We start from the raw sequence: 968,647 nt of genomic DNA on the forward strand, positions 1-968,647 counted from the left end.
TTGAATATATTTTCCTATGCTATACAGTAGGACCTTGCTGTTTATTTTACATATTTTAGTTTGCATCTGCTAATCCCAAAGTCCTAATTTATCCTTCGCCCACCTTCTTTCTTCTTCAGTAACCTTAGATTTGTTTCCTGTGTCTGTGAATCTGTTTCTGTTTTGTAAATAAGTTCATTTGTATCATATTTTAGATTCTGTTTGGCTAAATAGTGACTTCTAATATTAAGAGACCACCCTGGAAGAGTTGTTTCTTTTTCTAAGTTTGACTACCTTCATTTCATATCCACTATGCCCTGTTTACAGGGAGCTCAACCTTATGCTCGGTGGCAACCTAGAGAGGTGGGATGGGGTGGGAGGTAGGAGAGAATTTCAAGAGGGAGGGGACGGATGTATACCTTTGTCTGATTCATGTTGATGTATGGCAGAAACCGATACAACTTTGTAAAGCAATTATCCTCCAATTAAAAATAAATAAATAAATCTTGTTTGACCTTGACTAACACTATTTTTGTGAGGCCCAAATACCTGAGTATCTTTATAAAGCTTGTTAAGCTGAAAAACACATGGGGCTAAGTGACATGGATTAGACAAGAGGGGACAGGAAAAAAAAGGGGAAAAAAAGGCAAGAAAAAAAAGAAAAAGGAAAGAAAACAAGAAAGAGGAGAAAGAAGTGCAAATCGATTAAAAATCGAGGAATAAAGGAATGACATCAGCAAGCTGGCAGTATTGGAAGTTCTGGCCATCAGACCCCTGAGGAAACAGGTGACCTGCTGGATAGCAGAGCGCCAGGTGGGGAGAAGCAGAGAGAAGCTGTCAGTGCTCGCTGCAGCACTGTTTACAATAGTCAAGACGTGGAAGTAGCCTAAATGTCCATCGGCAGGGGAGTGGATAAAGATATGGTACGTATGCACAATGGAATATTACTCAGCTGGTAAAAAGAATGAGATGATGCCATTTGCAGCAACATGGATGGATTTAGGACACTCTCTAATATCACACTGTGTTAAGTAAGTCAGACAGAGAAGGAAAAGTATCTCATGACATCCCTTAAATGTGGAATCTAAAAAGAAGCGATACAAATGAACTTATAGAATGGAGACTCACAGACTTAGAGAACGGTTGCCGGGGGTGGGGAGAAAGGATGGGGGGAAGGGATAGTTAGGGAGAGTGGGATCAACATGTACACACAGATATATTTAAAATGGATAACCCACAAAGCTCTACTGTACAGCACCGGGAACTCTGCTCAATGTTCTGTGGCAGTCTGGATGGGAGGGGAGTTGGGGGAGATTAGATGCATGTATATGCCTGACTGAGTCCCTTTGCTGTTCACTTGAATCTATTACAATATTGTTAATCAACTATACCCCAATACAAAGTAAAATGTCTTTTAAAAAAGAGAAAAGAAAATGGCTGGAGGTAATTCTATTAAATATAACCAGGTCTGTTGAAAATGTACTATGTCTGGCACTGTCTAAATACATAACTTGTATGGACACATTTAATACTCATCAGAACCATGAGGGAAAAGCTATTATTATTCCAGTATTGTGGTAGGAAACTCCGAGAGGCTCAGAGAGGTTAGATGATGTATTTTAGGCCACACAGCAGTTTCATAGGTGACTCAAGCAGTAAAGAATCTGTCTGCCAACACAGGAGATGTGGGCAAGAGACTCAGGATCAATCCCTGGGTTGGGAAGATTCCTGGAGGAGGAAATGACAACCCATTCTTACCTAGACAGTTCTATGGACAGAGAAACCTGGTGGGCCACAGTCCATGGGGTTGCAAAGAGTTGGACATGACTTTGAGACTGAACACACACCCACATAGAGGCTACATAGCCCTGAGAGAGCAGAACAAGAATCTAATCCAGGCACTTTGTCTAGAGACCAGGCTCCTAATTAGTATTCCATAGGTGAGCTGTTTGGAGTCTGAGATTGTATTTGGGCTGTCCATGGAAGAGCAGTGAAATTACAGAGATCAACTTCAGTAATAAGAGCAACATTTTAGTTTTCATTTCCTTCATTGACAGAAAAATAGCTGGAGGATTCAGGGAGAAAAAAAAAAGCATGAAATGAAAATACCAAAGAACTTTTTGGTCTGATAGTATCTTACATTTGTACATAACATTTTGTACTTTGCAAAGCGTTTTCAGGGGTACTGTCTCATTGATTTTGCAAAATGACTTGGCAAGACAAGTATTATTGTCCCCACTTTACACAGATGAGGAAATGGAAGCCTGGAAAGATTAAGTGATCTCCAAGCCCAGATAGCTTATAAAATAGAGATTCAACTCTTCAGACTTCTTTCCACTAAGGATTAATTACCAGGGGGAAAATTGTGAAGAATGAAATATATTCTAATCTCTGTTGAAATAGTTCATTACAGAGAGTTTTCTTCTTGCTGAAATCACTTTCAAATGGCTGCTGTGTCGAGTGCACTTTATTACTGGAAATTGTAATAAGCCAAAATAATGAAAAATTGCAATTGTATAAGAAGGAAGCTCGTGGATCAGAGACAGAATTTAATTCAATTTGTTAATCAGAAAAGCCATCTGGATATTGGTGTTTGTTATTTTACTTCTTTTCCGGGCAGCTTTTGCTAAATTGACTTAATTTTTTGATTAAAAAGTTTTAAAACACTTTAAAATTAATTTTTATTGGAGTATAGTTGCTTTACAATGTTGTGATAATTCCTGCGGTAAAGCAAACTGAATCAGCCATACAGATACATATATTCCCTCCCTTTTGGGTTTCCTTCCCATTCAGGTCACCACAGGACATTAAGTAGATTTCCCTGTGCCATGTGGTAGGTTCTCATTAGTTATCTATGTTATACCTAGTATCAATAGTGTGTCAATGTCAATATCCCAATTCCTTCCCTCCCCGTTGCCCCTTGATATCCATACATATGTTCTGCTAAACTGACTTTAAACAGTGGTCTCCCAGTATGTTTTGTTCTTGAGCCAGCGCTTAATAAACTGTATTTGGGATTGGGCTTTGGTTTTGAATTTTAAAGAGGCAGAGAAGGGGAGGCGAAAGGGTGACTCATTTTCCAGAATTATACATGTTGAAGAGAGCAGCCTAAAGGAGTGTACCATTCCTGACATTTGCAGCGAGCACCGAAGGAAAGGATGCTTGGTGAGTACCAGCCAGCATGACCACTCTCACTTCCCTTGACTAGAGACAGGCTCTTTTTGATCTCCATTTCTGCAGAGGTTACACTTTTGTGGCCCTCAGACTCTCAACAAGCATGTCTAGAAACAGTATTGAGACTGAAATTTGGTATTTGTTTTCCTGAGAGCCCTACAAAATAGGACACAATTAAGCGATGCTGCAAAATTGAAGATGACAAGGTGGTGAAATTACTATCATGTTTTTTCCTCCGTCAACATGAAGCTGAACTAGCAACCTTGAATCAGAAGTACAGAATGGTTAAGTGCAGAGGATCTGAGAAAGCTGAGGAAGACAGTAACTAATTAAAGAATGTGCTCTGTGTGGAGCTGGGACTAGAGTGGGAAAGGAGAGAGACACAGCCCTCATCCACAAGATGAGGTGGATCATCCTCATCCCAGTTTAATGGGAAAGATTTCCAATAGTCAGTCACGGATGTGAGAGTTGGACTATAAAGAAGGCTGAGTGTCGAAAAACTGATGCTTTTGAAATGTGGTGCTGGAGAAGACTCTTGAGAGTCCCTTGGACTGCAAGGAGATCCAACCAGTCCATCCTAAAGGAAATCAACCTTGAATATTCATTGAAAGGACTGAAGCTGAAGCTGAAGATTCAATGCTTTGGCCACCTGATGGGAAGAGCTGACTCACTGGATAAGACCCTGATGCTGGGAAAGATTGAGGATGGGAGGAGAAGGGGATGACAGAGGATGAGATGATTGGATGGCATCACTGACTCAGTGGCCAGAGTTTGAGCAAACTCTGGGAGATAGTGATGGACAGGGAAGCCTGGCGTGCTGCAGTCCATGGGATCTCAAAGAGCTGGACGTGACTTAGCAACTGAACAACAATACAGTTATACGAGGAAGTGCCTGTTAAGTATACCAACCACCGCTTCTCTTGCCTTATCATTGTCCCTCTCGTTGACCCGTCAAGTGACTGGAGAGCCCTCAATGTATAAGCTGGGGAACATGACCTTAAGTTAAAAGCTCAGTATTACATGTGCCTTGACGTGTGGGAAAACCTTGAATGGTTTAAGTTTCCCTACTCTGCTCCTGAGGATGGGGTCCCCCAGCAAACAACTTCACTCATCGAGGGTACTAGGCACAGGGCCGTTCACCCCTGAAGAGTGGGTTTCTAACTGCCCCTGGAATTATTCAAACAGGCCAATCACATCCTCCCACCAGGAACCAAGGGTCATCCACTCCCTTGTTACTGCAAAACCTGCCTCTGCCAGCCTGTGGTTGACCACCCTATTCCAGAGCACACCTCCCACCCCACCAGGTGGCCCTGCATGGCAGGGTGTCCTTTTGTCCTGGGCTGGGAGTCCCTGTGACTCATAACCCCTGTTAGTTCTGCCCAGCTGGGGTGCTGCAGGTTGGACTGAAATCTCAGGGTGAGAATCCCTCCCTCACCAATGGAGTCAAGAGATGGCCATCAAAACAAAGGTACTTGGACACTGAGTTCCAACTTGGTTTCTTATTATCCATCCACTAACTGCGGGAAGTTGAGCAGTGAAATGGTTGATATGAACGTTAACTACTCTTTTTTTAAAGATATGTTGCAATGTTAATTTTTTAAGTTTAACTTTCGTATTGGAGTACAGTTGATTAGGGCTTCCCAGGATGCGCTAGTGGTAAAGAATCCACCTGCCACTGCAGAAGACATAAGAGATGCACGTTCAATCCCTGGGTCGGGAAGATCCCTTGGAGAAGCGCATGGCAACCCACTCCAGTATTCTTGCCTGGAGAATCCTATGGACAGAGGAGCCTGGCAGGCTATAGTTTCAAGTCCACAGGGTTGCAAAGAATCAGACATGACTGAAGCGACTTAGTATGCACACATATTTGATTAGCAATGTTGTGTTAGTTTCAGGTATACAGAAAAGTGATTCAGTTACACATATATCTATTTTTTTTAATTCTTTTTCCATTAAGGTTAGTACAGAGTATTGAGCAGAGTTCCCTGTGCTATACAGTAAGTCCTTGTTGGTTATTTGTTTATTTTCTTTTTTTTTTTTTGCTTGTTTTTTTTTTTAATTTTTATTTTTTTCTAATTTTATTTTATTTTTAAACTTTACATAATTGTATTAGTTTTGCCAAATATCAAACTGAATCGGTTATTTGTTTAAAATATAGCAGTGTGTACACGTCGACTACTCCTTAAAGTAGTTGACAACAAACTCGCAAAGATGGACACTAAATGCTGCTGTACACCTTCCCTCAAAGCCTTATCTTCATGGACTCAGAAATAGCTCAACCATGGTGAAACTGTTTTTGTCGATTAGCGTTATCAGTCTGAGCTATAAACTGATAGAAGAATTTGGAGACGTTAAAGAGGCAGAGATTGAAATTTCATACTGTTAGGTTCCAATGTTTGGCTTACTTGGGAGGTTCAGTTTTTCATCTGTCGATTTTCAATCATCACCTTGATTTAACAAGTCTTGCAGAAAATTATTCATCTTTGTGTGAGAACTCTATTGAGGATGGTTGACACATGCTTGTAAAGCATATCAGCATAAAAATGAGGTGGCTCATGCATGTAGCAATACTCCAACTTGTTTTCTTGAAGCAATACTTCTCTGACTAAGGAGAGACTCATCACTTTACCATCTCATCTTAATTAACTCATATTTTCATTTCAGTTAAAAGCAAACAAATCACAATCTGGCCACCCTGGGAATGGATGTGTCTCAAATAAGATGCTTGCAGGGTTTGTCTGGCGACGTGCCAAGACACTGTTGACAATGGCGATGTGAAATTAACCAGGACAATCATTACTGCATGACATGAAGAATTGGAATAAAAGTACGGAATCAGATGGCAAAGGAACCCAAACAGCCACACTGTGTCACTGAGTAGAGTTGGAAGCGGTGAATCATAAATTTCAACCCCGTGGTTACCCTAGAGCAGTGAGCAGTGATGAAGTTTATCACAGAGATGTCACTAAGATGACCTCTTGATCTGAATCTCACCTTCTGAGTCCAGGCAGTGTGAAATTCTACTTGGAAAGAGTAACTTTCTATCCTTGCCTGGCATCTTTAATTTTGGTTATATAAGCTGGCTATTTTGGGGGCTTTTTTTAAACAAACTTATTTTATTGAAGTATATTTCATTTACAATGTTGTGCTCATTTCTACTGCACAGCTGATTCAGTTATATCTACCTTTTTCCCCCCCATTTTCTTTTCCATTGTGGTCTATCACAGGATACTGAGTACATTTCCCTGGATGGCTATACTATTGAGTGAGTAGATGGGGAGATAATAAAGGAAAGGGGATTCTCACCAGGGGTGGAAAGGGAGGGACAGCGAAATTGAGACTGATGTGTATACACTATTGATACTTCGTATAAAATAGATAACTTATGAGAAGCTGCTGTAGAGCTCAGGGAACCCTACTCGGTGTCCTCTGGAGACATAGATGGGAAGGGAATCCGAGAAAGAGGGGATATGTGTGTGCACGTGGCTGATTCACTATGTGGCACAATAGAAACCAAGACTAAGTAGAATTGTGGAAAACTAAGTAGAATCTACAAAACTAAACAGACTTGCAAAGCAATTCTACTCCAATAGAAATCAGTTTTAAAAAAGAAATGAAAGTGGGCTTTCAAAGGGATAAACATGAGATGTGGATGGCAAGGAAGCTCTAACGTCAAATTTTACTCACGTCAATAGTCTGAAGACACCTCAGGTGACGGAATGGCGAGAGAAAAGGCATTCTGAAACTTGATAGGACGTGACAGTTACAGCCAACACAGATGGAGAGTCTGCTGAGGGGCTGGAGTGTAGTAGATGCGGGTATATATCAGAGCCATGGGGTTCTTGAACGTGACTGTACAATGGCATCCGCCAGGCAACTTAGCAGAGAATACTGAGACCTGAGTGGCCCCCACAGATTTTGATCGTATTGGTCGAGGGTGAGGTTTGAGCATCTGGGTTTTTCAAAGCTTCCCAGGTGACACAAAATTACCAACAAGTTTGAGAAACACTCAATTTAATTCTTCCTGCACCTTAGAAACTAGGTATTATAATCCAAATTTATATAGTGGCATGGGTTTCCCAGGTGGCGCTAGTGGTAAAGAATCCGCCTGCCAGTGCAGAAGACTTGGGCTGGATTCCTGGGTCAGAAAGAGCCCCTGGAGAAGGGAATAGCAACCGGCTCCAACGTCTTGGCCTGGAGAATCCCATGGACAGAGGAACCTGGTGGGCTACAGTCCAGGGGGTCGCAAAGAGATGGACATGACTTCGTGACAGATAATGGCGCAAGTAAGATTCAGGAATCTTATTATACAAAGTCACGCAGCCAGTAAGTGTCAAAGCAAGGGCTAGAATGCTGTTCAGCTCAAATCCAGGGTTTGGGCTTTTCCACAGGCTGATATGCAGTCTGATGGCTTCTTTTGAAGAGCAGGGCGGGAAGGGTAAATGAGAGTTGAAGATGGACCTTAGTTATTCATTATTCATCCTTTATACTAGAAATGGAGTGTGCATGCGAAAACTGGGACTTCAGAAGCTTAAAAAAAGGCTGCTAACATTTTACAGTCCCATTTCCCAAGTTAAACTGATTTTCTATATTTAGAGACGTTTGAGCTGAGGTTGGTTCTCAGAGCTCCTTGACTGAAAGAAAAGAAAGGTTATCTTGGAATTATGCTTCAAAGATTGAAATTGGTTTTCTTCTGTTTTATGAATGAATGGCAATGAATATATTTGGCATTTTATAATTTTTCTTACCACTCTTATTATCTTCTTTCTAGCTCACTTTTCAAATGACAGAGTGATTTATTGACTGTCTTGCCGATGTTCCATTTCAGTGAACAAATGGTGAATACAAAAATCTGCTGCTTGACCTCACACTGACTCAGATATTTAAAAGCTTCATTTGATTAAAAAGAACTCATGGAAATGGAGGCCAGTACATGTTAGATTATAATAAAATTCAGGAAATTCCAAGACTTGTTCTTTTAAAAATCAGTGGGGTCCAAATTACATTCTCTTTTAGTGTGACCAGAGGCTGGGTTTGCTTTTTATTTGTAAATTACATGCTTTTGGGCCACGTTTGTCTGCCTGCCATTGATTTCAGTCCTCTTCACCCAGTGAAACCAAAACGAATTAGCACAGTGCAAGAAACACTCTCAGTAAACACATCTACTCTTCTTGCTGAAATCCAGAACAGGTCACATGTAGGGGGACTTGAATGTATAAAAACAAGCATATATTGGGAAAAGGAGCTCCAAAGCCAAATTAAATTTCTATATTCTTTTAGGAATTATTTAGTCATGAAAGGTCTGATAATTACTTACAAAAACAAAAGAGTAGAAATAGCCCAACGAAGAAAAAGAAAGTGAAGTCACTCAGTCATGTCCACCTCTTTGTGACCCCATGGCCTGCAGCCTGCCAGGGTCCTCTGTCCATAGGATTCTCCAGGCAAGAATATTGGAGTGAGTTGCCATTTCCTTCTCCATGGGATCTTCCTGACCCAGAGATCAAACCTGGGTCTCCTGCACTGCAGGCAGATTCTTTACTCTCTGCGCCACCAGGAAAGCCCAGAAATATCCCAAATGATCCTCAAAAGAGGACAAGCAGAAAAAATTATGAGAAATCCTTACGCAGCCTGCATTGTGTTAAAGGTTTTAGCTGTGATAATGGGATTGTCTCTCACCATCTGCCTGAGTTTTCCCACGTCCACTCATGTCCATTGCATTGGTGATGCCATCTGACCATCTCATCCTCTGTCACCATCTTCTCCTTGCCCTGGGGAGGGACAGGGAAGCCTGGTGTGTGGCAGTCCGTGGGGTTGTGAAGAGTTGGACAGGACTTGGTGACTGAACAATGAATGGTATTGTGCTTATGGGAGGGAAATTTATTGTCTGAAAATATTAGTAATAAATATTAAATGATTTAGTGTTGAAATGACATCACATCAGTGGCATTAAAATCTTTTAGCTAAAACAAAACAACATCCCATTTCAAAACAAGAACAAGACACAACAAACAAAAGAATCTCAAAGAGGATAAACTAATTATGACAAAAATTTTGATAAATTTTTAACTCTGAGTGGTGCATCTATGGGAGTTTATTATGCTGTTCTCTCTACTTTTAGGTAGGTTTGAAAATATTCAGAATAGAAATATTCAAGCACTGGTAGACTCAGCCTCCTGCCACTTGGTGAGGGATATATAACTAAGAGCTTACATTCTTGTCTGTGTTTCAGTATCCTTATGCAACAAAAAGGATTGTTATAGACACGGAAATAGGCCACTTAATATAGCATCCAGGTTTGGCTAACTCCATGTGCATGGAAATATCCCCTAGCTCAGGATAAGTAACTGTGACCTCATCCAAAAGTTGGGCTACAAACCCCATAAATGGAGAGTGTTCTAGTTCACACTAGAACACTTGGTGTTGATCTTGGTGAACATCACTTACAGCCTTCCCCACTTAAAGTCACTGTTTAACTGACATGACTCAGTTTGCATGAGCTGGGATTCTAGCAATACGAGTTCTCATTATTTTAATGCTCTGAGTAAGGTTGGAAAAAAGACTTTCATATATCTGAAAGCTGCCCAAAAGGGCTTTTTCCAGGGGTGGTCTTTGGTAAAACTTGAAAGACAGTACTTCCTAATTTGCCCCTGGAAACATTTCATCCCCAAGTTGATTCCTACGGAACCCTTTCCACACTGAATCCTCGTACTTATTTTCTTGTTCTGCCTCTTCCTGTGCAGGGCTCAGTGTGCATTTTGGGGGACCCAGGTGGGGTGCTTGGTTTGTGGAATGCCATGGTCCCAAGCCACTCAGCACTTGGTTCCATTCTTCCCTCTCCTTGCTTGCCTTTATCCTATAAATCTAAGACCTGCTTTTAATTGGGATACCAGGGTGTGAAATAAGTGTGACTTGGGGGGAATGGAATTTGAGTCCTAAATTACACTGAAAGTGAAAAGTGTTAGTGGCTCAGTCATGTTCAACTCTATGTTGAACTGCAGCCCACCAGGCTCCTCTGTCCTTGGAATTCTCCAGGCAAGAATACTGGAGTGGATTGCCATTCCCTTCTCCAGGGGATCTTCACGACCTGGATATCAAACTCAAATCTGACATGTTGCAGGCACATTCTTTATCATCTGAACTACTAGGGAAGCCAAATTAAACTGGGGGCACTGAAAAGGAGTTAAAATGTCCCAGGCAGGTGGTACCTCCTCTGACCCCCAGCAGAGACAAACACAGATCCTTCTACAAGGAAACTACCCTAAATTATGGCCTCTGTTTCCCCCACAGATTAAGATCAAAAAAAAAAAAAAAAAAAGAAAAAAAAAATCATTAAATCTACAAGGAGATAAATCACCATGAATGAAATTTAACAGAAGAAAACAAAATTGAGTTAGGGCTCCAACATTTCAGATTTTGGCATCATCAGATACAGAGTATCAGTATCAATTTAGAAGCTGTTTAACAAAGTAAAAGGGAAATTTTTAAAAAATTTGGAAGAGATTCTCCCAAATGACCAGTAATACATCAATGTGACATAATCAAGCTAATGAAAAATGACCAGTAATATATAAACATGATAGTATAACATGAGCAAGTTGGATTAATCTCACAAACAGAGTGCAATGGAGCAGGCGTACCATGGACACCAGTTTGGCTATTTCTTCTAAAGCCATGCATGTGCTTACAATGCAGCCTAACAATTGCACTCTTGGGCATTACTCCAGAGAAACGAAAACCTGTTCACACAAAACATTTGTTTGGATGTTTATAGTAGCTTTATTCATTATTATGAATAAAGTTATGAGCCCCACACCAAAAACAACTAAAATGTCCTTCAAAGGGTAAATGGTTAAACATATGTATACTCATATCACAGATACTTCTCAGCAATAAAAAGGAAGAAATTGTTGATACATTCAATAATTTGTTTGGAGCTTAAGGAAATTATGTTGCATCAAATAACCAACCCCTAAAGCTTCCATGGTGTATGACTGCATTCAGGTAACTTTCGATTATAATTTTATATGATTGATTTATTTTTGTCTGCGTTGGGCCTTCATTGCTCTGAGAGGGTTAGTTGTGATGAGTGGGGGTCTACTCTCTAGCTGTGGTGCTCGGGCTTCTCACTGTGGCGGCTTCTCTTGTTGCGGAGATGGGCTCCAGGCACGTGGGCTTCAGAAGTTGCAGCTGTGAGCTCAGTCGTTGCGGCTCCCAGGCTCCAGAGCGCAGGCTCAGCAGTTGTGGTGATGGGGTAGCTGCTCTGCAGTACGTGGGATCTTCCTGGACCAGTAGTAGAAACTCATGTCTCCTGCATTGTCAGGTGGATTCTTTCCCGCTGAACCACCATTAAGCCCTCAGATAACATTTCTGGCATGATAACATTAGAGAGACCAGATAAGCTGACGCCAGGAGTTAGAGAGGGATTGGAGATTCGGGAGAAACGGACGCTGTTGCAGCTGTAAAACGATAGAGGAGGGGTTCTTGAATGGATAGAATTGTGTCTTGACTATGATGGTGACCCATACGGACCACGTAAACATTACAAACCAATAAGATGTCAGCTCAGCAGAAAACTTAGCAACCCATATTGACAGACAGTGTACAGAAAAGAAAATACAAATGTCCGATAAACTTATGGAACGATTCTCAATTTTATCAGTAATCAGAAGATGCCAATTAAGACAAAAATGCAATGCCATTTTATATCACTAGATTGGAAAAAGCAAAGAAACCTGTTACTATGTGTTAGCATGTGGAGTAATGGGCAATTTTTTACACACTGCTGAGGAAATGGCAACCCACTCCAGCATTCTTGCCAGATAATCCCCCAGACAGAGAAGCCTGGAGGGCTACAGTCCATAGCATCACAGAAGGGTCAGACACAGTGACTGAGCATGCGCGCACTGATATAAAAATGTAAATTACTACAGTCACTTAGGAATGCAATTAGGTACTATCTGATTCCATCAAATATTCACAAAACCTGTGTGATAGCAATTCCACTCTTAGAATATGGTCTAAAGACATTCTCGTGTGTCAAAATTCTCTTTACAGCTTTATTTGCAATATCAAAAATTGAAGTCTATATAAATGGTCATGGGTAAGCGGAAAGTTTGGTGTTTCTTAAAAAAACTGTACATACTCTTAGCATATGACTCATCAATCACTGTCCTTGGTATTTACTCAAAAGATTTGAAAACTTACATCCACACAAAAACCTGCACATATATTTATAGTAGCTTTGTTCATAATCTCCCAAACTTGGAAGTAACCAAGCATCCCTCAATAGGTGAACGGATAAATAAATGGTTGTACCATTGTCTGGTAATAGAATATTATTCAACATTAAATAATACCAAATTATGAAAATACATGGAGGAAACAGACATAAATTTGTATTACTAAGTGAGAGGAGCCAGTTTGAAATAGTCCCTATTCTATGATTCCAATCATGGAAACAGTTCTGGCCATCTGATGCGAAGAGCCAGAACTCTTTTAGAGTTAGAAAAGACCCTGATGCTGGGAAAGATTGAAGGCAGGAGGAGAAGGGGGTGAGAGAGGATGAGACGGTTGGGTGGCATCACCGACTCACTGAGTTTGAGTAAACCCCAGCAGTTGGTGATGGACAGGGAGGCCTGGGGTGCTGCAGTCCAAGGGGCTGCAAAGAGTCACGACTGAGTGACTGAACAACAACAATGGAAACAGTGAAAAGATCAGCAATCTCTAGGTTGATGGGAGGGATAAACAGGGGTGTCAAAAGGCTTTTTTAGGGCAATGAACTACTCTGTATGATACTACAGTGGTGGGTACATATCATTACACTTGTCAAAACTCATAGACTGTGCACCACCAAGAATGGACCTTAATGTAAACAGTGGACTTAGGGCAGTAATGACGTGTCCGTGCGGGTTTATGGATTATAACAAATGTCAAGGTGCTGTCAGTAGGGAAGGCTGTGCATGAAGCAGGAACAAGGCAGGTATATGGGAACTTTGTAGCATTCACTCCATTTTGCTGAGAACCTAAAACTGCTCTAAAAAGTAAAGTAGTAATAACTATCAATGTTAATTTCCTGATTGAACTGTGGTTATGTAAGAGAATGTCCTTATTTATAGGAAATAAACCCTAATATATACAGCAGTCATAGGACATCGGGTCAACAACCCCCTCCCAAATACTACAGGAAAAAAAAATTGTACTTTTTCTTTGAGAATGTTTCAAAATTAAAAACTAAATTAATGAAGCTGATCCTTATCAGCGTTCTTAATGGGAAATTTCAGGGTTTTTTTTTTTTTTTTCTACTCTTCTTATTTCCCTAAGTTAGAAGTATATAGGCTTCTAGCCATTCTGAAAGAAAAGAAAATTTCCTTGGGGCCCCGGGGGAGCAATTATTCTCAATCTGTTGTTCACTCCCTCGGGCCATGTTTTCCTCAGGGCTGACTCAGGCTGCTGACCCAGTGAGTGAGAGTCTCCCCCAGGAGACAACTTATACAAGGCCATCTGTCCAGGTGCACATTTTTTTTTAAAGGTTTCCATTTCTGGAATACAGAATTCCATGTTCTGGAATACAGGGCTGTCAGACAGAGACATGGGGCATTTTGGGCCATTCCCAGGCAGGTATCGTGACAGAGGGTCTCATACACCATGATTCCCCAGCAACACAATTTCAACCTTTCCCTACCACCCTCCCTGCTTGAGAGACTTCCCTGTCTGTACCGCGTTTTGCCCTCCACCAGCCCAATTCAGACAACCCCACCCTCCTAACTCGTGAGACCCCTGTGTTCTCACCACTGCTCTTAGCTGTAAGGTTTGAAAGGTCTCTGAAGGGAATTGTAGGGGGGATTGACTAAGCTCTCCTCTGTTGGTCTTGTGTTGGCACCCACTGAAACGAGAAATGATTGGTTCAGAGAATCCCAATGCCTATTCTTACAGATTTTTTTCTTTGTTGTTGTTATTCACTCGGTGAGTCGTGGCCAACTCTTTGTGACCCCGTGGAAGGCAGCCCCCCAGGCTCCTCTGTCCGTGGGATTTCCCAGGCAAACATACTGCGGTGGGCGGCCATGGCCTCCTCCAGGGGGATCTTCCTGACCTAGGCATCAAACCTTCATCTCCTGCAGTGGAAGGCAGGTTCTTTACCACTGAGCCACCTGTAATGCCAAAGGTATGAGTAGGGAAGGACATTATGGTGGAAACAGGTGGGGGGTCCCCAGCTGGATTTAACTTCCCATGGTTCCGGTGGGAGGTGCTAAGTTGTCATTTGGCCTGGTCTGTTGAAAAACAATTCACACAGTAGAATTAACTGAATAACACCAGCCACTGCTTCCTGTGTTTCAAACACCTGCTTTCTCAGCTAAATAATCCTTGGTTACTGTCCTTAGAACCCTCACTAGAACTTCCCAGCCTGGGCAGCTCCTGAAAGTTTCTTCACTTGGTTCATCAAGTGAATTAATCCCTACTCCATGTTTCTTTAATGTCAACTTCTCTGCGACTCAATAAGACCCAAGTTCTTTTACCAAGTACAATATTACTTAGTCTCTTTAGTAGTTCAAGTCTTTCAAATTGTTCCCTGGTAACGAAATAGGAATGTGTTTTTGCTTGGGAGAACATGAAGATTTATAGTCATTTGAGATATTGGGTTACTCTTATTTTCATTCAATACAGTATTCATCACTCTTGGTCATTAGAACATAATATTTCTCCCCAAGAAAGTCAATACCTGTATATGCCTGTGAACATGAAGTGCTGTTAGACTCTAAGCTGATTCAAGAAGACAACAGAGTGACTAAGCAAGGGGATTTTGCCTCTTATTTGAAAATCTCCTACTTGTAGAAATTTGTGACTTATGAGTCAAGCTGACAAGGCTTATTAATCTCTCTGGTAGTGAGGTAATTGTAGTAAAGAGTACCCTGGTTAGAGCTTTGCAGAGGGGTATTTGGATTCAAGGGTAGGGCAAAATCAAAGGAAACAAAACAAAACATTAAACTCTTTCAGATATATGCAATGAAATCCATTTTGTTAAGAACAAGAAGCATGAAAGCATCCGCCCCCTACCCCCCACCCTGGTCTCTACCACCCCTTCTGTTCTTCTGATGCTGGTGAGTGGCTCACCAAATACATTGCCCAGGCAACGCCATTCCTCATCTGTTCAATGTCTGTTGCACACCAGGCCCATGCCAGATATTCTGCCGAATGGACACATGAAGAAAACAGTTTCTTTTTTTTTTAACTTATTTATTTATTTTTTAATACCAAAACCATTTTGTGTTGGGCTATAGCCAATTAACAACGTTGTGCTGGTTTCAGGCGAATGGTGAAGGGACTCAGCCAGACACATACATGTGTCCATCCTCCCCCAACCTCCCCCCATCCAGGTTGGCACATAACACTGAGAAGCGTTCCATGTGCTATACAATAGGTTTTTGTTGGTTATCCATTTTAAATATAGCAGTGTGGACATGATCTGCCCTAAGTCCTTAACCATCCCTTCAACATGGCAACCATGGGTTTGGAAAACAGTTTCTTTAGATGGGGAGTTTATGATCTCCTGGGTGAGTCAGACCTGTACAAAGGAGGTAAGATAGACCACGTAAGTGTGTCTGCTTCCACCTCGAGGAAAAGGCTCGTCATGGGGTCTCACCTGGTTGAGGGGTCTGGGCCTACTGGGGCTGCTGAAAGTGGAGCAGGAGGGGGGCTGAGGGCTGGTGAAAACAGCTGCAGCCAGAGATGGGAGCGGGCCTCTTCATGGGAGGTAAAATCAGAGGCTAACTGGCAGATGCTGGAATATGATAGGATGTAGCAGGGAGAAGCAGGAATCAGTATGGAGGGCATGATTAGGCTTCGGTAGAGAGGTTTCAATTTTTTATTCACTTGATTTTGTTTTACTTTTTTTTTAAAGATTTTTTTTTATGTGGATCATTTTTCCTCTTCAGTGTTCCACTGAAAGTATATGTACAGACAAGATAGGATGCTGCTTCCTTCAAGACCTTCCCTGAAGGCAAATGGGAATTTTATTGTGGATTAAGGCTTCCCCCGTGGCTCAGATGGTAAAGAATCTGCCTGCAATGCAGGAGACCTGGATTTGATCCCTGGGTTGGGAAGAGCCCCTGGAGAAGGGAATGGCAACCCACTCCAGTATTCTTGCTTGGGAAGTCCCATAAACAGAGGAGCCCGGCGGGCTACTGCCCATGGGGTTGTAGATGAGTCAGAGATGACTGAGCAACTAACATTTTCACTTTCAAGGATGTTAAGGCATTCATTACTGTCATTCCTTACAGATGATGCTATTCAAAACCTTTCCAAACCCATCAACTCATGTAACAACACTTGGAGATAGTTTGGCTCATGTGCCCACCACACTTTACTCATTAGAAAAAAAAAAAAAAAAGGACACAAAAAGATTAAGAAGATACAGCAAGTCATCAGACCCATGACAAAAGCAGGCCTTCTGTAGACCATTCTGACAATATTGCTTCTGCTTTATGTTTTGGTGTTTTGGCCTTGAGACGTGGGATCTTAGCTTCTCCATCAGGGGTGGAACCTGCACGCTCTGCACTGGAAGGTGAAGTCTTAACCACTGGACGGCCTGGGAAGTCTCTGCTGTACTTTTTAATTGAAACAGAACATACACAGATAAGGGTAAACACACAGACCATAAAGTATACTTCGGTGAGTTACCATGTCACCATGAGCAAGCTCAGACAGTGGAGCATTCCCAGCACTTTGTAAGCACCCTCTCTGTCTGTCACCTGGGTCTGCAGGGGCTTGTGGGGCTGAGCTGGGGAGAAAGGGGTTCAGACAGTGGGAAGCCCTGAGGCAGAGAGATTGTGCAGCTTGGTGAAAAAGCAACCCACTATCCTGAGTGGAATTCAAAGTACACACTCATAAGCTACATGAAACTTGCAGCAGTTTCCCCCAATATTCTTTTCCACCCTCTGCAGCCTGTTCCCTGTCTTGGGATGTCCTGCCAAGGGTCACCTTGTGGACGAAAGCTCAGGTCATGTCCTTGGAGCCCTGGGTGTGTCCATGGGATCAGCTGGACCATTCCACAGGAGCCTGTGGTTTGGTAATGTTTTGTGACTTTCAGTGTATAAGTCTTTGACCCTCTTGGTTACTTTTATAACTAGATATCTTATTCCTTTGGATATGATTGCTACTGGAATTGTTTTCTTCACTCATTCATTGCAGCTGATCCCCTTGGCTTTCGAGTCTCTTGAGGGCTTTCGAGTCTCTTGAGGGCTCTGCTCAATTTTGAGACTCTCATCTGCAACTTCCAGAACTGTCAGATGCTCTCTAGGAGAACTGGTCCAAACGCTGGTATGAACTCTTTGGACTTTCCTCATCTCCTGGATATTGACCTCACAATTATACCCTTAGGTGATAGAAAACTTGTTGTTAAGTTTTAATAGGATGCAAGCCCCATAGTGTTTGGTTAAGTCAAGTGGAGTACAACATACAAGGTCAGTCAGAAATAATATGTTAAGGGCACACAAGTGAGAAAGCTGAGGCAGATAGACTTGCAATTGACCTTGACTTTTTCTCTCTCTGTTATGTCTCTACATGGTATGACTCATAGTTCATTGAGTTAGACCTGTATATTGTTACCCTGCTTATTTAACTTATATGCAGAGTACATCATGTGAAATGCTGGGCTGGATGAAACACAAGCTGGAATCAAGATCACCAGGAGAAATATCAATAACCTCAGACACGCAGATGACACCACTCTTATGGCAGAAAGTGAAGAGGAACTAAAGAGCCTCTTGATGAAAGTGAAAGAGGAGAGTGAAAAAGTTGGCTTAGAGCTCAACATTCAGAAAACTAAGATCATGTCATCTGGTCCCATCATTTCATGGGAAATAGATGGGGAAACAGTGACAGACTTCATTTTCTTGGGCTCCAAAATCACTGCAAATGGTAACTGTAGCCATGAAATTAAAAGACGCTTACTCCTTGGAAGAAAACCTATGACCAACCTAGACAGCTTATTAAAAAGCAGAGACATTACTTTGCCAACAAAGGTCCATCTAGTCAAACCTATGGTTTTTCCAGTAATCATGTAAGGATGTCAGAGTTAGACTATAAAGAAAGCTGAGTGCCAAAGAATTTACAGTTTTGAACTGTGGTGTTGGAGAAGACTCTTGAGAGTCCTTTGGACTGCAAGGAGATCCAACCAGTCCATCCTAAAGGAAATCAGTCCTGAATATTCTTCGGAAGGATTGATGCTAAAGCTGTAACTCCAATACTTTGGCCACCTGATGTGAAGAACTGACTTATTGGAAAAGACCCTGATGCTGGGAAAGATTGAAGGCAGGAGAAGTGAATGACAGAGAATGAGATGGTTGGATGGCATGAATGACTGGATGGACATGAGTTTGAGTAAACTCTGGGAATTGGTGATGGACAGGGAAGCCTGGCGTGCTGCAGTCCTTGGGGTTGCAAAGAGTCAGACACTACTGAGCAACTGAACTGAACTGATTATGTCTCATTGACAAGCTGACGATTAAGTCAGTTTTGTTACCTGAATCGAAATGATGGTAAGTACCATATAATGTTGTTTTGTAGATTATTGGAGATAAATTGAATCAAGCTCTTTATAACTGGTAACTCTCATTCCTAATTACCATGTTAGAGAAGGAAAGCAATGTGAGAATGGCTGATAAAACTCTGAGAAAGGTCATTTGATGTAATTTGGTGAATATCCTTTGTTATCCTATAAGTATACCAATCTATCTTAAAGAATTTAACATTCATCAAATTAACCGAAGACTTTCAGAGGACATCAGTCCTGGGTGTTCATTAGAAGGACTGATGCTGAAGCTGGAACTCCAGTACTTTGGCCACCTCATGCGAAGAGTTGACTCATTGGAAAAGACTCTCATGCTGGGAGGGATTGGGGGAAGGAGGAGAAGGGGACGACAGAGGATGAGATGGCTGGATGGCATCACTGAGTCGATGGACATGAGTTTGAGTGAACTCCGGGAGTTGGTGATGGACAGGGAGGCCTGGTGTGCTGTGATTCATGGGGTTGCAAAGAGTCGGACACGACTGAGCGACTGAATTGAACTGAACTGAACTGGATTGAGTGTTAAATTAGGAACAGTCATCAGATATGCAGACATCTAAATGATCTATAAACAGCAACAGAATTTTTAAAAAGGTAATGGAAGAAAAACTAAAGAGAAATATTAGCAGTTGAACATATAAATGTGGATTTAGGTCTTAATTATAATTAAGATTTTTGAAATGTCCTGTAGATAAGCTATAAATTGATGCATTAGAAATTAAGAAATAAGTAGGCCAACTGGGGACCACCCTAAACAATAAGAGGTAGGGATATGTTTAAAAACATTCTAGGAACTTCCTGGAGAGTCAGTCCAGGGGCTCAGACTCCACCTTCCAATGCAGGGGGCACGAGTTCCATCCTCGGTCTAGGAACTAAGATCCCACATGCTGTGTGGTATGGCAAAAAAAAAAAAAAATTTTTTTAAACCAAAAAATTCTATTATGAGGCTGCATTGATAAAGTCTATGGTTCAAAAAGTGATGCTTTTATTTACATCCTGCTTCTGTGAATTTCCCCTTCCCTAGACTTTGCCGGCTGTTACAGACAAGTCTGTCATTTACTGTGAGAGGAAAAGAGAGACTAGATGGATTTGCTTGTATCCATCACGACTGGTGAAAAACAACTTTTGCTGTCTTAATAGTGAGTTATTATCCATGCTTTCTTACATGAAGGATAACACTTCAATTTTTTCATTAGTTCTGCTACAAACCTCTTGAACAACCATTGATATGATTAAGTGATTTTCTGACAATTTGGGCCAACAAAATAATGAGAGCATATGCCTCTGAATTATTTGTTGATTAAAAATCTGACGTAACTTATTGGAAAGAAAATGAAGAAAGTCTTAAAAAAACTTTATCATTGAAGTTTCAAAACCATTTTAAAACACCAGGGCAGCATTTTCCAAATTTATTTGAGATTTTGGTTGTTCTCCTGAGAAAAATGAAGTCGCTCAGTCGTGTCCTACTCTTAGCGACCCCATGGACTACAGCCTATCAGGCTCCTCCATCCATGGGATTTTCCAGGCAAGAGTACTGGAGTGGGGTACCATTGCCTTCTCCGTCTCCTGAGAAAATAATGGTCAAATTTGGCCAGAGACATGGTCATAACTACGATCAAATGAATTTCAGAAACTTGGGGAATGCAACCAAGGTAATCTGATTTCTTTAGCTGAGAACAATTCGAAATCTGTAATGTGATAATGCCTGCTGTGAATCTCCAGAGGGATGAAAACTGGGCTAGAGTTATCGAGTATCAATTCTCAGGATCACAGAGAATATTTCTCAACCTCTTTTCTGTGGAACATTTAGGAGGAGAGAAAGTTGTTAGTAATTACATGCTAATGGAATCACTTAAAAAATGTTGTCCTCCGTGTTCTGGCAACAGATATTTTCATTCAGCTTACTTTTATTTGCACGACTCAGTGTTTTCTTGAAAACTTACATCTCAGGATCAGTACAGTAAGAATTTGGTATCAGTGGATGATGAAATAATATCTTGATTCATCCAGGCTGCTATAAAAAGTACCACAGACTGGCTGACTTATATAACAGAAATTGGTTTCTCCTTGTTCTAGAGGCTGGGAAGGCCAAGTGCAAGGTGTTGGCTGATTCCTTTCCTAATAACTCTCTTCCTGGCTTGTGAATTTTGGGTGGGCACAATTCAGTCCCTAATAAATGATATGCCAAAAAGAAAGTCTTTATAGTTAGTATATTAGTTATGACTTCTGCCAGCAAGTGCCCCAAATCAACTTGAACCATAGTAAGGAAGAAAGATGGGGTTTGTTACAATAATAACAAAGGTATCATCTAGACCCAAGGGTAAGAATGCAGTTGCACATTAGGAAGATCTAGAATAATGCTGTCCAATAGAAATATCACATGAACCACAAATGTAGGACAGGTGGTAATTTTAATCTAACAGCCACATGAAAAAAAAAGAAATGGATGAATTTAATTTTAGTAATATATTTTACTTAACCAAATCTATGAAAAATGTTTTAATTTTGTAATCAGCACAGGAATATTAAGATATTTTGTATTCTTTTTTTGGGGGGTACTAAAGCAAGGAGATCCAACCAGTCCATTCTGAAGGAGATCAGCCCTGGGATTTCTTTGAAAGGAATGATGCTAAAGCTGAAACTCCAGTACTTTGGCCACCTCATGTGAAGAGTTGACTCATTGGAAAAGACCCTGATGCTGGGAGGGATTGGGGGCAGGAGGAGAAGGGGACGACAGAGGATGAGATGGCTGGATGGCATCACTGACTCGATGGACGTGAATCTCAGTGAACTCCAGGAGTTGGTGGTGGACAGGGATGCCTGGCATGCTGTGATTCGTGGGGTCGCAAAGAGTCGGACATGACTGAGTGACTGAACTGAACTGAACTGAAAGCTTTGAAATCTCAAGTGTATTTTACACTGATAGTACATCTTAATTCAAAGTAGTCACATTCCAAGTGCTCACAAGCCCTATAAGGCTGGTGGCTACCATATTGGGCCATGTGAGTCCAGAGCAAAGAATGACAAGGGTTTAGGGAACCCACACAGTTCTCTCTCAGTATTCAAATTTCAGAGCAATTTATTTTGGTGGAACCATTTTAAAATTTTGTTTAAAATCTGTTGAAGAGACGAGTGTCACACAAAATTTAAAAATAAACTCATCTATGTGTTTGTTATTTTCAGGAGTTGTATTTCTGAAAGTTTGAAAAGTAAAAACATAAAAAAAGATGCATCAGGCAAACATTAGACAGAAACAGACTCAAACACCAAATGAAACAGATTTTAAGAAATAAAGAGGTGCCCAGTATAATGATAACATTTTCAGTTCACCAAAAAGGTATAGCCGTCCCAAACTATAGCCATAATACAGCCTCAACATACATCGAGTGGAAATGAGGAGGACCAAGAAATTCACAAGACAATTGCTTTTGATAGACTATTTTAAATGCTTCTCATTGATAGATGAAGAAAAATAAATGATTGGGATATAGAATATTTAAAAAATGCAATCAGTGAACAATCTTATCCAATGGACATATGTAGAACTCTGTGCTGAACAACTAGAGAATGCATATTTTTTTCAAACACACACAGCACGTTTATAAAAAGGAACTTCATACCACACCGTACACAAGGTATCAATATAGCTTAAGAAGGATTATTATACAGAATATGTCCTCTTACTCCAGTGAAATTCAATAAAAAATAAGAAATAAAAATAACTAAAAAGCACTGTGTAGCTGAAAATATAAATGTGCCTATTAAATAACAAATTCTCCCACAAGACACATTAATGGAAATGTGAAATCACTTACAAGTGATAATAGCTATCCTATGCTAAGTCACTTCAGTCGTGTCCGACTCTGTGCGACCCCATAGACGGCAGCCCACCAGGCTCCCCTGTCCCTGGGATTCTCCAGGCAAGAACACTGGAGTGGACTGCCATTTCCTTCTCCAATGCATGAAAGTGAAAAGTGAAAGTGAAGTTGCTCAGTTGTGTCTGACTCTTAGCGACCCCATGGATTGCAGCCTAACAGGCTCCTCCGTCCATGGGATTTTCCAAGCAAGAGTACTGGAGTGGAGTGCCATTGCCTTCTCTGATAATAGCTATACAACACATAAATGGGAAATAGATGGGGAAACAGTGGAAATGGTGTCAGACTTTATTTTTTGGGGGCTCCAAAATCACTGCAGATGGTGACTGCAGCCATGAAATTAAAAGACGCTTACTCCTTGAAAGGAAAGTTATGACCAACCTAGATAGCATATTCAAAAGCAGAGACATTACTTTGCCAACAAAGGTCCGTCTAGTCAAGGCTATGGTTTTTCCAGTGGTCATGTATGGATGTGAGAGTTGGACTGTGAAGAAAGCTGAGCACCAAAGAATTGATGCTTTTGAACTGTGGTGTTGGAGAAGACTCCTAAAGAGTCCCTTGGACTGCAAGGAGATCCAACCAGTCCATTCTGAAGGAGATCAGCCCTGGGATTTCTTTGGAAGGAATGATGCTAAAGCTGAAACTCCAGTACTTTGGCCACCTCATGCGAAGAGTTGACTCATTGGAAAAGACTCTGATGCTGGGAGGGATTGGGGGAAGGAGGAGAAGGGGACGACAGAGGATGAGATGGCTGGATGGCATCACTGACTCGATGGACGTGAGTCTGAGTGAACACCGGGAGTTGGTGATGGACAGGGAGGCCTGGTGTGCTGCAATTCATGGGGTCGCAAAGAGTGGGACATGACTGAGCGACTGAACTGAACTGAACTGAACATATAAAAAGTCGTGTGATACAGTTGACACCATACTTAATAGGAAATGCATATCCTTAAATTTTAATACACATAAGGAAGAAAGGATGAACATCAATAAGGTCCAATTTATGAAGTAACAAAAGAGCACCAGAAAATAATTCAATTACGGTTTCTATTTCCTTTTTCACATCAGTTTGCCACTTAGCATCGTTGATTCTACTTTCCAAACACCTTTAAATCCATCTTTCCTCCTCTTTTCCCCACACCCTTGTATAGGTTTAACTTTTCTCATTTCTTTCTCATTTCACTGATTCCTAACAATATTCTCTGTCAGTCCTCTTCTCTCTATTCCATTCATTTCCTTGGCTGAATTTATTCCTAAGTATTTTATTTTTTTCTGATGCTATTATAGATTAGACTTTTGTCTTTATTTCTTTTTCAGATACTTCATTGTTCGTGTAAAGAAACACAACTGATTTTTGTATGTTGATTTTGTATCCTGACACTACTGAATTCATCTAGTAGTTGTAACAGTTTGGGGTATATATCCAGATATAAGACTGCTCAATCATATGGTAGTTCTATTACTGTTTTGAGGAATATTGTTTTCCATAGTGCCTGCACGATTTTATATTCCCACCTATAATGGATTCCAATCTCTCCCCATTCTTGACAACATCTGTTGTTTCCTGTTTTGTTTTTTTTTTTTTTAGTAATAGCCATCCTAATGGATGGGTGGGAGGTGATTAATTAGGTATATTTTTAAACACCTAACGTTCAACAGACCTCAGTCAATATTAAACTTCCATTGACTTTTAAATCAATATCTTCTTTTTTCACTCAATGTTTTATTTATTTTTAATTAGAGGATGCTTGCTCTACAACATCGTGTTGGTCTCTGCCACACATCAGCATGATCAGCCTCAGGTCTATCTACGTCCTGTGTGGCTCAGCTGGTAAAGAATCCGCCTGCTATGAGGGAGAGCTGGGTTCAGTCCCTGGGTTGGGGAGATCCCCTGGAGAAGAGAAAGGCTACCCACTCCAGTATTCTGGCCTGGAGAATTCCATGGACTGTATAGTCCATGGGGTTGCAAAGAGTCGGACACAACCGAGCAACTTTCACTTCACTCACCCTTGAACCTCCCTTCCACCCCCCCACCCCATCCCACCCCTTCAGGTTATCACAGAGCACCGGATTTTAGTCCCAGCATTATGTAGAGAATTTCCACTGGCTATCCGATTTTACATATGGTAATGTGTATGTTTCAGTGAACCTATCTGCAGGGCAGCAGTGGAGACACGGACGTAGGGAGCAGACTTGTGGACATAGGTGGGGAATGAGAGGGTGGGACGAGCTGAGAGAGTAGCATTGAGTAAAATCAATTATCTTCTTAAAGCATCACACAGGGAGAAGACCAGTCTTAGGGGCCGCTAGTCTACTAAGGCTGGGATGCAGGGACCACATCCAAGCCTTTGTCTAGTGCAGTGCCTAGCAGAGGTCCTGACTTGAAAGAGAACTCCGGACACATTTGTTGAATGAATGAATGGTGTGTTTTTATGACAATGAGCTTAGAAACGAATGATGTGCTGCTTATTATCATTGGCGGATGCCAGTGTCAAATGCGTGACCACTGGCAAGCCTGGGGATCATGGGATCCTGTTTCTCTTAAGCAGCACATTGGAGGCGGTTGACGGCTCTCCTTGTTGGTTGCCGTCACTTGGTCTTCAGAGTCAATGAATAACAAAGAGTTGACCTTCCATGCGTTCCCTGAATGCCCAACTCTTTGACATTCTAAAGTAGAGTGAAGAACATTTGGGGCACATGGCTCTTCACCTACTGGGTATGTGGTCTTTAAGAATAATCTCTTCCCTATAATGCCCTCATGTGTAAAATGGAATCATGATACCTGCACCAGGAGACTGTTAAGAATTTTAATGAGATAATATATGAAATGGTGCAATGCATATGTATGTAGGCATTATTGCATTGAGTTAGCCCAAAAAATTAGTTTGGGAAAATCTAAATGTACTTTTTGGCCAATCCAATAAATCTATTTTAATTAATTACAGTTTTGCTTTTATGTGTGATTGTTTCTAATTGATAGGAAGGTCCTTGCATTAAAATCTATGAATAAATTATAGAAAAACTCCTAAGATTTCTTTGGAGACTCACATGATATTTTCTTTCAATTATCTCATTAGAAATTACTTTGATCAGAGGATAAAAATCTAACACTAATGTGCTATTTTTTGATCAACACTTCACCAACTGAAGTTGGTGGGCTGAGAATTCTAGGGTTCAGGTGAAGAGGTGACTTAAGCAGTAAATGTCTGATCTCCTCATTTTAAATGTCCTTGGTCACTACGATGGAGTTGCCCTGTACTTCCCTCAACTTTAATCAGCATTCTTATGTTAGCTAACAAAGTCATCAGTGAGCATTCCCTTGAAAGTTCTAGAAGCAGTGAGAAGAAATCAAATTTTGCTGGTGGGCACTTCAAAATTCAAAGATAGTTCTTTGTTCACTACGTATCTCATGATTTAAAATCCGAATCTCATCAACTGTGGTATATTCAATACGTTTTCCACAAGATTAACCACAGGTTAGATAAGTGTTATAAAATTGTGTAACAGGTTAACAAAAGTAAGTACATATTTTTTTTTCCCACCTAGAATGGCACCGTCCAATAGAGATTTCTGCATTGAAGGAAATGTTCTATAATTCTGCCCTGAGAGAATTCATGGGGCCTTCCAGGTGGCTCAGTGGTAACGAATCCATCTGCCAATGCAGGAGATGCAAGAAACGTGGATATGGTCCCTGGGTTGGGAAGACCCTCTGGAGCAGGAAATGACACCACTCCAGTATTCTTGCCTGGGCAATCCGTGGACAGAGGAGCCTGGCTACAGTCCACTGGGTAGCAAAGAGTCAGATGCGACTTAGCAACTGAGCACCCACAATAGAGTGGACAGTAGACTGGACACCAGTTGCACATGGCTATTGAGCACTTGAAGTGTGGCTGGTGTCAAGTTTTTAATTTTATTTAATTTTAATTAATGAAAATTGAAAACTTAAGCAGCCACATGTGGCTAATGTCTACCACATGGACAAATGAACACTACAGAGTATCACGTCTTTAGGAAAATGAGAGATATGAGATATCCTCGAAAATGCATCTAGACTGGGTAAACGTCCCTGCAACCCCTCCCTCTGTCTTGTGTGGTGTCAGTTTTAGTTTCTATGTAATGAAGGAAAAATGTTATTCTAAACCAAAAGTGACTGCTTTTATAATGGCTGTTGTGGAAGAATAATGCATTTTAGAGGGAAAATGTGCTTCCCTATTGCTCTTCACCTTTCGTAAAGATGGGAGAAAAAGAGATACAAATAGAAGACTAAAATTTCAAAGCTTTGGTCGTTCCTCTGTATTGCTACTGGATGAGACCCAGGTTATAAAGCTGTTCCTTTGAACCAAAACATTAACAACATTTGCGTGCACGGCTAGTTGTCACAGTCGTGTCCGACTCTTTGTGACCCTATGGACCATGGCCTGCCAGGCTCCTCTGTCCATGGGATTCCCCAGGCAAGAAGACTGGAGTGGGTGCCATTTCCTTTTCCAGGGGATCTTCCTGACCCAGGGATCAAACCCAAGTCTCCTGCTTGGCAGGAGGATTCTTTACCAACTGAGTCACCTGGAAAGCCCCAAGTAACCGCCACATATCAAAACTGCATAAGGAGTGAAGATATTAAATATGCTGTGTTAACTTACTGCCTTTCCGCCTTTTGAGAGCAATGGAATTGCGGCTTTAGTTCGTGGTGAAGGAGTTCCTATTAACCGCATGTGCTATTTCAACTAAGCTTTTCAAAAGCCTTGGATTTATTGTTTATAATCAACAGTTCTGATTTACATTTACAGTGATCTCCTGAGTACACTTCAGTAGCCAAGTTTATACTTCAGGCAAAAAGCAAGATTTCTTTTGATGTAGAAATGTATGCAATTAGGAATACAAACCAAGATAAAACCTCTGAGCCCTCCAGGTGACTGGTGGTGTGTGAGAGGAGCTATGATGCATTTGCAAAAAACCTAGAAGAGTCTTTTCTGGAAAACACCAAAAGATAAACAAACAAAGAAACCCACAGTCTTTCCTGGAAGTGAGAGGATAGAATTAGAAACGTAGGGTTTCTTTTGGCCCTGAAATTCTTTGATTTCTGCAAATCCTATACCTCTTTTCTTTTTTTAAAAAAACGTATCCTCCTTTGAATCTAGCCAGTGGAGTTCCATTCCCCTTGCCCTCCCCTTTCTGCCGTGAAATTCTGAGAGTTACAGACTGTTTCACCACTTTTGTTCACTTACTCGCTCTGGAGCAAGTGACTCTGAAAACACGGGTTGTCATACATGAAGTGTCAGTGCGCAGGCAACGTTTTCTTTGCCGAGCTCCTCATAATGTGTGCTTCGAAAACACACACACTCAAGGGCTCTTGGCTGTGGCCATCTGTCAGGTTTGAAGGCTGGATTTCAACGTGCTGGTGCCTGGACTCACGCACATTCTGTCCTGTCTTTTGCAAGTCCTCCCACAGCAAAGAATCTTCCTCTCGGAATTTAGAAAGAAGTCCAAGTCTTTGGTGCTTCTGTTCCACCTCCTGCTGTCTGCTGGGCTGGGCAGGGGAGGGCATGGATCCTTCTGTGAGTATACCCTTTCGCATCCCGAACGCTGGAGGTCTTTTCAGACAATGAATGGGCTGAGCTCAAGACGACATTTGACTGGAGGAAGGACTGGACCTTTCTGCCCTAGGTGAGCTACTCTCTCTTTTGAGGTTCCTGAATGAACCATATGCAGAGAATCTTGGCGGAACAATAGGAGCCCTGAATCCCTGTGTACGAACCCCTCAGGGTTGCCTGGAGGGGGTGACAACCCTTTTTGTTTGGGCTACTCATGAAAGCGAAAGTGTTAGTCGCTCAGTCCTGTCCGACTCTGTAGCCTGCCAGGCTCCTCTGTCCGTGGGATTCTCCAGGCACGAATACTGGAGTGGTTACTCTCTCCATACATCTCACCCTCTCCTCCCTTCTCCCCGTGTCCATAAGTCTGTTCTCTATGTCTGTTTCTCCATTCCTGCCTTGCAAATAAATTCTTCAGTACCATCTTATATGTAAAATGGAAAGCCAGCGGGAATTGGCTGTAGGCCTCAGGGAACTCAAACAGGGGCTCTGTATCAACATAGAGGGGTGGGGAGGGAGGAGAGAGGGAGGTTCAAAAGGGAGGGGACCTATGCACATCTATGGCTGATTCATGCAGAAAACAACAGAATTCTATAAAGCAATTACCCTTCAATTAAAAAAACAAATTAATTAAAAAAAAAAAAAGAATCCTGGCGTGGGTTGCCCCTTCCTCCTCCAGGGGATCAGAGAGTCACTAGTCATTGATGTCAGAGAGAAAACCAGAAGCCTCATGTCCTCTGCTGTCCCCGTAGCCCTGCTGCCACATGGTGTCACTGTTGAAACACAGGCCGGCCAGCTGCCCCAGAGCTATCTCCTTTGTCCCCAGAACTGGGCCAGGGCCCCCCAACCTCGGTGTCCCCTCCCTAAATGGTCTGGTGGCCTGGAAGTCTAACGTCATCTCTGGCTGCTGTCTGGCGCTGCTCCCCAACTCAGACACTTCTTTCCACAGGCGGAGTCACCATCATTGATTCCATGTTCCTCCACAACACGCAGGTGCTTTCGCTACCTGTCTCAGGTGTGCAAATGGAGCCCACAGACTCTTGGACCTTCCAGACCAGTGACCTAGGTTCAGCTTCACTCATGGCTCACACAGCTTCTTGAGTTTAGACATGTAGCGGAGGTGAGCTGATAAAAATAGGTCTACCCATTTTTACCCCTCCCATCAGCCAAGAAAAAAACAACTCCTGTTTTGATTTTGGGTGATGCTGAGAGGGATTGGGGGCAGGAGGAGAAGGGGACGACAGAGGATGAGATGGCTGGATGGCATCACTGACCCGATGGACGTGAGTCTGAATGAACTCCAGGAGTTTGTGATGGACAGGGAGGCCTGGCGTGCTGTGATTCATGGGGTTGCAAAGAGTCGGACACAACTGAGCGACTGAACTAAACTGAACTGAGGGGAGCCTGTTTACTCAACTAGAAGGAGGGAGGGTGGAGAGTGTTCTTTCTACCCTATATGCTCAGTTCAGTTCAGTTCAGTTGCTCAGTCGTGTCTGACTCTTTGCAACCCCACGGACTGCAGCATGCCAGGCCTTCCCGTCCATCACCATCTCCCGGAGTTTACCCAAACTCTATATGCTCAGAGGAGAAGGAAATGGCAACCCACTCCAGTTTCTTGCCTGGAGAATTCCATGGACAGAGGAGCCCGGCAGGCTACAGTCTATGGGGTCGCAAGAGTCAGACACGACTGAGTGACTAAGCACATATGCTCAGAAGGGGCGTAAATGCTTTTACACTTTTAACCTCCAAGTTTTTCTCTTAGAGAAAGGAAAAAGATTCCTTTTCTATCTCAAAAGCCCAGGGCTTCTTTTGGGTAATCATTTTTCTTTCAGAGAGAAGGAGCTGATATTTCAGAGGTGGAAAAGAAAAGCACCTTGACTCTATGGGTATCCCCAAACTCGGGGGAAAGGGGAAGGTGGGCGTGGCTTTATTGTGGGCGGGACACACGTGTTCTGACACATTGCTCTGTGGTCCAGGCTCAGGGAAATGCTGGTGAACAAACCTGAACACTAAGCCCAGGTCCTGCCACTGGGCCACCTGGGTCCTGACACCTCAACCACAGCTTTCAAAGGACCTGATGGGCCTGAGCCTGTAGCTGGTGACAGCTGGGGTTTTGCTGACATGCGGGAGGGCCAGTTGGAAGTCCTAAATGAGATGGAAATGTCCATTTCCTTTCTGAGGAGTGGACATTTGGGGAGAATTCTTTGGGACAAAAACGGACGTTTGGGGAGAACTCTTTAGAACAAAAATGGACTAAAGGAAATCAACCCTGAATATTCAGTGGAAGGACTGATGCTGAGGCTGAAGCTCTAATACTTTGGCCACCTGATGGGAAGAACCGACTCATTGGAGAAGACCCTGATGCTGGGAAAGATCAAGGGAAGGATGAGAAGGTGATGGCAGAGGATGAGATGATTGGATGGCATCATCCACTCAGTGGACATGAGTTTGAGCAAACTCTGAGAGATGGTGAAGGACAGGGAAGCTTGGCATGCTGCAGTCCATGCGATCGCAAACAGACACAACTGAGCGACTGAACAACAACTTTGGGACACGCAGGGTATTCAGTTTCTTTGACTATCCGAGAGAGAGCGGGGAGAACCCTCAAGGGTTAAGATTGACTTCATGTCAATCTGGTGTTTGGGTGCTGAGCCATATTAAATTGAGCTGGGAGACATTCAAGTAATGTGAGATTGCATCCGCGTGCAGAGCAGATGCAGTAGAATCACCCACATGCATACAACCCCCAATCTAGATTCAAGCCTTCCCCCTGCCTGATTGGTTTCACCATCTCTGGGAACCGGAGTCCCATCCTTTCAATCTCAGCATCTCTGAGTCTCAAGGGTGGAAGAAACCTTTTCTCCTCTCTCAGATCAGCTTCACTTTCTGTCTTCTGAGTGGGAGATATTTTCTTCAGAAGAAATAGAGACCGGGTAATGTACATTAAGCGAGTTCTATCATAGTTTTACTACATATATCTCTTGTACGCAGGTCATACTGTGTGGGTACGTGACCATTCCTGTGGAGCAGCAGCCCAGCAATAAGCCTCTACTCAATACGTTTCCCTTGAGCCACTGGCAGGCTGTTAATAGCATCTGTCCCAGAAATCGTTTGGAAATAGTCACTGGTCAGGGCCCAAGAGGGGGTGCCAGGCACTTTCCTAAGCTCTCAGTTGGTGACCTCTCCAACCCCACGCTTCATTCCCAAACTAGTATTTCTTTCCCCTTTCCTCTGGCCATCTGAGAGTGTTTCTCTTTACCCTTCATGGATCTAATTCCTGCAGTAGACTGGCTGAAAAAACGTCCCTGGTTCCTTCCCTATTTACATCACAGTCACTCTGTAACAAACTCAAATGCTTTCATTGACCTTGTCCTGTACATTACAGATAGATTCCCTGTTCAGTCCACATTCCCTCTGACTTGAACTCTGTTTCCCTCGGAACCGAGGTTTGGATTTGGGATCTGTCTGGATTTATTGGACTTTGGACCTGGTTTCCGATGTTCAGATCATTCAGGCAAACACCACGGCTTCCCTTATTTCGTTGTATTCATCCTTCTGATCTTTTGATGGTGACCTTCCTGCCTCTGTTCCCAATGTGCAACATGGTGACCACCTTCGTGGGGGCTAGCGTAACCACTCCCCTCGCTGGTTGCTAAAGACTCAGCACGTTTAGGATGCTGTATGAGAGGAACCATCGAACAATGTTTAGACCCCAAGCAGTAAAGGGCTCCTCTCATCATAGGAGCTCTAAGATCTTTAACATCCTCACAGCATGGAGAATGTCTCTGCTGGACCAAAAGAGGGCAGAAAAGAGATCCCTGTTTTAAACTGTGAGTGTTCAGATACAGGGGAGACGTGCAGTCCTGTCACGGGTGACACTCATGGAGGCAAAAAAAAAAAAAAAAATGCAGATATCCTGGGGCAGGTCAACCTGGGAACAAGGAATACACCGAGGAGGGTATAGACTCGTTCCGCCCAGAGCTTGCTACCTCCATGTGTCATTACTAATTCAGAGTGAGTGATTAATATGTGGAGTACACAACATGCCATTCTCAACAGATCCTTGTGGCTTCTTAGTGAAATTCCTATCTCCCATCAAAATGAGGGAGACCAGTCCCATCACCCTACCTTCAGGAGCTAGCTGCCTGTGAGACTTCCTCTCCTGGATTACGCCGTCTCTCTTTCTGAGCCTTCAACCTTTGCTCTATCTTAATACCTTTCCCATCAGCCTTTAAACACATCCCAGTCCCTTCCATCTTAAAAAAGCTTTCTATGACTCGCCCCCTAATCTCTGCATTTGGAGAGCAGTGCTCCTTATCTGTAGCTAAACACTAACCAAAGGCTACAGGAATGGCTTTGCCCTGTTTCCTGACTGAACAAAACGAAACAAAACTGCTATGACCCGAGTTGCCAATTGCAGTCTGTGAGGTGGGCATGTGTGCTCAGTCATGTGCGATCCTTTACGACTCCAGGGACTGTTCATGGAACTCTCTAGGCAAGAATGCTGGGGGGGCGTTGCCATTTCTTTCTCCACGGGATCTTCCTGGCCCAGGGATCTTAACCTGTGTCTCCTGCACTGGCAGGTGGATTCTTTACCGCTGAGCCACCAGGGAAGCCCCCCTCATAACCTCATCTAAACCTGTTTATTTCCCAAAGGCTCTGCCTCCGTGTACCATCAGATTAGGGGTTAGGACTTCAACCTGAATTTTGGAAGGACACATTTAACCCATAACATTCTGCTCCTGGGCCCCAAAATTCACATTCTCCTCTCATGTGAAATATATTAATTCCTTCCAAATAGCTCCAAAGTCTTAATCCCTTCCAGCACCAATTCTAAAGTCTAAAGCCCCAAGTCTAAATATGATCTCAGTCAGAAATGGGTGAGACTTGAAGAATGATTCATTCCTAGGAAAATTCCTCTCCAGCTGTGAACCTGTGAACCCAGGTAATTCATGTACTTCCTGGTGGGACAGGCATGGGATGGACATTCCCATTCCAAACAGGAGAAATTGGGATGAGAAAAAAGGTGATGTGTCCCCAGAAAATACCATTTGCTAAATACCGTTGGCTCTTAAGTCTCAAGAAGTATCCTCTCTGGTTCAGTGTTCTGTTTTCCAGACCCCCTGAGGCGGAGGTCCTGCCTCTGCTGCTCTGCAGGGCTAGCGTCCTGTTCCCAAGGCTCCAGGTGACCACCATCTTGCCTGTTGAAACCGAGATGATGGCCTCACTCTTTGAAGCAGAAGAGACAGCCCTGGTGACTTCTGAACTGCCTTCTGTGTCATTCTTGCCTTGTCATGAAGAACAGGGTACACCCGCACCTCAACAGATCAATACAGGATGGAAGAAATGTGACATCTTCCTTTATTTGTCCCATCTTCCCCTCCATCCTCAAATGCTGTGGGTATTTTTATTTTTATTTTTGCCATTCTTCCCACTTGTGGCCTCTAACAGATGTCTGGCAGGTTTTTGAGGACATTGTTCCCAATTGGAGGCATTGTTTTTCTCTCTCACACACCACAAGGTTCCAAGACACTTGGTGGGGTAGGCGTCCTCCTTAATTCTCATCACCCCTTCTGGACTATCAGTCTTTTTTGGTCTTTTCCTCCCTCCCTCCCAGCCTCCCTCTTTCCTCTCCTTCTCTTCCCTCTCCTTCCTTCCTTCGTTTTAAACTTCATGCTCACACCATTGGATCCTATCGTGGTATCAGAGATTCAGCAAGGAAACAGATGGCACCTCAGAGTAGGAAAATTCAAATAGGATTTTAAAAAAGGGAGCCTCTACAAAGATACAAATAGGGTGTAGAGAAGCCACATGGAATAGCACAGGAATGGGGCAGAAACCGGGAGCTAGTAACCCTGGTTGCCTCAAGGGAGGCAGGAGGGAACTGTTATCAAAACCCAGGACGAGAGACTCACGTAGGGTTGGCTGCCTTGAGCTACTAGTGACCTTCAGCTGAGGGGCACAGTCAGCCTGGTGCCCCCTGGGGGAGAAGTACTCAGGCCTCCCCGCCGCCAGTCTCCTGAGAGGGCTCTCCAATGGTGGAACAAGAAACCAGAGGGCAAGGGGACCCGTGAGGACTTCCCACACAGGAGTCTCAGCGTTACAAAGATGGCAGCCAGCGTAGTCACTCTTTTCTCTCCGTCACTGCTTCATCCACTTCATCCACGGCTTCTGTGCTTCATTCCCCAAATCCTTCTGGCTCCAGCCTTCCCCTTCTCCCTGACTCACACCGTCCTTCCCAGGGATTTCACCATTCCGGGGCATGTTCCATCTGGGATGCCAGCCTCTTGGTTCCTTGGCCCCTATTTCCACAGTCGTCCTCTCCTCCTCCCCCCAGCCCCTCAGCCTTCCACTCTCACAGTCCAACCTGAAACTTGTCCTGTGGATAAACTGTACCATCTTCGAAATCTTCAACTTACCCCAGTTCTTTGACCATCTCCTTTCCTCGCTCACGGGCTTAAATAATTTCACGGCAAAAACTCTCATCAGTGAATGCTCTGCAGTTAACCTACCCTAGCACTTTCTCACCATCTCACACCCTTGCCCCACAGACATGCACACGTGTCTTCACCTTCTTCCTCCGCAACGCCGAGTCCTTGACGTATCATTATTGCGTCATTGTCACTCTCCTGCCGTCTCCTTTACCTTCTTCTCTTTTCTTCTGTCATTTTTGCCTGGTCAAACCCCGGTCTCTGATGACTCAACCACCCGACCATGACTTCCGTGCTTACACACAGACAGATGAATGCTTCAGGAGGAGAGGAATGCAGACAGGCAGCCTAGCTTTCCTTTAAATAAATCATCTCAAACTCCAAGAGGGCACCCAGCCCTGCCTGACAACTCGATTGGATTTGTCTTATAAGTTTCTCACTCTCTATTTTTTGTCCCATTTCCGTTCTCCGCTAACTACTCCATCCCTCTACTTTCATCCCTACTCCTAACTTTGAGTCTTCTTTCACTTAAACATTGAAGTCATCAGCTAAGAATTTCATCTGTTCACTTCCAAGTCTAGAAACCTACCAGCATCAAAACCCACATATTTCTTCCCTCCAGAGGGTGGGAGAGCATTTTCTAAAAATTCAATGTGTCCCAAACTTCATTTAGGTTCTGCATCATCTCTTTTTTTAAATTAATTTTTATTGGTGTACAGTTGCTTTACAATGTTGCGTTAGTTTCTGCTGTAGAGCAGAATGAATCAGCCATACACATATATCCCCTTGTTTTTTTGGATTTCCTCCCCATTTAGGTCACCACAGAGCACTCAATAGGATTCCCTGGGCATTCTCATTAGTTGTCTGTTTTATGTACATGGTAAGTCGAGCTGAGCGCCAAAGAATTGATACTTTTGAACTGTGGTGTTGGAGAAGGCTCTTGAGAGTCCCTTGGACTGCAAGGAGATCCAACCAGTCCATTCTGAAGGAGATCAGCCCTGGGATTTCTTTGGAAGGAATGATGCTAAAGCTGAAACTCCAGTACTTTGGCCACCTCATGCGAAGAGTTGACTCATTGGAAAAGACTCTGATGCTGGGAGGGATTGGGGGCAGGAGGAGAAGGGGAGGACAGAGGATGAGATGGCTGGATGGCATCGCTGACTTGATGGACGTGAGTCTCAGTGAACTCCGGGAGTTGGCAATGTAAACAGGGAGGCCTGGTGTGCTGCGATTCATGGTGTCGCAGAGAGTCGGACACGATTGAGCAACTGAACTGAACTGAACTGAAGTCGTGTCCAACTCTTTGTGACCCTATGGACTGCAGCCCGCCAGGCTCCTTTGTCTGTGGGATTCTCCAGGCAAGAATACTGGAGTGGATCTCCATGCCCTCCTCCAGGGGATCTTCCAAACCCAGGGACAGAACCCGCCTCACTTACGTCTCCTGTGTTTGCAGGCAGGTTATTTACCCCTAGCGCCACCTGGGAAGCGCAGCGTGTGTGTGTTAATCTCAATCTCCCAATGTATCCCACCACCCTCTTTCTCCCCTTGGCGTCCATATGTTTGTTCTCTGTCTGTGTTTCTACTTCTGTTTTGCAAATAAGGCCATCTATACCATTTTTCTAGATGTCACACTAATATATGGTTAATCATGGTTAATATACGGTTAACTCTTTTAGCTTTCTCACACTCTATGATGAATTCTCCACGCTCAGACTGTAACCTCTCTCTTTTTCAGCTGGACCTTGCCCCCAGGAATACGACCACTCTGCAGCGCCTCCCACGAGAGGGGACTCGAGTCACTCTTCTGACTTCCCTTCCTTCCACGTCACTTGGTTTCTCTATTCGCCTCTTTTGTCTTGTCTCGTTACACTTCACCTGCTGATTTCCTTCTCCCTGTTTGGCAGCTTTTCCTCCAGCTCCTCTCCTGCAACCTCCTCCAGCAAGCGAGTGCCTTAAAGGGCAGGAGAGTCCTTACTTGTGGAGGGAGACAGCTGGGGCTGGGACTGGACATACTGGGGGCTACTCTGGGTCTGGTTTGCTTCTTTTCCTGGATCTGTGAAGTGGATGCAATACTGTGCACCTCATAATAATTCACAAAGCTGTATCAATCAAGTTCAGTTCAGTCGCTCAGTCATGTCCGACTCTTTGCCACCCCATGAATTGCAGCACGCCAGGCCTCCCTGTCCATCACCAACTCCCAGAGTTCACTAAGACTCACGTTCATCGAGTCAGTGATGCCATCCAGCCATCTCATCCTCTGTCTTTCCCTTCTCCTCCTGCCCCCAATCCCTCCCAGCATCAGAGTCTTTTCCAGTGAGTCAACTCTTCGAATGAGGTGGCCAAAGTACTGGAGTTTCAGCTTTAGCATCATTCCTTCCAAAGAAATCCCAGGGCTGATCTCCTTCAGAATGGACTGGTTGGATCTCCTTGCAGTCCAAGGGACTCTCAAGAGTCTTCTCCAACACCACAGCTCAAAAGCATCAATTCTTCGGTGCCCAGCTTTCTTCACAGTCCAACTCTCACATCTATACGTGACTACTGGAAAAACCATAGTCTTGAGTAGACGGACCTTTGTTGGCAAAGTAATGTCTCTGCTTTTCAATATGCTATCTAGGTTGGTCATAACTTTCCTTTCAAGGAGTAAGCGTCTTTTAATTTCATGGCTGCAGTCACCATCAATCAAGTAAGTAGCATTAAAAACATACATGAAGTTGCTCATAATTTCCTCTTCCTCCCCTTTAAATATCTGCACTATCAGTAGTGATAGTCCCTTTCTTCATGCCTAACGTGTGTGTGTGTGTGTGTGTGTGTGAGTGTGTATGTGTGCTTTCCTCATATATTTTTTTGGGAGGCAGCCGCTCTCAGTTTTGCAAGTTTTTCAAGGCTTTGTTGATCTTCTTTATTTTAATATTCATTTTGCTGATTTCTTTTTTTCCTTCCCATTATTTGGGCAATTTGCTCTTCGTTCACTAAATTTTTGTGGTTGACTGTTTGCTTATTAAAATTTCAGCCTTCCTTCTTTTCCAAGATAAATGTTATATCTAGTCTTCAATTACTATTAGCTGAAGTAAATTTTATTCCCTATTTTTCTACTTTCTCATGGAGACACTCACTGTATTTTCCAGGTACTGACAACATTTGTTTTCTTGATGATCTGATAGTCTTCTTATTTACTGTGATAAAATATTTCTAATTCATAATGTTTTCCTTTTTCCCAAGCTCCCCCAAAACTCAAATTTGAAACATAGGCATATTGATCAGATTGATCCTTGGTTGACTTTATACTTATTTTATAGTTCTATATTCTTGCAAGTATCTTGTAATAGGTTGATTTTGTTCCATGCAATGGAGAAAGAGACACAAATAACTCTCAAAAAACACAGGGCACACACAGAAATGGAGAGTCTATTTTATCACAGGGAGCAGGCTTCCAGATCACACAAATTAGTGGGGCATGTAAAATACAGCTCAGAAAAATTTACTGGTCCTTGATAATGTTCCACACATTACTCAGTATCTTGTTTATTTGAATAACTCCCCAACTGCACCTGTTTCCTCATCATTTTTTAAGAGAAAATAAGAAAGTTTCTGATGATGCTTTCTTCATCTTTGTATTACCTAAAGAAATGACTCAGTAGTTAAAACAATTATTGCCCAACACTTCTACAATTCATCGTCTTATTTTATCCCTAAAGTTAGTTCAGTACCAGCCTCTGTGTCTTCAGTTCTTTCCTTGGTTCCAATTACTTTGTAAATGTCTAATTGCCTCTGTTGTTGTTCAGACACTAGGTCACCTCTGACTCTTTACGATCCTGTGGACTGTAGCCCCGCCAGGCTCCTCTGTTTATGGGATTTCCCAGGCAAGAATACTGGAGTGGGTTGCCATTTCCTTCTCCACTAATTGCTTCTGTTACATCCTTAATGTAATATAGAGTGGTGTCTCCTTCCTGAATCAAACACTAACTGTGACAATCTTTGTCTCCTGAGAGTTCAAACATAATCTTTACTTTTATGTTTATTTAAAAGCCATAATGGAAATCTATTCTCTTGTCTGCCATGATCAGCACCATCCTATTTTATCCACGTGGTTTGAGTTGAGTGCTACCGTGTTATTATACCCTCCACATCCACGATCACTTTCAATTTGCCCAGAGGTGATCAACTGACTCAAGCTGCATCAGTCAGAACATTTCCCTAGAATTTCTAAACTTGGGTCTGGAGGACAAGTTTCAAACCTTCACTGCTCCAGAAACCTTGGGACTTCAGGAATCATTTTTTCCTGAATTGGTAGAGGAAGACCCTCTGATAGAATGAATCTGACCTGATTTTCCTTTCAGCCTTGAGAATCAGTGAAATTTTTGCTCTTCTTGAAGTTAATGGTGTCAATAGTTAACGTGTTTCTGTCACTTGCAACCAAAAACCCTTTAAAAAAATATTTCAGACCATGTGAAACTGCTCAGTTGTGATGGCTAGTCTGTAATCAGCCAATATTGATGCTAGGCTGTTAGGGAAAGTTTATAAAGTCATAGAGATTACCAAAAAATGGCCAATAGAGAAGTAAGAACTACTATTTTCCATAGTAATCAGAAAAAAAATAGATTCACACTCCTTAGTGCTTCCTCCATGTAATCTTTGTTGATAAACACTTATGATTAAAGTTGGTAATATTTAGATAGTTAATATATAAAAAAACGTGAAAGCATTGATCAGTCGTGTCCAGCTCTTTGCGATGCCATGGACTGTAGCCCACCAGGCTCCTCTGTTTATGGAATTCTCCAGGCAAGAACACTGGAGTGGGTTGTCATTCTGTTCTCCAGGTGATCTTCCCAGCCCAGGATATGAACCTGCATCTCCTGCACTGCAGGCAGATTCTTTACCATCTGAAGTAAATTCACATTGTAAGTTACTCTTACTACTCCAATCACACGACAATGATGACTATGCTATAAAAACCAGAAGCCAAAGTTACATATCTGGGTCAAAAATCAAGATTGCTATTTTCAGGAACCAGAAATAGAATAAAAATTTGAGGGTTTGGTTCTTGAGGGGTAATGGGATCTGGAGGCCAGGAGCTGGAATGGGACTCCCTGTCTTGTAAAGGACTCAGACATCATTGTTCTCGCTATCCCCAGGGACGTGGGAAGTTATGAACTTAGGAAAATAGATGATAAAGGTCAGGTGGCATGATCAAGTACTCCCTTGGGAACTGGATGCAGTGTCCTGAGTACTACTAGAGCTTGTGAATACCAGCAATGCCATCAATCCTGGTATGAACTGTGATCCTGAGAAGTGCAGGATGGAGGCACCATTAGAGCAGAGTGAAAGGAACAGGAAGGAGGAGAACAAAAATATAGACAGAAATCTTCCTGCTCACCACCTAAAAGCCAAAATTCCAACATGCATTTGAATCATGTGCTAAGGAATGCCACTAAGAATATGAACCATTGGAATGCAAATTCAATCCATATTACATCTACTTTCTAGAACCATCTGAGACTTTAATGCATGCTAAGATGCTTGAGCAGAGAAACAAAAACACAGTACATGTCAACCATAAGCCAGAAATCATGGACCCAAGACACAAAGGAACAGGAATCGATATTTCTGTGTTAGAATTTCCAGGAAAAGAGAATGGAGAGGATGCTGCTGCTGCTGCTGCTAAGTCGCTTCAGTCGTGTCCGACTCTGTGTGACCCCATAGACGGCAGCCCACCAGGCTCCCCCGTCCCTGGGACTCTCCAGGCAAGAACACTGGAGTGGGTTGCCATTTCCTTCTCCAATGCATGAAAGTGAAAAGTGAAAGTGAAGTCGCTCAGTTGTCCGACTTTTAGCGACCCCACGGACTGCAGCCTACCAGGCTCCTCCATCCATGGGATTTTCCAGGAGAGTACTGGAGTGGGGTGCCACTGCCTTCTCCGATGGAAAGGATGGCAAGGAATAAATATCTGAAGAGGTGATGATCGAGAATTTTGGACTTGAAGAGTCTCCACCATATAGAATGCAGGCTCAGGAAAGATAAATCCACTCATAAGCACACCATGGGAAAACTGCAGATCACCGAAGAGAAAGAGGAAAATCTCAAGAATTACCCAAGAATAAAAATTTACCATGTGTCAGGCCCTATGGAAGGCTCAACACACCATATTCTGAGAATACAACACTTCTAAGTGAGAATAATTATAAAAAGAAAATACAAGAATAAAAGAACAATTTAAAAGATAGAAATTACTGTAGATGTATAATTAAAAGACAGGACTTGGAAGTTACTGTGAAGAATAGCTTAAAATGAAAATACACATTATGATTTCACAAATCAACCCAATTTTAACTACACAAGTATAATATTGGGGAGTGAGAAGAGTTAAGGAAGTCTTCTGTTCATGGCTTTCTGGTTAACTTGCTCATTTTCCATAATTCCAATGTGGATGGGGATGGTGGACAGGAGGTAAGAGGAGGTGTTGGCCTTGCAAAAGTGATATAATGGCATTTACTCAGCCCGGTTTTACAGAAGTGCTCCAAACCTAGACCACGTGTTCAGGTCCCTAAAGCCAGTGTTTTTAAAGAAACACCTGCAAAATCTCCCTTTGTAGGTAGCACCATGTTTCTCTATTCTTTTTTAAATATGACAAAAATGAATGGTCAATTTAGGAAAAGTTAAGTTCACAGAGTTGTGTATATGTGTGTGTTCATGCAAGTTTCATATTAGAGAGAGAGAGGGATAGGAGAGGGCAGAGAGAGACAGAGAGAGAAAATTAAGGCCGATGGTCTGAATTTTCAAACTTTCAATGGCTGGTCTCACAGAGACAAAGCTGAAATTCTCTAGAGACTTAGATTTTTGAATACTCCTAGAACCTGGCCAAATTTCTCATGAATTGGCTGGCTAAATGCCAGAGTTAAAAATCAGTAAGCATGCATGATATAGATTTGCAAATATTTTTTAAATAAATAGAACTAGTAATCCTCAAATACATTAGATTCAGGCCACCAGTCCACTCTGCTTTTGGTTGAATACCGTTCTGACTTTTGTATGTTTGAGATAAATATTCATCAGCTGCAGAAATTGACATTTAATATGTTGGAGAGATGTGGTAGGGCTTCCCAGGTGGCATGGTGGTAAAGAATCTGCCTGCCAATGCAGGAGACACAGGGGATGTGAATTCCATCCCTGGATTGGGAAGATTCCCCTGAAGAAGGAAATGCAACCCACTCCAGTATTCTTGCCTGAAAAATCCTACAGAGAGAGGGGCCTGGTGGGCTACAGTCCATGGGGTCACAAAACAGCTGGACATGACGGAACCACTATCAGCAGGAGCAGAGAAGTGGTGAGAAGGGACTCTGGTACAAAGATATTTGTTCAAAGCTCAGGTTTCAAGGAATGACAAATGATTTGTTTAGAATATCACCAGACACATTATTCTCTGTGCACACCAATTAGAAAAAGGTAGAAAATAAGGCACAATTTATCTGAATTTCATACTTCGGATTGAATTCAAAACTTACCATTTCTTTTGAATCTAAGTCTGTCTTCTTTGATCAGCTTTATGTGTCTGCTGCTGCTGCTGATAAGCTGCTTCAGTCGTGTCCGACTCTGTGCGACCCCAGAGACGGCAGCCCACGAGGCTCCCCCGTCCCTGGGATTCTCCAGGCAAGAACACTGGAGTGGGTTGCCATTTCCTTCTCCAATGTATGAAAGTGAAAAGTGAAAGTGAAGTCGCTCAGTCATGTCCGACTCCTAGCGACCCCATGGACTGCAGCCCACCAGGCCCCTCCATCCATGGGATTTTCCAGGCAAGAGTACTGGAGTGGGTTGCCATTGCCTTCTCCGACCCTCCCTTCTCTAGAGGTGGGTCCCCCTGGTGTCATGGATACTTAACAAGTGTCTCTTTGGTCTGGTGGATATGTTGGCAGGAAGGCCAGGCGTTCAGAGATCTGTGCAAGTCAGAAAAAAGTCCCTTCTGTATGGACCAATCAGAAAAAAGGCACCCTTTTTAGGTTGACCAGTCAGAAAAAGCATACCATCTAGTCTGACCAATTAGAAAAAGGCATCACGTTTGGAGGACAAATGAGAAAAAGGCAGCCTCTCAGGGTGAACTAATCAGAAGATGTCCTTGGCTAATGTCTTGAGTCCCGGCTTGACAAATGGAACCCAGCTTGCCTTTTAGTCCTGACTCACAACCGCCTTGGTTAGCTGCCTTTGAGTTTCCAGTGTTCAAAAATTAAATGACAATATTTTGCTGCAAGCAGTGGTCTTTTCCTCTGTGTTGTAGGAAATGAAATGAAAACATGATAGGATTTTCTTTTTTTGATTTTGTTTTTTCTCCCAGATTTGACTTGAGATTTTGCTTCTTGACTTGAGATTTTGAACACTGTTGCTAATGTTCACACTGTTATAAAGATGTTATGTCTATTATCAGAAAAACATGTTTAGTAACTTGAAGTTTACTGTAACACTATTTCATATGGCTCTGCATTCAATATCATACTTCCTGGTCTATTACCTAAGCATATTTGAAAATCTTACTTAAAAGTGTTGCCTTAATGGAATAATATCAGATTCAATTTACTAATGGAAATTTACACACATCCAAACACTTGGGAATGCCTATTTAAAACGTAAATTAATTTAAAAAGTTAAAAACAAATGAACAAGAATATGCTAATGTGTAGCAGAGCTTGAGAAATATCTGCTAAGAGAAAGTGGTTAATATTGAAATTACAATATGATTTTTATTCTGATTTTATCCTAATTGTAAATTCCTTAAATATAATCTGAAATACTGGCCATGATGTGCTTGACTAATTACTTACGTACTGTTCATTACAATGTTTATTTACAAAAAACAAAGTCAATGTTAAGTAGTAATTATCTTGAGCCTTTATACATGTGTGTGCATTCTATTATTTATCTCATTCAAACAAGTGATAAAGTAAAATGCATTGTTGTCCAGAGACCAACAATACATTAAATCAAGTCAGTGTTCAAACACAGTATTTTAAACATTTTTCACACCTTCTTGGACAGGAATTCAATTATGTGCACTTATTTTTACAATATTGTAAATGTTCATGAAGCTGTTGGTTGACATGAACAAAGAAATGGGACTTTTTTCCCCATCATCTTCAGAATCTAAGTTTATGTGGAAATTCAGGACACAAACTATTAGCTAGACATACATTTAAGATTATTAGGGTACCATATAAAGTGAGTTAAATAGCCTTAATTTTTGACCTCTGGAAATTTATGATCCAATAGACTTCTGCCATTTATTTTTTGGAATGTAAATTCTCTCTGAGTGGGCATTTTTCTTCATTGACTTTGTAACCAAAATGTTAGAATATATGACACATTTTTTTTTTTTTTTGAATTGCATGAATGACACATGTTAATTTAAGGACAGGAAATTTTTGTTTGTGGGAAAAATAATTCCATACACATAAGAAAATTCACATTTTCTTATATGAGCATTGAATTTGATTTTTTAAACCACTTTTTTGAGGAAATATGAGAGATAAGCCCAACCAAGTCATTTTCAAATATTCAATTCAGAGTAAAATGTGCTATGGAGTCAACTTGATTTTCTCTAAAAAGTAGCCTGTTGGGTTGGGTGCTCAGCAAACATTTATGGGAGGAAATATGTTTACATGTTTAAGAGTGTGTAATAAAACACATATATATATTGGGTTGAAGGTTGTATTATAACACTGGATTTTGGGGTATTATTGTTTACCATCACAAGGTCTAAGGGAATTCTTTATCAATAAGGTATCAAGTTTCTGGAATCTATGGGCTTCCCTGATGGCTCAGTGATAAAGAATCTGTCTGCCAATGCAGGAGACCAGGGTTCAATCCTTGGGTCAGGAAGATTCCTCTTGAGAAGGGAATGGCAATCTGCTCCAGTACTTTTGCTTGGGAAATCCCATGGACAGAAGAGTCTAGAGGTCTACAGTTCAACATAATTTAGCAACTAAAACTAAGCAAGGACAGCAACAACTGGAATCTAGGCAGAGAGAACAATGTGTCCATCTGAGATCAAGCAGGAAAACTGAAGCCATCTGATATATTCCACTTACAAAGTGTTTTCATGTGGGAACTGGGGACTTAAAACTAATGGAAAAGCTGAGAATGAGGCACTTTCCTCTTCTCTTCAGGCTCGTATTCAATACTGTTAACCTTGTTCTGCAATTATTCTCACTTTATAAAGTGAACGCTGGTCCAGGGCAAATAATATTCTAAATTTTGAAATAGTACAGATCTCTGCCCAAATTGAGAAAGTTTAGTGGATAAATTTCTCCTACCAGTGTAAAATGATATCTTCAAAGTGGTCTTATTCAATGGTGATAGCGAGTAAGGGCCAGCTTCCAGGTGCAGGCAAGGTAGTTCCCCCTTGCATGCATGCTAAGTCACTTCAGTCATGTCTGACTCTTTGCAATCCTCAGAACATCTCAAATCATGGATGACAATATCTTTCAACTGAGGCCATACTTTCACAGAATATGGTGCAACAAAATTCGGGGTTAATGGGAGAAAGTAGAGTGCTGTTTGAAGTAGTTGTATAGTTACCACTGGTTTGATATGGTTTTAGTAATGATATTTAATTCACATTGAATTTAAATCACACTGTTGTTGTTATTCAGTGGCTAAGTCATGTCTGAATCTTTCCGACCCCATGGACTGCAGCACTCCAGGCTTCCCTGTCCTTCACTATCTCCTGGAGTTTGTTCAAACTCATGTCCATTGAATCAGTGATGCCATCCAACCACCTCATCCTCTGTCACCCCTTTCTCCTCCTGCCCTCAATCTTTCCCAGCATCAGGGTCTTTTCCAATGAGTCGGCTCTTCACATCAGGTGGCCAAAGTATTGGAACTTCAGCTTCAGTGTCAGTCCTTCCAATGAATATTCAGGAGTGATCTCCTTTAGGATTGACTGGTATGAGTCCCTTGCAGTCAAAGGGACTCTCAAGAGTCTTCTCCAAACCATAGTTTGAAAGCATCAATTCTTCAGCGCTCAGCCTTCTTTATGGTCCAACTCTCACATCCATATATGACTACTGGAAAAAACCATAGCTTTGACTATATGAACCTTGGTTGGCAAAGTGATGTCTGTACTTTTAATATGTTGTCTAGGTTTGTCATAAATCACATTAAAGAAGGTTTAACATGTGTATCAATGGAAAGCATGAGTTATGAATGTCTAGAGATCTTGATACAATGGGCCATGCTGTGCAGGTTCTCAAATTGTTTAGGATCCATTCCACTTGTATAAGGTTAATTCCTATCTGCCTCAGAGGATGGGAAGAAGGGCCCTCTGGACTCTTCCTAAGCTGTACAGGACACTAGGGCTTTACTGTCATGCATATCCCTGGTGGCTCAGATGGTAAAGAATCTGCCTGCAATGCAGGAGTCCTGGATTTGATCCCTGGGTCAGGAAGATACCATTGAGAAGGGAATGGCAAACCACCCCAGTATCCTTGCATGGAGAATTCCAAGGACAAAGGCTACAGTCTATGGGTTCGCAGAGTCAGATACAACTGAGTGACTAACACACACACAACAACATATCTGTATGGTGGATATGAATTTGGGCAAACTCAGGGAGATAGAGAAGGACAGAGGAGCCTGGCGTGCTGCAGTCTATGGAGTCTCAAAGAGTTGGACACAACTTAGTGACTGAACAACAAATATATATATTGGCTGAGATAAAGTTCCTTTAGGTAAGAAATGAATCCTCATAGCATTTTGCCAAGAGAAGATCGTATTACTGAGGATTCAGAGGGTTTCACCTGCTTTGGCCTGTATCTCTTGGCAAGTTCCTCACTGTTTTATAATTAAAGTTGCCAACATAATAGGAATAAAGAGGAAGATTTTTTTCTTATATTATTTTTATAGTATGGAGGGCATCTTAAGACATGATAATTAATTCTCCCCCTTCACTCCACTTTGAAGTTCAGATTCAATATAGAAATATGGCCACATGAGTTAGAAAGATGGCTTTAGATATATTAGCTTTGATTGCTGATAAGGTTTGTGTTGGGGAATGAAATTTAACCTGGGGACAAGAGTTGGTTTCTCTAACTGCTTCCTCCACATCTGAGCGTTGCAGTGACCACTCAAGGCAGAGTTTGAATCTGGAGAGTAGACACTTTCCCCCAGAAACCCTGCCTTCCCTCTGCAAGCCTGGTCATGCTTTGAGTTTCCACAGAGAAAGAAGATTCTAGTACAAGTAGTTTCTTTAGGAACAAATGTAGCAGATGAGGGACCGTGGATCACGGCTCCATGGGGAAGGGGAGAAGGCCAGTCGTCTGTTAAGCCAACTATCCTGGTGGCAGACTGTGTCTTCCTCCCACAGGAAAACTCTGGGAAAGAAGGATAAGCACATGCTTTATCATTATCCCTCCCAAGGGGTCCGGGAGCTGGGTGTTGAGTCGTGGAGAAACTCTCCTAGGGTATGCTACTTCTGGGATTGCCTAGGCAGAGGGGACTTATGTGGTTTGGACAAAATTCCTTAGGTTTAGAGATGGAGATGCTGGTAAATGAGAGCCATCTGGAGCACACTGATGTGGAAGGGCGAAAGGAGTCTGCTCCAAGTCCCCTTAAAGAGTTCAGAGAGAGATTGGTCTCCAGGCCCACTTCTAGAAGATGGACTATGGGCTTCCAGGCTGGTCCAGTGCTTCCTGAGCAGAGAAAGTGAAGCAGAGGGGTCTGAAAGCTTTCTGAAGGCCAGCAGATCCAAAGAGAGAGAGAGCAAGAGACGGGGACAGAGAACCCTGGGCTGCTCAAGTCGTTCCATCTTCACTGAGAAGCTGGGAGGTGGCAGAGAGAAGGACTGCAGTTCCTTTTCCAGACTGTTTGCTCCAGGAGAGATGACCAGAGGTATCTATTCTATGAGTCAATGGAGGAATATGGGGAAAAGAAGAAAGAGTTACTAATGGAGTAGTTAGTTCAGTGATGTGAAGAAGAGAGTTATTCTTTAAAAAGCGATAATAATTATAAGAGAAAGAATGATTGAGAAATAATTGATAAGAGAAAGAATGAGTGTGCAAATCACAAAATGCATCATGCTTTCCAAAAAAAGGTTTGCAAAGTAAATATAGACACTGAGGGCCTTGGCTACACACAGGTCTTCTTTTTCTGACCAACTCGTCTTCCAATCGCTTTGCCCTCTGTCTTTCTTCTCCTTTACTGTCGTGGTCATAAGGTCTAAACTGTCATAGGTTGCATCTGACTGGCAGGGAGCAGGGCAGAGGAGGCAAGGGGAGGCAAGATCTAACAATAAGACATTTGCACTGGTGGTGAGGGTAAGCAAGAATGGCTTGTAAGAAACATCTAAGAGATATGTAGGTGCTACAGTGATTGGAAAGAAGAGTGGCAGCCTGAATTAATCCATAGATTATATGTGATGTACTTGTGCTCTTTGTCTTTTTAAAAAAATTTGTTCCTGGGCTGTGCCACACGGCATGCAGAATCCTAGTTCCCTGACCAGGGATCAAACCTGGGTGCCCCCTGCATTGGAAGTGCAAAGTAGTCAGGGAAGTGCCTATCCTTTTAATATAAGTTCAGTTCAGTTCAGTCGCTCAGTCATGTCCAACTCTTTGCAACCCCATGGACTTCAGCACACCAGGCCTCCCTGTCCATCACCAACTCCCAGAGTTTACTCAAAGTCATGCCCATTGAGTTGCTGATGCCATCCAACCATCTCATCCTCTGTTGTCCCCTTCTCCTCCTGCCTTCTATCTTTCCCAGCATCACGGTCTTTTCAAATGAGTCAGCTCTTCGAAGCAGGTGGCCAAAGTATTGGCATTTCAGCTTCAGCATCAGTCCTTCCAATGAATATTCAGGACTGATTTCCTTTAGGATGGACTGGTTGGATCTCCTTGCAGTCCAAGGGACTCTCAAGAGTCTTCTCCAACACCACAGTTCAAAAACATCAATTCTTTGGTGCTCAGCTTTAATATAAGTAAATAACCCAAATAGATAGGTGTATTGCTATTCACATCAGGCCAGTCCATAAGATAGTAGAGAGGATAAGCTGCTGGAACAAAATCACACAAAAATACAGTGGCTCAAAAAATAAGTTTCTTTTTCTGTCACTGATCTGAACAGAGGCAGGAGGGTAATCCTGGAAAAGTGTGGCTGCTCTGTCCAAGGTCCTTCTATATTGTTATTTCATTCCTGGTGTGTGTTCCTATCTCTGTTCTCAAAGCCGCTCACACCATTGCTTTCTGCTCACAGGAAAGAAAAGAGAGACGTGGAAAACAAGCAACTTCCTTTGGCGAGTGTGGCTAGGAAGTTGAATGTGGCACTTTTGCTCACATCTCATTGGTCAGAATCTAGTCACATGACCTTGCCTAACTGCAAAGGAGCTGGGAATTATATTCTCTATTTGAATACCCATGTTCCCTCCCCAAAGTGTGGTGGGGTTGGGGTTTTATAGCTAAAAGGAAGAATGAAGTAGAAGAGTAACTGGAACAATTATAAAAAGATAGTTACAAAGATTTTTGATAACTAATCTCATGAAAGTTTATAGAATCTATATTAAGATTAAAATATATATTTTATTGTGTTCTGGTCATTATACTTACTTTTAGGTTTGCTTACTATAATATGCTGAACGTGAAATTAATTCTTGAGTGAGCCTGATTATAAGAACTGGGTTTATTTTACTTGAGCTTTGTGATAACAGTCTTTTTTTTTCTATTTGTATATACTAAAGGTTTTCCTGACAGTTTTACAGTTACTATGAAATTTCCCTTATTTTCTTTAGCTCTAAAGCTTACATTTACTTTCTAATAGCTACTATTTTTGTCATCTAATATTGATTTGAATGTAGCATGGCAAAGGGTAAGTAAATATTTTGATGTCTTCCAAAACAAAACTTAAATAAGGGTCTGAACTCAGGTGAGTGTGAGTATCTTTGGATCATCTCTAAGCTGGAGGCAAACCACCCTTGGTTTTCTTTATTGCATAACTGGAAATCTGGTTTAGTTTCATGAATTAGCATGCACCATGGAGTCTGGAAAACAAAGAGGAACTAAAGAGCCTCTTGATTAAAGTGAAAGAGGAGAGTGAAAAAGCTAACTTAAAACTCAACATTCAAAAAACTAAGTCATGGCATCTGGTCCTACCATTTAATGGCAACTAGATGGGGAAACAATGGAAACAGTGACAGACTTTATCTTCTTGGGCTCCAAAACCAATGCAGATGATGACTGCAGCCATGAAATTAAAAGATGCTTCTTGGAAGAAATGCTATGACCAACCAAGATAGCATATTAAAAAGCAGAGACATTACTTTACTGACAAAGGTCTATATAGCCAAAGCTATGGTTTTTCTAGTAGTCATGTATGGATGTGAGAGTTGGACCATAAAGGAGGCTGAGTGCTGAAGAATTGATGCTTTTGAACTGTGGTGTTGGAGAAGACTCTTGAGAGTCCCTTGGACTGCAAGGAGATCCAACCAGTCCATCCTAAAGGAAATCAGTCCTGAATATTCATTGTAAGGATTGATGCTGAAGCTGAAGCACCAATACTTTGGCCACCTGCTGTGAAGAACTGACTCATTTGAAAAGACCGTGATGCTGGGAAAGATTGAAGGCAGGAAGAGAAGGGGTCGACAGAGGATGAGATAGTTGGATGGCATCACCAACTTGATGGACATGAGTTTGAGCAAGCTCTGGGAGTTGGTGATGGACAGGGAAGCCTGGCGTGCTGCAGCCAGTTACTTCTGTTACTTCTACAGTTACTTCTACAGTTACTTTCACAGCATAAATGCTCAATAAATATTAGTTGAATAATTATATAGGGTTCCTCAAAGCTTGTTAGAAATTGCAACTCCCTTTGACCAAAGGTGACCTGGATTAATGTTATGACATCTTTTTCAGGCAAAAGTATTTGGTATTTTTTGTTTGTTTAATAATGAGATTGCATGTGTGTACTCAGTTGTTTAAATTGTTTCAGACTCTTTATGACCCTTTGGACCACAGCCTGACAGGCTTCTCTGTCCATGGGATTCTCCAGGCAATAATACTGGAGTGGGTTGCCATTTCCTTCTTCAGGGGATCCTCCTGACCCAGGGATCAAACCTGAGTCTCTTATGTCTCCTGCATTGGCAAGTGGGTTCTTTATGACTAGTGCCACTTGGGAAGCCCTAATAATGTGATTAATAGCCTATATAATGTAAATGAATAATGTGTTGGTAAATATAGAAAAAAAAACCATAGAAATTTCATTCAGTGTAAGAAAAGATTTCTCCTTGCTTTAAACAGCAAAATAAAGGAGAAGCAACCAACACGGTGCCTGGCATAATAGATTCTCAGTAAATAGTAGTCACAATTAATCACCTTTTATGTTGCTCCTTCGGTCACAGGACAAAGAATTAATACATTTTCCACCAGTACAAGACAAACCATAACTTTCTGGCAGTCATTCAATCATTCTCTATGTTAATAGGGATCAAGTTCACTGTCACAAAATGTAGAAGAGATTCTCATTTGGAGAGGCAAGAAGAGCTGCTTTGAGAAACACTCTCTCCACACAAATAGCATATGAGAAGATGCAAACAGGGCCCCAGATTTTACTCTAATTGTGGGATACCCCAGGGAACTCCGCAAGCTTTTACAGAAACTTTGAGCTGTGTGAGTTCAGAAGACCTTGATGAGGACTATTTTTTATTCAGCTGTGCACCTGGCCTATGTCCAGTGGTAATACATTGGGACATTCTGGAACCCCTGACAGGACACATTATAAAAGCAGCATGTGCTGTGTGACCCTGATTGATTGATATCAGAAATTCTGTCCTAATTATTTGGCCATGCTGTCTCATTTTCCCTCTTTCAAAAAAAGAACTCCACTATTCAGTTTTTTTTCAGGCTGCTTATAAGTCATTTGGCATTATATTCATAGACTTTTATATATTCTCTCTTTCCTTGCTTTCTCCAACTTTGTTTAAGCAAATTCTTTAAACTGTATGACATGATTCCTTAAGTATGTTGAGGACATCAGCATTTAACTTTCAAGCTTCTTAACTTAAAATTTGCTGGAGTTAAATTCCTCTTCTACCATGTTTAAAAATCAACTGACATTTCCCGAAAGGGTTATGGATACTGGATACAAATTTGACACCTCAAAACTCTTCTTACATATTAGAAAACACTAGCATGGAAAGTTGTTTATTATTTTAGTAACTGATAAGTAAGCAGTTAAATTTTTTTAAAATCAGTTTCTATTTGTCTTCAACAACATAAATCTACATCTATTTGTTTATAAGATAGCTTGATATCCCATGCAGAAGAGGTAATAGTTTAAATTTTTTGAAATTAAGACAGAGCTTAATAAGCTGGCATAACTTTAAGTCCTTTGCCTAACAACAGTGAAAGTGGTGAATTTTACTTTTTGAAAATGCTCAGCACACAAATATGAAATGTTAACATTTATTAATTCTGATTAAGAAGTACACTGGAATTTGTTATATGATTCTTAGTAACAGTTTGTATTATCTTGTATATTTTCCTCAAATGAGATAAAATAAATAAAAAACGCTGCCCTAAATCTTTTCATTTTTCTGGGAAATTAGGAAACTGGGTTACATCTTGATAAAAGAAAAAAAATTTGCCATTTTGTTAGGTTAAATGGTGGTGGCAGGTGACAAATTTGTAGACAAGTGTAGATAACAGAATAAGGATGAATTTAATGTTAGTTCAATTAATGAGTGCAGAAAAAAAAGCAATGAATTAGTGTGTGAATCAAGCAGAGTGCTTTCTGTACCAAAAAAAGTATTTGAAGATCATGGGTTGTCTAGAAAAGGCATAAATATTCCCATTTACATATGACCCTCCTCAACAAAGTATAGCTCCTCACTCTGATCTTAGTGATTGCTCTTTTAACAGGCAGTATCTGCAAGTACATATTTGTCATATGTCTAGTTTATATTTTTCCAACAGCTCTTCAAGTAGGATTCAAATAAGAACTAAAGGAACTTGAGTTTTCCTTAAGGGTTTAGATGCTTTCCAGGCTGTTTTTGGAGAGTGTAAGGTTCAACTAATGTTGGCCGAGTGGTACTAAACTGCTGTTTCCGCTTAAACCCCTGCCTCCGGTCCATCCCATGTATTTTTGAAGGTTTGCTAATTACCATCAATTCTCCTTTTCAGAATTCACTTTGAAAGAGAAGGCTCTGTTAGCTGGCTCCGGAGGGCAAGCAGCAAGCCTCATCAGGCCGGGAGAGGAGGGAGGGGGTCGAACGGTGGGGCTGGGGCTGAGTGCCGGTGGTGGGGTGTGGGGGGTACTTCGAGAGGGGAACCGGCGGGGAGACTGCAGTGATACTGCCCTCCCCGGGCGGGTGCAAGCATCTCACTGGTGACGGGTCTGAAAGCACGTGGCTACGTCATGGAAAGCCAGTCTTTTCAATGCAAACTTCAACTCCTCCTCCCTTTAATGCCTGTAACTCACATCCGAGGCTGGGCGAGGAATCCGGAGGGGAGATTTTCCCCATGCTCACCGTTGTTGGAAACCGGCGGAGCGCGAGCCAGGAGCCAGGGGGTCCGTGGCGCTGTCTACCTACTACGACCAGCCTGCCCAGGCACCTCGATTTGCATCTTTTCTTCGTGGTGATTGAGAACTGCAGGTTTAATCCGATCCCACTGAGCACCGGCGATTGATTATTTAAAAAAAAAAAAATCGACACAGAAGGGAGGCTGTGTCTTCGGCTGTCAGACTCGGAGGTGGTATCAGTGTGTGTGTGTGCTGGTGGTGGTTTTTTCTTTTCCTTTTCCTTTTTTTCTTTTTTTTCTTTTTTCTTTCTTTCTTTCCTTTTTCTTTTTTTTAAATCTTCTCTCCTAGGGACAACACAATGGCAGTCTTCTCTCAGTGAGACGAATCCTGCTCAGCCTCCTGCAGACTCACTCATCCTCATAGCGATCAAGTAAAAAGGCTATGGTTTTCTCTTCGGGGATCTTTTGTGCATTCCTGTTCTCCTTGATTAACTCTGCTCTCAGTTGGGATTTCTTTGCTTTTTTGTTTGTCTTCACGCTGAAAAAGGATTTTTTGGCCAACCCTTTGGTAATAATCCAGTGGTGATCAAGGGGGATAAAATCGTTCACCCTGGCCGAAAAAAAACAATCACTGAGAAGTCTCAAAGAAATACACCACGTGAGGGGAAAAAACTGGGAGAAGATCCGGAATATCATCGTTTTTCCTATGGTAAAACCGGTGCCCCTCTTCAGGAGAACTGATTTCAAATTATTATTATGCAACCACAAGGATCTCTTCTTTCTCAGGGTGTCTAAGCTGCTGGATTGCTTTTCGCCCAAATCAATGTGGTTTCTTTGGAACATTTTCAGCAAAGGAACGCATATGCTGCAGTGTCTTTGTGGCAAGAGTCTTAAGAAAAACAAGAACCCAACTGGTAAGCAAAACATGCATCATGTTATGTTTTTCCTCCTAATAACCTGTCTGTTGCTCACTGAGCTAGATCTGCAGTTCTGCTATGCAGGAAGGCAGGGGAGACAGCAAAGGACCAGGACAGTGTAGTGTATAGAGCTATTGCATGGATAAACAAGGAACAGCTGGATCCGCGTCTCTGAGCCCCCAAACCCGTGTCAGCATCCCTTGGCTGTGACACAATCCGTCACTTGGAGGGAGGAGGAAACTTTTTTAATTAATGTATCTGGTTGCCGATGTTTGGTGAAGTATTGAAGGGTTTATGGCTTAAGGTTTGGCCCGAGGCAGCTGAAGCTTCGTTCGTTGCCAGGAAAAAGAAGCCGAGAGCTTCGCCGACTCGTGCTGCAGGCTTCGGGGAGACCTAGCTCGGCTCCGAGAACCTGTTCGAGACTTTCTGATTAGCTTGCACAATATCCGCCACCCCATCACCTTTACCAGAGTAGAAGGGGCTCCCCCTCCCTCGCGGCCCCCGCCTCCCGCCCCCGTCTAGCTCGCCGTGCGGGAGTTTTAACTCCTTCTCCCGTTTTCTGCCTCCGACACCTCCTGTCACTAGGGACACTTGAGCGGGGCTCCTGTCGGGAGGGAACCCCACACCGAGCCGACGAGCCCGGTCTCTCCCTGTAATAAAGCAGTCTCCTCGCCCCGTGTCTGTGTCCCCCGGGTGGGATGCGCCTGCCCCGGGTCCCTGCTTCAGCCTCGCGGCGATCGTGCGCCCCCTTTCCAAAAGGCTCCAGCCGGGACACTTGCAGTACGTTACATAAGAAATGCAAATGCAGGTGATTCGGGGGAGTCGGGTCCCCGGGGCTCACTTCCCGGGATCTCAGTCTGAGGCGTTTGGGGGCGGCCGCGGACCTGTGGGCGAGCCGCCCTGGGGAGGCCATGCCGGAGGACTGCGTGGTGGTGGCGGCGGCGCGCGGGCGCGGCGGGTCCGAGAGCGCGAGCGCTGAAGGCGGTGGGGCGGGGGGAGCGCGGTGTCCCCCGGTTCGGCCCAGGTCGGGGAGGGACCCGGGGGCGGGAGGCCGGTGTTTGTGTCTGGGAGCCGTGTTGGGGCGGGGGCGGGGCCCTGGCCGTCCTGCCGCGGCAGCCCGGGGCGCCCGGGGCTCCTGACGCCGGCACTGCGGTGTAGTAGATCATGGCTTCCCGCGGGTACCCTGACACTGCGAGCTCCGCCGGGGCGCGCTGGCTCCCGGAGCCCCGCCGGCCAGGCGGCGAGTGGCGGCCGCCTCCCTGCCTCCGGTGCTGGAAGATGCAGCGTAGCTGGGCGGCGCGAGAAGAGGGGGAGGGGGAGGAGGGGGAGGAGGGAGTAGAAGGGGAGGAGGGAGGGGAGGAGGGGTGGGGAGGTGGGAGGAGGGGTGGGAGGTGGGAGGAGGGGTGGGGAGGTGGGAGGAGGGGTGGGGAGGTGGGAGGAAGGCTGGGTGGGCGAAGATGGAGGGGTGGATGCGGAGGCTGGGTCCCCCTTGTTGCCCTCTGTGCTGCTGGTCCAGAGGGCAGGTGCTCGGATGCGGGGAGGACGCCTGGCAGTTGCCTTCTGCCGGGACCTTTGGGTGGCAGTTGAGAGAAGCTCTGGGCGGCGGGTGCTGCAGTGGCTCCCTGCCTCCGACCTGGAGTTCTCAGCTCCCTGCTCTGTTTAGCTTGACCGGCTTTCTCTCCGTCCCCCTCTCCTCTTTCTCCACCACCCGCTCCATGCCCTGTCCTTCCACCCTCCTCTCTCTTAACTCCTCAGTATTTAGCAACTCTGAGATGGTACCACCATCCTGAGCATCACCCAAGGAGAAAGCAGTGTGGTCACCTCCCCAGCCGCATTTCCAATTGGGCGCTGAGCTGTGGGTACCCCGACCAAGCCGGCATCAGGCCCAACACTTGCTGATGGCCTGGTCATACCCAAATCTGCAACACTACCCTCTCCCAAGTTCACGCCAAGACCCTTGAGGCAAGGGTTACTCCCTCACACAGTCAAATCAGTGGTCTGTAAACCCTTGTGTCCAGTGAAAAGATTTATCTCCCTCTGAGAAAGGAATACTGTAAAAGCATTTCTTTGGACTTGGCCGTTTGTTATAGAGATCTAGAATCTGTCTCTCCATAGTGCTGAGTGGGCAGCAGGGAACAGTAAGTTTCCTTACTGCCTTTTATAAATTTTTATTTTTATTTTTTGGTAAACAGTTTTACTGGAAACACTAATTTTCACCCATACACGATTCAAGATCTTTTCATTACACCTCTCCCACCCCACCCACTTTCATCTCTCTGGAATAAAGTAGATTTTTTTTTTTTTTCTTTGCTTCAGAGGCGTTTTGGAAGGTGTCAAATAAAAGATGTTATTTTTAGAGTAATTTATTTTGCAGCTTATGAATGCTAAAGTACTTGGGTGTGAGTTGATGGGTTAACTCCAACTGCGTCTAACAATGCCTCAACTACTTGAATAGGATAGTTTAAGTCTTAGAATGTCAGGGGTGAGAGCGCCAACCTGGGAGTTGCAGCATTTTGTAAATCGTTTTAAAAATGGGACTTTGATGTGTCACTCTATTTGTCTACCTTCTAAAGTTTTGCCTTCCTAGATGGAATCAAACCCTTGCCTAGCCATTCACTTTCAGGACGGTAGCTGGTAAATTCTCTTTTCCTTCTGCTATTAACACGAGGCCTAAAATGGTTCTGATCCCAAGATAGCAGTATAACTAAGAAGTTAATTGGGTAATTAAAATAAAACAAAGACTAAAACCTTCTTAACTGTTAAAAACCAAAAAGAACAGATTGACTACTACCTATTATATTATCTTACATCTCAAATGAGGACAATTAACTGGTTTCAAACTAAGAAGCTTAGCAGAATACCTCCAAGTACCAGTACTAGGATCACAAATTTGCTGTCAAGACTTGTTATTAGAGGAATCTTTTTCTTTCTAATTTTTCCAAGTTATAAAGTAATTTACTGCTTATTCCCAGTGCTTTATCAACAAGTACAGAGTTTGCTCTGGGGTTCCTGAGAGAAATGTCAGAGTACTGCTATATAACCAGGTTGGTGTGGACATAAGCAAATAATAGAGTCATAGACTTAAGGGCGTTTTATTCACCTACCCAAAAGTCACTGACTAGTGTTTAAATAAGAAGTGATAATTAAATAGGTTTTTACTGGTGGTTGTTTTTTATATAAAACTTAAATGGAGGAGAGCATGAAGAATGCATTTGTACAATATATGCTTTTTAAATTAAATTGCAATAGCTTGGATATTGGATAGAAAGTAAATTTACTGTCTACATAAAGACGTCCAATATCTCACAATATAGCTATTATCAGACACACACAGTCACACACACGTGGGTGTGCATGCCTCTGCTTAAATGTCCTACTTTCTCCTATTTTCCTAGGAGAGGAATAGCTATATGTTTAGAATAGATGTTACCTGCTTCAACTTTCACTGCATGAGTCATGCAAAGTGACTGTATTTTAGGCAGATCATTAAGTAGGGAATACTGAGTCCAAGGCACTTTTTTTGCCTGGAGGAGGGCTTGATCTGTTTATTTAAACTCGTACTGATAGTTTGGACTGACCAATGTGTATCCCAGGCCAGTTTGGGAAATAATCTAGGTCACTAAACTTTGACCGATGGCTGCTAAGGAAATCAATACAGTTGGAAAAAAGAAGTCCACAATAAAGAGAAATAGGAAGGTCATGTCATGGATGTCTATTCAGATACATACTGTCCACCAGGCAAAGGAAGCCACAGATGTGCAAATATAGTAAATCCCCTACCTACGAATGACTTCCAAGAATTTGTTCGTAAGTCCAATTTGTTCGTAAGTCTGACAAAGTTAGCCTAGGTACTCAAGAACACAATCAGCTATATAGTATTGTCTGTAATAGGTTTATAGTACTTTTCACAGAAATAATACATAAAAAACAAAGTACAGTACAACAGCTGGCACACAGGAGCTGGCATTGCGTGAATGAACAGGTAAGAAGAATTACTGATATGAGAAGGGAGAGGAGGCGGGAGATGGTAGAGCTGAAGGATTTTCAGCCATAGGAGACAGAGTGTGCAGTGAGCACATGTGCTCAGTTGCTGAGTCGTTTCCAACTCTTTGAGACCCCAGAGAGGAGACAGAGGGCGAGCTGCAACTGCACAGACAGGTTCTGGTTCCTTGCTGGATTCAATTCTGCCAACCCTCTTAGAAAAATGATCCAGTGATGTCTGGGTACAACCTGGGCTTGAAATAAAGATACTGTACTATTGTGCTCTGTACAGTACTGTATAGTTAAGTACACAAAACGCAAACAATTGTAGAGGGTGCATGCACATGACTATCTCCACCAGACACACGAACAAACATGACTGGACATGGGAATGGATCTTAGAAAGTTTGCAACATGAAGGGTCATATACAGGGGACTTATGTATAGCTACTCCCACACACAAATTTCCATGGCTTGGTGGATTTTGGAAAGCACAGATTTTAAGAAAAATTTGTAACTAGAGGTAATTTTATCAGGGACCAGTGCTAGCAGCAAGGAGGGTATGAAGCGGGTGCCCTAGATTTAGTTCTGCAAAGCGCATTTAGAAAATTGACAAACTCGTGGCCTTGAGTTTCCTCTTCAAAACTCACTCTCTCTGCTATGTAACTTTGAGATGAAACAAGCAGGGCTTGGTAGAAGTCATTGTCACTTTCTATTTCCTCCTTTTTAAGGGTGTCTTCCAGCTTTGCTTTTGCCATTTACTAAGCTGTTTTAGGTGCCAAAAACATCTGGTGTGCCACTGTTACTCATGTAAATATATGCTAGTCTTTTAAAGCTAATTGCTTTACATCTGGGGAGGTCATGCCTTTGGGAAGTGAGAAAATAAGAAGAGGGAGAAGAAAAAAAGAGTGAGCATTTTTCACTTCTTCTCCTGCACCTGCCGACTCATCCTAGGTTCCTGTAGAGCTGGGTGAGCCACTAATGGGCCATAACCTCTGCATTTCTAAACACAGAGCAGATATAGTATGGAGACAGCAGATTCAGACTGCATGGCTGGAACACCAAACAGATGTCAGGCCCTTCTCCTTCTCATATGCTTGCCTTCAGAGTGGGATTCCATGGATTGGGTTGCCCAAAAATTTCATTTGGGTTTTTTTTTTGGTAGGATCTTATGGAAAAACTTCAAACTTTTTGGCCAACCCAATAACACCAGTTGACCTTGGGCTCCATCCAGGAAGCTTTAGTTACTGAAGTAGCAAAATGAGTTTTGCAGGCAGTGGCACTTCATGAACCAACGATTCAATGTTTGTTAGGCTTCCAAGTATTGACTTGTTGGGAGTGTTGTGTTTTTGCATTATGTTTGCTTTAATTTCTATCCAAGTTAACAAGTGTGAAACCAAACGCATGATCATCTGAACTTGGTTTTAACAATGGAGCTCACTTTAGCTGTACCTATATCCAGCCTGTTCTCAACACAGGCAGCATCCATAACCAAGCACATTCCCTCAAACGATGCACTGCTCTCAGAAGGTGTGAAAGCTGATTCTATATTTCACATTTCCCACACGGAACCACTCCTTTAAAAACGTTCAAACCCAGTCTTCCATATTTTAGCAACACAAACATTGAGGACTTTTGTGAAGCATTTTTATAAATGTGGTAACAAGGACAATCACTGAAGTTTTTGCTCCTTTGTACATTCTGGCATCATAACTCACTCAATTGACTCATAAGCTTTCTTTAAATATGTAGATGTCTCAAAATGGAAGCATTTATTCAAAATAGTTTCTTATGCCTTAAGGGGAAACAGTCGGGATGTTTAAACAGTATATTTGAAGCTCTTCTATTAAGTTTTAAATGAGACATTGCATTGTGTCTATATTCTTAAAACCTTTGAGCCCAACTTAGTACTACCTACAGGAGGGACAGTGGGTCAGGGAAATACCTACTGACATGTCTAGCTGCCTAATGCCATAGTCTGTGCTGTGTTTCTTGGGGTTTTAGATTGTGTACCATGTGCTATATTTAGTTATAAGAGTTGAACCTGAGGACAGAAAGGCAGGGAATTGCCTCAAGATTTCTCAGTTCCTTTGTGTGCCTCCAGAAAGGCACTTTTCTGCTGTTCTGCTTTTGAAGACCAGGTATGTCTTGATGTTTTCCCTGTATAGTTCTGTAGTTGGTACAAACTCATTTTTTTTTTTTTTTTTTTTCGCTTTGGCCAGAAGTAAAAGGAAGAATGATGAAGGGTAGAGAAGTTTAACGGAGGAATTCTTAGGGTCTTCCTAAACATGAAAGCAAAAAGGAGGTATGCTGCAGACAAGTTTTACAGGGAACCTTTAAGTTTTTATCTAACCTACTAACACCATCGAAGAAAGTCACCTAACAACTGTCAAGCACTACTGCCTTTATCATTGTTCCCTGACAAAAACTCGTTGTGACAGATCACAGGTTTTCAATACATTTTAAATGAATAGTGAAAAACAGGGTTCCTTGAGAAAGTGAACTGTGGGACTGTAACTGCCAGTATCATACAATTTACTTGGTTAAGTTCACTTGATGCTTACTTCTTTCCAAAAGTGCCAACCAAGAATTTGGCCTCTAAATGATAAAACAAGGAAGGAAAAAGCTGTTAGTGGCTTTCTGACCCTTCATCCCAGGGCATCCTGAAACATGGTTTGCAATATTCCCTGGGGCCCACATTTTCTCATGCCCTTATGCTAAATCTCAAAACTTCAGACCTTCCTTAAACACATAAGCCCAAGAGCTAAGTCCTGAACATTCACTGGAAGGACTGATGCTGAAGCTGAAACTCCAATACTTTGGCCATTTGATGCGAAGAACTGACTCTTTGGAAAAGATCCCGATGCTGGGAAAGATTGAGGGCAGGAGGAGATGGGGACGACAGAGGATGGATGGTTGGATGGCATCACGGACTCAATGGACATGAGTGTGAGTAGACACCGGGAGCTGGTGATGGACAGGGAGGCTTGGCATGCTGCAGTCCATGGGGTCGCAAAGAGTTGGACACGAACTGAACTGAGCGACTGAACTGAATTGACGGGCATACACCGGTTCTGACCCGCTCAGCCTTTAAATAACAAGTGTTAGGGCACCCTTTGGTTCCCTCTGTAGAAGCCCGCTTCATTTTCTTTTCTAAGCTTTAATATGCTCCTTAAAGAGCAAAGCATTCGGCAAAACAGTTGAGTGAATTTGAATCCTCTTTTTCATTTCCGAGGTTCCTCTGAAGACGGCACTCTCCCATGCGGCACGTTTTTGTTCTTGAGGGGACAGCCCCTAAACCAGCAGCCTCGAGTTTCACTTGCTGGGAAAGGAGGCGCCCCTACCCGGTTCGCTCTTTCCCGTTTTTTAAGCCGTCATCTGCAAACTCCTGTTTTCCCCACAACCACACTCAGCTACTCGGCTTCCGCCCCCCGGAGCCACCATCAAAGGCACGACTGGGCCGAGCTCCCGCCTCCAGAGCAGCGAGTGGACCCCAAGAGTTCTCTGCCACCGCCAACCCGGCCACCTCAGCCTCCAGGAGACGAGCCCCTTGGGTATCTGGCCGGACCGGGGTCGGAGTCGGCCTCATGGAACCCTGGAGAGAGTGGAGGGGCAGGCAGGCGACGCGTGGCCTTAGTCCACCACGACCCGCGGGCAGCCAGAGCCCTGGGGGCCGGCCACAGCGCGCGCGCTTCCTCAGAGCGCCCAGGGCTCGGCTACGCAATGCGGTGGAAGCGGCCCGTCCGAGCCGCCGTACCGCGAGACGTTTCCGTTGCCACAGAGATGACCTCCGACCCTGGGGCGTCTCTGGGGGGAGGAGGGCTTGGCGGCCGGCGCAGCCGTTGCTATGGAAACCACGTGGCCGGAAGCGGCGGTGCGGGCGATACTGGACGCGCGTGCCAGACCGGCAGCCTGACGCCGGCGCGTGTCTTTGCGGGATACCCCAGGATTGGCTACCACGCGCGCGTCCCCGTGCGCCCCCGGAGCCGGAGGACGGCGAGGGAGTGTGGTCCCGGCGCACAGGTGGCCGCCTTCACCCGAGGCGCCCGGGCGTTCAGAGGAAAAGGGGCTGGGCGGCAGGAAGGAGCTAACTTGCTGGCTGAGGCGCCCAAGTTCAGGAGTGGGAGAGGATGAGCCCAGTCCCCACTCGACACGGGCAGACCCGCTGGCTCCCTTAGTTCTCCCGTCCTCAGTCTCCTCACCTGCAGTGTATGCTGTTGTTGAGTCGCTCAGTCGGGTCAACTCTTTGCAGCCCCATGGACTGCAGCACATCAGGCTTCCCTGTCCTTCCTTCACCATCTCCCAGACTTTACTGAAACTCTTGTCCATTAAGTCCGTGAGGCCATCCAGCCATCTCATCCTCTGTCACGCCCCAACCTCCTCCTGCCTCTAATCTTTCCCAGCATCAGGATCTTTTACAGTGAGTTGGCTCTTTGCATCAGGTGGCCAAAGGATTGGCGCTTCAGGGTCAGTGCTTTCAATGAATATCCAATGAATATTGCCCCTGCAATCCTTGGGCACTGATTAAAATAGTCTCAAGTCAGTTGCAGTTCTCACACGCCAAGCCTCTTGTCATTTTTCCACCCAATCTGGATTCTGAATGAACTTTACCCTCTTCCTCCTGTCTCTCCTGGTCTATGTTGAGTATATTTTAAGTTGTAGTTTAAATTTGAGATCAGAGATGGAAGGCCACCTTCAGGCTCATGATTGACCTTTTAGAGGTGTGGCGGCTCCCTCATGTTGGAAGAGCCGGTTTTGAGTTGTAGAGATAGCGCGTCTCCCAGCTTTGATATTTGGAAGAAGAAAAGCTTTGTACTTCACTGGTGACACCACCAAGAGCTCTTTTTGCATCTTACAGAGTTGTGTGGTTGGTGCTCAAACAGACGGCATTCCTTTATATCTATTGTATTCCCCAGATGTCTTTTCCTTCAGTCTCAACATTTTTTGGAGAGGACTTGGCCTACGTTGTCTTGTTTTTCCTTCTGTTATTCTGAACTATTGGGAAAAATCTCAAGCATTTTCAAATCTTAAAACACACACACACACACACACACACACACAAAACTTCACTGTAAATTTAAAAGTTGAATAAGACTATTTTGAGGGTATGATAAGGCAGGCTCCCCGCTTTATAAAAGAACGCTAGACCCAAATTATGTTTCTGGCAGGTGGAGTAGGTTAAGGTTCCCTGCTCAGATGGCTTTACACTTTTAAAAGACATTTGTTGGCCTAGTTTCCAGTCTTTTAACCTTTTTTCTCCCATCTTATGATAATACCCTCCTTGAAGTTTGCTTTTCAAAGAAATGGTCATCAGTTCCTCAAGAAAACTGGGTAGACTATTTATATCTCAAGACACAGGGAAAGAATGTAAGATCCTTCAAGAAGGACTTTTGTTTCCTAAATCCAGGATTTTGTAATACCTACCAGTGTAGGGGAGATGTGGGGATAGCTAAAACGGATAGGTGGACTTTGAATTGCTTCATGGGCTGCATTTCTGTTCTTTTAAGAACTCAGTTTCTGAAACAAGGAATAGTTTTGAATTCCTCAAAGAATTGTGTTACAACTTTTATGACATCAAAGAGCTGATCACTCATTGGACTACGTTATCTTCTGTTTGCTGCTTTGGAGCCGGGAGAAGCTCTTCAACTAACATGGAAATAAAAAGATTTCTGTGTACTAGACTTAGAGCTGTCTGTTTCAGAAGATCTTTCTTTCCTTCTGAGTTCATAGTTTCACTTAGCTTAGGGGTAGTGGTAGTAGTAGCAGTAGTGTGTGTGTGTGCACGCGCACATGCGCGTGCAAGCCCATGTTCGGTTATGTCTGACTCTTTGCGACTCCATGGACTGTAGCCCACCTGCCAGGCTTCTCTGTCCATGGAATTTTCCAGGCACAAATACTGGAGTGGGTTGCCATTTCCTCCTCCAAGTGATCTTCTGGACCCAGGGATCAAATCCACGTCTCCTGAGTCTCCTTCATTGGCAGGCAGATTCTTTACCCTTGAGCCACCTGGGAAGCCTAACTTGGGGGAGGAGTCCTTGAAAAAGTTCTTATCAGGCTCTGAATGTCAGATTTCAGTCTGGCCCACTTCTCACTGTAGAGCTATTTTAAATAAAAAAAAAGATTTTTTCTAATATCTTGTCAGGTTTCAGTTGAGACAAATGGTAAATATTCCTGGCAGTAATGAAAAACTTGTTGGATTCTAAGAAGTGTCCCCAAAGAATGTGCAAAAGGTCCCACCCTCCCAAGATCCGGAGCCACATCCAAAGACAGCCAAAGAAAGCCTCGGTCATCAGGACATTAACTGAAGTGGAGTTAATGGAGTTGCACCTGGAGTGGAGTTGCACATGGAGTGCAACCTACATTTCTGTCCGGCCATGTTTTGAGGACCCTCAGTCTGATGGTTCCCAGGCTGAGTTCTCGGAACCTGAAATGAGACAAACAAGAAGCCAATAGCTGTTGCTGGAAGAGAAGGGATCAATAACCAGTGGGGCTTGGAGAGGAAGAAACTGTGAGATTTTCTCTTCCTTTCTCAACCGGGCACTGAGATCCAGGAGAACTGAGTGTGGTAAGAATTCTTCGGCAGTCTTACCAGTTTTGTCAGGCTCCAGAACAAGTGGGGTTTAAAGCAGAGTGTAAGTCTGGTATCTATGAATTTGTCGAGGTTGTTCATTAATTTTAACTTGAGTTTCCCACAGGCTGCTCAAGGGAATAACTAGTATCGGTTTACTGGTTTCCTGGAGAAGCCCTTGGAGTCCTGTTAGTTCCGAGAGGGGCCCATTTGGGGGCCATCTTTCAAGGGTATGTGTGGGGGCATGTGTAAGGTCACTAATTTGTTTTGTTTATGGTTTTGTCGTTTCTTCAGAGTGGAGAGGCAATTCAGATAGAGGATGGGTAGACGGTGAGGACTGACGTGGAGGATAGAGGGGAGTAAAGGGTCTTACAGTCTTCTGTTTTACGTACCTCTTGTGTCCTTAGATTTTCATTAGCCATTTTCAGTGAATCTTTCAATTAAGCTATTTTGGACTCTTGACAATTTTGGAAATACTGTGGAAAAATCTTTGTGTGGAGCTGGGTTGAAGGTAAGAACTGCCAGAGAGGAAGCGGGGAAGTCGAAAATAAGGCAGACACAGGGGCTGGAGAGTAAGTGGAGTCCATGTAATCTCCGTGGCCAGTTTGAATTTGGGAAGGGACAAGAGGGAGGAATCTAGGATGTTCTGACCAAGGTTTAAATGGTTTGGACGATTCCTTTTGATTCTGAGCTACTGACCATTTGCCAATAAAACACCCCTGTCTCCTTGAAACACAGAGCAAAACTTGCCTCTCTCCAGACTGTTTACATTCAAGAGGCTGTGGTAACTTTCAATGGCAAGTAGGAAACTTTGACAAGTTTTCCCATCTAGATCATAGTTTGAATGGGCAGTTCTTGGGAGAGTTGCTCTGGGTTAAAGAGTTCATTTTCTTGACTCCAAAGTCCATAGGGATGAAAAAATAATGCCTTACAATAAAGATAAGTCAAAGGTTTTTTTTTTGTTTGTTTTTTCAAAGATGTTATACAGTTCTTTGTTGATAGTTGATGCTTTTGTGCACAATACTTTGTTCCATTTGGGGAGTCAAATAATAGTTAAAAGCCAATTTCCCAGATTATTCAGGTCTGGCAAGAAAAAGGAAGTGTGAACTTCACTGAATATACATACATAGGTTTGTGCACCTGCATCTTGGATAGAAATGTAGTTGTAATTAAAATGTCTGTTTTTGCCCCATAACATAATTGTGTTGTCTGCACAATTAGAGTGGATCAGTGAAGTGTGTGGTAGCCTCTACTGAAATGCTGCCTCTTTCTTAGATAAAGTGTAGTTTGAGAGGGATTGTAATCTCTGATTTTCCCACTTCCTGTGTGGAGCACATGACAGACTTTAAAAAAAGAAGACGTGAGTGGATTTTTTACCAGCTGGGCCATCAGGGCAGCTCCGAAAATGAGAAGGCTCTAAGGCTAAAACAGTTGTAGGGTTTTTGTTTTTTTCTTAAATAGCCACTTATTTGAAAGTCTGAAACTCATCTTTCTTGGTTGTGTTTCTGTTGTAATCCAGGTGTTACCATTTGAAAGCAAAGAAAGGGCTTTGTTTGCCTGGAGGCCTGAGTCACTTTCTAAATTAAACAGGCAGTAGTTACCAATGGCTCTGCCTCAACATTTTCCTGGGGGAGGGGGCGGCTTGAAAACAGTTGACCCAGTCTGCTCTTTCCTCCTTTATTATCCAATGACTTGTTTCCTAGAAATTCACTTTTTCCATCATCTTAATTAGCTTTTCTTTTACATTTAAACTTCCCACCCAAATGCCAGTTAAGTGGCGCAAAATCCCTCATATATCAGACATGTAATAATAAATATAAAATATTGGAAATACTTCTTAATAGAATGGCTTCTAAATGTTAGAAATACCTTCATGATATAGCAACACATTAAAAAATAAATTTTAAAACAGAAATTTGTGGGATCATGATTGTTTACTTATTTTACCTTTCCTAATTATATTTCTTTTAAATTTTTATTTTTTATCATTTTTTAGTTGGAATTATATTTCCTTTAAAGGTCTTGGGAATGATCTTAAACCACACCGTGCAGAGGGGTTTCTGGCCCCCCATGGCGCATGGCCCTTTTCCTGGAAAGGTGCTGAACGTGCTCTCCTCTGCAGAGCCGAGCCCTGGCCGCTCTGTCCCCGTCGCTTCAGTAATCTGCTTTTCCATCACCAAGGATCCCGCCCGTTCTCCCAGTATCTGTACCCTCATACCCGAGATTTTTTCCTCACATCTTTCTTTCCTTTACTTGTGTCTTTCAAAAGGTTGGTCGTCAATTTAACTCTTCAGGCAAGGTTGGGATTAGTATATTATACAACTGGCTTTTCAACTTTGACGTATATTACCATAAGGGGGAAAAAGGGCAAAAAATATCAACAGTACAGTTGTCAGACAGTAAATGAGACACATCAGTCTGAACTTGAGATATTTTTCCAAAGTAGCACTTGTTTGACTATAATGTTTTTCTTTCTGGGCTTCAAATAACATGTTAGAAAAAACTGTGATGTGTATCTGTGGCTTTAATGGATTATATACTTAAACAATTTGGGAGTATTATTATCATCAATATAATTATTACACCTAATATTTCCAACAATGATAGTCTATACTTACTAGATTTTTAAAAACATATTACTCTTTTATTTTAACTGATATATCCTGAATTACTCTGAATCCTGTATTAGTATTTGTGCTCTCTGTAATAATAAAAATAATCTTTATAGGGTGCATTCTCTGTACTAGATATTTTATTTATATTACCTAATTTAGTCCTCAGAACCATAGGTAGGAACTTTTCTTACATTTATCTGATAAAGGGTGAAGATCAGGCATGAAGAGTTTAAGGAATTTATCTGATGCTACTCAGCTAGCTGGAGAAGGCAATGGCACTCCACTCCAGTACTCTTGCTGGAAAATCCCATGGATGGAGGAGTCTGGTGGCCTGCAGTCCATGGGGTCGCTAAGAGTCGGACACGACTGAACGACTTCACTTTCACTTTTCACTTTCATGCATTGGAGAAGGAAACGGCAACCCACTCCAGTGTTCTTGCCTGGAGAGTCCCAGGGACGGGGAGCCTGGTGGGCTGCCGTCTATGGGGTCGCACAGAGTCAGTCACAACTGAAGAGACTTAGCAGCAGCAGCAGCGCTCAGCTAGCAGTTGAAACACAAGCAGTCTTTCTCTAGAGGTGTCGTCTTAAATCCTTATATTGCAGCTACCGATTAAAGGCAGGTTCAAAGGGTATACATGAGAGTGGCTGGTATTGTCTCCGTGTCTCTGTGAATCATTCTATCTTGAAACTAAAGGGGAATGCAACATATTCAGTGTTTGGATATTTAGAATTTGTAGTGCTTTTTTTTTTTAATTGAGCATAATTTACATACATTAAAATGCACAGCTCTTTACAGTAGAGTTTGATATCTTTGACTATTGTGTGTATTTTTGTGCCAACCACCCTACTGAAGATCTAGAGTGTTCTCATCACCCCAGAAACCTCATTCTCTATTCCCACCCATGCCTCCTGTGAGAGGCAGCCCGATCTACTCTCTCTGACTTTACCTTAGCCTAGAGCCTCAGATGGCTTCCCTCGGTGGTTCAGTGGGTAAAGAACCTGCCTGCCGATGCAGGAGATATAAGAGATAGGAGTTAACGATCGCTGGATCGGGAAGATCCCCTGGAGAAGGAAATGGCAACCCACTCCAGTATTCTTGTCTGGAAAAGTCTATGGACAGAGGAGCCTGGTGGGCTACAGTCCATGGGGTCCCAAAGACTCGGAAACGATTGAGTGGGCATGTGCACGCGCACACACACACACACACACACACAGCCTCAGGTGATCAAATCCTGGAATCCTCGTGCCCTTGAGCCTGTGCTTTTCACTTGTTGACTTTGAGATTTGCCTGTACCATAGCATGTGAGATGTGTAGACCTCAATGTGGTAACTTCTGTTTTCTTTTGTAAACTAAAAACTCCTAACTGAACACACTTACTTTTGGCTAACATCCAGCAGTTGTCCGAAACTACAAAGGGTTCTCCAGCTGACCCCACATGCAGGCTAACAAGCTGGTCCTCCCCTGTTACAGGGATGCTGGTTGAGGACAGAGGCTCCTGGGTCAGAGATGAAGGACTGGATTACTCAGGACACGGGCTTCCCAGCTGGCTCAGTGGCAAAGAATCTGCCTGTCAATGCAGGAGATGTGGGTTCCATCCCCGAGTCAGGAAGATCCCCTGGAGAAGGAAGTGGCAACCCATTCCAGGAACCTTGCCTGGAAAGTCCCATGGACAGAGGAGCCTGGTGGGCTACAATCCATGGGGTCACAAAGAGTCAGACATGGCTTACCAGCTAAACAACAGCAACAACTTAGGGTCAACGGGCTTCAGGTTCTTGTTTCCTGAGTCCTCATGTCTGCCAGGGGGCAGTGCTGAGTGGCCAAGGTGGGCACCTGCACACAGTGGGTTGGTGTCAGAGCTGAGGACCTCTGAGTTTAGGAAATCTGCCTTCTTTTAAGGAGCTTCTTGAAAAAATGCCCAGTCTTTGCCCATCAGGGAACCATGGTCTTTATTATCCTGAATGGAAAACAAATCCACCCTCTAACCTGGAAGCTAAGCACCAAAGAATTGATGCTTTTGAACTGTGGTGTGGGGGAAGTCTCTTGAGAGTCCCTTGAACTGCAAATAGATCACACCAGTCAATCCTAAAGCAAATCAACCCTGAATGTTCATTGGAAGGACTGGTGCTGAAGCTGAAGCTCTAATGCTTTAACAACCTGATGTGAAGAGTCAACTCATTGGAAAAGACCCTGATGATGGGAAAGATTGAGGACAGAAGGGGAGAGGGTGACAGAGGATGAGATGGTTGGATGGCATCACGGAGTCAGTGGACATGAGTTTGAGCAAACTCTGGGAGATAGTGAATGACATAGAAGCCTGACGTGCTGAGGTCCATAGGGTCACAAAGAGTTGGGCACGACTGAGCGACTGAACAGCAGCAACCTGGAAGCAGTCTTTAGATGCCAAGGTCGCTCTGCAATGCAAACATCCTCCTGAAGACAGTCTAAGGCAGAAGCTCTTTTGCAGACAGGGCAGAAATCCCCTGGGTAAGTTGTCCTTTAAGTCTGTTTCCACACAGCAACCTTGTCTTTCCTCTCTGGTGTCTTCAGGGCTGTCGTTCTGAAGATGCACTTAATGTAGAGAAACATCTTATTTGGAAATTATGGAAAAGATGATCCTGAGGTTTTGAGAAGACAGATACTATACAATCTATCTGGGTAAACCTATCAGCATTTATTTATTTATTTTTGTAAAGTGACATTTGTTGCTGTAAAAAGTAATTTATGTCATTATTTATTTTGGATCCAAGAGACCTTTAGTTGCCTTGGAGCAGAAATTTTTTAGCATCTTACTGAGCTATAATTTATATACAAAAAACCTTGAATGTTTAATGTGTATGATTTGATGAGTTTGGACATATGAATACACTTTGGTGCTCTCACCACAAAGATGAGATATTTATTACCTATCCATCACCTCCAAAATTTTCCTTGAGTCTCCATCTTCCTTTTGGCATTTATACAATAACTGTATGGGGTAAGTTCCATGTTGGTTACTGGGAGAGATTTAAAACACTCTGTAAAGATTTGGTCTTTGGCCCCAACGTACTGAAGCTCAACATATAGAGAACACTGGTAATGAGATATGAAAGGCCCACGGGAAGGCTGTAGGAGACCCATGGAAGGATGAGCCGGGAAGAAAGGGAAATCTCGTTGAGAAGTGTGACCTGAGCTGACTTTTAAATGCGTGTGTCTTTTGGCAGGAGAGATGAGTATATTCTTGGCAAGGGGAGTATAGTGTGAGTGCAAGTCAGAGGCTGAGCAAAAGGTTCATATTTGGGGACTTTGGGTAATGTTAAGGGACTCTTTTTACTTTGGAGGATGAGAAGAATCATAATTTGGAGTCCAGAAGCCTGGCAGAGGAGCTAAACTGGATGTGGTAACAGTTAGTGAACTAGAGAATGTTTCTGGAATGGGAAGACTGAACAACTTGGTTTGTAGCACTTAAGGTCCATGGGGCAGCAGCGAACTTCCCAGCAAGATGATGTTTCCGGTGAAATATCACCAGACTGAAAATGTCACAGGCTATTGAGCTACAGGGAACTTTTCAGCAACGTGAGCCACAACTTCTTATACAAGAATCCTAATACATTGCTCTGGCTATGCTTTGGAGTAACCCCTGATGACTGTTGCTTAGTGGACAGATGCATTAAGGAAACAGTTTGCTAAAAGCACAAGTCTTGGAAACGTATTTTGCTTTTCTTCTCCTTTCTTTTATAAAATTTGAATTGTGTTTGGGGAGGGGGTGAATATCTATTTCTTGGTTATCTTAATGCTTCAGAATGTCACAAAATATATAAAATGATATTTTAAGCGTGATCACTTGTTAAAACAAGAGCACAGATTTAGTTATTAATGACCATTTAAACTTTACAAATACATACCTAGTAATGCCTTATAATAAGCAATTTCAATTTCTTCGATTTAGAACTAGCATCCTTCTTAGAGATCCTAGGTTATAAGTTTATAAAATGGGTATTTACAGGGCCACAGCATAATTCATATAAGAAGGGGAAGGGGTTCATTTTAAAAAGGTGGTGATAACAGTTGTAGACACACTGTGGTAGGAGCAAATTGGCAGCAAAACCCTGAATTCTGTCATTTCAGTGGGAAGTGAGTGAGTAAATGATTAAACTTTTGTGGGTTTTTTTTTGGTGCCAATTAGGGTAAAGGCAGTAGACAACTGTACAATACAAAAAAAGGTCGGTCTGACTAGTGCAGAGTTAAGGAAAGGCTCTGAATGTTGTTGCATTAACATAGTCTTGAGTAAAAAAATAAACTGCCATATAAAGATGCCACAGTCCAGGCCATGTCCTAAGGACTGGCACAGTTACACTTGCACTTCCTCGCCCAGTGTCTTTGCTGCCCGCTATCATGTCTGTGAAAGCCTCCAGGGAAGGAAAGGAGGGTCATCAGCTCTTTTTGTGAATCGTAGTCTTGCTCTCTTACATTTATTGCCCAGAGCAGAAGCAGTTACCTCTGTGAATCTTAGTAACAGTTTTTGCTTGACTATGCTTTTCTTTCACTGTTACAGGTTTTGTTTTTGTTTTTTTAACTTTAAAAAAAAAATTTATTGAGCATCTGCTATGGGCCAGGGTCTGTGTTAGCTGCTGAGGATACAGGTAAGCAAATGCCTGTCTCCCAGAACTGACACGTCTGTGTGTGTGTTAGTCGCTCAGTTGTGTCTGAGTCTTCATGACCCCATGGAATGTAGCCCTCCAGGCTCCTCTATCCATGGAACTCTCCAGGCAAGAATACTGGAGTGGGTGGCCATTTCCTTCTCCAGGGGATCTTCCTGACCCAGGGATCGAATCCAGGTCTCCTGCATTGCAGGTGCATTCTTTACCATCTGAGCCACCAGGGAAGCTCCCACTGTTACAGTTTTAACAGAAGATGGAACTTTGACCCTTTCTTTCTTGTATTCTATAAAATTTATAATTGGTAGAAATACTTTTAAATATTATTGTATGTTTTATGAGGAGCTCTTCTTTCTCTCTTCACTTTAGAATTACTAGAAAATTAAGGAAAATGATAGATGTTGGTACTGCTAACAAGTATGGCAAAACAGGTACAGAGTACTTAAAAAATTGCCTAAAAGTAATTTCAGGTAATATACATTATATTTATTTCCTAACTGTCATATTATTACATCTTGGTAAAATATCCATATTTTAAGTTGCTGAATAGTGAAATACTCTTTCAGCTAAATTTTGGTTTGGATTTTTCCAACTTGAGGGACAAACGCTAAGCATGTTAAATGTATTTATGGACTTGGAAGTATGTTAGACATGACTAAATTCTGGATGCTTGTGTGCTCACCTAATCTATAGACGGACGGAATCTTTCATCTAAGACAGCCACTGGGCAAGGGTTTGTGTTAACAGCAATTTGAAGGCAGAAATGAGTAGCTTGGAAGTGGGATCAATGCAAAAATAATGAATAAGTTACATATTTTGGGTTTTTAAACTTGTGATTTTGAAATTAAAAACCAGAATATTTTATACCCACACCAGTCCATTTCATGGCTTTCAAATAGTTTTTGTTGAGATCATTTTTACTTAAAATTAGATGCCAATTGAAATTAGATTGCCAAAAGAATCTTGAGAAGAACAGCAAAGGTGGAGGCAACATGCTCCCTGATTTCAAGCTCTATTACAAAGCTGTAGCAATTAAAACAGTGTGGTACTGGCATACATGCACACACATAGGTCAGTGGGACAGAATACAGAGCCGGGAAACGAACCCATGCCGTATGGTCAATTCATTTACATCAAAGGAGCCAAGAATAGACAATGGGGAAAGGACAGTCTCCTCAATAAATGGGAAAATTGGACAGGCACATGCAAAAGAATAAAGCTGGACCACTGTATTATATCATACACTAAAAATTAACTACAAATGGATTAAAGACTGGAATGTGAGACCTGAAACCTTTAAACTCTTAGAAGAAAACATAGACAGCAAGCTTCCTGACATAGGTCTCCGTGATGATTTTTTGAATCTGACATCAAAAGCAAAAGCAGTAAAAGCAAAAATAGACAAGTGTGAACACATCAAACTGAAAAGCTTCTGCTCAGCAATGTCTACTGAATGGAAGAAAATATTTGCAAATCATATATTCGATAAGGACTAATCCCCAAAGTATATAAAGAACTCATGCAACTCAATAACAAAACAAATGATCTGATTAAAAAATGAGCAGAGGATGTGAATATACCTATTCTCACGTCAAGACGTACAGATGGACAATAGGTATGTGAGAAGATACTCAAAGTCACTAATTGTCAGAGAAATGTAAATCAGAATTGCAATAAGGTTATCACCTCACACCTTTTATAATATCTGTTATCAAAAAGATAAGAAATAACAAGCAGTAGGGACGATGTGGAGAAAAGGGAGACCTTGAGCCCTGTCAGTGGGAATGTAAATTGGTGCAGTCACTCTGGAAATCGATGGAGGTTCCTCAGAAAATCTAAACTAGAACTACCATCTGATCCAGCACTTCCATTTCTGGGTATCTATCTGAAGAAAATGCTAACTAAAGACATTGCACCCTCATAATTATTGCAGCACTAGCCAAGATATGAAGCAGCCTAAATATCCATCAATAGTTGGATGGATAAGAAAGATGTGGTATGTGTATATATATATATATATATGGAGTGGGAGGAATGAGTGAATTCTTTTTTATTACTTAATAAAGTTAAAAGAATTCTCTTTTGCACTACCAAGTGCTCAAGCTACAGTAGTCAAAGAATCCATAGACCTTCAACTCATAGCTCAGCTGTCTCCATTTCGCATCTGGTTTCTTGATGTATTACCCACTACCATCCAGGACTACCTGCCTTTCTTCTTCATTCATGCCAACATCCACCTGCTGTTCTATTGCCCTGAAACTTCAGTCATTTTCCAGTTACTTGAACCGAAAGACATCCTACACACATAGGGTCCATGTGTGTAGGTTATCACCGTCACCACCAAAATAAGGAAGTAATGGTAAATTAGAATGAGGAAATCTACCACTAATACGTCCTTATTTTAAAGGTCCTGGCTCAAACCCACTGCAGGCTCATGGGCCATGATGAGCACTAACAAACGATATGGTTCAACGTGTCTGCAATGGCATCTATGTCTGAACATCTACTTTGGAGCAGTGCTCTACCTACCTGACCACACCAACCAGTGTTAAGTTTACCTAGCACCATCCTTGTCACAGTTCAGCTGAGACATGAAGAAACAGATACAAGGCAAAGTCCTTCAGGGTGGCAGGTTCGTGGATCAAGAAATAGTCCTGGGTACACGTACAGATCCTATTGCTGTCTCTCCGGTCACAGCAGGGGCCTAGAAGGAAGTCTCTTCCTCTCTGTTAAGCACTGAGCCCCACGGGACCTACCAGGGAAACCTTTCTGCTGTGCTGGTTCCTCTTATCAAGTGATGTAAAACTTGGAAACTAGTCTCATTAAATGCCTTTAGAAGCAAGAAAAAAAGAGAGAAGTAAAATTAGATGCTTAGGTGTGCAGCTTAGGATGGATAGGTTTAACAGGACATTTTAAAGTGTGTCTACTTCCTGTATCAGGCTTATTAGTCAGGCAGGCACCTTGGCATTGGTAATTACGGGTTAGTACAATCTAGCTATGGGCCAGTGCAGGAGACGTGGGTTCGATCCCTGGATTGGGAAGATCCCCTGGAGAAGGAAAGGGCAACCCACTCCAGTATTCTTGTCTGGAAGATCCCATGGACAGGGGAACCTGGAGAGCTAGAGTCCACAGGGTTGCAAGAGTCAGACAGGACTTAGTGACTAAACGACCACCACCACAATCTAACTAGCACTTTAAACTTCTCTCAAATAAGTAGGTCACCTTGGTAACTTAGAAGTTCACTCTGTTACCTCCAAATATCTGGTATCTTAGTCTTCATACAGGGAGAGGAGAGGGTTGGAAGGTCAGATACAGATGGAAGAGTTGCTGGGGATGGTCTGCCCGGGGCTAAAGAGGCAACATTGACAGAGGTGATGCGGAGACAGTGGAAACAGTGTCAGGCTTCATTTGTTTAGGCTCCAAAATCACTGCAGATGGTGACTGCAGCCATGAAATTAAAAGACGCTTACTCCTTGGAAGGAAAGTTATGACCAACCTAGATAGCATATTGAAAAGCAGAGACGTTACTTTGCCAACAAAGGTCTGTCTAGTCAAGGCTATGGTTTTTCCAGTAGTCATGTTTGGACGTGAGAGTTGGACTGTGAAGAAAGCTGAGCGTCGAAGAATTGGTGCTTTTGAACTGTGGTGTTGGAGAAGACTCTTGAGAGTCCCTTGGACTGCAAGGAGATCCAACCAGTCCATTCTGAAGGAGCTCAGTCCTGGGTGTTCATTGGAAGGACTGATGCTGAAGCTGAAACTCCAATACTTTGGCCACCTGATGTGAAGAGCTGACTCATTGGAAAAGACCCTGATGCTGGGAGGGATTGAGGGCAGGAGGAGAAGGGGACGACAGAGGATGAGATGGCTGGATGGCATCACTGAGTCGATGGACATGAGTTTGAGTGAACTCCGGGAGTTGGTGATGGGCAGGGAGGCCTGGCGTGCTGTGATTCATGGGGTTGCAGAGTCAGACACAACTGAGCGACTGAACTGAACTGAACTGAACTGAAACTCTATCATAAACTCATGTATCTTCCTTCCCCTTTGCCCTTTGCTCTCTCATTTCTTTTTCCTTTTACCACTGCCACTTATGTCATGAGATTCTGCTTGTTGGACCAAATGAAGGATGGATTTGGAGTATTCTAAGTGGAATGGAGGAGTCCATAGCTGTCCTTAGGTAGCATTTCATGATAAATTTGGTACATGTTCAAGTTGAAAAATGCAGTGAAAGTAGCAATAACTGTAAAATAGGTTATGACTGGAAACTGGTTTATTGCTCCACAAAACCGACTGGCAATGCCCTTGGGGTCTTTGTGCATTTTTTTTTTTTTTTGTACTTTTAAGTTTATTTACTTGGCTATCATGGGCATGCTTATCTAATGCCTACCTTTACTGTAGTTTAGCTTATAAGCACTTAAAAAATTAATACCCTTGTAAAACTTACAAGGACTTTAAGGAAATTAATACCATTGTGAAAATAAAACAGACTATTCATAGGTATATGGAAAGAGCAATTTTTATATATTTATCTCTGATTAAAATAGTTCTCTGACTTATTGATGTTTATCTAAAATGTTCAAAGCACAGTCATTTCATTAATATACTGACAATAATAAAACTGTATTTATATTTACTTTGCCTACTTAGCTTTAATATTAATGCCATGAGGCTCAGAATTCACTGAGATATAAATTATACTTTTATTTAAACTTATTCCGATTCACTTCTTAAATATCTCAGTTCAGTTCAGTTGCTCAGTCGTGTCCGACTCTTTGCGACCCCATGGACTGCAGCATGCCAGGCCTCCTTATCTATCACCAACTCCTGGAGTTTACCCAAACTCATGTCCATCGAGTCAGTGATGCCATCCAATCATCTCATCCTCTGTCGTCCCCTTCTCCTCCTGCCCTCAATCTTTCCCAGCATCAGGGTCTTTTCCAATGAGTCAGCTCTTCACATCAGGTGGCCAAAGTATTGGAGTTTCAGCTTCAACGTCCGTCCTTCCAATGAATATCCACGATGATCTCCTTTAGGATGGACTGGTTGGATCTCTTTGCAGTCAAAGGGACTCTCAAGAGTCTTCTCCAACACCACAGTTCAAAAGCATCAATTCTTCGGCGCTCCACTTTCTTTACAGTCCAACTCTCAAATTCATACATGACTACTGGAAAAACCATAGCCTTGACTAGATGGAACTTTGTTGGCAAAGTAATGTCTCTGCTTTTCAATATGCTGTCTAGGTTGGTCATAGCTTTTCTTCCAAGGAGTAAGCACCTTTTAGTCTCATGGCTGCAGTTACCATCTGCAGTGATTTTGAAGTCCCCTGAAAAAGTCAGCCACTGTTTCCACTGTTTCCCCATCTATTTGCCATGAAGTGATGGGGCTGGATGCCATGATCTTCGTCTTCTGAATGTTGAGCTTTAAGCCAACTTTTTCACTCTCCTCTTTCACTTTCATCAAGAGACTTTTTAGTTCCTGTTCACTTTCTGCCATAAGGGTGGTGTCATCTGCATATCTGAGGTTATTGATATTTTTCCCAGCAAACTGGATTTCAGTGTGTGCTTCATCCAGCCCAGCATTTCTCATGATGTACTCTGCATATAAGTTAAATAAGCAGGGTGACAATATACAGCCTTGACATACTCCTTTTCCTATTTGGAACCAGTCTGTTGTTCCATGTCCAGTTCTAACTATTGCTTCCTGACCTGCATACAGATTTTTCAAGAAATATCTCATGTAAAACTTAAATATTCCGTGATAAGAATGTCATCTGAAGTTGTAGGAGAACAACCCCTCCTGTTATACCTTAATATATATTGAGGTATATTAAGCTTTGTTTAAAAAAATCACCATATTTTCCAGTTGGGTAAAGATGATAAAGAATCTGCCTGCAATGCAGGAGACCTGGATTTGATCCCTGGGTCAGGAAGATGCCCTGGAGGAGGAAATGGCAACCCAATCCAGTATTCTTGCCTGGAGAATCCCATGGACAGAGAAACCTGGAGGGCTAGAGTTCATGGGGCCAAAAAGAGTCGGACACGACTGAGGTACTAACACTTTCACTTTTCAAAGCCCTGTCACTATAAATGCGCAGAGACTTTCCTAAAGTAGGTGGACAGTCTCAGGGCCAGTCATCTGTGGAAAAGTTCAGACATGAACCTGAACCCTAAGAGTGGGAGTTAACCACCTAGGAAAAGAAACGTCATACTCTCCCAACTTCTCCTGGGTTTGAGTATTAGGCTGCTAGATGTTAGTAGGTATTTTGGCAGGTTGGAGGCTGAGTAGGGAGCCATCCATGTACTGAACTGCAAGCTGAAAATGGCTAAACTGTATGCTAGACTGTCCAGTTCCATGGCATTCTATGTTGATTTCTTTGTGTTCTTTCCAAGTATTTAATTCCCTTATACTTAAGTATTGCAGCCTTCCCTTGGCTGTGCATGGGGAATTAAGAGAAGGCTTGAACCAGAGCAGTAAATTCAGAGCAGTGCCACTATTCTCTGTCTTTCAGGCATCACTAGTGGGACACACACAGGGGAGGTGCATCTCAGGATACATGACCAAAGCTCCAAAAGGCCCGGCTTGAAAACTGAAAGATCATGGTTTTTATTTGCTTAAAAATAAAAGCTTTTTTTTTTTTTAATGACATCAAAGATATTTTATTTGTAATTACATCATCAGGGAAGAGTGCAGTTATGAGGTGATTTTTACTTCCCTTTCCTAACTTGCTTACGTGGGCCTCTAAGCTTTAAGAACCAGGTGTACATATATCCCCTCCCTCTTGGGCCTCCCTCCTGTCTCCCTCCCCACCCGGGATATATGCACACCTATGGCTGATTCATGTTGAGGTTTGACAGAAAGCAACAAAAGTCTGTAAAGCAATTACCCTTCAATTAAAAAATAAATAAATTAAAAAAACAAAAAAGAACAAGGTGGAGGGACTTCCCTGGTGATCTAGTAGTTCAGAATCTGCCTTGTAATGCAGGGGATGTGGGTTCGATTGGTGGTCATCGGGGAACTAAGATCCCACATGCTGAGGGGCAGGTAAGCCCTCACTGCAACTTACAGAGCCCTTTCTCTGCAATTAGAGAGTCTGTGTGCTGCGACAAAAGATCCCACACGCCACAACCCAGACCCAGCACAGCCAAGTAAAATGCTGAAGGAAGGGAACAAGGTGGAATTATTAACAGCATGCTGGCATCCTTTTGCCTTAATCTGTGTGCACATTTAACATCCGGAAACATACAGTAAAGGCTTACCCATTGAATTCTGTACATATGTGTATGTGTGCATATACATGGGTGTGTATCTAGCTCCACATTCCCTCAGGATACACACGATACATGTGATACATACAAATGAATCAAATATAGGACTACGTCTTGGCTATTTCCTTATGTCCAGTGAGAAACTTACTACTTCCTGATGCCTGGTGGCTTTGCTGAATGAATGTGTTCAGAATAGGTTTGATTTACTTGAAAATAATATTTTTCTTAATATTTTTAATTTTAGATATCTCCAATTTAAAACTGGGGAATCGAGCTCTGAGTACAAATAACCACTTTCACAGAGGTTTTTGATGCTATTATTATCATGTTAAAAAATGAAATGTTTAAAAATCTGAATTTTGATTTGTGTATTTCCCTAAGTCCCTGGTGGCTCAGATGGTAAAGCGTCTGCCTACAATGTGGGAGACCCGGATTCAATCCCTTGGTTGGGAAGATCCCCTGGAGAAGGAAATGGCAACCTACTCCAGGACTCTTGCTTGGAAAATCCCATGGACAGAGGAGCCTGGTGAGCTACAGTCCATGGGTCACAGAGAGTTGGACACGACTGAGCGAATTTACTTCACTTCTTTAACAGGAATCATAGAAAACTCTCCATCTTTAATGTCGTCCTCTACATGAAGGATCTTCTCTATCTTCTTTTGGCTTGTGCTTGCCAAGATGTCCCCAGCCCTATTGCTTGAGATGGCCAGTTCTGTGACCCCTGTCTAAAGGCCACTCAGAGCCTCTGTGTCCTTATTGTCTTCTTTGACAACTCCTATTAATAGTTGTGTATCTAAAAAACAATTTTGGTTGCTGTTTTTTTTTTTTTTTACTGTGTGAACTTTGGAGTTAAGATTGGAATCCTACCTGTAATTCCTCTCTAGCTCAGAGTTGTTTCTGTTTATTGGGCGTATTTTGCTTTTGGTAGTAGAGAGAGCATACTTCCTTTGAATGTCTGTAGTGACTGAAGGAGAACATGTAAGTAAAGTGCCTGCGGAAACACCCAGCATGTGGACATTTATTTATCAGCCCCTTCCTTCACATTTCCTTTCCAGAAACAATTTTAGTTTTCTTTCCGACATTTTCCAGTGGGTGATCAATGCTAAAATTATTATTATTATCAATTGATATAATTTTAAAGCTTTACCTATAATTAATACTTTTATTGTTGTTTAGTTCCTCAGTTGTGTCTGACTCTTTACGACCTTATGGACTGTAACCTGCCAGGCTTCTCTGTCCATAGGATTCCCCAGGCAAGAATACTGAAGTGGGTAGCTGTTCCCTTCTCCAGGGGATCTTCCCAACCCAGGGATCGAACTGCATCTCTTATGTCTCCTGCATTGGCAGGTGGATTCTTTACTGCTGAGTCACCAGCAAAACCCTAAGAATTTACTTATGTATCCTATAGTATTAACTAAAATGCCCCAGTAAAGGCTGAATGGAGTCAGATTGAGAGGCCTGGTATTGGGTTGGTCAAAAGGTTTGTTTGGGTAAAAAGTGAAAGTGAAGTTGCTCAGTCATGTCCAATTCTTAGCGACCCCATGGACTGCAGCCTACCAGGCTCCTCCGTCCATGGATTTTCCAGGCAAGAGTACTAGAGTGGGGTGCCACTGCCTTCTCCGATAAGATGTTACAGAAAAACCTAAAGGAACTTCCTGGCCAACCCCGATAGAAGCCATGTTTTCCCTGAGTCCCTTGTTGTACTTTATGGGCCTAACCAGTTCTTTACTCACAAGCCTTCAGGGCCAAAGGAGACTGGAACATTTTGTGTTTTGCTTGAAGTGGGACTGGCTGCAAAGAAACAGTTTTGAAGTTCATATATTGTTCTGAAGCTAAAGAACATTGTCACACATACCTGCTAGAATATTACAATATTATCTGCTTTTCCTGTATATCTTGTTGAGTTGAGCCTTAATCATCTACATATGCCAAAATGAATATTAAAATATTTAATAGGCTTTTCTGATTAGTATATTTTATGTTATTTTTATTATTATCTTCCTCAATTGCTAATATCTAATAATAATTACCTCACGATTTTGAGGTAAACTTTATAGGTTATTCTCACTGAGGATTTCTACCTTAGTTATAAATGAAGTTATAAACCAGTCAATCTTAAAGGAAATCAACCCTGAATATTCATTAGAAGGACTGATGATGAAGCTGAAGCTCCAATACTTTGGCCACCTGATGCAAAGAACTGACTCATTGGAAAATAGCCCGATGCTGGGAAAGATTGAAGGCAAAAGGAGAAAGGGATGGCAGAGGGTGAGATGGTTAGATAGCATCACTGACTCAATAGCCGTGAATTCAAGCAACTCTGGGAAGTGGTGAAGGACAGGGAAGCCTGGAGTGCTGCAGACCTTGGGGTCGCAGTATCACACACAGTGTGGCAACTAAATAACAGCAACCTAAGAAAGCACATTTTAAAGCAAACTTTTTCTATCATTCATTGCCCAACTTACTATTTTTTTTTTTACTTCTTTGAATTTAAAAATCTCATTTGCAACTTTGAACTCTGTTTTGCTCCTGGGCTTTTCTTTCTTTTCCTTCCTTTCCAAACCCCATCTCCCCCCTCACACTGTGTATTTAAGTCTGAGTTTTGCTACTAGCCTTGCTGCTCACACCCTGAAAACTGTAAATAGCTTATCCTGCCAATTTTGTATTATCCGTGAAAACTGTAGCCCGTTTCTTTGTTTCTACCTGGCTACTTCAGGCTCTATCACTCATTTATTTTCTTCAGGAAAAAAAATAACCTGATATTTAAAGTCTAGCTTGAATTTGCCTCTTTCAAGAGCCTTGTAGGAACTGCTAGGCTTGTAAATGAGACTTCTGATCTGTTGGGAGGAAGCTTGGACCCCAAGAGCACACTTCCCACCCTAGGACCCAGGTGACCGGGGCTGTTTCTAACACCAGGCACCACTGGATTTGTGGTGATTACTTATTATCAATAGGTGGGCTGCTGCTGCTAAGTCACTTCAGTTGCCTCCGACTCTGTGCAACCCCATAGATGGCAGCCCACCAGGCTCCCCCATCCCTGGGGGATTCTCCAGGCAAGAACCCTGGAGTGGGTTGCCATTTCCTTCTCCAAAGCGTGAAAGTGAGAAGTGAAAGTGAAGTCGCTCAGTCGTGTCCGACTCTCAGTGACCCCATGGACTGCAGCCTACCAGCAGGCTTCTCCATCCATGGGATTTTCCAGGCAAGAGTACTGGAGTGGGGTGCCATTGCCTTCTCAGTACATGGGAGTGACCCCAAATAACTGACTCTCTTTTTCTTGACAGTACCACTGGACAATACATAATTTTCATGTGCTAGGAAAAGATAGCTTAGGGAACCTAGCAAGTGACCCACTCCAGTATTCTTGCCTGGAGAATCCCATGGACAGAGGAGCCTAGTGGGCTACAGCAACTCTTTGGGACCCCATAGACTGTAGCCCACCAGGCCCCTCTGTCCACGGGATTCTCCAGTCAACAATACTGGAATGCGTTGCCGTGCCCTCCTCCAGGGCATCTTCCTGACCCCAGGGAGTGAACCTGCATCACCTGCAGTTCCTGAATTGCAGGCAAATTCTTTACTGCTGAGCCATCAGGGAAGCCCAAGTGAAGTTGACCTGATTCAAAATGTCAATCAACCAATCATTAAATTGTTTCCTATTGTATATTTAATATGACACCAGAAGCAATGAGGTTTCACTAAAAGTTACTTGATGTGTCATTTGATATACACTTTATTTAGAATTATGTGTTAGTGGAAGTTCTTTCTGGAAGAGGCTGTGCAGGAGGAACGTATAACTTTAAGAACACTGTAGACTGTAGTTATGCATATCTACTCAGAAGACGGGGCTGGGGTACAGAAAGACATGCTGGCTTCCATATGTGGCTGGTAAATGAAAATTTAGGAATGAATGAAGGACGGAGGAGAGAAGGCATGGAAGGAGAAGACAGCCCAGGACAGGGTCCTCACAGACTCCAACGCTTAATAAAATAATAAGCCAGCCAGGCATCTTTATTGAAAGCAGAATTAGCTGGCTTACTCCTTAGAATCCGAAAATCAATGTAATAAATGGACTCTAGAATCTACAGCTTCTGAATTAATAGGTTTCTTTTTTCCTTTCACTTAGCTTTGAACTCAATAAAGGAGGAGGATACATTAGGACACACTGTTCTTTTGCTTATGATGTTCTGTTTTATGTATACAGTTTTTAATCTGTTGATCTTTTTTAAGAAGCGGGATTGAAAAATTATATTAAAAAAGGAGGCAGAGGACTTTTATTGACACTTTATCTGCTGAGTTGAGGTTGGGTTTTCTTAAACTAAGAAGCAGTTATCTTGTCTGGAAAGGAATTCAGGTGAGTGTTTTTCGTTTCTGAAATCTGGAGGACACAGTCTTAAAATAGAAACTATAGTTCATGTTTCCAAATATAGCTTCCCATGTAAATAGTCTTAACATCCAAAGGTTGGGTCTTTATTTTATTTAGAAGGTAGATTTTATATGATACGCTTGATTCTTTAAAAACAATAGATTAAACTTTACTAAGTCTTCTATATTGTTGTCATGAAAGAATTATAGTTTGTGCCAAAGAGCTGAGTTTCTAGTCATTAGTTTACCCCCAAGTCTTATCTCTTCAGCTAAAGCATTTTATTATCTGGATCGCACTGTCTGAGGGCTCGGATTCAAGCACAGCAGTGACTGGTACCCAGGCTGAATCAGGGATACGGAACACAGCTTCCTCCTGCTGACTGCCAGGCTCCTGCCTCTAGCTCGACCCTGCGTCTGGTGGTGAAGATTAACAGGAACACACATGAACGTGGATTTCGTTTCTGGGGTGTGACTGTGGCAGCGGGGGTGCTACTTTTTATCAGAGCGAGTGACCTTTCCAGCACCCTCTGCAGCTCCAGTTCTGTTAGGTGGAGTCAGCCAGAGGCGACTGGCTGGTTATTATGATAGGTAGGGCTTCCCTGGCGGCTCAGATGGAGAGAGTTCACTTGCAACGCAGGAGACCGGGTTTGATCCCTGGGTCAGGAAGATCCCCTGGAGAAGGGAACAGCAACCCACTCCAGTATTCTTGCCTGAAGAATCCCACCGACAGAAGAGCCTGGCGGGCTATAATCCATGGGGTCGCATAGAGTTAGTTGGACACAAGAGAGCGACTAATACACGCACATGATAGATTTAGTCCATGTCTTCCTTTGACTCCAGCTCTGCCTCTCTGAATTCTTGTTTGTGGAAGTTTAGTTTTCTGAAATAGAGTTCAGCAAATGTCGGCTAGCTGATGTTCTCTCATATCTCAAGTATTCTTTTTTATTTCCTCTTGAATATTTATTTCATTTATTTATTTGGCTGCACTGGGTCTTGGTTGTGGCATCTAGTTCCCCGACCCGGGATTGAACCTGGGCCCCTGCATTGGGCGCACGGAGTCTTAGCCACTGGACCACCAGGGAAGTCCCTCAAGTGTTCTTTCTTTTTTAAAATTTAATTTATTTCTTTCTTTTTGGCTGTGCCGGGCCTCCTCTAGTTGCGGCACACGGGCTTCTCACTGTAGTGGCTTCTCTTGTCGCCTGCGGGCTCTAGGTGCTCAGGCCTCAGTAGTGACGGCACGTAGGCTCAGTAGTGTGGCTCCTGGGTTCTGGAGCACAGGCTCAGTAGTTGTGGCTCCTGGGTTCTGGAGCACAGGCTCAGTAGTTGTGGCGCATGGGCTTGGTTGCCCCCCAGCATGTCGGGTTTTCCTGGATCAGGGATTAAACCTGTGTCTCCTGCATTGGCAGGTGGATTCTTTACACTGAGCCTCCAGGGAAGCCCTCAAGTATTCTTCATCCTGTGGGATCAGCATGGTTCACTAGCAAGGTGGCTGTTTTTAGGCAATTGTTTCAAGTTATTCGGAATTTGGTTAAATTGCATAAACCAACAATATATCTGCGTCACTCTAGAAAATTTCACTTTAGCCCTTGGTTAAAAAAAAAAATCTCTAGAAGGTTTTGCTTAATAGAATTTCTTCGGTAGATGTTTAGGGAGGTATATGTACATGTTGGTATACCTAAAGGCTGACCTACAACTTCTACATTTTCCTTTGATATATATTCCCCTTTAGTAAAACATATAAGGTATGGATTTTGCACCATGGCTTACGAAAATAAGATAACATACTTCTGCCTGCATCAGTCTTTTCTTCACCAACTGGGTGTACTCTCTTAAATGGACTATCACGCACTTAAACTTCAAAGTTATCACCTTAGTTTTGTATTGCAGCCATTCATGCCCGTTAAATTGTCAGTTCCAGTGAGATCTGAGACTCCAGTGAGACCAATAACTTGTTATTGAATGTTCAGTGCCCAGAGGAGTGTTTTGCAGATAATCGATCCTCAGTAGATATTTCCTCATTGAGTTGATTGAATTATTCACTTTTAATATCTCTTCAATTGGTGATCTGCAGAAGATAGGATACTACAAGAAGGAGGTGTAAGGAATAGTAGCGGCCTCTTTGTACTTGGAAGCTACACCCAGGAAACAATATCACTGCAACAGTTTATTCTGAATTTGCACATCCAGAGAAACTTCAGGTCTAATCTAGTACCATGTTGTAGCATGGATCATATCCACAATCAGACTTACCGGAGACATAATGAACAGACTTTTGGACACAGTGTGGGAAGGAAAGGGTGGGATGATTTGAGAGAGTAGCATTTGAGACATATGCATTACCATGTATAAAACAGATAGCCAGTGAGAATTTGCCGTATGACACAGGGAGCTCAAACCCAGTGCTCTGTGACAACCTAGCGTGGTGGGATGTGGGTGGGAGGCGGGAGGGAGGGGACCTATATATATACCTATGGCTGATTTATGACAGAAACCAACACAATATTGTAATTATCCTCCAATTAAAAAAACCATTTGGACTCTCAGGGTTGGAAGGGTCCTGAAATGGCACCTGTTCCAACCTTCCATCCAGTGCCTGAGTTCCTTCTGTGGCAGTGGTGTCCACCTTGGCCATCAATTTGAGTGACTTGAGCTTCAAAAGCCCTGAGGTAAAAAAAACAAACCTGTTTTCATGCTTCGTCTACTCCAGCTTTATAAGCATCTCTGTGGGTGGGACCTGGGCCTCCATCTTGGAAAAAACTCCTTGGGTGGTTGCAGTGTGCATTCCAGGTTCAGAACCATGGTTCTGGAAACTCAGTATCAAGTATCTTCCCTGTCTGATCGAACTCCTCTGGTGATGAGCGCCTCACTATCCAACTTCATCTTGTGTTTATTCCATTTATTCCAATAGTGACTTAATTATGAATGTTTAAATTATATACTAGTTAAATTACATAACATAAATCAAGCGTCCCAATTAAATACTGAGCTGTTGATAAACAACACTAAAGAGAGAGTGAGATTTAAATTCGAGTTATCCTCTTTGAAGTAGTACTGCTGCACTTTTGAATGACTTCCAAAAGGCTGATCATAAAGAACCACTTTACTCATTTTCAAATTCTACTTTAGCAGTAATCAAGTTACTTGGTGTGACTCAGATGAACAGTCTGCTCTTAGAGTATTAGGATCATTTCACTTTCCTGTACCTGGGAAAACAGAGAAGAAATGGGCAGATTGCTTTTGTATTCACCTGCCTGCACCCTTTAGGGAGACCCTTTTGGAAAAGTGCTGGTTTCTTAGGACTGCAACGTACCATCTAGGAAACTTGAGGTATACCGGAAGGTGAGCTTTTGTACAGCTCTTTGATTTGGGAGGAGAATTTTTAGAGAAGGCTGTATGTGACCACACACAGATACCTACACGCCTGCATTCGTGCCTAGGAACTTATCTGTCCTGAGACTGCTTATCTGTATGTCAACTCACTTGAGCACTTTTGCATTCCCTTTGAACCTTTAAAAGAATCTACGTGCTAAAAGTCAGTATGTAACATCATTACTAAGTATTCATGTAGCTCTGGAGTCAGACAAACCTGGATTTGAGTCTTATCTCCACATCTCCTCATTGTTATTCTTGTTCCATCGCTAAGTCCTGTCTGACGCTTTGCCATGGATGGCAGCAAGTCAGAAGTCCCTGTCCTTCACTCTCTCCTGGAGTTTGCTCCAACTCATGTTCATTGAGTTGGCAATACCATCTCATCCTTTGTCACCCTCTTCTTTTGCGTTCAATCTTCCCCAGCATCAGGGTCTTTTCCAATGCATCAGGTCTTCGCATCAGGTGGTCAAAGTATTGGAGCTTCAGCTTCAGCATCAGTCTTTCCAATAATGTTCAAGGTTGACTTCCTTTAGGTTTGGTTTGATCTCCTTGCAGTCCAAGGGACTCTGAAGAGTCTTCTCCAACACCACAGTTCAAAAGTATCCTAAGGCAAAAATTATCATTGTATCTCAGTCTCATATCTCTGTTTGTAAAGTAGAGATAATGACACATATCTTACAGGGGTGTGGTGAGGACTGATAGTAATAATGCATATAAAGTCTCACCATAGCCCCTGGGTTTTAGGGGCTATTAACTTAAAATAGTTAAGTAGTTTGCATTGAAACTGGGGTTTTCAAGGATGAATAAAAGTTTGTTGGAGAAGAGGAGAGTTAAGGCCATTTTAAGGAGAGAGAGAAAAGACAAAACCCTCCAACAGAGCAGCCTATGGATCACCTGGCAGAACTCTTTGTAAGAAGACATGGTGTGGGGAGTGCTCTGGACACAGTGAACCCTGCGGAACTGGTGATCAGATTTAAGGATAGGCAAGAGCTGCAGTCTATGGGATTGCAAAGAGTTGGACACAACTGAAAGACTGAACTGAACTGAACTGAAGATGGGTCCATGATGAGTGTTTTATATCCGGTTATGAGTTTTGATTTTATAAAGTTTTGAGTCCGTGAGACCTACTTGTGTTTTAGGAATGTACCTGGAATATAGAAATCCAGGTGGCTAGTCGTTGTTGCAAGTTTATGGCCGATAACTCGATGACAGGAATACAGTAATTATAGCAGGAGTTAAGAGATTTGAATGAGTTTTCTGGCTGGTTTTGCTTTTTGTATGAGGGAAGAGTTTTGAACATAAAAGAAAGGGTTAAGTTTTTTTTGGTGTGTGTGTGTGTGTGTGTGGTTTTCCCAAGGCCTAAAGGTCATTAGTGGCAGGGACCCACTTCTAACACTTGTTTGGTACCCACAGTGCATCAAACCATACTCAATAAATAACTACATTTGAGTGAGAAACATAAAATTATAAGATCTGGAGTATTTGTATATGTATGCTTTATTATTTTGATAAATCTATGGGATATTACAAGAATAATCCTGGATGCATAGTGGAAAATTCACTCTTCACCACCTTTGGTTAAATAAAATAATCCGGGTATCTGATAACATAGCGATCTCATTAAAATTAATCTTTGTATTTAATAATGTGTTCTCTCTTCTGATTGTTACCATTTCCTTTAAAATGTAATTGTCTATAATCCTTTTAATTTGGGGTGTCAATAGAATTGTTCTTCCCATTTTGCAGCTGAAGAATTCTGCTAGGGCAGTTTGAGACAGACCAAATCCTGAACTTGGAATTCTCAGTGGTAGTTCTGTAGCTCAAAGCTTCAGTCATAAATCCTGAGACCAGGAAACAACAAGCAGTGATGCTAATAGAAAGGCTTTCATGTTCCAAGAAGTGTACTACCTCATACAAAAAATAGCCAATGCACTATTTAAATATTATTACATGGGAATTTTTTATTTTCCTGGATGATTCCCCCCCCACTCCCACCCCCCCTTTTTGAGGCCATCTAATGCTATTGGCTTGTAAATGTAGGTTCACGTGGGTGCATTCGGGGACACACACCAGTTGAGGAGGTCCTGAGCGAGGTTCTCAAACACCCAGACTGTAAGGTGGCAACGCTTAACCTCGAACAGGTAAAGAGCCACTTCCGACTCCATGGATTCAGGAGAGAGTGTGACCTTATGATATCCCATTCGGTAAGGTCTGCAGCAAGATCCTGTATCACCATGACTCAGCATCGATTCTGCTGAGAATCTACTCACCCATCGATTCTGCAGCCAGGGGAACACACCAAGGAGCAGAGCTGACCCGTCAGATGGCGGTTGGTGAGACAGGGCACCTGGATCCCCGTCAGCGCATCTCAGGCCCTGTACCTCTGACGACGGGACGGAAGAAAGCAGGATGCTCCGGGGCGGTTTCCGGTCCAGCTTCCGCAGACGGGAGGGCGGGCAGCCGCTGTGTGCTGGGCTCCTTTCTCTGTGCTGCGGCACTGTGGTGGCCACCACTGGGGCCTTCCAGGGAAGGACAGTGACAGAAGAAGACCCAGGTGGCCGGAGCCTCCGTGAGGCTGAAAACCCAAATTCCACCGACCCCGTGCTCTAGGGTCTGGCTGTGTGACCCGGATGTGTGACACGTGGGCCAGTGGTCCCATGATTTAGGTCACAGAGACACACGTGATCGTTCCCTCAGCGAGGTGACCGATGAGTTGACTAGTCTGTTGACTGGGAGCTCACGGTACATCCTGATAAACTCTCTCGGGGACAAATCCTCTGAAACGGCGTGATGTCTGTGGTGATGGCTGGATTCTCTTAAAGAAAAGTCTTCTCCTAATTGACTCTTTCTGCTATTCATTTAGGGGTCTTCCTCGGTGCCTCAGTGGTGAAGAATACGCCTGCGACACAGGAGTTGCAGGAGATGCAGGTTCAAACCCTGGGTGGGAAGATCCCCTGGAGGAGGGCATGGCAACCCACTCCAGTATTCTTGCCTGGAGAATCCCACGGACACAGGAGCCTGGTGGGCTACAGTTTATGGGTTCACAAAGAGTGCGACATGACTGAAGCGACTTGTCATGCACACATGCCTAATTCATTTAGGTCCAGAGGATCCAGTTATACCTTAGCTTTTTATGTTACTGAGTCAAGGGGTGAGGCAGGTCTAGTTACTTCTTACATAGCTCTCTTGTTGGGACAAAGGCCCTGAAAGATGGCATCTGTGGGCCTTTAATATCAACATTAACGAGCAGGTGAATTGTATTTTCTTTACGTGTGAGGAAATAGTGACTTCTGTAGAGTAACTCTAAAATGCAGTCATTGCATTCTTGTCAGGACTGATAAATCTCTAAAACTGTTACCAATTCTGTCATGTACATTATGTCTTAATATGCTCCCAGATAATTCTTGTCCCACAGAAACTGTGAGATGGTAAATATTTGCTTCTGTTTCAAGTTGATAAGTTGTGGGGTGATTTGTTATGCAAAAAGAGAAGATAGCAATACATGGGAATTCTGTATTTTCCTGGGTGGTTTTTTTCTTTCCCTTTGAGGCCATCTAATGCTATTGGATTTCTTCCTTTGTGTTTTTCCTTCAACTCTAGAATTCTTGCTTATGACAGTGAGTTTTAAAACTAACTGAATTGTAAAGTGGTACTTTTCATAGTGATTGTCACACAATAGTGCATAAGGAAGTTGTAGTCACATCTAGTAGTTCCAAGCAAATTTGGTGTAAAGGTCTGTACTAAAAAATGATATACTAGGCTTGTGCAGAAGAGAATTTTTGTAACCTATTTCCCAACAAATGTGTGTTTTTCCTCTTTAAGATATTATGTGTTTGAGATTATTTTATGTTTTAAATCACATTGTGAAGTTTGGAGAGAGAACAAGCTTGGACATTTTTTATGAAGAGTTTATTGTAGGGAGGAAGACAGAATATAGAAGTGACTGCTGGCTTCTTGGCAGGGAGGGGTATTTTCAGTGTTTTAGTCAGTGCTGTACTGCCCAGGCAGAATGTGGGCAGAGTTTATAAAAGGCAGAATCCTGCAGTGGCGGGCACACATGTGAGGCTTGTGTGACTGGCACCACCCATGAGCCAGAATGCTCACCAAATCCACACGTGGATCACAGATTCCATCGCTTCCCTAATGCCATGACTCGTCACTTTCATGTGATGGTATGTTGTTGATACTTAGACTATTAATCAAGGAGCATGTGATATTTATAAATCTAATTATTTTCAGAAATATGATAATCCAGAACACCAGTATGACATTGATTAATATCTAGTACCTTTATGTTTTTTAATCACTCATATTTTACTCTTGAAAGTTGTACAGTCTTTCAGAAATGGGCCTGTCAACTGGGGATCCTGGCGTTTCCTAGGGTTCCAGGGGAAGGAAGGTTAAGATGAGTCAGCGCCTACCAGAGTCTGTGAAGACCCGTAAGCCAACAGGATGCTATACTTCTGCATCACATCTTCCTAATATCTGTTTCAAAATCTTTGTTCTATTGAGTGAGAAGAAACTTCCTCAATGAAAGCTGATTCATTGCCTATTTGCGCCCATTTCTCCCCACCTCCCCATCAGCAAATTCTCTTTCTCTCTCTCTATGCTCTAAATTCTCTATCTTGGCTAACTTTATGCCACTGTAGAAGTGATTAGTAAGAACATCATTTAGATCAAACAATAATTCATTTTGGAAACATGACTGTCTCATAGCAACAAACAAAGGCAGAGAGATAAATGAATATATATCGTATTCACATATAAAATTTTGTATGTTTACATACACAAATGTAGATATAGACGTTATATATGTATGTGTGTGTGTGTGTGTATATGTGTGTGCTTAGTCGATCAGTGGTGTCTGACTCTTTGTGACCCCATGGACTGTAGCCCAGTAGGCTCCTCTCTCCATGGGATTCTCCAGACAAGAATACTGGAGTGGGTTGCCATTTCTTTCTCTAGTTATATATGTATATTTATGTTTACTTACTCATATGTAACAATGCATATGTATAACAACTGGGAAGCAGAGATTGGGGTTCAGGCATAAGGACCTGACCAAGGTGAGTGAGTAGATGAGAGACAAAAACAGACTCAAAGATGACTCCAAGGTTTCTAATTAAAAGACATACTTTAACCTCATGCTGCTGCTGCTAAGTCACTTCAGTTGTGTCCGACTCTATGCGACCCCATAGACGGCAGCCCACCAGGCTCCAGAATCCCTGGGATTCTCCAGGCAAGAATGCTGGAGTGGGTTGCCATTTCCTTCTCCAATGCATGAAAGTGAAAAGTGAAACTGAAGTTGCTCAGTTGTGTCCTACTCTTTGTGATCCCATGGACTGCAGCCTACCAGTCTCCTCCGTCCTTGGGATTTTCCAGCAAGAGTACTGGAGTGGGCTGCCATTGCCTTTAACCTCATAGGGATATATAATTACAAAATTTTGATTTTTATGGATAGAACCCAGAGGTGTGGTGATGGCAGGAATTACTGTCCTGTGAATGAGAAAATAGAGACTTGAAGAATTTTAATTGACTTGCTTAAAGTCTTATAGTCAATAAGGAACAAAACTGAAAGTTGAACTGGGGGTTCTGTCTTCAGATCTGCTTAGAACTTTCCATTCCCAGAGATTCCTCAGTCCAGTCCTTGGATAGTTCTCTGGGGACCCGTAAGGTGATAAAATGTTGTATGCTTGAGCATAGTCTGAATTTCCTCACCGGGGGACTCAGACTTGGAGATTCTCAAAGGGGTCATGTCTCAAAAGAACTTAAGAACTTGGTTTCTCCTTGGTTACTGTCTGGCCCATGTGACTGAAAGGATGATTAGGTAGGAAGGGCAGCCCTACCTAGTAACTGGATTGTGGAAAAGCCCCCTCCCAGAAGGGAGGTGCCTCATGGTGAGAAGACTCCTGAGTATGGGATGAACCTGGAGCCTGTTATACAGAATGGAGTAAGTCAGAAAGAGAAAAACGAATACTATATACTAACATGAAATCTAGAAAGATGGTATTGAGGAATCTATTTGCAGGTAGGAATAGAAGCGCAGACACAGAGAACAGACTGTGGATGCAGCAGGGAAAGGAGAGGGCGGGGCGAGTGGAGAGAGTAGCATGGAAACATGTACATCACTATGTGTGAAGGAGACAGCCAGTGGGAATCTGCTACATGACACAGGGAGCTCAACCCGGTGTTCTGGGACAACCCAGAGGGATGGGAGGGAGGTTCAAGAGGGAGGGGCCGTATGTATACCTGTGGCTGATTTGTGTTGATGTATGGCAGAAGCCAACACAATACTGTAAAGCATTTATCTTCCAAATAAAAAGAGGGAAAAAAAAAGAGCAAGACTGTGGAATTCAGTGAATTTTTAAAGGAAATTTTTTACCTGGGAAGGAGCTGGCTCTGGATCCCAGTTGGGGAAACAGGTTGGACTCAAGAGCTTAGGTCTCAGATTTCGTGACTCTGCGAAAGGGTTAGAGCTCACCCATATACGTGTGGGGTTTCTAGTCCCTTCTGGCCTTCCTCCCACAGACAGTAGGTTCTTCACTCTGCTGTGGGCTGATGACCAACCGCAGAGGAACTGGGCTCTCCCAGAGGAACTGGGAGACTGGTTTCTGACCACTGTCAGCGGGGTGCTGTGGACAGTTTCAGTGAGGGCGCTGTGGGTGCCTTTTGGTAAAACAAGCTTAAATTTTGTTATCAAGAGCCATTCTCTGCCATTTTATAATCTAACATCCAATAGGTCTGTTGAAAAGGGGATGACAGAGGATGAGATGGCTGGATGGCATCACCGATTCGATGTACGTGAGTTTGAGTGAACTCAGGGAGTTGGTGATGGACAGGGAGGCCTGGCGTGCTGCGATTCATGGGGTCGCAAAGAGTCGGACACGACTGAGCGACTTCACTGAACTGAACTGATACTCTATGAGTGGAATACTTGTTAGTATCCACTTAATACTAGTTAAGTGGAAGTGGCTCTATATGAAAATGTCTATGGAGAAGTTCTCTAATTGCCACAATTCTTTCCCCCCTCCTCAGCAGTAGTAAACAGGAAACATTCTTAAGCAGAAAACAGGGAAGAACTAAAGTGGTGAGGCTGGAGTCTGAGACTGCATGGACGAACATAGCCTGCAGACGAGGACTTGGTAGGAGTTACTGTGGACACGCTAGCAAGTTTCTGAAATTGAACTGTGTCCGCTGTGAGGTTTTGGCTTTTATAAAAACTTGGAAACCATCAGAACAAATCGACATGAAAGTCATGTCAGAGTAAAGCATTGCTGATGGCTCACAACCTCAAGCGTGGCCCCCGAAGCGTTTTGCAACACAACAGTTCTTGATCCTTTGAGTGTTTACTGAGGAGATCAATGTTGGCACATCAGTATGAATGTGCACATTTGTGCTGTTGGCAACTAGTTTAAAAAGCTTAGAGCAAAGTCCTGTGGCACTCACAGCATCTTCTCTCTAGAAAAAAGGTAGCAATAACAATTACCTTCAGACCCACCTCCATGAACCAGGGTATCCAAATGATCTCCAGTGGTCTGGCTCATCCTCTCTCTCAGGTAGAGACCAGAAACTTGAAAGTGTTGGGGCTAAGATTTTTTCAAGTGCAGTTAAATCACAGTTAAAGACTTTTCTTCCAGACAAGATCGTATGAAAAATTCAAATGTCTCCCTGTTTAATGTTAAATATGAGGGTAAAGAATCTTGGCTATAAATTGGCAGGGATGGATAGAGAGAAACTCATTCAAGCTACTCAAAATGGCAATAAGACAAAGGGCTTCCCACAGCTGTCATAAAACCGTTGATAGAGACATCATATTTAAAAAATAAAATGTTATTTATTTTCTTCAGTTCAAGGAAATGCCTTTTGTTTTTCCTTTCAGAATAACAATAAACATTCATCTTTATGGCAGTCTCATGCCTTGGGAAAAGGAGTCTTTTGTCACAGAATTTACTTGAAGTCTCTATGAGCACAGAGTGTTCTAATCCAGCTTGTACGGAATGTACATTTTTATAGTTCTTTACAGTTTACAAAGCTCTTTGAACATTTATTATCTCACTGAATAGGCTGGAGTCCTATTTCTGATTTCCCAGCTGATCTACCATGTGAAAAGCAGAAACTGCGAAACCTCTCCCAGATTCACTTTTTTTTTTGCAAAATTAGGAAATTAGTGCCATCCTAAATGACTGGGCTTTTTTTCAAATAGATTAATAAGAGTGTGTTTTCTCTATAAATAAGTTAACAACCACAATACCTGAAGATCAGAATCAACTGATCTAAATGTTAAGTTGAGTTAACTATTTAATTTGAGTTTTGGAGTGCATTAATTTTACAAATTAATGATTAGAAGAGCTTGGTGCAGAATTATATATCAGTATCACTGGTATTTCAATGTTTTTCTTTCATGTGTATACATCTCTTAAAATAACCAAGTATTATTGTGTTTCATGTGATAACTCACTCTTTAGTAGAATCAAAAGCTATGCCTAAATGGTTTCAGTTCAGTTCAGTCACTCAGTTGTGTCCGACTCTTTATGACTCCATGAACTGCAGCATGCCAGGCCTCCTTGTCCATCACCAACTCCTGGAGTCCGCCCAAACCCATGTCCATCAAGTTAGTGATGCCATCCAACCATCTCATCCTCTGTCGTCCCCTTCTCCTCCTGCCCTCAATCTTTCCCAGCATCAGGGTCTTTTCAAATGAGTCAGCTCTTTGCATCACGTGGCCAAAGTATTGGAGTTTCAGCTTCATCAGTCCTTCCAATGAACACCCAGGACTGATCTCCTTTAGGATGGACTGGTTGGATCTCCTTGCAGTCCAAGGGACTCTCAAGAATCTTCTCCAACACCACAGTTCAAAAGCATCAATTCTTTGGTGCTCAGCTTTCTTCACAGTCCAACTCTCACATCCATACATGACCACTGGAAAAACCATAGCCTTGATTAGACAGACCTTTGTTGGCAAAGTAATATCTCTGCTTTTTAATATGCTGTCCAGGTTGGTCATAACTTTCCTTCCAAGGAGTAAGCATCTTTTAATTTCATGGCTGCAATTTCATGGCTGCAATCACCAACTGCAGTGATTTTGGAGCCCAGAAGAATAAAGTCAGCCACTGTTTCCACTGTTTCCCCATGTATTTCCCATGAAGTGATAGGACCAGATGCCATGATCTTAGTTTTCTGAATGATGAGCTTTAAGTCACCTTTTTCACTCTCCTCTTTCACTTTTATCAAGAGGCTTTTTAGTTCCTCTTCACTTTCTGCCATAAGGGTGGTGTCATCTGCATATCTGAGGTTATTGATATTTCTCCTGGCAATCTTGATTCCAACTTGTGCTTCTTCCAGCCCAGCGTTTCTCATGATGTACTCTGCATATAAGTTAAATAAGCAGGGTGACAATATACAGCCTTGACATATTCCTTTTCCTATTTGGAACCAGTCTGTTGTTCTATGTCCAGTTCTAACTGTTGCTTCCTGACCTACATAGGCTTGTTATTGATAATTAATTTTTTCTCATGGAAGGTAAATCTTTTTCTTTTTCAGTACCTCAAAAAAGTAATCTTTTCCACTTGGATTTAGTTAGCATGTCTTTTTTATTCTTCATAATATGACTAAAGATAACTCAGTATTATTTTAATCAGGTTTTAAAATTTTTTGCTGCAATATATTTATTTAAAGCTTGAATTCTTTTTCCTGTATTTGTATGGACTTCGCAAATAAGTGTCAAAATGAAATCCTTCTTATTTGTTTTGGCAGTAAATTAAATAGTGGTATGGGTAGTGTTGGGGAGCGGGAGATCTCCTCACCCACTCCTCTTGAGTTCTTATGCCTAAAATGGAAGCAAGACAGGTTAACAGAGGAAAAAGAAACAAGTTTAACTGGTTAGCATGGAGTTTCTCAGAAATAGGACAAAAAAGAGGCTAGTGCAAGCAATTTTTATGTTTTTTAGACAAAGAAACAATAAATTTGAGAGGAATTGACAGGACAAAGAAACTTAGGTTGGGTGCTTAATTATTAAGGAGTTTAGGCAAAGTTTGGGTAGTAAATTAATAAAGAAGTGACAAGTTTATTTATATAGGCTTCTCAGGCCTGGAACTCTCTCTTTCCTTCTACCTTCAGGTGCAGGGACTGGTCCCTTCCCATGGGAGATTTATTTCCTGCTTTCAGAGAGACAAAGGAGGGTCAAAGTGTACCTCTTGAATTGGCTGTTTCTTAAGTAACCTTAATTCAAAATAATCAATATTCTGTTGAAGCATATCTTGGAGTGGCCTGCCCTGGGCCCCCTTCCCCACAAACTCATAATTTGGTAGGGAAGAAAGATACAAGTGTATTTATTGACCATACAAGTACTAAATTAAGAAAGTAGTATTGTACATAGCTGTAGAACCTTTGATTTTGTCTGGAGGCGAGATTAAGTTGCCCCCATAGCAGTCTGATCATATTGCCATTATCCTGTTGATAATGTTTTACTCTGATGAGTAAAGTTTCCATTTCATCTGCTAAATATTTAACCACTTTGGGCAGAAGCACTCTTATTTATGTCACTATCTCTAGTCCTTTACTTTGCTTTATGCTCATTAAATATTTATTGAGCTCATTTTGGTGGGCAGAAGAGCCCAGAAAGGAGAGAGCACTTAGCAAATGAGATCACACCCAACGTGGGCCTTGAAGAGTGATGAGGCTGAGAAAGGACAGAGTAGAGGTGAGAAGGGAAGTTCCAGTACAGCGAAAATCAGGAAAGAACAAGAGTTTTTGAAGTGTTTGGAAAATGGCAACAGAGTGTGAGGATTGGCTGGAAATGCAGATGGAATTGTAAACCCAGGCCATAATTTGAAGGGCCTGGACTCCCATGGTAATTAATTTAGAATCTTCTTGAGAACACTCAGATCCCATTGGTTTATGGGAGTAATGAGGAAGCTGCCCAGAAACAATGACACTAGAAGGAAGGCCATGACGATAGTCTAAGGAAGAGAAGATGGCGTCCTGAACTAAGATGGCGGCCTTGAGAGTGGAGAGGAGGATGTAAATTCAAGAGATAAGCCTGGTGGAGCCTGGGTTCCTGACGCCATGATACTGCTGTATCAGCCCTGGATTGAACTGTTATTTAAATTTAAAAAATTCTGTCCTGTTTGCGCTAATGCTTCTCTTGGGCCATAGATAATTACAGGATGACAGCTGGGCATTTTGAAGTGCTGTTGATGAGGATGTTTACATTTTACTGTGAGACTACTCTGATTTGACTGTCTTGAAATGAGGGGCTCTGAAAAGAGCGTATCAGTTAACACTGCACTATTTTACAGTTCACTCCTTAAATTTATTATCAAGACACTGAGATATTATTTGTTCTGGAATTTTGATGCGGAGGTCTTAACCCACCCCCTCCTTGTCTCCATTACAAATTCTATGAATCAGAAAGTCATATGTGGCGGATTCATTTTGATATTTGGCAAAACTAACACAATTATGTAAAGTTTAAAAATAAAGTAAAATTAAAAAAAAAAAAAGAAAGTGATAGCATTTGACTAGGAGATATTGTAGAATTACCTTCAAACGAGGCAGCAATCTGCTCTCTTCTCTGCTTTGTAGTTTATGCCCTAGATGCGGAGACCCTACGTCCTGGCGTTCATGGCCTGTTTTCTGCATCACTTATTCAACAGATCGGCTCTGTGCACCATCAGAATGAATGTATCTGCTGCTGATGCAGTTGTGTGTGTGGGTATTTTGCAACATTTAGGGTGAATGTACAGTGGGAACTGGCTTGGCTAAGACAGGAGAACATGAAGAATAGTGTTTCAAAGGAGAGCAAAGTCCACCGAAGGCAACTTGAGACAGGTGTGAATGATTAGCTAGGGGGAGTGGTCATTTTCCTCCTTGACATCGACTTCCAAAGATGATTGCCCTCTTATTTGCAGTTTTTCTCAATTTACTGCGGAGATACTACCTATGATTTACATAAACTTAAAGTGAGAACTTATTTTCATCTTGTATTACCTCTTGAGGTTTTAAGCTCATTAAGTAACTAGCACTGTGTGGAATACCATTTTGGCTTAAAATAATGTACCTAGTTTTAAAGGATGAGGAAAAGCTCCATGGTTCCTTTTTAACCTGTTCCATCTCATTCATGACATTCAACATTTTCAATCAAGATATTTCCATCTAGGCTAAAAGATATTTCCATCTAGGGTTTATCTGCTGCAGAGAACTGCAAGTAGTGTACATTTTGGGGCAAGTAGTTTAATTATTTTATAGGTTAGTTTTCAAAATTGGAGGATTTCCCAATAATGTCTTCTTGTAATTGTATCCACATGTGGTTCATAAATTTGAAATCAAGAATATGATGCACCATGGTTTTAAAAATCACCACAAGCTGACAAAAGACATAATCTGGATCCCCCCTTCAAAGCAGGTTTTTATACCCGTGCACCCCCTTTAGGGTGTATGTTAAGATACTGCTTTTTGTGGTATTAATTATTGCCAAGTAAAAGCAAAGTTAGGATGGCTGAAGGTGAAAATGGATAATCAATTCATTCTTCAAAGGTTTTATAGCAGTTTCTAATCTTTATAGCTTTTCAGCTTTGTTTTAAAATCATCCTCATACTTTGGGTTGAAATAACATTTTTATTGAAAATCCAGTCTACTCACTCTATGTATATTCTGTATACTATAACGTTTTCTTTCATTGTATTTTAGGTACCCAGAAAAAGTTGTAAATGTGGAAAAGTAAATCTTTCTCCCTGAGGATTGCTTGTTTTTTAATATAAAGTTAATTTTGGTTAATTTCTTTTCTAAACCGCTGTAAGTAGTTTCACAATGGAATTCTATTTAGAATTTCAGAAAGTTAGCACATAAAGGACTTGAGTTTTTTTTTTTTTAACTTTATATAATTCAAAAGTTTACTGTACAAGGAGAATTTTGCTGAGATATGAAGGGCTAAAAATGAAACTTTATTTGGAAAAGCAGCTTGTACCTTTACTTAAACCACTGTACATTTTCAGATGCACTAACTTCAAAATTCCTTGTATCCATTTTTCTTTAGGGAATCTGAGTGATAGAAGAGCTGCCTTTTAGTTGGTATTGGGGAAAAAAATGTAAAAGTGAAAACTAGCAAGATGTATAGAATGCAGGAGTCCATGGTATTTGGATTAAATCACCAAAATGTGGAAAGAACTTTATATCTTAAAAGTGAGACTATGGAGAGGAATATTAAGATGCAATAATAGTTTTTTTTTTTTTTTTTTTGCTCTTCTGCTGTATGTGAAAGCATGTTTTTGTATTATGCCTGGCATTTATTAGGTGGTTATAAATTTTATCTGAATTGATGAATGAAAATTTTTCTAGGGTTTAACTGGTATTCATTGTAGAATTGTATCTCAGGTAAACATCTACAACATTTGAAAAAGGAAATTTTGTCATGTGAGTCCTTCTTTTCCATGCCTTCATTGTGGAGCTCTAATTTATGTTAAGAAAGGTATTTTTGTGGTGATGAAGAGAATGGATTTGTGTCATGGAGGTAAAAACAAACATGCACCAAAACATGCCTATCATACTTTCAAGTAGAGAGTTAAGAACACACGTGAGCAAGCGTGCACACACACAGATACCGTGTTAGCATGTAAATGCTCAAATCATAAGCTGAACTGGGCCCCGACAGCTCATGTGCTCTCTTGACCGCAGCCCTGGAACTTCTGATAGCATCAGACAATCAGGCCTCCTAACAAAACAGTGTATGGTTAAAGCCTGTCTGTAAGGAAACCTCATACATTCACTAGGATACCCACTTGATATTAGAAAATCCTTCTAATTTTGGTGATGTGTCTACTGAGTATCAAAAATGAATTTAAAACAAATCTCAGTAAAGACCATAGACAGTCATGATGCAGGAATTCTTTGTTTCATATAATTGATGTACTACTGAACATGTATCAGTTGGATATATTTTTGTTATTGATTCATATTTCAACTGTTTTTTGGGAAATCACTATTTAGAAGAAACCAAAAGTTTTAAAAACTAAATGATCATTTTTCAAAGGCAAACAACTCTCTTTTATTGTATAAAGTTCAAGTTTTGCCCATTAGAAATAAGATTTTCCTGATATGAGGTCTTCTATCAAAATGGAAATAATAGTGTTGCAGTTGGTGAAAATCTTTCCATTCTAACGTCCCTGCTTATACAGTACTTTGGCATGTAATCATTTAACTATTTATTTATGCCTATTTAACTATTATTTATTTATGTATGTACATCTAGCTCTAGAGAATAGTAAGTCAGACCTTGAGGGCTTATACCCAGTTCTGTCTGAGCTTAACTGGTTGGAGACGTTTAGAAGGTGGCACAACGAGTGAGCCCTGTTTTAATACCTTCTCTGCCACCTACCTCTCCCACCATCACCCCTTCTTCCGACCACTTACTGGTGTAGACACAAGAACACTGTCTCCAAGGGACATGCGTTGAATACGTATTATGTTTGTCTGAGGCACTGTTCTAAGAGCTTTTTCTGCACTTAGTCATTTAAACTTCATAATATCCCTGTTAATACCCCTAATTACAGATAGTGAAATAAGGCACAGAGAAGCAGTTTTCTGAGTTGCCCAGCTAATGACATATGGCTTCAGGATTCAGTTTTAAGCAGTGTGTAGAGCAGGCTGTTTTAACTGCTACGTCGAGTTGCCTTCTTTAAAGGGAGGATAAACATTCCAGAATTCAACAGTGTCTTCTTTTCTTTCTGGACCTTGACTTTGCTGCCAGTGGCCTTCTCTGTATCATGTTGGCAGCTCCCTCCTGCAGGCAATGGCCCTCTCCGCAACCTCCGCACCCCCCACTGCAGAAGGGCCGGGTGGGTGTGTGCAGGCGCGCCTCCACCCTTCGTGGAGGTCTTCCAAGCACGCTGTGGACGACGTGTCCACAGGCACGACGCACATGGTGTGCTGGGGGCTGGAGGCCTCCGTGGTGCGTGAGGAATCGACCCTGAGGAAGGGCCGGCACACATTAAAAATCTTTTTAGTGAGGTATAGTTGATTTTCAAAGTTGTGTTCATTTCAGGTGTGCAGCAAAGTGACTCAGTTATGCACATGTATATATCCACTCCTTTTAAGATTCTTTTCCCATATAGGTGATTATAGACTGTTGAGTAGAGTTTTCCACGCCATGTACTAATTCCTTATTAGTTTTCTATTTTAAGGACACTTCTTTTTAAGAAAACATTATAATGAAAGTAGTCCATGTTGAAAAATATCCAAACTTGTTAAAATGAAACAACTCAGGTTTTATGATGTCAAAATGAATGTTGATTATTGCTTTTTTTTGTCTTTCTTTTCTTTTTTTTTTTTTAGCACTTCAGAAGTAGTACCTTTTAACAGTTTAAAATGAAACTTTCCAGATATTTAATAAGTACCCATAAAAATGAATCTACTTCTCTTTTTATGTATAGTTTATAATGAACATATACATATTTGCATTTTATAGAATAAAATTATACTTTGCATATATATTGTTCTTTTTCTTTTTTCACTTAATAAATTCTTTCAATTTCAGAAATCCAAGTCAGCATATTGAGAATTGGTTTATCTTAAAAAATATTTGCTGAATGTCCTATTATATGGATCTATTTACCACAAATAAAATGAATAGCATTTAAAGTAGTAAAATTATTTGTGTAACCAATCTCCGACTAATGGAAATTGAGTTCTGTCCCAGTTGTGTGATTCAGTGAGTGAGCTGACAGGCGGATGTTGGTCCTGAGGGTGAAGGGACCTGATCTTGGCTTCAGTTGCTGAGTCTAGTGCGTTTCTTGCCTCTTGGATATTTATCCATCTAGCAGATTTTCAAGGTTTCTCATTAATAATGACACATTTTTTAAAAATTTTATTTTATTTTTAAACTTTACATAATTGTATTAGTTTTGCCAAATATCAAAATGAATCCATCACAGGTATACATGTGCTCTCCATCCTGAACCCTCCTCCCTCCTCCCTCCCCATACCATCCCTCTGGGTCGTCCCAGTGCACTAGCCCTAAGCATCCAGTATCGTGCATTGAGCCTGGACTGGCATCTCGTTTCATACATGATATTTTACATGTTTCAATGCCATTCTCCCAAATCTTCCCACCCTCTCCCTCTCCCACAGAGTCCATAAGACTGTTCCATACATCAGTGTCTCTTTTGCTGTCTCATACACAGGGTTATTGTTATCATCTTTCTAAATTCCATATATATGCATTAGTATACTGTATTGGTGTTTTTCCTTCTGGCTTACTTCGCTCTGTATAATAGGCTCCAGTTTCATCCACCTCATTAGAACTGATTCAAATAAATTCTTTTTAATGGCTAATACTCCATTGTGTATATACACCACAGCTTTCTTATCCATTCATCTGCTGATGGACATCTAGGTTGCTTCCATGTCCTGGCTATTATAAACAGTGCTGCGATGAACATTGGGGTACACGTGTCTCTTTCCCTTCTGGTTTCCTCAGTGTGTATGCCCAGCAGTGGGATTGCTGTATCATAAGGCAGTTTTATTTCCAGTTTTTTAAGGAATCTCCACACTGTTCTCCATAGTGGCTGCACTAGTTTGCATTCCCACCAACAGTGTAAGAGGGTTCCCTTTTCTCCACACCCTCTCCAACATTTATTATTTGTAGACTTTTGGATTGCAGCCATTCTGACTGGTGTGAAATGGTACCTCATAATGACACATTTTATGTGACACACAGCCCTGTGGAAGCTTAAGGAACTCTCCCTGTTTGACTCATTAAGGCTCAATGTCCTTTTGTCAGGCAAGACATAGGTATTAGCTTTCTGAATATTGTATTTTTAAAGATCAGGCAAATACGAGGGTTTCAAACCTAAAGTTCTAGGTTTCTATCCAACTGCTTCAGTTATTCTTGTCCTGGAAGGAACTCCTCCGTCTCACTGAAAGTTGCAGGGTTGGGTCTAAAAAGGCTCCACTTGTAGTCAGGAGCAGAGTTGTATTAAGGAAGAGGTGTATTTCTGGGTCTGGTTTTACCTTCACCTGAGATGGAGGAGGTGTTTCAATGGCTTCCCAGGAGGTCTCCTTCAGAGTCTTCTTCCTCTGTTGAAATATTATCACTTTCTTCTCCCGTTCTCTACTTAAAAATCTAGTATGACCTCACTTCAGGCAGTAAGACTGTTTTGTGAAAAGTTCCAAAAATAGTTATCCTGAGCAAGTGATTTCTAAGTGGCAATAAAGTTGATGTCCGTGAGGGATGGGAACACTGTGCTAACTCAGCTGTTGCCTGCTCTCTCTGCAAAGTGGAATGAGATGAAACAAAAATCTTAGGACCGAATTAGTCTTTAGTTCAGTTCAGTTCAGTCACTCAGTCATGTCTGACTCTTTGAGACCCCATGAATCACAGCATGCCAGGCCTCCCTGTCCATCACCAACTCCCAAGAGTTTAATTAAACTCATGTCCATCGAGTCGGTGATGCCATCCAGCCATCTCATCCTCTGTCGTCCCCTTCTCCTCCTGCCCCCAATCCCTCCCAGTATCAGGGTCTTTTCCAGTGAGTCAACTCTTCACATGAGGTGGCCAAAGTACTAGAGTTTGAGCTTTAGCATCAGTCCCTCCAATGAACACCCAGGACTGTTCTCCTTTAGAATGGACTGGTTGGATCTCTTTGCAGTCCAAGGGACTCTCAAGAGTCTTCTCCAACACCACAGTTCAAAAGCATCAACTCTTTGGCACTCAGCTATCTTCACAGTCCAACTCTCACATCCATACATGACCACAGGAAAAACCATAGCCTTGACTAGACAGACCTTTGTTGGCAAAGTAACGTCTCTGCTTTTGAATATGCTATCTAGGTTGGCCATAACTTTCCTTCCAAGGAGTAAGCGTCTTTTAATTTCATGGCTGCAGTCACCATCTGCAGTGATTTTGGAACCTCCCAAAATAAACTCTGATACTGTTTCCACTGTTTCCCCATCTATTTCCCATGAAGTGATGGGACCAGATGCCATGATCTTCGTTTTCTGAATGTTGAGATTTAAGCCAACTTTTTCACTCTCCTCTTTCACTTTCATCAAGAGGCTCTTTAGGACAATTTATTATTGCATTTTGTTGAATTGGTATGAGCATTCTCTGTAATTTTTATAAAAATTATAAGGAAGAGTTATAAATATATTCACATCCATTTTATTTGAAATGTACTGCATAAGATTTTCCGATGCTGAAGGTGTAAATTACAATAGAGAATATTCTGTCGATAAATAATTTTGTGACATTAGAGAGTAGAACTACTTAAAATTCTATTCCTTCTATAGCACATGCAGGTTTGTCTAAATTTGGGAGGATGTGGAAATTGTGTTAACTCAGGTACTAGGATTTCACACATTCACACTTTCTGTCTCACACAAGAGGGGCTCTTTAAATTTGCTTTAAGCAGGTATTCCCACTGTATCAAAATTCTCAGTTTCAGCCAGTGGTGTATACAGTTGACCCTAGAACAACATGGGTTTGAACTCTGCAGGTCACTAACAGTTGGGTTTTTTTCAGTAGTAAATACCGAAGTAGGGCAGGTTCTGTGGTTGATTGATTCCTAGGTTGGAAGTTCACTACTGGGAGTGATCCTGATATTTAGCTGGTTTTTGAGGCCGTAGAAGTTGACAAGCCCACCAGGGAAAACACTCCAGATGAGAAGAAAAGGAATCTTAAGTAACACCAACATTGAACACCTGGATAGGGAAGGAGTCAGCAAAGATCTTTAGAAAGAATACATGGAAAGACACAGAAAAAGCAGTAGTTTATTAGCAATGTAAATGTATTATTGCTCATGCTTTCATGGGCTGTGTCTGATATTTGTTCATGTGAGTTAAATATGCCTTCTTACTAGGTATACTGGTTTTATTTTTATTTATTTTCTGATTTCACGGCACAGCTCTTGGGATCTTAGTTCCCCAACCAGGGTTTGAACCGGCATCTGTGGCAATGAAAGCACTGAATCTCAGCCACTGGCCACCAGGAAATTCTGCTTTTATTTTTAGATATAGTAGTTTTTGATTCCTTGTGAACTAGACATGGAACTGCAATTATTTCTGACAGTACACGTTAGGATTTGGACCATACTTTCATGTGGAGGAGGACAAAAGTAAATCTAAACTCTTCTGGTCCAGGACACCTTTCTTCCAGGACAGTGGGAGTGGTGGGAATTAGAGCAATCAATTATAAGAGAGAATATTTTGAGAGGGAAACGTTTATCTTCTAAAAACACAATGTTCTTTTCCATAACTGTATCTTAAAAGATGACCTAGATTATGTGATCACTGATAGTTAACAGTGGACTTGTCCTAATGTATGAGTAAATGTAGACCATTTTTATGAGCTATTAAAACAACTTGTTTCCTTGGTAGTTAAAAGTGTCCCCATATTCTCATCTGTGAGTCATCCGTTATTTTCTATAGAACCCTATTGGTGTTCCGTAGTTATTTTAATTGTCAGGTTAAATTACTGGACTAAAGTGTTGGAGATGTATGTATATACAATTTGACCCTGGAATAGCACAGGAATTGGGGTGCCAACTCTCCCTGCAATTGAAAATCACAGTACACTTTATAGTCAGCCCCCTGTACCCCAGCTTCCACCATATTCTGGGTTCTTTATCCACACGTTCAACCAACCACAGTGCCATTGAATTTACTGTTGAAAAAACACCCATTGTAGTGGAGCTGTGCAGTCCATACCTGTGTTATTCAGGGGTCAGCTTATATAGACGTAGATAATCTGATTGCTCGAGTATTTTATAGTGGCAAAAGCTATGAACTTGTAGCTTTCAACAAATTTGTCTCAATAACACATTGTAGTATTTGGCAACATCCTTAGCCGTATTCACACATCATGGGGTGTGTCCCCCTTACAAAAATCTCTGATTTAAACGTATGCTTGCAGGTACATTACAGCGTGAGTTTTCCTCATGGAAATAACACTCTGAGTGGGCCTTGGTTTCAAGCCTTGCCCACTCAAGCGCTTTGAAATGTGTCCAGAAATTCTTTGAAACTTCCTTAAAATGTTGGAACCTAACCCCTCTCCCTTCAATGTGATCTGGTTTTAATGACTTACTCCTAAGGCACAGGGGAGAAAAATGGAAATGACTGAGTGTTACTTCAGACCAGGTTAGAAAAGGTAGCCCGATTTCTTTTTTTCCGGATTACTTGCCTCTAAACACCCAGGCAGCCTCTGGAAAGGCCCACATGGTGGGTCATTCCTCCACATGGTGAGGAATGGAGGCTTCCCGCTGACAGCCTCTGAGTGTGCCATCTTGGAAGCGGACCTCCCAGTTCCCATCAAGTCTCGAGAAGACAGCAGTCCTCCTTGTGGATAACTTGAGTGAAACCGAGAGACCCTGAGCCAGGACCTCCTAGCTGAGCAGCTGCTGGACTCCTGACTCACAGAAACCATCAGATAATGAACGTTTGTTGTTTTTGGCCACTGAATTTTCTAATAGTTTGTTACACATAACTAATAGACTCATCAAAATCTTTTTTTAATAAGCTGAAATACTCTGAAGGTTTCCCGTGATATATTATTTAAAAATATGATTTCTAAGCAAAGTAGACATTATAGAATTGAATTAAGAATATGATTTGAATAACTTTGGTGGGGAGAAGCAAATCTAATTAGAGAAAAATGAGAAAGGAGTTGGGACATTTTTGCTTTAAGATTCTGAAGGGGAATTTTGGGGACTTCCAGAAGCTCTTTAAGAGTTTTAAATTGCATATAATTGTATTATACTTAAGGGCTTCCCTCATGGCTCAGACAGTAAAGAATCTGCCTGCAACACAGGAGACCTGGGTTTGATCCCTGGGTTGGGAAGATACCCTAGAGAAGGGGATGGCTCTCCACTTCGGTATTCTTGTCTGGAGAATTCTATGGATAGAGGAGCCTGGCAGGCTGCAGTCCATGGGTTTGCAAAGAGTTGGACATGACTGAGAGACTGCCACTTGTGCTTACAGCTGTACTTTCCAAAATTTTATTATAATCATGGGGTGTTTTGGATTTGCATAGTGCAGGATTATAATGAGAGATTGAGGAGTGAGAGAAGAATGGTGTTCCTTGGGCAAGAGTTGGAAGAGGGTGTTGAAGAGAAGAATGAGAAGGAAGAGGGAGTCACATGGCAGAGAGTGAGGGGAAGTGGAAGAACGGGAAACACAGTGAACGTAAGTGTATTTGAACAAGAACAAGGTGATCCTGCTGCAGATGCACATGTGTGCTTAGTCACTCAGTCATGTCCGACTCTTTGCGACCCCATGGACTGTAGCCCGCCAGACTCCTCTGTCCATGGGATTCTCCAGGCAGGAATACTGGAGTGGGTTGCTATGCCCTCCCCTCAGGGCATCTTCCCAACCCAGGGATCAAACCCAGGTCTCCCGCACTGCAGGCAGATTCTTTACCTTCTGAGCCACCAAGAAAACCCAAGAATACTGGAGTGGATAGCCTATCCATTATCCAGGGGAACTTCCCGACCCAGGAATCTGAACCGGGGTCTCCTGCATTGCAGGCGGATTCTTTACCAGCTGAGCCACCAGGGTGCTGCATCACTGCTGCAGTTACTTCCCCTCTAATTCGAGGGGAACTTGCTGCTCCCTGAGACAAATTAAGCTGGACTGACCCTGAGTTTAAGGTGGTGAGAGGGAGGCAGTGGCCACTGACCATTTGTATACAGAAACCTTGCTTATGAAATCTGGTGGATCTCCCACCCCTCTGACTTCAGTGCAAACTTCATCATTCCTACCCGACTTCCTGTGAATTCCCATGTCATTGCTTTATACCTGAATACCTGGATTGTTGTCAGTAAATTCTTGTCAACTGGCTGACTCTCTGCTTGTGTCCTGTAGAAAGGCCAGCATGACTTTCGCCACATACAAGAGAGGCCTTTCTTTCCCAATAAGTTCTGCAGTTTGCCAAGGCAGATGTGGAACCATGTGATACAGGAAATAGAACTTACTCAAAACGAGAGATGTCAGAATTTCTTCCCCCGGCTGGAAATGTGGAGAGAAGAATCTGTCTTGCTCCAAGTGAGGTCAAAGGATAATTTCTGTCATGCCCGAAGCTGCTTTCTTGAAGCCCTTTGGAGAAGTGCATTTTTTATAGATACTTCAGGTGGCATTTGGGGGCAGTCTCTGTGCCCAGATGGAAATGACTGCTGACAAGTTAATTTTCCTATCACACAGGGCTTTGGTAAATACATATTAACTCATTGCTGATGAATATTTTCACAAGCATGAGTTTGTAACAGGTCACCCATAGTCCATATTCATTCTGTTCCCTTTTCAGATTTGTATTGGAAAACAGCGTGTCAGAGTTCAGAACACACAGGTCTCCCTAGAATCGCTTAGTAGTCACTCTGAAGGAGAAAAACAGTCCATCACTTCTATGGACCTGATGATACATGGAAGCACTGTTTTTAAAATATTTTATAGGTTTACTGCACTGAAATTTCCGATGGAGTACTCAGAATTTGTCCTAATTTAACCTAAACCCATGGGTTCATAACACATTATATGGCAACCCACTCCAGTATTCCTGCCTGGGAAGTCCTGTAGATAGAGGAGACTGGAGGGCTACTGTCCGTGGGGTTGCAAAGAGTCGGACATGACTTAGCAACGGAACAACAACAAACAAGGAACCAAACGTGTGCAGGGTTTTTACCTTTATTCCTGGAAAAAACATCAACTCTCAGCTTCTTGGCTTTGAGATTTCTGTTGATAAAAAGAAAAAAAAAATTAAAACTGTTTATGTAGATAGACATTTTGTATTATCTTTGTGGAATGAAAATTCACAGATTTGTACGGCTCCCCACCAAGTGGCATCGTGATGGAAACTATCTTTCTGTATTTATACAACATGTTCAAGTCAGGAAAGACGAAGTGCTGGAAACATGACTTCAATTCTCTTTGAGGATTTTTCAATGGTAGATTGAACACTGACATGGAGGGTGTAGCTGAGAGGGTTGTGTTACCTGAGAAAAGTCATATATAATTAAGATGAGGGAATGGAAGGCAGATCATGGAAAAGCTTGTGTATAAAGGGAAAATTGACTGAATCAGTGGAACCGTGTTTCACAAGTTTGCAGTTCAGTTCTGTCACTCAGTCGTGTCCGACTCTTTGCAACCCCATGGACTGCAGCACGCCAGGCTTCCCTGTCCATCACCAACTCCCAGAGCCTACTCAAACTCATGTTCATTGCATCGGTGATGCCATCCAAGCATCTCATCCTCTCTTGTCCCCTTTTCCTCCTGCCTTCAATCTTTCCCGGCATCAGGGTCTTTTCCAATGAGTCTGTTCTAGTGGAACTAATTTGGGTTGGGGGAATGGAAGGGCCAATAGATGACGTTTGGTGTGAATTTAGTTCCCAGGGCAACTGATCAGCATCAGTTTCTCAACAGCAGCTCTAAGGACACTTATTTGCCAAGGGGAGCTGTTTTGTGTGTTGTAATGTGTTTGGCAGCACCCCTGGCCTTTACCCAATAGATGATGGTAGTACCATTCCATTTCCCCAGTTTTGACAACCAAAATTGCCCCTCGCGTTGCCATATATTCTCTGAGAAGCAACATGGCCCAAGTTGAGGACCACTGGTCTAGATAAACCCTGTGGGAAGCTTTGAATTAGGATAGCAACCTGTGTTCAAGGCTTCAGTAAGAGGAGTTTGTTGAGGAAGAAGTACCTTTTCACTAAAGCGATGTCAAATGCCCTTTGACCAAAGAAGCCACCTATAAACCCAACTTCCCAGGTAACTACCTGGTAACTATAGTACCTTCATAGCTATTAGCTTTCAGAGTAGTGGTTCCCAGATTTGAGTGTGCATGAGAATCACCTAGAGAATTTATTAAATCTCATATTGCTGGGCCCCTGGAGTTGCTATTTCAATAGATCCAAGGGCCCGAGAGAGATTTTACATTTCTAACGAGTTCCCAGATGACAGTATTGTATCACAGAGACCACATTTTGAGAACCAATTTCCTATAATACACTACTGTGCCATTGTCTGGCGTTAGCTCTTTCTTGATTACCTTTATGATTTCCTTCAAGCTCAGGCTTGCTACCTTCAGATTCTCTTGTTCACCATTTGCTCTTTCTCATCTTTGCATTGTTTACTTCCCACGGTTCTTAATTCTGTCTTCCTTGATTCACATTCTGCACTGAAGGATGAAGGGAAAATGTCTCCTCTTTCCTTTACTTCTCTCACTGGGCATGTTTTTCCCTTCGCTTCAAATCTGAACGAGACTCAATTTCCCTCATGCTACCTCCTGTACCATCCCCAAGGTTGCCCATCTTTCGGGACATCTGTGCTGTAAGAATGTGTTATGAAGATACACCACAGTTGTCAAAAATCTGGAGTCACTCAGGATTTGATACGCTGTTTTGACTGTAGTAACACATTTTAAGGAAATATCTGACTTTTAGATCCTTTTCTAAGCTGTAAGTGATTTCTTGGAACTCATCTTTCTACAAGGGACATTTGAATTATTTTGCATAAATGTATAATTTTACACCTACCCACATCAAAGCTCATCTGTGAATTTCCTGCCCACTCACACAGCCTCATGAGATATCCCTATCAGATTGCATTTTATTACCCAGGAAAGATTACTTAGGGTCATAGGCATTCTCAGAGATACCACCACATCCTGTTCTCTCTTAGTCGTTAGAATGCTTTGTATGTTTTAATAGGTATAGATTGGTCCTCAGAAGACCATCATTGTTTATATTTTGACAAATGCATTCCCTTTGCTGCATGTTGATATCAAACTCACTGACCATGGGAAATAGCATGACACGATTCTGTAAGAGAGGATATAGAATGTCCCTCTTCCCTTCTGTGTGCTTAGCTGAGATCCCTGTGATAAAAGAGACCAACAAGAGAAAACAAGCAATCGTATTTGTGTGTGTTTGTGTCAGGGAAAATGAATAACTCCCAGACGTGGATCAGAATCCAGACTTAAAAACCATCTTAATAGGCAAAGGGGGGAAGGGATGTAGGCCTTTGAGGAGAGATTAAATGGTTTTTAGGAAAGACAAATGGGTCCTAAGAAGACTCTATGGAGGAGCAGATGGGTGACAGAGTTTGGCTGAGTGTAGTGTTGACCTCTGGTCTTCTCTTTGGTGGGAAGGGCCAGTCCTCTCTGGTTGGTGTAACTCTGGGGGGAGTTCCAAGCTCCTTTTGAAAAATCTGTCTTGAAGCTGAATCAGATAAGAGGAGTTCAGAGAAAACGTCTCTCTGCATTTGCTGCCTATAAGTTCAAAATAATAATTGAAGGCGGCATGTTTTGGGATGGCATATTCTGCTACCTTCACTCTTACTCCAGTTTGGGGTCAAGGTAGACTGTTTCCTCTAGCACCATCTGGTTTCTTGGGCCTGATTCTACTTACTAGCTGACTCCAGTAAGTCATCGTGAATTGATAGTCTTGTCTCTCTGGATCTTCCAGTATGCTCATTTTAGGTGTGCTTCATGGCAGGGGGCACTCCTGAAGTGGCTCCATGGGAAAGAATCTGCCTGCCAATGCAGGAGACACAGGAGACGGGGGTTTGGTCTCTGGGTCAGGAAGATCCCCTGGAGTGGAAATGGCAACCCGCTGCAGTATTCTTGCCTGGAAATCCCATGGACAGAGGAGCCTGGCAGGCTACAGTCCATGGGTTTGCCAAGAGTCGGACACGACTGAGCACTACTGCACATACTTTTTCTGTACTATAGATTCTTTGCACACTCAGAACCTGGCATACAGTGAGTGCTCAAACATTATTCAAGTGGGCTAAACTGACAGATATTCTGTACCAAATAGGATATGAGAATAAATCCAAATCAATTTGTTAACAAATGCCCTTGGTCTGTATTCTATTTAGAAAGAAATTTAGTTTGATTTTTGAAAATTCAGTTTTCAAATGATTACTCTCTTAATAGCCACTGTTTGTATTGTTACACATCAAATTAGTGTTTTGCCCAAGTGGACAAACCATGAGGATTTTTTATCCAGAAGCAGCATGTTATGTATCAATAGTTAATGGATTTAGTAAGGTTCTTTAAGGAAGCAGTTCTATTTTCATTCAGGTTCCCTAAGTGGTTGGAGAAATCTTTACCAAAAATTGCAGCATTTTGACAATATCTATCTTTTTAAAACATCCTAACATCCAAGTGATTTGATTAATTTAGTTTTTAATAGGTATGAGGGAATTTTAAAATATTATAACCACAGGATAATTTATTCATGGAGGATCATTTTGTATGTGATAAATCTCATTCCTCCTTTTCTGGCAGAAGTATAAAAAAGTGGATTGCAGCTGCTAACTTAATAATTTTCCTGATAACTAAGAATGAAACAGATCTCACTGTAAATTATATAATCAGCTTAAAAAGCACTCCATATTCATTCTGTGACAGAGTATGAAACACACAAGGCAGAGAATATGGTTATTAGAATTTCTTCCCTGCAAAACTTAGTGATGTTACATTCAATAGTACAGTCAGAGAAAGATCGGGTTAGAGTGCTCAGCCGCTCAAGGAATGTACCTGAATGTCAGCCTTAAGTAGCTTTTCTTTTTCCAGCTAAGGAAATCTAACAGGATATTAAAAATGTGTTTAGATTCTGCCCTGCTTCTTAACGAGGCAATATGAGAAGATGAGAGCTATGTTTAGTAGAAGGTTTGACCCATAGAATTTGCAGAAAGGGGTCACTTAAATTTAGTTTGAAAGCCAACACTCCGGCATGTGACTCTGTCACACCCCTCCAATCCATTCTTCATGCAGTTATCTTTCTAAAGGCACATCTGATTATGCTATTCGTCTGTTGCAAGCCCTTTAGTGGGAGAATTTTTACTCATTAGGTTGGCCGACTAGGTCCTCCGTAAGAGGGTCTTGAAAATAACTGCCCTTGAAATCGTGCCTGAACTCTAAGAAGCAACTCCCAGTATGCAGAACGCCTCAGCCATCGACTACTTTATTTTTATTATTATTATTATAATGCTACCATCTCTGTCAGCCTGGAATGGGCACTCTCTGTCCATTCCCCCAGGGGAATTGATCACCCCTGTCTCTGCACCCAGGGCTTCCCAGGTGTGCTAGTGGTAACTAGCCTGCCAACACAGGAGGCATTAAGAGATGCAGGTTCGATCCCAGGGTTGGGAGGATCCCCTGGAGGAGGGCATGGCAACCCACTCCAGTATTCTTGCCTGGAGAATCCCATGGACAGAGGAGCCTGGCGGGGGCAGGGCTCCAGTCTGTGGGTTGCACAGAGTTGGACACGACTGAAGCGACTTAGCGTGCCTGCACACACTTCTGCACCTGTAAGTTACCTCCACACCCCTCTCCTTTCACCACTCTTAACATTCTGTGTATGCAGTTACCCTTCTCTCTTAGACTCTAAGTTTTTTATTATCTCTGCATGGCACTTGGTTGACTATATTTATGAATGGATTCACACATACCTGAATGTGCTTGCTCTCTCTTGAAAACAATATCCTTCGTGGGAGTTTTGCCAACAGTTTCAAAATAAATGGTCTCCAGCTTGGGGTGTTTTCCTGAGCTCTTATTATTATACTTACTGATTTTGTTTTCAAGTTGTAGCTTAAAACATTGGCGATCAGTCGCTTTGGTTTATAATTTTGAATTACATATTCAAATACTTAGGCTCCTACAAGAAGAAATGCTTTCAGCTACGAGAACCAGAAGAGTCGGCAAAATGCTCAATTTTGACCTTTTTTCCCCCATAGAAATGTGTCTTCCAAAGTCTGCCCATTGATCCACTTTGCCCTCCACTGGTGTCCTGGATGGGTTTAGGATATTCTGGAGAGCAAACATGGGAAAGGCATCACCATCTGTAGCTGGATTCCTAAACATTTGGAGCGATTTCTATGTTGTTTTGTTCCTGGAGCTGTCAGTAATCCTGGCTGCTGGATTGCTGTTATGTCTGAGTTATTTTAATTCTATAAAGTCAGAGATGATCATGTCGGGTATTATACACAGTTACAGAATTAGTCGCTGCTGTTGTCTGTGGGCTTAAAAGTAAATTCTGAAGAAGACAACATCTCTGTGTAGAGTAACAGAGCGTTGGGTTGGTTTTGTCGGTCTTTTATTTTTAAAGTGGAGAAGGCTGAAGTCTAGAATCTGAAGTGATTATCTAGGATTTCATGGCAAATTCAGAGAAGCAATAAGCCCTATGCAAAGTATGTCTGAAATGCCTCCCCTGCGTATGGATTTGCACATCATTTCAGTGGCAGTGTTGGGTAGACAATATTCAGGAGGTACCAGGGGTGGAGCTGGGAGTCACTCTGTAGCTTGCTTTCCAGTGATTTTTTTCACTGTCTCCTTGTAGAAGACTGCAACGTGAATAATTAGTCCTCAACATGTGGAGCACAAAGCTGCTTTGTCAGTACTGGCCTTATCAAAGTGGCTGTGCACTCTTAGGTGATAACCTGCGTGGGTGCGTGCTAAGTGACTTCAGTCGTGTGGACTCTGTGACCCCGTGGACTGTAGCCCGCCAGGCTTCTCTGTTCATCGGGTTCTCCCGGCAAGAATACTGGAGTGGGTCGCCATGCTGTCCTCCAGGGGATCTTCCTGACCCAGGGATCGAACCCGCATCTCCTGCATCCACTCCTGCAGGTGGATTCTTTACCACTGAGCTACTGAGGAAGTATCCAAAATGCTGATTTACAAAATGTGGAACTTCCCTGGTGGTCTAGTGGTTAACACTTTGCCCTTCTAATATAGAGGGCACAGGTCATGGAACTAAGATGCCATATGCTGCATGGTGCAGTCAAAAGAAAAAAGCTGATTTTCTACTTGAATTAGCCAACTTTGGTGAGTGAAGATCTCAAATTATAATTACTCCTCCTAACCACTGTACTTGTTACTTCCCTGTGGCTTGCGAGACTCCATGTTGAGCAGGGTCAGTTCAGGTGGCCTCGTGAAGCTACAGGCAAGCTAATAAGAGAGGTGAGGAAGGGAGAACAGCCCCAGAGGAAAATGCACGCGGTCTGGGGAGTCCTTTATAAATCCATCTCCACACCCTTCCCTGCCTGGCACCTGACCGGGGCTCTTCCTTAATAGGTCAACTATTGTGGCTAGGTGGCTTTAATCATTTTGCAATTTCAAGTTAAAAAGGAAAAGTAATGCCAGAGCTTTGTGTCAGCTTTCCGCCTTTATTCATAGTAAGAGAACATAAAAAGTTCTTGACAAAATGCCCTGTCTTGGAAACCTTGCAGGAAGGTAGCCCTTTCAGTCATAAAAATATTTCAAATAGCAGCTTTGTCAGCCTTCTTGCTTTGAGCTGATAACAGGGACAGTGGGTGGGTTGGGGGAGGGGAAAGAACAGCCTTTAATTAAACATCAGGAGTGCTTTAAAGGGAGGAACTCCATGTTGTCTGGTATCCTTTAAAGCCCACAATTGTGCTAAACACATAGTCTGTACCTTAAGGAGGTCGCTGAAGGAGTAAATGGGTGTATTGGATGGATGATGGATGGGTAGATGGATGCGGATATTTTACATCCACTTTGTGTCATTTTGAATGACATAGGAGCTCTAAAATATTAATACATTTGTCTCCTCACAATGCAATACTTTTTCTTCCTGTTTAGATAAAAGAACCATCCTCTTATTTTTCTTTAGTCTCATATGAAAAAAAAAAGCCTTCTTTGTAAAGCTGTCCACTTTTGGTGGGGGGATTATTTCCCATCTTACTTCCTTGGGGCTCAACCCCTTAATCATCTCTCTTGCTTTCCTAATGTCTGTACATTTGGAAGGCCTCAACTCCGCCACACCATTTTCTCTTGTCTGACACTCAGCTCTTTAAAGGGATGGTGGGTACCTGCTGCTTTCCCTCTCAGTTACTTCTTAATTCCTGTGTGCCTGAGTGCTAAGTCGCTCAGCTGTGACTCCATGGACAGTAGCCTGCCAGGCTCCTCTGTCCATGGGATTCTTCAGGCAAGAATACTGGAGTGGGTTGCCATGCCCTCCTGCAGGGGATCTTCCCGACCCAGGGATCGAAACTGAGTCTCTTATGTCTCATGCGTAGGCAGGTGTGTTCTTTACCACTGAGCCACCTGGGAAGCCCCTTAATTCCTGCAAGTGGGCTCAAACTCTTTGAGGATGAATATCCCCACATAGGCTTTCCAGCTTGCCCAGTGGTAAAGAATCTGCCTGCCAATGTAGGAGACACAGAAGATGCAGGAGATGTGGGTTCTGTCCCTGGGTAGGGAAGATCCCCCTGGAGAATGAAATAGCAATGCACTCCAGTATTCTTGCCCAGAAAATCCCCTGGACAAAGGAGCCTGGTGGGCTACAGTTCATGAGGTTACAAAAGAGTGGGACGTGACTGAGCGACTGAGCGTGCACGCACACATCCATCCTCACATGGAAGACGGAAGCTGTAATGCTCCCTGACAAGGTGGTTTTTAAAATTCGGTTACTGTGTGCTTGCTCATAATTGATAAATGGTTTCTCTAATTATGATGGTTTGGGTGGACAATTCTCCCAAACAAAAGTCTTCTGTAGTCCCCGGCTTGGAGAGGCTTTCTTCTCCTCCATCCTTTTTTTCTTAATTTTGCCTCCAGGTTGGGAAGATCCCCTGGAGGAGGGCATGGCAACCCACTCCAGTATTTTTGCCTGGAGAATCCTCATGGACAGAGGAGCTTGGTGGGCTACAGCCCGTGGGGCCACAAAGAGTCTGACATGACTGAGTGACTAAGCACAGCTCCAACCGCACCTCCTCCGTCAAGCTTCTCATTGGTTATTCAACTTTACTCCTGTTTCTACTTGATGTTTATTTGCTTATTTAGTTTTCTTACAACAATCACATAAGGCAAAGTAATAGCTTATATTTTACTTTAACAAAATCTCAATATCTAATTCAGTGCCAAGCACATATTAGGTAACTAATGCACACTTCTAAATTGACTAAACGATTATAGAAATATGAGGGAGTCGCTCTTTTGAGTAAATCTGGTTGCTAATTTATTAAGGACTCTAAATGTCCACAAAAGTACATTCATCATGGTAATTTAATTGATTACCTTTTCCTCTTGTAGAAACTTTAGCTATTACAGTAAGAATTTTCCTTGCATCTTTATTACTGTCTTCTAGATCCATATATCGATTTCAAGGTTGGTTTGTTGGACGCTTTACCATATTCCTTTTCATCATAGTTGTGAGTTATTATTTCAGAATTAGGAGAGCATGATCGATAGACAAAAGGAGTGATGAGATACCAGAGAATCTCTGATTGTGAACTAAAAGGACATCTTGGGATGCACAACAAAGAATTCGTGGTAAAAGTCTTACCTACCTTGTGGACCATCTAGAAATGATTAACACTCTTCTTTGGAGTGTGTGTGTGTGTTTTGCACCAGGGGCCTTCCCTGGTGGCTCAGTGGTAAAGAATCTGCCCGCAATTCAGGAGACATGGGTTTGATCCCTGGGTTGGGAAGATCCCCTGGAGAAGGGAATGGCAACCCACTCCAGTATCCTTGCCTGGAGAATCCTATGGACATAGGAGCCTGGTGGGCTACATTCCATGGGGTCGCAAAGAGTCGGGCACAACTGAGCTATTAACACTTACTTACTAAGGATGAGAGGGAAAGGATTGATAATAATCCTAGATTTAACTAGAAAGAGAATCAATGTTTTAACTTCTTGTTATTATTATGCTTCTTTCTTTTAGTTCTCTCAAAGAAAAGTACTTTTTGATGTGAAATACAATTGCTTCCAATTCCAAACTACATGATTCCCCTCTAAGAGATTTGCCAAAATTGGTGGGGGGAGGGGGGAAAGGCAGGGGAAGGGGCAGTTTTAATCTAAAAACAAGACAACTGAAAAGAAATTCAGGGTCACACTTCATTGGGCAGAATTGCAATTGAACTGAATTTGGTTGATGTTTTTGTAAGTCTGCCAAAAATATGAAGATATTAAGCATTACTTTATTATTATTTTTAAGTTAGCTGAACTTATCAAAGTGCCTTTGAAAATCTATTAACCTTTTATCCAAACCCAAGTAGACAACTTCCTCCTTCAGTGTGTCATTAACCTCCACTCTCACCTCCAGTTCCTTCTACCAAACTAGTAAAAATGAAAAATGCCTGTGACAGATGCCCAGCACACTTCATATGACATGTTCCTTCCTTATTCTTGTTTGCTATGAGCTATGTAGTCCATGCTATCATTTTGGAAATTTATTTAACCTCTTTATACGTGGGACCTTCTCTCTCTCAAATCTCATATCATTCCTAACTATGGTGATTCCTTGAGAAAGGAGGAACATGTGACATGGCATGTTTATTAAAGACTTGTCTAAAACTGTCTTTATTTTATCCTCATGCTGAACTGGTCATTTTGCCAGGTTTAGACTTTTAGATGAAAATTACTTTTCACTAGAATTTTGAAGGCATCATTCTCTTTTTTTTTTTTTTCTAGATTCTAGTGTTACTAATTGGAGAAGGCGATGGCACCCCACTCCAGTACTCTCGAATGGAAAATCCCAAGGATGGAGGAGCCTGGTAGGCTCCAGTCCATGGGGTCACTAAGAGTTGGGCATGACTGAGTGCCTTCACTTTCACTTTTCACTTTCATGCATTGGAGAAGGAAATGGCAACCCACTCCAGTGTTCTTGCCTGGAGAATCCCAGGGACAGAGGAGCCTAGTGGGCTGCTGTCTATGGGGTCACAGAGTCGGACACGACTGAAGCGACTTAGCAGCAGCAGTAGCAGTAGCAGCAGTGTTAATAATGGGAATCTGATAACCACTTTTTCCTAATTCTTAGTATGTGACCTTCTCTCTCACTTCATTCCCTAGAATTTCTAACTATATGGGGTGGACCTTTATTGATTGGGCTCGACATTCTCAAGGACTTTTCAATTTGGACACCCACATCAGTCTGTTCTGAAAAATACTCTTTATTTTTTATAATTTCTATATAGACTGATCTTTCCTGCTGAAATTTCTATCAGTTAGATTTTGGACCATGTGGATTTTCTAAACTAGTCCTTTTGTCGTTGTTTATTTCCCTTTCTTTGACATTTTGTTCCTCTTTGGGACTTAATTCCTTGCTTTCATCTTCCTATTCTTTTATTGAATTTAAATTTTGTTTTTACTTTTATACTTTTAATTTCAGAGAACTCTTATTTTTGGTATTTTTAATTATCCTTTGTATGACATTTTGTTCTTAATTTGTGGATGCAATGTCTTTTATCTATGATGCTATCATTGTCAATTATTTGAAATTTTCATTTCTTTTCTTTTCTTTTTTCCCATTTCATTCTCTTTCAGTTGGAGGCTTTTCTCAAGGATTTGGTAATTCTTGCTTTTCTACCCATCTTCATGCTCAGAAGCTTTGTGAGAAAGTTGGGTTCGTTCACTCTTCAGTCTTCTGTGACCAGCCAGGTCATTCTTGCCTGAGAATCCCTAGAAGTCAGTCTAAATACATTTTTTCCCCATTTCTCTAGAGCAAAATCCTCTGGTCTCCTCTGAAGGAAGCATAAGCCTGGCTGTTGACACCCTAGAGCTGGGTGGAAAGGAGAGATGGGTGTATTGGTATCTCCCCTCTCCCCACTCTCCATGATATCCTTGAGTCTTAATATTATCAGGCTCAATTTCTCTGTAGAATACTTCTCAACACTCCTATGGGAATGAGGGATGAGTAATCTCATAATAACTGCATTGGAGATGGGGATCCTGGAAAATTAGTACTCCTTCTAGGCTCTCAAAATAGTCTCATTAATATTTTCAAGCTTCTTAGTCCAATATACTCTTCCCTTACATTGTACCTGTACCTCCAACTCCTAAGCATTCTCAGATTCTGAAGGGCAAACTGAAGTGCATCTCGCTGGTATCCTCCTTTGATAGGGCACCTTCCTTATTTCTACTAACATTTTTGGCTCTATCTCATTTCTTGGTGGGAACTGGGTTTGGTGTATGTCTGCTAAAATTACTAAATCATAAAAAAAAGGTTGGCCTTTTTGAGAGGACTTACATTATGCATGGAATATATTGCTATATAGATATAGAGATAACTTAACTAAAAGTAGTTTAGAAAGTCCACATGGTCCAAAATCTAACCAGCACAAATTTCAGCAGGAAGCCTCCCACAAAGTAAGAATCGAGTGCTGTCGTTGTGGTACTGTAGTGTAACTGTGATGATGCTGTTTGCTCTCTCTGCATTTACTTCCTAGAGTGGGCTGTGTAAAACAGGGAGCCTAACTGGAAATGCAGGTATATAAATTGAGAGACCTAAAATATTGATATGTGGTCATGAATTATTTTCCTGTACTGAGATATGGGAAGGCCCCTGAAGGAATGGGTTGTGGATGAGTGTTGATGGGAAAGTAGGTTTAGAGGTGGAAGGGGCTGCAGAAGAGAAAAAGGACATGGATCTAACATTGTGGCTTCTAGTCAGACAGGTAGCCTTGATGTCGGTATGAGTTGAAAACAGGTGCTTTCTTGGGGGCAGAGGTGTCACCAACACAATTACCAAAATGGCCCTAGATTCCAGAATTTTCCTTGTTATCATAGTGGATTCATTTGGAAAATCCAGGGCAGCCTTCACATGATTACCTCAATGATAACTGAAATGCATAGCACCTTTTAGAGTACAAAAAGCAAAATTCAAAATGTCTCAGAAAGCTAAATTATTTCCAAAATGGTTTATAACATATGTGAAACGTGGTTAGAATTCTAATCACGGAAATCTTATACTAATGCATTCTTTTCTCCGAACCGCATCTGTGTTGATTGGCGGTTCTTCATAATAGATCATGAATCTTGGCGCAACAGGGCTATGTTGAAGCGACAGAGGACATCTCATTTGGTTTCATTTCACTGAGTGGAGCTACATGACTCTGCTGTTTCTGAAGAGTGGCCATCATCTGTATGCTTTGCTGCAGACAGCCTTTCTGGCTGCAGTCATCTAGGGGATCTGAGAGCTGAGTTTGAAGGCGCAGTAACGCACCATCAGGCAGGCACTGAGCAGGATGTCCTCTTAGGCGGGTTTCATTTTGTAGGTTGTGTGCAACACACATTTCTATCGATTCACTGGGTTTACCTGCCTACGTGTCTGGAAGATAGGACTGAGCCAGGGATGTTCAAATCGACTTAACGTTCATTTAGGCCAATCGACTTAGAAATAACTATTTCAGCCCAAGTCCAGCAGAGTGGGTGGGTGGGTGGCTCGGACTGGGTCTTCTGGTCTACCTCACAGTCCTCCAGAGCAGGGTGGGAGCGCACCCCTTTAGACATCCTCTTTTTGTGTGTGTTTGGAGAGGCTGGGACCTGAACAGATGGCCTCGATCTGGGCTCCCATGACTACCAGGCATGCCAAGCAGGCAGATGAGTGATCTGGCTTGTTCCTTCTCTCTTAAATAGCTGTCAGCCAGAGAGAAGTGGTGAAAATAAATCAATGGCTCCCTCCTCCAGACCCGGCATGTACCTTTCAGTCATCAAAAATGAGAAACATCCTGTGGTGGCTGTTGGGTGAATTTCTCTGATAGAAAGAGCCCTTCACACACCGGAGATGAACAAAACAAATGGCCAACTTGTGCCTCTGAAGGGAGTTTTTTTTGTCGGAACCGAAGGTTGGCACCAAATGGGCAGCAGCAGGTTTGGAAGGAGTGTTGTTTGCTCACTGCCAGCGGCTGTGTGTCCTTTGTGAGCAGTGTTTTTGGTGACTGGTTGGTGACTGTTCACATCCCCCATCCTCAGAACACAGGACATCACACACAGGAATCACGCTGAATCTCTCTGGCAGAGCCTTTGTGTTCCCACTGTACTGAAGGCTGAGGGGCCTCGTCTGAGGTCACGTGTATATTTCTGACATCTTGCTGAGTCCCAAGGACACTGTCTGGCAAGAGACTCAGTTTAAGTAAGACCAATGCCACAAGCTTTAACTCTACTTTATTCTTTGGTATTCACAAGTGGACCCTGAGCCAGCCAACATTTTGGAGTCACCTGTCACAGAAAAATTTGGCTCTGGATCAGGAGAGTGTAGAATCTTTATTTTTTAAGATTTAAAGTATGATTAAATTGCTAATCATTAGTGTATTAACAAGTTGACCTTGTATTAGACTGTGTTATGACCCAGTTTCCCTTTATTTGGAAAAGATGCGCCCCCTCCCCCACCTTGCTTGTAAACCTATGAATCATATTCTCCCAAATGCAAACTGATTTTCTAGTTGTAAATCATAAACGTTGATGTGTTTTCAAACAATAAACATTTCACATATGCACATATGTGAGAGCTCTGTTGGCTTAAGGTAGAAGGGAAGTTTTACTTTTGGGAATGAATCATACACATATATATGTATATATATGTATGAGGCTTTTCAATTTTGAAAGCTTCATCTGGCCTGTGGGTGGCATGTTGGATATCCCGACTTACTTAGTGTGGTATGATAATCTTGTTCCCAAGTTTTACATAGCTTGACACATAGAACTGGTAATGTTTCTAGAAATACCATAAATAGAAATAGCTTCATAAGACCTTTACTTTGTGATCTGCTTCAAGTTGTGTCACTAGTTAGCTTAGAAGCATTGTGAGACAGTCAGGTCAGAGCATTAAAAGTGGGACTTCTGGTCTTCTTTCGATTTGGCTTCTAACTGAACTATTTCTTGAAAAATAGCACTTATCATGTCTCTTCACTGATGCTTAAAATATATATATGCAAAATAAAGCTGTCCAACTTGCAAGGCTTTGGAGGGGGTTCCTTATAAATGTGAAGATAGATATAAAAATTATTAATGACTGAAATACTTAAAACTGTCAGGAAGGATGGCAACGTTTCAACCAGCCCTCTAGAGGAGACAGGTCTGCTGCGAGTTAGTCATCCTCTGTGGATGATGTATTTCAGGACAGTCTGCAAAGCAGTTGAATTTTTTAAAAAAGATGTTGGTAAAGCTCTCTCTGGAGAAGTCATGGATTGCAGCCTTAAATTCTGGGAAAATGGAATCTTCCCTCAGCTTTACAAATGTGGCAGAAGGGATCCTCATTATTTTGCATTTTTGGATTCTCTTTAATGTTTCACACACATGTAGAGTCAATAAAATCTGTGATAATTAAAAATTATATCTTAAAGATATATTTCAAAATATTAACATATAATGGCATCTTATAATAATGACTATTTTACTTCATTTGCTTCACTTATGCATTTTCTCTGGGGAAGTGGGCAGTCAGCTACTGATTGTTTCATTCTCACCCTTGTGTTCAAATGTATGAAATAGAATGTTACCTTTAGGCCCCTGTGTTCCAGGGAAGCACCATGAGTCTTACCACAAAAACACTTCAAACTTAAAGCTTCTCTTCTTTTCCCTACCCTTCCAACTTACAGTCAACCACCTAACAAGCCCTCAGATTAGTGGAAAATATTGACTGTGATGTGAGTATGAAGTCGAGAAAAATGAGACCAAAGAGGTGAAATAACTCATCTCTCTCATAATTCAGAGCTTGCACAAAGATGTCTGGTGCTGGGTGCTGCGCTGGTTGCTATTTCTGTGCCCTTTTTCTTCTATGATGGTGCCTGCCTGTCTCTGCTGTGGGGGATTTGTTCAAGGGACATTACTTTTCTTTTCACGAGAAGTGTTTTCTTACTGCCCATTCCAGAGGAGGACTGTCCAATTCCAAAGCCTTACTCTTAATCACTATGCTACGGTTTTCCCCAAACCACTCAATCATTGACCACGTTTTTTTTTAATTGGCATATTACTCTTTTGGATGCCAGGAGAATGGAAAATAAAATATACAAATAATCTTGATCTCATGCAAATGTCATTCTTATAGGCAAGAAAGTAAGTGAAGAAATGGGTAAAATGTATAGGATGTCATACAGAAATGGGAGCTCTGGAGAACAATAAAGCAGAGAAAGGAGTAGGGAGAGTTGAGCAAGGGTGCTGGGCTTGCAGCTTTGAGTAAGGTGGTCAGGGAGGCCTTGCTGAGAAGGTCACACTGGAACAAAGTCATGAGCAAAATGCATAATTGCAGTGAGATTGAAACATATTGGAAAGGGCTCAAGAGAAACTGGGGAGAGAGACAGGAGCTGGAGAGAGAAAGAAGAAAGATAACTCTGAAGTCATGTATCAAAAACTGATCCTGGATCAGAGAGTATGGGATCTTTTAGTTTTTAAAGGTTTAAGGTTTCATTGCATGGTTATATGCTAAATGCTAAGGGTCTAGTGGAGATGGAAAATTGATCGATGATGCATGAGAGGGACATGAGAGGGACATGAGAGTCGTACCAGAATACTCCAGAGCAGGTGAGATGGAGGGGACCCAGTGCAGGAGTGGAGGGGTGGATCTTCTGGGCATGGATCCTGGTTCATAAAGGTAGGAGAGATGGCAGAGGGAAGGTGAACAGTGCTGGTGGGTGGGGAGATGAACCTGTGGGAGTTGAGGGCATCCTCTTCAGATTGCTCCTATTTTCTCATTGATAAAGCAAAATCAGACCTCAGACTGAAGGAGCAGATGAGGGGAAGCTGTGTTGGAAATCTGAGGAAGGAACAGCACAGAATTTTCCACTGGAAGAGTAACAGAATGGCTGGGACATATCTGCACAGTTTCATGGTCTGCCAGCATTAAGGGTCCACTTGGGGTTAGTGGCCATGTGTTCAGATTGAGAATCTTCAATGTGACTGTGGGCTCAGTTTCTGAGGAGCGAGCATGCTTCCCAAACCAGGTCGGGATGCACAGAGGAGGTGGAAAGGGTTTACAGAAGAGCATGATGAGGAAATAATAACTGAAATTTAAACTGGAAAGGCAGGAAGTGAGGCCGTGGAGGTTGAGGAACATGGACACATGAACACGTGATGAGATCCATGGATATGAGCCCTGGAAGGGCCCAAGAGCAAGGGACTGAGGTGGAAACAGGGGGGCAGGTCTGACAGTGCAGTGCTTGGTAACGAGCTCCTCTTGGTGGATGAAGTCTTCTTGGTTACAACCACAGGTCTGAGCAGCTGAGGAGGGGCGGAGGACTAGACCGTCGGAAGGGAGGGGCAGTATCTGAAAGATCCTGGTTAACTGGAAAGGGAAATCACCAAGCATTGTTTCGGGGTTCTTCTAGAGATGGGTGATGAGCTGAAATGAACGAGGTCCGGCAGGGGAGTGGTCACAGCCAGAGGTCAGCAGTGGCTGCGGGAAGGAGGAGGTCATGGATAGGTTTGAAGGGAGAAAAGCCTGATCAGAGTAAGCACTGCTCGCCAGTAGGACGGAGGGGCCATGTGTTTTTCGGGAGCGGGGAGCGCAGGGGGGATCTCCTGGTGAGCAGAAGGAGGAAACCAACCTTGCATCACCCTGGTGGTGTGGAAGAGAAGGCAGCCTCCTCTCACAGGGCTGAGAAGAAGCTGATTCTCGGGGGAGAACCGTGTCTTGGCAAGAAGCTGGAGGAGGGAGTCAGAGGGGGTGGGGCAAGGCAGACCTGCGCTGGTGATGCTGAGCTATGGTGGACACAGGGTAAGAACTCGAAGCGTTGGGCACGGGGCACAGGGCCAGCGAAGAGGATGTCGGGAACTGGACTGGATGGCAGACAGAGAAGGAATGAACCAGAATGTCTGGGCTACTTAAAAGGGCAAAATCAAGTGAGCCCTGCTGGTGGCTGGGCAGAGAGTGGTGCTGAGACTGGAGAAGAGAAAGAGAGGTTGATCAAGAGCATATGGGGGTCTTGCGATCCTCCTCTTCCTGAAAATGATGGTGTAGAGTGTAAGTTTCACTTTGAGCACCAGGATGTCTGGAAGGCTCTTCTGATTCCTAGAACGCGAGCAGTGTTAGGGCACAGGCTTGTTTCCTACTAGATATTTATGCTGAGGAACTCATTTTCTTCTTCATCTGTGAGAACACTCAGCCGTGGAACTGCAGATTTTCCCCCGTTAGCCATCCATGCCACTGCTCCTGCATCCTGTTTCCACCACGTGCCAGACACGGCTGTTTGTGCTTCAAGTATGCGGGGAGGTGGGAGGTCCATGGATGGAGAGAGTCCTTCTTTGAGGAGTTTGGACAAGTGTACTGACAGGTAGCAAGAGAAAACTAACATATATACGGGGGGATGGAGGAGATAGGGACATGTTTAAAAGTCAGTTATCCTAGAAATGGAAATGACATAACATTCTATCTAGAGGACACATTTCACCCATTTTCATCAGATTATTAACAGAATTTTACAGCCCCCCTGCCAAGAACTTGATTTCTGGGAAGTTATGTAGTTCTTAGCACAATATTTATATATATAGTATGTGCTCAAATATCTTTGATCAATAATTGAATGGGTAGATGGATAAATAATACATGCACTTATGGAGGACTTTAGCCTTCCAGATGATTGACTTGAATTAGTTGTAAGCCTTGCTTGTTTATGTTAAAACTCAAGGACAAAGTGAAGCAGTTGGACTGCATTGCCTTGAAGCTCAGACGGGAGAATGGAGGCGAGGAGACCGTCTGTGCTCTCACTGGAGACAATAGAAAAACAAAAGCTCATGAAATGCAGCCCCCTCTCTTCCTATTTTCCCCAGGAAGGAGAAGAGGAGTGAGTCCTCCTGGGTCACAGATTCTGAGGTCACATTCTAGTATTTGCTCGAAGTCTTTTATGTTGATCTCTCCATTTCCCTTAATGCTATCTTTTGCCTATGACTTTTTTTTTTTTTTTTTTTAAGAAATGAGTCCAATCTGTATCTCTTCTGTTTTGAGGCTATTAATACAGTTGTCTTCTATCAGATAAAAGAGATTTACAGAAGTGATTTGGCCACCTGAACGTATTTATTTGAATGAAAAGAATTATCTGGAGTTGTAGGTACCTTTCAGTCACTTAATGGCTACTTTGCTCTGCATTGTAGATTGAAACAAGAGCTCACATGAGATAGCCATAATTATCACTGGTGATTTTTAAGTGATTTCTTGTTGTTCTGTGCTGGTTCCCCTCCTCCCCCTGCCCTACTCCTCCCAAGTCGTCTGAACTGTTGGATCCTAACAGATGTATCACAGGGCAGCCAAACGTGAGGGACTGCATGTATGATTTTTTACAAATTATCATTAATGGTACTGAAAGCAAAGAAATAGGTGTTGATATAGTTTGTGCAATTTTGGAGGACCAGAGAGCCATTCCTAGGTGGATGTGATAACCTGACATTCTTCTACTTTATTTAGATGAAGAACATGGAGATATAAGCCCAGTTGCTGGAAGCTAATTATTCATTTAACTTTTTTTTTTTTTTTTCAATTTGGGCCTTTGGATTTTTGCTGGGTTTCTCCTTTACTAGATTGAACTATTATTCCGGTCTAATACATGAGCTGGACAGAACCTTCTCTGTAAGTCCGCCTTCTGTGGAGGAATAAGTGGAACTATTGCCTTGACTTTTTGTTCTGTTCATTTTCAATCGTTTATCTATTTTGGTCTTTTATGGACTTTCTTTTTCAGCCACAAGCTCCGGGACACTGAGATTCATTTCCTCACATGCATTTTTGGGAGTCCTTTTCTTTTTTTCCCCTTTTAAATTTATTTTAAAATGTAGGATTTAAGATATCAGATTTTAAAAGGCTTTATAATCATTCTGAGCCATTTTCTTGTATGCCTGTTCCTCCTGTTACCCCACCCTATTTCCTAAGCGACATGATAATAGATGAGTACTTTTTCCTCCTGAGCGTGTTGAGGAAATGGTGCTAAATACGCTGTCCCTTGTCTGTTTACTAGGTATTAATTTGTCTCAGGAAAATAATTCACAAGGCTAAGGAAATCTTAAGAAGGGAGTCAGCATTCTTCTTCTGGTTTTCATTTATTTAAATTGAACTTAGACTATAGGATAATTCTCTACTTAGTTTGACCTAATTATATCACCAGTTTGATTTGGCATTGTGCTGTTTGTGCCTTTTAGCATATTAAGCAACATTTTTGAAAAAAGAAATTGGCTGCCATGTTTTCAGCAGAGAAATTTACTTTCTCTAGTCATTTGCATTTGATATTTGGTGATTGTTCTTAGGCTTTGGGGGCTTATCCTTTACATTTTGCGATTAGTTTGTTATTTGAGGTTATGATTTAAAACTTGAATTAACATCAGAATGATTATGATTCATCTCACATTTCAACTCCATAAATAATAGGGAGTATAAGTTTTCCTTTCTCTCAAGAACACTCAAATCATATGCACAGGGACTGATTTTTTTGTTTTTAAGCATCAAAAGCAAACTGTGTCTATTGGACGGGCTTCCTAGGTAGCGCTAATGGTAAAGAACCTGCCTGGCCATGCAGGAGATGCAAGAGATGCGTGTTCGATCCCTGGGTGGGGAAGATCCCCTGGAGGAGGGCATGGCAACCCACTCCAGTACTCTTGCCTGCAGAATCTCCATGAACAGAGGAGCCCAGCGGGCTACAGTCCATGGGGTCTCAAAGAGTCAGACACGACTGAAACAGCTTAGCACGCGTATGTCCATCTGAACAAGTGTGAAAAAAAAATCACATTTTAAGTTTATTGAACACTTTTTCTTTGTTTATATTAGGCACTGTTTATATACACTTAGGGTATATCAGTGAAAAGATGGATAAAAACAAAGCAGAACAAAATCTGTGCCTTCATTGAGCTTATATTCCATTGAAGACGTAGAGGGTGACCAAGGGACTAGACAAAATAAAAAGCAAGCGTCGTGGTATATTGGGTGATAGAGGATGGTAGCGTTATGAAAAAATGCTATCAGGTAGGTAGGATTAGGAATGCTGGGGTGGGGGTGAGGTTGCACATTTGAATTTTAAATAGCAAGGTAAGGGCAGGTCTCTTCAAGGAGATGAGGGCATTAACCATGACGCTATCTGGAAAAACAGAGTTCCAGGCAGAGGGAAAGACCCGGGAATGTCTACTGCACGTTGAGATCATACCAAGGTGGCCAGAAGGGCTGGGTGATCGGAACCCGATGGGATGTGAAGGAGACAAGACCGGAGGGAGATATTCATCAGAGGGGATGGTCCTTCTGGGATGGCCCACGGTGCTGTTGGAAGGACCGGGGCTATTCTTTCTAGTAAACAAAAGAGAAAGATAATCTCATAGTAGCATTTTTCTAAAAGCTTCCTTTTCCTTTTGTTGATAGCCTTAATCTGATTGAATACTCTCCACTCCTTTTTAAAATTCTTTGGAAAAAAGAGTAATGCCAGGTATAATTAAAAAACCTGTCCAATCTTTTCATCTTTCCTTGGCATCCTTTCTTCTTTGTTTCTGTAGGGTGATATTTGAGAGCTGTTTGTGGAAATCTTGCCCCATCTCTTTAGGCTCCTTTCATTTCCTTTGAGCATTTTCTCTTTGATGTACTATGATTTCAAAAATACCTTCCTTTTTTAAAAAAAAGTCTTATGACTGCACTGTGTGTGTTTATGATATTGAGTTGAGAATCACAGTAAAGTTTTAAAAAATTTGCCTTTAATGTTTCTAAAATTATTAGCAGAAATAACAACAGATATCAGTTAATGGTTAGCAGAGAATGTGGGAAAAAACTGTGAGTTTTAATGAACTGCTTAAATGTGTTAATATTTGTAATGCGGCTTAGAACACAGAATTTCGCATATGAAAGTGTAGTGTCTGTCTTTAATAAAGGAAAGAAAGAACTGTAAATGGGCAAGTGACTTCACCTCATTTAACCTCAGTACCTCACAAGTAAAAGAGGGTTCATACGTGGGTTTTTTTGCAGTTGGTTTCATAACCATCAGTGCCTCACATGATGTCTGGTGCCCAGTAAGAACAAAAACCCTGTTACCCAACATTCACTGAGGGTCGCTCTGTTGCAGTCTGAATGTAAAGGCTTTGCAGCCAGGGTCACTGCACCCAGGCTGTGCACCTCCACAAGGGAAGACACCTCATCTGTATGGTTTGGTGTTTGTTGTAAATGGTGGAGCCGGACTTTGGACCCGGGCGGAGCCCAAGCTCTCGTGGACACCAGAAGGCTCTTGTAAGTGTGTGTATTGGGCAAGAGAGAGCTCAACTCTCCCTCCATTCTTTAGAGTCTGCAGCCCTTCCTTTCCACTTTGATCATAGAATGGGATCATGTAATAGGCACACTGAGTTTCATAGCTGCGATTATTGTCCTTGGATACAAAATTACTGTCACGTCTCGATGTCTGTCTGTCTTCCCCCTATAACGTCAGCCAAGGTGGATGTGGCAACGCCTCCAAACACGTGCGTGTGCTCACAAACAGCAGCACAGGCTCAGAACACACACACGCACGCTGCACACTGGGACCCTTGGAGCAGTCCTAGGCTTCACAACTCTTAGGTTTCCTTGAGCAGTACTTTAGCTGCAGTGAAATAATCACTGATCTGGACTAAATTTGTTTCCTTAATCATTGTATGTAACAAACTGGAGAGCAGCAAGTGAAACTCAGAACCTGGGTTTAAATCCCCACCCCCCAGATAATATGATGCTGGGAAAGATTGAGGGCAAGAGGAGAAGGGGGAGACAGAGGCTGAGATGGTTGGATGGCATCACTGACTCAGTGGACATGAGTTTGAGCAAACTCTGGGAGATAATGGAGGACAGGGAAGTCTGGCATGCTCAGACATGACTTAGCAACTGAACAACAATGTCAACAGGTAATATGTTTTATTGCTACTAGGAAGTTAATTTTACTACAATCTTTTTTCCCTCAATGACTGATTATTGGTTATTGTAGGTCACATATCTTTTTAAATTCTCAAAAGGTAAAGAGAATCAAGGGGAGTGTGATTAGACTTTATAGGTTATATTCACAAAGGAGCCAGTAAAGTTTTTTAAAATAAAACATTTTTGCTAAATTTAATCTGGATTGCTATATAAATAATGTGATTTCAATCTGACTCAGAGATAGGGTTTTATTCTTACCAATGTCATATCAATACCTTTTGAATATCATCAGGTTTTGTGTTTTTTTGTTAGATAACTCAAAAGAAAATTATGAATCAGACTCTTTAATGGTACTCAGTTAGCTTGCTTCATTGATGATAAAGACAGGAAACAAAATACAAAGGAGCAGGTTAATGAGCTACAGAAAAAGTGGTCTTATAAATCCATAGGTACATGTGATCCTGCCTTTGAAGACTCAGAATTCCAAGTATTCTTAGAGAAATTTGTGACTAATGCAGCTTAAAAGTTCTCAAACTGACATGTAGCAATTTTTTCTCAGTATTTCTTATATACTGAAGTGTGTCGAATGCTGACACAGTATTAATTACAATTACAATAACTCATAAATTGACATTGCGGGAACTTTTTTTAATCTTACACTTGGGCAGAAGGAAAAAAAAAATCATTGGAATCAATGCTAACCAAATTTGTGTTATAAGCAGAAACCACAGACCTTCCATTTCTCCTTTGTGCTATTTTCCAGTTTAAGAAATGCTGGCATAAGTATCAGTTTTTGAGAAAAGCAAGGGCTGGAGAGGTCAAAATAGAACATTTCTCTAGTTTTTATTTTGTTGTTTTTAGTATCACGTAGTGAATTTTATTTCCTTTCCTTCTTTTCTTTCTCTTTTTTCGATTTGAAGATAAGCTGGGAAGAGGTAGAGATTAGACATAAAGGGAACAAATGTATATTTCTTAAAAGATGGGTGAGACTAGAACACGTTACATTATCTGTTTTAGGAATGATCTATACACATTTTAATATGAAGCAATAAACAATGATCTTTTGAAATTTTAAAAATTCTATGTGGGCTTTTGTGTCATGTTATTTTGCAAAGCTAATAACTATGATTTGGGGAATTCCCTGGTGGTTCAGTGGCTAGGCCTCCTTGCTTGCACTGCTGTGGGCCAGGTTTGATCCCTGGTCTGGGAACTAAGATCCCACAAGCCGTGTGACACAGCTAAAAAAAAAAATAGATGGTTTTACCACAGGGAAACCATGTAGTAGGCAGGGAAGGAAATATTGAACCAAATCTTTGTTTATCAACATGAGAAGACTTATCATTCTAAGCAAAGTTTGGGATAATTTTTTTAAGAGTGTGTGCACTGCTATAGAGAGTCCAGTGGGTAGTTCTTGAAGTTCTTCATGTTCATCAGGGCCCACGACTCACCAGCATTAAGTCAGGACAGTTATGGGATCCCCGAAACCGCCAGGACCCATTGTGTATCGGCATCATGACAGACAGGCCTAATCGGTCTTCCCCACTTGTAATAAATATGTCCCTGTTCTCCACACCAGGGGATGTTTTATTGATTTCCTCCATTACCACGGTGAGGTCTCCGTCTTGGTGGTAAAGCTCGTTTCAGGAAATTACAGTTTAAACTGCAAGCATTAAGCCATTCAGTTAACCGCTCAAGGTGTTCACGGCAGGACTCTGTGCATCTCGGTGTGATGTTTAGAAGCGATATGTAGGTGTGTTTAGGAAAGTATTGCTTCCTCTCTCCCTAGAAGGCATCTCTCCAGCCCATTAGCTTTTCATTCCTGTGGATGCTAGAGGGGAAAGCGCTCGGAGAGCCCACCTGTGTCCAGAGCTCTGTCCTCCGCCTGGTCCTTGTGTTCCTGGGCTCAGTCTCACCTGAGCCAGGCTGTGTCTGAGTCAGACTACTCTTGGCCTGGGTCTGCCTGAGGGAATTTGGTCTGTTCTGGTGTAGTCTGGGCTGAAAAGATTTTTAGAAATTAAAGGTCATTTTGAACTTCTGGGTTTGAAGACAGTCGAAATGTAAGGTGGGGAGAGGGGTGCAAATTAATCCAAATCAATTAATAAGGAGGAGCCATGATTTGCTTTATTAGTTATAGAATCAAAAGCTACTGGAAAGTTACTGGTTATGAACCAGATGTGGGATCTAATTTCATTGTATTTAGTGTGCCCTGTTCAAATTTAGAATACTCGTTGAGGCCCAAGCAAAATTAATGAAATACAAGCACATTTTGGCAGTAGTCCAAATGTTCAGTTGTCTTCACCTATAAAAATCTCATGCACACATATACTTGTAAAAATAAAGTATGGAAAAGTCTAATAAGAATTGACCAAAAATTTCCATTAACGAGCACTTCAATATTTACTACTAAATGAAAATGTGTATCTATAATGACTCTGAGAGGTATTCCATTTCAAATTCATTTAAAAATTATACTCTGGGTAGTTGTTAAATACTTTTTTTTTATACTATGGTACTTTGAAAATTGAGAATTCATTATATGGCAACTCCTTGTTAACCAAGATATCATACCATGCATACCATCTCATTCATCTATATTATGGAAATTAAAATAATCAGTATAATTTGAATTTCTAGCTATATATATATATATATACACACACACACACAGACACACACACACACAGACTTCCCTGGTGGCTTGGTGGTAAAGAATCCACCTGCTAATGCAGGAGATACAGGTTCAATTCCTGGGTCAGGAAGATCCCCTGGAGAAGGAAAAGTTGAAGGGGGCAGAAGAGGATGAGGTGGTTAGATAGCATCACCGACATGAGTTTGAGCAAACTGCAGGAGATAGTGAAGGACAGGGGAGCTTGGTGTGCTGCAGTCCATGGGGTCTCAAAGAGTTGGACATGGCTTAATGACTGAACAAGCTACACACACACACCCACCCACCCACACACACATATAGTCATTTTACTGATGAGAAAATGCAATCCATAGGAATGAAGGAGTTTTTCCAAAACCATACAGCTGCTTGGCAGCCAAGGAGAAGTTGTAGTCTTGCCATGTACCTTACAGACTGGTGTCTCTGCCTCTGCAGAATGTCAAGCAGACATTAGACAATTGAATGCTTTTTGAACAGCCTCAAGTTTTTCTGTGTTTGAACTGCACCAGCCACCTGGGCTGGTTACAAGTTGAGCCTGTGTTCTCGCTTCCGAGAACAGCCATATTGGCTCCACAGGGAGTCTCGTTTATATGTCGAGATGGCCAAGAGTTTAGTGGGGGGAGCAAAGGGCACAGGAAATGAGGCCTCATTCCCTAAGGGGTTCATCAGAAACACACACCATGGCCTCCTCGTATCTCATGTGGCCGTTTTCCAGGTTTCAGACCCATTCGACGGGCCATGGTTCCGCAGGTGTGGGGCGCGTGAGTGACAAGACAGATGCGGTCAGCATGCTTCCTCGTGTTCCCAGGCTTGTCCTAACCCGTCCCCTTTCAAAGAGCACCTGTTCCAAGTGGGGGCACCTCCTTGATTCAGCCTTTTGTGATGAATGAGCAGACCCTATTCCTTCCCTCTCAGATTGCATGAGGGGATTAGTCTCTAAAAGGAGGGAATGGCGTGGAAAGGCTAAGCATAAACATGAAGAGAAACTTGCCCCCGGATAACCCCAGTCCTACAGCAAAGGTCCAGGAGGAGATTACATGGCGGCTCCAGGCCAGCATCGACTGAATCCACGTGGGGAAGGGTCCCCCACGTCTCCATCTAGACCACAAGTTCGCCTGAAACTTTCCCCACATGCTTCTTATCTTCCCTTCCTCAACCTGCGAGACTCACGAGTGTTGTCCTTCTCGTGGTTCATAAGCCGCTTTCACATCAGCTCTTTCATTTCGTGCTCACAGACTGGGCAGTAGAAATCATTATTTCCCCTTTTCACCAGTGTCAAGACTGGAACCCAAGTTCTGGATTCCCGAATAACACCCAAACTATTACTCTTTGCAGTACCTACAGCTGCTTTGGGAGGACACACACACACACACACACATGCACACAGGCATATGCATGCATTTTGCATTAGACACCATACAGATGTGTATCTGTCCACGATACACTTTTGTAGGTAGTTTCAGGAAAAGCAGCTACAATTTGCTTGGTAAACGTGAAATCTATTTGGGGATATTAGCAAAGTGGCTTTCATCAGTGTCTCTCTCTGTACACATACACATGCACACACACACACACACACACAGTGCTTAGCACATGTATATTTATGTCTATATGTCAATCACCATCCTTAGCTGACATCTCCCGTTTCCATGGCTCAGCAGTCATGGGCATCAGCTTGTAGAACCCACTGCTTCAGAGCTGATGGGAGGACACAGGCAACGTGTCACTCTGGCTTGAGTGCCTGGAAAGCTCCCGTGAACTCAGAAAGACTTTCCTGACAAGGCTCGCATTTAAGTAGCACGTGAAGGTGATCACTGACACCAGCTTGGACTTGGCTCCCCGCCCTCCCCAGAACCCTGCCCTGGGGCAAGTCCCAGAGACTGAGTGATGACACCATGGATCCAGAGGTGGAAGGTGGGCTCCTCCAGGACCAGGTTCTCAGGTTTCCTTTTCAGTATCCAGAGCCTGAATGGTCCTGAGAAGGGCATCCAAGCACCGGAGTGGAGAGAGGGGCACACTCCTGGGTCCATGCTCGCGATTTCCCACCTTCCACGGGTGTGATTAGATACATCATGGTGAATCTATATGTAGTGCACCATTTTCATAAGTAATTAATTAAACTATAGTTAGTTCTCCCTGGTCTCCTCTTCTTAAAAATCAAATCACTCAAAAACTCTTATCTGACACTAAAATCTTTTTTTTTATAAGTACCTATGATATTTGGAAGGCTAAGACTGCCTGCTATTTATAGGACTCCAACTTCAGAGCCTTCTGTTGTGATCAGACAGCTCAGAGGGCCTCACTTTTTCAGGCAACAGTCTCAGAATCTTTTTCACAGCAGCAGCTTCTCTCCAGAGTGTACAGAGTTCAATAGGATCAGGAAAACCACATCACCCCAGACCAGATGAGTGACCCTCAGCAAGGGCTGTGCAAACACCCGCTCATTTATTTAGTCCTCGTGTTGAATGCCAACCTGCTGTGGGCCAGCTGCTGTGTCAGCTGATGCACAGACAGTGATCAGTACCACCCCTGGGTCACGGGTAGCACTGTATTCCCTTCAAATTCACATGTTGATGCTTAATCCCACCCTGAGAACCCCAGGATGAGAAATTATGTGGAAACAGGGTCACTACAGCTGTAATTAGCTACGATGAGGTCACACTGCAGTAGGGTGGGCCTTTAATCCACCAGGACTGGTGTCCTCATGCAGAGGGGGACATTTGGACACAGACATGCCCACAGGCAGATGCCACATGAAAATGAAGGCATATATCAGACTGGGGTGATGCTACTACAAGCCAAGGAATGCCAAAGACGGCCAGTCACCCCCAGAAGCAAAAGGAGAAGCACGCAATAGATTCTTCTTCATAACCCACAGAAGGAACCGACCCTGCAGCAGTCACCTTGATCTTGGACTTTGGCCTCCAGACTGTGAGACAATACGTTCCTGTTGGTGAAGTACCACCCCCTCTCCTCCCCGGCCCCACTTTGTGATACATTGTTATGGCAGTCCCAGGAGCCTAATACAGCTGTGAACCCAGGTGGGGTTGGATAGGACATTCTGGGGCTTCCAAGGTGGTGCTAGTGGTAAAGAACATGCCTGGCAATACAGGAGATGCCAGAGGCGAAGGTTCAATCCCTGGCCTGGGCAGATCTCCTGGAGGGCATGGCAACCCACTCCAGGATGCTTCCCTGGAGAATCCCATGGACAGAGGAGCCTGGTGGGTTATGGTCCATAGGGTTGCAAAGAGTTGTACACGACTGAAGTGACTTAGCACGCAGGCAGGACCTTCTGAGGTTTGGTCAGCTCACACAGCATCTAGGGAGCTCCTTCTGTGGACAGAGTCTCAACTGAATCTTCCAGTGGTTAACATCTTCCTCACCTCTGTGCCTTGAATGTCCTATGGCCATGCTGACCTGTTTATCTTCTCAGTCTTCAAGGGGACTGGAGGGACTCAAGGTGGCTGGAGCCTCCAGCCGCTCCCAGTTACGGAGAATGCCATATGCTGTTATCAGTTTTTATGTGTGGCACGAGGGGAAAATAATGAGTAAACTCTAACCTAAGCAACCCCGAAGAAGAAATAAAGTATGGCATTAGGGTCAGTTTTGATTTCCAAAGATGTAGAGTGAAGGCCAATGCCCGTGATAGCTTCAAACTTTCACCTTGTGGGAGTTTATGATATTGCAGTTTTTGTAGGAGGCTAGACTGGGGCAGGGGAGGGTTTATCTGGGTTGAGGAAATATTCTGTAAATAGGATGATTTATTGGAGGGACCTGGCAGGAACTAAGCAAGGGTTTCCTCTTGATCAAACTGGTTTCCTCTTGATCAAACTCCACCAGCTGCCCCTCAGGCAGAGTGTGAGAGCCTGAGAGTGGGTCAGAGATCTGGGGCGGGCAGAGGGCCAGTCAGACAGGTCTTGGTGTTCTGGGCTGGTCAGACGGGGCCAGATGCTTCCTCCCCAGTGGGGAACGAGGACGGAGGTCAAGCGAGGCTCTCATGCCTCTTGTGCTTGCTCCAGCCTCCGAGCACCCCGAGAATGTGGTCCTACATTTGGGGAAGGGTGTAAAACAAACGAGGTTTTGAAACCAGCACATCTCCAATCCAGAGAGCAATAAAGATTCTCACTCCTATTGAGTAAAATGCATCCTTACCACAGGTAGATATACTGACCTTAGTGAGGTGTCCTCTTTCCACCATGTGTCTGAAGAGTTAAATGACTGCCTGAACTGAATGAACAAACGTGGCATGACCCACAAAAGCAACAGAAAGCAGCCGTACTGTTGCAGCTGCTGCTGCTGCTATGTCCTTTCAGTCATGTCCGACCCTGTGCGACTCCACAGACGGCAGCCCACCAGGCTCTCCCATCCCTGGGATTCTCCAGGCAAGAACACTGGAGTGGGCTGCCATTTCCTTCTCCAATGCATGAAAGTGAAAAGTGAAAGTGAAGTCGCTCAGTTGTGTCCGACTCTTAGAGACCCCATGGACTGCAGCCTACCAGGCTCCTCTGTCCATGGGATTTTCCAGCAAGAGTACTGGAGTGGGGTGCCATTGCCTTCTCCGATATTGTTGCAGTTCAGTTCAGTTAGTTCAGTCGCTTAGTCGTGTCCGACTCTTTGCGACCCCATGAATCGCAGCACGCCAGGCTTCCCTGTCCATCACCAACTCCCGGAGTTCACTCAGACTCATGTCCATCGAGTCAGTGATGCCATCCAGCCATCTCATCCTCTGTCGTCCCCTTCGCCTCCTGCCCCCAATCCCTCCCAGCATCAGAGTCTTTTCCAATGAGTCAACTCTTCGCATGAGGTGGCCAAAGTACTGGAGTTTCAGCTTTAGCATCATTCCTTCCAAAGAAATCCCAGGGCTGATCTCCTTCAGAATGGACTGGTTGGATCTCCTTGCAGTCCAAGGGACTCTCAAGACTCTTCTCCAACACCACATTTCAAAAGCATCAATTCTTCGGCACTCAGCTTTCTTCACAGTCCAACTCTCACATCCATACATGACCACTGGAAAAACCATAGCCTTGATTAGACGGACCTTTGTTGGCAAAGTAATGTCTTTGCTTTTCAATATACTGTCTAGGTTGGTCATAACTTTCCTTCCAAGGAGTAAGCATCTTTTAATTTCATGGCTGCAGTCACCATCTGCAGTGATTTTGGAACCCCCCCAAAATAAACTCTGACACTGTTTCCACTGTTTCCCCATCTATTTCCCATGAAGTGATGGGACCAGATGCCATGATCTTCATTTTCTGAATGTTGAGCTTTAAGCCAACTTTTCACTCACCTCTTTCACTTTCAGAGAAGAAGCCAATTCTGACACCCTGTTGTAACTGTTGCTTCAACTTGCATTTCGTTACTTTTGTTATTATAATCATACAGAATGGCCCAGCAGAGAACCCTGCCCCTCTGCCTGATTTAAAGTAAAAGTGCCTTTGTTCAGACCCCTGTCCACCTGCTAATGGAAGGCGGGAAGGAATTTACACATCCCCTGCCTGAGGCTTGCCATTCTAGGAGATGTCTGCAGGATTAATGGCCTTTTTACTTTGCTTCCTCAACTCCCCCCTCCCCCCAATCCCTTATCTATAAGAGTCTGAAATCCAGACTCCAATAAGATGGTTATTTTAAGGCGCTAGCCTGCCATCTTCTCTGTCAGCCGGCTTCTTTCCTGCCTCAAATCCTCATCTCGGATTTATTGGCCTGTCATGTGGCAAGCAGAACGAGCTTGGACTCAGTAACAGTACAACCTAAGGAAGTGTGATGCTATGACCCACTGTGGGCAGGCACGTGCCTGTCACACCTCAGTCATCCCGGAGGAAGTCAATGTCTAATGGTGATGATCACAAGAGATACTCTGAGTGAGGATTATGTTATTTTTACTGTAATCTTTCATATGTCTCAGAGCTTTTAGGATCAGCTTTATAAAAAAGCATTTAAAATTAAAATTCTGATTCTTAAAGAGGTCTACTTGGGATATCTGAACAAAAAAAAAATCAAGTTCTATAATATTATGGCTGAGAAACAAGGTGTCAACTTTTGTAACATTTTATATGCAAACACACACACAGAGTTCAAGAGCGCTAGTTCATGCAATCTGTAAATACAGTTTGTTTAGATTTTCCTTCAGTTCAGTTCAGTCCCTCAGTTGTGTCTGACTCTGTGATCCCATGGACTGCAGCACACAAGGCTTCCCTGTCCATCGCTGACTCCCAGAGCTTGCTCAAACTCATGTCCATCGAGTTGGTGATGCCCTTCAACCATCCCATCCTCAGCCTTCCTCCAAGTTTTATGTGTTCAACTTGCATGGCACATGGCCTTTTCTTTTGAATGTTCAGTCCTTGACGTGCTTGTGGGCGTCTATTCCCCTCTCACACTCAAGAAAACCTACTGGGCACGCAGCTGACAGTAATGATGTTGGGGAGTTAATTCTGAATCTGCTTTAATTTATCGAAAATATATTGCTTTAAAATATAATATTTTAGCTATTATGGGTAGGATTACTTTTGACAGACCCACAACTGATTGTAACATAATAGGATGTCATTGCAACTTGGTTGACTACGGTAGCTGAAAAGTGAGGAATTTAGGATTTAAGAGTGTTGCATTTTCTCCAGGCACAAAGCTCAACCTGCTTTCAACTTCTGGTGTACTACCCCCACCCTGGGATTAATATCAGACTCCGTACAGTCTTCTGGTTTAGACCTTTATGTCCTGGCAGGGCATACTTCCCCTTAACTAGATGGCACTGGCCAAATGCTTATTCTTCCCTGAACAATGCAGCTATGGGACCACGCAGTATGCACTTCAGATCGGATCAGATCAGATCAGTCGCTCAGTCGTGTCCAACTCTTTGCGACCTCATGAATCGCAGCACGCCAGGCCTCCCTGTCCATCACCAACTCCTGGAGTTCACTGAGACTCAGGTCCATCCAGTCAGTGATGCCATCCAGCCATCTCATCCTCTGTCGTCCCCTTCTCCTCCTGCCCCCAATCCCTCCCAGCATCAGGGTCTTTTCCAATGAGTCAACTCTTCGCATGAGGTGGCCAAAGTATGCACTTACTATGCATCAAAGTAGTTATGTCGTTTCTACTTGTTCACAGCGCTGTTATACTCATGAAAGAGTGTAATGTAATATACATTTTTTTTTAATATCCTGGGATATTGTAAAGGGGAGTAATTGGCTATAAAGGCAAGAAGAAGGAATTAAGGCTTTAATAAATCTGTGTTAGAGTCACTGCCTTGCTGTGTTTGAGGTCTTACCTAGTTTATTTCAGGCCTGGGGTTCTCCCTAAGGTACACAGGACTCAAGCTAATATATTTTAGAGGCATGCTATTTGGGACAGAAATTTCCAACTCTGATTTTGTGATATGATAGGGGATCCTCAGCGATTTTAGGGAGGATGACAAAATATCTCAAAAGGAAATGCATTTCGTATTTACTTTAGCAAACTGATATATGCCTTTGAGTCCGCTTTCTTGAAGCTGTGGGGTCTGAGCCGGACTGTGCTGAGTACCTGGTGTTTAAAGAAGAAAGGGTCACAGTGCCAGCCCTCAGGGAGCTTAGTCAAGTAGAACAGACCTGCAAAGGAGGCGGTGGCACGTTCCAGGTGTGGCTTGCAGGAGGGAGTGCATGGACGTCATCGTCCTTGAACTGGACTTCAGTTCTGGCCTTCTCTGCCCAGTCAGGATGGAGTCTACAAGGCACCTTGGCAGTGGGCCTCACGTGTGTGGACATGTGGCTGACTTTTAGAGCAATGTGTGTTTCTTTGTGAAAAGGTAATGACATTTCGTAAAAGGAGAGAATAGCAGGCTTCATAATACCTTTTCTTTACCACTGATTTCTTTGACCTATTTATTAGGGAAAGCATGTGGGTGTATGTATGTGTGTGTATATATATGTGTTTATAAAAATACAATATTATTTGGATATTATGTTATATTAACATAAGTATTATATATATATGAATAATTTTGAAGCTAAAGCAGATAGAAGTGAGATAAATAACACATTCTACCTGGTTCCTAATAGGATGAACCCTCCTGGCAGATATGGTCAAGCGCTTGGTTTGGAGCCTAGTGGGAAATGTCTAACAGTCGAAATACAGGAGAGGATTTCCTTTCTGAGAGAAGAAATGAACTTTCAGATTAAAAGCTGCCACTCTCGTCTTGAACATTTCTGAAATAGCAGTTGGCATTTCTTTACTTGCCTGTCTATCCACCTGTTTATTCGCCCCGTATTTCGTGAATGCTTAGCTTGAACACTTGCTTTGTGAGTTCCTGTGATGATGAGATGAGACTGCCAACTCTCATGGGGAAGGGAATGCTTTCTCACTAGTTGTTCAATCCTTGTACCTGGTACAACACATGGAAAACTCAAGATACGCTTGGTTGGTTGAAGTGACCTGTACGAGAAAACGTATGGACTTGGCCCCTTCACTTCAGGAAGTGGATGTGGCACTTGAGGACACAGTCATCAGAAACTAGTATGGTGGTGTTCAGTTGTTCAGTTGTGTCCAACTTTTTGTGACGCCGTGGACTGCAGCATGCCAGGCTTCCCTGTCTTTCATTATCTCCCAGGGAGTTTGCTCAAATTCAAGTCCATTGAGTCGGTGATGCCATCCAACTGTCTTATCCTCTGTCGCCCCCATCTCTTTCTCCCTTCTATCTTTCCCAGCATCAAGGTCTTTTCCAATGAGTTGGCTCTGGAGCTTCAGCATCAGTCCTTCCAATGAATATTCAGGTTGATTTCCTTTAGGATGGTTGGCTTAACCTCCTTGCCATCCAAGGGATTCTCAAGAGTCTTCTCCAACACCACTATTCAAAAGCATCCGTTCTTCAGCACTCAGCCTTCTTTATGGTCCAACTCTCACATTCTAACATGACTACTGGAAAAACCATAGCTTTGAATACACGGACCCTTGTCAGCAAAGTGATGTCTCTGCTTTTTAATATTTTGTCTAGGTTTGCCATAGCTTTCCTTCCAAGGAGCAAGTGTCTTTTAATTTCATGACTGCAGTAACCGTCTGCAGTGATTTTGGAGCCCAAGAAAATAAAATCTGTCAGTGTTTCCACTTTTCCCTCATCTATTTGCCATAAAGGGATGGGGCTTCAGTAAAGGGTAAGTGCATATGAGAGCTGCTTTGGAAAATCTGTGGAAAGAACAATCATTCCATTTGACTAAGACATGATGGTACCTACATGGAGATGTTGGTAACTTTATTGATAACTTCATTTTGTGTGATCACCTGTCAGGGAAACCACAATGCTGCTAATTGCTTTGGCACAAGATAGATTTTCTATTTTAACAAGCAGCAGCAGAAATCTCACTCTTCCCCCGCCCCCACTGACATCTCAGCTTATGAGCCACCATTTCTTTTCAATATGTAATACCTCGTGACTGTGGCTTGTGTGGCACAAGGGGCATTTTCTTAGCTGCAGGGAACATCTTGGTGTGTGTCTGTTGGCTGTGTCTTTCTGCCTCAAGCTGGCAGAGCTCTTACCTCATTGCTGCCTTTCCTGTGAGTGATGATGAAAAACAGGTGTGGTGGTTTCAAAGTAGAGAATTGCTATTCAATAAGTCCTTGTTGTTTAACTATGGACTTTTAAAACTTACTTTATTTCTTTGTCTTAAACAGCCATGCGTTATTTTGTGGAGGGATTTGTTATTTTGTTTTTGGGTCATGTTGTTACTCTCCAATTTGGACTGTTGAAATCGTACGGACTAATGAATGATTAGAGGCAATTTTCCATAGAATTTAAGGTTGTGGTGAATATCTTCTTTAACTAAAAGAAAATAAAAATGTCTCTTTGGGTTGAGCTTTTCTGGTGGTTCAGATGGTAGAGAATCTGCCTGCAATGCGGGAGACCTGAGTTCGATCCCTGGGTTGGGAAGATCCCCTGGAGAAGGGAATGGCTACCCACTCCAGTGTTCTGGCCTGGAGAATCCCATGAGCAGAAGAGCCTTCTGGGTCATGGGGTCGCAGAGTTGGACACGACTGAGTGACTTTCAGTTTCACTTGGGTTGAAGGTGGAAATATACCTTTCAAATATAATTGTTTTATTAATCTAAAAATAAATTAGGACTTCCCTGGTCGTCCAGTGTTTAAGACTCTATACTTCCACTGCAGGGGACATGGATTCAATCCTGGTAGGGGAACTAAGACCCTCTAAAGGATACTGTGCGGTGTGGCCAAAAAAATAAATAAATCCAAGAAATAAAAGTGTTTTGACTCCTCCTTCCCTTTGCCTTTTTGAGGTAACTCCCAAAGAATCTCTTGTTTGGTCCTCTCACAACAAAGCCCACACTAAACTTCTCACTATTTCCTGTAAAATCCAGGCTCTTCCCTGTGAGTGGCATACCCTTCCTGCAGCTCTGATGATAAACTCTTATTCCTCTTTCATGATTAAGCTCAAATGCTACCATCTATAGTGTTCTGACACTCAGTCAACCCCATGGAGCCTAGCCCACCAGGCTCCTCTGTCCATGGGGTTTCCTAGGCAAGAATACTGGAGCAGGTTGCCATTTCCTTCTGCAGGGGATCTTCCCAACCCAGGGATAGAACCTTTGTCTCAGGCATTGCAGGCAGATTCTTTACCAACTGAGCCTGCCCTGTTACCTTCTAGTTCTCAGACAATTTGAGTTCTCTGATTCTGCTGTAATTTATAAAAAAGACCAAGCACTTTGGTGTAATTTGACTATTTATACACCAGCCTTCACTGCCTGTGAGTTCTTTCAAATTCAAGACAGTCTTATGCTGAGTTGTACCTTCAAGGCAGAGCGCTCTGTTCACAGTTCAGGTTTAATACATCCTTAAACTTCCTGTTGGTTAGATCAACAGGAACCTTGCTATGGAGCCTTGCTTGGAGCTTCCTTTACCCCTGCAGCACTGTAACGCTCTCAATGTTCTAAGTGGGCTCCAGTGTCCTTGAACTAAATGTAAACTTGCTCCAGGGGCTATGGCCCAGGCAGAGGCAGGCGGGTGTGCGTGGCGTCATACAGAGCACACGTGCTTACGTCACGCGGGCCCGCGTCCCATGGAGGAGGAGAGGGTGCTTACATCACACGGGCCCGCGTCCCACGGAGGAGGAGCCGCAACTCCGCTGTCTTTCTTGGGTTTGGTCTCCTCTCCCCACCTACTTCCTTCTCACACAGCCTGGGGGAGCCGTGGCCAGAGGGCTGGTTCCTTTGTTTTTCCCTCTCTCTGTGTCTGAGGACAGGATTGGGACCAAAATAATTGGCAGTAGCTTTCTGCTGTAGGCCGCTTTCTGACTTGTGCCCTAAAAAAGGAAAATACACCTCCTTCAAGTATAAACAGCCGCTGTGAGAGTGCTCCTCGGGCTGGCGCCGAGTGTCTTTATCAGTTCAAGGTTTCCAGGAAGTGGTTGGAACACCAAAATAGTACTGGGATGAAGAGGGAAATGACATGATGCTGGCAGCAAGTGTCTGTGGAAAACACGTCTTTTGGTAGATTTGATTGTGATGGAATATACAGACATTTCCCACCTTTTGGTCCAAATTCCATGTCATGCATGGAATGCCTCATGTGCATGAGTCATGCACATCTTATGGACATAAAGATATTTTTCAGTGTCCTGGGATAACCCTTCAATTTCCACATTCAATTCACCCATGAATGTTAGCCTCCAAGGTCTGTTGTGAGACTTGAATGAGACTCTGTCCATGGAGCCTCTTAGGAAACAGAACATCAGTCGTGTCCAGATGTAGGTGCTACTGTCAGTTCTCTCCCAGTTCAGACCTTTTCTTCCCTACTTTCATCCAAAGGAACAAGTCAGACTTACCTTTCTCCTAGGCTTTGAGCGTTGTTCATCATGTCACACGATGGAAACACGAGGAGTGTTGATACTAAAGGGGACAATGGTAGTTCCGTAAATCTCTGGCAACCTCAAAGAGAATGGAGCCCTTTATTTAGCAGAGGGGGAACTGAAACTCAGAGTTTTTCAGGAAAAGCCAGGGTCCTTGGCAGCACAGCTAAACTGCAACTCGGGTCCCTTGGTTCTTAAATTCAAATTTACTGACCCATAAGTATGAAGTAGAGTACAGTGTAGTTGATACTTTGGAAAATGGGAACGACAATCTCCCTCTCTCCTTTTTTTTCCCCATGAAAGATCCCCACTGTGAGCTATAGTAAACAAGTGTTGGAAAATATGAGTCCCTAATAATATTCAAATACTCGTTTCTGTCTGGTTTGGATATGAAAGAAACATTTAAGTGCATCAGTATGTTTTCTACTTACATTCTTATGCTTTATTTGGTAGATGCTGTGATATGTCTTCTGTATTTCCAAGGAGTAGGAAGAGAAGGGGGCAACGTGATCTGTTCTCAAATGTGATCACAGATATCAGAGGTTGAAGCATAGCCTCTGCAGTTGTGCTTTAGAATAGCTCAGTTCTTTGTCATTTTAAATATCCTGTGTTATACACCTTAAAAAAAGGTATTTTCCTTCATGCATGTGTGTTAAGTAGCATCAGTAACGTCTGACTCTTTGTTACCCTGTTGACTGTAGCCAGCCAGGCTCCTCTGTCCATGGGATTCTCCAGGCATGAATACTGGAGTGGGTTTCCATGCCCTCCTCCAGGGGATCTTCCTGACACAAGGATGGAACCTGTGTCTCTTGTGTCTCCTTCATTGGCAGGTGGGTTCTTTACCGCCGTACCACCTGGCGCTGACCCTTAATCTCCTCAACTTACCCCTCCCCCCTCCCTTCTCCTTTCTACAGTTTTCTTTTTGGTTATTGCTAATATGACAGTACTTCTGAGTAGTGATGGTAGTGTTTTTCCATACTTGCATCCTGTCCCCAATTCACAAGGTGACTTTTAAATCAGCCCAGTTCAGCTATGGGAAAGTCTGGATGCTTGCCAGCAGGAGCATTGGAGCTCAAATTAAAGACACTCATCTTTTCTGGGGAAAATCATTGATAAAACTTAGTTTTGCTTTGAAAGCTTCACACAGAAAAACATGTTTCTTCAGCACTGATCTGATAATTGCACCTGGTAGATCATAAAGCTCAACCCTCCAGGGCCCAGAAACCAGGGCAAGAGAGACTCCTAATGCAATGTGATCTGTTCATGACCTTCTTAGAAAAGAAGAGCTCAGTTCTCCCTGAGGAACACACTTTCAAATGCAGCTCTCCTCACACCCTTCAGAAATAACCTCTTCTCCTGGACCACGCCGGGTGTAATGAATGGAAGGACACTGAATGGAGATACAGTCAGAGCCTCGAGCCTATTTAAATGGCTGACCAGACCTTTCCGAAGTGTGTGTGTGTGTGTGTGTGTGTAAATGAACGGACATGGGCCATATGGGACACAGCTGGTAATATCAGCAGAGGTAATGCTGGCACGGTAGAAGGACACAAGCTTGAATTAGGTCATGCCCTGGATGCAGTTCTGAGCTCCTGAAGATGAGACCCTGGCCGTCACTTCCCACCCCCAAGGGAGAACAATCTGGCCTGGCACCTGGCCCCAAATGATGGGTTAACTCTGGAGAGAAGGAAAGTCAGAGCTGGCGGAGGCCAGGCTTCCCTCCCCGAGAGCTCAGGGCTTGTCACTCCACAGACACAGGAAGACGGCGTTGTACGGCAGCTGGATAAAAAAAAAAAAATCAGAAAGAAAGGAGGTTTTGTTCCTTGCTTTCCTCTGTCCCCTGTGGGCACGAATCCTGAGGACAGACGCAACAGAGATACACATGAAGTGCAGTTGACATTCAAGAGAAAAGGCTCTATTCTCTTAATAGTTTAAAAAACTAACTCTCTTTTAATATTTATCAGCTTCATTCATTCCATATACTCTTCAAGGTCATTTCTATTTTTTAAATTTTAGGATTCTGTCTGCCAGGATTCCTCACTTTAAGTAGTTAATAACCAAATAAAGAGTAGGGGAAAAAAATCCCCCAAAGACTCTCAAGTAAGGAAAGTGGGGAAGGGGAAGGATGTATGAGAGAGACAGAGACAGAGAATGTGTGTGTTTCACCTTAACAAGATTAAAGGGGGCAAGAATAAAGGGCATTTCCCCTTCTTTCCATCATTTGGACTTGTTAAAGCCCTTCCAAGGTTTTCCCAATAAAAGCTGATGTCAGAATCATGGAGCTAGAAAGAAAGTCCTTATTTTCGAGGGAAACAAAATGAGCCCTAAATTAAATCATTTTCTAATTGGCAGTGAAGGGATGACTTAGGGTCACGTCATCGTGGGCAGTGAGCACCTTGACTATCTTGTGAGTGAGATCTATGCGTGGGTGAAAAATGAAAGGTCATGGAGAACTTATCAGTGGTTTCCACCAAATATTAAATTAAAATTTAACTGATTCAAGAGTAACTGAGATTCGCAGACTAAACCAAATGCATGATGAGGATCTGGAGAGGACCTGACATCTTATGCACAGCAGAGCAGGGAATTGAAAGATTGTTACCATTTAATTCTGTAGAATTTTTGTTCGCATCCCTTTAGTGGATGACCATGGAGCATTGTTTGCAGTTTTGCAACAGACGACAGCCGTTTTGGCCTCCTGTTTGCTGAACACTTCAGTGCCCTTCTGCCATTTACTCTTGAATTTACTTTGCTATGTTCTGTGCCCAAACTGGAAGATCCTTCTGAGCAAGAAAAGGCACTCGTAGGCACCAAAAAGCAACTTTCTTCATCCTTTCTTTCGTTCCCAGCAGGATCCGGACCGAATATACTTTCCTGCCTGGTACTGCAGAGTTGGGTGTAAAGCTGCCTTAACAAGGAAGTCAGAGTTCAGGCTTCTAGTCCTTTCCACTGGTTCAATGAGCGCCTTTACCTGCCTGGTGAAAGCGTCCCAGTCGGGAAGAGCTCCCAGGCCTCCTTTGTGCTCGCAGGAAAGCGTGTGGTGTGCGCAGGCGTACTGCACGTTCCTTGGCTTTGGCGCAGTGCAGCGAAACTGGGTAAGAGCCTCGTGTTGACGCCTGCCCAGCCTCCGTGCTCCACTGAGAGTGGGAAGCCTCCCTCACTTCTGTGCGAGGGATTGAGTGTGTGTGTGCAGTATATGCATGTATGCATTTGTGTGGGCTCGTGTTTACTTTTCTTTAGATCCCATTAACCAAGTGTCAAGTACATCTGCCATTACTTACTTAGCAAGGTTACTATTTCTGGTGTCCCAGTTTTATTCAAGGCTTGGAAAATTCAGTACATTTTTGCTGATACTTTGGAATGCTCTTTTCCCTGGGTCTTTATATATATGTGTATATATATATATATATGCATTGTGTCACATGCATGCTCAGTCATGTCCAATTCTTTTGCAATCTTATGGATGATAACCCACAAGTCTCCTACATCCATGGAATTGTCTAGGCAAGAATAGTGGAGTTGGTTGCCATTGCCTCCTCCAGGGGATCTTCCTCATCCAGGAATGGAACCCACAGCTCCAGCGGCTCCTGAATTGGCAGGTGAATAAAGTCTTACTAATTCATGTATGAGTGGCTCTGGGGTTTGGGTATTTACCATCTTCTGTCCCTGACACCACTCCATGTACCAAGCCCCACCTCAGTCCTGCTGTCTTGCACGTTGTCTGAATCTAGACATTCTAATTGTGCAAGGACAGAAGTCAGCACTAGGAAGAGATTTGCTGTTTTGTAGACCAATCTTTTTGTTTTACAAATGAAGACATGGAAATGCACAAATGAAATGACTTGTTCAAAGTCATTCGGGTAAGTCTACTGACCTTTAGTCTAATTTATTTTTTCTGAAAGAGTTGTATTGAATTTTTCTAGATGATGCAGAGGTTGAATTTCCCCCTGTGTGTCCTGTAAGTTTCTTTAGTGCCATGGCTGTTATCCCACAGATCACTGAAGCTCTTTTAACTTCTCTTGAGAGTTGTAAGTTTGGAATCAATATACTCAGGTAAATTATATGTAACTGGATGTTCCTTAATGATCATCATACTGATTTGCATCAGTTATTGTTCAGATGCTCAGTCGTGTCTGACTCTTTGCCAACACATGGACTGCAACACGCCAGGCTTCCCTGTCCTTCAGTATCTCCCAGAGTTTGTTCAAGCTCATGTCCATTGAGTTGATGATGCCATCCAACCATCTCATCTTCTCTGCCCCCTTCTCCTCCTGCCCTTCATCTTTCCCAGCATCGGAGTCTTTTTCAGTGAGTTGGCTTGTCACATCAGATGGCCAAAGTATTGAAGCTTCAGCATCAGTCCTTCCAATGAATATTCAGGACTAATTTCCTTTAGGATTGACTGGTTGGATCTCCTTGCAGTCCAAGGGACTCTCAGGAGTCTTCTCCAACACCACAATCAATTCTGTGGCACTCAACCTTCTTTATGGTCCAACTCTCACATCCATACACGACCACAGGAAAAACCATAGCTTTGATTATATGGCCCTTTGTTGGTATTCAGTAAATGTTGAATCAGTTTTGTAATCAGGATGAGATGAAAAGTGGGAAGGTGTCTAAAGCTTGTTGTTGTTGTTGTTAAATACAAATATTACCAATTGTTGACTTGGCATCGGTAAAATCCTCCCTCTGCCAACAGAGAAGATCTCCAGTGTCCTTTGGGAGAGAGCTGGCATGATTCAAGCATTTGGAAAGCTTTTAACTAAAATGCTCCTCTGGCAACTGTCCAGGAGAAGACCTCCTCAAGTAGCTGTACATTTATGCCACTGGCCAAGCCCAACTGGGCTTCTCTAGATAGCTGAATGGGTAAGAGGGTCTGTTCTGGGGTCAGTTCCAACCTGAGCTGTTTGTTTGTTGTAAGACACTGAGTGAATTTCCAAGGTCCCTTATGTGTGAAATAGGTGCCCTGGGGCTGTCGTGTGCAAAAGCATGGAAGAGCTTGGCCTTGAACCTGGAACACTTTATGCTCCTCAGAAGGGCTTGTGTCTGTCGGAGTGCTGCTGTGGGGATTCAGTGGTTTCTATCTGTGTGACCTTGGTACATTCCTTACATTCTTTGTATCTCAGTTACCTCATCTGTAAAATGGGGACAATACTGGAATTCGAGTCATAAAGTGGTTGTGAAGATTAAATGAATCAATATGTGTAAAGTGCTCTGGACAATGCCTCTCACTGACTAACTTAAAAAAAAATCAGCAATTACTATTGCTATGTACAGCCATTAATGCAAAACCTACTCAGTGATGTTTACTCATTAAATAGTAGCCTTTCTTATTATTTATTCTTTGCTCCCTTTTAGAAGAAATGATCCATAAAAATAAGTGGTATCACTGACAGCTTTTCTGGATCTTAAACAGTGGTCTTTGTTTTTTTTTTTTTTGGCCAAGACATGCAGCATGTGGGATCTTAGTGCCCCAGCCAGAGATCAGACCTGTGTGAGTGTCTGTGTGTCTCTGTGTGTGTGCACACACTTAGTCACTCAGTTGTGTCTGACTCTTTGTGACATGATGGACTGTAGCCCACCAAGCTCCTCTGTCCATGGAATTTCCCAGGCAAGAATACTGGAGTAGGTAACCATTTCCTTCTCCAGAGGATCTTCTCAACCCAGGGATCAAGCCCCTGTCTCCTGCATTGGCAGGGGGATTTTATACCACTAGCACCATCTGGGAGGGGCTGCCCAGTGGTAAAGTGGTAAGAAACCCACCTGCCAGTGCAGGAGATGCAAGAGATTTGGGTTCGATCCCTGGGTCAGGAAGATCTCCTTAAGGAGGGTATGGCAACCCACTCTAGTATCCTTGCCTGGAAAGTCCCATGGACAGAGGAGCCTGGCAGGCTACAGTCCAGCAGGTCACAAAGAGTCAGATATGACTGAGCAACTAAACACACACACAAACACAATCAAAACTTTGAGTTTTATAAAAAGATGCCCCTTATTTCATCTCTCATATTCCTCATGTATTTTGAATGTTGAGTTATATTTATCTACAATTTTTCTTGTTACAGGGCTCATGACATTCTAGGTTTACTTATAAATGGATTTTGAATGCACATTTTCTTAGCTATCTTTGGCTGCATAATAAATTGCCCTAAATCACAGTGGCTTCAAAGAAGAAGAAACATTTTGTCTCTCACCCAGTTTGTCAAGGAGAGGAGTTGAGGGGTAGTTCTAGCTCAGGGTCTTTCACAGAGTTGCGTTTAAGATGTTGGCTGAGGACTCAGTCATCTGAAGGCTGACCAGCGTGGAGAATCCTCTTCTTGGTTGGCTCACGTATGTGGATAGCAACTTGGTGCTGGCTGTTGGCTGGAGGCCTCAGTTCCATCCTATCTGTACTTCTTCCTGGGGCTGCTGTAGTGTCCTCCAGGCGTGATCGCTGACTTCCTCCAGAGCGAATGGGCCAAGAGTGCAAGGAAGACCCCACAAGGTCTTTAGGACCTAGCCTTAGCCACACAGATCTTTCCTGTTCCATGTCAGAGGGGGCTATAAAAACTGAATGCAAGATATGAGAAGCACTGGAGTCCTGTGACAGCAGGCTATCACACACCTGTTCCTCTTCCTTTTTCCTTAAGCCTGTCTGGCTGTGTAACTGCTGATGCTGCCTACTTAGAAAATATGATTTAAATTTACTTAAGCTTGACTGGAGCTTCCCAGGTGGCTCAGTAGGAGACACAGGAGACTGGGTTTGATCCCTTGGTCAGGAGGATCTCCTGGAGGAGGGCATGGCAACCCACTCCAGTATTCTTGCCTGGAGAATCCCATGGACAGAGGAACCTGGGGGGCTATGGTCCATGGGGTCTCAGAGTTGAACATGACTGAAGTAACTGAGCACGTGTGCATGCAGGCACAGGCTTGACTAGAGAACCCGTGTCTGGTAAGCCTCAGGAGCTAGAACATAAGATAACAGTGTTGGAAATGGGAGGGTTGGATTCAGAATCAGTAGCTGCAGGATTCTGGGTCAGGAAGACAAATGCAGAGAAGAGAAGATGTCTAACCAAGCACATTTCAGGGCAGCTACCCTCCTTGATTAGGAGGATTTGTGGGGTTACGTAGGAAGACAGGACTATGGAGAGTGGGTCCCAGAGAGCTGGGCAAGAGGCACCCCTAGCTGTTTATCCTCAGAGAGGATGTTTCATCGAATGGGTTTTTCTGATGTGTGCCTGTGGGGATGCTGAATTGGGGTCAGCATCACCCTGGCAAGTAATCAAGTCTTAACAACCTGAACCTTAGCATCCACAGAGAGCAGGTAGCTTTGGGGAACAAAACTGAAGATATGAAAAGTCCACACTTACAGTGGTGGTATCCATTTAGCAAGACAGTGACGTTACACCAGATCTCTGCTGCAGAATGTTGCGTCTAGAAATCTACATGGCTTTAACAAAATTTGCCATTGTGGTTTATTACAGGATATTGAATATATTTCCCTGTGCTCTACAGTAGATTTCTTGTTGTTTGTCTATTTTATACATAGTACTTTGTATCTGCTAGTCCCATCCTCCTAATTTAACCCTCCCACACCCCTTCCCGCTTTGGTTACCATGAATTTGTTTTTACGTAGCTTTGTGAATCTGTTAAGTTACCATTTAGTATTGTACCTACTGTGTGTGGAGTTTAATTTTTTGATCACTAACTGCTGATGTGTACTGAGTGCTCACTGCACACTAAGGTTACTCTCAAGGTTCATCCCAGCGACACAGCTGAGAGATGTGTGGAGTTGACAGGAAAACAATGGACTGTGGAGAGAAGCAGCTGGCAGTATCAGCCTCAAGCCCACTGCCCGGTGGCCCTGGGAGGTGAGTGGGTTATCTGACTTCCCCCAGCTATAATTTCTTCATCTGTACAATTAGGGATCAGCAAGTGCTTACCTCAGAGTTTGTTGTGAAGGTTTAGAAAGACAAAACGTGCAGAGCACTCAGTGCGCCTGATAGGGAGCACTCAGTAAGTGTTATGTCAGTATTCATAGAAACGTCCCTTCTCCAACTGCAGTTAATTCCTTTATTCAACAATTACTTTCTGATTTCTTTTTATCTGCCAGGCATATTTTTGGGTTTTGGGAAACAGACTTGAATAAAGTATCCAGGATCCCTGTCCTCATGGTGTGGTATTGATAGCGATAAAGCAAGCCACGGAGCATAAAGTGTGTAAGATAATGATACATAAAAACACGAAACAGAGAAGGATGAGAGCAAGTGCTGAATTTTGGAGGCAGATGCTATTTTATAGAGGATCATCAAGGAAATACTCAACGACATATGTGCAGAGAACTGGAAGAAGTGAAGAAAAGAGTTACAAAGGTACCTGGGAAGACCTTCTGGGCAAAGGGAACAGTGGGTGCAAAGGTCCTGAGGGGTGGCACGAGACCTCGTGGACTGTAGCCCACCAGGCTCCTCTGTCCATGGGACTTCTCAGGCTATAAAGACTGGAGTGGGTTGCCATTTCCTTCTCCAGGGGATCTTCCTGACCCAGGGATCAAACCCATGTCTCCTGTGTTGGCAGGTGGATTCTTTACCACTGAGCCACCTGAGAAGCCTTGATGGAATGCTTGGCACGCTGATAAATGCCAAGGAGTCCACCTCAAGTGGAGCAGAGGGGGTAGGGGGTGGTAGCAGATGGCATCAGAGAGGCAGTGGGTATTCAGGTCATTGAGGGTTCTGAAAGTCATAGTGAAGAGTTTGTCTTTAACTACTAGAGGGATAGGAAGACCCTGAAGAATTTCAAACAAAGGAGTAACGTGATGTGACTTACATTTTATAGGGACCACTCTAGCTACTGTGTTGGAATCAACTGCAGGGGCGACAGTTAAAAGAAACTGTTGAAATGATTCAGGAACAAAAGAGTGGCTGCTCGAACCAGGCAGATTTCAGTGGAGGGAAAAGAGGTCAGACTCTGGACAGACTCTAGATCAAAAGGAGAGTTGACAGGAGTCAAGGAGAACTCCAGGATTTGGAGGATGAGCAAGTGGACAGATGGGGTTGCTTGTGGGGATGGGAAGTTTGTGGGAGGATGTCTGGGAGCCAGGATCAAGAGTCTGGGTTAAGATGTGCTAGGTTTCAGAAGTTTCTTAGAGACACTTCAGTGGTGATAGTCAATAGAATTGGATCTCTAAGTCTGGAATTCAGGGGATAGGGTGGGGACTGCAGACTTCCATTTGGGAGTTGTGGGTAATTGATTGAATCCACAGCTGAGGAATCAGTGTAGATGGGGAAGAGGAGTGGTGTGATGATGAACTGAAGTCTACAGAACATACAGGAACCCCTGATACGAAGGAGGGCTAGGAAAGCAGGCTTCCTGATACCACGTGAAAGAAAGAGAGATCAATTATATTCATTGCTGCTGATACAGCAAATGAGATGAGGACAGAGGATTAGCCAACAACATGGCAAACTAGGCGTTCCATTTGACCTTCTGGAGAAAACAATGAAAAAAGCTGGATATTGTATTTTTAAAACTTTTTTTTCCCAATTCTCCACGAACTCGCAAGGAAGCAAAGAATCCTTAGGGAGAGAACCTCTTGCCATAGCAGTGCTCTTGGACAGGCAGTGTGAGGAGGGTCTGCTCCCCAGGTGGAGGGGGCTTCATATCAGAGTCTGGACGTGTCAAGAAAAGCCACAGGAAGGGACACAGCCTGCCTGGGGGCACGTGTGGGCGGTTGGAGGATCATGGGGGGAACGTGTGGAAGCAGGGGAGAGTGCTGGAGTTTAGAAGAAAAAGGAAATATCAAATAATTTCCTTGGGATATTGTAGGCTTGCCTTCCATTACAAACCACTCAGTAGAGATTAGCAGTCATGATTTAAAAAAATTTTTTTTGTTTATTTATTTTTGGCTGTGCTGGGTCTTCATTGCTGTTCATGCTTTCTCTAGTTGCAGTGAGCAGGGGCTGCCCCCTAGTTGTGGTGTGTGGGGTGCTCCCTAGTTGTGTGTGGGGTGCTCCCTTGTGGTGTGGGGGTGCTCCATCGTGGTGTGGGGGTGCTCCTGAGTTGTGTGAGGGTGCTCCCTAGTTGTGGTGTGTGGGTGCTTCCTAGTTGTGTGTGGGGGTTCTCCCTCGTGGTGTGGGGGTGCTCCCTTGTGGTGTGGGAGTGCTCCCTAGTTGTGTGTGGGTGCTCCCTCGTGGTGTGTGTGGGTGCTCCCTCGTGGTGTGTGTGGGTGCTCCCTCGTGGTGTGTGTGGGTGCTCCCTCGTGGTGTGTGTGTGGTGCTCCCTCGTTGTGGTGTGTGTGGTGCTCCCTAGTTGTGGTGTGTGGGGTGCTCCCTAGTTGTGGTGTGTGGCTGTTCCCTAGTTGTGTGTGGGGTGCTCCCTAGTTGTGTGTGGGTGCTCCCTAGTTGTGTGTGGGTGCTCCCTAGTTGTGGTGTGTGGGTGCTCCCTAGTTGTGGTGTGTGAGTGCTCCCTAGTTGTGTGTGGGGTGCTCCCTCATGGTGTGTGGCTGTTCCCTAGTTGTGGTGTGTGGGTGCTCCCTAGTTGTGGTGTGGGGGTGCTTCCTAGTTGTGGTGTGTGGGTGCTCCCTAGTTGTGCTGTCGGGGCTTCTCATTGCAGGGCTTCTCTTCTTGCAGAGCATGGGCTCCAGGGCGCAGAGGCTTCAGTAGCTGTGACATGGGGGCTCAGTAGTTGCGGCCACCCGGCTCTAGAGCACAGGCTCTTGGCCATGGTGCAGGGGCTCAGCTGCTCTGCCGTGTGTGGGATCCTCCCAGATCAGGAATTGGACCCGTGTCTCCGGCACCGGCAGGCAGATTCTTCCTCACGGAGCCACCAGGGAAGCTCTAGCAGTTGTGATTTTAAGGAGAGTGCCAGGGAAGCTGGGTGGTTTTCTCCAGTCCTGTTCAGCTGCTTGGCACAGTGTGGACCAGGGTTTGACTGGTAGGTCAAAGTGAGGAGGGTGGGGTGGGGGTGGTAATCATGATGCCCTGTGCAATCCACATGGGTAAGGCAAGGTGAGAGGGCCGAGGAGGGCCAGGAAAGCTTAGCAATCAGAGCCATCTGTATTTCCATCTTGCCATTGATTATCAATAATTTGTCTCTACGTTCTCAGTTGCTTATAAGCCCGTGTCTCACTCTTTGATGTTCCCAACATGGTCTGTGGCAGTTTTTTTCTCCCAAGTAGGAAATTCATAACTGTCACTTGGATTGTGCTTTCATATTTTTCTTAGTCTTATACATCAGTCACATTATGTGAAATTTTATTGAAAACACTTTAAAAAAGTCAGCTCCAAAAAAAGTCAGCTCCATATAAATATGTATAAAGAACTATTCTGCACCAAAATGCTACTTTTGATTGTGTATCGGAACAGATGAGGTAGACTGAGCTTTTGACGATATGGTCAATTTTGTCAATTAAGTAGATGGAGAAAAAGAAATATTTCAGTAAAGCATTTGGCTTGAACTATTTGAATTGACCTGTGTACATTTAATCAAATTGACCTAACTCTTGCCAATTTTCCGTTTTATTTTGAGGAAAGTCTAGAAGATAATAAAAAAGGCAACCATCTTTTTTTTTCTTTTGAAAATAATATTTTTATAATGATTATAAATTAAAAATTTTATTAAAGCTAGGTAGCTGTGTGTGTGTTGTGTGTGTGTGTGTGTGTGTGTGTGTGTGTGTGCGTGTGTTGATAGGGGGTTGATGGGGCCAGGAAGAGAACATGGAATACAAAAAAAGTTAGGTCAGAGGTCAATGGTTGGCAAAGGGTTTCTAAAAGTAGTCCTCTTGTGTGTGCCTGCCTTATATTAAAGATGAACAGCCACAAGTATACTTTTGAAGTTAGCAATGTGTGACTTTCATCAACAAGTGTGTTTTGTGTATCTTCTTGCGCGTGATGCTGTGCTAGGTGTTGGGGCCACAGTAATTAAAACAGATGAACAGCAAGATAAGATTCATACTATCATGGGGTTCAAAATCCAATGGGGCTATAAGTTAGAATCCTTGTGGAGACAGAGTGGGAAAATTTGGATAACTGACGAAATGTGGGGGGTTAGGAAGAGAGGGTTGTAGCCGATCACACAGAAGTTCAATCCTGAGAAGATGGTGGTGTAACTTATGTTGAGAGGACTGTAGTGTCTGGGAAACACGCTGACTCTGATGATGCAAGGTTAGCTAGAAGGTCCACACGGACTTGTGGATGGAAATGTCCGGTGGGAATTATATGAGAAGGCAGAACACACACGAATGGAACTGCTGCGGTTTCTGGGCGGAGGGAAGGGAAGATATGAGAAACGGTGCGAGTGATGAGTTCTGAGCCAGGCTGTAAAGAGAAGAATGCTGATTGTTCCTACCTCCATTAACACAATCAGTGCTGGTATACTGTGTGTAATCTTCGTTTTTGAATGTGAGGTTTGTATTTTTCCCACACAGTAGATTTGAAATTACATGGGAATGTACCAGGAAATAGCAGTAGGTTCTAAAGGTAGAAGAACTAGCCCTAATAATATCAGTTAAGTCAAATTTCATTTCAAACACTGGAAAGATGAAATATATATACAAACAGAAGTTTGCCCAGGACTAAGATGAACAAGCTTTCAAAGTGTCACTGCATTTCGGTATTTGGTTTATGTATTTGCTTTTCTCCCTGTCGTCCCTAAAATATTACTGGGGGATACTCACGTTTTGTTAGCCAAGTTGATGTACTCTCAAAATCTGACCTTGCTCAGACCTAGGGAATGTGTGCTATGCAGCTCAGACCGTCCTGTTTGCCTCTTTCCTTTTTATGTGGCACTTTTAGTGTCAAGGTTAATTCTTGTGGAAAGCATGCACACATGCTAGTCACTCCAGTCGTGTCCGACTCTTTGCGACCCTATGGGCTGTAGCCCGCCAGGCTCCTCTGTCCATGAGATTCTCCAGGCAAGAATGCTGGAGTGGGTTCCATGCTCTCCTCCAGGGGGACTTCCTGAACCAGAGCTTGAACCCGCATCTCTTACGAATCCTGCATTGGCAGGCGGGTTCTTTACCACTAGCACCGCCTGGGAAGCCTGTGTGGAGCACGGGAGGGGAAAAAAGAGGAAGCTTTTCCTTCCGGAGACTTTGCTCCTGGACATCCCGTCTTCACTCACTTCCCACCTTTCTTTCTCACCTCCCACCCTCCATCGTCTCCTCCCCTGAGCTGGGGGAGATGAGGGGGTGTCTGAGGGGTGCGGGTTGTGGGTAGAAGCCCGCAGCCCCAACAATCCTCTCCCTGTTTGATTTTCCTCTTGGTCTCCTGCCTACTCGCATTTCTGGTAATAGTCTGCTCATAATGGAACCGTCGTAAGTGCATCCAAGCCTAAGTGCAGGCTGCAAAGCCTCACCTTTAAACTTTCATCTTGCTTACTCTGGGGAAGCATGATGCTGGACCCTCTGTACTGCTTTATGTTCTCGGTGGATAGCTGATATCCGTTTCAGCTCTCTGTTTGTCTCCCAAGTGTGTTTTTAATAAATGCCCTATTTAAAAAATTATTCCTCCAAAGCGTATCCCACACAAAAACCACACTAATTTTCCAAGGACCCTTTTTTTTTGAGGGTGAACAGCTGAATTTGTAAATAACCATTTAATTCCATTTGTTGTATCCTTAGGGCATTTTGCAGTTCATTTTGCTTAGAAAATTCTAACAGTTTGTTACACTTCAGCTTTGATCAGAGTGAGTTTACTAGCAATGGAGAAAGAAACAGCTTTGTCACCATCATCAAGAAAGAGAGATTCTCTTGGGAAGGGTAAAGTATGTCTTCGTGATCTTGCTTTCAGTGTGATCGAAGAAACAAATTCATATCCGGTGTCATTGTCTTGCATTTATTCAGTTTTCATCCTTTCTCCTACTTAGAGTTCTTCAAAAAGAGACTCACTTCATTTTGAGGAAATGATACTGTTTCCCCAGACACTGAATCTAAAACAGACAGACAGACAAACATTTTTGCATTCCTTTGTTCTCAGGGATTTCTCCTCCCCGTCACGGGATGCTTTACAGTTGTTCATCTAAGAAGGAAACTTTTGGTCCTTAGGAATTTGAAAAGATGCATTTATTTCTTATGAGCAGCACAGAACAATTAGGCAATTGCTCTTGTATCTAGAGTCCACTGGTGGGAAAAGGTGACAGAATTGCATGGAGGGGCTCATTATAAAACAGTGCAGAATAAAAACATGAATTTACCAGTAAAATGAAAAGCAGCCAAAAATGGACTATAAATTATTGCATGAAAAATGAAAATAAAAATCATCTCCAATATATAGAATGCCTTGGTTAGTTATTTGGGATCAGTGGTAATTGGTTCATTGAAAAGATAATGAAAAAGCAGTAAAGCAGGGATATTATTAAAAAGGATACACATGTCTTAAGCAGTTTATTTTATATTAAATATATAAATGTGCACTCAACAGTCCTTTGAGATAGCACCATGGCGTTTTCTTTGATTGTGGTTGAAATGACTTGGATTCCCGCAGAAATAACACCCACAATCTATGATTTCTAATTTTGGTGTCTTTAAGTAGAGCAAAATTTGAAGGATGTGAACAATCTGAGTACAGAACTCTCCCTGACTTTCATGACTTTTTCTCCCGATCTTTTATGGTACAAAAATATATATCTTCAAAGGAGTATTTTTAGCTATTTGCCTTTATCAAGTTTTTTCAAACCATTCAGTCTATTTTTTTTTCAAAGAAATAACGACTCTTTTGAAATTATACTTGTGATTTCAAACTAATTAAATTACATAATTAAAATAACAAGTACATCTGGTATAAACAAGATTGGGGGCATGTGTTAGTAGGAACAGAGCCCCACTGCAAGGACGGTCTATGAGGGCAGCCCAGCCATGTGGTCAGATTCCCCTGGGATCCATCACGTTCCTCTTCTGTGAAACAGAAGAAATAAACAATAGTTGGTTAATTCAGTTATTTAGATCCATTGTTGTTGTTGTTGCTAAGTCATGTCAAACTCTTTGTGACCCCATGGATTGCAGCACGCCAGGCTTCCCAGTCTTTCACCATCTCCTAGAGTTTGCTCACACTAAAGTCCATTGAGTCGGTGATACCATCCAACCATTTCATCCTCCGTTGCCCCCTTCTCCTCCTGCCCTCAATCTTGCCCAGCATCAGGGTCTTTGCCAGTGAATTGGATCTTTGCATCAGGTGGCCAGAGTATTAGAGCTTCAGCTTTAGTGTCAGTCTTTCTAATGAATATTCAGGATTGATTTCCTTTAGGATTGAGTGGTTTGATCTCCTTGCTGTTTAAAGGACTCTCAAGAGTCTTCCCCAACACCACAATTTGAAAGCATTAATTCTTTGGCACTCAGCCTTCTCTATGGTCCAGCTCTTACATCGCACATGACTACTGGAAAAAGCATAGCTTTGACCGTACAGACCTTTGGGGGCAAAGTGATGTCTCCACTGTCTTTGGATCCATAGATATCAGTAAAATAAAAGGAATGAATTGCAAAAATGTATTTAGTAGTTTTAAAAATATATTGCCCTATTTTATTTATTTATTTTTCTTTTATTTTTTACCTTTTGGCCTCACGGCATGTAGGATCTTAGTTCCTCGACCAGGAATCAGATCTACACCCTCTGCAGTGGAACCACTGGACTGCCAGAAAAGTCCCAACTTTTTTTATTTTTTATTTTTAAGAAAACTTTTGTTTCAGAAGTTTTAGGTTTACAGAAGAGCTTCAAAGATAGTAGCACATAGAGTTCTCATGTACCCTACACCCAGTTTTCTCCTACTTAGCATCCTAGCGTGGTACATGTGTTACAATGAATGAACTCATATTGATGCATTGTTATTAATGCAAGTTTTTCCGGTGGCATTAGTGGTAAAGAACCCGCCTGCCAATGCAGGAGACAGAAGAGACAGAATTCCATCCATCAGTTGGGAAGATCATCTGGAGGAGGTCATGGCAACCCAGTCAAGTATTCTTGCCCAGAGAATCCCATAGACAGAGGAGGCTGGCGGGCTATAGTCCATAGGGTTGCAAAAAAGTCGGACACAACTGAAGTGACTTGGCACTCATACTCAAGATTTCATCCAGTTCAGTTCAGTCGCTCAGTCGTGTCCGACTCTATGCGACCCCATGAATCGCAGCACGCCAGGCCTCCCTGTCCATCACCAGCTCCTGGAGTTCACTCAAACTCATGTCCATCGAGTCAGTGATGCCATCCAGCCATTTCATCCTCTGTTGTCCCCTTCTCCTCCTGCCCCCAATCCCTTCCAGCATCAGGGTCTTTTCCAATGAGTCAACTCTTTGCATGATTTCATTAGTTTTTACTTAACGTTGTTTTTCTGTCTGGGGTTTCGTCCAGGATACCTCATGACATTGAATGGTTATGTCTCCTTAGGCTTCCCTGGGCGGTGACTGTTTTGCAAACTTTCCCTGTTTTTGATGGCCTTGACACCTTTGGGGAGCAGTGGTCAAGTGTTTTGTTCCTCAGTTTGGATTTTCCTGACCTTTTCCTCACATGTAGCTTGGGCTTACGGGTTTTATGGGGAGGATCCCAGAGGTAAAGTGCCCAGTCTCATCACTTCATACGCAGGGGCACTTGTCAATACAATCAATCTGACTTATCACTGTTGACGCTGACCTTGATCCCCTGGCTCAGGTCGTGCCGTCAAGTATCTCCTCTGCTGCATTTGCGTGACTTTGATTCTCGCAGATTTTCATTTTAATTTTGTGTGATTTTGATTTTTGGTGGGCAGTTCTTTCAACTGTGTTGTCTTCATGGTAGAATTAGCTCCTGTGGCCTCTTTGTGAGGGTTTTGTCAATAGCTGAAAGAAACGCACTTAATGTCGTCTTAGCCCTCCTACTGAACTCCAGTTTTGCTGTCTTGTCTCATGTTTCTTGAGCTCTAGTATCTAACTGAAGGAAACACAGTCTCCAAAGATGGTTTTTTTGGGCAATGATTTGGAAAGAAAAGAGAACACTGAGGCTGCACATTTGTGCTTCTGCACTATGGTTCAGAATTTCAAGAACCAGCATGGTACTGTGAACACAGCTTTGGGAGGGAAATCCTGAGACCTGGGTTTTACAGCTTCCTCTGGCTCTTCTAATTCTAGGATTTAAAAATCTTAACCTTTGACTTCGCGTTGCCTGGGAGAATTTGAGGGGACAGTTATAATTGCCTTCCTTATCTTTAGGAAGGTGGTTTTAGGGATTCCATGCATACTAATTGTGCAAATGCATTATAAACCACACAGTGCTGAAAAGTCACAGGAAAAGAAAGAATGGGAATCTGCTAAAGGGAAGGAAAAGTTTACAGGAGCCCTTTCTGCCTACACTGCTGTTAGGAATCACTGTGCAGGGTGTGGAGAAGATCCCTGCTGTTAAAAAATAAAAAAAAGTGGACCCAAGGGACAGAGAAGATAGTGACTTTATCCACAGTGCTGAGAACATCTCCAGGCCTAAAGTTTGGATGACAACTATTCTTCAGCGGCATCAGAACTGTGAGAAGTGCAGTTAGTTGTTGAATGAAAGTCTGATAATAATAATCATGGTAATTGAGAATCCACCACAGAAATGGAAGCTGGACAACAGAACTTGAAAGGTTTTTCTTATTTTAAAATCCCACTGATGATGTGGCTGGATCTAGAGTCTGTCATACAGTGTGAAGTAAGTCAGAAAGAGAAAAACAAATATCATATATTAACACACATGTATGGAATCTGGAAATACGGTACAGATGAGCCTGTTGCAGGGCAGGGCTAGAGACGCAGACGTAGAGAACCAAGTGGACACAGAGCGGGAAGGGGAGGCAGGGAAGGACTGAATGTACACACGACCACGTGTGCAACAGAGAACTAGTGGGAACCTGCTGTGCCGCACGGAGCTCAGCTCGGTGCTCTGTGATGGCAAACAGGTGGACTGGCGAGTGTGGCAGGGAGTTTCCAGAGGGAGGGGGCATATGTCTAGGTATCGCTGGTTCACTTTGTTGTACAGCAGAAACTAACACAACATTGTAAAGCAGTTATACTAAGAAAAAAAAATGCATGGATGGCCAACTTGCAATAATCAAGCCAATTACTTAAGTTGGAGTAATCCATAGACCAATGGGGAAAACAAATAAAAAGGAGTATTTTAAAACATTTTGAGTAATAGGCATTCACGTCTAAATAGCATCAGCTTTCAAGAGGAGCACGTTAACAGAGAGCTGACTGTGAGCCAAATACTGTTCCCATCACCACCCTAACTCCGTAGTGCTCCTGGCAACCTGATGAGGTAGATGGGGAAAGCAAGGCACGGAGAGAGGGGATGATTTGATGGGGGTCGTGTAGCTGGTTTTGGGGAGCCAGGACTTGTACAGGGGCCATTGAACTACAAATATTAAAATTGAAATTGGAAAGCTGTCACTAATAGACTCAGGGGACAAAATAGCTCCTTTGGCAACTGGGAAAAGAAATTTAGAAAGGAAGAGGGGCTAACAAATTCAGAACCAGTATCTACTCAAATGTTCAAAGACAAAGGACAGTGTACAAGACAAGAGAATGCCTCAGTGTGAAAGGAAACATCATGGAAATTAATGTTGGGAATGTATTTGCTTTTGATCTTAGATAATTGATGGCTAATATTTAAACATTTTTTAGATAAGGCCATTCTAAAGTTAGGACTTCCCTGGTGGCTCAGACAGTAAAGCATCTGCCTACAATGCGGGAGATCCGGGTTCAATCCCTGGGTCGGGAAGATCCTCTGGAGAAGGAAATGGCAACCCACTCCAGTGCTCTTGCCTGGAAAATCCCATGGACGGAGAAGCCTGGTAGGCTACAGTCCATGGTCGCAAAGAGTCGGACACGACTGAGCAACTTCACTATTCTAAAATTATCCTAATCACATTCAGGATATATATATATATATAGATATAGATATAGATATATAGATAGATTTTTTTTTTTTAAGTCTGACTCTGAAGGACCAATGGGATACAAAGGTTAAGTAGTGGAGGAAAGGGCTATTCTTAAGAAAATTAATTTTTAAGTATTAATAGGAAAAGCATGTGATCACATTGGGTAAATAAACTCTCATTGGCTTTAGTACTTTAGTTGGACCAGATCATTCATAAATTTATGCTCTAAGGTTTTGATTAAAGAAACCACTCGTGTTACAACAACATAAGAATCATGTGTCCCATTGGTCAGTAATGCTTTTTCCCGGTATGGTAGATGTTGTTCATTTGTTTATTTCATACTTCAGGTTTCTACTTCTGCCTTTCCCTCCCTGAATGCTCACGAAACTACCACACCTATGACAGGTTGCGTGATTACTTCCCCCCCTCTGTGTGTTCAATTTGTGTATTATTGTATCATATGACATCTTGAATCAAGCACTGCTAGTACCAAGCTGTTATCAGCAGCTGATGCCAGAAATATTCATTTATAACACTTCTCAGCATGCAAGTGAGAGCCCTTCAAATCACAGCCGCCTAATTTCCAGTCATTGTTCTTTTCTTCTTTGCATATTATACGGCAAAAAGAATGCAAAACCAGGGGAGATTTATTAGAAAATAATGCCTTGGGAAAATGTTGTAAAACATTCGAGTCCTTGTTCGTGAAGGTCGTGAGACTTGTGCTGCTTTAGAGGCACTGTCTTGGAGGCCTGTTCTCCTTCCTTTCTTTTTTCCCCAAAGGTTTTCAAGTGGCGGTTTTTTTTTTTTGCAGTCTTTGATTACATTAAAGTGCAAACCATTTACATGTCTGGAAGTAAGCAACACCCTCAGCAGAGAACCAGGAAATGAGGCGTGGAGCCAACCTTTGCCCCGGATGTGGTCCCTGTGTGTTAACACGTGGGTCAGGACCATCAGGGGGAACCAAGGCAATGGAAGAGTCAGAAGGCTTTCTTCTCTAAAGAAGGGCCGTTAAAAAACAAAGTCAATAAGTAAGGTTTGTCACTTCCTCGTATGGGGAGTGCTGAGCCTGCAGCTCTCAGTGGATTTCTTATACATGAATTCATTTTGCAAAGTCAATGCTGAGACTTGGTGGCCAACTGATAAGACACTGGAGGCTGCCATGGTGGAGAAGAGAGGGCCTTCAGTGGCTTTCCAGACACCTGACCTCCGTCTGTCACCGTTTTCTGGAGAAAGAACCTCGGAGCCTACTGACTGGTGGGTGAAGGGGATACCAGAGGTGGAAACGTGGGCTTGGCGAGGGGACAGCAATCTGTGGACGCTGTCTTCCTGCTGCCTGAAAAACTTGGGGTTCATCACTTTCCCTCCCACCTTCACTGACTCCAGAGAGACTGAGCAGAGGGCTGTGGAAGAGGACGAGGGGAGTTTTCATGTCATCTGGATGAATAGGTATCAAGTGCTCTGCAAATCCCTGGTTCCTGCACAGTCTCCAGCAGAGCGGGCCCAGAGCCACCCCCGCCCGTGGAAGGAATCCAGGCCTGTTGCTGGGGTCTACTGCGTTCAGAAGAGATGCCCAAACTGCCTCTTGGCTCTCAGTGCTGTCTTCTGCTCTGCTGTTTTTTCCATAGATTGACTCCATATTTTTTTGTTTTTCTTTAATTTTTATTTTATTTATCTGTCTTCCCTGGGCTTTGCTGCAGCATGTAGAATCTAGTTATCTGACCAGGGATCGAACCTGGGAGCCCTACACTGGGAGCCTTATCCACCAGACCACCTGGGAAGCTCCCTGACTCCAGATTTTTCAAAATGTATTCATGTATAGATGCTTCATATTTTGTTGCATCTCAGGCTCAGTGTTTTAGGTGAAGTGATTTCTTCTGTCTGGTTTTGTTAACTTTTGGCTTGGAAATTACCAAGTCTTACCAAAGCCTTAAAGAAAAAGCTAAGAATTCATGTTTGCTGAGCACTTAGTAAGTGTCTGATAGAGTAAATACTTTATATATGTGAAAGCCCAGAACAAGCTGATGTGCTGTCTTAAAAAAAAAATAATAATCTCTTATCTGTGGAAACAGGTAAGAGGACTTCCCTGGTGGCTCAGATTGTAAAGAATCTGCCTGCAATGCAGGAGACCCAGGTTCAGTCCCTGAGTCTGGAAGATCCCCTGGAAAAGGGAATGGCAACCCACTCCAGTATTCTTGCCTGGATGATTCCATGGACAGAGGAACCTGGAGGGCTACAGTCCCTGGGGTCGCAAAGAGTCGGACACAACTGAGTGACTAACACTTAACGTCTGTGGAAACGGTGTAGGATACTGATTTCACGTTTTCCTATTGCATTTGAAATTCTGGCAGATAATAACATGAAAGACTTACCCTCAAGAAGTGACACACTTAAATCTCCCGCTTTGAAAATGCTCAGAAATTTCCATATTTATTTGCTCTGCAGTGTATATATTATGAAATATTTGACAGATAAGACTTGACTTCTAGTAAACCCCATGAGTTTTTGCCACTTCATTTAAATTTGTAAAAGGAGCCCTTTTATTAATAACTGTAACAAAGCCCCCAGAAAGTTAGGCTTTCGTAAGTGGAATATGATCAAGCCATTTTCAAAAACTTCTCGGCACGTTTCAAGTTGTGACGACAGACTTCCAAATGGGAAGGCTAGTTCAGGGTTGACCACTGATTCACGTTAGAGAATTAAGTGCATGCCAGGAGAAGGGATTTGCACCGGGTCTGGTTAGCGGCCCTCCTGCAGCTGTTGCGATTGGGCCGAAGGGCACCCGAGTCACCAGCCAGGCTGGCTCTAACTCAGGCAAGTGGAGAGTCAGCATTGGGGTGCTGAGTCATTGCAGCGATGGGAGCTTTTCTCTCCTCTTGTAGGCACTTCCACATTGTGTGTGGAGAGAAGGCTGGATGGGCATCATATGGGCAAGCAGGAGGGGTGGCTTGGGGTCTTCCAGTCCTGTTCCTGGTGGTCAGAACCAGAGCAGGGAAGGCCACCTGTTGAATCCATCCAGGTGCACTGTGGCTGCTGGTTTCTGAGCTCTGTCTTCTTTGCCAGCCTCATTCTTAGGACCCCGCCTTATTCAGATTAAGTCCTTGACATTCTTGCTCAGTTTCTTGCCTAGGAGAAATTTCTGACATTCTTGCCCAAGAGTGCTTGAGAGCATGGAGGACCCTTAGCTCGGTGGATAATTACTTGGTTCTAAAACACTTGATCCCTCCATCTATTATATGTTTGTGAATTTATTTCCTTTGGTGGATAGATAAAAATTCTTCAGACAGGGAAGAGGTGAGCTCCGCCAGGCTTCTGTTAGTACCACCGTGAAATCTTCCCTACTGTTTTCCCCTCCCAAGCCTTCTGAGCACACTAGCAAGTTCTCCTCTCTGTGCTCCACTGAGGTCTCTAAATATAGTTTCCCTGCTCTAAAGGCAAGGATCAAGTCCAGTGTATAAAATGCCCAGGGTGATATTTGAAATCTGTCAGTTTCAAAAGAAGAAAATGCTTAATTTTAACATTTAAATGATCGTTTACATAGGAATGAAGATAATGTTATTTTGCGTTATTTGATAATTAAATTACTCTTTAGCAAAAGCATCTTTTTAATGGGCTTCCCTGGTGGTTCAGATGGAAAAGAATCCACCTGCAATGCAGGAGGCTCAAGAGACATGGGTCCGATCCTTGAGTTGGGAGGATCCCCTGGAGAAGGGCAATGGCAGCCCACTCCAGTATTCTTGCCTGGAGAATCCCCATGGACAGAGGATCCTGGCAGGCTGCAGTCCATGGGGTTGCAGAGAGTTGGACATGACTGAGTGACTAAGCATGCATGCATGTTTTTAATACTTTCAGAGTCATGTACAGTAAAACATGCTGCTTACTAAAAAAATTGCAATTGCTCAATATTAATGTGCTCTTTATTTTGATTATTACATTTCTTTGTGAAAGTGATACAAAGTGGAAAAGAATAATGTTATTTTTCAAAATGTGAGTGGTTATATAACTTTGATTTCTGCAACATTCTATGTTCTTCTGAGGGAAACTAATACACTATATAGGTTTGCATGGGTGCGTAGAGCAGGTTTCACTAAGATAGGGTGGTCCTCTGCTGCTGATTCGTCCTCTCTAGGGCTCAGTGGCCCCAGCGAGGACTGGTGTTGACTGCGTAGGATGAAAACTATGTGATTTAAAGGTAGGATGTGGAGGGACAAGGCAGTAAGACCGCTAGGCAAGGGTGACAGCGGCCTTAGACCCACGTAGGATTGTCCCCATCACTCACTCTAGAGAGAAGTTCAAGGCTACAGCCAAGTCCTGTGTATGCAGAGAGACCCAATGCCACACTGAGGCTGGGCTCAGGCACAGTACTAGAATTTAATGGAGAGATTTGTAGTTGGCACCAGCATGAAGTAGATCAAGTCCAAGAGCCTAAGATGGGTGGTTCCTCTGAACCTCAGAGGTGAGTGACTACTACATTGAGAGGCTGGCCTGGACGGGGAACGGCTGTGACAGTTAATAATGTTCTGCATGGCTAATCACCATTCCATTTACTTAACCAAGCTTTATTTTGATGACTCAGTCAGTCCCTTTCTAAATATCTTCAACTTAATGGAAATTGATGCTTTCAAACTGTGGTGCTGGAGAAGACTCTTGAAAGTCCCTTGGACGGCAAGGAGATCAAAACAGTCCATCCTAAAGGAAATCAGTCCTGAATATTCACTGGAATATTGGAATATACTGAAGTATATTGGAATATACTAAAGCTGAAGCTCCAGTATTTTGGCCATCTGATGCAAAGAGCCAACTTGTTGGAAAAGACACTGATGCTGGGCAGGGTGACCAGGGGGTGACAGAGGATGAGATGATTGGATGGCATCATAGAATCAATGGACATGAATTTGAGCAAACTCCAGGAGATAATGGAGGACAGGGAAGCCTCGCATGCTGCAGTCTATGGGGTCGCAAAGAATCAGACATGACTTAGTGACTGAACAACATCAATGGAAATGACTTACCTTTGTAAGGGTCCCATATTTTGGCCTCACTAGAGTCTTGATAGAGAGAGAGGGTGAAAAAGGTTCCAACACAGTCTCTCATCATAAATAAATTAATCATGGTGTTGTGAGAACCATAAATTATTCAGTGTGAATCATTTAATAAGCATGTATTGAGTACCCTGTTTTCAGATTATGATGGCCAGCCTGAGCAATTAGACAGCTTTTGGTCCATGAAGCCCAAGATATTTAGTATCTGACTCTTTGACAAAGAAACTTGTCGTTGGGTTTTCTAGTGGGATAGAAAGACATTCATCAGATTATCACATCAATGCATGGGGTCCGTGCTGGACAGGAAAGGTGTATAAATCTATGAACTTGTATAATGGACCTAGAGATGTAACCATAGTAAAGCAGACAAGCAGTGGCCTTAATACCTTCATCGTGTTTAATTCTTTGCAGGGCTCACAAGGGACCACACTCAAGGAGTGATAAACAAATTGTAATTGGTAACATGATTCGAGTAATACTAAGTGTTTAGGGATTTCTGACTGAATCCCTTCCAATCTGGTGCTGATGGTTTGTAAGGCAAAAGGGCCAGAAATAAGTTTAATGTGTGTGTGCTCAGTCGCTTAGTTATGTCTGACTTTTTGCGGCCCCATGGACTGACTGTAGCCTGCCAGGCTCCTCTGTCCATGGGATTTCCCAGGCAAGAATATACTGGAGTGGGTTGCCATTTCCTACTTCGAGGGAATCTTTGGACCCAAAGATGAAGCCCACGTCTCTTGAGTCTCCTGCGTTGACAGGTGGATTCTTTACCGCTAGTGCCACGTGGGAAGCCCAATAAGTTTAATAACAGCCTCTAATTCCCAGGCCTTCATTTCTTACCCTTGGCACTTAACCAGCACTGGAAAAGGAAACTGATAAATTCACAGTAGATTGAGAAAAATGTGAAAAGATAGACACTTTTAAAAATGAGAAAAGACAGCACCTCTTCAGGTACATGAAGTGATAGAAATATATTGTTCTCTATAAATGAGTGAAAGGTGCTTATCTTTGTGTTGCTGGTGGTTTAGTCACTAAATCGTGTTGGACTCCTGCAACGCCATGGACTTTAGCCCACCAGGCTCCCCTGTCCATGGGATTTCCCAGACAAGGATCCTGGAGTGGGCTGGCATTTCTTTCTCTAGTGGATCTTTCCAACTCAGGGATCGAACCCACGTCTCCTGCACTGCAGGTAGATTCTTTACTGACTGAGTGGGGTGACTATTTAAAGTTTATGAGAATAATGCTTTTCTTCTGAAGGATTCAGAGTACTTTTGTTTTAATTCCCTTAATAGTATTATAGAAGAGTACACAACACAAACCTAAATAAATATCTTAGTCTGCATTTAGAATGAATGTAAAGCTGAATCAATTTTAATTCAGCTTTGAACTTTGAATTGGTTTTCCTGTTATTTACTAAGAATTTGGGGACAAGTGAGAGTAAGGCGGTTCCTCCAATTTTGGCAGATGGTTTTCATGAGTCTGCAATAGGCTTTGGTTTGCAGGCATCTTTGAACACAAACCACCTTATCAGTCTTTTCTGATCACAACAGAGAGAAATAAAAAACTTGATAAAGTAAACTCATTGTTTCAAAGTGGTATTGATATAAAAGGAAATTGCCAGGGTAATGTAGAAAAGGTTTTGAATTATTAGATTCTTGGATTCAACTTCAAAGATTACTTTATTCTCCGAAGCAATTTTTTGTCATCCGTCTTCAAAAGATTTTATTTCATCTGTGTGGCTTTAAGAGATTCTCATTTATTCTTTAATCAAACAATTATCAAGTGCCCACAGCATGCCAGGCATTGTGCCTGAAGTGCAGGAAATAGCAGGGTGACTAAAGCGAGTTCAAAGCCTGCTCACGTGGGGCAAAGACAAAGGTGAAAGTGGAACTCCAGTGGCTGAGGATTAATCCACCCAAAGAGAAATTTTTGTAATGGGTGGGCTTCCCCAGTGGCTCAGTGGGTAGAGAATCTTTTGCAATCCTCCTGCAATGAAGGAGACACAGGTTTGATCCCTGGTTTGGGAAGATCCCCTGGAGAAAGAAATGGCAACCTGCTCCAGAATTCTTGCCTGGAGAAATCCATGAACAGAGGAGCCTGGTGGGCTACAGTCCTTGGGGTCACAAAAAGCTGGACATGGCTGAGCAGCTAAGCACACAGCATAGCACACAAGTGGTTTACTGGGGGAAGTGAAACAAGTAATACTTTGCATACTAATAATTTTATGTCTATTATTTTAAAAATTTCATTTGATGTTGTTTCCTATGTCTTCTAGGGCCATTTATGTTCAGTTCAGTTCAGTTCAGTCGCTTAGTCGTGTCCGACTCTGCAACCCCTTGAATTGCAGCATGCCAGGCCTCCCTGTCCATCACCAACTCCTGGAGTTCACCCAAACTCATGTCCATCGAGTCAGTGATGCCCTCCAGCCATCTCATTCTCTGTTGCCCCCTTTTCCTCCTGCCCTCAATCCCTCCCAGCATCAGGGTCTTTACCAATGAGTCAGCTCTTCGCCTGAGGTGGCCAAAGTATTGGAATTTCAGCTTTAGCATCAGTCCTTCCAATGAATATCCAGGACTGATCTCCTTTAGAATGGACTGATTGGATCTCCTTGCAGTCCAAGGGACTCTCAAGAGTCTTCTCCAACACCACAGTTTAAAAGCATCAATTCTTCGGCGCTCAGCTTTCTTCACAGTCCAACTCTCACATCCATACATGACCACAGGAAAAACCATAGCCTTGACTAGACGGACATTTGTTGGCAAAGTAATATCTCTGCTTTTGAATATGCCATCTAGGTTGGTCATAACTTTCCTTCCAAGGAGTAAGCGTCTTTTAATTTCATGGCTGCAAGTCACCATCTGCAGTGATTTTGGAGCCCCCCAAAATAAAGTCTGACACTGTTTCCACTGTTTCCCCATCTATTTCCCATGAAGTGATGGGACCAGATGCCATGATCTTCATTTTCTGAATGTTGAGATTTAAGCCAACTTTTTCACTCTCCTCTTTCACTTTCATCAAGAGGCTTTTTAGTTCCTCTTCAATTTCCTGCCATAAGGGTGGTGTCATCTGCATAGCTGAGGTTATTGATATTTCTCCCGGCAATCTTGATTCCAGCTTGTGCTTCTTCAAGCCCAGCGTTTCTCATGATGTACTCTGCATAGAAGTTAAATAAGCAGGGTGACAATATACAACCCTGACGTACTCCTTTTCCTATTTGGAACCAGTCTGTTGTTCAATGTCCAGTTCTAACTGTTGCTTCCTGACCTGCATACAGGTTTCTCAAGAGGCAGGTTAGGTGGTCTGGGATTCCCATCTCTTTCAGAATTTTCCATAGTTTTTTGTGATCCACACAGTCAAAGGCTTTGGCATAGTCAATAAAGCAGAAGTAGATGTTTTTCTGGAACTCTCTTGCTTTTTCCATGATCCAGCAGATGTTAGCAATTTGATCTCTGGTTCCTGTGCCTTTTCTAAAACCAGCTTGAACATCTGGAAGTTCATGGTTCACGTATTGCTGAAGCCTGGCTTGGAGAATTTTGAGCATTACTTTACTAGCATGTGAGATGAGTGCAATTGTGTGGTAGTTTGAGCATTCTCTGGCATTGCCTTTCTTTGAGATTGGAATGAAAACTGACCTTTTCCAGACCTGTGGCCACTGCTGAGTTTTCCAAATTTGCTGGCATATTGAATGCATCATTTTCACAGCATCATGTTTCAGGATTTGAAATAGCTCAACTGGAATTCCATCACCTCCACTAGCTTTGTTCATAGTGATGCTTTCTAAGGCCCACTTGACTTCACATTCTAGGATGTCTTGCTCTAGGTGAGCGATCACACCATCGTGATTATCTTGGTTGTGAAGGTCTTTTTTGTACAGTTCTTCTGTGTGTTCTTGCCACCTCTTCTTAATATCTTCTGCTTCTGTTAGGTCCATACCATTTCTGTCCTTTATCGAGCCCATCTTTGCATGAAATGTTCCCTTGGGATCTCTAATTTTCTTGAAGAGATCTCTAATCTTTCCCATTCTGTTGTTTTCCTCTGTTTCTTTGCATTGATCGCTAAGACCCAGAAAATTTTAACAAACATTCAGTATTAGATATTTAGTCAGATGAAATATTTTCTTGTTACAGAGATATAAGTTATATGATCTGCTCTAGAGTTCTGGTCTGAAATTTAAATAAATACTAGTAGAAAACATTTGTGAGGGAGGGGCCATATATACATAATTTTTTTCCATAAAAATTACTATAAAAGATTTGCATGTCTAACTTTTAAAATGGGCTTCCCTGGTGGCTCAGATGGTAAAGAATCTGCTTGCCATGCGGGAAACCTGGGTTCGATCCCTGAGTTGGGAAGATTCCTTGGAGGAGGGCATGGCAGCCCACTCCAGTATTCTTGCCTGGGAAATCCCATGGATAGAGGAGCCTGGTAGGCTACAGTCCATGGGGTCCCAAAGAGTCAGACACGACTGATCTACTAAACACACACACACCTTTTAAAATAGAGATGTTAATAGTTGTCATATCCCAGATAATGTTATAAACCAAGGATCCATCATATTTAACTTCAAACTCTTAGCCTAATACCAGACAGGACACATACACATGTGCTGCATGCATATGCAACGTTTTCACAAAGGTCCGAACAAAAGCGAAATATACTTATGAGAGGAACTTGGTAACCTTGACTCAGAAGCCTTCTTCTTGATTGCTATTCCTGTGAAAGCTCAAATTTCTCAACTGTGTTTCGAAAAGGAGGAGAACTCCTCAGGTCCAGAAGGTATGCCATGCATCCTCACTTGAAGGAAGGAAGAAAAATGTGTGCCTTCTCTCGAAACGAATCCCAGAGGTTGTGTTCATAGTGTGGCTTTTATGGAATTACACAAAGTACCTTAGGCTCATTTTATTAAATACCATTTATTTAAAAACAGCTGCTAGATTGTGTTCATAATCGTTTTTTCATAACACTGCAAATGGTTTCTGACTCAGTAGAGGAGTAATTAACCAATAAAGATTCATTGAGCGCTTGTTGAGCTCCACAAGCGGATGGCCTAGTGGAAGAAGTAGGCTAGCACGTAAATTATGGTATTCATTAGCGTCTTCATTGAACGAATGTCCATTAGGCATTTGTACGAGCAAATCACGCCAGCGAGCATCATGAGCCATGAGAGACAAGTGATGCTGCCCTCCGTGGTCTTTGGCCACAGAGGTTAAGATGTTATACAGAAACCAAAACGTTTCAGCGAACGGATGACTGATGACAGATACTGTGGCTCGTTAAGCCTTTAAAAGGAAAAGGCCAGGAAGAAGGGGAGCTTGACCAGCTCCTCTGTGATGGGGAAGCTTTGAGAGGCAGGACATTTCTTTCAAGGAAAGGTGGGTGAGTAGTGGTAGGCAGAATGGCATGAGCAGAGATGGTGCCGGGGAGTCAGTGCAGGGAATCTTCAGGCTAGACGATGTGGGCAAACCTGGTAAAGCATCAGTGATTGCCTTGGATTCTGGGCGCTTACAGAAAACATCTGTCGATTAGGTCACTCAACTCCATCTGTAGGGTCGGACCTGCCCTACACAATGAGACCAATTTTGCCCTCAGTCAGAGTGTGTTCTGAGAACCAAGGATTCAGGTCGCTTTCCTTCCTTCTGCAGCCGTGTCGCTGTGAACCCCGTTCCGGGATGAACATGCTCTCCTCGGTGCTTGTTACCTACCCTGCCTTGTATCACAGTTCTGCCGTGGCTCCTCTGTTTGTCTTGAAGTGTCTGCGTTGGCTTCATGCTGTGTGCAACTGGCTGTTGTTACCCTGGGCAAATTGCTTACCCTTTCTTTTCCTCCATTTTATCATTTGTAAACTGGGATAAAAATAGTTGCTACCTCATTGGAACTTCTGCACTGAGAACATTTAGAACAGTGCCTGGAACTTACTAAGCGCGATAAAAGCACAAAAAAACTATCCAAGTGTTACTTGGGCTTGTTTACAAAGATCTGGCTTGTCCATTCCCCGACTAAATACACATCTAAAAGAGTGGAGAGTTTGTGAAGAAAGTCACCAGCAATGCTGGAATGTGGTGTACTCTCGAAGCATCTAGGAAGAAAACAGAGAAAAACTCAGGGCCAAGATCAGGTGGTGTTAATTCTTGGTGTACCTTCCGGGTTATTAGGAACTGGGTTTCTTTTTGATGTGATAAAAGTGTCAGCTAGCATTTATCCCACCCATCCTTTGTTCATTCTCTTTCTATAAATGTATGTATGTAAATAACTCCAAGGAGGTTATTTTTCTAGACTTTTTATCTTTAGAAAAGAGCTACCATGCATATATTTCATATAACACACCCAAATGCAGTGTGAAAGTTCTTAACGAAGCAGTGACACACAGCCCTTGAAGCTGTGTTCACAACCAAAAGCGTAGTTTTAATCTGCATGCCGAGGACATTCTTCAGATCACCAGAGGGGTTATTATGGAGTTATGAATCTTTCCTTTGCTCTATGAAAAATTTCATCTGCCGTCAGGAAGGTACAAGTCTGCAGTAATTTTTAAGTGAATAAAAATGTTTAATTTTATGGTCCTGCAAGATTTCTTTTTTCTTTCTTTTATGCCTTTGGTGATTCTCATTGCCTTTTTGCAAAATATGTGATTTATACAGTTCAGACAGAGTGGTCACACACACATACACACAGATAGCTAAAGACCTATAAACATTGTTTGCGATAGAAACTGTGGTTCTGTTGATTATTTAGGGTCTTCCACACTCAGCAGTTAGTAAGAAATATTGTTCAAAATTTTAAGTAGAATTGCTTGCATTTAAACCACGAATAAGCACCTGGGTTTAAAATCTCCATTGAAAGGCTCTAGTTTTATGTTTCTATTATTTTATAGTAGATGCACAAACTCACACAGGGTCCTATACTTGTAATCAGTGTGCATATCTGCATCTAATTTTAAAAACATTCACAGTAAAATTAACGTAGAAACTTAATTTCTTAGAATTTCAAAGCAGGAAAATACCGTACAGAGTCTCTGGTCTAATTCCATTTTTAAAATAAGAAATTGTAGTGAGAGCTGGATGCACTGTTTATTCTGATTGTTCATGTTATGAAAGGTAAGAAGTTAGCCAAAGTATAGAATTGCTAAAGAGGTTCTTTTTTTTTCTCCCTTAGGGTTGTGCCATATTTATCCTTAGTAAGTTCTTCCTTTATCTAGAACCTCAATTATTTCCTTAAACCACAAATTTTATTGAGGATTTGCATTCTATAGACTCCTTCAGGGAGGTGATGAGTAGATCAAAACGGTCTTAGAAAGTTTTGTGAATGTTCTTTGTAAAAGAGTTAAGATTTGGTGGGCTACCAGAAATATACTTGTGTGTGTTCAAGAGCTGTTTCCTAGAGTTTGAGAGGCTACAGGACATCATCTTGTGTCCAAGTACTGCTCTGTCGTTGAGAAAGGACAAAGCACAGGTTGACTCCAGCGTTTCCTGAAGTTCCCATGCCAGGATTGTTTCTGCAACACCTCTTTACCCTTCACAGTTTTTTGGTCATAGAAACAGAATATTAAAGATCATCTAGTTACACCCATTTTTAGCATGTAAAATTGTTCTGGTGTTTTATATGTATTATTATTCTATGTAAACCATTTAAACAATACTGCAGTGTGCATTTATTATCTTCAATTTACAGCGGAAAAAAAATGAGACTTGAGAATGTTTACTGACCCACCCAAGGTGACACTGTCAGTGAGTAACATTCTTGAAATTAAGGATTAGGTAATAAAAGTGATGACTTAATGTCCCTTAATGTCTCCCTATGAACTTGTATATTAGAGAAACATAATTCTGTTACATCTTTTCATTGTAGAATGGTTGAACTGAACGATGAGTTCCGAAAACTATTTCAATGTACATCTTTGAAAAAACTTTTATTTCAAAAGAATGGCTAGAATGTGGGAAAATAAGCTGATGGCAAGCTGCTGCTTTCAGTTGAACTTTTGGATAATGCCCGTGAACGCTTTCTTCTAGTTTGCTTAATATGCGTCCCCTGTAATTTCATTCACATTCGTCAAGTCTCTCGTTCACATTGATGAGTCTCTCGTCCCCGCGTGGGGTTTATGGATGTTGTAGCAGAGATGGCTAGTTCTTCTCGTCTCTCCATGCTCCTCCTCTTTTATAGCAATAGACATTCTAGCTAAGCACTTGGTCATGTCTTTAAAGACTATCTCCCGGCCTCCTTTGCAGGCAGTTGTGCTCACGTGATCAAGTCATACCCAACAGGATAGGGGTGAAAATAGTGTGAACAATTTCCAGGGAATTGCTTAAAATAGAAGATGTAGTGTGTTCACCTTTCTTTTCTCCATTGAATGGAATATGAATGTGAGTAGGAACTGGTGGAGTCATCGTAGAATATGAAGCAGTGCCTGTTGACGACCCCTGGGCAGCATTGTAGAAGGAGCCTGGCCCCTCTCATCTTGGAACCACCAGATCTGCTTTGCACTGACTGCTTCTCTGGCTCAGAGAAAGAGATTAACTTCTATCTTATTGCAGCCACTGCACACGTTTGTATTGACAAATTGTCCCCTAACTTTTTCGGATATTAATAAGTAGGACTTGAAAGAGAAATATCCAAAGACAAAAATTTACCTAAAGCTAGAAAGCGTTTTTAGTTGTAGGACTTTTCAGAGCTCTTATTGGATGAGTGTTAGGGGTGAATCTCTAAGAGGGGATATGCATCACTTCTAATTATGAAGATCATTTTTGAGTGGGGAATCCTATGGACTTATGTGTGTGGACTGCATTTTGAGACCTGCAACTTTAGAAAGCTCTTTGTAGCTAAGCTTAAGATAAACGTTGAAGGTGGTACATTGAGGGTAGAAATAGGCACAAGGAAGTGTTGGCCTGGGGAGCCATTCAATCAGCATACCACTAGGGAATATTAATTGTTGTGGAGAAAGAAACATTCTTTTAGAAAGAAAAATAAATAAGTTATTATTATAAGCACTCAGATAACTATGATGTTAAGACAGAATGAAATGATGTCTAAATAAGACGTGGCTGGTGTTGCTTATGTGATACCTATAAGGAGATAGGCTTATGAGCAGGAGCAAGACTGATATCCCTGATGTCCTCTGAATTTATATATGTGGAACTTATTGGTCATTATATGGCTAGAAAAAGGTACAGTGCTCACAGTGCAAATGTGTGATTCTGTTTCTTTGGTGTAGTTGGGAGAGGTACATGGTGGACAAAGGGTAGATCCTGGCAAGGTCATCCCTTGTGGCCTCCACTTGTTGGGGCATACAGACAGTGAGATGCTTGGTGAGATATCTGGGTGGATGTGTGCAGCATGCTTTCAGGAGTAGAGGTTTAAGGCTGGAGATGAGAAGTCTTAGAGAAGTTGATTTGGGAGTCATTTTCAGTGACAGTCGAAGCACAGAATGTATGTGGAATTAAAAGACAAAACCCAGGATAGGATTTGGGAAACAGACCATTTAAGGCACTGGTGGAGGAAGGAGAGCAGTAGAATGACTGAGGAATTTGGATCAAGATAATAATGGGACAATGTGCTAAAAAGCAGAGACATCACTTTGCAAACAAAGGTCTGTAAAGTCAAACCTATGGCTTTTCCAATAGTCATGTACAAATGTGAGAGTTGGACCGTAAAGAAGGTTGAGTTTCAAAGAATTGATGCTTTCCAATTATGGTGCTGGAGAAGACTCTTGAGAGTCCCTTGTGCTTCAAGGAGATCAAACCAGTCCACTCTAAAGGAAATCAATCCTGAATATTCAATGGAAGGACTGATGCTGAAGTTCTAAAACTTTGGCCACCTGATGCAAGAGCCAACTCATTGGAAAAGACCCTGATACTGGGAAAGATTGAAGGCAGGAAGAGAAGGGGGAGGAAGGGGATGAGATAGTTTGATAGCATCACCGACTCAAAGAACATGAATCTGAGCAAACTCTGGGAGATAATGAGGGACAGGGGAGCCTGGTGTGCTGCACTCCATGGGCCACAGTCGGATAAGACTTAGCGACTGAACAACAATAATAATGGGATGAATAAGAAAAACAGAATCAGGGATTCCAACAAGGGCAGATTGTTAGTTGGGATCATCAGGAGGTTGTCAGTGACCATGGTAGGGTTGTTCTGGTGGGAGGGGTGGGGATTTGGTTGCTCTGCTTTGAGAAAAGAATGGCTGTGAGAGGAAGAGGAAAGGAGGCCAGAATGTGCTAGAAGGTAGACAGGACACATGTTACTTTGCTGGTCTGCTGAGCAGATTTTTCATGGGGAGGGTCGCTCTTGCTTCCTCTTCACTGGACATTCTAGGGTCATAAAAGCTTCAAGAACCGCAGCAGTACAGGCCATTGGGTGGCCTTCCTGTCTTCTGAGCACGCTCAGAGCCTGCATCCAGGTAACTCGGTCCTGATGCTACTTGATAACCTGTAAAAGGAATGGCCTTTCATCAAAACAATGACTTGATTTCATTTAGAATGCAATTAAAATTATTTTTATTACCTTTGTGAAAATATCACTCTTCAAAGAGCTCAAGCATTTGGAAAACAAATAGAAATCCAAAGCAGAAGTAGATGAAATCCGAACTCACTTCCCCAAGCACCTGGGAACGCACTTCTTGATTCTGTCCCTTTTGTGCCTGTTGACCAGAGATTGCTTCTCTTCACGAACGGCACCCTGGTGTTACGTCCCTTTGAAATTTACAGAGTTGATTCAAACTCCCAAGTCCACTTTCTGCAGGAAGCTCAACAACCTCCTGACAATTTCTGTTTTTTCCCTGGGGCTCACGTTCTTATTTCCACCCCAGAGCTGTTTTTGTGTTTCTGCTGACTCTAAATCTCACTTTTATCTCAGCTCCTGGAGCCACTCGTATTTCTCTGTCCATGTATTCTCAAAAGTGAAGCCAAACCCACCATTCAAGGAAGGGATTGGTATGTAATGGCTTTACTAAAGGTTTGCAGTAATTAAGCCCGTTTACCCCAAAGAACCAGACTCTGACTCGGTTAATAACTCAATGCCTTGCCTTCCCTGCCATTTGGAATTTTTTTAACCGACCTCCTTTTTTGCCTGATCAGACCTTCTGTTAAGTTACTGTCTCTTACCCTATTCATGGCTCAGCGGGTAAAAAAAAATCTGCCTGCAGTGCAGGAGACACAGGAGGCTAGGGTTTGACCCCTGGGTCAAGAAGATGCCCTGGAGAAGGGAATGGCTACCTACTCCAGCATTCTGGCCTGAAAAATCCCATGGACAGAGGAGCCTGGCAGGCTACAGTTCCTGGGGTTGCAAAGAGTCGGACACGACTGAGTGACTAACACACACACACACACACACACACACACACACACACACACGCCCCATTCACTCTCACTGATGACTGGTCTTCTTGCCTCTCTAGATGCCTCCTCCACCCTCCAAATTCTGTTAACATTTCACGGAGCAGTCAAGCTATCACTTGCTTTTGCTGTTTTCACATAAAGCATTCCCCTTGGGTCACACTTGCCTGCTTAAAGCAGTCTGTCTAGGTATTTTTCCTAAGCAAAGACAGTTCCTTCCTTTAGGAGAACTCTGGTGCCAGCTGTTAAAATGACATTTTTTTTTTCAACCTGCTACATAATTTTAAAAAGATAAATATGTTATTTATTCTTCAGTGGCTGATGTGTCTGGATACTGCTGAAATAATTGCCTATTTTCCCTGCAGCATGTCTACATAGGGACTGTTATTTGAACAGAGTGAATGAACGAAATAATAATAATAATTTAATACGTACAGACCTGCATCCACAATATACTCAAATGATGCTGGTAATTGTTATTTGCCATCTGGAGAACTTCCTCCCTGATATATTAAGTCATTACACTCGAGGCCTGGGCCCTGGGCTCCGTGTCTACAAGTCACTCTGTTTCCAGTAAGATTATAAACTCTGGAGATAGAAACTCCAGCAATCAGCATAAATTCAGGAGCAGACTCTGAAGGCATCCTGTGCATTTAGTAGGAGAAAGGATGGCTGGATATTTTCCAGGGAAAAGCCCAAAGGATTTCAAACGGAGTTCCTAAAGGATCTTTATTCCAAAGAAGATGTTAATAGTTATATTATAAAAGGTTAGACTTTTAAGCTATGTTGTTTCTGAGAAGGGTTTTATTTTTATTTATGTGCTTTTTTTTAGAAACAAATGTAATTTATTTATTTTAATTGGAGGCTAATTACTTCACAATATTGTGGTGGTTTTTGCCATACGTCTCCATGAATTTTTTGAGGGAAGCCAGCCAGGGGAGAGAAAACAATGACATAATGCATTCGCCTTGGTGCCAGTGGCTGTGTGACAGTTTTTTATTTCATTCTCACAGTAACTCTGCAAGAGAAGGTGTTAACATCCCTATTTTCAGATTAGAAAGGGGGCACTTAGGGAGGTGAGTACCTCTCCTATGGCTGCGTCTAGAAGAAAAGAGTAGGGTTAGGATTTGACTCAGGGCCAACTCACCACCATAGTTCAGTATATGGAAATCACAGTTCTCCACTTCTCACCTCTTGAACTTATGACTTTGTATTCCTATTCTTTCTCTCAAAAAATTGTGAGCATGACACTGTGTAATTCTACAAGAGGAGGAGTAAGACACATGTCATTTGTGGGGAGGCTAGAGCTGTTTCAGCAAAGGAGTTGAGTCACTGGGTCTGCTTTCCTTTGTATGTTTTTTTTTTTTTTTTTCCTAAAACTGCTCCTTATCCAAATACATTAACATTCCTGTTTGAAAGTGATGTTTTTAAAAATGCAGAAAATATTAAAATAGCATGCTTAATAAACCCACGAACTCGTTCTTTAGGGAGGTAGTATAACTGACCCGATTCAGAGCCAGGCTCAAGGATTCTGGGTTTGAACACTTGATCCATTCTGTGTCAGCCCTGTGGCCTTAGAGAGAAATTAGAGCATTTTCTCCGTAGCTTAGTTTCCTTTCCTCCTTAAAGATGATAAAAGGTAAGAATGATCTTGTAGTGCTGGTAAAGTTTAAGATGTGCAAACATATAGAAAGTCCTTGAAAGAGTGTTGGTACATAGTAAGGGATCAATAAGTTTGTTAGCACTGTAAGTTGATGAGGAATGATAAAGACATTCATAAAGGGCTTCCTAGCTAGGGCTCGTGGTAAAGAATCTTCCTGCCAATGCAGGAGACATCTTGGGAAGATCTTCTGGAGTCAGAAATGGCACTGCACTCCAGTATTCTTGCCTGGAGAATCCCACAGGCAGAGGAACCTGGAGGCCTCAGTCCATGGGGCTTCAAAGAGTCGGACAGGACTGAGCAACTGAGCACATGTGAAGTGAAGTGAAAGTCACTCAGTCGTGTCCGACTCTTTGTGACCCCATGGATTTCTCCATGGGATTCTCCAGGCCAGAAGACTGGAGTGGGTAGCCTTTCCCTTCTCCAGGGGATCTTCCCAACCCAGGGATTGAACCCAGGTCTCCTGCATTGCAGGCGGATTCTTTACCAGCTGAGCCACAGGGGAAGCCCTATGTAGCTCACAGTTATTAAGAAGAAAACTCCAGCAACTGAATTCATTAAATATAACATGTACATTTAAAAAAAATATTTATTTTTAATTGGAGGATAATTGCTTCACAATTTTGTGTTGGCTTCTGCCATACATCAACATGAGTCAGTCAAAAGTTTACATGTGTCCCTCGCTCTTGAACCTCCCTCCCCTTTCCCACCCCTTCCTCTCTCCTAGGTGATCACAGAGGCCCGGTTTGAGTTCCCTGAGTCATACAGCAAGTTCCCATTGGTTATCTACTTCACACATGGTGGTGCATATGCTTCCATATAACATGTACACTTTGTTAAGCTAGTGCTAGTTGTAGTGTTCTTTTGATAGCCCAGGGGTAGAAATAACCTGAACCTCCAACAATAGAGAAATGGGCTTCCCTGGTGGCTCAGAGTTTAAAGCACCTACCTCCAATGTGGGAGACCCGGGTTCGATCCCTGAGTCGGGAAGATCCCCTGGAGAAGGAAATGGTAACCCACTCCAGTATTCTTGCCTGGAGATCCCATGGACAGAGGAGCCTGGCAGGCTACAGTCCATGGGGTTGCAAAGAATCAGACATGACTAAGCGACTTCACTTCACTTCACTTCCAACAGTAGAGAAATAGTTAAACATATAAGCTTATATACAATAAAGAAAGAAAGAAAGATAGTTCTAAGTTGTGCCCGACTTTGGTGACTATGGACTGTAGCCTTCAAGGCTCCTCTGTCCATGAGGTCTTTCCAAGCAAGAATACTGGAGTGGGTTGCCATTTCCTTCTCCCGGAGACCTTCCTGACCCAGGAATTGAACCCAGGTCTCCAGCATTGCAGGCAGGTTCTTTACTGACTGAGCTCTGTGGCATACAACAGTGGTAACTACCAAAATATCGTGCTTTCCACATAAATGTACTACATGGAAAAGGATTAAGACATTGTAGTTAATTAATCTACATCTATTTATCTATCTACATACACATGTAAAGGACTGGAAGGAAATACAACGGTATGTGAGAAACAGTAATCTTTCAATAAGTGATTACCGGTGATTTCCCCTCTCCATTTTCCTTCCACAAGTTCCCAATACTTTGTAGTCATACAATGCCACTGAAATAGAATAAAATAAAAATGAACCTAGGTGGTATATAAGCCATAAAATATATACTCTATATAAAGTATCATCAGAAAGCATCATCTTTCTTTCCTAGACACTGTGCAAAGCCCCTGAAGGAGGGTCTTCAGACCCGCCCTGTGTTTATCTGTGGCCTCACAGTGGGCGCCGTCATCATACCTGGAGCAGATGGCACCACACTGGTTAAATGTGATTCCCTCTTTACAGTCATTTTCTTTCAATCATTCAGCTTAAAAGTAAATGAATGAACATCATGAGAGCAGCGGGGAAGAATTTTGCAGAGTGGTTCATACCTTGGAGCTTAATGAAAAAATTTTTTGTACCTAGAATATATGTAGAGTGAAGATTTTAGGGGTTACATGTCTAAAATCCTGCGTTTGAGAGTATCTTGATTTTGTTTTCCAAAGAGTGATACATTTTGAACCTATGCTCAGCCACCCCCTGTTTCACCTACCCAGTCTGCTGATTAAATGCATTAGTTTATAAAAGAATGACTTTAGGAATGGCTCAGAGCTGATGTCAAAATATATTGCTATTTTGTTCACTCTTATCTTAGAAGCTACCCTTCTAGAAATTTAAGTGTGTCCACTGCTCATTCTCCAATGGGCAAACTTTTGAGCCTTGGGAGATAGCTATAGTTAGCTCCATCTTTCTTCTCCAACCATTTCACCCTCCAAGACTCTGTTTCTTCATCTGTGAAAAAAGGGACTCTTTAGACCCTTAGCCTGTGACCAGGGAGCCTCTTTTAATGGGCTCAGACGTTAGTAGGATATCAAAGAGACTTAAGCATTATTCATGTTATTTCTCAAGAGTTCAGTTGTGGAAACTGGTAGGAGAGCCCTTTAAGCAAAACAATGGGTGGGTTCCCATCTTGACTACAGTTCTTAAAGGGGCTCTTCAAAGACCGAATACCCACCAGTAGTGGGAAAAGGGTGTTCAGCATTCGGCTCTTTCCCCCTCCCCTTGGTGAGATCCAGTCCACGACTGAGGATTTGCTCCTTCCCTGCACGGGATGCTCTCCAGCAGGATAATAGAAGGCGACAGAGCAGAGCCTGGGGCTGGTCTCTGCCTGGACCACTTCCCGCTCCCTCTCCCTGGGGATGGAAGAGAAAGCCTGCAGCTACAAGAGGGCTGATGAGTTATGATTACGAGGAACCTTCTACATAATCCCAGTTTGCATGGCAGGGAACCAACACAAAGAGTGTGTACTGGCTGGAGGGTCTCAAGGCCACAGGGCATTCTGCGTAGGATGGGGACAGACTGACAGTGAAAGTTGATGCTAGGACTGTCTCTCCTAGAAGACCGTTAGTGTGGCTTTTCTAAATTCTGAAAATCAGCTTAAGCACAACTTGGGAATTAAACAGGAATGCATACATTTAAAGCAAAGCGACACTGCCGTTGTTTAAAATAGGAATGTAAAGTCAATAATGATTCCTAAAATAGATTTTCTTGACAGTCATTCTAAAATAGAACTTCATCAACCACAAACCCTGTTGTCTAGCATCTGTTTAAAAATAAGGTTGATAAAATTGGCCATATTCTGGTAATGTGGCAGTTGATAAAATTAAAAGCTACAGAAATACCTGAACAGATAAAATAATTAAAGTGAAAAAAAAAGTCAGGCCAAGTGTTAGCCCTTGCATCATCTTTCTAGGTTGACATGCTTTAGCAAGCGTCGTGGCTTCATTATCTGTGCTCTTTGGCCTCCACTAATTTGAAAAGGACGCTCACCAGCACAGCCCCCAGAAACACGCCACCAAATTAGTCAAAGTCACCTTCTTCCATTGTTAATGGCAACTCTAAGACCTTGCCACCTCGAATTCTTTGCATCATTTACTGTCACCTTTAAAATGTCATGTTCACAGCTAAGCGCATCATTCATGTCTTTGCAGTTGCTTATGTAAGATACTGCCTGAATAGAAAAAAGTTCTCTGAAAAATTAAAGGTCAGATGCATACATCCCTTTGTAGTGTTTCGAAAAGAAGACTACGTATGCTATGACAGTTCTGTGTTTTTTAGGCAACTTGAATACTGCACCCAAGGCTTTACAACTCTTCTTAAAAGGAAAAAGAATTCTTTGAACTGGCAGTGAACAGTCTTTTCGGAGCTGCACAGTTTTTGTTTGATGGCATGCAGTGAATGCAATAAACTGTAAGAAAGACTCCATCGTCTAAACATGTCTGTAGTTTGGAGAAGATTCTAAGTGATCTTTGCCTATGTGCTTCTGATATAGCAATCATAAAATAATTATATACAGTATTATATATGTGTATGTTTCCAAACTGTGGTTTGCTTAGTTGCTCAGTCATGTCCGACTCTGTGACCCAGTGCAGCGCAGCCCACTGGGCTCCTCTGTCCATGGGATTCCCCAGGCAAGAAGACTGGAGTGGGTTGCCATACCCTCCTCCAGGGCATCTTCCCAACCCAGGGCTCGAACCTAGGTCTCCTGGGTCGCAGGAGGAATCTTTATCATCTGAGGCAGACAGAAATTTCCAGAAAACCTTAATTAGTCTAAGTCAGAAGTTAAAGCTAAAAGCACGATTATTGAGACCTCAATCATGCAACGGCGTTAACTTCTATCATCCCATGCAGTCCTCCTCAGGACAATGTGTTACTAGCCAAAATCTCAGATTGGGTAATTTGCAGAAAACCATTCCATCAGTGCATGAGTCATGGTCATTTCATATCCCACAGTGCTTCTTAATAATAGTATGTCCATTCCACGTTCATATCGGTAAGTCATATGAATAGTAGTGATATTTGCACAGTAGTAAGATGCTCACCCAAGAAGTGTGTGATTCAAGTTTTGTTCATTTCGCTGCTTATTGCTCTTAAAGCCAGCTTGGGAAGGTGTTGCTTTTATGCATGACCAATCAGCCATCAGCCATCTCATCTGTCAACATTCCTATCACAGTCGAGTTCATTAGTGTCTGTGTTAGATTGAGACGGATACACACCAGGGATCCTATCTGTCCAGTTCATTTTGCACAGTGGATTTACATCACTTGAAAGTTAATATACAAAAAAATCACTTTAAATAATTGTTCCTTTTTCGCTAGGCTTGGGAAGATTTTAGAGGGTGTTGTGTTAGACGCAGAAGAGTTTATTGGGCTAATTAGGCAGAGGTGGACACTGGGAAGAGAAATCGCCTATGAGGTTCTGGAATTTGGACTCATGTCATGGGACAGGACTTCAGAAGTATCATATTTGTGCTGACATCTAGGAGTTCGTCAGTCACAGAAGCCTGAGACCCAAGTTCTGGGTCTGCTGTTCTTTGCAAGGAGCCCTGTGAGGCCCTGGGATGATGGCCGGGTTATTTCCCAGGGGAGGGCCTGTCCGTCTGAGAGGTCAGCTCATTAGTCTCAAATTCATTTTTACCTCCTTTACTTTCTGAATATTCCCAACGTTATTTTTAATTTGAGGATTAGTAGAGGGATCGCTCCAGTTTTAATGAAAACTTTTCACAGATTGTAAAAAATGAGACCGTAATAACTCCTAGTCCAAACATCATGATTTTAATTCTTCATTGGACAGTGTGCTTTTAATCTGTTAAAAATACCAAAGACAAATCATTTATAATTTTAGAGTGAAAAAAAAAAAGAGAGATGTCAAGGGCCAGAGGAGCTACTTGTGCATGTGTTACAGAGAAGCCACATCACAGAGAAAGCAGTCAACCTGTGTCATTTAATGTGAAGGCAGAAGGACGTGCCTGCAAGTGCTCGGGAGAAAACGCTTCAAATATATGCTGAGATTCTCTTACAGGCAACATAAAATCTTGTTCACATAAAATCAGCATACATTTACTTCTTGTGGATTTCACACATATTTATGAGTTGAATGCTGTCATTACCATTATGTGAATAATTTATTAAATAATGATGAGTGAAAACAAAGCAAAATGTCTGCATTGGGAATAAAATATATAGGCATGTTTCCTGAACTTCGTAGCTGAGGATCAAAGATGAGATACGCCAAATCAGACAGAACCAGGATATGGTTTAAAGCAGTGGTTTTCCACGTTTCCTCCACCTTCAGCTCCTTTTAGTGTGAGTGTGTGAGTGTGTGTGTGTGTACTGAAAAGGATATTAAAGCTTGACTTGTACAAAATGAAAGGTGAATATTTTTAAGATGAATAAAGCATTTCCCGTGACCTAGGAATATGGATTGACTATATGCAAACATAAAAAATCACTATTCTTTGTGCATTAAATTTCAGGTGTTTTAAATCAGTACAGGCAAAATATTGTTACTAAAATGAAGAGATTAAGAATGAAGAATGTAACTTTTTTGTTGTTACCCCTTTCTTTCTTATCACAAAATTTAACTCTAGGCCAATGCAATGTTTGATTTCATCATGTGGTATAAATGAGCAAATGCCTTTGATCTGTCTGGTGGTCAGTTCAGTTCAGTTCAGTTGCTCAGTTATGTCCAACTCTTTGCGACCCCATGAATCGCAGCACGCCAGGCCTCCCTGTCCATCACAAACTCCCGGAGTTCACTCAGACTCACGTCCATCAAGTCAGTGATGCCATCCAGCCATCTCATCCTCTGTCGTCCCCTTCTCCTCCTGCCCCCAATCCCTCCCAGCGTCAGAGTCTTTTCCACTGAGTCAACTCTTCGCATGAGGTGGCCAAAGTACTGGAGTTTCAGCTTTAGCATCATTCCTTCCAAAGAAATCCCAGGGCTGATCTCCTTCAGAATGGACTGGTTGGATCTCCTTGCAGTCCAAGGGACTCCCAAGAGTCTTCTCCAACACCACAGTTCAAAAGCATCAATTCTTCAGCGCTCAGCTTTCTTCACAGTCCAACTCTCACATCCATACGTGACCACTGGAAAAACCATAGCCTTGACTAGATGGACCTTTGTAGGCAAAGTAACGTCTCTGCTTTTCAATATGCTATCTAGATTGGTCATAACTTTCCTTCCAAGAAGTAAGCATCTTTTAATTTCATGGCTGCAGTCACCATCTGTAGTGATTTTGGAGCCCAAAAATAAAGTCTGCCACTGTTTCCACTGTTTCCCCATCTATTTCCCATGAAGTGATGGGACCGGATGCCATGATCTTCATTTTCTGAATGTTGAGCTTTAAGCCAACTTTTTCACTCTCCACTTTCACTTTCATCAAGAGGCTTTTGAGTTCCTCTTCACTTTCTGCCATAAGGGTGGTGTCATCTGCATATCTGAGGTGATTGATATTTCTCCTGGCAATCTTGATTCCAGCTTGTGCTTCTTCCAGCCCAGTGTTTCTCATGATGTACTCTGCATAGAAGTTAAATAAGCAGGGTGACAATATACAGCCTTGACGTACTCCTTTTCCTATTTGGAACCAGTCTGTTGTTCCATGTCCAGTTCTAACTGTTGCTTCCTGACCTGCATATAGGTTCCTCAAGAGGCAGGTCAGGTGGTCTGGTATTCCCATCTCTTTCAGAGTTTTCCACCGTTTATTGTGATCCACGCAGTCAAAGGCTTTGGCATAGTCAATAAAGCAGAAATAGATGTTTTTCTGGAACTCTCTTGCTTTTTCCATGATCCAGTGGATGTTGGCAATTTGATCTCTGGTTCCTGTGCCTTTTCTAAAACCAGCTTGAACATCAGGAAGTTCACGGTTCATGTATTGCTGAAGCCTGGCTTGGAGAACTTTGAGCATTACTTTACTAGCGTGTGAGATGAGTGCAATTGTGCAGTACTTTGAGCATTCTTTGGCATTGCCTTTCTTTGAGATTGGAATGAAAACTGACCTTTTCCAGACCTGTGGCCACTGCTGAGATTTCCAAATTTGCTGGCATATTGAATGCAGCACTTTCACAGCACCATCTTTCAGGATTTGAAATAGCTCAACTGGAATTCCATCACCTCCACTAGCTTTGTTTGTAGTGATGCTTTCTAAGGCCCACTTGACTTCCCATTCCAGGATGTCTGGCTCTAGGTGAGTGATCACACCATCTTGATTATCTTGGTCATGAAGATTTTTTTTGTACAGTTCTTCTGTGTATTCTTGCCACCTCTTCTTAATATCTTCTGCTTCTGTTAGGTCCATACCATTTCTGTCCTTTATCGAGCCCATCTTTGCATGAAATGTTCCCTTGGTATCTCTAATTTTCTTGAAGAGATATCTAGTCTTTCCCATTCTGTTGTTTTCCTCTACTTCTTTGCATTGATCCCTGAGGAAGGCTTTCTTATCTCTTCTTGCTATTCTTTGAAACTCTGCATTCAGATGTTTATATCTTTCCTTTTCTCCTTTGCTTTTCGCTTCTCTTCTTTTCACAGCTATTTGTGAGGCCTCCTCAGACAGCCATTTTGCTTTTTTGCATTTCTTTTCCATGGGGATAGTCTTGATCCCTGTCTCCTGTACAATGTCACGAACCTCTGTCCATAGTTTGTCAGGCACTCTATCTATCAGATCTAGGGCCTTAAATCTATTTCTCACTTCCACTGTATAATCATAAGGGATTTGATTTAGGTCATACCTGAATGGTCTAGTGGTTTTCCCTACTTTCTTCGATTTAAGTCTGAATTTGGCAATAAGGAGATCAGGATCTGAGCCACAGTCAGCTCCTGGTCTTGTTTTTGTTGACTGTATAGAGCGTCTCCATCTTTGGCTGCAAAGAATATAATCAATCTGATTTCAGTGTTGACCATCTGGTGATGTCCATGTGTAGAGTCTTCTCTTGTGTTGTTGGAAGAGGGTGTTTGCTATGACCAGTGCATTTTCTTGGCAAAACTCTATTCGTCTTTGCCCTGCTTCATTCCATATTCCAAGGCCAGATTTGCCTGTTACTCCAGGTGTTTCTTGACTTCCTCCTTTTGCATTCCAATCCCCTATAATGAAAAGGACATCTTTTTGGGGTGTTAGTTCTAAAAGGTCTTGTAGGTCTTCATAGAACCGTTCAACTTCAGCTTCTTCAGCGTTGCTGGTTGGGGCATAGAGTTGGATTGCTGTGATAGTGAATGGTTTGCCTCGGAAACGATCAGAGATCCTTCTGTCGTTTTTGAGATTGCATCCAAGTACTGCATTTTGGACTCTCTTGTTTACCATGATGGCTACTCCATTTCTTCTAAGGGATTCCTGCCCGCAGTAGTAGATATAATGGTCATTTGAGTTAAATTCACCCATTCCAGTCCATTTTAGTTCGCTGATTCCTAGAATGTTGACGTTCACTCTTGCCATCACCTGTTTGACCACTTCCAATTTGCCTTCATTCATGGATCTGACATTCCAGGTTCCTATGCAATATTGCTCTTTACAGCATCGGACCTTGCTTCTATCACCAATCACATTCACACCTGGGTATTGTGTTTGCTTGGCTCCATCCCTTCATTCTTTCTGGAGTTATTTCATATTCTGGAGAAGGGAATGGCAAACCACTTCAGTATTCTTGCCTTAAGAACCTCATGAAAAGTATGAAAAGGCAAAATGATAGGATACTGAAAGAGGAACTCCCCAGGTCAGTAGGTGCCCAATATGCTACTGGAGATCAGTGGAGAAATAACTCCAGAAAGAATGAAGGGATGGAGCCAAAGCAAAAACAATACCCAGTTGTGGATGTGACTGGTGACAGAAGCAAGATCTGATGCTGTAAAGAGCAATATTGCATAGGAACCTGGAATTCTGGTGGTAGGTCACTCTAAATCTCATGAAAGACACAGCTGAACAGGTGGTACATCTTCGGATTTCCTCTTGGTGAGGGCTGTGCACAGAGAAGGAAATTACCTGTTGTGGATTAATTCTGTCTCATGCTGCTATTTCTTCTTCTCTCAAATTCTATTTCCTAGGAACACCATTAGCTGACGGATCAGTGGTTTGCTATTAGTAACCAGGTTAGGTGCATCTTTTAGTGTCCCTGTCCAAAAGTTCCTCAGCAGGGTTTGAACCACACCATATGTCCAGTGTTGCTGCTCTTTCGTCAAGAGAATTCAGTGCAGCTGGGTCCCATGCATTGCCCTCAGCTAAAGAGAGAGAAAATCTTTGCCTTTTCCTGAGGGTAGGCGTTGGATTTAGCTCTCCTGTCACTGCTTTTTGTTTATCTCCTGACAGGTCTTAACATATGATTTCAATCTGCTTTATTTTTAAAAGTGTTCTTCTTTCAACTCATCAGATACGGTTTTTAATGAATTCAAAATAGATTTAAAACGAGGAGATAAAAATCTTTCTGATGATTTTGCCATCATTGGAACCTTGGGCTTCTAAACAGGCGCTGTTGTTGTTCAATCGTTAAGTCTTGTCTGACTCTTTGCGACCTCACGGGGTTCCAGCGAGCCAGGCTTCCCTGTCCTTCACTGTCTCCTGGAGTTTACTCAGACTCATGTCCATTGACGGAGAAGGCGATGGCACCCCACTCCAGTACTCTTGCCTGGAAAATCCCGTGGACTGAGGAGCCTGGTAGGCTGCAGTCCATGGGGTTGCTGAGAGTCGGACACAACTGTGCGACTTACCTTTCACTTTTCACTTTCATCCATTGGAGAAGGAAATGGCAACCCACTCCAGTTTTCTTGCCTGGAGAATCCCAGGGACAGGGGAGCCTGGTGGGCTGCCGTCTATGGGGTCACACAGAGTCAGACACGACTGAAGTGACTTAGCAGCAGCATGTCCATTGAGTCAGTGATGCCATCCAACCATCTCATCCTCTGTGGCCCCCTTCTCCTAGGTGGTAAAGTATAACAAGGGTTTCGATGGTGGCTCAGTTGGTAAAGAGTCTGCCTGCAGCGCAGGAGACCTGGGTTCAATTTCTGGGTCAGGAAGATCCCCTGGAGAAGGAAATGGCACCCACTCCAGGATTCTTGCCTGGAGAATCCCATGGACAGAGGAGGCTGGTGGGCTACAGTCCTTGGAGTTGCAAAGAGGAGGACATGACTGAGTGACTAGCACTTTCACTCTCCAAAGTATAAAAATCTAAAGCTTATCTAACTGACACCTCTACCTTCTTGGTGACCTGTTAAACCCATCTTGTTATAGAAGCAATTAAACTGGATATGGTGTGTTTTTCCCTGTATATTTTAGTGACCTAATGGTTAATGCTAGAAATTTCCAGATGGCCTTGGTAATTTTTATTTGTTTTTAATCTAAATGGTTTAAATTATAAAATTAGCATGTTCATTATAAAAGGTTGATACAATGGGTCAGAAACGAAGACTAAAATTCTTCTCCTTTTTCCATTTTTCACTTCATTAGAACTTCTACTGAGATTTCTTATAGAGTTGTATTTATAATTTTAGGCATTTTTCTGTATAAATAACATTACATGTGTATATGATGTAGTATTATTTATCTTACTTTTTTAAAAAGACTTTTTATTTTTTGAACACTTATAGGCACAGCAAAATTAAGCTGCAGGTAGCGAGATTTCGCATATACTCCCTGCCCCCAGAAATGCATAACCTCCTCCATTATCAACATCCTCTGCTGCAGTGGTACATATGTTATAACTGATGAGCCCACGCTAACACATCATAATCACTCAAAGTGCGTAATTCACATTACCGCTTCCAGCTGGTGTTGTACATTCTGTGGGTTTGGACAAGGTTGTGATGATACGGATCCACCATTACATTATTCAACAGAATCGTTGGCAGTGAAACTGTATTACTTTTATTTATAATATCTACCTATCTTGTTTTCAGACAAATGAGATCTTTATTCTGCAGTGTTCTCTTTTCACTTAATCATGCAAATCTTCCCATTTGCCATTTTTCAATCTTTTTTAAACTGTTTTCACAGTTGCACATTACATCTTTGCATGGGTTGTTGTGAATTACTCCACTAGCCCTTGAGGAATGAGTCAGTAGCGGCTCCTGCAATGCCCTCACCTACATTGGCTGATGGGGTTGCAGTAAACAGCACAGCTCAAACTTCTGTCCTCAGGGTGCACAGAGTTTGTGCTCATAGTGTAGACACTTATATCACTTTCAATTTTTCACTCTTGCAACATTTTCCTCCCTTTTCATTTATTTAGTTTTAATTGGAGGATAATTGTTTTACAATGTTGTGTAGGTTTCTGCAACGTTTTTCTTTTTAAAAATTGATTTTGTTCGATTTACATTTATTGTTTTCATGAGTTCCCTTCTGATCTATTTTCAGTTGACTGTATTCTTTTTCGTCCTTTTGGGTGAGTAAAAAATTCCGGCTGAACTAACTCCAGTCTCCTCTCAACTCTTCCTCGTCCCACCCAGAAGACTGATCTTGACCTTTGACCAATGGGGAGCATTAGCAAGCAACTAGCAGGAAGTGAGGTTGGGGACTTCTTCCTCATACTGTCATCTGAAGGGTCACTGTGGGCCACTGAGTCCCTTGACCAAAGTTCACAGCTCCTGTAAGGGGGGGGTGGTCCTCCGGCTCCCAGGCTTGAATAATCACTTGCTGCTTACCCCTTTGGCTCAGATATGGTTGGAACCCCCTGGCCCCCATCTTAAGTTCAGGGTCCTTTTGCAATCCCTTGCAGTTTCTATATGCTCTGCCCAGTCTCTTACATACAATTCCTCTATAAACCCACTTCTCCAATTATCCAGTTGAAGCCTTCTTCTTTCTGCTGAAAGCCTGAATGATGCCATGGTAGGCCCTTGGACTCACTTGGCATATATAAGTATTTTTATAGTCTCTGGAATTCCCCTAGAACAAACACAGATGGCCTGGTGGCCATACAGCTCAATCGGCTGAAATGGAGAGGACATTTATTTTTGGCCAACTTTCATGCTTTAAATGGAAGCCTACATAATATTACTTCACCAAGTTGGAGAACAGCAAGTATGCCTCAATGTCATTAGTAGATGCTAATTTTAGGGAAAGAGGGGAAAGGATGCAAACTGGGGTTTTTTTTTTTGCTATTTTTTAAAAATTTATTTTTAAATTGGAGGATAATTTCTTTACAATGTTGTGTTGGTTTCTGCCCTAAATCAAGATGAATCAGCCATAGGTATGCATATGTCTCATCCCTCCTGAACTTCCCTTCCACCTCCCACTCCATCCCACCCCTCTAGGTTATCACAGAACACCATGTGGAGCTCCCTGGTCATTTAACAAATTCCCACTGGCTATCTGTTTTGCATATGGTAATGTGTATGTTGCAGTGCTACTCTCTCGTTCCGTCTCTCCCTCTCCTTCCCCTACTGTGTCTGCATCCCTGCTGCTGCCCTGCAAATAAGTTCATCAGTACCATTTTTCTAGATTCCATACAAGTGAGTAAGTAAGTAAGTGTTGGTCGCTCAGTCGTGCCTGACTCTTTGCGACCCCATGGACTGCAGCCCACCAGGCTCCTGTGTCCATGAGATTTTCCAGGCAAGGATACTAGAGTGGGTTGCCATTTCCTTCTCCAGGGGATCTTCCCAACCCAGGGAACGAACCCGGGTCTCCTGCACTGCAGGCAGATTCTTTACCGACTGAGCTACAATACATAATACCTGTTTCTCTCTTTCTTACTTACTTCGCTCTATGTAACAGACTTTTGGTTCATCTACCTCACTAGAACTGACTCAAATTCATTTTTTTTTATGGCTGAGTACAAACCATTTTTGAGCATGGATTTTTTTTTTAAGAGAAGGAGATAGGCAGTCCTATCTTTATTTAATACAGATGTATTTGTTAATAAAATCAATTTTCCTCTAAAAAAAAAAAGCGTTAGCCTATCAGTATGATGTAAGATACTTCTACATCTTCTTCATCAGAGGATAGTCTACTGAGCAGAAACACTATAACCACTTCCGTTTTAATTTTTTTACAAATCATTTTTTGTTGGAGTATAGTTGATTAACAATGTTGTGTTAGTTTCAGGTATACAGCAAAGTGAATCAGTAATACGTATACATATATCCACTCTGTTTTAGATTCTCTTCCCATATATGTCGTTACAGAGTATAGAGATGAGTTCCCTGTCCTCTATAGTACGTCCTTATTAGTTACCTATTTGAACTGAACTGAGTGTGTGTATGTCAGTCTCAATCCCCCAATGTATCCCCCCCCACCACCCCCCACCGCCCCAGCATTGATTTTGTATTAGTGTCAGTGCTCAACATCTTATTATACTATGGAACCCAAGTAAGACTCTCCAAAGAAATGTATCTTTTCCTCCCCTTTATAGATGAGTGTCATGAAGGTTCAGTTCAGTTCACTTCGGTTGCTCAGTCACGTCCGACTCTTTGCAACCCCATGAACCACAGCATGCTAGGCCTCCCTATCCATCACCAACTCCCGGAGTTCACTCAGACTCACGTCCATCGAGTCAGTGATGCCATCGAACCATCTCATCCTCTGTCATCCCCTTCTCCTCCCTCCTTCAATCTTTCCCAGCATCAGGGACTTTTCAAATGAGTCAGTTCTTCGCATCAGGTGGCCAAAGTTTTGGAGTTTCAGCTTCAGCATCAGTCCTTCCAAAGAATATTCAGGACAGATTTCCTTTAGGGTGGACTGGTTGGATCTCCTTGCAGTCCAAGGGACTCTCAAGTCTTCTCCAGCACCACAGTTCAAAAGCATCAATTCTTCAGTGCTCAGCTTTCATTATAGTCCAACTCTCACATCATACATGACCACTGGAAAAACCATAGCTTTGACTAGATGGACCTTTGTTGGCAAAGTGATGTCTCTGCTTTTTAATATACTGTCTAGGTTGCTCATAACTTTTCTTCCAAGGAGTAAGTGTCTTTTAATTTCATGGTTTTAGTCACCATCTGCAGTGATTTTGGAGCCCCCCAAAATAAAGTCTGTCCCTGTTTCCACTGTTTCCCCATCTATTTGCCATGAAGTGATGGGACCAGATGCCATGATCTTAGGTTTCTGAATGTTGAGTCTTAAGCCAGCTTTTTCACTCTCCTCTTTCACTTTTATCAAGAGGCTCTTTAGTTCTTCGCTTTCTGCCATAACGGTGGTGTCATCTGCATATCTGAAGTTATTGATATTTTTCCTGGCAGTCTTGATTCCAGCTTGTGCTTCATCCAGCCCAGCATTTCTCATGATGTATTCTGCATATAAGTTAAATAAGCAGAGTGACAATATATAGCCTTGACGTAATCCTTTCCTGATTTAGAACCAGTCTGTTGTTCCATGTCCAGTTCTAACTGTTGCTTCCTGACCTGCATACAGATTTCTCAGGACACAGGTCAGGTGGTCTTGTATTCCCATCTCTTTAAGAATTTTCCACAGTTTGTTGTGATCCACACAGTCAAAGGCTTTGGTATAGTCAATAAAGCAGAAGTAGATATTTTTCTGGAACTCTCTTGCTTTTTTGATGAGCCAATGGATATTGGCAGTTTGATCTCTGAAGGTTAGACTGTCATGAAAGTTAGACTGTCTTAAATTGCCCAGTGTCCCAAGAATGGTAAATGGTAGAGCTATGATGCAAACTCTATCTACTCCATCAAACTTGGGTCCCAAACCAGCTAACCTCAGAAGTATATAGGGAGCTCTTTGAAAAATCCAGATTGCTGGGACTACCCCAGAGTAGCTGAAAAAATGTCTCTCTAGAAGGGTGCCACCTGTGGATTTCTTTTTATTAGCCCCACCCATCCCTACCTGGTGATTCCGATCATGTCAGACTTGGAAACACTGAGTTTAAGCTTCTGATGCGTTCTGGTCGTAAATGGACTTCCCAGATGGTGCCAGTGGTAAAAAGTCCTCCTGCCAATGCAGGAGACCTGGGTTCAGATGCTGGGTAGGGAAGATCCCCTGGAGGAGGAAATGGCAACCCACCCCAGTGTTTGTGCCTGGGAAATCCTATGGACAAGAGGAGCTCTTAATTGACAGAATTACCTTTTCTGATTCTTGGACTTTCTGCTATTACCTGAAACAGGGCCTTGTGCCAGAGTTTAAGTCATTAAACTGTGTAACAGTGTTTACTGTGGCTTTCCTTCTAGGCTGCTTTTTTTTTTTTTTAATCTGAATTTTAATAATAGTTCATGAATTAAAGCCAACTTTATGTCCTGAAGCGCTGTGCTAGAGATATTTTATCTTTACTAATATTTAGTATCTAAAAACAGAATATTATTCCAGGGTCCATGAAAACATATTGGATCTAAACTATCAACACTGATAAAGTACAAAACAAGCTGTTAGGTATATGATTTAATAAAAGTTGGCATAAAATGAGAGTATTGGCATTTATTAATCTCATAAACCCTAATATTCACGCATAACAGATATTATCTTCACTGTATCTCTGAAGTTTTTTGAAGAGTGAAGAATACATGATAGTGTATAAACCCTTAATACTTAGGGGCGAATTTTTGTTATATTCTGAAATCCTAATACCATGTAATTTTTCACTGCCTATGTTATAGTTCCTTACCTTTAAAATGAAAGGTCTTCTTTCCTTAACGCCAAAAAACTATTTATCAAATCTCTTTTTAAAAAAAATGAATCGCTGATTCCTAAGAGGATATGTAATGAAAATGTCAATTAAATATGGGTAAAAATGAACTATTTTGGAGGGGATCCCTAGAAAGTCTAAATACCGTGTGAAAATGTGTTGCTTCTGTGTGTGTACTGCCTACCATGTGCCTACATCTTCTGTTTAGTTCAGTTCAGTTCAGTCGCTCAGTCGTGTCCGACCCTTTGTGATCCTATGAATCACAGCATGCCAGGCCTCCCTGTCCATCACCAACTCCCAGAGTTCACTCAGACTCATGTCCATTGAGTCAGTGGTGCCATCCAGCCATCTCATCCTCTGTTGTCCCCTTCTCCTCCTGCCCCCAATCCCTCCCAGCATCAGAGTCTTCCAATGAGTAAACTCTTCGAAAGAGCTGGCCAAAGTACTGGAGTTTCAGCTTTAGCATCATTCCTTCCAAAGAAATCCCAGGGCTGATCTCCTTCAGAATGGACTGGTTGGATCTCCTTGCAGTCCAAGGGACTCTCAAGAATCTTCTCCAACACCACAGTTCAAAAACATAAATTTTTTGGTGCTCAGCTTTCTTCACAGTCCAACTCTCGCATCCATACATGACAACAGGAAAAACCATAGCCTTGACTAGACGGACCTTTGTTGGCAAAGTAATGTCTCTTCTTTTGAATATGCTATCTAGGTTGGTCATAACTTTCCTTCCAAGAACTAAGCGTCTTTTAATTTCATGACTGCAGTCACCATCTGCAGTGATTTTGGATCCCCCAAAAATAAAGTCTGACACTGTTTCCACTGTTTCCTCATCTATTTCCCATGAAGTGATGGGACCGGATGCCATGATCTTCATTTTCTGAATGTTGAGCTTTAAGCCAACTTTTTCACTCTCCACTTTCACTTTCATCAAGAGGCTTTTGAGTTCCTCTTCACTTTCTGCCATAAGGGTGGTGTCATCTGCATATCTGAGGTTATTGACATTTCTCCTGGCAATCTTGATTCCAGCTTGTGCTTCTTCCAGCCCAGTGTTTCTCATGATGTACTCTGCATAGAAGTTAAATAAGCAAGGTGACAATATACAGCCTTGACGTACTCCTTTTCCTATTTGGAACCAGTCTGTTGTTCCATGTCCAGTTCTAACTGTTGCTTCCTGACCTGCATACAGGTTTCTTAAGAGGCAGGTCAGGTGGTCTGGGATTCCCATCTCTTTCAGAATTTTCCACAGTTTTTTGTGATCCACACAGTCAAAGGCTTTGGCATAGTCAATAAAGCAGAAATAGATGTTTTTCTGGAACTCTCTTGCTTTTTCCATGATCCAGCAGATGTTGGCAATTTGATCTCTGGTTCCTCTGCCTTTTCTAAAACCAGCTTGAACATCAGGAAGTTCACGGTTCACGTATTGCTGAAGCCTGGCTTGGAGAACTTTGAGCATTACTTTACTAGCGTGTGAGATGAGTGCAATTGTGCAGTACTTTGAGCATTCTTTGGCATTGCCTTTCTTTGGGGTTGGAATGAAAACTGACCTTTTCCAGTCCTGTGGCCACTGCTGAGTTTTCCAAATTTGCTTGCATATAGAGTGCAACACTTTCACAGCATTGTCTTTCAGGATTTGAAATAGCTCAACTGAAATTCCGTCACCTCCACTAGCTTTGTTTGTAGTGATGCTTTCTAAGGCCCACTTGACTTCCCATTCCAGGATGTCTGGCTCTAGGTGAGTGGTCACACCATTGTGATTATCTCTGTCGTGAAGATCTTTTTTGTACAGTTCTTCTGTGTATTCTTGCCACCTCTTCTTAATATCTTCTGCTTCTGTTAGGTCCATACCATTTCTGTCCTTTATCGAGCCCATCTTTGCATGAAATGTTCCCTTGGTATCTCTAATTTCCTTGAAGAGATCTCTAATCTTTCCCATTCTGTTGTTTTCCTCTATTTCTTTGCAGTGATCCCTGAGGAAGGCTTTCTTATCTCTTCTTGCTATTCTTTGGAACTCTGCATTCAGATGTTTATATCTTTCCTTTTCTCCTTTGCTTTTCGCTTCTCTTCTTTTCACAGCTATTTGTAAGGCCTCCTCAGACAGCCATTTTGCTTTTTTGCATTTCTTTTCTATGAGAATGGTCTTGATCCCTGTCTCCTGTACAATGTCACGAACCTCATTCCATAGTTCATCAGGCACTTTATCTATCAGATCTAGGCCCTTAAATCTATTTCTCACTTCCACTGTATAATCATCAGGGATTTGATTTAGGTCATACCTGAATGGTCGAGTGGTTTTCCCTACTTTCTTCAATTTAAGTCTGAATTTGGCAATAAGGAGTTCATGATCTGAGCCACAGTCAGCTCCTGGTCTTGTTTTTGCTGACTGTAAATTTTGGCTGTAATTTGCTAAACTTTGGCTACAATTGGCTATGTGTCTTAGTTTCTCAGCCGCTTAGTTGTACTGCCTACCACGTGCCTACCTCTTAGTAAGTGCTAAACTTTGGCTATAATTTGCTAAACTTTGGCTATGATTGGCTGTGTGTGGTTAGTTGCTCAGTTGCAACTCTATGGACTACAGTCCTTCAGGATCCTCTGTCCATGGGATTGTCCTGGCAAGAATATTGGAGTGGGTTGCCGTTTCCACCTTTTGGGGATCTTCTGGACCCACGGATTGAACCCATCTCCTGCATTGACTGGTGGGTTCTTAACCACTGAGCCACCTGAGAAGCTCTATAACTGGCTATATTAGATCACTGTTACATGATTTGGGCTTCCCTGTTGGCTCAGATGGTAAAGAATCTGCCTGCATTGTAGGAGACCTGGGTTTGATCCCTAGGTTGGGAAGATGCCCTGGAAGAGGGCATGCCAACCCACTCCAGTATTCTTGCCTGGAAAATCCCCATGAACAGCGGAGCCTGGCAGGCTATGGTCCTGGGGTTGCAAAGAGTCAGACACAACTGAGTGACTTTCACTTATTACATGATGTAATAAATGCAGTCGAGGTTTTCTTAGAACTGCTGCTGCTGCTGAGTTGCTTCAGTCATGTCTGACTCTGTGTGATCCCATAGGCAGCAGCCCACCAGTCTCCCCCATCCCTGGGATTCTCCAGGCAAGAACACTAGAGTTGGTTGCCATTTCCTTCTCCAATGCATGAAACTGAAATGTGAAAGTCAAGTCGCTCAGTTGTGTCCGACTCTTAGTGACCCCATGGACTGCAGCCTACCAGGGTCCTCCGTCCATGGGATTTTCCAGCAAGAGTACTGGAGTGGGGTGCCATTGCCTTCTACGTTTATATAAAAAACTGGCCCAAGTACTCTTCTTTGCTAGGAATTTTAGAAAGACCACCCAAAATAAACAACTGCCTATTTAGGAATCAGTAATGCTGAAAGAATCTCAGCAGTGGGGACTGATTGTAGCATCATTTTCCCTAATTATAGTTCCTCACAGGGACAATATCAGCCTGGAATACAAAGTAAAACTTTTTGCCTTTCATCACTGGCAATGGAGGTTCAAGCAATAATTGGTAGAAAATTAACCATTTTGAAGTTTTGTTTCCACTTTAGATGGTAAGTTATTGCTTCTGAAAAGTTTTAGATCATTTAACCTAAGTATTTAATTTAAAATGTTTATTTCTGATGTATGAACCTTAAAGTGTTCTGTCTTGAGCATTAAATATATTAAAAACAGTGCAGGTTATTTATTGCACTCTCCATGAAGGGCAGTTCTCCCCAACTACGTCATACTGAAGATCAGCCTGTGCTTTGTAATATTCAAATCCTTTGTCCAGTGAAATTTACCCAGTCCTCCGCTGATGCTGTGCTGATACTGTGATGCTGATACTGGGCTTCCCAGGTGGTGTTGGTGGAAAAGAGTCTGTATGCCAATGCACAAGAAGGAAGAGACATGTTTTTGATCCCTGGGTCTGGAAGATCCCTGGAGGAGGGCATGGCAACCCACTCCGGTATTCTTGCCTGGAGAATCCCATGGACAGAGGAGCCTGGTTCGGGGCTACAGTCCATGGGGTCATAAAGAGTCAGACATGACTGAAGCGACTTAGCATACACAGCTGATATGGGCTGAATGCATGAGCCTGCGTTTTATGCATCCGAACCCCATGGACTGAGCTAAGACACCACCCCACCCTGCCAGCCCCAGCTCCTGGTACCACTCTCTAATGAAGCCATTTATGTCATCTGTGAGTCATCTTGGATGATGAGATCTCAGAGCCTATGAGCAGAAAGACTCCTCCATCTACTCAGCCCAGCCCAACCTGTTGGTTACCCACCATTTGTACGGTAATAATCTCCCCTTTATTTGAAATTCAAGAAAAGAAAATCATTTTGTCTCTAAAGTGTTATGAAAATCCCTGAAAATAGACTAAGGGTAATTCAAATTCTAGGAATACACTTTCAGATTTCTTTCTGCATGATGTATTTATAGAAAATTCTGGACTTCCAAAGCTGATAGCCACCCTTGTTAGTTGGGAACCAGTTAGTCATTATTTTTGAGGCCTGCTGCCATCTTTACTTTCCCAGTTTGGAAGAAAGCGGGTAGGGTAACAGGTTATTTTGGAATATGCAAGACATACTCTGATGAGCTATAATTACAGAGTGCCATCTTGGGAACTGCTATTCGATTGCTGGTTCCAGCTAATTTATTATTCTCTAAAGATGCTACATTCATATTGGTTTTCATTTACTTTTGTTTTTTTTCTCATTTCTTTATAACTGAGAGCACAGTGATTGGTTTAAATAGTGCAAAGATTTTTCTCTACAACCTGCAGCCAAGACTGATTTAAAACTTGCTATACCAGCCAAGAAGCTAAGGGTAATGCTCCTTAAATGTTACTCAAAATCCTGTAATTGCCTCTTATAGAACTTCTGCTTTGTTCTTGGTGCTTAGTTGAAGTAGGACAGCCCCGATGGATCTTACCAGGTACCCTCAGCCCTTTCCATTTTCCCTAGATGCTGGTCTAAGGGAGAGACCACTGGAGGGTGTAGCCATTTCCTTCTCCAGGGAATCTTCCTGACCCAGGAATCAAACCCGGGTCTCCTGAATTGCAGGCAGATTATTTATGGTCTGAGTCACCAGGGAAGCCCACACTAAAATTACATGCATTTTATTTCTAAAGCAGTCTAAATTATCCATTCCCCCCCCCCAGGTACTTTAAGTGTCTCCTAGGAATGGTTCAGGGCAGTGTACTGGAGAGAGACAGGGAAAGTTACAATGCAGGCACCATGGGAGCCCCAGGAGGGGCCGCTCCCTTCTCTGCAGGAGTTAGGAAGGGCTTCCTGGGGAAGTAACTTCTCTGCTGAGCCATGAGGTGAAAGAAATGGCATTCAGACAAGGGGCACAGGGCAGGGAGCCCCGGAAGCAGAGGGGTCCCACGTCTAACCCCAGGAGATGAGAAAGGACAGGCTGGCCTTGGGACACTGCAAGGGGCTGTGTAGGATCCGACCTCTTTACAGAATGGCTTAGAAGATGGCCGGCTGTTTTCCTGTCAAGCCTGGTGTCCATTCTATTTCTTGGCTCTTTTGGGGCAATGGACACTCGTTCTGCGATGGAGGGGAAAACATGGTTATCTTCAGTATGTTGTGGTGAATCGGAGAAGAGAAGCAACTGCAGGCTTGCAGAGGAAATGAAAACAGAGCAGTACTCGGATCCTCCCCTTGGAACTGTCCAGAAAGAGAATGCGGAGTAGCTCCAGACAGCCTGCAGACTGGCACGCGGCCACCACGGCGCGTGCAGGGTATCGCTTTGCTCTTCGCTGGCTCAGTCTTCACTGGGTGTGAAAACAAACTTCCTGGTTTCCAGAACGTGTGCCAGGGTTACCACAGTCATGGGGGACCCAATGTATCTGTACTTGAGACTGAGTTTTTACTGAAGATATAAACAGCTGAGGAGTTGAGTATCATTTATGTATATACAAGGTAATTAGGCTTCAACTGATGTCTTTAAAAATTTGCTTAAAATTATTCTCACGTCCTCCTTCCTCTCTTCTCCTGTTTCCTCCTCTACCCTCCTCTCTTGTTCACTTCTTTCTGCTTCATCTGCCTTCTCTTTCTCCTCCCTTTTCTCTTTTTCCTCCTTCCCTCCCTCCCTCCCTTCTCTCTCTCTGCATTAAACATGAAGGGCTTCTCTGGTGATGCCCTCCGTCTTACCAAATCTGCCAGTTACAGATCCCTTGAAAAGCTGTCGGGCAGAGTTAACCTTGTAGGAAAGGTGACAGGCCGCTCGCGCCGCTCAAAACCACTATGAAGGCACCGGTTACTTCATACTTTGCAAAGAAAAAAGTGTTCCTGATGCTTTTTTGTTTGTTTGTTTCAGGGCAAAGACATAAAGCGCTGGGGTGTGTGAGAGATACCCCTGGAATCAGAAGGAGGCTCTTAGTCCTGGCCCCTGTCACAAACCAGCTGTATGGAATCAGGCATTAACTGCTTTAGCTATAAAATATAATATTCGACTATAGAAGATATTCAGTGCTTTTCTCCTAGTATTCTGTCATTCAGATTTCCTTCCTTCACTTGTTCACTCATAGAGCAAACATTTGTGGGAGAACCTAGAAGGTTTGGGGAGCTGTTTTAGGGCTGAGGGTTATGAAGGCAGAAGAGTTTTACCTTCAAAGAGCTGTGTGGGAGGAGGGCTTCCCTGAGAGTGATGAACCCAAAGCAAATATACATTGATAAGGGGAGGGTATATGTGCCGTGAGAGAGGTGTTCACAAGTTGCAAAAGAACAAAGATGATTTTAGCTGATGGAGACTGGAGCTCTGGTGCTGTGGTCAGGGACATTTTTTTTTTTTTTTAATAAAGGATCGGATGCTAGATTAGCCTGTGACTGTGTCTAGGTGGAGGTGGGAGATCTTGCTGACAAAGAGGAGGTCGGTGCCCTCAGGCGCTATGGGCACTCAGTCTGTCTGCAGTGGCTGTGTGCGCTGATCAGGGCTGGGCTGAATCTGGGCAGCCAGGCTGCGATTAGATACCCATGTGTTGGCTTTTTTTTTTTTTTCTTGTGTGGCAGAAGTTTTATTACAGTGCAAAGGGACAGAAAAAGCTTCTGACAGAGACATCAGAAGCGGGTGGAGAGTGCCCACTCCCTAGTCTTTGGCAAGGAAATGATATACTTTTTAAGTTAGTTCTTACAATACATCAAAAGAACATCTCAAGTTTGTGAAAATTTTACCAGACCCACACCCATAATTTAGGTTTTAGGATAACAGGATTAGAACTTAACAACAGAAAGATCCTACCAGACCCACTCCCATAATTTACATTCTAAAATATCAGGATTAGTCAGAAGGTTTTCAGGAAGGAGAAACTGTCCTCAAGCAGGATACATTGTTGTTATATAATCCCTCGTGAAGTGAAGTGAAGTGAAGTGAAGTGAAGTGAAGTCGCTCAGTCGTGTCCGACTCTGCAACCCCATCGACTGTAGCCCACCAGGCTCCTCCGTCCATGGGATTCTCCAGGCAAGAATACTGGAGTGGGTTGCCATTTCCTTCTCCAGGGGATCTTCTCGACCCAGGGATTGAACTCAGGTCTCCCACATTGCAGGCAGATGCTTTAACCTCTGAGCCACCAACTGAGTTGTTTGTTGTATAATCATCAGTTCTGGACTTAAAGAAAAAAATCATTTAATGTGACTAAGACTAGGGAGTGTAGAGAGGAAAAAAAAGTGTTGGCTTTGGGTCTGTCATGCTTTCGATCTTATCTGGAGAGTGGTGGTGGTGGGGGCCACTAGAATGTTCTCAAAAATTCAGGATGATCTCTTTGTGCCTTGGAAGCAACATTTATAAAAGGAGCGGCTGAATGAAGAGACTGGTTTCTAACTTTTTCAGATCATGTTCTGTTTGGAGAACATTAAAATTACCTGCAGAACAATGCATCCACAGGTAAATCTACATCTCTATAGTTACAGCAGGCGGAGAGACCCCCTGAAGAACAACCAGGATCAGAGTGGATAACACACTAACACTGTGTATTTGTTCTTATTAGCTTTACATCCTTGCGATTTGTCCCAAAGCTGTTTAACTAATCCTGAAATTTTCACGTTATCGTTCATATCCTACATTCAGTAAATGAAACCAAGAGTACATCTCGTGCGTGTTCAAGTGGGGTCCCTCTGACATGATCCATGGCATCAACTAGGTGGAATAAATAATTCACAGAGACAGCTGTCACTCTGGGGGCTCAGAGCTCCTGGAGTCATCAGAGTGCTACCATACCCTGCCACATTCTCCCCATATGCTCCCAGTCCTCAGACTGAAGGTATAGGAGGACAGGGGATGGCCATTGAAATAGGGATTTGGCAAGTGATGGGCAAGCTGTTACGGTCCGAGGTGGGCAGGCCAGTGTTTAGACCTAAGGAGGGAGCAAAGTAACTGAGCAGTGTGAGGGCATGAAGAAAAAAGTCAGCAGACCAGGCAATCAGGGGCGGGGAGAGGCAAGTGGGATCCATGTCTGCCCCACTTCCGGCTGCCCCCTCTGGGGTGGGTCCAGGAGCGATGGATTAGCACCCCTGCCCCATGCAGGGACCGAGGTCCCGGCTGCACCCCCAGAAGTAGGCAAAACTCTGAGGATCTGGAGCAGGACTGTGCTGTGCCCTGTGCTTAGCCGTGTCTGACTCTTCTCGATCCCACAGACTGTAGCCCGCCAGACTCCTCTGTCCATGGGGATTCTCCCAGCAAGAATACTGGAGTGGGTTGCTGTGCCCTTCTCCAGGGGATCTTCCCAACCCAGGGATTGAACTCAGGTCTCCTGCATTGCAGGTGGATTCTTTACTGACTGAGCCACCAGGGAAGCCCCAAAATACCTGGGGTGGGTAGCCTATCCCTTCTCCAGGGGATCTTCCTGACCTAGAAATCAAACCAGGGTCTCCTGCATTGCAGGCATATTCATTACCAGCTGAGCTATCGGGAAAGCCCAGGACAGGCCCTCTGTTAACTCAGCTTGAAGAGCTGGGCGGAAGGGAAGGAAGGAGACTAAAGTTGGTCTCCTCAGAAACACTGCACACCAGCAACCTTGTCAGCATCCTTTATTTCTTGCTGCAGCTCTGTCCTTTCCTCGTGGGCTGGTGGAAGCAACTGTGAAAACTGAAAGTAGAGGTGGAAAAAATACACATTTGTCACAAGATAAATGGACTTTTATCACATGGACTTTATTCATTAGAAATGTACATGCACGTGAAGAGGAAACAGAAAAAACCAAGATGCCATCCAAACCATCAGTAGACTGTTGAAATCATTTGTGTCTAATAACTATCGAAAGAATCTACTTCCAGAAAAATAGTATTCTGAAGACTTATTCTTGGGTGTAATGAGTTTTCTTCTGGTGATGGGTATCTTTTTCTAATGAGTAACTTGTATATATTCACCATTATTTACTCTAATGCCACTGTCATCAGAAAAATGTCAGTTTAAGCCAGCCAACACTTAATTTTGCAATAATCTTACTGTTTCTATTATGCCAATTATTATGATTACTATGCAGGCCAGACCTCCCTTTTCCTTACCTACCAGGAAATGAATTTGAAACAAACTACTCAGTTTAGATAGAAGGATGTTAATCTCATTTAAAAAGTGAAGGCAAATGAATGTTATTTCACAGGGGAAAATACCATTTTTCTTTTCGACAGATTTTTGGTTCATTTTTACTGTTTTATTCCAAGCTGCTGCTAAGTCGCTTCAGTCATGTCTGACTCTGTGTGACCCCTGAGATGGCAGCCCACCAGGCTCCCCCGTCCCTGGGATTCTCTAGGCAAGAACACTGGAGTGGGTTGCCATTTCCTTCTCCAATGCATGAAAGTGAAAAGTGAAAGTGAAGTCGCTCAGTCGTGTCCAACTCTGTGCGACCCCGTAGACAGCAGCCTACCAGGCTCTTCTGTCCATGGGATTTTCCAGGCAAGAGTACTGGAGTGAGGTGCCATTGCCTTCTCCCTTATTCCAAGCTACTGAAATTTAATTTATGGCACAAATTTAAAGTTAAACAATGTTCTGTGTAAACTGATTTTATTGTATTTTCAGCAGTGTCTTAATTTTAAATCAAGAAATGCCACCCACTTGCTAAGCTTACCTTATGCTTTAGCATGAGCAATTGCTAGTAGGTGATATATTAGTTTAGACTACATCTTACAGAGAAAGTAAGTTTTGCTTAAGGTGTGGAAAATTCTAGAAGATGTATTAACTCTTTAGAGTAATTCAGTAGTTTCCAGGAGAAGGCAATGGCACCCCACTCCAGTACTCTTTCCTGGAAAATCCCATGGATGGAGAAGCCTGGTGGGCTGCAGTCCATGGGGTCTCTAAGAGTCAGACATGACTGAGCGACTTCACTTTCACTTTTCACTTTCATGCATTGGAGAAGGAAATGGCAACCCACTCCAGGGTTCTTGCCTGGAGAATCCCAGGGATGGGGGAGCCTGGTGGGCTGCCGTCTATGGGGTCAGACACGACTGAATCGACTTAGCAGCAGCAGCAGCAATAGTTTCCAAGAAAACTTTTGGAAACATTCCAATAAAATTTGATGAGTTTCTGGGTGCCCTCTTTTGTTTTTCCTATGGTTACTCTTAAAAGACCTTGTGGATGTGTGTGATCATCTGGGTTCTTAACCTTCTTTTCATTCCCCCCTCCCCCTTCCATCAACTATACCATCCTTTTATAATTCTTAAATTAAAATACCGCTCAGTAATAATTTGGAGTTTGGTTGGGTGCTGCACCCAAACTGAGTTCCCAGGTGGCAATCAAATGGTCTCAGAGCCTTATCCAATCAGTAGAAGTATTTTATTAAAATTGTCAGCTTCACATTTCATCTCCTAAAACTTACGTTCTCTACCAGTCTGTCCCACATCAAGTATGCCTTGTAGATGTCCTGACATGGGAAAGCTTAGAGGAAGCTTGCGCTGATGTACTAAGAGCTAGATGAGTTTACATAGTCACAAGATTAGCCTTTCAGAAGCTAGGTGGTAACAGTTGTTTTTCTCTCTGCAGACTTGTGGTTTTAACCCAAGTAGACACATTCTACATCAAGGAGTAATAGCCTTTGATATCCCAGCAGAAGTTTCTGAGACAGAGGAAAGGCTCTGTTTCTGTCTTTTTTTCTTTTTTCCCTCTAATTGCCCACCAGAAGCAGAATTCCTTGATGAGATAATTACTTACTTACACCTTATCCAGGAAATTACATTACTTTGTAATCTTGCCTCATTTACAAGCCAGGGTAAATCTTCCATCACAAGCCTTTCTGATGATGGCTCTGTCTATGGGTTAGGAAGACACCTGACTGTACCTGACCGCCTGTTTTCTTGCCTGTTTTAGAATTCTAATTTACTTCGTTAAATGGATTACTGTCCTTCCAACTCTGCTTTATTTCCTGTTCTTTGTTATGTGTGTGGGTATCTGTGTTGTGTTTAATTGACTGAATGTAGCTCAGTAAAATTTCCCTATCACTGTATTTAATACCCCAAAATGGTTGTGCTGTGTGCTGTACTTAGTAGCTCAATCGTGTCCAATTCTTTGTGACCCCATGTACTGCAGCCCACCAGGCTCCTCTGTCCATGGGGATTCTCCAGTCAAGAATACTGGAGTGGGTTGCCATGCCCTCCTTCAGGGAATCTTCCCCACCCAGGCATCGAACCCAGGCCTCCCACATTGCAGGCAGATGCACTGACTGAGTCACCAAAGGTGGTTGGACATTCATATTTGCTCTCGGTCCTGGGTTTTTCATTCAGTCCCTTTAAAGCTCCAATTTTGCTCAACTTTGATCAGAATAAATGGCCAGAGGAGTTACAAATTACAGGAGAATCATTTGCCTTCTCAGGAAGGCAGCAATTACAGAGGAATTCTGAGGTGGCCTCCACTGTCTTTCTGATTGACAAGGACGGTGTGGTTCAGTTTTAATTGATAGAAACAGCCCTGAGAACAAGGAACAGAACAAAAGGGGTTAGAATTTGAATTTTTCTTCCAAAGCAATAACCATCAGGTAGATTTACATGGAACTATCTCAGATGATCAATGATTTTAGAGGTGTCACCCAGCTATTTGGTGAAACAGTCAGTTAATCATGGATTGTAAAAGAAAGCAAGTTGGTAAGTAGCATGCAGTCTCTACTACATTTTCTCTGGGACTTCAGCTGCACCAGTAGGCCTCAGCTAGGAGTCATTTTGCTCTGCAGGGCACATTTGACAACTTTTGAGACACTTTAAGTTGTCGTAATTGAGGGCAAGCGCTCCAGGCATCTATCTAGTGGGTAGGGGTCAGGGTGCTGATCAGTGCACCTGGGAACTCCCCCCGCCCAGAGAATCATCTGGCCCCCAGTATCAGTAGTGCTGCATTGAGAAACCCTGAGCTTTACCAACAAAACTATGATGCAGATTAGATACTTAGGTAAAGCCATGCTCACCAGATTTGAAGGGAACTGGTATGTGTTGACTGTACAATTCATTCCCCAAATCGAGACACTTTGAGAGTGAAATGAAGGCTTTTATTAACTATTCCAGGACAGTAAACAAAAAATGGGATGTATATATCACCCTCTGACGCTGAAGCTGAAGCTGATGGTTAGATAGCATCAGTGACTCAATGGACATGACTTTGAGCAAACTCTGGGAGATTGTGAAGGACAGGGAAGACTGGCATGCTGCAATCCATGGGGTTGAAAAGAGTCGGACATGACTTAGCCACGGAACAACAACAACCATGGCTTGGGTGTTCTGGTGAGCAGCCGACAGCCAAGAGCCATCCGGGAGCCCAGCCAGAGTTGCCACATTAAAATAAAAGATGCTCCGAGTGCTTTTATCATTTGGAGCGTACAAGGCTTTTAGGAGGTCTGTGCAAGGAACTGGGGGCAGAGACCAACGCATATTTTCTATTATCTCCTGCCTGCTCTCACTCTCCTCAGTGCCACCTACCTCTGGCAAATGGCTGATTTATTTTTTTCTATTTGATTTTATATGTGCATAACGCTTTTCCTAGTTCCCGTCTTTCCTTCCCAACACGATCCGGACAGATTGGATTAGCTTCATAGATATATATTTTGGGATATTTAGGTGTCTGGGGTCAGTAATGAGTGATGACTGGGCCAGTGCAGTATTAGGTTGACTTAATTTTATCCATTTGTGGGTTACAGCTTGTGTAGGCTGAGAGGCAGAAGAACAAGGGGAATGAGTTTTGTGGGTGGGTATGTTTCAGTTCTAATTTATCAGTGATATTTCGATAACGGTGCACCGTTACCAATAAAGGAAATCTTGTTTGGTGGTTAAAAGAGGCTTGGCAGAAGGACAGAATTGGCCGGATTATTTGGAGGATGCTGGAAGAGAAAGCTGAAACGCCTGAAGGCGAGTGGCACCTCATGCAGGCTGAAGCACCAGGGCTTTGGGGGTGACCAGCCCTGCAGCCTATAGTGACCCTGCCTGCAGGGTGCTCCTGGGAGCTTTAGTCAAGGTACCCGCTCTGGTAGGGCAGGCCTGGGGGTGCGGAGCTTGGCTGGCAAAGTCCCGCAGGCTCGTGACTGCATGCCTGGCACCCCCACTGGATTTTAGCCACGCTCACCTCTGTCCTTGGTCCTGAATGCTGTGCACAAGTTGTTCACTGTAGGCAGCAGCCCTGAGGACTACGGAAATACTGTTTCATCATGAAATCCCACCTCCTGACATTTTAAAAGATTGAATCCAGAAAAGAATAAAACAAAATCAACACTCCAACTGGTAAGGTTCTTGGGGGACCTGAAAAGAAAAGCTTTTTACAAAGGCCAGGCTCTTAGAGCTCTCACTCAGAGCCTGCCAACTATGACTGACAGCTGACAGATGGGTTGTAAGAGAGGCAACAGAAGGAAATTTACAACAGGCACCCAAGCCACCAAAAGTCACCATCCCAGAGGGAACCTAGTGCCCCCACCCACATAGTCTCCAAGGGCCCAGACCCTCTACCAAATGAGTAATGACTCTAGGTAACTTTCCTGTTTATAACAGCCACCCCGAGTAATAAGATGTTGTTTTTGGAGGCTTTATTTTTAATAGCTTGACATTTTAAATGTTAAAATGTATAGGACTGAGCTCCAGTTATCATGGAAATTCACTTATGTAGGGTGATTAATTTCTCGATGAGGTTAGTTAGAGAACTGCAAAGTAAAGTTACTGTAACAATTATTTTGTCATAACGATTTGTAAATAAGGGAATAACATTGTACAGCTCATTCTTTAGAAGGAGCCATTAAACAATGAAATATTCCAAAAATATTTTGAAGGTAGAGATTCTGTAATATGCTAAATGTCTAGAATGATGTTTGTAAAACTGAAAACTAAAACTAAAAAATTCAATGAAATATTAGATTATGGGGATGTTAATTGGAGTTCTCTGAAAAAAATACCCCTTGGATAAATACATTTGGGGAACATGAAGATTAATGAAGTAAACACACTTCTCCATTGCAGCATTTTTCAGGAGTTTCAACATGGTAAAGTGCATTAATATAATATGCAACCTGTGTCACGCTCATGCATAAACTCATGACTGAAACTTAACTCCACTCTGCCTGCTGTTGGTTACACGTTGGGTGGAGGTCTCCTTGCCTGAGATGTGGATGATACCATGATGTTTGATCACTCTCAGGTGATTAACGTTCCTTTTGCTATGAAAACAGGCCATTCAAAAAGCATATGCACAACATAATGGGAGTAATTATGGCTCTAAACAGGTACATTAGCTCGCTCTTGGACTTCTCCCAGGTCAGGTGTGGTTCAGTTGGACGCTTTTGTCCCAGGAAGTGGTGACTGATGCCTCCTTGCTTGGCTCCTCCCCTTGGCAGCTGCCACTTAAGTCCCTGGGCATCCCTGGTGGCTCAGTAGTTGAGAATCTACCTGCCAAGCTGGAGATGCAGGTTCAATCCCTGGGTCAGGAAGATGCCCTGGAGGAGGGCATGGCAACCCACTCCAGGACTCTTGCCTGGAGAATCCCACGGACAGAGGAGCCTGGCGGGCTACCAGTCCATGGGGTCGCACAGAGCTGGACATGACTGAGCAACAACTACTTAGTTCCCTGGCAGGCTGGAAATTCAGGAAAAGGGGTGCAGTGGGTGTGGCCCAGCTCTGCCAGTTCTCCCTGGTCTCCACCCCGGGTCACGCTCATCCTTCTCTCCAGGTGGTGCTTTTATAGGCTTCCCCTCCTGCACTTACACTGACACAGAGCACATGCCTCTTCCTACCTGCAGGTGGTCTCCTCCCAGTCCCTGGACCATGATGGTCCCCACTCTGTTCTGCCAGTCTCCTCTTCTGCCAGGAGGTTTACAGGAACAGGCCAAGGCCGACTCTCCATCCTGCCTGGCTCCTGCCTGGTCTGCGAGCACTCAGGCATCCCTGCCTGGAGGCTCCTGGGTGCTCGAATCACCCTGGGTCTGCCTTCGATGGGGAGGATGGTCAGTTCTCTTAGCTCATCCACAGTCATGGGTCCTGGGATCCAGTTCAGGTTTCTCATGAGGAGGAGACAGGAGATGTGCTGTGGCGCTCTAACACTGAAGAAATCCTCTTTGGATCTCTATCTCTCCAAGGAGTTCAAGAGACATGAAAGAGCTTCCCCAGCCATTCTCTTCCGAAATCCTGCTTAAGAATTGGGGGCCAGGGTAGGGGGCTCTCTCATCCTCTTCCTCCCTTGGCTGTGTGAACACCTCCAGCTTGGCAACTCGCTTGAAATGGACTCAGACAAAGTCCTGTATAACACCTGATGTCATTCTTTTCTTTTTTTACCGTGGAAGATACCCCCTAACACACATACACACACACATACACAGACACACACAGATGCACACACAGACACACACACACACTGTTCTCAGTACTGTTCTGTACCCTTCTGAGTACTTGGTGATATTTCCCACTTGGCCTCCATTCTCCGCTGTCTGTCTTACCCTTGATCTTCAGCTCTTGTCACCATCATCCTGCACAGCTGCCATCTGCAAGATCACCACTGTTTCTGGCTGGGCAATCCATTTGTCTTGCTCCAGGTCTCATGCTCTCTGACTGGCTCAGAATTTTCTCATTCCATGAAGGAAATGGCAACCCACTCCAGTTTTCTTGCCTGGAAAATCCCATGGACAGAAGAGCCTGATAGGCAATAGTCCATGGGGTTGCAAAGAGTCAGACACAACTGAGCGACTTCACTTTCTTTCTTTTATGCTAAATAGCAGTCTACTGTCAGGGTTCTCTTTACCTTTGTAAACATTCCTCCCCCACTGTCTCTTTTTCCCTTGCTCCCAAGGAAGGGATAATATGAAGATAAACTCTCAGTCCATTGCTAGTAATTCCCCTTCTTGAAGATCTTACTCACTGAGAGTGTGCTCAGTCACTCAGTTGTGTCCAACTCTGTGGGACCCCATGGACCGTAGCCCACCAGGCTCCTCTGTCCATGGGATTCTCCAGGCAAGAATACTAGAGTGGGTTGCCATGCCCTCCTCCAGGGGATCTTCCCAACCTGGGGATCAAACTCACATCTCTTGCATCTCCTGCATTGGCAGGTGTGTTCTTTACCACCAGTACCACCCGGGAAGCCCACGCACTCTAATCAATGCTCTAAAATCTCCAGCTTCAGGCCTTGACCCGCCTTCTGGCCTCCGTCTCCACAGCTCCTGCCCTCCGTGTCCCAGGGGCAGTGCAGAGGTGTGCTGATCCTTGAACTCTTCCCTAGAGCTCAGCTCTTTTTCTTGGGATGCTCCCTCCTGGCCTGTCCCTGTTGGAGCAATGTCATCATTTCCTCTGCACCATCCAGGCTCCAAAGCTTGCTGTTTAGATGCCACCTGCTCCTTTGTTTTCTATGTGATCAGCCACCAATCTCAACAGGTCTTTCCTTTAATGCTGCTCTCTCTTTTCTCCCCACTACTCATCTTGTTCAGTCTTTTTTTTTTTTTTTTAATATCACGAGACACTGGTCTGCACATTTTTCTTCTATTTTATCTTTTTACTGGCAGATAATTGCTTGACACTGCCATACGTCAGTGAGAATCAGTCATGATTATATGTATGGCCCTTCCCTCTTTGGCCTCTCTCCCCCAACCACTCCCGCCCTCTAAGTTGTTACAGAGTGGCAGATGGAGTTCCCTGTGTTACATAGCGGCTTCACTCTAGTTACCTATTTTACACGCGACAGTGTATATATATGTCAATGCTACTTTCTCAGTGTGTCCCAGTCCCTCCTTCCCTCGCTATGTCCACAAGTCCATTCTCTCTGTCTGCACCTCTATTTCTTCTCTGGAAATAGAGTGATCTGTACTATTTTTCTAGATTCCATACATATGCCTTAATATATGACATTTGTTCTTCTCTTTCTGACCTACTCCACTCTGTGCTACAGGCTCTAGGTTCATCCCCCTCACTAAAACTGACTCAGATTCTTTCCTTTTATGGCTGCATAATATTCCATTGGGTATATGTCTCACAGCTTCTTTATCCATTCATCTGTCGATGGACATGTAGCTGCACATTTTTTCTTGGCTTCCATTGTTTTTGCACACAATTTGTTTTGTATGTTTCACCTGAAACCACTCTGAAACACAGCTTTGATTATATTAATTCTTAGTTCAAAATAAGCTCACAATTTCCTGACAAATTAAGTTCACATCTAATCTGGAATCCAAAGCTTTGTGTATTTGGCCTCAACCTTCCTCTGTCAATCTAGCCTCGGTTGAGTCCTCTACATAAGCCCTGGGTGTGAGTCACATTGGCCTGTATGTTTATTTATTTATTTAACTGAAGGTTAATTGCTTTACAGAATTTTGTTGTTTTCTGGGAAACCTCAACATGCATGATTTTATACTGAATTTATTGTTTGTTTCCCAACCCTCTCCTCTTGTTTGAGCCTTGCAAATCTTAAAGAGTATATATGTTCCATAAACTTCTGTGACAATACACGTCTATATTTTCTCATTTTATTTGTTCCCTGATTTTACTTGAGTTGGTAAAGAAGTACATGTTAATAATTTCTAAGTGTCTAGAAGGCAGAGACTTCTACTTCTTTATACCTCCCATAATGCTGAAGCTGTAGTACTTTGGCTACTTGATGTGAAGAGCTGACTCACTGGAAAAGACCCTGATGCTGGGAAAGATTGAGGGCAAGAGGAGAAGGGGGCAACAGAGGATGAGTTGGTTGGATGGCATAACTGACGCAGTGGACATGAGTTTGAGCCAACTCCAGGAGATGGTGAAGGACACGGAAGACTGGTGTGCTGCAGTCCATGGGGTCACAAAGAGTCAGACACTTAGCAATTGAAAAACAGCAACAACAATGCTGAATACAGTCCACCTGCAAATGGAGCACATAGACCTGAACACGGACTGATTGAAACATAGGAGTGTCATAAATTGTCGAACAAACTTGGAAATGACAGTTCCTCACTTTCCCCTATCTATAACTGTGATTTGTCTTTTCCTGTGTCCAGATTTGCTTTGGCTTTTCTGCCAGGGCCAACGCCATCTCTTTCAAGTACCTTTGCACAGTGTGGATTAACATGTGTTTGCCAACTCATCTTGATTTTAAAACGTTGACACAGTTGCATTTGTGAGAGCATTGTTTGCTTTCCTTTGTTAGTTCAACATTTGAGGACTGATGTTTGAAAATCTTAACAACGCTGCCATAACTGCAAGGTAGCGTAACAGTTTTAACTGTGGATGGTTCTTTGCCTTTTTCAATTCTCACTTTTAGTGTGAGCATCATTAACTTTTTTTGGGGGAGGACATGTAGCAAAAGTAGTAGTTTAGAGATTAAGAAGAGATGAATTCTGAAAATAAATCTCTCTTTAGCCTACTGAATATTTTGGCCAAGCTACCTCACCTTTCTGTGCTTCAATTATTTTCTAAGACAAAAGCGATAATGTCCATCTGTTACATAATTTGTTTTGAAAGACAAAGGAATAAAACAAAATATTTATGTTTTACACACTATGTTCCGGAGAAGGCAGTGGCACCCCACTCCAGTACTCTTGCCTGGAAAACCCCATGGACGGAGGAGCCTGGTGGGCTGCAGTCCATGGCGTCGAGAAGAGTTGGACACGACTGAGCGACTTCACTTTCACTTTTCACTTTCATGCATTGGAGAAGGAAATGGCAACCCACTCCAATGTTCTTGCCTGGAGAATCCCAGGGACTGGGGAGTCTGGTGGGCTGCCGTCTATGGGGTCGCACAGAGTCGGACATGACTGAAGCAACTTAGCAGCAGCAGCAGCACACACTATATTCAATTGCATGTGAAGTTTTTTAAGAAGTAAGTAGGAAAGATGATGACATACTGTTTCAATTGATTGTAAGCTGATAAATTAATGTTTTCCTTACTACACATTTAAACTTTATACAATAGATCTCTTGCACACATAGGTTTGTCCCTGAATATTGAACAGAAACCAAATGTGGCCATCAAATGACACTTTAAATCCATATCTCAAATCTCATATTTCTTTTCTGAGAATGAAAGAGGTTCCTAATCCTAACACATGCAGTTATATTTATTAAATGAGATAATGCTGTTAGGTGTTCATGTAGTCTAGCGAATAGGTTTTCAATAGGTTGTCAGTGAACCTACAATCAGTAGGTTGTCAATAAACCTTAGCTATTACTATCATTTTATACAAATCAGTTTTCATGAGGGCCTTGTAGCAGTAAAAGCTAGAAAAATCTGTATCAAAATATATATTAATGATAGTTGAGTTAGCAATTATGGGAGTTTTTTTTTATAATTTTGTGATGTTATTACTTATTTAATTCAGTTCTTCATTTAGTAGCCATTCTACTGAATGCCTACTATATGCCAGGCATTCAGATTTTGATGAATCCTTGCCATCCAACTATTGATAAAACTGACATGATCCCTTCCCTGGTGAAACTAAGTCTGCATTTTGTAAAGAATCACCTGAAATACTTTAAAGAAAGTTCCAATAATTGTTCTCTAAGTTTTCTGGATGATTCTTTTTCAGATTTCTATTCTGTTGTGCCCTGAACACTAAACACAAGATCTCCCCTCTTAATGTATTTTTAAGTATAAAATACTTATTGTTGACTATGAGGACCGTGTTGTGGAGCAGATCTCTAGAGCTTATTCTTCTTGCTAATTAACAGGCATACAGTTTCATGTAAGCAAGATGATTATGTTCTAACAGATTATAAGAGAAGAGTTTACCTTTACATATTGCTGTAAGGTTGACAAGACATGCCTACTTGACTCTTTTTGGAGCAGTTCTTAGAGTAACCTTTAAGAGAGGTGGTTCAGGTAGCATCATGTCTACTTTTAGATGTGATTTAATAACTCACCCAAGCTTAGGCAGCCAGTAGAAGGCATTAGTGATCATTTAGAGAAGACACACACACACACACATGTACACACGTACACACACACACATGCATGCAAGGCTGATTTCTCTACTAGTTGGAATTTCCGCAGAGAAGATGAAATAAGTATCTCTGCTGCCATTTGCTAAGCAGGGGGCAACAGCTTTCCTTTTCTTTCCTTGACATTGATTAGAAACAGTTGGTAGTTTCTACATTTTATATAATAGGAGCAGATTGGTGGGTCTTCTTCCACAATTTTGAAGGGCTATCATTGTGAAATTGTTTCATTGCCTGCTTCAGATACATTGAATCTTTTTTGCCTTGTGTACTTAAGTGTGTTCACAGAAACATATAAGTTTCTTCCTTGAAAAGAGTCCGAGGATATTCACAATAAGGGAATGGTACACTTGGAGAATAGACCCCTTCTCTGAGGCACATTTCATTGTTATTTTCAGTGCTCTTTATTTGAGAAGAAAATATACTTGCTTCACAGACCAGCTGAACCCAAGCAATCAATGAGTAACCACGTGACACCCTAATCTGTAGCTGGTTTAAAGGATTCAGAGTGTTGCATGCCACAGCTTGAACAGTCTAAAAGGACTCAGGATAATTTATACGGATTCATCTGATAGTTTTACAGTCAACCATCTCATCTGTAGTTTAGCGTGAGGGTTCGATAGTGTAATTTTATTGATGGCTCAATTTTAAGGCTCAATAATGTAATTTTGAAGGAGAATTTTTATTTCACTTAAAGTGCCATGTTTGGGTTTCTCTTTTCCGTTTTTTAAGCCCACCCTATGGTGCATGTGAATTGGTCAAAGAGCAGAATTCTGAGAAAACAGAGAGGATGTAGGTGCTGCCTAGAGAGAGCCATTGCCTCCCTCTTCCTGTGCATTGGAAAGAAGGAAGTCACCTCACACCCATCCAGCAAGTCACGCTTTTTCAGTTAAAGAACAACTCAGGACCAAGTACAGAACCCAAAATGCAGACAGATTCTGAGCCAGTGCAGATCTGCATCGCTGCACAAATTACATGGAAATTCCATCCCCGCATAATAAGTACCAGCTTAGCTTTTACAGAATACACGAAGGATGCAAGCCTCCTTAGCAGTGCTCTTGTTAAACACTTAGAATTTAAAGAAAACTTTGAAGCACTGAAGCAATTTCACAATGATAGCCCTTCAAAATTGTGGAAGAAGACCCACCAATCTGCTCCTATTATATAAAATGTAGATAAAAGATGACCACCTCCTAAATATAATGATGTGGGGCTTCTAGAAGTAAGAAAATTTCTCAGTGCAGAAAGTATGGGATAAGATCCAGGAGAGGCACGCAAAGGCATCCACTGCATCTAGACAATCCCAAAAGAGGAAAAGAGAATGGATTTGAAAGAGGTCTCATCAACATGGTTGTTGAAGAATTTTATTATTTCAGTGAGACGTGCTGTTCTTTACAGCTTTGTTTGTAAATATGCTTATTAATGAAAGGACTACTGGTAGTAGCTACACTCTTGCTGCAGCTTACTATTTGCCATTTCCTGACTAGACATTTATTGTAACATCACTTGCTGGATTGTCTTATCCCCATATTACATGTATTTCATTACATTACATCACACCGAGACTCAGAGAAATTAACTAACAGGCCTAGTATTTGTGCAGTCTTGTATTGAAACAGTGGTTTGCCTGCTTTCTTTCCATTTTTCCACACTGATACCCCCAACTTATGTCACAGAAATAATTAGAAGTTGGCCCTTTTCCTTCCTTAATTCCATGGACAGAAGAGTCTGGTGGTCTATAGTCCCTAGGGTTACAAAGAGTTGTACATGACTAAGCACAAACACACACACAACCTCCTTAATTAGTTTTAGTTAAATAATTCAACTAGTTGTTGTTATAAATGTCAGTCCTAGACAATTATTTTTCACCAGTGACTTGGATTTATAAAACTTAGATCATATATTTTGGATTTTAAAACTTTTCTGACTTGCTGGAAGTCCATACCAAAATGTAGTTTCTGCTGGAAAAGTAAATGCAGAATTTGGTTGAACAATTGGTTTCTTTTTCATTTATTAAGGTAATGATTAAGCTGCTATGACAGATCCCCCCCTTTTTTTCTGTCACTTAAAGAAGATAGAGCTTTATTTTTTCTTATGTAATAGCCTAACCAGTTCAATTTGACAGCTTAGCTCTGCTTTGAGAGGTCATTCAGAGACCCAGGTTCTTTTCACATTGTTGCTCTGTGTCCTCTGGGCTTTGTCCTCATCTTCGTGGCTGTAGCTGAGTCACTGTTAAATATATCCCTGTTCTAGCTTGTAAGAAATGGGAGAAAGAATGGTAGAGTGCATGACCAACTTCAATGACCAAGAATCCCTTCTGCAGACAGGAACTTAGTCACAACATGTCAAAGAGCCAAGGAGGCTGGGAAATATAGTCTCTAGCTGTATAACCCTCTGCTCTAGGGCAAGAGTGAAAGGGAAAGTGAAGATCGCTCGGTTGTGTCCAACTCTTTGCAACCCCATACAGTCCATGGAATTCTCCAGGCCAGAACACTGGAGGGGGTAGCCTTTCTCTTCTCCAGGGGATCTTCCCAACCCAGGAATCGAACTGGGGTCTCCTGCATTGCAGGCAGATTCTTTACCAACTGAGAAGTGATTTGGAGGGAAACCTAACAGTCTGCCACACACTGGATGGAATTGTACTCTAAAGAGATAGGATTGGTTGAATGAATAGTTTCCAAGCAAAACACTGAGAGGATAAAGGTTAAATAGGCAAAGTGGATATTTACACCTCCCTGTCACTTCATGGTACGTCCAGGGCTTGGCTCTGCCTTTTTTTTTTTTTTTCAAAATTACAGATTCACATATATTTAGATATTTAATACATTTTCCAGTAGTCATGTATGGATGTGAGAGTTGGACCATAGAGAAGGCTGAGTGCCGAAGAATTGATGCTTTTGAACTGTGGTGTTGAAGACTCTTAAGAGTCCCTTGGACTGCAAGGAGATCCAACCAGTCAATCCTAAAGGAGATCAATCCTGAATATTCATTGGAAGGACTGGTGCTGAAGCTGAAGTTCCAATAACTTTAGCTGCCTGATGCAAAGGGCCATCTCATTAGAAAAAACCCTGATGCTGGGAAAGATTGGAGGCAGGAGGAGAAGGGGATGACAGAGGATGAGATGGTTGGATGGCATCACTGACTCAATGGACATGAGTTTGAGCAAACTCCAGGAGATTGTGAAGGACCGGGAAGCCTGGCATGCTGCAGTCCATGGGGTTGCAAAGAGTCAGACACTACTGAGAGATTGAACCAATTTAAATATAAAATTTAAGTATTTCACTTCCATGTAATGTTTTTTTTTTTCTATTTCCTGAGAAATACTAGAGAAAGAAGAGGTGTGGGGAGGACTGGTTAGGACCTCTGTGGGCTCAAAACTTAATTCTGCAGTTTACAAATCTGCGTGCTTCTTATTTTATTTCAGTCTCCAAAACTAGGTTATTCTGATCATGCCCATTGTACACATGCTTTAGATTTGAGATTCAGGCCAGTGAATGGAAGGAGCAGGGGTTTGGTTTCCTGTCACCAGAAGCCAGCGTATCTCTCATTTCCCACTCTGGGGTCTTAGAACCTGAAGAGAGCATTTAGTTTATTTTCCATTTTCAGGCTGCCAGGAGCAAAGATTCTTTAAATCTTATATACAAAGCAAGCAAAACTTGCAGGGCTTGTAGAAAATCACTTCCTAACTAAAAATAAGACTTCCTGGCAGGAGCTGTTTATTGGATCAGAGCTTTAGGGCTTCTCATTGGCAGAACCTTGTCTCCCGTGGTTCATCTAGCCTCATTGTGCTCTGAACAAATACTTTCCCTCTTCATTAAGTGGATTGTTCTGTAGGTAATGGGAGGACAGGTTGGCTGCTACTCATGGAAAGGATTTTTTTAATAATGGAAAAAAATAGACTATCTCTATATTGACTTTCTTGAGCTGAAATTAGCAAAAGCAGGTGGACAAATGATATTTTCTCCATCATGTAACTGCAGCAGGAGTCTGAGCTGCTTTTGTTAGTTGTCCCAGTTCCTTTTGACGGATCCTCAGCAAGGAAATCTGCATCTTTTGACTCGATTGTTGTTTCTTCTAAAGAGTCTTTTTTTATGGCGGGGAAAGAATCTGGCTGCCATGTTTGGCTGCATGGATGATATAGGGTGTGCTTCTCAGGTGGCACTAGTGGTAAAGAATCTACCTGCCAATTCAGGAGATGCAAGAGACGCAGGTTCAATCCCTGGGTTGGGAAGATCCCCTGGAGTAGTAAATGGCAACCAGCTCCAGTATTCTTGCCTGGAAAATTCCATGGACAGAGGAGCCTGGAGGGTTATATTCCATGGGGTCACAAAGCGTTGGACACGACTGTGTGACTGAGCATGCACACATGGGTGGTATAGGGTACAATCCAGGACAGCCCTGGGAGAGTGAAGTATCGTGATTCCTGTGACTTCCTGTGGACTGGGGTAGAGGAACACAGAATCTGAAATTATGCCTCCTTTTTGAGGAGTAGCTCACGCATGTGTAGTCTGTCCTCTCTCTGCATGGGGCGAGGCGTGGGGGAAAGCACTGTGTTACCTGAGAGATAGAGTCTTCCAGAAGGACGTGTAAAAGAGTCCCTTCCTCTGCAACCCTCCAATCGCAGCCCTCCAGTCACAGCACTCCAACCACAACCCTCCAACCGCAGCCCTCCAACTGCTGCCCTCCAACCGCTGCTGCCCTCCAACCGCAGCCCTCCAACCACAGCCCCACAGCCCTCCTATCACAGCCCTCCAACCATAGCCCTCCAACCACAGACCTCCAACCACATCCCTCCTATCACAGCCCTCCAACCATAGCCCTCCAATCACAACCTTCCAACCACAGCCCTACAACCACAGGCTATTACACAATCTGATGGGAAGTAGAGAATCCAATTATTTTAATTTATATTCTCCTGATTACTGGTGAGACTGAAAATCTTTCCTCATGTTCACTGGAACTTGGCATTTCCTTTTTCCCCTGGGAATAATCTTTTCAGAACCCGTGTCCATTTTTATTGAGGAAGGAAATGGCAACCTACTCCAGTATTCTAGCTTGGAGAATCCCATGGACAGAGGAGCCTGGCGGGCTACATTTCAGGGGGTCTTAGAGAGTCAGTCGCAACGTAACAACTGAGCACACATGTCTATTTTTATACGTCGCTCACCTTTCTGTTGGGATTTGTGGAAATGCTTTTCCTGTTACACACCTTGGCCATGTCACTACTATGTATTCGAGAAAATTTCCCCGGGAAGAGGGTAAAAGTCGTTCTCGTGTGTGGTTTCTCCCAATGCTACTTCTTTCCCCAATTGATGTTTGATTCTTCAGTCTTTTTGGAATTTACAGACATTATTCTGGGGTATAGCTAACCTTCCCTTCTTCTGCTTCCTCAATAGCAACACTCCAGAATGGTCCCTGCAGCAGCACTTGAAGAGTGGTCCCTAGACGGGGAGATCTGGGGCTGCGGCTGCAGACTCGACAGTTGTGCGTTTTCTCTGATGCTGCTCAGTGCAGGAAGGGGAAGAGGGCAAAACACAGAAAATTGGCCTGTTATTTTTAAAAGAGGCAAATATCCACTCTCAACTTTGCTGAAAAAACTGATTTTAGTTGCGCAGTGTGGCAGGGAAGGTAGGAAGGGAGAGCGTGCTTTTCAAGTGAAGACAAGTCCTTCAAGTTATGTAACCTGTGAGGGGAGGAAGCATGATTTCATGGAGCAGGGAGACGCAGAGATACCAGAATGCCTGCATTTGGTTGGCCATATGCTTTCTCTTCTGTCTTGGATTAAGATCGCTATACATAGAAATATTTTATCTGTAACCTCCGAGAGCTGGTTTGTAATCTTGCTGAGAGTTAGGCATGTTATCTGTAAGAGGGATTTTCTTCCTCACAATGATGATAAAAAAAATAATAATGCAGGAGCAAGGGGACAACCAGCGTTCCTGGTAACATCCCTGAGACAGGCTGTGATGTGAAGTGAGAAATGCATGCTGTTAAAGCTCCACTGTGAAACAGCACAACTGGGAAGGGTTCTTCGGGAGAAAAAGAGGCTTTGCCTGATTAGAGTGAAATACTAATATGCCTTTTGCATTTTCCTGATAAGATTAAATTCTAGAGTTTTCAATCCTAATGCTGTGCTTTTGGAAGATTTTCTTGATTCCACTGACATTTTAGGAGGTGTATTTCCTTATTTATTTATTGGATTATTGTTGATTTACAATAGTGTGTTAGTTTCAGGAATACAGCACAGTAACTCAGTTATATGTCTGTCTATCTATATCTATTCTTTGTCAGATTCTTTTCCCTTAAAGTTTATTACAAAATGTCGAGTATAGTTCCTTGTTCTATACAGTAGGTTAAAGGTGTGTTGCCTTCAACTTTATGTTGGAGGAGAGGGGTTTCTTTTGCTCCGAGATATCCTATTCTAAGTGGGTGAAGAATCAAAACTAATTAAAGAAAATGCTAGAGGGACTGCAGTAAGAAAAGTAAATCCTAAATTACAGAACATAGTAAAACTGTGTCCAGATTTTCTTGGTCACGGGGGCTCCACTGGTTTGGAGGAGTTCCAGAAACCATATAAATCCCTTTTCGATAAGAAGCTTGTTTCATATCTTTACCTTTTTTTTTGTTTGTTTGTTTTTTCAGCATGTAGGTGATCACTGTGTCAGATGGACAGCTAATGCTCTAAGTGTAGACACCCGATTTAGCAGTTCAGTCAACCTCATTCAAACCCCGAAGCAGAAAATTGATCATAGCCTTCCCCAAGCCTTGCTCTTCTGTGTGGTCCTTGGACCAGCAGCAGCAGCAGCACCCCGGAGCTTGCTAGGAGGGCCCCCACCCAGACCTTGTGAATCAGAACCTGCGTTTCTTTAAAGGATATTAACGTTTGAGAATCACTGTTCTGTAGCACCGATCAACTAAACATCACTTGGATCTTATTATCTTTAACTCTTTTGCAAAATAGTACATCAGATATTTCTTTGAACGGAAGAAATAGCCTAGCTTGGCCAGAGTATGATGAGAAGGAAAAAAATCTACTTTAAACGGGAAATGGAAATTTATTCAGTGCAATAGCTCCCTTAGGGCTTTGCAGTCTGGCAGACCGGGGCTGGAATCCTGGTTTTGTGATTTACCAGCTTCCTTACCAGAAAATCATTGCACAAGTTCTCTACTCTCAGCTGAAATGCAGCATGCTGACCCTCAGTTCCACTGTACTTGTGCTGTGTTTTCCACTATGTCAGGCTGATAAGCAAAATAGTTCAGGGGCCGCATAATTATATTCAGTCAGGTCATTCATTTCAATGACTTAATTTCATTCTTTATGTACTGCCTCTCTAAAGGCAGAAACATAAACCATACACACAGACATATAAATGAGTTAGAGGTAAGGGGACATCTGTATTTAAACTATTGGGTTATTTTAATAGTTTAATTTACATTACTAAATTTCCAATTAAATATTCTCCCAGTTTTCTATAAAAACGAATCAATGACCCTGACTCTCTCATCCTTGTCTCTTTCTAACCTGACTCCCTGGCTGTAACAATATGAGGACATTTCTAATGAAGATATGATGCTCTGACTCACTGACAAATTTACACGTTTTACATTAGTAGGAACTATGTCCATAAATATATCTTAAAGGCAAAGGGAGTTTCAGCTTCTCTCTGAAATACTGTCTGACTTAGATATGACATATGGAAATGAATTTTCACTGAAAAAGACAGTGCCAGGCATGCTGATGGAATGTGTATCTTTTGTAATTTAGAAAAGTGTGATAGAAAGAAAGTATCTCTATGACTTAAGTGGAGGTAGAAAGACAGGATATATACAAGACAGTACATAAGATGGAAAAGTTCATTGTATTCTATACATTTTTAATGTTCTCTGGAAAACTGCCTGCAACCTGTTTTATCTTGCATTGTGGCATCCGATTAATCTTTGTCTCATTCTCTTAAAATGTCACCTTTTATTTTCTTGTTAAATAGTCTCTTCAGTATATTTCAGAATATTTTGACTTGGTGCAGTTTTCACAATACAAATATCTTATGTCCCAATTATTTCATTTAGTAAACATGTCAATTTAGTCAAGAGACAAATTTAATGATGAAAAAGAAAATGTTGCCCATTATGTGCAAGTTGAGCACATAAATGGTAATTAATGAGGTTTGCGGGGGTATAAAGAGCTGCATAATTAAATACAAGTAGATTTTAAAAACATGATTTTTTAGGTATATGCATCCCTAATATCAGTTCAGAGTGGATGCCAACCTTGATTTCTCTAGATATGTGGTTCAAAAATCTGCATATGAATCTATTATAAATTAACAACCAACAAAGGTCTGTCTAGTCAAACAAAGCTATGATTTTTCCAGTAGTCATGTATGGATGTGAGAGTTGAACTTAAAGCTGAACACCGAAAAATTGATGCTTTTGAACTGTGGTTTTGGAGAAGACTCCTGAGAGTCCCTTGAACTGCAAGGAGATCCAGCCAGTCCATCCTAAAGGAAATCAGTCCTGGGTGTACATTGGAAGGACTGATGCTAAAGCTGAAACTCCAATACTTTGACCACCTGATGCAAAGAACTAACTCATTTGAAAAGACCCTGATGCTGGGGAAGATTGAGGGCAGGAGGAGAAGGGGATGCCAGAGGATGAGATGGTTGGATGACATCACCAACTAGATGAACGTGAGTTTGAGTAAGCTATGGGAGCTGGTGATGGACAGGGAGGCCTGGCGTGCTGCAGTCCATGGGGTCGCAAAGAGTTGGACATGACTGAGTGACTGAACTAAACTGAACTGATTATAAATCAAATCACTGTTATTGAATTCAACATTTTACTTTTAAGACATTTGTTATTTTAGATTTGTAATTATTGTTTGTTAATTTGCAGATTAGAGTTTTGTTAGTTCTGTACTATGAAACTTCTACTGTGAAAGCCTGAAGATAATGTTTAAGATGTATTTAATTTATGGCTTAGGTAACTTGAACATTATTTATAACATTAAAAAAAATATTTTTTTTCTTGATTGGCATTGGGTTTGGAACGCTTTCTTTCTGTGGGGAAAAAGGTTCCCAGGTGGTTTAGAAGCTAGGTGCAAACACTGGTTCTGCTGAAATACAGTTTGTGTCAGCTGTTGTCCCTCCCTTTAAGTATTCGTTGTGACATTTACTACTTCTTAGAGGACGGCAGAGCAGGGCGTCTGCTGCAGTAGCTGAGGATGGGTCACTATTCCCTTGACTGCTTCTCTTGCATGTCTCTCCAGGGCTTTTCCAGAGCTGGAGAAAGGCATGTGGGATCTAAGCCCCTCGCAGGAACCCAGGTCTGCCTGTGTCGGGAGTTCGTCCCGTGTTTTTTTTTTTTTTTTTTTTTTTTCTGATGTGCACAGATAAAGAACAGAGTGAGTCTCTAGGGTTGCCGATTGCGGGGGAATAAGTGTGGGAAGGTCTCAGGCGAGCAAATGGGCATGAGATGAAGCTGGCAGAAAAGTTTCCATGTTCGTAATGGATGGAGCCCATAGCAGGAAGGGAGCAGCGGCAGTCCCCCTTCCTCCAGCCCTAGACTGGGAGGAGGCCTGCAGGCCAGGTCAGGAGGGAGATGCCCAGTCACGGAGCAAACCCGGGAGCCCGATTCCAGGCCCCCGGTCCCCTGCTCCTGGCTCTGCGGTATCCCCGGCCCTGTGTCCTGGTGCCCCTCCCCGCCCCCGCATCTTTCCAGGAGTGGTGGGACCCTCTGAGCACTCGGCTCCCACCCACCAGCCCAGTTTTTTCTTGGTCTCTCTGATGGACTTGGGTCAGCAGAGAGGAGGGGATCTCCATGGCCAGCTCCAGATGGGAGCTGCACAGACGGGCTCCACAGCCTGTGAATTTAGCCTCACTGATTTAATGGACATGACTTTGAGCAAACTCTGGGAGATAGTGAGGGCTTCCCTGATAGCTTAGTTGTTAAAGAATCCCCTTGCAATGCAGGAGACCTGGGTTCCATTCCTGGGTTGAGAAGATCCCCTGGAGAAGGGATAAGCTACCCACTCCAGTATTCCTGGGCTTCCCTTGTGGCTCAGCTGGTTAAAAATCCACCTGCAATCCGGGAGACCTGGGTTTGATCTCTGGGTTGGGAAGATGCCCTGGAGAAGGGAAAGGCTACCCATTCCAATATTCGGGCTTGGAGAATTCCATAGTTGGTGTCTCAAAGGGTCAGACGTGCCTAGTGACTGAACAGCACTGATAGCTGAACAAGAAAATGCTCATACCTTTTGTCTTTCCAATTTTTTTGCTGAGCATACAACCTCTGAAGCCAGGGACATTTTAAACTCTTAATCACAGCCTTTCTTGCTTAGAGGGTGAACAGCCCTGGGCTAAGGCCAGTGACATGGTCGTGGGGTACATGCTGATGGAGGAGGGCAGGCACCATCCAGAAAAGAGGCTATTCTTTCCACCTCCTGGGATAGCTTTAAAGTTCTTTTAAAAAATATTAATAAATTTATTTATTGTTAATTGGAGGATAATTGCTTTACAATATTGTGTTGGTTTTTCCCGTACACTGACATGAATCAGCCACAGGTATATATACATATACGCCCTCCCTCTGGAAATTCCCTCCCACCTCCCTCCCCACCCCACCCCTCTAGGTTGTCACAGAGCACCAGGTTTGAGCTCCCCGAGTCATACAGTAAATTCCCATGATAGCTTTAAAGTTCTGAGCGTACTGGTGACATCCCAGGACCATGTACTTTGTTGTATTTTTGCCACGAATTGTTACTCCTTTTAACTAATAGGGTCAGGCTTTTATACAGTCAGTACAAGGATGGGCAAAGATATTGTTTACCGGGACAGTTCTCGGTCTAACTGTTCGTTTGGTGGGCCAGCACCCATGGGTTATTTACTGTGTGCAGAATTCTTTCCTGAGGCTCTTGAAGCTTTTCCTTTCTGGAGAAGCCTGTAATTTTCAGACTTCTATGACCTGGTGATCCCAAAGATTAAAGACAGGGATCCTCTATCAATACATCTCCCAAAGAGATACACTTTTCTCTAGAAAGTGTGTTTCACCAGCTAAGAACTAAGGGCTCAGGAGATCAGAAAAATAAATGAATGTTCTTCCTTGATTCAGGTCCCTGATGATCCTAAATTTGGAAAGGAGACCAGCTGAAAAAAATTACTATATATCTTTATAGATCCTTAGGGCTGTCCTTCTTAAAGGGCACACAAATCTTGAGTCATTTATGTTAAACAAGGTCTGGGGGAGGTCTTAGATTCTTCACATCTGAGAATTTCTCCTGTGGATGCTGTTGGCCTATAGACCAAACTTTGGGTGACAATGACATGGAGAGTTTACAGTGAATAATTTTATTGGGTTATATTGCTAGCTCAGTGGAGATTAGATTTTTGAATTATTCATGGATTTTAATTTATTCATTTGTAAAACTTTAATGACATGCTGGAATTCTAATGTAGTCTACATAATTAATCTTATTATTTGGCATGATTAAACATTGCAGAAAAATATAAATAAATCTTCAAATATAATTTCCAAAGGAATAAATGCTGCCAAACGATTTTTTGGTTTTGGATTTCTGTTTCAGAAATTCAGGGGAAATATATGCCATAGAATTGGTCAGTAAAACAAATTTATGAATCAGATGATTATCAAAAGATACACTGCCTTGACCAGATGAAAAAGCCTGCTCTCTGAAGATCTTTCAGTATATGTGTGGACGGTGTCTGCTATGAGTAATCTTAGCCAGAAATACATAGTAAACAGAATTCATGCTCCTCTGAGAAGCAAAAGTTTTGACTTCTCCCACTCAGTGTTTTAAAGCTTTCCTAACTCTTAGAGTCTTTCCTGCATACTGTTTGACTACAGTAAATGTGATTCCCAATCCCACTGTACACCACTGGGAAGGTGTCAAACCTTTAACTTCTATAAGCTCAGATACGTTGTTTTTATTCAGTCCCTAAGTCGTGTCTGACTCTTTGAGACCCCATGGACTGCAGCATGCTGGTCCTCCCTGTCCCTCACCATCTCCCAGAGTTTGCTCAAGTTCATGTCCATTGAGTCGGTGATGCCATCCAACCATCTCATCCTCTGTCATCCCCTTCTCCTGCTCCCCTCAATCTTTCCCAGCATCAGGGTCTCTTCCAATGAGTGGGCTCTGTGCATCAGATGGCCAAAGTATTGGAACTTCAGCTTTTGCATCAGATATAATTTATGAATAATATGCATTTATAATGTGTCTGACATACATATGTGTGTATATAGCAATAAATAACTTCAGAGAATAATTGTGAACCTTTGAAGATGATTAATATACGTAGCCATTTCAGAAAAAAAGTTGAATATCACCTAGTGTTTTCTTCCTTTAATTCTCAGATTTTTAGTTGTGTTGAGCTACCCATAACATAAAATGTGCCATCTGAGCCATTTTTATGTGTGGTGTCCCAGGATTAACCTCAGTCACATTGTGTGCATCCATCAACACCACTGTCCACTATCCATTTCCAGACCTCTTTCCATCTTGCAGACAGAAGCTCTGTCCTCATTAAACAACTCCCCATTTCCCCTCCTCCTAGCCCCGGTCACTGCTGCTCTACCTTCTGTCTCTGTGAATTTGATTCTTCCAGGTACCTAGTGGAAAATTATCTACTATTTTGTAGTCAAATATGGAAGTATAGTCTAATGGTTGCAGCTGTTTAAAAACATAAACCAGGAAACCAGTCAGAAGTACATTTAAGTCAGCATGATGCAAAGGCAAGCTTGCAAGAGCCCAGTTTCTCAAGGACTTCCTTCTTTTGTGTGTTTACACCATTGAGCATGAGTTTCTTAGGTGGTATTATTGGTAAAGAATCCGCCTGTAATGCAGGAGACCCGGGTTCAACCCCTGGGTTGGGAGAATCCCTTGGGGTCTCAAAGAATAGTATACGACTGAGCAACTAACACTTTGACCTTCACCACTGAGTATAGGGTTGCTAGACTTTCTACTAAATCATGGAGGCAGAATGAGATCAGAGAAGACTCTCACGTCTGACTGTCCTTTCAGCTAAGAGGAGCTCGGATATATTTCATTGACAGTCTTGGGGGGCTGAACCAGGGATGATCTTCCAAGTTCATCCTTTGCTCAGGAATCTGAGCTCTTCCTTTGGCTGGCCTCTGTTGTAGTACTGTGAGTACAGCTGCAGAAAGAGGGTTCCTGCCTCCTGGAGCTTTCACTTGATTGGGGGAAGCTAGACAAAAAAGTAAGCTCAATATGAAAATGATATTACATATTCAGCGGGGAGGAATGCTTTGTTAAGATATGAGGCAGGAAAGGAGACGGGAGAGTGTAAGGTAGGATCAGGAAAGGTGGAACTCAGAGGGAGGGAGACATGGGCTGTGTGCGTGTCTCCCACAGACGGGAAACCCAGCGTGGGAGTCGCCTGGTACAATTGAGGAACAGAAAGGATGGGGTTGTGGCCAGAGTTGGGAGCGAGGGGGAGACTGGGATGTGATGAGGCTGGAGAGCTAGCAGAAGACCGGAGCAGAGGAGACCTTGTAGTCAATGATACGGACTTTGACTATTGCTCGGAACGAGATGGGGGCCTCTAAAGGGCTTTTAGCTGGAGCAGTGACTTGATATGACATGTTTTGGAAGAGGCACTCTGACTGTGAAGGGGTTGTGAGCAGAAGTAAGAATGATGGTAAAGAGAGTGTTGTGCAAATGCAATTGATTTATATTGAGTAGCTTGGACCAAGATGGTCGCGATAGAGGTAGCCAACCATGGTTTGAAGGTGGAAACAACAGGATTTGCCTAAAGATGAGAAGGCTGAGTTTGCAGTGTTTGACCTGAGAACCTGGAAGGGTGGAGCTGTCACACTCTCAGGTAAGAAACTTCGGGAGAGCTGGCACAAGAGGGGATGTGCAGAGTTTGTTTGAAATGGTTGACCTCTTAGATGTCCAGGTAGAGATAGGGGGCTGGGAGTTGGCCCCGAGAATGAGTGTGGTGCCTTCAGGAGAAGAACCACTGTCATACTGTTTGCAGATGGGGAAACAGAGCTAGGTGCTGCTTAGGTAATTTACCCAGAGACTTACAGCCAGAAGGAAATGGAGATGGGAATCTGAATTCTGTCTGTCCTCTTACCCTCCCTGGATGGAGGGTATCTTACTACTCGCTTATTCTTTAATAGGTTCTCTTGAGTATGAAATAGCCATTGGACAGATCCTAGGGGGGAGAAGGACCTTTCTTTGCTGGATTTTCAGTTAGTGAATACTTAAGAAACAACATAACTCTAAAGCAGCATAATTAGAGTATCCAGGTTATAAATTTTCAACATTGCATCTTACAGTTCTTTACGTCTATCTACGGTGTTGCCTCCCCTACCAACCCCAACTCTGCCTTCTGCTCTGGCTTTAAATTCGTGCCTCTCATTTCTAAATATTTCTAGTTCATCCTTGTAACCAGCTCACCTCTTGACACTGCTGTTCATGAAGGATATTTTTCTAGGTTCACGGTGGGCCAGAAAGGCAGGGAAGATTACTTTTAAAAGAAATAAACATAAAAATGCAAAGTAGGGTGCTTATTTTATGTGCCTGTGATAAGCTGTTGATTTGCAATCTGCCACTTTGCCCCCATCGATTTACAATGGAAGACTTTTAAAGAATGATTCATATATTCCACAACATATTAAACCAGTTTCTGAGACAGGGAGAAAGAAAAAAAATGCATTTGGTGGCAACTTGGTTCACCAGGTTGGCAGACATCAAAATATACTATTTCAAAAGAAAAGAAGAAGGAGAATAATTTAGGGGAAAGAATATATTTTAGGTTAATATACTCAAGGTCAGATTCTAACCAGTTAATTCCTCTAAGACCTTGAATAAGTCACTTTAACTCTTAAAGTTTCTTTCTTCACCAGGTGAAGAGGGATACCTCTTCACCCCCATGGGGTTGGAATATTAGTGAGATATTTATAAAGTCTGGCTTTACTCTGGCCATTAGCAACCACACATGTAGGTGTGGGAAGGGTAGGGCCTATTCTATTACACTGTGACCACATCCTGAGGAGCCCTGAGTTGGGATAAAGAAAGAGATTCCAGAAAAGGAGCCTGAGAAGGAACCACTGGAAACAGAGGAGGAAAACTGGAGGAGTGGAGTCTCCCAAGCCGAGTGGGCAGGGTGTTTTCAGGAAAAGAGAGTCGCAGGTCAGTAGATGGTGACTGTGCCATCATCACCACTGTGCCTTCTTTTGCACCCACCATTACCAGTAGCAAGAGGTAATGAGGGGAAAGAGTAGCAGGCACGAGCACAAAGTACCACTTCTTGGCCTCTTTACATCATCATTGGTCTCACTTTATCTGTGAAGTGGGGATGGAGTCCTTCCTAAGCCATTAGCTTATCCTGGGGATGAAGTTGTAAAAGTCAGGTGGGCTTCCTTTGTGGCTCAGGTGGTAAAGAATTCACCTGCAATGTGGGAGACCTGGGTTCCATCCCTGGGTTGAGAAGATTCCGCTGGAGAAGGAAAGGCTCCCCACTCCAGTATTCTGGCCTGGAGAATTGCATGGACTGTATAGTCCATGGGGTTGCAAAGAGTCAGACACGACTTTCACTTCGGACTTCCCTGCACGAGAGCCCCGTGAATTGTCAGTGCTGAAGAGGCACTAGTTGCTAATACTGTTGGTGGTGGTGTGATCCAAATGAAATTAGCAAAATATAACTAGATATCACTGTGTAAGAGTTTTTGTCTTTAACAAAGAACCTCCCGGGAGTGAGAACGTCCAAGAAGCACCTGCTCCTCAATCTTCCAGGCTGCAGGACTGGTCAGACTGGGCCAGCTCTCACCTGGGCTCAACAACCATTCAAGGTGACCAAGAGGAGTCAGGGTAGGAAACAGGGACTCGAGCAGGGAGTCAGCAAAGGAAAGAAGTTCAAAGCCAGTAGTCTTGAGAGTATTATTTTTAAATCAACCCCAAATGCATGTTCTTAAAAAGACACTTAATGACCGAGGGGGCGGTTTTATATTTTAATATTCAGCTTGCAGACGACAAAGGTGTGCTATGTTTAGAAGGCAGCAGAGTCGAGCTGTTAAGAGCACACTTTTGGAGCCAGTAAAACCCACGATAAGAATCCCAGCGCTAGGACATATTTACTGTGTGAGCTTTCTTTACTTGTCTAAGCATCAGTTTTCTTATCTGTCAAATGGGAGATATAAGAGCTAACTCCCTGGGTTATTTAAGGATGAAATTGTGTAATATTAGAAAAAAACTTTGCAGAGGGCCTGGGGCATGGGAAAGGATCAATAGGAAAAATATCAGCCAGATATTGTAGGATGATAGAATGTGATAGATGGATAGATTAATAGATAAATCCTGTTTTCAATCCTAGGAAAAATAGATATTAAGTATTAATTCTAATCTTAACATTCCTTAATCACATAAGTTATTCAGTTAATACTCTGAGAAAGCTAAACCACCATTGGTGTCAGAAAGGAAGATATTGAGACTTTGAGTGGCTTAGAATTCTATTTATTTCATCTTCACCGTTTCTTAAGTGGCACGCCCGCCACATGTTAATGAATCTTAATTTTTAGGTTCGCCTACATTTGTGTTGGTAAAGAAGTAGAACTGTCCAACATTCCTGAGAATGTAATAGGATATAGGTAATGTCATTTTCCATGAAAAAAAATCTTGGGAATAGGAAACTCTGCTGTGAGGAAGCAGCAAAGAAAGTATGTTTCCATTTAGTCATTTTACAGTTAATAAACATGAAGGGAAATGTTGGTCAACATCAACTCTCAACAAGGAAAGCTGGCTCTTACTTAGTCAGCAATGGAGGGTGTCATATGTGAGCTTCCCTTTGTGAGCGTATTTCAAATAAATCTGGAAGTGTCTGTGAGTCAAAGATGTGGTGCGTGCAATATATGATGTGAAACAAAGACGCGTGGTCTACGTAGCTCTGCAGACAAGTTGCCAGATGTTGTGTATGCTTGATTGAAAGACACCCAAGACAAGGAAGCACCCACCTGCTACTCTCAGCACACCATGGGGAGAGTCCTGGACTTTCACAACCCTCTCATTGACGACTCTTTTCTTTTTTTATTTTGATACTTAATGTTTCTCTGTTACTTGTATCTGTTATTCTAGGCGGTAGTAAGTCTTTCTGGGAAGGAAAAATCTAAATAATATAACTTAGTAAATAAAAAAAGCTTAGTAAAACTTTTGAGTTAGAAGCAGATCTATGCCTGATATCAGATAGTTTTTTATAAATAAATACATTTAAAAAGGTTTGAATTCTGACTAGTCAAACAAATGAAAGTGCTTAGTTGCTCAGTCGTGTCGGACTCTTTGCAACCCCGTGGACTGTGGCCCACCAGACTCTTCATGGGATTGTCCAGGCAAAAATACTGGCGTGGGTTGCCATGCCCTCCTCCAGGGAATTGTCCCGACTCAGGGATCGAACCCAGGTCTCCCACAGTGTAGACCAATTCTTTACCATCTGAGCCACCAGGGAAGCCAGTGAATGGCAGGATGTTATTTTCAAGGAAAATACTATTTACCTTATTACATAAATGTGAATTTCTTTAATATCCCTCCAAGAAGCAGTCTGGTTTGTAAAACAGCAGGAGAAAACCAAAGGGAAGATAGATTTTGCTGATCAGAAAGTAAAAACAAAAAATTATAAGCTTTTTGAATTTTGTCCTTTAGTCTGTAACTTGCTCTTATCTTTAGTATGGCCTCAGAGAGACTAATATCATCTATTAGAGGTGATTGGGAAAGTGTCAAGTGAAGGGCAAGTCTAAATTAGTTAATAGTAGCACAGGTTTAGTAGCAGAAATAAAGCTCATGTTTTGAACTGACAGAGAAATATGCAGTTTACATTAATAGAAAACTGTCTCTTTTGGAGACTGTAAAATAAAGGGCTGGATATTATGGGCTGGCCCAGGATGGAGGCATTAGTTACTGAACTTAGGATTGTAACACTGAAGAGACGTATACTGTAGTCTTGGAACATCCGAGGAAGCCAGGGTTGCAGGAAGATGCTCTGAGATGGAAGGGCTTGTTCATGGGTTGAGGCAGGCTTTCGGAGTCAAGAAGGAAGGCAGATTGAGAGAGTGCAAAGTGTGCTACCACTTTGGGAATTGGGAGGGGGAATTTGGACTTGGGAGCTGGAAGAGATTTGGAACATTTCTGTGCAGAGAGGAATCAATCAGAGTGAAATGTTTTTTTTTCTGTTCAGCATGAAGTGCCAAGTTGCAGCTCTGAAGCGCCAATGTCAACGAGAACATGTTGAAATTTCTTTTTTCCTTTTCTTTGTGGATGCTGGGAGAAGAGAAAGCAATGGAAGCTATAAATGATTGATTATCAGTCTCTGAAGACACAGAACTGCATAAAAATAGTCACTAGAAGATGGAGGATGTGCCAAGATTGAGCTAAAACCTTTCCTTTTCAAAGCATCATTTAGGATCGCCATAATCATTGATCATTAAAATTGTCCTTACTCAAAGGGATAAAACTTAAGTTTGTGTTTGCGTAAGTTGAATCATGTCTTGTATTTGATAGATATATTGCATATATGTGTTTGTATGTTAGATGCTCAGTCATGTCTGACTCTTTGTGACCCCATGGACTATAGCCTGCCAGGCTCCTCTGTCCATGGAGTTCTCCGGCCAAGAATACTGGAGTGGGTAGCCATTCTCTTCTCCAGGCTGATAATTCTGGTCCCTTTCTGGATCTCCAGTAGCCATAAAAATTGTCGCGCTGGCATTGATGGTCTCTTATCACCATGCATTGCCCTCTGCCCCCAGCCATATACCCGTATCTGTATCTAGTCACTAATGTCTACACTGAGTCACCAACCACACGTTCTAACAAAGGGTCTTACCTGCACCCTTATTCCCCCTCATAGCGGATTTTGGTAAATGTGCAAATGTGTGTGGTTTTACCATTTTTCTAGGCTGATTTTTCTCTAGATAATTTGAAACCTATATTTGGAACTGTAGGAAATGAGGTTTTAAAGTGAAAACTAGCATATTCTAGGATAGTTTAACTGACCCAGATAGGATTCCAATAGATGATGAAAGATGGCTAATGAAAGCTGAGTGCTAAGAAGCCCCCTCAAATATCCTTTAAATCTATTCCCTCCGTTTTTCTCCTGTGTAGCATTTTATGCTGCCTTAATGGAGAAATTGTGCCTAAACTGTGGTATTCAGTCGGTACCCTTAAGAGGGCTGTGTTCCTTTCCGATCTGTGTTTCCAGAAGGGCATAGATTTGAGGAGTATTTGGGAGAATGACCAAGACGTTCTTTGATGCAGAGATCACATACCGCAAGGACCACTCAAGGAAAACGGGACCCTTACCTTGAGGAAGAAATGTCCTGAATGAGACAAACTTGCTGACTTGCATTTCAAACGAACATCCTCTAGGCATAGTAGAACAAGCTATTCAGTCTTTCTCTCCATGAAGGGTTAGAACCGTTAGGCAGGAGGCATACGGAGAGGGATTTCAGCTCAGATGAGAATTCTCTGACAACCAGGGCCGTTCCTCTCTGTAACAACCAGAGCTGTCTCAGGAAGTCATGGCTACTAAAGGAATTCAGGCTGGGGCTGGCAAACCACTGGTCAGAATTTCTTGGGTGGGTGTGTGTGAGCTAAGTTGCTTCAGTCGTGTCTGATTCTGTGTGACCCTGTGGACTGTAACCCACCAGACTCCTCTGTCTATCGAATCTCCAGGCAGGAATACTAGAGTGGGTTGCCATGCCCTTCTCCAGGGGATCTTCCCCACCCAGGAATCAAACCTTCATCTCTTATCACTCCTGCATTCTCAGCTCTTGGAGGACAAGGATCTAGCCTTTTTCTTTGGGATTTCTTCAGTGCTCAGAGCAGTGATAGGCAATAGGTTTAGAGTTCAGACAGTCAGTCATTTAAGTTGCTCAGTCGTGTCTGACTCTTTGCCACCCCATGGACTGCAGCATGCCAGGCCTCCCTGTCCATCACCAACTCCCGGAGCCTGCTCATACTCATGTCCACTGAGTCGGTGATGCCATCTAACCATCTCATCCTCTGTCACCCCCTTCTCCTCCTTCCTTCAATCTTTCCCAGAATCAGGGTCTTTTCTAATGAGTCAGTTCTTCTCCTCAGGTTTAGAGTTAGCGTCTTAAACTTTGTTGTTCTTTTACTCAGTTCTCTTGAGAGAGAGCTACATTTTTACGAGTTTAACATCCTTCCTTTATTTGTGGGTTTGGGTTCATTAGGGGATTGGGAGTTCTGGTTTATTTCATAAAATTTCCATCTGAAAAAAATCATTTTATCTCCAAATCTAATTCTCTTCTGATAATAATTGCCTCCATAACACAGTTTGATTAGAATCACATGCACACATTTTTTAAAAATTCTGTTCTTTAATTTTTTGCAGTGTTGGGGTATCTAAAGTTCATTGGACATGTTAGATATGAAAAAGGACTCAGGAAGAATTCTTTCTAGAAACCACTGTATGTTTGTCCTTTCAGCATGATGAATGTCAACGTGGTCATAAGGCGTTTACAGAGTGAACGGTCTTCACTTTTACAGCTGTTAGCTCAGCATGCGTGTGCAGTGCATTTCCTTATTTTTCAGAGAAAGAGAAGAACATTGGGGGGTTTAAGGGTTTGTCTATATGGCTTGAAGAAGGGCCGAGCTGAGATCAGCATGCAAACTTCAGCTCGGGGCTCTCTCTTCTTCCTTGCACAAACCATGCCGCTAACATGTATTGATAATCCTCATGCTGTGGAATGTCCACATAGCGTGAACTCAATGGGGAAACCCATTAGTCAAGGGTAGCTGTGAACATTGTGTGAAGTGCCTCTTGGTGCCAAGTCACAGCAACCTACAAAATGTGCTTTTGAAAAATGTACATTGTACCTTGAAAACTTCTGCTGTGTTTCAGAGCAAGGAGGGGCCCCAATGTTTTACTCTAGTGCGTTAGTCAAGGATGGGTGAACAGGAGTTATATAGCAATATATGAATCATCTCAAGCAACCTGCGTTGTATTTTCCAAATATCATGAGGAAAAATGCATTTAACGTCTTGAAACTTCTAGATATTTAGCTCTCTTCCTTAAATTTCTGCATTTGTTTTTAGTAATGACTAAAAAAAATATCACATTTTGGATTTTATGTGTAGATTAAGAGTTTTTCCTGCTGACAACCTAAGGTGAGATATATTCAGAGGTTTTTCTCCCTTTTAGAATCAATCTGGATTCTGAATTGTCTGTGCAGCACTTTTATTTATCTTCTTAAATGATAAGTGTAGCCACATATTTTTGTAAGGAGAATTAATATTATTACTCCTCAGGTAAAAACATCTTTCTTTATGTAGTGCTGAGTCATTCAATCTTAGAAGTTTAGAACTCAAAAAGACCAAATAGAAACTTTCGAAATTTGATTCTCATCCAACTTTTAGATTTTATACAATTGAAAATTTAAAAAAGCCAGAAATGTAAAGTCACTTGCCCAAAGCCATACATTTATAGTTTTCATATGATTATGTTAGTAATACTGTTAACAACTTTAAACTATATCCAAGCTATACAGTATCAGTAGTGTCCCAGGCTTAGGTTTACTGAATAAATATTTCTTGAGAAGGTCTGAACATGGCCCAAATTTAACTAAAAGGAAACCTTTTGCTTTTTAATTGCTGTATTGACTCTTGTGCTAGAGATATTTCGTAGAATCCAGAGCTGTAAGTTGTGAGTTGGGGCTTGAGATACATAAATTGAGAGCATTTTAATACCAGTTTCAACAGCTGAACCCCATCCATCAAAATGGTAATCCAGCCTTCCAGTTCTAGGAGGAAGTTAAAAGTAAACATTATAAATTCTTCCCTGACGTATATTCCTTTTTTTTTTTTTTTTAATGATTGAGAACACCCTGTTACACAAGCTCTAAACCAAACTCCACAGTAAGTTCAGAAGGTTCAACTCTACAAGCAATTTTGGCAAGGATTGAAATGGAGAATTCTCACTTGACAGTATAAACCCTGGAGGGTACAGTTTAACCAGGTCCTGAGAATTCCTTTCTCTGCCTCTGGGGTGCCCATCGCACAGGGGAGCGGCCCTGGGGAGTTTCCATGAGGGAGACTGCCTCCGTGTAAATTACAGCGGGAAGAGCCTAGACGTGCTGGGGATAGGCAGGGTATACAGCATCACTTTACAACAAGCGCAATAGAGAAAAAATGGTCTTTGATCTAACCAGTCTAGCTCCTTCGAAGTAGGGGAGAATTTGAAAAAGAGCAATGGGAGTATTACGCAGATGTGACACATAATGAGTGAATCATGACTTTGCTCCTAATTGAAACGATCAGTTTATAATCTCAAGTTCATAAAAGAAAAAATTCTACGTGTTTGTATTTTACATACTCATGTACATACTCACGTGCTGTGCTGTGCTTAGTCGTTCTGTCGTGTCTGACTCTTTGTGACCCCATGGACTGCAGGCTCCTCTGTTCACAGGGATTCTTCAGGCAAGAACACGGGAGTGGGTTGCCATACCGTCCTCCAATGCATATTCCTATATCTTAGCATATTGTCTTATCAGCAAGTATAAAAGTGTGGGTGAAAACACACCAAGATACTCATTTGGGGTGTAATGAGGGGAGATTGTGGGAGGTGTGAGTCCAGAGGAAAGAGGAAGAGCCAGGGCCATTAGCACTCTAGCTTAACTTGCTGCCTTTTAACACAAAATAAACCTAAACTCTGAGGGATTTGATTTTTTTTCCCTTTAACGTATAATACTTCCTTCACTTTAAAATATTTTCTTTTGCACTTCCTAGAAGATTCTGAGCTCCTTATAATTCAGCTGGAGATTCTAGTTGTTCTAGTTGCAATTTCCAACCCAGAAAGTCCACACTCACCTCTGATCTGCATTTCAAATGCCCAGATATTGCCTACCAAGCACTGCAGGTCAGGCTTAGGCCTGATGTGTCTCTTGTCACCTTGGTCAAGGGCCATCCTGATGTGATCAGGAATCTAAGCTCTCAGTCCTGTCTGCTGAACAAATAACGTGGAAAGAAACTCTGGCTTGGCAGACCATGCTTTTTATTCAAGTAGAGCTCTGGCATCAAGGAGAAAAATGGGGATTTGATGAAAGCTCTTCAGGCTGGGCCTCTGGAAATCAATACTGCATTTGCAGAGTTAGGCAAAGCTGAAGTTGATGAGGGTCCAAAGGCAGACTGTGCTCCAGAAACCGGAACACGTGAGCAGTAGAGAGGACTCTCTTCTTGAAACAGGAGCAGAATTCCGCCTCTGCGGAAAATTTTCCTAAGCCATTTTAAGTGCTAATTTTTAAACATTTTTTGTTTTCCTACAATGTTGACTTGCTCTTGCAGTGGCAGTTGGGTTGAGCTGGGCCTGGTCACGATCTCCAGTCCTCCTGCCTCTGACGAGCTTGGCTCTCCATCCGTCCCCTACAGGCTCCACCAGTACTCTTCATCTTTGGCCATCCAAGCCTGCATGGCTCTGTCAGTAGGATGCTGACTTTGCTGATGCTGGCTGCATGCTGCTTTTTCGGAGTAAGACGGGCTGGGAGGGGGGTGACTTTTGACTGACTGATGAATTACCTTTATTTTTCTGGGTCAATATTTTTCATGCCCTGAATTTCATGGCTGCCACTGTTCTGGGAACTTAAATTCTAATATCAACATACAGAGTAGGCTTTGATTTGTTACCTGTTGATAAAATGAAATACTATTTCCTGAGCGTGAAATGTCTTACTTTTCTCATTTTTAGCAAATGACTTCTTAAGTCATACAAATTTATTTTGGGGGGCTAGTAATACATTGAGGAATTCTCTGTACAGTGGATGATAACACTGATGTCGGACTGGAGATTTCTGTAAAAGATTCCTGTTTCCTTCAGAACAGAAATGTCTTGTGATGAAGGTTTTAAGAATGCCTTGTTTTTTGCTCCCCTGGAAGGAAATAGCAGGAAAACAGTTGTTTTTTTTTTTCCCCAATTTTATGTGTAGTTTCTGTGCTTTAAAGTCTCCCAAGAGAACACGATGCTTTCTCCCCTGGGAGTTAGTGGTTAGCCCATGAAGTTTTAAGCGGATTAAGCATGCTTATAATACAGTTTTGCTTTTGCTGTTACTCATATGTTTTGTCTCCAGAAATTAGAGAACTGGATGATGTTATGAGAAAGCACTCACATAGCATTGGGCAATGTACCCGATTCATTACACACATCACCTCAACCCTGATATGTCATCCTGATGGTCTCCATCTTGAAGATGAGGACATGGAGTTTGGGGAGTTTTAAGTTGCTTGTCTGAGGTCATCCAGCCAGCAGGGGGTGCAACCACTGACGTCTGTTCTGTCTGGTCTGGCTAACGTTTTCCTCAGCTTCCTCCTGCCTTCCTGCCAAGCTGTGCTGAGAGTCTAGGATGAGGCCCATGATAGATCTGGGTTCCATGCTGAGAGATCTTGGGGATCTCCATGCCACGTGATCACTCTTCTTTCTCTTGCCCAGATTGCGTTGGTTTTTATGGTTTCTCTCCTTCCTGACACTTTTCTTCTGCTCCATTTCATCTCCTGGCTCCTCTCTGTAAATATTCCTCTGCCCAGCTCACCTGCTCTTGTGCCTTCAGTTCACATGTATGTCTCTATCTGGAACCTCAACCTTCATATCTGACTTTTACATTTCTCTTTCCGACTGCTCAAAGAGCTTGAACAGTACAACATCAGCTCAAACTCAACCATGAATAAGAACAGCGCTCTCAGAAGAGGAGGCATGTGGTTAAAATAATGTACATAGCATCCCGACTCCCTTTCCACTCAGAAATAAAAATGATCAACTAACATGTGCTGAGTATTGTATATATAACCCTGTGCTGGAAAAAGCAGTTTGAGATGATTCAGAGACTCACAGTTTGCTTTTGAAAAGTTCATCATCTCAAGAAGGATGCAAAATGTTCTAATGGGAGTTGTATAAATAGCCTAAACATACATATACACACACAAAGGGTCGCGGGAAGGTTGCTGGTCACAGGGAAGGGACTCAGGATGAAGATAAATGTGCAGTCATTTAACCTGACTATTGGGGCCAAAAACTGTGTCACCAGAAAGGCCTGGGACCTGGAGATGATCTTTATTTGAGAGTTCTGGCTGTCTAGGAGAGTTCTTTTTTACCTTGTCGGAGTTCTGAGCCAATGTGCCTGAAACATATGTTGCGTTTATATCTTATTTTTAAGAAGTACAAGGGAAAAAAAATAATAAAGGAGTAAAAGAAGTGCCAATTTCTTCTTAAAAGACTACTTTAAAAAGCTGGCATCGAACCAGCAAATGTTAAGTACATCTTGTATTAGCTGTCACTGTAATTCAACACTCAAAGGGTGCTGATGCACCCAGCTTCACGGAGCAGGCTGACCCTCTCGGATGCCTTTTTCCTGCTCTGTGATTCCTCCGCCTCAGCTCAGTGCAGTTGGACCAGAGGAGTGGGAGCAATTAACCTGTCAGCATCTCCCATTTTTAGTGCCTTGTAATTTGCATGTGAAGTGAAAAGAAGTAAATTGTGAAATTTTCAACTTAATGTTCCTAGAAGAGTGAATAGTGATCTGCCTCTCCTTCACAGAATGTGGGTGGTGACATTCAGTTCCCACCAAAAAAGTATAGCTGTTTTTCCCCTCCTTTATTTATAGGTGAGTCATCCTTTCAGGGTTTATGGGAGTTCTTCAGGCTGAGGAGTAAAAAGAGGCTTTCCGCACCAAATATGCCTCGTTGTATACCAACAAGGCATGCAAGAGAGAGTATCTGGACCAGGCTTTTTCAGCCTTGACACTACAGTCACTTGGGGCTTGATAATTCTTTGGGGCTTTTCTGAGAGCTGTAAGATGTTGAGCAGCGTTCCTGGCCTCTAGCTGCTGGAAGATGGTAGCTGTCCCCGAGTTGTGATGATTAAAGAGTCTCCAGTAGCAGTGAAATATCCCCTGGGGAGCAGTAAGCAGAGACACTGCTAGTTGAGAACTCTGGATCTAGAATTATAGGGCTTCCCTGGTGGCTCAGTGTAAAGAATCTGCCTACCAGGCAGGAGACCCAGGTTCAATCCCTGGGTTGAGAAGATCCCCTGGAGAAGGAGATGGCAACCCACTCCAGTATTCTTGCCTGGGGAATTCCATGGACAGAGGAGCCTGGTGGGCTACAGTCCATGGGGTTGCAAAGAGTCGGACACGACTTAGGGACTGAGCGCGCATGCATGCCTGGTCTAGAATTATACATGACAAATGATGACCTGGGTAATGATTAGTGGGAGCAGATTGTTCCAGATGGCTCTCAGACTTCTGTGAGGAGTGCTGAGGATTCAGAGTGGCATTCAGAGAGTGTGAATGATGAACTGAGCACATTATGTGTTTTAGTCATGTTTACAGGGTGATGACCAATGTGCTTTCCTAATTCCATTGAAGACTGTGCACCCACCTTGGAGCTATCCAAGATCCCTTGGAAAGAAAACCTCTCTCTCTCTTTAAAAAAGTTTCTGCATCTTAAATGGTGGGCCATATACTCATATTAAGAATAAAAGAGACAATGAAATGACTCTCAATCATGGCTTCAAAACAAACAGGACCTTTTCGTGATTTGGTTGTAAATTGTTGTTGTTCAGTGACTCAGTCCTGTCCAACTCTTTTCAACCTCATGGACTGCAGCACACCAATCTTCCCTGTCCTTCCCCATCTCCCTGAGTTTGAGCAAACTCATGTCCATTGAGTTGGTGATATCATCCAACCATCTCATCCTCTGTCACCCCCTTGTCCTCCTGCCCTCAATCTTTCCTAGCATCAGAGTCTTTTCCAATGAATTGGCTTTTCACATCTGGTGGCCAAAGTATTGGAGCTTCAGCTTCAGCATCAGTCCTTCCAGTGAACATTGGTTGTAAACAATGGAAAAGAAGGGAATCAATGAGCAAGTGGAGAAAGTAGGAGGGTCTCCCCCAGGAGACCACGATGGGCAGTATTGTTAATCCTGCTGAGTACAACTAAGTCAACATCCAGAAGTCAGACCGTGCAACTCAAGACTGGGAAGTCAAAAGTTAGGTCAGAGCTAAGGCATTCCGGTGTTAGAGTCCCAGCTCGTTTCCTAGTTTTCCAGCCATTTCAGGAGAGGGGCATCTTGTCTATAGGACCTGATTTGAATAATGATCCGAGTTCTCACCTTCAGGCTTTCTCAGATGAAAGGCGGCATCTTTCCCCTTTCCTGATGCTGGGGCATTCTAAACAAAGACTACTGAGACCTTCTGAAGTATGGTAATGCCATCTATTTATTGGAAACGGGTAGACTATAAGTTTTTCTTCACTAGCACCATCTAGAGAAGCTGGGCTACCTGCACATTTATTTGGCGCCTGGAGCACAGAGAGGCACGTTCTCTAAGTCAGACTGGCCATCTGGCAGGCAGAAGCAGATACTCTTGAGGGTGCTTGTTGGGGAAAGGGAATGAAGAGTAATTCTTTAGTCAAGTCTATTTCTTCTTACTCTTCAGTGCCACCCTTCTGATTTATTGTTTTTTTAATTAACAGTGACAGCAACAATAATGATTAAATATCTACAATAGGTCAAGGTTTCCAGAAAATTTCTTTTGGTTCTTGATTTATTGGCAGTTACTCCAACAAATTCTTAACTTTAGTCGCTTGATGAATCTGTTCATGGACCCCTAAAGATCAGCTTGACATATTTACTCTGGGATGTTTTTTCCCGGAGTAGGATGTTCACCTACCATTTGAAAAATATTCTGATCTGATCCCTAGCCCTGCCACTAGCTGAAGTACAGTGAGATCCACAAGTGAAAGGAACATTCCAGGAGGATGTGGTTATTCTCTAAGCAAAGATTTCTAAGCCCTTTCATTTGCATTTCCCCCAGTGTGAGTTACTGTATTAACATATAGTATTCCTTAATGGAAGAGAAGTAAAGCTCTGTTAACGTTTATAATGTTTGTAAAAAAAAAAGGTAATGATCGAATTTCCCGAGCACTGCATTTTCATTCAATGTACACTGATCCTTAAATCGCAAAGCAGGCTGGGAGAACCCTGGCTGCAGACATGGATTGCCTGCTTAGAGGGTTCTAAAGCTCTTTTCTAAGAAATCTCCATCTTTGTCACTATTTTCTTCTAGGTGTTGAATAATTTTAAAACTGGCAGTTGCAACAATATGTTAAAAACCTGACAGCTGGCATCATTCAGTTTATTTTTCTGTCCTTTAGTCAAAGCCTGAGAGTGTTTTGCCCCATGAGGGGGATGTGGAGCTGGAGTTTATTTGGATTTAATGGAAGCATGCTGCCTGGTTAGAAAGAAGACTCCTGCCTGAGCAAAGCTTTCTGCAAAGCTTGGATGCCAGGCCACCTTGCTTCCACTACACCAATATATCTTTGCTGTTCGTTTTGAAGATAAAGATATTAGTAGTTTTTTCTCCCCCTAATGGTCAGTATTGTAAGTAGTTCCTGTTAATTTGATAATAAAGTCAGAATCATAATTCCCTGTTTAATTCATTCAATGCATATTCTCATTGCTGTGCCTAGAATGAATCATTTGTAAATGGCAACCCACTCCAGTATTCTTGCCTGGAAAATCCCATGGACCGAGGAGACTGGCAGACTACAGTCCACGGGCTTGCAAGAGTCAGACACGACTGAAGCAACTAAGCAACCTATAAAATAGTTGGAAATCAGTCCTGAATATTCATTGGAAGGACTGATGCTGAACCTTAAACTCCAATAATTTGGCCACCTGATGCAAAGAACCGACTCATTTGAAAAGACCCTGATGCTGGGAAAGATTGAAGGCAAGAAGAGAAGGGGATGACAGAGGATGAGATGATTGGATGGCATCACCGACTTGATGGACATGAGTTTGAGTAAACTCTGGGGGTTGGTGATGGACAAGGAGGCCTGGTGTGCTGCAGTCACTGGGGTCGCAAAGAGTTGGACACGACTGAGGAACTGAACTGAACTGAAAGTAGTCAAGAGAAAGAGAAAAATGATATAGTCTATGACCTCAAGAAGCTTAAAGGTCTGGTGGTAGAGGAAGGCACGTGATGGATTAACCCCGACATGGATCAGATGGGGAGCACTGCTGAGTGAAGGTAGCATCATGATGGTTCTGAGCAGGGTCCAGGGGATTCAGGAGCAGTGGTGCTTTGAGCTCCTTTGGCAAGTTCTGGGCTATTGCACTTAGACTTGACCATTCAAGGAATCTGTGTACTGGTCTAGAGACTCTTTACAACTCTAATAGTCCAGCTTTCTAGTCCAACTCTCAACTCTAGTCCAACTCTCTAGTCCAACTGTCTTTACAACTCTAGTCCAACTCTCTCGCATCCATACATGACTACTGGAAAGACCATAGCTTTCACTATCCAGATCTTAGTCGGTGAAGTGATGTCTCTGCCTTTTAATACTCTGTCTAGGTTTGTCATAGCTGTTTTTCCAAGAAGCAAGTGTCTACTAATTTCATGGCTGAAGTTGGATCATAAAGAAGGCTGAAAACTGAAGAACTGATACTTTCAAATTGTGGTGCTGGAGAAGACCCTTGAGAATCCCTTGGACAGCAAGGAGATCAAGCCAATTAATCCTAAAGGAAATCAACCTTGAATACTCATTGGAAGGACTGATGCTGAAGCTGAAGCTCCAATAGTTTGGCCACCTGATGAGAAGAAATGACACATTGGAAAAGACCCTGATGTTGGGAAAGATATAAACAAAAGGAGAAGACGGCAGCAGAGGATGAAATGATTGGATGCATCACCGATTCAGTGGACATAAACTGGGGCTAAGTGAAGGACCAGGAAGAGCCTGGCGTGCTGCAGTCCATGGGGTCTCAGAGAGTTGGACATGACTTAGCATCTGAACAACAACTAGAGACTCTCTCTCCATTTGCTTCTGGCTTGGGAGACAGGTTGAACTGCCTTAGTGGTTTAACAAAAATGCACGATATTAAATAAACAGCAACAACAAGAGTTTTGGAGGAAGCCTAAAACTGCTGAGAAGAAAGTCAGCAGGAGCTGGTGTGAACTCACAGTATAGAGGCTGCCTCTGGGGAGGCGTTGTGGAGCCAGTTAGGGGACTGGAATTGGGGCCATCTGATCACTTCCTGCTAGACTCTACTAAGAGAAATCCTGTAAATGAAGGGGCCCTAACTATTCTCTCAGAAAACATCCGCGCAATCGTGCAAGGAAAATTTAGGTAAAATCAGAGTGTTTGGTTGAACAGGAATTGAAGACTTAAATGGAAAAGCTAGGGCAAAATTACATGCTCATCAAAATGAACAAGAAGCACTCATGACAAAAATAAGTCTCAAAATGGAAGCCGATTTTATGAAAACCAGTCCAAAATGCACCCTTGGCTGCTAGCTACCTAAGACACTTCCTTCCAGCCCCTGGGCTCTGCTGGGTAAACTGAACAAGAGTCCTGTGTAACATCATCAATCTTATAATTCTTGGTATTTGAGTTTAAAGAGCAACCGAATTTTGCTGAAAAACTAGTAAACAAAAATTCAGTTTTAAAGGAGACTTGCAAAGGCGAGTCTGCAATTTGCAACTGGTGATCCAGGGGTTAAAACTTTGCTTTCCAATGCAGGGGATTCTGGTTTGATCCCTGGTCGGGGAACTGATGTTCCACATGCCTCTTGGTCAAAACACCAAAATGTAAAACAGAAGCAATATTGTAAGAAATGCAGTAGGACTTTAAAAGTGGCCCACTTTTAAGAAAAGTCTGTGAAAAATAATCTAAAAAGTAGACTTGCAAGCCATGCTTCCTCTAAGCCTAGCAGGTACCTAGCACACAGGGCTCCAGCATAGATTTATTGCATCTAAGTGGCAAAAGAGATGTTAAGCTTGCATGTGTATCTTTGTGTTTTTCTATTTCCACCTTCCAAGAAGTTTGCAAGTGATTGAACCAAAAGTCTGATTAGTTTCAAGATAAAATGGTAGACACCAAAATAACCTTGAAAGATATTTCAAAGGAGTCATATTATGTAAATATTGATTAGAATGAGGGGAACACACAGATTTACAATAGGGCTCAGTTCAGTTCAGTCTCTCTGTCGTGTCTGACTCTTTGAGACCCCATGGGCTGCAGCACGCCAGAGTTCCCTGTCCATCACCAACTCCCAAAGCTTGCTCAAACTCATGTCCATCAGGTTGGTGATGCCATCCAACCATATCATCCTCTGTCGTTACCTTCCCTTCCCACCTTCAATCTTTCCCAGCATCAGGGTCTTCCAATGAGTCAGTTCATCCCATCAGGTGGCCAAAGGACTGGAGCTTCAGTTTTAGCATCAGTCCTTCCAATGAATATTCAGGACTGATTTCCTTTAGACGGACTGGTTGGATCTCCTTGTACTCCAAAGGACTCTCAAGAGTCTTCTCCAACACCACAGTTCAAAAGCATCAATTCTTCAAAGGCAATAGAGCTAGACAGTCTTTAAAATGTTTTATTAGATAAGGCTGGGATAAATCGCACATAATGTTTATATGTAATGAATAGTTGGGGGGAATAGTTAGCTATAAGGCCCTGGGAGCCTTATCAGAGTTTTGTTCACTTACCCTTTTTTCCTATAAAGCTGTGTTGACCATTCTGTCTTTCATCTTGGCAAAATAATGAATGGTTTTTATGTTGCTTGTTTTTTCATTATAATCATAAACCTTCCTCTTTTTTTTTTTGCTGATATAGGACTCTTGAGAGAGAGAGAGAGACAGAGAGACAAAGAGAGAGGAAGGGAGGAAGAGAAGGAGGCAGAGGAGGAGGAGATGGAAGAAGGAAAAGATGAAGGGAGTAAGACAGTAAGAAAAAATAAAGGCGGTGCTGAGGTGGCTGCATTTCCTCCTGGTGATATCGCTCGGGGGTCTGGCCTCTGTCCCAAGACATTGTCCCCTTCCTAAGGCAAGAGTTACCTATTATACAGGGTTACAGTTACAGGGTATACAGGGTTACAGTTACAGGTAATACAGTTACCTATTATACAGGGTATATAATAGGGTACCAATAGACTCAATACAGGGTACCATTTTGGCCCTCAATTTCCCTCAGTTGGAGTTTTCTCTCCTGTGCAAAACCTCATTATCCAGTGACAATCTCTCCTAGACTGGTTTGGATGTGGTCGCCTTTGCTGTGCTGAATAGGAAACTCTTAAAATGCTTCCTTGACATTTAATGAAACATGTTTCTGTTGGTGGTTCTGAGGTGCTACAAGGGCAACAGTTTCGGCTCACAGTTTATAATTATGAGTAGTTAAGTGTTGGGAGAGACTTTCAAATACAGGCTCTTTAAACTCTTTTGCCTGCTTACTCTCACCCCCAGAAAGCTTGGAAACTATCTGTTCCTTGCACATTTCACAATGAAGCCTAAATTTTACATCGTTGTTGCAGAGTATGTAATTTTTAGTGTATTTTCAGTATTTTAAAAATCGAAGTATAACATCTCTCTTTTGAGTCACAGTCACATCTGGAAAGTACAATCATTTGTTAATCACTGTTTTCCATTTTAGATTTTAATTTTTAAGTTTTTCTTTTTAAAATATTTATTTATTTACTATTTGTCTGTGATGGGATTTTTGTTGGATCGTAGGGGATCTTTTTATTGTGGTGCCTGGGCTCAGCAGTTGTGGCACTCAGGCTCAGCTTCCCCAAGGCATGTGGGATCTTAGTTCCCTGACCAGGGATCAAACCTGCATTGCCAGGTGGAGTCTTAACCACTGGGCCACCAGGAAAGTCCCCGCATTTTCCATTTGGAAAGTACATAAGCAAGCTCTTCTTTGATGTTTGGAAAATTTCCATCATTTCCTTTCCTCAATGAACTTGTATTTTCACTTAAACTTCCCTTGCAGAACTTAAAGTAATAGGTTTATTCCTCAAAACCTTTTGTTAATCATTCTTTCATATCTCTGTAATAAAAATACTTATATGACTTTAAAAATATTATTTTCTAAATTGAATTTTTATTAGAATCATTGTTCAAAGCAATGTAATTTATAATTTTATGCTTAATAAACATAAAAACTAAAATTATGTTAGAATGCATGCCACTGAGGTTTTCCCAGGTGGCACTAGAGGTAAAGAACCCGCCTGCCAATGCAGGAGACATAAGAGATGTGGGTTCAGTCCCTGTGTTGGGAAGATCCCCTGGAGGAGGGCATGGCATCACTCCAGTATTCTTGCCTGGAGAATCTCCTGGATAGAGGAGACTGGAGTGCTACAGTCCGTAGGATAATAAAGAGTTGGACACGACTGAAGCGACTTAGCATGCATGCATGCCAATGAAATGGATGGAGCTTTAAAAAAAATCTGTTAGATCTTGTATCTGGGGTGAGTATTATTTATTGCTAGAATGAGAAAAGCTCCAGAGTCAACACTATTTTAATTTTTATAGCTTTAAGTGCTGAGAATACTTGTTCAAATGAATAAGCTGGTAGAAAGATCTCTTCATTCTTCTCTTCCCCGTGGTGAATTTTTTTAAAATTTTAATTCTTTCTTGTTTAGTAGATGCTTCTTTTTCATTGCCTAGGCACCCTTCCAGAGTATTTGAGGTCTTAAAAGTCCAAATCAAGGTTTCTATGGTTTGAAATCTGACTTGGAGGTGCTTCCTACAATGAAAAATCCCTTTTGAAGGCAATACTGTACTGTTCGTCCTAGATCCTTCAAATCAGAAGTGCCGTCCCCCATGCTGGCAACATGGACCATCGATGGCTTATGGTTCACGGGGAATTGTGGCTGCCAGGAACTGCCTGCCAAGCTACCGCCAGTGACTGGCTGGTGCAGAGATTGAAAATGAAAGTGTTAGTCACTCAGTTGTCTGACTCTTTGCCACCCATGGACTGTAGCCAGCCAGGCTCCTCTGTCCGTGGAATTCTCCAGGCAAGACTACTGGAGTGGGTAGCCCTTCCCTTCTCCAGGAGATCTTCCTGACCCAGGGATAAAACCCCGGTCTCCTGCGTTGAAGGCAGATTCTTTACCACTGTGCCACCAGTGATACAGAGACACAAAGTCTGCTTTCAGCTCGGGACAGATCTTCAGGGTCATCCCAGCCCCAGAGCTCCCTGAGGTTCCGAGGGCTCACTTTTTGTTCTGCTTGATCCTGCCTTTCTCACATCGTTGGAGGTATATTCCTGGGAGCACCTCTCAAGCACCATTTGACTCTCGAGACTGTTCTCAGGAAACACTGTGAAACACCTATTCATCAACTTGCACTTCAAGAGTGTGGTTCTGCAGAAGACAGCTTAAAAATCACTCTGTTTTGGGTGGAAATGATACAGTGGGCTTATTCCACTTGTGGTTATTTTTGATGCTATCTCTTTTTGGTGTTTCTCGTATGAAATATTTGTGTTCAACACAAGGACCTCTGCTGAAAATATGTTGTTGTGGTTGCTAAGTCTGTGCACGACTAAGACGGTGCTAGGTGGTGCACGACTTAGTTGCTAAATCGTGTCTGACTCTTGGCAGCTCCACGGACTGTAGCCCATCAGGCTCCTCTGTCCATGGGGTTCTCCAGGGAAGAATGCTGGAGTGGGCTGCCATTTCCTCCTCCAGGGGATCTTCCCGACCCAGGGATGGAACCTGTGTCTCTCGTATTGCAGGTGGTCTCCTTCATTGCAGGCGCATATGATCCATCCTTAGTAAATACTCCCTTGATGTTTTCCTAATGAGCCCCAAATATTTTGTCTTTTGGATTAGCTGTTTTCATTCTGGTTTGAGAGGATAAACTCGAGTGTGCAGGATACTCAAATTTAAGAATTTGATAACCCCCCAATTAAAATGCTTCCGTTAAGAACCATGTTGTTGTTAAAAACTTGGTTTCTAACAGAGAACATATAAATATACACACATAATCCTCAGTAGCGTGGAGCCTGGGGAAAAGCTAACCGCGTAGTTTATGAATAATGCAAAACTTTGTTGTTTATGCCATTTCCATCTGTTGTGTGCACAATATTTTTGATAAGTCACAAGATAAACTGATAGTGTGTGTATGCTGCTAATATGTATATTTTTTTAAAAAGTCTTTAATTACTGTTTTTATGGAAGAATGGTGCCATGTACTCTAACTCCAACGAGATGAGGATTAGGAAATAAAACAGCAACACAAACCACGCAGACACTTTGGAACAGCCAGACATTTGTTTTAATGGGTGACATTTGATTTGTGTCTTATCACATTCCAGGGGCTCCTAGCACTGCCAGCACTCTTTCTGGTTGCACCTTAGATGGCTCAGAAGGAGAATGGGTGTGAGCGCCACGATTCCATATTTTCCCTGCTGACTTGTCACTCAGACCGCTTCTCTATGGCTGCATGTTGACTCGGTTGCACCAGGAGGGATGACCTTTGTGTGTTTTGAATGCCGACTTAACCTTGAAACTTATCTTGGGAATGAATGTTTTAATGAAGCAAGAGTTCCTAGGGAAAGCAGCAGAAAAGCACATTTTCTTCTCTGTAAACCGAAAGGCACAATCCCACCAAGGAAATTTTGTTAACTCTATAATCTGCAGATTTTCTGAGTTACCATAGTTGGGCAGAAAGTCCTCCTGACAGAAGAACCAGCTCCTATCACTGGGTAAGAACAATGGCCAATTGACTAGGTGGCTACAGGCAGGTCATTCAACCTCTCTGAACTTCACCATTGTAATTAGAGAAATGCATGGTCTGGGCTAGGTGATTTCACACATTCTTTCAGCACAATCATTTTTATGAGTCTTATATCTACTTGATTTTCACCATCAAAATATTCATTATGGGCTCTAAGTCCATAAACACTATTTAAGTTTTATAAAAACTGATTCTCCTTTCTCTCTTAAGATATGATGCAAACATTGTTTAAATGCTTTGCTATTTTTCCCATCTAAATTCTTCTCAGACATTTTGGTTTCTCCCTCCCTTTCTCTCTCTGTTCTTCTCTCTCTTTTGTTGGAGGAGTTGTTAAAACAATTTGGAGCCTGCCTTCCACCATTGTGGGGATAACCTGTTAATCTGGAAAGAGGTCAGTTGCTTACTTTCAAATCTGGCTTTCTTTGATGACTGTCTTCTTACAGTTTTCCTGAGTTAGAGACTTAGAGGCATCAGAGGGCTTCTTAGAAGCGTTCACGTTAACAGAATTGAGAAAATGTGAAATCTAAGGTGTTGGGGGAAGAGCTATACCTGAGCATTCTATCAGATACAGCTTGTCATGAATCTCTGACAGGTAGGTAGTCGTGTGATTTAAGATAAGACAGTGGCCCAAATAGTTCTTCCATATTTACCCAAATTATAGCAAATACTAACAATTCTTTAGACTTAGCAACATCCTTTTTGAAAAATGAAGTACCCTCTGTTCATGTGTAGGAGTGTGTGGGTGTTGACGTTTATCTGGGGTGAATTAGTTGAATGCTCTAGAGTTTCATTCCAACACCAAATGTTTACACTGTGACCCTTGTAGCAGCCACTGGTAGATTCTCAGTTGCTTTCTGGTGGAAGCAAAGTCCAAGGGCGAGGTCCTTGTATGTCCAGTGGGGCAGCTGGGTGGATGATAATCCTCCCTGCCTCGAACCTGAGTGTACTAGTCGCTGCTGGCCGTGGACACACTTCCCACTTCCCATCCCAGATGTTCTCCTTCAGCCTTTTGAAGATCCACCGAATTACAATAGAAATTTAGGCAGTTTCTTCCAGAAGGTTCCCTTTGGTCTCTCCACCCTAACTTGGGAGGTGGGGGTATGTTGCCATGTCTCTCTCCCTTTCTGGACATTTTGTACCCTTTCTAATCCAGGTCCCCAACTCTGGGGGACCCTTTCATATGAAGTCCAGGTCACCAGTTTCTTCCTGTGCCCAAAATTTCTTCCCCTCTGGTTTTGGAAGGCATCCTGAGATCAGAGATCATACAGTATACCTTGTATCGCCCAAAGCACAATGTACTTCACATATACAATGTCTAAACTCTGTGTGCCAAACGTCTAGTACTTTTCATGAACAACAGTGATAGTTACTATGGAGGGTTTTTATTTTTTGTGCCTTGTTTTCTATTAAGCATGTCACAGGCATCACCTCATTTATTCCTTCCATCTGTTCTGTAAGGTCACTCTGAGAAATCATCCCCATTTTACAGATGGAAACACCAAGGCTCATAGAGATTAAATAACTTGCTTGAGTTAACGCATGTGCACGTGTGTGCACACACATACACAAACACCACTGCCCCACGACAGAGCCCTTCTTCCCTCAGTTTCTGCTGCTTCATAAGCAGAAGGGAAGGAAGCCATCCTGTTACCATCTTCAGGATGGGGCTGGTGTGTCTGTCTGTGGAGAAGGCAGTACTTCCAATCTGATTTGCATCCATCCTTTCCCTGAAGGGCAAAATCGACCTACTCTATTCCTATGCTTTCCTGACCAGTGAAGTGTGGTCCAGGGAGGTGGTAAGAGGGGACAGTGTTCACTTCATCCAGCCCAAATTTTACCTGAGATGTCTGTGAGGGGAGGGGAGGCAGGAGGGGAGGGTGCGTGCCTCCTAGGGAGACGCAGCTAAGTGGGTTAATAAAAAGCTGTTTGGGACAACCTTAAGGTCGTGAGATAAGCTGGGCAGAAGCGAGTCAGACTACCCACCTCCCAACCTTCCCTCGCCCTATGAATGTGATGGAATGTGTCACTCTGTTGGTATTGTTGCTGCAGAATCAGTTTGTTCTAACTGAAAGTTGTAATTGGAGCCACAGTGCAAGTCCACGTTCTGCCAGAGTGGAGACCTCACCCACTGAAGGGACCTGGTTGCTAGTCTTTTCCACTGAGCGTAGTCAAGCTAGTTGTTCCAACAGTAGCCACTTGTCTAATAAAGTGAGAAGTGCAGGGTAGGTAACAATTAAGCTTTAATTAGCAGTTGTTTCCAGTTGTACAGTTAACCTTTAATGGGGGGAGGGGCAATTGGGCTCATTGAGCTAAACTGTGTTTGCCCCCATGCAAATTGGTGTCAATACTTGTGTTAATTGGGGGAAGAAAAATAAGGCATTGCAACCCAGCTCCACAAGAAAAAATTAGACTCCATGAAATATACTTAAAAGCAAGGCAGAAAAGTGTTTAAAATGAACTGTTCAATAGATTTTATTAAAATAATATAAGTATCATAGTTTTGAGATTTTTTTGGATTTCAATTATAATACGTATGATTTAATTCCACTCCTGTCCTCTCATTGGTCTCATTTTTTATTAAAATCGATGAATTATCTCATCTATTTTCAAAGAGATAATAGATACATACTGTTGATACTAAACTGTAAAAAGCATGTGGGAAGAGAGAGCCATCCAACGCTTCTCTCCAGAGGCAATGACCTAACTGCTTTATTTTCCTAGAGTAATTCAAGATTTTGTTTTATTCTTCTGAAAATTCTGCCTCCAATTTGCACGTGCATCATCCGACTTGAGATTTGCAAACATGACTTTAAGAAGCAGGTCCTCTTTCATCACCACCCTGCCCTTCTGGGGAGCTGCGTCACCTCGTTAGGTGTTGATCCATACAACAATCATTTTGGGAAATGCAAACCTATTTGTTGTGGTTTTTGTTTAAGCAAAACGTAATTCCATAAGCAAATATAGTGTTATCAGAACAAAGGGAAAACACAAGGCCTTTCACAATGTCAAAGCGAAGTAGGATTCACCCCAGGCTCTGGATCACTTTGGTTGCAGGTCATCATAACCGTCTTGAAATGGGGGCTCCAGCTCAGTCTTGCACACCTTTAAGGAGATGCTTAAGTTGTTAGTTATCCAGAGTGAGACTGAAGGGATTTCATTGGGGGCCTGCCGTAATGTTTGGGTCAGTACTGCCCCCAAAGGTCTGATAAAGAGGCCTGTTAACCCCTTTCTGCAGTCTCCATATCTCAGAGAATTTGGGAAAGAGCTTGAAAAAAAAATGAGCAGCTTTGAGGTATCCTGACTCTGAGCCCTTTTTGCGGCTGGTGGTCAGAGTAAAGCCACGCGTTCAGAAATGCAAATGTGGCCGAAATGTCTACTGCTTAAGGCTCGCGCTTCTCTGCAAATGTTTTGGAAGGTCTGCAATTAGAAGTGGAAAACAATAACTCTAAAACAACAAGTTCAGACCTTTTCTAAGCCGAGCTTGCCCTCTCCAAGAAGCCTGTCGTGTCAGCAGCAGCCGTACTGCTTGGATGAGAAAGTTTAATTCTGGGAAAGAGCTAAAAAGGATTTTTTCCCAATGCAGTAGAATATCGCCTGGTGTAAAAAGTGTTTTTCAGGTAATATTAACTACAGACCAGTGGGGTGCATGAATGCTTGCGATTTCTCCTTCTGCTTCCTGGCCACCTCTCCCACTCATCACGTTCCCAGACTCTTCTGTGAAGCATCATAACCTAGCCTCTTGCGAATGAGACTCCTTTCCTTGTAGCTGAATGAGAACAAATGCTATCATCTTCCTTCCCCTGCTGGTCAGTGTCGGCACGCTGACAGGCTCTTTGGACCAGCTGTGTATTGTAGGGACCATGGTAACTTTTCCTGGTGCTTTGGCTTAGAGGAGCACAGCTGGTCATATTATGTGTCATCAGTTGACAGACACAGCAGTGTTCCTCTCCAGTAACTCAAACCCCTTTGTCTCTCACTATTGTCTACCACTTCAGGATCACAACTGTGCCAGGTTAATATTTGTTCAAACACTTTACCCACTCTCTTCTCCACTTTATCATAAGAATCCTGCTCAGTTGCTCATCACTGGAGTTCTGGACTATCCAAGATTGAGACTATCCGAGATTGAGACTATCTAAACTCTTGCCAAAGAATCAGATGCGTGTGTTCAAGACACTTCAATATCTGCCCGGGAAAGGATATTCAGTAATACAAAAGAAGAGAGAATGTAAGTTCCTGGTCTTACACTTCAGAGATTGTTTTGCATCCAAACCCTATTCTTAAGGAATAGGGTAAATCTTTTGAAGGGATATAAATCTTTTTGGGGGGATATGAAGAAGATGGTGGCTGCTCTGTGCGTGTCTGTGAGTATGTTCCATTAGTCGTCTCTTCTTTCCCTGTGAACTGTATATACTCACTAATACAGTTTATTCATCCATTAGGTATGTTTATTTATTCTCTCCCAGCCATCTCCATATCCTCTATGCTTGTCCAGCTAGGGGATCTTCAAGTGAAGATGGATTCCAGGGTACCTGGTGAGTGGTACCATAGTAAAGGTACCATTTACTATGATGGAGAGATTACCTACTAGGTCAAAAGTTTTAGCATTTGCATTTTAAGCTTTTCTAAGGAGACTCGTGATAAAGACAGCATTAGTCCTTTTTTTTTTTTTTTTTTTTTTTAACGCATGGTCCTCTCAATGCTCTTGTTTGTATCTTCCCACATCTTCAAGTTGTCAGCAATGTTTTGAGTTGCAGTGACACCCTCCAAGTGTAGCTGACACTCCACCCACTCGGTGCTATCTACAAACAGTGAGTACATTCTCTGGATGTTATTAGGAAAAATGAAGTCCGATTCATCAAGGAAAAAGCTAGCAGAGCAGCTTGGTTGATAAAAGTCTCAAGTGAGAATCTGGAGATCTGCATTTGCCCTGGAATAGTTGCCTGGTCACTGATATATCTCGCTAGTCTGTATGTTTTTCCAGTGGATAACATGGGAACAATGATTTTTCCCTAGTGGTCCTGAAAAATTTGTATTCAAGTATTTTTGAGCATTATTTATTGTGTGTATCATTATGCTAGAACCTAAGAAGGATATCAACAAAAAAGATTGCTACCCTCTGGGAATCTAGTGTCTGTCTTTCTTTATCTGTGTCTCTATGTCTATCTCTATCCTTCTATTTACCAGTTAAGAAACTGTAATGATTTTTTATCTCTTTAGAGCATTTTATAGTTTTCCAATCTATTATATTTGTATACTAGATTTTATACATATATATATATATATGTATAAAGTAAAAGTGTTAGTTGCTCAGCTCTGTGTCCAGCTCTTTGTGACCCCATGGACTGTAGCCTGCCAGGCTCCTCTGTCCATGGAATTCTCCAGGCAAGAATACTGGGGTGGATAGCCATTCCCTTCTCCAGGGCATCTTCCTGACATGGGTCTCCCGTATTGCAGGCAGATTCTTTACCATCTGAGCCATCAGGGAAGGCATGTGTATATGTATACTCATGTATAAATATTGTGTAAAGATTAAATAAAATATACTTTATGAAATTTTATTTATGTAGACAAATACATAGGGCTTCCCTGGTGGCTCAGACTATAAAGAATCACTTGCAATGCAGGAAACTTGGGTTTGGTTCCTGGGTCGGGATGGTCCCCTGGAGAAGGAAATGGCTACCCACTCCAGTATTCTGGCTTGGAGAACTCCACAGACAGGGAAGCCTGGTGGGCTACATATATTTGTTTGTATTTCTACATACTTGTGTATGCATTTATAATTTCATTTCATCCTTATAGCATTGTTAATGACTCCACATCATAAATGAAAACCCTAAGGCCACATGATATTAAGTGACCTTGTAAGTAAAACTTGAATTTCAGTATGGGTCTCTGGATTCTAAACCCTGTGGTGTTTCTACTGAAGCATAAATTCTTAAACTAGTGTAAGAATGAGTCCCCAGTGCATAATATAACTGGGAAATGCTGCAGAAGGCTTGCTTGGAGAGAGCAGAGCTTGAGAACATTGGACCTGCAGAAGAAAAGGACAGGGAGAGTTTGGAATGCGACATATTGAAGGAGAAGGAGAAAGAACCTCCGTGTTTTTAAATGGAAATAGTGGGATCTCTTGTTCTGGCCCTTGGGGTCTGAATGTGGAGGAGGTGTGAGACTGGATTTTTTTCTGAAGATTTGGAGCGAATGCAACACAGTGCAGGATGAAAAGCACTTAAGGAAGTTTGAGGGGGGCCCTCTGTGGACTAGGTGACAGCCTGGAATCAGAGACATGAGTCAGAGGAACTCGGCAGCAACGGTGAAAGGCAAAAAATAAATAAGGCTGGATAGTAAGAACCCTTTTGAAGGATTTGGTAATCAGCTATGAATGTGTGCTCCATCATGAAGTCTCTCAGTCATGTCTGACTCTTTGTGACCCCATGGACCGTAGTCCACCAGGTTCCTCTGTCCCTGGAATTCTCCAGGCGAGAATGCTGGAGTGGGTTGCCATTTCATCCTCCAGGGGATCTTGCCGACCAGGGATCGAAACTGTGTCTCTGGCCGCTCCTGCAGTGGCCGGTGGATTTTTTTTTTTTACCACTGCATCTGGGAAGCCCAATATATCAGCTAGTTTAGTGTTAAGGACTGGGATTCTAGCTCCACTGCTAACTGGCTCTGTGACCCAGACAAGTCATAAGAGCTCCTGCTTCATCTGGTTGTTTTGAGGCTAGATGAACCAATCCACGTCAAGTTAATCCTAACCCAGTACCCAGCATTTAGAACACACTATTTAAACATACATGAGATTTGTATTTTAAACTATTATTGGAGGTAAAGTTGCAAGAGCTGAGATTTAAAAGGATGGCATATTATCCCAAGCATTTTAATTCCTGGAAGGAATAAAGCTCTATTAAACCAAGACACTGGAGCTTTCAAGAATCTGCCTGCCAATCAGGAGATATGGGTTCAATCCCTGGGTTGGGAAGATCCCCTGGAGGAGGAAATGCCAACCAACTCCACTAGTCTTGCCTGGGAAATCCCATTGACAGAGGAGCCTGGTGGGCTACAATCCAAAAGTCAGACACGACTAAGCCAATAAACAACATCAACAAGAAATCAAGGCACTAGATCGTTTTCACTAATAAGCAATCCATGCCTGCCTTCTCTGTGGACAAGATTTATTTTAATTTGGATGAAGAGTTTCTAGCTGATGCAATCTTAGTGACTTGACAAAGATAGTAAGAGAATCACCTACACATTTTACAAACCTTAACAGGTATGAAGTTGTGGAATAACGACGTTTCATGTTACTGAGCCAGTTGCTGATATATTTCAGGACCTCTGTCGTGGTTGGGACATTTAGATGTAGGAGGGTATTTTAGGGGCTTCACTGAGGAGACGTAGCAAAGAGTGGGAACTAATGCCTTCCATTGCTCAGTGAGCTTAAACCCTGAAGCGCTGGGGACAGCCTCTGGAAGTCCATTAGCTGTGTCAGAGGCTGTGAGGGGAAGGCGTCCAGAGAGGGCGGGCCAGCTCCTCTCATCCCCCAGAGCCTATATTTTAACGGTTCTTTGAAGCATTTGAATAATCGAATCACTTTGGCAGATTTTCCTCTCCATATTTAAGTAGCAGTCAATTTCGGGAACACTATTTTAAAAGTCCAAAAGGATATGGAATTTGTCAGGCAGAGCAGAAATCTTTTCTCTGGTCTTCAGAAGGAGGAACTAGAATGATCACATTCCCATTTCCCCACTCAGAAGGAGGCTGTGTTCAATTTCAGCATGAATTTCAGCCCGGCTATGCTTTGTAGTTCTTTCTCCTATGGCTTCTTCCTAGAGGCGATTTGAGGAATCAGTTTGGTTCAGTTGCTCAGTTATGTACAAATCTTTGCAACCCCATGGACTATACCACACCAGGCTTCCCTGTCCATCACCAACTCCGGAGCTTGCTCAAACTCACGTCCATCTAGTCGGTGATGCCATCCAACCATCTCATCCTCTGTCATCCCCTTCTCCTCCTGCCTTCAATCTTTCCCAGCATCAGGGTCTTTTCCAAGGAGTCAGTTCTTTGCATCAGGTGGCCAAAGTATTGGAGTTTCAGCCTCAGCATCCATCCTTCCAATGAACATTCAGGACTGATTTCCTTTAGGATTGATTGGTTTGATCTCCTTGCAGTCCAAGGGACTCTCAAGAGTTTTCTCCAACACCACACTTCAAAAGCATTGGTTCTTTGGTGCTCAGCTATCTTTATAGTCCAACTCTCACGTCCATACATGACTACATGATTTGAGGAATGGGTTCCTGCCAGTAGAATATAATGTTGGTGGAAGAGGAAAGGCCCATGTGCCTGAAATATCCACTCTTGGAATCACTAACAGTGGCTGGACCATCCTCTCTAGAAGAAATTCATGTTTGATACTTTATGCTGGTATGAATGGATCTGTCCTGGGGTTTTGTACTTGGAAGACACCACTGTGGTCTACCTGCCTCTTCCAGCCCTTCCTTAGCCTTGGAAGATGGTCTTCATTGCTCTGATTCTTGTCTGTCACTGAGACTTGCGTCTTGTTGGTGCCTGAAGAAAGCCCTGCGGTTTGCTGCCGTCGTTGCCATGGTCTACCTTGAATGGGCGAGTTTCAGAAAAACCTCACTGGAAGGGGGTGTGATTGAAAAGAAGAAGATGCCAACTGTGAATCAGGGCGTGTGGGTGGAGGAGAAAGCTGGGAGGAGCTGGTGCCGGCGAGGAAGAGGAGCAATAAAAGTTGTCGACTTTGCTGTGATGTCCGAGTGTCGGAGGCCCTTTCTCCCAACACAAATGATTCAGGGTGTTGGCTTCTAGCCATTTAGAAGCCTCACATTTATAAGGACCACCTTCACTCAGGAGCAGGCTACTGTGAGCCCTGAGGCTTTCTGTCTTCTGATTCTGAGACCTAAACTAATCTTATACTGACCTGAAAATACTTTGGAAGGGATGTCTGGAGACTGAAGATGCGCTTCTGTAGTCTATGTTGGTTATGGAGTATAAATCTGTGTGTGCAATACGCTATATATGTATGCATGTGTGCTAAGTTGCTTTAGTCGTATCTGACTCTTTGTGACCCCATAGACTGTAGCTTGCCAGGCTTCTCTGTCACTGGGATTTCCCAGGCAAGAATACTGGAGTGGATTGCCATGTCTTCCTCTAGGGGATCTTCCGGACCCAGGGATGGAACCCATGTTTCTTACATCCCCTGCATTGGCAGGTGAGTTCTTTACCAGGAGCACCATCTGGGAAGCCTGCTATATATGTGTGATTACATATGGATGGAGATTATTTATTTTATTATATATAGACACATAATACATATTATTTTATTACCTATACAATATGTTTATAGATAAATATATATTTACATATTATATATTCACTTATTTTAAAGGAAGTGGGACATTTACTGCATATGGGATGGGCACCTAAAATCACAGAATTTTAAAGGTACAAGTTTATTTTCCTCTTTTTACAGATAAAGAAACTGAGGGTGTGAGGGTAGAGTGACTTGGCCCAGGTCATAGGAAAAGGCAGAACTATACCTAAAACTTACGTCACTCTTTCCAAACTGGGATGCCCACCACACGCCCCTGAGTCTACAGCAGGGGTTCCTGGTGCTGGTGGAAGGAGGGGGCTGGGGGTCTTGGCTATGTCCCCTAAGGGCGATTCTGAGATGTTCCTCCTCTAACTCTGACTTGATATCCATTGAAGAAGGACCAAATTGAGACATGTTAAGAAGTAACTGGCCTGGCTTCCAGTTGGCTTCAGCAGTAAAGAATCTGCCTGCATCGCAGGAAACACAGGAGTCGTGGGTTCAATCCATGGGTCGGGAAGATCCCCTGGAGAAGAGAATAGCAACCCACTCCAGTATTCTTGCCTGGGAAGTCCCGTGGACAGAGGAGCCTGGTGGGCTACAGTCCATGGGGTCACAAGAGTCAGACACGACTGAGTATGTAGCACACACACAACTGGCCTAGAGGGCATAAATAAAACTTCAATAGGAAAACCACACAAGGTTAATTTGCTTCAAATACAAATGAATGCGTGGTCCTACATCACGGTGCTCCTGAGAAATCAGCCTAGAGGGTCCCATGCACAGGAGAAGGAGGGTCTCTCCCTCCTACTTTCTTTCCTGTTCACTGAGACCACTAGTTCCTGCCTGGGGCTTCCCTGGTGGCTCAGATGGTAAAGAATCTGCCTGCCTTGCGGGAGACCTGTGTTTGATCCCTGGCTGGGGAAGATCCCCTGGAGGAGGGCATGGCAACCCACTCCAGTATTCTTGCCTGGAGAATCCCATGGACAGAAGAGCCTGGTGGGCTACATTCCACGGGGTTGCCAAGAGTTGGACATGACTGAGCGACTTGCATTTTCAGCCCCTGTCTTGCTTTAAGCCTTGCTTCAAGGTTATGCTTGTAAGGGCAGGACAGAGTCTATGCTCAGCTGTAGACTCTTTTCAAAGATAAACCCCTTGCTTTACCTGAGGCAGTTTATGTGATGTCTCCCACTGCCAGGCAATCTGAGGACCCTGCTGTTCGGATAACGTTGCTGTGCAAAGAAGGATCTTTTTCCTTCCCTGAGTCTTTTTGCTTGAATCCAAATTGCTTCACTATTGACTCATTTCTTTCTCCTGCCCCTGCCCACTCCTGTTATCTGTTCTGGGAAAAACAGCAAATGAGTTTAACATTTGCAGCCAGTGGCTGGAGGCCACAAGACCAGGACACTTAATATAATGAAGTTAGCTTTGTTTCAAATTAAAATTGGAACCAGTAACGTCTTAATTCTCTCGTCTAGACAATTGTCACGGCTGTAAATTACCATCATAATGGCCACTGAATGGCTTATAATGACCTTACCAAAACATTATTTGCCAATCCTATAAACTTTCTGAACATGCTGTTTAGTTTATCCTAATTAATCTATTAGGAGATGGCGAATACATCCTGCTTGCTCTCTCCAGAGTGACATTTGTGGATTCACTTCCTTTCTCTTGCTAATGCTACTCCATAAACTCACTACTGATCTAATTCTGCCTTCTGTCTGTCTGCAACAAATTTAATCAGAAAAACCATTATCCAGATGTGATGTTGTTCCTTCCGTGTTTGAAACAGTGACTCTTTCCTCTGTAGATGCTTGGTGCAATTCCTTCGTGATTAACAGCTGCTTACATATATTTTGTTCAGAATAGGGTTTGTAGTTCGTTGAATAGGTTACTAATAACTGCATGCAAAAAATGAGTTTAAATGAACTCTCTTCAAAGAAGAACCCATAAGAGTTCAAAATACTCAGGAGGTAGGCCTCTGTACCTAAAGGCTTGTTCACAAAGTATGTAAGCATAGACTTCAAAACAATATGAGAAACCAATACACCTTAGAAAGTGTGGGGCAGCCAACTGTGTAGTTAGAAGCTCAGTGCATATCTAAATGGTGGCTTCCATGGTGGCTCAGTGGAAAAGAATCTGCCTGCCAATGCAGGAGACACAGGTTCGATCTTTGGGTCGGGAAGATCCCCTGGAGAAGGAAATGGCAATCCACTCCAGGGGCAACCCACCCACTGTAGCCTTGGAAATCCCTTGAACAACAAAAAAATGACTTGAACAGAGAAGCCCGGCAAGCTACAGTGTGGGGTCTCAAAAGAGTTGGACAAGACTAAATTTCACTCGCAAGTGTGTGTAGGGGGTACCTAGGAAGTAAGGAGAGAGACGCTACAAGGCATCAGGAAAATGTCTGAAATCCTGGTTGCAGGTCCTCAGCTACTCTAGTTATCTATGAAGGATGTTCCTGCCCTTTCTTCCTGGGGAACATGGAGTCATCTTTTGTGTTGCTTGCTTTTCGACCAAAGCACTTTGCACACAGCTCTCTGTTATAAACTTCTTTTACCTGATGACTATTATTTCTCTACTTGTCTTTTTCTATAAGTAAAATGTGATCTCAAGAGCGGGGACATTATCACTGCCAGTGTCTAAAGAAATTAAAGGACCTGATTTTGAATTCTATTTTTGCTACTTTTTCTTTCTAACTGTGTAACTTTTAGCCTGTTGCCTTGTCTCCTTAAACTTGATTTTCTTCATCTGAAAACTGGGGATAAAAATAATACCTGTTTCATAGAATTTTTGTAAAAGTTAGTAATTTTAACTATCATCATCATTGTCATATTCACAGCCCTATTTTCATTATAAAGCACACACTTTTTCAATTAAATAAAATTACTTTAATGTTTCTCTTCTTAGCCTTTCAGTTCTTCTCAATGTCTTTTTTAAAAACTAAGATATAATTTATTACCATAAAATTCACCCTTTCAAAAGTGTATAATTCAGTGGCAATTACTATATTCACAAAGTTGTGCAAACATAGTAATTTCAGAAAATTTTTATCATCCCCTCTTCAAAAAAAGGTTTCCCCATTAGCAGTCATTATTCCCCCATTCATTTCCCAGCCGCTGGCAACCATGGATCAACTTTATTTCTGGATTTGCCTACAGTGGACATTGCGTAGAATGAAATCATGCAACATGTCTTTTTTGTGTGACTTCTTTACCTGAACATGATGTTTTCAAGGTTCATCCCTGTTGTAGTTTGTATAAACATTTCATTCTTTTTTTATGGGTGAGTATTCTTGCCTGGAGAATCCCAGGGATGCGGGAGCCTGGTGGGCTGCCGTCTATGGGGTCGCATAGAGTCGGACTCGACTGAAGCGACGCAGCAGCAGCAGCGGCGGTATTCCATCAGATGGATATACTAGTGTTTTTCATTCATCAGTTGATGGACATTTGAGTTTCCTCTACTTTTTATCAGTTATGAATAATGCTGCTGTGAACAGTTATTTATAAGTTTTTGTGAGGATGTGTTTTTAATTATATTGGATATAAATTTGGATTGTGATTGCTGAGTCATAGAATCATAAACTATGTTAAGATTTTAGAGGAATTGCTAAACTGTTTTCTAAAGTAGCTGCCCCATTTTATTTTCCCACTAGCAGTGTATGGAGAAGGCACTGGCACCCCACTCCAGTACTCTTGCCTGGAGAATCCCATGGGCAGAGGAGCCTGGTGGGCTGCAGTCCATGGGGTCGCTAAGAGTCAGACACGACTGAGCGGCTTTACTTTCAGTTTTCACTTTCACGCATTGGAGAAGGAAATGGCAACCCACTCCAGTGTTCTTGCCTGGAGAGTCCCAGGGACAGGAGAGCCTGGTGGGCTGCCGTCTATGGGGCTGCACAGAGTCGGACACGACTGAAGCAACTTGGCAGCAGCAGCGGCGGCAGCAGTGTATGCAGATTTCTGTTTTTCCACATCCTCACGAATAGTTGTTACTATCTGTGTTTTGATTATAGATATCCTAGTGGTGTCTTTTTTTTGGGGTTTGTCATCCCCTGATGCCTAATGATTTGATTGTCTTTTCATGTGCTTGCTGGTCAGTTCTCTATATCTTCCTTGGAGAAATGTCTATTTAAGTCATTTGCTGATTTTTTTTTTTTTTTTTGGTACTTAGGTCATTTGTCTTTTTATTGTGAGTTGTAAGAGTTCTTCACATATTCTTGATATGAGATCATTAGATATAAAATTTACAAATATTTTCTCCTATTCTGTGGAAGAAATGTCTTTTCACTTTTATTATTGTGTTCTTTGAAGCACAAAGATAGCTCTTAAATTTCAATGAAGTTCAGCTTATCAGTTTTTCCCTTGTTGCTAGTGCTTTGCTGTCATACCTAAGAAACTATTGCCCAGTCTAAGGTCAAGAAGAACTGCCTCTGTATTTTCTTTTAATAGATTCATATTTTTAGCTCTGGCATTTGGGTTTTTGATGCACTGAATTATTTTTGTATGCGGTGTGAGGTAGAGGTCTGACTTCATTATTTTGCAGGTGGAAGTCAGTTGGCCAAGGAACATGTAATTGAAAAGAGTTCTTTTTCTCATATATTGAAAACTCATCCCTTGTCTTGGTATGCTTGTCCAAATTAATTGATTGTAAATGTTAGGATGTATTTCTACACTTTCAGTTCTACTCCACTGGTCTCTATGTCTTTCCTTATGCCAGTAACACTCTGTCATGATTATTTTAGCTTTCTAGTACATTTTGAAATCTATAAAGGTGAGTCCTCCAATTGTTTTCACCTTTTTCAAGATTGTTTCGACTACTTTGGGTCCTTTGCATTTCCATATGAATTTTAGGATCAGGTTGTCAAATTCTACAAGGAAACCAAGGTGGGATTTTGATAGGGATTGTGTCAAGTCTGTAGATCAGTTTGGGAAATGTTACAATCTTGATAATAATAGTCTTCTGACTCTTGAAAGTGAATGCCTTTCCATATATTTACATCTTCTTTAATTTCAGCAATGATGTTTCATGAATTTTAGTGAACATGTCTTTTTGTTAACTGTATTCATACGGTATTTTATTCTTTTTGTGCTATTATAAATGGAATTCTATTGTTAAATTCAGTTTCTGTAATGTTCCTTGCTAGTGCGTAGAAACAGATCTGACTTTTAATTTGTATTTTGTATCCTGTAACCTTGATGAACTTGTTTATCCATTTTAATAGATTTTTTTAGTGGATTCCTTGAATACAAGATCATGTCATATCTGAATGTAAATAGTTTTCCTTCTTCCTTTCCAATCTTTTTTCTTGCCTAGTTGCACTATCTGGAGCCTCCAGTACAGTGTTGAGTAGAGGTGGTGAGAGTGGATATGCTTTTCTTCTTCCTTGTCTTACAGGAGAACTTTTCAGTGTTTCACCGAAACTATGATGTTGGTTGTGGGTTTTCGTGTTCTTTATTAGGTTGACAAAGTTTCATTTATTTTATAATTTACCTTATAATTCATAAGGTATATGGTTGCAAGTTTTTGGATGGGGAGGTCTTTTTTTGTTTTGTTATCAGTAACACTTGTCGTAAAGGATGAATGGGACATATTCTGTTCTATTCTTTTTTTTTTTTTTGAAATTTTGTGTGAAGGATTCATGTTCTTCTTAAAGATATGATGGAATTCATTGGGGAAACCATCTGAGCCTGGGATTCTCTGTGGAAAGTTTTTTGATTACTAGCACACTCTCCTTATTTGTTATAGGTCTATTCAGATTTTCTGTGTCTTCTTGAGTCAGTTTCATTGGTTTGTATTTTTCTAGGATTTGCCTATTTCATCTGGATTAGTGTAATTTGTTGGCATACAATTGTTCAGAATGTTCCCTTATAATGTTTTTTATTTCTGTAAGGTCAGTAGTATTTCCCTTTTTTCACTAATGATTTTAATAATACAGTTTTCTCTCTTCTTGGTCAGTCTAATGGTTTCTCAAAGAACCAACTTGATTTTTCTTGATTTTCTCTTTTTTTTTTTTCTGCTCTCTGTTTTATTTATTTCAAGCCTGACATTTATTACTTTTTTTCTGCATGGTTTAGATTTAGTTTGCTCTTCTTTTTCTAGATTCTAAGGTGGGAGGTTATGTTTTTTGATCTGCAATCTTTCTTCTTTTTAATGTAGGCATTTACAGGCATAAATTTCAATCTAAGGATTCATTTAGCTAACTCCCATAAGTTTTGGTATGTTTTGTTTTCATTTTCATTGTCTTAAATTATTTGCTAATGTCCCTTAAACTTTCTTAGATCCATTGGTTATTTAGTAATATGTTTTTAAATTTCTACATATTTGTGAATTTCTCATATTTCTGCTGTTATTAATTTCTAACTTCATTTTGTGTGATCAGATAACACACTTCAGATGATTTTAATCTTTTTAAATTTATCAAGACTATTTTACCTTGGGGAATATTCCAGTGGTATTTTTTTTTTTTTAATTGCAGTCTGAGACATGTCCCTATGAATGACTCATTTACCAGATATTTCCTTAAGTTTTTGGTCAGCTTCTTGTTTGCCCCAACTCTCTGAGGTAGCTCTGATGCTAAACAATTATCCCTGATTGATTTGGACAAAGGCCCTGAGGGAAGATTGTTTAAAATGAAAGATCTCTGAGTCAGGCCAAATAAAGGCAACCCCTGGTTGCGGAGGTTTCAGGAAACTAAACAAGTAATATAATAACATCTACTAATGGTGCTTTGGGCAGAGCTCTGAACCTTTTCTGCTCTCTCCAGTGGTGGGTAGGTTGCTGATTTTCACATTTATGGTGAGTGCAAAGCTATTGTTTTTCAAGGCTGCTGTGGAGCCAGGGAAAAGGAATGGGAATCAGTTCAGTTCAGTTCAGTTGCTCAGTCATGTCCGACTCTTTGCGACCCCATGAATCACAGCACGCCAGGCCTCCCTGTCCATCACCAACTCCCGGAGTTCACTCAGACTCACGTCCATCGAGTCGGTGATGCCATCCAGCTATCTCATCCTCTGTCGTCCCCTTCTCCTCCTGCCCCCAATCCCTCTCAGCATCAGAGTCTTTTCCAATGAGTCAACTCTTCACATGAGGTGGCTGAAGTACTGGAGTTTGAGCTTTAGCATCAGTCCTTCCAATGAACATTCAGGACTGATTTCCTTTAGGATGGACTGGTCGGATCTCCTTGCAGTCCAAGGGACTCTCAAGAGTCTTCTCCAACACCACAGTTCAAAAGCAACAATTCTTCAGCACTCAGCTTTCTTCACAGTCCAACTCTCACATCCATACATGACCACTGGGAAAACCGTAGCCTTGACTAGACGGACCTTTGTTGGCAAAGTAATGTTTCTGCTTTTGAATATGCTATCTAGGTTGGTCATAACTTTTCTTCCAAGGAGTAAGGATCTTTTAATTTCATGGCTGCAGTCACCATCTGCAGTGATTTTGGAGCCCAAAAAAATACAGTCTGACACTGTTTCACCATCTATTTCCCATGAAGTGATGGGACCAGATGCCATGATCTTCATTTTCTAAATGTTGAGCTTTAAGCCACCTTTTTCACTCGCCTCTTTCACTTTCATCAAGAGCCTTTTTAGCTCCTCTTCACTTTCTGCCATAAGGGTGGTGTCATCTGCATATCTGAGGTTATTGATATTTCTCCGAGCAATCTTGATTCCAGCTTGTGTTTCTTCCAGCCCAGCGTTTCTCATGATGTACTCTGCATATAAGTTAAATAAGCAGGGTGACAATATACAGCCTTGATGTACTCCTTTTCCTATTTGGAAACAGTCTGTTGTTCCATGTCCAGTTCTAACTGTTGCTTCCTGACCTGCATATAGGTTTCTCAAGAGGCAGGTCAGGTGGTCTGGTATTCCTATCTCTTTCAGAATTTTCCACTTTATACAGTGGAAATGAGAAATAGATTTAAGGGACTAGATCTGATGGATAGAGTACCTGATGAACTATGGACGGAGGTTCATGACATTGTACAGGAGACAGGGATCAAGACCATCCCCATGGAAAAGAAATGAAAAAAAGCAAAATGGCTGTCTGGGGAGGCCTTACAAATAGCTGTGGAAAGAAGAGAAGTGAAAAGCAAAAGAGAAAAGGAAAGATATAAGCATCTGAATGCATAGTTCCAAAGAATAGCAAGGAGAGATAAGAAAGCCTTCCCCAATGATCAATGCAAAGAAATAGAGGAAAACAACAGGATGGGAAAGACTAGAGATCTCTTCAAGAACATTAGAGATACCAAGGGAACATTTCGTGCAAAGATGGGCTCAATAAAGGAGAGAAATGGTATGGACCTAACAGAAGCAGAAGACATTAAGAAGAGGTGGCAAGAATACACAGAAGAACTGTACAAAAAAGATCTTCATGACCAAGATAATCATGATGGTACGATCACTGACCTAGAGCCAGACATCCTGGAATGTGAAGTCAAGTGGGCCTTAGAAAGCATCACTATGAACAAAGCTAGTGGAAGGAATGGGAATAGGGCAGGTTAAATAGGGCACTGTTCTTATTGAGATTCAGCTGATTTTTTAAAAATAAACATTCCTTGGATTCCCCTGTTGGCTAATTTCCAGAGCTATCAATAAGTTGATTTTGACATTATGGTTAGTTTCTTTATTGCTCTTATGGAAAAAAATATCTTTGGAGATCTTTACTACATTTCCTCAGTGCTCCCCCACCCAGTTAATTTTTAATGAGTATATTGTCAACTGAAAAAAAAAAAATACACAGCCTTAAAGTTGAGAATTATTTATTTATTTTTGCTGCACCACATTGCTTGTGGGATCTTAGTTCCCAGACCAGAGGTTGAACCCTGGCCACAACAGTGAAAGCTCTGAGTCCTAACCACTGGACAGCCAGGGGATGCCTGAGAATTGTGTTTCATTCAGCAGACTTGCTGAGGAGGTAAACCCAGGAGGCAGCCTCTCAGATAGTTCTAAGGGACTGCGCTAAAGAAGTAAGGGAGGAACATATTGAAGTTTTTGCAGCAAAAACCAAACAGTGGAACATCGAAATATTACTATCAATTGAAGAAAAGCAGACATTTCAAGTTAAAGAATTTAGCACTTCTCTATGTAGGGGAAGATGTAAGTCTGGGTTCCTTTAAATCATTTCTTTGATATGCACCTTATCCATCGAGGTCCAGCATCCTGTTTTTGTCCATCCTGAATCCCCTCAGCATGCAGTCAGGGACAGTTGCCTTGCTGATGCCTTGATGGATGCAGCATCATTTGTTTACTGACAGCAGGCAACATTTTCTTCCACATATGAATTAAATGTACTTTGTGGTTGTCTTCCTAACACTGGTTTTACATTTCTCTGTGAATGTGAAATTGGTTTTGGAGCTGGTCCCACCCTTGGATTCAGAGGTAATCCCTGATGGTTCTAATCCAGAATTCTTGGCCTTGATACTGTTGACATTTCAGGCTCAATAATTGAGTTGTAGGGGGCTGTGCTATGCTTTGTAGAATATTTAACAACATCCCTTTATTCTACCCACTAGATGCCAGTAACACCCTTCCAGCTGTGACAAACACAAAATTGTCCAGACACTGCCAAATGTCTCCTGCAGGGAAAAATTGCCTCTGGTTGAGAACACTGTTCTAACCATATTAATAGAGTCTCATGCTTTTAGGCACAAAAGTCAATTCAGGCGAACAAGGTTTAAAGTCCTAAAACACATGGAAATTCCATGATCACAATGAGTGCTTCAAGAATGAAGGTGTAACCAATTCAAGAAAAGGGGATATGAGAGAAGGTTGCCAGAAACAGCTGGAGGAAAAGTTTTCTTCTTTCTCCTTAGCTGGGCCTTGTGTGAGACTATAAAATCCACTAGGTGTTCAACTTTAACATGAAGCTAAAATGGTCTTATACACACTGGGTCCCTTGTAAGTAATAGATACTTAGACTTTTAAGATACAAATTTGGCCTATGCCATGGCATTTGCTTTCCTCATGAGAACTCCTGAAGCTAAGATTCCTGAACTTAAAGATGTTACAGAAAGTTTTAAGGGATGGTACCCACCATAGTCTCTCTGTCAAATCCAATCCCTCCTTTTCATAGCACTTCAACTCTCTAGTTTCCATTTTGTCTCTTAAATCTCAATTGATTAATTGAAACACTTTTCCAGAAGTGTCCTCTCTCTTTTTACATCCCTCCAGTCAGCTCATCCTGTTGGCTATCTTTCCAAAGCACACCTCGGATTTTATCACCACCCGCTGTTCTGAGGTTTCCTTCCTATCTCCATGTTAAACCCAGTATCTCTGCCTGTTTTTCAGCTTGACTAGAATCAACTTTTCAAACCTATCAGCTTTCACTTTTCTTCTGAGATCTAAACTAATCAAATTAGAATGCTCACCATTCCCAGAGCTGGTTCTAGATTTTCTCTCTCTGTGAATACTCTCATGCTATGTTTGACACTAGAATATTAAAAGTAATCATTGATGAATAATGACTGGAAAATGATTGAAAAAATAATGAAAATATGTAGCCTTTATTGATTCAATTGAGCACTAACCCTGTGCCAGACACTATATTTTATCTCATTTAATTCTCCAAAACAAAACAGAAATGAAGCAATCTATGACTGTTTCTATTTAAAACCTTCTGACACATAAAGGAAATTATAGCTTGGAGAGGTTAAATAATTTCCCAAGTTCACAAAGATATTAATAGAAAAAAATTGCACCTGAAACTTGTATCTTTTCAAATTGGCCATGTTCATCACTGCAGAACTGTATTGTTTTATCTTTGATCCTTTTCATTCTCCCTCTCCTTTCTCTAAGTTGCAATTCTGATGTTTTCTAGTCTAAATTTATATGCCAGTTCATGCATAACACATGTTCCATTCTTTCAACTGAAAAACAATCTTTCCCCTCTCTAACCTCTTACTGAACCCAACACAATTTCTAGTACATCATCATAGACGGCCAATAGATATTCTGCAAAAAGGAGATGGATAAATAAAACCGGGAACATAAGTATCTTGGTCTTTTATTTCATTATTGATGTAAAGAGAAAAATCAAAAGTGTGCAGTATTTTTCAGATAATAGGCACTTAATAACTATTTGTTAAATTGGATGAATTCCTAAAAATGGAATATATCAGCTTTTTGGGGGTCTATTACTCTTTGTGCTTCCTTTATGCAGACTGTAGCTTTGTATATAAGAGCAAGTGCTTAAGGCATCTACCTCATATATGTGAAATGTTCATTAACTTCTACATTTTTGTGCAGGTAACTAGGCCTGGAAATCTATTTGTTTTGTGTTAACAAAGGGCTTCTGTGGTGGCTCAAATGGCAAAGAATCTGCCTGCAATGCAGGAGACCCAGGTTCGATCCCTGAGTCAGGGAGATCCCCTGAAGGAGGGCAGGGCAACCCACTCCAGTATTCTTGCCTGGGAAATCCCATGGACAAGAGGAGCCTGGTTGGCTACAGTCCATGGGGTTGCCAAGAGTCACACACGACTTGGTGACGAAACTACCAACAACAAAGGAAAAGGCCTCAGTCTTAAATATTTGCCAGGAGTTTGGAATTTCTAGCCCTGTAAACAACTGTAACTGAGGCTTTCCTTCCACAGAGAAGCTGTTTTACGGGTTTTCGAGACGAAAGCAAATCTGTTTCACTGGTATGTCTGTCTTACCTGGCCCCAGTGAGGGTGGTATTTAAGATCAAGGACTGGGCATGAAGGTGGAAAAGAGGGGAAAAGAAGGTAGGAAAGAGAAGAGGATAATGGATGAGAACGGAGACTAGACTAAATCAGATGCCAGGAGTGTTGTTGCCGATGTTGTTGGCCTGAGCCAGCAACAAAATCAATTTGTCAGATATGGCTGGACCTGGCCCCCTGACAGTTCTATTCAAATCAGGAATTCTAGAATTCTATTTCATAAAAAACTTTGCAAAGTATTTAGACTTAATTCATGGTGGCTTAGATGGTGAAGAATCCGCCTGCATTGCGGGATACCTGGGTTCGATCCCTGGGTTGGGAAGATCCCCTGAAGGAGGGCATGGCAACCCACTCCAGTATTCTGGCCTGGAGTATCCCATGGACAGAGGTGTGGCAGGCTACAGCCCATGGGGTCACAAAGAGTCAGACAGGACTGAGCAGCTAAGGACATGACGTAGATGCCAGAGTTTCTCAACGGGGTTGTATAAACATTTTCCCAGTGTCTGTGTGTTCCTCAAGAAAATGATCAGTTTTGTAATTCCATTTTTATTGTTGTTGCTGTTCAGTTGCTCAGTCATGTCTGACTCTTTGTGACCCCATGGACTGCAGCACGCCAGGCTTCCCTGTCCATCACCAACTCCTGGAGCTTGCTCAGACTCATGTCTGTTGGTCTAGAGAAGATGAGATAAGCGTGTTCCAGATTTTCTGGGGCTCCTTTCGGTCATGCAGTTTCTGTCCCTATACTTTCTATTGGATTGATCATGATTAGCGTGAGGGGTGCTGTTTATGTGTCCAAGATTTAATGGGAAAGACTCAAGTTGTCCTCCACACGTCAGCCAGGCTTGTATCTGCGTGTGTTCCGTGTGTACTACATATATGACTGCAGTGTGTGCTGCATGTGATCTGTGTGTACACACACATGGACTGTATGTGCCTGTGTGTGCACCGCATGTATAACTCAGGCATGCACCATAGCAGTGCGGATTTCATAGAATTTTGAGTAGAGAAAAACATTAAGAAAATTGTGTTTCTGAACATGTCAGACTTTGCGCATGGGTACTCTTGAGAGTCCCTTGGACTGCAAGGAGATCCAACCAGTCCTTTCTGAAGGAGATCAGCCCTGGGATTTCTTTGGAAGGAATGATGCTAAAGCTGAAACTCCAGTACTTTGGCCACCTCATGCGAAGAGTTGACTCACTGGAAAAGACTCTGATGCTGGGAGGGATTGGGGGCAGGAGGAGAAGGGGACGACAGAGGATGAGATGGCTGGATGGCATCACCGACTCGATGGACGTGAGTCTGAGTGAACTCTGGGAGCTGGTGATGGACAGGGAGGCCTGGCGTAATGTGATTCACGGGGTCGCAAAGAGTCGGACACAACTGAGTGACTGAACTGAACCATCACATTCATACTGAGAGCCGTTGTTTCAGTGAACGATGTAGTCCTTCACATTAATATTACTATTTTTCATACTATTTTGGTAGTTTTCTTTGCTTGTAACTTATAAATTAATTTTAGCTTTCGCAGTTGTAAATAAGCCATTAGGATACAGCAGGCAGATTATACATAGTTTTATATATTAATATTGTTCTAAAACAATTTGCTAACATTTTACAGTTAATGAGAGGATCTTCTTCTTTACTTACAGGGCTTCCCTGGTAGTTCAGATGGGAAAGAATACACCTGCAGTGCAAGAGACCTGGGTTCAGCCCCTGAGTCGGAAAGATCCTATAGAGAAGGAAATGGCTACCCACTCCAGTATTCTTGCCTGGAGAATCCCACTGACAGAGGAGCCTGTTGGGCTAAGTCCACAGGGTTGCAAAGAGTTGGACATGACTGAGCAACTGACACACATTTTATACTTAAGTCTGCAAAACGCTGTACCATTCTGTACTGAAGTGCACAGATGTCCTAACCTGTTGTCCCCAGTGAGTTGTTTAGGCAAAATAATGTTTACGTTACTCAGGGATATTTTAAGCTTATTAATGGCAATGTCCCATTTACTGGTACAGTAGCTGTGACCTCTCTGTTTTCTAAACTATCAGCTGTACTTCCTGAATCACATTTTCTTTTACCTAGAAAAGAATTACATGCATGCATGCATGCTCAGTCGTGTACAGCTCTCTGCAACCCCATGGACTGTAGCCTGCCAGGTTCCTCTATCCCACCAGGTTCCTCTATCCAAGGGATTTCCCAGGCAAGAATAGTGGAGTGGGTTGCCATTCCCTTCTTCAGGGAATCTTCCTGAATCTTCAGGGAGCAAACCTGCATTTCTGGCATCTTTTGCATGGTGGATCCTTTACCACTGTGTCACCTCATGTTAAAACTGGTAAATTCTTGAGGCTGTATTCAACGTAATGTGTCCAGGCTAAGAATTTTCCAGAGTGGGTCGTCAAAGTTTACTTTTAATCTTTCCTTCATTTGAGAAAATACAGCATGTTTATCGAGTGAAGAAACCCTGCCAAAGTTTTTCCCCTCCTTTATTGTGAAAGAATTAAAATAATAGCTTCACAACCTATATTCACTTCTATGTGTATTATCTCATATTGTCAGGATAAGATGCCAGGGACCGTATCATTTCCATGCAATAGATGACAGGAGTGGAGTGACTTGTTCCTTTCATGAACTTGGGAGATCCAGCTCTGATTGCAAGTGCTCTGCTTTCAGACCTCAAGTGCCTTTCACTAAATAAAATTTAAACTCATTTTTGGATAAAAATTGAATTATCTAGGAAAGATATTAATATATTAACTCGTAAGGAAATCTTTAAATGTCTTACTCTACATTGGGTATGGTTTTTCATTATCAAAATCATTCTTATTATTGCTACATATGCATTTTTACTGAGATGTAATTGACATGACATTATATTAGATTCTGGTGTATAACATTATGTTTATATATGAACATATTGTGAAATGATTATTACAGTACATCTAGTTAACATCATTATTATTGCTCTAGTTACTGTACTGTTATTATTTTATTTTAAAATACATATAATGTTGTGGAATACTACTCAGCCATGAAAAAGAATGAAATAATGCCATTTGCAGTAACATGCTTGGACCTAGAGATTATCACACTAGGTGACGTCAGAGAAAGATAAATATCACATGATGGCACTTATACGTAAAGTCTAAAAAACGATACAAATACATGTATTTACAAAACAGAAATAGATTCACAAACATAGAAAATATTTGATTACCAAAGGGGATAGTGGCAGGGGGGAGATAAATTAGAAAATTGGAGTTGACATATATACTCTGCTATATGTAAAATAGGTAAATAGCAAAGACCTACTGTATGGCACAGGGAATGGTATTCAAAATCTTGTCATAACCTATAATGGAAAGGAATCTGAAAAAGTATATACATATATATATATATTCATTGGAAGGGCTGATGCTGAAGCTGAAACTCCAATACTTTGGCCACCTGATGCGAAGAGCCAACTCACTGGAAAAGACCCTGATGCTGGGAAAAACTGAGGGCAAGAGAAGAAGGGGGCGACAGAGGATGAGATGGTTAGAGCATCACAAACTCAATGGACATGAATTTGAGTAAACTCCAGGAGGTAGTGAAGGCAGTTCATGGGGTCGCAAAGAGTCAGATACAACTTAGCGACTGAAAAACAACAATATATAACTGAATCTATATATATGACTGACATAAATATACATGTCTATTAATACATATAAAACTGAATGTATGTATTCCTGCTGACTACCAAAGAGGATTCAGATAAAACACAGTACTATATAATGGATCCTTTAACTCATGTAAAAATACAAAATTCAAGTAATAGAGAAAGAAGATAAGGAGAAAATAAAATTTTTGAAAGGTCTCTGCTGAAAATGTTAAAGGACCACAGTATAAAATTTTGTTCTTAACTTCCTGTAAGTTGACAACAAACTTTTTATAGTCAAATGCAATGAAACCCCGAAGACTTTTACAGAGAGAAAATCTTTTCTGTCCCTAACTTCTAAAAAAATTTATTACAGGTGGAATGAGTTTAAGAAGCATCTTGAAAGTAAGCATAGCCTGGGTGTATTCTAAAGCTTTAGTTCTGTTAAGTAACTATTCAGTTAAAATAGGCCTGCAAAATGAAAATGAAAAATTCCACATTAAGAAGCATAGAGTTTGAAGAGAGGTTTAGAAAGTTTTCTTCTCCTAGATATAGATCCATCTTCAAGAATTTGTTGCTACCTCTTAAATTCTCTCCCTACATCTCATGGCCTTTCTGAAATCAATTAATAAAATTACTTTTCCACCGCACATTTTCTTCTCAGAGACATAATATCTCAGAACCATGAAAGGAAACAGAGAACCACTGCTCCCTTTCATCCTTTGTTTTCCTTATTATGGTAATTACTAGCTTTAAGTCCTTTCTGAGCTTAAAGAATGGGTGTGCGCTTAGAAAATTTGGAAAAATAGGAAGAATCAGGAAATGTGCGTTCATAATTCCAGCAATAGTAATCTCAGTGTATTTTTCTCAATAAAATCTTAGCTTTTGTGAGAACATATGCTTTCTTTGGTTGACATTTTTAATGTTATTAAACTTCCCCATGTTATTGAAAACCCTTCATTTTTAATGGCTACGAAGTATTCCACTATATGGATATACCCTGTCTTTTAAAAACACCCTGCTAATATTGAACAGCTGGGGGACTTCCAATTTCTCACTGTAGTACTACACTTCTGTCCAACACTTTTTTTGTGGGCCTTTTGGCATATCGTCTTTTATTAATAATTAGCTACCTTATGAAAGTTTCTAAAGAGGGTTAATAAGTCAAAAGATAGGCACAGTCTAATTTTATAAATATCACCAAATGGCCTTTCAAACTCTTATCCCAATGTATGTTTCTGTCGGCGATGTCTGAATGTATCTACTCACTGTGTCTTTAACCACACCGAGATTCTCCTTTTTAAGCCTCTGTTCCTTTCATAGGCAAACATTGCACCATACTGATTTAATTTGTGCTATTAACAAATGATGGGCCATTTGTTTTGCTCATATTTACTAGCCATTTATCATCTTCTTTTGAAAACTGTCTAAAGCATCTTCTTACCTCATTTATCATCTATCACCACTCTACCTCAAAAAAAAAAAAAAAAAAAAAACAGAATCATTTCAATCTTAGAGATTTAGAGCTGCGAGTAGAATGGCCCAGCTGCTCCCTGCATGTGAGTCTGGATGGCCTGACGACAAGCTTTGGATAATTAGTGACACACGTCTCTGTGCCTCCTGCCTGTCTTTATTGCCCCCTCTCCCCTTCACTTTTTCTCTTTTCTTCCACACGTCTTTTCTCACCATTTTATTCACCCCTCAATTTAAAGTTGTTGACATCCTTGTACTAAACCGGGGTTAGTAAGCTCTGTGTGGGCTTCTCTGGTGACTCTGCGGTAAAGAATTCACCTGCCAATATGAGAGACTCCGGTTCAATCCCTGAGTTGGGAAGATCCCCCTGGAGGAGGAAATGGCCATCCACTCTGGTATATTCTTGCCTGGGCAATCCCACGGACAGAGGAGCCTAGGCGGGCTACAGTCCTCAGGGTCACAAAGAATGAGACACAACTGAGCGACTGAACAACAACAGCCACAACTTGGCCTTTGTCCCAGGCTGTCTGGTGTCTCATGCTGTCCTCTCGCACGTCTCCATCATCCTGGGACAGTTCCACCACGGGTACCTTCAAGATGCCTACACCTATAACACGAGCTCCTTTACTGAGCTGCCTTTGGACAGAAGCCTCTCTGGTGAACAGGGGTCCTCCAGAACTGTGCAAGGAATTGCTAAGCGTTTGTGTGCCTTCTCAGCTCTCTCTGGTGAACAGGAGTCCTACAAAACTGTGCAAGGAACTGCTAAGCGTTTGTGTGCCTTCTCAGCCCTCCCAGCAGCCCCCAAAGGACAGCTGTGCTCGTGGTTTGGGATCTGAGCTCTAGAGAACCGGGCCACCTCTGTCACACTATTTTCCCGCCATCACGTAGCTACTGAGGGGAGTAGATTTGAACCTCCGTCTGACGGATTCTGAAGGCCAGGCGTGACTGCTCTGCTCTATTTCTTGGTCTCTCTGGTGGTGGGTGAGGGGATCCCTGCCTGTGCCAGCTCTCTGCTCAAGGGCACATGCGCCAGCTCTTGTGGGACGAGACTGAGTGGGGTGGGGTGCAGTGAGGAGGGAGGAAGAAAAAGTCAAAGCCACCTCCTATTCTGACTGTGAACCACTGAGCTCATTGAGGAGCAGGGGCAGGTCTGGGTTTTCTGTTCCCAGAACATGGTAAGACACTCAACACCTACTGGTGATTCTTGAATGAAAGATGCTTTACTTTAAGCTCCCATCTTCCCACAAATAAAAGCAGGGTTAACTAGTCTGTAGAGTAGGCACAACCTGCTAATGCTTACCCCCTTTCTTCCTGACTCAGCCTGTCTTCAGCAATCCATTTACGTCTTCTTAACCATCAGTTCCTCAAAATGAGGCTACCAAGCTCCGAATGGTGTTATTAAGATGAATAAGTTTTGATCTCTTTGAACAAATGACTAGCAAAGAAGAAGAGTGTTTTATTTAATTTTATTGGTGACCTAATTTGGAATTTCTGAATTCTGAAGAAATTCATAAAGGGATGGACTCTAAACATATTTTACTAATAGGAGAGTGTCATGTTTCAAATAGGAATATACTTGGACAGTCCAGTCTTGGACATTCCCAGCAAACATGTGACATTGACTTAAGGCTACAGCCCACCTGCTGGTAGGAATGGTGTGTTATCCATCTCTCTGGGACCAGCGGGCTTGCATATGCTCTGGAAATAGAGGTCAGGACTTGCCTTTGTTCCATGTTGTCTAACATCTCCTTCTGACTCTTGACTCACGTGTCTGCTGTGCACTATGGTGTCACATCCCCAAACCGCCCAAATGGACTTTAAAGATGAGCAAATATAGTCATAGAGTGACTATTTTAAAATTCCTTTTGAGAGCTACAATTAGACAATAGATCTGCTTCTCTAATTTGAACCTCAATTAACTGTTTAATTAAGGTTCTGAACCTCAATAAACTATTCAACAAGAAATATTGAGAAATGAGAGATCTGCATTTTAAGTATAGACCTTTCTCAACTCACAGTGGAATTATGTCCTGATCAGCCCATCCTAAGTTGAAAATATTCTGGGTCAAAGATGCATCTGATACATCTAACGTGATGACCATCATAGCTGAGCCTCTTAGACATGCTCAGAACACTTACCTCAGCCCACAGTGGGACAAATCATCTAACTTAAAGCCTACTTTATAAGAAAGCATTGAGTGTTTTGTCTACTTTATTGGTCTGTTTGCTGAAAGTTAGAACCAGAATGGTTGTTTGTGTTCAGAACGACTGGAAGTGTATCGGTTTCTGACCCTAGTGATCATGTGACTGCCGGGAACCCAGGGCTCACTGGCTCTGGCCAGCATCATGAGAGAGGATCATATTGCCTGTCACTCACCCAGAGAAAGATCAAAATTCAAAATTAGAAGTAGTTTCTATTGACTGTATATTGCTTTCATACCATCGCAAAGTCAAAAAATTCTAAGTCAAACCATCATAAATCAGGACCGTCTGTATTTTCCTTTTGATGAACTTGAAACTTGTTAAACTCAAAACTAGGTGTTAGCAAACATTGTGAAGTTTCAGATAGAGAACATCTAGGCTTTGTGATCTGAGATTAAAAAATCAAAGATATTTTGTAGGTACAATGGAAAAATAAGCAATTTTCATAAAATTTGATAACAGTCATATGATAACAATAATAATTATAATTGAGTACAACTTTATTGGCCTATTATATTACTTTTCTATTGTAATCATAGCAAATTATCACAAAGTTGGTGGCTTAAGCAATGTAAATTTTTTATCCCACTATTTTGGAGTTCAGAAATACATTACAGATCTCACTGGGCTAAAACCAAGGTGTGCCTTCTAGAGGCTCCACTGAAAAAGGAGCATCCTTTCTTTTCCAGTATAGAGGTTGCCTGTGTTCCTGGGGTTATGTCTACCTTCCTCTGTCTTCAAGGCCAGCAAATGGCTTCTTTCTCATCCTGCTTCCAGCCTCACAGTTTTTTTTTCTCTCACCACAACCCAGACCGGTTGTTCACTTTGAAGGCTCCTTGTGTTTCTCTCTGGACCATTTGGATAATTCAGGATGATCTTCCATCTCAATGTCCACGAGTTAGTTTCCTAGAGCTATGGTAATGAATTACTGCAAAGTGGGTGGCTTAAAACAGCCAAAATTTATTTTTTCACAGTTCTAGAGGCTCAAAGTCCCAAAGCAATGTGTCAGCAGGGCCATGCTCCCTCTGAGAGTCACGGCAGAATCCTTCCTTGTCTCCCTTTGGCTTCTGGTGGTGGCCATCAACCCTTGGGGGGCTCCCCTGGTGGCTCAATGGTAAAGAACTCACCTGCCATGCAGGAGACAAGGGTCTGCTTCCTGGGTTGGGAAGATCCCCTGGAGAGGAAATGGCAACCCACTCCGGTATTCTTGTCTGGCCTAGCGTGCTACAGTCCACGGGATCACAAAGAGTTGGACTCGACTGAACAACTAACACACACACACACAGATACACACACACACGCACGCACCTTTCTGGGGACATGATTCAAACAGTTCATAACCTTAATAACATCTGCCAAATCCCTTCTACCAAGTAAGGAAACATTTTCATAGGTTCCGGGAATGAGGGTGTGAACATCTTTGGGAACCATTATTCTGTCAACTACATTTACTAATAAGAACATTATATTTTTTGAGATAACATTTGGTTTAATTGGGATTCAAAATTAGCATTCCCTGTCATCAAGTTGATTGCAAATCTGGAAAAATCCCTTTGAGTGTGAGTCACACAGAAGCAGGTAGGGAGTTAGTTTTGGCCTACAGGCTGCACTTTGCTGACTCTTCCTTTAAACAAAACAGCATTTAAGTTAAAAGCTACTAGAGTGTTACTAAAGTACCATTTCAGTTCAGTTCGGTTCAGTCACTCAGTCATGTCAGACTCTTTACCGCCCCATGGACTGCAGCATGCCAGGCTTCCCTGTCCATCATCAACTCCTGGAGCTTACTCAAACTCATGTCCATCGAGTTGGTGATGCCATCCAACCATCTCATTCTCTGTTGTCCCCTTCTCCTCTGCCTTCAATTTTTCCTAGCATCAAGATCTTTTCTAATGAGTCAGTTCTTCATGGTGGCCAAAGTATTGGAGCTTCAACTTCAGCATCAGCATGGTACAAAAAAAACCATTTAGTGTAATGATAAATATGATTTGAAAAATACATTTGAAATTATAGTCCTAGACAGTATGGAATACATATATGGGAGTGACTCACATGATAAATGGACCTTTGGGGAAGTTTCAACAAAGTTTCCAGGTTTAAGCTGCTTAATATTTATCATTGATTTATTTCAAAGGAATGCTGGTATCCTACTGCCTGTTTATATTTCTTTAGGCTACTAGATAGATAGATATAACCCAGCAATGAATTTCATATACTACATGCATTCTTCTTGGGCAGTTACTAATAAGCAGGATAATATGATCAGGCTTCTAATTTAGGAAAACACTAACCAGTAAAGCATATTTCTTTTATAAAATGACTCATCTTAATTGTTATCAACAAGCTTCCATATCTGAGCAGAGTTACATCATGGAAATGATAGTAAATAGTCATAATGATTGACATACATACTGTCAACAGAAAAGCATCATCAATTTCAAACAATTTATCTTTCAAATAAGGAAATTACATCTGTTGGCATTCAACTGGCTACCCCATGGTCCTGCCTTGGAGACCAATGCTAAATAAACTTTCTCTCAAAAGATTTCCATGAAAGTTTATAACCTTTTGCCAGAAACACACTTTTTTTTTTTTTTTGTATCAGTAGTAAAATGTGAAGTTAAGGAGGTAATTTGGATTGGAAATGTTAAGTAGGGGTGAGGAGTGATCATATTTATAAATCCGATCGAGTTTCACTGACAGATCTATTTTAGAATCCATATGCTATTAAGAAATACACCAAGCATAAAGGTATTTTGAAAGGGGATATATGATCAATGGTCCATGCAAAGGGCTTTCTTAAGGGAGGAATTATATTCTTCACAATTTTAGTTATTTATTTGGACTCATTATTAGGTTTCACTCTTGAGAATTATCATAGAATAGAGATAAATAACATGGTCTCTGGAGCCAGACAGTGTGGGTTTAAATTTCAGATGTACTCTGCCAAGTTGGTCACTTGATGTCTTTAAATTTTGATTTACTTCTCCATACGAAATGGGTATAAAGCCGGTACCTAAGTATAACATGTTCAGGGGAGTTTCTGGCAAGAAATGAACATTATATTAGTGCTATTTGTTTATTATTATCAATAGCAGTAGTAGTGTTGATGGTGGTGGCAGCAGTAAGATTCCATGTACTAGTGAACATATCTGTTAAGCACTGCGGAAGCCGAGGACTAGTAGAAGATGCTGTCGTCCCCAAGCATAAACTTAGGTAGCTGAGAAACACTGGCTTATCCTGGAAACACTTGAACCAGGGCTGAAGGAATCTACTGGTGAAGGAGATCAGACCGTTGCTACAGGGATCAACCCAGGGACCAGGAGCACGCGGGTAGTGGAGACAGAGACGGGCCATTCTCTGCAGCTACTGGGATGGGGCTGATTCTTGGGGCAAACTGGGTATTTCTCAACGCAGTGAGTGCTCAGTTGCTTCAGTCGTGTCTGACTCTTTGCGACCCCATGGACTGTAGTCCCCCAGGCCCTTCTGTCCATGGGGATTCTCTGGGCAAGAATACTGGAGTGGGTTACCATGCCCTCCTCCAGGGAATCTTCCCGACCTGGGGATTGAACCTGAGTCTCTTATGTCTCCTGCATTGGCAGGTGGGTTCTTACCACTAGTGCCAGCTCTGATCTCCTTGCCCAGTAGACTTCCTTCAGTTCTGGTTCAAGTGTTTTGAGGATAAGCCAGGGTTTCTCAGCTACTTAATTTTATGCTTAATGGTATTTCTCCTTAGTATTCCTATTTCTTTATCATTTGCTGCAGGAAGTCTGAGAGAGTGGGGGCTTTATGTCACAAACCCACTTCTGTGCTGTTTGATCTGTGGTTACACTATGGCTGCAGGTTATGTTACCGATTCCCATTCTGCTTTTAACCTTCATTCCTTCTTTTTTTTTAAATTTTCCTTTCCTAACATGGTTCCCCTCAGTATCTCTTCCTCATGACTGCTTACTGTCTCCACAATATCAAATTCCCAAGGGATACATAGCTCCTTGAGTACAAAAGGTGAGACAGATAAAATCTTTGCATTTGGGTTCAAATGATAATGGTAGATACAACCTTAAAGTTAAAATAGCTCATGGGTGAGTATGAAGTAGTTGTATTGGAAAGCTGGGGGAGTTGGGGTGAAATTGGTGGATTACATCCCCAAAGTTGGTTTTCAGTGGCCTTGGGAGCAATGGTCTACACAGTGGGAGGATTAGGAGTCTGTTTATAGAGTTTTGGTTTTCCAAGCTTCTATAATCCCCATTGGCTGGACTTTTCCATTCCTCAGTCCTCACTTTACTCCTGTCAAGCTACTGAAGGGCACTCACTGGGCTTTGGGCATTCTCAAAGTCAACACGCTGGACTTACCAAGCAGATGGATCATTGAAGATACCAGTGAAGCCAGGGAAGCTGATCATGGAGGCTTTGGCCCTGTACTTATGTGATGCGGGGGGATTGCTCATTTAGGCCATCCATGTGAGTTGTGATGTGTGCTGTGATCACGAGAGGCCTAGGGCATGAGCTGGGTACTGAAAGTGATGGATCAGTATCATGGCTGGTGATACTTTAAATGTGCTTGTTGGGATATGATTAAATGTTGTCTATTTTCTTTAATAACAGATGTAAAGGAGTATAGTGATATCAACTTTTATGTAAAAATTATGAAGTGAAGGGCCATTGTTTTTTTTTTGAGATGGGATCTTTTTCTTTATCATTTCCTCTGTGCTTGAATAGCTCTTGGGAATAGACTCCTCTTTGAGTGAAGGTGGGGTTTCAATGAGCCATAAGGTCCCCGAGAAAACACCCAGGCAGACTGTGAAGGTTTGGCTTTTTACTCTGTGAAGAACTTGCTGATGAAACAGTTTAGGATATATCTGGTGCACAGACATTAGAAGATGCTAGATCAGAGAGACCATACAGAAAGGAGTGGCATTTCTGAAAAGTAGTAGTCACTGGCACACATCAATTGAAAAAGTTAGTGATTTTCCTTGAGAAAAGGAAAAGATCACTACATTTTTCTTCCCCTAAAATGAGGAGCCTGCAATTTAGAGAATGACCCATCCACCAAGAACCAGTGGAACGGACACTAAGACTGAGAACATTGACATTATTTGAGTTTAGCCTGGTTCCTGTAAGACATGACATGACTTCTGAGGGATCTACAATCTAGACTCAAGGTTTTCTCTACCTTATGAATTAATGGGAAAAACATATACTTTCTAGAAAATCTGAGTCTTTCAAAGTAGTTTAATATTGAAATCGAAGCTCTGTAAAGACATTTTTCCCACTGGACCAATCTTTGGTAAGAATCATTGGGTACGCTTTGGATTTGGATCTATATGCTAAATAGACCCCATGCACACTTCACCATGTGGGCATTAATTCATCAAGTCATCATTCATTGCTGTTGTTATGAAGCAGCGAGTGCTTTGCTCACAGGTCGCTTTTCTTGTCATAAGACTGGCAGAGAAACAGAACATAGAAAGCACGAAAAATGAGGGGACCATTAATATATTATAAACATGTGCAAATATTTTAAAACAGTCATGTACATACTCCTTCAAATAACATATGTTTTTATTCCCAGTTTTTGCTTATGTCTGAGCTCCCAAATGCTTTGGATTAAGTAGATCTAAGTTCATAAATCATTGTCCAACGCTGGGATACGGCTGATATGCCCTGCTTTGATCGTCCTGGTATTTCACAGCCAGCAGAAGATCTGACGGGTTTCCATGTCTACTTGTTATTAAACATCATCTCCCATGCTTGGTAACTAACTGACAAAAAGCTAAGAAATTGCCTAATGATACTTCCAGATTATGTGCTAGGGTACCCACGTATTCCCTTGGGTTTCAGAGCCTCACTAATTTTGCCCCATATCAACAAGATGACCTCTAGTTCTTGAGTGTATTGAAGGAGGAAGTGTCTGTCTTGTGTTAACTGATGCTCTTCATTTGTGGCTTAAACACGTGGGAGAGAGGTGTGCAGAGGAGCTGAGCTGAGGGTGTTCTTAACACAGGAGATAATTCAAGGGGAGAGTGTGTTCCAGGGACTAAGCAAAGACATATTAGGAGGCTTCAGAACATATTTCCAGAAAGACTGACCAAAGTTCTCTAGCCGATTCATGTTCAGGAGCCAGGGATTGTATGTGTGTGTCACCATATTATTGAACTGGATTCTAGGCCTTAAGCCTCCTGCCTTTCTCCAGCAAAACACCCCAATTCTCTCTCTTAAATCCTGTCTTTTTGTTCTTGTGCCTGCCCCCTTCCCCTCGAACAACCTTCTGAGAATTTATAATCCTGGAAACTCTAAAAAAACAGTTTTGAGGGAAGACCATTTCAAGCAAAACTGGGGAGAGGCTGGGTTATCTGAGTAGAATAGGTTTGTTTTAAACCATTGGTAAGAATTGATTTCATATGTACATTCTTTTCTTCCTGAAATTTGATGCAAGTATTTTATGGCAATGTCTTAGAAACACAAAAGTTTTCAGTTTAGAAAGTAAATAGTTCATGCTTTTTTGCAAAATTTATTTTGAAATCTCTTTTAAAAATATATAGTGCAGGGAAAAGACAGAACTGCAAGATTTTTGTGTTTTCATTTACTGAAGAGTTGCTGGAGGTGGGCAGTGTCCAGTCAGCAAAATGTGGCAGTATCTTGTGGTGCTGCTTAAGAAAATAGCCACTCTTATAAAAACTGACATTAAACGTGTTTTACTGACTGGCAACAAAAATCTTTTCCAGTCTGGATATATTAAATTCAACAACATATATAATTATTTTTAGCAGACAGGAAAGAACTTTCGTTTGAAAAACTGCTTGTTGCTTAATTTTATTCATTTTTTGCATAAATAATGATTTTCCAGCAAAGTTAAGATGAGGAATAAAAGACATGAAGGTTTTTTGTTTTTATTTTCTTATGTTTATTCATATGCTAAAAATTAAGGTTAGGCTTTTAGCCTCTGGAAAGATTTTCTAAAGTAAAAACTTAATTTGAAAGAAGAAACTTCCTCCCTGGCTATAAACCCAGATGAAGAGTCTGTTGTTAGAAGCTCCCTTAGCATTTGTCAAGGATTTCTGATGAGTTTAAGTGCTTCATTGTCTGAATTTCTTGAAGACACTGTTAATTAACAAAGCTCTTTCTTGAATACGTCACTGTACAAGCATTCATTCATCAGTTCGGTCACTGTTGCGTCAGTGTTCTGGAGACTGGTGAGTGTCTTGCTCACAACTGATTCTTTCTTTGTAAAAACTGACATAGGAACAGCACAGGTACACTCATCTGAAAACGAGGAGTCAATTAACGCATAACAACTTTGTGCAAGTTTATTTAAAGTGTCTCTGTCCACATTGTCTCAAATATTTTATATTTATATCCTGATGTGCTCAATTGCTCAGTCGTGGCCGACTCTTTGCAACCCCACGGACTGTAGCCCACCAGGCTCTTCTGTCGATGGAATTTTTCGGGCACGAACACTGGAGTGGATTGCCATTTCTTACTCCAATTTATATCCTCAGTTTATGCTTATTTTCAAGCTATAGCATGTTTTCAATTGCTACCATCCTGTAGTTTCATTTTGATTAAAATAACTTTAAGAAAACCGACCACATTTAAAATTCTTGTTTGCATTAAAAAAAAAAAAAAACTTCCATTGTTAATGATTTTAAAACAATGTGTGTGTGGTGTTTTTTTTTTTTTTAATTTACGATGCTTTGTGAGTTATTTACAGGAAGACTTTTGCAAGAAAAGGGGTTAAAGTGGAGATGAAAGAATCCAGAAGTTATATCAAATGACATATTAAAAGATGCAGGTATGGATTAACTCTAAAGAGTATAGCAGGAAAACAGTCCTCACTTTCTGATGTTACAAAGGCTTACCTTTGGTTTGCAAGGTCTGGAAGAATATAATCCTGGGTAGGTAAATTTCACAGTAGGGTTTTTGTTTTGTTTTTTAAAATGATTACTGAAGAACATCTTGGCCAGCCTATCATTTTGGGATAACAAAAGATGCCCTATGTTCTTGGGCGCTGTAAATCTTTCCCTGAACTGCAGTGCTGAACTGATGATAAGATAAATGCTTTTGTGATGGGAGATGTGTTTAGAAATATCACCCTGGCTGCCGCTCCTGCATTTGTCTGTAAATGGCTTTCTCTGTCTGGTAGACCAGGACAGCCATCTGCTTGGGTGCAAGACAGAGTGGTAACCTTGCTGAAAAAGGAGGAGGAGCAGGGAGAGGAGGAGAAGCAGGGAGAGGAGAAGGAGGAGAAAGAAGAGAAGAAGAAGAGGAGAAAGACAACAGCAGGGAGAAGAAGAGGAAGAGAAAGAGAGCTGATATTTTCTACATAGGATTTCTGTGTCTTCATCGACATCATAGACATGAAAGCCGTAATTTATCAAAAGAGAAAATTATGATCTTAACACCCTTCCCTTCTCCTTTAACCGGGAGCTGACAGCATCATGGTGTTATACTGACCGCCCAGCGATGGAGGAGGAGAAGCCAGAGAAGGAATGGGGAGCCCTCACCACCTACTTGTGGCCCAACCTCTATTCTAAAATGAATGTGGACAAGGACCCCCTACCCTCCCATGATGTGATGTCAGTAACACACTCAAAAGGGGCAGCTGTGTTCTATAGTTGAGGACTAGTGAGTTCTGAGTTAGCCAGTGGCGCTTCAGTTTGGCAGCCACTAACCATATGTGGCTATACACATTTACATTTTAAATTAATTTTAAACATTCAGCTCTTCAGTCTCACTGGCCACCCTTCAAGTGTTCCATGGCCATGTGTGGCCGGTGGTCACCCTGTTGGACTGTGTGGCTCTGGAACATTCCCACCATCACAGAAGATTCTACTGGATGGTACTGCTCTTCCCACGGGGAAGCTGGTTTCCTGAAAGAACTTCCTCCCATGGGCTGGGATTAAGTTTACCCAGTTAGATGACTTTTGATTAGGGCTTTTAAGCAGAATTAGATCACCATAAAGAAAGCTGAGCACCGAAGAATCCATGCTTTCTGATTGCAGTGCTGGAGAAGACTCTAAGAGTCCCTTGGACCACAAGAAGATCAAACCAGTCAATCTTAAAGGAAATCAACACTGAATATTCATTGGAAGGACTGATGCTGAAACTGAAGCTCCAATACTTTGACCACCTGATACACAGAGTTGACTCATTAAGAGACCCTGATGCTGGGAAAGATTGAGGGCAGGAAGAGAAGGGGGTGACAGAGGATGAGATGGTTGGATGGCATCACTGACTCAATGGATGTGAGTTTGAGCAAACTCCGGGAGATAGTGAAGGACAGGGAAGTCTAGAGTGCTGCAGCCCATGGGGTCTCAAAGAGTTGGACACGGTTTAGTGACTGAACAGTGAACAACAATAAATGAATTATTTAAAGGACACAAAAATATTGTTTTTTTATTTGAGCCTCTTGAGCAGTGGTGTGAATTTGCACATTTGATCATATGACCCTACAGAAGTGAACTATTTCTCTTCTCGGCAGTGGGCTTCTGTTGCCACTTTTGCTTTCTGGAATGTCTGATGGGCTGTTGCTTAGTGAGGGCTGATGATTGCTCTTCTTTTGTAACTTTTCATTTGGGGTTTATGATTTCTGTTGCACTTGGTACAGGTAAGTGTTAGTCTCTCAGTCGTGTCTGACCCTTTGCAATCCCATGGTCTGTAACCAGCCAGGCTCCTCTGTCCATGGGATTCTCCAGGCAAGAACACTGGAGTGGGTTGCCATTCCCTTCTCCAGGGAATCTTTCTGACTCAGGGATCAAACCTGGTTCTCCTACATTGCAGGTGGATCCTTTATGATCTGAGCAAAGAAACATGAAAAATTTGATCTCATGATCTGGTCCCAGTCCTGTCTTCAGGGGCCTGCAAGAAGCTGGCTGCCAAACCAAGGACAGGTGTCTCAGGGAGGCTTGGAGGGGTGACCAGGTGTTGGGTGGGAGGGGTGAGTGGGAGGCTGGAAACAGAGTAGGAAGTGAGAGCTCTTAGACTGAGGATGTCAGGGAAACGTGGGAAGCAAAACTGAGGGCAAAACAGTTCCACAGGAGAGGGTGTGAAAGAGCCCAACCTGTGAATGGGAACAAGCTCCCTGGCTTAAAGGTGCAGACCCTTCAGCATCACCAGGTTGTCTAAAGATGATGGATAATGCATGTGTAGTCACTTTAATCGTGTCCAATCATTGTGACCCTATGGACTATAGACCCCCAGGCTCCTCTGGCCTGGAATTCTCCAAGCAAGAATGCTGGAGTAGGTTGCCATTTTCTCCTCCAGTGCACCTTCCCAACCCAGGATCGAACCCCTGTCTCTTGCATCTCCTGCACTGGGAGGTGGATTCTTAACTAGCACCATCTATACCTTTCTTGCATCCAAAGATAGGATTTGGGATGAATGACAGACCGGAAACTGTGAGTATGGAGTTTTTCTTCCTTCTCTCTGTGTTGTTGCAGATACAGTGTCACATCTAACTGTCTTTACTGCTCCATCTGACTCTCGCAACTATATTTCAGTATCTTCAACTCCAGAATCAGCAGCAGATCACACTGTCATGGATCTTCCTTGGCACAGGGTCAATTTTCAGCGTGTGTTTGTTGACAAACAGTTCAGGAAGGGAGCAGACCTTTGTCTGGGGGTTATTCTGTCCCAGGAATCGCCTCTGTGTCTTTCCCAAGGCTCTCGGCAGTGTATTCATGGGGCTTCATTGGTCTCTTTGTTCATGTAGAACCCTGCTCTGGTGGCCCAGCTGTGAAGAGCAAGGGTCTGCCTTCAGCATCTTATGTGATCTTGTTGATGCCCTCGGCCTTCATCAGAAGTCAAGAGAGGGTAAACAGAATCACCGGCTCAAGAGAAAAGGAGCTTAAGATTTCCATCCTCTTCTCTGGGTTCTTTTATTTTAAAAATTGCTAGACTGATTCTCCCTCTGAGGAACATTGTTGTCGTCTGGGAAAAATAAACAGAGGGTGATAAGATCCTGCCTCTGTGAATTTTAAGGCAGATTTTCCCAGCCATAAAATACTAATTTGTTTTTAAAGAAATGGTGTTTGTGCACCATTTATAAGGTTTATAAGAAGGTCACAGTAAAAAGTCCAGCTCTTATCATGCTATGTGCATTGCATTCAAACAAGGCTTTCTCAAGGGCTTCCCAGGTGCTCAGTGGTAAAGAATCTGCCTGCCAATGCAGGAGATACGGGCTCGATCCCTGGGCTGGAAAGATCCCCTGGAGAAGGAAATGGCAACCCACTCTAGTATTCCTGCCTAGGAAATCCCACGGACAGAGGAGCCTGGTAGGCTACAGTCCATGTGGTCATTAAAGGGTCGACACGATTTAGCGACTAAACAAGGCTTTCTCAAAGTAAATTTCAGTTCCTACAGGCTGTTTCACCACATCAATCCAGGGCAGCTCTAAAACTCACTGTTTAACCTCCATCCCTGTCCTGATGTGGCCCCGAGAGAAGGATTCATTGCGCTCATGCCATGCTTCCCCCCACACTTTGGAGGGCTTATCAAACATGTGCTCATTGCTTCTAAAAATAATAAAATGAAAGCAGTCTCTGGCTCCCTTTTACACAGTTCCCACCCCCCCTGCTTTTTGCTTTAGTTCGTTCTTTTATTTTAGCATGATAAAGAAGGCAGCTGCTTTTTTTTTTTTTTTTCCATGAAAGCAAATATATCTCATGTTCCTTTTCCTCTGTCACTCATCTGACCTATCTTAGTTCAGCAGTAGGATGATAACCGTTTATTATTCAGGCTGATTTTCAGTTACGAGTGTTTCTGCAGCCAGATGAAACAGTCAGATTCTCAGGATTTATTTTGTACAAGTTCCCCTGGGTGCAGAGTCCTTCTTTGGCAGCTGTATTCCCCTGGGAGAAAACAACATTGACCATGAGGGTTGAAGCCTCTAATTCAACATTTAAAGGCACGGTTTCCACAAAAGGGAAAATCGTGTGCGGTAGCAAATTGGGTCACATTAAAAAAAGGAAAGAAGCCGTATCTCTGCTCACAGCACATCCAAATTGTGTCAGAATTAGCAGTAATGTCAAGGGTAAGGACACTTGAATGGCAGTTTCCTGAGAACCACGAATGAGGGAGAAGACAACCAGCATAACCATCATTGTCAATGTGAGTGGCTAAGTTAGAGGTCAGTAATATTTTTATTGTAAATTACCAGATCCTGTGCACTGGAAATGTGGCTTACATCATGAACATCAGACCACTCGTACAACAAGGGACGGATAATTTTTCTTTTAAGTATGTATAGAGAAAACCCTTGGCGTCTAAGGAATTGAATTTGTGACTACCGTGCATTTTGATCGTGACCTCCAAATTCCAGGGCTTCCTGGTGGTTCAGATGGTAAAGAATCTGCCTGCAAAGTTGGAGACCCAGGTTTAATCCCTGGAGAAGGGAATGGCTACCACTCCAGTATTCCTGCCTGGAGAATCCCACGGACAGAGGAGCCTGGCAAGCTACAGTCCATGGGATCACAAAGAGTCAGACATGACTGAGTGACTAATACGTTCAACAATTCTCTAAGTTCCAGGATATATGGTGACCTGGATCTTTGTTGAGACCTAAATTTGAATCTCGAGTCCTCCCAGCTTGGCACGGAGGAACAAGTCTCTTAGCTTTAAGTGATTACCATGTATCATCCTTTCAATTGTTCACTACACTAGTTTGCTCAAGCCTCCCCAGGAATTAAAGACCATATTTTCTTTTTAGGGGAAAAAAAGCAAGCTTTAGCTAGGAAACCTACTCTTGGATTCCAGAGACGGAAGCTACATTCATAAAGTCAGGGCATTTTTGATAGTGGAGGTTCTACAAAATCCCCAGGAAACAGCTATTATAAATATGAATGTCCTCACACCTTCTTAAAGACCTGTGCACATGCAAGCCCTGCTTTTAGAACTTTAAGTCTGATCATAAGAGGCGTGCGCTATCTTTGTGTGGCGTTCTATTTCTGCCCAAGAGCTTAAATGAGAGTGGCGGACCTTCAGCTTTAGAGAAGGACGGATTCCTTGGTTCACTGACCCGTTCACTCATCCAACAACTGTTTCCCTGAATGAGCATCTACTGTGTGCAGACTCTGTGCTAGGCACCCAGAAGGCAGTGGTGGGCAAACAGTTCCCCGGACAGTCCTCTAGGGAGAGAGTTGATAATTTAAAAGGTGCGCGACTGTAGAATTTCACAGGGATCCCTTGATCCCAGGAAGGTGATCCCAGGAAGCTATGGGTGATCCCAGGGAGCTACAAAAGACATGGTAATAGACCGGTCAACATGGTGCTGGGTTGGACACTGATATTGAAGAATGAGTACAACTTGATGAGACACTGAAGGTTTTAAGTCTTCACCCCATGTCCCCAAAATGTACATGTTTTTCTTCATTCTCCAAAAATTGTTTACATTGTTGTTTCTGTTCAGTCACTAAGTCTGGTCTGACTCTGCGATCCCACGGACTGCAGCAGGCCAGGCTTCCCTGTCCTTCACCATCTCCCAGAGTTTGCTCAAATTCATGTCCATTGAGTTGATGATGCCGTCCAACCATCTCATCCTCTGTTGCCTCCTTCTCTTCCTGCCACAATCTTTCCCAGCATCAGAGTCTTGTTTACATTGTAGGAGTGAATATTTTCTATCGATACTAGGATCAGCAACACTGCGCAAACATAATCTGTAATGTTTAATGACAGACAGTGGGGTTTTAAGGATAGACTCCTGGTGATTTGCTTCATATTTTAACTTGTGGTCTAAATTAAAAATTTTGGTTCAGGGTTTTTGAAGCTGTAACTTTATTGAAAGGAATTCAATGGATACCTGTGGAAAATGTGCTCAGTTGCTAAGTCCTGTCTGACTCTCTGCAACCCCATGGACCCCAGGCTCCTCTGTCCATGGGATTTCCCAGGCAAGAATACTGGAGTGGGTTGCCATTTCCTTCTCCAGGGGATCTTCCCAACCCAAGGATCGAACCCATGTCTTCTGTGTCTCCTGCGTTGTCAGGCAGATTCTTTATCACTGAGCCACCAAGGAAGCTCACATATACTAAGAAGCCACAACAAAAAGGCGAGATGGTTAAATAACAGATTTTGGAGGGGTACATAATAACCTGGCCCTTTTATTTTTTTAATTTTATTGATCTTTCATCTGAAGGATTACAATTCATGACCTTTTATTCTCTTGCAAATTGATTCCTCCCTGAAATATGTTCAGCATCCTCCAAACCGTATTTTGAAAAAACAAAAACAAAAAAGATCTGGCATTTCAGTTTCTAACATTTTAATGAGGAACTCTAACAGATTTTTCAAAGTTCATGGCTTTTTCAACTAAAGTCTCACGTGCTCTTAGTTGTTAAATCAGTGGGCTCAATGTATCACTTATTTTTCAGACTTCCCATTTACTTATTATTCAGATTGAGAAATAGGATAGAAACTAATCCAGGCTGACTGATTCACATAGAGACATAGAAATTAAAACTCCCAGATCCAGTGTTGTTTCTTTTTTCTTCTTCCTCAGTTAAAAGGTAAATTATGAAAGGTATTGCATGGATTTTCAATAATAGTAGATAAAAAAAAATCTGAGTTAGCATGCTAAAAATTCCATCCCTTATGGATGGCTTCTTTCCAGTGATCGTGGTGGTGGTGCTTTAGTAGCTAAGTCGTGTTTGACCCTTGCAACCCCATGGATTGTGGCCTGCCAGGCTCCTCTGTGCACAGGAGTCTCCAGGCAAGAATACTGGAGTGGGTTGCCATTTCCTTCTCCAGGGGATCTTGCCAACTCAGGGTTCAAATCCAGGCCTCCTGCATTGCAGGCAGATTCTTTACTGACTGAGTACGAGGGAAGCCCAAGCAAACCCTATATTTTAATTAACGGAAACTTCTGGATTGGGGTGTGGTGCACATTGTTTCAATAGGTGCAGCCTGAAGGATCGTTAATGGGGTCTCCTGCCTATGTCGTGTCTCCTTTGCAAGACCTCCTCTCCACAGTTGCCTCTGCACAGGCGCTGCAGCGATGCCCTGTCTCGTTGCTTCCAGCACTGCATTAGGGAATCCTGTGCCATTGTGCCTAGGATGCAGGGCTAGATTCCTGTGAGCCTCTGCTCACACCATTTGGACCAAATGATCAATTCAGAGCTTTGTTTTCTGTGCATTTCTGATTAGAGACACTATTTAATATGTACTCCTTAAAATTGCACTCCCAGGTGGCTCAGTGCTAAAGAATAAGCTTGCTAATCCAGGAGACACAGGTTCAATCCCTGGGTCAGGAAGACCCCCTGGAGGCAGGCATGGCCACCCACTCCAGTACCCTTGCCTGGAAAAGTCCATGGGCAGCGGAGACTGGCAGGCTACAGTCCATAGGGTCGCAAAGAGTCGGACATGACCGAGTATGCACCATGCATGATACTGCAACTCCCAGCTACCAGCACTCAACTCGTGCCTGAGCAGAGCTTATCTCTAAGGCACATCGCAGCCCTCTTGTGCTTAGAGAAACCAGACAGCACTTCAACTGTACATCAGGAGGCCACTTAAACAGGGAAATCACCAACAAACAGCACAAATGCGTGGAAAACGTGGCACTCAGCAGACTGCAAAAAGGACCCTTACAGCATCAGCTGAAACCTCAGATGAGAGCGGGCACAGCCATCGGTGCCTTAAATTTTCTCCACTCAGCACATATCTGTGAATGACTGTGAAGGCACAGACAATATTAATTGGGGGGGGCTACGGATATATTTTAGTGAGTGGGTGAACTTGCAAACACAGACTCTGCAAATGCTGAGAGTCCAAGTATTCCTATTTTTCTGTTTCTACCGTCACCACTCTGATCTAGGTCAGTGAATTCTGGGTTGCTGCAAAACCCCTCAATCTTAGTTTTCTCCAAGCCTTGTCTTCTATTTATTCTTTCTTGATTGATCTTTTCAATTTCTTTGTTATTGCTAACACCTTTCTCAAATTTTAAACTTTTCGAATGAAATAAAATATTGTCCGGGCATTCAAGGACTTTCTTGTTATATACATATTTTTCATTTTCTATCTCATTTCTCCTAGACCAGTATTGTCCAATACGATGTTCTTCAGTGATGAAAATGTTCTATAAGGTCAGTTCAGTTCAGATCAGTCACTCAGTTGTGTCTGACTCTTTGCGACCCTATGTCTGCACCAAATTAGCACATGAGACCACTGAGTGCTCAAAACACAGCTAACGTGACTGAGGAACTGCTTAAGTGTTATTGCTAGTCGGACTCAGGCTCCAACCAATGTACTGCACAATGCAGACAGCAGCTGCTTATTAAGAGTGGTCAGCTCTCTAGGAAAGGTGATTTACAGATTTCCTCTTTCTTGCTTTTGCCTGTATAACTTCTCCCTCTTTCTGTTTCCCAACCTGACCTTTATTTCCTACCCTCTTCAGCTTTCCCTTTTCATCATCCACCCTGCAGGAAACCATCCATGACCCACCCCAGCCAGAGGGTAGAAGGGATTTCTGTGCTTTTTGACTTGCTAAAGATACTGTTTCATTTAATGTCATGTCTTCCGAGAACATAACCACAAAGTCTCTGTGGGTGAAAGCTCAGTTCAGTTCAGTCGCTCAGTTGTGTCTGCCTCTTTGGGACCCCATGGACTGCAGCACACCAGGCTTCCCTGTCCATCACCAAGTCTTGGACAGGTGGGTGAAAACTGGTTCACAAAAACAGAGTGTCTGTCATTCAAGCAGATATCCCATAAATACCTATGGATCAATCGTCAGCAGGGTTTGCAGCACAAGACAGTAAAAGACATAAAATGTATATACTTTAAGGGGATTGTAGAAGTTAGGCTTCTACAAGGTTAGGCTTGAAACAAAAAAATGCCCAGATCTCTTTAGCCTATAGAGACAGAGATGTGTTTCTCGTTTACATCCCATGTCCCTTGTAACATGACTGTGGCTCTATCCATGTAACGTGACTATGGCTCTATCCAGGGTCTCTTCTAACTGATCAGAATCTTAAAACTTCTGCTAGTTAGTAACCTGCAACATTCTATTGGCCAAAGCAAATCGCCTGGCTGCTGCTGGGGTCAATGGGAGGGCATGCATGACCCTCTAGCATGGAGGACATCAAGACAGTTGGTGAAAAGTCATGTCATCTACAACAGGGATCACATGTCTCAGTTAGGTTTCCACCCCTTGCCTTCTGTTTTTGGAATGGCTTTACCAACCCACTTCCCTCCATCTCTCCCTATTGCAGACGCTCCTTTAAGGAGCATCCAGAATGTTTTCCAGGGTTGCAGATGTCATTTCATCACCCTGCACAACAGCCTTCGAAGGCTCCTCATTTTGCTTATGAAAGTCCCCAATTCCTACGCATGGTATTTGTGAATCTTCACAGTCTAGCCTCCTCTTGGTCACATTCTCATTAACTGCCCTATGCTGTCGTGCCCCTGAATTGCTGGTCTTTGTAAATAGCCAGATCACCTACTAGAAGACATATCCATGATGACCATCCTGTAGAGACCCAGCACAAAATGACTTCTGAGAATCATCACCAGCAACCTTGCTGAGAGATTCACACCCTAATTGGTGTTTCTGTGAGACACAGGACACACCTCTGGTTAGACAGCATTTCCTAAACTGAAACATCAAGGGTTTACCAGTTGTCCTCTCGTATGTACCAAAAGTCCCTTAATCATAGAGTCCTGATACTGCTTTCAGATCAGATCAATCGCTCAGTCATGTCCAACTCTTTGCAACCCCATGAATCGCAGCACACCAGGCCTCCCTGTCCATCACCAACTCCTGGAGTTCACTGAGACTCACATCCATTGAGTCAGTGATGCCATCCAGCCATCTCATCCTCTGTCATCCCCTTCTCCTCCTGCCCCCAATCCTTCCCAGCATCAGAGTCTTTTCCAATGAGTCAACTCTTTGCATGAGGTGGCCAAAGTACTGGAGTTTCAGCTTAAGCATCATTCCTTCCAAAGAAATCCCAGGGCTGATCTCCTTCAGAATGGACTGGTTGGATCTTCTTGCAGTCCAAGGGACTCTCAAGAGTCTTCTCCAACACCACAGTTCAAAAGCATCAATTCTTCGGTGCTCAGCCTTCTTCACAGTCCAACTCTCACATCCATACATGACCACAGGAAAAACCATAGCCTTAACTAGACGGACTTTTGTTGGCAAAGTAATGTCTCTGCTTTTGAATATGCTATTTAGGTTGGTCATAACTTTCCTTCCAAGGAGTAAGCGCCTTTTAGTTTCATGGCTGCAGTCACCATCTGTAGTGATTTTGGAGCCCAGAAAAATAAAGTCTGACACTGTTTCCACTGTTTCATCATCTATTTCCCATGAAGTGGTGGGACCGGATGCCATGATCTTCATTTTCTGAATGTTGAGCTTTAAGCCAACTTTTTCACTCTCCACTTTCACTTTCCTCAAGAGGCTTTTTAGTTCCTCTTCACTTTCTGCCATAAGGGTGGTGTCATCTGCATATCTGAGGTTATTGATATTTCTCCCGGCAATCTTGATTCCAGCTTGTGTTTCTTCCAGTCCAGAGTTTCTCATGATGTACTCTGCATATAAGTTAAATAAACAGGGTGACAATATACAGCCTTGACGAACTCCTTTTCCTATTTAGAACCAGTCTGTTGTTCCATGTCCAGTTCTAACTGTTGCTTCCTGACCTGCATACAAATTTCTCAAGAGGCAGATCAGGTGGTCTGGTATTCCCATCTCTTTCAGAGTTTTCCACAGTTTATTGTGATCCACACAGTCAAAGGCTTTGGCATAGTCAATAAAGCAGAAATAGATGGTTTTCTGGAACTCTCTTGCTTTTTCTATGATCCAGCGGATGTTGGCAATTTGATCTCTGGTTCCTCTGCCTTTTCTAAAACCAGCTTGAACATCAGGAAGTTCACGGTTCACGTATTGCTGAAGCCTGGCTTGGAGAATTTTGAGCATTACTTTACTAGCGTGTGAGATGAGTGCAATTGTGCAGTACTTTGAGCATTCTTTGGCATTGCCTTTCTTTGGGATTGGAATGAAAACTGACCTTTTCCAGTCCTGTGGCCACTGCTGAGTTTTCCAAATTTGCTGGCATATTGAGTGCAGCACTTTCACAGCATCATCTTTCAGGATTTGGAATAGCTCAACTGGAATTCTATCACCTCCACTAGCTTTGTTCGTAGTGATGCTTTCTAAGGCCCACTTGACTTCACATTCCAGGATGTCTGGCTCTAGGTCAGTGATCACACCATCGTGATTATCTGGGTCGTGAAGATCTTTTTTGTACAGTTTTTCTGTGTATTCTTGCCATCTCTTCTTAATATCTTCTGCTTCTGTTAGGTCCATACCATTTCTGTCCTTTATCGAGCCCATCTTTGCATGAAATGTTCCTTTGGTATCCCTGATTTTCCTGAAGAGATCCCTAGTCTTTCCCATTCTGTTGTTTTCCTCTATTTCTTTGCATTGATCGCTGAAGAAGGCTTTCTTATCTCTTCTTGCTATTCTTTGGAACTCTGCATTCAGATGCTTATATCTTTCCTTTTCTCCTTTGCTTTTCACTTCTCTTCTTTTCACAGCTATTTGTAAGGCCTCCCCAGACAGCCATTTTGCTTTTTTGCATTTCTTTTCTATGGGAATGGTCTTGATCCCTGTCTCCTGTACAATGTCACGAACATCATTCCATAGCTCATCAGGCACTCTATCTATCAGATCTAGGCCCTTAAATATATTTCTCACTTCCACTGTATAATCATCAGGGATTTGATTTAGGTCATACCTGAATGGTCGAGTGGTTTTCCCTACTTCCTTCAATTTAAGTCTGAATTTGGCAATAAGGAGTTCATGATCTGAGCCACAGTCAGCTCCTGGTCTTGTTTTTGCTGACTGTATAGAGCTTCTCCGTCTTTGGCTGCAAAGAATATAATCAATCTGATTTCGGTGTTGACCATCTGGTGATGTCCATGTGTAGAGTCTTCTCTTGTGTTTTGGAAGAGGGTGTTTGTTATGACCAGTGCCTTTTCTTGGCAAAGCTCTATTAGTCTTTGCCCTGCTTCATTCTGTATTCCAAGGCCAAATTTGCCTGTTACTCCAGGTGTTTCTTGACTTCCTACTTTTGCATTCCAGTCCCCTATAATGAAAAGGACATCTTTTTTGGGTGTTAGTTCTAAAAGGTCTTGTAGGTCTTCATAGAACCGTTCAACTTCAGCTTCTTCAGTGTTACTGGTTGGGGCATAGACTTGGATTACTCTGATATTGAATGGTTTGCCTTGGAAACGAACAGAGACCATTCTGTCATTTTTGAGATTGCATCCAAGTCCTGCATTTCAGACTCTTTTGTTGACCATGATGGCCACTCCATTTCTTCTGAGGGATTCCTGCCTGCAGTAGTAGATATAACAGTCATCTGAGTTAAATTCACCCATTCTAGTCCATTTCAGTTCGCTGATTCCTAGAATGTCGACATTCATTCTTGCCATCTCTTGTTTGACCACTTCCAATTTGCCTTGATTCATGGACCTGACATTCCAGGTTCCTATGAAATATTGTTTATACTGCTTTACTCATATGTATAAACTTGATGCCTAGTATAGTGTCCGTCTGTCACATTTATACAAGCAGGTGCTTAGTATAAATATCCTTCCTGTATGAGAAAAAAAAGTGAAAGTGTTAGTTGCTCAGTCATGTCTGACTCTTTTCAACCCCATGGACTGTAGCCCGCCAGGCTCCTCTATCCATGGGATTCTCCAGACCAGAATACTAGAGTGGGTTGCCATGCCCTGCTCTAAAAGATCTTCCCACCCGAGAGATCAAACCCAGGTCTTCTGCATTACAAGCAGATTTTTTACCATCTAAGCCAGAGACAAAAAACAAAATTTCTTATCTGGTTAAACGTGCATATTACACAAAGTGTCATATTGTACTTGTTATGTTTATCTCCTTGCTACAGGGCAATTTACACAATTAAAATAGAATGAGTTTAATACCCATAAACTACCCAGATGCTCTGATTTATCATCAAAGATAGAATTTATCTATGAGAAGTCTTTTTGTGGAATTGGGCAGAGAACATTTCAGAGGATTTACATTTACTGTGAGTTGTGACTGTGTGTTTGGCACTTGATGAGCTTTTTATAAAAAGAAAAATGTTTCATACATGGGAGGAAATTTTATGAATCCTTCCATATGAAATAGGTGGATGTATGTTGACAGCACAGATATTTATTTAGAAGCATTTTCAAAATGTTCCTCTGAGAATTAGAAATATCCTTTATTTTATCCTTGTGCCTTTACCACTAGCTTACATCTAAATGAGAGACACTGCCAATCATTGCTACTGACCAGAGGAAAATATTTACCCAGGCTTATACCATCGTCCCAAAAAAGTACCGACTGAACGTACAATAGTGAGAAGCTGGGCAGTTTCGTACACACAAGTCTGGAGCACAAACAGAGGTCATGCAAGGTCACATTGTTAACATGTTTTCTAGCCACAAGAGAAACCTAGGAATCATAGCTGTGGCTCCCCAGGTAATTTAATGTCTCCATTAGCTCCATTTTTCAATCCAAGTTCACTCTCAGTTAACAGAGTTACATGTTACATGGGGAGATGCTAGAAACTTTATGATGTTCAAAGATCAAGTCTTCTGTCTGGGAAGGTATGCAGTATTACTAATACCACAAACTTGATCAACTCTTCTGGTTTAAGCCTTTGTGCTGCTTTCAATGATGCAAAGTGCTCGTTTGTAAGACAAGATGTTAATCTCCATCTCCTGGCATTTGATATAAAAGAGTTGATTTTAATGTGATGTTGGTTTATAATAATTGCTTTGGAAATTTGCTCTCTGGTTTCATAATGCCAAAGACCAGAATAGCTCAATGGCTGCTTTCGCCAAAAATCTGTTTTTCTAAAAGCTTTCCCTTCAATTGCTTTCCAGTAAATGTATTCCTGTGATCCATTCTTATAATTTATCACAATATGCCTAGAATAGCAAGCTTTGTTCAACCCCTGACCAAGAGCTTCTGCATTTGCTGAAACTTCAGTTGCCATTTAAAACAGCACTTGTTGAAAAAGCTGAAATGTGCCAGCAACTAGCTTTCACATAGCTCCAGTACAGGACACCTGCAACTGGCTCTAGTTCCTTTTCTTAGTATTTCTTAAACACCAAGAGATAGGGACTTTCCTGGTGGTCTAGTGGTTAAGACTTTGCCTTCCAATGCAGGGAATGCAAGTTCGATCCTTGGTCAGAGAGCTAAGATCCCACCTGTCTCATGGCCAAAAAGCCAAAACATAATACAGAAGAAATATTGTAACAAATTTAATAAAGACTTTAGAAATGGTCCATATTAAAAAAATCTTAAAAAAAACCCAAACCAAGAGATAACATATCTAAAAATACTTGAAACTAAGATGTCTTACATGGTTCAGATTTTCATTGTTCTATTAGCTTTTACATTTAGATCCTAAGTTATAGCATCATATTAATAGATCAGAAATTATTCATAGAGATTCTTAAACCACCATCCACCATATGTTACCTTTAAGATAAAGGACAAAGGCAATATTGCCGAGGTCCAGCCCCAGCTGATCCAGGGAGTTCGAAGCGGGGATGGTGTCGGGGAGGATCAGGATACAATAGCTTCAATTAGATATTAATTAGAGATGTAAAGAGTAATAGAATGAGGATAGCTCAGTAGGAAAATTCAGTGGAGAAAAGAGGCCGAGTAGCTTGATTTACACGAAAAACCAATAAAACTTCAAGACAAGAAGCTTGCACCACTTACGTAGGCCGCAGGCGTCCTTCCGTTCTCCTGAAGGAGAGGAGACACTGAGGCCTCCCCTGTCGGATCTTAGAAGCCCAGGCATAATTAGTAAGCATGGCGGGCTCCGCGTTCCAGATGGAAACTCAGCCAGAGTCTGAAAGAGAGAACGACATGGGGAGACCAGTATTTCGAGGAACTGATCCCAATTCTTTGTTTTCCATGGTCTACTTTTATACACTGAGATGTTATGCAAAAGTCACGCGGGGTCAACAGTCCTGACTTTTATCAAAGTCAGGTGCTTCATACAAATGTATACAGAGGTCTTAGGGGTGTTACATCATCTTCTGGCCAGGGGGCCTGCTGACAATTTATGACCCTCTCCTTGTGACAGTGGTCAGTCAACCAGGACACTTATTTCTCCAGGGGTGATTATTTTTAAAAAAGACTCCACCTTCCGAAGGTACCAGATAAAGTTACATTCCTATAGGGTGAGGGTGTAGTGGGTTTTAATTAAGGAAAGAATTTACTTAGCCTAAGGTCTAACATGATTAATATCAAAGGTTAATACTTATTTCTTCTATATATTCATTAATGTGTGTAAGGGCAGGGGATGTGGAGACTTAGCAACAAACATTGGCTCAACAAATGAAAAACCCTTCACCAATACAATTTCTAATCAGCCCACTATACTTATACTAATGGTTTTCTAACTTTTCTAAGGAACCTGTTTTTAGAAGGTTTAAAGCATCTCATGCCTCTCACAGTTGGGAGGCTCTGAGAAATCACATGTGGCTGGACAAGCCTGTCAGGCAGGCTAGAGAACCTTCAGAGGAGCTTGTAGGTTAAAACACTCTTGTCACGCCCAGTTTTTATTAACTGGAGCTCTAAGTTAACTCCTTCTCCGAAAGAGGTGGTGGGGGACAGCCCCCCGTAAAGTCAGAGGTGTTGGTGAGAGCACAAAGTAGTAAAGTAGGCAGGCTCTGGTTATGGGGGTAGATGCTCGAGGATTTCCAGGGGGACTCCTGAGGCTCGATCCCGCCTTTGCGTATGTCAAGCCTCCTTCCTCATGACCTTTGCCATGGGTGGAGGTCCTCACGCCAGCTCGCAACACAATATTATTATTTTTCTTGATAAGGAGATGAAAATCAATGTCCAGAATGAGCAATAACATTCATTCAATTCATTCATTCATTTATTCTAAAAACATTTTTAAATTATCTTCTAAGAGCACTATGCTGGGAATATAGTGATTAATTAAAGGCCTCACAGAGCTTAGAGTCTGACTGAGGAGTTCTTTCTTTTCACATTGATTGATTTCTACAAATGACTTTTTAACAGCCTCAATGAGATATAATTCACATATGATACAGTTCACTAACTTATACAATTCAAAGATTTTTAGCATATTCATGCAGTTGTACAAACCATTTTACCATAATCAATTTTTAGGGCATTTTCGTCACCCTCAAAAGAAACTGTATCCATTAGTAGTCATTTACAATTTCCCTTCAGCCTTGATTGAGGAATTCTTAAGTTTCTATTATCTGTATTCTTTTTCTTGGGATAATAATTAGTGGAAAGTTGGTGGCATTGAATATTGATATTTACAATGAAAATATTATGAAATAAAAAGAGTTCCTAAGAAGCTCCCCTCAACTATTTCCCTCCATTTGCGAAGATGAGATTATGTCAACTGTTTAACTGTTGTCTGTCCTGAGTAAGATGTGCTCCCCAGAAGGGCATACCTGCTGCTTTCCTGTCCCTTTAGCCAAATGGACACCAAAATACAGTGGTGACGAGAAAGGCACCGTTACGTGAGCGGCAATGAAACAGCAAGCTTGATTTCCCATCGAGAATGGCAGGAATCCCTTGTTCAGAACAGGGAAACCACCACAAAATACAAACATGGAGTTCTGGTTGCTGCCCTTCCTTTTCTCCTTTCTTCCCTCTTCATTTAGTTTTCTTTTTTCTTTTACTCATCCATTCATTCCTTCAAAACATTTATTTGATGCCTAATAAGCTGTAGAAGACATTTGGACCTAGTTATCCATTTGGATTTCTGAAGAAGAGTTTTTCTTCTCCCTTCCTTCATCCTCTTCTTTCTCTTAGGAGCTACCCTCTGATGATTTCCCTCTTTTATTTTTCTCTATGTTGATCTTAACTATAGTATCCTTTTTCATATCTTCCAAGCAGAAACACATACATGATTTGATGTGGTTTTGCAGACTGCCCAACTGAAGCACTGATGTTTGGTTTTAAGTGTCTCTGCTGAGTCGTGATTCAATGCCCTTTGGTTGGAAGACGATCTCTACCAGCTGTTTTACCACCTTAGGCCACTTTCCCCACTCAGTGTAGACCGCACTGCAGTGTTCACACACCCCAAATCGCATCCTTGCCTACCCAGTGGTGAACACTCCGGGAATCTACCCTGCCTTTCAGCATCTAGGCTTCTTCTCCAAGCTGTGTGTGTGTGCACGTGCTCAGTAGCTCAGTCAAATCCAACTCTTTGTGACCCCATGGAGTGTAGCCCGCCAGGCTCCTCTGTCCACGGGATTTCCAAGGCAAGAATACTGGAGCGCACTGCCTTTTCCTACTCCAAGGGATCTTCCTGACCCAGGTATTGAATCCATGTCTCCTGCATTGGTAAGAGAATTCTTTATCACTGAGCCACTAGGGAAGCTCTGGACTAAGTTTTAATGACCAGATATTCCACCTAGCAGGAAAAGAGGATTTGAGGTAGCATATGAGTCATATTGATTCAGTTCAGTTCAGTTCAGTTGCTCAGTCGTGTCCAACTCTTTGCGACCCATGAATCGCAGCACGCCAGGGCTCCCTGTCCATTACCAACCCCCGGAGTTCACTCAGACTCGTGTCCATCGAATCAGTGATGCCATCCAGCCATCTCATCCTCTGTTGTCCCTTTCTTCTCCTGCCCCCAATCCCTCCCAGCATCAGAGTCTTTTCCAATGAGTCAACTCTTCACATGAGGTGGCCAAAGTAAGTCACTTTAGTTCCTCTACACTTTCTGCCACAAGGGTGGTGCCATCTGCATATCTGAGGTTATTGATATTTCTCCCGGCAATCTTGATTCCAGCTTGTGCTTCTTACAGTCCAGCATGTCTCATGATGCACTCTGCATAGAAGTTAAATAAGCAGGGTGACAGTATACAGCCTTGACATACTCCTTGCAGTCCAAGGGACTCTCATATTGATTAGGAAAATATAAAACTGTTTCAAGTGTTTATCTCACTGAGATGAGTCACTTCAATAAACTGGTTTTAAGTAAATAGGTTCTAATTTTCTAGGTACCTGACAGAGAAAACTTTTAGTTGTAAAATTTGAAAGGAGAAATAAAGCCTTAATGGAAATGCAGTCAATATTGACTGGATGTTGCAACTTGTACTTAAATCAAATGTGTGTTAAGCTATACTGTGGTTCAGGCAGCAGGCAGAGTGTTCGGTGTACAGAGATAAAAAGGGGAGGATCTCATAGAGCAATAAGCACATAATTCTGCTACAGTTTGATGAGTTCTGTAACAGAGAAGTGAACAGTTAGCCACATCTCTGATTTCATTATTGATATGGCTTCTGAAGCTCTAAGATGTCATTGTAGGCATGTTTTTCTGAAAATCCATTTGGTTTAATGGAGAATAAGGGAAAAGAGTTATAATTTTCCTGTAGGAACTATTTAAGCTAAAATTAGTGAAGAATTATACCATCCATCCCTCAATTCTTTACTGTCTACTGATGTCATATTCTTTCTGCTACCCCATTCTCCTCATTTGAAGAAAGCCTACTTCTCTGAGCCCTGGCTAAAATGCCAAAATCATGAAGCCTGCCTCGATGGTGTCAGATTCAGTTCATCCCTGTGTTTTCCCTTTGCAGTATTTGTTTGTATCACTAGTTACTCCATTTGCCATAATCTGTTATGGCTAGTCTTGCCTATGTGTGTAAGACCATATTTACAACTCCTTATATTTTGCTAGTGGGAAACACTACAATTGTGATTGATATTCAATGGCTTTCAGTAGTTTCCCCAGGCTAATGACTGACTCACGGTGTACGAGTTCTGAATCAATTTGGAAATCCCCAATTTCAACTCGAATCCTTAAAGCAGAGTCAGTGTTTAATCTCAAAGGTTTAACTATGTTTACATTCTTGTTGTTTCATGGACGCCATGTATCACAGGACCCAGAGCAGAGATACTGAGGTTGTATGGATCCTGCCCTGCCTGTTACCTCTTTAGACATTGGTTTCATTTCCTCAGAACTAGAATAGCGAGAAGAACAATGCCTACCTCAAAGGACTGTTGGGAGGACTGGGCAAGGCAGAGCTTATACCTCCTTAAAACAGTGCTGGGACATTGTAAGAGGTTATTAAGTAGTTGTTGTTGTCCAGTTGCTAAGTCATGTCTGATTCCTTTGCGACCCCATGGACTGCAGCACACCAGGCTCCTTTGGCCTCCACTATCTTCCAGAGTTTGCTCAAACTCATGTTCATTGAGTCGGTGATGCTATCTAACCATCTCCTCCTCTGTCATCCCCTTTTCCTTTTACCTTCCATCTTTCCCAGCATCAGGATAGGAGTTTTTATAATTCCTTTTAATACTATGCATGAAAAATCCCTTATGATTATACAGTGGAAGTGAGAAATAGATTTAAGGGCCTAGATCTGATAGATAGAGTGCCTGATGAACTATGGAATGAGGTTTGTGACATTGTACAGGAGACAGGGATCAAGACCATCCCCATGGAAAAGAAATGCAAAAAAGCAAAATGGCTGTCTGTGAAAAGAAGAGAAGCGAAAAGCAAAGGAGAAAAGGAAAGATATAAACATCTGAATGCAGAGTTCCAAAGAATAGCAAGGAGAGATAAGAAAGCCTTCTTCAGCGATCAATGCAAAGAAATAGAGGAAAACAACAGAATGGGAAAGACTAGGGATCTCTTCAAGAAAATCAGAGATACCAAAGGAACATTTCATGCAAAGATGGGCTCGATAAAGGACAGAAATGGTATGGACCTAACAGAAGCAGAAGATATTAAGAAGAGATGGCAAGAATACACAGAAGAACTGTACAAAAAAGATCTTCACAACCCAGATAGTCACGATGGTGTGATCACTGACCTAGAGCCAGACATCCTGGAATGTGAAGTCAAGTGGGCCTTAGAAAGCATCACTACGAAAAAAAAAAAAGAAAGCATCACTACGAACAAAGCTAGTGGAGGTGATGGAATTCCAGTTGAACTATTCCAAATCCTGAAAGATGAGCTGTGAAAGTGCTGCACTCAATATGCCAGCAAATTTGGAAAACTCAGAAGTGGCCACAGGACTGGAAAAGGTCAGTTTTCATTCCAATCCCAAAGAAAGGCAATGCCAAAGAATGCTCAAACTACTACACAATTGCACTCATCTCACACGCTAGTAAAGTAATGCTCAAAATTCTCCAAGCCAGGCTTCAGCAATACGTGAACCGTGAACTCCTGATGTTCAAGCTGGTTTTAGAAAAGGCAGAGGAACCAGAGATCAAATTGCCAGCATCCTCTGGATCATGGAAAAAGCAAGAGAGTTCCAAAAAAGCATCTACTTCTGCTTTATTGACTATGCCAAAGCCTTTAACTGTGTGGATCACAATAAACTGTGGACAATTCTGAAAGAGATTGGAATACCAGACCACCTCATCTGCCTCTTGAGAAATTTGTATGCAGGTCAGGAAGCAACAGTTAGAACTGGACATAGAACAACAGACTGATTCCAAATAGGAAAAGGAGTTCGTCAAGGCTGTATATTGTCACCCTGTTTATTTAACCTCTATGCAGAGTACATCATGAGAAACGCTGGACTGGAAGAAACACAAGCTGGAATCAAGATTGCCAGGAGAAATATCAATAACTTCAGATATGCAGATGACACCAGCCTTATGGCAGAAAGTGAAGAAGAACTAAAAAGCCTCTTGATGAAAGTGAAAGAGGAGAGTGAAAAAGTTGGCTCAAAGCTCAACATTCAGAAAACGAAGATCATGGCATCTGGTCCCATCATTTCATGGGAAATAGATGGGGTAACAGTGGAAACAGTGTCAGACTTTATTTTTCTGGGCTCCAAAATCACTACAGATGGTGACTGCAGCCATGAAATTAAAAGACACTTACTCCTTGGAAGGAAAGTTATGACCAACCTAGATAGCATATTCAAAAGCAGAGACATTACTTTGCCAACAAAGATTCGTCTAGTCAAGGCTATTGTTTTTCCTGTGGTCATGTATGGATGTGAGAGTTGGACTGTGAAGAAGGCTGAGTGCCGAAGAATTGATGCTTTTGAACTGTGGTGTTGGAGAAGACTCTTGAGAGTCCCTTGGACTGCAGGAGATCCAACCAGTCCATTCTGAAGGAGCTCAGCCCTGTGATTTCTTTGGAAGGCATGATGCTAAAGCTGAAACTCCAGTACTTTGGCCACCTCATGTGAAGAGTTGACTCATTGGAAAAGACTCTGATGCTGGGAGGGATTGGGGGCAGGAGGAGAAGGGGACAACAGAGGATGAGATGGCTGGATGGCATCACTGACTCGATGGACGTGAGTCTCAGTGAACTCCGGAGTTGGTGATGGACAGGGAGGCCTGGCGTACTGTGATTCATGGGGTCGCAAAGAGTTGGACACGACTGAGCAACTGATCTGATCTGCTCTGATGATTCCTCCCCCTCTCTCATCCTCTGAGATTAGAAGGATTTCCAACTAAAGAAAGAAGAACTAGATTCACGGGTGTGGAAACTTGCGTTCGAGCCCTTCCCCACACATTCCCAGTGCCCTTGACGGAAAAGGAAAATGGAAGCTACTAGGAGATTGCAAACCCTAGCCTACAGAGAGGTAACTGTGATCCTTAAAGAACACTGATCACTCCTGGCATTCTATTCTAGAAAACACGAGCTTCATTCAAATTTTAGCCTACACTGGGAGTTGGGCTAATACTTGAAATCTACCTGTATATGTTTAACAACTTAAGACCATTTATCTTCAAGAAAATGAGTAGAATGCTGTAGAATATAAATTTGCCTGTTTCAGAAATACAGAACCAACCAAAATTCTTCTCCAAAGGGTGACAGTTTACATTACCATGTCTCATGCTGTGCTTCATTTGGCCCATAGGAAACCTGTAAAACGGCAGGTTGAGATTGTTAACCACTGGTTGTACAGGAAAAGTCAACCTCCAAAAGATGGCAATTTGCCCTAAAGCATGCAAGAAACAAACGGAAGATTGGGGAACATAATCCAGACTTTATAACCCAGGGATCTGCCTATGAAATTCTAGTTCTTTTTCATTCTCCACCAACAGAACAGGCCTGCCCTGGGCAGTTCCTTTCTCTCTGAGGCTCTTTTCCCCATTTCCAGCCTCTGTCAAAGTTTGAGAAAATGTCAGGTATGTTTGAAAAGGCTTCATCTTATTTGAGATGATTCTAAATTCAGTTAATCACTTATTGTTAAAGAGAACCTCAGATTAATGGACCTGGAGACAGGGCCAGTAGGGACCTGTCTGCTCAGAGCAGCTTCCGCTGAAGCTGTGGACCAGCTGATGTTGCCAGGGACCTGGGGCTGCTGTGCTGGAGGAAGGTGAATCACCTGGAAAATCAAAAAGCGGTTTCCCCAGCAGCCCTAAACAGACCTCGTGAACAACCCGCTCACATCTTTTAAAATTAAATGTTCAGCAGAACTTGAAACATCAGTAGATTAACATGTCAATACATTTTCCACATCACTGCACAAAGCTAAGCTCTAAGAATAAAATGCACTCTTTAGGTATATTTTAACAGGTGAAAAAAATTATAGGTGAAAGCAGAACCTCATAACTCTAAAAGGATATATTTTGGAATTGAGTTTTAGCTTTTCATGGAACTCAGATCTGCGCTCTAAAAAATTTCCTGACATCAGTGTTTTGGGCTGAGTTGTGTTGGCCCCAATTCATATGTTGAGTTCCTAAATTCCAGTGCCTTAGAATACAATTGTATTTGGAGGAAATTTCCTTAGAAAGGAAATGAATTTAAAATAAGGCCCTTAGGGTGGGCCTGAATTCAGTGTGAGTGGGTTGCATTAGTGGTAAAGACCCCACCTGCCGGTGCAGGAGGCATAAGAGACACTGATTCGATCCCTGGGTCAGGAAGATCCCCTGGAGGAGGGCATGGCAACCCACTCCAGTATTCTTGCCTGGAGAATCCCAAGGACTGAGGAGCCTGGTGGGCTACAGTCCACAGAGTCACCAAGAGTCCGACACAACTGAAGCGACTTAGTACACGCATGCACATTGTCATTATTAAGAGGAGGAGATGAAACCAACACACAGAGGGGAGAGAGTGTGAAGACAGAGGGAGAAGGTGGCCACGTACAAGCCAGGAGAGAGGCTCAGAGGAAACCATCCCTGCTGACACCTTGATCTTGGCTTCTAGCCTCTTATTGGAAAAAAAATAAACTTCTGTCTTTTAAGCCCATGGTACTTCATATGGCAGTCCTAGAAAACTAAGATAACTAGTGAGCAGGCCTTAGGAGTTTGCCACATCTTAAATTTTCAATGAAGCGAAATGTTATCAGCAGTAGCCCTAACCTTGCTTGAGTGAAGAAAACCACCATTTTTATTTTTACGGGTAGAAATCCAGCGTTTGTGTCCTGAAATGTGGAGTATCAGAGTGTATTGCAATGTCTGCTCTTTCATGCTGTGTGTTGGACGGTGTGAGAAAGAAGCCGCTGGGGAATCTGAATTTGCTTAAAGACCCCGTGAGCTGTGTGGACTTCCTGGATGTTTTCTCATTAGTAAGATGGGCTGATTAATGTGTCATAAGATTGTTGTGAGAAATAAGTTAGCTAGTGGCTGTGAAACTCTGCCCATGTAAAGGATAAGCGTTATATAAATGAAACTGTTACATAATAACGTGAGTCATTATTTCATGTGGACCCTTGAGTTGAATGAAGATGCTCAGTTCCTCTTCAGCATGTGATTGAACATTTAGTATGGCTGCTAAATTCCCTCATCTTTTCTTTGATTTTTTTTTAAAAAATGAGGTTTAAGAAGATGATGGAGGGATTCCCAGGTGGACCAGTGGTTAAGAATCTGACTTCTAATGCAGGGGACCCAGGTTTGATCCCTGGTTGGGGGACTAAGATCCTACATGCCATGGGGTAACTAAGCCCACGCTCCACACCTACTGAGCCTATATGCTGCAGCTAAGACATGATGCAGCCAAATACAAATAAATAGATAAATATGAAAATAAGATGATGAAAGGGTCCCTGGAAAGGTGAGATAAAATGGGCTTTACAGCCTCACTCTGGATGAGCTGGGATCCCAGCATCAGCATGGCCCACAGCAGTCACTTCCATTTGCATTCAGAGATTGATCCATGAGTTTATAGCTCATGCCAGTGGCAAAGAATCAAAGAGCCTGGCAATTAGCCTCATAGTGACCTGTCTGTTTGTGCTCTATCATAATGAAACCTCAAAAGTCATGGAGTTCTTCAATAGCGCTCCCTTCTCAGCCTCACCACCTAGTAGGGAAACATTTTAAAATAAGTTTATCAAAAAATATTTTAAAATGCAAAAGGACTCAACTTATATGAAAGTATGATCCCCGCAATTCTGTTAACCTACCCTTTTAAGGTACCCTTTCCCCATAAATTCTCAAGAAAGAGTCTTTCTTGGGCTAAACTGAAAACTTCAGCTGGGCAATTTCCCGCTCTCCACACTCCTGATGTTTGGGGCTATACACTTGATTTGTTGGGGGGCGGGGGGTGGGCTGTTCCGTGTTTTGCAGGAGGTTTAGCAGTGGCCCTGGCCTCTACCTACCAGGTGCCAACCGTGGCAAGTCCCCACCCCGATGTGTGACAGCCAAAAATGTCTTCAGACATCACCGAATGTTCAGGGGAAAACAGTGCCTGTATCTGAGGACCTTTGGTCTAGATCAGGGGAATGATGCTGGCGGGGTCTCAGAGAACAATGTGAGAAGGAGATGCGCAGGCTGGGGCCAGGATGAGAGCCAAGTCCATCTGCCCTTCAGTCCCCCACCCTCAGTCACTGCTGTGAGTGTTCTTTATTGCCTTACTCTTGGACTCATCACAGTAAGGAGGCAAGAAAAATGGGGAGCACGGATGACTATAGCATGGAGGGAGAGTGCTGACTTGGAAGAACTCTGTGAGAATGGGGGCTCCCCGTGGAGAAGCCCAGTGTCTTAGAGAAGTAAGGGAACGATTTCCACCATGTCGTTAGTCTTTACATGAAATCCTTGGAGCACTTCTTCCAGGTGGGTATTAACCTTCCCCACTTCATAGCACAATATTTACTGCTGCTCTTTGAAAGGCAGTCAAACCAAACATGCTCTGGAGAGCATAGTCTATTGTTGTTTTTCAGGTGCTCAGTCGTGTCTGACTCTTTGAGACCCCATCAACTGCAGCACGCCAGGCTTCCCTGTCCTTCACCATCTCCCAGAGCTTGCTCAGACTCATGTCCATTGAGTCGATGATGCGAGCCAACCATCTCATCCTCTGTTGTCCCCTTCTCCTCCTGCCCTCAATCTTTCCCAGCATCAGGGTCTTTTTTCTAATGAGTCCACTATTTGCATCAGGTGGCCAAAGTGTCAGAGCTTTAGCTTCAGCATCAGTGCTCCCAGTAAATATTCAGGGTTAATTTCCTTTAGGATCCACTGGTCTGATCTTCTTGCTGTCCAAGGGATTCTCAGGAGTCTTCTCCAACACCACAGTTTGAAAGCATAGACTATTTAGGACATCCTAAGACTATAGACCATCCAGCCACTTGTTTGCATTCACCAATGAGCCCTAGGAGGGTCTATGGGACTTGTTTCCAGGCACCCAGATTATTGAACCAGGACCAGAATAAATCTCTCCCTTCTCTGGTCAGTGCTCTTTCCAACATCTGCTGCTGCTTAAACAAGAGCCACATTTTCCCTTCAATTCAGAACATTGGGAGATACTCCAGTGCATACATCTTAATGAGGCTGGTTCTCTGTCATGTCTACATATGATGATTTTTGTATCTGACTTGGTTTTCAACTTCTCAGTGAAAAGTCCTACACTTTTATCAGGACTAAGTCGAGGCTGTAGGACAGGGGCCTGTGATTTTCTGTTATGCTCAGTGAAGAAAAGAAGAGCAAGCTTATCAGACTAGGGCTGCCTTTGTTACCCCATTGCTTGATGTGGTTGACAAGGTCTTCCCAGGTCTGACCGGGTCTGCTTTTGCCATCTTGTCTCCATCTATCTTGTGCCTCATCCCCTCCAACTCTTTACCCTCTTCCCTCCATCAATCAAAGGAAAGTCTCCTTTCAAACACATTTCACATTGAATCTGCCCCTGGAGTATGTCCTTCCCACCTGATACCAACATATTGTTGGATTTTGAGTTTCTGTATTAGCGTTTCCCAAACTGTGCTCTGTGGAACACCAGGTTGGAGAGATGCCTTCTGATGTGGTGTGTGCCTTGACGTGAGCGTGCATGTCTGTCTTCAATCTCGCTCTCTCGCAGAGGTTATACGTGGTTGTGTAATAAAGGCTTTAAGCAGAGTTATGGCATAGAGATGTCTTTGACTGCTTTAGCTTATCCTCTCTTAAACTTATTTGCCATCCCTATTAGTCAGCATTCTCCAGAGGAACAGAATCATTAGGGCGTGTATAGAGGTACAAGAGGAGACGTTATGCGAGTTGATTTAGGTGGATATTGAGGCTGAGAAATTCAACCATGTGTCGTCTGCAAGTCAGAGAACCAGGAAGGCTGGTGGTATCACTCAACCTGAGTCTAAAGATCTAAGAATTAGGGGAGCCAATGGTGTGGGCCAGGGAGGGTAGGTTTGGTGGCTCCAGGTCTAAGTCCTGGAGTCTGAAGGTCTGAGAATCAGGAACTCGTGTCCAGGAGAAGAAGGATGTCCCAACTCAGTAAGAGAGAGAGAACTTTCCCTCTCTCTACACTTTAGTTCTCTTCAAGGCCTCCAGTGGATTGGACGATGCCCACGTTGGTCAGGAGGAAGGCAACACTTAGTCTATTGACTCAAATGCTAATCTTCCAGAAACATCCTCACACACCCACCCAGCAATAAAGGTTTACCGGCTATCTGGGTATCTCCTAACCTAGTCCAGTTGACACATAATACTAACCAGCACAAGATTTTTTTAAAATGTAATACCTATTAGTATTGAAAAAAAAACTAGTGTTTCTTAAAATCTCCATGGGAAACATCATTTTATATCAATCAGTTCAGTTCAGTCAGGCGTGTCTGACTCTTTGTGACCCCATGGACTGCAGCACACCAGGCCTCCCTGTCCATCACCAACTCCTGGAGTTTACTCAAACTGATTGAGTTGGTGACGCCATCCAACCATCTCATCCTCTGTCATCCCCTTCCCCTCCCACCTTCAATCTTTCCCAGCATCAGGATCTTTTCTAATGAGTCAGTTCTTCACATCAGATGGCCAAAGTATTGGAGTTTCAGCTTCAGCATCAGTCCTTCCAATGAATATTCAGGACCGATTTCCTTTAGGATGAACTGGTTGGATCTCCTGGCAGTCCAAGTGACTCTCAAGAGTCTTCTCCAACACCACAGGATTCATTTTGATATTTGGCAAAACTAATACAATTATGTAAAGTTTAAAAATAAAATAAAATTAAAAAAAAAAACAAAAGCATGAAGAATTGATTTTGTATCAATACATGTTGCAAATACTTATTTGGGAATCACTTATTTTAATTAATGACATGCTGCCATAGACATTTCTATTTTGACTAAATTGCATTCTTTTAAGTGGTAAGGTAGTCCAAGTAAAGCCCTGAGCACAGAGCCTGGCACATAATAGGTTCTCAATAAACTTGAGCAATTATTAGTTAAAAAAAAAAAACCCACAGTTTTCTGTATCTCTATAATCCATTTTCTGCATTCTAAAATATATAAAACTGTGCATGGAGAGGGGACTACCCTGCAGGACACCCGAGCATGGGACTTTAGAAAGCAACTGGACAGAACAAAAGTGAATATTTTACAGACAGTAAAACTTTCATTTTCCATGCAAGGACTATTGACACATTATATATTAGAGCCTTGGAGGTGCTATGCTTAGAAAACATTTTAATTCAAATTTATTTAATAAAAGTTTTGCTAAAAATTACATACCTCCTAGGTATGGGAGAATTGCTGCATTTTGGGCATTTGCCAAATTTTGAAGAGCATTTATTATTTACACTGCGTGTGTGCAGCAGTTCCCGAAAAACATGGCCTAGCATACAGGATGGACTAAAACGGCACACGTTTGTTCCTGAAAATTAACAAGAAAATCATTTTTGGCTGGTGAAAGCTTCTCAGTAGAGCAAACACCAGATTGGTAACAGAAATGGAAATTAAGGGAAGTTTGACTTGACTCCTTTCAGCCTCTTTCTAACCCCTCCCCTCTCAGAGAACCAGGCAGACCAGCCACCTTGGGCCCTAAGTACGCTGGGTTTCTGTGCTGAAATATTTGCATTTTCAAAAGCTTAGATGGATAGACCAATGATTAGTATGAAAGAATGACATTTTTGATGATGATATTTTTGATGTATACAGGAGTGTATATATTAGTTGCTCAATCATGTCTGACTCTTCGCAAGCCCATGGAGTATAGCCCTCCAGGTTCCTCTGTCCTTGGAATTCTCCAGACAAAAATACTAGACTGGGAAGCCATTCCCTTCTCCAGGGGATCTTCCTGACCCAGGGATCGAACCCAGGTTTCCTACATTGTCGGCAGACTCTTTACCATCTGAGCCACCAGGAGAGGGGGTATGTAAAAGATGCCCTTTGGGTAAACTTGGAAAGCACTCCACTGCAGTGGTATTGACCACGTATTGATGGCTTGTCTGTGTACGGATGTGTCTCCCTTTGGGTCACATTTGCTCCTTGAAAGTAGGCCCTGCCTATTCATCTTGATGTCATACCCTCTAACCAGTGTCTGGCACACAGAGATGCTGAATACCTGACTTGCAGTGTAAACATATACACCGTGTATTCATAAGGCCTGAACTGCCATCCCAACAAAGCCGCGAATCTTAGCTGGTCAAACACAGGGCAGAAGAAAATGTGACCTAAAGTTCAGAAGACCCAGATTTGAATGCTCTCAGTTATTTCCTGGCTCATTTTGGGTCAGTTGCTTCACTTTGAATCTCATTTTTCTCACCTGGCTAATACAGTGTCTTGCCTAGATATGAACAAGGTACTTTTCAATACATATGTATCTAAGTATTTTCAATAAATATTTGTCCGAGTGTGATCTAAAATAATTCAGCAACATACTTTATAGCCACTAAATCATACCATCATTCGTTCATTTTAGGGGTTTGCTGGTGGGTGCTATTTATCAACCAACTCAGATTTGGTCAGTGCTCATCACTGGTAACTCTTTGTGTTGGAGTATATTTATTTAAACTTTTTATTGAAATATAGTTGATTTGCAGTGTGTTAATTTCTGTTGTACAGAAAAGTGATTCAGTTAAACATACATATATATATATTCCTTTAAAATTGTTTTATTGAAGTATAGTTGATTTGTAATGTGCTAATTTCTGCTGTATAGCAAAGTGATTTGGTTTTATATATAAGTATATAGTTGTTTGTCTATTTTATTTGTATCTGCCAGTCTCAAGCTCCTAACTTATCCCTGCCCCATGGTATCAGAGTTTAAACCACAGCCCACTGGCAGAAGCTGAAATGGAACCAAGGCTTGGTCATTAAGTTCCCATCAGTTCTTTGAACTTTGTTCTTTTCCCCCTGGCTACTGTTACTTGATGTGATAGTCTCCCTTGCCTTTTAGGCAATTCATTTTCATTAATATTCCTCATAAGTGAGTCAGAAAATTAAGACTGGTTTGAAAGAATATTTTATTCTTTGCATCTGAAGCTCATGCTTTTGCTTGGTGAAGTTGAACATAGGCAGTCATTTGGAGGATTATTATTGTTGTCCAGACAGCATGCTATGGCTGACAGAGCAGTGGCCTGGGAGGTAAGGCATTTAGAATTGAGTTACGATGTTGTCACTAAATAGATACACTGATGTAAATTGCATCACGTTATTGGGCCTCCATCTTTTCACTTACAAAGGTCTTGGAAAAGAGTGTTTTCTAGTGACAACACTTATTCCTCAATAACCGTGTCACAGAGGCAGTGTCTAGAGTATCTGATGAATGAATTAGGGAATTAATGAAATATTGCTGAATCTGGTTCTCTGCTGCTGCTGCTTCTAAGTCGCTTCAGTCGTGTCCGACTCTGTGCGACTCCATAGACGGCAGCCCACCAGGCTCCCCTGTCCCTGGGACTCTCCAGGCAAGAACACTGGAGTGGGTTGCCATTTCCTTCTCCAATGCATGAAAGTGAAAAGTGAAAGTGAAGTCGCTCAGTCGTGTCCAACTCTTAGCGACCCCATGGAGTGCAGCCCACTGGGCTCCTCCATCCATGGGATTTTCCAGGCAAGAGTACTGGAGTGGGGTGCCATTGCCTTCTCTGTATGGGTTCTCTAGCAGACATCAAACATAGGAAAAGGGCCATCTATCTTAATGTGCTAATGTGAAAATACTGTTATACCATGTTTATGATTATGTTAGAGATCATATGACTTTGGTGTTCATCTCATAAAATGCCTTAGGAACCACAAAAATCAACACTCACTTTCCTTAGTCAGTTAATTCTTTAGGGCCCTACCCACAGCTACTAGAATGAGTCTAAACCACCATGCTTTTCATGCATGTATATTGTGCATTACACTGTAAATGGTGAGAACACAAACAGGGCAAGACTCTTTTCCCCACTGGCATTGATAGTCAGTATGAAGTGACTTTGGACAAGCAACCAGGAAGAGTTTTATGACTCACAGGAACAAGACTTGCAGGATAAAAAAAATTCTTGAGTCATTGAATTCAATAATGTGCTTTGCTTATCAGAGTGCTGGATTAGACTTGCTGTTTTATGCCATACTCACCATTTTTTCCTTTGGTGTCTAAGTAGAACATTATTGAAAAATAAATAGGAGTTATTTTGTGTGGGTGTTTTGTAGTTTGTTTCTTTTACTATAAATGAATTTCATTTCTCTTGTACTCAAATAAAATAATGTTAATATACTTCTCTAAACACTCTCCATTTTGGCAGGATTTCCTGTTCCAAAAATGCATTAGGGCAACCAAGAATTTTATTAATGCACCAATAATTCCTGGGGTGGTTTGGGGGCTCTATGTAGCTCTATGGAGAAGGGCTATTACTTCAACTGTTCAACACTCAGAGGCTTTGGAGCATAAAGACATTTATAGCTATAACTGATCCACTGAAGGAAATTTCATATGTAGAAATTTGGGTCATAGGATTTAACATACTTTCAGAAGGAAACATTAGAATACCCAACTAAAATTGGCTTAAATGCAATTAAGAAGGCTGAAGTCAGGGAAGTTCTAGAGCTGGTTAATCCAGAAGTTTAATGACATTCATTTGGGATCCAGATTTGCATCCTCTCACCCTGCCACCATGGGGGGATTGACCTCTACCCCCCTGATTGCAAGATGGGGGCAGAGATTCAGAAGGCGCCTGATGATGTCTGAAGCACGCCCATCCCCAGCAGAACTTTTCACAGAGCTCCCTGGCCAGCACTGGGTCTCATGCTCATTCCTAAATGAGTCACTGACAAGTGATGATCCTGATTGCCTTCACTTAATCGGTATTCACAGAGTAGCACTGGTGAGGGCTTCGTCTCCTTCAGCAGCACGATTCATACTCCTACTCACAACACCTTGAACAAAATTGAGGTTCTTTTAGAACTGAAAAAAAGGAGATAATGGCTGTCGGCAACAAGATCATCTGTCATGCTTGTCAAATAACCGAACGAAATCCGGGAATGTTTATTTTTTGGAATTTTTGTGTCATACATTACTGGGAAATTACTTGGTTGTCATATGTTTTCTTGACTTAGAAAGGCTCATTGTTAAAATGATTTAACTTTTCTGATTTAGATCATATTTTTAGAATTATTTTTCCTTTTATGTTTGTGTGATGTTTATTCAGATGAAAACCATTTGAAGCACATGTACTTTTGATGTTTGTTACTTAAGCGTTGAGCTGCATAATATCAAGAATAGAGAACAAAATGTGCTGGGTCGAGAATCTCACTGACTTACTGATGAATGTGGAACTTAGGAATACATGTGCCTCCGTTAGGGTGCTTAGGTGGACAGAGAATAGTGGAAATGGAAATTGGTATCATTCATGTTGACCGTCCACTGACCATAAAAGGCAGTATTTATAATCTCACTTAGATGTTTTCAATGTGTGCTTCAAGAAATAATACAATTCTGAGGAGAAGCTTCTGAGATTCTGCTAACACTGTTTTTGAACTTAATTTCAAAGCATATCTTTAAAATTCATTGAAAACTATGGTAATTATCACACAAATGTGTCAAATGTACAGTTTTAATATGTTCAAGACCATCAACTTGTGCTGTGAGTTAAATTATTTCAGGGGAAAAATCTTTTAGTAAAAGACTTCAGGCATAACAATACATAATTGATTTTATTATAAGCTGTTATTAATGACAAAAGTTGTAACTCTACACTAGCTCATTCTTTTTAATTTTGGCTTGCACATGTGCATCAGTTCAGTTCAGTCACTCAGTTGTGTCTGACTCTTCGTGACCCCATGAACTGCAGCACGCCAGGCTTCCCTGTCCATCACCAACTCCCGGAGTTCACTCAAACTCATGTCCATCAAGTCGGTGATGCCATCCAGCCATCTCATCCTGTCGTCCCCTTCTCCTCCTGCCCCCAATCCTTCCCAGCATCAGAGTCTTTTCCAATGAGTCAACTCTTTGCTTGAGGTGGCCAAAGTACTGGAGTTTCAGCTTTAGCATCAATCCTTCCAGTGAACACCCAGGACTGATCTCCTTTAGAATGGACTGGTCAGATCTCCAAGGGACTCTCAAGAGTCTTCTCCAACACCACAGTTCAAAAGCATTAATTCTTCGGCACTCAGCTTTCTTCACAGTTCAACTCTCACATCCATACATGACCACAGGAAAAACCATAGCCTTGACTAAACAGACCTTTGTTGGCAAAGTAATGTCTCTGCTTTTGAATATGCTATCTAGGTTGGTCATAACTTTCCTTCCAAGGAGTAAGCGTCTTTTAATTTCATGGCTGCAATCACCATCTGCAGTGATTTTGGATCCCAAAAAAATACAGTCTGACACTGTTTCCACTGTTTCACCATCTATTTCCCATGAAGTGATGGGACCAGATGCCATGATCTTCGTTTTCTGAATGATGAGCTTTGAGCCAACTTTTTCACTCTCCTCTTTCACTTTCATCAAGAGGCTTTTTAGTTCTTCTTCACTTTCTGCCATAAGGGTGGTGTCATCTGCATATCTGAAGTTATTGATATTTCTCCTGGCAATCTTGATTCCAGCTTGTGCTTCTTCCAGCCCAGCCTTTCTCATGATGTACTCTGCATATAAGTTAAATAAGCAGGGTGACAATATACAGCCTTGACATACTCCTTTTCCTATTTGGAACCAGTCTGTTGTTCCATGTCCAGTTCTAACTGTTGCTTCCTGATCTGCATATAGGTTTCTCAAGAGGCAGGTCAGGTGGTCTGGGATTCCCATCTTTTTCAGAATTTTCCACGGTTTATTGTGATCCACACAGTCAAAGGCTTTGGCATAGTCAATAAAGCAGAAGTAGATGTTTTTCTGGAACTTTATTGCTTTTTCCATGATCCAGCAGATGTCGGCAATTTGATCTCTGGTTCCTCTGCCTTTTCTAAAACCAGCTTGAACATCAGGAAGGTCACGGTTCACGTATTGCTGAAGCGTGGCTTGGAGAATTTTGAGCATTACTTACTTGCATGTGAGATGAGTGCAATTGTGCAGTAGTTTGAGCATTCTTGGCATTGCCTTTCTTTGGGATTGGAATGAAAACTAACCTTTTACAGTCCTGTGGCCACTGCTGAGTTTTCCAAATTTGTTGGCATATTGAGTGCAGCACTTTCACAGCATCATCTTTCAGGATTTGGAATAGCTCAACTGGAATTCCATCACCTCCACTAGCTTTGTTCGTAGTGATGCTTTATAAGGCCCTCATGACTTCACATTGCAGGATGTTTGGCTCTAGGTGAGTGATCACACCATCGTGATTATCTGGATCATGAAGATCTTTTTTGTACAATTCATCTGTGTCTTCTTGCCACCTCTTCTTAATGTCTTCTGCTTCTGTTAGGTCCACACCATTTCTGTCCTTTATCAAGGACATTATGCACAAGTGCATAAAATGGCACAATTGGTGCTACCATCTATGTTGCTTTAGTCACTAAGTAGTGTCTGACTCTTTTGCGACCTCATGGACATAGCCCGCCAGGCTCCTCTGTCCATGGGATTTTCCAGGCAAGAATACTGGAGTGGGTTGCCATTTCCTTCTCCAGAATATCTTCCTGACCCAGGGATCGAACCAGTGTCTCCTGCATTGGCAGGGGATTTCCTTACCACTGAGCTACCAGAGAAGCCCACAGTACATGGAAGTCTGGCTTAACTGAATGCCAGAAAGGCCTAGGCAGTGTGTGACATAGCCTATGCATGTACCGTTAAATTATTATCATGTAGGTGGCTATGAGCATATTAAAGGCTTTGGGTGTTTATCTTCTGGGTTTATGAATGTATTTGCTTGCTAGGGCTTCTCTAAGAAAATAGCATGGACAGAATAGTGCCATAAACAGGCCTCCCTGGTGGCTCGGTGGTGAAGAGCCTGCCTGTGATGCAAGGAAGACCCGAGTTTGATTCCTGGATCGGGAGGATCCCCTGGAGAAGAGAATGGCAGCCCACTCCAGTATTTTTGCTGAAGAATCCCATGGACCAAGGAGCCTGGCAGGCTACAGTGCCTAGGATTGCAGAGTCGAACACGACTGACTGACTAACACACACATATGACGCAAGTGAAAGAGGCTGTGTAGGGGAGCAGTAGTCCTTCTGTGGGAGCAGCTGTGCCCCCCCAACCCCATATCTCCGAAAACCATGATACGAAATCCCACAGGACAAAGCATCCAAAAGCATTTGGTGGAGGAAACCATCTTGGGGCTCAGATCTGCAGACAAGCTGTTTCAAAAAAAAGGGATACCTACTCATTGCTCCATGGATGTCCATCAGTGGGAGGATAAATGTGGGTCATGTCGTAATTGCTGTTTCCTATGGACCTGTCCAGGTTATGGGGATGAACCATAGTGGAATCAGGAGGAAAGGAACAAAATCTGAAGCAAGACAGGAAACAGAAATTGAATACAAGAAAACATTTTTGGAAGGTATCAGATTTGTAAAAATAGGCCTTTTTTTCAAAGAGCAGCATTAGAAAGGGCTAAGCTGAGCGATTCTATGAAACTCTACAACTCTTTGTTTACAACTTTTAAAATTTGTGTTGCAAGGAAATTTCAACAAAATGAAAGCAACCTGTATTTTAATACATTCTTGATGCTACCTGCAAAGTAGTGGCTTGAAACATATGGGAGGAAAGATTAAGATGTAAAAGGCATATCCGGTTCACGGTGGTGCTTTCACTCATCACAAAGTCAAATCAGTATGCCATCACCACCTGACTACTTTTCTTTACCTTCAAAGCATAGCAGCAGACTTTGTTCTTGTTTTTATTTCCGGTGGAAGCACTGATTCTGGAAAAGCCCTCTCCCTTAGGAAAAAACAAACAAACCCAAAAACAAATCAAGGGAGACATCACACCTTGCCATAGTTATCGGTACTTGTCAAACATCCACAGTGACAAGATTAAGGAGTGTTTGCTTTTTCTGGAGAAGCTGGGTTATTTTTTTCTCTCTTTTTTCTTTAAGAGTAAAACAGCTGTTGAAGACGGAGAGATTCTGCAGGCATGACTCAAGCACATTCTTGTGTGAAGATAGCAACCAAATCATATCCTATTTTTACCCCAGTGCCTCATTAGCTAAGAAGAGATGCAATGTATATCTGATACTTACAAGATTTAGGAGAGATGCAATGTATATCTGATAGTTACAAGATTTAGAATCAGTTTTGTGAACTGTATTGTGCTTGATTTCAGGAGAGAATTACCTCAAACATCCTAAATGTGGCTTGAAAGTGAAAGTCGCTCAGTTGTGTCCGACTTTTTGTGACCCCATGGACTATACAATCCATGGAATTCTCCAGGCCAGAATACTGGAGTGGGTAGCCTTTCCCTTCTCCAGGGGATCTTCCCAACCAGAGATTGAACCCACGTTTCGCATGTTGCAGGTGGATTCTTTACCTTCTGAGCCCCTAGGGAAGCCCAGGCAACTATGAATAGTTTTACCAACTTGTGACATTTTTACCATGTTGCTGTAGCAGTGTTTTTATGTTACCTTATTCATTGATAGTCATTTAACTTCAGTAATTTTGCATATGTCTAAATTTTTATGAATCATTGATAGTTTGTATATTCCTCATATATGAATTCTTTTTTTTTTTTTTTTGGGAGAGAAAAAGATAGGGAGAAAACATAACAAAATGGTCCATGGCAAAATGTGAGTATGTTTTGATTTTTCTTCCTAGATTTAAGGAAAACACGCACTATCTACATATCTTAATTCAGTCTGATTCCAAATGTGCTATTTTGTCATTTTCAAGACCTTTTTTTCCCCCCACAGAAAGTCTTATTTGTGCCCTCTAGCGGTAGATGCACACAGTTTTTTGGAATAAGTCTGGGAAAACTGACTTATTTTTCTCTCAGTGTATAATGATTCAGCATCTGCATAACTAAGTAATAGCGATGATCCACACACAGAGAAAAATCTCATGTGACTGTGTTTGATGTATTTTCAAAATGCATCAAAGTTACATATGGGAAAAATAAATCCACCATTTATCTAGCTAGAGAAAATTCTTAGATCACAAGTCTATTTCCTCATGATTTTTATGGCCCATTTGTTCAGCAAATGCCGTGATTTTTTGAGTAGTAAGGACATTTTCCACAAATGCATTTTCTCTTTTTAGAATCCACTTTACGAAAACTCTCCTAAATTGCTGCATTAATCCATAACCTGTTTCTTCTTCTTCTTTTTTTTTTTTAAATTGATGAGTATCCTTAAAGAGCTGCACAAAAAAGGAAACTGTCTTGTTTAATGTGGCAAGAATTGACCCTGTTAGAAAATACCCACCAAGAACTAGATCCTGGCCTGAGAGCTCCACCGGACTTCTACTGGACGGATGCCTAGTTCTTTTTCCTCTTCCTGAAACTCCATGCCTCCATTTGAAACATCCATTTTCTTATATGATCAAAGTTGATTGGTCCAGGAATGGACTCTTTATGCAAACCTAGCTGACTAGAATCCTTCAGAACTTGAGAAAGAGGCTAAGTCTGTTTCTAGTACAGAAGGGCATACCACATAGGGAAAATGTTGGTGACTGTGTTTATTGCTAGATTTCAGTACAGAAGATGAGTCAAAGACAGAAAAAATAAGTCTTGCTGACATTTCTGCTCCTGGTTTCCACTTGTTCTGAGATCCAGCCATCTGCCTTCCCTATAACTCTGCATGTTGTTGTATTGCTCTGTTTTTTTTTTTTTTTTTAATGTTGTTTAATCCATCCTTGGATTTTTGTAATACAATCAACTCTTATTTCACTTAGGTAAATCTGATTTTAAGTTTAGTTTCTATCACTTGTCACCAGAGTAATATGATAATGCTACAGGTATATAGGCTATACTGTCAATTGTTATGTTCAAGCTTTCTTATAACCTAATTTATACAGGGGGCATTGAGAAGGGAATTGAGTTTCTGTGAAAGTGGCAGAAAATTGTGCCCTTTTGCTTATTCACTATGGGGGTTTATCAAGTCTAGTTTCTACTCCATCACCCTTAATTAGAGGCAGTCTATCTCCTTTTAAAATACATACTGTATTCCTACTTTTTTACTCTCCCTTACCAAGACTACATAATACTAAATTACAGGCAGACTCGAGTCCCTTCATAGCAAAGTGTTACCTCTTCCAGGTAATTTTTCAGCCTTTTATTTCTTAGATAAAGGAAAGATAAAGTTTGCCTTGGTTTGAAGTAATTTTTGAAAACAGATTATATAAAGTATGGAAACTTATTGGTGAGCTGAGGCCATACTGCTTTGATTTTGAAATGACCCAACACCCAACTTCGTGTCTAGTACCGAGAAGAACACTGATAAGTTTTGGTGAACTATAGAGCAGTATTTATTGAGTATTACTTGCCAGATGCTGGGGAATCATTTTATTTGTATTAAGCTTTAATTTTTACGGTAACATTTCCAGGTCTCCATTAATACCTCCACTATAAATGAGCAATGTTGGAGAGTTTTCCCAGCTCTGGTTCCAGATATTTCTACCCTGTTTTCCTCCAAAGCACCAAGTGTGGCTGAGTGATCAGTTTAGACGGGTCTTGGGGAGTTTGACCTAAAGCTGTCACAATAAAGTTGATGTTGCTTTAAGACATGTATATAATAAGATTTCTGTGAAAATTTCACTCCACTAAGTTAAAATGAGACAGTTACAATAGAGTGAAACGATTATGTGAATTAGATTAGATACTCTTGAAAGATAAGCCATGCTTACCAGATTTGAAGGATGCTGATATGTGATGACTGTACTATTCATTCCCCCAGATCAAGACATTTTCAGAGTGAAATGAGGCTATTATTCACTATTCCAGGACAGTACACAAAAAATGGGATGTATACAGAAGTGAAGTGAAAGTCGCTCAGTCATATCCAACTCTTTGCGACCCCACAGACTATACAGTCCATGGAATTCCCTAGGCCAGATTACTGGAGTGGGTAGCCGTTCCCTTCTCCAGGGGATCTTCCCAACTCAAAGATTGAACCCAGGTCTCCCGCATTGCGGGTGGATTCTTTACCAGCTGGGCCACACATCACCCTACAAATTTGGGATGTTGACAGTCCACTACAAGTGGGGTTCACCAAACTTCAGTCCATTCATTCCCCCAAACTCATTTACTATTTACAAATACTGGAGCCCAGTCTTATCCAGACACATCACACATATGCACATCAACTTTGGTTGCATATTATTTTTTATGATGAAGCAATCCACGATCTAGACAACTATATGGTGTCTCCAGATTTTCTTGCTCAAATAACTTTTTTTTTGTTTATACAGAATATGTCTGTAGAGGATAATACTGCAGATAATTCATAAAAGCAGAAAGCACTATTTGGTCATTACTTTTGGATTTGGGGTTTCACTGGTGGCTCAGACAGTAAAGAACCTGCCTGCAATGCAGAAGACCCATGTTTGATCCCTGAGTCTGGAAGATCCTCTGGAGAAGGAAATGGCAACCCATTCCAGTATTCTTGCCTGGAGAATCCCATGGACAGAGGAGGCTGGCAGGCCACAGCCCATGGGGTCGCAAAGAGCTGGACATGACTGAGTGACTAATACTTTCACTTTTGGATTTTAGCCTTCGTCAATTGTCTTGATTTAACTGACAAGATAGATGGATGCCTGAGAAGAAGTCGCTTCAGCATAAATACATTGTGTATGCTGGAAAAATCAAATTTATTAAAGAGCCCCAGATAGACAGCAGGTGTCCGAGGAATGACTATGTAGCTGTGTAAGTGCACAGTGAACCAGGGACTCCACAAGACCGCCCCAAAACTTTGCAAGGTTTAAACTGACCTCATTGCCATTTCTAAAATATAATGGGCAGAGTAGCCATTTATAACAGGCAGAGTGGCCTAGTTTCAGACTCTTATCATTGTGGCAAATTTTGTGGCTGTTTGCCTGAGAAATCTAACATCTCAGCTTTTATCCTCACCTCGATCAAGTCTCTAGGGCTGGTCCCTTAGCCAAGTATGGGAGGCAGGAAGGGAGTGGTTTGGAAGCATTAATTTACTTTTATACAGAATAAGCCAAATGCAAATGAGTTAATTAAAATAACCATGGAGAGGAGATGTTACTCTTTTTTTTTTTTACCCAGATTTTTGTATTTTGGCTAACAGGACAGAGTAAGTTTTCTTATTAATATCGGTCATTGTTACTTTGGATTGTTTCATGTGTTCAAGCCTGTGGACTCACTTTGTCATTCTGAGCTCTTTTTTTCTCAAAATTTATTTATTTCATCTGTGGGCTGCTTTATAGCTAGGCTTGCTGCCTATGTTGATCCTAGGAAAACTAATTCTTCCAGCAGGACCATTCTGGTTGCTATAGTGCTTTTTGCAATTAAAGCTTTTTGAATAAGACGACCCATTTTCAAAGCAAGGCTGTGGGTGTATTGGAGCTGATTATTTTCTACAGATTTTGTTGTTGTTAATATGGGAGGCAGATTAGTGCAACAGCCACGAGCTCAAACTCGTAATGAAGCTACCTGAGTTCAGCCTTCAGCTCTCAGTGTGACCTTGGACCTGTTACTTGAACTTTCTGTGCCTCAATTTTCTCATCTGTAAAATAGGGATAATAATGATAATAACTGGAGTAGGCAATGGCAACCCACTCCACTATTCTTGCATGGAAAAGTCCATGGACAGAGGAACCTGGGCTACAGTCCATGGAGTTGTAAAGAGCTGGACCTGACTGAGCGACTGAGCACAATAATGATAATAATAGTATCTACTTCCTAGGGTTGCTGGGAGCATTGCATAACCTAAAGCACATACAGTGGTTAATATAGTATCTGAAGTCTGAGAAATACCAGTTATTAGCATTTGCGTTCCAGATATGAATAATATTTTTATTAGGATGCAAAATACTATAAAGCGTTTAATTTTAAAAACTATCATTGGATAAAAAATTCTGGGTCATATCATGATATATTTCACTTTTGAGATCTTGGTTCTTTTGGAGAACACAATTCTGCAAAGCAAATGCATTGATACATGTAAAATAAGAGAAAAGAATTACAGCCAAAGTCTTATTTAAAGATCCCCTGGAATTGAGGTTTGAAACCCACATGTAGGATAGTACTATTCACAGGCAGTTTTCCAAATGTCATAGACTCTGTTATAGAGCTGCCCTCCAAAGTCCTAGTATCTTATTCATTTTTAACTCTTCCACAGTACTTGTAATAAGAACAGCCAGTTAAAGGAATTGTAGAGAAAATTCAGAATATAGCTCAGAGAAAAGTCCCCATGTCATTGCTTTCTTGCAATGCAGTATTTGTCCATATAGCATGTAGAACAAAATGTTGAGCTTTTTCACTGTGCAAGTGGACTTCATTTTATTTTTATTTTACTTTTAAAACTTTTATTTAGTTTTTGGCTGCATCTTGAAGCATGCGAGATCTTAGTTCCCTGACCAGGAATTGAACACATGCCCTTGCAGTGGAAGCACAGTCTTACCCCCTGGGCTGCCAGGGAAGTCCCTGGACTTCCTGTTGGATATAACTAGACAACAGATCTCAGTTGGGTCAGATGAAAGCAAAGATTCTAAGAAGAGACAATTGTCACATTTTTCTAGTGTGCATGGAAACAGTTTCTAGGAATTTTCTTCCGTGATTTTCTTATTCAGAAACACTTGACCTGAGGGGACACTGAAGAGGTTTGAGTTGAACTTAATATGTCCAGGAGACATTGGTGCCAACAGAGATTTTTTTCTTTCATTTAACGTTAAAATTCTTAACTCAAGCAACTCTGTAAGAAGATAATACAAAGCATTAATTTTGCGTCCCTCCATCTCAGATGCCGTTTCCATCATTAGGAAGGAGCATTCATGACTTCACGTTGCTGAGTTTCAGCATGGCGCCTCCAACAGCCACCATCGATTAGCCCACCTTGTCATTGGAGAGGAAAGCTCTTTGCAGGGTTGTGCTGTGACTGGGTTCCCACAACTGCTACACAAGTGATGAAGACTATTAACTCTGACATGTGCAAAGGCATAAGTCCTAAGACAGGTGAAATAATACTTGAGGCCCATAATTACTTTAATTATGGAGTTCCATGGGAGTATATACCTGTGCCAATGCATGTGCGCTTAATCACTCAGTCATGTCCAACAGTTTGTGACCCCCTGGACTGTACTCCGGCCAGGCCTCTCTGTCCGTGGGATTTTCCTAGCAAGAATATGGGAGTGGGTTGCCACATCCTCCTCCAGAGCCTGTGCCTGTGAGAAGACGCCAGTCTTAGGCACTGCTTTTCCATCCACTGGACCTGATGACGGAGGGAGGTGGCAGACACATGCTCTGTCACTCTCTGAGCATGCTCAGGGAAAGCTCACAGCAGGACTTCTTGATAACGCAAAGCACCTGCATTTCTTGGATGAGATGTTTGTCTTCCTGCAGGCAGGTCTGTGTCTTACCTGTCTGTGTTTGATACTCAAGGTCTAGCCCGGTGCCTTGTTCAGGACCTACAGACAATACATGTGCTTAAATGTAATAAACACTGCATCAGGAGAGGAAAGATGACAACATAAATGGAATTTTTGTTCAAACCAAAATTTTTTGGTTTTTGGTTTTTGACACTTCAGACATTTGCTTACTATGTGTGTGTTTCAGAAAGAGACCAAGGGAAGCAGAGTGTATGTTTTTCCATAGTAGATAGTAAGGAAACATGTAAACAGTCCATTCCCCTGTATGTGGGCAAGGCTGGCCTGTGCTCGTGATGTGGGTAGGAACCTCTTCCTGCTGAAACCAGAGGCTGATGCTGCTCTATGACAGAAGTTAAAAACATGCTTCTAATGAGTCCAAATGAGACTGTTAACTAATTAATCCTGCTGCATTTATGTCCATTGTCAGCTAATAATTAGTAGATTAAAGATGGTGGGACTGTTTTAACTAGATTCTCAATCTAGAGAATCATGATATATAGATTAGCATGAATGTTCTTCTCTTTCTTTGGGAAATTCTATCTTCTCAATTCCTGGTTATATATAACTTTCTTAGTTTATATATTATTCTCTACACTAGTCTTTTGTCATATATTTAATCTTCTAGAGTATATGTGAGTACATATATATATTCCCATAATATATATATTTCTATGAAACATGCACACAAGGATACATATATACAAATATTATAGAAAATTTATTGGCATGATCTAAATTATAGTCCATTTAATAAGACTTTCATAAAAGTGATTATTATTCCTTAAAGTATAAACAACAATATATATGTACATATGCACATACACACATATATATTTCTATACAAATTTGTTTAATTAGGAGAAGCAATCCCAAACTAGCCATATTATTCTAAATCTTGTATAGTAACTATGAATAAAGAACTATTTGGAATGGTTTGTCAGATTAAAAGCACTACAGACATAGAAGGGCAAATAAAAAAATAATTATTTTAAAATCACACTTCCATTAAAATATTATAGTGCTGCACTAGTGGGAAATTGTTGATGAAAAATAACTGTGTCGAGGGTATAAAATAATGGTCAGTGATTCATTTCAATGTAATTGTAGGAGATGGGATAGAAAGGCCTTCTGTTTTGATGGTTTTGATAGCAGATGTTTCAGAGCTCCCTGCTGGCTGTGTTTTCAGGGATAAATGCAACTGCTCAAATGGAAATGCATTTAGGTCAACAGAACACCTGAAAGTCTTTTTAACAGTTCTCCCAAATGCTTCATTGGTCACTTTTAGGTGTAAATAAAGGGTAAGTAATGTGACCTGTAGCCCAAAATAAACCCTCTTAGGAGGCAGGAAACTACTTAAGACTTTTAAATAATGAACTCCTAGAATCTGTGCATTGACATCTGTCTGTCTGTCATCTGCTTCTTTAATTGGGACCTCAGATTGAAATAATCACGCCTTGACTTTTAACATCTGTATGTGAAAAAACTGTCTTAGCAAGGTCCTTCCTCTTTCCATTTCTCTATCTAATGTATCATCATCTATCACATGCATCGATGTATCATCTGTCCAATTTATCTAATCTATTTACTGTTATTTTTCTCCTAGTATATACACTGCTGCTGCTGCTGCTGCTAAGTCGCTTCAGTCGTGTCCGACTCTGTGCAACCCCATAGATGGAAGCCCACCAGGCTCCCCCCTCCCTGGGATTCTCCAGGCAAGAACACTGGAGTGGGTTGCCATTTCCTTCTCCAATGCGTGAAAGTGAAAAGTGAAAGGGAAGTTGCTCAGTCATGTCCGACTCTTAGCGACCCCATGGACTGCAGCCTACCAGGCTCTGCCGTCCACGGGATTTTCCAGGCAAGAGTACTGGAGTGGGACGCCATTGCCTTCTCCGAGTATATACACTAAATGTCCTTAAATACACCAGTATGTAGTGTTTTGTGTGTTTATATTTTAAATTTACAAGACTAGTTACTGTGCGATAGATTTTTTTTTTTTTTTTCCTTTGAGTGTTATGTGTTTTCTGTCTTGCCATGTTGTCTCTCTTCTGAGTACTATTCTAAAATGGGCTTCCGGTATATTCTACTATTCAGCCCCTACCATTGTATCAATTTTGAGAACAGGACCCTGGGGGCGAATTCCAACTCCCCGTTGTCACATAAAAGGTCAGGGAAAGCGTTTTCATCTGTGTCCCTGATGAGATTTTTGAGAATATCTCTGGGATATATATTTAGGAGGGAGCTTGCGGTGTCTTAAGGCAAACAAATTCTTAATTTCACAAATCCTGCCAATCTGAATCCTGAGTGGCTACACCATGTTATGTCCACACATACATATGAGTTCTTGACTTCTGATAGCTTTACTAACAGTTGATAATATCAGTGTTTCCAAATTCTATCATTTTGATGGATCTCACGCGTTGTTTCATTACTTTCCATTGCTGTAAATTGTGTTTCTGTGATTACTAGTGAGCTTGAGCATTTAGCTCTATCCTCAGTACTGGGAGAAATACAAGATGCGGGATGTAATTTAACTGAGCTTAATTGCCAACATCTGCTGGATCATGGAAAAAGCAGGAGAGTTCCAGAAAAGCATCTATTTCTGCTTTATTGACTATGCCAAAGCCTTTGACTGTGTGGATCACAATGAACTGTGGAAAACTCTGAAAGAGATGGGAATACCAGACCACCTCATCTGCCTCTTGAGAAATTTGTATGCAGGTCAGGAAGCAACAGTTAGAACTGGACATGGAACAACAGACTGGTTCCAAATAGGAAAAGGAGTTCGTCAAGGCTGTATATTGTCACCCTGTTTGTTTAACTTATATGCAGAGTACATCATGAAAAACGCTGGACTGGAAGAAACACAAGCTGGAATCAAGATTGCCGGGAGAAATATCAATAACCTCAGATATGCAGATAACACCACCCTTATGGCAGAAAGTGAAGAGGAGCTAAAAAGGCTCTTGATGAAAGTGAAAGTGGAGAGTGAAAAAGTTGGCTTAAAGCTCAACATTCAGTTGTTGACACTGGAAACAGTGTCAGACTTTATTCTTCTGGGCTCACTACAGATGGTGACTGCAGCCATGAAATTAAAAGACGCTTACTCCTTGGAAGGAAAGTTATGGCCAACCTAGATAGTATATTCAAAAGCAGAGACATTACTTTGCCAACAAAGTTTCGTCTAGTCAAGGCTCTGGTTTTTCCTGTGGTCATGTATGGATGTGAGAGTTGGACTGTGAAGAAGGCTGAGTGCCGAAGAATTGATGCTTTTGAACTGTGGTGTTGGAGAAGACTCTTGAGAGTCCCTTGGACTGCAAGGAGATCCAACCAGTCCATTCTGAAGGAGATCAGCCCTGGGATCTCTTTGGAAGGACTGATGCTAAAGCTGAAACTCCAGTACTTTGGCCACCTCATGCGAAGAGTTGACTCACTGGAAAAGACTCTGATGCTGGGAGGGATTGGGGGCAAGAGGAGAAGGGAATGACGGAGGATGAGATGGCTGGATGGCATCACTGACTCGATGGACGTGAGTCTGAGTGAACTCCAGGAGTTGGTGATGGACAGGGAGGCCTGGCGTGCTGTGATTCACGGGGTCGCAAAGAGTCGGACACGACTGAGCGACTGATCTGATCTGATCTGACAACATGTTTGAAGATCATAAACATAATATAGTAACAAAGTTGCGATCTATGGCCTTAAATACTATAGGACTTTGGAGAATGAGATTAATCTGTGTTGTAATATTTGAGGCTTCCTGTAGAAAGTAGGATCTAGATATTATAATGGTTTTGAGATTACAGGCCAGGTGAGTGAGATCAAGAGGGTGAGAGTGAGTTGAGCATATGTCTGCGAAGGTGAGGGGACCAGACTGGGAACAGTGAAAAGACACATCTCTTGCATTCCACTGAAATGCCTTCTTTTGATTAATCAGGGGATTGCGATCCTGGCTAATAATGAAAGTCGGATAGAAATGTCATAATTTTATTTATTAAACACTTTGTGGGTGAAAAGACTCAGAGGAACAAAATCTCAGTCCATTCTCAAGGAGCTTCGGTCTTGGGAGAAGATGGCCTGGCAGACAGTGGTGGAGACAAGGCAGGCAAGAGGGGTCAGACCAGCCTTCCCAGAGGAAGGGATGCCTAAATGCAGACCTTGAGGAGGACAGAGAATTAGCAAAGCAAAGAGGACATGGGGAGAGAGAGGGTGTGAGGAAAGACAATGCTTGAGGCAGAAGTTACAGCAGGAACAGGAGCCTGTGCTTCCAGGACTGACACTCGTGATGTAGCTAGAGCAGAAAGTTCAAGGTTTGTTCATTTAGCTTAGTTGCACGGTTGTGTTCGACTCTTTTGCAACCCCATGGACTATAGCCTTCCAGGCTCCTCTGTCCATGGGATTTCCAAAGCAAGAATACTGCAGTGAGTTGTCATTTCCTTCTCCAGAGGATCTTCCCGATGCAGGGATGGAACCTGGGTCTCCTGCATTGCAGGCGCATTCTTTACCATCTGAGCCACCAGGGAAGCCCAAAGTGCAAGGTTAGGGGGTGGAGAAAGGAAAGGGGTGGAAACGCCTGGAGATCAGGCAGTGAAAGGTCTGCAGTAGCTCACTAAGGCGTTTGGAATTGATCTTGAACAGAGCAGTGAATGAAGAGGGAATGTTTAGCGGTAAGCCACAGGCATATGACAGGAGTGGGGACAGGTTGTAGAATCAGGTTCTGGAGACTTTACTGTAAAACATGAATGAGGCAAGTCCAGCAGCAGTGAGGGATCTTGCGTGAGAGACAGTCGGGGCTCCAGCACAGAGCCCAGATATTCCCAGAGAGAAGAGTGGGTGTGATATAAAGATACGAAGTGGACGCTTGAGACAGATGTGTCGGGATAAAAGAAAGGAAAGTACATCTATCTGTTTCCCTAATTCAGTTAACACTCTTATAACTAATGCTTTGGATTCCTTACTTCATTATTTATTGGTTTAGGGGTTTTTCTCTTGCTCTTCAACTGAGAGCAGTTCCTCTGCCATATCATTTTGCTCAACTTTATAAGGCGAGTGCAGAGAAAAAGCGAGCGAGCCAGGTAGTCAGGGAAGAAGAGGAAATTTATTAGAGGGAAAAGGGAGGGTGACTGGCCCTTAAGGAGAACCAATGTTCTCCCTTTCTGACAGAGTCCTTCTTATACCCCGCCAATGAAAAATTCGCTGGAGGGATGGTCACGTAGCCCGGGGTCTGGAATCTGGTGGTCTTGCAGCTTTGAGAAGATAAGCGCCAGTGAGATAACAGGATGCCATTTGGGCAATTTGGTCAATCTCACAGATCACTGTGATTTTATTCTTTGTTTGCAAGGTCGACATAGCGAGCCACCTTATTAATGAGACCCCATGTGGACCCTATCAAACTTTATCTGCCTTCCTAAGTTTAGGTAACACGATTCCCTGTTGCAGTCTTGAAGGTATGTCCTTATATGGGAGCATTCCTCCGCAGACTGTGTGTGGCCCGTGTCTTTGCGGGAGGGCTGGATTTGATCTGGACCCCAGTCACATCTTTCTTAAGGATATGCTGGCCACTATCATCTTGGTAGGAGGTGGGGCTACAGGCAGAGGGGCTAGAACTGGAGCCAGTGTGAGGTGGGGTCTCCCCTCTGTTCAGGAGCCATCCCTGCTCTGCCGGGGCAGAGTCTGTCCCAAGGTGCTGGAGCAGAAGCCCGTAGGGTCGGGACGGACCTGACCCCATTCCCCTTAAAGTGAGTGCTTTCCCTGTCCCAGCCCTGGGGTGCTTCCCCCAGAGTGGGGGCGGGGGGTGATGCTGAAGCAAGGGGGGGCCTTTGCTGGTGTCAGCTGCAGATGGAGGTTTGAGCTGTCTCCTCCACACTGCCTGTCAGGTGCCAGCAATCGTGACCCTCTCTCATGGGACACAATCTCAGGTCCAGGTCTCCCTTGTCTCTCAGAGCTGGTCACTGCCCACCCCCTCACAAGCCTCTGCGTCCTCTGCCCTGCTGTGGAGCAGTTGGGGCCGCGTGGACTCTTGGCTCGGTGGATGGTGTGGGCTGACTGCCGTCAGGGTCCTGGACTTCCCTGATGTGCTCCTTGTGTAAGTGTCAGTGGTGGCCGCTTCTGCCCCACCCAGATGCCACTCCAGGTTTCCCCAGACCCCCTTGTAGTCCAGCCACCCCCAAGCCAATCCGGGGACTCATCTTCTCTGTAGGATCCCAGGACTGGGATACCCCAACTGCGGCTGGAACTGCTCGCTCCCGAGGGCAGGTCTCTGCCCAGGTAACCTTCCTTTCCCTCTGATTCCTCTCCCAGAACCATAGATTCCGACCTGATGGATTTTCCTCCCCTCCTCCCTGACTACTTGTGGATCTTGTTTAAAGCCTCAGGTGTTCAGGAGTCTTTCTGCCAGTCTCCAGTTCCTTTTCAGTGAGAACGGCCCCACGTGCAGATATATTTTTGATGTGCTCATGGAGGGGAGTGAATTCTGAATTCTCCTACCGTGCCATCTTGATCAGTTTCCTAGAGGTTTTATATTAACCTGTTTCACCTTCCATGCTACGACATCAGGTTGTTGAAAAGAAAAATTAGACTATAAATATTTATTGAAATACTGTTACATGGATTAAACTATACTGTACTATGCAAAATCTGTTCTACAAAGAAGCAGTTCAGATCCATTTTATAATTTTCTGCCCTAGAAAGTAAGACTAAACAAGAAAATAGTCTTTCAAATGTTTATTGCCTGCATTGGGGCTTCCCAGATGGCATGAGTGGTAAAGAATCTGCCTGCCAATGCAGGAGACTCAAGAGATGTGGATTCGATCCCTGTGTTGGGACGAACTCCTGGAGGAAGGCATGGCAACCCACTCTAGCACTCTGGCCTGAAAAATCCCATGGACAGCAGAGCCTGGGAGGCTACATCCGTGGGGTCTCAAAGAGTTGGACACGACTGAGCACATGCGCGCGTGCGCGCACACACACACACACACACACACACACACACACACGCGCACACACACGCACACTGCTTTTATTGGGTAAAAGGGCCAGCTTTCTTGTCCTGACATCCAGCGGTCTTCTGGAGAGAAGATTCACAAAGCCAGAATGGCTAGTGTCCATTGGCTGATGGATACACACAGACATAAACAGTTACCATGCACCAGCATTTTCTTTCTAACTCTACTAATTAGAGGACTAGTTTTCACACATCTCTAAAGTGCTTTATTACTCTTTGGGATGTACTGCTATGATTATAAATATTAATGCATAGCAGAATGTTGACAATGACTCTCTGTAGGTTGAGGAATTATGAATGATTTTCTTATAGTTTTCCAAGTTTTCTAATATTTTTTACTAGGAGTACAAATTATTTTTGTAATTTAAATATATACATACTAAGAAAAGTCAATAGATTTCCAATTAGGCAAAAAAAAAAAAAAAAAAGCCTAATTGGCTAATGACTTGGAGAACTGATTTGACAACCTTAGCAAAATAAGTTATTACTAAGAATAAAATTTCTAGGTTTCTGTTAGTAACAAAATGGGGATAGTTTGATCAAGTTTACACATCAATCAATTATATCTGAGGGCTTAATTTACCGAAAGAAGGAGTCAATAGTTTAATTTTGTTAAAAAGTGACAAAACAGTAGTAATATCTCATGGAAATACATTATTATATTCTATTTTGTATTATGGGAATTTCATGTAGTTTGCTGAACTTTATAAACTTAACCTGGAGAAACTGAAGCATGTTCTAAATACTGAAGTAATTAAATAGTATTTCTAAGAGCAAAAGGTAAAAGAATGACTATTTTTGAGTATGAAGGGAAAAGAGGCTAAAAATAACATTGATATTTACTACCATAAGCTTTTAAAACACTTTTCACTAGAGGATAACTGCTTTACAATATTGTGCTACTTTATGCCATTCATCAGCATCACCACAGCTACACATATGTCCCCTCCCTCTTGAACTTCCCTTGAATGCCAAAGAATTTTTGTTTTCTCTTAAAAACACAGACAATGGAGCAAAAACAAACGGGCTCAAGAGAAAGCTAGCGATGGTAGAAAACGATAAAAGGAAAAATACTGGAAATCTCAAATTGGTAAAAGCAAGATGTGAGCTAGCTCTCCAGCTCATGTAAGAGAAGAGAGAAAAAAAAAATCTGTCCAGAGAATTGAACAGACGACTGCTACAAAATGCTTCTAGATCTGATTCCCCGCTGGTGTATTCTAAGCATAAGAGGAATTCTGCTTTCCCTTTTGTTTTAAATCTCTAACTTCAGCAAGTGCCAAAAAAAAAAAAAAAGCTTTTAGTATAGAAAGTTGGCCTTTTCTTCTCTAATTTAATAGCTAAGTTCCATAATCTTACTTTTTCTGTAACACAACCGCAATATGGTAACACTCAACATTCCTCCTTTCTTGAGAGTATAATTATCTCCATTTTGGTGGTCAAAATTAATGTTCTTTAAAATAAAACCATTTTCCCTTCTATAAATTACATTTTCCTATACTATCTTTTGTCCCAGATCCACACTTCATAGTCCATGGTCATTTTTCAAGGTTTCTGCTAGCAACCTAGTTAGTACTTTCAAATGGGACAGCTTTTTAATTTTTAGTGATTTTTAATTAATATTACTGTCTATTCTTCTGTCCCTTTATAACGCATGCCTTGTTCCCTAGAACTTATCTGAGGCCAAACAGTTCTATTTCTTGCCATTTTCATGTTGCCATTCTTTCTTATTCCTGCCCCAATGCTCATCCTGGATTGTGCAGAATGTGGCTGGAGGGTGCCTTTTGTGTTAATCACTCAACTGTGTCTGACTGTCTGGGAATCCATGGATCGTTAGGCTCCTCAATCCATGGAATCATCCAGGCACGAATATACTGAAGTGGTTAGCCATTTCCTTCTCCAGGGGATCTTTCCTATCCAGAGATCGAGCCCAGGTCTCCTGCATTGCGGGCAGATTACCATCTGAGCCACAAGGGAAGCCCAGAGTGCCTTTTATCAACAAGTAAATCTGCATCTTGCATTCTGGAGAAGTCTTGAATTTTCTTCTGTGGCAGTATTTTCATTAACTAAGTTCACTTGTTGTGTATTTCTAGGTCCAAAGCACTTCCACTTTAAAATATTTAATTCACACAAATTATTTTTATTTTTGTTTCATGCTTATTACATGTGTAAGTTTGTAGGAATTAAAAAAAAATAAACACTGCAAGCCTCACCATATGAAGAATTTAAAATATGTGCTGGTGGACTAAGACTTGGCAAAAATCCCTTAAAAACAGATGACATAAGCTACATATAATGCCAAAAAAACCTCTTTTAAAGATGTAGAGCAATATGAAAATAGAAAAGTAATGGGGATCATGGGCCCTATCTAGGGACTTTGGAAGCTTCATATTATTTTAATTTGGAAAATCAAGCAAAGCTTTGATCATCTGGGTATTAAAATTTTTGTTTATTACCATATCTATTGTGTCCACCACTTGATGTTCTGAATGATAGTGTCTCTTGAGGAAAATCAGTTTTTATTTAATCTTTCCCCCTGGGCTAAGTTCCTATATAAGCAACATCATATGCATTTATATTCATCGTGCTAATGCTTTTCCCTAATGTCTTATTCTTAAGCACAAGTTCATTTTGTAGCTTCATTCAATTATTGATTAGCTTTGCATTTTTCCTCCCACCATCTTTGACATTTTACTCAGCAAAATGCTTAAGAAAAAAGGTAGCTTCTTCTCAATCTAGTTGCAGACATGGTCGGCTGCATATGACCTAGAAAGTTCTGTGGCAGAACCTGATTTTATGACCTTCAACAAGTTCTTTAATCTTTTTCTGCATTGGTTTCAGCATTGCTACTGATAAGCTACTTGAAACGGAGGTGTCATCTTAATTAGTTCGTTCTCACCAGGCTCTGTCTGTCTACAGCTATCCAGCTATCTATCATCTATCTGTGTAGCTGTCTATCATCTTTTCCTCCTCCTCCTCATTCTCCTCTTCCTTCTTCTTCATCATCATCTCTATATATAATTTTCTGTAAGTGCTATATTCCTTAGACCCAAATCACAATTAATTTGATTACTTGGGGCATGAGGCATTCTGGGTAAGTAATTTACTGGGTGAGTCAGCATCATTTGATGAACAGGAGGATGAGCTTCACAGTCAGGCAGCCTAAGTTCAAACACATGCCACCTCTATGAACTTGAGCCATTTAAACTTTCTTCTTAGCTCCTGTGACATTGCAATGACTCTCAGGGTTATTTGAGGGGTTAAATGCATTAATAAATATGAAACATTTAAAAGAGAACTTGGAACATTTAAGTCTTTAACCAATATTTGCCATTGTTATTGAAAATATTTATTTCAAAAGTAATTTTAATAATCTTTCAAAAAAAAAACCAAAAAAAGTTCGCTAGCCTGCCAGAGTATTTGCAATCGAGGGGATCTAGCTAGATCTTTCTAGTTCATCAAAATGCTTATAAAAAGTTGTGTTTTGATTTTCAGCAATGTAAGGCAGTGTGTAGTGAGTGTGTGGTTTGTCTCTCAATCGTGTCTAACTCTTTGTGACCCTTTCTTTGGACCGCCGCCCACCAGGCTCCTCTGTCCATGGGACTCTCCAGGCAAGAATACTGGAGTGGGTTGCCATTTCCTACTCCTGGGACTCTTTCTGACCCAGGGATTGAACCCAGGTCTCTTCGTCTCCTGCATTGCAGGTGGATTCTTTACCTGCTGAGCCATCAGGGAAGCCCAGCAGTGTAAAATGCAACCAAATAATCAAGACTCATAAGGACTGAAGAATATCCAAGAGTTTAGTGGTAAGGTGGAAACTAGGAATCTTATAGGGAAGTCTCTTAAGAGGTAAAGAGGACTTTTCCCAGTGAACATGTGGAAAGACATATATATGTCTTTCTCACACACATATACAGTGAGATACTCCTATTATCATCATCATCTGTAACAAAGGAAAAAGTGCATGAAGGCAAATGAGATTTAGGGGGTTGTTGTCAGGAAAGTATGGGATGAGGGGTTAAGGTACAAGCTGAAAGCCTGAGGGTTGGGGCAGGGTTGGAAGGTGATAAGAGTTTCAAGAGAATGAAGTTGGAAGAGCTATAATGGGGAGGAGGAGAGAATGGCAACTAAGACCAGAAGTCCGGCTACCAATATGTGGATTGGATATAAAAATAACAGCCTGACATACAACTGGGAAACTAGAAAATTCCGAAATATGCAGAAGTCATCAGTATATTGGATGACATTTTGCTTGGGTGAGCTTGTGAATAAATTAAGTTGCTTTTTAATTGGTTTCTTTTAAAAGCAAAAACAGCCCAGGAGAACAGAACTCGTGACTCTAATACAGCCTGAGGATTGGTAGCAATTATAAACAATATTTCAGTCATTAGTGACTTCTCATTTTGTTTTGGTCAAGTTACATTTGATTGTATTTGATTGAAACATGACTTTTAAATGCCAAAAAAGATTCCCTTGGCAAAACACAGTTTTATTAGACCCTCTAAGACAAGCTAGGATAATTCTGTTTGTATTAGACATCAAGAATTTGATGTTTCAGTGCCTTTAAACTCAAAAAGATTAGGAGCTTGATGATATTCACACTCTATTAGCTGTGTTCTGAACCTACCCGATAAAGCAAAAATGATCCCATTACATTCTCAGTCTGAATTCAAAGACATCCTCTCCAACCTTATGGAAGTATTTGAGTATGTGCAATTTATACATCTAAGAATATGTTCAGGGTAAAATACAAGGATGTATTAATTAAGATAAGTTTCTACCTGCATACTCAACACTCTATAGTTGCAGCAACAAAATATGATTACAAATGAAAGCCGAATTTTAAAAACGTTCTTGGGAAATAAGGTTCTAAGGATTAACATTTTTTTCTGTACTGATTTATCATTATTAGTAGCAAATAATGAATCAAAATAGGGCCTTTTTTTTTTTTGGAAAAAAAAAAAGAGGTAATTACTGGCAGAGAGAATTTTCTGGTAAATAGAAATAAATTTGTCAGGTGTTCATATCTTCCTGAGAAGGATTGTGGGGGGAGATTGGTGAAGGGATAGTGGAGCAAAAGGAGACTTTGCCAACACCAGTAGTTTGGATTGTCCCATGACCAGATTTTCCATCACTGGGCAACGCATCACAGTAACGTTCCAGGTCTGTGAAAGGTTTGTTTTCTCTTCATGAAGTGGGTGAAGCCCATCTGTGGGAGGGGGTGGTGGACAAGCACCTTAGCATGGACATGAGACCTCCCAGACAGGCGTCTGAGGCAGAAGAATTTTAGAAAAGAGTTCCCATGGAGGCTGAGGATTTGGAATCTGATTCTTTTAAACCACCAATGCCTGAATACCTTCGAAAGTGCTGACATTATGCTCTGGGGAACACATTCCCTAATTTATTTTTATTTTATTAAAAAAATTTATTGGTGTATAGTTGATTGACCCACACATACCAATTCAGGAGACACAAGAGATGAGGGTTCAGTTCCTAGGTTGGAAAGATCCCTGGAGAAGAAAATGGCAAGCCACTCCAGAATTCTTGCGTGGGGAATTCCCATGGACAGAGGAGCCTGGCGGGCTACAGTCCATGGGGCCACAGAGCGTCTGACATGACTTAGCGACTGAACACACACACACACATGGCTGACTGACAATGTTGTGTTAGTTTCAGGAGTACAACAAAGTGATGCACTTGTACGTATACATGTGTCTCTCTCTTTTTTTCTTTTTCTAAATTCGCTTCCTGATTAGATTGTTACATAATATTGAGCAGAGTTCCCTGTGCTATACAGTAGGTCCTTGTGGGTTATCCATTTTAAATATAGCAGTGTGTACATGTGCATCCCAAACTCCCTAACCATCCCTCCCTTCACCTTTCTTCGCTGGTAACCAACGATTTGTTCTCTAAATCTGTGAATCTGTTTCTGTCTTGTAAATTAAAAAATGATGCAAATGCATCATCTTTATTCCCTTTAAGATCAATCTAATTTTCAATCCCAAATCGTGATTTTTTTTTGTTGTTGTTAGTTGATGGTTGAAGTTTCAGTGTTCTGTTTGGCATGGACCAGGTTTCTCTCTCAGATCAAGGTAAAAGAGCCTAGAGCTGGTTATACGACTGTGGATCAGTAGGGCTGGGAATGGATCTAGATATGCGTATTCTGAAAAAGCTCCACAAATAATCCTGACTTAAAACTTTAGGGAGACTCAGTGTAGTGATACATCCACAAGTGAAGTCATAAAGAGAAAAACAAATATTGTACATTAACACATATGTATGGAATCTAGAAAAGTGGTACTGATGAGCCTGTTTACAGGGAAGCGGCAGAGATGCAGACACAGAGAACAGACCTGTGGGCAGAGTGCGGGAAGGAGAGGGTGGGACGAATGGAGAGAGTAGCACTGAAATATATACATTACTATGTGTAAAATTTGCTGTGCGACAGGGAGCTCAAAAGTGCTGCTCTGTGACCACCTAGAGGGTGAGATGGGAAGGGAGATGGGAAGGAGGTTCAAGAAGGAGCGGACATATGCACCACCTATGACTCATTCAGGTTGATGTATGGCAGAAACCAACACAACATTGTAAATAATTATCCTCCAATTAAAAAAAAAAAATAGCTGTTCCCACAGGCAGGAGAACTGCAGCATGGCAGCCGTGTTGTCAGGGACATTTCTTGGTCTTTTCTTCAGCGTCTATTTCTTGCAGTGAGGTAGCCTAGGTAGTAACCATTTCCCATCTTATTCTTTTTACTGCTTATGCATTTGGAAGACATTTGATGTAAAATATTTTTATTCTCTGTGACCTCGGTCTTAACTTTAACATCGTCATCTTCTGTGTCTGCCTCTGAGGAGATGGGGAGCGTGGGTCAGGACCCTTGCCTCCTGGTCTTGAGCCACTTCTGTCGGTGGCTCTCAAACATGGCTGCAAATTGGTACTAGCCATTGGGTGTTTTTGTTTTTTTTTAATTAGAAGATAATTGCTTTACAGTGTTGTCTCTATGTCCATTGGCAGATGAATGGATTAAGAAGTTATGGTATGCATACACAATTGAATCAGTAGGGCTGGGAATGGATCTAGATATGCATATTCTGAAAAAGCGCCACAGGTAATTCTGACTTAAAACTTTAGGGAGACTAGCATAGACTAGTGATACCTCCACAGTTGAATTCTAATTATGATACTCTAGGTGGGGTGGGGGGCTTCCCAGGTGGCGCTGGTGGTAAAAAACTTGCTTGCCAACGCTGGAGACATAAGAGACACGGGTTCGATCCCTGGGTTGGGAAGATCCCTTAGAGTAGGAAATGGCAACCTAGTCCGGTATTCTTGCCTGAGGAATCCCATGGACAGAAGGCTACAGCCTGTGGGGTCGCAAACAGTCGGACACGACTGAAGCAACTTAACACTCGTGTTGGACAGTAAATGATCTCCAGGGGTCTTTGTGACTTGAGGAGGGGTTCATGTTCTTCTCCACCTCTTCTAGGATACAGCTGCCAGTGTCCTACCCCTGAAGCATGTGCCCATGCCACCGAGGGGCAAGTGAGGGGAGAGGGAGGAAGAGAAACCCTGGTCTAGTTTCCTAATGAACATGGTACCCAGACCAGACAGGAACATCCTGTCTTCCATTTCCATTATACCAGCAAATCCACTTTTTACAATATATTGTCCAGCACTCAGTGGAGAGCCATGGCTTGTAAATGTGACTTGAATTCTTGCAATTAGTAAATGAAAAATATTTGTCTTTGGATCTGTTCATGCTGCTAATTGAACTTGTGCATGAAAGTCAATCAAAATAATTTTATGCCATAGAATGTCATGTGTGTGCATGCTCAAGTTGCTTCAGTAGTGTCTGACTCCATGGACTATTGCCTGCCAGGCTCCTCTGTCCATGGGATTCTCCAGGCAAGAATATTAGATTGGGTTGCCATGCCTTCCTCCAGGGGATCTTCCCGACCCAGGGATGGAACCGGCATCTCCTGCATTGTAGGCATATTCTTCACTGCTGAGCCACTGGGGAAGCCCATAGAATGTTACATCCTGCTCTAAATAGGTGTCAGTGAAGGTATAGCTAAATGTCTCTTTCTGTAAAATTGTGATCTACTATGTAAGCCTGTGAGAACTACATCTTCTAGCACCTTGTTTTCCAAGTCTCTGGAATTCTGGACTTGAACGTGGAAGACCTCAGTGAGAGGACTATGCCCAAACTGCTCAAGTTAGATAAATCTGTTTTCTCTTCTAAAAGTGAGGAATATATCTACTTACCTGATAGGTTTATATGAGGACCAGAAATGAAAGTGTAACATGCAGATACTACAAAGTGCTGACTGCATGGGTTTTAAAATAAAATAATTTAGCAAATTAATTCATTACTTTTATTATCCACGTTGTTTTTAAAATAACCCAGAACCATGCCTATTTAATCATATCATTCCCAAAGATAATTTGAGCAACTTCTTTCTTTATTCCCCATGCCTAGAGCAGAATGGACCACATGTTGATTGAATGACTAAATGAATGAATGTTTATTTCAAGACCTAGACTTTGAAATGGAGTAAATATACTTTTCAAATGACCTAATAATCTTCTGAAAAAGGGGTCAGTAGAAAGCTTGCAGGTGATGTATAGGAATTCCACTCGTGAGATGTGGCTCCCAGCAGGCTTCCAGGTTTCTAACACTGAGCTGGTGGGACTAGCGGGTGGCAGGAGTGAGAAGGGAGAGCCACAGTTCCTTGCCACTGCCCCCGCCACTTAGATTCACCTCTACTGGTCTGCACTCAGGAGCCTGACCACGTGGCTTGAAACCTGGCCTCTTTACCTACTGTTTGGGCCAGTCACTGTGAGTCGCCTTCTGTGTCTCAGTTCCCTCATCTCTAAAAAGGGAATAATAATAGTAACACCTTCCCCAGGGCTGTGGAGGATTAAATTAGACATGAAGGGCTCCTCTGTCGAAGGAATTCTCCAGGCAAGAATACTGGAGTGGGTTGCCACTTCCATCTCCAGGGGAATCTTCCTGACCTAAGCCTGGGTCTCCTGCATCGCAGGCAGATTCTTTAAAATCTAAGCCACCAGGGAAGCCTATAAAGTACTAGAACAATATTAATTCACAATAAGTGCTCAGTAAAGGGCAGCGATTCTTTCCACAAATTGGGTATGCCTCATATTAGATTTTGTTTGTGCAATGGGCTAAATGTATTGCCTAAACTACAGAGCTGAGGATAACATGAGAATTAAATAGAGAACATACAAACTTAATCTTTTAAAGTGTAAGGAATATTTCTAAAGAAATTTTTAGTTTTTGCTCGACACATGAGATAATAAGATGCAAAATTACTAAGAGTCAAGTCAGGCTGTGATTATCTGTCTAATGATAGGGAGGGGGACTCACCTTTATCCTGTGCCAGGTATATTACATACGTGTGTCATTTCATGCCCAGGGTGACCTATAAAATAGGAAATGGTCACCTCAAATTGGGCAGGTACTTGAAAGAGAGCTTTGGAGAGGTTGACTATCTTTTGCATAAATAAAGAACAAAATCTGAAACTTGGAAGCCTGTACTGCTTTTGCCATACCAAGTTCATTCTAGTTAAAAAACGCAGAATCTAAAGTTACTTGGATTTCATTTGAAAACTTTTTTCATGAGTATGAACATAAATTCCTAAAATGAACTATCATCTTTCTGAAATCCAATTATTTGGAGAAAATGCCCAGCCATTGGTGGAAAGCAGAGAGAAAATTTACTATCAGTATCTTGAAAAGGGCTTCCCAGATGGTGCTAGTGGTAATCTGCCTGCCAATACAGGAGATGCAAGAGACATGGGTTCAATCCCTGCGTGGGAAAGATCTCCTGGAGGAGGGCATGGCAACCCACTCCAGTATTCTTGCCTGGAGAATCCCCATGGACAGAGGAGCCTGGCAGTCTACAGTCCATAGGATTGCAAAGAGTCAGACTCAACTGAAGCAGCTTAGCACATCTTGAAAAAGTATTAACACATTGAAAAAAATCTAAGATCTTTACAATTGAATAAAACACAATTTCTTTCAAAACGCTTCCATATTCTATTTAAGCATGGGGTTTTAAATATACTGTATTTAATAGCAATCATTATATGAATTAACTACACCTAGAATTCTTTATGCTTCCCAGGCGTAAATTGTGGGAACAACCATACCTCTGCTTTGGTTCAGTTTATAACACAATCTGGAAGAAAGATGTTACTCATTTGTTTGATACTAAACAGGATGGAAGAGGGTTAGGAATTGATTACCCAGATAAACAATTAAAGCAGAAACCGAAATGCTATTAGTAGAACAAGGCAGAAAAGCACTTACTGCTGTACAAAGAAGAATTTCTGCTAAAAATTTGGAGTTATTCGGTGGTAAAGAACCTGCCTGCCTATGCAGGAGGAGAAGATTCAGTCTCTGGGCTGGAAGGATCCTCTGGAGAAGGAAATAGCAACCCACTCCGGTATTCTTGCCTGGGAAATCCCAAGGACAGAGGAGCCTGGTGGGCTACAGTCCATGGGGTCACAAAAGGGTCCTACAAGACTTAGCGACTAAACGACAACAAAGTGCCTAAACAACAAAAACAGCAAAGATATTCAGTGGTTAAAAGCCAGAAAGGCATAAGAGAGCAAAAGTAGGAGGAGGAAGGCGTTTTGCTAGAAAGCAATCAAATATGTAATAAATATTTTCAAAGGTAACTGCCGCCATATTTTAAAAGTCTGCCAGAAGACGGTGCTTCTAAAACGAGGTTATTGGAGTCTCTGCCTTGGTTGTGTGGCTTGAAATAAAGCAAGAGTTCCAGTCTGGAGGATATGCCTCCAACCTGCTCCTGTGACATTTAAGTGTGACACACCAAGGGAAGATTCTCTCTTTGCATAAAGATTATGTGGGGCTTTTTCACAATTTCAGCCTTACTCAATCCAAGCAATTTTAGACAGCATCGAAGTATAATTGATTTGTGTTTTAATGTGTTCAGTGCAGACATGCTTAGAATTAGTTTTGAATTATATTTAAAAGATCCTCAGTTCAGTTCAGTCTCTCAGTTGTGTCTAACTCTTTTCGACCCCATGGACTACAGCACGCCATGCCTCCCTGTCCATCAGCAACTCCCAGAGTTTACTCAGACTCATGTCCATTGAGTTGATGATGCCATCCAACCATCTCATCCTCTATTGTCTGCTTCTCTTCCTGTCTTCAGTCTTTCCCAGTCTCAGGGTCTTTTCCAATGAGTCAGTTCTTCGAATCAGCTGGCCAAAGTATTGGAGTTTCAGCTTCAGCATCAGTCCTTTCAATGAATATTCAGGACTGATTTCCTTTAGGATGGACTGGTTGGATCTCCTTGCTGTCCATGGGACTCTCAAGAGTCCTCAGTATATCTAAAAAAGTATCTAAAAAATGACCAAAAATGAAGAAATATATATATATATATCATATATATAATATTCTAATATGTTATATTCCCACCAGACAGTTTATAAATATTTTGAAAATAAGATCTATAGAAGCGTTCCTAAGATTGGATCCAAGTTTAGACCATGGTTAAGTACTTTATATGTTTAATACATTGGCATTTCAAGAGTTTTGGTGTATGTAGAGGTTATTGTGGAGAAGGCAATGGCACCCTACTCCAGTACTCTTGCCTGGAAAATCCCCTGGATGGAGGAGCCTGGTAGGCAGCAGTCCATGGGGCCGCTAAGAGTCAGACATGACTGAACGACTTCACTTTCACTTTTCACTTTCATGCATTGGAGAAGGAAATGGCAACCCACTCCAGTGTTCTTGCCTGGAGAATCCCAGGGACAGGGGCGCCTGGTGGGCTGCTGTCTATGGGGTCACACAGAGTCGGACACGACTGAAGTGACTTAGCAGCAGCAGCAGAGGTTATTGGGGAAGGGTGTCCTGAGTAATGCAATGAGCAATTGAACAATCCCTTCTGGTTTTAGGAGTTATTAGAATCCTCACTCCCCTCCATTTCCACTACAAATACTTTCTTCCACTTCATTTCTCCCAAATCTATGATCATCCCCCATTTCACTTCCTCCACCAAAATCTTTGCTAACTAAATGTATCTCACCCTGGTAACTCATTCTTTTTACTCGACACACAAAGCCCTAAGCATTCTGTGGTTGGTGATATATTTCTTCAATTGGTTTCATTTTAACTTGTGGTTATTTTTATATTCTAAAGGGTTTCCCTATAACTCAGTTGGTAAAGAATCCATCTACAATGCAGGAGACCCCAGTTTGATTCCTAGGTCGGGAAGATCCTCTGGAGAAGGGATACATTACCCACTCCAGTATTCTTGGGCTTCCCTTGTGGCTCAGCTGGAAAGAATCCACCTTCAATGTGGGAGACCTGGGTTTAAATCCTGGGTTCAGAGAAAGGAAAGGCAATCCCTGGAGAAAGGAAAGGCTACCTGCTGGAGAATTCCATGGACTGTATAGTCAGTGGGGTTGCAAAGAGTCAGACACGACTGAGAATCTTTCACACTTACTTTCTTATGTTCTAAATAAACTGATTATAAGCTTCTGGAGGATTCTTGTTTGTTTCTATTTTATTTTAATTATTTTCTGTTAGATTAATGAACTCCTTTAAACATGACACAGTCTTGGTATATAATAAGTATTCAGTAATTGCTATTATTGTTGTTATTATTCAGCACAAGTAAGAGTACATTTTACATCTGTGTGTGTGCTAAGTTGCTTCAGTTGTATCAGACTCTTTGTGACCCTATGGACCATAGCCCTCCAGGCTCCTCTGTCCATGGGATTCTCCAGGCAAGAATACTGGGGTGGGTTGCCATGCCCTCCTCCAGGAGATCTTCCCAACCCAGGGATTAAGCCCGCATCTGCTGTGTCTCCTGTGTTGGCCGGGTGGTTCTTTACCACCGGTGCCACCTGGGAGCCCACATTTCACATGTTCCTCTGCCCAAAGCACTGTGCTAAGTTTTGAGGTGTCAGAGGACTTGAGGCATGGTTCCTGCTGTGATGGATTTAAATCCAGAGAGGATAGAGAATTGGAGCCCAAACCCAGCTCCAGAAATGAATGTGTGTGTCCAGTTCTAATATGTCAAGACCTAGTAGTAGCTGAGGGACATGGAGAAAACAGAGATTGCTGGAGAGTCAGAAGCTCATGGAAGGCCTTCTTAAATGTGGGGACTCACTGGGGAATGGACAGCAAGGGTAGGTAGGGCTCGGAAGACAAGAGAAATAAATGGGTGGAAGGTCAGAGGGCTGCCTGTAAGAGGAGCTTATGAACCAGGGTCTGATTTGCTTACTTGTCAAGTCTTCTATGTTGGGATAAATATTCTAAAAAAATTTTTGAGGCTAAAGGAAACTTCATCAGTTTATTAGGGGAGTATCAGATAATGGTGCACTTCCCTGGTTGCTCAGTGGTATAAGAGTCTCCTGCAGTGCAGGAGATGTGGGTTCAATCCCTGGGTCATAAAGATCCCCTGGAGAAGGAAATGGCAACCCACTTCAGTATTCTTGCCTGGGAAATCCCAATGGACAGAGGAGCCTGGCGGCTACCCCATAGACTGTAATCTACCCCATAGATTACAGTCTATGGGGTAGCAAAAGAGTCAGGTAGCAAAAGTGTTTCGTTCACTTGGCAATGAAACAATAACATCAGGTAATGGTATTTCAGGAAAGGTAAATTATTATTTTAATGAGGGAAGAAGTAGGATGGGCGTAGCAAAAACACAGAGGCTGTTGCAACAAATCCAAACCTGGGTGAAGGGGAACTGAGCTGGCAGTGAAGGGAGGAAGGCAGAGACCAGCACGGTTTCCTCACCAGGACACCGTGGCCACAGTGGGGACAAGCAGAGGCTCAGAGTGACAAGGCTCAATGGCGGACATTGAGGGGTCCGTGGCTGCCTAGGTCAGTTCAGTTCAGTTCAGTCGCTCAGTCGTGTCCGACTCTTTGCGACCCCATGAATCGCAGCACACCAGGCCTCCCTGTCCATCACCAACTCCCGGAGTTCGCTCAGACTCACGTCCATTGAGTCAGTGATGCCATCCAGCCATCTCATCCTCTGTCGTCCCCTTCTCCTCCTGCCCCCAGTCCTAGGTCAGGGATGGGTAAATTCAGCTGGAGGCCATATGGTCGCAGTGCAACTACTCTCCTCTGCAGTTGAACCAGGAAAGCAGTCCTGGATAGTACTTGAAAACTGGCCCATTTGTTTCTTGTCAAATCAGGCAGATTATAGGAAAAATGAAATTGTCCCTCTAAGACTGGAAGACCCCACATCTGTGAACGAGAGTTATACAAGTAATGTGCAAATTTCCTTGTGTGCACGTAAATTTACATACACACACACACACACACACACACACCCTATTCACCTGTGCATTTTCACCTATATATACATACTGGTTTAAATATATACCTAACAATGGGGGAAATGAAAACATAGAACCTGTCTTTACAAAGTGCTGATAAAATTTCTTAGCATTGTTAAGAGAGATCCAATTTGAGACTAGGTTTCACTTTTTGAACATTAATCTCTTCTTAGCAAATATTTCCAATCCAGCAAGTATTTCTAATTCTTTGCCACTGTCTACTACTACATGGCTCTGTATCTTCCAGATACGGTGCCATATCGCCTATTGTAATAAGTAGAAAACTTGGGATGGTTTACAAATAAAAATAGTTACATGTGTAACACAAATTTATGATGTGGAAAGAAAATAAAACTACTGCACTGATTTACCCCAAATTGATGCAATAGATGAAATTTAAAAATCAATCTAGAGCACAAAAATATGATCATTTTCAGAGATGAAAAACATCACATATGCTATGTAATTCATATTTAATGAGTTCATATTTAATGAATATTTAATGATTACTATTTAATGTAATTCAATTTAATGCCATTATTTAGTCTAAATAATTTATAAATGTCCTGAATAAATGCTTTAAAAATATATTTATATACTCCATTAAAGTCATTAAGAATATTTTATATGTACTGAATTCCCAAATGAGATTAGATGTCTTTCTGATAAACTGCACAAGGGAACTCTGTCTTTAATTCTAAGAAAGCAAACATTTCCCCTTTGCCCCACAGGCCTGTGATGCAAACTGTAAGACTGTTTTCTGATCATGTCTTATAATTGCTGCTGCATATGGGCCTTGCCTTAGGAAGCTCCATCTTCCTGAAATGCCATCTTTCTCTTCTACTTCTGAAATTAAGCTCCATCTTTAAAGTCTAAATGCCAGCTACTGTGTTAAGCTCTGCATTAAGATATAACTACTTCTCTTTCTTGCATCAACTATTCACAAATGCACATTAACAATTATATCTCCCTTTATGCATTAAATCATAACAAGTGCTCAGACGTGTCTAGGGCATAGTAAATGCTCAAATGCAGCTCCCTATTTTTATTCTCTGTGGCTAGCTGCTTTATTTTCCTCATCTTTGAACACCTCAAAGTGCTGAAAATATGTATTGAATTGAGTTGAATTTTACTCACTATAAAAGAGTGTCAAAATTGGGCAAATCAAAACAAAATAAACTTTACAGATGTCTTTCCAGGCCTGCCACTTCAATACATTTTTATCAGTTCTGACTTGAGCTTTAAATATTCTACCACTCACATTCCATGCCAATTTGCTGACAGTCATGGAACCCAGATCTCAAAGCGGTCAGCATACAGGTCAGTTTGCTAAATTTCTGTAACCACCTCTGTTTCATTATGAAAGTTGTTCCTAAACTGTCTCTTACATAAAATATGAGTACTCATCAAATTGAAGTTCACAAGTGGAGAAAACCTGCTCAAGTTTCCAAGTGATGGGTTACAAGGTGTGCTAGAGCCTAAAGAAGAGAGAAAATCATCAGGACATAAATGTGTGTTGCTTAAATTCTGCAACAGTCACACTATAGATGAATTTCTTAAAAGGTTTCTATGAACTTTTCCAATTATCCTCAGTACAGGGGTAGGCCACCTGTTTCATTTTCCGTACTCAAAAGCCTTGACTTTAATGAACATGATCTTTTAGCATAAATAAAGATGAAATGAATATACAGATAACTATTTACTAACTCGATGTCATAAGTATTGTCCCTGAAAGTGAACTGAAAGTGAAAGTCGCTCAGTTGTGTCCGACTGTTTGTGACCCCATGGACTATACAGTCCATGGAACTTTCCAGGCCAGAATGCTGGAGTGGGTAGCCTTTCCCTTCTACAGGGGCTCTTCCCAACCCAGCGATTGAACCCAGGTCTCCCACATTGCAGGAGGATTCTTTACCAGCTGAGCCATAAGGGAAGCCCAAGAATACTGGAGTGGGTAGCCAATCCCTTCTCCAGCAGATCTTCCTGACCCAGGAATTGAACCGGGGTCTCCTGGATTGCAGGTGGATTCTTTACCAACTGAGCTATCAGGAAAGCCCAATAAATATTATCCCTATGATTTTAAAAAAGCATGTAAACATATTTTCTCTTACATCAGCCCCGTGGGAAATATTGGAAGCTACTATAAACACAAATGGATATGTTAGCATACAACTGTTTACCTCGCACCATGTTCTTTGGCCTAAAGCTTTTTCAGTAATTAAGACTGATTTAACTTTGGATCCTTTAAGCAAATGGGTTTGTGTATCTTGGCATGAATCACTCAGCATTAAGTTGGCTTACTGAATATAGACATATTCAAGTTAAGTATTTTTTAGTAAAGTAAATCCTATTTCTCTGGAAAAAATTTTTGAACCTCAACCATTTTGGAGCTGCTTCTCTGTAGTAATCCTGTGATCCAGTGTCAAATCTACTGATCTGTTTGAATATAAAATTGTATACATGGAGACCCTGTAATCAATGTGTTTACTACTATCTGGAATCTATCATCATCTTCAATAATTGTTTACTGAAGACGCAGACTATTGATTGTAGTGTGTGTCAGTATATACAGACACTTAAAGTGATTAATAGATGATGACATTACCATTTAAAATTAAATACCTTCTGTATTGAATCCAGTATCTGTGATATTCTGACTGCCTAAGTCATTTGGCTGAGTGCACTGAAATGCTATGAAAATTGGGTTTACAAAATGACAGGCAGTTCTCATTTAATTTCTTCCACTTAAAAGACTCCTGGTTCTGGATGACTGAAGGTATTGCAAGAATCAGTATGTCAGTCAAGCCCTGTTGGAAAAACAAAATAAATGGAATAGGCTTCATGTCCCAGTTAGCTATATTTAACACTGTAGTATTTCACACTTTTAGAAATCTACTCTCCAATCATACATAAAAGCTCTGCATCAAAGCTACTGATTATCGGTGATAAAAATACCTGGAGATGTTTTAGAATTTCTAGCCATTAGGGATTCAAAAACAGTTACAATCAAACTAGATTTTTTTTTCACCATCTTGTCAAATATTGAGAGACATGAAAATGGAATAAAATAGGTCAGTGGTTCCTTATGAAAAAAAATTTAATTGGCTCCAATAGAGGTCAACCATGGTCAATTAAATGATCAGGGGAAAATATCTAATTATTCTTCTAGACCTACTTAATACTGGCAGCAATTTTCTCCTTTTCTCTTGGAAAAAAAAAAAAAACAAAAATGCAAAGACTTTGCCTGAAACAGTGGCAAAATACTTCTTTTTCAGTTAAAATGTGGAATTCTAACCTCCAGCAGCAGATCTTAATCACAATCATTAGTTTACTGACATTTTGAAATGAGCCAACCAGCCTCATTTTTCTAAGTTCTTCAGCAAATGTCCTTTTAATCAAAATAGCACAGCAACAGTTTGGTGAAACAGAATCTCCTTACATTAAAAAAAAAATCGATACTTTTCTTTGCATGAGATGCATCTTGCCACACACTCTTCACTTAGGTTTTGGATCCGATCCTTGCTGTAACCTAATTTGAATTCTGGAAATGTGTTTTACTCTTGATTTAATCACTAAAGGTCCCTTCGCGTTTGTAAACAGGACACTGATGCCGGGTTTGTGACTTCGGGGCAAAAGAAGGCTCTCCTGCTCTGGCTGTTGACAGTTTAACCTTTCTCTCTCTCTCTCTCTTTTTTTTTTTTAATTGGAGTGTAATTGCCTTACAATGGTGTGCATGTTTCTGCTGTACAGCAAAGTGAATCAGCTATATGTTTACATTTATCTCCCCTTTTTTGGATTTCCTTCCCATTCAGGTCATCACAGAGCATTGAGTAGAATTCCCTGTGCTATAAAGTAGATTCCTATTAGTTTTGTATTTTATACATAGTATCAATAGTATATAGATGTCATCCCAATCTCCCTATTCATCCTCCCCTCCCTTTCCCGCTTGCTGTTTTTACCTTTACAGAGTCCAAGCTTGCTCTGCTCCTGGCACAATAAGTCAATGAATGTAAATAAGATGGAGTGTTGGAAGGGACTTTGATTTGCGAGCCTGCTGATCAAGAATATGGCAGGCTAGCGCCTCAAAATCACCTTCTTGGTGCGGCCTGGTTGCCAGGTTCTTTGTTGGATCAGAGCAGAGATGGGGGGAGGTGAGGAAACCAAGTAAAAAGACTATTCAGTCCTTGCAAATGTCGCCTAGAATGGCAAGCCTTAAGCAGGGGAATGCGTTAGTCTCACTTCCTTACTCTCCCGCACAGGTGGGCAGCTCAGGTTATCTCCCCGAGGCAGGCCATTATGGGTGCCTACAATGACAAAGAGTCGGAAGCGACTGAGAGACTTCACTTTCACTTTTCACTTTCATGCACTGCAGAAGGAAATGGCAGCCCACTCCAGTGTTCTTGCCTGGAGAATCCCAGGGACGGGGGAGCCTGCCGTCTATGGGGTCGCACAGAGTCGCACACGACTGAAGCGACTTAGCAGCAGCAGCAGCACAGTAACAAAACAAGTGGCAGGATGAGGGTTAAAGTCACAGAAGCAGATCCAGCATAAATTCAAAATTAACCCTTCCCGATTACAGTATCCATACATATGTTCTCTACATCAGTGTTTCTATTTCTGCTTTGCATATAAGATCATCTATACCATTTTTCTGGGCTTCTCCTGTGGCTCAGCTGGTAAAGGCTCCGCCTGCAATGTGGGAGACCTGGGTTGGGAGATCCCTTGGAGAAGGGAAAGGCTACCCACTCCAGGATTCTGGTCTGGAGAATTCCACAGACTGTATAGTACATGTGTGCTCAGTTGCTTCAGTCGTGTCTGACTCTTTGCAATCCCATGGACTGTATAGGGGGGTCACAAAAAGTCGGACATGACTCAGCGACTTTCACTCACTTGTACCATTTTTCTAGATTTCAAATATATGCGCTAATATACCATATTTATTTTTCTTTTTTTGACTTCACTATATGACAGTCCAACCATGTTTCTGCAAATGGTAGAATGTTTTTCCTTTTTATGGCTGAGTAATAATCCATTGTATCTAGGTACTACGTCCTCTTCATCCATTCTTCTGTTTATGGCATTTAGTTTTCTTCCATGGCTTGGCTGTTTTAAATAGTGCTGCAATGAACACTGGGGTGCACTCATCTTTATGAATTACGGTTTTCTCTGGGTATATGCCCAGGAGCAGAATTGCTGGCTCATAAGGTAGTTCTAGTTTTTAAGGAACCTCCATACTGTTCTCCATAGTGGCTGTATCAATTTACATTCCCAACAACAGGAGAATTTCCTTCTCCAGGGGATCTTCCTGACCCAGGATCAAACCTGGGTCTCCTGCATAGTAGGCACTTTCTTTACCACTGAGCCACCAGGGAAGCTGTAAAAGCCTTCCCTTTACTCTACATCCTCTCCAGCATTTATTGTTTATTGCATGCTCAGATCGAGGACCCTAAACAGTGCTTCTCCAACTTAAAGTACACATAGAACCCCTGGACACCTTTGTTAAAATGCAGACTCTGTGAGCAGGTCTGAGTTGGAGTCTGAGGCTCCTCAGTGGGAGGTGGAGGGAGCAACTTCCTTCTGTGACTTTCCTCTTCCTGATTTGCATTTCTAGCAAGTTTCCAGGTGTTGCTGATGCTGCCTATGTGAGGACCACACTTTGAATGGAGTGGCCATACCTTAGAACACTGACTTTTTTGTTATTGTTGTTAAAAGAAGCAAATCAAATCTGGAAGGAGATAATGCTTTTACTCATACCCTGAGGCTCTTTGAACCTTTAGACAAAGAGCATGGATTCAATAGCAAAATCTGAGTAATGACCTCACAGTGTATCTGAGTACCACTGCATCTTCATCTCCTGAAATTAGTCAAAATGCTAGAGTCCATCTGAAGGTAAGCCTATTCCTTCTGCTCTGAAAGACTTGTGATCTAGAATTATGTGGCGATTTTACCCCCTGAGAAAGTGGATGTTTCTCTGCGTCTAGAGTTTTCATTTTTTTCCAGAGCTGCTGCTGCTAAGTCGCTTCAGTCGTGTCCGACTCTGTGCAACCCCATAGACGGCAGCCCACCAGGCTCCCCCGTCCCTGGGATTCTCCAGGCAAGAACACTGGAGTGGGTTGCCATTTCCTTCTCCAATGTATGAAAGGAAAAGTGAAAGTGAAGTCGCTCAGTTGTGTCTCTTAGCGACCCCATGGACTGCAGCTCGCCAGGCTCCTCCGTCCATGGGATTCTCCAGGCGAGAGTACTGGAGTGGGGTTGCCATTGCCTTCTCCTTTTTCCAGAGCAGAGATTTTTTTTTTTTTTTTTGCAGTTCTTGAGCCGTGAGCTCATGCAATACCACTGGTATTCATTCTCTTGCTTGGGGGATTTACAGAGAGTTCAATCAGGGATCGTTACCTATTTTTCCTGTTAATCTCTTCTTATTTTTGCCATCTCCTACTCGGCAACTTTCATCAGATTTTTAAGGATGGCAAATAGACCTTCAGTGCCATCTTTGAAAAGCTAAGTTCTTGGAGAAATAATATTTTGCCAGGCAGACTTCACAGTGGCTCCTTGTGGTTTGGATCTTTTGTGGCAGTTCTTTTCCTCTCCTTCGTCAGCACACTAGGATGAGGACTTGCAGGCTTGGGGGCTGGCCTGCGCCCCCAGTCCCTGAGGACACTGCAGGGAGAACGGTTGCTCTCTCTGAGATTGCCCAGAGCGGGTTTCCTGGGAGGAGCTCTAGATGGAGGCTGGGGAAGTAGGAGGAGACCTGGATATAAGGTACTTCTCTGCTACTCTGTGACTCAGCAAGTATCAGCTACCCCATCAGTGATAACGGGGTAAAAAATGCCTGTCTTACTTGCACCAGGGTTAGAAGGATACCATGAAAAATGCACGCGAAGGTCAGTCATTAGCATGTGTATAAATTAATTATGAGTAGTATTTGTGTTGCCTGGAGATTCCATCCCTCACTGGCTTCTCTGAATTATTTTAAGATTCAGTGGCCCAGCAGAGTTCCAGATGATCTTAATTGATCATCAAGAATGATGACGTCAATGGCAAAACAGGGCTCTTCTGCCCCTCACGGTTTTCCATGATGCTTACAACAAATTAGCGCAGAGTTTTCCCAGTTTCAGCTCAAGGTAAGAATAGCCCACCAAGAGAATGTTCATTAGCGTTGCTTGTTAGAACTGCCCAAGGATTTTGTCAGGCCTGGACTCAACAGCCATCCAGAATGCTAAGGAATCAACTTCTAACCCTGTGAAATGTTTGGGTGGCTTTTTAGCAACAAAATACCTTTCAGTGCTAGTTCTTCTTACATTTTGTTCTTACTACTTCTGGTTTAGAGTTCTTTTAAAATGGTTTAACTGGGAGCACTGAGGAAATAGCTGATACTTAACATTATTTGCACAAAATAAATCGCTGATGCCCAAATTTATTAGATTAGTTTTTAGTAAGGTTTGTCTTCTGTCCCTTGAAAGGATATTCTATAAAATAAGGATTTGGAGACTTTCTTGGGGGTTGTCTGTCATACACACATACACACACACACACACACAAAAGCATGGAAAGAATGTGGACAGTTACTACTCCTAAGGCGCGTAAGTTGTACACCTGAGTTTCATTCATCTACAAATTTTTATAGGCTCTGAAAATGCACTTTGCTTTAGAAAAAAACACAAAGTATATTTGAGATTAAAAATGGACATGCTGTATTGCCTTTTTAAAAATTTTTGAAGATATTTATTTTTAATTGTGAATTTTATTTATTTATTTATTTATTGAAGGCTAATTACTTTACAATATTGTATTGGTTTTGCCATACATTGACATGAATCCATCACGGGTGTACATGTGTTCCCCATCCTGAATCCCTTCCCACCTCCCTCCCCATCCCTTCCCTCTGGGTCATCCCAGCGCACCAGCTCCGAGCACCCTGTATCATGCATCAAACCTGGACTGGCGATCCGTTTCACATGTGATAATATACATGTTTCAATGCCATTCTCCCAAACCATCCCACCCTCACCCTCTCCCACAGAGTCCAAAAGACTGTTCTATACATCTGTGTCTCTTTTGCTGTCTTGTATACAGTATTATAGTTACCATCTTTCTAAATTCCATATATATGCATTAGTATACTGTATTGGTGTTTTTCTTTCTGGCTTACTTCACTCTGTATAATAGGCTCCAGTTTCATCCACCTCATTAGAACTGATTCAAATGTATTCTTTTTAATGGCTGAGTAATACTCCATTGTGTATATGTACCACAGCTTTCTTATGCATTCATCTGCTGATGGACATCTAGGTTACTTCCATGTCCTGGCTATTATAAACAGTGCTGTGATGAACATTGGGGTACACGTGTCTCTTTCAATTCTGGTTTCCTCGGTGTGTATGCCCAGCAGTGGGATTGCTGGGTCATATGGCAGTTCTATTTCCAGTTTTTTAAGGCCTTTTGAAGACTGTTCATGCTTCTTATGTTTGACAAACAACTAAAAAATGACTTAAATTGTGAATTTAGGCCACTTTCCATTTTGTCAGGTGTGTCGAGGAGGTGTCTGCTTATTTTGCGTTTGGATTTCTCAGCATTCAGAGGAAATAGTTTACCCTATCATGTTATATAATTATAGGGAAAGGACCAAATACAGTCCCAACAGCCACTCAGTCATGTTCAACCCTTTGTGATCCCACAGACTGCAGCACGCCAGGCCTCCCTGTCCATCACCAACTCCCTGAGTTTACTCAGACTCATGTCCATTGAGTCTGCGATGCCATCCAACCATCTCATCCTCTGTCATCCCCTTCTCCTCCTGCCCCCAATCCCTCCCAGCATCAGGGTCTTTTCCAATGAGTCAGCTCTTCGCATCAAGTGGCCGAAGTATTGGCGTTTCAGCTTCAGCATCAGTCCTTCCAGTGAATATTCAGGACTGATTTCCTGGTTTATTTACTTTTCTTGTTCACAAGTAACCCCTCTCTGGATAAAAGGTCATTGTTGGAAGGCCAGAGACTAAGCAGAAGTGACATGAAAGATCATCTATTACCAAAGTAGAAGGTGAGCTCTGTGTCTTTGGGCCTTTACCTTTCTCAGCTGAGGGCTGTTCATCTTTAAGGCACAGACTGTATATCTTAAACGGGTGAGGGGCGTGCCCAGAGCCCCTAGATCTCGGGGTTCAGCTCATATCCTGTCTGACTTCCTCTAGTCTTAGTCATTTTTCATAGCAGCAACATTTTTAACATCTCTTGCTTTCTGAGCATATTCTTGTTTCATGGTTCAGTGTCTAAATCTCATCAAGCTAATTATCATGCACAGTGTATTTGTAGAAATATTTCAATAGAATGTAGCAGTAGTACATCATGACTTGCTATAAATGCCAAGTATCTCTGAGATCACCTAGTGCCTGGGTATCAAAACATGAACCTTATCTGTAAATTGCTGAAAAAAAGCCCCCCCCACACACACACATAATTCTGCAGCATTTGCTCAGGAAAAGCCCATAGATGCCCTGTTTGTAAGAGAAAAATCTTAGAAGACAGTCTTGGTGTTATATCTGGGTATATCAGCCGTATGATCATTTTAAGTGTGAATATCCAGGGACATGCCTTTCTGGAAACAGGTTATTAAACAGAAACGCAAATTGGCGACGGACTGTCCGCTGGTTTTCTGTATAGAGACTCAGGGTGCATGGGGTGGAAATGAAACCCTTGTCTGTTACCAGTGAGGATGCACAGAGCTAGGGCTGGGGGGGTGTTAAGGCAATTGTATCTCATGTGCAGACTTAGGGCAGGTTCACTTACAGAAGCTCAGGTGAAGCTGGAGATGGGCCAGCATCATGGGGGAGAGGGCAGCATGTTGTAAGAGAAAGTGGGGTCCTGCTGCTCACTGCTCAAAAGCCAGTCAAGAGGCCAGGTTGGTGGAAAAGCTTGCTTTATTTTGAATGCTGGCAACTGGAGGGGCAAGGAGAGTGGATGTCGGTCCAAAAGCCAGCTCCTCCCCTGCCCCCTCCACTGCACTGACAATCAGAGGCAAGAGCTTTTATAGACAGAGGGAGGGGGCTATATGCAGAAACAGCACAGTCAGCTCTGACAGTCAACTTGAAATTGGTCATCAGGGGCTGACCAGTGTCATCCTTGTTTTAGGTACAGTTAATTTTCAGTTCCAGGGTCCGTTTGTTTTCATTTCTTTGAGGCCAGTTCTTGGAATTGGGGCAGCTGATGTCATGTGGCTACAGTCCAGTCATCATGTAGTTAACTTCTCCATTTGGTAGGGGTTTCAATATCTACAAAACAGCTCACAGAATATGGCTGGGAATATTACCTATGGTCTTGCTGCTGCTGCTAAGTCGCTTCAGTCGTGTCCAACTCTGTGCGACCCCACGGACTGCAGCCCACCAGGCTCCTCCGTCCCTGGGATTCTCCAGGCAAGAACACTGGAGTGGGTTGCCATTTCCTTCTCCAATGCATGAAAGTGGAAAGTGAAAGTGAAGTCGCTCAGTCGTGTCCGACTCCTAGCGACCCCATGGACTGCAGCCCACCAGGCTCCTCCGTCCATGGGATTTTCCAGGCAAGAGTACTGGAGTGGGGTGCCATTGCCTTCTCCGCTATGGTCTTGAGAAGGAACTAAAGATCCATGACTGCTCATGATTACATTGTTATTATTTGAGCTCCTGCGACTGTTTTTCTTTCTTTCTGCATGTTCTCAGTCCTCTGACTAAACTTACTCTTTGGCTAAAGTTTTTCCAGAGACAAAGGCAGGCAGAGGACGTGGGGTGTGGGTGGGCAAGGACCATAGGGTTCTGCTCCAATTCAGCATGACTCTAAAGATGCGATTCGGGCTACCCTGGGAGCTCCAGTGCATTCCAGTAAGTGGCTGCTCCTCCAGACTGGGGCCCCAGGGCTGCGGTTTTCCTTTGGTGGACTGCTTGTCATGATAAGTGGACGCAGGGCTCTGGGCTCACAGTTTGGACCCAGATCTCAGTCGGCTGTGAACTTTACACATGAGGCAGTTTTATTCTCCTGTTACCTCTGTTCTGTTCATACTGTGTGGCTTTAAATGCTCCTAGGAGTATTGTTTGACAGATGCGCTATAGGACAAAAACATGCTCCCATGGTGGAGGAAAGGGGGACAATTTGGGAAGATGGTAGACCCTGTCAATCATTTTCCATCCCACGGAGAGTTTCTGATGTCAAGAGTTTGGCCTTCAGCTCCAAAGATGCCTCTGTACCTCTGTGTGCTGTTGAGTTGGTCTAAGACATCGGAGTCTTAACAACTTGGGTCACAGAGAACGTGGCCGGGTGTCAGCCCAGTCTCTTTTGCTGCTCCCTGAAAAAGGATGTGATAAATAGATCTGAGTTAGCACTGTGCTCAAGTAGACAAAAGAATTTATTAAGGTCACTATTAATTCGTCGAGAAGCAAGTTGGGACACTTGGTTGGATGCCATCACTGACTGTATGGACACGAGTTTGAGCAAGCTCCAGGAGTTGGTGATGGACAGGGAAGCCTGGCGTGCTGCAGTCCATGGGGTTGCAAAGAGTCAGATATGACTAAACGACTGAACTGAATTGATGCTAGGAAACTAGTCATCCTAGATAGATTCACCAGGTGATAGCAGATTTCTGACACTGGCTCTGACCATCTACAGAAGCAGGAAAATGCTCCATTCTGAATCTTTCTGTTCTAAAGGCCTTAGCCATTTTAGAATGAGTTGCACGTGGCTATGTTTTGAAAGGAACATGCTGACCACCTACAGATTGCACATAGTCAGAATTGCAAAGCAGCAAATGTTTGTCTTAGGCATTTTGGGGGCAATTCTTCAGGATTTTGGAGTTCCACCTGGGAGGCATCTTTGTAAGAACACAGCTTTTTTGGTCTTATAACCGAATCCCACAATCAGTGAAAAGATTATGCCCTCCAATTGTTTGCTGAGGCAGACAGAGCTATTTTATTATAAGTGTCGGGTTTGTATGAGAACAGACTCTATGCACTCATAGGCAACTACCTATAAAAAAGGGCAAGCCTAGGTGCTGGCAGTGGATATAAATTAGTTCAGCTTCACAGATATCTTGTGGGTGATTTCTTCATTGGTAAAATTTCTCATTGTTCAAACAAGGTCCTGGCCTGTGCCTAGTCTGGTTTCTTTCCTTCCTGGCTGTCCAAGAATTCTGCATTTCCTAGCTCATTGTCTTCTGTACCTGCCCATCCTCCACTCAGAAAGAAGAGTCCAGAGACGGGTGGTGAGTGGCATCGGGAATCCAAAGCTGTGGGTTCGAATTTGACCACTGACAGCTGGATGCTGCATGTCCTTGGAGAAGTCACATACCTTCTTTGAGATGTACCTCAAAGATGTTAGCAGTAAATCAGGAAATCACCTCCTTGTGTGGTTGTTCTAATGGGTAAATAAACTCACAGATGGGAAAAAGATGCTGATAGACTTACTCAAGGGGCTTCCTTGGTGGCTCAGACAGTAGAGAATCCGCCTGCAATGCAGGAGACCTGGGGTTCGATCCCTGGGTTGGGAAGATCCCCTGGACAAGGGAATGGCAACCCACTCTAGTATTCTTGTCTGGAGAATTACATGGACAGGGAAGCCTGGTGGGCTGCAGTCCGTATGGTTGCATAGAGTCAGACACGACTCAGCAACTATCACTTTCACTATCAGCCTTGCTCAAGGTAGGGTTGCCACAAGACTTCAAGTTGTTGGGGGGAAGAAAGCAAGCAAAAAAAGCCCCCCAAACTCAATAACTGCAAAGCCTGATAAAGTGATGTGCAATAAAATGAAGTATGCCTGTATTGGCTCTTTTGATTCTCAGTAGATGTGGCTTTACTCCTGGAGGCATCTAGGAAGGTTCTGGGCAGCTCTGGGGCTGAGTTTCAGAGTCAGCATCTTTAGATGTCCAGCAATGCCTGACTGCCCTGCGGGAGTCTTCTTCCGTGTCTCCCATGACTGTATTTTACGTAGAAACACAAAGCGTTTTTTTTTTTTTTTTTTCAGCATTTTAAGACATGTGCTGAGTTTTCCAGGGATGAGACTGTAAATCAGAAGAGGGGCAGTCGGTTTTGCTCAGCATGTTGTAAAGCGCTGCTCACCATCTCTGAAAGCAGCATCATCAAAGGCACTGCTGTGCCCCAGTGTGTCGGCCTCGGCTCAGTCAGTATCCGTAGCGATTGCATTTATGACCATTTTATGTGCATATAGAAACATGCCTTTAGTCCTTACTTTAAATGTTCAAATAAAAAAGAAATCACTTTAGCAGTCTTCAGTAGGTGTAGCAGAGTCTGGTCAGGAGAGAGAAATGTCAAGTTAGTTGAACAGAGAAATTTGAAGAATTCTTACGAATACGCTGTCAACTGGTAACTTAAAAGGTTAAGGTATCCTGGAAAAGGCAGCTTCAAGAAGCAGCTACCACCACTAGACTGATGCTGAAGCTGAAGCTCCAGTACTTTGGCCGCCTGATGCTTAGAGCCAAATCGTTGGAAAAGACCTTGGTGCTGGGAAAGATTGAAGGCAGGAGGAGAAGGGGGCGACAGAGGATGAGATGGTTGGGTGGCATCACCGACTCGATGGCTGTGAGTTTGAGCAAGCTGTGGGAGGTAATGAAGCACAGGGAAGCCTGGTGTGCTGCAGGCCGCTGGGTTGCAAAGAGTCAGACATGACTGAGAACTGACAACCACTGCCACCACCGCTAGGGAACAAAGGGAAAACACAGAAACGTGGAGGCTAGACCCCGTGAAGCGCAAACTCAGATCTCTAGGGAGGAGGGCAGCTGGGCTTGTGTATCTGATTCAGAGCAAGGGGCCGTGAACCTGGGATCCAGACCTCTGACGGGGGAATAAGGGCTGGCTGGCATCTAAGGGAAGTTGGGTCGCGAGGCTGCGGACAGAACCACAAGCTGTGTTCAGGTGCCTCCCAGGAAAGGCTCTGCAGCTGATGACAGATGGCAGGGTGAGGCTCCTGGGAGTTCTAGGCTGCCAAGAGGCTCCTCGGCTAGAGATGGAAGGAGCAACTTCCTTCTGCAATTTTCCCCTTCCTGCTCCAGCTGTGACGTCTCCAGGGCCCCCAGAGGCAGAGCCTAATGGGGAGAAACTCGACAAAGCAGAAATGAGGTTTGGGGGTGCCATGCCCAGCCCTACAAGGTGGAACTGGGGAGCTGAGAAACAAATGAATTAGTAACCTATAAACTCGGTGATTGTCTTGTATCTCCTGAACCCAAACCTACTCATTATACCATGTCATCTAGTACGGCTGGACCTAGGCATTTGAGTATGATACTACATTAAACATATCTAGGGGCATCCTAGGTGGTGCTAGTGGTAAAGAATCCGCCTGCCAATACAGGATACATAAGTGATCCAGGTCGATCCCTAGGTCAGGAAGATCCCTTGGAGGGGGGCATGGCAACCCACTCCAGTATTCTTGCCTGGAGAATCCCATGGACAGAGGAGCCTGGCGGGCTATAGGGCTTCCAGAGGGTCGCAAAGAGTCGGACACCACTGAAGCGACTTGGCACTCACAAACATTGAAATAGAAATGCAGATATGCATATTATAACATGCAATAATGTAAAATACAAGTACATATAATGTATGTATTTGTTTCCTATTCTTTTCTATTACATAATCATATTACATTGATTTAAATTGTGTTTAGAAGGAAATAATTTCATTTTGGACTAGCCAACGAGACATTATAAAATATTTGTTATAAAAAGTGGGTATTGAAGCTCCTATTATTAAGCTTCCCTGTCTGGGTTTAGATGGTATAATATCCATTTGGACTTTAGACTCTCAGCTTCTTGCCAGCTCAGAGTGACTGTGCCATCTGCTCTCAGCTACAAGGCTAATACATGGAAAAGGACCTCGTGTACTTTTAGGTTCTGACCACACTGAAAGCATCCTCTCAGAGTTGGCATCCATGGATGTCTTTTTGGAATGGGCATGCACGGATGGGGATGTGAGTTCCAGCCATCATTCTGGTTGTCCCCAGATTTTTAGGGCCATTTTTAATGGTTGGGAAGGACACGTGGGAAGTGGCATTCTCTAGCGCTGCCATCTTGGTCAGTAGCAGAATTCTGATTGCCCGTTGCAGTCAAAGCTGGGCTTTATATGGAAGTTATATTCCAAAACAATGGTTACAGTTGTTGAGCCTCTGGGGCAGTTGAGCACTCGGGTAGAGGTCATAAACACAATCTATTGACCCACAGCAGTTTCCCAGGAGTAAATATTATATCCCCATTTTATGGATGTGGTAACTGAGGCAGAGACTGTGGGACTTAACTAAGACAACCCAGCTCCATTCTATATGTTTTCTACAACTTATAACTTCTTTTCACTCTGTTTCCCTGTAGCAATTCATAACACAAACTCCTTTTTTGTGAGGGGTTATTTTTGCAAACAGCACAGTTAGTCAACAGATAATTGACAGTAATTACCTGAAAGAATGAATAAACTCATAATATAAATGCTTGATACAGATAGAGCCTCACAAGTATCTGTGGAATTTATGGGAGTATATTGATAAAAATGTTTGTTGTAATGATAACATTCAAGTTGCTCCATTTTGACCTCGCTAAGTACCCCATCTATCCAGTTTTTCTAAAAAGATCAGATGTACACAGTAAAGCTAAGTACTAAATACTAGAAAATGATTTTTCTTTTAACAGAATCTCCTGTCATTTGAACTATAGGCAAACGGAATTTCAAAACACAAGAGAAAGAGACAAAGCCCTAAGAATGGCAGTTATTCTCAAAGAGTTTTCAAGTATAAAACCATGGACCCCAAATAAAGGGTACTTTCATATCTGTATAGTGCCGAAAAGAATTGCTTAGAAGACAAAGCTAGCAATTAAAATGAGCTGAAGCAGGTACGTGATTCATAAATCACTTGTCTCAGCCACTCAGGAAATCAGGCTTATCAAAACTACCATTGTTTCCTATTTCTCTGGCTTTTAAGCTTTTGATGAAGCAGAATCATTTTTGAAGACTTGATATCATGATGAAAATTTTGTCTGTAGGCACCTTACATAATAACTGAGCATAGTTGTACATAGAAAGGACTTTTGTACCTGAATGCCAAATGTAAACTTCCTTGAAATTCAAGCTTGGGGAAAGTGTGGACCCTTTAGGCAGTAACACTGACCAGAATCACACAGCATCACATTCTTCCACTGGCTGGTAAAAATGAGCTAACCGCTAAAATACTAGCGTCAGTTTTCAAAACATTTTATCCAGATGTGTTCATGCTCCTTCTCGTCGCATTGCAGGCCACGGAAGGAAGTGCAACTTGCTGAAATAGGCATTTATTTTATTTGAGCTTGGCTTTCTTCTGACCAAAATATCAGACATTAGGTTGAATGTCTGCCACTGCCCTCTTCTGGATAAAATATAATATATTTATAGAAATTATCTATCTTTTTTGACATACGGGCCAATTTCTCTTTCAATTGAGAAGGGAAACAAATGATAATAGAATATAATTTGGTTTTGTTGTGAACATAAAGGATATACTATATGGACTATAGTCCAGTGAATATGAACAAATATTTAAAATCTGTTACCTTGGTACTCAATTTGTTTTCCCTATAGTCTTGAAAACATCACTTTAAAGTTAAGATTGTATTCTGAATTCTGTATCTATTTAGGTAGATAAATAGCTTTCACAAATATCTTCAATAGTTAGAGTTGAAAGAGGTGTGACCATTACCCTTTTATGGAGGCAAAATCTTGACATTATTGTGAAAGTAAAAGTCACTCAGTTGTGTCCAGCTCTTTGCGACCCCATGTACTATACAGTCCATGGAATTCTCCAGGCCAGAATACTGGAGGGGGTAGCCATTCCCTTCTCCAGGGAATCTTCCCAACCCAGGGATCAAACCCAGGTCTCCCGCATTGGGGACGGATTCTTTACCAGCTGAGCCACAAGGGAAGCCTGAAAATACTGCGGTGGGTAGCCTATTCCTTCTCCAGCAGATTTTCCTGACCTGGGAGTTGAACCAGGTCTCCTGCATTACAGTTAGATTCTTTACTAATTGAGTGACCAGGGAAACTCTGACATTTTTGTGACTTGGGTCCAAATTCTGGCTAGAGTTTCAATTTCCTAAGCTGGAGCTATAAATAAAAATATATGCACATACACCACTTCATTTGATAATTGTGGAAATTAAATGAGCTTATGCGTGAAGCACTTATCTTTGTAAGCTTTCAAGTATAAAACCATGGACCTATGGTATTCCCTACAATATCTGCTATGATAAGAGCTTTATGACAAAACAAGTGTCTTTTAATAAGAGTGTGTGTGCTCAGTCGCTCAGTCATGTCCTACTCTTTGCAGCCCTATGGACTGCATCCCCCCAGGCTCCTCTGTCCTATGGACTGTATCCCCCCAGGCTCCTCTGTCCTATGGACTGTATCCCCCCAGGCTCCTCTGTCCTATGGACTGCATCCCCCCCAGGCTCCTCTGTCCTATGGACTGTATCCCTCCAGGCTCCTCTGTCCTATGGACTGTATCCCCCCAGGCTCCCCTGTCCTAAGGACTGTATCCCCCCAGGCTCCTCTGTCCATGGGATGTTTCAGGCAAGAATACTGGAGTGAGTTGCCATTTCCTCTTTTAGTATGAAATGTTCAAATTTAGACGATTTTGAAAAATTATTTTAATTAGGATATGTTTCTAATTGTTAGATTATAGAATTTCAAATCTATATATTTCCAATGACATATTTATGTTTTCCAATTGTCTATGTCAGATACCTTGTGGACTGACTTTGCTTTCTCAAGAAGAAAACATTAAGGTATGTTTACCAGAGGACTTGGAAATAGGCCACATTTTAAATCTAAATATTATTTCAGACTTTGAGGCATAAACAAATATTCCACTTGGTTTAATTAATTTCAGTACATTTCTAAGTTATGCAAATTGTACATTTTAACATCAACTTGATTTGAATCTATGGTATAGGTATATTTGCTACACTTTGAGGTCCATTTTCATTAATAGGAAATAAAGAATTCTGTCTGATTATCAAATTTACCATTTTGTTGTTTCTCTTAACTTGGCAATTGTTGGAGCCCAAACTTGACAAAACATCAAGAGAAACCTAGTCTCTGGCTCTTTTCAGGTTGACAGTTAGGTCAAGCTGTTATATGTATATAATTTACTCTCTGTTGGCTACATGTTTTGGAGAAATGAACTCACACAAGAATGGAAAGCTAACCCACTAACTAAAGTACTAGAACTCTGGGCACGTGACCCATTTTCTCTGTACCTTAGTTCCTTGGAATGTGAAATGGGACTAATAGCTTCAAATTCAAAAGGTGCACGTGAATATTGTGAGATCTAACACCACGTGAGGGCTCAGGTACACGTGAATATTGTGAGATCTAACACCACGTGAGGGCTCAGGTGCACGTGAATATTGTGAGATCTAACACCAAGTGAGGGCTCAGGTGCACGTGAATATTGTGAGATCTAACACCAGGTGAGGGCTCAGTGTAAGTTGATTCTCCACAGTACTTTTACACACATACGGAGAAGTAGCAAAGTCATGGGCTTTGAAATCAAACATCTGTGTAAATACCGTCTTCTCTGTTTCTGAAATTGACATCTCAGAAAGATGGTTGGTGTATTAGAGGAGTTGTGTGCAAAACGCTACATGTGTGTGTCTGACACAGAGAAGGTGCAGGGCAGTGCAGAAAGCGACCACTCCTAACACCATTTTTGTCCCATTACCGGCTTTGTGCCAGATCCTGTGTTCAGAGCTACAATCTCTACTTCTCACTGGGTCCAGGCAAGGTAGTCATGAGAACACTTAGCTCAAGTCACTCTGTTAGCTTAGGTCACACTGTTAGGAGGGGCTTCCCAGATGACTGAGTGGTAAAGAAACCACCTGCCAGTGCAGGAGACGCAGGAGACACGAGTTCAATCTCTGGGTTGGGAAGACCCCCTAGAGAAGGGATTGGCTACCTGTTCCAGTCTTCTTGCCTGGGAAATCCCGTGGAGAGGGGAGCCTGATGGGCTACAGTCCATGGGGTTGCAAAGAGTCAGACATGACTGAGCGACAGAGCGTACATGCACGCACTGTTAAGAAGCCCTTAAATTGCATTAATTCTTCTCTTCCTTTAATATTTCACCTATATGGCCCTGCATGCTATTTCTGGTTACACAGATTTTTCACAATGGAGGGCCCACCAGTGTATATATCATTTCCAGAAATGTACAATGGTGTTTTCCAACTCCAGTCCCATCAGTTTGAACCAGTCCTGTGTCCGATTTCATAAGCCAGTGAATCTGATGAACTAAATTATGGCAGGGCTCCTTTTGGAACTGTGTGCTTGTCCTGACAGGTGACATATTTGCCTTCTAAAGCCTGGTTCCTTTGGCTTCAGATCCTGCAAGTCAGGGAAGAACTTTCAGATGACACAGAAGGTCAAGCATGGGAGCCTTTGGGGAGTATCATGGTTTCTAACTCACCTCACCTCATGAGACCACCTGCTGTCTAAGCTGCCTTTTCTCCCCCGGTGAACTCTGGAAAGTTTTGAAAGCTTAATGCCAACTTCATATGTGTTTACTTACCTTCAAAGGTATTTACAAGTGCATGTGCTGAATTCAGTCAAGCTAGGTAGATTATTTGAGCCTGGAATGAGAATGAGAGGAGAGGAAAAAAACCAATTTACTAACTAAGATACAGGTGGCACTACTGGTAAAGAGCCCACCTGCCAATACAGGAGAGGAAAGAGATGGGGTTTCAATCTCTAGGTCAGGAAGATCCCCTGGAGGAGGGCATGGCAACCTATTCCAGTATTCTTGCCTGGAGAATCCCATGGACAGAGGAGCCTGGTGGGCTACAGTCCAGGGGGTCTCAAAGAGTCAGACACGACTGAAGTGACTTAGCTTTCATGCACATACAGCCATCTTAGCGTATGTGTATTCTGAGATTTAAAAAAATACATATATACATTTCCTTGTGTTCTTTCTTTTTGTTGTTGATGATTTTTAATTTTCTTGAGAAAGTCACTTACGTTCTCATGTGTAAAATGTAGCAATGTGATGAAATTAGGTCTGAGGTACCACTCAATTCTAAGAGTCTACATTTAATTTGAATTGAAATTAGCTAGCAAATAGCATTTAAAGTTGAGATCAACCACTTGTATGAAAATTTGGTTTAAGAAAAGAATTGGCTTTAGTTTTTAATCAAGACTTGTCATTCATCACAACTTTACATTCAGAGTCCTTCTAACTATTGATTAATCTCTATATTGATCAATGTTTCAAAATGGTAGCCTGCCCTTTTGCCTGCTTCAGGGACCTTGGATAGTAAATACATGAAAAGTTAAAAAAAACTGTTAGTTGCTCAGTCGTGTCTGACTTTTTGGATCCTATGGACTATAGCCTGCCAGGCTCCTCTGTCCACGGGATTTTCCAGGAAAGAATTCTGGTGTGGGTTGCCATTTCCTTCTCCAGGGGATCTTCCTGACCCAGGGATCAAATCCGGGCCTCTGACATTGCAGGCAGATTCTTTACTGTCTGAGCCAGGGAAGTAAATACATACAAAACAACAATTTATGTTTAGCTACAATTTAATAGAGCTGGGAAGTTTTATTGTCAAGGCAGCTACTAAAACAAAATTCTAAGAGTTGATACTAAAGATGGTTTCTTATCTCTTTTTTAAGCTTGTCTTCATCATTTCCTTTATGCGTGAGGTAGAATTATTTTCCTTTTAATATTTTCAACTTGTGTGTGTATGTGTGTTCAGTCATTAAGTTGTGTTCGACTCTGCAACTTATGAATACCTTAAGGTTCAGTTAAGGAAATTCTGTTTTAGCATGTCTGATCTTCCAATACCAAAGAAAAAGTAGGGTGATGGGTTTTACTGCCTTGGTCTCTGGGTACCCAATCTTTTCATCCTACCAGAGGACATTCATTCTCACCTGAATCAACATAAATTACAAATTCCCCAGGGTTATATTATTCTCTGAGAAATCAGGGAACTCAGTTTTATTGTTTCGGATATCAAGTCAGGGACTTGCTTTTGTCTTACATTCCTAAACCATGTCGTAGTCACTGTTTATTACATCAGAGTTCTTCTCTTAATAATTAATCAGAAAATGGAGTGTCATCACTCCCATTGTTTCTAACAGGTAGTTTAGAAAAATAACATAAGATTGTTAAGTTGCCAAACTTAGATCAAATAATTTCTCCAGCACTTATCAGCTGAAGGATTATGGGCAAATGAACTTTCATTTAAGGATTATTTTCAGATGAAATGAATTGGGGTTAAGTATGGTGCTTGGTACATACAGGGAGGTTAATAAATCATTCTACCTCACTGGAACATATGCCACACACAGAGAGACACACACAGGGGTTGGGGGAAAGAAAAAGAAAAAGAGAGAAACTTAGCTTTAATTAAAATAGAATTGTCTTGAGTAAAAAAGTATATAAAAAGTGCATGGCAGGGTGTGCAGAGAAAAGATGATAAGGGCTAAGGCCTACTATACTAATTTCTAACTTTCTTTGTTTAACTTTGTTAGTTTGGTCAGTGGTACTCCCTATGAGAATTTCAAGTACAGTCAATGGATAACTCTTGGGGATTTTGTAGGAACTTTCCACTTAAAGAATAAAGACCAGAAATGGTGGTAGTAGGAGGCATTGGGAATCAATATTAATGAGTGTTTTGGGCAGCCATTTCTGCCTGTGTAGCTCTTTGTGGTTGGGACTATCAACATCATTTCACTTAAAAAGTGATCCATCCAACATATTAATGAGGAAATTCACACCTGGATGAGGAGGTGCCCCCCCCCAAATGTTTTCTCTTGTGCTGATTTTGACTGTAAGTTGTCTGGGGAATACATCTTCAAAGCCCTTGCTGTTGCCATTTTTCTAATATGATTGCTCTAAAAACTTCCTGCTTCCTTTGACTATTTATAACTCCTACCATTATTATAATGATATCTGCCTCTATCAGAACCAGCCTTCATTCTATGCCTTATTTTGAAATTGTCAGCAAATAATACAAGTCGTTTTAATTACTGGTCTATGTATTTCCCTCTTTGAATGCCTGTTAGCAAATGAAAAGAAAATATGTAACTAAAAGTGCTTTTTTTTTGTAGGAAAGCTAAATGGGAGAAAGAAAAAGAAGTGCTTATTCATTAATTTTTTTCAACAAACATGTATTTTTACTGAAGTAAAGATATACAATATTTCAGGGAGACAGCAAAGTGACTTGGTTATACATTTATGTGTCTATATCTATTATTTTTCAGATTCTTTTCCATGATAGGTTATTATTAATACAGGATACTGATGGTAGTTCCCTGGGCCATACAGCAGGTCTCTGTTCTTTATCCATTTTTCATGTAGCAGTGTGTATCTGCTAATCACAAATTCCCAATTTATCCCTCCCCCTGTTTCCCCTTCAGTAAGCAGAAGTTTGTTTTCTGTGTGTGTGAGACTGACAACTAATTCTCGATGCTAGGAATATATCTGTGAATCAAAACAGACCAGAACATCCTATCGACATGGAGTTTATACTGCAGTGGACCAAGAAGAATTGCATAAATGAGTATAGAGTGTGTTAAAAGACAGTGCAAAGGAGAGAAATGTAGCCCAGGGATATAATGTGTGGGGATAGTGACAGTTTTCAGTAGGGTCAGCCTCATGGGTCGGATGATATTTGGGTAAACATTGGGAGATCATAAGCGAGGTCACCATGTGGGCAGGAGGAAAGAGCATTCCAGCATGAAAGGACGCACTCAGCAAAGATTCCAAGTTGGGGCATGGATTTCATGAAACATAAGGCGAGTCACTGCAGGAGAGAGGGATGGAAAAGCAGGGGATGATCTGAGAGGTAAGAGAGACTGATCTCAAGGTGTTAGAGGAACTGGCTTCTACCTGGACTGACATGAAAAGCTACTTCATCTATTTCATGGCTTTGAGCAGAGGAATGACAGTCTCGATAACTGTTAAAAGGCTGCAGGATTGAGAATAGACTAACGGAGAACAGTTGGAAATAAGAAGCTTTTTTTTTTTGTTAAGTAATCCAGATGAAAGATGATGGAAGTTTGGACCAGTGAGGGTGATGCCAAGCAGCCCTAACATAAAAGGTAAAGATTAGACAACATTTGCTAATGAATTAGGTGTCGCGTTGAGAGGTGGAAATGCCTCAAGGATGAATCCAAGTTTCTTCAACAGATGGAAGGTTACTGAAACTGAATAAATGCACCAAGTCAAATGATTTTATAGGAAAATGGGTTTATTTCAATTCTGGCACAAGTTGCTGTGGTATATTCTAAGAAATTAATGAGAAATTTGAGTTTAGAATATGTTACTTATTCAAGGCACACGAATCTATGCATCTATTTTCATATTGAATGTTGACCTTTTTTAAAAATGTTTTACCATTGCTCTGAGTTCTAGATTGAACAGGGTCAAAGCCCATCATTTAAGTAGCCATTTAGCCATTTTTGTTGCTGTTGTTGGTTTTCTGGTTGTGACTCCAGTTCTTGAAATTAATGAGAACTTAGTCTTTGGGAAGATGGATTAGAGTCGTTTGGCAAATGCCACTTCTATTTTGTCTCTTATCATGGCTTTCTCTTCTATAAGGAACACAAGCTAACAAGCAAAGACATAGCTTCAGGTTTTATTTTAAATAAGACTGAGGAATAGCTTTGTAGGAAGGCTTGCTGAATTCTAAATGAGCTAAAGTCTACTCTATGGCTTTTTCCTTTTAAGTTCATTCTATGATATAAAAGCATTTCACAATAATTTTTCCAATTTATTTGCATTGTGATCTCTTTTGAATGCTGTTGACAAAATGTTATGGTCTTAATTTGGTTTCTTCCTTTTCCATTTTGGAGTCATCCTTTAAATCTCTTTGTAATTTTAAGTATAGTCACGGTATAGTTAGAATGGGTAAGTTGAGTATCTTGATATGGAAATTTTTATGGACTTCTCTGGTGTTTCAGATGGTAAAGAATCTACCTGCAATGTGGGAGACCCAGGTTTGACCTCTGGGGATCTCCTGGAAACTGGAATGGCTACCTACTCCTGTATTCTTGCCTGGGAAATCCCATGGACAGAGGAGCCTAGTGGGCTACAGTACATGGGGTTGCAAAGAGTCAGACACGACTGAGCGACTTTCACTTTCCGTGTGATTTTTGATTTCTCTATTTGTTTTGGTTGCTTAAACAGTTATAGCTAATTTAAAAAACAGTTGTTACTTTCAGGATTACAGTTGAAATAATATACTGCTGTATACATAAGATTCCATTTGTAGATACTAAAACGGAAACATTATAATTTTATGCTTGGAAGCTCATTTAGTGTTGCTTTCACGGATTTTACCAATCATGTTTGCAGTTAATACATAAGTCTTTATCACACTGTGTCAGAATTTTGGCACATTTTACCAGGTTATCCTTAGAAATAAGAAGTTTTTGATTTCACATAGAAGGCAAAGGCATGTATTCATAGGCATATAAATAACTAAAAATCTATAAAATACTTATAGCTATGTGACAACGTCACGATCTTAAGTATTGGAACATGCGTATCTACTCAATAATTAGTTTACAATGAAGGAGCAAACGAATGAAAAGTTGCATTTGGTTGAAGATCATAAAAGAAGGTAGAAAATATTGCTGAGACTATTTCAACCAATGTCAGTGAGATTCTTGGGATGAGCAATCACATAGAGCTGAAAATGTGGAACTGAAATGAGCAAACCCTCACATCCTCAGTGAAGGCAAACGTGTCCCCTCCAGTTCTTCCTCATTGATTGATGCCTAAAGTCTGTCGTCAGAGTTGTATCGCTTTACCCAAAGTCTTTGGTAGATATACTTAAACATGCTAGGTATCTACTAAGAGCTTCAAGGAATCTGTGGTCCTCTAAAGCAGCGATCCCCAAACTTTTTGACACCAGGGGCCAGTTTTTTGGAAGACAAATTTTCCACAGATGAGAGGATGCTTTGGGGATTATTCAAGTGCATTGCATTTATTGTGCATTTTATTTCTATTAATATTACATCAGCTCCACCTTGGATCATCAGGCATTAGATCCTGGACGTTGGGGACTCCTGCTCTGAAGGTCCTGGAAAGCAAGATGAAGCAATTTGATCTTTGCCTGGTTTAAGGCTGACACTTTGACTGAGTGATGGGAAAGAGAAGGAATGGCTCAACTTTCGCCGAATAGCTTGGGGTGCCTCTTTTATCCTCATAAACATTACTTCAGTTTTTAATGTTCTTTTACAAGAGCTTCCATTTTCCCTCCTGCTCTTCAGTTGTCTCTTTAAAATGTTTTTAATGGTCCTGGAAAATGAAGAGAAGGTTTCAGGCAGAATGAATTCATCAGAGCATCCTCATCCAAAGAAATGGACCTTGGAGCCGCAAGGACACTCAGGTCTCCTCTGATCTCAGTTGCCTAGTGATCTCCCCTGGGTAGTCCCTGGTGCTCTCAGCTTGATTACATGTCCGCTGAGAAGCAAGTCTTATTTGGTCTTCAAATTGATGGTACAATATGATGTATCTAGTAAGTGAACTTTTAAAAATTGCAGGCAAATTAGATCATTACCTAAAGAATAAGATGAACTCTTCTGCAAGCCAGCTCATTCCCCATTCTGTTGTCTTTATACTGAGAATTAGTTCTGGAGGGAGGAAAAAAGGCCAGGCAGACACAATGCCAACATTTATGCTTTTAGTTCTTAATCACTTACAACACTTTTAAAAATAGCTTAGTCTTCCCAAACATTGTACACATTTGGAATGGAGATGGTTGATTTGGGGAAGGAGATGGGGTAGAGAATTAAGAGAGTGATGTGTACATTTTCCAGTCTTGAAAGAGAAGAAACTGGCCCATAGGGGCACCAGCATTCAGAGGGTGAGGAGTCATGTTTAGAAGAACTGAGGATGGTTCCCATAGACTTGTCTACAAGGCTTGTCTCAGATGATGGCAGCGCCAACACTGGGCATCACCCTTGACTCTTTACTCTTACCTTTGTTTGGTTCTTGGTTCTTTCAGTGAAGTTTATGGATCCTTCATCAGATCATTTACTGATGTGTCCATTTCTCAGCCCCTCCATTGTGACAACTCCAACCCAAGCCACGGGTGCCCAACTCCATGAAGCTTCCCCAGAGTAACCTTCCACCCCATCTGGGACATCACATGTGGTTTGGACTTTGGGGTCCCTCTTACAGAGTGTGATCCACATCTTTTCTGTGAAGATTCCCCAGTGGCTGATGAAAAGGAAAAAAAATAATCATTTTTCAGGCACTGGGATAGGGAGTCCAAGTATTAATAACTACCTGAAAACCTACATTCTACTCAAGGAATATGCATGGATTTTGAATTATACTTTATAATATATCCATATTGTATCTTAAATTAAAGTATCTTAATTTGTATCTTTAAATTAAAGTATCTATTAAAGTGTCTTAAATTATTTATGTCTCAGGAAGTTCACACTCTGGAAGTGGCCCCGAAGTTAATCTTCTGCCTTCCCATGCGCCCATCACTGTCTGTTTACTTTAAAAGCCTGCATCTGGGCCAGCACACCAGGACCGAGAGCAGGACCAAGCTAAGGCGTTCCCCCACGTCCTCTCATGAGAGCTCACCAAGGCAAGCATGCAGATTGCGTCTGACAAGGAGGTTCTCACCCCTCTGCGGTACTTCCAACTATAGCATTCATCACTTTCCAGATGCTTGAAAGTGGTTTTTCTTGGTCATTGTTTTCGACCCTGCAAGTTGTGTTAGGAAGTATCATCCATGGCCAAGGACAGATTTAAAATGTGCAAGACTACTTAGAATTCTGGCATTCCATTATTATTTTTTAAAAAAACAAAAACAAAGTCCTTCCAAACAGTACATTTTTATGGTGTTGATGTTACTGTCAGTAGAATAATTTTGTTTGAAGTAAATGTTAAAAATATACAGAACTAGGTTCATCCATGTTGTTACACGTATATCCATGGTTTATGTACTTTCTCTTATTACTGAGTGGTTTTTGATGGTGTGAATATATTATCATTGAAAAGGTTTGATGTTTTTTAATTTGGACTAGTTATGTCATAATTAAGACTGCCGATTTAGTGATATTTAATTTACAGACAGAGTAATGAACTTTATTACCTAGAACTTGATGTTAAATACCAACTCTACCCATATTAGGTACTCAGTGAGTATTTGCAAAGTGAATGAATGAATGAGCAAAAAGTCTAACCTGCAAAAGAAAAATAGACTATAATTATGGAATTTGGATATACTCATCATAGAATAAGAATACACAAAAAAATATAGAATAAAAACTTCCCAGAAAATCATGACTGAGAGATAACCATGATGGAGATTTTGGAGTATTTATTTATGTAATTAAAATTATGCTGTACATATAGTTTTTTCCTCTTGGCATTTTATTATGAGGATTTTCCCACTATTCAACTATTTTTGAAAACATTTTGATGGCTATTTACTATTTTAATATATGGACTACAAAAATGAATTTAGTTATTCTATTGATAAGTGATAGCTTTTTAAACTGGAGAAGGCAATGGCACCCCACTCCAGTACTCTTGCCTGGAAAATCTATGGATGGAGAAGCCTGGTAGGCTGCAGTCCATGGGGTCGCCAAGAGTCGGACACAACTGAGCAACTTCACCTTCACTTTTCTCTTTCATGCATTGGAGAAGGAAATGGCAACCCACTCCAGTATTCTTGCTGGAGAATCCCAGGTATGGGGGAGCCTGGTGGGCTGCCGTCTATGGGGTCGCACAGAGTCAGACACGACTGAAGCGACTTAGCAGCAGCAGCAGCAGCAGCAGCTCTATAAACCAGGTATGAGACCACAATGAAAATGTTGTTAACTATATACATAGATACACAGACATAGATCTGATTATATCCTTAGTAGGAGTTCCTTAATGTGAAATTACTAAACCAAAGCTATGAAATAAAACCTGAGACTTGTAGTGACTAGTTGCTTTCATAGAAATAGCAATTTGCTCTTATCAGCAGAGTAGACACTGATCAAACTCCCTGCATACATACCAGAATAAGATATTAACATTTTTTAAAAAATCTGTCAATTTTCTAGACAAAAACATTAAAAATAAAAAAGAGTCATTGTGCTGATGTTTAATTTGAGGTTTGAATTGGTGCATCTATGAATTTATTTTTATGTCCTTTGCATGTTTTTCTATTGAGATGGGCATCTTATCGATCATTCAAGATTTTACCTAACAATGCTAGCAAAAATCTTCCTTTCCGTAGTTTTGTCTATTGGTATTTTGGATCTATATCCTTTTCCCTTTGTTTACATTTGGAATGTGCAACATAGTCACACATATATTTAATGATACACCTTTTCTTCTTTCTTATTGACATTAATATTCACCTTTTTAATAATTTAGAATTTATTTTTTGCAAAAGTCTTGAGGAAAGGTCTCATCTTAACTTTCTTTTTCACTGGTGTCCTTTCAGAAAAAAAGGCTCAAATGAAATGTGTTTCACACATTGACTGGTAATTAGAGTTTTGGATATTCAGAATGTATGAACAACTGTACCATTAATTCCAATCAAGCTATTCTGAGAAAATGATGTATCTGCATTTCAAATGATCAGATTATAACTTTATTTCTTTTATTATCCTTTATGATGCATTGTTATAAATAAATTATTGAAAGATAATTTCTCATTTTAAGCTCATCCGTATCCATTGCCCAAATTTTAGAGTGATACTTAAAATTACCAACTGGCTTATCTATAAAAACTACATATGTAGAAAATTTTGAACATATAAATTTTAAGATAGAAAATAATCCAGAATTTTACAAAATAGATATTTTGCTCTATTTTTTTAATTTTTAAAATTTTAATTTTATTGGAGTATAGTTGATTTATAATGTGTTAGTTTCAGTGTGCATCACAGTGACTTGGTTATATATTTACATGGATTCATTCTTTTTTTGGATTCTTTTCTCATATAGGTTATCCCAGAATATTTAGTACAGTGCCCTGTGCTATACAGTAGGTCCTTGTTGGTTATCTCTCTTTTCTATTAATTTTTACTTAGTTTAAGTTCAACAGTTAATATGAATTTTTAACATAATTAATGCAAGTATAATCAGGCCTTTGATATAGAATTCTGTGCAGCAGAGATTTCGTCCACTTGGTAGGTGCTGCTTCTTCCTGATTAGCATAAAAGACTTCACCAATTATTGTAAAATTTAAGGAACCAGTTAAACACTGATTTTAAATGTATTGCAAAGATATCTCGCAATGAAATTGGCAAGTTTTTCTCTATGTAACTTTAGAAAGGGAGAATATGTTTTGCTGGGTAAATTTAGGTTTCTTGGCACATTGTTTCAATCGTGTACAAATGTTAGGCTCTATTAGTTGGCCCTGGAATAGAACAAAACTTGTAGTTATTTTAGCCATCATCAAAAGTGGTACTCAATTCCTCAGGAGCTATCTGGTAAAGGATGCGGCATGATGCATGCCCAGTGGTGCAGTAAAAGGAGTGAGTTAGGCACGAACTCGGGTCACCCCGCAAGGTCAGGGTTGCTCGTGGTTTCACAATTTCCTGATGTCCAAGTTCGCAGCTCTGTCAGGATGGGAACCCGTGAAGGGGAAGTCCTAGTGTGCTTTCACAGCAGAGATCAAGCTTTGCTGCCTCTCTGGGCTGGATGGAAAGAGTGGACGCATTTTCAGCATTTGCATGTCAGTGGTGGACGGCGTGTGAATTTTTCAAGTTTGCCACAATATCCCCACTTCTGTGGCTTTGCATCAACCAATCTGCACATTTATATTACTAGTTTTCCTCTGGTAAGGCCTTTGCTTTTGAGACCTCAATTTACAACTTTACTTCGCTGTTGCCCAAGTTCTTTGCCTCTATTTTTCTTTCATTTGAGTGAGCTTTCAGGCAATTTTTTCTAGAAGTGTCAATGAATGATATGTTGTCCAGGTCTTGCTTATATGAAATATCTTTCTTGTTTCCTCACGCAGTGAAGTGAGTCAGCTGGAAATAAAATTAGTCACTTGTAAGAGCTTGGCCTCCAAACTCTGTACATATATCCCTCCATTGTTCTATATTCCTCGGTTGACAATGCTGACAGGATTTGAGGAAGGGATTGTTATTAATTTCGTTTAAAACTTGTAAAGCCCTGCACACAAATGACTTTAAAACGTCCTTAAAATTTTTTATACAATTTTAAAGGTTGCACTCCATTTACAGTGACTACAGAATATTGGCTCTATTCCCCATGTTGTATATACCTCCTTGTAGCCTATCTTACCGGAAAAGGCAATGGCACCCCATTCCAGTACTCTTGCCTGGAAAATCCCATGGACAGGGGAGCCTGGTAGGCTGCAGTCCATGGGGTCGCTAGGAGTCGGACACGACTGAGCGACTTCACTTTCACTTTTCACTTTCATGCATTGGAGAAGGAAATGGCAACCCACTCCAGTGTTCTTGCCTGGAGAATCCCAGGAATGGCGGAGCCTCGTGGGCTGCCATCTATGGGGTTGCACAGAGTCGGACACGACTGAAGCGACTTAGCGGCAGCAGCAGCCTGTCTTACACCAGTAGCTTGTACCTTCAGCTCCCCCAGCCCTAATTTCCGCTCCCCCCACTGGCAACCACTAGTTTGTTCTCTTGGTGAGTCTGCTTCTTTCTTTCTTACAAGTTTTAAATTAAGACAGTAATCTAGTTGATATATTATTTGCTTTTTACAAAATCATGAGTTTTTTGAAATTTAACATATAAATGATATTATACAGTATTTGTCTTTCTCTGCCTGACTTACTTCACTTAGCAAACGCTCTTCAAATTCATCCATGCTGCTGAAAGTGGCAAAATGTTTTCCTCCTTTTTATGATTGAGTAGTATTCCATTGCATAGATTGAAACATATCGCATCTTCTTTATCTGTTCATCTCTTGATGAATACTTGGTAGCTCTTATGACCCAGCAATTCCATTCCAGGGTATATATCTGAAAAAAAAAAAAAAAAACAGAAATACAAGTTATTAATACTTTTGTTAGTTAGGAAATGTTTCTTTCATTGGGCTTTTAATTATTTCTTCTGTTCTTGATGATTCCTCAGGGATCCATTAATTCTGAGAAGCTATTTTGCCCTCCCTCCTTTATTTCTTGAGCCTCTTCTATCTTACGGTCTGCAAGTTGGGTTTTGTTTTCCTGTAACTTCTAGGAATTCTTCTGTAGGTTGTCCTTATATCAGTGATTCAGTTTGGCCCCCTGAATCAATGCTACTCGTTGCCGCCATCAGTGAGAATAGCAATTCCGTGTCCTGAAGTTCAACCCTCTTTTCACATCTAGTGATAAGATGTTTGTCTACCACCTTTCCTGCGCTATGGCCTTCTCTTCTTCTGTCACAAAGGCTATGTATTTTCATCCTTATGAAACAGCTATTTCTGCTTTATTGACTATGCCAAAGCCTTTGACTGCATGGATCATCACAAACTGTGGAAAATTTTGAAAGAGATGGGAATACCAGACCACCCGACCTGCCTCTTGAGAAATCTGTATTCAGGTCAGGAAGCAACGGTTAGAACTGGACATGGAACAACAGACTGGTTCCAAATAGGAACAGGATATGTCAAGACTGTATATTGTCACCCTGCTTATTTAACTTCTATGCAGAGTACATCATGAGAAACGCTGGGCTGGAGGAAACACAAGCTGACATCAAGATTGCCGGGAGAAATATCAATAACCTCAGATATGCAGATGACACCACCCTTATGGCAGAAAGTGAAGAAGAACTAAAGAGCCTCTGGATGAGAGTGAAAGAGGAGAGTAAAAAAGTTGGCTTAAAGTTCCACATTCAGAAAACTAAGATCATGGCATCTGGTCCCATTGCTTCATGGCAAATAGATGGGGAAACAGTGGAAACAGTGGATGACTTTATCTTTCTGGGCTCCAAAATCACTACAGATGGTGATTGCAACCATGAAATTAAGACGCTTACTCCTTGGAAGCAAAGTTATGACCAACCTAGATAGCATATTAAAAAGCAGAGACATTGCTTTGCCAATTAAGGTCCATCTAGTTAAAGCTATGGTTTTTCCAGTAGTCACATATAGGTGTGGGAGTTGGACTCTAAAGAAAGCTGAGCGCTGAAGAATTGATGCTTTTGAATGGTATTTTGCATGATACTTTCAAGAGAAGACTTGAGAGTCCCTTGGACTGCAAGGAGATCCAACCAGTCCATCCTAAAGGAAATCAGTCCTGAATATTCATTGGAAGGACTGATGCTGAAGCTGAACCTCCAATACTTTGGCCAACTGATGTGAAGAACTGACTCATTTGAAAAGACCCTGATGCTGGGAAAGATTGAAGGCAGGAGGAGAAGGGGATGACATTGGATGAAATGGATGGCATCACCAACTCAATGGATATGAGTTTGAGTAAACTCTAAGAGTTGGTGATGGACAGGGAGGTCTGGTGTGCTGCAGTCCATGGGGTCACAGAGTCAGACACGACTGATTGACTGAACTGAACTGATATGGCTCCATCACAGAAGTGAGCTCTGCTCCTCTGTTTTCATGATTTTTTCTTATTTTGCATGGAGACCATGGTATTGTATTTCTCATTTCCATTTTGTGCATTCGTGGGGTGGTCCTAGCCCCCACACACACTTTTTTCTGGGTAGTGATTCACTTTTCCATCCGTGGGACTTCCAAGGTGGTGCTTGTGCTGAAGAATCAGCCTGCCAATGCCAGAGATGCAGGGGACTCTGGTTCAGTCCCTGGGTCGGGAAGACCCTCTAGAGGAGGAAATGGCAGCCCACTCCAGTATTCTTGCCTGGGGAATTCCGTGGGCCAAGGAACCTGGAAGATTACAGTGCATGGGGTTGCAAAAAGTTGGATGTGACTGAGCATGCGTGTGGTAGCGAGTCTGTTTACAAGCATGCAGTGCCCACCCCCACCCTCCCCAAAGCAGGTCCTCATGTGCATTTTATTTTGGGACTGTAATTGGACTTCCTCCTATCGCTATCACCTAGATTTCCTGCATTCAAGTTTCGCTTCAGTGATAAAAATTGGAAAGTGTTGCCGCTCTACTATTACCCAGTAGGTGTCTTCCTAGGCAGACTAGATGAAGACTAGAGAAAAACTGGAGGTTTATCTGTCAAGTTATCTACCACTTGTTTACAAAGATGGGATGCAGACATGGGGAAAATAAATTGATCTCTTTCTGTTGCATTTGAGAAAATTGCTCATACATATTATATCTATACAATAAAGACAGCGACGAAGCTCAGTTTACTGTTGCACTTCTAGGGGTGGGTATTGTCTTGACATGGTGGTTATTAAAAGTTATTAAAGAAGATGAAGGAACCATGGAACAAATAGTAAACAGAGGGAGACTGGTAGAAAGTAAAAAGAAGGCAAGTCATGTATCAGCTAGATTACTGACTTTAGTTTAAAACTAAATATTCCCTGAAGACAGCTGGAGTGTCAGATTGTCAACCCCGAACCTCCCAGAAACACACATTTTACTATGATTTCCGTGGATATCACTGGCTGGGTAGTTTTCTCTCTGCTTATCTACAGAGACACTATTTTTAAACTTCCCTTACAATCTTGATTCTGTTCTCTATCCCCCTGTTGTGTTGCCACCTACTGTCTACACAGCAGAGCTTCCAAGGACAGGAAATAACTCGGGTTTGTTTTGCTTTTCCCCTCCTGTGATGCTTACCTATGATTTAGAGAGGAGCTAGGCCAACAGATTTGTTGGTAGTATAAGCTGTTACTTAAAGTTGTAAGTTACTTCATCACATTTGCTTTTCTCCTCAGGTTTGCATAGAAAAGAAAATTAATTTATTTGTTGTTAATTGGAGGATAATTGCTTTACAGTATTGGGTTGGCTCCTGCCATATATCACCATGAGTCAGCCATAGGTATACATATGTCCCCTCCCTCCTGAATCTCCTTCGCGCCTGTCTAGGTTGTCACAGAGCACCGGTTGAGCCCCCTGTGTCATACAGCGAGTTCCCACTGGCTATCTATTTTACACATGGTGGTCTGTACGTTCCCGTGCTGTTCTCTCAAATCATCCCACCCTCTCCTTCCTCTACTGTGTCCATGAGTCTGTTATCTACGGCTGAGTCTCCATTGCTGCCCTGCGAATAGGTTCATCTTTTCTGCCCAATAACATTGCCGTCCTTCGAGAACCAGTTACCAATGCAGTAAACATATGTATGTGGTTTGACTTCCTGGCATTACTCATGAAGACAGGATATGAAAATAATTCTTTATATTATAGTCCACAGAGGAAAAATTAAATCTTGTTTAAAAAAAAACAACAACATATTTTCTTTAAATAGGTATCTCATAGTTGTCTCATAGATCGTGAAAAACTCACTGGTATAATTAAATTCCTTTGTCAAAAATTGATCATACAGTGTAAATGGAAGTACTTTCTATGTAATAGCTCAAAAATAGGAGTTGGTTTTTGAGAGAACAAGGTCTCAGTAGTTTTTCAATGGACAATAAAAGCATGTCATTGCACCTTATTCATCACCATTAGTGATGTTTCTAAATTATTTGCATGATACAAAATAACAAAAAATGGTAGTTCTCTGGGAGGCAGAATTCCTGTTTTGATTTTTAAAAATCCAGCTGGGTGGCTATACACAAGTCAGGTCATTATCTTTCACCACAACACAAGAGTCATGTTTATAAAATGAGAGGACCGAACCACATGATTTCAGATGGCCTTTTCAGCAGGATAATATGGTGATCTCGTGACTTGAAATAAGTCAAGCTTTCCTGTACATGTTACTTGTTCTGTGCACACTTCTGTTGGAGGTCTTGGGAAACATAGGGCTTCTAAGTAAGCCAATGTGGGCTCTGGAGGCATGGTTCCAAGGCGTGAAGTGGGGGACAGGAACTTTTAATTGAGAAACAATGGGAGAAATGGTAAGTGAATAAGTTAATGTCAGACGGTGGAAAATTTGAGTATATAAATAAATATATATATATATATATTTTTTTTTCTCTGCAAGCCATGGTGTCCCATGCTTTCAAGATGTATATTTCATGATACAGACATGAACCAGGGATGGTTTGGATATGCTGTGTGCTCAGCGGTGCCCTACTCTTTGTGACCCCATGGACTGTAGCCCGCCAGGCGCCTCTGTCCATGAAATTTTCCAGGCAAGAGGACTGGAGTGGTTTGCCATATCCTATTCCAGGGGTACGGATGGGGAGGAATAAAACTGAACTGGAGGCCTGGAGGTACCTGCAACAGTCTGGGTCCAAAGTGATAAATGCTTCGGCTAAGAGGTGGCAGGTATTCTGCAGATCCAAGAGAGATTTCATGGAGGCATGAAAAGGATTCAACAATAATTCGGCCATAATTAGAGAAAGACACTTGGGACTTAGGACTCATAAGAATAAAGGGAGAAATGTGTGTGAAGAGGAATATTTCCTTCTAGAAACTTTAGAAACATTGTTTGAATGTGTCATCTGGAATCATTTTGATGGGAGCTTTATAAACATGTCTTTAAAGAGCAAAATACGTTTGATAGTGAAAAACTCCGGCCTGGCATTGTCTTTACCGTTCACTGGTTTTGGTAAAATAGCACTGTTATTGATAACGTAATTTCACTGGTTCTTCTATTTTTGAGTGCCTAATTGATTTTCAGTTGAAAATTAAGAACCTGATGCAAATTAGATGTCAGAAAAAGTAATAGCTTTTTAAGATGTTCTCAAATCACATGCTACAGTAACAATGATAAAGAAGTTTGGGCAAGTCATAAGGTACTAATTAGACATCGAACTAAGCTTGATTTTTTTGAAAATAGAAATTACTGTTATGAATTAGTTTCTCATTTAAAATTCTGGGCATTCTACTGTGATAATTAGTGTGGATTCATAATACATTAATAATCCCCTGCTTAAAATCAGGGTATATTTTAAACTGAATGTTATTATTAACGTATTGCTTAAGTGTACCCTGGTGTGCTGGCTTTCTTAATTACTTACATCTGAAATATGCTTAAGTAGAGCCTAGAGCTACATTCCTCTACTCAAAATCTACATCATGAAAATGCCTTTTAATATGTTGAAAACAGAATTGCTTGAATACTCTTTTACTAGGTTCAGTTTAGTTCAGTCGCTTAGTCGTGTCCGACTCTTTGCAACCCCATGAACCACAGCACGCCAGGCCTCCCTGTCCCTCACCAACTCCCCGAGTTTACCCAAACTCATGTCCATCGAGTCGGTGATGCCATCCAACCATCTCATCCTCTGTCGTCCCCTTCTCCTCCTGCCCTCAATCTTTCCCAGCATCAGGGTCTTTTCAAATGAGTCAGCTCTTTGCATCACGTGGCCAAAGTATTGGAGTTTCAGCTTCAGCATTAAATAGCCATATATAGTGATTAAAATGATCGATAGTTTATTCGTCATGAATTTACTTGATGATTTGGTAAAATCCTAGTCAAATCACAGTTGCCTTTCTATTGTATGTATTGTTTTTTCCAAGCATGTGTGTTTTTTTTTAATTGCCCTTTCATGTATTTTAAAATAAGCAATGTTATCTTTCTTATACTCCCAGGACACGTTTTCAAAATTGTAGAGAAGCTAATTTAGGAGAAATGTTTTGAAGGGGTGTTTTAAGCTTTATCGCTACATATCCAGAACTCTGAGCTTTGCTGTAAATTATCAGCCAAGGAGCCAACGGTACTAGGCTCCATTTGACCTTGATTCCTAGCAAAAGAGCCTAGTAGATCATATAGGAATGATTTACCTTGAGCCACAAGTTAGAGGCTGTAAACATTTGCAGTGATTGTATATATCCCTGAAGAAAGAGGTATTTCTATACTGAAAACTTCTACAAGTCCAATCTCTTTTCTCCTCCTTATGATGTTGATTGATCCTGACCAAATAGATGTTCGTGAATCTGGAATATGGGCTGAAACTAATCAATTATTTCAATAATAATGATATTTAGTTAAACAATGTTGAAACTTTTGGAATTGTTTTTCATGGAAATATTTTAGTTTTGAAAAAGAGTGACATTATAATATCATTTATCTATAATAATGTAAATTAGCATTCAACTTTCTTTTTATGCACTATAGCTTGTTAAAAGAAACAATTATACATATTTGAATTGTGTATTTATATAAATGCCTTGATTTTTAAAACTACCTTTTATTTTCATTTTTCCTCCATAAATATAACATATATTTAGATTAAATTTTACATATACCAGTTTGATTTTTAAAATTTGCACAATAGAGGTGATGAAGTTTTCTTTTTTTGGACTATTTAAAACTGTCTTGAAGAGGGTCATCAATTTGTATCAAATATGATACAAGATTATGCAATATAAATGAGCATTGTGTGTTATCAAAATTCAGGTGTTCATGTATATGATGTTCTTGGAATTAACCTAAGCAATACATAAGCTTTGAAATTTTGTTTTTGTTGTTCAATCACTCAGTTGTGTCCAACTCTTTGTGACTCTTTTCTTAAAATTTCAAAGAGAAATTTTAAGAAAAGTATAAACCACTTCTAAGTACATGCATGAAACATATCTTCAGCCTTCTGAAAGAAAGGGTGAAGCCAGTATTTATCTAGACCACTATAAGTAGAGGCTCATTTTGCACTTTGTTTCTCAAAAGCACGAACAATAATTTTTCAACTATGTTTGTGAGCAGCTTAGTCTATTTTAAGCAGGAACTTATCTAAGTTTTTAGATATCTAAAAGTGCTTTATTTTCATGCCTGCAGGTTTTACTCTGATAAGACATGGTGGTCTTTCATTAGCAAATCACGTCCTAGTTATATGCTTGGTGGTACCTTAGAAATTTTTTGAGACCCATCTCATATGTCATTTCTTTCATAAAACCGTCATTCATTCAAATACTATGATTCTTCAGCACCTTCTGCTAGTCTGGTAACGTGCTATGTTCAGTTGCTCAGTTGTGTCTGACTCTTTGTGACCCCATGGACTGTAGCCCGCCAGGCTTCTCTGTCCATGGGATTCTCCAGGCAAGAATACTGGAGTGGGTTGCCATTCCCTTCTCCAGGGGATCTTCCCAATGCAGGGATCAAACCCAGGTCTCCCACATTGCAGTTGGATTCTATACCATCTGAGCCACCAGGAAAGCTCGTCTGGGCAGCTGGGTAAATTAGGTGTCTTTGATGAAATAGTTAACACTAGAAAAGAGGAATGACTTGTTGAAGAAGAATGGTTTCCATTTTTTAATAAGTAGTTAATATATTTGGGCGTGTCATCAGTACACAGATCACATTTGAAGTTATGGCTTTGAAAAAGGCCATCTAGCCCATACAGTGAGAAATTATGACATCAAGGAAGGACCCATAGACTCAACTACATTTAAAGTCGGTTGTTGGAGATAATAAAAGGCCAAATTAACATATTATACCAATAAAAATAAAATAAAAATATGATTATAGTGATAATGTATGCTCCTTTTAGAAAATGTGAGGAATACAGAAAAGCATGAAGAATAAAATTAAAATCAGCAATAGCTTCATGAACTAGAGATCACTGTTAATTTTTATTTCCTTTGATTTTTAAAATTGCATTTGGAAATTTGTAGTTACAGCAACTATAGTTTTCTAATCTTTTTCTTTTGTTTTTACTTAAATGATAAAGCCTAAAAATTCTTCAAAATCACTATTTCTAGTGACCATGATTCTTTTGGAATTGGAGATTTTTGCTGATTTGTCTTGCTCATTTCTTTTTTCTTATTCATTTAAAGTGATAAAACTTCTTTTCAGGAATAGATAATCTCTATCAAAATATTCTGAGGCATTAATTTTGCAGTGCTCTTTAGACTAAATGTCAAAATTTATTTGTCTTATTTGACTGATTCCATGCTCCCTGGATAACTTTATTTCTTCATCCTTCTTTTAGTGGTCTTGCTTCATTTTCTGTTATTCTGGCGTAGATCATCAGTTGGGTTGCTTAGGAGGCCTTTGTAGATGGTGCGTTTTCTAAGTCCTTGCTTTCCTCAAATGTTGTCTACACTCCTGTACACCAACCAGGCTTTTGTGTAGCCTTTCAATCCCAATATTTTTCCTTCAGAGATTCATGTCGTGCCCTCTGCTTGGTGTGCACACTCATGGCAGGAGTCCTTAGTCTTCTAGAGTGACTGATGCACTCTAAAACATACTGGTCTACAGAGGCAACACAGATGCCCAGCTGGGTGCCTCTGCTGTGCTGAGCACTTCCCCCATGTATGACTCCCGTTATGGAAACTCACTGTCTTCTATTTACCTCTTAGACATCTTAGGCTTTCAGAGGAAATTGCCTTCCTTCAATCCCATTCAATCCACCCTATGTCTAGAAGACATTTGGTTCCGACATGTAAAGTAGCATGTGTCGTTAAATTTCTAGAACATATAGAGCTGTCATCCTCATTTTGGGGTATCCTGTTGGTTATTTCATCAGGAATTTGGTGGTATGGAGTTATATACCTGTGGTCACATAGCTATTTATCTCCATGAACCTCTGTTTACTTTTGAGTTAAGAAATAAGAAATTTCTGGTCTCCCCAGCAACTCAATATCCTAAGAAATGTAACTCGGCCCGATTGAAAAGCACTTAGGAGGCATGGCAGCTGGAAACAATGAGTGGTCCTGTATTGAATTCCAACTCAAACAAATCATCAGTAATAGAAATTTGGAGGCTAATTGAACATTTGACTAGGACTGGGTATTAGATGACATGAGAATTTATTAAAAAGGAGGTATAGATATCCTTAATTTAAAAAATTTCAAAATCTATTATTGTATATCTTACTTTGAAGAAATGCATACACGTGTGTGTGTGTGTGTTGGCAGTGATACCCTGAGATGTGGTGGTGGCAAACTCTTAATTGGAGAGGTGATTGTTTTATTTTCTACCTTTCCTATGTATCTGTGCCTGCTTTCTACAATGCACATGTGCTACTTTTTATTTATTGCATTATTTGTTAAAATATTTTTTGATGTGGACTATTTTTAAAGTCTTTATTGAATTTGTTACAATACTGCTTCCATTCCCTGTTTTGGTTTTTTGGCTTCAAGGCTTGTGTGATCTTAGCTCCCTGATAAAGGATCGAATCCTTGGAAGGTGAAGACTTAACCCCTGAGCTGTCAGGGAAGTCCCCATGTATATTTTTTAAATAATAAGATACCAATTTTATTTTTTAAAACAAAGGACTATAGCCTTTCTTAACTTCATGGGCCAGTATAAAATCCCTTGATAAAAAATGAAGCAGCTAATTTTCTTCTAAGGAGGAAGAAGGACATGCAGACTAACTTTGGGTCTGTTATGTGATTAAAAAATGAGTTAGTGAGAAAATCAATGCAGATGTCTTCTGAAAGGAGTATGTCTAGATTGCATTATCATGTTATTCTGTTTTCAAATATGTGTCAAGGAGGTTCTTAGATAGCCCGGAACTTGTTAATAAAATAGTCCCCTTTTTTTTTTACTGCACTTGACTGAAGTCTCTATGTTCATATCAATCAAACTCCCCAAAGCAGGATTGCTGTTTCAGGGGCTGCAGCTGTCCGGGAACTGCAGCTTCTCTGTAGCAATGTTTGATTACAGGCTCGTGTCCTTTAGAACAAGTGATAATAAAAATAATGAAAGCTTCACAGACTTCATGTCCATCTGCTTTGAACATGTTCTTGGCAAATGACATGTACTGAGCTGGTGGCCGAGACGTAACAATAATAAAGTTACAGGATTCTCACCGGAGGGGTTTCATGGGCTTACACAAATAAACATAAGAATTTCACTTGTGATGGAAGACAGCAACTCCAATATTCAGCACATGGAGAAACTAAGGTACTGAAAGAATTAACTCCAGATCAAAAATACTCCAGTTATTTAAATTCCCCAGTGGCTCAGTGGGTAAAGAATCCACCTGCAATGCAGGAAATGCAGGTTTGATCCCTGGGTTGGGAAGATCCCCTGGAGGGGGAAATGGCAACCCATTGCAGTATTCTTGTCTGGGAGATCTCTTGGCCAGAGGAGCCTGGTAGGCTACAGTCGATGGGGTTGCAAAAGAGTCGGACATGACTTAGTGACTGAACCCCATACTCCTTGCAGGTGTTGAACTGGTTCAACCATTTATCCATTTATTTACTCCTTCCTTCATTCAAGAAGTAATTTTGAGTCTACATTGAATTATGCATTAAGAACTTGTTAACACCTAAGAGAACTTCCTGGTCATGGAAATTGCATTATTCATGCTATAAACAGGTACATACTCAATGAACATTTATTGTGTGCCTCCTATATTTCAAATAGTGTATTAGTTACTGTGAATACAATGTTAAAAGATACGATCCCTGTTCAAATACCAATTACAGTCCATTTGGATGAGTCAGATATTAAATTAACAAATGAATTAAGAGATATTTGGTTGCCATGAATGTTATGTGGAAACAAGACAACTGGTGTGATAAGGAATCTGGGAAATCTGCTTACATTGTTGGAACCGAAAGCTGGGGTCAGAATATCAATCAAATCTGAGCTCAGGAATCTCTGTACCCACCATAGAGAGAACACAGGTGCAAATGTTCCTGAGGAGAGTGGCTAGGAGTGAGGCAGGAACCCAGGAAGCAGGGGCTACAGAGTGACCCCAGGAAACAACCCCTCCCCCCAGCTGTAGGGCACAGGAAGGAGGGAAAATGGAGACCCACACGCCACAGTCTAATCCCCTAACCTCAGACGTCAAGCTCATTGGACTACCTTGACTGAAAGGGACTACATCTCTCTCTTCTATCCTGACAAAGGAGTGAAGTGTTAGTCACCAGTCATGTCTGACTCTTTGTGAGCCCACTGACTATGTAGCCTGCCAGTCTCCCCTGCCTATGGGATTTCCCAGCCAAGAATCTGGAGTGGGTTGTCATTCTCTTCTCCAGGGAATTGTCCTGACCCAGGGATCAAACCCAGGTCTCCTGCATTGCAGGCAGATTCTTTACTGTCTGAGCCACAAGGGAAGCAAATATGTCTTCATAAAGACAAGATTTTAAAATACCCATCAATCTATAAGATTTGCGTGAGTAAGTGTAAGCAAACAATGCAAGATGACAGAATTTCATTATTATTGCTTATTTTTGGATGTTCTGTCAATGGGCCAGTGATTTAGTATTCTTAAGAAACACATTTGTAATTTATAGAAACAATGATATCATTACTCCTTAGATTTTATTTTTCTTGATTTCATTTTAGCAAAATCACTAATTAAGCTTAAATTTTAAAAAAGGTCTGTAGCATATTTTATTGGCAGCAATGTTCTAAAGAATTAAAAAACAACATGTAACTGTGTTCAAAGTGTACAAAATTTAAATGTCACCAAGAATGCAAGTCAAGGAAGAATTTTTAAAAGTTGAAAACCATTTGCATATATTTCCTAAAATAATTATATTCAAAATTGCATATAATAATAAAATGGAAATATGAATTATAATACATGCATGTAAAATTTATTTTAAATTTTTAATTATATTCCACATAAATTTAAAATTATGTCCATTTTAGTTTTATATATGTCCATATTATATATAAATATTTAATATTTTATTGTCCATATTATATATTATAAATATTTGCTGTAGTGTAGAGTTAGAGTTAGGCTCACATTTCATGCATTTTACGTCTAGATCAACTTAAATTTAAGACAAAAATGAATGTTTTACCATCACAAAATGTTTCTGAAATGCCATGTAGGACAATTGCATATATTGTGATGAATTGTGAGTGTCTCTGGAACCACAAATAAGAATATGAAGAGAAGTAAGAAAATGGACACTTAGCATTTTGGGGAAATATTTTATTACATAGGTGTCTACTACATCCATATTCTCTTAGAGGAAGGATATGACAGGGTATATACTGTGTCTTCTTACAGCTAAAGCACTCAGCTCCTCTCTTGCTCCCAAAGAAATGTCAGTCTTTTTGTTGTTTGTCTGCCGCATGACTAGTGGGATCTTAGCTTCCCGACCAGGAATTGAACTGGGGCCCCAGCAGAGAAAGCCTGGAATCTTAACCCCCGGCCACCAGGGAACTCCCAGAAATGTCAGTCTTTGATACTGATGACACAACCTACATACCTTTATATCACTGGGATGTAAAGTAGCCTTCCTTTTGAGAAGAAAGGTAAACAGACCTTGGGAAATGCTTCTTTGGGCCTGAAGTAGGTGCTGACAACGGCAGAAGCTCCGGGTTGCAGACTGTTTCAGGGACTGGTGAATTTTTCTGTAAAGTGCCAAACATTTTTGACTTTTCAGGCCATACAATTTGAAACAGTTACCCAGTGCTATGATTGTGGTAGGAAAACAGCTTTAGACAACAAATAAATGAATGGCTGTGGCTGTGTTCCAATAAAGCTTTATTAATAGCAACAGGCAGGCTGGATCCGGGCATTGAACTGTACGGTTTGCTGCACCTCCTCCCTCTGACCCCCAGTAAAGGGCCACACCATCACTGAAGTCCAGATGCAAGTGGTAAGTGACAAAGGCACCCACATGCACATTAATAAGTGAATCATGGGTGTGTATTTGGTGCGCTTAAGCCTGGGGTTCAGGAAAGAAGCCCACTGTCCAGTGCTAATGGAGCTGATTCAAGACAGCGTAAGAAGTTCATTTTGTTTTCAGAAAAAAAAAAAAAAAGAGAGAGATAGAGATTAGTCCTTGCAGAGGAAATCAATAAATGCTTCACAGAGCAGACGACACTGGATCTGGGTCGCAAAAGATGAGTTGAGTTTTGCCCGACATCAAGGCAGGGAAAGACTAATCAGGCACAGGGAAATGGTGTGTGCAAAATCAGAGATGTACAAAGGACTCAGCATATACGGGAGATGATGGAAAAAAATCCCAGCGATGGGAAAAATATGTGCGTGAGGCAGAGATAGGACTGAAAAACTGGTTTGGATCCTTGTGTGCTGCAAATGGGGCATTGAACCGGGAGAGACAAATATGGAACTGGCCAAGTCTGAGGTGGGTAGCGTCAGATTTTATTTTGGGGTAGGAAACTGGGACTGTGGTGTAGATATTGGACTGGAGTTGGGGGACCTGTCACCTGCCTGTGCGGTAATCCAAGTAGGTAATGAGAACTGAAAATGAAAGCTGGACTGTGGGGACAGGCAGGGAAGCTGGTTTCAGAAGATACTTGGGAGTTAACACTAATGGGAATCAGTAACTGGCATTAGGTGGGGATAAGTTAAAAGGAGGGGTGACTCTGATGATGACCTAGGGACTGTAGGAGGAGAGACACCTCGTTTTGTGATGAAAGGAGGGGTAGAAAAGGAGGGGAGAAACAGGGTGACTTATGGTTTGGACACAGAAGTAGAACCTGTTTTGTTGTTGTTTAGCTGCTAAGTCATGTCTGACTCTTTTGTGACCCCAGGGGCTGTAACCCACCAGGCTCCTCTGTCCATGGGATTTCCCAGGCAAGAATACTGGAGTGGGTTGCCATTTCCTTCTCCAGGGGATCCTCCCAACCCAGGGATCAAACCCTGGTATCCTGCTTTGGCAGGCTGGTTCTTTACAACTGAGCCACCCACCAAGGTAGCCCAAGGAGAACCTGGGTTGGGACATTCAGTGTGAAGTCTATCAGGATGCTGAAGATGAGGGATGTTGAAATATTTGGGTGTCAGCAGAGAATCATAGCAGCTGATGCCATCAAAGAAGCTGAGAAAACCCAAGGAAAAGTCTGAAGACCAAGAAGAAGACAAAGGATATCTGATTAACCCTGACCTCTAAGGAGAAGTGTAGGAGCAGGAGATTAAGGAAATGGACACTTTCTATTCCTGAAAGCAATTCTCCAGCTCAGTATGCTTTGTCCATTTCTCTTACAGGGGAGCTGGCCACGCTAAAGTGTATGAATCCCTCCATCACCTTACAAAATGGCTTGTGTTAAGCTACATGTCATTTAAACACAAAGTCTCTAGATGATGTCCATTATAAAAAGGGTGCTAAGCCATCAGGAGAGACAATCTCTAAATACACCAATAAATCTCCTACAAGAAAGTAGTTTCAGAAGTTTCAGCCTTTTAATATCATGGTTAACTTTGGTTTCTCAAAATCCAACCTTACTTTTAAGTTTCATTTTTTTTCCTGGTTTATTTTATTTTTAATTTTTTAAATTTTTTTTAAACTTTACAATATTGCATTGGTTTTGCCAAATATCAAAATGAATCCGCCACAGGTATACATGTGTTCCCCATCCTGAACCCTCCTCCCTCCTCCCTCCCCATACCATCCCTCTGGGTCGTCCCAGTGCACCAGCCCCAAGCATCCAGTATCGTGCATGGAACCTGGACTGGCGACTCGCTTCATACATGATAGTATACATGTTTCAATGCCATTCTCCCAAATCTTCCCACCCTCTCCCTCTCCCACAGAGTCCATAAGACTGTTCTATACATCAGTGTCTCTTTTGCTGTCTCATATACAGGGTTATTGTTACCATCTTTCTAAATTCCATATATATGTGTTAGTATACTGTATTGGTGTTTTTCTTTCTGGCTTACTTCACTCTGTATAATAGGCTCCAGTTTAATCCATCTCATTAGAACTGATTCAAATGTATTCTTTTTAATGGCTGAGTAATACTCCATTGTGTATATGTACCATAGCTTTCTTATCCGTTCATCTGCTGATGGACATCTAGGTTGCTTCCATGTCCTGGCTGTGGACACACATCACATAAACAGTGCTGTGATGAACATTGGGGTACACGTGTCTCTTTCCCTTCTGGTTTCCTCAGTGTGTATGCCCAGCAGTGGGATTGCTGGATCATAAGGCAGTTCTATTTCCAGTTTTTTGAGGAATCTCCACACTGTTCTCCACAGTGGCTGTACTAGTTTGCATTCCCACCAACAGTGTAAGAGGGTTCCCTTTTCTCCACACCTTCTCCAGCATTTATTGCTTGTAGACTTTTGGATCGCAGCCATTCTGACTGGCGTGAAATGGTACCTCATAGTGGTTTTGATTTGCATTTCTCTGATAATGAGTGATGTTGAGCATCTTTTCATGTGTTTGTTAGCCATCTGTATGTCTTCTTTGGAGAAATGTCTATTTAGTGCTTTGGCCCATTTTTTGATTGGGTCATTTATTTTTCTGGAGTTGAGCTGTAGGAGTTGCTTGTATATTTTTGAGATTAGTTGTTTGTCAGTTGCTTCATTTGCTATTATTTTCTCCCATTCTGAAGGCTGTCTTTTCACCTTGCTAATAGTTTCCTTTGATGTGCAGAAGCTTTTAAGTTTAATTAGGTCCCATTTGTTTATTTTTGCTTTTATTTCCAATATTCTGGGAGGTGGGTCATAGAGGATCCTGCTGTGATGTGTGTCGGAGAGTGTTTTGCCTATGTTCTCCTCTAGGAGTTTTATAGTTTCTGGTCTTACGTTTAGATCTTTAATCCATTTTGAGTTTATTTTTGTGTATGGTGTTAGAAAGTGTTCTAGTTTCATTCTTTTACAAGTGGTTGACCAGTTTTCCCAGCACCACTTGTTAAAGAGATTGTCTCTTCTCCATTGTATATTCTTGCCTCCTTTGTCAAAGATAAGGTGTCCATATGTGCGTGGATTTATCTCTGGGCTTTCTATTTTGTTCCATTGATCTATATTTCTGTCTTTGTGCCAGTACAATACTGTCTTGATGACTGTGACTTTGTAGTAGAGCCTGAAGTCAGGCAGGTTGATTCCTCCAGTTCCATTCTTCTTTCTCAAGATAGCTTTGGCTAATCGAGGTTTTTTGTATTTCCATACAAATTGTGAAATTATTTGTTCTAGCTCTGTGAAGAATACTGTTGGTAGCTTGATAGGGATTGCATTGAATCTATAAATTGCTTTGGGTAGTATACTCATTTCACTATATTGATTCTTCCAATCCATGAACATGGTATATTTCTCCATCTATTAGTGTCCTCTTTGATTTCTTTCACCAGTGTTTTATAGTTTTCTATATATAGGTCTTTAGTTTCTTTAGGTAGATATATTCCTAAGTATTTTATTCTTTCCATTGCAATGGTGAATGGAATTGTTTCCTTAATTTATCTTTCTGTTTTCTCATTATTAGTGTGTAGGAATGCAAGGGATTTCTGTGTGTTGATTTTATATCCTGATACTTTACTATAATCATTGATTAGTTCTAGTAATTTTCTGGTGGAGTCTTTAGGGTTTTCTATGTAGAAGATCATGTCATCTGCAAATAGTGAGAGTTTTATTTCTTCTTTTCCAATTTGGATTCCTTTCATTTCTTTTTCTGCTCTGATTGCTGTGGCCAAAATTTCCAAAACTATGTTGAATAGTAATGGTGAAAGTGGGCACCCTTGTCTTGTTCCTGACTTTAGAGGAAATGCTTTCAATTTCTCACCATTGAGGATAATGTTTGCTGTGGGTTTGTCATATATAGCTTTTATTATGCTGAGGTATGTTCCTTCTATTCCTGCTTTCTGGAGAGTTTTTATCATAAATGATGTTGCATTTTGTCAAAGGCTTTCTCTGCATCTATTGAGATAATCATATGGTTTTTATTTTTCAATTTGTTAATGTGGTGTATTACATTGATTGATTTGTGGATATTGAAGAATCCTTGCATCCCTGGGATAAAGCCCACTTGGTCATGGTGTATGATCTTTTTAATGTGTTGTTGGATTCTGATTGCTAGAATTTTGTTTAGGATTTTTGCATCTATGTTCATCAGTGATATTGGCCTGTAGTTTTCTTTTTTTGTGGGATCTTTGTCAGGTTTTGGTATTAGGGTGATGGTGGCCTCATAGAATGAGTTTGGAAGTTTACCTTCCTCTGCAATTTTCTGGAAGAGTTTGAGTAGGACAGGTGTTAGCTCTTCCCTCAATTTTTGGTAGAATTCAGCTGTGAAGCCGTCTGGACCTGGGCTTTTGTTTGCTGGAAGATTTTTGATTACAGTTTAAATTTCCGTGCTTGTGATGGGTCTGTTAAGATTTTCTATTTCTTCCTGGTCCAGTTTTGGAAAGTTGTACTTTTCTAAGAATTTGTCCATTTCTTCCACGTTGTCCATTTTATTGGCATATAATTGTTGATAGTAGTCTCTTATGATCCTTTGTATTTCTGTGTTGTCTGTTGTGATCTCTCCATTTTCATTTCTAATTTTATTGATTTGATTTTTCTCCCTTTGTTTCTTGATGAGTCTGGCTGATGGTTTGTCAATTTTATTTATCCTTTCAAAGAATCAGCTTTTGGCTTTGTTGATTTTTGCTATGGTCTCTTTTGTTTCTTTTGCATTTATTTCTGCCCTAATTTTTAAGATTTCTTTCCTTCTACTAACCCTGGGTTTCTTAATTTCTTCCTTTTCTAGTTGCTTTAGGTGTAGAGTTAGGTTATTTATTTGACTTTTTTCTTGTTTCTTGAGGTATGCCTGTATTGCTATGAATTTTCCCCTTAGGACTGCTTTTACAGTGTCCCACAGGTTTTGGGTTGTTGTGTTTTCATTTTCATTTGTTTCTATGCAAATTTTGATTTCTTTTTTGATTTCTTCTGTGATTTGTTGGTTATTCAGCAGCGTGTTGTTCAGCCTCCATATGTTGGAATTTTTAATAGTTTTTCTTCTGTAATTGAGATCCAATCTTACTGCATTGTGGTCAGAAAAGATGCTTGGAATGATTTCAATTTTTTTGAATTTACCAAGGCTAGATTTATGGCCCAGGATGTGATCTATCCTGGAGAAGGTTCCATGTGCACTTGAGAAAAAGGTGAAATTCATTGTTTTGGGATGAAATGTCCTATAAATATCAATTAGGTCTAACTGGTCTATTGTATCATTTAAAGTTTGTGTTTCCTTGTTAATTTTCTGTTTGGTTGATCTATCCATAGGTGTGAGTGGGGTATTAAAGTCTCCCACTATTATTGTGTTCTTGTTAATTTCTCCTTTCATACTTGTTAGCATTTGTCTTACATATTGTGGTGTTCCCGTGTTGGGTGCATATATATTTATAATTGTTATATCTTCTTCTTGGATTGATCCTTTGATCATTATGTAGTGACCATCTTTGTCTCTTTTCACAGCCTTTGTTTTAAAGTCTATTTTATCTGATATGAGTATTGCTACTCCTGCTTTCATTTAGTCCCTATTTGCATGGAAAATCTTTTTTTAGCCCTTCACTTTCAGTCTGTATGTGTCCCCTGTTTTGAGGTGGGTCTCTTGTAGACAACATATGTAGGGGTCTTGTTTTTGTATCCATTCAGCCAGTCTTTGTCTTTTGTTGGGGCATTCAACCATTTACATTTAAGGTAATTACTGATAAGTATGCTCCCATTGCCATTTACTTTATTGTTTTGGGTTCGAATTTATACACCGTTTTTGTGTTTCCTGTCTAGAGAATATCCTTTAGTATTTGTTGGAGAGCTGGTTTGGTGGTGCTGAATTCTCTCAGCTTTTGCTTGTCTGTAAAGCTTTTGATTTCTCCTTCATATTTGAATGAGATCCTTGCTGGGTACAATAATCTGGGCTGTAGGTTATTTTCTTTCATCACTTTAAGTATGTCTTGCCATTCCCTCCTGGCTTGAAGAGTTTCTATTGAAAGATCAGCTGTTATCCTTATGGGAATCCCCTTGTGTGTTATTTGTTGTTTTTCCCTTGCTGCTTTTAATATTTGTTCTTTGTGTTTGATCTTTGTTAATTTGATTAATATATGTCTTGGGGTGTTTCGCCTTGGGTTTATCCTGTTTGGGACTCTCTGGGTTTCTTGGACTTGGGTGATTATTTCCTTCCCCATTTTAGGGAAGTTTTCAACTATTATTTCCTCAAGTATTTTCTCATGGTCTTTCTTTTTGTCTTCTTCTGGGACCCCTATGATTCTAATGTTGTAGTGTTTAATATTGTCCTGGAGGTCTCTGAGAAGTTTCATTTTTTTTAAGAGAAAACTTAGTAGTCTCTTGCATAAGTGACAATAGATTAGCTTTTCCTTCTTTAAATTTAGTCCATTATGTCTTGCCTTGTTCCCCAGGATGCTGCAGAAACCACGAGGAAATGCCTATAACTGTGGAGACACACGTACCAGCCCTTAGATAAAGGTTGCCCATGTACCTGCTAGGCCTTTGAGTTCTGAGAGCTTCATTCATTCCTGTAAAACTTGTTGAGTGAGTTCTATCTTCCAGGACTGTGTTAAGTGTTGGGGAAAAAAAGGTTGAGCCTGTGTTCTTCTGTGACTGACAATCTAGTAAAAACAAAGGAGATGAGAAAAAAAAAAAGAACTGAAATTCTATTTACTTTTGTATGAAATGATATCATCACTGAAGTCACAGTTTAGGAGAATCTACAAAGTGTGGTGACTAAGGTCAGAATTCCCAACTATTTTCAGTGGATCATTTCAGTCTTTTTCCCTGTAATATACTGACCATTGCCTATAAGGAAAATTGATAGAAAGAGTATAACCTTTTTTTAAGATTTTTTCTCTTGATGTGAACTGTTTTTAAAGTCTTTATTGAATTTGCTGCAATATTGTTTCTGTTTTATGTTTTGGGTTTTCAGCCACAAAGTATAGGGATCTTAGCTCCCCAACCAGGGATCAAAGCTGCACCCCCGCACTGGAAGACAAAGTCTTAACCGTTGGGCTGCCAGGGAAGTCCCTGTTATAAACTTTTAAGTCAGATATAGCAATCCATTTCCAAGTCCCAAATCTGCAAATTAGAAGTCCCAGGCCATTTGTATGTATCACTTCTCTGAAGTTTTTCCTCTGGGGAATGAATATGATTTATATCTCCTCCTGGGCTTGTATGAAAATTAAATGATGTAACATTTATAGCACTGAGCATGTATCTGACACTTAGCAAGTGCTGGAATAAATATCGGTTCATCAGGGGAGAGAAAGGGGGTGGGGAAGCTTGCACTAAGCCCTGCAGGGTCTTCGTGGGTCTCTGGTCAACTTAGCTCAACCTAATATGCTGTGTTTTGAGTTGAAGACCATTATTTTTCAGGTTTATTTGCCTGAGAGGTAATGTCTTCTGATGTCCCAAGTGGGATTGTCTGGATGAGGGGTGTTTTAGGCCATCTCTTTCTCAGAGGGAAAGAATGACTCCTCCTTGGGTAAGGAATAGAAAAATGGGGGATCTGAGGTCTCTGATTTGGTAGTTAACTTTTGTAACAAATGTCACCAAAATCTGTGACATTTGTTACAGAATCGTTTTTCTTTTAGTGGATGTATGTTTTCATTAGCTCAATTAGATTACAAACTGTTAATGAGTGAAGACTCTCTTATTTGTAAAATCTAGTACAAGATCGATATCTAATAAGAATTTGTTGATGAATTTCATTTATTGGTGTGACATAGAATGTATTAAGGGGCTTCCCTGGTGGCTAAGATGGTAAAGAATCTGCCTGCAATGTGGGAGATCAGGGTTCCATCCCTGGGTCGGGAAGATCCCCTGGAGAAGGAAATGGCAGCCCACTCCAGTATTCTTGCCTGGAGAATTACATGGACAGAAGAGCCTGGTGGGCTGCAGTCCATGGGGTCACAAAGAGTTGGACACAACTCTTTTTTTGCCTTTTTTAGAATGTATTGAAAAAGCATAAAATTCATAATTCCTTATCTAAATCCTTGGGACAGGAAGATATATTACAAAATTAAGATTTAAACATTTTAGATATCTATGTTAATATTATATCTATAAATAGTATATACTGGAATATCATGTATCATGCACTGTCCATAACCCATGGGATCTGTGCAGTAGACCAGCACTTTCATATCTGCAGGAAAACTGATTGTTCATACTAAGTGGGATAAGCAAGAGCTGCAAAGATCTTCACATCTGATCAGGTGGATTTTACTGCTAAACGTGTTATGAACTTTTGGTTTTCAGACATTTTAGGGTTTTGATGGTTGATACGGGAATTTGAATCTTCTGGAAAGATATAGGTGATCTGTATCATTCTGGTGTTTGCATATGTATGTATCACAAAAACTTTCTGCAAATATATGTTTCAAAGTTATTTTTTGTATAGTTTTCTGTTGTATAAAGTCAAAGAGGTTAAGATTTCTAACACGAGACCAGAGTTTTTCCATCCAAATAATTTAATAGAAAGTAAAAAAAAAAAAAAAACAAGTATCAAAAGGCTAGAATTCCTTGAAAATATTGTCAGTCAAAGTGAGAGAGGCTTGAAAATAGTTTCACAGGTTGTGGGATGATCTGTCATCTAAAATATCACTGTGGAGACTACAATATAGGGCTTCATTTTCTGCTAACTAAATTAGTTCTTAAATAATCAGCCACTTTTAAGAGAACTGGTGAAAAAAAAAGTGAAAGTGTTAGTTGCTCAGTCATGTCCTGTTCTTTGTGACCCACAGGTTGTAGCCCGCCAGGCTCCTCTGCCAGTGTAATTCTCCAGGCAAAAATGCTGGAGTGGGTAGCCATTTCCTTGTCCAGGGGATCTTCCTGACCCAGGAATCAAACCCAGGTCTCCTGCATTACAGGCAGATTCTTGATGTCTGAGCCACCAGGGAAGCCCTATCTATTGATAAAGGACTTTAACTAGGTTTTGATTTTAAAAGTTTGCAAATTATTCTGAAATGAACCTTTAAGAGGAGCATTTCATTTCAGTTCAGTCGCTCAGTTGTGTCTGACCCTTTGCGACCCCATGAATCGCAGCACGCTAGGCCTCCCTGTCCATCACCAACTCCCGGAGTTCACTTAGACTCACATCCATCGAGTTGGTGATGCCATCTCATCCTCTGTCATCCCCTTCTCCTCCTGCCCCCAATCCCTCCCAGCATCAGAGTCTTTTCCAATGAGTCAACTCCTCGCACGAAGTGGCCAAAGTACTGGAGTTTCAGCTTCAGCATCATTCCTTCCAAAGAAATCCCAGGGCTGATCTCCTTCAGAATGGACTGGTTGGATCTCCTTGCAGTCCAAGGGACTTTCAAGAGTCTTCTCCAACACCACAGTTCAAAAGCATCAGTTCTTTGGTGCTCAGCTTTCTTCACAGTCCAACTCTCACATCCATACATGACCATTTAGTATAATACATTTTGGAAAAAATATTGTAATGATACTTGGTTACAGATTTATTCATTTTCATTTAATTTCCCAATCAGTGCACTGGATCTGAAAATGAGGGAATAGATAGAGATGCATTTATTGACTCATCTGATTTCCCAATCCCCAGTCAAAACATCAGCTTATTTTCTAAGACAGGTATGGGTATATACTGATGGCTGTCAGTTACTCAGTGTCTATACTATGTGAGGCGTAGCTACAATTTCTGCAAGTTCTACAGTGATCTGTAAAAATTAGTGGTTATTGTGATTGAGAATATAAAGACCATGAAGTGCCGTTCCTAAACTCCATGGTTTTGTTTCTTTGCTAATCAGATTTTTCTCTCAACTTCCAAGGTATTCTGATGCATGAGATCTAGAAAGTCTTTAGTTTTATGAATTTATTAAACTGTTGACATACACTGGCTCCTGAAGCAAAGGAAGAATAGGCATGTGTCAGGTGTTTCTCTTTTATTTTCCTCTTAACATCTTTACATCGTTCACACTTAACCTTGAAAGGAAATAAACTCTCTGAGACTTCGCTTTGATATTTCCATTTATTTACATAGCTTTTAAAACTGGAAAACTGAACACCAAGTCCTCAGAGCCCATAATTGAGACAGCCTCAGAGTATTACTTTGCTAGGAGGACTGATACAACACAGTAAAATGAGCTGGGGGCCTTAAACAATAGAAATCTATTGTCTCCCAGTTCCGGAGGTTGGGAGTTCAAGCTAAGGGAGAATCTTTCCTGTGCCTCTCCCCCTGCTTCTGATGGTCTGCTGTGCACCTTCAGTGTTTCCTTGATTCACAGATGCCTCTCCCGTATCTCCTTTCAGGCTCACAAGGTGTTTTTCCTACGTGTTTATCTGTATGCAAATTTCTAGCTTCTGTAAGGACTTCAGTTATATTGGACCAGGAGCCAACCCTCCTCTGCATGACTTCATCTTAAATAATGCCACTGACAACAACTTGATTTCCACCTAAGGTCACCTTCTGAAATGGTGTGGATTAGGACCATAACTTGCAAATCCTGGGGGTGGGGGGTTGGGGGGAGGACACAGGACCCAATGCAAACCATAACACTCAGGCAGGCAAATAATGGATATTTATGGTTTGGAACTAAAAAAAAATATTTGCGTGTTCTAATGGGGCTTCCCTAGTGGCTCAGATGGTAAAGAATCCACCTGCAATGCAGGAGACCCAGGTTCAATCTCTGGTTCAGGAAGATCTCCTTGAGAAAGGAATGGCAACTCACTCCAGTATTCTTGCCTAGAGAATTAATTCCATGGACAGAGGAGCCTGGTGGGCTATAGTCCATGGGGTAGCAAAGAGTTGGACATGACTGAGTGACCAATGCTTTCACTTTCACTAACTTTTTGTTTGGCATCTAACAAACTATTAGAAGACTCAGGATTATTAAACCCATCCAAAAGAGACAGAATGGTTCACGGTGAAGTGAGGTTTCCTGAAAGTGTGTGCAGCTTGGGTGCTCTGTCCTGCAACAATGATTTTAGAGTCAATAAGAAATTGGATTTTCTCATTCATTTAGATGGAGAAAGAGCACATTTATTGATTCGTTCTGCTCAAAAATGTGGAGGTAACAAAAAGGGCATTGGATTGTGCAAGACAAAGTTTGTGCCTTTTATTATAAATTATATATGGCCTGTGAGGATTTTCCAGCATGTTCAAGATGAACATTGTCTCAAATTTGTATGGATTTCATTTTTCTTCAAACTTTTTTCTTTCATGAGGTTGACTGGGCTTCCTTTGGCAGTTCATTGTTGTTTTCTCAGGAGTGTTTCATTTTCTTTCATAATCTTTGCCTTTTCTTTGAATCCAACATCTTCCCCATTTTCAGCTGAAAGGCGGCAATGTCAAAGACTGCTTTGTTTTTCAGATTTAAATAATGAATGTGACAGTATCTGAAGAATAAGAGTTGAAATCCAGAGGACTGAATAAGAAAAACCTGCTTCTCCTCCAGAGCCAATAAAGCAAAGACCGATTAATATTACAAATGTGCCTTCAGTCTAGACAACCTGGGTTCTACCTTTGAACTTGAGGTCTGGCTACTATGGGCTTCCATGGCTGACATCACTCATCCCTGGCCATCTCTTCTTGTTGGATGAGCTGCCAAATGCCACGGACACCCAGATGTTCACCCAGATGCTCACCACACACTGTTCCCTGACTGCCCCCTACCTGGTATAGGTGAGAAATCAGGGTAAGCGTGCTCTGGATTTGGAATCAGACGACCTGCAGAGAAGTTCTACGTGACAACAGGAAAGTCAACATAACTCTAAGCTGTAGATGACTCAGCTATGACATGGAGACGGTAACTGATCTCAGAGTAATGGTGTGAGTGTAAAACCTGGGAAAGCATATGGAAGATACAACCAAACAGTGGTCTTATAGTTACTGTTCCCAAGTGGTGCAGTGGTAAAGAATCTGCCTGCCAATGTAGGAGATGCAAGAAACATGGGTTGGACCCCTGGGTCAGGAATATCCCCCAGAGAAGGAAATGGTAACACACTCTAGTATTCTTGCCTGGAAAATTCCATGGACAGAGGAGCCTGGTGGGCTGCAGTCATGGGGTCGCAGAGCTGGATGCAACTGAGCACACGTGGTGGAGGTGGTTTAGTCGCTAAGTCATGTCCGACTCTCGTGACCCCTTACGCACACACAATCTGGAGTGTAGCCAGTGCTCTGCTAATTGTTTCACACATGCCTATTATCCCACGAGATTTTCACAATAGCTGCTCAGCATAGGTATTTATTATTCCTCCTTTTGTTAGAGGAGAAAAATGAGAGAGAATATTTTCCCTAAGAAAACAACAGCTTGTAAGTGGCAAAGGGAGAGTATGACATAACAGCTTGACTTTTCCCCACTCTTGCACCATTAAACAATGTGTACTGGGTCATTCTGCAGAAAAAAGAAACAAAAATCTGATTATATGAGCCCAGAGTAAACCATTTCAGGGACCTGAAACTCCCTTAACCCTTTTGCTGTAAAGTGTGTTTAAAAAGAAAAACTCTGTGCCAGCTGATTTTTCTTTTAACAGCCAAGATGATAAACCAGGCTTAAAAAAGTCTCACTTCAAAGGAATGTGCACTGGATCCACTAAAGAGACCCATACTCTTTCTTAAACAAAAATATGTTTTTTGCTGACATATGTAAAGATGAAGATGTTTAAAATATTTCAATCCTTATCCTATGCTTAACAGGCTAACAATTTTTTTTTTTTTAAATGAGCATCTCTAAATATCTCTCAAGAGATGAACTGATTATGATAAAGAATCTTTCAGGCTTGCATTGTCATCTGATTTATTCCTAAAATAAACCAAATATTTGAGATGCCAAGCAAGGTGTATGCCTACAGCAGGAAGGGGAGTAGGGGGTGTATGAACTGATTAATTTTATTTAGTAAAGCAAAAATAAACTCTAGATGATCTTTTATGATATGTAGGTGTATTTTATTTCAAAAATTTCTCATTTCAATATCTGGTCATTCTCTTCTTATTTAGGCTACAAACAAGAATATATAATATTTACTTGTTTTGATGTGTGAGTTTTGCATTTTAAATATAGTTCTTTAATTCATTTCTAGAGTTGTGTGTGTTTGGTTCTTTGAATGCTAAAAATAACACACTTTTAATACTATTATGCTAATGTAGCACTAACCAGACACCTCCCCAAAAGACATATCTGATGGTTTTATGGCCCAATTAACATATTTTTAAAATTAAATATGTCAGTGGAGAGACCTAAACTGGTGGGGTGGCAATGTGTATTCTGAACTAACTTATGGATGTGTGAATCATACTTTCAGTCTAGCAAATCTATGCACTTATATTTTGTTTTTTAATTCTCACCTTCCGATAGTAGACACTTAGGCTTTTGGTCTATCAACACATTCTTGTGCTTTACAATGATGATTAGCTGAAGATGAGATAAAGTCATTTTAAGAATCCTTTTCAAGATGGTTCACCTTTTATTTGATATCAAAAACAGCACTTGCAATTTGTTCAATGCGCCATTTGTGGGGAACCAAGGAAAACAGTACAGTAATTTAACACAACAGTGAGCCAAACTGTCTAATAAAACTAGGTGACTAAAACCTCAAATGTCAGTCAGAGCACCTATGCTCACTTGTCACCTTTGCTGCATTATCATATCTGCTCTTTGTGCTTCTTCATGTTTAATTCATGTGGCTATAAAAGAACTTGTCTGAGCTGTTATGCTGGTCTTCTTTATATTAATAAAACTCAAAATTATTTCCTGGAAATACACATTAGTTTTTTCCCAGGCACTCTGGGCAAATTTATAGTAAAGTATTTGTATGTGGGTACATCTAAACCCCAACCATTTGTGTCAATAATTCTTTTATATCTAAATATCTTCTTGCCCATTAATAATCTTATTCTGAATATCTTTTTGGAAATGATCTAGAGACTAGAGACAGGCTGTGGAAGACGGAGTTAGTAGTTGGATGACTGGACAACCAGAGTGTCTTGACTGGGGCAAAGATAAAAGACATCTCTCTTTTTTTTTTCCCTCATGAGTGGAGTGGGAGTTAGAGAGATGACATCGACAGGTGAACAGTGACCCTTGGTGGGAAGGGAAGACCGTGGTTAGTGGGTGATGACTTGGTGATCACTCTTGGGAGGGCACATTGGAGAGGGACTGCTATGCTCATCATCTTGCCCATCTTGCCCTTAATATTGATTTTCAGTCTCGAATTCCTTCTTCATGAATGACTCTCTTCATGCTATAGGAGTGTCTAGGTAGCCACCAGGAAAGCCAGCCTATAGTTCAAGGAGAAGAGCTTTACAGACCAAATTGAGATGTTGGAGTCATGCAACTGTGCAAAATTTAAAACACACACCAGAATCAAGGCAGGGGTTGGTGGCGGGGATATGTACCCATTGCTCTTCTCTAAATTGCATCAGGGATCAGGATGAGAACTTTTCAGACACACAGCTTCGCGGTTCCTTCTCTCAGGGGGTCCCTAGGAACAACGTAATGTGTTCTATGTCCCCATCACCCTCTCTCTGCAGGCTCCTTTCCATCCATTTCTAGATGGTTAAGAAAATTTCAAGACAGATGCACCACAGCTCTGTGTAGATCAACATCCAAAAACTGATTTGTGCTCATAGGTTGTTTGTATCTCAACCAAGTCCTCGTATCCCAGCCTCTTGTGCCATCCTGCAGATTTTTGCCACTCTTTACAGAATTCGAAAACTTCAGTGTGTGTGGAAGAGATCAGGCATTCCTGTTTCTGGCATCCTGTGAGAACGGAAACTCTTGTGAGTATGGACATGTATTTAGATCTGGTTTACACCTTTCTCTCCTCTGTACAGCTGTTTTTCCCTGAATCACTCCTCCAGGATGTCTATTTCGCTGTTGTTGCAACGTCTTCCATCTACCTGTGCTCACTCAAGCGCTTGACTGTGCGCAGCTGAGATGATTCTTGGACCTTCATCCTCCAGTGTCCATTGTGACAACACAAAGGGTCATCAGAATTATCAGATGAGCAAAAGCCAACAGACAACCTCAGACTCTGAGGATGGCTTAACCAACACGGATGTGGAAAGTCAGCGAGGGTTCAGCCACTTATTTTTGGGCCTCCTGTGGTTCTCTCCTGGAGCAAGCATGATGAGAGAAAGATGTCCCATTTGTAGGCCATGTTGGGGAGTCAGGGCACATAACTCATGTTTCTCCAACGTGTGTGTTAGTTGCTTAGTCGTGTCTGACTCTTTGCAACCCCATAGCCTGCCAGGTCCCTCGGTCCACGGGATTCTCCAGGCTAGAACACTGGAGTGGGTTGCCATTTCCTTCTCCAAAAGGAACTATGTAGAAAGAAAAAAAGTCAAGTCGCTCAGTCGTGTCCAACTCTTTGTGACCCCATGGACTGTAGCCTACCAGGCTCCTCCATCCATGGAATTTTCCAGGCAAGAGTACTGGAGTGGGATGCCATTTCCTTCTCCACTGTTTCTCCAATAGATGGGAGATATTTTGTTTGATGTCTTTCATCAGTATTTTCATTCAACTATTCATGGTCTGCATACGTCTGATCAGATAATGTGTTTGGGATTTAGTGTGGGGACTTCACTTTCACTTTTTACTTTCATGCATTGGAGAAGGAAATGGCAACCCACTCCAGTGTTCTTGCCTGGAGAATCCCAGGGACAGGGGAGCCTGGTGGACTGCCATCTATGGGGTTGCACAGAGTCGGACACGACTGAAATGACTTAGCAGCAGCAGCAGTGGGGTTGGATAGAGGTGTAGGGTCTAACATTATATTTCCTTCCTCCTCTTGGATGGTGGTGAGTTTACAATCTCCTCCTAAAAGTGCCTATACCACCATGACGTAGCTTTGAGGGATCATGGGTTTGCAAATGATTAATGCTGTAGTCTTTTCAGGGCAGCTCTTTCCAAACTGGGTTTAACTCAGTGCTTTAAAGCATCTCACGTCACCTGAAAGGGACACAAAATTGGATGCGTGTGCATTTTTTTTAAAGCAAGAGGAGTCTTTGCTTTCATTCCTTTCTCAACAGGACCACTGATCTGAAAAATAACTGCCACCGGATGATGAAGGTGTAGCTCAGGTTTTCATGAATTGTTATAAATTCTTTGACACATTTCCTTCGTCCCCCCCAAATACAGCACCCATTTAATTTACTTAACAAAGTAGCTTTCATAGTTTCGATCTTTATTGGCAGTTGGGAGGAGAAACACAAAGAGAGAGATCTTCTCCTGAATAATTAACAATTAGGGTAGAGTCGATCAGGAAGAGGAGGGTACCCCTGAAAGTGGAGAATCTGATTAGGAAGTGCCTTCAATTACAGCTTCCTAAAGAGTCACGGGAGATGTCAGGGGTGCAGCCTGGTCCCAACCCAGGAGAAGCTCAGTGGGAGCACAACTGCTCTGCAAATAACTTCTGTGCAAATAGGTTTCAAGACCCATTAACACAGCTGGCTGGAGTCCCCTTGGCCTTGAATTTAGACTCTTCCATCTACACAATTTAGACTCTTCCATCTACACAATTCACTCACAGTACCCCAGGGTCAAAGCTTTACAGAACTTGAAACTGTAAACCTGGAGATCCTTCTGATTGACACACACCACGACAACACAGCGTCAGTGGACAACAGCCTAGCAGCTGCGTGACATCTGGGAACTTCTGTAGCATCACCAAAGCATGTCAGTTAAGCTGCCTTTTGCATCTGAGATAATCTGAAGTGAGACCCAAACAGATGAAACAAGATGCTCAAGGTCAACCATTCAAAAAGAACCTCTGGAAGAGAAGTTAGGCTTTTGAGCTCCTCATACAGTGTCACACTTCGCATGCAGGCCATTCTCGATTGGTCTTCACTTGTGTTCTTCTCTGCTCCTTTTTGGAGAAGCATCTCAGTTGGCATGTGCCAAAGTGCATGTGTTCATGCTCAGTTGTGTCCGACTCTTTGTGACCCCATGGACTGTAGCCCACCAGGCTCCTCTGTCCATGGGATTCTCCAAACAAGAATACTGGAGTGGGTTGCCATGCCCCTCTCCAAGGAATCTTCCTGATCCAGGGATCAAAGCCACATCTCCTGCGTCTCCTGCATTGCAGGCAGATTTTTTACCTGGCAAGCCAAAATGCATTCCTTCTCTTTTCAATTTCTTTCCCAAACCTACTTTAAGAGTTATAAGACATTTCTCCTCACTCTTTTTGAGGGAAAAGAAACCTGCTGTTCAACTGACTTCAGACTAGGGGCTGCCTGTCCTCTGCCAGGGAGAGGTAGACCTGGTCCTTGCAGGCCACACACAAGTATATTAATTGAAAATCGTGCTGCCTGGGGAAGAAATCAAAAAATAAAAACTGTTGTTCAGAATTTAAGCCTTGGCATTTAGCAAAGTGCCTAATACAATGGAATAAAGTAGAATACACAATGTCTACTTTATGTCAGACACTTTGTTAAATGAATCAATGAAATCTGTTGCTCGAACGTTGTTGAACAACTTTGATTTGATTTAGCCAGGTACAGATGGGAAGAATAAGTGATGTGAGTGGTTAGAATGGCTCAAACATAATAATCCTTGAGGGAAAGGCCTGAAAAACACAGAAAGTGCTAAAATCTCAAACTGACCTTCAGCACATCACTTCCCTTATCTTGGGCTGCATTTTCATTTTATAAAAGAAGTAAATATCAACCCTATTTTCCTACAAGACTATTAGGATCACATGTGCATGAATGCATTTCATAAGAATGATATAAGTAGGAGGCAATTATTGTTTCTTTTTATCAACACAAATCTATTTACCAGAATGCAAAGATACATACAGCTCATCAGGACCTAAGGGATGTTGCCGCTTCCTTTCCTCCATCTGGCAAGCCCACGTTGTTTAGACCAGTGATCCTCTTCTGGGGGAACATTTGGGATGCCTTCAGACACTTTGGGTTGTCACACTGGAGATTCGCTTCTGACATCTGCTGGGTAGAGATGAGGGGTGACAGTCAAGCCTGTGCAATACACGACAGCCGCCTGTGCGCAACAGTTACCCAGCCCGAAGTGTCAGCTGTGCTGAGGGTGGGATACCTGCTTTTGTTTGAATACAATTTTTATCAAGTGTCTCTTGAGCTACAAAGAATGTTAGTTCTCTCTGCTTTTGGTATTCTCCTAGGAATATACAAAACATGTGTTGGCAAGCATATCACTAATATTACAATTTAAACTCCCAGTTGACTGAGTTCTGTGAGGGCAGACAAGTCGATTGGTATATATCAATATGAAAAAAATTCATACTCTTTTCCACTGTGGTTTATTATAGGATCTTGAATATAGTTCCCTGTGCTCTAGTAGGACCTTATTGCTTGTCCACTTTATATGTGGTCGCTGTAAATGCTAATCCCAAACTCCTAATTTAATCCTCCCCATCCCTGCTCCCCTTTGGTAATCAAGAGAAGTCTGATTGCTATGTCTGTGAGTCTGTCTCTGTTTTGTAAACGAGTCCCTTTGTATCGTATTTTAGATCCACATATAAGTGATGCTGTGTGGTACTTGTGTTTCTCTGTCTGCCTTCCTTCACTTAGTGTGATAAGCCCTGGATCTATCCATGTTGCTGCCAATGGCATCATTTCACCTTTTTATGACTAAGATTCCATTGTATATATGTACCACATCTTCTTTACTCATTTAGCCGTCGACGAACATTTAGGTTGTTTCCATGTCTTGACTACTGTGAGTAGTGTTGCTCTGAACACTGGGGTGAATGTGTCTTTTAGAACTAGAGTTTTCTCCAAGTATATGCCCAGGAGTGGAATTGTAGGATCATATGGTAACTCTAATTTTAGTTTTTTAAGGAACCTCCATACTGTTTTCCATAGAGACTGCACCAATTTATATTCCCATCAACAGTGTAAGAAGGTTCCCTTCTCTCCATGTGAAAGGATTTTTTTTGAAAGGATTTTTTTTAATGTTTTTATCATAATACTTCACTTAATCAGTTCAGTTCAGTTCAGTTCAGTTCTGACCCTTTGCGACCCCATGAATCGCAGCACGCCAGGCCTCCCTGTCCATCACCATCTCCCGGAGTTCACTCAGACTCACATCCATCGAGTCGGTGATGCCATCCAGCCATCTCATCCTCTGTCGTCCCCTTCTCCTCCTGCCCCCAATCCTTCCCAGCATCAGAGTCTTTTCCAATGAGTCAACTCTTCTCATGAGATGGCCAAAGTACTGGAGTTTCAGCTTTAGCATCACTCCTTCCAAAGAACACCCAGGGCTGATCTCCTTCAGAATGGACTGGTTGGATCTCCTTGCAGTCCAAGGGACTCTCAAGAGTCTTCTCCAACACCACAGTTCCAAAGCATCAATTCTTCAGCACTCAGCTTTCTTCACAGTCCAGCTATCGAATCCATACATGACCACTGGAAAAACCATAGCCTTGACTAGACGGAACTTAAGAATAAGTATCAATAATAAATTATAATAAATATACTTTTCACCTAATCATTTGGAGATATCATGTTAAAAACTTCACACTGGATTCAAATATGTTGCCTTTGCTTTATAAATGACATAATAAGGCCTTTCAGTCACTCCCATTCAAGGGCACAAAACTAGTGCACATACTAACTGTAATCAACTAAATATTAATAAGCTAAAGAGTGAATCAAATTATGAAGAAACTACTTGTATGCGGGGAACACACCAAGTCCTTACTCAGTCAATTTGTTGAATACAAATTATCTGTGATGAACGAAATGAAAATTTTGGTTGACATTGTTGTATTCAGGACCTTAAAACATTCAGGAAATTAGAATATGGAAAGATGGCTAATACAACTGTTCTCAACCGCCCACAGGCAAATGCCCTTCATAGTGATTTTTCCAGTTTTGCGTGACCTAGGAGTAGGGCTTCAGTCAATCTGCTCCACTTTTGTATGGATAATTATAGTGTAGAGCAACTTAATGGCTTATTGAAATGGCTGTGCTTACTAAAACATATAATCTGAAGCAAATTGCGACCCTAAGTAATATTATTTATTTTCCATTTGGAATAAAAGGACTTAAGAAACTTGCAATGGTGATTGACCCAAACCTATTTTTATTTGACTTTGGAAAAAATTTTTGAACATACAGTTCAACACGGGCATTTCTGTACATGAATATTGCAACTTTTTTTTTTTTTTTTTTCTTGCAAAATTATGAAGGTGTAATGTGGGTCTCCAGTCTGGAAATTTTTAATTGGCTTCTAAGTCTTCTTCCTAGCTCTAAACTACATTCTTCCATACCCTACTCTTTTTAGACTGCACGGTATAGAAAATCAGTTTTACTTATGTTTTTGCATAATTTTTACTATCTTTTTTCCTGCTTGGTTGTCTGTTCAAACTACAGGTATAACATGGAAGAGCAATAAATGCTTGATCTGAAAGAAGAGATCTTTATACGAGTTAGGGAGTTACTTGTTCTTCAGTGGAAGAACATGAGGGTGACTCAAACACAGGGCATGAATGCATTGCTGCTGCTGCTAAGTCGCTTCAGTCGTGTCTGACTCTGTGCCACCCCATAGACGGCAGCCCATCGGGCTCCCCCCTCCCTGGGATTCTCCAGGCAAGAACACTGGAGCGGGTTGCCATTTCCTTCCCCAATGCATGAAAGTGAAAAGTGAAAGTGAAGTCTCTCAGTCGTGTCCGACTCTTAGCGACCCCATGGACTGGAGCCTACCAGGCTCCTCCATCCATGAGATTTTCCAGGCAAGAGTACTGGAGTGGGATGCCATTGCCTTCTCGGATGAATGCATTACTAAGCTCAATTCATTGACTATCTGTATGTAATGTGGCTGATGTGCAACTGATTTTCTTTAGTTAATTTTCATGTCTTTTGTTGGTTTTATGTAGCCATTTTGGAACAAACGCCATGTTGCTGAAAATGGTATTATTTCATTCTCTTTTTTTTATGACTAATAGATCACTTGTATGTGGAATCCAAAAACATGATACAAATGAACTCATTTACAAAACAGAAATAGACTCCCTGACATAGAAAACAAACTTAGGGTTCTCAATAGACACGGACTCAATGGACATGAATTTGAGCAAATTTCAGAAGACAATGAAGGACAGGGAAGTCTGGCATGCTACAGTCCATGGGGTTGCAAAGAATTGGACACAACTTAGCAACTGAAAAACAACAAAATTAGGAATTTGAGATTAAAGACACACGTGGCTATATGCAAAACAGATAAACAAGAAGTACAGTTCAGTTCAGTTCAGTCGCTCAGTCGTGTCCAACTCTTTGCGACCCCATGAATTGCAGCACACCAGGCCTCCCTGTCCATCACCAACCCCCAGAGTTCACCCAGACTCATGTCCATCGAGTCAGTGATGCCATCCAGCCATCTCATCCTCTGTAGTCCCCTTCTCCTCCTGCCCCCAATCCCTCCCAGCATCAGGGTCTTTTCCAATGAGTCAACTCTTCGCATGAGGTGGCCAAAGTACTGGAGTTTTAGCTTTAGCATCATTCCTTCCAAAGAAATCCCAGGGCTGATCTCCTTCAGAATGGACTGGTTGGATCTCCTTGCAGTCCAAGGGACTCTCAAGAGTCTTCTCCAACACCACAGTTCAAAAGTCCAACTCTTGAATCCATACATGACCACTGGAAAAACCATAGCCTTGACTAGATGACCCTTTGTTGGCAAAGTAATGTCTCTGCTTTTTAATATGCTATCTAGGTTGGTCATAACTTTCCTTCCAAGGAGTAAGCGTCTTTTAATTTCATGGCTGCAGTCACCATCTGCAGTGATTTTGGAGCCCAAAAAATTAAAGTCTGACACTGTTTCCACTGTTTCCCCATCTATTTCCCATGAAGTGATGGGACCGGATGCCATGATCTTCGTTTTCTGAATGTTGAGCTTTAAGCCAACTTTTTCACTCTCCTCTTTCACTTTCATCAAGAGGTTTTTAGTTCCTCTTCACTTTCTGCCATAAAGGTGGTGTCATCTGCATAGCTGAGGTTATTGATATTTCTCCCAGCAATCTGGATTCCAGCTTGTGCTTCTTCCACCCCAGCGTTTCTCATGATGTACTCTGCATATAAATTAAATAAACAGGGTGACAATATACAGCCTTGACGTACTCCTTTTCCTATTTGGAACCAGTCTGTTGTTCCATGTCCAGTTCTAACTGTTGCTTCCTGATCTGCATATATGTTTCTCAAGAGGCAGGTCAGGTGGTCTGGGATTCCCATCTCTTTCAGAATTTTCCACAGTTTATTGTGATCCACACAGTCAAAGGCTTTGGCATAGTCAATAAAGCAGAAATAGATGTTTTTCTGGAACTCTCTTCCTTTTCCCATGATCCAGAGGATGTTGGCAATTTGATCTCTGGTTCCTCTGCCTTTTCTAAAAGCAGCTTGAACATCTGCAAGTTCATGGTTCATGTATTGCTGAAGCCTGGCTTGGAGAATTTGAGCATTACTTTACTAGCTTGTGAGATGAGTGCAACTGTGTGGTAATTTGAGACCCTCCTGTATAGCACAGAGAACTATAATCAGTATCTTCTAACTACCTATAATGGAAAAGAATCTGAAGAAATATATACACACACACACACATATAAACACATGTATGTAACTGAATCGCTTTTCTGCACACCTGAAACATTGTAAATCAACTATACTTCAATTTAAGAAAAAAGAATACTAAAAAAAAAAAAGGATTTCTAGTTGTACCGTGGTCTTTCCTCCCTTCCAGTATTTTCTCCCTTTTCTTGATGAATGGTCTCTCTTCACCTTCACCCTTCCTGTTTTTCATTTCAGGATAGATTTCTTTAGAAATTTTGACTATTTGGGGATGGCATTTTAAAGCGTTTTACTCTTATGTAACTAAACATCTCATCTATCATGATTCAGGGCTCATCTGAATAATAATATGCCTCCTTCACCTGCACAGACATCCATGTCCTAATCCCTGGAACCTGGGGACACGTGCACCTGTCACCTTTCATGGCAGAAGGAGTTTTGCAGACATAATTAAGTGAGGGTCTTGGATAAAGAGAGATTATCCTGGATTATCTAGGTGGCTCAGTCTAATCACATGGGTCTTTACAAGCAGATAACCTTTCCTGCCTGAGGTCAGAGAGGGAGGCATGATTTTGGAAGAAAGGCAAGGAGAGATGTGATGCTTCTGGTTTTGAAGATGGAAGAAGACCTCTTGAGGGTCACAAGAGGTGGAAAGGACAAGGAATAGACTCTCTTCTCAAGTCTTTGGGCAGCAACCCAGCAGTGCCTACATCGAGTGAGACCTACCAGACTTTAGACTTAGAGAACTGTGAGATAATAAATTTGTGTTAAGCCACTAAGTTTGTGGCAGTTTGTTACAGCAAAAACAGGAAATTAATACAGTAGAGTTAAGACTGTAATACAATAGAGTAAGTCTGTACATTACAGTAAGACTGTAATGTCTAATGCATAGATATTTCACTTAATAATGAAAACTGGTTAAGAGTTAAAGAGTCTTTGTTTTGATCTGCAATAATAGCTGCTGCTGCTGCTGCTGCTAAGTCGCTTCAGTCCTGTCCGACTCTGTGCGACCCCATAGATGTCAGCCCACCAGGCTCCCCTGTCCCTGGGATTCTCCAGGCAAGAACACTGGAGTGGGTTGCCATTTCCTTCTCCAATACATGAAAGTGAAAAGTGAAAGTGAAGTCGCTCAGTCGTGCCCGACTCTTAGCGACCCCGTGGACTTCAGGCCACCAGGCTCCTCCGTCCATGGGATTTTCCAGGCAAGAGTACTGGAGTGGGGTGCCATTGCCTTCTCTGGCAATAATAGCTACTCACCAATAAACTCTTAAGGGACTTCCCTGGTGGTGCAGTGGCTAAAACTTCACACCCCAAGGCAGGGGTCAAGTTTCAATCCCTGGTCGTGGGACTAGATCCCACGTGCGGCAACTAAGAGTTCACAAGCCACAGCTGCAGAACAAACAAAAACTAAGAAACTCTTAAGAACCCAAGAGGTGGTTTTTCCCAAATGCTGCCGGATCCGCCTAGGCACCCAACCGAATGAAGAGTGTCTAGAATTCAGACATAGATTCTTCTAGAAATTCGCTCCTCTGTGCATTTCACTCTGGTCTGTTTCTCATTTTGAGATTGTTAAGAGGTCAGGATGTCTCCTTTCCTTCCTCAGTCTTAGCTTTCCAATTTTATGAAAACAGAAAAGCAAACATTAGCATTCCTTTTTTTTCTTTTTCCACATTAGTATTCTTCATTGCTCTCAAAATGTGTCCAGAACCTAGAATTTCACATTTCTCATAAACTGAATAGAGCGGTCCCTAACTTTTATCCAAGACATGATGGGTTTTTATACTTGTTTTTGCTCAGTATGGAATCATGAGGACCTAGTCCCCCCGCCCCCTTTTCTTTCCTCTCTTTGATCTAGACTTTTAATTTCTTCTTCTCTCATTAGCTCTCCAGGAATTTGTGATACACTTGTGTAAGTTATCCTGCAGCATCAGACAGCTCCAGTTAAGCTGTCAGTTTCAAAGCTGCTGCTTCTCATGCTGCCCAGCCCAGCCTGAGCCTGAGTGGTTTCCCTTCCCCCATCTTTAGGGGGAGAACCCTCAAGCAGTCAGAGGTAAAGTGTGTCCCACCATTTGGTTACAGAGTCACAGATCTGGGACAGACCCATAGCTCAGCATCTTATCATTATAAGGGCAGGAAGACTATCACACCTCCCAAGGGACATGTGTGAAATGGGTGTGCAGGCTGGCAGATTAATCCTCATTTCCCAAGATCTCGTACAACGCACACACCTCCTCTTAGAGCTGCCTGCTTCCTCCCCAGTCATTTTGGTGTTGACATGGGTCATTTAACAAAAATATTTTTGAAAAGCATGGACACTCTGCTTTGCCCAGTCGTTCTCACACTAGTGAGCATCAGAATCATCCAAAGGGCTTGCTGAAACACATCTATTGGGTCTATAATATCTAGAACAGTCTCCCTCTCTCTATTTACCTACTCCCTGCACCTTGACCCTGGTTACAGCTTGGCAGCTGTTCCTCTTCTGCTTCTGTTAAAAATTAATCTTTCTGCTCTAGACATAGAGGATGGTTTTGTGGACACAGTGGGGTCGGGGGAGAGGGTGGGATGCACTGAGAGAGGAACACTGACATATACACAGTACCATGTGTGAAATAGAGAGCTGGTGGGAAGCTGCTCTATAAACCAGGGAGCCAAGCTTGGTGCTGTGTGATGACCTAGAGGGGTGGGATGGGGAGGGGTGGGAGGGAGACTCAAGAGGGAGGGGGTATATGTATAGTTATGGCTGACTTGCGTTGTTGTATGGCAGAAACCACCACAGCATTGTAAAGCAATTATTCTCCAATTAAAAAAAAGCTGCTGCTGCTGCTAAGTCACATCAGTTGTGTCCGACTCTGTGCAACCCCATAGATGGCAGCCCACCAGGCTCCTCTGTCCCTGGGATTCTCCAGGCAAGAACACTGGAGTGGGTTGCCATTTCCTTCTCCAATGCGTGAAAATGAAAAGTGAAAGTGAAGTTGCTCAGTCATGTCCGACTCTTCGTGACCCCATGGACTGCAGCCTACCAGGATCCTCCATCCATGGGATTTTCCAGGCAAGAGTACTTGAGTGGGTTGCCATTGCTTTTTCTAAAAAAATAAAGGGAATCTTTCTTTATAAAATACGCAGCATTTTTCTCTGAACTTGATCTCCTCTCCCCAGGCCATTCTTTCTGACTCATCCCCCCTGTATGTGCTCCAGTTTCTGCTTCCAGTCTCTTAGTCTTAGTGTCTCTTCCTAGACAACAGACACAAAACTAAGGGTGACTCTCTCGATGATGCAAATTTCCACAAGTACAGCAACTGCCTTTACACCCATCGCACAGGTCAGGAGTGGGATATTCATTCTCTGACTCAACAGAAAGATCCTGGAGTGAAAGAACCTAAGTGATTATAGTGTGCTAAAACATGTGAAGAAGTTATTATAAAAATCCAGCTTTGTTTTCCATGAGACTGGGAGGGACTGAGAATAGCTCTGGCAGTGAGAAATGAAAGTCAGCAGGACAGCACATATGAAAACGTCAGGTGCGGATCCAGAGGCGGTGATTAGGTTTACTGACCACCCGAGTCAGCCAGCGCACGTAGCACAGTGACCCCGAAAACACTGGCTGTAAAATCAGCAGCCTGAGGGGTACCCACGCTCATACCTGCTCCAGGGCTGGGACGGCCGCTTCAGCCACATGCAGCCTAGAGCCCAAAACCAGTCTAGGAGAGACCTAGCCGGCAAGTTGCTGCTGGTTGTTAGAAAGTATTTCAGGACAGGACAGATGGGGTGGGAACAGGAGACATTTCCTGCAAGTTTCACATATAAATAAAGTAACCTGGTTTCTTTGTCCAGACTCCTTTCAGCCAAAGAGAAACATAGATGGAAATAACCACAATTAAGGGAGCCATACATTCACCTCCACGTTCTCTTCCTGCATCCAGATCAGAGTTCACGCTATTGTCTCCTTTGATGCATGATCCTGATCTGGATTTTTCTGATGTGGATTTTTCTGACAGTGTCGTCTCCTGGGATTTGGGGCTCTTCGAGGAGCATCCGGTTGTCTCACTCTCAACTCAGGCATCCGACAGCCCGACCTGGCCTCTTCGTATTACTTCAAGTATTTAGAATGCATCAAAGAAGTTTGAGAACAAGTTTTATTTTTTATTTTTTTTACAAGTTTTATTTTTAATGGATAATAGCACCACAGGGGTAATGAGAACCCAGGAGACAGAGGTAGACACCCAGGGCTCAAGTCCTGGCCCAGACACTTGTGAGAACCTTATTTCCATCATCTGCACAATGGAAAATGAAGATGAACTCAGAAAATTACAAGGATAAATGGGATCCTGTTTCTAAAGAACCCTGTGGGTTCATGCATGGATCTTAGTAGGCACTCAGGGGCAATAACATCCTTTCTTTGTAGAGTTTTCCATTGTATCCATCATGTAATGATCTCAACAGCTCTCTGAAGAGCAAAGCAGGGCTGTAAAAAGGCTCATGAGTTGTGTGGTTCAAAATCAGGCTCCAGCCCTATTTTAGAAACTTCCCAAGTGGCGTTAGTGGTGAAGAACCTGCCTGCCAATGCAGGAGACCAGATTCGATCCCTGGGTTGGGACAATCCCCTGGAGGAGGACATGGCAACCCACTCCAGTGTTCTTGCCTGGAGACTCTCTTGGACAGAGGAGCCTGGAGGGCTACAGTCCATAGGATCACAAAGAGTTGGACATGACTGAAGTGATTTAGCATGCAACCAATTTGAATTTTAAAAATGTGATATTTTCTTCATGAATATTTCTGCATTGTTTTTTATTTATATATGTTGTATTGGAATATTATCCTGATTCTGAATTTTGGGGCACGGCTTTAAAAATCTGTGCTCAAGGATAGTGCATCCCTTGCGGCAACCTCACTGTGGTCAGGGGGGTGGGTAACGGGAGAGTAATGCTTTCCTTATTTTGTAGATAGAAAGTCTCGGTGTGGTGACTTATGCCACCACGAGCATCCTCTATTTGCACAGTCCGCATCACTAGGGAGTCATCTGTACAAATCACCCGCCTCACAGCTATGCTTATAACTCTTTAAGAGCCTTCTCATCCATTGTTCCCTCCCCAACAAACAGAAGACACCGCCACTCCATCAGAGACTCCAGCCGACTTGTAATGTGATGGCTTGTCACGCTCCGTTGGGCCAGCTCCATCTCATTCTGTCAGACCCTGGAGTCGTGGGCTCCTGGAGGGTACAGTCTCCAGGGATGTTGAGTTGTAGACTCTGCATTAACATCCTCTGCTTTTATACCTACTGCTTCATTACACGAGCACCTCCTCCCCTGCTGCGAGAGATAAGAGTGCATCGATCCCAGAAAGAAGGGAGGCACAGCTGCTGGAATCAAGGTGAAAACAAAGCCTGCCTTTTCCTCTGGTGCGAGAGCCTCGCTGGTCTAGGTTTGTTCTCCAGAGATGCAGCATTTTGCTTTTCAGGTAGATGGGTGACACTGACACCCTGAATCATACAGGCTCCACCTCCCCAGAGGGTACATGCCCAGCGGGTGGGGAAGGCCAGCTGACAGGCAGCACTGGTTCGAGTTCATGGATTTACAATTGTGGAATTGATTCAGGGTCTGGTTTTGCTGAAACCAAATGATTCTTTGCATATAAACTTTCAAAGGGACATAAATACCTTAGAACCAGTGAGAGTTCTTGCTAAATAGACATTGCGCCCTAATACAGTCTAGTTACAGGCCCTCCCCTTTCTTGAGTGTCTATTTAAGTCCAAGTAGCTCAGATCTTGACCTGAAAGGGGCTTTAAAAATCAAGGTGACACTGAGGTGACAAGCCTAAGTACCTAAGCCCTTTAAGAGTGTGTATGTGTGTGCACGTGGATGTGTATAGGCTGAAATATTGATTGGGATGGGTTTGTTAAACTGAGTATTCTGTTATATATTGTTGTTTAGTCGCTAGGTTGTGTCTGGCTTTTTTCGACCCCTTGGACTGCAGCCCGCCAGGCTCCCCGTCCATGTTAAATATAGCAAAGTTCTTTCTCCCCTGATTCAGTCCAACCTGAACCTCCAAATCTCTTCTTGTTCAAGTCATTTCTTCATGCTGATCCTATCATAGAACTATTTTATTTCATTTCATTTGTGCTGTTCTTTGACCTTGCTTCTCTTTGGCACACTGTGGTTTTACATGGATTTGTTTACATGGATTACAATCAGATGCGATTCAAAATGTTCTGTAAATCAGAGCGTGCTTGAAAGACAATGAAAAAGTAACAAAGGTCATGAAGATACTATGAAAATTAGCATGAGTTTTCATGGAAAGAAGTTCCAATCTCTAAAGGTTATATGTAGAGTACTGAAGAACTATTTTTTTGTTTTTATTGCAAACCATTTTCTAGCACATGAGGAAATTCCAGGAAGCAAATACATAGTTGGGGTCAAGTGAGGTCTTGAGTGTTGAAGAAATCTCATTAGGTTTATTCTTTTGGGAGTCTTGGACCAAAGTTAGCCTCTGAGCGATCAGTCGCTGCTCCGTCTCAGGCAGATTTCCTAAAGGACACTTACAGGGAATAAAATCTGGACTGGTAAGAGAGGCGGCGGGTGGAGGGGGTGAGGAGGACAGCCCTGGGATTCCTGACATCTGCCCTGGGACTCTCTCTCGTGGATGTCTGCCCCTGGGTGATGCTGTCCTGATAGAACTGTGACAATGCAACTCTGGGGCAGCATGGTAGTGCAGCATCTCCCGTCCCTGGCTCCTTCTCTCTCAACCTGTGCAACACTTACACATTGGCAAGCCCCGGGTGCAGACCTAGAGAGTGTAAGAGTAAAGGAACACAGTGGAACAAACCATGTGTCACAATAACTCAAGGTCTCTGCTGGAATACCTCAATAGCATGAAGGAAATGAATACCATCATTTCTCAAAATATCTTAAGGTCTTACTAATTTTCTCTCCCATCCACTGTCTTCAGGTACTGTGGCTTCTCTCTCTCCTTTCTTCCAAGTTTTTTTTTTTTTTTCTTCCCCCTGTAAAATTCCCTCAGTCCTCTGCCTTTGGCCTATCTTAGCATCCTCTTTTCCTTTGTATTTCTTTCTGATTGTTCATCACTGAGCTTGGCAACAGGCAGACAAAGCAGGACCCTCCTTAGAAGAGAGGAGAAGGAAGAGGCTGAATAAAGTGAAGCAAATCGTATCTGGCAGGCAGGGATGAGGAGAAGGGGAAGACAGTTGCCCTTAAGTCATTTTATTCCACCAGAAATAGAAGCTTCCAGTGGGCAGAGTCCGTGTGCTGGCAGCAGCTGATGTGAAGGGAACACGGAGCTGTGCATCAGCAGGAGGTTTGGAGCCAGGCGTATATCATTTATTTAGAATATCAAGGGTAGCACATGTATAACCTCTATATTAATGGGATGAATTCAAGCCCTGCCCCCACCCCCATCATTTTCATGATTCTGTTTCTAGGAACCTACTTATTAGACTTGTGATTTTAGAAATGTACAATAGATACGATAATTTCATAGTTACCGTTAAAAAGCTTTGAGAAGTAAGTGAATAGAAACCTTATCTTCATGATTCTTTAACGTTTCATTCTTTTCCAAAATGTTCTCTTTACAGAGATTCAGCTATAGTTATTTTCATGGGCTGTATGTATATGCTCTTTCAGTCTCAAGGAAATAAATTTCCTAGGGTCATTTGAGACTCTAATGGACCAGAGCTGTTCAAAGTTCCAAGATAAAGACTGGTAATATTGTTTTTTTTTTTTTTTTTTTTACTATCCTACATACACTTTCAGTGTATCTTATGGGCTGTAGCCAAAATTCAATTAAATAAGAAAATAAAGATTTTCCAGTTTCTCATCTGGAGAGATATTTGCATTTCTAATTTCATAAAAAGAGTTGAATGGGCTTCATAGTAACTCAGATCTAAGTTCTAATCCTAGATCTGACTACACAAACGTGGGCCAATTACTTAGCATTTCTGAGCCTCAAGTATGATCAGTTCATAAGGATATTTATCTTTCTGTGAGAAACAAATGAGGTTTAATGCATTGCTAGGGCTTCCCTGGTGGCTCAGATGGAAAGAATCTGCCTGCAATGTAGAAGACCAGGTTCAGTCCCTGGGGTGGGAAGATCCCCCGGAGAAGGAAATGGCAACCCACTCCAGTATTCTTGCCTGGAGCATTCCATGGACAGGGGAGCCTAGCGGGCTACAGTCCATGGGGTCGCAAAGAGTCAGACATGACTGAGCGACTAACACACAATACATCGTTAAGTGAAATCCACATCTATCTCATGCTAATACAGCACAATTTAAATTTCATCTATCACTACAGAAAACTTTCTAAACTTGGATCTTTTTCACAATAAAGCTCCAAGTTATAAAAGATGTAAATGACTATATGAAAGTGAAAGTGAAGTCGCTCAGCCGTGTCCGACTCTTTTCGACCCCATGGACTGTAGCCCACCAAGCTCCTCCGTCCATGGGATTCTCCAGGCAAGAATACTGGAGTGGGTTGCCATTTCCTATGTGGTTATATAGAAGGAAAAAAGTTAACCAGCTTATGTGTTCTTTGTGGGTAGTTATATAATACAACAATGTACAAATGCTTGGTAAGCCATAAATGTAAAGCAAGAACATTTTTGCTACTTGTGATTTTTATGTAACTGTATGGGTGGCATGGAAACCAATTTTATTTTGACTTATGTTATAAAGCTGTTGCCAAACACCCCTTGCTTAAGTCATGCTTCACATGGAGATAGTATTGTCAAGAGTGTTTCTGTGTAATGTGGATCTTAATTTTTCCCTGTGATATCAGAAATTGCAATGTGAGCTCACTGAAATTCACACTGAGAATTCACTTATATTTTCAATTGAGAATAACCTCAGGAGCCTGGATAGTTATGACTACAAAGGCAAGATAGCTACTTCCTGGGAGGGAAGGGAAATGGATAGGAGACAGAGCCAGAGGGAAGCAGGCAGAGGTGGCTGCCTCCACACCTTGCCTTCAGGCTTGCCCTAAGGTCTGTCCAAGACTCAGACTGACCTGGGACATTGGCGAAATAGGAATCAACCAAAGTCATTGGTAAAGTTGGTTTCCTTGAAATGAACTCTTCCTGTTCAGTTTTTCTTTAATTTTTATTGGAGTATAGTTGCTTTACAATGTTGTGTTAGTTTCTGCTGTACAGCAAAATGAATCAGCTATTGTTCAGTTGCTCAGTTGTGTCCAACTCTTTGCAACCCCATGGACTGCAGCACGCCAGGCTCCCCTGTCTGTCACTATCTCCCTGAGTTTACTCAAACTCATGTCCACTGAGTTGATGATGCCATCCAACCATCTCATCCTCTGTCGTCCCTTTCTCCTCCGCCTTCCATTTTCACAGCATCAGGGTCTTTTCCAGTGAGTCGGCTCTTTGCATCAGGTGGCCAATGTATTAGAGATTCAGTTCCAGCATCAGTCCTTCCAATGAATATTCAGGGTTGGTTTCCTTTAGGATGGACTGGCTGGATCTCCTTGTAGTCCAAGGGACTCTCAAGAGTCTTCTCCAGCACCACAGTTTGAAAGCATCAGTTCTTCAGTGCTCAGCTCTCACATCTGTACATGACTACTGGAAAAAAGCATCATCTATATGTATACATATAGCCTCTTCCTTTTGGGCTTCCTTCTCATTCAATATTTTGCAAAGAAAAGGATCAGAGACTATCTTAAGGAGCTGGTCTGAAACCACAAAGTTTACATTAATATTTCCCCCCTAACACATCCCATCCAGCCCCCTCTCACTGCCCACTGACCTTCCCTGGCTAACTGGTCTCCCTGTGCCTTGACAACTCTTGCTGTTGAAAATTTATTGATTGGGTTAAGCTATTTAACAGTGATCATGGTCAAGACCATGTCTACACAATCTATCTCCTTGGTCTCCTTGCTGCATTTTTGAAACCATGTGCGTGGTCTGTCCTCCCCAGAATCCTGGTCTCCTCAACCTGGGGCCTAGTGATTTGATATGCCCATTAATTTTTACCTTCCAGTAGACTTTACAAGGTCAAGATGTCTATTTTTTTCTTCTTTGGCTTCTAAAAAGTTTGTCTGGAAACAAATCTATAGACAAAGATATATTCCTTTTATTAAATTATGTTATTTTTCATAGGGATTTTTGGGGCTCTATAAATAATGGTGGTATGGATAGAAATCTCCCATATAGTTGACCTAGTATTCCTGAAATTTATAATGTGTACTTGACACATAATACCTCTTTTTCACCCTCCAACACGGAGCATTCATAATGTGTGTGCTTAGTAACTCACTTACTTTCTCCCTCCCACACAAGATCATAAGCTCTATGAAGACAAGAAATTCATTTCCCTTCTGTTTACATCTATATTTCTAGTGTTTATCATTGAGCCTAAGACATAATGCAGACTTAACATGTGGCAAATAATCTAAAGAACTGAATAATCTTCGTCAGTATTAAATAGTTGTCCTGATCCCCAGAGAACATGTTAGTTCTGCTTCTATTTTGGTTATTGTCCTCTATGGATAAATGATGGGACTGAAGAGAAAAAAATAATTTTGTTTCATCAATCATATCTTTCCAAAGATTTTCAATTTTTTCCTTTGGTAAAAATATCTAAGTCAAATATCTCCATAGCTTTCTACTCTGGATTAGGTGCTTTAAAATCATAAACTGAAGAGCTAAAATAGGCATTCATGATCTAGTTTAATCTGCTTGAGCTCTGGGTGTTCATGATGACATAACGCATGTCAGTCGACGTACACAGTGTAACAGTGGCTCAAGTCACTTCATTTCTCAAATGCCTTTACTTCAAGACATTTTGTTCACTTGATTAAATCTAGCATAAGATAAAACGGCATGTAACTATTTGATGAGTAAATAAAATTTCCTGCTTTTTGCATTGTTTCTTCTTCACTTTGCAGAATGAATAAAATAGAGAGTCTCTGTTCCCAGACATTCACAGTGATCTAAGATTGGACACGACTGAGCGACTTCACTTTCACTTTTCACTTTCATGCATTGGAGAAGGAAATGGCAACCCACTCCAGTGTTCTTGCCTGGAGAATCCCAGGGACAGGGTGGTGGTGGGGAGCCTGGTGGGCTGCTGTCTATGGGGTCACACAGAATCAGACATTACTGAAGCAACTTAGCAGCAGCAGCAGCAAGATTGGCTGAGGGATGAATGTTTTAAACTAACTGCCTCTTCCTACACCTCAGAGCTTTTTACAAGATAGTAACAAAGCTCTTTATCTGCTGGATCCAGACAGTGCTGGAATCAACTGAGCTCTATCAGACCTCAGAATGAATCCTTGTGTCTCTTCACCAATTTAATCCCCAAAGGATTGAACACAGCCAGAGGGGCAGTTTGTAGATATGGTATTTGCTTAATGAGGATGAGATGGAGAAAGTCTTAGGATTCTAAGTTATACTATTATAAAAGGAAAGAGTTTGATATTATGCATAATAGCAGTAAATTCACCAAATCAGCCTTTTTCAGACCTCAGAACATCTGCTCCACATAGATCTGGGCACTTGACTTTGAAGAAAGACACACATGGCAGGCAATATGAGAGTCCTCTTCTGCCCTCCTCTTTGAAGCGCTTGTTAGCTGATTTTTGGATAATTTCCCAAGCCAGTGAAGTCACCATGTGTGCTGTGACAATCACGTCACCATTGTTTGGATATAAATCAGGCATGTTTGATTTCTGCACTGATGAGCTGTGGATTTTTCATGTGCACAGGGCCTTATCATGCTTCCATGTTCTGTGAGCCTTATCCCCAGCTGAGCGCTTCTTCCCCTGCGGGCAGAGATGGCTTCTTCCTGTTTTACAAAACCCAGAGCCAGCCATGAAAAGTGGGAGACTCGCAAAGCCCGGGATACTGGGCGCAGAACTAATGGTCGGGGTGGGAGCGTTAGGTGATTCATTGGGTGAAATTTGTTTATACTTTCGAATTTCTCATCCTTCAATTTTCATTTATTCTGAAAGCAGAAGGGCCTCTGTTATTGAAAGCTTTAAAATGGAAACAAAGAAAGCTGCAGTGAAGACTCAAGGGCCAGCGCAATGGTTAATTTTCTGTGTCCTCAGCGCGTGGAGCACTTGCTTTTACATAGTAAGCATTTCGTAAATGCTTGAGGAAGGAAGACAGAAACGGCATTGGTGCAGCTGCCTTTGGAAATACACACTTCAGTTTTCTTCCTCCCTTTTCTTTGCCTTCCTTTCTCTTTAGGGGATGATTTAATAGTGACAGGTGGCAGAGCTGTGCTGTGCCTTTGAGAATAGGGAGGAGAGAAATTTGGAGTCAGCTGATACCAAATCAAAACCCTGTGTGTTATTTTGCAAATAATGGGTGACGAATAATCGGAGAACAGAACTGCTTCTGTTGGGTTTCTCCACTGAAAGCAAAAATGTGCCTAAGATTGTTACCTGGAGTGACCCCAAAATGAAAATCATTGTGAGATGTTTGCAATAGAAATATCAATAGCCTGACCTATAATAAACGCATGTAAATTTTGAGGGTGATGACCAATAGCTTAAGTCAGATATACACACACATACACACGCACACATGCACACACACACCCCTGAATTCCAATGATCTATTTACATCTGGACTCTTCTTTAATCTTAAAGGGTATAGTTGGCAAATCGGATTGTACTAAGTCAAGCACAGGCTGGGTGGTTTAATAAACAAGATAGCCATATGCAAAATGTTTCTAAACTTTTATAATAGAGTTGGCATTTTTCACAGATTTAGGAAAACACACCTGCCATTTTTTTTTTTTTTTTTTTTTTTTTTTTAGCTTTTCTTGTTTGTGTGTATACCATGGGAAAATTTGAGGGATTTCAAATAGTTGCAACCCTCGGGAAATGCTGAGTGTTTAAAGTATCATTAGGAACTTCCCTGGTGGGCCAGTGGTTAAGACTCTACCTTCCAATGTTGTGGATACAGGTTCAATCCCTGCATGCCTGTCATTCGGGAGTGAAGATCCTGCATGCCTCGCAGCCAAAAAATCAGAACATAGAACAGAAGCAATATTGTAACAATTCAGTAAAGACTTAAAATTGGTCCACATCGAAACCAAATCTTAAAAAAAAAAAATTATCTCATTTAAAAAAGAAAGTATCATTAGAATTATCTTTCTTGTCAGCTATTTAAGGTGTTAACAGACACATATTAGAGGAAATTTGATTAAATATCCCCTTTTTGCCTGCTTTTATTTTTACTTTTTCTGAAAGAAGAGGAATATTTGTGATTTAAAGTCTGAAAGGGCAAAACTATTCTTCTGCTGAACTATAATGACCATCATAAATGTGTGTCATACTTGTGCTATTTTATATGTGTGTGCTTTTGTGTGCATACTCAGTTCAGTTCATTTCAGTTGCTCAGTCTTGCCTGACTCTGCAACCCCATGGACTGCAGCATGCCAGGCCTCCCTGTCAATCACCAGCTCCTGGAGTTTATTCAAACTCATGTCCATTGAGTCGGTGATGCCATCCAACCATCTCATCCTCTGTCATCCCCTTCTCCTCCTGCCCTCAATCTTTCCTAGCATCAGGGTCTTTTCCAATGAGGTCAGCTCTTCGCATGAGGTGGCCAAAGTATTGGAGTTTCAGCTTCAACATCAGTCCTTCCAATGAACCCAGGACTGATCTCCTTTAGGATGGACTGGTTGGATCTCCTTGCAGTCGGAGGGACTCTCAAGAGTGTTCTCCAACACCACAGTTCAAAAGCACCAGTTCTTCGGCACTCAGCTTTCTTTATAGTCCAACTCTCACATTCATACGTGACTACAGGGAAAACCATAGCCTTGACTAGACAGATCTTTGTTGGCAAAGTAATGTCTCTGCTTTTTAATATGTTGTCCAGGGTGGTCATAACTTTTCTTTCAAGGAGTAATCTATATATGTATATATTTGTGTATTCTTTTTAGTTCTCAAGGTCAGTGAATTCTTACTAATTAGGAAGTTGGTTTACCAATTGCTCTTATTTGGAAGTCTGACTCTAGGTCCAGTCTTGACTTGGGCATAGATGAGGGGAGAGGTAAACCCTGATAATACCTCTCCTTATCTTTATCCCAAGATAAACCCTGAGCTGAACATTAAACACACGGATGGTTTATTGATGGTTTTGTCCTTCCCATTATTAGAAGCTAGGTTATTGGCACAGCACGGTGAGAGGATTATTACATTCACCAGTACATTAAAAGTACCTGCCAGATAGAAAGGACTCATTCTTCACGTAGTGCCTACTAAGGTTAAAAAGATGAATGGTTAGTTGGTATAATTATTTAAAATCTTCCTCTAAAAACTTTTCCCACCAGTTTGAGCTATCCCATCTCTGAAATACCACTCTTGCTTTTACTGGTATTTGTCCACCCACCAGTTAAGCATTATCTGGTGATGTCATTCTGTTACTTGTTTTGTGTAGGAGTAAATACCTGTGCGTGTTTGAAAACATTTTGCTACATGAACACAGTTTCCCTACTAGACTGTCAATCACTTTAGATCGGATGTCCTGCCTCATGCTCTTTCTTATTCACCAGGGAGCCCAGCGCAGGGCTTTACACAACATGAAGCCTTGTTTTGATTTGTTAATAGAGAAATTTGCTTAAATGCTGTGATGATGGAAACAGGTAATTTTGAGTGTACTTTGTGAAGAGTGGTATGGAGCCTTAATATAGCATCCAAAACTGACATGCAAATCTTTATCCAAAGATTTCCTCTTTTTTCTAATTTAAAATGGAACTTAACATATATTTTATATGAGTATTATTTTAGTGTAATAGGCTTCTTAGGATTTTGTAGCACTTAAAATACATTAAATGAAAGACCTCTTGGCTTTTGTTTAAATATTAAACCAAGTCAGGATAATATTATTGGCTATCTGAGGCTGTGGCATCTATTTATCTTCTCCAAGTTCCTTCCCATTTATTTTTAATTCTCTGGCAATCTTCATGCCAATCCAGGAAGGTTTGGTTCCTCTGAGCAGATGGAGTTGTGGGGAGGGGCAGGGGCAAAAAAAAAAAAAAAAAACAGTAACAAAAAAGAGAGGTTGATATCACTGTCTGTTTGGGAGAGGTTAGTTCCTCATCTCATTTTGGAGGGGCTCCTTGCACTGGATCTGAAGAGACCACCTATCTTTGTGGGCTTTTTAAAAAGGCTTATTAGAAAAACCCCCAATCATTCTTACTTCCCTCCCCTTCCTCTGCTATTTGTTTAAAAAAAAAAAAAAAAAAAATTAGAATTCCAGGAGTGGCCACCCTCCGTGTCCCCTAAATAATAGAGGGGGTCCCCTCTGTCATATGAAGCAAGCTCTATTTGATGATGCAGCAAGACCGCTGAGTGAGGCAGGCCCCACCCAGTGGGACCCTGACGTTTATGGGAAGGGACCCTGAGGTAGGATGGAATGTGGGGAGGGTAGTTACCAAGACGGAAATCAAACAGACAGGGCGGTCTGTCTCAGAATTCCCAGTAAATCACGGATGGTGTCTTTGTTCCTCGGAGCGGAAAAGGTCACTCGTTATTGTCTAGTCCATCATCAGTCACTTTGTAGGTGAGGAGTCTGGGGTTTGGGAAATGTAAGAGGATGCTCAAGGTCTGGCAGTTAATAGAAAATCCAAAGATAGAAGTCACAGCTCCTGGCCCCTCCCTTGTGGAATGTAAAGAAACACACTGCCTCCTGTCTCAGATGGATTCATTAGGCTCTGAGGATGCTGGGCTCTGGGAAGCAGTTTGGCATTTCTAGCAGCTAATAAGAATTGTCTCATCTGTGGATTCTCAGTCAAAGTAATTTCCTGGTAAATATCTCTTGAATTTAATGGATCAACAGTTTTCCCTGCGCTGTCCAGGGCAAACCGATTTTGCATCTATTCTGTTGATTGTCCTTCCCTTAGCATCAGACTGACCATTTCTGGCATCCCTGTTTTGTGATTCAGGACTGCTGCTGAGTGAGAAATAGGAAAGGGCTACTCATATAGGACTGAGTTGGGAAAGGAGGGGATTTAGAAATGCTGGGTCGCTATGCAGGTCTCTCAAGGGTCTCTTTCTCCCCTATCACACTTCTGCAGATTCACAGGGTGAGACCATATTCAACTTGAAGCCCGCTGCCATCAGACCATTACTGTTTACCCTCTTTTAAAACCTCTGCTCCTTCAAGGATGTTGCTATTTAAGTGCATCACTGTGTTCCCTTCCTATTTTCAGACCTACAGACTATTTTCAGCCTTCACTTATCCAAGACTTTGGCACCCAGCTAGCAGTCTTTCTCAACTCTAAACCTTGTTTCATCTTTAATGATGTCAAATCCATCCTCCTGGGCCATTGAATGTTTGATTCCCTCATTTCCAGTGTCTTTCTCCACTCAACTTAAGCCACACACACACCCAAGGGTCATACCCTAAGCGTTGTGATCATTGAGAGGTGTTTATTTCCAAACCACTCATATAAATATCATGTGTTCTGACCCTAATACTCTCCCTCCATCTTTTGTCTGTCTTCTCCCACTGAGACCATTCTTCAGCCTTGTTTGAACCCCTGTGTTCATGGGTGTGTGTGCGCCCAGTCGTGTCTGATTCTTTGCAACCCTATGGACTATAGACCACCAAGCTCCTCTGTCCATGGGATTTCCCAGGCAAGAATACTGGAGTAGGTTGCCATTTCCTTCTCCAGGGGATCTTCCCAACCCAGGGACCAAACCTGGGTCTCCTGCAGCTCCTGATCTGGCTCCTCTTCACCACTGAGCTACCGGGGAAACCCCCTGTGTTCTTGGACAGGTCGATTTCCCATTCTCCTCCTGTGCACCGTCTCACTGAACCTTATGCCCACGTCCTAAACTCACTTGACTTTGAGAACCCACTCTTCTTGTCAGGCCGTGCTCCAACTCTGGAGTTCCCCAGATATCCTTGTTAAGTGTTCCTGCACTCTAGTTGCTAATTCTACTAGAGGAAGCTATGAACGCTAGGGAAGCAGAATTCACTGTGACCCACCTCTATTATGAGCTTCCCTTATGGCTCAGCTGGTAAAGAATCTGCCGGCAATGCAGGAGACCTGAGTTTGATTCCTAGGTTGGGAAGATTCCCCTGGAGAAGGGAAAGGCTACCCACTCTACATTATTCTGGCCTGGAGAATTCCATGGATTGTATAGTCCATGGGGTCACAAAGAGTTGGACACAACTGAGCGACTTTCACTTTCACCTCTATTATGCCCTCAGCACTTCCCCATGTCCTGATCTTTTTCTCTAGTCATCTTCCTTTTCTACTCTTGAAATACCTGACCTTTCTGCTATTTTCAGTCATATGCTCCTTCTTCCCAGAGAAAATTAAAAAATAAAATAAATGCCCTCAATTTTCCACTACAGAATCTACACATCTAGCCATATCTGTACCTGTTTCTACACCCCACCTCCAATAAGGCCATTCACACCATACTTCCTCCTGATTCCTCCCCTTTCTGGAAACACTATTACACCAGTAGCAGGTTCGGTCCCTGGGTCAGGAAGCTCCCTGGGGAAGGAAATGGCTACCCAATCCAGTATTCTCACTTAGAAAATCCCATGGACAGATGAACCTGGTGGGCTGCAGTCCATGGGGTCGCAAAGAGTCAGACGCGACTGAGCGTGCCCACATACACGGCGTTACTATGCTTGCACCATCATCACCAACATCACCATCATCAGATGACACTTTCTCTAAGTTCTTGAGAAGATCAAGTATGTATGTTTTTCCTAAATATTTCTTTGTATAATGCGGCCTCTCCTGCTTTTGTTTGGGTGCAAGCAAGTACTTGACCGACCAAACAAGCCTGGTGTGCTGCAGTTCACGGGGTCGCAAAGAGTTGGGCACGACTGAGCAACTGAGCTGAACTGAAGTACTTGACAGAGATAAAACGTTTCTTTCTTTATTCGACTAAATTGAAGAGATCTGCAGTGTTCACACCTGTGCTGAAATGGGATGACTGTCTTTGTGGGCGAGAATACAACTTCAGCTCTTATCCTCCAATAGCAGGACAGTTTTGCTGCCCCAGGCTCTGACATTTAACGTGTTTCAGTTCTTAGGTAAATAAACAAAAGAGCCTATCTGCTGTCAAAGTACAACGTAGAGAAAATTTAATTATGAATGTCCTAGGAGTCAGCGCCTGCCACAGGCTTGCTTAAAAACACCTCATTCTTGAGAGAAACATTAAATCAGTATGCTGTGAAGTAGAAAGAGTATGACCTTTAGAATCACAGACCTGAATTTGAATACCTGCTCTATCACTTACTACTTATGAGAATTTAAGCAGCTTATAACTTCTCCAAGAGAGACGCAGGGCTGTCAGGGGAAAGTGGGGTGTTTATCTGCCCTGGGACAGATAAATAATTTATCAGTCGTGTCTGACTCTTTTCAACCCCATGGACTGCAGCACACCAGGCCTTCCTGTCCATCACCAACTCCCGGAGTTTACTCAAATTCATGTCCATTGAGTCAGTGATGCCATCCAACCATCTCATCCTCTGTCGTCCCCTTCTCCTCCTGCCCTCAATCTTTCCCAGCATCAGGGTCTTTTCCAATGAGTCAGCTCTTCACATCAGGTGGCCAAAGTATTGGAGCTTCAGCTTCAGCATCAGTCCTTCCAGTGAACACCCAGGACTGATCTCCTTTAGGAGGGACTGGGTGTTAGGACAAGAGTTTCTCAGATGTCCTCTTCTGAGGAAGGTTGGGTGCCCTCAATTCACTTGGCCTCAAGATGAAGACCTGAGAGGGGCTAGGATGTGAGCAGAGGGTCTGACCCACTAACCATCTTCTTAACATTGCCTTCCCTGTGTCAGGTGAGCTCCTCCCCAAGCTAAGCATATCGTCTGAATGCCTTGCCAAAGGTATTCGCTGAGTCATTTTCTTAGCATCGTGCTCTTCTATTGGTTGTGTTTTTATTGGATCGATACATAAGGAAGCGTTTTAAGTGTGGTAAATTTTTCCTCATTTCCACTTTGAGCATGAAATTCATTGTGGATATTTGTGAAATGTACATGTTCAAGCCCCACACTTGGAGATGTTGATTAAGCAAATCCAGAATGTCACCTGGGAGTCTGTAATCCTGTCAATTCCACAAATGATTCAGATGTACCACATTTTAAAAGAGCTACCGTATTTGAAAATAGTATTCACTGTTATCTGGCTTCAAAGGCTGTGCAGGGCAGCTCATGCTATATTTAATGCTATGGATTTGTATAGATTTTGACCCGACAATGAAACTCCTAGCAAAATAATCTGTAAGCAATTAACTAATCTCAGCTTACCACATTGCTCCCTATTTCTCCTAGGTGGCCTTTTCAATTTTGCTAATTTGAAAATGTACATTTTGCATTGTATTAAAATGCTGAAACTTTTTCATATTATTCCAATAGCAAGCTAGCTAAAAGTTCTATACTTTAGAAATAGTGATAAACATTAAGATATGGAGAGAATAGAGTTTTCCTTACCTTCTTCCATTTCAATTTTTCTCAGTTGTGAAATGAAAACTATGTAGATTAAAATTGAATTACTTCATAGGATAATTTTCATGATTATATTAATAATTCACTTAAAATACTTCAAATTATGCTTTTGCTTATATTGGTCACTCGAGTGCTAGTTGTTTTTCATGACAATCATGTATTTTATTTTCTTTTATTGAGAAAACATGTTATTTATACCGAAATCCAGATAACTCTCTTCCAAAGGGAGGTTTGGAATGAGAGACTAATAGTTCTATATTTCAACAGCTTGGCTTTGAGGACTAATGGGGTGGCAAATATGAGGGAATATTTCCATTTGTTTTTGTGAGTATTTTTGAAAAGAAGCACATTGCTTGCTGAGATTGCTATTGAAGTTGGAAAAATAAACTTCAACTTAGATTATTTTCAGAGTCTACTGGGGAGGAAATGCAAATTGTGCTTCTTAGTCAGATTTGTTTACATTCAGGTAACAGCATGCATTGAACTTTTAATTTTGTTAAAGAATTCTGCTTCAGGTTCTTTGGAAAATAGCACAGAAATAGGTGATGGTTCTCTTATCACACCATCCACCCACACATGGGTTTAGTACAACCTTAAAATACCATTAAAAAAAAAAGCAAAACTACCCCGGAAGTTTGCATTTGGACATACATCATATCCAGGATTGGTGTGTGCATAGAAATCTGTGATAATCAGTCTGCATATCACATCCAGGGACAAAACACTAGAATAATACTGACAACATTGCACGAGACCAACTTAATACTTGCCACAGTATTTTACGTTTTAGCTGCACATTACGGTTTTCCAAGTGCCTTTGAATAGATGTTGGATTTTGTTCTCTGAACAGCCCCTTGTGACCCTGTGGCCCCACGTTGTAAACCTTAACACTCATGCTTGGAGGAGAATGTGGGGTGTGAACAGGGCACAGCTCCAGGCACTCATAGTAGAACCCAGCACTTCCCAGCCCACAAAACATGTTTACAGAGAGCTTGCCTCGCCCCTGACCATGACAGCCCCACTCTTTTCTGACCCCACTCCATTGCTACAAAGCACTGTCCTCTAGGACTTGCAGATTTTTACACATGCTATTGCACAGAGGCTCGGTTCTGCTCAACGCATACATGTTATGACTACACTAAGTGTTACAGAGTTGTTAAACTGGTGGAAAGACACGTCTCATTTAAAAAATTAACTAAAAGTTGCTTTTGGCAATGGACATGTTACTTTCTTCGTATATGTAAATTTAATTTAAAATGTTTTAAATTAATAATTTGGTGTCATTTGAGCACTGATGGTCAGGTAGAGATAGCTATTCCATAATAAACTGGATATAGAAAAAAAAATCTATGTCAAAAAAAATCAGAGGAGAAATGCAGAGAATTTTGAGATCCCCACGGTGTATTTAAATGTTCACTGCTGAATGTGTTCTCCTCTTCTCACAGCCTATGTTTAGGCCAGATGTGCAGTGATTCAGGGGGTTTGAATCCTGTTTCCACCATCTAGATTTAGATAGGTTTCTTAACCCCGTGGCGTGCTGTGGCCCGCGGGGTGGCAAAGAGTCAGACACGACTTAGCAACTGAACATTTCTTCACTACTGGGCCACATGTTCTTCACGTTTACAAAGCAGCTTTTATAGAGGCTTAATAAAATTGTTGTGGAGACTGAATTCATTCGGACATTGAAAGTACCTGATACATAGAGATATTTTATGTACAAACATTGATCTTAGCTATTGATCTTTCTCTATGCCCTTGCTGTTAGGAGAACACCTCTTCTTGAAACCTGATTAAGCTGTTAGGCTCCAAACAAGTCCGGTCTCATCTTGACCTGACACAGGTGTCCGAGGGACAAAATATTCAATGAAATGGCATAAATGGCAGTGCCTGGTATGTGGTAGGGGGCTACGAAACAAAGAGACATCGAAAATAAATTTTTGGTATTTATTGTGTTTTATGCAGTGCAATTAGGAGGGAAGTTGGCTAAATCTAAGAAATTGTATTAGTGCATATCAGCTGTCAAATCATGCACTTGATGGGTTCTGTAACTCAAGAAGGCATAATTCCTTTCAATTTAAGAAACTATTTGTTTATAAATTCATGCTTCAGTGGAAAATTTCAAGGGACCCCTTAGCAGGACAGCAGATAGGTTGTGAATCTCTCAGAATTTGTGACAGAAACTTCAAATGCCATCTGAGAGTGTTTCCTTCCCCGGAAGATGACCCTTAGAAAACTGTTATTCCTGCAGTCAGTAATATTTCTTGAAGTCTCTTTGTTCTTGAAATTTGTTCAAATGGCTTTTTCAGTAATCCTTGTGGTTAGTCAATTTTTTAAAAAATAAAGTTTAGCACAAACTAAGGAGGAAATTCTAATATGAAAGGCTGATTGTGGTTTTAATTTTGTCTTTTTCTCTTTTTCTTTCTTCCCACTTTCCTCCTCTTCCTTCTTCTCCCTGTTTATGAATTTTTAAGTTTTTATGAAGAATTTATGTTTTCTCAGGAGATGCTAGTGGAAAAGAATCTGCTGGTCAGTGCAGGAGATGCAAGAGATGCAAGTTCAATTCCTGGGTCAGGAAGATGCCCTCAAGTAGGCAGTGGTACCCCACCCAAGTATTCCTGCCTTGAAAATTCTACTGGGCAGAGGAGACTGGCAAGAGCCTGGCTGACTACAGTCCATAGGGCCACCACGAGTCAGACATGACTGAGCAACTGAGCTTGCACATGTGAAGAATTTATGTTTTCAGAGCAGTCTTTGTTTTACAGCAAAATTCAGCTGAAGGTACCGAGATTTCCCAAACACCCCCTGCCTCCACACACACATAACCTCCCGGGTTATCAACATTCCCCACCATAGTGGTTCATTAGTTACAACTGAACCCACATGGATGCATCACAATCACCCAAAGTCACAGTTTGCATGAGGGTTCACACTTGGTGCTATGCATTCTGTAGCTTTGGAGAAATGTGTAATGGCATGTATCCATCATTATGGTATCACACAGAGTACTTTCACTGCCCTACAAATCCTCTGTGCTCCGTTTATTCATCCCTTCTTCCTCAGCCCCTGGCAAGCACTGATCTTTTCACGGTCTCCTTAGTTTTGTCTTTTCCAGCATGACATATAGTTAGAATCAAATAGTATGCAGCCTTTTCAGATTGACTTCTCTCACTTTGTTGTTGTTGTTCAGCTGTTCAGCTGTGTCTGACTCTTTGTGACTGACCCCATGGACTGTAGCACGCCAGGCCCCCTGTCCATCACCAACACTGGGAGCCTACTCAAACTCATGCCCATTGAGTGGGTGATGCCATCCAACCATCTCATCCTCTGTCGTCCCCTTCTTTTTCCTGCCCTCAATCTTTCCCAGCATCCTGGTCTTTTCTAACAAGTCAGCTCTTTGCATTAGGTGGCCAAAGTATTGGAGCTTCGGTTTCAGCATCAGTCCTTCCAACGAATATTCAGGACTGATTTCCTTTAGGATTGACTGATTGGATCTCCTTGCAGTGCAAGGGACTCTCAAGACTCTTCTCTAACACCACAGTTCAAAAGCGTCAGTTCTTCAGCACTTAGTCTTCTTTCTTTCTCTCACTTAATGATATACATTTAAGATTCCTCCATGTCTTTTCAAGGCTTATAGCTCATGTACTTTTAGCACTGTATAAAAGTCCATTGCTGGATCTTCCACAGTTTATTTACCCACTCGCCTTCTGAACGACATCCTAGTGGCTTCCAGGTTTTTGAAGTTACGAATGCAGTTGCTATATATCCACACGCAGGTTTTTGTGTGGGTACAACTTCCAGTGATTGTTTTAATATCTGTGTTCTTCTGAAAGGAATGATAAGGTACTTGGAACCAGTGCTTCATCGCACCGTTATTACTCATTCATTCCTCCATTTGTATAGAAAATCAATAGTTGGTTACTTGGCATCACTTTGAAAGAACAAGCAGAGAGGGCCTAATAAGGGGGATGGGGCACCCAGCAGAGGCGGAGCCAGAGCCCCGGAGGCCAGGCTGGAGACAGGGAGGAAGGTGGTACCACTGGCGAGCATCTCTGTCCTCACGAACTCCAGCTTGGGAGTGAGTGCTTCCTCTTCTTTCTCTTACCATCTTGACTTCGTCAAGTTCTGAAAACCCAGGCTATTACGTTACCACGTGACTTTATTTTTAACCTGTTTAACTTGTTTTATTTCATTGTGCTACACCAATCTACATCTACATCTGCACACACCAATCTACTGTGAAACACCCTGAGGTTATATCCTGCCTGTGTTTTATCAACCACTTTGGGCTTGTCCCGCGATATCCTGCCAGGGACTACAGCTGCTTCTCCAGGTCACTAACTTTGGCAGAAGCATGGTTCTGAACCCTTCTCGTGCAGACAAAATAATCCGGAGAAAAGTTCCCCATAGCAGGGAGCCCTGTGAAGGCATCTAAATTATTATGAGAGTACTTACTTTCACATTAACATCAAAGACCTCATTTTTCTTTCCAAACCCAATTATGAAGAGTGAGATATAAGGTTATAGCCAAATTTTAATTTGTATAACATTCATGGCACTATGTGGCTCAGGCCATGGTCTTTTCTATAATCCAGCATCCCTGCCTGCTATCTGGTTCCACAGGGCATTGTTGAGTCACTAGACAAGCAAACTGATGAGTTCATTTACTTTAAAGAATTAGAGATTATTCAAGGCTTACAGTGATACCTCTCCTTGTGGCAGGGTAAGGGATCATGACAGTTCTACTCCTGTTCCTGGTTTGATCTCCAAGCTAAACCTAGAAAAAAAAAATCTCAAAACACAAAATTTATATGATATCAAGAAAAAAAATAAATACATGGCCACAAATTTATTCATAAAGTTGTGAGTGACAGCTAAAGATAGATGATTTGCTTCATCCATTTTTTCCCCCTTTTTTTGGTGAGACAGTTCTCCATTTACCTCAGGTGCAGAAAAAAATATTTCCTTGGCAGAGAAATGATCTGGAGATTGGTATTTGCAGAATTAGTGTCCTCAGTAACGTGACGGCTGAGAGTGCTCGTAATCTGGGAAACCAAAGACTTTACCTTTCTGTGGTCTTCCCAGAAACACTTTCATGTGGACTGCCGCTATCTGGATGAAAAAACATCGTCAAAAAGCCATCCTGGAGTAGTGTTTGTCTGGGCTGTTCTTTAAGCTCCGTGATTCAGCTAAATACTTGTTCAGCATAAGGAAAATACACCTAAGTCTTGCCTTCTTCCTGGGTATTGAGAATCTTGAAAAAGGGAAGAAGTGTGAATCGTAGGTGAAAGTTGCTTTTTTTAATGTTTAGTGAATTTTACTGGAAATTCTTTGAGGGAAAGATCAAGGTATGTTACCATAGTAATTCTCTCCATATATTAGTAGTATTTAGGAGAATATAAAACATGATTACGCGATTAATCAAATTTTTTATAACAATGCCATTTTAAAGGATTCTCAATTGAATGCACTGTAAGAAAGACACTGTCTTCAAGGTTTTCAACCTTGTTCCCATGGAGATGGGACTCTTGGCTTCTCTTAAAGGGCACATCACTAGAATAATGCACAAAAATGAACAATGGCATTATTAAAAATAGAAAACCTAGTCTAAGTTACTTGCTTTTTAAATTTAGCATTGTTGTTGTTCAGTCACCCAGTCATGTCTGACTTTTTGTGACCCCATGGATTGCGTGTTCTCATTTACTTATGCAATGTCAAGAGAATAAAAGCCCACTTTGATTTTTTTGATGTTCTTTTCTCCACATCCTCTCATCCTTCTTCTCTGCTGATTGATGACTGAAATAGAGCAAGCGGTTGTCACTTTGATATGCCATCAATTCTACCTTGTTTTGGATGTATTATTTATAACACCGTCATCCTGAGAGTATTATTATTATTATCATCTTTATATTGTAGAGGAGAAGGTTGAAATTGAGTGAAGTTAACATAGACGAGTACTATGATTGGTAAGTGGTAAAACGGAGTTTGGACATAGGTCTCCTTGGTTTTAAAACCCTAGACTTTTCCAGACACTGAGCTCAGGATCTCATTCTACACTGGCAACAGAAAAATGTTTAATAGATGCTTTTCGTGTAAATAGACACAAGAGTGAACCCCTGTCTTTAGAAAAGATAAACACAGTTTCCTTTTCTCCTCTGTGTTTACACCTGAGACCAGGAAGTAGGTTGTGGACAGAGCTCTCGCTGATTAGACCCACTTGTTAACTCTGCGGAATACAGGCATCCCTCTACTCTGAAATGTGGACCAAAATAGGTTGAAGTTGTCCTCAAGGCTTTCCCTCTCTTTGCAGGAATGGCCACGGCCTTCACGGCTGGTGCCATCTGCTGCCATTTTAACTGTTTGTTTTAATGGCTTCGCATCAATTTTATTTTCCATCTCAAACCAGTTATATAACATAAACCCACTGTGAGAGAATGTTCTGTTTCTAAACTGAAGTGAGGAGCTATGCTATTTCAACCATGTACTTAGTCAAGAGAGATGGTTCATTTAAAGTGTGAAAGTAGCTAAATAGGGCCGTGAGGAAGCAGCCGCACCATCTTCTTTTCCTTTATTTCTTAATTTTAGAACAACATGACTCTTGCCTCCATTTTAGTCTGGGTGTACTTTTTCATTATTCAAAATCCAAGGACTTTTGGAATTCCTTGGTCAACCTTGTGAGAGTTTCTGTAAAGAACTGGAAAGGATAGGGGCTTTTTGTGTGCTCTCTGTTTGGCTTTGGGAAACTTGGCTAATAAGCTATATCTTAGCATCGCTAAGTCACTTCAGTCGTGTCCCACTCTGTGCGACCCCATAGACGGCAGCCCACCAGGCTCCCCGCATCCCTGGGATTCTCCAGGCAAGAACACTGGAGCGGGTTGCCATTTCCTTCTCCAATGCATGAAAGTGAAAAGTGAAAGTGAAGTCGCTCAGTCGTGTCCGACCCTCAGCGACCCCATGGACTGCAGCCTTCCAGGCTCCTCCATCCATGGGATTTTCCAGGCAAGAGTACTGAAGTGGGGCCATTGCCTTCCATACTGGAAAAGAAGAGAATAAAAACAGGAGGTACTTGACTTCTTTACATTATTTCCTTTAAGAGTCTGGTAATACTTTGGCCACTTGATGTGAAGAACTGATTCATTGGAAAAGACCCTGATGCTGGGAAAGATTGAGGGCAGGAGGAAAAGGGGATGACAGAGGATGAGATGGTTGGACGGCATCACCAACTCAATGGACATGGGTTTGGGTAAACTCTGAGAGTTGGTGATGGACAGGGAGGCCTGGCGTGCTGTGGTTCATAGGGTCGCAAAGAGTTGGACATGACTGAGCGACTGAACTGAACTGAAGCAGTCTATAGTACACTTCACTATAAACAAGGTGAATCTTTTATTAAGATTATTAATGTATTGGAATGTTGAAGAAAGACACAACTAGGCTTTTCAAGTTCATTTCCTGATGAAAACGAACGTTCGTAGTTTAGTGTAAATTGGTGGAGACTTTTTGAAGGAAAATTTTGAAATCTCTATAAAAATATTTAAAAGAACATCTATTTTGATGCAAATTTTCTATTTCTAAAGTCATATCCTAAAAAATAATTTGGAACATATATACAGTTATAAACGCTAAGTTTGTTTATTGCAAGGCCCAATGAAACCACAAACTCATGAACATCAAACTCATAAAGAATACATTTCAACTAATCAACAATAGGAAATTGGTTAGAAAAGTTACCAATAGAATATAATAGTATTTAGCCAACAAAAATGATGTTGTAACTATTATCTCTCTATCTATCTACTTCTATCAAATCTATTTACATGGAAAGATACTTATATTTTTATAGAAGTATAGTTGATTTACAGTATTGTGTTAGTTTCAGGTGTACAAGAAAGTGATATATATATACACATATATATATACACACACACACACATATATACATATGCCTTTCCATTATAAAGTGAAAGTCACTCAGTCGTGTCTGACTCTTTGTGACCCCATGGACTATACAGGCCATGGAATTCTCCTGGCCAGAATACTGGAGTGGGCAGCTTTTCCTTTTCCAGGGGATCTTCCCAACCCAGGGATTGAAACCAGGTCTCCTGCATTGCAGGCAGATTCTTTACCAGCTGAGCCACAAGGAAAGCCCATTATATTATAATATAAATGGAAATCTATTTTCCACTATATTATCGGCTATTACAAGATATTGAATATAGTTCCCTGTGCTATACAGTAGGTCTTTGTTTATGTATTTTATATATAAAATATAGTATTATTTTTAGAATGATGCTACAAAATATATTCAATATGATCTTATCCAAACTGACAAGTATCTACGGAAAAGGTATGAAAGAATATACAAGATGTTAAAAATGTAATATACATGGAACTGTGTTTTTCCTCATTAATCTACTTTTTATATTTTTATTTCAAACAGCAAGTATGACTTTTACATTAAAAGAGAACATTTTTGTAATTCCCTCTTCATAACTGACAAATATTCAAATTGACCTAAATTTTCAGTTACTTTTCTGCAAATCAAGGTGGAGATATTTGGTACTAATTGATGATATAACTTAGATACAGAATTTGGAAATTTAGATCCTAGAGCAGAGATAACTGACTGACAAGTGACTCTCCGTCTTTCCCACCTAAAACCGAATTAGGTTGTGATTGCAAATCGGTTTCAGTGGTCTTAAATATCCTTATAGAAACTTGAAAACTGACTTAAACAGGTCAGCTTCTGTAACAAGTTCAAAACACTCTCATTTACATCCACTTTTATACTTTCTTTGCTCAACAGCAATCAGATCATCACATGGAAAGAACTGAGATGCGTTATCAGTCATGTTGCTGTTTACTGTCCTAGTGAGTGGTGAATTGTCCAAAGCTGTGACCCAAAGGCAGCGGGACATTTATTCCATGGTTGTGTATGCATGCTTAGTTGCTCAGACATGTCAGACTCTGCAACCCTTTGTATTGTAGCCCGCCAGACTCCTCTGTCCATGTGACTTTTCAGGCAAGAATACCAGAAGGAGTTGCTATTTTCCTCCTCCAGGGATGGAACCTGCATCTCCTGCGTCTCCTGCATCTCCTGCATTGCAGACAGGTTCTTTACCCACTGAGTCATCCAGGAAGCTATTACTTGGTTAAGCATCAGCTTTGTTGTAGCTCCCAGTGTAAGATGCCAGGTCCTTCTACTACCTGCCCTACAATACACACTTTAAAATGGCAAGACATAGATAACTCCCAAATATGAAGATGCCTCAAGAAGCACAGGAGAGAGCCATTCAGTACCGAGGTCTGTTCATCAAATGGACCCTCGGGCAGAACGATTTTAATAACTGTGTAGTGATTTGGAGAGGATTTCCCTTACTTTGGATCCACGGCAGGAATAGAGACTCAGATGTAGAGAACAGACGTGTATACAGAGGGGGAAGGAGAGGGTGAGATAGAATTGGGAGATTAGGATTGACATAGATACATCACCACGTGTAAAATAGCTAATGGGAACCTGCTACAAAGCACAGGGAGCTTAGCTTGGTGCTCTGGGATGACCTAGAGGGCTGGTATGGGGGTGGGTTGGAGGGAGGTGCGAGAGAGAGGGGATATATGTATACAGATAGCTGATTCACTTCGTTGGACAGCAGAACGAACACAACAGTGTGAAGCAATTATACTCTAAATTAAAAAAAGAAGAAGAAATTTTGTAACTGTGGGCAATGAAGAAAGAATCAATATGTTTTCAAGGCGGGTAGATGAGTTTTCAGGTATGAAAGATCCATGCTGGAGTCCCTGGAAGCTGCTGCCTGCCTAGCACATACAAACCAATTAGATGGCAAGCAGTGATCTGATTTCTTTTCATTTTCTCTTGGTGGTCATAAAAGTGTTGCCTAGTATGATGCAAGTGGAGGATGTCTAAGCTTCTAGAAAACTGACATTCTGCATTTCTGGGCTAATTTCTGCATAAATTACGAGTACAGACGCTGTGAGATTGCATGACTCACCTGTGACCTGCAGTCTAGCTGCCTCCCTACCTGGATCCTCAGTGGCATCTAAGGCTCATTATTTCCCTCCCCAATTCCCTGATTTCTTTCTTCTTCTGCCTTTCCAGTTTATTCTCACAGATAATGAAATGTCTTAGAAGTAGAATGGGACCTCACTGTAGCTTTTTTTTTTTCATTATTAGATTAACTCAAATGCATCCCCAGGAAGGTCCTGTCTTTGGAATGTAACGGTATAGAGGAAAGCTCAGTAACCACCTGTGGTTGTTTCGAAAAGAATCACAATATCACAGGCGTTTTCACAGGGAGCCCCTTCTTAGCCTGTGTTCTCACAGACATGAGGTTTTTGGCATTTCACCACAGCATGATTTGCTTGACAAGCTGAGACTGATGAACACAGCTTGGAAGACAAAGAATAGAGTCATGGAGTCACTGACTGTCACTACCTGCTGGATGGAGTCAGAGTAGTGATGCAGCTCACATCTCCCCATCCACCCTTGATAAGTGTCCTTCACTCACTATTAGTTCAGAAACACGCTCACAGTTCTAGAGTTTGCCCACTTTTCCTTTTATCCTGTTTCTCACATCTGCGCTGGATTGTACCAGTGCTCAGGGCACTTTGATCACTGGACTCGTTCGGCTCTACATGAGAGCTGATAAGGCTGCCTCAGACTTGTGTGAGCACCCCCCCCCACCCACTGTACATGGCATCTCATTTAGACCGTCCTGTGATTCAGAGGGACTGATCCCTGAGGCCCCCATTTTTCATGAGAACCTGCTTGCTTTCCTCTCCATTTACCTTCTCTCAAACAAATCCAGGAACTGTGGTTGAGGACTTTGGGTTTAATTGCCACATCTGTTGTTTTCTAGGAAATTAATTTCTTTTTGACCTACTGGTATTTGTCCCCCTCTCAGAAGTAAGAGTTTATGATTCATATTTCAGACTGTGGCATTTTCCAAAGCTCTTGATTGTTTACTCAGGCTTATTTCAGGTAACAAAAGCCTGTGTATTAAAACATTCAGTTTGGCTACTTTTGGCTGGTTTCGTTCCTGTGCCTAGGCGGAATAAAGGAGAGCCACCTTTTATAAAAGGTCGAACTGTCTGTAGACTTTCTATGCTAACTTGTGGTATCTGTAAAATCAGTTTTCCTTCAGAGTTTCACTGACCTAATTATAATGGGTTGAGAATATTTGGCCTCAAATAGTGAAGCTTTGAAGCTTTTCTATAAATTTGAAATTACTCAAAATTAAAAATATATATATATTATTCTAAAATAAAAATCTACCACCTCATGGCTGGATTGCCCTAAGATTCTTTAGGACTTACTGTTAATATAATTGGCTTAACAATTAAGCACAAGCACCTCTGTTAACCTTTCTCAGCTGTCTTTATGTCCTATCTTTTTATAATTGCATACAAATATATTTTATTTCCCCAATAAGATTTTTTAAAATTTTATTGAAACATAGTTCATTTACAATATTGTGTACAACAAAGTGATTCAGTTACACACACACACACATGTATGTATATGTATATATATATATATATATATATCAGATTCATTTCCCTTATACTTTATTACAAAATACTGAGTATAGTTCCCTGTGCTATACAGCAGGTCCTTGTTGTTTATTATATATATAGTAGTATGTACTGTTAATCTCAAACTCCTAATTTATCCCTCTCCCACTTCACCCTTCAGTCAGTTCAGTTCAATTCAGTCGCTCAGTCGTGTCCGACTCTTTGAGACTCCATGGACTGCAGCACACCAGGCCTCCCTGTCCATCACCAACTCCCAGCGTTTACTTAAACTCCTGTCCATTGAGTTGGTGATGCCATCCAACCATCTCATCCTCTGTCATCCCCTTTTCCTCCTGCCCTCAATCTTTCCCAGCATCAGGGTCTTTTCAGATGAGTCAGCTCTTCACATCAGGTGGCCAAAGTATTGGAGGTTCATCTTCAACATCAGTCCTTCCAATGAATATTCAGGACTGATTTCCTTTAGGATGGACTGGTTTGATCTCCTTGCAGTCTGAGGGACTCTCAAGAGTCTTCTCCAACACCACAGTTCCAAAGCATCAATTCTTTAGCGCTCAGCTTTCTTTATAGTTCAACTCTCACATCCATAAATGACTACTGGAAAAACCATAGCTTTGATTAGATGAAACTTTGTTGTCAAAGTAATGTCTCTGTTTTTTAGTATGCTGTCTAGATTGGTCATAACTTTTCTTCCAAGGAGTAAGCGTCTTTTAATTTCATGGCTGCAATCACCATCTGCAGTGATTTTGGAGCCCCCAAAAATAAAGTCTGTCATTGTTTCCACTGTTTCCCCATCTATTTGCCATGAAGTGATGGGACCAGATGCCATGATCTTCATTTTCTGAATGTTGAGCTTTAAGCCAATTTTTTCACTCTCCTCTTTAACTTTCATCAAGAGGCTCTTTAGTTCTTCTTCACTTTCTGCCGTAAGGGTGGTGTCATCTGCATATCTGAGGTTATTGATATTTATCCCAGCAGTCTTGATTCCAGCTTGTGCTTCATCCAACCCAGCATTTCTCATGATGTACCCTGAATATGTTAATTAAGCAGGGTAACAATACACAGCCTTGACATACTCCTTTCCCTATTTGGAACCAGTCTGTTGTTCCATGTCCAATTCTAACTGTTGCTTTCTGACCTACATATAGGAGACAGGTCAGGTGGTCTGGTATTCCCATCTCTTTCAGAATTTTCCACAGTTTGTTGCCCACACAGTCAAAGGCTTTGGCATAGTCAGTAAAGCAGAAATAGATGTCTTTCTGAAACTCTCTTGCTTTTTCGATGATCCAGTGGATGTTGGCCATTTGATCTCTGGTTCCCTGCCTTTTCTAAATCCAACCTGAACATCTGTAACTTTACAGTTCATGTACTGTTGAAGCCTGGCTTGGAGAACTTTGAGCATTATTTTACTAGTGTGTGAGATGAGTGCAAGTTTGAGCATTCTTTGGCATTGCCTTTCTTAGGCATTGGAATGAAAAGTGACTTTTTCCAGTCCTGTGGCCACTGCTGAGTTTTCCAAATTTACTGGCATATTGAGTATAGCGTTTTCACAGCAGCATCTTTTAGGATTTGAAATAGCTCAACTGGAATTCAACTGGAATTTCCCCTTTGGTAACCATAAGTTTGTTTTTTGTGTCTGTGAATCTATTTCTGTTTTGTATATAAATTCATTTGTATCAACATTTTTTAGATTCCACCTATTAGTGATATTATATGATTTTCGTCTATGTCTGGCTTACTTCACCTAGTATGATAATGTCTAGGTCCATTCATGATGCCATAAATGGCATTATATCATCCTTTTTTATGGCTGAGTAATATTCCATTGTTAGAGAAGGCAATGGCACCCCACTCCAGTACTCTTGCCTGGAAAATCCCATGGACGGAGGAGCCTGGTGGGCTGCAGTCCATGGGGTCTCGAAGAGTTGGACACAACTGAGCGACTTCCCTTTCACTTTTCACTTTCATGCATTGGAGAAGGAAATGGCAACCCACTCCAGTGTTCTTGCCTGGAGAATCCCAGGGAGGGGGAGCCTGGTGGGCTTCCATCTATGGGGTCGCACAGAGTCGGACACGACTGAAGCGACTTAGCAGCATATTCCATTGTATATATGTACCACATCTTCTTTATCCATTCATCAGGCAGTGAACATTTAGGTCGCTTCCAAGTCTTGGCTGCTGTAAACTGTGCTGCAGTGGACATTGGGGTGCATGTATCTTTCTGAATTGTCGGTTTCTCCTGATATGCACCCAGGAGTAGGATTGTAGGATCATATGGTAGTTCTATTTTTAGATTTTTAAGGAACCTCCATACTCTTTGCCATTGGTGGAAATGCACCAATTTACATTTCCACCAGCAGTGTAGGAGGGTTCCCTTTTCCCAGTACAATTTCTTAATAACCTTTTTATTTTGGAAGAAGTTCAGACTTACAGAAAAGCGGCAAAGGCAGTAAAGAAAGGTTCTGTATATGCTTTCCCAGCTATCTCCATTTTACACAGTAAGAATTTAAACTTTTTACTGACAAAGAACATGTCCCTTTTGTCTCTAAAGCCCTTCATAGCACTGAGAACCTTTCATGTACCTAGTACTTACTCACTGGATCTTAATACATTGAGGATAGATAAACAATTGCAAAAACACATTTTATCTGATTTATATCTTATATATAAATAAGGGCAGTTATTGTAATTAGTAAATATACTATACAAACACCCAAAGTAATTGCAAGTTCAGCACAAGCTATCATTTATTTTAAATTTTCTGTGTCTTTTCTATGGGATTATAATGGTGGCTTCAGTTCTGCAAATGTTGTACTTGAGACTTTGAGAGAGATAAGAGGTGGTCCATTTCTCTAAATTGATGGCAGGTTATCATAGGAATCATGTTTTAGGAAACACTGACATTTATTTCATTATGTTATACCTGAATAATGTATTTTGTGAGCTAGTTTTATAAGATTAACTCACATCAACAGAAGCTATTTCAAATTTGGTTAGTGATGAGAAGCCATCGAAAGGGGGTATCACCCAACATCCTTTCTCAGCTGGCTTTGAAATTCTTAGTTAAGAATCATCTTTGTAAATATGCTCATTACCCAAGTCTGCTAGCTAGGTCCTGTCCTGAAGGTGTACTGCCCTTCAAAAACAAGTCAAAAAAACACACAGAGCATATTGGAAAGACCTGTGGACTGATATTGTTCCTATGTGTAAAGATGAAAGCAATAAAATCTTGAAGCCAAGGCCACAGTAAAATATTTTGTCTGGCACTGGCATTGAGCAGAGAAAGCTCTGAGCAAGTTTAAAAGCTACTATTTGCATAGAGAATGCTATAATTCAAGAGCAAAATCAACATTTCTTGAGCTTATTTGCATTTGATTATGTATCTATGTGGGGATTTTTATAACAGCCTCACTAAATGGATATAAGAACGAAAAACAGCCTTGTCTGTGGAAAATAGATAGTAAGGCAAAACTTGAACAATTTGTATTAAATTTTGGATTGCTTCCTTAGAATAAATCCCAAGGATAAATTAAATCAAGTGTCCAAAATGCCAAAACGTCATTCATTGCCTGACATTCGTAAAGCGGTCTCTTCTTTGGAAAGAAACTGATGCCACCCTATGTATGTTTGTTTCTCAAAGACAAATCAGCCAAGACCATTACTGATGGATGTGCTAACCTTGGGTCCAGTAGTTAATCAGGCTAAGCTGTACTGGGAGGGGCCATAACTCTAGATAGACAGGTGTCACGCAGGGAGAGCATCACTCAAGTTGACAGGTGTTCAGGTGGAGATTAAGGAATAGTTGGGTTGAAGGGTCCAAAATCGGGCTCCAGGTCACACTTCTGCTTCTGCCAGGACTTGGTTCCTGTCTGATCTGATGAAACATCTATTTTTCTACTCCTGTGTTGAATCACATAAGCATAGCCTTCTAAAGTGACTCATCTCTTTTCTCTCCCCAAGCATAACCAGGCTGATAGAAAATGTGTGGGATAATCTAGTCCCTTTTCAACTCTAAGCCTCTTAGAAATTCCCTTCCTCTCTGCTGAAGGTGCTGGATGCTTTATCTCCCAATGTGATGAGCAAAGACTGTTTGAATAATGCCAGTCCATGCAGAAGCCAGGACTGCCAACTCCCTGATGAATTCTGAGACGCCACAGCAGTTGATTCAGCTTGGCAGCTTTCCTAAAAGTGGGGATCAGGCATGGTTAACTCTCTCGGGAGAGGAATGAGAAAGCAGAAGGGATGCTTGGGACAACCACAGAAGCGCCAGGCAGTGAGCTGAAAGGCTGAGCTCTGTATTCTGCTTCATCTCTAACAGGATGATGACTTCAGTTCCTTTGTTACGCTGAATGTCTCTTTTGGCTCTACACTTGAGCATTAAGAAACACTGAACAAATCCATTAGTCCTTGCTGGAGGCCTCTGTTTTTGAAACCCGAGGAGAGCTGGCAAAGAAAAGGCACATGTTACTCCCCCAGTCACGTCCTCTGGGAATTGCTCAGATGTCCACGTTAACAAAAGCCAGCCAACCCTTTGCAACAAAAACTAGACACTTAGTTTGACATCCTTGATGTACCTGATGTAGCTTCCATGGTGGTTCACGGTCTCACAATGTGAACGTTTCCAGCTTACATCATGTATTTCCAAAGAAACAGGTATGTGGCTCATGAGTCAGCTCATCCTTTAGACTCCCTGCCCATCATGACACACACCAGCTCACATGTCCAATTGAGTTCAGTGACCCAGTCGATTTGATTGTTCCTGCTTTTCTCTTATTTTCCTAGACCATTCTTCCCTTTCTTCTTTGTTCATCTGGTCAACTCATTCATTGGTTTTTAACTTAGATGTTGCTTCCCTGGGACTCCTTGCCTGACCTGCCCTACACTGAGTTAGGCTTCCCTTATAAGTGGTTCTATAATCCCTTGTGATGTCCCCCAGCATGGGACTTTGGTCCCCGCAATGTAATAGTATATTTATTTATTTGCATTCACTCCTCCAAAGTTTCTCTTATGGGTGTGGATACACCCATGTGTTTAGAAGGGATCATATGTACAGGATAGTTGATCCCTCAGCCCCAGGACACTCCACAGAGTCGGGCAGTGGAGTGGGTCAGGTGCTGATACACAGAGTCTCAGCTCTTTACTCCAGTACAGATGCTGTCACTTTTTCCTTTGAGCCTGGGTATGAAGCTACTTGGGAATCACCACCATGATAGACCGTAAGGTCTTTGATGGTAGGACCCGTGTCAGGTTATTTCATCACAGTCTCCCAGAACCAGGTACAGTGCCTGACAGACCCATAACAGGAATCTCATAAATATTTACTGAGTGAGAAAAAGTTCATTCTAGGAAGACTGAGTCCTTTCTGATTCATAGCATCACAAGCCTATCTCACAGGCTGTGAGTAGGAATAGAGAAAGTTGAAGAAACAATAGCTGAATGCTCATAACCATTTAATGACCAGTTGATATTCTGGGAATGCTTTCCCTGACTTTTGTTGTTGTTCAGTCGCTCAGTCGTATCTGACTCTTTGCAACCCTGTGGACTGCAGCATGCAAGTTTTCCCTGTCATTCACTGTCTCACAGAGTTTGCTCAAACTCATGTCCATTGAGTCAGTGATGCCATCCAACCATCTCATCCTCTGTCGTCCCCTTCTCCTCCTGCCTTCAATCTCCCAGCATCCGGGTCTTTTCCAATGAGTCAGCTCTTTGCATCAGGTGGCCAAAGTACTGGAGCTTCAGCACCAGTCCTTGAAAAGAATAGTCAGGGTTGATTTCCTTTAGGATCGACTGATTTGATCTAAAAGTGAATTCATAGTTGCAGCCTACCTGTGTATGGGAAATGGACATGAACTGCTGTTGTGTACAGACAGCTTATAGGGTGATGGTTTGAAGCCTGACTGCATGAAAATCTTCAGACTCTTCTGTTATTGACTCTGGGCTCCTGAGTGGGTTGTGGGAACTTCCCCCCACCACAGTTTTTACAAATGAAGACAATAGCAGCGCCCACCTTTTAAGGCTGTGTGAGAATTAAATGAGTCAATGTATGCAAGATGTTTCAAACAACACCTGACATTCACCTAATGGCAGCATGGGTCTTTGTCACGATTGTTATGTAAAGGCTGCCTTTCAGGCACCTGTGATCCAGGTATTTTTTTGTGGAAACTTAGATTTATAGTAATACTGGCCCAAGAGTCATCTTTGTATGAAAAAGTGAAAGTTGCTCAGCCATGTCCGACTCTTAGTGACCCCATGGACTGTATAGTGCATGGGATTCTCCAGGCCAGAATACTGGAGTGGGTAGCCTTTGCCTTCTTTGAGGTATCTTCCCAACCCAGGGATTGAACCCATGTCTCCCACATTGCAGGCAGATTCTTTACCAGCTGATCCACAAGGAAAGTCATCTTTGTATGCATGTCTTCAAGACACAGCCCTTCTCCATGCACCAAGTTATAGTATGATTGCAAAAAGAATAAAAAATCAATTAGCAGTCTTAAATTCCTGAATTGTTTTAAATCCTAATTTCTTAAAAAATCATCTCAACCTTAATAGAAAAAAAATGCTTTGACCATCTTCCATCATTAGCCATTCTATTATCATCAGGGTAAGCTATGAAAGGTGAAAAAAGAGGGGAAAGGCACAAATAGAAAAAGGTAAAGAACGTGCTGTGAGCTCAGCTGATCCAAAGGCTGGGAGAAAGTCATGGTTCGTCATAAACAGTGACAGCTCAATACCATGTTGCGAGTAAATTTCAACTATTTGGAGCCCTTCCCTGGGGGCTTAGAGAGGAGCCAGTCATCTCTTGCCCCTGAGGCTGTTCTTTGCAAAGAAGTGTCTGGCATTAGCATCTCTGTGATCTAACATATGGCTTCCAGATGTCTCTCTGAGCCAAAGGTGTCCTGGTTCTTCTGTCACAAGGCTCCCTTGATGAGTATCCATCACACACAAATTTCTTTCCTGATTTTATCTTTCCTCTGAGACCAGGTATTACGCTAAGGGTGATGTTCCTCATTTCTAATTATGAAAGAACACATGGAAATTTTTCAGTGTGCTCTTTTCCCAGAATTGCTCTTCCATGTTCTTAAGTGATCTAAATAATGTTTTGGCTATCATTCATTTAAACTGTTTTCAGCTTATTCTTTAATTGTCCCAATACTGTGTGCTAAGTCGCTTTGGTTGTGTCTGACTCTTTGCGACCCCATGGACTATACCACCAGGCTCCTCTGTTCACGGGATTCTCCAGACAAGGATACTGGAGTGGGTTGCCATGCCCTCCTCCAGGGGATCTTCCCAACCCAGGGATCTAACTTGCATCTCTTATGTCTCCTGCATTGGCAAGTGGATTCTTTACCACCCGATTCTGCGCCTACACATAAACAAGCAGCATTTCATACACTGATTTTTCTTCTCAGTTTCCACGATCCAACTTTTGACTGTGCTCTCTTGTTTGTTCGCTGATGCCCTTCTTCATCCCGACCCCAGCTGTTGGCTCTCTCCCTACATTCCAGCCTCGAAGTGCCATCCTAGTCTCAGCCCTCTAAGACTTGCTTGGCTTCCATTCTCTTGGTTTTTGCTGTTCCCTGCAAGTAGATGACTCCTCAGCCTTCACCTCCAGTCTTCTTTCTCACTTGTAGTTTCAGCTGGTTCCAGAGTGTTCTAGTACTATTGAATCATAAGTGAATATAATGGAGACCAGAGGTGCTGTCTGGGGCTGGACTGATGACTGAAATGAACATTTCTATTCAGAAACAGTGATAGCAGTTTTAAGGAGTCTTGGAAGAAAATTTGAGGAAAAGTGGAGTCAGGGCAAAAGGGAGAAAGCCAAGAACAGGGTCAGAAAAGGCTCAGATTGTTTACTTACTGAAGTATTTGCTTGCTATCCAGCTCTTTTCCCTCTCTTTTATAGCTAGAAAAATAACACATACTTTTGAAGAGCATGTGGAAATCAGAGTAAACTACACATCCACCAGCAATATCAATACCCAGAGTTAGTGGTTGTTAATATCTTGGTGTATAATCTTTCATAACCTTCCTTTGACATTTACAAATACTCACAAGTCATAAGATAATCACCTTTATAACCCGCTTTTTAAACAGTATGTGTGACTATCTCACATATTCACGTGTTTTGAAATATCTTAGAGTATGAATTTTATGGATACACTGTGGTTCAGCATATAGGCTTATATAATCTATTTAGCATTCCCCTATTATTGGATGTCCAGGTCATTTAAGAGCAACTTTTAAAAATCCCAAGGACAAGACTTCTGTGGTGGTCCAGTGGCTAAGATTCTGCACTCCTGATGCAGGGGGCCCAGGTTTGATCTCAGGTTGGGGAACTAGATCCCGTATATTGCAACTAAGACCCAACACAGTCAAATAAATAAATAGATATTAAAAAAAAAAAACAACACCCAAGGACCCATTTGAGGGATTCATGGAGAAACCCCCTTTGGGTCCATCTTTAATGACTAAAGGAGAGGAGAGGACATGTAATCCACTGGAAGGAGCATCGTTCTAGGAGCCAGGAATGGGTTTCCAGGCCATGAACATCTACCATCTATATGTCTTACCATCTTTATGACTCTGGGTAAGTTACTGCACACTTTGGGTGGCTGCTTTTCCTCATTTATATAATTGAGGTCTTGGGTTAGTTTAAGTCTCAGGTCCTTTCAGCTCTGACATTTAAAAATTCTGCGTGACTTAGGATAATGCATGAAGAATAGTCAATTGTGTAGCTTGGGATTCTGATGGAAGCCCAGAAATATGGAACTCGGGCCTAAGCTCCTGGAATGAGAATAAAATTTATCCTCTTTACAAGGTACCAATTTGTAATTCCAGTTCACCCATTGGTGAATTCTGTGGTCCTCCCCATACCCCCAATTTTGGCAAGCAGCTGCTTCCACTAAGAAAAAGCACTTGAAAAATTAGAACTTTTAGAGAATCTATGTGTTTAAGAGGGGAATAAAATAAAGAATCTACAAAAAGCAGAAGCTGTAAGAAGCACTTAACTTCTGTTAAGTGACACTGGGTCACCCACTTACCACCCTGTGGCTCCCTGGCCTCTAAATGAGTCTCTGCACGTCGTCAGATTTTCTTCATTTCCTTTGAAACCTATCCAGAAACTCAGCTAATTATTTATTGATTTGTGTTAGTGTTTCGCTCATCGCTTGTAAACTCATGTCACCTTTGATGAAGATTGTAAAAGTTACATTCTCCTTTAACAAAATGTCAAACTATAAAGAATATCACAGCTATTTATACAACAAAGTTGAGGTTTTCTCATTGCTCATTACATTTTTGCATATGTAATTTCTAAATTGCATATCCTCCTCCAGTCTACCTTTCCCTACCCCCACATCCTGTTCTCTGATAGTCTGAAAAGCACAGTCGAAATCACTTATGGGAGTTAATAAATTACATGAATCTTTTAGAGTAGTAAGGTTAAATTTTTGCCTTGTGTACATTTTGGCAAAAAAGAAAAAAAAAATGAAGGTTTACTAAGCAGGGACTATACAGCGGGCCTTCTCTAGGTGGTTTGTGCTGTCTTCGTAGGTAATTGTATGGGATAAGTATTACTGTTCATCACTTCTCCATAAGGGAACAGAGGCGCAGAGAGATCCAAGACCTCACAGCAAAGCCACACTGTGCCCTGCATGTCACCTGGCTCCAAAGCTCACCGGTTACTCCTCCATCTCACGCACACACCAACGGGAATCCCAGCTTACATGCTCATATGAAGGTCCGCAGCACACCAGGGTGGTGGAGAGGCCTTTCTGAAGGCCTGGCAAGGCAACTGCAAGTGATTTTCAGAAATCCTTAAGAATGAGGAAACAAAAACCAACCAATGGAGAACAAGCAAACTGTCAGGATCCAATTTTCATTTAATACAATTTCCTCACTTCACAAGGATAACCGTAGCCTGCCCTGTGACATTCCACTTTGATAGCTATTTGCACCTAATACACGACTGAAGTGGCTTAGCAGCAGCAGTGGCTCAGATGGTTAAGGATCTGCCTACAGTGCAGGAGGCCCAGGTTCATTCCCTGGGTCAAGAAGATCCCCTGGAGAAGGAAATGGCAACCCCACTCCAGTCTTCTTGCCTGGAGAATTCAACGGACAGAGGAGCCTGGCGGGCTACAATCCATGGGGTTGCAAAGAGTTGGACACGAATGAGCAACTAATAAGATAAACCGGTGAAATTGATAGAAACCCTTGCTCTCTCAGCAGTGTCCTGGTTTGTGTAATAAATAATGTGATCCTTATATTTCTCTTGAATAATGAAGATAAATATGGTTTTAGGTCAGGAATCTATAAAAGCCAAGAGATCTCATTAAAGAGAAAGTCTCCAGGGCCTTTCGTGCATTTTTGCAACCACACGTCCTCAACAGCCTATGGTGTGGTCCTCATGATGTCTTGACAGGAACTGGGAGTCATACAGTGCCCTCTCCTTGTAATAGTAGCTTTCCCTGCTTCCTATTACGTCTTCAACACTCTTTGACTGTGAAGTTGGTTCTTCTGAGCAGTGTAATACAACTGAATGAAACCGAGTGTAAAAATCCTAATCCAGTTAAGGAAGCCAAGAGGTCTTCTAGGTATTTTTAAAGTAGGTTAGGAAGCATAAGCCTTGTAAACAGAGGAGCAGTGATCTGTCCTCCTGGGGACCCACTCTTCTGTCACCAAGACAGGGAAACGTCCCAGTTCCCTGACTCTGCAGCCTATTTCTGCTGTAATTATGTCATAATTGGAAATGCAGTGGTTCCCAAAGTGTGGTCCCTGGGAAGCGATACCAGTTTCACGTGGGAGCTTACTGGACCCACCTCAAAGCTACTGAATCAGAATTTCTAGGACTGAGGCCAACAACCCACTTCAGCAAGTGATTCAGAGGGATGCTTGGGTCCAAGAACAGCTGCTATCCCGAGCCACTGTCTAGTCAACTGTGAGTGAAATAGTAGTATTGCACATATAAAAAAATTCATTTAAATTTAGTAAATAAGAAGAGACATGTGTATATTAGCTGCTCAGTCATATCTGACTCTTTGTGACCCCATGGACTTTGGCCCTCCAGGTTCCTCAGTCCATGGAATTCTCCAAGAAAGAATGCTGGAGTGGGTTGCCACACCCTTCTACAGGGGATCTTCCAGACCCAGGGGTGGAACCTGGGTCTCCTGTATCACAGGCAAATTCTTTACTGTCTGAGCCATGAGGGAAGCCCAAGAAACAGCAAAATCACCTTTAAATGTAGTAAATAAGAAAGGGCATAACTGCCTTATGATACAGGCAGGTGATTGAGAATTTCACAGGTAGTAACTAATCATCTTGAGAACTCTTAAAGCTAGGATGTCTGACAGTTCTAAGGCCAAAATAAAAGTAACATTTATTCAGTCGACTTTTATGTAGGACCGGCTGCTTGATGGGAACTCTTCTAGAAGTTAAGGATACAGATGTGGGTGAGCAAAATCCCTACTCTCATGGAATTTTCTGTATTTTTCCAACTGGGAACAGATTACCAGTTGGAATCTGTTTTCCATTTTGAGTATTCTGTTCTGTATGATTAGTGGTGAGAGGTGCTCTGAAGCTGATTGAAAGGATGGAGATGCTGAGGCGTGCTACTTATTCAGCTGCTGCAAAAGCCCTCTGATCATTTAAAGGGAGGGACTGGGAGAGCCGTGCAGAAATCTGGTAGCTTCCTAGGCAGAGGGAGCTGTGGGTGGAAGCGTCTTAAGTCAAGAATGTGCTAAGCATCAGACAACACATTTACTATTAACGCATTGCCTCTAATTAGGATCTAGTGGGTTCTGCTAATCTGTGTTCCAGAGGGAGAAGAAATTGTTCCACGTAGTAGTTTTGTAAACCAGTGTCCTTTCTCTCACTCATAAGTTTGGAAAGAACAAAGGAAACCTAAAGAGAAGATTGCCTGGTGCGTTAGGTGTACCTTTAATTTGTTGATCACAAACCTCTAACCTATTTGCAAACTAGATTTGGAGGGGAGTGGGAGATTATGACAGATTCATAAAGCTCAGTTCTTTATTCTAGGGTCTGCTCCTTTCTTTGTTTCACTGCCGGAGCAAGATTTCAACTGAGTCAGAGACTTGGGTTATCTTTGATCTCATCTTTCTTCTTTATCCCCTTCTCTGCAGTCTAGTCTGAATCTGTCAACTGCATCTCCTGAAGGTTTCTGTGACTACCCCCATCAGCTTTCACCTGGATTATCCTCACAGCCCCTAACTAATATCCCTGGTTCCAATCTCCATTCACTCCAATTCATCCTCCATAATTTTACGAATTACAAAAACATGGGCATTAGTCACAACCCTCCTCAGAAAGTTTCTCTATTGACACAGTGCTCAAGTCCAATCTATTCAGGCCCCAAATCAAGATCTTCCATAATCTGCCCCAAACTGCTTTTTCCCACTCTCACTTCCCATATACCCTCCTATTTATTACAGCTCAAAACCCAAAGAAGCTGGCGTTCTCTAATCCAGTTTTCAAAATCCCTTTTGCACTTCTAGATACAACTCAAATGCCAGCTCCTGCAGGCAGGCTGCCCTGATTTTCCAACTACAGAGGGATTGCTCCTCCCTGTAATATGGCAGTTAGTTTTATTTCTACTTTGTCTTGTTTTACAGTTATGTGTTGACCTTTTTCTCTCGTTTGATTGTGATCTATTTTAGAGTGAGGTTTTAGTCATTTTTATTTTTCTCCAATTCTTAGGACAATGTTATACATGTAATTACTTGCTAAATTGAATTCAATTAAGTATTCAACATAGGTAAGATATATATTATAAAATAAAAACATGACTTAGCTCTTCCTTAAGCAAAACATTTGACTTACTGTTACACTTCTGTTTTACCAAACCTGGAAAACAATTTTTCTTCCTAAACTATGTTTACTTGATATTTCTGAATTTCTACTTATTGAGAACTTTCTTCTTTTCCCTTAAAATGTGATCTTTTTTGGCTCAGGGCTGTGCTGTGTAGAGAAATTCCTCATTTATCCATCTTATATCGAGTAACACACACACAAAACACAAGCATGCAAATATATTTCTTTCAAAAGATGATGAAAAAGCAAAGCAGTAAGTGAAGCTTTCAATGAATTTTTAGAAAATTACTGCCCTTCAGATATTTTTATGATCATTCACACATGACAGTTGCTAACAGTCTTTATGATCCTTACTTTAACCAACAGATGTTCTCTTCAGATTGCTATAATTATTTTTTATCTTGTGGTTAAGATACAGTACAAAGAATTAAAGTAGAAAGATAGATGTTTAGAAAGGTTTTGTAGTTCGATTAGCCATATGTTAATGTGTCATGCCTAATTGCATAACACAAGTCCTAATAGCGCTGTAACAGGTCTTTTAATCATGGTGAGATCATGGTACATATTTCAAATAACTAGGACATTGACTAAGGGGGAAACACATTTTTCAATAAGGAGTAGCATGCGATATCATTGTAAATCTAGCAAAACGTATATTGCTGCTGCTGCTAAGTCTCTTTAGTCGTGTTTAACTCTGTGCGACCCCATAGATGGCAGCCCACCAGGCTCCCCCGTCCCTGGGATTCTCCAGGCAAGAGCACTGGAATGGGTTGCCATTTCCTTCTCCAATGCATGAAAGTGAAAAGTGAAAGTGAAGTCATTCAGTCGTGCCCGACCCTTAGAGACCCCATGGACTGCAGCCTACCAGGCTCCTCTGTCCATGGGATTTTCCAGGCAAGAGTCCTGGAGTGGGCTGCCATTTCCTTCTCCAAAATGTGTATTCGTTCATTTTAAATTTCACATACTACTAATTTATTTCCTACAGTTCTTATAAACCTCAAATTACTTCTCATTACAAAATTGTATTATATTACTTGGGAAATGAAATAAAAATTTCACAATTTGTGATTTATGGATTTAAGTAACCAGTAGCTAATGACTTGGCTACCTCTAGTGGGCAAAACCAATTTCTCTGGAAATAAGAATAAAAATAAACAGCATCATACACAAAGACTTTGTTATTTTTTAAAGAACAGAAATCATGAAGTTCATTGACAGTAAGGCTTCTGTCTTGAGGTTCTTCCAGGACACCTTACAAGTTCAATGAGGATTTTTATCAAGATCTTTTTGTTTCAGGGTGAGGACAATTTCATTTTCCTCATCCTCATTTTTTAAAATTCTTTTCCATTATGGTTTGTCATAGGATATTGAATATAGTTCCCTGTGTTATATAGTAGGATCTTTTGTATCCATCCTATATATAAAAGTGTATGTCTAGCAACCCCTGCTTCTCATTCCATCCCTCCTCCAAAGCCCTCCCTTGGGGTAACCGCACGTCTGTTGTATAGGTCTGAGATTCTGTTTCTGTGTCATAGGTAGGTCCATTTGTGTGACGTTTAGAGTCCATATAGAAGTGGCATCATATGGCATTTGTCTTTCTCTTTCTGACTTGCTTCACTTAGTGTGATCATCTCTAGTTGCATCCGTGTTGCTACAAATGACATCATGTCACCCTTTCTTATGACTGCAGAGTATCCTGTTGTGTATACATATGTATCACATCTTCTGACTCTGGGTCTCCGCTCCTGACATGCTGTGATCCTCTGGGCCCACCTGTCTTTACAGTCTCAGGGAAGCAGTTTGCCTTGTGATCTCAGTTCTCAGACAGAACTAAGAGAAGTTACTGATTTTCAACTTGTCTAGCTTTCCTTAGTGTCAAGATGGGAATGACAACTTTCAATTTCTTTATCAGATTAGAAACAGGAAACCCATAGCTTTTCTAACACCAGTCAAGTTCCACACATGTCAATCGGTTGTTTTGTCCCTGTGGCCACCTGAATCTGGAAACCATTCAACTGAGCTCAAACTTCTTTAAAATTGTCATTGCCAGTTGAATTATAGAAGCTTTACACGATCATTTTGTCAGATTGTTTCCCCTTGGAGGGCGCATCCTTTGATGATGTTGTGTAAGAAATTCAAGAATATATTGGGTTTTGGGTGGTGACTGTTGCACAATTCTGTGAATCACTGCTGCTGCTGCTGCTGTGTCGCTTCAGTCGTGTCCGACTCTGTGCGACCCCATAGACGGCAGCCCACCAGGCTCTGCCATCCCTGGGATTCTCCAGGCAAGAACACTGGAGTGGGCTGCCATTGCTTTCTCCATTGTGTGAAAGTGAAAAGTGAAAGTGAAGTCGCTCAGTCGCGTCTGACTTGTAGTGACCCCATGGACTGCAGCCTACCAGGCTCCTCTATCCATGGGATTTTCTAGGCAAGAGTACTAATAACCATTAATTTGTATACATTAAGTGGGTAAATTTTATGGTATGTGGATTGTATCCCAAAGTTATTAAAAAAATATATATATATGATATATGATTAATCTTGAGAAATTAATCTCTTTAAAATATGCAATACAAAGTTTTTTATGCTGAGTTAAGAAAGGACATTGAGGGTTTCCCTGGTAGCTCAGTGGTAAAGAATCCACCTGTCAATGCAGGAGACCTGGGTGTTGTGAAGATCCCCTGGAGAACAGAATGGCTAACCACTCCAGTATTCTGGCCTGGAACATCCCATGGACAGAGTAGCCTGGCGGGCTATAGTCCATGGGGTCACAAAAGAGTTGGACGTGACTGAGCGACTAACACTTCATTTTCAGTTCCTAAAGAGCTAAGATTGCTTGTGACTGTTTTCTCTGGTTATAACGTTATCTGTAGTTCATTGTGATGCTGCCGCCCTCACCTTCCTACCATCTTGATTGCTAAGTCAGTATCCCCAGAGACCAGTATGTAGCCAACCTGGTGCAGTGCTCAGAGCCCACACTAATGCGGTGCCGAGGGAGTCACCCTTTTGTTCTCACGGTCACATCACCCTAGAAGTACAGTCACTCTTAGAAGTCAAATAACTTTGAGGCGGACAGTACAGTTGTAAGTACAGAATTGGATGTAGATGTGAATGAGCATTTAATTAAAACAGAAACTGGAGTAAACATGTAACAGCCTTGATAACCTCCATCCTAAATTATTGTTGAATATCACATCCTTCCATAACCACTAAGCTCCGAATCAAGGTGCTAGCTCAGAAACAGCAGGTAGGCATCAACTGAATATTTCTTGTTTGTGTTCTGACATAGTATTTTATGAGTAAGAGCACCACAGCTCTTGTGATTTTGGAAAGTTATTTTCAAATAAAAAGGTGACAAAAAATATTTGGAAGAAACTGTGAGACAGAGCTTTCTTAGGGGATAATTTGTTAATCTCATAATAAATCTGCTTGTGATGGAGTGAGTAATAGAGAGAACTTGGCAAGGATTTATGGTTAGATGTCTGCTGTGAAATAACTTTAGGATGATATCCAAAAAGATAAAATACAATAGGTACAATGAGATGCCTGATTAATACTTACAGGAACCTCCATCCTTGAAAACCCATTTAAAGCTGGTAATTATTATCATGGGGAAAATTCTAAGGCTCACTTACTTGTTTACCAAACAGTTTAAAGCATATTTATTAATTAAACACATTTGTTAAATTATATATGATATATTATCATATATATTATCACACTAAATAGTCACTAAATATTTAATAAATGTGCCAGAATCAGTGTATATATATATACACACACACACACACATAAAAATACATATGCATTCATATGTGACTTGGTCTCTGAAAGCTTTCTTTATTAATGTAATAGCTATAGAATTTCATCAATCAGTTAATTACCCCCGTGTGTGGATTTAGAAAATGGCCACAGTGAATTTCACTAAGAATAGTCCATTATTTATGTAGTGGAAGAAAACATGTTTTGGTATAGAGAATCAAATGTACATCATCTTTATAATCTACACAGAATTCCCTATAATCTTTCATAAAAACAAAAACTAATGGATAATTGTCTTGTGGGTGAAAGACAAACACGGAAGACAAACAGAAGTTCTGTGGCCGTTTTGTGAGCTGGAGCTTTTTTCAATAATTACAAACTAAAATTTTCAACTTTTTATACATTTAATACACTGAGATTTACAAGTAACAGCATATTCCAGAGAGGGAAGAAATTTACCTATTATTTTAAAACTTATTAACCCTCTTAAGCAGATACAGCTCTTTGGAAAAATTTTTTGAAGTGATTATCCAAAGGTTCTTTTTAAATCAGTGTACTATCAGAGGAATCAAAAGGCTGAAGAGGACTGATAAGGTCATCTATGAGGCATTTTTCTAGCAATCAGTAAATTCAAGGTTTGCTTGACATTGGGAAGTCAGATTCAACATGAAACGTTCAGATCAAATTTCCTTCTCAGGGGACAAAGCCTTCAGGTGGAAGTTGTCTCCGCAGATTAAAAGCATTTATTTGGGTTGGATTGAACCACTGGAAAATATGTTTGTTGAGCACTATTCATGGCAGTATTTAGTTATTCTGTCTTCATTTCTTCCTTCTGAACTATTTTGACTAATCGGGCCATGAGCTCATGCCCAGCTTACTGACCTGTCTGTGTGTCTACCTGACTGTGGTCACCATTCTAAATGACCTTTGTCTTCTTAGTTATTTTGCTCATCATACTAAGAATTGTCCAGTATTTGTATAGTGGAAGAAAACATGTTTGATATATTAAATCAAATATATATCTCCTTCTTTATAATCTACACAGAATTCCCTATAGTCTTTCATAAAAATGAAAACTAATGGATAATTGTTTTATGGGTAGAAGATGACATGGAAGACAAATATACACATGACAATTTTGTGAACTGGAGCTTTTAATAATTATAATCTAAATTTTTCAACTTTTTATGCATTTATTACACTGAGATTTACAAGTAACAGTATATTCCAGAGAGGGGAGAAAATTACTCAATTATTTTAAAACTCATTAACCCTCTTAAGCACATTCAACTCTTTGGAAAATTTTCAGCAAAACACTAGGGCAAACTTCTGATGATTTGATCATCACCATTTGTTTGCATCTCTGCTACAACCACTTAAGACCCTTACTCATCATCTGTCTTTGCTAATGACTTAGAAACCTTCTTAGCTTCCCAAATCTGAATGTCTGTATTTCCCAATCTCAAGTGTCCATAAGAAATTTACTTATGGCTTCTAATTTCCAAAATATTGTTTTGTATGCATTTCATTTGTGGTTCAAGAGTGGGAATGAAAATAACACAGCTGTCCACTTAACATTTAACAAGTGTGCCATGATCGGTCACAGGCACTAGCAGTAGGTCAGCAAACGGGACACAATCCATTCCTATTCTTATGGACTTTATGCTGTCACAGAAGGAGATGATCATTTAACCAGTGACTCAGGTAATGTCTACAGCAAACTTACCTTAAAAATTATAAGGAAAATAGATTTAACAGCCTCTTCAATTCTTTAATATTATTTTTGTATTGGTCAAAGCAGCAAATATTTGTTGAATATCCACATGCAAGCATTGTTCTGGGTGCCGAAGATAACAGCGAGGACAAAAATGCAGGTGACATCAAGCTGTCCTGGAGCTAAGATTCTGGTAGAGGGAAAAGGAAAATAATTAATAAAAAGATGAATCAATACGTTTAAGCACTAAAAGTTGCTGTGAAAAAGAATCAAAGCAGGGGAAAGAGAAGAGAATGACACAGAGGGTTGAAATACACGGTGGTCAGGACTAGCGTCCCAGAGACCTAAGGGAAGTGAGGGTGTGAGAGATGCAGGTATCCTGGGGAGGAACGTTGCAAGAAGCGGCAGGTCCCTGGAGTAATTGCCTCCTGGGTGTGTTTGAGGAGGCAGGAAGACCAGTGTGCTGGGAGCAGAGGTGGGATTAGGAGGCTATTAGGAGAAGAGATTGGGCTTCCCTGGTGGCTTAAATGGTGAAGAATCTGTCTCCAATGCAGAAGACCCAGCTTTAACCCCTGAGTCAGGAAGATCCCCTGGAGAAGGAAATGGCAACCCACTCCAGTAACCTTGCCTGGGAAATCCGGTGGACAGAGGAGCCTGGCGGGCTACAGTCCATGGGGTCACAAAGCGTCAGACAGGACTGAACTATTCATGAACACACACAGGAGAAGAGATCACAGTAGTGGTCAGGGCAAGACTTGGCATTTTCACCTTCAGTGGGATTGTTGCAGGATTTTTCAGAGAGGAGTGACAGCATCTGAATTTTGTTTTCAAAGAAAGAAGATAGTATGTGGAGGTCAGGTTGTAGCCTGGAGTTAGGGTCGTAGCTAGGGATTTTTACAGTAATCTGAGCCGAAGGTGATAATGCCTTGGACTGAGGCTGTGGCAGTTGAAGTGATGGGAAGTGATTAAGTCCTAGACGTGTCATGAAGGTAAAGTCGATGATTTCCTAACAGATGGAGGTGGGGGCAGGGACACGGCTGCAAAATTAATTTCTTAACCTTGAAATTGGATTTTTCTCTGCTCTGTCTCCTGTGTGCACACGGATCAGTCACTAAGAACTCCGGATGTGACCCTGGGCTTCAGTTGGAGTTGAGAGTCTTCTGATTCCTTGCAGATTTTGCAGGAATGGTAAAAATGGCAGAGCTGAATAAATAGCTGTTTTGACAAAACTTTGGAGAAAATGGGAAGCTGGCATACTATTTTATCCTACTTTTAAATATGTAAGCTGCATTCAAGTCCCTGTGCTTTTTCAGCTTATAGTTTGAGTAATTTTTTTTATTATGAACTGAATAGTAATAACTTGTTTGAGAATCTATGCACAGCATCTTACAGGATGTCATTTGCAGCTGCAAAAAAAGGGGCCAGAGATAAAGATGAAAAACATGTATTTTCAGGTTTCTTTATCTGAGCCATGGATTTTTTTCAACAAAGAAAAGCTATTTCCCTGGTAGATATTCTCACACCATGAAGGACAGCGCTAATGCATTAGCAATATGTCATCTATGATTAATGCTGATGACTCAGTGAAACACAGCAAGATACTGAAATAATGGGATTTTCGGCATTTTATAAATGCAATCATTGTAACACATGGTCCATGGGATATTTTTATGAGTGTGTTAATTTTTTTTTTATTTCCAGAAGTTATTTAACATGAGAATGGGTTCTGTGAAAAGAATACAGCACACAGATAAATATAACTCTTCTTTTTCTAAATATTAATCACATGCACACATGGGAATTTGATCAATTTCCTTAATTTAAAGCTAACTTTAAAATTGTTAGTATTTTGGAACATCCCTCCATAGCTTAAGCATCCACTCAAGGTTGATCCTTTTAGAAAATAATAGAAGTAACCTGATGATCTGCTTATACAGAAACTAGAAAAACTCTTTTCTAAAGCACATATCTGAAATGATTTTGTTGTGCTGCAAACCTTGAATTTGTGATCAATTCTTCAATTCTGATATGCTCATGACAAGTAGAATGACTTATTGATGGTGTTTTTTTAAAATTTTATTTGCATTTTAATTATTTGTCTTTCCCAATCAGTAAAATAAGATTTTAATCCGTAGGTCAACTGAGGCCTATAAAAATTTATATTTAAAAAATATTTTTGTGCTTTTCTTATTATAGATTACTAGATTTTATGATGCTGTCCTCATAGATGTAATATTTTCACAACTTGGGCATGTTTTTCCACACAATACAACCTTTCTTAAATTTTTATTAACATGTCTTCTATGCAATTTAGTTGTCACATTTGTTCTAAAATTTCTGTATGTATTTTTGGGCAATACAGATCTTGATGGCCTGCATAGGCCCCCTCTCATGAAAGTGCTACATTTTACAGAAATTGGTGATTCTGGTAGACTTATAAGGTAGGTTAGGTTTAGTTAAATAATAATTAAATAATGTAGAATTAAATAAACCCTTTTCAACTACTCTTAAAAATTGCAGTTGGAAATGAGTTTTAGTAAAATCCATTTTATTCATTTTTGCCCCAATGACTTTCAAAGAATAGTAATCCCATGAGATTTCTCCTTGTTACCAAAGATAGTAGAAATCCTAAACTAGACAGATGGAAAAAAATTTTTTTAACTTGCTTTATCTATATTTTTCAATGTTAATGGTGACAACAGATGATAGATTGAATTCAGCTTGGTTCCTAGAAAAGTTATGGCTGCAAAATGGCTTATAGATGCAATTTTCTTTTGCACCTTTTCTGTGTGAAATACTTATGTGAAAGACACAAAGCTGGAAAGCATCACAAAGTCAAGCTTGGGATGTATTTCCCAGGCCTTCTATGATATCAGTATACAGGGCAGCCGTAGTTTGGAGGGCCTGTTACTTTACATGCATCATCCTGTTGAATTCCTGTGACATGAGGGTATATTCCCATGAGGATGTATTATCTCTGTTATATGGATGAATAGGCAGGCTAAAAGAGAAGCTACGTGATTTATCTGAGTTCATGGGAAGAAGAAGTGGCAATAATAAGTGAATTCAGGTGTCTCTGACTCCAGAGTGTAGACGACCCACTGTGACCAAGCAGTGAACCCAGATCATCAGGAAAGGCCATCTCCTCCACGGCCACCTGCCATCAAGCTCTCGTCTCATGGAGAACCCAGCTGGTGAGCCTTTGCACACCCTTGGGGAACAGGTGCATAAAGGCAAGGCTCAATTTTTATCCAAGCACAAGTCTTGGTCTTATTTTTCGGGTAACTGATGTCTGCCCAGAAATGACTTTAGCATGTGTCTGGGTTTGAATCTTTTGAAATATTTCTCCTATCAATTTTGCCTCAGGGACACCTGCAGACAACACGAGGGTCAGCCCCTTGGGTCCTCAAGATAATGTATTCCAGCAAATGAGGAATCTACTGGCAGGAAAACTGTAAACTGACCACAGAAAAGTACAGTTAATCAGGCCTGCTATTCCTCTTTTATGGGATGGATCCAGGGCTAACAATCAAAGACTCAAAAATGTTTTCTTACCCTTTTGTGGGGGGGTTGGTGGATTCACTACTGATTGTATTATCTCATCATTCCTAATAAGAATCATACTTAATTTAAAATGTTTTTTGTCTTTTAATACTTTAATTTTATTAGTGAAAGTGATTCAGTTATACATATACATGTATTCGCTCTTTTTAGGTTCTTTTCTCATATAGCTTACCACAGAATATTGGGTAGAGTTCTCTATGTTATACATCCTTGTTGCTTATTTAGCCTCTATATAGTATTCATCCAAAACTCCTGATTTATCCCTCCTCCTCTCCACCCCATGTTTCCCCTTTGGTAACCAAGTTTGTTTTCATTATCTATAAATCTGCTTCTGTTTTGTAAATGAATTCATTTGTATCTTTTTTTTAAAATTAGATTCCACATGTGAGTGATAATCATATGGCGTTTGTCTTCACTGGTCTAACTTACTTCACTCAATATGACTATCTCTAGGTCTATCGATGTTGTTGCAAATGGCATTATTTCATTCTTTTTCATGGCTGAGTAGTACTTCACTGTATATATGTACCACAACTTCTTTATCCATTCTTCTGTGGATGGATACTTAGGTTACTTCCGTGTCTTGGCTATTGTAAATAGTGCTGCAGTGAACACTGGAGTGCATATATCCTTTTGAATTACGTTTTTCTCCAGATACATACCCAGGAGTAGAATTGCTGGATCATATGGTAGTCCTATTTTAAGTTTTTTAAGAAACCTCCATACCGTTCTCCATAGTGAAGTGAAAGTCACTCAGTAATGTCTGATTCTTTGCAACCCCATGGATTATACAGTCCATGGAATTCTCCAGGCCAGAATACTGGAGTGGGTAGCCTTTCCCTTCTCCAGGGGATCTTTCCAACCGAAGGATCGAACCCAGGTCTCCTGTATTGCAGGTGGATTCTTTACCAGCTGAGCCACAAGGAAAACCCAAGAACACTGGAGTGGGTAGCCTATTCCTTCTCCAGGAGATCTTCCCGACTTAGGAATTGAACCTGGGTCTCCTGCAATGCAAGCAGATTCTTTGCCAGCTGAGCTATGAGGGAAGCCCACTGTTCTCCATACTATTAACTATTTAAATGTAGTTTTCAGTTAGTGTTTGAGAACTGCCCAGAGTTCAAACAAATAATGACACATTATTGGAAATATTTTAGCTGTAGAATGATGTTGCAATGATAGTTCAGTTTTGAGTGGAATCTTTTATAATTCTGGTATATGCATATTGAATTAACCCTGGTGCATAGGTTAATTGCTTTAACAGGAATACTAAATGATGGTGCTGGTCCAGAGGGATATGGGAATACCAATGATTCTGGGTAGAACGTAGCTGCACAAAAGTTTGTCTACATTCTAACAAGTTAGTTCTCAAAGATTCTTTACCTGGTCATTTGTTTACTACTCCAAAGAGCCACTGCACAACTACTCATATCAAATGTTGGCGGGACTCAGTTAATATGCTTTCATGTTTGCATCTAGATTGCTTCTATCCATAATTTTTAGGTTAGAAATTTCACACAGAAGTGTCTACGTAACATTATTGCATCTGAGCAAGTCAGGTATATCCCGTCTCTTAGGTAATATGAGTTTGGACAGGAAAACATTCTTTCTAGTTTGTTCCATCTGCTTGCTAGAAGACTGACTTTGGTAAAGCAGTTTAAAAGCCTTCTGAAGATTTACCCAAAATAGGATAGTTAAATCAGGCAATAAGACAGGTTTAATTTTTCCAGTTTTTCTTTCTGTTCTCTGGGATAGAGCTGGCCAGCTATATTCATCTATATTCATAGTGTATCTCTAGTAACATGAGTAATAGGGCTTTTTGTCTCTCTAACACATTCCTTAGGTTTCTCTGAGATGTAGCATGTCTAGCTCCCAAATATGTTTAAAATGCAAATTTCACTTTTAGATAATGTATGAATTGTTGTGATCTATTTTTTAGAGAACATTCTACAAGTTAGACATCCATATAAAAGAGGCTGCCTTTTGATTCATCACTTTGCAGGACAGCAAGATGTATACATTCTTATTTTAGCATATTGCAGTATTCAAAGTCTTGTTGGAAATTTTCTTTTGTAATGTTATCTTACACTGTAGCACAATTTTGAAGATTTCATAGTGCCAAACCTTCCTTAATATTTCGAGGATGAATTTAATTTTGAAAACAAATCCTTTTAGATTAAAACCTGTTGTGCAAAATGGAGATACAATTTGGAATCTGTGTATTAATTAGAAATATATATTTGATGTGTTTTGTAACTGTGATAGAGCAAAATTATATCAAATAAGAATTGGAATTAGAATTGTTAGATTAATTTGTTTCTGTTTTTTTTTTTTAACCACAATTATTGCTAGCAACACTTCTCACAAGGGTTCTCTTTGAATGTCAAACTTTATGGTCACCCTACTAATTGGTAAAATTAGAGAAATATGGTGTTTAGTACCCATCCTTTGGGCTTCCTAGGTGGCTCAGAGGTAAAGAATCTGCCTGCCAATGCAGGAGACACAGGTTCGATCCCTGGACTGGGAAAATCCCCTGGAGAAGGAAATGGCAACCCATTCCAGTATTCTTGCCAGGAGAATCTTCTGGACAGAGGAGCCTGGTGGGTTACAGTCCATGGGGTCACAAAAGAGTTGGATACAACTTCACTTACTCACACACACACACACACACACACACACACACTGGACACTAAGAAGGCTTGTCTATACCTGAGGCCATTCTGTCTCCTTCCCAACCACCTTTTCTTTCCTGAGATTCCCCAACTAACATGTAGAACTAACTATGGTAGCTAAGTCTTCGGAACTCAAGGTGGATTCCCCCAAAGGTTGGCATTACTAACTTGGCCTGATGCCTTTCACCAGCCCCCCTCTTGCTACTGTTGCTAATGGAAAGGCCAGTTTCTCTGTTCTTCTTGGCATACTTGGCCAAGAGTCAGAGGACTTTGTCTTTCTTTTAAGGAGCTTCCTAATTTTCAATGGACCCCTAAACACCCTACCTTGAAATAATCTTAAGAATCAGTGGATCATATCCCCTCTTGCCAACCTAGTATAACTTTGAGTTTACCTTTTTCATTGTATAGCAGTGTTCTCTCCTATGGTTTTCATCCTCTGATTTTTCTAAAACCTACAGTCCTCACTTTACTAGAGCATTGATTAGACCCCAGCTGAATTCTCCATCTCTGTCACTTGTCCTGAATAGGTTTGTTCCCAAACCGTTTTTGTTCACCTCATTTCTTCTTAATCTTGCCCTGTGCTGTGAAACTCAGATGTAATATTAAGGTTTACATGTTGATGCGTTTTACCCCACTGCTGGCAGGCTGGCGCTGACAGAGGAGTTTTCTGCACACCATGACTTGATCCATTGCAACACATGTATTTGAATATTTTGGAATCCATATGGATGTTTTTGAGAAAATAGTCACTTCTTCCAAAGCTCTGAAATTTCTAGACAAATCAAATATGAACCCACATGTGGAAATTATTCCCTTACCCACTGCTTTCCAATAGCAATTTTATTAAAATCATTATGATGTTCCAGTTTAAATTTTATCATTTTCTCCACTTTTAATAGACTCCTTTTACATTCTTACAGAAGCAGGGATTTTCAACAGGACTCCTATAATAGAAAACCTTTGCATGTCTTTGAGCTCTGTTGTTTTTTTTTTTTGTCATTTTTGTTCTAATGAGTAATATAAAACTAACCCTTAAATCCACAGAAGTCAAAATAAATATAATAGTCTTTATGTATATGTTTTCCTTGGTAACTTGAAGTATTAGAAACAATTACCTTGCCTTTTTGCAATTTTAGTGAATTAACCAGACTTCATTGCATATTTATCTGTTTAGGAACAACAGGTTGTTTTTTTCCCCTGGAGAATGCCAGAAGTAATGAGCTGGCGTTACTTGCAGATAATTAATCCTTTCATTCTTTATAAATAGTAGCAATAACACTGTTGAGTCTTGGCGCTTCTATCTAACATAAAGTCTATTGCTTGACTTAGGACTGACGATGGGCAGCTGCTTTCTCTGCAGCCAACAATTAAATGTTGACTGATAGCTGAGATGGGAATATGGAAGTCTCTATGCTTCTTCCAATGCTTATTCTAGTTCCACTTTGCCCTCTGCTTGCAGGAAATGGCTCTGCATTGTCATCCGAGTGGGTTTCCATAATGTTCTTTCCTTTTCTTTTTTGGTATCTCCTGTTCATCACTTGGGCTTCCCAGGTGGCGCTAGTGCTAAAGAACTCGCCTGCAGTGCAGACAGACATAAGAGACATGGGTTCAGTTCTCAGATCGGGAAGATCCCCTGGAAGAGGGCATGACAACCCACTCCAGTATTCTTGACTGGAGAATCCCATGGACAGAGGAGCCTGGCAGGCTACAGTCCATGGGGTTGCGCAGAATCGGACACGACTGAAGTGACTGAGCTCACATGCAAGTTATCATTAACCAGTTTTGTGTAAAGCTGTATTCTTTTTTATTCCATGGGATGCACTAACTTTAATTGTGACAATAGAAATGAGAGACCCTCCCCTTAGCCTTCAACCTATTTCATATTTGTCTTTATCTGATTCCTTTTGTTTTTCCTCTTTCTATGTCAATTTCAAGCCTTCCCATCATACTCTAACCTTTAGCTTACAAGGTTGTGAGATGGGAAAAACAGTTTCGATTTTGGATCCACAGAGAACTGGATGCAAATCACAGAGCGCTGGGGATAATTACTTAAACTCTCTGTGCTCATTTTTCTCTTCTGTAAGTTAGAGCTAATAATGCCTATTTTGAAATTTTTTTTTAACGGAATCCAGGGAGATAGATTGGAGAAGGCAATGGCACCCCACTCCAGTACTCTTGCCTGGAAAATCCCATGGACGGAGGAGCCTGGTAGGCTGCAGTCCATGGGGTCGCTAAGAGTTGGACACGACTGAGCGACTTAACTTTCACTTTTCACTTTCATGCATTGGAGAAGGACATGGCAACCCACTCCACTGTTCTTGCCTGGAGAATCCCAGGGACAGGGGAGCCTGGTGGGCTGCCGTCTATGGGGTCGCACAGAGTTGGACATGACTGAAGCGACTTAGCAATAGCAGCAGGGAGATAGATGAGCTATAAGATCTGTCTTACTAAGTAAATTCAATACAGTTTCACTCCTTCCCCTTTGTGGAATCAAGAAAAGAGTGAAATTGCAGTAAACAGTCTCCGTAAATGTTAGTCCTATTTTCTAATTAATTTCTTTACCAAATCCGTGTGGTGCTTAGTTAAGTGCTATAAGCACTTTACGCATATTCTTTTATTCTCATAACTACCTCAAGAAATAGGTCTTGTTTTTTTCCCCACTTTTATACTCAAGGAAACTGAACCACAGAGCAGTTACCCATCTCACTGAGGGCCATACAGCTAGTCATTGTTCTCATGGGATTTGCACTGGGAGGCCTGACCAAGGAGGCTGTGGTCGTGACCATACCCCTAATTTCTGGCCATGCCTTCTCTTTATTCTCTGCTCAAACAATAGGGTTTATGGTGACAAGTTTCCTTAAAGGAAGTTGGCCCATGGTTGCTACTTTGGCTCCTGGTCCTCTTTACTCTCTGCTCTGCTGCTTCTGTATAGATTCCAACACACACTGGCCATCCCTCCAGGAAAGTCTCTACAGGACTTTGTGGCAGGGGTGATATGATGTGTAGCTGGAGCTGGCCTTTGGGGGGCAAGGGGGAGTGAATTATCACCTTCAAGGGAGGACTCCTCCATTAGGGGTACTGGCTTGCTTCTGGAACTGCAGGAGCCCTTAGCGACCTGACAGAGGTAATTTATTCAACAGAGATCCTCTGAAAGTAGATCTGACATTTCACTAGAATCATCATTGCTTTTTGCAAATGCCTAATGAGTTCAGATGGTGTTATCAGCCTAATAATTTAAGAGGTACATCCTAATCAGGTTTTGTACTTCTCCTATATTAAGGCTTAAAAAGTCCATTTGGGCTTTCAGTTTTTTTAAATTTAGTTTTAAAAACATCCCTTTGTTTTTTTGCCACATATGCAAATGACCTCATTTTTTTTCAAAGAAAAATATAGTTTGCTTTTGCCTTTTAAAACATTGGGAAAATGTCTTTGATAGCAGTGTTTTCTGAATGATGTTTAGTGATACTTCTGGCTCCATGAATTCTGATTAAAATCAGAAACTAGGTTGGGACTTCAGTTCTACTATGCAGATGAGGCAGAGACAATTAAAGAGTGTGATTATAGTAGGATAGAAATGTCAAGAAAATGCCACATCAAATATCCTTGTTCTATACAGATTACAGGTAATGTAAGATTATCTGTAAGCAGGAACTTCATTAGCCAGATAAGGACAGTGAGGGGGTTTTGCTTTGAAAATACATGTCTATTAAAAGAGGAGATTTGTCTATTGCAAATGGAAATTTTCACCCAACAGACTAATGTAAACCCATGAGAAAGCACCCCCATTTTGGTTAACATGTTTGAGTCTCCCTCTTTTGCAGGAGGAGTGAGTAGAGGGTTAGCGATGGAGCCCCAGAAATATAATGTAATTATAGCAAAAACTGCCTTAGCTGATTGGTCTTTCAAATGGAGATTTTAGTTCGCTAGCATTTTCTTTTCTGTCAGGAAAATGAGATTCTAGTTTTTCCACATTGGGAACGGGGTTGTTTTACATGACTGAAGTTTCCAGCCAGCTGATATTTAGCCAATCTTACGATCTGATAAGTATATAAGTTGAAGAAAGCTCAAATTGGCTTATACAAAATTGGAATTTATTAGTTTACATAAAGTGCGGCTGTGACTCGGTGACCCTATGGTGAACTGTGGGACATATATTGTTTTGTGATTTTTGTTTGTATGTTTTCTCCAATCTGCCTTCTGTGATGTTGGTTCTGTCCCAAGGCTAGTTCAGTTTACACTTGCAGGATTGATGTCCACATTCCTGGGATCACCTACTTCCTTGTCCAGTTGAAACAGAGAAAGTGTCACATTAAAAAAAGGAAAGAGTCGGACATGATTGAGTGACTGAGCACACACCCACGCATGCACTGACACTCAGTGGGAAATCTCTTATTCCTCTTTTGGGCCTGGATGTACATTCAGTCAACAGAAACATGTTAAATACTTTATAGTATATTGCTTGGGTTTCTGGCTTGTATCCTGAGTCATTTCGGTTGTATCCAACTCTGTGCAGCCCCAGGGACTGTAGCCCAACAGACTCCTCTGTCCATGGGATTCTCCAGGCAAGAGTACTGGAGTGGCTTGCCATGCCCTCCTCCAGGGGATCTTCCCCGACCCAGGGATTGAACCTGCATCTCTTATGTCTCCTGCAGTGGCAGGCAGATTCTTTACCACCAGTGCCACCTGGCTTGAGAATTATAAATGACAAATGTGTTTGTGGTTTTATTTACTGTTTTTTTTTTTTTTTTCTTTTTCACTACCCACGGGATTGTTTTTTAACTACTGAGTCAGAACGAGTTTATTATCAGGGCTGCCCTGGATGGCAGTTCAGGGTCTGAAATGCATGACTCCAGGAGGGGTTATTCTCATAGAAGATGATGGGAATTATGCCCCCCTCACAGCTCAGTTGGTAAAAAATCCACCTGCAATGCAGGATACCCTGGTTTGATTCCTGGGTCAGGAAGATCCGCTGGACAAGGGATAGGCTACCCACTCCAGTATTCTTGGGCTTCCCTGATAGCTCAGTTGGTAAAGAATCCACCTGCAGTGCAGGAGACCTGGGTTCCATCCCTGGGTTGGGAAGATCCCCTGGAGGAGGGAACAGCTACCCACTCCAGTATTCTGGCCTGGAGAATTCCATGGACTATATAGTTCCATGGGGTCACAGACAGTCAGACACAAATGAGCAACTTTCATTTTCAGTGCCCCCTGGAGTTGTGCCATGTTGCAACTCTTTCAGATAGATAAGGGATATCATTTTCAGGTAATGGATAATTTAAAATATTGTCAGGCAGCACTGCAGTGTCATATGTGGACTCCCCAGTCATTAAAACTAGTTTATGTTCATGAACTTCAAATGACTGGTGTGTTCAATTGCAATCTCATAGGAGAAGTATGCTGCACAGGCAACTTTAGAGTCAGATGTTTGTGGGGAGTTCTGGCTCTACCACTGGCTAGCTGTGTGACCTTAAGCAAGTTACTTTACCTTTCTGAGCCTCAAGAGCCTCATCATCAAGCTAGAGAAAAGAATACCTAACTCTTAAAAAAAAAAAAATCTTTGAAAAGGAATGCCTAACTCTGAAAGTTCTTGTGAAGATGAGGAACTATCTATGAGTCCCAAGGGTGGGCCCAAAGAGTGAATGTTCAATTGGTAACTATTCTGCTACTCTGAGAACTGGACAGGCATTAACTTATTTATATCTATTCCCTTTGTCTAAGGATAAATGTTATTGTCTTGTGGCTAAATAGCAGAATCTACAACAAATCAAGATGGATTAATAAGACACATAATTTCTTAACCAGCCTGTAGGGTTGTCAATAGCATTCAATGATTATAATAAATGATATTGATTGAGTTTTTAAAAATATTGATAAAAATAAAATTTCAGACCTTTAAAGGGATAGGTGAGAAAGTTAAGTGTGCAGTAATTAGCAAATGAATTGAATAGCGGCCACCACAAAATCAAGACTTCTGTATCAACTATAAAAGAGAAAGTAAGATAACTACCGCAGCAAAGGAGACTATCTCGATGCCAATCTACATTATTTCATAGAGAAGTATCTTTGTGAATGATGTTAACATTTCCTTTGAAAGAATGGCTATATTTTACTTAAAAGTATTAGAAGGTTTCCATGACTACGACCTCTGGAGGAAGAGGATAACTTTTTTTAAACATGCATGTGTATTATTCAGTTCACATAATGTACCAAACCAGCTGGTCAAATGCTTTCTCAAGAACTTTAAAAACAGAAGTAAAGAAAGTAAAATTAAGTACACTTGTGGGATGTATCCCATAAGCTAGAGATCGTATGTCCATGAAAGGTGAAGATAGTTTTAAAGGCAGAGAAACTACAGTGCTAAGGGTCATTTGCCCAACCCACCTCGCAAATCAACGTTTCTGATAATACGTATCAGATCTCCAGTTCACAGTTTTCTGTAGCAAAGCTTACGCACCAAAGCTGCTGTTTCTCCATAGAGTTGAATATTTCCTCAAGCAAAAGAATCCCTATGCCATTATTCTTGCATTTGGTTTACTTCCCTCAAAGTAAAACACTCCAAAAATCTTTGAAAGAAAGACTTTCTCAATAAGATTGCAATGAGTAATGAGGGTGAAAGAATTTCTTTTTCTTCTAGAAGTGTGGAAAAGAGAAAGCCAGATTACATGACCTCTCAGGGCACTTTTACTCCTAAATATTTTGAATGGTGGCTCAGACAGTGAACAGTCTTCCTGCAGTACAGGAGGGCTTGGTTTGATCTCTGGGTGGGAGGATCCCCTGGAGGAGGGCATGGCAACCACTCCAGTGTGCTTGCCTGGAAAATTTCAGGGACAGAGAAGCCTGGTGGGCTGTAGTCCTTGGGGTCACAAAGAGTCAGGCATGACTGAACGACTATCACTTTCATTTTGAATTTAGAGAAGAATTTGAAGGGAGTCAATGCTGTAGATAAAGAGAGTACACTGTGGTTTCTGAGTTCTGCCTTTCTTCTGCTGAAATATCGCTGCCTAGGGCAAAAAGAGCCCTGAAATTAGTTGCCTGTTTTCACATAACTAAACAGCAAGCCCTCTGCATTTGTTTTAATATTTCCAGCTGCTCTAATAGTTTCAGTGGCTTTGAAACAGACTAAGTCTGGTAGCTGTTCACTGTTCAGGGAGCCTCATCAATATCCACTGTTGAGTCAACAAGTTCCTTTGATGTTGAGGGTGCAGGTGGAAGAAAGATGGAAGAAATCTACATGCTGTGCTCACAGACGAACACTCAGATCCCCACGGAAAGCAGGCTTTTATTGGAAGCATATAATCTTATATTCACCTGATATTGTGTTCGGTCTGATTCATCAGGGATTTATACTGGAAGCTTAAAATAACATTGATAGAGGAGAGCTCTTCTCTTTCCCGTCCCTTGGGTTACTCTGTATTAAATTCCCATTTGGGACCCCTAGCTCCATGGGAAATGTGAGGGCATGCCCTGCTACATAGAATGCACACTTGAATGTATCTGATGCACTAAACTGTTTCAAATGTTAATGTATCTGCTGCAGTATACATCACTGACTTGGTTTCATAGGAGAAGCCACTTTATACCAGAAAATAACTTTCTTGTTAGACCCTCTCAGCAAAACATCACTCCTCCCAGCCTAAAAGTGCTGTGTAGCTCTAAAAACACTTGACTGAACCAGAATTTGATTTTGCCTAGAGAATTTCTATGTGCCCCATTAAGTACCTGGAGACATCACTGAGAAAAGTATAAAATCATGGTCCTGTGATTTTTCTCATCTAGGATTCTAGTATCTGCATATGTGATTGATCCCCAGTCTTTAAATGTCACTTAGAGGGTCCTCTTGGCAGATAGAATCACAGGAATACCTCAAAAATGTCTTTGCACGAAGGGCCATATGCAAAGTGTGAGATGCGGGGTGTAAGGGGGGGGATTACTTTCAAAAATATCCTGGGAACATGTTGCCTTGATGACATGTTTTCTGAATGTGCTGAAGATAGAGACAGAAAGAAAGCACTTGAGTTCAAGGTCTACATCTCCCAAGTATGGTTCCTGTGAGAGCTGACAAATAGTATCTTTTTTGGGAGCTTCCACTGGACTTGAAAATATGAGATCCAAATCTGGCCCCTTGAGGACTGATAGCCAGTGGAGCCAATTAGAAAAAGCTGTTATATAGTACTTATTTTGACTAGAACAAAAGATGGTCAAGGGAGATTCAGAGATTGTCATGAGGCAAATAATAAAACCAGAAGAAAGAGCATCCATAACAATGACTGTATTAATAACATGATGAATAATGAAAAAAAAAAGAACGTTCCGTCTTGGCCCTTTGAGGTCACTCTGTCAGGATGTGGGGGGTTTTGTGCTAGGACAAAGGAACGGCCTTCCTGGAAACCCCCTGCTTCACCCCCAGTCATCACAACTCTCCGCCTTTTTCTCCTATTACCTAATTAGATGTGGCTTTGTTCCTCTGGGCAGAAAATCCTTCATATAAAAACTAACATAAAGCAAAATTTAAAATAGATGGACATATGCCAGTTTTGAGTTTAATTGAGGGTGAAAAATAGTCATAAAAAGCCATGGGGACTTTGTGCAATGGCATAAGTAATGAAGAGGGGGTCCCACCAGCCGATTGCATAGGATCTCCAAAGGACCCATCTGAACTCCTGTTCCTTTGCTGGCAAAGGATATTCACAAAGCGCCAGAGACCGTCCGAGGCAGTGGTCTGACTAAATGAGGGCAGCCAGAAACACTGACAGTACCATTTCTTATCCTTCAGTCAGTCACAGGGTCAGATAAATGTGTTATTTATTAATTTACCAATACTTTATAAGTGCAACCTAGGAGCTGAGTATTGGATAAAGGTAGTTTAAAAAGGCCTACACGATCCATCTGTTTATGAAGGAGGATCCACGAATGTCCCCAAACATGGAGCCTATTGGCCAAACGTCCCCCATCCTCTCTTTCATCAACAGTTCTTACCCCTGTCAGCTGGTGAGTTCTATGATAACTGGGTATGTCCTCCTCTTTTTTCTTGACCAAAGTTATCCTCCGTTTAAAGTATGGATGGGCAGCAACGAGCCGTTAGAAATCCATTTCCTGAAAGTACCTCCCCGCCACTGCTTTCAAATGCCCAGCTCTGTTCGGCTCAAACAATGCTCACATCATAAACAGTCTGCTAATTGGATGAATGAATAAAAGAATGAATGAATGGTTAAAGAATGAATGAGATAAGAGAAGAAGGAGCAGGGGGAACTTCATTTCACAGCTCCATGCTCTGACTTTCTAACTTTGAAAAAGTGAAAGTAAAGTCACTCAGTCATGTCCGACTCTTTGTGACCCTATGGACTGTAGCCCACCAGGCTCCTCCACGGAATTTTCTAGGCAAGAGTACTGGAGTGGGTTGCCATTTTCTTCTCCAGGAGATCTTCCCAACCCAGGGATCGAACCCGGATCTCCTGAATTGCAGGCAGACAGACGCTTTACTGTCTGAGCCACCAGGGAATCTTTAGGGCATTTTTAAACATAAAGGACTAGACCTCTTAAGCTATGGGGACTTCATCAATATTTTCCTTGTAGATCTTTAAAATAAAAATGTGTGCAATAGCTGTTAGAAGAAAACAGTATTTTGTACATCCAACAGTTAAAATATTATATTCTAGTTTGGTAGATTGGGAAAAATATTTGAAGAGATATTTTTCAGACTTCTTGTCAGATTTATGACAACCCTCCTCATAAATTAGGGATAGCCATTACATCATAACTTCACCTTTATTCACTTATAACTCATTTCTGAAGATAAACAACATTTATCTATTTATTGCTGCACTTTCACTTGTTTGAAATTGGTTGTAATATGTAATCAATTAGAGTTTCCCCTCCAAGTCATCAATCTTAACTAATAAAAGGTAGACAGTCGTTTTAAAAAATATCTTAACATGTTGGCCCCGAGTCACAAACTCTTAGTCTGGTCATTGATCCAGTGACTCATCTACACCACAATCATAGTTGCTGTTCAGTTGCTCAGTCGTGTCCGACTCTTTGTAACCCCATGGACTGCAGCACGCCAGGCTCCCCTGACCTTCACTATCTCCCAGAGTTTGCTCAAACTCATGTCCATTGAGGTGCTGATGCCATCCAACCATCTCACCCTCTAATCGTAGGTGAGCTCCAAATTCAGAAAAAAATGGTTCTCTCCTGTCACCAGTGTGCTCAGGCCTCACCCCATCTTATCCCAAGAGTATTAATTTATCAGCTTCTTCTTCTAAACAGGCAGCAGGTATCTATCTGGCCCTTCCTGTATCTAAGGCATGTGATAGATTCTGTAGAGAATTCAAAAGCGCTACAAAGACGTCATCAACAACAAGTGGTATCACCCCAAAGGTGGCATAACAAGAAGCTGAACACAGATGCATAACAATTCCATGCCCAGGGTCTTCAAAGGAACAACCTTAATTTAGAAGAAGCGATGAAAGGAGAGCATCTAAAGAACAGATTTGCTTACTTAGTGACTTCTAGCGCTTCCGTTGTTTTCCTTGCTGTGTGCGTTACTCACAAGAAAGAGTAAGTTCCTCCCACACAACATAAAAGTTCACACCACATGACCTTGAAATGATGATGCTTTGCCTGTACTGCAGAAACTGATACTGGCACACAGTTAAACCTTAACGTAGTCAGAGGGGAAGCATTATGAAAATAGGCAAGGAAAACATAGAGCAGGGACTCTCAAACGTGGCGTGTTTGAGGTTTAACTGAGTAATTAACAATGCATTTGGGATGTCCCTGGTCCTCCAGTGGTTAAGAATCTCCATGTCAATGCAGGGGACATGGGTTCGATCCTTAGCCAGGGAAGACCCCACATGCTGTGGAGCAACTAAACCTGTGCCCCATGATTATCGAGCCTGTGCTCCCCAACAAAGAGAAACCCATGAGGGGTGGCCACCCACTTACCGCAACTGAGGAAGACCTGGGCATGGCAGCAGGGACCCAGCACAGCCAAAAATAAATTTAAAATAAGTTAATGAGTAATTTAGAATAAATAAACAGAATGTTAATTTTACAAATATATCCGTTTAGACATTCCAATGCAACAGAAGAGGCTGCTCCATCCTCAGATACTGGGTGATTCAGTAGGTCTGAGGTGAACACAGAAGACATGAGCTTAAGGTTTGTGCTGTGTGACTTTGACTCAGGAAGCCCAGGGCCACACACAGAGATGCTCTGTTAGAGAAAATACCTAATGAATGTTACATAAGTGCTAGATGTGTGCTCCTTTCAAAGAACTAAGCATTACAGATAGCATTGTGTTGACGCTTGGTGTTCTTAATCAGAGACTGGGTTAGTTAGCTATTAATTTGAGTTTAAGCAGACTAACCAAACTCTTACATTTCTAGAAGAAGTAATTTTCTCAAGCATTGCTTTAAGCTTCTTTTCTCTTTTATATTTTTAAGTTAAAAAAATGTATATTATTTAAAGTTATATTTAATAAGTTTTCTCTTTCCAGCTTTGTTATAAACACATAATATATGTCATTTTAAGGCATACAAGCTAATGATTTGGTGCGCATGTATGTTACAAAATGATTACTACAATAAGGTTGTTTAATGCCACCCTCACCTGACATAATTGCCGTTGTTTGTGTGTTGGGGGTGGGGCGTGGCGGGGTGGTAAGCTTTAAGATCTATTCTCCTGCTCCAGCAATCCCACTTCTGGAAATGCGTCCATAGGAAATGATAGGATTCTCTCAAAGCAATGTCTATCCTCCCATGTTCCCTGCAGCATTATTCACCACACTGGAGCTATAGAAACAACACAAGACTGTGGATCGATAAATGGATAAAAATAGAGGGTCTGTATCCACAGTGGAATATTATTCAGCCTTACGAAGAAGGAACTCCTGCCACTTATGACAGCATAGATGAACCTGGAGGGCATTCTGCGAAGGGGCGTAAGCAGAAAGACAAATACTGCATAGGATCACTTACATGTGAAATCTAAAAACAAACCAAAAAAAAAATCCTAAAAACAAAGTCCAAGTCATAGACACAGAGAGTAGGAAAATAGTTGCCAAGGGCTGGAGTGGAGGGTGTTAAATACAGAGAGGTTGGCAAAGGGGTACAAACTTTCAATGATTAAAAAAAAAAGAATAAGATCCAAGGACCTAATTTATAAATATGATGATTAGAGTAGATAACACTGTACTATATAACTGAAATTTATTAGGAGAATAAAACTTAAATATTCTCACCAAAAAAAAAAAAAGGGCAAATGTGAGGTGATGATTGTGTTTCATTAACTCAGTGAAGAGAAGTCCTTTCACAGTGTATCAGTTCAGGCAGTTCAGTTCAGTCGCTCAGTCATGTCCGACTCTGCAACCCCATGAATCGCAGCACGCCAGGCCTCCCTGTCCATCACCAACTCCCGGAGTTAACTCAGACTCATGTCCATCGAGTCAGTGATGCCATCCAACCGTCTCATCCTCTGTCGTCCCCTTCTCCTCCTGCCTTAAATCTTTCCCAGCATCAAGGTCTTTTCCAAGGAGTCAGTTCTTCACATCAGGTGGCCAAAGTATTGGAGGTTCAGCTTCAGCATCAGTCCTTCCAATGAACATTCACTGTGTATACATATGCCAAATCACCGAGTTGTGGGCTTTAAATATCTTACATTTTTTTCAAGATGTATTTATTTATTTTTGGTTCTACTGGATCTCCATTGCACTGCATTTCTCTAGGTGTCTATAAGGGCTAGTCCTCATTGAGGTGCACAGGCTCTTCACTGTGAAAAGAGACTTTTCACTCCGTCTCTTGTTGCGGAGCACAGGCTCTAGGCGTGCGGACCTCAGTGTTGTGGCCCCCAGGCTCTAGAGCGCTGGCTCTGTAGTTGTGGCAGGGGCTTTGTAAGCACCACAGCATGTGGGATCTTCCCAGACTAAGGATCTGCCACCTTCATTGACAGGCAGATCCTTAACCACTGACCACCAGGGAAGCCCCATATCTTACAGTTTTAATGATCAATCACACCTCAATAAACCTGGGGGAAAGAAAAGGTCTACTTTCTTAACAACTTCTGCTTCACCTCTTGCTTTCTTTGCCCAAAAAGGAGAACTAGTTATCCATTTACTTTTGTACCTCATTTACAAAAAGCAAAACTAATTTTGAAATGAGACAAGCTAGACACAGTATCCAGGGGATATTGATTCATAGCTCCTTTGTTGAGATTTTGTTTTGCATCACAACTTCATCTCTAAATGCAAATTTAAGTCCCTGGAAGGAAACACTGGGAAATGAGGGCCCTCCTTGGGGTTCAGTATCTTCTTTGTAGCTTGGAAACCATCTGTGCTCATGAAGCAGATTCTTGATTATATTCCTACATGTTATCTTGATTATCTTGACTATATTGATTACATTTAGCTATGGTCTCATTAGTCTCACAATTAAATGTGTCACTGTAGCAAGAGTTTAATTTTCAACATCTAAAATGAGATAATAAAATATATAAGAGAGAGAGAAGGGAAGGAAAGAGAAAAGGAACAAGGAACAAGACCATAGGAAAAATATTTTATCTCTTTTTTTCTCCTTCACTGGGAGCATCTGAGCAGCTCTACCAATGACTGTTACTAGATTATGGACAACTTATTTTCTCATTCTTAATTTCCTTTATCTATGCAGTAGCATAATAATATACGGTTTGCATGCCTATTTTAAAGATAAAAATGTTTAATGCATAAAATATCATCCCGTGTTTAACATAGTAGGTACCTCATAAACGTTGATGGGATTTAATTAAATACACTGTATCAAATTCATGAAGCACAAGCTATTGGACAAAGTGGAGCAGTTTTATTAATATAATAAAACTGTAGTAGATGATATATTGGTCATTGTCAAATATTTAATAGGTGACTCAAAGAAATTTAATATGACATGTTAATATTATTCTCTTTCTGGTGTTAAGAAATGTAAAGAGGAACCAGAGAGGATGAGTATAGTCTGGATGATTAAGGCTATTATTGACAACAATAGTAATAAATGAATTGAGGTGATGTTATACCTTACAGCTGTAAGGGCAGGTCACATACTTAGCAGCTGAATTCCAAATTGAAAGTCTTATTAAAATCTTTGTTATTATTTGAGGATTGTCAAATTACGTATTGGTGAAATCTGGAGGCTTGATATAGATGGGGTGGAAATCCAACAAGCTTGAGCATTCATAAAAAGATGATTAAATGCTGAAATTCATCTCTTTGAACAAACAGGATATACTCATCTTCTTGGGAGATATAAATTGAGTCTGATTCTTCTCCTCCATTCCTTAATGTTTCCAGTTTCCTAGATCCTGTTGAATAGATACAGGCAGTGATTTGCTTATCAACATAATTACTGACACTGTTCAATTTGGAGATTATAATTGGGTACTAGGAAGACTGAGAAAATGGAATTACATTTTTTTCTCTTCCTGTTACACTACCATAGTCTGTACTTAGACATCCCTCAGTCTCTTCTTAGGCTGTCAAATGTCTTAACTTGTACTGTAAGAAGACCTCTTTACTAGTCTAACTATGTTCTACAGCATGCTTCTGATTATATTAACATGATTATTTGGCCACAAACCTTGGACAGTTTTGCATTTTTTCTTAATGAAGAGTAATGGTCTGAGCCTTAACTATAAAGTCTTCTGTAATACGATCTTAAATCTGATTAGCCTACTATACTCTTTTCTTTGCATCACGTTTTCTTTTCTTTTTCTTTTTGTCAAAAACCTATGCTGTTGCTCCAGCTATTCTCTTTAGATGGAATCTTCATTCTTCACTCTCATTTTAACTGTATTATTTTACTGAAGTGTAGTTGATTTACAATGTTGTGTTAGTTTCTGCCGTCCAGCAAAGTGGTTCAGTGGTTCAGTGCTGGATCCTGTGGAAACTCGATTTTGAGTGTTTTGAGGAAACTCCATATTCATTTCTCCAAAGGGGTGATGCCACTTTACATTCCCACCAACGATGTCGGAGGGTTCTCCTCTCTCCACCCCCTCTTGGGGATTTGTTATGTGTATAGTCGGAGGGTTCCCCTCTCTCCACACCCTCTTGGGGATTTGTTATATGTATATTTTTTAATGATGGCCATTCTGACCAAAGTAAGGAGGTACCTTATTGTAGTTTTGATTTGTGTTTCTCTAATAATTGTGATTTTGAACATTTTTTCATGTGCCTGTGGACCATCTGTATGTCTTGGATAGATATGTTTTACATATTGAAAATTTGCTTAGCTTTCAAAGTGGAGCTCAACTTCTGTCTCCTATGTAGCATCTGTGAACATTCCAGTCAGGAATAACCCCTTTCTCTTCCTGCTATCATGCCATGTAAGCCACCATTTTCTTTTTGCTATGCAGATCTATTCTCCCATTAGCTTAAAAACTCCTTACAGCAAGAACTATGTCTAGTTAATCTCATAATCGAACACTTTTTTAAGGTTGAATTGGACATTCAAAAACAAAGCCTGCTGAGAACAAAGACATTGCTTAACTAGCTTTTCCTTTTGAACTACAGGGTATTTTGAGGTTGTGGCTGAATAAAGAGATATTACTAAAAGGCTGAGTCCTGTGATCCTAAGTTTCTTGACGTTACTGGGTTGACAGTTATTCAAATTTTAATTGAGTATTTCTCAAGCACCTCACTCTAGGTGTAGAGTTTACAGATAAGACTTTAAAATCAGTAAAGGACATGCTTTTGATCACTAAGAACTCCACTAACAGATAGAGAAGATGAAAATGGCACAGATCAACACCAGTTACTACAATATTCCTGTTCCTGGAGTTCCCAACTTAAGTTTCTCTAAGGACAGCTAGATGACATTATAATAATTATTATATAATATTTGGGCTTCCTTGGTGACTCAGTGGCAAAGAATCTGCCTGCCAATGCAGGAGACGCAGATTCAATCCCTAGGTCAGGAAGATCCCCTGGAGGAGGAAATGGCAACCCACTCCAGTATTCTTGCCTGGGAAATCCTGTGGACTGAGGCGCCTGGTGGGCTACAGTCAGTGAGGTCACAAAAGAACTGAGCAAGAAGCAGTGACTAAACTACAGTGTTATGTTATATTTATTGTTGTTTGGTCACTTAGTCGTGTCCAGCTCTTTTGTGACTTCATGGGCTGTAACCCTCCAGGCTCCTCTGTCCGTGGGATTTCCCAGGCAGGAATACTGGTGGGTTGCCATGTCCTTCTCCAATATTATGTTATGGTATATATAATAATATAATGTTGCTATGCCTAGAAAATACCTAAGTATGTCAAGATGTATTCCACTATAAGTAACTTAATGAGGATGTGACTTTAAAAAAAAATAATTGGAATGTCTGAAGGGAGATCAAACTATAGGCTTGTTCAGTGGCTTCATCAGTGACTTAGAAACTCAGCTTTTCCTCCCCTTCTTGAATGCCTCGTAGACACAAGATGACTTCTAGAGCTGCAGGTGGTGGTTTAGTTGCTAAGTCGTGTCCGACTCTTGCGGCCCATGGACTGTAGCCCACCAGGCTCCTCTGTCCATGGGGTTCTCCAGGCAAGAATACTGGAGTGGGTTCCATTTCCTTCTCCAGGGCATCTTCCCAATCCATGAATCAAACCTGGGTCTCCTGCACTGCAGGCAGATTCTTTACCAACTGAGTTACAAGGGAAGCCCAGAGCTGCAGGAATCTCTGTCTTATACCAAAGTCCCAAAGAGAAAGGAAGGGGCCAGGCCAAATGGGTAGGAAAACACAAAAATCTGCCTTAGCACCTCTCACACCACACCCCTTCCTCCCCACAAGAAGACTTCCCTTTACAGCTCATGGGCCAGGAACTGGTATCACAGCTGCACACTTCTCCAAGGAAATCTGGGGAAATGAGTTTCTAGAAAACAGATGCAGAAATAGAGTCACAGACGTGGAGAACAAATGTGTGAACACCAAGCGGGGGACAAGGGCTTGGAATGAATTGAGAGATCGAGATTGACATATAGACACTATTGATTGATGTACTATGTATAAAATAGGTAACTAATGAGAACCAATTGCATGGCTCGGGGAACTCTACTCAGTGCTCTGTGGAGACCAAAATGGGAAGGAAATCCAAAAAAGAGGGGACATATGTATATGTATAGGTGACTCACTTTGCTGTACAGCAGAAACTAACGCAATGTTGTAAAGCCACTGTACAGAAATAAAAGTTAATTAAAAAAAAAAAAGCACGTGGTCTAGTCACAGTTGGTTCAGAGCAACTGTGATTCACTCTTTGGGGTGGAGCAGGTCACCATGGTGAACACCGTCAGGATTTATTTGACAAAAATGGGTGGGATGCCATCTGGTGAGAACTTACTATTTCCCACACCAAGCAATTAAAAATCTTTTGCTAACTCTTCTCTAGGTTCTTTGAGATACTTAAACATCTTTCTGAGAGCAATTTTAGGCGTTTGGGGAATTGCATGAGCTTTTTAAAATCTCCGTGGCACAGTCACTAAAGGGCAGGCATTGTTAAACACCAGTGTGCCTTTACTCGGCCTCCTAGGTGGCGCTAAAGAGCCCTCCTGCCAATGCAGGAGACATGAGACATGGGATCAGACCCTGGGCTGGAAAGATCCCTTGGAGGAGGGCATGGCAACCCCCTCTAGTATTCTCGCCTGGAGAATCCCCATGGACAGAGGAGCCTGGTGGGCTAAGTCCATAGGGTTGCAAAGAGTCGGACCCTACTGAAGCGACTTAGCAGGCACACATATGCCTTACTGAATTTCCTTTCTTTTTACTTTTTCAGTTCAGTTCAGTTCAGTTGCTCAGTCATGTCCGACTCTTTGCGACCCCATGAATCGCAGCACACCAGGCCTCTCTGTCTATCACCAACTCCCGGAGTTCACTCAAACTCACATCCATCGAGTCGGTGATGCCATCCAGCCATCTCATCCTCTGTCGTCCCCTTTTCCTCCTGCCCCCAATCCTTCCTAGCATCAGAGTCTTTTCCAATGGGTCAACTCTTCGAATGAGGTGGCCAAAGTACTGGAGTTTCAGCTTCGGCATCATTCCTTCCAAAGAGATCCCAGGGCTGATCTCCTTTAGGATGGACTGGTTGGATCTCCTTGCAGTCCAAGGGACTCTCAAGAGTCTTCTCCAACACCACAGTTTTGCTTTTTAGCACTTACCAAATTGAGTGTTTAAAAATAGCATTCACTTGCTAAATAGCATCAGTGGCCCCAAAGAGCTGCTAATGTCTACAGTCCCTCCAGTTTCTGCTGACGTGCAATTGAGGAGCTGTGTGTGTGTGTGTGTGTGTGTGTGTGTGTGTGTGTGTGTGAGTGAGTGAGTGTGCTCAGTCATGTCTGCCTCTTTGCCACCATGGATTGTAGCCTACCAGGCTCCTCTGTCCATGGGGATTTTCCAGGCAAAAATACTGGAATGGGTAGCCATTTTCTCTTTGTGGGGATCTTCCCAACCCAGGGATCAAACCCATGTCTCCTGCATTGCAGGCAGATTCTTTAGCACTGAGCCACTGGGGAGCAGACTGGCATGGGGGAAGAGTAGCAAAGAAAATTTGCAGATACATAGAGCTGCCAGCTAGTACTCATTGAAGTGTGTCATCACAGAAGCTCATATTGGGCAGTGATGACAACAGGCAACAGCTCAGAGATCTGGTTACGAGAAAAGTTTCCTGGAAGAGAAAAGTGTTGGGGCATCTTCTCAGTTACGGATAGAATTCAGTCTCAATATGAGAGCCATGGGCCATTTCAGAGGGGAAAGCTGAGGCACAGAAATAGTCATCTAATGTAAGACAGTGAAACCCTGATGAGGTAGGAAAATGCCAGTCTTGTGTCCTTCGTATAAAGTATAATTTCTGTAACAAAACCCCCAAACCCCAAAACACACACAAAAGGAAAAGGAAATCTATCTTGTCTCTTTCATGTCTCTTCAAATTGTGCCAACTGAGACCATCCTAGTCACTTGAATTGGAAATGGATAGAATATTGAGTCCAAAAAAAAAAAAAAATGCCTGTTGTAAAGTTGGAGGAAGGTTAAAAATTCCATGGCAGCACATTAGAACTGGTATATGTTCTGGTATATGCCAGAGATGTTTGATGACTATGTTAATTATAAGGACTTTTGCAGATGTGAAAATTGTGTCAAACTTCTCTCTTATTTCTACATTTTTTAAAAAGAGAAAAACCCTCTTATTTTTGCTTCTTTGTCACTAATGAAGCTTGTGCATTGGGAACTCATTTACTGTTATTACTAACGAGCTTATTTTATATATGTATTTTTGATTAAGCTGACATCATTAAAGAAGTCTAGAAGTCTGTCCTTTTGACAGTGAAAACCTTATGAAGTTCTATCAACCACTTCTGTTTTCTCTGTCTCTCTTTCTGTCTCATACACACACAGACACACACACACACTCACAACATTCTTTCTCTTTCTCGGTCAATCCTATTGAATTGTTTAACAGCACTAATTTTCAGCATGTATTTGGCATTCTGTATATTGGGTAATGAAACCAACATACTTTTAAATTTATTTTCATGACTAATAAGTACTGATGATAAAAATAAATTCCAATAGTAATATATCATATACCCCTCCAAAGATAAAATACTTTGCTTCCTATACATCATCGGTAAAGTTTAGCATATTTAAAAAGACCTCTTGAGTACGACTCTCAAAGCTGACAAAAGATAAAATTGCATTGGAAATGCATATTCAAGGTCTATCTGGACATCACTGCCTCTCAAGAAAGTTTCCCTCTCTTTAAAAGTGAAGCTTTATAGTTTGAATTAATATCCATTAATTTCCCTGGAAGAATTGTCCTATTTCAGAAAGTCTATTTTCTACCATTAAACTGCCAAATTATTGCCTTTTACATAATACTTTTGTTTGGGGGGAACAACTCATTTTAAAGAAAGGTTTATTTCCAGGATTACTTTATTGGAAAATCTCAGCATTAAGTGATTAATAAAAACTATGAGAACTAAAGAATTCTTCCTCTAGATATATCATAGTCTCACTATGTCAATACAGAACTTTATCTGTAAAAGCAAGCTCTCTAGATAATATGGTAGTATTTTGTTGATCATAAATGACAACATTATGCTCTTTATGGAAAGTTATATATAGAATTGTACTTCTGCTATGCAGGAGACCTGGGCTCAATCCCTGGGTTGGGAAGATCCCCTTGAGGAGGAAACAGCTACCCGCTCCAGTATTCTTGCCTGGAAAATTCTATGGACAGAGAAGCCTTGTGGGCTACAGCCCATGGGGTTGCAAATAGTTGGCCACAACCGAGCACACACACACACATATATAGAATAGTTGTTTTTGTTTTTGTTTTTAAATCAGATCTGTCTTTCATAAGAGTGCAGCCATGTTGACACTTATAGGTCCATAAAGTCAAAGCTATGGTTTTTCCAGTAGTCATGTATGGATGTGCGAATTGGACCATAAGGACAACTGAGCGCCAAAGAATCGATGGCCTTGAATTCTGGTGCTGGAAAAGACTCTTGAGAGTCCCTTGGACATCAAGGAGATCAAACCAGTTAATCCTAAAGGAAACCAACCCAGAATATTCCTTGGAAGGGCTGATACTGAAGCTCCGACACTTTGGCCACCTGTTATGAAGAGCCAACTCATTGGAAAAGACCCTGATGCTGGGAAGATTGAAGGCAAAAGGAGAAGAGGGCAGCAGAGGATGAGATGGTTGGATGGCATCACCCACTCAATGGACATGCATTTTCGCAAACTCCAGTAGGTAGGGAAGGACTGGCGAGCACGGTGTGGTGCAGTTCATGGGGTCGCAAAGAGTTAGACGTGACTTAGCAACTGAACAACAGCAGTGTGTTGACACGATAGAATAGGAATTCCTAATAGCCATCATTCCTCCACCATTTCTAACATTATACAAAATTTTGCTTTTTAGAACAATGAATGGAATTCAGAATGAACATTTTGTGTGATACTTATTACTTTTATTGAAAATGTGCAACTTTAAAACACAAAAATTAAAATGTAAGCTAATTACCAAGACTGCATCGTCCAACCATCTCTAAAAATTCATTCTAAGTGACCACTCTGAATTTAGGGTCCCAAGGCTGATAAGATTCATCAGCAGTTGCCGGTTATTTTCATGCACTTTCTGTCTGGCACCTTCAGCAGGCTTAGAAAATCATCCAAATGCTTACGTGACAAAGAGGTAAGAACAAAAAATTAACCTCCTCAAGGGGTAGATGTGATGTGGTTAAAAAGTTCATTTGTTCATTTACTCACTTGGCTGCACAACTAGTTTGTGTTTGCAAAGTTCTTGAGAGTTAAGGAATGCTTTCTCAAAGGGAAATTGAGATTGAGTGAAGGGCCACTGGGGCTTGAAGAGGGAGAAGGGGAGGGGACGGGAGGGGATGGATCATGGATGTTATGGATGGTTCCAGGGAGCCATGGTGCCATCTTTGGGAGAGAGTGGAACTATTGAAGTTCTGAAAGCAGCTTATTGGAGTAGAGCTTGCATTTCAGAAAATCTTTCAGTCTTATAGATGATGAGCTGGAGGCAGGAAGGATAGGTGGTCAATAAGAGATGCAAGAGACTGGTTTGGAGTCTAGTTCATTAAGCATGAGAAATGCTGGACTGGAAGAAACACTAGCTGGAATCAAGATTGCCGGGAGAAATATCAGTAACCTCAGATATGCAGATGACACCACCCTTATGGCAGAAAGTGAAGAAGAACTGAAAAGCCTCTTGATGAAAGTGAAAGTGGAGAGTGAAAAAGTTGGCTTAAAGCTCAACATTCAGAAAACGAAGATCATGGCATCCGGTCCCATCACTTCATGGGAAATAGATGGGGAAACAGTGGAAATGGTGTCAGACTTTATTTTTCTGGGCTCCAAAATCACTGCAGATGGTGACTGCAGCCATGAAATTAAAAGACGCTTACTCCTTGGAAGGAAAGTTATGACCAACCTAGACAGCATATTCAAAAGCAGAGACATTACTTTGCCAACAAAGGTCCGTCTAGTCAAGGCTATGGTTTTTCCAGTGGTCATGTATGGATGTGAGAGTTGGACTGTGAAGAAGGCTGAGCGCCAAAGAATTGATGCTTTTGAACTGTGGTGTTGGAGAAGACTCTTGAGAGTCCCTTGGACTGCAAGGAGATCCAACCAGTCCATTCTGAAGATCAGCCCTGGGATCTCTTTGGAAGGAATGATGCTAAAGCTGAAACTCCAGTACTTTGGCCACCTCATGCAAAGAGCTGACTCATTGGAAAAGACTCTGATGCTGGGAGGGATTGGGGGCAAGAGGAGAAGGGGACGACAGAGGATGAGATGGCTGGATGGCATCACTGACTCGATGGACTTGAGTCTGAGTGAACTCCGGGAGTTGGTGATGGACAGGGAGGCCTGCCGTGCTGCGATTCATGGGGTCGCAAAGAGTCAGACACGATTGAGCGACTGATCTGATCTGATCTGATCATTAAGCATCCTTTAGACCAAAAGTCAGCAAAAGTTTTGTGTAAAAGGCCAGAGTAAATAGGTTAAGCTTTGTGGTCCCTGTGGTCTCTTTGTAACACTTCCAGGCTGTGCTGCAGTGTGAAAGCAACCTTTGGCAACATATAAACAGATGGGCATGGCTGTGTTCTAATAAAACTTTATTTATAAAAATAGACATCAGGCTAGATTTGGCATAAGGGTCACAATTTGTTAGTCCATGATTTAGACTGTTAAATATGCATTTGATTGCCGTATTAAAACTTGCTATTTACAACCATGCAGCATTTTTCATACTAGCCAAAAAGTAGACGAAACTCAAGCATCCATGGATAAACAAAATGTGGTGTAAACGTACATTGGACTATTATTCCATCTTAAAAAGGAAAGAAGTCCTGATACATGCTACAACATGGATGGAATGGATGGCCCTTGAGGACATTATGCTAAGCAAAATAAGCCAGTCACAAAAGAGTAAATGCAGTCTGGTTCCACTTAGATGAGGCACCCAAGGGTAGTCGAGTTCGTAGAGTGTAGAGTGGCGGTTGCCAGGGTCTGAGAGGAGAGGGAGATGGGGGTTATTGTTTAATGGTACAGAGTTTCAGTGTTATAACGTGAAAAGGTTCTAGAAGTGGGTGGTGGTGGTCTTTGGATTACAACGTGAAAGTACTTAATGCTAATAGGCTTAGATATGGTTTCAGTGGTAATTTTTATGTTATGCATATTTTACCACAATTTAAAACAAACAAACAAAAAAATGATTGAGCAAAAAGCTCTTTGCTATTGCTGTAGTCCAGTTCCACTTGACAATGGCCAGTAGACCCTGTTGTTGCAGTTGTTTAGCCGCTAAGTTGTGTTTGACTCTTTGCAACCCCATGGACTGCAGCCCGCCAGGCTCCTCTGTCCATGAAATTCTCCAGGCAAGAATACTGGAGTGGATTGCCATTTCCTTCTCCAGGGGATCTTCCCAACCCGGGGATCAAACCCGCATCTCTTACATCGGCAGGCAGATTCCTTACCGCTGAGCCACCAGAGAAGCCCATTAGACTGGTTGCCCACATATAACTATTACAGGAGATTGAGTGAACCTTATACCATGGTGATGGTGTCAGGAGACTGTGACACAGAAGTGGGATCCCAGGCTCTGCTTATAACCGTTTGAATGTGTTTTGACTGAAGGTAAAAGAAACTCTGCATCAAATTGGCTTAAGCAATAAGAAAATTTATTCTTACATATTGCAGTAAGTCCAAAGGGACTGCGGTTCACATGGCTGACTCATTTCAGCCATGACCTCCAGCTACATCATTCAGAACTGCCTATGTCCCTGTTCTGCAATCCCTGGGGTGGGTTTCCTCCTGAGGCTGGTAGCAAAGTGACTACAGCAGTTCCTGGAACCACAGACAAAAAAGAAATACTTCCAAAGGAAAAATGCGATTGTCTCTGCCAGGGACTACTTAGGAATGAAAACCTCTTTCTGCAAAGTTCCCCTGAATTTATTGGCCAGAACTAGGTCACATGACTGATGCTAAATTTATCACTTATGCGGTACACTGGATTGACCTTGGATCAGCTTAATAGAGTCTCATTTCTGAATTTGGAGGATGGGGTCATTTCCCAAGGCGCTTGGCTGCCTGAGTTAGGGTAGACATCTGAACAAAACTGGATTTGCTTTGGGAAAGAAGGAATGTAGTTTGTGAGTGGGTTTTACATACTAGTCACACAAGAAATAATAAGCATATACTTTGAAGAGTGGAAAGAATCACTTTTAAGGATATGTTGTATGTTGGAGAGTTTAAGAGGATTTTTGCATTACTTCATTTGCTTAGTCTCTTCAGTTGTGTCTGACTCTTTTTGAGCCTATGGACTGCAGCCTGCCAGGCTCCTCTGCCCATAGGATTTTCCCGGCTGGGTTTGCCATTTCCTTCTCCAGGGGATCTTCCTGACCCAGAGATTGAACTGCGTCTCCCGCATCTCCTGCATTTCAGGCAGATTCTTTTCCACTTAGCCACTGGGGAAGTCCTGAATATTTTCTACCCCAAAGCAATTCACAATCTAGTAGATGGCAGCAGACAAGGTAGAGAGCATCATGTTGAGAGTCAGTGGAAAAGCCCCTGATGCTGGGAAAGACTGAAGGAGAAGAAGATGGCAGAAGATGAGATGGTTAGATGGTGTCGCTGACTCAATGGACACAAATCTGAGCAAACTCCAGGAAATAGTGAAGAACAGGGAGTCCTGCGTGCTGCAGTCCATGGGGTCACGAAGAGTCACACACGACTGAGCATGCATGCACCCGTAGACTGTTTATTAATTCTCTGTGCTTCAGTTTCCTCATCGATAAAATGAGAATGATAATAATACCTACCTGGCACACAGTAAACACCCTGATTGGGGCAAGTTGTTCTCCTCTGCTAGGCAAAGAAGAAAGTAGAGAGTAAGAGGCTTTCTATTATGAGCCCACTGCGAAAGCCTTATTTCCATTAGCTTTGAAGGCGGATCCGTTATGCTTGCCCTGAGGGCTGGAGCTTCTGTTTCTGGCCTCATCACAGAAGGAATAGCTGTTTTATAAGGGTAGCTTTTGGATGGAGATTAAATAACACCTTGCCTGATTACACAAGCATCACAAAGCCTTTTTGCTCTTGTCTGTCCTGAGAGAGTCCTAGAAATACAAACATCAGAATAGGCATTTTTGGTGATTTGTGAATTTAGGTAGCTCCTTTCCAGACAGATGACAAAGATCAGAGAGGGCTGGTGGTTGGTCTAGAGGGGCAGAGCTGCTTTGTGGGAAGCCAGGGCTGGAAGCAGGGAACCTTCCAAAGAGTTCTGTGTGTGTCTCACACTGATTGGCAACATCTTTCTGGAGACTGAGCTTTTGTAGATGCATAGGATATACTTAAACCTGATGATGATTGGTTATTCTGCAGCTAATAGATAAGTTCCATAAATTAATAACACAAAATCAAATGAGAACCATCTAAAATGTAAATATTTATTTCTTAATAATCTTTGGGTTTCTAAGAATAACACTGTGGTTTTTCTTTTTTTTTCCCCAAAATTTATTACTTTTCCAAAAGAATTGTCTGTGTGGCTATTCAAGGGAATACAGAGCAAGCATTTCCGGAGATATTGAGCAGGCTTTTCTCCTAGTCCTTGTGTGATGATAACTAGAGTAACAGTGTCCACTGCTGGCAAATCAGATAATTGCACCGTATTTTTTCATAGAGCTACTTACTCCATGTGAGGAATAACATGTAACCTTCACGAGGATGCATTTTCAAACAAGAGTTTTAAGGCATATATCCTGAATGGATACTACTGTAGCTTAAAAAAAAAATGTTAGTTTTCTACTAGGCCAAACATCAATTAATGATTGACCACTATCAATCTAAGGATACAAAAATTTGCCTAAGTCTAAGACTATCACCTAGTAATAGATCCTTTTTTTTTTTTTTTAAGAAAGACTTAATATATTAAAAAAGTAGGAAATATAACTTTCACAAAGCAAATTGTACTTAGTGATATCAAGTAAAGTCAGTTATTTGCTAGTGATGCAACTGAATTTTCTTGATAATTTCAAGCAATAATTCATGAGAGAATTGCCTGAGTTTATTGTCTTCTGGACATTCTTCATAGGTTTGGAAGAGGAATCATAGAAGATTATTGGAATGAGAGGTTTTTTTAAATTTATTCAAAATATTCAAAGACAACTCAGTTTGTTAAACCTTTGAAATGCAACATGTAATCTAAGAATTTAATTTCTTTAAATAGACAGTTGGATAAAAGCCTGACTAGAAATGGTCTCTTTTCCAAGTTTTCTGTGCACTTTAGAAAGGCTTCTTGGATTTCAGTGCCAAAAGCAGGCAGCAGAGGGCCCAGTGAATTGTAACCCTGAGATTTGTTGAAACCAAAGACAGGCTTTTTTTGCTCCTCTTTTGTATTTCTCCTTAAAATTTGTATTAGTATAGGATCAAAGCGAGGAGATTTATTTATTTATTTTTGCTACAAGGAAAAAAGCATTAAGATGCATAGATAAAATGGTCTTATCATTTTGGTGAAATTTATGGAAATCAACACATAGCAATTTATTCTAATGGAAGAAATTTAGCTTGGGTAGAAAAGAGTAAAATTTCAATGTTTATTAGCTTTGAGATCAGATAACCACAGCTATCACAGGGAGTATACACCCTTCAAGACAACTCTGCGTATTGATGAAAATGTTAAATTATGTGGAAATGCTGCACTCCTTTCCCCTGCTTTGTGATGAGTCTGGTTTTTGAGATTTGAAGCTGTAGGCCTCTGGGCATCAGGACTGATAACCTGGTAGGCTGATATCAGGTAGACTGATAACCTCTATCTCTCCACGCTTTTGCTACTTCCAGCTCACAAGGTCATCTCTCGTGACCCTCCAGGTCTCATTCGACCTGCAGGATCAAGCCTGTCCCTTTCTGAGTCTTTCGGGTGGCATCTCCTGGGGTTCTTATCTTCCCAAGGATGTAAACTATTCTTCCCATGTTCTGTCTCCATTCTCTGTTTCCCAGATTCTCCCACGTGCAAATTTTATCCACATTATTTCATGTGCATTGATTCATTGATTCTTTCAACAAATCATTTTTGAGTTTGACCCTGGTGTCAGGTGGAACAGAGCAGTAATGAACAAGACCTACGAGGGCTCTGCTCCCGAGGAGGGAAGCACGTCTCAAGCACGTAAAGACAAAAATCAAGACGAGCTGTGACATTGAGGGAAAAAAAAAATCTCTGTAGATGAAATTGGATGAGATCTAAAGAGCGCAGGTCGTACTTGAGAGGGGCAGTTACTGTAGACTGGGTGAACAGAAAGAGCTCTCTGCACAGGTGATACGGGGGTGAAAACCCAGATGACAAGAAAGGTCAGGCCCTACCAAGGATTTCAGGTAGAAAAAGGCACTTGATTCCATAGCCTCAAGCTTTGTGCATTGGGAGAACAGAAAGTAGGCCGCTCACTCTCCCTCCGCTGCTTTCCAGTTCCCCTTGAAAAGGACAGGGGAGCACAGAGGAGGCTTTTCATTCATCTACCCCGGAAGAATCATGGCTCCCTTGAGTGCCTGTGCCTCCCTCCACTCTCCCAGAGAAAGAGCAGACCGGGTTCCACCCTCCCAATCACACTTTAACATCGCTTTTCTGCAATTTAAATGCTGTATGTTAAAGACTGCTTATCTAGGCATGCTAATTGTTGAATTCCTTGCTAGCTAGCCCACCCAAGGCACAGAGAGAGCCAGATATTTACTGGTCGGAAGGACTTGAACAGAGATCATTCATAGTTGGTAGGGGCTGAAGCTCCGACACTTTGGCCCCCTGATGCGAAGAGCTGACTCACTGGAAAAGGCCCTGATATGGGAAAGAGTGACAGCAGGAGGGGAAGGGGCGACAGAGGATGAGACGGTTGGATGGCATCACCAGCTCAATGGACGTGAGTTTGAACAAGCTCCAGGAGATAATGAAGGAAAGGGAAGCCTGGCAGCCTGGCATGCTGCAGCCCATGGGGTTGCAAAGAGTTGGACATGACTTCCTGACTGCATAACAGCACACTCACAGAGGGAGAGGAGACCTGGTTTAACCCTCCCAGTCACCCTTCTGCCTCACTCTTGCGCACTTTAAACCCTGCGTGTGAAAGCCTGTTTATCTAGGCACACTGATTGTTGAGTTTCTTTCTAGCTTAGCCCACCCAAGGCACAGATGGAGCTAGACGTTTACTGCTTGCAAGGACCTGAATTGAGATCATTCAAGTTAAGTCCTCTGTTCTGTAGTCCCACGGAGCCTGAGTGACTTGGACAAGGCCATTTGGACAATTTAAGGAGGAAAAGAGTCCAGGCGTTCTCCTTGCCTTCCAGAGCTCTTTGCGTTCGCTTGTTCTGCCTGGTGCCCTCTGCAATGTTCCGTCTGCCCCCTCCCACCAACTTTCACCCCCTCCTCTTGGATCTCACGATTCTTTTGCTTTCTGACTCTTCCCTTCATACTATTTCTTTCCAAAGCATGCCAGTTCTTGGCCCCACTGCCGTTTAACAGGAGCATTTGGTAGCCTTTGGACCCAATAGCTTTTCCCCCATTTAAATGTAGTGAACACAAACAGTAAGGCTCTCCATGCTTTGAAATCTCTTCCCACTCAGGCTATTTAAGGTGGACAGTGCCGTTATAGGAGAATGACTGGCATTTGAGTCTATGAATCCAAAATAAAGATGGAACGCTGATCAGCACGCGGGAAGATTTTTACAAAGCTTTGTTACTCAATATGTAAAGCCAGCCAGGGCGGTGTATTATATTTAAGTGTCTGAGTTACTTCTGGGGGCCTTCCTGGCTGAATTCTATCTGCTTCACTCAACCATCCTAAAGGTCAGAGCTGGGCTTACAGTAAAGGATAATGTACAGAAGGAATGTGTTTTCACTCCTGGGATCATGGAAGATCAGACAAAAATAAAGGAGGGGAGGGACTGAGAGGGCTGTGGAAGCTGGCTACAGCTTTGAGTCTTTACTAATCATCATTCAATGAGCTTGTGAAATGGTGCCGTTAATAACCCTAAAGCCTTTCCCAGGAGGGCTGGAGAAGCCCTGCCACCAACACACAGAGAGAAGTCAAGGTCAGAAGTCTATGAATTGCACAGAATTGTACTGAATATTATGTCGCTGGAACTAGAAAGTATCACTTGGAAAAGTTAGAGATGATGGAGAATCCGAAACTCACCAAACTTCGTTAATTCATCAATGGTCAATGTTCAATCACAGTCTTACCTGGCTCTCCTAATTCTTGCAAATGTACCAGCTCCGAGGCAGGCTTGCTCAACCTTGGCTCTATTTACATTTTTGGCAGATAACTTGTTGCTGTGGGAAGTAATATGCATGCTTAGCAGCACTCCAGACCTCAGCCCACTAGATGCTCGAAGTCCCATCACTCCTAGTTTTGACAACTAAAAATGTCTCTAGGTTTTGCCATATAAAACGTGGGGCAAAATATTCCCAGTGGAAAATCACTGGCTCCTGGATAAAGGCATTCCTTTTTCTCCAAAGGATGATTCTTACTTATTATTCATGTCCTGTTTAATTCTAGAGAAGGATTTGAATACGTTTATGGGAAAAAGCCATAGGTTGCTGTATTTGTTAGTTTAATGGCTGAAGGTAAAATACAATGATGTGGAAGAAAAGTTAATCCAGAAATCTAGGCTGAAGATAGCAATTATATTTAAATCATATATTTAGCTTTGAGATTCCAAGGGGATGAATTCTTATTGACAGATGAAAGAAAAAAATAAATACTAGTTTTATTTGAATGAGGTTTTCTTTCTGGCCTGGATATTATTAGAAGTATAACATCTTGTTATTTGTTGTTGTTATTCAGTCACTAAGTTGTGTCCGAGTCTTTGTGACGCTATGGTCTGCAGCCCGCCAGGCTTCCCTGTCCATCACCATCTCCTGAAGTATTCTCAAACTCTTGTCCACTGAGTCAATGATACCATCCCAGCATCTTATCCTCTGTCACTCCCTTCTCCTCCTGCCCTTCATCTTTCCTAGCATCAGGGTCTTTTCCAATGAGTCAGTTCTTCCCATCAGGTGGCCAAAGTATTGGAGCTTCCGCTTCAGCATCAGTCCTTCCAATGAATATTCAGAGTTGATTTCCTTTAGGATTGACTGGTTTGATCTCCTTGGAGTCCAAGAGAGTCTCAAGAGTCTTCTCCAACACCACAAATCAACAGCATCAATTCTTCGGTGTTCTTTATGGTCCAACTCTGTTATTTTAATACCAACTTTTATTAGGAATTAAATGAATATTATTCCCATGTTCATATTTAATACTAACCCAAGAGGTAAGAGCAGAGGGAATAATTATAAACATTAATTTCATGAAGACATTCTTCACCAGATGTTCATCATAACTAATTTTAACAGTGCTTAATTAAAGGAAGTCATTCCTTGTACATATGCATGGTGGCCTGTCTCTGGGCCAGTGAATTTCTTGGCTGTGCATTCAGCAAGTTGCTAAAAGTGGTCGGTCTCTGGTCATGTGAGAATGGTGACCTTCCAATCACCCTGAAGTTCTTTTCATTCCTTTACCTTGTAAATTTTCATAACCTTCATGATGTGGATACTAAGGAGCTGCTTTGAGCTGGTCTCAGGAGACTCAGACACTGTCATCCTGCAGCATACTCGTTTTGCCAACTGGGGCATGGGAGCGAGGGTCTCTCCTTGGTCAGGATGTCTCAGGATTAAGAGATAATGTATGTTAAGGGCCTGCTACTAAGCCTGATGAGCTGTTGGGGTGGCTCAGTGGTAAAGAATCTGCCTGCCAATGCAGGAGACATGGGTTCAGTCCCTAGGTGGGGAAGATCCCCTGTAGAAGGAAATGGCAACCCACTCCAGTATTCTTGCCTGGAGCATACCATGGACAAGAGGAGCCTGGAGGGCTATGGTCCATGGGGTCGCAAAGAGTCAGACATGACTTAGCGACTCAAAAACAATGACTAAGCCTGGCACTCAGGAAATGTTCATTTAGGCAGGACATTTGAGATCCTGAGAGACCTTCCACCACCACCATCCAGCCTTCAGCAACTTCCCTTCACTGACCTGCTGCAGGAACTATAAGTGCCTTATTCTTCTGAGATGACGCAATATGGTTAAAAATCTTTTCATAAGAATTCAAACTTCTTACCTGAGCAGGAAAAAGGAATACATTGAATGGTTTTTAAGACTGATTGGTGACAGTAGCTGGATGACAACTTGGAAGTCAGGTGGGGAAGAGAGAATTTTCTGGTCATCTATGTGTCTTTGAGTTTTCATGTAGCTGTGTGTGTGTAGGGGGTGGGCAGCTTGGATATCAGGACCAAGAAGCACTGAGAAGGTGTGTTGATAGAGTTGCCTCGCTAGTAAGTATTTATTAGAGCATAGGTGGGTTCTCTGATGGCACAGACAGTAAAGAATCTGCCTGCATTGCAGGAGACCTGGGTTCGATCCCTGGGTGGAGAAGATCCCTTGGAGAGGGGAATGGCAACCCACTCCAATATTCTTGCCTGGAGAATTCCATGGGCAGAAGTCCGAGGGGTCCCAAAGGGTCAGACACGACTGCGTGACTAACACTCACTTTCACTTTTGTTACAGGGTATCTGGGGGCCAAGTGGCTGCTTGAAGTGAGTCTGAAGGGGTGGAAAGGAAGATGCTGGTCTCATATCAATTGAGTCACAATTTGCCTAAACCTAATTATATGCAGTGATGGGCTGTGAGCTTCCCATTATCATTTCAACTTTAGCAGGAAATGTTTTATTAAAATGTACTTTGGGAATAAGTGCCTTTTTTTGTCTCCTCATTGACTTCAGTGAAGTGTGTCTGTATCTCCATAAGGCATTTTGTATCTCCCTGAGCCTAACACAAAAGCTGGAGCTGGATTTCCTTCATCGCGGTTTGGACCGTGGGACAGCCCAGCCCCAGACAGCCTGCTGCAGGAGGGCCTGGCATTCCAGTCTCCACCCGCTGTCACAGGTCTCGGAGAGAACCGAGAACGGCAGAGAGGGTGGGCAGTGTGGCCTTCCAGACACTCTCCATCAGCTGTGGTTGTTTGCAGAGCTGCCACCAGGCTACCTTGTGTGCTAAGTGGCTTCAAGGTCGTGTCCGACTCTTTGGGACCCCAGGGACTGTAGCCCCGCCAGGCTCCTCTGTCCTTGGGATTCTCCGGGCGAGAACACTGGAGTGGGTTGCTTGACTTCCTCCAGGGGATTTTCCCGACCCAGAGATAGAACACGCTTCTCTTGTGTCTCCTTCGTTGGCAGGTGGGTTCTTTATCACTAGCATCGCTCGGGAAGCCCCACACTCCTTTGAGAAGGGTTTTTGCTGTTGTTACTTGTTTTCTTCTAGTAGAATTTTACTGGAGTATAACATACACAAAGTAACTGCAGACGTTTCAGCTCAGTGAATTTGGGCAAATGTACACATCCCTACAGTCATTACTCAGATCAAAGCAAAGAGCATCTCAATCACCCCAGAAAGTTCCCTCTTTCCTTTCCAGTCAACCCCTCACCTCAGAGACAGACTCTTCAGATGTCTAGAGATGACGTTTTCCACTTTTTCAATGGAGTCACGGTTGTACTTGTTTGCGTCTGGCTTCTTTAACTGTTCAACATCATGTTGTTGAGGTTTCTTTGTGACTGTGCGCGCCAGTGACTTGAGGTTCTTTGTGACTGGGGAGGGGTCCTGTGGGGTGTGTGTGAATAAACCTCATGCGGTTTGTTGTCCATTCTCCTGTTGGAGGGCGTTTGGGTTGTCTCCTTTTGCCGTGTGTTGGCGAATCAGCCGCCGTCACGTACCACTGCGGAGTGGAGGCCGCTTTCTGCTGTTGCATTGACTGCATTTATTTATCAACTCAAGCCTTCCGTCTTTGAAGTGAATTACTGATTTATTCAAGGTCTACTTCCTTGCCTTGGTGATGAAGCAAATTAAAAGTTTGAAACTAGCAAGTACTTAAAATGCTTCTCCTCCCTTTTGCGACTAGAAAAGTTATCACTTGGAAATATTGACCAAGTTAGATATGGACGTTTATAGCTTCATGCTCTGCCAAGAAATAGAATCCAAAGTATATTACTTGTGAAATTAAAATATATTCTCTACTCTGAGTCATAGTTGTAAAAACCAAAAGAAAAAGTGTGTATGTTGTATGCTGGTATGCATACTTATGTACATAAAAGCCATAATAATACATAGACTAGTATTCAGTTACTTAAATTGCAAAGATTAAAATAATGTGTGAAACTACAATCACAAACTAATTAGGCAAATACACCAATGTATAATTAGTAACAGTTCAATCTGATTCAACAAACATACTTGCGAGGCAATCTGAAAATCTTATATTAGTCAATTTCTGATTTATGCCTATTAAAGCATTTGCTCTATTCACAATGGGAAGTTAGAGGTGTGCAGAGAGTGGGTTCTGACCACAGACACATACAAACCATGTTTTAAGGAAAAGGAGGAGTTTGGGTTAGTTTTGGTTAGTTTTAATGTATCTGTTTGAACGTTTTGAGAAATAGAAATGACTCAGCTTTTAGAATGAAAATAAGAAAACATGTAAAATATCACCAATATTATTCATGATCATTTAGTTATTTTCCTTAATTAAGAAAGATGGAGGTGGATACAGTGAAAAATTAAGGCTAAAAAGAACTTGAAAAAAAAGGAAAGAGAAACAGAAGAGGGAAACCAGGACTCCAGGGTCATGAGAGGCAGTTAGCTGTTCCCCCTTCCCTCTACTTCTCTTTTCCTCCTCGGTAACACTGACCCCAAAATCACTTGGTTGCAGTTTTTTCTTCCTTCTAAATTTGCCCCCTATGTTAAACACTGAATAAAAATGTTTCAACTAGAATTTTAGAATCTGATTTTTGCCCTTAGAATTCTTCTTAGGTGATTTTTCAAATTTATTTTATTGTAATTAAAAAAAAAAAAAAGCAGCAGCAGCAGCTTAACAAAAGTGGCTAAGGGCAACTGACTGACTAATAACTTCAATTACAGAAACAACAACACAAATAACTCTTTTCTTTTAGAAAACTTGCCTGTAGCTTGCTTTAACTCAGCTGGTAGTTACTAGAGATCAAAGAACCAAATTTTACTCTGGGATGATATGGCTTATTTATGCACTTATGATTTCCTTCTTAAAAATCATGGAAAGAACAACTGCCTCTTTTCCAATGGGCTCAAAATAAAGGCCAGACTGTCTTCCATTAAAGGACTTTTTTTTCCCCATACACTAAGAGAAAAATTGCAAGCAAGGTTATAAGTTGACAAATGAAACAAATAATATGCTTCCAGAAAAATCTTTGAAAAGATATACTATTAATTGTAATGGATTGTTCTGATCATTTATATAATACCATATTTGTAGTGGATTTTGGAGAGCTTTAGAGAAGGTTCTTGTACTCAGGACTTACCCCCACCCCCCAGAGATATTTTTTAAAAGTTTCCTCTGTGATTCCATGAACAGCAACTACGGAGATCCACTGGGCTAAAATAGCAATCTAATTTATATAGGAAATAATGTGAAGAAGACATAGGGTCTAAAGGGAAAGTCAGGCTGGATCAACCTTGTTCTTCTGACCCTCCGCTCAGCGAAGGTTGCATGCATGCATGCTAAGTCACTTCATTCATGTCCAACTCTTTGCAACCCTATGGACTTAGCCCGCCAGGCTCCTCTGTCTATGGGGTTCTCCAGGCAAGAATACTGGAGGGGTTGCCATGCCTTCCCCCAGGGGATATTGCTAATCCAGGGATCAAACCCAGGTCTCTTATGTCTCCTGCACTTGTGGGCAGTTTCTTTACCACTAGTGCCACATGGGACCCCCACCCCCACCCCAGTGAAGGACACAGACCCTGAGATCTGGGCTCCACATGTCTCTACAGTGTGCATTTCTGATCCGAAGGTTTAACATGGCCATTAGCACTCTGTCCAGCTTACTCAGAGCAAATTTATCCTCCAAAGTTATGGGACAACTCATCCCTGAATCCCTTCTGGGGCCAAGCATGATGGCAGGCTCTGGGAGCATCAGACATGAGCAGTGGGCAAGGCAGACAAGGTCCTGACTTAGTGAAGCTGAAAAAATCTCCCTCATTGTTCACACACAGTGGAGGAGTGGAGAGGTGAGCAGACAGTCCAAAGGATTTAAGAGAATTTAGATAAACACAGCTTCGTTTAGAAGTCTCAGTGTTCGCAACTAAAGAGAACATCAAAACCTATTCTCAGAAGAAGTGCCAAGGACAGTGAGTGTTGACTACTAACTGAGTTGCCAATGGAAGGCGAAGAGAAAACATGGGTGTTCAGGCTTGGCACTGAAAGAACGTGAGGGTGGATATAGGACTTAGGGAGCCGCGGGCAAGAAGCAGAGATGTCAAGAGGGGAAGGGTTCACTTGAGTTCCAGAAGCAAGCAGAAAAAGTCAACAGATGAGCAGAAAAAACCCTGCAAGTTTTGTGTGACCTTGGCGACAGCTCTCATGGGTGTGTCAATGTCATTAAAAACATGAAAACTAGAGGGACAGAAATCAACTGTGAGGGCCTGCATTGTAATAAAATACTCAAAGAGGGTTACGTGGAAAAGGGAAACATGTTTTATTCCAGTGAGCTGTACTCGATCAGGCTTCAGGCCCAATACCGGGAAAGACCTTCCAAATTTCAAGCCACCTGGAAAGGAGAGGGTGACTCTGGGTCTGTTGGGTCCTCAGTCCCTGGAGGGTGCCCATGGAAACCAGGTATCCTCTGGGCAGTGTTATTAGATAAAACAGGACTAGGTGATTTAAAGCCTCTTTATGGGAATTTTGAGCAGAAGGGTGGTGGCTCAGCAGTAAAGAATCTGCCTGCCATGCAGGAGATGCAGGAAATGCAGGTTCAATCCCTGGGTCTGGAAGATCCCCTGGAGGAAGGCATGGCAGCTCACTCTAGTACTCTTGCCTGGAGAAGCCTGTAGACAGAGGAGCATCCATAGGGTCACAAAGAGTCAGAAACGACAGAAGTGACTGAGCATACATGCACACGATACCCTGTAAGGTAAAAAGAAAATGACTGAATGATTGAATCACAATACAGAGAGAGCATCATGAAAACCAGATATCCCAGTGACCAAGTTGCATTTCTGTGTTTATCAGCACAGCATTAATACTAGAATATGGGGACATGAGTGTGTTGTAATTAAAATTGGACCTGTTCATCTAGGAGCCAAGGCAAGGTCATAAAAAGACCAATAGTTTATCACAGGAAATTAATTTTGCTCTTTATGACGTCAGATTTGGTAAACACTCTCAACCCTGAGTGGAGGTTGTCTTAGAGATTGCAACTTGATTTTTCAAGGACAAAGATGTCACTCTTTTCATGGTTTTATTTGTGTTCTTAGAGTGATTGTGAGAACAGAAAAATTTTATAACAAAGAAGAAAGGGAAAGATGTTGATGTTTAAGAATTCTGAACACAAGGCTTTTGCTACATATAAATAGAATATGCTCTCACCTTAAAAGGAATAATAAGACTAATTGCAATTTAGAAGGAAGAACAATCTAATCAGCTAATGACATCTACAGCTAGGATAATGATATCCCCAGCTAAACGTGAGACTTTCTTTCCCCTTTGTATATGTGATGTCCTCCTATTCCTTCTAAAGTCAACATCTCTGTTTTGTTTTGTTTTGTTTTTAAAGCAACCTTTTATGGTTAGGAAGTTAGCGCATGTTCCTTGTAAAATATTGGGGGGAAAGTACAAAGAATAAAATATAAAAAGTGTACCCCACCATCCACTGATAAACAGTTAATATTGCCCTTCAGTTTATATATACATATAGTTCTTCCTAGATGGCTCAGTGATAAAGAATCCACGTGCCAATGGAGGAGATGAGGGTTTTATCCTTGGGTCGGGAAGATTCTTTGAAGAAGGAAATGGTAACTCGCCCCAGTATTTCTACCTGGAGAACCCCATGGACCAAGGAGCCTGTCTGGCTACAGCCCATGGAGTCACAAAGAGTTGGACACGGCTTACTGACTGAACAACAGCAGATACATGTGTGTGTGTGTGTGTGTGTGTGTGTGTGTGTGTGTGTGTGTATGTTTAATGTCATATATCACACATATCCTATTTTGTATACAGTTTAACTCCGTGACCCTGGCTCTCAGGTTAATAGAGAAGTGTGGATAAAGAGCAGGTGAGAATTGTGAGATGACGTGCAAATACTCCAGTAAGTGAGTGGTTCATATTGCAAACATACATGGAAAGACAATACTCCATGAATCATTACATATTGTTTATATGCTCAGCTGATTCTGAAGCTGGTGCAAAGTTCCCCAATGACTCCTAACGTGATCGCCAGCTAAGATTCTTCATACTCTTGCCACCAACACAAACTGGGTACTTTTGGTGCACAAAACCATTTTCACTGAATTCACATGTTAAGCTGTGTCTTAACTTGGGGTTTCTCTCCTTTAACACTTCCCTGCTGGAGTCCCCAAGCCCCTCTTGTGTACCTGGTAGAACACCTGCTTTTAAATCTCAGCTTGCCACGTGGCTGTTTCCAGGAGACACTTCCTGACCCACACCAGATAGACTCACTCTCTTTCCACTCTCCTTGAGCAAGCTTCACACTCTGACTGTCTAACACTCAGTCCCACTTATGTATGTGCCATCTTCCCCTATAGTCTGAGCTGCTTGAGGGTAAAATTGCTTTTTATTAATATCTAAATACTGGGTCAAGCTTAGTGATGGAGAGTTAGTGCTCAGTAGATATGTTTATTGAGTGGATGAATGAATGAATGAATGAAGGCTGATTATATAAATGAAGACATATGCCTTTATGTCTAAAAAAATTTTTTTAATGAAAATCTTAACTGAAGGGAGCTGACCTTGCCAATGTCAGATGAAGCGATTCGTAGACAACTCAGATTATCTAAGTAATAGCATTGTTGTTGTTCAGTTGCTGAGTCATATTTGACTCTCTGGACCCCACGGACTATAGCATGCCAAGCTTCCCTGTCCTTCACCACCTCCTGGAGTTTGCTCAAATTCATGTACATTGAGTCAGTGTAGTGTGTATGTCTTCAAAAAACAACAACAAAAAAATTGTTGACATGTGTCAGGCTCTTGGAAGGCAAGGCCCTGAGGTCTGGAGCCCTGCATTGGGGTGGTTGGGTGCTTGGGAGGCAGAGACCATCCCCAGAAGCTGAGTCGGTGGAAGTGAGTTTCCAGAAGTGGAGGGTACAGTGCCCCCATGGGAGTCAGTGAAGAAGTTACAACAAAGGTCCTGGAATAGGACTCCTGGTGTATCATTGCCTCGGCGACATGAAAAGCAGAAGGCAGCACCTGAGTGTCTGCTCTCACTCCTGTAGCAGGGCCTCAGGGGCTAAAACCGGAACCTCATAGTGTAAAGTCACGTCAAATTGTTGTCGCCAGTTTATACTCAAAAATCCCTGAGATGAACACATCTGAGACGTGTCCTGTTAGAACTAAATCTCTGGAGAGGCCCACTAAGCCCATTTTATGGGCTTCCCAGGTGGCGCTCAACATTCAGAAAACTAAGATCATGGCATCTGGTCCCATCACTTCATGGCAAATAGATGGGGAAACAATGGAAACAGTGACAGACTATCTTTTGAGGCTCCAAAATCACTGTAGATGGTGACTTCAGCCATGAAGTTAAAAGGCACTTGCTCCTTGGAAGAAAAGTTATGAGCAACCTAGACAGCATATTAAAAAGCAGAGACATTACTTTGCCAACAAAGGTTCGACTAGTCAAGGCTATGGTTTTTCCAGTAGTCATGTACAGATGTGGGAGTTGGTATAAAGAAAGCTGAGTGCCTAAGAATTGATGCTTTTGAAGTGTGGTGTTGGAGAAGACTCTTGAGAGTCCCTTGGACTGCAAGGAGATCCAACCAGTCCATCCTAAAGGAGATCAGTCGTGAATATTCATTGGAAGGACTGATGCTGAAGCTGAAACTCCAATACTTTGGCCACCTGATGCAAAGAACTGACTCATTAGAAAAGACCCTGATGCTGGGAAAGATTGAAGGTGGGAGGAGAAGGGGACGACAGAAGATGAGATAGTTGTATGGAATCACTGACTCAGTGTACATGAGTTTGAGTAAGCTCTGGGAGTTGGTGATGGACAGGGAGGCCTGGTGTGCTGCAGTCCATGGGGTTGCAAAGAGTGGGACATGACTGAGTGACTGAACTGTACTGAACAGGCGGCACTAGTGGTAAAGAACCCACCTGCCAATGCAGGAGACGTAAGAGACATGGGTTTGATCCCTGAGTTGGGAAGATCCCCTGGAGGAGGGCATGGCAACCCACTCCATTATTCTTGCCTGGAGAATCCCATGGACAGAGGAGCCTGGTGGGCTACAGTCCATAGCGTCACAAAGAGTAGGACAAAACTGAGCGACGTAGCCCAGGGGGAGATGCACAGAGGTCGGTGAGCGTGGCCAGAGTTCTCTCCTCTTTAGCCCAGGTGGCTGCACCAGCTAAGCATCTGGGGAAGGAATAGTTCTGCCTGGACCCTTTATCTCTGTTGGTTGGGAAGAGATCCATGTGTTGATATGCGTCAGTGTTTCAAAATTATATATATTTGTCTGCAAAGTAGAATGACCCTTATTCCAGACTGACAGCTAAAGATTTCTTGCAAGCATTGGGTACTCTCATCTCTGGAAACTAGCTTCACGTCTCTGTAGGGACTCAGAGGAAAATAAAGTGAGTGACAACATGAAAAGGGGGGAAAGGGCACAAGATTGAGCTAAGAGGCATTTAGAGAATAGGAGAACAGAATTTGTCAATTTAAAACTCTCCATGATGTTCTGCCTGAAGTTACTCTTTTTCTCTGAAATTCCTTCCTTTGTGCACATCAAACTCACTGAAAAATTTCCAAGTTCCTTTAAAAATCTTTGACTTGAATGATACCCTTCATTTGCGGTCAGTGTCAAATCCCCAGGGAACACAAATTCTTACCTAAGGAGCTAGTCTACATTTCTAAAAGGAAATAGCAATTATCTACTACCCCTACAGCTAAATAAAAATGAAAATGGAATGGAGAAAAGGAAAAAAAAAGATTTTCTGAATCTATTTCCTTCATTTGATGATAGCCTCAGGCCCTAAATCTCATCTTGCACTGCATCACACGTCTAGCTTTAGTTTTATTCAGCTCCTTTCTATGGTCCTAAATCTCAATGAAAGGCATGTTGTAAACTCAAGAAATTTAATTCTTCGTGGATTTATATGGGACTCGGAAAATGCATCCTCACAACCCACAGGGGAACAAAATGGCTCTATGTCTGCAACGTCTGAGAATTGCTATGTTTTTTTTTTCCTGAGAGATGCAGTAATTAAAGTCATAAGACATTCAGGTAAGTAGGTGGTATCAGAGAAGCCCAGCAAATAACAAGACATCTTTCTGAACAGGGACTAAAGCAACAGGACTGCAGAAGCCAGCGCTAGTCATATTCAATCAAGTAAACCGCTGGTGTTTTTTAAAAAATTTCATTTGTACGAAACAGCACTCTCATTTAAAAACTGGCATTCTGGAGCAGCTATCTTGTCCATAGCTGTGAGGTTGGGGTGTGATTGTCAAACGGTAGGCAGGGATGTGTTTTCACGTGCTTTAGATGGCGTGTAGGCATGGCGACATGATGTGAAGAGCCAACTTGTTGGAAAAGACCCAGATGCCGGGAAAAGTTGAAGGCAAAAGGACAAGGGGGCAGCAGAGGATGAGATGGTTAGATAGCATCAGCGACTCAATGGACATGAGTTTGAGCAAACTCCAGCCGATAGTGAAGGACAGAGCTGCCTGCTGTCGACGGAGTCGCAGAGTCAAACACCACTTAGCAACTAAACGACAACAACAAGGCATGGTAGGCTGAATAATACACTCCTCAAAGATGTCTGAGTCCTTATCGCTAATCCTCTAACTATGAATATGTTTACATGGTAAAAGAGACTTAGCAGATATGATTAAGTTAAAGTTGTTGAAATGGGAGATGATCCCGGGTTATCTGGGGGAGCCCGAGGTCATCACTAGGGGACGGCTGAGTGACTGAACTGAACTGATCTCTTGAGTTTAAAGAGTTTCTAGAGACATGTAGAATATACTAGTTTCTGATGGACTTCCAGGTCATGTAGTGAAAGTGTGTGAAGTTTGATACACTGGCTTTTGCATCAGTTGCATCTTCTCAGTCACTAAACTGTGGCCAAAAAATGAGAGCAAATTTTGCTGTAAAGTGATTTTTTTTTTTAACCAGAAGAAATACACCCAAGTTTTCATGTCAAGATTAGAGGTGATTTTATTTATCATTTATTTTTATATTCCAATTTTTTAATGAGTACGTATTACTTTCATAGTCAGCAATGTAGTATTGGATGCTGTGTGCTCATTCCTTCTCTGTCTCCCTCTACAGTTGTGATTTTTTATTCCTGCTTTGGATACAAGTCACTTTGAGAATTGGATGAATTCTGTTCATCTGTGAACCCAGGTTCCTTAAAAATGCACATGTGTATGCTTAGTCAGTCATATCTGACTCTTTGCGACCCCATGGACCCCATGGAGTGCACCAGGCTCCTCTGTCCATGGAATTCTCTGGACAAAAAAACTGGAGTGGGTTGCCATGCCCTCCTCCAGGGGATCTTCCCCACCCAGGGATCAAATCCAGGTCTCCCACATTGCAGATGGATTCTTTACCCCCTGAGTCACCTGGGAAGCCACCCCCAAAATGCACATGCCCACATTCTTTTCCCTTTAGTACAAAATTCATGGGGAATCACAGATAATCCAAATCCATCCACAAAACTGCTGAAAGTCCTCAAATCCCATTTAAGTTTTCCCATCCTAGACTTGGTGCTGTGACAGCGGTCACATTTTAAGTAGATGGATGGAGGTAGCTTGGTAGGAAAAGGATATACTTAAGATCTGTTTCTTTCTTTCTAGCACTGTAAACATAACAGTCATTTATCATCTGTGAGGCTTAACATTTCCCCTAAACAGAGATCACGACACCCACTTCAGTACATGTAAAAGTTCTTCACAGACTATTACACAAATATTACTTGGGTGTATTGAGAGAGACATACTCTCAATTTGTGTTCAAAGAATTATGACCTAAACCTACACTCTAATTTATTCCTAATTTCTATTTCACTGTTATTGAAAAAAAATTTCAAAACTGAAATTACATAGCTATGGTCTACACTCTTGGGGTAGTGATGAAAATAGTGTTTTGAGATTCTTAAATGGGGAGTTTGCAATCACTTGTGTTCAGAAATCACTGGTGCTTTCTGATGACCTTTACCAGCACCAGGAGTTCAGTCATGTGCTTTGGCACATGCATGCGTGGGCATGCGTGTGCACATGTGTACAGGTGCGCATGTTCATGTTTGTGTTTAGCCCGTATATTACTAAACACAAATACAAACATGTGCATCTGTGCTCATATATGACTGGGTTTCCCTGGTGGCTCAGCTGGTAAAGAATCCGCCTGCAACGCAGGAGACCTGGGTTCAATCACTGAGTCGGGAATATCCCCTGGAAAAGAGAACAGCTACCCTCTCCACTATTCTGGCCTGGAGAATTCCATGGACTGTATAGTCCATGGGATCACAAAAAGTCAGACACGACTGAATGACTTTCACTCACATTTATTACTACATACAAAGAACATAATTAACCTAGAACCTTTCACAGCAATGGAAGAGACCATTGTAGTAATCGCTGAATAGAAATTGGTTACAATGTGATACTCTGATAAGGTTATACCATATGTGCACACAGACTCTTTGTGCTGAGAATATAAATTCAAGTTCATTTCTCATTTTGCTGAAAACTGAATAATATTTTTTTCTGTTGAAATATTTAATAGTCTTTTCAAAAACCCAGTTCACTGGTTAATGGTTAAATTGATGTTATTAGAGTGAGGAAGCATAAGTCAATACTTTCAGTTCTGAAATGAATGCTATGTATGTTTCAGGTTCATTTTAATATAGGAGACTGGAAAGCACTGAGACTATTTTTACAGTGTATTAGTCAGATTTAAAAAATACATTAGATTTATAAAGCTAAGCCATCTGCTCATATCAATCTGGTATTGCTTCTATAGTGAAGAATGTTCACAAGTTTTCAGTACCAATAGTTTCCACTTTTTCTTTATTGAGTCAAAATATTAAGCAACAATAAAATGCCTTCCAGGTTTTTTAATAGATGGAAATCTGTTCCCTACTAGAAATAAATATATCCAGAAAAAATAATCAAGGAGGCTATTATAACATTAATGTAATCAATTACTCCTTGAAAATCTAATTTAAAACACTTTAACATTCATTTAGATTTTTTTAAATCTAAAATAAAGATCAATAATACTATCACAGAAAAAATAAGACTTAGAACTTGAACTGTAATGAATGGATACACACCGTTCTTAATTAACTACCTGAAATTGTGTCCCAAGTACATCTTAACATTACTTTTTGATGTTCTTCCAAATGAGTAAAAATCAAAAAGGGTCATTAGTGTTGACTAAATTCTCAGAATTATCTCACACATTTTCAAACAGAACCTATTTAATCCAGAATAAAGAATAAAAACATAAATGCCGATATATCCTTTATGACCTACCCAAGCTCACCCGAAATTAATTTATGATAATTTATTTGTGAAACAATCTTGGGCCCTCATATTTTATCCTTAACTTTAAATGGTTCACAAGTGATTGACATTCAAAGCAAACCATGTGACAAAATGGAGTGAGTCAATTATTGGGTGGAGATGATCAAATAAGTAAGCAGTGAATATTTGAGGAATATTTGTTTCCACCCTAACTAGCCTTCCAATTCAGACCCACTGGGAGACAAAGGAATTAAGATAACAATGACAATAATGAAACTAAAGATATTTCTGAACACAGGTTCCCTGAAGCACTTAAAATCTTTTTTAATCAAAAGATGTAAGAGGTTTCTAAGCAAAATACAGAGCATGACACAGTTAATAAAGGTAGAACTCCCATTCATAGCCTTGCATAGTGCCATTATATCCTATTCCGTTGATTCTACCATGCAAATAATTTTTGTATAAACATCTCTGAAATTGATATACACCTTGTGATTTATGACATGATATGTTTTAATAAAACATATTTTTTTCTTTGTACTTAAACAATGCTTCTTAAAGTCAATAATTTCTTAGATCTGATGAATTTGGTCACATAGAAATGATGTCTGTGGCTGTGGCATATATGAATAAAACATAGGCAGATTATCAGTTAGTGAAAATAAGAAGGATTTGCATTCAATAGTGACATCAGTATCACAAAATATATTTTTAGACTTTTTTGTTTATTTGAAGTTGAGATAATATACTTGTTTTTAGTAAACCGTACAAAAACATATATTTAAACAACCTAATCAACAAAATAACCTAGAATATAACAAAAACTCTGAAGGCAAGGGGGGGAAAGGCTTTTTTAATAATGAAATCAGTGTCAATAAAGCTGTTCTTTTTTTATGTACTCTCCTCCCTTAGACTTTATTTAGTTTTATATTTATAGATGATTCTAACTTATATTTCATCTAGCTTCCAATGATTGATTTGATGTAACAAGTTTGAAAATGGGGCATATTGTCAATTGGCAAATGGAACGCAGGACTTCCCAGGTGGCTCGGTAGTAAAGAGCCCACCTACCAAGCAGGAGGGTCGGGTTCCATCCCTGGGTCTGGAAGATCCCCTGGAGAAGGAAATGACAACCCACTCCAGTGTTCTTGCCTGGGACATCCCATGGATTGAGGAGCCTGGCGAGCTGCAGTTCCCGGAGCTGGGTTGCAAAGAGTCAGAGGACAGAGCAGCTAATCTACAACCTGAAAGCAAAGGAGAAGACAGGGTGTTGGGGGCGAGGATGAGCCACGGAGATCAGTAGCATTGTCCTCTCCAATCCGAGCGGAATCTGTCTCATTCCCTTCAGTAAGCCCTGGGAATCACTGCTGGAATTTACAACTCAAACTGCGTGTCATGTTAAGTTAAGCCTAAGTGATATAGCAAAGTATAAAGACGTCTCTGTGTATCCTATTTATGAGATTGAGGTTGTGTATATTCCAAATGGAATTTTAGATTTCTTGGTGCTTAAACAGATCAAGCATCCTGGGGTAATTTATCCTTGACAGACTGGGCTAAGTGAGATTTTCCGTTCCTCTTATTTGGTATTAACTGTTTGGCTGTCTATGTATCCAACTTCTTAATTCTTTAAGCACCCACTTTGCCTTGTGCCATTTTAAGCAGTGGACATGTGACAGTTGACAAATGAGGCACAAAATACATCCCCTCTTATATTTGTGTTTGAAGACAGCAAGATAGTCCAAATAAATAAGATACATATTAAAATACATATATAACAATGCATAGAATTTTTTAAAGTTGTAAGTGCTCTGTAGAAGGAAGAAAGGATTGACTGGGTGGCAGTTGGTATTTTAGCCCCAAGAGAAGATCTCAACTGGGATGATAATCAGTAAGCAAAATTTTGAAGGGGGTGAGCGAATCACATGGAAGAGCCAGCATGGAAACCCTTCCATAGCAGCATGCCAGGTGGGTTGAGGAACAGCCACTGGTGAATGAAGAGAGAAGCAGAGATGACAGCAGATAGCAAACAAAGGTAGATGAGGGATACAAATCATCTGGAGCATTGTAGACACTGTGACGACTTTGGTTTCACAAAGTGTAGGTGTAGGATTGTGAACTGAGGCATAAAATAATAGGATTTATACCTTTAACACTTTGGCCACAGTGTTGAGGGCATGTTAAAGATCAAGGGTGAATCCCAAGGGACCAATCAGGTTGCTACTGTAACAGTTCAATAGATGATGGTAACAGGTAGCAACATAGACAGTGGGAAGTGATTGTATTGTAGATCTATTTTGATGACAGGGTGAATGCATTTTGCTGAGGAATTGCATAAAGGTACTGAAGAAAGAAATGAGCTTAGTACAATGCCCAAGCTTTGGGCCAGAAGAACAAGCAGAAGGCAGATGTCATTGCAGAGATGGGGGACATTGTAAAGCACGTTAGAGAAAGGAAAGTGAGAGTGTAATCTTGGCCAAGTTAAGTCTGAGATGCCTACCAGACACCTTCATAGAAATTTCAAGGTAGGACTTGGTCATTGAGGAAATGAAGACCTGAGTAATGAGGATTTAAGGAATTACCAAGAGCTATCATGCATTTAATTTGGGAAGATCTCCAGTGTTCTTTCCTGGAGAATCCCATGGACAGAGGAGCCTGGTGGGCTGCTGTCCATGGGGTCACAAAGAGTCAGACATGATTGAACGACTGAGCACATTGAGTTTGCACTATGTGGAGTTGCACATTGAGTGTGCACTGCTGTATTTTATACACATGTTCTCCTTTAATCCTCATAGTGACCTTATTGCACTATTATGACTATTTTACAGCAAAGGAGATTGAAACTTAGGTTTAGATGAATTGCTCAAGGGTGCAGAGTAGAGTCTTTGTTTGCTTTACTCCAATTGTAATTTTAGCTACTGTTTTATATTGCCAAGGGGAGTGTGGGCAAGAGGCAATAAAAATGTTCCAGGCAGAAGGAACAACATATGCAAACTAGAAGGGCCAAAGGGAACCTGGCATCTTCTGGAGAGTTGCGAGCACAGGGAAGTAGTTGGTAATCAGCTTCCAATGAACTAATGCTTGTGTGATACTTTGCAGTGTTAGAATTGTTTTCTTACAGGCACAGAAAATCTGTGAGGCAGGGAAATGTTTTTATTATCACTATTCAATGAGTGGGGAAAGAGGCTTACAGAGCTAAGTTCACAAATTTGGTCAATTGTGAACTAAGGTTTGACCTTGAACTTCTTTTTCCAAAACTTAGAATAATTTTTACATTTCTGAGTACTTAAAACATTTTTGTGTACCTATTTAGAAGGTGGAGAAATATACACGAGGTTACACATATTTTGATACCAAAAAGCCATGGAAATTGAAACATAATTTCCAAGATAGAAGTAAGTGATCTGAAAGACAATGAAAATAATAGCTATCATTTTTAAGCACTGAGGATGTTACCAGACACTGGACAAGGATCTTTACAATTGTTTATTAATTTTAATCTCACAAGAACTGAAAAGGAGATTTCATTATCATCTCAGGTTTAGAGATAAGGAAACTGAGGCTGAAGGAGACTAAAGCAACTCACTGGAGATCTTTATACGGGCAGGATGGAGCAGAGGCAAGAAATGAACGCCCGCGGCTGTCTGAAATGAGAGTTCAGACTCCTGACAGGTTGGTCAGGAGGCATTGCTGTCTCGGCAGTACTTCATTGTTTGCTTTTGTAAAGTCAAATGTGAAGTTAGTGACACCAAGGAGGTCCTCATGAGTGTGAAATTATTTTCTGAATCACAGCAAGGTATGGATTTGTGTTCACCTGTCCTGAACGGTTTTCACCCGGTCTGTTTTTTTTTTTTTTTTTTGCACATGCTTTTATCACAGTTTAAGACAGCAGATGGCTCTCTTGCGTTTTTTTTTCATTACCTCCATCTGTAAACAACTAAACAGTGTTTTGGGGAGGTGAAAAGGAAAACGCATGGATTAAGCGAAAAGACCGGGATTCTCCCAATGCTGCCCTCAACCCATGCTCCGCTAAGACAGGAAACCACACAAGATAGAAATGACCCCGTTTAAGGCTTGTGAAATTCACAGTCCTGCGTAGATGCGCTGAGACTGAGGAGTCCACTGCGCCAGGGGTCGGAATGCATCAGGAATAAAATAGTATTTCTCGGTTATCAAAAAGCTGAAAGGCTTTGAGCTCCAAGGTGGGTTATTAATGCCAGTGGAAGCAGTGAGGATTAATTTCCTTCCCGCCTTGGATGGCGTGGGGAGTGGAAAGCTGCTTTTAAGGTAGAGCATCAGAGGCGCTCCCACGCTCAGGGAACTTGCTTCCTCGCTCAGCGCTAAGGCTGGGCAGAATCTCTGTCCGCGGTGCTGAATCGCACCCTTGTCTGGAGGTGGCTGACGTTGAAGGGAGGGGGTCTAAAGAAACCAAAACACCAACCTTCCTATGGATTATACAATCCAGAGACTTGTAGAGAAGACTGAATTATAAGAAAATGCCTGGAAAGAAAATAATTAACACAGCTCTAATAATAAGAAGCTTTAATCTGTTCAAGTTATTATACTAGACACATTTATTACAAGGATTAAAAAAAACTTTCAAAGCAAACTGGGTTATGTTGTTTGGGGCAATTGTACTATATTTAAAAGGTTACTATACTTAACATTTTGCTTTTTTGAAAAACTCATTACTATAAGTAAATATGTTTGCTTTAATTGTAAAGTCACTAGGAAATTGCAATCTGTAATGTCTGAAATGTCCAAATAGCCACTCTTCAATAATGGAAGGCAGGAGAAGCTACATCTTCTGTTCAACACGACTTATTTCAGTGCGTTTTTAATAGCCTTTTATTAGGTGTATCCATCTCTGCCGATGACCTTTCCTTTTTCAGCAGGAACATAGCAACACTAAACACATAGTGTAAAAAGATGAGAACAAAGACATGTACACAGGGAGGAAAAGGTAGGCATAGAGTAAAATAGTCAACACACCCTCTTCCTTTACTTTTCCTATCTCATAACTGGTTAAGGATTGCAAATCTCTGGAAGAATTCTTCATGCATATTCCTTTTAATAATCATGGCTATTAGATAGACAGATTTCGTAGGTGCATAAAACACAATAAGGTAGGGAAAGTCAGCTTGCAGAATATGTTCTTTAATGTTAAACATTATGTACATTATCCTAAAACCAATTTGATCTGCATTGGACTGAAATCTACATACTCCTTTTAGATTAAATTCTCTTCCTCCGAAGAGACTTGTTAGTAAATATGTTGTAAATACAACGAAGAACAGCTGAGCAGTAATTGCTTCCGTGGTGAGACTGTGGGTAAGTTCTTCCATAGAACAAAAGGTGTCTAGCATCCTTGTCATCAGCCCTTGTCTGAACTTCTCCCACTTGCCTGGTTGCAGGTCTGCGTGGTACTTTGCCGCCTATTCCTGAGACAAAGACAAAGTGTGTGTTGGTTCAGAACTGCTCCCAGGCTGCTTGCTGTCCTCTTCCCAGCTCTAAAGCAGTTACCAGAGAAGCGATTGTTACAAGCAGCAATTACCAAATGAGTTTTCTTTCCTCCATTCTTCACACCCGATTGTGAGATGTCTAGTTCGCCCATTTCTTTTCTTTGCCTTCCTGGAATGACAAGCAGTATAAAGGAAAGAGGGAAAGGTGAGAAACCACAGGAGCACAAGCTACTCCTAGTTCTGACGCTCCGAGTGTATCCTAGAAACCATGGATCTGCGTTCACCCAGGCGTGAATTGTTTCTCTCCCAACCTCCTTTTCCAGGGCGCCCTCCACTTGCTCCCCTCCTCCTGGGCCTTCATATTTTCGCTCACCCAACACGGAACTGCTGTTGGGACACAGACAGGAAATCAGGGAGACTAGGCAGCAGCTGTTGTGTTTGAATGTCAGACACAGTTCATCCGCTTTGCTCCCTGGCTCTCTACCCAGGGACACCAGCTCTAATTGGAGTGTCCCTCAGTCTGGCTGCTTTCTCTTGTTACTGGAATACTGTGTCACTCTCCCCGCCCTTAATATTCTGTAGTGACTTCTTCAATGTTCCGTCCCCGCTGCTGTTCTGTAGCAGCTACAGCTGCAGCCATCTCTTCCTCCGAGTGCTACAGAGTAAATTTGGGAAGGCGGGGCGGGGTGGGGGGTGAGGTGGGGTCTTCTCCCCTCCCCTCCTCCCTCCTTCTTGCTCTGCTACGGTTTCAGGATGGCAAGCCTACTTCTCTGGGCAGCTAGACGAAGGAATAGTCCGGCTAGTCTGGGTGGATTAGGTAGGGAGTGGAGACGCCTCCCTTCTCAGGACCCACTCGCTTCCCTCCCAAGCTCCCTCCTCCCCTCTCCTCCTTCCCGGGGTGGAGAGGCTCCGGAGCTGGAGGGATTAGCCAGGAGGGCGGAAACCACCTCGCGTTCCAGCCGCGCCCGCGAGTTTCCGTGGACCAGGAGGCACGTTAAGATCCAGAAACCCTCGCTAAGCCCGGGGAGCCTCAGACACCTGCGAGTTTTCATCCAAGAAAAAGCGCGCTGATCATTCCTTCAATTCCACCTGCTTTGGTTCAGCCTCTTAGAACCCCACCCCCCTGCCACCCATTTTGGGCTTTCTTTTATATGATTATTAATATTTTTAAAGTCATCCTTGTATCTCCCCCATTTTTCCTTTTTTTTTTTTTTTCCTGAAGACTGACCTAGGAGGGGAGGGGGGGACGGGAGGGGAGTGGAGTGGGGTGGGAACGAAGCGCTCTGATTAGAGATCTCCTGGGAGAAGATTGCTCTCTCCAGATGCTGATTTCCAAAGCACTTGACAATCACCGGCAGAATCCGCGAGCGGGCAGCGGCGGCGGCACCGGCCGGGGGGCAGCTCGAGTCAGGCGCTGAGTCCTGCCCGGCGCGCCCTGGACGCACCGACGCGGAGACCCTGCGGGCGCCGCTCCTCCACTCCTTGCCCTGGAAGAAGGCGGCCAGCTCGCTCTCGCGTCCGGGAGGCGGGCCGGACAGCGAGGCCGCGCGAGTGGCGGCGCCTGCCCGTCGGAGAGAGGGCTCGGGCGGCACGCGGGGTGACCGGCGGCGCCCGCAGCCCGGGCCCCACTCCCGGCTCCGACGCGGCCGCCACCTCGGGCTCCCGCCGCGCCCCAGGCGCATTTGCGCGCCGGGCCCCGCGCTCCGCGGAGAGGGCGATGGGTCCTAGTGGGGACTGAGCGCCCCTGCGCCCTCTCCCCAGCCCTCCTCTCAGCCTCCCCGAGGGCAAGCCGCCGCCTGCGTCTCCCCGTCCCTCTCCGGGGTCCCTCGGCTCCCTTCCCTCCGTGCCTCCCTCCTCCGGACCCGGGCCGGGGCCACCATGGCCGCGGCTATCGCCAGCGGCTTGATCCGCCAGAAGCGGCAGGCGCGGGAGCAACACTGGGACCGGCCGTCCGCCAGCAGGAGGCGGAGCAGCCCCAGCAAGAACCGCGGGCTCTGCAACGGTAACCTGGTGGACATCTTCTCCAAAGTTCGCATCTTCGGCCTCAAGAAGCGCAGGTTGCGGCGCCAAGGTCTGTGCGGGGGGTCCCGGTCGGGAGGCGCGTTCTCGGCCCTCTCCCATCTCCCCGCCTGTGTGGGGCCTTTTCGGGCCCCCCTCCCGCCCTCGATCTCTCATCTCACCCCCGCACCCCCACTTCGCTCCCCTCCCAGACAAGTCTCCCTTCCGAGCGCTCCGAGCGCCTTCCGCCCCCAGGAGCTGGGAACCGGCTCTCTGGCAACCTGTAGCCCCTGAAAACTCCACCGGCCAGAAGCCCGCAGGGTGGCCCGTTCCCACCGCTGCCTCTAGCTCTCCAGGCGGATGTGGGCTGACCCCCCCAGGGAGAATCTCTACTCTCTCTGGGCTTCTTCCCCGCCCGGGGCGTAGAGTCTGACTCCGGAATGTTGGGGCGGTGGACGGGGGATGGAGGGGGGACCTCCCTTAACACCTCGGGGTCGCGCCGGCTGCTTCCAGTCCGCTTGGAGATGCCGGGAATTTCTGGGTCTGGCCTCTCTGGGTTTCCAGGGCTCTTGGAAACCCGCTGGGCTCTCAGACCTTGGCGGAGGGTGGTGATCTCCGCCAGGCGCTCGGCGGGGGGCTGGTGCGAGAGAAGTGAGTGGGGATGTGTTTGCCTTGGGAGCCAGCTGGGTTGAGATTTACCAGAAAGCTGCTTAGCGGGCAGCACTGGTCACTTTGAAGTCTAGGGATCGCCTCTTGGGACGAGGAGAGGGGCGCAGAGTAGGAAGAACGCATGGGAGTAGGGAGGTTGGCAGACAACCCCATACATGGTAGTCTTGATTCAAGGACTCAAGAATTACATGAGGCAAAAGAGGCAGTTACTATAGTCAGATGACGAGAATAGTTGCCTCATTGGACGTATTTTTCGGGAAATAACTAGTGCCCAGCAAGACCTTCTGGTGCTGCCTTTAAAATGACCGGAGTCTCAGAAGGGACTTACCCCTGAGCTGAAGCCCAGAGGCTTTTGTTCCTTCTGCTGGTCGGCTGGGCATCCAGTTGCTAGGGGAGGTTGTTTGGCGAGCATGTGGGATGTTTCCGTGGGAGAAATGGGGATGGCTTGCTTTTCATCACTAAGTGGGCTCGGCAGGAAACACTGAAGAATATATTTACGTTAATAGGAGTATATGTTTGCCCAGCACATTATATTCCCGGTGCCCAGCTGTATTTATTTTAAGTTCCCTGTTGTTCCAAAGACGGGTAAGAGAAGCATGTGTTTTAGGTGTGTATCTATGTGAGGGTGTGTGTATCCCACACATTTGCAGATTTATGACCAAAAGTTTCAATGCTTCTTTAAACAAAAGCTAGAACTGTATTTTTTTTAAGCCACTCCTTGTCACAGATAGAAATTGAAGTTACCGGCTCTTAGAATCAAGAAGGCAAATTTCTGAGCAGGATCAGAGAGGAAGTTCTAAGGTAGATAAATTATAGAGCTATAAGAGAAGAGACTTCCTGATGAGGAGTTTGGGGACAATGATGTTTTCAGACCAGTGTTGAAGCTGTTTAAGAAAATGGACTTTAATTTTTCACTTTAGCCTAGAGCCCTGTCCAGCCAGACACGACTGAAGTGACTTAGCAACAACTGCCCAGCAAACCTGGGTATTATAAGACCAACTGGATTGTTTTGAACCTTGTTGTTCCATGGAAGGTCACGTTATCATGATTTAACCTGTTTGCTTCTCCCCTAATTTCATCTGAATATCTTTTAGAACCCAGTTTTAACCAGCTCTAGAGCTCCAATTCTGCCATCTATTTGAGTAAATAAGCACAGTTCTTCTAGATAGGATTATTTTGATATGAACGATGATGAAAACTTAGTGTGTTTTCTTTAAATGTAAACCAGTGGATTATTTTATAAATATGAACAATAAATGTTCTGAATCATATGAGTCATGAAGAAAGGTTTGCTTTACACTTGTGAATGTTAGGATGGGGGTAAACTTTTTACCAGTGAAAAAGACATCTGAGCTGTCTATTTCAACATTTGCAACCCTGGATGCTCCCTTGACATTCGTGAGTTTGCAGTGATATGCAAGCCTCAATGATCTGCAAGAAAAATATATTTGAGGGCACTTTTGCTACCTTATTTTTGATGGAAGAATGGAAAAGAAATAGAATAGAAGGAAGGTTCATCAGGACCTTTTCTTTTATCCTTATATATTTTCTATATAAAGACATATATTCTTTAGTGAAGAAAATGTAGATAAACCCTTTGAGTATTAGAAAGGAATCATTTTTAATTTAAGCAAAATAAATGTTGAAACTATATTGTGTAAATTGTATATTAATATATAATTACATGGTTATATACTACTAAATATAACTATACACAATTCTTATTTAATTAAATATTTCTTTAGGAAATATTTTTAAGCATGTTTACCTTTTCCTCCTGTACTCATTCTTTGCATAGGAACTGACCCAAGGAAATTTTAAAATTCTGATTTCTTGATTTAAAGATATAACTTTTATGTGTGACAATTTATCATTTTATTTTAAAATTCTTAATTTGGTGAATGGTCATTGAATCTTTATAATGTGTCAAGTCCTGTTCTAGGACTTGTGTAGTGTTGAAAAGAGCAGACGATTCTTCTTGTATCATAGAGCTTATAGACGTGAGAGAAAAAGTCACTGCAAGGTAGCAAGGAACAAGTTAATAAGAAATTACAAAACTCGAGGTCCTGAAATGCACAAAGAGGGCTGAAGCAGAGAAGCACGGGGCAAGGGTAGGGGGAAGGGGGCCCTAGTCAGAGCCAAGAGACAGGGTGGGAGACACTGAGAGCTACAGGTTGAAGGCTACTATCTGAGAAAGGGTGCAGAGGTCTAAAGAACAATGTGTGTGAAGCCCCTGAAGTGGGGATAATCTTAGCCTGTTGGGAGAAGGAGAGAAGGTGTAGAAACTTCAGGTATACTGCCATTTCACATTACATCTATTTTGTCTGCAGTTTGCTTTTTGATGCAGAAATGCAAATACATTTGACATGTTTGCCAACAAATAAAGAACAGCTTGATATTTTGTCTTTTGGGGAAAAGTAGTATACATATCTTAGATGTAGATTTTTTTCTTCTTTTTAATCCTCCTTTAAGTAGTAATTTATTTAATATAAAAAGTATGACACATTATTATTTTACCCCTTTTGGGTCAAGCCTTACCCCCCAACTCTGATCACCTCCTGACCCCATAGAAGATGGTTTTTTCACCAGTTGAGTTGCTCCTGTAAAGGATGGAAATTTGCTAGATGGCTTAGTGGTCATGGTGGGCACCACGCTCTATCTTATCTTCCAGGCTCATCTCCCTCCACCCTTAACTCTTTGGACTCCAAACATCATTCACGGTTCAACCACATGGTTTCAAATCTCTGCACTTTAGTTTGTGCTTCACTCGGCACAGAATCTCTCCCTTCACCTGTTGAAATGATGCCCATTTCTTAAAGCTTGGAAAAAATGCCGACTTCCCTAAGAAGTCTTCCCTCATTGCTGAGAAGTAAAAAGAACTCATTTTATACCTCATGATTGTTGTTTATGCCCAATAATAATTAATCCAGCACACATATTCAGTAGCTTGTAGTAGGGAGCAGTGTCTCTGTTTTTTGTATTCCTGGACTTTCAAATCTTGGCAGTGTGTCTGCCATGCCCTGGGTACTTGTCACTGCCCTCAAATTGAATTGAAATAGGGAATGTCAATATGTCCAAAGCTGAAAAAGTGTTTTTGGACCACGGTACTCTAACTAGACTATTTTAGAAGTAAATATACTTTTCAAAATTTTATATCTTTTTTTTTTTTTTTTTTACTTTCCCCAAGAGTACACATATATTCTATCTTTTTTTTAAGGGATTGGAGTGTGATTACATATTTGCAAGTTATTCTCAAGAATGCAAGAAAATAACCAACCTCACTTTAAGGCTTAATTAGTTTATGAAAATAGATACTTAGAATATCTGTTGACAGCTAAAAAAAGAAGGCACAAGGAAACCAACAATTTGCATCTAGTTTTATTATCTGGAATCTCAAAAACAAAAAAAAAGGAAAACTGAAATAGAACCTACCTGTGATGATATATATGAACATTATATTCTAAAAGTGTTACATTTTTGTTATCAGTTTTTAAACCAAAGAAGAACTTTCATTTTTGTAGGATAATAACTTTTCAAAATCTTTGGTATAGCTAATGCAATTGTGTTTTGAAATCTTCTATATTTCATTTTTTGGCTGTTTTCATAGGAGCAATGATATCATGTGTAATGTATTTATATGTTTAATCAGTAATTATGTGGGTTTCTCACTAACAGATTTTACCTAACATAAATTACAGGATGTCATAAGAAACAAGGAATGAAAAATGAGCTACTGAAAATTTGTTTTCAACGTATTCTGTCATATATATACACACCTATATATACATTTCTTTGTGACACTGTGATAATGAAACCCATCAGCTATCCTAACAAAAGAGAAGTGGTCTTTCTTCTTACACGGTACTGTGTAAGGAAAGCCAAACACACCCTTTCAGAAAAAAATCAACAGAAAAGAGTTGTTTCAGCAGAAGTCCACCATCGCGTCTTACTGCTTCTGAGCCATCACCATTGAAAAGAAAAAGACAGCCTACTTATTTGGGCTCTTTAGGTCAAAATAAGGAAGGAGTATTTTTCTCCCAAAAGATCATCCTGTTTTACTTTTGAAAGTATATTTTTTTTTACTTTTCTAGAATGATGTCTGTGGGAGTCTTCCTATCTATCTTTTGATAATACCTGTTGCTAACTTTGATAAGCAGAGTTTTATTACTTCTTAGTTTTATTAAGGCTAGACAAAAATTATACATTTTCTATCTTTAATGAGGGCTATTCTGTCAAATGCAGGGTTTCTACGTGAGAGATATTATGGGGATATTAGTGAATTGGTACATAAAACAATTTGAAAGATTATTTTTTTAAATTGACCTTACTTCCTTATGTATATTTTCTGTGACTTGTTATGATTTCAGACATTCTACATTTGCTGAAAGCTTCTGAAAAAAGATTAATACCACTGTGGTGCAAAAAATTAGTGTTGTAATATATAAAGTATAAGATAGCAGAGTAGGCCAGGTAAGATGCACGTTAGGTTAAGTAAGTAAGATGGTTTCCTTTGGGTTAGGTTAGATTCATTGCTTGAGTTGAGTTTACATATATTGAGAAAATAGTACTATTAACTGATAAAGAAATCCTTTGACATATCTTCAAATACAGGATTTCAGAAGCACCAATTCTCCTCCACTCCCCTAACTAGGTTACCATTATCAGCTACAGATTTCAGTTTATATTTCAGATTAGTAGAATCACTAGTGCAGCTGTTCTACATTTAGCTCCTAAATTCTGGTTTTTTCTGTTAGCGATTTTAGTCTATACAATGTTCCTATAAGAAAGTCATTTTAAAATAGACATGAACCTCCCCTCTCTTCAATGTAGAAAGGATATCTTCTAAATTTTATTTCCTTACTTTTAAATCATGGCAGACATTGAAAGGGAGTTGTAAATGAATTATATTTCAATCTGATTTATCACTTTGTTCTGAAATCTAGGTTTCTTTCTAGATATAGTTTATATTAATTTCTCTCCAAATGGTCAGGAATTTTAGTCAAAAAGAACTATGATATTTAGATAGTACAGATTGTATATGATATTGTAAATATAGTCATTTTAGCACTCAAAGGCTAAAAACATAATAATGGTAGATTCAAAAATATAAGAGACCATTTTAGGGGGTTTGATGCAATTGAAAGTCAACCACACTATGTTGACATGACTAGAAAACTAATTTAGTCGTTTTATCTACAATGATTCCAACGTTCAACTTAAGAAATAGCTATGATTTAATAATTTTATTTAAATGAATATGGTACCATTCCCTGTTTCCTAGGGCTGAAAGGCTAGCTGTAAGGCATGGTAGTAGGCATCTAGACACCTTTTATAAAAATCATTTTATGTTACCACTTTGTTGTTCAGGAAAAAAGATTCTTTTCATAAAGCTATATTGTGTAAAATATTTTTTTATGGAATATGGGTTTCACCCTATGTTTTTATACTTCTTTGACATCAGGTTTAATAGGGATCCGTATGCTATGATGACGGGCAGCAACCACTCAAAAGGCAGTGTCCCACCGGTGCCTGACATATAGCTAACACTCCACAGTATTTAATGAATGAATGAAAAATCCTGTATTTCTCAGAATTTATGAGTAGCAGTGGCATAGAGTGGCCGTTGAGATCAGTGAGCACATGGCAATGGCTGTAATTGACTGGAAACTTATTAACGTGTCACCAACCACCTATATGACACTCACAATGTCAGGCACTGCCCCTGAGTACCCCCTATCCTTGCAACAAGCAGATGTAGTAGGCATGCTATGTTATCCATTATTTGATGACACACTAAACTATTACCCAACCACCCATTTTACAAATAAGGTATCTGAAATCAAAGAAAAGGATGAGTAAGTTGTCCGGGTTCACATAACGTTAAGATATGGAGCTTGGATTAAAACCTAGGTTCCAGGGTGGCTCCACGGTCCCCTCTATTAACCAGTGCCCAATATCAGTTGTAAAAGACTCTGATGCTGGGAGGGACTGGGGGCAGGAGGAGAAGGGGACGACAGAGGATGAGATGGCTGGATGGCATCACTGACTCGATGGACATGAGTCTGAGTGAACTCTGGGAATTGGTGATGGACAGGGAGGCCTGGCGTGCTGCGATTCATGGGGTCGCAAAGAGTCGGACATGACTGAGTGACTGATCTGATCTGATCTGATCTGAATATCAGTTGTCACATATTTGATTTCATTACTTCAGTTAGTTGAGATTCATCACCATCTCAATGGAAACCAAGGCTCAAAGAATTTGTGTTTTGCCAAAAGACTTACAGGTAGCAAGTGACACAACCAAAATTCAAAAGCAAATTTGTCCTTCAATACTCCATCCTTCTCACCACTTTCCACTCTTTCAGTTCTCTATGGCGTTAGCATTAATGGCAGACATTATTTCAAGGCACGTAGTAGATGTGTATCATATGTATCTGTTGAGTGGATGCATGTGAAGTGAAGGGAAGTGAATGTCACTCAGTCGTGTCCAACTCTTTGCGACCCCATGGACTATACAGTCCATGGAATTCTCCAGGCCAGAATACTGGAGTGGGTAGCTTTTCCCTTCTCCATGAGATCTTTCCAACCCAGGGATCGAACCCAGGTCTCCCACATTTGCAGGCAGATTCTTGACCAGCTCAGCCAGGAGGGAAGCCCTAAATGCATGTACTAATGTGTTATTAACTTTTTAAAACTGAGGGTGCAGGAAAGTTTGCCTGGAAGCAGAGATTTATTTGTGGGATTTGGGGAAAGGGACAAAAAAAAAAAAGCCATATTTTACCAAGCCATTTTTGATATAGGAATGCAGCTTTGGTTTTTCCAGCAAGTCTTTGGAAGTGACATAAGTTGGTGTTATCTTCTTAATGAATTGCCACATTGACCTGAAATTCTGAAAAGGATTAATTAGGAGGGCTTTCACTAGCATGTAATGACTTTAATGTGAGGTCTTTCATTAACTTTTCATTGTCTCAGATAATATATTTTTTAATATTTCTTGTGTCTGTTAAGTTATATTCCATGATAAACTGAAGCAAACCACCAAGGTTATAGAGTCACAAATTAATCATGAAAATTTCAGACTGTTAGTAACACTGGTTCATTGTCCTTTTCTAATGAGTTCTTAGATCTTCTTCCTAATACCAATACCAGAAAAATGTAATGGAGTCAAGGCTAAAAATTGTTTGTAAATTGTATTATGGGCTTTATAACGATTGCACACATGTGAATATTTAAATCTGGTACTGCCTTGCAAGTCTCCCTGGAGAAGGAAATGGAAACCCACTCCAGCATTCTTGCCTGGAGAATCCCATGGACAGAGGAGCCTGGCAGGCTAAGATCTATGAGGTCGCAAGAAACAGACACAACTTAGCGACTAAACCACCACCACCACCACAGCCTTCGCAAGTCTAGTTATGTTATTTAGATACTTTTATTGACATATTATCTGACTCTTCTTTTCTTGTTATCTTGCTTGTTACATGGCAAAACTACGTGGTTAACCCAACTGCCCACCTACTTTGTGCCTGCGCCTACACGTCTGATTTTGGCTGAAGAGAAACACGCATATGCATGCACTGGTTCTGCTTTAAGTTCATAGTCAGTAATATCAAGTGAGCTCTTGGTACATTTTAAAAAATCTATTTACACTTCAACAGATTATATTTCTTATCTTCTTTCTCTTCAAACATCTTAGACCTCCTCTCGTATCCTCTCCATCAACTGTGTTCTTACTTCTATTTTTCTGAGAAAATAGAAATAATTGAAAATAAATTTTCATATACTCCACAGCTGCTTTTACAGATCTATCTTTTGATCTACCCACTTTCCCCCTTTTCCTGCTGAACTTGGGAATGAACTCTCAGTGTTCCTATTTAAGGTCAAGACCTCCACAAATCGAGGAACAGAACCTTTCCCCTACTTAGGGACAAAAATCCAATATTTTCCTCTCTCTTCTGCATCATGTAATTTCTATATCCTACTGTACGATTCTCATCAGCATGTAAATATACTACAATATAGTTTATCTTAGAATTTAATCTCCTGTTGATCATACATTCCTCTCTTGCTATTAAACCAACTATCTTTTATTGGCAAAACTTAAGGTAACTTTTTTTACATTTGTATTTTTGAATTTTTTAAATATCCTATTAGTATGACAAAGGACTTCTAAGATAGGGGAAATGGTAAAAGTTTTATCTATTAAGAATTCAGGAATAAATTTATAGAGTTCTCTTATATCTTCTGGTTAGTTTCTCCAAGGGCTATGTAACCACTGGGTTCAGTGGCTACGTGAATATAGTATCTTTTCTCAGGAAACTCTTGACTGTTTGATGGACAGATGTTTTCTTCAGAATCCAACAATTTTCTCCCTTTTGAAAGGATCTTGAAAGTAGAATCTCATTGCTTAATGTCTTTTTATTCCAGCACATGCTTCATGGTAGCTCTTTAGATTTCTGTAAATAATTCCTGCCTAGCCTGGGCTACATTATGCCCTTTAAATATTTGTTCATGGTTTTTTATCCTCCTTACCATTTGGCCAGCTTACAATTGTTTAACTCTGTCAATCTTTCTGCATAAGTAAATGCCACCAGCAGCTTAATCGTTTCTGTACCTTCAATTGTTCACTGATTACCTCATCCTTATTCCAGTAAATCAGATCACTGCCGTTTGCATGAAGAAAATTTCATGCCGAGGCCAACCTTGCCATAGAGAGCACTGAACACATCTGCTGTCTCCCTTCTCTCTGGGGATGGGCTCAGACTTGAATGGAGGGATGGAGAGACTGAACAGATCTATGCAAGGTAGAAGGATCTGTCTTGGCTTCCTACTGGACATATTAAAGGAAAACATAAGGAAACTAATCAAACCTTTTTACTGAACCTGCTGGAGGTAAGAGTGTTGTACATCCCATCTCTTATTTCTCCCAACCTCAGGATATAAGGAGCATTATTTTTATCTTCATTGATGAGAGAAAGTGAGGTAATTTTTTCCGGGGACTTCTACTTGGCAGAAGGATTAACATCTTATGGGGGAAAAAAAATCCCGAATAAGCTTTTTGGACAACCCAAATATTTGCATGCTGATCTGACTGATACAGGGTGTACATTTTTAAAATGAACTCAGTGGACCTCAAATAATCGTAGAATCTTCACTATATTCCAGTATCTTACTAGATCCATCCTCAGGCTGAGCTAGAACGTCGAGCACAAGGTTCGCTCCACTCTTACTGGTTCCCCATGTTCTCTCCTGGGGGTTCCAGCCACACTGCAACCAACAGTGTTGCAACAGGGTAACCCCCTCCCTCAGAAGTGTGTCCCAAGCCCTGACACATGGGGTCTTTGCAACCCCATGGACTATAGCACACAGGCTTCCCTGTCTCTCACCGTCTCCTGGAGTTCACCCATGTTCATGTCCATTGAATTGGTGATCTCTGTGCTATACAGCAGGTTCTTATTAGTTACCTATTTTATATATAGTAGTGTGTGTGTGTGTGTGTGTGTGTGTGTATATATATATATATATATATATATCCACGTTTCTGTCCAATGCTTGGGACACTGGGCACCAAGCTGAACAGAAAGGCAGAGCCTGGATGGGTTCATTCCATAATCCTTTAGACTTCCCTTTTAGAGGCAGCCATTCCCTGGCAGTTCAGATGGTAAAGAACCTGCCTGCAGTGCAGGAGACCTGGGTTCAATCCCTGGGTCAGGAAGAGCCCCTGGAGAGGGGAATGGCTACCCACTTCAGAATGCTTTCCTGGAAAATCCCATAGACAGAGGAGCCTGGCAAGCTAGAGTTCGTGAAGTCTCAAAGAGTTGGAGACGACTAACCTAACACACACACCTCCTAGCTAGTGTGGTGATATAAACGTTTTCCTGGAAGGTTTGGAGTATTTTACATATGTCAGACTTTTATATACTTCATCCCCAGAACTTTGCAGTTTGGAAAGTTATAAAAGTAATAAAAGTTGTTGAAGTGTCAAGAATATGTGGTTAATAAGCAAACATTTCCTCTTCCCCTGCTACTGCTGCTGGGCTGATGCAATTTTTCTCCCATGAATGTAACCATTTTACTTTCTGGATTGTTCATGGTTGTAGGGTGAAATGAAACAGACTTTGAGGACAATAGTAAGTGCTTTTTGGCAACATCTTTACACTAACAACTTAGTCTAGAGGTAAACATTGATGGCTCAGATGGTAAAGAATCTGCCTGCAGTGTGGGAGACCCAGGTTTGATCCCTGGGTCCCCTGGAGAAGGGAATAGCAACCCACTTCAGTATTCTTGCCTGGAGAATCCCCTGAACAGAGGAGCCTGGTGGGCTATAGTCCATGGGGTCAGAAAGAGTTGGACATGGGTGAGCAACCAACACTTTCACTTTTTTTCACTTAAACTTCTCATATCTGCATGGGTTTTTCTTTTGCCCCATAAGCATCCAGCCACCAGCCATACACAGCCCCGAGCTCCACACATCACACTGCCCTCCATGGTGTGGTTGGTGATGGAGAGCGTGTGGACTCAGACCCTGGGCCTTGGGGCTTCACTATACCTCTTCTGGCTGAGCAAACTCTGTCGATATACAGAGACCTCTATGCAAGGAGCAGGCCCGGCAAGTTGACTTGGGAGAATACCTTTTATTGGAGTATAGTTGATTTGCAATGTGGTGTTTCTTTCTGGTGTACAGCAAAGGGAATCAGTCTATACTCTTTTTTTAGATTCTTTCCCCATATAGTGGAGAAGGAAATGGCAATCCACTCTAGTATTCTTGCCTGGAGAATTCTGTGGACAAAGGAGCCTGGTGGGCTACAGTCTACGGGGTCACAAAGAGTGGGACATGACTAAGTGACTTTCACTTTCACTTTTCCCATAAAGGCCATTACTGACTATTGAGTAGACTTCTCTGTGCTGTTGTTGTTCAGCCAAAAAGTTGTGTCTGACTCTTTGCAACCCCATGGACCCTGAGACACAGGCTTCCCTGTCTCTCACCGTCTCCTGGAGTTCACCCATGTTCATGTCCATTGAATTGGTGATCTCTGTGCTATACAGCAGGTTCTTATTAGTTACCTATTTTATATATGGTAGTGTGCATATGTCAGTCCCCATCTCTCAACTTATCCCTCTTATCACCTAGTAACCATAATTTCTTTCTACACACATGAATTTATTTCTGTTCATTTGTACCCTGCTTTTTTTTGAGTCTACATGTAGATTGTATCATTTGATATTTGACTTTCTGTGTCTGACTTACTTTACTCAGTATGACAATCTCTTAGTCCATCCATGTAGCTGCAAATAGCATTATTTGGTCCTTTTCTACGGCTGAGTAATGTTCCATTGCATATACGTACCACAACTTCTTTATCCATTCCTCTGTTGATGGATATTTATGTTGCTTCCATAGCCTGGCTATTGTAAATACTGCTGCTATGAACTTCAGAGTCTGTGGATACCTTTTTTTTTTTTATTAAAAGCTTTTTTTACATATACATGTATCTGTTATTTTCCACATTCTTGTCCTGTTTGGGTTATTCCAGAACATTGAGCAGAGTCCCCTGTGCTATACAGTAAGTCCTTGTTGGTTATCTATTTTAAATATAGCAGTGTGTGCATGTCCATCCCAAACTCCCAAGCTATCCCTCCCCTGACTCTTCCCCATATTTGTCTTTGGAAGAGTACCTTTTAGCTTCAAGTTTGAGACAAGTTGTAGCTAAGGGCGCTTTTATCAGCTCCTCCTTCCCTTTCTCTTTGTGTCCAATTGTGAAAGACAGAGAAAATATGTCACATGTATGAGTGTGTTTATGTGTAAATTAAAAGATTAATGTGAAGCTTGCTATGTGATACAGATATCACATGAGGTATAAAAACAAAGTACTAAGTGTGTTCAATTCCAAATATATATATATATACACTTAAATTCGATGTGCTTACACATGTGAATATGGAGACAAAATAAAAGAGAAACCTGCTTAAGTCTCTACTAAAAGTTAGTTTAATGCCTCCCAGTACTTCTAGAACTCAATTTTTCAAACATCTTTTTTGTTTTTCCATAACCAACCTCATTATATTTTTCTGGGATTGATATTTGCATAGAATTTTTTTTTATTCAAAGCTTTAATAAGACCCAGTAGGTACTAAGACAAAATCCATTTGAAAGGAATAAAGTTGCAATGAAGAAATTTCGAAGCAGTGACAAGCCTGTAAGTGATACATGTAACTGAAATGAATTCTCTCTCACACACACACACACACACACACACATTCACTCACACCCATCTCACAACCATGTTCTGCAACTTAAATTGATTGTTATGGAACCCATAGGGAATTTCATGGCAACCCACTCCAGTGTTCTTGCCTGGAGAACCCCAGGGACGGGGGAGCCTGGTGGGCTGCCGTCTATGGGGTCGCACAGAGTCGGACACGACTGAAGCGACTTAGCAGCAGCAGCAGGGAATTTCAATCTTCAGTTTTAAGTCCATTATATAAAATTGCACACATTTGTCAAGAGCAGCATACCTGGCCCCTAAATAGCAACTGTGAGAGAGTGAGGAAAGACAAACAGAAAATTGGAAAAAGTAATCTACATGGCAGCATTGGTTGGAATAGAAAAAAACAAGACCATTGGATTGTAGCCAGTTGGAATTGACTGCAACACCTCTTTCTTTGGAGGAGAGGGAGAAACACTAAGTCAGTGAAATTCTCAATTTTAAGAAGCTGAATTAGTCAAACATAGGACTAAAGCTAATGGATTTGTATCAAAAGTGCTGGTTTTGAAAGTAGCGTAGACTCATGTATTTCTGATTAGCAATCAGCCAGGGAAACTTCAAGATTCTCAAAAACCATGACAGAGTTTGGAACAGGATAAACAGTCTTTGGTAAAAATCTCAGTAAATAGTAATTTTCCTAGTGAAGAAAGTAATTACAAGTCAAGAGGATTCCTTTGTGCTTCAGGGAGCTGGTTATTAGAGCTTGTATCCAAGGTGATTCCATTTAAAGAGTGCTTTATCCACGAGTGGCTTGATTAAACACACTGGTTTAATAGCTACTGTATCAATACTGGATGCGACATCCTGTTCATGCATATCCTGCTACTGGATTTCAAGTTGCAGCTAAGGAACTACTTGTCTTGTAATACTTGTCTTCTGGGTTTATGTTTGAGAAATATGTAAGTTCTATTAATTCAAAATATGCCTGTATATGATAAAGAAAGTCTTAAATGTAAACATTTACCATCAGAAAGCTAAAAGTGAGGACAGAATGAAAAAGGACAGAAAAGATAATAGAGAGAGAAAACCCTCTGAATGTAGAAGGTACAATCATCAAGCAGAGTCCTTAAGGCTGAGACTTGTATGCACTTACATGTATTCTCCTGGCAAAGTGGCTCTTTGTGTCTGGTCGTCTTTAAGCATTTGTTGCCTTGAGTAATTTAAGGGTGTTGCTGAAATAATAAATCTGAGATACCCCAATTGTTGCAAGTAAGTATAAAGCAACCAGTATCTTAACTTACCAAACTTTACCATTATCTACATTAAAATCATAGAAACTTGTAGACCACATTATGTCTAATTTTAAGTTAAAAAATGGAAATGTATGGATATTAGTCATTTTTCCTGGGTTATATAGTCTATACTATAGGAGCAGTAGGATTAAAACCCTATAGTTTTGGATTTCTACTGTAAGGTCTGCTCTTTTATCATATAGCTATCTTTCCCCCCAAAGTTTCTTGATAATGATTAAGAACAATGTACACAGGACATTCTTTACAATTAGGGAATACTTGCAAGTTTCAGAACATTCTTCCTAACCAGGGTTGGAATTTACCCACTGGGATGTGAACAGGGGATGATGCTAAGAATTATGGCTTTACTTCATCTTCTCCCATCTTTTATTTCTCTTCCATGCTTCTATTTAAATATGGGCAATTCCACCTCTATTTTTTTTTTCAGAAAGATTTTCTTTCATTGCTTCATAAATTTTGCAAGACAGTAAAATCCAGGTGACAACCCAACCGAATAAACGCTCTTCCCCAACTTTTGGGAAATGGTGTGCCTTGTGCTTTTGTCCATCTTAAGCTTTTGCTTTTACAAAAAGGCATTTGTTTTTCTACTGATTAAGAAATCCCCTCAGTATTTCTCATATAACAGTAGAGTAGAAGACATTAAAAACTCCTGGCGTTAAATACTTCCGAAGGCTTATTAAATGAACTTTAGATTGAAATGTATGTCATCTAATTCTATTTTATAAGTTTTATGGCAGTTTTTACATTTAAAGCATATCTCAACTTTAGAATCAGTATTTTATTGAAGTATAATACACACATTGAAAAGTGCACAAATAGCATACAACTTAATGAATTTTCACAAGATGAATACTCTTGTATAAAGATCACTTGGATCGAGAATAAAGCAATGCCCTTGAAATTCCACACACATGCCTTTCCTATTAGTAAACCCTAAACATAGGTGCTGTGTTGACTTCTAACACAATATAATAGCTTTCCCTGTTTCAAAACATAAAAACACAAACAGCATGTGCTTTTTGAGTCTGCCTCATTTTCCTTCACGTTATATTTGGAGATCTATTGTTATAATCACTGGGAGTCATTCATAGCATCTGTAGCAATGTCTCCCTTTGTTGTGATAAGGATAGTTTGTGCCTTTTCTCCTTTTTCTCAAATACATATGACTTGCACATACAAAATACCCATTTTATTTATATGTACTATATTTTATTGGTCTTTTTAAAAGAAGACGCTTTGGGAAAAAAAAAAAGACACTTTGGGATTAGTTGATTTTTTTATCGTATATTTTTTGTTTCAAAAGCTTCTGTACTTAACCTTAAATCCTTCTGTTTTCTAAAGATTAAATTTGCTGTTTTAACTTCTTGAGAGTATAAAGTAGAAGTTCATTAATTTAAGTCATTAGGGAATTTAAACACATTTAAGTTATAAATTTATCTGAAAACATGGGCTTGTGAGCACTTACCTTTGGGTATGTTACACAAGTTATGCTGTGTTATATATTCATTTTCCTTTCAGTAAAACATTTTCTAATTCCCATTGTAATTTCTTCTTTTACCTATGGTTATTTAGAGGTGCTTGTTTGATTTTCAAACATTTAGGGATTATCCAGTTTTTTTATAATTATTTGCTAAGTTTCTAGGTCAAATCCACTGTAATCAGAAAACAAATGAAAGATGCAGATTGAAAGCAAAATATTTATATTTTTCGGTTGGCAAGTAGAACATTTTATCTGTATCAATTATATCAAGTTGGTTAATTATATAGTTCAAACTTTTTCTGTTAAGAATTGATTTTTTTCTTTACTTTTGTCCGTTACAGAGACAGCTATGTTAAAAATCTCCCATATATGACTGTAGATTTTTCTGTATTCCTTTAGCTCCATCAGATTTTGCCTTTGTTCTTTATAGGTTAATACAAAATTATTATATCTTACTGGTAGATATACACTTTTATCATAATATCTTATTTTTTTCTTGCTTTAATGTATATTTTGTTGGCTATTAGGATAACTATGCCAGCTTTCTTTGCTTTAGTATTTCCATGGTGATTATTCTTCATATTTTTAATTTTTATATATCCTTATACTTAACCATGACATTTAAAATGTAACTTTATTTTGTTTTACTTTAGTTTTTGTTTTAAATACACTGTCAATCTCTGACTTTTAATGGGAATATATTTGGTCTATTTGCATTTAATGAAATTACTGATATAGTTGAATTTAATTGCACCATATTAACATTTGTTTTCTCTTTGTCCAACCTATTCAATATTCCTTTTATTATTATTTCCTTGTGTTCTTTTAATGTGTTAAGAATATTTTCTATTCCATTTCCCCCCATTATTAGCCTGAGGTTTATACATCCATTACAAATATTTTAGTGATTGTCCTGGATAATATCACATTTAATGTTGAGTTAAGAGATTTTAATATAAAAATTTGAATCCTTTCCACTTTTAATACAATATTAGAACTTTATTATACTTTACCACATAATCTCTAGTTTTTTTCTTTTCTATTGTCATGCTTTGATTTATATATATGCATAAAACTTACAAGAAATTGTTTTTATTATTTGGTGCACTCAATATTTGTTTAGATAATTGTGTTTTTCCTTGCTCTTTATTGCTTCCTACATTTTTGTGTTTCCATCTGGGAATTTTTTTTTCCTTTTGCCTAAACAACTTTTTAGTAGTAGTACTATTTTAGTGTAGTCTATTGGTTATGAATGCTCTCCATTTTCTTTGTGTGCAAATTTATTTTACCTTTTATTTTAAACAGTGTTTTTACTGATCATAGAATTCTAGATTTGAAGTTATTTTTGTTTGTTTTCTTGGTGGATTTTTTGTTTTATTTATTTACATTTATTATTTTGATGTGGACCCTTTTAAAATTCTTTATTGAATTTGTTACAGTATTGCTTCTGTTTTGTTTTATGTTTTGGTTTTGGCTGCGAGGCATGTAGGATCTTAGCTCTCTGACCAGGGATCAAACCTGCACACCCTGCATCAGAAGGCACAGTCTTAACCACTGGACCCCCAAGGAAGTCCCTGGAAGTTATTTTCTATCATCACTTTAATAATGGCATTCTATGTGGAAACAGTGTCAGACTTTATTTTTCTGGGCTCCAAAATCACTACAGATGGTGACTGCAGCCATGAAATTAAAAGACGCTTACTCCTTGGAAGGAAAGTTATGACCAGCCTAGATAGCATATTCAAAAGCAGAGACATTACTTTGCCAACAAAGTGTCATCTAGTCAAGGCTATGGTTTTTCCAGTGGTCATGTATGGATGTGAGGGTTGGACTGTGAAGAAGGCTGAGAGCTGAAGAATTGATGCTTTTGAACTGTGGTATTGGAGAAGACTCTTGAGAGTCCCTTGGACTGCAAGGAGATCCAACCAGTCCATTCTGAAGGAGATCAGCCCTGGGATTTCTTTGGAAGCAATGATGCTAAAGCTGAAACTCCAGTACTTTGGCCACCTCATGCGAAGAGTTGACTCATTGGAAAAGACTCTGATGCTGGGAGGGATTGGGGGCAGGAGGAGAAGGGGACGACAGAGGATGAGATGGCTGGATGGCATCACTGACTTGATGGACTTGAGTCTGAGTGAACTCCGGGAGTTTGTGATGGACAGGGAGGCCTGGCGTGCTGCGATTTATGGAGTTGCAAAGAGTCAGACACGACTGAGCGATGATCTGATCTGATCTGATTGTCTTCCAGTTTCCATTATTTCCTCTAGAAAATTCAAGTGTCACCTAATTGTCACTCATTAGAAAAGAATATGCATTCATTTTTCTCAAGCTTTTCAAAAAGATTTTTTTCTTGCCTTTTTCCCCTTCTCTTTTATTTCAGCAAGTTTATCATGCCTAGGTATAGTTTTATTTGTATTTCTCTTGCATGAGGTTTGCAGCACATTTTGAACCACTTTGGGGTATAAGGTTTTAGGTCAGCTTCAGAATTTGTAAACATTTTATTCAAATATAACCATTCTCTCACTTTCATCTTTCTAGGACTTCAGTTACCTCTATGTTATTGCTTTTCATTATGTCTTACACGTTCTTACTCCTTTTTCCAGATTTTGCACATTTTTATGCTCTCTACTTTAGTTTGCAAATTTTCAAGAGTTTTTTTCCAGTTATTTAATCATCTCTTCTCTTTCTGCTAAACAAAAATCTATTGATATTTTTCTTTCCATTACTATATATTTTTCAATTTTAGAAATTTCATTGATTATTTCAGTTCTCTGGTTAGATGATCATTTCTTCTCTTTTCTTAAACATATCAATTAGTTATTTTAAAGTCTGTGTCTGTTAACTCTAATATCTGGAACACCTAACAGTGTGTGTTTATCTTCTGTTTCTCTCTTGTACTTTGTCATATTTTCTTTGATAATTTGGCAGTTTTTACTGAGCTTTCAACATTTTAGGTAGAGAACCTTACAGACTGCCTATGATTTTATCTCCCTTGGAGAGGATATATATATTTTTCTTTTTGCAGGTAATTAGAGTAAGGACTGCCAATGCAGGAGATGCAAGAGACTCAGGTTTGATCTGTGGGTCAGGAAGGTCCCCTGGAGAAGGAAATGGCAACCCACTCCAGTATTCTTGCCTGGAGAATCCCATGGACAGAAGAGCCTGATGGGCTACAATCCATGGGGTCGTGAAGAGTTGGACAGGACTGAGTGACTGAGCATACATGCATGCACAGAGTAAGGGCAGGAAACCCCTAATTATTCTAGTGAGAATTGCATTCAAAGTTGGTTTTCAACTGTATGTGTGTGTATGTGTTAGCTTGTCTGTTTGTAGATAGTGTTTTGGCAAAAGAGAACTTTTTAGGGGTTCCAGCTGAAAGCCTGGATGTTTACCAAGGCCGCTACTCCTTAGCAAGCCCTGAGCTCCAATTTCTGTCTCTTTAGTCTTGTGGACTACCAAAAGCTCTGCTCTGATTTTCGGTCTTTTTCCTTCCTCTGCTTCTGAACAGCAGAACAATTCTTAGAGAACAAATGAAGGGCAATACCGTGCTCGTCTCCATGTTTCCTTCTGGGATGTTGGCCCCTCCAGTTCTGGTTGCCTGGGATGCTCTCCAGGGCCTTCAGACAAACTTCTTTTCTTTCCTTCTTCCTCTTTTCTTTCCTTTTAGAAGTATCTGGCTTTCGTATATGATAAATTTGGTCCTGTGCTGTTTACTCAGTTGTAACTAGCAGTGAAATTGGTTTCCTCTTTTTAATCCTAACTCACAGAGAAACTGGCAGTTAGGAAATACTGTTTTGCTTTCTTGGCCTCACTGGGGGCTTAGCAGCAGAAAAGAATCCACCTGCCAATGCAGGAGATACGGATTCCATCGCTAGATTGGACAGATCCCCTGGAGAAGGAAATGGCAACCCACTCCAGTGTTCTTGCCTAGGAAATGCCATGGACAGAGGAGCCTGGTGGGCTACAGTCCACGGGGTCACAAAAGAGTCGGACATGACTTAGCAGCTAAACAACAAAAATGAATTTTGCTTTCTGGTCCGCATTTCCTGAATATAGTAAGAATATCAATATCTTGATGAAAGTTGACTGTTGTTGGGATACAGAGGTATGATCAACAGTTCAATTACAAGTTTTCTTATAAGTTGATTGGTTTTGTTGTAAGACAAATTCTTGACAATCTTTTTGGTTTGTTTCCTCTTTTGGAACATTACCTACTGGCTAAACGTATTTTCAGTTCTAATTTCTAGTAAAATCTGGAGCAATGATTATTTTTGTCAATAACTGTTTCTGGATGTAAATCTTTTGCATATTACTTGTCATGCTATTATACTGTGTGTATTGCCAGCTGTAAGTATTTTAAGGCTTTTTGTTCTATTATAAAAATTGGGTTGTTTTTTCATTTTCCAAATCCATTCCCTGGCAGTTGCTAACAGTGACAAGGATGTAGTTTATCAAATTGGCTTCCAGAATGTTATAAATTTGTGGACTTGCAAAGAGTAATATAAAAATTTGCATGTGTTCTAATTTTGGCTGAGTCCTTAAAGTTTACAAGAAAGATGAAATGGCATAGCCCATGCTCCAGGTTGCTATAACTCTGGGAAACAGTTTTATTCTTATTTACAAACAACTTTAAAAGACTGGAGTCCACTTGACAAGAAGTCCAAATATTCTGGCTTGAATCCTATGGTGTGCTACAATGCTCATGCTAGCTTGGACCCACCCTGAACTGCCTTGATTTTGCAGAGCTGTGTCAGATTAAGGCAGTGTATTTTTGAATCATTGATTCAGTTGTTCTAATATTCAGTATTTTTATTTGTGAATTAAGTTATTATAATATCTATTTTGCTTATCTCATAAGTAAGACTCAAATGAGATAATACATGTGAAAGTGCTTTGTAAACTCCCAAACTCTATATGCATACAATGGGGGGCCAGCCCTAGGCCTGGATAAAACCGTTCAGAACATCTATTGATCAGGTCGCTCCTCCTTTAATATATAACAACGTATCTCCCAGCACATTCTGTCTCTAATTTAATTCCCAGGAACATTAACATAAATTCTTTTTGGAAATCTAGACTGGGAGGAAAACGTAAAGTTATTGGTTACTAAGTTTTGCATTTCTTATCTTTATTTGTGCTGTAATATATTTTCCTACATCTTTCCTTTGTCATGCTCAGTCACTCAGTCGTTTCCAACTCTTTGCCATGGACTGTAACCTGCCAGGCTCCTCTGTCCATGGGATTTTCCCAGGCAAAAATACTGAAGTGAGCTGCCATTTCCTACTCCAAGGGATCTTCCCAATTCAGGGGTCAAACCTACGTCTCTTGCATTGGCAGGCAGATTCTCTACCACTGTGCCATCTGGGAAGCCCATGTCTTTCCTAGAAGGAATTTAGAAAACCTTCCAGTTCAATCATCTCATTGTGTAGATAAGGTAACCTACAAATATAAAGCCCAAATACGTAGGGATTCCTACGATGGTCTCATGGTTAGGCCCTGCCAGAGCCAGATAAGAAATGGTTCTCTTGATTTGTTTTCTTGGTGTGCTGTGAGTATGATGTAGCATTTCACCATTTCAGATACACACAGATACACACGTCTGTGTATGTGCACACATATACACACAGGAAGAAAAATAACTTTCCATAGGCTGCGTGGAAGGATCTGACTTCATTTCACACCTCTTCCTTCATTCCAAAGTAGATTTCCTTTCCATTCAGATACACCTATTTCCAGGCATTAGTTGTTCCTCTTGGAATCTTTCACTGCCTCTCAACCGCATCTTTTTTCCTACCTTGGAGTCACACTGTGAGAACATCTGACTACTAGAGCCCAAAGTCTGTGAACAGGACCCATAAAGTTCTTGAAGAACAGTGTGATGGCTGGAGAGTAATGCGATTTATGCAGAAGTAAAAAAAGCGATTTATGCAGAAGTAAAATCCTCGCAGGGGGTGAAAGTGGAGAAGGAGGCTCTGAAACGTAGTCAAGGAGAGAAAGAAAAGACACAGCACCTGAGTGTGTGTCAGAGCTTTACATGTTGTCCTCCAGGCTGTGGGGAAGATCGATTTGAAAATAAAAGGCAAAATATTTAGCTGAGATCGACTTGGTGACATAACACTCAGGGACTGTTGTTGTTCTGCCTCGATCGCAGGCAAAGTGTTGTCTGCTCACCACCATGTTTTGCAAAGGGGTGTGGATACTCTTGGGGGACAGAACAGTACACGGGGGTATGAGAGCCCAGAGGTATATCTTTGTGCAGCATCAGTTGTAGTTAGTGATTAAGAATAACTGGGGCTTCGCTGGTGGCTCAGTGGTAAAGAATCTGCCTGCTAATGCAGGAGACACAGATTTGCTCCCTGGGTTGAGAAGATTCCCTGAAGGAGGAAATGCCAACCCACTCCAATGTTCTTGCCTGGAGAATCTCATGGACAGAAGAGTCGTCTGGCAGGCTACAGTCCACAGGGTCACAAAGAGTCAGACACAACTGAGCAACTGAGCCTGTAGCATAATTTTAGTGAAGGATTTAAAAATATTTATATCAACCAAAGCCAGATTATAGAGTGGAATACGTATTTCAAATTTTTCAGTAAAATACACGATTCCAAAGAAAGTCCTGCTTACTGGGTACTATTTGAGGCTTCTTTCCTCAGACCCACCAGTAAATATGACAACTTACTTTGCTCTGCTCTTAAAAGTGCTTAAGTAAAATGTTTGAGAAGCACTGGAGCAGGTGTGTTGTTGAATATGTAGTCACTTTTTATAGTTTCCACAAACCTTTCCTTTCACTTTCAGACCTTCTGAATGCCAAGTATCAGATGTTGTTGCTGTTTTTCAGTCTCTCAGTCGTGTCCAACTCTGCGACCCCATGGACTACAGCATGCCAGGCTTTGCTGTCCTTCACCATCCCGCAGAGCTTGCTCAAACTCATGTCCATGGAGTTGGCGATGCCATCCAACCATCTTGTTCATCCTCTGTCATCCCCTTCTCCTCTGGCCTCCAGTCTTGTCCAACATCAGAGTCTTTTCCAATGAGTCAGTTCTTCACATCAGGTGGCCAAAGTACTGGAGCTTCAGCATCACTCCTTCCAATGAATATTCAGGGTTAATTTCCTTGAGGATGGACTGGTTGGATCTCCTTGCAGTCCAGGGGACTCTCAAGAGTCTTCTCCAACACCACAGTTCAAAAGCATCAATTCTTCAGCGCTCAGCTTTCTTTATGGTTCAGCTCTCACGTGCATACATGATTACTGAAACACCCATACCTTTGACTATATGGACTTTTGTTGGCAGAATAATATCAGATGTTGCCTTTTCTAGTAATAATTCCTAGTGCAAAGTATAGATGGTTGATTCTTTTCAAATTGATGTAATTGTCCTCCTACATTTTAATTTGCCAAACTTCCTCTCTTGGGCAGCTGTGTTTGTACCTCATGGCCCTTCTAATGAGAGTAATTATTTTTCATCTGGCTTTCAAAGATTTCACAAATTTGCCTAACATGAAAGAACATGTGATATTCACATCCAGGATAAAAAGGAAACATTTTTACTGTGTAAAGCCAACTCTGAATGAACACATGGGGGAGGAAATAAAGGAAGCAATGGAGAAGAAATGCATAAAGTGACTCACCTGACAGAATTCTGCACTGAAATTGATGCCTGCACTTTGTAAAGGACTCAAAGCATTTGAAAGGATATTAAATTATCAGACTTCAAAAATTGTTGAAAATCTAATGGCTTCTTTAAAAATATGTACTTTGGAGAAAGTAAAAAGATCTTTCTTAAGTAGTCATTAGGAGATTAATGGCTTGTAAGATCTCTGAGTCCCATGCCCACACTAAAATTATGACAAAAGGAATATATTTAGACCTTAATTTGAGGAAACTCAGAGAGAGATGTTAATATTAACTGTGACCCCTCAGTTCAGTTCAGTTACTCAGTCGTGTCCCACTCTTTGCAACTCCATGAACTGCAGCATGTCAGGCCTCCCTGTCCAATATCAACTCCCGAAATTTACTGAAACTCATGTCCATTGAGTCAGTGATGCCATCTAACCATCTCATTCTTTGTCATCTCCTTCTTCTCCTGCCTTCAGTATTTCCCAGCATCAGGGTCTTTTCAAATGAATCAGTTCTTAGCATCAGGTGGCCAAAGAATTGGAGTTTCAGCTTCAGTATCAGTCCTTCCAATGAATATTCAGGACTGATCTCCTTTAGGATGGACTGGTTGGATCTCTTTGCAGTCCAAGGAACTCTCAAGAGTCTTCTCCAGCACCACAGTTCAAAAGCATCAATTCTTCAGTGCTCAGCTTTCTTTATAGTCCAACTCTCATATCCATACATGACTACTGGAAAAACCATAGCCTTGACTAGATGGACCTTTGTTGGCAAAGTAATGTCTCTGCTTTTGAATATGTTGTCTAGGTTGGTCATAACTTTTCTTCCAAGGAGCAAGTGTCTTAATTTCATGGCTGCAGTCACCATCTGCAGTGATTTTGGAGCCCCCAAAAATAAAGTCTGTCACTGTTTCCACTGTTTCCCCATTTATTTGCCATGAAGTGATGGGACAAGATGCCATGATCTTAGTTTTCTGAATGTTGAGTTTTAAGCCAACTTTTTCACTCTCCTCTTTCACTTTCATCAATAGGCTCTTTAGTTCTTCTTTACTTTCTACCATAAGGATGGTGTCATCTACATATCTGAGGTTATTGATATTTCTCCCAGCAATCTTGATTCCAGCTTGTGCTTCATCCAGCCCAGCGTTCTCATGATGTCCTCTGCATATAAGTTAAAGAAGCAGGGTGACAATATACAGCCTTGACGTACTCCTTTTCCTATTTGGAACCAGTCTGTTGTTCCATGTCCAGTTCTAACTGCTGCTTCCTGTGAGAGTGAAATGCTTTTGGTAGGAGAGCTACAGGCCAGAATACTGGAATGGGTAGCCTTTCCCTTCTCCAGGGGATCTTACCAACCCAGGGATCGAACCCAGGTCTCCCACATTGCAGGCAGATTCTTTACCAGCTGAGCCATAAGGATGCAAATATCTCAGGAGGCAGGTCAGGTGGTCCAGTATTCCCAACTCTTTAAGAATTTTCCAGAGTTTATTGTGGTCCACACAATCAAAGGCTTTGCCATAGTCAGTAAAGCAGAAATAGATATTTTTCTGAAACTCTCTTGCTCTTTTGATGATCCAATGGATGTTGGCAATTTGATCTCTGGTTCCTCTGCCTTTTCTAAATCCAGCTTGAACATCTCAAAGTTCATGATTCACATACTGTTGAAGCCTGGCTTGGAGAATTTTGAGCATTACCTTGCTAGCATGTGAGATGAGTGCAATTGTGTGGTAGTTTGAGCATTCTTTGGCATTGCCTTTCTTTGGGATTGGAATGAAAACTGACGTTTTCCAGTCCGGTGCCCATTGCTGAGTTTTCCAAATTTGATGGTATATTGAGTGCAGCACTTTCATAGCATCATCATATGTGACCCCTAAATGGGGAAATATTTTATCATCTACTTGACTTTGTTGTCTTACGTAGAATTAATGTATTTTTCTTTTTTCCATACTAGGTTGTTAATAATGCAAATTGTGCTGCAGTGTAAATTTAGAAAATGACTGGTATTAGAATAAAGAAGTGCAAATATATTTGACAGACTTGATTACTGACATTGTTACTGAGTAGAATGCCTCTTCATATTCCTTCCTTCTATTTTTAAAGAGAAACTCACTACATATCCAAAACCATTCTAGGAAACTTGAGAAGCTCAATTTCCCAATTGATACCCACTCAGCTCAATTAATAACAGAGCCCACCAGCAGTTATATGGTAAGGGTAAGGGTGACAAAGAGCACCTCGGTACAGATAGTGGAGGAGAGCGGACATCCTCACTCACACTTCAGAGCAGCACTGGGGCGTGGAGCGGGACATCAGCTCTCAGCGGGCTTCCTTGTACTCTAGGCAGGGAGGAGTCTCATTAGGTCCTCTGAGAATCGCTGGGTTCCTAGCACTGATAGATACTCCCTAAGATACTGTCTAACAGGACAGTGGCCTTATGTGGGAGGTGAGTGTTCACTTAGTGACAGCAAACAAAACAGAGTGTGAACACAGTGATCTCACAGTGTGATTATTGTTTTACCACTCCTGCCAACCATCTTCATGTTTCTATACTCTCTTCCATATTTGTACTTTATTTTGTTGTAATATAGATCCAATCCGATTGTAGCTGGAGTTAGTGGATCTCAACTGAATGAAGGTGTATGAGAACCCTTTAAAACTCTAAAGGGCCATTCCAAAGGCAAAGGGAGCCTGTTGCTCTTCAGATTCTTTGTCAAACATCTCACCCCATCGCTACAAGGGGATAGTTCTTTAAGAACAGGACAGGAAGGGTTGGAAAAAACTGTGTTATTCAGTGAAAATACTTGCACAGATGCAGAGGGCTAACCATATGGTGCCTCTCAGGGGGTCACACGTACAGTCCCTCCTGTTGAAATGCTAACACCCTAGTACAAGTGCTGTTCTTTGTTGTTATGTCACTAAGTCATGTCTGACTCTTTTGCGACCACTTGGACTGTAGCCCACCAGGCTCCTCTGTCCATGGGATTTCCCAGGCAAGATTACTGGAGTGGGTTGTCATTTCTTCCTCCAGGGGATCTTCCCGACCCAGGGATCAAACCCGAATCTCCTGCACTGGCAAAGCAGATTCTTTACCACTGAGCCACTGGGGATTCACATTGCTGCTCTAGCAAATGACCACAAGTTTGGTGGTTTAAAACAGTACAGATTTATTATCTTAAGAGTTCTATAGGCTTAGAACTGTAACATGGGTCTCACTGCACTAAATCAAGGTGTCAGTAGGACTGCATTCCTTTCTGGGAGCTCTAGAGGAGAATCCACTTATCTGCCTTTCCCAAACTCTAGAGGCCATCTGGATTCCTTGGCATGAGGCTGTTTCTCCATCCTCAAAATCAGCAATGTTGCATCTGTCTTATAATTATTCCATCACTACATCCCACCTCCACTTTCTTTTTAAGGATGCTTGTGGTTACACTGGACCCACCCAGATAATTCGGTATAATCTCACACGGTCCTTAGCTTAACCTTATATGCGAAGGTATCATAGTCATAGATTTTGATTCTTCCTAGTGGTAAAGAACCCACTTGCCAGTGCCAGGTAATGTAAGATATGCAGGTTTGAGCCCTGGGTTGGAAAAATCCCCTGGAGGAGGGCATGGCAACCCAATCTAGTATTCTTGCCCGCAGAATCCCATGGATAGAGGAGCCTGGTGGGCTACAGTCAATAGGGTCGCAAAGAGTTGGATACAACTGAAGTGACTTAGCACGCACATTCATAGATTTCAGGAAATGGAATGTGAACATCTTTGGGGAACCATATTTTGTTGACCACAACAAGGCAATGCCATGAACTAATCACAAGTAACACAATCAAAGAAACAGCAGCACTTGGCCATAACGTATTATGAGAGCACCTTGCAAGCTAACTTCATGCAGCTGTGGGTGCAGGGAGGTCCTGGGAAAGGTGGTACTGGGTAGGGACATGATGGTGAGATGAGTAGGAAACAGCCATTTGAAAAAATGCAGAGGCTGCCATTAGAAAGCCAGTAGCCAATAAAGAGAGCAAGCCATTGTTGAAATAGCCCGTCATTTCTACCTCCTATATGGCTCTCACTTGGATGCATTCTCACCATCCCTCTGATCCCACCTCAGAGAAAGGCTGGGCCATCTATAGTACAGCCACAGGGATAATATTTTAACTCCACACATCATACGGACTTCCCTGGTGGCTGAAATGGTAAAAAAATCTGCCTTCAATGCAGAAGACCCGGGTTTGATTCCTGGGTTGGGAAGATCCCCTGGAGAAGGAATGGCAACCTACTCCAGTATTCTTGCCTGGGAAATCCCATGGAGACAGGAGCCTGGCGGGCTACAGTCCATGGGGTTGCAAAGAGCCAGACACAACTGGGCAACTCGTTACACACACACACACACACACACACACACACACACACACACACCATATGTATCTGACAATCAGTCCAGTGACCAGAGCAATCCTTTTTTTATTTTTTAAAGGTTTTTTTAATGTGGACCATTTTAGAGTCTTTATCAAATTTGTTACAATATTGCTTCTGTTTTATGTTTTGGTGTTTTGGCTTCGAGGCATGTGGGATCCTAGCTCCCTGAATAGGAACTGAACCTTTATCCCCTGCATCGAAAGGTAAAGTCTTAACCACTGGACTGTCAGGGAAGTCCTGGAGAGCCATCCTTTAAATATCTCCACAGGATTTTGTCACTTGCCTGTTTTAATTTCCTGACTTGCCATCAGTCAGTTCAGTCACTCAGTCATGTCCAATTCTTTGTGACCCCGTGGACTGCAGCATGCCAGGCTTCCCTGTCCATCACCAACTCCTAGAGCTTGCTCAAACTTATGTCCATTGAATCAGTGTTGCCATCTAACCATCTCATCCTCTGAATATGACCTGGCATATTCTCAGGCTAAAATTCATTTTTTTACACAATTAATCAGGAACACTTACCTATCATTTCTTGATATTTCTCTTCACTACTTTAAGATAAGGCTTCCCTGATGGCTTGGTTGGTAAAGAATCTGCCTGCAATGTGGGAAACACAGATTTGATCCCTGGGTTGGGAAGATGCCCTGGAGAAGGAACTGGCAACCCACGCCAGTATGCTTGCCTGGGAAATCCCATGGACAGAGGAGCCTGGCAGGCTAAAGTCCATGGGGTCGCAAAAGAGTCAGACATGGTTTAGTGACTAAACTACCAATTTAAGATGCTGTCTGAGGTTCTTACAGCATCCTCTGACATTGGTTGGCCAAGAGCTTTTCTATGCACTATGTAGAGAGATTTGGGAGGCTATGGTTTAATTCAAACCACACAGCTAATAAGTGCCTGACCCTCCTCACCCCCACTGTCCAAGTGTACAGTCTGCTCCTGGAGGGCTCATGTATTCAGAGCCAAATCGCCTCACTGTTTTCTGCAAATTCGTTTCCACTTAAACCAGATAATACTAGGACTGGGGTATTTTGGGGGCATGGTAGTGAGTCATAGCAAGTTTAATTCCTTTCACTTTACATGTTCAATGGCCCACATAATTGCAAAGTATAGACACTTCCTCTCTGCTGTTAAGAGAATTATCAAGTTAAGAAAGTCTTGATTCTAATTAGCTTTTCTGATGCCCAAATAATATATGTGGCTAAATGGTAAACAGTTAGGGTGAGGATAATTTCCTTTTGCTCCTACAACACTTTTTTTTTAAAAGAATATGTAAAGAGAACTCATATGGAAGTCTTCATATTAAAATCCTTTATGTAATATTGTGGACTGACCTAAAAGTTCATTCAGGTTTTTCTGTAACATCTTACAGAAAGCTCAGATGAACTTTTTGGCCAATCATTCTCTGGCGCTTTTCCTTAGGGGAAAATTATGAGTTTGAATAAGGGACAGCTTTTTAAAAACAGTGAATAAATGTAGAAAAGAAAGTATTTATTTTGTATCTTTGTAGTGACTGTGAGTTGTTTATTTCCTTATTTTCTTTTCCCTACTGTGCAAAGTCTAAATACCTACTGTGCAAAGTCTAAATACCTTACAAGCTAACCACTGATATTATTAACCATTATACTGTGCATGCATGCATGCTCAGTCATGTCTGACTCTTTGTGACCCCATGGACTGCAGCAGAAGAGGAGGACCATTGTCTCTGTGAAACAGAGAGAGGTGAGGAGAAGGAAGGATGCATTCTGGCATTTCTAGGCACGCGGGTGCTTTTGGAAAGGAGGCCGCTACGAAACATTCCCCTGGGATGCTCCCATCTGAACACTGGGAGTCAAGGGGCTCCATCTGGAATTGGGTTATTTTCTATACAGCTGGGGAGAGGGGCGGGTGAGGGCATTGTGAGGGTCTAGGCGTCTGGGGTGTGTGACTGGAGAGGCCCTTGTGAAAGAAGAGGCACAGAGAAAAAGGAAGAGTATTTCCCCATCTTGCTGCATTGCTGCTTCTAGTTTCACCAAATCTGGCAGAGACGTCACTTTGCTGACAAAGATCCGTATAGTCAAAACTATGGTTTTTCCAGTAGTCTTGTACAGACGTGAGGGTTGAACCGTAAAGAAGGCTGAGAGACGAAGAACTGATGCTTTTGAACTGTGGTGCTGGAGAAGACTCTTGAGAGTCCCTTGACTACAAGGAGAAAACTAGTCAATCCTAAAGGAGATCAGTACTGAATATTCATTGGAAGGACAGATGTTGAAGCTGAAGCTCCAATACTCTGGTCACCTGATGCAAAGAGCCAACTAACTCATTGGAAAAGACCTTGATGCTGGAAAAGATTGAAGGCAAAAGGAGAAGGGGGTGACAGAGGATGAGATGGTTGGATGGCATCAGTGACTCAAAGGACATGAGTTTGAGCAAATTCTGAGATATAGTGGAGGACAGGGAAGCCTACTGAGTTGTCCATGGGGTCGCACAGAGTTGGACACAACTTACCAACTGAACAACAACTACAAAAAGCGGAGATTGGAGATTCTAATTTAATTCTAATAAAAGGAGCGGAAGAAATAAATAGTGGAGGAGAAGGAAAATTTAACCTCTGCCTGGCCTCTCCTGAGTGCCAGATTTACATCTGATCTCATTGGTGGCCTCACCTTGGTGGTTTGACATTATTCCACGTGTGTTCTTATGGACAAGAAAACACTCTGGAAGGTGAGGTGCTTATCCTGCTCGCCAATCAGACGAGGTCCCCATGGATAGGTCTGCGGTCATGAATGTGCAGAATAGGAAACTTCTCTGGGAAACATTTTGTGCCAGCCTATAGCTTGTGTGGGTGTAGAGCTTTGTTGTTACAAGTCATATTGTTATAACTTTTTGTATGCTGTCCTCTCAGAGATTTGAGGATTTTGGTTTTTTTAGTTCCAATTGTATTTAAAGCTTTGCCTTTCTGCGATGACCTTCTGAACTATGGATCCTATTTTAGTCGAGGGGCTTAATGAGCAACAGCGACCAAATGAATCTCCCTGGCACAGAGCAGAGCAAAACAGATGGAAAGGTTTCATACAGGAGCCCTGGAAGTCAGCACTCATCCATTTTACAAGGTCAGTGTTTTCTCAGGCATGCCAGGAAATGCTTTTTTGAATGGAAGATACTGGGATCCCACAGATGTAGAGTAACGAGGATAGAAAGAAGCCGTCATACAAGAATGCCCCGTACCCTCTGCCCAGAAAAGCTCTGAATCCCACATATCGGCACTTGCCTTGTGTTATCTAAATAAATTGAGCACTAAAATGTAAGAAGAGACTATATTTAAAATATCAGTAGATCACCAACAAAGACCTATGTACAGCACAGGGAACTCTGCTCAATATTCTGTAATAACCCAAATGGGAAAAGAATTTGAAATAGAATAGACACATGTATATGTGTAACTGAATCGCTTGGCTGTATTCCTGAAACTTAACACAGCTTTGTTAATCAACTATGCTCCAATTTAAAATAAAAATTTAAAAAAATAAAACTCAACAAAGATGATTTAGTAAAATATGCAAATCAAGGAAACAAAGACTGTTTCCCCACAGAGAAAGTAAGAGACCATTTTAGAAACAGGGGTGTTTCTAAACATCAAGGCCTTGATGTAGGGCAGTGTTTTGACAGATGTGGAGGAAGAGGAAGTAGTTTGGATAACGATGTAGATGATAAATACCTGTATATGTAACTGAAGTGGCGACAGAAGACAAAGACATTTTCAGATCCCAAAACGTTTTAGGATTTAGAATCAACTTCGTCTCTCACCAACTGGGCAAGAGTAGGCAAATGCTGTGTGTTCACAGATTCAAGTTTTCTTTGTGTATTATATGGGTTAGGCTAAAGATTTAATTAAATAATACGCACTGAAGTTTCTAGGTCAAATACGCATATGTGCGTGCGTGCCAAGTCACTTCAGTTGTGTCCAGCTCTTTGAGACCCTATGGACTGTAGCCTGCCAGGGTCCTCTGTCCATGAGATTCTCCAGGAAAGAACACTGGAGTGGGTTGCCATGTCCTCCTCCAATATTCATGACAGTTAAACTTTATTTTTTATTTGATATTCTCTGTGAGGCTTTCCTGTTATTGTACATATGTGAGTAGAAATAGATCTCTTAAGATGTATTTTTTGGCTGTTTTCCATGCAAAAGTAATATCCAAAAGAAAACATGGCATTTTAAAGTTGTCTGCCTTTGAGTTGACCAGGGAGATACTAATATATTTAGCTTATTTATATTAACACATTTCAGAAAAATATTGGTAAGGATTTAGACATTTTTTTATTAATGATTTTATTACATTTCCCTCCTTCATGAAACAATAGAGTAAGCTTGCCTAAAATATTATTTAAATGAATCCCCTGTGAAATGTCAGTAGGAATGATCTTGAGTGACGTAAAGTCACAGCATTTAAAAAGACCTACTGTATATAGTACAGGGAACGTTGCTCAGTGTTATGTGGCAGCCTGGATGGAGGGGAGTTTGGGGAGAATGGATACATGTATACGTTTGGATAAGTCCTTTTGCTGCCCACCTGAAACTATCACAACATTGTTAATTGGCTTTGCTTTAACACAAAATAAAATGTTTAAAAAAAGTCTTCCATTACTAGGCTACAACAGCCTTTAAATTTCATTACACACACACACACACAGCTAACTTGCTAGCATGTGCTACAGCAAAGCTTACAATTTTGTATATGGAAATTTAGAAACACAGTTCAGTTCAGTTGCTCAGTCATGTCCGACTCTTTTCAACCCCATGGACTGCAGCACGCCAGGCTTTCCTGTCCATCACCAACTCCTGGAGCTTTCTCAAATTCATGTCCATCGAGTTGGTGATGCCATCCAACCATCTCATCCTCTGTTGTCCCCTTCTCCTCCCACCTTCAATCCCTTTCCCAGCATCAGGGTCTTTTCCAAGGAGTCAGTTCTTCGGATCAGGTGGCCAAAGTATAGGAGTTTCAGCTTCAGTATCAGTCCTTCTAGTGAATATACAGGACTGATTTCCTTTAGGATCTAGAAACACAGCCAAATTAATTTATCAGATTAAATTTTTTAAAATTTATTTCCCCAAGCTTTGATTGTGCATAGAGTAAAAGTCTGCAGTTGATAGCATTCTCTAAAATGTTACAACATCAGATCACTTTTCAACTAAGAAAAACAAAATAACAAAAATAAAACCCAGAGCATGCTGACTTTCTCCACTGATGAATGTGTGCCTGCTGCTCACCTTGAGTTTTCTGGATGCCCAAAGCTGCCTGCAGACTGCAAGCAGCCTTACCTGCCACCAGCCCTACATCCCCCAAACCCAGCCTGTCAGTCAAAAGGTCTTCACAAACTTGTACCATCATGACCTTCTCCTGACTTGAGAAGCCCATGTCTCTTTCCATCCCCACATCCTGTCCATCTCTGATTAGCCCACACCTCACTTTCTCGCTGAAGTCTTCCACTAACCACGTTGGTTTAGAAGGACAGCTCTTAGTAGGTAGTATGTATGTCTCTAGCCCACATTCTTCAGCTAGTCAATCAAGAATGGCCATCTTCTTTGTCCAGTGGCTTTCATAAATGACTATTAAGTCTTTTATTATTGTTGAGCTGTTTGCTGTCTAATCTCTGGAGAAGGAAAAGCCAACCACTCCAGTGTTCTGGCCTGGAGAATTCCATGGACTGTGTAGTCCCTGGGGTTGCCGAGAGTCAGACTCGACTGAGCAACTTTCACTTCAGTTTTGCTGTCTAATCTACCTTGAAATCCACATAACACTGTAAATTCTTTCAGGAAGGAAGTGCCTTAAACTCCCTAGTAAATTTGGGTTCTCACATTGTCTTTCACACAGAATTGGAATGGAATGAAGAGTTTTCCATTTGTTTCCATATCGGTGGGCTGAAGGACTGAAGCCGGTTTTTAAAACTGGTAAAAATGTTGGAATTTCTAGGCTGTGTGAAATGATCTTAGGAAAAAAAAAAAGCACATGCTTAAGCGGTGTTTCTGAGTGTAGTGATTTCAAGCTCAGCTCTTGGTCTTGGTTGTGCTGCTCTTTGTCACCTGCGACCAGGATCGCTAAGCAGTGACTGCAGACTGTGGATCGTGTTCTCCTCTGTGGCTTCAGGCTCCTCGACTTGTCTGGTTCTTCTCCAGGACACTACGTTTTGTTTTGTTTTTTTTTTTCCCAGGGGGCAGAGCAAATCAGTTATAGGTCAGAAACGCTTTGGGGTGAAGAAGAACTTTGTGTCTTGAAGAAAGCAAAAGAGTGGATGTGAGTGCACAGAACCAGTGGGGACGGGCGAGAAGTAGTTCTCTGTCCCATCTCTAAAGGACTTGTGCCAAAATGCGCTCTCTGAGTAATGCCTTTCCCAGTGGGGTTTTTTTTTCCCTCTTCTTTTTATAGAAATTAAAAGTATGAATGTGATGCCAAAGCCACAAACCACAAATCCAATTTAAGCAGAGGAAATCAGGACTTAAGACTCAAGCGTGCATTTGGAAGGGTGGGGGAGGGCGGAAGGAGGCTGACTCTCAACCAACTTCTCACAGACTTCTCTTCCTCCTGCCCACTCGGCACCCTGAAAACATGTCCAAACTGCAACATTGCTTATTAAATTAGCATACTATGACTCTATAACTCTGTGAAGTTGAAGTAGAACCAAAAGAAAATGGAAATACAAAAAAAAAAAAAAAAAAAAGAATAAAAAGTGTAAGTCCGTGCAAACTTGCTCTCAGACTTGAGTGGATGAAACTCCCTTTAAAATGTGCCTGGCTTGATAAACAACAGGGACCTACGGTAGGACTTCCCTTGTGGCTCAGCTGGTAAAGAATCTGCCTGAAACGCGAGAGACCTGGGTTTGATTCCTGGGTCGCAAAGATCCCCTGGAGATGGGAAAGGCTACCCACTCCAGTATTCTGGCCAGGGAGAATTCCATGGACTGTATAGTCCATGGGATAGCAATGAATTGGACATGACTGAGTGACTTTCACTTACACTGTAGAGCACAGCACACATTTAATAACTTGTAATAACCTATAATGAAAAAGAACCTAATATATATGTGTATATATACATATGTTGTTGTTCAGTTGCTGTCGTGTCTGACTCTTTGTGACCCCATGAACTGCAGCACGCCAGGCTTCCTGTCCTTCACCATCTCCCAGAGCTTGCTCAAACTCATGTCCATTGAGTCAGTGATGCCATCCAACCCATCTCATCCTCTGTCATCCCCTTCTTCTCCTGCCTTCAATCTTTCCCAGCATCGGGGGCTTTTCCAATGAGTCAGCTCTTTGCGTCAGGTGGCCAAAGTATTGAAGCTTCAGTTGCAGCATCAGTCTTTCCAATGAATATTCAGAATTGATTTCCTTTAGGATTGACTAGTTTGTTCTCCTTGCAGTCCAAGGGACTCTCAAGAGTTTTCTCCATCTCCACAGTTCAGAGGCATCAATTCTTTAGCACTCAGCCTTCTTTATGGTCCAACTCTCATGTGCTTTTTAATATGCTGTCTTGGTTTGTCATACTTTTTCTTCCAAGGAGCAATCATTTTATATATATATACACACACACACACACACACACACACACATATGTGTATATAGGTAACTGAATCACTTTGCTGTACACCTGAAACTATCAAAACATTGTGAATGAACTACATTTTAATTTTAAAATACACCTGGGTTGTCTACAGCTTAACTCTAAATTCAAGACCAAATTCTACATCATTGTTCATGGAACTTCCACCTTGATTTCTCAGAGACTGTGTCTGTGTGTTTTCATTTATTTTCATAACCACTGGCTTCAGTGTTTTCCCTCTCTAGTTAAAGGTGACAATGTGACTTTACATGATGAATAAGTACCCCGAATGCCTTCTCCTTCCTGCCTGTGACCCTGCTGCTCTGGAGTTTCCAGGAGGACTGACATTGTTAACAGAAGGGTTTTTACAACTTTCATCTTCTCTGAGAAGTAGCTGGGAGACAAAGTCTGAAACAGAAATTTTAGAAGGAAGCACACCTCAGCTATTTGCATCTTCCTTAAATAGAAGTAAACCAAGTATTTACTGGTACTGTTTCCATCTATTCTTATAACTCTGCCCATTAGACGGAGTTGCCTCTGTAGTTCTAGGTGTAAACAGGCAAAGTGGGTTTTAAATATCTGCTCTGAAACACTAAAGTGTGAACCTCGACTCTGGAGAATGTATTGATCAGTCCTTGTTACCTACAGTTACTTTTAAAAACTTTCCCCCTGTCCTGATTATTTTCTTGGCATAACACATTTAGGGAAATGCTTCCTGGCTGTAAAGCAAATGTGTGCTAAAAAATGGAAAACACCATTTTTTTTCATGTGAAATTCCCAGTTTACTGCTCTATGCCTTCTCATAAGAAAGCTAATAAAACTATACTTCTGCTCTAATTCCTGTATTCATAGTTCATATGAATATGGCATATCCTAATCCAATATAATTTTCACTAAAGGCTTTGCATGCTGAATTTTATTAAACAATGTATGCTATGTCTGACTCTGCGACCCCATGGACTGTATAGCCCACCAGGCTCTCCATGGGATATTCCAGGCAAGAATACTGGAGTGGGTTGCTATTTCCTTCTCCAGGGGATCTTCTCAACTCAGGGTCAAACCAGCGTCTCCTGCGTCTCCTGCATTGGCAGGCAGGTCTCTACCACTGAGCCACCTGGGAAGACTCTATTAAACAAGAGTGCACTTTAATTTCAACAGATGACCTTGGATTCTTTAATATCTTCCTTTTTGTTACACTAATTCTCAACTTCTGATAATGTAATGATGGCTGGAGCGCAAATCTGTATGGCCTGCTATAAAAAGTCTTTGAGTGAGTCAAATAGTTGTTGCTTTTCAGATTCCTTAAATTTAGAGAATTCCATTTCTAGTTTCTGAAAGAAGTGAATCATACTTTCTAGTGATTAACTGAGCGTATTAAATTTAACATATAATACTCTAAGCCTTAGGGTTTTTTTTTTTCCTACTTTTTCTCTCTTTTTGAGAATACAGTTGAAATTTCTGACTTTCAAATCAGATTTTTCTATTTCTCCCTCAAATCCTATTGGTTTCTACTTCATGTATTTGAAACACTGTTAGTAGATGCAAAAACATTCAGGATTGTTATGCATTCTTCCTAAATTGACTTATTTATCATTAGGAAATGATCCTTCCTTATGTATTGTAAGATTCTTTGCCTTGAAATCTATTTTGTCCTTGATTAATAGTCTGATTATTCCCAGCATGGCATACTGTTTTCTATCCTTTTACTTTGATTGTTAATAACTCTGCTAAGGTATAATGGTCATAAAAATTATCTGTATTTAAAAGTGTATAATTTTATAAGTTTTAACATGTGATGTCATCATCATACTCAAGGTTATAAATATGTCTGTCACCACAGAGGTTTCCTTATGCCCCTTTGTACTCCTGACCCCTGCTCCTCCCAGTCTCTTCACCAGTCTCCAAGTAGTCACAGATCTTGGGGAAAGAAGCGATGAGCTCTTTATCACTGGTTTTAAGCACTTTCAATACGATGTGTCTTTGTATTGTATTCTTCATGTTTCCTGTCTTTGGAATGTGTTAAGCAGTTTGGATTTTTGGCTTTATTGTTTTCATCAATTTGGAAATTTCCAGCCATTATTTCTTCAAATATCTTTCTTTCTTGCCCTCTTGGTACTTTTCCTGGAATCTCCAGTTAGACATATCTCCAATCATTTAAAGTTATCTGACAGCTCTGTTAATTTCTTTTTAGAATTCTGTTTTCTCGTGGGTTTCATTTGCAATCATTTCTATTACTGTGTCTCCAAGTTCACCACTTTTTCTGTGATTAGTTTAATCTGCCATTAATGCCATTCCCCGAATTTTTTTCTTCATTTCATGAAATGCAGCTTTCACCCATCAAAGTTTGTTCTGGGCTGTCTGTATCTGTATTTAACTTTTGGGATGTGTGGAAGGTATAGAGTTGTAAAGACTGTTTGCATGTCCCTGTCTGATATTCCGACATCTGGGGCAGCTCTGGGTCAGTTTTGATTTACTGATTCTCCGTTTTGTTATGGGTCAGATCCCCTGCTTCTTTGCATGCTTTATTGCATTTTCTTATTGGATTCCAAATACTTTTAATTTTCCTTCCCTGAATGTTAGATATTTTTGTATTCCTACAAATGTTCTTGAACTTATTCTGGGATGCAGTTAAGTTACTCAGAAACAGTGTGCTCTTGCTTTCAGAATTTGTTAGGGGAGACTGAAGCATTGCTCAGACTAAGCTAATTCCCCTCCTACAGAGGCAAGCCTCTTATTTATACTCTGCTCATTGCCCCATGAATTATGAGTTTTTCCAGTCCGGCTAGTGGGAATAGGCATTGTTTCCGGTCTTGTGTGTGTGTGAGGCACTGTTGCCTCTATTCCTCTCGGATGACTTTGCCCAGCCTGGAGTGGTCTCCTCATGTGCAGTTGTCCATTAGTACTCAGCTGAAGACCGAAGGAGACCCTATGTAGATCCCAGAAATTCTATCCCTCTGCAACCCTCTCCTTTCCCTGGACTCAACTCCATCTCAACTTAGAGAGTCCACCGGGCTCCCCTTCCTTCACCAGGTCCTGGAACATCTCTAAGCCTTTAAAATCCGGGAAGAAAAGAGCTCACCTTATTTCTTTTCCATCTCCCGGAAACCTCTGTCCTTCATTTCCTGGTATCCAGTGTCTTGCAAAATTCAATTTGTCCTTTTTTGTTGTTTCATATTAGAGAGTACGTCTGGTCCTCATTATTCTTTCTTGGTCAGAAATAGAAGTCATTTTGACTTTTAAAGAAATTCTGCATAATTATTAAGCTCTCTCAGATTGTGGTGTATAGCTCATATAGCATTCACATTCTTTTTCAGTCATATTTCCAGCATTGAAATTTTCTCATTATGGTGTTTGACTACAAAATATTAGCAAATGCTAATAATACTCTTGGGCCTTTGTTCCTTAAGCCATTCAGTTACATCTGATTAGTCTCAAACTTTATGAAGAACACAGTAAGAGGCCTGATTAATAATATGAAATTATATTTTGTATTATAATAAGCATAAAATGGCTTTTGTGTTGAGCAGTAGAAAGTGAAAGGATTGTCCATTAAAAATAATGAGATTTTGGCCACATATATGGCGAAGTGAAAACTTCTTCACTCTGTGCTGTTTGGGGTGTGTGTGTGTGTGTGTGTGTGTGTGCGTGTGTGTGTTTATTGTGCCAAGGTATCATAAGTTAAACACAGAACTTGGGAGTGTTTCAAGATGCTGCTGCTGCTAAGTCGCTTCAGTCGCGTCCGACTCTGTGTGACCCCATAGACGGCAGCCCACCAGGCTCCCCTGTCCCTGGGATTCTCCAGGCAAGAATTCTGGAGTGGGTTGCCACCTCCTTCTCCAATGCATGAAAGTGAAGAATGAAAGTGAAGTCGCTCAGTCGTGTCCGACTTGTAGCGACCCCATGGACTGCAGCCCACCAGGCTCCTCCATCCATGGGATTTTCCAGGCAAGAGCACTGGAGTGGGGTGCCATTGCCTTGATCCATCATTCCAAAGGAGGTTTGCAGCAATTTTTCCCATGGTGGTTTTCTTAATTGAAAATAATCCCATCATAAAGAAATAGAAAAGAGGTTGTTATTAAATATTTAGGGACTGGCTGAGCAAATATGGAATGTTCTAGTAACAATATATTTAGTAATATGTCCTTACTGAAATTATATTGCTAAGATTTTGAATGGCATTGGAATAGGGTGCTTTTCTAACTGAGCTTGAAAGATGTGCTTCTTTCTGGAACTTATAGACCCTGAATATTCGAAAAGGTCAACATTGTACCAGGAATCCCTAGATACCTAGGTCTGCTCAAGGTCCATCTGCTTCTCAGAGCTTAGGGTCAAATATTAAGCAGGATCTTTACTGCTTGCCTTCCTTTTAATGATCTTCTCAGACATTTCCCCAAGAAAGGCTTTACCTACTATTGTTTTTTTAGTATATTTTACCTAGAGGGAATTTTTGGGCCAAAATAATTTTTGGAAAAAAATAACTGCTTAAAATGTTGTGGTGTTTCCCTTTAAGAACCCACATTTACCTTTGCCTTCATCTCAAGTATACTCTACTCCTCTAAGTCTTAAATAAGATATAGAAAAATGCATTTTGTCTTGAATTCCATTTAGAACTTATCGATCTGAAAAAACCAACAGAAAATAAATTCAGTTCAATATATATTTGTTGAGCAGCTGTTCTGTCCAAAGCATAGTGACAGGCTACTTTGAATAATACATGATGCAAATTATTAAAAGATGTATAATGTATTTGCTGGGCAGACAGACATGTAAATCCAATAATTTAACGCATGATTAATTGATGTAAATTTGTATTACAGTTCGCCTCTTCTCCTTTCAATGGACAGCAAGCTCGCTGAGCCCAAGAACTGTATTTTCAGGCAAGATTGTATCCCTAATACCATCAGGCAAAGGATTCTGGTAGGCAGAGGTGAAGAAGATACTGTAGACTATAGAATCAGCAGTTAAAATTCAGCAGACATGATAATGCATTGGATTGGGTTGGTGGGTTGAGTAACAATTCTGAAATACCTGAAACAAGGTTCCCAGGGGAGTGAGGCTCTGAGGGTGGCATGGGGTCAGTTCCAAGAGGAAAGTGAGTACCAGTCTCAGAAATTAACAGAAAGATATAGCAGATTTTCCCACCTTCAGTTTTCTTTATCATTTTCCTTAGTGCTCTCACCTTTTTTTTTTTTTTTTTCCCAGCCCTTTGGAAGAGTTCCTGGGCATGTTTTATTTTTATGATTGGAGTATATGATAATTTATGGATTTGGATAAATTATTCACAATACTATTTTCTGCTGCTAGGAGTGCCAAAATCTAATTAGATCTACCACAAAAATGTATATTCCCAAAATTGCCTTTTACCCTGTTAAAAAATATATGATTTTCCATAGCTATAGAAGAGTGACGCTGAAGAACCTATATTGTAACTAGTACCAAGGTTTATGAGTAAACAAATGTAGTACATGTGTATATCCATTTATAAATTTGCCACATAAAAATCCATGCCATACTGTACATTTATTAGTTTAAATGATTTAAAATATATACATCATCTTAAGAGTTATTCTGATTTCTCTTTTGTCAGTCAGAACATTTTGTGAAAATAATTTGTGACAGTGATTTATTTAGATGAACCTACTTCTGATAAAATGATTGTTTTAATTAAAAATGTTAGATATTTCCTTGCACCTAAAGGCAGTTGGACTGACTTGAGTTTCTTTCAGTTCTAAGTGTTGAGGCTAATATATTATGAAATACCTTTTTTTCCTCTTCATATACATGTGTATTAGTTTTCATTATTTCTATTTTAATTAATATCAGAGAACATAGTTAGTCTAGAATTTCAGACAAGGAGTATCCTCAGGACATTTTCAGTGAAATGTCCAGGCACAGCAAATAGAAAAGACAGAATAAAAAACATAATTAATACGGGCTAAGTTTTCATATTTTCTTGAGCAGAATAAGATGCTGTGGATACATAAGTATTTTAAAAGAGAATAAAGATCCTTAACAGTTTTTTGAGTTGGAAAATATTTTGCATTTTTATATGGCTAACTAAAATATAGGTGTAGGACCTCAGATATTGATTCATCTTTCAATTATTAATTGAGAGTCCAAGTTATAGGAGTTTGGGCTATATCATTATTGAAAACAAAATAATTATTTTTTTGTACTTCATCATCAAATCTTCTTGTCCCATTAGTTTAATGAAAAAAGTGAGCAGGCACCTCAATATAAGTTTATTTCATACAAGCAATACTTCCACTCTTTTATGTCTCAAGTCATAACACTTATTTAGGATGACACTCCATTTTTATTATAGTAGATGCATTTTACATTGTCTTCTAAACACCTTTAAAATCCTTTGGCTGAGCTCATGTGAGATCTAAATAGATCATCATTGTTTTGATTTCTTATTTTCATCCTTTCTTTTAGCCACATAATCCACATAGAATATACAGCATCTTCCTTTTTTTCTTGATGTTAAGCTTTAGCTTGTTTTTCTTATTTTTTAATTTCACCTCTGACCCATATTATCTCTGGGATTTTTTTTTTCCCCTCGACTATCCTAATTTTATTTAAACTAGATAATATAATTTATAAGCCACTTAACCAGGAACACGTGAATTTCAACCTTTGCAAAGCATTCATTGGAAACAGTGGCTGAGAGGCAGGGTCACTGGGCCAGCCCGTCAGTATTATGGGATGGCCCACGTGTCCCACATACTTCAAGGATCTAATGTAGCATGTGACATGTGACTTTGAAGATACCAATGTCAATCCATGCTTAAGTTCCTTGTCATTTTTGGAGGTAGTAACAACAGTAAGTTCTACCACTGGGTCTTCTTCATCCATGGCAGTGTGCGATCTTGCAAAACCTTGCATGGGGAGAAGCACCTCCCCACCCCCGCCCCACTTTGGATGCTGTTTGCTTTAAATATTTGCAAATTCTGGATCCTGTCCATTCCTGCAGTTATGTGGGATTTTTGTGTTTCTTTTTTTGTTAACTGTTCTCTCAAAGAGTCAAGATGGGTTCAGCATGTATTATTATAGATGGAAGCTGAGACTTGTACTGGAAGTAAAGTAAGAAAATGAAGGCTTAGAGCCTTCTTGCACAGAGATCTAGAAGGTTGGTCTTACCTTTGTCTGACTGCACATACTGTTGTCGTGATTTTCTCAGTAAAATTGTTGTTTTGTTTGTTTTTGCTGTGATTTTTGGTTGCATATTTTCACTCTAGGCTTAGGGAGAAAGGGTTTGTTTAAATTATTTGAAAGACTGACTTTAAGCTATACAGGGCTACATTGAACAATTGTATAAATGAGTATCACAGTAAAGCTTTTATGAACATGTGATTATGTACGATGAGAAAATACTAAGTGGAATTCTTGAAAATTTGGGGCAACCAGTTAATCTACAGCAGTAATAGGTGTTCAGTTGATTTACATATACATATGCGATCTTCTTTGCAAGTAGGTACAAAATGCTATTTTAACTCATTCTTTCCCAAAGGCATTCATAGATTTACTATAGTTTCTGCATTAACATTATAAAGTTAACATGCCATCATGATTGGACATTTTACAAATAATTAATATTGAAAAATAAATATTCTGATAACCATCAAAGTACAGTTACATTTAACATTTTGGCATATTGTCTCTCATTTTTCCTATGAATAGTAGTTTTACATAGCCATGCTCAAGTTATACACACAAGTTATTACACAAAACTGTAAAACACTAAGGAGTTATTTTTAACTTGGAATTCCAAAAAGTCAAATTACCTAGTCAAAAATTGTGGACATTTTTAAGCCTTTACTATGATTGCCGTTTTGGTTTTCATGTTGTTCCAGGTTTCACTCTTACCTGCAATATGAACTTACTGGAAAAATTACATCTTTGTTAGTATTCATTCACAAAGGAAATAGTGCAAGGCTCTCATTTATCCAGACCCAGGAGATGCCATGGTGAGCAATACTGTACATTTCACTTTTCCTCGTGAAGCTCCCAGTCCAGAGTCTCACGTCTCTACACAAGTGGGCGTATTTGAGACAAGTAAGGTTGCGGGAACGGAATCAATGTGGGAGACCATGGGATGTTTGTAGGCAGCCCACATGTGCTGTAGTCCGTGGGATTGCAAAGAGTCAGAACAACCCAGTGACCCAGGTTGGGCTACATGCTGAAGATGGCAGGGGAACAGTAGAAACCAAGGTCAGGCAGGTAGGTGGGCCCCTGCTGCTACAGAGTGAGACATTTGGTGGGTGTTGGAGAGTTGCTGCTTATTTCCTGATCTGATGGACAAGAACAGCACTCTGCATGGCCTGGGAGAGGCCTTGAGGGGCTGAACACTTGCTGGCAGTGAAAACAGAGAAAGGGAAAACAGTGAGAGAGATTTTGAAGACAGTGTCTATAGGAACTGGGCAACTCATTGGATGGAATATAAAAGGCAAACATGGTGTTAATCTGAGGGGGTTAACAATTAACATCAGTGGTCAAGTCAGAGTGGATCTTTGACTGAAGTTGATGGAGATGGAGGAATTAAAGTGAAAATGATACTGTAGGAAGTTTAAACTTAGTCTTATATTTATGATTTTGATGAGGATTTCATGCGTGGAGATTTATTGGAAATGTGGTCAATGGCAAAGTGGGAAAGATCTTAGAAGAGATTTTCAGGAAATTTGGTCATCTCTAACTTTATGTTATGGCTTTACATTATAGATTCAGCTCCAACTCTGCAGGATTAGCGGGGTTAGACACAGCCCAAAATAACCTTTGAGAATCTAGTTTTAAAGAATAGATGTTTGCATTTCATTTTCAGTTGTTTAAGATAGTTTAGTCTGATTGTTCAATTTTTACAGGCTACATAATTTAGTGGTTAAGTGGGCAGGATCACGTCAATCCAGCTTTGCACTTATTAGTCATGTGCTGTTTGTCAAATTACCTCATTGTGCTGTGTCTTTACTTTCTCATTATCAAAATGGGTTTCCCATTTTGTAAGTAAACTGTGGTGAAAATTCAGTGAGTTAATTGTGGCACCTGAGAAGAACAGTCAATATTACTATGGTTTCTAAAAAGAAAAAGAAAAAGAAAAAACAAATACTGTGAAAGCAGATAAATAGAAATCAGTTTGGTTTTCTTTTCTTGAAATTAAATAAGAACTCAAAAATACAATTTTGTCTTTTACTTGTAATTTCTTGGCAGGCATGAGGTGGGGTTAGAAATTAGCTCCTTAGCCTAATGTCCTCCAGGTTCAGTCCTGTTATCACGAATAGCAGGGTTTCCTTTCTTATGACTGAATAATATTCCACTGTGCATCTACACCGCGCATTTCTGTGTCCATTCATCTGCTGATGGACACGGGTCGTTTCCACGTCTTGGTTGTGGCGAATGATGCTGCAGTGAACACGGGGGTGCAGATAGCTCTTTGAGATCCTGATTCCATTTCCTTTGTATACATACCCGTAAGTGGGATCTCTGGAGCCTGTGGCTCAGTTTTCATGCTGGTCAGTTTCACTCATCAGCGTGAGTAAACTCCATGGTGTTTCCCGCAGTGACCGCACCCGTTTACACCCCCACCAACCATGCACAAGGGTTCGCTTTTCTCCACTTTCTCTCCAGTGCTTGTGCTATCTTTTTAATAGAAGAAACAAAGGAGAAGGGGGCTCTCTGTAAGTGTGAAGGGACTTGTGAGGGTCACCTGTCTTCTCACTTTCTTGCCTGGTATACTTAATTCAAGTCCAGAAGATATCATAGCTAAAATATAGGATTACTAAAAGTAAGTGATCCAGAACATAAAGCTTTTGCAGAAAAAATTTTCTGTCTCTGAAATGCTCTGTATGTTTTCATGGCAACTAAACATTGCCACCCCTATCTCACCTTTTCACTTTTGTTCCCTTCTTTTTCTGGGCTACCTACTTCCAGGGACAAGCATAAATATGATACAGCAAAACTAGGAAAAATCCTCAGTACTTAAAGGTTCAATAGTACTTATTGGGTGATGAGCAGAGTAAGGTTCACTTAGGCACATGTTAGAATTATGTGATTTTTTAAGTTATATACTACAGAGTAAGGAACATACGGGGCTTCCCATGTGGCACTAGTGGTAAAGAACCCACCTGCCAGTGCAGGTAGACATAAGAGACGTGGGTTCGATCCCTGGCTCAGGAAGATACCCTGGAAAAGGGCATGGCAACCCACTTAAGTATCCCTGCCTGGAGAATCCCATAGACAGAGCGTTCTGGTGAGCCAGAGTCCATAGGGTCAGACACAACTGAAGCGACTGAACACACACACACAAGGAACATGCATGACACAATTGTAATAGTCACTTTTAGTGTGAGTGTTAGTCACCCAGTCATGTCCGACTCTTTGTGACCCCATGATATGTCCATGGGATTCTCCAGGCAAGAATATTGGAGTGGATTGCCATTCTCTTCTTCAGGGGACCTTCCCAACCCAGGGATGGAACCCGGGTCTCCTGCATTGCAGGCAGAGTCTTTACTACTTAATAATCACTTAGGTGTTTCTTTCTAAAATCCTACTCCTCCAAGAACACCTGTATTCTGACATGCTTGATTACATGAATGCTGCCATGCTGTGGTTTTCATGCATTATTTTCCAGATTCTTCAATATCACAGTATCTTTGAAGAAAATCTGTTCCATGGGGGCATTTCTCAAATGATCAGATACATCAGATGTACATAGAAACAGATGCTGTCATTCTTTTTAATTTCTTGAGAACTAGACAAAAGGCTGAGGATATTCTGTTTTGAACAGCTTTTTTGGTTTGTTTTTGCACATTTTTTTGTGTGTGTTCACCTGTTTGCCATCCATCATTTTTTGATCAATTACAACATGCTCGGTTTCATCATTCTGTAACAACTGCCTGTTTTGACAGCATGATCACATTTGCATGTCTCATTCAGGGGTTGTGGAGACATGCTAGTTGCCATGGGGAGGATTCTGATGTCTCCCATCAAATTGAGTCATGAGATGGTGGTGACCTTTGAAAAGCTACATGCAAATATTTATTTTTGAAGGTACAGTTGGCTCTTTGTGAAGCACCAGATCACTAGACCGGCCATCTCTTCTATGAATCATCTAATGAGAAGTCTGTTACTGTGTATTTTTCCTTTTAGTTTTAATAAACTTCCACTGTCCTTGAGCTTAAGCCATTTGAGACAAGAATAAAAATCCATAGTGTATAATTTTACTATCCCTTGTGGTTATATAAATTATATAGGATTATCTGTCTAATTCATCTAATTGGTCTGGATTATGGCCAGAGATTATTGGAGATTCAGCTGAAGCTGAATGCAATACTGAATGCAGTATAACTCTAATACTTTGGCCACCTGATGCAAAGAACTGACTCACTGGAAAAGACCCTGATGCTGGGAAAGATTGAAGGCAGGAGGAGAAGGGGATGACAGAGAATGAGGTGGTTGGATGCCATCATTGACTTGATGGACATGAGTTTGAGTAAACTCTGGGAGTTGGTGACAGACAGGGAAGCCTGACGTGCTGCAGTCCACGGGGTTGCAAAGAGTCAGATACAACTGAGCGACTGAACTGACTGACTGATGGCCAGAGAGCTTAGGTTTGTTACTGTGTCTCGCCCTGAGTTCAGAAGTTGGTTTTCACATTTTACTGTGGATCACCTCTAAGTACACAATACTTCTGTGCAAGTTAGGGTGACTGTTTAAGCAGCAAGGAAACATCCTCCATATCAGGGCTTTTTCTGAGAATGTGTACCAAATGTTAGTATGGCTTTTTTTTTTTTTAATAAAAGTTTTTCACATTTGGGGATTACTTGTCAAGTTAAGTGAAAAAAAAAATTCTGTTAAAAAGCCTTTGATATGGTTTCTTAAAGCCAGGAGTTTGCAAAATTCTTGTCCCACCATCCTGAATGATATTAGTTTAAACTATTAAGCTAGTTAGTTTAGGACTTAGCTAATAGCTAAATAGATTAAGTAGTTTAATCATTTTAACTAATTATTTAAATACATACATGTCGGTTTTTTTTAATGACCTGTTATCTAAAGTTTCTGGCTTTACGACTTTACGAAAAATAAGTTTACGATGGCATTTTCTTCACCTCCTGTGATCAGCATCTTCCAGGTTTGAGAAATGCAGAGACATTTCTGGGAAACATAAAATAAAAGGTGCTTCTATAAAATGTTTCTATAAAATACCCTCTTACTTCTGAGAAAGAAAGAAAAGAAGCAGGGAAGAAAAAAGAAACTCCACTGTGACGCGTTGTGAGGCTTATGACCTCTGTGTTTGCCTTTCAGATCCCCAGCTCAAGGGTATAGTGACCAGGTTATATTGCAGGCAAGGCTACTACTTGCAAATGCACCCCGATGGAGCTCTCGACGGGACCAAGGAGGACAGCACTAATTCTAGTAAGTGACCCCCCAGGCCACCGGCTCACACAATCGGTGGAGACGCTGCTGCTTACGTGACTTTCCAAGTACAGTTGCAAATATTGGGTTACGTGCGTTCATTTTTACAAATGTTATACCCTAGAATGCCATTGACAATTCTCTTTGGACCACCTGGATAGAAATATTCACAGAGCCACTAAAGACACCTGTCATTTTAAGAGAATTATTCATCTTTTCAGTTTTTTCCCCAAGCAGTTGTCATATCCAGTGTTATTGTTACTTGAATCTCATTATCATCAAAGTAATTGCACTAATGCATTCAGATGAAAGTTGATTACCTATTTACTTTGGAAGTTTTATTTTTGTGAGACCTGTAGCTTCTTTTTTTTTTTTGTAAATTAACTTATTTATTTTAAATGGAGGCTAATTACTTTACAATATTGTAGTGGTTTTTGCCATACATTCACATGAATCAGCCACGGGTGTACATGTGTGTAGCTTCTTAATGATAACTGTGTTATCATTAAGAACAATAAGGATTAGTTCTTGTGTTTTCAAGAACAATAAGGATTAGTTGTTTCAAATAATGGAAGTGTTATTTTTCAAATTCTTTGTGTTCAACAAGATAATATTTTTCTTTATAGAGGGAACATGAAGGCTGTGTACTTTTTAACACATTGTATGAATTATTTATTTATAAAATTGGATCTGTGCTGTTTTTTTAAATTAAAAAAGCCACCTACCTTCCATTGTTTTCATATCTGTCTTCATGTTACGATTTCTTTACATATAACTTTTCTTTGTATTTTTATTCTGGCACTCCTTCTCTTCAATTTTCTCTGTTTTTGTTTCCTATTTTCTGTGCATCCTGGCCTCTGATTCCCTTTAATTTAGCACATCAGTTCAAAAGTAGACACTTTTCATTGCTCAGGAGAATGAGTGAAAAGCAAAAATCAATTTTATTGGAAATATTTTATCACATTTTACTAGTGGATATGAATCTTTTCATCGATTTAGCATTTATCCTTCACATACAGAACTTTATTCCATGGGAAGAAGGAGGCTTTGAATACATATAACCAAATTATAGACAGTTCCTGTTTTAAAGTCTAGTCATCAACTGTTCAGATACACTGATTCTGAGAGAAGCTAATAATATAAAGTAGGCTATTTTTGCATTTGGTGTTGCTAAGTGAAATATCATTATTTTCCCAAACATTGTGTTTGTATTTTAGACTTTGGACATTACTTCATTTAAAAATTTTTCTTTCAACTTCAAATATTTTCTTTATCTATATTTTCCTCCTATTCAGTTTTTAATCTTTTCATCTCCTTGTTTCTATTATGTCATCCTTTTGTACTTTAGACTTTTCCCTGTCATATTTGTTCATTGATTTTTGTTTGCTTTATTTCCTCTTGATTTAGAAAAAGAGAAAGTAAAGTAATTCAGGCAAAGGGAAGAAATAGAAGACGTTTTTATTCATAAGGTTGGCATCAAACATTGTTTACCTGTTGGGATTTTGATATTAGGTTGAACTCTCAAAATCGTCAGCACTTAACCATCTCTGACCTACAGAAGATGTTAGTTTCTTTTGATTCATGTTAATATATATTACATATATGTATGAATATATACATCTGCTAATTTTCCTTTCCCTACTTTAAACTCCTCACCCACTCTTTGACAAAAGGCATTCTCTTTTTTTTGTATGTTAGAGTCGTGAGGGTCATGGACTTTAGATTCCTAAGTTCTCATGTCTTCAGTGTCTCTGATTTTCTTTGGCCAGAGTCTAGTAGAGCATGAAAGCACGTTTTCTGTAAGTCTGATCACGATAAGACCTATGACACTGATTTATCAGACTAGAGGCTGATGTCATCCATCAGACAAGCAATTTCAAAGAAAGAAAAAAAAATTATAGCTATACAAAAATGCTGCTTAGCTGGACTTCTTGAAAAAATAGCTTCCTTCAAGCAAATGTTTTATGAGTTTTTTCCCTACCTCTCCTTTTGTTTTTGTAGCATCAAACAAGTTGGTTTTTTCATGATGGAATCAATATCAAGTTAAGAAGTATCAGTAGACACTGTGTTTTTTTTTTTTTTACAGTGTATTACATCACAATTGAATAAGCAGCACAATATTTTCTAAATTATGAACGTGCAGATGTAGAAATTACACACACACATGATTATATCTGGTTATCTGCATAGTATTAAACACTGGACCGGGAAGCTGAGATACTAAAAAATACTGGGCCTTCTGTTCAGTAAATGTATGAGGCTTTTCCCCTGGAAGAGAATCTTTGTGTGGCTCTTGAAATCCTTTCTAATCCCCCTCAATGCTGCTGAGGAGCAGTTCTGGGAACCAGGCAGGAATGGGAACCCCAGTGGACAAGCAAATCAGAACCAAATCATAGTGACCAGGCTGCAAGGGCTTCCATTCCTCTGCAAAGATCTAGCCCACAGCTTCTTTTCTTACAAGTTAACCACTGTGTTTTCTGTGCCCTTTAAGTCAGTTAGGTTAGTTTCTTACTGTTTTAACATTTGCAAAGACAAGGCAGAACAGAATAAAACAGGTTGAGATAGATGTTCCCTCCTCAAAAGGTTATGAAAACTGCATGACTGCAAAATTTATAAAACATTGCAGGATTATAGCAGCTTTGTAAAAGCAATGGGAATTACTAATTAATTCAACTTTTTCATACTATCACCATCTTAACTGAAAAACACAAGCTTATAGGATGAATTTTAACGCATCTTCTTTTCTCTGGTTCATCACAGTAGTCTCATATGTTCTGGGAAAATCATTAGCCCTGAAAAGTGATCTTTAGAAATGAAGGTGAGAGCGTCAGAGATGCTGACAGACAGACAAGTCCTCAGTGGAGCACTGCCCTCTTTGCTTAAGCTAAGTCACTTCAATCATGTCAGACTCCTGTAACCCCAAAGACTGTAGCTCACCAGGCTCCTGTCCATGGGATTCTCCAGGCGAGAATACTGGAGTGGGTTGCCATTTCCTTCTCCATTTTGCTTGAGAGTGTAATGTAATTATTCACAAACATTCCAATTTTTTGCTATTTCTCTGAATACAAAACAAAGATTAGTCACCCATTGGTAGGAAAAATAAAGAGGAATAACCTAAAAGTCACCCTGATGGCACCCCGAAAGTCACCAAATGAGAGAACTGAGGCTTGAACCTGCATGACTGGAGCTCATTGCTAGCCCACTAGTAAATACGAGATTACTTAGAACTAGGTAAGGGCTTCCCTGGTGTCTCAGCTGGTAAAGAATCCACCTACAATGCAGGAGACCTGGGTTCGATCCCTGGGTCAGGACTGGAGGAGGGCATGGCAACCGCTCCAGTATTCTTGCCTGGAGAATCCCATAGACCGAGGAACCTTGCGGGCTACAGTCCATAGGGTCACAAAGAGTTGGATGTGACAGCATAGCACAGAACTAGGCAAAGTCAGAACCACCCTGCTAAGCTTTCTTTGTCAAAAAATTTAAACACCTTCAAAGGGAGAAAGGGTGGCAGGCAAACCTATCGCCCTGACGCTAGTGCCCTCCCCGGATCACCGGGTGAGATCTACAGCTTTTTGGGCAAGAAAATGGGGAAGGGTGGATAATTGGTCCTAACTGAGAGATTCTGAAGCAACTCACCTGCTTACCCAGGCTTCCAGTGCCCTGGAAACATCTTTCACAAACAGAAGTGAAATCCTGGGGTACTTTATCATCACACTCATTTTACAGAGTGTGTTGCTCTGAAATTCTTAGAGCTTCCCTTCTATGCACCAGAGATAAGCATTACCATGACTATGGTATTTGATTACAGAATGATTTTTTTCTTCAGTTTACTTTTGGCAAGTGGCCAAAAGCTTGGGATTTTCCTGTGCTCTTAAAGGTCACTGTTCCCACTACGAGATACTGAAAGCAGAAGAGGGCTATAGAAATATTCATGTGTCAGTCTTTATTGCTAGATTAAAGCCCCATCCAAACCAATCCCTCTTACCTGAGAGATTCCCAACCTGGTAACCTGATGTATAAAACCAGCTGTTCCCTCACAATGCCCACTATTCAACAGGCCTCAGGAAGGTGGTTCCTCACCTTGTCTGTAGGCTAGGATCGTTTGAGGAGCTTTTTTTTAAAAAAAAAAAAAAAGAAAGAAAGAAAAGTTCCTGATGCCCTAAACCCACTCCCAGAGGTTCTGATTTAATTTCATTGCTCTGGAGTTGGGCATAGCCATCCTGTCTTATAAGGCTTCTCTGGTGGCTCAGACAGTAAAGCGTCTGCCTGCAATGCTGGAGACCCAGGTTTGATCCCTGGGTCGGGAAGATGCCCTGGAGAAGGAAATGGCAACCCACTCCGGTACTCTTGCCTGGAAAATCCCAGGGACAGAGGAGCCTATAGTCCATGGGGTTGCAAAGAGTCGGACAAGACTGACCGAGTTTACTTTCAGTTTTCACTTTCTTTCATCCTGTCTTATGAATACAGCTAGTTTTAAAGTGCAGCCAGGGTTGAATGAAATTCACTATCATATGGAGACTGGAGTGTTCCACAGAATGGACAAAGTAGCATGAACATCCCCCAGGCCTTGTGGGATTGCTTTATAATTGTGTTAGACATAAAAAGGCTGAAAACCCATAATAATGTTTCAATTACTGTGAGTATCTGTTGTTATGACAAGCACCATGGATCCGTCATGGTCAGCTCTGAGTGGGCTTCCGCATTATAGTGGTTCTATGGATTCACTTTCTGTTTTCTTCCTATAAATGATAATAACTATTATAATTCAGGTCTCAGTCAAAACCCTGTGGAGGGGAAAAGTATATATATATATATATATATGTATATTTTTAAATACAGTGCAGGGCTTCCCTTGTGGCTCAGCTGGTAAAGAATCCACCTGCAATGTGGGTGACCCAGGTTTGATCCCTGGGTTGGGAAAATCCCCAAGAGAAGGTAAAGGCTACCCACTCCAGTATTCTGGCCTGGAGATTTTCATGGACTGTATAGTCCATGGGGTTGCAAAGAGTCGGACATGACTGAGCACGCACACAACACCACCAGACATATATGAAAGTGAAGTGAAGTGAAAGTGAAGTCACTCAGTCGTGTCCAACTCTTTGCAACCCCATGGACTGTAGTCTACCAGGCTCCTCTGTCCATGGGATTTTCCAAGCACGAATACTGGAGTGGGTTGCCATTTCCTTCTCCAGCATATATGAAGGTTAGAATAAATACATTTGAATAGGTTCAGATAGAAAAGTTTGCATGGGCAGATGCACAATTATGGTTTTCCCTAAAAACTTTTGCAAATAAATCAGGAATTATCCTATGGTGCCAATCCTTTCAAAATATTAGCAAGATGGGACAGTTCAGGTGATATAGAAGAGAGTAAAAATATCCAATGACTTTCTTCCACGAGGAAGGAATACTGAGCAGACATCCCTGGTGGTCCAGTGGTTAAGAGTCTGCACTTCCAATTCAGAGGGTGTGAGTTCAATCCCTGGTTGGGTGACTGACATCTCACCTGCTGCATAGCGCAGCCAAAAAATTAAAAAAGAAGAAATACTGAAAGTTGCCATGCCACAAGTATTCAATCACTCCACATTCATGTTTAACATTAAATAATATCATAGAAATAAGCAAACAGAAGCCTCATTCCTCCATAAGGGTATTATAAGCCCCTAGAATCCTACAGAAGACAGTTCAATGCTAGTTTGCATCCTGAAAGTGAATACCCACAAAACCTGATGCCCCTGAATGTTCTTGTAGGGATAATTCTCAAGGGTCATGGCCAGCCATTCTCATTTCATCATCTGAGTAGCACAGACATCTTGAGATCCCAAGATCAGTAACATATAGTAACTGGAAGAGAAGGTGTAATCTCCCCCAACTCGATCAGAGAAACCATGTGCCTCGGAATTAAATAGAACACAATGTAGAAAGTCCATTTAAAATTATGTACTGAGTAGACCCACAGATTTAAGTCAAAATTGCCCACATCTTTCAAATTATTTATTCTTCGTGGAATACAAGCAAGAGCCTAAACCTAAGATATTTTCCTTGTACATTTACTTCAACATTTTAGTGCTTTCATTGCCTCTTCTGGGATGGTTCTCTTAATTCTAGACTTGAATTAAGAATGCAAATAGGAGCAGATAACCTCTCATAATTAACGATAATCTTATAAATGTGTCTATAATAAAATCTTCAAGCAGTCATCACCAAGAATGATATTAGACAGTTCCTAGGAGATTCAGTGGTTAAGACTCTTGCACTTAATTGCAAGGGGTGAGGGTTCAATCCCTGATCTGGGAACTGAGATCCTACATGCCATGTGGCCAAAGGGGAAAAATAGGAATGATGCTAAAATGCTCACTACACAGTCATATATAACCCTGGCAAGGAAATGCATTATTAAGGATGTTAATTAGGACTTTAAAAAAAAATCATGATAACATTGCTATCTGCAATGTGAAACTTACATACGAATACATTTTTGGTCAATAAAGGAAGAAATAGAACATGGAAACATTCTTATCTCTTCAGGGGGTAAAATTGAACACTCTTCCCTCTTTGTTTTCGTGTTCACTCATAATTTTATGAAATATTAATGAAGAAGATTCCCTCTCTGAAATTCGTACGCCGTTCGGTGTGATTAGTTCTTTCTAAATTTAGCACGTGGGCAGGTGCACATCTTTTCTGGGCTCTGCTGGCATGTCATGTTGGTTCTGCAAGAGTAATTTAGCTTTGGAATTACCTTTTTAACTTCTTGCCTGTACAACATTGCAGTGATGAAGCAAACCTTCCACCTAAAAGACCAGATAAACACTCAATTTGGGCTTTTAAAATTCTCCTCTTTTAGGGTGACTCCCTGGTGGTCCAGTGGTTAAGACTTTCCAATTCAGGGAGTACGGATGTGATTGCTGGTTGGTCAGGAAGCTAAGATCGCACACGCCTTGTGAGCGACAAAACAAAACATAAAACAGAAACCATATTGTAACAAATTCAATAAAGACTATAAAAACGGTCCACATTAAAAAAAAAAAAATCTTTAAAATAAAACTCTGCTCTTTGAGAGTCTTCCTAGCTGATTTTTTCTGGTATCAAATGGTATCAGAGACTGTGATGCTGGAGTCGTGATTACAGGCCTGATTCTGTTTATTATCCCACCATTCTTCAGAATGCTATAGGGAGCCTGCTAAGATCTACAAATCAGAGCTCAAGTGCTATCTTTACTCATAACAGAAACTTCTTAAATAGAGAGATAGAAGGTAATGAATTGGGAGCCTCTCAGAAGGTTATAACGGACGTAATATCTCTCAAATAGAATAAATGAAACAGAAAAGTGATGGGGGGAGGTGCTCTGCTTCCCCTGCCCATTGGTGACAGACCGTCTTTCTCTTCGCAGCACTGTTCAACCTCATACCAGTGGGACTGCGCGTCGTTGCAATCCAGGGAGTGAAGACGGGGTTGTACGTCGCCATGAATGGAGAAGGTTACCTCTACCCATCAGTAAGTAACACATCCAAGGTATTGGCCATCAACACAGCGATGCAGCCACCACAAAAAGGAGAATGCTTTCAGTTTGGCTTTAGTGTCTGACCTTTATGACAATGCCTAGGAGCTGTTAATTCATGATTCAGCAATGTTTGGTAATGTATCAGTGTATCAAGCAGAAGAGGAACATTACCTCTTAAAGTTGTGTGTTTGCATATTTTTATATGTCCCAGTTCATTGAAAATTGAGAAATTTTGAAGGGATTGACTTTTTTTTAAGAGATCTTATCCACTTTATTCAAATATTCCAAATTTTAAGTTTTCTGTTAAGTGGTTGATGTTATATAAGCAGATTGTTTTCTTTCCTTCTTTTTAAATGTAAGGCAAAGAACACAATAGGCTGATACTTTATAGGCTAAGAAAAATGCAGTAATATCTGTCCACTTTCAAACCCAAATGAAATTTTATTACCTAATTGCTATTAGAAAGGATTGATATTAATGTAATCCTTTTCTATTATTATTTAGAAATGTACTTTTCTTAGGGAGTTTCTTATAAAAGATTATTTTGCAAAAAGAAACAGAGTAAATGTAATTCTAGAAGAGAAAATTTAGGAGAGAGTAGTTCTTTTAAAAAACAAGAATTGAGATTGAGTTAAGTGTTTTACTGGGAAAATATTTCTAATATCAAAATGTATATCGCATTTAAATGTAAACAAATCTTGGTTTTGTATTAATGTGTATTACCATCTGAGCACCTTTCCATTCTCTTCTGCAATATTTACTGTTTACAAGTGATTTGCATTCAGATGTGCTGTGTATATATATTATAATGCAGTTAGAATTCGCATCTGCCAGAGGTCCAAGCAATAGAGACTTAAGATGGAAATACTTCTTTCCATTATCCCTTGAGCAAAAACTGACAGATTAAAGTCATGGAGCCTCAGAGGAGATTCTCTTATTTGGGTTTTCCTGTCGTCTTCCTATGAATTCTTTAAAACTCTGTTGTTAAATATTGTCAGAAAAAATGTATACATACATACATTTTACACACACACACACACACACACACCACTAAAACTTAAGCAGAGCAGAAGGGTTCTCTGGGGACTCCTATGAAATGTGATACATTTTCTTCAGCAAAATCTGGGAAAATCCTGTCAAGGAAAATAAAATGTGAGCCGTGGATTCCCTTCCTGTTGAGCTGAGACATGCTCTAGTCTTTCTGAAAACTTCTTTCTCATTCCCTGAAGGCCATTCTTGCTGCAGACCTGGGCCCCGTATTATGCAAATTGCATTCGGTTGCCCAAGATGAATATTCAACATATTGGGAGCCAGAGGAAGCTGGAATTCCCTATCTCCCCTTTAGAAAAGCTCTACTCAGATAAAGATCATTTCCTAGAGATGCCTTATCTCAAATGAAGTCAGTTTCATTGATTTGACGTATGTGCTCTTATTTTTGTTTCTTCGTCTCCCCCAGTCATCTCTGAGATGCCTAAAAGTGATCAGATGCAGTTTCTGCCATCGCCTCTAGTTCTGATTCTACGGATGATTTTATCATGTCTTCCTGCTCTAGCGTAGGCATTGATGTCAGGGGAAGTGTAAATGTTTGTTTCATCTCTTTTGCTTCTGAGATGCTGTTTTCTTGTGATGGGGTTGCACCTGGATGGCATTTTTTTTTAAAGGTAGAGAATATCAGAGTGCGTCTGGGTCTTAGCTTAAAATCCAAGTCCTGGTTATGTTCGGTGCAGTGTAAGTGGTGGGACAAGAATAGAATGAGGACAGAGCCAGCTGCCTGGTTCAGTCCTCAACACCTTGAGTAAGCTCCTTCTACCCAAGAAGCACATCTTGGGGGAGCAGCACGCACCAGGATTTGTCCCGGGAAGAACTTCAGGCTTTTCATCTGACCTGCTGTTTTCTGCCGTCACCTCCCAGTTTCTCCAGTTATTTGGTTTGGGGCCTTCCAGTTGAGGTTGTTGAGTTTCTGATTTGCAGGACTTGGGTTTTCTCTTCTTCTCATATTTGACTCTCTGCTCTGAACGCAGGACGTAGGAAGGAGCACTCTATTCACCCAGCTTACGCCTGCCCAGACCAGGCCCTTAGAATCCTCAGCATCTTATAGAAAAAGGATTTAGACTCAAATTAAGTGTGATTTCCAGTTTTGACTGATATTATCTAGTGAAAGTGCTCTGTTTATTTCAAGGTAATGGAATTTGAACTTCAATACTTCAGGAGAAAGGAATGTTTCCCCACATTCAGTCCTTTATTCCGTAATTAGTTTTTGAGAACCTAGTAAAATGAGAATCTAGCACAAGATAACATCACAGTTACTATAATATATAATGATAACAATGGTTAATATTTACCTAGTGCACTCTCCCTAGTACTGTTCTAAGTGCGTTGCAGTCTTAGCTCATTTAATCCTCCCAGCCAATTAAGCAAATACCATTAAAATTATCTTAGGGATACACAGAGAGCCTAAAGAGTCGTCAGTCACCAGTAAAAAGAGAAGATAGGATTTGAGCCTTATTAGTCAGACTCATCAGATCACTTTTAATTGTCGCACCATAGGGCTTTCATGCACCAGACATTTTTCATAATATGGTCTGGCACCTATTCTAGCGAGAAGTTATATACACAAGATGATGTCATACAAACCTTTAGGGAGTTGTTACCTAGGGAATTGTTAATTTCAAACATTAAGAAGTATCATTTGAAACATAATCTGTTTATTTTGGGGAATCTCAAGTAAAAGAAAATCAGAAAATGTTTGTCGGGGGGAAGGTTGGATATCACATGTGTGCGTGCTCATTCAGTCGTGTCTGGCTCTTTGCGACCCCGTGGACTGTAGCCTGCCAGGCTCCTCTGTCAGTGGAACTTTCCAGGCAAGAATACTGGAGTGGCTAGCCATTTCCTCCTCCAGGGGATCTTCAGGACCCAGGGACTGAACCAGAATCTCATGCTTCTCTAGCATTGGCAGGCGGATTCTTCACCACTGAACCACCTGCAAGTGTATACTGATATTAACATCCCCTGGGAAGTACATATCGCTACTATATACTGGGTGTTTCATATTCTTAAAATGTATTCCATGTAATGTTTGAGCTTAAACTTTAAAGCTAACATGGGTTAACCTAACCAAGAAGTTTTGAACTAAGCTGAGTAACTTTTTTAAAAGGAAAACTCCACCCAGGCTATGATTTAAAGAAAAAATTTGATATAAAGATTGAAGTCTGAGAAATGAAGGAGTCTGTTTTGTGCTCACTTTTAAAAGATCAAATTAGACTAGTGTCTGACATGAGATCAGTTTTACTGAGAATCTATAGATTTGGAATGTAGGCAATAAAATACTGAGATCTCTCAAAGTGAGTTCCATTAACTGAAAGTCACTCTTGGAATCTGACTTGAAACTCTCATAATCCCTTGCCATCCAAATAAAGATATTTAATTTGTCAGATAATTTCACCTCAGGGGGATGAAAGAAGGAATCTTGACTGAGATGTAAACAATCACATTTCCGATGCTGAAGGCACTTGCTCCCTGTGGAATCTTTTCATCAACATGACAATAGTCATTTCTTTTGTGGTCATAACGATTCTAATATGTTACTTGAAGAGGCCTCCTAAGAGATTTGATGTCAGATGCAGTTTGCTTGAAGGTAGAACACAGGCTGTAAGGTCACAGAACAGAAACTGACAAGGAAATATTTTTTAAAAGAATTAGTTTAAAATAATGTTTAGGGAACAAAATGCATGTTGACCAACTCCAGACTATTTATAGTGCTGTGAGGAACAGTCAAGGGTGGGTTTCTTTTTGTTCCTTTGTTTGTTTGCTTGTTTTCTCCCTTCCAAACAACCTACAACTTTGAAAAACTAAGTTAATCCTCCATAGAAAGTTAAGGTTCGAATGTAAATTCCAAACACTCAAGAAAACTTGGGATGAAAGAAAAATAGCATTCATCAGCTGGGCAGAAATAGAGAATAGTGGAAGCCAAAGGGTGTTTCTGATACAAGAAAGTGAGGGGTTGTGGGGGAAGGAGAGAAAGGAGACTGATGATAAAATGGATGAAACCCAGGATCTTGGATCTAAGTCAGGAAAACATGTTCCTTGGATGCTTTAATAATTTGGGGTGTTAAAATTCTAGTTTCAATCTGGTTGACTTCTCAATGATGAGGTAAAAAAAATGTACATAAAGTGTATAAAGATTCATTTTCATTGTCTTATCACAGGCTGACATTTATGTGAATATATGTCCCCACCCCAAAGTGGGGCTGTAAATGTTTCTGTTACCCCAATGCAGGCATCTAGAGAAACAGTGAGCCCTGGTGTTCTCCTGAAATCTGTATTTCGTCTGAGTCTCTTAACCAAGAGATGCAAGTGGAGAGGAAGACAATTCCTTTCCATGTAGATTTTAAAAACAAATCAAGAAAAAGCATTGTAAATATCAGGACTCGTAAGAGTCACATGGACAAATGGGAAAAATAAAGATTCCGTGGGTGAACCTCTAGATATTTCAATCCAATATGTCTGAGGGGAGGCCCAGGAATCCACAGTTTAATAAGAATCCCTCCTTCACTGGTGGGTGATTCTAAAGCTGGTAGCCCAATGACCAACCTCCACGCAACAAGCATTGTTTCCACAGCTGATGGGGGCGTTGATGGTAGCTTTAGACCAAAATGGTGAGAGTAGATTTGGTGAAAATTGGTAGGCAGATGACCCAGGCCCAGAAATTAACACTGGGTGGAATAAAATATTTGATTTTCCTAACTTCATCTGCCGCTAAGTTGAACTTTGTAGAAATCTGAAGCAGAGCTGCACGCTTCTTCGCTCAAGCCCTGGGGTATCTGGACGCTGAAAGTATACATGCACGCTGATTGTGTGTGCTGGCATGGGGCAGCGGGGTAGTGAAGTAGCCTATAATTAAGGAGGAGGAAAGCTAAATGCTATGTATTCTGAAGAAAAGTATTTTCAGGGACCTCAAAGTCTTATCTAGTTGGTCTGAAATGGTTTTTCTGATACTATAGTTGTCTCTTTCAGAAACAGTTTCATGACCCTCTCTACAAAGGGGGCCCCACTGTCCTGCTCTGTGCTGATGGGCGTCTCTCACTTGCTCTTCTTTATTTGTGTGGTTGTCTATCCTCCACTTAATAAGAACACCCAGACAGGCAAGTCTCGGACCTCCCGGCCACCTCCTACCATCAGCGCTACATCTTTCCGCCCAGTCCACAGCTCTAGCAAAACCAGATGGAACAGTGTTCTTTCCTTCTTGACGTTTGGCCCTCTGTTCATGGCTCAGGTTTGGGCATAAAGATGGAGCCCCTTTGTTATGTTGCAGTGCGGTATCTAACTTCCTCCAGCGCTTTCTCTTCTTGCCTGGAAGTTTCTCGTCCACAGGCATACACGATCCCTCCCCTGTATTTCTGTGCCCATGAACTCTTGTGTGAGTTCTTGTGTGTCAGAAGATACCCGTCTTGTCTCTGAATGACGTCTCCGGACACCCATCCTCGGGAAACTGCTTGCTGTTTACCTGACTGCTGGCGGGCTGCCCACCCATGCCTCCCACTTCCTGTTTTACTTTATGTACCAGGCAGTGGATGACATGAAGCCTGTAATCGGTGTGGCCACAGTGACAACAGCTCCTTGACTGAATAAAGGAAGACACGCCACACACAGTAACTTAGTTTCTAGACACATGTTAGCTTTGTTTCTGGGCCAAGAGACACTGGTGTTGGCAACTCGGGAACTAAGGGACTGGAAAGGGTGGAGCCACTTCTGCTTTATTGACTATGCCAAAGCCTTTGACTGTGTGGATCACAATAAACTGTGGAAAATTCTGAAAGAGATAGGAATACCAGAGCACCTGACCTGCCTCTTCAAAAACCTATATGCAGGTCAGGAAGCAATAGTTAGAACTGGACATGGAACAACAGACTGGTTCCAAATAGGAAAAGGAGTACGTCAAGGCTGTATATTGTCACCCTGCTTCTTTAACTTCTATGCAGAGTACATCATGAGAAACGCTGGGCTGGAAGAAGCACAAGCTGGAATCAAGATTGCCGGGAGAAATATCAATAACCTCAGATATGCAGATGACACCACTGTTATGGCAGAAAGTGAAGAGGAACTGAAAAGCCTCTTGATGAAAGTGAAAGAGGAGAGTGAAAAAAGTTGACTTAAAGCTCAACATTCAGAAAATGAAGATCATGGCATCCGGTCCCATCCCTTCATGGGAAATAGATGGGGCAACAGTGTCAGACTTTATTTTTCTGGGCTCCAAAATCACTGCAGATGGTGACTGCAGCCATGAAATTAAAAGATGCTTACTCCTTAGAAGAAAAGTTATGACCAACCTAGATAGCATATTCAAAAGCAGAGACATTACTTTGCCAACAAAGTTTCGTCTAGTCAAGGCTATGGTTTTTCCTGTGGTCATGTATGGATGTGAGAGTTGGACTGTGAAGAAAGCTGAGCACCGAAGAATTGATGCTTTTGAACTGTGGTGTTGGAGAAGACTCTTGAGAGTCCCTTGGACTGCAAGGAGATCCAACCAGTCCATTCTGAAGGAGATCAGCCCTGTGATTTCTTTGGAGGGAATGATACTGAAGCTGAAACTCCAGTACTTTGGCCACCTCATGCGAAGAGTTGACTCATTGGAAAAGACTCTGATGCTGGGAGGGATTGGGGGCAGGAGGAGAAGGGGATGACAGAGGATGAGATGGCTGGATGGCATCACTGACTTGATGGACATGAGTTTGAGTGAACTCCAGGAGTTGGTGATGGACAGGGAGGCCTGGCGTGCTGCGATTCATGAGGTCGTAAAGAGTCGGACACGACTGAGCGACTGAACTGAACTGAAAGGGTGGAGAGATATTTGAAGATGGTTCTTGAGATGTTATGGAGGGCTTCCCTGGTGGCTCAGTGGTAAAGCCTCTGCCTGCCAATGCAGGAGATGTGGGTTCAATCCCTGGTCTGGGAAGACCCCCACATGAAGTTGCGCCACTAAGCCCATGTGCCAAACTGTTAAGCCTGTGCTCTAGAACCCCGGAGCCACAACTGATGAGCCCAGATGCCACAACTACTGAAGCCCTTTAGCCCTGGGGTCCACGCCCCACCACAAGAGAAGCTACCACAATGAGAAACCTGCATACCACAACTGGAGTAGCCACGCTCTTTGAAACTAGAGAAAAGCCCATGCAGCAATGAAGACTCAGCATAGCCAAAAATGCATAAATAAAGGAAGAAGTTATGGAAAGAAGTCTGAGGTTGCCTGGGTATGGGAGGCAACAGAATCAAGGCTCACTCTGATATGATTAAGTCAGAACCTAGTGAGTTATGATGCTTCCCTCAAAGAAAATAAAACCCAAAAGGAGGAGGGAGCTGGGGTGGATGAAGATGCTGCCTTCAGCTGGACCAGGATATCCAGGGGGGTTAATAACCCCACTAAATGACGACTGGATGATGCGGAAGCTCGTGTGTCCTGGAAGAATCCATCTGAGGCTGTCTTAAGAATGGTTTGCAGGTGGAGAAACAATTGTTCTGTGATGGATGATGGTGTTTTCCTTTTCCTCCAGAATATCGGACAGAGCTGAAGAAGTTGGGTCAACAGCATCTGCAGGGAGGAAGTTAGATGTTAGAAAGAACCTTATTAAATACCATGAATTCTTCAAAAAGCTTTCTAATATATTTTGCCTGATTTGTAAATTTACAGAATCAATAGGAGCAATTTTGGATACCAGGTAATAAAGCAGAGGACTTGCTGAGTACATTCATATCTTGTACCTTTATAAAAATGATGCTAATAACATGATAATATATCAGACCTTTGGATATTCTTACAAAAATTCCCAATCCTCATTATACATACGACTTCCTCAGATAGCATTGTAAATATCCAGACTCCAGGACATCCACCTAAAAGGTTAATTAAACACCAATTCAGAACTTTGAATATGCATTTCTAACACACGTGCCTGAAGGAGCACCCTTGATAAACAAGGGTCTGCATCACTGCATCATTATATAAAATGCAAATGATTTTATATTTATCATTGCTTTATTATTATCATTGTTGTTGTTATTTACAAATTCATAGTCCACTTCAAGCCCCCATGAAGTAAGCAGAGTGTGTTGTGTGTTCAGCCTCTCAGTCATGTCCCACTCTTTCATGAACGCATGAACTGTAGCCCTCCAGGCTCCTCTGTCCATGGGATTTCCCAGGCAAGAATACTGGAGTGGGTTGCCATTTCTTTCTCCACGGGACCTTCCCAACTGAGAGATCAAACTCAAATCTCCTGCATTGGCAGGTGGATTCTTTATCACTGAGCCACCAGGCAAGCCTGATGAAATAAGCAGAATGACATGACGGGTAAAAATGCTCACCTTTCCCACTGACCAGGTGAGTTGGCCTTTGAGGAAATGCACAGAGAAAAATCCCAGCTGCGATCACTCCGTTCAATCTCGAAAGAATAGGACAAGAAATGTGACCTGGAGCATCAAGATAAAATAGGGAAAGACAGGAATCTTGCTGAAACTTAAGAAAATAAAGTAAGAGAAACAGAAAGAAAGACATTGAATGTCCAACTAATAACAGCTGGTTTTCAATCCTGGAAGAGAGACGTCTCCCTCCTGTAAAGCTCAAGGGGTCTCCCTGAGATGATGGGCCTGGAGCTGGTGGGCACCTCCTGGCCTGAAGGGTGGTTCAAAACAAGCGCATCCTGTAAAGATCAGGTTTCCAGTGACAGCGAATCTGTGTTGCTTCAGAAGCGAACTCTTTTGAGATTTTTTTAAATTACTAATGAAATAAATATATCTATCTGTTGTTTATTTTTTCCTAAGCCTGTGCTTCCTCTGCGACTAGTTTGGTTTTCTCTCTGCAGGACCCTCCTACACAAGTCCCATTCCTGAAACAAAGCAGGTTCCCTCCTGCCTTAGATGGTCAGCATGTTCCTGGGGTTTTGAGCATCTTTTCTGGGTCTTGAGTAGAGTGGATTGATCCCATGTGGGCCCATCATTTTATACACACACACACACACACACGCACGCACACATACATATATATATATATATACACATATTTTAACTATTCCAAAGACTCACAAAAATTAAACACAGGTCTGATATGAAAAAAGTATGTAAGAAATATATAGAATATTATTGCTGCTCAGTATAATTACTCAACATTTAAATGTAGGCTGAAGAGCCAAGAACTCTGCAGAGATGTGTATAATCATAAATTCAGTTATTTGCTCATTCAGATCAACCCACATTATCCCATGCCTCCCATTGACAGCTATTGTGTGTTGTATGCACTGGGGCTTCAAAGATGTGTGAAAAATTCCTGATTTAAAAACAGACAAACAAACCCTCTAAAGTGAAATAGATAGGAGGAAACCATTCAGAGGACATCTTGACTAGATGAATAATTCTAAGACTCTTTTCTCCTATCTTTTCGCCGAATCTGTAATTCCGTGATTCTATTTGTACATTTCTTATCATTCCTTCGATAGCGATGGATACATAGGAAGTCTTCAGCCTGTAGTTCTTGATTGCTCATTGTTCAGGTGGAATCAGTTTCACCAGCAGATTTTATTAATCTGCTCCTTGAGTGCCTTCCTTATGCATGATATTTATTATGCATGCCACTTATCATTTCCCCACGAAAAACATTAAACATCAGCAGAGAGGAGATGAGTGTGTTTATTTCTTGAGTTGGAATTGCAGAAAAGCAGTTATTTACACATTTCCTTTTCTGAAAGGGCATGATAATCCCACAGAGGCAGAACTCAGTTATGCAATGTCTGCCTCTAACATGGTCATATTTGCATTAATGAGTTGAGTGGTGATGCTGCATTCCCCTGAAAAAAAAAAAAAAGAATCTCAAGCAAAAAAGTAAGCCTTGACTTCTAGTAAATGTCGCTACCACTTAAACTTGAACAATTTAAAGCAAGAGCATGAATAATGGTAATTAGAATAACGATGCAGAAAGGATTTTATTATTTCCATATGTTTGTAATGATATAGTGAGAAAAAAATCATCACAGTTTGCAATTGTATCCTATTTTACTCTAGAGTGAAAAATATCAATATAAAGTACTGTAGATAGCAACAAAATTTAAGTTATATCTAAATGTTTCCATTTAAAAAATCTGTGTTTGTAGAGGATGGATGGTAGATGGTGAAAGGAATTTTTATATGTAAGGAATTTTGAGGACTACCTGAAAAATTGAATCCTAAATCAAAGGATAATATTTGAGAATGTTTTCATTCTCCACACCATGAAAAAAACTGCAAAAAACTCCATAAATGCTAAGAAGGTTGATATACCGTATGCATGCATGCCCAGTCGCTCAGTCATTTCCGGCTCTTTGTGAGCCCATGTATGTAGTCCTCCAGGCTTCTTGGTCCATGGAATTTTCCCAGCAAGAATACTGAAGTGGGTGCCATTTCCTTTTCCAGATATACTATATGCTGCTGTTAAGTCGCTTCAGTCATGTCCGACTCTGTGCGACCCCATAGACGGCAGCCCACCAGGCTCCCCCGTCCCTGGGATTCTCCAGGCAAGAACACTGGAGTGGGTATACTATATAAGGAATGATAAATCAGCTCTAACATTAAAGCATAATTAATACTACTAAAATTGGGGGGAAATTATGATATTTAAAAGTTGTTTGTGTATGTGGGAGGCCTCCTTACTGAAATTGCATTCACCATCCATTCAAGTAAAATCAAAGGTTTTTCTTTCTGATTCCATATTTTACTTTTAGAGAATTCTTTTTATTTCTGGGAATGGGGTTGTATGTAAGCTACTCTGAGAACCTAAGAACCATGAGTTCATGGTGGGCTCTGAATAGAAGTTGGGTATTTCTCTAAGTTTCCTCAGTGCAACTCATTTCTTGGTAATTTATATTCCACTTCTTAGATACTTGGGAATTAACGAAAATAATTTATAAAATAAATCATAAAAATATGACTGTTTTTTCCTTCAGAAAAACTACTCTAGCAACCATTTTTCAAAAACCAAATTGGCTTTTTTATATCACGTTATTTACTAAAATTGGCAAAGCTGTTCCTTTTATGATGATTTTCTTTGTTTCTTCTTCTTTATGCTATTTGTTTCCACTGATTTTAGAGCTATGGTATTATTGAAAGAATAATGACTATTTACTCATCTAAAATTATTGGTCACATCTTCTTTCTAACATTACCTGTCAATCAATATTGATCCAACACATACTAGAACCTGGAGAAATAATAATGAAAAAGACAGACATGGCCCCTGGCCTCATGGAACTTATTGTTTCCATATATGTGAACTCCATACACAGTAAATTTTAACTTTGAATTATTTCTCTGTGTTATAGAAGGGTGTTTTGTGCTCTGAGCTACATATGGTTTCACTCTGGTTGGTTGTCTTAAGGAAATGCATTCAATTTGGATTGCAAGTTCATGAAAAGGTACATAATGTTCTTCTGAGTAAAGACAGAGGAGATTTCTTGAGAGTTTTATTTAGAGTTAGATATTGGTTTTAAGATCTGACAACTATATAAAGTGAGGAGATGAGTCACTTGTTAATAGGTACATCTCAGTCCATGCAGAGGCATCCTAATTGGTAGTTATTTGCTGTCCCAGTAAAGATGACACTGAATGGGAGCAAGATATTTTTATGAGGCTTTAGAATTGCTGCATTTCTGACAAGATGGAGATTTTTATTTGGTTATTAATCCAGGTCACCATTTAGTAGAAATAGTTACACGGACAAAGAGGAAATCTCACTCTACTGTACTCTCATGCTGGTCCAAGTAGTACCTAAAGGTGCTAGTCTGACAAATGGAGAAGCTTATACCCATGTCATGTAAGAGATTATCTGTGAATGCCCTTCACAAGGGCATAATGACAAAGGGTTGACCTTCACTGACTCCCCATTTGTGTTAACTTTTCCAGTTAAGGCTTCCCTGGTGACTCAGACAGTAAAGAATCTGCCTGCAATGTGAGAGACCTGGGTTCGATCCCTGGGTTGGGGAAGATCCCCTGGAGAAGGGAACAGCAACCCACTCCAGTATTCTGGCCTGGAGAATTCCATGGACAGAGGAGCCTGGTGGGCTACAGTCCATGGAGTTGCAAAGAATCAGACACGACTGAGCATCTACTGCATTGTTAATTATTCCAATATTGCCATTTATCATTTTGCTTCTATCCTGCAATCGTCAATTAATGTTATCAATAGAAGCAATGAAAAAATGTTTTGTATTAAGAATTGGCAGTGTAGGAGACATCTCTGGTGGTTTAGCGGTTAAGACTTTGCACTCCCAATGCAGGGGGCCTTGGGTTGATCCTGGATCAGGGAACTAAGATCCCACACTCTGCTATATTTAAAGTGGATAAGCAACCAGAACCTACTGTATAGCATAGGGAACTATGCTCGATGTTACGTGGAAGTCTGGATGGGAGGGGAGTTTTGGGGAGAATGCGCTGATGTGTATGTATGGCTGAGTCCCTTTGCTATCTACTTGAAACTATCACAACATTGCTAATTGGCTATCATTTTTGTTCAGCCACTAAATTGTGTCTGACTCTTTGCGGCCCCAAGGACTGCAGCACACCAGGCTTCCCTGTCCTTTACTATCTCCCAGAGTTTGATCAAATTAATGTCCGTTGAGTCAGTGATGCTATCTAACCATCTCATCTTCTGTCGACCTCTTCTCCTTTTGCTTTCAAGCTTTCCCACATCAGGGTCTTTTTCCAGTGAGTCAGCTCTTCTCATTAGGTGGCCAAAGTATTGGAGCTTCAGCATCAGTCCTTCCAATGAATATTCGGTGTTGATTTCCTTTAGGATTGACTGTTTTGACCTCCTTGCAGTCCGAGGGACTCTCAAAAGTCTTCTACAGCACCACAGTTCAAAGACATCAATCCTGTGCTCAACCTTCTTTATTATCTAACTCTCACATCCATAGATCCTGGGAAAACCATAGTTTTGACTACGCGGACTTTTATCGACAAAGTGACGTCTCTGTTTTTTAATACACTGTCTAGGTTTGTCATTGCTTTCCTTCAAAGGAGTAGGCATCTTTTAATACCCCAATATACAATAAAAAGTTACATTAAAAAAAAGAGTTTGCAGTATAGGTAACTCTACCTACCACATACCTAACAGAGTTGTATGTTTATTGTGGTATTAGAAATAACTGCTTTTATTAGAAGGCATGTTAAATGTTCACAAATTTCAATCATAAATCTGTATTTCTAGAAATATTAATAACAGAAAAAACAACTTTCAAACTATCCAAAATTCTCTAGGTACCTTTTATCTAGAGGTGAGGTAAGAGGCATTTTCTTAGTATCCATGGAGAAATAAACTGTAACATGAAATATCATATTAAAATAAAGAAGGAAATTATTAAGAAATTGTTCCACAGGTACCATAAATGGGTTAACTATTTATCTAATGCAGTTTCAGTCCTTTAAAAGGTTGTTTTTATAGACTTAGCAAGGCCAAATGTATACCCAGGAGAAATAGCAGTGACCGTTTATTTAATTTAACGTTACATTTTGTGAGAGTGCTTGTACATTGAAATGGGTAGACAGAAGAAATGCCTTGGGCAATAGTTCCCCTGTGTTTATCTAAAAAAAAAATCAGCACCTTGTAGGAATTTGAATGCACACAAGGTTCTTATTAATTTTTACGCATCATTTATGCAATAACAATAACCAAAAGAGGGGAAAGAAACCGTATCAGCAATATGCGATTGCTTAAGCCAAAGTCTGACTTTGCTTCTCTGGGTCCTGAAAACCAGTCCTGATTTTATTATTTATTCCTGATGGCCAGTCTTTGGGACTGCTTAGAAATTCCTCAGACTTGTCAAAATGTTAACTACCAGTACTAAAATATCATGTTGTTTAAATTTTTAATGAATAATAGCTTCATTAGACATTATGTTCCTACCATGACTACGGAAAACTATGGAATATGGTACACCATCGCACTTAATTTCATTTATTCAATATTCAAATCATTTGCTTAACGAGAGAGTCGCCCAAGGGTCTGCTGAAACACTGAATATCTGGCAAATTACTGTGTACTAATTGATTCAATAATAGCATGTTAAAATTACCTTAACCATTCTGCTCAATACTTAATTGCATTTCCTATTGATGTCAGTGTTCTACCAACAAGCCCTTCATGCTTTAAAATAATTTTTCACTCTGAAAAAAAGTGGTAGAACTGCATTATCCGTTACCTGAAGTGATTTTACATTTGAGATGTCGATGGTGAGACTAGCAAGATAAAGATGTAGAAATATCATACCCAAGTCCTAGGAATATACAGACTGCAGAGTCCCAAAGTATTATGTATTCATGAACTAATCTTGGTAACTCCACTTCAAAGTGAGTTTTTAAAGGATAACTAACTCAGTAATCTTCAGGGGTGACTGTGGGGTGTGTGTGTGTGTTTAGATGTTCTATAACCATAACCCACCATCGAGAAGACATCTCTTTTCCTACACAATGAAAAGAGTACACACACAGAAATTAGGATTCTGATATGTAAATGTGGGCATTTTCTCTTCCTACTTATCTAGACCTTCTTCTGAACACACATCATGAAGTATTTGGGATAGTGTATAGGATTTATGTGGCTTTCCTGGTGGCTCAGCAGTAAAGACATTTGCCTGGCAATGCAGGAGATGCAGGTTCGATCCCCGGGTCAGGAAGATCCCCTAGAGAAGGAAACGGAAACCCACTCCAGCATTCTTGCCTAGAGAATCCCATGGCCAGAGGAGCCTGGTGGGCTACAATCCATGGTGTCGCAAAAGAGCCAGATGTGACTTAGCAGCTAAACAGCAACAACATAAGATTTTTAATTAACAAATTTCTTTAGAGAATTCATTCTTCTACAACTCATTTCTTAGATGAACTATAGAGTGGGATTGGTAGGTGGACTTGTATCATAGGAGGAGAAAATAGCTAGCTCAGAAGACTCACCATAGCAGGTGAGGCCACCAGCACAAACTGAAGCATTTGGGCCCTTTGTGTGACCTTGAGAATTCTGAATGACTTTTTATAACATGATGATGACATTTGAAATGCTTTCCAAGAAATGGATGGAATGCCCAATCATGTTTTCTTTGATCTTCAGATCTTGGGATTATGTTCTGGCTGAATGATGGCAACTCATTACATAAGGTCGGCAAACACCACCAAGCCTATCACAGACACATCATGAACAAGTCAGAACTTCCCCAGCTGTGCGGTCGGCCTGGTGGGCATGGTGCCAGCAGCAGGTCCTCTCTCTGGCACGGAGGACGTGCCAGAGAGATCCCAGAGTGGAAACACCAGGTTGGCAGGGAGAGAGGGGCCCTCCTCCTCTCCTCCTCTCCTCTGCCCCAGGATCTCGCTTCAGATTTTTAAAAAGACTGAAGTTATGATTATCCACAAAGGGCATTTATATTTATCCATCAGTGTGTTTACATACCTGTCATCTCAAGTAAAGATCACACTTAGGTACCGTTCTTCAGATTAGCACTCACACATTGTCCATGCATGTAAGAGATCTGCAAATGTAATGCCTTTCTAAGTTTCATAAAGTCTAATGAGTTTCAAAGACAAAGGAAATAACCTTTCTGAGATCCTTTTCCAATTATGAAAGCAATATGTTCATAGGAAAGAAAAATCTGGAGCTTTGGGGTAAAAAATATTTTCTTTTCTGTCTTTTAAGCTTTACAACTCAGTTCACTTCATTGGTAGACCTCAGGGTTTCTTTCTCATGCCTACAACTGTCATTACTGTCTTTTCTTAATGTCACATTGCTTTCACTGTTTCATTGAAATGACCTAAAAACAATCCCATGAAAGCTGATCCCATAAAAGAACATTTCCGTGGCATCTTTTGATGTCCTGAAACTAGACAAAAATCAATATAGTATAAATAAATATATTATCAAAAAGTTTATGCATGATTCTAAAGGGGAACTTGTACTGCTTTTTAAATTGATTTCCAGGAAAACTAAATTCATTCATTCTGTGGGTTTTATGGTTTTTAAAGACAGAATGTAATTTCATTTTGGTCAGTATTTTAAAATGAAATTTTTGTTTCAACTTGCAGTAATATGCATCCTATGTCATATCCTTAAGAGGGCCATTTTATCACTTTACTTGGAAAAAGCACTTCATGGAAAGCCACCTGTATTTTTATCACATTGTTGATTTTGAAGATGTAATTTATTTCATTGTGATGCATTTCTGGGTCTCCTAAAAGTGAGTCCCCTAACTGGGTTTCCTAACTGTTAAAAAGGTAATCATACTTCTATTCAAATTTGTATCAGAGAAATCACCCCATTGCAAGGAAAAGACTAGCATTCAAGGTTCTGATGTGTATATTAGGAGAAAAGTATTTCATCCATATTTAGGTTTTGGTTTATTTTCCATTTAGCATTTGTTATCCTGCCATATTGAAGAAGTATATGATTATTTTATTTAATGTATATGTAACAACCAGGGAAATTTCTGGGTATCCAAATTGCCAGGATGAAATGCTTATGTTTCCCTTGTAAAAGATACTTAAAAGAGGAAGAAGACACCCTTAGTTCAGCTTTTCTCCTCTCAAGTTTAAAGGGAGGGTACCTGGACGATGGGGCTTCCCTAATGTTTCGGTGGTAAAGAATCCGCCTGCCAATGCAGAAGATGCAAGTTTGATCCCTGGGTTGGGAAGAAGCCCTGGAGAAGGAAATGGCAGCCCACTCCAGTATTCTTGCTTGGGAAATCTCATGAGCAAAGGAGCCTGAGGGGCTTCAGTCCATGGGGTCAAAAGTATCAGACACCACTTAGCAACTAAACAACGAAACAACCCAGATAATAGTATTTCAGTTCATTTTCCTTCCTGCTAGGACCCTTGATGAGGTTGCCGGTCAGATGCTTAGTCTGTGCAGATTTCCACTTTTATATGCTTCGTGATTGATTTTCCAAATGCTGATACATTTTAAAAATAGTTTTAATATTCATAGGTGAAATAAGGCATTACTTTGGATTATATATGCTTATATCTTTCTTCTTGGACTATATATTTTATTTTTAGTATCCTTTTTTTAAAAAAAATCTTTTACTTGGGTATTGATAGCACCAGTAATAAACTGTGTACACCTGGCAAATAAATTAGACACAGCTCCTACTAGATCAAGCTGCTGTCAACAGGATTACTAAGGCTCAGCGCAGAGCACTATAGAGAAACGATGAAAGATGCTCACGGTTGCCCGGTGACCAGATTGTTGGCATGCTGACCAGATATGCCCATTATCCATGCTAGTGTATGATTATGCACTGACCTCTGCCACACAAGGGACAGCCAGGGCTCTTTCCCCTGGAGTTCAAAGCTTTCTGCCAACCTCGAATCTAAAGCCTTTCTAGAGGTCCATTGCCTCTACCCTCAGCACGTTCCCAAAGAAGAAGACATCTACTCTCTTCTTGAAATACTCACCGTGTGTTACTTGTGCTTCACTAATGGCTCTGATCCCATTTTTGTTTTGCTTGGAGAAAAAGATTTTCTCAAGTTACCTTTTTGAAAAGTCACTTTCTTTCTCCTCTTGATTTCGCTTCTGTCTCTCTCAGCACGCCTGCAATGTCGTTTCTCTGTTTCCCTGTCTCATCCTGTGACCCTTGCCACTACCCCCAGATCATACTTAGTTTCTGCCACTGGATAGTTTCAAATTAATCATTCACCTTTGGATGTAATCTTCGTAAATAACCACTTTAGAGTCTGTTCTTTTCCATGCCAGCAGCAATTCTCCCCACTTAGCTGTTAGAATTAGAGGAATCGCTCCCCAAGTTTTCTTGGGGATTAGACCTATTGTTTGCTGTTTTATGAGTTACGGGCATATCAAGACTTATTAAGCAGATCACTTAGGTTAGAGGTGATTTCAACATACAGCAGTTTGTGAAAGCTGTTGTGATGACTGTTGAAAAAATCCAGCACATATCTAAATTTCCACTGATGTTACACTTTTAAAGACATTCTGCTTTTACCAATTAAGGTTGTGTTACAGGTTCCACAGCAATTTTTCTTATCCCAGACATTTAACAAAAACCACTAAACCCTAAAATATCATATTTACTGCTGCCTAAGGAATTTATGATTTTTTTTTGTCTTCGGCATTGCTCCCAAATCATGACATTTACCAAGGACCAACAGACGTATGTGATGAGGACCTCAAGACACAAGGCCTTCCAGACTGGGAGTTCCCATTTTAACCTGATGTTGGGGATTTTCCCATCTTTCTACCAATCCTAGAGAGAATCAGCCCAAAGTAAAGATTTTCTTGATCTGAATTCATATCTGTATATTTCCACATATCACAGGCAGTGGGAATGTTGGTCTCTGGCACTTGCCATACAATCATTTAGATTTCCAACATCATAACTCTGTCCTCTGAGTTAATTGTTATGGGTTCACCAAGGTATATTCAAGAACGCACACGTACCTCCATGGGAGTATCTTGCAAGCAAATGGCTGCACATGACTTAGGGAAAGTGTGTGTGTGTGTGTGTGTGTGTGTGTGTAGTTAGTTGCTCAGTTGTGTCTGACTCTTTGTGATCCCATGGACTGTAGCCTGCCAGCCTCCTCTGTCCAGTATATTCTTCCTAAAACGAAAGTCAATCAGGATGTGCACTGAGAATTAGGTAATGACTAGAATTTAACGCTTCCTGTTTGAGAATTATTAAAGGGGAGAAGCATAATGGTGCTACCTATGCTAAGCCTAAAGTACCATGTTTTATAAACTGAGCAATTCAGTTCAGCCACAGAGCAAAGAATAAAACAAAAAGATAACTCAGCTATATGGTAAGAGATAAGAACTGTGATATATGTTGAATAAAAGGGTTAGAGCCTACAAAGTTGTAGTTATAATGATAAATGAGCTTTAAGTACATGTCATGTACTCATCAGAGCCCCAAAGCCGAATGGTTTCTTTGGAAGGTGATGTTTTTGTGCGTGGTCTTCAAGCCAGTTTCGAGGAATGATGTCTTTTAGTGAGGACAGGAGTGAAGTGAACATGACATTTTGGGACAGTGAGTCTATGTATGGGTGACATAACGGCAGAATTCACCAGTGACTCTAGGCTTTCTATGTATCTGGCGTTCCTAGTTTTAGTGACTGTCCATAATGGGCGGCAATGCAGGGATCTTTCTCTGACTCATCTGCCATGGTTTTAAAAAGTTCTATTTTAATGGCTTCCATTTGTCACCTGATGTTTGTGATTTCACGGGAAGAGACTCAATTTGTTTGAGTTTAATATGATGGGATTTTGCATCGTGTATGCTTTAAAGCAAATAGCATGTGTGCTCAATAATAAATTATGTTGGAAAACAAACCTCTGAGCTAAAACCTAACCTAAAATAGACTAACTCATAATTCCTTTTGGAGAGGGAAATGGCAACCCACTCCAGTACTCTTGCCTGGAGAATCCCCTGGACAGAGGAGCCTGGTGGGCTATAGTCCATGGGTTCGCAGAGTCAGACACGACAGAGCAATTGACACACAAACATAATTCCTTTGACTTGGAAGGCAATTTTTATTATGGGAAAAAATAATCCACACATATTCTTGGTTTCTCAAAACTAGTCGGAGAGTATATGGGATCATACTAGTTCAGTCCATGCCCCTTGGAACATTTCCTGGTGAACCAGTATCCCCTTGGGCCATCCCCACACTATTCTGAGTGGACCGCATCCTGCAAATGGACAAAATAGTAAAATAGCAAATTAGTAATGTAGGAAAATAAGCAACGCTGCTGTCATTTTAATTATTATCAGTCCTGTAAGATTGCTTTAGAAATCAAAGGGTAATTGTTTCTAATAGAAAAGATACAAAATATCAATGGGTTGCCATGTCTCTACATAGTCCTTGGACTTCTTGAGTTGATGGTGTCTGTCCTGGAAGATATAATTTAACCATGATGTTTATCCTGTAGGACTTTCCTGATTGAGGTCCACACTTGAAATCGTAAATAGCCCCTCACTTGAAGTTATAGACTCCTTACTACATGGAAATCCATATAATAGTTGCTCTGTTAATAATATGTTTGTATCAACCCATTTTTTATCTAGAGATAAACATTTAAAACTATTGAACTATGGTTAAACTACTTATTAAAGCGTAAAAGCACATATCTTTGATTGTCTTTAGATATAGATAGGTCTGAAGAGTTAAAGTTACAGTAATAAAATTGTAGAAGACATTTCAGAGAAAATTGTTGTGTAACTATGTAATTACCTGGGTATTGTTGGTTTATTTTTTTTTGAAACTTTTATTTTGTATTGGTTACCTGTATGTTTTTAAGCCAGTGTATATTTGGTTGCTATACACGTACAAAACACTGCATTTGCTACTTTCCATGAAAGGCTTAAATTGCAAATTCTTTGACTTAAATCTCTGAGTTTTTTTTAGTATTATTTCAATAATATCTTTCTCTGGTGGCTCAGGCACTAAAGAAGCTTCCTGTTTGCAAAAGAACAGGGTTTGATCCTTGGGTCAGGAAGATCCCCTGGAGATGGGAATGGCAACCCACTCCAGTATTCTTGCCTAGAAAATTTCGTGGACAGAAATTTCGAGGACTCCATGGGGGTTGCAAAGAGTCAGACACAACTAAGCAACTAACACAACACATCTTTTAACCAACAGTTTGTAAACGTGTATTCTTATTTACATGATGAGTCTGTCAACTTACTAGAAAATGTATCATTATATTAGTTGCATCTTACTGGAAAGATATTCATAATTATTTGTAAATTGTGAGGGAAATTAAATAATTGACACTTATGATGCATATTTTAAATAGCTGAGAAATAAAGGAAAATATATGTATAATTTAAAACACTTAATGGAGATGAAATTCTTCATCTCTTACATCTTATTTTATAGTTTGAAGGCATGCATGCATGTATCCTGGCAGGGTACAGTCCTTAAGAGTCATGAAGAACTGGACACTTCAAGTAACTTAGCATACATGCACGGCTTCAAAAAATAAAATAAGGTGTAAGAAATTAAGAATTTCTTCTCCATAATGTGCTTTAAATTATACATGCATATTTTTGTATATGTAATACATGTATAATTACATAATGACTGCATTAATTTTTGTGAATTGAGAAGAATAGACTAGAGCACCTGTAAATCATTTCACAATTTTAAAAACAAATTTATAATCCTTTTTAAATAGAGACAGTCAATATTTCTTCTTAAAATCAGATTCAAAATGTCAGCTAGAATCCACTTTACCTTGGACTTACTTGAACTAATATTTCACAGTTCAGGACAATTCTCATTTGCCAAGAAGAGTTTGAGGTTTGTTTTTCCATCAATAATGTCTTCATTGGACTTTGAATCACAAGCATTTATAAAACTACCAGTGTTAAGGGGACACTAAAACATATCAGCTGAAGAATTGATTTCATTTGCTCCCAACTCTGTCCAGAAGGGTAGGTTCTTGTCTTATTTATTTAGACAAAACGTCTCTAGAGCTAGGAAGAACTATCTGTTCGGTTTTACAAGCTTAGAGCAAACTTTCTTTTTTTTTTTCCATTTTGAGTCTATACATGTGGAGTGATATTCTAAATCACGTGTCATTTACTGGGGCTTGCTTTAATATTCCATGAACTATAATTCAGTTTAAACAAAAGAGAGCAGTCAGAAAAACACATTAGACAAAAGTTATTCAAATTATGCTTACTGAGAGTATTCTGAATCATCTCTCAGTTTGTTGTGGCCTTTATTTAGCTGGAAGTGCTAAAAGTTGAGTTTAAGTTTACCTTTATTATGACTCATAATTTTACATTTCTCTTTATTTCTAAATATTCTTTTCTCATGTTGAATTTTTAATTTCTTTAAATTCAAAAGCCAAGGCTCTTCTCAAGACTGCATTTGTACAATATAGGCTACAAATTAAAGCCAAAGAGAACCTAACTTTGCATTTAATTTAAAGTTCATTTAATGCCTTTGCAATACTAAATTAAAATTGTAGATTTCATCAGACACTATACAGTGCAGAGCAGCAGAGAAGTGTTAATGTTTAGGTCCTATTTGTTACTAGATGTGCACCATTATTAGCATTATCATATCTTTCTTATTATGAAAGATCCACTGAAGCAGTGGATTTTAGCCTTGGATACACATTGGAATCTTCAAAAAATATTCATGACGGGCTGCACTATCCTAGAGTGTGATATAATTGGTCTGGGAAGGGGTATATGCATTTGAGTTGATCATTTTGAAAGTTTCCTAGATAATTTTAATAGATATCTCAGGTTTCACCTGCCTATGGCTGTAATCATAGCCAAGCCAAAAAAGCAGACAACAACAGGGAAAAAAAAACAAGCAAAATCCTTTGAGAGCAATTGGAAGATGTAGATTCTTGCCCCGCTGATAATCTACATCCCTTGAACTTTTTGCCTGGATATCCTTTACTTATCAGCTTTCTCATTAGTTGGGAATGGTCATTAGGTATTATTAAAAGTCATTTGTAGTATCTGCAGCCTCTCTTTCTGAATAACTGTGTTTTTACGGAGTTGCTTGCTTAGTTTAAAGCTCATGTTATGCAAAAGTGCATTTATGAGAGCACCTTACTTTTGGTTTACTTTGCACAGCACCATGACTTCTTGCTTATTTACTTTATATCCTTATAAAAGCAGAATGTTTGGAAGTACTTCTACCTTCGAAGTGTTCTTTTGAAAGTTACCTGATTACCAAGCAACCAAAATTCTTTGCATACGCACGCCTTAGTCTTACCAGCATTTCCCTTTCAAATATAAATTTTAATTTCTGAGAATTGTAATTTTTATGCATATTTTGGCTTCAGGCTTCAGGATGAATCACTGTGCTTGTAGCAAAATCTTTGTCAGAAATGGAGGTGAGCACCCAAAGGAGCGAACAGGAATTACCAGGGAGCCCTCTGGTTCCCGGTCTCCTCTTAGAAGAAGTAGAACATCATTGAACAAAACTCCCCAGATCTGTAGAAAGTTGCAGGCTTACAGAGTTGACTGTTTTTATTTGAAATATGAGCAGGGTTAAGATGAAATTCCTACTGAAGACAATTAAAATATATTTCAGAATATATTGGTATAATTTTATATAAATTTTCTCATCTTTGTTCAAAACAAAGATATTTAAATACCAATTTAGAGTTAATCTGTGAGGGAAACAATGCCTAAAAAAGATGCTGTATTTATCCTACCACTGGACATACAATATTCTGATTTAATTGCTCTGCTTGCAGCCTGGGCTTTAGGATTTTTAACAACAACCCAGGTAATTCTCACATACTGCAAAATTTAGGAAACATTGCTTTAAATCTTACTCAGCTGATTGAATCCAAGTCTCCAGATGTATGTAGGATCTTGTAGTTTGCATTGTAAGAAGCACTTTAGATGATACTATATACACACTAAAGTTTAATAACCACTGGTTTTACTATGGTGATTTTGTCCTTGCTTCCATGATTTGTGTTTTAGATGTAAACATTTATGACATTATTTTTTTTCTTGGACTTTTCTAGTGGCTCAGTGATTAAAAGAAAAAAAAAATCCACCTGTAATGCAGGAGCCACAGAAAAGCTGGTTGGATCCTTGGGTGGGAAGATCCCCTTGAGGAGAAAATGGCAACCCACTCCAGTATTGTTGCTGGAAAATACCAGGGACAGAGGAGCCTGGTGGACTCCGTCGGTGGGGCTGCAAAGAGCCAGACAGGACTGAGCACGCATGCATTGTTTGTTTCCCTGTTCAACCACCACCTATGGTTATTTGCTTTGTGTGGCTTCAAGCACATACTAGGCATTCTTGTTTCCACTGACTTCTCCATTAGGACAGAGATAGTCAGACAGGACTGAAGTGACTTAGCAGCAGCAGCAGTATAATAGAGCGGAAGTGGTTTGTGTGTTTACAGATGCTACAAAATTGCTTGGCAGTGTTTAATCAACTACTGAGGTGTTAGGGGTAAGCTTCTTAGACTCTTATCTCAGGATGTTTCACATTCTGACAATTACTCTCTGTCTAGCCTTGGGTAGGTTTCTCAGTTGAGCTTTCTGCACATGAGAAATGGTAGTTTTTAATATCTGTCTCTTAGAGGTGTGATTTGCATAAGGTAATAATACATGTTAGTACTGTGTAATTTGTAAAGTGCTATGCATTTTTTTTTTTTTTTTTTTGTGGGAGGGTGTTCCCTGGTAGCTCAGCTGGTAAAGAATCCACCTGCAAGGTGGGAGACCTAGGTTCGATCCCTGGATTGGGAAGCTCCCCTGGAGAAACAGGGGAGCTAAAAAATTAGCGACTTCCACTTCATTTCACTTCATTATCTTTCTAAATGATTGCTTAGACATGAAACATTCATTTGAACATAGTTTTAAAAAACAGTTTCATTAGCTGTATACCAAAAAAAAAAAAGTAAGCCATAAAGCTTTCAGATATCTTCTATGTTACAGGCAGTTAAGCAAGTGAGGATAAGTTCTTGTCTTTTTTATTGAGTCAACAGCAATGAAACATGTATTTCTGAAGATCAAAAGGTGCAATCTGCATGTTCAGATTTTTTACTTTATGCAGAGAATAAAGTGTTCCTTCATTCACTCACCAAATATTTATTTATATTTTAGGTATTTATGAAATTATTATCCTATGTGTCAGGCGCTCTTCATAGTGTTGAGGATACAGTTGTGGCTAAAATAGGCATATGTCACTGTCTCATGACCCTTAGGTACTCCCAGAGAGGTGTATCAACATGTGCACATTGAGGGAAGGGGAGACACCAACCCAAAGGGAAGATTCGGCTGAAGTTATAAGGTTTATCACCAACACTGCTGGTTTATGACATGCTGCGTGACTGTTGTACATTTCTCTTTGTCATCTTCACAGTTTTTGTCCAATTATAACTTTTTAAAAAAAAATAAGCTTAGAAAACTTTAATATGTCTCTGTGTAGTCATATTTGGATTTTCAATGCTTTGTGATTCTCCTGAAGTCAAAAAGTTTGTTGTCTAAATTGATCTTGGCTGGGTTAATTTAGAAGTTTGTTTAAATATTGAATATATTGAAAGAAATAAATTTCATACACACACACCTCTAGGAAGGACGAGTGGAAGCAACACTACTTATCTAAAGAAAAGCTTTTTGCCAATCTAAAGAGCAAATATGAAGCTTTCTTATTTTGATGCAATAAGAGAAGGTGATTATAAATTTACTAGAAATGATTTAAAGTACAATTCTTTGTCACAATTAACATTAATTCTTTCTTTTGCTTCCAAATATCTGTGTGCCATTGTAGTTAAACTTTGATTCTTCCTATGGAACCAGCCACAAATATTTTCTGTCTAGAGCATGTGTGGCCTATGAATGACACTATTTATAGAAAATTTACTTTGCCTTGATCAATATTAGCAAGAAAGTTGTGGTACGAGCATATCTTAAACAGCATATTTAGGTCCCTAACTCATTTCTCATATATGACTCTTATGCTGGAAAATCTTGAACTTTGATTCTTATACATTTATTTGTGTCTTATCATCTTGACATCTGGGCTTCCCTGGTGGCTCAGAGGTTAAAGCGTCTGCCTGGAATCCGGGAGACCAGGGTTCTATCCCTGGGTCGGGAAAATCCCCTGGAGAAGGAAATGGCAACCCACTCCAGTACTCTTGCCTGGAGAATCCCATGGAGGGAGGAGCCTGGTAGGCTACAGTCCATGGGGTTGCAAAGAGTCGGACACGTTTGAGTGACTTCACTTTCACTTTTCTTGACATCTAGGAGGTTTTAAGCAGCTAACTGCTTTCTACAATTCGTTTCCAGTCCTGTTTGTCTTGAGTTGTTTGTAATGTAAAGAAAGAATTAAATCTGATGTGGTTGTTCCTTTGAGAACGAAGATGTTAAAGTACTCAATTCTTGAACCACACCTTTCTTTGCTGAGTCGTGCGTGTGTGCATGCTAAGTCGCTTCAGTTGTGTCTTGCTCTGTGCAGGCCTACGGATTGCAGCCTGCAAGGCTCCTCTGTCCATGGGGTTCTCCAGGCAAGAATACTGGAGTGGGTTGCCTTGCCCTCCTCCAGGGGATCTTCCCGACCCAGGGTCTGAACCCTCATACAAAATCAGAGGGACTGTATACTCAATAAAGATGTGCTATCGGAATTTTCCAGGAACACTTTAGCACATTACAGTTCAAGTTCTAAAATTTTATTAACACATCTTTCTAACTGGGTCGTATGCTCACTTGGAGGTAATTGTTTGATCACTAGGGAAATATCTATTATTGGTTTGAGAAATAAAGTAGCCACAGTGTTAACTCTCAAATAGCATCATGTATGAATTAGAAATATGATCTTGTTTGGAAAGAATATCCCATTAAATTTCTTGGATTTATGTCAGGATATAACAAAGTGCGTTCATCAACTTAGGTGTTTTGCATTCAGCATAAGTTTGGTTTCCTCAAGTCTACAATTAAGCAACAAGACACAACAGCCTTTGAATTGTAATGGCAATTGGCAGGGTGCTGAATTGTAATTAAACCAGTGGAGATGATGAATTACTTACAGATTTCAACTGTGTACAGACTAGCCAACATAAAGCAAATAGTCTGTGGTTTTCCCTATTGATGTACATTTATCAGTAGTCCTACATATGCTGTATAGACCATCTTAAAATTCAAGTGTCTCATGTAATTAAACAACTTTCTGAAGACTGTCTTTTGGCCTTCTGGCTATAAATTAACTAAATTTACATGCCATATTTTTTTTCCTGGAGACCAAGAACTCTGCTTTCTCATTTCTATATCCCATTTATGCCCACAGAAGCTATTCAGCCAGTACAGTTAAGAATGTTTCTTATATGGGAATCCTTCTTTTCCCTCCCAAGTTAAAAAGAAAAGTATATATAAAAGAACAGACTTGATAAATCATCTGTTTTTATGGGCGCTTAACACACAAATGCTCCCCATTCTGAAAAGTACTTCTGTATACAAATAGTTTAGAGTCAAGATTGCATTTGTATTTTAAAAACAAATAAGCTTTTAATGCCATGCCTATTAGGGACATTACTTTGCCAACGAAGGGATCCCGACCCAGAGATCAGACCCATCTCTCCGGCATTGGCAGGCAGATTCTTTGCCACTGAGCCACCTGGGATGCCCCAAACAGAGGAGAACCCTATGATAATACCTTGTCATATTACATGGAACTGATTTCACACAGATTCAGTCAAAATTGATATCTCTCTACTGTTTGACACTGGCCTTTTTAAAGCTTAATTTAATTTTTGTATTTTATTTATTTTATTGAAGTATAATTGCTTTATAACTTTGTGTTAATTTCTGCTGTACAGCAAAGTAAATCAGCTATATGGATACTTGTATCACCTCCCTCTTGAGCTCCTTCCCATCTCACTATCCCACTCCCGTAGGTCATCACATTTTAAAAGATGATTCACTTACAGGGATGTATAATAACCAGTCTGGTTCTTTTTCCAATGTGACCGATTTGTGCTTCCTGTAAAGAGTATAGCATGGAAATAATATTATTCCTTTATTAAAATTAAAAGACACTTGCTCCTTGGAAGAAAAGCTATGACTAACCTAGGCAGCATATTAAAAAGCAGAGATATCACTTTGCCTACAAAGGTCTGATCAGTCAAAGCTATGGTTTTTCCAGTAGTCATGCATGGATGTGAGAGTTGGACGATAAAGAAAGCTGAGCACCGCAGAATTGAAGCTTTTGAACTGTGATGTTAGAGAAGACTCTTGAGAGTCCCTTGGATTGCAAGGACATCCAACCAGTCAGTCATAAAGGAAATCAGTCCTGAATATTCATTGGAAGGACTGATGCTGAAGCTGAAACTCCAGTACTTTGGCCACCTGATGCGAAGAGCTGACTCATTTGTAAAGACCCCGATGCTGGGAAAGATTGAAGGCGGAGGAGAAGGGGACAAGATGAGATGAGACGGTTGGATGTCCTCACTGACTCGATGAACATGAGTTTGAGCAAGCTCCAGGAGTTGGTGATGGACAGAGAAGCCTGGAGTGCTGCAGTCCACGGGGTCACAAAGCATCAGACACAACTGAGCTACTGAACTGAACTGAATATTATTCTGTAATTCCTTTTTATTACTTTTCTTCCTGATGTCGGTGTACACCCACACACCTGGTCTCTGCCCAGGGTAGATAGCGAACAATTGAACTTGAAAGCCCCAGGAACACAATTCAGATCCTGAAGGGCAAGGGCCACAAATGAGCTTCTTTGACCCTGATTTAGGTGGCATCAGAAGTTTCTATTGTCCAGTGTGACTCCGGTAATGATTTTCTACTGAGAAGTCAGGAAGGTATGATAGAACTAGGGTGGGGCTTCCCTCTTAGACTTCCCTTCCTGAGGGTGTATGTAGAATGAAATGCAACAAAAAGCAAATCAGTAGAGATTTCTTTAAAATGTGTTATTTCTTTTTTAAGCCAGAGATATTTTTAACTCAACCTAGCAAGCATGATTGGAATAAAATTAGAGCATGTAAGGAATTGAATTGATCCATGGATTAAACCCATCAGTTCAGGATAGCACGGTTATTGTGGATCTAATCTAAAAACCAGGGTTGGCTGTGTGGCTGTATAGAGATTGGACTCTGTGCTGAATAAGGATACTGGGCCTCTTTGCAGTCTTTAATTTGGAAATCTCGTGATAACATTGATTACCCAGTAAACTAAGAGGCAGTTATTACGAGGCATGCTTGCTCTCATCTCCTTGCCAAAAAATAAAGGTCTGTTTTATTTTTAAAGTCTTTGAAGTAGCTCTAGGAATTGTTAAACAGTTGATGAGTATCACACAGTGACAACAGTTACCAAGGATGAATATGTTCCTTTTAAATGGCTTGGAGGATCTAGTGGGGATATTCAATTTTGGAAGTGACTTACTGTACTGTGTTTGAATCAGTCACAGAGAAGCAAAACAGCTCACATTTTGGACCTGCTGAAGTTCACAAATTGACCCGAGTAGATAGTGCAACTACTATAGTACAACAATTGCAGATCATCTCACCATGGCTTTAATCTTTTGAAAATATTCATAATATTATACATATATGAGATAAATATATGTGTGTAAAATGTGGAAAGACCTGAAGGAACATTTTGGCCAACCCAGTACATAATGTTTTATTTGTAATGTACAAATGATTTATGTAAATGAGTTACACTTGGGACAGGAGAATAAGGAGTAGATTTCATAATAATTCAGACATGACACTGAGTGAAGTCCCTAATTTTTACTTTCCTAGGGTGAGCCTACCACAGTGCCACTTTTTTTTTTTAAGAGTCAAATTTGCAGGTGATTTGTTTAAATTCACCTATGTGTCTCTGAACACTTAAGGGTGCTTCTTTCTCCACTTATATGGGAAAAAAATATGACATGACTGCATTTTGATAACTTTGGTATGGCACACTAAGTGTTTTTTTCAAAATTCAAATTCAGATTTTCTTCTAAAATGTTAACTAAACTATGATTTTCCTACGATATCTCAACTCCGAAGCAGAAACTGAACATGGAGTTTTCACCCACCCCTTGGAATATTAATTTTGGCCATATTTCACAATTTCAATTATATTATTAAGCAGTGCTTACTTTAATTTATTTTCCCTAATTTTTAATAGCAAAAATATTAGACCATTATTGGTCATCTGTTGGTCATCGGTATGCACGAAGAAACCATATTGTTTTAAACAGTCTATCTGCTGAAAAGTGGTGCTGGTTTTTTTTCTTATATACGCTCATTACAGATCATGACTTTTATTGACATAATGTGTTTTCCCAAGCATCAGAAACATCTGTCCACTGATATATTGCAGCTGCTGCTTCTCTGAAATTTTATATCCTTTGGGGTCAATGAGCATCTCCCACTGGCATGTCCCTTGGTGGCTTTATATCAGTGTAATTAATTCTCAGCTTAAATCTTTTCACCTGCTGTCAGCCAAGAACCAGTTATGGAAAGCTCAATTGTCAAAGTTCGTCGATCGTAGATAAGAAAAGCGATGAGTGTGCACTTGAGTCTCAAGCACTTTCTTTTTTTTCTAATTATACACCTGTGCACTGGCGTAGCTGTCGGTCATACACAGCAAGCAGGGTCCCCACGTCTGAGGGAGAGATGCATGACCATAAGGCAAGGATTTCAAGTCCCAGCATGAAAGACATAAAGGCGTGTTTTCACTATGACTGCGGTTGATCTATTATGTATCGTCACAAAAAATGTAAACATCCAGTATTACAACAGGTTGGGGCATGAACAAGGGGCAGTGCTACAAAAGATGTAGATACCTGAGTCATGTCCAATGTGGGATTTTAAATTAAGCAGATCACTAGGTTTGCAGTTTACCTGAAAAATTCAATTTCACATTCTTACCTACAGTACCAGAATTATATACTTTCCTATCTGTCTGCAATATAGGTTAACTTTTAAGTTACTGATAGCTAAATATAAGGATAGGATTTCCTTACTAAAACATAGATTTCTCTCCTTTTGACCCCAAGTCCTTGGACCCAGTTTTGATGTAAGCCTTCTCTCCGCTGCACACAGCTCTCAGAGTGGACCTCTGAACTCTCCATGTTACCTTCTAGGTCTTTCAAATTGACTCTGTTTGATTTTTCTTAAGAAAAATAACTGACTGTAAAGGAGAGATCTTGGTCGTTTTCCTACCACCTCTTCCTTCTCAACAATTTAATTTGTTGCCAATTAATTTAACACCTCAATTAATAGAAGAGCTCTGGGGTACTGGATGAGTTTCTTAAACCCTGAGCTTTTCTTTCCTTTCCTCTCAGTTTGAGATAAGTACCTCTGCCTTAGAGGCTTATTATGGGGAGTAAAAGAAAGTAGTGTAAAGTGCTTAAATAGGTACAAAGCACCTGGCAGAAGGTACGTGCACAAAAATGGTCTCTATCATGGTTTTGTTGTGTTTTTATTGATGTCTACTCAAGAGAAGGAGTTTCCCAGGTGTCTCAGTGGTAAAGGATCTGCCTGCGATGCAGGAGACACAAGAGATGTGAGTTTGATCCCTGGGTTGGGAAGATCCCCTAGAAAAGGAAATGGCAACCCACTTCAGTATTCTTGCCTGGGAAATCCCATGGACACAGGAGCCTGGCGGGCTCTAATCCATGGGGTCACAAGAGTCAAACACAACTGAGCGACCAGACAACAGCAACAACTCAAGATGACCTGGAAAATGGGCCTCACAGGAAGTGACTGAAGAAAGGATAAAGAGGTTACCCATTCCTGTAACTTGGAGTAACAGATGGGCAATGGCTAGACAAGCCGAGATTGGGACAGACAGACTGGAAATCTTTTAAGTAAAAACAAATCAGGTAGGCTTAGCTCTACACAAAGATAATTATATTTTGCAGGTTTATGTTGTACTTTCTTTGGTAAAATAGATGTTTGTTCTTCAAATTAAGTTGTGTTATTCTGTTTTAGCTTATAAACTATTCTAGAATGGCTAGAAATATAATTTGTTGGGAAATAGTATTGGTACATTGCAATTCTGCCTAAGATATCTCTTCATAAATACTGATAAAACTCTCCCCACCATGCAAACACTTAAGAGTACAGCTGTGAGCCTCAAAAGAAGCCAAGAGGATTTCAATGGATGTTGTGGCTGTGACAGGGACATCGTGACAGTCTTGCTTGAGTTGACACATGACATACATATATATCTTTTTCAGTGGTCTTTCACCATTATAAGAAAGCTGAAGGATTAACAAAAAAATAAGGGTGGAGTGTATTATCCAAAATACCCTGTACAGCAGACGGAGGAGCCGCTTGGGCAGGCATCCAAGCTCAAGTCCTTTGGAGGCTCCAGAGCTGATGGGAAAATACATAGTTTGCTTGGGAATGATTTCTTTATCACAGTTGCAGCATTTGGGTTTGGTCCAGGAATATTTCCATCTAAAGAAGTTTTAAGAAAATAACAAAAGAGGCAAAAACTAATCTTTCACTGCTGACAGTCTGACACAGAATATTCTTTGTGGATTCAGGCTTCATTGAGCTTTTGAAGGTTTCATATGTCAGTGGATATTTTTTCCTAAGACAAAGGCTTTGGTCAGAAGCTGAAAACGAGAGCATCTTGAAGTCAGGGTTCACGTCTTAGTCACCTTGATTTTCTGAGAGCCTTCAGTTCCTAATGGATAATAGGCACTCAGTAAATGCATCTTGGCTGAGGGATTGAATGGGCAAGTGAGTGAAGAATGATGAGGATGATCTGCTCTTTGCTTAGATTATCTGTGTCCTATACCTTTGTGCATAGTCACTACGATTTCTTACAGTCTCTGGTTTTCTCCTTTGTGTTGTTTTGATCACCAAGACCATAGCTGGCAGTCCTCTATGAGACCGAAGAGTAAAGATGTTTCTCAGATGATTACGTTTGCTGACAGCCCTCTGGGCTTCCCAGGTGGCGCTCGTGGTAAAGAACCTGCCTGCCAATGCGGGAGACATAAGAGATGCGGGTTCAATCCCTAGGTAGGAAAGGATCCCCTGGAGAAGGGCATGGCAACCCACTCCAGTATTCTTGCCTGGAGAATCCCATGGATAGAGGAGCCTTGCAGGCTACAGTCCGTGGAGTCGCAGAGTCAGACACCACTGAAGCAACTTAGCACACACACAACAGTCCTCTATGAGACCGAAGAGTAGAGACATATCTCAGACTATTATGTTCACTGGTAAATTTTACTGTTTTCTCTATTTTACATCAACTCATGCTGATGCCACAGCTAGATCCTGATGACATCCAGGGTCCTGGTTAAGGTTATAGGAAGAAAGTCAGGGGGTGTAACTCAATAGAGCATCTTTCTCAGAACTTCAGAGGGCAAACTTAACCTCTTATTTCTTCAGTTCCTCGCTAGTAAGAGGGGAAAAAATAAATTCAAATGAAAAATAAGAGATTAAGTGTTTCTTCAAAGAAGACACTGCCAAACCAAGTAATAGCATTAGTAATGAGGGTGTGTGCCTGGGGCCGTAATGGACAGGAGGAAAGAGCATAGCTTGTCTCTGCCTTGCTCTTCTGAATAATGTATCATTTTTTAAGCATAGAAAAGTCCCAAAGAATTAATCAGTGTTTACACTTTGGAGAAAATTTTGTATTTCAGGTTTTTTTTTTTTTTTAATTTATGTGTCAGACACTTCAAAGCTTCTTTTGCTAATTCCATTAATTGAAAGAAAAACTTCACATCCACTGATTAAAGGATGGAACCAGAAAGATGAAGTGAGGGGGAGAGAGGGGGTAGAAACGTGATTATTAAATAAAGTGAGTGTGGCCTGAACATTGCCAGAACTCCAGATGCCCATTGAGAAAAAAAGGCCTGTGATCCTGAGATTATAACCATAGGTTAATTCATGCACCTGTTTGGAAATAGCCACTTGAGTTCTTAGAATAATTGAGCAAGAAAGCTCTGTTCTTCCTCTTACAAAGTTCTTTAAAGATGAGAAAAAAGAGCAGGTGCAGCAATGTGACCTTAAACATGTTTCTTTGAAAGAAAATAAAATTATTTTACATGGTTTTCGAAACCTGCGCATTTAGTCAGAATTGATAAAGAAGTTGAGTTTAGCAAAATAACAAATATACTTCACATAGCAATAAAGAAAAATTTCTCATTGTTAGCAGTGATTATCTTTACATTGCAGAAATAAAGATAATTTTAAAGCATATGTTCTATATGTGAATGTATGACTTTTATTTTCTGATGAAAATAAATATTATAAATAGTATGTGGGATTTCTGTTTTAACCGAAAGAGTTTTGTAATGAGACATCTGTACAATAGAATAGAACATATGCTTGAGGGCATAAGAAGGTTAATCAAGTACAAAAAATAGCATATTTTTAAAATATGTAAAAATCATGCTGAGATACACTGAATTTTTAATCCAGGCAAACTGAAGTATCATCTATGCTCAGTAATTATTTTGAATCTCTGTAGCTATAGCGTTTTGCATAATTTTGCCTTTATTTATGACATATCAAAATGGTGACCCAGGTAATTATATGTAAGGGAGTAAATTAATATTGTGTTATTTGTTAGACAATTGTATTCATATCACTTACAGGTAGATTTTTAATCCCTTTCTTTTGTCATGCTACGTACAAGTGTGAGAGCAAGAAGTTTCAAAAGTCAAAGACGTTAAATATTGAACAAAACTTTTAAACCTAAAAAGCTAAGAGAGCTCATCCCTGCTCTTGCTAATAACCCCTCACCCACCTGTCCATGTTCCTCTCCTTATTTCCCTCTCAGACCATCCTTGACTTCTGCATACTCAGGTACATGGAAACTTTTCATCCCATCATGACTCAGATAAAGTAAAGAATCCGCCAGCAATGCAGGAGACCCAGGTTTGATCCCTGGGTTGGGAAGATCCTCTGGAGAAAGGAATGACAACCCATCCCAGTATTCTTGCCTGGAGAATTCCATGGACAGACGAGCCTGGCGGGCTACAATCCATGGGGTTGCAAAGAGTCAGACACGAGTGAGTGACTAGCACTTCACACCTAGCTCACACCTAGTTTTTTCTTGGAAAAATGCTTTGGGGAAATCTACATAAGGGAATATTACCCCAACGGTTACATCATCCTCTTCCTCCAGCTTCCACTGCATAGTATCTTGGGTGAGCTGCCTGGCAGACAAAAACATTTTTAAGTCAGTTGTTGGGGGAGGGCAGAATTAACAATGCGATGGCCCTCATTTGGTTTCATTCATCTGCTTTTGCCAAAGTGTCTTCAGTCTCTCTTCCCTTGTCTCGAGTGCTTCTTAAAATATAAGGTTAAGGGCAGCCTCACAGCCTGGTAGCTGCAGCATCACAAAAGAATTCCAGGTGGGCGTCTAGGGGCTGATGGACATTGTCTATGATTAGCCCTCTGGGTGCCAAGTTGCTCAGTGAGCCTTCTTTAAAGGTCTGAGACTTGGACACACTTCATAAACCAAGCTTTCATCTTAAAATGAACTGCTGAGTACCTTTCCTCGACTGCCTTGCACAAACCTCTGCCGTGTGTTTCTCGCACTTAACGATTTACTGTGCCCTGTCACCTTCTTGCCACAACAATGCTATTACTGGATTTACCCATAAACATCGTTACATGATGTAGACTCCCACTTTTGCCTACTTCCCACCAGCTCAAATATCAGTATCGAGAGCTAGTAGGGAAGTCAGTCTCCCTCTGCTGCTGCTGCTAAGTCGCTACAGTCGTGTCTGACTCTGTGTGACCCCATAGACGGCAGCCCACCAGGCTCCCCCGTCCCTGGGATTCTCCAGGCAAGAACACTGGAGTGGGTTGCCATTTCCTTCTCCGATGCATGAAAGTGAAAAGTGAAAGTGAAGTCGCTTAGTTGTGTCTGACTCTTAGCGACCTCATGGACTGCAGCCTACCAGGCTCCTCCATCCATGGGATTTTCCAGGCAAGAGTACTGGAGTGGGGTGCCATTGCCTTCTCTGAATCTTCCTCTAGTTTACAGCATCTCCATTCTTTCCTCTACTTGACATCCTGGGCTCTCTCCCCACATTCAGAAATGCCCACTTTGTTGGTACAAATGGCTATTGTAAGAATAACTGTCTAGGAGACTAATAAATTTGCTTACTTCTTTTTTTACTTGCTCATTAATTATACATCATATTGTTGATTGACAGTAATCAAAACTATTTTGGAGACATGAAGACTTATCTGCAAAGGTTTATTACCTTATTATTCAGAGTAAGTCCAAAGCTGGAAAAAAAAAAAAAAAACCCAAATATCCAGCAACTGGTAAATGGATGAACAAAGTACTATACACCCAGACAAGGGAATGTTATTCAACAATAAAGAGAAGCATAATACTGATTCCCTTAGGTCAATCTCTAAAACGTCATGCTAAGTGAAAGAAGTCAGACCAAAAAAATCCCCTAAATAACATGTGGCTGCATTTATATGAGATTTTTCTAAAGATAAAACCATAGCCTCCCACAGCAGATAAATAGTTTTCTAGGAGCAAAGGTGAAAGAAAGGACAGATTGTAAAAGACCTGAGGAACTTATAAGGATGCTGGAAATGTTTTAAATCTTCAGTCATGGTTATGAATGCATGATTGTTAACATTTACTAAAATTCATTGAATTGCACTCTTAATGGGTAAATTTTATGGCATATGAATTCTGGTGGCTCAGTGGTAAAGAATCCACCTGCCAATGCAGGAGATGCAGGCTCGATCCCTGGGTCAGAAAGAGGAAATGGCAACCCACTCCAGTATTCCCATGGAAAGAGGAGCCTGGTGGGCTATAGTCCATGGAGTTGCAAAGAGTTGGATACAGCTTAGCGACTAAACCGCAAAAAATATAAATTCTGCTTTAATATGTAAAAAATGATGGAGATATACTTTTTAAAATCCTCAAAACTACGCTCTTGTGTAGGTCCATTTTACACGTTTTTCAGCTTCCTCTTCTTTGGACAGTGTTTCTTAAACTTTAATGTGTGCACAACTCACCCGGGAATCTTGCTAAAATGCAATTCTAGGTCATGGCTGGGACCAGAGTTTCTGCATTTACCAGCTCCCAGGTGGTGCCTGTTTCTGGTCTGGGGACCATGCTTTTAGAGAAAGTGTCTAGTTGTCTCTCCACTTTTTTGGCTTGTAAGAGTTATTTGCGGAGAAGGCAAATACTCCCACTCCAGTACTCTTGCCTGGAAAATCCCATGGATGGAGGAGCCTGGTGGGCTGCAGTCCATGGGGTCGCTAAGAGTCGGACACGACTGAGCGACTTCACTTTCACTTTTCACTTTCATGCATCGGAGAAGGAAATGGCAACCCACTCCAGTGTTCTTGCCTGGAGAATCCCAGGGACGGGGGAGCCTAGTGGGCTGCCGTCTATGGGGTCGCACAGAGTCGGACACGACTGAATAGACTTAGCAGCAGCAGCAGCAGCAGCAGCAAGAGTTATTTGACTTCCATTACAAATAAGCAGAAATGCTCATCCTATCATCCAATGGTTTATGATATGGAAAAGACCTGTTTGATGATTAAATTCTGTAGCTGTGTTGGCGTTTAGGTCCTTTGATCTTTAAAATGTAGGTTGTTGCCTGGTACTGCTCTCAGAGGCTGCTGCCTGTGTGTACTGTGGTGAGGTTGGTATTGCATCTTTCTTCACCAGCCAACTAGAAATGTTTTCCCGTGGACTTCTCCCCTTTGGCAGTCTGTTCAATCCTTTGGGCCTCTTCTAAGAAAAGCATTTTGAGATGTACAAAATGATAGCTAAGGAAAGCAATTACATTGAAATGTATTTTTTCAAAATATAAAAAAATGAAATAATGATGTAGATTTTTAATTAACATGTTAAGTAAGATCTAGTGGCAAATCTTTGGAGAAGGAAATGGCAACCCACTCCAGTGTTCTTGCCTGGAGAATCCCAGGGACGGGGGAGCCTGGCGGGCTGCCATCTACGGGGTCGCCCAGAGTTGGACACGACTGAAGTGACTTAGCAGCAGCAGCAGTGGCAAATCTAAATAGTGATGAGCATAAATATTTTGAGGTCTCTGCAACTAATTATAAAATTAAAATACCTCTACTTTCTATAAATAACAAAATGTTAGGTATTGATAATACCATTGTGGCTTGCTGCTTTTGTGCACAGTGGAAGAAAATGTGAAAGTTCAGTAAAAGACTCATGAAAATAAATGTATGTGCTTGCCTATTTTAGTTTGCAAAGCTGCTGGATCCTGTTCACTCTCTTCTTAGGAGTGAAAGCATCTTCCCTAGGAACTCTCCAAGATCTAAAACTTACCAATTAACTAATGATGATTTGAGTAGTAGTATATAGAGTTTCCAGTCATGTAACACTGTTAATAATTCTATCATGTACTTTCCAGAGAGCAATCCAACTGGGGAAGTCAAGTATTTTTCAATCACTTTTATTGTAGATGAGGGAGCTTCAATAGAATTGAAGTGGTTTAGCAGTCATGTAACCAGTTGGTGATAAATCCCTTGGTACCAGATCTAATAACATGCTCTGGGACCCTTTTGCCTATCATCTTTCAATTTAGGAAATTAAATAACAAGTTTATTTTTCATCTTTCACTGGAAAATTCAAAGAGTAACAGAATTACTTCTTAGAGACCTTCAAACTTTAGACCTAAAAGATAAGCTTAAATATTTAGGCCAATCCTTTCATTTTAGGGGTGCAAAAGGGAGGCTTATAGAAGTTGTGTCTTGCCCAAAGTCACACTGAGATGGTCCAGGCTCTTCCAAATTTGCCCTTTGGTACCTCATCATGAAAAATACAAGATTCAGAGATTTCTATGAAAATAAAAAAAAAATATATAAGATATTTTGGAAACTATAAAATAAGCATCTTTGTCTGTATGAATGGACTGTGAACCAGCCTAAATAAAAGAGCCCCCTTAGGTGTTGGTTAGTGATACCCATAATGCCAGAGCAGTTATGTGAGTGGAATGTGAGGAGGAAGCTGTAAGCAGAGATGAATAGACCCAGGATGATGTAGGGCTGAAGTCCTGTGGCCTCCTGCTAAGGAGACAAGGGTCTGGCCTGGGTGAGTAAGAGATTCATGGCACCCCAGGAGTGATGCCGTCATTCGGGTATTAGGTAGGTCAGGAAGCATGCTCTACCTGATGCTGCTGCTGCTGCTAAGTCACTTCAGTCATGTCCAACTCTGTGCAACCCCATAGACAGCAGCCCACCAAGATGCCCCATTCCTGGGATTCTCCAGGCAAGAACACTGGAGTGGGTTGCCATTTCCTTCTCCTATGCATGAAAGTGAAAAGTGAAAGTGAAGTCACTCAGTCCTGTCTGACCCTCATCTACCCCATGGACTGCAGCCTTCCAAGCTCCTCCATCCATGGCATTCTCCAGGCAAGAGTACTGGAGTGGGGTGCCATTGCCTTCTCCGACCTGATGCTAGGAACTGCATTTATTACTGCATTATTATTATTCACTTTAGTGCACGTAAAGTGAATTACAGTGTTGTTCACTCGCAATGAATTTTGGGAAGTACAGAGCTGTGATTATTATAATATGTACATTAGGAAAAAAGTAATGAAGTGGGATTTTAAAAATCATGTCCTAGTACAGTTGTGTACACATACCATGCGTGCGTGCATGCTAAGTTGCTTCAGTTGTATCCGACTGTGTGACCCTATGGGCCAGAGCCCACCAGGCTCCTCTGTCCATGGGACTCTCCAGGCAAGAATACTCGATTAGGTTGCCATTCCCTCCTCCAGAGGATGTACCCAGCCCAGGGATCCTACCCACATCTCTTATGTCTCCTTCATTGGCGGGTGGGTTCTTTACCACTAGCACCACCTGGAAAGCCCACAAATACCATGAAAGTGAACGTAAAGTTGCTCAGTCGTGTCCGACTCTGTGCAACCCCATGGACTATAGCCCACCAGGCTACTCCATCCATGGGATTTTCCAGGCAAGAGTACTGAAGTGGGTTGCCATTTCCTTCTCCAAGGGATCTCTGACCCAGGGATCGAAACCGGGCCTCCAGCATTGTAGGCAGACGTTTTACCATCTGAGCTACCAGGGAAGTTCATAGGGAATACCAAAATGATTGAGAAGTAGATTCACTTTTCAAGAAGCTTGCAATCTAAGTAGCTCAGAAGTCAGACTCTTGATTCAAATACAGACTCTGCCAATTCACTCGCTAGTTGTGTTGTCTTAGGGTGTTTCTTCCTCTACAAAGCATGGCTCCTAATGAAAACATCTTAATAGGATTGCTATGAGGAGTGAATCTGTTTCTTAGATAGCTGGCCCTGTTTGTAAGATCAACAGCTAACACCATGGCCCATTTAGCCAAGAGTTAGGAAATGGCACCCCACTCCAGGAGGAGCTCGGAAGGCTGCAGTCCACAGGTCGCAAAGAGTCGGACACGGCTGAGTGACTTCACTTTCACTTTCACTTAATCTCAGTTAGTCCAAGAGTCTTAGAACTCAGGATGAACCTTTCGTTCTCTGTTGTATTAAAATCCTTGTCTATCATGCATCTTGAATGAAATTTTTACCCTAGATCCAGAGAGCAAAATTGTTTTGAGCTGTCACCGCTTTGCTGTAAGTCCCCTTACCTGTTTGACTTTGCTAGTTTAGGTCATCACCAGAGATGTCACCAGTCATCTCAACTGGTGACAGCCCTCTGTGCTCATTTGTAGAATAATTGATAAATTGTGAATTAGAGAAGAAATATGAAGTCCTTTCTTCGCTATCATGAGTTTTTACTACTTTTAGATTTTATGATAAGCTCTTCAGAGCCTGCATCTGGGACAGCCTGGTGCATGTATGGTGACAGTCACAGATATGACATGAAGCTAATGACTGCTATGGTGGCTACTGGTCATGGTAAAAAGCTAGATGGTTAAGTATTTTAAATCATGTTTTCTGAAAACAGAAATAAAATCCTGGAACCTAAACTGAGCTCTTTTTTCTATGTAAAGTATTTTTCTATGCACACTTTCATTAATTCATTGTGACATATTGTTTCACTGTACAACATATACAATAAGTGAAAAGATTTGCCTGAATTTTGAAAATATAGGCATCACTGTCACACTTTTAATATAAGACATATAGGCACATGAAGTAGCACTATATCAGTTCTACAATCTATCAGAAGTCAGGGCCTCCAGATGGCTTTAAAGATTACTCTCAAATTTTGTCTACTTTCTGGTAATTAATTAGAATGAAAGAGTGTAAGATGAATTCATAGAATTCTTATCTGAGAATTGTAGTAAGGACCAAAATATAGTTTTCACATAATATAGGAAAAGAAGAAATTGTAAATTATATCATGCACTAAATTTCTATATTTTATGAGCATGTTTTCCTTACGTTAATTGTAAAGTATTGAAAAATAACATAAGCTTTGGATTTTTCTATTTGATATCCAGACATCACTACCTTCATCCAATATATGTTCAAAGCCTTTACCTGGAAAAAATTTCTAAAAAGACAAGTTAGCTTAGTATCTTATCTATTTGGAGACCAGTAGGTATTTCCAGATAATAAAAGCTGTTTGGTGTTGTAATGCCTTTCAACAAGAGAGTGAGGTGAAATTGCAGCCTCCAACCATATTTGTATTACTAATAGCTCATTCTGGTTCTGCTAGCAAAAGCTGATTTCTCATACTCTAGATTTGGAATGGAAACATAATTTTTTCTATTTTATTAAGGAATCTTAACTGAATTTCTTATTGCAATGTTTAATATATAGAAAGTATTAAATTAACAGCTTTGTAAAATTAAATATGACATTACAAATTTTTATTAGGTTAAAAAAGAGTCACTTTGTTGCTAAATAATGATTAATTAATAGATAAATGTTATAAGAAGCACAGAAAGAGAGAAATATGGAAGAAAAGAAAAAAGAGAAAGAGAAGAGAGGAAATAGGCATGAGAGAAAGACAGAAAGATATTCAGTAAATTCAGATATGTGTATGTTACAGTAAATGGTGTTCTCATGTAATTACTTATATGGAAAATCATTTGATTTTGGAGCCCAGGAAAATAAAGTCTGTCATTGTGTCCATTGTTTACCCATCTTTTTGCCATGAAGTGATGGGATTGGATGTCATGATCTTAGTTTTTTTGAATGTTGAGTTTCAAGCTAGCTTTTTCATTCTCCTCTTTCACCCTCATCAAGAGGCTCTTTAGTTCCTCTTTGCCTTCTGCCATTAGAGGGGTATCATCTGCATTTCTGAGGTCACTGATATATCTCCCAGTAATCTTGATTCCAGCTTATGACCCATGTGCCTGCCTCTGTAACTGTTATCATGTCATTCGTACCAGAACTTCCGTGAAATTGTTACAGTTGACAATACTGAAGGCCATTTTTAGCTGTCCTCTTCTCTTTGAATTATTCTCTCTAAGCATTTTCATGAAGTCTTTCTTGTCTAATCTTTTACTATATCCCTGTCCTCTTGTCTTTCTCCTTGCTTTGGGTCGTCTTCCTAATATCCTAAGAATATTTCACTTTGGGAAGGGAATGGGAAGTGGTCTTCCAGGTAGAATAGAAACAAAATTCTGAATTTGAAATGGTGAGAAAAAGTAATGACTATTGCAAAGTAATACCACACCATCTACTTATTCAATCCCTCCCACCCAACATTTGACTTCTCAGTGTTTCTGTTAGCGCCATACATTATTCAAATTGATGTAAAGCCGTGTTTCTCGGCTCTAAATCTTTTTTTCCAGCACCAAACTATGAAAAGAGATCTTTCACTAGAGCAAATCCCTTCTGCACTGCAAAAGCACTGCTTTTGCCCTTACGGCTCGCAGGCACCCCTCTGCTTATCAAGAGAACAACAGCTGAGTTTGGGCAGGAGTGAAGGAGGCTTAGGAAACATGGCATCAATGTCACACCCAGGCATTGATGTGACTTTTCTATCCTCTGGGCTCATGGAGCCTAAGAAACTTCAGATTTGAAAGACAAAAGGGATATCAGCGGTAACAGCTTTGAATGTGAAATGAGAAAGATCAGACAGGGAAAAAAAAAAGTATCTCCAACCTTCCATCCCCAAATGGACTTGAGTTAAAGAAAAAAATCAAGTGACACTGAGATTCGAGTAGATATGCATGAATTCTGTACACCCACGATGCATTAAAAATTCACCAGAGATCTTTCATATGCAGCAAGTATTTTATGTTTACTGTATCTGTATGAGATAGTCTTTGCTTCAGACCAGCTCATCGCCAAGTGATTAATGCTTTTAATTAAACATACCTCTGCCTAATAATAGAATCCAATAACTACTAATGGTTTTAGAAAATAATAGTTCAAAATTGAAGTGACCTCAAAATTTTACGAATGTCATGCCAAGGTCATTGGTTATCCTGACTTTCTCATTACTTACTCCAACCCACACAATCATAAGTCCAACACACACACACATACATGCTCAAACACACTCACACGTCTCTACCTGATACCATAGTTCAGTCGCTTATACAGGCAATTGTTTATCTGAACAGCCCTCCAATGGACACAGGAAAACACAACTCATCTTCCCACACAAAATGTAAAATGACAACTCACAAGATGCATATGATTTAAAATTTGTGTTAGTCTATTAATTGCAAAATTGTTCATTGCCCCACAGGCATATTTATATATATTTTTTAAAGAATGAGTTTTTTAAGCAAATATATCATAAAATAAAAATAGACTAACATACACTTTAGGCATTTCTGTTAAGAAGAAATTTTTATTTTAATCCCAAAGATCTCTATCCCATTGCTCAGTCATCTGTGTTGGTGAAATTTTCCTCACTGCTATTTAGACAACTACCATTGTCAGTGAATGAATGGGAATGAGTTCTGTCCTTAATGGAATGTAATACTTAGAGAATGTGACCAAGGCTATGTTTTGAGTTTTAAAGTCTATAAATGTCTCTGGGATTCACATATAATGCCATTTGAATTTCATTTCCCATGGTTAAACCATAAACAGTTTAATATTTCATGAATTTTTTTCATTTTTTCCATTATATTTGATAATATAACATTGAAAAACACATCTGCTATGTTTTTCTAGGCCAAATATATGATACCTCTTTAAGTTTTTAGAGATCAAAGTATTAAACTATATGATGTAATGTTCATGTCTAGTATGGTAGCTTAATTTACCAAAATGTAATCTTTAGGAATGGTTTTAAATCTATCAATGACAAATGAAAAAAAAAAAAAAAGTTTAAAGAGAAAAAAGAAAGATATATAAGACATATATTCCTGTGTCCATATAAGAATGCCATGACTTCTTATAAGAAACTTCTGTAAGAAATGCTTTGTCACATTTTTTTCTATTTTATCTCAAGATTCTTTTTAGTATGAGAGTGTGAGAAGTCTTTTGTATTTCTGATTTGTTTTGAAGCATAATTGTGAGGACCTGGATGAGAGAAAAACAGTTATGTCTTTGAAAAAAAAAATTAAGACATCATAATCTCTCATCAGTTGATCAAGGCATATTCAGTTTTAATCACCATTTCCTCCCCCAAAGACCAATTAGACATCTGAGATGTGGAATAGTATTGCTCAAACTTCAGTCTGTATTTCTTTTTCTTACCTATTATTTTCTGGACAATTTGACATATGAGTTACAATTTCAATAAAATCAGCTGCCTATGAATCAACATAATAATTATTCTAAGGTCAAATTATTTTATCATAGGATACTTTTCAGATCAGAGGCTGAGATAAAAACCAGAAAGTTACCCCAAGCTTTTCTAGAACATTCATCCTTAATTTAAAAACTAATCCTTCCCTCCTTATTTGTTGGGTTTGCATCACAGCAAAGTATTTGTGTGGAATTAATGGTCCACTGCTGCTAAGTCGCTTCAGTCGTGTCCGACTCTGTGTGACCCCACAGACGGCAGCCCACCAGGCTCCGCCACTCCTGGGATTCTCTAGGCAAGAACACTGGAGTGGGTTGCCATTTCCTTCTCCAGTGCATGAAAGTGAAAAGCGAAAGTGAAGTCACTCAGTCGTGTCTGACTCTTCGCGACCCCATGGACTACAGCCCACCAGGCTCCTCCGTCCATGGGATTTTCCAGGCAAGAGTACTGGAGTGGGGTGCCATTTGCTCTTAATTTATTTTATCTTTATTAGTACTCTAGGGCAAATATGTAAGATATATGGAGATCAGATTTGTTTATTTTCGTCCACTAGAAAAAAAGAGACACTTGAGTTAAGTTTTGTTTTATTGTTTTTGCATGACAATGCAGATGTCCTTAATCAAATCTGAAAATTAATAGATAGATAGATAGATAAAATAAAATCCTCCTAAAGCACTGAGAGGAGATAACAGGGAAAAATTTTGGACCAGCGTGTATCTAAGGACAGAAAATGCCTTTAGCAAATACTTTCATAATTAAAAAAAAAAAATCTTATTGTCTACTGATATTTTGTTGTTTAGTCACTAAGTTGTGCCCAACTCTTTTGCAACCCCATGTACTATAGCCCGCCAGGCTCCTTTGTCCATGAGATTCTCCAGGCAAGAATACTGGAGTGAGTTGCCATTTCCTTCTCCAGGGGATCTTTCCGACCCAGGGATTTAACCCATATCTCCTGCACTGGCAGATGAACTCTTTACACTGAGCCACAAGGGGAGCTCTACTATCTACTGATAACCATGTACATTTTCTTTCTTTCTTTTTTTTTTTTACTTTTGTATATTTTTTATTTATGCGTTTATCTATATTCTTTTTTTAACATAAATTTATTTATTTTAATTGGAGGTTAATTACTTTACAATATTGTATTGGTTTTGCCATACATCAACATGAATCCGCCACGGGTAAACACGTGTTCCCCATCCTGAACCCCCCTCCCACCTCCCTCCCCGTACCATCCCTCTGGGTTGTCCCAGTGCACCAGCCCCAAGCATCCAGTATCATGCATCGAACCTGGACTGGCGATTCATTTCATATATGATATTATACATGTTAATCCATACTTTCCTTATAGTTTTCTGTCTCTGGATAAAAAAACTGACTTTTTGAAATAACTTTAAGACAATGAAAGGGTAATATTGCTTTTTTAAAGACTGTACTGACTAAGCATCCATGTTTTTATTGAGTTTGAACACACAAGACAGAGCAATTCATAACAATTGTTTTAGTTTATCCCTAAGGTTGATAACTTTTATTTTCATTCAGATCATAAATTTTAAAATTGAAGAAATGGCGTATAATTTGTTTTCAAAACAGTGAGTGTGTGTGCACGCTCAGTCATGTCTAACTCTTTGTAACTTCATAAACTGTAGCCCACCAGGCTCCTCTGTCCATAGAGTTTCCCAGGCAAGAATACTACAGTGAGTTGCCATTTCCTTCTCCAGGGGATCTTCACGACCCAGGGATCTAATTCTGGGCCTCCTGCATTGCAGGCAGTTTCTTTACCATCTGAACCTCTAGGGAAGCCCCTTTTCAAGAGAAGACTAGAAATCTCAATTTTATATAAGTCCTCCTGATTTTTAAATGTGGGTTCAATTGGTTCAGATTAGATCAGATCAGTCGCTCAGTCGTGTCCAACTCCTTGCGACCCCATGAATCGCAGCACGCCAGGCCTCCCTGTCCATCATCAACTCCCGGAGTTCACTGAGACTCACGTCTATCGAGTGAGTGATGCCATCCAGCCATCTCATCCTCTGTCATCCCCTTCTCCTCCTGCCTCCAATCCCTCCCAACATCAGAGTCTTTTGAATATGCTATCTAGACAAAAATGAAGGGGGAAAAAAGAAAATATGTGTGCACAGACTTTGTTTCATGATGTTGGAATTATGACTAACAGCAAGCCTGATTTTTGATAGCCCTCTTGCAGTGGCAGTCTGGGGCAGAAAGCAATATTTTCTTTAATTTTTTTTTCCTTCACAAAAATGACCTTGATCTTAGTTCTCCTCATGAAATAAGACTTCACTGTGCTGTTCAGAGTTTTTACTTTTTGCCGGAAACTTCCAAGGTGCCTATCTGTACGATAGGCAGCGATGAGTTGTGACGTGTGTCCTGTATATCAATTGTCAACCCAAGTGACACTAAAATGAAAAGCTGTCATTTGGTACCAGAAACCGCTTTGCTTTATTTCCTATTATTTCAGCGATCTGAAGGGTGTGTAGGTTTGAATCGGGGCTCTTTACCTCTGATCTAAGGGTTTCACCAGACGTAAGAAAATAGCTTATAGTTCATTGTAAATGGTCATCTTTTTATCACCTCCCCTAATTCTGTGTTTCTTTTCTTTTGACCTATTCTGCCTGAATTCTTCTTAGAGTCTGTGTTGTTAGTAAGATGACTTCTGGCTTAATATTCCCTGTGAGAATTACAGATCTTTTTACTGTACCCATTTTGATTTACAATTTGCTTTCTCATTTGTCACAAATAAAGGCTAAATGAGGCTTCAATAATATCTTCTATTTAGCCTTATCAGGTGCTATAATTCATTATACCCATTCTCTAGGAAAAGGTAATGCTGTGTTCATTTTGACTTTAAACGCCAATATATAACATATCTAGCTTCTCATTTGAAATCCAGAGAACTTTACTTTCCAAATGGATGAACTGGACTCAGTGGCTTCATGCCCTTAATGTTCATAAATCCTAAATCTGTAGGACCTTTTTATACTGTAGGTTTCAGTGAACATTTATAAACTTTACTTGAAATTGACCATGGAAGTGTTCATTTTAATACTAATAGATCAGGTAAGAGGGTAGTATTCACTGGAAGGACTGATATTAAAGCTGAAGCTCCAATACTTTGGCCACCTAATGCGAAGAACTGACTCATTGGAAAAGACCCTGATGCTGGGAAAGATTGAAGGCAGGAGAAGGGGAAGACAGAGAATGAGATGGTTGGATGGCATCACCAGCTCGATAGACATGAGTTTGAGCAAGCTCTGGGAGTTGGTGATAGACCGGGAAGCCTGACGTGCTGCAGTCACCATTGGGGTCACCAAGAGTCGGACACTACTGAACTAAAGATGCTGGTAAGGTAACTCTTGAGCAGAGACTAGCTTCTAGAAATATGCTATTCTACTGTCTTTGAGCTACTGCAGAAGGTCTTGGTGGACACACCAATAAAAATCCTCTTTCTGGTGGGAGAAAGGAGTTGAAGATATAATAATATTAGCAAGAAGATCGAAGAAGGCAATAGCACCCCACTCCAGTACTCTTGCCTGGCAAATCCCATGGACCGAGGAGCCTGGTAGGCTGCAGTCCATTGGGTCGCTAAGAGTCGGACATGACTGAGCAATTTCACTTAAATGGCAACCCACTCCAGTGTTCTTGCCTGGAGAATCCCAGGAACAGTGGAGCCTGGTGGGCTGCCATCTATGGGGTTGCACAGAGTCGGACACGACTGAAGCGACTTAGCAGTAGCAGTAGCAGCAAGAAGATAATTACTGAAGAGTAGATGGGCTTGTAAATATCACTCACTTGAAACATTTATTGAACCACTGTTCTCTACAGACCATTAAATGTTGTACAGTTCCCAAGGAGTAATATGAGAGTCCTGAACTTACAAAAATTATAATTTACAGGTGGTGGGGATAGGGGTTGTAGGAAAACAGGAGAGTAAAATTGTCAGCTCCTGTACTCTTGCCTGGAAAATTCCATGGATGGAGGAGCCTGGTAGGCTACAGTCCATTGATTGCCAAGAGTTGGACACGACTGAGGAACTTCACTTAAGGCCAAAGGGTCTCATATACTATATTAAATCTCACAATGCTTCTCATTCCAAAATATGAATGTCGAATATGTGTTTCCTGCTCATAGAACTTTGTATCAGCTTCTCACTTAATCCTCACAGCAACCCTTTGAAGTGAAGGGATGACATGCCCATATTATACTCATAGGGGAAGCAAGATTTGAGAAATGTATTCATCAAAGACCACCCAGATAGAAAGCGAAAGGGCCAGAGATGGAGCCCAGGAGTTGCTTGCACACACAGGGCTCCTTCATAGCCACCCTCAGGAAGAGCTACCTGTGTGCCTGTCCCAGCAAATGTTTTCGATCAACACTGTCAATCCTTCCCTTCATTTGGCTTATTGTTTGAGCAGAATAAAAAATAGCAAGTGTTTTCAAATGTGAAGAATCCTCTGGCACAAATGTCAGTATCGAACTCACATTCTAGTTGTTATAATGAAAACAGATACAACAAAGTACTGATACTCTGAAGATGTACAGCTAACTGCTGTCCTCTAATCCTTTATCTAAGTTTATCATAACACTATCCAAGGTGAGGTTAATGCAAAATCACTTTGGGATCCTTATTTAAGATATTTATTCCCGACCATAAGCCCCCAAACTAACCAACATCTCGATGGTGGATAGGACCCAGGAGGAAGCCTTTAAACACTTTCCCAAAAGTGAGGCACACTGAAATCCAGGAAATACAGCTAACTTATGGAGTTTAGGTATTTCATATCTTACAGGTGAATTTCCACTTAATTTTGGAGTGAATATAGATATGTATTTAAAGAAAACAAATTTGGCCAATAACACTACCCATATTCCAGTTTCCCTCACTCTACTGTAGTTGAAGATACTTTCCAGGAATTAGAAGCAGATTGGTTCCCATACGATTATAGTGGTAATACCTATTGGTTATTATTAGAAAAAGAAGTAAACTCCTGGATTGCAAATTGAGAAAAAGAGAGGTAGAGTAGTTAGAAGTCATTGAAGGAAAATTATTGTAAAATCGATAAATAAGCAAAGCTCTGTGAAAATGAGATTTGGGGAAAATTAAAGAAAAACAAAATGGCAACCCACTCCAGGATTTTTGCCTGCAAAATCCCATGAACAGAGGAGCCTTACAGGCTACAGTCCATGGGGTTGAAAACAGTCAGACATGACTGAGCAATTGAGTATACACACAAAGGAAAACAAAAGGAAAATGTTAGAATTAGACCTTTATTTAGAGAGGAAGCTAAGAAAGTTATAAGAGTAGGTGGAGCTCAGGAGACAGAATGTAAGGTTCATAAAATCAGAATGACATTTAACATCTGGCTGAAGGCCAAAAGCAGTTGAGGGCAGCCTCAAAAGATGTTCTGTTTGTAATAAAACTAAAATAGTAATGTAGTTCATTGAAGCATTGAGGTACGGAGCTTCTGAAAATTATCTGATGATCAAAGATGATAACTCTTTAAAGTTTGGTCATCATTTTGATATGTATAATTTGCATTTTCTTCATTTAATATAGTCGCTCTTTTTCCATCCTAGGAAGTTATTGATGTCTATAAGGACTTTCATATGTTCATTTCAAAAATTAGTCCTTCACCATAGTTTTATATAATACTTTAAGTTCCTGCAAATCTTAGAATTTTATAGAGATCTTCTATAACTAGAGAACACACGAGTCTCAAGGAAATGGTAGTTTGTGCTTTAAATTCTGAAGTGAGCCTAATGAGGGGAAAAGAGTTTAGAATATGCTAATTCCTTATGGTTGAGGAATCTGAAAGATTTGAGGAAGAGAAGATTTCACTGATGCACAGTAAACAGCTTGGTTTTCTAGGTGATCCCCCAATTGTGATTTGGACTGGGAAAGGAAGATGAAGCTTATAAGATGTGGAGATCAGAGATGGGACATGACAATATACGTGAAACTTTGAAAAACTAATAATGTCGGAAATTGAAAAAAAAAATTTAGTACTTGATGCCCTTTGAGGGTCTGGAGCAAGGTAGGAAGAAAGAACTCCCAGTAGATTCAAGCCTGGAGACATAGAAGGGCAATGTGAATAAGGGGAAGCATAAAAATTAGGAGAAGTGTTTTCTTAGGAAAGAGAGCTCCATTTCAGACACACTTCATTCTAGCTACTGAGATATTAGAATGGAAAAAAGTCCTGGGTCTGTTCAACTAAAGCACAGTGGAAGAGAAGAAGGGGGGTGTAAAGTCAGAGACATTTCTAAGTCATGGTGATGTTCAAGCTGGTCAAGTTCAATGTGGTGGCAAATGAACTCCTAAAAGGAGGATGTGTATGGAGGGAATGGCAGGGAAAATCATGGGTCCTTTGCTAGGAGGGAAGAAGAAGTCATAGTGAATATAATCCAAAAGGCACAAAGAACAGTAAAGGAGTTGTTGGTGTTCAGTTGCTCAGTCATGTCCGACTCTACGTGACCCTATGGACTGCAGCATGCCAGGCTCCCCTGTCCTTTGCTATCTCTCAGAGTTTGATCCAATTTGTGTCCATTGTGTCAATTATGCCATCCAACCATCTCATCCTCTGTTGCCCTCCTTCTCCTCCTGCATCAGGGTCTTTTCCAATGTGTTGGCTCTTCGCATCAAGTGGCCAAAGTATTGGAGCTTCAGCATCAGTCCTTCCAATGAGTATTCAGTATTCCTTTAGGATGGACTGGTTGGATCGCCTTGCTGTCCAAGGGACTCTCAAGAGTCTTCTCCAGCACCACAGTTCAGAAGCATCAATTCTTCAGTGTTCAATCTTCTTTATGATCCAACTTTCTCATCCGTACATGACTGAAAAAGCCATGGCTTTGACTATACAGACCTTTGTCGGCAAAGAGATGTCTCTGCCTTTCAAATACGCTGTCTAGACTTGTCATGGCTTTCGTTCCTTGGAGCAAGCATCTTTTAATTTCACGGCTGCAGTCACCTGTCCACAGTGGTTTTGGAGTAGGATTTCTCTTAAATCAGGAAGCATCCTGGAGGAAAAAAAAAAAAAAAACAAGTGAAGAAATATTCTAAACAGGTGAGGCTTTTAATAGTGCTAGAACTGAAAGCAAATCCTTCTGGTTGATAAGACAAACACAAAATAGGGAATTACGTGGAAAATGTCCTCTGAAGAATCCAATCATTGTCTCCGTCTCTACCCCTTGTATTTGTTTTTTAATTCGATCACATTCAAAGTAAGAAAGGAAGGCATGCTTGTGATGTCCCAGTCACACTAAAGGAATTGATTGGGTCTCTGATAACTACAGGCTTTGGGTTCGTAATCAGTTAATTTAGCCAAGCACTCCATCTCAAGACTGCTGCTTTTTGTTATACTAGCAGGTATTTCAGAACATCCCTCAGTGCTCACGCACGTGTGTCGGTTTCCTGGAGGGAGGAAGATGATTACGTCCCCCGAATTAATTTTCTCCTTCAGGCTCCTAATTAGCAGTTAATTGCTCTAATCTGATGGCTGTGACCTGGACAAGGAATCAGAAGGCAGACTCGAATTAACTGGGTGGTTTTCCCAAATCACAGAGGCTCTCTTCAGTGGTGTGCCTGCTCTGCTCATGTTCTGCATGCCAGTGGAACCGCTCTGGTGATTTTAGAGAGAAAAAAGAACGAGGTAATTGGATACGGTCAGGTGTTTCTATGTGATTCAATGTGCTCAGTGGGCAGAAGCGAGCGATGGGTGAAAACAAACACCAAACCCAACTACGATCCCACACACGCTGGGGTGACTGTTTAAGACCGTTGGAAGTGGGCCTCCCACAGCCGACGGACAGAGGCTGTGCGCCGTCTGGAGAGGAGGAAGCAAAGAAGACAGGTTGCGAGCTCCCCAGAATGAAAATCAGGCTGACGTGTCCTGGGAGATGCAGTCAGTAAGCAGAGGGCGGGAGAGTTTCCACTGAAAACCGTGCAAGGTTATGCCTTGAAGAAGCAGAGCTGCTTGCAAACGAGATCCTTTACTTCAGGGGTTTATAATTCCAGTGGGAAAAGAGATGAATACCTGTACAATTAAAATATCATCTAGTGAATACTGTGATAAAGGTAAGTGGAGAGCATTGTGGGAATAAACAGGAGACTCAACTAAGAGAGCTTGAGGTATGAAAACAGTGGAGCCTCCATTCACTCATACAATAATGATCACAAAAATGGGTAATAGCCGCTATCCAGTAGGTCATGCTGTGCTATGCTAAGTCACTTCAGCCGCGTCCACGTCTCTGAGACTGTGGCCCGCCAGGCTCCTCTGTCCAGGGGATTCTCCAGGCAAGAATACTGGAGTGGGTTGCCATGCCCTCCCCAGGGGATCTTCCCAGCCCAGGGACTGAACCCATGTCTCATGTCTCCTGCATTGGCAGGTGGGTTCTTTACCATTGAGCCATCTGGGAAGCCCAGTAAGTTACATAGTGCCTTAAGGCTTTCAAAGAACATTCTATATAGATTCTCACTGTCTTTGTTAGAACAGTATAGAAAGGAAAAATATTATTGGCTTAGCTTTACAATATACTCTTGAACAAAGTATTAAAGAATACACCATTAATTAGTATCATGGGTGATATCATATTTTCTAAATTATAGTCCATGGTTTTCCCACATTTTTTATTTTGTGATTTGAATATTCACTTGGAGATGAAAAGGCAGAACTAGCTTTGGATTCTGGCTTGTAGATAGTACATAACAGTGCATTTGGGAAGACAAAACAGATTGCATATTTGCAGATGGGACAGGATTAACTAGCAACATGGCTCGAGCTATTAGCGTTGACCTTCCTGCATGTGTATCCATCATTGAGACAGCTGATTTCTTTTTAAGTTTCTTAAAAGGGACACCATAGACTTTCTAGCAGCCTACACAAATGTGATTTGATTTAATAGTCAGCAACCATGGGAGGAAACCCAAGAATCAGACAAATTGGAAAAAGAAAAGTGTTATGGGCTGGACTGTGTGCCATTAGAATTAAAATGTTGAAGTCTTGACTCCTCTATTACTTCAGAATGTGGTTTTATCTGGAAATCTGGCCTTCAAAGAAGTAATTCATTTGAAATGAGACCATTAAGTCGAGTCCTCATCTCACAAGGCTGGTGCTCTTCTAAGAGGACACTCGCAGTGGTAAAGAGCCTACCTGCGATTCAGGAGACGCGGGTTCAGTCCCCAAGTCCGGAACATCCCCTGGAGAAGGGAAGGGCACCCCACTCCAGTGTTCTTGCCTGGAGAATCCCATGGACAGAGGAGCCCGGCAGGCTACAGTCCATGGTGTCACAAAGAGTCAGACACGACGGAGTGACTGAACAACAACAAGGCACACACTGACTCAGGAGGAAAGACCAGGTGAGACGGCAGCCGTCCATAAGCCAGGGACAGAGGCTTCGGAGGGCCAGCCCTGCCAGCACCTTGATTTCAGACTTCAGGCCCCAGATTCTTGAGGAACTCAATTCCACTAGTGTGAGCCACTGGTCTCTGGTCTGTGTTATTGCGGCCGCAGCACCTGAATACAAAAGTATTTTCTTTTCGTAGTGACAATCAATAGAACTCTATATGCAAATAGTGAAGTGTTTGCCTACATAATAAAAATCCCTGTCTTGTAGTGAAAGTGAAAGACGCTCAGTCATGTCCAGCTGTTTGCGACCCCATGGACTATACAGTCCATGAAATTCTCCAGGCCAGAATACTGGAGTGGGGAGCCGTTTCCTTCTCCAGGGGATCTTCCCACTCCAAGGATCAAACCCAGGTCTCCTACATTGCAGGCGGATTTTTTTACCAGCTGAACTACCAGGAAAACCCAAGAATACTGGAGTAGATGGCCTTTCCCTTCTCCAGTGGACCAACCCAGGGACTGAACTGGCGTCTCTTGCATTGCAGGCGGATTCTTTACCAGCTGAGATACCAGGAAAGAGAAATGGGTAACACAAATAGGAATAGACAGTTTATGATGCTTAATGAACACTGGTACTCTCATAATTCTGTGAAAGGGAATAAAATACATGGTGTGAGCCAGGAGCCAGTGCCTCGGGCTGGGATATCAGGGCAGTGGTGAGCTGGTTGATGGGAATTATTAGCAGCTAGTCTGGTCCAGCTGGTGTAGAATCAGGGTGACATCCAGTGCCTGCTGTACCAGCCGGTCTCCTGGACAGGGACTCAACAGTGAAGGGGCTTTCACATCAATGGGCAGTTTTAAGTCCAATACAGTTCTATGATAAGTAATCATGAAACTTGAGAAAAAAAATTTTTTTGATTAGTTGTGTTCTCGAGTTTGGGCAGTCATGCTCTCACTGTGTTATTAGGATATCAGGAACATGCTGATAACTTTTTAAAAAGCCCAATCAAAGCAAACAACCAAAAAATAACAATAAATTGACTTAATCTTTAACACTGAGTTCTTTCTACCACCTAGAAAAGACTCAGAAACAATTTGTTAGTAGAGGAAAAAGTCCTTTAACTCAAATTACTGTCAAGTCAAGAACCTTGATGATGGAGTAGGGTATGAAATAAAGTAGCAATATATGTGATCAGTTGCGTCCAATTCTTTGAAATCCTTTGGACTATCACCCACCAGGCTACTCTGTTCATGAGATTTTTCAGGCAAGAATACCAGAGTGGGTTGCCATTTTCTCCTCCAGGGGATCTTCCCAACCCAGGGGTCAAACCCTCATCCCCTGCATTGCAGGCGGATTCTTTACCCCCTGAGCCACCTGGAAACCAAGCAATATAAAATGTATTTTAATTTAAAGATAGATATGTTTAATTGCATAATTAGGTTTTATTTAAGTCAAACATGGCTTAAAATGGCGTTTAAATTTGCAAAAACCTATAGGTCAAATTGCCCAGCACTCAAAAATAGTATCATTTTGCTTTACATTTGCCTTGTATTTTTTTTTTTTTTATTGATTTTCCCCTCTTCCTTTTAGCTTGTGAGTGAAGCTGACCTTTGAGACTGTGAGTATATGAGTGGAGGCGGTTGTCCTCCACTAAAATTGCTGACCCCCTATTGTGAACGTGACGTCCAAGCAGAGAGGAGCTATGCTCTCTGCCTTTGAGTAGTTCAAAATATGCAATTCAACAACGATGAAAACTCCAGACATGCCAGTGACATATCTGCGTGCACACTGCGTGTGTCTATGGGAGAGAGGTGTGGTTTCACGTGGAGGAGTAATGATTCCATTTCTCATCCCGTTCACAGAGAGAGGCGTGCTGAGACAGGAGGAGGAAGTGGACGTGTTTTGGCAGAAGTGGTATCCACCCTTCCCTCTTTACAGATAAAGCTAGAGATGATCGCGAGGGCTGTTTATGACATAGATGGCTGGGGCCCAGCCTACACCGTTCACCACCCCACCAGCCCACTGCTCAGCCCCTCCAGCACCCGGTAGCTGCCCCCATAGCACTTGGTCCTGTGGGTTGTATGCACTGATGGGCCACAGTGTGAGGGACACATACCTCAGTCTGATTTGTTCCCCACTCCATATTCATTGCCTCAAACAATCCAAGATGAACAGCAGTTGTTTATCAAACACACGCTGACTCCCAAAGCTGAAAGGGAAATTGACCTAAGAGAGAAATTGACAAGCAAGACCAAGATAGGGTGAGATAGGAGTGAGCAAATAGATAGGGAACAGGAAGATTATATTCAGGATGTGGAACGATTCAAGCATTAGAATGATTAAAGCGTCCTCAGAAGGGTATCCATTAAGCATCACATAAGATTTAAAAAGGAAGAAAGACTGGTGTCCAGGAGTACAAAGGAAACACACTCCCCAGAGCACAGGCCTGTCCATGGTGTCTCCTGGACTTGAGACGATGTGGCATCTCAGTCAAGAAAGGCTTCCTGAGGGCAGGTGATTAGCTGAGCCTCCAGGGATTTGAATAAAAGGGAAAAGAAGGGGCTGCATTCCAAGAAATGGGAGGCTGTGGAAGAGTCCTAAGGACAGAATTGAGTAGGGTATATATTTAACAGAGTTCCGTGAACAGGAGGATATTAAGGAATAGTAGGAGCTAGCATGACAAGTAATGGGACTACATTATAGATCGCTCCTTCCCAGTGACACAGTGCAAACTCTAAACTGTAGGCAGTAAATTTCTGAGAAACTGTAAGTGATACTAATGTGTAGTGATGTTTACGATGAATTCTAATAGGGAGAACATGGAAAATAGATCAATCAAGAGGCCATCTACTAACTGAGTTGGTTTCACATAGATTTGAGATGTGGTATTGCCAATGAAAATGATGAAAATGAGACAAACACAAGTCATATATGTGATTTAAATAAGAACTGATGAAATATAACTCCTTTTTGGTTAAGTAGTTAAATATGGTGACTCCTTCATGACTGGACTACGATGTCAGTGGTAGAGAAAATTCAGGACAAAGAGCCAGTTGGTCCTGGAGGAATATTGCCTTTGCTTAGGGACAGGATGCCTAGATTACAATATGATAGCATTCGCTATGTATTAGGAGATAGGATTGGAGTTCAAGCACAAGATCGGTTTTAGAAATGCAAAATTAAGTTGCAAAGCCATAAAAAAGAATGAATTTTCTGAAGGACAAACTATGGATCAAAAAGAACACATACTGAATTTTAAAGAGACACCCATAATCAAGGGAAATTGGAAAGACGGAGAGCCAGAGAAGAATGAGAAATAATTAGGTTTTATTAATTCACATGGTGGTTTGATTCTCTGCTTATATAAACATTTATTTAATTATTTCTCTCATCCCAGCTTCTGAATCAGAGTTCCCTTATAATAATAAACGCTTACTTAAGAACTGACAAAGTCTTTTAAGTTCTTAAAAGTTCTGTAAGTTTTATTTCACATCTGTGTCAGGATGAAATTAACAAATTTGGAAGCTAAAAACCAGGTCTCAGGGTCTGGCAGTCTCTTGCTGAGTATATGCCCTTGGGCAAATTCCTTAAATTCTAAAATCTGAGGCTTCAGCTATTAAGTGAAGGTGACAGATACTCTACAATGTTATTAGATAGATAAGTAAATGTGCTGATAAAGAGGCTATGCCAAGCAACCAAGTATTAGTTCCCAACTCTTCACTATTTCCTTAGAAATGTAATGCAACCTTAAAAAGCCACTATAGGGATTTCCCTGGCAGTCTAGTGGTTAAGACTCCCCCTTCCAGTGCAGGGGTTGTGGGTTTGATCCCTGGTCAGGGAGTGAAGATCCCACATGCCTTGTAGCCCCAGAAAACAAAGCATAAAACAAAATAAGTACTGTAACAAATTCAATAAGGAGTTTAAATTTTTTTAAAGGCCCCTATTCAGTGTTCATGCATGACACTCATTCATTCATTTAAACTTGAAGTTTCTATCATGATTGCGTTATGCTGAGGGTACATCAAAGACCGTGACCAAGTTTTGTCTTCTTGGGGGTTCATAGACCAGTGAACGAAAGCAAAATAAATAGGCCAACTGAAAATGCATGCAATTTCAGGCAGTGTAAAACTCTTTGAAAGTAAAATAAAGCAGCAGAAGAGAATGACAACCTTTGTGTGGGAGCAGCTCCATTTTCCATGGGACGCTCAAGGAACACCAGGCTTAGATGAAATGAGAGGGAGGAGGACAGAGAGACAGCACGTGAGGGAGCGAGCGTCCGCATGGGGAGGTTGCTGGAGAGAGATCGCTGGGGCCTGGACACACGGTGACGCTGAGTGGACAACGGGAGGAACAGGGAGAAGACAGCTGTTGTGCCTGGTGTGACATGGGTAAGGGTCAGAGGTCAGGACTGCAGGCAAAGATATGATCACGTAGGTCCTCTGAAGTAGAATAAGGAATTTACTTGTTTGTTTTTTTTTTTCTCCTATGAGGAATGAGATGTCATTGGTGATTTTAGAGCAAGGCAGTAACATCATATGCTTTGGAGGAAATTCAAATTCCTCAATTCAATTAGAAAAATGCTTGTTAAACCTTGTGCTTCTCTTAATACTCTCCTTTTCTCCCCCAGCCCATGGCCTGTGTATCAGTGCTATACTTTTGAGTCCTGCTCACGATGAACTGCAGCAAAGATCCTTCCAAGTCTGAGGGGAGGCGGGGCAGGAGGGGAATGCAAAGTTTTACAGGGTTTAGGAAGATTTGAATTAAGAAAAGAAAAGAAATGATGAAACCAGTTTCCGGGGCACCACTCTTTTCCCCTACCCTACTTCACACAAAGGAAAGGAAGTCTCAGTATCTCTCATTATACATGATTTCACTATTTAGACAAAAACACCAGTTGTTATAAGTTAACGGTGGAGACTTTGACTTCATGTTTAAGTACAAAGGTAGCAAAGACTTTAAGTTGTAGATTGACATACGCGCAATGAATGCTTTTATTCAGAAATGTTGCAAGGATTTCTTAGAAAAAAAATTAGAACATATGCTGACTCACAAGTGGCTGCTGAAAAACCATAAAGTCAGCAGCAATATTTCTGGCAATTTTATGACAACTGCTTCCAAAAGATGGAGGGTAACAAAGAAACGCAGGGCGGCTTTATAATGACACACAGTTTGTAGTATTTCGTAGCTCGGGTCTTAGTGATGGTAATTCTCTCATCAAATGACTGGGACAAATTATTAGTAATGAGTTATTTCAGCTTCATCTTAACTTTGTATACGAAGTTTTGAACCACCGCCACTCAGTCCATTCCGGATACCATAGCCAGTGCTCCAGGGTAGTAAAGGAATAGCCCAGTGCCACTCCATTAATAAGAAGTTGTACCAACACTTGAACTCAAGTCCATTGGCTTCCAAAGTCTGTGTCCTTAATATTTTATCACAGGACAGCAGAGTGGGAGGTCGTTCAGGGCATACACTTATTGGAAACAAAAAGATACTACTTTATTCGCTGAAAAATACTTTATTAGCGAAATACATAGCTCATATAATTTATCTTATTCCTCCTCCAGAACATACTTGTTTGACAGAAAAGACGATGCCAGTTTTCCTTTTTGTAAATATAATAGTCAAATCAAATTACCATTCAGTTCAGTTCAGTTCAGTTCCTCAGTCGTGTCCGACTCTCTGCAACCCCCTGAACCACAGCATGCCAGGCCTCCCTGTCCATCACCAACTCCCAGAGTCCACCCAAACCCATGTCCATTGAGTCAGTGGTGCCATCCAACCATCTCATCCTCTGTCGTCCCCTTCCCCTCCTGCCCTCAATCTTTCCCAGCATCAGGGTCTTTTCCAATGAGTCAGCTCTTCACAACAGGTGGCCAAAGTATTGGAGTATAAGATTCAACAGCAGTCCTTCCAATAAACACCCAGGACTGATCTCCTTTAGGATGGACCATTGGAGCACCTTAAATAAGCCAAATTACCATTTGACATAAAATTAGCACATTAAGACAACAGTAATGATTATGAGGGCTTCCTTGGTGGCTCAGTGCTAAAGAACCTGCCCACCAAGCAGGAGATATGAGTTTGATCCTTTGGTGGGGAAGATCTCCTGGAGGAGGAAATGGCAACCCACTCCAGTATTCTTGCCTGGGAAATCCTACGAACAGCAGCACCAGGGCTACAGTCCTGGGTTCACAAAGAGTCAGACACACCTTAGTGACTAAACAACAATGATTACAAGTGTTTTTTGTGGAATATTCAGGTCAACAGTTCAACCCTGAAATATTTATAACTTCTTTTTAGAAGCTTGCAAATTCCTTAATTTATATGCTTTTTATGTTCAGCATTTTTTACATTTATGAAACACACTTGAAACATATTTCAAATGGAATTATCAATTTAAGCCCATTTTTTATCTGAAAATATTGTTGAGGCACATTTTCCCCTGAATTGTTATTTCTTTGAAAGTTTTATTAGTCCCTGAAAAAAGATGACACAGCTGAAGTTCTCTAAGTCTTTGAGTATTGGGTCTGCTATTCTTTCTTTGACTGTAGTGAAGCCATGTCCTGATTTCTAAGTTAGGAAGGAACTTTTATTATTATTAATATGTACAAATGACATTGTTGTCTGCCTGATTTTAGGCCCCAACTGCTGTCTCTGGCCCTTTCAAAGGATTCTTTAATAATATATAAAGATAATGGGATGAGTAGTACCCTCATAGCTCAGTTGGTAAATCATCTGCCTGCAATGCAGGAAACCTGGGTTTGATTCCTAGGTTGGGAAGATCCCCTGGAGAAGGAAATGGAAACCCACTCCAGTATTCTTGCCTGGAGAATCCCATGGACAGAGGAGCCTGACAGGCTACAGTCCGTGGGATCTCAAGAGTCGGAAACCACTCTTAGCGACTAAACCACCAAACCACCAACCACCAGTGAAAATGAAAGTGAAAGTCGTTCAGTCGTGTAAGACTGTTTGTGACCCCATGGCCTATACAGTCCATGGAATTCTCCAGGCCAGAATACTGGAGTGGGGAGCCTTTCCCTTCTCCAGAGGATCTTCCCAACCCAGGGATCGAACCCAGGTCTCCAGCATTGCAGGTGGATTCTTTGCCAGCTGAGCCACAAAGAAGCTCTAGCAGAGCATAAGTAGATGCCAAGACATATCAACGAGTGTATCATCAGTTAAGGTCAGTGATCAGCAGAGAGGTCGGCCTGCCTGTTAGAAGGGGCTACCTATAGGAATGGCATGAAAGAGCATTGCTAGCTTAGGCCAGTTGCTGATGGCTTAGGCTTTCTGATTGGGGAATTGTTCACACGAGGAGAACCATGGTGAAGTGGGGCTGTAATATTCACATGATGTGGGTAGTACTGGTAAGAAGTGGAGGAAAGGTTGGCTTAGCTAATAGCAATGGAGAGTTTTAAGTCGGAAAAACACAATTGAGATTGTAAAGGACCAACCCAATTTAACTCTATCTGATGGTTCTGTCAGTGTGGGCAGGCAGTTGCTCTTAGGTAGAATAACATCTTACAGCCACTTCTGAAGTCAATCATTTGACCGCCTGAACTTTCTTTCCTGATTTATGGAAGCAAGCATCATAGCCATTTGATTTATCAGCTACTCTCACCAAGCAGCTCAAGGATACGGTTCCCTTCACATGTCTAATCACAGTTTCATTACAGAATGCATATAGATTTTTCCCCTCTGGGGTTCTAAAGAGCATCTGGGGTTGAGAGGAAGTCTGAAACCTCTCTCTCTAACCTTGAGACTAAATTAATGTTATTTTAGACTCAAAACTTCCTCCTGCACATAGTAGATCATGAATGTAATTGAAAGGGATTTGAATCCCAGATGTTTACGCACTTGCAATATCCCAAAGGTTTCCCTCAGGGAGTCATTCTCCTTTGCAGTTAGGGACACAATGGAAAAGCAGCCTCAAAGCAAACGAACAGTGTCAGCTAAATTCAGATGTCAGCCTGGCTCCTTGGTGACAGCCCTGGAGTGTAACATGGTTACGCTGGTCTCACATCAGTTTCTGAATCTTGCCAATTATGATATTACGACGACTGTCTAACCAAGACTGGCATTTGAGCAAATGACCCCTCTTAATGACTATGCTTCCTTCATTCACTAGGGTGGAACAAATCCTTTTTGTAACAAAGCAGGTTTCCAAGGGCTCTCATCTAGAGAAATCTCAGTGGAAGAGGGACTGTCAACAGTGATGCTCTGCTCTGGGAAGCTACAAGTTAGATGAAGAGATAAGATAAAGAACATGAGGCCAAAAAAAAGAGCAGTGCTGGGTTTCTAAGTGTGAGATGGATGAGGTTTGCAATCAGTACTCTCTTTTCAGAGAGAAGGCTGTTTGCCTTGTTCTGCTGTAGACCAGGGAGTCATCTCTCTAGCTTGTTGATTTAAAGTAATTGTGGAAGTTTGGTGACTCATGGACCAACACATTTGTTGTTGTTCAGTCATTCAGTTATGTCCAACTCTTTGCAACTCCATAGACTGCAGCACCCCAAGCTTTCCTGTCCTTCACCATCTCCTGAAGTTTGCTCAGACTCATGTCCATTGAGTTGGTGATACCATCCAACCATCTCATTCTCTCTTGCCCCCTTCTCCTCTTGCCCTCAGTCTTTCTCAGCATCAGGGTCTTTTCCAATGAGTCAGCTCTTTTCATTAGGTGGCCAAAGTATTGGAGGTTCAGCTTTAACATCAGTCCTTCCAATGAATATTCAGGGTTGATTTCCTAGAGGATTGACTGGTTTGATCTCCTTGCTGTCCAAGGGACTCTCAAGAGTCTTCTCCAGCACCATAGTTCAAAGGCATCAATTTTTCAGTGCTCAGCCTTTTTTATTGTCCAATTCTTACATCCATGCTTGACTACTAGAAAGATCATAGCTTTGACCATACGGATCTTTGTTGGCAAAGTGATGTCTCTGAACCAACATATATTTTTTTTTTATCACTTTCTTCCTCCAAGTGTGGCTGACTCTCTGTGACAGTCTGTAGATAGGAAAGGACATGTCCATTCTCTCACACTTCCTCTGGCAGCATTTGGACTTATGAGAATGATCTGAGATATTTGCAATGACCTGGCCATTGAGCTGATTGGGGAAGAAGTTGGAATCTGCTGTTTAGTCACTAGCCTTGCTCTTTGGCATCTGATTCCAGGTATTTCATGGGGGGGAAGTGTTGCAGGTCTTGAGGCTGGTAGAGCACAGGAGCTGCCAGGAGGGCACCCAGACATGTAGCTTTAGGACATGTTGCCTTGACTGTAACTTGACACAAGGATGTGCTTTGAAGAAGTGCAGGGTTTGTTCAGGGACTGGGTTCTCCTTCAGCTCTTCTCAATGTTCAGTGTCTATAACTGCAGCTGGGCCTTCTGCACATTTGGAAGAGTTTAGCTTGAAAGCTGCTTTTTTGCCAGCTGAGATCAGACACTGATTTGTATAAATCGGGAGGGGATTTACTGTAATATCTCTGAACTGAAAATGAAGTCCCTGAATGGCAAGCTTCAGGAGGAAATAAACTCTGATGATGACCTGTGGGCTCCCCAGATTCTGCCCTTGAGAAAGCATCCTAATAATTATGGCTTCGAGCGAAGACGGCCAGAATAACACCAAGCAATTTTCATTTTGGTGTTTCACAGAACAACTATATTTCTTGAGCACAATCCTAAATTGTAATATCTTCAGGTTCTGACTGATTAACCGACAAATGCAGTTAAATAACTGGCTTTCACTCAGAGAGAGAAATGTTGCAGAAAGAAAACTGCCTTCTGATATTCCCACTGATAGTGATGGAAAGCGTTGAGGTCTGAGGTGTCTCTTCTGGATTCCTGGGCTTAATTTTCATCTATATTGATGGAAGTGCCAAACGTGTCTTGCCAATAAGAAAACAGAAGGTCAGGAGGCAGTCCCTGTTGATTGGGCTGGTTTTTCATTTCAGGGAATTACATAATGCTTTCGTGAACTTTCCAGCATCCTGGAAAAATACTGCCATGCCATGTATGTTATAATTATCTTTAGAATACAGTGTTTCTACTTGAGAGGCTTGTGTATGTGACCTGAGCATTCTAGCTCATGTGCATAAGTTGGTGGCAAGGAGTCACTGCAAAAGGTAAAGATGCTTTTCCCCCTCAGCTCGGAGACTATTAATATCAAATGAAAGCACATACTAGCATCAAGGGGAACACAGCCTCTATACCTCTCCCATTTCACTTTACATTACCTGACGACTTCCATGAAATCCTTTAGGCATAAACTGTACATTTTCCCTAGTATCTTTGTCCTCCTTGAAGACTTCTGTCCTTGCTATGCTAATCTACACCGAGGCAAGGAAACAAGTCTCAGTGACTCTCTCTTATTTCCCCCTAAGATTTGTTGCTTAAATGTAAGAGAAACTCCTTGGCAACTCCACATTCCTCCTTCCCTCCCCCCAGCCTCCCAGAATTTCTCAGCTCCTCGCAAGTGTGTTTTCTCCTTATGGAGAAGTTGATTTGGTTCCATTTATAAAAATAGGAGCTATTTAAATGGGAAAAGCTCTCCCTTATATCGTCTTTGGGCCAAATGTTTTTCTGAAAACACATTTTTTTTTCTTTTTCTAGTGGAGAAGACAGATTCTAAGTGGATTCATGGTTCATCAATTCGCTAAGAGTTTTCTGGGGGTTAATGCACTTGAACACTAAGTTCACATAAGTGCCAAGATGATATATACGAATTAGATAATGGTATTATATGTATGTGTGGTTTGCATGTATGTATATTATATATACAAACTGTCATGTTCATAGATTTATATAACATTATATTTATCTCCTATATAGAATTTTATATAGTGATTTTTTTCTTGGAAGGTGGGGCGTGTAGCCAATATAAATCATTGTTTAAATTTTATTTTCTCTGTCACAGGGAAGCAAAAAGAGGATTCTGTAGCCCTTTTCTCCAGTCCTTTTTAAGCTCATGCATGCATCACCAAATTAAAACTTTTTAGTTTCTCCAACTAAAAATATACTCCCGTTTTTAGTATATCCAGGAACAGCTGTATGTGACCTTAGAGTTCAAAAGTGCACTCTCTTGCCCAGTGTATGAATCACTCTATCATCCATATTAACCTCTGTTTGAACATTTCCACCAATGGTAGTGTCAGAGAGTGGCCAGAGATAGGAGTAGACAAGGCTTCAGAACCAACAGAATCTTCTTCAGCCCCTTTGGCCACAATAAATGTGTGTAAAAGCCAAGCAAAACACTGCGCTTAGGTGATGAATTGGACTTGCTTTTAGCATGGGTCTCTTGAAGTCTCCTATCCCAGTCTACCACCAGGTTGCTCTATTCTCTAAGCCACTCCACCCCTTTTTTTAAAAAATTAACCATTTAGATTTTGTTTGTTTTCGTTTATCTATGGCTGTGCTGGGTTTTTGTTGCTGCTCACAGCCTTGCTCTAGTTGTGACAAGCAGAGGCTATTCTTCAGTTGCAGGGTTCAGGCTTCTCATTGCAGTGGCTTCTCTTGGTTCCAGGGCATGCAAGCTTCAGTAGGTGCAGCTCACGGGCTCCAGAGCGCAGGCCCAGTAGTTGTGGCACATCGGCTTAGTTGCACAGCAGCATGTGGGGTCTTCCTGGCCCGGGGATCAAACCTGTGTCTCCTGAGTTGCAGGTGGATTCTTAACCACTGAGCCACCTAGGAAGCCCTGTTAATATTTATTAATTATTTGGAGGCAGCAATTCCATTTCACTAACCTTGAATTTTCCAGGCTAAATTGTTTGCTTCTTTAAGCATCATTGGTAACATGTATCAAAGCAGTCAATCCTAAAGGAAAGCAGTCAATCCTAAAGGAAATCAGTCCTGAACATTCATTGGAAGGTCAGATGCTGAATTCGAAACTCCAATACTTTGGCCACCTGATGCAAAGAATTGACTTATTGGAAAAGACCCCGATGATGGGAAAGATTGGAGGTGGGAGAAGAAGGGGATGACAGAGGATGAGATGGTTGGATGGCATCACTGACTCAATGGACATGAGTTTGAGTAAGCTTCAGGAGTTGGTGATGGACAGGGAGGCCTGGCGTGCTGCAGTTCATGGGGTCGCAAAGAGTCAGACACAACTAAGCGACTGAACTGAACTGATCAATAGTAGTAGTAACCGCTTATTTATTTATAGCACTTCGGAGCTTCTAAAACACCCACATGTTCTCTTATTTTACATGCACAGCAACAACTGCAGGTTCTTCATTTTACAAGTGAGGAAACCAAGGCTCAGAAAGGATAAGGCACATACCTTAACAGTCGACTCCACAAGTATTTATTGAATCCCTACTGTATGCCAAGCACAGTAGAAAATCCTGGGATATATGAGAGGATAAAATAAATATGGTGCCACTTCTGTACGTCTTATAATCTAGTGGGGATGGCATACATTTTAAAAAATCACTACAGACGACTCTCAGATAAAAGTCCCATTTGGGGCAGAGTTAGACCTTTTGCACAAGTCTTCTGCCTCCAGACAAATTCGGTAGGACTACTGCCTTCACTGAAGTGGACATTAGTTTGTATTAATGAGGTTCAATTAAGCTAGTCTGTCTGACCACCAGTCTTTTTGGCATGAACTCTTCTTGAGATTGATGCTCTCCTTTCTATAACTGTAGAACTGGGTGGGGTCTGCACAGCTATGATCAATTTGAAGGAGAACTTTACACTGATTTTCTATTAAATCTAATTTTGTCATTTTTTTCTCATCACTCTAAGTTGCCAGCATACTTTTGAACTTTTATTTGATCTTCTCCAACATATTAGTTCTTCCTCTCTGTTTCTGTTTATCTGCAGGTTTTATGAAATTGTGTTTACCTATTTCACTGGCCAAAAAAAAAAAAAAAGCCCACAAGTGCTTGTGTGGAAGAGCGTACATTTGTCCTTAGTTGCAAATTAGATTTCCTATCAGCCGAGTGACCTTGGGCAAACAGCATCCTCTCTGAGAACATCTGATTACTCATCTGTGAAATGAAGAAACTGGGCCAGAGAATGTCGGAAGGATTTCCCTGTATTAAACGTTTTATGATCCAATATGTTTGAAAGCATTATGCTGAGTTTTAAATCCTTTTCTTCTGGTGTGCAAAAAGGAAAATGCAGAACATACAGTGATGTAAACTGAAGGATATCACCCTCCTCTTCACCAGTGGAAGGGAGTAAACCAGTAAATACTGGCCCCAAAGCCATAAAAAATGACCAAACTGTAATACTTGTCAAACCTTGCCTTAATCTAAGACAATGGCTTCATGAAGCCCCTAATAGTCTCTTTTGGTGTCTATTTTTAAAAATATTTAGAAACCAACAATGAATAGACATTACAAAAACTAATAATCATTTAAGGATAGTCTGTTGGCTTCCCTCATTGCTTAGTCAGTAAAGAATCCACCTGCAGTGCAGGAGACCTGGATTCAATCACTGGGTCGGGAAGGTCCCCTGGAGAAGCAAATGACAATCCACTCCAGTATTCTTGCCTGGAGAATCCCGAGGACAGAGGAGTCTGTCGGGCTACAGTCCCTGGGGTCGCAAGAGTTGGACATTACGGAAATACCACCACCACAAGAATAGTCTGTAATTTGGGGTCTCCAGTGAGCCCCCCTTTTCTCCTCTATGTAGGAAAATTATCCTTGATTCTACAAGCAATACCCCTCACAGGCTTTTTTCCAAAATCTGTCTAATAAAAGGAAATTCCTCTTTCCTAACTTTAATGCTACAGTGAATTTGTGTCTCTGAACTTGAGTAATTTGTGGATTCTTTTGCCTTGATATTGCTTCATTAAGTCATGTAGTGTACCTGTTTTACATCAGCCCTATTTGGGTTGCAGTATGTGTGACAATTTAGTCCTGTCATTATTTTAAACTTGCTAATTAGGGAGAATTAAACATTAATTAATAGAAAGTTTCACAACTTTCAGCCAGGGATAAATGGGAAGTACTTACAGAAGCCAGAACCTCTCTATCCTGAGAGGAGAGAAAATGAAGAGGGCACCCACCCCAAAATGTAATGAGTCGTCTTTGCAAAGTAGAAAGTTCTGCCCTGGTATCATGGTTTAAAGACAGACTATTCGGAATTTCCCTGGTGGCTCAGCAGCAAAGAATCCACCTGCCAATTCAGGAGACCCGGGTTTGATCCCTGGGTCAGGAAGATCGCCTGGAGAAGGAAATGGCAACCCACTCCAATACCACTCCAATATTCTTGCCTGGGAAATCCCATGGACAGAAGGAGCTTGGTGGGCTACAGTCCATGGAGTCACTAAAGAGTCGGACCCAACTTAGCAACTAAACAACAATAATTCCAAATGTGCAACTATGTCAAGCAATACGAGATATATTTTCTTTATCCTCTGAAAGATTACTCTGTGTTAATTATATCAAACCATGGAGGACTAATTAGCCAATAACAATGAATTGGCTGCTAGACTGTGCAGCTAAAAGAATTCTTTCACTCTTCAGTGACTCAGTTCCCTGAAGGCTTCTCATAATGTATCCAGGCTGTTTCTGGTCTAGAGAGCGTCCCCAGGGTCCTTGTCAATCCAGTAATCCCTGCTCTATAACAGTAATGTCTGTCCTTCCTTGGGACTGTTGATGCGACTTCATTCAAATTATTATTTCTTACCACATTTTGTTGAAGTGTCTCGAAGGCAAGCATCAAGTCCTATCTGTACGATAGCATTAATTTGTAATCAGTGCAGGCCCAGAGTCAGGGTGGTAGCAGTGCTTACCTTGTATGTAAGAGTGGGTTTTGTTTGTTAGGCTGGTTCCCTTTAAACGATGTATATTCTTAGTTTGAAAACCATTAAAATGTCTTGAAAACAGAAGTTAAAATCAAATATGTAGAATCCCTAGTTTCATAAAACTCAAGTTGAAGAGATTTTGAGTGTTCTACGTGAAAATGTTCTGTCAGCCCATTCCTTAAGTTCACATTTCAGATCTGTTACACGTTGTGTCCAACTCTTTGCAACCCCATGGACTGTAGCCCCCCAGGCTCCTCTGTCCATGGAATTCTCTAGGCAAGCATACTGGATTCAGTTGCCACTTCCTTCTCCAGGGGATCTTCCTGACCCAAGGATCGAACCCGTTTCTCCTGCATTGCAGGCTGCTGCTTTAGCGTCTGAGCTAGTTGTGTGTTGGGGACCAAATAAATATTCAGTACTACAACAGCTCTGATTGAGTAAAAAGCAGGATATTTATTTGTCTAAAGTCCAAAATTCTCGGTCAATATAATTTCAAAGAACTTCTCTGTGTCATGTTCAAAGTTTTCATTTTGGTAGCATGAATAGACTTACTTAGATGATAATTATCTACTCATGCTTTTATGTTGATTTTTAGCCTAACCATCTTGGGGAGAAATCTTTTCCTTCAGGTCAGTACTTGGAAAAAAGGGCCATCTATCACATTAAATAATTAAAGTCTTGTAACGTGTTAAATTAACCTCTCATCATGCATCTTATTAGCTTCAGTGTATATTTTCTGAGGCTTTCTTGAAGTGCATTGTGTCTGTAGAAATAGAATGCTAATGTACAATTAATATATATGCAAAAGAAATATACTACCTTTGGAAGTTAAGCCTTTGGAGGCTTTGAGTCTTTCAACATTAAGAGTCATGTTGATTTACACTGTAGCTGCAGCTGCTGCTGCTAAGTCGCTTCAGTTGTGTCCAACTCTGTGTGACCCCAGAGATGGCAGCCCACCAGGCTCCCTCGTCCCTGGGATTCTCCAGGCAAGAACACTGGAGTGGGTTGCCATTTCCTTCTCCAATGCATCCTTTTTCACTATAGGTATATTGAGATGTTTATGAACTTCTAAGCATCTTCTAAAATTCCGTGTGTGTGTGTGTGTGTGTGTGTGCGCACACGCCAGAGCTCAGTCGTGTTCAACTCATTGCGACCCCATGGACTGTTGCCTGCCAGGCTCCTCTGTCCATGGATTCTCCAGGCAAGAATACTGGAGTGGGTTGCCATTCCCTTCTCCAGGGGATCTTCCTGACCCAGGGATCAAAGCCACATCTCTTTACATCTTCTGCACTGGCAGGCAGGTTCTTTACCACTGCGCCACCTGGGAAGCCCCCTTAAATTCCATAGACTCAACAAATACCATATCGGCAGTTTGAAAATACTTTTGATGTACTGTTTAATTTTCAAGTAGTTTTAAATCTGTGTGTTTCCTCCTTTGTGTTGTATATTTTCTCAGTAAGTTCCTCTATAGTCGGTTCTTTATCATTATTTGATTCTAAATAATGTTTCTGGCACACTGGACTGTATCTTTTGATACTATTGATTTGGTTGTTTTAAAATGTAGTATATTCTATCTGGGTTCTCCAGACCAGGAAAAAAAAGTTTTAAAGCAGGTTAATATCTAACCATTACATTGAGTCACTTCAGTATTTTTAAGCTTCTTACTTAGTATTTTTGACTGCAATTCCAAAGTTATCATTTATCCATACAGAAATTTCATCCAAAAAATAATTAGAGGGAGATGTTTTGTATCATTAATAATTTAACTATGCACAACTCTGAGGTAGAGAATAGGAGTAAAATCAGTATTTCAGGCTAATATTTTAATGAGATACTTATTTTATTAGTAATTGGATAAAATTTAAACTTTCATGTATTGTTCAAATATTTGCTTAAGTCCCACTGATAAACACTAGCTAATATTCTAGTTAAAACATTTGAGTACCTTTATGGCATTTTAATAACATGTACTGTGATTAGATAGAGATATGAATATATGGCAAAGATGGGAAATCACCAATCACTTATTTTGAACATCAACATTAATTAGTCTCTAGCAAATGGTTTGGACAAAATTTATGGTCAAACTCAACCATTTCTAAATTATTCTGCCATCACGAATTTTGGAAAACAGAGAAGTTAAAAACCTCGACATATATACATTTTCTACGACCTTTTCTTCCTAATAGTTCATATGGTTTTTTAGCACATATTTAATGCTTGATTCACTCTTTTTGGAGTAAAAATTTTTTAGGATGTATGATTTTAAAAACAACAGACATTTTATCTTTTGTGCAGCTAGAGACTTCTCTGCTCACACCAAATGCCTACAGGTTGTTGACTTTTACAGCTTCTGTTGATGTCTGTTTTAGAAACGACAGAGCGTGCTAAGTGGCTTCAGTCACGTCTGACTCTGCAGCCCCAGGGACTATATCCTGCCAGGCTCCTCTGTCCATGGGATTCTCAGGCAAGAACACTGGAGTGGGTAGCCATGGCCTCCTCCAGGGGATGGTCCCCACCCAGGGACTGAACCTGTGTCTCCCATGTCTCCTGCACTGGCGGGTGGGTTCTTTACCACTAGCGCCACCGGAAAAGCCCCAGAAACAGCAGTGCGTTCCTCAAAATTGTAAAAACACTAAAAATATAAATGGGGGCATCACAGAGGAAAATGAGAAAGACACTTTAGGCTGTCATTTTTTTATTCAATTTTCTATTCTCAATTCTGTATTCAAAAGTATCCCATCGTGTAATAAGACACTTAAATTTTAAATCCACATTAAAAAATTTTAAAAGGCAATATAGTCATTTCTAGAAGAACACATTTGGTAACAAAAGTAACCGTTTTTCTCTTCTGTGTAATTAATGGCTTACTCTGGAGAGGTTTGTCCCAAAAGGCTAGCGTGGCCGTAATGGTTATTACTGCTTTTAAATTTCCATCTCTTATTTCTGCATCTCTGGGAGGACCGCTTTACCCCCAACTGCCCCCAGATTAATAATATTGCTATCTCTCTGGCTCAGGTCACATGTCTTTTTTTTTTAAACTTTCCCCAGTTTCTATCAAAATCATATTGGGATAAAATATTACATGAGTGTGTAACAGAGATTTAGTAAAACGTGAACACACATGTGGAGCTTATTCTTGGATTTTATTTGTACTCTCAATTTAGTTCCATCAGACAGTCATTTAATATACTTGGCTGCAATGTATCAGCTTCTATCTGGGAAACCCTTGCTTTGTATTTTCAACCCAGTCTGCATTTTTGAAACTCTGGGAGCCCAAAAAAAAAAAGTATGACCTAGTATCACACCAGACTAATTAAATCAGGATCTCCAAGGATCCACCTTCTAGCATCGGTATTTAAAACAGCTCCCTCGTGGATTCTCAAATGTAATGATGGTGAATAACCGTAGCTCCATACAATGACCAGCTGCTTCCTTAGACATATGAATCATAGTCTATATTAGTTTGTGATCACACAGGTGCTAGGAAAATTTTTGGAAAAAAGGAGAGAAGTAAAGACCTGCAATAGTTTAAGCTACTTGAGGCAAGCTCTTATATTAATTATCTTCTGTCGATATAAATTGAGGACAAACAGACAAAAATTCTGGGACAGTGATAAATTGTGTTGCTAGTTTAGTAAAGTAAGGACTGTCATATATAATGCAGGAAAATTCTCCCTTTTATTTGGAATACTTTGCTGTGGGATGACTAGAGGGAAAGTTCATCTTGGTCCCTGTGTTAGTTTCCTTGTTTAGTTGCTCAGTTGTGTCCAGCTCTTTGCGACGCCATGGATACCACCACGCTCCTCTGTCCATGGAATTTCCTGGCAAGGAGACTGGAATGGGTTGCCATTTCCTTCTCCAGGGGGTCTTTCTGATCTCGAGATGGAATCCGTGTCTCCTGCATTGGCATTGGCAGGCAGATTCTTTATCACTGAGGCACCTGGGAAACCGTGTTATTCTCATCCAGTTGCTGTAAAATATGACCACAAACGGGGTGGCTTTAAACAACAGGAGTGCGTTCCCTCGCCGTGCTGCAGGCAGACACCTTAAATCTTGTGTGTCACATGGTGGCTCTTTCCAGACCTTCTGAGGACACATCTGAGCCCCGATGCTCTCCTACCATCTGCTGGTGGCCTGCAATCCTTCATATCCCTTGGCTTGTGGATTCTGCACCCCAGTCTCCACCTCCAGCTTCATCTGGCCTTCTCCCCTCTGCCGTGCTTATGTCTTCATGCACCTTTTTACATAAGGACATCAGTCATTGTATTTAGGGCTCACCCTAATCTAGGGTGACCTAAATTTCACTTAACTCATTATATCTGCCAAGACTCTACCTCCAAGTCAAATCACAAGAAGTTCCAGGTGGAAGTGAATCTGGGGAGGACACTACTGAGCCCAGTATAATCCTTGTGGCTACTGGACCTCTCTGCAGCTTTGGCTGTCATTCAACACTCTTGCCAAATGCCTCAGCCCCCAGCCCAAGTCTTCTGCGTACCCTTGGCATCTTTCACTTACTTCTGTCATAAATGTCTCAACACCATATTGCAAAAGTCTGTTGCATACCTGTTTCTCCCACAGTCTGTGAACTCCTGGGGGGCAGGGGAGTGGTTTATTCAGGCCTGTTTGTGAGCACCTCATATGGGTCCCCAGGTGGTGCAGTGGTAAAGCATCCGCCTGCCAGTGCCGTGGGCGCTGGAGATGTGGGTTTGATCCCTGGGTCAGGAAGAGCCCCTGGAGCAGGAAATGGCCACCCACTCCAGTATTCTTGCCTGGAGAATCCCATGGACAGAGGAGCCTGGCAGGCTGCAGTCATGGGGTTGCAAAGAGTTGGACATGACTGAGCAAATAAGAACACACACTCATACACCTGTACCCAAGTGTCAGCACTGTTTACAATAGGCAAGACGTGGAGGCAGCCTAGGTGTCCATCAACAGATGAAAGGATAAAGATGATGTAGGACGTACATACAATGGAATATTAGCCACGAGAAAGAACGAAATAATGCCATTTGCAGCAACAAAGACGGACCTAGAGATTATCACACTAAGTGAACCAAGTCAAAACAAATGTATCCTACTGCTTATATGTGGAGTCTAAGAAAATGATGTGAATGAACTTATTTACAAAATAAAAACAGGCTCACAGACAGAAAACTAATTTGTGGTTACCAGAGAGGAAAAATGAAGGGAAAGAGAAACAAGCTTGAGATCAGCAGGTACAAGCTACTATATGTAAAGTAAACAACAGGGATCTACGACGTAGCGCAGGGAATGATATTCACAATCTTGTGATAAACCACGATGGAAGAGTCTGAAGTGACGTATGTCGATAGTCTTGCTACCGCTCTCACACATAGGTTGCAGCATGGAGGAGCCAATCCGAAATGGAACAATAATAGCTGTTGGCTCACAAAATGCCAATTATATCCTGTGTGTATGAAGCATCACTTTATAGCAGATACATGGAGAATTCAGATACAGGAAGTAACTGTCTGTAAGGGATTATACTGAACCCAGTGGTATCACTGAGTTGAAAGCAAAGCATCTTTTTATTACCATTATCCTAATCTGTGGCAGAGGTCCCCAGACCGACACTGTCAGCTGTCGGGTCCTGCCCTTTAGAGACTTCATGGATTTACAACTTTGACCAAGTAGGGGTCTGTACTTAATTGACAACAGAGGGGGTTTTTAATTATTTCTGTTTTTCTTTTTGTAAGATTGATTCAGCTTTCATTAACTCAGATTTCCTACAACTGAAATATGAAGCAAGGAAGGAAAATAATAGACTTGAGAGAAGAGGGGGTAAGCCTCAGAAGCAGAGTGATATCCTGTAGTCTATTGCTTAGTCGCACCGACCAAAGACACTCTTGCTACCGCTCACATACACAGGTTGTAGCGTGGAGGAGCCAATCCGAAATGGAACAATAAGAGCTGTTGGCTCACAAAATGCCAATTATATCCTGTGTGCATGAAGCGTCACTTTATAGCAGATGCATGGAGAATCCAGATGCAGGAAGTAACTGTCTGTCAGGGATTATACTGAACCCAGTGGTATCACTCTCACTTTGTGATTTATTAAAATGCTAATTCTCATTCGAGTTCCAGTTAGCCACCATATAACCAGTTTAAAATGCAGAATAGGTTATCTTAGAAAGGTAAATTTGAAGATATGTGAAAATAATTAAATACTTTGAAAATTTGCTGATTCCTTCCCTCACGACCTCCACCTTGTGCCCATTTTGCTTCTAAATCATGACATTCCTTCAGAGCCGTGAGTTACCCAGACTGACTTTGCCCCTCCTCCCCAGGCACTGTTTGGAAATACTTCTGTTTGTCACAGTTTGAGGAGACGGTGCTGATAGCATCTCTTGGGAAGTCAGGGATGCTGGTAAACATCTTGCATCACAGAGGACGCATCTCCCCCACCCGCCCAAAGCAAATAATTATCTGGTGGAAATGTCAGTAGTCCCCATGTTGAAAGACTCTGCTTTGGAATAAACAAGGACAAGGAAGAGGAAGACGTTGGCTCTCAAGCTGGTCAATCTCATTTCATGGTTAATGCACCGGTTGGTTGGAGGACCCTTCTACACCAGAGCAAAGATGGGGTTAGGTGATCACCAGGGAGGTTTAATTACTCAGCACATTCAATGTGCTCCACACCTCAGGATCGTCCAAGAGCTTAATGCTGCAATTTGCTTGACAATTACACAACACTCTCTCAACCCATTATCACATGTGATATTCACAATTCTATGAGGTAGTGGGGGCAAGTCCTGAAATTGTCACACGAAGATCAGAAAACTGAAGCTGAGAGCGTAGAGACCCATGGATGGGAGAAGGTGCAGACCATGGGAGAGGTCCCTGGGTTCCAGCAATGTGGCCTTGTCTGCAAAGAATCAATAAACAACTTATTGACTGGAGACGTATTAATACGTCTTTTCTTATCCAAACATATTTCAGTATTCACTTACATAACAAATAGCTAGCCATAGGTATTTAAGGCTTCCCTGGTGGCTCAGAAGGTAAAGCATCTGCCTGCAATGCAGGAGACCCGGTTTCGATCCCTGGGTTGGGAAGATCCCCTGGGGAAGGAAATGGCAACCCACTCCAGTATTCTTGCCTGGAAAATTTCATGGACGGAGGAGCCTGGTAGGCTACAGCCCATGGGGTCACAGGGTCAGACATGACTGAGTGACTTCACTCACTTTGTAGCTCAGTCGGTAAAGAATCTTCCTGCAATGCAGGGGACCTGGGTTCAACTCCTGGGTTGGGAGGATCCCCTGGAGAAGAAAATGGCAACCCACTCCAGTATTCTTGCCTGGAGAATCCCTATGGACAGAGAAGCCTGGTGGACAACAGGCCATGGGGTCGCAAGAGTCAGACACGACTTAGCAACTAAACCACACCACCAGCAGCCATAGGTACTAGATTCTGTAAAGATCCCCCAATCAGTAACGTGAACAAATAATGCTGAGACTACCTGAAACTGACTGCTCTGTGTTGCCCTTCTGAACACTGGCAGTGATGAGCATTATCCCCATGAGACGGACCGCGCCCAGCCCTGCCACCCTAGCCTTCCACTGTTCTGGGAAACAGCGCCTTTATTCCAGATTACAATCAGAGGAGACACGAGTGCATGGGTATGCCATCGAATCCCAAAACTCTGGTCTCTATACACGTGGCCCCGTCACCATCCCAATCCAAATACTGTAACTGAAGTCTTATAACTTTCAAGGGAAAGAAGAAGTAGGCCCTGAAAATACCGTTAAATCCAAATAGTTTGGGCAGATTCCGTATTAATACTGGCGCATTGAGTCCAGCTGAAGAACTCCACTTATTATACAAATCAGTGATCTAGAAGGCTCCTCCTGCCTTTCTCCGGGTCTTACCACTGCTGGGGACAACTGGCCAGGGAATTTTATGTCTTTTACTTTGCACAGATAAAATAATCTGGTATACCCGTAATCATGGGTCCTTGTGCTGTGTAATTTTCTCTCAAATTCCAACTCCGCCAAACTCCCCGGACCAAAGGCTCTTACTTCTGTGCCTCTGAAAACTTCCAGCACACGCAGTGCCCTACACTTGACTTTCTTTTTGATGAAAGGGAAACTGGCAGTTGGTCGTCTGAAAGATAGCCCCTGACGTGTTCGCCGTGGACTGGGAGGCTGCAGGCTGGAGTGGGGGGTGTGTGTTTTGCGCAGCACTCAAAGATGTTTCCTCCCGGCTGTGTCAGCACCCTGACAAAATACAACTCCTTGACTAGCATGAAGATGTTTCTCGGGGCAAGAGGGAAACCATGACAAGGGAGGGAAGATTTGACTTGATACAGATTCAGGAAGATGAAATGTGACAATTGCTAATACCTCACAGTTCAATGAAAACCGGCGTATTTCGGGTTCCCAGCAGGTACTTCAGCATATAGAAAGTGTATATGTATTGAAATGTAAAGAAAAGTGTGAAAATTATGTTGACCGCACTGTGGTTCTCTCCACCTATTAATAACTAGGGGACCCTTCCAACAGGGCCTGCTTGACCAGCTCTTTTGATTTTGTCATTTTCTAACTTCTTCACCCACACTGTATAATCGCCCAGCTCTACATTAGCAGGCAGATTTTTTACCATCTGAGCCACCTAGGACGCCCCAGATGAACAAAAGCCATCTGGATTGGTGTTTGTTACTGTTGTTCTGTTGCTCAGTCGTATCCGACTCTTTGTGACCCCATGGACTGCAGCACTCCAGACCTCCCTGTCCTTCACCATCTCCTGGAGTTTGCTCAAACTCAGGTCCATTGAGTCAGTGATGCCATCCAACCATCTCATCCTCTGTCACCCCCTTCTCCTCCTGCCTGCAATCTTTCCCAGCATCAGGGTCTTTTCCAATGAGTTGGCTCTTCGCATCAGGTGGCCAATGTATTGGAGCTTCAACTTCAGCATCAGTCCTTCCAATAAATATTCAGGGTTGATTTCCTTTTGGATTGACGAGTTTGATCTTACTGTCCAAAGCACTCTCAAGAGTCTTCTCCAGCACCACAGTTCAGAAGCATCAATTCTTTGGTGCTCAGCCTTCTTTATGGTCCAACTCTCACATCCGTATGTGACTACTGAAAGAACCATAGCTTTGACTGTGGTTAAACCATAGCTTTAACCATAACTTTTGACATAGCTGGATGTTTGTCAGCGAAGTGACATTTCTGCTGGACTGGTACTGTATTTATATTTCTTTAATTTTTATTTTATATTGACTCATAGTTGATTACAATCCTGTGTTAGTTTCAGATGTACCGCGAAGTGATTCAGTGATTTATGCACCTATTCTTTTTCAAGTTCTTTTCCCATTTAGGTTATTACAGAATATTGAGCAGAGGTCCCTGTGCCATATAGTAGGCATGAATCGGTATTAAATTTATGTGTTACTTAAGGTTATATTTCTTCTTAGTCTTTCAATGGCTAGCTTAATGCACAGAGTGAAAAGTGTCATGCTCCCAACAGAAGCCATTTGGTACAATTAATTAGTGAGTTTATTGGACAAAATCTCAAATTCAGTCTGAAAGTCTGGCTTTTCCAAAATGGAGTTAGAAGAGTTCATTGAAAAGTTTACCCAGCTAAAGGCAAATATCATCAATTTCATAGCAGGGCATGCCGTTTCAAAATATTGCATTACTGCATGAGATTTAATGCAGCCATCTGTGATTGAACACTCTTCAAATAAGCACATAGCTCTATAAATCCTTTCCAAACATGTCAAAGAGTACAATTAGGAATTAGACAAAATGACCCTGCCGTCAGGGTTTTGGGCTTCATCAACTTTATTTGAGCCTTCCTACTATGCAGCAACCTACAGTACAGTACAGCACCTGATGCTTTGTCTCACATGGATCATCAGTACATCCTGTTCGTGCTCAAAATGTCAACTGAAACCGGCAGATGTAAAAGGACTGGACTTAGCTAGTTTCTCCCCAGTTCTGGCTCCTTGCCAGTTTCTCCCTCTGGGACTCTCTTGTTAGCTTATTTCCCCAGAGATGGGAGCCTTTCATTGTGATTTTAAGCCTTTGGATTGTGAACTGAGTATTTACTCATCCCTTTGCTGTCAGTGAGGAATAGAGGGCTTTTTCATGGCTGTGAACTTATCCAAGACGCCTAAGTGAGCATGTGTCTTTCAGTGGCCTTCCTGCCGGGCCCTGAAGCTAAAAGGACTCTTGATGGAGGGAACTTACGGTCAGATGGGTTCCACGCTTTAATCTCTCCCTGGGCTGGCCAAGTGACAGACACTAGCCATTCTGGACTTTCAAATACTCCACAGGACAACTGACATTATGGTATAAGGTTTTCTTAGAGTTTTTCAACTGGTGAAAATATCTCTCCATGTGTCTTTATCTTATGTTTCCTCATTTTTAAGCATTATGTAAATTACAGCGGGGAGGTTGTTTTATGGTTTCCCCTACATGATCTATGATTTATTTGAAGATTCACAAAGTGTATTATTTGAGTCAAAAATTATTGTTAGTGTATATTGGATACAGAATCACACAGCATCATTTTGTTTTCATATAATGAATGTCCCTAATTTAAGGCCTTTGTCTTTCTAACTTTTCTTAATAAATAGCACTGGAAAAGGAATGTACCTAATTTATATTTTGATCTGAAAAGTAAGATTGCCGTATTAGAACTTTATCTAAGATCTGAATTCTTAATAAGGGGTTTCAGTGAATACTCTTTTTTTTTTTTTTATCTTTCAAGATGGTAATTCATTATACAAAGTATCAAGCATGCTGACTTTGAAATTAAAAAAAAAAAACACTTTTTAATTTATTCTCAAAATCCTCCTTGAACGCTTATTTTATGCTAATGGACTGTTCTTGGTGCCTGGGATTCCAGTGAATACGTCCAAGTCACTGCTCTCTTGGAGTTTACATTTTAGTGGAAGGAGACAGTTAATAAACAAACAAAAAGCACAGTGGGTATTGGCAAGAGAAAGGCATGAGCAAGAAAGTGTGAGCAAGAAAGGGCATGTCCAGCGTGAGGAAAGGGATCTGCTTTATAAGAGCTGGTTCTGAGGGTGTCTCTAATCAGGGGGTGTTTAGGCAGAGAGATGAAGAGACTGAGGAAGAAATGGGGTCTTGTGGATATGAAGGGAAGAGCATTCCTGGTCGAAAAAAGAGCACACGCAAAACCCTGCAGCGGGAGTCTGTGGGACGGTCGGAGAAGCGCTAAGCGGCCTGGGGCTCAGCTCCCGTTGTGTGCGTGCTCAGTCGCTCAGCCGTGTCCGGCTCTTTTGTGACCCCACAGACTGCAGCCCGCCAGGCTCCTCCGCCCATGGGACTTCCCAGGCAAGAATACTGGAGTGGGTTGCCATTTCCTCCTCCAGGGGGTCTTCCCGATCCAAAGATGGAACCCATGTCTCCTCCACTGGCAGCTGGATTCTTTACCACTGAGCCACCAGGGAGGCCCATGTTTTTTAGTTATGTTCATCTGTTTATTTTCTGAATTCCACGTACAAGTGGTAACACAGAGTACTTGTCTTTCTCTGTCTGACATTTCACAGCACTCTCGAGGTCCATCCATGTTGCTTCAAATGGCAGAATTTCATTCTTTTCATGGTTTAGGAGTACTCCATCAGGTCTACATACCACATCTTCTTTATCCATTGGTCTATTGATGGGCACTTTGGTTGCTTCCATATCTTGATGGCTTTTAATTAAGGGTTGACTCATTGGAAAAGACCCTGATGCTGAGAGGGATTGGGGGCAGGAGGAGAAGTGGACGACAGAGGATGAGATGGCTGGATGGCATCATCGACTCGATGGACATGGGTTTGGGTGGACTCCGGGAGTTGGTCATGGACAGAGAGGCCTGGTGTGCTGCGATTCATGGGGTCACAAAGAGTTGGACGTGACTGAGCGACTGAACTAAACTGAACTGAATCAAGGGAACCGAGTGAGTGCTTTGAGCACCTGAATCATTGGAAGGCAATTTTATTATTTTTATTTTTCATTTATTCAACAAGTATTAGTATTTATTGAACACTTGCTATGTTGAGACCTGGGGCAGGTACCATGTAATATTTATTTTTCCCTATATAGTTTCTGGAGTCCAGAAGCTAATCAATCCTTCCTACCTTACAAGTGCCATCAGCCAGCCTATGTCTACTTCCTTCCTTCCTCCCTTTCTTCCTTCCTTCTTTCCTTCTATCCATTCATACACCCATCCATCCATGCATCCTCGGCTTTGTTCCAAAAAGGAACTCAGGAGCCCGCAAGAACTCTTGGAAGGCCATAGTAAAAGTGCACTTTTGCATATTTTTACAGATTTTGTTACCACATTAATTCTCCCTGTGACAGTCTTTGTGACTCTGAAAATTATATGAATAGGCAACATTTGACAAGAGGTCTTGATAGGATAAACATGAAGTCACCTGACTACCTAGGTCTTTATAAACAAAGGCTGTTTTACTATAGGGTACATGCTAGACAAGAAGTACTGAACATTCAGTAAACTCCAAATAGATACATTCTATTTCTGAGACTCCAGGAGCTACATGGTTCCAGGGAATATAGTTGGAAGGGTTTTGCCTTTCATTCTGAGATGCTGGTTCATATTTCACTCAGATGTATCTCTGTCAAAAGTAGTTTCATCTAAGGGCATTTTGTTTACTTACTTTAACTAAAAAAGTAGATTTTCCTTTAGTCGCTGATGCTGTAGTCTGTACGAAATGAACCATCAGAATTGCCCCTATTTCTGGTAGGCTCAGGGGTTGGTATTAGATAAAAAGATGTAAGATTTCCCTGACAGCTGGGAAATCCTGTTTCTTCTTCATAGTTTATGAGGTTATTTAGCTGCCACTAAACTTAACTTGTAAGAAGAAATGGGAGCGGCCTCTGAAGATTCCAGACTGATCCTCTCATTTATCTGAACTCCATTTCTACTTCTGTAGAAAAGAGCCAGGTGATAAATCTGGTCCTCTTTCCTCTATTAGAGTAGCTCCCTCTCAAGGGCATCTATTCTAAGTCTTAACGGGTAAAATCATGAGGACTGGGAAGTGCCTTAGAGATCATTGGGTCCTTCCTCTTAACTTCACAGTCGAGACCCCAAAGATTATTTCCCCCAAAATAACATGGGTAGAAAGAGCCTATGTAAAATTGAAATAGGTGATGTGGACCTGCCTTTCAAATGTAGAGGTCAGAGGTGCAGAATTTAGAAATGTATGCTTCCCTGGGGGCTCAGATGGTAGAGAATCTGCCTGCCCAGCAGGAGACATGGATTCAATATCTGGGTTAGGAAGATGCCCTGGAGGAGGAAATGGTAACCCACTTCACTATTCTCGCCTGGGAAATCCCATAGACAGAGGAGCATGGTGGGCTACAGTCCATGGGGTCGAAAAAAGACAGACAAGACTTATGACTAACACATGACTTAACAACAGTCAGCAGTGCAGTGGGAGTGGGCACCCAGAGAATCTCTGAAGATGTTGGATAACCAGTCTCTGATTGGAACCGAGAGTAGCTCAGTCCAGGCCAAAGCCATCTGCATAGGATGTATAACTGGTAACATTTCCACCACCCTATGAGGTCCTTATGGTCCTTAGCGGCCCCCACAATCCCCACTTCACCAGACTCCCTAATACATTGAGTACCTGCCTCATCCCCTGTAGATTCAGATTCCCACCTGGAACATCTCACTGGCCACTTTGGATCCTATGTGGTACCCTAGTGGCTCGCAGGCTGGGATGGGAAGTAGAGGAGGGGAGGCAGGTGGGTCCCTGCCTCTTGTCCCTGTTGATTCTCCCCAGGTCTGGAGGAGTCAAATGACCAATGCCCTGCACAGATCTGCAGAGTTTTGCATATAGATCTGCTTCACACTCGAGTCCTAAAGCAGTCACAGGGTCTGGGTAACTTATGGTCAGGCAGCTTGAACTGAGATGTGGCTCAAAATCTCTGTCCTTGCAGAAAAGGCATATTTGTGGTTATTGTTATTGTTACTGTTTTTCTCATATCAGAAAGCAACCAGACATCTCTTAAACCAGAAGCCAGAGTTTCTTAAAGCATGTTGGAATACTGTCTGCATCAGAACTATCTGGGTTCTTAAAGCAGATACCCTATCCCAACCCAAAACTGCTGGACCCCAATCCATGGGACCCAGATAAGGGTGCACACTGAATTCTGAAAACCATTAATCTACACTCAGGGTCCAATATTTGTGTTCCTGTAGGGCATTACATTCTTTTGCTCACTTTCCTGACATTTTGCCAGTCACATAAAGAACTAGAAAGTTCTACAAGTAGATCCAAAAGTGGGGGAAAGTGTTCAAGGCCCCTGAAATGATTTAGTAACTGTCTTTATGGTTACTATGTCTATAGTTACTGTGTCTTTATGCTCTGCAAGGGCAGAAAGCTGAAATACATTAAGCTCCTACTGTGCATTCACCTTAGCTAGGCTAAAGGAATTTCCACTGCAAAAGCTACATACACCTTTTAACACAGTGATTTTCAGAGTGGTCCTCAGGCAAGAAGCTTCAGTATCACCTGGGAACTTCTTAGAAATGCAAAATCTCTCCTAATCTGTCCCCAGATGATGTATAAACTCCTTGCTGGATGATTCTGATGCATGCTGAAGTTTGAGGAGTGCTGATCCAAGTTTTCTTGCCTGTGATATAAAAATAATAATTCATGCCTCATAGTTATCCTTCCTGTTATTTTGGATTATAGTTCTAAAACTAAGTGAATGCACACAGAAGCACTTGGCCCTGGGAAAGTGTTGATGTATAGTGAAGAATGTCATTGAGTCTATATTTAATTTTTTCAAACTGTTCCTGTTTTCTCATTGCTAATGTCCCAGTGAACCCACTGGTTGCTGATAATGTAAGCAGTCATGTTACAAGTTAGATGTGATAGTTAGAGAAGGCATCCAGATATTGCAAAATTGTGGTACTGAAGGGAAATGAAGGGTTTTTTTTTTTTTTTAATTCCTCATTTTAAAAGTAAGGACAAGACTGTTTTTCCATCGTCACTGTAAGCCATGTTAAGACATATTCACAGGTGAGTTTAACATGGCATTAATAGGCTTAGTGAGAGTTTCAGTTTGTTTATCTCAGAAGGAGGCCAGTTTCTTTGGGCAAAGTACAATAATCTTCACCTCTTCATCCTTGACACACAAATAAAAATGTCTGAATCTGGGCTTGCACTTGATTTTCAAATGGAATCAGTTTGCAACTTAAACGCATGGTGAGTGACACTTCTCCTCCAACAATGGGGACTGAGATTGAAATACGTGTCAACCCCACTAGAGGGTGACCTTTATCTTGAGTCAGGGTGCAGATAAGCCAAGGGCATCTTCTGTGGCCATCTTGAGATTAGGTTGTGCTGTTATTTGTTTGGGGATTCCTGGTGGTTCAGAAGGTGAAGAATCTGCCTGCAATGTGGAAGACCTGGGTTTGATTCCTGGGTCAGGAAGATCCCCTGGAGAAGGGAATGGCTAGGTCAAAGGCATCACTTCAGGCTGGACTCAGACCTGAATAACAACCTGTTTCTAAATGATCTAGTGACTACCGGGTACATTTAAACTGAGCTGTTGCATATTCTCAGTTTTTATTTTAGTGTAAATTTCCTTCTTAATAAGTGCATGTCTGAATTTTAAAAAATTTTTATCTGTTTCAATTTTGCTTCTCAAATGTCCACCCCACCAAAAATGAAAAAGAAGGCAACTGAAAATATGACAAAGAGAACTCTGTTTTGTAAAAAAAAAAAAAAAAACCAAGGCCAATGGGGTTTTGTTATAAGTTCCATTTGATGATTTTCAAATAAGACAAACAGATTTTCTAGATACCACAGAAGAGCCCAACCAAGATGTTCAGACTGTGATCAGAGAGTCAGTTTAGATCAAACCCTAAGAAATTAGTATTGAACACTGGATTTGATTTCCCTTTCATAGTTTAGATTTAAGAACAAAAATATGTGTAAATATTAGAATGTGCTGTGCTTAGTCGTTCAGTCGTATCTGACTCTTGGCGACCCCATGGACTGCAGCACGCCAGGTCTCCCTGTCCATCAACAACTCCCTGAGTTTACTCAAACTCATGTCCATTGAGTCAGTGATGCCATCCAACCATCTCATCCTCTGTTGTCCCGTTCAATCTTTCCCAGCATCAGAGTCTTTTCAAATGAGTCACCTCTTCGCATCAGGTGGCCAAAGTACTGGCGTTTCAGCTTCAACATCAGTCCTTCCAATGAATATTCAGGACTGATCTCCTTTAGGATGGACTGGTTGGATCTCCTTGCAGTCTAAGGGACTCTCAAGAGTGTTCTTCAGCCACAGTTCAAAAGCATCAATTCTTCAGCACCCAGCTTTCTTTTGGTCCAACCCTCGCATCCATACATGACTACTGGATCTATACATGACGTCATATAGTAGTCCTCGGGGATTAACAACCACTAAAAATCTTTCAATTAAACATCAGAATTCAGGGTTATTTGAAAAGTCATTTTAGTAAATATCTTTTTGTTGCATTTAAAGTAAACTCAACTTTTTGCAACACTGAATTCAAGTAACATTTATGTATTCTGACTGTTTTACATACTAACTTGATTTTTAATAATTTTTAACAGAAAAGAAAAGCTTAGCATAGCATAATGCCAAGTCTATTAAAATATGTAGATTTTACTGATATTTGCTTCTTTTCTCAAATTATTCTAAAGAATGTTTCTAGTGCCCAGGATAGCTATCCTACCAATAAATCAATTAATCTCATGCAGAAGACCACAGTAATTAAACATGGGTTCTGACATACAAATGATTTTAATTTTCATACACCTCTATAAACCAGAAAAACACTGCCTTTTATAAAATTAAAAGGATTAAAACACAAAGAAAGGGTTTTATGTGGCATGAATTCATCTGAATCAGTTTTTATCTTATATCTAAGTTCATGAGAAGAGATTGTTCTGGAAGAAGTGTTTCCTTGAAGGAGGGGTGGTTTTTATCATTTTTTATCCTCTCCAAAGAAGAGAACACAGCCTGAAGTGAAAGCTTTCTTCTCTGAAAAATAAGCCTGCTGTGACTTCATACTAAAACAGTGTCTCTCTTTTAATTGCATATGTTTTTATATACAATTGGTAAGAACTACTCTACTCTTGTAATTCTCATGCATTGCAAGTTCATGCATAATTTTATGTTTAAAATCAGGCATCCTATGTTTAAAATTAGTCATCCTATGTTTAAAATTAGGTATTTCTCCACGAATTAAACAACTCCCACTTTAAAACTATAGAAGGGATTCTTGAAAATTCTGTGGAGTGTTGTATAAACATACACTCTTATCACCACCAAAGCCTAAAGATGATGGACCTAAACTCTCATTTGCAAATTGGAGTTGGAGGAAGCACACACGATTTAATCACCTCGTGATGGTGCCGCTCAGACTCGCCTTCCAGTCGTGAACTGTGACTAAACCATATGACTAGTTTGCCTACTTGTCTATCACCTGTTAAGATTTAACAGCTCCCGTGCGCATGAGAGCAACTCATCACAGTCTTCAGTTCTCTCCCCAGTTTAAGATTCGATTGGCCAAGTTTGTCTGAATTCCTTGAAAGTTGAAGACTTCATGTATTTATTTTTATCTAACCGTTTTGATTCTTCCTATTTAAGGTAAATTTTAAGAGGCAATAGACATAAAAAAAGCTAGCTAGAAGGAAATATACGAGGGTTAGGAGGATGGGTAGTGTGGAGTTTTATCTTTTTGTCTTTTTTATACAGTTCATGTGGTTCTCGAGGCAAGCATACTGGGGTGGTTTGCCATTCCCTCCTCTAGGGGATCTTCCCAGACCAGGGATCGAACCTGTGTCTCTGATGTCTCCTGCATTGGCAAGCAAGTCCTTTACCACTAGCTCCACCTGGTTGTTGGTGGTGGTTGAGTCGCTAAGTCGTGTCTGACTCTTTCGACCCCATGGACTGCAGCCCACCAGGCTCCTCTGTCCATGGGATTCTCCAGGCAAGAATACTGGAGTGGGTTGCCCCAATTATATGGTATAAAAGCATTAAAATCATTGAAACAGAGAAGGCAGCAGGGAAAAATATACCCTCTGGGCAGAACTCTTGACAACAAAGAAGGTTCTTCTGGATACTTTGTTTTACCTGATCCATAGTTACCTTGAGGCAGGAGGAGGCAGAGTATTCGGATGGCCCTTGAGTCACCTGCCATTTCACCAGCCGTCTGCCCTGAGATGCTGATTCTTCAGAAAGCAACATTCTGGACCAGCCCCTGCCTGCTGGGAGCCTAAGCCATGACCTGGGTTCTTAAAGCCCTGCAGCTCAGGGATGCAAACAGCCTAAGAGACACATGACTCATCTCTAAGGTGGAATGACCATAGCATTCAGCCTCAAAATGAGACTTTTTAAAAATAAAGTATAGTTGATTTACAATGTTGTGCTAGTTTCTAATGTACAGCAAAGTGATTCTGTGATATATGTATTGACTCTTTGTGACCCCATCGACTGTAGCCCGGTAGGCTCCTTGGTCCATGGGATTTCCCAGGCAAGAATACTGGAGTGGATTGCCATTTCCTCCTCCAGGGGATCTTCCCAACAGGGATTGAAATTGTATCTCCTGCACTAGCAGGCAGATTCTTTACCACTGAGCTATGGTTACGACCTCAGAGAAAACTGCTTTCTCTTTTCTTTTCATATTCCTTTCCATTCCTATCGGATATGAAGTGTTGTTCCCTGAGCTATGGTTACGACCTTATAGAAAAACTGATCTCTCTTTTCTTTCCATATTCCTTTCCATTACCTATCGGATATGAAGTATTGTTCCCTGAGCCATAGTATAGAGTAGGACCTTGTTGTTTGTCTCTTTTGTATATAGTAGCTTGTATCTGCCAATCCCAGACTCCTAATTTATCCCTCCTCACCTTCCCCTTTGGTAGCCATAAGTTTGTTGGCTGGAAAACTTTCTCCAGAATCATATCTCCAAATCTCAGATATTCTCAGAGGATCTGTCAGCAAATGGATTTTTTCTTTTTCTGAGAAGGTTCTTGTATCTCAATATGATTTCTTCTGAAATGAGGGAATCCCATGAAGGCCATACATATTCAGCCAGTCCCAATAAGAATCTAACACAGGAGCTGGCAAACATATTCTGTAAAGGGCCAGATGAATGTCTTAGGTTTGTGGGTCATACTGTCTCATTTGCTACAAATCAGCTACTATTGTAGCTCAAAAATAGTCAAAGCAATAAGCAAATTAGTGGACTTGGCTGTGTGCTAATAAAACTGCCTGGGGACTGCAGTTTGCCCGTCACTGATCTAGAGATTCCATTTTTGCTTCTTCAATCTGGATATTCAACCACTGTCCTTGAGAACTGTTAATATAGCATCTTCAATGCATAATCGTAAGCGATTCCTAATGTGGAATTTATTAAGACATTAAAGGGAGAACTTATTTAGAACCTGTAAATCTCTGCCCCTGGACTAAAATCCTCCTCCATTCTGAGTTATCTTTCTTTTTAAGGAGTTTTAGGTTTATAGAAAAAGTAAGCAGAAAGTAGAGTTCCAAGTTACCCCCACCCCTAAAAAGTTTCCCTTATTATTGGCATCTAAGATTACTATGGTACATATTTTATAATTGATGAACTGATATTGGTATACTACTATAAACTAAGGGCTTCCCAGGTGACTCAGTGGTAAAGAATCTGCCTGTCAATGCAGGAGACACAGGAGAGGTGGGTTTGATTCCTGGGTTGGGAAGATCCCCTGGACGAGGAAATGGCAACCTGCTCCGGCAGTCTTGCCTGGGAAATCCCGTGGACAGAGGAGCCTGGTGGGTTACACTCAATGCGGCCGCAAAAGAGTTGGACACAACTGAACAACTGAGCATGCAAGCGTGTAAGCACTATGAGCTAAAGCCCATAGTTTACATTGGAATTTACTCTTTGTGTTGTACATTCCATGGATATTGGTAAATATAGGACATATACAATGTCATCTAGATAATGTATCATTATCATATCGATAATTTCACTGCCAGTGATCTTTTTACTCTCTCCATAACTTTGCCTCTTCAGGAATGTCATTGAGTTGGAATCATACACCAAGCATCCTTTGCAGATTGCCTTCTTTCATTTACTAATAGGCATTTAAGATACCCCATGACTTGATCATTTCTTTTATTGCTGAATAATATCTGATCTATCTGATTCCATTGTGTGTGTTGACTAAAAAAGATGTACCACATGAAAGTTGTAAGTTAAGTTTTCAGTTCAGTTCAGTTCATTTGCTCAGTCATGTCCAACTCTTTGTGACCCTATGAACCGCAGCACGCCAGGCTTCCCTGTCCATCACCATCTCCCGGAGTTCACTCAGACTCACATCCACCGAGTTGGTGATGCCATCCAGCCATCTCATCCTCTGTTGTCCCCTTCTCCTCCTGCCCCCAATCCCTCCCAGCATCAGAGTCTTTTCCAGTGAGTCAGCTCTTCGCATGAGGTGGCCAAAGTACTGGAGTTTCAGCTTTAGCATCATTCCTTCCAAAGAACACCCAGGACTGATCTCCTTTAGAATGGACTGGTTGGATCTCCCTGCAGTCCAAGGGATGCTCAAGAGTCTTCTCCAACACCACAGTTCAAAAGCATCAATTCTTCGGTACTCAGCCTTCTTCACAGTTTTACTTGGGGGCAAAATGAGGACTGCTGCCCAGGAGACAGCATCTCAGACAGTTCTGAGGAACTGCTCCAAAGAGGCAGCGGGAAGGACATATTTATATGTGATTTGGATGAAGAGGGAGTTCATGCAATCAAGCACTTATCTTACAAAAAGGTTTTCTGCTAGTTTCAAGGAGCTGATGTCACCATGAAGGCATTTAGTGTTCTTCTAAATATGAGAAAATGCAAGGACTGGGCTCATGAAATCAGTTCCTGGAAATATGTAACTATCTAAAGACCTATTCCACCAGTTTTCCTGGAGCACAAAGAGCCTCATTCTCCACACTGAACTCCCTTCAGGACAAGTTGAAGGTCAGAGCTGCAGCATCTCAGGATTCAGCCTCTGCAGAGGCAGATGGCAAATGCCCTTGGCAAGCGCCCATGTATAGTTGACATATGGATTTACCACAGTTTGCTTATACATCCACCTATCAAAAGCCACCTTGGTTGCTCCCAATATTTGGGAATTACAAATAAAGTCTCTATAAACATCCTAGGCAGGTCTCTTCGAGGATGCAAATTTCAGCTCATTTGGGCAAGATAGCAAGGAACATGGTTGCTGGATCACACGGTCAGTTATCTTTTGAAAACACATTCTCAGGACATCATCTGTTTTCTTGGACATCTCTGGAGCTCATCTTTGCTTAATAGAAAGTCACAATCCCACGGCGTGGCCAATATGATTTTCTGTCTTCCAGCTTCACTTCTCCACACAGAGCTTAGCTTCCAGCCACTCTCATCCAGGACCCCTACCTCAAAGAGCTTCTTATAATTTCTAAAATACAGTTCTTTTCCTTCCAAATCGGCTGTTTTTATCTTTCTTCTTCACTTTCACAAACTCTGACTCAGCTTTCAAAACCTAGTTAAATAGTATAACATTTAAAAAGCTTATCCCCTTCTTTGAGGCAGGATTGGCTATTCTTGCAGTCCATGGGGCTGCAAAGATTGAAGGCAAGAGAGAAGGGGCCAAAGAGGATGAGATGGTTGGATGGCATCACCGACTCAATGGGCATGGGTTTGAGCAAGCTCTGGGAGATAGTGAAGGACAGGGAAGCCTGGCGTGCTGCAGTCCATGGGGTTGCAAAGTGTCAGACACGACTTAGACTAAATAGCAACAGCAACGGGGTTGCAAATGACTGAACAACTGCAAATGACATGCCCGCTTCTAGACTCTGCCTCTCAGGCCTTCAGCACAACACAGGAAGCTCTGTTTTGTGATTGCTAATGTAATATTGATCCGCTCTACTAATATGAAAGTGAAACTCTTGAAAACACACACTGTGACATACCTACCAACAAGTCCTTAGTACCTAAGTTAACTGATTTCAGTACAACACTGTGGAAAGTTACTCTCTAAATACTTGAAATAATATCCTATAAAAGGACAGAAAGCACCATGCAAACTTGTGTTATACACAGAAGCTTTATTTTGCCCAAGAACTACAGTATTTGACCTTTCAAAAACAGCAGTGAACACACACCAAATGTCATCCAGTTCCATAAGCAAAAAAACCTACATGTTGTGCTTGACATTCTTTCTCCCTTAGCCGCCATGTACAGTCACAGGGTCCTGACCATTTGACCTCCTAAATATTTCCCCAAACTGCCCTTTTCTCTCTGTCTCCGCTGCCGACATCTGCGCCTGGTACTGAAGTGAACAGCCAGCATCCTTGAATCCAAACTGGCTCTCTTCTCCATTCTTTACAGTTTTGCCAGAGTGGTCTTTCCAAATGCCTACCTGCCTTTGATATGCCCCTGCAATGGAACGTTTACTGCTGTTCCATTGTTTTTAGGGAAAGCCCCAAACTCTTCATGTGACCTCCCAGTTTGGCACATGTTTAACACCCAGACCCCAGATCTTTACTGCGGTCTCTTTCACACTCTGCATTCCAATTTCAGTTTCCTTTTTGTCCTCTAAAATCTGTCTGCTCCTGCCACAGGCCCTTTGCACATGATGTCACCCTTACCAGAAATGTACTTTTTAATTTTTTACTTTTAATGTCCATTTTTAAAGTCATCATTGAATTTTTTCCATTATTACTGCTGTTTTATGTTTTGGTTTTCTGGCCACGGGCATGTGTGATCTCAGCTCCCCAACCAGGGATTGAACTTTCATTCCCTGCATTGGAAGGTGAGGTCTTAACCACTGGATCACCAGGGAAGTCCCTCCAGGAATATTCTTTATCCTGCTCTGTTGTTGTTATGTCTTTGTCATTAAGTCATAGCCAACTCTTGCAACCCCATGGACTGTAGCCCTTAAGGCTCCTCTGTCCATGGGATTTCCCAGACAAGAATACTGGAGTGGGTTGCTATTTCCTTCTCCAGGGGATCTTCCCCACCCAGGGATTGAACCCAAGTCTCCTGAATGCAGGCAGATTCTTTCCCACTGAGCCACCAGGAAAGCCCTTATCCTGCTCTAAGCCTAGCTAACTCACTTAGCTCGGAGGTCAATGTTTTTTCCTTACCCATTCAGGCGAGGTCAGACTTGTTTATTATGTGTTCTCACAGAAATAACTGCTTTTCTTGTAAGAATTTGTCTTATTTTGTAACGATATGATCAATAGTGTAACTGTTTCCTCTGCTAGACTGTCATGCCTTAAGACTACCAATTATATCATTTTTGCTCATAATTGTATCTCTAGGTCAAGAACAGTGACTGGCCATAATATAATGCCTAAATTTCATGCATTTATTTATCCAGTTAACAATGGATTTAGACATTATTAAGTGCAGAATAATGGAAACTTGTTACCATGTGTGTTCACAGTATTTAAATTTTCAAATTTATTATGTAATATCTAGGACAGAAAGTTTAGCACTTGTACAGAGTCGGACATGACTGACTAACCCTTTCATTTTTCATATATGTGTATGTATATATATATATATATACACATTTTGATCAATTTTAAATAATATAATTATTCCCATTTCCTAGTGTCATACTCTCAACCAACAACCTGGAAAGTAAAACAATTTATTTTTGCCTGTAAAATTCATAATATAACATGAAAATAATTCAGTGCTAATTATATGATTAAATCCACAGCAGGACTGAGCTTCACGGTGTTGCCTTCATCCGGGTAAGGACGTTTAGCCATAGGTTGACATTCTCCTCTCGCTGGTCACTCTTCGTCCCACGAAGTGTGGCTGTTGCCTCTTTTCTGACTTTCCTGACCTTTCTCTTCAGTGGTCTGTGTAAGCCCTTTTGTGTAACCTTTGGAATTATCAAACAATTTGCAACCAGAATCTGGGGACTCATGGCCAGTGTGTTTCTGGCTAATAAAATAAAAGCAAAGGAAAACAATCCTTGGGTTTTCATTTCAGCACCACGTGAGCTTCCTCGTATTCCACACATTCATGTTGATAATGATTCTTTTTCCTTTTTTCCTTTTTGTTAGTGTTGGTAATTTTTTACTACTGACCTCTTTTATTCCAGTGAGATGATTTATTTGATATTCTGAGTGCGGGGGAAACCCCTTACCTTTGGCTCATACTTTCAACATTGTTGTTATTAATAAATATTGCTCAGTAGCAGCAGTATGTACACAATATATCACACAAATATACATGAAAACATCTTAATCCATTGCTTATGAGGACCTAAGCCCTCAGAGTCTTAAAATCATCATCTCTGACATGGGATCATGCTATTCTTCTCAAAGCATTTTTAACTGCACTGTTGAATCAAACGAAATATATGTGGGTGGGCTCTAAAAATCATAAAGCTCAATATAGGTTAATATTTTTCAACAAATATGACATTTTAGGAGTATTTCAGAACCTACTTCTAGTTCATTTTTCTATGGAAGCTTGTATTTTGTAGGTTGGATGAATGGATTACTTTTGATTATTGGTGTGGTTTGGTTTTTATTTATGCAAGTGGTTTTTGACTGAGCATTTTTATTAGGAAAAATACACAATGCCAACACACACAAAAAGTTTTATGGGAAGGTCTAACTTAAAGTGGAGCTTAAAGGAAAGAAAGTAGAAAAAGCTTGTAGAGGCATGTACAAATGTTTTTTCAATCATTCAGTGGCTGGGGAAGGTGTGTATGCCTTGGGTGAAGAGAAGAAGAGATTCATTTTAAGTATTCCTATGTATTCTTGTTCTTTTTTTTTTTAACTCTTTTATTCTATTTTTTCCCCCTTAACAATTATATCCTAAGACATGTGACACTTCTGCCAAGGTGATAGCATATATCAGTTATTACTATTTTCCATTTATATTTGTTTTCACCCGTAGTTAGATGTAGATAAAAAGTAGCTGTAAAAGGTACATTTTAAAAATAATCTTGTGTATTTCTTTTTGACTGTGCCTGATCTTCATTGCCGTGTGGGTTTTCCTCTAGTTGCGTTGAGTGGGGACTACTCTCTGGTTGCGGTGTTTGGGCTTCTCACTTCGGTGGTTACTCTTGAGGAGCATGGGCTCTAGGGCGCTCGGGCTTCAGTAGTTGCGGTCCTGGCCTCTAAAACACTGGCTCAACACCACAACACTGGCTCCATTGCGGTGCATGGACTTCGTTGCTCCGAGGCATGTGGGATCTTCCTGGACCGGGGATCGAACCCATGTCTCCTGCATCAGCAGGTGAATTCTTTACCACTGAGCCAGCAAGAAAGCCCTAAGGTACATATTTCCTGTGTTCTCACTGAGTAAATACTGATTTATTTGTATGGCTTATCTATTCCTTAATGATACCAGGTAGGCAACAATGACTGCTGAAGTAGGATAGAACAATTGAATGTGTAATGCTTGTGCATCCAGAGTCATATGGAGCTGGGCTAGGTGGCTCTGTCGATGTTGGTAGGACTTGATCACTTGTCTGGAAACAGGCTACTTTAAGTTGGGCAACTTGGCTATGTTCCACGTGTCCCACGCCCAGGCGTGCTCTCGGGGCAGTGGAGAGCTTGAGAGGGCAAACCCAATTGAACACGTGCCTGACAAGCCTCTGCCCTCTCCCCCTTAGCTCACAGTGAGAAGACAAGTCAAATGACATGCTGAAGACCTTCGATTCAGGGGAGGGTGAAGAATTCAGCCCATTTTTGCAGCTGATCACATTGATGTATGGCAAAAACCATCACACTATTATAAAGTAATTATCCTACAATTAAAAGCAAACTATAAATTAAAAAAAATAAAATTAAGAACATGATTAAACTTGAAAATGAAGTACCTCTCTTCAGTTGAATGATAAATGGATAGGAATAGCTAAATTAGTCATCTTGATGAAAATAAATGTTCTTGGGCAAATTGCTTAACCCCTCTGGGCTCCGTTTCTCATTTCCAAAATGAGGGTACTAATAGTACCAATCTCATAGATTATAGTGTGGAATAGTTAGTTGATTAGGTAAATGTACAGAACAGTCCTTGGTACAGAATTATACACAATTTAAGTGTTATCTGTAATTATGTGTACTGTCTCTCAGTCGTGTCTGACTGTTTGTGACCCTATGGACGGTAGCCCGTCAGACTCCTCTGTCCATGGAATTCTCCAGGCAAGAATACTGGACTGGGTTGCTATTTCCTTCTCCAGGGGATCTTCCTGACCCAGGGATCAAACCTGTGTCTCCTGCATTGCAGGCAGATTCTTTACCACTAGCACCAACTGGGAAGCCCTGTGTTACTAACACAATAATGATATTGTTAGTAGTATTATTAGGTATCCATTGTTAAGCCATAACAAATTGTGAGAATGGTATATGGTTGGGTTAATACTTCTTCAAACATATTTATTTTGTGGTAGTTTTGCTAATATTTATAGCACTGATACCATCTGTTCATGTTGCAAGCATTATTATTTTAGGAATTTATTCATGTCTATATTATGGAGAAAACAGATTTAACATTATAGAACCAGTTCCCACATATTTTAATTATAATCTTAAAGCTTCTTATTTAAAGATACATTGTAAATATATTTGTTTCCATTTTCTTGCTTTAATAAATTTTTATTCTAATCATAAAAATAATAGCAAGCTTATGAATAATGCCAATTTAAAGACTGAGGGCAGGAGAAGAAGGGGACAACAGAGGATGAGATGGTTGGATGGCATCACCGACTCGATAGACATGGGTTTGGGTGGACTCGGGAGTTGGTTATGGACAAGGAGGCCTGGCGTGCTGCGGTTCATGGGGTCACAAAGAGTCAGAAACGACTGAGCGACTGAACTGACTGAACTGAATCAATATTTACTAAAATTTCATGATCATTTATTAATTTGTTCTGTATAGTAACAGGAGGGCTCCCCTGGTGGCTCAGTGGTAAAAAATTTGCCTGCCAATGCAGGAGACTTGGATTTGATCCCTGGGTCGGGAAGATCCCCAGGAGAAGGAAATAGCAACCCACTCCAGTACTCTTGCCTGGAAAATCCCATGGACAGAGGAGCCTTGTAGGCTGCAGTCCATGGGGTCGCTAAGAGTCGGACTCGACTGAAGCGACTTAGCAGCAGCAGCAGCAGCAGCAGCCAGTATTCTTACTTGGTGAATCCCATGGACAGAGGAGCCTGGTGGGCTACAGTCCACAGAGTTGGAAAGAGTCAGACATGACTTAGTGACTAAGCAACAAAACAACAATTTTTAATATAGTCAGAGATAAAAACAAAAGAGATGTAGTAACTCAATGGATTGTGAGTTAGCCCAGCACTTTCACAGGAAGCCCAGACCCAAAACATACCATTAAGGCTTTTCCAGGGCTGAAACACTGATGAAAATATTGATTCAAATGGTCTGCATTTGTATATATGAAAATAAGTGCAATCCAGACTTCATTTGGAAATATTCGCAACTAGCTTAACGACCCCTCCCCCAATTCCCTAGGTTGGAAAGTCCTTGAAATTTATCTTTAGATGAGAGTTGGCAAAATTTTTTAGCAAAGGACTGTACAGTAAATACTGCAGTTTTTGCAGGCCATGCAATCTCAGCTCTCCTCTGAACTTTGTAGCATGAATTTGGCCCATGGACTGTAATTTGCCAACCACTGAGTCAGATTCTCAAGGTTACTGTTAGCTATTAGGTTTTGATTATGCTGAGTTATCTGGGTTTATGGCTTATTCATTGGTTACAAATTGTGGAACCTGGGTCCTCTATTTCCCCCCACCCCCTTCTCTCATTCTGATCGGAGAAGCCTAGCTTGCTGCATGCAAATGGCCCATCACGGTATTTTCCTAAACAAAGACGTTTCCCTCCAAAGAGGAATTCTGCTGCTACTGTTAAGATAATAAGTACACCACAGATGGTGCTTTCCTTTCAAAACAACCACAACAGAAAAGGAGATATGAAATTTTTGTTTCATTGTTGTGTTTTTTTCTCTTCTGTGATTTGATGATTTCGTTTGGCAAAGTTACAGGTTAATATTTAAGCTTCTGCTGGGACTCTATCGCTGTTGATTTTTGCTGTGGCAGTGTTGGTGGCTCTAAATATAGTCTGGAAGGAGGAGAAAAAGACATACCAAACTCCTTATCTATTTCATTTTGGCAGTTTCAAAGAGTTTATAGCTGAGCTTAGACTTAAATACGTCTTCTCATACTATCATTGCCAGCTGTAGAATGTCTCACTGGCACAATCTTGGTATTGCTCAATCGTTTAAAAACCATCTATCAGGTTAGGGCTGTATTGACAAGCCTCCTGGGGTTCCTTCCTTCCTTAGTTCTTCTCTTGCTGGTCCACGCTGGGGGTCTCAAATTGATGTGTTCAGGGGGCCATCTCAGATCCTTGATACACACTATATTGAAAAACAAAAGCAGGAACAAACAAATAGTTGCCAACACACACAGGAGATTTTTATCTAGAAATCTGGGTATTTTTATTCCTTGAAAAACCAGATCACTAAAGATCTAAGGCTTTTGTTTTCCCATGAGAACCGTCACCTTTTCTGCCACTCCGTCTGTCTGCTCAACTCCGAGACTAAGTGAGGGGCATTTATCCTCACATGTGCTCTGCTGGGCTGCACCCAGCAAGCCTGCAAGTGTTGTACTTGCTCAGCTTCAAGATCTAAGAAAGAGTCCAGAGTCAGCAATGGTGTCACTCAGTTCCTCCAACCAGCCTGTTATTCTATGATTGTTTATTTAGTTATTTATTATTTATTTTGGGCTGTGCTGGGTCTTCGTTGCTACATGGACTTTCCCTAGTTGCTGCGAGTGAGGGCTACTCTTTGTTGCGGGCGCGTGGCCTTCTCATTGAGGCGGCTTCTCTTGTTCTGGAGCTCAGGCTTTAGGCGCTTCAGCTGCAGTAATTGTGGTGCGTAGGCTTGCTTGCTCTACGCCATGTGGGATCTTCCTGGACCAGGGATAGAACCTGTGTCCCCTGCATTGGCAGGTTCTTAATCACTGGGCCACCAGGGAAGTTCCTTATCCTGTGATTTTTGTTCCCATTTTAGAGATGAGAATACTGAAGCCCAGAGATTAAGTAATTTTCCCAAGGACACCCAGCAAGGAAAGAGTAGGGTCAAGGTTGACGCCAGGCAGTCTGGATCCACAGATGTTGTTCACCGTTACTCTGTCTCCCATTTGCAAATTAAAAGTATATTTGTCCCTTACAAGTAGTTACCAATTGCAGTTTCTATTAATCCTACCAGTTCTCCTGAGAATGAAGGGATTGTTTTCAACTCCAGTATTTCATGAGCAGATTAAATTCTCTAAAAGTCTAGCAAAGAGCATTAGACAATAGTAGCCTTAAATGTAGTGTGTGTGTGCATGTGAGTATGTGTATATGCAGTAATTATTTAACCGAGAATAAAGAAGGGTGAAAAAGTACCGACCAGTCTCCACCAGTACAACTGCCTGAAAGCTTTGGCTCTAATGTAGAAGACTGAATCACCTCCCTGTGAAGTCACTGCCACAGCTTGCAGAAAGGAGGTGTTATTGACTTCCTTGGAGTCCTAAGATGCAAACATTGTATCTAAAAAGACTTAGTGTCAGAGGTATACTAAGGTGCGTGCTAAGTCACTTTAATCGCGTGACCCTATGGACTGTAGCCCACTAGGCTCCTCTGTCCATGGGATTCCCCAGGTAAGAATACTAGAGTAGTAGTAGTAGTAGTAGTAGTAGTAGTAGTAGTAGTAATAGTAGTAGTAGTAGTAGATCCCCTCCTCCAGGGGATCTTCCCAACCTAGGAGTTGAACCCATGTCTCCTGTGTCTCCTGCATTGGCAGGCGGGTTCTTTACCACTAGCACCACCATACTGAGGTACACTCTGAGAATAAACGACTTCTTCTGAGTCAAGGGTCTTCACTATCTTTCATATTCAACTTCCTCAATTTAGAGTATAAACAATACATTTCTAATTGCCAATGCAAGGCAAGCAGCATCCTCCACATTTCATACATCACAGCAGTTGGGACTGGATCCGTGTAAGGAAAGATTGACTACTCTGTGGACCTGCATTTTCAAAGCTAGAGGTCAGTCTTTAAGATCAGTCTTCTGTGATCCTCTTAATAAGGGAAGGCTCTGGGTAGAGACCCAATATCTTAGGCAGCAAGTTCCAGCTCCTCTCTCCGCCTGAATGGTCAACTGAGTCAGCCTTTACCAAACCCACTCCCAGCTGATTCTAAGACAGATTTTTAACAATAAAACCTGCTTTAGGTTTTATTTCTATGCTTGGATGCCTTGAAAGTGAAGTGAAAGAGTTAGTCACTCAGTCATGTCCAACTCTTTGCAACTCCATGGACTGTAGTCCATGATGGAATTCTCCAGGCAAGAATACTGGAGTGGGTTGCCCTTCCCTTCTCCAGGCAATCTTCCTGATCTGGGGATCGAACCTGGGTCTCCTGCATTACAGGTAGATTCTTTACCCTCTGAGTCACCAGGGAAGCCCTTTGTATGCCTTGGCCTGTCTCAGTAAAATGACAAAGGACATGCCAAATTCTAATCTGTTTGTCCCAGAAGATCCATGTTCAACCAATATTATATTTATTAATCTTTTGAGGATAAGCCAGATTTAGAGCATTCCATTTTATTTTCCTTCAGTTCAGTTCAGTTCAGTTGCTCAGTCATGTCTGACTCTTTGCAACCCCATGAATTGCAGCACACCAGGCCTCCCTGTCCATCACCAACTCTCTGAGTTCATTCAAACTCATGTCCATCGAGTCGGTGATGCCATCCAGGCATCTCATCCTCTGTCGTCCCTTTTTCCTCCTGCCCCCAATCCCTCCCAGCATCAGAGTCTTTTCCAATGAGTCAACTCTACACATGACGTGGCCAAAGTACTGGAGTTTCAGCTTTAGCATCATTCCTTCCAAAGAAATCCCAGGGCTGATCTCCTTTAGAATGGACTGGTTGGATCTCCTTGCAGTCCAAGGGACTCTCAAGAGTCTTCTCCAACACCACACTTCAAAAGTATCAATTCTTTGATGCTCAACTTTCTTCACAGTCGAACTCTCACATCCATACATGACCACTGGAAAAACCATAGCCTTGACTAGACAGACCTTTGTGGGCAAAGTAATGTCTCTGCTTTTGAATATGCTATCTAGGTTGGTCATAATTTTCCTTCCAAGGAGTAAGCGTCTTTTAATTTCATGGCTGCAGTCACCATCTGCAGTGATTTTGGAGCCCAAAAAAATTAAGTCAGCCACCATTTCCACTCTTTCCCCATCTATTTCCCATGAAGTGATGAGATCGGGTGCCATGATCTTCGTTTTCTGAATGTTGAGCTTTAAGCCAACTTTTTCACTCTCCTCTTTCACTTTCATCAAGAGGCTTTTTAGTTCCTCTTCACTTTCTGCCATAAGAGTGGTGTCATCTGTATATCTGAGGTTATTGATATTTCTCCCAGCCATCTTGATTCTAACTTGTGCTTCTTCCAGCCCAGCGTTTTTAATAATGTACTCTGCATTTAAGTTAAATAAGCAGGGTGACAGTATACAGCCTTGATGTACTCCTTTTCCTATTTGGAATCAGTCTGTTGTTCTATATCCAGTTCTAACTGTTGCTTCCTGACCTGCATATAGGTTTCTCAAGAGGCAGGTCAGATGGTCTGGTATTCCCATCTCTTTCGGAATTTTCCACGGTTTATTGTGATCCACACAGTCAAAGGCTTTGGCATAGTCAATAAAGAAGAAATAGATGTTTTTCTGGAACTCTCTTGCTTTTTCAATGATCCAGAATACTGACGTGGTTTGCCATTCCCTTCTCCAGTGGACCACATACTGTCAGACCTCTCCACCATGACCCACCCGTCTTGGGTGGCCCCACAGGGCATGGCTTAGTTTCATTGAGTTAGACAAGGCTGTGGTCCTAGTGTGATTAGATTGACTAGTTTTCTGTGAGTATGGTTTCATGTGTCTGCCCTCTGATGCCTTCTCGCAACACCTACCATCTTACTTGGGTTTCTCTTACCTTGGACGTGGGGTATCTCTTCACGGCTGCTCTAGCAGAGCGCAGCCGCTGCTCCTTACCTTGGACGAGGGGTATCTCCTCACTGCCGCCCCTCCTGACCTTGAATGTGGAGTAGCTCCTCTTGGCCCTCCTGCTCCCGCACAGCCACTGCTCCTTGGACATGGGGCAGCTCCTCCCGGCCGCCCACCCTGACCTTGGACTGGGGTGGCTGCTCCTGCGCTGTTTATTTTCCTTACCTCACCACAAATGTGTGAACTCGGACCCTTTTATTAGTCTTTCTTCTGTTCAGGGCCTGGAGATTGACTTACCAAGGCTATCATTTATTAGTGAGAGAACTAATAGGATATTTGGAGAAATAAAACTTAGTGGAAGACCAGAACATTTATTCAGATGGTACCTTATTCAAATGAGGGCTACATAAATTCCTTTGGGAGGGGCTAAACCTATCTTTCTGCTATTTTAATCTCATCAAATTAATCACTGGAACTGTCATCTTTGTCATGAGAAGCATCTGCCATTAACAAAACCTGTTCCCTTGGAAAACAATTTAACTTTCATTGAATTAAAGTTATGGCACACTCTGAATAAATTGTATCCTGCAAAAGACACCACTTGATAATTAACACTCTCATGGGAAATACTTAAAGACCATTTCTACAGGAAACAATGTCATGCCCCTTATTATGGTTAGCATAATTTTAACTCTTAAAGCTTTTATTTTTTTAGATCCTAAATGATGTGTTTTTCTGAATGTGTATAGAAAATAACTTCTTTTTTTAATTTAAATTTATTTATTTTAATTAGAGGGTAATTACTTTACAGTATTGTATTGGTTTTGCCATACATCAACATGAATCCGCCACGAGCGTACATGTGTTCCCAATCCTGAACCCCCCTCCCTAGAAAATAACTTCTTTAAAAGAAAACAAAGTTACCATTTTTCAGCAGTCATAAAAATCTATTAAGGTGAAAAAAAATTTAAGTACGTGATATTTTCAAAAAGATAATGACAATAAAGGTCTATTTTGCATCTGTATTTCATAAATATGGAATAGCACAGTATTGAGCCTATATAAAATAGCCACAAAAGCTAGTTAAGTGACTTCCATGATATGCAACTAGGAAGGTGGAATTTTTAAATTATTTTTCAAAGAAGTCTATCAGAAATGCTTTTGTAGGTTAACTTCTAGAAGTATGTAAAACTCATCTATGAATATTTGTAATATTAATAATAACTTTAAAGTAGCAACTGTGTGTTATTCATCAGTTGATGTAGATTATGGTGTTGAAAGTCATGTTAACTCATTGTGCTGTTTCAAAATATGTGGAGTGGAACTTAGGCATAACAGCCATTGATGGTTCTCTTGAAGAGTTCCAGGGGGGCTCCAGACCATGGCTTAGGTTGTGGTTTTCAGCTCCCGTCTCTATGACCAGCTAACATGACCCCTGGCCTCAGCTTCAGGGGCTAGCTTGTGTGCCAACTGATTGTCAGGGGTTTGGTTTGAGGTGTCAGTTTGTCTCTTTGTAGGTAAAACATGTCATCCTGTAATATCAGTGATCCAGTGAACAACTGGAAACTGTTAGATTATCATGTAATAATAATTCTTACAGAAATATTGAAAATAGGTTAGCAAATACCTTCAATATATCTTATAGAGGTTTAGCCAAACAGTTCATTTGGGTTTTTCCATATGATGTTACAGAAAAACCTAAAGTAACCTCTTGACCAACCCAATATTATCATTATTATTATTTAAATGTATTGTGAATACAGGGTGCTGGACTTCCTAGGTGGCACTCGTGGTAAAGAACCCGCCTGAAAATGCAGGAGACAAAGGAGATATTGGTTTGTCCCCTGGGTCTGGAAGACCACCTGGAGGAGGGCGTGGCAACCCACTCCAGTAATCTTGCCTGGAAAATTCCAGGGACAGAGGAGCCTGGCAGGCTACAGTCCGTGGGGCCCTACATAGCTGGACACGATTGAAGCAGCTTAGCACAAAGGCATGCACAGGGTGATACTTTATCGTGCTGTTTCTGGTTATACCCTGCTTGAATTGTATCCTGTTCAACCAAATACTATTGCTCCTGTCTTCTATTTTCTAATTAGAGGACATCCATAATTTTGCCTATATACATACATACATACATGAATGTGTGCTAAGTCAGTTCAGTCGTGCCCGACTCTTTGCGACCCTATGGACTATAGCCAACCAGGCTCCTCTGTCCATGGGATTCTCCAGGAAAGAATACTGGAGTGGGTTGCCATTTCCTTCTCCATGGGATCTACCCAACCCAGGGATCGAACCTACGTTTCTTACTTCTCCTGCATTGGCATTGGCAGCAGGTTTTCTACCACTAGCACCACCTGGGAAGCCCCATACATACGTGTATATTTATATATTTTTTTTCCCCCAAAGTAGCAGCTTCTTCTCAACATATTGTATGTTGATAAAAGTTAACACCTGTAGGAAGAGGAACATCTGGTCATCCATGCCCGAGTGCTGCCTGGCCGGCCATCCTAGACGAGTTTTTGCAAGAAGGAAGAGGAAATAAATACAAGGAAGCTCCCACCCCTTCCTCTAACCTTCACTTCTTCCTTTTCTCTCAACAGGAACTTTTTACCCCTGAGTGCAAGTTTAAAGAATCTGTTTTTGAAAACTATTATGTAATCTACTCATCTATGCTGTACAGACAACAGGAATCTGGCAGAGCCTGGTTTTTGGGATTGAATAAAGAAGGGCAAGTTATGAAAGGAAACAGAGTAAAGAAAACCAAACCAGCAGCTCATTTTCTACCCAAGCCATTGGAAGGTGAGTGTTGTGTGTGCAGTATCCTGATCAGATGTATTACATGTTTATCTCCCACATCCATGACTCTGCCATGGCCACAAAGGAACCTCATGGAAGGCTGGAAATGTCTCTTACCTTGCTCTGGGTGGTGGTCCCACAGGTGTCTACTTATATTGTGCATTTAAGATTTGTATACGTTACTGTATATATGTGTATGTGTGTATATATGCATATGGTGGTTCATCCTAATGAAACATAAGGTATCTTCATAAAATATCAGCTTTCGAAACCCTAAAAGCAGGTTGGGCAGCTCTAATTCACTTGTGTTTCTGATGGCAGAAGATTTTAAGTCAGCTCATTTTCCCCAAGCACCAGTCAGTCTGGAAGTTCCTTTCCCAGGATTCCCTAGGATCCTTTTCTAACAAAACCACATGAACTATTGGAATCAGTGATGTCACCAGATACTACTCAATTCCTTGGAGCCTCCTCGGATGTCAGTCCCAGTAATCCTCTTGCCATTTGGCACTTCTGCCTTATAGGATATCAATTACAGATTTTCAGGATTACATTTGAAAATGAGGCATAAAAATATAGAACGTTTCACGCTTGCCTTCAGTTATTTAAGAGGGTCTGTGCACGACTGTCGGGAGAGAAAATTCAAACAATGAGCTCCAGAAGGTTCTGGCTTTGCCTGTTGCTTTGTATGGCTTCGAAGCTGACATAGTGTGATCATGTTGCTTTTTAATCACTTGAGAGTTTGAATTTAATGACCTAAAGACCTAGACTGGAGAAGATGAGTGGGAATGAGTGTCCTTGTGTTGACAGCATGTAGTGGGAGGAGGGTCTGACTTTTTCTCGCTGAACAAAGAGAATTGGATTAAATGCTTGCCATTCTCATATACTTCCTGTGGCCTCTGTGTGTGTGTGTGTGTGTGTGTGTGTGTGTGTGTGTGTGTGTGTGTATAGCCCCCATTTAAACCTTCTCTCCTCGACAAAAATCCAGGCACACCGACGTGCACGGTTTGGAGACACAAAACCGGAAAATGGAAAAGGAAGTCATACTTTCTGTTCAGGGGCTGGTTTTGACTGCTTTTAAAACAGGAATTCCCTCTAGATGGGGTTACTCGACTTCCGGGAAAAAAGACTGGGCCTCCAGCGGAGGTCTGTGCGTGAGCCTAACCAGGTAACGTCTCCTTTTCTGCCCTCCTCCCCTGTCCCCACCACTAGTTGCCATGTACCGAGAACCATCTTTGCATGACGTCGGAGAAACGGTCCCGAAGGCCGGGGTGACGCCGAGTAAAAGCACGAGCGCGTCGGCCATCATGAATGGAGGCAAACCAGTCAACAAAAGTAAGACGACATAGCCAGACCCTCACGGGTGTTGTGACTGACTCGCCCCCGAGCGCCGTTGAGCCATTTATCCCGGCCAGACCCTCCCGCTTCCTCCGGGGGCCCAGGAGCCGCTGGGGGTAGGCTGCTCCCCGCTGGCCCGAACTCCTTGGTTGCAAGTGGATAAATCTCAACGCGTCGCACCCCCCCACAAGAAGAAGACACCTGGACAACCAGCTCAACTCAGACCATGGAATGCCCTACCAGATATGGAATGCCTTTTTAATATCTTTTCTGTGACTGTGACACTTCATGTGAATGACCTCCTTCACGAGTCCACTCGACACCTTGCCTGCTGACAGCTACCCATATTCCTTTTTGAGTCCCGTTTCGGCGAAATCCATGTGTTTCAGTTCGATTTTTGTAGCACACAGATACTCTTGAGTAAATTTCTAGTTAGATGCTGTAAACCTGTGCTATTCTGGAGTTCTCTTCTTCCCATTTATTTTTCCCAGGGCTGCTGGCTCTACTGTCTGTGACCTTTTGTAGGGATGGTGTTCCTCCCAATCTTAACTGTCGTGGTTGGCTTAGTTGGGAAGCGATCAGGGAAACGGAAAGCCTTCTAAACCTATTATGACAAATTGCATCTATAAAGATTAGGACTGTGATCTCCGGCTCACACTACTGATGAAACACACATATACCCCCCGTCCAGTAGCAGATACTGTGCTCCCGAGGCCCACGTGGCTGGGCTGAGAAACGGGGTCAAACGCGGTCATGGGAAGCGCTCTATGATCTGGGTTTGACATCCCCCTTAGTTTCTTTGTGTGTGTGTGTGTGTGTGTTTTATACATATCACAAGCTTACTGGTAATGGTAACATTTGCCTTGCCCAGCGAGCAAGACCCACTGGTTTTTGAGAAAGTGGGTCAGAAGAACTCTGTAGGCCTTGTAGGCCTGATTAAGGTTCATTTTTCATCTATGAATCCTCATTATTTGGGAAAAAAGGAAAAAAAATCAATGATTAACAACCTACAAGAATTGCGCTACCTAAATCCATTTCAGATAGAGAATCCTTTCTGTTTTTAATGAACCAAACTTAACACCATCCCCGATTTGGGCTGCGTTCCACTCATACTCGGCAGAGCATGGGCAAGGCGGCTGTTGTGTTCTTTCCTGCAGCAGCAATGCAAATGTTAGTTATAAATTAGACTTTAATATTTTTGGTGTTTAATGACAAGTTTTTAAACCGGACACATTAGGGAAAAAAAAAGTATTTTTTTTAGCTCAGCATGCTGAGTCAGGTACTGTGTATTTCACCGGTCCATACCTCTGACTCAGCTTCTGGGGTCCGTGTGGCCCTGTAGCTGAGTTAGAGGTGCCTTGCCATGATCTCAGAATGCAGTCTGTTGAATTATTCTAGATTAAAAATAAAGGCAAACCAACACGTTCAAATATCAGGTTTTCAGTCCATCCAATATATATTTTTTTTTTTCTTGCTTTTGTTTGATTTTGCTTTCTTAACTTCCTTTGGGATTTCCAACTGCTGAATTCTGAGCTTAGGGAAGACAGCAACCGAGAAAGTCCAGGAATAGTTGACTCCACAGTGAAGAAACCATGCAAAATGTTCACCATTGGCTCTAAAGTGTTTCAAAATGTTTGATACTAAACTGTTTGGAAATATATTTGTTAACTGTATATACTTAATAAATTTCAATGTTTTTCTCCTCTGAACAGTTAATTGAGACCAAACTAAACCTCATTTATAGAAAGCTATATGTGGGATCCATGTACTGGCCTCTTGTTATTTTCTATGTGGAAGGATGACCCAGTCGCCATTTTCTCCCATCCGCACTGTATTTACTGGGGAATTATTTTGTCACTGCTTTCCTAAGTCTCCATGACAGCCTTTGCCCAGCCTTTAAAAATTTTGGCCTGCTTAGCTGATTAAAGATTTACTATCAATTTAACTGTTTATGCTTATTTCATTTTCATATTGAATTCCTCTTTAATAAATAAAAAGTTAGCATAACATCTGAGTAGATTTATTGTTGATAATGCTAAAGTACAAATACAACATAATGATTCTTTTGACCTCTCTTGATTTCTTATTACACCATTTCAAAGCCTATTATTTTTAATAGGCTAAGTTAAAATACATTAGATGAATTACATTAATCAATTTTTAGGGAAGACATATAATCCATAGTATGTGACAAACTGAATAACAACTTGAAATTCCAATTAGATGGACTGACCCTACCATGTGCATGTGTGCACAGGTGCACACACACACACACACACACACACACACACACATCAAAAAACCCCACCTATATGTTTTTGGTAATCAGCCCTACTTGCTGGTTTCTTTTTCTCTCCTGCAAGCTTGTTTATTGGTTAAAATTATGACAAGATTTATTTTTGTAAATGAATGAGATTTCAGTAAATGTGTACCTCTGTTTTGTTTTTTACATGAGTTACCTATAAGGGCATTTTTCCCTATGAATGGATGTCAAATACTTTCTTCTAATATATGTTTAGACGTACTGCAGAGGGCTCCTTGTTAGTTGTGATTTAGTTAGATCACTTCCTCTGTGTCTGGTCTGACCTGTTGCATGGAACGAGGACAGCACTGATGAACTGCATGTTGTAGGACCTGTGTTTCAAGAGCCATTGGTGTGTATTGCTCATCTACATACAAAGAGTTTGTCTGCATTGTACAGTTTCTGTGTTTAATATCATTTGTTGTATTCATAAATACAACACATTGAATAAAATATTTATATGAAGGCATATTCCAGAACATTGAACAACTTTATGTAACAAAATGGCATTGGATCACCCACAGATATAGAGAAATGTCATGTAAATAAGTTTAGTAAACTCAGTCTCCCCCTTTACCATGCCAAAGAAGATTTTAGCTCTTCGATGATACCTCTTTTGCTATTTTTCCAGGATAAGTCTCCACCATTTTCCCCCTCAAAAACTAAGTTTGCCGTTTTAAGTGCAGTCTGTCACCACTGATGTTCTGTACAGTAAATCTGATGGAATTCATTTGTATTTGGAGACCACCATGTGATCTGTACCTGCATGTGCGTATGTTAATTTATCGAGTCTTTCCAGTATCACATGCCTTTTGCATTCGTGTCTGGTGTGGAAGGGTTATGTCTGCTCATCTGTTATGGGAGCTGTTGCTTCACTCATTCCTCAACAATGCTCTGGAATGTTTATTGTTTTCATATTTCAAGTGATATCATTTTATTTTCTTATGTTTGCTAAAATATTTTGCTACAACTTAACCTGAAAAAATTATAGAAGAGAGGCAAATGGTCCAACCTATATAAAGAGTACAATGGAATTGAGCATCATTCCATTACAAATCTTGGAGAATTTAGAGGTTCTTGCTCTAAATGTTCCTTTGCCCTGAGTGTTTTGGGTTAAGGACTGGCTTCAAAAGTGCCATGATGAACCCACAAGACTCCTGCCATGGTCCATCTAATTATTTGCCTCTTGGAGTGCAAGAGGAGTTTCTTTATCATATCTGGCCAGTTGCTTAATGAATGCTTAAAGCACTAAAACCATCAGCTGTTTTCAGGATGACCAATACTAGATTTGGCTCTTTTTTAAAATACAAGAAAAAAATACATTTCGACTTAAAAGATAAACATGTACCACTTCATTTAAAGTTATCTCCCTAATATTAGAGGGAGTATGAACATTTTAGAAGGAGACTATATCCAGGGATAGCTGTTGAGCTAAGCAGGCATCTCAGACTCCAGATGTGAACTGTGTTACTCTGGAGTAAAATACACTTTTTAAAGTAGCTTTGTTTGCTTACAAAGTGGCCTGTTGACTCAATACTGAGTGGGGTTTCAAAATCTTTGATAGTGAGTCTGCAAGGGTTGAGTTATGTCTTGTTTTTGTTTTCTCTTGGTTTTCTCTCTCATTTGGTCTAATCCCCATGTTGTGTTTGCATTTGAGGTGGTGGAGGCCATTCCTTCCAATGCATGGTGAGAATCCAGATTGGCTCAGAGTCCAGGGTGATTCTCCTAGGTCTCAGGATGTTTGTAGACTCTTATTCAAAAGTCCTTTATGGAGGAATTCCTCAGTGATGATTTGCCAAGCAAACTGGGTTGGTGCTAACACCATTGGCAAACATGTATCCTTCCCAATTGACGTATTTCCACTATAACTACTGACCAACTTGAATAAGCCAATGAAATTTCCCTCCAACTGTTAGAAGTTTATTCTTGCCCTGCCATTTTTTTTTTTTTTTTGAAGAGGGAGTTTCTATCTAAGCAATGGAATCAAAAATCAAAATACAAAATCACATCTAAGAAGGGTAGAAATTTATGTCTTGTACGTAACTATGTTTATTTTTCTCCAACTTAAACATGTAAGTTAAATCACTTCTTCATAGATCTATTGATGTCTGCATTGCTAGACACCCAAAATCATACATAAACACACACAAGAACTGTTGCAGCAGACAGAAAGTGGTAAAATGAAAATATTTTTGTTTTAGAAGAAAAATATTCATTAGCGTGTAGGTACCATGTGACTTAATGCCATAATTTCCTTTTGGTTCAATAATTCTGAGCTAAATGAACCCCAGAATAGAGCTGAATTATATTTTCAGCTTTGTCAAAAAATTTGGACCAATCACATTTTGAACTTTATAATACACTAATATCTCCATATTTTAACTTTTTCTTTAAAAAAAGAATGCCAAGGACATTTTTGTTAAATGAAAATAAAAGAACAGCACTTTTATTGTAGGTGCTGTTAATGAAAAGGGGTAACAGATGTAGAAAATGATAAGAAAAAGAAGACACACCGAGGGTTACGCGACAAGAGAGGAAGCTAAGAGCAGTTTCAGTAGAGCAGAGGCTGGCAAACTCCTGCTTGGGTACAAGCCAAATCCATCTCCCAATGTTTCTTACAGTCCAGGAGCTCAGAATGAATTTGTTTTTTCAGCTTTAAAATATTAAATGAAAACAAACAAGAATTTGTAACAGAGATGTATGTGACCCACAAAGTCTAAACTATTTACCATCTGGTCCTTTATAGAAACCAAAGTTCTGCAAGAAAGGAACCTGAAGGTCTTTTGTGCAAATTATGATGGCTGGATAAGGTAATGAAGTTCAGTGTCTGTGCAGCATCACATAAGGCATCAGAACTGCAACTGAACAATAACAGCTTTGTTTGAGGGTTAAAGTGTTTAGATAGAGAAGAGGAAAGAGTATAATCTGTATTGTTTCTTCACAGCTCCTATTTCCCTCATTTACAAAAACTGATATATTGATTGATAACTTGAGACTAGAGATACAATCACATGGTTGCACTCCTTAATCTCAGGATAGAAATGACAATTTTATAAATCTCTTAAAGTATGAGAACACTATTAGTACTATCAAAATCAGCATCAGTTAAATTTTATCTTAAATAATTTTCAATATTAAAATTTTCAGTAACTCAGCAGATGCATATTTTCCTTATTTTTGGTGATGTGACTTAGAAAAGTCCAAGCCACAACTCTAGAATATTTACATCATCAAGAAAAATTTCCAAGTAAAACTTTTCATCTTAATATGGAAATGATTTTGTTACATTATTCTAGGATTTTACAAGATAGAAATCACCTTTAGAAAAAAAAAAGTGGGGTTTTTATTAGCTCTAAATAATTAAGGGTTGCCTAACTAATGTGTATAAGTAGATTTAACTGTAAATATGTAAGGGAAGTCTGAATTATTGTACATTTTCATAATTCAATGTGAATTTCATACAGAGCAGAATTTCACCATTAAGAAAATAAACATTTTGTTCTTATTATTGACTGAATACTTGTAATTTCTATTTCAGGCATTTCTGGATTTTTTTTTAAACCCTCTGAGCTTTTGAGACTTTTAATCTTAATATAATTTCTTGATTTCTTTGCATGAGCCTACTTTTCCAATAAGTAATGTATCCTTACAAATAAGAGTTTTTAAGGGAGGTGAATGTATATTTCAGGCCCATCATACATCTAACTATATGCTGTCTTTTTAAAAGGCAAGTTACCATGGAGTAGTTTAAACAGTAAAAAATCAGAATTCTTATACATGTAACCCCTGCCCAATATTAAAAAATGTTCTAGAAATAGAAAACAGATACCCCTGAATAAAAATTCATTTGGGGGAGTTAATCCTCAGTAGGTAAATATATACTGACACAGAATATAAGCAAGTTATGTCACTATTTATTTAAAATGTTGAATTGTACATTTTTCATAATATCTTCCTTCATTTTAAGAGAGTCTGTTTTTGTGTGAGTCTAAAGGGGGATAAGACAAATGACTTTAATGGCTAAAATGATCAGGTTTATTTCTTTTTTTCAAAAGCACTGATGATGTAGTTTCTGCCCCTTGTCCTATGGGTGTCTGGATTCCTTATGTCTCCATGGAAATGATGAGTGATATGGAATCCTGGCAAAATATGGTCAATGGATTTATGTGAGGCTGTATTTTTTCCTTAGACACAAATATGGTCTTTCTTGTACAGGGTTGTACATTTCTAACAACCATGTAATTCAATGTTTCTCAGCTCAGGCAGCCTTGACATGTGAAGTCAGGTCATTCTTTGCTGTGGGGGCTGTCCTGTGCCCCAGAGGACGCTCACAGCATCCCTGGTGCCCACCCACTGGGTATCCACCCCTAACATGCCTTCCACGCCACCCAGGGTGACCATCAAAATTACCTGAAAACATTATTGTCAAGCGTTTTCTGGGTGGTAAAGTTTGCCCTTGTTGAGAACCACTGATGTAAATGAAGGTAGGAAAAGTTTTTTCTGATGCTATTTTCATCAGAATTTGCTTAACTCATTTTTAATGGGTACCCAGATTTCATTCAGGCATTCAGAAAGAGAAAAACATACAATAGTCTTGTTCGACCTGTTGTAGTGGTGATTATACATGGTTTCCTCTGCATTTATACGTTCTGAGGGCCGAGAAGAAAGAAGAACCTGGTTCCCTGCCACGTAATCGTTAAGGGTATTCCGTGCCGAGCCAGATTTCACAGGCATTTCCGTTCCATCCGTCCCAGCATTCACAGTTTCCACAGCTACAGATCCCATTCCCTGCAGCAGAGTACACAGGGCAGTCATCATCATGATAGAAAGGCACCGCATTATAAAATACGTCATTCCAAACTGTAGCTGTTCATCAGCAAGACCATTTCATTCATCCTCTGCAAATTTTCTGATTCTATTCTGTAACCATCTTATCTCATTTAGCAGCTATGGGAAATCTAATTTTTCACACAATTAATGGCAGCTGCTTGATGCCACCCTGTGCATAGCATCTAAGAGTGACCATCCTGTGTCACTCCAGGTGGCTTCCAAGTCATAATTTCGTTTTCCTGTAGACAGCAAGTTATGTCTGACTTATGAATAAATGTGGAAAACTACCAAGTCCCTTGACATAGAACGAGGTAAGCTGAGGAATCAGAAGAGGAGCCTTGTTTCAGAGGGGTGGACTGAAAGTGAAGGTCTAGCTTAATGACATGGAAGCTTTCATCTTTTACCTGCCACTGGAAGTAAGGAGAGCAGATATATATGTCTCTTTTCCCTGTAGCTTATTCAAGGGGATGTATTTTATTGACATAACTGATTATCGGGATTCAATAACTCGAGAAAGCAATAGCTATTACACTGCTAAGTGTTCTCATTGCTCCCATCCCCTCAACACACACCCCATTCCTTGCACACAACCAACACATCAACCAATGGTCTTTGGAAGAGGCACCTGGGACCTGTTTAAAGTAATATTCCATTGCCTACATGTGGCTCAAAGTAAAATGGTTCTCAAGACCATTGTTTTCTCTTTTCTCGTAAATAGGGGAGAGGGGTTACTTTGTGGAAGTTTCCCAACAGCCATATAATTTGGCTTTATTCTTGTGCATTTCTCTGGATTTGGGAATCAATGCCCCTCCCCTTCTGTAGTGACTTTCAATGAACAGTAGGTCTTGATTGCAAGGAGGCTCTCCTGCCCTGCCATCTGCGGCAGGGCACAGTGAGTGTGGTCTCCACTGCCGACTATGACAAAGAGCGATTAGGGTTGGTTGATACGGCACCTGTGCAAATGAGCCCATCATGTTTGTCGCAGTCCCTGTCATCACAGTCGCAGAATTCTCCTGAAATGTACCATTCTTCAGCAGAACAAAGGCACTTTCCACAGTGGCAGGAGCCTGGAATCAGAAAGGGCACTACTTGCCGTCATCACTTAACTAAAGGTTTCGGTTGAGAACAGAATATCATCAATGCAACGACAGTGGATGTTTAATAACCTATCAAAGGGAGAAGTTTATTGACTAGCCAGTTACTCAGAGGGGAGCCTGACTTACTGTAATTCATAAAGGTTATCCAGGAAAGGCTTCATTACAGATCTAGACAGTTGCAATTAGCCTTGAGCAAATGTTCCACGGTCCCGCCTGGTTGAAATGTCAATGAGGGCAGAATGTGGCTGATTCTTATGGATGGCCTTCAGAAAAGGTGTTCAAAAATAGATGTTCCTTTTTTCTTTTTTCTTCCTGAATTCAATTGTGCCTTAAAGGTGCTTTGTTTTTTTTTTTTTTTTAGGAATTGAATAGCAAGTTCTATTAGGTGGGGATGCATTTTATAACGAAAAGAACTACTAAATTATTGTGCTTACAATTCTGGATTTTTGTTTACGGGATTTTCTTTAAATAGGGACACGCCTGCATATTGGGTAGCTCTTTAAAGTGCCAAAAATACACAGTAACTCATGTATATTTGCCTTATCAGATCTCATTCTTAGAATTTGTTGCTATAATCAAGAAAGGCTCTAATCACTCAAAATGTTCATCTTTTCAGGGTCTTGGTCAAAGTATCTTTTGCATTACTTACTCATTTCTCCTCTTTTCAATTAATTATTTAATTAATGTTATTAATTAAAAACCTCCTCTTTGGTTATTAAGAACATTTTGGTTTGCCCAGAAATAATTTTATTAGTTACTTAAATATATTTAAAAGAAAATGTATGAGTTAAATGGTGTCACAAAAGGAGGGTCTCTCAGTCTAAATGTTTTCACCTGATGGGCTATGAGATCCTCATGTGGCAAAATTTCGGCTACAACAAGAGTAAAGAAAACTTTAAAATTTAAAGGAAACACTTAAGAAGGACTTACCCTTCCTTTTATTTCCTTGGATGGATTATTTTTTCCAAACATGGTTTTCCTTTTACTAAAAGATGCTTATCACTAAATTGTTCTGGTCAAAAATCACCTTAAGAGATGGTGAAGTAGAAAAAAAATATATTGGAAGATGAGCAGCAGTCCGTCATTAGTGCTTCTAGGAAACACAGTGCTTGAAAAATGAATTAAGAAACTGAGTGAGCCAAGTGGTTGAGGGAGAGAGATTTCCTGACATCACAGAATCCGGAAAGGATCCGTATAAACACATCTCATGCATTAAGCACTATGTGGTATTTCATATCATGGAAATGACTAATCTGTATTTTAGCTGCAAAAATCCCCAAGAGCCAAGTTAAACTTTCCACATTCCTTGCCATGCTCCTAAAGAAGAAGGTAAGGGAGTAGTCAGAACTAGTTATGAGTTGAGAGCTGGGTTTACATTTGTGAAGTCTTTGCTTAACCATAGCATAATTTCATATAGTCTTGTCTTACTTTCCTGAGGGTCTCGTTGATTTGCATTTCCTTGAGCAAATTCTAGACAACTTTCAGTTCTGATGAGTGACTGACAGCCTGGTGGTTGCTTAGGAACCAATGAGCAGGGACCTCCTGGCTCAAGTCTGTGAAGGATGCTGGCTTCTTCTTGGTCTCATTCAGGTACGGTGTTACCTTATTTTAGAAATGTATTTGTCGTACTTTTAAAAACTTTCTTTCCAATTTCTAGGCATGGAAGTGTTTACCATAAGCTCATTTAGTAAATGGTTAGCGATCTGAGTGCAAACAAAAAAGACTTGGGGCATTTCATTGACTTTTCATGGTAACTGCTTCAGAAAATACCATATTTCATTCTTTAATTCCATGATTATTGGAATGAATCTGATTGTTTTTAGTTGTTTGTAAAACAGTTGTCCCCTTTACATTTCAAAATTATGTCTACAAAGCAGCAGAAGTAAATGACTTTCTATGTTCATGATATTCACAATTATGCCTAGGATATCTTTTTTGTCACAACTCATGAAAAGATCTCACGTTTCGTTTTTAAGCTTACCCCCTAGCCCTGAAACTATTCTAATTACTGCTCTTGCTTCTGGAATGTTTAGCTTCAGGCTATAACAAAGTATTTTCCTAAAACTGATTAAGCTCAGCTAAAGTTAATATGGTATCTTGGATGGACCGTTTGACAAGTAAACTCCAGTTCCAAAAGTCTACTAGACACTGAACTACTTCAAGTGAAAAATGGGGATTGATTTTTGTATATGTGATGAAAAAGTAGCTTTTCTCAGTCAGCGTTTTCCCCAGCTGTGTTGTTCTTTCTATTTGTGCCTCTCAGAGGTAGGAACTTTTTCTGCTTGTAAAATTAGGATTAGCATAGCATGTAATACTAACACAGTGTGACCGGTATCAGGACCTCTGAGAGCCACGCCTTTGTTGTAGAGTGCTCTGACTTGTTTTTATCAGTAGTCAGGGCTCAAACTGCACGTGCGTAGAAAGGGAACCACTTAGGCAAAGGATTCTCAGACAGACACAGACAAACACAGGCCACAGGACTGCCAAGAGGGGATCGACTATTCAGCTCCACTGGTCGGGCCCCACTTACACTCATGAGACCCAGTCCAGCTGAAGGAGGCAGCTGGCCCGTCTTGGCAGGATCTCTAGGGTAGTAAGTTCATGACCACATCACCTAACTCCTTTATTGTCTGTCTTAGTGTAAGGACCCTAAAGAGCGCTCTGATCTTCCTTCCGTGCTGCTTACTGGCTTCCATTCCTGAGCAATCAACCACCTTTTCTCATTTGTCTTCAGAGCATCCTTAGTATGTAAGAAGGGGAAAGAAATGAAACTCTTCTGCCTTCGAAGATGAGAAAATGGAAGTACATCAGTTAACCTAAGATTCCAATCTGATTCAGTCTACTCTTGCATCTATCTGTGATGCTTCTCCCAGGGGAGGGGGAGGAAGACTTCCCTGCAGTTTCAAAAATGATTTGTGCATCCTATAGATTCTGTCCAGACAGCCATTGAGTGAGGCAACCAGAACACAGAGCAAAGGGTGGCTTTTGAAACATGATTTTTCACCCTTTCTCTTTTCCAGGCATGAAGAACAGGCTGGGTTGGGCCAGGGATGAGGGATGGGGCGGGGGGTGGGGGGGGGTGTACCATGGACTTAATCTGGATGACAAGTATCAATGTAAGAGTGTAAGGGGTCATTGAATGACACACAATTAAGAACTGTCACACAACAGCATCTTTAAGGATATTAGAGGGCATGACCTATATTGAGGTGGAAGTTACAAGAAGGTTACTGTGTGTTCTTGGATCCAGAGGAGTAAATCCCCAAACATCCTATGAATTGTATCATGCATCCGTCAAAGGTAGCTAAGCTTAGGGGAGACCTGGCCCTGCGTTCATCTCCAGTTATTTACAAAAGCCCGTTGTGTGTCAGGGCAAGGCACCTCTCTGTTTGCTGCTCCATTGACAGAGTCGGACTTTCTTTTTCATCCATCAAGCCTGACAAAATGCTGCAACCCAACATCCCAGCAGGCAGACTTCACTACTGTTCTAACTCCTCCATCTGTTATGAAGGTCACAACAATGTATCTTGTTTTAAATTTTTCTATGGAGTGATTTATTGTCTTGGCTATCAATTTGTAAAGAAATAAAACGCTATTTCTTCATCGTCTCCTGAGGTGGCAGCTTTATTCCCAGCTCCAGGGAAGCCCGTGTTGCAGGTTCGTTTTTCTGCTGGAAACACTCAGCTGGGTCTGGGCTGCTAAACTGCTGTGCCCTGGGGATCTCAGGACCCTCTGCTCACATCTGCCCCATCACGGGAGAAAGAAAAAGACTTATTTCCTTTGCGAAAGCCAGGGTGAGGGGTTTTCATGTACAAATTCGGGGGTAAAGTACACGGCAATATGGCAAGTCCGTGAGATGAATCCAGAAATAGATGGCCCCTGTTTAAATAACTCAGAAGGGGGTGTCTCTTCTCAGCCATCATGTTGAAGACCCTTAATCCGTTTCATGATTCTTTTCTTGTGGTTCTTGGGGTGCAGGTTCCTCCATGCTGACAAGGATAATTTCTGCATCCCCACTGTTCACTGACAGAATACAATTCCATGATCTCATGTGTAACGCCTTTTTTGCTCTACAATTCAGCAAGGATTCTTCCAGAACAGGAAGAAACAGAGGAGTCCACAGCCAGCCACTGCCAACCAGGCATGCCAGCTTCATCACTAACACGGACCTCAAAACGAACATCCTTGAGGCTATAAGAGGTCCTGATACTGATCACACTTTTACATTCCTTCCAGGTTTAAAACTCTCTACCTGTTGAAGGGCAAACAGATAGTTTAGACAAATATGCTTTCAACTCTTCATTGATACCTGAATAGATTTCCACCACCCAAAGCAAACAATTTGAAAAGGCGTCCTGTTTCATTTTAAGGAAATTCCTTTGGGCTAATGTTTAGTCAATCTATTTTTTTATATATTTTTTCTACATTAATGATGCTTAAAAAATGAGTCTCTGTCTTCAGAATGTAATGACTCTAACCAGAATATTTCTTCTACTTCTGAGGACGCCTCCTTGGCTATTAGGCAATTCTCTTTCTTCCCTGTGTCTTCTTCAGAAAGGTATTTACCTGCTAATCCTGTCCCCAGGGTAGGTGTCTGAGGGTAAATGCAGCTTCAGCTTCAGCTCCACGTTGGGAAGTGGGGATCATCCATTCTGAAAGGAGCCTAGTGAGCTGGGAAGCCCCCAGGCATCTAGTTCCATGCAGAGCAGCTCTTGAACATTCAGTGAGAACACACACATTTCCAGAATTTCTAGGTGTTTTCCAGCCACTCAATGCTTAGTCGCTCCATCGTGTCTGACTCTGTGACCTCATGGACCCGCCAGGCTCCTCTGTCCATAGGATTCTTCAGGCAAGAATCCTGGAGTGGGTTGCTATTCCCTCCTCCAGAGGATCTTCCGAACTCAGGGACTGAACCCAGGTCTCCTGCATTGCAGGCAGATTCTTTACCGTCTGAGCCACCAAGGAAGCTTTGCTTCCTAGCCAATAGCAAAGAGGAATGTGACAGCCTTTAGATAGGCCCATATGCACCGAGAGCAGGATTTTAAAGTCTCTTGGAAAATTTATACAAAAACGTCAATATCAAGCTACCTAAAATTCAGGACTTCCCTGGCAGTCCAGTGCTTAGGGCTGCACACTTTCAAATGCATGGGTTCAATTCCTGGTCAGGGAACTAAGATCTCACATGCCATGTGTGGCCAAAAACAATAAAAATTAAAAATAATCAATTACAAAAAACCTCACTTTGCAAAAAAAAATCTAAAACTCAGTCTATTAATTAGTATTCTTTCCCTACTCAGAAAAAAAAAGTGCCCTTTGGGGGTGGGGGAGGGGCACTGGGTGGGGTTGCTTTTCTTCTTGAATTTATTTGTTCCTATTCCATCAACTTGAAGACTGTAACCACTTTGAAGGCTTCATTTTTTTTTTTTTTTTTTTTTGGATATTAGGTTACACATGTCTAGTTGGCACTAGTGGTAAAGAACCCGTCTGCCAATGCAGGAGACACAGGAGACGTGGGTTCGATCCCTGGGTCGGGAAGGTCCCCTGGAGAGGGGGCATGGCAACCCGCTCCAGTATTCTTGCCTGGACAATCCCCTGGACAGAGGAGCCTGGCGGGCTACAGTCCATAGGTTTGCAAAGAGTTGGACACAACTGAAGCCACTTAGCACACACATGTTTTTATCGCTAATTCATTTACGACTAAAGAAAGCAGCATACAGGTAAATTTGAGACTTTCCTTCTGATAATACTTTCCATGATCGTATGAATGGGAGAAATTCAAGCTCAAAGTCTGGTCGGAGCAGAGGACAGCATGGTTTCCATTCAGCCTGGATAAGCCGGCTGTACGGACCATGCTGCTGTACAATACAAACCACACGGAAGAACAGGGAACCCGTCCAAGCTCCAGCAGATACTCACCCTTTCCGAGCACAATATGCCATCTGCCGATTCACACAGACTATTGCTCTGTTCCTCCGTCAGGTTACACTTCCTCGGATGCTGGCAGAGCGTCCCGAACCATCCTTTCTCACAAACACAGCGACCGCAGGAACATGTCCCATGGCCTGCGAGGCAGTCACGGGTGGGGCGAGAGGAGGAGACGGGTACACAGGCCGTGAGTCACACTCTTTAAAGGAGACATATGTCAACCAGGGAAATCTCGTTTCCTATCGAGCAAACACACTCTCCTTAACCACAGTCGATCTGGCATGTGAGCCTTTAAAAGAACTTCACACCCAAGTTCTAGCTGAACACAGTCCTCTTGAATGTCGCATCAGAGACGGACTCCGGAGAGAAAGAAAGCTTGGAACAAATTAAAATGCAAGGTGATCATCCTTTCTGGATACACAGTAGGACCCGTTTGCTTCGTCACCAGGATGGGTCCCCCTGCTTGTCCTCACTGTGCACACCCTGACACCCAGACCGGTCCACTGCCTGCCACATTTCTCGATCCCTCTCTTATTTCCAAATAAAAACTGAAGGTTAACTTCCATACGAATGGCATCCAGGATTGTACACCTCTCTCCCTGTGCCCCTCTGTTTGCTAATAACAACAGATATAAGTGTAAGTAATGGTGTCTTCCGATTGTTGAACAGAACTTAAAAACAGCACCAGGCTTAGACTCATATTTTTTTTCCCCTTTTGTTTGTGTCACTGGTTCCTGGTTTGGGGATGTTTATCTTTGGTGTAGATGCAACATGATATCTGTGACTGTTAATCACTGGCATATACATCGGGCCAATCGCTGGCCACCAACACCCCACGTGATTGCACCATCTTCCACGTTCGTTTCTCTTTTTTCCAATCAATGCTCTGTTCTTTTTACCTCGATGTGCATTATCAGATGGCCAGATCTCTCCAAAGAAACAAACAAAACAGCTATTTGTTTGGCAACTTCTTCCTAATGATTATATACAGAGCATTTTGCTAGCACCAGGGAATGCAAAATCAAATGTGAAAATGCAAAAAAAAAAAAAAAAATCAAATGAAAAATCATGGTGGTCCCTGCCCTACATTCCAGGGACATATCAAATCATCATCCAAACTGGTCAGGCCCTCTGATCTCTTGAGACCATTCTGCCTTGACCATTCGCTCTGGCAGGATCCCCAAAACATATTCCATCTGCCTCCTCCTACACTCAGGTCTGCCCAAGGAGGGATTGGTGGCCAATATTTAATTGCTTGCAATTAATTATTAAGACTTATAGAACCTAACTACCCATGAATGCAGGTGATGGCTCCCCATAACACATGACTATCTGGAAGTGAATCAAAAGCAACTGGGAGGAAAATTTGAGAGAGACCTGGATTAACAGGCCTATTTCTTGTCCATACACTAATTTATTGAACTGCATCTCACCATAGCCCATTGAGTCAAGCATTATCACCATTTTATAGTCAAGAACCTAAGGCTTGGAGAGATTAAATAGTTCAGTTCAGTTCAGTTCAGTCACTCAGTGATGTCCAACTCTTTGTGACCCCATGGACTGCAGCATGCCAGGCCTCCCTGTCCATCAATAACTCCTGGAGTTTACTCAAACTCATGTCCATTGAGTCGGTGATGCTATCCAGCCATCTCATCCTCTGTCATCCCCTTCTCCTCCCGCCTTCAATCTTTCCCACCATTTGGGAAGGGTCTTTTGAAAAGGGTTTTTTCAAATGAGTCAGCTCTTCGTATCAGGTGGCCAAAATACTGGAGTTTCGGCTTCAACATCAGTCCTTCCTATGAACACCCAGGACTGATCTCCTTTAGGATGGACTGGTTGGATCTCTTACAGTCCAAGGGACTCTCAAGAGTCTTCTCCATCACCACAGTTCAAAAGCATCAATTCTTTAGTTCTCAGCTTTCTTTATAGTCCAACTCTCATATCCATACATGATTAAATAATTTTGCCTCAAATCACAGAACCATACAGGATTAGAACCTGACTCCAGTTTTCCTTAATTTCAGCGTTTCCTCATTTTCCACATGTCACAATGCCTATACCTTTCATTATGGAAAATAAACCATGACTACTAGACTTCCCTGGTGGTCCAGGGGTTAAGAATACGCCTGCCAATGCAGGGGACACAGGTTCTATCCCTGATCTGAGAAGATTCGACGTGCACCTAAGGCTGAGCACCACAACTACGAAGCCTGTGCTCCAGAGTCCAAGCTCAGCAACAAGAGAAGCCAGCACAGTGAGAAGCTGGTACAGTCCAACTCGAGAATAGCTCCTACTCGTCACAACTAGAGAAAGCCCGGGCAGCAACAAAGACCCAGCACAGCCACTAAGGAAATAAAGATTTTTTAAAAAATAGAGTGTAACTCTTAAAAAGCCAACAGACAATGACTGTCAATTTGAGACATCTAAGAGACTTTTCTTAATCCCTGTCTTTTTAAATAGCTGCATAGTTGTAAGGTATACATTTGACATTCGTGGGTACTTTCCTTTTAAAAAGTCTCTCCTAAGTTGGTTTTCATGACATTGAACTTGCCTTATCCTTTCAACACTCCTCCCTTGTCTATTTATTCCTCTACTTTTTGCCTGACCGGATCAATGTAGGAATCCCCTGACTGTCCAGCCTTAATCATCTTCTCTTGAAAAATTCATCAAATCATAGGATTTTAGCTAACCACAGCGATCCAGCCCTTAAATCTCTCCTAAGTTCCGCACTTGGGATTTCACACATTGTGTTCTACTAACATCCAAAAGCTACTTGGAGACATAATTTTCTTTCTAAAAGCTATTTTTCTATGTAGCCCACCCGTTCAAGCAGCCCAACTCTGCTGGTCAACCAGTTCAAAATGTTTTGGATCATATTTCAATCTCTCTCACTCTCCTCATCTAAGAAGTTGCCAGATTCTGTTGAAACAACCCCTGAAATCTGCACTCCTATCACTATCAGAGGGCTTCCCAGGTGGCGCTTGTAGTAAAGAACCCGTCTGCCAATGCAGGCAACGTAAGAGATGCTGGTTCAATCCCTGGGTCAGGAAGATCCCCTGGAGGAGGGCAGGACAACCCACTCTGGTATTCTTGCCTGGAGAATCCCCATGGACAGAGGAGCCTGGCGGGCTATAGTCCCTAGGGGTGCAAAGAGACGGACATGACTGAGCAACTTAGCAGGTACACGCATCATCATCAGAAACCTTTGAGAAACCTTCGATCATGTCTTCCCCCAGTGTTCTGGCTCCCAGCTTCCTATAAAACAACTCTACTCACGACATAGCTTTGAGATATAGGACTATGTGACTCCCTAATGCTAATGGGAAGAAGTTCACCCAGTCTAACCTTCTGTGTCTTAGGTTCCTAAAATAGAGCCCCAGCTGCTTCTCCAACCTTACTTCCTGTCCCCTCCATACACTTTCTGATCCACTCATCCTTCCCTATGTAGTTCTGGGGTTTTCCTGACTTCATGACTTTGCCAAGATAGTTATCTATTCTATACAACCAGATCCTGCTGAATTTTCAAAGCACAGGGGCAATGACTGCCTCTGGAAGATTTTTCTAATATCCCCAAGTGAAATTCATCTTCTCTGAATTTCTACACCATCTTATTTTTCAACTCTACGGTGCAACTTTTTTTCTTCCACCTTGTGATATGCAGTTATGTATCAGATAAACCTGTTACCTGACAGAACTCTTTGACAGAAGGAATCACTTCTGATAAATTACTGTAGTCTTCAGAGTACCACGTACTCTGCCTTATACACAGGGGATCCTCCAAAAACACTTGTAGAGTGAGGTTTTTTTCAACAAAATTCTCTTATCTTTTCCCCACAAATTCCAACTGATAATCATAAACTGAATCCAGGACATGTTTGCAGGTCATCTGGTTAATAACTGGTTGTTCAAAGTCAACAGACAGCTCTTAGATGGCTCTGTTTTATCTACATCCTGTAGAGTGGAATGAAGTTAGCAAATCTGTGTAACAGTTATATACTCAAGTAACAGTTATGGAATTGATTCCATCTTGACTTCCCCAATAAAACAAAAGTCTACTTAAAGTGAAGTCTACTTTAGAAGCTCAGAACAAGTTATCCACCTTTAATGTGTATGTATATGAAAGCTGCTCAGTCGTGTCTGATTCTTTGTGACCCCATGGACTGTAGCCTGCCAGGCTCCTCCATCCATGGGATTCTCCAGGGCACAATACTGGAGTGGGTTGCCATTTCCTTCTCTAGGGGATCTTCCCAACCCAGGAATGGAACCCAGGTCTTTCGAATTGCAGGCAGACTCTTTATGATCTGAGCCACCAGGGAAGCACCTTTGGAGGTAGATAACGTGTGGTGAGAAGAAGGAGGAGGAGGAGGAGGAGGAGGACAAGAAAGAGCTTTTAGTACCAATCTCACGAAGCTCTGGACTTTTCAAATGTTTATGTTTCTTACTGACTCTGGGTGAGTAAGCATTACCATCATTTCACATAAGTGGAATAATTTAATCTCTATGCCAGAAAAATACACTCTGCTCTTGATTTAGGATATTATTGAGAATGAATAAATGGCTCCTCACCACAAGTAATTTAATATATAATTTACATCCAAGGAAATAGGAGATCATTTTTCATTTATTAGCTTATTTATCACACCCTTCCATATAGTCAGGTTGGCATCTTGCCCAGACAATGGTCAAAATGCATTGGGATTTAAAAGTGAAAGTCGCTCAGTCATGTCTGACTCTGTGATCCCATGGACTCTACAGTCCATGGAGCTCTCCAGGCCAGATTACTGGAGTGGGTAGCCTTTCCCTTCTCCAAAGGATCTTCCCCACCCAGAGATCAAACCCAGGTCTCCCACATTGCAGGCGGATTCTTTACCAACTGAGCTACAAGGGAAGCCCAACGGTATTTAAACGTTTTGCCATTTACATGACTTCTCTTTATTCAAAAAAATTTTTAAGCTTTTAATACTATCTTCTTTCTAAACTAATAATTTGGTCATCCATTCAAAAACTTTTTTCTTGTGCACCAGGTATTGTACCAGCTCCACTCTTAGGGGCTTACAGTCTACTGGGAAGAAAACAAATAACAACATGGGAACAAATACACTTGAGCGATGGAAGAATTAAAGAGGCTGGTGGTATATATGGCAGAGAGAACATTATTAACTGGAGGAATCAGCTCCCTGACACCCATGGGCTGAGAAGGAGCTAGACAGTCATTGTTCTGGAAAAACGAATGAAAATTCTCAGAATAAGAAAGAGCTGGCATGTTATAGGCAGTGGGGGGAAAAAAGGCAGTGTATTTGAAGACTAATGAGGAAGAAAAATGGAAAAAAAAACAATAAAGTTGGAGAAATATTTAGGAATCAGAACATAGCAAATTATTCATCCTTGGTAAGGCATTTAGATTTTATTCTAAGAGGAAGGGGAAATCATAGACAGGTGTTATGCAAGAGAGTGATGTGTTATAATTTACAGTTTGCAAATACATTTTGGCAACTGGGTGAGAGAGATTCTGGTGTGTTGGGAAGCGGTGAGGATGGGGAAAGTGAGAGGGTGTTGCAGAGCCCAGGCGAAGGGTGATGCAGGCTTCAACAAGGCTGATGCCAATGCCGACAGGGAGAGCTGGCTGAGATCTCCTTTGATGGGGGTGCCTATGGCACTTGCTGCTGGATTATACATGGCAGGTGAGGGAGAGAAAGACCGGGTTCTCTAACAATGCAGCCTAATAGACAACGGAACTGCAGGAGGGAGAGCTGAGAGCAGAACATCAGCTCCGTTTTGAACCTTGTGTGGCTGAGATGCTCTTAAGACAACCAAGGAAAGGTCAATAAGCAACTGACACAGATCTGGCACTTGAGGACAGTTGGCACTAGGACTGTCCATGCTGTAGTCTCCCAAAGGAGATGGCATTCAAAGCTTTGGAAGTCAATGAGCCCACTTAGGAAGAAGTAAATCTTGAGAAAATCTGATACTTATGGTAGGGTAGAAGGGAGAAGCCAGGCAAGTAGGATTATCCAGGAAAGAAGGAGAAAAATATGATTATGTTGTCTTGTAAAATAACAAGGAGAATATTTCATAAAGGAGACCTACTGAGTGGAATCATACTGAAAGTCAGAGTTAAAAAAAAAAAAAAAGATGATAAAAAGCACAAGAGTAGTTTCAGTCAACTTTTGCCAGATCTGCCCTATTCTGTTGACCCAGGCCAATGTGTGGAACACCCAGGGGTGGCAGAACTGGGAGAATAATCTATTCACATTCAGGGAGAACGGCATCTCTCCTTGGGGGTAGAATTCACAGTGATGTTATCTGTGATTTGTACATGCATGCTCAGTCCCCTAGTCGTGTCCGACTCTTTGCAACCCCATTGACTGCAGCCCTCCAGGTTCCTCTGTTCATGGGATTTCCCAGGCAAGTATACTGAAGTGTGTACCATTTCCTACTCCAGGGGATCTTCCGGATCCAGGGATCGAACCTGTATCTCCTGTATTGGCATGTGGGTTCTTTAACCACTGAGGCACCAGGGAAGCCCTATCTATGTAATAAGCGTGTAATAGATCATTCTAGAACCTGTAGGGAGAACCAGCCTAATGAAACATTTGAAGTCTACTAAATCTGCCTTCACTCGGCTTCCCAAGTCTTCATACAGGTGAGCAACTTTCCATTTGATTTTCATTTCCAAGGCCATTCGCTCTCTCCTGGCATCTGGCAGACCCTCCCCCCAACCCCACAACCATGATTTTTCTTTCTATTCTCTTCCCTTCGCCTACACCAAAATATTCACCAAGAACGTTCTGGATGTGTGTTGTCCAATGTAGTGATCACTAATCAGCGTGACTATTTATTAAAGTTCAATGAAATTTACAATTCAGTTTCTCAGCCACGCTAGTCGTATTTCAAGTGTTTAACAGCCATACATGGCCAGCGGCTACTGTGTTGAAAAAGACAGATATGGAACATTCCCATTATCTTTGAAAATACTCCTGAGCGGTGATGTTCTAGACAATGACATTTCCAATGAATCCATTGGCTCTGAGACACATTTTCTTAATACACTGTAAAGATGGTGCTCAATTAAGTAACTGGCCCACGTGAATGGATCTAATTGCATCAGCTACTATTAATACATACTGTCTGCCCAATATTCTTTTCACCTTGTTAATAATAGGAGGACCCTCATTTTTTTTCATGGAGATGCTGATATGTTCATCTGGAAAATATTTGATTACTCAGGCTCCTTTTGACCTAGAGTTGCCCTTAGGACTTAACTCTATTAAGTGAGATAAAAAAGAAAATCCCTTGGGTAAAGTTTCCAGGAAAGCTATTGTCATCTAAAGAAAATGAGACAGACTCAGCTAACGCATATCCTTTGCCCTTTGTCCTATTCTTTTCCCTTTCTTCTTTCCTAAAAGATGGCACAACAGGAGGTTTTCAATGGGCATGAAAGGGCAGAGTGGGAGGGAAGAGAGAAGGTGTGTGGGACGTTGATGGCTCTCAGGCAGTCACCCTGCCATCCATCCAACCCCGAAGTGACAACCGGCAGGCTTATTTGTGTCATTACTTATCGCTGAACACAGTCCTAACTGGCTATATAGTCAGGCCACTCAAGATGGCTGTTCCCTTGCTCTCTGCACATTCCCTGCTCAACCAGTCTCTGCTTCACTCATATGACCATCCAATCCTCTTAATTATACACTTAATCAGTAACGGTTTATGTGCTTGCCTCTTGCCCCAGCCACTGGTCTCTCTGGTAATGATGAGCCAGCGTGATCTCAATTCCCCCTGTAAATGTTAAGCTCCTCCTCCCCGGAGTACCAAAGATTGCTGCCATGTCCTGCCACCTGCCATGTGATGGGTGGGGTGTTGCTCCAGGAACTTTTGTTGTGGACTTGCAAGATTCTCTTGTCCAGGGGCTACCCTGATGGTCCAGGGGTTAAGAATCCACCTTGCAATGCAGGAGACTCAGGTTTGATCCCTGACCAAGGAACTAAGATTCTACACGCTGCAGGGCAACTAAGCCAGCTCATTGCTACTACTGAGCCCGGACACGCCAGACGATCCCGTCAGCCGCAACTAAGACCCAACACAGTCAAAAATAGACAAATAAACATATAAAAAGCAACTCCTTGTCCAATAATCCACTGACGTCTCTGCCACTGTCTCCAGGCTGGGCAATTACAAGGCCTACAGGCCGGCAGGGTGCCTCCCAACACTGGCACATGTACAAGCTCAGGAAAGGGGTCTGCGGTTTTAAGATGTAATTCAGAGACAAGGAGACAATCACGATGCCACTCAGATCATCCAGCTAAGAAAGGCGTGGCCTGAGTCAGTGGTCTGGACCGTCAACATAAGTCCAGGAGTGCCTGGGGGCGGGCGGCGGAGGTGTTACTGCAGTCATACTCTCAGGCTGCCTGATCATCTTCAAATTGCAGCTTCGAACCAAAGAATTCCTAGAAGAAATGTGAACTGATTGTGTAATTAACAGGTGGCTCTTCATTATCCTTTCTTGTTCCTTAAATTGGACTCATAGGCTCATTCCAGGAGCTGAGAGGAAAAAGGAAAGCAGTAAGCAGTCCACTTCTTCTTCTCATCCTGGATATACGGAGTACCAGAGGGAGTTCTCCGGTTAAGCTTGAAAGTGAAAGTGTGAGTCCCTCAGTCATGTCTGACTCTTTGCAACTCCATGGACAGTAGCCCACCAGCCTCCTCTGTCCGTGGAATTCTCCAGGCAAGAATACTGGAGTGGGTAGCCATTCCCTTCTCCAGGGGATCTTGCTGACTCAGGGATCGAACCCGGGGCTTCTGCATTACAGGTAGATTCTTTACTGTCTGAGCCACCAGGAACAATTAAACATATAAGAGCCAACATATAGATACATTTTCCTTATGAAATCTTAAAGTCTAGTGTCACTAAAATACAAATACATCCCAGGGACTATCACTCCAGCCAAAGCTTTTTTTCTCAGTAGTGAGATCTGATAAAAAAAAAATCCATGCATGTGTAGATCACATAATATTTTTGTCATTAATAGAGAATTGAGAAGGTCCACATCAGTCTATGATCACTGAACACTGCTTGTTGCCATTCAGTCACTAAGTCATGTGCAACTCTTTTGCGACTCCATGGACTATATAGCTCGCCAGGCTCCTCTGTCCATGGGATTTTCCAGGCAAGAACACTGGAGTGGGTTGCCATTTCCTTCTCCAGGGGATCTTCCTGACTCAGGGATCGAATTTGGCAGGTGGATTCTTTACCACTGAACCATCACTTTGCTCACCAGTTTAAGTTGATTAAGCGAGGCATAGTCTTCGTGCTGACTCTCTCTGTGCCAGTCACTCTCATGACCCTCATTTTCAGGTTGTAATTTTGGTGTAATCCAAACTGAACTGCTTAAAATTATGCAACTGCTTACATTCACCTTCAGGAATGCTTGCTAACTGATCCCAGCCTACCAGAATTGGTTTAATCACTTGCAGCGTTAATGTTGGTACTTGTCGGTGCTTAGCCATCCAGTTGTTTCTGACTCTTTGTGACTCATTTGGCCACAGCCTGCAGGGCTCCTCTGTCCATGGGATTTCCCAGGGAAGAACACTGGAGTGGGTTGCCATTTCCTTCTCCAGGGGATCTTCCCAACCCAAGGATCGAACTCACATTTCCTGTGTCTCCTGCATTGCAGGCAGATTCTTCCCGTGCTGAGCCTTCCGGGAAGTCCTATTTTTGTTGGAAAGGTGGATGGACATCATTGCCTGTTAGTTCTCACGTGCCCCCTAACTAAGTAGGTTTACATTATTTGGGGTTTTACTTGTTTGCAGAAATGCTCAGGGAGTCCCAGCTTTGGAGTCAGGGATCTGAATTTTGATCTCTGGCCACACACACATTAGATATGTGGGCTTCTTGTCCAGCCCTCCAGATGCAAGGTCAGAGATACTATGACTCAGGGTCTGGCAGTGAACTGAGAAAATTACCCAGATTAGCGATGTCAATTTTGCTTTTTGAAGCCATACCAGAGGGATGATGCTAGTGAGCTTCACGCATGCCTCACGGTAGGATTTGTTTTCCATGGGCTGCCTCGTGATGTTGTTGTTCAGTCACTAAGTCACGTGCAACTCTTTGCGACCCTATGGACTGTAGCATGCCACGCTCCCCGGTCCTTCAGTATCTCTTGAAATTTGTTCAAATCCACGTCCACTGAGTGGGTGATGCCATCTAACCATCTCATCCTCTGTTGTCCCCTTCTCCTCCAGCCCTCAGTCTTTTCCAGCAACAGGGTCTTTTCCAATGAATCAGCTCTTCACATCAGGTGGCCCAAGTACTGGAGCTTCAGCTTCAGCATCAGTCCTTCCAGTGGGTATTCGGAGTTGATTTCCTTTAGGACTGGCCACAGGATGTGGAAACTAAATTCTTTGAACAAAGTAACTGCCACTCTTTCCTCTAGGCACAGAACTGCTGGTTTATATGACATCAACTTCCTAAACATTCTGTAGTTGGTGCTTCAAGAAATCTAAAACAGATGTATTTGGGACTTCCTTGGTGGTCTAGTGGCTAAGACTCTATACTCCCAATGCCCTCTGTGAAGAAAGCGTTCTTTTTTTCAATAAATGGAGACAACAAGACAAAAAAAACATAGTCTCCTCCACCCATCTGACTGCTCAAACCAGAAACTTGTGAGTCACCCCACAAGTCACCCTGCCCCTCACTCATGTCTTTCATTCATGAATATCCATAAACAGGAATTTTACTCCCGGTGGGGTGGGGGGCACTCTTGTCAGGTTCAACTAAACATTTAGATCGACAATTGACACTGGTCTCCTTGGAGGTATGTGGGATGGGACAGGAACCACATCCTGTCAGCTTTCCTCTCCATGGGCATCCTTACAGCAGTTCATGAGGATAACAGCTTTATACTGCGGTCTAGAGATAACCTTTACTTCAGGTTAATGCAGTTCAGATGCCTGGAGATGAACTCCACATTGCACAGATATTGAGGCTTCTCTGGCTTAGAAGTCTTATGCCCCATAGGAGCCCAAAATCTCTTCCAATGATTCCTTAAGCACAGCTTCCAGGAAATTCTCAAGAGACATGCCTATTGGCTGAGACACAACACTCACAGAAAAGCATGGCCTTCCCATAAGACTTTCACAGTTCATTCTTAATCCCTCCCAATCTAGTTGAAATTTATCAGCCATAGGTCACATTGCCATGAGCCACGTGGCCTGGTTGGCATCCACCATACTCATCTGTTTCTGGGGAGCTGGAGGAGGGGTCTAACAGAGGGCCGAGTCCCCTGCAGTGAGTCGAAAGGTTTCAGGAGCCTGTCGTCATGTTGTCTCTAGTATGTTATCCAATACATCACAGGTTTTCCATCCTTACTGTCCTAAATCTAGCTAACCTGCCTGCATCTCTCACCAGGACTCATCTCCTAAAATCACATTTACCCAGCAACCCTACACACACACACTCCTCCCAGCAATCCAGACCTCGCCTGGCAGCCAGGGGTACTTGGTAAACAGAGTGATTGTGCTATTGTCTTGTTTAAACGCTTCTATGGTTTCCGATCAGTCTTTCAGTGAGAGTGAAAGTCACTCAGTCGTGTCTGACTCTGTGACCCCATGGACTATACAGTCCATGGAATTCTCCAGGCCAGAATACTGGAGTGGGTAGCCTTTCCCTTCTCCATGGGGGTCTTCCCAACCAGGGGATCGAACCCAGGTCTCCCACATTACAGGCGGATTCTCTACTAGCTAAGCCACAGTAAAGGCTTTCAAATCAAGAACGTGTTTACAAAATCTATCATATTCTGTCCTCTTTGCTATCTTATCATCTATCACACAGAGTTTCTCTTTGGTTCTCAAAAATCCCTTGACCATGTCATCCTCTCTTTCTGCCATATGCCTGAGCACACTTTGTTCTGTGACTCCTGGGTCAATCCACCTCCCCTCATCCGGCTAAATATTATGACCTGATTACCAAATGTGGTGGTCACGATGTTTAGCTGATTAATACATTTCAAGCACATATTAGTTCCCCTCTCTGGTGGCTCAGACTGTAAAGAATCTGCCTGCAACACAGGAGACCCGAGTTAAATCTCTGGGTTGGGAAGATCCCTGGGAAGGGAATGGCTACCCACTCCAGTATTCTTGCCTAGAGAATTCCGTGGACAGAGGAGGCTGGCAGGCTACATACAGTCCATGGGGTCGCAAAGAGTCAGACATGACTGAGCAACTAACACGCACACACAAGCACATATTAGGCATCGTATAGTTTTGACCAGATATTAAGACATTCGCGAAGGTGTCTGTAGCCTCCAGTCTATGCCAAATCCCCTATCATGTATCTTTTCATTGAATTAGTGCTTCTCCTTTCAGACCATCCGCCTCACTGTCCTTTCTTTGTCAATGCCACCCTTCAAATGTGACCATCAACTCTAATAGATTCATCATGAAATCCCCAGTGCTGGCTAACAGTGGGGGCTCAACAATATTTCCTGAATTAAAGAAAAAATAAATGATTACGTCAGTTTCAACCATGCAGAATATGGAGGAATTTCCATATTGGAAATAAGTAATTTGAATTTGAAGAGTATGAAGCCAGGAGGGAACGATGCTAAGAAATCATCTTGGGAGACACTGACCTTAAGAGAAAACAGGAAGAAGCTGAGGTTATGCAAGGGCAGCAAACAGTCAGCAGAAAAGACATCCAAACGCAATTTATAGGGAAATGCTAAGATTTATTGGCAGGCTCTGAGAGCTTCCCCCAGTGGCTGATAAAGAATCTGCCTGCCAAGCAGGAGATGTGGGTTCGATTCCTGGGTTGGGAAGATCCCCTGGAGAAGGGAATGGCAACTCACTCCAGTATTCTTGCCTGGGAAATCCCATGGACACAGGAGCCTGGAAGGCTACCGTCATGGGGTCACAAAAGAATTGGACATTACTTAGCAACTGAACAAAACCAACAGCTTCCTTCTGCCTCTGAGAGATAAGATAAAGTGATTACAAGAGGAGAGAGAGAAGAAACGGGGTAAGGTGCTTCTGAGGCCCAGGGAGAAGACCATGTCAAGAGGAATCGAAAGCAGAGTAACCACGACCCTATGCTAAAAAGTGGCCACGCAGAATGAGAACTGCATGGCACCTCAGATTTGGGCAACTGGGAACTATGAATAATCCCAGAGAGTCAGTTAGGCAGAATAGTGGGAGACAGAGCAAGTTTCCATGGGTTAAAGATTAAATCGAGATGGGACTTCCCTGGTGGTCCAGTGGTTAAGAATCCACCAGGCTACGCAGGGGACACAGGTTCGATCCCGGTCGGGAACTAAGATCCCATGTGCCATGGAATAACCGAGCCTGCGGGTTACAACTACCAAAGCCTGAGCACTCTGGAGAGCGGGCGCCACAACGAGGGGACCTGTGTGCCTCCAGGAAAGACCCCACACTTCACAACCAAGTCCTGCTGCAGCCAAATGAATGAATATACATTTTTAAAAGTAAACTAAGTGTTCTGCTTAAAAGTCAGTTTCAAACAAAAATGTTTAAAAAAAAAAAAAAAACTGAACCAAGAGGAATGCAACCAGACAGGTCAGAGGTAAAGGTGTCTAGGAGAAATTACAGGCATGCTTGTGTCTGAGAGGCAGTGATGGTCATTACATGAACAAGTATGCAATGAGTATTTGCTGACTTAGTTATGTGCTATATACATGATGGGATAATATGAAATAAGATAATCTTTTCTTATGATAATGGGGATTTTCAGGAATACAGAAACTGGCGATGCATGTGGTGGTTCGAACCTTAAGGGCCAGTGTCATCTTATTTGTGTTACTTCACGCTTGCAAACCCATGAGATGCTTCCCTCTAGGTACCCTGCTGAGTAAGAGCCACTAAAAACACTCCTGAGATGCATGTGGCCACTTTGATTTGGTAGCTTAATGTCAAGTGTGAGGATAAAGATGGCTTTATGCAAAGAAAAAAGCAGACAGTTATCATTCTGAATAAACTGTTATAAAACAGAATTAATAAGCAAACATGAGTTCTGGTCTATGTCCCATAGTTTACAGTAATCCACAGCATAAACTCCACCTGAACTGGCTCTTTCATCTTTTATATGTGTATATAACACTAATGATGGGCTTCCCAGGTGGCGCTCGTGGTAAAGAATCAGCCTGCCAATGCAGGAGACATAAGAGATGTGGGTTCGTCCCTGGGCTGGGAAGATCCCCAGAGAAGGGCATGGCAACCCACTCTAGTGTTCTTGCCTAGAGAATGTCATGGACAGAGGAGCCTGGTGGGCTTCAGTCCATAGGGTCGAAAAGAGTCAGACACGACGGAGGTGACTTAGCACACACACAACACTAATGGCAGTAATATCTATATCTACTTGTGACACATGTGCTGGATACGACCCTGAGTGCTTTATATGCATTAACTCATTCACTCTCACAATAACCCTCCAAGAGACATATAATCATCTTTTATAAGTAGGAGAAATGGGATACGTAAATTGCCTCAGGTTATATTGGGAATAAGTGGCTGGCCAAGGTTGGAACCAAGAGAGCCTCATGTCTGTAGACTTAACTGATGTTATAATTTGCCATTTATATTTCTAAACAGCAAATTACATTTACATAAATGTTTGTGAAGGGAACTTGTGGTCTCCTTATCAATGGGTCTAGTATGCCATATATTTTAATACTGGAATTACTGTATGTTCAAACTTGTTAATTAGCAGCATGTCCCTTGTAATTTCTTTCCAGAGAACAGCAGAGAAAAAAAATGAAATTCAAGGGACTTCGCTGGTGTTCCAGTGGTTAAGACTCCATGCTTCTAAGCAGGGGGACATGGGTTCGATCCCTGGTCAGGGAACTAAGATCCCACATGCTGCCAGGTGCAGCCAAATAAATAAATTAATAATTAAATTCAAGATTATAATAGTCAGTGTTACTCATTCAGTTGTGTCTGACTTTTTGCGGTCCCATGGACTATAGGCTGCCAGGCTTCTCTGTCCATGGGATTCTCCAGGCAAGAATACTGGAGTGGGTTGCCATTTCCTTCTCCAGGGGATCTTCCCAACCCAGGGATAGAACCCAGGTCTCCTGCATTGCAGGCAGATTCTTTACCATCTGAGCCACCAGGGAAGCCCAAAGCCTACTTGATATTCCCAGGCAGGCTCCCATCCAAGTCCTAATCAGGCCCAACCCTGCTTAGCTTCCAAGATCAGACGAGATCAGGTGTGTTCAGGGTGGTATTGCCATCGCTGAGCTATCAAGGAACCCCTATAACAGTCAAGGCTCAAACAATTCCTTCCACAACTGTCTTAAAGAAATCATAATTTGAGGCCAAGTGCAAAACTCACATGGGAAGTGATGTTTCCAGTGAGAATATGAATTACACTTGATCCTCATTATTTGAAGATTCATATTTGAGAACTTGCCTACTCCCTAAAATTTATTTGTATTCCTGAAAATCAACACTCAAAAAGCTTTCCAGGGCATTTGAGAACACAGGGCAAATGGTGAAAAATGGAGGTGTGCAAGGTTCACACTCCCAGCGAAGGTCAAAGAAGGTCATGCTCTGCCTTCTTGGCTCAGTTCTTACACTGAAGACCAGTGTGCTTTTCCCAGTATAGGAGGTGCTAGACTCTTCGCATTTTTGCACCTTCCGTTGGTGATCTAGATGTTTTTGATGGCCTCCAAGTACAGTGCTGAAGTGCTAGCCAGTGTTCCTAAGTGCAAAAAGGCTGTGAGGTCCTACCTTAGGGAGAAACCTGTGAGCCAAAGCATCTTCGTTCAGGCATGAGTTACAGGGCTGCTGGCCATGAGCTCCATGTCAGTGAATCAACTACATGTGACCCAGTATGTCTTCACATAGAAACACACATGAAACAAGATTATGTACTGATTGGTTTTTGAAAATGCCAGGAGCAGAGGTGGGATCCTAGCTAGCCCCATATTTCCCTCAAGAGTCAGTATTTGCCAACTCCTGTGCATGGCACCTTTATAAACCATGTGTGTGTTAGCTGCTCAGTCATGTCTGACTCTTTGCGATCCCCTGGACTGTAGCCACCAGCCTCCTCGATGGAATTCTCCAGGCAAGCATACTGGAGTGGGTTGCCATTCCCTTCTCTAGGGAATCTTCACAACCCAGGCATCGAACCTGGGTCTCCATTGCAGGCAGATCCTTTACCATCTAAGCCACTATGGAAGCCCCTTTATAGACCATAGCCACCAGGAATACCAAGACTAGACTTATCTTGTTGGGGAACACTTCCAGAGCATCAGTGTGGACTGGAAATGATGTGCAGCATTTCTAGCTAGAAGTCACTATGGATACACATGAGCTGACCGCTGATGCAGACATCTCCCCCTCTCCTGGAACTAACCTCCTCCAAGCAGTAGGATTGAGCCACCATCATAGTGAAGATTCACAAGTGAACGAAAAGGAAAGCAAAACCACTACCCACTGGAATGTGTACAGATGTGTGCACTGGCTCCAGTGCAAAATCTGTGCCAGAATGTAAGGATTCATGCTGTCACCTGGGGTGCAGAGCTCGGAGAAAGCAGGAGAAGGTAAGTGAAATTGAGCGTTATATCCACAGACACCTTTTAAATTAACGGTATCATCCTAACCCCAATTCTCTCAAGGACGTTATTCGAATATCAAAGTGAAATTTAAGAACAACCACACGGGAACTTCCCTGGCGGTCCAGTGGTCAAGAATCCACCTTCCAATGTGGGGGACATGGGTTTGATCCCTGGTTCGGGAACTAATATCTCACATGTCGTGAGGCAACTAAGCCTCCAGGTCACAACTACGGAGCCTGCATGCTCTGGAGCCCACGTGCTATAACTAGAAAGCCCGTGCGCCACAGCTAAGGCCTGATATAGCCAAATAAATAAATATTTTTTAAAAAGAACAACATAAAATATTTTCAAGGGAAATTTCCAAGGTGTGTTTCCTTTACATACTTGAAACGTGTTCTGAGATCCTTTGGTCAGTAAAACATGAAATTAAATGCACAGGTGATTTTGCAGAGCGGGTTGCTACCATTTAAGAAAAAGCACTGATAGAATCCATCCGGTTATACAGGTCAAAGATGCTATGCTTATCTGATTAGTGTGTGTCAGGTGCTAGCAGACACACCCAGTGGTATAGAGTCCGCCTGCCAATGTAGGAGATGTCAGGGACTCGGGTTTGATCCCTGGGATGGGAAGATCCCCTGGAGGAGGAAATGGCAACCCATTCTGGTATTTTTGCCTGAAAACTCCCATGGACAGAGGAGCCTGGCGGGCTACAGGCCATGGGGTCACAAAAGAGTGGGACATGACTGAACGAGTACACACGCGGCAGGGCACACAGAGGTAGCAGCAGTGTTTTCCCCAACCCTGAAACACATTCATCCTCGGGTAATTACATTCCGATATCATCTATATTGGGGAAGATCGACCACCTAGGAATTAATCTCTAAATATGAGAGGAAGGATCTTGAAAATCATAGCCAAGGTTCTACCAGGAGAATAAAGATTATTAATAGATCAACACATCCCCAGCTACTGCCTAATCTACTGTGCTTCATCCTGCATACAACCAGAGAGAGGGTGGATTGGATGATCAGCAACATGTAGACCATGTCAAAGAATGAGAATCTGCACTTCAGAAAGGACAGACCACCTGGCAGGAGAGTTGGGGGCCCTTCTGTGGGGGTGTCCCAGCAGCACCATCCTTCTTGTTAAGATGACTTTCACTCAGCACCCCCTGAGGTTCTCTGCCCGGAGGTTTACTCCAGCCACCGAAGCCTGCTCTGATCAGGTACCTGTGGGACAAGCTGGATGTGGCCTGGGAATTAACGCCTCCTAGAAGCAATCCTCAACCCATGACTGATGATAGAATTGTGTGCTTTACTCGGACCTCTAGAGTTTCCTCCTCTGAACTGGGATTAAGCTCCAATTGACCGCAGCAGTAATTGGGTTGATAGCATGGTCTTCATTGGCTGCCCTCTCCATTGTCACGTCTTCCCACTTTCCTACTGGTAACTCATTTCCTTTTCCAATAATCTCTCATGCTCACACATGCTCAGTCATGTCTAACTCTTTGTGACCCCATGGACTGCAGCCTGCCAGGCTCTTCTGTTCCTTGGATTTTCCTGGCAAGAATACTGGAGCAGGTTGCTATTTCTTCCTCCAGGGGATCTTCCCAACCCAGTGATGGAACCCATATCTCCTGTGCCTCCTGCATTGGCAGGCAGATTCTTTACCACTCAGCCACCTGGGAATCCCCTTCCAATAGATGACTTGCATTCAAATCTTAATCTCAGATTCTGACTTCTCATCGTTTTTTTTTTTACAAAAATTCTAGTCTCTAGGGCAATTACATTTCTGATTGTATAGCCTCAAGTCATTGATGTTTAGTTTGTACATTTACAGGTTTGGCTAATGGGAGTCAGTACCCCCCACCCCACCCCCAGGGCACAGACAACTCTGGGTAGATGGACCAAGTGGAGATACGGAGAGTCAAAAATTAAAAAGCTATCACTGTGCGATGTTTTCTCATTTACCTAGTAAACATTTGATCTCATCTAACAAGAAGATATATAGATTCATTTTATCTTGATTTCCTCCCCAAAGCTGGAGAGAAAGAGAGATTCACTGGGGGGAGGGGGATTCATTATTTTATGGGTATGCACATGTAACAGGTCTGTACTATATCAGGTACTTAAGGACAACAATAAAAGGGACTATAGTCTGTTTAGATATTTCTGATGACTACTAGAAGTAAAGGGAAAATCTAAACTAAAAGTAATATTGACATAAAGTACACACAGTTGTATGTCACTCTCGGGAAAACTGTGGTTTAGCGAGAGATCTGTGAACTAAACTCCACAGCTCCTACCGTGGGTCTGGCACTTTGCAGAGATGGGACATTAACGCCTCAAACCTCACTCACTTTTCCGTTTGTGAGACTAGGGTAGGAGGAACAATCTCTGAGGATGGCTGTCATGGGAACCGGGAGAGAAAACACCCGGCCCAACAGTTATTAAAAAGGGCCTTTTCCCTTGGTTCACAGAAAAAGGAAAGAGGAAAATACTTTTGGTGAAATTCCAAGTGTTTTATAGTTGGTTAGAGAGAGAGTTGCTAGACAGCCATACGTGGTGGTCAGAGAGATGACAGAGATGGATGGTCAGCTCTCCTCACTTATATGTGCCTGTGGGGCTTTCCCCCCAATAACAATACCCAATTCATTATGGTAATTATCAATCTAATCACACTAGGACCACAGCCTTGTCTAATTCAATGAAACTAAGCCATGCCCGTGGGGCCACCCAAGACGGGCGGGTCATGGTGGAGAGGTCTGACAGAATGTGGTCCACTGGAGAAGGGAATGGCAAACCACTTCAGTGTTCTTGCCTTGAGAACCCCATGAACAGTATGAAAAGGCAAAATGACAGGATACTGAAAGAGGACTCATTGGAAAAGACTCTGATGCTGGGAGGGATTGGGGGCAGGAGGAGAAGAGGACAATAGAGGATGAGAGGCTGGATGACATCACTGACTCGATGGACGTGAGTCTGAGTGAACTCCGGGAGTTGGTGTTGGACAAGGAGGCCTGGCGTGCTGTAATTCGTGGGGTCACAAAGAGTCAGATACGACTGAGCGACTGAACTGAACTGAACTGAATTATCTTAAAGAGATAGAATTATATTCTGTTTGTGTGATTCTAGGTTCGGTTCACCTCAATTGTCCTAGAAACCTGGGAGGGGCCATAATCAGCACGCACCTTCTACAATATGGATCTTTGCAAGACTGAAATGGAACCATGCTGACCCTCATCCCCTCCCCTGGATGAAGCTCAGGTGGACACTGGCAACATTCTATCCCTGTGACTCTCCTTTTTGCAGTATTACCTTTGTAATGACCCCCTATCTGCCTCATTCTTCCTCTATGTTGCTTATTCCTCGTGGCTCAGACGGTAAGAAATCTGCCTGCAATGCAGGAGAGGCAAGTTTGATCCCTGGGTCAGAAGATCTCCTGGAGAAGGGAATGGCAACCCACTGCAGTATTCTTGCCTGGAGAATCCCATGGACAGAGGAGTCCATGGGGCTGCGAAGAGCTGGACATGACTGAGCAACTAACAGTAACAAGCTTGTGTCTGGGTCTCAGATTCACTATGAAAACAGAGCGTGTATCTCTTGTTACTGTGTAATTAACTTGGAGCGTATTTTACTTTTTTTCTTTTTTTTTTTCTTTTTTCAAGTCTCAGGTGATTCTTCCCGGATCAATTTTTATCAGTAGAGGAATAAAAGCTGGAAACTGCTTGGTTGAAGCAAACCGTTTCCGTCTTCAGAGAATCTGGTTTAGTGTCTGTCTTCTTTTACTGATAGGATGCTGTGTCCTTTCACGTACATACACACGGAATAAATTCAGAGTACGAGGTCATTACCAACCCAGTTGTATATGACTAATTGTATAGGTCTAATTGTGTATGTATATGCATATATGTCTATGCTAATTGTGGAGAAGGAAATGCCAACCCACTCAGTGTTCTTGCCTGGAGAATCCCACGGACAGAGGAGCCTGGTGGGCTACAGTCCATGGGGTCGCACGAGTCGGACACGACTGAGCGACTAAACCACCATCACCACTACCATATGCTAACTGTATATGGCTTTTTGTATATCTTCTTTTTAACAGAATTTTTTTTTAAAGGAGAAGCAGAATAAGGAAAGCAGATAACGCAGGTTGCAGGCAGAGAGCTGTGAGAATTGCTCACCTCCACAGACCACGCCGTCCAAGTCTTCACAGCGACGATCGTCACATTCACATGTCTTGCCATACACCCTGCTGTCTCCCGGCGGGTAGCAAGTGCACTTGCCACATTCACACTTACCTGCAAAACACACAGGGAAAACACGCTCATTAGGAGACTCACGGAATCAGGAAGACTTTTCAGGAAAACAAGCACCTGATTAGACCAGACCTCCTGGATCGGTATCTAGTCTTTGTCTGCTAACAATTCAGCAAATACCTTCTCCTACATCCCTAAGGTCAAGCTGAAGGTCAAGCGTAAATGCCTAGGAGGTTGAGCTGGAACTGAAGCGACAACTCCTGGCTCGTAGGTGACTCCTGTTTTCTACTTTCCATGTTCTGTTTCATTCCTTTTTGAAGACTCATTCAGTGATGAAACTCCCTGGATGTTTCATATTCCACTATGAGGAGACCATTTAACATAACTGAATCAACTTTATTTATTCTGACACAATTTGAACTAATATGGTCATTAAAAATATTTTTAATTTGGGTCTGTCTGCCACATAAGCAAAAAAAAAATTCTCATGGATACATTTCAACATGATATTTTAGTGCTGATTTGGTGTGAGTTTTTGAGTTCACAGAATTCATCTTAACATGGGACGTGGGTGAGAGTTCATGTCCTAAATATCCTTATTAACCTTGACTTAAAGTTTAAAAGTAGAAACTTGTTTTGGAATTGAGTTTGGTTCACAGTTTGGGAATTTCTTAATTATTTTCCTTATGACTTTCATCATTATTTCCTGAGCTGTAACTATGCCTCAAACACTATAATTTCTTCAACTCCATCCTTTTGTGTTCATGATACCACACATGCACTAACATTATGACTATCATTTTACTAAACAGGAGATGGAGACATATTGAGGCCAAGTAACTTTCTCTGCTGAACCAGCTCTCAAGGGATAGATTCCAAATTTATATCTATTCCCATCATGCTTAAAGTTTGCCTCTAAACATTCGGCCATATTGTGTCTTAATATATCATCACGGAGCTCCAGGAGGCTGTATGAGAAAGCACAGTTCTTTTTTTCTGAGGAATTGGGACTGGTTTGCCAGAAATTCAGCCGAGTGACTACTCCAAGACATCTGTTAGCTCCCTGTCATTATCCCAACCATCATAATTACACACCCACTGAAATGATCATAAGATACTTCAGGGCTGACCCTGCAATGCTGTTAGTCATTCTGTTACTGCATTTGTGTCATGCTAAAGAAATTCTGAGCTGGGATACGATAGGAAAAAGAAAAATTAGTATTTAGAGTCGTATCACTTCAGCACTGTAATTAAAGATAGTCTAACACAGTGATTCATAATCTTTTCTGGCAGAAGTGTCAGGGTCATGGTCCCTTTGAGAATCTGATGAAAGATACAGCAATAGATAGTGCTGTTCTGGCCGCCCTTCAACCCGTCTTTCTACTTGGAGGCAGAGCTGAGTTCAGCAGGAGACAGAGCCCTCCCCCTCCCGCAATGATACCCCTCTTCCAGGGGACTGGTGGACCGAGCAGGGACACACCAGACACCCTTGGCCAGGGCTTGGATTCTTGAGGGTGAGAGCAAGGCACGGGGACTGTGGCAGAGTGGCAAGTGTGACAGCACAGCCATGAGCCTCCAGGGGCGTGGAGGCTGACGCTCCAAAGTGACGGCTGGTTCGTGGCAGTGCCTTGCTTCCCTGGCTTGTGTGAGCGAGCTGTCCAAGCTTGCACTCTGAGCCTAAGCCCTTGGAATAAAATATTTTTTCATCTCAGTGAATGAAGTTGGTGACCTTTATTAGCAATCAAGAACTCTAACTGGTAGACCCCGGATCTGTCCCTGGAAAAATACATGCCAGCATGCATTTATTTTTTTGTAAAATGTCATAAGGATCCATGAGTCTCTACAATTTATTTAAGAGATGAGGAAACTCAAGTACACTGAGGCTGAATGACTTGCCGAAGGTTAGCAAAGTAGACATTAGCCATGTAGCCGTGTTGGTGTTAGAACCCAGATTTTCTGAGCTGTGCATAATATTGCCTGCTCTGCATGAACACACTGGCCCTCTCATGGGTAGATGCGTGAATGACAACTATGATCCAGGCTGTGGACAGAGGCAAACTACATACAGCAGCAGTGAGCGTAGTTGACGAGTCCACGGCAGACAGACGTGGGAAACACCAGTCACACCATTCCTGAGACATAATCCACTCCCGGTTACCAGGGCAGCATCAGTTCTTAAGTTTGAGGGTACATGTGTTTATGGTGACCATTTAATTAACATTTTGAGGCATATAATAAGTTTCCTGACTACGTATTACTGGTTTCTTTGACAACCATGAACACACTACTGGCATATGTGTTTATTTTATTTTTCACTTGAGGAAGAATTAATTAATTTACTCAATATCTATTACTTAGTCATAGTTCAAAAGATTGAACACAAATATCTATCAGATCCAGACTCATTAATAAAATTATGGTATATAAACAAAACAGAATATTATAGCATGTGAGGTTTTAAAAACTTTTTTTGGTTACTCTTCACAACATGTGGGATTTTAGTTCCCCAACCAGGGATTGAACCTCAGCCCTTGGCAGTGAGAGCTCGGAGTCCTAACCATGGAACCATCAGGGAACTCCCCATAGGGGTTTAAATTTCTACACTTCACTGGCCGTATATTCTGCAACTTTCTCTATAAAATTCAAACTAGTGTTCACTAGCCTATTTAAATTTAATCTCTCCATAAACCCTCCCTTGTCCTCCCTGATTAGTTTAGTCACCTGTCAGAATGCAGTGTTCTGTCTAATCCCACAGTACTTAGTCCACACCATTAGTAGATCACTGAATGCAAGCTTTTTACTAAATACATGCCTGAGCCCTACTCTAAGTAGTGATATCTTTATTTCAGGCTGTGGGTGGATTCATGCACTGACAGACTTTATTTTCTTGGGCTCCAAAATCACTGTAGATGGTGACTACAACCACGAAATGAGAAGATACCTGCTTCTTGGAAGAAAAGCTATAACCAGTCTAGACAGCATATTAAAAACCAGAGACATCACTTTGCTGAATAAGGTCTGCATAGTCAAAGCTATGGTTTTTCCAGGAGTCATGTACAGACATTGGAGTTGGACCATAAAGAAGGCTGAAAGCTGAAGAATTGATGCTTCAAATTGTGGTGCTGGAGAAAACTGTTGAGAGTCCCTTGGACAGCAAGAAGATCAAAGCTGTCAATCCTAAAGGAAATCAACTCTGAATATTGGAAGGACTGATGCTGCAGCTGACGCTCCAGTACTCTGGCCACTTGATGCGAAGAGCAGACTCCTTAGAAAAGACCCTGATGCTGGGAAAGATTGAAGGTAGAAGGAGAAGGGGATGACAAAGGATGAGATAGTCGGGTGGCATCACTCACTCAAAGGAAATGAGTTTGAGCAAACACTGGAAGACGGTGAAGGACAGGGAAGCCTGCCTGCTGGAGTCCATGGGGTCGAGGAGAGTCAGACACGACTAAGCAACTGAACTGAACTGTAGGTGGGATCTGTAACTGTATAATATCTGTGATAGATATTAGTATTTACATATTTAATTTAAAAACATGTTGAGAAGCTGTAATTTCAATAACTCACATAAAATCCATTTCTTTCTATTTCTCCAAAAAAAAAATTAACTATATTTTCTGATCCAGAATGAGATGATTTAAGAAGAGCAACATCATCAAAGGCACCTGCCAGCTTGGGAGCAGCAGTTACACTCTCTACAACCTTATTTTCTTCTACTTTTTAAAACGGCAAAACCACACTTGCATACAGGCTCAACAGTGGGAGAGTAATTAGGGGCTCACATAAAACAGAAAAGAGATTAGCACTTCACTAACACAGTCGTCCTTCGCCTAAAATAATAGGTTTACCATAGCAACCTGATTGCACCAGGAAAAGCTCCTGCCAAATGCATCTGAAGTTCCCTTGAAATTTCCACAAGGAGGAATTAAACACTCGAGAACTATAATATTCTGTACCATTTCATCTAAGTACAAATATTTCGTGTGTGAGAATAAAGTCATCTTCCATCAGACAAATTTAAAGGGAAGAGGCACCTTCACCTACTGCTTCAAAGTGAGCAGGAGGATGTCTTATAATTCAAGCCACACTGATGCTACTTCAGCTAGTCAAGGAAGAGATGCTGGTGACTTTTTAAAAACGAGGATAAATGTCAATCCTTCCTTTCATGTTTTCTTAGTATACAAGGATTGAAGTAATCAATCACAGACCTTTGGGCCAAAGGTAAAGAATCTGCTTCCCAATGCAGGAGACTCAACAGTTGAGGGTTCGATCCCTGGGTCGGGAAGATCACACGGAGGAGAAAATGGCAAGCCGCTCCAGTATTCTTGTCTGGGAAGTTCCATGGACAGAGGAGTCTGGCGGGCTATAGTCCATGGGGGTCTCAAAGAGTTGGACACAACTTAGTGACTGAGCATGCACGCAAGGCATTTGAACAAATGGCGCACTTATATCATTTTCTGTTGTCTGTCTAAAATTGAAATTGCGATATGGCAGCAGCAGAGCTCACTTTTCTGTAGAGCTTTCCCAAGGTCTTGAGGAGAATATCACAGAGGAAGTCTATTAGACCTCGAAGTAAGATGATCTCATTATTTCACCCTTAAGATTAGTTTCTATAATGACTAACATTACTCAACTCACTTATTTCTAACAAAAATTTTCTAAAGTAGGTAGCCATTATCACACTCACTTACCAGTATAACTCAGAAACTAAGCAATAGTTTTAAGGTTAAACAACAACAACAGAGAATGAATGGGTTTGGAAATGTGGAGCTTACGTAATTAATCAATGTGGTCAATCCCAAATGAGGCAATATAAAGGAGAAAAGAAATCTCCATCTTCCTAGCTGGTAAATCTATTGGCCAGATAGTGGGTGGCACCTTGCTTCACAAAGTTTAGGGATTCTGCAAACAAAAATCAGCCATAAAAAGAAAGAAAAACTCACTCAGTTATAGTGAGGTTGGATGAACCTGGAGTCTGTCATACGGAGTGAAGTAAATTAGAAAGGGAAAAACAAATATCACATATTAACACATACATACGGAATCTAGAAAAATGCTACTGATGAACCCATTTGCAGGACAGGAATAGTGACACAGATGTACAGAATAGACTTGTGGACACAAGGTAGGGAAGGAGAGGGTGGGACGAGTTGAGAGAGTAGTGTTGCTGTTCATACACTACCATGTGTAAAACAGTTGGCTCGTGGGAAGCTGCCGGAGAAGGCGACGGCACCCCACTCCAGTACTCTTGCCTGGAAAATCCATGGACGGAGGAGCCTGGTAGGCTGCAGTCCATGGGGTCGCTAAGAGTTGGACACGACTGAGCGACTTCACTTTCACTTTTCACTTTCCTGTATTGGAGAAGGACATGGCAACCCACTCCAGTGTTCTTGCCTGGAGAATCTCAGGGACGGGGGAGCCTGGTGGGCTGCTGTCTATGGGGTCGCAGAGTCGGACACGACTGAAGCGACTTAGCAGCAGCAGCAGCAGTGGGAAGCTGCTGTATAACTCAGGGAGCTCAGCCTGGTGCTTTGTGATGACCTGGGGAGGTGGGGGGATGGGATGGTACGTGGCAGGTTCAAGAGGGAGGGGATATATGTATACTTACAGCTGATTCCTGTTGTTGTATAGCAGAAACCAATACAACATTGTAAAGTAATCATCCTCCAATTAAAAATTACAAAAAAAAATCCTATTACATCCAGGCATATACTTGTTTGGTACTGAATTAATGACTCCATTCTAGGTCCTAAGCACAAGCAATTGTAATTCACCAGGAAATACTCTATGAGATAAATGTCAAAGGATAGACAAAGCAACAAATGCTATTTACCAGCGAAAGAGCTGATACAATCGGAGAAACATTTCTATAGGAAGTTTCTCGAAGATAAACTATATTTGGGCAAAGAGGGAAAACGTGGAATCAAATCCTCATCACTTTTAAATTCTTGCTTGGTTTTGTCACTTTAAAAAATTCAAAAGTGTGAGTGAATATATCACTTCCTTCATAGTTCAAGAGTGCTAATTAAATTGATTTGAAACAAGTGTGGACTCTCTTTCCACACCAGAGATAATTAGAAAATTTATTTTACAAATTGAATAATGAAATCCATGTAACAATAAACAATACATTTCTATCAATGAGCTAACCTTTTACAGTGAAGAAAAAATAAACTATAAAGCAATATTTTCTACTTATTTCTTAATTATTCTTTATTTCTGAATCTGCCAATATTAATTTTTCCACATGATGAAACATTAGAAAGAACATTGAGTATATACGTAAGAGTATCCATATATGAGGATATATGTGTACATGTACATTTAAATTTGAAGCTATTGTTAATACCATGTGAGCAACTTTTCCTCAAACTGTTCTTGCAAAAAAAAACAAAGACAGTTTGTACTATTCTTAAGTCTTCTAACATCAAAAGTATATTAAAATAAAAATATTTTAAATTTAAAAAATATACAAGTAAAATCCTAAACATAATTTATCTATGTAACTAAATGTTTCAGTAAAAAATAAAGCCCTATCGATAATTAGGTGTACTTTTAGCCATACATTTTACATTCACTTTTGGAAAACATATTCAGGTCTTAAGACATTTTTTTCTCAATAAAGCAGTGTCAAAAATATGCAGAGCCTGGGAATTACACAGCCAAAAATGTCAGAAACTCAATAATCTTACAATTTAAGGATATAGCAAACTTGCTTTAACTTTGCCATTTTATAGCACAGTTGACATAATCAGAATTAATAGGCAAGAGTTACAGGGAAACAGTCTAATATACTGTAATAAATAATATTACACACATCAGAGTAGTTCACTCTGATGGAATGTACTGCCATGGTAAGGAGTAAGCTTTCATCACTAAAGGAACTGAAGTCAATAAGGCAGTCTCTGATAAAAGTTAAGAATTTGTGCTCTGGGTTCAGAAAGACCTAAGATAGAATTTAATATCTATCACTTACACGTTCTATAATCTTAGGAAATAAATAAACTTTTCATTTAAAATTTACTAAATTGGGAATACCTACTTAATTAGGCAATCCCTTGGAGGAGGAAATGGCAACCCACTCCAGCATTCTTGCCTGAAAAATCCCATGGAAGAAGAAGCCTGATGGGCTACCGCGTCCATGGGGTCGCAAAAAATCAGAACACAACTCAGCAACTGAGCATGAATGCACTTAATAAATAACTTTAAAGGGACAAAAACAGAAATATGTATTTTTTAAAATATTGCCCTTTGGATTTTCTAAGCACCACTGTGATATTTGCTTGTGGTACAGTGTTTAAACTTAAAAAAAAAAAAAAATGTATAACCTATAGAGTAAAAGTGAAGCGAAGTGAAGTGAAGTCACTAGTCTTGTCTGACTCTTTGCAACCCCATGGACTATAGCCTGCCAGGCTCCTCCGTCCATGGAATTTTCCAGGCAAGAATACTGGGATGGGTTGCCATTTTTTTCTCCAGGGGATCTTCCCAACCCAGGGATCGAACCCAGGTCTCCCACATTGTAGTCAGATGCTTTTACCATCTGAGCCACCAGGGAAGTCCCCACAAATAGAATCACATAATTATCAAAATGGGCTTCCTTGGCAACTCAGTGGTAAAAAAATCTGCCTGCAATGCAGCAGACAAGGGTTTGATCCCTGGGTTGAGAAGATCCCCTGGAGAAGGAAATGGCAACCTACTCAGTATTCTTGAGTAGGTTGATATCCTGTGGACAGAGAACCCTTGCAGGCCTTAGTCCATGGGGTCCGAAAGAGTCAGACAAGACTTAGTCACTAAACAACAACAATTATCAATATAATTTTATATAATGGGAAGTAATATATCATTTTCACAGCTAATCCATTTTTCTGTTATATGAATGTCCACTTCCTTTTTTATTTTTACCAACAACATATTTCAGATAACTTATGGTTTCTAGACTAAATATGCTAATTCTTTAAAAGGTATTTTATTCTGATGTTATTTTTCAACAAACTCCTATGACACCTGGAAGTCCTATTTCCATTTTTTCTTTAGCCCCAGAAACAATTTTTAACTAGCAAGAAGTTCAATATATGAGATTAAGTCAAAGCCTCCTAAGGCAGCCTGGACTTAAGTGGCCAAGATTCTAGAGAAAATGGAACCATAGGATAGTGAGTTCTCCTTGATACACAAATAATCCCCTTCATACATTTGTCAAGCCTGAACTTTTTAGGGCAAGAGGATAAAGCATTAAGCAGGAAGCAACATCTAAAAGAGGAATAAACTAGATGGAGATTTTGGCTTTTTCATCTGGCTGGCAAGGTAGTACTTGGAACTCAGGGACCTTTGAGAAGGAGGGCATTGATGAACAGAACATAAACATTCCAGGTTTTCACTTTAGAAGTCATGCTAATACCTGATTGGATTGAAGTTATCTGCCTTTGTACATACATCTTTCAGACAAAAAGTAAATTATCTCTTCAAGGAAGATGACATCATTCACAAAATTTTACCAATTTTATTAAACGATATTCATACTCAATGGCAAAAGAACAGGTGTTTCAAGAGACAGGACAGAATGACTATTTCAATACAATGTAATACTGAGCAGAGAACATCGATATTTCCATGGCTAATCTTGTTCAGTCGCCAAGTCGTCTCTGACTCTACTCGACCCCATGGACTACAGCATGCCAGGCTTCCCTGTCCCGCACCATCTCCCGGAGTTCAAGTTTACTGTGCAGAAAGGCAAATGACTAATCTTAGCTACCTAGAAAAACTGAACGAGGACCAAGCAGATGAGGCATTCCCTGTTCCTTGGACACTACCTGATAAGAGCAAACATTTCATAAGGATATTGACTTTGATAAGAATATTCAATATTCTCTGATAAGATAAAGAATATTCTTTGATAAGAATATTAAAAGTAGCATAGAGATGGAGGAAGAAAGAGAAATATGCTTCCAAATAAGGGGAAGAGAAAAAGAAGGATGATGTTGCAAGAGAAAGAACTCTCAAACACATGCAATTAGCTGCTTGTACTGGTAATGGAAAAACTGTCAGAAAATAAAGGTATTTGAAACGCAAGTCCTTCATGCAAGCCTTCTATGGGGTCACACAGAGTCAGACACGACTGAAGTGACTTAGCAGCAGCAGCATGCAAGCCTTTGTATCTCCCTGACTACAGGAAAATATCCCCTGGAGAAGGGAATGACTACCCACTCCAGTGTTCTTGCTTGGAGAATTCCATGGACAGAAGAACCTGGCAGGCTACAGTCCATGGAGTTGCAAAGAGTTGGACAAGACTGAGCGACTAACACTTTCATACATAGGTTAAATAGTCGTTTGTTTGGAATAAAACCTAATTTTACCCTGGGTCCCTTCATATTATGAGTTAAACTCTGCTTATGTGTCTCTTACTCAAGTCTTGGATAAAATCAAAGTGAATACAAACTAATAAAAAACAAATCACATGGAATTGCTAATTGTCAAAAACATTTGTGCCACTGTTTGAAAAGCAACGTATTCTTTGAAGGAACAGGAAATTGCAATATCAGTTTTTCAGGGAGATGACTTCTGCTCTCAGCTAATCTAGCCAAAGAGGAAGGCTAGTCAATCAATCCTAGCAATAATAGTCAACATCGCTGCTGCAAAAGCTATTCAGCCAATGAAATTAGGTAATAAAAGAAAACAAAGAAAGGATAAGAGATTAGATGCTTGAAACAATGATGAAGTTTGCATCGCACAAAAAGCAGTATCAGAGGAATCCTGATTAATCAGGACTTCCCTGGTGGCTCAGACAGTAAAGCGTCTTGCTTACAATGCGGGAGACCTGGGTTCGATCCCTGGGTCAGGAAGATCCTCTGGAGAAGGAAATGGCAACCCACTCCTGTGCTCTTGCCTGGAAAATCCCATGGACAGAGGAGCATGGTGGGCCTCAGTCCACTGGGTCCCAAAGAGTCAGACACGACTGAGCGACTTCACTTTCACTTTTCACTTTTGAGATATCTTTGGCTTAAATACATCTGATTGCCTGAGAGTCCAAAGGATTGACTGCTTGCCCATGAAAGTGAAAGTGAAGTTGCTCAGTCATGTCCAACTCTTTGGGATCCAGTGGACTGTAGCCCACCATGCTCCTCTGTCCATGGGATTTTCCAGGCAAGAGTACTGGAGTAGGTTGCCATTTCCTTCTCCAGAGGATCTTCCTGATCCAGGGATCGAACCCAGGTCTCCTGCATTGCAAGCAAGATGCTTTACCATATGAGCCACCAGGGAAGTCCATGATGTATTATGTAATGAGAACTTGCACTAATTCCACTGGGGATTTTAATTCATATATTTATTTTCTTTTTTTGGCTAGGAAATGATAAATGCTTTATGGAAAGTATAATTAATAAACATTCTAAATGCATTCTCTTCCAAATATAAGTTTCTTGTTTATCCCCTACTTATTTGTGTGTGTGTGTGTGTGAGATGTGATTTTAAATCAGTTCTTATTAATTTTCACTTTTTGAATTAGTGTTACAAAAGATATATTACAATGAAGTACATAGTATGTGGGCATTAGCTTCTGGTAATAAAAAGAATAGAAATATACTGGACTTACAATGCTTATTCCATAGCTGTGCTTATGGGAAGTCATGTAATTCTTCAAGAAACTCAAAACCAAAACTGTGAGCTGGAATAAGAGCAATTAGCATCAGCTCATATGAAAGAGGTCCTGAGAGTCAAAGCCCACAGCAGCACTTCAAGCAACAAAGCAGAGAAGGTGAGTCTGGGATTCCTTGAGTAAACTGGAAAGAAAGCTAAAGAGATCCAAGATCAGTCATTTCCTTGGGAGAATCTAACACAAGACCTTGATGAAGACAAGTATCCTGAAATTAGGCTTCAAAATGTTCCAGAGCTTAGAATAAACCATGTATAAGGCTTCCCTGTTGACTCAATCTGCCTGCAATGAGGGAAACCCAGGTTCGATCCCTGGGTCAGGAAGATCCCCTGGAGGAGGGCAGGGCAACCCACTCCAGTATTCTTACCTGGAAAAACCCCACGGATGGAGGAGTCAGGTGGGCTACAATCTATGGGGTCACAGAAAGCCGGACATGACCGAGCAATTAACACACACACACAAGCTCCCAACTGAAGACCAACAAATGTATACATAAACCACCATCAGTGACAGTCAGTAAAGATAGTAGTTTTTACTGGACAAGATGGAGCGACTAGGCACACATGGACTGAATGTTGTCTAAATACCTGTCTTGCCATCTTTTCTTAAATATATTTGCTACAGAATGGTTCCAAATAAGAAAAGGAGTACGTCAAGGCTGTATATTGTCACCCTGCTTATTTAACTTCTATGCAGAGTACATCATGAGAAACACTGGGCTGGAGGAAGCACAAGCTGGAATCAAGATTGCTGGGAGAAATATCAATAACCTCAGATATGCAGATGACACCACCCTTATGGCAGAAAGTGAAGAGGAACTAAAAAGCCTCTTGATGAAAGTGAAAGACGAGAGTGAAAAAGTTGGCTTAAAGCTCAACATTCAGAAAACGAAGATCATGGCATCTGGTCCCATCACTTCATGGCAAATAGATGGGAAACAGTGGAATCAGTGGCTGACTTTATTTTTCTAGGCTCCAAAATCACTGCAGATGGTGACTACAGCCATGAGATTAAAAGATGCTTACTCATTGGAAGGAAAGTTATGACCAACCTAGATAGCATATTTAAAAGCAGAGACATTACTTTGTCAACAAAGGTCCATCTAGTCAAGGCTATGGTTTGTCCAGTGGTCATGTATGGATGTGAGAGTTGGACTATAAAGAAAGCTGAGCACAGATGCTTTTGAACTGTGATGTTGGAGAAGATTCTTGAGGGTCCCTTGAACTGCAAGGAGATCCAACCAGTCCATCTTAAAGGAGATCAGTCTTGGGTGTTCATTGGAAGGACTGATTTTGAAGCTGAAACTCCAAAACTTTGGCCACCTGATGTGAAGAGCTGACTCATCTGAAAAGACCCTGATGCTGGGAAAGATTGAGGGCAGGAGGATAAGGGGACAACAGAGGATGAGATGGTTGGATGGCATCACCGACTTAATGGACATGGGTTTGTGTGGACTCCAGGAGTTGGTGGTGATGGACAGGGAGTCCTGGCGTGCTGCAGTTCATGGGATCGCAAAGAGTCGGACACAACTGAGCAACTGAACTGAACTGAACCCTGATGTTTGTTACGTGATAATACCAATAACCAGGTCATTTACACATCTGTTTCTATAGTCTGTTGTGGTCTTCTTGGTCCTATTTGTTATTTCTCTGACTGTCAGAAATTGTGTAGGAAAAGAGTACAGGGTCTCTGGATTACAGTCCCTTAACCAGAAATAAGTCACTTATTTTTTTTTTTCTTTTGCTGCACAGCACGTGGGATCTTAGTTCCTGGACCAGGAACCCCTGCCCTGTGCACTGGGAGCACAGAGTCTTAACCACTGGACCACCAGGGAAGTCCTGGACTTCTTACAAGCAGAGAGAGCAGTGACTCTCATCCTGGGGAAATCGTGCTCCCCAGGGGCATTTGGTAATGTCCGGAGATATTTTTGAGTGTAATGATGGGTTGCAGGCTTCCCTCGTGTCTAGTAACGAACAGAAACACTGCTGAACACCCTACAAAGCAGAGAACAGCCCCACAACAAAGAATTAGCTAGCTGAAAATATTAATTGTGCTGCTATTGAGAAACTCTAAGACAGGTGAGGGAAGATCACCTTAATTCAAATAAAGAAGAGCTCAGCTGAGGCTGAGTTGCATTTATTCCTTGTTTTCCTCTCCCCTTCTCAAGAGGTCCAAATACAGAGGCCTCTGCACTCACTCACACACACACACACACACACACACACACGTGCACATATGCATGCTCACATGGAAATCAGCTCACCCAAGTTTACACTTCCTCCTTTAAGACTGACCACTGTCCCATCCTCTAGGAAGTGGTCTGCCACTTGTCCAGCCCCCATGCACAACCACCATTGAAGGCTCGATTAGGTATCACTATGATGTTGAAAATAGAACCTTGGCGGTACTCCAGCCTGATACTCATGGATACTGATCGATCTATATAGATATTGATGGATCTAAAATGTGCTCCATGATGCTGAAGTCTGTTTGATACCTTTTAATCTAGGCTTCTCATTTGCATCTTGTATTCAGTGTTTATGCAAGACATTAAAACTTCATACCATGACCTAAGACATGCACTTACTATATTTTTTAATGTATATCCCCATAACCCCTGTTAAAAATCACGTTCCTAATTGCAAGTAGATCTTAAAATATTACATACACGGACACACACATGCATGAAAATACTAAGTGCCTTTTGCATTTAAAACTATGATTGGGCTGATTTAAATGTGTTATTTTCACAGTAATTCATGACCATAAATCAACACAGGATCAATGTAAATAAAAATAAAATACATACATATAAGGCAGTAAATTCCCCATTACACTCAGCTCCAGGGACAATTACTGTTAACTTTGTAGTGAATTCTAGCCTTTTATCTACACCTATTTCTACCTACATGAGTAAACAAGGCAATATAATTTCATCTCAAATTGTAACATAAATATTCTAGCTAAGAGCACTTTGAAAGGATTCACTTTAATTAAGATCATTCTTCCAGTAGCCTTTCTCATGACCTAACCTGTAGCTGCATTTCATCCCACATTATGCTCTTATATTTTTTAAAGAGCAGATATATCTGGTACCAGCCAAAACCTCTGCTGCACACATTCGAGCTGTGCCTGCTGTCAGAATTTCAGGTGTAGATTAATTTACTTAAAGCCCGACTAATTGGCCATTCACTCTGGGTGGAGACAGAATGCTAATTTATTCACCTAAATCAGTAAGTAGGCCATCTCTGGAAGAAGAAATTCATCTTTTTACACTACTTTTTTGAAACTGTTCATGAACTCTTACAAATGAGCTTCTTTATCATGAGTGCCAGCCACGAGATAAGAAGGGACAGGAAACTCAGGAAAGTCTTTCCTTTGCTCCCTCCATTCAGGATTACTCTAGTGCAGATTAATCAACAGAGAACCGTTCGTTCTCTGCTTCATCATCTGTAGAGACGATCATTAATATTCCACCATGCAGAGAGCATTCTAGGTGCTAATACGGAACTCAGAGGGAGAGTGTCTAAAACCTAAATCAAACAGATGAGACTATTAAGATTGATGGTCCCAAGGAAGAAAACGTTACTTTCCAATACGAATTCCAATTTCCACAGAATGAAAACTGACCTCAACATATTTTGTAACTATAAAGAAAACCACTATTGTGCTTTGGGCAGGTTTAGCTAATAGGTAAGAGGAGTCATACAAAATAAAGTAAGTCAAGATGAAAGAGAGTGGCCCATAGTAACATGCAAAATGGGGATAAGAATGCATCACAAGATGCATTTTTTAAAGTTTTATATTAACGGGTGATGGGCAGGTGAGGAGGAAGTTAAAATTATATCATTGGGGTTTGCAATTTGGTGTATGTGTTAGATTAGACCATTTACCATGATTGGCATATCATCAGAGAGGTGGCATGTTTAAGACTTAAAATAATGAATTAAAAGAAATGTTCAAAGAAATAATTTATTTAAACAGTAAATGATAAATTTTATGCAAGCTGAATTAAAACCAAAGTACACTGGGCTAAGCATAACTTTAAAGCTCACTGAACTTAAATGCTAACAATTACATTTGTTTTCAAATCTTAAACCCTCACACACCATATCAGCTTCATTATGTTTAAGGCTAAGTCAAGGTACTTTCCTTTCTGCCTTTGGAGTAGTTTTCTATCAGAAGCAATACTGGGAACACAGTTTAATCAACTTAATCAACACTATTTGAGCAAAAGAGGACCCTGAATATATATCTAAGATGTATTTTATTGACCAAAAAATTGGCAGGTAGAGATGCCAGTTCGATCCCTGTATCACCTTCCCGGTGATGCCAGGAAGATCCCTGGAGAAGGAAATGGCAACCCACTCCAGTATTCCTGCCTGGGGAATCCCATGGACAGAGCAGTATGGTGGGTTAGCATCCATGGGGTCACAAAAGAGTAAGGCAGGACTTAATGACTAAACAGTGACAATAACGATGCATGGAGCTTCAAAATAAAAAAACAACTAAACTACTCCTTAAAAACATATTTAATAAGGACGCCTTTTAGTAATACACAAAGAAAAGGGAAGTATAGCCAACTATTACAAACAAGTTAAAATGTGAGTGCATTTTGAAAACAGAGAAGTATGTTGATGACATAAGTTCCTCTGTGAATATACATCATATTACCTGGATATTAAGGCTTCCAGTTGCTTCTCTGAAGGGCAATTATCAATGGCAGCAATCAATGGGGAAAGGTATGCCCACTGTTACAAGAACTGCCAACAACCAGTCAGCTCATGCGCCTGAACATGGCATGTCAGTGGGAGGTTGTAACAGAGAAGCAAATGAATTTTAGAGGTAATAGTGCATGTTTGCTTTAAATGCAGGCAAAGAGATAAGACTGATAGATTCAGTTCAGTTCAATTCAGTCACTCAGTCATGTCTGACTCTTTGCGACCCCATGAATTGCAGCATGCCAGGCCACCCTGTCCATCACCAACTCCCGGAGTTTACCCAAACTCATGTCCATTGAGTCGGTGATGCCATCCAGCCATCTCATCCTCTGTCGTCCCCTTCTCATCCTGCCCCCAATTCCTTCCAGCATCAGGGTCTTTTCCAATGAGCATGAGGTGGCCAAAGTATTGGAGTTTCAGCTTCAGCATCAGTCCTTCCAATGAACACCCAGGACTGGTCTCCTTTAGGATGGACTGGTTGGATCTCCTTGCAGTCCAAAGGACTCTCAAGAGTCTTCTCCAACACCACACTTCAAAAGCATCAATTCTTCGGCACTCAGCTTTCTTCACAGTCCAACTCTCACATCTATACATGACCACTGGAAAAACCATAGCCTTGACTAGACGAACCTTTGTTGGCAAAGTAATGTCTCTGCTTTTGAATATGCTATCTAGGTTGGTCATAACTTTCCTTCCAAGGAGTAAGCGTCTTTTAATTTCATGGCTGCAGTCACCATCTGCAGTGATTTTGGAGCCCTCAAAAATAAAGTCTGACACTGTTTCCACTGTTTCTCCATCTATTTCCCATGAAGTGATGGGACCAGATGCCATGATCTTCATTTTCTGAATGTTGAGCTTTAAGCCAACTTTTTCACTCTCCTCTTTCACTTTCATCAAGAGGCTTTTTAGTTCCTCTTCACTTTCTGCCATAAGGGTGGTGTCATCTGCATATCTGAGGTTATTGATATTTCTCCCAGCAATCTTGATTCCAGCTTGTGCTTCTTCCAGCCCAGTGTTTCTCATGATGTACTCTACATAGAAGTTAAATAAGTAGAGTGACAATATACAGCCTTGACGTACTCCTTTTCCTATTTGGAACCAGTCTGTTGTTCCATGTCCAGTTCTAACTGTTGCTTCCTGACCTGCATATAGGTTTCTCAAGAGGCAGGTCAGGTGGTCTGGGATTCCCATCTCTTGAAGAATTTTCCACAGTTTATTGTGATCCACACAGTCAAAGGCTTTGGCATAGTCAATAAAGCAGAAATAGATGTTTTTCTGGAACTCGCTTGGCTTTTTTGATGATCCAGTGGATGTTGGCAATTTGATCTCTGGTTCCTCTGCCTTTTCTAAAACCAGCTTGAACATCAGGAAGTTCACGGTTCATGTATTGCTGAAGCCTGACTTGGAGAATTTTGAGCATTACTTTACTAGCGTGTGAGATGAGTGCAATTGTGCAGTAGTTTGAGCATTCTTTGGCATTGCCTTTCTTTGGGATTGGAATGAAAACTGACCTTTTCCAGTCCTGTGGCCACTGCTGAGTTTTCCAAATTTGCTGGCATATTGAGTGCAGCACTTTCACAGCATCATCTTCCAGGATTTGAAATAGCTCCACTGGAATTCCATCACCTCCACTATCTTTGTTTGTAGTGATGCTTTCTAAGGCCCACTTGACTTCACATTCCAGGATGTCTGGCTATAGGTCAGTGATCACACCATCGTGATTATCTGGGTCGTGAAGATCTTTTTTGTACAGTTCTTCTGTAGTATCACATAAAGGGGAAGCAAAAACTGGGTTTACAGATTTAGAAGTTCTAATTAAGAAACAAAGGAGAAGGACTTCCCTGACCGCCCACTGGTTAGGACTTTGACTTTCAATGCAAGTTCAATCACCAGTGGGAGAGTTAAGATCCCACATACCTTGTGGCAGAAAAACCAAAATGTATAACAGAAATGATATTGTAACAAATTAAATAAAGACTTTAAAAAAAATGGTCCACATAAAAAGATCTTTAAAAAAAAAAAGAAGCAGAGAAGAAACTCAAAATAACATTGTCAACACAACATTATATACACCAAGTTGCTTCTTCGCTCATACACCAAGATGATCTCAAGTTCTGCAGTGTCCCTGCACTAAGAATGCTTTAATTTCATGCAGGAAGAGAACTACAACAGGGATTTGCATTTTCTGAGGATAAATTATTAGTGCATTAATTTGACTAAATATATCTCTCTACCACTTGTCTTCCTACATTTAAATATGCATGTCTAACAATTGATTTTTGCAATATGTCCACTTTCCCCCACACACGACAACAGAGAAGATAAACCAAACACCTATTCTACACCATCAATCAAAGTGGTAATTCCGGAGTGTCCGTTTCCTTCTCCTGCATTCTATGAACATTCCTGAACATTCTCCCACTTTTTCCCATCTAGCAGTTGATACATTTAAATAATTATAACAAAGCACTTGCAGGGGATTAGACATTCACTGAGACCTTCATTGTCTTCAGGCCGTGAATTTGGATTTTCCACATCTTGGTTGGTCTTGGGATGGAATTCCTGACAATGTCCTGTCAGCAAGGAAACAGTCCTACCCTGAGACAGTGGGGTGACTGTGGCCCTGCAACTCACTTCCTGGTGTTGTACTAAATACTCCCTGTCCACTGTTTGATTTCTTCTCCAACATGACCCCTTGGAAGAAGGTCCTGATTTAATCCCTGTTTTGCAGACAAGGCACATGGATTTACAGGGTTTAAGTACTTAAGTGAAAGTCACACAGTCAGTGAATAGTGGGGCCAAGATTCAATCCAGTATCTACTAACTCATAAATATAAATTTAAATAACTAAGTTATACCTATTCTTAATTTTGGACAAATGCCACAAGTAATTAACACTATCAGAATATAATGTAATATACGTCTTGCTTTTCAGAATGAAATAAGAGTCATGATATTAAAATTACTCTAAATGCAAGAGGAAGTCCTAGGGAAATGTCTAATTGAAACGTCTAAGTATCTAATAATATCAAGCATAGAGGGAAAAGATGGTTGGATGGCATCACTGACTTAACGGACATGAATCTGAGCAAACTTCCTGAGATAGTGAAGGACAGGGAAGCCTGGTGTGCTGCAGTCCATGGGGTTGCAAAGAGTTAGACACGATTTAGTGACTGAAAAACAACAACAGTGTGTTTAATCGCTAAGTCGTGTCTGACTCTTGTGAACCCATGGACTGTAGCCTGCCAGGCTCCTCTGCCCATGGGATACTCCAGGCAAGCATACTGGAGTGGGTTGCCATTTCCTTCCCCAGGGATCTTCCTGATCCAGAGATTGAACCCAGGTCTCCCACACTGCAGGCAGATTCTTTACCAATTGACCTATGAGGGAAGAAGACAATAATAACAACACCAACAGAGGGACAAAAATATGTACCATCTCCTTACAAAACACATTTGCAAACCAGTTTGTTCATTTCGAAAACAAACGTATTTTTTCTTCTTAAAAGAAAGAAAATAAGGCACATCTTCTAATGCTGTTAGTATATATCTGACAAAATATAAAACCATGGTATGTGGCATCAGTTATATTTACCTTATTCAAAAATCTCTTGGGGTTTGAAGACCTGATGAGAAAACTGAGATTCAATGGCACTGTGAACTTAAGAGACCCATGCATTTTTAGGAAAACAACCAACTCTGTCTCTCAGTCTCTGTCTCTCCCTTTCTCTCATTCTGGCCCTCATCACTCCTTCAGTTCAGTTCAGTTGCTCAGTCGTGTCTGACTCTTTGCATCCCCATGAATCGCAGCATGCCAGGCCTCCCTGTCCATCACCACCTCCCGGAGTTCACTCAGACTCACGTCCATCAAGTCAGTGGTGCCATCCAGCCATCTCATCCTCTGCCGTCCCCTTCTCCTCCTGCCCCCAATCCCTCCCAGCATCAGGGTCTTTTCCAATGAGTCAACCCTTCACATGAGGTGGCCAAAGTATTGGAGTTTCAGCTTCAGCGTCAGTCCTTCCAATGAACACCCAGGACTGGTCTCCTTTAGGATAGACTGGTTGGATCTCCTTGCAGTCCAAGGGACTCTCAAGAGTCTTCTCCAACACCACAGTTCAAAAGAATCAATTCTTCGGTGCTCAGCCTTCTTCACAGTCCAACTCTCACATCTATACATGACCACTGGAAAAACCATAGCCTTGACTAGATGGACCTTTGTTGGCAATGTAATATCTCTGCTTTTGAATATGCTATCTAGGTTGGTCATAACTTTCCTTCCAAGGAGTAAGCGTCTTTTAATTTCATGGCTGCAGTCACCATCTGCAGTGATTTTGGAGCCCCCAAAAATAAAGTCTGACACTGTTTCCACTGTTTCCCCATCTATTTCCCATGAAGTGGTGGGACCAGATGCCATGATCTTCGTCTTCTGAATGTTGAGCTTTAAGCCAACTTTTTCACTCTCCTCTTTCACTTTCATCAAGAGGCATCTTAGTTCCTCCTCACTTTCTGCCATAAGGGTGGTGTCACCTGCATATCTGAGGTTATTGACATTTCTCCCGGCAATCTTGATTCCAGCTTGTGCTTCTTCTAGCCCAGCATTTCTCACGATGTACTCTGCATAGAAGTTAAATAAGCAGGGTGACAATATACAGCCTTGATTTACTCCTTTTCCTATTTGGAACCAGTCTGTTGTTCCATGTCCAGTTCTAACTGTTGCTTCCTGACCTGCATACAGGTTTCTCAAGAGGCAGGTCAGGTGGTCTTGGATTCCCATCTCTTGAAGAATTTTCCACAGTTTATTGTGATCCAATATTTTATTGAACAAATCAGACAAAGATGCCTACATGTTAAAGCACAGTACGCTAAGAATGTGACCAAAGTAGCTGGGACTTCCCTGGGGGTCCAGTCGCTAAGTTTCCAAAGGTTTGATCCCTAGTCAGGGAACTAGATCCCACAAGCTGCAACTAAGAGTCCACATGGCACAACTTAAGATCCCATGTGCTGCAACTTAGACCCTGTCTGCCGCAGCTAAGACCTGGTGCAGCCAAATGAATAAATACGTTTTAAAAAATAGCTGGGGGAACATGGACATCCAGGCAGCTTCTCAGAAAAAGTAGCACGTGATTGAGATCTATAGTTAGCCTAAGTGGATGTGGAAGAAGAAAGGAGTCTGGATTTTTCCTAAAGGTTTAAAATGCATTAAGCTTGATAGCTGCTAAGTTGTGTCCAACTCTTTTGTGACCCCATGGACTGTAGCCCCCCAGGCTCCCCTGTCCATGGGGTTTCCCAGGGAAGAATACTGGAGAGGGTTCTCCAGAGGATCTTCCCAGCACAGGGATAGAACTCAGGTCTCCTGTTTAGTAGGCAAAACCTTTATCACTGAGCCACCCCTTAAGCTGGAAAATTAGAAAATCCAATTTGGATTTTAGATAGATCACGCTGACAGCAGTGTGGAGAAAACCTGAATGAGAGTGCACAAGACACACGATGGAAAACCAGCTGAGAGTTCTTGGAGCCAATGATCTGGGCGACGGGTTGGCAGAGGTGTGCAGAGCATCTGACATTGCTTCATTTGACTGAAAAGGAAGGTATCTACAAACGTATAAAATTCCCATGAGAAATACCCACAGGGCCAATATCTTAAAATAAAAATATTTAAAATACTTTTAAAAATCTATTTCTAATTCAAAAGATAACCTAGCTATTCCTGTTTTCATTTTTTCAATCATTTACTTAGGTACCTTACTCACGGGTCTTATAACACTCTGATTGAAAATGATCGAAATATACGAGTAAAAACGTAAATATCATGTAAACACGAATTATCATGTAAACAAGGTGGCAATGCAAGCTGATGATTTTAGGACTTCATTGGCTATTTCTTCCCCATAAATAATATGAAGACACATCTCTTGCACTCTAAATAATTTCCTGGGTTCACAACAATTGTCTCACTTCAGAGTCTACCATAAAAATATGAATCAGGACATAGATGTGTTTTCAGGTCTAAATTTCAATAAAAATTTAAAACCTGTGAAGAATGAAAGTGAACAGATGCTCGAAAGTCAACAAGATTCTAAAACTAAAATTATGTGTTTCTTGATTCATATGTATACTCTTCTTTATTAAGAGGAAAAATGCGTTAATCATAATTTTAATTGTGGCCTTTCTTTTCAGTATTTAAAATCTTATGTAGGTGTCTCATACTTTAGTGTATTAATTTTTAAGTCATTTTATATAAATGTACAGAAAATTGCCGTCCTGGACCTATGACTTAGTTAATTTTCATAAAGTGAACAGACTCATGCAAAACACAAATGGAGACATATACCATTCTCTAAACCTCCAGATGTTCCTCTTTTGTCCCCCTCAACAATCCCTAGACAAAACTATCTATCTAACTTTTATCACTACTATATGAGACATACTTTTTTTGAAGTTTATGTAAATGGGATCACATAGAATATACTCTGTTGTGTCTAGCATTGTTGCTGGGATAAAGTTATAAAACTTGTATTTTCTTAGATTCTTGCTTTCTAGGCATTTTTGAAATATTATTACTTTTAATTAGCCTGAAATTCTTTTGAATATCTAGATAAGCAGATATTCATGTCATTGGTGAATAATGATAGTTTTATTCCTTCTCATTTCTTACGTCTTTTTATAATTTTGTTGTCTTTATGTACTGACTAGGTTCACCAAATTGTGCTAAACTGTGTTTGGCACCCTTATCTTGCTCCTAATCTCAGGCTCTTTTCTTAAACACAGGTCATGTATATCTAATTTCCAGTAGTATCTCTGGGTCTGTTTCTGTTGTCTGTTTTCCAAATGGTCCTAGTTGGTTGTTTCTTGGTTTGGTTTGCTTTGACACATTTTAATTAACTGCAGGACACTGAAGAAACTCTTGTGAAATACTTCTCCTGAGATTATTTGTCTTATTTTCTAGCACATGCCCAAATCAGAGCTGGCTCTCCCCAGTCCAATCAAGGGCTGAGCTGATACGTTGCAGCCTTTGTTAGGTCTGATTTCTCCAACACCTCTGTAGATGTTTATGATCCATGCTCTCAGTGGGCCCTGAAATTCAGTGTTTGTTTCCTGAACACCACACAACTCTCTGAAGTTCTAATCAGTTTGTTAGTCATTATGTTCTTGGCTTCTTGGTCTTTAATCTTTCACTGCTCATGAATGAGCAAATGCCTTGGAGTGACAGGGGATCTTAAAGGACTTTGGGGTCAAACTCAGGTGTCTCACATTGCAGGCAGATTCTTTTACCATCTGAGCCACCAGGGAAGCCCCTGGAGACAAATTAGGGTGTAGTATTTGATTCCCTTTTCTGCACGTCCAAGATCATGATCCTACAAGCCCTGCCAGTCTTGGCAGCTTCAACCTTATTTAGTTTCCATCCCTTTAAGATTCTAGAAAGTTCAAATGTCTTCTCTCCTTATAGCCAAGCCCTCTGTTGGCTTCTCCCCCTCTTTCCCTGCACAAGGTGAAAATTAGCAAATAATCTGAGGGGAAAGCATTGCGTAGGATAGCGGATTCACAGCATATTTCTTCTATTTTCTATGAGATCTTGGCTTCTCGAGCCCTGGCTATTTTAACAGCATTCCAACTCCTTCAAATAGATATTTGTAAACTGATGCAGCTTTTCGCTTTATCTTTGGCCACTGCATTGGTCTATTAAAACTATTTAGGGACTTTCCTGATGGTCCAGTGGCTAAGAGTCTGTGCTCTCAGTGCAGGTTCTGTGCTGTGCTATGCTTAGTTGCTCAGCTGTGTCTGACTCTTTGCAACCCTATAGACTGCAGCCCACTGGGCCCCTAAGAATCCCGGGTCCTTAGGGATTCTCCAGGCAAGAATACTGGAGTGGGTGCCATGCCCTCCTCCAGGCAATGCAGGTGGCCCAGGTTTAATCCCTGGTCAGGGAACCAGATCCCAAACATCACAACTAAACTTGGCATGCCAAAACTGAAGACCCTTCACCATGTGAGTGTGTTAGTGCTCAGTTATATTTGACTTTTTGTGACTCCATGAACAGTAGCCCTGCTCAGGCTCCTCTGTCCCTGGGATGCCATGAATACTGGAGTGGGTTGCCAGTTCCTTCTCCAGGGGATCTTCCTGACCCAGGGATTGAACCCAGATTTCCTACATTGCAGGCAAATTTTTTACCATCAAAGCTCCTCATTTTACAATAACGACCCAATGCAGCTAAATGAATTAATATTTTTTTTAAAAAACCATTTAATCATAGTGAGAGACAGAATAATTTAGTAATTTATAAAATGTTTATAGGGAATTTTTGCCACACAAAATTTTGTATTTTATTACAAGTTAATTTCAGACAAATTTAGTTTTCATCACAGAGGATTTTGAAAATAGAAAATATTAATGTAGGTAACTATTTCTATTACTACTAAATCACCTGCTTAACATGATTGATTTCTATATTTTGGCAAAAATAGTTTTGGCAAATAGAATTTTGGCAAATAGAAATCTAAAAGACTGTTCTCATAATCTTGTGGTATTTTGTATATAATCTGTCTTAGAAACTGCCTTCTAAATAGTTCAGTGTATAATAAGCATGCTAAATGTAAATATTGTTGTGCTTAGTCGTGTCTGACTCTTTAAGACCCCATGGACCCTAGCCCATCAGGTTCCTCTGTCCATGGAATTTTCCAGGCAAGAATACCGAAGGGGGTTGCCATTTCCTCCTCCAGGAGATCTTTCTGACCCAGAAATGGAACTCTAGTCTCCTATGTCTCCTGCACCGGAGGCAGATTCTCTACCATTGAGCCACCAGGGAAACTGCTAATAAGCATGCTGAGCAAGAAACAATAATAAGCATACTAACCAAGATGTGTTTGGTGGTGTTGGAGAAGAATCTTGAGAGTCCCTTGGACTGCAAGGAGATCAAACCAGTCAGTCCTAAAGGAAATCAACCCTGAATTATTCATTGGAAGGACTGATGCTTAAGCTCTAATACTTTGGGCACTTGATTCAAAGAGCTATCTCACTGGAAAAGATCATGATGCTGGGAAAGATTGAAGGCAGGAGAAGGGGATGATAGAGGATGGGATGGTTGGATGGCATCACTGATTCAACAGATATTTGAATTTGAGCAAACCCTGGGAAATAGTGAAGGATGACAGAGAAGCCTAGTGGGCCACTGTCCATGGGGTCCAAAGATTCAGACACAGCTTAGTGACTGAACAACAAGAACCAAGATATTTCATCACATTTTAGTGACTGAATGAATATAAACTTAGAAAATTAAAAAAATAATTAATATATGTATCACTCAGAGATTGCCACTTATACATTTTTGGCTTATTTGTTTCTATTCTTTCTTTTAAAGAGATTATATGCAATATATATAATATAAAACTCGATAGGTTTGTGTGTGTTCCGTGTGTTAGTCGCTAAGTCGTGTCCAACTCGTTTCAACCCCAGGGACTGTAGCCTGCCAGTCTCCTCTGTCCGTGGGATTTTCCAGGCAAGAATTCTGGAATTGATTGCCATTCCCTTTTCCAGAGGATCTTCCCAACCCAGAGATAGACCCCTGGTCTCCTGCATTGCAGGCAGATTCTTTACCATTTGAGCTACTTGTGGATATATTTGAAAATTTGTGGATATATTTTAAAACCAGTTTATTCTGCATATATCATGATCATTGTTCATATCTTTCATTTATCCTTTGAAAACTTTTAGTGTGGGCTGTTCATTCTTTTGCATTTAGCCATTTAATTCTATTATTAGATATTTAAATTGTCTTCATTTTCCTACTATTGGAATAAAACTGTGAAGTATTTTTATATATAGAAATATTTGCATCTCTGTGGTTTTTGTTTAGGTAGCTTCTTTGAAATAAAAGTATTGAGTCAGGAATATTCATAATTTACACTGTAAATTACCCTAAGAAACTAAGTCACAGCTGGTTACTTATAGTGAATCCTTATCTCAACACTGAATTGCATGAAGAAAATCCTTCCAATTTACAAAGTTTAAATTTCCATTTCAAAGGAACTTTTATGTATACATTTTTCATTATTTTATTTCCTTTGAGAAAACTGTTTAAATCCTTTGATGATTCTTTTTAGCATATTTGTATTTTTCCTATAATATTTAGGCTTTTTCATATTAGAAATAATCTTTTTCACTACTGAATGCCAACTAGGGAAAGTAATTATACCAGCTACCATGGCAGGGCTTTATTCATTGAGAAATTCAGTAGAGTGGTAGAATATACCCTAAATTAGTGCCAAACAACAAATTTTTTTTCTCCAGATGGTGCTTAAAGTCCACACCTTCGTGGATATTAAAAAAAAAAAAGGAAAATTATGCCAATGGAAACACATCGATCTAGAGGACAGTTAAGAATGACATCCAGAAGTTCCGTTCTTCCCACTGAGCACACACTCGTTGGCATTAATCATTATTAGCTGCTTTGATTAGGCAGAGAACAATGCTGCAGTCCTGCAGCCGTCAGGGATCTGGGTCAACGGAACCACAACTGCCTTTCCAAGAGTTTCTAGAAATCTAGATGTCGATTCTATTGTAGAAATGGAGCCAACACCCTGGGGGCTAATCTAAAGGCTCACTAGGTAACAACCCAGGAAGAGGAGAAAAAACTTGATGTTGATTAAGAAGTTACAGTGCTTCTCACCATAAAACCAAAACACAAAACAGAAGCAATACTATAACAAATTCAGCAATACTACAAACAAATTAAGTCTTTACTATAAAAATGATCCACATCAAAAATGTATAAATACATTTGTTTAAAAAGAAAATGCATTGACTAATACCAAAGTCCATGGTAATATCCTTCAGTGACTATTTCAATTTCAATACCTTTAGCCATAAATGCCAGGTATGGAAAGTACTCAGTAGCAAAATGTATACTCATACTAAGTAAACTGAATATTCACTGGAAGGACTGATGCTGAAGCTTCAATACTTTGGCCATCTGATGCGAAGAGCTGACTCACTGGAAAAGATCCTGATGCTGGGAAAGACTGAAGGCAAGAGAAGGGGACAACAGAGGATGAGATGGTTGGATGGCATCACCGACTCGACAGACATGAGTTTGAGCAAACTCCGGGAGATGATGAAGGACAGGGAAGCCTGGCATAGAGTCATAAAGAGTTGGACATGACTGAGCAACTGAACAACAACAACTAAATAAGTAGTGGATTTTTGCAATTCATTTAGTCAGTGAGTCAGTTATCAGCTATTCATTGGGACATCACAGTAACACCATAGTCCCTGATGTGTCATTACTCGTCTAGGTCTAAATAAGAAACTTGTGCCCTGTTCTGTAATTTCTATTCTAATGGCTAAAATCGAGTTTTAGAAGTAAAGCAAAAAAATATACATATATATGCTTTCAGGTAATAAAAAGTGCTATGAAAAAAATACATATCAGGGTAAATGATAAACAGGGAGAGGGCTTGGTTTGATTTAGATTAAACTGAAGGGCCAGGACTTCCCTAGAGGCCCAGTGGTTAAGAATCCACCTGCCAATGCAGGGGACACAGGTTTGAGCCCTGCTCTGGGAAGATCCCACAGGCTGTGGGGCGACTAAGCCTGGGTGCTACGACTACTGAGCCCGCATGCCCATCTATGGAGCCCAAAAGCCCAGAGCCTCTGCTCCGCAACAAGAGAAGCCGACAAAACGAGAAGCCCATGCTCCCTAGCAGCCCCTGCTCACCACAACTAGAGAAAGCCTTTGTACAGCAACCAAGACCCAGCACAGCTAAAAATAAATTAACTACAAAAATAAATTGACGGGTCACAATGTTATACTTTTTTCCTTACATGGAAATAATATTTTCTACCATACAGACTTCCATATGGATTCAAATTTGGATTTAAATACATATGGATTTAAATCTTAGAACATCAACATATAAGTAAATCAAGTGTTATCACAAATAGACTTCTTATATTCTATTTAAATGACAAAGTAACACATTTAATACATTAAATCCTTAAATGCTGACCGCTTTGTTCTCTGAGATAAGAACTTTCGCAAAAGAAAAGAGGGCACTGATTTTCATGGGGTTCTTGCCTTTCTGAAAGTTGATTTAAAAATTAGTGTGTAAAGTTCCTGCTTTTAAGTATAATCATTTTTCCTTGTGAATATAAGTAGGAAAGATTATAAGCTGTCAAGAATTTCCAGAGTTCCTGCCCATGACAGAATGACGGGTCCACATGCTGTATTTAAAACCCAGCTGAATGGGTAAAAATAGTATTTAACTCTCTTAGTCATTATGAGTTGAAGCAATTTATTGAACCCTTCAATCAGGAAAGGAGACAAAAGACGGGAAATGGATGAATGATTCATTTCTTCATGTGTTGTCTACACAGTGCTATTCTAATAATTGGATGATCTGAAGTTTAAACGAAACTGCGTTAATGCATTTTAGAGAGGAGGCAAGTGCAAAATATTTCAAAAACAACAACAACAACAACAAAGATGCTGGAAAAAGTTGAAAGCATCCAATGAAATGAGGTAGTCAGGAAGGCACAAAGACGGTGCATGAAATGCAGAAGAATAACATCAACTTAAGTAAAATGAAAACTAAAAAGCCAGGAAGAATAAGCCTTCCTTATACCTAAAAACTCAAATTGAAATCTTGTACCTATTCACTGTTCTGAAAGTTTGTTTTAGAAAACATATTAAAAGTAAATATTTAATTTCTTTCAAAAAGGATAACAATTTCAGGAATATCTATAGGTTGTGTTTTAAATAATTGACTTGATCATATTTCATATGAAGCAATTTGAAGATGACTCACCTAACTCCCAGTGACAAGGAAATATGAGTATTTGTGCTTCTTATGAAACAATCATCGGTATCTTCAAATATCACTTGTTCAAGCAATTTCATCCCGTGTATCTCAGAACAAAAGAAAATTCTATCATGGGGGAATACTGGCCAAAACTCCAAAAGAAATTACTGTGAAAGATTTCCAGTTCTATCTCATTTTGCATTTCATAATTACCCAAAAAGAATGCAATGCCTGATTTTTTTTGAGTAAGAAAATAAATGAACATCAGAAGCCAAATGCTAATTCGTTTTATTCTCAACTCATACACGTGACACCATATTCTCTTCCCTTTGTTCTTCAAATGCTATCCCTTAAGGGCATCAGCAGTTTCTAATATACACACTGTGTAGCAATGACAAATATGATGTTTTTACTTTTATATGGCATTAAAGTACATTTTGCTTCTCGGCTTTTTGGCTAAGATCAACTGTAGTATGGAGGCTTCCTAAGTGGCACAGAGGTAAAAAATCTGCCTGTCAATGAAGGAGACAAAAGAGACACAGGTTCAATCCCTGGGTCTGGAAGATCCCCTGGAGCAGGAAATAGCACCCCACTCCAATATTTTTGCCATGGACAAAATTCCATGGACAGAGAGGCCTGGTGGCCTGTAGTCCATGGGGTCACAAAAAGTTGGACACGACTGAGCTACTGAGCATGCAAAGTACATTTCATTCCTACCAAATTGTCTACACAATAATGTCACTGACTTTCTTTGAAAAGGGGAGTTTAGCTTCCAATAATGACCCCTCAACACACCTTAAAATTATGTCCAATGAATGACAAGTGAAAATATTTTTTGATATATTTTTTCATTACAGATCCTTCCTTTCTTCTATCCTTACATTGCTATTGTTCAGTTGCTAAGTCATGTCTGACTCTTTGTGACCCCATGGACTGCAGCATCCCAGGCTTCGCTGTGCTTCACCACCTTCTGGAGCTTGCTCAAGCTCATGTCCATTGAGTCCGTGATGGCATCTAACCATCTCATCCGCTGTCATCCCCTTCTCCTCCCGCCTTCAATCTTTCCCAGCATCAGGGTCTTTTCTAATGAGTGGGATCTTTGCTTTAGGTGGCCAAAGTATTGGAGTTTCAGCTTTAGCATCAGTCCTTCCAATGAACACTCAGGACTGATTTCCTTTAGGATTGATTGGTTTGACCTCCTTGCTGTCCAAGGGACTCTCAAGAGTCTTCTCCAACACCACAATTCAAAAGTGTCAATTCTTCAGTGCTCAGCCTTCTTTTTGGTCCAACTTTCACATCCATACATGACTAATGGAAAAACCATGACTTTGACTTTACGGACCTTACATTAATATTTGGTAATATAATTTATGGGGCTTCCCTGGTGGCTCATTGGTAAAGAATCCACCTGCAATGCAGGAGACACTGGTTGGATCCCTGAATCAAGAAGATCCCCTGAGGAAGGGCATGGCACCCCACTTCAGTATTCTTGCCTGGAGAATCCCACTGACAGAGCCTACAGTCCATAGGGTCACTATGGATGGGCTACAGTCCACAGGGTTGCAAAGAGTCGGACTCAAATGAAGCAACTGAGCACACACAACATAGTTTGTCGTGTACTAGGAACATTCCTTTAATAAAGGGCTTTCTTTTATTTTAATCAGTGTTCATTCAGTAATAATTAAATGGTGCAACACAAGTAGTGAGAATTAGTTTTTGTTACAGAACTAAGTTCCTGCACAAAATCAACAGAGTCATGAGCAGATAAATTACATCAGATTAATTTGAGAGCTGGCAATGTTGAACAATGGGAAAATATAGTACCAATTCCCAGGAAGTGTACTTTTTATGCACATACGGAATTCCCATGAAAACCAAGAGTAAAAGAGGTACTTGGCATATAGTAATGGGCACATTTCTATTTGTGTGATGAAGCCAATGATGAAACAATGATTGATGGCCTTAAAATTATTGTTCAATCATTTTGACTTTGCTTCCCCCATCATCGATTTGATTTCAAAGCCAATCCATGCACATACACATATGCTCACATATATTCACATCTTTATGGATATATACAGCACAGATCGAATTGAAATATTTTAAAATACTTTTATTTGAAAATACTATCACATGGAAGTCACTGAAAAGGCCAGCATGTACTGAAAATTCAGGTTCAGCAAAGCCTGCTCTAAACAACTCCTGATATATGCTCCCGTTTTGTCACTTTGGTGATCAAAACATAAAACTCTTTATGACTATAAAAAGAAAAAATTTTAACTGGTACCCGTGCAAGTGTCTAGATTTAGTAGATTCAAATATCAGCCTCCAAGAACAGTTAATTTCAGAATTAAGTTGGATGTGATTATTTAATTATATCATATACAAAATGACTCTAATTAAATTTCTTCATAAAACATATTTGATGGTATCAGCTAGAACAAAAATTAACAAGGCAGCAAACGGAATCTTTGGCACTCAAACAAATACCATGAATGCTGTTCCCAGCACAAGATGTGGCAATATCAATTCGGAAACACTGGAACACACTGAAGTATTAAAAATCATGACCAGTTTATTACACAGAGGATGTGAGGAATCATGATATGTTATAACGTCTCCTTCCCATCTCTGCAGAGCACACACTGAAGCTATTTTTAAGTGATTCAAGGCACGTAAAAATACCCTGCTTACCTAGCGCTAGAACTCAGTGTCTCTAAAGAAAGTCAAAGAAAAGGTTCCAATTAATTTTTTAATCGGTGAAAATATAAGTAGGATATCACAAGCCTATAATCTACAAATGTTTGAACAGAGTTCCAATCAAACAGGCAGAATCTGCATTTATGGGGAGCCCGACATTCTCCCCAGTAGCCCTTCATTAAACAAGAGGTCGTGCAGGCTTCTGACTCACTCAGCTTGGAAATGAATCATAAGATTAAATGACAGTAAACTAAGGTAACTTTTGCCCTAAGCAGATACATGTTTGATGATTAGAAGCACAGGTGCACTTGGCACTGCCTAATGAGAGAGTCACTGTTCTCCCGACAAAAAAGCCTCTGTGAAGGTTTCTGATTCCCCAAAGTATATTTCCAGATTTAAATGTTCTATTCTGAATTGCCATTGGGAATCAATTGGCTAACATTAGGAACAAACTGAAAAGGAAACACATTCTGCATTTTTTCAATGTATCGTGTAAAACAGTAAAATGGAAGGGAAACTGTCAAAATGTGGTCTCTTGCTGCTGCTGCTGCTAAGTCACTTCAGTCGTGTCCGACTCAGCGACCCCATGGACTGCAGCCAACCAGGCTCCTCCGTCCATGGGACTTTCCAGGCAGGAGTACTGGAGTGGGTCTCTTACCCTGGGAAAAGCACATTCAATCTCATCAGTGAGTAAACTGACTAGTAATTCTTAGAGTCCTATAGGCTCTGTATTTTGCAATAGTTCATTGGAAACTATGTCACTTAGAGTAGATATGTGGTTGGGTGTTGATGGTTAGACAAACAGTAATGGTTTCCTCCACTTTTTATTTCGATACTGGTCAAACTAGGCCAAAATTAAACTATGATGAATATAAATAGTGAAGCATTTTTAGGATGGATTTTCTACAGATTCTCATAGAAAAGTAGAAAATCAACACAGCGAGTGTTTAGAGTATTAGAAAAGGCTTGATATGTGCATCTTTATTCATTGCTGTTCAGTCGCTCAGTCATGTCCAGCTCTTTGTGACCCCCTGGACTGCAGCATGCCAGGCTTCCCTGTCCTTCACCATCTCCAGGAGTTTACTCAAACTCATGTCCATTGAGTTGGTGATGTCATCCAACCATTTCATCCTCTGTTGTCCCCTTTACCTCCCACCTTCAGTCTTTCCCAGCATCAGGGTCTTTTCCACTGAGTTGACTCTTTGCATCAGGTGGCCAAAGGATTGGAGCTTCAGCTTCAGCGTCAGTCCTCCCAGTGAATATTCAGGGTTGATTTCCTTTAGGATGCACTGGCTGGATCTCCTGAGTCCAAGGGACTTTCAAGAGTCTTTCCACAGTGATTTTGGATCTTTATTCATATATAATCAATAACTTGTATATACTGTTCAGGTTTATATTATTGGAGCTAATCCAAATATATAAGAAGCTATGGTTTAATCTTCTTTACTTGAGTGCTTTCAGATTAAGAGATGTTTTTTCTGTCCCTACCATCTATACTAATGAAGTATTTATACAACAGCAAGAATTGAAATGGAGCCACATTTTAAGTATTTCTAACCTCTGAGAATATAACACAATCATGTTTTCAGTCGCTACGTAATGTCCAACTCTTTGCAACCCCATTGACTGCAGCCTTCCAGGTGCCTCTGTCCATGGATTCCTGAGGCAAGAATACTGGAATTGGTTGCCATTTCCTTCTCCAGGGGATCTCTCCAGCTCAGAGACTGAACCCATGTCTCCTGCATCGGCAGGCAATTCTTTACCACTGAGCCACCAGGGAAGACCAACATAATTATACTCTCTTTAAAATAAACTTTGAGAGTTTTTTTTTTTTTTTTTACTGCATATAACTATATGACATGACATAATGTTGTAATTAACATAAGTAATTTGCTTATGATTAAAGTGGAGTTTATTTCAAAGAGATAATATTTCTATTCATTCTATTAAAATACATATATTATTTTGGTTTTTTTATTTGGTTTATTTATCCAGATATTTAACATGTGTTTAATTTTCTTTGGTTTGAGGTTTTGGGGAAAGGGGGGTCAGGGGTGGGGATAGGCCACTGACTAAATCTTTTGCTTCATATAATATTTTGGGCTACAAAAGCTTGAGAAACTCTTATCTGCTGAGGTTGCACAGATCATTTAGGCAACCAAAATTATTTTTTTTAAAGTATGCATGAATGATAGGAAACTTCCCAGATAATTGTGCATTCTCATTTTCTTTTGGACTATATAATATGTAATTTACATGTTCCCAATACAGCTGTTACAGATAAGACATACCCATGAAGCTACAAAAGACAAATAAAAATAGAAATTGAGTCTACTTGCCTATAAAATGAATTCTTTAAAAGGAGCCCGACATTGGAAACACACACACACACACACACCCTTATTTTCAAAAGGATCTATATATTTTTTCTAAATGTGGGAAGCACTGGCCTTGGTGATATCACAGAACATGAGAACCTCACTGCTGCCTTGAAGCATTTTCCCTCGCTGGGGTGCCAGGATCACTCTTCCCTCCAGCCTTTCCCCAGCTTGTTTTCTTAGTTCATTCACTTGTTATTGTTCAGTTGCTAACTCCTGTGAACTGTTAGTGACCCCATGGACTATAGCCCGCCAGGCTCCCCTGTCCTCTGCTATCTCCCAGAGTTTGCTCATGTCCATCGAGTCGATGATGCCATCCAACCATCTCATCCTCTGCCACCCGCTTCTCCTTTTGCCCTCAACCTCTCCCAGTGTCAGGGTCTTTTCAAATCAGTTGACCTTCACATCAGGTGGCCAAAGTATTTGAGCTCAGCTTAAGCAACCAATGAATATTCAGGGTGAATTTCCTGCAGGATTGTCTCGACTGATCTCCTTTCAATCCAAGCGACTCTCAAGTTCATTCAGAGCTCAGCTTAAACATCAGGTTTTCATCCATGGCCTTTTCTGCTGATCCCTTCTTCCCCCTTCTTCCTGCAAATACCACTCGCTCCCCACGGTCACACTCAGTCCTCTCTTATCAGTCTCTTCATTGTATTTAGGATTTCAGAAGCTCGTCCCTTCTGTTGGTTTGTTTCTCCCACTGGAATGTAAGAGATTTGTGAGCGCAGATATATTTCCTGTTTACTGCGTACGACTCACACCGAGAACACTTGGCAGAGAGCAGATGCACCATAACACTTATTTTAAAAATAAAGCTTTTGAGAAAGCTAGTCCCAAATGCCTTGCCCAATAGATGCGCTAATCTTTCCTCATAAAACATCTTTATTGGAATCTTTCCCATCTTAATGGGAAAGTACTTCACCTTGAATACCCCAGGTTTACTCATCAACACAGATCTCCTAAGCACAGACCTTGGATTCCAGACCTTTTACCGCCTCTCCTTTGAATTCCTCATTTACTGCCTCACTAACAATCAAACCTTCAATTATCTGTCAAGTTTAACATGTTTATTTACTCAACTAAAAGCTTCTAAAATCGGCTAATAATGTTTCCCCATTCATTCATCTTACTGGGACCTAGTTTCAACTTTCAAACGTCAAAATCCTAGCCCATTTACTCCAAAAAAATCCCAAGTAAATAATATTCAGAGTTTTAAAGAGTGAACATTTTTAACTGGAGGTTTTTGCACTGAGTGGTAAAATTTTATTTAATTAACTTTTAATGGAAACACCAATTCTGGTAGAGAAGGTTTTACTTTCTGTAGTTGCCCATTGATTAAGATACTGCTGTCTCTTCAGTCATGTCCAACTCTTTGCAACCCCACAGACTGTAGCCCGCCAGGCTCCTCTGTCCATGGGATTCTCCAAGCAAGAACACTGGAGTAGGTTGCCATCCCCTCCTCCAGGGGATCTTCCTGACCCAGGGATTGAACCCGCTTCTCTTATATCTCTGGCATGGCAGGCAGGTCCTTTATCAATAGCACCACCGGGGAAGCCCAGGTTCAACAAACAACTGTTGCTGTTCAGTTGCTAACTAGTGTCCAGCTCTTTGTGATCGCCATGTACTATAGCTCACCAGGCTTCCCTGTTCTTCACCATCTCCTGCAATTTGCTCAAATTCATATTCATTGAGTCAGTGATGCCATCCAACCATCTCATCCTCTGTTGCCCCCTTCTCCTCCTGCCCTCAATCTTTCCCAGCAGTGGGGTCTTTTCTAATGAGTCGGCTCTTCTGACAATATTTCTTGATAAACTTGATCGTCTGCCCACATAATCTTATTTATTTATAGCTTAACATTTTGTGTATTACCACACTGTTGTATAATTGAAAGAAATCTCTTACCAGAATTAATGTGGTTAACTCTGTAAATCTTATTTTCTCTCCTATAATTTGAAGGAAAAATATCTAATTAACAGGATTATTATGGTAACTAAAAGCAAAGTAATATACATAATCAGCCTAGTCTGATATCTGGCATAAACTACGAGGTATGGGATATTTCAATAATTTTCTCTAGATTTTGCTGCAATAACAGCCACCAAATTTCACTGACATAGAAGATCAAATGTTTATTTTTTGCTCAGGTTACGTGTGGGCTGCAACTTTTCTGCACATATTTTTCTCATTCTGGTCAATGGAATGGCCACTGTCTGTGAAATACCACTCTTTACAGCAAAGGAGAAAAACAATTGAAAAAGCAGAAGAGGGCTTTTAGAGCTTCTCCTTAGAACTGTACATCCTACTCAGTTATCATTGGCCAAGACAAGTCACATGACTAAGCTTGTTGTCCAATGAGTAAATATCCTTTCCCTTTCCCCACCCCAAGACAGCCATATAAGTCACAAGGCAGCCGACATGGAAAGAACTGGACACAGTAATAAAATCTACCACACCATCCCACCCCCTTAAATAAACCAGTGACACGGCTTAATAACAGCTCACAATTGCTCTTCAGAGGCCAGGTGGATATAGAAACAGAAAATTTTGTCCAGAAGTAGATATTCATTATGAGTACGCCTTATAGTGGTTTCAGTCAGTTCAGTTCAGTTCAATTCAGTCGCTCGGTCGTGTCCGACTCTTTGCGACCCCATGAATCACAGCACGCCAGGCCTCCCTGTCCATCACCAACTCCCGGAATTCACTCAGACTCACGTCCATCGAGTCAGTGATGCCATCCAGCCATCTCATCCTCTATCATCCCCTTCTCCTCCTGCCCCCATCCCTCCCAGCATCAGAGTCTTTTCCAATGAGTCAGCTCTTCACATGAGGTGGCCAAAGTACTGGAGTTTCAGCTTTAGCATCATTCCTTCCAAAGAAATCCCAGGGCTGATCTCCTTCAGAATGGACTGGTTGGATCTCCTTGCAGTCCAACGGACTCTCAAGAGTCTTCTACAACATCACAGTTCAAAAGCATCAATTCTTTGGTGCTCAGCCTTCTTCACAGTGGTTTACCAGAACTCAAATAAAGGTCAGATCAGTGATCTACCTTGAAATTCAAGACTCAGCAGCTGCTCCCACCATACTCTGATATTCATGCACTCCTTGAAATACAAACTGGACAGTTAACTGTTATTCTGAGCTCTTCAACCAGTACCATGAAAGCCCATTATCCAACAGCATTCCTCTGTTCTGGACCAGAGGTATTCTTCTGGGAACTTGTCAGAAATGAAAAATTTCAGGCTCCACCCCAGATCTGCCGATCTGAAACTCCTGGAGATTCTGATGTACCTTAAAGTTTGAGAACCACTGCTTTGTCTTTGACAGCAATCATCAGAGATAAAAACAGTATTACCAGATGAACTTATGGCTTATTATGGCTGAACTTAGTCTGTGACTTAGAAGTTTCCCTTTTCTGAATCAATATTTCAGAAAAGCAGCATTTTTACTTCCAAAATTGAAAACCTGACCATCTGTTTTCAAAAAAACTAAGGTCAAGACAGAAAAGAATGCATTTTCCTCCACAAATTATTTTTTGAATGAGGATAAAAGTTGTATAAATAGATCCATATTATTGTGTATATCATCCAGAGAACCCATATGATTATGTGTAGTGTGTATTACTTTTTATTGTTGAGAAATATTTCATTTTATGAATTGTCGCCATTTACTTATCCATTATTTTCTTTTTTTTTTTTTTTTTTGCAGACATTCATCACTTACATTGGGTTAACATCTAAGTGGCACAGAGTATATTTTTTCCAAATTATAGGTGTTCCATTTTATATTCCTAACAGCAAAATATGAGAATTCTGGGCTTCACATCTTCACCAACATCTGGTGTTTTTAGTGTCTTTGATTTCATCCATCTAATGGTTATACAGGGGTGGATAACTGACTGAGATTTTCATGGATAGTTCCCTGATAATGATGCTGAATACTTTCCCATATGGTTTTGCCAAGCATATGTCTTCTTTTGTGAAGTCTAATCAAGTCTTTTCCCCATGTAATTGAGTTGTTTATCTTTTATTACTGAGTAGTAAAAGTTGCTTATACATTTTAAGTACAAGTAATTGTTAGACATATGTATTGAGAATAAGCTATCCTACGTGTGATTTTCTTTTTCATTTTATTACCAGCACCTACACCTCAGTTCAGTTGCTCAGTCATGTCTGACTCTTTGTGACCCCATGAACCGCAGCAGGCCAGGCCTCCCTGTCCATCACCAACTCCCGGAGTTTACCTAAACTCATGTCCATTGAGTTGGTGATGGCATCTAACCATTCATCCTCTGTCATCCCCTTCTCCTCCTGCCTTCAATCTTTCCCAGCATCAGGATTTTTTCAAATGAGTCAGCTCTTTGCATCAGGTGGCCAAAGTATTGGAGTTTTAGCTTCAATATCAGTCCTTCCAATGAACACCCAGGACTGATCTCCTCTAGGATGGACTAGTTGGATCTCCTTACAGTCCAAGGGACTCTCAGCATATTAAAAAGCAGAGACATTACTTTGCCAACAAAGGTCTGTCTAGTCAAGGCTATGGCTTTTCCAACAGTCACATATGTATGTGAGAGTTGGACTATAAAGAAAGGTGAGCACCAAAGAATTGATGCTTTTGAATTGTGGTGTTGGAGAAGACTCTTGAGAGTCCCTCAGACTGCAAGGAGATCCAACCAGTCCATCCTAAAGGAGGTCAGTCCTGAGTGTTCACTGGAAGGACTGATGTTGAAGCTGAAACCCCAATACTTTGTCCACCTGATGTGAAGAACTGACTCATTTGAAAAGACCCTGTTGCTGGGAAAGATTGAAGGCGGGAGGAGAAGGGGACGACAAAGGATGAGATGATTGGATGGCATCCCCGACTCAATGGACATCAGTTTGAGTAAACTCCGGGAGTTGGTGATGGACAGGGAGGCCAGGCGTGCTGCAGTCCATGGGGTTGCAAAGAGTCAGACACGACTAAATGACTGAACTGAACTGACTGAACCAGTATCTTGATAACTAGAAGTTGACTTTTTACTATGAGGCAGTTCAATTTATCAATTTTTATTTTATGGTTTGTGTTCTTTCATTTCCTACAAAAATCTCCACCTAACCCAAGGTCGCTAAAATATTGTCTCATGTTTTCTTCTAGAAACTGGTAATTTTAGCTTTGACATTCGGTTATTTATGGTGTCCATTCATTCTTTTTCATACATTTATTTCATCACTTCAGCATCATTTTTTAAAATTCTAACCATTACTTTAAAAAAATTTATTGGAGTATAGTTGCTTCACAATGTGATGTTAGTTTCTGTTGTAGCACAGTGAATCAGCTATATACATATATCCCCTCTTTTTTGGATTTCCTTCCCATTTAGGTCACCACAGAGCATTGAGTAGAGTTCCCTGTGCTATATAGTAGGTTCTCATTAGTTGTCTCTTTTATATGTAGTGCAGATGTTCAAGCTGGATTTAGAAAAGGCAGAGGAACCAGAGATCAAATTGCCAACACACATTGGATCATAGAAAAAGCAAGAGAGTTCCATAAAAATATCTACTTCTGCTTTATTGACTATGCCAAATCCTTTGACTGTGTGGATCACAACAAACTGTGGAAAGTACTTAAAGTGATGGGAATACCAGACCACCTGACCTGCCTCTTGATGAAGGTGAAAGAAGTCTGTATTTAGGTCAAGAAGCAACAGTTAGAATTGGACATGGAACAACAGACTGGTTCCAAATAGGAAAAGGAGAACGTCAAGGCTGTACATTGTCACCCTGCTTATTTAACTTATTTGCAGAGTACATCATGTGAAATGCCAGGCTGGATGAAGCACAAGCTGGAATCAAGATTGCTGGGAGAAATATCAATAACCTCAGATATGCAGATGACACAACCCTTACAACAGAAAGCGAAGAAGAACTAAAGAGCCTCTTAATGAAGGTGAAAGAAGAGAAGTAAAAATGTTGGCTTAAAACTCAACATTCAGAAAACGAAGATCATGGCGTGTGGTCCCATCATGGCAAACAGATGGGGAAACAATGGAAACAGTGAGAGACTTTATTTTTTGGGTTCCAAAATCACTGCAGATGGTGACTGCAGCCATGAAATTAAAAGATGCTTGCTCTGTGGAAGAAAAGCTATGACCAACCTAGACAGCATATTAAAAAGCAGAGACATTACTTTGCCAACAAAGGTCCATCTTGTCAAAGCTATGGTTTTTCCAGTGGTCATGTATGGATGTGAGAGTTGTACTATAAAGAAAGCTGAGCACCAAAGAATTAATGCTTTTGAACTGTGGTGTTGAAGAAGACTCTTGAGAGTCCCTTGGACTGCAAGGAGATCCAGTTAATCCTAAAGGAAATCAGTCCTGAGTATTCATCAGAAGGACTGATGCTGAAGCTGAAGCTCCAATACTTTGGCCACCTGATGTGAAGAACTGACTCATTTCAAAAGACCCTGATGCTGGGAAAGATTGAAGGTGGGAGGAGAAAGGGATGACAAAGGATGAGATGGTTGGATGGCATCACCAACTGGATGGACCTGAGTTTGAGCAAGCTCCAGAAGTTGGTAATGGAGGAAGCCTGGCATGCTACAGTCCTTGGGGTTGCAGAGTCGGACACGACTGAGTGACTGAACTGAACTGTAAGCAACGTTTGTTGAAAGGCTTGTCTTGATGACCAACTATATACCCATGGGAACTCTCTTCATTTTTGTTTTTTATATAGTTTTGTATAAACATCTTTCGTATTCTATCATATCCTGTCACTATAAAATAATGGAGCATAATTTTTGATACCCAAAAAGTGAGGTACTGACACTACAATGTTTCCCCCCAAAATACGAAGTTCTTCAATTGACAAATTTAGGCAAAAAACACAAGTTCACATGCTGCAATTAGTTACTTTGACATCTTTTAGCACTCTTGCAATGTTTCAGTGTAATCTAAGATAGTATGATGTGTGTGAAAAATGTTTGCAATTTCTTCTGCAGTTTGTCTATGTGGGTGTCCAAAATGTATTTATAAAAGCCTCATTAAATGATTTTCCTCATCTGAGGAACTATTATACATACATACATACATATATATATATATATATATACTGAACATCTATATCTACTTTTACAAAACACGGAAAAACACTGGGAAATTCTTCATCACTATTTCTTCTCATTTGTAAAGAAGCTCTATCTAAATATAAAATCATAGCAAATTGGCTTTAAAGTGAAAATGAATACTAGCGGATAATTACAGCAAAGGATTTCTCATAATATTTACAGCTTATAAAATGATATATCTTTAGCCATTTGTGGTCAAATATAATTCCATGAAACATAGGCTCTGTGAGATGCTTTGTGCACTTTTTTGAGAAAAGTTCTAGGATCAGGGACTTCCCTGGTGGTCCAGTGGTTAAGAATCTACCTTCCAATGCAGAGGACACAGGGTCAGTCTCTGGTTGGGGAACTAAGATCCCACATGACGCAGGTCAACTAAGCCCACGCTCCACAACCAGAGTGAAGCTCCTGCACTGCAACGAAACATTCCATGTGTTGCAACTCAGAACAGATGCAGCCAAATAAATAAGTAAATATTTTTGTAAACATTCTAGGATCAATTAAAATTTTCAAACATATTGGGTTGGAGACAGTTCAGGAATGTCCTTACTGTAGGAGGTACCTTTGCCTTTAGCAAACTGATGGTTGCTGCATATTTCTAAAGAGAATAGAGTAAACCACCCAGTGATGGCAAGAACTACAGAACAAGCACGGTGACAAGTCAAGTTAAGAAAATACACATGCTTCTAAAAAGTTTTTTAGCCCTACAAGATCTTTTTTTTCTTTGTTGATTGCAATAAGAGATATAGCTTCAATGAAAAAAAAAGTCATGCGGGAGAGCTATTTGAGATAAGAGAGCTGGGTGAGAAGGGGAAAAGAACATAAAAAATCAAGCACATTTGTAACATTAAAGTCTCTATGGAGAAAAAAATAAAGGGCAGACTCACAAGGGGGTGGAAATCAGTCTCATCAGTGATTTTGAATAAAAATGACAATAATTTCAAAAAATGCAGAAGAAATGAACAAAGACAAAATTATTGGCAGATGATGCTGGCTGTAGGTCTATCCGATCTACGAATCACGGGTCTTCCTAGGAAGAATCAGGCATAACAGTACAAAAAGACACTGAAAAATCATTGACCAAAGCATTTTGAACCCAAAATCAGGTCCACAAATCCTGAAATTTTGAAATTTGAACCCTATTTGAAATCCTGAACCCAAAATCAAGCTACAAATGATTTACCATGCTCCAGGGAAAGAATGCAATTGAAAGAGATTCACATCATGATAGAAATTAAATATAAAGATGGCAAATAAATGTGGATCACCTACAAAGGATCAGATTTATTATAATTAAAATACCAGAAGGAAATGGAACATTTAGATAAAATGTTATCATTCAAAATAAAGATTTCTAAAGGGAACATGATGTTAAGGTTTGGGGAAAACAGAAAAATAATTTTAGATATTCAAGGTAAACTACACAGAGAAAATTCTTTTAAGAACAGAGAAATGTGAATAAAAGGCATCAAAAACACAGGAAACGTGGAAAATAGGACCAATTATAAGCACTGTAATCACTACTTACAGTAGTTGGGGTTAATAGCTATTATGCTGCTAAGTCGCTTCAGTCGTGTCCGACTCTGTGTGACCCTACAGACGGCAGCCCACCAGGCTCCCCCATCCCTGGGATTCTCCAGGCAAGAACACTGGAGTGGGTTGCCATTTCCTTCTCCAGTGCAGAAAAGTGAAAAGTGAAAGGGAAGTCGCTCAGTTGTGTCCAACTCTTAGCGACCCCATGGACTGCAGCCTACCAGGCTCCTCTGTCCATGGGATTTTCCAGGCAAGAGTATTGGAGTGGGGTGCCATTGCCTTCTCTGAATAACTATTATAAATAGGGTTAAACAGTTCAATGAAAATGTCAAAAATACTATTTGAAACAGAAGCATTATGAAAGAGTCATAATTTAATTTTATTTAGTGAATTCTAAAAATCTAAAGTTATAATAATAATTTTCAGTGAGTAAAGATGAGGGGAAAATGAAATGAAGATAATCTTTCATGAAAGACAAATGACATCGTTCAACTGAAGACCTTGATAATTACAAAAATTTATACTGACAATGTTTTTAAAATATTATAAGAGAATCAGAAACATAAAAAGAGATATATTTATTTGCAAAACATTGGAGATTAAAACCTATACAATGCGTTTCATACTGGCATTGAAACAAAATTCAGAAAATAAAAAATGGCATGAAAAATGATAAAAGAAGTTGGCAGGAGTAAAACAAAATATATCAGGATAATAAACTCAAATACTTTAATCCCTACCCTCTTAAAAGATTCACAGATTCAATAAAAATTTTTAAAAATCAAATATTCAAATATGTGATGCCCATAAAAGATAAATCTGACTCAAGAAAATGAATAAAAGTAAAACTGTTGGTGAAGATTTATCAAGTGTATAGTATGAAGAAACAGTAGCATAAATTTCAGACCTAGCAGAACTTAATATAAAAAAACTAAACAAACAATGTCATATGAGTTTGTTCTTTTATAATTTGAATGTTAATCAATACATAAAGTCATGAATTTTTTGTCCATATCATGTCTCATCAATATATATGATATAAAAAAACTACTAGAAACAAAATGAGAAATTGATTATTGTTATGGGAAATTTAGTACTCTCCTTTCTACCATCTAGGGAAGAGAATGGCAACCAATTCCACCATTCTTACCTGGAGATTTCCCCTGGACAGAGGAGCCTGGCAGGCTACAGACCATGCGGTCACAAAGAGTCAGACACCACTGAGCGACCAACACTTTTCCGTCCTGGATAGATCAAATCTAAACAGGATCATTTAGGATCTGGACAAACTCATTACTAGGGCTAATTTCTTTAAACTACCCAAAGGGGTTCCCTGACAGCTCAGTTGTTAAAGAATCGGCCTGCGATGCAGGAGACCTCAGTTTGATTCTTGGGTGGGGAAAATCCCCTGGAGAAGGATAGGTTACCCACTACAGTGTTCTTGAGCTTCCCCTGTGGCGAAGCTGGTGAAGAATTCGCATGCAATTCAGAAGACGTGGGTTCAATCCCTGGGTTGGGAAGATCCCCTGGAGGAGGGAAGGCTACCCATTCCAGTATTCTGGCTTGGAGAATTCCATGGACTATATAGTGCGTGGGGTCGCAAAGGGTCGGATGTGACTTTCACTTTCACCCATAGAACATTTACCAAAATTGACTTTATACCTCACACCCATGCGTGTGTGTGCTTGATCGTGTCCGATCCTTTGAGACCCCATGAACTAGAGCCCACCAGGCTCCTTGGTCCATGGAATTTTCTAGGCAAGAATACTGGAGTGGATTGCCATTTCCTCCTGCAGAGGATCTTCCGACCCAGGGATCGAACCCAGGCTTCCTGACTGCATCTCCTACATTGGCAGGCAGATTCTTTACCACGTGAGCCACCTGGGAAGCCTCCATATGATATACTAGTTCACATAAAAATCACTCAAATATTCTAAAACGTGATTTCTTTATTTATGTTATATGATCACAATGCCATAAAGCTAGAAAGAAATAAAATCCCCAGGGAAAAAAGGTAAGTGAAAGTGAAATTCTTCAATGCAGACTACACTTTGAAAAGCAGTGAAAAGTAAACCACAAAACCTATTACAGAAATTAGTGAAACAGAAAACTGCACAATTAATCCTCATTTAATCCTAACAAGAGTCTTATCTTTACTCGCAGACAAGATAAAGGAGAATCAGAAAGGTTACATGACCTCTGGTTAGTGACAGCATGAAAGTGTCCAAACCAGGACTTCCATTCAGATCTCGTCTTCTATTTCAGGTAAATTTTCAAGATACCCCATTGGCTTTCTGTTGAGTAAACTAAGATCATCATCAAAAAGTATTTAATTAGCCAATCTCTGGGTTCTAAGACTTTTTCAGTTTTTTGAAATTAGGATGAATCTTGAAATGATTTCCTTTAAAAATGATGTACTTTCATTGCCTGAGGAGAGGCAAATTAACAACACAAGAAAATATCTGATTAGCTTTTCTCCACAATTGAATTAATTTTAATAAGAATGTGTGCAGCTGGATTTTAATTTAAATTCAAATCCTTCATGTGTATTTTAAAAAACCTTTACAAAGCACTGAAATACAAGGAAGCCATTGTGTGTGCAATAAAAAGAAACTTCCACAAGAAAAGCAAAAATCAAGGCATTTAGAAATTGCTAGGTTTCCTGGAGTAAAACTAGGTGAAAGAGATGTGACTGATTCTTTAGAAGGCCCATCATTCATGTACAAAGGCCAATCAGCGACTAACGTTTAAGGTCAGCTGCTTGTCTTGAGGAAAGTTGTTATTCACTTACAATTCCTTTTTAAAACATTGAAATGCCCACAAATCTGTTATTCTTTTTTGCACCATGAAATTAGAGTGCCATTTTCAAAATGCTTCACAGATCAAGGAGTATGGGAAAGGGTCTGAACATTTATGGGTTATGATGATGCCTATTTTAAAATAGCAAAAGAAATTATGAAGAATTTGCAGCACTGTTTATGAAAAAGACTTAGATTTGTTATGGATAATAAAATTAATAAATATTTGCTAATTTTAATTTTTTCTCAAAGTGGGCATTTTATATAACATTTCTACTCCCAACACTGTTATTTACTTACTGCCAATCATTGGTCTGTGGGGTCGCAAATAGTCAAACACATCTTGGCGACTGAACAGCAACAAAATCATTGGTCTGCTTCAACACTGAATGTCTTAAATCTAGGAAATAGGCTATGCTGGTTATATCAGGCTGTAAGCATTTTTTTCTGGACCGTCATTATCCCTTTCTACAGAGCTGTCAAGAGAAAAGAAATGGACATTCATCCACTGCTACCTGTTTCTGAAGTTTCAATTTGTGGTTATTTCACTGAACACACCAACTCAAATTTATTCTATTAGGATAGTGAGATTAAAGCTGACAGAAGCTTTAATCATCACAGAGCCTGAAATATCAGTTTCATTTCTACTGAGTGTTCGAATAATTAAAGTTAACAACAAATATAATATTATGAAAAATGATGAAAATAATTAGGCTTCTCTTTCAGGAGGTGCATATATCACTTTTAGTTTCCGATTTTTAAATGTTACTTCTAGGGCCTGTTCAAAACACTGAATTGAAATACTACCCCATGAAGAAAAACCATGTAAAGTATATTTCCTGGCCTCGTCAATAATTAACACAATCTTTCAAAATAAAAAAAGGAACTTCCTTCTTAAACCTTAATTTGTCAAATGCTTAAATATCAACCTTCCTGTGTTGCATGTTGAGAAAGCATTTCAGAGTCTAAAGGTTAAGTACATTCCTAGTGTATTTAAGTTACAGATTTCAATTTCCTCTACAAATTTACCATCCAGCTTGGAAGGGGCCAGCACACCTTAGTCGTTAATTTGTCTCCATCAAGGCCGAAAGGCAGGCCCTCATAATAACCTGATAAATGTGTTTCCAGTGGGCAGAAGTACAGTGCCAAGACATGAAGTAGAATGATCCAGAATTAAAAGATGTGGTGCTAGGACAGAAAAGGATTTTAAAAACATGCTCGGATACCTCAATAAGTCTTTCTGAATTTATTATCATTATTTTCTTTTAGGATTTCATAGGGATATTTCCCAGGGCACTCTTTTGCCTGTCGTCATTGAAACCAGAAGAATCATTTTCCCACTGTGCTAAGAAAAAAGTCTCAACATTGAGACATTGCTATAATTTTTCACAAGTTCTCCAAAGCAGGCATCATCACTCACCCTGACATCCTCTCTAAACCCTTCCTGTCCTAAACAGAGGCAAAACAGGTTTGCAGACCTGTAACAAAGGAACAGTGAGGCTCTTATTAATCCTCCTGGTGAATATCAATCACCCAGGGATGGTGTTAACAATGCAGATTCTGATTAAGTGGGTCTGGGGTGGGGTCTGAAATTCTGCCTTTCTGATGAGTTCCAAGATGACGTAATGCTGCTATTGTGGATACAAGGACCACACTTTGAACAGTAAAGCACCTTGTACCTTGCTTGAGACTGGGCATTGGCATTCAACTCAACGGAGTCAGATCCCCCCATTTTTCAGCTATGAGAACCTTCACAAGTCATCTCCCTGAGTGCAATTTCTTTCTGGGTAGAGTGAAAACACCTACTGAGTATTTTTTAAAACATTATATAATTCATGATAAATTTATGTGATGCCCTTAGAACAGAAGCAAATGCTCAGGAAAAGTTAATGATTACTATGGCAGGACATGGACCGCTCAGGTGGTGCTAGTTGTACACAACAACAACAAACTCACCTGCCAATGCAGGAGACATAAGAGATGAGGGTTGGATCCCTGGATCCAGAAGTTTCCCTGAAGGAGGGCACGGCAACCCACTCCAGTATTCTTGCCTGGAGAATCCCATGGACAGAGGAGTCTGGAGGACTGAGAATCCATCCACAGGGTCACAAAGAGTCAGAATGACTGAGCGTAGGATCCAAATACAAACACAGAGTGGGGCCAGGTGAACTTTTTTTTGGTTTCGTACAAGAAAAAACCTTTAGTTGCAAATATTCTATGCCTTTAAAAATATACAAAGAAAAGGATTTTGATGAGATAGGATAAAAATCACAGGAGGCAAGGCAACTTCTCATAAAATCAAGGAAAACTGGTGATGCTGAGACAATCAAAACCAGTTATTAACTGTTGCAAAAGGATCAAGGCAAATAGACTGCAAGGGAACAAACCACATCAAACTTCTCCTGAACCATCTACCAAGCGGTTTCCGTCCCATTAGTTAGCAGCCAGCTCAGACATTTCAAGTTGGGCAGAATATTATTTCTGTCCACTTCACACAATGATGAAGTCCTTTATTTAATAAATACAAGATCAGAGAAGGGGACTGTCTCCATTCAAAGAACACAGTTATAGAGCCATCTAGTCCTACAGGTAACCCTCAAGCTACAGATGAAACCGAGTCATCCCCGAAATCAAATGAAATCTGTCATCTTAGAGGTGACTTCCCAGCTGAATTTTCATCGTCAAAGCAAAGACAGATGAAGTCTTACCTGGTAGGAACAGAACTAATTTAGAATTTGAGAAGGTGCATAAGCCAACAGTCTACCTATTTATAAGGAAGTGGTTCTCCCGATCCTGCACCAGGATTGTGTACTAAATCAGTCTGCACACTGCAGGCCATTGTCACCTTCTGTCACTTTATGACATCCGCCCTCCATCAGACATGATGATTAAAATCTACAACCTTTCATTTGGTAAAACAGGAAAGGTAATCATGAGAGCTGCAATTGTGTCACTGAAAAAACATCTCCGGCTTCAAAAAATAAGTAAGCTGCCTCAGCCTCTCCATTTATCTCTCAGCAGGGGACCATTATGGATGAAAACGTTCTGTCCCGGAAGCATTATCTCTGAATAATTACCTGCCTCTGCTCTCTGCACGGATGTAGCAGCAGCTCTTTTAATCTGGTATATGGCAGGATTCACAGATTGCACCTTATTACTATAAAAAATGCCTTTGCCACCCTCTACAAAAAAACGAAAGTAACTGTTAGCCACGCACGTCGTGAACCAGGCTGCAGTTCAGTTCATTTGCAGCCTGCTGGTGGGGAGGGTTCCTCGTCTCTTCCTGAATCACTTATCAACAAAAGAATCTGCGGGTGGCTCCAGCGGATTGCAGCGCCCAGGATTTGAAGGGAGGTCAAATCCTTGATGCTGGGCCCTCCTGTCTAACTCTCAGGAAAGTCACAGATTTAAGAGAAATAAAATGCAGAGCGGTTCAAGCCCCATGGCAGCACTGGACACAGTTATTCTTTTGATTTTATTCTTTCTCAACATTTGGGTTTCAGTCTGTGACCAACCCTAGGTGTGCCTACAATCCTGAGCCTGCCATCCACAGACGCTTCTTTTTCCTTTTGGAGTGACAGTTTATTTTTAAATCATTTCAGGTGAACACTTAAAGGCTCTGAACAGGGAAAATGAAATGCACTGTAGTTATTAGAGCATAGAATATAAATGTTTGCCTAAACTGGAGATAAATTCGGAAAGAAACAGTGTTTGCTTTCACTAAAGCAAAGGTTTTCACGTTTGAACAGCAACAGCAACGAGAAACCAGCAGAAACATTTTTTTCCAAATGAAATTATTAATAGATCCTTACTAAATAATACATATGTAAGTGAAATTTACCTGGAAGAAGCAAGAGATAGGGGTAATGGAATAGCAACAAATCCAGATTTTTCTCTCTCCCAAGTATCCTTTCTAGGATCCCTCCAGGATATCTCCAGAATACCTCTAGGAACCCTGGGGGTTCTGGGTCACCCTGTACCCATGACTGCTTAAATGAATACAAGACCCTGTATATATTGCTATTTTCAATACACTTCAGAGGGACATGCTTAATCAGCCTAATGGAATATTTATTAAATTGGTTACTTTAATTGTTTTATTCAATAAGGTATTTTGAATGAAATTTAAAACAGACTCAAAAGGCTATAGTATATATGCAAAAAAGTAAGATTTCATTTCTTTAAGATGTTCTATATTCTTAAGCTGGAGCAGCTGCTGTGGAAAACAGTATGGTGATTCCTCAAAGAATTAAAAATAGAATTACCATGTGCTGTGGTGTGCTGTGCTAAGTTGCTTCAGCCGTGTCTGACTCTTTGCGACCTTATGGACTATAGCCTGCAGGCTCCTCTGTCCATGGGATTCTCCAGACAAGGATACTGGAGTGGGTTGCCATGCCCTCTTCCAGGGGATCTTCCCGACTAAGGGATCAGACTGGCATCTCTTACATCTCCTGCATTGGCAGGCTGATTCTTTACCACTAGCACCATGTGGGAAGCCCAGAATTACCAATGAGCCACGAATCCTACTCCTGGGCACACATCCAGAGAAAACGATCATTCAAAAAGATACAAGCACCCTTATGGTCATAGCAGCACTATTTACAAGAGCCAAGACATGGAAGCAACCTAAATGTCCATCAACAGATAATGGATAAGGAAGATGTGGTATATATGCACAATGGACTGCTACTCAGCCATAAAAAGAATGAAACAATGCCATTTGCAGCAACATGGAGGGAAGTAGAGATCATCGTCTTAAGTGAAGCCAGTCAGAAAGAGAAAGACAAATACTATATGATATCATTTACTGTGGGACCTAAAATATGACAGAAATGAACCTATCTATGAAACAGAAACAGACTCCCAGACAAAGAGAACAGACTTATGGTTGCGAAGGGACAGGAGAGGTGAAGGGCATGGAGAGGGAGGCTGGGGTTAGTGGATGTAAGCTGTTATACACAGAATGGATAAACATTGGTTCCGATTGTATAGCACAGGGAACTATATTCAGTACCCTCTGATAAACATAATGGAAGGAAATATTTTAAAAGAAAAAAATATATATATAGATTGTGTTAATATATATATATATATATATATATATATATATAAAACAATCATTTTGCTGTATAGCAGAAATTAACACAACATTGTAAATCAACTATTCTTCAATAAAAATATAAATAAATAAGTAAAATGTTGTATGTGCAGATTATTCAGTAGACTACCCTGATGATCTCCTCCAACATGAAGAAGAGAGTTCTCAAGTCAGTTGTCCAGTTTATAATCTCGTCTTGCCTTGGATCCATGCAATGTGAAGGTTAAGTGTGATTGCAATGATTTTCTTTACAGCTTTGGAACTACAATGACTCAAAGCTAAACTCATTACCCATCCTCAAATAAAAATCAACAGGAGACCTGAGTTTTATAATTTTATAGGATATCTAGTCAGGAATCTATATGGAAACCATACAGAAGAGCAACTAAATGCATTTACATTTTAAAATGATGACACAGTGTTTCTGCATGTGGAATGAGAAATAAAATAGAATTCTGCATTAGGTATTAGGACAGAAATAAGAAAACAATTTCAGTACAAGAAAATATGAGTAATTCATTAAACAAACGTTTTTAGACTTTTAGAAAAAAACAAGTATTCATCATCCTGAAAGAGGATTACTTAAGAGGTAATCTCTACAAGTTTCTTACAGATTGTTGATCATACACTAAATATTAGATCACCCTATCACAGGGTCAAGTTAAATGAATAAACTACAGATTACATTATTGTATCAACTTTTAAAGTTTTCTTCAAATTTATGATGTTATTTTTAATAGAAAAGATTAAAACATACATGTTAAATGCAGAATAAAATCCATATTAATAATGTTAACCACAGTGACAGAAATTACCTATTATTAATGAATTCAAATTTTGTTCATCTGTCTGCAAAACAGAATCTACTCTATTAGAGAAAAGAGCATAAATAATGGAAAATTCCCATATTATTGCTAATTGACTCTAGAATTTAGTCACAGGTACAGGAAAATATATACACACATACCAACCTCACTCTAGATTCAATTTTTCTTTTCCCTTTTAGATCAGTGTCAGGAATGTAGAACTAAATCCATGGAAGAAGGCCCTGTATTCATTGAAATAAAGATTTTCCACTCATATCCACCCTGTCTTCAATCCATTAAAACATTTCCTCCCATTTCTTCTTGTTCTATCTCTTTGCTCCAATCAGCCCGGGCCCTTGACCCAAGCGTGCCCATCTTCACTTAAATCTGCACTGCCTCCAGCTGATTTCCTTGTCTGATCCAGGCTTTAGGGATAATCCCCCAACTTTCCCACTTCCTGGTTTCAATGATCCCCTCCAACCCTAATTTGTCAGGGCCAACAGTTTTATTCCCTTTTGACTGAGATAAAATCCTCTTTTTCCTCCCCCAGAGAAGCTGTTGAGGGTAAAAAAGTTGTGAAAAAAGCTTTCTTTTCGTATTATCTTCACATCAACACGTTAAGACTCTGAAAATCTCCAGTCTCCAAAGTCTTGTGAAGAGATGGACAAGAGCATTTTAAAGGTAGAATAAAGTCTCTAGAGTGTGGGAACATTTTTCAATGAGTAGGCACAGCTCATTTTAGGCTTAGCTTCAATCTGGCCTTGATCAGCTTCCTTATCTCTTTTCAAGTGAGGTGAAATAATAGTCAGAACGGTTGTAACTCTGAATTTCTATTACCTAAAAATCTAGCTTTTTATGAACTGTGAAACCAAGACTCCAGGTCATGATTATATTTTGCTGGAAGATCTTGAGGTCTATAAGGGGTTCAGGCAACCTGAATGAAAAAGAAACAAAAATGGAAATATTGAGCCTTCAGGCCAGAGATCAAGTCATAACAGTGAACGTATTCTGTAAGGCCCAACCCTCATTTGCAAACTTTGGAAAGTTGGGAAGAAATAAGTCTTGATGTATATATACAGAGTCATTTACAGCCAAATCATAAAAATTGTAATTCCATTGTACTCTGGATTTTGTGATGTTTGTGGTGTCTCTCTGCTTTAAAAAAGTACATTGGACTTCCCTGGTGATGCCATGGTTAAGAATAATACCTGCCAGAGCTGAGGACATGGGTCAATCCCTGGTCTAGGAAGATTTCACAAGCCCGGGGGCAACTGGGCCTGTGTGCCACAACCACTGAAGCCTGGACGCCCAGCCTGTGCTCCGCAATAAGAGCAGCCACAGCAGTGAGAAGCCAGTGCACTGCAGCTGGAGAGTAGACCCTGCTTGTCACAATCAGAGAAAGCCTGCACGCAGCAGCGAAGACCCAGCACAGCCAAAAGTACATACAGTAAATAAGATGGAAACAAGTATGCTGATTTCCCTTTTCATCCTAAATAAAAATGCATCTTAACTAATTTTGTACCTGTACTTTTAAATTCATTTTATTAAAAGAGACTCCCAAAATGTAGGCCCAGGAAAACTTAGATCTACTTACTTACTCCAGGTAACAATGCACACCCAAATGTGCATTGTTAAATGTCGAAACCGGAAAAAAATTCAGACCATAATATGAAAATCATATAATTGTGTTCATGGGCCATTTAAGTAGAGAAATGGATTAAATGAGGAAATAAAGATGAATGTTACATGTGGTCAAAATCTCTTAATACAGTATACAGCCATTAAAACCAACATATCCAGACCATATTACAAAGTGGGATAAACTATAAGATCTCATATAATTGCAAAAAGCAGGATATAAAGTTGTGTTTAAAAACTAATTTCCATTATTTTAAAATAATGCAAAGGAAAATCAATATGGAAATTATACACTAGTCAGCTTTTTAGGTTTATACTGGTAGGTGAAGTACTAGCAGTAAAAGAAATACCTTCTAAGTATTATTCTTTTACAGATTGTAAAAGTCTAAAGAAATTCATGGGCCTACGTAAGTCACTCAGAAAAAGATTCTGATTTATTGATTTATATCCTAGTGTCTATGCCAAAGAATATTTCCTTGTGACACTGTACTGGTTTTCTTTCTTTCTTTCTTTCTAAGATTTTTTGATGTCTACCACTTCCCTGGTGGCTTAGATTGGTAAAGAATCTGCCTGTAATGCAGGAGACCTGGCTTCAGTCCCTGAGTTGGGAGTTTACCCTAGAGAAGGAAACGGCAACACATTCCAGTATTCTTGCCTGGAGAATTCCATGACAGAGGAGCCTCGCGGGCTACAGTCCGCGGAGTCCCAAAGAGTTGGACACAACTCAGTGACTAACACAACACCATTTTTAAACTCTTTACTGAATTTGTTACAGTATTGCTTCTGCTGTTTATGTTCTACTTTTTGGCCACCAGGCATGTGGGATTTTAGCTCCCTGATGACCAGGGATTGAACCCACACCCCTGAATTGGGAGTACGAAGTCTTAACCATTGGGCCCACCAAGGAAGTCCCTGTACTAATTTTCTATTGCTGCTATAACAAATTTCCACAAACTCTGTGGCTAAACGTGACACAAAATGTACTACCTTATAGTTCCAGGGATCAGAAGTCTAAATGGATTTCAGTAGGCTAAAAATAAAGGTGTCAGCAGAACTGAGTCCTCCGGAACTCTACGGTCAAATAATCCCTTGCCTTTTCGAATTTCGGGAGGCCAATCACATTCCTTGGCTCCGGGTCCCATTCCTCCATCATCCAAGTCAACAACGAAAAGTCAATCCCCACGTCACCTCCTTCTGATTCTAAGTCTTCTGTCTCCTCTTCACCTTGTGAGGACCCTTGTAATTACACTGGGCCAACCCAGATGATTCACTACACTCTCTTGACTGTGTGTACATGTGTGTGTGCTCAGTCACTCAACTGTGTCTAGCTCTTTGCGACACCCTGGGCTGTAGCCCACCAGTCTCCTCTGTCCATGGGATTTACCAGGCCAGAATACTGCAGTGGGCTGCCATTTCCTTCTCCAGGGTATCTTCCTGACTCAGGGATCAAACATGGGTCTCTTGCAACTCCTGTTTTGGCAAGAGGGTTCTTTACCACTGCACCACCCGAGAAGCCCCTTAGCAATCTTAATTTCATGTGTGACTTTTTCCTCCTTCCCACATAATCTGGCATAATCACAGGTTCTAGGGATCAGGACATGACTGTCTCTGGGGATTATTATTCTCCTACCACAGTTATTCATGAATTGCCTAATCAGGTCATGGTGTCCTTATACTATGAATCTGAAAAATATGCTACGTATCAATCTTGCTATGGGAAGATGGTGCTACATGTAATCAAAGATTCTCAAGATCAATACAGCTTGAAATGTGGTTGTAGCCAGTAAACGTTGTTTCGTTTGCCCAGAAGGGCTCTTTGAAATCTTTTTTTTTTTTCCCATCGCACCATGGGGCCTGTGGGATTTTAGTTCCCCAACCAGGAATGGAACCCTCGGAGTCTTAGCCACTAGACTGTCAGGGAAATCCTTCTTTGAAGTCTTAAACTGTTACTTATCACCACCCTGGCACTGCTCCTGGGGTGAGCCGAGTTCAATACTCCATCAATTCTCTCTTTGGACATACGTGTATGTTCAGTCGCATCCAACTGTTTGCAACCCCAGGGACTGTAGTCCATCAGGCTCCTCTGTGCATGGAATTTTCCAGGCAAGAACACTGAACTGGGTTGCCATTTCCTACTCCAAGCGATCTTTCTGACCCAGGGATTGAACCCTCATCTCTTGCGTCTCCTGCATTGGCCTGTGGATTCTTTATTACTGCCACCAGCTGGGAAGCCCTTGAACATAAGAACTGGTTCAAAATTGATCATGGTTCCAAGTTAAGGTGATGCACCAGCTGTTGTTTCTGCCTGGAACTGCAGGGGAGTTTTCTCCACGCCCTCATTTTCCTTTGTGAGGGCAAAGAAACATATAACCTTAGGTGGCTAGAACCCATGACCCTTCTGCATGGAGAATAATTCATCTACAGTAGGCAAGATTAAGATAAAATTCTAACACAGCAGAAATGCATGTGCTGGGGGCAGCTTCGTGTGGTCATGTGCCTGCATCCATGTGTGTATGTGTGTGTGTGTGTGTGTGTGTGTGTGCGTGTGCCTACATGTAAGAAAGAGAGAGACACATATAAAGGTTTTTCCATTAGTTCTAAAGCTCATCTTCACCCCTGACCTTCTAGGTTATGTAAGCACATAACTCCTTTGTTTCTGGTTGAACTAGGATTCTACCATCTACCTCTAAAAGACTCAGTTGACATGGATGTTGTGTAATATTGCTATATCCTTAGCACTGTACCTAATGGCAAAGGAATGAAATACATAATCAAGAAAGCTAGACTTTTTCAGGACATAAAATCCAACTTGTAATATGTCCCAAACTGGGGATGGCTCTTCAGCGTGATCCAGCAGCAGTAATGCCGTACCTTTCTGTTACTGGGAGTCTGTGATCTCGAGTAAGCTTCAGCCACGGTCTTATGAACACTTTGCATATTTATCGCCTACACTGAACAAATAAAAGCCATTACTCTCACTCACAGCGTTCCTCTCAGGCCAGTTTATGCCATGGTGTCATTTCTATGATTCTGGATTGAACCAGAATCTAGCAGCAACATCAAAGTTCAAAAAACAGCCATGCAAATCATTCCATTAAGGTAACCATTAAGAAGAGTCTACTTGTCACTTTATATTGCCAACGGAATTAATTGCATTGAATAAAGGAATGAATACATGAATGGATACATGTATGATAAACAATTTCAAGCCCAGGAAGGTAGAGCTTGGTTCATTCAAGATTAATAATCACAGGAGTTATTGCTGCTGCATGACCTATTTGTCTATCTACTTTACTATTTCCTCAGGTTATGTGCTCTGACACACTGCTTGAAATTTTCTTTGATAATTTATCCCTGTCCCTCATAATTCCAGGATTCATATGGACAAAACTAGCTAAAGTTAAAACAATAATAACATGACTGAATGTTGATTGGAAAGAAGTTTATAGACTAGCTAAACCTTAGTTTGGAGCCATGGAGGAATTGCAAAACACCAATTATGTTTCTTTATTCCATTTTTATATATATTAATAAAATTCAAAAAGAACTTTATTAGCATACAAGTTAAATTTCCTTCTGTTCTTGTTCCTATACTCCTGTTATTTCTAGAATGGCAGGTTACACTCTTCTGAGCATTCAGGACTGCAACATTTATTAATCAGAATGGACACCTGTCATGAGTAGAGAATAAAACCCAGAGCATTAGAGAAGAAATGTCACTCTGTTCAAATGGAAACACAGGAATGGAATTTTTCCCCCTCCTTGAAATTTTATCTATGTTTCTAATTATCCTAATAAGAAAATTCAGTGATAAATTCTCATGCTTCAGAAGAAAATGGTTTTGAGTTTGGTCCATCATTTCATTCCAAACTCAAATCTTGTGAACACATTAAAAAAAAAAAAAGCCAAGACAACCTACTAAATGGGAGAAGATACTTGCAAATGATAACACCAATAAGGGGTTAATATCCCCAATATATAAACAACTCATACATCAACTCAACAACAACTCAACATCAAAAGGCAAACAGTCCAGTTAAGAAAAGGACAGAAGATCTAAATAGACAGTTTCCCAAAGAATACTTACAGATGGCCAACAAGCACAGGAAAAGATATTCCACATCATTAATCATTAATCATCAGAGAAATACAAACTACAACCACACTTAGATATCACCTCACATCAGTCCGAAGAGCTATCATTGAAAAGGACCACAAATAATCAATGTTGGCAAGAAAGCAAAGAGAGCCCTCATACACTGTTGGTGGGAATGTACATTTGTACAGTGACCATGGAAAACAGTCTGGAGGTTTCTCAAAAAACTAAAAATAGAACTATCATACGACCTAGCAATTCCACTGCTGGGTATTTAATCCTAAAGAAAGCAAAAACACTAATTCAAAGAGATTCGTGAACCCCAATTTTCACAGCAGCATTATTTACAGTTGCCAAGATACGGATGCTACCTAAGACTCCATCAACAGAAGAACAGATGAAGAAGATGTGTGTGTGTGTTTATGGGCATGTGTGTGTGCATATATATATATATATGTATGTATACATACCTAGAATAGAGTACTACTCAGCCATAAAATAAAAAAAATGAAATTTTGACATTTGCAACAACAAGGATGGACTTGGACAATATTATTCTAAGTGAAACAAGTTAGAGAAAGACAAATACTATTAATGTTATTTATATGTGGAACCTAAAGCCAAAACTAACTAGTGAGTATAACAAAAATGCTTTTGAACTGTGGTGTTGGAGAAGACTCTTGAGAGTCCCTTGGACTGCAAGGAGATCCAACCAGTCCATTCTGAAGGAGATCAGCCCTGGGATCTCTTTGGAAGGAACGATGCTAAAGCTGAAACTCCAGTACTTTGGCCACCTCATGCGAAGAGTTGACTCATTGGAAAAGACTCTGATGCTGGGAGGGATTGGGGCAGGAGGAGAAGGGGACGACAGAGGATGAGATGGCTGGGTGGCATCACTGACTCGATGGACGTGAGTCTCAGTGAACTCCGGGAGTTGGTGATGGACAGGGAGGCCTGGCGTGCTGCGATTCATGGGGTCGCAAAGAGTCAGACACGACTGAGCGACTGATCTGATCTGATCTGATCTGATAACAAAAAAAGAAACAGACTCACAGATATAGAGCACAAACCAGTGGTTACCAGCGGGGAGAGGGGAGGAGCGAGGAACAAGATGGGGTGGGAGATTAAGAGGTACAAACTACAAACTATAAAATAAACAAGCTACAAGGACATACAGTACAATACAGGGGATTTAGCCAGCATTTTACAGTAAATGGAATATAAATGGAATATAACCTTTAAGAATGGTAAATCACTATGTCAGACACGTGAAACTTACACAAATATTGCACATCAACTAAACTTCAATAAAGAGAAAAAGAAGTCACTTCATAAGTTACAAATACAACTGGATATCACCAAGTATTTCTACATTTGATTACTATTTGCATAATTGACTAGTTTAACTATTAAACCACACAATGTATAGTTAAGGCACATCTAATGCAAAATATGTTTCTTAATAATCTGCTCTGACCTCTCTGTAAAAGTGTTTTGGTTTTATGCAGTGGTTTTAATATCACACCTTTTGTTGATATCTTGCAGTTCTTTGAGAACCCAGTAAAAGAAACCGTAGGCCCCATCTTTATAAAAATATAAAAAGGTATGTACAGTTAATTTCCACTATTATATGAGTTACTTATTGCCCTGACACCCAACCATAAACTGCCAGAATTGTGTGAATTTCAGGTTAAGAATCCTGGGATATAGAAGTCTAAGAATCTTTCATTATAATATAAATTAATTTTGGTTGGAAAAACACATCACAGATTAGTTCTCAGAAAGCAACCCGTGAAGGCTGAAAGTCAGACTAAGGGCTCTGGGCAACTGAGGACCAGGGAAGGATAATACTGTGAAAGAGGTTCAACCCCAGCATTCACACCCAAAAGCTTCATAATTACACTGGATCTATTCTAAAATACAGATTCTCACTGCCACCTCAGATATACAAAAATGTGGTTGGAGCAATTTCCTGAACAAATATAGCATACTCTTTTATATTTCTGTACCTCCTGATGGGACTTCCTGTTTTGAAAATTCTTTATCCTTTTCACTAAGAGCATAATTTTCCCATGCCCCCACCCCCCACTGCCTCACTGCTTTTCCACCTTTTCAACAGACCATCCGGCAAAGACCCCATAGGACAGTAATTTTTCTGCAACTCTTAAGCACTCCCGAAGGCCCATTTGCTCTGTGGGAAGTAGGACAAAAACAAAAGTGTCCGTCCTTCTGTGGCAGGACTCTGCCCATTACACAACTCTGCAGAGCATTGATTCTAAATGTGGCCATACAGCGAAGTCACCAGTGAGCTTTTAAAATCCCTGATGCCCAGGCCATCTCACAGATAGATTAAGTCAGGTGGGAGCTCATGTTGGTATTTTTAAAATACTTCTTCAACAAATTCTAAGTCTCCTCTCTGGATTCTCAAAGAACAAAGCCCACCCAACTTTGATCTCTTCCAGAAAACCTTCAGGAGTCTGAAGTATGGTATAAATCTTTTTTTTTTTTCTGTTTTCTGACCATCTTCCCTCTTCTGGCCCCATTTCAACACTTAGATCTGGCCAAGAAGAAATCCTCAGAGAGGGTCCTTGACTCCCTTATCTGGAGCTGGCTGCATAACCCACCTTGGCCATTTTATCTTGACTTTCATCTCTTAACGCTAAGAAAAATTATTTGTTTTCTTCTTTAGACTTCCCTGGTGGCTTAGACGGTAAAAGCGTCTACCTACAATGTGGGAGACCTGGGTTCGATCCCTGGGTTGGGAAGATCTCCCTGGAGAAGGAAATGGCAACCCACTCCAGTACTCTTGCCTGGAAAATCCCATGGATGGATGGAGGAGCCTGGTAGGCTACAGTCCGTGGGGTCGCAAAGAGTCAGACACAATTGAGCAACTTCACTTCATTTCTCCAACCAAACTGACCACAAGCTGTCTGAGAGGCCTGACACTAGCTGCCTATTTATTATTTTATCCTATGCACCTAGACCAGTTCTAGGCACACAGTAGGACCCCAATATATATAAGTCGAATGTGTGAATTAACTAATGAATGAGGTGAATGAATACTGATCTTATTTTCTCTCTAACATTCTATGGCCTTGAGTTCACCTGTTGCGTCATCTGCTTAAACCCCAGTAATCCCTCACAACTGTAGGTTGGTTTTCCAGTTAACAAGACAATTTCTTATGCACCATCTTAATCATCCCTCACAACATTTTAGAGGAAACGGCCATTATAATACAGTTTTCAGAGATAAAACTGACAGTCTGTAAAGTGAAATGCAACTTCCCAGGGCCACAAAAACAATGAACGGGATGAGCACAAGCACGCTGTGAGGTTCTCATAGGCCGTGTAGCCATGTCTGGAATTCCTGCCTTTGCAGAGGCACGTGGCCCCAGGATTGCAAAGTGGCTGACGGGATGAGGCTACAGATGCTGAGAGGAAGCACAGAGCTGTAGCACCGTGTGTGGGCACCTCAACCCAAACAGGAGGTCGATGCCTGCCAAGGGTTTTCCCAGGGATCACACAAGTAGTGGGAGGGACACTCGGGAAAGGGTTACATAAGGTCAGTATGTTCCAGCCTTGCCACGTCTTCGTGCAGCCACAAGACTTTAGGCCTCTGACCACACCCAGGACTCTCTACCACTATGGTCCTTCCAGGTTTCTCTCTTTATGCAACAGAATCATCCAGATTTAGAGTCACGCATGAATTACACTCCTTGGGTTTTGCCTCTTTATAATTACAGTAAAGTATACTCAAGTGTGTAAGTTTTGCCATCATCTTATCAGGACAATGATCCTGAAAGAGTCAGTCGCTCAGTCGTGTCCAACTCTGTGACTCACGGACCGTAGCCTGTCCTCAGGCTCCTCTGTCCATGGACTTCTCCAGACAAGAATATTGAAGTGGGTAGCCATTTCCTCCTCCAGGGGATCTTCCCAATCCAGGAATCAAACCAGGGTCTCCTGCATTGCAGGCAGATCCTTTACCATCTGAGCCACCATCTAGGACAGCCAGATTGTACCTGTACAGCCTGTACTCTCTGGGACAGCCCATTGGGACTATCACTTCCATTCAGTTGCTCAGTCACGTCTGACTCTTTGCAACTCCATGGAGTGCAGCAAGCCAGGCTTCCCCGTTCATCACCAACTCCTGGAGCTTACTCAAACTCATGTCCATCGGGTCAGTGATGCCATCCAACCATCTCATCCTCTGTCACCCCCTTCTCCTCCTGCCTTCAATCTCTCCCAGCATCAGGGTCTTTTCAAAGGAGTCAGCTCTTTGCATCAGGTAGCCAAAGTATTGGAGTTTCAGCTTCAGCGTCAGTCCTTCTAATTCTTTAGGACTGATTGCAGTCCTTGCAGTCCAAGGGACTGCATTAATTCCTCAAGGCTCAGCTTTCTTTATAGTTCGACTCTCACATCCACACATGACTACTGGAAAAACCATAGCTTTGACTATACTGACCTTTGTCAGTAAAGTAATGCCCCTGCTTTTTAATATGTTGTCTAGATTTGTCATAGCTTTTCTTCCAAGGAGCAAGTGTCTTTTAATTTCATGGCACAGTCAGCATCTGCAGTGATTTTGGACCCTAAAAAAATAAAGTACCTCACTGTTTCCATTGTTTCCCCAACTATTTGCCATGAAGTGATGGGACTGGATGCCATGATCTTAGTTTTTTGAATGTTGAGTTTTAAACCACCTTTTTCATTCTCCTCTTTCACTTTCATCAAGAGATTCTTTAGTTCCTCTTCACTTTCTGCCATAAGGGTACTGTCATCTGCCTATCTGAGATTATTGATATTTCTCCAGACAATCTTGATTCCAGCTTGTGCTTCATCCAGTCCAGCATTTCACATGATGCACTCTGCATATAAGTTAAATAAGCAAGGTGACAATGTACAGCCTTGACGTACACCTTTCTAAATTTGTAACCAGTCCATTGTTCCATGTCTGGTTCTAACTGTTGCTTCTTGACCTGCATACGGATTTCTCAGGAGGCAGCTGGGTGGTCTGATATTCCCATCTTTTTAAGAATTTTCCACAGCTTGTTTTGATCTATACAGTTAAAGGTTTTGGTGTAATCAATGAAGCAGAAGTAGATGTTTTTCTGGAATTCTCTTGCTTTTTCTATGCTAAAACAGATGTTGGCAATTTCATCTCTGGTTTCTCTGCCTTTTCTAAATCCAGATTGAACATCTGGAAGTTCTTGATTCATGTACTGTTGAAGCCTAGCTTGAGAATTTTCAGCATTACTTTGCTAGTATGTGAGATAAGTGAAATTGCGCGGTAGTTTGAACATTCTTTGGCGTTGCCATACTTTGGGATTGCAATGAAAACTGACATTTTCCAGTCCTGTGGCCAATGCTGAGTTTTCCAAATTTGCTGGCATATTGTGGCTATCAGTTCAGTTCAGTTCAGTTGCTCAGTCGTGTCCGACTCTTTGCGACCCCATGAATCACAGCACGCCAGGCCTCCTCGTCCATCACAAACTCCCAGAGTTCACTGAGACTCACGTCCATCGAGTCAGTGATGCCACCCAGCCATCTCATCCTCTGTCATCCCCTTCTCCTCCTGCCCCAATCCCTCCCAGCATCAGAGTCTTTTCCAATGAGTCAACTCTTCGCGTGAGGTGGCCAAAGTACTGGAGTTTCAGCTTTAGCATCATTCCTTCCAAAGAAATCCCAGGGCTGATCTCCTTCAGAATGGACTGGTTGGATCTCCTTGCAGTCCAAGGGACTCTCAAGAATCCTCTCCAACACCACAGTTCAAAAGCATCAATTCTTCGGCGCTCAGCCTTCTTCACAGCCCAACTCTCACATCCATACATGACCACTGGAAAAACCATAGCCTTGACTAGACGAACCTTTGTTGGCAAAGTAATGTCTCTGCTTTTCAATATGCTATCTAGGCTGGTCATAACTTTCCTTCCAAGGAGTAAGCCTCTTTTAATTTCATGGCTGCAGTCACCATCTGCAGTGATTTTGGAGCCCAAAAAAACAAAGTCTGACACTGTTTCCACTGTTTCCCCATCTATTTCCCATGAAGTGATGGGACCGGATGCCATGATCTTCGTTTTCTGAATGTTGAGCTTTAAGCCAACTTTTTCACTCTCCTCTTTCACTTTCATCAAGAGGCTTTTTAGTTCCTCTTCACTTTCTGCCATAAGGATGGTGTCATCTGCATATCTGAGGTTATTGATATTTCTCCCGGCAATCTTGATTCCAGCTTGTGTTTCTTCCAGTCCAGCATTTCTCATGATGTGCTCTGCATATAAGTTTAAGCAGGGTGACAATGCTGACAGAATGTGGTCCACTGGAGAAGGGAATGGCAAACCACTTCAGTATTCTTGCCTTGAGAACCCCATGAACAGTATGAAAAGGCAAAATGATAGGATACTGAAAGAGGAACTCCCCAGGTCAGTAGGTGCCCAATATGCTACTGAAGATCAGTGGAGAAATGACTCCAGAAAAAAGGAAGGGATGGAGCCAAAGTAAAAACAACACCCAGCTGTGGATGTGCCTGGTGATAGAAGCAAGGTCCGATGCTGTAAAGAGCAATATTGCATAGGAACCTGGAATGTCAGATCCATGAATCAAGGCAAATTGGAAGTGGTCAAACAAGAGATGGCAAGAGGGAATGTCGACATTCCAGCAATCAGCAAACTGAAATGGACTGGAATGGGTGAATTTAACTCCGATGACCATTATATCTACTACTGTGGGCAGGAATCCCTCAGAAGAAATAGAGTAGCCATCATGGTCAACATAAGAGTCCGAAATGCAGTACTTGGATGCAATCTCAAAAACGACAGAATGATCTCTGTTCATTTCCAAGGCAAACCATTGTGGCTATAGCTCCATATAATTCATGATATGCAAACTTCTAGCAAATTCATCAAGTGAAGCTGTGTAAGAGAACTTTCTAGTCACTGTAGACTCCATTATCTGCTGACAATTTTTTTTTTTACATTTCTTTTAAGCTCCTTCAGTGAACTATTGTGCAATATAGGGCCACAGGAAAAACTCCAGAGAAAGAAACGTTGGAAAATGATTTGATGTCCTTGTAAAGAACGTTACATGTGACCTCAAATATCTACAGTTTCATTCTTGGGACCATTCAAACTTTAAGCAGCTCATGACAGTGCTATGCCAGACCATTTGGTGCTATTTACAACATCCACATGGCATGGATATTTTGAGCAGCAAAGAGGCCAAGACTATTTAGAAACTTAAATAGGAAGCCAAAGAATCTTGTCTTTCTTCCTTTATCCAAATAAAAGGCATCACATGAGAAATAAATATTTATGAAGAGCCAAAATCTCATCCATCTTAACTGTTGCAGTCCAAATGAAAGGACGTCTTAACTGAAGAATATGAGTCTGTATCCAAAGCAGTCACTTGGGAGAAAGCAGAGTCTAGAAAACAGCATAGCGAGTCACCTGATTCTTCTGAAGAGTACTCAGCTGTCAGGTTAGTGATGCAAAACCAGAGAAAGTCTGTGAAGAAGGTGAGTCATAAATGAAACCCATGGGACCCATGAGAGCACGTAGAATCTAAGGATCCAAATGAGTCAGAATATAGAATCAAGGGCACTTGCTGCAGAGAGAAGTGAAGGAGAGGAAAAGCAGCCTGGAGCAGTGAAGTTCAAAGTCACCAGTAAGGTAGCCCCAGTGAGAACCCAGATTCAGTCTAGAGTCTTTCAGCCCAAACACATAAGCCCACTTCCTTGCCTCGCTGCAATGCTGGGTCCTTTTGCCATTTAAAATAGGCAGGTATATGTACATATACCCAGTATAGACAATGGGGCCCTCAAAATACCAGTCCAACCACTAAACTGTTGTTATTTCACTGCTTTGCTAATATGAATGCCTCTTAATAAAACAGTCACTGTAGAATTGTGTCTTCCCCTATTCCATTAGATAAGTAAACATGATTGGAGGCAAAGGAAAGAGGAAACCACATGAAAGGATGCTAACATACTTGCCTCAGGTATAAGAAGGCTGTATCTTGGTCACTTTAGTTACATTTAACTTAGTATTTTAGCAAGGATGCATTGTAGTAGGCACTGAGGAAGGTTAACCCAGCATTTCTATGGCAACATTGAAGTGTGTGTGTGCTCAGTCATGTCCAACTCTTTGCGACCTCATGGACTGTAACCCACCAGCTGCTCTGACTGTGGGATTCTCCAGGCAAGAATCCTGGAATGGGTTGCCATTTCCTCCTTCAGGGGATCATCCCTACCTGAGGATCGAACCTGCATCTCCTTCACTGCAGGTGATTCTTTACCCCTGAGCCATCGGGGGCAGGGGGGAAGCCCTATACCTGGTAAAATGATCAATGAATATTAGATTTATTAAATTTGATAAGCAACATCACTAATGAAAATATGATGCATAAGATGTCAATATGCTCTAGTATGGTTATACCTTGAACATACTACTTTCTGTTGAATATAATATTTGCATGTGAAGAGACAACACATTGGAAAAGACCCTGATGCTGGGAAAGACTGAAGGCAGGAGGAGAAGAGGACGAGATGGTTGGATGGCATCAATGACTCAATGGACATGAGTTTGAGTAAGCCCCAGGAGATGGTGAAGAACAGGGAAACCTGGTGTGCTGCAGTCCATGGGTTGCAAAGAGTCACGCGACTGAGCAACTGAACAATATAATATTTGCGTATGTATCTATCATGGACATTTAACATAACGACAAGCCATATAATTTTTAATGACATCTTATGTATCCAAGAAAGGAATTATAGAGTTTTGATCATCTACATGACCCTAAAATCTAGACATGATAATGATACTCTGCCTCATGGATTTTTCTATTAGAAACAAAGCGTATAGAATGTGTAGTTCTGTGAAGATTACTGCTGATAACCAGAAGAGACTGTTCCCCATGAAATGTATCTGGTTTGCTTGTTTATGTTGAATAAAAGCAGGTAGATAACCATCAGAGCCCCACACTATATCCTACACAGTGGGCTTAATGTTTTAATAGAAATAAATAACTATAGTAACAAAACTGTCATGGTTGTCACACATTTCATTTTAAGGTCACTTAGAGAAATCAGGATTGAATTCATGCCCAATATTCTATTTTCATTTCAAATAGATTTTGACAATATTTGTTGCAGTCTTTACTGGGAACTTTCTTAGCCAGAAAATTTTGCCAGTTTTCAATTTACTCCATAAAAGTTATGCAAAATGTAATAAAAATTGTCCATTTATTTGGATTGATTTCTATCTTTGACACAAAATGTTCTGTTGCCGGAGACAAACCATTTAAGCAAGATCGCTGACTGGAACACACACACAAAATATTCACTTTGTCTGGGGAGTGATACAGTTTTCTGGACTATGGATCAGAAAATCCTCAGGTTATCTGAAAAAAATATTACATTTATTATTTTCCACTGAGTTACTTTGTACCATCTTTTTTAAAAGATTAGACAAAAATTACTAAATTCAGCTTCTGAATTTTTTTTTCCTTTCTGCTCTGCTGAATATTAAAATAGCAAGAGGAAAGGCACAGTGAAATAAAGAAGAGGAACAGAGATAATTATTTGCCTGCTGGAAAGGAGAATTCCTACCGAGTCATCTTACATGAGATCTTCTTTTCTTGGCTTGCTTCCATTATATTTAGCAATTTCCTTCAATGTACACAAATTATGCCTGTAGTTTAGTAAACGCTGCTTCTTCATAGAATCGAGAGATTAAATATCAGATTTAATACGGACTGGCCAGAAAAACACCAGTCTGCAGCTGTACAGGCACCTGCACCTTCGGTCCCTCATGAGGGTAGAAAATGTCCCAGCACATCATGAAACCGTGAAGAGTGATGGAGGCGCTATATTTCGTTCTTCCATGATCCCAATCTTTTTCTCCCCATATTATTTTTTAAATAAGTTGTGTGTGTGTGCATGCACATACAGTCAGATCCAACTCTTTGTGACCCCATGGACTGTAGCCCGCCAGGCTTCTCTGTCCATGGGATTTCCCAGGCAAGAATACGTCCAGAGGATCCTCCCGATCCAGGGATCGAACCCGTGTCTCTTGCGTCTCCTGCATCAGCAGGTGGATTCTTTGCCACTGTGCCACCCTGGCAGCCCTAACAAAGTCATAATAAATAGCATTCACATTGTCGAGGTTTTGTGAAATGTTCTACAGTTTAAGACATTCTAATACGTATTTTCTGAGTACAAAGGAAGCAAATAACAAAGAGGCTTTTTCTCTTCCTAGATACTATTTTTCTACTCTGGGTCATTCCATGATTTTAGAGAACACTTAAAAGCCATAAAAGGGACACTGAAAATTTAAGGTGTGCTCAGAGATCCGTGGGAGACACCCTGGGGATCCAAAGACTGATGTCTCATCATTTAATGTCTATAAATAGGACAAAATATAGACTTCTGCTTCTGGCATGATTTCCCAATTCACTGATATTATCCCCATTTGGTGCATCACTGAAAGTAGGATGATTCCTTTTGGAAAAGGAAGAGTAAAGAAGCTTATCTGACAGGATCATTTCTGCATCTTCTTTGGCTGGGGTGCTCAGCAACTACGTCTGAAAGGTCATAATTCAGTGTATGACTGTTCCAGAGTTCCCAAGCTCTGACAGACGCAGGGGATCGATCAAACTGAATACTTAGTAAAGAGAAAATCTGAATCCCACTCTCCTTCTCAAAGTTGTTGCTGTTGTTAAGTCCCTAAGTCACGTCCAGCTCTTTTCAGCCCCGTGGACTACAGCACACCAGGATCCCCCGTCCTCCACTAACTTCTGGAGTTTGCTCAAATCCACGCCCATTGCATCAGTGATGCTATCTAACCATCTCCTCTGACCCAAACAATTGCCCCGAGGTGGTGATTGGACCCCTGCTTCAGTGCCCCCACCTGCTGAGGGCGGATCCAGTCCTAACACTCCTGATTCGCCCCTGGTTCCTTCGGCCTACCGAGTTTTACGTGGTTCTATATATTCTTTTCCAGTGGTCAGGTACTCCTGCCCACTCTCAGCTGGCATTCTGAACGCACTTCTGTGTCTGAAGGTGTATTCCTGATGTACTCGTAGAGAGAGATGTCCTCCACGTTCACCTACTCCTCTGCCATCTTGTTCGTCTCTAACCATCTCATTCCTGCTGCCCCCTTCTCCTTTGCCTTCAGTCTTTCCTAGAATCAGGGCCTTTTCCAGTAAGTCGGCTCTTCGTATCAGGTGACCAAAGTTTCAACTTCAGTATCAGTCCTTCCAATGAGTATTCAGAGTTGATTTCCTTTAGGATTGATTGGATAACAGTCCTTGTTATCCAAGGGACTCACAAAAGTCTTCTCCAGCACCACAATTTGGAAGCATTGGTTTTTTGGCCCTCAGCCTTCTTTATGATCCAACTCTCACATCCATACATAACTACTGGAAAAACCATAGCTTTGACTCTACAGACCTTTATCGACAAAGTGTACTCAAAGTACTACTCAAAGGAAATACTGGGTTCTCTTGTCTATACATTTCCCACTTCACTAACAATAAGATATCTAATTAAGCCTCTGGGAATTTTAAAAATACAATCAAAATCACAGTAGGTGGGGCAGTACTTAAAATGTTTGGAGAACTATCCTCTTAACAATTTTTTTCAGTTCACAAAACCACACAAAAAAGTTCAAATTGTTAGCTATCCACTCTATGTTGTATAGGAGATCTCCAGACCTTATTTACCTTGTATAAAAAAAACTTATACCCACTGGAAAAAACCTCCCCCCTTTCCTCCTCCCCGCTCCACTGGTGACCACCATTCTATTTTCTGCTTCTGTTAGTTTGACTATGTTAGATAGTCAATGTTTGCTTGTGCTAAGCATTACTACATACACAAACACAGGAAAAGGACACAGGGACATGTAACAGATCTGTGTATCACCCTGACTGTGCTGATGGCATCACAGGTATACGCACACGTCCAAACTAATCAAATTATATACATTAAATGTGTGCAATTTTTTTTTTTTTAACATCAATATCTCAATAAAGCTGATAAAAATTTTATTAAAAAATTAAAAGACCCTCCTACCCACAAAAATTGACAATAATTTTTTAGAGGACTTAAAACAAAATTTTTTTTCTATTTCAAATAACAATTGTATCCTCTATATATAAATAAGAAAAATGGCAGTTATAAAATAATTACGTAGAGTAAAAAAACACAGGTTAAAAAAAATGCATGCATCACAAAAAGCTTCTCTGGTTGATCAAAACGAGAAAAGGTGTGCTTTGCCAATAAAAAGAAGAGATAAATGATAATTTAAATTGAAAAATCTCCAGATGGTGCAAATTTGGCATGCTATCCTTCTTTCAAATTATGTTCCTAGGTGAGGAAACTGAACCAACTTGCTTAATTCATTAATTAAGGCTTACTAATTGATAAAAATGAGGACACAGTTCCTATTTTCTAGAAGCTATGATATTCAATAATTAGCTTCCATTTGTCATTCTCCTCCCACCTCACGCCTCCCCTTGTGGGGGTGTCTGGGTATGTGTGTTGAAGGGCCAAAACACGTGCAATCTCTCTTAGAACAAGTCTGATCAAAGAAACCCAAAGGGAACAGGGGACAGACAACAAACACGGGACTGCGGCACCAAATGAGACAACGACTTAAACACGAGGACGGATGATGACCAAAAAGGGCAAACGCTGCAAACACGAGCTGCTGAGTACTAATGCCTGCAGATAAACTGTTCGTTTTGATGATTACAGAAGTCAGTGAAAGGAGTTTGATAAATGGTAAAAGTTTCAACACAAACAGAAAGCACCCCATGGAAAGCGAATTATTTAAATTATCACTACTGGTAGGCGGAGGGAAACCCTCTTCCACCCCGATACAATTATTCTAGACAATATAAATTGTTTGGGAACATTTATTAAGAAGTTATATTTTTATGCATTTAAATGTTTTCAATCCACATCCGCTCCTTCATGGATCACAGCCTTGTCATGACGAAGTGGGCTGTGTAACTCAAGGAATCTATGAGCCACACCATGCAGGGTCACCCAAGATGGACCAGTCATACTGACGAGTTCTATGGCCCACTGGAGGATGAAATGGAACCCACACCAGTATTCTTGCCTCGAGAATCCCATGAACAGTATGAAAAGGCAAAAGATATGAAAGCAGAAGTTCAGCCCTCCAGGTCAGAAGGTGTCCAATATGCTACTGTGGAAAAGCAGAAGGCAATAATAGCTCCAGAAAGAATGAAGAGGCTGGGCCAAAGCAGAAGCAACACTCAGTTATGTATATGTCTGGTGGTGAAAGTAAAGTTCCATCTATAAAGAATGATATTGCCTAAAAGTCTGGAATGTTAGGTCCATTAATCAAGGCAAATTGGATGTGATCAAGCAGGAGATGGCAAGATTGAACATTGACATCTTAGGAATCAATGAGCTAAAATGGACAGGAACGGGCAGATTTGATTCAGATGACCATTATATTTACTACTGTGGGCAAGAATCCCTTAGAAGAAATGGAGTAGTCCTCAAAGTCAACAGAAGAATCTGAAATGCAGTACTTGGGTGCAGTTTCAAAAATGACAGAATGATCTCGGTTTGTTTCAAAAGATGTACTTTGCATCATAGGGGATTGGAATGCAAAGGTAGGAAGTCAAGAGATACTCAGAATAACAGGCAAGTTTGGGCCTTAGAGTACAAAATGAAGCAGGGCAGAGGCTAACATAGTTCCGTCAAGAGAACATGGTCGTCATAACAAACATCTTTTTCCAACAACCCAGGAGATGACTCTACACATGGACATCAGCAGATGGGTGATATAAAAATCAGACTGATTGTATTCTTTGCAGTTGAAGATGGAGAAGTTCTATACTTTCAGCAAAAACAAAGCCTAGAGTTGACTGTGGCTTCAATCATGAGCTCCTTATTGCAAAATTCAGGCTTAAATTGAAAAAAGTAAGGAAAATCACTAGACCATTCAGGCATGACCTAAATCAAATACCTTATGATTAAAAAGTGGAAGTGATAAATAGATTCAAGAGATCAGATCTGATAGAGTACCTGAAGAACTATGGACAGAGATCTATAACACTGTACAGGAGTCAGTGACCAACACCACCTCCAAGAAAAAGAAATGCAAGAAAACAAAGTGGTTGTCTGAGGAGGCCTTACAAAAAGATGAGGAAGAAGGGAAGCAAAAAGGGAAAGATACACCCAAGTGAGTTCCAGAGAATAGGAAGGAGAGATAAGAAGGCCATCTTAAAAGAACAGTGCAAAGAAATAGAGGAAAACAATAGAATGGGAAAGACTAGAGATCTCTTCAAGAAAATTGGAGGTTTCAAGGGTATATTTCATGCCCTTGAATGGGCATGATAAGGTCAGAAATGGTAAGGACCTAACAGAAAAAGTGAAAATGAAAGTGGCTCAGTCATATCCAACTCTTTGAGACCCCATGGACTGTATAGTCCATGGAATTCTCCAAGCCAGAACACTCGAGTGGGTAGCTGTACCCTTCTCCAGGAGATCTTCCCAACCTAGGGATCAAACCCAGGTCTCCCACATTGCAGGTGGATTCTTTACCAGCTGAACCACAAGGAAAGCAAGCAGAAGAGATTAAGAAAAGGTGGCAAGAATACACAGAAGAACTATACAAAACAGGTCTTAACGACCTGGAATCACAATGGTATGGCTACTCACCTAAAGTCGGACATCCTGGAGTATGAAGTCAAGTGGGCCTGAGGAAGCCTTATTATGAACAAAGCTAGTGCAGGTGACAGAACTCCAGCTGAGCTATTTTAAATCCTAAAATATGATGCTGTTAAAACGTTGCACTCAATATGTCAGCAAATTTGGAAAACTCAACAGTAGTCACAGGACTAGAAAAGGTCAGTATTCATTCCAATCTCAAAGAAGGGCAACACCAAGGAACGTTCAAACTACCATACAATTGCACTCATTTCACATGCTAGCAAGGTTATGCTCAAAATCCTTCAAGCTAAGCTTCAGTAGTACTGTGAACCAAGAACTTCCAGATGTACAAGCTGGCTTTTAAAAAGGCAGCGGAATCAGAGATCAAATTGCCAGCACTGCTTGGAACATGGAGAAAGCTAGAAAATTCTACAAAAACATCTACTTCTTCTTCATTGACTATGCTAAAGCCTTTGACTGTGTTGATCACAACAAACTGTGGAAAATTCTTAAAGATATGGGAATACCTGACCACCTTACCTGTCTCCTGAGAAACCTGTATATGTGGATCAAAGAAGCAACAGGTAGAACCAGACACGGAACAATGGACTGGTTCCAAATCAGGAAAGGAGTAAGACAAGACTGTAAATTGTCACCCTGCTTATTTAACTTATATACAAAGAACATTATGAGAAATGCTGGGCTAGATGAATCACAAGCTGGAATCAAGACTGCTGAGAGAAATATCAACAACCTCAGACATGAAGATGATACCATTGTAATGGCAGAAAGTGAAGAGGAACTAAAGAGTCCATTGAAGAAGGTGAAAGAGGAGAGTGAAAAGCTGGCTTGAAACTCAACATTTGAAAAACAAAGATCACGGTATCTAGTCCCATCACTTCATGGCAAATAGAAAGGGAAAAAGCGGAATCAGTGACCTATTTTATTTTCTTGGGCTCCAAAACCACTGCGGACAGTGACCACAGCTATGAAGTTAAAAGATCCTTGCTCCTTGGAAGGAAAGCTGTGACAAACCTAGACGGCATATTAAAAAGCAGAAAAATCACTTTGCTGAATAGGTCCACAGAGTCAAAGCTATGGCTTTTCCAGTAGTTGTGTATGGATGGGTGTGAGAGTTGGACCATAAAGAAGGCTGAGAGCCAAAGAACTGATGCTTTTCAACTGTGATGCTGGAGAAGACTCTCAAGAGTCCCCTGGACAGCAAGATCTAACCAGTCAATCCTAAAGGAAATCAACTCTGAATATACATTGAAAGGAATGATGCTGAAGCTGAAACTCCAATATTTTGGCCACCTGATGCAGAGAGCCAAATTACTGGAAAAGACCCTGGATCTGGGAAAGATTGAAGGCAAAAGGAGAAGGGGGCAGCAGAGGATGAGATGGTTAGATAGCATCATGGACTCAAAGGATATGAGTTTGAGAAAGCTCCGGGAGATAGTGGAGGACAGGAATCTGGCCTGCTGCTGTCCATAGGATTGCAAAGAGTCAGATATGACTGAGCCACTGAACAACAACAAATCCACAGCTAAGAATAATACTTAGGGTTTATGCAAATGTTCTTCTATAAGAGTATAAAGTATGACATTTGCACTTGAATAAAATAAGAGACAATTTAGATTTCTAATAAAAGAGGGTTGATTAAATTATTTTGCTATGGATACAACCATATTATGGAATGCTATGTAGCCATATCAATAATTTTGCAGAAGAATACTTATAATACAAAAATTTATTCACTGCAAGTTGTTCAGAAAATTGTTATAAGAACACATTAACAAATTAGAATGTTAGTAAATTATCTTAAATGACAGCTCTTGCATTGAAGGGCCTGGATTAAAATTTCTATGAAAACTTGTACCTCCTGCACCTACCAGGTAAGATGACAGATTGTTCCAGTTTCTTCTTTTGTGAAAAGTAGAAGAATTATATTTCTTCCTACCTCATTGTGTTTTGGGAATATTAAAAAAGGTAATGCATTTAATGCTCTTAGCATTTTATTGTGCCCATAAATGCTACTGATATTAACAGAATAATATAAATATATCACTTATAAAATATACATATATTTAGTTTGATTTTGCCATATCATGGAGCATATGGCGTCTTAGTTCCCCAACCAGAGATTGAACCCATGTCTCTTGCAGCAGAAGCATGGATTTCTAACCACTGGACTGCCATTGAAGTCCCTATTTATGCTGATTTAGATACCCATGCTGATATGATACATTCAATATATATACAATAATAAACCTCAACTTTTTTATACCTACCTCTTTGGATTTAAGCATGATTTTTGCTGCATTTGCTAGCTTGGTTGTGTTGCTTTGGCTGTGTTCCCTAATTCTGCATGCAGAAGAGAGTATGATCAGGAGTTCTGTGGCCATAACAAACAACCCCAACGTCTCAGCCACTTGAAACAACAAAGGTTTATTTCTCACTTGTGTTATAGACCTTTGGTGGGTCAGCAGACATCCCCTTATTTAGATCAGCTACCATCTTAAACACTGCAAATCCCCATGCCAGGGAACACGACAGCACAACAATCTCTCACTGCCTCCGCATCCTCCACTTGGAAGTGATAACATCCCTTTTGCTCATATTTTCTGGCCAAAGCCAGACCACGTACCCAGGAGAACCTCAATAACAATAAAAGTGTATTTTTAACCAAGAAGAGTTGAAAACCAATGTGTAGACATTGCCCGTGTCTGTGTGCTCAGTCGTGTCCGACTCTTTTGCCCTTGGAGCGAAACACTGATAGGAGAATTGAGAAAGTTGCACCCCACCCCCCAACCCCAGGAGCAGAAATTAGGATGAATCACTGGATATCCACACTGGCTCCAGGAGAATCATCTAACTAAATGAAGGAATAGAAATCAAGGAATTACAGGATTAACCAAGAATTTAAGACATCCTCTAAATTATTCCCCTGCCTTTAAGACATAATGATCACACATAGTCATCAATGGCACAAGCAAGTAATCTAATTTAATTCTACCAGGAGAATTGCTTTTTTTTTTTCCCCTTGGCTCCAGCTGGTGAGCTGCTGAGGCTCTCCGGCTGGAGAACCGATGGGCCTTGTAATTGCTTTCTTCACTCATGTAACCACAGCTGCAGTTGTCATTCATAAACCGCAAAACTAATCCTTTGGAAGTTTCCATCTTGGCCATTTGCTTTAAAACCTCCAGTGCTCATGAGTTTGCAGATGTAGCCCTATGAAAAATGAAGTCTCTGACCATTGGTCCGAGCACTGGCCTGCCTGTCATAAATCCTTGGTCTTCATTCTCAAAATTCTTACATTTTGTTACAGTTCCCTGGAAAACCTCTTCACTCATCAATATCTCTGTTTCCTTGTGAGGAAACTAGAGAAGCTTACAATTGGTAAAGAGCATCAAAAGGCTTGAATGAATTTCAAAAAAAATAAAAAGTATAATTCTCTACATATTAACACCTTTTTGGTACAATAAACTTTAAATATACTCTAGTCCTGAAAAATAGGAACTAAATAAAGATTATTCATAAAGGTAGGAGACAAATATGTTTGTCAGAGTTTATTAAACATTGATATATGAAGTCCATAAATAATTCTCTTGCACTAACATCATATAAAAATTCAAGACAAATGGAAAACTTTGGCAGATATATATATATATACACACATACTTAAAGTCATTTTCTATGTTTAAGATATTTTATATGCTTTTCTTATTTTTCTATTATATAGCTTGCTATTCTTAGCAATAAATAACAATAGTCCAAGAAAAACTGATTTTTTAGTCTTTGTTATTTTAAGAGCTTAATAGGCTTGCTGAAGCAATAGAATCACAATATTTTACTAATGCTGATATAACAGTGGTTCCTGTCTGGGGTTATTAGTGAAGGATGGGGCAAATCCGAAATGCTTCTGAAATTAAAAATTCCTTCTATCCATATTTTATCCTCTTTCTTATAATCATTAGGGATAAATACCAGAGTACAGGAAAACAGTATGTTACAAATAATCTTGGAGACTTGGGAGGGTTTTCTACCCACCCCTCAAAAAAATAATAATAGAGAAAAGATGACATATGATAATAAATAACAGTGGGGATGTGGAGAAATTGGAAGCTTCATACACTTCTGAAGGAAAACTAAAATAGTACAGTCACTTTAAAGCCAGTGTTACGGTACGTCAAGAACCTAACCATAGAACTCCATATGACACAGCGATTCCAACTCATGGGCAGATATCCAAGAGAAAAAAAAAAAAAATTCTTTGCACAAAACTTGTAAATAAATATTCATAGAACGGTATTCATAATGGCCAAAAAGAATAAACAACTCAAATGTTGATTGACAGATGGGTGGATGAACAAACATGGTATATCCATACAGATGAATATTATGCAGCCATAAAACGAGGTACTGACACATTACAATGTTGAAAACATTAAGCTAAGTGAGAAAAGCCAGACGCAAAAGAACACAGTTCCTATTTAGATGCAATATCCAGATCAGGCAAAAGTACAGAGACAGGAAGAAGATTAATGGTTTCCAGGGGCTGAGTGGGGAGAATATGGAGAGTGACCAGGAAGGGGTACCAAGTTTCTTTTTGTGGTGATGAAAATGTTCTGGAACAAGTCAGTGGTGAAGGTCAGATAATTCTATGAATACAGTAAAAAGTAAAACAAAAACCCCTCTAAGTTGTATACTTTATAAGCACAAATTTTATGACACTTGAATTCAATCTCAAAAATTCATTTTTCAAAAAGAAAAAAAAAGCCCTGCAACATAAAATTAATTTTTTAAATTTATTTAATTGAAGGCTAATTACTTTACAATATTGTGGTGGTTCTGATCTAACATTCACATAAGGGAAATCTTTCTCATTTTCCTTTTTCATGAATAAAATTTGTAATAACTTCAATTACCAGTTCCTCCAAAAGCATATTTCACCTTAATTTTGCCATTTTTCGCATGAAAGCTGAAATTGTATTTCTTATTTTGATAAATCAAAAACAGTGAAACCAGCTTTCCCCTAGATGAATCCTTCCTTCTCCTCCAGTGTGTACTGATCTGGTACCAAGAACACACCTGAGGCTACATGCCATCCAAGACCAGGAAAGCTTATTCCAAGCTGTTTATATGATGCTTTCTCAAAAGCCAACACTACAATTCCGTAGGATGTTATTAAGTTTCAGAAATGTCAGTGGACAATTAGATGGTTTTATTGACAAAGCTCTGAGCAAATATTCAAACTTTTTTTTTCTTCTTTTAATGCAGCATTGAACTAGATGGAAATTGAACAAATCTCAGAGCTAAAGTAGACTGAGTGAGTGAGTGAGTGTGTGTGGGGGCGGTTGTGACAGAGAGGAAGAAAGAGAGAGATTATAGTTCTCCGTATTTTCACTCGTGGATACTGGAGTCATTATTCTGAAAAGGCAAATTGTTCCTCATTCAGGAATCTCAGCTACCTTTTAAATAAGATACGTGTGAAGTGAATTCACTAGACTCACAGGGTTAGAAGTGGTGGGTGGCAAGGCCTGAGACCCTCACTTACCCCTTCCTGAGCATGGCAGAGTGGCACTTCCCTGGCACTTTCTGATGCTCTCCTCCGTTGACAGCGGGCAGGAACGTGGGTGTTCACACTTCTTCCCATACCAGCCTACTTTGCAGTCACATCTGCCACAGTTACACTGCCCGTGACCTTCACAATGAGAGTAAGAGTATACATGTATATTAGTGTATGTAAAAATGTATTATATATATATATACACATACACATGTATATGAGAAAAACATACTGAAGTCAGAATTAGTTTCCAAACAGTGAGTGTGACAAAGAACTCAGGATCTCATAGAAAACATTAAGGCAAAAGTCCATTTTTCAACAACGTTCTTAAATACCCGAGCTGTATTGACTGATCGTGAAGAGTAAAGAAAAGCAACAACTCCAGATCAGATAAACAGGTTTGGAGGGCTATCAACTTGAATCTTTCAAAATCCAAGTGCATGAGATTGAATTAGCCTGCTGGGGCCCAAATGGAGGGTTTAATGGGTCTGGAGATTAATTCATATGGAGGAGAGCCATAGGAAATGGAAAGCAATTTGTTTTTGAAACAGGGTCTCAGCTCCTGGAGTCTCCCAGACTTTATTTTCATGACCTTTTTACTACCCACAACCCTTGAAGACTAATTTCATACACACAAAAGAGGTCAGGAAAGAAATTAATTTATTTACACATGGACACAGAGCCTTCAAAAAACTGTGATAAGTGGTGATATGGTATAGCAGAAAATAGACCAGGTTATCAATCATATAAGTAGGTTCAAATCCTGACCCTGCTCCCTACAGAATACAGCTGGTCAAATGACACCCTCTTTGACATTTAGGTTCTTCATTCTAAACCGCATTATCTATCCACATTTATCAAGAAGTATATAATGTATCTTAAAATGCTACATAAAAATGAGCTATTGTTATTTTTATTCATTTGAGCCCACACATCTAACCAAGTAGGAACAGAAAGGAATGAATAACTTAGCTGAGTTTTTCTAACTCTTCATAACCGTTCTGAAACTCATTATTACAAATGCAAAGTAAAGTAGATTTCAATAATTCCTCCAAAAATGCATGAAGGATTTTAAAGGAAGTGGAATCATACTTTCCTTAAGTAAATCAAGTATGTTGCTAATGTATTAAAAATCCATGCTATTTTGTATTCAGTTCAGTTCAGTTGCTTAGTCGTATCCGACTCTTTGTGACCCCATGGACTGCAGCAGGCCAGGCTTCCCTGTCCATCATCAACTCCCAGAGCTTACTCAAACTCATGTCCATTGATATTAATATATATCACAGAGTATGAAAACTGGCCTTCAGTGAAGACTGGCCTGTTTTATCAGTATCTCATGAGGTCTGTGGGCAGATGTCCATCTGTCAAGTTTGAAGCATCCGTCTATCAGGAAGCTTTTCATTATAAACAGGCTTCTTCATGGAATAAGTCACAAAATCACAGTCAAAATAGGATGAGCTATTAGGGACTACGGAACCCAAATCTCTCATTTACACTAAATTCCATTCAACAAGTTTATTGAGCACCTGCTATGTAACAGAATCTATGGAACAAATTGCTATTGATACTAACACTTTGTCTTAGAGCTCATAATTTTAAAGGAAAAATTTTTGATTACTAATAGATACATACGACATGTGACTATGATCATTTAGACCTTCAAACACAGGAATTTTTATTATAAAAATTTAACTTACTAACACTTATAGCTCTGAGGTTATTGGGTTCCCTAGATTCTAGCCATTTATCCTAGCTTACAAAGTTCCTCCCCATCTTCCCTGTCCTCATATAATTTTTAGAGCAAAATTTGCAAACAGAGCTGTATTGCAAATGCATAGATAAAAAACAGATTTTAAAACAAAATCTTTAACATTTAAAGTACAATCAATTCTGCTGTTCTATGAGAGCCAGTGACTTTGAAATTCTGGGAGACAAGCAGCATCATTTGTAGGGCACTTGAATGTGCCAGGAGGATGCTGGACAAAGTACAGAACATGCTGCCATTTGCGGAAGACGAGCTGACACTTCAACAATAAAACTGAAAAACACAGTTAGATTGAAAGGGGGAAAAAAGCTTTCCTCTTGAAAGTTTAAAATAGCTGTGGAAGTTAGAACAAAGCATCCAGTAGGTGAGGAGGCCAGGGAATTCCTAAGTACTCAGGAGAGGGCCACCTACTACTGCAGGTGCTTGGAATTCACGGGCAGTGAGCATCCTGATCCCTTGACACGTGGAATAAAGTCAGAGTCTGTGTGGAAGAAGATGGGGACTGATGGGAGGATACTCTGAAGTTCCATAGTTGGCTTAAGAGCAGCCATTACAGGGACTTCCCTGGTGGTCAGTGGCTAAGACTCCAGGCTCCCAATGCAATGGCCCAGGTTGGATTCCTCGTCAGGGAACTAGATCCCACATGTTGCAACTAAGGATCCTACAGCACGCCACCACGAAGATCCTAGGCATCGCAAATAAGAGCCAGTGAATGCAAATAAATGATAAATTAATAAATCAATAAATCAATAATAAGTAATTTTAAAATAAGTAACCATTTTTTTAAAAAAGAATAGCCATTACTTTCTGTCTTAGGTTCATTCACATGTCAACATTAAAAAAAAAAAATTTCAGTAGCATAAAACAAATTCATGAAGATGGACAGACACTATTAATAGAGATTCTTGAAATTAAAATCTGGTCTAGTTAGTATCTTAAGAAGTCAGATTAATTGTGGGTGCTTTAACAAATGTTAAAAAAATGTACAGATGCACTAGACCTAGAAGAAATCTCTGCAAGTCTTCCCCTTGTTGCCCTCATATCCACTCCCTTCTGTTTTTGTTCTATTTGCCTCGCTGAGTCCTTACTCTCTGTGCTTCTCCCCCTAACGTTATGTGGCTTCACTTTTCTGTCCCTCTGCTATTTGTGAGCATTTCTACAAGTTCTAGAGGAAACGTGGTCCATAAGGTCTTCACCTCTATTTCCTGTGCATTTAATGCAGCATCACGGACCTTCTCAAGGATTACTACTCTGAGTTTATGCGTCACCTCTAGGCATCGCCAACTCCAAACAAAAACGGTATGTGTGATGATCCTTAAGCTTCTGTGTGTGGCCTCAGGCTTGGACCCAGCCCCTGCCTCAGCTGAGCAAAAGGCACTCTCAGAAACAGCTGTGGTCGATTGTGTACACACTGGAAAGAACTGATGGGATGCTGTCATTGCTGCGACTGGCCGGGCTGAAAGGTCTGGCCTCTAACTAGGAAAGGATCAAAGTGGGAGAACACTGCCTAGTTCAGGATGGGCCCTGGCCTCCTCAAATCATCCATGGCTGTGCCCTCTACACTTTGCCACCAGAAGCCAACATCCAGTGAACAAGTTCACGCTGGGGGAAGAAGGGTTATGAAAAAAATGAATGACTTGAGTAAAACGTTCACAGTGAAAGTAATTCCTGAGAGTCAGTGAGTATATGGCAACCAGTTTAAATGAGGAAATAGTGGCATACAGAATGTTTCTGAAGGTTTCATTGTCTGGGGAAAAGTAGGTATACCTAAATCCAATACCCCGATGAATATCACAGAAGAAGCAAATGTAAAAGTAATAGAGAAAAGGCTTGAATGTAACTCTAGTCTAGCAGCGTGAAGAATAGTATTGACAGTGGTAATGCTAACCTAAATGTTGACCAGAGATGAACTTGACGAGTGAAAACATAAACAAAACTATGCTTTCACAGTTGTAAAAGTTATATTATATATTCTTCAATAACTTAAAGTCACATGCAGCCAAAAATAAGTTATGGATTCCATTCTAAAGGAAACTGTACCTTTTTCTACTAAAATTCTTTATGGTATTTCATCAGTGGGTTTAGGAAACCAGTTAGAAATGCAAGGTATCAATACCAGATTCTGAAGCAGGTATTTAGCTTTTCAGAAAAGACAGGAAATCAAAACTTGAAATTGCAATTTCTCTTCTGAGGTTACTAGTTTCTCAATTTTATAGCAATAAAATGAAGATGATGAAAATGCTTGCTTTTGATTTATAAGCTTAGAAATGATAAGATCTATTTATCATGAAAATCCTTTAGACTGTCATAACATACTATATCAGAGTCTTTCAAAAACAAATAGAGAAAAAAGCAAAAGTGAAGAAGTTAGGAGATCCGTGTCCTCCATCTAAATGAGTCACTGGTTCACCTTTCTGGGCTCCATCTCACTTTATCTTTAAAATGAGAGAACTAGAAGAAGTGAATTCTACCACCCTGATCTGAAACATCATGTTTCAATGCTAGTGTGTCAAATCTAGGTGTGTATGTATCCACATATATTTGGCCTTCAGAAGTTCATTTCATTGATTCTAACAAAGATTCTTTTAAACTCTGTAGACAAGGGAATCAACAAAATAGAGATGAAAGATATAGAATGTATTGTTTTATCGCAGATATTAAATACATGGAATGTACATTAGAGAACTGCTTTCAAAGACCTATGAACACTCCTTAGACACACACACACACACACATTCATGACAAGGGGAAAACAACAGTGTCTAATGTTGGCCTGTAAAGAGGATCACAGCCAGAACTGCATCACAGGGTGGGGAGCTGGCAGCAAGAGACATCATCAAAGAGCATCATGGCAACGCTGAGCGTTAGGGGCTTCCCTAATGGCTCGGTGGTGAAGAATCCACCTGCCAGGGCAAGAGACGCGTGTTCGATCCCTGGTCCAGGAAGACCCATAAGCTCTGGAGCAACTAAGCCCGTGCACTGCAACTGCTGAACCTGTGCTCCAGAGCCTGGGAACCACAACTGCTGAAGCCCATGCATCCTAGAGTCCAGAAGCTGCAATTACTGGGGCCGTGCGCCACATCTACTGAAGTCTGAGCGCCCTAGAGCCCGTGCTCCGAAATAAGGGAAGACCTCGCGGTGACAAGCCCACGCACTCAAAGGGAGAGTAGTCCCCGCCCAGCCCGCTCAGCGACAAAGACCCAGCACAGCCAAAAACATTATTTAAAAAAAAAAACTTACTTAAAAAATCAAAACACTGAGCTTTAAAGGCTCTCAAGAAATTATAGAAGAGGTTGCTGACACCAAAGCTTTTTTGTGTGTGTGATCATTGCACTCTTTTGTGTTAAGCTATCTAACCTCAGAAACATCAATCCAGGACATATGTAATTCCATCCATTCCAGAATGCTCTTCTTCCACAGAGGCTATTTCTTTCCTTGAAAATGAACAAAAAATGCTCATGAACTGGAATCTGATATTTACAAGTTGCTTCTCACAAGGAAATATGAAGACCATGGAGAGAAAACATTGGGGGAAATGAATTCAATCTAACTAGCAGTTGTCATTTAATATATTATTTTTCCCTTTCAAGACAATGTAAACTGAATGTATGTAACCATTTCCTTCCATTTCTTCCCTTAACTCTTTGTTAATCCACAAAGACAAGTTTCCTCCCATAATACGGTTCTACCAAATGAGTCTACTTTCCAAACTAAGGGAACTCCAGGCCAAAACTAACCTTATATTTTCATCATTTTGCTAGGCAGGAGCAAGCTGAAAAAGTGGAAAGTCACACTGCAGCATATTTTTTCCTATTTGGGAATTTGGCAAAATGGATCAGATTGGTAAGCAGTCATCAGGAAGAAAGGAGTTATTTCAGAATCAGAAAGTCAGTTCAGGGGAGCAGTTCATAGAACTGGAATAACAGAGCAGCTGATATACTTCAGGATGGCTGGTCATGCCCTTGTCATTTCAGTCACACTCAAAATTTGTCTAGAGTATCCTCTTTGAGGCATGAACATGCGTGTGTATCTTTGTGGGTACATGAGTCATATTTGTATATGGATGAATTCATGTATCAGTGAACAGGAGTGAAAGAAGTGTGAAAGAAGTGATAAATACACTTTAGGAGTGAAAGAACAAATAAATACAACTGATTTATTTGGGAGCAGGGATCATATTTTAAAATTTGTATCATGTCTCCTGTACCCATGATGCATCAGGCACAAAATATTTACATTTAAGTGCATTATTGAATACATGAATGGAAAGAGTGGGAATAAATAAATAAAATTAGAAGGTCAATTAAATGAGCCAACTATAATCCAATGAGAGATTTCTCTTGGACTTAAATAAGCTCAAAACTCTCAGGGTGGCTGGAATGGGAGCTAAAAATAAAGCTTCATTTTATCTGAGTCTTATTCCACTCCAGCCTGGCATAAATCACTAGAGAATATCCACATCCTTGGGGTGGATGTGGATATTCTATCTCCTAACACTAAGGTACTTCCACACTCAATAGTCAATTGCATGGCTCCCTTCTCATGGTGCAACTCTGGGCAATTGGGAAAATTGTGAAGACTAGTAATTTGCTAAGCATTGTATATAGAATTCTAAAGATTTAATAAGCATGAAGAAATACTCCAGACATTGATGCCCACCCCAGATCAAAACAATGTTCAGAGAAGCTTAGTTTTATAAGAATTTTAAGCATTCAAAGGACATCTCTTCCTTACCAAAACAAAGTAAAATTGAAGCATCTTCTGTGCATCATTTGGAGATTAAATGACATGAGCACTTCAGCTAAAGTTGTTTTCAGGTGACATTTAAGGGCGGTGTGAACTTGTCAAGTCGCTAATTTCTTTGAACATTCCCTCTTACACGTAGATGATAATGTATCCCTGTCTGAGTCAGTGCGAACATAAAATGGAATGAGGTGTGTGAACGAACTTGACAGGTATCTCTCAGCGTAGGATCTCTGATAATGAGATTCCTCTTGCTTATATTTCTCATGTTAGGTGTCGGAGGCAGACTGTGGAGAACTGGCCACGTTCAGCTCACTTCAACAAAGGAATAATAAAATCACAATCACAGCCTGATGTCTTATTGTTCAAATCTCAGCCTACGACCCCATCACCTCTGTGAGCCCATTCAGGAAATTCTCCCAAGCCCGAGGGATCATCAGAACAGGGCAATTCTTCTGCAGGGGGAAGCTACAGGAGCCAGCTCCCCTGGGCCAGGCCAGAGAAGTCTTTGCAGTTGCATCATCGTAATTAAAAAGGGTAGCTCTTTTATCTGCCTTTGCTGGCAAACTTTTTCTGGAGACAGAGTTCCCCATCTATTTCCTTACACAAACCAAGCAATCAAGCATGAAGATGTGTCTACGCCTCCTGGATTGTCCCATGTAATAAAATCTATTACTTCATTTTTGTTGAGTGACATTTTTAAAGATAAATCTGACTGCTTATTGTTTTCCTTTGCACTATTAGAAATTCTGGCAGTGTTTTTTTTTTTTTTTTCCCTTTCATTTAGATTGCTTGTGCTTAGTCGCTCAGTCGTGTCCGACTCTTTGCGACCCCATGGACTGAAGCCCGCCAGGCTCCTCTGTCCATGGGATTCTCCAGGCAAGAATACTGGAGTGGGTTGTCATGCCCTCCTCCAGGGGATCTTCCCAACCCAGGGATCAAACTCAGGTCTCCCATGTTGCAGGCAGATTCTTTACAGACTGAGCCACCAGGGAAGCCCAAGAATACTGGTCTGGGTAGCCTATCCCTTCTCCAGGGGATCTTCCCAATCCAGGAATGGAACCAGGGTCTCCTGCAATGCAGGCGGATTCTTTACCAGCTGAGCTACCAGGGAAGCCCCTTGCATTTAGACTACAGGCTCCTTGTCAAGGATTATCTTTGTCTCCTTCGTTGCTGGAACCAGTGGCCCGGATGCAGCACAGATGCTGGCAAAGAGTAGCTGGTCCACATAGAATTTTTGAATCTACTAATTGATATTCAATTGTAGACTTAATGCAGAACAACTTTTAGTATATAAATTATACCAAAGAAGCAATGCAATAAATTCCTACGAGAACCACATTGTCTTTCGTTTTGTGCTGTGTTAATAACAGTTGCCTTAACGGTACCTCTCCTGTTCATGGTCAGGTCTGCTAGCTTCGTGTTCTCACTGCTAAGTATTAGATACGTGGAGGTAATAGTTCTTTTTGGTGAAAGATTAGACTGCTTTTCAGAGAGTGGGTGTGTTTGCATCTCCAATCTTTGCCCATTGTGGCAAATTCTCTAAAGGGTTTTCGGGTTGATATTAGGAGTCCTATGGGTCTCAAATTCTTCAGAAGGCACATTCAGTTCTTTCACAGTTTCTTGGAGAAGCAGAATAAATCTTGAAAAGAGGGAAATGAACACTTTCTTATTTAAAAACAGGAATTAGGGACCTCCCTGCTGGTCCAATGGTAAAGACTGAGTTCCCAGTGCAGGGGGCTCAGGTTCGATCCCTGATCAGGGAAGTAGATCCTATAGGCCACAGCTAAGACCCAACACCATCAAATAAAAGAAATAAATAAATATTTTTTTAAAAGAATAATAATAATAATAAAAAAATAAAAACAGGAGTTAGAAAAGCACTTACCAGAACAGAAGTCATCAGAATATCTGTCATAGACAGCCCGGCAGTCCCTCTCGTCACACTCACAGGTGTCCCCATGAATATCCCCCCAGTCTCCAGTGGGGTCCACATCGTGGCAAGAACATTCACCACACACACAAATCCCTAGAGGGGAAAAATAATTTTGTATGGGTCGAATGAAGAAAAATCATGAAAGAAAGCATCTTACACATTGCTCTTTCTTCTGTTGTTCACTTTATATTTGGAAAATATACGTGTTTGGGAATTATGAAACACCATCTAGAGTGGACAGTAGAGATCCTTCATAAACAAAAGTTATTATCCATGCCGATACTTCTGTGGGATTCCAGGATGTGTCAGGAACACCGTGCTGGTAGGACTCAGAGATAATACCAACACAATTAACAAAAAATGTCACCCTTGCTCTCAAGAGGTTTACAATTTATTTGACCAAAAAAAAAGGCTAATAAAAAAACTAGCACGTGAAGCACTAACATTTTGTAAACAAGGACATAAATACTCTAAAAGTTGGGCAAGTGGAAGTCAATGTGAGCAGAAGTAATTAAGGTAGATGGTCTGGATAAGAAGAGAGAAGGGGAAATGTTTTAGGAGGTCTGGAGGTAGAACAATTCAAGGGAGGTCAAGAAAGCAAGAGTGAGCCAAGGAAGGTGGGGATGGACATGGGATCCTCAGCAGGCCTGACCTACTGGAGCAGAAGGAGCATATCCAGAAAGACTGAAAAGCAGGCATGGCTGGGTCAGACGAGCCCAGGCTATAGACGACACTGGCACAGGCGGAGAGCGAGGACTCTGGCTTTTTGGAGATTCATATAGAGAAGTGTTAAGTTGTAAATCATATAATTTTGTGTGAACTATTAATAACCATCTTTAGGGCAATGATCTTTAGATCATTTGTGAAAGGAACAAAGTTAAATCCCTTTCTTACCTCTTACATCAAAGTCAATTCCAGCTAAAGATTTAAGGATATAAAACCATAAAATGTAAAATAAAATTCATTTTTATTCAAAAACGTCAAAGCAAATTATTTAAAGAAAAAAAATAAAAGAATTAACGACATAAAAATCTAAAATTCTGGCTGAGGGCAAGATACCAAAAACGAACTAAAAGATAAAAACAGCTGAAACACGTAGTCATATGTATTTAAAAGACAAAGCTACTTTCACAAACATAAGCAATTCTTATGAATGAATTATCCAAGGACAAATATGCCTACAGAAAAATAGACAAAGGACACTAATTGGAAGTTTTGTCGAGAGAAATAATGACGATAGATAAATGTAAAAAATGCTTACCACTCAACCTGTAACGATTAAGGGTTAAGAGAACTTTAAACAACAGCGAGTTAGAATTATTTCAGACATCAGACAGACAGAAATGAAAAAGAAGATTGTTTTAGGATCAAGAGTTTGTGCAGGTGCAGAGTATAAAATGCACAACTTTCCAGATGGCAGTTTCCCAACATAGACTCTTTAGATGTATGTTACGTATAACAGCTCACTTCAATTCACGTATGTAGAGGCAAGGAAAAGAACTGAAAAGCACATGTATAGGAACATTAAATATGGTGGTATCATGTCATTGAAAAACCACTGGTGATTTAAATGTCCATCAATAGGGCATTCGTGAAGCAATGGTTCCTACATAGCTTATATAATAAATGAAAATATAAGTGAGTGAGTATGATAAATAATCAGACCTGCTCTGCATAAATTAAAGAGAGGACTTTTCCTTATAATTTTTGTCCCAAGTTCAGGCCTTTTGCTTCCCTTTCTCTATGTACAGAAATTGGGCATATTTTACTTTTCTGTGTCAACCTTTAAAAAGATAAAACTGGTAGTGTGTTTAGGCTTTCCATGTAAGCATTACCTATTAAAATGTGTCATTCATTTATAGAAATGCAAAAAAATAATTTTCCAGCTTTCTAGATTTTAACTTTTTTATAGAAGGAAACTGACTACTTACTGATAACTTCAAGTAGTCAGAAAAGCCCAACATGGCTATTTATCTACCAGGACAGCTGACAAAGGGAAAAAGAACACGTATTTTCAAGAATTTTCTTCCAAGTGTTTAATACTAGTTGATTTGATATCAACACTTAGTTAACTCACTTTAAATTACACAATAGCAATACTAATATATTTTTTAAATTCCTGCCTAAGGTCAATCTCAATTTCACATGGCTATATTTTATTCACTATCATATTTTTATTATTGTGTATCAAAGTTAAATGACTCCATATCAATTCAGTATTGTAACCAAGCCTTTGACTGACTTAATTAAGACAAGTTTTTTCTGGAATACCCTCTGAATAATGAGATGGTCACGCTGTAGCTGGTTCTGTTAGTCAAGAGACATTTAACAGAAGTATCTACCAGAATCGCCTTTTCGCTCTACCATGTCATTTCTGGAGGGCTGCCAAAGAAATTACAGGCCCTGAGTTAACTATTTGTTCAGTGAAGCTGCAAGTATGACAGCAACTTTCTTATCTTTCTGCCTTCTGCCCAGTAAAAAAAAAATAAGAAAGGGACGCTTGTTGGTATGGGAAATGTTGATTTACATCAAAGTCAAACCCTATAAAAGATGACTTCCACATGGAAGGAAATACACAGGAAAGGTGAAGTAATAATTAAAGAGCTTTGTTTTTTCCCCAATTACGTGGTAATGAATATGAAAGACACACCTCTGTTGCTGCAGACTTTGCCATCTGGAGATGTACATCTTCGCTTGCTCTCCCAGGGGGTGATGTCACACTGGAATTCGCATTTATCTCCATGCCAACCAGCCTGGCAGTAACAGTTTCCACAGTAACACTTTCCGTGGCCTTTACCCAAAATGAATTTTACACAGTGAGGAAAAAAAGCAGCTTTCAAAAGCAGAATTAACTTTCTACCTCTTGGTGATCACTTCTGCCTTTGGAAATAATCAACCTGCTCCATGGTTCTTGCTTAAAATAATCAAATTATATAGCGTGCCACCGAAACATCATAGGTGTGCCCACATCTACATCATCACACACATAAAGCAAGTCAAGGTGTCCTCTGATTTGTCCTAGCCAGATGGCTGAGGAAAATGACAGAGTGTTCAAGAAACTGCATGAAAGACAGAGAAAGTCTACCAGGCCTCCAGTCACAAATATGTACATCAAACTCAAATGTATATAAGCATTCACTCTGAGAGCATTTCTTGAGTCATTTGAAATTAACCATGAGAAACCAATGGTGCATACTTCCTTGGATGCACAGTATTAATGACTGAGCCATTTCTTTAGCCAGAGGAAACATTTCATCTTTTCATTCAACAGTATCCAACAAGCTATTGTGTTTTACCATGTGGCAGAGGGTTTCAGCTAAATCAACTTTTAGTAGTACTTAAACTACTAACTACAAATAAAACAGCATGGACCCTTGGTATTAAAGTCAAATCCCCTTCCTATCTGTCAAGAGAATACAAGTGCTGGGTAAGGGCAGCCCATCGTTTTGTCTCCAACTGCCCCCACACCACTGCAGCTCCCATTGCTCCATAAACTATTACTCTGCTTGTTTGTACTTATGTCCATGCAATCTGTAATGATGTCACCTCATCACTTTCTGTGCCCATGTCCAGCAACCCTACAAATTCCCAAAAGATGACAAGTCTTTTTTGCCCCAAATCTCCTTGTATATCCTCTTTTTTTCTGTAGTTATGTCAACAACCATGAACGTGTGTTCTTGCACCTATGATGAAAAACAGCACCATTTTCGTTTTTAGTCTATTCTTTCTGCTGTACATGAATTTATGCTTTATCAGTCTATGGCTAAAGTCTTTGCTCTTGCCTCTCTCTTCTCCATCAGCCATCATCCCAGAGCCTCCATGGGAAACTAATAGCAAGGCTATTTTTCTTTCCAAACACATTCTGGCATTTCTGGCCAACAGCAGGAATGTCAGTAGGGCCGGGTACACACACATATGAAGGGGAAAATACGATAAAATATGCTGGTCTCATGCTATTTTTGCCTCTCAGATGAGACTTCCTTCATGTAGATATGTATCAGAGAGACAGAGAGAGCCAGAGATGAAGAGAAAGTGCTAGAGTGAAATATAGAGAAAAAGACAAGGACCCAGTGTATAATGTCATGTTTTCTGTCTAAATGAGCTGCAATTGGAGTATCTACAGAAAATCTCTTCTTAAGCTGGAGATGGGGCTTCCCTAGTGGCTCAGATGGTAAAGAAGCCAGCTGCAATGCAGGAGACCTGGGTTCGATCCCTGGGTTAGGAAGATCCCCTGGAAAAGGGAATGGCTACCCACTCCAGTATTCTTGCCTGGAGAATCCCATAGACAGAGGAGCCTGGCAGGCTACAGTCCATGAGGTCGCAAAGAGTAGGACACGATTGAGTGACTAAGCACATAAGCTAATAGACAAGGATCATTTCTACAGCAAATTTTAACTTTTTCACTTAAGCTGACATAAAGACCATCAAATGATTTCATCAGTAGTAAAATATAAAAGCTATACATTTTATTCATGGACTTAAAACTATCTCTATATGTATGCACACAAAAATATCATGAGCCAGTGTTATATCACAAGCCTCAGGAACCTGAGGGTTACACTGAAAGAAAACAAGACAATTGCTTACTAAAAGCTTTTCCTAGGAGTCAGTTTTTTTTTTTTTTTTTAAAGGCTTGATTAACTTCTTAAAGTAGAATTTCCTTTAAGTAGATTATACTTAAAGTAGTATAATCTCAGAAATCTTCAAAGTTTATTTCCTCTGTCATTATAAGAAATTTATGTAACATGCAGCAGTTCGTTAATCTCATGTAAGGCTTACCATGAGATTAATAAATGATCATAAATCTTCATTCCTCACACCCAAATTCTTTGTATGCTTATAAAATTCAGTACTGATAAGGTTATACTAAAAAATCATTGAGATAGAGGTGAACAGGATTATTAGAATAAATCATGTAAAGCTATACCATATGCAGATATGGAAAATTAAGCAGATATCTTCATAATTCAAGTGAAAGTACTGTAATAAGACATAGTTGGATAACCGAGATAAAATATAAGCCTTAGGACAATACACAGCCCAGGCAATGAACATCATTCTTGGCTTTGTGCAAACTGATGGAGTAAGAAAATCTCTTTTTGAATTGCTTCCCTATTGGGCTGTAGAATCACCTCTCAACAGACTGTTTTCATGTGAATGATACATGGAAAAATCTAGAATCCTACACAGTGCCATCGCCAGAGAATTTTACGGGAATGTTGGTTATCTGTGGTCAGAGAGTTTGCACCATGAAATTGCTTTAGCCTCAAACCAACAGCAATAATGAGTGGAAAGGTTGAGCATTAAACATTTCCTGTTCTTTCCAGGTCAATGTTTATATTTACACACGCAAATAGACTTTGCTTTGGCAGTGTGTATCAGAAAACACTGGCTCCACACATGTTCCCTTCCTGTTTTTTGATCTGTGATAACTGCAAATGAAATACCAGGAAGACAAACACATCACATGTGTGGGTAGCTTTATCTAATTTCTAATCATTTTGGAACAAGCCCTTTAGCAGAACTGTCTGAGCAGCATCGAGCTTCGGTCACTGGGAGGAAAAAATGAAGGTTCTTCTCTTTTTGTTTTATCTTGGTTGGTGGAGCAGCTAGGACACCAGAGAGAGAGCTCCGAGCTGACCTAAAACAAGAGCATCTGGATGACCGCAGGAATTGAAGCCTCAATTTGTTTTGTAAACAAAGCAGCAGCTTAGTGACACTTGATGGCCTTCCGGTTCCTCCCCACCCCGCTGGCTCCTGATCCTTTCAGGGCAAATACTCCTCTGAAATCACCCATTTGGTATGCAGGATAGGATTCTGTGGACAGAGTCTCTTCAGATTTCAATGAAAGAATTAATTACTTATGGATAGAGAGATTAGGCCAGAGGTAAGCAGGTTAAAATGTTTCATAACAGCAGAGAAGAGTGTTCCCAAACTGAAGTGATTCTCACTGCTGTTTACTTTCCTGCCCTGTGCCAGTCTTGGTTGAAACCCTGGGCACAGAGTTGCAGAGAGGGAAGCAGAAGAGAAGGGAACTATTAATACAGTACAAGTGGTAAGAAGGGCTTTCCTTGTGGAGCTCCAAACTCCAGGGCAGGTCTCTATGGGGAGCAATCAATAGCACAGTCTTTGGCATCAGACAATACGTGTGTATGGATAGTCACTCAGTCGTGTCCAACTCTTTGCAACCCTTTGGGCTGTAGCCTTCCAGGCTCCTCTGTCCATGGGATTTTTCAGGCAAGAATACTGGAGTGGGTTGCCATTTTCTGCTCTAGGGGATCTTCCTGACCCAGGGATCAAACCTGCATCTTCTGCATTGAGGCAGGTTCTTTACCCACTGAGCCATCAGGGAAGCCAGGCATGAGATAGACAGGAGTCTAAATTCCATTTAACCCTGGCAAGTCATTTCGGATCCTGGTAAGTTACCTATTGAATAAGAAGTACTCATTGCAGCTCTTGACATTAGCAAGCCTGCAATAATTGATACAACAGAAAAATGGATTGAGTAATGGTTGTCCATAGAAACAATCATGAAAAAAGTTATCTAAGTGTGTGGGGAGGGATAGATTCCAGGCTAATAATCCAATTGGTCTTCAATGTCCCCAATAGCACATGAGAGTATTTACAGGGTTATGGTTCAAAATGGGAAAGAAAATGAAATTAAAACATGCAATAGAGAGACTGGGAGAAAAGAGGCAAAATAAAAGCTGAGCAAAGAAGATAGAGTCCAACTAGGACTACTTCAGAACCAGGCAACTGGCCTGTTGCCATAATGATCGGGCTCTTCTCTGGGAACAATGTGATTCTGCATTTAAAAAGTACTAGAAAACAACAACAAAATTCTGTAAAGCAATTATCCTTCAATTAAAAAATAATAAAAAATTAAAGAGAAAAACTCAAAAAATACTAGTCTGCTCTAAGTATCATATGATATCACTTGTAAGTGGAATCTAAAAAAATGATACAAATGAATTTATTTACAAAACAGAAATAGATGCACAGACATAGAAAACACACACTGTTACCAAAGGGGATACCAGGGTTAGGGGTAAATTAGGATAAATTTGGAGTTTAGGATTAACAGATACACACTACTCTATATAAAATAAACAACAAGGACCTACTGCATAAGACAGGAAACTATATTCAATATCTTATAATAACCTATAATGGAAAAGAATCTGAAAAAGAATATATATATATGCACAAATATATCATCTGAATCACTATGCTGTACGCTTAAAACTAACACAACACTGTAAATAATACTTCAATAAAATGGTTACAAAATAAAAAGTATAAACAATTTTTCACTGGAAAAGACCCTGATGCCTGGAAAGATTCAAGGCAGGAGGAGAAGGGGATGACAGAGGATGAGATGGTTGGATGGCATCACCGACTCAATGGACATGAGTTTGAGCAAACTCCAGGAGATGGTGAAGGACAGGGAAGCCTGGCATGCTGCAGTCCATGGGGTTGCAAAGAGTCAGACACAACTGAGTGACTGAACGACAACAACAAAGGTTTATTAATCTGCTCTGAATGCCTTTAGTCTATATCTCCTTATATGAAGTATTTTCCAAATAAACATAGGTTCAGCTTAAATGAGTAAACCCAGTATATAAACTCATAGAGATAGAAGTTCAATGAAACAGGTGACAAAATCAAGTACTTATGTTGTTTTTTGCAAAGTTAATATACATACCTCCACATATTTCTTCTGTTTCATCATCTATGCATTCTCTGTCATCACACTCACAAAATTTACCATAGACAAGTCCATTTCCATCTGAATTATCACATTTACACCTGCCACAGTGACATGTACCTAAACCATTAAAACAAAGCAAAAATTATTTGTTAAATGCATATAAATTATAATTAATGAATTTTAACCTCTCTTTCATGGGTAAAGACAATTCCAATCAATTTTATGTTCCAATTAGGTTTTACTGGGTATGATGAGATGGATAATGACATTCTTTTTTTGAGATTATTGTAGCCCATTAGTTACATTTTATAGCACACAGCTATTATGATTGACCTCTAATAGTTTCATGAATGTAAATCTGAACTCCCCAAGAGCAGAGTTACATTATAAATGTCCATCCAATCAATGCATGAATGAATATCTTCTGATTACACCTGGGTCTGAGTGAACTAAAGCAGAAAATGCTAAGCTTTGTGAGAAAAGTAACCTTGCTTATCTTCCTCACCAGCTATTTATTCAATGCTTTGTGCAATATTTGAGCTTATTATTTATATAATAAATATTTGTGGCTTCATTATCAAATTTAAATAAATGAAAAACTCAAATGTTCCTAAAAACTTCATATCTGTAGTGTTAAAGTGATACCCATGTCCCTGTGACAAAGGGCCCAGAGTGGGTTTTTCTTATGCATGGAGTCCTAGAACCTCACCAGACTCTCAGGGCAGCTCAGAGTGAAACAGAGGCACCACAGCCATCTGGTCTACTGCTCTCCACATACCCTGTCAAGTGTAAAAGGATTTGACTACAACCCCTGAGAGTGAGTTCACTGACAATAAAACAGCATTCAAAAGATACTGAGAAGTAGATTGTCCATTTGAGTAGCTTCCTTTTTAATGCTTATTTTTTAATCTTTAATTGATCATCACATCCATCACCACAGAGTAACTGAGACTTTGGCATTCGCTAGATCTCATCCTAGACTCTGGAAATGCAACAGGTGATCAATTCAGCCATAACCTCCTCTTAAAGTTTTATATGAGTAAAAACCAAAGTGATAAAATAAATGGAGAAGTGCACAATGTTGCAGAAACACACAGTAAAGGGATTTATCTGAGACCTGGTGGTCAAAGAGGAATGGCTGGGGAATGGGGAATGGCTCTTAAACTGAGAACTGAAAGCCAAGAAAAAATAACAGCAAAGAGAAGTGAGATGGTGAAGAAGCCCACTTCCAGCAAGAGACAAAAGCAAAAGCTCTGCAGTAAAAGAGGAAATAAGAGGCGGAAAAATAGCTGGTGTATAGTGGAAAATAAAGCGGAGGGTGTCATGAAAGGAAAAAAAGGCAACTAATGGTGAAGTTTATGGAAATCTAAAAGGCTGAGCACTGAAGAATTGATGCTTTCAAACTGTGGTACTGGAGAAGACTCTTGAGAGTCCCCTGGACTGCAAGGAGATCAAATCAGTCAATCCTAAAGGAAATCAACTCTGAGTGTTCATTGGAAGGACTGATACTGAAGCTCCAATACTTTGGCCACCTGATGGGAAGAGCCGACTCATTGGAAAAGACCCTGATGCAGGAAAGACTGAAAGCAAAAGGAGAAGGGGGTGGCAGAGGATGAGATGGTTAGATACTATCACCAACTCAATGGACATGAATTTGAGCCAACTCCAGGAGATAGTGAAGGACAGGGGAGCCTAGTCTGCTGCAGTCCATGGGGTTGCAAGGAGTCAGACACGATTTAGCAACTGAACAACAACAAAGAGGTCACATTAAAGATTTCCAACTTTCATCCAAGAATAATGAGAAGCCACTGAAATATTTCAACAAGGGAGTCATGTGATCAGACATTTATTTCCACCAGGTTATTCTGGTTGTCACATGGTGAATGCATTGAAATGAGGCAAAGTGGATTTGAAGGAATGTTGGTTCATTAGTCTGCAGGAAAGAAGATAGAGGCTGACCCACGTTATGGTCATGAGTTTAGAAAAAAGGAAATACACATGGGGATATTTTCAGGAGAAAGAAAAGATGACTCAGTGACTGGTTTTGAGAGGTAAAGGATGGAAAAGAACTAAAGATATTGAAATTTGAATTGAGCTACTGAATATTGGAAATCCTCTATGTGTTGACCAGACAGAGTATGGATTTAGGACTAAGGAAGCTCTGAAGCTAAAGCCAGGTCTTAATCCCCTCTAGCTGTACACTTTTGAGGTCATTGTTTTTTATCTCTAACTCTCAAATTCCTTATCTGCAAATAATGTCTACTTCATAGAGCTACTCTGAAGAACAAGTGATAAATATATCACCCTGTCATCTTTCTAAAAACTCTATTGTATCTAGCACATTATAGACTTCCAGAAAATGCTGGGTTCTTTGTCTTCTCCCATTAAGACTTCAAGTACATTAGTCATATTCCCAAATATTTTCTCCAGACACATTTTATATTTATGGATCCCACTGTTTCCTGATTTCCAACCCTCTGTGTGATTCTGTTACACGGGTCACTTCTTTCTCTCACAGTCACAAATAAATGGTGATTTCACAGAACCTGAGCTTGTTATTTTTCTTCCTTGAGAATGCCTGTGTGAATTTTACTTTTATTACATTTCATTTTCTTGTTTTTTTTTTTTCCCCTGGAAACTATTTTGATTTATAAAAGTTCATTTTGAATCTATGCTACGATTCATGGGATTGCCTCATCTCTTTTTTTTCCCCTAATTATCACCCATCTTTTTCATTTTCACATTTATTCATGTTGTCTTTCAACCAGTCACATCTCTATTCATTACATTTTCTCGTTGCTTATTATATCACTGGTGAAGTTGTAGGTGCTATAGGAGATAATAAGAGGAATAAAATTAAAACCAAGTAAATTATAGATCAAGAAGAATGTGCTGGATGATTGATACTTAGTACACAATGGAGATATGAAACCAGATGCCACAAAGGCATTTGCAACACATTTGTGACAAAAGCTATAAAGATAGCATGAACCTCAGGCTGGCTCTGTGAAGGAGGAAAGGCACAGCAAAGAAGTAAGTTTTGAGTTGGCACTTGGTATACAGATAGAATTTCAAGAAAAGGAGATGGAGAAAAGCCTTGTGATGCTGAAGACAGAGTCTGAGCTAACGAATAAGGATGAAGAATTAAACAACAGTGAAGACTCTGACTTGAGTTTGGAGAAAAGTGTCTGCTGCAGGCAGAAAGTACGGGATCCAGAATATTGGTCAAGGATTTTAGAATGTATCTGTTGGAATACCAGGAGCACTTCCCGGTTAGGGAGAGAGGTGTACCATCATGAGGATTATGACGCCATCATTGTTTTCAGGGAAGATGAGAAGGCATAGTCTCTGCTCTGAATTCTACAACTCCTCCCTGACGTCCCCCACAGGCTGGCTCCCTGCAATCCACACATCTGAACCATCCCTGGGTGACGCGGGAAGTTTACAACAGTTCAGAGCCTTCCTGTCTTACTCATCAAGTGGAATTCACAACTGAGGCTCCAAGAAACAGCATATGGAAGCCCCGGCAGACGCGCCAGACTCGCGCGTTCATGCTGTGTCAAACCGTGGCTCTTTCTTGGTTGCCAATTAGCTCAGTCTCTAGAATTGGTCTTCTGTCTCCTGCTGGATTATTTTAGTTCTGACTTTTCGTTCTGCCTAATATAGCTGGCTCTTTCTAGGATGACTCCCTGTCTTGAACACCGGCCTATATCCTTGATGCGATGGTGCAGGAGACTCGCTTTGCTCTGACTCAGCTCTGCAGACTATGCCTGGCCATTCTGTGCCCCTCTGAAGCCACCTTCTGGGACTCCTTTGGTCCCCAGCTCCATCTCCCTCTCCCCCTGCCCTTCGGTCTTCTTCTCCACTCCATACAGCTCCTCTTCGCTTTCTGCTCCAAGCTGCTTCCTGAAAACCACACTGCTGTATGAAGGGGAAAGATCAGTAATAACAACTCAGTTGTTGCTGTTGTCTGTTGCTAAGTCGTATCCAACTCTTAGCAACATCTTCAGTTCAGTTCAGTCACTCAGTCGTGTCCAACTCTTTGCAACCCCAATGGACTGTAGCACACCATAGACTGCAGCACACCAGGCTCTTCTGTTCTTCACTATTTCCCAGCATTTACTCAAATTCAAGTCCATTGAGTCAGTGATGCCATCCAACCATCTCATCCTCTGCTGCTCCCTTTTCCTTTTGCCTTCAACCTTTCCCAGCATCGGGGTCTTTTCCAATGAGTTAGCTCTTCCCATCAGGTGGCCAAAGTATTAGAGCTTCAGCTTCAGCATCAGTCCTTCCAATGAATAGTCAGGGTTTATTTCCTCTACGATTGACTTGTGTGATCTCCTTGTTGTCCAAGGGACTCAGACTAACACAACTTGTGGGCAGTGGGCCTGAACTAGGCTGGGAGAAGTAGGCATTAAAGAAAGACATGTGAGGACAAGATCCCCAAAGTAAACTTGAAAGGCTAAGAAACTGAGAGGAGAGTAAAAAAGATTGTGTTGTCTGTGAAAATTGTCTAAAGACACATTAAAGGAGTCTGAAGATTTATGACAACCAGACGTAACACTGCCCCTAGACTGGAACAGAGGTGGGGGCGATGCTATAAAAGGCATTGTTGGCAAAGCTGGAATAGGCACAGTAGATTACATAAAAATACTACATCCATGTTAAAAAATAGAGGTAAAAATATCTTAGAAATGCATCTTATACCTTATCCTACGTGTTTCATCATCTACTAAAACAATTCTGTAAATTTCCTCCTTTTGGACGTGTTGAGATGATGATGTAGTGAATCACACGTTTAGATTCCATGATAGTTATACATTTTAAAGTATTAAATAGCTAAATAATTCTTAGTTAAAAGACACAGTTAAACTAATTCTTAGGTGGTTAAAACATATTATTAAATTTTTAATAATTATTAAATGTATTATTATTATTAAAAGAAAGAAAAACTGGATTTGAAAATCAATCAATCCAAAAATAGACTACAAAGAAACAGAACTGAAATCGATTTCAAAACTTATTACTGAAAGAAGTTTAGAAAGCATGAAGTTGAGAGAGAGGGAGAGTGTATGTGCGTGTGTGTGTGTGTGCACGTATGTGTTTGGAGGGTGGGTATTGTGAACCAGAAGTAAAAAGATTTTACTAAGAAGAAAGAAAAGAAGGAAGTGCTGGAGAGAAGCCAGGAGAGTGACAGTTAACATCTGACTGTCAGGACTTCCATCATGGTTCCAGGTTGCACCAGTCACAACTTGCCTTGGAAATAGCCCCGATTACTACTAACAAAATAGCCTACTGCTCTGAATCTTCACAGAGCAATTCCTCTCAAAGGCTGTGGAAAGGTCCCAGCTCTGATTGTAAAAGGAGTCCCCCAACCACAGGAACTTCAGGAGGGCAGGTATTCACGTGTCGTCAAACCCTGGCCTGGAGCACACAAAGCAAAAACTCATACCCCCAGATCTACTTAACAAGGGGTGCCCAACCTCCAGGATCTAATGTCTGATGATCTGAGATGGAGCTGATGTAATAATAATAGAAATAAAATGCACAATAAATGCAATGCCCTTGAATCATCCCTAAACCATCCATCCCACTCTCAGTCCTTGGAAAAATTTTTCCATAAAACTGGTACATGGTGACAAAAAGATTAGGGACCACTGTGCTGAAGAACTACCCAGAGAACTTTAAAAACCCACTACAGTTCATATCAGACACCAAAGCAATGAAATCAGAGCCTCCAGTGAGGACAGGAGCATTCCCAGTTTCAACCGGGGTTGAGAATATAAACTGACTTTGAGCTTCTGTGTGCTCAACTGTCAAAAGAATATTTAAGTATAGTAATATTGGCTAAACACCATTAAAACCCAAACCATAGTTGTTGCATTTTATATGATTTGGGTAATTAATTTTAACAGCTCCTCTGTACATTTCTAAGAAAATAATTTTAAATGAAATCTACAAGATAGAAAAATATTTCAGTTAAATAAAACTCTTGCTGTCACTATCTTCTTCAATGGGTTTCACATCCAGGGCACCTGAAACCTCCGTCAAATTTGAAAAGTTTAATTCTATATGATGGTAACATATGAATTCAAAGCCCCCTTGATCTGTAACAGAGAACAATTAATTCAGTTCATACAAATCCTTTTTAAGAGAATTAATCCAGCATTTGAAAACATGGCTCACAGTTGACATAAAATGCTGTCAGGGGTTTTTATTCCAGAAAATATCCTGCTTGAAGGAGGCATGTGGAACAGCTGGAGAGCATCAGACTTGCCAGTCTCAGCAAGATGACATTTTCCCCAATTGATTTATCTGAATTTCATTTCAAAAAAAAAATACACTCAAAAGCAGTCTCACTCCGAGGTTCAACATTTCTCAATGCCTACATATTTCCATTAAGAACCTAACTTTGATTATTTCATTTGAGGATGCTCTGGGGACAGAATTCTTACCTGCATTAGAGCAGATGATGTCTTGAGAATTCTTGCACATTTGGTTACTCTTTTTCTTGGTCAGGTCACAGTTGGTTGGGTACTGGCAAGCGTCACCAAACCATCCTTCATCACATTTGCATCTGCCACAGTCACACTTACCGTGGCCTGAGAATTTAACAACATCCAGTTAGACTTAGATTGTTCTCCAAAGAATCTTAAGACTGATGCTGGCTCAGGAATGAACCATAATAAATTCAAACACAAGTATATGGCAGCAGCTGGCGGGGTGGGGGGGGCACTATTTATACTCCATACAATGGACTATGTGGGCTTTATTTCCAAAATCAACTTTGATAACTCATGCTAAAAACATTAACTCATAGAGACATTAGGCTAGATAATTAACCAGAGGTCTAAAAAACACATGATCAGAAAATTTAGCACTAAAAAAGTCCACCAGGCACTTGCACATTTAAGACACCAAAACCCAATAAAAATTGTTTCCATTTAGCTGCATTTTATAACACATAAGATCACAAACTCTAAGTAAGGAATCTTAGATAAAATTCTACTAAACATTGGCCTTATGTTTATTTGAATTTCATATGCAATAAATTGTATAGATATATTAAATATATATCTCTATATATTTATAATTTTCCCACTTTGGGATAAGATTAACATGAAAAATAAGTATACATTTTGTTTCCTGATGGGAAAATTTGGTTCAGGAGTCAAAAGGATAAGAGTCATAGCCATCCACCTTCACAAAAGTTTCTCAACCTTTCATTTTCTCAAATCAACATTTTGCTGTTTTTATTTTTGCAGTCATTAATTTTATCAAGTCTTGTTTGAAGAAGCCAGCTAATGTCTTCATTGATTGCATATTAGACAGAAGTGCAAAACACATACAATCCTTGGTCTTTGTCCTCAAGGGATTTACAAACTGCAAAGTCAAGGCTAATATGCAAAGAGGATTGTGTTATGTTCAGCCAGAACCATTTGTTGTATGTTGTATGAAGTTGAAGGATGTAGTCTACAACCTACAGAAGAGGAGAAAGATTTTCTGGACTTCTTTGACCTTTAACTGGGCTTTGAAAGGTGAGCAGAGTTTGAATGGGTTGCAGGGAGAATGAAGAAGAAGGTGCTAGTCACTCAGTCTTGTCCGACTCTTTGTGACCCCATGGACTGTAGCCCACCAGGCTCCTCTGCCCATGGAATTCTTCAGGCAAGAATGCTGAAGTGGGTTGCCATTTCCTTCTCCAGGGGATCTTCCTGACCCAGGGATCGAACCCTGGTCTCCTGCACTGCAGGCAGACTCTTTACCATCTGAGCCACCAGGGAGAGAGTATTCGTATATTATTCAAGATGACAATGCCATGTCTTAGTGCCTATTTCAGGCACTATGAATTTCTCATAGGCCACAATGAAGCGGAATCATTGATCTGGGGCCAACAGTCATTCGAGGTGGAGGCCAAAATCCACACGATGAGGTCCAGATGGTCGGTCCGAGTGGATGGCTCAAAGGCATGCCACGCGGGCATGTCGGGCAGAGCCTGGGTCTCTGATCGGCTCTGACTTTAAAACTCCTCTGCATGTGGCCCAGTCCACATAAGGGTTTCTATTCCTGTTGCATTTTTTGAATTAATTATTCTGTTTCACAAACAACAACACCTTGCCTGCACCCTAATTGCAATTCATTTTATCCAGAGCATGTTACTTTGTCAAACTGATCGTATCATCTTGCATCCCTGTCTGGTCCTACACGATCCTGTCAATCTCAGCCAGCTTGGTATCACTGACAATCATAAGTGATCTCTCCTGCCAATCAGTCTATTTATGAACGTATTGAGCCAAATTCTTAAAGTGGCTAAACCTCTTTTGGTGAATTAAGAATATCGGTCACTGTAATGATTCTTTAATAATATTAGTGTATTAGGTTAAACAATGTGAAATAGCCACTTTTAAAATAAATTTATTTATTTTTAATTGACAGATAAATGCTTTACAATATTGTGTTGCTTTCTGCCGTATACCAACATGGATCAGTCATAGGTAAACATACATCCCCTCTCTCTAGAATCTCCCTCTCACCCCATCCCACCCCTCTAGGTTGTCACAGAGCAACAGGTTTGAGCTCCCTGTGTCATAGAGCAAAGAAACAGCCACTTCTATAAGTTAAATGCCAGCTATTTCTTATGGTTCATCCCAATAACGAAAGCCTAATATCAACTATGAAGAAAATAAGAATGATTTAGGAGACAAGGAAGTATCTAGAAAAAGAATACATCTCTTATATTGGATGGAAGATCTTAAACTCCAAACTAAGGTATATATGACAGAGGTGGGTAATGGTTTGTGGGTCAAAGGTTACAGACTTTTTAAAATGGAGATTTGGAAAAATAGAGGAAAAATAAGCACAATGTACAGATGATACTAAAAGGCTCATTCATCTCACAATGACTCCATAAAGCATCAGCAGAAGCTATATTTTAGGTGCTTATACCCCAGAGTTATTAGTACATGGAGGTGCAGTTTCAGAAACTTGTTCCATAAAAGGCTCTATGATAAAATAAACATGGAAAGAGACATGCTGTATTCTTCTCTTAGCGAGTCATGATATATACCAGCACACTGAAGCCCACCAGCAGTCCTTTCAAGAAAAAGCTATTTAACTTTATTTAGAATACACAATTTTTTTTATTAGGAGGCCCCTTTTCCTCACATCTTATGTTAACATCTTAGGCACACGCTGCCAGGTAATGTGTTTTCAGCTTTTCCTTAAGCATCTGACTGCAGGCAAAGATGACAGCCAAGGTAGGATAGGGTCATCTGCTTTTATTTTTTATCTAAACTTCATGCCCGGTAGGGTCTTCTTGATTCCCTTTCCTCCATTTAGGAAAGCACATGGGAGTAGACTTTTTTTTACTGTCAAAAATTACCAAGGAATAGCCTATATAACTTTATCAGGAGATAAGTACACAATGTTTTTAGAAAGAAAAGAATCTTTAAATAAGTCCTACTCTTTGAAAGGGAAAGTGTCACTCAGTCATGTCTGACTCTTTCCGACCCCTTGGACTGTAGCTCAGTAGGCTCTCTGTCCCTGGAGTTCTCCAGGCAAGAATACTGGAGTGGGTAACCATTTCCTTCTCCGGGGGATCTTCCCGACCCAGGAATCAAACCTGGGTCTCCTGTGTTGCAGGCAGATTCTTCACCGTCTGAGCCACCAGGGAAGATCCTCTTTACCCAAGGTTACAAAGAACTTTGGCCAACCTCAGGGAATGAGGCTGCTGTATTATCGAAGCAAGGTCATCGCCACTGTAGTGTCAACAACGTGGCTTTGCCGAACATCCCGTTTGGCAAAACACTTTATCCACTGTGTACTATTTTGCTGCAGCTGTCATCCAAAGTACCATAAACTGAAAGGCTTAAAACAACAAAAATTTCCTCACTCCCCGCTCTAGTGCCCCCAAACTGACATCAAGATGCCAACGGTCTGAATCCTTCTAGAGGATCTGCCAGAGACATGCTCCCATTCCTGTCTCCCATCTACTGGTGGCTGCCTGCCGTCCTGGTGCTCCTTGTCTGAGCAAGCTTTCCTTGCTCTGCTTCTGTCTTCGTGTGGTTTTTCCTCTGTGTGTCTGTGTCTTCAAATCTTTCTCCTTATAAGTGCACAGGTCACTGGATTTAGAGTCCCTCAGACTTCTGGAGGACCACATCTTAATTACATCTTCAAAGACTGTCTTCCCAAATGTCACATTCAAGGCACCGGATGGAGGGATTTCACCCATCCTTTAGTGGGGCATAATTTAATCCTCAAGAGCTGCAAGTAATAGATCCTGATTACCCTCTTTCCTACTTAGATGGAATATTTAAAAGCAGAGACATCACTTTGCCAGTAAAGGTCCATAAAGTTAAAGCTATGGTTTCTGTAATAGTCACATAAGGTTGTGAGAGTTGGACCATAAAGAAGGCTGAGTGCAGAAGAGTTTATCTTTCAAACCGTGGTGCTGGAGAAGACTCTTGAGAGTCCCTTGGACTGCAAGGAGATCAAACCATAAATCCTAACAGAAATTAGCCCTGAATATTCATTGGAAGGACTGGTGCTGAAGCTGAAGCTCCAATAGTTTGACCACCTGATGCAAAGAACTGACTCACTGGAAAAGACCCTGATACTGGGAAAGATATTCACACATAAGATGTGGTCTTTTTATTCCCTCTTAGATATGAAAATAAATGGCTAGAGCCGAGAGCAGCTCCCCCGTCCCCATTTCTGTGCTACACTAGGAGGGCCTGAGAATTCCCACCGACCGCCTGGCCCAGGTCCACATGCGCTTCCACAGCTCTGCTAGCCCCTCTTCTCCCCCACTCCTCCCACAGTCGAGGTCCCTGATCACCCCCAGTCCCAGGACATCTGCACCACCCCAGACTGGGCGGAAAGCCACAGCAGGCTCTGGAAGCCAGGTGAAGATCTTTGTGAAAGCAGGGCCAGGTCCCAGTCTCCTTGGGCTAGGGGGGCAGCGGTGGAATGGACTACTACTCAGCCATGAGAAAGAAGGTGATCCTGGCATTTGGAACAACATGAAGGGACCTGAGGGCAAAATGCAAAGTGAAATAAGTCAGACGGAGAAAGAGAAATAGTGCATAATTTCACTTACACATGGAACCTGAAAATAACGAGCCAAGCAAACAAACAAGCCAAAAACCAAACTCACAAAAAAAGAGGTTTGTACTTAACGGGGCGGGGACAGAGAATTGGATGAAGGTGGCCAAAAGGTACAGACTTCCAGTTGTATGATGAATAAGCACCAGTGTGTCACATACAACACGATGACCATAGTTAATATACACTGGGCTTCCCTGGTGGCTCAGATGGTAAAGAATCTGCCTCCAGTGCAGGAGACCCAGGTTCAATCCCTGGGTTGTGAAGATCCCCTGGAGAAGGGAACGGAAACCCCCTCCAGTATTCTTGCCTAGAGAATCCCCATGGACAGAGGAGCCTGGCGGCTACAGTCCACGGGGTTGCAAAGAGTCGGACACGACTGAGTGACTAAGCGTGCGCACACACACACACGCAATGAAGCAGTGGTCCTCAACCTTTCTGGCACTAGGTACCAATTTTGTGGAAGACAATTTTTCCACTGACCAGGGCAGGGAGTGTTTTCAGGATAATTCAAGATTATTACATTTATTGTGCACTTTATTTCTATTATTATTACATCAGGTCAACTTAAGATTATCAAGCATTAAATTCTGGAGGTTGGGGACCCTGAAGTACAGTATATTCAAAAGTTAAGGAAGTCAATCCTAAGAGTTCTCATGACAAAGAGAAAACAACATTCTCTTCTTTCTTTGTATTTCTATGAGATGACAGATGTTAACCAAAGTTATTGCGGCTATTATTTATATGTAAATTATTATGCTGCACACCTTAAGCTTACATAATGCCATGTCAACTGTATCTTAATAAAGCTGGAAATAAATCTTGATTATTAATTACTACCCCATCATTACCACTGAAAATAATTTTTCATCTATAGGAGGATAGATGTTAAAAAATTATTGTCTATGCATGTCAGATACACTGTTAAAGCCACACAGTAACCTTGAAATAGACGGTTTTAATCTGAGAACTCAGTTGGCCCCACAAATCTAACTTCTTGTTGCTTAGTTGCCAAGTTGTGTCTGACTCTTTGCAACCTCATGGACCATAGCCCACTAGGTTCCTCTGTCCATGGGATTTCCCAGGCAAGAATACTGGAGTAGGTTGCAATTTCCTTCTCCAGGAGATCTTCTCAACCCAGGGATCGACCCCTCATCTCCTGCATTGGCAGGCAGACTCTTTATACTGAGCCACCTGGGAAGCCCATAGATCTACTTGCTTTGGTCAAAAAGGTAAACTTCCAAGACCAGCATTGTATCCTAATGTCCAATGGATTCAAACAAGCTCATTTAATAATGGACACACTCAATTTTTCTCCTGTTCTTTCTAAGCCACTATAGTTCTCCCAGCCTCTCTAGGTATGAGAAACAAAAGAACAATGTCACATCTAAATTCTAAGAAGAGGACCCCTTGGCTAATTTTACAATTATTTCATGGTTTTTAATAGAAATGACTATTTTCAAGACAGGGGCACCAGTCCCTCCCTGTTTCTTTATTTTAAAAAAAGACTTCTTAGATAGTTACTTCCCACTTCTATGTGAAGGATGGAAGGATTCTGTGCAGAAGGGAATTTTGGCCCAGAAATGGAAATATCTGCTCTCTGGTCTTGCCTGGACACTAATCCACATGTGACCTGGATCAGGAAAGTGGAAAAGAGGAGAGGAAAGGAAAACTAATAAGTATTGGTTGCCGGGTAGAGTGATAAGTACTCAATGCAGGCAAGTCTCTTTGGCTTCCATAAAGAGCCAGTGAGATAGATTTTGTTTCCTTGTTTTACAAATAAGAGGAACAAAGTATAATTAGCTCACTTAGCTGAAAAGTTGTGTTTTTCCTATTACAATCAACATTGTCCATTTAGTTGCAATGCGGTAAACATGAGAGGTCAAACCAGTCAATCCTAAAGGAAATCAACTCTGATTACTCATTGGAAGGACCGGTGCTGAAGCTGAAATGCCAAGACTTTGACCACCTGATGCGAAGAACTGACTCATTGTAAAAGACTCTGATGCTGGGGAAGACTGAGGGCAAGAGGAGAAGGGGGCTCAGAGGATGAGGTGGTTGCATGGCAACACTGACTCACTGGACAGGAGTTTGAGCAAACTCAGGGAGATAGTGAAGGACAGGGAAGCCTGGCGTGCTGCAGTTCATGGAGTCACAGTCAGATGTGACTGAGCAACAGAACAACAACAAACACGAGAGCACCTTTTTGCTCCAGGAAAAGTGGTGTCAGTGAAGACTGGCGGCTTGATGACACCAGTTTAGCTTTTTATGTTTCCTTTTGTAACTCACATGCTCAGAAGTGGATTACTCAATACTTGTTGAAAGAATCCTAACAGCAAAATCATCAGACTTTACTATTGAAAATTAAATAATGCTAAAGTTGGCAGATTAAAGAATTCAGGAGTCTGGTTATCTGATTTCTCTAGACGTCACTGTGCTGATCTGCAAAGTTAAGAGATTGAACTGAATCACCCCCAAGATTCCTTTCACCTTGAAAACTCCATACTACAGCCTCAGTTATCTTGTTTTTGTTACAATAAACCAAGGTAGTCCCTTCAAACAGCACATTCAACATATTAAATCAGGGTGGTGGTGGTGGATATTGTTACCAAATCTATTTGCTACTGACAATATCATGAAACAAAATCCTACTTGTTACTCAAAGCACCCACTAGAATACTGTACATTATCCTGATAAGTTCATTTTTAAAGTGGGTTTGGGTTGAATACTGCTAAGATTCAGGGATTTAACATTAGAATTCTGGTAACCTGAAATAATTACAAACTGTAAAACATAAAATATAAACTAAAGCAAACAATACACAATGTTTTGGCTGAATCTTGAGTAGTAAATTTCACAAACATATAATTATACATCATAGTCAAAAATTATACAAGACACTCAGACACAAGCCCTAGCTTGGAAATTCGGGAAATCTAGGTGCTCATATATATTCTGCCATAGTTGGTCTTCTGATCTTCACCAGGTGAGTTAGTATTCTAATATTTTAGGGCTCATTTGTTCTTTTTGGTCTGACAACTTAAACATGTACATAGATACAGTATTTCTCAAGGGATGCAGGGCATGTGTCTTTAAAGTGAAAGTCGCTCAGTCCAGTCGTGTCTGACTCTTTGTGACCCATAGACAATACAGTCTGTGGGATTCTCCACACCAGAATACTGGAGTGGGTAGCCTATCCCTTCTCCAGGGGATCTTTCCAACCCAGGGATCAAATCCAGGTCTCCTGCATTGCAGGCGGATTTCTTACCAGCTGAGCCACCAGGGAAGCCCAAGAATACTGGAGTGGGTAGCCTATCCCTTCTCCAGGGGATCTTCCCAACCCAGGAACCAAACCAGGGTCTCCTGCATTGCAGGCAGTTTCAGTTGAGCCAACAGGGAAGCCCAAGTGTCTTTTATGGGGAAGTATTAGAATTGTTTTCCCTGCTCTGTTTTATCCACATTTATCAAGAAGCTGGTGTTCCCACCCTACCCCATCATTAGAGGATGTACTGTATTTCTCAGGTGTCTTGAGAAGGGAAAGAGAAAGATTACTGGACCAGATGATAGAAACTTTCAGTTCTCTGTTCCTCTAGCTCCAGTTCTAAGAGCTTTTTCATCAGAAACCTTTACCAAGATTCCCTCACTTTCTTCTGTAATTAAAAAAAATAAAATGTACCCTCAGCTCCTTTAGTTTCTTCCTTGGCTTGTTGTTCTGTGTAGGGGTATTTTATTCAAGAGCATCTCTTCATCTCAAATACTCCAAATGATAGAAGCCACTCAAGTCTTGTGAAAGTCACCCAGTCGGGTCCGGCTCTTTGCAACCCCATGGACTGTAGCCCGCCAGGCTCCTCTGTCCATGGAATTTTCCAGGCAAGAATACTGGAGTGGGTTGCCATTTCTCACTATCCACCAACAGTATTTCTCAGTTGATGGAAATGAACTTAGTCAAACTGGAATCTAAGAATCTCAGAACACTGTAACCAGACTAGGAAACCGGGAATGAATGACATCTCCCTAGTTTTACTAGGAACAAAATGAAGCTCCATGCTCACCATCACCCACCTCCTTCTCATTTAGATAAACATATGTGTCAAGGAATCGGGTCAATGGAGATATGTATATATGGGCCTCAATGGAGATACATATACATATATATGTATATATAGGTGAAACAGCTGTGAACGGGCAAGCACATGACATAGGCCATGTACATGTACATACATACATGTTTATATATGTCTATATATACACTCTTGGGTAGCTCACTCATGCATAACTGACTCACTTTGCTGTACAGCAGAAACTAATGCAACATTGTAAATCAACTGCATGTCAATAAAAATAAATCTTAAAAAGTCAGTAGAAAAAAAATCCAGTAGAAATCTGCCATATAATAAAGCACACTGCCTGGGCAGTCATTGGGAAACAGATAAAATGATTCTCCATGACTTATCTTTCTAGTCATTCTGCCTAGGACGCCTCCATTCCCCAAACCCTATTTTCTAGAAAATAAAACCATTTTATTTGTTCGAAAAAAATACCGGGCCTTTCCTGTTGGCCCTGTTGCAACTCCTAAATTCCAGTGGGCTGTGGAAAGTTTCCCCCATGCAGAGCTTCTAAAATATGCCCAGAAGTGGACACTACCAAAAACATGGACTTTTAATAATCTACCTTTTAAAAAAATCTATTTTTTAAAAAAGACCTCTCCTATTGCTCCTTAAAGAAGTCTGTGCAATGACTAAAACAAAGCTATGATCACCTCAAGGTCTTCAAGCATTACGATCAAGAGATTCTTGAGGTATTTTATCCTCAACCAACTAAAAAGGAGCAGATGGTAGTAATTTATTATTTTATTTCCTTCTCACTTACTTCAAAAATTAATAAACATTTATATGTTCAGTCCAACTTTAATGTAAATCTTCTAATAGCAAGGACTTTTCTATTAATTCAATAACCCCCTAAGGTACCTCTCCTCTAAGCTGTTCATAAAAGCGGGTACTGAATAAAAGTTGTTGACAGTTTGGTTCACTTGATTGGAAAAAAATGAAACTACTCTCTTGAAAGCAAGTAAAGCACTTTAAGTCAAGACATTTTCTACAATACAAAGATCAGTCAGCAGAAAAAAAATACTTATCAGTAGTTGGCATGGAGACTAAATTGAGCTCATTACTATTCATTTTTAAAACTTTTTAGGAACTCAAGAAGTCATTTAGAAAATTGGAAAAAAAGCAATTCATGGACAAGGTAAAATTTTTTTAAATAAGTTGTCACTGTTGGCTCCCTTTTTAAAAAATTAAAATCTAGATCAGTAGACAGAAAAATTAAATTGGAAATAAAACCAGAGGGCAAAGTTGCTTTTTAGGATATAATACTGTTACATTGTTCTGACATCCCTACTCATTTCAGGAGAAATAAAAACTACACACAGTTCATTCACAAGTAGTTCTTATAGAAACCATATATATTGGAAGAGGAGAGGCAAACTTAACTGAGCAGTATGTTTAGAGGATTGAAAGGAAAGGAAATTGGCTTGGACACACAACTCACTTGGCCTATGGGATGCTAGTGGATCTTTATGCAGAGGCTTGAAATATGCTTTGTACAGCTGGGGCTTGACTTCTTCTCTTTTATCATCAATTGACAAGACTTGTGGAGCAGATCTGAACCAAACGTGTGACTAGTTTATGTCAACCAACTCCCACCCAAAGGTTTCCCAGGTGGCTCAGTGGTAAAGAATTCATCTGCTGATGCAGGCATTGCAGGAGAAGCAGGTTCAATCCCTGTGTGGGGAAAGATCTCCTGGAGAAGGGAATAGCAATCCGCTCTAGTATTCTGCCTAGCAAATCCCATGGACCAAGAACCTGGTGGGCTACAGTCCACGGGGTTGCAAAGAGTCAAGCACAACTGAGCACACCCTCCCGCTCAAACCATGGACATGTGAGCACAGATAAACTATTGCTGTTTGAAGTTAAAAAAAAAAAAAAAACAGAAAGAAAGAAAGGAAAGTTTGCCATAATAGCCAGCATGCTCGCTTGTTTTGAAGTCATTAAACTCAAGGTGTTTTGAGAATAGGAAAAGAGTATGACAATAGTGGTATTAGCCTGAGCTCCAAAGAGAAGGAATATCTTCATATGAAAATATAAACAGTTTGGGAGCTTCCTCGGTGGTAGAGAATCCTCCCGCCAATGCAGGAGACATGGGTTTGATCCCTGATCCGGGAAGATCCCACCTGGCTTGAAGCAACTAAGCCCTTGCCCCACAAGTATTGGGCCTGGTGCTCAAGAGCCTGGGAGTCACAACTACGGGGCCCGTGAGCTGCAACTACCGAAGCTCGAGTGCCCTAGAGCCCATGCTTTGCAGCAAGAGAATCCACTGCAATGGCAAGTCCGTGCACCACGACTAGAGAACAGCTCCCGCTCGCCACAACTAGAGAAAAGCCTGCACAGCAATGAGACCCAGCACAGCCAAAAACAATGAATAAATACATGAAAGTTAAAACAAAAAATACAAACAATTCTAAACTTACCAACCCCCAGGATGCACTCTCTGTGACTGAGTCATGAGTTATGTCTCTGAAAAGTTATAGTTATCATCATAATCCATGATAGATAAGTTTCACCTACCATTCAATTTCAAAATATCCCTTTTTAATCATTCTAGATAATGTATCTTCCATTTCTTTTTACATTGGTATAGAGATATTTACTCTGGAAAATAGCTTTACCAAACCATATGCTGCTGCTACTGCTAAGTCACTTCAGTCGTGTCTGATTCTGTGCAACCCCATAGACGGCAGCCCACCAGGCTCCCCCGTCCCTGGGATTCTCCAGGCAAGAACACTGGAGTGGGTTGCCATTTCCTTCTCCAATGCATTAGAGTGAAAAGTGAAAGTGAAGTCGCTCAGTCGTGTCCAACTCCTAGCGACCCCATGGACTGCAGCCTACCAGGCTCCTCTGCCCATGGGATTTTCCAGGGAAGAGTACTGGAGTGGGGTGCCATTGCCTTCTCTGACCAAACCATAATAGAACACCGAAAAATAAAAAACATATTAAAATTCTGAATTACAAATCACTTTAATTCGTATTATTTGGTTATCAAAATGACATGAAAAAACAGAAAACCAGTATTACCATCCTCACCTACTGAAGCGAAAATTCTCAGTTAATGCCTTTAAACAATTCCTCTAAACTTTCAATGAAGCTGTCCAGTCTCCCACTCAGCTTGGGTACCCACAAGGGTGACCAGGAATGAAATCCCCCAGCTTTCTATCCTTTCTCCCTCTTAAGGAACCCTCATCCACGTTGCCTCCTTCCTGCAGCCCCAGAGGCTGTGTCGAGGTCCATTCTTTTCAAGGATTTCTTTGCCATATGGTTTTTTGGAAACCCTGCTTCTTCTCTCTCCTCTGATTCAACCTCAGCTTTGTTGTTAGCACCTTCCTCTTACACCGTGAAATTCATCATCTCCTGGTCTCTACTAAAGGTAATCAACACCCCCTCTATTAAACCCAAGTCCCTATTCTTAGTCTCTATTCCAAATCAATGCTCCATTCCTTATTTAAAGCTCCAGGTAGGTAGTGTTCCACTCCCAGTCTCACCTTTTATCTACATTCCGATTTCAGTCCCACCATTCTACTGACATTAGAAAATTTAATATGCTTTTTATTCCTTAATTCAATTGACATTTAAGTCCTTATCTTATCAGTTGTTTCTCAATCCTTTGGCACCTTCCCCTCTTTCTCCCACCCTGCCATTTGTCCTTCTCTGCCTCCTCACCCTCCTCCATCCTGCCTGAACACATAGCATCAGTAAAATCCATATTTCCCAGTGTATCTTAGACAATCTAAGGAAAGTAAAAGGAATAAAAAGAGACTGGAATATTTATTTTGAAGAGAGTTAACTAAACCTAAGCTCATCATTACACCACTGAATCACACTAAGTTTTAAGCAAGCTTGAACTAAGTCATGTTTAATTATTTTACTTTTTTCACTGGCATTCAGTGAACAGTTGGAAAATAAGAGGAAAACTCACAGCAAGTATCAGAGAAAATTTGAAAAGGAATTAAAAGCAGTATTTCCTTTGCTTAGCCAAATATGCAAGCTTCAAGTTAAATAAAGTTAAATCCTCACATATACTCACTTATCAGTTTTCTTAAAATTAGCAACAGACTTTGTTCTTAGCTTTGATGTTATTTTTCTACCTAAAATATATCTTGGAGAGATTTTGTAAAGAACTGTGAAGGCGTATATTAACGCATATCTGTGGAATCTAGACAAACAGTATAGATGATCTTATTTGCAAAGCAGAAATAGAGACACAGAGAACATATGGGTACCAAAGGGGAAGGGGGTGGGAAGAACTGGAACTGATGTGTGTGTGTGTGTGTGTGTGTGTGTGTGTGTATACTGTGTATAAAATAATTATACCTACTGTATGGCACAGGGAACGCTATTCAGTACTCTAAATAGGAAGAAAGTCCAAAAAAGAGGGGCTATATCTGATTCACTTTGCTGCACAGTAGAAACTACCACAGCATTGTAAAGCAACTATACTCTAATAAAAGTTAATAATTAAAAAAAAAAAGTTTTCACAAACAGATGAGTTACAGGTACAGGAGCACATCTGAAACAACCACCACATGTATTTTTTAAATTAATTAATTTTAATTGGAGGCTAATTACTTTACCATGTGTATTTATACTCAAATTCTGTTTCTGAAAACACTGGCTTTCAAACTGAACACCATTCTTCGTCCTACTGTTAACAAGTAGAGAAATCATAAAGAAAGTAATACCCTTGCTTCTATGTCACACAAAATGGATATACCTAAAAACAGAAGATGATCACCTATGCTTTTAATATTTGTTCAACAAAAGCATGCTTAATTTCAAGACACTGTAATATTAGGTATTCTGTATGTTTATAACATGACAAGTAAAGAAAAAATACAAAGAAAGGGCTGAGATTTGATTTTCCTCTATTTGAAACTAGTAAGAACAAATTAGCCTGCACCATTTCATGGACTCTGGCAGAAGACATGAGACTCTGGGTTCAGAGTCTAAGGACTGTATTACTCACATCAATAGCAGTAACTGAAATCTTGATTTCTGTCAGTAACCCAAGCTCCAGTCCCCACAGGACAACACAAGGAGGAGCCGGTGATTCCTACACATGTGGCAGGTTTATGGGAGAGATATCTCCTGGGTGGGGATCCTGTTTCTTATAATATATGTGGAATAAGCATGCCTGTTGAGAGTCCCCAGGACTACAAGGAGATCCAACCAATCCATCCTAAAGGAAATCAACCCTGAACATTCACTGGAAGGACTGATGCTGAAGCTGAAGCCCCAGTACTTTGGCCACCTGATGTGAAGAGCCAACTCGTTGGAAAAGACGCTAATGCTGGGAAAGACTGAAGTTAAAAGCAGAAGAGGGCAGCAGAGGATGAGATGGCTGGGTAGCATCACCGACTCAATGGACATGAATCTGTGAGCAAACTCCGGGAGGGAGTGGAGGATAGGAAAGGCTGCCATGCTACAGTCCATGGGGTCACAAAGAATCAGACACAACTGAGCGACTGAATAATAACAAAGCATGCCAGAATCTGTGCCAAAGAAGAGTGTGCTATTTTATTACACTAGGTTATAAACAGACCTTCTTTGCTTCAGAAAGAGACACTGGCTGTGTCTTGCAAGACTGTACAAACATACATGAAATGATATTCTGGAATGAAAGCAATCAGTGCATGTGATGAAAAAAAGGACAGAAACATAAGAGACCCATGGAGAATTGTCTCCCAACCCCTATTCATGTCAACATCTTAGCCTATAGAGATCTGCTTTACTCACTCTAACAGAGGCATAATATTCCACCGTCTATACACCACAACCATGTAGCCACCCCTTTTAATGATTTCACTTAACTAGTTTTAATCTTTTACCACTGCAAACAGTGTTGTCATAGGGGTTCTTCCTTAAACAGGCATCTTTAAGCAAAAGTCTGAAAAGATCTGTGGGGTAAATTATTACAAGGGAAGTTTAGGGATAAAAGGGCATACATACCATAAAAGATTTTTTTCCAAAATGATACTAAGTACACTCTCACCAACAACGTGTGAGGATTCACTTGCCAACACATAACATGGAATATCACCAAGGAAACTGAGTTGATCTGAGCATCAAAAATTACATTGGATCATTTTGCTGACATGTGTCAACTATGGATGAGATTCAACATGTTTTCTTTGGTTTATAAATCATTTTTATTTTATAAACAAAATCATTCTTTGTCTCATTTCCTTACAATTTTCTGCTTATATATTTTGCCAACTTTTCTATTGGTTGTTGGACATTTTCATGATTTTTATGAGCAGTGGATTTTAGAAGTTAAAGGATTTAGTCTCTTTTCTGTCATTATATTGCAAATTTTTATGACATCATATTTGGTAGGCTGCAGTTTGGGTTTATTTTTCTTTTGCAAGAATTTTAAGAGGAATTTTTTTTTAATTTATAAGTACCCTCACCATATATCTTTGCTGTGTGAACTTCAGCAAGTTATTTAATCTTTCTATATATCCCAGAATTCATGTCTGTAAAATGGGAACAACAGTAGTATTTGTATTATAGTTATTATAAGGATTAAGTCAGATGACAATTGTAAAGTGCTTAAGATAGTGACTGTCACATAATAACCATTATGTAAGTATTTATTAAATCCTTAAAATTTTTTTCTGTCTTGTATAATTTTCTCCTTGAGTACCTGCATCTTCTTTTTAAGTTCATTGCTGAGAAGCAATTTATCTATTAAAAATAATCCTTTCTTTTTAATTTCATAACATAAGTCGTTCATAATTTATTTTTAGCTTCACAGTACAGTCTTTCAGATGTTGACTTATTATCTGAGTTTTGATTATTATTTATGTTCTGTATTTCTTATATTACTTTTACAGGTCTCATACTAATTTCTTATTTATTATTAATCACTGAAGAGAGGGATTTTTTTTCCTGGGACAATTATTTTTGAAAGGGTATTGTGGAAAGGAATCAGATAAGTGAACTTCTCCATGAATATTGGTTTGCCCATACATGCAAATAGTTTATTATTAATTTCTGAAGGTAAAGTTGATGAATTAAATGTTATATGAATATGTAAGTTTAATAGATATGTCCATAATGTTTTCTAAAATGGCTGCAAATGACTTTCATTTCCACCGAGGACTGTAAGTCAGTTCATTGTTAATGTTTTCTCTTCTTCTTGAAATGCCCTCCCACACTCAACTGGAAAAGAAATCTTTTCCAGGCTCCATAATACTATGTACATATCTACTACTTCACTAACCCATAATTATCTCTTGATATGGCTTTCTTCCCTATTAAACGGTTACCTTCTTTAGGCTATGTGCCATCTTAATTTTATATCCTTGGTTCCTATCCAATTTTCTGGCACACAGTAATTGCCAAAAAAAAAAAAGTTTGATGCATACATAGATGATGAAGAAGGCATAAAATTACTGTCCAGGGGCACACTACTGGTAAATAATAAAAGTAGTGATGAATCCAGCATTTTCTTCCTGCAAATCATATTTTTCATACATTTGTATAAATTTCCACATTTACATGAATATAAATTAAAGGACTCAAGCCTAGGTCAAAAACCTGTTTTATATATTTGGAATTATAATTATCCTTCAAATGACTTGCAAATGACTCTTATTCATTCTAATACTGGCAAAATTATGGTGTATGGTTTGCACAGACATTAATAATAAGCTTTAATTCATATGAGATTTTAAAGCTTGGTTCAAATATAGTTTCCATCTATGTAACCAAAGTTTGACATAGGATTAATAAACCCTCATTGCATAATTCTTTTTTTGATTAAGCTGCAACTAACCAACTACAGATAATTATGACTAAAACTCAACTGCTTCTAATGCAAACACTCTTAGAGAATCCCTTCTTTTTCAGATAAGATATAGACAACATTTAGAGTCCATTCTGAGGTGAAAATACCTGGGAGTGGATTATAGTAACTTAATAGGTTTGATCCATAAGACAACTTTAATTATCTAGCTAAGAGAGGAGAGGAACATTTTTGTTTTATGTGAAAAATGTGTATGTTTTTAAATGAATAATTTTATTTAATTAGGATTCTTAAATCTAGGAAATTCACTGTGATTACCATTGTGCTGTATGTTAATAAAATTAATTGCCCAGTTGTCAAAATTTATACTTTCAACTTAACTTTTGCCAAAGCAACACCACAGGCAACAGCATCCTCAAACTGCCACATTTTTTCAGTCTGAATGGTTGAACTTGAAGCCCTTCTTTGGGGACTTCCCTGTTGGCCCAGTGGTGAAGATTTTGCCTTCCAATGCAAGGGATGTGGGTTTGATCCTTGGTCAGGGAATTAAGATTCCACATGACTCAAAGCCAAGAAAAAGAACATTAAAAAAACAGAAAATATTGTAACAAATTCAATAAAGGCTTTAAAAATGGTCCTCTTAAAAAAAAAAATCTTTGGGAAAAAAAAGCCTTTCTTTGAAATGATCTGTATCTCTAAAGATTAAATTGTATATGAAATTATATTAATTGATTTTACTCACTTAAGATATATATCCTATTTTAAATACTGTCTAAATTACTAGGCCAAAACTTGTTTTAGTTCTGGGTGGTCATCAAAAAAAAAAGAGAGAGAGAGAGAGAGAAGGTCCTGGAGATGCAATCCTCTGATTACCAAGACGTACTTTCTGGCAGTCAGAGCTGATATAATTTTTCTGTAGTCAGGGCTGTAATAATCAACTTGATTAAAATATTATGAATTCACATATTTCAATAGACTCATCATGGAATGCAGCAGGATGTATCACTTTAACATGGTCGTCTCTATATGCTCACGGTTCTTATAAAATGTGTGATCACAATGAGGGAGAGGAACACTGGATGCCAGAAGAGGTCTAGGAAATAATTTATTGACAATGTAGATCATGTTCACCATAGAAATAAAAAAGGGTCTACTTCAATACAGAGATAAGCAAAGAAAGACTATGTAGTAAACGTTTATTAAATGCCATTGGCTTCAATACCTAAATACCATTGGTTTCTTGAATATGCACAAGTATCATTGGCCCTCAGTATTTTCTGAGGGACCAATTATTAACATGTGATTAAAATAAGTTAATCTGACCAGAAATCATCCTCTGTGATAAGGCAATATTTGCTATTGAGGTGATCACAGGAAAATTAATAGAGGTTTTGCACCAACTGACTCAAAAACTTTCATTAAGATAAAGTAAAAATGAGAGTAAGAAAGGAAGAAATTAACTTTCACTGAGTACTTACTATATGTTAGATCCTATGCTGGGTATTTTATGTTCATTAGCAGTAGGTTATTGACCAAACCCTTATGAGTTTAGAATCAGAAAGTCAACATGTAGGCCCAGGGAGAGCAACTGGCTTGTCTCAAATCATAAAATCTGATTCAAATCCAGTACCCATGAACTTGTGTTTCCCACCTCACTTCTCAGTTTCAACTCTCACTCTCAATTTTTCCTCCTTCCAACGTAACTTTCAGGAACACACCTGGCTCCATGGTTCAGTATTTTAGAATAATGACTTAAGAAAGCATGTTATATAATCTTATTTAGATCGATTATGCTAGAGAAATAGCTGTGAAAAGAAGAGAAGCGAAAAGCAAAGGAGAAAAAGAAAGATATAAACATCTGAATGCAGAGTTCCAAAGAAGAGCAAGAAGAGATAAGAAAGACTTCTTCAGTGATCAATGCAAAGAAACAGAGGAAAACAACAGAATGGGAAAGACTAGAGATCTCTTCAAGAAAATCAGAGATACCAAAGGAACATTTCATGCAAAGATGGGCTCGATAAAGGACAGAAATGGCATGGACCTAACAGAAGCAGAAGATATTAAGAAGAGATCACAAGAATACATAGAAGAACTGTACAAAAAAGAGCTTCACGACCCAGATAATCACGATGGTGTGATCACTGACCTAGAGCCAAACATCCTGGAATGTAAAGTCAAGTGGGCCTTAGAAAGCATCACTACGAACAAAGATAGTGGAGGTGATGGAATTCCAGTTGAGCTTTTCAAATCCTGAAAGATGATGCTGTGAAAGTGCTGCACTCAAAATGCCAGCAAATTTGGAAAACTCAGCAGTGGCCACAGGACTAGAAAAGGTCAGTTTTCATTCCAATCCCAAAGAAAGGCAATGCCAGAGAATGCTCAAACTACTGCACAATTGCACTCATCTCACATGCTAGTAAAGTAATGCTCAAAATTCTCCAAGCCAGGCTTCAGCAATATGTGAACCATGAACTTCCTGATGTTCAAGCTGGTTTTCAAAAAGGCAGAGGAACCAGAGATCAAATTGCCAACATCCGCTGGATCATCGAAAAAGCAAGAGAGTTCCAGAAAAACATCTATTTCTGCTTTATTGACTATGCCAAAGCCTTTGACTGTGTGGATCACAATAAACTGTGGAAAATTCTGAAAGACATGGGAATACCAGACCATCTGATCTGCTTTTTTTTTTTTTTTTTTAAACTTTACAAAATTGTATTAGTTTTGCCAAGTATCAAAATGAATCCACCACAGGTATACATGTGTTCCCCATCCTGAACCCTCCTCCCTCCCCATACCATCCCTCTGTGTCGTCCTAGTGCATTAGCCCCAAGCATCCAGTATCATGCATTGAACCTGGACTGGCAACTCGTTTCATACATGATATTTTACATGTTTCAATGCCATTCTCCCAAATCTCCCCACCCTCTCCCTCTCCCACTGAGTCCATAAGACTGTTCTATACATCAGTGTCTCTTTTGCTGTCTCGTACACAGGGTTATTGTTACCATCTTTCTAAATTCCATATATATATGTGTTAGTATACTGTATTGGTGTTTTCCTTTCTGGCTTACTTCACTCTGTATAATAGGCTCCAGTTTCATCCACCTCATTAGAACTGATTCAAATGTATTCTTTTTAATGGCTGAGTAATACTCCATTGTGTATATGTACCACAGCTTGCTTATCCATTCATCTGCTGATGGACATCTAGGTTGCTTCCATGTCCTGGATATTATAAACAGTGCTGCGATGAACATTGGGGTACACGTGTCTCTTTCCCTTCTGGTTTCCTCAGTGTATATGCCTAGCAGTGGGATTGTTGGATCATAAGGCAGTTCTATTTCCAGTTTTTTCAGGAATCTCCACACTGTTCTCCATAGTGGCTGTACTAGTTTGCATTCCCACCAACAGTGTAAGAGGGTTCCCTTTTCTCCACACCCTCTCCAACATTTATTGCTTGTAGACTTTTGGATCGCAGCCATTCTGACTGGTGTGAAATGGTACCTCATAGTGGTTTTGATTTGCCTTTCTCTGATAATGAGTGATGTTGAGCATCTTTTCATGTGTTTGTTAGCCATCTGTACGTCTTCTTTGGAGAAATGTTTATTTAGTTCTTTGGCCCATTTTTTGATTGGGTCATTTATTTTTCTGGAGTTGAGTTGTAGGAGTTGCTTGTATATTTTTGAGATCAGTTGTTTGTCAGTTGCTTCATTTGCTATTATTTTCTCCCATTCTGAAGGCTGTCTTTTCACCTTGCTAATAGTTTCCTTTGATGTGCAGAAGCTTTTAAGGTTAATTAGGTCCCATTTGTTTATTTTTGTTTTTATTTCCAATATTCTGGGAGGTGGGTCATAGAGGATCCTGCTGTGATGTATGTCAGAGAGTGTTTTGCCTATGTTCTCCTCTAGGAGTTTTATAGTTTCTGGTCTTACGTTTAGATCTTTAATCCATTTTGAGTTTATTTTTGTGTATGGTGTTAGAAAGTGTTCTAGTTTCATTCTTTTACAAGTGGTTGACCAGATTTCCCAGCACCACTTGTTAAAGAGATTGTCTTTAATCCATTGTATATTCTTGCCTCCTTTGTCAAAGATAAGGTGTCCATATGTGCGTGGATTTATCTCTGGGCTTTCTATTTTGTTCCATTGATCTATATTTCTCTCTTTGTGCCAGTACCATACTGTCTTGATAACTGTGGCTTTGTAGTAGAGCCTGAAGTCAGGTAGGTTGATTCCTCCAGTTCCATTCTTCTTTCTCAAGATCACTTTGGCTATTTGAGGTTTTTTGTTTTTCCATACAAATTGTGAAATTATTTGTTCTAGCTCTGTGAAGAATACCATTTGTAGCTTGATAGGGATTGCATTGAATCTATAAATTGCTTTGGGTAGTATACTCATTTTCACTATATTGATTCTTCCAATCCATGAACATGGTATATTTCTCCATCTATTAGTGTCCTCTTTGATTTCTTTCACCAGTGTTTTATGGTTTTCTATATATAGGTCTTTAGTTTCTTTAGGTAGATATATTCCTAAGTATTTTATTCTTTCCATTGCAATGGTGAATGGAATTGTTTCCTTAATTTCTCTTTCTGTTTTCTCATTATTAGTGTATAGGAATGCAAGGGATTTCTGTGTGTTGATTTTATATACTGCAACTTTACTATAGTCATTGATTAGTTCTAGTAATTTTCTGGTGGAGTCTTTAGGGTTTTCTATGTAGAGGATCATGTCATCTGCAAATAGTGAGAGTTTTACTTCTTCTTTTCCAATTTGGATTCCTTTTATTTCTTTTTCTGCTCTGATTGCTGTGGCCAAAACTATGTTGAATAGTAATGGTGAAAGTGGGCACCCTTGTCTTGTTCCTGACTTTAGAGGAAATGCTTTCAATTTTTCACCATTGAGGATAATGTGTGCTGTGGGTTTGTCATATATAGCTTTTATTATGTTGAGGTATGTTCCTTCTAGTCCTGCTTTCTGGAGAGTTTTTATCATAAATGGATGTTGAATTTTGTCAAAGGCTTTCTCTGCATCTATTGAGATAATCATATGGTTTTTATTTTTCAATTTGTTAATGTGGTGTATTACATTGATTGATTTGTGGATATTGAGGAATCCTTGCATCCCTGGGATAAAGCCCACTTGGTCATGGTGTATGATCTTTTTAATGTGTTGTTGGATCCTGATTGCTAGAATTTTGTTAAGGATTTTTGCATCTATGTTCATCAGTGATATTGGCCTGTAGTTTTCTTTTTTTGTGGGATCTTTGTCAGGTTTTGGTATTAGGGTGATGGTGGCCTCATAGAATGAGTTTGGAAGTTTACCTTCCTCTGCAATTTTCTGGAAGAGTTTGAGCAGGATAGGTGTTAGCTCTTCTCTAAATTTTTGGTAGAGTTCAGCTGTGAAGCCATCTGGACCTGGGCTTTTGTTTGCTGGAAGATTTTTGATTACAGTTTGAATTTCCGTGCTTGTGATGGGTCTGTTAAGATTTTCTATTTCTTCCTGGTCCAGTTTTGGAAAGTTGTACTTTTCTAAGAATTTGTCCATTTCTTCCACGTTGTCCATTTTATTGGCATATAATTGTTGATAGTAGTCTCTTATGATCCTTTGTATTTCTGTGTTGTCTGTTGTGATCTCTCCATTTTCATTTCTAATTTTATTAATTTGATTTTTCTCCCTTTGTTTCTTGATGAGTCTGGCTAATGGTTTGTCAATTTTATTTATCTTTTCAAAGAACCAGCTTTTGGCTTTGTTGATTTTTGCTATGGTCTCTTTTGTTTCTTTTGCATTTATTTCTGCTCTAATTTTTCAGATTTATTTCCTTCTACTAACCCTGGGGTTCTTCATTTCTTCCTTTTCTAGTTGCTTTAGGTGTAGAGTTAGGTTATTTATTTGACTTTTTTCTTGTTTCTTGAGGTATGCCTGTATTGCTATGAACTTTCCCCTTAGGACTGCTTTTACCATGTCCCACAGGTTTTGGGTTGTTGTGTTTTCATTTTCATTCGTTTCTATGCAAATTTTGATTTCTTTTTTGATTTCTTCTGTGATTTGTTGGTTATTCAGCAGCGTGTTGTTCAGCCTCCAGATGTTGGAATTTTTAATAGTTTTTCTCCTGTAATTGAGATCTAATTTTACTGCATTGTGGTCAGAAAACATTCTTGGAATGATTTCTATTTTTGTGAATTTACCAAGGCTAGCTTTATGGCCCAGGATGTGATCTATCCTGGAGAGGGTTCCATGTGCGCTTGAGAAAAAGGTGAAATTCATTATTTTGGGATGAAATGTCCTATAGATATCAATTAGGTCTAACTGGTCTATTGTATCATTTAAAGTTTGTGTTTCCTTGTTAATTTTCTGTTTAGTTGATCTATCCATAGGTGTGAGTGGGGTATTAAAGTCTCCCACTATTATTGTGTTATTGTTAATTTCTCCTTTCATACTTGTTAGCATTTTTCTTACATACTGCGGTGCTCCCGTGTTGGGTGCGTATATATTTATAATTGTTATATCTTCTTCTTGGATTGATCCTTTGATCATTATGTAGTGACCTTTTTTGTCTCTTTTCACAGCCTTTGTTTTAAAGTCTATTTTATCTGATATGGGTATTGCTACTCCTGCTTTCTTTTGGTCCCTATTTGCATGGAAAATCTTTTTCCAGCCCTTCACTTTCAGTCTGTATGTGTCCCCTGTTTTGAGGTGGGTCTCTTGTAGACAGCATATGTAGGGGTCTTGTTTTTGTATCCATTCAGCCAGTCTTTGTCTTTTGGTTGGGGCATTCAACCCATTTACATTTAAGGTAATTACTGATAAGTATGATCCCATTGCCATTTACTTTATTGTTTTGGGTTCGAGTTTATACACCATTTTTGTGTTTCCTGTCTAGAGAATATCCTTTAGTATTTGTTGGAGAGCTGGTTTGGTGGTGCAGAATTCTCTCAGCTTTTGCTTGTCTGAAAAGCTTTTGATTTCTCCTTCATACTTGAATGAGATCCTTGCTGGATACAATAATCTGGGCTGTAGGTTATTTTCTTTCATCATTTTAAGTATGTCTTGCCATTCCCTCCTGGCTTGAAGAGTTTCTATTGAAAGATCAGCTGTTATCCTTATGGGAATTCCCTTGTGTGTTATTTGTTGTTTTTCCCTTGCTGCTTTTAATATTTGTTCTTTGTGTTTGATCTTTGTTAATTTGATTAATATGTGTCTTGGGGTGTTTCGCCTTGGGTTTATCCTGTTTATGACTCTCTGGGTTTCTTGGACTTGGGTGATTATTTCCTTCCCCATTTTAGGGAAGTTTTCAATTATTATCTCCTCAAGTATTTTCTCATGGTTTTTCTGTCTTCTTCTTCTGGGACCCCTATGATTCGAATGTTGTAGCATTTAATATTGTCCTGGAGGTCTCTGAGATTGTCCTCATTTCTTTTAATTCGTTTTTCTTTTATCCTCTCTGATTCATTTATTTCTACCATTCTATCTTCTAATTCACTAATCCTATCTTCTGCCTCTGTTATTCTACTATTTGTTGCCTCCAGAGTGTTTTTAATTTCATTTATTACATTATTCATTATATATTGACTCTTTTTTATTTCTTCTAGGTCCTTGTTAAACCTTTCTTGCATCTTCTCAATCCTTGTCTCCAGGCTATTTATCTGTGATTCCATTTTAATTTCAAGATTTTGGATCAATTTCACTATCATTATTCAGAATTCTTTATCAGGTAGATTCCCTATCTCTTCCTCTTTGGTTTGGTTTGGTGGGCATTTATCCTGTTCCTTTATCTGCTGGGTATTCCTCTGTCTCTTCATCTTGTTTAAATTGCTGAGTTTGGGGTGTCCTTTCTGTATTCTGGCAGTTCGTGGAGTTCTCTTTATTGTGGCATTTCCTCACTGTGTATGGGTTTGTACAGGTGGCTTGTCAAGGTTTCCTGGTTAGGGAAGCTTGTGTTGGTGTTCTGGTGGGTGGAGCTGTATTTCTTCTCTCTGGAGTGCAATGAAATGTCCAGTAATGAGTTATGAGATGTCTATGGTTTTGGGGTGACTTTGGGCAGCTTGTATATTGAAGCTCAGGGCTGTGTTCCTTTGTTGCTGGAGAATTTGCTTGGTATGTCTTGCCCTGGAACTTGTTGGCCCTTGGGTGGTGCTTGGCTTCAGTGTCGGTATGGAGGTGTTTGATGAGCTCCTGTCAATTAATGTTCCTTGGAGTCAGGAGTTCCCTGGAGTTGGGGTTTGGACTTAAGCCTCCTGCTTCCAGTTATTGGTCTTATTTTTACAGTAGTTTCAAAACTTCTCCTTCTATACTGCACCACTGATAAAACATCTACGTTAAAGATGAAAAGTTTCTCTACCATGAGGGTCACTCAGAGAGGTTCACAGCGTTACATGGAGAAGAGAAGAGGGAGGAGGGAGTTAGAGGTGACCCAAATGAGATGAGGTGGAATCAATAGTGGGGAGAGTGGGCTAGCCAGTAATCACTTCCTTATGTGCACTCCACAACTGGACCGCTCAGAGATGTTCACGGAGTTATACAGAGAAGAGAAGAAGGAGGAAGGAGACAGAGGTGGCCAGAAGGATAAAAGCGGGAAATGAAAAGGAGGGAGACAGATCCAGCCAGTAATCAGTTCCTTAAGTGTTCTCCACCCTCTGGAACACACAGAAATTCACAGAGTTGGGTAGAGTAGAGAGGGGTTAGGGAGGAGACACAGGCGACCTAGTGGAGAAAAAGGAGAGTCCAAAGGGAGAGACAACAGTCAAGCCAGTAATCTCGCTCCCTAGTGAAAAATGGGTACTGAAGATTGGGTTCTTAAAGGTACAAAATTGGTAACAAATACATAAAAGCAAAAATTAAAAATCTAGAGTAGAGTTTGGAATTTCAAAAATACGATGTTAAAGAAAAGAAGAAGGAAAAGAAAGAGAGAAAAAACGAACAAACAAAAACAAACAAGGTCACGAAAATTATAAAGAAAATATAGGTACAAAATTGATAACTAATACCAAAAAGCAAAAGTTAAAAATCTAGAGTAGAGTTTGGGATTTCAGATATACAATGTTATATAAAAGAAGAAGAGAAAGAAACAGAGGGGAAAAAAAAGTCACAGAAATTATAAAAAAAAAAACTATAGGTACAAAATTGATAACATATACCAAAAAGCTAAAATTAAAAATCTAGAGTAGAGTTTGAATTTCAAAAATACAATGTTAAAGAAACGAAGAAAAAAAAAAAAACAAGGTCAAAAAATTATAAAAAATATATTTATGAAGTTTACTGAAGAAGAAAAAAATAGGGTCTTTTTTTTTTTTTTTTTTGCAAAAGTAATAGGTTATAAAAGTGAAAATTAGAGGAACAATAGATGACTTAATATTTTTTTAATTAAAAAAAGAAAGAAAGAATGATCATAAAAATAGTAAAAATATATCTAGGACTTTCTCTGGTTTTGTTGTGAGTATTGTGGGTTCAGTTCATTTTTGGCTAGTTCCTTGGTCCAACTTATATTTCTCAAGATCTATAGGCCCCTTCCTATGTAGTCCGTAGTAACCACAGGGTTTTAATCTATTGCCTGTAGCTTCCAAGGCATTTCCCTCTGTTATAGCTTCTTCTGTTTGCTGGTCTCTTCAGTGTCTGGTTTCCGCCCTGACCCAAAGGGGACGGTGGAGGACATTTTTTTTTTTTTTTTAGTCTCACTTGTTCAGTTGCACTGTGGGGAAGGAGGGAGGGATGCTGCAAACAAATAATACTGGCGTGCGCTCACAGTGCCTCAGCCACACTGGGTCTGCCCCCGCTCACGGTGCGTGTAGCCTCCCTGCCCACACTGCTCGGGCTCTAGGTTGTTCCACTGGGAACCATCCGAGGCCGGCCCTGAGCTGCATGCACCTCCCAGGTCCAAGCCGCTCAGGTTCAGGCACCCCGCCACTCGGTTATCTGGTTGTACAACCGGCGCACCTTCTCAGGCAGATGTTGACCGTCCAGACCCCCAAGAAGTTTTAGTTAGCAAAGACGCCTGCTTACAGTTTTATAGATAATGTCTCTCTGGAGCTGCAATTGCCCCCTTCCGGCTCTGGCTGCCTGTCACCAGAGGGGGAAGGTCTGCAGCCAGCTATCTCTGTTCAGTCCTTTGTTCCGTGCGCGGGCCTGGCGGTGTCATAGGTTAGGGCTGGCTTTTCGCGTGGTAGATATCCCACAGTCTGGTTTGCTAGCCCAAATTATTTCACTCAGATAGCGCTCAGGGTATTCAGGCCAGGTTCTTACTCTAAGCGATGCAGCCCGCACCGCGCCTCCCTACCCAGCCCCCGCTTGCTAATGGCATGTCCAGGCGTCTGTGCTGCTTCTCCGCTGGGGGAGTTACCGTAGGGCTCGCAATCTGCGGGTTTTAATTGTTTATTTATTTTTTCTCCCTGGTATGTTGCCCTCTGTGCTTCCAAAGCTTGGCACAGATTCGGCAGTGAGAAGGTTTCCTGGTGTTTGGAAACTTCTCACTTTTTAAGACTCCCTTCCCGGGACGGAACTCCGTCCCTCCCTCTTTTGTCTCTTTTTTTGTCTTTTATATTTTTTCCTACCTCCTTTCGAAGACTTGGGTTGCTTTTCTGGGTGCCTGATGTCCTCTGCTGGCATTCAGAAGTTGTTTTGTGGAATTTACTTGACGTTTAAATGCTCTTTTGATGAATTTGTGGGGGAGAAAGTGTTCTCCCCATCCTACTCCTCTGCCATCTTGGCTCCTCCCCCTGATCTGCCTCTTGAGAAATTTGTATGCAGGTCAGGAAGCAACAGTTAGAACTGGACATGGAACAACAGACTGGTTCCAAATAGGAAAAGGAGTATGTCAAGGCTGTATATTGTCACCCTGTTTATTTAACTTATATGCAGAGTACATCATGAGAAACGCTGGACTGGAAGAAACACAAGCTGGAATCAAGATTGCCAGGAGAAATATCAATAACCTCAGATATGCAGATGACACCACCCTTATGGCAGAAAGTGAAGAGAAACTAAAAAGTCTCTTAATGAAAGTTAAAGCAGAGAGTGAAAAAGTTGGCTTAAAGCTCAACATTCAGAAAATGAAGATCATGGCATCCGGTCCCATCACTTCATGGGAAATAGATGGGGAAACAGTGGAAACAGTGTCAGACTATTTTTTGGGGCTCCAAAATCCCTGCAGCTAGTGACTGCAGCCATCAAATTAAAAGCTTACTCCTTGGAAGGAAAGTTATGACCAACCTAGATAGCATATTCAAAAGCAGAGACATTACTTTGCCAACAAAGGTCCGTCTAGTCAAGGCTATGGTTTTTCCAGTGGTCATGTATGGATGTGAGAGTTGGACTGTGAAGAAGGCTGAGTGCCGAAGAATTGATTCTTTTTAACTGTGGTGTTGGAGAAGACTTTTGAGAGTCCCTTGGACTGCAAGGAGATCCAACCAGTCCATTCTGAAGGAGATCAGCCCTGGGATTTCTTTGGAAGGAATGATGCTAAAGCTGAAACTCCAGTACTTTGGCCACCTCATACGAAGAGTTGACTCATTGGAAAAGACTCTGATGCTGGGAGGATTGGGGGCAGGAGGAGAAGGGGACGACAGAGGATGAGATGGCTGGATGGCATCACTGACTCGATGGACGTGAGTTTGAGTGAACTCCGGGAATTGGTGATGGACAGGGAGGCCTGGTGTGCTGTGATTCATGGGGTCACAGAGAGTCGGACACGACTGAATGACTGATCTGATCTGATCTGATCTGATGCTAGAGAAAGTGGATGCTGTCTTATGTATTTTCTCTTCTGGAAACTAAATGCTTCTAGAAATTTAAAAAATGCAACATTGTTCTAGCAGTAAGCCTGATTTGGGGGAGAGAAAGGCAGTTAGTTTTGCTCTTGGAAGAAATAAGTATAGCCTTGTCTTCTGATTATTTGCCAGGCAGAGTCCTTTTAACTATAGGACCACCAACCTTCCCCAGGCACCCATATTTAAGAACAAGAAAATAAAATAAACTAAGGATCGAATACAAAATGTATGTCAAGAAGCTAAACTAGAGAGCCATAGGAAATATATTTTTTAAACTTCTTTATAACAAAAATTAAGCTTGTTGTCAATGTTTGATACAGTTCCTCAGGGTAACACGAGAAATGTTGAGCTGGAACTTTCCGTAGAAAATGATGATGAACAAAGTCTTTGAATTGGCAAATCTTGCAAGGAAAATGTTTTGGTAACTCTCTCCATCAACGTTTTTAGGAATGAAATTTTCTTCTGGGAGCTTAAAGACAGCTTGTGACATTTTTTGTGGTTGTTTGTGAAGATAATGACAATTTGTGTCAACTTGTTTTCACTTCTAGATTGATCTCAGATTCTTGGGCAAACCCTCAACTTATCCTTAAGAAATGACTCTGGACCAAAAGCTTACTTTTCCACAGAAACATGCACCAAGGCAGTCTGCTGCTAAGTCGCTTTGGTTGTGTCCGACTCTGCGAAACCCCATTGACAGCAGCCCACCAGGCTCCCCCGTCCCTGGGACTCTCCAGGCCAGAACACTGGAGTGGGGTGCCATTTCCTTCTCCAATGCATGAAAGTGAAAAGTGAAAGTGAAGTCGCTCAGTCGTGTCCGACCCTCAGCAACCCCATGGACTGCAGCCTTCCAGGCTCCTCCATCCATGGGATTTTCCAGGCAAGAGTACTGGAGTGGTGTGCCATTGCCTTCTCTGCCAAGGCAGTCTAGATTCCAGCAAATCAGAGGAAGTTTAGAGAAATTTCTCCATTCATGATTTTTAGAGGGATTCAAAGATATTTTGAATGAAAATAATAAAAGTTCCAACTGGGTTAGTCTAGCCAGCATGTCTTTTGAAATGTGACCACGAAACCTTTCAATGATAAAATGAATAAGCATGAAATGAGTAGTCAATCTTCAGATATATTCTTGTCATTCTAGAAGTTTGCTCTAGATGATGGTATTCAGCACTGGCTTAAATTCAGTTGAATGTTGATATTAACATCCAGCCATTGGGAAGAAGGTACCTTAATTATCTATTGTTAATATTGCTTAAACAGGATTTTTAAATTTTTCTATTCTAAATAACCCTCGGTTAGTTTAATTACATGGCTTTAAATAACCATGCAATAAAAACTGGACCTAATGTTAGGAGTTGGGACCTAGTGCTTCTAGGCGTCTACTGATAACTATAATCATCTTCATGATAGTGAAAGGCTATTATTTAGACTCATTATTTTGATCAATCTTTTTTTACTTTATCACGCTAGTGTTATGGAAAACAAAACATTTTGCAAGGTAACAGTTTAAAGCTATTCTGCATTTGTACATTCTCACTTTATAATTTCATATTCAAAGAAGAATTTCATATTTCAATAGCTTTCCTTCCCTCATCTTAATCTTAAGTGCTAGGAAGTGAAGAGGACTTTATCAGGTGACACAATGTTTAGAAAATCTGCTATAAAGATGCTGTTTATGATCTATGGAGCTTAGATTTTGACAGGAAGACCGATTAACATGCAACTGGCATCTAAATACACTGATACTGAATTCTAAAAATACAGTCATTTATATTTTGACTCTGCTAAAATATACTTAAGCATCTATTAAGCAGAACAGTTGGGAACTTGATTTTTTTATCCCCTCCCTTTTGAAACTCCCTCCCATCTCCCTGCCCATCCCACCCCTCTAGGTTGGTACAGAGCCCATTTGAATTTCCTGAGCCATACAGCAAATTCCCACTGGCTATCTATTTTACATATGGTAATATAAGTTTCCATGTTACTCCCTCCATACATCTCACCCTCTCCTGCCCTCTCCCCTTGTCCATAAGTCGATTCTCTATGTCTGTTTCTCCACTGTTGCCCTATGAACTTGATTTTTAATTTGAGATGAACAACCACACTAATTGTTAGATAATGTACTGAATATTGATCCTCTCTAGATACGCTCTTAAAATAGGAATTAGCTTCTTAGATAAGTAGAAAATTACTGCAAATGATTTTAGTGCATATTTACTTTTTGTTTTTTATTTTTAAGAAGTTAAAAAAATAAGAGTGAGTTTTTATTTTGCACAAAGAAACCTATTTTAGACTGTGGATCCTCATTCTTCTGGGGATTCAGGAAACCGAGGATTCCTTAAACCCAGGTTTTGAGAAATTTTCCCCAATGCCCTATTCCTCTGGCCATCCTGAGCTACTTTTTGTTTTTTAAAATGCACTTAGTAGTACCCAAATCACTTTTTTTTAAAATTAATGTCTCTTCAAATAAACAGTTTCCTTCTAAGGAATCATTTGGAAAGATTCGTTCTTTAAATAGGGTGTATGTTTATTTTAAGATGTACACATTTATCTTGACTCTTGGAGAGCAAATTAAAAAGTATGAAACCTTCAAGAAAAGCACAAAATCACCAATAAATTACCTAAATTACTTAATGGATAAGGTAGATTCTCAACAAAAGCATGAAGCAAGTGGACATGACATCTTTCCAGTATCTGTCACTCTTTCAAATTCGTGAAAACCCTCCCAATGAACTTGACTTTATAAACTATTGTATTCTTGTTTTTTAAAGTGTACGCCAATGTTCTTTGCAGCACCATCCACAACAGCCAAAGGGCAGAAACAATGTCCATCAACAGATGAATGGACAAACAAAATGTTGTATATATGCACAAAAAAATAAGAGTCAAAAAAAGGAGTGGACATAGGTGAAACATACCATGCACATTTCATAGATTTTCATGCCATTTTCATAGATTTTCATTCCATGCACATTTCATAGGCACATTTCATAGATTGTAATGAAAACATTATGCCAAATGAAATAAACACAAAAGGAGAAATATTTTTCTCCACTTATATGAAATATCTAATTGCTAAATTTTATCCCTTTGCCTATGAAATGTGCATGGAATGAAAATCTATGAAAATGGCATGAAAATCTATGAAATGTGCATGGTATGTTTCACCTATGTCCACTCCTTTTTTTGACTCTGATTTTTTTGTGTGTATATACAACATTTTGTTTGTCCTGAAACTCCAGTACTTTGACCACCTCATGCGAAGAGTTGACTCACTGGAAAAGACTCTGATGCTGGGAGGGATTGGAGGCAAGAGGAGAAGGGGACGACAGAGGATGATATGGCTGGATGGCATCACTGACTCGATGGACATGAGTCTGGGTGAACTCCGGGAGTTGGTGATGGACCGGGAGGCCTGGCGTGCTGCGATTCATGGGGTCGCAAATAGTCGGACACGACTGAGCGACTGATCTGATCTGATCCCTTTAATGCCTAATTTTATTCCTTTTATTGCTTTAAAAAAGCATGATATCTAAGCCAGGGAAAATAGTAGGACCTGAATTAGTACTTAACACCTGAATAAGTGAATAAATGCTAATGATAACAAAAAGCTTGAAGAGAAACTTGAAGCTACAAGAAAGAATTTCAGTGCAGTGATGGTGGAACCATGAGAGTCCTACCATCTGATCTTGTAAGGAACTCTTAATGATTCCTATTAATACTTAGTGACTTTTTAGTCACATTTTAATTACATGAAATAATACTGAAGACCTCTGATTTGAACCAACTAGCATAATAGTTTCAAAAATAACAATTAAAGCTTATAGTTTAAATACTTTAGTTGAACTTTATGAACTCAGCCATCATTTAAGGTTTGTCTCACACACCTCCAAAGGTTTTCAAAGTCAACAGGATTGTCTTGTAAGATATCTTCCTAAAATGAATTGGAACAGTTCTAACAGTCCCACTACTTAAAAAAAAAAAAAAAAGGCTCAAGGTACTTTAAGACTGAGACAGCATATTAAAAAGTAAAGACATCACCTTGCCAACAAAGGTTCATATAGTCAAGGCTATGGTTTTTCCAGTAGTCATGTATGGATGTGAGAGTTGGACCATAAAGCAGATGGATGCTTTTGATCTGTGGTGTTGGATAAGACTCTTGAGAGTCCCTTGGACTGCAAGGAGATCAAACAAGTCCATCCTAAAGGAAATCAGTTCAGTACTGAGGACTGATGCTGAAGCTGAAGCTCCAATACTTTGGCCACCTAATGCACAGAACCAACTCATTAGAAGAGACCTTGATGATGGGAAAAATTGAAGGTGGGAGAAGAAGGGAACAATAGAATGAGATGGCATCACTGATTCAATGAACATGAGTTTGAGCAAACTCTAGAAGATGTTGAAGGACAGGGAAGCCTGGAGTACTGCTGTCCATGGGGTCGCAAAAAGTCAGACATGACTTTGCGACTGAACAACAACTTTCAAACATGTAAACATGTAAATTATATGGAACTTTACTTCCTCTTTGATAGAAGTATTCAAAAAATTTTTAGACAACCCCCTTAAACAGAAACTGCACAAAACACTAGTTATAGGTAGGTAGTTCAATCACTCAGTCTTTATATCAATAAACATTCCAGCTAGAGCTGATTGACTCCAGGTGATGGTCCATGACTGGTTCTCTGTGGGGAGCAGTCAGCCCACACACTGAGCCCCTGCCTCCATACGCCTTAGACTCTAGCACAGGAGACAGCTCAAATAATCACACAAACACATATAAAATCACATCAGTGGAGAAAGCTATTAAAATAACTCAACCTAATGACCATCTAAATCCTTCCCAAACTTAGATGGATTCACTTTTTTTTTAATATCCCCTACTTTAGAAATCAAGTGTCATATTTTAACTTTTGATTTATGAATAATGGCAAAAAGAATGAATGAGAAAGATTGAGCTTTCCAATCTATCTTTCACTAATAAAAGTACTGAACTATTTCCTCTATAAAATAAACCACAACCTGGACAACGTGAGCAGGTTATATATACTCTGAAGTGTATCATCAACCATATTCATTGTTTTTGTTTTTCAAAGACAGGCTATCATAAGAGATATATGATAAGAGAACAGACTCTGTATGATTTCAATACCTTTAGACCATGAAATTTTTGCACCTGGTCTTATGTCCCTGGATATGTTCCAGTGTCTACTGGTTTAGAGTCTATGAGAACTTGAATAGAATTTGTATCATACCGTTATGCGAAAACTGTATAAAGCTTAATTACATCAATTTAGTTAATAGTGTTTTTCAGGTCTACTACATCTTTCTATTTCTCTGTATATTCATTCTATTAATTTTTGAGTTTGATATCGAAACTCCAACTAAAAATCTTCACTTATGTACTTAAAAATGATTGTATAATATATAATGGAACTATATGTAACTTTGTTCTGTATTTTCCAAGTTTCCTCTAAATATGTTATCACGTTTTCAGAATTTAAAAAAATAAAAAAGAGAAAAAAGAAATAAAGACAGGCTCTAATTGGGCTTTGCTGGTGGCTCAGATGGTAAAGAATCTGCCTGCAATGTGGGAGACCTGGGTTCAATCCCTGGGTCAGGAAGATCCTCTGGAGGAGGGCATGGCTAATACTGTTGCCTGGAGAATTCCGTGGACAGAGGAGCCTGGTGGGCTACAGTCCACGGGGTCACAAAGAGTTGGACACGACTAAGCGACTAACACTTTCATGCTTTTAATTGGGAGAATTTCCAGCAAGGCAGCAATTGTTCCCTCCTGTTCACTTGTATAGAATACTTTAACTTGCAGTGTAGAGGAGAGGTGGTGAAAAAAGAAAGAAAATACTGGTTTTTTTTTTTTTTCTTTTCTTTTAATTGCATTAGGAAGACAAAGATTAATCACACTTAACTGCAGTAAAAAATGGTTCTGTCACCTTCTCTTTCTCACCCACGTTAGACCAAAGAGTGACAACTCAGTTGGCCACAATCCATAATTCTCAACCATCACATTTCACCCCTACCACAACAGATGTGGTCTGAGAAATAAAGCTCTGGGGCAAGTCATCATGGTCCACGCAGTGACTGCTCATGGCAGTGTGGAGTGGCTGTCACTCCCACAAGCTGGCCCTGAATCACTGGAAGTGATGCACACTGTTTCTGGAAGGACTGAAGATTACTAGGATGGAGCCCCTCAGGAGCACATGGGTTTATTTTCTTTTCACAGACACAGACACGCTATCAAGGGTCCGATGCGCTTCCAGATTTTAAGACCAAAGTGTTGTCAAGAGAAAAACAAGATGCGACCCTGAATTTGAACAACACATGCTCCTTGAGTGAACAGGCAAAGTGTTCAGGCTTTGACATTTGGAAGTCACCTGCATTCATCACAAGTCAATGGATGTCTGACACGAGAAACAAACAGTCTTAGATGAGCATGAATCCAAAGCAGAAGGCGCCCTGTCAATAAAGGTACATGGTGTTTTTGTCAAAATATTCTGTCTTGAGAGTAAAGTTTCATCTATTCGACATTTAGTTAGCAAAAACACTTCCGGTTTCCAAAACGCCGAGTGGTAACCTACACACTCCAGAATGTATTCTAAGCCAACTCTGCTGGCCGGAAAGGCAGAGTGTTGGGTTCTCACAAAGGGGCTTGAAGGGGAAATCATTTGAAGAACGGAAGGCAACTGTTTACACCCAACCCCACTTCTCTTGTCAACATTTAATGTAGGGTCATTCACAGACTGCGGAAACACTTCCAGCAATCAATTTATTTTCTAAGAAATCTTGGATCTGGCACCATATTTATTTCATCTCAGATAGGCGATCATTTTTGTCTGATAGAACAGATAAGCTCCAGGAAAGGGAGCTAAAGAGTGGCGGCTCACATGGTAAAGAATCTGCCTGGAATGCAGGAAACTTGGGTTTGATCCCTGGCTCGGGAAGAGCCCCTAGAGAAGGGAACAGTTACCCACTCCAGTATTCTTGCCTGAAGAATCCCATGGACAGAGGAGCCTGGCAGAGTACAAACCATAGGGTCACAAAGAGTCAGACACGACTGAGCGGGAGCATTATTTCCATTTAGTTTACATTTTGAATTTACACAAAAGGAAAGCAATCCCTGCCTGACCTGAGATGAGGTCTTTGGCTGAGCAATGAATGTGTATTGTGTCCACCAGCACTATTTCGCCTGCAGCTGGATCAACCAGTCTCTTTTCCTTTGAAGACGCGGCTTCATCTTCCTAACTCTAAGGCTGTATGCAATTGCTAATCTTTGTTCGTGTTCTTTGCTTTTTTTCTGCCTGGATTAATAAAATGTGTTCCTGTGTCTGGGTTTGTGCTAAATCGCTTTAGTCGTGCCCAACTCTTTGTGACCGCATGAACAATTAGCCTGCCAAGTTGCTTTGTCTATGGGATTTTCCAGGCAAGAATATTGGAATGGGTTGCCATTTCCTTCTCCAGTGTCTGGTTTAAGGCTCCTCAAATCTGACTTTTCTTTATTTTCATTGAAGGTAAATATCATGAGTGCAAGGAGCCCTGACTTGTTCTAGTACCTAGAACCCTATGCTCAGTCACTCAGTCGTGTCCAACTCTTTTCGACCCTATGGACTGTGGCCTGCCAGGCTCCTCTGTCCATGGGATTCTCCAGGCACAAATACTGGAGTGGGTTGCCATTCCCTTCTCCAGGGGATCTTCCCGACCCAGGGATGGAACTCATGTTTCTTGCATCTCCTTCAGTGGCAGGCAGATTCTTTACCACTAAAGAATTCTGGGAAGCTTCTGGGAAGCCCAGAACCCTATACATGGGACATTTTAGAACACAGAAGACACTCAATAAGTTCTGCTGAGTGGATGAACGTCCCTCAGCATTGCACTTGCGAACCTCACCACATTTTTCTTCTATCAGTGGAAAGGCTGGCCAACCGGTCTCTCACTCCTAACCTCCATGCCTCCCACAAGGCAGTCATCCATATCATTCTTCGAAAACCATGCTTCTAGGGAAGTTTTATCTCTTTTCAATATTTTTTAATTGGAATAGAGTTGCTTTACAAAGTTGTGTTAGTTTCTGCTGTACAACAATGTGAATCAGCTGTAAGAATACATGTATGACCTCCCTCCTGAGCCCTGCTCCCACTCTCCCATCGAACCCCTCTAGGTCCTCACAGAGGACTGAGCTGAGATCCCTGTGCTCTACAGATGCTTCCCATGAGCTATCTATTTTCCACACGCGTGTGTGTGTGCTAAGTTTCTTCAGTCATGTCCGACTCTTTGCGACCCCATGGACGGTAGCCCACCAGGCCCCTCTGTCCTTGGGATTCTCCAGGCAAGAATACTGGAGAGCTTTGCTGTGCCCGCCTCCAGGGAATCTTCCTGTCCCAGGGATTGAACCCATGTCTCTTATGTCTCCGTGGCAGGCAGGTTCTTTACCACTGAGCCACAGTGGAAGCCCATTTCTCACGTGGTAGTATATATATGTCACTTTTGAGAGCACTTTATTGGCATCTCCAGTTGGACTCAGATTCCTTCATGATATGCCGTATGAGTCACAGAAATCATAAGCTCCAGGGCTAGGACAATAGAAGTAAAAACTGGATGGAATAATAGGAGTCTCATCTTTTACATTTTTTTTTTTAGTGTAGTTTTCCAGATGAAAAATAACTAGGCTAGAGGGACAGACATAATCAGCATAGAGTTTTGATCACGATTTTACTTGAGCTCATTGTGGATGAATAATCTGTCAGGAAAGGGGGCCGGGAAGCCCTTCAGCATCCCTGAGGGCATGAAGACTTTGTCGATGCCTTCGGGCTCCCCTGGTGGCTGAGAGAGAAAGAATCTGCCTGCAACTCGGGAGACCTGGGTTCAATCCCTAGGTTGCGAAGATCCCCTGGAGAAGGGAATGGCCACCCCCTCCAGACTTCTGGCCTGGAGAATCCCCATGGACAGAGGGGCCTAGAAGGTTACAGTCCATGGGGTCACAAAGAGCCGGACATGACTGAGCGACCTTCACTTTCACTTTCTTTCATAGTTGCCAGGGCCCTCATCCAGGTCCAGGTCTCTGCTGTGTCTCCATCAGACTCTACCGTGTCCCTGGCCCCACCCACTGCTCCTCCAACGTCAGCTCCAGCCCCTGCCCCTCATTCCCTGCATCCCAGCCACACTGCCGCCTTCTTGTCCTTGAATACAAAGGAAGGTCGTTGGCAACTGTCAGTCCTTCCTGGCCACCCTATGTAACACCACGGTCCTCCTCAGCCCATCAATCCCTAATCGCCCTGCCTGTTCAATTTTCTGTAGGATTTATCACCATCTAACATACTTTATTTTTGCTTATTTTCTAGCTTACGGTCTGTTTCCCATATTACAATGAAAGCCCAGTTTTATTTCCTGCTAGGTCTCCCACTTCTACCACAGTGCCTAAAAAATGAGTAAGTACAAGAACAAATGAACTAATGAGTTGATGAGCTTTTTTTCTTTTTAGTACTCTTAGATAACATGCATGCGTGCTCCATCGTGTCCAAATCTCTGCAATCTTACAGACAGTAGCCCACCAAGCTCCTCTGTTCATAGACTTTCCCAGGCAAGAATATTGGAGTAGGTTGTCATTTCCTCCCCCGGGGGATCTTCCTGACCCAAGGACTGAACCCACATCTCCTGCATCGCCTGTATCACAGGTGGATGCTTTACCCACTGAGCCACCATGGAAGCCTCGAATGAACTAATGAATATGGAATAACTTTCCAATATTACCCCAAGCCATATGTCACCAAACACGGCTCCCATATTAGCAAAGGTCTGTTGGTCTGGGTCCACCCAGAGTTTGTAAATATTCTTCCACTGCAGAATTTCTTATCATTCCTTCATTTGGTAGTCCTTTCTTCTTTAATTTCTACCAAAATCGTATCTCTCGAGTAGCATTTTTATTTAAGACAGGAGTCAGATCCAAAAGGACTGTACCAGAGCAGACAGAAGGCAGTGAGTTGGCCACTTTTTCAGCCTGCCTGTTGTTCGTTTCCATCTCCTTCTCAAGACCGAGACACCAACCTGTTTGCCTGGAAGCCCGTCTTGGCTGCTGGTATCCTGTATTCCTTCTCTAGCCCCACAGACGAGTGATGTGCCCAGCAACGCTCTGGTTCCACTCTTCTTGCTTTGGAATCTTAGCAAATCACGTGTACTCTCAGCTTAAACTTGCTCTCCTTTCCTGCCATGTGCTAAGTCCCTTGGTTGCAGTGAGTCAGCCTTGCAATGTCTCCAGCATCCTGCCACCAGCCCCGTGGAGTCAGCAGGACACCCTGAACACAGTGATGATTATTTTTTGGGAGTGTGACTAGATGCCATCTCCTCCACGGAGCTTTGACACAGTGGAGGGTGGAAGTTGATTCGTGACTTGGCATGTGTCCTGGCCAAGAGATGACTTCTTTAGTTTATGTTCCCTAAACAATACCAGGTTTCCTCTATCACTCGCCCCTTCTGCACTCGTTTCTGGGGCTTGGGCTGAAACTTTCCAATTGCAGATAACACAAAACAAATGCTGCCCTCTAAAAAGCACTGCTAAGGGTCTGTTTAAAAAAAAAAACAGAGCAGGCTACTGAAAAATCAATTTCTGGAATTTTGGTCATACTAAATCACTGATTCTGGTATGTTATTGTTTTCTTTTGTAGTGGGAAGTTTTATTAATGAAGCCCCACATTTATAATTGGAGCCTTTTATTTATTTTTAGGATGCAAAATGATAGTGCAGAAAGAAAAGCAAATGAAAACAGAAGATGGGAATTTGAGTACAAGTTCTTTGAAATCTGTAGCAAACCTTTCTCTTACCAGTTTTTAATGTTACCACTAGTGCAAGCATACAGGCATGCTAAGTTGCTTCAGTCATGTCCAACTCTTTACGACCCTATGGACGGTAGCTGGCCAGGCTCCTATGTCCATGGGATTCTCCAGGCAAGAATACTGGAGTAGGTTGCCATTCTCTTCTCCAGGGAATCTTGCCAACCCAGGTATTGAACCCACATCTCCTGTGTCTCCTGCATTGCAGGTGGATTCTTTACCATTGCACTGGGGAAGTAGGACCATCACCACGATCAAATCACCATGAACAGATGATGTATAGCAGTAACTCTACAGGATCATCCCATTAATCCTAAAAATAACCATACAAGTAGGTGCTACTATTTACTTGCATTTAGAAAGGAAAAATTCAGTTATTTACTCAGATTATTATTATTAGGAATTAAACATTGTCTGAGGCCAAAGCTTGTGTTTATTTGCTTTATTCAACAAAAAGAGGAAAAGGAAGAAAAATGATAAGAAAAAAGAAAAGAAGAGAAGAAGAAAATATGGGACTTTCCTGGTGGCCCAGTAGTTAAGACTCCAAGGTTCCACTGCAGGAGAGTTGGGTTCCATCCTCCTGCAGTAGAGGTTGGGGAACTAAGATTCCACATGCACAGCGGCCAACAGAAAAGAAAAGAGGCAAAGAGGGTACCATGCTGGTCAGTGCAGAGAAAGAAGGCTCCATCAAGCTTCCTGTTCCGTCGGGCAGCTCTGGGTTAGACCAAGGTCCCCTAAGCACAATCCCCCATATCAGACACAGGATCAAGACACTTTCTGTGGAAGTCTCGATAGTACCGATCACATTACCTCCAAAGGGTTTATTTCCAAAACATTTCCAAGCTTCTCTTGAAATTCCCTTATGAATTTGAACATATTTAATTTTTAGAACCTGATGTGAAGAGATGACTCATTGGAAAAGACCCTGATACTGGGAAGGACTGCAGACAGGAGGAGAAGGTGGTGACAGAGGATGAGATGGTTGGATGACATCACCAACTCAATGGACATGAATTTGAACAAACTCTGGGAGCAGTGAAAGACAGAGGAAACTGGTGTGCTGCAGTCCATGGGGTCACAAAGAGTCGGACATGACTGAGCACACACACACACACACACACACACATGCATATGTGTACAATAACATTTCAAACATCAAGAACTGCCTTAATTTGTATGTCTAAGTCTAATAGTTAAGAGTGTGAAGCAGGTCCTAACTGTGATTATCAAGCTGAATAAACCTGGACAAGTGTTTTGAGCAGTTTCCTCATCTGACAGTAAAATGGAGACTGTCAAACTAAACAAGACAATCTTTATAAGGTAGGAACATGGTGTCTGGTACATAACAGGCACATGATTAGTGGATATTGTGGTTACAACAATAGAAACATAAAATCTATGCATATTTAACTTGGACTTTGTAAGGGAGAATCATATTTTCTGAAGGCCAAGGTTATGCAGAACTGAGTTAGACAAGCTGAGGCGTACTCAGTAAAGATACTAATTAAGAAATCATCAATAAATCAGCTTCAAACATTCTCTAAAATGAAGTAATTCATCCACATCAATAATTAGGGAGAATTTCTCAATGACAAGAGAGGAAGCACCAATGGGATTAACACAAGTCTGCCTGATCCAGTGGAGGTGGCACCAGTTGATACAATTTTAAAGGTGATTCATCCTGTGCAGACAAATGACAAAGGTACCTGAGGAAACAGAGACAAATTAGACGTGTCTAGCAAAAAAATGTGGAGGAGGAAATGGCAACCCACTCCAGTGTTCTTGCCTGGAGAATCCCAGGGACGGGGGAGCCTGGTGGGCTGCCGTCTATGGGGTCACACAGAATCGGACACGACTGAAGCGACTTAGCAGCAGCAGCAGCAGCAAAAAATGTGAAGTTGAACTTTGATAGTAATATACTTATCAATGATAATTTTCAATCAAACATTCCCATGTGAAAAAACTGCTTCAAGACAAGAGGCTTCTTTTTATGGTTTCTTTTCAACTAAAAAGGAATGTACAGCTTTTGTCTAAAGACGAAGAGGAGACTCTGGTTTTGCTGACCAGAAGCTCCAGTTTAATTCTGGTTCCTTTCTTAATATTTTCATTCAATATCTCTCTCATTCTGTCTGAAACAGCAAACCTCGTGGGAGCCACTTTGCAAGTGTGGAGAAGATGCGGAAGAGAAAAATGTTGGATGGGGCTTCAGGGCAGATTCAGCCAGTTCACCTCAATGCCTCACACACCACCCGGCATGGGAGAAAGAGAGCCCTTCATGTGGGATGGAGCAAGGCGGAGGGGAAGTGCTTAGGAGACCCGGTGGACCACAGACCCATCGCTGGACAGATACGCTGATGTCCTTTTGGCTAAGGCCAGCGCAAGGGGTTAAGAAGCAGCCTGGACTAGCACCCTCTCCAGCTAGTTTCAATTCCCTTGAAACTCACTTGCAATCCTAGGGAAAGAAAGAAACCTAAATTAGCTAAGATCAACTTTCCCCCACAGTGGCCGAATTACACAGGTTGGAGTGTGCAACTTGTTATTAAAATTAAATCAAGTTATAAGAAAACACCATGCATTTCCAGAACATCTAGACCTGTAGCCTAGGGTCCTCATCTGCTACACACATCAAGACGGATGACATCACTTGGGGATGTGGGTTTATGAGACAGTGACTCTTGAACTTGGCTCCATACTGTAGGCACCTAGGAGGTTTAAAAAACTGGACTCCTGGTTCCAACCACAGACATTTTGATCAGCTGGTCTGTGATGCAGCCTGAGCATTAGGAATTAAAAAGCATTCCCAGTCAAGATTGGGAACCAGAATTCTAAGATAAATGTTTATATTTTATGTTAAAGATACCCCAAATCCAGGGATAAAAATGATCGACATCAACAGCCCCAGCACACAAGGCATCTACGTACCATCAGAGGCTTTAGGAAGAGGGACTTAACATACATTTTAAGAAAAAGCCAGGCAGTGTTAAGTTCTCCCCCTGATTATTGTCTCCCTGGTGCTGGGAATTCAGTTTTTTATTTTATTTTAGTTTTTTTGGTCTTTTGCTGAAATGTAAATATCAAGGATTGCTTGGGGCAGAAAAAGCCAAATCAAACAAGGTTGGCATATCCTGAAGTAGTTCCTTTTTTCTCACACCCGGAATGAGTGAAGAGAAAAGCCACAGTTCTCCCTGGTGACCAGCCAGGTTTAATGTCACCTCGGCAGCAGGAATATTGGCCACAGAAACCTTTGCAAATAAATGCCAGCAGAAGCTTTGGAGCCAAAGTTCATTTCATGCCAATTTGATTTCACAGAGTCTAGAGAGGGACACACTTTCTTTTCTAAATGGCAAATACATACATCTGGAGCAGCATCGAAACATACTGAATTTCAGAACTGAAGTAATGATTCAGGAAAGGCAGGAACCAATTGCTTTATGTAAAACTGCTTGGCTATATTAATGAAAACATTTCCAGGTATTTTCATTTCTAAATAAGAGGAACTTAGAAATGGTAGGACAATGAGCAGACTTTGCTAAGCAAAACCTATCTCACTAAAAAGACTGTCCTTCATTTTTAATTCAAAGGCTTCCACAGGGAATATAAAACACAAGAGAATTTTAATAATTTGTGGGCTCGGGCGATATATAGTTGCTATCAATCTTTTTTATCTTTTCTTTTGCTGACACATATTTTGAGCTAGAGATAAACAATGGTTTCAAATGCAGTTAATTACCACTTGCAACAGTTTGGGTTTCCTTGAGCAAGAGTGGCACCAAACACAAGCCAGTGAATCACCGGGCTGAGCGGCTCTAGATTGGCTACTACCTGGTTGTAACCATAACTGACTCTACCTGAACTTCCAAACTAAATTTTACCCTCTGATCATTTCTCAAGCACCTTTCAAGGAGATGTGGTAATCTAAGCCTAAGGACTGTGGTGTTTTTCAATCACCAATATTGTGCGGAGAGGGCTTCCCTGGGGGCTCAGCCAGTTAAGAATCCACCTGCAAAGCAGGAGACCTGGGTTCAATCCCTGTGTTCAGAAGATCCTGTGGAGAAGTGAAAGGCTACCCACTCCAGTATTCTGGCCTAGAGAATTCCATGGACTGTATAGTCCATGGGGTCGCAGAGAGTCAGGTAAGACTGAGCAACTTTCACTTTTCCTTTCATCTTATGGGCAGACGGGAACCATTGGAACAGACGAGGCTTCAGAAAAAGTGTGCATCGCGAAATATCATTTCAAAAGCACAGATTAAAACAGAATTCATAATGCTGCTTTAAAACGATTTTGATAAGTACAAGATAAAACAAAATTAGCTCTATTTTTAAATTATCTTTCTCTAGAGAAAACACAAAATAATCCTTAGACCAGAGGAACATAATGGATGAAAGGGGGAACAGATTGTTTTATTTTCTTCTGTAAGACAATATTGCAGTCTCACAGTCGAAAAGACGGCATGGAGGTGTGGGTGTATAATTGAGCTAAGCAGGCCCTCCATGTTGTTATTCTCCTTGATGCACATTTAAGTGCAGAAATAATGACTGATGTATTCGAGAAAAAAAAGTAATTGAAAGAGGTAGAATAGTTAGATCACATTTTCAGTGACTGATGATAAATTGAAGTTTAAAAACATCACAGAATAAGATCAATCTAGAGACTCATTTGAAGTGTTTCACCTGAATTCAAAGAATTTCTTTACATTCTTGTTTTCAAAGTTTGTTTTGCTGTGAATTACAACCTTCCCTTTAAATGCTAACCCTACTGTCCACCTCATGGCAGAAATATGCCTGCAGACATAAACTCTGGGGATAGCGCCTGGATTGTCAGAGGCAGACAAGTGATCACAAAAAAAAAAAAAACAGGGGACTTCCCTGGTGGTCCAGTGGTTAAGACTCTGGGCTTTCAATGCAGGAAGGGGTGGGTTCTATCCCTGGTCGGGTAACTAAGATCCCACAGGCTTTGTGTATGCCAAGTCGCTTCAGGGGTGTCCGACTCTTTGCAACCCCATGGACTGTAGCCAGCCAGGCTCCTCTGTCCATTGGACTCTCCAGGCAAGAATACTGGAGCGGGTTGCATTTCCTCCTTCAGGGGATCTTCCCAACCCAGGGATCAAACCCGAGTCTCTTACGTCTCATGCATTGGCAGGCGGCTTCTTTACCACTAGTGCCACCTGGGAAGACCAATGGCCAAAAAATTAAATTAAAAATTAATAACAAATAAAAATAAATTAAATCTCAATTTAAAGAAAACAGGAGAATGACAAATGCATTAGCTGCTTTTTAGAAACCCTTCGAGTTACCTGGCAAAGTCTCAGCCCCAGGGACTGGTTTTCAGTTAGCACAGAAAGAACCAGAGGAAAGAGCCACAAAGAAAGCAACCCTTTCCTTCCTCTCCAGTTGAAACATACATCACTTGTGACATTATTCCTCTTACCACAACGACCACCCAAAGAAATCCCACCCTTGCATGAAATACCAAAAGCTAGGCTAACAAAAATACCCAGAGTTCCATTTCAGGATAATCTACAAGTCTACTTGTACTGTACTCCAATGACTAGAATCATATTTTATATCATTTATAAATATATAACGGTTTTATGCACATAATAGCTAATGTCAATATTTTTTTCAATGGAGTTGCTGAGTACTGTCTTTAGAATTGTCAGTCTGTTCCACGGTCTCCAAAAACAAAAACAAAACCAACCACACAAAGTCATCGCTTTGCTTTCATGAAAATGTGAATTTCTCAAGTTTGTTCCTTGAAGTCATTTTGTAAGAACACAGTGAGTTTGGAACATTTTCCTCCCAAAGATAACTTTATCATAAATACTACAACACTTTTTGTTTGATGGAGAATTTCATGAGCTGTTGCACTTTGTATTTTTATACTAAGATGGAAGGAATATGGGAGCCCTCTGGCGGCCAGTGTTAAAGCGCCTGATAATATGAGTTCAGGCTCCTCTAGCCCAGGGGCATCAGAGGCAAAGATGGAAGGAACTAAAGTCACCCAAGTTCAGGTACGTGAGGGTGTGCACACGCCACAGCCACGTATCTTCAAGTTCTTGAGTTTTTAAGGCGGTGTTTTCAGTGGTTGTTTTAGATTCAAGGTTACACTTTCACATAAAAGGGATATAAAAGGAATTGAAATTCAGATGTTAAATGCAAGTGATTTTGAACAGTTAGAAGGAAAATTAAAATTTCATATATTAACAGGTGTAAGTATTACTAGAGATAAGTAATCTGTTTTAACATTTATCATCACTTATAAATATATTCCTCTCACTACACAAATGATATAAAAAAGAGAAATGAGACACTTTCAGAAAATGAACTCCTAAAAATGATTCCTAACTAAAAAAATTAAACTAATTAGACAGGATTCATGGAATAGCACCTTGCTGACCAGGAAGAATTAATTTGCTTTGAGTAACTTATTTTTTCCAAGGGAGACTTTTATTCTATTTACTTAAGGATATAAAGTCATAATAATTCCAATGATGAAAATTAGCAGGTTTTTAACAGAGGCCAACATCTTGACCACTTTTATCTTTAATCCAGCAATAAATATATATTTAGTTATAAAGTTTCCATAAACCAATCAATACACTTTATACCATGCAAAAAGATGGGGATGCACAGAATGGAATATTTCCATATAAGCTATTTTGCTTTTGCTATTTTAGAATGTGTCCTCACTTACCCATCATCACATGAAAACAAAGAACGTATGTTAAACATGAGATATGTTTAAAATCTCATGACACAAAATAATGGTTAGCAATGCAGAAGGTATTACAATTTAGGGTACTAATTACATACAAATAAATTCAAATATTAGACAAATGAATGCTGTATATGTATTTCTATACACACTCAGGGCAGCACCTCATTCCCAGTTATTGCAAGAATATAAAATTTACTCTATATTACTCATTACTGAGTTGTGTCTTGAGATCAGGAAGTATTGCATGTAAGGTATTTTCCAAGATCAATTTAATCTAGAATATCGTTAGTCCAAAATAATTACCGCAGATATGAATAATACATCCTTATCAAGAATTCATTACTGGTAAGTCAATTTCAGAACTTGATTTCACTGGGTCAATGGTTCTCAATTAATCTCAAGTATAATTATGAAAGACCATATTAAAAGCTTCAGACTTACAAGTATGAGAGAATTACAAAAGCACAAGAATTCTAATCTTAAAACAGATACTAATTTTTTGATTAATGAAAATAATTTTAAAGAGCATATGATTTCTCTTTTAAAATTAAAATACTCTCTTCTTTTAAAATTATAATACTCTCTTAAAGATATAACCGGAGAAGGCAATGGCACCCCACTCCAGTACTCTTGCCTGGAAAATCCCAAGGATAGAGGAGCCTGGTAGGCTGCAGTCCATGGGGTCGCTAAAGGTTGGACACAACTGAGCGACTTCACTTTCACTTTTCACTTTCATGCATTGGAGAAGGCAGTGGCAACCCACTCCAGTGTTCTTGCCTGGAGAATCCCAGGGACGGGGGAGCCTGGTGGGCTGCCGTCTCTGGGGTCGCACAGAGTCGGACACGACTGAAGCGACTTAGCAGCAGCAAAGACATAACAAGAAATTGGGAGAATTTCTGGTGTTACATCTTATCTTTATCATCATGATAACAATAATGTTATTTTGTCACCAAGTAATAATTTTATTAAACTTTCTTTTGCACAAGAATCACACACAAGTCTTTTTTGTGTCTCAAGCTCGAAAGCCCAAAATTCTCATTTTTAGTATGTCTAGCCAAGTACCGACCTTATGCCACAGCAGATGTGTACCCACCAAACATCAATGTCACCTTCCCAGTAGGTCTCACATTTACTACATCTGGGAGGAGAAAGGCAACTCTTATTCATCTTTAAACTCTCCACAGCCCTCTGTAAACTGCCTGGAAAAACATAATTAGTCACTAAATGTTTGTTATGAAAAAGAATGCAAGATTTTTAGTAAAGAAAGACAACCCAGACAAAATGAATTCACCAGCACAAATAAAAGTATTTCCTGCCCCACAAATGGGCAGGACACCAAGCCACCGCTATGTCCTGGTACAGGAAACACCCAAGCAATTCTTATAATGTCTATTATAATATATTCCGAGTCCCAGATTTGGAGGATGAAGCACAGATGCAAGAACTAGAGGAGACCTTGGCACACAGAGGGACTGAAGGGAAGGTAATCATAGAGGAGAAACAGACTCCAGAAAGAAGACTGTCTTATCAGTTCAGGCTGCTGTAACAGAAAACTACAGATTGAGTAGCTTACAAAGAATAAAAATGTATTTCCTATAGTTCTGCCAGTTGGATATTCGAAGACTATGATGTCGACAGATTTGGATGCTTGCTTTTTGGAAGTAAAGCTGTGACAAACCTAGACAGCATCTTAAAAAGCAGAAACATCACTTTGCCGACAAAGGTCCATCTAGTCAAACCTATGTTTTTCCAGTAGTCATGTACAGATGTGAGAGTTGGGCCATAAAGGAGGCTGAGCACCAAAGAATTGCTGCTTTGGAATTGTGGTGCTGGAGAAGACTCGAGAGTCCCTTGGACTGCAAGGAGATCCAATCAGTCCATCCTAAAGGAAATCAGTTCTGAATATTCATTGGAAGGACTGATGCTGAGGCTGAAGCTCCAATACTTTGGCCACCTGATGTGAAAAGCCAACTCACTGGAAAGAGACCCTGATGTCAGGAAAGATTGAAGGCAAAGGGAGAAGAGTGCAGCAGAGCAGGAGATGGTTAGATAGCATCACTGAATCAAAGAACATGAGTTTAAGCAAACCCTGGGAGTTAGTAAAGGACAGGGAAGCCTGGCATGGGGTCACAAGGAGTTGAACACAACAATATGTGGTGAGAGGAGCATGTTTGCTCTAGGGCCTCTTTTATAAGGGCACTAATCCTAATTCTATCACCTCCAAAGGCACCACCTCCTAGTACTATCACCTGGGGGATTAGGATTTCAAAATGTGAATCTGGGGGAAGGGGGACACAAATATTTAATCTATAGCAGATGTCCTCTGATCAAAGAAAAATTGTCCACAAAATCCAAGTTCCCTGCCTTCAGTAACTTCCATCAAACAAAACATAATCCTCAAGAAAAACCAAGTTCCCCTGCAATGCTTCTGATTCCAAAGGACCATACCTATACTGGGAATGGTCTTCATGCTCACTTACAATCTATAATTCACTGTCCACAATCCTAGAGCTCAGGTGAGATGCTCATATGTGATCTTCCATCCAATGATGATGAGAAATCCTGTGCTCACTCAAAGCTGCATATCGATTTGTTCACTTCTTGAAGAGAGTAAACACAAAACTTGAATCCCACAAAGGAATAGGCCTAAGCTCCACATATCTAAATTTGAACTTTGCCAAGCAGAAAATGAAATTCTACAGTGGAGATAAATTTTAAAGAGGGAAGGAGACAGAAATTTCTCGAATGCTGAGTGGCATGGGGAAGACGCAACGAGGCAGGGTTAAGAGTGAACCCAGAACGGGAATGGAAAGAGGATATAAACTGAATTAAGCACCCTGAGCACGTAGACTTGAAGGGGAAACTCAGCATCATCCAGCAAAGACAAGGGACAAATGACAAGGGGAAAAGGAGATCAGGTCGCCAAACACGAAGACAACTGGAAAGCTTGAGCTCAGAGGCAAAATGGCTTAAATGAGAATAGACAAAAAGTAAAAAAGTAGTAGAATCGTAAAGAAGTTCAAAACTCAGAGAAATAAGTACAACTATTAGTCAGAGGGGGTATTCTTTCAAGAATAATCCTTTTGATATCTTTATCAGTCTCTCTTAATAAAAATTGTCCACAGGAGAGCTATCTTAAGAGACTGTTGTCCAGGCTTAAGCCTTCAGTAACTTCCATCAAACAAAACATAATCCTCAAAAAAAAAAAAAAAAGTGTTCACAAGGAAAGAAATAGAAGGAGTATCAGACCGGATCATTCTTTAGACATGAGCATAATTTCAAATTAGAACAACACCATTCAAATTAATCTGCAAACTGAGAGTGAAAGGAACTTCACATCTTGTGTCAGAGAAGTGAATTCTCCCTGCCTTAGCTGATGCCATCCTGGGGATTGCTTGTTTTAATTATCTCTGACAACACAACAAATGACCACGAACTGAAAGCCTATCCCATTCCTTATCTCACAGCTTCTGCAGATCAGAATTCTGGATGCAGCTTAGCTAGGCTTTCTGATCAGAGCTTCAGAAGGCTGTCATGAAGGTGTAGGTTTGGCTGTGTTCTCATCTGGTGGCTCAAATAGGGAAAGGTCCACCTGCCAGCTCCCTCTGGTTATTGGTAAAATTCCTTTCCTGGTGGCTGTAAGATTTATGACTTCCTGCTTCTTCAAAGCCATGGGAATGTGGGGGAGTGGGGAAGATCTGATGCTTTGACTCTCTAACTTCAGAGAAGGCCTGAATCTTCCTTTCAAGGACTTGACAAGGTCTTAGTATAATCTCCCTTTTCCAATAACCCATAAGAAACAGTGTTCAGTCACTCAGATGTGTCCAACTCTTTGCAGCCCCACGCACTGTAGCCTGGCAGGCTCCTCTGTCCGTAAGATTCATCACTTTTGCCATATTCTACTGGTTACAGGCAACTCACAGGTTCCACTCAATAGGGAACGGACTATCCAAGGATGTGACCTTAGGGTTTTGTCTGCCACACAATCAGACACTCAATTACTTTCTCTGCATGCTCAATTCTGAACTTCCTTTTACAGTTCTCATGTATAATACCTAAACAGATAAACCCATAGTTTCTTCAAATTAAAATCATCTTCTATTCTATTCCTGGGGCTCTGTTTTTTTCCAAAATAGAGGAGAAGAGAATGACTATTCCAAGAAAAGCCAATAAATTAGGAAAACTAAGAAATCAGCATAGGGCATATTTAATTCCTCTAATATTCTTCATTCTTTCAAGGTCACTGCATAATCTATGCCTTAGCAGGCACATTGTTAAATTAAATTAAATCAATTATTATAGTAACTATTCACAGTTATAAAATATTGGTGATTTTAATTTCAACCTGAAGGCAGCAACAGGAAATTGGAGAACACTGCTTTTCAAAGAGATTCGTCTAAGGGTTTCAGCTGATACGTTAGCACTTAAAGGACTCACAGGAGGGCATATTATTTCCATTCACTCTAGAGTCAGGCATTAAGGATGACTGGCATGCCGTATGGCTAAAATCAAATTCCTCCCCGCATTCCTCCTCACTTATTGGAAGTCACTGTGATCAGTTTCAAGGATGCAGTTAGGTCCATGTTCCAACCTCACCCTCCAATAACAATAATGCTGCTGCTGCTGCTAAGTCGCTTCAGTCGTGTCCGACTCTGTGGGACCCCATAGACGGCAGCCCACCAGGCTCCCCCGTCCCTGGGATTCTCCAGGCAAGAACACTGGAGTGGGTTGCCATTTCCTTCTCCAATGCATGAAAGTGAAAAGCGAAAGTGAAGTCTCTCAGTTGTGTCTGACTCTTCGAGACCCCATGGACTGCAGCCCACCAGGCTCCTCCATCCATGAGATTTTCCAGGCAAGAGTACTGGATAACAATAATATTATCCAATAAATTGATACTGAGGCAATCACAACATTGTGCTAAGCAAACCAGGTTTGCTGGCATTATTCCACTTAGAGCATGAACATTATAATAATTTATGTTGCAAATACAGTTAAAATGTGGGGGGAGTGCTCAAATGTGATTTTCAGACTTGCTCGATGCTGGAACAAGAACAGACAAATACATAAGATATAAAAACATTTTAGTTTTATGGTCTTTCCTTTTTGTCTGTGTTCTGTTTACTTTCTAAACCGATGTTTTTTCATTTCCTACTAATATAAGCCAGTTTCAAATTTGATAAAGAAGATAACTTTAAAAGCCCCTAAAATATAATTCATGAATATAAATTTGATACAGAAAGTATCTCAAAGAACTGAAATATTGAAAACATCAAAGAATTAAAGACTGAATATTCTCCTGCTGTCTGGATAAAACTTTCTTTCAATAAAAGAAGTCACAAAGGAAAGAATCAATGGCTTTGACTACATAGGCGTTGAAAACTTCTAGCATAAAACAAAACGATGTAAATTTTGTTTTTAAAAATATGACCAAGAATGAATATTCATAATATTCTAAAACTTGAAAAATGTTTATAATTATAAAAAAAAACCTCTGCACTTCCATGAGAAAAAAAATTAGCAAGGATTTAAACATGAAAATATTCAGTTCCAGTGGTGATGAGATAAGATGGAAGCTTTCACACATTGCTGGCAGGAAACTGAACTGAAACAGTATTCTTATAAAACAGTTCTGCAAATGCAAAATGTTCCCAACCTGATTATCCAATAGCTCATCTTTTCTTAAACCAAGAAAACTGTCAGAAACGTAGACAGTTTTGTGCAAAGATGCCCATTGCTGCAGTTCTTAAGGTGGTAAGCTGGAAAAAGTCTAAAGTTACAATCTTGGTGAATCCATCAGAAACAAATGTGGATAAAATATGTAAAGTCCTGGCCAAATGCTAGGTCCTGTGGATACAGTACAGAATAAAACAAAGTTCCTGCCCTCCTGGAGCTTATATTCTAGGGGATTAGAGAGTCAAGAGACACAGTAATTACAGATGGTCAGAAACACTACAGAGGAAATGAACTGCCTGGTGGGTTTTACTCAGAAAGGGCCATGTGGGGGTCACTGAGCAGGTGAGGTTTCTCTGCAGAGGTGACTTTTGAATTGCAACTTAAAATATGTCAATGGATCACTTTTGTGAACAGCAGCAAGAAAAGCATTCTAGATAAAGGAAATAAAAATATAAGAAATAATACTCAAGAATAAGTCTGGTGTGCTACAACTCCATTCCCCAGACTCCCTTGCAAGCAATGCCTCCCCAAGCTCTAAGTTTCATCAAGCAGATGTGGAAAGAAAATAGGATCAATGGGATATTATTTCCAAAAGCTTAGTTGTGTCGTGGTTCTATGAGCTTGCTATATCTGTGTTTCCTTAAAACACAAGCTAGAATTAATTATCAGAATGATGCTATAGTTAACTTCAGCTATATAAAAACACACAAGATGACTAGAAGAATGTAAAAGAGCTAATGGTTTCCTATGGCAGATGAAATTGTGCTTTCCCTGCCCCACATTTTTCTGTATTTTAAAAACATTAAGGAAATTATATTTTTTATCATAAGAAAAAAAATTAAAAACCACGTATGCTAGAAATAGATAGCATTTGAAGTGGGATGAAAAATAAGGAAAAAATCATTTATCTGTCAATACAATCATAAAAATAATAATTTATTTCTAAATAAATGTCATTTGTTCAGTAAGTACTGGAGCACTCTGTACCAAGCAATTGTCCTTGCTGTTGGAGCTGAAGCCAAGAACAGAAAAGGCTGTCCTTCTTCCCTTATGGAACTTCTGGTGGAAAATGCAGAAAATAAACAAACAGATCTGACTTCACCACAGACAAATGGGGGCTTTCCTGGTGGTTAAACAGTAAAGAGTCCACCTGCCAGTGCAGGAGATACAAGAGACTCGGGTTCCACCCCCGGGCTGGGAAGATCTCCTGGAGGAGGGCATGGCAACCCACTCCAGTATTCCTGCCTGGAGAATCCCTGGACAGAGGAGCCTGGTGGGCTATACTCCATGCAGTCACAAAGAGTTGGACATGATTGAAGCGACTGAGCACCCACACACAGCACAGACCCATGAGAAAGCAATGTCTTCAGAAATTTTTGCACGAGGATAGAAGGAAAAGGGTTTACACTGCATACAGTGGTCGCTGAATATCTGCAGGGGATTGGTTCCAGAAGACCCCACGGATACCAACATCTGCAGTGCCTAAGTAATTAATATTAAATGGTGCAGGACTGTGGCACTCCGTACCTGTGGGTTCTGAATTCATGGGTGCAGAACCCGTGGACATGAAGGGCTACTGTATTATCGTGGGATGCCAACCGGAGCATTTGTTGTTTAGTCACTCAGTCGTGTCCAACTCTTTGCGATTCCATGGACTGTAGCCCAGCAGGCAGCTCTGTCCACAGAATTCTCCAGGCAGGAATACTGGAGTGGGTTGCCTTCTCCAGGGGATCTTTCTGACCCAGGAGTTGAACCCATGCCTCTTGCACTGGCAGGCAGATTCTTTACCACTGAGCCACCAAGGAAGTCCCCTACTGGGGCTCAGAGAGGAAATATTCTTCAGATACACCCTTTAGCTACCAGATTTCCTTTACTTCCTCTTCCCCAAACCCAGCAACGCCCCCCTCCCCCAGATCTTCCCCAGTGTCTCTATTTTTTCTTTCCTTGTACAAAAAGCCTTAGTTCTCCCAATTACACCTTCAAGACCACCATCTCTACTGAACAAACAAATGCCTGTCTTTAAAATCCACAATCCTTAGAAACTGGAAGCCTCTCATGTTTTCAATGTCACCCTGGGTAATCAGTTCAGAGTCAAGAGAGAGATCTCAGGAGACAAGACTCCGACATGTCACACAAGTCAAAGGAAATCAGAAATCACACGCAAATCAGAGCCCACAACAAAGGAGACAGGAAACCTGAAGACGATTTTATCTCAGTTAATGAGTCTCTTGTGTTTCCTGTTGAGTTGCGAATGCCTCCAGGTCTGGAGCCACTGGGTGAACGCAGAGGGCGGGCAGATGGCATGAAGACGGAGCCACTCCATGCCCAGCACTGCCAACAAGCCCTCCCTGCTTCCCCTTTTATGCACCTGTTACTTCACCTTGAATACCTGGCTCATCTCTAAAGTATCTTAACAACCTGATAACGTGCTCTTTATGGTTGCTATGGACAACGCTGAAAGTGAAAGTTGCTCAGTCGTGTCTGACAATTTGCGACCCCACGGACTGATTATACAGCCCATGGAATTCTCCAGGCCAGAATACTGGAGTGGGTAGCCTTTCCCTTCTCCAGGGGATCTTCCGAACCCAGGGATCGAACTCAGGTCTCCCGCATTGCAGGCGGACTCTTTACCAGCTGCGCCACACAATGGAAGCCCAATGCCTCTCATCAAAACACCATTGCTCTCCTGACACATGACACAGGAAGTGTATCCCCAAAGAAACATGATGAAGAAACTACAGCGTTGTGGTTTTGTCTTTCACAATCAAAAAGTGCAAATGTCTTCTATCTGCAATGTCACAGGTGCTACATAAAAGTAGAAAGTTATGCCCCCTGGTAATTCGTCTCGAATCAAACTGAAGAGGAAAACACACCCCATCGTCTTATTTTGCTCAGCAGGACATGATCACAGTTTAGGACATCTGAAGTTCACTCAAATGTCCTCGGGTTAGTTCACTGCATGTCGCAGTTGGCCCACCACCAAAAGAATATTCACTTGGTAGGAAAACCCACCTTTCAAAAGCAGCGGGGCCTCTGGGCAAAGCACCCCCTAACGTCACTACTGCACGGCCATCCCAGGACTGACACAGAGCCAGGAAAGAGAACAGATGTGGGCGTTCTGCTGCCCAAACAACTCTCAGATCTACAGACCTGGATCCAGCACGGCCAGTCTCTTTTCTGTTGTAAGCTTGACAAGTTTCTGAAGACCTGGAAAGCTGCCGCCCCAAGCTGCCCTTGTTCAGTGCTTGGGTAAAGCCTTGGTATAATTGCTTCTGTGGGTGTTAGCAAGCAGAAAGAGGATGGGAAAGTCAGTTACGGATCGTCCTTCAGGTTGAGAAAAAGCCCTGAGATAGGACCTCTTGTCCAAATCACAGAAGGTCACGGGAGAGGACAGGGATTTAAGAACACGGTTTACCAGAAAGAGATACATGTGCTTAGAGAACAAACTTAGGATTGCTGGGGGGAAAGATGGGAGGAAGGGATAATTAGGGAGTGTGGGAGGGACAGGTACGCACTGCTCTATTTGAAATGGATCACCAGCAAGAACCTACCGTACAGCTCAGGGAACTCTGTTCCATGTTCTGTGGCAGCCTGGATGGGAGGCAAGTTTGGGGGAGAATGGATACATGCATATGTAGGGCTGAGTCCCTTCACTTCACCTGAAACTATCACAACACTGTTAATCGGCTATACCCCAATAGAAAACAAAAAGTTTAAAACATATTTTTAATTAAAAAAATAAATAATTCTCTTAAAAAAATACAGTTTAGTATTGTCAATGAGGGGACAGGGAGACACTCAGGTTTTTTTTGTTTTTTCCTTTATATTCTACTGCATTTCTACTTTATAAGAATGATCTATTAGTGTTGTGGGGCGCTCTAGGTGGCGCAGTGGTAAAGAATCTAACTCCCAATACAGGAGATTCGGGCTCGATCCCTGAATCGGGAAGATCCCCCAGGGCAGGAAATGGCAACCCACTCCAGTATTCATGCCTGGAGAACCCCACGGATGGAGGAGCCTGGAGGGCTACAGTCCACAGGGTCACAAAGAGTCAGACACGACTGAGCACACACACACGCATTAGTGTTGCAATTTTTTAAATAAAAGAATAAAAATATTTCATGCACCATATTTTTTTCAATGTATTATTATACTCTTTTTTATCATCTTTTAATGAGAATCAGTAAAGTGCAAAGAAGTAGGTCATTTCCCTGATCACAAAAGTCAACTCCTCACAGCAAAGAGCAGGAGAGAAATGTCATCGTAGGTACGGGAAGGTGTAAATTCTGTTTGAGTACATAAGTGTCTGCCATGTACTCCATACACCCCTTGTGACCTACTATACACACTGTAACAGATCAGTATACAATGAGATCCACAGTGTTAAGCAATTCAAGTTCAAAGCAAAAGTACAGAAAACAAGCGCTAAATTTAGAAAGAATTAAAAAGAATAACACAAAGCCTTAATAACAGCAGAGGAAGAATACATAAATATATAGTAAATAAAGTGATAAAAATTAGTAAAATTGATCAAGAAGTTATTTGAATTCTATTAGGTATTTAAAATCCAACAAAAGGAAAGGTAAAGCTCAGATATTTATCAAGAAAAAAAAATCGAAGGTCATATGAAATAAGAAAATTCTTGTTGAAAATAAAAAGTAAATACAGATTAAAACATTTTCCACTGGGCTTCCCTGGTTGCTCAGTGGTAAAGAATTCAACTGCCAATGTAGGAGACACGGGTTCGATCCCTGGTCCAGGAAGTCTCCACAGGCCGCAGAGCAACTAAGCCCATTCATCACAACTGTTGAGCCTGTGCTCCAGAGCCCGGGAGCCACAGCTACTGAGCCCGTGGGCCCCAGAGCCCATCCTCCATAACAAGAGAAGCCACTGCAGTGAGAAGCCCCAGCACTGCAATGAGGGGTAGCCCCTGCTCGCCACACCTAGAGAAAAGCCACACAGCAACAAAGACCCAGCCCAGCTATAAATACATAAATAAAAGTTAAAAATTTTTTCCACTAATAATACAGAGTTATATGATAACTGTCATTATCATTGCAATGATAAATGGTAATACAAACATAAATAGTAATACATTTGAAAATTTGAATGTATTAATAATAAGTGATTTTGAGACAAAGTATAGATTAGTAAGATTCACTCATGAAGTAGAAACTATAAATTCACTATTGTGTACATGGTGTTCATGTGGACATTCACTGCAATTTCCCATAAGATTTGGAGAGCAAGAAGAACTGATATGAACATGAGATTTATGCTGTCTGTCCTGATATGGGTAACAAATATAGTCCTTTGTCTCTGAACCAGAATTTTTTGTCTTCTGGTACCATTCATGACATCGCCAGGCTAACCTGTTAGCTTGCAAAGAGAGTAAGGGTCTCAGATCCTTTCTGTTCTTGACACTGATATGTTTTGCCACCAGTGTATTCCCAGCACCAAATACAGCATTTCTAGTTATTCATTTATTTACATCTTCTGCTAGACTCTGAGTCCTTCAAAGACATTCACATCTAGTATATAGGAGTGGCTTTGTTGCTAAGTCATGTACAATCCTTGTGACCTCACGGACTGTAGCCTGCCAGGCTCCTCTCTCTGTCCATGAGATTTTCCAGTCAAGAATACTGGAGTGGGTTGCTATTTCCTTCTCCAGAGGATCTTCCCAACACAGAAGTTGAACCCTGGTATCCTGCACTGCAGGCAGATTCTTTACCAATTGAGCTACCAGAGAAGCCCCAGTACATAGTAGGCACTCAAAAAAAGTATTCATGGAATTGGTAAAAATTAAAACAAAAAAAATGCCACTTATGTGCATACTCCTGGTACAGGTAATCTACATGCTCTTGATCGTCAAAGTCAAACCATTTAGAGAAAAGCACAAACACCCTTTGAGACAACCCCACTGACAATCCCTGTAACAGCAGAGACACCTCATTCAAATACATTTTCTTTGTGTGAATGCACTCACTGTTAATTTTGCCCTTTTGTGAAGGTCTCTGCTTTTAATGTTTATAATAAATAAGTAGGCAAGCTTGAGAGTTGGTAAGAGCTTAAAACACAGCATGGACACCCAGAATGTCTCCGTATTAACACTGCATGGAGAGATGACCTGCTGACCACTCTATTCTGCCCTCATCGGCTTCCACTTACATAGAATTATCCCTAATTGTACAAATAGGTTGCGGGATGCTGTTTTTTCTCTGACATGATGTGAAGATGTCGTTTTCTCCAAGCACAGTGGAATGCACAGTAGAGAAATTTGCCAGGTAAAATGTTCCCCTTAAACACAGTCAAGGCAGGAGCAGCAGCTATCAGAGCAAGTTAAAGCAAGGAATCAGCCAGTTGGCAGTCATTTGGCTCATGCTACTGTGGCTTCTTTAAACTATTTTCCTGCAAAATAGGTGCGAAGGTGAAATGTTCATGCAACATTTCTGCATTCAGTATTTAGTTTTTAATATCTCCTCTCATGGAAAATGTATACACAGGACATATTTAGATTTGCATAACTAGAATGAATTTGTCAGAATGGTGATTGCAATGTAAGGATGGTAGCATTTTTATGTTCTTAATGATTACTTAGAAAGAGATATTTAAAGACATACATAGAACACTTGCTTTAGTAGTGGCATTTTGCTTGCATATATTGTTACAAAGCACTCTTATTATTTTATTTAACCTTCAAAACAAATCTCAAATGTAGTATAAATAGCAACTAAGTTACTGGGCGTGGCAATCATATTGTCATGTCCAAATTCTCACTGGATTGACTTTATCAGAGGACTCCATTCCCTTCCATCTACTTTTGTATCCACTTGGAAACCAACTGCTTGATGGAGACATCAACTACTAAGGAATGAGCAGTTTTATAACAAAAATATTTCAATTTTCTAAAATGGATCTATCCTAACCATGGTACTTTTGACAGCTCCCCTGGGAATACATCTTTATAAACTCTTCACAAAATGCAAAATATTTTCAATAATTATTTCAACATTCAGAAGAAAAATGTTTACTTTTAAAATCAGGTGTTTTTTTAATTGTCTTTTGTCTTTGCAGATTGAAAGATATGCCCATATTTCAGCTACACTCTGAATTTTTCACATAATCCTCACTTTGTTGTTGTTCACTTCCTAAGTCATGTCTGACTCTTTCTGACCCCATGGACGGGAGCACACCAGGCTTCCTTGTCCTTCACTATCTCCCAGAGTTTGCTCAAACTCATGTCTATTGAGTTGGTGATGCCATCCAACCATCTCATCCTCTGTCACCCTCTTCTCCTCCTGCCCTCAATCTTTCCCAGCAGCAGGGTCTTTTCCAGTGAGTCGGCTCTTCCTTACCGAGTCACATTAGCTTAAGATGACCATCAAGGTTAGAGTAGTAACTTCAGGATTTATAGACACCCAGTCTTGGATACTCCTGCTCTTCAACATGACCGTTCATCATGGTACAGGATGTGCTGCTTGTTTAGTTACTGTTTGCTCAGATGTCCTGATGTCCCAAAGCTTGACTCTGTCATCTTTAACAGCAAAAGAGGGCAGTCTCAGTTCTCAGCACTGGTACTTGTTACCTCCCCATGGTTTTACATGGTGAGGCCAAGGGGGAAATGACCCCCCCCCCAGGAATGAACCCCCCCCCCACAAAGAAGATAAGTTCTTTCAATTTCTATGGTTCCTTGCTTTATTGAAAAATTTCAAGGGCATCCTCCAGGGGCCATGTGGGAGGTCATTTCAGAGCCGCCCAGCAGTGTCACATGCAAAGGCATGCTCTCTGCTAATCATGAACAAAGACCTGCATCCATGCAGCGAAGGGGTGAATTCTGGACACTCCTAGAGCTCTTTCCTTGATCCTAGTCCCCATGGAAGGAACGTGCTGTGTTTTCCTTCATTATTTCAGAATAGTACTTTCCATTCTCTAAGGCTTGATGATCAGTTCAAACTCCTGTCACCATTTCCTCACAGGTCCAGCAGTTCCATCTGGAGAGTGAAACCCTACGATATCCCACTGTCTGAAGCAGTCATGAGCCTGAGAACCTCACCCCGATCCTGACTAAATGTAGCCTTAAAATAGTGGGTTCACATATTTAGAAAAATGTACATGTAGGTAAGCAGTTGTGTGTGTGCATGTTAAGTCACTTCAATTGTGTCCAACTCTTCTGCAACCCTATGGACTGAAGCTTACCAGGCTTGTCTGTCCATGGGATTCTTCAGGCAAGAATGCTGGAGTGGGTAGCCATCCCCTCCTCCAGGAGAATCTTCCCAATCCAGGGACTGAGCCCCCGTCTCTTAGATCTCCTGCACAGGCAGGCAGGTTCTTTACCACCGGTCCCACCTGGGAAGCCCCACGGGTAAGCACACAACTTCCTTTCTTCTCATGTTCTAGATCCTTCTGCCTGAATCCTGATTTTGTTCCTTCCCTAAATTTCACAATATACCAAGGCCCAGGAGATTGTAACATAGATTATCCCACGTTTCTTTGACCAGATACAACATCTGACAGGTAGGAAATAGCACTTGCTCCAAATTTTGTGCCAATTTGAACACACCGCTATCAGACTAATCCTGTTTTATTGGGTCTACGTAAAACATGTTCCAGGAGCATCACATTTAAATCAGAGGAAGGAAACTGTTAGAGGATGGAATCTCTAGATGGAGAGATAAATGGGGAAAGAGAATTCATTTTGCCTCATTCTCTCTTCTCTCCCAGGAAAAGACTGGTGGAGAAAACAAACATTCTAAATGCATTTTTCTCTTTCCTCCCATCTCAAAAACTATAACCAGGCATATGAGAATTTAGGGGGAAAAAGTCACTGACATTTTGACTACTAATATTTCCTTTGCAATATGTCTGCTGCTCTTAGAGTTTAAGTCCTATAGAAACAAACAAAATTGTGACTTAATCATATCTGTCTCTCTCATCATTACCAACAAGGTGCTGAATCTTAAATTCTGTGTGTGTGCTCAGTCGTGTCTGAATTTTTGCAAGCCCATGGACTGTAGCTGGTCAGGCTCCTCTGTCCATGGGATTCTCCAGGCAAGAACACTAGAGTGGGTTGCCATGCCCTTCTCCAGGGATCCTCCCAACCCAGGGATCAAACCATGTCTGATCAGGAGAATCAGGTTTATTTAGAACTATGTCTTAGATATCTGACATGTCATTCTAAATGCTTCAGATGGAAGAGGAAAGGCTGATGTAAGTGCCTCATACTCTATCAATGCCTATCAGATAGTGAATAAATGAGTAAAGGACCCGGGCCCCGGTCAGTGGTCACTTTTGAAGGCAGAGAGTCAGGTCAAACTTGGGATGGGACACGTGGCTTCTGGCGTGACTGCAGATTTCAATTACTTGTCCTGAGAATTCAATCGTCTAATGTTTTCTTAAGCTATGCATGGTTGTGTGTGGTTTTCTTCATCTGTGTTTTATTTAACACCACACTTTTTAAATTGGAGAATAAAAATACCGATTTACATAAAAATTAAAGACTGTTAAGTGCTTAATGTGTTTCTCTCACTCTCAGAAGGGCACCTATTTAAGAGAATCTGTTTTGGTGTTCTAAGTGTGCACTTAAGCCTATGAAATCCCCTCCGCCTTTAAATGAGGGTATTTCCCTTGGGGCAGTGTAAATTCTCACTTTGTTTTGCCTGCATCCCTTTGCTTCCGCGAATGGGGTTAATCTAACCCATCCATTGGAGGTCAGGCACATCACTGGAGCCCGTGGGGAGAAGGACTGCAGAGGAAGCAGGATGCAGCTGGCTTACACTGCATCCTCCAGTCCTCACATCCTCCATCTTTGTGATGAGGGATTCCCAAACATTAGATCATAAGGGACTTCAGCAAGCACATTAGGCAGTGTGTGAGCCCCACCCCAAACCCCAGACTATAGTTTGCTCATCACTCGTCCAAAAGTGTATCCATGGAATACACCTTGGAGAAAACTTGGCTTCACGGGAGTCCAACAATAAGCAGTACAAGAAGAGACTGACCCCACTGAAGGGTAGAGCTTAAGGTCACACAGCATTTACAGATCTTTCAATCACATATCCTAAGTGGGGAGTGAAATTAAGGGTTACTGGAGGGCGTTCTGATTCTCTGGAACACTCTGCTTTCCTGCTGGATAATATCTAAAAGTAACTTGCCTTTTCATAAGATTTCTTTCTGGTCTCCTGCAATCAATGTATTTTTCTAAAGATTTTTTTTTAATGTGGACCATTTTTAAAGTATTTCTTGAATCTGTTACCATATTGCTTCTGTTTTATGTTTTGGATTTTGGCCCACAAGGCATGTGGGATCTTCACTCCCTGACCAGGGATCACACCAGTCCATCCTAAAGGAAATCAACCCCGAATATACATTGGAAGGACTGATGCTGAAGCTGAAGCCCCAATACTTTGGCCACCTGATGCGAAGAACTGATTCATTGGAAAAGATCCTGATGCTGGGAAAGATTGAAGGCAGGAGGAGAAGAGAGTGACAGAGGATGAGATAGTTGGATGGCATCACTCACTCAATGGACATGAGTTTGAGCAAACTCTGGGAGACAGAGAAGGACAGGGAAAAGGGACAGTCCACGGGGTTGCAAAGAGTCGGACATGATGGAGCGACTGAACAACAACAGGGGTTGAACCTGAACCCCTTGTGCTGGAAGCTGAAGTCTTAACCACCGGACCACCAGGAAACTCCCCCAATTGATGTATTTCAAGTGAGGATATCAGTGTCAGATAGCTGGACCCTCTATGGGAAAGCTCTTCCTTGCTTTTGCCTGGAAACTGAACCACTGCAAGAGCCACAAGGCCCGCACACACAAGAGCCACACCCCATCTAGACTCTGAGAACGAGAGGATGGGCTGGCGGCACCTGCTGCCGGTGGCTGGAACCTCGGACAGCTCCCCATGCCGGGGTCAACCATGGCTGCGAGTGTCCAGTAGAGGAGTATAACTCAGACGTTTCCAGAAGGTTGGGCTGTCATGGAAAGACTGGAATTAGGAAAGGACTTCCTACCACCTTCCTGCCTATCCCTTTTTCCTCCTAAGAATCAGATCCAAGCCACTTGAGTTCTCCCTAGAACAGATTCCAGAACCTACAATACAGGCCAGGCAACACAAGCCAAAGTCATCAAGGCAAACAGCAAGAGCCAAGAGATGAGTCTCAGTCAAGCCAAACGCCACCTCCACCACAAAACCGAACAGGAGGTGCACAATAAAATTAATAATCAGAATAACAACTATTGAGATCTATACCACTGTGCTGTTTAAAAGTAACTGTAAAAATGTTTATTAAACTGTAGTGGATTTATAACACTGTGTTCGTTGCAGGCGCACAGCTTCAGATTCTTTTCCATTATAGGTTACTGCAAGATATTGAATATGGTCCACGTGCCATATATACAGTAAATCCTTGCTGTTTATCTATTTTATACATTGTGTGTGTATGCATGCGCATAGTCATGTCTGACTCTTTCCAACCCCATGGGAAAAGACAGACAGACAGACTGTAGTCTACCAGGCTCCTCTGTCCATGGAATTTCCCAGGCAAGAATACTGGGGCGGGTTGCCATTTTCTCCTCCAGGGGATCTTCCCCACCCAGGGATTGAACCTGCATCTCTTGTGTCTCCTTTATGGGCAGGCGGATTCTTCAACCACTGCGTCACCTGGGAAGTCCCAAAACATAGTGGTGGGTATCTATTAATCCCATACTCCTGATTTATCCCTCCTCCTCCCCTTTCCCATTTGGTAAGCATAAGTTTGCTTCCTATGTCTAAAACAAATAACTTTTAATTATTATTCTATTTACTGTCAAGAGGAAGGAGCAAGAACAACTAGGGTTAGATAAACTGTGAGTGACTTCAACTGGTAACAGACTGGGTAGGATTCCAAGTTGTATTTGCTTTTGTCCTGGAAAACTCCAAGGCACTTCCAGACTGGATATTGGAGTTGACTCAAATTCCTCTTCTAGACACAGGGTTCCCAGAAGATTTACACATGTGTCCAGTTTTTATTCTCTTTTGTTTTAAAGAAGCTGTTTGAAAGGCTACAAAATGTCATTTCCCAGAAGAATGCCTCTTGTGCATCTAAGGGTCATTTACATGAAAGTGAAGGATGGGAGATGCAATAACCAACCCAGCTTCGGAGAGGAGGGGGCTCCTGACTGTTTGAATTTGCCCTACTTTGGAGAAATTCAAAAGAATTAATTAGTAAATAATTTTGAAATTTTATGTCATTGGGAAAAATAATAATCTCACAAGAATTTTGTGGCAGTTGTTTAACATTCAGTGAGAACATTAAGCTCCTTAGAAGAAAGAAATTGTACGAATATAATAATACAGCATAATGAACCTCACTGACAAAGACCTGCGTGACATTTTAAACTTGATAGTGCTTTAATTTCATCCTTGTGAATGAAACTTTCATTTCCAAGATCGGTCAGCAGGAACATCACTATATTAAACTCATTGCTATAAAGAGGAACCTTGTGGGCTCTGTTCGTAACTATTTTTTGTTTCAGTTCAATTCAGTCTCTCAGTCGTGTCCGACTCTTTGTGACCCCATGAACCGCAGCACACCAGGCCTCCCTGTCTATCACCAAGTCCTGGAGTTTACCCAAACTCACGTCCATTGAGTCTGTGATGCCATCCAGTGATCTCATCCTCTGTCGTCCCCTTCTCCACCCGCCCTCAATCTTTCCCAGCTTCAGGGTCTTTTCAAATGAGTCAGCTCTTCTCATCAGGTGGCCAAAGTATTGGAATTTCAGCTTCAACATCAGTCCTTCCAATGAACACATGGGACTGATCTCCTTTACGATGGACTGGTTGGATCTCCTTGCAGTCCAAGGGACTCTCAGGAGTCTTCTCCAACACCACAGTTCAAAAGCATCAATTCTTCAGCGCTCAGCTTTCTTTATAGACCAACTCTCACATCCATACATGACCACTGGACAAACCATAACCTTGACTAGACAGACCTTTGTTGACAAAGTAATGTCTCCGCTTTTGAATATGCTGTCTAGGTTGGTCATAACTTTCCTTCCAAGGAGTAAGCATCTTTTAATTGCATGGCTGCAATCCTCACCTGCAGTGATTTTGGAGCTCAGAAAAATAAAGTCAGCCACTATTTCCACTGTTTCCCCATCTATTTGCCATGAAGTGATGGGACCAGATGCCATGATCTTAGTTTTCTGAATGTTGAGCTTTAAGCCAACTTTTTCACTCTCCTCTTTCACTTTCATCAAGAGGCTCTTTAGTTCTTGCTTTTTGTTTAACTTTTGTTGTTGTTGTTGTTGTGCAGGCTTTTCTCTCACTGCAGCGAGTGGGGGCTACTCTTCATTGCGGTGCTTGGGTTTCCCATCATGGTGACTTCTCTTGCCGTGGAGCACAGACTCCAGGCACACGGGCTTGGTGGTTGTGGTAAAGGACTTAGTTACTCCACAGCATGTGGGATCTTCCCAGACCAGGGATCAAACCCGTGTCCCCTGCATCGGCAGGAGGATTCTTTATCGCTGGACCACCAGGGAAGTCCTGTTCATATCTCTTAAAGAAAACAATTTATAAAGAGATACTGCATGATACATTTTATTGGATTCTCTGCTAGTGCGTTGAAGCTTGCAGGCAATGATCAAAGACGATTCTAACCATGATCAACCAAATAAAGGCGATCTTGAATTCAGTCTTCATCCTGATGGCTTTATCCTGAGAGAGCACCTAGAATGGGAGTACCTAGGGGACTACATTTGGTAGGTGGGATGGCATGGTGGGAGACACCTGTGGCCCACAGGGGCAGCAGGGGATGGCCTCAGGGGATGGAGCAGGGACAGGGAGACCAAGGTCAGCCGATGGCCACACGGAAAGCCAAGCGGAGCCAGCAGCAGAAGGCAGGAATGTGTTTCAGGCACTGAGTTCCATCTGAGAAGCAAACTAGGGCACAGAGACCCCCAAGTCCTGAGTCACATCCTGTTTCTTCTCTTTTTCCCCAATTACTGTAATGAAAGCATGTCAAACACATAGAAATTTCTTCCTTTTTCAAGGCCATCCATTATGATCCCTCTGGGGGCAGCTGATTACAAAAAGTAAAATCAATTGCTAAAGTCTATTTACAGGCAATTCACATTAAGAGGATGGAAGCAACATGCAAAATTTCTTGTCCAAGCCAGAAGCGGCAACTTTTGACCACTGTCCTTGTTCTTGCTGATCTAATTTCAAAACTGAGGGAGGGCATTTTACAGTGAAAGTCACAGAGAAAATATGAACACAAAGAACATAAAGAAAAGAACATTTTCTTGCGAGAAAACGGTCTGCTTTCTTTCTCCAGATAAATCCGTTAAAACCTGTATAACCTTCCATGGTAAAGCAAATTACTGTAGCCTTCTACACTGTTGATTCAACAAATTTTGTAACAAGTACCTCTGTGTAATTCTACATGCAAAGATCTGAGGTAGGAGTTGATAGAGTTAATAGGAATTAAAGTAAGAACCAATATGTCATGTAGAAGTCATACAGTATAACAAAAGGATATGGAGTAAACACAGATGAAGTCTGAAATTCTTTTTTGCAAATAAGCAGGATATGACTAGTATGTGATTAAAGTCACAATGCAAAAACAAAGCAAGACTGTCATGCCCAACTCTTTGCGACCCCATGGACTGCAGCCCACTAGGATCCTCTGTCCATGGGATTTTCCAGGCAAGGATACTGGAATGGGTTGCCATTTCCTTCTCCAGGGGATCTTCCCAACCCAGGGATTGAACCCGGGTCTTCTGCACTGTGGGCAGATTCTTTACCGACTGAGCTATGAGGGAAGCACTTTTCTTTCTTTTCTCAGTATGTGATTAAAGACACAATGCAAAAACAAAGCAAGACTGTCCTGGTAATGAACATTTGGGAACCAGGAGGCCATTTACACTAGTAGGCTGGAGGCGGCCCCACTGGCAGGTTAATCAGCTGCCAGGTATACCACAACCGTGCACGCAAATATCCATCTGAACAAATGATTGGGACCATCTGTATATATTTTAAATTCAAAGACATTTCCCATCTTGTAAACTAATCCCTTTTTTCAACTGCAGTAACATTTGTTTATAACATTAGGTACATTTCAAGTGTACAACATTATAATTCAACTTCTGTATACACTGCAGTGTGATCATCACCAAAACTCTAGCTTTCAGCCATCATAACTTTTTGTTTTATTGAAGCAGGGTTGATTTACAACGTTTCGCCAATCTCTGCTGACAGCAAAGTGACTCAGTTTTACACAACTAGTTTTTTTCCATTATGGTTTATCCCAGGATATTGGATATAGCTGCCTGTGCTATACAGTAGGACTTTGTTGTTCACCCATTATATGTAACAGTTTGTATCTACCAAGCCTAAATTACCAGTTCAAGCCTCTCTGTGTCCCCATTGCCCTTGGCAACCACAAGTCAGTTCTCCATGTCTGTAAGTCTGCTTCTGTTTTGCAGATAACTTCATTTGTGCCCTATTTTAGATTTCACATATCAGTGATATCATACAGTATTTGCCTTTCTCCTTCTAATTTACTTAGTATGATAATCTCTGGTTGCATCCATGCGGCTGCAAATGGCATTATTTTGTTGTTTTTATGGCTAAGTAGTATTCTGTTGTATATATGTACCATATCTTCTTTATCCATTCACCTGTCAATGGACATTTAGGTTGCTTCCTTGTCTTGGTTATTGAGAACAGTGCTGCTATGAGCATAGGGCTGATGTATCTTTTTGAATTATAGTTTCATCTGGTTATATGCCCAGGAGTGGGATTGCTGGATCATGTGGGAGTTCTATTTAGTTTTCTTGAGGATCCTCCACACTGATGTCCATAGTGGCTGCACCAACTTACAGTCCCACCAACAGTGTCAGAGGGGACCCTTTTCTCCACACTCTTTCCAGCATCTGTTATTTGGAGACTTTTAATGATGGCCATTTTGACGGGTATGAGGTGGGACCTCACTGTTGTTTTGATTTGCATGTTTCTAATAATTTGTGATGTTGAGCATATTTTCATGTGCTCACTGGCCATCTGTATGTCTTCTTTGGAGAAAGGTCTATTAAGGTCTTCTGCTCATTTTTCAATAGGGTTGTTTGTTTTCTGGCTGTTGAGTGGTATGATCTGTTTCTGTATTTTGGAGATTAAGCCCTTGTTTGTGGCATCATCTGTAAATAATTTCTCCCATTCCACAGGTTGTCTTTTCATTTTTTTATATTTACTTTGCATTGCAAAAGCTTATGAGTTTGATTAGGTCCCATTTATTTATTTTCATTTTTATTTCCATTAACTGGAGAGACTGACCTAAGAGAATGTTTCGCCTATGCTTTCTTCTAGGAATTTTACAATCACTATAACTCCTTTATTTTTGTAAAATCCTAAAGGCTTGATGAGTCAAAATTGCTTGATTCTTTTATTTCTGTAAAACCCTAAATGAATCTCACTAAACATCTCACTGTAGATCTCTAGACATAAGTCAATGCAAACACCAGCCCTTCCCAAATGACCTGGGGAAGCATAACAATTCATAAAGGTGTTTCACAGGTATGAAATGATATACAAAAGGATGCTTATAATATATATCTCTATAGAAATGTATGTCTCATATTTCCACCTTTGGCCACACCATTACAAATTATTTCAACAGTCTTGATTTTGCATCATATTTGAGAAATTAAAAAAAAAAAAAGCACTCAGATCTGCAAAGGAAATATGATGACCAGGCTTCACACAAGAGCCTTCCCAGCTGCACGTGTGGAAACTAAGGCCAGCCAGCGGAATTTAAAAGGAAATGGAAGTTGAAAGTGGACACAGCTCCCAATGGAAGTCATATGAGGTCTCACACAGAGAACTCTTCTTTTTATTTTTTTGCTATTAAATTAAAAGGAAAAAAGGCACGACAAAAATGTTCAGTGACGGGTCATCTATACTAAATGAGAACATAAATACCAGAAGCACCAAATCATATGACTGAGCGGAAAACTTGACTGAAATCCTACCACAGAACCACATGCTACTACTGGAAAAACATTCCGATCAGAGATTGGCATCAAAATCTCCCCCACCTCTACTGGAACTGTCCAAGTATTAAAGCCTACATAAGGAACACTCATCTTTGAGCAGCATGGAATTTTGTACCTGCCTAAAAAGAAAATATCTATCGGCTGAATTACTCTGAAACAAGAGACAGATGCTATTTCTCTCAAGGACTCCTTAACATCAGAATCAATTTCCAGATAATTTCTCTAGAGACCACTTGGCTGTCGTCCAAAGGAACAGCCCTTAAGAGGTGCTACAGGGCCACATGGGGCCAGGGACGTGACGTGCTTCCAGCTCAGGAAGAGAAGTACCGGGCCGCTTGGGTCAAGAGCATCTTTGCTTAGGACTTCCATGTGGCCAATTTCAATTAGAAAATACCAAGGGAATCAAAGGTTTTCTTTCCTTTCCAGCTTCATTTTATGACTAGCTTGCTCAATGACATAGAACTTTCAGAGTCTTGATGCCTTCCTTGTTTAAGTGTCTGGGTCCATCTCAACAGGAAAACACAGATACGGCAATTACATGCTTTGGGAATGTCATGTCAGGTAAGCATAAGGGGAAAGCAAATGTCTTCTCCTCATGCCTTAAATAGACATTCCAGAAGCTGGCTCCAGCAACTGCTACCCACGTGACTGAACCCGCTTCCCCAGATTGCTATGCTTTAGACTCCTGACCCATGATTTATCCAATGCAGGGGTGTGGGTTCCATCCCTGGTCTGGGAATTAAGCTTCCACATGCCTTGTAGCCAAAAGCCCAAAAGATAAAACAGAAACGATACTGTAATAAATTCAGTAAAGATTTATCAATGGTCCATATCAAAAATAATAATAAAGATAAAATAAATAAAAATTTTAAAAAAGCATGTACCTGAAAGGGATAATGTGAGGAATAAAATGGCCCTCTTATAGGATTTATCATAGTGCCTTTTACATTCATGTAGTGTTAGTCACTCAGTTGTGTCCGACTCTTTGTGACCCAACGGACTGTAGCCTGCCAGGTTCCTTTGTCCATGGGGATTCTCCAGGCAGGAATATTGGACTGGGTTGCCATTTTTTTCTCCAGGGGATCTTCCCCACCCAGGAATCGAACCCAGGTCTTCTGCACCTCAGGCAGATCCTTAACCATCTGAGCCACTAGGGAAACCCATTCACAGTGGTCAATATAGTTATAATAATGAATATGATGTTTATCAGGTAAAGTTAACTTACAGAGCCTAGAAGACCACTTTATCAGACAGCCTCCATTCTAGCTCCCTGCATCCTGTAATGTCAAGTCACCCTCTTTCTTCTCTCACCATGTCAGACCCCCACCAGCTGGGAAGGTGAGCTCCAGGGTCTTTCCCATGGTGGGTGTTGCCCTATGCCATGTTCCTTCAGCTGCCTTGGTTCTCCAGACCTACCCAAGGTGATCAAGCAGCTCAATAATTCAACTCCCTAGACTGTTAACTCTTGTAGCATAGACCCTGTTTCTTAATTTCTCCATGCTCATCTCTAGGTTTTTAACCTTTGTTCAGGATAGGCAAGAAGCTGCCAACAAAGGATCTTCCCTGGATGAGAGGGAATGACAGAGGAAAGAAACACAGTACCATAGAATTACAACAGGGAGCAACTAGTGATTTGGGAAATAATATCCAGCTTAACAGTCTTTGGGTTCCCCGGTTGGCACTAGTGGTAAAGAACCTGCCTGTAATGCAGGAGACCTGGGTTAGATCAGGAAGATCTCCTGGAGAAGGAAATGGCAACCCACTCCAGAATTCTTGCCTAAAAAAGTCCAAGGACAGAGGAGACTAATGGGCTACAGTCCATGGGATCAGAAAGAGCTGGACACGACTGAGCGACTGAGGACACATTACAGTAGTCTTTAACGTATGTGTCCACAGCCACTGTGATGAAAACAACAGAGAGAAGAGGTTGAGGATGCAATAATAAAAGGATGCAAGGTTCCCAGGGAAAATCAAATGCCACTGATACTAACTACTGACACTGGAAAACCCAATAAAATGAGAAGAGGAAAGACTTAAAAATGGATGTGTTTTCTCTAGGTTATAACTAATTAGAGCCATTCATTGTGAGCCATTTATCATTCATGCCTAATTCTCATGCAGCAAAAGGACAACTATGCATATCATTAAATGTTAAAATCAGGGAAGAGAACCAGAATTTTTTAAGCCTGAAGAAGCTCTGCAGATTAAGTAGGTCAAGCCACCCCTGGTGTGAAGTGGGAGAAGTTAAATGATTTACATGATCACAGAGCTGTGCGCTGACAGAAGGAAGCTCAGCCCCGGTTTCCCGGTTCCCAGCCTTGGACTTGATCCCTGCTGGCCCCTGGCCTCCCTGGGAGCTTATCTACCTTTGGAGTAAGTGGAATTTGATTACAGTGAGAAATTCAATACTGAGTACTATCTGTTGTCTTGCAACAGAAAACGATTTTGAACCTTGGCTTCGATATGTTAATTTTCAGATATCAGTAAATCACTCAAGTAGAAATATTCTATGAAAAAATAGTGACCCTGGAGTAATACAGACAGGAAATATAGATTGAAGGGGAGGGTATCAGCATGTAAACAAGTTGTGGGAACAGGCTGGTGGGGAAATTAAAGAGTATTAAGAAAATCAACATAGGACAATAAAGCTTTTGAAAATACCCCATCCTTTCTTAATGCAGAAAGTGAAAAGTAACTAAAGAGCCTCTGATGAAAGTGAAAGAGGAGAGTGAAAAAGCTGGCTTAAAACTCAACAATCAAAAAACAAAGATCATGGCATCTGGTCCCATCACGTCATGGCAAATAGATGGGGAAACAATGGGAACAGTGACAGACTTTATTTCCTTGGGCTCCCAAATCACTGTGGATGGTGACTGCAGCCATGAAATTAAAAGATGCTTGCTCCTTGGAAGAAAAGCTATGACAAACCTAGACAGCATATTAAGAAGAGAGATTTCACTTTGCTGACAAAGGTCTGTATAGTCAAAGCTATGGTTTTTCCAGTAGTCATGTATGGATGTGAGAGTTGTACCATAAAGAAGGCTGAACGCTAAAGAATTGATGCTTTGGAACTGTGATGTTGGAGAAGACTCTTGAGATTTTTCATTGGAAAGACTAATGCTGAAGTTCCAATACTTTGGCTACCTGATGTGAAGAGCCAACTCATTGGAAAAGATCCTGATGCAGGAAAGATTGAGGACAGGAGGAGAAGGGGGCAGCAGAGGATGAGATGGTTGGATGGCATCACCGACTCAATGGACGTGAGTTTGAGCAAATTCCAAGAGATAGTGAAGGACAGAGAAGCCTGGCGTGCTGCGGTCCATGGGGTTGCAAAGAGTCAGACTAAACAACAAGAAATTATGAAATACACACTGTAAGCTATAAGATATTAATTTTTAGCTCAATGAATCCTTTTACTAGAATCCTTGTCTCAAGATAAAGGGAAGCTATGCAGGTTATGTGAACCATGTAAGTTTACACCACCACCACCCCCTACCTTAAATAGAAAATCTTCTTCCTAATTATGTCCCAGACATGCTAACATGTTAAATTGCCTTACTTATGTCTGACTCTTTGTGACCCCAACAATTGTAGCCCACCAGGCTCCTCTTTCCATGGGATTCTCCAGGCAAGAACATTAGTGTGGGTTGTCATGCCCTTTTCCAGAGGATCTTCCCGACACAAGGATCAAACCTGAGTCTCCTGTGGCTCCTGCATCGAAGGTTGATTCTTTACCTCTGAGCCACTGGGGAATGTCCCAGACAGATGCCAGGACACCCCTTACATCTCCCCAGTAGCTCTGAGTCAAGATCTTTTCAATCCTCTTCTGCCTCCCTGACTTGGACTCACCCTACGTGAGGCAGGCCCCTCCTACAGTATGGTTTGAGAAGTACCAAACACTATCAGCTCGAAAAAACAATTTACCCTCTGTTAATTTCTGCTCCCAGAAGACCCCTATACACAGCACCATGGAGGAAGCAGCGCTCCAAAACCAGACTAAGTCCTGAGCATCCTTGAGAGGGTGGCAGGTGGACGAGAGACTCTGGGATGGGAAAAGAAAATCAAGCCTGGGGAAGAGGGATCCATGCTCATGTCTGTTGGGAGAGAGACGGGGCGTCATCCTTGTGGCAGCCGGAAACAAAGGTGGGCTATTTCAAGGTTATGCCAAGAGCAAGCTCAGTCCCTAATATCCTCACCATTTCGGTATCACACATTTGTAAAGAATGGACACCAGGGATTTGGGGCTCAGTCTTCATTCCTGCTACTTACATATTTTGGAGCCTTTTGAAGCCAATGGTCTTTCTAAAACATTAATTTATTGGAAATATAGGGCTGGGAATTGGAAATAACCAGCACCTTTCATATGGTCTTATTCAATTTATGGTTCCCAAGGCACAACTGAGCATTCAAAACCCTCCCTGGCCAATTGGAAATATCTGTCACATTTACACACGACGTTCAGTACTTGTCATGTCACTGCCATCCTTTTCACCTAGTGCGTTTCCGTTTCCTGACATAACGTATCACACGATTGTAATCACGCTGTATGAACCCATATGAAACCACAGAAGAACTTTAAAGCAAAGGAAAAAAAAGCAGTGACAATCACACCAACACCAGTTAGCTTTTCACAGAATTTTTCATATTTGTCTGTATGCGTACATACCCTTCCCACACCTGATAGTAGAGGAGGCAGAACAACAGTAGTTGTGGTTTTTAAAATCTGATTTTACAACCTACGTCCACAGACAAAATCTTCGTACTTATCATTCCAATGACTGCAAATTATCATGTTAATTTACTGTGCTATGATGCAGTTTCTACTATTGGATAAACAATCTGCCGATGACTTTTTGCTTTTATGGGCATCAGTGCAAAATGCATCTTCATGCATATAGCATATTCCTTCCTCTCCTTATTTCCTTAGCACACGTTTCCTTAAAAAAGCTCTAAGATTAGAACTTTATATGTGAGGAAGTGAATATGAGGCATATGTAACATAATAAAAGAAAATCTAGCATAAAATATTAATATAATTATCATATTTATTTGTATAGAAGTGTGTGTGTATATATATATGCTGTGCATAGTCGATCAACTGTGTCCTACTCCTTGTGACCCCATGGACTGCAGCCCGCCAGGCTCCTCTGTCCATGGGATTCTCCAGGCCAGAATACTGGCATGGGTTGCCATGCCCTCCTCCAGGGCATTTTCCCAACCCAGGGATTGAACCCAGGTCTCCTGCATTGCAGGCAGATTCTTTACCAACTGAGCCACCAGGGAAGCCCATATATATGCGTATATATAGAGAGAAAGAGCTGTATAGTTGCATATTCTGACTGAAGCTTCTACTTTTTAGCCTCTTTCAAATTTTTACTAGAAAATAACATTTATACCTTAAAAAATAGTCATTTCTTAGTTAAGAAAGCTAAGAACACTGAGAAATAAGCAAACAGTCACCAAAAGTTCAGTGTTATCATCTGTTTAAAATCCAAAAGCAAATTTCACCTGAAACATGAGCTAATTTTGAGACTTTGACAGAAAGCCACATAAGCTCTCTGGGTTTCAGTTTTCTCAATTAAAACAAAACAGGAATCTCCAAATCCCCTGCTTGCTTTTTGGCTCTCCATTCACATGCATTATTATTTTATGATCATCCAGAATACACACGCTGCCGCTGAAGATGACATCTTATCACAGATAAACACTATGTCAAAAAAAGCCAAAAACAGGCTGAATAGGGGGATATTTAGATAAATGGCACAGATAGGACAAACCTTAATATTTGCTCTTGGGTTAAGTACGAGGACATATAATTAGTTAAAACGTCTGCGTGAATCTAACGTGGCACATCTCTTAAATGGCTCTGAGGTTAGAAACCAGCAACAGATGGCAATAGGCTTTGCACAAAGCCAATTTCTCTGTAACCTTGAAACTCTGAAAGGTCCCCAAAGAAGAAAAATCAGATAGGCTCTTAGCCGGGTTTGTCCTCAAGACAGATGAAGCTAATGGACTCGTGTCAAAGAAAGAAGAGATCGATGTTTCCCCGGCCTCAGTCCCTCAGGTACAAGGACATTTTGCCGTCAGGCAAGCAAAATAAATCTCGGGGCGACTGGGAGGACAGATGTGGAAAATATATTGGCAGACTGAACAGGTGACGAAGGCCCAGCTCACAGATCACTCGGGAGAACAGTTGTCGGGTGGTTGAAGCCTGTCCGGAACGCAGATGTCATTTCACACCCACAGAAAGGAGTCACATTGGTCCACATACCCGAATGCGGAATGTACATTTCAATCAAGGACATTCAGGACACAATTTACTGGCAACACTGAGAATCATAATAAACAGGACAGGACACCGGGCATATTAAAGTGATTTAATGGGAAATACTGCAGCCTCATGTTGGTTTGTTTGTTTTTCAAAAAGTCAGTGTCTTGTTAAAGAAAGCCTTCATCAGGATCATCATCCTTCATTATCCTCCCCATCCTTCATGGGGAGGGAGGGTAAAAGCTCAAAAGGCAAGAGTTCCGTTCTTGCTAAGGAAGGAAGCCAGAAAATTAAAACAGCCTTTTCCTTCAAACTACTAGAGGCTTTCTTGGCTTTCCTGGTGGCTCAGCAGTAAAGAATCCACTTGCCAATGCAGGAGACATGGGTTCGATCCCTGGATCAGGAAGATCCCCTGGAGAAGGAAATGGCAACCCACCCCAGTATTCTTGCCTAGAGAATGCCATGGACAGAGGAGCCTGGTGGGCTACAGTCCATGGGGTTGAGAAGAGTCAGACACGACTAAGGGGCTGAACAACAACAAGAGGCTTTCTTAGCTCTAGATGGCACCTCCAATGAGCCAAATTTTGAAGACGCTTAGGATGACATGAAGATTATGGCATCTGGTCCCATCACTTCATGGGAAATAGATGAGGAAACAGTGGAAACAGTGTCAGACTTTATTTTGGGGGGCTCCAAAATCACTGCAGATGGTGATTGCAGCCATGAAATTAAAAGATGCTTACTCCTTGGAAGGAAAGTTATGACCAACCTAGATAGCATATTCAAAAGCAGAGACATTACTTTGCCCACAAAGGTTCGTCTAGTCCAGGCTATGGTTTTTCCTATGGTCATGTATGGATGTGAGAGTTGGACTGTGAAGAAGGCTGAGCGCCTGTTGGAGAAGACTCTTGAGAGTCCCTTGGACTGCAAGGAAATCCAACCAGTCCATTCTGAAGGAGATCAGTCCTGGGATTTCTTTGGAAGGAATGGTGCTAAAGCTGAAACTCCAGTACTTTGGCCACCTCGTGGAAGAGTTGACTCTTTGGAAAAGACTCTAATCCTGGGAGGGATTGGGGGCAGGAGGAGAAGGGGATGACAGAGGATGAGATGGCTGGATGGCATCACTGACTCGATGGACGTGAGTCTGAGTGAACTCCGGGAGTTGGTGATGGACAGGGAGGCCTGGCGTGCTGCGATTCATGGGGTCGCAAAGAGTCGGACACGACTGAGCAACTGAACTGAACTGAACTGAGGATGACATGAAATCTGCTCATTCAACAAAATCTGTCATTTCCATCTCCCTGCCATCCATTCACCTACTTATTTATTTACTTATTTGTGCATCTACTATGTGCTAAGTAATCTCAGAAACCTTGGGATTCACTCCTAGCAAATGCCTACCTAGAGAGATTATTGTTAAATAATGCTGTTCAATGCATTTATACCCTAGGTAGCTTGACCCATCTCCATTTGACTTTGGAGGATGAAGGGGAGTAGGGAATTTAAGAATTTTTAGAAAAGCAATGCAAAGAGAAAGGAAGAATCAACATTAGGCTTCTGAAATTCAAAAGAGGATTGTACCACAAGACAATACACTCAAAAGCCAGGCTCTTTGAAGAGATTTTCAAAATTCCTTTGGTGGCTACATTTGAACCTATCACCCTCTGGGGCTGCTGAATTAAATCCGGGTGCTTTACAAAATGGATTTCCCAGGAGCACAGAAGGGGAAGGAAAGGAAAAGCTCACCAAGCTCTAAGGGATTCTGGGGAAAGAAAAATAAAGGAGGGATCAGAGAAAAGAAAGCAGAGGAGAGAGATCTGTACAGGGAATTCTGGCTACCCCAGTCTCCTTTCCGACTAACAGAAGTGGCCTTAGGAAATCTAAGCAGGGAATCGGTATCCACTGCAAATTAGAAGGAGACCCTAAAAATGGCAATAAAGTGTGTCAGCTCCATTGCGCCAAATGGATTTCTGGACTCAAAAAGCAACCCCATTTATTTCCATTTCCCTCATCTCCCAAAATAGCAAAATCACCTCCTAACTGAATAACAGTCAAGCATGACCACAAATACAGCTCAGTATCTGAAGCCTCTGAACTTGATAAAGAAGGTGCTGTTCACAATCCAGATTCTCGCGTAAGAAAATGTTCATCCAGGGGACTCAAGACTTCACCATCCTCTGATTCAGCTGAAAACCAAGAAGAATATTTAAAATCCTCAAAGGGACGTGCAGCAGAAAAAAATGGCCACATGGATGATGGAGAAAAAGTTGTCAGAATCTGTCTGGAGACATGAACCCTCTGCCACCTGATCTCACAATCCCTTCCAACAGTAACAATCCAAATTCAACTGCACAGCTTATCCCTGTTTATATAAACCTTCTCTTGATGAGAAATCCCCAAAGTGGGTTAATTTGGAAGCAGTGAGCTTTATAAGACAAATGGTTGCCATGACCGGGATGCGAAGATGATTTAAGAGGGCGGTCAGAAGGAGACCTTGGCCCCAACCAGCTCTGCCATCTGCTGACCTGGGAGAGGAGAAAACTGCTGAAAAGGAGCCCCACACACTTGATTCCTCCATCTTTCATCAGAGACAGAGAACCAGGCCATTTCCTTAATGACAAAATTCAGACACACTTAACTCACCGTGATTTCCAGAATAAGAAGTTGGAGGTACAGAAGCATTTGAAAGAGTAGAAAAGTCATCAGACCTTCAAAAACTCACTTTATAGAATTTTCAGGCAAACGGTTTGCCCAGAAGCAGAGAGATCTCAGGTGTGCAACACTCCAGTATACCATTTATTAACATGGAGCCAGCGCAAAGAAGAAATCTGAGAGATCTTTACTAAATGTCAGTAAATGTCTGGCTTTGGGGCAACTCTGATGCGGGGAATACTAAGGGGCTCCTAGTTCATCAACAGAAAAGTGCATCCTTCGGTGATGATTTCTCTAATGACCAAGAAACTCTGCTCCCTCTCTCTGCAAATCTGTCAGACTAAACTCTGAAGCGAGAAGATGAACAGACCCAAGGCTGCCGCTTTTGACTTGGCCTCCATTTGTCAGACTTGGCATATTTTGTCAACACACTGATTTGCAGTTCAGCCTCTTCTCTGTGCTCATTTGCGATGAATGTCTCACCTCTCTGATGCTATCATACCCCAAGGATACAAATCCCTCTCCTTCTTCCAGGCCCTGCTCAAAGGGTACTTCCCAAGTGACAATCCCAGGCAGAATTCAAGGCTTCTCACACTGTGTTTACATTATTTTAACCAGTCTTGGTTTCACTGGTTTCAGGGTTGGACTATTCATTTTTGCCTAAGAGAACCCTGTGCTTAAGTAATAGCTGCCCATTAAGAGTGTCTTAGCGCAGGTGGCTATAACACAACACCATATACCAGGAGCCTCAAATGACACTGTGATTTCTCATAGTTCTGGAGGCTGGGAAGTCCAAGATCAAGGTGCTGGGATATTTGTTTCTTAGGGAGGCTCCTCCTCCTGGCTTGCAAACTGCTGCCTTCTCACTACATTCTCGCATGGTGGAGAAGGACAAGAGCTCTGCTGTCTCTTCCTCTTCTTATAAGAGCACTAATCCTATCATGGGGGAACTTGCCATGACCTCATCTAAACCTATGTTGTTGCTGTTCAGACGCTCAGTAGTGTCTGACTCTTTGCAACACCACGGACCACGGCATGACAGGCTCCTCTGTCCTTCACTATCTCCCGGAGTTTGCTCAAATTCATGTTCATTGAGTCCGTGGTGCCATCCAACCATCTCACCCTCCATTGTTCCCCTCTCCTGCCTGAAATCTTTCCCAGCATCAGGGTCTTTTCCCATCAGTCGGCTCTTTGCATCAGGTGGCCAAAGGATTGGAGTTTCAGCTTCAGCATCAGTCCTTTCAATGAATATTCAGGGTTGATTTCCTTTAGGATTGACTGGTTTGATCTCCTTGCAGTCCAAGGGACTTTCAAGAGTCTTCTCCAGCACCATAATTAGAAAACATCAATTCTTTGGCGCTCTGCCTTCTTTATGGTCTAACTGTCCCATTGGTACATGACTACTGGAAAAAACTGAGTCACTTCCCAAAGGTCCTGCTTCCTAATACACATCATATGAGAGGCAGGGAGGGCTTCAACATGTGATGGGGGCAGGGGGAGGACGCACAAACTTTCAGTCCATCACAAAGTTCTGTTACCCTTATTGAATGTTTCCATCGCTGCAAGTAAGCTTGAAACAAAGTCCAAGATGAAGAGCATTTTGTTTTTCACTTATTCTGAAAGCTAGCAATCCTCACACCAGGACCTTTAGTCCACCTCTCAATGGTTTCTATTTTTTCACCAGTGAGTCAGACAAACTGAAGCCATTTTATCAGCATGCATCCATACTCAGGCGTCCTTTGATGTCAGCGACCTCATCTCTGGCAGTATATTTAGGCTTTTTCCTCTGGCGCAAGAGAGAATACAAGTTTACTAACTCTCTTCCTTCAGAAGGGATCTTACCAAATGTTACTCTAACATTATTTACCTTCACACTTTGCAGACAAGAATCATTCTGTCATTAGATTTGATGGCGTTGACTTGCATTTATAAAGAATTATTCTGCAAACTCTCATTCAACCATGACACTTCATTTAAATGTGATCCAATTTTTGTCAATCCCTGCAATAGGTCATCTTCCATTGTCTCATTTAAGCTTCATAAGAGAGATGATTCTCACTCTTCCAATGAAATAGACTCAGAAGAAGTGAAATAACCTGTTAGGTGTCACACAGCCAAATCAAGACAGACAAGATTCTATCTGGCCAATATTTTTAACCCTGAATTCCATACATATTCATCTATATTATCTGGTTTTTCAAAGCACAGATGGGAAACCAAAATATATTGCCGTGTTAAGTTGCTTCAATCATGTCCAACTCTCTGTGAGCCTGTGGCCTGTAGCCCACCAGGCTCCTCTATCCACGGGATTCTCCAGGCAAGAATAGCGAAGTGGGTTACCATGCCCTATTCCAGGGGATCTTCCCGACCCAGGGATTGAACCCGCATCTCTTATGTCTCCTGCATTGGCAGGCAGGTTCTTGACTTCTAGTGCCACCTATTTGTACTCCCTATATGCCATGTGCAAACAGATGAGGGGTTCCATAAAAATTTAATGGGTAGGAGTTGTGGAGGGGGGGTGCAGAAACTATCTTGCAAAGCTGTATATAGTTTATGTCTCAAAAGAAGCAGAATTTTATCCATACTTTGGAATATGATTTTTGCTTGTTGAATGTCTCTAACCTCATTGATTACCCTCTCAAAATCCTGTAAGGCAGATTAATAGTTATTGCTGTTGTCAGAATACAACAGTGCTATTCTCACAAAGTTGAACTGAGAATCCCATGAATAATATATAGGATACCTAGCACAGTGCCTGGGCACACAGTTTATGCTGAGTGAGTAGTACTCTCTATCAAGCTGTCCTATTCTTCAGGTCACAGACAAGAAAGTTATTGGACAGGTTTAGCAGCGTTCACATCCTGACACAGCTCACACAAGGCAGAGTTAAGAGTCAGCTCAAGAATGCTGCTGCTGCTGCTGCTAAGTCGCTTCAGTCGTGTCCGACTCTGTGAGACCCCATAGACGGCAGCCCACCAGGCTCTGCCGTCCCTGGGATTCTCCAGGCAAGAACACTGGAGTGGATTGCCATTGCCTTCTCCATTGTGTGAAAGTTAAAAGTGAAAGTGAAAAGTGAAAGTGAAGTCGCTCAGTCGTGTCCGACTCGTAGCGACCCCATGGACTGCAGCCTACCAGGCTCCTCCATCCATGGAATTTTCTAGGCAAGAGTACTGGAGTGGCTTGCCATTGCCTTCTCCACAGCTCAAGAATACCAGCCTGTGACCTGGAATCTCCTCCCATGTCCATTCCTAAAGCCATCCCTCCCAGTTCTACAACCAGTGGGGGGAAAACAAAGCAGCCATATGTCCTTTACTTATTTAAAAGTAAAGGAATGAACTCTGAAATGTCACTCTTTTAAGTCAAGATATAGAATCAATTAAATGTATATGTCAAGCTAAAAACAGACGCTGATGATGAAAAGATTGAAGACAAGAGGAAAAGGGGTCGGCAGAGGTTGAGAGGTTAGATAGCATCATTGACTCAATGGACATGCATCTGAGCAAACTCTGGGAGATAGTGAGGGACAAGGAAGCCTGCTGTGCTACAGTCCTTGGGGTTGCAAAGAGTCAGACATGACTGAGTGACTAAACAACAACAATATAAAAACTACCTTTAAAAAGAAAATAAAGGGTGAGCAGATTGTTCTGAAAAGACCACGTCTTCCAACTAGACAAGCCACTGTGCATGTGTCTACAGCCTTATACTCCCCCGAATGCCAGTCCAAGGGCTGGTTCCTTGGGTTGAGAGGCAAGACTTGCTTCATCTAAACATCTTTTGGGAAACACAGACATCAGTATCTCCACTTACTGGGGTCCCAATTTCCTCCTCTGTGACCCCTCTCCCATCACAGTGAAGATCCCCTTGGTCTCCTCCTTTGAATCCCAAGATTTCTTTCATTACCACCTCCTAGGCGCCAACCTTTCTGCATGGCTCTATGCTCCTCTCCCTCTGTGCCAATCACACACCGAACACACACCTGGTTAACCTTTCACCTGTCTTCCTCGGCACCGGGTGAGGGAGGGAGGTTAAACCTTCTTTCTGACACTGAATGATCAGCAACAAAATAAAATTCACAAGCTGAGACTGGATATATGTCTACGAGCTCCCTGTATTCCTTTTCTTGAAAAGTAACTGAAACTCTACTTTAGGCCAGCACTTTGCCAATATATCTGAGCTTGACAATTACCCAGGGCACTGATTAAAGACACACACCTAGAAAATGCATTTCCCTAGAAGACGGCCTTAGGAAGCCAATGACAAAAAACATCACAGCTAATTCTGCAGATGGTGACTGCAGCCATGAAATTAAAAGATGCTTGCTCCTTGGAAGAAAAGCTATGACCAACCTAGACAACATATTAAAAAACAGAGACATTACTTGGCAAGCAAAAGTCCATCTAAGTCAAAGCTATGGTTTTTCCAGTAGTCTTGAATGGATGTGAGAGTTGGACCATAAAGAAAGTTGAGAGCTGAAGAACTGATGCTTTTGAACTGTGGTTTTGGAGAAGACTCTTGAGAGTCCCTTGGACTGCAAGGAGATCCAACCAGTCCATCCTAAAGGAAATCAGTCCTGAATATTCATTGGAAGGACTGATGCTGAAGCTAAATCTCCAATACTTTGGCCACCTGATGCAAAGAACACTGGAAAAGACCCTGATGCTGGGAAAGATTAAAGGGAGAAGGAGAAGGCAATGACAGAGGATGAGATTGTCAGATAGCATCACCAACTTGATGGACATGAGTTTGAGCAAGCTCTGAGAGCTGGTGATGGACAGGGAAGCCTGGCATGCTGCAGTCCATAGGATCTCAGAGTCAACTAAGCAACTGAACTGAACTGAATTCTTATGGTCACCAAGCTGACAATTAACTATACATCAAATATATTTATTTTAAAAATAATGTTTTTTTGCCATCACAATTAAAAATGCCAATTTTATCCATATTTTCACTGCTAAACTTTCAATAATAACAACCATATTTTTAGAATCGTCCTAATTTTCTTTTCTCAGTGATATTGGTGTAAACCTCCAACACATGCATGCATGCCAAGTCATTTCAGTCAAGTCCAACTCTTTGGGACCCTGTGGATCACAGCCCACCAGGCTCCTCTGTCCATGGGACTCTCCAGGCAAGAATACTGGACTGGGTTGCTATTCCCACATCCAGGGAATCTTCCTGACCCAGGGGTTGAATCCAAGTCCCTTGTGTCTCCTGCATTGGCAGGTGGGTTCTTTACCACTAGCGCCACCTGGGAAGTTTCAAACCTGCAATAGAGGCCTTCTGTTTTAACCAGAGCATTGGTAATGTGACAGGTTAGGGATTATCTTAGGTGACGGTACAAGGACATGTTGTTATCAACAGGCTCCCTGTAATTTCCTGTGCTCCTCTTACGTCTCCCAGCAACCTCCCTGACATGGCTCGAAATTAGCACGAGCAATTTGACAGGATCATAACACCTGCCTTACAGCTATAACCACACATTTCTCTTGTGAAATTTAATGCGCTTGAGTAATATGCTAAATCTGATTTGTTCTCATCTAAGGAAGATATACAAACAAAAAAATAAGACAGGTCATCAAAATCACTGGAAAAACCTAGAAGCCATAAAACAAACTCGAGGTTTATGAAGAAATATAATAAAGAAAATTTTATTATAAAGTATTGACCCTAAGAGTGTGTTTTAGTAGTTCTTTACATATTTTTAGATTTTGTTTTGCCAGTTGGTTGATGCAATTTAGAAAACATTTTTTAAAAAGGTGACACTTGAAAGGTACAGTATAGTCATATTTTTGTGTAAAACTAACCTAAGTAAAGTGAACAATGCTGGCTGTGTGTTTACTGCCCTCAGAGTGCTAAACATGCATTGACTGAATAAATGAATAGTAATGTAGCCACTGAGAATAGCAGTGGCATGAATGATTAAAATTATCATTATTTTACAATATTAAACATGACACTTGAATAGCTTATGAAGTTTTAAAGCTGCAAGGGGTCTAGACTTCTAAAATATGAACCCCATGTTGCAGATTTATATTATTTACCATTTCCTCCGATTCCTCAAATAGCCTTCATATCCCCAGCCACCTCATCTCCTGTTGTTTCTCCAGTAGCTCATCTTTTTGTCTTTATTGCAGTCATATTTTCTCCCTCTGACTCTCTTCTTTTAAAGAGACTTACATAAAAGAAAAACATATTGCATATGTTGATCTATACAGTTTCCATTTCTAGTTCTCTTCATTCTTCAAGTGGACACAGGTTTCCATCTGGTACTGAAGACTGTGAAGGTAAAATCATTTCTCTTGTCCACTGGATGACACGCTATGAAGACTGGTATCTTAAGCTGCCACTGGCTACCATGTGAAGCTTGGAGATGGGGCTGTCCCTGGGGTCCACAACCCACATTTAGATCCTAGTACAATCCCTTGAGCAAGAAATTGAGTTGCACCTGAAGACAGATTCCATCCTGAACCAGTGGCTCTCAAATTTTACTATGTTATCAGGACAACATGATGACCTTGTTTAAGCAGATGGCCAAGCCCCACAGTGAGAGCTTTTGAGCAGGTAAATCTGGGGAGGGGCCTCAGAATCTGCATTTCTAACAAGTTCCCAGTTGAACCACACTTTGAGAACCATTTCCTAAATATTTCAATTAAGTAGGCCAGCAAACTTTTTTTTTTCCTTAAGCATATTTGAGTTGGGTTTTCTATTATTTGGACCCAAGAAAACTGTTCCATCTGATAAACCAATGAGTATCTGAATGACAGGCTTCCCAGGTAGCGCTAGTGGTAAAGAATCCACCTGTCAATTCAGGTGACGCAGGAGACCAGGGTTTGATCCCTGGGTCGGGAAGATCCTCTACAGAAGGGAATAGAAACCCACTCCAGTATTCTTGCCTGGAGATTTCTATGCACAGAAGAACCTGGCGGGCTACAATCCATGGGATCCCAAAGAGTCAGACACAACAGTACATCTGAAAGACATCCCCTTCACTCCATACAAGCCTGAATTATTCCATCTTATTTAAGTATTCATACACTGAAAAATATATGAAGGGAAGTCATGAAGAAATTATTATACAGAACAACACCGATTTCATAGTATATTCAGGGTTTATTCCTACATCATACTGTGCTAAAATTAAATTTCATCACATCTTATAATCAAATATTGGAGGTATACTCAAAAATTATTTAATACTTAGATTTCTTTTTCTTATAATAGGAAGTTCATGATATTTTCATGTGGAATATTATTTTTGATTAATTTAAATGGAAATTATGTGTACATAAGGAATATAATGAAAAAGAAAGATCTTATTTTACTTTGAATATAGTAAAAATAACAAGATTTGTAACTAGCATTTGTTTAACATACAACCTATCATTTTATTTCTCATTCATCTTTCACAATCCTAATGAAATGGTAACCTGTATTTAAAGAGTATAAACACAAATCAAAATACACGTTTCAATAACTAGAAGCTTCTCTGGATGCAATATTGTAGAGAAAATGAGTTGAGCTCAAGAGTATAACTGTTCAGTCTTCTGGCTCCTAACACAATCCATCAGATAATAAACTGGCAATCCAGAAAAACATCTAATTCTGCTTCATTGACTACACTAAAGCCTTTGACTGTATGGATCATAACAAACTGTGGAAAATTCTTAAAGAGATGGGAATACCAAACCACCTTACCTGCCTCCTGAGAAACCTGTATGCAGGTCAAGAAGCAACAGAACCAGACATGGAACAATGGACTGGTTCAAAATTGGGAAAGGAGTAAGTCAAGTCTGTATACTGTCACCTTGCTTATTTAACTTTTATTCAGAGAACATCATGAGAAATGCCGGGCTGGACGAAGCACAAGCTGGAATCAAGATTGGCAGGAGAAATATCAATAGCCTCAGATACAGAGATGACACCACCCTTATGGCAGAAACTGAAGAGGAACTAAAGAGCCTCTTGATGAAGGTGAAAGAGGAAAGTGAAAAAGCTGGCTTAAAACTCAATATTCAAAAAACGAAGATCATGGCATTTGGTCATGTCACTTCATGGCAAAGAGATGGGGAAACAATGGAAACAGTGACAGATTTTATTTTCTTGGGCTTCAAAATCGCTGCAGCCATGAAATTAAAAGACACTTGCTCCTTGGAAGAAAAGCTATGACAAACCTAGACAACACATTAAAAAGCAGAGACATTACTTTGCCAACAAAGGTCCATCTAGTCAAACCTACGGTTTTTACAGTAGTCATGTATGGAGGTGAGGGTTGGACCATAAAGAAGTTGAGTGCCGAAGAACTGACGCTTTTGAACTACGGTGTTGAGAAGACTCTTAAGAGTCCCTTGGATGGCAAGGAGATCAAACCAGTCAATCAAAGGAAATCAGTCCTAAGTATTCATTGGAAGGACTGATGCTGAAGCTGAAGCTCCAATACTTTGGCCACCTGATGCGAAGAACTGACTCATTGGAAAAGACCCTGATGCTGGGAAAAATTGAAGGCAGGAGGAGAAGGGGACGACAGAGGACAAGATGGTTGGAAGACATCACTGACTCAATAGACATGAGTTTGAGCAAACTCCAGGAGATAGTGAAGGACAGGGAAGCCTGGCGTGCTGCAGTCCATGGGGTCACAAACAGTTGGACACGACCGAGGGACTGAAAAAAAACACCACCAACTAACCACATAGTTCTCCATAAATAGCTGGTAACTGAACCAATAAATGGCATAGTGATTACACACATACGACACAATGATCTGTATCTCTAAATTTTATATCTGTATAAGTCTTTAAATATGAAAAGTGAGTGAAGTCACTCAGTCGTGTCTGACTCTTTGTGACCCCATGGACTACAGCCTGCCAGGCTCCTCCATCCATGGGATTTTCCAGGCAAGAATACTGGAGTGGGTTGCCATTGCCTTCTCCTTTTTAAATATGAAAAAGTGGTCCATTTTCAGTTTCAGCTTTTAATGTTGGTGACTAATTTATACCAACTAACTTATTAGAAATACTAATTACACACATTTTTGTCAAAAATATTTATACTCATACTGACTTCCAATAAAACTGTAAGTATTTTGCATTTCAGAATCAATCAAACTTCATGGAGAAATTAGTCCCTAAAGGACCTACAGTTCTTCACTAGAAACAAGAAATACATTCTGCATTAAATTACTGAACTACATGCGTAACAGTGGTGCCAATGACTTTACAATGGTTCACTGGCCAGCCACTGGGGGCACTGACCTCTCACACAATTTACAACTGTTTACACTCTTCTTCCTCTTAAACAAATTGAGCTCCATTGTTTAAAATCTGAAGAACAGAAATCTGGATAATACCAAACACACAGACTTATTACAATGCTTTTTAGAAGTTCTCAGGACATAAAAGAAAGTCCCAAAATAGCTCATCCAAAAACCAAACACATCATGCTACATAAAATACTCTTCTAAGGCAGAACAGGTATGAAAATTAAAGACAGTAATTTAATTTAAAAGTAGATAAATGGCTTACTGAACACGTGCATGGAAACAGCCAGCCACTGAGCCTATTTGCTTATGTGGTGACATGGGTCAATAGTTTGGTTTTCATTAAATTGCTGTATTTTACGGCGTTAGGGGGCTTCCCTGGTGGCTCAGTGGTAAAGAATTCACCTGCAATGCAGGAGATGAGGGTTTAATCCCTAGGATGGGAAGGTCCCCTGGAGAAGGAAATGGCACCCCACTCCACTACTCTTGCTTGGGAAATCTTATGGACAGAGGAGCCTGGCGGGCTACAGTCCAGGGGTCACAAGGTTCAGACGTGACTTAGTGACTAAACCACCACCACCACCACCACCATGGCCTTTGGAGCATGCATTTATACAAAGATCAGCTGGAAGATGCCATAAAACAACAGATTTTATATATTTAAGTACAGTGGAAAGGAACTCTTCCCCTCTGACACACAGAAAAATTATGTTTACAATTAAGGAATTCCTTTTTACGAAAATGATATGAATCCCTTCTTGACTATTAGTTTCTAGACACATTTTTGCTTTTCCTTAAAAATTTTCTCATCCCTTCATAAAAATCCTCAAGATGCCATTATAATCTTCGATGTAATCAACTTAACACGGTTACACTTCAAAAGGAAACATAATGACCCCCAAATTAGATCTAAATATCAGATTGTCATAATCGCATCAATCCATTAATTCCACTGAGGAACCACTGTATTCAAATATTTATGTTAAATCCTATGGCTGAGAAAATAATTGCCCTCAGCTCCTCAACTCCCACCTACCTACCCACCTCGAAGAAAGAGCAGAGCGACCTCTCTAGACATTCTTGTGGAGATGTTTAACAAATGCTTGTGAAAGTTAATTTCACTGAGGCTCAGAGAAGTTAAGTGACTTTCACAAGGACACACAGTGAACAACAATATTGGAGAAAGAACAAGGAGCTTGCTTTGTTTTTTTAATTCCAATTCCCAGGCATTTTCTAGAGCAGTCTGCCTCTGCATTTCCATCCTGTCCAAACATTCTCACTCAGCTCTCCTAAAGGGCAGATTATTAAATTCAATGAAGGCTTTATTGGGATTCCCAGGTGGCGCAGTGGTAAAGAATCCTCTTACCAACGCAGGAGACTCAGGAGACTCGGGTTCAATCCTTGGGTCAGGAAGATCCCCTGAAAAAGGAAATGGCAACCCATTCCAGTATTCTTGCCTGGGAAATCCCATGAACAGAGGAGCCTGGCGGGCAAAGAGTCAGACATGACTGAGCACGCATGTATATGCACGCACAGAAAGGCTTTATGAATAACAAATCAGTGTGCTATCCCTCAAAAGCCTTAAAATTCTTCATCTAGCATTTAAGCATGGAGAAGGCAACGGCATCCCACTCCAGTACTCTTGCCTAGAAAATCCCATGGATGGAGGAGCTTGGTAAGCTGCAGTCGATGGGGTCGCTAAGAGTCTGACACAACTGAGCTACTTCACTTTCACTTTTCACTTTCATGGATTGGAGAAGGCAATGGCAACCCACTCCAGTGTTCTTGCCTGGAGAATCCCAGGGACGGGGGAGCCTGGTGGGCTGCCCTCTATGGGGTTGCACAGAGTCGGACATGACTGAAGCGACTTAGCAGCAGCAGCATTTAAGCAGGGCTGTCTGAGATAGAAGCATTCAAAAACGTTACATGCCAGGCAGATTGATGAGTGATAGATGTAGCATGTCCCCAGAACCCGCATATCAAGATGCAAAGGTTGACATGCTCACCTTCAGGGCACAAAGGTAACGCTCATGATGACCTAATCAAAATTGTTCAGTTTTCTCTGCACACTTTTCTTCTTTCCTGGTGCACTGCCATCAATTCACATCTCTTTGTTCTAAAAAACGCCATACATACATTTTTAAGCGCATGTATTTGAACTTCTGGATTTTATATTATAAACACTTTAATTTTATAAGAGCAAAAATAATATCTAAGTTGATTTAGTCATACTATCCAAAATGGGTAATACACAAAATAATACTAGTTCACGTCCATGAAAATAAGAAATATGTATTCAACTCTCCTACCTATGTTTTCTTTTGATTTTATGGAAAAGGAAAACCAAAGGTTGTGAAAGAGTTTCCCCTATTGCTGACTCCAGTGAATCCTTATTTAGTGCTAAATGCAATCACTCTAAGAATTTCAGTTACAGCTGAGAGAAAAGCTCTTTGTTGGTATGAGTAATTTAGCCTCAGTGATTTCTGTTACCTGGACTTCTTTTGATGCTAATGAATGAGGTGTTCTTTCTCCTGCCCAATATTTGAGCTATTATGTGCACTATCTCTGACATACGACAGAAAGGAGAGGCACAATCTGCTTCTCCACAAAAAAGGAAAAAAATCAAGATATATTTTCAATGGAAAAATGAGGCTCCTGAATAATGAGGTTCTCATTTCAAGACTCCAAACTCATGAAAATATTTCCCCTAAATATTATAACATAAAGAAGGCTGAGTGCCCAAGAATTGATATTTTTGAACTGTGGTGCTGGAGAAGACTTGAGAGTCCCTTGGACAGCAAGGATATCCAACCAGTCCATCCTAAAGGAAGTCAACCCTGACTATTCATTGGAAGGACTGATGCTGAAGCTGAAGCTCCAATACTTTGGCCACTTGTTGGAAATAACTGACTCATTAGAAAAGACCCCGATGCTGTGAAAGACTGAAGGCGGGAGGAGAAGGGGATGACAGAGAATGAGATGGTTGGATGGCATCACCGACTCGATGGACATGAGTTTGAGCAAGCTCTGGAAGGTGGTAATGGACAGGGAGGCCTGGAGTGCTGTAGTTCATGGGGTTGCAAAGAGTTGGACAAGACTCAGCAACTGAACAATTTCCCCTAAATATGTTGTCTCAGGACAACTTTAATATGCTTGAAGAGAAGCTACCTATTGATTTGGGGGACGTATTTCTTCTTGGGTTACTCAGTATGATAGATAGAGAATTTTATATATATATAAATATATATATATATATATATATGCTGCTGCTAAGTCGCTTCAGTCGTGTCCGACTCTGTGAGACCCCATAGACGGCAGCCCACCAGGCTCCCCTGTCCCTGGGATTCTCCAGGCAAGAACATTGGAGTGGGTTGCCATTTCCTTCTCCAATGCGTGAGAGTGAAAAGTGTAAGTGAAGTCGCTCAGTTGTGTCCAACTCTTAGCGACCCCATGGACCGCAGCCTACCAGGCTCCTCCATCCATGGGATTTTCCAGGCAAGAGTACTGGAGTGGGGTGCCATTGCCTTCTCTGATATATATATATAACTTTTTGACTGTGCAGTGTTGCATGTGGGATGTTAGCTCCTCAGTCAGGGGTTGAACCTGTACCCCCTGCATTGGAAGCACAGAGTCTTAACCACTGGACCACCAGGGAAGTCCCTGAAGAATAATTTTGACCACCTCTTTCAAGTTATAGAAGAAGTGAATGAATTCATTGTTGTTCAGTCTTTCATTCATATCTGACTCTGCGACCCCATGGACTGTAGCAAGCCAGGCTTCCCTGTCTTTCACTATCTCCTCAAATTCATGTCCATTGAGCCAGTGGTGCCATCCAACCATCTCACCCTCTGTCACCCCCTTCTCCTCCTATCCTCAGTCTTCCCCAGCATTAGGGTATTTTTAAATGGGTCAGCTCTTCACATCAAGTGGCCAAAGTATTTGAGCTTCAGCATCAGTCCTTCCAATGAATATTCAGGGTTGATCTCCTTTAGGATGGACTGGTTTGATCTCCTTGCAGTCGAAGGGACTCTGAAGAGTCTTCTCCAGCACCACAATTCAAAAGCATCAATTTTTCAGCACTCAGCCTTCTTTATCGTCCAACTCTCATATCTGCACATGACTACTGGAAAAAACCATAGCTTTGACTATACGGACTTTTGTCAGCAAAGTGAATGAATTCATACGTATGAAAATATTTTCCATCAAAGCATGCTCAAAAGTAAGTAGATATTTTTATATTATTCTTTTGTATTACTAACACAACACTAATTTTAGGGCTCAAATCTATTCAAACTGAAGTTGCTCAGTCATGTCTGACTCTTTGCAATTCCATGGACTGTAGCCTACCAGGCTACTCAGTCCATGGAATTTTCAGGCAAGAGTACTGGAGTGGGTTACCATTTCCTTCTCCAGGGGATCTTCCCAACCCAGGGATTGAACCTGGGTCTCCTGCACTGCAGGCAGATGTTTTACCATCTGAGCCACCAGGGAAGCCCAAGGAAGGAATCTAAAGAAGTCTATCCAGTACACAGCTAACAAATCAATTATTTGCTTTCTTTCTCAAAAAAATATTTTCTTAGTTTCTTAAAAATGTCCTTTCTTTCTTAAAGATGAGTTATTTTCACATCAATACTGCTTTTAGAACTTATACAAATAGTGGTGTTGATCAAGAAAGAAAAAAAAAGTTTATAACTTGTCTTCTGTATTTTGGAGAAGAAAGGGTTTAATTAAATGGCCAAGTCATTTTGTTTAGAGAAATAACTAGTTTTGTCTAACTGTTGTGCACAGCAGAAAATGACAGCTTTGAAAGAGCAGTAATGACCAATTAGGAAATACATTGACCATGCTTTTTGATTTCTTGATTTGGGCTCCTTGTTCTCATTGGCTAAATCACAAATTTACATTCATGCATTGCTGTAAGAGAAGCTTCTAAGCAATACCTAACTCACTGGCCTCTTTTCAGAAAAAAATTTAGCCCGCCTTTTCCTAGGAAATATCCAGATGAAATAATAAATCAGGAAACCGGAGTGGGTCACTATTGACTTGGAAAAATTTGATGTTCGAACAAGCGATCACGTACAATTAGGAGGATAGGCACTTTGGCACAGAAGCCTGTCCCACCACATAAATTAAGACTGAGGTGACACAAGGTCAGACCAGTGAGCACTCTTATCAAGGTCTTATTTTTCTTTTCCCTTTACAAAGCCATCATTCTAGCCAGCCTTAAATAAGATGATTTAGAGTAGACAGAAGAATGAGTTCTATTACCAAATAGAGTTTCTTATTTGCCAGGAAATGTGATCCTTGAAAAGACAAAGCACTCTTTTCCAAAGAAAATGAGATTTGCAACCTTCTTGCAGCTCTCAATCTTTATCAATTTAAGAGTTAATGGGAAATAGCTTGAGAATTTACCCATGTGGGGCTCTGAGAATGCCCTGGCCCATCCCCCGTGGTCCTCTCTACCCAGCAGTACTATACTCCTCCTCCTTCTCAGATGTGACTCACGACCTTGAATCCCAGATAAGGCTTGGAATCGAAATTTCCCAAAGGACAAAAGCTTCATATCTCCCGGTTCCACCCTGTTTGAAGTTTCCGTTTGCCAAGATTCTCAACACAGGAAGACACTTTTTTTCACACTTCTGTTGCCTGGAGATGCCCTCTTAAGTGTCTCGGAACCCAACTCACTCTAGTGTGTACTTGGTTGTGCAAGAGCCAGAGTGCTAGAGAGCTGTGTGAGTGTATGAGTGTGAGTATGTGTGAGCAATTTTAAATCGAATGCTCTTTAAAGTCTCTATATCAAAAAACACAAAAATAACAAAAACTTCAAACAACCAGAGTGTTCACTAATAGGCAGACAGTCTAACGACGTAATACATTCATACTATAGCACATCATATACTTATGAAAATTCTTAATCATATATGTAAAAACTAGACTGTGGGCCATGATCTATTCTTAAAGAAAAAAAGCAAGAAAAATGAATGGAAACAACCTATCTATATGTGTTCATAACACATATTTATATAATCATGGGAAAAGAGGGATGTATACACCCTAAATTTAATATTAATAAGAGGCTTTAATTAACAATAAGACTGAAGGGGAGACACAGCACATACATATTTAACTTACTTGAATTTCATTCTATGTGCTGAGGCACTTAAGGTATATATGTCAATAAAAGGAGGTAGTAAGTGAGTGCAACTCACTCAGGCGTGTCCGAGTCTTTGTGACTCCATGGACTTTACAGTTCATAGCCCTTCCCTTCTCCAGAGGATCTTCCCAACCCAGGGATCGAACCCAGTCTCCCACATTGCAGGTGGATTCTTTACCAGCTGAGCCACAGGGGAAGCCCAAGAATACTGGAGTGGGTAGTCTACCCCTTCTCCAGTGGATTTTCCCGACCCAGGAATTGAACTGGGCCTCCTGCATTGCAGGTGGATTCTTTATCGACTGAGCTATAACGGAAGCCCAAAGGAGGTGCAATAATATATAAATATACACACACAACATGAAATATCTGCTATAAAAAGGAATGAAATAATGCCATTTGCAGCAACGTGAATGGACCTAGAGATTATCCTATGGAGTGAAGTAAGTCAGACAGAGAAAGACAAATATTACATCTCACTTACATGCGCAAACTAAAAATAACACAAACAAATTTATTTACAAGACAGAAATAGATCCACAGACATAGAAAACAAAGTTATGGTTACCAAAGGGGAAAGATAAAACAGGAGTATAGGATTAACAGATACAGACTACTATATATCAAATAAAGAGCAAGGTCCTACTGTACGAAACAGGGAGGTATATTCAATAACTTAGATTAACCTACCATGGAAAAGAACAGAAAAAAAAAACATACACTCACACATGCGCGTGCGCACACACACACACACACATTGACATCTGAACGCCACTGTGCTGCACGCCTGAAATGAACACAATGTCGTAAATTAACTACACTTCAATTTTAAAGACAGACTTCTGGAACTCCACATGCATTCTAGGCAGAAAGAAAGGTAGAAAGCTCAAACAAATTCCTCCTACAAGATAGCTCCCTTTCAGTCCCCCACCACACCTCCAACTGTTTCTTCTGTCTCCTAATCCAGTTGTCTTCTCCTGAAGTTCGAGCCTGTGCTCAGTCATGTCTGGCTCTGTGACCCCTGTAGTCCGCCAGGCTCCTCTGTCCATGGGATTTCCCAGGCAGGAATACTGGAGAGGGTTGCCATTTCCTCCTCCAGGGGATCTTCCCAACCCAGGGACTAAACCCACATCTCATGTGTCTCCTGTTACAGGTAAGATTCTTTACTGTTGAGCCATCCAGGAAGCCCAGTCCAGTTAGACATAAAAGTTGATTTATCTCATTTTACTTATTTCCTTTTTTCTCCCTGCTGAGGTATGATTAGAAAATTCAGATGAACTAACCAGGAAATCAAATTTCTGTAATAGTAGAATTTATTGTTACAGGCAAAACCAGACAAGAAAATATTATTGCCTTGAGGATAGAGAAAATTTATGATTTGGTTTATAGTTTTAGGACTGCGAGCTGTAAGAAGAATCCTCAGTGATTTTGCATCTAACCCTGGATTCAAAGCTTCAGCATGGAACAGGGGGCCTTAAGGAATTTTCAGATTCTCCATAAAATGTATGCAGAACAAAAATATGTTAGTGACAAAAGCAGTACTATTTTTCACTTAAAGAGTAGGAAAGGGAGTCATTTTTCATTCCTGTCTATGAACAAAGTTTTAGTATTAGAATTAGAGAACTTCTTTACCAAATATGGGGCTTCTCTGGTGGCTCCATCAATAAAGAATCTGCCTGCAATGCAGGAGACCCAGGTTCAGTCCCTGGGTTGGGAAGATCCTATGGAGGAGAGAATGGCAACCCATTTCAGTACTCTTGCCTGGAGAATCCCATGGCCAGATGAGCCTGGTGGGCTACAGCCCATGAGGTCAAAAAGAGTCAGACACTACTGAGCAACTTTCATTCATTCATTCTTACCAAATACGAATCGTAGTTCAAATGTGACTTCAGCAGCCTAATTGACTGAACAGTGAAAAAGACAACCAAATTAGGAGCCAACCAAGTAACTTCCCACTGTCTTCATGAGATGTTTTGAAGAGGCAATCACCCAAAGTATTCCCCAATAAGCTGTTGGTTTGTAGTAGGTTTACAAATGTGATAACAACCCAAGGTGCCTTTTCTATCAGAAGTATTAGCATTGCAAAGATTTGAAAATGGAATGGACTCCCCTCTGCAGACAGCAGTCTTTCGGAAAGAAGGGTTACCTGGGTGTGTCTTTGTGGTACATGTAGATTTACACACATACCTAAACACACATAGGTAAATGCAATTGTGCGTATACTCATATATTAATACCCACATACATGCCGTAAACACATATACATGCAAACATATGTCTGAAGACATATTTATGTATTCAGATGTATATAACATATGTGTATAAATTTAAGGTAGCAAATACATATTTGCATACACATATATACGCTTTACGGAGAAGGCAATGGCACCCCACTCCAGTACTCTTTCCTGGAAAATCCCATGGACAGAGGAGCCTGGTAGGCTGTAGTCCATGGGGTCGAGAAGAGTCATACACGACTGAGCGACTTCACTTTCACTTTTCACTTTCACGCATTGGAGAAGGAAATGGCAACCCACTCCAGTGTTCTTGCCTGGAGAATCCCAGGGACGGGGGAGCCTGGTGGGCTGTCGTCTATGGGGTCGCACAGAGTCGGACACGACTGAAGTGACTTAGCAGCAGCAGCAGCAGCATATATGCTTTAACTGGCAACCAGAATATATATGCATAAAGAGAACTTCCCCAGGCCTTGGTATTTATATTATTTATAAGTACATATACATGATAACAGAGAAGGCAATGGCAGCCAACTCCAGTACTCTTGCCTGGAAAATCCCATGGACTGAGGAGTCTGGAGGGCTGCAGTCCATGCGGTCGCTGAGGATCAGACACGAATGAGCGACTTCACTTTCACTTTTCATCTTCATGCATTGGAGAAGGAAATGGCAACCTACTCCAGTGTTCTTGCCTGGAGAATCCCAGGGACAGGGGAGCCTGGTGGGCTGCCATCTATGGGGTCGCACAGAGTCGGACACGACTGAAGCGACTTAGAGCAGTAGCATACATGATAAAGCAAGATCTGAAAAAAGTGAATATATATATAACATTAATACCTAAAGACATCAACTCTTAGAATAGACACCAAGACTTCAAAGACTGTGGATGACCAAGAAACAAGATAATAGAAATAATAGCTGAACTCCTTGCCCCAAATGAGCAGAATTTGGAAATGAAGTAAACATGATGAATAGTGAGAGAAAGAAAAGTTTGGAGAGCAGGGAGAGGACTCAAGTACAGGACTGGAAATCAGAGAGTTTCAAGAACTAGAATGATTACTATTCAGTCTTAAGTTGGTTTACATTCCTGTGATTAAACAAGCCCACCCCTGATGTCTCTAGGACCTGTACTAATGTTTCACTAAATCAGCTGACCTTTGAACTACACAGGTTTGAACTGCACAATGCCACTTACAATGTGGATGTGTTACAATAAACATGTACCCCAGTACTCCATGATCCAAGGTAGGTTGAATCTTTGGATACAGAACTGCAGCTAAGGGGGGTGTGGGGGCAAGGTGGAAAACAGAAGACCACTAAGAAAGAAAAACTGAAGAGTGATTCCACAAAATAGGTTTGGAGACAGTTATTCAAAGAAAAATGCAACCTAATTCCAAAGACACATGTACCCCAGTGTTCGTCACAGCGTTCTTTACAGTAGCCAGGACATGAACGCAACTTTAAACGTCCGTCAGCAGAGGAGTGGATAAAGATGTAATGCAAATATACAATGGAATATTATTCAGCCATAAAAAGGAACAAAATTGGGTCATTTGTAGAGATGTGGACAAATCTAGAATCTGTCATACACAGTGAATAGGTCAGAAACAGAAAAAGAGAGACTGTATATTAATGCACGTATGTGGAATCTAGGAAAATGGTCCTGATGAACCTATCTTCAGGGCAGAGACAGAGACGCAGGCGTAGGGAATGGACCTGTGAACACGGGGTGGAGGCATGTGAGATGAGGGAGATGAATTGAGAAAGTAGCACGGACATGTATACACTACCACATGTTAGACAGATAGCTAGTAGGAAGCAGCTGTATAACAGAGAGCTCAACTCGGCGCTCTGTGATGGCCTGGAGGGGTGAGATGGGAGGATGGAAGGGAGGTCCAAGAGGGAGGGGATATATGCACACCATAGCTACTTCACAGTGCTGTAAAGTAGAAACATTGTAAAACAACTATACTCCAGTTTTGAAAAAAATTTTAAGTAAAATGCAACTGTGAGGGGCAAGTAGGTCCAACAGTTCTAGGACAGACTATAAGGATTCAGAAAATCCAGCTCTCATGAATAATCATACACAGTTCTCATACTACTTAACAGTGTAGATGTCAGAAATAGCTGCCAGAAAAAAAATTACCAATACTTCCATATTAGGGGTATTTCCATGTATTTTAAGTATTTTCATACCATGTGTGTTTAAATCAATGCTTATAAGGATGTTTCATAGTCTGAATAAATTAAATCTATTAATCTTTTTTGGGCTCCAAAATCACTGCAAATGGTGATTGCAGCCACGAAATTAAAAGATGCTTGCTCCTTGGAAAGAAAGTTATGACCAACCTAGATAGCATATTAAAAAACAGGAACATTACTTTGCCAACAAAGGTCCATCTAGTCAAGGCTGTGGTTTTTCCGGTAGTCATGTATGGATGTGAGAGTTGGTCTATAAAGAAAGCTGAGCGTCAAAGAATTGATGCTTTTGAACTGTGGTGTTGGAGAAGACTTTTGAGAGTCCCTTGGACTGCAAGAAGAACCAACCAGTCCATCCTAAAGGAAATCAGTCCTGGGTGTTCATTGGAGGGACTGATGTTGAAGCTGAAACTCCAATACTTTGGCCACCTGATGCAAAGAGCTGACTCATTTGAAAAGACCCTGATGCTGGGAAAGATCAAGGGCAGGAGGAGAAGGGGACGACAGAGGATGAGATCACCGGATGCCATCACCGACTCAATGGTCATAAGTTTGAGTAAACTCCAGGAGTTGGTGATGGACAGGGAGGCCTGGAGTGCTGCAGTCCACAGGGTCACAAAGAGTTGGACATGACTGAGTGACTGAACTGAATAAATTAATCTTTAAATTATATAGATATTAAATGTATTTATACATAAAAATTATTCTGAATAATATCCTGAAGAATGTCAAGTTCTTTATATCCATAAAGATGTTCCAGAAAAAGAAACTAACTTTCAGAGAAATCAAATGACTGTCTCAGGGATGAATGACAGAAACAAGTTAACTCCAGTTAACAATTCAGACAAGATTCCTATCTAAGCCCAGAAGTGCCATAAAGTCCAGACTCATTCTATAAGCGATCATTCTTCATTTCACAGCAATTCCAGATAAAAATAAGAGTTTTTAATTTAGCAGGGCCTTCTCACCATTGATGAGTTTTCTGATTCTTTCTCCTGACTTTCTTCCATCAGTTCTATCACTGACACCATCTTACTCATCCCTGAGTACTGAAGCATATGATTCTATCTTCCAGCAGTCTTTAAAATGCCTCATAATTCTATCCTTATTCGCTTCCCCGGGAACTAGTATTTAAACATGATCTAACCTGAGTTCCTCCCCATCAAGTGTCAATCCCAACCTGCTGGGCCCCCAGGCACCATATTATTTCCATGAATCACTGACCATCAATTATGTTCAAACTCCCATGTTCAAACTGCTTCATGGTTCCTATATACTGTTTAACTGAGCACAGGCTTCACATTCAGCGTGCTTCCCTTGTGGCTCAGCTGGTAAAGAATCTGCCTGCAGTTCTTCTGCAGGAGACCTGGGTTCGATCCCTGGGTTGGGAAGATCCCCTGGAGAAGGGAAGGGCTACCCACTCCAGCATTCTGGCCTGGAGAATTCCATGGATTGTGTAGTCCATGGGGTCGAGAAAGAGTTAGACACGACTGAGCGACTTTCACTTTTCACTTTCACCTTCAGGTTCAGAGCTCTCTGCCAGATGAGAGCTGCAGCTCTCAACATATCTCCCACTAGGCTTCCCACAGCCCTAACTTCCAGTGAAGCCAGCCCCAGAACCCTTCACTCTTCTCCAAACACACCCACATGTTTTTCTGCCTCTAAACCATTTCTTCCACTTTTCTTCACTCAGAATTCCAACTGTCCACCCTTTGGAATAAAAACCTCCTTACACTAAAAGACTTATGTCAAATGCTACAATTTTTCCAGAATTTACATCACAATATTTAATTCCTACCTTAATGGAACCCTCATAGAAATACATAGAAATTATATTCTTCTTTGCCTTATAGGCATTTGGTATTTCTCTGAACCTCCCTACTCAGCGGGAACCAGTCATGTATTCCTCATCTTTTGTAGCACCTGTATTTTTTTTATTTTATTTTATTTTTAAACTTTACAATATTGTATTAGTTTTGCCAAATACCGAAATGAATCTGCCACAGGTATACCTGTGTTCCCCATCCTGAACCCTCCTCCCACCTCCCTCCCCATACCATCCCTCTGGGTCGTCCCAGTGCACCAGCCCCAAGCATCCAGTATCGTGCATCGAACCTGGACTGGCGACTCATTTCTTACATGATATTATACATGTTTCAATGCCATTCTCCCAAATCTCCCCACCCTCTCCCTCTCCCACAGAATCCATAAGACTGATCTATACATCAGTGTCTCTTTTGCTGTCTCGTACACAGGGTTATTGTTACCATCTTTCTAAATTCCATATATATGTGTTAGTATACTGTATTGGTGTTTTTCTTTCTGGCTTACTTCACTCTGTATAATAGGTTCCAGTTTCATCCATCTCATTAGAACTGATTCAAATGTATTCTTTTTAATGGCTGAGTAATACTCCATTGTGTATATGTACCACAGCTTTCTTATCCATTCATCTGCTGATGGACATCTAGGTTGCTTCCATGTCCTGGCTATTATAAACAGTGCTGCGATGAACATTGGGGTACACGTGTCTCTTTCCCTTCTGGTTTCCTCAGTGTGTATGCCCAGCAGTGGGATTACTGGAGTTAACTGACCTTCATTTTATTATTTTTTAACTTTTCCTTTTATATGGGAATACAGTTGATGAAAATGTCGAATTAGTTCCAGGTATACAGCAAAGTGATTCAGTTATACATATGCATGTGTTTACAACATCTTACGGGGCTTCCCTGGTGGCTCAGTGGTAAAGAATCCGCCCACCGACGCAGGAGACACAGGTTTAATCCCTGGGTCAGAAAGATCCTCTGGAGGATGAAATGGCAACCCACTCCAGTATTTTTGCCTGGGAAATCCCAGGGACAGAGGAGCCTGGTGAACTACAGTCCATGGGGTTGCAAAGAGTCAGACATGACTAAGCAACTACACCACATCTTTAATAGCACAACATCTTTAACAGTAAACAGAGAGTCTAGCAAATATACAGCACTTAGTGTGTGCAAGTGTGAGTGCTTAGTCACTCAGTCGTGTCCAACTCTTTGCAGCCCTTTGGATTGTAACCCTCTAGGCTCCTCTGCCCATGTGATTCATGGGTTTGATCCCTGGATCTTCTTGACCCGGGGATCAAACCCAAGTCTCCTTCATCTCCCACACTGCAGGCATATTCTGTACCCACTGAGCCATCAGGGAAGGCCATATAGCACTTTATGTATGTGTGTGTGTGTGTATGTGTGTGTGTGTTAGTTGCTCAGTCGTGTCTGACTCTTTGTGACCCCATGGACTGTATGTAGCTTGCCAAGTTCCTCTGTCCATGGAATTCTCCAGGCAAGAACACTGGAGTGGGTTGCCATTCCCTTCTCCAATAGCACTTTATAGAACTGGCTACAGTGGATTCAATTAGCTTTTCCAAGTTCCTAAAACTGAAACTCTTTTAAGTGATGTATTTCAAAAAGTGATTGGAAAAATGTTTAAGAAACCAATACTTTAAGTGTAATCACAGGTACCCAGGGGGTTATTCAGGATATCCTGAATTCCAAACCAAATATTTGTTTTTATAGAATCAAACATTTGACTGTTCTTAAAGAAATATTTCACTAAAATGAGTTTCCTCCTCATTAGACCATCACATCCACATGAATAATCGCTGGGTCAGATCTTTATGCTATAGAATTTGGAGGAAGATCCATGTGCCAGGAGCCAGTGGAGACTGGGAGAGAGAGACCACTTGTGATTGTGTGTAAACGTCATCACTTTCAACCAGCTCATCTAAAGTAAGTATGTCTCCTATGAGTCACGGTGTAAGAATCCCAGTGGACTTAACTTGAAAAGAGCACAGTGTATCTCCTACAGCTGCTCTCCCGTTGAGCCAAAATTGCTGTCCTGGCTTGACCTTTTGAACTTTGGATCAATAACAGGTCCCCCCACCCCAAGACATTAATGAAACTAAATTGCTTTCACAGTATCAACTGACTAACAAACACAAAGCCAGGCTCTTTATCTGTCTATCTCTTTCTATCCATTCATCCTAGCTCACCTTTTGCGCATCCCAAAATAATGTTATATAGACATATACAAGCATATTCATCTGTACTGAGTACTGACTTTATGCAAAACACTATTCTAAGTCTCCTGCATCTGTTAAACCTCACAAAAATCCCATAAGATAACTACTTTATTATTCCCATTTTACAGAAGAAGAAATCAAGGCTCAGGAATGTTAAGTAACTGCCCAAGTTCAGACAGATGTTAAGTGTAGGATTCAAATCCTGGAAAACTTCTCCCAGAGCCCACAGTCTTAACCACTCTATGATACCCTGCCAGAGCAGAACTGTGTTTTCTTCACAGAGGTGGGGAAAGTCTCTGGAAGTTACTCTATTTTTGAAAATCATCTATAGGAGCTCATCACAGAGACCAAGGCCCAGAAGCACATAAAACATAAAAGACAACCTGCTGTTTCTATCTTGAGTGAGTGCTCAGTTGTGTTCGACTCTTTGCAACCCCATGGACTGTAGCCCAGGAGGCTCCTCTGTCCATGAGATTTCCCAGGCAAGAATACCGGAGTGGGTTGCCATTTCCTTCTCCAGGGGATCTTCCTGACCCAGGGATCGAACCCATGTCCCCTGTGTCTCCTGTATTGCAGGCAGATTCTTTTTACTGCTGAGCCACTGGGGAAGCCCATGTTTCTATCTTACTGGCCATAATATAGGAATTATTTCTTGCAGACAGAATGGAGTAGCTAAACTTGAAGCACAGAATAAGCGGGCAAGCTGGCAAGATAACCAGATAGACTGTGTGTAAGGCTGTCCTCACTGACCTGGCAAATGTAGCCAGTGCATTTGCAGGCGCAGATTCTACACCAGGCCCAGCGAGCCGGCATCAATGGGCAACAGTCAGAAAGATGAGGACTGGAAACAAACGCAGTTCTTTCATTCGGTCTTAAATATAGAGAAGCAGGAATGTACACACAAGCAAACAAAACCATGCATGACTCAGGGCTGCATTTTGCACCAGGATGGAAGGAATGTAGTGACAAAGATGTCAGGATGAAACAAAAAGTCATTTTCCATGGGAGATAATCAGAGTACATATACATACCACAGCTACCCTTTAACTAACAGAAAGGAAACCGATCAGCTTCTTTAAAGGGGGAGTTCAAGCTACTGGTAACCAGAACTAGCTTACTGGCTAAAAAACTGCATTCTGCTTCTGATGTTTCCAATCCAAGAACAATGCAAAATGCCCTGAAAAATGTGTCCAGAACTCACGATATTGAGGAGGCCTTGCCAGAGGCAATCAAAGCCAGAGAAGCCAGGTAACAGTTGAATTTGGAGAGAAATATTAGACAATACTTAGCTTTCATTCCAAAGGGCTGCCCTTAATAGCGCTGAAGCATGTGGGACTGACAAGCTAAAATAAGTTGTGGCATTCAATACTTTTAAAGGTTGAACCGCAGCCTCCAAGGCTACACAAACACACAGGAGCACCTGTGGCCCTCCAAATTACTTATATAACTTTTTTTTTTCATTGTCAAACAGCCCACATATTACGTACCCTCCCTGTGCTTCTAGGCCCAAATGCCACAGGAGAAAAAAAAAAACATTTTTCTATAAACTCATGCTTGATCTCTCTGTTAGTGTTGGACTCTTATTCTCAGTACACTGTGGGTAAAATAAGTGGATTTTTTTTTTTTTCCTACGAGTCTGCCAAACACTGGTGGGAACGCACTGTGTGTATTCCCACAAAAGTGCACTGAGGATGCACTTTTACTGACCGAGGGCCTGGATCATTCACAATGACCTGATTGAGGTTCTTGGCTCCAAGCAAACGGTGCTGTTATGAGAAACTGGTTATAGACGTGAGGGGTGTTCTCTTCGAAGAAATAGCTTGACCCCTTCCAGTATGAGAACCCAAATCACTCCTTTAAAATGTGCAAAGGAAATGAATTTATTTTCACTCCACCCTTACAAAACACCAAGCTGCATTGAAGCCAAAAAACGGGAGCAGCAAAAACAATACAAAAGCCATCGCTCCCAAGAAAACAGGGGCCTGCTCGTGTTGGTGTACGGTTTTCTGATATAGGCCACTACGTGTCAACTACATGCTACCTACGAGAGGGCAAATCCACATTCAAAAACACAGTGGGCTTCCCTGGAATTTAGGAAAATCACATTCTCCTGTACTTCCTTGGTAAAGAAAGAAAACACGGGTCAGAAACTAACGCCACACTGTCGATCAGCTACCCTTCAATTAAGAAATAAAACAAATAGGGGCTTCCACTCTGCAAATATTATAATTAACATGCGTGATCAGGGTGGAGGGGCTTCCACTCTGCAAATATGATGATTAACATGCGTGATCAGGGTGGAGAGCCCAGCGAAATAACTCCATTTACGGGGAAGTGGGGAGGATTGGTCTGTAATGAGGAAGCAACAGTAGAAGCTGAGATTTATAATCGAGCGAGGGAACCTTAGCAAATATTATTTCCACTGAAGTCTGGGCCCTAGGGCAGAGGTCGGGGTTAAGAGACGTGATTCCAGAACCCACTGGCGGAAGGCAGGGCCCTCCCCCCCTCCCCCGCTCCCCGTGGTGGCTTCTAGGATGCTGATGGGATGGTCCCCAGCCTCCGCTTCCCCCAGGGGGCCGAAGCCCCCTGGGGAGCGCGTGCGGAGGGCCCGGCGCCGCACCCCCTTACCTGCACAGGTGCTGCCGTCGTAGGTCTCGCACACCCACTCGTGGCACTCGCACAGGGGCCCGAAGTACACGCCGGGCTCGCTCACGTGACAGATGCACACCCCGCAATCGCAGCGGCCGCGGCCGTGGCACAGAGCGCCCCCTGGGGGCTGCCCGGGCGCGCGGCACCTGCGCTCCGACTCAGCCCGGGACAGCCTGCACGCGGCGGCGCCCGGGCCGCTCCTGCAGGGGCGACAGACCACAGCGGGGGCCACGATCACGTCCAGGCACTGCTCCTTCTGCTCCGAGCACCCGCCCCCAACCCGCCCCGCCGCCGCGGCATCCCAGGGTCCACCCAGATCCCGAACTGGAGACCGAATGCCAACCCCCTGGGGATCGTTAGCCTGGGCACCCCCTCCTCCCCCGTTTCTCCGAGAACCAAGCTGATGCTATCCACTGGTCATCACCGGAGAAATGACCACAGATGTCTAAGTGGTGACCTGCCCCACCGAAGAAGAGGACCGTCTTCCAGGTGAACTGGAGGATCCGGGCCTGCCCCTTGGAGGTCCGCCACTGAACCTTACACAGTGCATTTAGATTAAATGCAAATTAATCCAAAGTCTGACTCTTGGCTGACTTTTCAGTTCTCTTTCAAAAGTCCTGTTGCTAGCTGATGGTCAGGAGCAGTTGTTTTATGAAAAAGGAGAGATGATTATATAGAAAGAACCATACAGGTTATGATAACAGAAGACATAAGGCTTTTTCAAGTTGCAAGAAGCGATACTTATAAACTATACTTTCAAAGCATACAAGTTTAGTTATCGCGATGTGCCTCCAATCCTCTTTGAAAATGTCATGCAAAATGTTAATGCGAGCCCCACGCAATAGCTCTGCCTTCTACGTGGTGAGAGCACAAAGGTACACCTGGCATGGCAGAAAATTCCTCCTGATACGTATTGGAGTAGGAGGAAATGATAAATGTATTCAATGATTGTATTTTTCCCAAGGAAGGGCAAATGAACAGGGGTAAGGTAATACACAGTGTAGATGGAAGAAGAATCATCGGAACAGGTTGAAAAACAGTTGATGTGGCGTCCAACTTCCTAACTGCCCTTGGCTTGGGGCAGCCATCCCGGAGCTTTGAGTCCCGCACGCAAGGCAGGGCAGGTCTGTCTTCAAGAAAAACAAACCAGACTTACCTCAGAGACGGCGAAAAGCTCTGTGGAACAGCTGACAGCCCCCCCGGCAGGAGAAGGGAGGACACCAGCAGCAAGACGCTCGCCAAGCCTGCGGGACGCATGCTGAGTTTCCAGGCTGCAGAAGCAAGGAGCGTGGCTGCGAGGTGGGGCTCCCGGGGGCGGGGGGGCGGGGAGACCGAGGGGAGAGACGTGCCCCCAGCAGACGGCCGGGCAGAGGGACCCGCAAACACCCAGGCGTGCAGGACCCGGGCTCTACCCGGAGCTGCGAGGGCGTGGACGAGCTGCCTGCGAGAGTTTGGGCGGCAGCACTCTGGGCGGGGTGCTGGTACCAAACCCCTCAAGTGGAGAGTCTAGGCAGGGAAGTAATTAGAAACAGTTGTACAAGCAGATGGTTTATTTTGACATAAAAAAAAAAAAAGAAAGAAAGAAAAATGTCCTGTTCAAAGATTTGAGAGAATCGTTCCTTTCTTCAAGTACAGGCCCCAGAAATATTTGACAAGAGGCTATTTGGGCTGGCTGACATTAAAGGGACAGATAAGATAATCCCCAGAGATGAGGAGAGGAAGGGGGGAGTTAGGTGATGTCAGGAGGGAATTCCTTTTCACCCCTTGCTCTTCAAGAACGTGTGCTCTTGGACTGCCTGTGGTGTGAGTTGTGAGGGGCAAGCAAAATGAGTTAAGGACCGCTTTTTTGCACTTTTGATCCTGCGTTTTAAATTATGGATCTCTCGTTTCCTTAAGCCTTTAAAAAGTGTGTCATGCTTCTAGTTGTTCGGGCCAGTAGTTTATCACACCACATTTTTTTCTTGACTTGGACAGTTCAGACTGTAGTTGTTCCAAGTTCACCCCGTTCTCCCGCATGGATTGAGTATGAGAAGATACAACATGTGATTCCAGTGTCAACGGCACTGAAAAATCATGGGTGTCACTTGCAAAGCACCTACTCAGTGCCAGTCACTTAGGAAATTCTCTCTGCAATTGTAGCAATAGCCACACATTCATTTCCTCATTTAGCAAACACAGGTTGAGCATCCATTAGGTGTCAGGCTCTGTGCCAGTAAAGAAGACGCAGCAGACAATTAAGGAGACATGATCCCTGCTCTAGGAATCCACTGGACTAGCAGACATAAAGCAAACTCAGGAGCATGAAAAGAGGAAAGGCTGCCAGTTACTCCCATCTTAGCTCCAAGCATCTGATCTAGTTAAGACGCTCCAATATAAAAAAGTATCAAATTGATGTGTTGCCCATGTGGAACTCACACAATATTATACGTCAAATATATTTCAATAAAAATGTTCTCAATGGAAAAAAAAATGATGGCATTTGAGCTAAAGGCCAAAGGATGAAGGGAAGTTGGCTGGAAATGGGGAAGATGTGGCAGAGAGTAGGGTAGTATTCCCATTATAAAGATCAAGAAACTGAGACCAAAGCATGCCTTCCTGCTCAAAAGTGATGGACTTACTCAAATTCACACAGGAAGTTGGACTTCAGCTGAAAGCTATGAGCTCCCAAAGCCGGCACTGTCCCCTACACGGCGCAGTCACCTGGGAAAGGTGTGGACCCTTCTATGGAAGGGAAGAAACATTCTCCCACTGTTCTAAGAAGACCTTTAGAGGCAGTAGGTTCTCATGAAACAGAACCATCCAAACTGTGCCCTGGCCTTAAAATCAGGGAAAACATTTCCGGATGGAATCTCTTCCTGTCATTCACGTGAACACATGTAAGACCACGCCCAGGGATTGGTCCTAAAACCTTGCCTTCCAATGCAGGGCAGGTTCGGATTCGATCCCTGGTTGGGGAGCTAAGATAGCGGCCAAAAAACCTAAACGGGAGAACAGAAGAAATGTTGTTACAAATTCAATACAGACTTTAAAGATGGTCCACATCAAAAAATCTTGAGAAGGAACTTAGGATTGGTAGGAGGAAGCATAGGGGGAAGGGATAGTTAGGAAGTGTGGGATGGACAGGTGCACGCGGCTGTATTTAAAGTGGATCACCAACAAGGACCTACTATAGAGCATGGGGAGCTCTTCTCAGTGTTATGCGGCAGCCTGGATGGGAGGGGAGTTTGGAGAATGGATATATGTGTGTGTGTGACTGAGTCCTGTTGCTGTTCACCTGAAACCATCACAGCATTGTTCATCAATTGGTTATAGTACAATACAAAATAAAAAGTTAAAAAAAAAAGACCACCTCTAACATTTACCTGCTGGGGCAAAAAGGCAAATGGAGGTCCCTGAACAGAGGGCCACCCGCTTCTCTCTCTCTTCTCCAAAGGCTGACCCTTTGCCATCCCCTACTGAACCACGCCATGTTCGCACTGGTGGTGGGAGGGGCCGGGGGAAGGACAGACTGGGGAGATGTGTGTACACAACAGGGAGCTGTCTGGGCGGGAAATTCCAGAGTCCTGGGTAGCCACAGTGTGGTTTAGAAGGAGCCTTACTCTTGCCTGGAAAATCCCATGGACAGAGGAGCCTGGTAGGCTGCAGTCCATGGGGTCTCGAAGAGTCGGACGCGACTGAGCAACTTCACTTTCACTTTTCACTCTCATGCATTGGAGAAGGAAATGGCAACCTACTCCAGTGTTCTTGCCTGGAGAATCCCAGGGACAGGGGAGCCTGGTGGGCTGCCATCTATGGGGTCGCACAGAGTCGGACACGACTGAAGCGACTTAGCAGCAGCAGCAGCAGCAGCCAAATCTCATGTTACTAGATGCCCTGGATCACGTGATCATCCTGTGCAAGAAGGGCATATCTGGAGGAGAGACAGAGGGAATCCCTAAACCAGTCATTTCCTGAACAGGCATCCTCAGCACCTGGGGACTTGTTACAAATGCAAGTTCTCAGCTCGCCGGCCCCAGACCTATGGAATCACTGGCTACACTTTAACAGTATTGCTGAGAGTTCTATTTGCACATCATAGGGGGAAGCTTTGGGAACCACAGCGCCCAGGACTGGGGTCATGGATGCCTGGATGGAAGAATGATACCCACCCTCACTCCTAGTTCAAATCCTGGCACCCTGCTCCTTCCTGGCCACGTATAACTCTGTGAGGACATTGTAGGAACAGACTCTCCTGCCAACATCCAAAAACTTTGGTGACTCAGAGAATATGGGAATCGTAGAAGAGAAGCATCAATTCCAAAGCCTGACTAGGAATTTGCAATGAAAACATGGAACTTTTAACAAATGACTCATGTATTGCTTTTTGCATATTTTCTGAGGGAAAAAGAGACTTGTGGAATAGGGGATTGCTGTTTGAACATTTCTTTCAGGAATTAAAACATTTCTTTTATTCTGTGGTATTTTCATATAGGGCACCATGCAATGACGAATATTACCATAAGGACCGTGTGCAGCTGTGAAGCAAAGATGGTATGTTCTAGGTTCCTGAAAGCATTGAAATGTTCAGATCATTATATCACTGCGATTCAGAAATAGTATTCCCAGGAAGCTGAAATAGTTATATTGCGGCTGAGTTGGTGACTCAGTAGAAAGTCTTAGATCCTCCACACAAACTCTGTCAAAATAAAAGAAAATAACATTTTCTCTTTTTAGCAAACTTTGATATACTTTTTTTTCCTGCCAAAGTACTAAATACCTGGAACGACCTACTTTCTTCCCTCTCCCAGTTTGCAGAAAACACAAGGACATCACCTCTTGAGAGCAGAGGTAGGAAGGACCCAGTTGCTGTGTGGAAGGTTCTGAGCTTCTCACTGACCCCAAAGACCCCCTGACAGCTCTGAGAGAAAGGCCTAGTCTCCCTAGTGCCTGAAACCAAACTCAAAGGGACTGAAAAGCATCTCAGTCCTTAAACATAGTTCTGAGCCATCAGGTCACAAAATCATAGAATCTGGGGTTCAAGAAATATTTTAAAAGTGCTGAAGCTGAAGCTCCAATAATTTGGCCCCCTGATGTGAAGAGCTGATCCATTGGAAAAGACCCTGAACTGCTGGGAAAGATTGAGGGCGGGAGGAGAAGGGGGTGACAGAGAATGAGATGGTTGGATGGCATCACCGACTCAATGGACATGAGTTTGAGCAAGCTCTAGGAGATGGTGAAGAACAGGGAAGCCTGGCTGCTGCAGTCCATGGGGTCGCAAAGAGTCAGATAGGACTTAGCGTCTGAACAACAACAATTAAGTATATCATTTTACTGAATTCAATAGCCCCTATTCTGAGAGCTATCTTTTATTCCTCTCTACAGTTTACCTGGATTGTCCAGTAAGTCACTGAATCAGGTTGATTCCACCATTTAGTAATCCAGCATCCCTCTTCAACATCTTTTACTTCTATTTTGCCCACCACTGCCACAGCCTCCAAACTGGCCCCACTGTATCCAGCCTCTGACTTTTGTCTCTGTCCTTATCCTGCTCCCTGGGGAGTTCTTTCTAACCTATGGTTTTCAGCACATTCACTCCCTATTGTAGCTCTGTACACTGTTGATTGCATAAAGCTCAATACTCTGTCATTTCATGAAAGACACTTTATGTTGGTCTCGATGGTGGGTGCTCATCCAGATCCCCTCATCAAGGCTCCTGTACCCATCCCTTGCCTGATGGCTGATGGCTCACAGCTGCATCCCTCGCTAGACATTCCCTGTGCCTTGGGAACAGCCTCTCCCAGGGCTGACTGCTCAGATCCCAGATGGCCCTCCCTAATGCCCATTTGCAACATTATAGACCTCCTGATGCCCCTCCCATATAGAAATTGTAGAGATGGACAGGTCCATCACTGTGATTCATGTTGACAAGGTAGGAAAGACTCGAAAACTGAAGATAACTAGATGTGTGAGATGTGAGGCTGAGCAAGATTTTTCAGAAGTATTTATTCGCTTGTGTATGTGGGCTCAGTTGCTTCAGACTCTTTACGACCCCATGGACTGTAGCCCACCAGGCTCCTCTGTCCATGGGGTTTCCCAGGCAAGATTACTGGAGTGGGTTGCCTTTTCCTCTTCCAGGGGATCTTCCCAAGCCAGGGATCAAACCTAGTCTCCTGTGTCTCCCGCATTGTAGGCAGATTGTTTTCCTGAGCCATCAGAGAAGCCTGATTTCTCTGCTGAGCCATCAGAGAAGCCTCATTTATTTGTTAATTTACTATTCCCTTCCTCCTTCCCTCTCATCTTTCTCCCCTTTCTGCTCCCCCTCCTTCTTTGCTCTGTCTAAATCTGCCTCCCAGACCAAGAACCTTTTCTTCTTTTTTTTTTTTTTTTTTTTTTTTTGAAGCCTTGCCCAGGGTTTCACATCTTTTGTTCACCTACTGTGTATTATCTACCTCTTCCCAGTTAAATGCAGGTTCCATGAATGCAGGGACTTCTGCTTGATCATTCCTTACTGTCACTCCAGTGCCTGGCACAGAATAGTAATATTTCAGCAAATATTTGCCTAGAGAATGATTAAATGAATGAATAAATGAATGCCTTTTTGACAGTTTGATTAGATTCAACAGTTTGAACTAAAGTATGGTGCACGCATGCTAAGTTGCTTCAGTCCTATCGGACTCTTTGTGACCCTATGGATCATAGCCCACTAGACTCCTCTGTCCATGGTATTCTCCAGGTAAAAATACTGGAGCGGTTGCCATGCCCTCTTCCAGGGGATCTTCCCAACCCACGGATTGAACCCCCATCTCTTATGTCTCCTGCATAGGCAGGCAGGTTTTTAATCACTAGTGCTGCTGCCTGAGAAGCCCAAAGTATGGTATTTCAGGTTTAATGGAAGGAAAGAATTAACACACCATTATGTGCTACATTAAGGCCATTAAAATATAAAAATCAGCAAGAAAATATGTTTCACAAAAAAAAAAAAAAAAATCCAGAAAGCTAATCTAGAGTCAGATAATCAACAGCTCTTACTCATCTGTCCACATATATGAGCCACACTAATTGTTCAATCACTTAGCATCAAGTTTGAAGTTTTTTTTTAAAAAATCTCAATTTCACTCAAAATCCACTGGGGTAATAATTTCAGCAGAAAGGAGGCATCTGGGTTTCCAAAAAGTTAAAGGTACTCCGAAGCTTTCAGGAAGCTTCAGTATTCCCGGGCAGCAATAAAAAATAAGCTTCAATTTCCAAGAAAAAGAACTTTTCATCTGGGCCAGAGCTGTGGAATAAAAAGGTGTCTAGTTAACATCTTTTCCAGACATCAGAGCAAAACCAGGAGCTTTTTTTTTCCTCCCACATAGTGAAAACACCTGGAAATATTAGGCGCTTCAGGGATAAGAAATAATCTTCCAGTCTTCTGAGTATTTTCACAGTTCTGGTTGATGTGGGAGGGAAATTTTAGGAAAAGCAAAATATATGGAGGCTGTTTTCATTGACTTCAGGGGAAAAAGACTTATCACTTTAATATTATGTTATCCCAACTCTTAATTCTTAAAGTCACACTCGACTGTTGATCAAATGAATAAGCAATGAGGGGATAAAACCAGGAGCCGGCCAGTGGAGAGAACACTGAACTGTTTGTTGAGAAAAGGGTTTCTGATGCTGGCTTTGCCATCCACCAACTGCCAGGTCTTGGCGGGTTTCTTTAACCTGAGGAATTTCAGTTTCCCAAGTGGCACAGGTGAAGAGAATGTTGGTTTTCCCCAATTCTGAATTTCTGTGATTATATTTTCTTTATATATTTGTTCAAAGTCTTCCAGTAACAAAGAGGGAATAGGAATATATATTCTTGCAAGTGAATATAAACGAATATACATATTCACTTACATGCACACATCTATTAGAGATGGAAATGATGGAAACTCGCATTTAGTCTTCTGGTGATGGGCATTTATATGGAGCTAGATTATGTAACATATATTTCCAGAAGTTAAAAATATATTTAATTTATATGCATTTTTATTTGAAATCTGTCCTTCTTGTTCAGTCACTTAGTCATGTCAAACTCCCTGCCACCCCATGGACTCAGCACGCCAGACTTAACTTGCCCTTCACCATATCCTAGAGTTTGTTCAAACTCATGTTCGGACTCCTGACTGGTTGTTGCCTTTCTCACTGTGCAGGCTGGTCAGTGACTCGGCCCCTCAGCTCTCTCTTCGTCATCATTGCTAGGATTTTTACTCCGCCTGCAGTGCAGGAGACCCAGGTTCAATCCTTAGGTAGGGAAGATCACTTGGAGAAAGTCCACTCCAGTATTCGTGCCTGGGGAATCCCATGGACAGAGGAGTCTAGCAGGCTCCGGTCCACAGGGTCACAAAGAGTTGGACACAACTGAGTGACTAATGCTACCTTACTACTACCACACCATACACTGGTGTATGTTTCAAAGCTTTTATGTATACTACTGTTTCCATTATTTTCAATATTGTTCCAACAAGAATAGGATCCATTCTACATAAATCAGAAAAAAATAAGCAAACTAAAGGCACATTGCCTGCATTCTAAGTTGCTTCAGGCACATCCAACTCTTTGGGACCCCATGGACTGTAGCCCGCCAGGCTCCTCTGTCCATGGAGATTCTCCAGGCAAGAATACTGGAGTGAGTTACCGTGCCATCCTCCAGGGAATCTTCCCGACCCAGGGATGGAACCCCTGTCGTCTCTTGTGTCTTCTGGATCAGCAGGCAGGTTCTTTACCACTAGCGCCACCTGTGAAGCCCGAAGGCATTCTGCGTAGGTTAAGACAGATTCTCCGCACGTTGCCTACTAGCTCTGAGTCTGGGTTACTGAATGCATTGTCTGACCCATTGATAAGCATTTGGGGAAAAATAATAATAATAACAGTGTATAAAAGACCATATCAGAGATGAACATTTTCCCATAATAATATGCAACTTACAAACTGAAATCACAAGTATGAAAAAAATTATATGAACTTTGATGTAGTATGCGTGACTCAGCAGCTCATAAGCACTTTCTTGTTGTGAGGAAAATTGTTAGCAACTTTCATATACGCATGAATAATGACGAAATTCAGTTTTACAGAAATTTCATTTGCTAGAAGCCTGATAATCAGTCTATATAAATTACTGCAAATGGGGTGAGAATTAAATTGATTTAGGAAAAAGGAGAGGGATGAAACGAGGCCAATAACGCCAAAGAAGAATAACAGAGGAGCTGAGAAAGAGCTGGGAGGATAAAGGCAGTTTTGGAGGAGACAGAGGCTCATGGTCTTATCTTTGAGTAACTCAGTTGATTTCTTCTGCTTTTCTCTTGACCATGGAGACACCATAAATTGTACTTGCCTTTCGAGCTCTGGCTGAAATGGTCAAACAATTCACTCTTTTAGTTAATTCTGCTCCTAAATCAGTTGCTTTGGCATTTCAGATACAAGTGAAGCTTCAATCTCAACAATTCTTGAAAACTTAAATATCTTTAAGATTGTCCTGGTGTGCTGAGAAGATATTTAAAACAATGGGAAAATTGAGTTCATTGTTTTGTTATTGTCATATTTTTAATTAACTCTCTTCCTAGGACTATTACAACCGACTGGATATAAGCGTGGTTAGAAAGAGAGATGACATTTACTTCTTCCAGTCAATGATAAAACTCTAAATACATTAAAAAGATATTAATTAAATGATTAGTTTTTACTTTCCATTGTGTTCATTTTCCAAAGCATTACTGGAATGACTTAAATGCCTAAGTCCTTTAAGATTGACAACTTTACAAATAATTGAAAAATCAAGTCCATTCACTTTCATTGAGAACCTGTGATGTGTCAGCCAGGTTCTGTGGCATATTTCATCCAATGTAAGATTCAATATTGTTTTATGCACTGTTGAGAAAGAGAAAATATGGCCAACTACACTGTGATGTATTCTTCTCCGGTATATGTTTTATTTCATACTGACTGAAAGAGCTCTTTTATGCTTATTTACATTTATTTTTCATCATATCTTTCTAGTTTATAAATCAAAGAGAAAGCCGAGGTGAAATCAATTATCCTTCTAGAGACTACCTCAGCTTTCCAGCCAAGGGCACGACTCTTCTCGGAATGACTCATCACTGACTGGATAAGGCGGTAGTGAGAGTCCAGCCCTTTGTGCTCAATGTGGTGTCACTAAAGGATAGTCCTCGGGGCTGACCCCGGGCCATGTCAGCTGGCAGAGGAGTCCGTGGCTCCCCCTCCCCAATCCTGCTTCCTCCTTTCCCTTCCCCAGGCATTATTCCTCCCAAATCTTCTGCCCCAGGCATTATTCCTCCCAAATCTTCTGCAGTCCTAAATCCTTCTCCACGTTTGCTTCCCAGTCTACAACATTTTGCTTTTGCATCCACTTAAAATGTCCTCTCTTCTCTTCCATGCAATTAAGTCTTCCATATTTTAGAGGCTGACTTTAGTTCAAAGCCTTTCACAAGTCTCTTCAGCCCCCCTCCAGCCGATGTGGATAAGTTTGACAGCCTCAGCTTATGTTGGATTTACAGTGATAGTTCTTTTACTAATCCCTGCACTGTACTACATCAGCCCTTAAATGTGCTAGTTGCATTTTCTCAGCACCGTGAAGGCACCAACTGGAGGTGGCAGACATTGTTGGTTCCCTGCCCAGGCCACCTCAGATTCACAAGTTTGGTGTAGGTCGTACCCTTTTGACCTACTTTCAAAGGCCAGCACCCACAGATCTTCCGGGCACTGCCCTCAGGCTGTGGGGCCACTTTGTCAGTAATTGCAGAGTCAGAAGTGCCTGGGTGTTTCTTTTTATACCCTTACCCTCCCTCACTTACCTTCCTGAAGCCACCAAGCAATAACTGTTGAAAGCCCAGCAGATTTGTCCGGCTTTAGACATCTCTGAGATGTCAGTTATAATCTAGCATTCCCCTACTGCTGCTAAGTCGCTTCAGTTGTGTCCGACTCTGTGGGACCCCAGAGACGGCAGCCCACGAGGCGCCCCCATCCCTGGGATTCTCCAGGCAAGAACACTGGAGTGGGTTGCCATTTCCTTCTCCAATGCATGAAAGTGAAAAGTGAAAGTGAAGTCGCTCAGTCGTGTCCGACTCTTAGCGACCCCATGGACTGCAGCCTACCAGGCTCCTCCGTCCATGGGATTTTCCAGGCAAGAGTACTACTAGCCATGATAAATCCTATTCTCTGTGAGTGAGTCTTATGCCTCAGATCACTGCTTTTTCCTCTCCCTGTCTTGCTTCCGTCTTGATCTTCCTTGGGAGCACTTCTTTTAAAAATAATTGCACACACATATTCATTATAATGGGCTTCCCTGATTGCTCAGCAGTAAAGAATCTGCCTGCAATGCAGGAGATGCAGGTTTGATCCCTGGATCTGGAAGAGCCCTTGAGGAGGGCACAGCGACCCACTCCAGTATTCTTGCCTGGAAAATCCCATGCACAGGCGAGCCTGGCGGGCTACAGTGCATAGGGATGCAAAGAGCTGGACACGACTGAAGCAGCTTAACATGCACGTATTCATCCCAATGTCTGCTTCTAGGAAACTCAAATTAAGATAACAAACATCTATCTTCTGTGTACTGCATGTAACACCTGATGTTATATGGGATATCTTAGTTTAATCCATAAGCAACTGTTGCTATCAACCATTTATGACAATAAAGTTGATCATTTCTAGTGATCTAATAGTTATGGCTCAATATTGAATGACTGATCAAGAGGTAATTGATTACTTAATTTGGAGAAAAAGATTAGGCTAGATTTAGCCATTGTTTCTGTGAATTTTAAAAAATTCATATAACAATAATAGCAACAGCATGTAAGTATATACACAAATACCTGATAGAATTTGCGATAAGCAACCATTTTATTAATATAGTCATGAATAATGTGCCAAGAGCAGACAATAGGCTTAAATCAAAGAAGATTTCTGGTGACTGTTTGGAAAATAAATATACTCTTGGTCACTGGAAAGGTTTTAATAACAAGAAAATAATTTCTGGAGTGAACAATTTTAGTTAAAAAGACCCATTACATTCAACAGCTTAATGATATATAAACATAACAGCCAGGTCATATCTATAATTTTCATCTTGTTATGTAGTGTCGTGAAAACTTATCACTTAAACAATTTTCTAAGTTTTTTCACTGAAGATTCTTATGTAAGAGAGGCAACAATATTTTTTGCATAATTGAGTTATCATCCTGCCTAGGATGAATCCAATGGCCTCTGAAGGGCTTCCAGTCTTATAGTGTGAGGATGTTTCAAAGACTAATGAGGACATCAGCCTCTATTTTATTTTCACACTAAAGTAGGGAGCTTCCTTTCCCTGGTGGTTTAGTAATTAGACATTATCACGGCTGTGTTTTGAGATTGCTTTCTGGTCAGGGAATGGAAAATTTTCCATTCCTAATATAAAAATATTTGACAGCCTCACTAAAAATACCTATTGCGTCAAAGGGAAAATTATTTGTACAAAGCACTTAATCTCAAGCAATTAAATTTGTGGACCAATTGGTATTTAGTTAATTCATTAAACAAATACTGATTGAGCACCTCCCTGGGTTAAAAAAAAAAGTACTAGACAAAGCAAAATTGGGATGCAAAGACTTATAAGGTTAGGTTAGAGTCTGAATAAGCAGACACATCTTCATAAATAATTATTACCATAAAAGACAGTATGAAAGCAAGAATAGGACAAATCTATCCATTGGAGACTGTTAATGTAAAATAATACAGAAAGTGAATTTATTTCTCACATCTTTTAGAAATTTCCCTCAAATACTTGTATTCTTTAAGAAATAGATATGTTTTGATAGATTCCAGCTGAAAACACCTCAAAATCAACTTTGCAGGTTACCACTGAAGTTAATGAGGTTGAATAATTTTGGAGAGAAACCACAATGCATATTTCTTAAAGAGTCCTTTTATTCACTTGATAATTGTCCAAAGAGCTTCCTTTTTCCCCTCCTCGATAGTATATTTTCTCATTTCTCATTTCTCTCTATAGATGTCTTCCATGAACAGAAATGCTATTGAATTAAAAAAAAAAATCTGTTAGCACAAGATTCATGAACTTTATAAAGTAGAATAAATCTGACTATATCTTCTTAAATTATATATGCATGCATGCTAAGTGGCTTCAATCATGACCAACTCTTTGTGACCCTACGGACTGTAGCCCACCAGGCTCCACTGTCCATGGGATTCTCCAGGCAAGCATACAGGAGTGGGTTGTCATTTCCTTCTCCAGGGAATCTTCCTGACCCAGGGATCAAACCCACATCTCTTCTGTCTCCTGCATTGTCTGGCAGGTTCTTTACCACTAGTGCCATCTGGGAAGCCCAAATTATATGTGTATATATTTATATACATATTATATTTATATAGCCCATATGTATATTTTATAATTTATAATATTTAATATATTAGATAATATGTTTATTTTTTTGGCCCAAATAGGTGCATATATTGTAATATCTGCAGAAATAATGTGCTGTGAAATCAAAGAGGGCTTCCCATGTGGCACTAGTGGTAAAGAACCCACCTGCCAATGCAGGAGACATAAGAGTCGTGGGTTCAATCCCTGGGTCGTGAAGATGCCCTGGAGGAGAGCATGGTAACCCCCTCCAGTATTCTTGCTTGGAGAACCCCAGGGACAGAGAAGGCCAGTGGGCTATAGCCCATAGGGTTGCAAAGAGTCAGACACGACTGAAGCAACTTAGCACAAACGCACAAAATCAATAAACTTTCACAAGAAGCCTTGCTACTATGGTACTTGACTTGACAATATTGTATTATTGCATATTCTGTGATGGAGATTCCAGGTTTCTGTAAAGTAGCGATTTTAAGCTCTAATGACATGGTGGCTTGAAAGTGATGCAGAGGACAACCATGTAGTTTTAAATGTTTTCCACAAGTATGAAGACATGTGTCAGACATTATTTTACCTGATGGTTGGTAATTATCATCATCCTCTAACCAAAGGAGTTGACACCAATGAGAAAAGATGTAGCATCTTGATTTGGTCCAGATACAAAGTAGCTGGTGATTGTAAATAAAACTCTTTTTCCTAATTGTTTGTTTGCTCTCATTTTTTGTTTGTGCTTTCATTGGAGATCATAATGTAAGATAACATTAAAGATCTTTTGAATTTGTCATTCATAGCAATAACAGATTGAAGGAAAAATATATGTTTAACTCAATAGATGTGGAATAAGTTTTTTTAAAAGAACAAAAGTCATTCAAGGTGAAAAAAAAAACTTTTAGGAAACTAAGAATAGAAATAACCTTACCTCAAATGTTATCAACCAAAAAACACATAGAAAATATCCTACATACTGCTTAATCAAGTCAATGAAAGCTGTCCCTTTGAGATGCAAAATAACCTCTGTGTCCAATATCTTCAAGGTGACCAGCACAGAAAGCAGGAAAAGAAATAAAATATATAAATTTGGAAAGGGAAGAAAAACAGTCACTTTCCAGAGACAAAATAATTTTGCGTGTAGAAAATCTTTTAAAAAAAACAGCTACATTAAATTTTTGGAATTTTCAGGACTAAAGTATTGCAAGATTTCTGGGCTCAAAAAACAACTAGGAAGAGAGTGCAGTTTACTAACTCCTATTAAAATAGCCTTTAGAATTGGAAGTCATCCTCAATTAGCTTCCTAGAAGCAGGGTCTGAAACAGGGATTTAGGGACACATGATTTATTCAAGTACCTTCAGGAGAAAGGGAGAGTTGATCCATTTTGAGTTAGGGAGTCAGTTTTTTGTACATACATGCCCATTCATCATTGGGTTCTGATTGCCCTCAGGGTCGGGAACAGGTCCTATCTTCTAACGAGGGCCGTTCTCTGCAGAACGGGGACAGCGCTGAGAAGTTAGCACCATTCCTCATGGCAGCTGGGGATGGGTGCCTTGACCTGGTCAAAGAGGCTCTGGGTGTGGCTTCAACAGAACCCGATGCCATCCACCCCTTGCCTCTCCTGGCTACTCAGATCTACCTGCTTCTCACATTGCGTTTATTCCATGCAGGCATGGTTGTGCTCGAATCCTGGTTGGTCCCAATTTCTTGCAATGTATAAGAGGAGAATTAGTGAGGTGACGACAGCCTTCTTGGTAAGCTGGTCCCAAGTTGATCCACAGTGGTCATCAGCTGTCTTCTCTGTCACGCAGTCTAGACTTTCTTCCTCCCAGTGAGCACTATTCTGGGTGGCTTCCCTTAGACAGCAACCCAGCACCATCAACCTGGAAGGGGCTGAGTTCCTGGTTACTAAGATATTTTATACAATAAATTCAAGGTTATTTTCAGGACTCAAAGCTTTATGCCTATCTGGCAGCAGCTTTTCTTATTGAGTGCTCAAAACATGCCTCATTTCATTACTAACTGTGTCTCTTGAAACATGACCTTTGTTTTCAGAAATCATCCAGTTCCTTTGGGCGGCTGACTCAGCCGCCACTCAGGACAGTGAAATCCCTGTTTTGCTCCCAGCATGAGCATTTAATTGGTATTACTGTTTATTCCTGATTTTACAATCTTTTTTCATCTTCCTTGAAAATCTAGTTTCTCCTGAAAATATAATTCTAAAGTTGAACAAAGTCGTGAGTCAGGAATTTTTTTCAATTAACCCGGAAAGTAGGCATGGTGTGAGAATCACACTTATTTATGTACCCTATGATTTTCCAAGTTCAGTTTGTCCTTGGGAATCCCTTCCATATCATTGGGCAGCTTATTTTTCTGTAAGAGAAATTAATTGCCTTCCTTGCCCAGTTTAAAAAAATCATAGCTTCAGGGCTTCCCTGGTGGCTCATGGTAAAGAATCCACCCGCCAATGCAGGGGACACGGGTTTGACCCCTGGTCTGGAAAGATCCCACATGCCTTGGAGCAACTAAGCCCCTGCACCGCAACTACTGAGTCTGTGCTCTAGAGCCTGAAAACCGCAACTACTGAGCCCACGCGCTGCAACCACTGAAGCCCATGTGCCCTAGAGCTCACGCGTGGCAACAAGAGAACCCACTGCAATGAGAAGCCCACTCACCACCACTAGAGAGGAGTCACCGCTCGCCTCAACTAGAGAAAATGAAGACCCGGCACAGTCAAAAATACATAAAATTATTTAAAAAAATCATAGCTTCTGTCTCTTGGAGGTTTAACATCATCTTTCCCTCTTTTATCTGCCGTTGAAAGATGAACCAGCCTGTCTTCTACGTACGACTGATCTGAATGCAAATAGGAAGCACTGAAACATTAAACACCCATGTGACAACCTTGCAAAACCTCAAATCTGAGGCAGCAGATGGTGTTTCACCACCCAGTTGCACTTACATGTTTTTAGTGCTTCAGATAACACGCGGCAGCATGAGTGCAGGATCTACCGGGATTCCAGAACTGGTCCATGGTCTACTTGATGATGGGTGTGCACAGGACTAGCAGGAGAGGGACGAGAGTGGGCAATTCCATGGTGGTTTCTTAGGAAAGGAATCCTTCCTCGTGAAGGGGTGCCAACTGCAGGAACCGTGTTGCCCAAAGGGATATGTGCTTCATTAAGAGAGCTTTTCCATAACTGCATGTATCACTCCAGAGACACTTAAAATTTTCATGACAACATTTAAGTTCACCCTGGCAAGTCTTTATTCTCAGGAAAGCTTAGGAAGCTGAGGGGTCTTCTAAAACCTTGCAATACATACATGGAGAATGAATGTTTTGTGGTTTCCTGGAAAGCTGATTCATAAGAAGACGAGGACACCCCAGAGGGATACAACATCATGCTTCCTGCTCAAGATGTAGAAACAAATTGTGTTAAACCTCCCCCAGGCCCTCCACCTCCAAAAAGCTCCTATCCTCATGGACTGAACTATGTACATGCTGATCCTTGCTAGTGGATAAGTCAACAGTAGGTGCCTCCTGGTTAGTCTGTTTATATTTTTAAAGTAAGTCTTCAGGACCTTTATTTTCCCCATGTGAAGATTTTCTAATAAAGGAAATTCAATCATATCCATATTTGGTTTCAAGACGGTCATACATGAACCCTGAAATCACACAATATAAGAAAGATGTGTACAGATTACAACCAGTCTTAACAAGGCTCTCAAAAATATTAGACTGTCTGGAGTAGTTACTCAGTGTAATAAGCCCATAGGGCTTCCCTGGTGGCTCAGTAGCAAAGAATCTGCTTGCCAATTGCAGGAGATATAGGTTAGATCCCAGATCCAGGAAGACCCACATCAGACCAGATCAGATCAGTTGCTCAGTTGTGTCCGACTCTTTGCATTCCCATGAATCACAGCACGCCAGGCCTTTCGGTCCATCACCAACTCCCGGAGTTCACTCAGACTCATGTCCATCGAGTCAGTGATGCCATCCAGCCATCAGATCCTGTCGTCCCATTCTCCTCTTGCCCCCAATCCCTCCCAGCATCAGTCTTTTCCAATAAGTCAACTCTTCGCATGAGGTGGCCAAAGTACTGGAGTTTCACCTTTAGCATCATTCCTTCCAAAGAAATCCCAGGGCCGATCTCCTTTAGAATGGACTGGTTGGATCTCCTTGCAGTCCAAGGGACTCGAAAGAGTCTTCTCCAACACCACAGTTCAAAAGCATCAATTCTTTGGCACTCAGCCTTCTTCACAGTCCAACTCTCACATCCGTACATGACCACAGGAAAAACCATAGCCTTGACTAGACGGACCTTTGTTGGCAAAGTAATGTCTCTGCTTTTGAATATGCTATCTAGGTTGGTCATAACTTTCTTTCCAAGGAGTAAGCGTCTTTTAATTTCATGGCTGCAGTCACCATCTGCAGTGATTTTGGAGCCCAGAAAAATAAAGTCTGACACTGTTTCCTCTGTTTCCCCATCTATTTCCCATGAAGTGATGGGACCGGATGCCATGATCTTTGTTTTCTGAATGTTGAGCTTTAAGCCAACTTTTTCACTCTCCACTTTCACCTTCATCAAGAGGCTTTTTAGTTCCTCTTCACTTTCTGCCATAAGGGTGGTGTCATCTGCATATCTGAGGTTATTGATATTTCTCCCAGCAATCTTGATTCCAATTTGTGTTTCTTCCAGCCCAGCGTTTCTCATGATGTACTCTGCATATAAGTGAAATAAACAGGGTGACAATATACAGCTTTGATGAACTCCTTTTCCTATTTGGAACCAGTCTGTTGTTCCATGTCCAGTTCTAACTGTTGCTTCTTGACCTGCATACAGATTTCTCAAGAGGCAGATCAGGTGGTCTGGTATTCCCATCTCTTTCAGAGTTTTCCACAGTTTATTGTGATCCACACAGTCAAAGGCTTTGGCATAGTCAAGAAAGCAGAAATAGATGTTTTTCTGGAACTCTCTTGCTTTTTCCATGATCCAGCGGATGTTGGCAATTTGATCTCTGGTTCCTCTGCCTTTTCTAAAACCAGCTTGAACATCAGGAAGTTCACGGTTCCCGTATTGCTGAAGCCTGGCTTGGAGAATTTTAAGCATTACTTTACTAGCGTGTGAGATGAGTGCAATTGTGTGGTAGTTTGAGCATTCTTTGGCATTGCCTTTCTTTGGGATTGGAATGAAAACTGACCTTTTCCAGTCCTGTGGCCACTGCTGAGTTTTCCAAATTTGCTGGCATATTGAGTGCAGCACTTTCACAGCATCATCTTTCAGAATTTGGAATAGCTCAACTGGAATTCTATCACCTCCACTATCTTTGTTCATAGTGATGCTTTCTAAGGCCCACTTGACTTCACATTCCAGGATGTCTGGCTCTAGGTCAGTGATCACACCATCGTGATTATCTGAGTCGTGAAGCTCTTTTTTGTACAGTTCTTCTATGTATTCTTGCCATCTCTTCTTAATATCTTCTGCTTCTGTTAGGTCCATACCATTTCTATCCTTTATTGAGCCCATCTTTGCATGAAATGTTCCTTTGGTATCTCTGATTTTCTTGAAGAGATCTCTAGTCTTTCCCATTCTGTTGTTTTCCTCTATTTCTTAGCATTGATCGCTGAAGAAGGCTTTCTTATCTCTTCTTGCTATTCTTTGGAACTCTGCATTCAGATGTTTATATCTTTCCTTTTCTCCTTTGCTTTTCGCTTCTCTTCTTTTCACAGCTATTTGTAAGGCCTCCCCAGACAGCCATTTGGCTTTTTTGCATTTCTTTTCCATGGGGATGGTCTTGATCCCTGTCTCCTGTACAATGTCACGAACCTCATTCCATAGCTCATCAGGCACTCTATCTATCAGATCTAGGCCCTTAAATCTATTTCTCACTTCCACTGTATAATCATAAGGGATTTGATTTAGGTCATACCTGAATGGTCTAGTGGTTTTCCCTACTTTCTTCAATTTAAGTCTGAATTTGGCAATAAGGAGTTCATGGTCTGAGCCACAGTCAGCTCCTGGTCTTGTTTTTGCTGACTGTATAGAGCTTCTCCATCTTTGGCTGCAAAGAATATAATCAATCTGATTTCGGTGTTGACCATCTGGTGATGTCCATGTATAGAGTCTTCTCTTGTGTTGTTGGAAGAGGGTGTCCGTGCCCACTGACCACTGAGCCAGTGGTCTAGAGCCTGTGCCCTTCGACAAGAGACACCATGGCAATGAGAAGCCCACACACCACAACTAGAGAGGAGCCTGAGCAGCAATGAAGACCCAGCACAGACAGAAATAAATAAGTAAATAAAATTGTTTTTTTAAATCTACCCATAAATCTAATACAGCAGATTCCTTTCAGGGTTGAATTGAATTCTCTATTTCCACAGAGCACATGTATTTTGTGTCCCCACCATGGATTTTAAAATTTCTTTCTCAGCATTGATATTGTTTTCTCAGCTACTCACTGTGGTGTCAGATGAGATACTAATTTTTGGTGGAAGTAAATGGTAGGGGCAGATGAGTTCATGAGAAACAAATATCCCATTTTAATCAAATTTTTGCTGTCCTGCGTTTCATAGTTACTTCTGTATCAAAGCACTTGCTGGATCCCGAAAACCATTTTCTCTAAATCACAGTTTACTGTCTTGGCTGTACACCGGCCTGGTTTCATCCTCTACACTGTAAGCGCTCAAATCCCTTATATTAAAAGGCATAGTGTTTGCATATAACCTCCATCCTCCCAGACACTTTAAATCGTCTCTAGATTACTCATAGTAACTGCTGTGCTATGCTTAGTCCATCAGTCATGTCCGACTCTTTGCGACCCCATGGACCATAGCCCACCAGGCTCCTCTGTCCATGGGGATTCAGGCAAGAATATTGGAAAGGGTTGCCATGCCCTCCTCCAGGGATCTTCCCAACACAGAGATCCAACCCAGGTCTCCCCCATTGCAGGCAGATAACTAATACAATGTAGATGCTATGCACGTAGTTGCAAATATAATATAGATACTAAGTAAATAGTTGCCAGCTTGTAGCAAATTCATACACTTTACCCCTGCTTTTTGGAATTTTTTGCAATTTCTTTTAAAATGTTTTCAATCTGTGATTGGTTAAATCCATGGATGTGGAACCTGCAGATATAGAGGATGAACTATATCAAAAATTCCTTGTATTTTCCTCTTTTCTTTCTGACCATGCTCCCTGTCTGATCTCATAGCATTGAATAGAGGAGAAATGGAAAGGCAGGAAGAGGTGTGGAACTGTCCCAGGGGTGGAGAGAGAGGGCTGGGGTCAGGGCTAGTAACTGGATGGGGCCAGAGGCCAGCTGCCCAGTACAGGGAGTTAGTTTAATGAAGTCAACTCAGGGCAACCACACACCTTCCCTCAGTCTTGGAGTTCTGCCCTGTGGAAGGACAGACAGTTGAGAGGGCTTCCCTGGTGGCTCAGTGGTGAAGAATCCACCTGCAATGCAGGGTCCACAGGAGACGCAGGTTCAATCCCAGGGTCAGAAAGATCCCCTGGAAGGCGTGGCAACTCACTCCAGTATTCTTGCCTGGAGAATCCCACGGACAGAGGAGTCTGACAGGCTACAGTCCATGGGGTCGCAGAGTCGGCCATGACTGAAATGACCAATCACCAGCACACCCACCCTCACTGCCTTCTGGAAGTGGGCATTGAAGCAGGCTGAGGAACAGGAGCAAATAGGAAATCCTTGTCCGACTAAGCTCCAGCAGCCTTTACCTTGTGGAAATGCACATCGGACTTGGCCAGATCTTCTCTTTTATAATAAACCAAACATCTCATGGTTTTCAAATGTTGGTAATTGCTCTTATTTCTCAAAAATATCTCACAAGACACATCTGTGAATTATTTTGAACCCACGGGGCAGCAATTTGTTTTCATTGAATGATGGCGATGGGTGTAGTTACAGGACCCATTAGACCTGGACAAGATGATTGCCCGTCCTTCTTAATTTTACTGATAAGAAACACCAAGGACAATGAGCAGGTGAATGAATGATGTGATATTTGGGACGTAAGTATCTGCCTTTAGGATGATTGCCTATTCCAATACACGATGGGTTTCTACAGATTCCTGGATGCATGTACTAAGCTGAGAGAGTCAGTTCCTGGGCAGGTTGATAAGAAGTTCAGGGTCCCCGAGGAGGATAAAGGGGTCTGAGGCTCTCAAGGAGGAGATGGGGGTCTGGAATTCTCAAGGAGGAGGAAAGGACAAACTTTTTTTCTACATTCTTTAGTAAAGATTATATAACAACAATGTATCCTGCTTGAGGACAGTTTCTCCTTCCTGAAAACCTTCTGGCTAATCCTATTATCTTAAAATATAAATTATGGGAGTGGGTCTAGTAAGATCTTTACAACTTTGAGACATTCTTTTGATTTACTGTAATAACTAATTAAAAAAGTATATAACTCCCTTGCTAACAGTAGTTAGGGGGGCACTCTCCGCCTCTTTTCTGATGTCTGTGTCAGAAGCTTTCTCTCTCCCTTTTCACTTAATAAAACTCTGCTACACAAAAGCACTTGAGTGATCAAGCCTGGTCCCTGGTCCTGAAGTTAGATTGTCTTCTTTGGAGATCACGAATTGAACATCGTTCACCATAAGCTATCACTTCTTCATGGATTTCCCAAGACTTCCTCATCATCTCATCATCCATGGGATTGTTTGGCTCCTAAGCATGAATTATGGATACTTACCCAGCAGTAGATCAAATATGGCCAGAGTAGAGTCTAAAATGCCTGACGGGTGAGGAATGGTGCTGAGATTAGTAAAATTGCTGCCTTTATATCACTTCATCCAAGAAATTTATGAGTATCTTGGTCTTTGTTTCATTAATATGATTTTTCTAACTGATGACTCTAACTTGATGAATTCCAAAGAATGCTCATAGCTACGTATATTTAATATGCAAAGAGAAATAAACTAACATTTAGATAAAACAGGAGCAGTGGCTTAAGATGATTAGACGTTTCTAAATGAATGGTTTACAGATATATCATTGTTTATATTATCTTCCGTTTGTGTTATGAAAGATATTTCTATATGGTTTCATTTGTTTAAAACATAGCTTTTTATATAGTTGGTCTTTTAATATTTTCGTAAATTTGCAAAAATATTCTACATGGTTCTGTATTTCATAAAATGCCAATTATTTAAAAAATTTCCTTTAAATAATTAAAAAAAAACACTAATATTGGCCCAATGTGAATGGATTGTGCAAAGATTTTTTTAAGATGATAAGTTAATCAAATTTTATTTTAAAAATAAAGAGATTTTATTTCTAAAATGTGTGTATGTGACTCAACATTCATCCCTTGGGCTCTAATTTTCCACAGGGACTCATCCTTTGGTTTGGGCTTCTGATTTCTCTTCTAGAGGAGGTTTCATTCTGTTCCCTCTCTCCCTGTATTTACATGTTTCTATTTCTGTGGTATGTGTGAAGACAGCACCACACACAAGCACTAAATCACTGTCGAGGATTCTTGGCCGGGTTTAATATCCAACTCCAAGACAAGATGCTGGGCCCTGAATAAACTTTTCAACAAATGCCACTGAGAAAATGGATGGCCCCTGTCTTTGATCAGGGTGTTCAAGTTTCCCTGATTTCACCAAACCTGCTCTTCTGGGAGCCCCAGGAAATATCACAGGTGGAGTCCGGGCCAGGTACCTTTATAGACCCTAATCAGCCAGTGAGCACGCTCAATTGGGTCCGACTCTGTGACCCCCTGGACTGTAGCCTGCCAGGCTCCTCCATCCATGATTTTCCCAGGCAAGGATACTGGAGTGGGTTGCCAGTTTCCTCCCCCAGGGGATCTTCCGGACCCAGGGATCGAACCCTAGTCTCCTGTGTCTCCTGCACTTGCAGGCGGATTCTTTACTCGCTAAGCCATTAGGAAAGCCTTTACAGTGCCTGGAGGTGACCAGTTTTCCAATGGGCAAGCAGCCCATTCCACATAATGACATATTTTAACGTTAAGAGAAAATGTTAACATGCTTAGAAGCTATAAATGCCACCGAGGTCCTCATGATGTAGCAACTTCACACTCAGGGTGTGACTGGCCGGCATCCTCAGATACCCTGTCCAGTAAGACCAGACCGGATGCGCGCGCGCGCAGGGGCCCGGCTCGCGTGTCCGCGGTGGCCCCGCGTGTGCCCGTCCCGAGCGCACAAGGCGTGCTTGGTGAGCTCGCCAGGAACCCCAGGAGGAGCTGGCAGAGGAGAGCCCAGCTGTTGCCGCTGGGAGGCTGAGCCGGTGGCAGCCAGGGAGAAGGAACCTGCTGGTACCCACGCTCCCCGTTCGCCGCCAACAGCAGTGCCGCCTCCTCGGCCATCTCCTCTCGGGCTGCATCCAGCCTCTCAGCCCCTGCGGCAAAGACAACTCTGATTAAAAAAAAAAAACAAAACAGAAAAGGCAAAAAGAAAAAAGGCCCTAACCCCCCGCCCCCGCCCCCAGCCCCCGCGCCGCGCTCGCAGGCCCGGCCGCCCGGGTGGCAGCCGCATCAACCGGGTGGCGCGCGCCGCCGGAGCCGCGGGAGGCGAGGGGCCGCGTCCCCGCGGTGGGTGCGCGCCCCGCCCGCCGCCGCCGCCGCCGCCAACGCCGCACCATGACCGCTCCGAGCGCTGGGGTTACAGGTTGGTCTCGGCCACCAGGCCCGGGCGGGGGCTGCGCGGGTCGTCCTGGCCAAGGCCCGGCCCAGGCGGGCGGGGGGTGAGGGCGCGGCCCGCGAGAGGGAATTGGAGGGGAAGGGGCGCACCCCCGTCTCCACGGGGACCCGGCGCGGGCCACCGCCGCCTCCCGGGCCCCAGCGTGGGGGGCACCTTCCCGGCCTCGGTGGGCGCTGGATGCCTCGCGGCCGCCAGACCTCGACCTGCCCCGCGGGCACCTGGGAGACAGGTGGCCGGGGAGGCGGAGGATGCGCGGCGCGCCTCGGGGTCACCGCGCAGGTGTGGGGCCCTCCGCGCCCGCAGGTTTCCGCGGGGGCCTCGCCCACCCCGGCCCCGGTCTCCTGCGGCTGCCTCCGCGCGCTTCTCACCCCTCCTTTCATCATTTGGCCTTTCTGAGAGGCTGTCATTAGGGTGGCCACAGGGCTAGCGAAGCAGTGACCTGCCAAAGCCACGCCGTTTTGTCACTGAGCCCTTTAAGAGATTTGGTGCAGGCCCGCCTGGCCTGGCTGGCGGCCCGGAACCCTGAGAGGGGTCTTGTCTCTCTGACTCGAATTTTCCTCTTTCAGGCTAGCCTGATAACTCTAAACTCAGGTCCTGATAAATGCTTGAAATATCACAGGATACATCTTTCGATTTTCGGCATAATTGTTCAGGGAATGTATTATCAAGGATGAGTGTTCAGACGCACTCAGGTTCAGGCCTCAGAAGGATGTGTTTTTAATCTCATGTCTGTATGGTCATCACCTAGGCCTGGATTTCCCCGGTGGCCAGACAGATGCAGAACCCGTGACTGTGTAGGAGAAGGTCGAGGTTGGCAAAGACCTTGAATAGGGATGAGAAATTAACAGGTGGCTATTTAAAAAAGATATATGATTCATATTTTCATAACCACAACTGTGGCTCAAAATTAAGTAGGAGAGGTTGGTTTATGACAGTTATCCCCTAGGCAGATATACAGCAAGATTTTTTTTTTAACATTCAAAGATTAAGTTTCAACAGTTCTGGATCAAAATCATGGCTTCTCAGTCCTCTACAACAAAAATGTATTGCCTAATTGGTGGGCTTTCCTTCTCTGGGCCTTTGATGTTGGATTTTGTGTTCATCTGTAGCATATTTGGGGGCTTGCCAGGTAGCTCAGTGGTAAAGAATCTGCCTTCTAATGCAGGAGACACAAGAGATGAGGGTTTGATCTCTGGTAGGAAATGGCAAACCATTCCAGTATTCTTGTCTAGAAAATTTCATGGACAGCGGAGCCTGGTGGGCTGTGAGGTCACAAAGAGTGGGACATGACTGAGCATGCAAACACCGTATTATATTTGACTCAGCTATTGCTAAAGCCAGATAGAATGAAAGAAAAATCAGATGTGGGAAAAAAATCAAAACACAAACAGGCTGATTGGACCCTCCTGGAGTTCCTAGAAGACGTGACATTTTGGCAGAGTAGATAGTGAGGATACCAAGAGCCCTAGAACCATTGAAGACAAGCCATGTGGAATGGTGGCAAAACTGGCTAGGACTTGCAAGGTAGTCAGAAGAAAAATATTATCCTTGTAAAAGAAAAAAATATCTCTTTATCTTCTTCTTGCTTCTTGTTTATCTTCTATGTTGCTTGTTTAGAGAATTGAGGTTTTGAGTAGCATTTTTTTCTTCTTCCACATGGTGTTTCTTTGAAACCATTCGCCGCTCTGCTCTTTCCTGCAGCCTTTGTGAGTGTGTGGATGTGTGCGCACACTGGGCCGGCCTATATGTGTTTGTTTCATCTTTTATCAGTGATGCTGTGATCCTTTAAAATTTTTCATGGCTATTTAAATTTATCCAAGGGGAAGAGTCATAAGTTTGTGAAAGGGGAAAAAAAAATAACATCTCCCAGTTGTATTGTATCCCAGTGTAAGCCAGGTATTGCACTGCTGCTGCTGCTAAGTCACTTCAGTTGTGTCCGACTCTGTGTGACCCCATAGATGGCAGCCCACCAGGCTTCCCATCCCTGGGATTCTCCAGGCAAGAACACTGGAGTGGGTTGCCATTTCCTTCTCCAATGCATGAAAGTGAAAAGTGAAAGTGAAGTCTCTCAGTCGTGTCCGACTCTGTGCGACCCCATGGACTGCATTGCGATAGGAACTGAGATTTCAGTGAGGAAAAGAGATAGACCAGGCCTTACGAATCTGTCAACAAAGATAAATATGCAGTCAAGAGGAGACACAGTGAGATAGCCTATTTTCTAGTTTTGGTTTGGAAACTATGACCTTCAGTCTAAAGAAATTATAATTGTGTCCCCCTCCCCAATTATTGGAGAAGGCAGTGGCACCCCACTCCAGTACTCTGGAAAATCCCATGGATGGAGGAGCCTGGAAGGCTGCAGTCCATGGGGTCGCTAAAAGTTGGACACGACTGAGCGACTTCACTTTCACTTTTCACTTTCATGCATTGGAGAAGGAAATGGCAACCCACTCCAGTGTTCTTGCCTGGAGAATCCCAGGGATGGGGGAGCCTGGTGGGCTGCCGTCTATGGGGTCACACAGAGTCAGACACGACTGAAGCGACTTAGCAGCAGCAGCAGCAGCAGCCCCAATTATATCAACATTTTGGAGCTTGACTCTCATGTTTTGTGATTCTTTCTTGTCTCAAGGATTTGTCCAAGAATTCATTACACCTTCAAAACTTTTTGTGTGCAAACATTTAAAAATTCATCCATTCAATTAAAAAAATAATTAGATTTGAGAGAAATGACAGAAATGGTAGTGAAAAGAAAATAAACAACCATAGTCCCAACAACCTAGTACTGAAGATTGTACTATCTGTGTATCTTTAAGACTATATGACTTTTGTATAGTTGTGGTCATGTATTGTGCATTTATCTTAGTTTATCCATTTATTATTTATTATAAGCATTCGTCATGTTTTTATACAGCTTTCATCCTTAAAATTTATACATGGCTATTTAAGACTGTCCTCTCTGAATATAGTCTCACTATGACCATACCTCTATCATTGGATTTTTGCTGTTTTTAGTTTTTCATCATTGTAAATAATGCCCTGATAATGAGAGTATACGGATTTATTTCTCCTGGATATTATTTTTTCATGATAAATTCCAAGCAGTTATATTCCTGGAAAAAAAATGATTATCTAAATTTCTAAGTAGATATATATACATATTATATATAATTGTATATATTATATAAATTTATAGATATATGTTATATGTTATGGATAGACATAACTTCAAGTTGGTTTCCTAAAATTGTAATTTTGAATAAGATGAATTATATGCTTTCTGAGGTAAATCTGCCTTCTTTTTAGTATTTGTGGCTCATCTTCCCTCTTTTACAGGAGCAAAAGAAGATAAAATAGTAGCTTGGATTGATGACCTTTGCAGTATATAAAGACTTAACCTTTAACAAATTCAGCTGAAATCCAGCTGATAAAATACACCTCACAGAGTAAAATAAGAATAGGAATGCTATAAAAGGTGTATGCTGAATAAAAAGAGTAACTAAATGCAAAGTCTTTTAGGAAAAAATGATTTTTGAGCTCAGGTATCTCATTCTGTTCTTTGCCTTCCTACTCAGAGTTCAGATAAATGACCAAAGAAATTTATTATAGTGAGAAACGTGCACCCTACAGGTATGGAGAGACCATTTGTTCATTGGCTGTTGACGCTAAGGCATATCTTGTAGATTCTGTATGGATGGGACTGGGCCCATGTGAAAGTGAAAAGTGAATTCACTCAGTCGTGTCTGACTCTTTGCAACCCCATGGACTGTAGCCCACCAGGCTCCTCAGTCCATGGAATTTTCCAGGCAAGAGTACTGGAGTGGGTTGCCATTTCCTTCTCCAGGGGATCTTCCCAACCCTGGGATCAAACCCCGGTCTCCCTCATTGCAGGCAGACACTTTGTGACTGATGGGCGAAACTAAGGTTCAGACTACAACTCTCTTTCTCAGAGATTTGTACAAAAAATGAGGAACAGAGCTGCTGCTGAAGCCCTTGATAAGAGAGGTGAAGGCTCAAGTTAGAGCATTCTGTTGGTGAGACGGAATTACCTGACTTCTGAAGCAATGTCTTCACAAGACCCCAGGGCCAGGGCAGACACGCCAAACAGAATGTGCTTGGTGGACAGGGACGGACCCCCAGAGGGTGGGGCAGGACTGAGGGTTCTTTGGAAGGGGTTCCAGGAGCATTAAGAGTATGAAAATTCAGAATGCTGCTGCCAAGGGAGTCATTTATGCAGGGATCAAGAGTGTGACTTGTCTCCAATTATGCAAAGGAAGGAGATGAAAAGAAGACTTTGTCTGGGGCAGGGATGTTGTGTGGAAGACAGCCAGCACCAACACACACATCAGCGCTCTTCCTTCCAGGAGATCAGAGCACATGGAACACAGCCCTAATTCTAAGTGAAATATAGTAATTATTTTCTTTTAGAGGGAAAAACAAACATGTAGATGAAGATTTCTGGACCAGAAATATTAAAGATAGCCAGCATTTAGATCTGGGCTTCCCTGGTGGCTCATTTGGTAAAGAATACACCTGCAATGCAGGAGACCCAGGTTCAATCCCTGGGTTGGGAAGATCCCCTGGAGAAGAGAATGGGAACCCACTCCAGTATTCTTGCCTGGGAAATCCCATGGACAGAGGAGCCTGGCGGGCTACAGTCCATGGGGTCGCAAAGAGTGGGACACGACTTAGCCACTAAATCACCACCAGCATCTAGATCTAGCCTGCTGAATGCTTTGAGTTTGAAAAATAAGAAAAAGAAAACTATCCCCTCAGTATTTTGATGAAGTTTTTTAAAGAAAAGTATTCACAAAGGAAAATTAAGATTGACTTCATTCTTGAACCTTTGCAAAAGTAAAGCAGCTGTTAAATAATATACTGAAAATGCATTAATTCTGAAAAAAAGCAGACTATGATTCTCTTAAGACACTGGTATGGCTCAAAATGAAATATAAAAGAGATGAAGAAATACATATTAGGCATGTGCTACCAAACAAACAAACAAACCCAGAAACAAAAACAAAAATCCCAGTGAGGTTAAGTATATAAAAGCAGAACAATAGTTTAAAAAGATAATTAAATGAGGGGGGAAAAGGACCTTAAAATAATAAAAGTTACTATATTTTTATTTTATTTTTTAAATTTATTTAATTGGAGGCTAATTACTTTACAGTATTGTATTGGTTACTATTTTTAATGAGAGCTTCCTTAGTGGCTCAGATGGTAAAGAATCTGCCTGCAATGCAGAAGACCCAGGTTCTATCCCTGGGTCGGGAAGATCCCTTAAAGAAGGGAGTAGCAACCCACTCCAGTATTCCTCCCAGGAGAACGCCCATGGACAGAGGAGCCTGATGGGCTACAGCCCATGGGGTCACAAAGAATCATACACGACTGAGCACTAACACTTCATAAACTTTAATAACTTTAATAAAGTTATACTTACAAGTTTTCTATATACATATACTGATTATTATAGCATTATACTCTGGATAGTCAAGCGTATTCTTGTGTGTTTTAGTTTTGGAGGCAACATGGTCCTTAGATGATGTATTTCCTCAAAGGCATCTGTGACCTACAATGGGATAAGGAAGCAGCATTTCAGCTTAGGAAATAAAGAAAACAATGAAACAGACTGGAGAGGAGAAGAAAGAGGATGATGTTTAAAAACATGAATGAATTCGTGATAAAATAGAAAAATTCTGGATCTGATAGAAAAAAAATAAAATAAAACCCAGTAGTCCAGTCTTTAAGTCCTACTAATGTACATAGCTGAGGGCCGAAGAATTGATGCTTTTGAACTGTGGTGTTGGAGAAGACTCTTGAGAGTCCCTTGGACTACAAGGTGACCCAACCAGTCCGTCCTAAAAGAAATCAGTCCTGGGTGTTCTTTGGAAGGAATGATGCTAAAGCTGAAACTCCAGTACTTTGGCCACCTCATGTGAAGAGTTGACTCATTGGAAAAGACTCTGATGCTGGGAGGGATTAGGGGTAGGAGGAGAAGGGGACGACAGAGGATGAGATGGCTGGATGGCATCACCGACTCGATGGACGTGAGTTTGAGTGAACTCCGGGAGTTGGTGATGGACAGGGAGGCCTAGCATGCTGCAATTCATGGGGTTGCAAAGAGTCGGACATGACTGAGCGACTGAACTGAACTGAATGTATATAGCTATCTGTAGGAGGTATCAGTGTGCCAAGAACTAAAAATGAGGTCAAGAACGAGAAGGGTGAGAATGGGGGCCTGTGAAGAAAGGTGTTGGAGAAACAGGACATGAAATTCTATGGATGGGTAACTGACATGGGACTGTAGGAACGGAAATGCAGAGGAGGATGGTGGTTTATCAATAGAACAAATGCCAGCAGGTCTTGGTGGCAGAAGCAACAGAATGAAAAGGAGGGATGGGTGAGGAAGAAAGCCAGGACCTCAAGCTTGGGTGATTGTCAGTGTTTTGCCACTATTTGTACTGCCTCGGTAAAACAACTAGTTTCTTCTTTATCTTTCAGTTACTAACGCAGTATCTATAGGTTAAATCTTTTGCTTCACTGTTTCTATGTCTGTTCTTTATTGTTATGAAATTCATAGGTGATACAGCTTCATGTATCACTTTTGAAGTAGAGGAAGGATTTTTTTTTAATTGCCTATTATTTCTGGAAAGTACAAATTATGGAGGCCTGTGTCAGACAAGATACAAATTTGTATCAGAGGAGATCCAAGACAGTGATGGCTTAAAATACAGTTAAGTATGTATCATAAGATTTGCCTGGGGTAAAAAATATATGTATACAATTCAAGTATGAAAACTTTCTTAACTTTTCCTCCCAGGAGCTGAAGCACAGAGATTAAGATAAATATTGCAAATAAGGCATTTAAATTTTCAGAACTAGAGCTTGTTGAATTATTCTTTCCTTTTCTCTTAATTCGGTATGTCAGTACTTTCAGGAGAAAAGAAATTTTAAACTCTGAGGAACCTAAAAATAATTTTCTACTTTTCATTAGATAATATTGAAAGTGATATTAAAAGCTAGCTAGTTAAACTAGACAAATTATTTTTGCTTTGTTCCTTTCATGAAATGAATAGCCATTTCAGAGTATATTCTCAACGAGAAAATTATAGTACAAAAATCAAGGAAAATCAAATTTTTAGTTATCTTCTCATCAGGCAAAAATGTGTCCTTGTATATCAAATATGTTTAAATACATCAAATATTTTTGAGATAATTCTGAAATTCTCTGAGGAAAACTTAGAATATACTATTGATGTATATATATATACACATTTGGATTTCCAAGGTGGCTCAGTGGTAAAGAATCTACCTGACAGTGCAGGAGGCTCAGGAGACCTGGGTTCAATCCCTGGTTTGGGAAGATCCCCCGGAGTAGGAAAAGGCAACCCACTCCTGTATTCTTGCCTGAAAAATCCCATGGACATAAGAGCCTGGTGGGCTACAGTCCATGGGGTCACAAAGGGTCTGCCACGACTGAGTGACTGAGCACCAAGCATATATACATTCGGTTATAAATCAGATTCTTTGCTTCAGATTTCTATTTTGCCTTTCTCGTTTATACCAGTCTCTCTGATTTTTCCCCCAAATAAAGTCTTGACTGTCGTCACCCGAATGCTCCTCTGAGCGTCTAGACTGATGATTCCATCCATCACTCCTGGGATCAGTGCTGGGAGAGTGTGTTAAGAATCACCTGGGGAATGTTTTTTTTTTTTTTAAAGCACTTTGTATACGTGGCTCACAGGGTTCTGATTTTGTACGTCTGAGGTGAAGGATGGTTGAGAATGTTTACAAACCTCCCTGAATAATGAATGTTAACAATCTTTGGAAACTACTGTTTTAAAACATTCACCTTCTTTGTCCAGGTTTTGGAGATTCATATCACAAAATGGAACAACTGCACTTACACAAATAAATAGAAAGCTTCTTTTGACTTTCCATACTATTTGTGGAAAAGTTTTGAAAACCACTGTTTTCACCATCCATCTTCTTTGATCAACCTTTGCAGGTTCATTGCAAGATTAAGCAGCCACAAAAAAAGAGAGATGATCTCCTTTTCTCATCTTTTGTAATATTTAAATGATAGTAGCGGTTTCTTCGGAGAAGGCGATGACAAGCCACTCCAGTGCTCTTGCCCAGAAAATCCCATGGACGGAGAGCCTGGTAGGCTGCAATCCATGGGGTCACTGAGGGTCAGACATGACTGAACAACTTCACTTTCACTTTTCACTTTCATGCATTGGAGAAGGAAATGGCAACCCACTCCAGTGTTCTTGCCTGGAGAATCCCAGGGATGGGGGAGCCTGGTGGGCTGCCGTCTATGGGGTTGCACAGAGTCAGACACGACTGAAGTGACTTAGCAGCAGCAGCAGCAGCAGCGGTTTCTTAGAATGAAATGCCTGTCCTCGACTGTTGGATGATGTGTGAGTGCTCAGTCCTGTCCAGCTCTTTGCGACCCCATGGGCTGCAGTCCACTAGGCTCCTATCTCCATGGAATTTTCCAGGCAAGAATACTGGAGTGGGTTGCCATTTCCTCCTCTAGGGGATCTTCCTGACCCAGGGATCGAACCTGAATCTCCTGCTTTGGTAGGAGGATCCTTTACCCACTGCCGCACCTGGGAAGCCCCTATTGGATGATGAAAATCCTTAAAAATTCTGCCATGACTTGGAGGAAACTGGACCTTTCTTAAAAATTCTTATCATAAGCCCGTGGTGATTTTTAGTTCTGATATTCTTTTCTTAAAAATTTCTTACACCTACCTTGTGCCCAAAACAAATCACAAAATTTAAAATGCCTATCCTTTCTAAATGTGGAGTGAAAGGCTGGGGCTTGCTAAAAGGATTGACTGAATTTCCTGAGCAGAGAAGTGGGAAAGAGGCTGTTCAGCCTACATGCGTGAGCTAATTGCCCCAATTTGTAATCAATACAGTGACTCAGGCGACACAGATACAATGGAGACCCTCTCCTACTGCTGGGCTGTTGTAGTTTGGCATGCGGAGTGCAGTATTAAAGAGTTTTGGGTCCTCATACTCTATCCTGAATTCCTTTACCAAATCCAGTGATTTTTAAAGGTCAAAGAAAATTCAGTTTTCACAATTCAAAATGAAACAGCCCAGAATCCTTGAGGAAGTCATGACACTGTTTTGAAGTATTTGTAGAAAGAACCAGGAAAAAAAAAATGCTGCTTTTCTTTGGGATTTAGGAAGTAGACTCAATATAAAAGGTGGGGATCTGTTTTCTGTTTTCCATCAGTGTGTTGACAAAAGGAAGCAAGAGACGAAGAGCCTGCAGTTGGAGATGCCCTTTGAAAGGTTTGGCTTCTGCTGTTCGGTGACCCATCTTGGGTGGCCCTTGCAGTCCTGCTGAGACCAGACCATATGTGTAACTATGTTTGCAGGGCTGGATCCCAATGTAGTCAGGCCAAGGCGTTGATGAATAAGCACCCAAATGAGAAGTGCATTTGGACAGAAGGAGGCAGAGAGTACAGAAACAGGGGTTGCTGCTGTGATCTGGGGCCAAATTTTAGCGCTGTCTTAGTTTGCCTGCTCAGGTGCAGAGCTTTGCTTGTTGCGAAAGCAGACCTAGGACTCAGGCAGCTGCCCGTCTTTCCTCCAACCACTAGGAACCCATTAGAAGAAAAGATGCATTGCATTGGGCCAGGTAACTTTCAAAAGTGAAGGATGCTCAGGGAACAGGAGACGCTTGCTCCAGGCGTTGCATCTGCCTTTGTTGTTTAGTCTCTCAGTCGTGTCCAGCTCTTTTGGGAGCCCAGAGACTGTAGCCCGCCAGGCTCCTCTGTCCGTGGGATTTCTCTAAGCAAGAATACTGGAGTGGGTTGCCATTTCCTTCTCCAGGGCATCTTCCCAACCCGGGGATTGAACCTGTGTCTTCTACATTTGCAGGTGGATTCTATACTATCTGAGCCACCAGGGAAGTGAGATACTGCCTTGCTCTATCTAATTTGGTTTCATTCCCCAGATTTGGGAGAGGCTAGAACTTGGAGACTCCCCATCATTGAACAATGAGAAGATTCTATTCACAAAGCCCTCGAAAGGTCAGGCTGAAAGGCATGCACAGCTGAATGTTATGGGGATAAAGGTCAGAAAGTGACCTTGGGTAAGACACTTACCTTCTCTAAAGCTCAGGGTCATCTGTAAAATGGGAATAACAAAGACAGCTGCTTCACTGGGATGTGGGGAGCAGTCGATGATATAATCCACTCCAAGCTCTTATCTTCACACATAATGAATCCTCAGCAAATTTCAAGTGTCATTTGTTTATGTTTAAAAACTGATGGTTTTCATATTTGACTTGTCTTAAATTATGATGAAATTCAGTTCAGTTCAGTTCAGTCGTTCAGTCGTGTCCGACTCTTTGCAACCCCATGAACTGTAGCATGCCACATCTCCCTGTCCATTACCAACTCCTGGAGTCCACCCACACCCATGTCCATTGAGTCGGTGATGCCATCCAACCATCTCATCCTCTGTCGTCCCCTTCTCCTCCTGCCCTCAATCTTTCCCAGTATCAGGGTCTTTTCCAATGAATCAGCTCTTCACATCAGGTGGCCAAAGTACTGGAGTTTCAGCTTTAGCATCAGTCCTTCCAGTGAACACCCAGGACTGATCTCCTTTAGGATGGACTGGTTGGATCTCCTTGCAGTCCGAGGGACTCTCAAGAGTCTTCTCCAACACCACAGTTCAAAAGCATCAATTCTTTGGTGCTCTGCTTTCTTTATAGTCCAACTCTCACATCCATACATGACCACAGGAAAAACCATAGCCTTGACTAGATGGACCTTTGTTGGCAAAGTAATGTCTCTGCTTTATGAATATGCTATCTATGTTGGTCATAACTTTCCTTCCAAAGAATAAGCATCTTTTAATTTCATGGCTGCAATCACCATCTGCAGTGATTTTGGAGCCCAGAAAAACAAAGTCAGCCACTGTCTCCACTGTTTCCCCATCTAGTTGCCATGAAGTGATGAAATTCATCATGGTTGCAAAACCTTCGAATTGTACAAAAGTTCTTTGAAGTTAAAAAGTAAGTCAGATTCTCTGCCCCTACCTCTGCTCTCCCAACAAAACAGAGTCCCTGGGTTCTAGACTTGCTTCCAGTTCATGTAGGTCTGGGCAAGACTTTTAATCTGTATAGTGGGGATAATACTAAAAACTACTTTGCAGAGGTATCATGAGCTTGGAATAGTGCCTGGCACAGAGCCAGCTTTCAATAAATGTTTGCTCTCATTTTTCAAGTTAAAAAAAAAAAGAATGGGTAAAACTTAAGCTTGATTCTCTGCTAAAATTATGTACAGTAGTTTATAGACCACCTTCCTACCCTAAGAGTTGATGAAATGCATAAACTTATGAACAACTTCAAGAATGTGCTAATTTTATCATTGGAAGCCTCTTGGAATGTAATCTGTTGCAAAGTTCCAGACAGAGCAGAATTCTTTTCTACAAAATCTATGATATGTGTGTAGTCATTGTCCCTGAAAATATCCAGAAAGAAGAAATCTCCCATTATTGGGATGGTCCAACACATTAGTATTGGAAACTTTTAGATTAAACAGTTTTCTGTGGTTATTGAATAAAGAACACCACTTGCTAGCTCTGGTAGCTTGTTTAGTCTGGAGTTTCCTTACTGGACGGACAAAGAACATTGCAGAATGGAATTACATCCTTGACGGTACTTTGAGTTTTGGATTTTTGGATAACAGAAGAATTTCTCTCACTAAATGTCTCCTTTCTGCTGTAAGACAGTCTCTGCTGAAAGACATACACTCTTTTATCTATATATCATAAGTCGGATCTATTTTCTAGTCTTCACATTCTCAGCACATTCTGTTGAGAATTTATGAGACTGGAACTAACTCTAGGAAATGAAGAAATCTGTCATTTTTAGGAAGTGAAGACAGCTGTCTCTTTACTGCATGATGTAAGATTATCAGGTAGGAGTTAGTAGATGCTTTTTTTTTTTCTCAATTTTTTTTCACAATTTATAGAAAAGGTAATAAAATCATAATATACTATTTCTAGGATTCATCTTCAAGGAAAAAGGCTGGATAAATGAATAATGACTTCAGAAACCTAAAAGTGACATTTAGATGAATTTGATGAGGCATCTGATGATTTCTTGCTGAAAAAAAATTGATACATTTTTATAAATGTGTGGCTGGAATAACTATAACATGAACCATATAATACCAATGGATTCAATTTTAAGAAATGAAAATGTCTGTAGTATTTTCACAAACAATACTCAATACCAAGAGGGTTTAGAAATAATCAGGCCATGTGATTAGAACATATTGAAAGGTAGTTTTCTTTTTCTTACCTATTTTATAAAGTACTTAATTTTTAATAGTTCTGTAAGTCACCTTGTCTTGGTTTATATCTTGGCGCAGCTCTGTCCCTAAGTTCCTTGATCTATGAAATGGTTCTCGTAAGAACTGAATGTTATATGTGACGTGCTTAGAACCAGGCCTGACACACAGTAATCAAAGCCCTCAGAAAACAGCTTTGTTGAAGGGTGTGTGTTTCTACATTGTGGTCAGCATAACTGGGGAAGAAATCAACTGATGTGCTCAGTACTTTATTATACTTTCAAAGCATTTCATCATCTTTTCATGGGTTTTTCAGCAGGTTTCTGTGTGTGTGTGTGTGTGTGTTTGAGGACTCTTATTTTCTTCAAAGCATTTAGGCTAGGAAGTATCTATTCAGCTTTACAGCTGATTCTATCTTTAACACTTTCCCATAAGTGCTGTTGGTTGTTAAGATTGAGAGGCAGAGCGTCACTGAACAGGAAATCCCGGGGCTGCCGGCATTCAGCCAGGGGAAGTGCCACGTGCTGGGCTGTCAAGGCTGTAAGAGGAGGGTGCAGGGTATCCAGAAAGCACAGGACACCCATTACTGGTGCCCAGAGCTGAGCATCAAGATGATCTAGGCTTGAGGAACGAGGTGAGGAATTTCAGCCCTTGGAGATGGAGTAACAGGACACTCAGCTGAGCAGAGAGAGGTGCGCTCGCCCAAGGCTCCAGGAAGGGTCAGTTGGTCCTAGGAAAGTGTGAGGCAGGAGAGAAGGATTTGGGGTGATGGAGAACAGGACAGAAATAGTAGGGCTTTCCCCTTGATTTAAAACCATGGCATGAAATGTATGACTATGTATTCATTTGTTCTGAATGGACATGTCCTCTGCCTGGAAGGGGCTTCCCTGGTGGCGCAGACGGTGAAGAGTCTGACTGCAGTGCAGGAGACCCGGGTTCGAACCCTGGGTTGGGACGATCCCCTGGAGGAGGGAATGGCAACCCACTCCAGTATTCTGGCCTGGAAAATCTCACGGATGGAGGAGACTGGCAGGCTACAGTCCATGGGGTCACCAAGATTCAGACATGACTGAACGACTTCACTTTCTTTCTTTCTTTCTTTCTGCCTGGGAGAAGATTAGGCCAGAGGAACAGTCTAACTTTAAGAAACCATGACATTGGCAGCTCCAGCTTCAGGAATAAGCATCCCCATTGCTCTTCCCATTGTTATTCTGATGAGCTGAAGTACCCTGGAAGATTTCAGTATGCACAAAATAGGCATATGGGGAAAGGCAGGAAACTCTTGTTCCAATATAGATACATAGAGTGGTTTGTTGTTTTGGATTCTGCAGTCAAATTGCGGCCATTTTTTTTTTTAAGTGGGAGAAATAGAAATATTGAAATAAGAATTGTTTGTAATGCCCAAATCAAAAAAAATAAATAAATCAGTGACATCAAATTCAGTTGTTTCCCAAAGTACACATTGATATCTTTCTTAACAAATTCAACAATGCTGCCTGGTCTAGATGATATATTTATATCTGTTTACCTGGCAAGGCCTCATTCATATAAAGTTGTAAATGAGCTTAGGAGACAAAAACAAGGAAGGGCGGATGTTTGAAAATGGTATTTATTGACAGTTAATGTTTTCTGTGCCTACAAATTTATGGACAGAGAAAGATTTCATAGGATACTGCTAGATACAAAAAAAAAAAAAAAAGCTGGTTACAAAACAGTGTTTAAACACAAATCTTTAAAAATAAAATATGCAGGGAAACCATAAGGAAAAGAAAATACTGAAGGAAACACACTCTGTATCCCATTGGAGAGTAAGCACTCCAGCTAAAGGAAGTTTCAGGAGGAGTGTGAACCTAGTTAGGTCTGGTAGCACAGATAACAGAGGCGCACATTGGGGATCAAGTGCTCAGTAGGAGGTGGTGTAGAGCTAACAAGGAGCCAGTAAAGGAGTGTTAGGTAGTTAGAATAGGAAACAGGAGTCCAAAATGGTGGTGGCAAAAAGACAAGGAAGGGAAAAGCCCGCGAAAATAGAACAAAGGAAGGTCAAAGGAAGGTCCGGGGACTGGATGGAGGACCTCGGGCAGAATAAACAGCACTCCTGGCTAGCCCAGTTTACATACGGCAGGCCCAGGGGGAGGAAAAAACATGTGAAAAGAAGAGCCAGAGGGCCAGGGGTCGCTCTTCTCCTCGTTGGGTCGGCATGCCCTCACACCTCGAGGATGTATTTTCCTGCTATTTTCTAAATAAAACTGAGCTGTACCACGGAGCTGTAACGCTGATCTGTCTAAGAGCTATAACACGGTCTGTCCAAGAGCTGTGACGCGCCAAGGGCTTTAGTGTCTGTCGCTTCAAATTTTTGTTGAGATGAGACAGAACTGAGGAGATTACTCTCGCCTGATAAAAGTAAGAAAACTCGCTGGTGGAGGCTGTAGAATGAGTGTGTAGTGGTCTGAGGTGCCCCTTAAATTAATCAGGTCCCTACTTTTCCATGAAACATGTCTGCTATGTCAGGATCATGGGGCATTTGGGAATTCCAGGAGAAAAGAAACCAGGCATGTTTTGTGAGAGCTAAATTCACCTCACCCAACACAATGGTTTGGATGATTGATTCTTTTTGATCAAATGAATGCATTTATGCAAGAATGAATGAATGAAAAAACCTCTGGTGGCAGTGAAGGTTGCTTTTCTGATGGCAAAGAAATGAGCTTGGGGAGAGAAGTCAGAGGGATACTACTGAAATTTTGTTTTCTGAATTTCCCTCTCAAACTGTGACGGCAATGAGATTAAACAACACAAAGACAGAGTGTGTGCTCAGTCGTGTCCGACTCTTTGCAATCCCATGGACTGTAGCCCGCCAGGCTCCTCTGTTCATGGGATTCTCTAGACAAGAACACTGGAGTGGGTGGCCATTTCCTCCTCTAGGGGATCTTCCTGACCCAGGGATTGAACCCCATCTCTTGTGTCTCCTGCATTGGCAGGCAATTCTTTACCACTGTGCCGTCTGGGGAGCCCAATGAGATTAAAGTCTACTGTTAAATGTGTGTGTATCATGAACAGACTGAGCCACTGAACTGAACTACTCCTTGCAAGGAAAGTTATGACCAACCTAGACAGCATATTTAAAAGCAGAGATATTACTTTGCCAACAAAGTCCGTCTAGTCAAGGCTATGGTTTTTCCAGTGGTCATGTATGGATGTGAGAGTTGGACTGTTAAGAAAGCTGAGCACCAAAGAATTGATGCTTTTGAACTGTGTTGTTGGAGAAGACTCTTGAGACTCCCTTGGACTGCAAGGAGATCCAACCAGTCCATCCTAAAGAGATCAGTCCTAGGTGTTCTTTGGAAGGACTGATGCTAAAGCTGAAACTCCAATACTTTGGCCACCTCATGCGAAGAGTTGACTCATTGGAAAAGACTCTGATGCTGGGCGGGATTGGGGGCAGGAGGAGAAGGGGAAGACAAAGGATGAGGTGGCTGGATGGCATCACGGACTCGATAGACCTGAGTTTGAGTGAACTCTGTGAGTTGGTGATGGACAGGGAGGCCTGGTGTGCTGTGATTTATGGGGTCGCAAAGAGTCGGACATGACTGACAACTGAACTTTGAACTTATCATGAACAGGACTGTAGCTAAATGAATCCACTTGAACTCGTAAAGGCCCCAGAGATTGAGCACACAAATAACCAGAAGACGAGTTGTTGATTTTGCTGTGTCACCAGTTGTAATGACGCCGGATGACCAGAGATAGGTCAGTGACTGCTGTCTTCTTTGGGGGCTTTTTAGAATGAAAGAGATGCGGTACGTCTGCTGGGGTGGTGTGCTTCTCTCTTCTGCACTTTTATTCCCAAACATCACATCTTCTCGTTGTAACAGACAAGTCATGTGTAGAGACAGAAACCCTTTGTGAGTTAAGTTAGGAAATCGGAATCACTGATGGGGAATTGGCCACAGACAACAGAGGACACAGCTGTGAAAAGGTGCTGAAGCAGTTGAGAACGGTTGGAGGATGGCGGGTCATCAGATGTTTGGCCAACTCAAGTGGAGCGTGTGGATATGAGCGTGAAAGAAGCACAAGCGGAAATCCCCGGGTCTCAGTGTCCTTGAAACATGAGGTTAAATGAGCTCTGGTTCCCTTGCTCTATACCCAGCCCGTGTCATGGTGCCTGGTGCCCTGGTGGATTCCTAGCATTTTCTGTATGAATGAATGAGTGGGAAGCTAGAGGATGAGCAGAGGTTGTCTGGACTTACAGGAGAGACCATCTCAGTGATTCTGATAAAAGACAAAACAGGGACTTCCCTGGTGGTCCATTGCTAAGACTCTGTGCTCCCAAAGTGCAGGGACCTGGGTTTGATCCCTGGTCAGGGAACTAGAGCCCACATGTTAAAACTAAAAGTTCATATGCCATAGCTACAAGAGCCTGTGTGCCTCAACTAAGACTTGGTGCAGTCAAATAAATATTAAAAAAATAAAAATAAAAAAGAGACAGGCCATATTAGAAAGGGTGATGTCAGGAATTCCCTGGTGGCCCAGTGGTTTAAGACTCTGTGCTTTATTGCTGAGGGCCTGGATTTAATCCCTGGTTGGGGAACTAAGATCTTGCAAGCTGTGTGACATGGCCTGGAGAGAAAAAAGGGTGATATTTATGGCCATCCAGAGACCTGAGGCCCCATGGCCTGGAAGGGGCTCTAGTAACACGGATCAGGGGAAAGGGACCTTGGACATAAGTGGAGTGAGGAAGGAGGAAAGAAGTTACCAGTGAGAATCTGTGGCATGACAGTCTGTGCACGTGTGCGGCCTGCCTGCAGGGACCAGAAACGTTCAGGGCAGGGTTGTTATGGTTCAGTTGCTCAGTCATGTCCAACTCTTTGCGACCCCATGAACTGCAGCACACCAGGCCTGTCCTTCTCTGTCTCCCAGAGGCTGCTCAGATTCATGTCCATTGAGTCTGTGATGCCATCCAACCATTTCATCCTCTGCCGTCTCCTTCTTCTCCCGCCTTCAGTCTTTCCCAGCATCAGGGTTTTTTCCAATGAGTCACTTCTTTGCATCAGGCAGCCAAAGTATTGGAGCTTCAGCTTCAGCATCAGTCCTTCCAGTATGTATTCAGGGTTGATTTCAGGGCAATAGGATCTGGGAACAGGGAAGAAGAAGTGAAGCAGAAGGATGTCTGACCAGTAACCCCTGTCCTGTTGGTTTTCAAGTGATGATGGTGTTGGCATGGCTACAGTTGAGGGAGAAGCCACATAGGTACCTAACTCATAATAGAAGCTGCTGGACACCAACAGATGGTGATGGAAACTGTGAGAACAGATGCTCATTTAAGGGGTTAAATACAGAGGCCAGGCACATGGACAGCAGGTAAAGGACATGCTGGAAACCATAATTTGGAAGATTCAAAAGACTAATGCAAACCTAAGGGAGTTACAAGGAGAAGTGACCCACAGGGTTGCAAGTACCTCACAGCCAAAAAAAATAATAAAAGAAGAAGAATATATTTTATTTTGGTCCAGAGAGAGCTAGGATGATCTGAGGAAGGTATATGCCAGTAGAAGTAAAAATGTTGCTGTCACAGAATACAAAACTGGATTTTAACCATTTCAAAGAGAGCAATGAACCAAAGTGTTTTTTCTCGCTGAGTTGCCACTAGCTGTTTCCAAGGAAAAGATTCATCAATGAACATGTTGTAGGTGTGCAGCCTCCACCCACTATTGAGCTATTTGAATACCAACTGCTTTTGATAAAGCTACTGGAAATCATGCTTGTCAAACTTCCTGCACTGCCTTATGAAGGGCACTTCTGTAAACAGAGACTAAAAATACATTGAGTTATAGATACATGAGAGTGATAAGGCTAAGATACACAGAAGCAATTTCCTATCAAAATAATGTGTACCTAGGATACTTAAATATTCCTGCTGGTCTTTATCAGGAGAATAATAGGCCTGCTGTCCTCAATTATATTGATTCAACAGGATGAATGTGTACAACAATATTTCTGTATATAAAAGAAAATTATTGCCTCAATGAATTGCCTCAACTTAATTTTGGATTTTTCACATTCGTAAATTGAGACATCCAGGAGACAGGGAAGGACAGGGAAGCCTGGCATGCTGAAGTCCCCTGGGTCGCAAAGAGTCGGACACAACTGAGTGACTGAACAACAGCAGTGTTTGTAAATTGAACTTATTTTACTACTTGATGATATTTTATAAGAAATAAGTTACGATTTCAGTGATTCCGGAGCTGGTTGTTGAGGGATTTTTTCACTGCATGATTGTTGATTAAAATTGTAGGGCGAGTGCAGAGACAAAGAGAGTAAGTTAAGCAATCAGGCAAGAAAAGGGAAATTTATTAGAGGAAAACGAGAGGGTGACGGGCCCTTAAGGAGAACCAGCATCTTCCCTTTCTGACGGGGTCTTTCTTATACCCTGCCAGTGAAAAGTTCTCTGAAGGGATGGTTAATTTTTAGCCTGCAGTTGAGTCCTGTGGTCACATAGCCGAAGGTCTAGAATCTGGTGGTCTCATAGCTTTGAGAAGGCAGATGCCAGTGAGAAAACAGAGTCTCATAGCTTTGAGAAGGCAGATGCCAGTGAGAAAACAGAATCTTGTTTGGGCAGGTTGGTCAGTCTCAAGGATCACTGTGATTTTATTCTTTGTTTGTGAGGGCAACATGATGAGCCATCTTAACAATGAGCCCCCATGTAGACCCTATGGAAAGTATTACGACTGGATGTAAACACATTTGTTGCGTTTTACTGTACGTGTGGCTTCCCTAGGATTTCCTGGGCAGTGTCTGATTTGGTGGCGCTTTTGTGTTTGTAAAGCGAGGGTGAAAGTGGTTTGATAACTACCGTCGTTCATCAATGGTGCATTGTTTTGGCGGCTCAAATACTCCTGTCATGGAGATTTTTGAAAAAATAAGATTCTGGATGTCTCCTTCTCCACGATAACAAATCCTTAGTCAAAAGTCTGTTTTGCTCCTGATGGGATATTGCTAAGACAAGGTACATAGAATTAACGTGTGAAGATGTCACATTTACACATCAAGTAATTTTCAGGCCTCAACTATGGCCAGATCAGAAGAGAAATAAATGGCCTTCCACTGGTCCGGTGGAAAGGTATTACAATAAATTTTTTCTTATATCATCTTGGAACAACATTGTAAAATCACTCTTTGTTTCCTCCTTTGTGTTGTGTTATTTTTAAGGATTTAAGATTCGGTATCCAGTTTTTTGGTTCATAGGAGACTGTCATTCAAGAAGCATCCGAAATTGAGGCCACCAAATGCCCCCCCACCCCATAAATCAGAGAACACACATAATTTGAATATTCTGCATATATTTACATATCGATGTCAAGAGTCCCTAACTCCAATTATGTAAAATAAAATTAATTAGTGCAGCCTCCTGTAAAACCCATATTCAAATCCAATATTCAGGACAAGGCAGCCTGGAAACACCTACCACACCTTAAAGGCAATTAGCTTAATTTCTTCCGGGAATAGGAGGGTCAGGTAGATGCACCTACCTTGGTGCATCAAGGGGAACAGACACAGAGGTAGATGTTTGAACACAGGGAATCAGATCCCAGGCAGTTGGTCCTGAGTTTCTGTGTTCTCTTTCCCAGTGAAAACTGCACGTATTTACACATACTGCAAATACTGCCTTGTTCTTCTCGAGTTCCCACGAGCATTGCGTGGCACTCACTCTCTTTGGCAAGGATTCTTTCTCCAGCCCCAGGGAGAGCAGAGAGTGTGCCAGTGCATATTTCTGGTGATAAAACTACTGCGTTTCTCCTGACGAGGCATCCTCATGGGTGAGCACTGCTGGAAGGACCTTGACCCTTCCTTACCTGCCTTTAG

General features: G+C 41.3%; 2 protein-coding genes and 1 pseudogene across 4 annotated transcripts; 1 reads left to right on the plus strand and 2 right to left on the minus strand.

Moving 5' to 3' along the window:
- The first annotated feature begins 53,794 nt into the window (after positions 1-53,794).
- Positions 53,795-688,139, plus strand: FGF14 (fibroblast growth factor 14). Of its 3 annotated transcripts, none has more exons than XM_070380770.1 (5): positions 53,795-54,002; positions 574,347-574,457; positions 581,848-581,951; positions 684,771-684,969; positions 686,176-688,139. In XM_070380770.1, the coding sequence occupies exons 1-5, from the start codon at positions 53,795-53,797 to the stop codon at positions 686,310-686,312; spliced, it is 759 nt and encodes a 252-aa protein (XP_070236871.1). In that variant the 3' UTR covers positions 686,313-688,139. The 3 variants fall into 3 exon arrangements, with proteins under 3 accessions (XP_070236871.1, XP_070236873.1, XP_070236872.1); XM_070380771.1 differs by lacking the exon at positions 53,795-54,002 and adding an exon at positions 526,482-526,857; XM_070380772.1 differs by lacking the exon at positions 574,347-574,457.
- Positions 688,140-689,096: 957 nt separating this feature from the next.
- ITGBL1 (integrin subunit beta like 1) lies at positions 689,097-925,913 on the minus strand. The gene is made up of 12 exons (XM_070380773.1): positions 925,578-925,913; positions 924,401-924,621; positions 820,439-820,585; positions 813,978-814,100; positions 808,923-809,063; positions 806,225-806,365; positions 797,817-797,963; positions 721,207-721,323; positions 700,447-700,592; position 698,463; positions 694,387-694,500; positions 689,097-693,391 (listed from the first exon to the last, which is right to left on the minus strand). Exons 1-12 carry the CDS (start codon positions 925,676-925,678, stop codon positions 693,300-693,302), a joined length of 1,491 nt encoding a protein of 496 aa, XP_070236874.1. The 5' UTR covers positions 925,679-925,913; the 3' UTR covers positions 689,097-693,299.
- LOC138990279 (5S ribosomal RNA) lies at positions 715,579-715,698 on the minus strand (annotated as a pseudogene).
- Positions 925,914-968,647: the final 42,734 nt, after the last annotated feature.

Source organism: Bos mutus, chromosome 12 (genome assembly GCF_027580195.1).
Source record: "Bos mutus isolate GX-2022 chromosome 12, NWIPB_WYAK_1.1, whole genome shotgun sequence".
NCBI lineage: Eukaryota > Metazoa > Chordata > Mammalia > Artiodactyla > Bovidae > Bos > Bos mutus.

Excerpts from the sequence above, each read along its gene's own strand:
- FGF14 (XM_070380770.1), top strand. The coding sequence starts at position 53,795 with ATGGTAAAACCGGTGCCCCTCTTCAGGAGAACTGATTTCAAATTATTA. Across the intron at positions 54,003-574,346 it reads GAAAAACAAGAACCCAACTG|ATCCCCAGCTCAAGGGTATA; the intron begins GTAAGCAAAACA and ends TTTGCCTTTCAG. Across the intron at positions 684,970-686,175 it reads TCTACCCAAGCCATTGGAAG|TTGCCATGTACCGAGAACCA; the intron begins GTGAGTGTTGTG and ends CCCCACCACTAG.
- ITGBL1 (XM_070380773.1), bottom strand. The coding sequence starts at position 925,678 with ATGCGTCCCGCAGGCTTGGCGAGCGTCTTGCTGCTGGTGTCCTCCCTT. Across the intron at positions 820,586-924,400 it reads CGACGGCAGCACCTGTGCAG|GCCACGGTAAGTGTGACTGT; the intron begins GTAAGGGGGTGC and ends TTAAATTCTCAG. Across the intron at positions 806,366-808,922 it reads CAAAGTCTGCAGCAACAGAG|GGATTTGTGTGTGTGGTGAA; the intron begins GTGTGTCTTTCA and ends TTTCCCCTCTAG.